General features: G+C 44.8%; 5 long non-coding RNA genes and 1 pseudogene across 5 annotated transcripts; 4 read left to right on the forward strand and 2 right to left on the reverse strand.

Moving 5' to 3' along the window:
* Window positions 1–66,205: 66,205 nt before the first annotated feature.
* On the reverse strand, window positions 66,206–695,641 carry LOC148149291 (centrosome-associated protein 350-like; annotated as a pseudogene).
* LOC148149292 (uncharacterized) lies at window positions 268,788–279,125 on the forward strand. Its single transcript, XR_015758256.1, has 2 exons — window positions 268,788–268,873; window positions 278,250–279,125. It is a non-coding gene; the product is annotated as an uncharacterized LOC148149292 (long non-coding RNA).
* LOC148149293 (uncharacterized) lies at window positions 470,135–478,295 on the reverse strand. The gene is made up of 2 exons (XR_015758087.1): window positions 478,263–478,295; window positions 470,135–471,012 (listed from the first exon to the last, which is right to left on the reverse strand). It is a non-coding gene; the product is annotated as an uncharacterized LOC148149293 (long non-coding RNA).
* LOC148149294 (uncharacterized) lies at window positions 592,600–603,012 on the forward strand. The gene is made up of 2 exons (XR_015758255.1): window positions 592,600–592,634; window positions 602,137–603,012. It is a non-coding gene; the product is annotated as an uncharacterized LOC148149294 (long non-coding RNA).
* Window positions 695,642–818,500: 122,859 nt separating the features above from the next.
* LOC148149295 (uncharacterized) lies at window positions 818,501–829,790 on the forward strand. The gene is made up of 2 exons (XR_015758088.1): window positions 818,501–819,232; window positions 828,924–829,790. It is a non-coding gene; the product is annotated as an uncharacterized LOC148149295 (long non-coding RNA).
* A 296,656-nt stretch (window positions 829,791–1,126,446) lies between these two features.
* LOC148149296 (uncharacterized) lies at window positions 1,126,447–1,133,605 on the forward strand. Its single transcript, XR_015758089.1, has 2 exons — window positions 1,126,447–1,126,967; window positions 1,132,725–1,133,605. It is a non-coding gene; the product is annotated as an uncharacterized LOC148149296 (long non-coding RNA).
* The last annotated feature ends 19,828 nt before the right edge of the window (window positions 1,133,606–1,153,433 follow it).

Raw genomic sequence — 1,153,433 nt, forward strand, 5'->3', positions numbered from 1 at the left:
AGTGCAGGGAAATGGTGTTAATGTGGATGGAGATTTTGGTCGGCATGGACCAGTTTGGGCCAAAGGGCTTGTCTCCGTGCTGTAGGACTCGATGTGTCTATAACTCTAATCTCTCATGATAATTAAAAGGAAAAGCAACTAAGAGCAGTCAGTATTGAGGAGCCAGCCTCACTGTGAAACACATTAAGAAGATCAAAGCCCTCCACTTCAGCTCCCGGTATGAACTCCATCCTCTTGCTGTGCACTGTCTACTGCTCAGACAGATTCTTTACAACCTTGGCCTCATCTTTTAGCCTGACCTACAAATTACAAAGCCACTGAAAATCTCAGCCATGTCCACGGGACTCCAAACATGTCCAGTCCAATGTTGTCCTGGCCCCCATCACAGCCACCACCCTCCATAAACTTCTGCTGGCAGCTCATTCCATATGCGCACCAGCCTTTGTGTAAAAAAAAACTGATATTTGTATCTGAACTCACACCAAGTTGCATTTTCCCATCGCCAGCTCCCCACCTCCTGTTCTCACTGACCTACATTATCTCCCAGTTCAGCAACACCTCCATTTTCAAATTTTCATCATTGTTCTCAAACACCTCCCTGCCCTCTACCCTCCCTATCTCCGTAACCTCCTCCAAGCTGCCTCACTCAGTGTGGTCAGCAATCCTGAATATATTGCTCTCCATTCCTTCCTCCAAGTCATTGAGAAATATTGTGAAAAGTCAAACTCCCAGCACAGATCCCTGGGGACACCACTATTCACATCTTGCACATTGGAGGACACACACATTATCTTTCTTCTCTGTCTCCTACCTCTAATTCCTGATTGCAGGCAAACACTTTTCTGAAATGAATGCTTCCATGTTTATAAAGAATCTTTTGCGTGGAACTTTCTTGAATGTCTTGTTGCTCAGAGTGACCATATTGGCAGCCAGTGTTGTTTCCTCAAGGAACTCCAGCTCAGAGATGATGAGCTGGAGTCTGAGCCTGAACACTGTGACACATCAGGGAGGGACATTGTGTTTCAGGAGGCAGTCACACCCTGTCGGTTAGACCCTTCAAATGATGGCCAGTAGTCAGGGACAGAAGAGTGTGACTACAAGGAAGCAGGTTAATACAACCTGAATTTGGCATTGCAGGTGCCTCAGCTCTTGACCTGGTCCAACAGGAATGAGATACTTACTTCCTGCATGGATGAGGGAAAGGACTGCAGGGTAGATGGGCAAACTGACCATTGCACAAAGTAAAGAAGGGGATTCAATAATGATGGGTCTGATAGCACCATTTAGGTCTGATTAGGCCACAGCTGGAATACTGTGTGCAGTTCTGGTCACCACACTATCGGAAGGACATGATTGCACTGAACAGGGTACAGAAGAGATAAACCAGGATGTTGCCTGGGATGGAAAGTCTCAGTTATGAGGAAAGACTGGAGAGGCTGGGTTTGTTTACCCTGGAGCAGGGGAGGCTGAGGGGTGCACCTGATTGAGGTACACAAAATTGTGGAAGGCAAAGTAGATCATGAGAATCTTTATTCCATGGAAGATGTGTCTAAGGGCAGAAGGCATAAGATTAAGATGAGGATTAAGTGGTTTAGAAGGAATTTGAGCAAATATTTTTTCACCCAGGCGATACAGTTATGGGACAGACTGCCTGAGAGGGTGGTGAAGGCAGGTACTCTCACAACATTTAAGAAGCATCCGGACAAGTACTTAAAATGCCAGGGCATGTTGGCTATGGACCAAGTGCAGGTCCATGGGATTAGTGCAGTTTGGTGTTTGTTGGTCAGTACAGAAATGGTGGGCCGAAAGGCCTGTTTCTGTGCTATATCACTCCATAACCATGACTTTATGTTGAAGATAGTGCAGCCTTTGAAAAACTTTGAAGAGAAGGATGTGGAAGCATTTCCCATGTTGTTTGAGAAGATAGCAACACAAGTGAAGTGGCCAAAAGCAGACTGGAGCTTGCCCATGCAAAGTAAATGAACTGGGAAAGCACAAGAGATTTCTGCATCCCTGTCAGAGGAGCATTCTCAGGATCAAGAGGAGGGGAAAATGACTATTCAAAACTCATATGAGTCGGTTTCAGAAACATATAGGCAGAGGTTACAGAGCTTAAGGAAACAGCCTGGACAAACTTCTACTGAGTTTGGGAGAGTGCAACAAAATAATGTTGGCAAGTGGATAAGAACACTGAAGGCTGAGAGTACTTACAATGCTCCCAGAGAAATTATTCTTTGAGAAGAATTTATGACTTCCTTTCCTTCCAGAATAAATATTCATGTAGAAGAGCAAAGACCAACAACAAGACAAGCAGCTATAATGATAACTGATCCAGAAACCTTTCTCAGTCAGCCCCAGAAATGGGAGAAAAATAAAAATTGGGAGAGTGTAAGGAAGACAGGGAGCCGGGGAGAGAATGGACAGGAGGAAACAGCCCGAGAACTCCTCCTCAGATTAAGAAGGAAATTGCTGAGGGTGGAAGTGATGATCAGAAGCTGAAATGTTTCTCTGGGAATAAGGTGGGTCATGTGTGTTTGGAATGTTGGAAGTTCTGAGGTAGATCCAAGGGACTTACAGGAGTTAGTAAAAATGAGTCAGAGGAGGGAACACAAACAGATAATCCCACGGAGCAGGTTGTAGCTGTAACTATAACAAAAAGGCTGGAGGTGAATTCTGTCATTAGTAAAGGAACTTGGAAGATTGATGAGAGATGGACAGGACTTTTATCAAAAGGAACAGTGACTCCTTTTTCTTCAGCTAAACCCAGAATCCAACTGAGAGACACAGGGGCAAAACAGTCACTTTTGCTGGAGAAAAAATTGATTGAAATAAGGGCCAACATCCCAATAGCTTTCCTGATTCCCTGCTGCTCCCATGCGCTAACTTTCTGTGTTTTGGGCACTTTGTTTTTTGCAGCTTTCTCATTTTTTCTCCATTTAAATAATATTCTGTTGTTTTATTCTCCCTTCCAAAAGATACAACTTCACATTTTCCCACATGAAACTTCATCTGCCAGCCTTTCCTCACTGACCTCACCAATAAATATCTCTCTATTAACTGTTTGTATCATTCTTGTAACTTGCCTTTCCCCCTATTTTTGTGCCATCTGTAATTTTGGCTACAGTACATTCACTTGCTTCTTCCACGTCATTGATAAATATTGTAAACAGTTGTGGCCCCAGCACTGATCCCTGTGGAATGCCACTGGTCACAGGTCACCAACCTGAAAAGGAATCCCCTTATCCCCATTCCGTGTTTCCTGCCTATTTGCCAATTCTCTGTCCATGCCGATATACTACCTTGAACTCCATGAGCTCTTATGATTTAATTTTCTGTGAGGTACATGTTGAACACCTTCTGGAAGTCCAATCACAAACATCTACTGGATCCCCTCTACCCACTCTGGTGGGTCTTTCATGATAAACTCTAACAAATTAGTCAGCCTTAATATTTTGTTTATTATTACTGTTCCTTAATGATTGATTCTAAAATTTTTCAAACAACAAATGTTTGTGAAATTAGCCTCTGGTTCCTCCCATTTTAGTCAATTAATGATAAGAATACATTCCTATCCACTCTATCTCTGCCCCTCACAATCTTATACCTCTCTACCAGGTTCCCTCTCAACCTTCACTGCTCCAAAGAAAATAACCCCAGCCAGACCAATCTTTCCTCATAGCTCAGACCCTCCAGGCCAGGCAGCATCCTGGAAAATCTCCTCTGCACCCTCTGGAGCACAATCACACCTTTCCCATTATGTGGGGACCAGAACTACACACAATACTCCAGTTGTGGCCTAACCAATGTTTTATGCAGTTCCAGCATACCCCTCCCCGCTCTTGTATTCTAATAAAGGCAAGTATCCCATTTGTCTTCTGAGCCACATATCTCCCTGTCCTGTTACCTTTAGAGATTTGTGGATATACTCACTGAGTTCCCCCAATCTTCAGTACAATTTTGAGTCCTCACTCTCTGCCATAAACTTTAGCCTTTTACCTTCTCCAAACCTGTCCATCCCTTGACAATCAGGGTTCTCTGGCCTTGTTGGTCCCACCCTTCATTTTTACAGTAACATGTACTCGCATTATTTCCTTTCGGAAAGACTCCCACTGCTCTGATATAGATTTTCCTACAAGGATCTGCTCCCAGTCCACTTCAGCTAGCTCCTGCTTCATCATTGGCTCTGGCACCACATGGAGGCCAGACCAGATAAGGATGGCAGATTTCCATCCGTAAAGGACATTGGTGAACCTGATGGGTTTTTATGACGTTTGTCAATGATTTCATGGTCATCACTGGATTTATCGCATCTTACACCTGAAAAAGATCCTTTGGTCCATTATCAAGCAGTTGCCTCCACTTATCCCACTGTATGTTTGTGAGAGTGTGAGAGAATCTGGGAGAGTATGCATGTATATATGTGTGCATGTGTGTGTGTATGTGTGTATGAATCTGTGTGAGAGTGTGTGACTGTGTGAATGTGTGTGTGCGTGCATGTGAATGCATGCATGAATGGGTTTGTGCAGGTGTGTTTGCATGGTGTTTTTCTGTGTGTATGTGTGTATGAGAGAGAGAGAGAGAGAGTGTGAGCAAGAGAGAGAGAGACCCCCACCTTCTCCATTTTGTTTGCTCCATTACTTTTGTCACCGTTCATCGCCTGCTCCACAAGTCACGGTAATGACAAATGGCTCCATCACTGACCCATTCCCCATTGGGACTGGGACAAGCAGAGCTGTGTCATCGCCCCAACACTGTGCTCGATCTACTTCACTGCAATGCTTCACCTCAGCGCTGACAAGCTCCTTGCTGGGGTGGAGCTAACTTACAGAACCTGTGGGAAATTATTCAACATCTGCTGCCTTCCAGCCAAAATCAAAGTCAGCCCAACCAGTGTGATCGAGCTGCAGTATGCAGATAATGCTTGTGTGTGTGCAATCTCAGAGAATGTATTCCAGACCATTGTTAACATCTTTACTGAGTCACATGAGAGCATGGTTCTCATCCTGAACATCCACAAGATGAAGGTCCTAAACCAACCTGGCCCGATCATCAAGGTCCATGAGGAGGCCTCAGAGAACCTTGACCACTTCCAAAACCTCGGAAGTCTTCTGTCAGCCAAAGCAGCTGTTGATGAAGAGATCCAGCATCACTCCCAATGTGTTAGAGCAGTCTTCAGTCACCTGAAGAAAAGGGTGTTCGAGGACAACAGTATCAGATCCAAGACCAAGCTCATGGTTTACAGAGCTGTGGTGGTTCCCACCCTCCAATATGTCTCTGACACATGGACTGTCAGAGAAAGCCCCTCAAGGCAACAGAGTAGTATCACCAATGCTGCCTGCACAAGATCCTGTGAGTCAGCAGGGAAGACAGACACACTAATACCAGTTAATCCTCAAATAGGCCAACATCCCCAGCATTGAGGCACTGACCACCCTTGATTGGCCACAGTGGGCTGGACAAGCCGTCTGCATGGCCGACACAAGCCTCCCCAAGCAGGTGCTCTACTCCCAGCTTTGAAATGGCAGGCAAGCCCCAGGTGGACAGAGGAAGTGGTTCAGGGATACCCTCAGGGCCTCATTGGCAAAGTGCGGCATTCCCACAGACACCTGGGAATCACTGGCCCAAAACTGTCTAAAGTGGAGGATGAGCATCGAGCACCTTGAAACTCGCCACCAGGAAAAACAATGGAAGCCAGACAAAAACAGGGAAAGGAACATACTTCCACATCAATACCCCATCTACCCCTTCCTGTGATCACCACCTGCCCCACATATAGCAGAACCTGCTGTCGCCACATCAGTCTATGCAGCCACATATGGACTCACTCTAAGGGTGGAAGTGTCATCCTTGTCTGCGAGGGACCACTGTCAACGTTGATGTCTTTTGTGTGTGTGTGTGTATGTGTGCATGTGTGTGTGTGTGTGTGTGTTGAAACTGTCTGAGTGATCCCAGGATTCAGACTTGAGAATATTACTTCAAGTATGGGAATTTGAGTTCAGAACACATTCCACCGATTTCTGGAACAGGAGGAGGTCTTTCAGGTCATTCACTGAGAAAGTGTCTAGAATAATGACACATCTCTGAGAATCACAATAATAACTGTTTTATTGAAGCTTTCAAGAGTTCTGTGTTGATTGACACAATGGTTTGGGCTTTGCTGTCTGTACGAACCATCTGTAATGTCTTTGCTGCAATGGTTCACATTTCCATCATCAAACTTACACTCAAAATATCCCGTCATTATTCTCTATGGGATTCACTGGAATTGGCTAAAATGGGATCCCAGTAGCTCAAATGGATGGAGGGATGGAGCTCAGAGAGATAGACAGAGAGAGAGAGAGAAAGAGAGAGAGAGAGAGAGACAAAGAGAGATCATTTCCCCACCGAACAGATCCACTCTGGATCAGAGGAAATCTTGGGTTAGGTTTTGGGAGTGAGTGGGACTGCTGGATCTGAGAGGGGGAAAAGGTAACAATGAGAATCCAATCAGACAGAGCCTTGTCAGGGAGGGAGAGAGGGAGGGGATTGTTGGCACTGGGCACAGTAAACCAACTCATGGTGTCCAAGAGGCCGAGTGGGCAGTTTCTGGTGAGAAACTGAAACTTCTGCAGCTTCTCCTGGCTTCCAACTCCGTCATTAAATCAGGAGCAGTTTCAACAGAGGAACCCCATTTCTCATCAGCACACACCGACACCATCATCAGAACCAAAGGAATAGGGACAGCAGGAGGCCATTCTGTCTCTCGCTCCCTCCCTCTCTCTCTCTCTCTCTCTCCCCCTGGCCCTCCCTCTGTCTTGGTGCTGACTTTTACATCTGAATGGGTTCTCTGGGAGTCAGTGTTTCATAGAAGAGGCTGGGTCTCATGCTTTTTGATGCCGTAGTGTTCATGAGTGTGGTGAGGGAGGGGATTCAGGCACTGTTCTTTGATGTCAGGCAGTGACGCCTGTCCCAGTGTGTCAGACTGTGATGCTGTTGTTTGCTGGCACTGACACTATGATATTGATTGCAATGTCACTCAGTTTGACAGGAGGTTACATGGCTGGATCAGTGGTGAGGGAAAAGCAGACTGAACAAGGAGCTGCAATCATCAGTCACTGTTGAAACCCTTCATACAGCCCTCACTGTCTGGAAACTTCATCACCAAAGATCCTTTCAGCTCCTTCATGACAGCCCTGGAGCTGAAAAGGGAGAAAGAGAACAACATATTTTCGAGAGGCTCCTGGATACAATGTACTCTGTGTATTCCCCATTAATGACAGGCCATCTGTCCACATTGAACTCATTGATGAAGCTGCAGCCCAGCTCCTGTTCCTGTCTTTCAGTCAAGGAGACAGAGAAGGATCCAGCACAGGGGGAGGCTGTTCAGCTCCTTGTGTCAGTGCTAGCTGTTTACTAACATCACTCACAATGAACATCTCTGTTGAATGTGTTGTTGGCAAGTGATTGAATCTGTTTTTAAGAGATAGAATATCTGACAAATATGAACTGATACAAGAAAGTCAGCATGGATTTTCTCAGGGTCAAACAGCTTGAACTGACATGGTTACATTTTATCAAAGAGGTCACTAAAGTGTGAGATAAGGGAATGTCGATGGGTGCTGTTCACATGAACTTCCAGAAGGCATTCAAGAAAGTTGCACACAAAATTTATAATGTTATAATGAGAACAAAAAGATGATAGAATAATTCAATATATATTCAGGATTTTTGTACACAAAGGAAGACTCGAAAACATTCCCAAATTGTTGTGTTCACAGGGTCTAGACCACGGGTGGGGAACCTGCAGCTTTCAGGCCGCATGTGGTCTTCTAGGCCATTGTGTGTGGCCTTTTGAATGAATCCAAATTTTGCAGAACTAATCTTTTATTTTTTATTAATATGTATTTTTGATCCTTCATTACTTTTATTTTAATCTTAAAATGAATGTATTTAAAATACCAGAGAGTAAAAGAAAGTTCAACGAAATAATCCTCACAGACTGACCACCACAATTAAAAAAATGTGAATTTTCAAGAATATATAATTGAAGTTTCTTGGATGCAGCCTTATTAGATTACAACTAACATAATGCAGTGTTCCAACATGAAAAGGCTCCCCACCTCTGGTCAAGAGTGAGGGAGAAAAAGTTTTTAAAGGTAAATGGATTTGGGGAAAATTGATGGGATTAAAGTTTGATAATCGACATACTAGGTATTCAGGAAATGGCTCAAAAACTTTGGGAACATTGGTGATCATCTTCCAAGATTCTATTGATTCTGGAACAATTCCTTCAGAATGGAGAGTTGCTGATGTAACCTCACTCTTAAAATGGGAGGGAGAGAGAAAACAGGGAATCTTAGACCAGTCAGCCTGGTGTTGGTATTGGGGAAAATACTTGTGTCTGTTATAAAAGATGTAATAGCTGAGCACATGGAAAACAGTGACAGGATTGTACAGAGTCAGCATGGATTGTGGGAAGGGAAATCATACTTAACAAATCAACTGGAATTGTTTGAGGATGTAAGGAATGGATTTAATAAGGTGAAGCTAGTAGTTTTTTTTCTTTATTCATTCATGGGAAGAGGGTGTCACTCGATAGGCAGCACTTATTGCCCAGAGGGCAGTTAAAAGTCAACCACATTGTTGTGGGTCTGGAGTCACATGTTGTCCAGACCAGGTAAGGATGGCCGTTTCCTTCCCTAAAGGACATTAGTGAACCAGATGGGTTTTTCCAACAATCAACAGTGGATGCATGGTCATTATTAGATTCTTAATTCTGGATTAATGTGCTTCATTTACACTTTCAAAAGCCTTCTGATAAATCACACAAAAGAGGATAGCATATAAAATTAAGGCTCATGGGATTGGGGGCAGTGTATTGACATGGATAGAGAACTGATTGCTGACAGGAAACAAAGTCATGGAGTCATTGAGTCGTACAGCATGGAGACAGGCCCTTCGGCCTAAACTGGCCCACACCGACCAAAATGTCCGACCACACTAACTGGTCCATATCCTTCTTAACTTTTTCCACCCATGTATTTGGCCAAATGCCTTTTAAATATTGTTAATGTACCTGCCTCAATCACTTCTGCTGGCAGCTCATTCCATACGTGTACCATCCTCTGTGTAACAAAGTGCCCCTCAGGTTCCCTTTTATTCTTTCCCCTCTAACCTTAAACTGATGCCCTCTCGTCCTTTATTTACAAACTCTGTGAAAAAGACTGAGTGCATTCACCCTATCCATGCCTCTCATGATCTGAGACACTGCTATAAGTTTCCCCCTCAGTATCCCATGCTCTAAAGAAAAAGGTCCTAGCTTGTCCAACCTCTCCCTATAACTCAGACCCTTGAGTTCTGGCAACATTCTTGTAAATTTCTCCTGCACTTTTTCCAGTTTAATAACATCCTTCCTATAACAAGGTGACCAAAACTGAACACAATACTCCAAGTGTGGCCTCACCAACTTCCCAACTTCCATAGTCAATGCCATGACTGATGAAGGTTACTGTGCCAAAAGCCTTCATCACTGTCCTGTCTAACAGTGACTCCACTTCCAGAGTACCATGCACCTGAACTCCAAGGTCCTTCTGCATCACTACACTCCTTCAGGCCCTACCATTCACCATGAAACTCCTACCTTGATTTGACTTTCCAAAATGTAAGACCTCACACTTATCTACATTCAACTCCATTAGCCATTTCTCGGTCCACTTCCCCAGCTGATCAAAGTCCTGCTGCAATTTCTAATAACCTTCCTCACTGTCCATGATACCGCCTATTTTAGTGTGATTTGGAAATTTATGAATCAAGTCTTGTACATTCTCATCCAAATTATTGATATAGATATAATGTAGGAATCAACGGGCCTTTTTCTGAAAGGGCTGGATGAGCTCAGATCTGGACCACAGGCCTGCATACCAATGATTCACATGATATGTTAATGATTTAGATGATGGAATTAAGATTAATATCTCCAGATTAGCAGATGACACAAAGCTGGTTGAGAGGGGGAGCTGTGAGGAGGATGTAGAGATGCTTCTGAGTGATTTGAATGAGTTGAGTAAGTCACAGATGATGTACAATGTGGATAAATGTGAAGTTACTCAGTTTAGCATCAAAAACAGGAATGCAGATTATTATCTGAATCGGGATAGACTGAGAATGGGAAGGTGCAATATACACCAGTCGCTAAAAGTAAGCATTGCAGTAGCAGCAAGTAGTGAAGAAGGCCAATGGTATTTAGGTCTTCATAACGATAGGATTCAAGTACAGGGGCAGGGATATCTTGCTGCAATTTTACAGGGCTCTAGTGAGATCACACCTGGAGTATTCCATCAAAATTTGGCTCAGTGACAGGAGACAGAGGGTAGAGGCAGAAAGTTGTTTGTATGACTTGAGTCCAGTGTGCAGTGGGATACCACAGGGATCACTGCTGGGTCCCTTATTATTTGTGATACTTAGAAACGGTATGGGTGAGAATGTGATGGTGTGAGGGGTGGGGTTAGTGAATGAAACTAAGTTTGTATATGGCATGAAGATTGGTGGATGGTTAACAGTGAGGAAGAAGGTGTTAGGTTACAGGAGGATATAAGTGGGTTGGTCAGATAGGCAGTGCAAAGGAAGATGTGATTTAACCCTGCTAAATGTGAGGTGAAGCACTGTGGAAGACACAGCAGGTTAACAGGGCAGGAATGAAGACATATAGGATGCTTACCTTTATCATTTCAGGGGTGGATGATAAAAACAGAGAGGTTATGTTGGAATTGTTCAGAACTTAGGTGAGGCGAGAGCTGAAGTAGGTGCAGTTCTGGTCACCACACTACAGGAAGGATGTGATTTCACTGGATGGGGTGCAGATGAGATTAACCAGGAAGTTGCCTAGGATGGAGCATTTCAATGATGAAGAGAGGCTGGATAAGTTTGGGTTGTTGTCTTTGTAGCAGAGAAGGTTGCGGGGGTCCCTGATAGAGATGTATAAAGTTATGAGGAGAATGCACAGGAGGCAGAGAGTAAATAACATGGTGGCACACATTCTTGTGAAAAGCAGGAGCTTCAGAAGGTATTTGAGGAGCATAATTTTCACCCAGAAGATGGTGAGAGTCTGCATGCATTGACTGGGAGGATAGTTGCAGGAGGAAACACCTTAACCTTTAAAATGTCCTTGTATGAACATTCAAGGCTATGGGCCTAATGTTAGAAAGTGAGACTTGTTTAAGTTTAGTGTTGTTTGGCTGGTACAGGATCAATGGGCTGAAGGGCCTCTTGTGTGTGATTTTATTATTCTATTCTGTGCAATTTTGGTCTTCTTATAAGAGGAAGGATATCCTGGCTGTGAAGGGAGGGCAGGGAGGGGTTTGAGGACAAGGATGAGTATTTGAAAAATGAATATTGCTAGACCGGGAGCCAATGTAGGTCAGTGACCATGGCGGGAGGACCTGGGGGGTCTTGGTGCAAGTTTGGATATGGGCAGCAGAGTTTGGGATGACCTGACATTTACAAAGTGCGGTGACTCTGACGTGGTCCAGGATAACATTGGAATGGTCACGTTTGGAGTCCCAACAACATGGCTGAGATTTTCAACGGCTGATCTTTGTGATGTGGGGGACATGGGGCTCAGACCAGCCTCAAAGATGATGCCAAGGTTGGAACGAGTCTGGTTGAGCAGCAGACAGTGCTCAGGGAGAGGGATGGAGTTTGTGCTGGGAGCTGAAGAGGATGGCTTTGATCTTCCCAATGTGTTTCCCATTGAGCCTGGCTCCTCAGTCCTGACTGCTCTTAGCTGCTGTGATTGTCACTGATTGGACACTTATTATTAGAGATTCTGACCACAGCTGAAAGCCCCAGTGTAAAAAATAACTGCAAAGACTGTCAGAGCGCAAGGTTGAAACTTCACCAACAGAGGAAGTGAAAGAAGGAGCTCAGAGCAGCTGGATGTTTGTTACTGAGACGGGACAAAACTGTGAACTCTCTGCACTCCCTGGAATCTGATGGCACAGGAGACTGGTTTGGGGAATTTCTTTTTTGCAGAAACGGCATAATGATGGAAACAGAGTCAGTCACTCTCTCACAAACACACACGCCTGCACTCGGAGATCAGAAACACAATCCAGCAGCAGCTCTGTCTCCAAGCTGTGAAACCTGCACAGAATTGTTCCCTCATTCAGTTTTTAACTGGCAGGATAGACCAAGCAGGGGAGGCAACACAGTGGTGTGTACAGTCGGAAGGGAGTTGCCCTGGGAGTCCTCACCATTAACTATGGAATCCATGAAGCCTCATGACAGCAGGCCAAACATGGAGAAGGAAACTTCCTGCTGATTACCACATAGCACCGCCAGCCCCTCCAACCTCAACTGAGCAGTCAGTCCTCCTCCATGTTGAACAACACTTGGAGGGAGCACTGAGGGTGTGAAGGATACAGGATATACCCTGAGTAAGGGACTTCAAAGTCCACCATCAAGAGCTGCTCAGAAGCATCACTACTGACCAAGGTGGTCAAGTTCCACCTGATCCAGCTGCGAGACTGGATCTGGGGCGGGTGGTGAGGGAACCAACAAGAGGGAAAAACATACTCACTGTCACCCTCACCAATCTGCCTGCTGCTGGTGTATCTGTCCATGACAGTATCAGTAAGAGTGACCACCGCACAGTCCGTGTGGTGACAAAATCCAATCTTCACATTGAGATTACCTTACATTCTGTTGGGCAAGAGATACGGGATGTCAGGAAGAACTTTGTTTATAGCAGCAATTGGTAATGACTTGGAAATTAGTGCTCATTCAGGTGAGGCAGGTGAAGACACTCAGTGATTGCAATGACAGATTGGATGGGCTCTTGATGGAAGTAAATCTGCAAGGTCCTGGGGGTCGAGTAGGGGAGGGGGTGGGACTGACTGGATTGCTCCATGAAATAACAGCATTTACCTGACAGGCTGAATGTTCTCCCCCTGTGCTGGAAATAGGTCTCACTCAATAAGGGGTTTGACATTGGAGAGTTTAGATGCAGCAAATACGGGACAAATTGTTTCTCCAGGCAGAAGGGTCAGTAACCAGAGGGCACACATTTCAGAAAAGGTCTGAAGAACAAGAGAGAAGGTAGGAACATTTTTATCCAGCGAGTTCATGGTGACTGTCTGCAAGGTGAGTGGAAGTGGATTCAACAGCAACTTTCAAAAGGGCATTTGGAGAAATAGCTGAAAAGGAAACAATTGCAGGGTTATACAGGAAGGGCTGGGTAAATGGGACTCACTGGACTCATTTGACCAACAGTCACAATAGGCCCAGTGTCCTCTGTCTGTGCTGTATAAGAGCTTACACATACATATTCTCACCTTTACACAAAGACTGGGAGAAACAGACAACCCAGTTTACAGAAGAGTGTTTTCTCAAGGAAAACAGTCTTGAACCAACTCAGGGAACAGGCCAGACTAGATTTACTGAAATAATTCAGCAATGCAATGGCAAGGAACAACGAACCAAAAATAATGGCATTGAACAGTATATTCAATAGCACTATCATCAAGAGGGGAAGCGATAAATGGTAGGAGGTCAGAGAGTATGCTCTAGGGGTCTGAAGGCTCTGCTGTCAATGGTGGGATGGAGGAAGCAGCAATGGACAGGAGACCAGAGACAGAAGGTGGAAGGGGGAGGGAGGGAATGTGGGTCTGCAGCAGGATACAGAGTGAGGGAAGAGGGAGGCCATGGAGGCAATTGGCTGGCAGTGAGGTCAGGGGTCATTCTGGAATGACATATGAGTAAGACAGGGAAGGGACCATTCCATATCAGACAAGTTAGGGTTAATGGCTTCAGGAAGCTGAGAGAGGACATTGGAATCATAGAGTAGAAAATGGGATGAGCAGCAATTAGGGTTTCTATGGTCAAGGAGCTGAGGTAGTCCAGAGACGGACAATGTTGTTGAGATTGAAATAAGAAGCCTACGTGATGGGGAGGATGTGGAGTTTGCAGCCTAGGTAATGGGCAGTCCATTGGGAAGGAAGCCCTTGTTTATTGGTCTCTTCTGGAGCATTCAGTGGGAAGGAGGCCCATGTTTAATGGTGTATATTGGAGGTTCCAGTGTGAAGCAGGTCCATGTTTACTGGTCCTGTGGGAAGGTGGCCCATGTATACATCATCAAAGAGTCATAGAGGTTTACAGTATGGCATTAGGCCCTTCAGCTCAACTCATCCATGCCGACCAAGTTTCCAATACTTAATTAGTCCCATTTGCCTGTGTTTGGCCCAAATCTCTCTAAATCCTTCCTATCCATGAAATGTAGTAATTGTACTCGCCCCTACCACTTCCTCTGGCAGCTCATTACATATTTGCACCAACCTCTGTGTGAAAAGCTTGCCTCTCAGGTCCCTTCTAATTCTTCTCCCTCTCAACTTAAACCTTTCCTTCTAGTACTGGACTCTCCTACCCTGGGGAAAAAACTTTGACTATTCACCCTATCTATGACCCTCATGATTCTATAAACCTCTATAAGGTCACCTCTCAATTTCCTGCATTCCCTGGAAAAACATTTCGGCCTATCCATCCTCGCCTTACAATTCAAACCCTCCAATCTTGGTAACATCCCTGTTAATCTTTCTTTTATCCAAACCAGTGTAATAACTTCCTTCCTATAGAAGGTTGAGCAGAAATGCACACAGTGACCAAATATGGCCTTATCAATGCCTTGTCCAGCTGTAACATGATGTCCCAACTCCTGTACCCCCCCCGCTTTGACCAGTGAAGGTGAGCATGTCAAATACCTTCTTCAACATCCTGTCTATCTGTAGCACCATTTTCAAGGAACTATGCACCTGTACCCCTCAGTCTCTCTGTTCAACAACACTCCTCATGGCTCTACCATTAATTGGGTAATTCCTGCCCTGGTTTGTCTTACCAAAAGGTAACTCCTTGCATTTGTTGAAATTAAACTCCATCTGGATTTGTTGACCCACTGGCCCAGTTGATGAAGATGACATTGCACTCTTGGATAACCTTCTTCCCTGTCCACGATGCCAACAATTTTAATTTCAGCCACAAACTTACTGACCATTCCTCCTATTTTCTCATCCAAATTGTTCACACAAATGATGAACAACAGTGGATCCAGGATCGATTCTTGTGGCAGACGGCTGGTCACTGGCCTCCAGTCTGAAGAACAACCCTCTCTCACCAGCCTCTGCCTCCTATCATCAGGCCAATTTTATATCCAATTGGCTAGCTCTCCCTGGATCCTATGTGATATAATCTTACTAAGCAGTCTACCATAGGGAACCTTGTCTAAGGCCTTGCTAAAGCCCATATAGACAGTGTGTACTGCTCTACCTTTATCTATCTCCGTGATTACTTCTTCAAAAACTCAGTCATCTACTCATCTCCATAGGAAACTCCAGTGAATAGGAGGCCCATGTTTACTGGTCTCTCTTGGAGGATCCAGGCAGAAAAAGGCCCATGTCTACTGGTCTCCTTTGGAGAGTCCAGTCAGAAGGAGGCCCATGTTTACTGGTCTCCTTTGGAGAGTCCAGTCAGAAGTAGGCCAATGTTTACTGGTCTCTCTTGGAGGATCCAGGCAGAAAGAGTCCCATGTTTACTGGTCTCTCTTGGAGGATCCAGGCAGAAGGAGGCCCATGTTTACTGGTCTCTCTTGGAGGATCCAGGCAGAAGGAGGCCCATGTTTACTGGTCTCCTTTGGAGAGTCCAGTCAGAAGGAGACCCATGTTTACTGGTCTCCTTTGGAGAGTCCAGTCAGAAGTAGGCCAATGTTTACTGGTCTCTACTGGGAGCTTCAGTGGGAAGGAGGCTCATGCCTCTCTCAATCCTGTGAACTGATGTTCATGTTTACTGGACACCGTTGGAGAGTCCAGTGCATCGTGGACATCATGGTTGGTGTGTGGTCCAGTTCCTTTCTGTTGTAATTGTGTGATGGTCCAACCCACATCCCAGTGAAACATCCTGACTCAGAGACTGATCATGGAAGGGGAAGGAGAGAAGGAGTTGGGAAAGGATTGGAACATGTTGTGAATGGACAGGATGGGTCAGTGGGTCAGAGCCTGTCCTGTCCCTCCAGCTCACACTGATGGCCTGAGGAACTCCTCTCTCTGCTGGGCCTTCATGGAATGAGGTTTGTGTCCAAACCAGTCCACACTGAGAATAAATCAACAGCACAGAACTGTCCTTCATTTGACAAGAATCTGTCCATTTTCCTGAGAGAGGTCAAACACTGGTCAATGTGAGAAGTAGTGCCTTACTCCATGAGAAGACATGCTTCTGGGGTCAAGTGTTAACATCCATTAGTGGGGCAGAGCAGAGGGAGATTTATCCTGCATTCAACTGTCACCACCGGGACACTGTGAGAAAGAGAGAGAAGCAAGACAGCGAGAGAGATAGAGCGAGAGTGTCTGTGTGTGTGTGATAGAGGGAGGAGCATCTGAGACAGTGTGAGATATGTGAGAGGAACAAGAGAGAGGTAGAGGGAGGTAGAAATGGTAAGGTCGAGGCATTGAAACAAGATGTGACTGAGAGGGATGGAGTGAGGGAAAGAGGAAGGATGGGTGTGAGACCAAGAATGAAGGGAATCGGGAGAGAGAGTGTAGGTTTGAGTGTGTGTCTGTGTGTGTGTGTGTGAGTGTGTGAGAGAGAGAGAGAGAGAGAGAGAGAGAAACACACATGAGTATGGTTAGAGACAGAATGACAGAGAGGGAGGGAGACAGACAGTAGGTTGGGATGCAGAGACAGGAAGAGAGACAGAGAGAGGAATAGAGAGGGGCAGATAACATTTGGAGTCTTTCAATTGAAGCGGGTGATGGAAACAGAGAGATGTGGAGAAATAGAGATTATCTGGCGGAGTGAGGAAGCGTGAGTGAGTTGTAGAGAGTGGCTATGAGACAGAGTGTGTGAGAGAGAGAGAGAGAATATGAAAGAGATTAACAGTGGGAGAAAGAGATAGTAGTAAAGAGAAATAAGTGGCAGATGTGAGACAGAGAGAGAGAGGTGGACAGGTCCTGGTCACCACATTCTGGGAAGGATGTGATTGTACTTGAGACGGTGCAAAGATTTCCCAGGATACTGCCTGGGCTGGATGGTCAGCTGTGAGGAAAGCTTGGAAAGATTGGGGTTGTTTTCCCTGGAGCGGTGAAGTTTGAGAGGGGACCTGATAGAGGGAGATAAGAATATTTGGGGCAGTGATAGGGTGGGTGGGAAGGTACTTTTTACAAGACTAAGGGACTGAGTAACCAGGGACAGGGATTGAAGGTAACACAGACATGGACACGGAGAAACTAGGAGCAGGAGAAGGCTATTCGGCCCTTTGAGTCTGCTCTGTCATTCAGTATGATCATGGCTGACCCTCCATCTCAATGCCATATTCCTGCTTTCTCTCCATTCCCTTTATGCTGTTAAAATGCAAACAATTATCTCTCTCTTTTTCTTGAATATACTCAGTTCCTTGTCATCCAAAGCTGTTCTGTGATAGAGAATTCAATACATTGACCACCCTTTGAGTGAAGAAATGTTTCCTTGTCTCAGCCCTAAATAGTCTACCCCATATCCCCCTGAGACTGTGTCCCCTGGTTCCTGACTCCCCAACCAGGAGAAACCTCCTCCCTGCCCAGCCCTGTTAGAATTTTATGCATTTCAATCAGATTCCCTCTCATCCTTCTAAACTCGAGTGAGTCCAGGTCCAGTCGAGTTGCAGAGTAAGAGGAGAATTGAGGAGAAATGTTCTCACCCAGAGGGTGGTGGGAGTCTGAAACTCACTGCCTGAAAGGCTGGTTGACTCACAAACTCTCGTAACACTGGAGCAGTGTTTAGATATTCCCTTGTGTTGCTGTAGCTTCCAGGGTAATGGGCCAAGAGCTGGAGGATGGGATTAGTGTCATCAGATCGCTGTTTACCAGCACAGATGCAATGGGCCAAATGGCCTCATTCAGTGCTGTTCACATCAATGACTCTCTGAGACAGAGAGAAAGAGAGAGAGAGAGAGAAGAGGAAATGTGCGGGGCTGACGTGGCTCTCTCTGCCTGATGCCATTTACATACTGAGGAACACCCAGTCAGACTCTCACAGGCTGCAGCTTTATAAAGCAGAGCCCAGTGAAGGGAGAGTTTATCAGGGACCAGGCACAGGGACAGGAGCACACACCATGATTTCACACATCCAGCTGATCTGGCCCCTGGCATTCTGTGTCGCAGGTACAAATCTCTCTCCTTCCACCTTGAATCTTTAGCTGCTCTCCATTTCACTCCAATTCCACTGACTTGTGATTGAAGGGAAAATGCTGAAACCAGAGGAATGCTCAGTGTCTCCAACAATCTCTCATTTGACAGGCTCTTTCTGTGACAGTTCTGACTTCACTGTGTTTCTCTCTGACCCCTCAGGTATCAGTGGGGACATCACCATGACCCAGTCTCCCCCAGTGCTGTCAGTGGGACTGGGCCAGACTGCAACCATCACCTGTACGGCCAGTAAAAGCATTAGCAGCTACCTTGCTTGGTACCAGCAGTGAGAAGGTCAGAAACCCTCTCCCCTGATCTATGCTGCAACAAATCGATTCACAGGAGTCTCCAATCGATTCACCGGCAGTGGATCAAGGACCAGTTTCACCCTGAAAATCAGCAACGTTCAGAATGAGGATGTCGCTGACTATTACTGTCAGCAGCATTACAGCTACCCTCGACACAGTGACACAGAGCCATACAGAAACCTTAAAGCACACAAAATCACCTCCTGTACTGACACATCTCACAGTTATATAAAATGCATAATAATGGACAAACAGTCCCACCGCCTGAACTGACATATCCCACAGTTAGATCTAAATGAAACTGAACACATTACCCAATGCTGGGATTGTCACTGTCTGCTACACACTCCAGTCTCTGTGGTGTCCACCACTCACTGAAGGCCTCAAGTTTCCCCCTTACACTCCATGGCCACTTGTGAAGAGCAGTTGCAAGATTTAACAACGAAAAATAAAGTTCACAACCCAGAGGCAGAGACAGAAAGACATATGAATGAGGGAGAGACTGATAGGGGCACAAAGAGGGTGAGAGTGACCGAGAGACTGGGAGATAGGGAGAGGGTGAGAGTGACAGAGGGAAACAGAGCTGAGGTTTTGTACAGCCTCTGCACTGGGAGCTCTCACTGTGGCTTACATTCGGTAAAGGAACCAAGCTCAGACTGAGTAAGTAAACCTCAATTCTCCGTTATTAAGCTTTCAACACCGAAACTTTCTCAATCACAAATGTTGAATTGTTGAAGGTGTTAGTGGGGAGCTGCGGTGAATGAAATGGTTGATTGAGGAGCACTGTGTCTAACAGGGTGTCCAGCTGTATTTCTTTAGTTCCATTGCCCCCTTTAAGCAGCAAGATATGTCAGTAAGTTTTACTCACCGTGTGGAGGAGCTCTGTCCATTTGCAGCCTGTGGTCCCATTCCTGCAGCATGGAGTGAAATCAGTGAGTAGCCTCCTGCCAGTCTCAGTGTGATGGACACAAGCAGAGTTTGATGTGAGCTCTGGCTCCCTGTCCCAGTCTCTGATCTCACCGACCTCAGCAGCAGCACAGTGAGACACTGAGCTCCCACCTCCCGCAGCTTTAACTCTGCTTAATCACACAATCACAGAATTGTTACAGTGCACAAGGAGGCCATTCTGTCCATCCTGTCTGGACCAGCTCTCTAAATGAGCAATTGACTGAGTGTCATTCTCCTGCCTTCTCCCTGTCACCCTGCACATTGTTCCTTTTCAAATAACAGTCTCATTCCCTTTGGAATGTTTCAATTGAAGCTGCCTCCACCACACTCTCAGGCAGTGAATTCCACACCTTAACCACCCATTGGCTGAAAATGTTTTTCCTTAATTCCCCTTTTGCTTCTTTTACCAATTATTTTCAATCCATGGCCTCTCCCTCTCAATTCTTTCTCAGGTGGGAACATTTTCTCCTGGTTTACTCTGTTCAGACCCCTCCTGATTTTGAATTTCTCGATCAAATCTGCTCTCTGCCTTCTCTTCTCTGAGGAAGACAGTCCCAACTTCTCCAGTCTATCTTCATAACTAACATCCCTCATCCTCGATGGGTCAGATAGCCCACTCCTGCTCCTATTTCTAATGTTCTTATTATCTTATGTTCCTATGTGAGAGACACACATCAGATTTCCACTTAACACTCTGTGGCTGTACCTCCCCAGTTTTATTCCCAACACTCCGTGCAGTCCCATCCTTGCACAGTGACCCTGATTTAGAATTTATTACTCTCTCTCCCTCACTCTGAAACTGGGTAAGAAGTTCTATTCCTTATTCTGGTGCTATCTATCTCTCCCAGGATTCTGTGCACCTCTGTGTTCCTCTCTGGTATTACCTCCTGGATCCCACAGCCCAGCCAAGTTAGTTTAAACCCTCTCCAACAGCACGAGTAAATCACCCAAAGGAACTCAGTCCCAGGTCTGTTCAGGAGCAACCCGTCTGGTCTGGACATGTCCATCTCCCCCCAAAGCCAGTCCCAATGTTAAAATAATCGAAAGACCTTCCTCCTGGACTGTCTTTTCAGTTCCACAGTCACCTGTGCTATCCTCCTCTTTCTATTCTCAGTTGCGAAGGGCACTGGGGGTAATCTTGGAGATTCCTACTTTTGAGCTCCTGCTGCTAATTCCCTCTGAAACTCACTAAATTCTGATTGGAGGACCACATCCCTTTTCTCCCGCTGTCACTGGGACCGATGTGGACCACCACTGCTGCCTATTCCCCTTCTCCCCTCAGGGTGCTCTGCAGCTGCTCAGTGACAGCCTTGACCCTGGCACCAGGGAGACAACACACCATCCTGGATTCCCATCTGCAGCTGCAGAAACACCTATCAATTGCCCTCACTCCCGAATCTCCCCTCACTATCGCTCTTCCAGTCTTCTTTGTGCCCCCCTGAACAGCTGAGCCCCCTGTGGTGCCAGGGACTTGGCTCTGGCTGCACTCCCCAAATGAACCATCATTCTGATCAGGATTCCAAACTGAATCCTGGTTGGAGAGTGGAATACACTGAGGGGATTCCTGTACTAGCTGCCTGATCCTTTTGGACTGTCTGCTGCTCCCCCATTCCCTCTCTCCCTGCATACTCTGAAGCTGCAGAGTGACCACATCTAGAAACGTGCTCTCCACGGAGCTCTCAGCCTCACGGACGCTCTGCACTGACACCAGCTGCTGCTCAAGCTCCGGAACCCGGAGCTCCAACTACAGTCACTGACCACACTTCCTGTGCTCATGGTATTCCAGGAAGCAGGACAAGCAGTTCCCTCATGCAACCTGCTGCACACTCTCACCACTCCCTGCTTATCTTTTGTCAAAGTTCTTTTGAGAAACAGCGACAGCGGGGCTCACAATCCAGTACTTTCAATGTCCATAGAATCATAGAATTCCTACAATATGGAAACAGGCCATTTGGTCCAACAAGTCCACACTGACCCTCCGAACAGTAACACCCAGACCCATTCCCCGACCTTTTTAACCTACATTTACTCCTGACTAATGTACCTAACCTACACTATGGGCAATTGAGCATGGCCAATTCACCGAACCTGCACAGCTTTGGACTGTGGGAGGAAACCAGAGCACCCGGAGGAAACCCATGCAGTCACAGGGAGAACATGCAAACTCCACACAGACAGTCGCCCGAAGCTAGAATCAAACCATAGCGCTGTGAGGCAGCAGGGCTAACCACTAAGTGACCGTACTTCCAGTTTTCCAGGGTTTCAAGGAACCTCTACATAAACCCAAAATACTTAAGATATAGGAGCAGAATTGGGCCAGTCAGAATAGAGTCTGCCCTGCCATTGATCTTATGTGATGTGTTTCTCAACCCCATTCTCCTGCATTCTCCTTTTAACTTTTGATCTCCTTACTGATCAAGAACGTATCTGTCTCTGTTTTAAATACTCTCAACACCGTGCCCTCCATAGACCTCTGTGACAATGAGTTCCGCAGATTCACCACCCTGTGGCTGAAGAAATGCCTCCAACAGTTCTGACGGATCATTCTTCACTCTGAGGCTGTGCCTTCGGGCCCTAGTTTCTTCTACTCGTGAAAACACCTTCTCCATGTTCTCCAGGCCTCTCAATATTCTGTAGTTTCAATAAGATTTCCCCCTCATCTTTCTAAACACAATTGTATACAGATCCAGAATCCTCAACCACTTGACACCCCCTTTATTCCCAGGATCATTCTTATTCTTTCTCACTTTTTCCTCTGGACCCTCTCCAATGACAGCACATCCTTCCTTAATAAGGGGCCCAAAATTCCAAATGTGTTCTGATCAGAGACTTATACAAACTCAGCAGTACACCTCTGACGTTAAAGTTAATGCTAACATTGTAATTGCCTTTCAAACTGCCAATGGTGAACCTGCACGTTAACCTTCAGAGAAACCTGAGCAAGGACTCCCAATTCTCTTTGTGCTTCAGATTTCTGAAATCTTTCCTCACTTAGAAAACAGTCTGTGCCTCTATTATTCCCACCAAAGTATCTAGCCTCACAAGTTCCCGCATTGTACTCCACCTGCCACTTCTTTGCACATTCTCCTAGCCTGACCAAGTCCTTCTGCAATCTCCCCCACTCCCTCAACTCCACCTGTCCTTTCACCAATTTTTGTGTCATCTACAAACATATGAACAATATCTTCAGTTCCTTATCCAGATTGTTAATAGATAATGTGGTAATAGTTGTGGTAATAGATAATAGTTGTGGTCCCAACACAGATCCCTGTGGATCACCACAAAGCATTAATTGCCATCCAGAAAAAAATCCCTTTGTCCCTACTCTCACCTTTGTGCCGGTCAGCCAATCCTCTACCCACCGCAGTGCCTTGCTCCTGACAACATGGGCTCTGATTTGACTAAGCAGTCTCCTTTATTGTACCCTGTCAAAGGTCTTGTGGAAATCCAAATGGATCGCATCCACTGGCTCTCCTTTGTCTAACTCACTTGTTACCTCCTCAAAGATTTCTAACAGATTTGTCAGGCATGCCTCCCTTTGATGAAGCTGTGCTGACTCAGCCCAATTTTACCAGGCTGCAATTTTACCAGGCTTCAGGGTGAGATTCCAAATACCTGCAATCTCACCCTTAAGTAGACCTCTAAAATCTTACCAATGACCGAGGTCAGGCTAACCAGCTTATAATGTCCCATCTCTGCCTCCCTCCTTTCTTAAATAGGGATGTTACATTCACTATTTTCCAGTCTTCTGGGACCACCCCTGACTCCAGTGATTTCTGAAAGATCACAGCCAATGGCCCTACAATTACCTTAGCTATCTCCATCAGAACTCTGGGGTGTAGTCCTTCGGGTCTGAATGATTTATCCACCTTCAGACCTTTCAGCTGCCTCAACCCCTCCACCTTAGTGATGCCCTCTCCACTCACTTCTGCTCCCAACTCTCTTGAAGGTCAGGTGTGCTGGCTGATATTTTAGTATCATGGTTAGCCACAGGTGAGGTCCCAGAAGACTGTGCCATTGTTCAAAAAGGGCTGCAAAACAAAAGCCTGGGAATTATAAGCTGAACATTTGTGATCGGTAAGTTGTTTGATAAGATAAGATACGCATGCATTTGGAAAGAGTGGATTTGATTAGGAGTTGTCAGCATGACTTTGTGAGTGGGAGAATATGCCTCACAAATTTGTTCAGGTACTTTGATGAATTGACCAGGAAGGTTGATGAGGGCAGGTAGACGTGGTCTATATGGATTTCAGTGAAGCCTTTGATAAGGTTCCACATGGTAGGCTGTTATGGAAGGTTAGATTGAATGGAATCCAAGGTGACCTGGCAAATTGGATACACGATTGGCTTGATGGTAGAAAGCACAGAGTAATAGGGGAAGGATCCTTATTGTACTGGAGGCCTGTGACTAGTGGAGTGCCTCGGGGTCAGTGCTGGGCCCATTGCTGTTTGTTATCTGTATCAATGTTTTGGATGAGAATGTACAAGGCATGGTTAGTGAGTTTGCTGATGACACTCAAATAAGCAGCACTGTGGACAGTGTGGACATTTATCAGAAATTGCAGCAGGACATGCTCAGCTGGGGAAGTGGGCTGAGAAATGACAAATAGAGTTTAATACAGATAAATGTGAGGTCTTGTATTTTGGAAATTTAAAGCAAGGTAGGAGTTTCATGGTGAATGATAGGGCCTTAAGGAATATAGTGGAACAGAGGGACCTTAGAATTCAGGTAAGCAGTTCTCTGGAAATGGAGTCACAGTAAATAGAGCAAAGAAGAGAGCTTTTTCTGCAGTGCCCTTCATCAGTCAGGGCATTGACTACAGATGTTGGGAAGTTATGTTGCAGTTATACAGGACATTGGTGAAGCCACACTTGGAATATTGTGTTCAGTTTTGGTCACCTTGTTACAGGAAGGATGTTATTAACCTGGAAAGAGTGCAGAAGAAATTTGCAAGGATGTTGCCAGGATTCAATGCTTTGAGTTAAAGGGAGAGGACTTATTTCTTTAGAGTGTAGGAGACTGAGGGAGGACCTCATGAGATCATGAGAGGCATGGATAGGGTGAATTCACTCAGTCTTTTCCCCAGGGTTTGCAAATATGGACTAGAGCGCATCAGTTTAAGGTGAGAGGGGAAAGAATAAAAGGGAACCTGAGGGGCAACCTTTTTACACAGAGGGTTGTTCGCATATGGAATGAGCTGCCAGTGGAAGTGGTTGAGGTGGGTACATTAATAACATTTAAAAGGCATTTGGACAAATACAGGAAAGGAAAGGATTCAGAAGGATATGGGCCAAGTGCAGGATTAGCGTAAATGGATATTTTGGTTGGCATGGACCAGTTTGGTCCAAATGGCCTGTTTCCATGCTGTTGGACTCTATGACATTGTTATGGACCAGGCCAGACCCTTCGAAACATTTTGAGAATGCAGCCAAGACCTTAGCTTTTCGAATTGTGTTAAGCAAATGTAACCTGGATAGTACAGGATTGATACAACTGGCCAAACCACTCAGCTTGAAGGAAAAGAGAATTTATTTACACACAATCAAAAGAAAACAAACTTTAGAATAACTTAACTATTTGAAAACCCAACTGATGAGAAAATGTAACTTGACAAAGAGCTGTTCCCATTTGCTGCAACAGCCTTGGCAAAAAGGTAAATATAAACACAGGGGTTCTTACAGGAGAGGAATTTCAGACAGTGAGTCCACTGGAAAATGTTGAATTGGGGAACTTTTCTCACCAGCAGCTTTCTTTATCCAGGAGCTTCCAACCGACTGTTTGTCAAAAACAGCAAACTGGAAGAACTGGCCACTCTCCTTTTATTGGACAAGTGTTTAATATAAAACCTAAAAGCCTTTTCCCTGACTGTTGCCTTAGGCAGTATCTGTTAGCCATGAGCAAAGTCCCTAACCCAGACAAATTGATACCTCTGCCTTTACAACCCCTCTTGAAATAAAATCCAAGGAGAACTTAACCTTGTGAAATGAGCAGCATTGTCACACCACTGTGAAAGCTGATTTAAAGCATCGATGCACTTCTTCCACCATTTCTTTGTTCCCCATTACTATTTCTACCTTTTCCAGTGGTACAATTTCTATTATTGACTCCCTCTTGCCTTTCATATATCTAAAGAAAAACTCTTGCAATATTCTTTTATGCTACTAGCTCGCTTACCCTTATATTTTATTTACACACCCGTCCTTACTTTTTTTTAGTTACTCTCTGCTGTTTTTAAAGGCTTCCCAATCCTCTGGCTTCCCAATAATCTCCACCACATTGCATGTTTTTTCTTTTGCTTTTATGCTGACCCTGACTTCCCTCATCAGCCATGGTTGCCTTGGCCTCCACTCAGTATCTTTCTTCTTCCTTGGGTTGAATTCCTGCTCTGCCTCCCAAATTACCCCCAGAAACTCCTGCCATTGCTGCTCCATTCTCTCTTATGCTCAGCTTCCCTTCTTATCAACTCTGGCCAGCTCCTCCCTCATGTCTTTGTAGTTACCTTAAGTTAATTGCATTACCGGTACCTCTAACTCCAGATTCTCTGACACAAACTGCAGGGTGAATTCTGTCATATTACGGTCAATGCCCCCAAGGGATTCCTTCACCATAAGTTCCCTAATCAGGTCTGCTTCATTACACATCACCCAATCCAGAATTGCCTGTTCCATAGTGAACTCTACCACAAGCTGCTCCAAAAACCATCTCGTAGACATTCCATTAATTCCTTCGCTTGACATCCCCAAACAACTTAATTTTCCAGTCTACCTGCATATTGAAGTCCCTAATGACTATTGTAGCAGGGCCTTTATTACATCCTTCTCTATCTCCTGATTTATTTTCTTCCTCATATCCTGACGACTGCTGGGGGGGGAGCTGTGCAAAGTTCTCATCATGCTCTTTCTCCCTTGCGACTCCTCAACTGTACCCACACAGATTGAATGCATTCCAACTCTAAATCCCTTCTTGTGATTGATCTTATTTCATTTCTTACCAATAAGGTAACCCCACCCCCATCTGCCCATCAGCATGACCTGTCAATCGGATGTGCATCCTTGAGTATTTCATTCCCAGCCCTCAACCCCTTACAGTCACATCTCTATGATACTCAAAACATCATACCTGCCAATTCCAATCTGCGCTACAAGCTCATTTACCTCATTTCGGATAATCCCTGCATTCAGGTACAACACCCTCAGTCCTGCATTGACTGCCCTCCTTTTCATAGTTGTCCCCTTATGCATTATGCCTAAAATTAATTTTCTGGCCCTTTCAATAATCTATGTCCTATTAATTATTCTGGGAACTTTATTAACCTCTCCTGAGCCCTGCGTCACTTTAATGATTTTAAAATCCTTGGGAACCTCAATTTGTGGCATCACTCTGTCTACCTTATTCCGAAAGCGTTATCATACAAAGACTTTAAGTTATTTCTACTGTCAAGTTCCCCTGCACGTCTGTATTGCTTGTTACAATATGACATTCACAAATTCTGATCCTTCCTTTTATTTTCTGGTAACAATCAAACCCATCACTAACCACGAATCCCACCTTCTCCTGTGCCTTTCATTTTCTCACGTTCTGTGCAACGGAACCCATTTGCTTTCTCTTTGGGTTGACTTCAGGTCAATATTCATCCCTGAAACATCACTGAACATGCTCCATAATCTCATTTACGATTGTGCGATATTGCTGTGTACAAATTATGTTTTCTGCATTAAACAGTGACCAGTGTTCAGACAAGTCCCTCACTCTCTGTAATTGCTTTGGGAGAGCCTGACATACAAGTCTGTCTTTTGATGAACTGGGAGCCTTTCAGATATCAGAGATGCAATTCCATGGCCCTATTAGACAGACAGCGGGACTGTTTCCCCTGGTGTCCTGGTCAATATTGATTCCCTAATTAGCATCACTAAAAACCTGACCCTCGACTCATTGTCACCCAGCTCTCTGGGATCTTGCTGACCACAATCTGGTGGAAAGAGCCACTGCAACATCCTTAGGTGGAGGCAGGTGCAACATAAATGCAAGTCTTTCTTTGAGGTTGGAGTCTCCTGAACCTGACCCTTGCCCATTGGATGCACGCTTCCATCTTCCAGGGAACATGGGATCATTAAGAGCAATGACACTGTCTGATCCCAAGACACTGAGACTCTTTGCAGCCTCACCCTTGACTTTACCCCAGTGCTGAGCTGGAAGATTTGAAACAAAATCTAGAACCTTCTACATGGACACCCAACATGACTCCTTCCTGAAGTGTGCTGATCCAACTCTGCTCCAGTGTTCTTCGATAAAGTTCTCCTGAGCTGTGAGTGATCGGAGGTTTGTTAAAGAGGTGTCGAGCTCCACCCCACATACCAACTCTTGCTCCATAGCTCTGGAGGCTTTGGTGTTCCAAGTGATTATCCAAGTGTTTTTTCAATGTGATGAGGGTTTCTGCCGCTCTCACCCTTTCAGCTAGTGAGGTCCTGATCCCACCAGCCACTGGGTGAAAACAATTACTCCTCAACTCCCCTCTAACCCTGCCCCCAATTCATTTCAATCTCTCCCCATGGTTATTGCCCTCTGTGCTGACGGAAATCAGTCCTTCCTACCCACTCGATCCAGACCCCTCATCATTTTACACACCTTGATCAAATCTCCCCTGAGCCTCCTGTGTTCCAAAGAAACCAGTCACAGCCAAACCAATCATTCCTCAAAGCTAATACTCCTCATTCCTGACAAAATCCTCCACTGTCCCCATCTCTAGGGGGATCACATCCTTCCTGCAATGTGGTGACCAGAACTGCACACAGTTCTCTCACTGTGCTCTAACTGGGCTTCATTTGAGGTCAGAAGTCACATGACACCAGGCTATAGTCCAACAGGCTTATTTCAAATCACAAGCTTTCAGAGCACTGTTCCTTCAGCACTGCAGTCGCTTCACCTGAAGAAGGAGCAGCGTTTCAAAAGCTCGTGATTTTAAATTAACCTGTTGGATTGTAACCTGGTGTGATGTGACTCCTGAACATGTCCACCCCAGTCGGACACCAGAGCCTCCACATCATATCGATAGTTTCACATCTTTGCTGAGACTCTCTCTTTGGGAATGCCACTCTTACCCTTTTGGGAAAAGATTCTGAATGATCTCTGTCTCTGTCTCATCCTTTGAGGCCTCCCACTGCCCTGTCACTGATCTCCCATCAAGTCGATGGTTCCAGTACACTTTTATCAAATTACCACACAGTTTGGTAAAATGGGTTGTTCCCAAATGAAAACTTTTACACTTGCTCCATGGTTCTCCATTTTCATCCCTACTCTCAATCTCACTGAGTTCCGATCACTGTCACTAAAATGCTCCCCCATTGATAGTCCTTCCAGCTGCCCACATTCATTCCTTAAATGATGGTCCAGGACTGTCCCTTCTCTTTCTGCTGCGTCACCATCACCTTCTCAGGGACAGTTAGGGATGGGCAGCAACTGGCTCTGCCAGTGCCGTACACGTCCCTAAAAGCAATTTTTAAAATGCCAGTGCTTTTGTCAGGTATGCTAGGTACTGGATACAAATGTTCAAATGTTTTACCAGTTAATGTTCAGAGAGTTGATGTACCTTCAAAAGGCAGGGATTAAAATTGTTTCTCTTGTCTTTCAGGCCGTGAGAACTCTCAGCCCAAGCTGACCCTGCTGCCCCCCTCCCCGGAGGAGGTCAATGCCAAGGGCACTGCCACCCTGGTGTGCCTTGCCAATCACTTCTATCCCGATGAGCTGGAGGTGCAGTGGAAGAAGGACGGTGCAGTCATTTCGGACGGGGTTCAGACCAGCAACTACCTGCGAGCTTCGGACAGCACCTACAGTGTCAGCAGCCTGCTGACCCTCTCTGAGTCTGACTGGGAGTCCAACGCTCGCTTCTCCTGTGCCCTCACCCACGTGACCCTCCCCTCTCCCCTCAGCAAGAGCATCAGGAGATCAGAATGTGTGTAGAGTGTTCAAGACAGTCCACAGAGGAGACACAACTTGAAAGAGAACAGGGCTGAGCTGGCAGGACAAAGGTCATTGTCAGCACTGAATTTCAACTCTCTTCCTTCTCAGGACTGGCTTGGAGATACTTCTGAGCTTCAGGGGTTAAGGCAGGTCATTGGGATAGTGTAGAGAAAACCTTACACTTTATCTAGCCCCATGCTTTCCCTGACCTGGATGTGTTTGATGGGGACAGTGTTAATTTGCGATGTCAAGTAAAACCTCTCGAAGAATCTAAAGACTGTCAGCTGTGCAAAAACAATGTGAACCTCAGAAGTCTCTGTTTCAGTAAAACAGACCTCCTTCCTGCTCAGCAGCCAGTTCCAATTTAAGGTTTTGTCACTGTTTAAAGGGACAGCATTCTCATGTTATTGAGAAAATCTCCACAAGTGTTTTCCTCAAGATCCATTGTGGCTGTGAATTTGTGCAGCTTCCTCTGTCTGGGCTGTTAATTGCTGACTGTTTTCTGTCAATGTCAATCTGGAAAAGGGAATAAAGATGAAGAAGATTCAGTCTCTGTCTCGTGAGTGCTTTGGAAATGGCCAGAGCTGAGTCCTCAGGGATAGGTGTATGAAGTGAAAAGCCCCACCCCCGCAGGTATGGAGCAGGAAGAGGAGAATAGAGGGGGCAATGGGGAACACAATAATCTGATGGGAATTCCCCTGAACACCAACACATCCTTTCAGCAGAGCAAGATCCCGAGCCAAGCAGTTCAGTTCGCAATTTGACCAGCAGTATCTTGCTACCCAGAATAACGATACCACAGAGTTTGCAAAGTAAATATTCCATGCAGCATTTGATTTGTATTTGGAGAGAATATGCAAAATCCACAGAGATATTCGCCTGAGGCAGCGATTGAACCCAGGTCCCTGGAACTATGAGGCAGCAGTGCTAACCACTGAGCCACCATGTCACCTACTAGACTGATTTGATCCATCCCTGGTACAAAATATTCTGATGGCAATTCCCCCTTCACACCAACCCATCCATCAGGGACAGCAAGATCCTGAGCCAAGCAATTCAGATCAGGGTCACTTGGGACACTCCATTAATCAATATCATCAGCAGAATCTTGGAACTTAGAATAACAATTTCACAGGGTTTGGGTAATAAATATTCCATAAATTAGACCTGGGTTTTCTTTACTCTTCAAATGAGATGGAATTGCCTCGTGTGTCCCTGGAGTCAGATTGAGAATGTTCAGTCCAGGGGAGTCTGGGAGTCACCGCTGGGGAGGACAGTCAATGATAAACTTGTTCCACTTTCTGCTGTCATATTCTGTAGCCCCTGAGCCATCTCAGTGAGGATCATCCAGGGCTCAGGGTGGATTCCAGAGCAGCTCATTGTCCTGACTGTTGTGTTCCTCAGTCCACATGTGGCTCCAGCAATCTCACACCATGGTTCTCGTATCAGTGGGAACAATGGGGCTGAAAGCTTATGCAAACAGAATCTCACACAGCGGGGAGGCTGCTGGTGGCTCAGAAACCCCTTGGATTCAGTCCCAGATTCCACTGTGGCTCTTTCATTCAAACATAGCATTAGCACACTGACACCACATTCAGAGGGCAATCCTGAGACGGGGCAAGTTTGGTTCTTGATTTCAATGTGAGGAAATGGGGGCTGGGTGTGAAATGTCTAGTCTGAAACTGGTGGGGGTACTTTATATTGAAGAATACAAACTGATGTCAGGATAAAGTCAGATGTTGATGGGAGTGAGGAATATCTCAGTGATCTGTCTCCAGAATCCACAGACTACACACATCCTTCTGTCAGACCCTGAAGTCTGAGAAAGCAGCTCATCGACATCTAATATTTCTCCAATCTTCCCAGAAAAGGTGAAATATTCTCTGTCTGAGTGATTCCCTGGAACAGGGCATTTTAAAAAGGGCTTTGGGAAGGGAACCGTTGACTCTCAATGACAAAGCCAATGGAAGGATGTGGAGCTGGCTCTGTGAAACGTTAGGGCACAGAGGATGACACCAGAAGCAATTCAATATTGTCACTCTCTCCTTTGGTAATAATTGGTTTTCCCTCACAATGTGCTCTCTTGTATTCGATCCACTTGTCCTTCTTGCTTTGCTTCTTTTGACTTGAGTCTGTGGGTAGTTCCATCAAAACCCAATCTCCTCACTCTCATCCAGGCCCTTGAAGAGATTGGTTAGAGAAGACTGGATTACAAAAAGTGTCACAGGTATTTCATATCTTACCTTGTTGAATCAAACCATTGAGCCCATTAATCTTCAAAACAGATTCCAGCATTAAAGTCACATTTGTTGGTTGTAAAAATAACGTATTTCTCTGGCTGAAAGAAGGAAGCTTCAGACTGAGAAATGAGCGAGCTTAACCCAGATCCTGAGCAGTGGCAAGTGGAACTAGATTGTGTTGGGATATCTGGTCAGCGTGGACGAGTTGGACCGAAGGTTCTGTCTCCGTGCTGTACATCTCTATGACTCTAATTGCACAACAGAACAAAGTGATATCAATTAGCACCAGTATAAATACAGGGCAGCCTATATCCTGCAGTTGGCACTCAGTGCAGCTGGCACAGAGGGGGATGCTGGGAAGTTTGGTCAATGTGGGAGTTCGGTGAACTGACTGTCACTTCAGCTGATGGGAGCCTGCACATGCACTTGGTTTGAAAATAGCAAAATAATAAACAAGGGGACAGGAGTCTTTTGACCAGATCATCTGGGAAGAGTTTAGTGTAAGGAACCATATAAATAGTATGCTTAGGAAACCTCCATTAGGGAAATTCAAGAAATGAAAAGCACTGAAACATTGATCCAGAGACTGAAGACAATTACTAGTTTAATGAAAGAAATGATTTCTTTCATTTGTAAGTGGGATCAGCATTTTTTCATTAAACTGAAATGATTCAGGGTAAATACATCTGTAGTGACTGTATAAAACTACAGCAACTCCCACTCAGGGGGTTTGGATTGGAAACTGAGTTGTAAGAATCCTGATACATCAGGGAGGGGCAGAGATACCTGGAGACTTTGTTCCAGATGGAAGGTGTAAGCCTCAGGACTGGGCAGTCCAATTCCATGTTCGTAAGGGGCAGGAGGGTATGACCCAAGAGGGGGTCGGATAGGGGTTTGGAGAATCCAGTGGGACAGGAAAACCCCCCACTCTTCGAAACTCCAGTGAGAACAAGGCCAGTCTTTCCAATCCTTCCTCATCACACAGCCCCTCGTACCAGGGATCAGTCGGGTAAAACCCCTCTGAAACACTTCCAATGGATTTATATTCTTTCTGCAATTAGGAGACCAAAAAGTTCATACAAACCTTGAGATGTCCATAAGAACTGAAACATCACATTCTCGCTTTCAGATCCCTAATCACACCCGCTCTTACTCTTCACCAGCCTTGTTACTGTCCATCTCTCATTGTCATGTACACAGTGGCACTGAGCTGCCTTCTTGAACCGCTGCAGTCTGTGTGCTGTAGGTAGACATACAATGTCCTGAGGAAGGGAATTCCAGGATTCTGACCCAGTGAAAATGTAGGAACAGCGATATATTTCCATGTCAGACTGCTGAATGGCTTGGAGGGGAACATGCAAAGAGCGGTGTTCCTATGTATCTGCTACCATGTCCTTCTTGATGGAAGTGGTCATGGGTTTGGAAGGTGCTCTCTCAGGATCTTTGCTGAATCTCTGCAATGTATCTTGTAGATAGTGCACACAACTGTTACTGAGGGTCAGTGTGGAGGCAATGGATATTTGTGGATGTGGTACCAACCAAGCCGGCTGAAATTTGATAAACAAAATGTAAAAAAACAAAATAACATAAAACAGTTTAAAATTAAATAAAATCATCAAAAGCTGTGGTGTCTTTTTGCTAAAACCTCACTGAATCCAAAACATTATTCCCTCCTCTCTCTGAAGCGGCTCCACCTGTTCCCTTTCTCCAGCATCTTGTTTTATTTGAGATTTGCAGTATTTTACTCTTGTATCTGTTTTAATGCCATTGGGTATAAGAGAAGCATTGGTCAGCACACTGGGGAGATTTTCCCTGAGATGGTCACAAAGTCCTTATATTTACATCAACCTGAGAGGGCAGCGGTTTAACCGATCATCCAACAGATGGCGTCTTTGCCTTTGCCAGCCTCAGGACAGTGCTCCAGTGTCTGGAGTGGGGCTTGAAACCTGCAGGTTCAGGTGACGGTGTTATCACTGAGGCTGTCTATTCTTTTCTGGGATGTGGGAGTCACTGGCAAGACCAGCATTTGTTCCCCATCCCTAACTGCCCTGAAACTGAGTGGCTTGTTTAGCCTTTCAAATGGCAGGTAAGTTGAAACTTTATTGCTGGAACAGCACAGCAGGTCAGGCAGCATCCAGGGAACAGGAGATTCGACGTTTCGGGCACAGGCCCTTCTTCAGGAATGGGCAGAGAGTGTTCAGCAGGAGAAGATAAAAGGTAGGGAGGAGGGACTTGGAGGAGGGGCGTTGGAAATGTGATAGGTGGAAAGAGGTCAAGGTGAGGGTGATAGGTCGGAGTAGGATGGAGGCGGAGAGGTCAAGAAGAAGACTGCAGGTCAGGAAGGACAGTCAATGATAAACTTGTTCCACTTTCTGCTGTAATATTCTGTAGCCCCTCGGCCATCTCAGTAACAACCATCCAGGGCTCAGGGTGGATTCCAGAGCAGCTCATTGTCCTGACTGTTGTGTTCCTCAGTCCACATGTGGCTTCAGCAATCTCACTCCATGGTTCTCGTATCAGTGGGAACCCATGGGGCTGAAATCTTATGCAAACAGAATCTCACACAGCGGGGAGGCTGCTGGTGGCTCAGAAACCCCTTGGATTCAGTCCCAGATTCCACCGTGGCTCTTTCATTCAAACGCAGCATTAGCACACTGACACCACATTCAGAGGGTAATCCTGAGATGGGGCAAGTTTGGTTCTTGATTCCAGTGTGAGGAAATGGGGGCTGGGTGTGAAATGTCTCGTCTGAAACTGGTGGGGGTACTTTATATTGAAGAATACAAACTGATGTCAGGATAAAGTCAGGTTTTGATGGGAGTGAGGAATATCTCAGTGATCTGTCTCCAGAATCCACAGATGGTACACATCCTTCTGTCAGACCCTGATGGCTGAGAAAGCAGCTCATCGACATCCAATATTTCTTCAATCTTCCCAGAAAAGGTGAAATATTCTCTGTCTGAGTGATTCCCTGGAACAGGGTATTTTAAAAAGGGCTTTGGGAAGGGAACTGTTGACTCTCAATGACAAAGCCAATGGAAGGATGTGGAGCTGGCACTGTGAAACGTTAGGGCACAGAGATGACACCAGAAGCAATTCAATGTTGTCACTCTCTCCTTTGGTAATAATTGGTTTTCCCTTACAAATTGCTCTCTTGTATTCGATCCACTTGTCTTTGCTTCTTTTGACTTCAGTCTGTGGGTAGTCTCCGTGCTGAAAAGCACTGAAACATTGATCCTGAGACTGAGGACAATTACTAGTTTAATGAAAGAATTGATTTGTAAGTGGGATCAGCATTTGTTCATTAAACTGAAATGATTCAGAGTAAATACATCTGTAGTGACTGTATAAAACTACAGAAACTCCCACTCAGGGGGTTTGGATTAGAAACTGAGTTGTAAGAATCCTGATACATCAGGGAGGGGCAGAGATACCTGGAGAGTTTGTTCCAGATGGAAGGTGTAAGCCTCAGGACTGGGCAGTCCAATTCCATGTTAGTAAGGGGCAGAGGGTATGACCCAAGAGGGGGTCAGATAAGGGTTTGGAGAATACAGTGGGACAGGAAAACCCCCCATTCTTTGAAACTCCAGTGAGAACAAGGCCAGCCTTTCCAATCCTTCCTCATCACACAGCCCCCTCGTACCAGGGATCAGTCGGGTAAAACTCCTCTGAAACACTTCCAATGGATTTATATTCTTTCTGCATTTAGGAGACTAAAAGTTCATACAAACCTTGAGATGTCCAGGAAGAACTGAAACATCACATTCTCGCTTTCAGATCCCTAATCACACCTGCTCTTACTCTTCACCAGCCTTGTTACTGTCCATCTCTCATTGTCATGTACACAGTGGCACTGAGCTGCTTTCTTGAACCGCTGCAGTCTGTGTGCTGTAGGTAAACACACAATGTCCTGAGGAAGGGAATTCCAGGATTCTGACCCAGTGAAAATGTAGGAACAGCGATATATTTCCATGTCAGACGGCTGAATGGCTTGGAGGGGAACTTGCAAAGAGCGGTGTTCCTGTGTATCTGCTACAATGTCCTTCTTGATGGAAGTGGTCATGGGTTTGGAAGGTGCTCTCTCAGGATCTTTGCTGAATCTCTGCAATGTATCTTGTAGATAGTGCACACAACTGTTACTGAGGGTCAGTGTGGAGGCAATGGATATTTGTGGATGTGGTACCAATCAAGCCGGCTGAAATTTGATAAACAAGATGTAAAAACAAAATAACATAAAACAGTTTAGAATTAAATAAAATCATCAAAAACTGTGGTGTCTTTTTGATAAAACATCACTGAATCCAAAACATTATTCTCTCCTCTCTCTGAAGCGGCTCCACCTGTTCCCTTTCTCCAGCATCTTGTTTTATTTGAGATTTGCAGTATTTTGCTCTTGTATCTGTTTTAATGCCATTGGTTATAAGAGAAGCATTGGTCAGCACACTGGGGAGATTTTCCCTGAGACGGTCACAAAATCCTTATATTTACATCGACCTGAGAGGGCAGTGGTTTAACCGATCATCCAGCAGATGGCGTCTTTGCCTTTGCCAGCCTCAGGATAGTGCTCCAGTGACTGGAGTGGGGCTTGAAACCTGCAGGATCAGGTGACGGCGTTACCACTGAGGCCGTCTATTCTTTCCTGGGATGTGGGTGTCACTGGCAAGACCAGCATTTATTCCCCATCCCTAACTGCCCTGAAACTGAGTGGCTTGCTCGGCCTTTCAAATGGCAGGTAAGGGACAGCCACATTGCTGGAGTCCTGGCAGAGTCAGACATCTACAACAGATCTACAAGAACAAGGTCCTTTGGTCCAATGAGCCAAAGCCAGTCAAACAACCACCTCGCTATTCTAATTCCATGTTCCAGTACTTGGCCCATAGCCCTGTACACCTTGGCATCACAGCTGCACATCGAAATACTTCAATGTTATGGGAGAGCTTCTGCTTCAACCATTCTTACAGAAAGCGAGTTACAAATTACCACCACCTTCTGCACGAAAGTGTGTTTCCTCATATTCCCTCTTAATCTTCAGCCATTTCCCTTAAATCTATGCCCCCGGTCATTGATCATAAAATAACTCCACATCATCAAGTCACCCTTTATTTACACATCAACCGTCCTTGACTGTAATGTTAGAGTTAGGCACCAGAGGCACAGGGTCCCTCACACTCAATCTGTTTGATGGCAGTAAGTAATCTCCCTGTTATATCCTTGTAAAGAGTTGAGCTTTTCTTGTCAAATTCCTTTGGGATTTTTTAATGGCACGGAATCTTCCACACACTCCCATCTCTCTGGATGCTCACCCTTGTCTGGTTAATTCTTCCCATTTCCTTCTCTTCTTTCAGTTCATTCCATTTCAGTAAAGTCTGTGATATTTCCACGGAGGATGTGTACTTGAAACCGCCATAGAGAAGCTCCTATGAAGAAGCACTTCAATAGAAGGAAGGCTGATATTTGCAGGAAGCCTGGACTGTGCCCTTGTGTACCTTTTCCACACATTTCCATGTGATCTGTCAGCCTTCTTCAACTCTTCCCATTTCCTCCAAATCCAGTGGGTAGCCATGGGTCCCAGCTATGTCTGCTTGTTGTCGGCTACATCAAACAACACCTCACCAGTACATGCACAGGCACCGTTCCCCAAACCTTCCGCCATTACATCAGTGACTGCATCAGTGCTGCATCCTGCACCCAGGCTGAACTGGAGCAGTTCATTGACTTTGCTGACAACTTCCAACCTGCCCTTAAATTCACGTAGTCTATCTTGGACAAATCCTTCTCCTTTCCTTGACCGCCCCATTTCCATCTCCGGTGACAGTCTAGGAACAGACATTTACTGTAAACCCACAGACTCACACAACTACCTGGACAACACCTTCTCCCAACCAGTATCCTGCAAGAACACCATCCCGTTTTCCCAATTCTTCCATCTCCGTCACATCTGCTCGAACGAGGAGATGCTCCACTCCCAAGTGTCCCAGATGTCCACCTATTTTGAACAATGTACTTTTCCCACTTCTGCCATCCAGACAGCCCTCCACCACACCTCCTCCATTCTCTGCTCCCCAAATCTAAACACCCCCCTCCAAAATGCATGGGGGTGTTCACCTTATGCCCCACCAATCTCCACATCCAACATATCATCCTCAAACAATTCTGCCAACTCCAGCTAGACCCCACCACCAAGAACATCTTCCCCTCCCCACCCCTCTCTGCCTTCCACAAGGACTGTTCCCTTTGCCAATCCTTGGTTTTCACCACTCTTCACACCTACTCCCCCAACAAAACCCTGGTACCTTCCCCTGCAACCGTAAAAGATGCAAAACCTGCCAACACACCACGCCTGTCATTTCCATGCAGGACCCCAGTCCTTCCAGGTCAGTCAGAGGTTCACCTGCCTCTCCTCCAACCTAGTTTATTGTACCCAGTGCACCCGTTGTGGTCTTCTCTGCATCGGTGAGACCAGACATAAACTAAGGGCATGTTTTTCTGAGCATCTCAGCCATGCTCACAAAGGCTGACCTGGCCTCCCAGTCACTGCCTATTTCAATTCCCCTTCCTATTCCCTCTCTGACATGACCATCCTCTGCCTCCTCCATTGTCACAAGCAATCAGACTGCAAGTTGGAGGAACAAATAATTATCTTTTGCCTGGGGTAGCTTAAACCCAGAGGAATCAACATTGAGTTCTCCAATTTCAAAAAGTCTCCCTTTCCCAACTTTCAACTCCCTTTCCTGTCCTCCTCCTCCATTCTATTCCACTTACGCACCCTCCCTTCCAGCCACCAAATGGATTCATTCCTCCCATCGACCAACCACTTCAAACCCTCTACCTGTGTTCATCATTCAATACCGACCACTCCACCATTCCACTCCACCCGCCCAAACAACTGATCCCACCTTGATTTGCAGCTCCCCCACCCCCACCTGCCGTTCTGAAGAAGTGTTATACCCGAAATGTTGACTTCTCCACCTCCAGATTCTGCCTGACTTGCTGTGTTCTTCCAGCCTCCTGCAAGCCTCCATCCCAGCCTGATAACCATCTCGGACATTGGAAGGAAATGCCCAGGGAGCAGGTTAACATGGTGCAAAAAGCCTTTCAGCTGAAGCTTCAGTGTTTGTGTTCAGTCTGGATTTTCACTTGCTCATTGCTCCACTTTTACATGAGAATGGAGAGAGAACTCTTGTTGGTGCAGTGTTTTTTTTAATCGTCCAAGGATATTTAAAGCTGCGTGCGCAGTGCAATCCCCTTCACAAGACAAAATGCTGAGGTCCCAAAATCAGCAAATGAATGATGAGACAAATCTGTTTTGGTGGCGTTAGATGAATATTGAGCAGTTTACCCGAGGGAATCTCTTCAGAATGGGATCTTGTCGAGCCCCCTGAGGTGGGAGGGATTGGGGTCTGGGTGGTGCTGGTGGGGCTTTAAATGAACATCCCATACATAACATGGTGCAAGAGTTCACCGCAGCCTCAGCCTGGACTCTGTGCTCTTGTTTCTGAGGTGGCTTTCAATCCAGTGACCATTTTGACTCTGAAGCAGGAGCATTGCCCATGGAGCCAAGGTCAGTAACAATGTAAACTGTGTAGATCTGAAAGCCTAAGTCTGTGTTTCAGCTCAGAAGGATATCAGCTCATGCATCAAATCTGTTTCTGCCCCTCTGCAGACTGACGGTGCCTTTCCAACACTCTCACGTTTTCCCATGTGCCACAGCTCATTCGCCTGAGGGATAGTTTACTCGGAGTCGAAAAGTGTGGTGCTGGAAAAGCACAGCAGGTCAGGCAGTTGTGCTCAGGCTGAGGACATGACCTTGTCCCTCTGTCAGATCCTCTTCGAGACACTCATGGCTCACCACCGCCCTCTCCAGGACAGTTTGGGAAGGGCAACAGCGAGGGTGGAGATGGGGACGCGAAGCCGCAAGTGCTGTTCTGTGTAGTTTGGGGGCCGTTTGTTCGGTCTTTGAGTGTAATTCATTTTGTGCCTGATCCCGGTGTCAATCCGAAGGACACTCCACCTTTCAGTCTGACAAACCACGGTCACCCATGTCATGGCACTGCTTCTGGCCGAAGCTCCAGTCTTTCAAGAGACGAATTCAAGCCTCAGCAGTTTGATCATTTTAATTTTACATCATTTCTCCTGATTTCTCCTGGGATGGGGCGGGCGTTGCCTTTCCCTAATTGTCCTGGAGAGGGCGGTGATGAGCCATGTAATATCTGGGAAGGGAGGCGCTGGAATCTGTACAGAAAAAGACATGAAAATCAATGTGATGTTCACAAATGTTCTTTCGGCGAGGGAGCCCGGTCTGGGACTCCTGCCCCAATGTGACATGATCCTTTTTTAATGACCCCATGATCTGCCTCAGCAAAGAACTTAGTCCAAGCAACTGGGGGTGGGCAATAATTATGAAGCTCGCCAATGATGAAGCAGAAATCATAATGAGAAGGAATAATGCAGCTCCTTGCTGTCTGCCTTTTAGCCTCTGAGCCACCACACTCTCACCGTTCTGGGTCTCTAATCCTCTAACATTCATTCATTAGAGTGTGGGAATATACAAAGAGATTTTATTTTGAACAATAGGTCTCTTTTCTCCGGGACTATCTCCTTTTCAACCCCCTACAATCCTGTCACCAGATGCTTGTGCTGACAGCCTTGTTGTGCAGAGTGAAAGCTCTCGGTGTTCTCTGAGGCCTCACTGCCTTGTGTCTGTCTCCACTGCAACATAAGACAAATGACGTGTTTCTAAAACCCTGTTAAAATTAAAAGCCAGCAAAAACCAGACTGCAACAAGAGTTGAGTTGGTCTTGTTCAAGAAAATAATTTTCATTTTAAAATTACATTTTTGTCAGTGAGTGAAGGGAAGATGGGGGTCCCGGATTGCTGCAGCCTCTGCCAGAACATAGGACCCAGGAGCAGGAGCAGGCCTTTTGGGAGCTGCTCTGCCAATGAAGAAGATCACTGCTTATGGTCTCACCTGCACTTTCTGCTTCCCCACCCCCTCCCATTATCCTTAATTGCCTTGTTCATCAAAAAATCTGTCTACCACAACCTTGAGCCAACTCCATGAGTGAACCTCCATTCCCATGTAGAGAAGAGACTTCCACAGACTGTCAACCCTCAGCAAGAAAACCCCTCCTTCCTTTTCAATGGGAGACTGCTTTGTGTTAAACCGGCCCTCCAGTTCTCATCTGCCCGAGAACAGGAACCACCCTCTCAGTATCCAGCCTGTCATGTCACCTTCAGATCAGAAACTGTTAATGAGAGAGAACAGGTTACATCAGTGAGACTTTTCCCCAGAGATGATGAACAGTGTTGATGTAAATTGCTTTCTCCAGTGCCAGAGTCCAGAACAAGAGGGTTGTTAAAATTGTAATTCAGACGATTTCAGGAAAAATTCCTTCCGACAGAGTGATGGAAATCTGGAACCCTCAATCCAAAATAAAAAGCTATTGAGGTTGGGTTTCAATGTTCATTTTCTCAGGGCAGTACGGTTTACAGGACAAAGGGAGAATGTATTCCAGGTTAGCCAAGGCCTGATTAACTGGGGAACTAGGTCAAAGCAACTGATTGGTCATTCCCACTAGAATCCACTGGAATGACTACTAGTGTGTTTGTGGCTAATGGAAGGAGTCATTACCCATAGTCTTCAGCAGCTGTGCAAGTCCTCCATAGTAACTAGAAAGCAGCTGTTTCACTGTGCCCGAATAATACAAAGTCAGAGGACACACAACACCAGGTTCTAGCCCAATAGATTCATTTGAAATCACAAGCTTCCGAAGCGCTGCTCCTTCATCAGGTGTACCCCAGTCCACCATCGGCATCCCCACATTACTGAACAGTCCAAATAAACTGGGGCTCTGCGAGGATCTAACCGGCTGAATCTGTACAAACGAGGAGAGAGAGAGAGTACATCTTTTGAAACAGGATACCTAATTGCACCACAATGAAAATGCTCTGCATGCTATGATAGATCAAAAAGAAGTACTTAAGTGTAACTTTTGATTGTCCTCACAGTGTGCTGTTTTATTCCTGAGGTGATACACGGAGAGTATGTCAGCGTTGGGTGGCAAAAAGTATATTTCCTCCTCTAGCCCCTTTCCAAAACACCCTCTCCATCTTGTGTTAATCCTTATTGACTTTTCTACAATTGTCCCTGTTCCCTCACTCCGTCCCGGTCCCAGAGGAACATATGGCCAGACTTCATGACCCCACTCTGTCTTAAGTTTCATGTGTAGTGTGTTGGAGCTTGGGCTCCTGCCTCAGGCCCAGGTGTAGGGGCCTGTTCAACAATCTGCACATTGTCCATTTTCTCTTTCTGAGTGAACTGGATCAAGTTGCAGTAATGATCTGGCAACAAGGTGTTTTGTCTAAAATGTTCCCAGCACTGGGTACAGAACTGGCTGAGTAGTGATGGAAGGATGGATTTCAGAATGGAGGGCTGTGTCTTGTGGGGTTTCACAGGGATCAATGATGGGACCTTTGCTGTTCATGGTCTACATAAGTGATTTGGATGAAAACATGGCTAGTCTAATTGATGAGTTTGTGGATGTCACAAAGATTGCTGGAGTTGCAGTTAATGATCAGATTATCAGAGGATACAGCAGGACATAGATCAATTGGATGCATGGATAGAAAATGGCAGATGAAGTTTAATCCAGATAAATGTGAAATGATGCATTTTGAAAGATGAAGCACGTGGCAGAATACCTGCACAGTGAATGGCCGAATCCTTTGGAGTATTGATATGCAGAGGGATCTGGGTGTACATGTTCACAGATCACTGAAGGTAGCAGCACCTAAGGTAGTAAAAAAGGCCAATGGCACGCTTGGCTACATTGGTCGGAGCACTGAGTATTAGGATAGACAAGTTATACTGCAGCTTTACTGAACTTTAGTTTGGCCACACTTGGAACATTTGCATACAGTTCTGGTCACCACATGACCAGAAGGATGTGGATGCTTTGGAGAGGGTACAGAAAAGATTTACCATGAATGCTGTCTGATATGGAGGATTTTAGTTATGAAGGAAGGTTGGATAGACCGGATTTGTTTTCATTGGAATGCGGGAGGTTGAGGGGCAACCTTATAGAAGGTTATGAAATTGTGAATGGCATGGAGAGAGTAGAAAATATGAGGCTTTTCCCCAGAGTAGAGGGGTCAGTTACTAGTGGACACAGGTTCAAGGTGTGGGGAGGGGGGGGGGTGGGGGGAAGCTGGTGGGTGTTTCAAACAGATGTGTGAGGTAAGTATTTCACACAAACGATGGTGAGGGGCCGAACACACTGCCAGTGGAGGTGGTGGAAGCAGACACAATAGCAGCATTCAAGAAATACCTGGATGAACACATGGATAGGAAGGGAATAGAGGGATATGAATCCTGTAGGTGAATACAGTTTCAGTGAGGAAGGGCAAAATATGTCAGCACAGGCTGGGAGGGCCGAAGAGCCTGTTCCTGCGCTGTATTGTTCCTTGTTCTTTGGTCCCTGCTGTTGAATTGGATTCTCGGGAGCCAGCTCCGTATGAAGAGCCTGTTCTCATTCTTTTGTTGGAGTTCATGGGGCAGCTGCTGCTTCCTTGCTACGTCACTGATCAAACCAACAATGTGGGAAGACTCATGATGGAGTGGGTGGTTGTTTGAATTCTCACTTGTGATAATACAGTTTTAAATGTGTCAGTGTACTTTCCCCTCTCTCTGTGGAGGGGGTCACTGTCACTGTCCCCACCCCACCTTTTCACTCTTATAGTGATAGTATTTTTAGCATTCCTTCTGTCGGAGAATGCTGTCATTCACCCCTCCCTCCCAACCCACTCCCCACCCCCAACCTCCCACCACCCCTCCCCCCCCCCCCCCCCCCCACCCCCAAACCTCTTGGGCACTGGGTGGGGGTGAATGGAATTTTAACCTTTATTGCTGCAGGTTGGAATTTAAAAATAGAGAAATCTTGTACCAATTCTAATGGGTGTTAATGAGCCTGCACGTGCAGTGCTGTGTGCAGTTTTGGTCCCTGTATTTAAGAAAGGATGGACTGGCATTGGAAGCATCCTCCTGCTCCAATTTCTCACAGCAGAACTGGTTTGGACCCTGGTTGCAGTAGCAGTCTCCAGCCTGTGGGTGGTGCCTTGCCCAGCCTCCCAATTCCTCTTCCCAGCAGGTGGGGGAGGCGACATAATGGACCACTCGGTTATCCTCAATCCCTCCCTCATCTCCCAAACTCTCCAATCTGGCCTTCCTCCTCATGACTCGCAGCTGTGCCTTCAGTCTCCCAGGCCCTCAGCACGGGGATTTCCTCCAAAAACCCCTCTCACTTCTTAGAATGAGCTCTTTGTCTCTTTTTGGTCACCATCACAAACACCATATGTCCCCACCTTTTGAATGGCTACTATATTAAAGATGCTATATTAATACAAGTTGTTGTTGATATTACTGACCAGGAGTTATTTATTGACAGATGCAAGAGGAAAGGGAATGACCACGGCTGTAGAGAGGTGATCATTTTCAGCCAACTGTACCACTAACACCAGCTCACCAAATGTCCTTAAAATAGTTCCTTCCAAACCCATGACCGTTTCAGTCTGGAACGACAAGGGCAGCAGATATATGGGAACACCAATCCCTGGAAGTTCCATGCAAGCCACTCACCATCCTGACTTTGAACTGTTCCTTCACTGCCACTGGGTCAAAATCCTGGAATTTCCCCTCGATGGGCTTCATGAGTCTATCTATAGCACATGGATGCAACGGTTCAAGAAAGCAACTCAGCACCAACTTCACCAGGGCAACTAGGGATAGGTAATAAATGCTGGCCCATTCAGTGCACCCCACATCCCATGAAGGAATTTTAAGAAGCCCATTTCCTTTGACATCTCCCTTCCACCCAGCCTCATACTCAGGCCTCATTGGCTGCTTGGGTTTCACTTGCCATTCCATCCTATTCTCCACTCCGCGTCCTATCCCTGAGATCCTTGTCAATAGTTCGCTGTTATTGTGGGAGCCTGCTGAGAGTAAATGGGCTGTCACAGTTCCCACATTACAACAATGACTAGACTTTGGAAGTATTCCATTAGCTGTAAAACATCTTTGAACATCCTGAGCTCATGAACGGTGTAACAGAAGTGCAATTCTCTCTCCGTTTTGTTTCTTCTCCATGCCTTCCCATCTGTCTCCCACAACATCCCTCCCTTGTTTAAAATCTAGAATGAATTATGAATCTCTGGGAGAACTTAATCTGTGGCAACACTGAGACTAACAACAACCACCTCCTTGGTGGGCTTTGAGTGTGAAGGTCAATAACATTCTCACTGGGACTTGATCTGGGTTGTCTCCAGTCAGTCAGTGTTACTGTTCTGGGGACAGACATTACTGACCAACCTTAGACTCTATGACCTGATTGAGATGATGGATGACCTGCACTGGGCTTTAACACACTGTTACCACAGCACAGAGTGAAATCGTGTAGTGCTGGAAAAGCATGGCCGGTCAGGCAGTATCCCTGGAGCAGGAGAGTCGACGTTTTGAGCATAAGCTCTTCATCAGGAATGGGGAGGAGGGAGTGAGGAGTCGGAGAGATAAATGGGAGGGAATTGGGGCTGGGGGGAAGGTCGTGAAGATTGCAATAGGTACGTGGAGGTGGGGGGTGACAGTGATAGGTCAGAGTGAAGGGTGGAGTGGATAGGTGGGAAGGAAGATGGACCGGTAGGACAGTTCAAGAGGGTGGTGCCGAGTTGGAGGGTTGGATCTGGGATAAGCTGGGGGGAGTGGAGATGAGGAAACAAGTAACATAAACATTCAGAGTATTGAGTACAGGAGTTGGGAGGTCATGTTGCGGCTGTACAGGACATTGGTTAGGCCACTGTTGGAATATTGCGTGCAATTCTGGTCTCCTTCCTATCGGAAAGATGTTGTGAAACTTGAAAGGGTTCAGAAAAGATTTACAAGAATGTTGCCAGGGTTGGAGGATCTGAGCTACAGGGAGAGGCTGAACAGGCTGGGGCTGTTTTCCCTGGAGCGTCGGAGGCTGAGGGGTGACCTTATAGAGGTTTACAAAATTATGAGGGGCATAGCTAGTATAAATAGACAACGTCTTTTCCCTGGGGTTGGAGAGTCCAGAACTAGAGGGCATAGGTTTAGGGTGAGAGGGGAAAGATATAAAAGAGACCTAAGGGGCAACCTTTTCACGCAGAGGGTGGTACGTGTATGGAATGAGCTGCCAGAGGATGTGGTGGAGGCTGGTACAATTGCAACATTTAAGAGGCATTTGGATGGGTATATGAATAGGAAGGGTTTGGAGGGATATGGGCCGGGTACTGGCAGGTGAGACTAGATTGGGTTGGGATATCTGGTCAGCATGGACGGGTTGGACCGAAGGGTATGTTTCCATGCTGTACATCTCTATGACTCTATAACATTGATTCCGTGTCATTGGAGGGTCTCAAGTTGGAAGATGTGGTGTTCTTCCTCCAGTTGTTAGATGGCTTCAATTGGCCGGTGGAGGAGGCCTAGGGACTTGCATATCCTTAGCAAGTGGGAGGGGGAGTTGAAATGGTCGGTCACAGGGTGGTGGGGTTGTTTAGTGCATGTGTCCTTAAGATATCATCTTCCAATCCTCCAATGAAGATGCACTGTCCTCACCAAAACATGTTGGCAAATCTCTTCATAACACGTAAAGGGAGAGAAACATTGAAAACTGTATTATCATGAGTGAGAGTTCATTTAAAACACGGACTATGATGTTAAATGTTCCCAGCCGTAAACAACACTGGTATATTGATGTCATTATCTTATTAAACAATATTAAAACCTCAGCCAAACATTTTCCTGCAGACAGTGTATTTAAAATATCAAGAGGCTTTCCGCATTGTTGGTTTGATCAGTGACGTAGCAAGGAAGCAGCAGCTGCCCCATGAACTCCAACAAAAGAATGAGAACAGGCTCTTCATACGGAGCTGGCTCCCGAGAATCCAATTCAACAGCAGGGACCAAAGAACAAGGAACAATACAGCACAGGAACAGGCCCTTCGGCCCTCCCAACCTGTGCTGATACATTTTGCCCTTCTATACTGAAACTGTCTTCATCGACAGGATTCATATCCCTCTATTCCCTTCCCCTCTATTCATGCATTAGGGCAGGTATTTCTTGAGTAATTCTATTGTGTCTGCTTCCACCCCCTCCTCTGGCAGTGTGTTCCAGGTACTCAACTCCCTTTGTGTGAAATACTTGGTTTGTACATCTCTTTACAATTAATTCCCCCCAAACCCCTGCACCTTGAACCTGTGTCCCCTAGTATTTGACCCCTCCACCTTGGGAAAAAGCCTCATATTTTCCACTCTGCCTATCCCATTCACAACTCTGTAAACTTCTATCAGGATGCACCTCATTTTCCTGCATTCCAGTGAAAACAAACTCAGTCTCTCCAACCTTTCTTCAGAACTACAATCCCCCCCCATACCAGACAATATCCTGGTAAACATTTTCTGCACCGTCTTCAAAACATCCACATCCTTCTTTTTGGACTGTATGCAGTTGTATGCAACCAGAACTGTACGCCATATTCCAAGTGTGGCCGAACTAAAGTTCTATAAAGTTGCAGCATAACTTGTCTATCCTTATACTCAATGCCCCTTCCAATGAAGGCAAGCAGGCCATAAGCCTTTTTTACAACCTTACCTCCCTGTGCTGGCACCTTCAGTGATCTGTGAACATACACACCCAGATCCCTCTGCATATCTATACTCCAAAGGATTCTACCATTCACTGTATAATTCCCACCTGTACATCACCTTTCAAAATGCATCACCTCACATTTGTCTGGATTAAACTACCTCTGCCATTTTTCTGTCCAAGCATCCAACTGACCTCTATCCTGCCATATCCTAGATAATCCTTCTCATTATCTGCAATTCTACCAATCTTTGTATCAATTGTAAACTTACTAATTAGACCAGCTACGCTTTCCTCCAAATCATTTATGTAGACCATATACAGCAGAGTTTCCTGTGGATCACCACGAGTCACAGCCCTCCAATCTGAAAACAATCCTCCCATCACTGCCCTCTGTCTCCTCCTACATAGCCAGTTCTGTGCCCAATGCTGGGAACATTTTAGACAAAACACCTTGTTGCCAGCTCGTTACTGCAACTTGATCCAGTTCATTCAGAAAGAGAAAAAGGACAATGTGCAGATTGTTGAACAGGCCCCTACACCTGGGCCTGAGGCAGGGGCCCAAGCTCCAACACACTGGCCTCACTTCACACCAACCGTCACATAGTGCGGGGTCATGAACTCCGGCCATCAACCCTTCTGGGATCAGGACGGAGTGAGGGAACAGGGACAATTGTAGAAGAGTCAATAAGGAGTAAAGCAAGATGGAGAGAGTGTGTTGGAAAGTGTTTCATGGAGGGAACATACCTTGTGTTACCCAATACTGACATAGTCTCCGTGTATCACAGAATGAACAAAACAGCACTTGTTTTGAAGACAATCAAAAGTCACACCAAAGTACTTCTTTTTGATGTATCATAGCATGCAGAGCATTTTCATTGTGGTGCGATAAGTATCCTGGTCCGAAAGCTGATCTCTCTCTCGCCTTGTTTCTACAGATGGAGCCAATTAGATCCTCGCAGAGCCCCAGTTTATTTGTACTGTTCAGTTATGTGGGGACTGGGGTACACCTGATGAAGGAGCAGGGCTTCGAAAGCTTGTGATTTCAAATGAACCTGTTGGGTGTTGTGTGCCTTCTGACTTTATATTGTTCAGGCACAGTGAAACAGCTGCCTTCTAGTAACTATAGAGAATGTGCACTTCAACTGAGGACGATGGGTAATGACTCCTTCCATTATCCGAGAATAAACCCACAGGCATTCCAGGGGATTCCAGTGGGAATGACCTGTCAGGTGCTTCCCAGATATTTCCCAGGGATGGTCAACAAGCAAGGATGGAGACGGGAGCGCGAAGCCACAAGTGCTGTTCTGTGCAGTTTGGGGGCACGTTTTGATAGCCAGTTGTTACATCTTTTGAGTGTAATTCATTTTTTGCTGACCCCAGTGTCAATCCGAAGGACACTCCACCTTGCAGTCTGACAAACCAGGTTCACCCATGTCATGGCTCTGTTTCTGACCGAGGCTCCAGTCTTTCAAAGAGATGAATTCAAGCCTCACCAATTTGATAATTTGAATTATAGGTAATTTATTTTGATTTCTCCTGGGATGGAGTGGGTGTTGCCCTTCCCTAATTGTCCTGGAGAGGGCGGTGGTGAGCCATGAGTTTCTCGAAGAGGATCTGACAGAGGGACAAGGTCATGTCCTCGGCCTGAGCACAACTGCCTGACCTGCTGTGCTTTTCCAGCGCCACACTTTTCGACTCCGAGTAAACTATCCCTCAGGAGAATGAGCTGTGGCACAAGAGGAAATGTGGGAGTTGTTGGAAAGGCACCGGCAGCCTGGTCAGCCTGCAGAGGGGCAGAAACAGATTTGATGAATGAGCTGATATCCTTCCGAGCTGAGATGCAGACTCAGGCTTTCAAAGCCACACAGTTTACATTGTTACTGCCCGTGGCTCCATGGGCAATGCTCCTGCCTCATCGTCAAAATGGTCATCGGGTTGAAAGCCACCTCAGAAATGAGAGCACAGAATCCAGGCTGAGACTGTGGTGCACTGCTGAAAGTTGCACAGTCTCTGGCACCATCATTTGAGGCTCCACCACCACCACACCCCGACCACCCCCACCCCCACTTCAGGGGGCTCGACAAGATCCCATTCTAAAGAGATTCCCTCAGGAGCCCTGCTCAAAATTCAACTTGTGCCACCAAAACAGATTTGTCTTGTCATTCATTTACTGTCTGTGGGACGGCACCATCTTGTCCGTGAACGTGACTGCTCTGTGCTCACAGCTTTCAATATCCTGACACATTAAAAAAAAAACTGCATCAACAAGAGTTCTCTCTCCATTATCGTGTAAAAGGGGAGCAATGAGCAAGTGATAATGCACACTGAGCGCAAACACTGAAGCTTCAGCTGAAAGGCTTTTTGCACCATGTTAACCTACTCCCTGGGCATTTCCTTCCAATGTCCGAGATGGTTATCAGGCTGGGATGGAGACTGACAGATCACATGGAATCCTTCAGGCAAGGTACACAAGGGCACAGTCCAGGCTTGCTGCAAACATTGGCCTTCCTCCTATTGAAGGGCTGGGAGCTTCTCTATGGCGGTTTCTCGTGCACATCTTCCGTGGAAATATCACAGATTTTACTGAAATGGAATGACCTGAAAGTAGAGAAGGAAATGGGAAGAATTAACCAGACAAGGGTGAGCATCAAGAGAGGTGGGAGTGTGTGGGAGATTCAATGCCATTAAAATTCCTAACTGGGTTTCACAAGAAAAGCTCAAATCATTACCAGGATATAACCGGGAAAATCTTCGCTGACATAAACAGGCTGAGTGTCAGAGACCCCGAGCCTCCGGTGTCTGACTCTCTATGAGGCATTACAGTCAAGGACTGTTCATGTGTCAATAAAGGGTGACTTGGTGACATGGGGTTATGTTATAATCAATGAACAGAGGAGTATAGATTAAAGGTAAATGGCCAAAGGTTAAGAGGGAACATAAGGAAACACATTCACCCAGAGGGTGGTGACAGTCTGGGGACTCACTGCCTGTAAGGGTGGTTGAGGCAGAAGCTCTCCCATAACATGAAGTATTTCAATGTGCAGCTATGATGCCGAGGGGTACAGGGCTATGGGCCAAGTACTGGAACATGGAATTAGGATAGTGAGGTGGTTGTTTGACTGGCGCTGCGAGGCAGCAGTGCTAACCACTGTGCCACCGTGATAGAAGGCAGTTAATCACCACCAGGGCCAGGGCAATTAGACATGGACAGTAAGAAGCCTGGTACAAGTAAGAGTAGGCATGCTTAAAGACCAGAAAGTGAGACTCTGTTGTTTCAGTTATACCTGAACATTGGTGTGACCACATTTCAAATACTGAGGGTAGTTTTGGTCTCCCTATTGAAGGAAGAATATAAATGCATCGGAGGTGGTTCACAGGAATTTTACCCGATTGATCCCTGGAATGAGTGGGCTGTGTGATGAGGAAAGATTGGAAAAGGGGATAAAGGGAATGAGGCTGAGCAGGGTGTTGAGGTAGGGATAGGTTGAGAATGGTAGAGAATATGACCTGATTAGTCGATGGGAAATTAATTTGTCGTCATCCCTCCCATCAACCAATCAAGTAGTATCCTCTACCGATCTTCACCTATCCCCATCTCACCACCCTGCCACCACCACTCCCTTTATCTGCAGCTTCCCCATCATTCCCCCCACCCCGCAACCCACCCCCATTCCTTAAGAAAGGTTACAGCCAAAACGTTGACTTCTCCACCTCCTGATGCTGCCTGGCTTGCTGTGTTCTCCCAGCCTCCTGCTTGTCAATGTTGGATTCCAGCATTTGCAGTTTGTTTTGTCTCTAATCTCTTCAGGGGCCTGGATGAGAGTGAGGAGATTGGGTTTTGATGGAGCTACCCACAGACTCAAGTCAAACGAAGCAAAGCAAGAAAGGCAAGTGGATCGAATACAAGAGAGCAAATTGTGAGGGAAAACCAATTATTACCAGTTTAGCAATTGCAAAGGAGAGAGTGACAACATTGAATTGCTTCTGGTGTCATTCTCTGTGCCCTAACATTTCACAGTGCCAGCTCCACATCCTTCCATTGGCTTTGTCATTGAGAGTCAACATTTCCCTTCCCACAGCCCTTTTTAAAATGTCCTGTCCCAGGGAATCACTGATGCAGAAAATATTTCACCTTTTCTAGGAAAGTTGGAGAAATATTAAATGTCAAGGAGCTGTTTCTCAGCCTTCAGGGTCTGACAGAAGGATGTGTGTAGTGTGTAGATACTGGAGACATTCACCGAGATATTCCTCACTCCCATCAATACCTGATTTTATTCTGACATCAGTTTCTATTCTTCATTATAAAGTACCCCCACCAGTTTCAGACTAGACATTTCACACCCAGCCCCCATTTCCTCACACTAGAATCAAGAACCAAACTTGCCCCATCTCAGGATTGCCCTCTGAATGTGGTGTCAATGTGTTAAGGTTGTGTTTGAATGAAAGAGCCACGGTGGAATCTGAGACTGAATCCAAGGGGTTTCTGAGCCACCAGCAGCCTCCCCGCTGTGTGAGGGTCTGTTTGGATAAGATTTCAGCCCCATGGTTCCCACTGATACGAGAGCCATGGAGTGAGGTTGCTGGAGCCACGTGTGGACTGAGGAACATAACAGTCAGGACAATGAGCTGCTCTGGAATCCACCCTGAGCCCTGGATGGTTGTCACGGAGATGGCCCAGGGGCTACAGAATATGACAGCAGAAAGTGGAACCAGTTTATCATTGACTGTCCTCCCCAGCCGTGACTCCCAGACTCCCCCAGACTGAACATTCTCAATCTGACCCCAGGGACACACGGGACAATTTCATCTCATTTGAAGAGTAAAGAAAACCCAGGTCTAATTTATGGAATATTTATTTCCCAAATTGTTATTGTGCAATTGTTATTCTGAGTAACAAGGTCCTGCTTGTCATATTCATCAATATAGGGTTCCCAGTGGCTCTCGCTCCCTAACAGTTGATTTAAATTTCTTGGCCTGTGATCTTGCTGTTCCTAAGGGATGGGTGAGCGTTGATGGGGAATTTCCATCAGACTATTGTATTCCCCATTGTCCCCTTCTTTTCCCCATTTATTGGGAAAGATTTCGTTGAGGTTGTGCATTCCTGCTGAAAGTGCCCCTTCTGGACACAATGATAGCATTGCCCTCCTGCTCTGGGGACCCCACTGCCCCCTCTATTCTCCCCCTCATTCTCCAGGCCTTGAGGGTGGAGGTTAACACTTCACACAGCTTTCCCTGAGGCTTCAGCTCTGGCCATTTCCAAAGCACACACGAGACAGAGACTGAATCATCTTCATCTTTATTCCCTTTTCCAGATTGACATTGACAGAAAACAGACTGCAATTAACAGCCCAGACAGAGGAAGCTGCACCAATTCACAGCCACAATGGAGCTTGAGGAAAACACTTGTGGAGATTTTCTCAATAACCTAAGAATCCTGTTCCTTTAAACAGTGACAAAACCTTAAATTGGAACTGGCGGCTGAGCAGGAAGTAGGTCTGTTTTACTGAAGCAGAGACTTCTGAGGTTCACATTGATTTTGTACAGCTGACAGTCTTCAGCATTTTCAATAGGTTTGACTTGGCATCACAGGTCGTGACTGCCCCAATCAAACACTCCCAGAACACGGTCAGCATGGAGTCTGATACAGAGTAAAGCTTCTTTTTAATGATCCCAATGACCTGCCTTAACCCTTGAACCTCAGAAGTGTCACCAAGCCAATCCCAAGAAGGAAGAGAGTTGAAATTCAGTGCTGACAATGACCTTTGTCCTGCCAGCTCAGCCCTGTTCTGTTTAAAGTTGTGTCTCCTCTGTGGACTGTCTCAAACATTCTACACACATTCTGATCTCCTGATGCTCTTGCTGAGGGGAGAGGGGAGGGTCACGTGGGTGAGGGCACAGGAGAAGCGAGCGTTGGACTCCCAGTCAGACCCAGAGAGGGTCAGCAGGCTGCTGACACTGTAGGTGCTGTCCGAAGCTTGCAGGTAGTTTCTGGTCTGAACCCCGTCCGAAATGACTGCACCATCCTTCTTCCACTGCACCTCCAGCTCATCGGGATAGAAGTGATTGGCAAGGCACACCAGGGTGGCAGTGCCCTTGGCATTGACCTGTTCCGGGGAGGGGGGCAGCAGAGTCAGCTTGGGCTGAGAGTTCTCACGGCCTGAAAGACAAGAGAAGCAATTTTAATCCCTGCCTTTTGAAGGGATTTTAACTCTCCGAACATGAACTGGCAAAACAATCCATTTTGAACATTTGTTGCCAACTCCTAACAAACCCCATAAAAGAACAGACATTGTTTAAAGTGCATCTTGGGATGTGGGTGTCACTGGCAGGGCCAGCATTTATTGCCCATCCCTAACTGCCCTGAGAAGGTGATGGTGAAAGAGAAGGGACAGTCTTGGACCATTGTTTAGGGAATGAATGTGGGCAGCTGGAAGGGTCTCAATGGTGGAGCATTTCAGTGACAGTGATCAGAACTCAGTGAGATTGAGAGGAGGGATGGAAATGGAGAACACCATGGAGCAAGTGGAAAAGTTTTCATTTGGGAACAAACCATTTTACTGAACTGGGCAATGATTTGGTAAAAGTGAGCTGAAAGACAAAATGCAGGGGTGAAATTAACCAGGACCTGAGGAAAGCAAAGAGCTGACAGGATGAGATGTGTCCAAATGAAGTGAAGGAAATCCCAGTGATGTTTATAATCACAGAAAGAACAAGAAGAGAATGAAGGAATGTATGAGGGCCATTCGAGAGCAGGAAGGGAACTTGTGTGTCGTGGTGCAAGATGGAGCAATGGTTCCTCATGAAAACTTTCGGTCTGTTTTCACAAAAGAGAGGGACAAAGCAGAAACTGTAGTTCAGGAGGAGGACTGTGCAACATTGGAATAGCATCTTTCACATCTGAAAGATTCCCAGTTCATCCAAAGAAAAGAAAGATTCATGCTGTCCCCAAGACATTTGTAGACCCGTGTCTACTTGGGTTTCCTCCCATTGTCCCCAGGGCCTGATGCTCGACATCCCAGAGTCCATAAGAAAGTGGGTGTAGAAATAGTGGACACATTGCTGAAAAATGATCACCATTCTGTAGACTCTAATGGACTAGACAGTATCCAATGTAACCCCACTTTTTAATAAAAGGAGGGAGAGTGAAAATGAGGAATTTTACATGAGTCAATTATTAAAGATACAGTAACTGAGCATTTGGAAAGCAGTGACAGGATTGGTCCAAGTCAGCATGGATTTACTAAAGGGAAATCAGGCCTGACACATCTTCTAGAAGGTTTTGAGGATGTGATCAGTAGAGAGTGGGTATGGGAGATTCAAGATGGCAGCAGTCTGAACAGTCTGGTGTATTGGGCTCTGTGCCTTATCCCAGGCAAGGTGGGCTCCTACCCCTCCCCCCATCATTAGTCACCCCGACGAAGGTTTGTGGTAGAAAGTCGGTAGAGAACCTAGAGCCCCTTTAAATTAGGACTGAGAAGATCTGAAGCTGAAATGAAGACATCTAAAGGAAAGGGAGCTAGGGGAGTGCAGTAGGCAGGGTGCTCCCCGAGTATGTCAGGCACACCCACAGCCGTTATGTCAAACCCTGTGGCAATGCCCTTAAGTTCAGTGGAGCAACAGAATTTACTAACGAAGCCTTGGAGGCCACGATGGAGAGGTCCAAGGGGCGGGTTCGAACCTTGGAAGGGCAGGTTCAGGCCCTGAAGGAACAAGTAGACGACCTCGAAAATCAAGGTCGGAGAAAAATCTACAGATCTTGGGCTGACCTGAGCATGTAGAAGGTGAAAACCTCGCTGATTTCGTCAAGAGGTGGCTTCCGGAGTTGCTGGGCCTGGAGATCGAGTTGGGCCGGGTGAGTGTGGAGTGGGCCGACCGCATCGTGATGTGTAGGTCTGGGCCGGCCCAGTGCCCCCGCCCCGTCCTAGTGCAACTCCAGCATCACAAGGAAAAGCATTTAATAATAGAAACAGCCAGAAGACTGGGAAGGGATCCACAGGCTTTGGCTTATAAAGGTTTGAAAATAATGTTTTTTCATAAATTTTCTGGGGCTATAATTAAGAAAAGAAAGACTTTTGATGATGTCAAGAAAAAAAAAAATAAACATTGAATACTCTGAGGTACCCAGCGGTGCTATGTTTCAGTTATGGGGGAACTGTCGACAACATCGACTCGGCGGAAAAAGTAAAAGAACTTTTGAACTCGCTGAAATGATAGACTTTGACCGAGGAGGAAGGAGGAAAAGAGGCGTGCGGACAATGGCATAATGTAATTTTTTTTAATCTTCTCTCTCTTTGTTCTTTTCCCTTTTGGGGTCTCGCGCTTTATAGGCTTGGTATTGCTTTAGTGAGAGATCCGGTATGTTTTATATTATAGCTGTTTGGTGGTTATTAGCTATTCTATTGTTCTGATTTGCTGGGTGAGGGTGGTTACTCCTTTGATGTAAAGGTGTGTGGGGTTGAGATGAGAAGGGGGAGGGGTGGGTGTCCATTGTTAACTTGTCGGAGTGGAAATAATATGTTCTTTTCCCCATTGCTTGGGTTTGGGGCATGTCCTTGACTGGAAGGTGCTGGGATGGTTGTGAGGTTGGGAGTGAATGGCCCCTATGGGCAAGGGGTGGATCTCTGGAAATTTGTGTTTTTTGTGTTTATTTGTTGACATTAGGAGTAGTGATTAGTTTTTTTTAGTTTTAGAAGTTTTGGTGGCGTTTGTAGAAATAGTCTTTAGATTTGATAAAGTCTGTGTTTTTTTTCCCCACTCGTCACACATTGAATGGGCTTGTTCCTCTCGGTGGACTGCGGGCTGTAGTGTGTGGTCATGGCTAGCGATCTGTTCAGGTGGTGCACCTGGAATATAAAGGGGAGCCATTCCCCCATTAAAAGGAAGAAGGTGCTCTCAAATCTTAAGAGGGAAAGGGTTGACATCGCTCTACTGCAAGAGATGCATTTGACTGACAGGGAACATCTGAAGTTACAGCAGGGAGAATACGATACGCTGTTCTTCTCCTCCTTCAACTCCAAAAGCAGAGGAGTGGCCATACTGGTATGAAGGAACCTCCCATTTCAGGTGATAGATCAAACTAAGGATGAGCATGGATGGTTCATTATTCTCTACGCTCTGGGACACAGAGAAGAGTATGCCATCCTGAACGTTTACTGTCCCCCGGCGCATCCTCTCAAGTTTTTAGTTGATGCAGTCTCTAAGTTAATGGCTCTTGGGATGCGCCATATGATTATAGGAGGAAACTTGTCTCATGGACCCTGGGGTGGACAGGATGTCAAAGGGGCTGTCGGGTACACCTCTGCAGACTAGACAGTTAGTGAACTTGTGAGAGGAGTTGGGGCGAGTGGATGTGTGGAGGTGTCTCCTCCCGAATGGGAGGGACTTTACCTTTTATTCCAACCAGCACAAGTGCCACACAAGAATTGAAATGTTCTTTGTTCCTTCGGTTTGTTTGGACTTGGTGTTAACCGCAGGATTGGGAGCATTACTATTTCGGACCATGTGGCAGTATATTTAGATGTTAAGACCAAAGGTAGTGGAGTAGACACACAGTAATGTCGCATGAATCTGTTTCTGTTGAAGGATGACAACTTTGTACAGTGTATCACAAGGGAGTTCAGGGTTTTTTGGGACGTCAATCTGGGTGTGGCTATTAATCCATCAGTGCTCTAGGAGACCACCAAAGCATTCTTAAGGGGTTTGATTATTTCGCACTTGATAATGAGAAGGAGGCAGAGAAGCAGCTGATACTCAAGGCCCGGCTGAAGGCAGCCAAATCGGCACATTATCCCAGACCATCCGGGGTCAAATTGCAACGGGTCACGGCTCTCCGGGCTGCTCTGGACTCTGCGCTCACACAAGTGGCAAAGAGAGGGGTCTCCTTTGCAAAGCAAAGGCTGTTTGAATATGGAGATAAGCCTCTAGATCCCTGACTTACCTGGCTAGGAAGGAAAGTGCTCCACAGTCCATTGTGTTTATCAGGGAGAGAACTGGCAATGTCACTCGTGAACTGAGGAAGATCGATGCCAGATTTTGGGAGTCCTATGCAGAGTTATAACGGTCAGAGGGTTGTGGGGATGGAGAAGTGAGAATGGAATCCTCTTTTGAAAACTTGGACCTCCCTGGTATAAATGCAGATCAGGCCTCCCTTTTAAATGTACCTCTGACAGTACAGGGGGTGCAAGAGGCAGTAAGGCAGGTCCAACGTGATAGGGCACCTGGTCCAGACAGATTCCCATGTGGATTTTACAAGGAGCTCATACACATGTCAGCTAACCCATTGCTGGAGCTGTATAGTCATTCGTATCGCCAGGACTGTCTTCTGCCCTCTCTTACAGAGGCTAATATCTCCCTTATTTTAAAGAAAGGGAAAGACCCTGAGGATTGTGTATTGTATAGACCCATCTTGTTGTTGAATGTGGATTTTAAAATTCTATCAGAGGTGTTAGCTGTGAGACTGAAGAAGGTGCTGCCTGTTATTATAAAAGAGGAGTAGACGGGTTTTATCAAGGAACTTAGCTCCTCCAACAACATCAGGCAGGTATTGAACATAGTGCAACTGTGTCAGCAGAGAATGATTGCAGGGTTTGGTGGTCTCCCTGGAGGCAGAAAAGGCTTTTGATCGGATGGAATGGTTGTATCTCTTTGCTGTTCTAGATCGTTTTGGTCTGGGAGGGGCCTTCGCCAGGTGGGTGGCAGTGTTATATAAAGACCCCAAGGCGGCGGTTATCATGAATGGGGTTAAATTGAGTAATTTTGGTGTGGGGAGTGGCAGCCGACAGATGATGTTCCCTGTTGCCCCTATTGTTTACCTTGGTACTTGAACCACTGGCAGAGTCTGTCTGAAAAGACCCTGAAATTCTCTTTCCCCGAAGGTGGGAGTTGGGGAAATAAAAATCACTCTCTATATGGACAATGTCCTACTTTTTTTAGCTAACCCCGAAAAGTCCATACCCCAGCTAATACAAAACATTAAATTATTAGGCAGCTCTTCGGAATACAGAATAAATTTTCCAAAATCAGAAGTCCTGCCTGTGGGGGGATTGGTGGTGGTACTGAAGCTGGAGGACGGAATGGAGTTTCCTTTTAGATGGTCACAGAAAGGTTTTCTCTATCTGGGAATTTTTATCACCCCTCACTTCCCGCAACTGTATGGAGCTAACTTTGTGTCGCTGTTTGAGAGGATAAAGCAGGACTTGCAGCGATGGGAGGAAATACCCAGATCATAGCGAGGCCATCTAGCCGTGATTAAAATGACTGTTCTTCCGTGGTTGTTATATCCTGTGAGGATGCTCCATTTGTTATTACCCAACCAGGTGCTGCGGAGGTTTGCGGGATGGCTTGGATCATTTATTTGGCGCTAAATTTAATTAAATTTACCATGTTCTTGACCCAGCCCTACAAGTCGGATACAGAATGAAGAGTGCTCTGATGTGGGGGCGGTCTTTCAGTTAGTACCATATATCATCTGCAGAGAGGGAATGTCTTGGGGGACATGGAGAGAGTCAAGGAAATTTGGAATCAGGAGTTAGGGGAAGGAATCTCATCGGAAATGGGGGAATGAAAGAGAGAGAGAGAGAGAGAGAGAGAGATTGCACATTATTCAGTAACTCCTCAGATACTGAAGCAGTCTATATTCAAAGGCAACAAGATCGACACAATATGTAGGTTTGGACTGGCAAGAGGCAAGTGATTTTTGCACCAAAACTGCCAGTCAATAACCATCTCCAGTCGGAGGCCAGTGACCAGTGGTGGCCTACAAGGATCGGTGCTGGGTTCACTGCTTTTTGTCATTTACATAAATGATTTGGATGTGAACATGGAACATAGTATGGTTCCCCTCCCCCCACCTTATCTCAGTCCCAACCCTCGGACTCAGCACCGCCTTCTTGACCTGCAATCTTCTTCCCGACCTCTCCGCCCCCACCCCCTCTCCGCCCTATCACCCTCACCTTAACCTCCTTCCACCTATTGCATTCCCAATGTCCTTCCCCAAGTCCCTCCTCCCTACCTTTTACCTTAGCCTGCTTGGCACACCTTCCTCATTCCTGAAGAAGGGCTTATGCCCGAAACGTCGATTCTCCCGCTCCTTGGATGCTGCCTGATCTGCTGCGCTTTTCCAGCAACACATTTTTCAGCTCTGATCTCCAGCATCTGCAGTCCTCACTTTCTCCACATACTTTGGTTAGTACGTTTGCAGATATCATCAAAATTGGAGGTGCAGTGGACAGTAAGAAGGTTCAGAATACAACAGGATCTCGAAAAGATGGGCTGAGGAGTTGCAGATGAAGTTTTATTCAGATAAATGTGAGGTGCTGCATTTTGGAAAGGCAAATCAGATCAGGACTTATACACTCAATGGTAAAGCACTGGGGAGTGTTGCTGAGCAAAGAGACCTTGGAGTGCAGGTTCATAGTTCCTTGAAAGTGGAGTGACAAGTGAACAGGATAGTGAATGTTTGCCTTTATTGGTCAGAGCACTGAGTATAGGAGTTGGGAGGTCATGTTGCGGCTGTTCAGGACACTGATTAGGCCTCTTTTAAAATACTCTATGCAATTCTGGACTCCCTGCTCTGGGAAGGATGTTGTGAATCTTGAAAGGGTTATGAAAAGATTTACAAGGATGTTGTCAGGGTTGGGAGTTCTCTGCTATAGGAAGAGTTGAATTGGTTGAGGCTATTTTCCATGGAACAAAGAAGACTGAGGGGTGACTGTGTAAAGATTTTATAAAATCATGAGGGGCATGGATAGGGTAAATAGACAAGTCTTTTAACCGGTGTAGGAAATCCAAAACTGTAGGGCATAGGTGAGACTAGAAACACAGGACTGTCACCTGCAAGTGCCCCTCCAAGACACTCACCATCCTGACTTCGAAAAATATCACTGTTTCTACAGGATTGCTCTATCAAATTACTGGAATAGACAATAGACAATAGGTGCAGACGTAGGCCATTCTGCCCTTCGAGCCTGCACCACTATTCAATATGATCATGGCTGATCATCCTTAATCAGTATCCTGTTCCTGCCTTATCTCCATAACCCTTGATTCCACTATCCTTGAGAGCTCTATCCAACTCTTTCTTAAATGAATCCAGAGACTGGGACTCCACTGCCCTCTGGGGCAGAGCATTCCACACAGCCACCACTCTCTGGGTGAAGAAGTCTCTCCTCATTTCTGTCCTAAATGGTCTACCCTGTATTTTTAAGCTGTGTCCTCTGGTTCAGCACTCACCCATCAGCGGAAACATGTTTCCTGCCTCCAGCGTGTCCAATCCTTTAAGAATCTTATACGTCTCAATCAGATCCCTCTCAGTCTTCTAAACTCAAGGGTATACAAGCCCAGTCGCTCCAGTCTTTCTGCGTAAGGTAGTCCCGACATTCCAGGAATTGACCTCGTGAACCTACGCTGCACTCCCTCAATAGCCAGAATGTCTTTCCTCAAATTTGGAGACCAGAACTGCACACTGTACTCCAGGTGTGGTCTCACCAGGACCCTGTACAGCTGCAGAAGAACCTCTTTGCTTCTATACTCAATCCCTCGTGTTATGAAGCCAGCATGCTATTAGCCTTCTTCACTACCTGTTGTACCTGCATGCTTACCTTCATTGACTGGTGTACAAGAACACCCAGATCTCTTTGTACTGCCCCTTTACCTAAATTGATTCCATTTAGGTAGTAATCTGCCTTCCTGTTCTTGCCACCAAAGTGGATAACCATACATTTATCCACATTGAACTGCATCTGCCATGCATCTGACCACTAAGGACATTGTGAGTCTACCTACAGCACATGGACTGCAGTGGTTACAAAAAATAGCTCACCAGGTTCTCAAAAGCAACTAGGATCAGTCAATAAATGCTGGCCAGCCGGCGATGCCTAGAGCCTGAGAGTCATTTTAAAAAAATGTTTATTGAGGAGTTTAGAATTAAAATGGAGTTCCTTGGTGTTCAATGAGCTTAGAAGAAAATATTTTATTTTGTTTGTTCATGGAATGTGGGCATCATTGTCTGGCCAGCACTTATTGCCCCTTCTTAGTTGTCCTTGAGAAGATGGTGCTGAGCTGGACCCACAATCTCATTAAGGAGGGACTTCCCAGAAGCAGTGACAGATTTCAAGTCAGGATAGTGGCCACTCTTTACAAGGTGAGTCATTCACTTAATCGATCTACATATTTTAACTCCAACTAGCATCACACTTGCAACATTATTACTGACAAGTAGGACAAAGGGATTACATGGAGTTATTAGATTAGATTAGATTACATTACAGTATGGAAACAGGCCCTTCGGCCCAACAAGTCCACACCGACCCGCCGAAGCGAAACCCACCCATACCCCTACATTTACCCCTTACCTAACACTACGGGCAATTTAGCATGGCCAATTCACCTGGCCCTGCACATCTTTGTGATTGTGGGAGGAAACCGGAGCACTCGGAGGAAACCCACGCAGACACGGGAAGAACGTGCAAACTCCACACAGTCAGTCACCTGAGGCGGGAATTGAACCCGGGTCTCTGGCGCTGTGAGGCAGCAGTGCTAACCACTGGGCCACCGTGCCGCCCACGGTGAAGCTTCGCTTCATTTAAATTCTGTGGATTCCTCGCTCGTTTGAAAAAAAGAGCTAATGGCTTCATCCATGGAGGTCGGCTGGAACTGGGATCTTCAGAAAACATCTCAGTGAAAATTTCTCTCATCATGTTAAATACATGCTGGAAGAAGGAAAAGAGTAACAGAGAAAAGATTATATTAGATACGTCCTCTCCCCCCCAAAAAAAATGTTTGTTAGACTGCTACAGTGAAAACAAAAGGGGAATACTGTTCAAAATACATAAAATAACAACTTACCACAATCTGAACCAAGGATACATTTAGAATATCATTGATTACAGGAGAAAAGGCAAAAGAGAGATTAGAGAAGGGGTTTAATAGGATTGCAGAACTACCAAGGGAAGGTGCAGATGTATTAGATAAGATTACCTGCATAATACTAAGGAAGGCACCACAACATAAAAGGAGGCAAACCTTTGAAACAAAATGAATGACACCTATGGGACATGCTGTAAATAGAAAGCAAACTATCATGGCTCCAATTATTACATCCTAAAATTCGACCAGAGGATTATCGGGCAGCTAACTCCTCGTTCAAAGAAAGCAAAACAGGAATTTTGTGATTAGTTAGTTTTGCTTCATTTGTTGGTAAATTAAGAGTGAACAATATGGAATGAAGTATGAGCACTTGAAGAGACCGTAGCTAATCAGGAGAAATGAGCATGAATTTCTAATGAGCAGGTTGTGAACCTACCAAACAATTTGACAAGGTGGTATTTATAAAAGAGCAGCTTAGTGGGAAAAAGTTTCCATGATTGATGTGGATTTTCAGAAATTATTTCAAGTAGTTGCCTCTGAGAAGACCAATGGCAAAACTCAAGGGCACCTCAAATGAAAGGGAGCATAGTCAAATGGATAGAGGTGGTTGGGAAAATGCAAGGGTCAGGGTAAAATAAAGATTTCACATAAAAAAGGTGTGGACAATGGAAGGGACCCACAGGAGCCCATGCTCAGATTGCCCTTAATTGTTATAGTAATAAACACAATCTTGACTTGGGAATTTAAGAGAAGGAAACTAAACGATTCCAACTTGGGTTGAAGGGACAGAGATGGAATTGTAATGCAGCGACAGATACAGAAGAATATTGACCGGAAGATGAAATTGAAGTTGAGAGTGAGACTAAGTCATACATTGAGAAGATAAAAAAGGAATTACACCTGAAATGGTAAGATCCTAATACGATTACAGCAAAGGCCACAAAGTATTCAAACATACAGGCCATTTAAGGTGATAGATATGGCCATTAAAAAACAGCTGGCTCTTCCAACTGGACACAAACAATTTAAGTCACATTAAGTTGTGTAATGGAAAATTATCCATTTACTGTGAAATTTGAAAGAGAATGCTTTTCTAAAACTTAATGCTATGCTGAGCTTTGTAAACAATACTTTGATGAGATCTGCAGTCAGCTGTTTGAATTTTGTAAACGTTCACCTTGACCTTGCGATCATCAAACTCAGCGAAAGCTGAAGAACTGTCATGTCCAAGACCAGGGGATGAGAGAATTACTATTTGAGTTTTCCCAGTCTTTGCCTTTGAGAGCGTGATAAGAAACAGTATCAGGCAAGTATCTGAACAATGCTCAGATACCCCTTACATTGAGGCATCTAGCTGAATGTACTGGGTCAATTCTGCAGAATTTAAATTAAGGTCCTTTCTTTGCTCTTGCTAATAGTTGAGTCAAGTCGATTTAATTTCCATGACAGTTGCATAAGATCTTCAAATATTTTGGTCAATTTTGGGAATCTCAACATAGTGCATATTCTCAAGATATTATCAGGAAAAGAGGTACAGACATGATCACAGATTGAGAAGTTCAACCTTTGAGGCACTCTTTATCTGAAAATTATGGAGTGACACGTGGAAGATCATGATTCTAGAGAGTTTTAAGAAGGTGAATAATAATCATGTATTGTCTTATCAACAAATGGAAACAGCAATAGAAAGACAGAAATGATACAGAAGAACTTGAAACAAATACTGAGTGACTGGAAGAGACACCATATATTATGTAAATAGAAGCAGAAACTATAGATTCTCAGAGTTAGCAAAGTTACGACAGATGGGATTTAATGGATAACAGTCTGATGATGATGAGGATGATAAATTAATAATGGGAGAGTACAAACAGTGGAAGAGAAAGGGGCTTTGGATTTTTAGGGAAGGGGCAAAATGGTAAATTGAATTCAATGCAGTCATCAGGATCGAGATAATGTTTTTAACATGCTCTGTTATACATATCATCAATCAGAGCTGCTGTCGAGCACTATTAACCCATGTCTTTCTTGCTTAACTAAGGGAAAATAATTTTGTGTTCAAATGCCAAAAGCTGAATCTCACCTCACAAAAAACTCTTAGATTAGATTACTTACAGTGTGAAAACAGGCCCTTCGGCCCAACAAGTCCACACCGACCCGCCGAAGTGTATACCACCCAGGCCCATACCCCTACATTTACCCCTTCACCTAACACTACGGGCAATTTAGCATGGCCAATTCACCTAACCTGCACATTTTTGGATTGTGGGAGGAAACCGGAGCACCCGAGGAAACCCACGCAGACACGGGGAGAACGTGCAAACTCCACACAGAGAGTTGTCTGAGGCGGGAATTGAACCCGAGTCTCTGGCGTTGTGAGGCTGCAGTGCTAACCACTGTGCCACCATGCCGCCCACACTCTTTGCATCTTTCTATTTATTATACTTAGGGGAATGAACGATTTCAGACTGAAGGTTCTGAGCTTCAGCTTTCCAAAATCAGATCATTTTCAGTTGAATGCTGCACCCCTTTTATATTCCTGCAATTTGTAGGTAAATGCAAATCAGAAAAGAATGTGTCAGTTTAGTCAGGATGTTGCTGTATCAAATCAAAGTGACCCAAGCTCCTATTTCAGTGATTTCCTACATTGAATGCTCAGAAAAGAATGGACAGTATGAGAACTTGTCAAGCACTTTCATGAAAAGAGCTGCTTGCCCAATCAATGTTAATATGTGCAAACCATAAACCCTTCTGTTCTTCTAATCAGATGGTCATTCAGTCTCTGGACTTTGCTTCAGAACACTTAGTTTTAAAAAAAACTCTTTAAAAACATTGCCTCCCTTTGAGGGATGGTCAGAAAAGTGCAGGAGGAAAAGATTTGAATTTCAATAGCAAGCTTTAAGTTCTAAACTCAATAATTACACAGTAGAAATGGTCACTAAATCCTTGAGAAATAATCGGGTGTACTTATACGTATTTTGGGTGGCACGGTGCACAGTGGTTAGCACTGCTGCCTCAGCGCCAGAGATCCAGGTTCAATTCCCGCCTCAGGCGACTGACTGTGTGGAGTTTGCATGTTCTCCCCGTGTCTGCGTGGGTTTCCTCCGGGTGCTCCGGTTTCCTCCCACAGTCCAAAGATGTGCAGCTCAGGGGAATTGGCCATGCTAAATTGCCCGTAGTGTTAGGTAAGGGTAAATGTAGGGGTATGGGTGGGTTGCGCTTCGGCGGGGCGGTGTGGGCTTGTTGGGCCGAAGGGCTTGTTTCCACACTGTAAGTAATCTAATCTAATCTAATCTAATATTTTGAGAATTGATGGGCAAGGTAGAAAACAACGAGACACCAGAAATTTTAAGTACATTCCCCACAACTTGATTTTATCACCCACAAATATATTTCACAATTTATCAAGATATTCCTCACGACAGTCTTTTGGTAAAGGGTCATTGGGAAAGCGGAACACTCAGGGTAATTTCTGAAAATGATGACCTGCAAAATGTGCCTGAAGAAAGTGGAGTTGTATTTTGAAATATTGTTCGGGAAACAACAACAATCCTGTCATTGCTCCACCATCCTGTTGTCGGTACGACAGGGACACAATCCTTTATTCAAAACCCTCGGGACCAGCTTGTTTGCAGAATTCGGAATTCTTTAGTTTTCAGAGTAAGTGACAGTTTAACAGTAAAATTTTTAAAACTCTTACTGAACAGCAGACCCACCTGTGAAAACTATGAGCCCTGAGACAGAACTGACACCTGCCAGTACTGGGCCACACCCCCAGTGTGATGTGGGTCGAGTGGGTGTGGAGTGAACCCAAACAATCTTATTAATTAGACAAAAAAATTCACAACAAAAATTTCAGATTTCGGAGCTTTTCAGATTTCGGGATTTCGAATAAAGAATTGTCTACCTGTATGTTCAAATGTAATAATTAACGAGCTCTGGAATCATTACTAAAATAATTGCATCAATGCTTCGAGACCGATAACACATCTCCAATTCTTGAAATTCAAATCCATCCCAAAACAGGTTCAAAATTAATACTTACAGGTCAGGGACAAAGATCTGGAGATAATACTTCCTCCTTATCATCAACACTGTCAGCTCTTTCAGATGTCTCCAACTGGATAACAGTCTTGTGTTCCTCCTTTGGAGCCTTGGAAGGTGACCTGGGCCAGGATTCAACATCCAATTTGAACTGTAATCCTTGATTAGTAAACTGGATCTTCTCAGCTTGAGACTTCCATGATTTCTTCCAACTGTTCAATAGCGTCCTTCACAAAGGAAGATGGCAACATATCAACCAAAGAATTGGCCTTTGAATCACTGCTCTTCCGATCATCTCCTTTAAAGTCTTCGCTATCCTCATGATTGCCCTCAAGTTCCTCTCCTTTGATTCCACGTGCTCCTCATGGATTTCCTCAGATTCAGGCTCGAGGAATGATACTTTAAATTGAGCCTTTTCCCTGTTGAGTAAATCCAACAGAGAAATTGAAGCGATCCTGTGGATATTTAGTGAAAACTCCTCCCTTTGTGCACTGGAAGACACAAAAATATAATGTCTTTAACAATCAATGATCCCCAAAATCTTATTGTAATGAATCAAATAATTTTTCAGCACATGGTATTGATATAGGTTTCTGTCTCTAGTACTGCCTTGGATGCTTTCTCTATGAACACATCAGTACGGTTAATGTTTTCTTCATTCTGGTCTTCACACAAGTTTGCCAATCGTTCCTCCTCATCAGACTTGGGCAAGCTCTCTTTTAAATTTTGGTCATCTCCAAAAGTTACCACTGCCTTGCTAGATTCATTAATACTGTGCAGTAAGTCAAAGGTACTTGGTTCAGAAAACTGATTACTTGCATTTTGATCATTCAAGCTGTTTTTAAATGAACTCAGCTTAAAGTCTTACTGAGCTCAAACTCTTCCGCCTGCCGTTCTGTTACTTCTTTAGAAAGCTCTGGCTTTTTTCCTTCATCACAACACGTTTTGTAGTCTTGACCTAATTTATCCTCCACAAGTAGGTCCCTTTCATCTTCAGTTGTATCGATACCATCCCCAGAACGTTCAGGTCGAAGGGAAATCTTGTGGGGAGGAGCAAAGATGCCACATTTGTCCTTGCATGTGAAGTATTCAACTCCATCATATGTCCCATTATGACTGCCTTCTGGCTTATCCAGCTCCACACCAGCCCAAAAGACACTGGCGAAGCTAGTTCTGCCCTTGAAGCGAAGTGTCCCTCGTGGATGCTACTAACTAAAATTCTTGCACCAATTTGGGATTCAGGCAACTCATTGGTTTCAGGCAACATGGCTGTTGGGGTGCGACACGGAGAGGGAGAATGTGATGGCATGGGAATCTGTTCCTCATTGCTAGCATCACTTTGTTCTTCTCAGTTGGTCATTTCAAGTCTACAAGTTGTTCTGAATGTACGCTACCACAGCTGGGAGAGTATTTCTCACCTAGTCGCTCACTGATTTCATCATCCACACTGATACTTGGTGAAACACTTTGAGAAAGCTTCTTCCCTTCATTCATTCCCTCCTGCTGAAATGCACAGGACAGGAGGCCTCAGTGAGATTTTTGTCACTGGTAATTTTGATCCTTCGCGAAAGGACTTCTGCAGATTCCGGGCCAGCTTTGCAACTCCCACCGTGTAAACTTTCATTCATGTCTTCATTCCTCCTTCGCAATGACTCAAAACTTTCTGAGTAAGTTGCTTCCTTTCCTTGGGAAAGGTACTCAAATCCTTGAGAATAAGAATCATTCTCTGATGGAGTTCTTTTCAATTCTCCAGAGTCAGATAGCGCAGATGCAATGGAGGTGCCCGACTTAACTGATCTGACAATCTTCACAGAACTGGCTGAATGATCACTTGCACCATCCTCCTCATCAGGATAGCCGTCCTTGTGCAAGTAATATTCCTCATCCTTCAAGTCCTCAAATGTCTTTTCAACAAGCTAAGCTACTAAAGGCTGTTCTGTGTCATCAGATAGGACTCTGTTTAGTGGAGTTAATTCCTTGATACGCTCAGGGATATTGATGTGCTGCAGTTTCTCAATGCCTAATTTCAGCAAGGGTTCAGACTGATCAGATTGCTGAGACAAGCCTAGTACATCATCGACATCAGAGTCTTATGATTTTAGATGACTAAGTTCCTCCTGGATATCACCTTGCACAGATTGATGACTGGACACAACACTTTCATCACCAGAACCATCCTCTGGCCTAAATGCCAACTGATCTGGCATACGACTATATTTAAGAGCTCCTGCCACATTATCCAGCCCTTCAACAAAGTCAGGTCGAGATTTCAAATAACATTTGAAAACTGGAGAAGGACTCTTAGAGGGGTCATCAAGTCGACTATCGAAGAGTGCAGACTTGTTTCGATCTGATGCATCGTTCGCTGAGCAAGTTGGATTTCTGCCCATCTCGACTCGACGAACTTTGATCTGTAACAAATATAAGCAATTTGGTTTATAACTCGGTATCGAAAAAGAAAGTGCCAAAATATAATGTCTTTTACAATCAATGATCCCCAAAATCTTATTGTAATGAATCAAATAATTTTTCAGCACATGGTTGAAAAATTGGAAGTCCAAAACCAATTTTGAACAGCATAGTTCCAGCAATGACACAGATGAAATAAACTGTTTTAGGTGTTCGTTGAAGACTGAATATTAGCTAAGACACCCACAAGGACCCTCTATGCTTGTCTTCCAAAAGTAGCAAAGGACTCTTTGCACTTATTTGATGAGCAGCCGGGGTCTCAGCTCAGCAAATGATCGCACTCGAACAGCAAAGCACACCCATGGCACTGCACTGGTGCATCAGTCTGATTCACAAAGCACAGGTCTCTGAAGTGGGACATGAACTTACTTTACGTAATCTTGCAATGCAAGCGTTTGAGAATGCAATTTTTATACCTTTTGAAAAAATGTGCATTCTTAATGAAAGAACAAGCCTTTTTGAAATATGTTATTTAGATTCTTTAAAGACAAGGTTTAGTGATGGCACATAGTGGTCTGAACTAAATTAAAAAAATCCAGCTACAAGGGAGAACATGTTGAACTGAAGCAGTTAGTGAAGAATTGCAGAATTACAAAAAAAACCAGATACATCAGCTGTCTATTTATGTTAGTTTCCGGTTTGAATGCTGATAGTTTGCTGCTGAATAAACAAAGTCAATTTATTAAACTACTTGTAAACATTTTATGGAATTTTGCAATCCTGAACTAAATTAACACCATAGGTGCTGTAAAGAAACAAGCCCTATTGTTTGTGGAGTTATATACATATCCTGCTTTGTAATGGGGCCCAGTGATGCTTTGGATATTTCACTCTCAGTAAGAGATTTCCAGCTCTTTTCAGATCCAGTCCTGGAAACATGGGAAATAATTTATAAAGTTGGAACTTTGCAGCATAAAACACACAGCACATGCAGAATAATCAGCTCTAATTTCATAACGGATACATCCCGACACCACCTTCCTGGAAAGTGGTGAAAAAGATATAGCATCCATAATTATAGAATCATAGAATTTTACAGTACAGAATGAGGCCATTCAACCCATTGTGTCCATCCCGGCTACCCAAAGAGCTACCTAGATAGTCCCACTGTTCAGACTTATCTCTGTAGCCGTCTAACTTAATCACTTTCAATGAGCAACATTCCCCCATTTCTGTCTAACCTTCAGTACAGTCTGCAATAGGCAAAACTGGCAACTGAACAGTGATAACCCCAGGCAGAATCACAAAATTGTTGCACGATTTTATTTCCACTAGAACGTCATAAATTGCTTTTAGAGTCATAAGGATGTACAGCACAGAAACAGACCCACCAGTCCAACTCATCCATGCCGACCAGATATCCCAACCCAAACTAGTCCCACCTGCCAACACCTGGCCCATCTCCCTCCTATTCATATACCCATCCCGACGTCTTTTAAATGTTGCAATTGTACCAGCCTCCACCACTTCCTCTGGCAGCTTATTCCATATACGTATCTGAGTGAAAACATTCCCCCTTCGGTCTCCTTTATATCTTTCCCCTCTCACCCTGAACCCATGCCCTCTAGTTCTGGACTCCCCCACCCCACAGAAAAGACTTTGCCCCTCATGATTTCCTAAACCTCTAGAAGGTCACGCCTCAGCCTTCGACACTCCAGGGAAAACAGCCCTAACCTGTTTATCCTGTTTAACCCCTCTCTGTCGCTCAGATCCTCCAACCCTGGCAACATCCTCGTAAATCTTTTCTAAACCCTTTCAAGTTTCACAACATCTTTCCGATAGGAAGTAGACCAGAAGTGCACGCAATATGACTCATCTCCAGTTATGAGTCATACTTTAAATTACAAAACCAGCTTTCTGTACATCTGTCTTATAGGAGTTACAATAATGAAAAGACAGCCAGCTGTCAAAAAAGTCTCAGAGAAAAGCAAAATAATTCTCATTCCAATTCATGATAGAATTGAAAAAAAATAAGCACGTTACTGTACTGATCTGATGATACAACAGTTAAATGCAAAAATGCTTTAAAAAAGCTACCATGCGTCATTTATAAAAGCATAGCAATTTTTATTTTCCCCATATGCATGCATTGATATTAGTGCATTAATGTCAAGGAATTACATGGTTCATACTGCCCAAACCAGGAGCTTATAAATTTTAAATGAATCACTGTCACCAACATCTGAAGGAGAATATAACTGTAGCATCTTAGCACAAACTGATGGAAGGTGATTGAAAATGGTACTGGGTTTGGTACAGACGGTATAAAAAGAAAGGAGTCAGCATCAAGTTGCATGCATAGCACTCACTCCGACATTCCAAGGTGAGACCAGCAATTGACAACATGGCATGCAGGTTCGCCTGACACTGAAGGTGACCACAGAACAGTACTCAACGTATATGCAACTGGTTTGCCAAGCTGGAGCAAGACATTCTTCAGACAATACTGGTAGTGAAGATCTGGACCCCCAGTGGAGTTGGGGGGAGGTGGTCTCTCTGTTCCATGATCGGTGAAAAAGCACTCACAATTGGTCTGGTTCTTTAACATTTCATTCTTTATTTTTCATATGGCCAGGCACAGATCGTCCACAAACACAGAGGTTATACACTTCCATGTTCCTCAGAGGAACTGCGCATATGGCTTAAAACAGACATGTGCAAGGTTTGTGAAGGTTTGTAGCTCAGGTTGAGGGTTAGGGTGTAGGTTTGCTCGCTGAGCTGTAGGTTTGATATCCAGACGTTTCATTACCTGGCTAGGTAACATCATCAGTGGTGACCTCCAAACAAAGCTGTATCAGAACACTATTCCAACGAGCCAAACTGCAGCACAGACGAACTTCGGAAAACAGAGGAGAACCACCGATACAACGTATTCAAGAAGAACGGATACTCAAAAAATACAGTGCGCAGATTCCTCAAGAACAAACCACGACAAGCAGACCAAACACAGCCAGAAACCCGAACCACCTTACCATACATCAAAGAAGTTTCAGAAATGACAACCAGACTACTAAGACCCCTCGGAATCATAGTAGCACACAAACCCACCAACACTCTCAAACAAAAACTAACAAACTTAAAAGACCCAGTACTACCCATGGACAAAACCAACGTCATCTACAAAATTCCATGCAAGGATTGCCACAAACACTACAGAGGACAAACAGGAAGAAAGTTAGCCACCAGGATACACGAACACCAGCTAGCCACAAAAAGACACAACCCTCTCTCCCTCGTAGCCCTACACACGGATGAAAAAAACCCCATTTCGACTGGGACAACACATCTATCTTGGGACAGGCTAAGCAAAGACATGCCAGAGAATTCCTAGAGGCCTGGCACTCCAAGCACAATGCCATAAAAAAACACAGAGATCTAGATGCCATCTATCAACCCCTCAGAAAATGAACAGGAAATGACATCACCACAAACCCCAGGAACCCCATCCAGGAGAAAGATATAAATAGAAAGCAGGAGACAACAGCTTCGCTTCACTTGGAGGTCGCCACTGATGATGTTACCAAGCCAGGTAATGAAACGTCTGGATATCAAACCTACAGCTCAGCGAGCAAACCTACACCCCTTCAAACAGACATTTTTATACTTCTCTTAAAGAAAGGTACAGGCCATTATCGTATAGTACATTCAGCCAATTACCAACTAACTTATGAAACAATCTTAACTGACAGCTACTTGGTCCAATATTTCCAGGGAACCAACTTTGTTTTCCAACACTTAAGCCACCCTAACCTCACTAACCGAGTCTTGCCATCTGCAGTTGAAGGTCAGTTAGGGTGGCCAGTAATGTCTTATCTAGTCTAGTTATTTCTATGCTGTAAAGGAAGCATTGTCTGCTAATCTCTGTTGAGGCAGACTGTGATTAGTCAATTATGCAGCCCGATCAGCATTAAAAGCTATTTTATGCAGCTTTTAACAGAATTGTCAATTTGCAGCCAAGAAGCCATTTTGTCATATTATTTGCATTGAGAAGCCATTTTGTTCCCACTTAAGTTAGTAACAGCATGGGTTAAGTGGTTGTTCCTGACAACAACTGGTTACCTCAGCCTGTATTCAGGTTTCAGATCCTCAGGAGATAGAGATAGGGAAGTGGGAAGCAAAACAAAGGTCACATTTCATGTATAAAAGGGTATTGAATATGAATGGGCAGTGATCTTGTCCATTTCATTGTTTTAAAAATTACAGTATGGGGGTCGGATCACAATATATGTGGCAGTTCTCCATTCCAATAATACTCAATACTTTGGAGAAATCTTTCACCCACTAGACTGCTTTAAGGCACATCTCAAAAACCCACCCAATAGAACTGATTATATTCTATATGAACATATTATATTCTGCAGCAGCAAGTATGCAGGTTTTATGTCAAATGCAACCTTCAGCCATCATTCCATCTTTAAAAATCATGATTCATTCTCTTTCTTTTTCATATACAGAATAAACAGATCGACTTCATTACAAATGCATCTTTTTTTTTTAAAAAATGTTAAACTCCAGATAGTTCTGGACATGAAATATTTCATCTCAAAAGATTGATTGAGCATGGGGGTCAAAAGGCAAGGGGTCCTAGAGTCAGTTATACAACAGACCCAACTCACCCGCACAAACCAGATATCTCAACGTGACCTAGTCCCAGTTTGCCAGCATTTGGTCCATATCCTTCTCAACCCTTCCTATTCATGTACTCATCCCGATGCTTTCGAAAAATTAAAATTGAACCCCTCTCCACCACTCTGGCAGCTCATTCCATGTATGCAGCACCCTCTGCCTGAAAAGTTACCTCTCAGGCCCTTTTTAAATCTTCACTTCTCACCTTAAACCTTTGTCCTCTAGTTTATGACTCCCCTGCCCTGGGAAAAAAATCTTGGCTATTCACCCTATCCATGCCCCTCATGATTTTACAAACCTCTGCAAAAACCCTTCAGCCTCCAATGCTCTGGGGAAAAATACTTCAGCCTATTCAGCCTCTCCCTGTCAGTCAGTCCCAGCAACACCCTTGTAAATCTTTTCTGCACTCTCTCAAGTTTAACATCCTTCCTATAGAAAGGGGATCAGAACTGTATGCAGTATTCCAGACGAGGCCTCACCAATGTCCTGTACAGCTGCAATGCAATGCCTCAACCACTACAGTCCATGTTCTGACCATTGAAGGCAAGCATGCCAAATGCCTTCTTCACCACCCTTTCTACCGGCAACTCCTCTTTCAAGAAACTATGCACCTGCATCCTAAGGTCTCTTTGTTCAGCAAAACTCCCCAGGGCCCAACCATTAACTGTATAAACTAGTGACAGGATAGAGAACTTTGAAAACGAGATTTGATAGAGAAGTTTAAAAATGAAGACCATAAGACATAGGAGTGGAAGTAAGGCCATTCGACCCATCGAGTCCACTCCACCATTCAATCATGGCTGATGGGCATTTCAACTCCACTTACCCGCACTCTCCTCGTACCCCTTAATTCCTCGTGAGATCAAGAATTTATCAATCTCTGTCTTGAAGACATTTAACATCCCGGCCACCGTGGCAATGAATTCCACAGGCCAACTACTCTCTGGCTGACGAAATGTCTCTCATTTCCGTTCTAAATTGACCTCCTCTAATTCTAAGGTTGTGCCCATGGGTCCTAGTCTCCCTGCCTAACGGAAACAACTTCCCAGAGTCCACCCTTTCTAAGCCATGCATTATCTTCTAAGTTTCTTGTAGATCTCCCTTCAACCTTCTGAACTCTCATGAATACAATCCCAGGATCTTCAGATATTCATCGTATGTTCAGCCTACTATTCCAGGGATCATCCGTGTGAATCTCTGCTGGACACACTCCAGTGCCAGTATGTCCTTCCTGAGGTGTGGGGCCCAAAATAGGTCACAGTGTTCGAAGTGAGGCTTATCTCAAGCTTTATAAATTCTCAGTAGCATATCACTGCTTTAATATTCCAACCTTCTTGAGATAAATGACAACATTACATTTGCATTCTTCACCACAGCCTCAACCTGCAAGTCAATCTTTAGAGAATCCTGGACGAGAACTCCCAGATCCCTTTGTATTTTGGCTTTATGAATTTTCTCACCGTTTAGAAAATAGCCCATGCCTGTATTCTTTTTCCCAAAGTGCAAGGCCTCACATTTGCTCACGTTGAATTTCATCAGCCATTTCCTGGACCACTCTCCTAAACTGTCTCAATCTTTCTGCAGTCTCCCCACCTCCTCAGAACATACTGCCTGTCCACCTAACTTCTTATCATTGGTGAACTTCGCCAGAAAGCCCCCAGTTCCCTTCATCCAGATCATTAAGAGATAAAGTGAACAGCTGCGGCCCCAACACTGAACCCTACGGGATTCCACTTGTTACCAGATGCCATTCCGAAAAAGAACCTTTTATCCCAACTCTCTGCCTTCTTTCAGACGGCCAAGCCTCAATCCATGCCATAGCTCACCTCAAACACCATGGGCCCTCACCTTACTCAGCAGCCTCCCATGTTGCACTTAACCAAAGGCCTTTTGGAAGTCTAGATAGATCACATCCACTGGGTTTCCCTGGTCTAACCTTCTTGTTACCTCTTCAATGAATGCCCACAAGTTTTTCAGGCATGACCTTGCCTTACTAAATCCATGCTGGCTTGTTTTAATCAGACCCTGCACTTCCAAGAACTTACAAATCTTATCCTTAACGATGGATTCGAGAATTTTCCTACAACCGAGGTTAGGCGAAGCAACCTATAATTTTCCATCTTTTGTCTTGATCCTTTCTTGAACAAGGGAGTTACAAAAGCGATTTTCCAATCATCTGGGACTTTCCCTGACTCCAGTGACAACCAATGCCTCTGCTATTTCCTCAGACACGTCTCTCAGAACATCTGGAATGGAGCCCATCTGGGCCAGGGGATTTATCAATTTTTACACCTGTTAGCTTTTCTCGCACTCTCTCTTTTGTAATGGATACCATACTCAACTCTGCCCCCAACTCTCCTTCACTGTTGGGATATTACTCATGCCTTCCACTGTGAAGACTGATTAAGTTCTTCAGCTATTTCCTTACCTCCCATCACAAGCCTTCCTGTATCAATTTGGAATGGCCCAATTTCTACTTTTGCTTCTTGTTTGTTTCTTATGTATTGAAAGTAATTTTTACTATCATTTCTAATATTACTGGCGAGCTTATTTGATCCTCTCCTTCTTTATTTCTCTCTTTGTTTGTTTTCACAGTCTTCCCAATCTTCTGATTTCCCAGTTCTCTTGGTCACTTTGTAGGCTTACTCACTATCTTTGATCCATTTCCTGACTTCCTTTGTCAGCCATGGCTATCTAATGCCCCCGCCACCCCCCTCCCCCCACCCCGTATAATCTTCCTTTTTTTGGGGGCTGAACCTTTGTACTGTGTCCTCAATTACACCCAGAAACTCCTGCCATTGTTGCTCTACTGTCTTCCCCACGAGGCTCTGCTTTCAGTCGATTTGTATCAGTTCCTCTCTCATGCCCCTGTAATTAGCTTCATTTAACTTTGACACCATTACATCCAATTTTGCCTTCTCCCTTTCAAACTGCAGACTGAACTCGACTATATTATGATCGCTGCCTCCTAAGTGCTCCCTTACTTTAAGATCTTTTACAACATCTGGCTCATTACATAAAACTAAGTCCAAAATAGCCTGCTCTCTTGTAGGCTCCATCACAAGCCGTTCCAAAAAGCCATCCTGTAAGCATTCCATGAATTCCCTTTCTTTGGATCCACTGGCAACATCATTCACCCAGTCCTTTGCATATTGAAGTTCCCCATGATCATTGTGACCTTGCCTTTCTGACATGCCCTATCTATTTCCTGGTACATCTGTGCCCCTAGTCCTGAACACTGCTGGGAGGTCTGTACATAACACCCATTATGGTTTTTTTGCCTTTATGGCTCAACTCCACCCACAGAGAATCCGCATCATCTGACCCTATGTCATTCAGTGCCATAGATTTAATTTCATTCTGAACTAAAAAGGCAACTCTGCCCTCTCTCTCTCTCTCTAAGTTGTAAATCCTTGGATGTTTAACTGCCAGTCCTGAACCCCCTACAACCACCTCACTATGATGCCTACCACATCATAATCGTTCATCATGATTTGTGCTGTTAATTCATCTGCTTTGTTATGAATACAACGAGCATTCAAGTAAAGTGCCTTAATCCTAGTTTTCTTATCCTCATGATTTCCAACATCTCTACTAATATGTTCGAAGTTATCCTTCTTTTTTGCTTCAATTCTAGTCTGCCTTGATCTTAAACCCTGCACACATGCTAACCCGCTGCTTATCTTTCCACTTGACTCCATACTCCCTGTTGCTTTCCCTTTCCCCAGACTCATAAGTTTAAAGTCCTAGTGACCACCCGATTTATCCTTTTCACCAGAACACTGGTTCCAGATCGGTTCAGGTGGAGACTGTCTCATCAGTACAGATCGCCCAGGTTCCAAAAACTGATGCCAATGTCCCATGAAACGGAAACCCTCTTTCCCACACCAATCTCCTAGCCACGTGTTTACTTCCCTAATTTTCTTATCCCTATGACAATTAGCACGAGGCTCGGGTAGTAATCCAGAGATTATGACCCTCGAGGACCTGTTCTTCAATTTCCTTCCTAGTGCTTGATACTCCCCACACAGGCCCAGATGCCTAGCCTTGTCTATGCTGTTAGTGCCAACATGGATCACATCAACTGGATCTTCTCCCTCCTGCTCCAATATCCTTTCAAGCCAATCAGAGATGTCCGGCATCCTGGCACTGGGCAGGCAACACACCATGTGGGACTCCCAATCCGGCTAGCAAAGGATACTATCTGTCCGCTAATTACAGAATCCCCTGTAACAACTACTTGTCTTTTTACTCCCCTTCTTGAATGGCCTTCTGCACCATGTTGCAGTGGTCAGCTGGCTTATTCTGTCCACAGCCCTTTTCCTCACCCATACAGGAAGCAAAAATTGCATATTTGTTGGATAAGGTCAAGGGCTGAGGCTCCTTCACTCCTGAACTCAGAATCCCCCTACCTGCCTCATTTACAGTCACACCCTGTTGTTCCTGATCACTAACTGAATTTGAATTACTTAATCTACCGGGTGTGACTGCCTCCTGAACCACTGCATCCAGGTAACTCTCCCCCTCCCGGATGTGCCGCAGTGTTTGAAGCTCAGATTCCAGTATATTAATTCTGATCCGGAGTTCTTTTAGCAAACAACACTTGCTGCAGATATGGTCACTGCCCTTCACAATGGGTTCAGCTCCCACACCATACAGCTACAGCACATCACCTGTCCAGCCATCTCTACTTATTTAATTCATTTATACAAATTTATGAATTAAATAATTTCTAGTACTTCTCTATGGTCTTATTCAACTAACCATCTAATAGCCAACTTTTAATCAATCACACGAAACACAAGAAATATCAATTGAAACACCTTACCTTAGCAACACACAGGAGGCCATTTTTTTGGTGAGAGTTGGGGGCGCGGGCGGGGGGGGTGACACTACACGTGTAGCATCTTGTGATTCAACTGCTGCCCAAATATATACCCACCAGTCCGCTGCGCCTTGCTGTGCCCTCTCCCTCTGCTGCTCCTTTAAAAGCCTCACTTACCCAGCAGTCTCATGTCCGTTCCTGCTCAGTGTTCGCTCTGCCAAGGTAAGTTTTTATATTTCAAAGTTATCTTCCCATCAGGTCTCTGGTCCTCGCTGTCGCTCCTCTCACTCCACCTGCCACCGAAGAATTGAAAAACACTGAACTCCCGAGCTAAGTTATTACATTTTCAAGTTACCTTCCCATCAGGCCTCTGGTCCTCGCTGAAGGTGCCTGAGCTGCATAGAGAGAGAAATGTTTTCACTTGTGAGGCTGACTGAACAGGAAGTTAACATTAACGAATTGAATCACAAGTTCAAAACAAAACATTATTCTCTGAGAAAGGTGACAACATGAAACTTGCTAGAGCTGGGAATGCTGAAGTTGAATAGCACAAATTTGTTAAAGGGGAGTACTTCAGGGAGAAATATACAGAAGGATGCACTGATGGGATGAGACAAAGTGGGAGTAGACTCGCATGGAGATGAATTAACTGCACGAATCTTTTGGGCCAAAAGGCACGCTTCTCTGCTGTAAAGTCTCTTTAAAAGTATTGGTCTCCTTAGCTAAAGAACCACTTCATCACCAACTTATTTGGACAAAAGGGCATAAAAGAGAAATACAAGAGGCATCCCTTCCTAAGGTCACAATTGACGTCCATTATTGAAAGTACCTCTGCAGAGAGGGAGGTTGAATCTTCGGTTTCTCAGTAGCAGTGGAGTACAGAGTTTTAATCTGCGGTTTGATTGAGTTTGAGCTGGCAACATCAAGATCTTTACTGAGTTCAGCTTCGGTCTTCTTTACAAACTCATCATAGGATTGAAAGAAACATGGAGAGAAAGTGAAATCAAGCATTGGGATTTAAGGAAGTACACATGACACTACTTTGCCAACTGCACTGAATTCAATGTCCTTCTGAATATTTTTTCAACTTTTCTGGCAACTTAGGAATAGTAGGATTTGGTTTTCAGCAAATTACTCCAGTGAGGACCCAAGTTTTCAATTCAATCAGAAAGTTGAAGCATTTTCTGGATTTGTGCAGGAGAACCAGACAGGTAAGCCAAAAACAGATAAAGCATTTGTCATTTGAAATAATAGAAAATTCAGATGTATGATGCAGTGTTCATAATCGTGATGTAATGCTACAATGTAAAACTGGACAATTCTGAAACTGAAGCACTTATCAAAATATGGGTCATCCAATCACATTTTCTCCTGCCAAATTTCTTCATCTTCTGCCAAGCTGTCTTCTGCTATTGCTCTTGGTTGAATCCAAACAACATCATAACTTCATTAGAAATGAAGATCTGGGGATAGAAGCACAGGAGAAATGGCAGCTGTTGCAAACACCCTAAATACACAGACAAAACAATCCACAATCCATTATCCGTCTTTAAAACTGCTCAATGAAGATGCAAAATTGGATGAAACTCAAAGCATGTTCTATTTAACAAAAATCTGCTAAATGCTTGAAAGCTTAATGACAATTGAAGTGAATAACATCAGTGAGATCCGAAAGCATATACGAAACAACACTAAGGTAGCATGCAACATTCCCAGATTGTGAGAAGGTTTGACACTTTCTCTTGCCTAAGACCTCGGCTGAGAAAATTAATTATTTCACTTAACGATTCACTGCATTACGTGGTTCAGCACTTTGCCAATGGCACCTTCTAAGAAGCCTCTGCTCCGTCGAATTCCAGAAATGTTCTGCCTTTCATAGACTGTAGGCAGACAACTCAAGATCAGTGCTATAGGAAGTCCCACAATAAATATTGGGGCTGACATGGATTCATACAGTGAACCAAGCATTTCAGGAAGGTCAAATCGTTCTCAGTTTAACAGATGAGTTCATCAAAGCTATATGACCTAGCCACTGACCACTGCCTCACATGGCTCCAGGCAGGAAGTGTTTGATAGGTTTCCCGGCTAACACCACCAAAGGCAAGTAACACGCCTGGAAATGTAGGTGTGGGAAATAGTACAGTTCAGACTGAAGACACATCAGAGTCAAGTTATAAAGACAAAGCAAAGGAAATGAACAGTTCCAAATTTGCTCTGTGAATGAAAAGCTGATTTACAAATGCCCATTCTCAGTCCCTGGCAAAGTGCAACACTGTGCTCAAAGTGAAGTCAGGCTAGACAATGAGCAGCTTGATGTTGACTTTAGACTGTGGTAAAAAGTTCACATTGCAGTGTTGCAAGTCTGAGTTACTGGGAGGAGTCATCCAGTGTACACTTCAATGTCAGTGCCACAGTAAAATAGAAGTTGCATTGTTGTAATAGGAAAGAACTTGGTCTTCGTGATGGACAATACTTTGTAACCAATGCTCAAGTCATCCACCTAAACCTCAAATTGTCAAAAACAACTTACAAATATACATCACATTTCACACTTGTTGCATGTTGTTTCCAACCTTTGAAGTATATTCACTATTATAATATCGTCAAAAGCTGCAACAAACTTTCACACAGCAAGTTCCCACAAATTAGAGAAATGGTTCAGTAAACGTTGAGCCAGACTGACTCATGTAGTAGACTGACCAGCACCATGAGGGAGAACTCCACTCCTCTTCAATGTCACAGCAAAACTCTTTTAAAAAACTCACCCAAGGGGGAAATGGGGCCTCACTTTGAAAACAATATTTCAGTACTGCACCAGGACTGTCATCCAGGATTTCACTTCAGTGTTTGCTTAATCCCCTCTGCTGACTGAGGAAGAGTGCCACTGAGCCGTGGCTAACACTCAGAGCTATTACATTGTCTCTCCAGTTTGGAGTAAAATGAGGTTCCTCGAGGATCATCGGGGAGATCAGAGTAAAATGGGGTTCCTCAGTTCCTGATCTTACTTCCATCATAAGGTCAGAAGTGCGGATGGTTGCACAATATTCAGTACCATTCATAGATTCAGTATCTGAGGAGTTATGTTCAAAGGCAACAAGATCTGGACAATATGCAGGTTGGACTGGCAAGAGGCAAGTAAGTTTTGCACCAAAACTGCCAGTCAATGACCATCTCCAGTAGGATGCCTGTGATCAGTGGTGTGCCACAAGGATCGGTGCTGGGTTCACTGCTTTTCTTCGGTTATATGAATGATCTGGATGTGAACATGGGACATAGTATGGTTAGTAAGTTTGCAGATGACACTAAAAATAGAGGCGTAGTGGACAGTGTTGCATCTTGTAATGGCAAATCGGGGCAAGACATATATACTCAATGGTAAAGTCCTGGGGAGTGTTGCTGAATAAAGAGACCTTGGAGTGTATGTTCATAGTTCCTTGAAAGTGGAGTCACAAGTAGACAGGATAGTGAAGGCAGTGTTTGTTATGCTTGCCTTTATTGGTCAGAGCATTGAGTTTAGGAGTTGAAAAATCACGTTGCGGCTGTACATGATTCTGATTCGACCTCTTTTAGAATACCGTGTGCAATTCTGGACTCCCTGTTCTCGGTGGGATTTTGTGAATCTTGAAAGGATTATGCAAAGCTTTACAAGGATGTTGCCAGGGTTGGGGGAGTTCTGCTATAGGAAGAGGATGAATTGGTTGGGGCTATTTTCCCTGCAGCATCGGAGGCTGAGGGGCGACTGTATAAAGATATTTAAAAGGTATCTGGATGAATATATGAATAGAAAGATTTTCAGAGGAAAAAGGGCCAAACGCTAGCAAGGGGGACTAGATTTTATCTCAGATAACTGGTCAGTTTGGACAAGTTGAACCAAAGGGTCTGTTTCTGAGCTGTACAACTCTAACGCTCAGAATATTCAACCAATGGCCCTTGTCATTCAATGGTATTACCATCACTGAATCCTTCACTATGAACATCATGGGGGTTACCATGGACCAGAAACTCATCTGGACTCATCATATAAACACTGTGGGCTACAAGAGCAGGTGAGAGACTTGGAATACTGTGGTGTATAACTCACCTCCTGAATCCCCATAGCAAATCCACTGAGTACAAAGCACAAGTCAAAAGTCTGATGGAATACGCCCCACTTGCCTGGATGAGTGCAGCTCCAGTCACACATAATAAGCTCGCCACATCCAACACAAAGCAGCCCACTTGATTGGCACCACATCTGTAAGCAGCCAGGCCCTCCACCACCCTCCACTCAGTAGCAGCAGTGTGTACAATCTACAAGATGCATTGCAGAAATTCAAAGATCTTTAGCCAGATCCTCCCAAATCTATGACCATTTAGATTTAGAAGGACAAGAACAGCAGATACACAGGACTGTCACTTGCAAAAGCCCCTCCAAGCCACGCACCATTCTGATTTAGAAAAATATCACTGGTTCTTCAGGATTGCTGTATCAAATCCCTGGAATTCCCCCCTTAGGGCATTGTGGGTCTACCTACAGCACATGGACTGCAGTGATTACAAAAGATAGCTCACCAGGTTCTCAAAATCAACTAGGATCGGTCAATAAATGCTGGCCAGCCGGCGATGCCCAGACCCTAGGAGTCATTTTAAAAATGTGCATTGAGGAGTTTAGAATTAAAATGGAGTTCCTTGGTGCTCAATCAATTTTGAGTAATTTTTTTTGTTCATTCATGGAATGTGGGCGTTTATATACATGTGGGCTAGCATTTATTGCCCCTTCCTAGTTGTCCTTGAGAAGATGGTAGACGGAAGTGGGTACTGCAGTTGCTGGAGATCAGAGTCAAGATTAGAGTGGTGCTGGTGTTGCACAGCAGGTCAGGCAGCATCCGAGGATGAAAGGCTTTTGCCCAAAACGTTGATTTTTCCTGCTCTTTAGATGCTGCCTGACCTGCTGTGCTACACCAGCACCACTCTAATCTTGACAAGATGGTGCTAACCTAGACCCACAATCTCATTAGGGAAGGACTTGCAAGAAGCAGTGGCAGAATTCCAAGTCAGGATAGTGGCCACTATTTGAGTCACTCACTTACACAATCTACATATTTTAGCTCCAGGTAAAAACAAGGACTACAGATGGTGGAAACCAGAGTCTAGATTAGAGCGGTGCTGGAAAAGCACAGCAGGTCAGGCAGCATCCGAGGCTCCAACTAGCAGTGCATTTGCAACATTATTACTGACAAGTAGGACAAAAGGATTACATGGAATTATTACCTTCACTTCATTTAAATTCCTCGTTCATATGACGAAAGCAGAGCTAATTCGGCTTGGTTTCATCCATGGGGCTTGGCTGGCCCTGGGGTCTTCAGAAAACATCTCAGTGAGAATTTCTCTCGTCACTTTAAGAAGTAAAAGAGTAACAGAGAAAAAAATTGTATTAGATACGCCCTCCCCCCAAAAAAGGCTTGTTAGATCGCTACATGGAAAACAAAAAGGAATACTGTTCAAAATATATGAAGTAGCAACTGTTTGCTCCACGATCTGAACCAAGGATAAATTTAGAATATCATTGATTGCAGGTGAGAAGGCAAAGAGAGATTCAAGAAGGGGTTTAATAGGATTGCAGAACGACCAAGGGTAGGTGCAGATGTATTAGACAAGCTAACTAATATAATACTAAGGAAGGCACCACAACATAAAATGAGGCAAATCTTTGAAACAAAATGAATGACATCTGTGGGACATGCTGGAAATAGAAAGCAAATTACCATGGCTCCAATTATTACCTCCTAAAAGTTGACCAGAGGATTGTCGGGCAGCTAACTCCTTGATCAAAATAAGAAAAACAGGAATTTCTCAATCAGTTAGTTTTGCTTCATTTGTTGGTAAATTAAGAGTTAAAAATATGGAGATAAATACGAGCACTTCAAGAGACAGGAGCTAATCAGGAGCAATTAGCATGAATTTCTAATTAGCAGGTTGTGAACTATCAAATAATTTGACAATGATGTATTAATAAAAGAGCAGATTAGTACGAAAAAAGTGTACATGGTTTACATGGATTTTCAGAAATTATTTCAAGTAGTTGCCTCTGAGGAGACCAATGGCAAAACTCAAAAGCACCTCAAATGAAGGGGAGCATAGTCAAATGGATAGAGGTGGTTGGGAAAATGCAAGGTTCGGGGTAAAATAAAGATTTGACACAAGAAAGGTGTGGAGAATGGAAGGGACCCACAGGAGCCCATGCTCAGATTGCCCTTAATTGTTATAGTGATAAACACAATCTTGACTTGGGAATTTAAGAGAAGGAAACTAAATGATTCCAACTTGGGTTGAAGGGACAGAGATGGAATTGCACTGCAGTGACAGATACAGAAGAATATTTACCAGAAGATGGAATTGAAGTTGAGAGTGAGATGAAGTCATACATTAAGTGGATAAGAAAAGGAATTACACCTGAAATGGCAAGATCCTAATCAGATCAGAGAAAAAGGCCACAAAGTATTCAAACATACAGACCATTTCAAGTGAGAGATATGGCCTTTAAAGAAAAAACTGACACTTCCAACTGCACACAAATGATTTAAGCCATTAAGTTGCATAAGATCTTAGAATATTTCGGTCAATTTTGGGAACCTCAACACAGCACAAATTCAAACTGAAAAGTGCAACCTTTAAGGCTTTCTTCATCTGAAAATTATGGCGTGACCTGTGCAAGATCAAGACTCTGGAGAGTTTTAAGATGATTAATAATTATATGTTGTATTATGAACCAAGAGAAAGACAGATGATACAGAAGAATTAAAAAAAAAATGAGTGACTGGAAGAGACACCATATATTATGTAAATAGAAACAGAAACTATAGATTCTCAGAGTTGGCAAAGTGTTGGTAGATGGGATTTAGTGAATAACAGGATGAGGAGGAGGTTGATGATGATAAATTAACAATGGGAGAGTACAAACAGTGGAGGAGAAAGGGGCTTTGGACTTTTAGGGAAGGGGCAAAATGGGAAATTGAATTCAAAGCTGTCATCAGGATCGAGATAATGTTTTTAACATGCTCTGTTATGCATATCATCAATCAGAGCTGCTGTGGAGCACTATTAACCCACAGCTTTCTTGCTTAATTGAGAAAAAATAATTTTGTGTTCAAACGCAAAAGCTGAAGTTCACCTCACAAAAAAACTCTTTTGCTCACACTCTCTACACCTTTCCATTCATTATTCTCAAGATAGTCTGGGGGTATTTGTAGATCTCCTGGATCGTGGCCAAGTTCCTTCAACTTCCTCAGCCACTGCATGAACCATCTTCTCAACCTCTAAAGCATCAGGAGCTACAGAAAAATGAGGTTCCCTTTGGATTTTCAGAGGCACATCCTTTGGAGATGGGGCCTCCTGTACTGGCTGCTGCACTTTGCTACAGATCAGCCCAAAGTCCTCATCAAATGAATCTTGGTCATCTACCAGGTCATCGAGTGCTTCATGACTCAATTCCAACTCTGCCAGATGTTTGGCCAATTCTTCCTGCCCACTTGTGCCAAACACTGGGCTGCCCTGTTGCAAAGTACAAAAACTGTTGGTCAATCTAGAAACTGAAGGTCAGGAACAAAACTGAAATCAAAGCATGAAAATGGGGAGACAAACAAACAAGAACCTTCTTTTTATATCTCAGAGTATGTCTGACGAGTTGGACACAGGCTGGAATTCATTTCCAATTTATTCTCATGTAATGAAAGTTAAGGTTTCCACATGGAGTGACGTTAAACAGTATATTTTATCGGACTGAGTACTCAAATTCAATACACAATTCAGTTAATGGAGTCAGGAGAAATGCTTTATACTCGTTTTCAATTTTTAAAAATAGTTGACTCGATCAAGGTGGTGGAAAAAAGCATCTTTACAAAGTTGCGAAGTATCCCAAGTGGTCTTCCTGAGCTTTAAAAGTACATTTGTTATGAAAAGAACACATCACACTGAGCAATATTTTATGAGGCTCACAAAGGGAGAGATCCCACTGCTGACTATCATGGAGTGTGGAGGATGGGGAGAATACAGCTTTTGAACAGTTTCGGGTCAGATACATTGTGATGAAATCAGTGAATATTCTTCAAACTATGCAATCACAAGAAATATGGCTAGTTATGAGTTACCATGGAGAAAGTAATGGCCGTTTTAGGAAATTGATAGACTGTTCAAATCTTTCCTAGTTCAGAGTATGAGTATGGAGAATCTCTTCCTCTACTAACTGTTGTGTACTTAGGGGAATGATTGATTTCAGACTGAACGTTCTGAGCTTCAGCTTTCCAAAATCAGATCACCTTCAGTTGACTGCTGCACCCCTTTTTATTCCTGCACTTTATAGGGAAACACAAATATTGACAAATCAGAAAAGCATGTGTCAGTTTAGTCAGGATGTTGCTGTGTCAAATCAAAGTGACCCAAGCACCTATTTCATTGACTTCCTGCATTGAATGCTCAGAAAGGAATGGACAGTATGAGAACTTGTCAAGCACTTGCATCAAAAGAGCTGCTTGTCCAATCAATGTTAATATGTGCAAACCATAAACCCTTCTGTTCTTCTAATCAGATGGTCCTCCAGGCTCGGGACTTTGCTTCAGAACACTACGCTGGAAAAATTGTATGTGAACTGATTTAGCAAGAGATTGAAAAGCATGATTTTAAACTTAGTTTAAAAGAACATTTTTAAAAACACTTCCTTTTTAGGGAAGGACAGAAAAGTGCAGGATGAAAAGTTTTGAATTTCAATAGCAATCCTTCAGTTCTAAACTCAATAATTACACAATGGAAATGGTCACTAAATCCTTGAGAAATAATCAGGCGTACTTACACATATTTTGAGAATTGACGGGCAAGGTAGAAAACACCAAGACACCAGAAATTTTATTAATATCGCCTAGAGCTGGATTTTATCACCCACAAATATATTTAACCATTTAACAGTCTTTTTGTAAAGGTCCTTTGTAAAGGGGAACACTCAAGGTAATTTCTGAAAATGAGACCTGCAAAATGTGCCTGAAAAAAGTGGAGTTGCATTTTGACATATTGTCACAGAAACAATGACAATCCTGTAAGTATGTTAAAACATGGGAATTTAAGAAGCTCTGGAATTATTAATAAAACAATTTCATCAATGCTTCGAGACCAATAACACAACTCCAATTCTTGAAATTCAAATCCATCCCAAAACAGCTTCAAAATTAATACTTGCTGGTCGAGGACAAAGATCTGGAGATAATACCTCCTCCTTATCATCATCACTGTCAGCTCTTTCAGATGTCTCCAATTGGATAACAGTCTTGTGTTCCTCCTCTCGATCCTTGGAAGGCGACCTGGGTGAGGATTCAACATCCAATTTGAACTGTAATCCTTGATTAGTAAGTTGGAACTTCTCAGCTCAAGACTTTGTGATTTCATGCAATTGTTCAACAGTGTCCTTGACAAAGGGAGATAGCTCAGGTGCACAATCCTTTATCTGAAATGCTCGGAACCAGCTGGTTCTCGGAATTTAGAACTCTTCAAATTTCAGAATAAGTGACAGTTTGATGGTGAAATGATTAAAAATCATACCGGAGGAGCATACTCACTCTGTAAAATGGGGCGATGAAACAGAATTGCGGTTTGCCAGTGCTGCTCCCCCCACCACGTCACATCTGAGTGATACGCCAAGCAACCATGTTAATGAGGAAATAACTTCACAAAAACAACTTTGGACTTTGGAGCTTTTCGGATTTCAGGATTCAGGTTAAAGGATTGTCTACCTGTATCATATCAACCAAAGAATTGGCCTTTGAGTCACTGCTCTTCAGATCATCTCCATTAAAGTCTTCCCTATCCTCACAATTGTCCTTGGGTTCCTCTCTTTTAATGTCCACGTGCTCCTCATGGATTTCCTCAGATTCAAGCTCGAGGAATGGCACTTTAAATTGAGCCTCAAGTTGGTCCTTTTCCCTGTTCAGTAAATCCAACAGAGGAGTTGAAGAGATCTCATGGATATTGAGTGAAAACCCCTCCCATTGTGCACTGGAAGAACACACAGACACATTGGTATTGATTTTAGTTTCTGTCTCCAGTACTGCCTTGGATGCCTTCTCTATGAACACATCATTCCAGTTCATGTTTCTTCATTCTGGTCTTCACTCAAGTTTGCCAATCGTTCCTCCTCACCAGACTTGGACAAGCTCTCTTTTCAATTTTGGTCATCTCCAAAAGTTTCCACTGCCTTGCCAGATTCATTAATAACGTGCAGCAAGTCAAACTTACTTGGTTCAGAAAACTGATTACGTGCATTTTGATCATTCAAGTTGTTTTTAAATGGAAAGAGCTTAAAGTCTACTTGCCCTCCAGGAATATTACTTCGACCCAACTCTTCCGCCGGCAGTTCTGCTAATTCTTTTGAAAGCTCTGGCTCAACCTCCATCACATGTCCCATTATTACGGCCTTCTGGCGTATCCAGCCCCGCACCAGTCCAAAAGCCATTGGCAAAGTTAGTCCTGCCCTTGAAGCAAAGTGTCCCTGGTTGGATGCTACTAACTAAACTTCTTGCACCAATTTGGAATTCAGGCAGCTCATCGGTTTCAGGCAATATGTCTGTTTGAGTGTGACACGGACAGAGACAGTGTGATGGCATGGGAGTCTGTTCCTCATTGCTGGCATCACTTTGCTCTTCTCAGTTGGTGATTTCAAGTCTACAAGTTGTTCTGAATGTATGCTACCACAGCTGGGAGAGTATTTCTCACCCAGTTGCTCACTGATTTCATCATCCACACTGATACTTGGTGAAACATTTCGAGAAAGCTTCTTCCCTTCATTCATTCCCTCCTGCTGAAATGCTCAGGACAGGAGAGCACTTGGGCCTCAGTGTGATTTTTGTCACTGGTGATTTTGATCAGATCGCTGGGTGAGCGTCTGAGGTAGGTTACGCCCCCAGTGGGTATCCTGGTCCCAATCAACCCCGTCAGGGCTGGTACACAGCATTTGGGATCTCCTAATCACATGCAGAATTCCTTGAACTGGCCAGTAAGGTATATTTGCATTCTTTTGTTCGCAACGAATTAATGCCGCCATGCTTCAGATCGTTCTGAAACTTTCACTATCAACAACCCAACATTGAACAGCAAGACTAATGATTTCTGTCAAACATTCTCGACATTCTAAAACCCGACAGTTTTGTTATATCGCGATACTTCTTTGCTTCATCTTTCACAGAACAATTTCAGAATTAATTTAGACAACACCAATCCGACCAAATCTGAGTCCCCGACTCCTCTCTTCTTTTTAAAAAAAGTGTCCTGGACTCTATTTTGGATCCACAGGTCACCGACCTGTTAGTGGGTGTCCCCACCTCCTCTTTAATCTTTCCTGAATTAATTCTTACCAAGGCCGATCCCTGGTAAGCAGCGAGGGGTCAAGTGAACCACTAATGAATGAGAGGGAAACCAAACGGACAAAATACTCACGCCTGGCTGGCTGATTCCTCTACACTCAATAGCGGAGGACCCAAGGCACTTATACCGCTTCCCATAATCTGTCCGTACTGAGTCCGAGTCATAGCACCAGATGGGATCTGGACCCCAGTGGATGGGGGCGGGGGGGTTCTATTCCGTGATTGGTCAATAAGCACTCACATTCTGTCTGGTTCTTTAAGACTTCATTCTTTATTTTTCATATGGCCGGGCGCAGATCGCCCAGAAACACAGAGGTTATACACTTCCGTGTTCCTCAGATGAGCTGCACGCATGGCTTAAAACAAAGATATTTTTATACTTTTCTTAAAGAAAGGTACAAGTCATTATCGTATATTACATTCAGACAATTACCAATCAAGTTACAAAATAATCTTAACTGACAGCAACTTGGTCCAATGATATTTCCTGGGAACCAACTTTATTTTCCAACACTTAAGCCACTATTATCTCACTAACCGAATCTTTGCACCAGCAATTGAAGGTCAGTTAGATTGGCCAGTAATGTATCATCTAGTCTAGTTATTTCTATGCTGTAAAGGAAGCATTATCTGCTAATCTCTGTTGAGGCAGACTGTGATTAGTCAACTATGGCCGATAACAGCGTGAAAAGCAGCTTTTAGCAGAATTGTCAATTTGCAGCCTAGAAGCCATTTTGTCATATTATTTGCATTAAGAAGCCATTTTGTTCCCATTTTAGTTAGTAAGAGCATGTGTGAAGTGGTTGTTCTTGACAACAACTGGTTACCTCAGTCTGCATTCAGGATTCAGATCCTCAGTAGATAGAGATAGGGAAGTGGGAAGCAAAACAAAGGTCACATTTCATGTACAAAAGGGGATTGAATATGAATGGGCAGTGATTTAATTGATTGAAAACTTACAGCATGGGGGTCGGATGACAGTGAATGTGGCAGCTCTCTATTCCAACAATACTCAATACTTCGTAGAAATCTTTCACCCACTAGACTGCTTTAAGGCACATCTCAAAAACTCACCCAATAGAATTAATTATATTCTGTATGAACATATAATATTCTGCAGCAGCAAGTGTACAACCTTCAGCCATCATTTCCTCTTTAAAAATAATGATCCATTCTTTCTTTTTCACATACAGAGTAAACAGATCGACTTCATTACAAATGCATTTTTTTAAAAAAGGACATGAAACTCCAGAGAGCTCTGACCATGAAATATTTTATCTCAAAAGGTTGATTCAGCATTGACGTCAAAATGCATGAGGTCATAGAGTCAGTTGTACAACAGACCCAGCTCATCTGCACCAACCAGATATCCCAACGTGACCTAGTCCCAGTTTGCCAGCATTTGGCCCAATCCTTCTCAACCCTTCCTATTCATGTACCCATCCCAATGCCTTTTAAAAGGTACAAGTTGTAATTGTACCCCTCTCCACCACTCTGGCAGCTCATTCCATGTGTGCAGCTCCATCTGCCTGAAAAGTTATCCGTCAGGCCCTTTTTAAATCTTTCCCTCTCACCTTAAACCTATGCCCTCTAGTTTACAATTTTCCTGCCCTGGGAAAAAAAATCTTGGCTACTCACCCTATCCATACCCCTCATGATTTCATAAACCTCTACAAAAACCCTTCAGCCTCCAATGCTCCATGGGAAAAATACTTCAGCCTATTCAGCCTCTCCCTGCAATTCAGTCCCGGCAATATCCTTGTAAATCTTTTCTGCACTCTCTCACGTTTAACATCCTTCCTATAGAAAGGTGATCAGAACTGTATGCAGTATTCCAGACGAGGCCTCACCAATGTCCTGTACAGCTGCAACGCAATGCCTCAACCACTACAGTCAATGTTCTGACCATTGAAGGCAAGCATGCCAAATGCCTTCTTCACCACCCTTTCTACCGGCAACTCCTCTTTCAAGAAACTATGCACCTGCATCCCAAGGTCTCTTTGTTCAGCAACACTCCCCAGGGCCCGACCATTAACTGTATAAACTAGTGACCGGATAGAGAACTTTGAAAACGAGATTTGATTGAGAAGTTTAAAAATGAAGACCATAAGACATCGGAGTGGAAGTAAGGCCATTCGACCCATCGAGTCCACTCCACCATTCAATCATGGCTGATGGGCATTTCAACTCCACTTACCTGCACTCTCTCCGTAGCCCCTAATTCCTTATGGGATCAAGAATTTATCAATCTCTGCCTTGAAGACACCCAACATCCCAGCCTCCACTGTGCTCCATGTCAATAAATTCTGGCTGAAGAAATGTCTCCTCATTTCCATTCTAAATTGACGCCCTCTCATTCTAAGGCTGTGCACACAGGCCCTAGTTTCCCTGCCTAACGGGAACAACTTCCTAGCTTCCACCCTTTCTATCTTGTAAGTTTCTATTAGATCTCCCCTCAACCTTCTAAACTCTAATGAATACAATACCAGGCTCCTCAGCCGTTCATCGTATGTTATGCCTACCATTCCAGGGATCGTCCATGAGAGTCTCTGCTGGGCACACACTAGTGCCAGTCTGTCCTTCTTGAGGTGTGGGGCACAAAATTAGACACAGCATTCTAAATGGGGTCGAACTAGAGCTTTATCAAGTCTCAGAAGCACATCAATGCTTTTATATTCGAACCCTCTTGAGATAAATGACAACATTACATTTGCTTTCTTAACCACGGACTCAATCTATAAGTCAACCTTGAGAGAATCCTGGACTAGCACTCCCAAATCCCTTTGTACTTTGGCTTAAGGAATTTTCTCACAGTTTAGAAAATAGCCCATGCCTGTATTCTTTTTTTCAAAGTGCAAGGCCTTGCATTTGCTCACGTTGAATTTCATCAGCCATTTCCTGGACCACCCTCCAAAACTGTCTAAATCTTTCTGCAGCCTCCCCACCTCCTCAGAACATCCTGCCTGTCCACCTAACGACTTATCATCGGTGAACTTTACCAGAAAGCTGGTGACTGAATCCTGCGGGACACCACTTGTCACCAGCTGCCATCCCGAAAAAGAACCTTTTATCCCAACTTTCTGCCTTCTTTCAGACTGCCAATCCTCAATCCATGCCAGTAGCTCACCTCAAACACCATGGGCCCTCACCTTACTCAGCAGCCTCCCATGGTGCACCTTACCAAAAGCCTTTTGGAAGTCGAGATGGATAACATCCACTGGGTTTCCCTGGTCTAACCTACTTGTTACGTCTTCAAAGAATTCGAACAGGTTTGTCAGGTACGATCTCCCCTTACTAAATCAATGCGGACTCGTTCTAATCTGACCCTGCACTTCCAAGAATTTAGAAACATCATCCTTAACAACATATTCGAGAATTTTATTGACAACCGAAATTAAACTAATCGGCCTATAAGTTTCCATCTTTTGCCTTGATCCTTCTTGGACAAGGAGGTTACAACAGCGATTTTCCAATCATCTGGGACTTTCCCTGACTCTATTGATTTTTGAAAGATCACAACCAATGCCTTCTCTATTTCCTTAGCCACTTCCCTCAGAACTCTAGGATATAGCCCATCGGGCCAGGAGATTTATCAATTTTTAGACCTTTTAGCTTTTCTCGCACTTTCTCTTTTGTAATGGCAACCATACTCAACTCTACTCCCTGATTTTCCTTAATTGTTCGTATATTACTCATGTCTTCCACTGTGAAGACTGACACAAAGTACTTATTAAGTTCTTCAGCTATTAACTCCCATCTCTAGCCTTCCTGCATCAATTTGGAACAGCTCAATTTCTACTTTTGCCACTTGTCTGTTTCTTATGTATTGAAAGCAACTTCACTAACATTTCTAATATTACTGGTGAGCTTACCTTCATATTTGATCCTCTCCTTCCTTATTTCTCTCTTTGTTATCCTCTGTTTGTTTTTGTAGTGTTCCCAATCTTCTGATTTCCCAGTCTTCCCGGCCACTTCATAGGCTCTCTCTTTTTCTTTGATACATTTCCTGACTTCCTTTGTCAGCTATGGCTCTCTAAATCCACCTCCCCCCATCCGGAAACACCCAGAAACTCCTGCCATTGTTGCTCTCCTGTCTTGCCCACGAGGCTCTGCTTCCAGTTGATTTTCGCCAGTTCCTCTCTCATGCTCCTGTAATTACCTTTATTTAACTGTAACACCATTATATCCGATTTTGCCTTCTCTCTTTCAAACTGCAGCCTGAACTCTACCATATTATGATTGCTGCCTCCTAAGTGTTCCCTGACTTTAAGATCTTTTATGAAGTCTGGCTCATTACATAAAACTAAGTTCAGAATAGCCTGCTCCCTCGAGGGCTCCATCACAAGCTGTTCCAAAAAGACATCCTGTAAGCATTCCATGAATACCCTTTGTTTGGATCCACCGGCAACATTATTCAACTAGGTCATTTGCATATTCAAGTACCCCATGGTCACCTTGACCTTGCCATTCTGACATGCCCTATCTATTTCCTGGTACATCTTGTGCCCTTGGTCCTGACCACTGCTGTGAGGTCTGTACATAACTCCCATTCTGGTTTTTTTGCCTTTGTGGTTCTTCGACTCCACATCATCTGATCCTATGTCACTCAGTGCCATGGATTTAATTTCATTCTGAACTAATAAGGCAACCCTGCACCCTCTGCCCACCTCCCTCTCTTTTCGATAAGTTGTAAACCCTTGGCTGTTTAACTGCCAGTCCTAAACCCCCTGCAACCACGTCTCTGTGATGCCTACCACATCATCATCATTCATGATGATTTGTGCTGTTAATTCATCTACTTTGTTACAAATACTATGAGCATTCAGGTAAAGTGCCTTAATGCTAATTTTCTTATCCTCATGATTTCCAACATCTCTAGTAATATGTTCAAAGTTATCCTTCGTTTTTGCTTCATTCCTGGTCTGCCTTGAACTGAAAACCTGCACACATGCTAACCTGTTGCTTATCGTTCCACTTGACTCCATACTCCCTGTTGCTTTCCCTTTCCCTACCCACAGACTCATAAGTTTAAAGTCCGAGTGACCACCCTATTTATCCTTTTCACCAGAACACTGGTTCCAGATCGGTTCAGGTGGAGACTGTCTCATCGGTACAGATCACCCCTGTTCCAAAACTGATCGCCCAATGTCCCATGAAATGGAATCCCTCGTTCCCACACCAATCTCCTGGCCACGTGCTTACTTCCATAACTTGCTTACCCCTATGACAATTAGCACGTGGCTCGGGCAGTAATCCAGAGATTATGACTCTCGAGGACCTGTTCTTCAATTTCCTTCCTAGTGCTTGATATTCCCCACACAGGCCCACCTGCCTACCCTTGTCTATGCTGTTAGTGCCAACATGGATCACAACAACTGGATCTTCTCCCTCCTGCTCCAATATCCTTTCAAGCCGGTTGGAGATGTCCAGCATCCTGGCACCGGTCCAGCTACACACCATGTGGGACTCCCAATCCGGCTCGTGAAGGATACTATCTGTCCCCCTAATTATAGAATCCCCTGTAACAACTATTTGTCTTTTTGCTCCCGCTCTTGAGTGGCCTTCTGAACCATGGTGTCATGGTCAGCTGGCTCATCCTGTCCACAGCCCTTTTCCTCATCCATACAGGGAGCAAAAATCGCACACCTGTTGGACAAGGTCAAAGGCTGAGGCTCCTCCACTCCTGAACTCAGAATCCCCCTTCCTGCCTCACTTACAGTCACACCCTGTTGTTCCTGATCACTAATTGAATTTGAATTACTTAATCTACCGGTGTGACTGCCTCCTGAACCACTGCATCCAGGTAACTCTCCCCCTCCCGGATGTGCCGCAGTGTTAGAAGCTCAGATTCCAGATCATCAATTCTGATCCAGAGTTCTTTGAGCAACCAACACTTGCTGCAGATGTGGTCACTGCCCTTCACAATAGCCAGCTCCTACAACATACAGCTACAGCACATCATCTGTCTAGCCATCTCTACTGATTTAATTAAGTTATACAAAATTATAAGTTAAATATTATTCAACTAACCAACTAATAGTGAACTTTTCATCAATCACACGATACACAAGAAATATCAATTGAAACGCCTTACCTTAGCAACACACGAGAGTCCTTTTCTTTGGTGAGAGGAGAGGGCGTGGAGAGACACGACATGTGTAGTACATCGGGATTCAGCTGCTGCCCAAATATATACCCAACAGTCCTCTGCGCCTCGCTGTGGCCTGTTGTTCTGCTGCTCCTTCAAAAGCCTCACTTATCAAGCTGTCTCACGTCCGTTCCTGCTCAGTGTTCGCTCCGCCAAGCTAAGTTTTTATATTTTAAAGTTATCATCCTATCGGGTCTCTGGTCCTCATTGTCGCTCCTCCCACTCCAACTGCCACCCATAAAATGAAGAACACTGATCTCCCGAGGTAAGTTTGTATATTTTAAAGTTAACTTCCCGTCAGGCCTCTGGTCCTCGCTGAAGGTGCTTGAGCTGCATGGAGGGAAAAATGTTTTCACTTGTGAGGCTGACCTGAACAGGAAATTCACATTAACGAATCGAATCAGAAATTCAAAACAAGATATTCTTCCCTGAGAAGAGTGACAACATGGAATTTGCTTATGCCAGGAATGCTTCATTTGAATGGCACGAATATGTTTAAGGGGAAATTAGATAAGTACCTCAGGGAGAAATATACAGAAGGATGCACTGATGGGATGAGACAAAGTGGGAGTAGAGACTAAATAACCACAATTGCCTGTTGGGCCAAAAGGCACGTTTCCCTGCTGTAAAGTATCTGGAAAAGTTCTGGTCTCCTTCACTCAAGAACCAATTTGGACAAAAGGGGTCCCACTGGGGTATGAAAGAGAAATACAAGAGACATCCCTTCATAAGGTTACACAATGAACATCCATTACTGAAAGTACCTCTGCAGTGAGCATGGTTTAATCTTCAGCTTCTCAGTATCAGTGGAGTACAGAGTTTGAATTTGTGGTTTGGTTGAGCTTGAGCTGCCAACATCAAGATTTTTACTGGGTTCAGCTTGGGCCTTCGTCATAAACTCATCATAGGACTGAAAGAAACATGGAGAGAAAGTGAAATTAAACATTGGGATTTAAAGAAGTACACATGACACTACTTTGCCAACTGCACTGAATTCAATGTACTTCTGAATTTTTAAATAAGTTTTCTGGCAACTAAGGAATAGCAGAACTTGATTTTCAGCAAACTACTCCAGTGAGGACTCAAGTTTTCAATTCAATCAGAAAGTTGAAGCATTTTCTGGATGTATGCAGGAGAGCCAGACAGGTAAGCCAAAAACAGATAAAGCATTTGCCATTTGAAATAATAGAAAATTCAGATGTAGGACGCAGTGTTCATAGTCGTGATGTAAAGGTACAATATAATACTGAACAGTTGCTAAACTGAAGCACTTACCAAAATATTGTCCACCCGATCACGTTTTCTCCTGTTAAATGTCTTCATCTTCTGCCAGCCTGTCTTCTGATACTGCTCCTGGTTGAATCCAAACAACTTCATAACTTCATTAGAAATGAAGATCTGGGGATAGAAGCACAGGAGAAATGGCAACTAATGCACACACCCTAAATACACAGACAAACAACCTCCAATCCATTATCCTTCCCGTAAACTGCTCAATGAAGACTTTGATGCTTGGACCTTCTGATTCTTCTCCCATTCTGAATGATGTAAAATTGGATGAAACTCAAAGCATGTTCCATTAAACAAAAATCACTAAATGCTTTAAAACTTAATTATAATTGAAGTGAATAACATCAGTGGGATCCAAAAGCATATACAACTTTAAGGTAGCATGCAATACTCCCAGATTGTGAGAAGGTTTGACATTTTCCCTTGCCTAAGACCGAGACTGAGAAATGAGTAATTATTCACTTACCAATTGACTGCATTACATGGTTCAGCACTTTGCCAACAAGTGCTGGCCTCTGCTCTGTCAAATTGCAAAAATGTTCTGTCTTTAATAGACTGTAGGCAGACAACTGAAGATCAGCGCTGTGGGACGTCTCACAATAAATATTGGGGCTAACGTGGATTCATACAGTGGACCCAGCATTTCAGGAAGGTCAAATCATTCTCAGTTTAACAGATGAGTTCATCAAAGCTATATGATCTAACCACTGACCACTGCCTCACATGGCTCCGGGCAGGAAGATTTTGATAGGTTTCTCGGCTAACACCGTCAAAGGCAAGTAACATGCCCAGAAATATTGGTGTGGGAAATAGTGCAGATCAGACTGAAGACACATTACAGTCGAGTTATAAAGACAAAGCAAAGGAAATGAACAGTCCCAAATTTGCTCTGTGAATGAAAAGCTGATTTACACATGCCCATTCTCAGTCCCTGGCAAAGTGCAACACTGTGCTCAAAGTGAAGTCAGGCTAGACAATGAGCAGCTTGATGTTGACTTTAGACCGTGGTAAAAAGTTCACATTGCAGTGTTGCAAGTCTGAGTTACTGGGAGGAGTCATCCAGTGTACACTTCAATGTCAGTGCCACAGTAAAACAGAAGTTGCATTGTTGTAATAGGAAAGAACTTGGTCTTCGTGCTGGACAATACTTTTTAACCAATGCTCAAGTCATCCACCTTAACCTCCAATTGCCAAAAATCTTGCAATATATATAACTTTTCACACTTGTAGCATGTTGTTCTCAGCCTTTGAAGTATAGCCACTAATTATAATATCGTCAAAAGCTGCAACAAACTTTCACACAGCAAGTTCCCACAAATTAGAGAACTGGTTCAGTCAACGTTGAGCCAGACTGACTCATGTTGTAAACTGACCAGCACCATGAGGGAGAACTCCACTCCTCTTCAATGTCACACCAAAACTCTTTTAAAAAACTCACCCAAGGGGGAAAATGGGGCCTCACTTTGAAAACAATACTTCAGGACTGCACCAGGACCGCCATCCAGGATTTCATTTCAGCGTTTGCTTAATCCCCTCTGCTGACTGAGGAAGAGTGCCACTGAGCCATGGCTAACATTCAGAGTTATTACATTGTGTCTCCAGTTGGGAGTAAAATGAGGTTCCTCGAGGATCACTGGGGAGATCAGAGTAAAATGAGATTCCTCAGTTCCTGACCTTACTTCTATCATAAGGTCAGAAGTGCAGATGGTTGCACAATATTCAGTACCATTCATAGACTGCTTCAGTATCTGAGGAGTTATGTTCAAAGGCAACAAGATCTAGACAATATGCAGATTTGGACTGGTAAGAGGCAAGTAATTTTCGCATCAAAACTGCCAATTAATGACCATCTCCAGTAGGAGGCCTGTGACCAGTGGTGGCCCATAAGGATCGGTGCTGGGTTCACTGCTTTTCGTCATTTATATAAATGATTTGGATGTGAACATGGAACATAGTATGGTTAGTAAGTTTGCAAATGACACCAAAATTGGAGGTGCAGTGGACAGTGATGAAGGTTCAGAATACAACAGGATCTCGAACAGATGGGCTGAGGAGTGGCAGATGAAGTTTATTTCAGATAAATGTGAGGTGCTGCATTTTGGAAAGGCAAATCAGGTCAGGACTTATACACTCAATGGTAAAGCACTGGGGAGTGTTGCTGAGCAAAGAGACCTTGGAGTGCAGGTTCATAGTTCCTTGAAAGTGGAGTGACAAATAAGCAGGATTGTGAAGGTGGTGTTTGGTATGTTTGACTTTATTGGTCAGAACATTGAGTATAGGAGTTGGGAGGTCATGTTGCGGCTTAGTAGGACACTGATTCGGCCTCTTTTAGAATACTCTGTGCAATTCTGGACTCCCTGCTCTTGGAAAGATGTTGTGAATCTTGAAAGGGTTATGCAAAGATTTACAAGGGTGTTGCCAGGGTGGGAGGTTTCTGGTACAGGAAGAAGATGAATTGGTTGGGGTTACTTTCCCTGGAGCATCAGAGGCTGAGAGGCGACTGTAAAAAGATTTATAAAATTATGAGTGGTATAGATAGGGTAAATAGACAAGTCTTTTCCCTGGTGAAGGCAAATCCAAAACTAGAGGGCATAGGTGAGAGGGGAAACCTTTAAAAGGTACGTAACGGGTAACTGTTTCATGCAGAGGGCGGTGTGTACATGGAATGAGCTGCCAGCAGAAGTGGAGGCGGCTGGCATAATGACGATATTTAAAAGGCATCTGGCGGCGTATATGAATAGGAAGGGTTTAAGAGGGAAATGGACCAAATGCTGGCAAATGGGACTAGATTTTATCTCGGATAACTGGTCTGTATGGACAAGGAGAACCGAAGGGTCTGTTTCTGAGCTGTACATCTCTACGACTCTAAGAGAATATTTAACAATGGCCCTTGACATTCAATGGTGTTACCATTACTGAATCTTCCACAATGAACATCATCGGGGTTACCATGGACCAGAAACTCATCTGGACTCATTATATAAACACTGTGGGCTACAAGGGCAGGTCAGAGGCTTGGAATACTGTGGTGTATAACTCACCTCCTGATTCCCCATAGCAAATCCACCGAGTACAAGCACAAGTCAGGGGTCTGATGAAATGCACCCCACTTGCCTGGAGGAGTGCAGCTCCAGTAACACACAAAAAGCTCACTACATCCAAGACAAAGCAGCCCACTTGATTGGCACCACACCCGCAAGCAGCCATGCCCTCCACCACCCTCCACTCAGTTGCAGCAGTGTGTACAATCTACAAGACGCATTGCTGAAATTCAGAGATCTTCAGCCAGATCCTCCCAAATCTGTGACCATTTAGATCAAGAAGGACAAGAACAGCAGAGCGCCACCTGCAAGTTCCCCTCCAAGCCACCCATCATTCTGACTTCGAAAATATCATTGTTTCTTCAGGATTGCTGTATCAAATTCCGGGAATTCCCTCCCGAAGGGCATCATGGGTCTACCTACAGCACATGGACTGAAGTGGTTACAAAAGATAGCTTACCAGGTTCTCAAAAGCAACTAGGATCGGTCAATAAATGCTGGCCAGCCAGCGATGCCCAGACCCTGTGAGTCATTTAAAAAATATTCATTGAGGAGTTTAGAATTAAAATGGGGTTCCTTGGTACTCAATGGGCATAGAGGAATTTTTTTTGTTCATTCATGAAATGTGGGCATCACTGGCTCGCCAGCACTTATTGCCCCTTCCTAGTTGTCCTTGAGAAGATGGTGCTGAGCTAGACCCGCAATCTCATTCGGGAGGGACTTCCAAGATGCAGTGACAGAATTCCAAGTCAGGATAATGGCCATTGTTTACAAGTTGAGTCACTCACTTACTTAATCTACATATTTTAACTCCAACCAGCATCACGTTTGCAACATTATTACTGACAAGTAGGAAAAAAGGATTACGTGGAGTTATTACCTTTACTTCATTTAAATTCTGTGGGTTCCTCGGCTCGTTTGAAGAATGAAGAGCTAATTCGGCTTGGCTTCATCCACAGGGCTGGGCTGGCACGGAGGTCGTCAGAAAAGATGTCAACAAAAATTTCTCTTGTAACATTAAGGACAAGCTGGAAGAAGTAAAAGACTAACAGAGAAAAGATTATATTAGATGCGTCCTCTCCACTCAGCAAAAAGCTTGTGAAATCATTACAGTGAAAACAAAAGGGAATCCTGTTCAAAATATATAAAATAACAACTGTTTGCTCCACGATCTGAACCAAGGATACATTTCGAAGTTCATTGATTGCAGGAGACAAGGCAAAAGAGAGATTAGAGAAGGGGTTTAAAAGGATTGCAGAAATACCAACAGTAGGTGCAGATGTATTAGACAAGATTTCCTGCATAATGCTGAGGAAGGCACCACAACATAAAAGGAGGCAAATCTTTGAAACAAAATGAATGACATCTGTGGGACATGCTGTAAATAGAAAGCAAGCTATCATGGCTCCAATTATTAAGGTGAATAATAATCAAATATTGTATTATCAACCAATGGAAACAGCAATAGAAAGTCAGAAACGATGAAGAAGAATTTGAAAAAAATACTGAGTGGCTGGAAGGGACACCATATATGATGTAAATAGAAACAGAATCTATAGGTTCGCAGACTGGGCAAAAGTTATGACAGATGGGATTTAACGCTTTACAGTACGATGGTGATGAGGATGATAAATTAATAATGGGAGAGTACAAACAGTGGAGGAGAAAGGGGCTTTGGATTTTTAGGGAAGGGGCAAAATGGTAAATTGAATTCAATGCAGTCATCAGGATCGAGATAATGTTTTTAACATGCTCTGTTATACATATCATCAATCAGAGTTGTAATGGAGCACTATTCACCCATACCTTTCTTGCTTAACTAAGAAAAAATAATTTTGTTTTCAAATGCAAACTCTGGGTATCACCTCACAATAAGCTCTTCTGCTCTCACTCTCGTCATCCTTCCATTTATAATTCCCAAAGTCTGGGGGTATTTGCAAATCCGCCAGATCATGGCCAAGTTCCTGCCATTTGCACAGCTCCTCAGCTGCTGCACGAACCAATGTCTCAATCTCTACAGCATCTTGAGCGAAAGCAAAGTTATTTTCCCCTTGGATGTTTCGGGGCACATCTTTTAGGGACTGGGGCTACTGCACTGGGCTGCCCTGTTGCAAAGTACACAAACTGTTGGTCAATCGAGATACTGAAGGTCAGGAATAAAAATGATGGAATTCATTTCAAACCATTAATGACAATACATGGTTAGAATAAACTGTGAAATCAAAGCATGAAAACGGGAGACAAACAAACGAGAACCTTTGTTTTATATCTCAGAGTATGTCTGACGTGTCAGACACAGGCTGGAATTCATTTCCAATTTATTCTCAGCCATGTAATGAAAGTCAAGGTTTCCACATGGAGTGAGATCCAGAACATTAAACAGTATATTTTATTAGACTGAGTACTCAAACTCAATACAAAATTTACTTGATGGAGTCAGAACAAATGCTTTATACTCCTTTTTAAGTTTTAAAAGTTTTTGGCCTTAATCAAGGTGGTGAAAATAATCATCTTTACAAAATTTCAAAGTATCACAAGTTGTTTCCCTGAGCTTGAAATATAAACTTAGTATGAAAAGAACACGTCACATTTATCCATTAGGTGGAATCAATATTCCATTCGGCTCACAAAGGGAGATATCATGGACTATCATGGAGTGTGGAGGATGAGAAGAATACAGTTATTGAACTGAAAAGAATACTTTTGGACAGTTCAGGATCAGATACATTGTGATGAAAACAGTGAATATTCTTCAAACTATGCAATCAAAAACATATGGCTTGTTACAAGTAACCATAGAGAAAGTAATGGCCATTTTAGGAAACTGATATGGACTGTTCAAATCTTTCCTGGTTCACAGTATAAGTATGGAGAATCTCTTTATCTTCTAACTGTTGTGTACTTAGGGGAATGAACGATTTCAGACTGAACATTCTGAGCTTCAGCTTTCCAAAATCAGATCACTTTCAGTTGACTGCTGCACCACTTTTTATTCCTGCACTTTACAGGGAAACACAAATATTGACAAATCAGAAGAGCACGTGTCAGTTTAGTCAGGATGTTGCTGTGTCAAATCAAACTGACCCAAGCACCTATTTCAGTGATTTCCGATATTGAATGCTCAGAAAGGAATGGACAGAATGAGAACTTGTCAAGCACTTTTATGAAAGAGCTGCTTGTCCAATCAATGTTAATATGTGCAAACCATAAACCCTTCTGTTCTTCTAATCAGATGATCATTCAGTCTCAGGACTTTGCTTCAGAACACTACGCTGGAAAAATTGCGTGCGAACTGAAAAAGTCAGAGATGATTCAAAACTTAGTTTAAAAGATCCTCTTTAAAAACACTGCCTCCCTTTTAAGGAAGGACAGAAAAGTGCGGAGGAAAAGGTTTGAATTTCAATAGCAATCCTTCAGTTCTAAACTCAGTAATTACACAGTGGAAATAGCCACTAAATCCTTGAGAAATAATCAGGCGTACTTACACTTATTTTGAGAATTGATGGGCAAGGTAGAAAACACTGAGACACCAGAAATTTTAAGAATATCCCCCACAGCTTGATTTTATCACCCACAAATATATTAACAATTTATCAAGATATTCCTCACAACAGCTTTTGGGAAAGTGTCCTTGGGAAAGGGGAACACTCAGGGTAATTTCTGAAAATGTTGACATGCAAAATGTGCCCAAATAAAGTGGAGTTGTATTTTGACATTTGTGACGGAAACAATCACAATCCAACAATTATGTTAAAATATGGGAATTTAATATGCTCTGGGATTATTCATCAAACAATCACATCAATGCTTCAAGACAAATAACACATCTCCAATTCTTAAAATAAAAATCCATCCCAAAACTAACTCAAAATTAATACTTACAGGTCGAGGTCAAGGATCTTGAGATAGTACTTCCTCTTTGTCTCCTTCAGATGTCTCCAATTGGATGACAGTCTTCTGTTCCTCCTCAAGATCCTTGGAAGGTGACCTGGGTGAGGATTCAACATCCAATTTGAACTTTAATCCTTGATTAGTAAACCGGATCTTCTCAGCTCTTCTCTAATATCCCAAGTTGCCAGTATTTAGCCCATATCCTTCTCAACCCTTCCTATTCATATATCCAACTCCAAGCCTTTTATAAGTTAAAAGTTGTAATTGTACCCCTCTCTCCCACTCTGGCAGCTCATTCCATGTATGCAGCATGCTCAGCCTGAAAACGTTAACCCTCAGGCCCTTTTTACATCTTCCCCTCTCACCTTAAACCTATGCCCTCTAGTTTTGGACTCCCAAAACCTGGGTAAAAGATCTCGGCTATTCACCCTATCCAACCCCCTCTACAAAAATCCTTCAGCCTCCAATCATCCTTGTAAATCTTTTCTGCACACTCTCAAGTTTAACATCCTTCCTGTAGAAAGGCGATCAGAACTGCGTGCAGTATTCTAGAAATGGCCTCACCAATGTCCTGTATAGCTGTAACGGAATGCCTCAAGCCCAACAGTCAATGTTCTGACCAATGAAGGCAAGCATGCCAAATGTCTCCTTCACCACTCTTTCTACCTGCAACTCCACTTTCAAGGAACAATGCACCTGCATCCCGAGGTCTCTTTGTTCAGCAACACACCCAGGGCCCGACCATTAACTGTATAAGCTAGTTACCGGATAGAGAACTTAAAAAATAAAATTTGATAGAGAACTTTAAAAATGAAGCAGCCCAAACTGCATGGAGGGAGAATGTCTTCACTTGTGAGGCTGACCTGGACAGGAAGTTAACATTAATGAATCGAATCAGAAATTCAAAACAAAACTTTCTTCCTTGGAAAGGGGACAACATGGAACATGACAACTAGTACCGGGAATGTTGAAGTTCAATAGCATGAATATGTTTCGGGGGAAATTGGATAAGTACCTCAGGGGGAAACATACAGAAGAATGCACTGATGGAATGAAACAAAGTGGGAGTAGACTTGCATGGAGACGAAATAACTGCACAAATCTGTTGGGCCAAAAGGCACATTTCTCTGATGTAAAGTCACTGCAAAATGTATTGGTCTCCTTAACAAAAGAACAATTTAATCACCAACTAATTTGGACAAAAGGGGTTCCTCTAGGGTATAAAAGAGAAATACAAGAGGCATCCCTTCAGAAGGTTACGCAATTAACATCCATTACTGAAAGTACCTCTGCAGAGAGCACGGTTTAACCTTTGCCTTCTCAGTTTCAGTGGCGCACAGAGTTTTATTTTGTGGTTTGGTGGAGTTTGAGCTGCCAACATCAAGATCTCCACTGACTTCAGCTTGGGCCTTTGCAATAAACTCATCATAGAACTGAAAGAAACATGGAGAGAAGGTGAAATCAAACATTGGGATGATAAGAAGTACACATGACACCACTTTGGTAACTGCATAAGACAAAATCTTTTTTGAATGAACAAATCTAATTTTAGCAATCTGTAAAACCAGTTAACCACAAAATTTAGAAAGATTAACAGGGAGACCAAATAGCCCAGTTGGTTGAATGTGATCAAAACAAGTTTGTTTATTCCTCTCAAGCCACTGCACACACCATTCAACATTACATCAACCTATTTATGCAGCACTTAACAAGTAATAGGCCCCAAAGCTGTTTTAATAAAGAATACTGGGACATTGCTCAGGAAGAAGTATAAGGACAGAATACCCAAGACACCATTGGAAAAAGGAAGCTCTTGAAAGTTGGATGAGATGAAGATATGAAGAGGAATTTGGGATAAAAGGTTTGAATGAATGCTTGGAAGAATATAAAAACTCTTATTAATGGCAGAGAAAAAAATCAAACAGAAAAAGCAACCTTGCTCAACCACTTTTCCTTAAGATGGCAAGAATAAAAGTCAACAGCCCCCAACAATTTTTAGTTCAAGGAAATGGATGCTGATTTGGTTTTGAGATTGCAGTATGCAACATGTGAAATGCTCTGAACTCAACCTCTGCAAGGTCACATGTTCCAACCATCCCCAGCTGAAACCTGCAGGGCAGTGGAGGGTTCAATCTCACCTCTAGCTGTTTGATGAGGCTGGCCTCCTTTGCTTTCAACCGCTCCTGTTGACGTTCCTCCTGCTCTTTCTTCAGCTTGTCCACAATGGACTTGTGCTTCTTAAGTTCGTCCTTCAGTGCATGGATCCTGATCTCAATATCACTGGTCTGACGTAGTTTCTGTTGAAGATCCACCCAATGGATGTTAACAGGTCTCCTTACAATCAAATTCAACTTGGACACTAACATTAGCGGATAGGAGATATATGCAAACCTGCATAACTTTGGTGACACTTCTCACAACCTGTTCAACAACTTTAATCAAACCTGCTGAACCACTGACAAAGCCTTGTGCAATGGACATGTTGACCACTTGGGGGCCACAGTGTCACCAAACACATCAACTCCTCAGACCGACAGTATCACCGTACACACCCGGCCGATCACACAGCAGAACTATGTGGGCAGTCAGTAACGGTGAGCATGGTTAGAACCATATTGAGGAAAAAGCCAAAATGGGAAGCTGGAGACTAAAAGCTTGCAAAAGATGTGCATTTGAAGGACAGGAGAGGAATGGGATTTGGAAATGAATTCTGCAATTGGGCTACTATACATGGCCATTATTTAAGTTAACTCTGGAAGGGATGCAACAGTCAGAGAAATTAAGACCACAAGACATCGAAGGATGATGTTAGACTAAAAGTCACAAAAAGAGACAGGGATTCATCGTGAAGGGCTTTCTTAACTGTGAAAATTAGATTGGAGATGTTGAAAAATTGGGAGACAAAGTTCAATTAAGGCCAGTCTGATAATTTTCAGATAAGCGCTCTTTCCAGACTTTTGGAAGTGCTCACATTCATAGAGTATTCAGAAATCTGACCAGAAGAGGATGGAATGGTCAAGTCTCTGGGTGAGAGTTGTGGATGATGAGGCAGGAGGCATGTAACTTTACAGAGACAGGTTTGTGATTAGTAAATGCTGGGTTTACTCGACGCTGGAACATGCTGCTGAGATATAAAGGGTGTGGACCAGCTGAGGATAGCAAATGAGAGGCTGGAGTGGCAAAGGGACACAGCTGGAGAGTCAGAAACAGGCAAACCTGTTGGAGTTGACTTTTCTTTGTTGAATACTTCAGTGGTGTGCAATTGTTTCTGAAAGGCTGGTGACATTCTTTCTCCAATTTAGACAGGTGTAACATGACCGAAGTTACAGACCAATGAAATCAAACTTGCACAGGCATTCAACTCTTACTGTTTCAACTTCAGAGATTCCAAAGGAAACTGACAGAAAGAGATGTTAACAGACAATCTACCACACCGATGCTGACTTAACTCTGGGCTGTCGGCCTCAATTACAGTGACAATACAGTAATAAGCAAAACTAGAGGGAAAACCTCCTGTGACAGAACTCATGTCATCATCCCACCATGCAAGGTGGTGGAACTTGAATTCAATAAAATAAAAAGTCTGGAATTAAGATTCAAGTGATAACCATAAATTCATTGTCGTTTGTCAGAAAAATCCCATCTGATTCATTAATGTCCTTTCGGGAAGAGAAGTGCCATCTTTACCTGGTCTGGTCTCCATGTGACTCCAGACCCACAGCAATGTGGTTAACTCTTAACTGTTCTACGGACAATCATGGATGGGCAATAAATACTGGCCACCCAGCAATGCCCACATCCCACAAGTGAATTAAAACAAAATTCCCTTAATAAATCCAACAGCAAGGCCATTTGAGGCGTTATTTTCACTTTCACACAAGACAAAGTCTCAAGAATCACCATCCCTCGGTGTTGTGCTATGCTCTCAGCCAAGCAACATTTTTAAACAAAAATTAATACACATCGTGTTTGAGTTTCGAAGCACATCAAATAATTTGAAGAACCTCTGTGAAGCTTGGTCATGTTTGAAATTTCCTACCTGACTGTGTCACAGAAACAGTTTCATCAGACCAGCTGCCAGATGCTTGGTGGGAGTTTAGAATCGGTCTGTCATGCACACGGATGCTGGAGCTGATTTTCTGGCCATCTTGCTTCGATGTACTCTCAGTCACTTTTGAGGAAGGAGACTGAAACACCAGAGAAGAAAGCAAACATTAGTCCCAGTCTGACATTATTTTCTAAGTTTATGAAAAAGGAAGGAGGTGGCATAAGCCAGGAGATTGATTGTCAGCCGCCCTCTGGGTGTCATGATGTCTCAGTGGTTAGCACTGCTACCTCTGAGCACTGTGTATCTGGGGACAAATTCCTCTCTTTAGCAACTGTGTGTGTGGAGTTTGCACATTTTCCCTGTGTCTGCATGGGTTTCCTCTCGTTCCAGTTTCCTTCCACAGTCCAAAGACGTGCGGTTAGGTGGATTAGTGACACCACCACTAGGCCATCTAGAATTATGGGAAGAATGAACAATCTCTCTTCCCAAGTTCTAGAATTCTACTTGCTCCATAATTAATAGCACAGCTTTTAAGGTCAAGCCTTTATTGCCCTTTGAACCTGCTTTTACAAATCACCATCCTTCATAGGCCTGCTCCCACTCAAATTACAATTGCTGCTAGTACGCTTAATCTAAAATTAAAAAAATACACTGCCACACACATACCCGCCAACCCAATTCTACCTGTCATCTTTAAACCATTCCTGCTTCTTATCAAACCTCCTCACAGCTTCCTTAACTTTTCCAAAACACTCATCATTCTTCTTATTTTACAATATTCTGATTTTCAACACCTTATGCTCTTGGCACATAATCAAATTATTAAATGAACACCGAAAATAAAAGTGCCCCCAGAAGCAAACCCAGAAACCACGACTTACTTGAACCACTCTGGAACTTCCCCAAATCCTTTTCTATATTTCCACCCTTCTATCTGTTTAAATCCCGTTTGCTACCCCTGCCTTAATTCCTTGCCAATTAATCTTATGCATGACACCCATCATATCTCCACATCTGAAAGTTGAGTTTTTTTTAGTACAGTCATCACTTTTGAAATCTGCTCTGACGCTTTATTTCACAGTTACCTGTTTTCTTCCTATTTTATCTTTAAAAACTTGCATTTATAACAAATCTTTCATATGATAAAACAAACCAAGTCGCTTCACAGAAATAGAATAAAACATGATACTGAGCCTCAGAGATCCAAGGGCAGATGTGAAATCTGTCATACAGTTCTAGTGTCTTGAAGGAGGAAAGTGACATAGACAGAAGTAAAGTTCAGGGAGAGAATTAAAGAGGTCACTGTCTTAGTAACTGAAGGCTTTTCCATTAATGCAGCAATTAAAATTGAAATTCTCAAAGATTTAATTAAAGGAATACAAATAGCTTGCCTGCAATGTATAATCATGTAAATTAATTTAAATGATGCAAAGACTGGTTCTGGTATTATCCTTCACCAACCGGCTTTCTGGAATAGAACAAGTAGTTATAATACAATCGTCAAGTCTGGAAGTAAGACAGACAGTGATGAGGCTCCTGCAGTGGAAGAACGGAGGTGGGGCAGAGACAGATAATCGGAGATTCCATAAAGTGCCGAAGCAGGCCATTTGGCCTTTTAAGTCCACATCAACCCTCCGAGGACCAGCCCACCCAGAGCCCCCTCCCCTCCAGCTGGATTTCCCATTGCTGATCCACCGAGCCTGCACATATTTCACATGCCTTCACAAAATTCCTATTCTTTCCCACATTACATTTCTCATTCCCCCTCAGAATTCCCATTCTCTGCCACTCCTGTTTCCCATTCCCCTCAGAATTCCCTTTCCCCCAACACCTATATTTTCCATTCATTCTCAGAACTCCCATTCCCTCAGATCTCCCACCCCCTCTCCATACTGTTTCCCATTCTCTCCACTTCCTGTTTCCCTAGGACTGATTTTGAGCGAAGCCAATGATTTTCTATTCACTGCAGCCTTATATGATATTCTTTACTCATTAGAAATAGTTTTTGTAGAAAAAACAATGCAAAACATCTTTTTACCATTTTCCTGTGTGTTGCGACAAAATCCTGGGAATAAACATCATCTATGAAAATACGATGGTCAGGACTGGTGGTCATCCGAAGGGCTGCTGATGGTGATTCCAGAGTCTGAGCAGGTGAACATCTAACCTCCTCAGGAATTGAACTGTCACTGTGGGGCTGGGAGCAAAGTGGCGCAGGACATTCTTCCTCACTGGCTGTGTCTAGAGAAAATACCAATACTTAGAACATTTATACTGCAATAGGTTAACAGTGCTTAAAGTAAGATGCACAATTCAGTATGTCTGTCTTACATGTCCGTCCTCCTTTCAATGTATTCTTTATTTCAGATGCATGTAACAATATCATAAGGAGAGTAGGTTAGAAACAGTTAACCAGAGAAAGTTAAGTTTGCACAGGTCACTGATGAAAAGCACCTTGAGCTAATTCAGATTCTATCAGACATAACTGCTCATTGTCAAAATACTCCGATACAACATTCTGCGCAGTACTGCAGTTACATTCTGCTGCTAATGGTGAGGAATGAAATTAATTATCAATATTGCAAAGAAAATTAGATTTTTCCATGTAAACAAAGTGGCCACATAGCCTTGTGTAAACAACGTCCAAGCTCTCTCACTGATTACAACTTTTGCTGCTTCTCAACTCTGCAAGTGATATGTAACCACCAGCAGTGAAAGGAATTAAAATCTGAAACTTCAGCCTCCCTGAGAGGGTGAGTGGGAAATTATACTGTGCTATTGTGTCAAGGTACCATTGAGAAAGATGATAATTCCAACATCTGACCTATGCTGATTAAATGGATCACGGCAGATGCTTGGGAAATGTGATTTCCTTGAATGAATGAGACAGGCAAAGTAAAAGGCCAGGTTTACACCTTGCTTCTTCTGCATTAATCCAGACTGATGACATTTACACATCAATACATCACCTCACATGTGCCATGACAATCAGCGATACCAAAGTGCAATTGAAAGTAGTCGGAACCACAGTAAATGCATTACTGCCTGGAAGAGAAAACAAACAAACAAGAAACAGAGGCTAACATTACCTTTCGATTCGGGAATCTTCTTCCTTGCCTCTCTCTTTCCCATGAGCTCCTTGTCCCAAGCAGCCAGAGCCTGATTTTCCATTCGCCGGATCGCAGCTTCCTCAGCATCGAGCCGCCGCTTCCACTCCAGCAGCTCCTCTGCATGTCGTCGCCGATGCATCAGTTTCTGCTCCCGTTTAGTGAGGAACCTGATGGACATGCAAGCAGGACGGGGGAGAGAGAAAGGAAGTGTCAGCTAGCTGCTGATATTCATTTCTAAAATCGGACATTAACCTGCAGCTAAAAATGTATAATTCTTACTTTTTAAATTCAACACTGTTTGGGTTATAGTTTCACAACACAAACAAAATTCAGGGCAAGGTCTCCTTGTACACCTCACACATCGTAGAACATTGCAGCACTACTGCATGTAAATAGGCTCAGTGCAGTTAATCAACACATTCAAAAGGATTTCCTCCAAGTTTGCTGACGCAATATTAGTCAAAACAGTCAACTTCAATCTGCAATGTTGATCTTCTAAAAAACTTCAATCTGTCATAAATTTCCCCACCCCACTGCAATTGGTAACCTGGCCCGGCCCAGGGATTGGTACTGGGACATTAGTGAACTGTGATCTCAAAGGAAGCGAGCAAACAAAATTCTGATAGCCTGGTCCTCAAAGTTTAGTAAGAGGTTTGAGACAAGTCAGATGCTATACCTTCTTGCATTTAGCTCAATATCATTTCCTATTTACAGTACAGTGTTTTGCAAAGTATAAAGAATTATGTGCTTTTTTTGCCATGGTGGGGGATTTTTATCCTAGTTTATCACAGTTGCTGCCTCTCGCTCCCCAACAGACACTGAGAGAAGCCCAGTGATGAGACGTAAAGACAGAGAAGTAGTGGTGACAGGAGATCAATGTTTACAAAAAAAGGAGCAAAACAAGAAAAACAAAACAGCTGAGTATCACCCCAAAATTGCTTTATCTTTAGATACTCAAGAAAACCTCACATTATTAAGGAGAAATTCCAAATATTCCATCAAACATTTCTAGCCAACTTCCCTACATCTCTACCTCAACACAACTTGAGGATTCATTAACTTCAAATGGCAACAGAGCTCATCAAAGCCAACCCCAGCTCCATTTCTCTTTCTGACTTAGATAGTGGGAGAATCTCAAGCACTGCCTTCCCAACAGTCCATCCAGAGCTTACAAACCCATCTGATGTTTGTTTAATGTTGTCATTATTGCTGCCTTCACCACCAACTCTGACAGCTCATTCCATACATGTGTGAAAAAATTGCCCCCGAGGTAACTTTTAAATTTTTCCTTTCTTACTTAAGCTCTCTAGTTTTTGACTCCGCTATTGGAACAAATCATAGAATCCCTCAGTGTGGAAACAGGCCATTTAGCCCATTGAGTCCATAATGACCCTTCGAACAGCAACCCACCCAGACTCACTCCCCTACGCTATCAGTGTAACTCTGCATTTCCCATGGCTAATTCACCTAGCCTGCATATCGCTAGGCACTATGGGCAATTTAGCATGGCCAATCCACCTGACATGCATATTTATGGACTGTGGAAGGAAACCCATGCAGACAAAGGGAGAATGTGTAAACTCTACACCGTTGCCTGAACGTAGAATTGAACCTGGGTTCCTGGCACTGTAAGGCAGCAGGGCTCGCCATTGAGCCATGGTACTGCCCTCATAAGACCTGTTTACATCCTCTGTAGTGTACGCAATTGCCTTCATAGGATAAAAAAGCTTACACAATGATGTCAAGCTGATAATTCCACCAGGAAAAACAATTCCTGCAACATTGCATGTACCTCCAGTTTCCCAACACACTCCACTGAAAGGCAAAGCAAGCTTTGTACCAGTGAAAGTTTTCACATTGCAATCCCATTCTGAGACTGTTACACCAGGGCAATGGGTGTAAATAAAGAAGATGAGGGTAAGAAAAAAGCTCCACCACTTGGAGACCAGTAGCAGTGAGGCCATATTGATGTTTTGCTGCCCCAGTCACAGGGTCAAACATGACAACACCTCAGGGGGGATAATTAGAAACACCATATGCAGCAAACACACTGCCTTTGAAAAACACAGTTAAATGGACTTCTTCTATTTATCTCTGTTCAGAGCCACTCTGTCTCTCTCTTTCTCATCCTCTCTGTCACATCACCAGCTGACAAATGAGCTGGTTGGCTTGCCAGCCTTTCACAGCAATATGCCTTATAAGGAGCCACAAGAGATATTACTTTTCATCCATCTGACTGCACATCTTCTTCAGTTTTTGCATGATGCTGCTGGTCTCACTGCCTGAAATCGAAACAGAGGAGGGACTCCACATCTCCGTATCTGTTTGCAGGAGACTGGAAGTGGGGCTCACTTTGGAAACATTCTCCACTACTGGTTGTTCTGCATCCCGCTGCTCCTGTCGAGTTGGAACCTGAGAAGATACCAAGATGAATGCATGGAAAGTTAAGTTTGTTCCTAAAAGGAAACAGCTCTGAAATTCGTTGCAGTGAAACACAGATGAGATTCAAAGACTGGTTGCTGCAACTAAGCAACATCATTTCCTTTCAGGCAGGCAGAGCGTTTCATTAGTTTTGAATTAATTGAGCTTTAATTAATTGAAAATTTCAAAAGTGAGACTGATTTTTTTGATTGTTGGGAATGTTTATTCAGGGAAACTGATTAAGGGAGGGAGATGTAGATCAATTATAATAGAAGTAAGTGCAAACAGATGAGTGGCTCAACAACCTAGTCCCATTCCTATGCACATGATCAAGTGCAAAAATGTTTTGACACCTTTGTAGGATATGCTGATAACAGGTAGGAGCCAGATTACAGGGAGTGAAAGAACAGAAGCACAGATACATTGGGCTGAAAGCTCCATTTCTTGTGCTGTCACTTCTACAGAATGCAGAATAAAACACGATAGCGATGAATACAGAGGATGGTATTCTCGGCAGCAGCAGGTATTCCTGCATATACAGCTTTAGGTTGCAGAGATTCGGACTCTACATAAGGGAACATGTGAACATATTATCAACTTAATAAAAGTACCGAGGCTTAAGTTGATGTTTCTCAGTGGCAGACAAACCATTCTTACATCTTTTCTGTAAAATATTAAAAGTTTTATTTATATTGCAATGATAATATAGACCAGAAACCTGGCTGATAGCAAGCTTGGATTGAAAGTGATCACCCATCATTCATGCTGCTGAGTAAGTAATTCCTTACTTTAATAGTAACCTTGCATTGAACAGTTCAGGAGTTTGCAAATGGTGGGATACGAACCAACTTGCTCTCCCCAGCGGATTTGAGTTTCTCCTGAATTTTGATGGTGGTCTGGAGCATATGTTGAATCTCCTCCTGCTGTTTCAGAATCAGCTGCCTCGCCCTGTGAGCAGCCTTGTTGGCTTCTTGAAGATGCCTGATTTCAGCCTGTGATGAAATTGGATGCAATGTATTACCATGTTAGAGACCAACCAAACCCGTCTTTACATCGTCAATAAATTTATTTTGACGACAGAGTACAGACAAAAATGAAGTCAGGGCACACAACTCCATAACCCATTAAGTTCTAAGTTGCACAGTTTCCAGGTGGCACTGTGCAACTTTTACAACTTATAATGCTTGGTCTTGATGAAAACTTTGTGTTTTTCTTCGACAAAATGTTTTGTTAACACAAACTCAAACAGTCAAGTACTCCAGGTGGAAAATCATCATGAAAGAGTTACTCACATTCTTTTTCGACAACTGATGCCTAACTTTGAGTGAGCATTTCTGATTTTATTTCAGGAGGTTGCTTCCTGGTCTGTGGTGAGTTAACCTGAGTTCTCAAACCTGAAAAACTGTCCTCAGCAGCCAAGTACTTTGCAGAAGAGAAAGATGATGAATAGCAGATTTCCGCTTTCGAGAACTGCACATTAGCTCTTGCAACTGGGCAAGTTGGAAAGTGTTTCTGGATTAGTGGTGCTGGAAGAGCACAGCAGTTCAGGCAGCATCCAAGGAGCTTCGAAATCGACGTTTCGGGCAAAAGCCCTTCATCAGGAATAAAGTTGGAAAGTGTGCCTCAGTTGAGTGAATACAGAATCTGGCAAATCTGTAGTGGGTCCAACAGCAAATAACGTAACATTCCAAGTCTGCGTGACACTGCCTGACACTGCGAGATTGGTAAAACCTCTGCCAACAAAAATCAGCAACTTGTTGAGACCATCACTATATTTTTCTCAGTTTTGGTTTGGAACTGTGAGCTGAAGTTAAGAATTGAACTTTGAAAAGCAACTTGTTTTAAAACAACCGAATAAGGCTCAGTCATTTATAATACCAGAGTTGATTTTACTCCCCTTCTTGAACAAGGGGACAACATTTGTTATCCTCCAGTCTTCTGGCACTATTCCTGTAGACAATGACAACATAAAGATCAAATCTCAAGGTTCTGCAATCTCCTGCCTCAATCCCGTCTAGTCTAATAGCCTGCATCGCAGTATTCTCCTCGACAACACTATCTTTTTCTGGTGTGAATACTAACAATATTCATTTAGTGCTTCCCCATCTCCTCGGACTCCATGCACAACATCCCACAACTATCCTTGATTGGCCCTGATCTTTCTCGTCATTCTTTTCTTCCTGATATACTTATAGAATGCTGTATGGTTTTCCTTGATCCTATCTGCCAGTGATTTTTCATGTTTCCTCCTGGCTCTTCGTAGCTCTCTCTTTAGGTCTTTCCTCATTAACTTGTAACTCTCAAGCTCCCTAACTGAGCTTCACGTCTCAACATAAGCCTTTTCTTCCTCTTGACAAGAGATTCAACTTCTTTAGTAAACCACAGCTCCCGACACATGTTATAATGATGCTGGAATTTACAGACAAACTTGGATAAATCTGCCCAAGTAGATCACACAGTTTCACCACTGCTGAATTAGCAACTAAACCAGAAAGAGAATGATCAGGGTTTTAAGATTTTATTAAACAGCAAATTCCTCTTAATATTTTATAACTTTAATGCCCCTCCATGCTTGTCATACTCAATTTGGAGAAAATTTCTTTCAACAAGATATTGCTTATGCTCACAAATTCAATAAGGGTATTTTAAAAGAAAATCTGGAAATAAAAGGTTGGTGTCAGTAAAAGTGTCCACAAAGATGTTGAGCAGCCATAAAAACCCAACTAATTCATGGAGGGACTTTGAAGAAGGAAATCTTCTGCCCACAGCTAGTATGGCATATGTGACTACAGTGTTACGGCAGCATGGATGGCATGCACACCATACCTACCAAGCATTGACCATCTCTTGCAATCCTTTTGATATGAAGTGGTATTATCATCACTGCTTCCCTCACAATTAACACATTAGAGTTACCCTCGACCTGAAACTGAACCTGATCAGCTATACAATACTGTGTCAACAAAACCAGGTCAGAAGCTGAAAGTTCTTCACTAAGTAACTCACTTCCTGTCTCCCCAATACATGCCCTAGAAACATAACATCAAATAGAATGTAGCAACCTGCTTGATCAGCATCACATTCACCAATCTCGACATTCACGTCCTTCACCAATAAACAGTGAGAGCTATGTGCACTACATGATGCACTGCAGGAACTCACTCAATTCCTTCAACAGCATCTTCAAAGCCTCTGACCTCTACCACCTAAAAGGACACAGACAATAGATAACATGGTAACACCATTACTTGTAAGTTCCTCTCCATGCCACACAACATCCTGACTTAGCAATATACCATTCCTTCACTGCTATCGGATCAAAATCCCAGGTACTCCTTTCCTGTCAGCATTGTGGTTGTACCTGTAGCAGGTGAACTGCAGATGTTTGAGGAAATGGCTCACTATCACCTTCCCAAGTGCAATGAAGGATGGACAACAATACTGGCCTTAACAGCGGCGAAGAAATCCATTGAAATAATTTGTTTAAATCTGTTCGCCGAGCTGGAAGTTTTTGTTGCAAACGTTTCGTCCCCTGGCTAGGCGACATCATCAGTGCTTGGGAGCCTCCTGCGAAGCTCTTCTTTGATGTTTCCTCCGGTGTTCATTGTGGTCTGTCCCTGCCGCTTCCGGTTGTCAGTTTCAGCTGTCCGCTGTAGTGGTTGGTATATTGGATCCAGGTCGATGTGTTTGTTGATGGAGTTTGTGGATGAATGCCATGCCTCTAGGAATTCCCTGGCTGTTCTCTGTCTGGCTTGCCCTATGATAGTAGTGTTGTCCCAGTCGAATTCATGTTGCTTGTTGTCTGCGTGTGTGGCTACTAAGGATAGCTGGTTGTGTCGTTTCGTGGCTAGTTGATGTTCATGTATGCGGATTGTTAGCTGTCTTCCTGTTTGTCCTATATAGTGTTTTGTGCAGTCCTTGCATGGTATTTTGTACACTACATTAGTTTTGCTCATGTTGGGTATCGGGTCCTTCGTTCTGGTGAGTTGTTGTCTGAGCGTGGCTGTTGGTTTGTGTGCCGTTATGAGTCCTGTAGTGTACAAAATACAGTCTTGCATCAATCTGTTCCAGAGCCCTGAACTCCAAACCTAACAGCACTTGCAAGTTGATATGTTTATATTGACCAAGCAGACTGCAGTGGCTCAAGGCAGCTCACCACCATGACCATTTCGAGGATGAGGGATAGTAAATAAATACCAGCATTACCGGAAACATCCCAAATTCAAAGAACAAACTTAAAAATTCAAAAAAAATGTCAAAAATGCATTCATTTTACTCATTCCAAACAGTGATAAGGAGAAAGATGATGTGAATATCTAGATTCTGCACAACAGCCTCACTGCAATGAGAAAAGACAACAGCTTTCCCCCTTCTCCGGAAAGTATAACTAGAAGTATCTGCACATTCTTACATTGCATTTTTGAAAGGCTATTCAGCCTAACATCACTGCATAGGTCAGATACTCACTTTTTCTGGTGCTCCAACCAGGCCAGCTGTGTTTGGTCTATTCCTTCAAGGCTTGTTCTCGCAGTTTGAGGAGTGATACCTGGTGCTGTGCACGCATCTCCTCCCCCTCCATGTATTGTCGCACCATCTCCATGGTGAATTTAGAGAAACTGTCTTGACCTCCTGAGAAGGGCATGCTCAAATCATGCTGAATAGTGAAAGACAGGAGAACAAACAGTACAGACTGAGGTGATCTGCTTCCCCTGACCCAAGCAAAACTTGCTCCATAATCCACGAAAACTCAGGACTGACTGCAGACAACAACAATTAAAAGTAGCTGGAGTATCATGAGACATGCCAATCATGCTGCATCACAAGTGATCCCAACAAACTATCCCAATATTTATCAGGATAAGTAAATGCTGACTGTCTTATTTCATCATCTGTAAAACACATTAAGACTGGCAAAGTCCCTCATACTGATAATTTTCTGGTCAGGACTCCAGTTACCAAATTGCTGCCGATAAAAAAACCAAAAACAGAATAGGAGTTGCACATACAGAGAATAAGGGTGTCATGGTTACATCAACATTAACCAGGAGGAGGCTATTTAGCTTCTTGAGCCTATTCCACCATTCACCCAAATCATGGTAATCTTCAACATCATGACAAATCCCTGTCTTTGTCCCATAATCCTTCAGCATTTTGGTTAAAAATCTACCAAGCTCGGATTTAAAATTTGTAACTGATTTCATATCAATCACTGTTTGTGGAAGGGAGTTTCAAACTTCATCCATTTCCATGTGCAAAAGTGTTCCACAATATCACACCTCAATGTTCTGACTCTCACATTTTATCTATTCAATCTCTCTTCTTAAATTAAGCCTCGGAGCCCAAGTATCACTGCAGTAAGTCTACATTGCACTTCCACCAAGAGTGATACTCTTCTTAAGCCATGGTGCCCAGCCCTGACGGCTTGGACTGACTAGGTTTTGAACTGCTGAAGCATGACTTCTAATCCTTTGTTTTCGAGTCTTCTTTGGACATAAATGTCAACATTACACTGGCCCCTTGATCACATTTCTGAGCCTGTTTGTGACATTTTCATGAACTGTATGCAGCTGGATCATCCCCATCAAGTTTCTTTAAACTCCACTGTCTCTCAATTTTCACAATCAAGAAATATCCTATTTTGATCCAACCTCTCACTCGCCGACACAAACTCATCTGTAGATTTTTCATTTACTTAATCTATCAAGATTGCGTTCTGATTTTATGCTTCCATCTACCGACACTCGAGATCGCTGCTAATCTGTAGAGAGGCCCCAAATTTTGAATGTGGCTTTCCTTTCATTATGAATAGTGAATAGATAGGGCACCAACATAGATCCATGCAGAATATCACCAACCATATCCTTCCAATTAGAATATCTCTTATTATCTGCACAAATGTCTCTTGTTCAAATCAAATTCCTCTGCAAGCTCCACTTGTCTTTTGCATCTTATTACCCCCACCTTTAATGGACAGTAGAAAGTTGTCAATTCAGGGACATTCTTAGCAATCAAATTTAGCTTGTGTTTACCTGACTAGGTGAGCAAGGAATCCCAGTAAATATTAATCTCTCTCTTCACTACATGGTAACTTGATCACAAAGATTAACAATGCAAAAGATTTATTCCTCTTCAAGATTTATAAACTCTGGTAACATTGTTAGTGAGTGGTACTTATCTTTTAAAAAACACAGCCCCTGCCCAACACTTGCCTTACACTCATTGCCCCATCTACTCCTCATCCTCTACATCTGAATCTCATGGCAAGATACCTAGAACATGGAGAGGAGCAACTATTCCAAGCACTGAGATCCCACTAATTGGCACCACCACTCACCCTTGGCTAACCCATGGGAGAACTCACTTTTACAGCTACTGAAGCCGATTGATCCTGCAGTATGTCCTCATCAGAACCATCCAGCTGGCTGCGTTTCTTCCCCATATTAAAGCAGCAATGGCTCTTTGATGGCAGAAGGGAGATGGAAGGATTTCTCTTCAATCTCATCTTCAGTCATTGACTCATCGAACTTAAGGGAGTATTCAGTGGCAAGAGAAGCAGAGTCTGGACAATAAATGAGTGACATTGTTCTTTGTTATTTTCCATTGCTCACTGAAAGATTTAGAACTTGAACATGAAGTTAAAGGCCGAGCTAGAATCCTTGGATTCGTTATCTGCTCAAGGAGCAGAGTTGGGTTACAATTATTGATTCAACACAACTGTTATGTTGAATCACACATTGTTTAAGGGGACATGAGGAAGTTTCCGTATGCATAACCACAGATCCAAGGGGAACACAAGAAAGTTGGATTGAATAGCTTAAGCATATGACTGAATAAAGGAATCTTGAAATAAATCAGTGCAAGACAGGTTACTATTTGACCCACATATCCTTTGGGTATGGAAGGGGTGCTTACGTGACAATTGATTTGGTTGATTTGAATCACCTAACTGAAGAGATACCATTCCCCATTTAAGTCATGAGATCAGGTGAAGGACAAAACATCATTTAGATTTGATGAAGTCTGTTTTTTTCCCACTTGTCGCACATTGAATGGGCTTCTTTCTCTCGGGGGACTGTGGGCTGTTGTGTGCGGTCATGGCTCGCAACTTACTGTCCCCCGGTGCATCCTCTCAAATTTTTAGTTGATGCAGTCTTTAAATTAATGGCTCCTGGGGTACGCCATATATTTATAGAAGGAGACTATAATTGTCTCATGGACCCTGGGGTGGACAGGATGCCAAGGGGGCTGTTGGGTACACCTCTGCAGGCGAGACAGTTAGTGGACTTTGTGAGGAGTTGGGGCGAGTGGATGTGTGGAGGTGCCCCCACCCAAATGGGAGGGACTTTACCTTTTACTCCAACCCACACAAGTGCCACACAAGAATTGAAATGGTCTTTGTACCATCGGTTTGTTTGGACTTGGTGTTAGCCTGCAGGATTGGGAACATAACTATTTCGGACCATCTGGCAGTATATTTAGATGTTAAGATTAAAGGTAGTGCAGGAGACACATGACAATGGTGCACGAATCCATTTCTGTTGAAGGATGACAACTTTGTACAGTATATCACAAGAGAGTTCAGGGTTTTTTGGGTCTTCAATCAGGCTACAGCGAGTCACCCATCAGTGCTCTGCGAGACCACCAAAGCATTCTTAAGGGTATGATTATTTCACACTTGACAATAAGAAGGAGGCAGAGAGGACAGCAGCAGCTGATACTTGAGGCCTGGCTGAAGGCAGCCAAATCGGCACATTAACGCAGACCTTCCGGGTTCAAATTGCAACGGGTCACGGCTCTCCGGGCTGCTCTGGACTCAGCGCTCACACAAGTGGCTAAGAGAGGGGTCTCCTTTGCAAAGCAAAGGCTGTTTGAATATGGGGATAAGCCAGGTAGATCCCTGGCTTACCTGGCTAGGAAGGAAAGTGCTCCACAGTCCATTGTGTTTATCAGGGAGAGAACTGGCAATATCACTCGTGAACTGAGGAAAATCGATGCAAGATTCCAGGAGTTCAATGCAGAGTTATACCGGTCAGAGGGTAGGGGGATGGAGAAGTGAGAAGGGAATCCTTTTTTGAAAACTTGGACCTCCCTGGTATAAGAACAGATCAGGCCTCCCTTTTAAATGTACCTCTGACAGTACAAGAGGCGGTAAGGCAACTCCAAGGTGGTAAGGCACCTGGTCCAGACAGATTCCCATGTGGATTTTATAAGGAGTTCATACACATGCCAGCTGAACCACTGCTGGAGCTGTATAGTCATTCCTATGGCCAGGACTGTCTTCTGCTCTCTCTTACAGAGGCTAATATCGCTCTTATTTTAAAGAAAGGAAAAGATACTGAGGATTGTGCATTGTATAGACCCATCTCGTTGTTGAACGTGGATTTAAAAATTCTATCAAAGGTGTTAGCTCTGAGACAGGAGAAGGTGCTGCCTGTTATTATAAATTAGACGGGTTTTATCAAAGGCTGCAGCTCCTCCAACAACATCAGGCGGGTATTGAACATAGTGCAACTATGTCAGCAGAGAATGATTCCGGGTTTGGTGGTCTCCCTGGAGGCAGAAAAGGCTTTTGATCGGGTGGAATGGTCGTATCTCTTTGCTGTTCTAGATCGTTTTAGTCTGGGAAGGGCCTTCGCCAGGTGGGTGGCAGTGTTATATAAAGACCCCAAGGTGGCAGTTATCACGAATGGGGTTAAATCGAGCAATTTTCATGTGGGGAAGAGCAGCTGACAGGGATATTCCCCTGTTATTGCTACTGTTTACCTTTGTACTTGAAGCACTGGCGGAGGCTGTCCAAAAAGACCCTGAAACACTGGCACCGACGGTGGGATTTGGGGATCAAAAATCACTCTCTATGCAGATGATGAGAGAGAAAAAGACCTTGACTATTTACACTATCCATGCCCCTTCTTGATTGTATAAACTTCTACAAAAACGCTTCAGTCTCCAATGCTCCATGGGAAAAATGCTTCAACCTATTCAGCCTCTCCCTGTAACTCAGTCCCAGCAATCTCCTTGTAAATCTTTTCTGCAACCTCTCAAGTTTAACATCCTTCCTAAAGAAAGGCGATCAGAACTGTATGCAGTATTCTAGACGAGGCCTCACCAATATCCTGTACAGCTGCAACGTAACACTTCAACCACTCCAGTCAATGTTCTGACCGATGAAGGCAAGCACGCCAAATGCCTTCTTCACCACCCTCTCTACGTGCAACTCCACTTTCAAGGAACTATGCACCTGCATCCCGAGGTCTCTTTGTGCAGCAACACACTCAGGGCCCGACCGTTAACTGTATAAGTTAGCGATTGGATAGAGAATTTTAAAAATTAGATTTGATAGAGAACTTTAAAAATGAAGGTGCTTGAAGTATATGGAGGGAGAAATGTTTTCACTTGCGTAGCTGACCTGAATAGGAAGTTAACATTAGTGGATCAAATCAGACATTCTTCCCTGAGAAAGGTGACAACATGGAACTTGCTAGTACCAGGAATGCTTTAGTTGAATAGCATGAATGTGTTCAAGGGGAAATTGGATAAGTACCTCTGGGAGAAATGTAATGAAGGATGCACTGATGGGATGAGACAAAGTGGGAGTACACTCACATGGAGACTAAATAACTGCACGAATCTGTTGGGCCAAAAGGCACTTTTCCCTGCTGTAAAGTCTCTGCAAATGTACTGCTCTCCTTCACTCAAGAAACATTTAATCACCAAATAATTTGGACAAAAGGGGTCCCACTCAGGTATAAAAGAGAAATACAAGAGGCATCCCTTCATAAGGTCACACAATTAACATCCATTACTGAAATTACTTCTGCTGAGACAGCGGTTTAATCTTCAGCTTCTCAGTAGCAGTGGAGTACAGAGTTTTAATCGGCGGTTTGGTGGAGGTTGAGCTGGCAACATCAAGATCTTTACTGAGTTCAGCTTCGGTCTTCTTCACAAATTCACCATACGACTGAAAGAAACATGGAGAGAAAGTGAAATCAAACATTGGGATTTAAAGTAGTACACATGACACTACTTTGCCTACTGCACTGAATTCAATGTACTTGTGAATATTCTTAAACTTTTGTGGCAACTAAGGAATAGTAGGCCTTGATTTTCGGCAAATTACTGCAGTGAGGACAAGTTTTCAATTCAACCAGAAAGTTGAAGATAAAGCCTTTGCCATTTGAAATAATAGAAAATTCAGATGTAGGACGCAGTGTTCATAGTCATGATGCAGTGGTACAATATAAAACTGAACAGTTGCTAAACTGAAACACTTACCAAAATATGGTCCATCCAATCACGTTTTCTCCTGTCAAATGTCTTCATCTTCTGTCAGCCTGTCTTCTGATATTGCTCCTGGTAGAATCCAAACAACTTCATAACCTCATTAGAAATGAAGAAATGGATAAAAACACAGGAGAAATGGCAGTTGTTGCACACACCCTAAATACACAGACAAAACAACCCACAATCCATTATCCTTGCCCAAAACTGCTCAGTCAAGCCTTTGACTCTTGGGCCTTTGGACTCTTTCCCCCATTCTGAATGATGTAAAATTGGATGAAACTCAAAGCATGTTCTATTCAACAAAAATCTACAGAATGCTTGAAAATGTGATTATAATTGAAGTGAACAATATCAGTGAGATCCAAAAGCATATTCTAAACAACTCTAAGGGAATATGCAATACTCCCAGACTGTGAGAAGGTTTGACATTTTACTTTGCCTCAGACCTAGACTGAGAAATGATTAATTATTCACTTAACGATTTACTGCATTATATGGTTCAGCACTTTGCCAACAGCATCTTCTAAGAGGTCTCTGCTCAGGCAAATTCCAAAAATGTTCCGCCTTTATAATAGACTGTAGATAGATAACTCAACATCAGCGCTGTGGGAAGTCTCACCATAAACATTGGGGCTGACATGGATTCATACAGTGGTCCCAGCATTTCAGGAAGGTCAAATCATTCTCAGTTTAACAGATGAGTTCATCTTAACTTCAGGAACTGAAGTTGAGTGAGATGAAGTAATACATTGAGTGGATAAGAAAAGGAATTACACCTGAAATTGTAAGTTCCTAATCAGGTCAGAGAAAAATGCCACAAAGTACTCAAACATACAGGCCATTTAAAGTGACAGATATGGCCATGAAAAGAAACCTGGCTCTTCTAACTGCACACAAACAATTTAAGCCACATTAAGTTGCATAAGATCTGAGAATATTTTGGTCAATTTTGGGAACCTCAACACATTACAAATTCAGACTGAAAAGTGCAACCTTTAAGGCTTTCTTCATCTGAAAATTATGGAGTGACCTGTGGAAGATAAGATTCTGGAGAGTTTTAAGATGATTAATAATCATATAGTGTATTATCAACCAAGAGAAAAACAGAGATGATACAGAAGAATTCAAAAAAGAGTGACTGGAAGAGACACCATATATTATGTAAATAGAAACAGAAAATATAGATTCTCAGAGTGGGCAAAGTTGTGACAGATGGGATTTAATGAATAACAGGATGATGATGATGATGATGATGCTAAATTAATAATGGGAGAGTACAAACAGTGGAGGATAAAGTGGTTTGGACTTTTAGGGAAGGGGCAAAATGGTAAATTGAATTCAATGCTGTCATCAGAATGTTTTTAACATGCTCTGTTATACATATCATCAATCAGAGCTGCTGTGGAGCACTATTAACCCATATCTTTCTTGCTTAACTGAGAAAAAATAAGTTTGTGTTCAAATGCAAAAGCTGGATCTCACCTCACAAGAAACTCTTTTGCTCACACTCCCTACATCTTTCCACTTATTTTTCTCAAGATAGTCTGGGGGTATTTGTAGATCTCCTGGATCGTGGCCAAGATCCTGCAACTTCCTCAGCCGCTGCATGAACCATCTTCTCAACCTCTAAAGCATCATGATGTGCAGCAAAATGAGGTTCCCTTTGGATTTTTAGAGGCACATCCTTCGTAGACTGGGCCTCCTGCACTTTGCTACAGCGCAACCCAAAGTCCTCATCAAACCAATCTTGGTCATCTACCAGGTCATCGAGCATCTCACGACTCAATTCCAACTCTGCCAGGCGTTTGGCCAATTCTTCCTGCCACGTGTGCCAAACATCAGGCTGCCTTGTTGCAAAGTACACAAACTGTTGGTCAATCTAGAAACCGAAGGTCAGGAACAAAAGTGATGAAATTCATTTCAAAACATTAATGAACAATACATGGTTTTAATAAACTGTGAAATCAAAGCATGAAAACGGTAGACAAACAAACGAGAACCTTCTTTTTATATCTCAGAGTATGTCTGACGAGTTAGACACAGCCTGGAATTCATTTTATAGGTAAACACAAATATCAACAAATCAGAAAAACGTGTCAGTTTAGTCAGGATGTTGTTGTGTAAAATCAAAGTGACCCAAGCTCCTCTTTCTGTGATTTCCTACACTGAATGCTCAGAAAGAAATGGAGAGTATGAGCACTTGTCAAACACTTTCATGAAAAATGCAACTAGTCCAATGAATGTTAATATGTGCAAACCATATACACTTCTGTTCTTCTAAACAGATGGTCATTCAGCCTCTAGGCTTTGCTTCAGAACACTACGCTGGAAAAACAGTGTGCGCACTAAAAAAGCCAGAGATTGAAAAGCATGATTCAAAACTTAGTTTAAACGATCCTCTTTAAAAACACTGCCTTCCTTTAACCAAAGGACAGAAAAGTGCAGGAGGAAAATGGTTTGAATTTCAATAGCAATCTTTCAGTTCTAAACTCAGTAATTACACAGTGGAAATGGTCACTAAATCCTTGAGAAATAATCAGGCGTACTTACACATATTTTGAGAATTGGTGGGCAAGGTAGAAAACACCGAGAGACGAGAAATTTTAAGAATATTCCCCACAGCTCGATTTTATCACCCAAAAATATATTTAACAATTTATCAAGATATTCCTCACAACAGTCTTTTGGTAAAGGGTCCTTGGTAAAGGGGAACACTCAGGATAATTTCTAAAAATGATGACCTGCAACATGTGCCTGAAAAAAGTGGAGTTGTATTTTGACATATTGTGTGGGAAATAATGATAATCCTATGTTAAAATATGGGACTTACAGGTCGAGGACAAAGATCTGAAGATAATACTTCCTCCTTATCATCATCACTATCATCTCTTTCAAATGTGTCCAATGGGATATCAGTCTTGTGTTCCTCCTCTAGATCCTTGAAAAGTGACCTGGGCCAGGATTCAACATCCAATTTGTACTGTAATCATTGATTAGTAAGCCAAACCTTCTCAGCTACAGACTTTGTGATTTCTTGCAATTGTTCAATAGCGGCCTTGACAAAGGAAGATAGTATCATATCAACCAAAGAATTGGCCTTTGAATCACTGCTCTTCAGATCATCTCCTTTAAAGTCTTCACTATCCTCACGATTGTCCTTGGGTTCCTCTACTTTAATGTCCATGTGCTCCTCATGAATTTCCTCAGATTGAGGCTCGAGGAATGGTACTTTAAATTGAGCCTCGAGTTGGTCCTTTTCCCTGTTCAGTAAATCCAACAGAGGAGTTGAAGAGTTCTTTAGGATATTTCGTGAAAAGTCCTCCCTTTGTGTACTGGAAGAACACACAGACACATCAGCGTTAATATTGGTGTCTGTCTCCAGTGCTGCCTTGGATGCCTTCTCTCTGAACACATCAGTCCGTTAATACTTTCTTCATTCTTGTCTTTATTCAAGTTTGCCAATCACTCCTCCTTACCAGACTTGGGCAAGCTCTCGTAAATTTTATTTGAGAAAGTCTATAGCCTTAAAACTTGTCCTGAAACTTTTAGACTAAAATGTGATGTTGAATTATAGAACACATTTGCTGTCCACCAGAAAATAGAGAGGCAGGAGGGTAAGGCAATTAAGAACATTTTCCTGAGCATCAGTGAATCTGCATGAAGAGGACACCAAGTGATAACATTCACAGCTGTCCCTTTATGAAAATTAATAACTTGGTATCAATTACCTTCTCTCCCGAATTATTGTCCTTCACTGTTATCTGTCTCATTCAGAACATGCAGTGCTTTTGTTAACGTTTTGTCCAAAGAAAGCCTGTTCTTGACAGTACAGTGTATGTAAACATTCGTATAACAGTAGCCTGTTTGTGATAGTACAACAGAGTAACCTGCCAGGGCTCTTGAAGGAAGTGCAATATCCTACTCTCCTGGGATTTTAGAATCCAGTCAGCCTGGCTTATAGGTGTCAGTGTTATGTTGTAACAGTGATGCTATTAGTAAATTAAGGGGATGACTAAAATTAAACTAAACTGTCTGGAAGAGGTTTATGTTTTATTCCAGACTTCCAAAAGTACGATCTCCGGGATGAACCAAGAGGCTTACAGGTTGAGTTCACAAGGGATTCCCTGGGCAATCTCAAATCTGTACTTTATCAATTGGGCGCTGCAAGCAGGGTTCCAACAAGGGATACGTTTGAATGAAACTGGAAAAGAGGAGCTTCACCTAAGGGTCGGACTAGAGACCAATGGGTCCACAAGGTAAGATTATACCTCGATTGCTCTTGGTCTGCACCTTTGTGTGCTGCTTCCCCCATTTCATTCTCACGGTCCCCGGACGGAACCCTAAATGAGATCGTTTAAATAGGTACTAAAAACAGAATCTTGTGGGGTTAGAGGCCCCTGTGTTTTGTGGGGTTGGAGCCCCTATAGATCAGTAGTTCTGTGAAGATTTAAAATAAATAGGATAAATATGGGTGCACGTTAAAAGTGAACAAGGGATTTGGGAAAAAAGGGAAGTAAACAGAAAGAAGCCATATCAGCGTGGAAAAAGGTAGATAGGGAAAAATAGGAAAAAGCCATGCAATCATCATGGAGACAAAACTGTATTAAAAGGGGAATTAGTCCATTAACTGAGGAAGGATCTGAACTAGAGTGGACAGAACTAAAATGCAAATGTGAAGCACATGATTTAGAAGCAGAACTGGAATTGGCTAGGGAGAAAATAAAACAAAGTAAAGATTCAGAACCCTTGCTGAAATGTCAGGGGCCCCAAAGAAAAGGGAAACCGGTGAATAAACAACAGACTGCAGCTGTAGCCGCGCAGGACCAGACTGACGACAAAGACAGTTCCTTATACCCCACCTCTCCCAAAGACCCGTTACTAAAGAATCCTGATCCATCTGTGGATGAGGAATGGGGCACTGATTCTGAGGAGGAAATACTTTATGCCTCCTGTCCTGTCAGCCGACTTCCTCCGGGTCCCCCCTCAAAACTCACCCACGGTACGGCCAAGGCGAACACACTGCATAAAACAAAACATTGCCTGAACTCCCCTCCCCACTCTGAGGATCAACGTGCCAAGGGCCATGCACGTCCCCCAATGAATCATTTGTCCCTGTGTGTTAGGAGTGCTACAATTGCACTGATAAGTGAACTTAAGGCCACTGATTTTGATCAAATCTAACTGCTGCTTTCAAAACCAGCTCGTACTCTTTAACCAGATGGTGAAAGGAATTGATGCCCTGCTGAAAGAAACGAAACCTTGCTCGTTTTTCAAAAAAGGAGTATTTCAGTTCAACTTTAAAACAACCAGAAGTGCAAGTTGAATTCAAACTAATACAATTTAAAATTCCGATGAGAAAGATTAGGCCAACGTACAGGCTGGCAATTCCAACCCTGCCTCCTAATTAGTAATTACAGACAGTCTGTGGCATTCTACTGGTACCGTGGATTCACAACATCCCAATGGATCTTGGGGTCCTCCTCTGTATCCTCCCCAACAGTCCACAATGTCCTTTACTCCCTATACATCTTCTCACTAGTCTTCACTGCCTCCCCCAACCCCTTGAGTTCCCCAACAATCACACATTTGTTTCAACCGTAATCAACCTGGACATTGGTCCAAGAACTGCCCTTTCCCAAAGCAGCCCACGGTTGATCGCTGGAGTGGAAGCAGCTGGCAACCTCTTGGTCACCCTCCCCAGGGACCTCAGCAGGTTTACCCTTTTATTGCACAAAACCCTTTTCTATCCTTGATACCTGACTCCTCTTGGTGCCCTGTTGCCTATTACTCCACGAAGATTGACCCTGTTTGCTCAGGGCATGCCTTCCTGCACCCAGATTCTCCCCACTATCCATCCAATGGTATTGGCTGCCTCTAATATAACTTTACATCAAAATGTAGAAGTCTGTACCTCGCATTCCGTGGTATCCTTGCTTACTTCTAAACATACTCAACACGTAACTGCGGCTCATCTAAGTTGCTATGAGATTTCATTACTTCAGAATCCACTTCTCCCCTTTAAATACTGCTGTAACATTAACCACGCTACATTCGATGGTTCTTCTTCTATATCTCCAGAGGGCAAACACATGTCAGGATATGCGATTGTCACTTTGTCCCATACAACAGAAGCTTATTCCGTCGATCCACCCTGCTCCGCCCAGCAAGCTGAACTCCTTGTTCTCACTTGTGCCTGCATACTTGCTGAAGGAAAGTCAGTTCATATCTATACTGATTCCCTATGGATGTGCCCATGAAGAACTCTGGCAGCAGCACAGCTTCCTTACCTCATCAGGGACCCCGATCCTCAATGCTGCCTATGTTGCTAATCTCCTCAGTACTAGTCAACTTCCCTTTCAATTGGCAATTATCAAATGTTCGGCTCACTCCTCTGATGCTGCCAATGTCACTAAAAGCAACAATGGCGCTGACACAGCTGCTGAGAAACCAGTTTTTGAGCAAAGACATGGTTACTCAACTGACGAATCGGAAACCAAAGGGAGACTCTCCTACTTCCTCTTCTGACATCTAGAAAAATGCCTGACCAAGAAAAAATTCGGATCCACTGGGGGACGCCTCTGATTAGGGAAAACAAAAATGGATGAACCATGGTTGTTATGTAAATAGCTACAATAAGCTTTGGGTTACGCTGGTAGAATAGACATGTCTGCCCGATTCACTTCTGCCTATTCTAGTTGATTGTGTTCATACACATACACATGTGGAGAAGGAGGGAATGGTGGACAGAATTCTCCAAACTTGGTGGAATCCCCACCTGCAAGAAAAAGCAAAACAAGCAGCTTCAAATTGCCAAATTTGTCAAAACATTAATCTCGGGAAAGGAGTGAAGTGTCCCCAGGTGAAATGCCCTTGCCAAGTGCACCTTTTGACACTATCCAGTGAGATTTTAGACAGTCCCCTAGATGCCATTGTTATAAGTATTGCTGAGTGGTAATTAATGTATTTAATAAAGGGTTGGAGTTTATCCCTGTACTGACTGACAGCAACAACTACTTGTAAAATTCTGTTAAGGGAAATCATACCCAGACTTGGAATACCATTAACGGTCTTTTCCGATAACAGCTCCCACTTCTGTGCGGAGCTAACCAAGCCACTATCTAACATTTGAATACGAGTCAGAAATTCCATTGAGCCAACCATCCCCAAGCAGCGAGAATTGTAGAAAGAGCCAAATGTAATTTGAAAGGTCAGCGAAGCAAGTTGGTAGAAGAAATTGGCCTTCATTCGCTGCAAGTACTCCCAAATGGTCTTTTTAATATGAGAAAACCATGACATAGAAAAAGACAGGATTCTCAGCGGCTGAACTGATGTATGGAAAGCCCCTGAGGACTCCCTGGTCTGCACCATTAACTCGCCAACATCCTGTTGATGGGCATGTCATGGCAGAGGAAATGCACATGTACCTGATTAAGCTGACCAAAGTATTGCAGTCGTATCATCAACAGGTCAAAGCAGCCTGTCGAGTACTAGGAAAGGAAGAAGAAAGAGTTCCAACTTTTAAAAACGTCAACCCTGGTGACTACGTATGATTGAGAGACTTTAATCATCAAACATTGGGCCCTTGCTGGAAAGGTCCTTATCAAGCTCTTCTGACAACTGAAACTACAGTAAAAGTAGAAGGATGTTCAACATGGGTCGACAAAGGACATTGCAAGCGTGTATCCCCCTCACAATCCTGTGTTAGTACTGATACAGGTATCCGACGAAAACCCAACCCAAGTACATACGTCCAGATGTAACCGACCCATCTGTGATATCTCAGACTGGCTAAACTCCAATGTAACTGTATAAATGAAACTAATACCATTGGAAGTTATGAATGCAGCTGCCCAGCTGAAACTCAGTTAAACTGCTCACATTTTGTATCCAAACATCACTCTCGACCTTATTGTCATCCTCGCAACACTTCCATGCCAGCCATCATGAGATGGCACAATTCCATATCCTCAGCCACTCCATCAACCGAAAACTGTTACTTTGAAATGTTTGTCTGTTCCCCTCTCAAAATGAACCGTACAGATTGCAGTATTGAGCACATAGTACCGAAATCACCAAACCCTCAGCCACCTATTCCCATGAGACAGACAACCTATGCCTTCTCGATGGCATCTTCTCCTATCCGACCTACAACACTGACAGAAATACCTTTACATAGGTTCCTCAATTATCCGAATATCAGATTTTCTGAAGGTGATCTTAAGGTCCCGATAGAAACATTACGTCAAAGAGCGGTTTCAACCCTGATCATGTCTTCTGTTTACAGGTACAATGATTAAAAGCAAACCCGGCTCACTGAAATGCTGCCGAGGACAGTCCTGAACAGTCCAGGCACCATCTTCAAATGACTGACCTCCTGCCCTCTCTCTCTCCCCCCCAACACTCTCCCTGGAGTTATACACAGGGGTGAACCCCAAACCCTCCATCCCCAGATTATCGCTCCAACATTGCCCTGTGCAGGGCAGAGGCAGAACCTGTCAAAAAGTTGTGTGCTATTTGGAGATTTATCCCACAAAGGCAGCAGCAGTCTTCCTGTTGGTGTACAGTCCGGCTGCTCCACAGGGGGCGTGGGGGGGGCGTGCTCAGGGGTTCGGACGGTAGGTAGGGATCGACGGGAGTGCAGGGTTCGGGGAGTGGGATTGGGGCCGGGCGGTGGGGCACGGACAAGGTTGGGGGCAGCAATGGGGCTGCTGGGTGGGATCGGACAGGGTTGGAGTTGGGTGGAGGATGGGGTTGGGGTTGGGCAGGCAGGTTCCCACGTGCAATGTCCTTTTGCTGAGTCTCCTGAATGGGGAACAGACTTCACAGAAAACTCCGCGCCCCAGAGGAAATCAATTAACCGAATAATCAGTTATCCGAATGAAATAGCGCCTGCCCATCTCGTTCGGATAACTGAGGTTCCTCTGTTCCTATATTCAGTAGCTACTGTAATTAAGACGACAAGCTGGAAAGATAAACAAAGACCAAAAATACTATGTACTCCCAATCTCCCATCTGTTCCCAATGGTTTCTTTATTCAAGCTAAACCTTTGATCCATGTGTTATTTGCTCACTCTTCCATCATTCTGATGTCCAGTGTATAAATGGGACTCACACACTTATGCAACCCCTCACTTATGATGGCAAAATCCATTCGGTAGAAGTAGCACATCGCTGGGTGAAGTGCACTGACAAACGCCAAGGATTCAACGTTAACGCTGTTCCGCTGTTAGAATGGTGCGTTGAAAGAACTTCCGGTACCCACGACATGGGGAAAGTGAAGCCAGCACTGTGTAAAAAGGTTATCAAAGACACTGGTCATACTCCTGCTCTTCATCCACTAATACACTTGGACAACCAAACGTTTGATAGCACCCGCTGTTTACAAGATTCAGTTCTAGCCCTGAGTGGACTCATCATTCACTCACAGAAGTGCGCCTTTGGAACTCCTTTTAGCCTTCATTGGTGATGTGAAAACAAAGGCTACCCATATTTACCCAATGACTGGTACGAATGTTGTGCCCCCGTACAAAATTTACCACTTTTTACCCTCCACCATGAAGTACCTGAGGTAGATGATGAATAGAATGCCTACCAACATGTGAAGCAATATGGAACAAAAAGGAGAGGAAAAACAAATGGGACTTAGACAACTTCTTCCATCAACAAACCTGGTGACCCAAGTTGCTGGAAGGACTTATTCCTGGCTGGGATGTTGAGATGGCCCGAGATCAGATAAGTGACCTTGCATACGACATCGAAAAACTTGCCAACTCAACTGCCCACGCTTTGAAGCTGGTGAACAAAGAGTTACAGGAGACCCGGATGGTAACACTTCAGAATTGGCTTGTGCTAGATTTCCCCCTTGCTAAAGGAGGCGCTTGTTCTGTTATTGGCCCGCAATGTTGCGCCGACATCAATGATTGCTCTGAAGACATTTTGGACAACTTAGATGTTATCAACAAAATGGGTCAAGATGCAGGGAAGACACCTGCCACACCAACGTCCGATCCATATGGATGGAGTATTACTTGCTAGCTTTGGTCGCTGTGTGGAACGTACTGATAGTCCCCAGTCCCATCCTAGGAATATACAGTGTCGTCCACTTATGCATGGAATGGACTGTACATTGCTTTTCGCCTAAGCCAAAGAGGAATCTTGTTAATCGACCCTTGTCTATCCCTGCAGCTCCACGTCCGAATGTCTATGCTGAAATCCAGTATCTTTTTGATCCTCTGGACAATGACTCGCAAGAGGAAGCACTCAAATTATTGAGAATACAAATCGACTGAATGGATTAATTATACTTGTATAAGCTGTGTAGTCGCCATGAAATGACAAAAGGAGGGAATGAGAAAGTATATAGCCTTAAAACTTGTCCTGAAACATTTTGACGAAATGTAATGTTGAATTATAGAACACATTTGTTGCACAGTAGAAAATAAACAGGTCAGCCAGGGAGGCGCCAGGCCACAAAAGGGGGAACCCAGGATGTGCAGAAGATAAAAACATCTGTTCTCACCAAGTGGTAACAGGATGCGCCAAGGCAATTAAGAACATTTGCCTTAACAGCAATGAATCTGTGTAAACAGGACACAGAGTCATAACATTCACGCGTGTTCACTTGTGAAATTAATGACAGTGTTTGATCTTCGACTTGGTATCATCCTGCAAGCATGTCAAAAGCCTTGTAATTAATGGTCAGGTCATATCAATTATACTGGATTCTTATTACTCTTGCAAGACAGGCAGACAGAAAGGGAAAAACATTATTCTGTTATAGTCCCTAACCTGGGCGTTCAAAAACACACTAGAGAGAGAATGAGTGAAGAACATTTTAATGCTGAGATTGCCAAAGCCAATAGAAAATTAACTCTTTGTGGTTTGGTTCAAATGCACGCTTACTTGCTGTGGTTTCAAGACAGAGAATAGGTGCAGGAATAGGATATTCGGCCCTTCGAGCTAGCACCACGATTTATTACGGCCATGGCTGATTATCCACAATCAGTAACCTGTTCCTGTCTTATCCCCATAATCCTTGTTTTAAATTTAATTGCATTTTGGGGCTTTATGATTATTTTGAGTAACCATCACTGATTATGAAATGCAAACTTTGTAAAAGGTAATATTGATGAAGCTTTAACTTACTTGCTGTTCTTACAGACCAGGACTGCCCCACTGTCAATTCTAACGAGTCGAATCTTATGTCCTATTTGAATTTGAATCACAACTCTGAAAAGAAAAAATGTCTAATTCGAAACAAATGAATCATTTAAAATACAACCTTACAGTAACAATTCAGCCTCAGGTTCAGAATGATTCTTTTCTTAAGATAAAAAGCAAGAGTCTGCTCCTCGCTTAAAAATTATTCTCACCCTAACGTTGAAGAGATTCTGACACAATCTATGAGGAAGCCATTTTTTACGGTCAAAGTTTGCCCTCCTCGCTAAGAAGTCATTTTGTAAAACATGATACTTGACATGCGAGCAATGCAAGGTTACCTTACAACTTCTCCCGCTTAGACTGGTGCCTCCTTATAGTAGGGACTTGTCTCACCAACAGGCATCTGACTCGGCTGAATCTGTTTTTCCCATCTAATGAATGGCAACAGGCCTGTAGGAGTGATCAATTAGGCACACACAGACCTGTCAATTAACTTCTCTTCCTTACGAATTATTGCCTTTCCAATGTTGTCTGTCTAATTAAGTGCTTAAATCTAATTAAATGCAGTGTTTTTGTAAAAGTTTGTATAAAGGAAGCCTGTTGGTGACAGAAGGAGAAAGTAACCTGCGAGGGCTCTTCAAGGCAGAGCTGGTCGCTACTCTCCTAAGGTTTTAGAACCTTAGCTAGCCTGGCTAATAGGTACCAGTGTTATGTTGTAACAGTGATGCTATTGGTAAATAAAGGGGAAGACTAAAATTAAACTAAACTGTCTGTAAGAGGTTTCTATTCCAGACTCAAAAGAGTACGATTGCCGAGACAAACGAAGAGAGGCTTACAGGTCTGAGCCCACAAGGGATTCCCTGGACCATCTCAAATCTGTACTTTAACATCAGTGCCTGCTAATTTTCATATAACATGCTGTTGCCTCAAATCTGTGCTCATCTTTCCCAAATTCTACGTGAATCCTTCCAATCAAGTTTGCGATTTGCAACATTTTTGAAATGACTCTTATCCAAGTCACATCCAACATGATGACAGAAGTAAATTGTTTTTTTTCTCCATTTCAATCTACACACATCTCCGTCCACCACACAATTCTCCTAAAATACCTCTCCACTGGTATCCAGCTCGCAGCTCAGGGGCTGTTCTCATGTAGTCCTAATTCTACGGATGTGTTTGTAGACCAAAGAAGCCAATGAATTTAACCTTTATTCCCTCCTCTCCTCCTCAACTATCACAGTTATTATGCAACTCCTTCAAAAAAACACCTTCCATCTAAAAGAACAAAGGAAGATATATATATGGGAACACTACTACCTGCAAATTCCCCTTGTGGGAAATAGAACCCACTCACTTCAATCATTTCAGTCCGAGACAAGATCTAAAGCAGAAGTATCGTTTATTATACTCTTGCAAGAGTGGTGCCTATAAGGTAGGCACATCGAGTTTAACGAGTACACAACTTATATACAATTCATTTCTCTTTCCCTCCTCCCATTGTTCCTCCCCTGTTTACATCTCCCACTACTCTAAACCCAGCTGTTTACCTCTTGCCTCATCCGGCCTTGGGCATAACAAAGTACAAGTTTTGCTTGGCCATTTCATCACATCCTGCTGTGGCCCACTGTTATATATCCTCCTCCACTGCCATCTGCTTCTTTGCTTGCTAAAGCAACATTTCCTTCCATACTTTGCCCATACTGAGCCTGTTGACCTCTTGATTGTGTTTTTTTTTTGTTTTTACAGAAGCAGGAAACAGATGCTTGTAACTGTGTGTTCAAGCATATCCAGCTTAACCTACACCCACTCCCCTCACAGCACCTTATCTATTTGTCTGTAACATCTACCATTGTTTGCAGGCACATTTTATTCTTGTATGCACATTTTAGTTAATGCAAAAGCAATTATATATTTCCCTTATACAGTTTTCATTCTTGTTAACTCAGCTCTTGGCTGAACAATTATACACTTGTGTGAGTTCATTTACCTTCCATATGCAATTATGATTGCCAAAGTAACACTGCTTTACCTATATCCCACACCTTCAAGCCACTCATCATCCTGATTTAGAAATATACTGACACTCCTTAACTATCACTGGTTCAAAATCCAGGAACTCCACCCAAGGGCACTGAGGGTCAACTCTCAGCACACATACTGCAGTGGTTCAAGAAGGCAGCCCACTACCACCTATTCAAAGGTAACTAGGTATGAACAATAATGCTGGCCCAGCAGCGACACCCACATTCCCTCCAGTTTTGTTTTCCGTAATCACAGATGAGCAGGGATTTCCTGCAACTGTCGATTAAAGTAATTGTTTTGAATCCAGTCTCCATTACAATAGCAGGTGAAGCCAGTCTGGACAATCTTGGTGTCAGATTTGACTCTGAGAGGAGCTCCGAGCCTCACAGTGCTGTTCTCTCTGAGACTGAGCCGTTCCATTTTGAATTGCCTGCGATCCAAAGACTCGTGCACCGTGGCCGGCCATTCGGCGCCTGCGCACGACCCCAGGCCGGTAATCCCATGCCTGCGCAATGACACCGCCGCCGGTTGTACCGAGCGGCAAACCGACAGTTTTCTCTCAAACGCAATCCCCGCTGTCGCGGTCAACACCGGAGCCTGCATTGGCGGGTTCACCACCCAAACCCCCCAACCGGTATATCCGACACCCGCACAAAAAAAATGCGAGCGCATGGAAAACCCTCCCCTACTGAGGTAAAAGGGGGAATTCGTGCAAGGCAACGGAATTGGTCACACTCCAATTATTATAAATTTTAAATAAAAGTACAACTTGAAGACGCGGTTTCACTTCAGTCTGTTGAACTTTCTTTTACCGAATAAGCGGCGCAGTAGTAAAGTCAGAAGGGGCTGGGTTATTCCTCAGAGGGTCGGTATGGACTTATTGGGCCGAAGGGCCTGTTTCCACTCTGTAGGGAATCTAACCTAAAGTACCAAGCGACGGCCTCATTGCCGCCATGTTGAGGGGCAACACCAGGAGGGGCGGGGCTCTGACCACGTGAGTAAAGACACGTGATGGGCGCTTTGACGTCAGTGGCCCCGCCTCCAGCAGCGCTGATGAATCAATGAACTCTTCCCTGGGAAGTAGTGACCATAATATGATTAAATTCTACTTTCAGTTTGAGGAGTGAAAAGTGACTAGTGTCTGCAACTTAGTTAAGACAGTTATGAGGGTATGAGAGTTAGGCTAGCTAAGGTGAAGGGGCAATAAACCGGAGAGGAATCCATTAGCAGCAATCATGGGAGAGAAATTGTGAATTGGAAAATTGTATAAAAGCTAAACCTTGCAGTCACATTTGCCTGTATCTTGTACAAGTGAAGCCTGCTGTAGCATCTACAAGTAAGATATAGGTCAGGAAAAGTTGGGAGTAAGGAACTCAGCGAGTTTTGAGAAGATTTGCAGCTCAGTTTGAGGTTCTGGATATAGGTTTGCTCACTGAGCTGGAAGATTCGTTTTCTGCCATACTAGGTAACATCATCAGTGAGCCTCTGGATGAAACACTGGTGGCATGGCCTGCTTTCTATTTATGTGTTAGGTTTCCTTGGGTTGGTGATGTCATTTCCTGTTCTTTTTTCTCAGGGGGTGGTAAATGGGATCCAAGTCAATGTCTTTGTTGATAGAGGTCCAGTTGGAATGCTCAGAAGCATGGCATTCCAACTGGACCTCTATCAACAAAGACATTGACTTGGATCCCATTTACCACCCCCTGAGAAAAGAACAAGAAATGACATCACCAGAGGAAATGACATCACCAACCCAAGGAAACCCAAACACAAAAATAGAAAGCGGACCATGACACCAGTACTTCATCTAGAGACTCACTTATGATGTTACCTAGTATGGTGATGAAATGTCTGAAAATGAACCTTCCAGCTCAGCGAGCAAACCTCCACACAGAAAGGAACTCAAGAAAATTACAATCAGTGGAGGAAGAAGTAACAAAAGGATTGGTGAGGGCAGAGTGGTGGATGTGATCTATATGGACTTTAGTAAGGCATACGACAAGGTTGCCCATGGGAGACTTGTAGCAAGTTTAGATCTCATGGAATGCAGGGAGGACTAGACATTTGGATGTAGAACTGACTTGAAGGGAGAAGATAGAGGGTGGTGGTGGAGAGTTGCTTTTCAGACCTGGAGGCCTGGGACCAGTGGATTGCCACAAGGATCAGTGCTGGGTCAACAGCTTTTCTTCATTTATCCAAATGTTTTGGAAGTGAATGTGGAAGGTGTAGTTAATAAGTTTGCAGATGACACCAAAATTGGAGGTGTAGTGGACAGCAAAGAAGTTTACCTCAGATTACAATGGGATCTGAATCAGATGGGCCAATAGGCTGAGAAGTGGCAGATGGAGTTTAATTTAGATAAATGCGAGGTGCTGCATTTTGGAAAAGCAAGTCAGAGCATGACCTAAACACTTAATGGTAAAGTCCTCGAGAGTGTTCCTGAACAAATAAACCTTGAAGTGCAGGTTCATAGCTCCTTGAAAGTAGAGTCATTGGCAGATAGGATAGTAAGTTGAAACTTTATTGCTGGAACAGCACAGCAGGTCAGGCAGCATCCAGGGAACAGGAGATTCAACGTTTCGGGCACAGGCCCTTCTTCAGGAAGGGCACAGGCCCTTCTTCGGCCTGTGCCCGAAACGTCGAATCTCCTGTTCCCTGGATGCTGCCTGACCTGCTGTGCTGTTCCAGCAATAAAGTTTCAACTTTGATCTCCAGCATCTGCAGACCTCACTTTCTCCTTCCAGATAGGATAGTAAAGAAGGTGTTTGGTATGATTTCCTTTATTGGTCAGAGAATTGAGTATAGGAGTTGGGAGGTCATGTTGCGGTTTTACAAGATATTGGTGAGGTCACTTTTGAAATATTGCGTGCAATTCTAGTCCCCTTCCTATCGGAAGGATGTTGTGAAACTTGAAAGGGTTCATAAAAGGTTTACAAGGATGATGCCAGGATTGGAGGGAGTTGGATGGAGTTGTCCTGCTCGCCTTTAAACAATCCCCAAACTTCAAACAGATCATTGTTCGTAGCAAACTGCCTGGCTTTCAGGATAACTCCATACGATACTGTCACGGTAGACGCTGCAAGACGTATCAGAGTGTGGACATGGATACCATCAGTACACGTGGGGACACCTCCTACCATGTACATGGCAGGTACTCGTGTGACTCAGCCAACGTTGTCTATCTCATATGCTGCAGGCAAGGATGCCCTGAGGCATGGTACACTGGTGAAACCGAGCAGAGGCTACGGCATTGGATGAATGGGCACTGCACAACAATCAACAGATAGGAGTGTGCCCTTCCAGTTGGAGAAGACTTCAGCGGTTCGGGGCATTCGACTTTGGACCTTCGGGAAACCATCCTCCAAGGTGGACTTTGGGCCAGGCAGCAGCGAAAAGTGGCCAAGCAGAGGTTGATAGTTAAGTTTGGTACCTGTAGGGATGGCGTCAACCAGGACCATGGATTCATGTCACACTGCAGGTGACCACCATTGCACTATATGCACACACACACATGCACGTTCTCTCACAGACACTCACAAGGCCCCCCACCCACCCACATACACATGTACATTTGTGGGGTGAATTTGTACTTGCAGAGTTACATCATACTTTGCTCAAATCCTGCATGAATCCATGTAAGATTCTGTTAATTCATTTTTCATAATGTTTAGAATCAGTCTAAACATTATGGCACAAACTCCACATAGAAAGTTACCTGAGGTGGGAATTGAACCCAGGTCTCTGGCGCTTTGAGGCTGCAGCACTAACCACTGTGCCACCATGCCGCCCCTTCTCATATAGAGAATTGGAAATAGTCCACATAGATTTGTGATGAGTAATTTCTAACTAACAAACCAAACGCATTAACTAAAATAGTTGATAGGACGTATAGTCTTAACAACTTTCAGAAATACGCAATAATTTTCCGCAAAACAGTCTGCTGACCAAAGTTAAAACCCATGGGATTGAAGATGAATGTTTGACTCGGTTCGGAGACTGGTGACAGATGACAGGAAAAAAAAACACATTTTGAATGGTATTCCACAAGGATTCTGTGACGAGGCCTTAACAGGATACAAATGCTGCAGGAAGGATAGAAAGGGAGGCAAGAGAGGACGGGGAGTGGCATATTTGATAAGGGATAGCATTACAGCTGTACTGAGGGAGGATATTCTTGGAAATACATCCAGGGAAGTTATTTGGGTGGAACTGAGAAATAAGAAAGGGTTATGACTTTATTCGGATTGTATTGTAAACCCTTTGATAGTCAAAGGGTAATTGAGAATCAAATTTGTAAGGAGATTTCAGCTATCTGTAAGAATAATAGGGTGGTTATGGTAGGGGATTTTAACTTTCCAAACATAGACTGGGACTGCCATCATGTTAAGGGTTTAGATGGAGTGCAAGTTGTTAAGTGTGTACAATAAAACTTTCTGATTCAGTATGTGGATGTACCCAGTGGAGAAGGTGAAAAACTTGACGTACTCTTGGGAAATAAGGCAGGGCAGGTGACTGAGGTGTCAATGGGGGAGCATTTTGGGCCTCCAACCATAATTCTATTAGTTTTAAAATAGTGATGGAAAAGTATAGACTAGATCTAAAAGATGAGTTTCTAAATTGCAGAAAGGCCAATTTTGACAGTATTAGGCAAGAACTTTCGAAAGCTGATTGGGTACAGATGTTTGCAGGTAAAGGAACGACTGGAAAATGGGAAGCCTTCAGAAATGAGATAACAAGAATCCAGAGAAAGCATATTCCTGTGAGGGTGAAAGGAAAGGCTGGTAGGTATAGGAAATGCTGGATGACTAAAGATATTGAGTGTTTGATTAAGGAAAAGAAGGAAGCATATGTCAGGTATAGACAGGATAGATCGAGTGAATCATGAGGAGAGTATAAAGGCAGTAGGAGTATACTTAAGAGGGAAATCAGGAGGGCAAAAGGGGACATGAGATAGCTTTGGCAAATAGAATTAAGGAGAATCCAAAGAAATTTTACAAATACATCAAGGACAAAAAGGTAACTAGGGAGAGAATAGGGCCCTTCAAAGATCAGCAAGGCAGCCTTTGTGTGGAGTTGCAGGAGACGGGGGAGAAACTATTTTGCATCAGTATTTACTGTGGAAAAGGATATGGAAGGTATAGAATGTAGGGAAATAAATGGTGACATCTTGTGAAATGTCCATATTACAGAGGAGGAAGTGCTGGATGTCTTGAAACGCATAAAGGTGAATAGATCCCCGGGACCTGATCAGGCGTACCCTAGAACTTTGTGGGAAGCTAAGGAAGTAATTGCTGGGCCTCTTGCTGAGATATTTGTATCATCGATAGTCACAGGTGAGGTGCTGGAAGACTGGAGACTGGCTAACGTGGTGCCACTTTTTAAGAAAGCTGGTAAGGATAAACCAGGGAACTATAGACCAGTGAGCCTGACGTCGGTGGTGGGCAAGTTGTTGGAGGAAATCCTGAGGGACAGGAGGTATATGTATTTGGAAAGGCAAGGACTGATTAGCGATAGTCAACATGGCTTTGTGCGTGGGAAATCATGTCTCACAAGCACGATTTAGTTTTTTGAAGAAGTAACAAAGAGGATTGATGAGGGCAGAGCGGTAGATGTGACCTACATGGACTTCAGTAAGGCATTCAACAAGGTTCCCCATGGGAGATTGGTTAGCAAAGTTAGATTTCACATGGACAACTAGCCATTTGGATACAGAACTGGCTCAAAACTAGAAGACAGAGGGTGGTGGTGAAGGGATGCTTTTCAGAGTGGAAGTCTGTGACCAGTGGAGTGTCACAAGGATCAGTGCTGGGTCCACTACTTTTCGTAATTTATATAAATGATTTGGATATGAGCATAAGAGGTACAGTTAGTAAGTTTGCAGATGACACCAAAATTGGAGGTGTGGTGGACAACGAAGAAGGTTACCTCAGATTACAACAGGATCTTGATCAGATGGGCCAATGGGCTGAGAAGTGGCAGATGGAGTTTAATTCAGATAAATGTGAGGTGCTGCATTTTGGGAAAGCAAATCTTAGCAAGACTTATACACTTAATGTTAAGGCCCTAGGGAATGTTGCTGAACAAAAAGACCTTGGAGTGCAGGTTCATAGCTCCTTGAAAGTAGAGTCGCAGGGAGAAAGGAAAGAGAAGGTGTTTGGTATGCTTTCATTTATCGGTCAGAGTATTGAGTACTGGAATTGGGAGGTCATGTTGCAGCTGTATAGGACATTGGTTAGGCTGCTGTTGAAATATTGCATGCAATTCTAGTCTCCCTCCTGTCGGAAAGATGTTGTGAAACTTGAAAGGGTTCAGAAAAGATTTACAAGGATGTTGCCAGGGTTGGAGGATTTGCGCTATAGGGAGAGGCTGAGCAGGCTGGGGCTGTTTTCTCTGGAGCATCGGAGCCTGAGAGGAGGCCTTATAGATGTTTACAAAATTATGAGGGGCATGGATAGGATAAATAGAATTCCTACTGTATGGAAGAAGGCCATCAAGTCCAAGCAGCATTCCACCCAGAACCACACCCCTCTCCTATTGCTGTAACCCTACACTTCCCATGGCCAGTTCACCTGACCTGCACATCCTTGGACTGAGAATGGAGACTAGCGCACCCGGAGGAAACCCACTCAGACATGGGGAGAACATGCAAACTCCACAAAGAAAATCACCTTTTGTGGATACAAGGTGTCCAGTAAAGATAGGAAAGAGAGAAAACTGTGGGAAGTGGTGGGATTGATCTGGTGCCAGAAAGTACTGACCAACCTTAGGCTCTGAGATATGATGGAGATGAAGGGTGAACTGTGCCGGGCTTTAACTCACTGTTACCAGAGTAAAACAGGGATTACCCATTTCACAAGAATGGATCTACCAAACCAGGCGGATGTGAAACACCCACCCAGTCCCTGAGAGAGGGAGGGACAAGAACAATGACATTCTCAGACAGAAAGGATGCTAAAAATGGTATCACCCCGAGAGTGAAGGGTGGAGTGGGGATAGTGGCAGCGACATCCCCCAGAGAGTGGGGAAAGTAACACTGACACATTTAAAACCGTATTATCACAAGTGAGAATTCAAACAGACACCCACTACGTCACACGGTTTTGAAGATGCATTGTCCTCATCAAAACCACGTTTTCAAACCTCTTCATAACACGTAAGGGGAGAGAAACATTGAAAACTGTATTATCACGAGTGAGAGATGGTGCATTTAAATCTTGGACCATGATGGTAAACGTTCTGAGCCGTAAACAACACTGGTGCATTGACGTCATTATCTTATTAAACAACATTAAAACCTCGGCCAAACATTTTCCTGCAGACAGTGTATTTAAAATATCAAGAGGCTTTCTGCATTGTTGGTTTGATCAGTGACGCAGCAAGGAAGCAGCAGCTGCCCCATGGATTCCAACAAAAGAATGAGAACAGGCTCTTCATACGGAGCTGGCTCCCGAGAATCCAATTCAACAGCAGGGATCAAAGAACAAGGAACAATACAGTACAGGAACAGGCCCTTCGGCCCTCCAAGCCTGTGCTGACACATTTTGGCCTTCCTCACAGAAACTGTCTTCACCAACAGGATTCATAGCCCTCTATTCCCTTCCTATTCATGCATTATTTATTTATTGAATAATTCTATTGTGTCTGCTTCCACCCCCTCCTCTGGCAGTGTGTTCCAGATACTCAACTCCCTTTGTATAAAATACTTACCTCACACATCTCTTTTAAATTCCCCCGCCCCTTGAACCTCTGTCCCTGAGTAAGTAACGCATACACCCTGAAAAAAAGCCTCATATTTTCCACGCTACCTATGCCGTTTACAACTCTGTAATCTTCTATCAGGACACACCTCATTTTCCCGTATTCCAATGAAAACAAAGCCAGTCTATCCAACCTTTCTTCAGAACTACAATCCCCCATACCAGACAATATCCTGGTAAACATTTTCTGCACCATCTTCAAAACATCCACATCCTTCTGGTAGTGTGCTGACCGGAACTGCATGCAATATTCCAAGTGTGGCCTAACTATTGTTTGATAAAGCTACAGAATAACTTGTCAATCCTTATACTCAGTGTCCCTTCCAATGAAGGCAAGCAGGCCATAAGCCTTTCTTACTGCTTTACCTTCCTGTGCTGCCACCTTCAGTGATCCGTGAGCGTGCACACCCAGATCCCTCTGCATATCAATACTCCAGAGGATTCTGCCATTCGTGGTATAATTCCCACCTGTACATCACCTTTCAAAATGCATCACCTCACATTTGTCTGGATTAAGCTCCATCTGCCATTTTTCTATCCAAGCAGCCAACTGATCTATATCCTGCGGTATCCTGTGACAAACCTTCTCATTTTCCACAACTCTACCAATCTTTGTATCAACCGTAAACTTACTAATTAGACCAGCTATGCCCTCCTCCAATTCATTTACGTAGAACACCACTGAACCCTGTGGAACATCATGAGTCTCCACCCTCTATTCTGAAAACTATCCTTCCATTACTGCCCTCTGTTTCCTGTGACTAAGCCAGTTCTGTGCCCAATGCTGGGAACATTTTAGACAAGACACCTTGTTGCCAGCTCATTACTGCAACTTGATCCAGTTCATCCAGAAAGAGAAAAAGGACAATGTGCAGATTGTTGAACAGGCCCCTACACCTGGGCCTGAGGCAGGGGCCCAAGCTCCAACACACTGGCCTCACTTCACACCAACCTTCACACAGTGCGGGGTCATGAACTCAGGCCATCAATTCCTCTGGGACCGGGATGGAGTGAGAGAGTAGGGGGAATGTCCAAGAGTCAATAAGGATTAAAGCAAGATGGAGAGAGTGTGTTGGAAAGTGTTCAATGGAGTAAACATACTTTGTGATACCAAACATGCTTTGTGATACCCAATACTGACATAGTCCACCTGTATCATAGAATGAAAAAAAGCATAATCTGGAGACAAACAAAAATCACACCAAAGTACTCCGTTTGGACATACCATAGCATGCAGGGCATTTTCATTGCGATGCGGTAAGTATCCTGGTCCGAAAGCTGTTCTCTCTTTTTCTCTCTCTCTCCCCACGATTCTCCAGATGGAGCCGGTTAGATCCTCTCAAAGCCCCAGTTTATTTGTACTGTTCAGTAATGTGGGGATGCTGATGGTGGACTGGGGTACATCTGATGAAGGAGCAGCGTTTTGGAAGCTTGTGATTTAAAATGAACCTGTTGGGCTAGAACCTGCTTTTGTGTGATTTCTGACTTTGTATTGTTCGGGCAGAGAGAAACAACTGCCTTCTAGTAACTATAGAGTATGCACAGCAGCTGAAGATTATGGGTAATGACTCTTTCCATTAGCCATGAATAAACCCACATTCATTCCAGTCGATTCCAGTGGGAATGACCTGTCAGTTGCATCCCAGATATTACATGGCTCACCACCGCCATCTCCAGGACAATTCAGGAAGGGCAACAAATAACCAACACGTCAACGCCCACCCCATCCCAGGAGAAATCAAAATAAATGGCATACAATTCAAATGATCAAACTGGTGAGGCTTGAATTCATCTCTTTGAAAGACTGGAGCCTCGGTCAGAAACAGAGCCATGACATGGGTGACCCTGGTTTGTCAGACTAAAAGGTGGAGTGTCCTTTGGATTATCACTGGGATCAGAAAAAATGAATTATACTCAAAGATCTAACAAACAGTTGTCAAAGCGTGCCCACAAACTGCAGAGAACAGCACTTGAGGCTTCGCGTCCCCATCTCCATCCTTGCTGCCCTTCCCCTCTGTCCTGCAGAGGGCGGTGGTGACCCATGAGTTTCTTGAAGTGGATCTGACAGAGGGACAAGGTTCATGCCCTCGGCCTGAGCACAACTGCCTGACCTGCTGTGCTTTCCCAGCCCCACACTTTTTTTCCTAGAAGATTAGATTACTTTACAGTGTGGAAACAGGCCCAACAAGTCCACACCGACCCGCCGAAGCGCAAACCACCCATACCCCTACATTTACCCCTTACCGAACACTACGGACAATTTTAGCACGGCTAATTCACCTGACCTGCACATCTTTGGACTGCGGGATGAAACCCACGCAGAGAATGTGCAAACTCCACACAGTCAGTCGCCTGAGGCGGGAATTGAACCCGGGTCTCTGGCGCTGTGAGGCAGCAGTGCTAACCACTGTGACACCGTGCCGCCGACTCCAAGCACAACTATCCCTCAGGAGAATGAGCTGTGACACAAGGAAATATGGGAGTGTTGGAAAGGCACCGGCAGCCTGGTCAGCCTGCAGAGGGGCAGAAACAGATTTGATGAATGAGCTGAGATGCAGACTCAGGCTTTCAGAGCCACACAGTTTACATTGTTACTGACCGTGGCTCCATGGGCAATGCTCCTGCCTCATCGTCAAAATGGTCATCGGATTGAAAGCCACCTCAGAAATGAGAGCACAGAATCCAGGCTGAGACCGCAGTGCACTGCTGAAAGTTGCACAGTCTCTGGCTCCACCATTTGACGCTCCACCACCACCACACCCCGACCACTCCCACCTCAGAGGGTTCGACAAGATCCCATTCTGAAGAGATTCCCTCGGGTATCCTGCTCACTATTCAACGAGTGTCGACAAAGCAGATATGTCTCGTCATTCGTTTCCTGTCTGCGGGACCTCACCATCTTGTCCGGGAACGTGACTGCTCTGTGCTCACAACTTTGAATATTCTGAGATGATTTTAAAAAAACTGCACCAACAAGAGTTCTTTCCTCATTATCATGTAAAAGGGAGGAGTTAATATTTGGGGTTCAGTGATGTTTTATCAAAAAAGCAGCAACAGTTTATTTTATTTCATTTTCGGTTGTCTTATATTATTTTATTTAAATTTTGTTTATCAAATTTTAGCCCGCTTGATTGGCACCACTTCCACACATATCCATTCCCTCCACACCAACATTCAGTAACATTTGTGTGTACTCTCTACAAGATGCATTGCAGAAATTCACCAAAAGTCCTGAGACAACACCTTCTAAACCCATGATTACTTGAATCAAGAAGGACAAGGGCAGCATCACCCCAGCAAGTTCCTCTCCAAGCCTTCACCAGTTTGACTTGGAAACATCGTCACTGGGTCAGAATTCTGGAATTCCCTTCCTAAGGACATTATGAGTCTACCTCCAGCACACAGATTGCAGCGGTTGAAGAAGGCAGCTCAGCACCATCTTGTCCAGGACAATTAAAGATGGACAGTAAAAACGCTGGGAAAATTAAGAGTAGGCGTGATTCGGGACCAGAAAGTGAGACTGTGATGTCTCAGTTATTCCTGGACATTGATGTGATCACATCTCAAATACCGTATTGTGTCTAGTTTTGGTCTCCTTATTGAAGGAAGAATATAAATGCATTAGAGGTGTTTCAGAGGAGTTTTACCCGATTGATCCCTGGAATGAGTGGGCTGTGTGATGAGGAAGGATTGGAAAGGCTGGCCTTGTTCTCACTGGGGTTTAGAAGAGTGAGGGGTTTTCCTGTCCCACTGTATTCTCCAACTCCCTATCTGCCTCCCTCGTGTGTCGTACCCTCCTGCCCTTTACTACACATGGAATTGAACTGTGCAGTCCTGAGGCCTATAACTTCCTTCTGGAACTAAGTCTCCAGGTATCTCCGGCACTCCCTGATATATCACTGCTTTTTTAATTCAGCCTTCATTCCAAACTCCCTGAGCGGGAGATCCTGTAGTTTTTTACATTCACTGCAGATGTATTTACCCTGAATCATTTCAATGCAATAAAGAAATGTTGATCTTACTTACAACTGAAAAATATCCATTCCTTCATTGGTCCAGTAATTGTCTTCAGTCTCTGTTTTGAAGTTTCAGTACTTTCCAATTATTAACCTTCCCTAATGGACATGTCCTGAAGCAGTCTATTTACACATTCCCTCATACGAAACAATTTCCAGATTCCTATTTTCTTGTTTACCATTTTGTTTCATTCAAACGAAGTGCACATGCAGGCTCCCAGCAGCTGAAGTGACAGTCCCAAATCACTTTGGAAAAACAATGGTGGACTCCTTCCCTGAATTCACCAAACTCCCACACTGACCAAACCTCCCAGCATTCCCCTCTATGCTGGCTGCACTCAGTGCGAGCTGCAGTATATAAGCTGCCCTGTATTTATATCTGTTCTCAGGAATGATGGGCTCGATGATTTGATTCAATGAAATAACCTCGTCTAATCTCTTCAAGGGTCGACGTTTCAGGTGTAACCCTTCTTCAGGAAGAGGGGATAGGTGTGAGGGGAGTTGCATTTCAAGGGGTGGGTGGGAGCGAGGTGGTGAGGTGGGGATAGGTTGAGAAAGATAGAGAGTGTGACCTGATTGGTCGATAGGAGAGATGAATTCAGAATTATCCCTCCCTTCGACCAACCATGTCCTACCCTCGACCTGTCTCCACCTATCCCCACCTAACCACCCTGCCCCGGCCACTCCCTTCATCTGCAGCTCCCACTCACCCCACTTCCTGAAGAAGGTTTATACCCAAAACGTCGATTTCTCCACCTCCTGATGCTGCCAGTCTTGCTGTGTTCTCCCAGCCTCCTGCTTGTCAACCTTGGATTCCAGCATTTGCAGTTTGTCTCTAATCTCTTCAGGGGCCAGGATGAGTGTGAGGAGATTGGGTTTTGATGGAACTACCCACAGACTGAAGTCAAAAAAAGCAAAGTAAGAAAGGCAAGTGGATCAAATTCGAAAGAGCAAATTGTGAGCAAAAAGTAATTGTTACCAGTTTAGCAATTGTAAAGGAGAGAGTGACAACATTGAATTGCTTCTGGTGTCATCCTCTGTGTCTGAACATTTCACAGAGCCAGCTCCACATCCTTCCATTGGCTTTGTCATTGAGAGGCAACATTTCCCTTCCCACAGCCCTTTTTAAAAAGACCTGTCCCAGGGAATCACTGAGGCAGAGAATACTTCACCTTTTCTGGGAAAGATAGAGAAATATAGGGTGTCAAGGAGCAGTTTCTCTGCCGTCAGGGTCTGACAGAAGGATGTGTGTAGTGTGTGGATTCTGGAGACAGATCACTGAGATATTCCTCACTCCCATCAACACCTGACTTTATTCTGACATTAGTTTCTATTCTTCATTATAAAGTACCTCCACCAGCTTCAGACTGGGCATTTCACACCCAACCCCCATTTCCTCACATTGGAACCAAGAACCAAACTTGCCCCATCTCAGGATTGTCCTCTGAATGTGGTGTCAGTGTGCTAATGCTGTGTTTGAATGAAAGAGCCAGGGTGGAATCTGGGACTGAATCCAAGGGGTTTCTGAGCCACCAGCAGCCTCCCCGCTGCGTGAGGGTCTGCTTGGATAAGATTTCAGCCCCATTGATTCCCACTGATACTAAAGCCCGAGAGTGAGATTATTGGAGTCACATGTGGACTAAGGAACGCAACAATCAGGTCAATGATCTGCTCTGGAATCCACCCTGAGCCCTGGATGACTCTCACTGAGATGACCCAGGGGTTACAGAATATGACAGCAGAAGGTGGAACCAGCTTATCATTGACTGCCCTCCCCAGCCGTGACTCCCAGATTCCCCAGATTTAACATTCTTAATCTGACTCCAGGGACACACGGGACCATTCCATCGCACTTTGAGAGTAAAGAAAACCCAAGTCGAATTTAAGTAATATTTATTTCCCAAAACCTGTGAAATTGTTATTCTGAGTAACAAGATGCTGCTGATCATATTCATCAATGCAGGGTTCCCAGTAGCTCTGGCCATTTCCAAAGCACACACGAGACAGAGACTGAATCTTCTTGATCTTTATTCCTTTTTCCAGATTTACATTGACAGAAAAAAGACTGCAATTAACAGCCCAGACAGAGGAAGCTGCTCAAAATCACAGCCACAATGGAGCTTGAGGAAAACACTTGTGGAGATTTTCTCAATAACCTGAGAATCCTGTCCCTTTAAGTAGTGACAGAAACTTAAATTCGAACTGACGGCTGAGCAGGAAGGAGATCTGGTTTACTGAAGCAGAGATTTCAGAGGTTCACATTGTTTTGTATAGCTGACAGTTTTCAGCATCTTCGAGAGGTTTTACTTGGCATCACAAGTCATCACTGTCCCCATAAAACGCTCCCAGGACAGGGTCAGCACGGGGTTTCATACAGAGTAAAGCTTCCTTTTGATTATCCCAATGACCTGCCTTAACCCTTGAACCTCAGAAATGTCCCTGAGCCAATCCCAAGAAGGAAGAGAGTTGAAATTCAGTGCTGACAATGACCTTTGTCCTGCCAGCTCAGCCCTGTTCTATTTAAAGTTGTGTCTCCTCTGTGGACTGTCTCAAACATTCTACACACATTCTGATCTCCTGATGCTCTTGCTGAGGGGAGAGGGGAGGGTCACGTGGGTGAGGGCACAGGAGAAGCGAGCGTTGGACTCCCAGTCAGACCCAGAGAGGGTCAGCAGGCTGCTGACACTGTAGGTGCTGTCCGAAGCTCGCAGGTAGTTGCTGGTCTGAACCCCGTCCGAAATGACTGCACCGTCCTTCTTCCACTGCACCTCCAGCTCATCGGGATAGAAGTGATTGGCAAGGCACACCAGGGTGGCAGTGCCCTTGGCATTGATCTGCTCTTGGGAGGGGGGCAGCAGGGTCAGCTTGGGCTGAGAGTTTTCACGGCCTGAAAGACAAGACAAACAATTTTAATCCCTGCCATTCAAAGGGATTTCAACTCTAAACATTCACTGGCAAAACAATCCATTTGAACATTTGTATTCAATACCTAACAGACCCCATAAAAGGACAGGGCCTTTTAAAATTGCTCTTGGGATGTGAGTGTCACTGGCAGGGCCAGCATTTATTGCCCATCCCTAATTGCCCCTGAGAGGGTGATGGTGAAAAAGAAGGGGCAGTTTTGGATCATTCTTTAGGGAATGAATGTGGGCAGCTGGAAGGGCTATCAATGGGGGAGCACTTCAGTGACAGTGATCAGAACTCAGTGAGATTGAGTGGAGGGATGGAAATGGAGAACAATGGAGCAAGTGTGAAAGTTTTCATTTGGGAACAAAACCATTTTACGAAACTGGGCAGGGATTGGGTAAAAGTGGGCTGAAAGACAAAATGCAAGGGTGAAATTTACCAGGACCTGAGGAAAGCAAAGAGCTGACAGGATGAAATGTGTCCAAATGAAGTCAGGGAAATCCCAGTGATGTTTTATAATCACAGAAAGAACAAGTGAATGAAGGAATGTATGAGGGCCATTCGAGAGCAGGAAGGGAACTTGTGTGCGGTGGTGGGAGATGGAGCAATGGTTCCTCGTGAAAACGTTTGGTTTGTTTTCACAAAAGAGAGGGACATATATAGCAGTAACTGTAGTTGAGGAGGAGAACTGTGCACTATTGGAACATCATCTTTCACATCTGAAAGACTCCCAGTTCATCCAATGAAAAGAAAGATCCATGCTGTCCCAAAGACATTTGCAGACAGTGTGGGACTTGTTTGAAATGGGGTCACTGTTGTAATGTAGGAAATGTTGAAGCCAGATTGTACACAAGATCCCACAAGCAACAATGAACCAAGGAACATTTTTGAGTGATGTTTGTTCAGGAATAAGTATCAGCCTGAATACGATTCAAAGAGAAAGTAACTAGAACAGTTGGATGGAAAATGAGGAAATGAAAGTTAAGGGAGAAGGGAGGAATACTGGTTAATGATGGGATTGATTGTTACCAGAAAATAAAAGGAAAGGGACAGAGTATTGTGAATGTCATATTGTACTGAGGAAACTTAAAAGTGCAGGGAAGAACAATATAGAACAAACTTAAAGGTTTTGTCTCTTAACACATGAACCATTCGGAATAATGTAGACAAAATGGTACCACACAAACCAAGGGAAATCAAGTTTGCGAGGAGTTTAAACTAACTAAAGAAGGTAGGAGCTCAGGAGAAGTTATTAAAGTATCCAGACCAAGTAATAGGATCGAAAGTATGGAAAGGATCAGGAATCGAAGTTGAGGCACCGTAGGGTGGAATGGTGGATCAGTGGTTAGCACTGCTGTCTCACAGCTTCAGAGACACAGACTCAATTCCAACTGACTGTCTGTGTGGGATTGACACATTCTCCCCGTGTCCACTTGGGTTTCCTCCCATTGTCACAAAGACGTGTAGGTTAGGAGGATTATCCATGGGAATTGTAGGGTGGGTGGGATGCTTTTTGGAAGGTCAGTCTGGGCTGAATGGCCTGCTTCCACACTGTAGGGATTCTGTGATTTCTAAAGGAGATAACTATGAGAAGGAGGCAGTCAGTGCATGACTGAGGGTGTTGTACTTCGATGCATCGAGTTTATGAAACAAGGTAAATGAGCCTGTAGTGCAGGGACGTGACTGCAAGGGGATCAGGGCTGGGAACCAAATATCCAGGGATGCACATCCTATTGAAAGGAAATGCGAGGGCATAGAGGGTCAAGTGTGAAGGAGGAACTGAAGGTAATCCTTGTTAGTCAGGGAATGGTCTTGCGGAGACTGATGGTATCAAAACTTGGAAGTCCCCAGGGGCCAGCAACTCATCAGAGTATTTAAGAAAGTGGGTGTAGAAATAGTGGACACATTGTTGATCATTTTCTGGCATTCTGTCGACTCTGACAGAGTTCCAATGCACTGGACACTATCCAATGTAACCCCACTTTTTAACAAAAGGAGGGAGAGTAAAAATGAGGAATTATACATGAGGAAAACGCTTGAGTCAGTTATTAAAGATACAATAACCGAGCATTTCGAAAGCAGTGACAGGATTGGTCCAAGTCAGCATGGATTTACTGAAGGGAAATCAGGCCTGACACATCTTCTGGAAGGTTTTGAGGATGTGATCAGTGGAGAATGGACAAGGCTGAATCAATGGACAACAAAAATTGATGAAAAAGTTCAGCAGGTCTGGCAGCATCTGTGGACAGCAATCGAAGTTAACATTTCAGATTGAGTGACCCTCCCTCAGGACCCAGTGGATGTTGTGTTCTGGACTTTCAAAAGGCTTTTGACAAGATCCCTTACAAGAGATTAGTGAGCAAAATTAAACCTCATGGTATTGGAGGTAATGTATTGACATGGAGAGAGAACTCATTGGCAGATAGAAAGCAGAGAGTTGGAATAAATGGGTCCCTTTCAGAGTGGCAGGCAGTGATGAGTGGAGTACCGCAGGGTTCAGTGCTGGGACCCCAGCTGTTCACAATATACATAAATGATATGGACAAAGGAATTGAATGCAATCCCTCCAAATTTGCAGATGACACTCAGCTGGGTGGCAATGTGTGCTGTGAGGAGGATGCTAAGAGGCTGCAGAGTGACTTGGACAGGCTGGCTGAGTGGACAAATACTTGGCAAAAGCAATATAATTTGGGTAAATGTGAGATTATCCACTTTGGTAGTAAAACAGGAAGTCAGATTATTAGTGAATGATGAAAGTTTAGGAAAAGGTGAGGTGCAATGAGAGTTGGGTGTCATGGTGGAACAGTAACTGAAAGGGGGCATGCAGGTGCAGCAGGCAGTGAGGAAAGCTAATGGCATGCTGGCCTTCACAGTGAGAGGATTTGTGTATTGGAGTAAGGATGTCTTGCAGAATTAAGGCCTCAGCTTGAGTATTATGTGCAGGTTTGGTCTCCTAGTCTGAGGAAGGACATTCTTGCTATTGAGGGAGTCCAGCGAAGGTTCTCCAGACTGATTCCCGGGACGGCAGGACTGACATATGAGGAAAGACTGGATCAACTGGGCTTGTACTCACTGGGATTTAGAAGAATGAGAGGAATCTCACAGAAACATATAAAATCCTGATGGGATTTGACAGGCTTGATGCTGGAAGAATGTTCTTTATATTAGGAAAATCCAAAACCTGGGGTCACAGTCGAAGATTAAGGGTTAAGTTATTCCGATGTTGTGAACCTGTGGAATCAAGGGATATGGGGATGGAGTGGGAATGGGATAATGGATCGCGTAATCAGCATTGATCATATTGAACGGTGGTGCAGACTCAAAGGGCTGAGTGGCCTATTCCTGCAGCCATTTTCTATGTTTCTATGTTTCTAATGATGGGTAGAGGTGTGAGGGTGGTGGGGGTGTGTGTGGGAGGAGCAGGTTTACCCTGTCAGGAAGAACTGAAATTACATCGACAGCAAGAGGAAATATGGAGTTGGAAAGCATAGAATCTGTGTGAGTCAACTTAAGGACCTACAAAATAGCAAAGGGCTTGATGGGAATTATGTCCAAGTCTCCTCTCAGTAGTCGGGATGTGGGGCAGAAAATAAATCAGGAGATAGAAAACGCATGTAAGAAAGGGGTTATTACAATAATCATGGGGACTGCAATATGCAGGTGGACTGGGAAATTCAGGTTGGGAATGGATTTCAAGGAAAGGAATTCATGGAATGTCTGCGAGATACTTTTTTTGGAAAAGCTTGTGGTAGAGCCACTAGGAAACAGGTAATTCTGGATTCAGTGATGTGTAATGAGGCAGCCTTGATTGGGGAGCTGAAGGTGAGTGAACCCTGAGGGGGCAGTGACCATAATGTGATACAATTCACCTGCAGTTCGAGAGGGAGAAGCTGGGAATTACATGCAATAATATCAATGAGCAAGTTAGACAAAGGAGAGCCAATGGACATGATCTGTTTGTGTTTCCAGAAGGCCTTTGACAAGTCGCCACACAGGAGGCTGCTAAATAACATAAGAGCCGATGGGGTTTGGGGCCCAGTACTGACAAGGACAGAGAGTGGAAATAAATGGGTCTTTTGCAGGATGGCAACTGGTGCCTTGTGCAGTTCAGCAGGGGGCAGTGCTGGGACCTCAGCTATTCATGTAACAATTAATTATATATTAATGATCTGGGAAAAGGAACTGAGGGCATTGTTGCTAAATTTGCTGATGACACAAAGATGAGGGGAGGGACAGGGAGAGTTGAGGAAGCAAGGAGGCTGCAGAAGGACTGGAAAGGCTCAGAGAATGGGCAAAGAAGTGACAGATGGAATACAAAGTGGGAAAGTATGAGGTTATGCCCTTGGGTTGGAAGAGTAGAGACTCAAACTGTTTTCTAAATGGGGAAATTTGGAATTCTGAAACATAAAGGGACTTAGGAGTCCTCTTTCAGATTTCACTTAAGGTTAATATGTAGGTTCAGTTGGCAATTAGGAAGACAAATGCAATGTTAGCATTCATTTCAACTGAGTTAGAATACAAGATCAGGTGTGTCCTGCTGAGGCTGTATGAGACTCTGGCCAGGCTGCATTTGGAATATTGTGAACAGTTTTGGGACCTGTATCTAAGGAGGGATGTGCTTGCATTGGGGAGATCCAGAGGAGGTTTATGAGAATGACCCTGGGGGTGACAGCCTGGTCTGTTGAGGAGAGATTGAAGACTCTGGATGTGTACTTGATAGAGTTCTTAAGGACATGCGGAGATCATATTGAAACTTACAGAATACTGAGAGGCCTGGATAGAGTGGGCGGGGATGAGATGTTTCCACCAGTAAGAGAAACATGGACCAGAGGGCACAGCCACAGACTTTAGGGATAATCCATTAGGACTGAGATGAGGAGGAATTTCTTCTGCCAGAGGGTGGTTAATCTGTGGAACTCATTGCTGTGGAGGTGAAGGCATTGAGTGTGTTTCGGATGGACATTGACAGGTTCCTGATTGGGAAGGCGATCAAACATAATGGGAAGAAGGCAGGAGAATGGTCGTAAGAAACACATCAGCCATGACCAAACTGCAGAGCAGTCTTGATGGGCCGAATGGCCTAACTCTGCTCTGTTATCATATTGTCTTTTGAACAGACTCTGCAAAACCCTGGAACACTGAAAGGCCTGGATTTGAGCCCAGCTGGAGCTGTTTGTCATCAGAACTTTATCAAGGGATAACCAGGGAGTGGTGAGAGTGTGCACCCTGTTCCATGTGGGAACTTCAGGATGTTTCCCATCTCCTGGAATACCATGAGTTCAGAAAATGTGGTCAGTGACAGCAGTTGGAGCTCTGGGTTTCAGAGCTTGAGCAGCAGCTGGTGTCAGTGTGGAGCGTCCGTGAGGCTGAGAGCTCCGTGGAGAGCACGTTTCTAGATGTGGTCACTCTGCAGCTTCAGAGTATGCAGGGAGAGAGGGAATGGGGGAGCAGCAGACAGTCCAACAGGACCAGGCAGCTAGTACAGGAATCCCCTGAGTGCATCCCACTGTCCAACCAGGATTCAGTTTGGAATCCTGATGAGAATGATGGTTCATCTGGGGAGTGCAGCCGGAGCCAAGTCCATGGCACCACGGGGACTCAGCTGTACAGGGAGGGCACAAGGAAGACTGGAAGAGCGATAGTGAGAGGAGATTCGAGAGTGAGGGCAATCGGTAGGTGTTTCTGCAGCTGCAGATGGAATTCCAGGATGGTGTGTTGTCTCCCACCCTGAGGGGAGAGGGGGAACAGGCAGCAGTTGAGGTCCCAGTGATAGAGGGAGAAAAGGGATGTGGTGCTGCAGTCAGAATTTATGGAGCTCTGGAGGCAATTAGCAACAGCAGCTCAAAATTGTGAATCTCTGGACTACTCCCAGGGACCAATGCAAGTGAGGATAGGAACAGAAGGATAAGGCAGGGTGTATCTGAGGCTGGAAAGGTGGTCCAGGAGGGAGCGTTTGAGATTCTTCGGACATTGGGAATGACTTTGTGGGAGATGTGACCTCTATAGACCAGATGGGTTGCTCCTGAACAGAATTGAGTTCCTTGTGGGGTGATTTGCTGGTCGTTGTTGGAGAGGGTTTAAATGAACATGGAAGGGGGGGCGGTGGGAACCACGAGGAAATATCAGGGAGGAACGCCAAGGAAAACAGAATCATGCAAGAGATAGATACTCTAAAGTAAGGAAGAGTAACTTATTTGGCCGGGTCACAGTGAGGGAGAGAGTAATAATTTCTAAATCCAACTGACTGTGTGTATGTATGGGCCTGCGTGGAGTATAGGGAGTAAGATTGGGGAGTTACAGACGCATATTACCAAGTGGAAATCTGGTGTTGTTGCTCTTACAGATGAGGCTCAAATGAGGACAGGACTGGGTGTTAAATATTCCTGGATACAAGGTGTTCAATGAAGATAGGAAAAGGGGAAGAAGGTGTGGGATTGGTTAAGATCAGTGCAGAGCTGGAGAAAGAGGATGTCCCAGAGGGGTCAAGGACAGAATGGATTTGGTTTGAGATAAGGAACAAAAAAGGTGCAATCAGGTTGTTCAGTACAGTCTGTCGGTCACCAACTAGAGGGAAGGATGTAGAGGAAGAAATCTGCAAGAAATTCACAGCACACTTTTGAGTAACTTTAATTATCAGAATATAGAATGAAATCGGAGCAGTGTGAAGGGCAGAGAGGGGCCAGAGTTGTGAGAGTGTGCTCGGGTGAATTTTCTCCAACCGTGTGTTCCCATTCCAATCAGAAAGGAAACTCTGCCAGACCTGGATCTTGGGAATGAGGAGGCCCATGTAGATCAAGTGTCAGTAAGAGGACATTTAGGGAATTGTATCACAAGGATTAGGGAGACAGTGGAAAAGGACAAAGGACAATCCAGAGTAAAGTCATGACCATGGATCATATCCCATGGATCACCTCCAAATGTCTCACTCTTAGAATTTTCATATTTTATTATAAAACAGAATATGAATGAGTTACCAATCTAATATTTTGCCGCAGTATTTATGGTTGAGAAGGACATCGAAGTGAAGGAAATTCGGGAAATAAATGTTGATGTCTTGAGAAGAGTCCATATTACAGAAGAAGAGATGCTGTAATCTGTTCTTTAAACTCATAAAGGTAGATAAATCCCCAGGAGCTGATCAGCTCCATCCCAGTACTTTGTGGGAAGCTTGGGAAGAGACTTTGACACCCCTTGGTGAGATGTTTGTATCATCAACAGCCACGGGTGATGTGCTGGAAGACTGGAGCATGGCTAATTTTGTGCTGATATTTAGGAAGGTCTGCAAGGAATACCCTGGGAATTATAGACCAGTGAGTCTGATAGTGGTAAGTTGTTGGAGGGGATTTTGACAGACAGGATCTAAATGCATTTGGAAAGACAAGGATTGATTAAGGATAGCCCACATGACTTTGCCAGTGGGAAAACATGTCTCACAAATTTGATTGAGTTTTTTGAAGACATGACCAAGAAGATAGCTGAGGGCAGAGGGTAGACATTGTCTACATGGACTTTAGCAAGACTTTTGACAAGGTGCTGCATGGACAACTGGTTAGTAAGTTAGATCAAGTTGGATCCAGGGAAGCTAACTGATACAAAGTTGGCTTCATGGTTGGAGACAGAGAGTGGTGGTAGATAATGGTTTTCAGACTGGAAGCCTGTGACCAGCGATGTGGCAAAAGGATTGGTTCTGGGTTCATCATTGTTCATCATTTATAGAAACAAATTGAATGAGAATATAGGAGGCATGGTTTGTGAGTTTGCAGATGACACTAACATTGGTAGTTTCATGGACAGTGAAGAAGGCTATTTGAGAGTACATTTACATTACACATTGAGATAATAAGGAGGTGTTACATTTTGGTACAAAAACCAGGCCAGGGCTAACACAGTTAATTGTGGGGCCATGGGGAGTGTTGTCAAACAGGGAGACCAAGGGGTGGAGGCACATAGAGGATTGAAACTGGTGTCACATGGAGACAGGGTGGTGAAGAAAGCATTTGGTACAATTGCTTCTATCGGTCAGAGCATTACGTGTGGGAGTTGTTACGATTCTCCAAGGTATTGATCAGGCCCATTCCCAGTCACCCTGCTATTGGAAGGATATCATTAAATTGGAAAGGGTGTAAAAAGGATGACAAGGATGTCACCAAGACTGGAGGGTTTGAGTGATAAGGAGAGGCTGGTTTGGCCTGGGCTATTTCCCTTGGAAGGTCAGAGGCTGCTGGGTGACATTTTAGAGGTTTATAAAATGATAATGGGCATAGATAAGATGACTAGCTCAGGTTTATTCCCCAGAGTAAGGGAGTCCAAAACTAAACAGCAGAGGAGGTTTAACGCAAGAGGGGAAAGATTCAAAAGGGACCTGAGGTGCATCTCGTTCACATAGAGGGTGGTGCGTGTATTGAATGAGCTGCCAGAGGAAATCGTAGAGGTGAGTATGATAACAACATTTAAAAGGCATTTGAACAGGTACATGGACAGGAACGGTATGGGGGAAATTAGCGAAATGCAAGCAAATGGGACTACGGGAATAGATAAGGGGAATAATTCATGAAGGATGTGAATATTTTGGAGATGGGGTAAAAAAATTCCCATAGAAGGTTCAGGGATGAGGAATGTCAGTTATGAACAAACTTTGGAGAAGTTTGGACTGTCTTCCTTGGAGAAGTGAAGGCTGAGAGGAAACTTTTTTGAGGAATTCAAAATCAGGAGGTGTCTGGCCAGAGGAAATAGGGAAAAAATGTTCCCACTCATGAAAGTATTGAGAAGGAGAGGGCACAGATTTAAAGTAATTAGTGCGAGAATCAAAAGTGAGATGAGGAAAAACATTCTCAGCCAGTGAGTGGTTAAGGTGTGGACTGCACTGCCTGAGAGTGTGGTGGAGGCAGCTTCAATTGAAACATTCCGAAGGGAATGAGACTGTTATCTGAAAAAGAACAATGTGCAGGGTGACAGGGAGAAGGCAGGAGAATGACACTCAGTGAATTGCTCATTCAGAGAGCCGGTCCAGACAGGATGGGCGGAATGGCCTCCGTGTGCACTGTAACAATTGTGTGATTGTGCAGAGTTAAAGCTGGGGGAGGTGGGAGCTCGGTGTCTCACTGTGCTGCTGCTGCTGCTGCTGCTGCTGCTGAGGTCAGTGAGATCAGAGACTGAGACAGGGAGCCAGAGCTCACATCAAACTCTGCCCGTGTCCGACACACTGAGACTGGCAGGAGGCTACTCACTGATTTCACTCCATGCTGCAGGAATGGGACCACAGGCTGCAAATGGACAGAGCTCCTCCACACGGTGAGTTAAACTAATTGACTTATATCTTGCTGCTTAAAGGGACAATGGAACTAAAGAAATACAGCTGGACACCCTGTTAGACACAGTGCTCCTTCATCAACTATTTCATTCACTGCAGCTTCTCACTAATACCTTCACAAATTCAGCATTTGTGTTTTAGAAAGTGTGTTTCAGTATTGACAGGGTTAATAACGGAGGATTGAGGTTTACTTACTCAGTCGGAGCTTGGTTCCTTTCCCGAACGTAAGGCACAGTGAGAGCTCCCAGTGCAGAGGCTGTACAAAAATCTCTGCTCTTTGCTTCCCTTTCTCACTCACTCTCACACTCTCCCTCTCACTCTCTTTCTCTCTCCCTCATTCATGTGTCTTTCTGTCTCTGTCTCTCTGGGTTGTGTCCAGCTGGACTAGGGTGGTTTGTCAAATGTATTTTTCAATGTTAAGTTTTGCAGCTGTTCTTCACGTGTGGCGATGGAGTGTAAGAGGGAAACTTAAGGCCTTCAGTAAATGGTGGACACCACAGAGACTGGAGTGTGTAGTGGACAGTGACAATCCAGCATGGGTTAGTTTGTTCATTTACATTTATATGTAACTGGATGTGTCAGTGCCGGCAGTGGGACTGTGCCTATTGAGGTTTTTGTACGGCTCTGTAACACTGTGTAGGGGGAGCTGCTTTCCTGCATACAGTAATAGTCAGCGACATCCTCATTCTGAACGTTGCTGATTTTCAAGGTGAAACTGGTCCCTGATCCACTGCCGGTGAATCGATTGGAGACTCCTGTGAATCGAGTTGTTGCATAATAGATCAGGAGAGAGGGTTTCTGACCTTCTCGCTGCTGGTACCAAGCAAGGCTGCTACCAATGCTTTGACTGGCCGTACAGGTGATGGTTGCAGTGTGGCCCAGTCCCACTGACAGCACCGGGGGAGACTGAGTCATGGTGATGTCCCCACTGATACCTGAGGGGTCAGAGAGAAACACAGTGAAGTCAGAACTGTCACACAAAGAGCCTGTCAAATGGAGATTGTTGGAGACATTGAGCTTTCCTCTGGTTTCAGCTTTTTTCCTTCAATCACAAGTCAGTGGGATTGGAGTGAAATGGAGAGCAGCTAAAGATTCAAGGTGGAAGGAGAGAGATTTGTACCTGCGACACAGAATGCCAGGGGCCAGATCAGCTGGATGTGTGAAATCATGGTGTGTGCTCCTGTCCCTGTGCCTGGTTCCTGATAAACTCTCCCTTCACTGGGCTCTGCTTTATAAAGCTGCAGCCTGTGAGAGTCTGACTGGGTGTTCTTCAGTATGTAAATGGCATCAGGCAGAGAGAGCCACGTCAGCCCCTCACACTTCCTCTTCTCACTCTCTCTCTCTCTCTCTTTCTCACTGTCTCAGAAAGTCATTGATGTGAACAGCACTGAATGAGGCCATTTGGCCCATTGTATCTGTGCTGTTAAACAAAGATCTGATGACACTAAACCCATCCTCCAGCTCTTGGCCCATTACCCTGGAGGCTACAGCAACACAAGGGAATATCTAAACACTGCTCCAATGTCACGAGAGTTTGTGACTCAACCAGCCTTTCAGGCAGTGAGTTCCAGACTCCCACCACCCTCTGGGTGAAAACAGTTCTCCTCAACTCTCCTCTCTCTCTCGAACTTGACTGGGCCTGGACTCACTCGAGTTCAGAAGGATGAGAGAGGATCTGATTGAAACATATAAAATTCTAACAGGGCTGGGCAGGGAGGAGGTTTCCCCTGGTTGGCGAGTCTGGAACCAGGGGACCCAGTCTCAGGGGGATACCATTTAGGACTGAGATGAGGAAACATTTCTTCACTCAGAGGGTGGTCAACCTGTAGAATTCTCTACCACTGAATATATTCAAGAAAAAGTGAGAGATAATTGTTTTGCATTTTAACAGCATGAAGGGAATGGGGAGAAAGCAGGAATATGGTTTGAGAGAGAGGGTCAGCCATGATCATAGCGAAATGGCCTGCTCCAGCTCTGAGTTTCTGTGTGTCCATGTCTGTGTTACCTTCAATCTCGGTCCCTGGTTACTGAGTCCTTTACTCATGTAAAAAGTGCCTTCCTACCCACACTATCACTGCCCCAAATAACCTTATACCCCTCTATCAGGTCCCCTCTCAGCCTTCACTGCTCCAAGGAAAACAACCCCAACCTTTCTCATCTTATCTCAAAGCTCACATTCAGGCAGCATTCTGGGAAATCTCCCCGTACCCTCTCAACTACAATCACATCCTTCCCAGAATGTGGTGACCAGGACCTGTCCTCTTCTCTCTCTCTCTCTCTCTTTCTCTCTCTCTCTCTCTCTCTCTATCTCCCTTTCTGACTCACACCTTACACTTCTTTCTCTCTACCTCTATCTCTCTCTCCCCCACTGTTAATCTCTTTCATATTCTCTTTCTGTCTCAAAGCCACTCCCTCCAACTCATTCCCAGTTCCTCACTCCGTCTCATAATCTCTATTTCTGCATCTTTCTCTGTCTCCGTCACTCACTCCATCTCTCGCTATAATTGAAAGCATCCAAATGTTATCTGTCCCTCTCTATTCCTCCCTCTCTTTCTCTCCCTCCCTCTCTGCATCCCAATCTACAGTCTCTCTCCCTCCCTCTCTGGCATTCTGTCTCTAACCATACTCATATCTCTCTCTCTCTCTTTCTCTCTCTCTCTCTCACACACACACACACGCACACAACCCTACCCTCTCTCTCTTGATTCCCTTCACTCTTGGTATCACACCCATCCTGTCTCTTTCTCTCTCTCTCCATGCCTCTCAGTCACATCTTGTTTCTCTCTCTATCCCTCAACCTCACCATTTCTACCACCCTCTACCTCTCTCTTGGTTCCCTCACATATCTCACACTGTCTCAGATGCTCCTCCCTCTATCCCCGATCTCTCTCTCTCTCTCTTGCACACACACACACACACACACACACACACAGAAACTCCCTCTCTCTCTGTCTCGCTTCTCTCTCTTTCTGACAGTGTCCTGGGTGGTGACAGTTGAATGCAGGATATATCTCCCTCTGCTCTGCACCACTAATGGACATTAACCCTTTACCCCAGAAGGATGTATTTTCCTGGAGTAACTCCCCATTTCCCACATTGACCAGGGTTTGGCCTCGCTCAGGAAGACGGATAGATTCTTGTCAAATGAAAGGCAATTCTGTGCTGTTGGCCTATTCTCACTGGGGACTAGTTTGGACACAAACCTCATTCCATGAAGGCCCAGCAGAGAGAGAGGATATCCTCACGCCATCAGTGTGAGCTGGAGGGAGAGGACAGACTCTGACCCACTGACCCATCCTGTCCATTCACAACATGTTCCAATCCCTTTCCCTTTCCTTCCACTTCCATGATGAGTCTCTGAGTCAGGCTGTTTCACTGGGATGAGGGTTGGACTATCACACAGTTACAACAGAAAGGAATTGACCTCACACCCAATAAAGGCCAGTAAACATTGTCCTCCTTCCTGCTGGAACCTCCAACAGAGACCAGTAAACATGGGCCTCCTATTCACTGGAGTTTCCGATGGAGATGAGTAGATGACTGAGTTTTTGAAGAAATAATCACGGAGATAGATAAAGGTAGAGCAGTACACTCTGTCCACATGGACTTTAGCAAGGCCTTAGACAATGTTCCCCATGGTAGACTGTTTATATCACAAAGGATCCAGGGAGAGCTCGCCAATTGGATAGAAAATTGGCCTAATGGTAGGAGGCAGAGGCTGGTGAGAGAGGGTTGTTCTTCAGACTGGAGGCCAGTGACCAGCCGTCTGCCACAAGAATCGATCCTGGATCCACTGTTGTTCATCATTTATATGAACAATTTGGATGAGAAAATAGCAGGAACGGTCAGGAAGTTTGTGGCTGACATTAAAATTGTTGGAATAGTGGACAGGGAAGAAGGTTATCCAACAGTGTGATGTCATCTTGATCAACTGGACCAGTAGGTCAACAAATCCAGATGGAGTTTAATTTTGATAAATGGAAGGAGTTGCATTTTGGTAAGACAAACCAGGGCAGGAATTACACAATTAATGGTAGAGCCATGGGGAGTGTTGTTGAACAGAGAGACCGAGGGGTACAGGTACATAGTTCCTTGAAAGTGGTGTCACAGGTAGACAGGGTGGTGAAGAGGGTATTTGACATGCTCACCTTCACTGGTCAAAGCAGGGAGTACAGGAGCTGGGACATCATGTTACAGCTGTACAAGGCATTGGGAAGGCCACATTTGGACATTATGTACATTTCTGCTCACCCTGCTATAGGAAGGAAGTTATTACACTGGTTTGGATAAAATAAAGATTAATTGGAAGGTTTGAATCAGAAGGCAAGGATGGATAGGCTGAGATGTTTTCCAGGGAATGCAGGAGATTGAGGGGTGACCTTAATAATCATGAGGTTTATATAATCATGAGGGTCATAGATAAGGTGAATAGCTAAAAGTCTTTTCCTCAGTGTAGGAGAGTCCAGTACTAGAAGGAATAGGTTTAAATTGAGAGAGGAAAGAATTAGAAAGGGCTGGAGAGACAACCTTTTCACACAGAGGATGGTGTGTATGTGTAATGAGCTGCCAGATGAAGTGGTAGAGGCGAGTACAATTACTACATTTCAAGGACGTTTTTACAGGAACATGGATAGGAAGGATTTAGAGAGGATTGGGCCAAACACAGGCAAATGGAACTCGTTCAGTTTTGGAAACTTGGTCAGCATGGATGAGTAGAGCTGAAGGGCCTGATGCCATGCTGTAAACCTCTATGACTCTATGATGATGTATACATTGGCCACTTTCCCATAGGACCAGTCAACATGGGCCTCCTTCCCATTGGATTGTCCAGTATCTGAGCTGCAAAACCGATATTGTGTCCACCACATATGTCTCTTATTTCAATCTCAATCACATTGTCTGTCTCTGCAGAGAAACCCTAATTTCTGCTTGTCCCACCTCCTAACTCTATGATTCCAATGTCCTCTCCCAGTTTCCTGAACCACATTCCATAAATGCCAGCTTGTCCGGTATGTAGTGGTCTCTTCCCTGTCTTACCATGTGTTGTTCTAGAATGACCCACGACCTCACTGCCAGCCAATTGCTTCCATGGCCTCCCTCCTCCCTCACTCTGTGTCTTGCTGCAGACTCACATTCCCTCCCTCCCCCTTCCTTCTTCTGTCTCTGGTGTCCTGCCCATTGCTGCTTCCTCCATCCCACCATTGACAGCAGAGCCTTCAGACACCTACTGCGTGCTCTCTGACCTCCTGCCCTTCATCCCTCCCCCTCTCGATGGCTGTGCTATTGAATATACTGTTCACTTCCATCACTTTTGGTTCACTGTAGCTTTGCCATTGATTTGCTGACTTATTCTGGTACATCTAGTCTGGTCTGTTCCCTGAGTTGGTTTAAGACCGTTTTGCTTGAGAAAACACTCTTCTGTAAACTGGGTTGTCTGTTTCTCCCAGTCTTTGTGTAAAGGTGAGACTAAGTGTGTGTAAGCTCTTATACAACACAGACAGAAGTCACTGAGCCGATTGTGACAGTCACATTAGTCCAATGAGTCCCATTTACCCAGCCCTTCCTGTATAACCCTGCAATTGTTTCCTTTTCAGCTATTTCTCCAAATGCCCTTTTGAAAGTTGCTGTTGAATCCACTTCCACTCACCTTGCAGACAGTCATCATGAACTCGCTGGATAAAAATGTTCCATCTTCTCTCTTGTTCTTCAGACCCTTTCTGAAATGTGTGCCCTCTGGTTACTGACCCTCCTGCCTGGAGAAACAATTTGCCCTGTATTTACTGCATCCAAACTCTCTAATTGTGAACCCTTCATTGAGTGAGACCTATTTCCAGCACAGGGGGAGAACATTCAGCCTGTCAGGTAAATGCTGTCATTTCATGGAGCAATCCAGTCAGTCCCACCCCCTCCCCTACTCGACCCCCAGAGCCTTGCAGGTTTATTTCCATCAAGAGCCCATCCAATCTGCCATTGCAATCACTGAGTGTCTTCACCTGCCTCACCTGAATGGGCACTAATTTCCACGTCATTACCAGTTGCTGCTAAAAACAAAGTTCTTCCTGACATCCTGTATCTCTTACTGAACAAAATGTAAGGTATTCTCAATGTGAAGATGGGATTTTGTCTCCACACAGACCGTGCAGTGGTCACTCATACTGATACTTTCATGGACAGATACACCAGCAGCAGGCAGATTGGTGAGGGTGATAGTGAGTATGTTTTTCCCTCTTGTTGGTTCCTTCACCACGTGCCCCAGGTCCAGTCTAGCAGCTGAATCTAGACGAATTTGCTCAGTAGTGATGCTTCTGAGCTGCTCTTAATGGTGGGCTTTGAAGTCCCTTACTCAGGGTATATCCTGCATCCTTCCCACCCTCAGTGCTCCCTCCAAGTGTTGTTCAACATGGAGGAGGACTGACTGCTTAGTTGAGGTTGGAGGGGAGGCCGGTGCTATATGGTAATCAGCAGGAGGTTTCCTTCCCCATGTTTGACCTGCTGTCATGAGGCTTCATGGATTCCATCGTTAATGGTGAGGACTCCCAGGGCAACTCCCTTCCGACTGTACACACCATTGTGTTGCCTCCCCTGCTTGGTCTATCCTGACAGTTAAAAACTGAATGAGGGAACAATTCTGTGCAGGTTTCAAAGCTTGGAGACAGAGCTGCTGCTGGATTGTGTTTCTGAAAACCAAGTGCAGGCGTGTGTGTTTGTGAGAGAGTGACTGTCCTTTTTTCCATCACTGTGCTGTTTCTGCAAAAACAAATCCCAGAACAAGCCTCCTGTGCTATCACGTTCCAGGGAGTGCAGATGGTAGACAGTATTCTCCCGTCTCAGTAACAAACGTCCAGCTGCTCCGAGCTCCTTCTTTCACTTCCTCTCTTGGTGAAGTTTCAACCTTGCGCTCTGACAGTCTTTGCAGTTATTTTTTACACTGGGGCTTTCTGCTGTGGTCAGAATCTCTAATAATAAGTGTCCAATCAGTGACAATCACAGCAGCTAAGAGCAGTCAGGACTGAGGAGCCAGGCTCACTGTGAAACACGTTGGGAAGATCAAAGCCATCCTCTTCAGCTCCCGGTACAAACTCCATCCCTCTCCCTGAGCACTGTCTGCTGCTCAATCAGACTCGTTACATACTTGGCCACATCTATGTAAATGATCTGAGCTCCATATCGCAAAGATCAGCCACTGAAAATCTTAGCCATGTCTGGGACTCCAAACATGACCATTCCAATGCTGTACTTGCACTCGTCACAGTCACAGCCCTCCATAATCTTGAGCTCATTCCAAATTCTGATGCCCATATCCCAACTTGCACCAAGTCCCATTCCACCAACCCCCTGCACCCCATGTTTACATTGGCTATGGCCCAGAAACACTTCAATTTTCAAATTCTTATCCTTGTTCTCAAATCCCTCCCTGTCCTCCACCTTCCCTATCTCTGTGACCTCCTCCAAGCCGCCTCACTCAGTGTGGTTAGCAATCTTGGATATATTGCTCTCTAATCCTTTATGCACATCATTGAGAAACATTGTGCATAGCTGAGCACAGATCCCTGGGGACACCACTATTCACATCTTGCTCATTAGAGGACACACACATTATCCGTCCTCTCTGACTCATACCTCCAAACTAATTCCTGACATAAGACAAATACTTTTCACTAATTGGTTTGATGGGAGAAAGCAGAGGTTAATGGTGGAAATTGCTTGTCAGACTGGATGCCTGTGTCTAGTGGAGTGCCTGAGGGCTAGGTGCTGGGCCCATTACTGTTTGTTATGTGTATCAATGATTTGGATGAGAATCTGTAAGGCATGATTAGTAAATTTGCAGAAGACATTACAAAAGGTAGTCTCATGGAAATTATCAGATATTGCAGCAGGACCTTGATCAGCTGGGGAAGTGGGAAGAGAAATGAAAATTAAATTTATGTAGATTAGTGTGAGGTCTTGAATTTTAGAAAATTAAATCAAGGTTGGGGTTTCATTGTGTAGTGGAACAGTGGGATCTTGCAGTTCAGGTACACGGTTCTCTGAAAGTTGAGTCACAGTTAGACAGGGCAGTGAAGAAGGCTTTTGGTGCTCTGGCCATTATCAGTCGGGGCACTGGGTACAGGAATTGAGAAGTTATGTTGCAGTTGTACAGGACATTGGTGAGGCCGAACTTGGACTATTATGTTCAGTTTTGGTCACCTTGTTATAAGAAGGATATTATTCAACTGGAAAAAGTGCAGAAGAAATTTACAAGGATGTTGTCAAGTTTCAATGTCTGAGTTTTTGGGAAAGGTTGGACAGGCTGGGACACTTTTCTTAGAGTGTAGGAGACTGAAGGGGAATCCTTTAGAAGTGTATAAGACCATGAGAGACATGGATAGGGTGAATGCACCCAGTCTTTTTCCCAGGGTTGGGGAATTGAGAGCTATAGGGCAACAGTTTAAGGTCAGAGGGGAAAGAGAAAAAGGGAACCTGAGTGGCTACATTTTTACACAGAGGGTGGTACACATATGGAGTGAGCTGCTAGTCGAAGTGATTGAGGCGGGTGCATTAACAACATTTAAAAGGCACTTGGACAAATACATAGGTAAACGTTTGAAGGATATGGACCAAGTGAAGGGAAATAGGGTTAATGTGGATGGACATTTTGGTCAGCATGGTCCAGTTTGGGCCAAAGGGCCTGTCTCTGTGCTGGAGGACTCGATAACTCTATGACTCTATAATTCCATATGTTTCCATGTTTATGAACAGTCTCTCAAACATAGAAACAAAGGAACTAGGAGCAGGAGGAGGCCATTCAGCCCTTCGAATGGGCTCTGCCATTCAATATGACGATGGCTGATCATCCAACTTAGTCCCCTGTTCCCACTTTCTCCCCATAACCTTTAGTCCCTTTAGTCCTAAGAACAATACCTATCTCCTTCTTGAAACTATTTAATGTTTTGGTCTCAACTGCTTTCTGTGACAGAATATTCCACTAGCTTCCCAGGCTCTGGCTAAAGAAATGTCTCCTCATCTCAGTCTGAAATGGCCTTTCCCTTTTCTGTAAACTGTAATTCCTGGTTCTGAACTCCCCAGTCATCAGGAACATCCTTCCTGTGTTTTTCCGTCTTGTCCTGTTAGTACTTTACAGGTTTCAAAGTGATTCCTCTCAATCTTCTAACCTCCAGTGATTATAGTCCTAACCAATCCAGTTTCTCCTCAGATCTAAGTGCTGTCATCCCTGGAATCAGTCTGGTAAACCTTCGCTGCTCTCCCCCCACAGCCAAAACATCCTTCCTCAGATAAAGAGACCAAAACTGCACACAATATAATCATAAAATCACACAGTATAGAAGAGACCCTTCAGCCCATTAACTGTGTACCAGCCAAACTACACTAAACCTACACCAGTCCAACTTTCCAACATGAGGCCCATAGTTTGAATGTTATGACATTTCAACTGCTCATCCAAGTACTTTTTAAATTTTGTGAGGCTTCCCAATTCAACTACACTCCCAGGCTCTGCATTCCAGACCCACACCGCCCTCTGGATGAAAAACATCTTGAAACCTACTATCTTTCATATTGAATGTGAGCCAACTCGTTATTGACCTTCCCACGAAAGAGAACAGCTGCTTTCTCTCCACCCTGTCCATTCCCCTCATAACCTTATACACCTCGATCAGGTCCCCCCTCCACCTTCTCTGCTCTGAAGAAAACAACCCGAGCTGATCCAATTTCTTTTCATCACTGAAAGGTTCCATCGCACACAACATCCTGGTGATTCCCCTCTGCACCCCGTCCAGTGCAATCACATCCTTCCTGCAGTGTGGTGATCTGAACTGCACACAGTACTCTAGCTGTGGCCTAACCAATGTTCTGCTTAACTGCAACATATCCTCCTGCTTTTATAACCAATACCTGAAATGACAAAGGCAAGTGTCCCATATGCCTTCATAACTGCTCTGTTAACCTGTCTTGCCACATTCAGGAATCAGCTGACAAGTACACAAAGATCGCTCTGTTCATCTGAGCTTCCTCAGTTCAAAGAACAAAGAACAAAGAAAATTACAGCATAGCAACAGGCCCTTCGGCCCTCCAAGCCTGCGCCAATCCAGATCCTCTATCTAAACCTGAGACCTATTTCCAAAGGATCTGTATCCCTTTGCTCCCTGCGCATTCATGTATCTGTCCAGGTACATCTTAAATGAGGTTGTCATGCCTAACTATATCATCTCCACTGGCAACATATTCCAGGCACCTACCACCCTCTTTCCATGCATATCTCCCTTAAACTTTTCCCCTCTCACCTTGAACTCATGACCCCTGGTCATTGAGTCCCGCATCCCGGGGAAAAGCCTCTTGCTATCCACCCTGTCTACACCTCTCACAGTTTTGTCAACCTCAATCTGGCCCCCCGCAACCTTCATCTTTCCAATGAAAGTAATCCTACATCTACTCAACCTCTCTTTATAACTAATGCCCTCCATACCTCAATTCTGATGAACCTCCTTTGCACACTCTCCTAAGTATCCACAATCTTCTGATAATGTGGTGACCAGGATTCTACACAGTTTTCCAAATGTGGCTGAACCAAAGACCGATACAATTTTAATATGACCTGCCAACTCTTGTACTCAGTATCCTGTCCGATGAAGGAAAGCATGCCATCTACCTTTTTAACCACTCTATTGACTTGCATTGCCACCTTCAGGGAACAATGGACCTGAATACCCAGACCTCTCTGTACATCAATTTTCCCCAGGGCTTTCCATTTACCATATAGTTCACTCTGGAATTGCATTTTCCAAAATTCATCACCTCACACTTGACCAGATTGAACTCCATCTGTCTGTTTCTCTGCCCAATTCTCCAATCTATCTATGTTCTGCTGTATTCTCTGACAAACCCCTCCACTACCTGCTATTTCACCAATCTTAGTATCATCTGCAAACTTAATAATCAGTCAGCCTATGCTTTCCTCCAGATCATTTGTGCATGTCACAAATAAGAGTGGTCCCAGCACGGATCCCTGTGGAACACCACTGGTCACAGTTCTCTACTTTGAGAAACTCCCTTCCACTATTACTCTCTGTCTCCTGTTGCCCAGCCTGTTCTCTATCCATATAGCAAGAACACCCTGGACCCCATGTGACTTCAATTTTTTCATCAGGCTACCATGGGGAACCTGATCAAACACCTTACTGAAGTCCATGTATATGACATCTACAGCCCTTCCCTCATCCATCAGCTTTGTCATTTCTTCAAAGAATTTTATTGAGTTGCTGAGACATGACATTACCTGCACAAAATCATACTGCCTATCACTGATAAGTCTATTTTCTTCCAAATGTACATTTATCCTATCCCTCAGTATCTTCTCCAGCAGCTTCCCTACCACTGGTGTCAGGCTCACTGGTCTATAATTACCTGGATTATCCTGGCTACCCTTCTTAAACAAGGGGACAACATAAGAAATTCTCCAGTTCTCTGGGACCTCACCCGTGTTCAAGTTTGCGATAAGGCCCCAGCTATTTCCTCTCTCATTTCCCTCAGTAAACTGGGATAGCTCCCATCTGGGCCTGGGCACTTGTCCACCTTAATGCCTTTTTGAATACCCAAAAATTCCTCCCTCCCTGTGCTGACTTGACCGAGAGTAATCAAATATCAATCCCTAACCTCAACAATCATCATTTCCCTCTCTTTGGTGAATACCGATGTAAAGCACTCATTAAGAATTTCACCCATTTTCTCTGACTCCACGCATAACTTTCCTCCTTTGTCCTTGAGTGGGCCAACCCTTTCTCTCGTCACCACCTTGCTCCTTATATACAAATAAAAGCCTTTGGGATTTTCTTTAACCCTGTTTGGTAATGATATTTCATGACCCCTTTTAGCCCTTTTGATTTTCCATTTCAGATTGGTCCTACTTTCCTGAGAGTTTTCCAAAGATTCATCTGTTTTCAGCCACCGAGACCTTATGTGTGCATCCTTTTTCCACTTAGCCAGTCTCACAATTTCACATGTTATCCAGGGTTCCCTAATCTTGCCATTTCAATCCCTCATTTTCACAGGAACTTGTCTGTCCTGTACTCTAATCAACCTCTTTTTAAAAGCCTCCCACATATCAAATGTGGATTTACCTTCAGACTGCGGCTCCCAACCTACATTGCCCATCGCCTGCTGAATTTTGCTATAGTTGGCCTTCCCCCAGCTTAGCCCTCTTCCTTTAGGACCACTCTCGTCTTAGTCCATGAGCATTCTAAAACTTACAGAATTGTGATCAGAAACTTTAACCACCTGGCCGGGCTCATTCCCCAACACCAGGGCCAGTATGGCCCCTTCCTGAGTTGGACTATTTACATACGGCTCTATAAAACCCTCCTGGATGCTCCCTACAAATTTGCTCCATCTAAACCGACTAACTCCCAGTGAATCCCAGTCAATGTTGAGAAAGGTAAATTCTCCCATCACCACCACCCTGTTGCACCTACATCTTTCCTTAATCTGTTTACATATTTGTACCTCTATCCCACGCTCGCTCTTGGGAGCCCCAACATTGTTATCACATCTTTCCTATTTCTGAGCTCTGCCCATATTGTCTCACTGCTCGAGTCCTCCTTCAGTACAGCTGTGACCAGTAATGTAACTCTCTGACCAGTAATGTAACTCCTCCACCCCTTTTACCTCCCTCTCAATCCCACCTGAAGCATCTATATCCTGGGATATTTAGTTGCCAATCTTGCCCTTCCCTCAACCAAGTCTCAGTCATAGCAATAACATCATACTCCCAGATACTAATCCAAGTCCTAAATTCCTCTGCCTTACCTACTACACTTCTTGCATTAAAACAAATGCACCTCAGACCACCTGTTCCTTTGCGTTCCTCATCTGCCCCCTGCCTCTTCTTCCTCTTAATCACACTGACTTCATTATCTAGTTCCTTACAGGCCTTAATTACTACCTCCTTACTGCCCACTGACCTCCTCATTTTGTTCCCATTCCCCTGACAGATGTGAAAGACAGCATAAGGATTTGTTGGATCAAAGGCAAAGTACCAATTTCTAATTAGAGTGACAATCATGATGCTAGCCAACTATTCCCATCCCAACTGCTGGTATTATTGGACAACACAGATCTCAGACTGCAACACAAACAGAAACTGCTGAAGAAATGCAGTTGGTCTGCAGCATCTATGGAGTATAAGCGCACAATGCTGATGATTTAGATTTAATAATAAGACCTCCTTACACAATCCAAATGAAGATAAAATAAAACATACTGACAGAAAACACAAATTCAAAAGATTTCAAAACACACAGCAAAATAAAATCCTTTCTGTTTGAATGTTATTGATTTATAGTTCTCAAATAACGGAGAAAAGGGGTTCATTTCTCTATCACACCTTTAGGTTTAACTTAACTGTATTTTTCATTTCATTGTCTTGAAAGTTTGATTGCCTTTTCCTTGATTAATACTTCGCTGGCCACAGGTGAAGTGCCAGACTGGAGGATTGTCAATGTGGTTCCTTTGTTCAAGAAGAACAGCAAGGATAGGCCAGGCAATTCCAGACCGGTTAGTCTGATGTCAGTGTGAGGGAAATTATTTGAAAAAATCCTGAAGTAAAGGATTAACCAATACTTAGAGAGGTAGGGATGCCAGTATTGGTTTGATTGACCAAGGCCCCACATGAAAGGCTGGTCCAGATGGTAAGATCCCATGGGATCAAAGGCAAGTTGGCAAATTGGATCCAAACATGGCTTCCAAATATGAGGCAAGCAGTAATGGTGGAGGGTTGTATTGTGATTGGAAGTCTGTGACCAGCGGTGCATTACAGGGATTGGGGCTTGGACCCTTTCTGTTTGGAACTAATTGGATGTGATTGTATAATTAGAAAGCTTTTAGATGCCACATAAATTGGTGTGTTTTTGATATTGATTTGATTTTTATTTTAGTTTATTGTCACGTGTACTCACATACAAACGTATAGGATTACAGTGAATGGTATGTCATGTCGCCTCACAAGGTGCCATCTTAGGTCCAAGGACCTAGGTACAGAATCTCAAGAGCAATTTAGAAAGAAAGATTAAAGTTAAAAGTTACACGTTACAGACCTATTTAGTTTCAAGAAGAAAATTTTTAAAAAATCTGCAAGTTCAAACATTACAGTATTTCTGAAGCGCTTAGCTACCTTGGGTTCATTTACTTTGAGTCATCACCTCAAGAGTGGAAGTCCACACTGAGGCCTTACTGGGCCAAGAGACCACCATATACAGCAAAAGACCACCTTGTGGGCCTAGAGACAACCAAACTGGGCCACTGAGAGATCACCACACTCAGCCGAGAGTCAATCACGCTGGTCTCAGAGACCAGCATGCTGGGCCAAGAGGTCACCACATTGAACTGAGAGACCATCATGTCTGACCAAGAGTCTGACTCACCAGGCTGGGAAGTCGCCCTGACAGGCCAGGACACTGCCACACCAAGCTGATAGGTCACATCAGTGGGTCTGCACTGGGTTGGATGCCAGGCATCTGAGCTGGGAAAGAAAAGAGAGAAGGACAAAAGAAAAACAAAAAAGGTGGAATAGAAAGAAGAAAAGGAAACAGACGGAGCAGATGAACTCGGTCTGAAGTGTCCTACTCTGCTGCCATCTTGGATCACCGGGTTTCAGGCTACAGTCTGATGTTGATCAGCTGGTAATTGGGCAGAGCAATGGCAGATGGAATTTAATCCTGATAAGTGTAAGATGATCCAATTTGGGAGGTCTAATAAGGGAGGGATATACACAATGAAAAATATGTGCCTTGGGTGTCCTTGTGCATGGATCACAGAAGGTTGGTCTGCAGGTACAACAAGGAATTAGGAAGGCAAATGGAATTTTGTCCTTCATTGCTAAAGGGATTGAGTTTAAAAAGCAGGGAGGTTATGTTGCAGCTGTACAAGGTGCGAAGAGGCCACACCTGGAGTACTGCTTGCAGTTTTGGTGTCCTTATTTGAGAAAGGATGTACTGGCACACAAAGGGGTGCAGAGGTTCACTAGGTTGATTCCGGAGTTGAGAGGGTTGCCTTATGAGGGGAGACTGAGTAGACTGGGATATATTCATTGGAACATAGAAGAATGAGGAGGGTGGGGGATCTTACAGAAACACATAAAATAATGAAGAGAATAGATAAGACATAGGACGTTTCCACTGGTAGGTGAAACTAAAACAAGAGGGCAGAGCCTCAAAATTAGGGGGTGCAGTTTTAGGACCAAATTGAGAAGGAACTTCTTCACCCACAGGATCATAAATCTCTGGAATTCCTTGCCCAATGAAGAAGTCGATGCTACTTCACTAAACGTTTTCAAAGCTAAGATTTTTTTTGAACAGTAAAGGAATTAAGAGATACAGTGAGAGCGTGGGTAAGGGGAGCTGAGTTCATGAAAAGATGAGCCATTATCTGATTGCATGGCGGAGCAGGCTTGAAGGGCCAGAAGGCCGACTCCTGCTCCTAGCTCTTATGTTCTTATGTGCCTTGGGAGTAGTGAGTAACAAAGAGACCTTGGTGTACAACTCCATCGATCCCGGAAGGTATCAGCACAGCTAGACAGGGTGGTGAAGAAGGCACATGGGATGCTAGCCATCATTAGCCAGGGTGTAGAATATACGAGCAAGGAAGTCTTGTTGTTAATTTACAGAGTATTGGTTAGGTCATATCTAAAATACTGTGTACAGTTCTGGTCATGACACTGTCAGAAGGATGTGATTGGACTGGAAGGGTGTAGAGGAGATTTACCAGGATGTTCCTGGGATTGAAAGTCTTTCCTATGAGGAAAGACTGGTTAGACTGGGTTTGTTTTCTCTGGAGCAGAGGAAACATGGGGGCAGTCTGAAGAAGGGGTACAAAATGTTGAGACACATAGACAAAGTCAATCGTGATCATCTTTTCCCCATGGCAGGCATGTCTAAGATCAGAGGGAATAAGCTTAATGTGAAGAAAATGTGTTTTAGAGGGGATTTGATGAAGCTTTTTTTTTCTCCCAGAGGGTGGTAGACATATGGAATGTGCTGCCTGAGATTGTGGTGGAGACAGGTCCTCTCACAACATTTAAAAAACATCCAGACGTGCATATAAAATGCCAGAGCATGGAAGGCTATGGACCAAGTGCAGGTAAATGGGATTAGTGCAGTTTGATGTTTACTGACCCGCGTCGACATGGTGGGCAGAAGGGCCTGTTTGTTTGCTGTATGACTCTATAACTATGAAGAGAAGGAGGTGGAAACATTTTTCATGTTTCTTGAGAAGATAGTTAAACAAGTGAGGTCGAGAAAAACAATGGAGCTTGCCCATGCAAATATGAACTTGGGAAGGTTACTACATCCCTGTCAGAGGAACGTTCTCAGGATCACAACGATGTGAAACGGTGAAAAGTGCAGATGAGTTGGTCTCGGAAACATACAGACAGAGGTTTCAGAACTTACAGAAACAGCCTCCACAAAACAGCTGAGAATACTTACAATGCTCTCAGAGAAATTATTCTCTGAGAAGAATTCAAAACTTCCTTCCCTTCATGAATCGGAATTCATATAGAAGACCAAAGGGGAACGACAGTAAGACAAGCAGCTAGAATGGCTCATGATTATAGACTTTAATAAAGCCAAAACCCTGCAGATGCTGGAATCCAAAGTAGACAAACAGGAGGCTGGAATAGCACAACAAGCCAAGCAGCATCAGGAGGTGGAGAAGTCACCTGATGGGAGACTGCTCCAGAAACCTTATTCCCATCAGGCCCAGAAATGGGAGTAAAATAAAAATTGAGAGAGAGTGTGAGGAAGGCAGGGAGCCAGGGGAGAGAATGGACAGTAGGGACCAGGCCGAGAACTCCTCCTCAGATTAAGAAGGAAATTGCTGAGGGTGGAAGTGATGCTCAGAAGCTGAAATGTTTCTCTGGGAATAAGGTGGGCCATGTGTCTTTGGAATGTTGGAAGTTCTGAGGTAGATCCATGGGACTTACAGGAGTTAGTAAAAATGAGTCAGAGAAGGGAACACAAACAGATAATCCCACGGAGCAGGTTGTAGCTGTAACTATAACAAAAAGGCCGGAGGTGAATTCTGTCATTAGTAAAGGAAGTTGGAAGGTAGATGAGAGATGGACAGGATTTTTATCAAAAAGAACGGTGACCACTTTTTCTTCAGCTAAACCCAGAACCAAACTGAGAGATACAGGGACAACACAATCACTTTTACTGGAGAAAGAATTGATTTTCCCTCCGGAGAGCTCGATGGGAGCTAAGGTATTAATCAATGGGATTGGTGGAGAATATATTCCACTTCAATTGTATAAAATGCAACTGGAATGTGATTTGTTATCAGGAGAAGTAATTGTCGGAGTGGGGGAAACATTCCCTGTTGAGGGAGTCGATTTCCTTCTGGGGAATGATTTGTCAGGACTAAAGGCAGTAACTTCCCCAATAATTACAGAATGTCCAAAGAAGGGCCAAGAATCAGAACAATGACAGGGACAGGTTCCTGGTCTCTCTCCTTCGTGTGAGGTAACCAGGGCAATGGTTAAACAAAATTCATCAATAAGGGTTGATGTGACACCACAGCAAGTGAAAGGATCGCTGAAACTTTCCGAAAGGGTGAAGATAATCCAGCTGGAGTGTTTGGTATGATGTCCCTAATTACAGCAGATCCAAAAAGCAGATTTTTAGATTACTTACAATGTGGAAACAGGCCCTTCAGCCCTTCCACACCGACCCACCGAAGAGTAACCCAACCAGACCCATTCTCCGACATTTACCCCTTCACCTAACACTACGGGCAATTTAGCATGGCCAATTCACCTAACCTGCACATTTTGGACCGTGGGAGGAAACCGCAGCACCCGGAGGAAACCCATGGGGAGAATGTGCAAACTCCACACAGAGAGTTGCCTGAGGCGGGAAATGAACCCGGGTCTCTGGCGCTGTGAGGCAGCAGTGCTAACCACTGTGCCACCGTGCCATCTTGAATGAAATAAATGAGCACAGTCAGCTCACACTGAGGTCGAGGCTGGAGGGGTTTCAGAGTGTTATTACCTTCAGAATGGAGGCTGATGAGGAAGTGGAAACCCCACCCCCATCATAGACCCCCAGATGAAGAATGGTTGGTTAGACATTGGCTAGTGGTCCCACCCAGCTATCATAGGGAGATATTGTGAGGAGTACATCAGATTCCTATGACAGGACCATGGGGATTTGGATAACACAGGCGTCCAGAATCATGTGTACTGAGCCAAAGGTATGTAAAGATGTGGTTCAGTTTTATAAAACGTGTCATACTTGACCTCATCCTTAGAAATCTGTCAGTTACAGATGCATTTGCCCATGACAGTATCAATAAGAGTGACCACCACATAATCCTTGCGAAGATCAACTCCTGCATTCACACTGAGAATAATCTCTATTGTTTTGTGTGGCACTATCACCGTGCTAACTGGGACAGACTTACAACCAATCTCTCAACTCATGACTGGGCATCCATGAGGCACTGTGGGCCATCAACAGCAGCAGAAATCTGCTCCAGCACTATCTGAAACTTCATGGCCCAGTGTATCCCCCACTCAACCATTGCCATCTAAGCAGGGGATCAACCCTGGTTCAATGGAGAATTGAGGAGGGCATGCCTGGAGCAGCACCACTCATACATCAAGATGAGGTGTCAACCTGGTGAAGCCACCAAGCAGGATTCCTTGCATGCCAAACAGCAAAAGCAGAAAGTGATAGACAGAATTAAACAATCCCACAACCAATGGATCAGGTCTAAGCATTGCAGTCCTGTCACATCCAGTCGTGAGTGGACCTCACTGGAGGAGGAGTCTCCACAAATAGCCCCATCCTCAATGATGGAAGAGGCCAGCACAACAGTGCAAAAGATAAGGCTGAATCTTTCGCAGTAATCTTCAACCAGAAGTGCCGAGTGGATATCCATCTTGGCCTCCTCCAGGGGTGCCCAGCATTACAGATACCAGTCTTCAAGGTGGTAAAAACAATGACTCAGATGCTGGAAACCAGATTCTGGATTAGTGGTGCTGGAAGAGCACAGCAGTTCAGGCAGCATCCGAGGAGCAGTAAAATCGACGTTTTGGGCAAAAGCCCTTCATCAGGAATATAGGCAGAGAGCCTAAAGCGTGGAGAAATCAGTTAGAGGAGGGTGGGGGTGGGGAGAAAGTAGCATAGAGTACAATAGGTGAGTGGGGGAGGGGATATATCATTTACTGTATCCGTTGCTCCCAATGCGGTCTCCTCTACATTGCGGAGACTGGATGCCTCCTAGCAGAGCACTTTAGGGAACATCTCCGGGACACCCGCACCAATCAACCCCACCGCCCTGTGTCCCAACATTTCAACTCTCCCTCCCACTCTGCCGAGGACATGGGGGTCCTGGGCCTCCTTCACCGCTGCTCCCTCACCACCAGATGCCTGGAGGAAGAACGCCTCATCTTCTGCCTCGGAACACTTCAACGCCAGGGTATCGATGTGGACTTCAACCGTTTCCTCATTTCCCCTTCCCCCACCTCACCCCAGTTCCAAACTTTCAGCTCACCACTGTCCCCGTGACTTGTCCTGACTTGTCCTACCTGCCTATCTTCTTTCCACCTATCCACTCCACCCTCCCTCCACCCCCGACCTATCACCTTCACCACCACCCCTCACTCATCTATTGTACTCTATGCTACGTTCTCCCCACCACCCCCCTCCGCTAGCTTATCTCTCCATGCTTCGGGCTCTCTGCCTTTATTCCTGATGAAGGGCTTTTGCCCGAAATGTCGATTTTACTGCTCCTCGGATGCTGCCTGAACTGCTGTGCTCTTTCAGCACCACTAATCCAGATACCAGTCTTCAGCCAATTCGATTCACTCCACATGATGTCAAGAAATGGTTGGAGGCCCGAACAAAACTGGAATCACTGGGTATTGGGGGTAACCTCTTTGGTGGTTAGCATCAGACCTGACACATAGGAAGATGATCATGGTTGTTAGAGGTCAGTCATGTCAGCTCCAGGTCATCTCTGGAGGAGCTCCTCAGGGTCGTGTCCTTCAGTTGCTTCATCAATGATCTTCCCTCCATAAGGTCAGAAATGGAAATTTTCACTGATGATTGCACAATGTTCAGCACCATTTTCGACTCCTCAGATATTGAAACAGTCTGTGTCCAAATGCAATAAGATCCGGACAATATCCAGGCTTGGGCTGACAAGTGGCAAGTAACATTCATGTCACACAAGTGCCAATCTATGACCATCACCAATAAGAGACAATCTAACCACTGCCCCTTGACATTTAGTGGTGTGACCATCACTGAATCCCCCACTATCAACATCCTGGGAGTTACCATTGATCAGAAACTCAACTGGACTCACCACATAAACACTGTGGTTATAAAAGCAGGTCAGAGGCTAAGAATACTGCGGCAAGTACCTCACCTCCTGACTCCTGAAAGCCTGTCCACAATCTACAAGGCACAAGTTGGGAGTGTGATGGACTTGTGATCCACTTGCCTGGATGTGTGCAGCCCCCAATATCACCCAAGAAGCTTAACACCATTCAGGACAAAGCAGCCCACTTGATTGGCACTGCATCCACATGCAACCACGCTGTCTGCCACCAATGCTCAGTAGCAGTAGTGTGTACCATCTACAAGATGCACTACAGAAATTTGCCAAAGATCCTAGACAGCACCTTCAAGACACACGACTAGTTCCATCGAGAAGGACAAAGGCAGTCGATAGATTTTCAAGTTCCAAGCACCAGTTTCAAGTTCCCCTCCAAACCACTCACCATCTTGACTTGGAATATATTGCTTTCCTTCACTGTTGCTGGCTCCAAATCCTGGAATTCCCTCCATAATGGCATTGACGGTCAGCCCACAGCAGGTGGACTGCAGCAGTTCAAAAAGGCAGCTCCCCACACCTCCTCAACGAGCAACTAGGAATGAGCAATAAACGCTGGCCATCCAGCACTGCCCACATTCCACAAAATGAATAAATAAAAATAACTTGTCGAGTTATAGGTAAACACGTGATTAAAGCAGGATCCTTAATTCCTCTCCCAGTTTTTGAGAAACCATTCAGTTGTGTACAGGTGTGTCAAGCAGTGAGGGAGCAGAGAGGGATGAGAAAAACTGTGAGAGCCAAAGAGAATTGGACAATTCCCAAAGTGAACTTTCTCCTGTGAGGTGAACAAACTCAAAGACATTACAGAATTCAGACACTGTATTTTTATATCTGGAGAAAGATTAACAGAGGGACAGAGGGAGATTGCTCAGAGAATACAAAGAAGTTTGTATGAGGAGTGGTTGAGGCCTGTACTCGGTCTGTACTCGATGGAGTTTTGAAGGATGAGGGAGAATCTCAGTGAAACATACAGTATACTGAGAGGCCTGGATAGAGGAGACATGGAGAAGGTGTTTCCACTTGGCAGAGAGATTGGGACCTGAGGGCACAGCCTCAGAAGGGGCCATCCTTTGGAAGTGAGATGAGGAGGAGATCCTTCATCCAGAAAGTGGCTAATCTGTGGATTAATCATCGCAGCATAATGCTGTGGAGGCCAGGTCCTTGAGTGTATTTCAGACAGAGATAGATATGCTTTTGATTAGTAAAACGGAGAGAAGGCAGAAGAATGAGATTGACAAACAAATCAACTGTGATGGAATTACAGAGCAGACTTGATGGGCTGAATGGCCACATTCCGCACTGATACATGGTCTTGAAAAGATACACTTGGATGTTCCACATTAATCAAACATGACGTGGATGTAGGTAATTCAGGCCCAATAAAACAAAACCCATTTTGGTTAAACCCAGAGAAACAAGCCAAAGTAACAAAGGAAGCTCAATATTTGTTGGAGTATCAATTGATTGAACTGTCAGAGTAATTAGAGTTCTCCTGTGTAGATTGAGCAAAATTCCCTATTATTTAAACCCCTGAATTTTTAAAAATCTTATAAAAATAAAGAGGCAGCTGGGCTGAGCTCTGGGGAAACACAGAGACATGGAGATGGCTGCCTGGAACCATTGTTCTGCCTGGAATTCCAGTTCACACCTCAACCCTGAAAGAGACACCAACCAGACCTCATTCTCCAGACTGAACCTCACTTTTACACCTCGGCCTACTAACACAGACATTTTGGAACCTGTACAGATACTGGACATTCAACACAATCAATATTTATTCACAGGGATATTGGGCATTTATCATCAATCAAGATTCATTCACACACACTCTTAACTGTCTGGAAGCCAATTGACCCCAAAGGGAACACCAGAAACACATTGGCCAACACAGATCTGAGGGGAGATAATGGGGCACACAGTCTGTATAACAGCCAGCCCTAATCTGAGGGTGAGCCTTTTCAACAACAAGTTTCTGCAGGAACAGCTTCAGCAAGTCCCAACAAGCAGCTTCAGAACCAAGAACCACAGAGGCTGAACAGAGAAGCTGCATCCAGAAACCAAACCAAGAGCATCATCCCAACAAAGGACACCCGAGAGCAGGAACACCAACCAAACGCGATCTGAACAAGAGCTTCCAGAGACAGGCCTGTTCCGATCACATTCCCAGATGCTTTCACCCCATCCCTACCCCCATTCCATTTATCTCTCAGCCCCGGCCTGATGAAGGACTTATGCCCGAAACATTGATTCTCCTGCTCCTCGGATGCTGCCTGACCTGCTGCGCTTTTCCAGCACAGCACTCTCGACCCTGATCTCCAGCATCTGCAGTCCTCACTTTCTCACAGACCTGTCCTGAGCCAAGAGAACCGACAGTGAGAACCTCACCAACAGGACACATTTTAAACCTGTATTTTCCTCGGTGCTGAGCTGAAAATCCTGAGACCCCAAAGTTTCCCTCTGAGCTTGCAGGGAGGGGATGGCGGCTGGTGACAGTGCATTGGGACCCCAAGGGTAGGGAGCCTGATTAAAGTTTGTGTGATTCAAACTGTTTTGCTTCGAATAGTAGAAAGTGAGGACTGCAGATGCTGGAGACCAGAGTCGGAAAGTGAGGTGCTGGAAAAGCGCAGCAGGTCAGGCAGCATCTGGGGAGCAGGAGAATCGATGCTTTTGGCAGAAGCCCTTCATCAGGAAGTTGGGAAGAACGACTTGCGGAACATTTCTGGGACACATGCACCAAACAACCCCACCACCCTGTGGCCGGACACTTCAAATCCCCCTCCAACTCTGCCAAGGACATGCAAATCCTGGGCCTCCTCCACTGCCAACTCCAAGCCATTCGACGTCTGATTGGATTAGATTAGATTCCCTACAGTATGGAAACAGGCCCTTCATCCCAACATGTCTATACCAACCTCCGAAGACTAACCAGACTCATTCGCCTACCCTATATTTACCCCTGACTAATGCACATGACACTATGAGCAATTTAGTATTGCCAGTTCAGCTAACCTACACATTTTGATTAGATTAGGTTCTCTAGAAGTTGGAAACAGGCCCTTTGACCCAACCAGGCACCGACTCTCTGAAGAGTAACCCACCCAGACCAATTTCGCTCTGACTAATGTACCTAACACTGCATTAAACACGGGCAATTTAGAATGGCCTATTCACCTGACCTGCACATTTTTGGATTGTGGGAGGAAACCGGAGCACCTGGAGGAAACCCGCACATGGGGAGAACATGCAACCTCCACACAGTCAGTCGCCCAAGGCTGGAACCGAACCTGGGTTCCTAGTGCTGTGAGGCAGCAGTGCTAACCACTGAGCCACCATGTCAGGAGGAAGAATGCCTCATTTTCCACCTTGGGACCCCCCAACCACACGGCATCAATGTTGTTTTCACTAGTTTTGTTATCTTCCCTCCCCCCACCCACCAACGAATATCCAATCCTCCAACTGGACACCACCCTCTTGAAATTTCCTATCTATCCATCATCCATCCCACCTATCTGCTCCACCATCCCTTCTGAACTATCACTACCACCTCCACCCCCACCTGCATCTATCTATCCCTTTCCCAGCTACTTTCCTCCAGCCCCCGCCCCACCCTCCTATTTATCTCTCAGCCCCCTTCCACTCCCCCATCCTTCCTGATGAAGAGCTTATGCCTGAATCGTCGATTCTCCTGTCCCTCAGATGCTGCTGTGCTTTTCCAGTGCCAAGCGTTTCCACTCTAGCTTCTAATAGTGTTTAACCAGTGTTTAATTTGTTAGTGCATTTAATTACTGTTCTCTGTATAATGGATACTGTTAATTTCACTGATTATTACATTTGCATTTGCTCCTGTATTATACTTACCTTTTGTATTGAATAAACGCAGAAATTCTTTTGCCCTGAAACACCCATCTCCTGCCTTCTTCATTTGACATTTTTAAATAAATCCAGTGGCAGAACCAGGGATCTGGGGTTGATTCAAACCATTTAAAAATCAGCAAATTACTGATCATAAACTAGACAGGGTACCCTGATTGAACTGTAAGAGTAATTGGAGTTCTCTTGTAGTGTTGGTTCTGAAACCAAATGTTTCAATTAGATTCTGTGTAGACAGTTGGAAAGTGAATGGAGTCACAAAGATGGATTTGTACCCTATTCCCAGGACAGGAGATTGCATTGATAGGATAGTAGTGTGTCATTCTTATTCAAAATTGATTTGTTAAAAGTACCACTGACAACAAGAGCAAAGGAAATTTCTGCATTTGTTGCATTCTGGATCTTTGTACACAATGGAAAACTCAAATACATTCTCAACATTTTGGGATGACAGGGTATAGACTGACAGCAGAACTGAAGAAAACTAGCTTTATTAGGGAATTGGTTTTGGAAAATTTATGGGATTGAATTCTGATAAATCCACAGGATCCAATAATCTACACCTCAGATTACTTCAGAAAATGCCCAAAACGTTTGGAAACATTGATGTTCAAGATTCTATACATTCTGGAATAATTCCCACTGACTGGAGAGTTGCTAATGTAACATCACTATTTAAAATGGGAGGGAGAGAGAAACTGGACATCTTAGACCAATCAGCCTGAAAATACTCAAGTCTATTATGAAAGATTTAATCACTGCGCACGTGAAAGACAGTGACAGGATTAGACAGGGTCAGCATGGTTTGTGGAAAGCGAAATCATGCTTAACAAATTGACTGGAATTGCTTGAGTATGCAAAGAGCGAATTTGACAAGAAGGAGGCAATTGACGTGGTATATTTGGAACTTTTACAAGGTTTTTAATAAGTCCCACAGAAGAGACCATAAAAAATTAAGATTCCTGGGACTGGGGGCAGTGTACTGACATGGATAGAGAACTGGTTGGCAGGCAGGAAACAAAGAGTAAAAATAAACTGGAATTTTTCTGAAAGGGTACCACAGGCCTGGATCCAGCTATTCACAATATTTGTTCATGATTTAGATGAGGGAACTTAAGAGTAATATCTCCAAGTTTACAGATGAGACAAAGCTGGGTGGGAGGGGGAGCTGTGAGGAGGATGCAGAGATACCTCAGTGTGATTTGGAGATATTGAGTGATGGCAGATGAAATACAATGAAGTTAAATGTGAGGTTACCCGGTTTAGTAGCAAAAAGTGGAAGGCAGATTATTATCTGAATGGTGATAGATTGGGAATGGGGTGGTGCAATAAGACCTGGGTGTCTGTGTATACCCGTCACTGAAAGTCAGTGTGCAGGTGCAGCAGGCAGTGAAGAAGGTAAATGATACGTTACCTTCATAGTGAGAGGATTTGAATACAGGTGCAGGGATGTCTTGCTGTAATTGTATGGGGACGTAGTGAGACCACACCTGGAATTTTCAAACCAAAAATGGTTCAGTGACAGGAGACAGAAGGTGGAGGCAAGAAGTTATTTGTGTGACTGGGCCCAGTGTGCAGTGGGATACCACAGGGATCACTGCTGGGTGCCTTATTGTTCAGGATGTATTGAAACAATGAAGATGAGAATGTGAGAGGTGAGGGGTGGGGGTGAGTGGATGGTGACTGAGTTTGTAGATGACACAAGGTTTGGCAGATGGTTGACAGTGAGGAAGAAGGTCTTAGGTTACAGGAGGATCTAACTGGATTGGTCAGATGGGCAGATCAGCGTCAGATGGAACTTACCCCTGATAAGTGTGAGGTGATGAACTTTGGAAAATATAATAGATGAATAAGGTATTTATGAAGGTGGACAGAACACTTGCCTTTATCATTTCAGGTATAGATGAGAAGACCAGGGAAGATATGTTAGAGCTATACAGAACTTTGGTTAGGCCACAGCTGGGGTACCGTGTGCAGTTCTGGTCTCCACGCAATCGGAAGGATGGGATTGTACTGGAGGGATTGCAGAGGGTATTCACCAGGATGTTGCTTGGGATGAAGCATTTCAGTGATGAAGAGAGGCCGGATAAGCTCGGATTGTTTTCTTTGAAGCAGAGAAGGTGGAAGGGGGACCTGATAGAGGTGTATAAGGGTATGAAGGGAATGGGCAAAATGAATAGAAAGCAGCTTTTCCCCTTACTTAGAGTTGGCACACATTCAATGTGAAAGACAGAAGCTTTGGAGGGGATTTGAAGAGCAGGTTTTCATTCAGAGGGTCGTGGGGGTCTGGTTTGCACTGCCTGGGATGGTAGGTGAGGTGGCAAATCTCTCAACCTTTAAAAACTACTTGGATGAACACTTGAAATTTCGTAACATTTAAAGCTATGGGCCACGTGTTGGAAAGTGGGAATGGTGTAAGTTTAGTGTCGTTTGGCTGGTACACAGTTAATGGGCTGAAGGGCCTCTTCTGTACTGTGTAACTTTATGATTCTATTGCCTGCAGTTTTGTTCTCCTTATCTGTGGAAGGATGTTCTGGCTGTGGAGGGAGGGCAGCGAGGGTTTACCAGACTGATTCCTGGGATGACAGCACTTAGATCTGAGGAGAAATTGGATCGGTTAGGATTATATTCACTGGAGTTTAGAAGATTGAGGGGCGGTCACATTGAAAACTCGAAAATCCTAACAGGATAAGGCAGGATGTTCCTGATAACTGGGGAGTCCAGAACCAAAGATTACAATTTAAGGATACTGGAAAGGCCATGTAGGGCTGAGATGGAGAGAAATGTTTTCATTCAGTGAATGGGAAGCCTGTGAAAGTTTCTGTCTGAAAGAAATTGAGCTCAAACCATTGAATGCTTTCGAGAAAGGGCACGATATAGTTCTCAGGGTGGAACGGTTCAAAGGTTACAGGGACAAAGTGGGAACAGGCGATTGTGTTGGATGATCAGTCATTGTCACATTGAATGGCGGAACAAGCTCCAAGGGCTACTCCTGCTCCTAGTTTCACTGTTTGAGAGACTATTCATCAACATGGAAACATATCGATTGAGAAAACACATTTGCCTTGGGTCAGGAATTAGTTTGGAGGCAGGAGGCAGAGAGGAAGGATAATGTGTGTGCTCTCCAATGAGCAAGATGTGAATAGTGGTGTCCCCAGGGATCTGTGCTGGGATCTCAGCATTTCACAATATCTCTCAATGATGTGCACAAAGGATTAGAGAGCTTTATATCTAACATTGGTAACTATACTGAATGAGGCAGCTAGCAGGTGGTTACAGAGATAGGGAGGGTGGAGGACAGGGAGGGTTTGAGAACAAGGATGAAAATTTGTAAATCGAGATGTTGTTGGACTAGGAGCCAATGTAGCTCAGTGAGGACAGTGGGGGATGGGGATGGAATTTGGTGCGAGTTTGGATACACGCAGCAGAGTTTGGGATGAGCTGAAGTTTACAGAGGGCAGTCGCTGTGATGTGGCACAGGACAACATTGAATTGATCACATTTGGAGTCCCAAAGCAAAGAAAATTTCAGTGAGTGATCTCTGTGACATGGAGGATTTGGGGTTCAGATCAGCCTCAAAGATAAGGCCAAGGTAGCAAGGAGTCTGATACTAAATAAAAGCTGAAAAAGCTGTGGTTGCTGTAAATGAGACACAGAAACAAAATTGCTGGAAAAGCTCAGCAGGTCTGGCACCATCTGTGGAGAGAAAGCAGAGTTAACATTTTGGGTCAAGTGAACCTTTTTTAGAACTGTTCTGTTTTTGTAAAGAGTCTGGTTGAGCAGCAGACAGTGCTCAGGGAGAGGGATGAAGTTTTTAGTGGGATCTGAAAAGGATGGCTTTGATCTTCCCAATGTGTTTCCCAGTGAGCCTGGCTCCTCAGTCCAGACTGCTCTTAGCTGCTGTGATTGTCACTGACTGGACACTTATTATTAGAGATTCTGACCACAGCAGAAAGCCCCAATGTAAAAAATAACTGCAAAGACTGTCAGATCGCAAGGTTGAAACTTCATCAAGAGAGGAAGTGAAAGAAGGAGCTCGGAGCAGCTGGACGTTTGTTACTGAGACAGGAGAAAACTGAACTGTCTGCACTCCCTGGAATCTGACAGTACATAAGGATATTAAAACGAGGAGCAAGAGTAGGCTATCTGGCCCCTCAAGCCCGCTTCCCCATTCAATAAGATCGTGGCTGATCTTTTCCTGGCCTCAGCTCCCCCTACCCGCCCCCTTACCTTAATTCTTTTACTGTTCAAAAAATATCCACCTTAGCTTCAAAAACATTTACTGAGGAAATCTCAACAACTTTGCTGGGCAGGGAATTCCATAGATTCACAACCCTCTGGGTGAAGAAGTTCCTTCTTAATCCAGTCCGAAATCTGCTCCCCCTAGTACAGGGGGTGGCCATTCAGCCCATCATGTCTGTGAGTGGTCCAATTAATCCCACTGCCCCTCTCTCTCCATAACCCAGCAAACCTTTCCTTTTCAGCTCAATCTCTAGTTGCCTGTTGTAAACCTGGGTCCACAGCAGAGACTTTTACCTAACCTGGGCTCAAAATTGGCGTCTTATTCATTCATTGGGAGACAAACTGCCTGGGCTGGGAAATGGAGCTCAGGACCCTGAACATTCCCTCTCCCCTCCTGAGGGACACTTGATGCTGAGGGATAGTTCCATGGAGCGCTACAATATATACCCTACCATACACACTTCCCCATTCTGTGTGTAAAAGGCTGGAGCTTGCCAGCAGGATATTCAACTGCAGGAGCCATCATCAGTTTGATCAATTCTGACCACATTCACTTTCCAGAATGTTTCAACTCGTTACTTATATAAAATCTGTCCATCTCCTCCTACGTGTGAGGCAGGGAAGGGGCCACTCCATTTCAGACAATTTGGAATTTATGGAACACAAATGGAGTAAGCTGAGAAAGGACATCGGAATCATGGAGTTTCAAGGTGGGATGAGCAGGAATAAGGATTTCTGTGGTCAAGGGGATGATGTAGTGCAGAGGCAAACAATGTTGTAGAGTTTGAAATAAGAGACCTATGTGATGGAGAGGATGCGGGGTTTCAAGCTGCAATACTGGAGGGACCAATGGGAAAGAGGCCCATGCTTATTGTTGTTCATTGGACATTCCAGTGGGATGGAGGCCCATGTTTACTGATCTCTGTTGGAGGTTCCAATTGAGTCCCATGGAATTGGAATGTTGGTATTTCTTGCAGCAATTGGAATCTTGATATTTATTATAAAAGGATTGGATTACAGAAATAAAGAAATATTGTTACAATTCTGTGAGGCATTGGTGAGACCACATCTGAAGCATTGTGTCCAATTGTGGTCTCCTTACTTGATGAAGGATATGGTGGCACTGGATGCAATTCAGAGGATGTTCACCAGACTGATTCCCGGGATGAAAGGGCTGTCGTACAGGAATGGCTGAATAGCTTGGGCTAATACTCACTGGAATTCAGTCGCATGACGGGAGATCTGAGTGAGCTATATAAGATGCTAAAGGGGATTGATAGGGCAGGCATGGAACAGCTGTTCCCTCTTGTGGGCCAGTCTCGAACAATAGGTCATAGATATAGAGTGAGAGGAGGTAGGTTCAAAACTGAGATGAGGAGAAACTACAGGTGGCACAGTGGCACAGTGGAGAGCACTGCTGCCTCACAGTGCCAGGGACCCAGGTTTGATTCCACCCTCAGGCAAATATATGGAGTTTGCACATTCTCCCCCTGTCTGCATGGGTTTCACTTGGGGGCTCTGGCTTCCTCCCATAGTCTAAAGATGTTAAACCTAGGAGGACTGGCCATGCTAAATTACCCATAGTGTCCAGGGATGTGTAGGTTCGGTTCATTAGGCAAGGCAAATGTAGGGTTACAGGGAAAGGGTAGGGGGAATGGGTCTGGGTGGAATGTTCTTTCAAGGGTCATTGTAGACTTGTTGGGCCAAATGGCCTGTTTCCATACTGTAGGGAATCTGTTCTATTGTAACTCCTTCTCTCAGAGTGTTGTGAATCTGTAGAAGTCACTGCCCCCAGAGTGCAGTGAAGGCAGAATCAATCAACAGATTGAAGAAAGAAACAGGTATCTTTCTGATGAAAAGCAGGATAGAGGGCAATAGGGAGCAGTCTGGAAAGTGGAGATGAGGATAAGATCAGCCATGGTCATGTTAAATGGCAAATGGGCTTGAAGGGCTGAATTACCTATTCCTGCTCCTCATTCCGAAGTTCCAATCTTGCTACGGCAATGTGATCCATGTTAACTGGTCTCTACAGGAGGATCCAGTTGCAACAAGTCGCATGTTTACTGGTCTCTGTTGGAGGGTCCAGTTTGAAACTGGTCCATATTTACTGGAGGCCTTTCTTTCCTGGTTTCTATTGGAAGGCCCAACAGAAATAAGGTCCATGTTTGCTCATCTCTGTTGGAGTATTCAGTGGGAAGAAGGCCCATATTTACTCATCTCCATGAGAGAGTTCAGTGGCAAAGAGGCCCATGTTTAATGGTCTGTATTTGATGGACCAGTTGGAATGAATTCCATGTTTCCTGTTCGCTATTGGAGGGTCCCAATGGGTCATGGACATCATGGTAGGTGTGGGCATGAGTTCCTTTCTGTTGTAATTGTGTGATGGTCCTGGCTTCATCCCAGAACCTGACTGTGAAAGGGGAAGGAGAAGGGAAGGGATTGGATAATGTTGTGGATGGATCAGTGGGTCAGAGCCTGTCTTGTCCCTCCAGCTCACACTGATGGCCTGAGGATCTCCTCTCTCTGCTGGGCTTTCATGGAATGAGGTTTGTATCCAAACCAGTCCCCAGTGAGAATAGGCCAACAGCACAGAACTGCCTTTCATTTGACAAGAATCTGTCCATCTTCCTGAGACAGGCTGATGCCTAGTCAATGTGAGAAATGGGTCCTTACTCCAGGAAAAGACATGCTCCTGAGGTGAAGAGTTAACATCCATTAGTGAGGCAGAGCAGAGGGAGATTTACCCTGTATTTAAATGTTGCCAACTGGGACATTCTGAGAAAGAGAGAGGCAGGGAGTGTGTGTGTGTGTGTGTATGTGTGTGTGTGTGAGAGAGAGAGAGACAGTCAGAGAGATAGAGATAGAAGGACAGGATGTGAAAGAGAGAAAGGGACAGAGAGAGTCTGAGGCAATGTAAAATGAGTAAAGGGAGAGAGAGAGAGCAAAATAGAGGGAGATAGAGATGGTAAGGTTGAAGAATAGAGAGAGAGAGAGAGAGAGATAGGGTATGAGACAGTGTGACTGAGAGAGAAGAATAGAAAGCAGAGAGAAAAAGATAGAGTGAGTGTGAGACTAGGGGTAAAGGGAATCGAGTGAGAGAGATAGACAGACGTAAAGACAGACAGGTTCTGGTCACCGCATTATGAGAAGGATATGACTGTATTCAAGAGGGTGCAGAGCAGATTTCCCAGGATACTGCCAGGCCTGGAGGGTCTGAGCTACGAGGAAGGATTGGAAAGGCTGGGATTGTTTCTGTTGGAGCAGTGAAGGTTGAGAGGGAACCTGCTAAAGGTCTATAAGATTATGAGGGGCAGAGATAGAGTGGACAGGAAGGCAATTTTTCCATAAGTAGAGGAATCAATACCCAGGGGCAGATTGAAGATAACACAGACATACAAAGATAGAAACAGGGAGCAGGAGTAGGGTTAGGGTTAGGGTTAGGGTTAGGGTTTTGCCCTGTGAGGCTGCTCTATCACTCAATATGATCATGGCTGATCCTCTCCCTCAATGCCAAGCTGGGATTAGTATTGTTAGATCATTGATGACCTGGATAGATTTGTTAAATGCTGTTCATGTCATTGAGGTTCTGATTGACAGAGGGACAGAAAACACACAGAGAGAAAGAGAGAGAGAGAGAGAAAGAAAGTTCACATTGTGAGATTGAGTGAGAGGGCAAGGCATTTAACTGCTACCCCAGGACTCAGTGTTCCAATGTCCCGGAATAGCGCCTGCTATAGAGATCAAATTAGAGAGTGACAGGAGGGAGGGACAGAGACAAACAGAGAGTGAGAGAATGAGAGATTGAGGTTATGAGGAGAGAACAAGTGAGGAAACAGGTAGGTAGATATGTGAAGGAGAGCAATGGATGATAAGAGAGAGAGAGATCAACCAACACAGAAGAAAGGGAGATAAATAGAGTGTCAAACATACATGGAAAAAGGGAAAGATATAAGTGGTTATGTAATTGGGAGAGGACAGAGTCAGAAATGGAAATAGAAAAAGAGGGAGTAAGTCAATGAATGACAGGAACATATACAGGAGAAAGGGGAGAAAGAGGAAAAAGGGAAAAGCGAGGGAGGAAATTCGTAAGGATGAGCAAGAGAGAGAGAGAGAGAGAGAGAAGAGGAAGTGTGGGGGGCTGACGTGGCTCTCTCTGCCGGATGCCATTTACATACTGAGGAACACCCAGTCAGACTCTCTCAGGCTGCAGCTTTATAAAGCAGAGCCCAGTGAAGGGAGAGTTTATCAGGAACCAGGCACAGGGACAGGAGCACACACCATGATTTCACACATCCAGCTGATCTGGTCCCTGGCATTCTGTGTCACAAGTACATCAGCAATTTCTCCTTCCAATCTGAATCTTTAACTCTCCATTTCACTTCATTGTGATTGAAGGAAAAATGCTCAGTGTCTTCAACAATCTCTCATTTGACAGTCTTTTTTTGTGACAGTTCTGACTTCACTGTGTTTCTCTCTGACCCCTCAGGTATCAGCAGAGACATCATCATGACCCAGTCTCCCCCGGTGCTGTCAGTGGGACTGGGCCAGACCGCAACACTCACCTGTAAATCCAGTCAGAGTACCACGACTGATGTTGAATGGTTCCAGCAGCGAGAAGGACAGAAACCCTCTCTCCTGATCTACAATGCAGTAGCACGATACACAGGAGTCTCCAACAGATTCACCGGGACAGAAGTGTCCAGCACACACTTCACCCTGACAATCAGCAACGTTCAGAATGAGGATGTTGCTGACTATTACTGTCAGCAAAGTTGGAGCTGGCCTTGGTGCAGTGATACAGAGCCATACAAAAACCTCAATACACACAGCACCATTGCCTGTACTGACACATCCCACTGCTATGTATAATATATAATAATGGACACACAGTCCCACCTCCTGTGCTGACACATCCCACCACCATACATAATATATAATAATGAACACACAGTCACAGTTATATGTAAACAAAACTTAACAAATTAGCTCCATGCCAGGCTTGTCACTATTCAGTCCCTGTGGTAGTCACTGTTCACTTAAAGCCTTGAGTTTCCTTATTACATTATGAGCACATGTGAAGAGCAATTGCAAGGGTGAACTTTGAAAAATAAAGTTCACAAACCTCCCAAGCCCAGCTGGACACAGCCCAGACAGAGAGACAGGGACTCAACAGAAAGAGAGAAATAGTTTGAGAAAAACAGAGATAAAAGAAGACATAAGTGACAGTGAGAAAGACAGTGAGAAGGTGAGATAAGTGACAGACAGAGAGGGACAGGGAGAAGGTGAAAGTGAATGAGCGACAGAGAGAGAAAGGAAGAGGGTGAGAGTGACAGAGGGAAGCAGAGACCAGAGGTTTTTGTACAGCCTCTGCACTGGGAGCTCTCACTGTGGCTTACGTTCAGTAAAGGAACCAAGCTCCGACTGAGTAAGTCAACCTCAATCCTCTGTAATTAATCCTGTCAATACTGAAACACACTTTCTAAAACACAAATGCTGAAATGCTGCAGGTGTTAGTGGGAAGCTGCAGTGAATGAAATGGTTGATTGAGGAGCATTGTGTCTAACAGTGTGTCCAGCTGTATTTCTTTAGTTCCATTACTCAGCAAGATATAAGTCAGTAAGTTTTACTCACCATGTGGAGGGGCTCTGTCCATTTGCAGCCTGTGGTCCCATTCCTGCAGCATGGAGTGAAATCAGTGAGTAGCCTCCTGCCAGTCTCAGTGTGACAGACATGGGCAGAGTTTGATGTGAGCTCTGGCTCCCTGTCCCAGTCTCTGATCTCACTGACCTCAGCAGCAGCAGCAGCAGCAGCAGCACAGTGAGACACCGAGCTCCCACCTCCCCCAGCTTTAACTCTGCTCAATCACACAATCACAGAATTGCTACAATGCACAAGGAGGCCATTCCACCCATCCTGTCTGCACCAGCTCTCTGAATGAGCAATTGACTGAGTGTCATTCTCCAGCCTTCTCCCTGTCACCCTGCACATTGTTCCTTTTCAGATAACAGTCTCATTCCCTTCAGAATGTTTCATTGAAGCTGCCTCCACCACACTCTCAGGCAGTGCATTCCACACCTTAACCACTCACTGGCTGAAATGGTTTTCTTCATCTCACTTTTGTTTCTTTTACCAATTACTTTCAATCTGTGGTCTCTCCTCTCAATCCTTTCTCAATTGTGAACATTTTGTCCCTGTATACTCTGTCCAGACCTCTCCTGATGTTGAATTCCTCAAACACATCTCTCAGCCTTCTCTTCTCCAAGGAAGACAGTCCAAATTTCTCTGTTCTATTTTCATAACTGGCATTATTCATCCTTGAAACTTCCACTTTTTTTTAACATGTCTGCAAACTATTCACATCCTTCGTGAAATATTCACCTTATCTATTCCCTGTATTCCTATTTGCCTGCATGTGGCTAAAACTTCTGTCGACCTTTCCTATCCATGTTATAATCAGATTTGCCTCTATGACTTCCTCTCACAGTTCATTCAATACATGCACTGCCCTCTATGTGAAAGAAATGCACCTCAGGTCCCTTTTGAATCTTTCCCCTCTCACCTTAAACATCTGCCCTCTAGTTTTGGACTCCCCTTCCCTGGGGAAAAGACCTTGACTAGTCACCTTATCTATGCCCATTATGATTTTATAAACCTTTAAAATGTCACCCCGTAGCCTCTGACCTTCCAAGAAAATAGCCCAGGCCTAACCAGCCTCTCCTTATACTCAAACCCTCCAGTCTCGGTGACATCCTTGTCATCCTTTTTACACCCTCTCCAGTTTAATGACATCCTTTCAATAGCAGCGTGACCAGAAATGTGGCCTGACCAACTCCTATACCCAATGCTCTGACTGGCAATTGTAACCAAATGCTTTCCTCACCACCCTGCCCACATGTGACTCCAGTTTCAAGGCACTATATGCCTCCACCGCTTGATCTCCCTCTTTGATAACACTCCCCATTGCCCCATAATTAACTGTGTAAACCCTGGCCTGGTTTTTGTACCAAAATGTAACACCTCCCTATTATCTCAATATGGAATGTAAATGTACTCTCAAATAGCCTTCATCACTGCCACTATGCCACCAATTTTGGTGTCATCTGCAAACTCACAAACCATGCCCCCTATATTCTCATTCACTTTGTTTCTATAAATGACGAACAATGATGAACCCAGAACCAATCCTTTTGCCACATCGCTGGTCACAGGCTTCCAGTCTGAACAATAACCTTCTACCACCACTCTCTGTCTCCAACCATCAAACCAATTTTTTACCAATTGGCTTGCTCTCCCTGGATTCCATTTGATCTCACCTTACTAACCAGTTGTCCATGTGGTAACTTGTCAAAGGCCTTGCTAAAGTCCATGTAGACAATGTCTACCACTCTGCCTTCAGTTATCAACTTGGTCATGTCTTCAAAAATCTCAATCAAATTTGTGACACAATTTCCCACTTACAAAGCCATGTGGATTATCCCTAATCAATCCTTGTCTTTTCAAATGTGTGTAGATCCATCTTTCAAAATCCCTTCAATAACTTACTCCCCACTGGTATCAGACTCACCGGTCTATAATTCCCTGGGTATTCCTTGCAGACCTTATTAACTAACAGCACAACATCAGTCAAGCTCCAGTCTTCCAGCACATCACCCGCGGCTGTTGATAATACAAACATCTCTGCAAGGGGCGTCGCTGTCTCTTCCCAAGTTTCCCACAAAGTGCTGCGATAGACCTGATCCGGTCCTGGGGATTTATCTACTTTAATGAGTTTTAACAACAGATTACAGCACCTCTTCTTCTGTAATGAGGACTCTTCTCAAGATATCAACATTTATTTCCCAAATTTCTTCATTTCCATGTCTTTCTCAACTGGAAATACTGCAGTAAAATATTAGATTTGTGACTCATCCATATTTTGTTTGAACAAGAAATGGAAATTTCTAAGTGTGAGACATTTGGAGGTGGTACACGGGATACGATCCATGGTCCTGACTTTACTCTGAATTGTCCTTTGTCCTTTTCCACTGTCTCCCTAAACCATGTGATACAATGATCACTCTTCTCTAAATGTCCTCTCACTGACACTTGATCTACTTGAGCCTCCTCATTCCCAAGATCCAGGTCTAGCAGAGCCTCCATTCCCATTGGACTGGAAACATACGGCTGGAGAAAAATCACCTGAACACACTCTCACAACTCTGGCCCTCTCTGCCCTTCACACTATTGCTATCCCACTCTATATTCTGATAATTAAAGTCCCCCTATTGTTTGCACTTCACTGTAAACTCCTTCCAGGTTTGTTCCTCTCCATCCTTCCCATTAGTTGGTGACCTACAGACTGCACTGAAAAAACTGATTGCACTTTTTTGTTCCTTATCTTGAACCAAATCGATTCTGTCCTTGATCCCTCTGGGACATCCTCTTTCTCGAGCTCTGCACCGATCTCCTTAACCAATCCCACACCTCTCACCCTTTCCCCCCTTTCCTAGCTTTCCTGAATGCTTTGTATCCAGGAATATTGAACACCCAGTCCTGTCCTCATTTCAGCCTCATCGTTTACAGTAACAACATCAGATTTCCGCTTAGCAATCTGTGTCTGAGCAGGATTCTCCTGCTCCTTGGATGCTGCCTGACCTGCTGCGCTTTTCCAGCAACACATTTTCAGCTCTGATCTCCAGCATCTGCAGTCCTCACATTCTCCTGTGTTCTGTCACTCCCCAATGTTATTTTTTCTATAAATGATGAACCCAGAACCAATCCATTTGCCACATCGCTGGTCACAGTCTTCCAGTCTGAATAATAACATTCTAATAACACCACTCTCTGTCTCCAACCATCAAACCAATTTTGCACCAATTGGCTTACTCTCCCTGGATCCCATTTGATCTAACCTTACTAACCAGTTGTCCATGTGTGCAGTCCCATACAGTCAACCAGATTTAGAATTTATTACTCTCTCTCCCTCACTCTGACCTTGCCCAAGAAGTTACTATTCGTTATTCTCGTGTATCTATCTCCCAGGATTCTGTCTTCCTTGGTGTTCCTCCCTGATATTACCTCCTGGTTCCCTCAGACATGACAAATTGGTTTAATCCCTCTCCAACAGCACAAGCAAGTCACACCACAAGAAGCTCAATTCCTGCTCTGTTCAGGAGCAACCCATCGACTCTATAGAGGTCGCATCTCCCGTGGAATCATTCCCAATGTCCAATATCTCAAACCCTCCCTCCTGGACCATCTTTTCAGCCTCACATTCACCTGTTTTATCCTCTTATTCCTATCCTCACTTGCATTGGTCACTGGGAGTAATCCAGAGATTCCTACTTTTGAGCTCCTGCTGCTAATTTCCTCCCGAGCTCCCTAAATTCTGATTGCAGGACTACATCCCTTTCCTCCCTCTGTCACTGGGACCGATGTGGACCATGACTGCTGCCTGTTCCCCCTCTCCCCTCAGGGTGCTCTGCAGCAGCTCAGTGACATCCTTGACCCTGGCACCAGGGAGACAACACACCATCCTGGATTCCCATCTGCAGCTGCAGAAACACCTATCGATTGTCCTCAACCTCGAATCTCTTCTCACTATCGCTCTTCCAGTCTTCCTTGTGCCCCCCCCCCCCCCCATACAGCTGAGCCCCCCATCACCACCATGGTGCCATAGACTTGGCTCTGGCTGCACTCCCCAGATGAACCATCATTCTCATCAGGATTCCAAACTGAATCCTGGTTCGCGAGTGGGATGCACTCGGGGATTTCTGTACTAGCTGCCTGGTCCTTTTGGACTGTCTGCTGCTCCCCCATTCCCTCTCTCCCTGCATACTTTGAAGCTGCAGAGTGACCACATCTAGAAACATGCTCTCCACGCAGCTCTCAGCCTCACGGACGCTCCGCACTGACATCAGCTGCTGCTCAAGCTCCAAAACCCGGAGTTCCAACTGCTGTCACTGACCACACTCCCTGTACTCATGGTATTTCAGGAGCTAGGAAGTATCCTGAAGTTCCCACATGGAAAAAGATGAATCTCTCTCCATTCCCTGATTACCTCTTGGCAAAGTTCTGATGACAAACAGCTCCAGCAGGGCTCACAATCCAGTGCTTTCAGTGTTCTTGGGTTTTGCAGAGTCTCTTCAAAAAACATCAGAATTAGGCCATTCACCCCATCAAGTCTGCTGTGCCATTTGGTCATGGCTGATGTGTTTCTCAAGACCATTGTCTTGCCTTCTTCCCATTATGTTTGATTGCCTTGCCAGTCAAGAACCTATCAATGTCCGTCCTAAATACACTCAATGACTTCACCACCACAGCAACGGGTTATCCTTTAACTCTGCGGCTGTGCCCACTGGCCCAATTTTCTCTTCCTTGTGGAAACATCTTCTCCACGTCCACTCTATCCAGGCCTCTCAGTATTCTGTTAGTTTCAATGTGATCTCCCCATGTCCTTCTGAACTCCATCAAGTCCATAGCCAGAGTCCTCAACCGCTCCTCATCAGACCAGGCTGTCACTCCCAAAGTCATTCTTATAAACCTCCTCTGGACCTCCCCCAATACAAACACATCCCTCCTTAGATACAGGTCCCAAAACTGTTCACAATATTCCAAATGCAGTCTGACCAGAGTCTCATACAGCCTCAGCAGGACATACCTGCTTTTATATTCTAACTCAGTTGAAATGAATGATAACATTGCATTTGTCTTCCTCATTGCTAACTGAACCAAATGTTCACCTTCAGAGTGACCTGAAAGAGGATTTCCAAGTCCCTTTGTACTTGAGAATTCTGAATTTCCCCATTTCGAAAACAGTTTGAGTTTCTATTCTTCCAACCTAAGGGCATAACCTCACACTTTCCCACATTGTATTACATCAGCCACTTCTTTGCCCACTCTCTGAGCCTGTCCAAGTCCTTCTGCAGCCTCCCTGCTTCCTCAACTCTGCCTGTCCCTCCCCTCATCTTTGTGTCATCAGCAAATTTAGGAACAATGCCCCCAGTTCCTTTTCCCAGATCGTTAATATATAATTAATTGTTACATGAATAGCTGAGGTCCCAACACTGCCCCCTAGGCATCTGCTACCATCTGCAAAAGATCCATTTATTTCCACTCTCTATCCATGCCAGTACCGGGCCCCAAACCCCATGGGCTCTTATGTTATTTAGCAGCCTCCTGTGTGGCAACTTGTCAAAGGCCTTCTGGAAATCCAAATAGATCATGTCCATTGGCTCTCCTTTGTCTAACTTGTCATTAACTCCTCTTACTAATCGAATTCCAGCTTCTCCCTCTCGAACTGCAGGGTGAATTGTATCACATTATAGTCACTGCCCCCTCAGGGTTCATTCACCTTCAGATCCCTAATCAGAGCTGCCTGATTACACATCACCGAATCCGGAATTATCTGGCTCTACCACAAACTGTTCCAAAAAAGCCTCTCGTCGACATTCCATGAATTCCTTTCCTTGAGATCCATTCCCAACATGACTTTCCCAGTCCACCTGCATATTGCAGTCCCCAGGACGATTGTAATAATCCCTTTCTGACATGCCTTTTCTAACTCCTGATTTATTTTCTGATCCACATCCCGATTCCTGCGAGGAGGTTTGTACATAACTCCCATCAGGGTTTTTGTTTCTTTGTGGTTTCTTAAGTTGACTTTCACAGATTCTATGCATTCTAACATTATATTTCCTCTTGCTGTCGATGTAATTTCAATTCTAACTGACAGAGTAAACCCGCTCCCCAACACCCCAACCTGCCCATCTACCGATCATTAGAAACTTAGAAACATAGAAAATTGCTGCAGGACTAGGCTATTTAGCCCCTTAGAGCCTGCACCACCGTTCAATATGATCATGACTGATTATGCAATCTCCGTATCCCATTCCCACTCTCCCCTATATCCATTGATCCTTTTAGCTGCAAGTGCCACATCCCTCTTGACATATGTCTTACAAACTGGCCCCACGACCTTTCTGTGGTAGAGAATTCCACAGGTTCACAACATCTGAATAACCTAGCCCGTATTTGTGATCTTTGACCCTGAGTTTTGGATTTTCCGAATATCGGGAACATTCTTCCAGCATTGAGCCTGTCAAATCCCATCAGGATTTTACATGTTTCTGTGAGATTCCCCTCATTCTTCTAAATCCCAGTGAGTACAAGCCCAGTCGATCATATGTCAGTCCTGCTGTCCCAGGAATCAGTCTCATGGACCTTCGCTGGACTCCCTCAATAGCAAGAATGTCCTTCCTCAGACTAGGAGATCAAAACTGCACACAATACTCAAGGTGAGGCCTCACCAAGGCCCTGTTTAATTCTGCAAGACATCCTTAATCCAATACACAAATCCTCTCACTGTGAAGGCCAACATACCATTAGCTTTCCTCACTGCCTGCTGCACCTGCATGCCCCCTTTCAGTGACTGTTCCACCATGACACCCAACTCTCATTGCACCTCACCTTTTCCTAAACTTTTACCATTCATTAATAATCTGACTTCCTGTTTACCACCAAAATGGATGCTCACATTTACCCACATTATATTGCATTTGCCAAGCATTTGTCCACTTAGCCAGCCTGTCCAAGTAACCCTGCAGCCTCTTACTATCCTCCTCACAGCACACACTGTCACCCAGTTTCGTGTCATCTGCAAGTTTGGAGGGATTGCATTCAATTCCTTTGTCCATATCATTTATGTATATTGTGAACAGCTGGGGTCCCAGCACTGAACCCAGTGGTACCCCACTCATCACTGCCTGCCACTCTGAGAAGGACCCATTTATTCCAACTCTCTGCTTTCTACCTGGCAACGAGTTCTCCCTCCATGTCAATACATTACCTCCAATACCATAAGGTTTAATGTAACTCACTAATCTCTTGTATGGGACCTTGTCAAAAGCCTTTTGAAATTCCAGATACACACTATCCACTGAATTCAGAGGGTGAGTCACTCAATCCGAAACTCTAACTTTGATTGTTCTCCACAGATACTGCCAGATCTGCCCGAAATATTTCATCAATTTTTATTTTTGTTGTCCACTGATTCAGCCTTGTCCACTCTCAACTGATCACATCCTCAAAACCTTCCAGAAGATGTGTCAGGCCTGATTTCCCTTTCGTAAATCCATGCTCACTTGGACCGATCCTATCACTGCTTTCCAAATGCTCAGTTATTGTATCTTTAATAACTGACTCCAGTGTTTTCCTCATGTATAATTCCTCATTTTCACTCTCCCTCCTTTTATTAAAAAGTGGGGTTATATTGGATACTGTCTAGTCCATTGGAACTCTGTCAGAGTCGACAGAATGCCAGAAAATGATCACCAATGTGCCCACTATTTCTACACCCACTTTCTTAAGGACTCTGAGTTGCAGAGCATCAGGCCCTGGGGACATATTAAGTTTTGATCGCATCAGCTTCTCCAAGACCATTTCCTGACTAACAAGGATTACCTTCAGTTCCTCCTTCACACTTGACCCACTAACCCCTCACATTTCCTTTCAATAGGATGTGCATCCTTGGATATTTAGTTCCCAGCCCTGATCCCCTTGCAGCCACGTCCCTGCACTACAGGCTCATTTACCTTGTTTCATATACTCGATGCATCAAAGTACAACACCCTCAGTCATGCACTGACTGCCTCGTTCTCATAGTTATCTGCTTTAGAAATCACAGAATCCCTACAGTGTGGAAGCAGGCCATTCAGCCCAGACTAACCATCCAAAAAGCATCCCACCCACCCGACAATTCCCATGGATAATTCTCCTAACCTACACATCTTTGTGACAATGGGAGGAAACCCAAGTAGACACGGGGAGAATGTGTAAACTCCACACAGACAGTCAGTTGGAATTGAGTCTGTGTCTCCGGAGCTGTGAGACAGCAGTGCTACCCACTGATCCACCATTCCACCCTGCGGTGCCTCAAGTTCGATTCCTGATCCTTTCCATACTGTTTATCCTATTACTTGGTCTGGATGCTTTTATAAAGTGTCCAGAGACCCTACCTTCTTTAATTAGTTTAAATTCCTCGGAAGCTTGATTTCCCTTGGTTTGTGTGGTACCACTTTGTCTACATTATTCCGAATGGTTCATGTGTTAAGAGACAAAACCTTTAAGCTTGTTCTATACTGAGCTTCCCTGCACTTTTAAGTTTCCTCAGTACAATGTGACATTCACAATACTCTGTCCCTTTCCTTTTATTTTCTAGTAACAATCAATCCCATCATTAACCAGTATTCCTCCCTTCTCCTTTAACTTTCATTTCCTCATTTTCTATCGAACTGTTCTAGTTACTTTCTCTTTGAATCATATTCAGGCTGATACTTATTCCTGAACAAACATCACTCAAAATGTTCCTTGGTTCATTGTTACTTGTGGGATCTTGCTGTGTACAATCTGGCTTCCACATTTCCTGCATTACAACAGTGACCACATTTCAAACAAGTCCCACACTGTCTGCAAATATCTTTAGGACAGCATGGATCTTTCTTTTCATTGGATGAACTGGGAGTCTTTCAGGTGTGAAAGATGATGTTCCAATATTGCACAGTTCTCCTCCTGAACTACTGTTACTGATATATATGTGCCTCTCTTTTGTGAAAACAGACCAGAAGTTTTCATGAGGAACCATTGCTCCATCTTCCACCACTGCACACAAGTTCCCTTCCTGCTCTCGAATGGCCCTCATACATTCCTTCATTCACTTGTTCTTTTTGTGATTATAAACATCACTGGGATTTCCCTGACTTCATTTGGACACATCTCATCCTGTCAGCTCTTTGCTTTCCTCAGGTCCTGGTAAATTTCACCCCTGCATTTTGTCTTTCAGCCACTTTTACACAATCCCTGCCCAGTTCAGTAACATGGTTTGTTCCTAAATGAAAACTTTTACACTTGCCCCATGGTTCTCCATTTCCATCCGTCCTCTCAATCTCACTGAGTTCTGATCACTGTCACTCAAATGCTCCCCCATTGATAGCCCTTCCAGCTGCCCACATTCATTCCAGAAATGATGGTCCAAGACTGTCCCTTCTTTTTCACCATCACCTTCTCAGGGGCAATTAGGGATGGGCAATAAATGCTGGCCCTGCCAGTGACACTCACATCCCAAGAAGCAATTTTAAAAGGCCCTGGCCTTTTATGGGGTCTGTTAGGTATTGAATACAAATGTTCAAATGGATTGTTTTGCCAGTGAATGTTCAGAGTTGAAATCCCTTCGAATGCCTGGGATTAAAATTGTTTCTCTTGTCTTTCAGGCCGTGAGAACTCTCAGCCCAAGCTGACCCTGCTGCCCCCCTCCCCGGAGCAGGTCAATGCCAAGGGCACTGCCACCCTGGTGTGCCTTGCCAATCACTTCTATCCCGATGAGCTGGAGGTGCAGTGGAAGAAGGACGGTGCAGTCATTTCGGATGGGGTTCAGACCAGCAACTACCTGCGAGCTTCGGACAGCACCTACAGTGTCAGCAGCCTGCTGACCCTCTCTGGGTCTGACTGGGAGTCCAACACTCACTTCTCCTGTGCCCTCACCTACGTGACCCTCCCCTCTCCCCTCAGCAAGAGCTTCAGGAGATCAGAATGTGTGTGGAGTATTTGAGACAGTCCACAGAGGAGACACAACTTAAAACAGAACAGGGCTGAGCTGGCAGGTCAAAGGTCATTGTCAGCACTGAATTTCAATTCTCTTCCTTCTCAGGACTGGCTCAGAGCCACTTCTGAGATTCAGGAGTTAAGGCAAGTTATTGGGACAGGTTAGAGAGAGTTTTATGCTGTGTCAAATCTCATGTTGTCCTTGTCCTGGGAGTGTATGATGGGAACAGTGTTGTCTTGTGATGCCAAGTAAAACCTCTCGAAGATGCTGAAGACTGTCAGCTGTACAAAACAATGTGAACCTCAGAAGTCTCTGCTTCAGTAAACCAGATCTCCTTCCTGCTCAGCCGCCAGTTCCATTTTAAGGTTTTGTCACTGTTTAAAGGGACAGGATTCTCAGTTATTGAGAAAATCTCCACAAGTGTTTTGCCTCAAGCTCCATTGTGGCTGTGAATTTGAGCAGCTACCTCTGTCTGGGCTGTTAATTGCAGTCTGTTTTCTGTCAATGTCAATCTGGAAAAGGGAATAAAGATGAAGAAGATTCAGTCTCTGTCTCTGTGTACTTTGGATTTTTTTAAAGTAAGAGAATATCTGACACTCCTGTTCTTTTATTTTATAACACCCCCACACTATCGCCGAACTGTAGTACTGCTTATATTTTCCCCAGCACCCATGTTGTGTGTATGCAGGTGTGGGACACAGTGAAAGACACAAGGTGTACAAATTTTTATTCAATTTCCACCAAGAGAAAGAAAGGAAACACCCAAGTGGCCAGTGACAAGCAATGTCCTTCTTCGAGAGCAATGCTACATGATCAAACAGTGAAGGGGAGGGCTGTGTACATTGGAAATGGACTGCTGCCCTGAGCTGATTGGCTGCATTTCAGCAGGTTATTGTCACAATTGGCTACTTTGCCTATCAATCAATTACATTGTTGTTGGTGATACTGACAGCCAATCAGCAATCACTTTTAAATGATCCATTTGATCTGGAATCTGTCAAGGTTACAAACAGAACAGAAACTGAAAGCTGTTGGGACTCAATAATTCCAATCTGAGGCATTCCCTTCTCACTCTGTTGGTCCAGACGCAGCTGGTGGGATTGCACTGTGCACTCTGTTGTATGCCTGGTAGCACCTGAAATGATGTTCAGCCTATCACAGATACTGCAGGCTGTGCGTTTCTGTAAGTGTGAGTGCATTACTTAATGCTGCTTGTACATGTCTCTTTGAGGTATGAGTATGAGTATGAGTATGATTATGAGTGTGTGTTTGAGTGTGTTACACAGACAGATACCTACAGACAGCACTGAGTAACACACCCACATTCAGAGAGACACCTCCAGGCAGCACTGAGTAACATGCTCACACTCAGAGACACACCTACAGGCAGCATGAAGTGTGAGCATTTTACACAGTGCTGCCTGTCTCTCTGACTGTGTGTGTTACTTAGTGCAGCCTGTCAGTATCTCTCTGAGGTATTTGTCTCTTACTGGTGGATACAGAATGGGCTTTGTGCTGAAGATTAAAGATTAGGCTCTAATCTTCTCAAATCATGAATGAAAAACAGTTCAGCTGATTCAGTCTGAGATGGCAGCTCATTGAGATGGCCAAATTTCCTCAGCTGCCTGAGGAGAGACACTGACTGGCAGCACTGCGTAACCTGCTCACGCTCAGAGAGACACCTACAGGCAGCATGGAGTGTGAGCATGTTACTCAGTGCTGTCTGGCTCTCTCAGTGTGTGTGTTATTCTGTTCTGATCATCGGTATCTCACTGAGTGTGAGTATGCTACTCTCTGATGCCTGCAGGTGACTCTGAGGTATTTGTCTCTTAGCGGTGGATAGAGAATGGGCTTTGTGATGGGGATTGAAGATTAGGCGTAAATCTTCTCAAATCTCGGATGAAAAACAATTCAGTCTGAGATGGCAGCTCAGTGAGATGGCTAAAGTTAAAAATCACACAACACCAGGTTAGAGTCCAATAGGTTTATTTGGAAGTACAAGCTTTCGGAGTGCTGCTCCTTCATCTGGTAGCTAGAAGGGCAGGATCATAGTTCACAGAATTTACCGTGAATTTGAGATGGTAGCTGAGAAAGGTGAATACTGAGAGTGTATTCTCAGTAAGGGAGGGACTGCAGAGTCAGTGTTCCCTAATGTGTTGCCCGATTACAAGGGGATTTTCTGGAGCCAGGGTCATTCCAGTAGTGGCTGCCTGCTCAGCTAATGCTGGTGAGCCATAGTCATATTTCAATGGTCAATTAGCCCTAAACTAAATGCAGCAATATTACCTTACAGGGAGGGGAGCTGTCTGAATGAGGGAGGTTAAACTCTTGCAGCCCCAAGAGGCCCAAACTCACACATTCCTGAACACAATGGGCAGTTTTAGCATGACCAATTCACCTAACCTGCACATGTTTGGAATGTGGGAGGAAACCCACACAGACATGGAGAATGTGCAAACTGTGCAGAAGCAGTCACCTGGGGCTGGAATCAACCCAGGTCCCTAGTGCTGTGAAGCAGCAGTGCTAACCACTGAGCTACCTTGCCATCCATTAAAAAAGCCCAAAGAGTTGAGCTTTTGTTAATCTCCATGAGCCTGAGGTGATATAAACTATAAATACACAACCCTCTGCCAGGGAAGGTAGTGGAGGGTGGAAACCTCACAATCTTTAAATAGAATATTTAAGGATCTGGGACAAGTACAGGAAATTGGGATTAGAGTGCCTTTCGTGGTAGCTATGTTGGTGCAGACTCAATGGGCCAAAGGGCCTCTTCTGCGCTGTGTCAATCTATGCTCCATGCTGAGAGGACAGTGCAAGTTAATGGTGACTAGGTTAGGCTGTTCCAAGACGGCAAACTCATCATCAAGGATCAGAGGAAATGGCTCAAGCTTCAGTGAAGGCCCAAGTAGGTGCTTGGCAGGAGGGTCAAGGCTAATGGAGACAAGGTCAATGGAGACTGAGCGAGGGCACAGGGTGCTGGCTGGCATCTCCAGGAGTTGTAATGAGGCATGTGGGGACAAGAGGGGAGTGTGGAGGGAGGGAGTGCAGTTCCAGATGAAATGCGACCTTTACCAGCAGCAACGTGACCTTCAGCACCAGGGGGTGTCCCTGACTGTGTCAGGCTCACTGGCTGCTCTTTGTGTGATTCCACACAGCCACTCGTCTGGTCACCACGCAAAGCCTTGCTCGTGTCTACACTACCATCTACACCACCGTCTGCACCCACTGTCTGCACCCAGCATCCACAGCCATTGTCTGCACCCTCCATTTACACCTCCCATATTTCTGCTGTTGTAAGATTGTATCCAATAATTCCATTGAGATTACTGCAACAGAAACCTGAATTTCAGAATTAGCAATGATTATCTTCAAACCCTGGCCTTCAAAGTCTGTGTTCCACAATGAGCTGATTAATATTAATTACTGAATGCCATTTGATTTCTGTGATGGCAGGCCTGACGTATAACGAGAGGTTGAGTTGGTGAGGATTGTGTTCACTGGAGTTGAGAAGAATGAAGGAAGGGAATCTTGGAGAAAGCTATAAATTGGAACCAGATGAGACAAGACGGATGTTCCCAATGATGGGGAAGTTCAGAATCAGGGCTCATAGTTTAAGGTTGAGGGGTAAACCCTCTTGGACAGAGACGAGGAAAAATGTCTTCACCCAGAGAGTGGTGATCCTGTGGAATTCTCTGTCACAGAAAGTGGTTGATGCCAAAACATTATGTTTTCAAGAAGGAGGTAGAGATAGCTCTTGTGGCTAAAGAATCAAGGGATATGGGAGTAGAGAGGGATTACAGTATATTGCTCAATGATCAGCCACAATCATTTTGAATGGCAGAGCAGGCTGGAGGGGCCGAATGGCCTACTCATGCTCCTATCCTCTATGTTTCTATGGAGCGTAAAATAGATTGCCACGTGCAAGATCATGTAGGCCAGACCAGGTCAGGATGGCAGTTCCCTTCCCTAAAGGACATTAGTGAACCAGATGGGCTTTCCTGACAATCGACATGGATTCATGGTCATCGTTAGGCTCCTAACTGCAGATTTTTAAAATTGATTTCAAATTCCCCCATCTGCCACGGTGGGATTTGAGCCTGCGTCCCCGGAACCATATATAGGTCTCTGTGCATTAATCACAGAAGGTCAGTATGTAGATACAGCAAGTCATCAGGAAAGCTCATAGAACGTTATGGTGTGTTGTGAGGGGAAACTGAATGTAAGACTTCATTGAAACATGCAAGATCCTGAGGTGCCTTGACCAGGTGGATGTGGAAAGGATGTTTCCTCTTGTGGGAGAGTCCAGAACCAGGGATCACAGTTTAAAATTAAGGGAGAGTCCATTCAAAACAGAGACTAGGAAACATGTTTTTACTCTCAAAGGTTGCCAGTGTTTGGAATTTCCTTCCTTAAAGGGCAGTGGATGCAGAATCTTTAGATATTTTTAAGGCAGAGGTAGATTCTTGATGACTGAAGGGATGGAACATTATTGGAGAATGTAAAGTTGAGGTTTAAATCAGATCAACCACAATCTTATTGAATGTGGGAGTAGGTTTCAAAGGGCCGAGTGGCCTACTTTTGTTCCTTGTCCATATGTTGCCTCATACATTTTCTCACGATCGGAGACTGTCGCTCGTATTTTCTACATGCAGATTAAGCTGCTTGTGCAATAGGCCTCATCTGCACAGTGTTCCCCAGCCTTTCACTGTGACATGTAAAGATACTGGTCCCATGATCAATCCATTAACTCTGAGTTGGTTTACTTAAACAATAAAGCACATTACAAGTCATGAAGCAGACATTACAGCAAGCAATAATGGGCAGTACAGAACCTCAATGGTTAGCACTGCTGCCTCACATCGCGCGGGACCTGGGTTCGATTCCACCCTCAGGCGACTGTATGTGGAGTTTGCACATTCTCCCCGGGTCTGTGTGGGTGTCCTCTGGGTGCTCCGGTTTCCTCCCACAATCCAAAGATGTGCAGGTCAGGTGAATTGACCATGTTAAATTTCCCATGGTGTTCAGGGATGTGTGGGTAGGTGCAGTTGTCAGGGAAAATGTTGAGTAATAGAGTGGGGGAATGGGATGCTTTTGGAGATCCGGTGTGGACTTGTTGGGATTCTGTGAATTGATCTCAGTCTGTGCAGCTTGCAGGCTCACAGATGATTAACTGGTAAGTGGAGTACATACACAGGGGTGGATTTTCTCAAAGGCAATATGTTCACACACCACACAGCCACTGAACATCAAGAGGAGATAGTTACATTCTTTCTTGTTGGAGACAGTCATTGACTGGCAGTTGTGTGGCATAAATGTAACCTTATTCATGTTCCAAGCCCACATCTCCAGCAATAAACTGCTTTGGAACATCCTCAGGTGATAAAAAGTGCCATACATTTGGGGGGAGGTTTGCTCAGTGATTAGCACTGCTGCCTCACCACACCAGGGACCCACCTCAGGCAGGTCTGTGTTGAGTCTGCACATTCTCCCTGTGTCTGTGTGGGCTTCCCTGGGTGCTCTGGTTTCCTCCCACAGTCCAAAGATCTGCAGCCTCAGTAAATTGGCCATGCTAAATTGCCCATAGTGTCTAGGGATATGCAGGCTAGGTGGATTAGCCATTGGAAAATACAGGGATAGCACAGGGGGCTGGGTGGAGTGCTCTTCAGATGGGCAATGTGGACTTGATGGGCTGAATGGCCCACTTCCACGCTATAGGGATTCTGTGATACAAATGCAAGTTCCTTCTTTCCATTCTAGCCCTGAAGCATGCATGTGGTTCTGTCTCATATCCACTCAAGAGATGGCAAACCTTTGAAGACATCAGCAGCCTCTATTCTTTTGGAAAGTACTTCTTCCACTCTGTGTCCTTCACAGCCTTGTAGACAGCAACACTGAGATCGGGAAATAACCCAAAGCTATAATCTTCTGGGCTCTTCATTAAACTGTGGAACCTGAAAAGTACAATTAATGGCCAAGTCAATGAAGATATTTCTCAGCAATCCCTAAATGCTGAGTTTTAGTACTCAGCAGGCCCCAGGAGTCAAAATAACTGACTAGATCATTGCTCTGAATTGCTCATAAATGTCACCTTCACATTTCTGGAGGCTATGATCAAAAAGGTTGCTTACTCCTCTCCAAAATACAGCTTAAAATCAGCTCCAACTCCCAACCATCCAGCTGAGAGCAGAGCCCTGTGCAAACTGGAACCTGGTCAGTGGGAGCACTGTCACCTCTGTCTCAGAAGCTTTGTCTAGTTAAAACAGAGACTCAGCTAGACAATCATTTAGCACAGAAACAGACCCTTTGGTTCAACTCATCCATGCCAACCAGATATCCTAAATTAATCTATTCCCATTTGCCAGGATTTGGCCCATATCCCTCTAAACCGTTACTATTCATAAACCCTTACAGATGCCTTTTAAATGTTGTAATTGTAACAACCTCTGGCAGCTAATTCCATACACGCACCACCCTCTGCATGAAAACGTTGCCCCTTAGATCCCCTAAAACTCTTTCCTCTCTCACCTTAAACCAATGACCTCCAGTTTTGGACTCACATACCCTGGGAAAAAGACCTTGGCTATTCACCTTATCAATGTTCTTCATGATTTTATAAACCTCTATAAGGTCACCCCTCAGCCTCCAGTGCTTCAGGGGAAATAGCCCCAGTCTATTCAGCCTCTCCCTATAGCTCAAACCCTCCAACTCCAGGAACATCCTTACAAATCATTTTTCCACCCTTTCAAGTTTAACAACATTGTTCCTAGAGCAGGAAGACAGAACTGAGCCCTGTATTCTCAAGGTGTCCTCACCAATGGCCACTTTGAGGGACAGCCAGAACATGACATCCCAACTCCTATACTCAATGCACAGACCAATAAAGGCAAGTGTATCAATCTTTGAGGAGAAAGTGAGGTCTGCAGATGCTGGAGATCAGAGCTGAAAATGTGTTGCTGGAGAAGCGCAGCAGGTCAGGCAGCATCCAGGGAACAGGAGAATTGACGTGCTCTCCAGCATCTGCAGACCTCACTTTCTCCTCAAAGATCTCCAGCATCTTCAGACCTCACTTTCTCCTCAAAGATCTCCAGCATCTGCAGACCTCACTTTCTCCTCAGAGATTCCTGAAGAAGGTCTTATGCCCGAAAGGGCTTATGCCTGACCTGCTGCGCTTCTCCAGCAACACATTTTCAGCTATCAATCTTTGAGAGAAAGTGAGGGCTGCAGATGCTGGAGATCAGAGCTGAAAATGTGTTGCTGGAAAAGCGCAGCAGGTCAGGCAGCATCCAAGGAACAGGAAAATCGACATTTCAGGCATAAGCCCTTCTTCAGGAACCAACTTCACTCCCCTGTTTACCCATGGCTTCGCTTTCAAGGAACTGTGAATCTGCACTCCAAGGTCTCTTTGCTCAGCAACACTCCCCAGGACTTTGTCCTTATTTGCCTTACCAAAATACAACACCTTACATTTATCTGAATTATCTCCATCCACCACTCCTTATCCAATGGCCCATCTGAACAAGCATTGATCATATATTATAAACTTGCTCATATAGAAAGCATTGGGGAGGCCACACTTGGAGTATTTTGTCCAATTTTGGTCTGCTTATTTGAGGAAGGATGTGGTGGCACTGTAGGCTGTTCAGAGGATGTTCCCCAGACTGATCCCAGGGATGAAAGGGCTGTCCTACTATGGAGCAGTTAAATAGCTTGGGCTTGTACTCACTGGAGTTCAAAAGAATGAGGAGGGATCTGATTGAGGGAGAGAAAATGTGAAAGGGGATTGAGAAGGTGGATGTTGAATAGATGCTCCCCCTTGCAGGACAGTCTGGAACAAGAGGTCATCGATATGGAGTGAGAGGAGGTCGGTTCAAAACTGAGCTGAGGAGAAACTACATCTCCCAGAGGGTTGTGAATCTGTGAAACTCAATGCCCCAGAGTGCGGTGGAGGCAGAATCAATCAACAGGTTCAAGAAAGATGTGTTTCTGATGGAAAGTGAGATAAAGAGCGATGGGGAGCAGGCAGGAGAGTGGAGTTGAGACCAGGATAAGATCAGCCATCATTCCTGAAGAAGGGCCTGTGCCCGAAACGTCGAATCTCCTGTTCCCTGGATGCTGCCTGACCTGCTGTGCTGTCACAGCAATAAAGTTTCAACTAAGATCAGCCACAGTCATGTTAAATGGCGGAGCGGGCTCGAAGGGCTGAATTGCCTCCTCCCGCTCCTAATTCCTATGTTGAGCACACAGACAAGGCTGACATTGCAAAACTGAGGGAGCTGTTGTCTTTCAGGTGAGTTACAAAACCTGGTCCTGCCACAATATATCGAACTGTACTATGGCCCCAGAGACAAGTGCTGGAATTTGAATTCAAATCACAAAGCAAGCCACATTAATGGTGACCATGATAATGATCCCTGATTGCTGTCCAGCCTCAGCCTTACCCAGTCTGGACTTCATGTGACTCCAGCCCCACAGCAACCTGGTTAACTCTTGGGTGCCTTCTGAGAGGCCACAGCAAGGCCAGCAGTTCAAGGGTAACTAGTCTTGGGGAACAAATGCTGATCTATGCCAGTGACACCCACCTCCCAGAAAACAGAACACAACAGAGGTTGCTGTCAGCCAAAATTGTCAGATCAGACTCTCAATGAGATGGGGAGATGTTTAAAGATGAATTCAGCTCATAACGGAACACGTCTCCACTTGTTGATACATCGTCGCTGACAAAATAAGGGGATAAAACAGAAAACAAAAGGTTCGGAACACTCAAATGTGGGAATATCAGTGAGAATTCAGGCAACTGAAGGAAGATATGAAGAACTGCAAAGGAAGACAAAAAGGAAGCAAGAGTTACAGAAAAGTGATTGAGAAAGAGACCTGCAAGGGGTCACAAGAATAACACAAATGTTTTACACGAAAATTAGAAAATCAAGGGGGCTCCAGTGCAATGTGAGCCCTTTAAAAACAAACTGGAAATTCCATGAATGAGACTAAGGGAATGGCCGATATGTACAATAATTAGTTGTGTCAGTCTTCACAGTCAAGGAACGGGATAATGCAGCTTCCATTCCAGGGAGGTTAGTAATGAATTGAAGACTGGAATTCATGAAACTTGATACGTGCCAGAAAACAGCATTGGAAAGCGAGCAGCTCTAAAGGCTGACAGATCTCCAGGACCTCAGGGGTTTAAAGGAAGAGGGGGCAGACGTTTCAGAAGCTTTTCCCATCAGGTTCCAAAGCAGCAACCATTCCTTTAGTTTGGAAAATGTCTTGCTGTTACTCCATGGGTTTAAGAAAGATGAGAGAGGGAACCAAGGAAATTATACACTGGTCAATCTAATATCTCTTTTGGGAGTTTCATTGGAATCTATAATTAATAACTGAGAGAATGAATATGTAGAGAATTGCAAATAGCCCACATAGATTAGTGATGGGTAGGTTCTGACAAATGAACCAAATGCATTAACTAAATTAGTTGAATGGGCACATAGTCTTATCAACTTTCAGAAGTACTTGATAATTTTCCTCTAAACAGTCTGCTGACTAAAGTTAAAACCCATGGGATTGAAGATGAACGTTTGACTTGGTTAGGAGGCTGGTTTTGTGACGTACGACAGAGAAAGAAAGTGACGAGTGGTATACCACAAGGATTCTGTGGTGAGGCCTTACCTACTGACTGTATGTATTAATGAGAATCATAGTTCCACATTGACACAAAGACTGATGGAATAGTAAGCAGTGCAGATGGTCTTTTTGTTTAAAACTCACTCTGAGTACATGGGTGTTGCTGTCTGGGCCAGCATTTATTACACATTCTGTGTTGCCCTTGAGACTCATGGAATCATCATACAGTGTAGAAGCAGGCCATTCAGCCCATCCAATCCATACCAACGCAACGAACAGCATCCCATCTGGACTTACCCCATTCCTGTACTGCTGCATTTCCCACGGCCAACCCACCCAGCCAACACATCCCTCAACACTATGCGCAATTTGTCATGGCTAATCCACCTAACCAACACATCTATGGACTGTATGGAAGAAACCCACACAGACATGGTGAAAATGTGCAACCTCTACACAGACAGTCGTCCCAGGGTGAAATTAAACCAGGTCCCTGGTGCTGTGAGGTAGCAGCACTGGCCACTGAGCCACAATCCTGCCTTTTGCAAGGTGGTGGTGAGCTGCCTTCTTGAACCGCTGCAATCCATGTGCTGTAGATAAACCCACAACGCCCTGAGGGAGGGAATTCCTAAGGGAGGAACAGTAATATATTTTCAAATCAAGATTCTATGTGGATTGGAGGGGAACATGTTTTTGGTGATGTTCTGTGTCCTTCTACATGGAAATGATCGTGGGTTTGGAAGGTGCTGTCTCAAGAGACTTGGTGTGAATTCCTGCGGTTCATCTTGTAGATAGTGCAAACGGCTGTTCCTGAGCATCAGTGGTGGAGGGAATATATGTTTATCGATGTGGTGCCAATCAAGTAGGCTGTTTTGTACTGGAAGATATCAAGCTTCTTGATTGTTTTTGGAGCTGCATCCATCCAGGCAAGTGGGGAGTAACCCACCACAGTCCTATCCAAAACTTGACTGATCTTTTCTTAATTAATTTACTGGATTAGGCATCGCTTGCTATGTCAGCATTTATTGCCCAGAATCAAATGGGGTGGCACAGCACTGGGACCAAGGTTTAATTCCACCCTTGGGCAACTGTGTGGAGTTTGCACGTTCTCCCTGTGTGTGCCTGGATTCCCTCCAGGTGATCTGGTTTCCTCCCACAGTCCACAAACATGCAGGTTAGGTGGAATGGCCATGGGAAATGCAAGGTTATAGGGGAGTGGGTCTGGGTGAGATGCTCTTTGGAGAGGCGGTTTGGGCTGAATGGCCTGTTTCCACATTGTAGGGATTCTATGAATTTCTTCACTCGGAGGGTTTTGATTCTTTGGGATACTCATCGATACTTAGGCGTTTGAATAAATTCAAGATAGAGATGATTCACATGTGGGGAGGCAATGAGTCAATGATATCATCACGAGATTCTTAATCCAAAGAGCCAAATAATGTTCTGGGGGACCTGGGATCACCGTGGGGGCAGCACGGTGGTACAGTGGTTAGCACTGCTGCCTCACAGCACCAGGATCCTAGGTTCGATTTTAGCTTCAGGTGACTGCCTTTTATGGAGTTTGCACATTCTCCCTGTGTCTGCATGGGTTTCCTCCGGGTGCTCTGGTCTCCTCCCACCATCCAAAGATGTGCAGGTTAGGTGAATTGGTCACGCTAAATTGCCCATAGTCAGGGGTGAACATGGGGAATGAGTCTGGGTGAGTTACTTTTCGGACGGTCGGTGTGGACTTGTTGGCCAAAGGGCCTGTTTCCATACTGTAGGGAATCTAATCTAAATCCTGGCAAAGCATGGAGTGGAATTTTAAATTCAAAAAGACTCTGGAGTTAAGAGTCTAATGACGACCATTGTTGGGGGAGAACCCTGTCAGGCCCACTAATGTCCATCAGATTGCTGTCCTTGCCCATACTGACTGACATATGACTCCAGACCCACAGCAACATAGAATCATAAAATCCCTACTGTGTGGAAGAAGGCCATTCAGCCCATCAAGTACAAGCAGCATCTCACCAGAACTAGCCCCCTCTCCTAACCCTAAACTTCCATGGCCAATCCAACGAACCTGCACATCTCTGGACTGAGAGAGCAAACTGGGGCACCCAGAGGAAACCCATTCAGACACAGGGAGAACATACAAAGTCCACACAGACAGTTGCCTGAAGGTGGATTCAAACCCACGTCCCTGGCGCTGTAAGGTAGTGGTGCCAGCCACTGTGCCACCCATTCCTCATCTCTGGTCGAAATGCCTAACCCCTTATTCCCAGACTGGGACTCTGCTTTAGAATCCCCAGGTAGGGGTTCATCCTTCCAAAATCTACCCTGTCAGGGCACTGGAGAATTTTAAATGTTTCAGTGAAATCTCATCCCAGTCTTCTGAACTCTAGGGAATCCTGACCCAGTCCCCTCTCTCAATCATTAGACAATCCCTCAGCCCGTCACATGAACTGTGGCTGGGTTTGATCATCTCAGTAAGAGTTTCAAGGAGGGAAGGAGAAAGAAAGACTCTTTCTGCTTTGAAGCGATGCTAAAACCTGAAAAAGCAGGAAAATATTGTCACTAAGTATTGTTCACATGCTCTTACTTTTCATCAAAGTGCTGGGTGAGGTTTCTTCTGAATTTCAGGAGGTCACTGGTGGTGTCCTTATATTCTTTATTCCTGCCTTGTCTCTTAGGAGAGCGGAGTCAACCGAGAAGGAAATGAACAGCAGAGTTTGTTTTCTCTGTTGATTAAATTCACCTTGCTTGCTCCTCTGAGCATCTGAAGAAAGGGCGAGACTCTGAAAGATTATGTTTTCTAATAAACGTGTTGGACTATATACCAACCCGCTGTAGTGGTTGGTATATTGGGTCCAGGTCGATGTGTTTGTTGATTGAGTTTGTGGATGAATGCCATGCCTCTAGAGGCATGGCATTCATCCACAAACTCCATCAACAAACACATCGACCTGGACCCAATATACCAACCACTACAGCGGACAGCTGAAACTGACAACCGGAAGCGGCAGGGATAGACCACTATAAACACCGGAAGAAACATCAAAGAAGCGCTTTGCAGGAGGCTCCCAAGCACTGATGATGTTGCCTAGCCTGGGGACGAAACGTTTGCAACAAAAACTTCCAGCTCGGCGAACAGAACCACAACAGTCAATAAGGAGTAAAGCAAGATGGAGAGAGTGTGTTGGAAAATGTTTAATGGTGGAAACATACTTTGTGATACCCAATACTGACAACATCTACGTGTATCACAGAATGAAAAAAAAGTACAATCTGAAGACAATCTAAAGTCACATCAATGTATTTCTTTTTGATATACCATAGCATGCAGGGCATTTTCATTGTGGTATCCTGATTCAAGAGCTGTACTCTCTAAGATTGAGCCGGTTGGATCCTCGCAGAACCCCAGTTTATTTGTACTGTTCAGTAATGTGGGGGATACCGATGGTGGACTGGGGTACACCTGATGAAGGACCAGCGCTTCAAAAACTTGTGATTTCAAATGAACTTGTTGAGCTAGAGCCTGGTGTTGTGTGCTTTCTGACTTTGGGTTGTGCAGGCACAGTGGAACAGCTGCCTTCCAGTAACTATAGAGTACTTGCATTGCAGCTAAGGAATATGGGTAACGACTCCTTCCATTAACTGCGAACAAACCCGCAGTCATTCCAGTGGATTCCAGTGGGAATGACCTGTCAGTTGCTTCCCAGATATTACATGGTTCACCATCGTCATCTCCAGCACAATTCAGGAAGAGCAACAAATAACCGACACGTCAACGCCCGCCCCGTCCCAGGAGAAATCAAAATAAATGGCATATAATTCAAATGAACAAACTGATGAGGCTTGAATTCATCTCTTTGAAAGACTGGAGCCTCACCCAGAAACAGAGCCTTGAAATGGGTGAACCTGGTTTGTCTGACTGAAGGGCGGATTAGCAGTGGGATCAGCAAAAAAATAATTATACGCAAAGATCTAACAAACAGCCATCAAAGCGTGCCACCAAAGTGCAAAGATCAGTATTTGAAGCTCCACATCTCCACCTCCATCCTTGCTTGTTGCTCTTCCCTAATTTTCCTGCAGAGGGCGGTGGTGAGCCATGAGTTTCTCGAAGAGGATCTGACAGAGGGACAAGGTCATGTCCTTGGCCTGAGCACAACTGCCTGACCTGCTGGGCTTTTCCAGCACCACACGTTTCGACTCCGTGCACAACTATCCCTCAGGAGAATGAGCTGCGGCACAAGAAGAAACGTGGGAGTGTTGGAAAGGCACCGACAGCCTGATCAGCCTGCAGAGGGGCAGAAACAGATTTGATGAATGAGCTGATATCCTTCCGAGCTGAGCTGCAGACACAGGCTTTCAGAGCCACACAGTTTACATTGTTACTGACCGTGGCTCCATGGGCAATGCTCCTGCCTCATCGTCAAAATGGTCATTGGATTGAAAGCCACCTCAGAAATGAGAGCACAGAATCCAGGCTGAGACTGTGGGGCACTGCTGAAAGTTGCACAGTCTCTGGCACCATCATTTAAGGCTCCACCACCACCACACCCCAACCACCCCCACCCCCACCTCAGCGGGCTCGACAAGATCCCATTCTGAAAGATTCCCTCGGGTATCCTGCTCACTGTTCAACTAGTGCCAACAAAACAGATGGTTTTCATCATTCGTTTACTGTCTGTGGGACCTCACCATCTTGTCCGTGAACGTGACTGCTCTGTGCTCACAGCTTTGAATATTCTGAAATGATTAAAAGAAAACTGCACCAACAAGCGTTCTTTCCTCATTATCATGTAAAAGGGGAGCAATGAGCATGTGATAATGCACACTGAGCGCAAACACTGAAGCTTCAGCTGAAAGGCTTTTTGCACCATGTTAACCTGCTCCTTGGGCATTTCCTTCCAATGTCCGAGATGGTTATCAGGCTGGGATGGAGACTGACAGATCACATGGAATCCTTCAGACAAGGTACACAAGGGCACAGTCCAGGCTTGCTGCAAACCTTGTAGGGTTGGGAGATTCTCCGTGCAGTTTCTCGTGCACATCCTCCATGGAATTATCACAGACTTTACTGAAATGGAATGAACTCAGAGAGGAGAAGGAAATGGGAAGAATTAACCAGACAAGTGTGAGCATCAAGAGAGATGGGAGTGTGTGGAAGATTCAGTGCCATTAAAATTCCCAACTGGATTTCACAAGGAAAACTCAAATCGTTACTAGGATATAACCGGGAGAATCCTCAGTGACATAAACAGGCTGAGTGTCAGAGACCCTGAGCCTCTGGTGCCTGACTCTCTATGAGGCATTCCAGTTTAGGACTGTTCATGTGTCAATAAAGGGAGACTTGGTGACATGGGATTGCGTCATGATTAATGACCGGAGAGGTACAGATTAAAGATAAATGGCTGAATGTTAAGAGGGAACATAAGGAAACTCATTTTCACTCAGAGGGTGGTGGCAGTCTGGGGCTCACTGCCTGTAAGGGTGGTTGAGGCAGAAGCTCTCCCATAACATTGAAGTATTTTGATGTGCAGCTGTGATGCCAAGGCATACAGGGCTACGGGCCAAGTGCTGGAACATGGAATTAGAATAGTGAGGTGGTTGTTTGACTGGCTTTGGCTCACTGGGCCGAAGGGCCTTGTTCTTATAGACCTGTTGTAGATGTCTGACTCTGCCAGGACTCTAACAATGGGGCTGACCCTTACCTGCCATTTGAAAGGCCGAGCAAGCCACTCAGTTTCAGGACAGTTAGGGATGGGGAACAAATGCTGGTCTTGCCAGTGACACCCACATCCCAGAAAAGAATAGACAGCCTCAATGGTAACACCATTACCTGAACTTGCAGGTTTCAAGTCCCACTCCAGAGACTGGAGCACTATCCTGAGGCTGGCAAAGGCAAAGATGCCATCTGCTGGATGATCGGTTAAACCACTGCCTTCTCAGGTCAATGTGAATGTAAGGGCTTTCCGATCATCTCAGACAAAATCGCCCCTAGTGTGCTGACCAATACTTCTCTTATAACCAATGGCATTAAAACAGATACAAAAACAAAATCCTGCAAATCTCAAATAGAAGCATGATGTTGAAAAAAGGGAACAGGTGCAGCCTCTGTGGGGACAGGAGGAGTTAACTTTTTGGGATTCAGTGATGTTTTATCAAAAAAGCAGCAGCATTTTATTTTATTCCATTTTAAGTTGTTTTATATTATTTTATTTAAATTTTGTTTATCAAATTTTAGCCTGCTTGATTGGCACCACTTCCACACACATCCATTCCCACCACACCAACACTCAGTAACATCTGTGTGTACTATTTACAAGATGCACTGCAATAAATTCATCAAAAGTCCTGAGACAACACATTCTAAACCCATGATTACTTGAATCAAGATGGACAAGGGCAGCAGATACAATGGGAACATCACCCCAGCAAGTTCCCTCTAAGCTATTCACCAGTTTGACTTGGAAATATCATCACTCGGTCAGAATTCTGGAATTCCCTTCCTAAGGACATTGTGGGTCTACCTACAGCACCATCTTGTCCAGGACAATTAAAGATGGACAGTAAAAAGGCTGATAAAAGTAAGGGTAGGTGTGATTTGGGACCAGAAAGTGAGACTGTGATGTTTCAGTTATTCCTGGACATTGGTGTGATTACATCTCAAATACTGTATTGTGTGTAGTTTTGGCCTCCTTATTGAAGGAAGAATATAAATGCATTGGAGGTGGTTTAGAGGGGTTTTACCCAATTGATTGCTGGAATGAGTGGACTGCGTAATGAGGAAAGATTGGAAAGGCTGGCCTTATTCTCACTGGGGTTTAGAAGAGTGAGGGGTTTTCCTGTCCCACAGTATTCTCCAACTCCCTATCTGCCTCCCTCATGGGTCATACCCTCCTCCCCCTTACTACATTTGGAATTGAACTGTGCAGTCCTGAGGCCTATAACTTCCTTCTGGAACTAAGTCTCCAGGTATCTCCGACACTTCCTGATATATCACTGCTTTTTCAATTCAGCTTTCATTCCAAACCCCCTGAGTGGGAGTTCCTGTAGTTTTATACATTCACTGCAGATATATTTACCCTCAATCATTTCAATGCAAAAAAGAAATGTTGATCTCACTTACAACTGAAAAATATCCATTCCTTCATTGGAGCAGTAATTGTCTTCAGTCTGTTTTGAAGTTTCAGTACTTTCCATTTATTAACCTCCCCTAATGGACATGTTCCGAAGCAGTCTATTTATACAGGCCCTCAAACTAAACAAATCCCAGATTCCTATTTTCTTGTTGATCATTTTGTTTCATTCAAACCAAGTACATGTGCAGGCTCCCAGCAGCTGAAGTGACAGTTCCAAATCAGTTTGAAAAAGCAAAGGTAGACTCCTTCCCCGAGTTCACCGAACTCCCACACTGACCAAACCTCCCAGCATTCCCCTCTGTGCTGGCTGCACTCAGTGCGAGCTGCAGTATTAAGGCTGCTCTGTATTTATACTGTTTCTGATTTATATCACTCCATTCTGTTGTGCTGTTGTTCAGGATCTGGGTTAAGCTCATTCATTTCTCAATCGAAAGCTTCCTTCTTTCAGCCTGAAAGAGACTTTACATGTGCAACCAGAAAATGGGTCTTCAATGTTGGAATCTGTTTTCAGGATTGATGGGCTCTATCATTTGATTCAATGAAATAACCTCGTCTAATCTCTTCAGGGGTCGACATTTCAGGTGCAACTCTTCTTCAGGAAGGGGGGATAGGTGTGAGGGGAGTTGCAGATAAAGGGGTGGCTTGGAGCAAGGTGGTGAGGTGGGGATAGGTTGAGAAAGATAGAGAGTGTGACCTGATTGGTTGATGAATCCAGAATCATCCCTCCCCTCGACCAACCAGGTCCTCTCCTCTACCTGTCTCCACCTATCCCCACCTAACCACCCTGCCCCCGCCACTCCCTTTATCTGCAGCTCACCCAACACCCACCCACCCCACTTCCTAAAGAAAGGTTATACCCAAAACGTCGACTTCTCTTCCTTCTGATGCTGCCTGGGCTTGCTGTGTTCTCCCAGCCTCCTGTTTGTCAACCTTGGATTCCAGCATTTGCAGTTTTTTATTTGTCTCTAATCTCTTCAGGGGCCAGGATGAGTGTGAGGAGATTGGGTTTTGGTGGAACTACCCACAGACTAAAGTCAAAAGAAGCAAAGCAAGAAAGGCACATGGATCGAATACAAGGGGGCAAATTGTGAGCAAAAAGTAATTGTTACCAGTTTAGCAATTTCAAAGGAGAGCACGACAACATTAAATTGTTTCTGGTGTCATCCTCTGTGTCCTAACATTTCACAGAGCCAGCTCCACATCCTTCCATTGGCTTTGTCATTGGGAGTCAACAGTTCCCTTCCCACAGCCCTTTTTAAAATGTCCTGTCCCAGAGAGGCAGAGAATACTTCACCTTTTTTGGGAAAGATAGAGAAATATATGATGTCGAGGAGCTGATTTCAGCCTTCAGGGTCTGACAGAAGGACATGTGCCATCTGTGGATTCTGGAGACAGATCACTGAGATATTCCTCACTCTCTTCAACACCTGACTTTATTCTCACAACAGTTTCTATTCTTCATTATAAAGTACCTGTTTCAGACTAGACATTTCACACCAAGCCCCCATTTCCTCACATTGGAATCAAGAACCAAACTTGCCCCATCTCAGGATTGCCCTCTGAATGTGGTGTCAGTGTGCTAATGCAGTGTTTGAATGAAAGAGCCACGGTGGAATCTGAGACTGAATCCAAAGGGTTTCTGAGCACCAGCAGCCTCCACACTGTGTGAGGGTCTGTTTGGATAAGATTTCAGCCCCATGGGTTCCCACTGGTACAAGAGCCATGGAGTGAGATTGCTGGAGCCACATGTGGACTGAGGAACACAACAGTCAGGACAATGAGCTGCTCTGGAATCCACCCTGAGCCCTGGATAATCCTCACTGAGATGGCCCATGGGCTACAGAATATGACAGCAAAAGGACCATCATTGATGGTCCTCCCAAGACGTGACTCCCAGATGCCCCCGGACTGAACATTCTCAATCTGACCCCATGGACACACGGGGCAATTCCGTCCCATTTGAAGAGGAAAGAAAACCCAGGTCTAATTTATGGAATATTTATTTCTTAAACCCTGTAGAATTGTTATTCTGAGTAACAAGAGCCTGCTGGTCATATTCATGAATACAGGGTTCCCAATGGCTCTGGCTCACAAACAGCTGAGTTGAATTTCTTGGCCTGGGATCTTGCTGTGCCTCAGGGATGGGTGAGGGAATTTCCATTAGATTATTGTGTTCCCCAGTGTCCCTTCCTGCCTTTCTTCTTTTCTCCATTTATTGGGAAATAATTCCTTGGGGCCCTGCATTCCTTCTGAAAGAACCCCTTCTGGACACAGTTGTAGAATTGCCCTCCTGCTCCAGGGACCTCATTACCCCCTTGATTCCCCCCTCTTGTTCCAGGCCTTGAGGGTGGAGGTTAACACTTCACACGCCTTTCCCTGAGGTTTCAACTCTGGCCATTCCCAAAACACACACGAGACAGAGACTGAATCTTCTTCATCTTTATTCCCTTTTCCAGATTGACATTGACAGAAAACAGACTGCAATTAACAGCCCAGACAGAGGAAGCTGTACAAATTCACAGCCAGAATGGAGCTTGAGGAAAACACTTGAGGAGATTTTCTCAATGACATAAGTGGGTGGCACGGTGGCACAGTGGTTAGCACTGCTGCCTCACAGCGCCTGAGACCCTGGGTTCAATTCCCACCTCAGGCGACTGACGGTGTGGAGTTTGCACGTTCTCCCCGTGTCTGCGTGGGTTTCCTCCGGGTGCTCCTGTTTCTTCCCACTGTCCAAAGATGTGCAGGTCAGGTGAATTGGCCATGCTAAATTGCCCGTAGTGTTAGGTAAGGGGTAAGTGTATGGGTGGGTTGCGCTTCGGCGGGTCGGTGTGGACTTGTTGGGCCGAAGGGCCTGTTTCCACACTGTAATGTAATCTAATCTAGTCCTGTCCCTTTAAACAGTGACAGAACCTTAAATTGGAACTGGTGGCTGAGCAGGAAGGAGATCTGGTTTACTGAAGCAGAGACTTCTGAGGTTCACATTGTTTTTGTACAGCTGGCACTTTTCAGCATCTTTGAGAGGTTTTATTTGGCATCACGAGTCTTCACTGTTCAATCAAACACTCCTAGAACAGGGTCAGCATGGGGTTTGATACAGAATAAAGCTTGTTTTTGATGATCCAAATGACCTGCCTTAACCCTTGAACCTCAGAAGTGTCTCTGAGCAAATCCCAAGAAGGAAGAGAGTTGAAATTCAGTGCTGACAATGACCTTTGTCCTGCCAGCTCAGCCCTGTTCTATTTAAAGTTGTGTCTCCTCTGTGGACTGTCTCAAACACTCTACACACATTCTGATCTCCTGATGCTCTTGCTGAGGGGAGAGGGGAGGGTCACGTGGGTGAGGGCACAGGAGAAGCGAGCGTTGGAATCCCAGTCAGACCCAGAGAGGGTCAGCAGACTGCTGACACTGTAGGTGCTGTCTGAAGCTCGCAGGTAGTTGCTGGTCTGAACCCCGTCTGAAATGACTGCACCGTCCTTCTTCCACTGCACCTCCAGCTCATCGGGATAGAAGTGATTGGCAAGGCACACCAGGGTGGCAGTGCCCTTGGCATTGACCTGCTCCGGGGAGGGGGGCAGCAGGGTCAGCTTGGGCAGAGAGTTCTCACGGCCTGAAAGACAAGAGAAACAATTTTAATCCCTGCCATTCAAAGGGATTTCAACTCTGAACATTCACTGGCAAAACAATCCATTTGAACATTTGTATTCAATACCTAACAGACCCCATAAAAGGACAGGGCCTTTTAAAATTGCTTCTTGGGATGTGAGTGTCACTGGCAGGGCGAGCATTTATTGCCCATCCCTAATTGCCCCAGAGAAGGTGATGGTGAAAAGGAAGGGACAGTATTGGACCATCATTTCTGGAATGAATGTAGGCAGCTGGAAGGGCTCTCAATGGGGGAGCATTTCAGTGACAGTGATCAGAACTCAGTGAGATTGAGTATAAGGATGGAAATGGAGAACCATGGAGCAAGTGTAAAAGTTTTCATTTGGGAACAAACCATTTTACTGAACTGGGCAGGGATTGGGTAAAAGTGGTTGAAAGACAAATTGCAGGGGTGAAATTTACCAGGACCTGAGGAAAGCAAAGAGCTGACAGGATGAAATGTGTCCAAATGAAGTCTGGGAAATCCAATGATGTTTTATTTTCACAAAAAGAACAAGTGAATGAAGGAATGTATGAGGGCCATTCGAGAGCAGGAAGGGAACTTGTGTGCAGTGGTGGAAGATGGAGCAATGGTTCCTCCTGAAAACTTCCGGTCTGTTTTCACAAAAGAGAGGGACAAAGCAGAAACTGTAGTTCAGGAGGAGGACTGTGCAACATTGGAATGGCATTTTTAACATCTGAAAGATTCCCAGTTCATCCAATGAAAAGAAAGATCCATGCTGTCCCCAAGACATTTGCAGACAGTGTGGGACTTGTTTGAAATGAGGTCATTGTTGGAATGAAGGAAATATGCAAGCCAGATTGTACACAGCAAGATCCCACAAGCAACAATGAACCAAGGAACATTTTGAGTGATGTTTGTTCAGGGATAAATATCAGCCTGAAATACGATTCAAAGAGAAAATAACTGGAACAGTTGGATGGAAAATGAGGAAATGAAAGTTAAAGGGGAAGTAGGATTACTGGGTAGTGATGGGATTGATTGTTACCAGAAAATAAAAGGAAAGGGATAGAGTATTGTGAATGTCATATTCTACAGAGGAAAAGTAAAAGTGCAGGGAAGCTCAATACGAGAACAAACTTAAAGGCTTTGTCTCTTAACGCATGAACCATTCGGAATAATGTCGACAAAGAGGTACCACACAAACCAAGGTAAATCAAGCTTCGAGGAATTTAAACTAATTAAAGAAGGTAGGGGCTCAGGACACTTTATAAAAGCATCCAGACCAAGTAATAGGATAAAGAGTATGGAAAGGATCAGGAATCGAACTTGAGGCACCGCAGGGTGGAATGGTCGATCAGTGGTTAGCACTGCTGTCTCACAGCTCCAGAGACACAGACTCAATTCCAACTGACTGTCTGTGTGAAGTTTACACATTCTCCCCGTGTCTACTTGGGTTTCCTCCCATTGTCACAAAGAAGTGTAGGTTAGGAGGATTATCCGTGGGAATTGTAGGGTGGGTGGGATGCTTTTTGGATGGTTAATCTGGGCTGAATGGCCTGCTTCCACACTGTAGGGATTCTGTGATTTCTAAAGCAGATAACTATGAGAACGAGGCAGTCAGTGCATGACTGAGGGTGTTGTACTTTGATGCATCGAGTATATGAAACAAGGTAAATGAGCCTGTAGTGCAGGGACGTGGCTGCAAGGGGATCAGGGCTGGGAACTAAATATCCAAGGATGCACATCCTATTGAAAGGAAATGTGAGGGGTTAGTGGGTCAAGTGTGAAGGAGGAACTGAAGGTAATCCTTGTTAGTCAGGAAATGGTCTTGGAGAAGCTGATGCGATCAAAACTTAATATGTCCCCACGGCCTGATGCTCTGCAACTCAGAGTCCTTAAGAAAGTGGGTGTAGAAATAGTGGGCACATTGGTGATCATTTTCTGGCATTCTGTCGACTCTGACAGAGTTCCAATGGACTAGACAGTATCCAATATAACCCCACTTTTTAATAAAAGGAGGGAGAGTGAAAATGAGGAATTATACATGAGGAAAACACTGGAGTCAGTTATTAAAGATACAATAACCGAGCATTTGGAAAGCAGTGATAGGATCGGTCCAAGTGAGCATGGATTTACGAAAGGGAAATCAGGCCTGACACATCTTCTGGAAGGTTTTGAGGATGTGATCAGTTGAGAGTGGACAAGGCTGAATCAGTGGACAACAAAAACAAAAATTGATGAAATATTTCGGCAGATCTGGCAGTATCTGTGGAGAACAATCAAAGTTAGAGTTTCGGATTGAGTGACCCTCCCTCAGAATTCAGTGGATAGTGTGTATCTGGAATTTCAAAAGGCTTTTGACAAGGTCCCATACAAGAGATTAGTGAGTTACATTAAACCTCATGGTATTGGAGGTAATGTATTGACATGGAGGGAGAACTCGTTGCCAGGTAGAAAGCAGAGAGTTGGAATAAATGGGTCCTTCTCAGAGTGGCAGGCAGTGATGAGTGGGGTACCGCAGGGTTCAGTGCTGGGACCCCAGCTGTCCACAATATTGATAAACGATATGGACAAAGGAATTGAATGCAATCCCTACAAATTTGCAGATGACACGAAGCTGGGTGACAGTGTGTGGTGTGAGGAGGATAGTAAGAGGCTGCAGGGTTACTTGGACAGGCTGGCTAAGTGGACAAATGCTTGGCAAATGCAATATAATGTGGGTAAATGTGAGCATCCACTTTGCTGGTAAACAGGAAGTCAGATTATTAACGAATGGTGAAAGTTTAGGAAAAGGTGAGGCGCAATGACAGCTGGGTGTCATGGTGGAACAGTCACTGAAAGGGGGCATGCAGGTGCAGCAGGCAGTGAGGAAAGCTAATGGAATGTTGGCCTTCACAGTGAGAGGATTTGTGTATTGGATTAAGGATGTCTTGCAGAATTAAACAGGGCCTTGGTGAGGCCTCACCTTGAGTATTGTGTGCAGTTTTGGTCTCCTAGTCTGAGGAAGGACATTCTTGCTATTGAGGGAGTCCAGCGAAGGTCCATGAGACTGATTCCTGGGACAGCAGGACTGACATATGATCGACTGGGCTTGTACTCACTGGGATTTAGAAGAATGAGGGGAATCTCACAGAAACATGTAAAATCCTGATGGGATTTGACAGGCTCGATGCTGGAAGAATGTTCCCGATATTCGGAAAATCCAAAACTCAGGGTCAAAGATCACAAATACGGGCTAGGTTATTCAGATGTTGTGAACCTGTGGAATTCTCTACCACAGAAAGGTCGTGGGGCCAGTTTGTAAGACATATGTCAAGAGGGATGTGGCACTTGCAGCTAAAAGGATCAATGGATATAGGGGAGAGTGGGAGTGGGAATGGGATACGGAGATTGCATAATCAGTCATGATCATATTGAACGGTGGTGCAGGCTCTAAGGGGCTAAATAGCCTAGTCCTGCAGCAATTTTCTATGTTTCTAAGTTTCTAATGATCGGTAGATGGGCAGGTTGGGGTGTTGGGGAGCGGGTTTACTCTGTCAGTTAGAATTGAAATTACATCGACAGCAAGAGGAAATATAACGTTAGAATGCATAGAATCTGTGAAAGTCAACTTAAGAAACCACAAAGAAACAAAAACCCTGATGGGAGTTATGTACAAACCTCCTCGCAGTAATCGGGATGTGGATCAGAAAATAAATCAGGAGTTAGAAAAGGCATGTAAGAAAGGGATTATTACAATAGTCCTGGGGACTGCAATATGCAGGTGGACTGGGAAAGTCATGTTGGGAATGGATCTCAAGGAAAGGAATTCATGGAATGTCGACGAGAGGCTTTTTTGGAACAGTTTGTGGTAGAGCCACGAGGAAACAGATAATTCCGGATTCGGTGATGTGTAATCAGGCAGCTCTGATTAGGGATCTGAAGGTGAATGAACCCTGAGGGGGCAGTGACTATAATGTGATACAATTCACCCTGCAGTTCGGGAGGGAGAAGCTGGAATTCGATTAGTAAGAGGAGTTAATGACAAGTTAGACAAAGGAGAGCCAATGGACATGATCTATTTGGATTTCCAGAAGGCCTTTGACAAGTTGCCACACAGGAGGCTGCTAAATAACATAAGAGCCCATGGGGTTTGGGGCCCAGTACTGGCATGGATAGAGAGTGGAAATAAATCGATCTTTTGCAGATGGCAGCAGATGCCTAGGGGGCAGTGTTGGGACCTCAGCTATTCATGTAACAATTAATTATATGTTAACGATCTGGGAAAAGGAACTGAGGGCATTGTTCCTAAATTTGCTGATGACACAAAGATGAGGGGAGGGACAGGCAGAGTTGAGGAAGCAGGGAGGCTGCAGAAGGACTTGGACAGGCTCAGAGAGTGGGCAAAGAAGTGGCTGATGTAATACAATGTGGGAAAGTGCGAGGTTATGCCCTTAGGTTGGAAGAATAGAAACTCAAACTGTTTTCGAAATGGGGAAATTCAGAATTCTCAAGTACAAAGGGACTTGGAAGTCCTCTTTCAGGTCACTCTGAAGGTGAACATTTGGTTCAGTTAGCAATGAGGAAGACAAATGCAATGTTATCATTCATTTCAACTGAGTTAGAATATAAAAGCAGGTATGTCCTGCTGAGGCTGTATGAGACTCTGGTCAGACTGCATTTGGAATATTGTGAACAGTTTTGGGACCTGTATCTAAGGAGGGATGTGTTTGTATTGGGGGAGGTCCAGAGGAGGTTTATAAGAATGACTTTGGGAGTGACAGCCTGGTCTGATGAGGAGCGGTTGAGGACTCTGGCTGTGGACTTGATGGAGTTCAGAAGGACATGGGGAGATCACATTGAAACTAACAGAATACTGAGAGGCCTGGATAGAGTGGACTTGGAGAAGATGTTTCCACAAGGAAGAGAAAATTGGGCCAGTGGGCACAGCCGCAGAGTTAAAGGATAACCCGTTGCTGTGGTGGTGAAGTCATTGAGTGTATTTAGGACGGACATTGATAGGTTCTTGACTGGCAAGGCAATCAAACATAATGGGAAGAAGGCAAGACAATGGTCTTGAGAAACACATCAGCCATGACCAAATGGCACAGCAGACTTGATGGGGTGAATGGCCTAATTCTGATGTTTTTTGAAGAGACTCAGCAAAACCCAAGAACACTGAAAGCACTGGATTGTGAGCCCTGCTGGAGCTGTTTGTCATCAGAACTTTATCAAGAGGTAATCAGGGAATGGAGAGAGATTCATCTTGTTCCATGTGGGAACTTCAGGATACTTCCTAGCTCCTGAAATACCATGAGTACAGGAAGTGTGGTCAGTGACTGTAGTTGGAACTCCGGGTTTTGGAGCTTGAGCAGCAGCTGATGTCAGTGCGGAGCGTCCGTGAGGCTGAGAGCTGCGTCGAGAGCACGTTTCTATCTGTGGTCACTCTGCAGCTTCAAAGTATGCAGGGAGAGAGGGAATGGGGGAGCAGCAGACAGTCCAAAAGGACCAGGCAGCTAGTACAGAAATCCCCGAGTGCATCCCACTCGCGAACCAGGATTCAGTTTGGAATCCTGATGAGAATGATGGTTCATCAGGGGAGTGCAGCAGAGCCAAGTCTATGGCACCATGGTGGTGATGGGGGGCTCAGCTGTATGGGGGGGCGGGCACAAGGAAGACTGGAAGAGCGATAGTGAGAAGAGATTCGAGATTGAGGACAATCGATAGGTGTTTCTGCAGCTGCAGATGGGAATCCAGGATGGTGTGTTGTCTCCCTGGTGCCAGGGTCAAGGATGTCACTGAGCTGCTGCAGAGCACCCTGAGGGGAGAGGGGGAACAGGCAGCAGTCATGGTCCACATCGGTCCCAGTGACAGAGGGAGGAAAGGGATGTAGTCCTGCAGTCAGAATTTAGGGAGCTCGGGAGGAAATTAGCAGCAGGATCTCAAAAGTAGGAATCTCTGGATTACTTCCAGTGACCAATGCAAGTGAGGATAGGAATAAGAGGATAAAACAGGTGGATGTGAGGCTGAAAAGATGGTCCAGGAGGGAGGGTTTGAGATATTGGACATTGGGAATGATTCCACGGGAGATGCGACCTCTATAGAGTCGATGGGTTGCTCCTGAACAGAGCAGGAATTGAGCTTCTTGTGGTGTGACTTGCTTGTGCTGTTGGAGAGGGATTAAACCAATTTGTCAGGTCTGAGGGAACCAGGAGGTAATATCAGGGAGGAACACCAAGGAAGACAGAATCCTGGGAGATAGATACACGAGAATAAGGAATAGTAACTTCTTGGGCAAGGTCAGAGTGAGGGAGAGAGAGTAATAAATTCTAAATCCGGTTGACTGTATGGGACTGCACACATGGACAACTGGTTAGTAAGGTTAGATCAAATGGGATCCAGGGAGAGTAAGCCAATTGGTACAAAATTGATTTGATGGTTGGAGACAGAGAGTGGTGTTATTAGAATGTTATTATTCAGACTGGAAGACTGTGACCAGCGATGTGGCAAAAGGATTGGTTCTGGGTTCATCATTTATAGAAACAAATTACATTGGGGAGTTACAGAACACAGGAGAATGTGAGGACTGCAGATGCTGGAGATCAGAGCTGAAAATGTGTTGCTGGAAAAGCGCAGCAGGTCAGACAGCATCCAAGGAGCAGGAGAATCCTGCTCAGACACAGATTGCTTAAGCGGAAATCTGATGTTGTTACTGTAAACGATGAGGCTGAAATGAGGACAGGACTGGGTGTTCAATATTCCTGGATACAAAGCATTCAGGAAAGCTAGGAAAGGGGGGAAAGGGTGAGAGATGTGGGATTGGTTAAGGAGATCGGTGCAGAGCTCGAGAAAGAGAATGTCCCAGAGGGGTCAAGGACAGAATCGATTTGGTTCAAGATAAGGAACAAAAAGGTGCAATCAGTTTTTTCAGTGCAGTCTGTAGGTCACCAGCTAATGGGAAGGATGGAGAGGAACAAACCTGGAAGGAGTTTACAGTGAAGTGCAAACATTAGGGGGACTTTAATTACCAGAATATAGAGTGGGATAGCAACAGTGTGAAGGGCAGAGAGGGCCAGAGTTGTGAGAGTGTGCTCAGGTGATTTTTCTCCAGCCGTATGTTTCCAGTCCAATGGGAATGGAGGCTCTGCTAGACCTGGATCTTGGGAATGAGGAGGCTCAAGTAGATCAAGTCTCAGTGAGAGGACATTTAGAGAAGAGTGATCATTGTATCACATGGTTTAGGGAGACAGTGGAAAAGGACAAAGGACAATTCAGAGTAAAGTCAGGACCATGGATCATATCCCGTGTATCACCTCCAAATGTCTCACACTTAGAAATTTCCATTTCTTTTTCAAACAAAATATGGATGAGTCACAAATCTAATATTTTACTGCAGTATTTCCAGTTGAGAAAGACATGGAAGTGAAGAAATTTGGGAAATAAATGTTAATATCTTGAGAAGAGTCCTCATTACTGAAGAAGAGGTGCTGTAATCTGTTCTTAAAACTCATTAAAGTAGATAAATCCCCAGGACCGGATCAGGTCTATCCCAGCACTTTGTGGGAAACTTGGGAAGAGACAGCGACGCCCCTTGCAGAGATGTTTGTATCATCAACAGCCGCGGGTGATGTGCTGGAAGACTGGAGCTTGACTGATGTTGGTGCTGTTAGTTAATAAGGTCTGCAAGGAATACCCAGGGAATTATAGACCGGTGAGTCTGATACCAGTGGGGAGTAAGTTATTGAAGGGATTTTGAAAGATAGGATCTACACACATTTGAAAAGACAAGGATTGATTAGGGATAATCCACATGGCTTTGTAAGTGGGAAATTGTGTCACAAATTTGATTGAGTTTTTTGAAGACATGACCAAGTTGATAACTGAAGGCAGTGGTAGACATTGTCTACATGGACTTTAGCAAGGCCTTTGACAAGTTACCACATGGACAACTGGTTAGTAAGGTGAGATCAAATGGAATCCAGGGAGAGCAAGCCAATTGGTAAAAAATTGGTTTGATGGTTGGAGACAGAGAGTGGTGGTAGAAGGTTATTGTTCAGACTGGAAGCCTGTGACCGCAATGTGGCAAAAGGATTGGTTCGGGGTTCATCATTGTTCGTCATTTATAGAAACAAATTGAATGAGAATATAGGGGGCATGGTTTGTGAGTTTGCAGATGACACCAAAATTGGTGGCATAGTGGGCAGTGATGAAGGCTATTTGAGAGTACATTTACATTCCATATTGAGATAATAGGGAGGTGTTGCATTTTGGTACAAAAACCAGGCCAGGGTTTACACAGTTAATTATGGGGCAATGGGGAGTGTTATCAAAGAGGGAGATCATGCGGTGGAGGCATATAGTGCCTTGAAACTGGAGTCACATGTGGGCAGGGTGGTGAGGAAAGCATTTGGTTACAATTGCCAGTCAGAGCATTGGGTATAGGAGTTGGTCAGGCCACATTTCTGGTCACGCTGCTATTGAAAGGATGTCATTAAACTGGAGAGGGTGTAAAAAGGATGACAAGGATGTCACCGAGACTGGAGGGTTTGAGTATAAGGAGAGGCTGGTTAGGCCTGAGCTATTTTCTTGGAAGGTCAGAGGCTACGGGGTGACATTTTAAAGGTTTATAAAATCATAACGGGCATAGATAAGGTGACTAGTCAAGGTCTTTTCCCCAGGGAAGGGGAGTCCAAAACTAGAGGGCAGACATTTAAGGTGAGAGGGGAAAGTTTCAAAAGGGACCTGAGGTGCATCTCTTTCACATAGAGGGCAGTGCGTGTATTGAATGAACTGTGAGAGGAAGTCGTAGAGGCGAATCTGATTATAACATGGATAGGAAAGGTTGACAGAAATTTTAGCCACATGCAGACAAATAGGAATACAGGGAATAGATAAGGTGAATATTTCACGAAGGATGTGAATAGTTTGCAGACATGTTAAAAAAACGTGGAAGTTTCAAGGATGAATAATGCCAGTTATGAAAATAGAACAGAGAAATTTGGACTGTCTTCCTTGGAGAAGAGAAGGCTGAGAGATGTGTTTGAGGAATTCAACATCAGGAGGGGTCTGGACAGAGTAAACAGGGAGAAAATGTTCACAGTTGAGAAAGGATTGAGAGGAGAGACCACAGATTGAAAGTAATTGGTAAAAGAAACAAAAGTGAGAAGAAGAAAAACATTTTCAGCCAGTGAGTGGTTAAGGTGTGGAATGCACTGCCTGAGAGTGAGGTGGAGGCAGCTTCAATGAAACATTCCGAAGGGAATGAGACTGTTAACTGAAAAGGAACAATGTGCAGGGTGACAGGGAGAAGGCAGGAGAAAGACACTCAGTGAATTGCTCATTCAGAGAGCTGGTGCAGACAGGATGGGTGGAATGGCCTCCTTGTGCACTGTAACAATTCTGTGATTGTGTGATTGAGCAGAGTTAAAGCTGGGGGAGGTGGGAGCTCGGTGTCTCACTGTGCTGCTGCTGCTGCTGCTGCTGCTGCTGAGGTCAGTGAGAGCAGAGACTGGGACATGGAGCCAGAGCTCACATCAAACTCTGCCCATGTCTGTCACACTGAGACTGGCAGGAGGCTACTCACTGATTTCACTCCATGCTGCAGGAATGGGACCACAGGCTGCAAATGGACAGAGCACCTCTACATGGTGAGTAAAACTTCCTGACTTATATCTTGCTGAGTAATGGAACTAAAGAAATACAGCTAGACACCCTGTTAGACACAGTGCTCCTCAATCAACCATTTCATTCACTGCAGCTTCCCACTAACACCTGCAGCATTTGTGTTTTAGAAAGTGTGTTTCAGTATTGAAAGGATAAATAACAGAGGATTGAGGTTTACTTATTCAGTCTGAGCTTGGTTCCTTTACTGAACGTCAGCCACAGTGAGAGCTCCCAGTGCAGAGGCTGTACAAAAACCTCTGGTCTCTGCTTCCCTCTGTCACTCTCACCCTCTTCCTTTCTCTCTCTGTCGCTTATTCACTTTCACCTTCTCCCTGTCCCTCTCTGTCTGTCACTTACTCTCACCTTCTCACTGTCTTTCTCACTGTCACTTATGTCTTCTTTTATCTCTGTTTTTCTCAAACTATTTCTCTTTTTCTGTTGAGTCCCTGTCTCTCTGTCTGGGCTGTGTCCACCTGGACTTGGGAGGTTTGTGAACTTTATTTTTCAAAGTTCACCCTTGCAATTGCTCTTCACATGTGCTCATAATGTAATAAGGAAACTCAAGGCTTTAAGTGAGCAGTAACTACCACAGGGACTGAATAGTGACAAGCCTGGCATGGAGCTAATTTGTTAAGTTTTGTTTACATATAACTGTGACTGTGTGTTCATTATTATATATTATGTATGGTTATGGGATGTGTCAGCGCAGGAGGTGGGACTGTGTGTCCATTATTATATATTATACATAGCAGTGGGATGTGTCAGTACAGGCAGTGGTGCTGTGTGTATTGAAGTTTTTGTATGGCTCTGTATCACTGCACCAAGGCCAGCTCCAACTTTGCTGACAGTAATAGTCAGCGACATCCTCATTCTGAACGTTGCTGATTGTCAGGGTGAAGTGTGTGCTGGACACTTCTGTCCCGGTGAATCTGTCGGAGACTCCTGTGTATCGTGCTACTGCATTGTAGATCAGGAGAGAGGGTTTCTGTCCTTCTCGCTGCTGGAACCATTCAACTTCAGTCGTGGTACTCTGACTGGATTTACAGGTGATGGTTGCGGTCTGGCCCAGTCCCACTGACAGCACCGGGGGAGACTGGGTCATGATGATGTCTCCGCTGATACCTGAGGGGTCAGAGAGAAACACAGTGAAGTCAGAACTGTCACAAAAAAAGACTGTCAAATGAGAGATTGTTGAAGACACTGAGCATTTTTCCTTCAATCACAATGAAGTGAAATGGAGAGTTAAAGATTCAGATTGGAAGGAGAAATTGCTGATGTACCTGTAATGCAGAATGCCAGGGGCCAGATCAGCTGGATGTGTGAAATCATGGTGTGTGCTCCTGTCCCTGTGCCTGGTTCCTGATAAACTCTCCCTTCACTGGGCTCTGCTTTATAAAGCTGCAGCCTGAGAGAGTCTGACTGGGTGTTCCTCAGTATGTAAATGGCATCGGGCAGAGAGAGCCACGTCAGCCCCTCACACTTCCTCATCTCTGTCTCTCCCTCTTGCTCATCCTTACGAACTTCCTCCCTCGCTTTTCCCTTTTTCCTTTCTCCCCTTTCTCTTGTATATGTTTCAGTCATTCATTGACTTACTCCCTCTTTTTCTATTTCCATTTCCGACTCTGTCCTCTCCCAATTATATAACCACTTCTATCTTTCCCTTTTTCCATGTATGTTTGACACTCTGTTTATCTCCCTTTCCTTCTGTGTTGGTTTATCTCTCTCTCTCTTATCATCCATTGCTCTCCTTCACTTATCTATCTACCTGTTTCCTCACTTGTTCTCTCCTCATAACCTCAATCTCTCATTCTCTCACTCTCTCTTTGTCTCTGTCCCTCTCTCCTGTCACTCTCTAATTGATCTCTATAGCAGGCACTATTCCGGGACATTGGAACACTGAGTCCTGGGGTAGCAGTTAAATGCCTTGCCCTCTCACTCAATCTCACAATGTGAACCTTTCTTTTTCTCTCTCTCTCTTTCTCTCTGTGTGTTTTCTGTCCCTCTCTCAATCAGATGCTCAATGACATGAACAGCATTTAACAAATCTATCCAGGTCAACAATGATCTAACAATACTAATCCCAGCTTGGATTGAGGGAGAGGATCAGCCATGATCATATTGAGTGATAGAGCAGCCTCACAGGGCGAAACCCTAACCCTAACCCTAACCCTACTCCTGCTCCCTGTTTCTATCTTTGTATGTCTGTGTTATCTTCAATCTGCCCCTGGGTATTGATTCCTCTACTTATGGAAAAATTGCCTTCCTGTCCACTCTATCTCTGCCCCTCATAATCTTATAGCCCTTCAGCAGGTTCCCTCTCAACCTTCACTGCTCCAAGAGAAACAATCCCAGCCTTTCCAATCCTTCCTTATAGCTCAGACCCTCCAGGTCTGGCAGTATCCTGGGAAATCTGCTCTGCACCCTCTTGAATACAGTCATATCCTTCTCATAATGCAGTGACCAGAACCTGTCCGTCCGTCCATCTGTCTATCTCTCTCACTCGATTCCCTTTACCCCTAGTCTCACACTCACTCTATCTTTTTCTCTCTCCTTTCTATTCTTCTCTCTTAGTCACACTGTCTCTTACCCTATCTCATACCCTATCTCTCTCTCTCTCTTTATTCTTCAACCTTACCATCTCTATCTCCCTCTATTTTGCTCTCTCTCTCTCCCTTTACTCATTTTACATTGCCTCAGACTCTCTGTCCCTTTCTCTCTTTCACACCCTGTCCTTCTATCTCTATCTCTCTGACTGTCTCTCTCTCTCTCTCTCTCTCTCACACACACACACACACTCCCTGCCTCTCTCTTTCTCAGAATGTCCCAGTTGGCAACATTTAAATACAGGGTAAATCTTCCTCTGCTCTGCCTCACTAATGGATGTTAACTCTTCACCCCAGAAGCATGTCTTTTCCTGGAGTAAGGCCCCATTTCTCACATTGACTAGGCATCAGCCTGTCTCAGGAAGATGGACAGATTCTTGTCAAATGAAAGGCAGTTCTGTGCTGTTGGCCTAATCTCACTGGGGACTGGTTTGGATACAAACCTCATTCCATGAAAGCCCAGCAGAGAGAGGAGATCCTCAGGCCATCAGTGTGAGCTGGAGGGACAAGACAGGCTCTGACCCGCTGATCCATCCACAACATTGTCCAATCCCTTCCCTTCTCCTTCCCCTTTCACAGTCAGGTTCTGGGATGAAGCCAGGACCATCACACAATTACAACAGAAAGGAACTGAGGCCCACACCTACCATGGTGTCCATGACCCATTGGGAGCCTCCAATAGTGAACAGGAAACATGGAATTCATTCCAACTGGTCCATCAAATACAGACCATTAAACATGGGCCTCTTTGCCACTGAACTCTCTCATGGAGATGAGTAAATATGGGCCTTCTTCCCACTGAATACTCCAACAGAGATGAGCAAACATGGACCTTATTCCTGTTGGGCCTTCCAATAGAAACCAGGAAAGAAAGGCCTCCATTTCATTGAACTCTCCAGTAAATATGGACCAGTTTCAAACTGGAACCTCCAACAGAGACCAGTAAACATTCGACTTGTTGCAACTGGATCCTCCTGTAGAGACCAGTTAACATGGATCACATTGCAGTAGCAAGATTGGAACTTCGGAATGAGGAGCAGGAATAGGTAATTCAGCCCTTCAAGCCCATTTGCCGTTTAACATGACCATGGTTGATCTTATCCTCATCTCCACTTTCCAGACTGCTCCCTATTGCCCTCTATCCTGCTTTTCATCAGAAAGATATCTATTTCTTTCTTCAATCTGTTGATTGATTCTGCCTTCACTGCACTCTGGGGGCAGTGACTTCTACAGATTCACAACACTCTGAGAGAAGGAGTTACAATAGAACAGAATCCCTACAGTATGGAAACAGGCCATTCGGCCCAACAAGTCTACAACGACCCTTGAAAGAGCATTCCACCCAGACCCATTCCCCCTACCCTTTCCCTGTAACCCTACATTTGCCATGCCTAATGAACCGAACCTACACATCCCTGGACACTATGGGTAATTTAGCATGACCAGTCCTCCTAGGTTTAACATCTTTAGACTATGGGAGGAAGCCGGAGCCCCCAAGTGAAACCCATGCAGACAGGGGGAGAATGTGCAAACTCCATATATTTGCCTGAGGGTGGAATCAAACCTGGGTCCCTAGCACTGTGAGGCAGCAGTGCTCACCACTGTACCACTGTGCCACTGTGCCACCTGTAGTTTCTTCTCATCTCAGTTTTGAACCTACCTCCTCTCACTCTATATCTATGACCTATTGTTCGAGACTGGCCCACAAGAGGGAACATCTGTTCCATGCCTGCCTTATCAATCCCCTTTAGCATCTTATATAGCTCACTCAGATCTCCCATTAGGCGACTGAATTCCAGTGAGTATCAGCCCAAGCTATTCAGCCATTCCTGTATGACAGCCCTTTCATCCCGGGAATCAGTCTGGTGAACATCCTCTGAACTGCATCCATGTCCACCATATCCTTCACCAAGTAAGGAGACCACAATTGGACACAATGCTTCAGATGTGGTCTCACCAATACCTCACAGAATTGTAACAATATTTCTTTATTTCTGTAATCCAATCCTTTTATAATAAGTACCAAGATTCCAATTGCTGCAAGAAATACCAACATTCCAATTCCATGGGACTCAATTGGAACCTCCAACAGAGATCAGTAAACATGGGCCTCCATCCCACTGGAATGTCCAATGAACAGCAATAAGCCTGAGCTTCTTTCCCACTGGACCCTCCAGTATTGGAGCTTCAAACCCTGCATCCTCTCCATCACATAGGTCTCTTATTTCAAACTCTACAACATTGTTTGCCTCTGCACTACATCATCCCCTTGACCACAGAAATCCTTATTCCTGCTCATCCCACCTCGAAACTCCATGAATCCGATGTCCTTTCTCAGCTTACTCCATTTGTGTTCCATAAATTCCAAATTGTCTGAAATGGAGTGGCCCCTTCCCTGCCTCACACATAGGAGGCGATGGACAGATTTTATATAAGTAAGAGTTGAAACATTCTGGAAAGTGAATGTGGTCAGAATTGATCAAACTGATGATGGTTCCTGCAGTTGAATATCCTGCTGGCAAGCTCCAGCCTTTTACACATAGAATGGGGAAGTGTGTATGGTAGGGTATATATTGTAGCACTCCATGGAACTATCCCTCAGCATCAGGTGTCCCTCAGGAGGGGAGAGGGAATGTTCAGGGTCCTGAGCTCCATTTCCCAGCCCAGGCAGTTTGTCTCCCAATGAATGAATGAGACGCCAATTTTGAGCCCAGGTTAGGGAAAAGACTCTGCTGTGGACCCAGGTTTACAACAGGCAATTAGAGATTGAGCTGAAAAGGAAAGATTTGCTGGGTTATGGAAAGAGAGGGGCAGTGGGATTAATTGGATCACTCACAGACATGATGGGCTGAATGGCCTCTTCCTGTGGTAGGGGGAGCAGATTTCGGATTGGATTGAGAAGGAACTTCTTCACCCAGAGGGTTGTGAATCTATGGAATTCCTTGCTCAGCAGAGTTGTTGAGGTTTTCTCAGTAAATGTTTTTGAAGCTAAGGTGGATATTTTTGAACAGTAAAAGAATTAAGGGTTATGGTGAGGGGGTGGGTAGGGGGAGCTGAGGCCATGAAAAGATCAGCTCTGACCTTATTGAATGGCGGAGCGGGCTTGAGGGGCCAGATAGCCTACTCCTGCTCCTAGTTTTAATATCCTTATGTACTGTCAGATTCCAGGGAGTGCAGACAGTTCAGTTTTGTCCCGTCTCAGTAATAAATGTCCAGCTGTTCCGAGCTCCTTCTTTCACTTCCTCTCTCAGTGAAGTTTCAACCTTGCGATCTGACAGTCTTTGCAGTTATTTTTTACACTGGGGCTTTCTGCTGTGGTCAGAATCTCTAATAATAAATGTCCAATCAGTGACAACCACAGCAGCTAAGAGCAGTCAGGACTGAGGAGCCAGGCTCACTGGGAAACACATTGGGAAGATCAAAGCCATCCTTTGCAGATCCCACTAAAAACTTCATCCCTCTCCCTGAGCACTGTCTGCTGCTCAACCAGACTCTTTACAAAAACAGAACAGTTCTAAAAAAGGTTCACTTGACCCAAAATGTTAACTCTGCTTTCTCTCCACAGATGGTGCCAGACCTGCTGAGCTTTTCCAGCAATTTCTGTTTCTGTTTCTCATTTACAGCAACCACAGCTTTTTCAGCTTTTATTTAGTATCAGACTCCTTGCTATCTTGGCCTTATCTTTGAGGCTGATCTGAGCCCCAAATCCTCCATGTCACAAAGATCACCCATTGTAAATCTCTTTGCTTTGGGACTCCAAACATGATCAATCCAATGTTGTTCTGGCCCACATCACAGTCACTGCCCTCTTTAAACTTCAGCTCATCCCAAACTCTGCTGCACGTATCCAAACTTGCACCAAGTCCCATCCCCATCCCCCATCATCCTCGCTAACCGACATTGGCTCCTGGTCCAACAACATCTCGATTTACAAATTCTCATCCTTATTCTCAAACCCTACCCGTCCTTCAACCCTCCCTATCTCTGTAACCTCCTCCTAGCTGTCTCATTCAGTGTGGTTAGCAATCTTGCATATATGGCTGTCTAATCCTTTATGCACATCATTGAGAGATATTGTGAAACACTGAGGTCCCAGCACAGATCCCTGGGGACACCACTTTTCACATCTTGCTCATTGGAGAGTACACACATTATCCTTCCTCTCTGCCTCCTGCCTCCAAACTAATTCCTGACCCAAGGCAAATGTGTTTTCTCAATCAATATGTTTCCATGTTGATGAATAGTCTCTCAAACAGTGAAACTGGGAGCAGGAGTAGCCCTTGGAGCTTGTTCCGCCATTCAATGTGACAATGACTGATCATCCAACACAATCGCCTGTTCCCACTTTGTCCCTGTAACCTTTGAACCATTCCATCCTGAGAACTACATCGTGCCCTTTCTCAAAAGCATTCAGTGGTTTGAGCTCAATTTCTTTCAGTGACAGAAACTTCCACAGGCTTCCCATTCACTGAATGAAAACATTTCTCTCCATCTCAGCCCTACATGGCCTTTCCCGTATCCTTAAATTGTAATCTTTGGTTCTGGACTCTCCCGTTATCAGGAACATCCTGCCTTATCCTGTTAGGATTTTTGAGTTTTCAATGTGACCCCCCTCAATCTTCTAAACTCCAGTGAATATAATCCTAACCGATCCAATTTTTCCTCAGATCTAAGTGCTGTCATCCCAGGAATCAGTCTGGTAAACCCTCGCTGCCCTCCCTCCACAGCTAGAACATCCTTCCACAGATAAGGAGAACAAAACTGCAGGCAATAGAATCATAAAGTTACACAGTACAGAAGAGGCCCTTCAGCCCATTAACTGTGTACCAGCCCAAACTACACTAAACTTACACCCAGTCCCACTTTCCAACACGTGGCCCATAGCTTTAAATGTTACGAAATTTCAAGTGTTCATCCAAGTAGTTTTTAAAGGTTGAGAGATTTGCCACCTCACCTACCATCCCAGGCAGTGCAAACCAGACCCCCACGACCCTCTGAATGAAAACCTGCTCTTCAAATCCCCTCTAAAGCTCCTGTCTTTCACATTGAATGTGTGCCAACTCTGAGTAAGGGGAAAAGCTGCTTTCTATTCATTTTGCCCATTCCCTTCATACCCTTATACACCTCTATCAGGTCCCCCTTCCACCTTCTCTGCTTCAAAGAAAACAATCCGAGCTTATCCAGCCTCTTTTCATCACTGAAATGCTTCATCCCAACCAACATCCTGGTGAATACCCTCTGCATTCCCTCCAGTACAATCCCATCCTTCCGATCGCGTGGTGACCAGAACTGCACACAGTACCCCAGCTGTGGCCTAATCAAAGTTCTGTATAGCTCTAACATATCTTCCCTGGTCTTCTCATCTATACCTGAAATGATAAAGGCAAGTGTTCTGTCTACCTTCATAAATACCTTATTCATCTGTTATATCTTCCAAAGTTCATCACCTCACATTTATCAGGGGTAAGTTCCATCTGACACTGATCTGCCCATCTGACCAATCCAGTTAGATCCTCCTGTAACCTAAGACCTTCTTCCTCACTGTCAACCATCTGCCAAACCTTGTGTCATCTACAAACTCAGTCACCATCCACTCACCCCCACCCCTCACCTCTCACATTCTCAGCTTCATTGTTTCAATACATCCTGAACAATAAGGGACCCAGCACTGATCCCTGTGGTATCCCACTGCACACTGGGCCCAGTCACACAAACAACTTCTTGCCTCCACCTTCTGTCTCCTGTCACTGAACCATTTTTGGTTTGAATATTCCAGGTGTGGTCTCACTACGTCCCCATACAATTACAGCAAGACATCCCTGCACCTGTATTCAAATCCTCTCACTTTGAAGGTAACGTATCATTTACCTTCTTCACTGCCTGCTGCACCTGCACACTGACTTTCAGTGACGGGTATACACAGACACCCAGGTCTTATTGCACCACCCCATTCCCAATCTATCACCATTCAGATAATAATCTGCCTTCCACTTTTTGCTACTAAACCGGGTAACCTCACATTAAATTCATTGTATTTCATCTGCCATCACTCAACATCTCCAAATCACACTGAGGTATCTCTGCATCCTCCTCACAGCTCCCCCTCCCACCCAGCTTTGTCTCATCTGTAAACTTGGAGATATTACTCTTAAGTTCCCTCATCTAAATCATGAACAAATATTGTGAATAGCTGGATCCAGGCCTGTGGTACCCTTTCAGAAAAATTCCAGTTTATTTTTACTCTTTGTTTCCTGCCTGCCAACCAGTTCTCTATCCATGTCAGTACACTGCCCCAGTCCCAGGAATCTTAATTTGTTATGCTCTCTTCTGTGGGACTTATTAAAAACCTTGTAAAAGTTCCAAATATACCACGTCAATTGCCTCCTTCTTGTCAAATTCGCTCTTTACATACTCAAGCAATTCCAGTCAATTTGTTAAGCATGATTTCCCTTTCCACAAACCATGCTGACCCTGTCTAATCCTGTCACTGTCTTTCACGTGTGCAGTGATTAAATCTTTCATAATAGACTTGAGTATTTTCAGGCTGATTGGTCTAAGATGTCCAGTTTCTCTCCCTCTCCCATTTTAAATAGTGATGTTACATTAGCAACTCTCCAGTCAGTGGGAATTATTCCAGAATGTATAGAATCTTGAACATCAATGTTTCCAAACGTTTTGGGCATTTTCTGAAGTAATCTGAGGTGTAGATTATTGGATCCTGTGGATTTATCAGAATTTAATCCCATAAATTTTCCAAAACCATTTCTCTAATAAAGCTAGTTTTCTTCAGTTCTGCTGTCAGTCTATACCCTGTCATCCCAAAATGTTGAGAATGTATTTGAGTTTTCCATTGTATACAAAGATCCAGAATGCAGCAAATGCAGAAATTTCCTTTGCTCTTGTTGTCAGTGGTACTTTTAACAAATCAATTTTGGATAAGAATGACACACTACCTATCCTATCAATGCAATCTCCTGACCTGGGAATAGGGTACAAATCCATCTTTGTGACTCCATTCACTTTCCAACTGTCTACACAGAATCTAATTGAAACATTTGGTTTCAGAACCAACACTACAAGAGAACTCCAATTACTCTTACAGTTCAATCAGGGTACCCTGTCTAGTTTATGATCAGTAATTTGCTGATTTTTAGATGGTTTGAATCAACCCCAGATCCCTGGTTCTGCCACTGGATTTATTTAAAAATGTCAAATGAAGAAGGCAGTAGATGGGTGTTTCAGGGCAAAAGAATTTCTGTGTTTATTCAATACAAAAGGTAAGTATAATACAGGAGCAAATGCAAATGTAATAATCAGTGAAATTAACAGTGTCCATTATACAGAGAACAGTAATTAAATGCACTAACAAATTAAACACTGGTTAAACATTATTAGAAGCTAGAGTGGAAAAGTGTGGCACTGGAAAAGCACAGCAGCATCTGAGGGACAGGAGAATCGACGATTCAGGCATAAACTGTTCATCAGGAAGGTTGGAGGAGTGGAAGGGGGCTGAGAGATAAATAGGAGGGTGGGACAGGGGGTGGCGGAAAGTAGCTGGGAAGAGGATAGGTAGATGCAGGTGGAGGTGGTAGTGATAATTCAGAAGGGATGGTGGAGCAGATACGTGGGATGGATGATGGATAGATAGGAAAATTCAAGAAGGTGGTGTCTAGTTGGAGGATTGGATATTCGTTGGTGGGTGGGGGGAGGGGAGATAACGAAACTGGTGAAAACAACATTGATGCTGTGTGGTTGGGGGGTCCCAAGGTGGAAAATGAGGCATTCTTCCTCCAGACATGGTGGCTCAGTGGTTAGCACTGCTGCCTCACAGCACGAGGGACCCAGGTTCGATTCCAGCCTTGGGCGACTGTCTGTGTGGAGGTTGCACATTCTCCCCATGTGCAGGTTTCCTCCGGGTGCTCCGGTTTCCTCCCACAGTCCAAAAGATGTGCAGGTCATGTGAATAGGCCATTCTAAATTGCCCGCAGTGTTAGGTACATTAGTCAGAGGGAAATGGGTCTGGGTGGGTTACTCTTTGGAGAGTCGGTGCCTGGTTGGGTCGAAGGGCCTGTTTCCAACTTCTAGGGAACCTAATCTAATCAAAATGTGTAGGTTCGCTGAACTGGCGATACTAAATTGCTCATAGTGTCATGTGCATTAGTCAGGGGTAAATATAGGGTCGGGGAATGAGTCTGGGTTGGTTACTCTTCGGAGGGTTGGTATGGACATGTTGGGATGAAGGGCCTGTTTCCATACTGTAGGGAATCTAATCTAATCCAATCAGACGTCGAATGGCTTGGAGTTGGCAGTGGAGGAGGCCCAGGACTTGCATGTCCTTGGCAGAGTTGGAGGGGGATTTGAAGTGTCCGGCCACAGGGTGGTGGGGTTGTTTGGTGCATGTGTCCCAGAAATGTTCTGCAAGTTCATCCTTCCCAACATTCCTGATGAAGGGCTTCTGCCGAAAGCATCGATTCTCCTGCTCCCCGGATGCTGCCTGACCTGCTGCGCTTTTCCAGCACCTCACTTTCCAACTCTGATCTCCAGCATCTGCAGTCGTCACTTTCTACAATTATAAGCAAAACAATTTGAATCACACAAACTTTAATCAGGCTCCCTACCCTTGGGGTCCCAATGCACTGTCACCAGCCGCCATCCCCTCCCTGCGAGCTCAGAGGGAAACTTTGGGGTCTCAGGATTTTCAGCTCAGCACCGAGGAAAATACAGGTTTAAAATGTGTCCTGTTGGTGAGGTTCTCACTGTCGGTTCTCTTGGCTCAGGACAGGTCTGTGAGAAAGTGAGGACTGCAGATACTGGAGATCAGGGTCAAGAGTGCTGTGCTGGAAAAGCGCAGCAGGTCAGGCAGCATCCGAGGAGCAGGAGAATCAATGTTTCGGGCATAAGCCCTTTATCAGGAATAAGACCTGTGGGCCGGGGGCTGAGAGATAAATGGAATGGGGGTAGGGATGGGGTGAAAGTATCTGGGAATGTGATTGGAACAGGCCTGTCTCTGGAAGCTCTTGTTCAGATCGCGTTTGGTTGGTGTTCCCGCTCTCGGGTGTCCTTTGTTGCGATGATGCTCTTGGTTTGGTTTCTGGATGCAGCTTCTCTGTTCAGCCTCTGTCGTTCTTGGTTCTGAAGCTGTTTGTTGGGACTTGCTGAAGCTGTTCCTGCAGAAACTTGTTGTTGAAAAGGCTCACCCTCAGATTAGGGCTGGCTTTTATACAGACTGTGTGCCGCGTTATCTCCCCTCAGATCTGTGTTGGCCAATGTGTTTCTGGTGTTCCCTTTGGGGTCAGTTGGCTTCCTGACAGTTAAGAGTATTGTGAATGTATCTTGATTGATGATGAATGCCCAATATCCCTGTGAATAAATAGTGATTGTGTTGAATGTCCAGTATCTGTACAGGTTCCAAAATGTCTGTGTTAGTAGGCTGAGGTGTAAAAGTGAGGTTCAGTCTGGAGAATGAGGTCTGGTTGGTGTCTCTTTAAGGGTTGAGGTGTGAACTGGAATTCCAGGCAGAACAATGGTTCCAGGCAGCCATCTCCGTGTCTCTGTGTTCCCCCCGAGCTCAGCCCAGCTGCCTCTTTATTTTTAAAAGATTTTTAAAAATCCAGGTGTTTAAATGATAGGGAATTTTGCTCAATCCTACACGGGAGAACTCCAATTACTCTGACAGTTCAATCAATTGATACTCCAACAAATATTGAGCTTCCTTTGTTACTTTGGCTTGTTTCTCTGGGTTTAACCAAAATGGGTTTTGTTTTATTGGGTCTGAATTACTTACATCCACGTCATGTTTGATTAATGTGGAACATCTAAGTGTATCTTTTAAAGACCATATATCAGTGCAGAATGTGGCCATTCAGCCCATCAAGTCTGCTCTGCAATTCCATCACAGTTGATTTGTTTGTCAATCCCATTCTCCTGCCTTCTCTCCGTTATCTTGGATCCCCTTACTAATCAAGAACATATCTATCTCTGTCTTAAATACACTCAAGGACCTGGCCTCCACAGCATTATGCAGCGATGATTAATCCACAGATTAACCACTCTCTGGATGAAGAATCTCCTCCTCATCTCACTTCCAAAGGATGGCCCCTTCTGAGGCTGTGCCCTCAGGTCCTAGCCTCTCTACCAAGTGGAAACATCTTCTCCATGTCTCCTCTATCCAGGCCTCTCAGTTTACTGTATGTTTCACTGAGATTCTCCCTCATCCTTCGAAACTCCATCGAGTACAGACCGAGTACAGGCCTCAACCACTCCTCATACAAACTTCTTTGTATTCTCTGAGCAATCTCCCTCTGTCCCTCTGTTAATCTTTCTCCAGATACAAAAATACAGTGTCTGAATTCTCTAATGCCTTTGAGTTTGTTCACCTCACAGGAGACAGTTCACTTTGGGAATTGTCCAATTCTCTTTGGCTCTCACAGTTTTTCTCATCCCTCTCTGCTCCCTCACTGTTTGACACACCTGTACACAACTGAATGGTTCCTCTCAAACAATAGGAGAGGAATTAAGGATCCTGCTTTCATCACGTGTTTACCTGCAACTCGACAAGTTATTTTTATTTATTCATTTTGTGGAATGTGTTTTCAGCGCTGGATGGTCAGCATTATTGCTCATTCCTAGTTGCTCCTTGAGAAGGTGTGGGGAGCTGCCTTTTTGAACTGCTGCAGTCCACCTGCTGTGGGCTGACTGTCAATGCCATTATGGAGGGAATTCCAGGATTTGGAGCCAGCAACAATGAAGGAAAGCAATATATTCCAAGTCAAAATGGTGAGTGGTTTGGAGGGGAACTTGAAAGTGGTGCTTGGAACTTGAAAATATATCGGCTGCCTTTGTCCTTCTAGATGGAACTAGTCGTGTGTCTTGAAGGTGCTGTCTGAGGATCTTTGGCAAATTTCTGTAGTGCATCTTGTAGATGGTACACACTGCTGCTACTGAGCGTTGTTGGCAGACGGCGTGGTTGCATGTGGATGCAGTGCCAATCAAGTGGGCTGATTTGTCCTGGATGGTGTTAAGCTTCTTGGGTGATATTGGGGGCTGCACACATCCAGGCAAGTGGAGAGTACTCCATCACACTCCCAACTTGTGCTTTGTAGATTGTGGACAGGCTTTCAGGAGTCAGGAGGTGAGGTACTTGCCGCAGTATTCTTAGCCTCTGACCTGCTTTTATAACCACAGTGTTTATTTGGTGAGTCCAGTTGAGTTTCTGATCAATGGTAACTCCCAGGATGTTGATAGTAGGGGATTCAGTGATAGTCACACCACTGAATGTCAAGGGGCAGTGGTTAGATTGTCTCTTATTGGTGATGGTCATAGATTGGCACTTGTGTGACATGAATGTTACTTGCCACTTGTCAGCCCAAGCCTGGATATTGTCCAGATCTTATTGCATTTGGACACGGACTGTTTCAATATCTGAGGAGTCGAAAGTGGTGCTGAACATTGTGCAATCATCAGTGAAAATTTCCATTTCTGACTTTATGGAGGGAAGGTCATTGATGAAGCAACTGAAGGACACGACCCTGAGGAGCTCCTCCAGAGATGACCTGGAGCTGACATGACTGACCTCTAACAACCATGATCATCTTCCTATGTGTCAGGGCTGATGCTAACCACCAGAGAGTTTGCCCCCAATACCCATTGATTCCAGTTTTGTTCGGGCCTCCAACCATTTCTTGACATCATGTGGAGTGAATCGAATTGGCTGAAGACTGGTATCTGGATTAGTGGTGCTGGAAGAGCACAGCAGTTCAGGCAGCATCTGAGGAGCAGTAAAATCGACATTTCGGGCAAAAGCCCTTCATCAGGAATAAAGGCAGAGAGCCCGAAGCGTGGAGAGATAAGTTAGCGGGCGGTGGGGGGGTGGGGAGAAAGTAGCATAGAGTACAATAGATGAGTGGGGGAGGGGATGAAGGTGATAGGTCGGGTGTGGGGGGAGGGTGGAGTGGATAGGTGGGAAAGAAGATAGGCAGGTAGGACAAGTCAGGACAACTCACGGGGACAGTGGTGAGCTGAAAGTTTGGAACTGGGGTGAGGTGGGGGAAGGGGAAATGAGGAAACTGTTGAAGTCCACATTGATACCCTGGGGTTGAAGTGTTCTGAAGCAGAAGATGAGGCATTCTTCCTCCAGGCATCTGGTGGTGAGGGAGCAGCGGTGAAGGAGGCCCAGGACCTCCATGTCCTCGGCAGATTGGGAGGGAGAGTTGAAATGTTGGGCCACAGGACGGTGAGGTTGATTGCTGCCAGTATCCCGGAGATGTTCCCTAAAGCGCTCTGCTAGGAGGCGTCCAGTCTCCCCAATGCAGAGGAGACCGCATCGGGAGCAACGGATACAATAAATGATATATCCCCTCCCCCACTCACCTATTGTACTCCATGCTCCTTTCTCCCCACCCCCTCCCTCCTCTAGCCTATCTCTCCACGCTTCAGGCTCTCTGTCTATATTCCTGATAAAGGGCTTTTACTGCTCCTCGGATGCTGCCTGAACTGCTGTGCTCTTCCAGCACCACTAATCCAGAATCTTGTTTCCAGCATCTGCAGTCATTGTTTTTACCACCTTGAAGACTGGTATCTGTAATGCTGGGCACCACTGGAGGAGGCCAAGATGGATATCCACTCGGCACTTCTGGTTGAAGATTACTGCGAAAGATTCAGCCTTATCTTTTGCATTGTTGTGTTGGGCTCTTCCATCATTGAGGATGGAGATATTTGTGGAGACTCTTCCTCCAGTGAGATCCACTCACAACTGGATGTGACAGGACTGCAATGCTTAGACCTGATCCATTGGTTGTGGGATTGTTTCATTCTGTCTATCACTTTCTGCTTATGCTGTTTGGCCTGCAAGGAGTGCTGCTTGGTGGCTTCACCAGGTTGACACCTCATCTTGATGTATGGCTGGTGCTGCTCCAGGCATGCCCTCCTCAATTCTCCATTGAACCAGGGTTGATCCCCTGCTTAGATGGCAATGGTTGAGTGGGGGATACACTGGGCCATGAAGTTTCAGATAGTGCTGGAGCACAATTCTGCTGCTGTTGATGGCCCACAGTGCCTCATGGATGCCCAGTCATGAGTTGAGCGATTGGTTGTAAGTCTGTCCCAGTTAGCACGGTGATAGTGCCACACAAAACAATAGAGATTATTCTCAGTGTGAATGCAGGAGTTGATCTTCACAAGGATTATGTGGTGGTCACTCTTATTGATACTGTCATGGGCAAATGCATCTGTAACTGACAGATTTCTAGGATGAGGTCAAGTATGACACGTTTTATAAAACTGAACCACATCTTTACATACTTTTGGCTCAGTACACGTGATTCTGGACGCCTGTGTTATCCAAATCCCCATGGTCCTGTCATAGGAATCTGATGTGCTCCCCACAATATCTCCCTATGATAGCTGGGTGGGATCACTAGCCAATGTCAAACCAACCATTCTTCATCTGGGGGTCAATGAGGAGGGGGGGTTTCCACTTCCTCATCAGCGCTCCATTCTGAAGGTAATAACACTCTGAAACCCCTCCAGCCTTGACCTCAGTATGAGCTGACTGTGCTCATTTATTTCATTCAGGATCTGCTTTTTGGATCTGCTGTAATTAGGGACATCATACCAAACACTCCACCCGGATTATCTTCACCCTTTCGGAAAGTTTCAGCGATCCTTTCACTTGCCTGTGGTGTCACATCACCCGTTATTGATGGATTTTGTTTAACCATTGCCCTGGTTACCTCACACGAAGGAGAGAGACCAGAAACCTGTTCCTGTCATTGTTCTGTTTCTTGGACCTCCTTTGGACATTCTGTAATTATCGGGGAAGCTACTGCCTTTAGTCCTGACAAATCATTCCCCAGAAGGAAATCGACTCCCTCAACAGGGAATGTTTTCCCCACTCCGACAATTACTTCTGCTGATAACAAATCACATTCCAGTTGCACTTTATACAATTGAAGTGGAATATATTCTCCACCAATCCCATTGATTAATACCTTAGCTCCCATCGAGCTCTCCGGAGGGAAAATCAATTCTTTCTCCAGTAAAAATGATTGTGTTGTCCCTGTATCTCTCAGTTTGGTTCTGGGTTTAGCTGAAGAAAAAGTGGTCACCATTCCTTTTGATAAAAATCCTGTCCACCTCTCATCTACCTTCCAACTTCCTTTACTAATGACAGAATTCACCTCCAGCCTTTTTGTTATAGTTACAGCTACAACCTGCTCCGTGGGATTATCTGTTTGTGTTCCCTTCTCTGATTCATTTTTACTAACTCCTATAAATCCCATGGATCTACCTCAGAACTTCCAACATTCCAAAAACACATGGCCCACGTTATTCCCAGAGAAACATTTCAGCTTCTGAGCATCACTTCCACCCTCAGCAATTTCCTTCTTAATCTGAGGACGAGTTCTCGGGCTGTTCCCTCCTGTCCATTCTCTCCCCTGGCTACCTGCCTTCCTCACACTCTCCCAATTTTTATTTTACTCCCACTTCTGGGCCTGATGGGAATAAGGTTTCTGGAACAGTCTCCCATCAGGTGGCTTCTCCACCTCCTGATGCTGCTTGGTTTGTTGTGCTCTTCCAGCCTCCTGTTTGTCTACTTTGGATTCCAGCATCTGCAGGGTTTTGGCTTTAATGAAGTCTATAATCATGAGCCATTCTAGCTGCTTGTCTTACTGTCGTTCTCCTTTGGTCTTCTACATGAATTCCGATTCATGAAGGGAAGGAAGTTTTGAATTCTTCTCAGAGAATAATTTCTCTGAGAGCATTGTAAGTATTCTCAGCTGTTTTGTGGAGGCTGTTTCTGTAAGTTCTGAAACCTCTGTCTGTATGTTTCCGAGACCAACTCATCTGCACTTTTCACCTTTTCACATCGTTGTGATCCTGAGAACGTTCCTCTGACAGGGATGTAGTAACCTCGTGTGCTTCCCAAGTTCATATTTGCATGGGCAAGTTCTATTGTTTTTCTCTCCCTCACTTGTTTAACTATCTTCTCAAACAACATGAAAAATGTTTCCACATCCTTCTCTTCATAGTTATAGAGTCATACAGCAAACAAACAGGCCCTTCTGCCCACCATGTCGACGCCGGTCAGTAAACACCAAACTGCACTAATCCCATTTACCTGCACTTGGTCCATAGCCTTCCATGCCCTGGCATTTTATGTGCACATCTGGATGTTTTTTAAATGTTGTGAGAGGACCTGTCTCCACCACAATCTCAGGCAGCACATTCCATATGTCTACCACCCTCTGGGAGAAAAAAAAGCTTAATCAAATCCCCTCTAAAACACATTTTCTTCACATTAAGCTTATTCCCTCTGATCTTAGACATGCCTGCCATGGGGAAAAGATGATCATGATTGACTTTGTCTATGTGTCTCAACATTTTGTATCTCTTCTTCAGACTCCCCCCATGCTTCCTCTGCTCCAGAGAAAACAAACCCAGTCTAACCAGTCTTTCCTCATAGTCAGAAGGATGTGATTGGAGTGGAGAGGGTGTAGAGGAGATTTACCAGGATGTTCCTGGGATTGAAAGTCTTTCCTCATAGGAAAGACTTTCAATCCCAGGAACATCCTGGTAAATCTCCTCTACACCCTCTCCACTCCAATCACATCCTTCTGACTGTGTCATGACCAGAACTGTACACAGTATTTCAGATATGACCTAACCAATGCTCTGTAAAGTAACAACAAGACTTCCTTGCTCCTATTCTACACCCTGGCTAATGATGGCAAGCAACCCATATGCCTTCTTCACCACCCTGTCTAGCTGTGCTGATACCTCCCGGGATCGATGGAGTTGTACACCAAGGTCCCTTTGTTCCTCAGTACTCCCAAGGAACATAAGAACATAAGAACTAGGAGCAGGAGTCGGCCTTCTGGCCCTTCAAGTCTGCTCCGCCATTCAATAAGATCATGGCTCATCTTTTCATTGACTCAGTTCCCCTTACCCACGCTCTCACTGTATCTCTTAATTCCATTACTGTTCAAAAAAAAATCTTAGCTTTGAAAACGTTTACTGAAGTAGCATCGACTTCTTCATTGGGCAAGGAATTCCAGAGATTTATGATCCTGTGGGTGAAGAAGTTCCTTCTCAATTTGGTCCTAAAACTGCTCCCCCTAATTTTGAGCCTCTGCCCTCTTGTTTTAGTTTCACCTACCAGTGGAAATGTCCTATGTCTTATCTATTCCCTTCATTATTTTATATGTTTCTGTAAGATCCCCCACACCCCTCATTCTTCTACGTTCCAATGAATATATCCCAGTCTACTCAGTCTCCCCTCATAAGGCAACCCTCTCAACTCCGGAATCAACCTAGTGAACCTCCTCTGCACCCCTTTGTGTGCCAGTACATCCTTTCTCAAATAAGGACACCAAAACTGCACGCAGTACTCCAGGTGTGGCCTCTTCGCACCTTGTACAGCTGCAACATAACCTCCCTGCTTTTTAAACTCAATCCCTTCAGCAATGAAGGACAAAATTCCATTTGCCTTCCTAATTCCTTGTTGTACCTGCAGACCAACCTTCTGTGATCCATATACAAGGACACCCAAGGCATATACCTTTCATTGTGTATATCCCTCCCTTATTAGACCTCCCAAATTGGATCATCTTACACTTATCAGGATTAAATTCCATCTGCCATTGCTCTGCCCAATTACCAGCCGATCAATATCAGACTGTAGCCTGAAACCCGGTGATCCAAGATGGCAGCAGAGTAGGACACTTCAGACCGAGTTCATCTGCTCTGCCTGTTTCCTTTTCTTCTTTCTATTCCACCATTTTTTCTTTTCTTTTGTGTTTTTCTTTTGTCCTTCTCTCTTTTCTCTCCCAGCCACAGACTCCCAGCTCAGATGCCTGGCATCCGACCCAGTGCAGACCCACTGATGTGTCCTATCAGCTTGGTGTGGCAGTGTCCTGGCCTGGCAGGGCGACTTCCCAGCCTGGTGAGTCAGACTCTTGGTCAGACATGATGGTCTCTCAGTTCAATGTGGTGACCTCTTGGCCCAGCATGCTGGTCTCTGAGACCAGCGTGATTGACTCTCGGCTGAGTGTGGTGATCTCTCAGTGGCCCAGTTTGGTTGTCTCTAGGCCCACAAGGTGGTCTTTTGCTGCATATGGTGGTCTCTCAGCCCAGCACGGCCTCAGCGTGGACTTCCGCTCTCGAGGTGATGACTCAAAGTAAATGATCCCATGGTAGCTGAGCGCTTCAGAAATATTGTAATGTTTGAACTTGCAGATTTATTTTTTTATTTTCTTCTTGAAACTAAAAAGGTCTTTAACGTGTAACTTTTAACTTTAATCTTTCTTTCTAACTTGCTCTTGAGATTCTGTACCTAGGTCCTTGGACCTAAGATGGCACCTTGTGAGGCGACATGACATACCATTCACTGTAATCCTATACGTTTGTATGTGAGTACACGTGACAATAAACTAAAATAAAAATCAAATCAATATCAAAAGCACCACCAATTTATGTGGCATCTGAAAACTTTCTAATTATACAATCACATCCAATTTGTTACAAACAGAAAGGGTCCAAGCCCCAATCCCTGTAATGCACCGCTGGTCACAGACTTCCAATCACAATACAACCCTCCACCATCACTCATTGCCTCATATTTGGAAGCCATGTTTGGATCCAATTTGCCAACTTGCCTTTGATCCCATGGGCTCTTACCATCTGGACCAGCCTTCCATGTGGGGCCTTGGTCATTCAAATCAATACTGGCATCCCTACCTCTCCAAGTATTGGTTAATCCTGTACTTCAGGATTTTTTCGAATAATTTCCCTCCCACTGACATCAGACTAACCGGTCTGGAATTGCCTGGCCTATCCTTGCTGTTCTTCTTGAACAAAGGAACCACATTGACAATCCTCCAGTCTGGCACTTCACCTGTGGCCAGCGAAGTATTAATCAAGGAAAAGGCAATCAAACTTTCAAGACACTGAAATGAAAAATACAGTTAAGTTAAACCTAAAGGTGCGATAGAGAAATGAACCCCTTTGCTCCGTTATTTGAGAACTATAAATCAATAACATTCAAACAGAAAGGATTTTATTTTGCTGTGTGTTTTGAAATCTTTTGAATTTGTGTTTTCTGTCAGTATGTTTTATTTTATCTTAATTTGGATTGTGTAAGGAGGTCTTGTTACTAAATCTAAATCATCAGCATTGTGCACTTATGCTCCATAGATGCTGCAGACCAACTGCATTTCTTCAGCAGTTTCTGTTTGTGTTGCAGTCTGAGATCTGTGTTGTCCAATAATACCAGCAGTTGGGATGGGAATAGTTGGCTAGCATCATGATTGTCACTCTAATTAGAAATTGGCACTTTGCCTTTGATGAATCCAACAAATCCTTATGCTGTCTTTCATATCTGTCAGGGGAATGGGAACAAAATGAGGAGGTCAGTGGACAGTAAGGAGGTAGTAATTAAAGCCTGTAAGGAACTAGATAATGAAGTCAGTGTGATTAAGAGGAAGAATAGGCAGGGAGCAGATGAGGAACGCAAAGGAACAGGTGGTCTGAGGTGCATTTGTTTTAATGCAAGAAGTGTAGTAGGTAAGGCAGAGGAATTTAGGACTTGGATTAGTATCTGGGAGTATGATGTTATTGTTATGACTGAGACTTGTTGAGGGAAGGGCAAGATTGGCAACTAAATATCCCAGGATACAGATGCTTCAGGTGGGATAGAGAGGGAGGTAAAAGGGGTGGAGGAGATACATTACTGGTCAGAGAGTTACATTACTGGTCACAGCTGTACTGAAGGAGGGCACTATGGAGGACTCGAGCAGTGAGACAATATGGGCAGAGCTCAGAAATAGGAAGGATGTGATAACAATGTTGGGGCTCCCAACAGCGAGCGTGGGATAGCGGTACAAATATGTAACAGATTAAGGAAAGATGTAGGTGCAACAGGGTGGTGGTGATGGGAGAATTTACCTTTCTCAACATTGACTGGGATTCACTGGGAGTTCGAGGTTTAGATGGAGCAAAATTTGTAAGGAGCATCCAGGAGGGTTTTATAGAGCCGTATGTAAATAGTCCAACTCAGGAAGGGGCCATACTGGACCTGGTGTTGGGGAATGAGCCTGGCCAGGTGGTTAAAGTTTCAGTAGGCGATTACCTTGGGAACAGTGATCACAATTCCGTAAGTTTTATGCTCATGGACAAAGACGAGAGTGGTCCTAAAGGAAGAGGGCTAAGCTGGGGGAAGGCCAACTATAGCAAATTCAGCAGGCGATGGGCAATGTAGGTTGGGAGCCGCAGTCTGAGGTAAATCCACATTTGATATGTGGGAGGCTTTTAAAAAGAGGTTGATGAGAGTGCAGGACAGACATGTTCCTGTGAAAATGAGGGATTGAAATGGCAAGATTAGGGAACCCTGGATAACATGTGAAATTGTGAGACTGGCTAAGTGGAAAAAGGATGCACACATAAGGTCTTGGTGGCTGAAAACAGATGAATCTTTGGAAAACTATCAGGAAAGTAGGACCAATCTGAAATGGAAAATCCAAAGGGCTAAAAGGGGTCATGAAATATCATGACCAAACAGGGTTAAAGAAAATCCCAAAGGCTTTTATTTGTATATAAGGAGTAAGGTGGTGACGAGAGAAAGGGTTGGCCCACTCAAGGACAAAGGAGGAAAGTTATGCGTGAAGTCAGAGAAAATGGGTGAGATTCTTAATGAGTGCTTTCCATCGGTATTCACCAAGGAGAGGGAAATGATGAATGTTGTGGTTAGGGATTGATGTTTGATTACTCTCGGTCAAGTCAGCACAGGGAGGGAGGAATTTTGGGGTATTCAAAAAGGCATTAAGGTGGACAAGTCCTCAGGCCCAGATGGGAGCTATCCCAGTTTACTGAGGGAAATGAGAGAGGAAATAGCTGGGGCCTTGTCGCAAACTTGAACACGGGTGAGGTCCCAAAGAACTGGAGAATTCCTTATATTGTCCCCTTGTTTAAGAAGGGTAGCCAGGATAATCCAGGTAATTATAGACCAGTGAGCCTGATGTCAGTGGTAGGGAAGCTGCTGGAGAAGATACTGAGGGATAGGATAAATGTACATTTGGATGAAAATAGACTTATCAGTGATAGGCAGTATGATTTTGTGCAGGTAATGTCATGTCTCAGCAACTCAATAAAATTCTTTGAAGAAATGACAAAACTGATTGATGAGTGAAGGGCTGTAGATGTCATATACATGGACTTCAGTAAGGTGTTTGATCAGGTTCCCCATGGTAGCCTGATGAAAAAATTGAAGTCACATGGGGTCCAGGGTATTCTAGCTACATGGATAGAGAACAGGCTGGGCAACAGGAGACAGAGAGTAATAGTGGAAGGGAGTTTCTCAAAGTAGAGAACTGTGACCAGTGGTGTTCCACAGGGATCTGTGTTGGGACCACTCTTATTTGTGACATGGACAAATGATCTGGAGGAAAGCATAGGTTGACTGATTATTAAGTTTGCAGATGATACTAAGATTGGTGAAATAGCAGGTAGTGGAGGGGTTTGTCAGAGAATACAGCAGAACATAGATAGATTGGAGAATTGGGCAGAGAAACAGACAGATGGAGTTCAATCTGGTCAAATGTGAGGTGATGAATTTTGGAAAATGCAATTCCAGAGTGAACTATATGGTAAATGGAAAGCCCTGGGGAAAATTGATGTACAGAGAGGTCTGGGTGTTCAGGTCCAATGTTCCCTGAAGGTGCCAATGCAAGTCAATAGAGTGGTTAAAAAGGTAGATGGCATGCTTTCCTTCATCGGACAGGGTACTGAGTACAAGAGTTGGCAGGTCATATTAAAATTGTATTGGACTTTGGTTCAGCCACATTTGGAAAACTGTGTAGAATCCTGGTCACCACATTATCAGAAGATTGTGGATACTTGGGAGAGTATGCAAAGGAGGTTCATCAGAATTGAGGTATGGAGGGCATTAGTTATAAAGAGAGGTTGAGTAGATGTAGGATTATTTTCATTGGAAAGATGAAGGTTGGGGGGGCCAGATTGAGGTCGACAAAACCGTGAGAGGTGTAGACAGGGTGGATAGCAAGAAGCTTTTCCCCGGGATGCGGGACTCAATGACCAGGGGTCATGAGTTCAAGGTGAGAGGGGTAACATTTAAGGGAGATATGCATGGAAAGTTGATTACGCAGAGGGTGGTGGGTGCCTGGAATATGTTGCCAGTGGAGATGATATAATAGGCATGACAACCTCATTTAAGATGTACCTGGGCAGATACATGAATGCGCAGGGAGCAAAGGGATATAGATCCTTGGGAAATAGGTCTCAGGTTTCGAGAGAGGATCTGGATTGGAGCAGGCTTGGAGAGCCGAAGGGTCAGTTGCTATGCTGTAATTTTCTTTGTTCTTTGTTCTTTGAACTGAGGAAGCTCAGATGAACAGAGTGATCTTTGTGTACTTGTCAGCTGATTCCTGAATGTGGCAAGACAGGTTAACAGAGCAGTTATGAAGGCATATGGGACACTTGCCTTTGTCATTTCAGGTATTGGTTATAAAAGCAGGAGGATATGTTGCAGTTAAGCAGAACACTGGTGAGGCCACAGCTGGAGTACTGTGTGCTGTTCAGGTCACCACATTGTAGGAAGGATGTGATTGCACTGGATGTGGTACAGAGGGGAATCACCAGGATGTTGTGTGCGATGGAACCTTTCAGTGATGAAGAGAAATTGGATCAGCTCGGGTTGTTTTCTTCAGAGCAGAGAAGGTGGAGGGGGGACCTGATCGAGGTGTATAAGGTTATGAGGGGAATGGACAGGGTGGAGAGAAAGCAGCTGTCCTCCTTCTTGGGAGGGTCAATAACAAGTTGGCTCCATTCAATGTGAAAGATAGGAGGCTTCAAGATGTTTTTCATCCAGAGGGTGGTGTGGGTCTGGAATGCAGAGCCTGGGAGTGTAGTTGAATTGGGAAGCCTCACAAAATTTAAAAAGTACTTGGATGAGCAGTTGAAATGTCATAACATTCAAACTATGGACCTCATGTTGGAAAGTTGGACTGGTGTAGGTTTAGTGTAGTTTGGCTGGTACACAGTTAATGGGCTGAAGGGTCTCTTCTATACTGTGCGATTTTATGATTGTATTGTGTGCAGTTTTGGTCTCTTTATCTGAGGAAGGATGTTTTGGCTGTGGGGGGACGGCAGCGAAGGTTTACCAGACTGATTCCAGGGATGACAGCACTTAGATCTGAGGATAAACTGGATTGGTTAGGACTATAATCACTGGAGGTTAGAAGATTGAGAGGAATCACTTTGAAACCTGTAAAGTCCTAACAGGACAAGACTGGAAAAACACAGGAAGGATGTTCCTGATGACTGGGGAATTCAGAACCAGGATTAGAGTTTGCAGAAAAGGGAAAGGCCATTTCAGACTGAGATGAGGAGACATTTCTTCAGCCAGAGCCTGGGAAGCTAGTGGAATATTCTGTCACAGAAAGCAGTTGAGACCAAAACATTAAATAGTTTCATGAAGGAGATAGGTATTGTTCTTAGGACTAAAGGGACTAAAGGTTACGGGGAGAAAGTAGGAACAGGGGACTAAGTTGAATGATCAGCCATGGTCATATTGAATGGCAGAGCCCACTCGAAGGGCTGAATGGCCTCCTCTTGCTCCTAGTTCCTTTGTTTCTATGTTTGAGAGACTGTTCATAAACTTGGAAACATATGGAATTATAGAGTCATAGAGTCATCGAGTCCTACAGCACAGAGACAGGCCCTTTGGCCCAAACTGGTCCGTGCTGACCAAAATGTCCATCCACATTAACCCTATTTCCCTGCACTTGGTCCATATCCTTCAAATGTTTACCTATGTATTTGTCCAAATGCCTTTTAAATGTTGTTAATGCACCCGCCTCAATCACTTCGACTAGCAGCTCACTCCATATGTGTACCACCCTCTGTGTAAAAATGTAGCCACTCAGGTTCCCTTTTTCTCTTTCCCCTCTGACCTTAAACTGTTGCCCTATAGCTCTCAATTCCCCAACCCTGGGAAAAAGACTGGGTGCATTCACCCTATCCATGTCTCTCATGGTCTTATACACTTCTAAAGGATTCCCCTTCAGTCTCCTACACTCTTAGAAAAATGTCCTAGCTTGTCCAACCTCTCCCAAAAACTCAGACATTGAAACTTGACAACATCCTTGTAAATTTCTTCTGCACTTTTTCCAGTTGAATAATATCCTTCTTATAACAAGGTGACCAAAACTAAACATAATAGTCCAAGTTCGGCCTCACCAATGTCCTGTACAACTGCAACATAACTTCTCAATTCCTGTACCCAGTGCCCTGACTGATAATGGCCAGAGCACCAAAAGCCTTCTTCACTGCCCTGTCTCATTGTGACTCAACTTTCAGAGAACCGTGTACCTGAACTGCAAGATCCCACTGTTCCACTACACAATGAAACCCTGACCTTGATTTAATTTTCTAAAATTCAAGACCTCACACTAATCTACATAAATTTAATTTTCATTTCTCTTCCCACTTCCTCAGCTGATCAAGGTCCTGCCGCAATATCTGATAATCTCTATGATACCACCTTTTGTAATGTCTTCTGCAAACTTACTAATCATGCCTTACAGATTCTCATCCAAATCATTGATACACATAACATACAGTAATGGGCTCAGCACCTAGTCCTCAGGCACTCCACAGGCGTCCAGTCTGACAAGCAATTTCCACCATTAACCTCTGCTTTCTCCCATCAAACCAATTAGTGAAAAGTATTTGTCTTATGTCAGGAATTAGTTTGGAGGTAGGAGTCAGAGAGGACGGATAATGTGTGTGTCCTCTAATGAGCAAGATGTGAATAGTGGTGCCCCCAGGGATCTGTGCTCAGCTATGCACAATGTTTCTCAATGATGTGCATAAAGAATTTGAGAGCCATATATCCAAGATTGCTAACCACACTGAGTGAGGCAGTTTGGAGGAGGTCACAGAGATAGGGAAGGTGGAGGACAGGGAGGGATTTGAGAACAAGGATAAGAATTTGAAAATTGAAGTGTTTCTGGGCCAGGAGCCAATGTAAACATGGGGTGCAGGGGGTTGGTGGAATGGGACTTGGTGCAAGTTGGGATATGGGCGGGGGAATTTGGAATGAGCTCAAGATTATGGAGGGCTGTGACTGTGATGAGTGCTAGTACAGCATTGGAATGGTCATGTTTGGAGTCCCAGACATGGCTGAGATTTTCAGTGGCTGATCTTTGCGATATGGAGCTCAGATCATTTACATAGATGTGGCCAAGTACATAACGAGTCTGATTGAGCAGCAGACAGTTCTCAGGGAGAGGGATGGAGTTTGTGCCGGGAGCTGAACAGGATGGCTTTGATTTTTCCAATGTGTTTCCCAGTGAGCCTGGCTCCTTAGTCGTGACTGCTCTTAGCTGCTGTGATTATCACTGATTGGACACTTATTATTAGAGATTCTGACCACAGCAGAAAGCCCCAGTGTAAAAAATAACTGCAAAGACTGTCAGAGCGCAAGGTTGAAACTTCACCAAGAGAGGAAGTGAAAGAAGGAGCTCGGAGCAGCTGGACGTTTGTTACTGAGACGGGAGAAAACTGTGAACTGTCTGCACTCCCTGGAATCTGATAGCACAGGAGGCTGGTTCTGGGATTTGTTTTGCAGAAACAGCACAATGATGGAAAAAGTGTCAGTCACTCTCTCACAAACACACACGCCTGCACTTGGAGATCAGAAACAGAATCCAGCAGCAGCTCTGTCTCCAAGCTGTGAAACCTGCACAGATTTGTTCCCTCATTCAGTTTTTAACTGACAGGATAGACCAAGCAGGGGAGGCAACACAGTGGTGTGTACAGTCGGAAGGGAGTTGCCCTGGGAGTCCTCACCATTAACTAAGGAACCCATGAAAACTCATGGGGAAGGAAACCTCCTGCTGATTACCACATAGCACCGCCTCCCCTCCAACCTCAACTGAGCAATCAGTCCTCCTCCATGTTTAACAACACTTGGAGGGAACACTGAGGGTGGGAAGGATGCAGGATATACCCTGAGTAAGGGACTTCAAAGCCCACCATTAAGAGCTGCTCAGAAGCAACACTACTGAGCAAATTGGTCAAGTTCCACCTGATTCAGCTGCAAGACTGGACCTGGGGCAGGTGGTGAAGGAACCAACAAGAGGGAAAAACATACTCACTATCACCCTCACCAATCTGCCGGCTGCTGGTGTATCTGTTCATGACAGTATCAGTAAGAGTGACCACCGCCCAGTCCGTGTGGAGACAAAATCCCACCTTCACATTGAGAATAGCTTACACTTTGTTGGGGAAGAGATACGGGATGTCAGGAAGAACTTTGTTTTTAGCAGCAATTGGTAATGACTTGGAAATTAGTGCCCATTCAGGTGAGGCAGGTGAAGACACTCAGTTATTGCAATGGCAGATTGGATGGGCTCTTGATGGAAATAAACCTGCAAGGCTCTGGGGGTCGAGTAGGGAAGGGGGTGGGACTGACTGGATTGCCCCATGAAATGACAGCATTTACCCGACAGGCTGAATGTTCTCCCCCTGTGCTGGAAACAGGTCTCACTCAATGACGGGTTCACAATTAGAGAGTTTGGATGCAGTAAATAAAGGACAGATTGTTTCTCCAGGCAGGAGGGTCAGTAACCAGAAGGCACACATTTCAGAAAGGGTCTGAAGGACAAGAGAGAAGATAGGAACATTTTTATCCAGCGAGTTCATGATGAGTGTCTGCAAGGTGAGTGGAAGTGGATTCAACAGCAACTTTCAAAGGGCATTTGGAGAAATAGCTGAAAAAGAAACAATTGCAGGGTTATACAGGAAGGGCTGGGTAAATGGGACTCATTGAACTCATTTGACTGTCACAACCGTCTCAGTGACTTCTGTGTTGTATAAGAGCTTACACACACTTAGTCTCACCTGGACACAAAGATTGGGAGAAACAGACAACCCAGTTTACAGAAGAGTGTTTTCTGAAGCAAAACGCTCTTAAACCAACTCAGGGAACAGACCAGACTAGATGTACCAGAATAAGTCAGCAAATCAATGGCAAAGCAACTGTGAACCAAAAGTGATGGAAGTGAACAGTATATTCAATAGCACAGCCATCGAGAGGGGGAGGGATGAAGGGCAGGAGGTCAGAGAGCACGCTGTAGGGGTCTGAAGGCTCTGCTGTCAATAGTGGGATGGAGGAAGCAGCTATGGGCAGGACACCAGAGACAGAAGATGGAAAGGGGAGGGAGGGAATGTGAGTCTGCAGCAAGACACAGAGTGAGGGAGGAGGGAGGCCATGGAGGCAATTGGCTGGCAGTGATGTCGTGGGTCATTCTGGAACAACACATGGTAAGACAGGGAAGAGACCACTACATACCGGACAAGCTGGCATTTATGGAATGTGGTTCAGGAAGCTGGGAGAGGATATTGGAATCATAGAGTTAGGAGGTGGACAAGCAGAAATTAGGGTTTCTGTGCAGAGACAAACAATGTGATTGAGATTGAAATAAGAGACATATGTGGTGGACACAATGTCGGTTTTGCAGCTCAGATACTGGACAATCCAGTGGGAAGGAGGCCCATGTTGACTGGTCCTATGGGAAGGTGGCCCATGTATACATCATCATAGAGTCATAGAGGTTTACAGCATGGCATCAGGCCCTTCAGCTCTACTTATCCATGCTGACCAAGTTTCCAAAACTGAACTAGTCCCATTTGCCTGTGTTTGGCCCAATCCTCTCTAAATCCTTCCTATCCATGTTCCTGTAAAAACGTCCTTGAAATGTAGTAATTGTACTCGCCTCTACCACTTCCTCTGGCAGCTCATTACACATACACATCATCCTCTGTGTGAAAAGGTTGTCTCTCCGGCCCCTTCTAATTCTTTCCACTCTTGGCTTAAACCTATTCCTTCTCGTACTGGACTCCCCTGCCCTGGGGAAAAGACTTTAGCTATTCACCTTATTTATGACCCTCATGATTATATAAACCCTCATGATTATTAAGGTCACCCTTCAATCTCCTGCATTCCCTGGAAAACATCTCAGCCTATCCATCCTTGCCTTATGATTCAAACCTTCCAATTAATCTTTATTTTACCCAAACCAGTGTAATAACTTCCTTCCTATAGCAGGGTGAGCAGAAATGTACATAATGTCCAAATGTGGCCTTCCCAATGCCTTGTACAGCTGTAACATGATGTCCCAGCTCCTGTACTCCCTGCTTTGACCAGTGAAGGTGAGCGTGCCAAATACCCTCTTCACCACCCTGTCTATCTGTGACACCACTTTCAAGGAACTATGTACCTGTACCCCTCAGTCTCTCTGTTCAACAACACTCCCCATGGCTCTACCATTAATTGTGTAATTCCTGCCCTGGTCTGCCTTACCAAAATGTAACTCCTTCCATTTATCGAAATTAAACTCCATCTGGATTTGTTGACCCACTGGCCCAGTTGATCAAGATGACATTGCACTCTTGGATAACCTTCTTCCCTGTCCACGATGCCAACAATTTTAATATCAGCCACAAACTTCCTGACCGTTCCTTTTATTTTCTCATCCAAATTGTTCATATAAATGATGAACAACAGTGGATCCAGGATCGATTCTTGTGGCAGACGGCTGGTCACTGGCGTCCAGTCTGAATAACAACCCTCTCTCACCAGCCTCTGCCTCCTACCATCAGGCCAATTTTCTATCCAATTGGCGAGCTCTCCCTGGATCCTATGTGATATAATCTTACGAAACAGTCTACCAGGGGAACCTTTACTAAGGCCTTGCTAAAGTCTGTGGACAGAGTGTACTGCTCCACCTTTATCTATCTCCGTGATTACTTCTTCAAAAACTCAGTCATCTACTCGTCTCCATCGGAAACTCCAGTGAATAGGAGGCCCATGTTTACTGGTCTCTGTTGGAGGTTCCAGCAGGAAGGAGACCCATGTTTACTGGTCTCTGTTGGAGGTTCCAGCAGGAAGGAGGCCCATGTTTACTGGTCTCTATTGGGTATGGGGGTCAGTTCCTTTCTGTTGTAACTGTGTGATAGTCCAACCCTCATCCCAGTGAAACAACCTGACTCAGAGACTCATCATGGAAGTGGAAGGAAAGGGAAAAGGATTTAAACATGTTGTGAATGTACAGGTTAGGTCAGTGGGTCAGAGCCTGTCCTATCCCTCCAGCTCACACTGGTGACCTGAGGATCTCCTGTCTCTGCTGGGCCTTCATGGAATGAGCTTTGTGTCCAAACCAGTCCCCAGTGAGAATAGGCCAACAGCACAGAATTGCCTTTCTTTTGACAAGAATCTGTCCATCTTCCTGAGTGAGGCCAAACCCTGGTCAATGTGGGAAATGGGGAGTTACTCCAGGAAAATACATCCTACTGGGGTAAAGGGTTAATGTCCATTAGTGGGGCAGAGCAGAGGGAGATTTATCCTGCATTCAATTGTCACCACCCAGGACACTGTCAGAAAGAGAGAGAAGCGAGACAGAGAGAGAGGGAGAGAGTGTGTGTGTGTGTGAGATGAGTATGGTTGGAGACAGAATGCCAGAGAGGGAGGGAGAGAGATTGTAGATTGGGATACAGAGAGGGAGGGAGAGAAAGAGGGAGGAATAGAGAGGGGCAGATAACATTTGGATGCTTTCAATTATAGCGAGAGATGGAGTGAGTGACGGAGACAGAGAATGATGCAGAAATAGAGATTATGAGACGGAGTGAGGAACTGGGAATGAGTGGGAGGGAGTGGCTTTGAGACAGAGAAAGAGAATATGAAAGAGATTAACAGTGGGGGAGAGAGAGATAGAGGTAGAGAGAAAGAAGTGTAAGGTGTGAGTCAGAAAGGGAGATCGAGAGAGAGAGAGATAGAGAAAGAGAGAGAGAGAGAAGAGGACAGGTCCTGGTCACCACATTCTGGGAAGGATGTGATTGTACTTGAGAGGGTATGGGGAGATTTCCCAGGATGCTGCCTGAATGTGAGCTTTGAGATAAGATGAGAAAGGTTGGGGTTGTTTTCCTTGGAGCAGTGAAGGCTGAGAGGGGACCTGATAGAGGGGTATAAGGTTATTTGGGGCAGTGATAGTGTGGGTAGGAAGGCACTTTTTACATGAGTAAAGGACTCAGTAACCAGGGACCGAGATTGAAGGTAACACAGACATGGACACACAGAAACTCGGAGCTGGAGCAGGCCATTTCGCCCTTTGAGTCTGCTCTGTCATTCAGTATGATCATGGCTGACCCTCTCTCTCAAAGCCATATTCCTGCTTTCTCCCCATTCCCTTCATGCTGTTAAAATGCAAAACAATTAGTGGGCGGCACGGTGGCACAGTGGTTAGCACTGCTGCCTCACAGCGCCAGAGACCCGGGTTCAATTCCCGCCTCAGGCGACTGACTGTGTGGAGTTTGCACGTTCTCCCCGTGTCTGCGTGGGTTTCCTCCGGGTGCTCCGGTTTCCTCCCAAAATCCAAAAAGATGTGCAGGGTCAGGTGAATTGGCCGTACTAAATTGCCCGTAGTGTTAGATAAGGGGTAAATGTAGGGGTATGGGTGGGTTTCGCTTCGGCGGGTCGGTGTGGACTTGTTGGGCCGAAGGGCCTGTTTCCACACTGTAATCTAATCTAATCTAAACAATTATCTCTCTCTTTTTCTTGATATATTCAGTGGTAGAGAATTCCACAGGTTGACCACCCTTTGAGTGAAGAAATGTTTCCTCATCTCAGTCCTAAATGGTCGACCCTGTATCCCCCTGAGACTGGGTCCCCTTTTTTGAGACTCCCCAGCCAGGGGAAACCTCCTCCCTGCCCAGCCCTGTTAGAATTTTATATGTTTCAATCAGATTCCCTCTCATCCTTCTGAACTTGAGTGAGTCCAGGCCCAGTCAAGTTGGAGAGTGAGAGGGGAATTGAGGAGAAATGTTTTCACCCAGAGGGTGGTGAGAGTCTGGAACTCACTGCCTGAAAGGCTGGTTGAGTCACAAATTCTCGTGACATTGGAGCAGTGTTTAGATATTCCCTTGTGTTGCTGTAACCTCCAGGGTAATGGGCCAAGAGCTGGAGGATGGGATTAGTGTCATCAGATCTTTGTTTAACAGCACAGATACAATGGGCCAAATGGCCTCATTCAGTGCTGTTCACATCAATGACTCTCTGAGACAGTGAGAAAGAGAGAGAGAGAGAGAAGAGGAAGTGTGAGGGGCTGACGTGGCTCTCTCTGCCTGATTCCATTTACATACTGAGGAACACCCAGTCAGACTCTCACAGACTGCAGCTTTATAAAGCAGAGCCCAGTGAAGGGAGAGTTTATCAGGAACCAGGCACAGGGACAGGAGTACACACCATGATTTCACACATCCAGCTGATCTGGCCCCTGGCATTCTGTGTCGCAGGTACAAATCTCTCTCCTTCCACCTTGAATCTTTAGCTGTTCTCCATTTCTCTTCAATTCCACTGACTTGTGATTGAAGGGAAAATGCTGAAACCAGAGGAATGTTCAGTGTTTCCAACAATCTCTCATTTGACAGGCTCTTTCTGTGACAGTTCTGACTTCACTGTGTTTCTCTCTGACCCCTCAGGTATCAATGGGGACATCACCATGACCCAGTCTCCCCCGGTGCTGTCAGTGGGACTGGGCCACACTGTAACCATCACCTGTACGGCCAGTCAATCTGTTAGCAACTATGTTAACTGGTACCAGCAGCGAGAAGGTCAGAAACCCTCTCTCCTGATCTATTATGCAACAAATCGATTCACAGGAGTCTCCAATCGATTCACGGGCAGTGGATCAGGGACCAGTTTCACCCTGAAAATCAGCAACGTTCAGAATGAGGATGTCGCTGACTATTACTGTCAGCAGGGTAGCAGCTCCCCCTACACAGTATTACAGAGCCGTACAAAAACCTCAATAGGCACAGTCCCACTGCCTGTACTGACACATCCAGTTACATATAAATGTAAATGAACAAACTAACCCATGCTGGATTGTCACTGTCCACTACACACTCCAGTCTCTGTGGTGTCCACCATTTACTGAAGGCCTCAAGTTTCCCTCTGACACTCCATCGCCACACTTGAAGAACAGCTGCAAAACTTAACATTGAAAAATACATTTGACAAACCGCCCGAGCCCAGCTGGACACAACCCAGAGAGACAGAGACAGAAAGACACATGAATGAGGGAGAGAGAAAGAGAGTGAGAGGGAGAGTGTGAGAGTGAGTGAGAAAGGGAAGCAAAGAGCAGAGATTTTTGTTCACTCTCTGCACTGGGAGCTCTCACTGTGGCTTACATTCGGGAAAGGAACCAAGCTCCGACTGAGTAAGTAAACCTCAATCCTCCGTTATAAATCCTGTCAATACTGAAACACACATTCTAAAACACAAATGCTGAATTAGTGAGAAGCTGCAGTGAATGAAATAGTTGATTAAGGAGCACTGTGTCTAACAGGGTGTCCAACTGTATTTCTTTAGTTCCATTGTCCATTTAAGCAGCAAGATATAAGTCAGTCAGTTTTACTCACCGTGAGGAGGAGCTCTGCCCATTTGCAGCCTGTGGTCCCATTCCTGCAGCATGGAGTGAAATCAGTGAGTAGCCTCCTGCCAGTCTCAGTGTGACGATCATGGGCAGAGTTTGATGCAAGCTCTGGCTCCCTGTCCCAGTCTCTGATCTCACTGACCTCAGCAGCAGCAGCAGCAGCAGCAGCAGCAGCAGCACAGTGAGACACCGAGCTCCCACCTCCCCCAGCTTTAACTCTGCTCAATCACACAATCACAGAGTTGTTACAGTGCACACGGAGGCCGTTCCGCCCATCCTGTCTGGACCGGCTCTCCGAATGAGCAATACACTGAGTGTCATTCTCCTGCCTTCTCCCTGTCACCCTGCACATTGTTCCTTTTCGAATAACAGTCTCATTCCCTTTGGAATGTTTCAATTGAAGCTGCCTCCACCACACTCTCAGGCAGTGCATTCCACACCTTAACCACCCACTGGCTGAAAATGTTTTTCCTCATCTCATTTTTGATTCTCTCACTAATTACTTTAAATCTGTGCCCTCTCCTTCTCAATACTTTCATGAGTGGGAACATTTTTTCCCTATTTCCTCTGGCCAGACACCTCCTGATTTTGAATTCCTCAAACAAATTTCCTCTCAGCCTTCACTTCTCCAAGGCAGACAGTCCAAACTTCTCCAACGTTTGTTCACAACTGACTTTCCTCATCCATGAACCTCCTATTTGAATTTTTTTACCCCATCTCCAAAATATTCACATCCTTCATGAATTATTCCCCTTATCTTTTCCCGTAGTCCCATTTGCTTGCATTTAGCTAATTTCTCCCATACCGTTCCTGTCCATGTACCTGTTCAAATGCCTTTTAAATGTTGTTATCATACTCACCTCTACAACTTCCTCATTCAAGACATGCACCATCCTCTATGTGAATGAGATGCACCTCAGGTCCCTTTTGAATCTTTCCCCTCTTGCTTTAAACCTCCTCTGCTGTTTAGTTTTGGACTCCCTTACTCGGGGGAATAAACCTGAGCTAGTCATCTTATCTATGGCCATTATCATTTTATAAACCTCTAAAATGTCACCCAGCAGTCTCTGACCTTCCAAGGGAAATAGCCCAGGCCTAACCAGCCTCTCCTTATAACGCAAACCCTCCAGTCTCGGTGACATCCTTGTCATCCTTTTTACACCCTTTCCAATTTAATGACATCCTTCCAATAGCAGGGTGACTGGGAATGGGCCTGATCAATACCTTGGAGAATCGTAACAACTCCCACACGTAATGCTCTGACCGATAGAAGCAATTGTACCAAATGCTTTCTTCACCACCCTGTCGACATGTGACACCAGTTTCAATCCTCTATGTGCCTCCACCCCTTGGTCTCCCTGTTTGACAACACTCCCCATGGCCCCACAATTAACTGTGTTAGCCCTGACCTGGTTTTTGTACCAAAATGCAACACCTCGCTATTATCTCAATGTGTAATGTAAATGTACTCTCAAATAGCCTTCTTCTCTGTCCATGAAACCAACAATGTTAGTGTCATCTGCAAACTCACAACCATGCCCCCTATATTCAATTTGTTTCTATAAATGATGAACAATGATGAACCCAGAACCAATCCTTTTGCCACATCGCTGGTCGCAGGCTTCCAGTCTGAACAACCATTATCTACCACCACTCTCTGTCTTCAACCATTAAGCCAACTTTGTATCAGTTAGCTTGCCCTCCCTGGATCCAACTTGATCTAACTTACTAACCAATTGACCATGCAGCACCTTGTCAAAGGTCTTGCTAAAGTCCATGTAGACAATGTCTACCCTCTGCCCTCAGCTATCTTCTTGGTCATGTCTTCAAAAAACTCAATCAAATTTGTGAAACATGTTTTCCCACTGACAAAGCTTTGTGGATTATTCTTAATCAATCCTTGTCTTTCCAAATGCATTTAGATCCTTTCTGTCAAAATCCCCTCCAACAACTTACCACTATCAGACTCACCGGTCTATAATTCCCAGGGTATTCCTTGCAGACCTTCCTAAATATCAGCACAAAATTAGCCATGCTCCAGTCTTCCAGCACATCACCTGTGGCTGTTGATGATACAAACATCTCACCAAGGGGTGTCAAAGTCTCTTCCCAAGCTTCCCACAAAGTACTGGGATGGAGCTGATCAGCTCCTGGGGATTTATTTACCTTTATGAGTTTAAAGAACAGATTACTGCACCTCTTCTCCTGTAATATGGACTCTTCTCAAGACATCAACATTTATTTCCTGAATTTCCTTCACTTCGATGTCCTTCTCAACCATAAATACTGCGGCAATATAGTAGATTGGTAACTCATTCATATTTTGTTTTAAAATAAAATATGAAAATTCTAAGAGTGAGACATTGGAGGTGATCCATGGGATATGATCCATGGTCATGACTTTACTCTAGATTGTTCTTTGTCCTTTTCCACTGTCTCCCGAAACCTTGTGATACAATTGTCACTGTTCCCTAAATGTCCTCTGACTGACACTCAATATACTTGGGCCTCCTCATTCCCAAGATCTCGGTCTGGCAGAGCTTCCTTTCTGATTGGAATGGGAACACACGACTGGAGAAAATTCACCCGAGCACACTCTCACAACTCTGGCCCCTCTCTGCCCTTCACACTGCTCCGATTTCATTCTATATTCTGATAATTAAAGTTGCCCAAATGTGTGCTGTGAATTTCTTCCAGATTTCTTCCTCTACATCCTTCCCTCTAGTTGGTGACCGACAGACTGCACTGAACAACCTGATTGCACCTTTTTTGTTCCTTATCTCAAACCAAATCCATTCTGCCCTTGACCCCTCTGGGACATCCTCTTTCTCCAGTTCTGCACCTATCTTAACCAATCCCACACCTTCTTCCCCTTTTCCTATCTTTATTGAACACCTTGTATCCAGGAATATTTAACACCCAGTCCTGTCCTCATTTGAGCCTCATCTGTAAGAGCAACAACACCAGATTTCCACTTGGTAATATGCGTCTGTAACTCCCCAATCTTACTCCCCATACTCCACGCAGGCCCATACATGCACACAGTCAGTTGGATTTAGAAATTATTACTCTCTCCCTCACTGTGACCTGGCCAAATAAGTTACTCTTCCTTACTTTAGAGTATCTATCTCTTGCATGATTCTGTTTTCCTTGGTGTTCCACCCTGATATTTCCTCCTGGTTCCCACAGCCCCCCTTCCATGTTCATTTAAACCCTCTCCAACAACACCAGCAAATCACCCCACAAGGAGCTCAGTTCTGTTCAGGAGCAACCCATCTGGTCTAAAGAGGTCACATCTCCAACAAAATCATTCCCAATGTCCCAAGAATCTCAAACGCTCCCTCCTGGATCACCTTTCCAGCCTCAGATACACCCTGCCTTATCCTTCTGTTCCTATCCTCACTTGCATTGGTCACTGGGAGTAGTCCAGAGATTTACAATTTTGAGCTCCTGTTGCTAATTGCCTCCAGAGCTCCCTAAGTTCTGACTGCAGGACCACATCCCTTTTCTCCGTCTGTCACTGGGACCACAACTGCTGCCTGTTCCCCCTCTCCCCTCAGGGTGGGAGACAACACGCCATCCTGGAATTCCATCTGCAGCTGCAGAAACACCTCGAATCTCCTCTCACTATCGCTCTTCCAGTCTACCTTGTGCCTCCCTGTACAGCTGAGTCCCAGTGGTGCCATGGACTTGACTCTGGCTGCACTCCCCAGATGAACCATCATTCTCATCAGGATTCCAAACTGAAACCTGGTTGGACAGTGGGATGCACTCAGGGGATTCCTGTACGAGCTGCCTGGTCCTTTTGGACTGTCTGCTGCTCCCCCATTCCCTCTCTCCCTGCATACTCTGAAGCTTCAGAGTGACCACATCTAGAAACGTGCTTTCCACGGAGCTCTCAGCCTCACAGACGCTCCGCACTGACACCAGCTGCTGCTCAAGCTCCGAAACCCAGAGCTCCAACTGCTGTCACTGACCACACTTCCTGAACTCATGGTGTTCCAGGAGATGGGAAGCATCCTGAAGTTCCCACATGGAACAGGGTGCACACTCTCACCACTCCCTGGTTATCCCTTGATAAAGTTCTGATGACAAACAGCTCCAGCTGGGCTCAAATCCAGGCCTTTCAGTGTTCCAGGGTTTTGCAGAGTTTGTTCAAAAGACAATATGATAACAGAGTAGAATTAGGCCATTCGGCCCATCAAGACTGCTGTGCTGTTTGGGCATGGCTGATGTGTTTCTCACGACCATTCTCCTGCCTTCTTCCCATTATCTTTGATCGCCTTCCCAATCAGGAACCTATCAATGTCCGTCCGAAACACACTCAATGCCTTCACCTCTGCAGCATGAGTTCCACAGATTAACCACCCTCTGGCAGAAGAAATTCCTCCTCATCTCAGTCCTCATGGATTATCCCTCAAGTCTGTGGCTGTGCCCTCTGGCCAATGTTTCTCTTACTGGTGGAAACATCTCATCCCCGCCCACTTTATCCAGACCTTTCCGTATTCTGTAAGTTTCAATGTGATCTCCGCATATCCTTAAGAACTCTATCAAGTCCACATCCAGAGTCCTCAATCTCTCCTCAACAGACCAGGCTGTCAACCCCAGGGTCATTCTCATAAACCTCCTCTGGATCTCCCCCAATGCAAGCACATCCCTCCTTAGATACAGGTCCCAAAACTGTTCACAATATTCCAAATGCAGTCTGACCAGAGTCTCATACAGCCTCAGCACTACACACCTGCTCTTGTATTCTAACTCAGTTGAAATGAATGCTAACATTGCATTTGTCTTCCTAATTGCCAACTGAACCTACATATTAACCTTAAGTGAAATCTGAAAGAGGACTCCTAAGTCCCTTTATCTGTCACTTCTTTGCCCACTCTCTGAGCCTTTCCAGTCCTTCTGCAGCCTCCCTGCTTCCTCAACTCTCCCTGTCCCTCCCCTCATCTTTGTGTCATCAGCAAATGTAGTAACAATGCCCTCAGTTCCTTTTCCCAGATCGTTAATATATAATTAATTGTTACATGAAAAGCTGAGGTCCCAACACTGCCCCCTGCTGAACTGCATGAGGCACCAGCTGCCATCCTGCAAAAGACCCATTTATTTCCACTCTCTGTCCACGTCATTACTGGGTTCCAAACCCCATGGGCTCTTATGTTATTTAGCAGCCTCCTGTGTGGCAACTTGTCAAAGGCCTTCTGGAAACCCAAACAGATCATGTCCATTGGCTCTCCTTTGTCGAACTTGCTCATTGATATTATTTCATATACTTCCCAGCTTCTCCCTCTCGAACTGCAGGGTGAATTGTATCACATTATGGTCACTGCCCCCTCAGGGTTCACTCACCTTCAGCTCCCCAATCAGGGCTGCCTCATTACACATCACCGAATCCAGAATTACCTGTTTCCTCGTGGGTCTCCCACAAACTGTTCCAAAAAAAAGCATCTCGCAGACATTCCATGAATTCCTTTCCTTGAGATCCATTCCCAACCTGACTTTCCCAGTCCACCTGCATATTGCAGTCCCCATGATTATTGTAATAATCCCTTTCTTACATGCATTTTCTATCTCCTGATTTATTTTCTGCCCCACATCCCGGCTGAGAGGATACTTGTACATAATTCCCATCAAGCTCTTTGCTATTTTGTGGGTCCTTAAGTTGACTCACACAGATTCTATGCTTTCCAACTCCATATTTCCTCTTGCTGTCGATGTAATTTCAGTTCTTCCTGACAGGGTAAACCTGCTCCTCCCACACACACCCCCACCACCCTCACACCTCTACGCATCATTAGAAACATAGAAAATAGCTGCAGGAATAGGCCACTCAGCCCTCTGAGTCTGCACCACCGTTCAATATGATCATGGCTGATTACGCAATCTATTATCCCATTCCCACTCCACCCCCATATCTCTTGATTCCACAGGTTCACAACATCGGAATAACTTTACCCTTAATCTTCGACTGTGACCCCTAGTTTTGGATTTTCCTAATATCAAGAACATTCTTCCAGCATCAAGCCTGTCAAATCCCATCAGGATTTTATATGTTTCTGTGAGATTCCTCTCATTCTTCTAAATCCCAGTGAGTACAAGCCCAGTTGATCCAGTCTTTCCTCATATGTCAGTCCTGCTGTCCCGGGAATCAGTCTGGAGAACCTTCGCTGGACTCCCTCAATAGCAAGAATGTCCTTCCTCAGAGGAGGAGACCAAACCTGCACACAATACTCAAGCTGAGGCCTTAATTCTGCAAGACATCCTTACTCCAATACACAAATCCTCTCACTGTGAAGGCCAGCATGCCATTAGCTTTCCTCACTGCCTGCTGCACCTGCAGGCCCCCTTTCAGTTACTGTTCCACCATGACACCCAACTCTCATTGCACCTCACCTTTTCCTAAACTTTCACCATTCACTAATAATCTGACTTCCTGTTTTTCCACCAAAGTGGATAATCTCACATTTACCCAAATTATATTGCTTTTGCCAAGTATTTGTCCACTCAGCCAGCCTGTCCAAGTCACTCTGCAGCCTCTTTGTATCCTCCTCACAGCACACATTGCCACCCAGCTGAGTGTCATCTGCAAATTTGGAGGGATTGCATTCAATTCCTTTGTCCATATCATTTATGTATATTGTGAACAGCTGGGGTCCCAGCACTGAACCCTGTGGTACCCCACTCATCACTGCCTGCCACTCTGAAAGGGACCCATTTATTCCAACTCTCTGCTTTCTATCTGCCAACGAGTTCTCTCTCCATGTCAATACATTACCTCCAATACCATGAGGTTTAATTTTGCTCACTAATCTCTTGTATGGGACCTTGTCAAAAGCCTTTTGAAAGTCCAGAACACAACATCCACTGGGTCCTGAGGGAGGGTCACTCAATCTGAAATGTTAACTTCAATTGCTGTCCACAGATTCTACCAGACCTGCTGAACTGTTTCGTCAATTTTTGTTGTCCACTGATTCAGCCTTGTCCATTCTCCACTGATCACATCCTCAAAACCTTCCAGAAGATGTGTCAGGCCTGATTTCCCTTTAGTAAATCCATGCTGACTTGGACCAATCCTGTCACTGCTTTCCAAATGCTCGGGAACTGTATCTTTAATAACTGACTCCAGTGTTTTCCTCATGTATAATTCCTCATTTTCACTCTCCCTCCTTTTATTAATAAGTGGGGTTACACTGGATACTGTCCAGTCCACTGGAACTCTGTCAGAGTTGACAGAATGTTGGAAAATGATCAACAATGTGTCCACTATTTCTACACCCACTTTCTTAAGTACTCTGGTGAGTTGCTGGCCCCTGCGGACTTACAAGTTTTGATACCATCAATCTCCCTAAAACCATTTCCTGACTAACAAGGATTACCTTCAGTTCTTCCTTTACACTTGACCCTCTATGCCCTCGCATTTCCTTTCAATAGGATGTGCATCCCTGGATATTTAGTTCCCAGCCCTGATCCCCTTGCAGCCATGTCCCTGCACTACAGGCTCATTTACCTTGTTTCATATACTCGATGCATCTAAGTACAACACCCTCAGTCATGCACTGACTGCCTCCTTCTCATAGTTATCTCCTTTAGAAATCACAGAATCCCTACAGTGTGGAAGCAGGCCATTCAGCCCAGACTGACCCTCCAAAAAGCATCCCACCCACCCTACAATTCCCATGGATAATCCTCCTAACCTACACATCTTTGTGACAATGGGAGGAAACCCAAGTAGACACGGGGAGAATGTGTCAATCCCACACAGACAGTCAGTTGGAATTGAGTCTGTGTCTCTGAAGCTGTGAGACAGCAGTGCTAACCACTGATCCACCATTCCACCCTACGGTGCCTCAAGTTTGATTCTTGATCCTTTCCATACACTGAATCCTATTACTTGGTCTGGATACTTTAATAACTTCTCCTGAGCTCCTACCTTCTTTAGTTAGTTTAAACTCCTCACAAACTTGATTTCCCTTGGTTTATGTGGTACCACTTTGTCTACATTAATCCGAATGGTTCATTTGTTAAGAGACAAGACCTTTAAGCTTGTTCTATATTGAGCTTCCCTCCACTTTTAAGTTTCCTCAGTGCAATATGACATTCACAATACTCTATCCCTTTGCTTTTATTTTCTAGTAACAATCAATTCCATCACTAACCAGTATTCCTCCCTTCTCCTTTAACTTTCATTTCCTCATTTTCCATCCAACTGTTCTAGTTACTTTCTCTTTGAATCATATTCAGGCTGATACTTATTCCTGAACAAACATCTCTCAAAAATGTTCCTTGGTTCATTGTTGCTTGTGGGATCTTGCTGTGTACAATCTGGTTTGCACATTTCCTACATTACAACAAGTCCCACACTGTCTGCAAATGTTTTTGGGACAGTATGGATCTTTCTTTTCTTAGGATGAACTGGGAGTCTTTCAGATGTGAAAGATGATGTTCCAATATTGCACAGTTCTACTCCTGAACTACAGTTTCTGCTTTGTCCCTCTCTTTTGTGAAAACAGACTGGAAGTTTTCATGAGGAACCATTGCTCCATCTTGCACCACCGCACACAAGTTCCCTTCCTGCTCTCGAATGGGCCTCCTACATTCCTTCATTCACCTGTTCTTTCTGTGATTATAAACATCACTGGGATTTCCCTGACTTCATTTGGACACATCTCATCCTGTCAGCTCTTTGCTTTCCTCAGGTCCTGGTTAATTTCCCCCCTGCATTTTGTCTTTCAGCCACTTTTACCCAATCCCTGCCCTGTTTAGTAAAATGGTTTTGTTCCCAAATGAAAACGTTTCCACTTGCTCCATTGTTCTCCATTTCCATCCCTCCTCTCAATCTCACTGAGTTCTGATCACTGTCACTGAAATGCTCCCCCATTGATAGCCCTTCCAGCTGCCCACATTCATTCCCTAAAGAATGATCCAAAACCGCCCCTTTTTTTCACCATCACCCTCTCAGGGGCAATTAGGGATGGGCAATAAATGCTCACCCTGTCAGTGACAGTCACGTCCCAAGAAGCAATTTTAAAAGGCCCTGTCCTTTTATGGAGTTTGTTAGGTATTGAATACAAATGTTCAAATGGATTGTTTTGCCAGTGAATGTTCAGAGTTGAAATCCCTTTGAATGGCCGGGATTAAAATTGTTTCTCTTGTCTTTCAGGCCGTGAAAACTCTCAGCCCAAGCTGACCTTGCTGCCCCCCTCCCCGGAGCAGGTCAATGCCAAGGGCACTGCCACCCTGGTGTGCCTTGCCAATCACTTCTATCCTGATGAGCTGGAGGTGCAGTGGAAGAAGGATGGTGCAGTCATTTCGGACGGGGTTCAGACCAGCAACTACCTGCGAGCTTCGGACAGCACCTACAGTGTCAGCAGCCTGCTGACCCTCGCTGGGTCTGACTGGGAGTCCAACGCTCATTTCTCCTGTGCCCTCACCCACGTGACCCTCCCCTCTCCCCTCAGCAAGAGCATCAGGAGATCAGAATGTGTGTAGAGTGTTCAAGACAGTCCACAGAGGCGACACAACTTTAAATAGAACAGGGCTGAGCTGGCAGGACAAAGGTCATGGTCAGCACTGAATTTCAACTCTCTTCCTTCTTGGGATTGGCTCAGGGACATTTCTGAGGTTCAAGGGTTAAGGCAGGTCATTGGGATCATCAAAAGGAAGCTTTACTCTGTATGAAACCCCGTGCTGACCCTGTCCTGGAAGTGTTTTATGGGGATAGTGATGACTTGTGATGCCAAGTAAAACCTCTTGAAGATGCTGAAAACTGTCAGCTGTACAAAACAATGTGAACCTCTGAAATCTCTGCTTGAGTAAACCAGATCTCCTTCCTGCTCAGCCGCCAGTTCGAATTTAAGCTTCTGTCACTACTTAAAGGGACAGGATTCTTATGTCATTGAGAAAATCTCCACAAGTGTTTTCCTCAAGCTCCATTTTGGCTGTGAATTTGTGCAGCTTCCTCTGTCTGGGCTGTTAATTGAAGTCTGTTTTCTGTCAATGTAAATCTGCAAAAAGGAATAAAGATCAAGAAGATTCAGTCTCTGTCTCGTGTGTGCTTTGGAAATGGCCAGAGCTACTGGGAGCCCTGCATTGATGAATATGATCAGCAGCATCTTGTTACTCAGAATAACAATTTCACAGGTTTTGGGAAATAAATATTACTTAAATTAGACTTGGGTTTTCTTTACTCTTAAAGTGCGATGCATTGGTCCCGTGTGTCCCTGGAGTAAGATTGAGAATGTTAAATCTGGGGAGTCTGGGAGTCACGGCTGGGGAAGGCAGTCAATGATAAACTGGTTCCACCTTCTGCTGTCATATTCTGTAACCTCTGGGCCATCTCAGTGAGAGACATCCAGGGCTCAGGATGGATTCCAGAGCAGCTCAATGACCTGACTGTTGTGTTCCTTAGTCCACATGTGACTCCAATAATCTCACTCGAGGACTTTAGTATCAGTGGGAATCAATGGGGCTGAAATCTTATCCAAACAGACCCTCACACAGCGGGGAGGCTGCTGGTGGCTCAGAAACCCCTTGGATTCAGTCCCAGAGTCCACTGTGGCTCTTTCATTCAAACAGCATTAGCACACTGACACCACATTCAGAGGGCAATCCTGAGATGGGGCAAGATTGGTTCTTGATTGTGGGGAAATGGGGGCTGGGTGTGAAATGTCCAGTCTGAAGCTGGTGGGGGTACTTTATAATGAAGAATAGAAACTGATGTCAGAATAAAGTCAGGTGTTGATGGGAGTGAGGAATATCTCAGTGATCTGTCTCCAGAATCCACACACTACACACATCCTTCTGTCAGACCCTGAAGGCAGAGAAACTGCTCCTTGACACCCTATATTTCTCTATCTTTCCCAGAAAAGGTGAAGTATTCTCTGCCTCAGTGATTCCCTGGGACAGGACTTTTTAAAAAGGGCTGTGGGAAGGGAAATGTTGCCTCTCAATGACAAAGCCAATGGAAGGATGTGGAACTGGCTCTGTGAAATGTTAGGGCACAGAGAATGACACCAGAAACAATTCAATGTTGTCACTCTCTCCTTTGCAATTGCTAAACTGGTAACAATTACTTTTTGCTCACAATTTGCTCTCTCGAATTTGATCCACTTGCCTTTCTTACTTTGCTTTTTTTGACTTCAGTCTGTGGGTAGTTCCATCAAAACCCAATCTCCTCACACTCATCCTGGCCCCTGAAGAGATTAGAGACAAACTGCAAATGCTGGAATCCAAGGTTGACAAACAGGAGGCTGGGAGAACACAGCAAGCCCAGGCAGCATCAGGAGGAAGAGAAGTCAACGTTTTGGGTGTAAACCTTCTTCAGGAAGTGGGATGGATGGGTGTTGGGGGAGCTGCAGATAAAGGGAGTGGCCGGGGCAGGGTGGTTAGGTGGGGATAGGTGGAGACAGGACGAGGGTAGGACATGGTTGGTCGAAGGGAGGGATAATTCTGGATTCATCTCTCCCAACGACCAATCAGGTCATACTCTCTATCTTTCTCAACCTATCCCCACCTCACCACCTCGCTCCCACCCACCCCTTTATCTACAACTCCCCTGACACCTACACCACCCCCCCCCCCCCCCCCCCCCCCACTTCCTGAAGAAGGGTTACACCTGAAACGTCAACCTCTGAAGAGATTAGACAAGGTTATTTCATGGAATCAAACCATCGAGCCCATCAATCCTGAAAACAGATTCCAACATTGAAGTCCCATTTGCTGGTTGCAAATGTAAAGTCTCTTTCAGGCTGAAAGAAGGAAGCTTTCGATTGAGAAATGAGTGAGCTTAACCCAGATCCTGAACAACAGCACTTCAGAATGGAGTGATATAAATCAGAAGCAATATAAATACAGGGCAGCTTATATACTGCAGCTCGCACAAAGTGCAGCCAGCATAGAGGGGAATGCTGGGAAGTTTGATCAGTGTGGGAGTTTGGTGAACTCAGGGAACGAGTCCACCTTTGCTTTTCCAAAGTGATTTGGAACGGTCACTTCAGCTGCTGGGAGCCTGCACATGCACTTGGTTTGAATGAAACAAATTGGTAAACAAGAAAATAGGAATCTGGGAATTGTTTAGTTAGAGAGACTGTATAAACAGACTGCTTCAGGACATGTCCATTAGGGAAGGATAATAAATGCAAGTACTGAAACTTCAAAACAGAGACTGAAGACAATTACTGGACCAATGAAGGAATGGATATTTTTCAGTTGTAAGTCAGATCAACATTTCTTTATTGCATTGAAATGATTCAGGGTAAATACATCTGCAGTGACTGTATAAAACAATAGGAACTCCCATTCAGGGAGTTTGGAATGAAGGCTGAATTGAAAAAGCAGTGATATATCAGGGAGTGCCGGAGATACCTGGAGACTTAGTTCCAGAAGGAAGTTATAGGCCTCAGGACTGCACAGTTCAATTCCATGTGTTGTAAGGGGCAGGAGGGTACGACACACGAGGGAGGCAGATAGGGAGTTGGAGAATACTGTGGGACAGGAAAACCCCTCACTCTTCTAAACCCCAGTGAGAACAAGGCCAGCTTTTCCAATCTTTCCTCATCACACAGCCCCCTCATTCCAGCGATCAATCGGGTAAAACCCCTCTGAACCACCTCCAATGCATTTATATTCTTCCTTCAATAAGGAGATCAAAACTACACACAATACAGTATTTGAGATGTGATCACACCAATGCCCAGGAATAACTGAGACATCACAGTCTCACTTTCTGGTCCCAAATCACGCCTACTCTTAATTTTCCCAGCGTTTTTACTGTCCATCTTTAATTGTCCTGGACAAGATGGTGCTGAGCTGCCTTTTTCAACCGCTGCAGTCTGTATGCTGGAGGTAGACTCATAATGTCCTTAGGAAGGGAATTCCAGGATTCTGACCCAGTGACGATGTTTCCAAATCAAACTGGTGAATGGCTTGGAGAGGAACTTGCTGGGGTGATGCTGCCCTTGTCCTTCTTGATTCAAGTAATCATGGGTTTAGAAGGTGTTGTCTCAGGACCTTTGGTGAATTTCTGCAATGCATCTTGTAGAGAGTACACACAAATGTTACTGAATGTTCTTGTGGAGGGAATGGATATGTGTGGAAGTGGTGCCAATCACGTGGGCTAAAATTTGATAAACAAAATTTAAATAAAATAATATAAAACAACCTAAAATGAAATAAAATAAAATGTTGCTGCTTTTTTGATAAAACATCACTGAACCCCAAATATTAACTCCTCCCTTTTACATGATAATGAGGAAAGAACTCTTGTTGGTGCAGTTTTTTTTAATCATCTCAGAATATTCAAAGCTGTGAGCACAGAGCAGTCACGTTCCCGGACAAGATGGTGAGGTCCTGCAGGCAGGAAATGAATGACGAGACAAATCTGTTCTGTTGGCACTCGTTCAATAGTGAGCAGGATATCCGAGGGAATCTCTTCAGAATGGGATCTTGTCGAGCCCCCAGAGGTGGGGGTGGGGGTGGTCAGGGTGTGGTGGTGGTGGAGTGTCAAATGGTGGAGCCAGAGACTGTGTAACTTTCAGCAGTGCACCTCGGTCTCAGTCTGGATTCTGTGCTCTCATTTCTGAGGTGGCTTTCAATGCGATGACCATTTTGATGATGAGGCAGGAGCATTGCCCATGGAGCCACGGTCAGTAACAATGTAAACTGTGTGGCTCTGAAAGCCTGAGTCTGCATCTCAGCTCATTCATCAAATCTGTTTCTGCCCCTCTGCAGGCTGACCAGGCTGCCAGTGCCTTCCCAACACTCCCACATTTCCTCTTGTGTCACAGTTCGTTCTCCTGAGGGATAGTTGTGCTTGGAGTCGAGAAGTGTGGGGCTGGAAAAGCACAGCAGGTCAGGCAGTTGTGCTCAGGCTGAGGACATGAACCTTGTCCCTCTGTCAGATCCTCTTCGAGAAACTCATGGATCACCACCGCCCTCTGCAGGACAGAGGGGAATGGCAACAAGCAAGGATGGAGATGGGGACGCGAAGCCTCAAGTGCTGTTCTCTGCAGTTTGGGGGCACGCTTTGATAGCCGTTTGTTAGATCTTTGAGTATAATTCATTTTTTGCTGATCCCAGTGATAATCCAAAGGACACTCCACCTTTCAGTCTGACAAACCAGGGTCACCCATGTCATGGCTCTGTTTCTGGCCGAGGCTGCAGTCTTTCAAAGAGATGAATTCACGCCTCACCAGTTTGATCATTTGAATTGTATGCCATTTATTTTGATTTCTCCTGGGATGGGGTGAGCGTTGACGTGTCGGTTATTTGTTGCCCTTCCCTAATTGTCCTGGAGATGGCGGTGGTGAGCTATGTAATATCTGGGAAGCAACTGTCAGGTCATTCCCACTGGAATCGACTGGAATGAATGTGGGTTTATTCTTGGCTAATGGAAGGAGCCGTTACCCATAATCCTCAGCTGCTGTGCAAGTACTCTATAGTTACTAGAAGGCATTTGTATCTCTCTGCCTGAAAAATACAAAGTCAGAAGTCACACAAAAGCAGGTTCTAGCCAACAGGTTCATTTTAAATCACAAGCTTCCGAAACGCTGCTCCTTCATCAGGTGTACCCCAGTCCACCATCGACATCCCCACATTACTGAACAGTACAAATAAACTGGGGCTTTGAGAGGATCTAACTGGCTCCATCTGGAGAATCGTGGGGAGAGAGAGAAAAAAAGAGAGAACAGCTTTCGGACCAGGATACTTATCGCATCACAATGAAAATGCCCTGCATGCTATGATATATCCAAACGGAGTATTTTGGTGTGATTTTTGATTATCTCCAGATTGTGCTTTTTTCATTCTATGATACACGTGGACTATGTCAGTATTGGGTATCACAAAGCATGTTTGGTATCACAAAGCATGTTTCCTCCATTGAACACTTTCCAACACACTCTCTCCATCTTGCTTTCAGCCTTTTTGATTCTTGGACATTCCCCCTACACTCTCATTCTGTCCCGGTCCCAGAGGAATTGATGGCCTGAGATCATGACCCCGCACTGTGTGAAGATTGGTGTGAAGTAAGGCCAATGTGTTGGAGCTTGGGCTCCTGCCTCAGGCCCAGGTGCAGGGGATGTTCAACAATCTGCACATTGTCCTTTTTCTCTTTCTGAATGAACTGGGTCAAGTTGCAGTAACGAGCTGGCAACAAGGTGTCTTGTCTAAAATGTTCCCAGCACTGGATACAGAACTGGCTTAGTCACAGGAGACAGAGGGCAGTGATGGAAGGATAGTTTTCAGAATAGAGGGTGGAGACTCATGATGTTCCACAGGGTTCAATGGTGGTCTACATAGATGAATTGGAGGAGGGCATAGCTGGTCTAATTAGTAAGTTTACAGTTAATACAAAGATTGGTAGAGTTGTGGAGAATGGGAAGGTTTGTCACAGGATACTGCAGTATATCGATCAGTTGGCTGCTTCGTCAGAAAAATGGCAGATGTAGCTTAATCCAGACAAATGTGAGGTGATGCATTTTGAAAGGTGATGTACAGGTGGGAATTATACTGTGAATGGCAGAATCCTCTGGAGTATTGATATGCAGAGAAATCTGGGTGTGCATGTTCACAGATCACAGGTAGCAGCACAGGGAGATAAGGCAGTAAAAAAGGCTGATGGCCTGCTTGCCTTCATTGGAAGGGACACTGAGTATAAGGATTGACAAGTTATTCTGTAGTTTTATCGAACATTAGTTAGGCCACACTTGGAAAATTGCATGCAGTTCCGGTCAGCACACTACCAGAAGGATGTGGGTATTTTGAAGATGGTGCAGAAAATGTTTACCAGGGTATTGTCTGGTATGGGGGATTGTAGTGCTGAAGAAAAGTTGGATAGACTGTTTTTTTTTCATTGGAATACGGGAAAATGAGGTGTGTCCTGATAGAAGATTACAGAGTTGTGAACGGCATTGGTAGCGTGGAAAATATGAGGATTTGTTCAGGGTGTATGCGTCACTTACTCAGGGACAGAGGTTCAAGGGGCGGGGGAATTTAAAAGAGATGTGTGAGGGAAGTATTTCACACAAAGGGAGTTGAGTACCTGGAACACACTGCCAGAGGAGGGGGTGGAAGCAGACACAATAGAAGTATTCAAGAAATACTTGCACTAATGTATGAATAGGAAGGGAATAAAGGGATATGAATCCTGTAGGTGAAGACAGTTTCAGTATGGAAGGGCAAAAATGTGCCAGCACAGGCTTGGAGGGCCAAAGGGCCTGTTCCTGTGCTGTATTGTTCCTTGTTCTTTGGTCCCTGCTGTTGAATTGGATTCTCGGGAGCCAGCTCCGTATGAAGAGCCTGTTCCCATTCTTTTGTTGGAGTTCATGGGGCAGCTGCTGCTTCCTTGCTACGTCACTGATCAAACCAACAATGTGGAAAGCCTCTTGATATTTTAAATACACTGTCTGCAGGAAAATGTTTGGCTGAGGTTTTAATGTTATTTAATAAGATAATGACGTCAATACACCAGTGTTGTTTACGACTCGGAACATTTACCATCATGATCCAAGATTTAAATGCACCATCTCTCACTCGTGATAATACAGTTTTCAATGTTTCTCTCCCCTGACGTGGTATGAAGAGGTTTGCAAATGTGTTTTGATGAGGACAGTGCATCTTCAACACCATGTGACGGAGTGGGTGTCTGGTTGAATTCTCGCTTGTTTTAAATGTGTCAGTGTTACTTTCCCCACTCTCTGGGGGATGTTGCTGTCACTATCCTCACCCCACCCTTCACTTTCGGGGTGATACCATTTTTAGCATCCTTTCTGTCTGAGAATGTCATTGTTCTTGTCCCTCCCTCTCTCAGGGATGGGCTGGGTGTTTCACATCCGCCTGGTTTGTCAGTTCCATTTACTCTCTTGTGAAATGGGTAATCCCTGTTTTACTCTGGTAAAAGTGAGTTAAACGCTGGCACAGTTCACCCTTCATCTCCATCATATCTCAGGGCCTAAGGTTGGTCAGTACTGTCTGGCACCAGATCAATCAAACCACTTCCCACAGTTTTCCCTCGTTCCTATCTTTACTGGACACCTTGTATCCAGGTATCCCCAATCCCGGATCTCTGTTAGAGCCACAAGATCAGATTTCCACTTAACAATCTGCATCTGTAAACCCCCAATACTGTATTATTAACCCATTTCAGTCTGTATCCCATCAATCAGGGTCCCTAATATGCAAAGGCTGTATTTAAATAATCTCAGTGACTGTGGAGACCTGGTGAGGTTGGGAACAATCAGCAGGATCAGTCACACCATTTGCATTATGCACAGGGCTCGGGACTCCAGGGGGCCCATTGTGCTCGGGTCTGGGACTGAGGAGCAAGAGCAGGGCCTGTAATCTCTGGTCGCTGTCCCTGATTTGTGGGTCCGCTCTGATGGAGACCATTGTGAAAGCCATAGTCAACATCGCCATCTGCTGACCTGGAGAAGCAAGAACATGCAGTGCTTGTGGGAATAACCTGAATGTGATCAGGGGACAAGGTCAAAAATCATACGACACCAGGTTATAGTCCAACAGGTTTATTAGAAAATACAATCTTTCGGAGCCTTGCCCCTTCTTTCAGATGCTCAGAGGAGCAAACAAGGTGAATTTAATTGACAGAGAAAACAAACTCTGCTGTTCATTTCCTTCTCGGTTGACTCTGTTCTCCTAAATGACATGAACAAGAGAAAAGGCAAGAATAAAGAACATAAGGACACCACACCAGTGACCTCCGAGTATGTGAACAATACTTGGTGAGAATATTTTCCTGCTTTTTCAATGTTTAGTATCAATTCAAAGCAGAAAGAGTCTTTCTCTCTCCTTCCCTCCTTGAAACGTTTACTGAGATGATCAAACACAGCAACAGTTCATGTGATGGGTTGAGGGGGTTGTCTAATGATCGAGGGAGGGGACTGGGTCAGGATTCCCTGGAATTTAGAAGGTTGGGAGGAGATTTCACTGAAACATTTTAAATTCTCCAGGGCCCTGACAGGGTAGAGTTTGGAAGGATGTGCCCTTACCTGGGTTTGGAGATGCCGGGGTTGGACTGGGGTGTACAAATTTACAAATCACACAACACCAGGTTATAGTCCAACAGGTTTAATTGGAAGCACTAGCTTTCGGAGCGACGCTCCTTCCTCAGGTGAAGGTTGGTGAAGGAGCGTCGCTCCAAAAGCTAGTGCTTCCAATTAAACCTGTTGGACTATAACCTGGTGTTGTGTGATTTTTAACTTTGTCCCCCCTACCTGGGGATTCTAAAGCAGAGTCGCAGTCTGGGAATAAGGGATTAGGCATTTAGATCAAAGAGGAGGAATGGGTGGCACAGTGACTAGCACCACTGTCTTACAGCACCAGGGAGCTGGCTTCCATTCCACCCTGAGGTGATTTTCTTTGTGGAGTTTGCATGTTCTCCCCATGTCTGAGTGGGTTTCCTCCAGGTGCGCTAGTCTCCATTCTCAGTCCAAGGATGTGCAGGTTAGGTGAACTGGCCATGGGAAGTGTAGGGTTACAGCAATAGGAGAGGGGTGTGGTTCTGGGTGGAATGCTGCTTGGACTTGTTGGCCTTCTTCCACAACGTAGGAATTCTATTTATCCTATCCATGCCCCTCATAATTTTGTAAACATCTATAAGGCCTCCTCTCAGGCTCCGATGCTCCAGAGAAAACAGCCCCAGCCTGCTCAGCCTCTCCCTATAGCGCAAATCCTCCAACCCTGGCAACATTCTTGTAAATCTTTTCTGAACCCTTTCAAGTTTCCCAATTCCAGTACTCAATACTCTGACCGATAAATGAAAGCATACCAAACACCTTCTCTTTCCTTTCTCCCTGCGACTCTACTTTCAAGGAGCTATGGACCTGCCCTCCAAGGTCTTTTTGTTCAGCAACATTCCCTAGAGCCTTACCATTAAGTGTATAAGTCCTGCTAAGATTTGCTTTCCCAAAATGCAGCATCTCGCATTTATCTGAATTAAACTCCATCTGCCACTTCTCAGCCCATTGGCCCATCTGATCAAGATCCTGTTGTAATCTGAGGTAACCTTCTTCGTTGTCCACCACACCTCCAATTTTGGTGTCGTCTGCAAACTTACTAACTGTACCTCTTATGCTCATATCCAAATCATTTATATAAATTACGAAAGTGGACCCAGCACTGATCCTTATGACACTCCACTGGTCACAGACTTCCACTCTGAAAAGCATCCCTTCACCACCACCCTCTGTCTTCTAGCTTTGAGCCAGTTCTGTATCCAAATGGCTAGTTGTCATGTGAAATCTAACTTTGCTAACCAGTCTCCCATGGGGAACCTTGTTGAATGCCTTACTGAAGTCCATATAGGTCACATCTACCACTCTGCCCTCATCAATCCTCTTTGTTACTTCTTCAAAAAACTAAATCGTGTTTGTGAGACATGATTTCCCACGCACAAAGCCATGTTGACTATCGCTAATCAGTCCTTGCCTTTCCAAATACAGATACCTCCTGTCCCTCAGGATTTCCTCCAACAACTTGTCCACCATCGACGTCAGGCTCACTGGTCTATAGTTCCCTGGTTTATCCTTACCAGCTTTCTTAAAAAGTGGCACCACGTTAGCCAGTCGCTAGTCTCCAGTCTTCCAGCACCTCACCTGTGACTATCGATGATACAAATATCTCAGCAAGAGGCCCAGTAATTACTTCCTTAGCTTCCCACAAAGTTCGAGGGTACACCTGATCAGGTCCCGGGGATCTATTCACCTTTATGCGTTTCAAGACATCCAGCACTTCCTCCTCTGTAATATGGACATTTCACAAGATGTCACCATTTATTTCCCTACATTCTATACCTTCCATATCCTTTTCCACAGTAAATACTGATGCAAAATAGTTTCTCCCCCATCTCCTGCAGCTCCACACAAAGGCTGCCTTGCTGATCTTTGAAGGGCCCTATTCTCTCCCTAGTTACCTTTTTGTCCTTGATGTATTTGTAAAATTTCTTTGGATTCTCCTTAATTCTATTTGCCAAAGCTATCTCATGTCCCTTTTTTACCCTCCCGATTTCCCTCTTAAGTATATTCCTACTGCCTTTATACTCTTCTCATGATTCCCTCGATCTATCCTGTCGATACCTGACATATGCTTCCTTCTTTTCCTTAATCAAATACTCAATATCTTTAGTCATCCAGCATTTCCTATACCTACCAGCCTTTCCTTTCACCCTCATAGGAATATGATTTCTCTGGATTCTCGTTATCTCATTTCTGAAGGCTTCCCATTTTCCAGTCGTTCCTTTACCTGCGAACATCTGTATCCAATCAGCTTTTGAAAGTTCTTGCCTAATACCATCAAAATTGGCCTTTCTGCAGTTTAGAACTTCATCTTTTAGATCTACTCTATACTTTTCCATCACTATTTTAAAACTAATAGAATTATGGTTGCTGGCCCAAAATGCTCCCCCATTGACACCTCAGTCACCTGCCCTGCCTTCTTTCCCAAGAGTACGTCAAGGTTTTCACCTTCTCTACTGGGTACATCCACGTACTGAATCAGAAAGTTTTCTTGTACACACTTAACAACTTCCTCTCCATCTAAACCCTTAACATGATGGCAGTCCCAGTCTATGTTGGAAAGTTAAAATCCCCTACCATAACCATCCTATTATTCTTACAGATAGCTGAAATCTCCTTACAAATTTGATTCTCAATTACCCTTTGACTATCAGAGGGTATTGTTTGCAATACAATCCGAAAAAAGTCATAATCCCTTTCTTATTTCTCAGTTCCACCCAAATAACTTCCCTGGATGTATTTCCAAGAATATCCTCCCTCAGTACAGCTGTAATGCTATCCCTTATCAAATATGCCACTCCCCCTCCTCCTCTCTTGCCTCCCTTTCTATCCTTCCTGCAGCATTTGTATCCTGTTAAGGCCTCATCACAGAATCCTTGTGGAACACCATTCAAAATGTGTTTTTTTTCCCTGTCGTCTGTCACCAGTCTCCTAACCAAGTCAAACATTCATCTTCAATCCCATGGATTTTAACTTTGGTCAGCAGATTGTTTTGTGGAAAATTATTGAGTATTTCTGAAAGTTGCTAAGATTAGACTTCCTATCAACTATTTTAGTTAATGCATTTGGTTTGTTAGTTAGAACTTACCCATCACAAATCTATGTGGACAATTTCCAATTCTCTATATGAGAAGGTGCGGCACGGTAGCACAGTGGCACAGTGGTTAGTGTTGCTGCCTCAAAGTGCCAGAGACCTGGGTTCAATTCCCACCTCAGGTAACTGTCTATGTGGAGTTTGCACATTCTCCCCGTGTCTGTGTGGGTTTCCTCCCACAGTCCAAAAATGTGCTGGTTAGGTGAATTGGCCATGTTAAATTGCCCATAGTGTTAGGGGAATGGGCTGGGTGGGTTGGTCTTCAGAAGGTCGGTGTGGACTTGTTAGGCCAAAGGGCCTGTTTCCACATCATAAGTAATCTAATCTTCATTCTATCTGCTGTTAATTATAAATTTCAATGAAACCCTCAAAAGAGATGTTAGATTGACCAGTATATTATTGTGTTTAACCAGATCAGTGGCTGTGCGGAATCACACAGAGAGCAGCCAGTGAGCCTGACACAGTCAGGGACACCCCCTGGTGCTGAAGGTCATGCTGCTGCTGGTAAAGGTCGCATTTCAACTGAAACTGCACCCCCTCCCTACACGCTCCCCTCTTGTCCCCACATGCCTCACTACAACCCCTGGAGATGCCATCCAGCACCTTGTGCCCTCGCTCAGTCTCCATTGACCTTGTCTCCATGAGCCTTGAACCTCCTTCCAAGCACTGAAGCTTGAGCCATTTCCTCTGACCCTTGATCATGTGTCTGCCATCTTGGAACTGACTAACCTGGTCACCATTAACCTGCACTGCCCTCTCAGCAGGGTGCATAGATTGATTCAGCACAGAGAAGGCCCTATGGCCCATTGAGTCGGCACCGGCATAACTATCACTAAAGGCACTGTAATCCCAATTTCCTGCACTTGTCCCAAATCTGTGAATGTTATGATATTTAAAAGTTGTAAGCTTTCCACCCTTCAGTACCTTCCTTGACAGAGGGTTCATGTTTATTGCTTATATCATGTCAGGCTCAAGGAGGTTAACAAAAGCTCAACTCTTTGGGTTTTTGCTGTGGGTGGGTTGGTGGCTCGGTGGTTAGCACTGCTGCTTGACAGCACCAGCGACCTGGTTTTGATTGCAGTCTCACGTGACTGACTGTGGGGTTTGCACATTCTCCTCGTGTCTGTGTGGGGTACCTCTGGGTGCTCTGGTTTCCTCCCACAATCCAAACATATTCAGGGTATGTGGATTGGCCATGCTAAAATTGCCCATAGTGTTCAGTTAGGCACATTAGTCAGGGGAAATATAGGGGAGGGGAATGGTTCTGGGTGGGTTACTCCTTGGGTCTGGTGATACGTGTAGGCCAGACCAGGTAAGGACAGCAGTCCTCCTTCCCTCAAGGACAGTAGTGAACCAGGTGATTTTTGTTTCTGACAATCACCAATGGCTTCATGGCCATCTGATTTCCAGATTGATACTGAATTAAAATTCCTCCACCTGCAGGTGGGATTCAAACACAGGTCCCCAGAACTTTACTTGGTTCTTCAGGTTTACAGTCCAGCAATGATACCACTCGGCCTTCTCCTATCCCAGTAGTATCCTCGCCTCTGAGCTTGACACTGGTGTGGAATGCAGCTCTCTCCATAGAGTGGTTCACATGACAGTGTGATAAAGGCAAAAGAAAAAAAAAGGAAGAAAAAAAAAGAAATAAAAAGGGGAGTGTCAGAAGAACTGATACTCTGGGACCTGACTCTGAATAACAACCTGCCGACCAACCCCCTCCTTCTGTCACCCTCAATCTCCCCATGCTTACTCTTGATGCCCCTTCGATCCAGCTTGTGCTGCCTTTGGGAGAGGTTGACCTTCGCTCCATCACCCAGGAACGTGGTCATCATCCCAGAGGAGTATAGTCCCACTTGCCCATTCGAAACAGAGACGAATGGTGGTAGGTTTAACCTGAGGGTCACCACAGCTGAGGCAGGGGGAGAGAAGTTGACATCTTCATTAATCCACTGTAAACCATCTTGGGGCTGCAAAAATTCAACCTCACTCCCTCAGACAGCTCCCCTCCCTGTAAGGTAATATTGCTGCACCTCATTGAGGGCTAATTGACCACTAAAATATGACTATGGCTCGCCAGCATTGGCTGAGCAGGCAATCACTGTGACCATGACCCTGGCTCCAGAAAGTCCCCTTGTAATTGGGGAGCACATTAGGGAGCACAGTGCACACTGCCTCTGAAATCCCTCCCTTACTGAGAATACACTCTCAGCATTCACCTTTCTCAGCTGCCATCTCAATTTATTGTCAATTGTATGTCCTATGGTCCTGCCCCAGTAGCTACCTGATGAAGGAGGAGGGCTCTGAAAGTTTGTACTTCCAAATAAACCTGTTTGAATCTAAGCTGGTGTTGTGTAATTTTTAACTATGGCCATCTCAATGAGGTGCCATCTCAGACTGGATCAGCTGAATTGTTGTTCGTTCCTGATTTGAGAAGCTTAAAGCCTAATCTTCAATCCCCAGCACAAAGCCCATTCTCTCTGCATCGTTATTAGACAAATACCTCAGAGAGATACTGACAGGCTGCACTAAGTAACATACACAGGGAGCAGAGTCACTGAGTAACATGCTCACACTCCATGCTGCCTGTAGGTGTCTCAGTGTGAGCATGTCACTCAGTACTGCCTGTAGGTGTCTCAGTGTGAGCATGTCACTCAGTGCTGCCTGTAGGTGTCTCTCTGAATGTGGGTGTGTCACTCAGTACTGCCTATAGGTATCTCTCTGCGTGTGAGCATTTTACTCAGTGCTGTCTGAAGGTGTCTCTCCAAATATGGGAGTGTTACTTAGTGCTACCTGCAAATGTCTCTCCGAATGTGAGTGTGTTTGTCAGTGCCGCCTGCAGGTGTCTCTCTGAATAACACACACTCAAACTCAAACTCAAACCTCAAGAGAGACACCAGCAGACAGCATTAAGTAATACACTCACACTTAGACAGACACACAGCCTTCAGTGTCTGTGAAAGGCCAAACATCATTTTCAGGTGCTACCCAGCATGCAGCAGAGAGTGCACAGTGCAATCCCACCAGCTGGGTTTGGACCACAGAGTGACGAGTGAATGCCTCAGATTGTAATTATTGAGTCGCAACAGCTTTCGGTTTCTGTTCTGTTTGGAATCATTTAACCTCCACAGATTCCGGATCAAAGGGATCATTTGAAAGTGATTGGTGAAAGACTGTCAGTATCATCTACAACTGATGTGTTATTGATTGACAGGCCAATAGCTAATTGTGACAATGACTTGCTGAAATGCAGCCAATCAGCTAAGGGCAGTTGTCCATTTCCAAAGTACACAGAGGCTGTCCTAAAAGCCAGAGGTGGGTAGGCCACCCTGATGCCAGTCACCCTGAGAGCTAGATGGTGGGTAGGCTGTTCTGAGCACTGTCGTCCCGATAAGGGGTAATCGGGACGGGCTGTCCTAGAGGTGGTCGAAAGGTGTGTCAGGGCGGACCGAGAACTGGAAGGGGAATGGGGTGGACCGAGTACCGGAAGGTGGGTAGGGGCGGGCTGCCTTAGTGGTCGGAAGGTGGGAGGGATGGGGGCTTGCTGGGTCTGTATTGTCTGCACTTTGTATGTAACAGTACTGTCTAATGTACAACTGTCACTGCTGTTGTCTCTTTATATCTTTGTGAAACTGGGATTTGAGGTTTGTCCTCATGTCCCTGTAAACTGTTTAAATGGTAGGGTTTGGGGCCTGGCTTTGCTGCTCCTCTCCCTTGTAAAATTGCTGTCTCTTGCTGCAGCTGTAAATGTAACTGTTTGTTGTAAACTGTTTTTGTAATTTGTTTAATAAAATAATATCCAAAGGACACAGAGGCTGTCCGAAAAGCCAGAGGGTGGGTAGGCCACCCTGATGCCAGTCACCCTGAGAGCTAGATGGTGGGTAGGCTGTTCTGAGCACTGTCGTCCCGATAAGGGGTAATCGGGACGGGCTGTCCTAGAGGTGGTCGAAAGGTGTCAGAGCAGCCGAGAGCCAGAAGGCACGTAGGGGCAGGCTGAGATCCGGAAGGCTTGTGGGCTACCCTACACGCTATCGTTCCAGGGAAGGGGACGGGCTGTCCTAGAGGTGGCCGAAAGGTATGTCAGGATAGCCCACTGGTCGGAGGTGCAACGGGGTGGGTGAGAGCCCAATGGTACGTAGGGGCAGATCGAGAGCCAGAAGGCGGGTCGCCGCCCTCAGCGCTGTCACCCCGGGCGGGTACCGGTGCGGGCTCTCCTAGAGGTGGTCGAAAGGTGTGTCAGGGCGAACTGAGAACTGGAAGGGGCATGGGGTGGACCGAGAACCGGAAGGTGGGTAGGGGCGGGCTGCCTTAGAGTGGTCGGAAGGTGGGAGGGATGGGGGCTTGCTGGGTCTGTATTGTCTGCACTTTTGTATGTAACAGTATTGTCTCATGTACAACTGTCACTGCTGTTGTCTCTTTATATCTTTGTGAAACTGGGATTTGAGGTTTGTCCTCCTGTCCCTGAAAAATGTATGGTAGGGTTTGGGGCCTGGCTTTGCTGCTCCTCTCCCTTGTAAAATTGCTGTCTCTTGTATGCAGCAGTAAATGTAACTGTTTGTTGTAAACTGTTTTTGTAATTTGTTTAATAAAAAAATCCAAAGTACACAGATAGCATTGCCCTTTTGATGTGAAGGGCACTGCTTGTCACTGGCCACTTGGGTGTTTCCTTTCTTCCTGGTGGTGGAAACTGAATAAAGATTCATGCACCTTGTGTCTCTCACTGTGTCTCATACCTGCACACACACAACATGGGGGCTGGGGAGAAAATAAGTCCAAAGCACACAGAGACAGAGACCCAATCTCCTTTATCTTTATTCCCTTTTCCAGATTGACATTGACAGAAAACAGACTGCAATTAACAGCCCAGACAGAGGAAGCTGCACAAATTCACAGCCACAATGGATCTTGAGGAAAACATTTGAGGAGATTTTCTCAATAATGTGAGAATCCTGTCCCTTTAAACAGTGACAAGACCTTAAATTGGAACTGATGGCTGAGCAGGAAGGTGATCTGGTTTACTGAAGCAGAGACTTCTGAGGTTCACATTGTTTTTGTACAGCTGACAGTCTTCAGCATCTTCGAGAGGTTTGACTTGGCATCACAAGTCAACCCTATCCCTATGACACGCTCCCAGAACAGGGACAGCATACTATTTGACACAGCATAAAGGTCTCTCTGTACTATCGCAACAACCTGTCTTCACTACTGAACCTCAGAATTTGCCCCGAGCAGTCCTGAGATGGAAGAGAGTTGAAATTCAGTGCTGACAATGACCTTTGTCCTGCCAGCTCAGCCCTGTTCTATTTAAAGTTGTGTCTCCTCTGTGGACTGCCTCAAACATTCTACACACATTCTGATCTCCTGATGCTCTTGCTGAGGGGAGAGGGGAGGGTCACGTGGGTGAGGGCACAGGAGAAGCGAGCGTTGGACTCCCAGTCAGGCCCAGAGAGGGTCAGCAGGCTGCTGACACTGTAGGTGCTGTCCGAAGCTCGCAGGTAGTTGCTGGTCTGAACCCCGTCCGAAATGACTGCACCATCCTTCTTCCACTGCACCTCCAGCTCATTGGGATAGAAGTGATTGGCAAGGCACACCAGGTTGGCAGTGCCCTTGGCATTGACCTGGTCCCGAGAGGGGGGAGCAGCAGGGTGAGCTTTGGCTGAGGGCTCTCACGGCCTGAAAGACAAGAGAAGCAATTTTAATCCCTGCCAAACAAATGGATTTTGACTCTCAGCATATTCACTGGCAATACAATCTTATTGAACATTTGTAGTCAATACAGAATAAACCAGACAAAAGAACAGACATTGTTCACATTGCTTCTCGGGATTTGAGTGTCACTGGCAGGGCCAGCATTTATTGCCCATCCCTAATTGCCCTGAGAAGGTGATGGTGAAAGAGAAGGGACAGTTTTGGTCCATCGTTTATGGAATGAATGTGGGCAGCTGGAAGGGCTATCATTGGGGGAACATTTCAGTGACAGTGATCAGAACTCAGTGAGATTGACAGGAGGGATGGAAATGGAGAACCATGGAGAACCAAGTGTAAAAGTTTTCATTGGCGAATGAACTATTTTAATAAACTGTGTGGTGATTTATCAAAAGTGGACTGGCACCAGCGACATGATGGGAAATCAGTATCAGGGCAGTGGAAGCCCTTGAAGGATGAGACAGAGATCGTTCAGAATCTGTTCCCACAAGGAGTAAGGGTGGGACTCCCAAATCTAGACTCTCAGCCTGGGATGTCAAAAGGCAGCCAGAGTAGGGAAGACCAAATAGGGAAGGTGATGTTGGTTATCTGGAGTTCAAACCTGCAGTAAGCTGAGAGGAGAATAGAGGATGCAGGGATGAAATTAAACAGGATCTGAGTAAAGCAAAGAGCTGACAGTATGAAGTATGTCCAAGTGAATCAGGGTAATCCCAACGAACAAGAGGATTGGGGGTCATGTACTGACATAGATTGGGAACTGGTTGGCAGACAGGACAGAAACGACAAGTCTGTTTCTGAATGGCAGGTAGTTACCAGTTGTCGTACCACAGGGATCAGTCCTTGGTACCTAGTTATTCATAATATATTATAATACAGTTATAGAGTCAGAGAGACCCAAAAGGCCCATCAGACCATTGTGTCAAAACACAACAACCCAATAATTCTCATCCATTTTTCCAGCATGAGGGAATTAGATGTGGTATGTGTTCAAGAAGGAATTAGATTTGGTTCTTAGGATTAAATGGATTAAAGAATGGGGGGAGAAAGCAGGAACAGGGGACTGTGTTGGATGATCAGCCATGATCATATTAAATGGTGGAGCAGGCTTGAGAGGCTGAATGGCCTATTCCTGCTGCGATTTTTGATGTTTCTCCCTATTGCTCAGATAATGAAGGAATGTCTCTCATCAGTTTGAAACTGGAAGTGGAAGATGTGGTTACGGTGATTAATGAATGCGGGTCAGTAAGGTGGTTAAGAAGACACATGGGGTACATTTTTTTTTCCCCTGATGGAATGAGGGCATTGCTGGATCGGCAGCATTTATTGCCCATCCCTAATCACCCAGACGGCAGTTTAAAGTCAACCACATTGCTGTGGGTCTGGAGTCACATGGTAAGGATGTCAGTTTCCTTCCCTAAAGGACATTAAGGAATCAGATGGCTTTTTCCTGACAATCAACAATTGTTTCATGGTCATCATTAGACTCTTAATTGCAGATTTCTTTTATTGAATTCAAATTCCTCCATCTGCTGTGGCAGGATTCTAACCCTGGTCCCCAGAACATTAATCTGGATCTGTGGATTAACAGCTCAGCAATAACACCATTAGACTATCACCTCCCTCATCTCATTTTTGTTTGAGAATGAAATCAAGGAGTTTGTATATTCTGGAATTGTATGAAACCCCAGTTAGAGCACAGTGAGAGAACAGTGTACGGTTCGGGTCACCACATTACAGGAAGGATGTGATCCCACTTGAGACGGGGACAGAGGAGGATTTTGTCAGGAATGGAGAGTTTGAGGAATGATTGGTTTGGCTGGGACTGTTTTCTTTGGAACAGAGGAGGCTGAGGTGAGATTGATTGAGATGTGTAAAATGATGAGGGGCCTGGATAGAGTGGATAGGAAGGACTGATTTCCATCAGCAGAGAGGGCAATAACCATGGAGAGAGATTGAAATGATTTGGGGGCAGGATTAGAGGGAGTTGTGGATGTTTGTTTTCACCCAGAGGCTGTTGGGATCTGAGACTCTCTGCCTGAAAGGATGAGAGGCAGAAACCCTCATCACATTGAAAAAACACTTGGATATTCACTTGAAACATCGAAACCTCCAGAGCTATGGAGCAAGAGCTGGAAAGTGGGATGGAGCTCGATACATCATTAACGAAACTCCGATCACCCATATATCAGAAGAACTTTATCCGATAACATTGGAGCAGACATGGATCCACACACTTCAGGAAAGAGTCACATTGGGTGTCCATGTGGAAGGTTCCAGATTACATTTCAAACCTTGCTGCACACCAATGGGCTGAGGTCAAGGGTGAGGCTACAAAGAATCTCAGTGTCCCAGGGTCAGCCAAGATCACTTCTCCGAATGACTCCATGACCCCTGGAAGGTGAGAGTGTGCAGATAATGGGTGAGGGTCAGGATCAGGGGACTCCAAACTTAAAGACAGACTTGCATTTGTGTAGCACCTGTCACCAACTCAGGATGCCCCAATGGCTCTTTCCAGCAGGTTGTGCACAGCAAGATCCCAAACACATTATGATAATTACCAGGAAAATAGATTTTTTATTGATTTTGACTGGGGGATAAATATTGACCAGGGACACCAGGGGGAACTGCCTGCTTTTCATCCAATAGTGCCATGGAATTGCATCTTTCACAACTGAAAGACTCACAGTTCATCCAAAAAAAAGGAATAGTTCCTTGAAAGTGGAGTTGCAGGTAGGTGGGGTGGGGGTGGGGGGAGGGGTGAAGAAGTCATTTGGTATGTTTCCTTTGTTGGTCAGTGAATTGCGTATTGCAGTTGGATGTTGTTGCGGCTGTATAGGACATTGTTTAGGGCACTTTTGGAATACTGTGTGCAATTCTGGTCTCCCTGCTATAGGAAAAATGTTGTGAATCTTAAAATGGTTCAGAAAAGATTTACAACAAAGTTGCCAGGGCTGGAGGGTTTGAGCTATCTGGAGAGGCTGAATAGGCTGAGGCTATTTTTCCTGCAACTTTGGAGGCTGAGGGGTGACCATATTGTGGTTCATAAAATCATGAGGGGCATAGATAGGGTGAATAGAGAAGATCTTTTCTCCAGACTGGGGCAGTTGAAAACTAGAAGGCATAGGTGAAGGTGACAGGGGAAAGATTTGAAAGGGACCTAAGGGGCAACCTTTTCATGCGGAGGGTGGTACATGTATGGAATGAGCTGCCAGAGGAAGTGGTGGAGGCTGGTAGAATTACAGCAATTAAAAGGCATCTGAATGGGTATATGAATAGGAAGAGTTTAGAGGGATATGGACCAAATGCTGGTAAATGGAACTAGATTAATTTAGGATATCTGGTCAGCATGGACAAGTTGGATCGAAGGGTCTGTTTCTGTGCTGTATGTTTCCATAACTCCAATTGAAATTCAATCAAACAATTAACACCTGAGACTCTCCCAAAGACATTTACAGACAGCTTTGTTTGAAAACCTGTCACTGCTGCAATGTCAGGAATATGGCAGCCAGTTTCTACACAGCAAGATCCCACTGGAAACAATGAGATCAAGGATCACTCTTATTGATGTTGGTTCAAGGATAACTACTGCCCTGAACTTAACCCAAAGACAAAGTAATTTGGTTCAGCTGGATGGAAAATGAGAAAATGGAAGGTAAAGGAGAAGGTAGAATTGTTGGTTTGTGATGGGATTGATTGTGACCAGAAAATAAAAGGAAGGGATGGAAGGGACATAATGGGACAGAGAGTGTAGAAAGGATCAGATATCGAACGTAAAGCACAGCAGATAAGGGGACAATGATGGGAAGGAGGGCAGTCAATGCAGGACTGAGGGTGTTGTACTTTAATGGACACAGTATACACAATGAGCTTGTGGTGCAGATTGAACCTGGCAGGTACGATGTTGTGGGTATCACAGAGACATGGCTGTAAGGGGATCCGGGCTGGGAACTAAATATCCAAGGATACATGTCCCATCAAAAGGGACTGACAGATGGACAGAGGGAGAAGAGTCGCATTGTTGGTAAGAAATGAAATTAAATCAATAGCAAGTAGGGACATAGAGTCAGAAAGGGTAGAATTTGTGAGGGTAGAGTCGAGGAACCACAAAAAATAAAGAATTTGATGCAAATTATGTTCAGGTCTCTAAGCAGTAATCAGGGTGTGGGGAAGGAAATCAATCAGGACGTTATGGCAGACTTCAATGGATAGGTGGACTGGGTAGCACGTCACAAGAAAAGGATTTCATGGAATCTCTATGAGATGATTTTTGGAGCAGTTTGTGGTTGAGCCATTATGGAACAGGCAGTTCAGGATCCAGTGATGTGTAATGAGGCAAACTTGATTAGTGAGCTAAGGTGAAAGTATCCCTATGGATACGTGACCATAATACGATAGATTTCCCACTGTAGTTTGAGAGGGAGAATGAGTAAAGTTAACTCCAAATATATGAGGAAGGAGCTGACCAGAGTTGATTGGAAGGGGAGCCGAGCAGGTAAGATGGTTTCGGCAGCAAACAGCAGAGTTTCTGGGGGTAATTCAGGAAGCAGAGTAGGAAGTGATCCCAAAAAAGAAGAAACATACTAAGGGGAGGACAAGACAACCATGGCTGATGAGGGAGGTCAAGGACAGCATAAAAGCAAAAGAAAAATCACACAATGTGATGAAGAATTCGTGGGAAGCCAGAGGATTAGGAAATATTTCAAAGCTTGGAGAGGATAATAAGAAAAGCATTAATGGTAGAGAAGGTGAAATGTGGGGGTAAGCTAGCCAGTAATACAAAAGAAGATTGCAAGAGTTTCTTTAGATGTATAAAAAGGAAGAGGGAGGCAAAAATAGACATTGGATCACTGGAAAATGAGGCTGGAGAAAGAATAATAGGAAGTGAAGCAACAACAGAGGAATTAAATCAATGCATCAGTCTGCACAATGGAAAACATCAGCAGCATACCAATACTTCAAGACTGTCAGGGGTGAGTGTAGTTGCCATCACTAAGGAGGAGGTACTAGGGAAGCTGGAAGGTCTGAATGTGGATAACTCACCCAGACTGGATGAACTACACCAGTGTGTTCTGAAGGAGATCGCTGAGGAGATTGTGGAGGCATTGGTGATGATCTTTCAGGAATCTGTGGATTAGAGGCATGAAGGTGGGGTGGGGAGGGATTTGATGGGGGCAAGGAACTGGAAAATGGCTGATAAACACCCCTGTTTAAGAAGGGAAAGAGGGAGAAGATGAGAAATTGTAGGCCAGTTAGCCTGGATTCAGTTGTTGGTAAGGTTTTAGACTTCAATTTAAGGATGAAATTGCAGAGGACTTGAAGTGAAATGGGAAAATAGGGCTGAGTCAACATGGCTTCATCAAGGGGAGGTCATGCCTGGCAAATCTGTTTGTATTCTTTGAGGAGACAATGAACCAGTCAGACAAAGGAGTGTCCGAAGAAGTAATCTATTTGGATTTCCAGAAGGCCTTTGACATAAGGTAAGGGCCATAGTGTTGGGGGAAAGTTCCTGGTGTGGACTGAGGACTGGCAGGTTGGCATAAAGCAGTGAGTGAGGAACAATTGCAGCTGGTGACTGGTAGAGTCCTGTAGGGGTCAATGTTGGGACCATAACTATTCACATTATACATTAACAACCTGGATGAAGGAAGTGAAGACATTGTTGCTAAGTTGGCAGATGGCATGAGATAGGTGGAGGGACAGGTAGTGTTGAGGAAGTGGGAAGGCTGCAAAAGGTCCTGAATAGGCTCAGAGAGGGGGCAAAGAAGTGGTAGATAGAATACAATGTGTTAGAGTGTGTGGTTATGCACTTTGGTAGGAAGAAGAGATGCAAAGACTGTTTTCTAAATGAGGAAAACCTTTGGGAATCTAAAGCACAAACCTCGTTCAGCTTTCTCTTCAGGTTAACAGGCAGGTCCAGCTTGTGCTTGGGAAGGCAAATAAAAAGATAGCATTCATTTCAATAGAGCTAGAATACAAGAGCAGAGATGTACTGCTGAAGCTGTGTAAGGCTCTGGTCAGACTGCATTTGGAGTATTGTGAGTAGATTTGGGACGCATATTCTAAGAAATGATGTGCTGGCATTGGAGAGGTTTACAAGAATGATCCTGGGGTTGAAGAGCTTGTCATATGAGGCGTGGTTGAGGACTTTGGGTCTGTACTCAATGGAATTTAGAAGGATGAGGATGGACCTTATTGAAATTTGAAGAATACTGACAGGCCTGGATAGAGTGGATGCAGAGAAGATGTTTCCAAAAACCGAGAGACTCAGTAACCAGGGCACAGCCTCAGAATGAAGGCCCTTTAGAGCTGAGATGAGGAGGAATTTCTTCAGCCAGAAGGTGGGGAATCTGTGGAACTCATTGTTACAGAGGGCAGTGGAGGCCAAGTCACTGAGTGTATTTAAGACAGAGATAGATAGGTTTGTGATTGTTAAGGGGATGGAAGGTTCCTGTGGAGCAGGCAGGAGAATGGGGGTGAGAAGCATATCTGCCAAGATCAAATGGCAGAGCAGATTCCATGGGCTGAATGGCTGATTTCTGCTCTTGTTTCTCAAAGTCGTCTGGAGAGTTTCCCCAAAACCTTGGAAGTCTGAACCCCATTGGATGTGAGCCCTGCTGTAGCTGTTTGTCATCAGAACTTTGCCAAGAGATGACCAAAGAGTGGAGAGAGTGTGCTTCCATGTGGGAACTTCAGAATGCTTCCCAGCTCCTGGAATACCATGAAGTACAGGATGTGTGGTCAGTGACAGTAGTTGGAGTTCCTGGTTTCGGAGCTTGAGCAGCAGCTGGTGTCAGTGTGGAGTGTCCTTGAGGCTGAGAGCTCCGTGGAGAGTATATTTCTAGATGTGGTCACTCTGCAGCTTCAGAGTATGCAGGGAGGGAGGGAATGGGGAGCAGCAGACAGTCCAAAAGGACCAGGCAGCTCGTACAGGAATCCCAGAGTGCATCTCACTCGCCAACCAGGGTTCAGTTTGGAATCTTGATGAGAATGATGGTTCATCTGGGCTAAATCCATGGCACCACAGAGGGCTCAGCTATACCGGGGGGCACAAGGAAGACTGGAAGAGCGATAGTAAGAGGAGATTTGAGAGTGAGGGCAATCGATAGGTGTTTCTGTAGCTGCAGATGGGAATCCAGGATGATGTGTTGTCTCCCTGGTGCCAGGGTCAAGGATGTCACTGAGCAGCTGCAGAGCACCCTGAGGGGAGAGGAGGAACAGTCAGCAGTCGTGGTCCACATCGGTCCCAGAGACAGAGGGAGAAAAGGGATATGGTCCTGCAGTCAGAATTTAGTGGGTTCAGGAGGGAATTAGCAACAGGAGCTCCAAAGTAGGAATCTCTGGATTACTCCCAGTGCCCCAGTGCAAGTGAAAATAGGAACAGGAGGTTAACACAGGTGACTGTGGAGCTGGAAAGAGGGTCCAGGAAGGAGGGCCTTAGATTCTTGTGAGGTGGTTTACTAGTGCTGTTGGAGAGGGTTTAAACTAACTTGGCAGGACTGTGGGAGCCAGGCGGGAATATCAGAGAGGAACACCAAGGAACACCAGAAAAGGAAGGAGATACTAAATAAGTATTTTGCATCAATATTTCCTATGGAAAAGGATATGGAAGGTATAGAATGTAGGGAAATAGATGGCGACACCCTGAAAAATGTCCATATTACAGAGGAGGAAGTGCTGGATGTCTTGAAATGCATAAAGGTGGATAAATCCCCAGGACCTGATCAGGTGTACCTGAGAGCTCTGTGGGAAGCTGGAGAAGTGATTGCTGGATCTCTTACTGAGATATTTGTACCATTGATAGTCACAGGTGAGGTGCCGGAAGACCGCAGGTTGGCTAACGTGGTGACACTGTTTAGGTAAGGTGATAAGGACAAGCCAGGGAACTATAGACCAGTGAGCCTGAGGCCAGTGGTGGGCAAGTTGTTGGAGGGAACCCTGAGGGACAGGATGTACATGTATTTGGAAAGGCAAGACTGATTAGGGATAGTCAACATGTCTTTGTGTGTGAGACATCATGTCTCACAAAGTAACAAAGAGGATTGATGAGGGCAGAGTGGTAAATGTGATCTATATGGACTTCAGTAAGGCATTCAACAAGGTTCCCCGTGGGAGACTGGTGAGCAAGGTTAGATCTCACAGAATACAGGGAGAACTAGCCATTTGGATGCAGAACTGGCTCAAAGGTAGAAGACAGAGGGTGATAGCGGAGGGTTGTTTTTCAGACTAGAGGCCTGTGGCCAGTGGAGTGCCACAAGGATCGATGCTGGGTCCACTACTTTTTGTCATTTACATAAATGATTTGGATACGAACATAAGAGGTATGGTTAGAAAGTTTGCAGATGACAGTGGACAGCGAAGAAGGTTACCTCAGAGTACAACAGGATCTTGATCAAATGGGTCAAGGGGCTGAGAAGTAGCAGATGGAGTTTAATTCAGATAACCTCGCATTTTGGGAAAGCAAATCTTAGCAGGACTTATACACTTTATGGGAAGGTCTTAGGGAGTGTTGCTGAACAAAGAGACCTTGGAGTGCAGGGTCATAGGTCCTTGAAAGTGGAGTCGCAGGTAGATAGGATAGTGAAGAAAGTGTTCGATATGCTTTCCTTTATCGGTCAGAATATTGAATACAGGAGTTGAGAGGTCATGTTGTGGCTGTACAGGTAATTGTTTAGGCCACTGTTGGAATATTGCGTTCAATTTTGGTCTCCTTCCTATCGGAAAGATGTTGTGAAACTTGAAAGGGTTCAGAAAAGATTTACAAGGATGTTGCCAGGGTTGGAGGATTTGTGCTACAGGGAGAGGCTAAACAGGCTGGGGCCATTTTCCCTGGAGAATCGAAGGCTGAGGGGTGACCTTCTCGAGGTTTATAAAATTATGAGGGGCATAGATATGATAAATAGACAAAGTCTTTTCCCTGGTGTCAGGGAGTCCAGAACTAGAGGACATAGGATTAGAGTGAGAGGGGAAAGATATAAAAGAGACCTAAGGGGCAACGTTTTCACACAGAAGGTGGTACATGTATGGAATGAGCTGCCAGAGGAAGTGGTGGAGGCTGGTACAACTGCAACATTTAAAAGGCATTTGGATGGGTATATGAATAGGAAGGGTTTGGAGGGATTTGGGCCAGGTGCTGGCAGGTGGGACTAGATTAGGTTGGGATATCTGGTCAGCATGGACGAGTTGGACTGAAGGGTTTGTTTCCGTGCTATACATCTCTATGACTCTATGACTCTATCACCATAGAATCCTCAGTGCAGTCAATAAGTCACCACCCAGTGGGAAGGATGTGGAGGAATACAAATGCAAGGAATTTACAGAGACCTGCAAACATGATAGAGTCGTTATAAATGGGCCAGGGAAGTGTGGGGGGGTGGGGGTGGGGGGAGATTCTTGACAGATTCTTGTCAAATGAAGGACAGTTCTGTGCTGTTGACCTATTCTCACTGGGGACTGGTTTGGACACAAACCTCATTCCATGAAGGCCCAGCAGAGAGAGGAGATCCTCAGGTTATCAGTGTGAGCTGGAGGGACAGGACAGGCTCTGACCCACTGACCCATCCTGTCCATTGACAACATGTTCCAATCCTTTCGCCTTTCCTTCCCCTTCTATGATCAGTCTCTGAGTCAGGGTGTTTCAATGGGATGAGGGTCAGAGCATCAATTACAACAGAAAGGAACTGAACCCACCATGGTGTCCATGATGCACTGGAACATCCAACAGAGTCCAGTAAACATGGAATTCAGTTCATGAGGATGTCCTTCTCACTGAAGTCCCCAATAGAGACCAGTAAACATGGGCCTCCTTCCTGCTGGAACCTCCAGCAGAGACCAGTAAACATTGGCCTACTTCCTACTGGACTCTATAAAGACGACCAGTAAACATGGACCTCCTTCTGAATGGATCCTCCAAGAGAGACCAGTAAACATGGGCCTCCTTCTGACTGGATCCTCCAAGAGAGACCAGTAAACATGGGCCTCCTTCTGACTGGATCCTCCAAGAGAGACCAGTAAACATGGGCCTCCTTCTGACTGGATCCTCCAAGAGAGACCAGTAAACATGGGCCTCCTTCTGACTGGATCCTCCAAGAGAGACCAGTAAACATGGGCCTCCTTCTGACTGGATCCTCCAAGAGAGACCAGTAAACGTGGACCTCCTTCTGACTGGATCCTCCCAAGACAGGCCAGTAATCATGGGCCTCCTTTTCACTGGACATTTCAATGGAGATGAGTAGATGGCTGAGTTTTTGAAGACGTAATCAAGAAGATGGGTAATGTAGAGCAGTACACACTGTCTATGTGGGCTGTAGCAAGGCCTTAGACAATGTTCCCCATGGTAGAGTGTTTAGTAAGATTATATCACATAGGCTCTGGGGAGAGCTCGCCAATTGGATAGAAGATTGGCCTAATGGAAGGAGGCAGAGGCTGGTGAGAGAGGGTTGTTCTTCAGACTGGAGGCCAGTGACCAGCCATCTGCCACAAGAATCAATCCTGGATCCACTGTTGTTCATCATTTATATGAACAATGTGGATGAGAAAATAGCAGGAACGGTCAGGAAGTTTGTGGCTGACATTAAAATTGTTGGCATCGTGGACAGGGAAGAAGGTTATCCAACAGTGTGATGTCATCTTGATCAACTGGGCCAGTGGGTCAACAAATCCAGATGGAGTTTAATTTTGATAAATGGAAGGAGTTACATTTTGGTAAGACAAACCAGGGCAGGAATTACACAATTAATGGTCGAGCCATGGGGAGTGTTGTTGAACAGAGAGACTGAGGGGTACAGGTACATAGTTCCTTGAAAGTGTTGTCACAGGTAGACAGGGTGGTGAAGAAGGTATTTGACGTGCTCACCTTCACTGGTCAAAGCAGGGAGTACCGGAGCTGGGACATCATGTTACAGCTGTACAAGGCATTGGCAAGGCCACATTTGGACTCTGTGTACATTTTGCTTGAGAAAACACTTTTCTGTAAACTGGGTTGTCTGTTTCTCCAAGACTTTGTGTAAAGGTGAGACTAAGTGTGTATGAGCTCTTATACAGCACAGACAAAGGTCACTGGGCCTATTGTAACTGTTAGTCAAATTAGTCCAATGTGTCCCATTTACAAAATGTAAGGTATTCTCATTGTGAAGATGGGATTTTGTCTCCACACGGACTGTACAGTGGTCACCATTACTGATATTGTCATGGACAGATACACCAGCAGCAGGCAGATTGGTGAGGGTGATAGTGAGTATGTTTTTCCCACTTGTTGGTTCCCTCACCACCTGCCCCAGGTCCAGTCTCCCAGCTGAATCAGGTGGAACTTGACCACCTTGCTCAGTAGTGATGCTTCTGAGTAGCTCTTCATGGTGGACTTTAAAGTCCCTCACTCTGGGTATATCCTGCATCCTTCCCACCCTCAGTGCTCCCTGTATGTACTGTTCAACATGGAGGAGGACTGACTGCTCAGTTGAGGTTGGAGGGGAGGTCGGTGCTGTGTGGTAATTTCCTTCCCCATGTTTGACCTGCTGTCATGAGGCTTCATAGGTTCCATAGTTAATGGTGAGGACTCCCAGGGCAACTCCCTTCCGTCTGTACACACCACTGTGTTGCCTCCCCTGCTTGGTCTATCCTGCCAGTTAAAAACTGAATGAGGGAACAATTCTGTGCTGCTTTCACAGCTTGGAGACAGAGCTGCTGCTGGATTCTGTTTCTGATCTCCGAGTGCATGCGTGTGTGTTTGTGAGAGAGTGACTGACACTTTTTCCAAAACTGTGCTGTTTCTGCAAAAAAATCCCAGAACCAGCCTCCTGTGCTGTCAGATTCCAGGGAATGAAGAGAGTTCACAGTTTTCTCCCGTCTCAGTAACAATCGTCTAGCTGCTCCGAGCTCCTTCTTTCACTTCCTCTATTGGTGAAGTTTCAATCTTGCGATCTGAGTCTTTGCAGTTATTTTTTACACTGGGGCTTTCTGCTGTGGTCAGAATCTCTAATTATAAGTGTCCAATCAGTGACAATCACAGCAGCTAAGAGCAGTCAGGACTGAGGAGCCAGGCTCACTGGGAAACACATTGGGAAGATCAAAGCCATCCTCTTCAGATCTTGGTCCAAACTCCATCCCTCTCCCTGATCACTGTCTGCTGCTCAACCAGACTCGTTACAAACTGGGTCTCATCTTTGAGAATGATCTGAGCCCCATATCCTCCAGATCGCAAAGATCAGCCACTGAAAATCTAAGCCATGTTTATGGGACTCCAAACATGACAATTCCAATGCTGTATTCGCACACTTCACAGCAACCACCCTCCGAACCTTCAGCTCATCTCAAATTCTGCTGCCTATATCCAAACTTGTACCAAGCCCCATTCCCCAAACCCCCTGCATCCCGAAGCCTACATTGGCTCCTGGACCAACAACACCTTGATTTTCAAATTCTCATCCTTGTTCAGAAATCCATCTCTGTCCTCCACCCTCCCTAGGTCTGTCATCTCCTCCAAGCTGCCTCAGTCAGTGTGATCAACAATCTTGGATAGTTGGCTCTCTATTCCTTCATCCAAGTCATTGAGAAATATCATGAAATGCTGTGGTCCCAGCCCAGATCCCTGGGGACAACACTATTCACATCTTGTTCATTGGAGAGCACACGCATCATCCTCTTCTCTGTCTCCTACCTCCAAACTAATTCCTGAATGAAGGCAAATACTTTTCTCTAATTGGCTTGATGGAAGGAAGCAGCGGGTAATAGTGGAAGGATGCTCGCCAGACTGGAGGCCTGAGACTTCTGGAGTGCCTCAGGGTTCAGTGCTGGGCCCATTACTGTTTGTTATCTATATCAAAGATTTGGATGAAAATCTGCAAGGCATGATTAGTAAGTTTGTAGATGACATTACAAGAGGCGGTATCACGGAGGGTATCAGATGTTGCAGCAGGACCTTGATCAGCTGGGGAAGTGGGAAGAGAAATGACAAATTGAGGTTAATGTAGATAAGTGTGAGCTCTTGCATTTTAGAAAGTCAAATCAAGGTAGAAGTTTCATGGTGAATGGTAGGGTCTTAAGGACTGTAGTGGAACAAAGGGATCTTGCAGTTCAGGTACATGGTTCTCTGAAAGTTGAGCACAGTTAGACAGGGCAGTGAAGAAGGCTTTTGGTGTCCTGGCCTTCATCACTCAGGGGACTGCATCCAGAAGTTGGGAAGCTATGTTACAGTTGTTCAGGACATCGATGAGGTCGAACTTGGAGTATTGTGTTCAGTTTTGGTCACCTTGTTATAGGAAGGATCTTATTAAACCAGAAAGAGTACAGAAGAAATTTACAAGAATGTTGCCTGGACTCAACGATCTGAGTTTTCAGGAGAGGTTGGACAAATTAGGAGGTTTTTCTTAAAGCGTGTGAGACTGATGGTGGATCTTTTAGAAGTGTATAAGGTCATGAGAGACATGGACAGGGTGAATGCACTCAGTCTTTTTTCCAGGGTTGGGGAATCGAGGACGAGAGGGTATCAGTTTAAGGTTGGAGGGGAAAGAATAAAAGGGAACCTGAGGGACAACATTTTTACACAGAGGGTGGCACAAATATGGAATGAGCTGCCGGTGGAAGTGATGAGGTGGGTACATTAACACATTTAAAAGGCATTTGGATAAATACCTAGAGAGGAAAACTTTTGAAGGACATGGGCCAAGGGCTAGGAAATGGGGTTAGTGTGGATGGATATTTTGGTCAGCACGGTCCAGTTTGGGCCAAAGGGCCTGTCTCTGTGCTGTAGGACTTGATGACTCTATGACTTGATGACTTTACGAACAGTCTCTCAAACATAGAAACAAAGGAACTAGGAGGAGGAGGCCATTCAGCCCTTCGAGTCAGCTCTGCCATTCAATATGACCATGGCTGATCATCCAACTTAGTCCCTGTTCCCACTTTCTTTCCCATAACTTTTAATCCCTTTCATCCTAAGAACTATATCTATCCTCTTCTTGAAAACATTGAATGTTTTAGGCTCAGGTGCTTCCTGTGACAGAATATCCCACTAGCTTCCCACTCTCTGGCTAAAGAAATGTCTCCTCATCTCAGTCTGAAATGGCCTTTCCCTTTTCTTTAAACTGTAATTCCTGGTTCTGGATTCCCCAGTCATCAGGAACACCTTTCCTGTGTTTTTCCGGTTTTGTCTTGTTCACATTTTAAAGGTTTCAATGTGATTCCTCTCAATCTTCTAACCTCCAGTGAATATAGTCCTAACTGATCCAGTTTCTCATCAGATCTAAGTGCTGTCATCCCAGGAATCAGTCTGGTAAATCTTGGCTGCTCTCCCTCCACAGCCAGAACATCCTTCCTCAGATAAGGAGACCAAAACTGCACACAACAGAATCATAAAATCACACAGTACAGAAAAGGCTCTTCAGCCCATTAACTGCATACCAGCCAAACTGCACTAAACCTACACCAGTCCCACTTTCTAACACGATGATAATAGCTTGAATGTTATGATATTTCAACTGCTCACCCAAGTACTTTTTAAAGTTTGTGTGGTTTCCCACCTCAACTAGCCTCCCAGGCTGTGCCTTCCAGACCCACACCACCTCTCGGTGAAAAACATTTTCCTCAAAACATATTGAAGCCTCCTATCTTTCACATTGAATGTGAGCCAACTTGTTATTGACCCTCCCACGAAGGAGAACAGCTGCTTTCTCTCCACCTTGTCCATTCCCCTCATAACCTCTATCAGATCCCCCCTCCACCTTCTCTGCTCTGAAGAAAACAACCTGAGCAGATCCAATTTCTCTTCATCACTGAGAAATTCCATCCCACACAACATCCTGGTGATTCCCCTTTGTACTCCATCCAGTGCAATCACCTCCTTCCTACAGTGTTGTGACCTGAACTGCACACAGTATTCCAGCTGTGGCCTAACGAAAGTTCTGCTTAACTGCAGCATATCCTCCTGCTTTTATAACCAATACCTGAAATGACCAAGGCAAGTGTCCCCTGTGCCTTCATAACTGCTCTGTTAACCTGTCTTGTCACATTCAGGAATCAGTGGATAAGCACCCCAAGATCACTCTGTTCCTTTAAGCTTCCTCAGTTCAAAGAACAAAGAACAAAGAAAAGCACAGGAACAGGCCCTTCGGCCCTCTAAGCCTGCACCGATCCAGATCCTCCATCTAAACCTGTCACCTATTTTCCAAGGACCTGTATCCCTGTGCCCCCTGCCCATTCATGTATCTTACTAGATACATCTTTAATGATGCTATCATGCTTCCCTCTACCACCTCCACTGGCAACACATTCCAGGCACCAACCACCCTCTGCATAAAGAACTTTCCATGCATATCTCCCTTAAACCTTTCCCCTCTCACCTTGAACTCATGACTCCTAGTAATTGAGTCCTTCACTTTGGGAAAGAGCTTCTTGCTATCCACCCTGTTTACACCTTTCATGATTTTGTAGGGCCCCCTCAATCTTCGACATTCTAATGAAAATAATCCTAATCTACTCAACCTCTCTTCATAGCTAGCACCCTCCCTACCAGGCAAACTTGGTGAACCTCCTCTGCACCCTCTCCAAAGCATCCACATCCTTCTAGTAATGTGGCAACCAGAACTGTACATAGTATTCCAAATGTGGCCAAGCCAAACTCCGATACAATTGTAATATGACCTGCCAACTCTTGTACGCAGTACCTCGTCCAATGAAGGAAAGCATGCCATATGCCTTCTTGACCACTCTATTGACCTGCGTTGCCACCATCAGGGTACAATGGACCTAAACACCCAGATCTCTCTGCACATTACTTTTCCCCAGAGCTTTCTATTCACTGTATAGTTCACTCTAGAATTGGATCTTCCAAGATTCATCAGCTCGCATTTGTCCGGATTGAACTCTATGTGTCCGTTTCTCTGCCCAACTCTCCAATCTATCTATATTCTGCTGTATTCTCTGACAGTCCCCTTCACTATCTGCTCCTCCACCAATCTTCGTGTCATCTGCAGACTCGTTAATCAGACCACCTATACCTTCCTCCAGATCATTGATGTATATCACAAACAAGAGTGGTTTGTGCACGGATCCCTGTGGAACACCACTAGTCACAGTTCTCCATTTTGAGAAACTCATTTCCACTACTACTCTCTGTCTCCTGTTGCCCAGCCTGTTCTCTATCCATCTAGCTCGTACACCCTGGGCCTCATGCAACTTCACTTTCTTCATCCGGTTACCATGGGGAACCTGATCAAACACCTTACTGAAGTCCATGTATATGACAATGACAGCCTTTCCCTTATCAATCAACTTTGTCATTTCTTCAAAGAATTCTATTAGGTTAGTAAGACATGACCTTCCCTGCACAAAGTCTTGCTGCCTATCACTGATAAGCCCATTTCCTTCCAAATATAAATAGATCCTATCCCTCAGTACCTTCTCCAACAACTTCCCTACCACTGACGTCAGGCTCTCCAGTCTAGAATTACCTGGATTATCCTTGCTATGCTTCTTAAACAAAGGGACAACATCAGCAATTCTCCAGTCCTCTGGGACCTCACCCATGTTCAAGATTGCGACAAAGATATCTGTTAAGGTCCCAGCTATTTCCTCTGTTGCTTCCCTCAGTAACCTGGGATAGATCCCATCCATATCCTTCACGTGTTGTCCACCTTAATGCCTTTTAGAATACCCAACACTTCTCCCCTCCTTATGGCGACTTGACCCAGAGTAATCAAACATGTATCCCTCACCTCAACATCTGTCATGTCCCTCTCCTTGGTGAATACTGAAACAAAGTACTCATTGAGAATCTCAGCCATTTTCTCTGACTACACACATAACTTTCCTCCTTTGTCCTTGAGTGGGCCAACCCTTTCTCTAGTCACCCTCTTGCTCCTTATATATGAATAAAAGGTTTTGGGATTTTCCTTAACCCTGTTTGTTAATGAGATTTCATGACCCCTTTTAGCCCTTTTTAATTCCTCATTTCAGATTGGTCCTACTTTCCCGATATTCATCCAAAGCTTTGTCTGTTTTCAGCCACCTTGACCTTATGTATGCATCCTTTTTCCTCTTAGCTAGTCTCACAATTTCACCTGTAATCCAGGGTTCCATAATCTTGATTTCAATCCCTCATTTTTACAGGGACATGTCTGTCCTGCACTCGAATCAACCTTTCTTTAAAAGCCTCTGTTTTAAAAAAAATTCTCAAGGTCAGGTTCGTAGGAGAGTAGTCTGACACAGAACAAACGACCAAGAGGCGAGACTGCTAGAATATGGGCATTTTATTCCCCGCAGCGTCGCACAACGGGTCTGGCTTATACTCACTCTACATGTTACAAAAACTGGGAGCCGTCAGTTCTCGTAGAGCGGTTGCCAACAACCCACGCTCGGCGGTTAAACGTAACCCCGGAGCAGACTCACCGAACTGGAGACTTTTCCGGCTGATATACTCTTTTCCAGATATAAACATTCATGTGAACAGCAGAAAAACACATTCCATTCTGGTTACATACAGATAATAACAGCAGAGCAAGGCTAAAAAAACACATTCCATTCTGGTTACATACAGATAAGAAGATTCACACGGGACTAAGCAACACCTCCATTCCGGTTAGATTCACACATGTATTGGGACATAATTTTTAACCGTTTCACCACATTCCACTGCTTGGAATTTTACACCACATTCCACTGCTTGGCCCAATACATGTGTTACATTATGATTAATTCAGTTCAATTCGTTTCAGTTAATTTCAGTTCAGTCAATTCAGTGTAATTCAATTCAGCTCAGTTCAGGTCTGTTCAGTTCAATTCAATTGTGTTCAATTCAGTTCCGTCCATTTCAATTCAATTTAGCTCAGTTCCATTTTGTTCCGTTCAATTTGATTCACTTCAGTTCCACTCAGTTCAGTTCAGTTCAATCCCATTCAATTCTGTTAACTCCGCTTCAGCTTTTTGGACATGCCCACATCCTCCGCTGTACCCCAGGCAAGGGGTTCTTCGGCAGGACTGGGATCCTTTCTCAAACAAACTGCCACGTACATGCCCACATCCATGCCATCCCGGGACGGTCGGGACCTCCACAGTTTGTTCTTCTGGTTTCTTAGTCTTTTTCCAAAACATTGTTCTGTATCAAAATCTCTCCTCAATTGCGATTGACCCTGCTCGACTACGCCAAATGTTTTAAAAAAAATTCTCAAGGTCAGGTTCGTAGGAGAGTAGTCTGACACAGAACAAACGACCAAGAGGCGAGACTGCTAGAATATGGGCATTTTATTCCCCGCAGCGTCGCACAACGGGTCTGGCTTATACTCACTCTACATGTTACAAAAACTGGGAGCCGTCAGTTCTCGTAGAGCGGTTGCCAACAACCCACGCTCGGCGGTTAAACGTAACCCCGGAGCAGACTCACCGAACTGGAGACTTTTCCGGCTGATATACTCTTTTCCAGATATAAACATTCATGTGAACAGCAGAAAAACACATTCCATTCTGGTTACATACAGATAAGAAGATTCACACGGGACTAAGCAACACCTCCATTCCGGTTAGATTCACACATGTATTGGGACATAATTTTTAACCGTTTCACCACATTCCACTGCTTGGAATTTTACACCACAGCCTCCCACATATCAAATGTGGATTTACCCTCAAACAGCTGCTCCTCATCCACATTCCCCAGCTCCTGCTGAATTTTGCTATAGTTGACCTTACCCTAGTTTAGCCCTCTTCCTTTAGGACCACTCTTGTGAGTATTCTAAAACTTATAGAATTGTGATCACTGTATCCAAAGAAATCCCTGACTGAAACTTCAACCACCTGGCCGGGCTCATTCCCCAACACCAAGTCCAGTATGGCCCCTTCCTGAGTTGGACTATTTACATACTGCTCTATAAAATCCTCCCGGATACTCCTTACAAATTCTGCTCCATCTAAATCTCAAACACTAAGTGAATCCCAGTCAATGTTGGGAAAATTAAAATCTCCCATCACCACCACCTTCTTGATCCTACATCTTTCCGTGATGCGTTCACATATTTGTACCTCTATCTCACGCTCACTATTGGGAGGCATATAATTCAGCCCCAACATTGTTCTCACTCCCTTCCTGTTTCTGAGCTCTGCCCATATTGCCTCACTGCTCGAGTCCTCCATAGTGCCCTCCTTCAGCACAGCTGTGATATCCTCTCTGACCAGTAACGCAACTCCTCCATCCCTTTTGCCTCCCTTTCTATCCCACTTGAAGTATCTGTATCCTCTGGATATTTAGTTGCCAATCTTGCCCTTCCCTTAACCAAGTCTCAGTAATAGCAATAACATCATAGCCGGGGTGGCCCAGTGTCTCACTGGTTAGCACTGCTGCCTCACAGTGCCAGGGACCGGGGTTCGATTCCAACCTTGGGTGACTGTCCATGTGGAGTTTGCACATTCTCCCCGTGTCTGCATGGGTTTCCTCCGGGTGCTCTGGTTACCGCCCACAATCCAAAGATGTGCAGGTTAGGTGAATTGGCCATGCTAAATTACCCACTTTATTAGTCAGGAGTAAATACAGAGTAGGGGAATGGGTCTGGGTGAGTTACTCTTTGGAGGGTTGGTGTGGACTTGCTGGGCCAGAGGGCTTGTTTCTGCACTGTAGGGAATCTAATCTAATCATTATACTGCCAGGTACTAATCTAAGCCCTAATTTTCTCTGCCTTATTTACTGCATTAAAACAAATGCACCTAAGACCACCTGTCCCTTTGTTCTCATCATCTGCTCCCTACCTACTCTTCCCCGTAGTCATGCTGCCTTCATTATCTAGTTTCTTACAGGCTTTAGTTACTACCTCCTAACTGTCCACTAACCTCCTTATTTTGTTCCCATCCCCCTGCCATATTAGTTTAAACCCTCCCCAACAGCGGTAACAAAAGCCCCCCCAAGGACATTGGTTCCAGCCTTACTCAGGTGTAGACTGTCTGATTTGTAATAGTCCCACTTCCCCCAGAACTAGTTCCAATGTCCCAAAAATCTGAAACCCTCCCGATTGCACCATCTCTCAAGCCACTCAGTAATCCAGCCTATTTTTTCGTTTCTACTCTGACTAGCACGTGGCACTGGTAGCAATCCTGAGATTACTACCTCTGAGGTTGTACTTTTTAACTTGACTCCTAACTCCCTAAATTCTGCTTGTCGGACCTCAGCCCTTTTATTACCAATATCATTGGTGCCTATGTGCACCACGACAGCTGGGTGTTCAACCTCCCCCTTCAGAATGTCCTATAGCCGATCTGAAATGTCTCTGACCCATGCATCTGGGAGGCAACATATCATTTGGGAGTCTTGTTCTCCACCACAGAACCAACTGTACACTCCACTGACAATTGAATCCCCAATGACTATTCCCTTTCCACTCTTTTTCCCACCCTTCTGTACAGCACAGCCAGCCATGGTGCCATTAACCTGGCTCCTGCTGCTTTCCCCTGGTGAGCCATCTCCCCCAACAGTGTCCAAAACGGTATATCTCTTTTGGAGAGAGATGACCGCAGAGGACACCTGCACCGCCTTTCTGCTCTTTCTCTGCCTTTTGGTCACCCATTCCCTTTTTACCTAAGCAATCCTAATCTGCGGTGTGACCCATTCACTAAACATGCTATCCACGCTCTCCTCAGCATCATGGATGCTCCAAAGTAAGTCCATCCACAGCTCCATAGCTGTCATGCGGGGCAGGCATGAGAAAGCCTTGGTGGGTAAGATTAAGGAAAACCCTCAGGCATTCTATACTTATGTGAGGAAAAACTTGATGGTTAGAGTGAGGGTAGTGCCGATCAGGGATAGTGGAGGGACCTTGTGCCGTGTTGTACAGTAAGTCCTTAATGAATACTTTGTTTCAATAGCCACTAGTGAGAGGGACTTTGTCATTTGTGAGGACAGCGTGATACAGGCTGATACACTCAAACAGATGTTAAGAAGGAGGATGTGATGATAATTTTGAAAAACATGAAAATAGATAAGTCCCCTGGGCCAGACTGGATATACCCAACGTTACTACGGGAAGCGAGGGAAGAGATTTCTGTGCCTTTGGTGATGATGTTTGCATCCTGTCCACTGGAGTAGTACCAGATGATTGGAGTGTGGCAAATGTTATTCCCTTGTTAAAGAAAGGGATTTGGGATAACCCTGGGAATTACAGACCAGTCAGTCTTTCATCAGTGGTGGGCACATTATTGGAGAAGATTCTGAGATTTGTAAAAGCAAAGCTTGATTAGAAATACTCAGCATGGCTTTGTGAGGGGCAGGTAATGTCTCACAAGCCTTATTCAATTTTTTGAGGGTGTGACAAAACAACTTTATGAAGATTGGACATTGACAGGATGCAGGGTTGGGCTGAGAAGTGACAGATGGAGTTCAAACTGGAAAAGTGTGAAGTGATTCATTTTGGAAGATTGAATTTGAATGCAGATGACAAGGTTAAAGGCAGGATTCTTGGCAGTGTGGAGGAACAGAGGGATCTTGGGGTCAACATCCAGAGATCCCTTAAAGTTGCCGCCCAAGTTGATCGGGTTGTTAAGAAGGTATATGGTGTGTTTCGGTAGCTGGGGGGAATTGCGTTCAAGAGCAGCAAGGTTATGCTGCAGTCCAATAAAGCCTTGGTTAAACCACACTAGGAATATTGTGTTCAGTTCTGGTTGCCTCACTATAGGAAGAATGTGGAAGCTTTAGAGAGGGTGCAGTGGAGATTTACCAGGATGCTGCCTGGACTGGAGGGCATGTCTTATGAAGAAATGTTGAAGGAGCTAGGGTTTTTCTTGTTGAAGTGAAAAAGGATGAGAGGTAACTTGATAGAGATAAACAAGATGATGACAGGCATAGATAGAGTGAATACCAGAGACTTTTTCCAGGGCAGAAATGGCTATCATGAGGGGGCATAATTTTAAGGTGATTGGAGGAAGGTTTAGGGGAGACGTCGGAGGTAGGTTCTTTACACAGAGTGTGGTGGGTGCATGGAATGCACTGCCAGAGTGGTAGTAGAATCAGATACATTAGGGACATTTAAGTGACTGTTGGATAGGCACATGGATGATAGTAAAATGTAGGATATGAAGGTTAGTTTGTTCTTAGAGTGGGATAAAAGGTTGGCACAACATCGAGGGCTGAAGGGCCTCTACTATACTGTACTGTTCTATGTACTATGTTCTATATTCTATGTTCGCTGTTCTACGCCCCAAGCCTAGGCAGTTTGTCTCCCAATGATCGAATAAGATGCCAAATTGGAGACCAAGTTAGGGCAGGCTCATGCTGTGAACTCAGGTCTTCAATAGGGAACTGGAGATTGAGCGGGAGAAAAAAAATTAGCTGGGTTATAGTGAGAAAGAGGGAGGTGGGACCAATTGGGGATGTGTGTTTCCTCCAATGAGCAATATGTGAATAATGGTATTCCCAGGGATCTGTGCTGGGACCTCAGCTTTTTATGATATTTCTCAATGACTTAGATGAACACATAGAGAGCCATATATCTAAGGTTGCTGACCACACTGACTGAGGGGAGGGAGGGTGGAGGACAGGGAGGGTGGAGGACAGCGAGGAGGTTGAGAACAAGATGAGAATTTTAAAATCAAATGTCGGTCAGCGAGCACAGTGTGGGATGGGAGAATGGGACTTGGTGTGAGTTCAGATAAAAGCAGCACAGTTTGGGATGAGCTGAAGTTTATGAAGGGCACTGGCTATGATACGGTTCAGGACAACATTGGAATGGTCACGTTTGGAGTCCAAAAGACATGGCTGAGATTTTCAGTGGCTGATCTTTGTGATATGGGGGATATAAGGCTCAGATCATTCTCAGAAATGAAGCCAAGGTTGTAAAGAGTCTGGTTGAGCAGCAGACAGTGCTCAGGGAGAGGGATGGAGTTTGTGCCGGGAGCTGAAGAGAATGGCTTTGATCTTCCCAATGTGATTCCCAGTAAGCCTGGCTCCTCAGTCCTGACTGCTCTTAGCTGCTGTGATTGTCACTGATTGGACACTTATTATTAGAGATTCTGACCACAGCAGAAAGCCCCAGTGTAAAAAATAACTGCAAAGACTGTCAGAGCGCAAGGTTGAAACTTCGCCGAGAGAGCAAGTGAAAGAAGGAGTTCGGAGCAGCTGGATGTTTGTTACTGAGACGGGAGAAAACTGTGAACTGTCTGCACTCCCTGGAATCTGATAGCACAAGGGGATAGCCATTCAGCCCAATGTGCCTGTGAGTGACCCAGTTAGTCTCACTCTCCATCTTTCTCCCCCTAAACCAGCAAATCTTTCCTTTTCAACTTGATCTCTAATTCCCTCTTACAGACCTGGGTCCACAGCATGAGGCTGTCCGTAATCTGTCATCTCACTCATTCATTGGTAGACAAGCTGCCTGGGCTGGGGAATGGAGTTCAGGACCTTGAACATTCCCTCTCCCCTCCTGAGGGACTCTTCATTTGTTTTCATATATTCACTCATTGGATGTGAGCGTCACTGGCTGGGTCAGCATTTGCTACCCGTCCCTAGTTGCCCTTGAGAAGGTGCTGCCTTATTGTCTGCTGTAGATCACATACGGTAGTTGACCCACAATGTCCTAGGGAGGCAATTCCAGGATTTTGACCCACTTACAGTGATGGAACAGTGATATATTTCCAAGTCAGGATGTTATGTGCCTTGGAGATGAATTTGCAGACATGCTGTTCCCATATCTCTGCTGCTCTTGTCCTTCTAACTGGAGCTGTTCATGTGTTTGGAAGGTACCAAAAGAACTGCAGCTGCTGTAAATCAGAGACAAAAACAGAAATTGCTGGAAAGCTCAGCAGATCTGGCAGCATCTGTGAAGAGAAATCAGAGTTAACGCTTTGGGGCACGTGACCCTTCATACTTGAGCTGTTCGTACAATTTCTATTTTTGGGTTTGGAAGGTGTTGTATGAGGATCTTTGGTGAATCTCTGCAGTGTATCTTATAGATAATAAGATACTAAGTGTCAATGGTGGTAAGATGGCTGCTTTGTGGATGTGATGGCAATCAAGCAGGCTGCTTTGCTCTGAACAGTATCAAGCTTTTTGAGTGGATAAGGGAGTCATAGGATATGATTGACATGGATAGGAAAGGGTAGAGAAATATGGGCAAAACACAGGCAAATGGGACTCGTTCAGGTTTGGAAACCTGGTCGGCATGGACAAGTTTGGCTGTCGGGCCTGTAATTCTGTGACACCATCACTCTATGAATGTTGTTGGAACTACACCCATCCAGACAATGGGGGGATATTCTATCACAATTCTGACTTGTGCCTTGTTGATGATCGACAGGCTTTGGGGGAATCAGGAGGTGAGTTACTAGATGCAGTATTGCTAGCCTCGAGCCTGCTCTTGTAACCATTGTGTTTCCGTGGTAAGCCAATTGAGTTTCTGGATGTTGACAGTGGGGATTCAATGATAATAATACCATTCACTGTCAAGGGGTGATGGTTGAATTGTCTCTTATTGGCCTAGCATTTGCATGGAACCAATGTGAAATGTCGCTTTTCAGACTAAACCTGGATATTGTCCACATGTTGGTGCATCTGATCATGGACTGCTTCAGTTTTTGAGGAGTTGTGAATGATGCTGAACATTATGGAATCATTGGCAATCATCACCACTTCTGAGCTTGCCTTGAGTTGCTCAATCTGTTCAAAGTCTGTCCTATTTAGCACAGTGATAGTACCACACAGCACAATGGAGGGTATTCTCAATGTGATGGTCAGACTTTGTTTCCAAAAGGACTCTATGATGGTCAATCTTACACATACAGGACAGATGCAGCTACAGCCACAAGATTGGTGAAGATGAGGGCAAGTAGATTTTTCCCTTTTGTTGTTTCCTTCACTATCAGCTGCAGGCCCAGTCCTGCAGCTTTGTCTTTTAGGACCCGACCAGCTCGATCAGTAATGCTGCTGCAGAACCACTCTTAGTGGTGGGCATTGAAATCCCCCACCCAGAGTACATTCTGTGCTGTCATCACCCTCAGTGCTTCCACCATGTGCTGTTCAACATGGAGGAGACGCTGATTCATCAGCCGAGGGAGGGTAGTATGTGATGATCAACAGGAGGTTTCCTCACCCATGTTTAACCTGGGTGTCATGAGACTCCATGGGGTCTGGAGTCAGCAGAGAGGACTCCCAAGGTAACTCCCTCCTAGCTGTACACCACTGTGCTGCCAGCTCTGCTGGGTCTGCCCTTCTGGTGGGACAGGACACATTCAGGGACAGTGATGGCGGTGTCTGGGACATTGTAAGGTATGATTCTGTGAGTATGACTGTGTCAGGCTGTTGCTTGACTAGTTTGTGAGACAGCTCTCCTGAATTTGGCACTAGCCCCCAGATTCAGTAAGGAGGATGGAGCAGGGTAGACAGGGCTATTTCTGTCATTGTCTTTTTGATGTTTAGATCGATGCTGGGTGGTCTGTCCCATCTTATTTATTGTCGAGACGTCATCACGATTGATACAACTGAGTGCCTTGCTTGGCCAGTTCAGAGGGCAGTTCAGAGCCATCCACATTGTGGGGGAGAGTGCCATGGACCCTGACAGTATATTCTGACTCCCCCACTTCCCCATTCTGCATATGGAAGGCTGGAGCCTCTCAGCGGGATATTCACTTGCTGGAGCTATCACCTCCCCCACCCGCACAATTCTGTCCCCACATAAAATCCACACAGATCTTGAATTCACAGAGCACCTTCAATGTCCAAAACATTCCAAGATGATTCACAAAGTTGCAGCAATTGGGAGGGGGTGGATGAACATAAGAACTAGGAGCAGGAGCAGGCAATTCAGCCCCTCGAGCCCGCTCCACCATTTAATACAATCATGGCTGATCCCATCTCAGCCTCAACTCCACTTTCCTGCCCACTCTCCATCATCCTTTAACCCATTACCAACTAAAAATCTGTCCATCTCCTCCTTGATGTGAGACAGGGAAGGGACCACTCCATTTCAGACAGTTGGGATTTATGGAGTATGGATGGGGGAAGCTGGGAGAGGACATCAGAAGCATGGAGTGGGAAAAACAGGAATGAAGGTTTCTGTGTTCAAGGGGCTGATGTAATGCAGAGGCGGACAATGTTGTGGGAATGGAAATCAGAGGCCTATTTGGCGTTTAATGCTGAGATACTGGAAAGTCTCATGGGAAGAAGGCCCATGTTTATTGATCTCAGTTGGAGCTTCCCGCGGGAATGAGACACATATCTAGTGGTCTCTATTGGAAGGTACAGGGGGAAGGAGGCCCATGGTTCCTGTTATCTGTTGGAACATCCAGTAGGAAGGAGGCTCGTGTTTACTGGTCTCTACTGGACAGTCCAGTGGAAAGGAGGCCCATGTTTGCTGGTATTAATTGGATGATCCAATGGTATGGATGTCCATGTTTACTGGTCTCCATTGGACTGTCCATTGGGAAGGAAGTCCCAGTTTGCTGGCTTCTATTGGAGGGTCCAGTGGGAAGGATGCCCATGTTTAATAGTGTCTATTGCAGGGTGGTCCATATTTATTAGCAGACTATCCAGTGGAAGGAGTTCCATGTTTACTGGTCACTTTTGGAGAGTCCAGTGGGTCATGGACACCATGGTGGGTATGGGGCTGAGTTCCATTCTGTTGTAACTATGTGATTATCCAGCTCTCATCGCAGTGGAACACCTTGACCTGGAGACTGATCATGGAAGGGGAAGGACAGGGGAAAGGATTGGAACATGTTGTGATTGTCAGGCTGGGTCAGTGGGTCAGAGCCTGTCCTGTCCCTCCAGCTCACACTGATGGCCTGAGGGTCTCCTCTCTCTGCTGGGCCTTCATGGAATGAGGTTTGTGTCCAAACCAGTCCCCAGTGAGAAGAGGACAACAGCACAGAACTGCCCTTCATTTGACAAGAATCTGTCCATCTTCCTGAGAGAGGCTAAAGCCTGTTCAGTGTGGGAAATGGGGCCTTACTCCAGGAGAAGACATGCATCTGGGGTCAATGGTTAACATGCACTCATGAGGCAAAGCAGAGGGGGATTCACCCTGCATTTAAATATTGCCACCTGGCAGACTGTGGAAAAGAGAGAGAAGAGAGTCAGTGAGAGAGATAGAGGGAGACGGTATGCGTGAAAGGGTGAGAGATAGAGAATGAGGAGTGTCTGGGACAGTGTGAGATGTGTGAAGCGAGTGAGTGAGAGGTAGAGGGAGGTAGAGATGGTGAGGTTGAGGGATAGAGAGAGAGAAATAAGGTGTTACTGAGAGGGATGGAGAAAGAGAAAGAGAGAAACAGACAGAGAAAGAGAAAGAGAGTGTGAGACTAAGAGTAAAGGGAATCAGGATAGAAGGGTTGGGTTGTGAGTGAGAGAGAGAGACAAGAGTAGGATTTGAGACAGAGTGCTGGAGAGAGAAAGAGAGGGAGACTGTAGAGACAAAAGAGAGGGAGGAAGAGTAAAAGAGGAAGGAATAGAGAGGGGCAGATCACAATTGGAGGGAGTGAGGGAGTGAATGAGGGAAACAGTGAGAGGTGAAGAAATGGAGATTGTGAGACAGAGTGAAGAAGCAAAAGAGAGTTAGAGAGAGTGGCTATGAGACAGAGTGGGAGAGATAGAATATGTGAGAAATTAAGAGTGGGAGAGAGATGGAGAGAGAAAGACATGGCAGATGAGAGACAGAGAGACAGTGATAGAGAGAGAGCGAGACACGTTCTGGACACCACATTCTGGGAAGGATGTGATTGTACTCGAGAGGGTACAGAGATTTACCAGGACGCTGCCTGGCCTGCAGGATCTGAGCGATGAGGAAAGATTAGAAAGACTGGAATTGTTTTCCTTGGAGCAGTGAAGGTTGAGAGGGGACCTGACAGAGGGCTGTAAGATTATGAGATGCAGAGATAGGATTGGTAGGAAGGCACCTTTTCCATGAGTAGACGGAACAATACCAAGCGACAGAGATTGAAGGTAACACCAACATAGAGACATAGAAACTCAGAGTAGGAATAGGCCATTCGGCCCTTTGAGTATCTCTGTCATTCAATATGTCCATGAATGTTCCTCTGTCTTAATGCCATATTCCTATCATCTTCCCATACCCCTTGATGTTGTTAAAATGCAAAACAATTACCTCTGTCTTTTTCTTGAACATATTCAGTCCTTTGTCCTCAACAACTTGAACAGAATTCCACAGGTTGACCATCCTCTGAGTGAAGAAATGTTTCCTCATCTCAGTCCGAAAGGTCTACCCTGTACCCCCCGAGACTGTGTCCCCTGGTTCCAGACTCCCCAACCAGGGGAAACCTCCTTCCAGCATCAAATCTGTCCAGCCCTGTTAGAATGTTATACATTGCAGTCAGATCTCCTCTCATCCTTCTCAACTCAAGTGAGTTCAGGTTCAGTTGAGGTAGACCCTGAGAAGAGAATTGAGAAATGTTTTCGCTCAGAGGGTGGTAGGAGTCTGGAACTCACTGCCTGAAAGGCTGGTTGAGTCACAAACTCTCATGACATTGGAGCAGTGTTTAGATATTTTTGTCGACCAATACAGACACAATGGGCCAAATGGCCTCATTCAGTGTTGTTCACATCAATGATTCTCTGTGACAGAGAGAGAGAGAGAAGAGGAAGTGTGAGGGGCTGACGTGGCTCTCTCTGCCTGATGCCATTTACATACTGAGGAACACCCAGTCAGACTCTCACAGGCTGCAGCTTTATAAAGCAGAGCCCAGTGAAGGGAGAGTTTATCAGGAACCAGGCACAGGGACAGGAGCACACACCATGATTTCACACATCTAGCTGATCTGGCCCCTGGAATTCTGCATCGCAGGTACAAATCTCTCTCCTTCCACCTTGAATCTTTAGCTGCTCTCCATTTCACTCCAATTCCACTGACTTGTGATTGAAGGGAAAATGCTGAAACCAGAGAAAAGCTCAGTGTCTCCAACAATCTCTCATTTGACAGGCTCTTTCTGTGACAGTTCTGACTTCACTGTGTTTCTCTCTGATCCCTCAGGTATCAGTGGGGACATCATCATGAGATGGTCTCCCCCGGTGCTGTCAGTGGGACTGGGCCAGACCGCAACCATCACCTGTACGGCCAGTCAATCTGTTAGCAAGTGGGTTAACTGGTACCAGCAGCGAGAAGGTCAGAAACCCTTTCTCCTGATCTATGAAACAACAACTCGAAACACAGGAGTCTCCGAGTGATTCACTGGCAGAGGATATGGGACCAGTTTCACCCTGACAATCAGCAACGTTCAGAATGAGGATGTCGCTGACTATTACTGTATGTAGTATAACAGCTACTCTTATGTTTGGTAAAGGAACCAAGCTCAGACTGAGTAAGTAAACCTCAATCCTCCATTATTAACCCTTTCAATTTCTAAACACAATTTCTAAAACACAAATGCTGAATTGTTGAAGGTGTTAGTGGGGAGCTGCAGTGAATGAAATGGATGATTGAGGAGCACTGTGTCTAACAGGGTGTCCAGCTGTATTTCTTTAGTTCCATTGCCCCCTTTAAGCAGCAAGATATAAGTCAGTCAGTTTTACTCACCGTGTGGAGGAGCTCTGTCCATTTGAAGCCTGTGGTCCCATCCCTGCAGCATGGAGTGAAATCAGTGAGTAGCCTCCTGCCGGTCTCAGTGTGATGGACACGGGCAGAGTTTGATGTGAGCTCTGGCTCCCTGTCCCAGTCTCTGATCTCACTGACCTCAGCAGCAGCACAGTGAGGCACCGAGCTCCCACCTCCCCCAGCTTTAACTCTGCTCAATCTCACAATCACAGAATTGTTACAGTGCACAAGGAGGCCATTCTGCTCATCCTGTCTGTCCTGGCTCTCCGAATGAGCAATTCACTGAGTTCCTCCTGCCTTCTCCCTGTCACCCTGCACATTGTTCCTTTTCAAATAACAGTCTCATTCCCTTCGGAATGTTTCAATTGAAGCTGCCTCCACCACACTCTCAGGCAGTGCATTCCACACCTTAACCACTCACTGGCTGAACATGTTGTTCCCCATCTCACTTTTGTTACTTTTCCCAATCACTTTCAATCTGTGGTCTCTCGGTCTCAATCCTTTCTCAACTGGGAACATTTTCTCCCTATTTACTCTGTCCAGGCCCCTCCTGGTTTTGAATTCCTCAAACAAATCTCCTCTCAGCCTTCTCCAAAGAAGACAGTCTCAAATTCTCCAATTAATCTTCATAACTGATGTTCCTCATCCCTGAATGATCTTTGGGAATATTTTTTGCCATCGCTACAAAACATTCACCTCCTTCTTGAATTCTTCACATCATCTATGTCTCTCATGATTTTCTAAACCTCTGTAAGGTCACTCCTCAGAACCTTTTGCTTCAGGGTAAAAAGTCTCAGCTTTTCCAGCCTCTCATAGTCCTGGAGTCATACAGCGTGGAAACAGACCTTTCAGTTCAACTTGTCCATACTAACCAGATATCCTAAACTGACCTCATCCCATTTGCCAGCATTTGGCTTACATCCCTCGAAACCCTTCCTATCCATGTACCCATCCCAATGTGTTTTAAATGCTGTAATTGTATCTGCCTCCAACACTTTCTCTGGCAGCTCGATCCATACACATACCACCCTCTGTGTGACAAGTTACCCCTCAGGTCCCTTTTTAATCTTTTGCCTCTCACTTTAAACCCATACCATCTTGTTTTGGACTCCCTTACTGAAGGAAAATACCTTGGATATACACCCTGTCCATGCCCCTCATTATTTTATAAACATCTATAAGGTCAATCCTCAGCCTCCAATGCTCCAGGGAAAATAGCCCCAGTCTATTCAGCCTTTTCCTGTAGCTCAAACCCTCCAGTTCCTGGTCATGTCCTGGTAAATCTTTTCCACAGCTTTTTAAATTTAACAACATCCTTCCTATCGCAGGATGAGGAATTGTTCACATTGTTCCCAAAGTGGCCTCACCAGTCTCCTGTCCAGCTGCAACATGATGTCCCAACTCTGATACTTAGTGCAGTGACCAATAAAGGCAAACGTACCCAACACCTTCTTCATCACCCTGTCTCCCTGAGACTCCACTTTCAAGGAATAATGCACCTGCACCTTGAGGTCTTTATGTTCAGCAACATTCCACAGGGCCCTACCATTACCTGTATAACTCCTGCCCTGGTTTGTCTTTCCAAAATGCAACATCTCACATTTATCTAAACTGAACTCCATTTGCCACACCTCTGCCCATTGCCCCATGTGATCAAGGTCCCGCTGTACCCTGAGATCATCTTCTTCACTATCCACTGTCCCACCAGTTTTGGTGTTATTTACAAACTTAACATTACTCCTATGTTCACACCCAAATCATTTACTTAAATGACGAAAAGCAATGGACGAAGCACCAATTCTTGTTGAAAAGTGTGGTGCTGGAAAAGCGCAGAAGACCAGGCAGCATCCGAGGAGCAGGAGAATAGACGTTTCGGGCATAAGCCCTTCTTCAGGAATTAGGCTGGTGTGCCAAGCAGGCTGAGATTAAAGGTAGGGGGGGAGGGAATTTGGGGGAGGGGCGCCGGGAATACGATAGGTGGAAGGAGGTGAGGGTGAGGGTGATAGGCCGGAGAGGGGGTGGGGGCAGCGAGGTTGGGAAGAGGATTGCAGGTCAAGAGGGCAGTGCTGAATTCAGGGGTTGGGACTGAGATAATGTGGGGGGAGGGGAAATGAGGAAGCTGGAGAAATCTACATTCATCCCGTGTGGTTGGAGGGTTCCGAGGCGGAAGATGAGGCGCTCTTCCTCCTGGTTAGATTAGATTAGATTAGATTAGATTACAGTGTGGAAACATGCCCTTCAGCCTAACAAGTCCACACCGCCCCACCGAAGCGCAACCCACCCATACTCCTACATTTACCCCTTACCTAACACTACGGGCAATTTAGCATGGCCAATTCACCTGACCTGCACATCTTTGAATTGTGGGAGGAAACCGGAGCACCCGGAGGAAACCCACGCAGACACAGGGAGAATGTGCAAACTCCACACAGTCAGTCGCCTGAGGTGGGAATTGAACCCGTGTCTCTGGCACTGTGAGGCAGCAGTGCTAACCACTGTGCCACCGTGCCACCCTTGGAGGGTTGGAGGGTTCCTAGGCAGAAGATGAGGCGCTCTGCCTCCAGCATCTCAACTTCCGCCTCGGAACCCTCCAACCAGGAGGAAGAGCGCCTCATCTTCCATCTAAGAACCCTCCAACCACACAGGATGAATGTAGATTTCTCCAGCTTCCTCATTTCACAGATCTCCACTGAGAACGAGACTCACGGTTGGTGCGTTGCCTCCCAAGTGCCAGGGTCCGTGATATCTCGGATCCTGTTTTTGGGGTCCTAAAGGGAGAGGGTGCCCAGCCCCAAGTCATGCTTCACATAGGTACCAACGACATAGGCAGAAAGAGGGATAGGGATGTAAGGCAGGATTTCAGGGGGCTAGGGTGGAAGCTGAGAGTTAAAACAAACACAGTTGTTTTCTCTGGTTTGTTGCCCGGGCCACATGATAGCAAGGCAAAGGAATAGAGAGAGATATAAGTTGAACACGTGGCTGCAGGGATGGTGCAGGAGGGAGGGTTTCAAGGACTCCCTCTCTTGGGGCTCATTCTGAGGAAGGTGGGACCTCTACAAACAGGACGGTCATCACTTGAACCAGAGGGGTACTAATATCCTGGCTGGGAAATTTGCTGGTGCTATTTGGGTGGCTTTAAACCAGCGCAGCAGGGGGATGGGAACCTGAGGTGTCGTTCCAGTGCACAGGAGGATGAGAGTAGGGAGGGCATGGACAAAATTTCACAGTCACAGGAATGTGCTGGTAGATAGCAAGCTGGTTTGATACTGAGTAATCTGATCTAGTACGTCGGATGGATCAGGTTTTGTCGAATGTGTGCAGGAGGGTTTCCTGACACAGTATGTCGAAGGGCTGACAAGACGGGAGGCCACAGTGGATCTGGTGCTTGGTAATGAACCAGGTCAGGTGTTTGATTTAGTTGTAGGTGAGCACTTTGGAAAGAGTGACCAAAATTCAGTTACATTTAGTTTATCGATGGAAAGGATAGATACATGCCATAGGGCAAGAGTTATTGATGGGGCAAGAGCAATTATAATGTGATTAGGCAAGACTTAGGATACATAGAAAGAGGGAGAAAAATGCAGGGGATGGGGCCAATCAAAGTGTGGAGCTGGCTTCAGGAACAGATATTGCATGCCCTTGATAGGTATGTCCCTGTCAGGCAGGGAGGAAGTGATAAGGTAAAGGAACTGTGGTTTACTATAGAAATTGCATCTCTTGTTAAGCAGAAGGAAAGAGGCTTCTGTGACAATGAGACAAGATGGTTCAGATGAAGTGATAGAGATTAGCAGATTAGCTAGGAAGGATTTAAAGAAAGAGTTAAGAAGAGCAAAGAGAAGACATGAGCAGTCTTTAGCAGGTAGGACCCTTAAGCTTTCTATAGGTACGTGATGATTAAAAGGTTGACTAGGGTAGGAATAGGGCCAGTCAAAGACAGAATTGGGAAGTTGTGTATGTACCCTGTGGAGGTCAGAGAGGTGCTAAATGAATATTTCTCATTGGTTTTCACTCAGGGAAAGGAGAATATTGTGGAGGAAAAGAATGAGATACGAGATATTAGACTAGAAAGGATCAAGGTGAGTAGGGAAGAGGTGTTACCTATTTTAGATGGAGTGAAAGTCGACAAGTCCCTTGGGCCAGATGGGATTTATCTGAGGATTCTCTGGTAAGTTATGGAGGAGATGGAGGAGCCTTTGGCTTTGATCTTTGAATCATCATTGTCTACATGTTTAGTACCAGAGGACTGGAGGATTACGAATGTTGTGTCCTTGTTGAAGAAGGGCAGCAGAGATGACCCAGGTAATTATATACCAGATGTAGGAAAAGATTTGGAAAGGATTATAAGAGATAGGATTTATAATCATCTAGCAAGCAACAATTTGATTTCAGATAGTCAACATGATTTTGTCAAGTGCAGGTCATGTCATAAACCTCATTGAGGTTTTTGAGAAGGTGACCAAGCATGTTAACAAGGATAGAGCAGTTGACATGGTGTATCTGGACTTCAGTAAAGCCTTTGATAAGGTTCCACATGGTAGGCTGTTGGAGAAAATGCAGAGGCTTGGGATTGAGGGTGATTCAGCAGTTTGGATTAGAAACTGGCTTTCTGAAAGAAGGCAGCGAGTGATGGTTGATTGAAAATATTTAGTCTGGAGTCCGGTTACGAGTGGTGTGCCACAAGGATCTGTTTTGGGACCACTGCTGTTTGTCATTTTTATAAATGACTTGGACACAGGCACAGGTGGATAGATTAGTAAATTTGCAGATGACACTAAAGTTGGTGGAGTGGTGGACATTGTGGAAGAATGTTGCATGTTGCTGGGGGTTTTGGATAAACTGCAAAATTGGGCTGAGAGGTGGCAAATGGAGTTCAATGCAGCTAAATATGAGGTGATTCATTTTAGGAAGAATAACAGGAAGGCAGAGGACTGGGTCAACGGAAAGATTCTTGGTAGTGTGGATGTATCGCGGAATCTTGAAGTCCATTTACATAGATCCCTGAAAGTTGCTGCCCAGGTTGATAGTGCTATTAGGAAGGCAGAGTATGTGTTAAGTTTTATTGGTAGAGGAATTGAGTTCCAGAGCCATAATGTCATGCTGCAACTATACAAAACGTTAGTGCAGCCGCACTTGGAATACTGTGTACAGTTCTGGCCGCCTCATTACAGGAAGGATGTGGAAGCATTGGAAAAGGTGCAGAGGAGATTTACCAGGCCGTTGCCTGGTCTGGAGGGAAGGTTTTATGAGGAAAGGCTGAGAGACTTGGGTCTGATCTCATTGGAAAGAAGAAGGCTAAGAGGGGATTTGATAGAGACATACAAGATGATCAGAGGATTAGATAGGGTAGACAGTGAAGTCCTTTCCCTCAGATGATGATGTCAGCTTGTACGAGGGGGCATAACTACAAATTCAAGGATGATAGGGTTAAGACAAATATCAGAGGCAGGTTCTTTACTCAGACAGTAGTAAGGGCATGGAATGCCCTGCCTGTTGATGTAGTTATCTCACCCACATTAGGGAGATTTAAACAATCCTTGGATAAGTACATGGATGATGATGGGATAGCGTAGAGGATGAGCTTAGATTGGTTCATAGGTCGGTGCAACATCGAGGGCCGAAGAGCCCGTTCTGCGCTGTATTGTTCTACCTATCTCTCTATCCAGTCTGAAAAGCAACATTTTACCACCACTCTCTGTTTCCTATCTTCAAGCCAATTTTTTACTCAAATGGCTCACTCCCCCTGGATCCCATGTGGTCTAACCTTACAAACCGGTCTATCATGTGGAACTTTGTCAAACACTTTACTGAAGTCCATATAGACAATGTCTACTGTTCTGCCTTCATTAATCTTCCTTGTCACCTCCTCAATCAAATTAGGGAGACATAATTTTCCATGCACAAGACCACACTGATTATCTAAATGGATATAAATCCTGTCCCTCAGAATCCACTCCAACATCTTACCCAGCACTGACATCAGGCTCACTGGTCTATAGTTCCCTGGCTTTTCCTTACAGTCTTTCTTCAATAATGGCATAACATTAGCCAACCTCTCTGGTTCTCCAGCATCTTACCTATGCTTGTTAATGATGAAAATATCTCAGTCAGGGGCTCAACAATATTTTCCCTCATTTCCCAAAATGTTCTGGGATACATCTGATCAGGTCCTTGGGATTTATTGATCTTTATATGACCTTTAACATCTCCTCATTTGTATGTGGACTCTTTTCAAGACATCACTATTTTTCGATATTCCCCCGCTTTCATGCCCTTCTCCACAATAAATACTGACCTGAAATATTTGTTTAGGATCTCACCCATCTCCTGTGTCTTACCAAAATACAGCACTCACATTTATCTGAATTAAACTCCATCTGCCATTCCTCAGCCCACTGGCCCAGTTGGTCAAGATCCCATTGTACTCTTACACAGCCTTCTTTACTGTCCACGATGCCACGTGAAACTTCACCTGAACACACTCTCACAACTCTGGCCTCTCTCTGCCTGTTACACTGCTACTACCCCAGTCTATATTCAGAAATTAAATCCCCCCTTTCCCCCACATTATAACGATTCTATCTCACTCTCAGGTCTCTGTAAATTTTTTGCTTTTGTATTCCTCCACATCCTTCCCACTGGGTGGTGACTTATTGACTGCACTGAGAATTCTGTGGACCTTGATGTTCCTCTCTGATATTCCCTCTGGCTCCCACAGTCCTGCCAAGTTAGTTTAAATTCTCTCTAGTATATCATTCCAAAGGAGCTCAGTGCCAGCTCTGTTCAGGAGCAGCACTGTCTGGTCTGTCCAGGTCCCATCTCCCCAAGACCCAGTCCCAATGTCCCAAGAATCTGAATCCCTCCCTCCTGGATCCTCTTTCAAGCCCCACATTCACCTGTGTTACCCTCCCGTTCCTCTTCTCACTTGTGTGGGGCACTGGGAGTAATCCGGAGATTCCTATATTATAGTTCTTGCTGCTAATTCCCTCCTGAGCTCCTTAAATTCTGACTGCAGGACCATCCCTTTTCTCCCTCTGTCACTGGGACCGATGTGGACCACGACTCTGCCTGTTCCCCCTCTCCCCTCAGTGTGCTCTGCAGCTGCTCAGTGACATCCTTGACCCTGGCACCAGGGAGACAGCACACCATCCTGGATTCCCATCTGCAGCTGCAGAAACACCTATCGATTGCCCTCGCTCTCGAACCTCCTCTCACTATCGCTCTTCCAGTCTTCCTTGTGTCCCCCTGAACAGCTGAAATCCCCATGGTGCCGTGGACTTGTCTCTGGCTGCACTCCCCAGATGTACCATCATTCTCATCAGGATTCCAAACTGAATCCTGGTTGGAGAGTGGGATGCGCTCAGGGGATTCCTGTACTAGCTGCCTGATCCTTTTGGACTGTCTGCTGCTTCCCCATTCCCTCTCTCCCTGCATACTCCTGCAGAGTGACCACATCTAGAAACGTTTCTCCACGGAGCTCTCAGCCTCACGGACGCTCCGCAATGACACCAGCTGCTGGTCAAGCTCCGAAACCTGGATCTCCAACTGCTGTCACTGACCACACTTCCTCCACTCATGGTGGGAAGCATTCAGATTCTAGCTACCTCTGTGTGAAGTACGCTCAATGACATGGCCTCCCTAGCCTTCTGCAGCAGTGAGATTCACAACCCTATGGCGGAAGGAATTCCTCCTTATCTCAGTTCAAAAGGGTCTTCCCTTCACTCTGAGGCTGTGCCGTCAGGTCCCGGTCTCTGCCCCTGTTGGAAACATCTTCTCCACATCCACTCGAGACAGGTCTCTCAGTATTCTGTAAGTTTTAATGAGATTCCCTGCATCCTTCTAAACTCCATCGAGTCCTCAACTGTTCCTCATATGATAGCCCTTCATCCCCAAGATCATTCTTGTAAAACTCTTCTGTACACTCTCCAATGCCTGCACATTCTTCCTTATATACAGGGCCCAAAACTTCTCACAATACATGAATTGTGTTCTGACCAGAGCCTTATACAGCTTCAGCGGTACACCTCTTTTCTTGTGATTAGATTCCCTCAAGTATGGAAACAGGCCCTTCAGCCCAATAAGTCTACACCGACCCTCTGAAGAGCAACCAACCCAGACCCTTTCCCCTATATTTATCCCTGACTAACGCACCTAGCACGATGGGCAATTTAGCATGGCCAATTCACCTCACCTGCACATCTTTGGACTGTGGGAGGAAACCGGAGCGTCCGGAGGAAACCCACGCAGACACGAGGAGAATGTGCAAACTCCACACAGACAGTTGCCCGAGACAGGAATTGAACACGGGTCCCCTGCGCTGTGAGGCAGCAGTGCTAACCACTGAGCTACCGTGCCGCATGTTCTAGCCTTCTGTAAATGAATGCTGACATTGCATTTGTGCTCCTAACTGCCAACTGAACCTACATGGTAACGTTAAGAAAAACCTGATTATGACTCCTCAGTACCTTTGTGATTCAGATTTGTGAATCCTTTCCTCATTTAAAAAACAGTCTATGCCTTTATCTTTCTTACTAAAGTGCATAAGCTCACACTTTCCCACACTGTTTTCCATCTGCCACTCCTTTGTCCACTCTCTGAGCCTGATCAACTCCTTCTTCAGCTTCTCCACTTCCTCAACACGACCTGTCCCTCCACTTATCTTTGGGTTACCTGCAGATTGAGCAACAATGTTCTCAGATCCTTCATCCAGATCATTAATGGATCATTCATTTTTGGTGAATAGCTGTAGTCCCAGCACGGACCTTCGCAGAACCACACTAGTCACCGGTTACCATCCTGAAAAAGATCCTTTTATCCCACTCTCTGCCTTCTGCCAGGCGGCCAACCTTGTCCCTAACATCACGGGCTTTTCTCTTCTTTAGTAGCCTCCTGTATGGCACATTGTCAAAGGCTGTCTGTAAATCCAAAGAGATCACGTCCACTGGCTCTCCTTTATCTAACTTGTTCATTCCTTCCTCCAAGAATTCGAACAGATTTGTCAGGCCACCCCTTGATGAAGCCATGCTGGCACAGCCCGACTTGACCATGCACTTCCAACTCCCCTGCAATCTCATCCTTAAACTGAAGTCTACAATCTGACTAAAGACTGAGGTCAGACTAACCAGCCTATAATTTCCCATCTTCTGCCTCCCTCCTTTCCTAAACAGGGGCGTTACATTAGCCATTTTACAGTCCTCTTGGACTCTCCCTGACTCCAGTGATTCCTGAAAGATCACCACCAATGCTTTCACAATCTGCTCAGCTATCTCCTTCAAACTCTGGGATGTAGTCTATCCAGTCCGGCTGATTTATCCATCTCAGAACTTTCAGCTTCTCCAGCAACTTCTCCTCAGTGATCACCATTACTCTCATCTCTGCCCCCAATTTCTTTAAGTTCTGGTATACTACTGGTGTCTTCTACTGTGAAGACTGATGTCAAGTCACTATTCAGATCCTCTGCCATTTCCTTGTTCCCCATTAGTACTTCTCCAGCCTCATTTTCCAGCAGTCCAACATCCAGTCTTGCCTTCCTCTTAGCTTTTATATGTCGACAAAAAAAACAGTCTTGCAATCTTCTTTTATATTATTGGCTGGTGAACTTTTATATTTCATCTTCGAACCCCTTATTGCATTTTTAGTAATAAACTTACAGAATCCTTGGGTTTTAAAATACAGCACAGAGTAAAAAAGCAAGGAAGCAATGCTACACCTCTACAGATCACTGATCAGACCAGATTTGGAAGATTGTGTTCAGTTATGAACACCTTATTTAGTACATAGAACATAGAACATAGAACAATACAGCACAGAACAGGCCCTTCGGCCCACGATGCTGTGCCGAACTTCTAACCTAGATTAAGTACCCATCCATGTACCTATCCAAATGCCGCTTAAAGGTCGCCAATGATTCCGACTCTACCACTCCCACGGGCAGCGCATTCCATGCCCCCACCACTCTCTGGGTAAAGAACCCACCCCTGACATCTCCCCTATACCTTCCACCCTTCACCTTAAATTTATGTCCCCTTGTAACACTCTGTTGTACCCGGGGAAAAAGTTTCTGACTGTCTACTCTATCTATTCCTCTGATCATCTTATAAACCTCTATCAAGTCACCCCTCATCCTTCGCCGTTCCAATGAGAAAAGGCCGAGAACTCTCAACCTATCCTCGTACGACTTCCTCTCCATTCCAGGCAACATCCTGGTAAATCTTCTCTGCACCCTCTCCAAACCTTCCACATCTTTCCTAAAGTGAGGCGACCAGAACTGCACACAGTACTCCAACTGTGGCCTAACCAAAGTCCTGTACAGCTGCAACATCACTTCACGACTCTTGAATTCAATCCCTCTGCTAATGAACGATAATACTCCATAGGCCTTCTTACAAACTCTATCTACCTGAGTGGCAACCTTCAAAGATCTATGTACATAGACCCCAAGATCCCTCTGTTCCTCCACCTGACTAAGAACCCTACCATTAACCCTGTATTCCGCATTCTTATTTGTTCTTCCAAAATGGACAACCTCACACTTGGCAGGGTTGAACTCCATCTGCCACTCCTCAGCCCAGCTCTGCATCATATCTAAGTCCCTCTGCAGCCGACAACAGCCCTCCTCACTGTCCACAACTCCACCTATCTTCGTATCATCTGCAAATTTACTGACCCACCCTTCGACTCCCTCATCCAAGTCATTAATAAAAATTACAAACAGCAGAGGACCCAGAACTGATCCCTGCGGAACTCCACTTGTAACTGGGCTCCAGGCTGAATATTTACCATCTACCACCACTCTCTGCCTTCGACCGGTTAGCCAGTTTTCTATCCAATTGGCCAAATTTCCCTCTATCCCATGCCTCCTGACTTTCCGCATAAGCCTACCATGGGGAACCTTATCAAATGCCTTACTAAAATCCATGTACACTACATCCACTGCTCTACCCTCTTCCACATGCTTGGTCACCTCCTCGAAGAATTCAATAAGACTTGTAAGGCAAGACCTACCCTTCACAAATCCGTGCTGGCTGTCCCTAATCAAGCAGTGTCTTTCCAGATACTCATAAATCCTATCCCTCAGTACCCTTTCCATTACTTTGCCTACCACAGAAGTAAGACTAACAGGCCTGTAATTCCCGGGGTTATCCCTATTCCCTTTTTTGAACAGGGGCACAACATTCGCTACTCTCCAGTCCCCTGGTACCACCCCCGTTGCCAGTGAAGACGAGAAGATCATTGCCAACGGTACTGCAATTTCCTCTCTTGCTTCCCACATAATCCTAGGATATATCCCGTCAGGCCCGGGGGACTTGTCTATCCTCAAGTTGTTCAAAATGTCCAACACATCTTCCTTCCTAACAGGTATCTCTTCCAGCTTACCAGTTCATTTCACACTCTCCTCTTCTACAATACGGTCCCTCTCGTTCGTAAATACTGAAGAGAAGTACTTGTTCAAGACCTCTCCTATCTCTTCCGACTCAATACACAGTCTCCCACTACTGTCATTGATCGGACCTACCCTCGTTCTCGTCATTCTCAGGTTTCTCACATACGCATAAAATGCCTTGGGGTTATCCTTGATCCTATCCGCCAACGATTTTTCATGCCCTCTCTTAGCTCTCCTAATCCCTTTCTTCAGGTCCCTTCTGGTTATCCTGTATCCCTCCACTGCTCTGTCTGAACCCTATTTCCTCAACCTTATGTAAGCCTCCTTCTTCCTCTTTACCAGACATTCAACCTCTCTCGTCAACCAAGGCTCCCTCACACGACCATTTCTTTCCTGCCTGATAGGTACATACATATCATGGACACGTCGTATCTGCTCTTTGAAAAAGTTCCACATTTCCACCACATCCTTCCCTGACAGCCTATGCTCCCAACGTATGCTCCTCAAATCCTGCCTTACAGCATCGTAATTTCCCTTCCCCCAATTATAAAATCTACCTTGTTGTGCGCACCTATCTCTCTCCATAACCAAGGTGAAAGTCACAGAATTGTGGTCACCATCACCAAAATGTTCACCCACTAACAAGCCCACCACTTGTCCCGGTTCATTACCGAGTACCAAATCCAAGATGGCCTCCCCTCTGGTTGGACAATCTACATACTGCGTTAGAAAAGCTTCATGGACACACTGCACAAACACCGCCCCATCCAATCTACTTGACCTAAAGAGCTTCCAATCAATATTTGGGAAGTTGAAGTCGCCCATGACTACGACCCTGTGGCTTCTGCACCTTTCCAAAATCTGTTTCCCAATCTGTTTCTCCACATCTCTGCTGCTATTGGGGGGCCTATAGTAAACACCCAACAAGGTGACTGCACCTTTCCTATTTCTGACTTCAGCCCATACTACCTCCAGAGGCAGATCCCCCTCAAACTTCCTTTCTGCAGCCGTTATACCATTTCTAATTAGCAATGCCACCCCCCCTCCTTTTTTCCCACCCTCCCTAATCTTACTGAAACACCTGTAACCAGGAACCTCCAACAGCCATTCCTGTCCCTCATCTATCCACGTTTCCGTGATGGCCACAACATCGTAGTCCCAGGTACCGATCCACACCTTAAGTTCACCCACCTTATTTCTGATACTCCTTGCGTTGAAGTATACGCACTTGAGCCCATCTCTGTGTCCGCAAGTAGTCCCTGTCAGTGCTACCTTCTCCACAGCCTCCCTATCGTCTTGGGCATCCTGACACACAGCTCGCTTACTTGCTGGACTACAAGTCCGGATCCCATCCCCCTGCCAAATTAGTTTAAACCCCCCCGAAGAGTGCTAGCAAACCTACCCCCCAGGATATTGGTGCCCTTCTGGTTCAGGTGCAACCCGTCCTGTTTGTACAGGTCCCACCTTCCCCAGAATGCAGTCCAATTGTCCAAATACCTGAAGCCCTCCCTCCTACACCAGCCTTGCAGCCACGTGTTCAACTGCACTCTCTCCCTATTCTTTGCCTCACTGTCACGTGGCACCAGCAACAACCCAGAGATGACGACTCTGTCTGTCCTAGCTTTTAGCTTCCAGCCTAACTCCTTGAGCTCTTGAATGACCTCCCCACCCCTCTTCCTACCTATGTCGTTGGTGCCAATGTGTACCACGACTTCTGGCTGCACACCCTCCCCCTTAAGGATTCTGAAGACACGGTCTGAGACGTCTCGGACCCTAGCACCCGGGAGGCAACAAACCATCCATGAGTCTCGCCCATGTCCACAGAACCGCCTGTCCGTCCCTCTAACTAGAGAGACCCCTATAACTAACGCTCTCCTCCTCTCTCCCTTTCCCTTCTGAGTCTCAGAGCCACAGACCCCTTCACTGCAGCTTACACCTGCAACGCTGTCCCCCCCAACAGTTTCCAAAGCTGTATACTTATTTTTTAGGGGAACGACCACAGGGGAACCCTGCACTGCCTGCTTCTTCCCCTTCCCACCTCTAACTGTTACCCAGCTACCTCTGTTCTCCGGCGTAACTATGTCCCTGTAGCTTCTATCAATCACCCTCTCAGCCTCTCGAATAATCCTCAGTTCATCCAACTCCAGTTCCAGTTCCCTAACTCGTTCGGTGAGGATCAGGATCTGACTGCATTTCCTGCAGACGAAGTCGGCAGGAGTATCGGTGGTCACCCCTACCTCAAACATCCTGCAAGAGGAACATTCCACCGCCTGCGCTGCCATGACTGTACACTTTCTCCAAAAACAAGAACACTGAGTCAATAACACTGAGTCACTCAACACACCCACTCAAATACTAATCACTTACCTTCCCGCCCAGCTATGCGCTCCAACCTCACTTCCGCTGCTCGCACTCAAATGACCGTTGGTGATTAAAGGGTGAGTATTTATACTCACAGTTCTCCTTCCCGGCTGTCCCTCTGTTTGCCGTCACTTCCTCTGCTGCTCCCGCTCTTTTTGTGAAGAGAGAAAAAAAAACACCGCTGCCCGCTACAGGTAAGTAATTTTGAAACAAACTGTCTTACCTTAGCTGTAGTCTCCCGGGTTCGCCTTTACTCGGCCGCTGCTCCCACTCAAATGCAAAAGAGCCATATTAAAACCCTGGAGACAGGTCAAAGGAGTTTTATCGAAATGATACCAGGAATGAGTGATTTTAGATACAAGGAAAGTTTAGAGAGATTGGGCTTATTCCCCTCTGAGCAGAGAAGATTAAGAGGTGATCTTATAGAGTTGTTCACTGTTTTGAACAATTTTTGACACAGTTAAGGAGGATATTTTGTTTCCATGAGTTGGTACGTCTGTAACGAGAGGCAACAATTTCAAGATGGTCAACAAGACAGCTTGGAGTGAGATGAGGGAGTTGTTAGGATTTGGAACACGCTGCCAGACAGGATGGTGGAGGTGGATTCTGTTGGAGGTTTCAATGTGCATATTGCAAATGAATGAAGTTAGAGAGCAACAGAGATCGGACTGGAGAGTGGGAGTAGCTGGATAGCTCTTTCTAGAGCCAGCACAGACATGATGGGTTGAATAGCCTCCTTCTGTACTGTAAATTCTATTATTCCATTTCATCCTGTCAGCTCTTTGCTTTGCTCAGGTCCTGTTCAATGTCACTCCTGCATTTTCACTCCCAAATGAAAACTTTTACACTTGCTCCATTGTTCTCCATTTCTATCCCTATTCTCAATCTCACTGAGTTCTGATTCCTGTCACTGAAATGCTCCCCCATTGATCGCCCTTCCAGCTGCCCATATTCATTTCCTAAATTATGGTCCAAAACTGTCCCTTCTCTTTCACCATCACCTTCTCAGGGGCAATTAGGGATGGGCAATAAATGCTGGCCCTGCCAGTGACACTCACATCCCAAGAAGCAATTTAAACAATGCCTGTTCCTTCGTCGGGTTTGTTAGGTATTGGCTACAAATGTTCAAACGTTTTCCCAATGAATATTCTGAAAGTTGAAACTGGCAGGGATTAAAATTGTTTCTCTTGTCTTTCAGGCCGTGAGAACTCTCAGCCCAAGCTGACCCTGCTGCCCCCCTCCCCGGAACAGGTCAATGCCAAGGGCACTGCCACCCTGGTGTGCCTTGCCAATCACTTCTATCCCGATGAGCTGGAGGTGCAGTGGAAGAAGGACGGTGCAGTCATTTCGGACGGGGTTCAGACCAGCAACTACCTGCGAGCTTCGGACAGCACCTACAGTGTCAGCAGTCTGCTGACTCTCTCTGGGTCTGACTGGGAGTCCAACGCTCATTTCTCCTGTGCCCTCACCCACGTGACCCTCCCCTCTCCCCTCAGCAAGAGCATCAGGAGATCAGAATGTGTGTAGAGTGTTTGAGAAAGTCCACAGAGGAGATACAACGTATAATAGGACAGGGTTGAGCTGGCAGGACAAAGATCATTGTGAGCATTAAATTTCAATTCTTTTCCTTCTCAGAACTCCTCAGAGGCATTTCTGAGGTTCAGGAGTTCAGGCAGGTCATTGGGACAGTGTAGAGAGAGCTTTACAGTGTGTCAAACCTCATGCTGTTCTTGTCCTGTGAGTGTTTGATGGGAACAGGGGTGATTTGTGATGCCAAGTAAAATCTCTACAAGTTGCTGAAGATTGTCAGCTGTACAAAACAATGTGAACCTCAGAAGTTTCTGCTTCAGTAAACCAGATCTTCTTCCTGCTCAGCCACCAGTTCCAATTTAAGGTTTTGTCACTGTTTAAAGGGACAAGATTCTCATGTTATTGAGAAAATCTCCACAAGTGTTTTCCTCAAGCTCCATTGTGGCTGTGAATTTGTGCAGCTTCCTCTGTCTGGGCTGTTAATTGCAGTCTGTTTTCTGTCAATGCCAATCTGGAAAAGGGAATAAAGATGAAGAAGATTCAGTCTCTGTCTCTGTGTACTTTGGAAATGGACCACTCCGTCAGCTGATTGACTGCATTTCAGCATGACATTGTCACAATTGGCTGCTTGGCCTGTCAATCAATAAGACATCTGTTGTCGTATAGACTGACAGCCAATCATCAATCACTTTCAAATGATTCCTTCGATCTGGAATCTGTGGAGGTTACAAGATTCCAAACAGAACAGAAACTGAAATCTGTTGGGACTCAATGGTTACAATCTAAGGCATTCCCCTTCACTCTGTTGGTCCAGGCCCAGTTGCTGGGATTGCACTGTGCACTCTCTGCTGCATGCTGGATAGTATCTGAAATGATCTTCGGCCAATCGTTGTCACTGCAGGCTGTGTCTCTCTGAATGCGAGTGTACTACATAATGCTGCCTGTAGATGTCACTCTGAGTGTGGGTGTGTTATTCAGAGAGACACCTCCAGGCAGCATGGAGTGTGAGCATGTTACTCAGTGATTCCTGTCTCTCTGAGTGTGTATGTTACTCAGTGTTGCCTGTAAGTGGCTCTGAGTGTGTGCGTGCTATTCTGTACTGCCTGTAGGTATCGCACTGAGTGTGAGTGTGTCACTCTGTGCTGCCTGTAGGTGTTGCTAAGGCATTTGTCTCTGAGTGATGGACAGAGAATGGGCTTTGTGATGGGGATTGAAGATGAGGCTTTAATCTTCCCAAATCTCAGATGAAAAACAATTCAGTCTTTATTAAACTTCACACAATACCAGGTTATAGTCAATCAGGCTTCTTTGGAAGTACAAGCTTTCGGAGCGCTGCTCCTTCATCGGGTAGCTAGTGGGGCTGAATCGTTGGACTCAGAATTTATAGTAAATTGAGATGGTAGCTGAGAAAGGTGAATGCTGAGAGTGTATTCTCAGTAAGGAGGGAATTCAGAGGCAGTGCACACTGTGTTCCCTAATGTGTTGCCCGATTACAAGGGGATATTCTGGAGCTGGGGTCATTGCAGTAGTGGCTGCATGCCCAGCCAATGCTGACTAGCCATAGTCGTATTTCAATGGTCAATTAGCCCTAAACTAGATGCAGCAATATTACCTTACAGGGAGGGGAGTTGTCTGAACAAGAGAGGTTGAATTCTTGAATTCCAAGAGGGTTGAAGTGGATTAACGAAGGGTGCTACCACCATGAAGGTGCCACCTTCTCTCCCCCTGCCTCAGCTGTAGTGACCCTCAGGTTAATCACACCATCAGTCATCTCTGTCTGTAATGAGTGAGACTATGTTTCTCTGGGATGATGACCACGTTCCTGGGTGATGGACGAAAGGCCAACCTCTCCCAAAGGCAGCACAAGCTGGATTGAAGGGTCATCAAGAGTAAGCATGGGGAGATTGAGGGTGACAGAAGGAGGGGGTTGGTTGGCAGGTTGTTATTCAGAGTCGGGTACCAGAGTATCAGTACTTCTGACACTCCCCTTTTTAATCTGTCAGCCAGGGCTCCCTGATTGGACAAGGTTAACAGCCCCTGTCCGGGAATTCATATTTTATCAAAAGGAATAAAACATTTATTGAACAAGCAGCTCAAGAGATAAACAACACTCGACAAAATGAATGGTTTGGAGGAATTCACTACAAACATCACAAATGAGATTTGGAAAATAATGTTTTCACTCAGCGGGTGGTGGGAATCTGGAATGGACTGTCACAGAATCCCAACAGTGTGGAAACAGGCCATTTGGCCCAACAAGTCCACAACGACCCTTTGAAGAGAGACTCACCTAGACCCATTCCCCAAACTAAGGCACCTAACCGACACATTCCTGAACACTATGGCAATTGTAACATGGTCAATTCAGCCTAACCTGCACATCTTTGGATTGTGGGAGGAAACTGGAGCACACTGAGCAAACCCACACCAACACAGAGAGAATGTGCAAACTCCACACAACAGTCACCTGGGGTTGGAATTGAACCTGGTGCCTGATGCTGTGAGACAGCAGTGCTAACCACTGAGCCACCACGCCACCCATACAAAAGGCCCAAAGAGTTGAGCTTTTGTTAAGTTCCGTGAGCCTGATGTGATATAAGCTATAAACACACAACCCTCTGTCAGGAAAGGTAGTGGATGCTGGAAACCTTACAACCTTTAAATATCATAACATTCAAGGATTTGGGATAAGTGCAGGAAATTGGGATTAGAGTGCCTTTAGCGGTAGTTATGTCTGTGCAGGCTCAATGGGCCAAAGGGCCTTTTCTGCGCTGAATCAATCTACACTCCATGCTGAGAGGGCAGTGCAGGTTAATGGTGACTAGATGAGGCAGTCACAAGATGGCAAATACATGATCTAAGCTCAGAGGAAATGGCTCAAGTTTCAGTGAAGGCCCAAGTAGGTGCTTGGAAGGAGGGTCAAGGCTAATGGAGACAAGGTCAATGGAGACTGAGCGAGGGCACAAGGTGCTGGCTGGCATCTCCAGAGGTTGTAGTGAGGCATGTGGGGATAAGAGGGGAGTGTGGAGGGAGGGAGTGCAGTTCCAGATGAAATGTGACCTTTGCCAGCAGCAGCATGACCTTCAGCACCAGGGGGTGTCCCTGACTGTGTCACTGGCTGCTCTCTTTGTGATTCCACACAGCCACACTTCTGGTCACCACACAAAGTCTTGCTCATGTCTACACTACCGTCTACACCACCATCTACACCCACTGTCTACACCACTGTCTGCATCCTCCATCCACACCGCCCATCTTTCTGCTGTTGTAAGATTGTATCCAATGATTCCATTGAGATTACTGTAACAGAAACCTGAATTTTAGAACTGGCAAAGATTGTCTTATAACCCTGACCTTCAAAGTCTGTCTTCCACAATGGGCTGATTAATATTAATTACTGAATGCCATTTGATTTCTGTGATGGCAGGACTGACGTATAACGAGAGGTTGAGTTGGTGAGGATTGTGTTCACTGGAGTTTAGAAGAATGAAGGAAGGGAATCTTGGAGAAAGCTGTAAAATTGGAACAGGACAAGACAAATTAGATGGAGGAAGGATGTTCCCAATGCTGGAGAAGTCCAAAACCAGGCTCATAGTTTAAGGTTAAGGGGTAAACCCTATAGGACAGAGATGAGGAAAAATGTTTTCACCCAGAGAGTGGTGAGCCTGTGGAATTCTCTGTCACAGAAAGTGGTTGAGGCCAAAACATTACGTTTTCAAGAAGGAGGTAGAGATAGCTTTTGTGGCTAAAGATTCAAGCCATATGGGCTAGGGAGGGATTACAGTACAGTGCTCAATGATCAGCCATGACCATAGATAGATTCTTGATGACTGAAAGGATGAAACATTATCAGACAATGGAGAGTTGAAGTGAAAATCAGATCAACCATAATCTTATTGAATGGGGTAGCGGGTTCAAAGGGCCGAGTGGCCTACTTTTGTTCCTTGCCCATTTGTTGCCTCATACACTTTCACACGATCAGAGAATGTAGTTTATATTTTCTACCTGCAGATTAAGCTGCTTGTACAATATGCTTCATCTGCGCAGTGTTTTCTCCTGCTTTTCACCAGGACATGTTAAAGATAATGTTCCCATAATCAATCCATTAACTCTGTGAGTTGATTTATTTAAAACAATAAAACATGGTACAAATCATGAAGCAGACATTACAGCAAGCAATAATGTTCAGCATGTTGGCTCAGTGGTTAGCACTGCTGTCTCACAGCACCAGGGACCTGGGTTCAATACCAGCCTCAGGCGATTGTCTGTGTGGAGTTTGCACATTCTCCCTGTGACAGTGTGGGTTTCCTCCGGGTGCTCTGGTTTCCTGCTATGGTGCAAAGATGTGCAGGTTGGGAGAATTGGCCAAGCTAAATTATGCATGGTGTTCAGGGATGTGTGGGTTAGGTGCAGTAGTCAGGGAAAATGTAAAGTAATGGGGTGAGGGAGTGGGATGCACTTGGAAGATTCGGTCTGGACTTGTTGGGCCAGGTGGCCTGTTTCCACACTGTAGGGATTCTGTGAATTGACCTCGGTGTGTGCAGCTTGCAGGCTCACAGATGACTAACTGGTAGGTAGAGTGCAACACTGTACATACACAGGGGTGGATTTTCTTAAAGGCAATGTGTGCAAACATCACACAGCCACTGAACATCAAGGGGAGATTGTTACATTTTCTCTTGTTGGAGACAGTCATTGCCTGGCAGTTGTGTGGCACAAATGTAACCTTATTCATGTTTCAAGCCCTCAGCTCTGGTAGTAAAATGCTTTGGAACATCCTTAGGTGACAAAAGGTACTATACTTTTGGGGTGGTATGATGGCTCAGTGGTTAGCACTGCTGTCTCACAATGCCAGGGACCCACCTCAGGCAGGTCTGTTTGGAGTCTGCACATTCTCACTGAGTCTGTGTGGGTTTCTGTTGGGTGGTCTGGTTTCCTCCTGCAGTCCAAAGATCTGCAGGCTGGATAAATTGGCCATACTAAATTGCCCATAGTGTCCAGGGGTATGCAGGCTAGGTGGATTAGCCATTGGAAAATACAGGGATAAGATGGGTGGCTGGGTGGAATGCCCTTCGTAGGAGCAGTATGGACTCGATGGGCTGAATGGCCTACTTCCACACTATAGGGATTCTGTGATACAAATGCAAGTTCCTTCTTTCCATTCTTGCCCTGAAGCATGCATGTGGTTCTGTCTCATATCCACTCAGGAGATGGAAACCCTTTGAAGACAGGAGCAGCTTCTATTCTTTTGAAAAGTATTTCTTCCACTCTGTGTCCTTCACAGCCTTGTAGACAGCAACAATGAGGTCGGGAAATAACCCAAAGCTATAATCTTCTGGACTCTTCATTAAACCGTGGAACCTGAAGAGTACAATTAATGTCCAAGTCAATGAAGATATTTCTCAGCAATCCCTAAATGCTGAGTTTTAGTACTCAGCAGGCCCCAGGAGTCAAAATAACTGAGTAGATCATTGCTCTGAATTGCTTATAAATGTCACCTTCACATTTCTGGAAGCTTTGATCAAAAAGGTTGCTTACTCCTCTCCAATATACAGCTTAAAATCAGCTCCAACTCCCAACCATCCAGTTGCGAGCAGAGCCCTGTACAAACTGGAACCTGTTCAGTGGGAGCACTGTCACTTCTGTCTCAGAAGCTTTGTCATTTAAACCAGAGACACACTCAGAGAGTCATTCAGCACGGAAACAGACCCTTTGGTTCAACTCATCCATGCCAATCAGATATCCGAAATTAATCTAGACCCATTTGCCAGGATTTGGCCCATATCCCTCTAAACCCTTCCGATTCATATACACATCCAGGTGCCTTTTAACTGTTGTAATTGTACCAGCCTCCACCATGTCCTCTGGCGGCTCATTCCATACACGTACCACCCTCTGCATGAAAAAGTTGCTCCTTAGATCCCTACCAAATCCTTCCTCTCTCACCTTAAACCTATGCCCTCTAGTTTTGGACTCACATACCCCGGGCAAAAGATCTTGGCTATTCACCTTATCTATGTCACTCATGATTTTATAAACCTCTATAAAGTCACCCCTCAGCCTCCAATGCTCCATGGAAAATAGCCCCAGTCTATTCAACCTCTCCCTGCAGCTCAAAACCTCCAACCCTGGCAACATCCTTGCAAGGTCATGAGAGGGCACCAGCAATCAAGGTGTTGGTTTGAAATGTGTGTACTTCAATGCCAGGAGCATCCGGAATAAGGTGGGTGAACTTGTAGCATGGGTTGGTATCTGGGATTTCGATGTTGTGGCCAGTTCAGAGATATGGTTAGAGGACTTTGTTGCAGGTTCCGGGATTGAGATGTTTCAGCAAGAACAGAGAAGATGGTAACAGAGGGAGGGGTGTGGCATTGTTAATCAAGGGTATTATTACAGCAGCTGAGATATCATGTGAGGACACATCCACTGAGGTAGTTTGGGCTGAGATTAGAAACAGGAAAGGAGAGGTCACCCTGTTTGGAACTTTCTGTAGGCCTCCGAATTGATCTAGGGATATAAAGGAAAGGATGGCAAAGATGATTCTCAATAGGAGTGAGTGTTTATGAGGGACTTTAACTTCCCCAATATTGACTGGGAGTACTATAGTTCAAGCAGTTTAGATGGGTCAGTTTTTGTTCAACGTGTGGAGGAGGGTTTCCTGACACAGTATGTAGACAGGCCAATAATGGGCAATGCCATATTGGCCAGCTGTTAGATTTGGAGGTAGGTGAACATTTTGGCAATAGTGACCACAATTTGGTTATGTTTACAATAGCATTGGGCAGTGATAGGTATATACTGCAGGGAAAGATGTATAACTGGGGGAAAGGCAATTATGATGTGATTAAGCAAGATTTCGGATGCATCAGATGGGGAAGGAAACTGCAGGGGGTGGACACACTTGAAATGTGGAGCTTATTCAAGAAACAGCTACTGTGGGTCCTTGATAAGTATATACTTATCAGGCAGGGAGGTAGTTGTTGAGAGAGGGAGCCATGGTTTTCTAAAGAAGTTGAAGCTCTTGGCAAGAGGAAGAAGGCGGTTTATGTGAGGATGAGGCATGAAGGCTCAGTTAGGGGGCTTGAGTTATAGGTTATCCAGAAAAGATTGAAAGAGAGGTCTAAGAAGAGCCAGGGAGAAACATGAGAAATTGTTAGTGGATAGGGTCAAGGAAAACCCTAAGGCCTTCTATAGGTACATCAGGAATAAAAGAATGACGAGATTAGGGCCAATCAAAGATAGGAATGGAAAGTTGTGTGAGGAATCTGAGGATATGAGGAAGTGCTTAATGAATACTTTTTGTCAGTATTCTCATTGGAAAAGGGCAATGCTAGTGAGAATACTGAGTTAGAGGCTACTAGATTAGACAGGATTGTGGTTGATAACGAGGTGGTTTTAGCAATGTTGGAAGATCTGAAAACAGATAAGACCCCTGGGCCTGATGGGATTTATCCTTGGATTCTCTGGGAAGTCAGGAGGAGATTGCAGAGCCTTTGTCTTTGATCTTTATGTCATCATTGTCGAAAGGAGTAGTGCCAGAAGACTGGCGGATAGCAAATGTTGTTCCCTTGTTTAAGAAGGGGAGTCGAGACAACTCTGGCAATTATAGGCCACTGAACCTTACTTTGGTTGTAGGTAAGGTGTTGGAAAAGATTATGAGAGATAGGATTTATAATCATCTGGAAAGAAATAATTTGATTAGAGATAGTCAACACGGTTTTGTGAAGGGTAGGTCTTGCCTAACTAATCTTATTGAGCTCTTCGACAAGGTGACAAAAATGGTGAATGAAGGTAAAGTAGTTGATGTGGTGTATATGGACTTCAGTAAGGCATTTGATAAAGTTCCACATGGTAGGCTATTGCATAAAATACGGAACTTCGGGATTGAAGGTGATTTAGCGAATTGGATCAGGAATTAGCTAGCTGAAAGAACTCAGAGGGTGGTGGTTGATGGGAAATGTTCATTCTGGAGCTCAGTTACCAGTGGTGTGCTGCAAGGATCTGTTTTGGGGCCACTGGTGTTTGTCATTTTTATAAATGATGTGGACATGGACGTAGAAGGATGGGTTAGTAAATTTGTGGATGACACGAAGGTAGGCAGAGTTGTAGATAGTACCGAAGGATGTTATGGGTTGCAGAGGGACATAGATAAGGTGCAGAGCTGGGCTGAGAAGTGGCAAATGAGTTTAATGCAGAAACGTGTGAGGTAGTTCACTTTGGAAGAAATAACAGGAATGCAGAGTACAGGGCTAATGGTAAAATTATTAGCAGTCTATATAAACAGAGAGATCTCGGTGTCCAGGTGCATAAATCCCTGAAGGTTGTCAGCCAGGTTGAAGGCATATGGTGTGTTGGTGTTTATTGGGAGGGGGATTGAATTTCGGAGCCACAAGATCATGCTTCAGCTGTAAATTACATTGGTACGGCCACACCTGGAGTATTGCGTACAGTTCTGCTCACTGCATTTTAGGAAGGATGTGGAAGCTTTGGAAAGGGTTCAGAGGAGATTTACTAGGATGTTGCTTGGTATGGAAGGAAGGTCTGACAAGGAAAGGCTGATTTCATTGGAGAGCAGAAGGCTAATTTGCCTTCCCAAAATGCAAAGCCTGTCATTTATCTAAATAAACTCCATCTCTCACTCCTTGTCCATTGGCCCAACTGATCAAGCATTGATCATATATTATAAACCTGGGCATTGGTAAGGCATTGGTGTGACCACACCTGGGCATTGTCTCTCCTTATTTGAGGAAGGATGTGGTGGCACTGGAGGCTGTTCAGAGGATGTTCTCCAGACTTATTCCAGGGATGAAAGGGCTGTCCTACTATGGAGCAGTTAAATAGCTTGGGCTTGTACTCACTGGAGTTCAAAAGAATGAAGGAGGGGTCTGATTGAGGGATAGAAAATGGGAAAGGGGATTGAGAAGGTGGACGTTGAATAGATGCTGCCCCTTGCGGGGCAGCCTCGAACAAGAAGTCATCGATATAGAGTGAGAGGAGGTCGGTTCAAAACTGAGTTGAGGAGAAACTACATCTCCCAGAGGGTTGTGAATCTGTGAAACTCAATGCCCCAGAGTGCAGTGGAGGCAGAATCAATCAACAGGTTCAAGAAAGATGTGTTTCTGATGGAAAGTAAGATAAAGAGCGATGGGGAGCAGGCAGGAGAGTGGAGTTGAGACCAGGATAAGATCAGCCACGGTCATGTTAAATGGCAGAGTGGGCTCGAAGGGCTGAATTGCCTCCTCCCGCTCCTAATTCCTATGTTGAACACACAGTCAAGGCTGACACTGTAAAACTAAGGGAGCTGTTGTCTTTCAGGGGAGATACAAAACAGAGGTCCTGCCACAATAAATCGAAATGTACTATCTCCCCGAGAGACAAGTGCTGGCATTTGAATTCAAATCACAAAGCAAGCCTCATTAATGGTGACCAAAATAATGATCCCTGATTGCTGTCCAGCCTCAGCCTTACCCAGTCTGGACTTCATGTGACTCCAGCCCCACAGCAAGGCCACAGCAAGGCCATCAGTTCAAGGACAATTAGTCTTGGGTAACAAATGCTGATCTATGCCAGTGACACCCACCTCTCAGAAAACAGAATGCAACAGAGATTGCTGTCAACTAAAATTGTCAGATCAGACTCTCAATGAGATGGGGAGATGGTTAAAGACGAATTCAGCTCAGTATGGAACAGGTCCCCACTTGTTAACACATCGTCACTGACAAAATAAGTGAAAGAACACAGAAAACTAAAGACGAGAACACTCGAATGTGGGAAGATCAGTGAGAATTCAGGAAACTGAAGGAAGATATAATGAACTGCAAAGGAAGACAAAAAGGAAGCAAGAGTTACAAAAAAGTGATTGAGAGGGAGACCTGCAAAGGGTCACAAGAATAACACAAATGTTTTACACGAAAATTAGAAAATCAAGGGGGCTCCAGTGTAATGAGAACCCTTTAAAAACAAACTGGGAATTCCACGAATGAAACTAAGGGAATGGCCAATATGTACAATAATTAGTTGTGTCAGTCTGCACAGTCAAGGAACGGGATAATGCAGCTCCATTCCAGGGAGGTTAATAATGAATGGAAGACTGGAATTCACAAAACTTGATATGTGCCAGAAAACAGCATTGGAGAGTGAGCAGCTCTAAAGGCTGACAGATCTTCAGGACCTCAGGGGTTTAAAGGAGGAGGGTGGGGGAAGAAGTTTAAGAAGCTTTTCCCATCAGCTTCCAAAGCAGCAACCATTCCTTTAGTTTGGAAAATGTCTTGCTGTAACTCCATGGGTTCAAGAAAGATGAGAGGAAACCGAGGAAATTATATCCTGGTCAATCTAACATCTCTTTTGGGGGTTTCATTGGAATCTATAATTAATAGGTGAGAGAATGAACATGTAGAGAATTGGAAATAGCCCACATAGATTTGTGATGGGTTAATTCTAACTAACAAACCAAATGCATGAACTAAAATAGTTGATGCATATAGACTTATCAACTTTCAGAATTGATGATAATTTTCCACAAGAGTCTGCTGACCAAAGTTAAAACCCATGGGATTGAAGATGAATGTTTGACTTGGTTTGGAGGCTGGTTTAGTGACAGACAACAGAGAAAGAAAGTGACGAGTGGTGTTCCACAAGGATTCTGTGGTGAGGCCTTAACTACTTACTGTATGTATTAATGAGAATCATAGTTCCACATTGACACAAAGACTGATGGAATAGTAAGCAGTGCAGATGGTCTTTTTGTTTAAAACTCACTCCGAGCACATGGGTGTTGCTGTCTTGAAACACATTCCGAAACACATTCCGAGTTTCCCTTGAGAATCATGGAATCATTATATAGGGTGGAAGCAGGCCATTCAACCCGTCAAGTTCACACCAACCCACCAAAGAGCATCCCATCTGGACCGACCCCATCCCTGTACTGCAGCATTTCCTATGGCCAACCCACCCAGCCTGCACATCCCTCGACACTACGTGCAATTTAGCATGGCTAATCCAGCTAACCGACACATCTGTGGACTGTGTGGAGGAAACCCACATAGACATGGGGAAAATGTGCAAACTTCACACAGACAGTTATCCCAGGGTGGAATTGAACCCAAGTCCCTGGCGCTATGACATAGCAGCACTATCCACTGAGCCACAATCCTGCCCTTTGCAAGGTGGTGGTGAGCTGCCTTCTTGAACTGCTGCCGTCCATGTGCCGTAGATAAACCTATAATGCCCAGAGGGAGGGAAGTCCAGGATTTTGACCCAGCAACACTGAAGGAACAGTAATATATTTTCAAATCAGGATGCTATATGGATTGGAGGGGAACCTGTAAGTGGTGGTGTTCTGTGTATCTGCTGCTCTTGTCCTTCCAGATGGAAATGGTTGTGGGTTTGGAAGGTGCTGTCTCAGGAGATTTGGTGGATTTCTGCAGCCCACCTTGTAGATGGTGCACACGGCTGTTACTGAACATCAGTGGTGGAGGGAGTCAATGTTTGTCGATGTGGTGCCAATCAAGCAGGCTGCTTTGTACTGGATGATATCAAGCTTCTTGACTCTTTTTGGAGCTGCACCCTCCAGGTATGTGGGGAGTAACCCATCACAGTCCTATCCAAATCTGCTCATGAGCAAAACCAATGTAGTGTACAAAATCCCATGCAAGGACTGCACAAAACACTACATAGGACAAACAGGAAGACAGCTAATGATCCGCATCCATGAACATCAACTAGCCACGAAACGACACGACCAGCTATCCTTAGTAGCCACACACTCAGATGACAAGCAACATGAGTTCGACTGGGACAACACTATTATTATAGGACAAGCCAAACAGAGAACAGCCAGGGAATTCCTAGAGGCCATGGCATTCATCCACAGATTCAATCAATAAGCACATCGACCTGGACCCAATATACCGGCCACTGCATCGGACAGCTGGAACTGACAACCAGAAGCGGCAGATACAAATCACTATAAATGCCGGAGGAAAGATCACAGAAGCACTTCACAGGAGGCTCCCAAGCACTGAGGATGTCACCTAGACAGGGGACGAAACGTCTGCAACACAAATTCCCAGCTCAGCGAACAGAACCACAACAAAAACGTACAAGGAACTTACAGAGAGATGCAAACCAGTCAAGGGGAAGGGGAAACTTAAATTATCTGAAAGTTAAGGGGAAACTTAAATTATCTGAATATAGACTGGGATAGTAGCAATGAAGGACAGACGGGGCAAGTCTGACCTTAGAGTAGGATAAAAGGCCAGCACAACATCGCGAGCCAAAGGGCCTGGATGTGCTGTACTGTTTGATTTTCTATTTTCATTCCAAGATTGTATTGAGGGCATGCAGGACAAGAGTTTGTGCTTGGCCTGGATCTTGGTAATGAGTTAGGCCAAGTAGATCAAGTGTCATGGGAAGTATTCGCAGAACAGTGATCATTGTATTGGAATATTTAGGAAAATGATTTTTAAACAAAGAACAAAGCACAGCCCAGAGTAAGAATAATTAACTGAGAGAGAGCTGAGATCAACAGGGCAAAAGCAGAGCTGGATTGAATAGGCTGGATCCAAAGACTGGCAAGAAAACCAGCAGCTGAGCAATGGGTTACCTTCAAAGCACAGATGGGTAGAGGGACAGTTGAGGTACATTCCCTTAAAAAGAGAAGGTAGGGAAAACAAATTCAGTGCTCCTAGGATGCAAAAGGAGATAGACATTATGGGTGTCATCTCTAAATGTACTAACAATGCCCTCAGTTCCTTCATCCAGATCATTAATGTATAGCATGAATAGTTGTGGTCCCAACACTGACTCCTGCGGTACTCTGCTCGTCTGCCTTCCTGAAAAAGACCCCTTTATCCCCACTCTCTGCCTTCTTCCAACCAGCCAATCCTCTACCCTTGCCAGTATCTTGCCCCTTACACCATGGGATTTATCTTGTGTCACAGTGCCCTGTGCGGCACCTTGTCAAAGACCTTCTGCAAATCCAAATAGATAACATCCACTGGCTCTCCTTTGTCAAACTTGCTTCTTACCTCATCAAAGAACACGAACAGGTTTGTCAGGCATGACCTCCCTTTGATGAAGCCATGCTGACTCAGACCTATTTTACCATGCTCTTCCAAGCACCCTGCAATCTCATCCCTAAATTTAAGTCTCAAATCTGACCAATGATTGAGGTCAAGTTAACCGATTATAATTTCCTGTCTTCTGCCTCCCTCCCTTATTTCTTAAACAAGGGCGTTATCTAAGCCTTTTTGCAGTCCTTTGTAACCCTGCAACCATCTACTCTCCCTCAGCAACCCCCCCCCCCCCCCCCTCGACTCCAGTGATTCCTGAAAGATCACGAACACCATCACAATCTCCTCAGCGATCCCCTTCAGAAGAATCACATGTTTATGGCAGGCCCCAGGGAGGAAATGCAAATGAGAGCCAAGCTGAAAGCAGAAGGTTCGGATGGGAGGTGAAAACACAAAGTAAGAGCAGCCAAGAGAGGTTCAGAATGAAGACTGGAAGCTCATACAAAGGGGAATCCTCATGTCTTTGATAGAACATATAAACAGCAAAAAATGGAAGAGTGGGGCCAATTAGAGACAACCAATAAGATTTACACTTGGAGGCAAGGAACATGACTGAAATGTTAAATGAATATTTTTGATCCGTCTTTCCTCAGGAAGGAAATGCTGCCCAGGCTGTAGTGACTGAAGAGGAAACTCAGTCCTTAAAATTGATAAGGAGGGGCATTAGATAGACCATGCTACTTAAAGGTGATAGGACACTGGAACCAAATGATCGGAGAATATTGAAGGAAGTGAGAGTGTAAATTGCAGAGGAACTGGATGCTTGCTCCCAGTCTTCCTCAGACTCGGGGAAAGTAACAGAGAACTGGAGAAATGAAAACACTGTGCCTTTGTTTAGGTTGTAAGGATAATCCCAGCAGTTACAGACCGATCAGTGTAACTTCAGTGAAGGGCTACTTCTTGAAACAAATCTTCAATATAAAATGAATCTAGCTTCATTGAAAAATGTAGGTTAATCCCAAAGAGTTGGCATTGGTTTTTTAAGAGAAGGTTCACTAAAGACAGAGAGATGATGAGAGTAATGCTGTGGATGTGGTATATAGCGTTTTCTGAAAGACACTTGATGCGTTGCAACACAACAGATATGACAGGAAAGTGATATCTCAGGAATCAGCAAGACAGTAGCACCATGGGTACAAATTGTTGTAGTGAAAAAAGACTCGCGGGCATTTTTCAGGCTGAATGGTTCCCCAGTTTCTTTTAATATTCAGCCATGATTAGATTAGATTAGATTAGATTACTTACAGTGTGGAAACAGGCTCTTCGGCCCAACAAGCCCACACCGACCCGCCGAAGCGCAACCCACCCATTCCTCTACATTTACCCCTTAAACCTAACACTACGGGCAATTTATCATGGCCAATTCACCTGACCTGCACATCTTTGGACTGTGGGAGGAAACCGGAGCACCCGGAGGAAACCCACGCAGACACGGGGAGAATGTGCAAACTCCACACAGTGTGGAGCAAGCATCCAGTTCCTCTGCAATTGAACCCGGGTCTCTGGCGCTGTGAGGCAGCAGTGCTAACCACTGTGCCACCCACAAGAAAGTTACCCGAGGCTGGAATCAAACTTGGGTCCCTGGTGCTGTGAGGCAGCAGTGCTAAACACTGAGCCACCGTGACCCCACGGGTCATGGGGGTTTACTGGTTGGCCAGTATTTGTTGCCTATCCCAAGTTGCCCTTGAGAAGGTGGTTTGGGTGGGGTTCAGTGTGGTGTTACTTGCCACTTATCAGCTAGAGACTGGATATTGTCCTGATCTTGTTGCATTTGAACATGGACTGCTTCAGTACCTGAGGAGTCGCAACTGGTGGCTGAACACTGTGCAACCATTGGCAAACATCACCATATCAGTGTCAGATAGATCAGAGAGGTTGCCACTGCTCTCCTCAGAAGAAGAACGCTGAGAGGAGATTTGATAGAAGGTTTCAAAGTCATGAGTGGGCAGGATAAAGTAGATTGGGAGGAACTGTTACCCCTTATAAAAGGATGGAGAACATGGGGGAAGGGATATAAGGTCATTTGCAAAAGAAGGAAACGTGACTTGCAATAAAAAACTTCTCTCACACAGCCGAGTCCGGAATGCGCTGCCTGGAAATGTGACGGAGGTAGGTTCAATGAGGCAGGCAAGAAGCATTAAATGGTCATTTAAATGGAAATAATGTGGAAGGGCACAGGAAAAAAACAGAGGGGAATGGCACTGAGTCATGATGCTCATTCAGAGAGATGTGCATACTGGATGGACTGAACAGCCTCCTTCTGCCCCATAACCATTCTGCGATTTCTTGAAACACTCAATACTGATGAAGAAAGATTAGGTGAATTTTTCTCTTTTTCCCCCACTTATGCTGCATCAAAAGCTGCCCCAGAGCTCCTCTGTGTTTAGCACACTTCATTGTGGAGATACAGGAGAATGCTGAATTTATATTGACACGATTTGGAGATGCCAGTGTTGGACTGTGACGTACAAAGTTAAAAATCACACAACACCAGGTTATTGTCCAACTGGTTTAATTGGAAGCACTAGCCTTTCGGAGTGTTGCTCCTTCATCAGATGGTTGTAGAGTACATGATTGTAACACACAGAATTTATAGAAAAAGTTTACAGTGTGATGTAACTGAAATTATACATTGAAAAATACCTTGATTGTTTGTTAAGTCTCTTGTCTGTTAGAATGACCATGTTAGTTTCACTTCTTTCATTTGTAAATTGCAAAACCTTTTTTAAAAGTTACATTCTCAAGTGAATTTAACAATTGGTGTCAGCTCAGATAATGTATTGAAGGTGTTAGCTCCCTGTGTGCTGCTATCTATGCCATAATGTTTAGACTGATTCTAAACATTATGAAAAATGAATTAACAGAATCTTACATAGATTCATGCAGGTTTTGAGCAAAGTACAATGTAACTCTGCAAGAACAAATTCACCCCACAAATGTACATGTGTATGTGTGCATGTGGGTTTGTGTGTGTGTGTGTGTGTGGGTGGGTGGGGGGCCTTGTGAGTGTCTGTGAGAGAACGCGCATATGTGTGTGTGCATATAGTGCAATGGTGGTCACCTGCAGTGTGACATGAATCCATGGTCCCGGTTGAGGCCATGTTTTAAAAAATTCTCAAGGTCAGGTTCGTAGGAGAGTAGTCTGACACAGAACAAACGACCAAGAGGCGAGTCTGCTAGAATATGCTTCAGCTTTTTATTCCCCGCAGCGTCGCCACAACCAGGTACAGCGGGTCTGGCTTATACTCACTCTACATGTTACCAGAACTGGGAGCCGTCAGTTCTCGTAGAGCGGTTGCCAACAACCCACGCTCGGCGGTTAAACGTAACCCCGGAGCAGACTCCCGGGTCTGGCTTATACTCACTCTACATGTTACCGGAACTGGGAGCCGTCAGTTCTCGTAGAGCGGTTGCCAACAACCCACGCTCGGCGGTTAAACGTAACCCCGGAGCAGACTCACCGAACTGGAGACTTCTCTAGCTGATATACTCTTTTCCAGATATAAACATTCATGTGAACAGCAGAGCAAGGCTAAAAAACACATTCCATTCTGGTTACATACAGATAAGAAGATTCACACGGGGAGGTGTGTAATAAGATTCACACGGGACTAAGCAACACCTCCATTCCGGTTAGATTCACACATGTATTGGGACATAATTTTTAACCGTTTCACCACATTCCACTGCTTGGCCCAATACATGTGTTACATTATGATTCACACATGTATTGGGACATAATTTTACACCACATTCCACTGCTTGGCCCAATACATGTGTTACATTATGCTTAATTCAGTTCAATTCGTTTCAGTTAATTTCAGTTCAGTCAATTCAGTGTAGTTCAATTCAGCTCAGTTCAGGTCTGTTCAGTTCAATTCAATTGTGTTCAATTCAGTTCCGTCCGTTCAATTTGATTCACTTCAGTTCCACTCAGTTCAGTTCAGTTCAATCCCATTCAATTCTGTTAACTCCGCTTCAGCTTTTTGGACATGCCCACATCCTCCGCTGTACCCCAGGCAAGGGGTTCTTCGGCAGGACTGGTATCCTCTCAAGGGTGGACAGCAGCGACCCTGGGGTTCCTCCGGTCGCCCCCCACCATTTCTCAAACAAACTGCCACGTCATGCCATCCCGGGACGGTCGGGACCTCCACAGTTTGTTCTTCTGGTTTCTTAGTCTTTTTCCAAAACATTGTTCTGTATCAAAATCTCTCCTCAATTGCGATTGACCCTGCTCGACTACGCCAAATGTTTTAAAAAATTCTCAAGGTCAGGTTCGTAGGAGAGTAGTCTGACACAGAACAAACGACCAAGAGGCGAGTCTGCTAGAATATGCTTCAGCTTTTTATTCCCCGCAGCGTCGCCACAACCAGGTACAGCGGGTCTGGCTTATACTCACTCTACATGTTACCGGAACTGGGAGCCGTCAGTTCTCGTAGAGCGGTTGCCAACAACCCACGCTCGGCGGTTAAACGTAACCCCGGAGCAGACTCCCGGGTCTGGCTTATACTCACTCTACATGTTACCGGAACTGGGAGCCGTCAGTTCTCGTAGAGCGGTTGCCAACAATCCACGCTCGGCGGTTAAACGTAACCCCGGAGCAGACTCACCGAACTGGAGACTTCTCTAGCTGATATACTCTTTTCCAGATATAAACATTCATGTGAACAGCAGAGCAAGGCTAAAAAACACATTCCATTCTGGTTACATACAGATAAGAAGATTCACACGGGGAGGTGTGTAATAAGATTCACACGGGACTAAGCAACACCTCCATTCCGGTTAGATTCACACATGTATTGGGACATAATTTTTAACCGTTTCACCACATTCCACTGCTTGGCCCAATACATGTGTTACATTATGATTCACACATGTATTGGGACATAATTTTACACCACAGACCATCCCTACAGGTACCGAACTTAGCTATCAGCCTCTGCTTGGCCACTTTTCGCTGCTGCCTGGCCCAAAGTCCGCCTTGGAGGATGGTTTCCCATAGGTCCAAAGTCGAATGCCCTGAACCGCTGAAGTGTTCTCCAACTGGAAGGGCACACTCCTATCTGTTGATTGTTGTGCAGTGCCCATTCATCCATTGCCGTAGCCTCTGCTCGGTTTCACCAGTGTACCATGCCTCAGGGCATCCTTGCCTGAAGTGTATGAGATAGACAACATTGGCTGAGTCACACGAGTACATGCCATGTACATGGTGGGAGGTGTCCCCACGTGTAATGATGGTATCCATGTCCACACTCTGATACGTCTTGCAGCGTCTACCGTGACAGTGTCGTACGGAGTTGTCCTAAAAGCCGGGCAGTTTGCTACGAACAATGATCTGTTTGAGGTTTGGGGATTGTTCAAAGGCGAGCAGGACAACTCCATCCAACTCCCTCCAATCCTGGCATCATCCTTGTAAACCTTTTATGAACCCTTTCAAGTTTCACAACATCCTTTCGATAGGAAGGCGACTAGAACTGCATGCAATATTTCAAAAGTGACCCAACCAATATCCTGTAAAACCACAACATGACCTCCCAACTCCTATACTCAATTCTCTGACCAATAAAGAAAACCATACCAAACACCTTCTTCACTATCCTATCTACCAGTGACTCTACTTTCAAGGAGCTGTGAACCTGCACTTCAAGATCTATTTGCTCAGGAACATTCTCGAGGACCTTACGATTAAGTGTTTAGGTCATGCTCTGACTTGCTTTTCCAAAATGCAGCACCTCGCTATTATCGACATTGAACTCCATCTGCCACTTCTCAGCCCATTGGCCCATCTGATTAAGAGATGGAAATGTGTTGCTGGAAAAGCGCAGCAGGTTAGGCAGCATCTAGGGAACAGGAGAATCGACATTTCGGGCATTAGCCCTTCTCCATCTCTGATCTCCAGCATCTGCAGACCTCACTTTCCCATCTGATTAAGATCCCATTGTAATCTGAGGTAAACTTCTTTGCTGTCCACTACACCTCCAATTTTGGTGTCATCTGCAAACTTATTAACTACACCTTCCAAATTCACTTCCAAATCATTTGGATAAATGATGAAAAGCTGTTGACCCAGCACTGATCCTTGTGGCACTCCACTGGTCCCAGGCCTCGAGGTCTGAAAAGCAACTCTCCATCACCACCCTCTATCTTCTCCCTTCAAGTCAGTTCTATATCCAAATGTCTAGTCCTCCCTGTATTCCATGAGATCTAAACTTGCTACAGGTCTCCCATGGGCAACCTTGTCGTATGCCTTACTAAAGTCCATATAGATCACATCCATCACTCTGCCCTCACCAATCCTTTTGTTACTTCTTCCTCCACTGATTGTAATTGTCTTGAGTTCCTTTCTGTGTGTAGGTTTGCTCACTGAGCTAGAAGGTTCATTTTCAGACATTGCATCACCATATTAGGTAACATCATCAGTGAGCTTCGAGATGAAGTACTGGTGTCATGGTCCGCTTTCTATTTTTGTGTTTGGGTTTCCTTGGGTTGGTGATGTCATTTCCTCTGGTGATGTCATTTCTTGTTCTTTTCTCAGGGGGTGGTAAATGGGATGTCTTTGTTGATAGAGTTCCAGTTGGAATGCTTAGAAGCATGGCATTCCAACTGGACCTCTATCAACAAAGACATTGACTTGGATCCCATTTACCACCCCCTGAGAAAAAAGAATAGGAAATTATGTCACCAACCCAAGAAAACCTAAACACATAAATAGAAAGCAGGCCATGCCACCAGTGCTTCATCCGGAGGCTCACTGATGACATTATCTAGTATGGCAGAAAGAGAAACTTCCAGCTCAGTGAGCAAACCGACATCCAGAACCTCAACCTGAGCTACAAATCTTCTCAAAACTCGCTGAGTTCCTTTCTCCCAACTTTTCCTGACCTATATCTTCATTGAAGATGCTAAGGCAGGCTTCACTAACATATGAGCCATCAGGCCATTGGACAAGATACAGGCAAATGTGACTGCAAGGTTTAGCTTTTATACGATTTTCCAATTCACAATTTCTCTCCCATTATTGCTGCTAATGGATTCCTCTCCGGTTTATTGCCCCTTCACCTTAGCTAGCCTAACTCTCATACCCTCATCACTGTCTTAACTAAGTTGCAGACACGAGTCACTTTTCACTCCTCAAACTGAAAGTAGAATTTAATCATATTATGGTCACGACTTCCCAGGGAAGAGTTCATTGATTCATCAGCGCTGCTGGAGGCGGGGCCATCAACGTCATGCCGTCCGTCACGTGCCTTTACTCATGGTCAGCCCCGCCCCTCCTGGTCTTGCCCCTCAACATGGCGGCAATGAGGCCGTGGCTTGGGACTTTAGGTTAGATTCCCGACAGAGTGGAAACAGGCCCTTCGGCCCAATAAGTCCATACCGACCCTCTGAGGAGTAACCCACCCCCTTCTGACTTTACTACTGCACCGCTTGTTCGGTAAAAGAAATTTCAACAGACTGAAGTGAAACCGCGTCTTCAAGTTGTACTTATATTTAAAATTTATAATAATTGGAGTGCGACCAATTCCGTCGCCTTGCACGAATTCCCCCTTTCACCTCAGTAGGGGAGGGTTTTCCATACGCTCGCGTATTTTTCGTGCGGGTGTCGGATATACCGGTTGGGGGGTTTGGGTGGTGAACCCGCCGATGCCGGCTCCGGTGTTGACCGCGACAGCGGGGATTACGTTTGAGAGAAAACTGTCGGTTTGCCGCTCGGTACATCCGGCGGCGGTGTCACTGCGCAGGCGTGGGATGATCGGCCTGTTGTTGCGCAGGCGCGGTATGGCCGGACCTGGTATCATCGCGCAGACGTGGGATTACCGTCCTGGGGTCGTGCGCAGGCGCCGAATTGTCGGCCACGGTGCACGAGTCTTTGGATCGCGGGCAATTCAAAATGGAACGGCTCAGTCTCAGAGAGAACAGCACTGTGAGGCTCGGAGCTCCTCTCAGAGTCAAATCTGACACCAAGATTGTCCAGACTGGCTTCACCTGCTATTGCAATGGAGACTGGATTCAAAGCAATTACTTTAATCTACAGTTGTAGGAAATCCCTGCTCATCTGTGATTACGGAAAACAAAAATGTAGGGGATGGGGGTGTCGCTGCTGGGCCAGCATTATTGTTCATACCTCGTTACCTTTGAATAGGTGGTAGTGGGCTGCCTTCTTGAACCACTGCAGTATGTGTGCTGTAGGTTGACCCTCAGTGCCCTTGGGTGGAGTTCCTGGATTTTGAACCAGTGATAGTTAAGGAGTGTCAGTATATTTCTAAATCAGGATGATGAGTGGCTTGAAGGGTGTGGGATATAGGTAAAGCAGTGTTACTTTGGCAATCATAATTGCATATGGAAGGTAAATGAACTCACACTAGTGTATAATTGTTTAGCCAAGAGCTGAGTTAACAAGAATGAAAACTATATAAGGGAAATATATAATTGCTTTTGCATTAACTAAAATGTGCATACAAGAATGAAATGTGCCTGCAAACAATGGTAGATGTTACAGACAAATAGATAAGGTGCTGTGAGGGGAGTGGGTGTAGGTTAAGCTGGATATGCTTGAACACACAGTTACAAGCATCTGTTTCCTGCTTCTGTAAAAACAAAAAAAAACACAATCAAGAGGTCAACAGGCTCAGTATGGGCAAAGTATGGAAGGAAATGTTGCTTTAGCAAGCAAAGAAGCAGATGGCATTGGAGGAGGATATATAACAGTGGGCCACAGCAGGATGTGATGAAATGGCCAAGCAAAACTTGTACTTTGTTATGCCCAAGGTGGGATGAGGCAAGAGGTAAACAGCTGGGTTTAGAGTAGTGGGAGATGTAAACAGGGGAGGAACAATGGGAGGGGGGAAAAAGAAATGAATTGTATATAAGTTGTGTACTCGTTAAACTCGATGTGCCTACCTTATAGGCACCACTCTTGCAAGAGTATAATAAACGATACTTCTGCTTTAGATCTTGTCTCGGACTGAAATGATTGAAGTGAGTGGGTTCTATTTCCCACAAGGGGAATTTGCAGGTAGTAGTGTTCCCATATATATCTTCCTTTGTTCTTTTAGATGGAAGGTGTTTTTTTGAAGGAGTTGCATAATAACTGTCATAGTTGAGGAGGAGGAGGGAATAAAGGTTAAATTCATTGGCTTCTTTGGTCTACAAACACATCCGTAGAATTAGGACTAAATGAGAACAGCCCCTGAGCTGCGAGCTGGATACCAGTGGAGAGGTATTTTAGGAGAATTGTGTGGTAGACGGATATGTGTGTAGATTGAAATGGAGAAAAAAAACAATTTACTTCTGTCATCATGTTGGATGTGACTTGGATAAGAGTCATTTCAAAAATGTGGCAAATCGCAAACTTGATTGGAAGGATTCACGTAGAATTTGGGAAAGATGAGCACAGATTTGAGGCAACAACGTTATATGAAAATTAGCAGGCACTGATGTTAAAGTACAGATTTGAGATGGTCCAGGGAATCCCTTGTGGGCTCAGACCTGTAAGCCTCTCTTGGTTTGTCTCGGCAATCGTACTCTTTTGAGTCTGGAATAGAAACCTCTTACAGACAGTTTAGTTTAATTTTAGTCTTCCCCTTTATTTACCAATAGCATCACTGTTACAACATAACACTGGTACCTATTAGCCAGGCTAGCTAAGGTTCTAAAACCTTAGGAGAGTAGCGACCAGCTCTGCCTTGAAGAGCCCTCGCAGGTTACTTTCTCCTTCTGTCACCAACAGGGTTCCTTTATACAAACTTTTACAAAAACACTGCATTTAATTAGATTTAAGCACTTAATTAGACAGACAACATTGGAAAGGCAATAATTCATAAGGAAGAGAAGTTAATTGACAGGTCTGTGTGCGCCTAATTGATCACTCCTACAGGCCTGTTGCCATTCATTCGGTGGGAAAAACAGATTCAGCCGAGTCAGATGCCTGTTGGTGAGACAAGTCCCTACTATAAGGAGGCACCAGTCTAAGCGGGAGAAGTTGTAAGGTAACCTTGCATTGCTCTCATGTCAAGTATCATGTTTTACAAAATGACTTCTTAGCGAGGAGGGCAAACTTTGACTGTAAAAAATGGCTTCCTCATAGATTGTGTCAGAATCTCTTCAACGTAAGGGTGAGAATAATTTTTAAGCTAGGAGCAGACTCTTGCTTTTTATCTTAAGAAAAGAATCATTCTGAACCTGAGGCTGAATTGTTACTGTAAGGTTGTATTTTAAATGATTCATTTGCTTCGAATTAGACATTTTTTCTTTTCAGAGTTGTGATTCAAATTCAAATAGGACATAAGATCCGACTCGTTAGAATTGACAGTGGGGCAGTCCTGGTCTGTAAGAACAGCAAGTAAGTTAAAGCTTCATCAATATTACCTTTTACAAAGTTTGCATTTCATAATCAGTGATGGTTACTCAAAATAATCATAAAGCCCCAAAATGCAATTAAATTTAAAACAAGGGTTATGGGGATAAGACAGGAACAGGTTACTGATTGTGGATAATCAGCCATGGCCGTAATAAATCGTGGTGCTAGCTCGAAGGGCCGAGGAGCCGATTCCTGCACCTATTCTCTGTCTTGAAACCACAGCAAGTAAGCGTGCATTTGAACCAAACCACAAAGAGTTAATTTTCTATTGGCTTTGGCAATCTCAGCATTAAAATGTTCTTCACTCATTCTCTCTCTAGTGTGTTTTTGAACGCCCAGGTTAGGGACTATAACAGAATAATGTTTTTCCCTTTCTGTCTGCCTGTCTTGCAAGGGTAATAAGAATCCAGTATAATTGATATGACCTGACCATTAATTACAAGGTTTTTGACATGCTTGCAGGATGATACCAAGTCGAAGATCACAATCAAACACTGTCATTAATTTCACAAGTGAACACCCGTGAATGTTATCACTCTGTGTCCTGTTTACACAGATTCATTGCTGTTAAGGCAAATGTTCTTAATTGCCTTGGCACATCCTGTTACCACTTGGTGAGAACAGATGTTTTTATCTTCTGCACATCCTGGGTTCCCCCTTTTGTGGCCTTGCGCCTCCCTGGCTGTCCTGTTTATTTTCTACTGTGCAACAAATGTGTTCTGTAATTCAACATTACATTTCGTCAAAATGTTTCAGGACAAGTTTTAAGGCAATAAACTTTCTCATTCCCTCCTTTTGTCATTTCATGGCAACTACACAGCTTATACAAGTATAATTAATCCATTCAGTCGATTTGTATTCTCAATAATTTGAGTGCTTCCTCTTGCGAGTCATTGTCCAGAGGATCAAAAAGATACTGGATTTCAGCATAGACATTCGGACGTGGAGCTACAGGGATAGACAAGGGTCGATTAACAAGATTCCTCTTTGGCTTAGGCGAAAAGCAATGTACAGTCCATTCCATGCATAAGTGGACGACACTGTATATTCCTAGGATGAGACTGGGGACTATCAGTACGTTCCACACAGCGACCAAAGCTAGCAAGTAATACTCCATCCATATGGATCGGACGTTGGTGCGGCAGGTGTCTTCCCTGCACCTTGTCCCATTTTGTTGATAACATCTAAGTTGTCCAAAATGTCTTCAGAGCAATCATTGATGTAGGCGCAACATTGCGGGCCAATAACAGAACAAGCGCCTCCTTTAGCAAGGGGGAAATCTAGCACGAGCCAATTCTGAAGTGTTACCATCCGGGTCTCCTGTAACTCTGTTCACCAGCTTCAAAGCGTGGGCAGTTGAGTTGGCAAGTTTTTCGATGTCGTATGCAAGGTCACTTATCTGATCTCGGGCCATCTCAACATCCCAGCCAGGAATAAGTCCTTCCAGCAACTTGGGTCACCAGGTTTGTTGATGGAAGAAGTTGTCTAAGTCCCATTTGTTTTTCCTCTCCTTTTTGTTCCATACTGCTTCACATGTTGGTAGGCATTCTATTCATCATCTACCTCAGGTACTTCATGGTGGAGGGTAAAAAGTGGTAAATTTTGTACGGGGGCACAACATTCGTACCAGTCATTGGGTAAATATGGGTAGCCTTTGTTTTCAGATCACCAATGAAGGCTAAAAGGAGTTCCAAAGGCGCACTTCTGTGAGTGAATGATGAGTCCACTCAGGGCTAGAACTGAATCTTGTAAACAGCGGGTGCTATCAAACGTTTGGTTGTCCAAGTGTATTAGTGGATGAAGAGCAGGAGTATGACCAGTGTCTTTGATAACCTTTTTACACAGTGCTGGCTTCACTTTCCCCATGTCGTGGGTACCGGAAGTTCTTTCAACGCACCATTCTAACAGCGGAACAGCGTTAACGTTGAATCCTTGACGTTTGTCAGTGCACTTCACCCAGCGATGTGCTACTTCTCCCGAATGGATTTTGCCATCATAAGTGAGGGGTTGCATAAGTGTGTGAGTCCCATTTATACACTGGACATCAGAATGATGGAAGAGTGAGCAAATAACACATGGATCAAAGGTTTAGCTTGAATAAAGAAACCATTGGTAACATGGGAGATTGGGAGTACATAGTATTTTTGGTCTTTGTTCATCTTTCCAGCTTGTCGTCTTAATTACAGTAGCTACTGAATATAGGAACAGAGGAACCTCAGTTATCCGAAAGAGATGGGCAGGCGCTATTTCATTCGGATAATTGATTATTCGGTAAAGTGATTTCCTCTGGGTTGCGGAGTTTTCTGTGAAGTCTGTTCCCCATTCAGGAGACTCAGCAAAAGCACATTGTACGTGGGAACCTGCCTGCCCAACCCCAGCTCCGTCTTCCACCCAACTCCAACCCTGTCCGATCCCACCCGGCAGCCCATTGCTGCCCCCAACCTTGTCTGCGCCCCAACGCCTGGCCCCAATCCCACTCCCCGAACCCTGCACTCCCGTCGATCCCTACCTACCATCCGAACCCCTGAGCACGCCCCACCCACCCCCCACTGTGGAGCAGCCGGACTGTACACCAACAGGAAGACTGCTGCTGCCTTTGTGGGATAAGTCTCCAAATAGCGCACAACCTTTTGACAGGTTCTGCCTCTGTCCTGTACAGGGCAGTGTTGGAGCGATAATCTGGGGATGGAGGGTTTGGGGTTCACCCCTGTGTAGAACTCCAGGGAGAGTGTTGGGGTGGAGAGAGAGGGCAGGAGGTCAGTCATTTGAAGATGGTGCCTGGACTGGTCAGGACTGTCCTCGGCAGCATTTCAGTGAGCCGGGTTTGCTTTTAATCATTGTACCTGTAAACAGAAGATGTGATCAGGGTTGAAACCGCTCTTTGACGTAATGTTTCTATCGGGACCTTAAGATCAGCTTCAGAAAATCTGATTATCGGATAATTGAGGAACCTGTGTAAAGGTATTTCTGTCAGTGGTGTAGGTCGGATAGGAGAAGATGCCATCGAGAAGGCACAGGTTGTCTGTCTCATGGGAATAGGTGGCTGAGGGTTTGGTGATTTCGGTACTATGTGCTCAATACTGCAATCTGTACGGTTCATTTTGAGAGGGGAACAGACAAACATTTCAAAGTAACAGTTTTCGGTTGATGGAGTGGCTGAGGTTATGGAATTGTGCCATCCCATGATGGCTGGCATGGAAGTGTTACGAGGATGACAATAAGGTCGAGAGTGATGTTTGGATACGAAATGTGAGCAGTTTAACTGAGCTTCAGCTGGGCAGCTGCATTCATAACTTCCAATGGTATTAGTACAGGTTTCATTTATACAGTTACATTGGAGTTTAGCCAGTCTGAGATATCACAGATGGGTCGGTTACATCTGGACGTATGTACTTGGGTTCGGTTTTCGTCGGATACCTGTATCAGTACCAACACAGGATTGTGAGGGGGATACACGCTTGCAATGTCCTTTGTCGACCCATGTTGAACATCCTTCTACTTTTACTGCAGTTTCAGTTGTCAGAAGAGCTTGATAAGGACCTTTCCAGCAAGGGCCCAATTTTTGATGATTAAAGTCTCTCAATCATATGTAGTCACCAGGGTTGACGTTTTTAAATGTTGGAACTCTTTCTTCTTCCTTCCCTAGTCCTCAATAGGCTGCTTTGACCTGTTGATGATACGACTGCAATGCTTTGGTCAGCTTAATCAGGTTCATGTGCATTTCTTCTGCCATGACATGCCCATCAACAGGGTGTTGGGGAGTTAATGGTGCAGACCAGGGAGTCCTCAGGAGCTTTCCATATATCAGTTCAGCCGCCGAGAATCCTGTCTTTTTCTATGTCATGGTTTTCTCATATTTAAAAAGTGCTTTTGGGAGTACTTGCAGCCAATGAAGGCCAATTTCTTCTACCAACTTGCTGAACTGACCTTTTAAATTACATTTGGAATTTTCTACAATTCTCGCTGCTTGGGGATGGTTGGCACAATGGAATTTCTGACTCGTATTCAAACTCTTACATAGTGGCTTGGTTAGCTCCGCACAGAAGTGGGAGCCGTTATCGGAAAAGACCGTTAATGGTATTCCAAATCTGGGTATGATTTCCCTTAACAGAATTTTACAAGTTGTTGTTGCTGTCAGTCAGTACAGGGATAAACTCCAACCCTTTATTAAATACATTGATTACCACTCAGCAATACTTAAAGCAATGGCATCTAGGTGACTGTCTAAAATCTCACTGGATAGTGTCAGAAGGTGCACTTGGCAAGGGCATTTCACCTGGGGGACACTTCACTCCTTTCCCGAGATTAATGTTTTGACAAATTTGGCAATTTGAAGCTGCTTGTTTTGCTTTTTCTTGCAGGTGGGGATTCCACCAAGTTTGGAGAATTCTGTCCACCATTCCCTCCTTCACCACATGTGTATGTGTATGAACACAATCAACTAGAATAGGCAGAAGTGAATCGGGCAGACATGTCTATTCTACCAGCGTAACCCAAAGCTTATTGTAGCTATTTACATAACAACTATGGTTCATCCATTTTTGTTTTCCCTAATCAGAGGCATCCCACAATGGATCCGAATTTTTTCTTGGGTCAGGCATTTTTCTCGGTGTCAGAAGAGGAAATAGGAGAGTCTCCCTTTGGTTTCCGATTCGTCAGTTGAGTAACCATGTCTTTGCTCAAAAACTGGTTTCTCAGCAGCTGTGTCAGCGGCATTGTTGCCTTTAGTGACATTGGCAGCATCAGAGGAGTGAGCCGAATATTTGATAATTGCCAATTGAAAGGGAAGTTGACTCGCACTGAGGAGATTAGCAACATAGGCAGCATTGAGGATCGGGGTCCCTGATGAGGTAAGGAAGCTGTGCTGCTGCCAGAGTTCATCATGGGCACATCCAAAGGGAATCAGTATAGATATGAGCTGACTTTCCTTCAGCAAGTATGCAGGCAGAAGTGAGAACAAGGAGTTCACCTTCTGGGCGGAGCAGGGTGGATCGACGGAATAAGCTTCTGTTGTATGGGACAAAGTGACAATTGCATATCCTGACATGTGTTTGCCCTCTGGAGATATAGAAGAAGAACCATCGAATGTAGTGTGGTTAATGTAACAGCAGTATTTAAAGGGGAGAAGTGGATTCTGAAGTAATGAAATCTCATAGCAACTTAGATGAGCCGCAGTTAGGTGTTGAGTGTGTTTAGAAGTAAGCAAGGATACCACGGAATGCGAGGTACAGACTTCTACATTTTGATGTAAAGTTATATTAGAGGCAGCCAATACCATAGGATGGATAGTGGGGAGAATCTGGGTGCAGGAAGGCATACCCTGAGCAAACAGGGTCAATCTTAGTGGAGTAATAGGCAACAGGGCACCAAGAGGAGTCATGTTGCTGGATAAGAACCGCTGTAGCACAGGTGTCAAGGATAGAAAAGGGTTTTGTGCAATAAAAGGGTAAACCTGCTGAGGTCCCTGGGGAGGGTGACCAAGAGGTTGCCAGCTGCTTCCACTCCAGCGATCAACCGGAGGCTGCTTTGGGAAAGGGCAGTTCTTGGACCAATGTCCAGGTTGATTACGGTTGAAACAAATGTGTGATTTTGGGGGAACTCGAGGGGCTGGGGGAGGCAGTGAAGACTAGTGAGAGGATGTATAGGGAGTAAAGGACATCGTGAACTGTTAGGGAGGATACAGAGGAGGACCCCAAGATCCATTGGGATGTTGTGAATCCACGGTACCAGTAGAATGCCACAGACTGTCTGTAATTACTAATTAGGAGGCAGGGTTGGAATTGCCAGCCTGTACGTTGGCCTAATCCTTCTCATCGGAATTTTAAATTGTATTAGTTTGAATTCAACTTGCACTTCTGGTTGTTTTAAAGTTGAACTGAAATACTTTTTTTGAAAAACTAGCAAGGTTTCGGTTCTTTCAGCAGGGCATCAATTCCTTTCACCATCTGGTTAAAGAGTACGAGCTGCTTTTAAAAGCAGCAGTTAGATTTGATCAAAATCAGTGGCCTTAAGTTCACTTATCAGTGCAATTGTAGCACTCCTAACGCACAGGGACAAATGATTCATTGGGGGACGTGTATGGCCCTTGGCACGTTGATCCTCAGAGTGGGATGGGGAGTTCAGGCAATGTTTTGTTTTATGCAGTGTGTTCGCCTTGACCGTACTGTGGGTGAGTTTTGAAGGGGGACCCGGAGGAAGTCGGCTGACAGGACGGGAGGCGTAAAATATTTCCTCCTCAGAATCAGTGCCCCATTCCTCATCCACAGATGGATCAGGATTCTTTAGTAACGGGTCTTTGGGAGAGGTGGGGTATAAGGAACTGTCTTTGTCGTCAGTCTGGTCCTGCGCGGCCACAGCTGCAGTCTGTTGTTTATTCACCGATTTCCCTTTTCTTTGGGGCCCCTGACATTTCAGCAAGGGTTCTGAATCTTTACTTTGTTTTATTTTCTCCCGAGCCAATTCCAGTTCTGCTTCTAAATCATGTGCTTCACATTTGCATTTTAGTTCTGTCCAATCTAGTTCGGATCCTTCCTCAGTTCATGGACTAATTCCCCTTTTAATACAGTTTTGTCTCCATGATGATTGCATGGCTTTTTCCCATTTTTCCCTATCTACCTTTTTCCACGCTGATACGGCTTCTTTCTGTTTACTTCCCTTTTTTCCCCAGATCCCTTGTTCACTTTTAATGTGCACCCATATTTATCCTATTTATTTTAAATCTTCACAGAATTACTGATCTACAGGGTCTCCAATCCCACAAAACACAGGGGCCTCTAACCCCACAGATTCTGTTTTTAGTACCTATTTAAACAATCTCATTTAGGGTTCCGTCCGGGTACCGTGAGAATGAAATGGGGGAAGCAGCACATAAAGGTGCAGACCGAGAGCAATCGAGGTATAATCTGACCTTGTGGACCCATTGGTCTCGAGTCCGACCCGAAGGCGAAGCTCCTCTTTTCCAGTTTCATTCAAATGTATCCCTTGTTGGAACCCTGCTTGCAATGCCAAATTGGTAAAGTACAGATTTGAGATTGCCCAGGGAATCCCTTGTGAACTCAACCTGTAACACTCTCGGTTCATCCTGGAGATCGTACTTTTGGAAGTCTGGAATAAAACAACAACCTCTTCCAGACAGTTTAGTTTAATTTTCGTCATCCCCTTAATTTACTAATAGCATCACTGTTACAACATAACACTGACACCTATAAGCCAGGCTGACTGGATTCTAAAAACCCAGGAGAGTAGGATATCGCTCTTCCTTCAAGAGCCCTGGCTGGTTACTCTGTTGTACTATCACAAACAGGCTACCGTTATACCAATGTTTACATATGCTGTGCTGTCAAGAATATGCTTTCTTTAGACAAAAAGTTAACAAAAGCACTGCATGTTCTGAATGAGACAGATAACAGTGAAGGACAATAATTCGGGAGAGAAGTTAATTGATACCAAGTTATTAATTTCACAAAGGGACAGCTGTGAATGTTATCACTTGGTTTCCTCTTCATGCAGATTCACTGATGCTCAGGAAAATGTTCTTAATTGCCTTACCCTCCTGCCTCTCTATTTTCTGGTGGACAGCAAATGTGTTCTATAATTCAACATTACATTTTAGTCTAAAAGTTTCAGGACAAGTTTTAAGGCTATAGACTTTCTCAAACAAAACTTAAGAGAGCTTGCCCAAGTCTGGTAAGGAGGACCGATTGGCAAACTTGAATAAAGACAAGAATGAAGAAAGCATTAACGGACTGATGTGTTCAGAGAGAAGGCATCCAAGGCAGCACTGGAGACAGACACCAATATTAACGCTGATGTGTCTGTGTGTTCTTCCAGTACACAAAGGGAGGACTTTTCACGAAATATCCACAAGAACTCTTCAACTCCTCTGGATTTACTGAACAGGGAAAAGGACCAACTCGAGGCTCAATTTAAAGTACCATTCCTCGAGCCTCAATCTGAGAAAATTAATGAGGAGCACATGGACATTAAAGTAGAGGAACCCAAGGACAATCGTGAGGATAGTGAAGACTTTAAAGGAATGATCTGAAGAGCAGTGATTCAAAGGCCAATTCTTTGGTTGATATAATACTATCTTCCTTTGTCAAGGACGCTATTGAACAATTGCAAGAAATCACAAAGTCTGTAGCTGAGAAGGTTTGGCTTACTAATCAATGATTACAGCTCAAATTGGATGTTGAATCCTGGCCCAGGTCACCTTTCACGGATCGAGAGGAGGAACACAAGACTGATATCCCATTGGACACATTTGAAAGAGATGATAGTGATGATGATAAGGAAGAAGTATTATCATCAGATCTTTGTCCTCGATCTGTAAGTACCATGTTTTAACATACTTATAGGATTATCATTATTTTCCACACAATATGTCAAAATACAACTCCACTTTTTTCAGATTGCACATGTTGCAGGTCATCATTTTTAGAAATTATCCTGAGTGTTCTCCTTTACCGAGGACCCTTTACCAAAAGACTGTTGTGAGGAATATCTTGATAAATTGTTAAATATTCTGATGACTGCATTGAATTCTGTTTATCGTTTTGCCCCTTCCCTAAAAGTCCAAACCACTTTATCCTCCACTGTTTGTCCTCTCCCATTATTAATTTATCAGCATCATCATCATCATCATCCTGTTATTCATTAAACCCCATCTGTCACAACTTTGCCCACTCTGAGAATCTATATTTTCTGTTTCTATTTACATAATATATGGTGTCTCTTCCAGTCACTCATTTTTTTTGAATTCTTCTGTATCATCTCTGTCTTTCCATTGGTTGATAATACACTACATGATTATTAATCATCTTCTTAAAACTCTCCAGAATCTTATCTTCCACAGGTCACTCCATAATTTTCAGATGAAGAAAGCCTTAAAGGTTGCACTTTTCAGTCTGAATTTGTAATGTGTTGAGGTTCCCAAAATTGACCAAAATATTCTAAGATCTTATGCAACTTAATGTGGCTTAAATTGTTTGTGTGCAGTTGGAAGAGCCAGGTTTCTTTTAATGGCCATATCTGTCACTTTAAATGGCCTGTATGTTTGAATACTTTGTGGCATTTTTCTCTGATCTGATTAGGATCTTAGAATTTCAGGTGTAATTCCTTTTCTTATCCACTCAATGTGTTACTTCATCTCACTCTTAACTTCAGTTCCTGAAGTTAAGATGAACTCATCTGTTAAACTGAGAATGATTTGACCTTCCTGAAATGCTGGTCCGCTATATGAATCCATGTCAGCCCCAATGTTTATGGTGAGACTTCCCACAGCGCTGATCTTGAGTTATCTACCTACAGTCTATTATAAAGGCGGAACATTTTTGGAATTTGCCTGAGCAGAGACCTCTTAGAAGATGCTGTTGGCAAAGTGCTGAACCATGTAGTGCAGTGAATTGTTAAGTGAATAATTAATCATTTCTCAGTCTAGGTCTGAGGCAAAGTAAAATGTCAAACCTTCTCAGTCTGGGAGTATTGCATATTCCCTTAGAGTTGTTTAGAATATGCTTTTGGATCTCACTGATATTGTTCACTTCAGTTGTAATTACATTTTCAAGCATTCTGTAGATTTTTGTTGAATAGAACATGCTTTGCGTTTCATCCAATTTTACATCATTCAGAATGGGGGAAAGAGTCCAAAGGCCCAAGAGTCAAAGGCTTCACTGAGCAGTTTTGGGCAAGGATAATGGATTGTGGGTTGTTTTGTCTGTGTATTTAGGGTGTGTGCAACAACTGCCATTTCTCCTGTGCTTTTATCCACAGATCTTCATTTCTAATGAGGTTATGAAGTTGTTTAGATTCTACAAAGAGCAATATCAGAAAACAGAATGGCAGAAGATGAAGACATTTGACAGGAGAAAACGTGATCGGGTGGACCATATTTTGGTAAGTGCTTCAGTTTAGCAACTGTTCAGTTTTATATTGTACCACTGCATCACGACTATGAACACTGCGTCCTACATCTGAATTTTCTATTATTTCAAATGACAAAGGCTTTATTTTCAACTTTCTGGTTGAATTGAAAACTTGTCCTCACTGCAGTAATTTGCTGAAAATCAAGGCCTACTATTCCTTAGTTGCCACAAAAGTTTAAAAAATTCAGAAGTACATTGATTTCAGTGCAGTTGTCAAAATAGTGTCATGTGTACTTCTTTAAATCCCAATGTTTGATTTCACTTTCTCTCCATGTTTCTTTCAGTCGTATGGTGAATTTGTGAAGAAGACTGAAGCTGAACTCAGTAAAGATCTTGATGTTGCCAGCTCAACCTCCACCAAACCGCCGATTAAAACTTTGTACTCCACTGCTACTGAGAAGCTGAAGATTAAACCGCTGTCTCAGCAGAAGTAATTTCAGTAATGGATGTTAATTGTGTGACCTTACGAAGGGATGCCTCTTGTATTTCTCTTTTATACCTGAGTGGGACCCCTTTTGTCCAAATTATTTGTTGATTAAATGGTTCTTTAGTGAAGGAGAGCAGTACATTTGCAGAGAGTTTACAGCAGGGAAAAGTGCCTTTTGGCCCAATAGACTCATGCAGTTATTTAGTCTCCGTGCGAGTCTACTCCCACTTTGTCTCATCCCATCAGTGCATCCTTCTGTATGTTTATCCGCGAGGTACTTATCCAATTTCCCCTTGAACACATTCATGCTATTCAACTAAAGCATTCCTGGTACTAGCAAGTTCCATGTTGTCACCTTTCTCAGGGAAGAATGTTTTGTTTTGAATGTCTGATTTGATCCACTAATGTTAACTTCCTATTCAGGTCAGCTACGCAAGTGAAAACCTTTCTCCCTCCATGTAGTTCAAGCACCTTCATTTTTAAAGTTGTCTATCAAATCTAATTTTTAAAATTCTCTATCCAATCGCTAACTTATACAGTTAATGGTTGGGCCCTGGTTGTGTTGCTGCACAAAGAGACCTCGGGATGCAGGTGCATAGTTCCTTGAAAGTGGAGTTGCACGTAGAGAGGGTGGTGAAGAAGGCATTTGGCATGCTTGCCTTCATCGGTCAGAACATTGACTGTAGTGGTTGAAGTGTTACGTTGCAGCTGTGCAGGACATTGGTGTGGCCTCGTCTAGAATACTGCATACAGTTCTGATCGCCTTTCTATAGGAAGGATGTTAAACTTGGGAGGTTGCAGAAAAGATTTACAAGGATGTTGCCGGGACTGAGTTATAGGGAGAGGCTGAATAGGTTGAAGCATTTTTCACATGGAGCATTGGAGACTGAAGCGTTTTTGTAGAGGTTTATACAATCAAGAAGGGGCATGGATAGTGTAAATAGTCAAGGTCTTTTTCTCTCTCATCGTCTGCATAGAGAGTGATTTTTGATCCCCAAATCCCACCGTCGGTGCCATGTTTCAGGGTCTTTTCGGACAGCCTCCGCCAGTGCTTCAAGTACAAAGGTAAACAGTAGCAATAACAGGGGAATATCCCTGTCAGCTGCTCTTCCCCACATGAAAATTGCTCGAGTTAACCCCATTCGTGATAACTGCCACCTTGGGGTCTTTATATAACACTGCCACCCACCTGGCGAAGGCCCTTCCCAGACTAAAACGATCTAGAACAGCAAAGAGATACAACCATTCCACCCGATCAAAAGCCTTTTCTGCCTCCAGGGAGACCACCAAACCCGGAATCATTCTCTGCTGACATCGTTGCACAATGTTCAATACCCGCCTGAAGTTGTTGGAGGAGCTGCGCTCCTTGATAAAACCCGTCTGCTCCTCTTTTATAATAACAGGCAGCACCTTCTCCAGTCTCAGAGCTAACACCTTTGATAGAATTTTAAAATCCACGTTCAACAACGAGGTGGGTCTATACAATGCACAATCCTCAGGGTCTTTCCCTTTCTTTAAAATAAGAGCAATATTAGCCTCTGTAAGAGAGGGCAGAAGACAGTTCTGGCCATAGGAGTGACTAAACAGCTCCAGCAGTGGTTCAGCTGACATGTTTATGAACTCCTTATAAAATCCACATGGGAATCAGTCTGGACTAGGTACCTTACCACCTTGGAGTTGCCTTACCGCCTCTTGTACTGTCAGAGACACATTTAAAAGGGAGGCCTAATCTGCGTTTATAGCAGGGAGGTCCAAGTTTTCAAAAAAGGATTCCATTCTCACTTCTCCATCCTTACAGCCCTCTGACCGGTATAACTCTGCATCGGACTCCCGAAATCTGGCATCGATTTTCCTCAGTTCACGAGTGACATTGCCAGTTCTCTCCCTGATAAACACAATGGACTGTGGAGCACTTTCCTTCCTAGCCAGGTAAGCCAGGGTTCTACCTGGCTTATCCCCATATTCAAACAGCCTTTGCTTTGCAAAGCAGACCCCTCTCTTTGCCACTTGTGTGAGCACTGAGTCCAGAGCAGCCCGGAGAGCCATGACCCGTTGCAATTTGACCCCAGATGGTCTGGAATAATATGCCGATTTGGTTGCCTTCAGCCAGGCCTCAAGTATCAGCTGCTGTTGTCCTCTCTGCCTCCTTCTTATTGTCAAGTGTGAAATTGGTGGTCTCCCAGAGCACTGATGTGTTACTGGCTGTAGCCTGATTAAGACCTAAAAAACCCTGAACTCCCTTGTGATATACTGTATAAAGTTGTCATCCTTCAACAGAAATGGATTCGTGCACCATTGTCATGTGTCTCCTGCACTACCTTTGATCTTAACATCTAAATATGCTGCCACATGGTCCGAAATAGTTATGTTCCCAATCCTGCAGTGTTAGCCTGGGAGTCCGATGCAGAGTTATACCGGTCAGAGGGCTGTAAGGATGGAGAAGTGAGAATGGAATCCTTTTTTGAAAACTTGGAAGAAGGGCTTATGCCCAAAACGTCGATTCTCCTGTTCCTTGGATGCTGCCTGACCTGCTGCGCTTTTCCAGCAACACATTTCCAGCTCTGATCTCCAGCATCTGCAGACCTCACTTTCTCCCCAAGTCCAAACAAACCAACAGAACAAAGAACATTTCAATTCTTGTGTGGCACTTGTGCGGGTTGGAGTAAAAGGTAAAGTCCCTCCCCTTTGTTTGGGGGCACCTCCACACATCCACTCGCCCCAACTCCTCACACAAGTCCACTAACTGTCTCGTCTGCAGAGCTGTATCCAACAGCCCCCTTGGCATCGTATCCACCCCAGGGTCCATGAGACAATTATAGTCTCCTTCTATAAATATATGGCGTACCCTAGGAGCCATTAATTTAAAGACTGCATCAACTAAAAATTTGAGAGGATGCACCGGGGGACAGTAAATCGCGAGCCATGACCGCACACTACAGCCCGCAGTCCCGTGAGGAAGAAGCCCATTCAATGTGCGACAAGTGGGAAAAAAACAGACTTCATCAAATCTAAATGATGTTTTGTCCTTCAACTGATCTCATGACTTAAATGGGGAATGGTGTCTCTTCAGTTCGGTGATTCAAATCAACCACATCAATTGTCACATAAGCACTCCTTCCATACCCAAAGGATATGTGGGTCAAATAGTAACATGTCTTGCACTGATTTATTTCAAGATTCCTTTATTCAGTCATATGCTTAAGCTATTCAATCCAATTTTCTTGTGTTCCCCTTGGATCTGTGGTTATGCATAAGGAAACTTCTTCATGTCCCCTTAAACAATGTGTGATTCAACATAACAGTTGTGTTGAATCAATAATTGTAACCCAACTCTGCTCCTTGAGCAGATAACTAATCCAAGGATTCTAGCTCGGCCTTTAACTTCATGTTCAAATTCTAAATCTTTCAGTGAGCAATGGAAAATAACAAAGAACAATGTCAATCATTTATTGTCTCTCCAGGCTCTGCTTCAGTTGCCACTGAGTACTCCCTGAAGTTTGATGAGTCAGTGACTGAAGATGAGATTGAAGAGAAATCCTTCCATTCCCTTCTGCCATCAGAGAGCCATCGCTGCTTTAATATGGGGAAGAAACGCAGCCAGCTGGATGATTCCGATGAGGACATACTGCAGGATCAATTGGCTTCAATAGCTGCAAAAGTGAGTTCTCCCATGGGTTAGCCAAGGGTGAGTGGTGGTGCCAGTTAGTGGGATCTCAGTGCTTGGAATAGTTGCTCCTCTCCATGTTCTAGGTATCTTGCCATGAGATTCAGATGTAGAGGATGAGCAGCAGATGGGGCAATGAGTGTAAGGCAAGTGTTGGGCAGGGGCTGTTTTTTTAAAAAGATAAGTACCACTCACTAACAATATTGCCAGAGATTATAAATCTTGAAGAGGAATAAATCTTTTGCATTGTTAATCTTTGTGATCAAGTTTCCATGTAGTGAAGACAGATTAATATTTACTGGGATTCCTTGCTCACCTCGTCAGGTAAACACAAGCTAAATTTGATTGCTAAGAATGACCCTGAATTTACAACTTTCTACTGTCCATTAAAGGTGGGGGTAATAAGATGTAAAAGACAAGTGGAGCTTGCAGAGGAATTTGATTTGAACAAGAGACATTTGTGCAGATAATAAGAGCTATTCTAATTGGAAGGATATGGTTGGTGATATTCTGCATGGATCTATGTTGGTGCCCTATCTATTCACTATTCATAATGAAAGGAAAGCCACATTCAAAATTCTACAGATTAGTAGCGATCTCGAGTGTCGGTAGATGGAAGCATAAAATCAGAAAGCAAACTTGATAGATTAAGTAAATGAAAAATCTACAGATGAGTTTGTGTCGGCAAGTGAGAGGTTGGATCAAAATAGGATATTTCTTGATTGTGAAAATCGAGAGACAGTGGAGTTCAAAGAAACTTGATGGGGGTGATCTAGCTGCATACAGTTCATGAAAATGTCACAAACAGGCTCAGAAAAGTGATCAAGGGGCCAGTGGAATGTTGACATTTATGTCCAAAGAAGATTCAAAAACAAAGGATTAGACGTCATGCTTCAGCAGTTCAAAACCTGGTCAGTCCAAGTCATCAGGACTAGGCACCATGGCTTAAGAAGAGTATCACTCTTGGTGGAAGTGCAATGTAGACTTACTGAAGTGATACTTGGGCTCTGAGGCTTAATTTAAGAAGAGAGATTGAATAGATAAAATGTGAGAGTCAGAACATTGAGGTGTGATATTGTGGAACACTTTTGCACATGGAAATGGATGAAGTTTGAAACTCCCTTCCACAAACAGTAATTGATGTGAAATCAGTTACAAATTTTAAATCTGAGATTGGTAGATTTTTAACCAAAATGCTGAAGGATTATGGGACAAAGACAGGGATTTGTCATGATGTTGAAGATTACCATGATTTGGGTGAATGGTGGAATAGGCTCAAGAAGCTAAATAGCCTCCTCCTGGTTAATGTTGATGTAACCATGACACCCTTATTCTCTGTATGTGCAACTCCTATTCTGTTTTTGGTTTCTTTTATCAGCAGCAAATTAGTAACTGGAGTCCTGACCAGAAAATTATCAGTATGAGGGACTTTGCCAGTCTTAATGTGTTTTACAGATGATGAAATAAGACAGTTAGCATTTACTTATCCTGATAAATATTGGGATAGTTTGATGGGATCACTTGTGATGCAGCATGATTGGCATGTCTGATGATACTCCAGCTACTTTTAATTGTTGTTGTCTGCAGTCAGTCCTGAGTTTTTGTGGATTATGGAGAAAGTTTTGCTTGGGTCAGGGGAAGCAGATCACCTCACTCTGTACTGTTTGTCCTCCTGTCTTTCTCTGTTCAGCATGATTTGAGCATGCCCTTTTCAGGAGGTCAAGACAGTTTCTCTAAATTCACCATGGAGATGGTGCGACAATACATGGAGGAGAAGGAGATACGTGCACAGCACCAGGTGTCACTCCTCAAGCTGAGAGGACAAGCCTTGAAGGAAAAGACCAAAGCAGAGCTGGCCTGGTTGGAGCACCAGAAAAAGTGAGTAGCTGTCCTATGCAGTGATGTTAAGCTGAATAGCCTTTTAAAAATGCAATGTAAGAATGTGCAGATACTTCCAGTAATCCTTTCCGGAGAAGGGGGAAAGCTGTTGTCTTTTCTCATTGCAGTGAGGCTGTTGTGCAGAAGCTAGGTATTCACGTCATCTTTCCCCTTATCACTGTTCGGAATGAGTAGAATGGATGTAATTTTGACTTTTTTTTTGAATTTTTAAGTTTGTTCTTTGAATTTGGGATATTTCCGGTAATGCTGGTATTTATTTACTATCCCTCATTCTCGAAATGGTCATGGTGGTGAGCTGCCTTGAGCTACTGCAGTCTGCTTGGTCAATATAAACATATCAACTCGCAAGTGCTGTTAGGTTTGGAGTTCAGGGCTCTGGAACAGATTGATGCAAGACTGTTGTCCTAACCCACGGGTCAGGATTTTAAACAAATTACTTCAATGGATTTCTTCGCTGCTGTTAAGGCCAGTATTGTTGTCCATCCTTCATTGCACTTGGGAAGGTGATAGTGAGCCATTTCCTCAAACATCTGCAGTTCACCTGCTACAGGTACAACCACAATGCTGACAGGAAAGGAGTACCTGGGATTTTGGTCCTATAGCAGTAAAGGAATGGTATATTGCTAAGTCAGGATGTTGTATGGCTTGGAGAGGAATTTACAAGTAATGGTGTTACCATGCTATCTACTGTCCGTGTCCTTTTAGGTGGTAGAGGTCAGAGGCTTTGAAGATGCTGTTGAAGGAATTGAGTGAGTTCCTGCAGTGCAACATATAGTGCACATAGCTCTCACTGTTTATTGGTGAAGGGCGTGAATGTATAGATTGGTGAATGTGATGCTGATCAAGCAGGTTGCTACATTCTATTTGATGTTATGTTTCTAGGGCATGTACTGGGGAGACAGGAAGTGAGTTACTTAGTGAAGAATTTTCAGCTTCTGACCTGGTTTTGTTGACACAGTATTGTTTAGCTGATCCAGTTCATTTTCATGTCGAGGGTAACTCTAATGTGTTAATTGTGAGGGAAGCAGTGATGATAATACCACTTCATATCAAAAGGATTGCAAGAGATGGTCAATGTTTGGTAGGTATGGTGTGCATGCCATCCATGCTGCCGTAACACTGTAGTCACATATGTCATACTAGCTGTGGGCAGAAGATTTCCTTCTTCAAAGTCCCTCCATGAATTAGTTGGGTTTTTATGGCTGCTCAACATCTTTGTGGACACTTTTACTGACACCAACCTTTTATTTCCAGAGTAACTTTTAAAATACCCTTTTTAATTTTGTGAGCATAAAGAATATCTTGTGGAGATAAATTTTCTCCAAATCGAGTATGACGAGCATGGAGGGCATTAAAGTTATAAAATATTAAGAAGAATTTGGCTATTTAACAAAGTCTTAAACCCTGATCATTCTCTTTCTGGTTCAGTTGCTAATTCAGCAGTGGTGAAACTGTGTGATCTTCTTGGGCAGATTTATCCAAGTTTGTCTGTAAATTCCAGCATCATTATACCATGTGTGAGAAGCTGTGATTTACTAAAGAAGTTGAATCTCTTGTCAAGAGGAAGAAAAGGCTCATGTTGAGACGTGAAGCTCAGTTCGGGAGCTTGAGAGATACAAGTTAGTGAGGAAAGACCTAAAGAGAGAGCTAAGAAGAGCCAGGAGGAAACATGAAAAATCACTGGCAGATAGGATCAAGGAAAACCATACAGCTTTCTATAAGTATATCAGGAAGAAAAGAATGACGAGAAAGATCAGGGCCAAACAAGGATAGTTGTGGGATGTTGTGCATGGAGTCCGAGGAGATGGGGAAGCACTAAATGAATATTGTTAGTATTCACACGGGAAAAAGATAGTGTTGTCGAGGAGAATACTGCGATGCAGGCTATTAGACTAGACGGGATTGAGGTTCATAAGGAGGTGTTAGCAATTCGGAAAAGTGTGAAAATAGATAAGGCCTCTAGGCTGGATGGGATTAATCTGAGGATTCTCTGGGAAGCCAGGGAGGAGACTGCAGAACCTTGAGCTTTGATCTTTATGTTGTCATTGTCTACAGGAATAGTGCCAGAAGACTGGAGGATAACAAATGTCGTCCCCTTGTTCAAGAAGGGGAGTAAAATCAACTCTGGTATTATAAACGACTGAGCCTTATTCAGTTGTTTTAAAACAAGTTGCTTTTCAAAGTTCAATTCTTAACTTCAGCTCACAGTTCCAAACCAAAACTGAGAAAAATATAGTGATGGTCTCAACAAGTTGCTGATTTTTGTTGGCAGAGGTTTTACCAATCACGCAGGGTCAGGCAGTGTCACGCAGACTTGGAATGTTACGTTATTTGCTGTTGGACCCACTACAGATTTGCCAGATTCTGTATTCACTCAACCCAGGCAGACTTTCCAACTTTATTCCTGATGAAGGGCTTTTGCCCGAAACGTCGATTTCGAAGCTCCTTGGATGCTGCCTGAACTGCTGTGCTGTTCCAGCACCACTAATCCAGAAACACTTTCCAACTTGCCCAGCAGCAAGAGCTAATGTGCAATTCTCGAAAGCAGAAATCTGCCTGTTCATCATCTTTCTCTTCTGCAAAGTACTTGGCTGCTGAGGACAGTTTTTCAGGTTTGAGAACTCAGGTTAACTCACCACAGACCAGGAAGCAACCTCCTGAAATAAAATCAGAAATGCTCACTCAAAGTGAGGCATCAGTTGTCGAAAAAGAATGTGAGTAACTCTTTCGTGATAATTTTCCACCTGGAGGATTTGACTGTTTGAGTTTGTGTTGACAATACATTTTGTCGAAGAAAAACACCAAGTTTTCATCAAGAACAAGCATTATAAGTTGTAAAAGTTGCACAGTGCCACCTGGAAACTGTGCAACTTAGAACTTAACGGGTTATGGAGTTGTGTGCCCTGACTTCATTTTTGTCTACTCTGTCGTCAAAATAAATTTATTGACGATGTAAAGACGGGTTTGGTTGGTCTCTAACATGGTAATACATTGCATCCAATTTCATCACAGGCTGAAATCAGGCATCTTCAAGAGGCCAACAAGGCTGCTCACAGGGCGAGGCAGCTGATTCTGAAACAGCAGGAGGAGATTCAACATATGCTCCAGACCACCATCAAAATTCAGGAGGAATTCAAATCCGCTGGGGAGAGCAAGTTGGTTAGTATCCCACCATTTGCAAACTCCTGAACTGTTCAATGCAAAGTTACGATTAAAGTAAGGAATTACTTACTCAGCAGCATGAATGATGGGTGATCACTTTCAATCCAAGCTTGCTATCAGCCAGGTTTCTGGTCTATATTATCATTACAATATAAATAAAACTTTTAATATTTTACAGAAAAGATGTAAGAATGGTTTGTCTGCCACTGAGAAACATCAACTTAAGTCTCGGTACTTTTATTAAGTTGATAATATGTTCCCATGTTCCCTTATGTAGAGTCCGAATCTCTGCAACCAAAGCTGTATATGCAGGAATACCTGCTGCTGCCAAGAATCCCATCCTTTGTATTCATCGATGTCGTGTTTTGTTCTGCATTCTGTAGAAGTGACAACAGAAGAAATTGAGCTTTCAGCCCAATGTATCTGTGCTTCTGTTCTTTCGCTCCCTGCAATCTGGCTCCGACCTGTTATCAGCATATCCTACAAAGGTGTCAAAACATTTTTACACTTGATCATGTGCATAGGAATGGGACTAGGTTGTTGAGCCACTCATCTGTTTGCACTTACTTCTATTATAATTGATCTACATCTCCCTCCCTTAATCAGTTTCCCTGAATAAACATTCCCAACAAACACAAAAATCAGTCTCACTTTTGAAATTTTCAACTAATTAAAGCTCAATTAATTCAAAACTAATGAAACGCTCTGCCTGCCTGAAAGGAAATGATGTTGCTTAGTTGCAGAAACCAGTCTTTGAATCTCATCTGTGTTTCATTGCAACTAATTCTGGAGCTGTTTCCTTTTAGGAACAAACTTAACTTTCCATGCGTTCATCTTGGTATATTCTCAGATTCCAACTCGACAGGAGCAGCGGAATGCAAAACAACCAGAAGGAGAATGTTTCCAAAGTGAGCCCCACTTCCAGTCTCCTGCAAACAGATATAGAGACGTGGAGTCCCTCCCCTGTTTCGATTTCAGGCAGTGAGACCAGCAGCATCATGCAAAAACTGAAGAAGATGTGCAGTCATATGGATGAAAAGTAATATCTCTTATGGCTCCTTATAAGGCATATTGCTGTGAAAGACTGGCAAGCCAACCAGCTCATTTGTCAGCTGGTGATGTTATAGAGAGGATGAGGGATGTCCTCTCCAAAATGGGCTTCGGGGAGGGAATCGCTAATTGGATCAGACTGCTCTACACCAACATTGTCAGTGCAGTCTCAATCAATGGGTGGGAATCAGACAGCTTCCCAATCAGATCTGGAGTCAGGCAGGGGTGCCCTCTCTCTCCTGCCTTGATTGTGTGTTGCATAGAGCCATTTGCCAAGTCCATCAGGAAGGATGCGAGCCTGAGAGGGGTGACTATTCCTGGCAGCGGGGGTCTGCAGGTTAAGGCCTCCCTGTACATGGATGACGTCGCTGTTTTCTGCTCGGATCCGCTGTCCGTGCACAGACTCATGTGCATCTGTGACGAGTTCGAACGGGCCTCGGGGGCCAAGGTAAACCGAGGCAAGAGCGAAGCCATGCTCTTCAGGAACTGGGCCGACCAATCCTCTATCCCCTTCACCATCAGGACTGACCATCTGAAGGTGCTGGGTATTTGGTTCGGGGGGGCCGGGGTGTGCGCCAAGACCTGGGAGGAGCTGATCAGGAAGGTGAGACAGAAACTGGGCAGATGGAAGCAACGGTCGCTCTCCATCGCGGGTAAAAACCTGGTCATCAGGTGTGAGGTACTCTCAGTATTGTTATACGTGGCACAGGTCTGGCCTATCACCAGAACCTGTGCCGCCGCAGTCACCCGGGCCATCTTCCACTTCGTGTGGAGATCAAAGATGGACCAGGTCCGAAGAGACGTAATGTACAAAGACCGGTGCAATGGGGGAAAAAACACACCCAATGCAACCCTCACCCTGATGGCCACCTTTGTGTGTGGCTGCATCAAGCTGTGCGTGGATCCCCGGTATGCAAACACCAAGTGTCACTACGTACTGAGGTTCTACCTGTCCCCGGTGTTGCGAAGGATGGGCCTGGCCTCGCTGCCGCGGAACGCTCCGAGTAGTTGGACCGTTCCGTACCATCTGTCCTTCATGGAGAAATTTATGAAGAAAAACACCTTTGACCACAAGTCCATCAGGAAGTGGTCAGCACGTAGTGTCCTTGAGACCCTTCGGGAAAAGGAGAGGGCAGATCCTGTCGAGCAGTTCCCTGAGCAGACTGTCAAAGCCATTTGGCAGAATGCCTCATCGCCAGAACTTTCCAACAAGCACCAAGACATGGCTTGGCTGGTGGTGAGAAGGGCTCTGCCTGTGAGATCATTTATGCACGCCCGGACTCTCAGCCGCACCGCACGCTGCCCTCGAAGCGGCTGTGTGGGGGGGGGACGAGACTGTCACACACCTCCTTCTGGAATGTGCCTATGCAGAGGAAGTCTGGAGAGGAATGCAGTGGTGTTTGTCGAGGTTTGTCCTGAGCAGTGCCGTGACGCAGGACTCCGTGCTCTACGGCCTGTTCCCCGGGACGCACACCGAGACGAACATCAACTGTGCCTGGAGGATCATCAACTCGGTGAAGGACGCTCTCTGGGTGGTCCGAAACCTGTTGATCTTCCAGCTGAAGGAGTTGACCCCGACTGAGTGTTGCAGACTGGCACATTCCAAGGTCCAGGACTATGTGTTGAGGGACGCGCTGAAGCTTGGGGCAGCTGCCGCCAAGGCGCGGTGGGGAAAGACCACCATCTAACATCTGCCTGCCCAAGAAGAACAGGGGGCCCACGCAGTCATTTGGGCTCCACTGGCGTCTCAGCTCAATGTAATCGCACCAACCTGTGAATAGGAATGATTACCCTGTTTCGATACGCAAAGAAATGGAATGTTTACAGAATGATGACATGTCCAATTGTATAGATTAAATATATATGAATAAAGTATATTTTTGAAATAAAAAAAATAGAGAGGATGAGAAAGAGAGAGACAGTGTGGCTCTGAGCAGAGATAAATATATGAAGTCCATTTAACTGTGTTTTTCAAAGGCAGTGTGTTTGCTGCATATGGTGTTTCTAATTATCCCACCTGAGGTGTTGTCATGTTTGACCCTGCGAGCGGGGCAGCAAAACATCAATATGGCCTCACTGCTACTGCTCTCCAAGTAGTGGAGCTGTTTTCTTACCCTCATCTTCTTTATTTACACCCATTGCCCTGGTGTAACAGTCTCAGAATGGGATTGCAATGTGAAAACTTTCACTGGTGCAAAGCTTACTTTGTCTTTCAGTGGAGTGTGTTGGGAAACTGGAGGTACATGCAAATGTTGCAGGAATTGTTTTTCCTGGTGGAATTATCAGCTTGACATCATTGTGTAAGCTTTTTTATCCTATGAAGGCAATTGTGTACACTACAGAGGATGTAAACAGGTCTTATGAGGGAAGTACCATGGCTCAATGGCGAGCCCTGCTGCCTCACAATGACAGGAACCCAGGTTCGATTCAATGTTCAGGCGACGGTGTAGAGTTTGCACATTCTCCCAATGTCTGCATGGGTTTCCTTCCACAGTCCATAAATATGCATGTCAGGTGGATTGGCCATGCTAAATTGCCCATACTGCCTAGCGATATGCAGGCTAGGTGAATTAGCCATGGGAAATGCAGAGTTACACTGATAGCGTAGGGGAGTGAGCCTGGGTGGGATGCTGTTCGAAGGGTCATTATGGACTCAATGGGCTAAATGGCCGGTTTCCACACTGAGGGATTCTATGATTTGTTCTAATCAGTTCACATCAGTGTTACTGCTCCACTTGAGACTCCTGTCACCTTTGCTCATCTATTACCCTGACCCTCTATTCCTTTCTCCCTCTAATCTTGTCTATCTTCCCCTTAAACACCCGTATGATATTTGATTCAACCACTCCCTGTGCATTCTTCATTGTTGTAATCCAATTCTGCAGAACTTCCATATCTCCCTGATGGATTTCTTGGTGACTACTTTGTGACTTCAAGGTATGTTCTTCCCTGAGAAAGGAAACATTTTTTCTGTATCCAGTCTGCTGAACCCTCTCAACATTTGAAAGACCTCTATTATGTCCCTGTTTGGCCTTCTTTCAGAGAAAAGAGATGTAGCTTGTCAACCCTTTCCTGACATGTGAACCCACACATTTCTGTGACCAACCTTGTCAATCTTGTCTGTGTACCCACTTCAGTTTCTCCTTTTTCTATTTATAGTATGATGATCAGCCTGCACACGGTATCCAATTGTGGTTTAAGCAAGGTTTGATTCAGGTTTAGCATATTTAATAAATAATTAGATTGGGATGATGTGCTAAACGACTGGTGTTTTTTTCTGATCTAATTAATTTAAATAAATGTGAGGTACTGCATTTTGGTCAGGCAAATCAGGGCAGGACTTAATGGGAAGGCCCTGGGCAGTGCTGCTGAACTAGGAGACCTTGGGGTGCAGGTTCTTGGTTCCTTGAAGACGGAGTTTCAGTCAGACAGGGTCGTGAAGAAACCGTTTGGTGTGCTTGCCTATATTGGTCAGTGCATTGAGTATAAGAGTTGGGATGTCCTGTTATGATTGTACAGGAGGCCACTTTTGGAATAATGCATTCAGTGCTGGTGTGTTGTGAAACTTGAAAGGCTTCAGAAAAGATTTACAAGGATGTTGCTCGGGTTGAAGGTTTCAGCTACAGGGAGAGGCTGAAGGGTAACCTTAAAAGATTATAAAATCATGCGGGGCATGGATAGGATGATTGGCTGTGATCTTTTTCCCAGGAAAGCGGAGTCAAAAACTAGAGAGCGTAAGTAAGAAAGGAAAAATTTAAAAGTTACCTCGGGGGCAATTTTTTCACACATGTATGGAATGAGCTGCCAGAGTTGGTGGTGAAGGCAGCAATAATGACAACATTAAACAAACATCAGATGAGTTTGTAAGCTGTGGATGGACTGTTGGGAAGGCAGTGCTTGAGATTCTCCCACGATCTAAGTCAGAAAGAGAAATGGAGCTGGGGTTGGCTTTGATGAGCTCTGTTGCCATTTGAAGTTAATGAATCCGAGCAGAAGGGGTTGTGTTGAGGTAGAGGTGTAGGGAGGTTGGCTAGAAATGTTTGATGGAATATTTGAAATTTCTCCTTAATAATGTGAGGTTTTCTTGAGTATCTAAAGATAAAGCAATTTTGGGGTGATACTCAGCTGTTGTGTTTTTCTTGTTTTGCTCCTTTTTTTGTAAACATTGCTCTCCTGTCACCACTACTTCTCTGTCTTTACATCTCATCACTGGGCTTCTCTCAGTGTCTGTTGGGGAGCGAGAGGCAGCAACTGTGATAAACTAGGATAAAAATCCCCCACCATGGCAAAATAAACACATAATTCTTTATACTTTGCAAAACACTGTACTGTAAATAGGAAATGCTATTGAGCTAAATGCAAGAAGGCATAACATCTGACTTGTCTCAAACCTCTGACTAAACTTTGAGGACCAGGCTATCAGAATTTTGTTTGCTCGCTTCCTTTGAGATCACAGTTCACTAATGTCCCAGTACCAATCCCTGGGCCGGGCCAGGTTACCAATTGCAGTGGGGTGGGGAAATCTATGACAGATTGAACTATTTTTGAAGATCAGCATTGCAGATTGAAGTTGACTGTTTTGACTAATATTGCATCAGCAAACTTGGAGGAAATCCTTTTGAATGTGTTCATTAACTGCACTGAGCCTATTTACATGCAGTAGTGCTGCAATGTTCTAGGATGTTTGAGGTGTACAAGGAGACCTTGCCCTGAATTTTGTTTGTGTTGTGAAACTATAACCCAAACAGTGTTGAATTTAAAAAGTAAGAATTATACATTTTGAGCTGCAGGTTAATGTCCGATTTTAGAAATGAATATTGGCAGCTAGCTGACACTTCCTTTCTCTCTCCCCAGTCCTGCTTGCATGTCCATCAGGTTCCTCACTAAACGGGAGCAGAAACTGATGCATCGGCGACGGCATGCAGAGGAGCTGCTGGAGTGGAAGCGGCGGCTCGATGCTGAGGAAGCTGCGATCCAGCAAATGGAAAAACAGGCTCTGGCTGCTTGGGACAGGGAGCTCAAACCAAACATGGCAAAGAGAGAGGCAAGCGAGAAGATTCCCGAATCGAAAGGTAATGTTAGCCTCTGTTTCTTGTTTGTTTGTTTTCTCTTCGAGACAGTAATGCATTTACTGTGGTTCTGACTACTTTCAAGTGCACTTTGGTATCGCTGATTGTCATGGCACGTGTAAGGTGATGTATTGATGTATAAATGTCATCAGTCTGGATTAATGCAGAAGAAGCAAGGTGTAAACCTGGCCTTTTATTTTGCCTGTCTCATTCATTCAAGGAAATCACATTTCCCAAGCATCTGCCGTGATCCATTTATTCAGCATAGGTCAGATGTTGGAATTATCATCTTTCTCAATGGTACCTTGACACAATAGCCCAGTGTAATTTCCCACTCACCCTCTCAGGGAGGCTGAAGTTTCAGATTTGAATTCCTTTCACTGCTGGTGGTTGCATATCACTTGCAGAATTGAAAAGCAGCAAAAGTTGTAATCAGTGAGAGAGCTTGGACGTTGTTGACACAAGGCTATGTGGCCACTTTGTTTACATGGAAAAATCTAATTTTCTTTGCAATATTGATAATTAATTTCATTCCTCGCCATTAGCAGCAGCATGAAACTGCAACTGCAGTACTGCGCAGAATGTTGTATCGGAGTATTTTGACAATGAGCAGTTATGTCTGATAGAATCTGAATTAGCTCAAGGCGCTTTTCATCAGTGACCTGTGCAAACTTAACTTTCTCTGGTTAACTGTTTCTAACCTACTCTCCTTATGATATTGTTACATACATCTGAAATAAAGAATACATTGAAAGGAGGACGGACATGTAAGACAGTCATACTGAATTGTGCATCTCACTTTAAGCACTGTTAATCCATTGCAGTATAAATATGCTAAGTATTGGTATTTTCTCTAGACACAGGCAGTGAGGAAGAATGTCCTGCACCACCTTGCTCCCAGCCCCACAGTGACAGTTCAATTCCTGAGGAGGTTAGATGTTCACCTGACTCTGGAATCACCATCAGCAGCCATTCGGATGACCACCAGTCCTGACCATCGTATTTTCATAGATGATGTTTATTGCCAGGATTTTGTCGCAACACACAGGAAAATGGTAAAAGATGTTTTGCATTGTTTTTTCTACAAAAACTGTTTCTAATGAGTAAAGAATATCATATAAGGCTGCAGAGAACAGAAAATCATTGGCTTCGCTCAAAATCAGTCCCAGGGAAACAGGAAGTGGAGAGAATGGGAAACAGTATGGAGAGGTGGGTGGGAGATCTGAGGGAATGGGAGTTCTGAGAATGAATGGAAAATATAGGTGTTGGGGGAAAGGGAATTCTGAGGGGAATGGGAAACAGGAGTGGCAGAGAATGGGAATTCTGAGGGGGAATGAGAAATGTAATGTGGGAAAGAATAGGAATTTTGTGAAGGCATGTGAAATATGTGCGGGCTCGGTGGATCTGCAATGGGAAATCCAGCTGGAGGGGAGGGGGCTCTGGGTGGGCTGGTCCTCGGAGGGTTGATGTGGACTTAAAAGGCCAAATGACCTGCTTCGGCACTTAATGGAATCTCCGATTATCTGTATCTGCCCCACCTCCGTTCTTCTACTGCAGGAGCCTCATCAATGTCTGTCTTACTTCCAGACTTGACGATTGTATTATACTACTTGTTCTATTCCAGAAAGCCGGTTGGTGAAGGATAATACCAGAACCAGTCTTTGCATCATTTAAATTAATTTACATGATTATACATTGCAGGTAAGCTATTTGTATTCCTTTAATTAAATCTTTGAGAATTTCAATTTTAATTGCTCCATTAATGGAAAAGCCTTCAGTTACTAAGACAGTGACCTCTTTAATTCTCTCCCTGAACTTCACTTCTTTCTATGTCACTTTCCTCCTTCAAGGCACTTGAACTGTATGACAGATTTCACATCTGCCCTTGGATCTCTTTGAGGCTCAGTATCATGTTTTATTCTATGTCTGTGAAGCTACTTGGTTTGTTTTATCATATGAAAGCTTTGTTATAAATGCAAGTTTTTAAAGATAACATAGGAAGAAAACAGGGTAACTGTGAAATAAAGCGTCAGAACAGATTTCAAAAGTGATGACTATGTTTAAAAAACCTCAACTTTCAGATGTGGAGATATGATGGGTGTCATGCATAAGATTAATTGGCAAGGAATTAAGGCAGGGGTAGCAGACGGGATTTAAACAGATAGAAGGGTGGAAATATAGAAAAGGATTTGGGGAAGTTCCAGAGTGGTTCAAGAAAGTCGTGGTTTCTGGGTTTGCTTCTGGGGGCACTTTTATTTTCGGTGTTCATTTAATAATTTGATTATGTACCAAGAGTATGTGGTGTTGAAAATCAGAATATTGTAAAATAAGAAGAATGATGAGTGTTTTGGAAAAGTTAAGGAAGCTGTGAGGAGGTTTGATAAGAAGCAGGAATGGTTTAAAGATGACAGGTAGAATTGTGTTGGCGGGTATGTGTGTGGCAGTGTATTTTTTAAATTTTAGATTAAGCGTACCAGCAGCAATTGTAATTTGAGTGGGAGCAGGCCTGGTGCTATGAAGGATGGTGATTTGTAAAAGCAGGTTCAAAGGGCAATAAAGGCTTTACCTTAAAAGCTGTGCTATTAATTATGGAGCAAGTAGAATTCTAGAACTTAGGAAGAGAGATTGTTCAATCTTCCCATAATTCTAGATGGCCTAGTGGTGGTGTCACTTAATCCACCTAACTGCACGTCTTTGGACTGTGGAAGGAAACTGGAACGAGAGGAAACCCATGCAGACACAGGGAAAATGTGCAAACTCCACACACACAGTTGCTCAAGAGAGGAATTTGACCCCAGATACATAGTGCTCAGAGGTAGCAGTGCTAACCACTGAGACATTGTGACACCGAGGGAGGCTGACAATCAATCTCCTGGCTTATGCCACCTTCTTCCTTTTTCATAAACTTGGAAAATAATGTCAGACTGGAACTAATGTTTGCTTTCTTCTCTGGTTTTTCAGTCTCCTTCCTCAAAAGTGACTGAGAGTACATCGAAGCAAGATGGCCAGAAAATCAGCTCCAGCATCCGTGTGCATGACAGACCTATTCTAAAATCCCGCCAAGCATCTGGCAGCTGGTCTGATGAAACTATTTCTGAGACACAGTCAGGTAGGAAATTTCAAACATGACCAAGCTTCACAGAGGTTCTTCAAATTATTTGATGTGCTTCGAAACTCAAACACGATGTGTATTAATTTTTGTTTAAAAATGTTGCTTGGCTGAGAGTATAGCACAACACCGAGGGATGGTGATTCTTGAGACTTTGTCTTGTGTGAAAGTGAAAATAACACCTGAAATGGCCTTCCTGTTGGATTTATTAAGGGAATTTTGTTTTAATTCACTTGTGGGATGTGGGCATTGCTGGGTGGCCAGTTTCTATTGCCCATCCATGATTGTCCGTAGATCAGTTAAGAGTTAACCACATTGCTGTGGGTCTGGAGTCACATGGAGACCAGACCAGGTAAAGATGGCACTTTCCTTCCCGAAAGAACATTAATGAATCAGATGGGATTTTTCTGACAATCGACAATGAATTTATGGTTATCATTTGAATCTTAATTACAGACTTTTTATTTTATTGAATTCAAGTTCCACCATCTTGCCTGGTGGGATGATGACATGAGTTCTGTCACAGGAGGTTTACCCTCTAGTTTTTCTTATTACTGTATTGTCACTGTAATTGAGGCCGACAACCCAGAGTTAAGTCAACATCGGTGTGGTAGATTGTCTGTTAACATCTCGTTCTGTCAGTTTCCTTTGGAATCTCTGAAGTTGAAACAGTGAGAGCTGAATGCCTGTGCAAGTTTGATTTCATTGGTCTGTAACTTCAGTCATGTTACACCTGTCTGAATTGGAGAAAGAATGTCACCAGCCTTTCAGAAAAAATTGCACACCACTGAAGTATTCAACAAAGAAAAGTTAACTCCAACAGGTTTGCCTGTTTCTGACTCTCCAGCTGTGTCCCTTTGCCACTCCAGCCTCTCATTTGCTATCCTCAGCTGGTCCACACCCTTTATATCTCAGCAGCATGTTCCATCGTTGAGTAAACCCAGCATTTACTAATCACAAACCTGTCTCTGTAAAGTTACATGCCTCCTGCCTCATCATCCACAACTCTCACCCAGAGACTTGACCATTCCATCCTCTTCTGGTCAGATTTCTGAATACTCCATGAATGTGAGCACTTCCAAAAGTCTGGAAAGAGCGCTTATCTGAAAATTATCAGACTGGCCTTAATTGAACTTTGCCTCCCAATTTTTCAACATCTCCAATCTAATTTTCACAGTTAAGAAAGCCCTTCACAATGAATCCCTGTCTCTCTTTGTGACTTTTAGTCTAACATCATCCTTCAACCTCTTGTGGTCTTAATTTCTCTGACTGTTGCATCCCGTCCAGAGTTAACTTAAATAATGGCCATGTATAGTAGCCCAATTGCAGAATTCATTTCCAAAGCCCATTCCTCTCCTGTCTTTCAAATGCACATCTTTTGCAAGCTTTTAGTCTCCAGCTTCTCATTTTGGCTTTTTCCTCAATATGGTTCTCACCATGCTCACCGTTACTGACTGCCCAGATAGTCCTGCTGTGTGATCGGCCGGTGTGTACGGTGATATTGTAGGTCTGAGGAGTTGATGTGTTTGGTGACACTGTGGCCCCCAAGTGATCAATGTGTCCATTGCACGAGGCTTTGTCAGTGGTTCAGCAGGTTTGATTAAAGTTGTTGAACAGGTTGTGAGAAGTGTCTCCAAGAGTTATGCAGGTTTGCATATATCTCTTATCCGCTAATGTTAGTGTCCAAGTTGAATTTGATTGTAAGGAGACCTGTTAACATCCATTGGGTGGATCTTCAACAGAAACTGCGTCAGACCAGAGTGATATTGAGATCAGGATCCATGCACTGAAGGACGAACTTAAGAAGCGCAAGTCCATTGTGGACAAGCTGAAGAAAGAGCAGGAGGAACGTCAACAGGAGCGGTTGAAAGCGCACGAGGCCAGCCTCATCAAACAGCTAGAGGTGAGATTGTACCCTCCACTGCCCTGCAGGTTTCAGCTGGGGATGGTTGAAACATGTGACCTTGCAGAGGTTGAGTTCAGAGCATTTCACATGTTGCATACTGCGTTCTCAAAACCAAATCAGCATCCATTTCCTTGAACTAAAAATTGTTGGGGGCTGTTGACTTTTATTCTTGCCATCTTAAGGAAAAGTGGTTGAGCAGGGTTGCTTTTTCTGTTTGATTTTTTTTCTCTGCCATTAATAAGAGTTTTTATATTCTTCCAAACATTCATTCAAACCTTTTATCCCAAATTCCTCTTCATATCCTCATCTCATCCGACTTTCAAGACCTTCCTTTTTCCAATGGTGTCTTGGGTATTCTGTCCTTATACTTCTTCCTGAGCAATGTCCCAGTATTCTTTATTAAAACAGCTTTGGGGCCTATTACTTGTTAAGTGCTGCATAAATAGGTTGTTGTAATGTTGAATGGTGTGTGCAGTGGCTTGAGAGGAATAAACAAACTTGTTTTGATCGCATTCAACCAACTGGGCTTCTTGGTCTCCCTGTTAATTTTTCTCAATTTTGTGATTAACTTGTTTTACAGATTGCTAAAATTAGATTTGTTCATTCAAAAAAGATTTTGTCTTATGCAGTTACCAAAGTAGTGTCATGTGTACTTCTTATCATCCCAATGTTTGATTTCACCTTCTCTCCATGTTTCTTTCAGTTCTATGATGAGTTTATTGCAAAGGCCCAAGCTGAACTCAGTGGAGATCTTGATGTTGGCAACTCAAACTCCACCAAACCACAAAATAAAACTCTGTGCGCCACTGAAACTGAGAAGGCAAAGGTTAAACCGTGCTCTCTGCAGAGGTACTTTCAGTAATGGATGTTAATTGCATAACCTTATGAAGGGATGCCTCTTGTATTTGTCTTTTATACCCTAGAGGGACCCCTTTTGTCCAAATTAGTTGGTAATTGAATTGTTCTTTTGTTAAGGAGACCAGTACATTTTGCAGTGACTTTACATCAGAGAAATGTGCCTTTTGGCCCAACAGAGTTGTGCAGTTATTTCGTCTCCATGCAAGTCTACTCCCACTTTGTTTCATCCCATCAGTGCGTTCTTCTGTATGTTTCCCCCTGAGGTACTTATCCAATTTCCCCTGAAACATATTCATGCTATTGAACTTCAGCATTCCCAGTACTAGTTGTCATGTTGTTCCCTTTCCAAGGAAGAAAGTTTTGTTTTGAATTTCTGATTCAATTCATTAATGTTAACTTCCTGTCCAGGTCAGCCTCACAAGTGAAGACATTCTCCCTCCATGCAGTTTGGGCTGCTTCATTTTTAAAGTTCTCTATCAAATTTTATTTTTTAAGTTCTCTATCCGGTCACTAGCTTATACAGTTAATGGTTGGGCCCTGGGTGTGTTGCTGAACAAAGAGACCTCGGGATGCAGGTGCATTGTTCCTTGAAAGTGGAGTTGCAGGTAGAAAGAGTGGTGAAGGAGACATTTGGCGTGCTTGCCTTCATTGGTCAGAACATTGACTGTCGGGCTTGAGGCATTACGTTGCAGCTGTACAGGACATTGGTGAGGCCATTTCTAGAATACTGCACACAGTTCTGATCGCCTTTCCACAGGAAGGATGTTAAACTTGAGAGTGTGCAGAAAAGATTTACAAGGATGTTGCTGGGACGGAGTTACAGGAATAGGCTGAATAGGTTGAAGCATTTTTTCCCTGGATGATTGGAGGCTGAAGGATTTTTGGAGAGGGGGTTGGATAGGGTGAATAGCCGAGATCTTTTTCTCAGGTTTTCGGAGTCCAAAACGAGAGGGCATAGGTTTAAGGTGAGAGGGCAAGATCTAAAAAGGGCCTGAGGATTAACATTTTCAGGCTGAGCGTGCTGCATACATGGAATGAGCTGCCAGAGTGGTAGAGAGGGGTACAATTACAACTTTTAACTTATAAAAGGCTTTGAGTTGGATATATGAATAGGAATGGTTGAGAAGGATATGGGCTAAATACTGGCAACTTGGGATATTAGAAAAGAGAAGAGCTGAGAAGATTGTTTACTAATCAAGGATTAAAGTTCAAATTGGATGTTGAATCCTCACCCAGGTCACCTTCCAAGGATCTTGAGGAGGAACAGAAGACTGTCATCCAATTGGAGACATCTGAAAGAGATGACAGTGTTGATGATAAAGAGGAAGTACTATCTCAAGATCCTTGTCCTCGACCTGTAAGTATTAATTTTGAGCCAGTTTTGGGATGGATTTTAATTTTAAGAATTGGAGATATGTTATTTGTCTTGAAGCATTGATATGATTGTTTGATGAATAATCCCAGAGCATATTAAATTCCCATATTTTAACATAATTGTCGGATTGTGATTGTTTCCGTCACAAATGTCAAAATACAATTCCACTTTATTTGGGCACATTTTGCACGTCAACATTTTCAGAAATTACCCTGAGTGTTCCCCTTTACCAAGGACACTTTCCCAAAAGAATGTTGTGAGGAATATCTTGATAAATTGTTAATATATGTGTGGGTGATAAAATCAAGCTGTGGGGGATATTCTTAAAATTTCTGGTGTCTCAGTGTTTTCTACCTTGCCATCAATTCTCAAAATAAGTGTAAGTACGCCTGATTATTTCTCAAGGATTTAGTGACTATTTCCACTGTGTAATGACTGAGTTTAGAACTGAAGGATTGCTATTGAAATTCAAACCTTTTCCTCCACACTTTTCTGTCCTTCCCTAAAAGGGAGGCAGTGTTTTTAAAGAGGATCTTTTAAACTAAGTTTTGAATCATCTCTGGCTTTTTCAGTTCGCACGCAATTTTTCCAGCGTAGTGTTCAGAAGCAAAGTCCTGAGACTGAATGACCATCTGATTAGAAGAACAGAAGGGTTTATGGTTTGCACATATTAACATTGATTGGACAAGCAGCTCTTTTGATGAAAGTGCTTGACAAGTTCTCATACTGTCCATTCCTTTCTGAGCATTCAATGCAGGAAGTCACTGAAATAGGTGCTTGGGTCAGTTTGATTTGACACAGCAACCTCCTGACTAAACTGACACATGCTCTTCTGATTTGTCAATATTTGTGTTTCCCTATAAAGTGCAGGAATAAAAAGGGGTGCAGCAGTCAACTGAAAGTGATCTGATTTTGGAAAGCTGAAGCTCAGAACGTTCAGTCTGAAATCGTTCATTCCCCAAAGTACACAACAGTTAGAAGATAAAGAGATTCTCCATACTTATACTCTGAACCAGGAAAGATTTGAACAGTCTATGTCAGTTTCCTAAAATGGCCATTACTTTCTCTATGGTTACTTGTAACAAGCCATATGTTTTTGATTGCATAGTTTGAAGAATATTCACTGTTTTCATCACAATGTATCTGATCCTGAACTGTCCAAAAGTATTCTTTTCAATTCAATAACTGTATTCTTCTCATCCTCCACACTCCATGATAGTCCATGATATCTCCCTTTGTGAGCCTAATGGAATATTGATTCCACCTCATGGGATAAGTGTGACGTGTTCTTTTCATACTAAGTTTATATTTCAAGCTCAGGAAAACAACTTGTGATACTTTGAAATTGTGTAAAGATGATTATTTTCACCACCTTGATTAAGGCCAAAAACTTTTAAAACTTAAAAAGGAGTATAAAGCATTTGTTCTGACTCCATCAAGTAAATTTTGTATTGAGTTTGAGTACTCAGTCTAATAAAATATACTGTTTAATGTTCTGGATCTCACTTCATGTGGAAGCCTTGACTTTCATTACATGGCTGAGAATAAATTGGAAATGAATTCCAGCCTGTGTCTGACACATCAGACATACTCTGAGATATAAAAAGATGATTCTCGTTTGTTTGTCTCCCATTTTCATGCTTTGATTTCACAGTTTATTATAACCATGTATTGTTCATTAATGTTTTGAAATGAATTCCATCATTTTTGTTCCTGACCTTCAGTATCTAGATTGACCAACAGTTTGTGTACTTTGCAACAGGGCAGCCGAGTGCAGGAGCCCCAGTCCCTAAAAGATGTGCCCCGAAACATCCAAGGGGAAAATAACTTTGCTTTCGCTCAAGATGCTGTAGAGATTGAGACATTGGTTCATGCAGCAGCTGAGGAGCTGTGCAAATGGCAGGAACTTGGCCATGATCTGGGGGATTTGCAAATACCCCCAGACTTTGGGAATTATAAATGGAAGAATGACGAGAGTGTGAGCAGAAGAGCTTATTGTGAGATGATACCCAGATTTTGCATTTGAAAACAAAATTATTTTTTCTTAGTTAAGCAAGAAAGGTATGGGTGAAGAGTGCTCCACAGCAGCTCTGATTGATGATATGTATAACAGAGTATGTTAAAAACATTATCTCGATCCTGATGACTGCATTGAATTCAATTTACCATTTTGCCCCTTCCCTAAAAATCCAAAGCCCCTTTCTCCTCCACTTTTTTTCACTCTCCCATTATTAATTTATCATCCTCCTCATCATCATACTGTTATGCGTTAAATCCCATCTGTCATAACTTTCCCCAGTCTGAGAATCTACAGATTCTGTTTCTATTTACATAATATATGGTGTCCCTGCCAGCCACTCAGTATTTTTTTCAAACTCTTCTCCATCGTTTCTGACTTTCTATTGCTGTTTCCATTGGTTGATAATCCAATATTTGATTATTATTCACCTTAATAATTGGAGCCATGATAGCTTGCTTTCTATTTACAGCATGTCCCATAGATGTCATTCATTTTGTTTCAAAGATTTGCCTCCTTTTATGTTGTGGTGCCTTCCTCAGCATTATGCAGGAAATCTTGTCTAATACATCTGCACCTACCCTTGGTAGTTCTGCAATCCTTTTAAACCCCTTCTCTAGTCTCTCTTTTGCCTTGTCTCCTGCAAGCAATGAACTTCGAAATGTAGCCTTGGTTCAAATCGTGGAGTAAACAGTTGTTATTTTATATATTTTGAACAGGATTCCCTTTTGTTTTCACTGTAATGATCTCATAAGCTTTTTGCTGAGTGGAGAGGACGCATCTAATATAATCTTTTCTCTGTTAGTCTTTTACTTCTTCCAGCTTGTCCTTAATGTTACAAGAGAAATTTTTGTTGACAACTTTTCTGACAACCTCCGTGCCAGCCCAGCCCTGTGGATGAAGGCAAGCCGAATTAGCTCTTCATTCTTCAAACGAGCGAGGAACCCACAGAATTTAAATGAAGTAAAGGTAATAACTCCACGTAATCCTTTTTTCCTACTTGTCAGTAATAATGTTGCAAACGTGATGCTGGTTGGAGTTAAAATATGTAGATTAAGTAAGTGAGTGACTCATGTTGTAAACAGTGGCCATTATCCTGACTTGGAAATCTGTCACTGCATCTTGGAAGTCCCTCCCGAATGAGATTGTGGGTCTACCTCAGCACCATCTTGTCAAGGACAACTAGGAAGGGGCAATAAGTGCTGGCCAGCCAGTGACGCCCACATTTCATGAACGAACAAAAAAATTTCCTCTATGCCCATTGAGTACCAAGGAACCCCATTTTAACTCTAAACTCCTCAATGAACATTTTTTAAATGACTCACAGTGTCTGGGCATCGCCGGCTGGACAGCATTTATTCACCGATCCTAGTTGCTTTTGAGAAACTGGTGAGCTATCTTTTGTAACCACTGCAGTTCATGCGCTGTAGGTAGACCCATAATGCCCTTCGGGAGGGAATTCCCGGAATTTGATACAGCAATCCTGAAGAAACAATGATATTTTTCGAAGTCAGAATGATGGGTGGCTTGGAGGGGAACTTGCAGGTGGCGGTCTGCTGCTCTTGTCCTTCTTGATCTAAATGGTCACAGATTTGGAAGGATCTGGCTGAAGATCTCTGAATTTCAGCAATGCGTCTTGTAGATTGTACACACTGCTGCTACTGAGTGGAGGGTGGTGGAGGGCATGGCTGCTTGTGGATGTGGTACCAATCAAGTGGGCTGCTTTGTCTTGGATGTAGTGAGCTTTTTGTGTGTTACTGGAGCTGCACTCCTCCAGGCAAGTGGGGTGTATTCCATCAGACCCTTGACTTGTGCTTTGTACTTGGTGGATTTGCTATGGGGAATCAGGAGGTGAGTTATACACCACAGTATTCCAATCTCTGACCTGCCCTTGTAGCCCACAGTGTTTATATAATGAGTCCAGATGAGTTTCGGGTCCATGGTAAAACCGATGATGTTCATTGTGGAAGATTCAGTAATGGTAAGACCATTGAATGTCAAGGGCCATTGGTTAAATTGTCTCTTAGAGTCGTAGAGATGTACAGCTCAGAAACAGACCCTTCGGTTCTACTTGTCCATACAGACCAGTTATCCGAGATAAAATCTAGTCCCATTTGCCAGCATTTGGTCCATTTCCCTCTTAAACCCTTCCTATTCATATACTCCGCCAGATGCCTTTTAAATATCGTCATTATGCCAGCCGCCTCCACTTCCGCTGGCAGCTCATTCCATGTACACACCGCCGTCTGCATGAAACAGTTACCTGTTCCGTACCTTTTAAAGGTTTCCCCTCTCACCTCTGCCCTCTAGTTTTGGATTTGCCTTCAACAGGGAAAAGACTTGTCTATTTACCCGATCCATACCACATTTTATAAATCTTTTCACAATTGCCTCTCAGCCTCTGATGCTCCAGGGAAAGTAACCTCAACCAATTCATCTTCTTCCTATACCAGAAACCCCCCACCCTGGCAACACCCTTGTAAATCTTTGCATAACCCTTTCAAGATTCACAACATCTTTCCAAGAGCAGGGAGTCCAGAATTGCACAGAGTATTCTAAAAAAGGCCTAATCAGTGTCCTATTCAGCCGCAACATAACCTCCCAACTCCTATACTCAATGACCAATAAAGTCAAACATACCAAACACCACTTTCACAATCCTGCTTACTTGTCACTCCACTTTCAAGGAACTATGAACCTGCACTCCAAGGTCTCTTTGCTCAGCAACACTCCTCAGTGCTTTACCATCGAGTGTATAAGTCCTGACCTGATTTGCCTTTCCAAAATGTAGCACCTCACATTTATCTGAATTAAACTTCATCTGCCACTCCTCAGCCCATCTGTTCGAGATCCTGTTGTATTCTGAACCTTCATCACTGTCCACTGCACCTCCAATTTTGGTGTCATTTGCAAACTTACTAACCATGCTATGTTCCATGTTCACATCCAAATCATTTATGTAAATGGCGAAAAGCAGTGAACCCAGCACCAATCCTTATGGGCCACCACTGGTCACAGGCCTCCTACTGGAGATGGTCATTAATTGGCAGTTTTGATGCGAAAATTACTTGCCTCTTACCAGTCCAAATCTGCATATTGTCTAGATCTTGTTGCCTTTGAACATAACTCCTCAGATACTGAAACAGTCTATGAATGGTATTGAAAATTGTGCAACCATCCGCACTTCTGACCTTGTGATAGAAGTAAGGTCAGGAACTGAGGAGCCCCATTTTACTCTGATCTCCCCAGTGATCCTCGAGGAACCTCATTTTACTCCCAACTGGAGACATAATGTAATAGCTCTGAGTGTTAGCCATGGCTCAGTGGCACTCTTCCTCAGTCAGCAGAGGGGATTAACGCTGAAGTGAAATCCTGGATGACGGTCCTGGTGCAGTACTGCAGCACTTGTTTTCAAAGTGAGGCCCCGTTTTCCCCCTTGGGTGAGTTTTTTAAAAGAGTTTTGGTGTGACATTGAAGAGGAGTGGAGTCCTCCCTCATGGTGCTGGTCAGTCTACTGTATGAGTCAGTCTGGCTCAACGTTTACTGAACCATTTCTCTGATTTGTGGGAACTTGCTGTGTGAAAGTTTGTTGCAGCTTTTGACTATATTATAATTAGTGGCTATATTTCAAAGGTTGGGAACAACATGGTGCAAGTGTGAAAAGTTATATATATTGCAAGTTTTTTGGCAATTTGAGGTTAAGGTGGATGACTTGAGCATTGGTTAAAAAGTATTGTCCAGCACGAAGACCAAGTTCTTTCCTATTACAACAATGCAACTTCTATTTTACTGTGGCACTGACATTGAAGTGTACACTGGATGACTCCTTCCAGTAACTCAGACTTGAAACATTGCAATGTGAACTTTTTACCACGGTCTAAAGTCAACATCAAGCAGCTCATTGTCTAGCCTGACTTCACAGTTTGTGAAGTGTTGCACTTTGCCAGGGACTGAGAATGGGCATGTGTAAATCAGCTTTTCATTCAGAGTAAATTTGGGACTGTTCATTTCCTTTGCTTTGTCTTTATAACTCAACTGTAATGTGTCTTCAGTCTGAACTGTACTATTTCCCACACCAATATTTCTGGGCATGTTACTTGCCTTTGTTAGCCGAGAAACCTATCAAAATCTTCCTGCCTGGAGCCACGTGAGGCAGTGGTCAGTGGTTAGATCATATAGCTTTGATGAACTCATCTGTTAAACTGAGAACGATTTGACCTTCCTGAAATGCTGGGTCCACTGTATGAATCCACGTCAGCCCCAATATTTATTGTGAGACCTCCCACAGTGCTGATCTTCAGTTGTCTGCCTACAGTCTATTAAAGGAGAAAGTGAGGACTGCAGATGCTGGAGATCAGAGCTGAAAATGTGTTGCTGGAAAAGTGCAGCAGGTCAGGCAGCATCCAAGGAACAGGAGAATCGACGTTTCCTGAAGAAGGGCTTGTGCCCGAAACTTCGATTCTCCTGTTCCTTGGATGCTACCTGACCTGCTGCGCTTTTCCAGCAACACATTTTCAGCTACAGTCTATTAAAGGCAGAATATTTTTGGAATTTGACAGAGCAGAGGCCAGCACTTGTTGGCAAAGTGCTGAACCACGTAATGCAGTGAATTGATAAGTGAATAATTACTCATTTCTCAGTCTCGGTCTTAGGCAAGGGAAAATGTCAAACCTTCTCATAATCTGGGAGTATTGCATGCTACCTTAAAGTTGTGTTGTATATGCTTTTGGATCTCACTGATGTTATTCACTTCAATTATAATTACGTTTTAAAGCATTTAGTGATTTTTGTTTAATGGAACATGCTTTGAGTTTCATTCAATTTTACATCATTCAGAATGGGAGAAGAATCAGAAGGCCCAAGCATCAAAGTCTTCATTGAGCAGTTTACGGGAAGGATAATGGTTTGGAGGTTGTTTGTCTGTGTATTTAGGGTGTGTGCATTAGTTGCCATTTCTCCTGTGCTTCTATCCCCAGATCTTCATTTCTAATGAAGTTATGAAGTTGTATGGATTCAACCAGGAGCAATATCAGAAGACAGGCTGGCAGAAGATGAAGACATTTGGCAGGAGAAAACGTGATCGGGTGGACAATATTTTGGTAAGTGCTTCAGTTTAGCAACTGTTCAGTATTATATTGAACCATTACATCACGACTATGAACACTGCATCCTACATCTGAATTTTCTATTATTTCAAATGGCAAATGCTTTATCTGTTTTTGGCTTACCTGTCTGGCTATACTGCATACATCCAGAAAATGCTTCAACTTTCTGATTGAATTGAAAACTTGAGTCCTCACTGGAGTAGTTTGCTGAAATTCAAGACCTGCTAATCCTTAGTTGCCAGAAAACTTATTTAAAAATTCAGAAGTACATTGATTTCAGTGCAGTTGGCAAAGTAGTGTCATGTGTACTTCTTTAAATCCCAATGTTTAATTTCACTTTCTCTCCATGTTTCTTTCAGTCCTATGATGAGTTTATGACGAAGACCCAAGCTGAACCCAGTAAAGATCTTGATGTTGGCAGCTCAAGTTCAACCAAACCGCAAATTCAAACTCTGTACTCCACTGATACTGAGAAGCTGAAGATTAAACCGTGCTCTCTGCAGAGGTGCTTTCACTAAGGATGTTAATTGTGTAACCTTATGAAGGGATGTCTCTTGTATTTCTCTTTCATACTCCAGTGGGACCCCTTTTGTCCAAATTAGTTGGTGATTAAATGGTTCTTGAGTGAAGGAGACCAGAACTTTTCCAGATAATTTACAGCAGGGAAACGTGCCTTTTGGCCCAACAGGCTATTGCGGTTATTTAGTCTCCATGCGACTCTACTCCCACTTTGTCTCATCCCATCAGTGCATCCTTCTGTGTATTTCTCCCTGAGGTACTTATCTAATTTCCCCTTAAACATATTCGTGCCATTCAACTGAAGCATTCCTGGCATAAGCAAGTTCCATGTTGTCACTCTTCTCAGGGAAGAATATCTTGTTTTGAATTTCTGATTTGATTCGTTAATGTGAACTTCCTGTTTAGGTCAGCCTCACAAGTGAAAACATTTTTCCCTCCATGCAGCTCAAGCACCTTCAGCGAGGACCAGAGGCCTGACGGGAAGTTAACTTTAAAATATACAAACTTACCTCGGGGGATCAGTGTTCTTCATTTTATGGGTGGCAGTTGGAGTGGGAGGAGCGACAATGGGGAACAAAGACCCGATGGGATGATAACTTTAAAATATAAAAACTTAGCTTGGCGGAGCGAACACTGAGCATGAACGGACGTGAGACTGCTTGATAAGTGAGGCTTTTGAAGGAGCAGCAGAGCGACAGGCCACAGCGAGGCGCAGAGGACTGTTGGGTATATATTTGGGCAGCAGCTGAATCCCGATGTACTACACGTGTCGTGTCTCCCCCTGCCCTCTTCTCACCAAAGAAAAGGACTCTCGTGTGTTGCTAAGGTAAGGCGTTTCAATTGATAGTTCTTGTGTATCGTGTGATTGATTAAAAGTTCATTATTAGTTGGTTAGTTGAATGATATTTAACTTATAATTTTGTATAAATTAATTAAATAAGTAGAGTTGGCTAGACAGGTGATGTGCTGTAGCTGTATGTTGTAGGAGCTGGCTGATCCCATTGTGAAGGGCAGTGACCACATCTGTAGCAAGTGTTGGTTGCTCAAAGAACTCTGGATCAGAATTGATGATCTGGAATCTGAGCTTCAAACACTGCGGCACATCCGGGAGGGGGAGAGTTACCTGGACGCAGTGGTTTAGGCGGCAGTCACACCCGGTAGATTAAGTAATTCAAATTTAGTTAGTGATCAGGAACAACAGGGTCTGACTGTAAGTGAGGCAGGAAGGGGGATTCTGAGTTCAGGAGTGGAGGAGCCTCAGCCCTTGACCTTGTCCAACAGGTGTGCAATTTTTGCTCCCTGTATGGATGAGGAAAAGGGCTGTGGACAGGATGAGCCAGCTGACCATGACACCATGGTTCAGAAGGCCACTCAAGAGCGGGAACAAAAAGACAAATAGTTGTTACAGGGGATTCTATAATTAGGGGGACAGATAGTATCCTTTACGAGCCGGATTAGGAGTCCCACATGGTGTGTAGCTGGACCGGTGCCAGGATGCTGGACATCTCCAACCGGCTTGAAAGGATATTGGAGCAGGAGGGAGAAGATCCAGTTGTTGTGATCCATGTTGGCACTAACAGCATAGACAAGGCTAGGCATGTGGGCCTGTGTGGGGAGTATCAAGCACGAGGAAGGAAATTGAAGAACAGGTCCTCGAGGATCATAATCTCTGGATTACTGCCTGAGCCATGTGCTAATTGTCATAGGGATAAGCAAGTTAGGGAAGCAAACACGTGGCTAGGAGATTGGTGTGGGAACGAGGGATTCCATTTCATGGGACATTGGCATCAGTTTTGGAACAGGGGCAATCTGTACCGATGAGACAGTCTCCACCTGAACCGATCTGGAACCAGTGTTCTGTTGAAAAGGATAAATAGGGTGGTCACTCGGACTTTAAACTTATGAGTCTGGGGGAAGGGAAAGGGAAAGCAACAGGGAGTATGGAGTCAAGTAGAACGATAAGCAACAGGTTAGCATGTGTGCAGGGTTTCAGTTCAAGGCAGACCAGGAATGAAGCAAAAACGAAGGAAAACTTGGACATATTACTCGAGATGTTGGAAATCATGAGGATAAGAAAATTAGCATTAAGGCACTTTACCTGAATGCTCATAGTATTTGTAACAAAGTAGATGAATTAACAGCACAAATCATCATGAATGATGATGATGTGGTAGGCATCACAGAGACATGGTTGCAGGGGGTTTAGGACTGGCAGTTAAACATCCAAGGATTTACAACTTATCGAAAAGAGAGGGAGGTGGGCAGAGGGTGCAGGGTTGCCTTATTAGTTCAGAATGAAATTAAATCCATGGCACTGAATGACATAGGATCAGATGATGTGGAGTTGAAGAACCACAAAGGCAAAAAAACCAGAATGGGAGTTATGTACAGACCTCACAGCAGTGGTCAGGACCAAGGGCACAAGATGTACCAGGAAATAGATAGGGCATGTCAGAATGGCAAGGACAAGGTGACCATGGGGTACTTGAATATGCAAATGACCTAGTTGAATAATGTTGCCGGTGGATCCAAACAAAGGGTATTCATGGAATGCTTACAGGATGTCTTTTTGGAACAGCTTGTGGAAGACATGAGTAATATACCAACAATTAAGGAAAATCAGCGAGCAGAGTTGAGTATGGTTGCCATTACAAAAGAGAAAGTGCTAGAAAAGCTAAAAGGTCAAAAAATTGATAAATATCCTGGCCCGATGGGCCACATCCCAGAGTTCTGAGGGAAGTGGCTAAGGAAATAGAGAATTTTAATTCTACCCTGCCATCTCCACTTTACAAAAAGGTAATTTGTACAGGTGCAAAACAGAATGGATTGCCTGCCGAATATATTAAGAAGTTGGATGTCATTAAACAAATAATTACAATGAAACCACCCCATTTACAATCCAAATTAAAATGATATTGCATCACCTACAAAATGATACATTGGAATGAAAGATGTTTATTTTTGAAAAGTCATTGTCTGTGGCTACGATACAAATGTTTGAAACATGCTGAATCCTTAGGATTTTGTTGAATTGAGTTTTGATCTAAAATTGTGAAAAGTTTATAACTCTGACAATAAATGTCATTCAAACTGCTGCACGTGATTCAAGTTAAAATGCAAACATCAAGAGAATTTAATTGCCTTTTTCAGCCATAACTCATCTGATGTCCAGTATTTGAAATGTGATATCTGTTTCTGCTTTTATTTTAAAATGCTGATCTTTGACAAATTCAGTCTTTTTCTTAATTAGAAAAAGCACAAGTAAGATTTATAGAGCATTGACCAAATGACCTGTATCCTAATGTTGACTCTCATTGGACTATATAGCAATTGACATCTTATCTGAGAAAATATTACCCTAATCTCGGTTGTCAATAAATTCTCGAATATGTTGTTAAGGATGATGTTTCTAAATCCTTGGAAGTGCAGGGTCAGATTAGAACGAGTCTGCATTGATTTAGTAAGGGGAGATCGTACCTGACAAACCTGTTCAAATTCTTTGAAGCCGTAACAAGTAGGTTAGACCAGGGAAACCCAGTGGATGTTATCCATCTCGACTTCCAAAAGGCCTTTGCTAAGGTGCATCATGGGAGGCTGCTTACTAAGGTGAGGGCCCATGGTGTTTGAGGTGAGCTACTGGCATGGATTGAGGATTGGCAGTCTGAAAGAAGGCAGAGAGTTGGGATAAAAGGTTCTTTTTCGGGATGGCAGCTGATGACAAGTGGTGTCTCTCAGGATTCAGTGTTGGGGCCGCAGCTGTTCACTTTATATAATAATGATCTGGATGAAGGGAGCTGGGGGCTTTCTGGTAAAGTTCACTAATGATAAGTAGTTAGGTGGACAGGCAGGATGTTCTGAGGCTGTGGGGAGGCTGCAAAAAGATTTAGACAGTTTTGGAGGGTGGTCCAGGAAATGGCTGATGAAATTCAACGTGAGCAAATGCAAGGCCTTGCACTTTGAAAAAAAGAATACAGGCATGGGTTATTTTCTAAACCATGAGAAAATTCCTTAAGCCAAAGTACAAAGGGATCTGGGAGTGCTAGTCCAGGATTCTCTCAAGGTTGACTTATAGATTGAGTCCGTGGTTAAGAAAGCAAATGTAATGTTGTCATTTATCTCAAGAGGGTTGGAATATAAAAGCATTGATGTGCTTCTGAGACTTGATAAAGCTCTAGTTAGGCCCCATTTAGAATGCTGTGTCCAATTTTGTGCCCCACACCTCAGGAAGGACATACTGGCACTAGTGTGTGTCCAGCAGAGACTCTCACGGATGATCCCTGGAATGGTAGGCATAACATACGATGAATGGCTGAGGAGCCTGGTATTGTATTCATTAGAGTTTAGAAGGTTGAGGGGAGATCTAATAGAAACTTACAAGATAACGCATGGCTCAAAAAGGGTGGAAGCTTGGAAGTTGTTAACGTTAGGCAGGGAAACTAGGGCCCGTGCGCACAGCCTTAGAATGAGAGAGCGTCAATTTATAATGGAAATGAGGAGATATTTCTTCAGCCAGAATTTATTGCCATGGAGCACAGTGGAGGTTGGGATGTTGGGTGTCTTCAAGGCAGAGATTGATAAATTCTTGATCCCACAAGGAATTAAGGGCTACGGAGAGAGTGCGGGTAAGTGGAGTTGAAATGCCCATCGGCCATGATTAAATGGTGGAGTGGACTCGATGGGCCAAATGGCCTTACTTCCACTCCTCTGTCTTATGGTCTTCATTTTTAAACTTTTCTATCAAGTCTCGTTTTCAAAGTTCTCTATCCAGTCACTAGTTTATACAGTTAATGGTCGGGCCCTGGGTGTGTTGATGAACAAAGAGACCTCGGGACGCAGGTGCATAGTTCCTTGAAAGTGGAGTTGCACGTAGAGAGGGTGGTGAAGAAGGCATTTGGCATGCTTGCCTTCATTGGTCAGAACATTGACTGTAGTAGTTGAAGTGTTACATTGCAGCTGTACAGGACATTGGTGAGGCCCCGTCTAGAATACTGCATACAGTTCTGATCACCTTTCTGTAGGAAGGATGTTAAATCTGAGAGAGTGCAGAAAAGATTTACAAGGATGTTGCTGAGACTGAGTTGCAGGGAGAGGCTGAATAGGCTGAAGTATTTTTCCCATGGAGCATTGGAGGCTGAAGGGTTTTTGTAGAGGTTTATGAAATCATGAGGGGTATGGATAGGTTGAGTAGCCAAGATTTTTTTCCCAGGGCAGGAAAGTTGTAAACTAGAGGGCATAGGTTTAAGGTGAGAGGGAAAGATTTGAAAAGGGCCTGACGGATAACTTTTCAGGCAGAGGGAGCTGCACACATGGAATGAGCTGCCAGAGGGGTGGAGAGGGGTACAATTACAACTTGTACCTTTTAAAAGGCATTGGGATGGGTACATGAATAGGAAGGGTTGAGAAGGATTGGGCCAAATGCTGGCAAACTGGGACTAGGTCACTTTGGGATATCTGGTTGGTGCGGATGAGCTAGGTCTGTTGTATAACTGACTCTATGACCCCATGCATTTTGACGTCAATGCTGAATCAACCTTTTGAGATAAACTATTTCATGGTCAGAGCTATCTGGAGTTTAATGTCTTTTTTTTTAAAAATGCATTTGTAATGAAGTTGATCTGTTTACTCTGTATGTGAAAAAGAAAGAATGGATCATTATTTTTAAAGAGGAAATGATGGCTGAAGGTTGTACACTTGCTGCTGCAGAATATTATATGTTCATACAGAATATAATCAGTTCTACTGGGTGAGTTTTTGAGATGTGCCTTAAAGCAGTCTAGTGGGTGAAAGATTTCTACGAAGTATTGAGTATTTTTGGAATAGAGAACTGCCACACATACTGTGATCCGACCCCTATGCTGTCAGTTTTCAAACAATTAAATCACTGCTCATTCATATTCAATCCCCTTTTGTACATGAAATGTGACCTTTGTTTTGCTTCCCACTTCCCTATCTCTATCTACTGAGGGTCTGAATCCTGAATGTAGACTGAGGTAACCAGTTGTTGTCAGGAACAACCACTTCACACATGCTCTTACGAACTAAAATGGGAACAAAATGGCTTCTTAATGCAAATAATATGACAAAATGGCTTCTCGGCTGCAAATTGACAATTCTGCTAAAAGCTGCATAAAATGGCTTTTAACGCTGTTATAGTCCATAGTTGACAAATCACAGTCTGCCTCAACAGAGATTAGCAGACAATGCTTCCTTTACAGCATAGAAATAACTAGACTAGATGATACATTACTGGCCAATCTAACTGACCTTCAAGTGCTGGTGCAAAGATTCGGTTAGTGAGATAAAAGTGGCTTAAGTGTTGGAAAATAAAGTTGGTTCCCAGGAAATATCATTGGACCAAGTTGCTGTCAGTTAAGATTATTTCGTAACTTGATTGGTAATTGTCTGAATATAATATACGATAATGGCCTGTACCTTTCTTTAAGAAAAGTATAAAAATATCTTTGTTTTAAGCCATGCGTGCAGCTCCTCTGAGGAACACGGAAGTGTATAACCTCTGTGTTTCTGGGCGATCTGTGCCCGGCCATATGAAAAATAAAGAATGAAGTCTTAAAGAATCAGACAGAATGTGAGTGCTTATTGACCAATCACGGAGCAGAACCCCCCCCCCCCCCCCCCCCCCACCGCCCCCATCCACTGGGGTCCTGATCCCATCTGGTGCTATGACTCGGACTCAGGACGGACAGATTATGGGAAGCGGTGTAAGTGCCTTGGGTCCTCCGCTGTTGAGTGTAGAGGAATCGGCCAGCCAGATGTGAGTATTTTGTCCCTTTGGTTTCCCCCTCATTCATTAGTGGTTCACTTGACCCCTCGCTGCTTACCAGGGATCGGCCTTGGTAAGAATTAATTCAGGAAAGATTAAAGAGGAGGTGGGGACACCCACTAACAGGTCGGGGACCTGTGGATCCAAAATAGAGTCCAGGACACTTTTTTTTGGAAAAAAAAGAGAGGAGTCGGGGACTCAGATTCGGTCTGATTGGTGTTGTCTAAATTAATTCTGAAATTGTTCTGTGAAAGACGAAGCAAAGAAGTATCACGATATAACAAAACTGTCGGGTTTTAGAATGTCGAGAATGTTTGGCAGAAATCATTAGTCTTGTTGTTCAATGTTGGGTTGTTGATTAGTGAAAGTTTCAGAACGATCTGAAGCATGGCTGCTTTAATTCATTGCTAACAAAAGAATGCAAATATACCTTACTGGCCACTTCAAGGAATTCTGCATGTGATTGGGAGATCCCAAATGCTGTGTGCCAGCCCTGACGGGGTTGATTGGGACCAGGATACCCACTGGGGGCGTAACCTACCTCAGAGGCTCACCCAGCGATCTGATCAAAATCACCAGTGACAAAAATCACACTGAGGCCCAAGTGCTCTCCTGTCCTGAGCATGTCAGCAGGAGGGAATGAATGAAGGGAAGAAGCTTTCTCGAAGTGTTTCACCAAGTATCAGTGTGGATGATGAAATCAGTGAGCGACTGGGTGAGAAATACTCTCCCAGCTGTGGTAGCGTACATTCAGAACAACTTGTAGACTTGAAATCACCAACTGAGAAGAGCAAAGTGATGCCAGCAATGAGGAACAGACTCCCACGCCATCACACTGTCTCTGTCCGTGTCACACTCAAACAGACATGTTGTCTGAAACCGATGAGCTGCCTGAATCCCAAATTGGTGCAAGAAGTTTAGTTAGTAGCATCCAACCAGGGACACTTCGCTTCAAGGGCAGAACTAGCTTTGCCAATGGCTTTTGGGCTGGTGCGGGGCTGGATACGCCAGAAGGCCGTAATAATGGGACATGTGATGGAGGTTGAGCCAGAGCTTTCAAAAGAATTAGCAGAACTGCAGGCGGAAGAGTTTGGTCGAAGTAATACTCCTGGAGGGCAAGTAGACTTTAAACTCTGTCCATTTAAAAACAACTTGAATGATCAAAATGCAAGTAATCAGTTTTCTGAACCAAGTAAGTTTGACTTGCTGCACGTTATTAATGAATCTAGCAAGGCAGTGGAAACTTTTGGAGATGACCAAAATTGAAAATAGCTTGTCCAAGTCTGGTGAGGAGGAACGGTTGGCAAACTTATTGAGACCAGAATGAAGAAACATGAACTGGAATGATGTGTTCATAGAGAAGGCATCCAAGGAAGTACTGGAGACAGAAACCAAAATCAATACCAATGTGTCTGTGTGTTCTTCCAGTGCACAATGGGAGGGGTTTTCACTCAATATCCATGAGAACTTTTCAACTCCTCTGTTGGATTGACTGAACAGGGAAAAGGACCAACTTGAGGCTCAATTTAAAGTACCATTCCTCGAGCCTGAATCTGAGGAAATCCATGAGGAGCACATGGACAATGGACATTAAAAGAGAGGAACCCAAGGACAATTGTGAGGATAAGGATGTCTTTAAAGGAGATGATCTGAAGAGCAGTGACTCAAAGGCCAATTCTTTGGTTGATATGATACAGGTAGACAATCCTTTAACCTGAATCCCGAAATCCGAAAAGCTCCAAAGTCCAAAGTTGTTTTTGTGAAGTTATTTCCTCATTAACATGGTTGTTTGGCGTATCACTCAGATGTGACGTAGTGTGGGGGCGGGGGGAGCAGCACTGGCAAACCGCAATTCTGTTTCATTGCCCCATTTTACAGAGTGAGTATGCTCCTCCGGTATGATTTTTAATCATTTCACCATCAAACTGTCACTTATTCTGAAATTTGAAGAGTTCTAAATTCCGAGAACCAGCTGGTTCCGAGCATTTCAGATAAAGGATTGTGCACCTGAGCTATCTCCCTTTGTCAAGGGCACTGTTGAACAATTGCATGAAATCACAAAGTCTCGAGCTGAGAATGATCCAACTTACTAATCAAGGATTACAGTTCAAATTGGATGTTGAATCCTGGCCCAGGTCGCCTTCCAAGGATCGAGAGGAGGAACATAAGACGGTTATCCAATTGGAGACATCTGAAAGAGATGACAGTGATGATGATAAGGAGGAGGTATTATCTCCAGATCTTTGTCCTCGACCTGCAAATATTAATTTTGAACCTGCTTTGGGATGGATTTGAATTTCAAGAATTGGAGATGTGTTATTGGTCTTGAAGCATTGATGCAATTGTTTTATTAATAATTCCAGAGCTTCTTAAATTCCCATGTTTTAACATACTTACAGGATTGTCATTGTTTCTGTAACAATATGTCAAAATACAACTCCATTTTTTTCAGGCACATTTTGCAGGTCTCATTTTCAGAAATTACCCTGAGTGTTCCCCTTTACGAAGGACCCTTTACAAAAAGACTGTTAAATGGTTAACAAATGTATTTTTAAAGCTCAGGAAGACCACTTGGGATACTTTGCAACTTTGTAAAGATGATTTTTTTCCACCACCTTGATCAAGTCAACTATTTTTAAAAATCGAAAACGAGAATAAAGCATTTCTCCTGACTCCATTAACTGAATTGTGTATTCAGTTTGAGTACTCAGTCCGATAAAATATACTGTTTCATGTCACTCCATGTGGAAACCTTAACTTTCATTACATGGCTGAGAATAAATTGGAAATGAATTCCAGCCTGTGTCCAACTCGTCAGACATGCTCTGAGATATAAAAAGAAGGTTCTTGTTTGTTTGTCTCCCCGCTTTCATGTTTTGATTTCAGTTTTGTTCCTGACCTTCAGTTTCTCGATTGACCAACAGTCTGTGTACTTTGCAACAGGGCAGCCCAGTGTTTGGCACAAGTGGGCAGGAAGAATTAGCCAAACGCCTGGCAGAGTTAGAATTGAGTCATGAGGCACTCGATGACCTGGTAGATGACCAAAATTCGTTTGATGAGGACTTTGGGCTGAGCTGTAGCAAATGCAGCAGCCAGTACAGGAGGCCCCATCTCCAAAGGATGTGCCTCTGAAAATCCAAAGGGAACCTTACTTTTCTGTAGATCCTGATGCTTGAGGGGTTGAGAATATTGTTCATGCAGTGGCTGAGGAAGTTGAAGGAACTTGGCCACGATCCAGGAGATCTACGAATACCCCCAGACTATCTTGAGAATAATAAATGGAAAGGTGTAGAGAGTGTGAGCAAAAGAGTTTTTTGTGAGGTGAGCTTCAGCTTTTGTGTTTGAACACAAAATTCTTTTTTCTCAATTAAGCAAGAAAGGTCTGAGTTAATAGTGCTCCACAGCAGCTCTGATTGATGATATGCATAACAGAGCATGTTAAAAACATTATCTCGATCCTGATGACAGCTTTGAATTCAATTTCCCATTTTGCCCCTTCCCTAAAAGTCCAAAGCCCCTTTCTCCTCCACTGTTTGTACTCTCCCATTGTTAATTTATCATCATCAACCTCCTCCTCATCCTGTTATTCACTAAATCCCATCTATCACCACTTTGCCAACTCTGAGAATCTATAGTTTCTGTTTCTATTTAATAATATATGGTGTCTCTTCCAGTCACTCATTTTTTTGAATTCTTCTGTATCATCTGTCTTTCCATTGGTTGATAATACAACATATAATTATTAATCATCTTCTTAAAACTCTCCAGAATCTTGATCTTCCACGGGTCACTCCATAATTTTCAGATGAAGAAAGCCTTAAAAGTTGCACTTTTCAGTCTGAATTTGTGCTGTGTTGAGGTTCCCAAAATTGACCAAAATATTCTCTAAGATCTTATGCAACTTAATGGCTTAAATCATTTGTGTGCAGTTGGAAGTGTCAGTTTTTTTTTTAATGGCCATATCTATCACTTTAAATGGCCTGTATGTTTGAATACGTTGTGGCCTTTTTCTCTGATCTGATTAGGAACTTACCATTTCAGGTGTAATTCCTTTTTTATCTTCTCAATGTATGACTTCATCTCACTCTCAACTTCAATTCCATCTTCCGGTAAATATTCTTCTGTATCTGTCACTGCATTACAATTCCATCTCTGTCCCTTAACCCCAAGTTGGAATCATTTAGTTTCCTTCTCTTAAATTCCCAAGTCAAGATTGTGTTTATTACTATAACAATTAAGGGCGATCTGAGCATGGGCTCCTGTGGGCCCCTTCCATTCTCCACACCTTTCTCATGTGAAATCTTTATTTTACCCCGAACCTTGCGTTTCCCAACCACCTCTATCCATTTGACTATGCTCCCCTTCATTTGAGGTGCTTTTGAGTTTTGCCATTGGTCTCCTCAGAGGCAACTCTTGAAATAATTTCTGAAAATCCATGTCAACCATGTACGCTTTTTTCGTACTAATTTGCTCTTTTATTAATACATCCTTGTCAAATTATTTGATAGTTCACAACCTGCTAATTAGAAATTCATGCTAATTGCTCCTGATTAGCTACTGTCTCTTGAAGTGCTTGTATTTATCTCCATATTTTTAACTCTTAATTTACCAACAAATGAAGCAAAACTAACTGATTGAGAAATTCCTGTTTTTCTTATTTTGATCGAGGAGTTAGCTGCCCTCCAATCCTCTGGTCAACTTTTAGGAGGTAATAATTGGAGCCATGATAGTTTGCTTTCTATTTCCAGCATGTCCCACAGATGTCATTCATTTTGTTTCAAAGATTTGCCTCATTTTATGTTGTGGTGCCTTCCTTAGTATTATATTAGTAAGCTTGTCGAATACGTCTGCACCTACCCTTGGTCGTTTTGCAATCCTATTAAACCCCTTCTTGAATCTCTCTTTTGCCTTCTCTCCTGCAATCAATGATATTCTAAATTTATCCTTGGTTCAGATTGTGGAGCAAACAGTTGCTATTTTATATATTTTGAACAGTATTCCTTTTTGTTTTCCATGTAGCGATCTAACAAGCTTTTTTGGGGGGGGGAGGGCGTATCTAATATAATTTTTTCTCCGTTACCCTTTTACTTCTTCCAGCTTGTATTTAACGTGACGAGAGAAATTCTCACTGAGATGTTTTCTGAAGACCCCAGTGCCAGTCAAGCCCCATGGATGAAGCCAAGCTGAATTAGCTCTGCTTTCTTCAAACGAGCGAGGAATTTAAATGAAGTGAAGGTAATAATTCCATGTAATCCTTTTGTCCTACTTGTCAGTAATAATGTTGCAAATGCACTGCTAGTTGGAGCCTCGGATGCTGCCAGACCTGCTGTGCTTTTCCAGCACCGCTCTAATCTAGACTCTGGTTTCCACCATCTGCAGTCCTTGTTTTTACCTGGAGCTAAAATATGTAGATTGTGTAAGTGAGTGACTCAAACAGTGGCCACTATCCTGACTTGGAATTCTGCCACTGCTTCTTGCAAGTCCTTCCCTAATGAGATTGTGGGTCGAGGTTAGCACCATTGTGTCAAGATTAGAGTGGTGCTGGTGTAGCACAGCAGGTCAGGCAGTATCTAAAGAGCAGGAAAAATCAACGTTTTGGGCAAAAGCCTTTCATCCTCGGATGCTGCCTGACCTGCTGTGCAAGGCTAGCACCACTCTAATCTTGACTCTGATCTCCAGCAATTGCAGTACCCACTTCCGTCTACCATCTTCTCAAGGACAACTAGGAAGGGGCAATAACTGCTAGCCCACATTTATGTAAACGCCCACATTCCATGAATGAACAAAAAAAAATTACTCGAAGCTCATTGAGCACCAAGGAACTCCATTTTAATTCTAAACTCCTCAATGAACATTTTTTAAATGACTCCTAGGGTCTGGGCATCGTCGGCTCGCCAGCATTTATTGACCGATCCTAGTTGATTTTGAGAACCTGGTGAGCTATCTTTTGTAACCACTGCAGTCCATGTGCTGTAGGTAGACCCACAATGCCCTAAGGGGGGAAAATTCCAGGGAGTTGATACAGTAATCCTGAAGAACCAGTGATATTTTTCTAAATCAGAATGGTGCGTGGCTTGGAGGGGCTTTTGCAAGTGACAGTCCTGTGTATCTGCTGCTCTTGTCCTTCTAAATCTAAATGGTCATAGATTTGGGAGGATCTGGCTAAAGATCTTTGAATTTCTGCAATGCATCTTGTAGATTGTACACACTGCTGCTACTGAGTGGAGGGTGGTGGAGGGCCTGGCTGCTTGCAGATGTGGTCCCAGTCAAGTGGGCTGCTTTGTCTTGGATGTGACGAGCTTATTGTGTGTTACTGGAGCTGCACTCACCCAGACAAGTGGGGCGTATTCCATCAGACTCCTGTCTTGTGCTTTGTACTCGGTGGATTTGCTATGGGGATTCAGGAGGTGAGTTATACACCACAGTATTCCAAGTCTCTGACCTGCCCTTGTAGCCCACAGTATTTATATGATGAGTCCAGATGAGTTTCTGGTCCATGGTAACCCCCATGGTGTTCATAATGAAGGATTCAGTGATGGTAACACCACTGAATGACAAGGGCCATTGGTTGAATATTCTGAGCGTTATAGAGTTGTACAGCTCAGAAACAGACCCTTTGGTTCAACTTGTCCATACTGACTAGTTATCCGAGATAAAATCTAGTCCCCTCGCTAGCGTTTGGCCCTTTTTCCTCTGAAAAACTTTCTATGCATATACTCATCCAGATACCTTTTAAATATCTTTAACAGTCGCCCCTCAGCCTCGGATGCTGCAGGGAAAATAGCCCCAACCAATTCATCCTCTTCCTATAGCAGAACCCCCCCCCAACCCTGGCAACATCCTTGTAAACCTTTGCATAATCCTTTCAAGATTCACAAAATCCCTCCGAGAACAGGGAGTCCAGAATTGCACACGGTATTCTAAAAGAGGCCGAATCTGAGTCATGTACAGCCGCAACGTGATTTTTCAACTCCTAAACTCAATGCTCTGACCAATAAAGGCAAGCATAACAAACACCGCCTTCACTATCCTGTCTACTTGTGACTACACTTTCAAGGAACTATGAACATACATTCCAAGGTCTCTTTATTCAGCAACTCTCCCCAGGACTTTACCATTGAGTATATACGTCTTGCCCCGATTTGCCTTTACAAGATGCAACACTGTCCACTACACCTCTATTTTTAGTGTCATCTGCAAACGTACTAACCATACTATGTCCCATGTTCACATCCAGATCATTTATGTAACCTAAGAAAAGCAGTGAACCCAACACCGATCCTTGTGGCACACCACTGGTCACAGGCATCCTCCTGGAGATGGTCATTAACTGGCAGTTTTGGTGCAAAACTTACTTGCCTCTTGCCAGTCCAACCTGCATATTGTCCAGATCTTGTTGTCTTTGAACATAACTCCTCAGGTACTAAGTCTGTGAATGGTACTGAATATTGTGCAACCATCAGCACTTCTGACCTTATGATGGAAGTAAGATCAGGAACTGAGGAGCCCCATTTTACTCTGATCTCCCCGATGATCCTCGAGGAACCTCATTTTACTCCAAACTGGAGACACAATGTAATAGCTCTGAGTGTTCGCCATGGCTCAGTGGCACTCTTCCTCAGTCAGCAGAGGGGATTAAGCAAACGCTGAAGTGAAATCCTGGATGACGGTCCTGGTGCAGTACTGAAATATTGTTTTCGAAGTGAGGCCACATTTTCCCCCTTGGGTGAGTTTTTTTTAAAAGAGTTTTGGTGTGACATTGAAGAGGAGTGGAGTTCTCCCTCATGGTCCTGGTCAATCTACTGCATGAGTCAGTCTGGCTCAACGTTTACTGAACCATTTCTCTAATTTGTGGGAACTTGCTGTGTGAAAGTTTGTTGCAGCTTTTGACGATATTTTAATAGTGAATATACTTCAAAGGTTGGGAACAACATGCAACAAGTGTGAAATGTGATGTATATTTGCAAGTTGTTTTTGGCAATTTGAGGTTAAGGTGGATGACTTGAGCATTGGTTAAAAAGTATTGTCCAGCACGCAGACCAAGTTCTTTACTATTACAACAATGCAACTTATATTTTACTGTAGCACTGACATTGAAGTGCACACTGGATGACTTCTTCCAGTAACTCAGACTTGAAACACTGCAATGTGAACTTTTTACCACGGTCTAAAGTCAATATCAAGCTGCTCATTGTCGAGCCTGACTTCACTTTGAGCACAGTTTGTGAAGTGTTGCACTTTGCCAGAGACTGAGAATGGGCATGTTTGGACATCAGCTTTTCATTCACAGAGCAAATTTGGGACTGTTCATTTCCTTTGTTTTGTCTTTATAACTCGACTCGACTGTGTCTTCAGTCTGAACTGTACTATTTCCCACACCTACATTTCCAGTGTGTTACTTGCCTTTGGTGGTGTTAGCCGGGAAACCTATCAAACACTTCCTGCCTGGAGCCATGTGAGGCAGTGGTTAGGTCATATAGCTTTGATGAACTCATCTGTTAAACTGAGAACGATTTGACCCTCCTGAAATGCTGGGTTCACTGTATGAATCCACATCAGCCCCAATATTTATTGTGAGACTTCCCATAGCGCTGATCTTGAGTTGTCTGCCTACAGTCTATGAAAGGCAGAACATTTCTGGAATTCGAGGGAGCAGAGGCTTCTTAGAAGGTGCTGTTGGCAAAGTGCTGAACCACGTAATGCAGTGAATCGTTAAGTGAAATAATTAATTTTCTCAGCCGAGGTCTTCGGCAAGAGAAAGTGACAAAACTTCTCACAATCTGGGAATGTTGCATGCTACCTTAATGTTGTTTTGTATATGCTTTCGGATCTCACTGATGTTATTCACTTCAATTGTCATTCAGTTTTCAAGCATTTAGCAGATTTTTGTTAAATAGAACATGCTTTGAGTTTCATCCAATTTTGCATCTTCATTGAGCAGTTTTAGAGACGGATAATGGATTGTGGATTGTTTTGTCTGTGTATTTAGGGTGTTTGCAACAGCTGCCATTTCTCCAGTGCTTCTATCCCCAGATCTTCATTTCTAATGAAGTTATGATGTTGTTTGGATTCAACCAGGAGCAATAGCAGAAGACAGCTTGGCAGAAGATGAAGAAATTTGGCAGGAGAAAACGTGATTGGATGACCCATATTTTGGTAAGTGCTTCAGTTTCGGAATTGTCCAGTTTTACATTGTAGCATTACGTCACGATTATGAACACTGCATCATACATCTGAATTTTCTATTATTTCAAATGGCAAATGCTTTATCTGTTTTTGGCTTACCTGTCTGGTTCTCCTGGACACATCCAGAAAATGTTTCAACTTTCTGATTGAATTGAAAACTTGGGTCCTCACTGGAGTAATTTGCTGAAAACCAAATCCTATTATTCCTTAGTTGCCAGAAAAGTTGAAAAAATATTCAGAAGTACATTGAATTCAGTGCAGTTGGCAAAGTAGTGTCATGTGTACTTCTTTAAGTCCCAATGTTTGATTTCACTTTCTGTCCATGTTTCTTTCAGTCCTATGATGAGTTTGTAAAGAAGACCAAAGCTGAACTCAGTACAGATCTTGATGTTGCCAGCTCAAACTCAACCAAACCACAGATTAAAACTCTGTACTCCACTGCTACTGAGAAACCGAAGACGAAACCTCCTTGTCTGCAGAGGTACTTTAAGTAATGGACGTTAATTGTAACCTTACGAAGGGAAGCCTCTTGTATTTCTCTTTTATGCCCTAGTGGAACCCCTTTTGTCCAAATAAGTTGGTGATGAAGTGGTTCTTTAGTTAAGGAGACCAGTACTTTTACAGAGACTTTACAGCAGAGAAACGTGTTTTTTGGCCCCACAGATTTGTGCAGTTATTTAGTCTCCATGCGAGTCTACTCCCACTTTGTCTCATCCCATCAGTGCATCCTTCTGTATATTTCTCCCTGAGGTACTTATCTAATTTCCCCTTTCAGAAATTTGTGCTATTCAACTTCAGCATTCCCGGCTCTAGCAAGTTTCATGTTGTCACCTTTCTCAGGGAATAATATTTTGTTTTGAATTTGTGATTCAATTCGTTAATGTTAACTTCCTGTTCAGTCAGCCTCACAAGTGAAAACATTTCTACCTCTATGCAGCTCAGGCACCTTCAGCGAGGACCAGAGGCCTGATGGGAAGGTAACTTGAAAATGTAATAACTTAGCTCGGAGTTCAGTGTTCTTCAATTCTTCGGTGGCAGGTGGAGTGGGAGGAGCGACAGCGAGGACCAAAGACCTAATGGGAAGATAACTTTGAAATATAAAAACTTAGCTGAAAATGTGTTGCTGGAAAAGCGCAGCAGGTCAGGCAGCATCCAAGGAACAGGAGAATTGGCGTTTTGGGCATAAGCCTTTCTTCAGGAAGGGCTTATGCCCGAAACGTCGATTCTCCTGTTTCTTGGAAGCTGCCTGACCTGCTGCGCTTTTCCAGCAACACATTTTCAGCTCTGATCTCCAGCATCTGCAGTCCTCACTTTCTCCTCCAATATAAAAACTTACCTTGGCAGAGCAAACACTGTGCAGGAATGGACACAAGACTGCTGGGTAAGTGAGGCTTTTAAAGGAGCAACAGAGGGAGAGGGCACGGCAAGGCGCAGCGGACTGGTGGGTATATATTTGGGCAGCAGCTGAATCCCAAGATGCTACACGTGTAGTGTTACCCCCCCTCCCCCCCACCCCCGCCCCCTCCTCTAACCAAAAAAATGGCCTCCCGTGTGTTGCTAAGGTAAGGTGTTTCAATTGATATTTCTTGTGTTTCGTGTGATTAATTAAAAGTTGGCTATTAGTTAGTTAGTTAGTTGAATAAGACCATAGAGAAGTACTAGAAATTATTTAATTCATAAATTTGTATAAATGAATTAAATAAGTAGAGATGGATGGACAGGTGATGTGCTGTAGCTGTATGGTGTGGGAGCTGGCTGGACCCATTGTGAAGGGCAGTGACCATATCTGCAGCAAGTGTTGGTTGCTAAAAGAACTCCGGATCAGAATTAATGATCTGGAATCTGAGCTTCAAACACTGCGGTACATCCGGGAGGGGGAGAGTTACCTGCTTTGTTTCAGGAGGCAGTCACACCCGGTAGATTAAGTAATTCAAATTCAGTTAGTGATCAGGAACAACAGGGTGTGACTGTAAGTGAGGCAGATAGGGGGATTCTGAGTTCAGGAGTGGAGGACCCTCAGCCCTTGACCTTGTCCAACAGATATGCAATTTTTGCTTCCTGTATGGGTGAGGAAAAGGGCTGTGGACAGGATAAGCCAGCTGACCACTGCAACATGGTGCAGAAGGCCATTCAAGAAGGGGAGTAAAAAGACAAGTAGTTGTTACAGGGGATTCTGTAATTAGCGGACAGATAGTATCCTTTGCAAGCCGGATTGGGAGTCCCACATGGTGTGTTGCCTGCCTGGTGCCAGGGTGCCAGATATCTCCGATTAGCTTGAACGGATATTGGAGCAGGAGGGAGAAGATCCAGTTGTTGTGATCCATGTTGGCACTAACAACATAGACAAAGCTGGGCATGTGGGCCTGTTGGCGAATATCAAGCACTAGGAAGGAAATTGAAGAACAGATCCTCGAGGGTCATAATCTCTGGATTACTGCCCGAGCCACGTGCTAATTGTCATAGGGATAAGCAAGTTAGGGAAGTAAACACGTGGCTAGGAGATTGGTGTGGGAATGAGGGATTCCATTTCATGGGACATTGGCATCAGCTTTTGGAACCTGGGCGATCTGTACCGATGAGACAGTCTCCACCTGAACCGATCTGGAACCAGTCTTCTGGCGTAAAGGATAAATCGGGTGGTCACTAGGACTTTAAACTTATGAGTCTGGGAAAAGGGAAAGCAACAGGGAGTATGGAGTCAAGTAGAAAGATAAGCAGCGGGTTAGCATGTGTGCAGGGTTTAAGTTCAAGGCAGACTAGAATTGAAGCAAAAAAGAAGGATAACTTCGAACATATTAGTAGAGATGTTGGAAATCATGAGGATAAGAAAACTAGCATTAAGGCACTTTACTTGAATGCTCGTTGTATTCGTAACAAAGTAGATGAATTAACAGCACAAATCATGATGAATGATTATGATGTGGTAGGCATCACAGAGAGGTGGTTGCAGGGGGTTCAGGACTGGCAGTTAAACATCCAAGGATTTACAACTTAGAGAGAGAGAGGGCAGAGTTGCCTTTTTAGTTCAGAATGAAATTAAATCTATGGCACTGAATGATATAGGGTCAGATGACGTGGATTCTGTGTGGGTGGAGTTAAGAAACGACAAAGGCAAAAAAACCATAAGGGGGGTTATGTACAGACCTCCCAGCAGTGTTCAGGACTAGGGGCACAGATGTACCAGGAAATAGATAGGGCATGTCATAAAGGCAAGGTCACAATGATCATGGGGAACTTCAATATGCAAAGGACTGGGTGAATAATGTTGCCAATGGATCCAAAGAAAGGGAATTCATGGAATGCTTACAGGATGGCTTTTTGGAACGGCTTGTGATGGAGCCTACAAGAGAGCAGGCTATTTTGGACTCAGTGCTATGTAATGAGCCAGATGTTGTAAAAGATCTTAAACTAAGGGAGCACTTAGGAGGCAGCGATCATAATATAGTCGAGTTCAGTCTGCAATTTGAAAGGGAGAAGGCAAAATTGGATGTAATGGTGTCAAAGTTAAATGAAGGTAATTACAGGGGCATGAGAGAGGAACTGATGCAAATCGACTGGAAGCAGAGCCTAGTGGGGAAGACAGTAGAGCAACAATGGCAGGAGTTTCTGGGTGTAATTGAGGACACAGTACAAAGGTTCAGCCCAAAAACAGGAAGATTATACGGGGGTGGGGGGAGGGGGTGGCAGGGGCATTAGACAGCCATGGCTGACAAAGGAAGTCAGGAAATGGATCAAAGAGAGTGAGCAAGCCTATAAAGTGACCAAGAGAACTGAGAAATCAGAAGATTGGGAAGACTGTGAAAACAAACAAAGAGAGAAATAAAGAAGGAGAGGATCAAATAAGCTCGCCAGTAATATTAGAAATGATAGTAAAAATTTCTTTCAATACATAAGAAACAAACGAGAAGCAAAAGTAGAAATTGGGCCATTCCAAATTGATACAGGAAGGCTTGTGATGGGAGATAAGGAAATAGCTGAAGAACTTAATCAGTCTTCACAGTGGAAGGCATGAGTGAAGGAGAGTTGGGAGCAGAGTTGAGTATGGTATCCATTACAAAAGAGAGAGTGCGAGAAAAGCTAACAGGTGTAAAAATTGATAAATCCCCTGGCCCAGATGGGCTCCATTCCAGATGTTCTGAGACACGTGTCTGAGGAAATAGCAGAGGCGTTGGTTGTCACTGGAGTCAGGGAAAGTCCCAGATGATTGGAAAATCGCTTTTGTAACTCCCTTGTTCAAGAAAGGATCAAGACAAAAGATGGAAAATTATAGGTTGCTTCACCTAACCTCGGTTGTAGGAAAATTCTAGAATCCATCGTTAAGGATGAGATTTGTAAGTTCTTGGAAGTGCAGGGTCTGATTAAAACAAGCCAGCATGGATTTAGTAAGGGAAGGTCATGCCTGAAAAACTTGTTGGCATTCATTGAAGAGGTAACAAGTAGGTTAGACTCGGGAAACCCAGTGGATGTGATCTATCTAGACTTCCAAAAGGCCTTTGGTAAAGTGCCTCATGGGAGGCTGCTGAGTAAGGTGAGGGCCCATGGTGTTTGAGGTGAGCTACTGGCATGGATTGAGGCTTGGCCGTCTGAAAGAAGGCAGAGAGTTGGGATAAAAGGTTCTTGTGCGGAATGGCATCTGGTGACAAGTGGAATCCCGCAGGGTTCAGTGTTAGGGCCGCAGCTGTTCACTTTATATATTAATGATCTGGATGAAGGGAACTGGGGGCTTTCTGGCGAAGTTCACCAATGATAAGAAGTTAGGTGGACAGGCAGGATGTTCTGAGGAGGTGGGGAGACTGCAGAAAGATTGAGACAGTTTAGGAGAGTGGTCCAGGAAATGGCTGATGAAATTCAACGTGAGCAAATGTGAGGCCTTGCACTTTGGGAAAAAGAATACAGGCCTGGGCTATTTTCTAAACGGTGAGAAAATTCAAAAAGCCAAAGTACAAAGGGATCTGGGAGTGCTAGTCCAGGATTCTCTCAAGATTGACTTGCGGGTTGAGACCGTGGTGAAGGAAGCAAATGTAATGTTGTCATTTATCTCAAGAAGGTTGGAATATTAAAGTAGTGATGTGCTACTGAGACTTTATAAAGCTTGAGATAAGCCTCACTTCGAACACTGTGACCTATTTTGGGCCCCACACCTCAGGAAGGACATACTGGCACTGGAGTGTGTCCAGCAGCGATTCACACGGATGATCCCTGGAATAGTAGGCTGAACAAACGATGAATATCTGAGGATCCTGGGATTGTATTCATGAGAGTTTAGAAGGTTGAAGGGAGATCTACAAGAAACTTAGAAGATAATGCATGGCTTAGAAAGGGTGGACGCTGGGAAGTTGTTTCCGTTAGGCAGGGAGACTAGGACCCATGGGCACAGCCTTAGAATTCGAGGAGGTCAATTTAGAACGGAAATGAGAGACATTTCGTCAGCCAGAGAGTCGTTGGCCTGTGGAATTCATTGCCACGGTGGCCGGGATGTTAAATGTCTTCAAGACAGAGATTGATAAATTCTTGATCTCACGAGGAATTAAGGGCTACGAGGAGAGTGCGGGTAAGTGGAGTTGAAATGCCCATCAGCCATGATTGAATGGTGGAGTGGACTCGATGGGTCGAATGGCCTTACTTCCACTCCTCTGTCTTATGGTCTTCATTTTTAAACTTCTCTATCAAATCTCGTTTTCAAAGTTCTCTATCCGGTCACTAGTTTATACAGTTAATGGTCGGGCCCTGGGGAGTGTTGCTGAACAAATAGATCTTGGGATGCAGGTGCATATTTTCTTGAAAGAGGAGTTGCCGGCAGAAAGGGTGGTGAAGAAGGCATTTGACATGCTTGCCTTCAATGGTCAGAACATTGACTGTAGTGGTTGAGGCATTGCGTTGCAGCTGTACAGGACATTGGTGAGGCCTCATCTGGAATACTGCATACAGTTCTGATCGCCTTTCTATAGGAAGGATGTTAAACTTGAGAGAGTGCAGAAAAAATTTACAAGGGTGTTGCTGGGACTGACTTACAGGGAGAGGCTGAATAGGATGAAGTATTTTTCCCCAGAGCATTGGAGGCTGAAGGACTTTTGCAGAGGTTTGTAAAATCATGAGGGGCATGGATAGGGTGAATAGCCAAGATTTTTTTCCCAGGGCAGGGGAGTCATAAACTCGAGGGCAAAGGTTTAAGGTGAGAAGTGAAGATTTAAAAAGGGCCTGAGAGGTAACTTTTCAGGCAGAGGGTGCTGCATACATGGAATGAGCTGCCAGAGTGGTGGAGAGGGGTTCAATTTTAACTTTTCGAAAGCATCGGGATGGGTACATGAATAGGAAGGGTTGAGAAGGATATGGACCAAATGCTGGCAAACTGGGACGAGATCACGTTGAGATATCTGGTTTGTGCGGGTGAGTTGGGTCTGTTGTATAACTGACTCTATGACCCCTTGCCTTTTGACCCCCATTTTCAATCAATCTTTTGAGATGAAATATTTCATGGCCAGAACTATCTGGAGTTTAACATTTTTTTTAAAAAAAGATGCATTTGTAATGAAGTCGATCTGTTTATTCTGTATATGAAAAAGAAAGAGAATGAATCATGATTTTTAAAGATGGAATGATGGCTGAAGGTTGCATTTGACATAAAACCTGCATACTTGCTGCTGCAGAATATTATATGTTCATATAGAATATAATCAGTTCTATTGGGTGGGTTTTTGAGATGTGCCTTAAAGCAGTCTAGTGGGTGAAAGATTTCTCCAAAGTATTGAGTATTATTGGAATGGAGAACTGCCACATATATTGTGATCCGATCCCCATACTGTAATTTTTCAAACAATGAAATGGACAAGATCACTGCCCGTTCATATTCAATCCCCTTTTATACATGAAATGTGACCTTTGTTTTGCTTCCCACTTCCCTATCTCTATCTCCTGAGGATCTGAAACCTGAATACAGGCTGAGGTAACTAGTTGTTGTCAGGAACAACCACTTAACCCATGCTGTTACTAACTTAAGTGGGAACAAAATGGCTTCTCAATGCAAATAATATGACAAAATGGCTTCTTGGCTGCAAATTGACAATTCTGTTAAAAGCTGCATAAAATAGCTTTTAATGCTGTTAGAGCTGCATAATTGACTAATCACACTAACTGAACTTCAAGTGCAGATGGCAAGACTCGGTTAGTGAGGTTAGGGTGGCTTAAGTGTTGGAAAACAAAGTTGGTTCCCAGGAAATATTGGACCAAGTAGCTGTCAGGTAAGATTGTTTCATAAGTTAGTTGGTAATTGTTTGAATGTACTATACGATAATGGCCTGTACCTTTCTTTAAGAGAAGTATAAAAATGTCTGTTTTCAGGGGTGTAGGTTTGCTCGCTGAGCTGTAGGTTTGATATCCAGATGTTTCATTACCTGGCTTGGTAACATCATCAGTGGCGACCTCCAAGTGAAGCGAAGCTGTTGTCTCCTGCTTTCTATTTATATCTTTCTCCTGGATGGGGTTCCTGGGGTTTGTGGTGATGTCATTTCCTGTTCATTTTCTGAGGTGTTGATAGATGGCATCTAGATCTCTGTGTTTGTTTATGGCATTGTGGTTGGAGTGCCAGGCCTCTAGGAATTCTCTGGCATGTCTTTTCTTAGCCTGTCCCAAGATAGATGTGTTGTCCCAGTCGAAATGGGGTTTTTTTCATCCGTGTGTAGGGCTACGAGGGAGAGAGGGTCGTGTCTTTTTGTGGCTAGCTGGTGTTCGTGTATCCTGGTGGCTAACTTTCTTCCTGTTTGTCCTCTGTAGTGTTTGTGGCAATCCTTGCATGGAATTTTGTAGATGACGTTGGTTTTGCCCATGGGTTGTACTGGGTCTTTTAAGTTTGTTAGTTTTTGTTTGAGACTGTTGGTGGGTTTGTGTGCTACTATGATTCCGAGGGGTCTTAGTAGTCTGGTTGTCATTTCTGAAACTTCTTTGATGTCTGGTAAGGTGGTTAGGGTTTCTGGCTGTGTTTGGTCTGCTTGTCATGGTTTGTTCTTGAGGAATCTGCGCACTGTATTTTTTGAGTATCCGTTCTTCTTGAATACGTTGTATAGGTGGTTCTCCTCTGTTTTCCGAAGTTCGTCTGTGCTGCAGTGTGGCTCGTTGGAATAGTGTTCTGATACAGCTTTGTTTGGAGGTCACCACTGATGATGTTACCTAGCCAGGTAATGAAATGTCTGGATATCAAACCTACAGCTCAGCGAGCAAACCTACACCCTAACCCTCAACCTGAGCTACAAACCTTCACAAACCTTGCAAATGTCTGTTTTAAGCCATATGCACAGCTCCTCTGAGGAACATGGAAGTGTATAACCTCTGTGTTTGTGGACGATCTGTGCCTGGCCGTATGAAAAATAAAGAATGAAATGTTCAAGAACCAGACCAATTGTGAGTGCTTTTTCACCGATCATGGAACAGAGAGACCACCCCCCCCCCACCAACTCCACTGGGGGTCCAGATCTTCACTACCAGTATTGTCAGAAGAATGTCTTGCTCCAGCTTGGCAAACCATTTGCATATATGTTGAGTACTGTTCTGTGGTCACCTTCAGTGTCAGGCGAACCTGCATGCCATGTTGTCAATTGCTGGTCTCACCTTGGAATGTCGGAGTGAGTGCCATGCATGCAACTTGATGCTGACTCCTTTCTTTTTATACCGTCTGTACCAAGCCCAGTACCATTTTCAATCACCTTCCATCAGTTTGTGCTAAGATGCTACAGTTATATTCTCCTTCAGATGTTGGTAACAGTGATTCATTTAAAATTTATAAGCTCCTGGTTTGGGCAGTATGAAACATGTAATTCCTTGACATTAATGCACTGATATCAATGCATGCATATGTGGAAAATAAAAATTGCTATGCTTTTATAAATGACGCATGGTAGCTTTTTTAAAGCATTTTTGCATTTAACTGTTGCATCATCAGATCAGTACAGTAACGTGCTTATTTTTTTTCAATTCTATCATGAATTGGAATGAGAATTATTTTGCTTTTCTCTGAGACTTTTTTGACAGCTGGCTGTCTTTTCATTATTGTAACTCCTATAAGACAGATGTACAGAAAGCTGGTTTTGTAATTTAAAGTATGACTCATAACTGGAGATGAGTCGTATTGCGTGCACTTCTGGTCTCCTTCCTATCGGAAAGATGTTGTGAAACTTGAAAGGGTTTAGAAAATATTTACAAGGATGTTGCCAGGGTTGGAGGATCTGAGCGACAGAGAGGGGTTAAACAGGAAATAACAGGTTAGGGCTGTTTTCCCTGGAGTGTCAAAGGCTGAGGCGTGACCTTCTCGAGGTTTAGGAAATCATGAGGGGCAAAGTCTTTTCTGTGGGGTGGGGGAGTCCAGAACTAGAGGGCATGGGTTTAGGGTGAGAGGGGAAAGATATAAAGGAGACCTAAGGGGGAATGTTTTCACTCAGAGGGTGATACGTGTATGGAATAAGCTGCCAGAGGAAGTGGTGGAGGCTGGTACAATTGCAACATTTAAAAGACGTCGGGATGGGTATATGAATAGGAGGGATATGGGCCAGGTGTTGGCAGGTGAGACTAGTTTGGGTTGGGATATCTGGTCGGCATGGACGAGTTGGACTGGAGGGTCTGTTTCTGTGCTGTACATCCTTATGACTCTAAAAGCAATTTATGACGTTCTAGTGGAAATAAAATCGTGCAACAATTTTGTGATTCTGCCTGGGGTTATCACTGTTCAGTTGCCAGTTTTATCTATTGCAGACTGTACTGAAGGTTAGACAGAAATGGGGGAATGTTGCTCATTGAAAGTGATTAAGTTAGACGGCTACAGAGATAAGTCTGGACAGTGGGACTATCCAGGTAGCTCTTTGGGTAGCCGGGATGGACACAATGGGTTGAATGGCCTCATTCTGTACTGTAAAATTCTATGATTCTATAATTATGGATGCTATATCTTTTTCACCACTTTCCAGGAAGGTGGTGTCGGGATGTATCCGTTATGAAATTAGAGCTGATTATTCTGCATGTGCTGTGTGTTTTATGCTGCAAAGTTCCAACTTTATAAATTATTTCCCATGTTTCCAGGACTGGATCTGCAAAGAGCTGGAAATCTCTCACTGAGAGTGAAATATCCAAAGCATCACTGGGCCCCATTACAAAGCAGGATATGTATGTAACACCACAAACTATAGGGCTTGTTTCTTTACAACACCTATGGTGTTAATTTAGTTCAGGATTGCAAAATTCCATAAAATGTTTACGAGTAGTTTAATAAATTGACTTTGTTTATTCAGCAGCAAACTATCAGCATTCAAACCGGAAACTAACATAAATAGACAGCTGATGTATCTGGTTTTTTTGTAATTCTCCAATTCTTCACTAACTGCTTCAGTTCAACATGTTCTCTCTTGTAGCTGGATTTTTTAATTTAGTTCAGACCACTATGTGCCATCACTAAACCTTGTCTTTAAAGAATCTAAATAACATATTTCAAAAAGGCTTGTTCTTTCATTAGGAATGCACATTTTTTCGAAAGGTATAAAAATTGCATTCTCAAGCGCTTGCATTGCAAGATTACGTAAAGTAAGTTCATGTCCCACTTCAGAGACCTGTGCTTTGTGAATCAGACTGATGCACCAGTGCAGTGCCATGGGTGTGCTTTGCTGTTCGAGTGCGATCATTTGCTGAGCTGAGGCCCCGGCTGCTCATCAAATAAGTGCAAAGAGTCCTTTGCTACTTTTGGAAGACAAGCATAGAGGGTCCTTGTGGGTGTCTTAGCTAATATTCAGTCTTCAACGACCACCTAAAACAGTTTATTTCATCTGTGTCATTGCTGGAACTGTGCTGTTCAAAATTGGTTTTGGACTTCCAATTTTTCAACCATGTGCTGAAAAATTATTTGATTCATTACAATAAGATTTTGGGGATCATTGATTGTAAAAGACATTACATTTTGGCACTTTCTTTATAGATACCGAGTTATAAACCAAATTGCTTATATTTGTTACAGATCAAAGATCGTCGAGTCGAGATGGGCAGAAATCCAACTTGCTCAGCGAACTATGCATCAGATCGAAACAAGTCTGCACTCTTCGATAGTCGACTTGATGACCCCTCTAAGAGTCCTTCTCCAGTTTTCAAATGTTATTTGAAATCTCGACCTGACTTTGTTGAAGGGCTGGATAATGTGGCAGGAGCTCTTAAATATAGTCGTATGCCAGATCAGTTGGCATTTCGGCCAAAGGATGGTTCTGGTGATGAAAGTGTTGTGTCCAGTCATCAATCTGTGCAAGGTGATATCCAGGAGGAACTTGGTCATCTAAAATCATAAGACTCTGATGTCGAGGATGTATTAGGCTTGTCTCAGCAATCTGATCAGTCTGAACCCTTGCTGAAATGAGACATTGAGAAACTGCAGCACATCAATGTCCCTGAGCGTATCAAGGAATTAACTCCACTAAACAGAGTCCTATCTGATGATACAGAACAGCATTTAGTAGCTGAGCTTGTTGAAAAGACATTTGAGGACTTGAAGGATGAGGAATATTACTTGCACAAGGACGGCTATCCTGATGAGGAGGACGGTGCAAGTGATCATTCAGCCAGTTCTGTGAAGATTGTCAGATCAGTTAAGTCGGGCACCTCCATTGCATCTGCGCTATCTGACTCTGGAGAATTGAAAAGAACTCCATCAGAGAATGATTCTTATTCTCAAGGTTTTGAGTATCTTTCACAAGGAAAGGAAGCAACTTACTCAGAAAATTTTGAGTCATTGCGAAGGAGGAATGAAGACATGAATAAAAGTTTACACGGTGGGAGTTGCAAAGCTGGCCCGGAATCTGCAGAAGCCCTTTCGCGAAGGATCAAAATCACCACTCACTGAGGCCCAAGTGCTCTCCTGTCCTGTGCATTTCAGCAGGAGGGAATGAATGAAGGGGAGAAGCTTTCTCGAAGTGTTTCACCAAGTATCAGTGTGGATGATGAAATCAGTGAGCGACTAGGTGAGAAATACTCTCCCAGCTGTGGTAGCGTACATTCAGAACAACTTGTAGACTTGAAATGACCAACTCAGAAGAACAAAGTGATGCTAGCAATGAGGAACAGATTCCCATGCCATCACATTCTCCCTCTCCGTGTCGCACCCCAACAGCCATGTTGCCTGAAACCGATGAGTTGCCTGAATCCCAAATTGGTGCAAGAATTTTAGTGAGTAGCATCCACTAGGGACACTTCACTTCAACGGCAGAACTAGCTTCGCCAGTGTCTTTTTGGCTGGTGTGGAGCTGGATAAGCCAGAAGGCAGTCATAATGGGACATATGATGGAGTTGAATACTTCACATGCAAGGACAAATGTGGCATCTTTGCTCCTCGCCACAAGATTTCCCTTCGACCTGAACATTATGGGGATGGTATCGATACAACTGAAGATGAAAGGGACCTACTTGTGAAGGATAAATTAGGTCAAGACTACAAAACGTGTTGTGATGAAGGAAAAAAGCCAGAGCTTTCAAAAGAAGTAACAGAACGGCAGGCGGAAGAGTTTGAGCTCAGTAAGACTTTAAGCTGAGTTAACTTAAAAACAGCTTGAATGATCAAAATGCAAGTAATCAGTTTTCTGAACCAAGTACCTTTGACTTACTGCACAGTATTAATGAATCTAGCAAGGCAGTGGTAACTTTTGGAGATGACCAAAATTTAAAAGAGAGCTTGCCCAAGTCTGATGAGGAGGAACGATTGGCAAACTTGTGTGAAGACCAGAATGAAGAAAACATTAACCGTACTGATGTGTTCATAGAGAAAGCATCCAAGGCAGTACTAGAGACAGAAACCTATATCAATATCAATGTGTCTTCCAGTGCACAAAGGGAGGAGTTTTCACTAAATATCCACATGAACGCTTCAATTTCTCTGTTGGATTGACTCAACAGGGAAAAGGCTCAATTTAAAGTATCATTCCTCGAGCCTGAATCTGAGGAAATCCATGAGGAGCACGTGGACATCAAAGGAGAGGAACTCGAGTACAATCGTGAGGATAGTGAAGACTTTAAAGGAGATGATCGGAAGAGCAGTGATTCAAAGGCCAATTCTTTGGTTGATATGTTGCCATCTTCCTTTGTGAAGGATGCTATTGAACAGTTGGAAGAAATCATGGAAGTCTCAAGCTGAGAAGATCCAGCTTACTAATCAAGGATTACAGTTCAAACTGGATGTTGAATCCTGGCCCAGGTCACCTTCCAAGGCTCCAAAGGAGGAACACAAGACTGTTATCCAGTTGGAGACATCTGAAAGAGCTGACAGTGTTGATGATAAGGAGGAAGTATTATCTCCAGATCCTTGTCCCTGATCTGTCAGTATTAATTTTGAACCTGTTTTGGGATGGATTTGAATTTCAAGAATTGGAGATGTGTTATCGGTCTCGAAGCATTGATGCAATTATTTTAGTAATGATTCCAGAGCTCGTTAATTCCCACATTTGAACATACAGGTAGACAATTCTTTATTCGAAATCCCGAAATCTGAAAAGCTCCGAAATCTGAAGTTTTTGTCGTGAATTTTTTTGTCTAATTAACAAGATTGTTTGGGTTCACTCCACACCCACTCGACCCACATCACACTGGGGGTGTGGCCCAGCACTCGCAGGCATCAGTTCTGTCTCAGGGCTCATAGTTTTCACAGGTGGGTCTGCTGTTCAGTAAGAGCTTTAAAAATTTTACTGTTAAACTGTCACTTACTCTGAAAACTAAAGAATTCCGAATTCTGCAAACCAGCTGGTCCCGAGGGTTTTGAATAAAGGATTGTGTCCCTGTCGTACCGACAACAGAATGGTGGACCAATGACAGGATTGTTGTTGTTTCCGAACAATATGTCAAAATACAACTCCACTTTCTTCAGGCACATTTTGCAGGTCATCATTTTCAGAAATTACCCTGAGTGTTCCGCTTTCCCAATGACCCTTTACCAAAAGACTGTCGTGAGGAATATCTTGATAAATTGTGAAATATATTTGTGGGTTATAAAATCAAGTTGTGGGGAATGTACTTAAAATTTCTGGTGTCTCGTTGTTTTCTACCTTGCCCATCAATTCTCAAAATATTAGATTAGATTAGATTACTTAGTGTGGAAACAGGCCCTTCGGCCCACACTGCCCCGCCGAAGCGCAACCCACCCATACCCCTACATTTACCCCTTACCTAACACTACGGGCAATTTAGCATGGCCAATTCACCTGACCTGCACATCTTTGGACTGTGGGAGGAAACCGGAGCACCCGGAGGAAACCCACGCAGACACGGGGAGAACGTGCAAACTCCACACAGTCAGTCGCCTGAGGCGGGAATTGAACCCGGAGCTCTGGCGCTGTGAGGCAGCAGTGCTAACCACTGTGCACTGTGCCACCCAAAATACGTATAAGTCCACCCGATTATTTCTCAAGGATTTAGTGACCATTTCAACTGTATAATTATTGAGTTTAGAACTTAAAGCTTGCTATTGAAATTCAAATCTTTTCCTCCTGCACTTTTCTGATCTTCCCTCAAAGGGAGGCAATGTTTTTGAAGAGGTTTTTTTTAAAACTAAGTTTTGAATCATGCTTTTCAATCTCTGGCTAAATCAGTTCACACACAGTTTATCCAGCGTAGTGTTCTGAAGCAAAGTCCAGAGACTGAATGACCATCTGATTAGAAGAACAGAAGGGCTTATGGTTTGCACATATTAACATTGATTGGGCAAGCAGCTCTTTTCATGAAAGTGCTTGACAGGTTCTCATACTGTCCATTCCTTTCTGAGCATTCAATGTAGGAAATTGCTGAAATAGGAGCTTGGGTCACTTTGATTTGATACAGCAACATCCTGACTAAACTGACAACATTATTTTCTGATTTGCATTTACCTACAAATTGCAGGAATATAAAAGGGGTGCAGCTTTCAACTGAAAATGATCTGATTTTGGAAAGCTGAAGCTCAGAACCTTCAGTCTGAAATCGTTCATTCCCCTAAGTATAATAAACAGAAAGATGCAGAGAGTGTGGGCGGCATGGTGGCACAGTGGTTAGCACTGCAGCCTCACAACGCCAGAGACTCTGGTTCAATTCCCGCCTCAGACAACTCTCTGTGTGGAGTTTGCACGTTCTCCCCGTGTCTGCGTGGGTTTCCTCCGGGTGCTCTGGCTTCCTCCCACAATCCAAAAATGTGCAGGTTAGGTGAATTGGCCATGCTAAATTGCCCGTAGTGTTAGGTGAAGGGGTAAATGTAGGGGTATGGGCCTGGGTGGTATACACTTCGGTGGGTCGGTGTGGACTTGTTGGGCCGAAGGGCCTGTTTTCACACTGTAAGTAATCTAATCTAAGAGTTTTTTGTGAGGTGAGATTCAGCTTTTGGCATTTGAACACAAAATTATTTTCCCTTAGTTAAGCAAGAAAGACATGGGTTAATAGTGCTCGACAGCAGCTCTGATTGATGATATGTATAACAGAGCATGTTAAAAACATTATCTCGATCCTGATGACTGCATTGAATTCAATTTACCATTTTGCCCCTTCCCTAAAAATCCAAAGCCCCTTTCTCTTCCACTGTTTGTACTCTCCCATTATTAATTTATCATCCTCATCATCATCATACTGTTATCCATTAAATCCCATCTGTCGTAACTTTGCTCACTCTGAGAATCTATAGTTTCTGCTTCTATTTACATAATATATGGTGTCTCTTCCAGTCACTCAGTATTTGTTTCAAGTTCTTCTGTATCATTTCTGTCTTTCTATTGCTGTTTCCATTTGTTGATAAGACAATACATGATTATTATTCACCTTCTTAAAAGTCTCTAGAATCATGATCTTCCACATGTCACTCCATAATTTTCAGATAAAGAGTGCCTCAAAGGTTGAACTTCTCAATCTGTGATCATGTCTGTACCTCTTTTCCTGATAATATCTTGAGAATATGCACTGTGTTGAGATTCCCAAACTTGACCAAAATATTTGAAGATCTTATGCAACTGTCATGGAAATTAAATCGACTTGACTCAACTATTAGCAAGAGCAAAGAAAGGAGCTTTATTTACATTCTGCAGAATTGACCCAGTACATTCAGCTAGATGCCTCAATGTAAGGGGTATCTGAGCATTGTTCAGATACTTGCCTTATACTGTTTCTTATCACGCTCTCAAGGGCAAAGACTGGGAAAACTCAAATTGTTATTCTCTCATCCCCAGGTCTTGGACATGACAGTTCTTCAGCTTTCGCTGAGTACGACTATCACAAGGTCAAGGTGAATGTTTACAAAATTCAAGCAGCTGACTGCAGACCTCATCAAAGTATTGTTTACAAAGCTCAGCACAGCATTAAGTTTTAGAAAAGCATTCTCTTTCAAATTTCACAGTAAATGGATAATTTTCCATTACACAACTTCATGTGACTTAAATTGTTTGTGTCCAGTTGGAAGAGCCAGCTGTTTTTTAATGGCCATATCTATCACCTTAAATGGCCTGTATGTTTGAATACTTTGTGGCCTTTGCTGTAATCGGATTAGGATCTTACCATTTCAGGTGTAATTTCTTTTTTATCTTCTCAATGTATGACTTCGTCTCACTCTCAACTTCAATTTCATTTTCCGGTAAAAATTCTTCTGTATCTGTCGCTGCATTACAATTCCATCTCTGTCCCTTCAACCCAAGTTGGAATCGTTTAGTTTCCTTCTCTTAAATTCCCAAGTCAAGATTGTGTTTATTACTATAACAATTAAGGGCAATCTGAGCATGGGCTCCTGTGGGCCCCTTCCATTCTCCACACCTTTCTTGTGTGAAGTCTTTATTTTACCCTGACCCTTGCATTTTCCCAACCACCTCTATCCATTTGACTATGCTCCCTTTCATTTGAGGTGCCCTTGAGTTTTGCCATTGGTCTTCTAAGAGGCAACTACTTGAAATAATTTCTGAAAATCCACGTCAATCATGTAAACTTTTTCCCACTAATCTGCTCTTTTACAAATACAACCTTGTCAAATTGTTTGGTAGGTTCACAACCTGCTCATTAGAAATTCATGCTCCTTTCTCCTGATTAGCTACTGTCTCTTCAAGTGCTCATACTTCATTCCATATTGTTCACTCTTAATTTACCAACAAATGAAGCAAAACTAACTAATCACAAAATTTCTGTTTTGCTTTTTTTGAACGAGGAGTTAGCTGCCCGATAATTCTCTGGTCGAATTTTAGGATGTAATCATTGGAGCCATGATAGTTTGCTTTCTATTTGCAGCATGTCCCATAGGTGTCATTCATTTTGTTTCAAAGATTTGCCTCCTTTTATGTTGTGGTGCCTTCCTTAGTATTATGCAGGTAATCTTATCTAATACATCTGCATCTACCCTTGGTAGTTCTGCAATCCTATTAAACCCCTTCTCTAATCTCTCTTTTGCCTTTTCTCCTGTAATCAATGATATTCTAAATGTATCCTTGGTTCAGATTGTGGTAAGTTGTTATTTTATGTATTTTGAACAGTATTCCCCTTTTGTTTTCACTGTAGCAGTCTAACAAACATTTTTTTTTGGGGGGGAGAGGACGTATCTAATATAATCTTTTCTCTGTTACTCTTTTCCTTCTTCCAGCATGTATTTAACATGATGAGAGAAATTTTCACTGAGATGTTTTCTGAAGATCCCAGTTCCAGCCGACCTCCATGGATGAAGCCAAGCCAAATCAGCTCTTTTTTTCAAACGAGCGAGGAATCCACAGAAGTTAAATGAAGCGAAGCTAATAACTCCATGTAATCCCTTTGTCCTACTTGTCAGTAATAATGTTGCAAGTGTGATGCTAGTTGGAGTTAAAATATGTAGATCGATTAAGTGAGTGACTCACCTTGTAAAGTGTGGCTACTATCCTGACTTGAAATCTGTCACTGCTTCTGGGAAGTCCCTCCCTAATGAGATTGTGGGTCCAGCTCAGCACCATCTTCTCAAGGACAACTAGGAAGGGGCAATAAGTGCTGGCCAGACAATGATGCCCACATTCCATGAACAAACAAAATAAAATATTTTCTTCTAAGCTCATTGAACACCAAGGAACTCCATTTTAATTCTAAACTCCTCAATAAACATTTTTTTTAAATGACTCTCAGGCTCTAGGCATCGCCGGCTGGCCAGCATTTATTGACTGATCCTAGTTGCTTTTGAGAACCTGGTGAGCTATCTTTTGTAACCACTGCAGTCCATGTGCTGTAGGTAGACTCACAATGTCCTTTGTGGTCAGATGCATGGCAGATGCAGTTCAATGTGGATAAATGTATGGTTATCCACTTTGGTGGCAAGAACAGGAAGGCAGATTACTACCTAAATGGAATCAATTTAGGTAAAAGGGCAGTACAAAGAGATCTGGGTGTTCTTGTACACCAGTCAATGAAGGTAAGCATGCAGGTGCAGCAGGTAGTGAAGAAGGCTAATAGCATGCTGGCTTCATAACACGAGGGATTGAGTATAGAAGCAAAGAGGTTCTTCTGCAGCTGTACAGGGTCCTGGTGAGACCACACCTGGAGTACAGCGTGCAGTTCTGGTCTCCAAATTTGAGGAAAGACATTCTGGCTATTGAGGGAGTTCAGCGTAGGTTCACGAGGTCAATTCCTGGAATGGCGGGACTACCTTACGCTGAAAGACTGGAGCGACTGGGCTTGTATACCCTTGAGTTTAGAAGACTGAGAGGGATCTGATTGAGACGTATAAGATTCTTAAAGGATTGGACACTCTGGAGGCAGGAAACATGTTTCCGCTGATGGGTGAGTGCTGAACCAGAGGACACAGCTTAAAAATACGGGGTAGACCATTTAGGACAGAAATGAGGAGAGACTTCTTCACCCAGAGAGTGGTGGCTGTGTGGAATGCTCTGCCCCAGAGGGCAGTGAAGTCCCAGTCTCTGGATTCATTTAAGAAAGAGTTGGATAGAGCTCTCAAGGATAGTGGAATCAAGGGTTATGGAGATAAGGCAGGAACAGGATACTGATTAAGGATGATCAGCCATGATCATATTGAATGGTGGTGCAGGCTCGAAGGGCAGAATGGCCTACTTCTGCACCTATTGTCTATTCCAGTAATTTGATACAGCAATCCTGTAGAAACAGTGATATTTTTCGAAGTCAGGATGGTGAGTGTTTTGGAGGGGCACTTGCAGGTGACAGTCCTGTGTTTCTAGTCTCACCTATGCCCTACAGTTTTGGATTTCCTACACCGGTTAAAAGACTTGTCTATTTACCGTATCCATGCCCCTCATGATTTTATAAACTCTTTACACAGTCACCCCTCAGTCTTCTTTGCTCCAGGGAAAATAGCCTCAACCAATTCATCCTCTTCCTATAGCAGAAAACTCCCAACCCTGACAACATCCTTGTAAATCTTTTCATAACCCTTTCAAGATTCACAACATCCTTCCCAGAGCAGGGAGTCCAGAATTGCATAGAGTATTTTAAAAGAGGCCTAATCAGTGTCCTGTACAGTATCTCTTTGCTCAGCAACACTCCCCAGTGCTTTACCATTGAGTGTATAAGTCCTGACCTGATTTGCCTTTCCAAAATGCATCACCTCATATTTATCTGAATTAAACTTCATCTGCAACTCCTCAGCCCATCTTTTTGAGATCCTGTTGTATTGTGAACCTTCTTACTGTCCACTGCACCTCCAATTTTGGTGTCATCTGCAAACGTACTAACCAAAGTATGTGCAGAAAGTGAGGACTGCAGATGCTGGAGATCAGAGCTGAAAAATGTGTTGCTGGAAAAGCGCAGCAGGTCAGGCAGCATCCAAGGAGCAGGAGAATCGACGTTTCGGGCATAAGCCCTTCTTCAGGAATGAGGAAGGTGTGCCAAGCAGGCTAAGGTAAAAGGTAGGGAGGAGGGACTTGGGGAAGGACGTTGGGAATGCAATAGGTGGAAGAAGGTTAAGGTGAGGGTGATAGGCCAGAGAGGGGGTGGGGGCGGAGAGGTCGGGAAGAAGATTGCAGGTCAAGAAGGCGGTACTGAGTCCGAGGGTTGGGACTGAGATAAGGTGGGGGGAGGGGAACCATACTATGTTCCATGTTCACATCCAAATCATTTGTTTAAATGACAAAAAGCAGTGAACCCAGCACCGATCCTTGTAGGCCACCACTGGTCACAGGCCTCCTACTGGAGATGGTTATTGACTGGCAGTTTTGGTGCAAAAATCACTTGCTTCTTGCCAGTCCAAACCTGCATAGTGTGTGGATCTTTTTGCCTTTGAACATAGATTGCTTCAGTATCTGAGGAGTTACGAATGTTACTGAATAATGTGCAATCTCTCTCTCTCTGTCTCTGTCTCTCTCTCTCTCTCTCTCTCTCATTCCCCCATTTCCGATGAGATTTCTTCCCCTAACTCCTGATTCCAAATTTCCTTGACTCTCTCCATGTCCCCCAAGGGATTCCCTCTCTGCAGATGATATATGGTACGAACTGAAAGACCGCCCCCACATCGGAGCACTCTTCATTCTGTATCCGACTTGTAGGGCTGGGTCAAGGTGGTTGGGTACCCGCATGGGCCCCAGCTATGCCTGCCTCTTCGTAGGATATGTGAAAGGAGTAGCCATGGGCACCCGCATGGGCCCCAGCTATGCCTGCCTCTTCGTAGGATATGTGAAAGGAGTAGCCATGGGCACCCGCATGGGCCCCAGCTATGCCTGCCTCTTCGTAGGGTATGTGGAACAATCCATCTTCCGCAACTACACTGGCCCCACCCCCCACCTTTTCCTCCGCTACATCGATGACTGTATCGGCGCCGCCTCGTGCTCCCACGAGGAAGTTGAACAGTTCATCCACTTCACCAACACCTTCCACCCCGACCTCAAATTCACCTGGACAGTCTCAGATTCCTCCCTCCCCTTCCTCGACCTTTCTATTTCTATCTCAGGCGACCGAATCAACACGGACATCTACTACAAACCGACCGACTCCCACAGCTACCTGGACTACACCTCCTCCCATCCTGCCCCCTGTAAAAACGCCATGCCATTCTCCCAATTCCTTCGACTCCGCCGCATCTGCTCCCAGGAGGACCAGTTCCAAAAACGCACAACACAGATGGCCTCCTTCTTCAAGGACCGCAATTTCCCCCCCGACGTGGTCGACGATGCCCTCCACCGCATCTCTTCCACTTCCCGCTCCTCCGCCCTTGAACCCCGCCCCTCCAACCGCCACCAGGACAGAACCCCACTGGTCCTCACCTACCACCCCACCAATCTCCATGTACAGCGCATCATCTGCCGTCATTTCCGCCACCTCCAAACGGACCCCACCACCAAGGATATATTTCCCTCCCCTCCCCTATCAGCATTCCGTAAAGACCACTCCCTCCGTGACTCCCTCGTCAGATCCACACCCCCCACCAACCCAACCTCCACTCCCGGCACCTTCCCCTGCAACCGCAGGAGGTGCAAGACTTGCGCCCACACCTCCCCCCTCACCTCCCTCCAAGGCCCCAAAGGAAACTTCCATATCCACCACAGATTCACCTGCACCTCCACACATATCATCTATTGCATCCTCTGCACCCGATGTGGCCTCCTCTATATTGGGGAGACAGGCCGGCTACTTGCGGAGCGTTTCAGAGAACACCTCTGGGACACCCGGACCAACCAACCCAACCACCCTGTAGCTCAACATTTCAATTCCCCCTCCCACTCCACCAAGGATATGCAGGTCTTTGGACTCTTCCATCGTCAGCCCACAACAAAACGACGGTTGGAGGAAGAACGCCTCATCTTCCGGCTAGGAACCCTCCAACCACAAGGGATGAACTCGGATTTCACCAGTTTCCTCATTTCCCCTCCCCCCACCCTGTCTCAGTCAAATCCATCAAATTCAGCACCGCCTTCCTAACCTGAGATCTTCTTCCCGACCTCTCCGCCCCCACCCCAGTCTGACCTATCACCCTCACCTTGACCTCTTTCCACCTCTCACATTTCCGAAGCCCCTCTCCCAAGTCCCTCCTCCCTACCTTTTATCTTAGCCTGCTGGACAAACTTTCCCCATTCCTGAAGAAGGGCTTATGCCCGAAACGTCGATTCTCCTGTTCCCTGGATGCTGCCTGACCTGCTGCGCTTTTCCAGCAACACATTTCCAGCTCAAGAACTTGGTCAATTTAATTAAATTTAGCGCCAAATAAATGATCCAAGCCATCCCGCAAACCTCCGCAGCACCTGGTTGGGTAATAACAAATGGAGCATCCTCACAGGATATAACAACCACGGAAGAACAGTCATTTTAATCAAGGCTATATGGCCTCGCCACGATCTGGGTATTTCCTCCCATCGCTGCAAGACCTGCTTTATCCTCTCAAACAGCGACACAAAATTAGCTCCATACAGTTGCAGGAAGTGAGGGGTGATAAAAATTCCCAGATAGAGAAAACCTTTCTGTGACCATCTAAAAGGAAACTCCATTCCATCCTCCAGCTTCAGTACCTCCACCAATCTCCCCACAGGCAGGATTTCCAATTTTGGAAAATTTATTCTGTATTCCGAAAAGCTGCCTAATAATTTAATGTTTTGTATTAGCTGGGGTATGGACTTTTCGGGGTTAGTTAAAAACAGTAGGATATTGTCCATACAGAGAGTGATTTTTATTTCCCCAACTCCCACCTTCGGGGAAAGAGAATTTCAGGGTCTTTTCAGACAGTCCCTGCCAGTGGTTCAAGTACCAAGGTAAACAGTAGGGGCAACAGGGAACATCCCTGTCGGCTGCCCCTCCCCACACCAAAATTACTCAATTTAACCCCATTCACGATAACCGCCGCCTTGGAGTCTTTATATAACACTGCCACCCACCTGGCGAAGGCCCCTCCCACACCAAAACGATCTAGAACAGCAAAGAGATACAACCATTCCACCCGATCAAGAGCCTTTTCTGCCTCCAGGGAGACCACCAAACCCGGAACCATTCTCTGCTGACATAGTTGCACTATGTTCAATACCTGCCTGATGTTGTTGGAGGAGCTGCGGCCCTTGATAAAACCTTTATAATAACAGGCAGCACCTTCTCCAGTCTCAGAGCTAACACCTTTGATAGAATTTTAAAATCCACATTCAACAACGAGATGGGTCTATACAATACACAATCCTCAGGGTCTTTCCCTTTCTTTAAAATAAGGGAGATATTAGCCTCTGTAAGAGAGGGTGGAAGACAGTCCTGGCGATACGAATGACTGTACAGCTCTAGCAGTGGTTCAGCTGACCTGTGTATGAGCTCCTTGTAAAATTCACATGGGAATCTGTCTGGACCAGGTGCCTTATCACGTTGGACCTGCCTTACTGCCTCTTGCACCCCCTGTACTGTCAGAGGTACATTTAAAAGGGAGGCCTGATCTGCATTTATACCAGGGAGGTCCAAGTTTTCAAAAGAGGATTCCATTCTCACTTCTCCATCCCCACAGCCCTCTGACCGATATAACTCTGCATCGGACTCCCGAAATCTGGCATCGATTTTCCTCAGTTCACGAGTGACATTGCCAGTTCTCTCCCTGATAAACACAATGGACTGTGGAGCACTTTCCTTCCTAGCCAGGTAAGCCAGGGATCTACCTGGCTTATCCCCATATTCAAACAGCCTTTGCTTTGCAAAGGAGACCCTTCTCTTTGCCACTTGTGTGAGCGCAGAGTCCAGCGCAGCCCGGAGAGCCGTGACCCGTTGCAATTTGACCCCGGATGGTCTGGGATAATGTGCCGATTTGGCTGCCTTCAGCCGGGCCTCAAGTATCAGCTGCTGCTCTCCTCTCTGCCTCCTTCTCATTGCCAAGTATGAAATAATCAAACCCCTTAAGAATGCTTTGGTGGTCTCCCAGAGCACTGATGGGTTAATGGCCACACCCAGATTGATGTCCCAAAAAACCCTGTACTCCCTTGTGATACACTGTCCAAAGTTGTCATCCTTCAACAGAAACAGATTCGTGCGACATTGCTGTGTGTCTACTCCACTACCTTTGGTCTTAACATCTAAATATACTGCCACATGGTCCGAAATAGTAATGCTCCCAATCCTGCGGTTAACACCAAGTCCAAATAAACCGAAGGAACAAAGAACATTTCAATTCTTGTGTGGCACTTGTGCGGGTTGGAATAAAAGGTAAAGTCCCTCCCATTTGGGTGGAGACACCTCCACACATCCACTAGCCCCAACTCCTCTCACAAGTCCACTAACTGTCTAGTCTGCAGAGGTGTACCCGACAGCCCCCTTGGCATCCTGTCCACCCCAGGGTCCATGAGACAATTAAAGTCTCCTCCTATAATCATATAATCCCAAGAGCCATTAACTTAGAGACTGCATCAGCTAAAAACTTGAGAGGATGCGCCGAGGGACAGTAAACGTTCAGGATGGCATACTCTTCTCCGTGTCCCAGAGAGTTGAGAATAATGAACCATCCATGCTCATCCTTAGTTTGATCTATCACCTGAAATGAGAGGTTCCTTCATACCAGTATGGTCACTCATCTGCTTTTGGAGTTGAAGGAGGGGAAGAACAGCGTATCATATTCTCCCTGCTGTAACTTCAGATGTTCCCTGTAAGTCAAATGCATCTCTTGCAGTAGAGCGATGTCAACCCTTTCCCTCTTAAGATTTGAGAGCACCTTCTTCCATTTAATGGGGGAATGGCTCCCCTTTATCTTCCAGGTGCACCACCTGAACAGATGGCTAGCCATGACCACACACTACAGCCCGCAGTCCACCGAGAGGAAAAAAAACGGACTTTATCAAATCTAAAGACTATTTCCACAAATGCCATCAAAACTTCTAAAACTAAAAAAAACTAACCACTACTCCTAATGTCAACAAATAAACACAAAAAACACAAATTTCCAGAGATCCACCCCTTGCCCATAGGGGCCATTCACTCCCAATCTCACAACCATCCCAGCACCTTCCAGTTAAGGTCATGCCCCAAACCCAAGCAATGGGGAAAAAAACATATTATTTCCACTCCGACAAGTTAACAATGGACACCCACCCCTCCCCCTTCTCATCTCAACCCCACACACCTTTACATCAAAGGAGTAACCACCCTCACCCAGCAAATCAGAACAATAGAATAGCTAATAACCACCAAACAGCTATAATATAAAACATACCGGATCTCTCACTAAAGCAATACCAAGCCTATAAAGCGCGAGACCCCAAAAGGGAAAAGAACAAAGAGAGAGAAGATTAAAAAAAAATTACATTATGCCATTGTCCGCACGTCTCTTTTCCTTCTTCCTCCTCGGTCAAAGTCTATCATTTCAGCGAGTTCAAAAGTTCTTTTACTTTTTCCGCCGAGTCGAAGTTGTAGACAGTTCCCCCATAACTGAAACGTAGGACCGCCGGGTACCTCAGAGTATTCAATGTTTAATTTTTTTTTCTTGACATCATCAAAAGTCTTTCTTTTCTTAATTATAGCCCCAGAAAATTCATGAAAAAACATTATTTTCAAACCTTTATAAGCCAAAGCCTATGGATCCCTTCCCAGTCTTCTGGCTGTTTCTATTATTAAATGCTTTTCCTTGTGATGCTGGAGTCGCACTAGGATCGGGCGGGGGCACTGGGCCGGCCCAGTCCTACACATCACGATGCGCCGGCCCACTCCACACTCACCCGACCCAACTCGATCTCCAGGCCCAGCAACTCTGGAAGCCACCTCTTGAGGAAATCAGCGAGGTTTTCACCTTCTACATGCTCAGGTCAGCCCAAGATCTGTAGATTTTTCTCCGACCTTGATTTTCGAGGTCGTCTACTTGTTCCTTCAGGGCCTGAACCTGCCCTTCCAAGGTTCGAACCTGCCCCTTGGACCTCTCCATCGTGGCCTTCATGGCTTCGTTAGTAAATTCTGTTGCTCCACTGAACTTAAGGACGTTGCCACAGAGTTTGACATAACGGCTGTGGGTGTGCCTGACATAGTAGGGGAGCACCCTGCCTGCTGCATCCTCTAGCTCCCTTTCCTTTAGATGTCTTCATTTCAGCTTCAGATCTTCTCAGTCCTAATTTAAAGGGGCTCTAGGTTCTCTACCGACTTTCTACCACAAACCTTCGTCAGGGGTGACTAATGGTGGGGGGAGGGTAGGAGCCCACCTTGCATGGGATAAGGCACAGAGCCCAATACACCAGACTGTTCAGACTGCCGCCATCTTGAATCTCCCATACCCACTCTCTACTGATCACGTCCTCAAAACCTTCCAGAAGATGTGTCAGGCCTGATTTCCCTTTAGTAAATCCATGCTGACTTGGACCAATCCTGTCACTGCTTTCCAAATGCTCGGTTATTGTATCTTTAATAATTGACTCATGTAAAATTCCTCATTTTCACTCTCCCTCCTTTTATTAAAAAGTGATGTTACATTGGATACTGTCTAGTCCATTAGAGTCTACAGAATGGTGATCATTTTCTAGCAGTGCGTCCACTATTTCTACACCCACTTTCTTATGGACTCTGGGATGTAGAGCATCAGGCCCTGGGGACTTAGCAAGTTTTGATACCATCAGTCTCCCCAAGACCTTTCCCGGATTCAGTTCCTCCTTCACACTTGACCCTCTAACCCTCTGCATTTCCTTTCAATAGGATGTGCATCCCTGGATATTTAGTTCCCAGCCCTGATCCCCTTGCAGCCACGTCCCTGCACTACAGGCTCATTTACCTTGTTTCATATACTCGATGCATCGAAGTACAACACCCTCAGTCATGCACTGACTGCCTCCTTCTCATAGTTATCTCCTTTAGAATTCATAGACTCCCTACAGTGTGGAAGCAGGCCATTCAGCCCAGACTGACCCTTAAAATAGCATCCCACCCACCCGACAATTCCCATGGATAATCCTCCTAACCTACACTTCTTTGTGACAATGGGAGGAAACCCAAGTAGACACGGGGAGAATGTGTCAATCCCACACAGACAGTCAGTAGGAATTGAGTCTGTGTCTCTGGAGCTGTGAGACAGCAGTGCTACCCACTGATCTACCATTCCACCCTGCGGTGCCTCAAGTTCGATTCCTGATCCTTTCCATACTCTCGATCCTATTACTTGGTCTGGATGCTTGAATAACTTCTCATGAGCCCCTACCTTCTTTAATTAGTTTAAATTCCTCGAAGCTTGATTTACCTTGGTTTGTGTGGTACAGCTTTGTCTACACTATTCTGAATGGGTCATGCATTAAGAGACGAAGCCTTTAAGTTTGGTCTATAATTGAGCTTCCCTGCACTTTAAGTTCCCTCAGTACAATATGACATTCACAATATTCTGTCCCTTCCTTTTATTTCCTGATAACAATCAATCCCATCACTAACCAGCAATCCTCCCTTCTCCTTTAACTTTCATTTTCTCATTTTTCATCCAAATGTTCCAGTTATTTTCTCTGTGAATCGTATTTCAGGCTGATATTTATCCCTGAACAAACGTCACTCAAAATGTTCCTTGGTTCATTGATACTTGTGGGATCTTGCTGTGTACAATCTGGCTTCCACATTTCCTGCATTCCTTCAGTGACCACATTTCAACCAAGTCCCACACTGTCTGCAAATGTCTTGGGGACAGCATGAATCTTTCTTTTCTTTCGATGAACTGGGAATCTTTCAGATGTGAAAGATGCCGTTCCAATGTTGCACAGTCCTCCTCCTGAACTACAGTTTCTGCTTTGTCCCTCTCTTTTGTGAAAACAGACCGGAAGATTTCACGAGGAACCATTGCTCCATGTTGCACCACCGCACACAAGTTCCCTTCCTGCTCTCGAATGGGCCCCATACATTCCTTCATTCTCTTGTTCTTTCTGTGATTATAAACATCACTGGGATTTCCTTCACTTCGTTTGGACACATCTCATCCTGTCAGCCCTTTGCTTTCCTCAGGTCCTGGTAAATTTCACCCCTGCATTTTGTCTTTCAGCTCACTTTTACCCAATCGCTGCCCAGTTCAGTGAAATGGTTTTGGTCCCAAATGAAAACTTTTACACTTGCCCCATGGTTCTCCATTTCCATCCCGACTCTCAATCTCACTGAGTTCTGATCACTGTCACTGAAATGCTCCCCCATTGAGAGCCCTTCCAGCTGCCCACATTCATTCCATAAACGATGGTCCAAAACTCCCTTCTGTTTCACCATCACCTTCTCAGGGGCAATTAGGGATGGGCAATAAATGCTGGCCCTGCCAGTGACACCCACATCCCAAGATGCACTTTAAACAATGTCTGTTCTTTTATGGGGTTTGTTAGGAGTTGGCAACAAATGTTCAAAATGGATTGTTTTGCCAGTTCATGTTCGGAGAGTTAAAATCCCTTCAAAAGGCAGGGATTAAAATTGCTTCTCTTGTCTTTCAGGCCGTGACAACTCTCAGCCCAAGCTGACCTGCTGCCCCCCTCCCTGGAACAGGTCAATGCCAAGGGCACTGCCACCCTGGTGTGCCTTGCCAATCACTTCTATCCCGATGAGCTGGAGGTGCAGTGGAAGAAGGATGGTGCAGTCATTTCGGACGGGGTTCAGACCAGCAACTACCTGCGAGCTTCGGACAGCACCTACAGTGTCAGCAGCCTGCTGACCCTCTCTGGGTCTGACTGGGAGTCCAATGCTCGCTTCTCCTGTGCCCTCACCCACGTGACCCTCCCCTCTCCCCTCAGCAAGAGCATCAGGAGATCAGAATGTGTGTAGAATGTTTGAGACAGTCCACAGAGGAGACACAACTTTAAATAGAACAGGGCTGAGCTGGCAGGACAAAGGTCATTGTCAGCACTGAATTTCAACTTTCTTCCTTCTTGGGATTGGCTCAGAGACCCTTCTGAGGTTCAAGGGTGAAGGCAGGTCATTGCGATCATCAAAAAGAAGCTTTACTCTGTGTCAGACTCCATGCTGACCCTGTTCTGGGAGTGTTTGATTGGGGCAGTGATGACCTGTGATGCCAAGTCAAACCTCTTGAAAATGCTGAAGACTGTCAGCTATACAAAATCAATGTGAACCTCAGAAGTCTCTGCTTCAGTAAAACAGACCTACTTCCTGCTCAGCCGTCAGTTCCAGTTTAAGGTTTTGTCACTGTTTAAAGGAACAGGATTCTTAGGTTATTGAGAAAACCTCCACAAGTGTTTTCCTCAAGCTCCATTGTGGCTGTGAATTTGTGCAGCTTCCTCTGTCTGGGCTGTTAATTGCAGTCTGTTTTCTGTCAATGTCAATCTGGAAAAGGGAATAAAGATGAAGATGATTCAGTCTCTGTCTTGTGTGTGCTTTGGAAATGACCAGAACTGAAGCCTCAGGGAAAGCTGTGTGAAATGTTAACCTCCACCCTCAAGGCCTGGAGAATGAGGGGGACAATAGAGGGGGCAGTGGGGTCCCCAGAACAGGAGGGCAATGCTACCAGTGTCCAGAAGGGGTACTTTCAGCAGGAATGCACAACCCCAAGGAAATCTTTCCCAATAAATGGGGAAAAGAAGGAAGGCAGGAGGGGACAATGGGGAACACAATAATCTGATGGAAATTCCCCATCAACGCTCACCCATCCCTTAGGCACAGCAAGATCACAAGCCAAGAAATTCAAATCAACTGTTAGGGTTCCCAGTGGCTCTGGCTCCCTATATTGATGAATATGACAAGCAGGACCTTGTTACTCAGAATAACAATTGCACAATAACAATTTGGGAAATAAATATTCCATAAATTAGACCTGGGTTTTCTTTACTCTTCAAATGAGATGAAATTGTCCCATGTGTCCCTGGGGTCAGATTGAGAATGTTCAGTCTGGGGGAGTCTGGGACTCATGGCTGGGGAGGACAGTCAATGGCTTCCAATTTCTGCTGCCATATCCTGTAGCCCCTGGGCCATCTCAGTGAGGATCATCCAGGGCTCAGGGTGGATTCCAGAGCAGCTCATTGTCCTGACTGTTGTGTTCCTCAGTCCACATGTGGCTCCAGCAATCTCACTCCATGGCTCTAGTATCAGTGGGGACCAATGGGGCTGAAATCTTATCCAAACAGAATCTCACACAGCGGGGAGGCTGCTGGTGGCTCAGAAACCCCTTGGACTCAGTCCCAGATTCCACCGTGGCTCTTTCATTCAAACACAACATTAACACACTGACACCACATTCAGAGGGCAATCCTGAGATGGGGCAAGTTTGGTTCTTGATTCCAACATGAGGAAATGGGGGCTGAGTATGAAACATCCCGTCTGAAACTGGTGGGGGTACTTTACAATGAAGAATAGAAACTGATGTCAGGATAAAGTCAGGTATTGATGGGAGTGAGGAATATCTCAGTGATCTGTCTCCAGAATCCACAGACTACACACATCCTTCTGTCAGACCATGAAGGCTGAGAAACAGCTCCTTGACATTTAATATTTCTCCAACTTTCCAAGAAAAGGTGAAATATTTTCTGCGTCAGTGATTCCCTGGATCAGGACATTTTCAAAAGGGCTGTGGGAAGGGAACTGTTGACTCTCAATGACAACGCCAATGGAAGGATGTGGAGTTGGCTCTGTGAAATGTTAGGGCACAGAGGATGACACCAGAAGCAATTCAATGTTGTTACTCTCTCCTTTGCAATTGCTAAACTGGTAATAATTGGTTTTCCTCACAATTTGCTCTCTTGTATTCGATCCACTTGCCTTTCTTGTCTTGCTGCTTTTGACTTGAGTCTGTGGGTAGCTCCATCAAAACCCAATTTCCTCACTCTCATCCAGGCCCCTGAAGAGATTAGAGACAAAACAAACTGCAAATGCTGGAATCCAACATTGACAAGCAGGAGGCTGGGAGAACACAACAAGCCAGGTAGCATCAGGATGTGGAGAAGTCAACGTTTTGGCTTCTTCAGGAATGGGGGTGGGGGAATGATGGGGGAGCTGCAGATAAAGGGAGTGGTGGCAGGGTGGTGAGATGGGGATGGGTAGAGGATACTACCTGATTGGTTGATGGGAGGGACGAATACAAATTAATCTCCCATCGACTAATCAGGTCATACTCTCTACCATTCTCAACCTATCCCTACCTCAACACCCTGCTCCGCTCCATTCCCTTTATCCCCTTTTCCAATCTTTCCTCATCACACAGCCCACTCATTCCAGGGATCAATTGGGTAAAATTCCTGTGAACCACCTCCAATGCATTTATATTCTTCCTTCAATAGGGAGACCAAACTACCCTCAGTATTTGAGATGTGGTCACACCAATGTCCAGGTATAACTGAAACATCACAGTCTCACTTCCTGGTCTTTAAGCATGCCTACTCTTCCTTGTACCAGGCTTCTTACTGTCCATGTCTAATTGCCCTGGCCCTGGTGGTGATTAACTGCCTCCTTGAACCCCTGCTGTTGGTGTGCTGTTGGTAGACCCACAATGTCCTTAGGAAGGGAATTCCAGGATTCTGACCCAGTGATGATGTAGGAACAGCTTCATATTTCCAAGTCAAACTGGTGAATGACTTGGAGAGGAACTTGCTGGGGTGATGGTCCCGTGTACCTGCTGCCCTTGTCCAAACATAAGTGCTCATGGGTTTGGAAGCTGTTGTCTCAGGATCTTTGGTGAATCTCTGCAGTGCATCTTGTAAATAGTACACAGAGCTGTTACTGAGCATCGGTGTGGGGGGAATGCATGTGTGTGAATGTGGTTCCAATCAAGTGGGTAAACTTGTTTTCAACAATATTTAAATAAAATAATATAAAACAGCATAAAATTAAATATAAATAAAAATTTACTGCCTTTTAGATAAAACATCACTGAACCCAAAAAGTTAATCCTCCTCTTCCCACAGAGGCTGCACCTGTTCCCTTTCTCCAGCACCGCGCTTGTATTTGAGATTTGCAGTATTTTGTTTATGTCTCTGTTTTATTGCTTTTGGTTATAAGAGAAGCATTGGTCAGCACACTGGGGAGACTTTCCCTGAGATGGTCTCAAATCCCTTGTATTCACATCGACCTGAGAGGACAGTGGTTTAACCGATCATCCCGCGGGTGGCACCTTTGCCTTTGCCAGCCTCAGGATAGTGCTCCAGTGTCTGGATTGGGGTTTGAAACCTGCAGGATCAGGTGACGGTGTTAACACTGAGGCCGTCTATTCTTTTCTGGGATGTGGGTGTCACTGGCAAGACCAGCATTTGTTCCCCATCCCTAACTGCCCTGAAACTGAGTGGCTTGCTCGGCCTTTCAAATGGCAGGTAAGGGTCAGCCACATTGCTGGAGTCCTGGCAGAGTCAGACATCTACAACAGGTCTACAAGAACAAGGCCCTTTGGCCCAATGTGACAAAGCCAGTCAAACAACCACCTCACTATTCTAATTCCATGTTCCAGCACTTGGCCCGTAGCCCTGTACACCTTGGCATTACAGCTGCACCATTGAAATACTTCAATGTTATGGAAGAGCTTCTGCCTCAACCACCCTTACAGGCAGTGAGTCCCAGACTGCCACCACCCTCTGGGTGAAAATGTGTTCCCTCTTAACCTTCGGCCATTTACCTTTAATCTATATCCTCTGTTCATTGATTATAACATAACCCCATGTCACCAAGTCACCCTTTATTGACACATGAACAGTCCTTGACTGTAATGCCTCATAGAGAGTCAGGCACCGGAGGCTCACAGTCTCTGACACTCAGCCTGTTTATGTCAGCGAGGATTCTCCCGGTTATATCCTGGTAACGATTTGAGCTTTTCTTGTGAAACCCAGTTGGGAATTTTAATGGTATTGAATCTCCCACACACTCCCACCTCTCTTGATGCTCACCCTTGTCTGGTTAATTCTTCCCATTTTCTTCTCTTCTTTCAGATCATTCCATTTCAGTAAAGTCTGTGATATTTCCACAGAGGATGTGCACTAGAAACCGCCATAGACAAGCTCCCAGCCCTTCAATAGGAGGAAGGCCAATGTTTGCAGCAAGCCTGGACTGTGCCCTTGTGTACCTTGCCTGAAGGATTCCATGTGATCTGTCAGCCTCCATCCCAGCCTGATAACCATCTCGGACATTGGAAGGAAATGCCCAGGGAGTAGGTTAACATGGTGCAAAAAGCTTCTCAGCTGAAGCTTCAGTGTTTGCGCTCAGTGTGCATTATCACATGCTCATTGCTCCCCTTTTACACGATAATGGAGAGAGAACTCTTGTTGATGCAGTTTATTTTTAATGTGTCAGGCTATTGAAAGCTGTGAGCACAGAGCAGTCACGTTCACGGGCAAGATGGTGCAGTCCCACAGACAGTAAATGAATGACAAGACAAATCTGTTTTGGTGGCACTAGTTGAATTTTGAGCAGGGCCCCCGAGGGAATCTCTTTTAGATTGGGATCTTGTCGAGCCCCCTGAAGTGGGGGTGGGGGTGTTCGGGGTGTGGTGGTGGTGGAGCCTCAAATGATGGTGCCAGAGACTGTGCAACTTTCAGCAGTGCACCACAGTCTCAGCCTGGATTCTGTGCTCTCATTTCTGAGGTGGCTTTCAATCCGATGACCATTTTGACGATGAGGCAGGAGCATTGCCCATGGAGCCATGGTCAGTAACAATGTAAACTGTGTGGCTCTGAAAGCCTGAGTCTGCATCTCAGCTCGGAAGGGTATCAGCTCAATTATCAAATCTGTTTCTGCCCCTCTGCAGGCTGACCAGGCTGCCGGTGCCTTTCCAACACTCCCACGTTTCCTCTTGTGGCACAGTCCATTCTCCTGAGGGATAGTTTACTCGGAGTCAAAAAGTGTGGCGCTGGAAAAGCCCAGCAGGTCAGGCAATTGTGCTCAGGCCGAGGACATGACCTTGTCCCTCTGTCAGATCCTCTTTGAGAAACTCATGGCTCACCACTGCCCTCTCCAGGACAGTTAGGGAAGGGCAACACCCACCCCATCCCAGGAGAAATCAAAATAAATTACTTATAATTCAAATTATTAAATTGGTGAGGCTTGAATTCATCTCTTTGAAAGACTGGAGCCTCGGTCAGAAACAGAGCCATGACATGGGTGAACCTGGTTTGTCAGACTGCAAGGTGGAGTGTCCTTCGGATTGACACTGGGGTCAGTAAAAAATGAATTACACTCAAAGATCTAACAACTGGCTATCAAGGCGTGCCCCTAAAATGCACAGAACAGCACTTGAGGCTTCGCGCTCCCGTCTCCATCCTTGCTTGTTGACCTTCCCTGGGAAATATCTGGGAAGCATCTGACAGGTCATTCCCACTGGAGTGCCTGTGGGTTTATTCTCTGATAATGGAAGGAGTCATTACTCATCGTCCTCAGTTGAAGTGCACATTCTCTATAGTTACTAGAAGGCAGCTGTTTCACTGTGCCTGAACAATATAAAGTCAGAAGGCACCCAACACCAGGTTCTAGCCCAACAGGTTCATTTGAAATCACAAGCTTTCGTAGCGCTGCTCCTTCATCAGGTGTACCCCAGTCCACCATCGGCATCCCCACATAACTGAACAGTACAAATAAACTGGGGCTCTGCGAGGATCTAATTGGCTCCATCTGCAGAAACAAGGTGAGAGAGAGAACAGCTTTCAGACCAGGATACTTATCGCAACACAATGAAAATGCTCTGCATGCTATGGTATATCAAAAAGAAGTACTTTGGTGTGACTTTTGATTGTCTTCAAAACAAGTGCTGTTTTGTTCATTCTGTGATACACGGAGACTGTGTCAGTATTGGGTATCACAAAGTATGTTTCCTCCATTAAACACTTCCTAACACACTCTTTCCATCTTGCTCTACTCCTTACTGACTCTTAGACATTGCCCCTGCTCCCTCACTCCGTCCCAGTCCCAGTCCCAGTGGAGTTGATGGCCGGAGTTCATGACCCCGCACTGTGTGAAGGTTGGTGTGAAGTGAAGCCAGTGTGTTGGAGCTTGGGCTCCTGCCTCAGGCCCAGGTGCAGGGGCCTGTTCAACAATCTGCACATTGTCCTTTTTCTCTTTCTGAATGAACTGGATCAAGTTGCAGTAACGAGCTGGCAACAAGGTGTCTTGTCTAAAATGTTCCCAGCATTAAATACAGAACTGGCTTAGTCACAGGAGACAGAGGGCAGTGATGGAAGGATGGTTTTCAGAATGGAGGGCTGTGACTCGTGGTGTTCCACAGGGAACTCTGCTGTATATGGTCTACATAAATGATTTGGAAGAAAGCGTAGCTGATCTAATTAGTAAGTTTACAATTGATACAAAGATTGGTAGAATTTCAGATAATGAGAAGGATTATCTAGGATATGGCAGGATAGAGATCAGTTGGATACTTGGACAGAAAAATGGCAGAGGTAGTTTAATCCAGACAAATGTGAGGTGATGCATTTTGAAAGGTGATGCATTTTGAAAGGTGGGAATTATACAGTGAATGGTAGAATCCTTTGGAGTATTGATATGCAGAGGGATCTGGGTGTGTATGTTCACAGATCACTGAAGGTGCCAGCACAGGGAGGTAAGGTTGTAAAAAAGGCTTATGGCCTGCTTGCCTTCATTGGAAGGGGCATTGAGTATAAGGATAGACAAGTTATGCTGCAGCTTTATAGAACTTTAGTTTGGCCATACTTGGAATATGGCATACAGTTCTGGTTGCATACAACTGCATACAGTCCAAAAAGAAGGATGTGGATGTTTTGAAGACGGTGCAGAAAATGTTTACCAGGATATTGTCTGATATGGAGGGGGGGGGGATTGTAGTTCTGAAGAAAAGTTGGAGAGACTGAGTTTGTTTTCACTGGAATGCAGGAAAATGAGGTGCGTCCTGATAGAAGTTTACAGATTTGTGAATGGGATTGGCAGAGTGGAAAATATGAGGCTTTTTCCCAGGGTGGAGGGGTCAAATACTAGGGGCCACAGGTTCAAGGTGCAGGGGTTTGGGGGGAATTAATTGTAAAGAGATGTACAAACCAAGTATTTCACACAAAGGGAGTTGAGTATCTGGAACACACTGCGAGAGGAGGGGGTGGAAGCAGACACAATAGTAGTATTCAAAAAATACCTGCACTAATGCATGAATAGGAAGGGAATAGAGGGATATGAATCCTGTAGGTGAAGACAGTTTCAGTATAGAACGGCAAAATGTGATAGCACAGGCTGGGAGGGCTGAAGGGCCTGTTCCTGTGCTGTATTGTTCCTTGTTCTTTGATCCCTGCTGTTGAATTGGATTCTCAGGAGCCAGCTCCGTATGAAGAGCCTGTTCTCATTCTTTTGTTGGAGTTCATGGGGCAGCTGCTGCTTCCTTGCTACGTCACTGATCAAACCAACAATGCGGAAAGCCTCTTGATATTTTAAATACACTGTCTGCAGGAAAATGTTTGGCCGAGGTTTTAATATTGTTTAATAAGATAATGACATCAATATACCAGTGTTGTTTACGGCTGGGAACATTTAGCATCATAGTCCTTGTTTTAAATGGACTCTCACTCATGATAATACAGCTTTCAATGTTTCTCTCCCTTTACGTGTTATGTAGAAATTTGCCAACATGTTTTGGTGAGAACAGTGCATCTTCATTGGAGGATTGGAAGATGATATCTTCAGGACACATGGACTAAACAACCCCACCACCCTGTGGCCGACCATTTCAACTCCCCCTCCCACTTGCGAAGGATATGCAAGTCCCTAGGCCTCCTCCAAATTGAAGCCATCTAACAACTGGGGGAAGAACACCACATCTTCCAACTTGAGACCCTCCAATGACACTGAATCAATGTTATAGAGTCATAGAGATGTACAGCATGGAAACAGACCCTTCGGTCCAACCCGTCCATGCTGACCAGACATCCCAACCCAATCTAGTCCCACCTGCCAGTACCTGGCCCATATCCCTCCAAACCCATTCTTATTCATATACCCATCCAAACGCCTCTTAAATGTTGCAATTGTACCAGCCTCCACCACATCCTCTGGCAGCTCATTCCATACGTACCACCCTCTGCATGAAAATGTTGCCCCTTAGGTCTCTTTTATATCTTTCTCCTCTCGCCCTAAACCTATGCCCTCTAATTCTGGACTCCCCGACCCCAGGGAAAAGACGTTGTCTATTTATCCTATCTATGCCCCTCATAATTTTGTAAACCTCTATAAGGTCACCCCTCAGCCTCCGACGCTCCAGGGAAAACAGCCCCAGCCTGTTCAGCCTCTCCCTGTAGCTCAGATCCTCCAACCCTGGCAACATCCTTGTAAATCTTTTCTGAACCCTTTCAAGTTTCACAACATCTTTCCAATAGGAAGGAGACCAGAATTGCATGCAATATTCCAACAGTGGCCTAACCAATGTCCTGTACAGCCGCAACATGACCTCCCAACTCCTGTACTCAATACTCTGAATGTTAATGTTACTTGTTTCCTCATCTCCACTCCCCCCAGCTTAACCCTCCAACTCAGCACCACCCTCTTGAACTGTCCTACCGGTCCATCTTCCTTCCCACCTATCCACTCCACCCTTCACTCTGACCTATCACTGTCACCCCCCACCTCCACGTACCTATTGCAATCTTCACGACCTTCCCCCCAGCCTCAAATCCCTCCCATTTATCTCTCCGACTCCTCACTCCCTCCTCCCTATTCCTGATGAAGCGCTTATGCTCAAAACGCCGACTCTCCTGTGCCAGGGATACTGCCTGACCAGCCGTGCTTTTCCAGCGCTACATGATTTCACTCTGTGCTGTGGTAACAGTGTGTTAAAGCCCAGTGCAGGGTATTCATCATCTCAATCAGATCACAGGGTCTAAGGTTGGTCAGTAATGTCTGGCCCCAGAACAGTAACACTGACTGACTGGAGACAGCCCAGATCAAGTCCCAGTGAGAGTGTTATTGACCTTCACACTCAAAGCCCACCAAGGAGGTGGTTGTTGTTACTCTCAATGTTGCCACAGATTAAGTTCTCCCAGAGATTCATACTTCATTCTAGATTTTAAACAAGGGAGGGATGTTGTGGGGAGACAGATGGGAAGGCATGGAGAGGAAACAAAAAGGAGAGAGAATTGCACTTCTGTTACACCGTTCATGAGCTCAGGATGTTCAAAGATATTTTACAGCTAATGGAATACTTCCAAAGTCTAGTCATTGTTGTAATGTGGGAACTGTGACAGCCCACTCTCAGCAGGCTCCCTCAATAACAGTGAACTATTGACAAGGATCTCAGGGATAGGACGCGGAGTGGAGAATAGGATGGAATGGCAAGTGAAACCCAAGCAGCCAATGAGGCCTGAGTATGAGGCTGGGTGGAAGGGAGATGTCAAAGGAAATGGGCTTCTTAAAATTCCTTCGTGGATGTGGGGTGCACTGAATGGGCCAGCATTTATTACCTATCCCTAGTTGCCCTGGTGAAGTTGGTGCTGAGTTGCTTTCTTGAACCGTTGCATTTATGTGCTGTAGATAGACTCATGAAGCCCTTAGAGGGGAAATTCCAGGATTTTGACCCAGTGGCAGTGAAGGAACAGTTCAAAGTCAGGATGGTGAGTGGCTTGCATGGAACTTCCAGGGATTGGTGTTCCCATATATCTGCTGCCCTTGTCGTTCCAGACTGAAGCGGTCGTGGGTTTGGAAGGAACTATTTTAAGGACATTTGGTGAGCTGGTGTTAGTGGTACAGTTGGCTGAAAATGATCATCCCTCTACAGCTGTGGTCATTCCCTTTCCTCTTATATCGGTGAAACCTGTTCAATAAATAACTCCTGGTCAGTAATATCAACAACAACAACTTGTATAAATATAGCATCTTTAATATAGTAACCATTCAAAAGGTGGGGATATACGGTGTTTGTGATGGTGACCAAAAAGAGACAAAGAGCTCATTCTAAGAAGTGAGAGGGGTTTTTGGAGGAAATCCCCATGCTGAGGGCCTGGGAGACTGAAGGCACAGCTGCGAGTCATGAGGGGGAAGGCCAGATTGGAGAGTTTGGGAGATGGGGGAGGGATTGAGGATAACCGAGTGGTCCATTATGTTGCCTCCCCTACCAGCCGAAGGGTCTGTTTCCATGCTGTACATCTCTATGACTCTATAACATTGATTCAGTGTCATTGGAGGGTCTCAAGTTGGAAGATGTGGTGTTCTTCCCCCAGTTGTTAGATGGCTTCAATTTGGCGGTGGAGGAGGCCTAGGGACTTGCATATCCTTCGCAAGTGGGAGGGGGAGTTGAAATGGTCGGCCACAGGGTGGTGGGGTTGTTTAGTCCATGTGTCCTGAAGATATCATCTTCCAATCCTCCAATGAAGATGCACTGTCCTCACCAAAACATGTTGGCAAATTTCTACATAACACGTAAAGGGAGAGAAACATTGAAAACTGTATTATCATGAGTGAGAGTCCATTTAAAACAAGGACTATGATGTTAAATGTTCCCAGCCGTAAACAACACTGGTGTATTGATGTCATTATCTTATTAAACAATATTAAAACCTCGGCCAAACATTTTCCTGCAGACAGTGTATTTAAAATATCAAGAGGCTTTCCGCATTGTTGGTTTGATCAGTGACGTAGCAAGGAAGCAGCAGCTGCCCCATGAACTCCAACAAAAGAATGAGAACAGGCTCTTCATACGGAGCTGGCTCCCGAGAATCCAATTCAACAGCAGGGATCAAAGAACAAGGAACAATACAGCACAGGAACAAGCCCTTCGGCCCTCCCAGCCTGTGCCAACACATTTTGCCCTTCCTCACTGAAACTGTATTCACCTACAGGATTCATATCCCTCTATTCCCTTCCTATCCATGTATTCATCCAGGTATTTTTTGAATGCTGCTATTGTGTCTGCTTCCACCACCTCCACTGGCAGTGTGTTCCAGCCCCTCACTATCATTTGTGTGAAATACTTACCTCACACATCTGTTTTAAACACCCACCAGTTCCCCGCCCATCCCCCAACTTGAACCTGTGTCCACTAGTAACTGACCCCTCTACTCTGGGGAAAAGCCTCATATTTTCCACTCTCTCCATGACATTCACAATTTTATAAACTTCTATTAGGTTGCCCCTCAACATCCTGCATTCCAATGAAAACAAATCCAGTCTATCCAACCTTTCTTCATAACTAAAACCCTCCATATCAGACAGCATTCATGGTAAATCTTTTCTGTACCCTCTCCAAAGCAGCCACATCCTTCTGGTCATGTGGTGACCAGAACTGTATGCAAATGTTCCAAGTGTGGCCAAACTAAAGTTCAGTAAAGCTGCAGTATAACTTGTCTATCCAAATACTCAGTGCTCCTCCCAATGTAGCCAAGCGTGCCATTGGCCTTTTTTACTACCTTAGGTGCTGCTACCTTCAGTGATCTGTGAACATGTACACCCAGATCCCCCTGCATATCAATACTCCAAAGGATTCTGCCATTCACTGTGCAGGTATTCTGCCACATGCTTCATCTTTCAAAATGCATCATTTCACATTTATCTGGATTAAACTTCATCTGCCATTTTCTATCCATGCATCCAATTGATCTATGTCCTGCTGTACCCTCTGATAATCTGATCATTAACTGCAACTCCAGCAATCTTTGTGACATCCACAAACTCATCAATTAGACTAGCCATGTTTTCATCCAAATCACTTATGTAGACCATGAACAGCAAAGGTCCCATCATTGATCCCTGTGAAACCCCACAAGACACAGCCCTCCATTCTGAAATCCATCCTTCCATCACTACCCTCTGTCTCCTCTGACTCAGCCAGTTCTGTACCCAGTGCTGGGAACATTTTAGACAAAACACCTTGTTGCCAGATCGTTACTGCAACTTGATCCAGTTCATTCAGAAAGAGAAAAAGGACAATGTGCAGATTGTTGAACAGGCCCCTACACCTGGGCCTGAGGCAGGAACCCAAGCTCCAACACACTACACATGAAACTTAAGACAGAGTGGGGTCATGAAGTCTGGCCATATGTTCCTCTGGGACCAGGACGGAGTGAGGGAACAGGGACAATTGTAGAAGAGTCAATAAGGATTAAAGCAAGATGGAGAGGGTGTTTTGGAAAGGGGCTAGAGGAGGAAATATACTTTTTGCCACCCATTGCTGACATACTCTCTGTGTATCACCTCATGAATAAAACAGCACACTGTGAGGACAATCAAAAGTTACACCAAAGTACTTCTTTTTGATATATCATAGCATGCAGAGCATTTTCATTGTGGTGCAATTAGGTATCCTGGTTCAAAAGATGTACTCTCTCTCCTCGTTTGTACAGATTCAGCCGGTTAGATCCTCGCAGAGCCCCAGTTTATTTGGACTGTTCTGTAATGTGGGGATGCCGATGGTGGACTGGGGTACACCTGATGAAGGAGCAGCGCTTCGGAAGCTTGTGATTTCAAATGAATCTATTGGGCTAGAACCTGGTGTTGTGTGTCCTCTGACGTTGTATTGTTTGGGCACAGTGAAACAGCTGCTTTCTAGTTACTATGGAGGACTTGCACAGCTGCTGAAGACTATGGGTAATGACTCCTTCCATTAGCTGCAAACACACCAGTAGTCATTCCAGTGGATTCCAGTGGGAATGACCAATCAGTTGCTTTGACCCAGTTCCCAGTTAATCAGGCCACGGCTGACCTGGAATACATTCTCCCTTTGTCCTGTAAACCGTACTGCCCTGAGAAAATGAACATTGAAACCCAACCTCAACAGCTTTTTATTTTGGATTGAGGGTTCCAGATTTCCATCACTCTGTCGGAAGGAATTTTTCCTGAAATGGTCTGAATTACAATTTTAACAACCCTCTTGTTCTGGACTCTGGCACTGGGGAAAGCAATTTACATCAACATTGTTCATCATCTCTGGGGAAAAGTCTCGCTGATGTAACCTGCTCTCTCTCATTAATAGTTTCTGATCTGAAGGTGACATGACAGGCTGGATACTGAGAGGGTGGTTCCTGTTATCGGGCAGATGAGAACTGGAGGGCCGGTTTAACACAAAGCTGTCTCCCATTGAAAAGGAAGGAGGGGTTTTCTTGCTGAGGGTTGACAGTCTGTGGAAGTCTCTTCTCTACATGGGAATGGAGGTTCACTCATAGAGTTGGCTCAAGATTGCGGTAGACAGAGTTTTTGATGAACAAGGCAATTAAGGATAATGGGAGGGGGTGGGGAAGCAGAAAGTGCAGGTGAGACCATAAGCAGTGATCTTCTTCATTGGCAGAGCAGCTCCCAAAAGGCCTGCTCCTGCTCCTGGGTCCTATGTTCTGGCAGAGGCTGCAGTAATCCTGGACCCCCATCTTCCCTTTGTCACTCACCGACAAAAATATAATTTTAAAATGAAAATTATTTTCTTGAACAAGACCAACCCAACTCTTGTTGCAGTCTGTTTCTTTGCTGGCTTTTAATTTTAACAGGGTTTTAGAAACACGTCATTTGTCTTATGTTGCAGTGGAGACAGACACAAGGCAGTGAGGCCTCAGAGAACACCGAGAGCTTTTAGTCTGCACAACAAGGCTGTCAGCACAAGCATCTGGTGACAGGGTTGTAGGGGGTTGAAAAGGAGAGAGTCACGGAGAAAAGAGACCTATAGTTCAAAATAAAACCTCTTCATATATTCCCACACTCTAATGAATTAATGTTAGAGGATTAGAGACCCAGAAAGGTGAGAGTGTGGTGGCTCAGAGGTTAAAAGGCAGACAGCAAGGAGCTGCATTAATCCTTCTCATTATTATTTCTGCTTCATCATTGGCGAGCTTCATAATTATTGCCCACCCCCAGTTGCTTGGACTAAGTTCTTTGCTGAGCCAGATCATGGGTCATTAAAAATGGATCATGTCACAGTGGGGCAGGAGTCACAGACCGGGCTCCCTCCCCGATAGAACATTTGTGAACGTCACATTGATTTTCATGTCTTTTTTTGTACAGATTCCAGCGCCTCCCTTCCCAGATATTACATGGCTCATCACCGCCCTCTCCAGGATAATTAGGGAAAGGCAACGCCTGCCCATCCCAGGAGAAATCAGGAGAAATGATGTAAAATTAAAATGACCAAACTGCTGAGTCTTGAATTCATCTCTTGAAAGACTGGAGCTTCGGCCAGAAGCAGTGCCATGACATGGGTGACCCTGGTTTGTCAGACTGAAAGGTGGAGTGTCCTTCGGATTGACACCGGAATCAGGCACAAAATGAATTACACTCAAAGACCGAACAAATGGCCCCCAAACTGCACAGAACAGCACTTGCGGCTACGTGTGCCAGTCTCCATCCTTGCTGTTGCCCTTCCCTAACTGTCCTGGAGAGGGCGGTGGTGAGCCAGGAGTGTCTCAAAGAGGATCTGACAGAGGGACAAGGTCATGTCCTCAGCCTGAGCGCAACTGCCTGACCTGCTGTGCTTTTCCAGCACCACACTTTTCGACTCCGAGTGAACTATCCCTCAGGCGAATGAGCTGTGGCACATGGGAAAACGTGAGAGTGTTGGAAAGGCACCGTCAGTCTGCAGAGGGGCAGAAACAGATTTGATGAATGAACTGATATCCTTCTGAGCTGAAATACAGACTTAGGCTTTCAGAGCTACACAGTTTACATTGTTACTGACCTTGGCTCCATGGGCAATGCTCCTGCTTCAGAGTCAAAATGGTCACTGGATTGAAAGCCACCTCAGAAACAAGAGCACAGAATCCAGGCTGAGGCTGCGGTGAACTCTTGCACCATGTTATGTATGGGATGTTCATTTAAAGCCCCACCAGCACCACCCAGACCCCAATCCCTCCCATCTCAGGGGGCTCGACAAGATCCCATTCTGAAGAGATTCCCTCGGGTATCCTGCTCAATATTCATCTAATGCCACCAAAACAGATTTGTCTCATCATTCATTTGCTGATTTTGGGACCTCAGCATTTTGTCTTGTGAAGGGGATTGCACTGCACACGCAGCTTTAAATATCTTGGGACGATTAAAAAAAACACTGCACCAACAAGAGTTCTCTCTCCATTCTCATGTAAAAGGGGAGCAATGAGCAAGTGAAAATCCAGACTGAATGCAAACACTGAAGCTTCAGCTGAAAGGCTTTTTGCACCATGTTAACCTGCTCCCTGGGCATTTCCTTCCAATGTCCGAGATGGTTATCAGGCTGGGATGGAGACTTGCAGGAGGCTGGAAGAACACAGCAAGTCAGGCAGAATCTGGAGGTGGAGAAGTCAACATTTCGGGTATAACTCTTCTTCAGAACTGCAAATGGGGGTGGGGGAGCTGCAAATCAAGGTGGGATCAGTTGTTTGGGCGGGTGGAGGGGAATGGTGGAGTGGTCGGTATTGAATGATGAACACAGGTAGAGGGTTTGAAGTGGTTGGTCGATGGGAGGAATGAATCCATTTGGTGGCTGGAAGGGAGGGTGCGTAAGTGGAATAGAATGGAGGAGGGGGACAGGAAAGGGAGTTGAAAGTTGGGAAAGGGAGGCTTTTTGAAATTGGAGAACTCAATGTTGATTCCTCTGGGTTTAAGCTACCCCAGGCAAAAGATAATTATTTGTTCCTCCAACTTGCAGTCTGATTTCTTGTGGCAATGGAGGAGGCAGAGGATGGTCATGTCAGAGAGGGAATAGGAAGGGGAATTGAAATAGGCAGTGACTGGGAGGCCAGGTCAGCCTTTGTGAGCATGGCTGAGATGCTCAGAAAAACATGCCCTTAGTTTATGTTTGGTCTCACCGATGCAGAGAAGACCACAACGGGTGCACTGGGTACAATAAACTAGGTTGGAGGAGAGGCAGGTGAACCTCTGTCTGACCTGGAAGGACTGGGGTCCTGCATGGAAATGACAGGCGTGGTGTGTTGGCAGGTTTTGCATCTTTTACGGTTGCAGGGGAAGGTACCAGGGTTTTGTTGGGGGAGTAGGTGTGAAGAGTGGTGAAAACCAAGGATTGGCAAAGGGAACAGTCCTTATGGAAGGCAGAGAGGGGTGGGGAGGGGAAGATGTTCTTGGTGGTGGGGTCTAGCTGGAGTTGGCAGAATTGTTTGAGGATGATACGTTGGATGTGGAGATTGGTGGGGCATAAGGTGAACACCCCCCTGCATTTTGGAGGGGGGTGTTTAGATTTGGGGAGCAGAGAATGGAGGGGGTACGGTGGAGGGCTGTCTGGATGGCAGAAGTGGGAAAAGAACATTGTTCAAAATAGGTGGACATCTGGGACACTTGGGAGTGGAGCATCTCCTCGTTCGAGCAGATGTGACGGAGATGGAAGAATTGGGAAAAAGGGATGGTGTTCTTGCAGGATACTGGTTGGGAGAAGGTGTTGTCCAGGTAGTTGTGTGAGTCTGTGGGTTTACAGTAAATGTCTGTTGCTCGACTGTCACCGGAGATGGAAATGGGGCGGTCAAGTGAAGGAGAAGGATTTGTCCAAGATAGACTACGTGAATTTAAGGGCAGGTTGGAAGTTGTTAGCAAAGTCAATGAACTGCTCCAGTTCAGCCTGGGTGCAGGATGCAGCACTGATGCAGTCACTGATGTAATGGCGGAAGGTTTGGGAAACGGTGCCTGTGCATGTACTGGTGAGGTGTTGTTTGATGTAGCCGACAACAAGCAGACATAGCTGGGACCCATGGCCACCCACTGGATTTGGAGGAAATGGGAAGAGTTGAAGAAGGCTGACAGATCACATGGAAATGTGTGGAAAAGGTACTCAAGGGCACAGTCCAGGCTTCCTGCAAATATCAGCCTTCCTTCTATTGAAGTGCTTCTTCATAGGAGCTTCTCTATGGCAGTTTCAAGTACACATCCTCCGTAGAAATATCACAGACTTTACTGAAATGGAATGAACTGAAAGAAGAGAAGGAAATGGGAAGAATTAACCAGACAAGGGTGAGCATCAAGAGAGATGGGAGTGTGTGGGAGATTCCGTGCCATTAAAAAATCCCAAAGGAATTTGACAAGAAAAGCTCAACTCTTTACAAGGATATAACAGGGAGATTACTTACTGACATCAAACAGGTTGAGTGTGAGGGACCCTGTGCCTCTGGTGCCTAACTCTAACATTACAGTCAAGGACGGTTGATGTGTAAATAAAGGGTGACTTGATGATGTGGAGTTATTTTATGATCAATGACCGGGGGCATAGATTTAAGGGAAATGGTTGAAGATTAAGAGGGAATATGAGGAAACACACTTTCGTGCAGAAGGTGGTGGTAATTTGTAACTCGCTTTCTGTAAGAATGGCTGAAGCAGAAGCTCTCCCATAACAGGAAGTATTTCGATGTGCAGCTGTGATGCCAAGGTGTACAGGGCCAAGTACTAGAACATGGAATTAGGATAGTGAGGTGGTTATTTGACTGGCTTAGGCTCATTGGGCCAAAGGGCCTTGTTCTTGTGGACCTGTTGTAGATGTCTGACTCTGCCAGGACTCCAGCAATGTGGCTCACCTTTACCTGCCATTTGAAAGGCCGAGCAAGCCACTCAGTTTCAGGGCAGTTAGGGATGGAGAAAAAATGATGGTCTTGCCAGTGACACCCACATCCCTGGAAAGAATAGACGGCCTCAGTGATAACACCGTCACCTGAACCTGCAGGTTTCAAGCCCCACTCCAGACACTGGAGCACTATTCTGAGGCTGGCAAAGGCAAAGACGCCATCTGCTGGATGATCGGTTAAACCACTGCCCTCTCAGGTCGATGTAAATATAAGGGATTTGTGACCATCTCAGGGAAAATCTCCCCAGTGTGCTGACCAATGCTTCTCTTATAACCAATGGCATTAAAACAGATACAAGAGTAAAATACTGCAAATCTCAAATAAAACAAGATGCTGGAGAAAGGGAACAGGTGGAGCCGCTTCAGAGAGAGGAGGGAATAATGTTTTGGATTCAGTGATGTTTTATCAAAAAGACACCACAGTTTTTGATGATTTTATTTAATTCTAAACTGTTTTCTGTTATTTTGTTTTTTTACATCTTGTTTATCAAATTTCAGCCGGCTTGGTTGGTACCACATCCACAAATATCCATTGCCTCCACACTGACCCTCAGTAACAGTTGTGTGCACTATCTACAAGATACATTGCAGAGATTCAGCAAAGATCCTGAGAGAGCACCTTCCAAACCCATGACCACTTCCATCAAGAAGGACATGGTAGCAGATACACAGGAACACCGCTCTTTGCAAGTTCCCCTCCAAGCCATTCAGCCGTCTGACATGGAAATATATCGCTGTTCCTACATTTTCACTGGGTCAGAATCCTGGAATTCCCTTCCTCAGGACATTGTGTGTCTACCTCCAGCACACAGACTGCAGCGGTTCAAGAAGGCAGCTCAGTGCCACTGTGTACATGACAATGAGAAATGGACAGTAACAAGGCTGGTGAAGAGTAAGAGCAGGTGTGATTAGGGATCTGAAAGCGAGAATGTGATGTTTCAGTTCTTCCTGGACATCTCAATGTTTGTATGAACTTTTGGTCTCCTAATTGCAGAAAGAATATAAATCCATTGGAAGTGTTTCAGAGGGGTTTTACCCGATTGATCCCTGGAATGAGTGGGCTGTGTGATGAGGAAGGATTGGAAAGGCTGGCCTTGTTCTCACTGGAGTTTTGAAGAGTGGGGGGTTTTCCTGTCCCACTGTATTCTCCAAACCCTTATCTGACCCCCTCTTGGGTCATACCTTCCTGCCCCTTACTAACATGGAATTGGACTGCCCAGTCCTGAGGCTTACACCTTCCATCTGGAACAAAGACTCCTGGTATCTCTGCCCCTCCCTGATGTATCAGGATTCTTACAACTCAGTTTCCAATCCAAACCACTGAGTGGGAGTTGCTGTAGTTTTATACAGTCACTACAGATGTATTTACCCTGAATCATTTCAGTTTAATGAACAAATGCTGATTCTACTTACAAATGAAAGAAATCAATTCTTTCATTCAACTAGTAATTGTCCTCAGTCTCTGGATCAATGTTTCAGTGCTTTTCATTTCTTGAATTTCCCTAATGGGGGTTTCCTAAGCAGACTATTTATATGGTTCCTTACACAAAGCTCTTCCCAGCTGATCTGGTCAACAGACTCCTGTCCCCTTGTTTATTAATTTGCTATTTTCAAACCAAGTGCATGTGCAGGCTCTCATCAGCTGAAGTGACAATCAGTTCACCGAACTCCCACATTGACCAAACTTCCCAGCATCCCCCTCTGTGTCAGCTGCACTGAGTGCCAACTGCAGGATATAGGCTGCCCTGTATTTATACTGGTACTAATTGATATCACTTTGTTCTGTTGTGCTATTAGAGTCATAGAGATGTACAGCACGGAGACAGAACCTTCGGTCCAACTCGTCCACGCTGACCAGATATCCCACCGCAATCTAGTTCCACTTGCCAATGCTCAGGATCTGGGTTAAGCTTGCTCATTTCTCAGTCTGAAGCTTCCTTCTTTCAGCCTGAGAAATACATTACTTTTACAACCAACAAATGTGACTTTAATGCTGGAATCTGGTTTGAAGATTAATGGGCTCAATGGTTTGATTCAATGAGGTAACATATGAAATACCTGTGACACTTGTTGTAATCCAGTCTTCTCTAACCAATCTCTTCAAGGGCCTGGATGAGTGTGAGGAGATTGACTTTTGATGGAACTACCCACAGACTCAAGTCAAAAGAAGGAAAGCAAGAAGGACAAGTGGATCGAATACAAGAGAGCACATTGTGAGGGAAAACCAATTATTACCAAAGGAGAGAGTGACAACATTGAATTGCTTCTGGTGTCACCTCTGTGCCCTAACATTTCACAGAGCCAGTTCCACATCCTTCCATTGGCTTTGTCATTGAGAGTCAACAGTTCCCTTCCCACAGCCTTTTTTAAAATGCCCTGCCCCAGGGAATCACTCAGACAGAGAATATTTCACCTTTTCTGGGAAGGTTGGAGAAATATTGGATGTCAATGAGCTGCTTTCTCAGCCTTCAGGGTCTGACAGAAGGATGTGTGTAGTCTGTGGATTCTGGAGACAGATCACTGAGATATTCCTCACTCCCATCAAAACCTGACTTTATCCTGATATCAGTTTCCATTCTTCAATATAAAGTACCCCCACCAGTTTCAGACTAGACATTTCACAGCCAGCCCCCATTTCCCTACATTGGAATCAAGAACCAAACTTGCCCCATCTCAGGATTGCCCTCTGAATGTGGTGTCAGTGTGCTAATGTTGTGTTTGAATGAAAGAGTCACGATGGAATCTGGGACTGAGTCCAAGGGGTTTCTGAGCCACCAGCAGCCTCCCCACTGTGTGAGATTCTGTTTGCGTAAGATTTCAGCCCCATGGTTCCCACTGATACGAGAACCATGGAGTGAGATTGCTGGAGCCACATGTGGACTGAGGAACACAACAGTCAGGACAATGAGCTGCTCTGGAATCCACCCTGAGCCCTGGATGGTTGTCACTGAGATGGCCCAGGGGCTACAGAATATTAAAGCAGAAAGTGGAACCAGTTTATCATTGACTGTCCTCCCCAGCGGTGACTCCCAGATTTAACATTCTCAATCTGACTCCAGGGACACACGGGGCAATTCCATCTCATTTGAAGAGTAAAGAAAACTCAGGTCTAATTTATGGAATATTTATTACCCAAACCCTGTGCAATTGTTATTCTGAGTTCCAAGGCTCTGCTGATGATATTGATCAATAGAGTGTCCCAAGTGGCCCTGATCTGAATTGCTTGGCTCAGGATCTTGCTGTCCCTGATGGATGGGATGGTGTGAAGGGGGAATTACCATCAGAATATTTTGTACCAGGGATGGATCAAGTCAGTATAGGGGGTGACATGGTGGCTCAGTGGTTAGCACTGCTGCCTCATAGTTCCAGGGACCTGGGTTCGATCCCTGCCTCAGGAAAATATCTCTGTGGATTTTGCACATTCTCTCCAAATACAAATCAAATGCTGCAAGGAATATTTACTTTGCAAACCCTGTGGTATCGTTATTCTGGGTCGCAAGATCCTGCTGGTCAAATTGCGAACTGAACTGCTTGGCTCAGGATCTTGCTGTGCTGAAAGGATATGTTGGTGTTCAGGGGAATTCCCATCAGATTATTGTGTTCCCCATTGCCCCCTCTATTCTCCTCTTCCTGCTCCATACCTGCGGGGTGGGGCTTTTCACTTCATACACCTATCCCTGAGGACTCAGCTGTGGCCATTTCCAAAGCACTCATGAGACAGAGACTGAATCTTGTTCATCTTTATTCCCTTTTCCAGATTGACATTGACAGAAAACAGTCAGCAATTAACAGCCCAGACAGAGGAAGTTGCACAAATTCACAGCCACAATGGAGCTTGAGGAAAACACGTGTGGAGATTTTCTCAATAACATGAGAATCCTGTCCCTTTAAACAGTGACAAAACCTTAAATTGGAACTGGTGGCTGAGCAGGAAGGAGGTCTGTTTTACTGAAACAGAGACTTCTGAGGTTCACATTGTTTTTGCACAGCTGACAGTCTTTAGCATCTTCGAGAGGTTTTATTTGACATCGCAAGTCAACACTGTCCCCATCAAACACATCCAAGTCAGGGGAAGCATGGGGCTAGATAAAGAGTAAGGTTTTCTCTACACTATCCCAATGACCTGCCTTAACCCCTGAAGCTCAGAAGTGTCTCCAAGCCAGTCCTGAGAAGGAAGAAAGTTGAAATTCAGTGCTGACAATGACCTTTGTCCTGCCAGCTCAGCCCTGTTCTATTTAAAGTTGTATCTCCTCTGTGGACTGTCTCCAACACTCTACACGCACTCTGATCTCCTGATGCTCTTGCTGAGGGGAGAGGGGAGGGTCACGTGGGTGAGGGCACAGGAGAAGCGAGCGTTGGACTCCCAGTCAGACCCAGAGAGGGTCAGCAGGCTGCTGACACTGTAGGTGCTGTCCGAAGCTCGCAGGTAGTTGCTGGTCTGAACCCCGTCCGAAATGACTGCACCGTCCTTCTTCCACTGCACCTCCAGCTCATCGGGATAGAAGTGATTGGCAAGGCACACCAGGGTGGCAGTGCCCTTGGCATTGACCTGCTCCGGGGAGGGGGGCAGCAGGGTCAGCTTGGGCTGAGAGTTCTCACGGCCTGAAAGACAAGAGAAACAATTTTAATCCCTGCCTTTTGAAGGTACATCAACTCTCTGAACATTAACTGGTAAAACATTTGAACATTTGTATCCAGTACCTAGCATACCTGACAAAAGCACTGGCATTTTAAAAATTGCTTTTAGGGACGTGTATGGCACTGGCAGAGCCAGTTGCTGCCCATCCCTAACTGTCCCTGAGAAGGTGATGGTGACGCAGCAGAAAGAGAAGGGACAGTCCTGGACCATCATTTAAGGAATGAATGTGGGCACCTGAAAGGGCTATCAATGTGGGAGCATTTTAGTGACAGTGATCGGAACTCAGTGAGATTAAGAGTAGGGATGGAAATGGAGAACCATGGAGCAAGTGTAAAAGTTTTCATTTGGGAACAACCCATTTTACCAAACTGTGTGGTAATTTGGTAAAAGAGTACTGGAACCATCGACTTGATGGGAGATCAGTGACAGGGCAGTGGGAGGCCTCCAAGGATGAGACAGAGACAGAGATCATTCAGAATCTTTTCCCAAAAGAGTAAGAGTGGCATTCCCAAAGGGAGAGTCTCAGCAAAAATGTGAAACTATCGATATGATGTGGAGGCTCTGGTGTCCGACTGGGGTGGACATGTTCAGGAGTCACATTACACCAGGTTACAGTCCAACAGGTTAATTTAAAATCACGAGCTTTTGAAACGCTGCTCCTTCTTCAGGTGAAGCGACTTCAGTGCTGAAGGAACAGTGCTCTGAAAGCTTGTGATTTGAAATAAGCCTGCTGGACTATAACCTGGTGTCGTGTGACTTCTGACCTCAAATGAAGCCCAGTTAGAGCATAGTGAGAGAACTGTGTGCAGTTCTGGTCACCACATTGCAGGAAGGATGTGATCCCCCTAGAGATGGGGACAGTGGAGGATTTTGTCAGGGATGAGGAGTATTAGCTTTGAGGAATGATTGGTTGGCTAGGACTGGTTTCTTTGGAACACAGGAGGCTGAAGGGAGATTTGATCAAGGTGTGTAAAATGATGAGGGGTCTGGATCGAGTGGGTAGGAAGGACTGATTTCCATCAGCACAGAGGGCAATAACCATGGGGAGAGATTGAAATGAATTGGGGGCAGGGTTAGAGGGGTTAGAGATTAATAAAGTTCCCAGAATAATGAATAGGACATAGATTATGGAAAGGGTCAGAAAATTAATTTTCGGCATAGTGCATAAGGGGACAACTATGAAAAGGAGGGCAGTCAATGCAGGACTGAGGGTGTTGTACCTGAATGCAGGGAGTATCCGAAATGAGGTAAATGAGCTTGTAGCGCAGATTCGAATTGGCAGGTATGATGTTTTGAGTATCTCAGAGATGTGGCTGTAAGGGGTTGAGAGCTGGGAATGAAATACTCAAGGATGCACATCCGATTGACAGGACATGCTGATGGGCAGATGGGGGTGGGGTTACCTTCTTGGTAAGAAATGAAATAAGATCAATCACAAGAAGGGATTTAGAGTTGGAATGCATTCAATCTGTGTGGGTGGAGTTGAGGAGTCGCAAGGGAGAAGGAGCATGATGAGAACTTTGCACAGGACCCCCCAGCAGTTGTCAGGATATGAGGAAGAAAATAAATCAGGAGATAGAGAAGGATGTAATAAAGGCCCTGCTACAATAGTCATGAGGGACTTCAATATGCAGGTAGACTGGAAAATTAAGTTGTTTGGGGATCTCAAGGGAAGAAATTAATGGAATGTCTACGAGATGGTTTTTGGAGCGGCTTGTGGTAGAGTTCACTATGGAATAGGCAATTCTGGATTGGATGATGTGTAATGAAGCAGACCTGATTAGGGAACTTAGGGTGAAGGAATCCCTTGGGGGCATTGACTGTAATATGACAGAATTCACCCTGCAGTTTGTGACAGAGAATCTGGAGTCAGTTGTACCGGTAATGCAATTAACTTAAGGTAACTATAAAGACATGAGGGAGGAGCTGGCCAGAGTTGATAAGAAGGGAAGCTGAGCATAAGAGAGAATGGAGCAGCAATGGCAGGAGTTTCTGGGGGTAATTTGGGAGGCAGAGCAGGAATTCAACCCAAGGAAGAAGAAAGATACTGAGTGGAGGCCAAGGCAACCATGGCTGATGAGGGAAGTCAGGGCCAGCATAAAAGCAAAAGAAAAAACATGCAATGTGGTGGAGATTATTGGGAAGCCAGAGGATTGGGAAGCCTTTAAAAACAGCAGAGAGTAACTAAAAAAAAGTAAGGGTGGGTGTGTAAATAAAATATAAGGGTAAGCGAGCTAGTAACATAAAAGAATATTGCAAGAGGTTTTCTTTAGATATATGAAAGGCAAGAGGGAGTCAATAATAGAAATTGTACCACTGGAAAAGGCAGAAGTAGTAATGGGGAACAAAGAAATGGTGGAAGAAGTGCATCGGTGCTTTAAATCAGCTTTCACAGTGGTGTGACAATGCTGCTCATTTCACAAGGTTGAGTTGTCCTTGGATTTTTTTTCAAGAGGGGTTGTAAAGGCAGAGGTTCCAATTTGTCTGGGTTAGGGACTTTGTTCATGGCTAACAGATACTGCCTAAGGCAGCAGTCAGGGAAAAGGCTTTTAGGTTTTATATTAAATACTTGTCCAATAAAAGGAGAGTGGCCAGTTCTTCCAGTTTGCTGTTTTTGACAAACAGTCGGTTGGAAGCTCCTGGATAAAGACAGCTGCTGGTGAGAAAGGTTCCCCAATTCAACATTTTCCAGTGGACTCTGTCTGAAATTCCTCTCCTGTAAGAACCCCTGTGTTTATATTTACCTTTTTGCCAAGGCTGTTGCAGCAAATTGGAACAGCTCTTTGTCAAGTTACATTTTCTCGTCAGTTGGGTTTTCAAATAGTTAAGTTATTCTAAAGTCTGTTTTCTTTTGATTGTGTGTAAATAAATTCTCTTTTCCTTCAAGCTGAGTGGTTTGGCCAGTTGAATCAATCCTGGACTATCCAGGTTACATTTGCTTAACACAATTCGAAAAGGTAAGGTCTGGGCTGTATTCTTAAGGGTCTGGCCTGGTCCATAACAATGTCATAGAGTCCTACAGCATGGAGACAGACCATTTGGACCAAACTAGTCCATGCCAACCAAAATGTCCATTTACGCTAATCCTGCACTTGGCCCATATCCTTCTGAATCCTTTCCTTTGCTGTATTTGTCCAAATGCCTTTTAAATGTTATTAATGTACCCACCTCAACCACTTCCACTGGCAGCTCATTCCATATGCCATCACCCCTCTGTGTAAAAAGGTTGCCCCTCAGGTTCTCTTTTATTCTTTCCCCCTAACCTTAAACTGATGCGCTCCAGTCCATATTTGCAAACCCTGGGGAAAAGACTGAGTGAATTCACCCTATCCATGCCTCTCATGATCTTATGAGGTCCTCCCTCAGCCTCCTACACTCTAAAGAAAAATGTACTCTCCCTTTAACCCAAACCATTGGATCCTGGCAACATCCTTGCAAATTTCTTCTGCACTCTTTTCAGTTTAATAACATCCTTCCTGTAACAAGGTTAACACAATACTCCAAGTGTGGCTTCACCAATGTCCTGTATAACTGCGACATAACTTCCCAACGTCTGTAGTCAATGCCTTGACTGATGAAGGGCACTGTAGAAAAAGCTCTCTTCTCTGCTCTATTTACTGTGACTCCATTTTCAGAGAACTGCTTACCTGAATTCTAAGGTCCCTCTGTTCCACTATATTTCTTAAGGCCCTATCATTCACCAAGATATTGTTGATAAGTTTGTAGATGACACAAAAATTGGTGAAAAGACGAGTGGAGTTGAGGGAGTGGGGGAGATTGCAGAAGGACTTTGTCAGGCTAGGAGAATGTGCAAAGAAGTGTCAGGTGGAGTACAGTGTGGGAACTTGTGAGGCTAGATACTTTGGTGGGAAGAATAGAGACACAGACTGTTTTCTAAGTGAGGAAAGATTTCAGAAATCTGAAGCACAAAGAGATTTGGGAGTCCTTGCTCAGGTTTCTCTGAAGGTTAACGTGCAGGTTCACCATTGGCAGTTTGAAAGGCAATTACAATGTTAGCATTAACTTTAACGTCAGAGGTGTACTGCTGAGTTTGTATAAGTCTCTGATCAGACCAGATTTGGAATTTTGGGCTCCTTATTAAGGAAGGATGTGCTGTCATTGGAGAGGGTCCAGAGGATAAAGTGAGAAAGAATAAGAATGATCCTGGGAATGACGGTGGTGCCATATAAAGAGTGTTTGAGGATTCTGGATCTGTATACAATTGTGTTTAGAAAGATGAGGGGGGAATCTTATTGAAACTACAGAATATTGAGAAACTGGAGAACATGGAGAAGGTGTTTCCACGAGTAGAAGAAACTAGGGCCCGAAGGCACAGCCTCAGAGTGAAGAATGATCCGTCAGAACTGAGATAAGGAGGCATTTCTTCAGCCACAGGGTGGTGAATCTGCGGAACTCATTGTCACAGAGGTCTATGGAGGCCACGGTGTTGAGAGTATTTAAAACAGAGACAGATACATTCTTGATCAGTAAGGAGATCAAACATTAAAAGGAGAATGCAGGAGAATGGGGTTGAGGAACACATCACACAAGATCAAATGGCAGAGCAGACTCTATTCTGACTGGCCCAATTCTGCTCCTATATCTTAAGTATTTTGGGTTTATGTAGAGGTTCCTTGAAACCCTGGAAAACTGGAAGTACGGTCACTTAGTGGTTAGCCCTGCTGCCTCACAGCGCTATGGACCCAGGGTTGATTCTAGCCTCAGGCGACTGTCTGTGTGGAGTTTGCATGTTCTCCCTGTGACTGCGTGGGTTTCCTCCGGGTGCTCTGGTTTCCTCCCACAGTCCAAAGCTGTGCAGGTTCGGTGAATTGGCCATGCTCAATTGCCCATAGTGTAGGTTAGGTACATTAGTCAGGAGTAAATGTAGGTTAAAAAGGTAGGGGAATGGGTCTGGGTGGGTTACTGTTAGGAGGGTCAGTGTGGACTTGTTGGACCAAATGGCCTGTTTCCATACTGTAGGAATTCTATGATTCTATGGACATTGAAAGTACTGGATGGTGAGCCCTGCTGTCGCTGTTTCTCAAAAGAACTTTGACAAAAGATAATCAGGGAGTGGTGAGAGTGTGTATCAGGCTGCATGAGGGAACTGTTTGTCCTGCTTCCTGGAATACCATGAGCACAGGAAGTGTGGTCAGTGACTGTAGTTGGAACTCGGGGTTTTGGAGCTTGAGCAGCAGCTGGTGTCAGTGCGGAGCGTCCGTGAGGCTGAGAGCTACGTGGAGAGCATGTTTCTAGATGTGGTCACTCTGCAGCTTCAGAGTGTGCAAGGAGAGAGGGAAGGGGGGAGCAGCAGACAGTCCAAAAGGATCAGGCAGCTAGTACAGGAATCCCGTGAGTGCATCCCACTCTCCAACCAGGATTCAGTTTGGAATCCTGATCAGAATGATGGTTCATCTGGGGAGTGCAGCCAGAGCCAAGTCCCTGGCACCACGGGGGGCTCAGCTGTACAGGGGGGCACAAGGAAGACTGGAAGAGCGATAGTGAGAGGAGAGTTGAGAGTGAGGGCAATCGATAGGTGTTTCTGCAGCTGCAGATGGGAATCCAGGATGGTGTGGTGTCTCCCTGGTGCCAGGGTCAAGGCTGTCACTGAGCAGCTGCAGAGCACCCTGAGGGGAGACAGGGAACAGTCAGCAGTCATGGTCCACATCGGTCCCAGTGACAGAGGGAGAAAAGGGATGTAGTCTTGCGGTCAGAATTTAGGAATTCCAGAGGGAATTTGCAGCAGGAGCTCAAAAGTAGGAATCTCCAAGATTACCCCCAGTGCCCCACTCAAGTGAGAATAGAAAGAGGAGGATAGCACAGGTGACTGTGGAACTGAAAAGACAGTCCAGGAGGAAGGGCTTTCGATTATGTTAACATTGGGACTGGCTTTGGGGGGAGATGGACATGTACAGACCAGACGGGTTGCTCCTGAACAGACCTGGGACTGAGTTCCTTTGGGGTGATGTAGTCGTGCTGTTGGAGAGGGTTTAAACTATCTTGGGTGGCTGTGGGATCCAGGAGGTAATACCAGAGAGGAACACAGAGGTGCACAGAATCCTGGGAGAGATAGATAGCACCAGAATAAGGAATAGAACTTTTGACCCAGTTTCAGAGTGAGGGAGAGCGAGTAATAAGTTCTAAATCAGGGTCACTGTGTAAGGATGGGACTGCACGGAGTGTTGGGAATAAGACTGGGAAGGTACAGCCACAAAGTGTTAAGTGGAAATCTGATGTGTGTCTTTCACAAAGGAAGATAAGATAATAAGAACATTAGAAATAGGAGCAGGAGTGGGCTATCTGACCCATCGAGGATGAGGAATGTTAGTTATGAAGATAGACTGAAGAAGTTGGGACTGTCTTCCTCAGAGAAGAGAAGGCAGAGAGGAGATTTGATCGAGAAATTCAAAATCAGGAGGGGTCTGAACAGAGTAAACCAGGAGAAAATGTTCCCACCTGAGAAAGAATTGAGAGGGAGAGGCCATGCATTGGAAATAATTGGTAAAAGAAACAAAACTGAGATGAGGGAAAACATTTTCAGCCAATGGGTGGTTAAGGTGTGGAATGCACTGTCTGAGAGTGTGGTGGAGGCAGCTTCAATTGAAACATTCCGAAGGGAATGAGAATGTTATTTGAAAAGGAACAATGTGCAGGGTGACAGGGAGAAGGCAGGAGAATGACACTCAGTGAATTGCTCATTCGGAGAGCCAGTCCAGACAGGATGGGCGGAACGGCCTCCGTGTGCACTGTAGCAATTCTGTGATTGTGTGATTGAGCAGAGTTAAAGCTGGGGGAGGTGGGAGCTCGGTGTCTCACTGTGCTGCTGCTGCTGCTGCTGCTGCTGAGGTCAGTGAGATCAGAGACTGGGACAGGGAGCCAGAGCTCACATCAAACTCTGCCCGTGTCTGTCACACTGAGACTGGCAGGAGGCTACTCACTGATTTCACTCCATGCTGCAGGAATGGGACCACAGGCTGCAAATGGACAGAGCTCCTCCACACAGTGAGGAAAACTTACTGACTTATATCTTGCTGCTTAAGCGGGGCAATAGGACTACAGAAATACAGCTGGACACCCTGTTAGACACAGGGCTCCACAATCAACCATTTCATTCACTGCAGCTCCCCACTAACACCTGCAGCATTTCAGCATTTGTGTTTTAGAAAGTTTCAGTATTAAAAGGGTTATTAACGGAGGATTGAGGTTTACTTACTCAGTCTGAGCTTGGTTCCTTTACGAAACGTAAGCCACAGTGAGAGTTCCCAGTGCAGAGGCTGTACAAAAACCTCAGCTCTCTGCTTCCCTCTGTCACTCCCACCCTCTCCCTATCTCCCAGTCTGTCGATCACTCTCACCCTCTTTTTGTGTCTTTCTGTCTCTGCCTCTGGGTTGTGAACTTTATTTTTCGTTGTTAAATCTTGCAGCTGTTCTTCACATGTGGCCATGGAGTGGAAGAGGGAAACTTGAGGCCTTCAGTGAGCGTTGAGACACCACAGGGACTGGAGTGTGTAGCAGACAGTGACCATCCCAGCTTGGGGTAATTTGTTCACTTTCATTTGTATCTAACTGTGGGATATGTCAGTACAGGTGGTGGGACTGTGTGTCCATTATTATGCATTTTATATAACTGTGGATGTGTCAGTACAGGAGGTGATTTTGTATGGCTCTGTATCACTGTGTCGAGGGTAGCTGTTATGCTGCATACAGTAATAGTCAGCAACATCCTCATTCTGAACGTTGCTGATTGTCAGGGTGAAACTGGTCCCATATCCTCTGCCGGTGAATCACTCGGAGACTCCTGTGTTTCGAGTTGTTGCTTCATAGATCAGGAGAGAGGGTTTCTGACCTTCTCCCTGCTGGAACCAGTTAACCCACTTGCTAACAGATTGACTGGCCGTACAGGTGATGGTTACAGTCTGGCCCAGTCCCACTGACAGCACCGGGGGAGACTGAGTCATGATGATGTCCCCACTGATACCTGAGGGGTCAGAGAGAAACACAGTAAAGTCAGAACTGTTACAGAAAGAGCCTGTCAAATGAGAGATTGTTGGCGACACTGAGCATTCCTCTGGTTTCAGCATTTTTCCTTCAATCACAAGTCAGTGGAATTGGAGTGAAATGGAGAGCCGCTAAAGATTCAAGGTGGAAGGAGAGAGATTTGTACCTGCGACACAGAATGCCAGGGGCCAGATCAGCTGGATGTGTGAAATCATGGTGTGTGCTCCTGTCCCTGTGCCTGGTTCCTGATAAACTCTCCCTTCACTGGGCTCTGCTTTATAAAGCTGCAGCCTGTGAGAGTCTGACTGGGTGTTCCTCAGTATGTAAATGGCATCAGGCAGAGAGAGCCACATCAGCCCCTCACACTTCCTCTTCTCCCTCTCTCTTTGTCTCAGAGAGTGATTGATGTGAATAGCACCGAATGAGGCCATTTGGCCCATTGTATCTGTGCTGTTAAACAGCGATCTGATGACACTAATCCCATCCTCCAGCTCTTGGCCCATTACCCTGGAGCGTACAGCAACACAAGGGAATATCTAAACACTGCTCCACTGTCACGAGAGTTTGTGACTCAACCAGCCTTTCAGGCAGTGAGTTCCAGACTCCCACCACCCTCTGGGTGAAAACATTTCTCCTCAATTCTCCTCTCACTCTGCAACTCGACTGGGCCTGGACCCACTCGAGTTTAGAAGGATGAGAGGGAATCTGATTGAAACATATAAAATTCTAACAGGCCGGGGCAGGGAGGAGGTTTCCCCTGGTTGGGGAGTCTGGAACCAGGGGATGCAGTCTCAGGGAGATACGAGGACTGAGATGAGGAAACATTTCTTCACTCAGAGGATGGTCAAACTGATGAATTCTCCACCACAAACGGCTGTGGAGGATAAGGAACTGAATATGTTCTAGAAAAATAGAGAGATAGTTGTTTTGCATTTTAACAGCATGAAGGAAATGGGGAGAAAGCAGGAACATAGCATTGAGAGAGAGGGTCAGCCATGATCATACTGAATGACACACAAGACTCAAAGGGCCGAATGGCCTGCTCCAGCTCCAAGTTTCTATGTGTCCATGTCTGTGTTACCTTCAATCTCTGTCCCTGGTTATTGAGCCTTTACTCGTGTATAAAGTGCCTTCCTATGCAACATATCACTGCCAACAATTATCTTATACCTCTCTATCAGGCCCCTCTCAACCTTCAATGCTCCAAGGAAAACAGCCCCAACCTTTCCAATCTTTCCTCATAGCTGACCCTCCATCCCAGGCAGCATCCTGGGAAATCTCCTCTGCCCCCTCTCAAGTACAATCACATCCTTCCCAGAATGTGGTGACCAGGACCCCTCTCTCTCTTTTACCCTTTCTGTCTCACATCTGCTACTTTGATCTCTCTACATCTATCTCTCTCTCCCACTGTTAATCTCTCTCATATTCTCTCTCTCTCACTCTGTCTCATAGCCACTCTCTCCAACTCACTCACGCTTCCTCACTCCGTCTCATAATCTTTCCCCATCTCCGTCACTCGCTCCATCTCTCACTTCAAATGCCTCCAAATGTTATCTACCCCTCTCTATTTCTCCCTCTGTCTCTCCCTCCTTCTCCGCATCCCAATCGACCTCTATTTCTCTCTCTCTCTGTCTCGCTTCTCTCTCTTTCTCACAGTGTCCCAGGTGGTGACAGTTGAATTCAGGATAAATCTCTCTCTCTCTGCTCTGCCCCACTAATGGATATTAACCCTTGACCCCAGAAGCATGTCTTCTCCTGGAGTAAAGGCCCATTTCCACATTGACCAGGTTTTGGTATCTCTCAGGAAGATGGACAGATTCTTGTTAAATGAATGGCAGTTTTGAGCTGTTGGCCTATTCTCACTGGGGACTGGTTTGGACACAAACCTCATTCCATGAAGGCCCAGCAGGGAGAGGAGATCCTCAGGCCATCAGTGTGAGCTGGAGGGACAGGACAGGCTCTGACCCACTGATCCATTCTGTCCATTCACAATATGTTCCAATCCCTTCCCCTGTCTTTCCCCTTCCATGATCATTCTCTGAGTCAGGGTGTTTTACTGGAATGAGGGCTGGACCATCATACATTTACAACAGAAAGGAACTGAACCCCACACCCACCATGGTGTCCACAATGCACTGGAATCTCCAACAGAGTCCAGTAAACATGGACGTCAGTTCACGAGAGTGCCCCATGGAGAGACATGGGCCTCCTTCCCACTGAAGCTCCCAATAGAGACCAGTAAACATGGGCATCATTCCTGCTTGAGCCTCCGATAAAGACCAGTAAATGTTGGCCTCCTTCCTAATGGACTCTCCAAAGGAGACCAGTAAACATGGACCTCCTTCTGACTGGATACTCCAAGAAGACCAGTAAATGTTAGCCTCCTATTCACTTGTCCTTCTAATGGAGACAAGTGGATAGTTGAGTTTTTGAAGAAATAGATAGATTAAGATAGATCAGTACACATCGTCGACATGGACTTTAACAAGGCCTTAGACAAGGTTCCCCATTGTAGACTGCTTAGTAAGATTATATCACAGAGGATCCAGGGAGAGCTAACCAATTGGATATGAAATGGGCCTGACGGTAGGAGGCAGAGGCTGGTGAGAGAGGGTTGTTCTTCAGACTGGAGGCCAGTGACCAGCCATCTGCCACATGAATCGATCCTGGATCTACTGTTGTTCATCATTTATATGAACAATTTGGATGAGAAAATAGCAGAAATGGTCAGTAAGTTTGTGGCTGACATTAAAATTGTTGGCATAATGGACAGGGAAGAAGGTTATCCAAGAGTGCAATGTCATCTTCATCAACTGGGCCAGTGGGTCAATAAATCCAGATGGAGCTTAATTTCGATAAATGGAAGGAGTTGCATTTTGGTAAGACCAACTATGGCAGGAATTACACAATTAATGGTAGAGCCATGGGGAGTGTTGTTGAACAGAGAGACCGAGGGGTACAGGTGCATGGTTCCTTGAAAGTGGTGTCACAGGTAGACAGGGTGGCGAAGAAGGTATTTGGCACGCTCACCTTCACTGGTCAAAGCAGGGAGTACAGGAGCTGGGACATCATGTTACAGCTGTACAAGGCATTGGGAAGGCCACATTTGGACACTGTGTACATTTCTGCTCACCCTGCTATAGGAAGGAAGTTATTACACTGGTTTGGATAAAAGAAAGATTAACAGGGATGTTAGCAAGGTTGGTGAGTTTGAATTATAAGGCGAAGATGGACAGGCCGAGAGATTTTTCCAGTGAATGCAGGAGATTGAGGGGTGACCTTAGAGAGGTTTATAGAATCATTAGGGCCATAGATAAGGTGAATAGCCAAAGTTTTTTTTCCCCAGGGTAGGAGAGTCCAGTACGAGAAGGAATAGGTTTAAGTTGAGAGGGGAAAGAATTAGAAGGGACCTGAGAGACAACCTTTTGACACAGAGGTTGGTGTGTGTGTGCAATGAGCTGCCAGAGGAAGTGGTAGAGAGGAGTACAATTACTACATTTCAATGACATTTTTACAGGAACATGGATAGGAAGGATTTAGAGAGGATTGGGCCAAACACAAGCAAATGGGACTAGTTCAGTTTTGGAAACTTGGTCAGCATGGATGAGTAGAGCTGAAGGGCTTGATGCCATGCTGTAAACCTCTATGACTCTATGATGATGTAAACATGGGGCACCTTCCCATAGGACCAATAAACAGTAAACATGGGCCTCCTTCCCACTGGACTGTCCAGTACCTGAGCTGCAAACCCCAAATCCTGTCCATCACGTAGGTCTCTCATTTCAATCTGAACAACATTGTTTGTCTCCGCACTACCTCAGCCTCTTGACCACAGAAACCCCAATTCCTGCTCGTCCCACCTCCTGACTCGATGATTTCAATGTCCTCTCCCAGCTTCCTGAAGCCACATTCCATAAACCCCAACTTGTCTGATATGGAGTGGTCCCTTCCCTGTTTTACAACTACAGTTGCTCCAGAATCTGACCTCACAGCCAGCCAATTGCCTCCATGGCCTCCCTCCTCCCTCACTCTGTGTCCTACTGTAGACTCACATTCCCTCCCTCCCCCTTCCACCTTCTGTCTTTGGTCTCCTGCCCATTGCTGCTTCCTTCATCCCACCATTGACAGCAGAGCCTTCAGACCCCTACAGCATGCTCTCTGACCTCCTGCCCCTCATCCCCCCCACCTCTCATTGTTTGTGCTATTGAATATGCTGTTCAGTTCCATCACTTTTGGTTCACTGTTCCCTTGCCATTGATTTGCTGATTTATTCTCGTTCATCTAGTCTGGCGTGTTCCCTGAGTTGGTTCAAGAGTGTTTTGCTTGAGAAAACACTTCTGTGAACTGGTTTGTCTGTTTCTCCAAGTCTTTGTGTAAATGTGAGACTAAGTGTGTAAATGCTGTCATTTCATGGAGCAATCCACTCCCTCCCCTACTCGACCCCCAGGGCCTTGCAGGTTTATTTCCATCAAGAGCCCATCCAGTCTGCCATTGCAATCAATGAGTGTCTTCACCTGCCTCACCTGAATGGGCACTGATTTCCACGTCATCACCAATTGCTGCTAAAAAAAACATTCTTCCTGAGATTCCGTATCTCTTGCCCAACAAAATGTAAGGTATTCTCAATGTGAAGATGGGATTTTGTCTCCCCACGGACCGTGCAGTGGTCACCCTTACTGATACTGTCATGGACAGACACACCAGCAGCAGGCAGATTGGTGAGGGTGATAGTGAGTATGTTTTTCCCTATTGTTGGTGCCCTCACCACCTGCCCAGGTCCAGTCTAGCAACTGAATCAGGTGGAATTTGACCACCTTGCTCAGTAGTGATGCTTCTGAGCAGCTCTTGATGGTGGACTTTGAAGTCCCTTACTCAGGGTATATCCTGCATCATTCCCACACTCAGTGCTCCCTCCAAGTGTTGTTCAACATGGAAGAGGACTGACTGCTCAGTTGAGGTTGGAGGGGAGTGCGGTGCTATGTGGTAATCAGCAGGAGGTTTCCTTCTCCATGTTTGACCTGCTGTCATGAGGCTTCATGGGTTCCATAATTAATGGTGAGGACTCCCAGGGTAACTCCCTTCTGACTGTACACACAGTCAGGTGTTGCCTCCCCTGCTTGGTCTCTCCTGCCAGTTATAAACTGAATGAGGGAACAATTCTGTGCAGGTTTCACAGCTTGGAGACAGAGCTGCTGCTGGATTCTGTTTCTGATCTCTGAGCGCAGGCGTGTGTTTTTGTGAGAGAGTGACTGTCCTTTTTTCCATCACTGTGCTGTTTCTGAAAAGAAAAATCCCAGAATCAGCCTCCTGTGCTGTCAGATTCCAGGGAGTGCAGACAGTTCACAGTTTTCTCCTGTCTCAGTCACAAACATCCAGCTGCTCTGAGCTCCTTCTTTCACTTTCTCTCTTGGTGAAGTTTCAACCTTGCGATCTGACAGTCTTTGCAGTTATTTTTTACACTGGGGCTTTCTGCTGTGGTCAGAATCTCTAATAATAAGTGTCCAATCAGTGACAATCACAGCAGCTAAGAGCAGTCAGGACTGAGGAGCCAGGCTCACTGTGAAACACATTGAGAAGATCAAAGCCATCCCCTTCAGATCCTGGTTTAAACTCCATCCCTCTCCCTGAGCACTATCTGCTGCTCAACCAGACTCTTTACAAACTTGGCCTCATCTTTGAGGCTGATCTGAGCCCCATATCCTCCACATCACAAAGATCAGCCATTGAAAATCTCTGTCATGTCCATGGGACTCCAAACATGACCATACTAATGTTGTGCTTACACACATCACAGCCACTGCCCTCCGTAACCTTCAGCTCATCCCAAATTCTGCTGCCCATATCCAAACTCGCACCAAATCCCATTCCCCCAACCCCCTGTACCCTGTGCCTACATTGGCTCCTGGTCCAGCAACACCTCAATTTTCAAATTCTCATCCTTGTTCTCAAGTCCCTCCCTGTCCTCCACGTCCCTATCTCTGTAACCTCCTCCAAACTGCCTCACTCAGTTTGTGATGAACAATCTTGGATATGTGGCTGTCTATTCCTTCATCCAAGTCATTTAGAAATATCATGAAATGCTGAGGTTCCAGCCCAGTTCCCTGGGGATACCACTATCCACATTTTAGTCATTGGAGAACACACACATTATCCCTCCTCTCTGTCTCCTACCTCCAAACTAATTCCTGACCAAAGATAAATACTTTTCTCTAACTGGCAAGAATGGGAGAAAGCAGAGGGGCATAGTGGAAGGATACTTGTCAGACTGGAGGCCTGTGTCTAGTGGAGTGCCTCAGGATTGATGCTGGGCCCATTACTGTTTGTTATCAATATCAATGATTTAGAAGACATTACAATAGCCGGTATTGTGGACAATGAGGAAGGTTATCAGATATTGCAGCAGGACCTTGTTCAGCTGTGGAAGTGGGAAAAGAAATGATAAATTGAGTTTAATGTAGATAAGTATGAGGTCTTGCATTTTGGGAAGTTAAATCAAGGTAGGAGTTTCATGGTGAATGGTAAGGCCTTAAGGACTGTAGTGGAACAGTGGGATCTCAGAGTTCAGGTGCACAGTTCTCTGAAAGTTGAGTCACAGTTAGACAGGGCAGTGAAGCAGGCTTTTGGCACACTGGCCGTTATCAGTCAGGGCACTGGGTGTAGAAGTTGGGAAGTTATGTTTCAATTGTACATGATGTTGGTGAGGCTGCACTTGGAGTATTGTGTTCAGTTTTGGTCACCTTGTTATATGAAGGATATTATTAAACTGGAAAGAATGCAGAATAAATTTACAAGGATGTTGCCAGGTTTCAACATCTGAGCTTTTGGGTGAGGTTGGACAAGCTAGGACATTTTTCTTAAGAGTGTTGGAGACTAAAGGGGAATCTTTTAGAAGTGTATAAGAGCTTGAGAGACATGGATAGGGTGAATGTACTCAGTCTTTGTCCCAGGGTTGGGGAATAAAGGACTAGAGGGCATCAGTTGAAGGTTAGAATAAACGGGAACCTGAGGGGCAACATTTTTACACAGAGGGTGGTACTCATATGGAATGAGCTGCCAGTGGAAGTGATTGAGGCGGGTACATTAACAACATTTAAAAGGCATTTGGACAAATACATAGATAGTATGTAATTTGAAGGATATGGGCCAAGTGCAGGGAAATGGGGTTGGTGTGGATGGACACTTTGGTCAGCACGGTCCAGTTTGGGTCAAAGGGCCTGTCTCTGTGCTGTAGGACTCGATGACTCTATGACTCTATGATTCCATATGTTTCCATGTTTATGAACAGTCTCTCAAACATAGAAACAAAGGAACTAGGAGCAGGAGCAGGCCATTCAGCCCTTCGAGTGGGCTCTGCCAGTCAATATGACTATGGCTGATAATCCAACTTAGTCCCTGTTCCCACTTTTTCTCCATAACCTTTAATCCCTTTAGTCCTAAGGTCTATACCTGTCGCCTTCTTGAAAACATTTAATGTTTTGGGCTCGACTGCTTTCTGTGACAGAATATTCCACTAGCTTCCCACTCTCTGGCTAAAGAAATGTCTCCTCATCGCAGTCCGAAATGGCCTTTCCCTTTTCTTTAAACTGTAATTCCTGGTTCTGGACTCTCCAGTCATCAGGAACATAATTCCTGTATTTTCCGGTCTTGTCCTGTTAGGATTTTACTGGTTTCAATGTGATTCCTCTCAAATTTCTAAACTCCAGTGAATATAGTCCTAACTGATCCAGTTTCTCATCAGATCTATGTGCTGTCATCCCAGGAATCTGTCTGGTAAACCTTTGCTGCCCTCCCCCCACAGCCAGAACAGCCTTCCTCAGATAAGGAGACCAAAACTGCACACAACAGAATCATAAAATCACACAGTACAGAAGAGGCCCTTCAGCCCATTAACTGTGTACCAGCCAAACTACACTAAACCTACACCAGTCCCACTTTCCAACATGAGGCCCATAGCTTGAATGTTAAGATATTTAAACTGAACACCCAAGTACTTTTTAAAGTTTGTGAGGTTTCCCACCTCAACTACCCTCCCAGGCTGTGCATTCCAGACCCCCACCACACTCTGGGTAAAAAACACTTTCCTCAAACATCTTGAAACCTCCTATCTTTGACATTGAATGTGAGCCAACTTGTTATTGACCTTTCCAAGAAGGAGGACAGCTGCTTTCTCTCCATCCTGTCCATTCCCCTCATAACCTTATACACCTCGATCAGGTCCCCCCTCCACCTTCTCTGCTCTGAAGAAAACAACTCAAACTGATCCAATTTCTCTTCATCACTGAGAGATTCCATCCCATGCAACATCCTGGTGATTCTCCTCTGTACTCCATCCAGTGCAATCACATCCTTCCTACAGTGTGGTGACCTGAACTGCACACAGTACTCCAGCTGTGGCCTAACCAATGTTCTGCTTAACTGCAACATCTCCTCATGCTTTTATAACCAATACCTGACATGACAAAGGCAAGTGTCCCCTATGCCTTCATAACTGCTCTGTTAACCTGTCTTGCCACATTCAGGGATCAGTGGAGAAGCACCCCAAGATCACTCTGTTCCTTTGAGTTTCCTCAGTTCAAAGAACAAAGACCAACGAAAATTACAGCACAAGAACTGGCCCTTCGGCCCTACTAGCCTGCACTGGTCCATATCCTCCATCTAAACCTGTCATCAATTTTCCAAGGCTCTGTCTCCCTTTGCTCCCTGCCCATCCATGTACCTATCTAGATATATCTTAAATGATGCTATTGTGCCTGCCTCTACCACCTCCACTGGCAATGTGTTCCAGGACCAATCACTCTCTGTGTGAAGAACTTTCCACACATATTTCCCTTAAATGTTTCCACTCTCACCTTGAACTCATGACCCCGAGTAATTGAGTCCCCCACTCTGGGAAAAAGCTTCTTGCTATCCACCCTGTCTATACCTCTCATGATTTTGTAGACCCCAATCAGGTCCCCCCTCAACGTTCGACTTTCTAATGAAAATAATCCTAATCTACTAAACCTCTCTTCATAGCTAGTGCCCTCCATACCAGGCGATATCCTGGTGAACCTCCTCTGCACCCTCTCCAAAGCATCCACATCCTTCTGCTAATGTGGCAACCAGAACTGTATGCAGTATTCCAAATGTGGCCAAGCCAAAGTCTGATATAATTCTAATATGACATGCCAACTCTTGTACTGAACACCACGTCTGGTGAAGGAAGGTATGCCATATGCTTTCTTGACCACTCTATCGACCTGTGTTGCCACCTCCAGGGTACAATGGACCTGAACACACTGGTCTCTCTGGTCATCAATTTTCCCAGGGCGTTCCATTCACCGTACAGTTTACTCCAGATTTGGATCTTCCAAAATTCATCAGATCACATTTGCCTGGTTTGAACTCCATCCGTCCGTTTCTCTGCCCAACTCTCCAATCTATCTATATTCTGCTGCATTCTCTGACAGTCCCCTTCACTATCTGCTACTCCACCAATATTAGTGTCATCTGCAAACTTGCTAATCAGACCACCTATACCTTCCTCCAGATCATTTATGTATATCACAAACAAGTGCGGTACAAGCACAGATTCCTGTTCTCCATTTTGAGAAACTCCTTCCACTACTACTGTCTGTCTTCTGTTGCCCAGCCTGTTCTCCATCTAGTGAGTACACTCTGGACCCCATGCGACTTTAATTTCTTTATCAGGCTACCATGGGGAAATTTATCAAACACATTCCTGAAATCCATGTGTATGACATCCACAACCCTTCCCTCATCAATCAACTTCATTACTTCTTCAAAACATTCGATAAAGTTGGTAAGACATGACATTCCCTGCACAAATTCATGCTGCCTATAACTGATAAGTCAATTTTCTTCCAAATGTAAATAGATCTTACCCCTCAGTATCTTCTCCAGCAGCTTCCCTACCACTACATCAGGCTCACTGGTTGATAGTTACCTGGATTATCCTGGCTACCCTTCTTAAACATTAGCAATTCTCCAGTCCTCTGGGATCTCATCCATGTTCAAGGTTGCTGCAAAGATATCGATTAAGGACCCAGCTATTTACTCTCTCGTTTCCCTCAGTAAGCTGGGATCGATCCTATCCCAACCTGGGGACTTGTCCACCTTGATGCCTTTTAAAATACCCAACACTTCCTCCCTCCTTAAACCAACTTGACCTAGAGTAATCAAACATCTATCCCCAACTTCAACATCTGTCACTTCCCTCTCCTTGGTGAATACCGACGTAAAGCACTCATTAAGAATCTCATCCATTTTCTCTGACTCCCCACATAACTTTCCTCCTTTGTCCTTGAGTGGGCCAACCCTTTCTCTAGTCACCCTCTTGCTCCTTATATATGAATAAAAGGATTTGGGATTTTCCTTAATCCTGTTTGTTAATGATATTTCGTGACCCCTTTTAGCCCTTTTAATTCCTCATTTCAGATTGGTCCTACTTTCACAATATTCTTCCAAAGCTTTGTCTGTTTTCAACTACCGAGACCTTATGTATGCATCCTTTTTCCTCTTAGCTAGTCTCACAATTTCATCTGTCATTCAGTATTTCCTAATGCTGCCATTTCAATCCTTTATTTTCACAGGGACATGCCTGTCCTGACTCTAGTCAACCTCTCTTTAAAAGCCTCCCACATATCAAATATGGATTTCCCTTCAAACAGCTGCTCTTAATCCACATTCCCCAGATCCTGCCAAATTTTGGTATATTTGGACTTCCCCCAACTTAGCTGTCTTCCTTTCGGACCACTCTCGTCTTTGTCCATGAGCATTCTAAAACTTATGGAATTATGGTCACTGTTACCAAAATAATCCCCTACTGAAATTTCAACTACCGGCCGGGCTTATTCCCCAATACCAGGTCCTGTATGGTCCCTTCCTGAGTTAGACTATTTCCACATTACTCTGTAAAATCCTCCTGGATGCTCCTTACAAATTCTGCTCCATCTTAACTTCTAACATTAAGTGAATCCAAGTCAATGTTGGGAAAATTAAAATCTTCCATCACCACCACTTTGTTACTCCTACATCTTTCCATAATCTGTTTACATATTTGTACCTCTATCCCACGTTCACTGTTAGGAGGCTTGTAGGATAGCACCAACATTGTTACTGCACCCTTCCTATTTCTGAGCTCTGCCCATATTGCCCCACTGCTCGGGTCCTCCATAGTGCCCTCCTTCAGCACAGCTGTGATATCCTCTCTGACCAGTAATGCAACTCCTCCATCCCTTTTACCTCTTTATCCACCTGATGCATCTATATCCTGGGATATTTAGTTGCCAATCTTGCCCTTCCCTCAACCAAGTCACAGTAATAGCAATAACATCATACTCCCAGATACTAATCCAAGTCCTAAATTCCTCTGCCTTACCTACTATACTTGTCACATTAAAACAAATGCACCTCAGACCATCTGTCCCTTTGCGTTCATCATCTGCTCCCTACCTACTCTTAACCTTAGTCACGCTGACTTCAATATCTAGTTCCTTACAGGCTTTAGTTACTCCCTCCTTATTGCCCACTAACCTCCTCAGTTGGTTCCCATCCCTCTGCTACACTATTTTGAACCCTCCCCAAAAGCGTGATCAAACACATCCCACAGGACATTGGTTCCAGTCCTGCCCAGGTGTAGACCGCTAGATTTGTAATTGTCCCACCTCTCCAGGAACCAGTCCCAATTCCTAAAAATCTGAACCCCTCCCTCCTGTACCATCTCTCAAGCCACGCATTCAGCCTGCCTATATTTTCATTTCGACTCAGATCCCTCCAAACCCTTCCTATTCATATACCCATCCAGATACCTTTTAAATGTTGCAACTGTACTAGCCTCCACCACTTCCTCTGGCAACCCATTCCACACTCGCACCACCCTGTGTGTGAAAAAGTTGCTCCTCAAGTCTCTTTTATATCTTTCCCCTCTTACCCTAAACCTATGCCCTCTAGTACTGGACTCCACCACCCCAGGGAAAAGACTTGGTCTCTTTGCCCTATCCATGCCCCTCATGATTTTATAAATCTCTGTAAGGTTACTCCTCAGCCTCCGACACTCCAGGGAAAACATCCCCAGCCTATTTAACCTCTCCCTATAGCTTAAATCCTCCAACCCTGGTAACATCCTTGTAAATCTTTTCTGAACCCTTTCAAGTTTCACAACAACTTTCTGATAGGAAGGAGACCAGAATTGAATGCAATACTCCAAAAGTGGCCTCGGTGACCTCCCAACTCCTATACTCAATACTCTGACCAATAAAGGAAAGCATACCGAATGTCTTTTTCATTATCCTATCTACCTACGACTCTATTTTTAAGGAGCTATGAACCTGCACTCCAAGGTCTCTTTGTTCAGCAACACTCCCGAAGACCTTACCATTAAGTGTATAAGTCCTGCTAAGATTTGCTTTCCCAACTGCAGCACCTTGCATTTATCTAAATTAGACTCCATCTGCCATTCCTCAGCCCAATGGCCCATCGGATCAAGATCCTGTTGTAATCTGAGGTAACCTTCTTCGCTGTCCACTACACCTCCAATTTTGGTGTCATTTGCAAACTTACTAACTCTACCGCCTATGTTCATATCCAAATCATTCATGTAAATGTCAAAAAGTAGTTGACCCAGCACCAATCCTTATGACACTCCACTGGTCACAGGCCTCCAGTCTGAAAAACATCCCTCCACCGCCACCCTCTGTCTTCTACCTTTGAGCCAGTTCTGTATCCAAATGGCTAGTTCTCCTGTATTCCATGAGATCTAACCTTGCTAACCAGTCTCCCATGGAGAACCTTGTCGAATGCCATCCTGAAGTCCATACACATCCTGTCTAACGCTCTGCCTTCATCAATTCTTTCTGTTACTTCTTCAAAAAACTCAATCAAGTTTGTGAGACATTATTTCCCATGCACAAAACCATGCTGACTATCCCTAATCAGTCTTTGCCTTTCCAAATATATGGACAATGTGTCCCTCAGGATTCCTTCCAACAACTTCCTCACAACCGACGTCTGGCTCACTGGTCTACAGTTCCCTGGTTTGTCCTTACCACATTTCTTAAATAGTGGCACCAATTAGTGAACCTCCAGTCTCCTGGCACATCATCTGTGACTATTGAGGATACAAAAAGCACAGTAAAAGGCCCAGCAATCACTTCCCTAGCTTCCCACAGAGTCGTTGGGTACACCTAATTAGGTCCTGGGATTTATCCACTTTTATGCATTTCAAGACATCTAGCACCTCCTCGTCTGTAATATGAACATTTTTCAAGATGTCACCATCTATTTCCCTACATTCTATATCTTCAATATCCTTCTCCACAGTTAAACTGAAGCATAATACTCGTTTAGTATCTGCCCCATCTCCTGCAGCTGCACACAGAGGTCGCCTTGCTGATCTTTGAGGGTCCCTATTCTCTCCTTAGTTACCCTCTTGTCCTTAATGTATTTGTAAAAGCCCTCTGGATTCTCCTTAACCCTATTTGCCAAAGCTATCTCATATCCCCTTGTTGCCCTCCTGATTTCCCTCCTAAGTATACTTCTACTGCCTTTGTATACCTCTAAGGATTCACTCGATCTACCCTGTCTATACCTGACATATGCTCCATTCTTTTTCTTAATCAAACCCTCAACTTCTCTTGTCATCCAATAACCCCTACATGTACCAGCCTTTCCTTTCACCCTAACTAAAATATACTTTCTCTGGACTCAAGTTATCTCATTTCTGAAGGCTTCCCATTTTCCAGCTGTCCCTTAACCTGCGAGCAACTGCCCTCAATCAGCTTTTCAGAGTTTTAGATTAGATTACTTAGTGTGGAAACAGGCCCTTCAGCCCAACAAGTCCATACTGACCATCCGAAGAGCAACCCACCCAGACCCATTCCCTTACGTTTACCCCTTCACCTAACACTATGGGCAATTTAGCATGGCCAATTGACCTAACCTGCACATTTTTGGACTGTGGGAGGAAACCGGAGCGCCCGGAGGAAACCCACACAGACACAGGGAGAATGTGCAAATTCCACACAGACAGTTGCTTGAGGTGGGAATTGAACCTGGGTCTCTGGCACTGTGAGGCAACAGTGCTAACCACTGTGCCACCGTGCCTGATACTGGCAAAATTAGCCTTCCTCCAATTTAGAACTTCAACTTCTGGATCTGGTCTATCCTTTTCCATCACTATTTTAAAATGAATAGAATTATGGTCGCTGACCAAAAGTGCTCCTCCACTGACACCTCAGTCACCTGCCCTGCCTTATTTCCCAAGAGTAGGTCGAGTTTTGCAGCTTCTCTGGTAGGTACATCCACATACTGAATCAGAAAATTGTCTTGTACACACTTAACAAATTCCTCTCCATCTAAACCCTTAACACTATGGCAGTCCCAGTCTATGTTTGGAAAGTTAAAATCCCTTACTATAACCACCCCATTATTCTTACTGATAACTGAAATCTCCTTACAAATTTGTTTCTCAATTTCCCGCTGACTACTGGAGGGGGGCTATAATATAATCCCAACAAGGTGATTATCCCCTTCTTTTTTCTCAGTTCCACCCAAATAACTTCCCTAAATGTATTTCTGGGAATATCTTCCCTAAGTACAGCTGTAATGCTATCCCTTATCAAAAATGCCACTCTCCTTCCTCTTGTGCCTCCCTTTCTGTCCTTCCTATAGCATTTGTATCTAGAACATTAACTGGCCAGTCCTGCCCATCCCTGAGCTATGTTTCCGTAATAGCTATGATATCCCAGTCCCATGTTCCTAACCACGCCCTAAGTTCATCTTCCTTCCCTGTTAGGCCTCTTGCATTGAAATAAATGCAGTTTAATTTATCAGTCCTATCTTGTTCTCTGCTTTGTCCCTGCCTGCCCTGACTGTTTGACTTGCCTTTGTTCTCAACTGTACCAATCTCAGATTGAAATCTTTCTTCACTATCTCCCTGGGTCCCACCCGCCCACCTTACTAGTTTAAATCCTCACGAGCAGCTCTAGCAAATTTTCCTGCCAGTATATTAATCCCCTTCCAATTTAGGTGCAATCCGTCCTTCTTGTACAGTTCACTTCTACCTCAAAACAACTTCCAAAGATCCAAAAATGTGAATCCTTTTCCCGAACACCAGCTCCTCAGCCATGCATTCATCTGCTCTATCCTCCTATTCCTGCCCTCACTAGCTCATAGCACTGGGAGTAATTCAGATATTACTACTCTCGAGGACCTCCTTTTTAAATTCCTGCCTAAGTCTCTGCAATCTCCCTTCAGAATCTCAACCTTTTCCCTTCCTGTGTCGTTGGTTCCAAAGTGTACAATGACCTCCTGCTGGTCCATCTCCACCTTGAGAACATTCTGCACCCTCTCTAAGACATCCTTGATCCTGGCACCAGGGAAGCAACACACCATTCTGATTTTTCACTGCTGACCACAGAAACGTCTGTCTGTACCTCGGGTTAGAGAGTCCCCTAACACTGTCGATCGTTTGGAACCCGACGTACTCTCATTGCATCAGAGCCAGTGTCAATACCAGAAACTTGGCTGCTCATGCTAAGTACCCCTGAGTTTCCATCATCCCCTACATTTTCCAAAACAGCATACTTGTTTGAAATGGGGATAGCCACAGAAGACTCCTGCACTACTTGCCTACCTCTCTTGCCTTTCCTGGAGTTATGGTAAGAGTCCATGGGATCCAAGGCATTTTGGCAAATTGGATCCAAATATGAGGCAAAGAGTGATGGTGGAGGATTGTCTTTGTGATTGGAAACCTGTGACCAGTGGTGTAAGACAGGGATTGGGGCTGGGACCCTTGCTGTTTGTAATGTACATCAACAAATTGACTGTGATTGTATAATTAGAAAGTTTTCAGAGGCCACATAAATTGGTGGTGTTATTGATATTGATTTGATTTTTATTTAAGTTTATTGTCACGTGTACTTGAGTAAAAAAGTATTGGGGTACAGTGAAAAGTATGTAACGTCACCTCACAAGGTGCCATCTTAGGTACAAGGACCTCAGTACAGAATCGTAAGAACAAGGTAGAAAGAAAGAATAAAGTTCAAAGTTACACGTTGCAGATCTTTTTAGTTTTAAGTAGAAAATGAAGAAATAAAGCTGAAAGTTCAAGCATTACAGCATTTCTTAAGAACTTAGCTACCATGGGATCATACTTTAAGTCATCATCTCGAGACCGGAAGTCCACACTGAGGCCTTCCCGGGTGGAGAGACGACCATATACAGAAAGGACCACTATGTGGGCTGAGAGACAACCACGCTGGGCCACTCAGAGATCGCCACACTAGGCCGAGTGACCATCACGCTGGGCTGACAGTCGAGCATGCTGGGCCGAGAGGCCACCACATCGAATTGAGAGGCCATCATGTTGGACCAAGAGTCTGCCTTGTTGGACTGGAAAGTCTCCCTGCCAGGCCAGGACACTGCCACACCAAGCCAAGAGGCCAATATCATTAGGTCTGCACTGGGTCAGAGGCCTGGCGACTGAGGCTGGGAGTCCGTGCCCGGGAGAAGAAATAATGGAGAAGGACAAAAGAAAAACACAAAAGAAAATGAAAAGAGAAGTGGAATAGAATGAAGAAAAGGAAACAGACGGAGCAGATGAACTCGGTCTGAAGCATCCTACTCTGCTGCCATCTTGGATTACTGGGTCTCAGGCTACAGTCTGATATTGATCAGCTGGTAAATTGGACAGAGCAATGGCAGGTGTAATTTAATCCTGATACCTCTGAGGTGATCCAACTAGGGAGGTCTAATAAGGGAAGATTATACACAATGAAAGGCATGTGCCTTGAGTGCCCTTATGCATGAATCACAGAGGGTTGGCCTACAGGTACAACAAGCAATTTGAAAGGCAAATGGAATTTTGTCCTTCATTGCTAAAGGGATTGAGTTTAAAAAGCAGGAAGGTTATGTTGCAGCTGTACAGGGTGCTGATGAGACCACACCTGGAGTACTGCGTGCAGTAATGGTCTCCTTACTTGAAAAAGGCTATACTGTCACGAGAGGGGTGCAGAGAAAGTTCACTAGGATGATTCTGGGGTTGAGGGGGTTGGCTTATGAAGGCAGACTGCGTAGACTGGGATATATTCATTGGAACTTAGAAAAATGAGGGGAATATTATAGAAACAAATAAAATTATAAAGAGAATAGATAAGACAGAAGTAGAGAGGATGTTCCCACTGGCAGGTGAAACTAAAACAAGAAGGTTTAGCCTCAAAATTAGGGGGAGCAGATTTAGGACTGAATTGAGAAGGAACATCTTCATCCAGAGGATCATAAATCTATGAAATTCCTTACTCAATGAAGAAACTGATGCTACTTCAGTAAATGTTTTAAAGCTCAGACAGATTTTTTTTAACAATAAAGGAATTAAGAGATACAGTGAGAGCAAATGCCAGGTCTTGCATTTTAGAAAAAATAATATAGGCATGGTCTATTTTCTAACCGGTGAGAAAATGCATAAAGCCAAAGTACAAAGGGATCTAGGAATGCTAGTCCCGGATTCTCTAAAGGTTGACTTGCAGGTTGAGTCTGTGGTTAAGAAAGCAAATGTAATGTTGCCATTTGTGCTACTGAGACTTTATAAAGCTCTGGTTAGGCCCCATTTAAAACACTGTGTCTAGTTTTAGGCCCCACACCTCAGAATGGACATAGTGGCACTGGACCGTGTCCAGTGGAGATTCACATGGATGAGCCCTGGAATGGTAAGTCTAATATATGATGAATGGCCGAGGATCCTGGGATTGTATTCATTCGAGTTTAGAAGGTTGAGGGGAGGTCTAATAGAGACTTACAAGATAATGCATGGCTTAGAAAGGTTGGATGCTGGGAAATTGTTTCCGTTAGGTAGGGATACTAGCATCCATTGGCACATCCTTAGAGTTAGAGGGGGTCAGTGTAAAACAGAACTGTGGAGACATTTCTTCAGCTAGAGAGTGATGGGCCTGTGGAATTCATCCACAGAGCACAGTGATGGCCGAGATATTAAATGTCTTCAAGGCAGAGATTAATAAATTCTTAATCTTGCAATGAATTAAGGGCTACAGAGAGAGTGCGGGTAACTGTCCTTAAATGCCCATCACCCATGATTGAATGGCGGAGGGGACTCGATGGGCCAAATGGTCTTCCTTCCACTCCTATGTCTTTATGTCTTATGTGGAGCTGAGTCCATGAAAAGGTCAACCATGATCTTATTGAATGGCAGAGCTGGGTTGAAGGGCCAGAAGGCCGACTCCTGCTCCTAGTTCTTATGTTCTTATGTTCCTTGGGAGTACTGAGGAACGAAGGGACCTTGGTGTACAACTCCATCAATCCCGGAAGGCATCAACTCGACAGGGTGGTGAATAGACAATAGACAATAGGAGCAGGAGTAGGCCATTCTGCCCTTCGAGCCTGCACCACCATTCAATATGATCATGGCTGATCATCCTAAATCAGTATCCTGTTCCTGCCTTATCTCCATAACCCTTGAATCCACAATCCTTGGGAGCTCTATCCAACTCTTTCTTAAATGAATCCAGAGACTGGGCCTCCACTGCCCTCTGGGGCAGAGCATTCCACACAGCCACCACTCTCTGGGTGAAGAAATTTCTCCTCATCTCTGTCCTAAGTGGTCTACCCCGTATTTTTAAGCTGTGTCCTCTGGTTCCGCACTCACCCATCAGCAGAAATATGTTTCCTGCCTCCAGAGTGGAGGAAACATGTTTCCGCTGATGGGTGAGTGCCAAACCAGAAGAAAGCATATAGGATGCTTGTCATCATTAGCCAGGGTGTAGAATATAGAAAGGAAGAATTCTTGTTGTTACCTGATAGAGCATTGGTTAGATCATGTCTGGAATAATGTGCACATTTCTGGTCATGACACTGTTGGAAGAACGTGATTGGACTGGAGAGGATACAGAGGAGATTAATCAGAATGTTCTCTGGGATGGAAATTGTTAGTTATGAGGAGAGACTGGATAGACTGGGTTTGTTTTCTCTGAGGGGAATCTGATTGAGGTGTACAAAAATATGAAAGGCATAGACAAAGTCAATTGTGAGAATCTTTTCCCCATGGCAGACATGTCTATGACCAGAGGGAATAAGCTTACCGTGTGAAAAAGTGGTTTACTGGGGTTTTGGGACTTTTTTTTCCCCAGAGGGTGTTAGAAATATGGAATTTGCTGTTTGAGAAGGTGGTGGAGGCAGCTCCTCTCACAACATTTAAGAAACATCCAGGCGAGCACATAAAATGCCAGGGCATGGAAGGCTACGGACCAAGTGCAGGTAAATGGAGTTTGGTGATTACTGATTGGCATCGACATGTCGACAAACAGAAGGACCTGTTTGTTTGCTGTATGACTCTATGACAATGAAGAGAAGGATGTGGAAGCATTTTTCATGTTGTTAGTGAAGATAGCAACACAAGCGAGGTGGGAAAAACAGGTTGGACCTTGCCTGTGCAAAAATGAACTTGGGAAGCACAAGAGGTTTCTACATCCCTGTCAGAGGATTGTTCTCAGGATCATGAGGAGGTGAAAACAGTTATTCTAAGCACAATTGAGTTGGCCCCAGAAACATACAGACAGATGTTTCAGAACATACACAAACAGCCTGGACAAACCTGTACTGAGTTTAAGAGAGTTCAACAAAATAATGTTGACAGGTGGATAAGAGCATTAACAGCTGAGAATACTTACAATGTTCTCAGAGAAATTATTCTTTGAGAAGAATTCAAAACTTCCTTCCCTGCATGAATCGGAATTCATGTAGAAGACCAAAGGGGAACGACAGTAAGACCAGCAGCTAGAATGGCTAATGATTATAGACTTTGTTAAAGCCAAAATCCTGCAGATGCTGGAATCCAAAGTAGACAAACAGGAGGCTGGAAGAGCACAACAAGCCAAGCAGCATCAGGAGGTGGAGAAGTCACCTGATGGGAGACCGATCCAGAAACCTTTTTCCCATCAGGCCCAGAATAGGGAGAAAAATAAAAATTGGGAGAGTGTGAGGAAGGCAGGGAGCCAGGGGAGAGAATGGACAGTAGGGAACAGCCCGAGAACTCCTCCTCAGATTAAGAAGGAAATTGCTGAGGGTGGAAGTGATGATCAGAAGCTGAAATGTTTCTCTTGGAATAAGGTGGGCCATGTGTGTTTCGAATGTTAAAAATTGTGAGGTAAACTCATGGGATTTATAGGAGTTAGTAAAAATGAGTCAGAGAAGGGAACACAAACTGACAATCCCACAGAGCAGGTTGTAGCTGTAACTATAACAAAAAGACTGGAGGTGAATTCTGTCGTTAGTAAAGGAAGTTGGAAGGTAGATGAGAGGTGGACAGGATTTTTTTTAAAAGGAATGGTGACTCCCTTTTCTTCAGCTAAACCCAGAACCAAACTGAGAGATACAGGCGCAACACAATCACTTTTACTGGAGAAAGAATTGATTTTCCCTCCACAGAGCTCGATGAGAGCTAAGGTATTAATCAATGGGATTGGTGGAGAATATATTCCACTTCCATTCTGAAAGGTACAACTGGAATGTGATTTGTTATCAGGAGAAGTAATTGTCGGAGTGGGGAAAACATTCCCTGTTGAGGGAGTTGATTTCCTTCTGGGGAATGATTTGTCAGGTCTAAAGGCAGTAACTTCCCCGATAATTACAGAATGTCCAAAGGAGGGCCAAGAATCAGAACAATGCCAGGGACAGGTTCCTAGTCTCTCTCCTTCGTGTGAGGTAACCAGGGCGATGGTTAAACAATATCCATCAATAAGGGGTGTTGTGACACCACAGCAAGTGAAAGGATCACTGAAACTTTCAGAAAGGGTGAAGATAATCCAGGTGGAATGGTTGGTATGATGTCCCTAATTACAGCAGATCCAAAAAGCAGATCCTGAATGAAATAAATGAGCACAGTCAGCTCATACTGAGGTCGAAGCTGGAGGGGTTTCAGAGTGTTATTACCTTCAGAATGGAGGCTGATGAGGAAGTGGAGACCCCCCACCCCCCGCATGGACCCCCAGATGAAGAATGGTCAGTTAGATATTGGCTAGTGGTACCACCCAGCTATCATAAGGAGATAGTACAAGGGGCACATGAGAGTCCCATGGCAGGCCACATGGGGATTAGGAAAACACAGGCATCCAGAAACAGGTATTTTACTGAGCCACAATTGGATAAAGATGTGGTGCAGTTTTATAAAATGTGTCCTACTTGTCAAGTTGTAGGTAAACCTCAACATAAAACCAGCATCCTTTTCTCCTCTCCCAGTTTTTGAGGAACCATTCAGTCATGTACAGGTTTTCAAGTAGTGAGTATAATGGAGCAGGGGATCAGAAAAAGCTTGAGATCAAAAAAGAACTGGACAATTCCCAAAGTAAACTTCATGTTATTAGATGAACAAATTCAGAGGTATTAGAGAATTGAGACACTGTATTTTTGTATCTGGAAATAGATCAACAGGTAGATTTAGTGAGGTTGCTCAGAAAATACAAAGATGTTTGTATGAGGAGTCATTGAGGACATTGGTTCTGTACTTGATGGAGTTTAGAAGGATAAGAGGGAATGTCATTGAAACTTATAGAATACAGAGAGGCCTGGGTCGAGTGGACATGGAGAAGATGTTTCCAATAATAGGAGAGTTGAAGACCCAAGGGCACAGCCTCAGAGTGAAGAGACAACCTTTTGTTCTTGTCAAAAATTGATTTGTTAAAAGAATGTTGACAAGAACTCACTGATAACTAGAACTAAGCGAGTTTCTGTATTTATCACACCTAATGGATTATACCCAATGGCAAGTTTTGCTATTTGGACTTAGCAACGTTCCAGTCACATTTGAATGGTTATTGTGAAAGTGAATAAGGTCACACTCCCCCACATTACACTCCAACTGCCCAATATTTCTCCAAAGCCCAGCTGTATCTAATATTCAGCAGGATGTACCTTCACTGGGAAAGAGCCATTTGTAACTAGAATAATGACACATCTCTGACAATCACATAAATAACCTCTTTTATTGAAGCTTTCATAAGTTCTGTGTTGATTGACACAATGCTCTGGTTTGGGCTTTGCTGTCTGTACAAACCATCTGTAATGTCTTTGCTGCAATGGTTCACATTTCCATCATCAAACTCACACTTCCAAAAATCCCGTCATTATTATCCACTGGGATTCACTGGAATTGGCTCAGATCAGACTCCCAGCAGCTCAAGTTGAGAGAGGGGTGGAGTTCAGAGAGAGAGAGAGAGAGGGAGAGAGAGAGAGATGGAGTTCAAGGAGAGAGAGAGAGAGAGAGAGCCGGAGAACTGAGAGGGTGGGGGATAGAGCTTGGAGAGAGAAAGAAGGGTGGAATTCAAAGTGAGATCTGTGCAGCTGAAGCGGAGGGGGGGGGGGGGGGTGGCGGAGAGGGGAGAGAGAGTAAGACAGAGAGATGGAGGTCAAGGAGTTGTATATCAAAGATAAATTATACTCTGTTGAAGACTGCACTAGATGAATGCTGTATGACTCTCTGACTCTATTGACACTATCTACAATGCTGCCTAACTTTGTGTCATTAGAAAACTAGAGTATCTGACTTTCTATGCCATTATCTAATCATTAATAAATATTGTAAATAACTGAGGCATAAACACACATTCCTATTGGACACCACTGGTCACATCCTGCCAATTTCAGCACTTACCCATTATCCCTATTTTCGGTGACCTGTCACTCAACCAATTTCCAAGTGTGTCAGTATTTTAGCCTCAATTCTGTGGATTTCTACCTCAGTTGACGGTTTCTTACATGGGACTTTATCAAATGCTTTCTGGAAGTCCCTGTAAACAACATCCATAGACATTACTGTGTCCAGGACTTTCGTATCCTCTTCAAAAAAGTTCAATGAGATTTTTTCAGCGTGACCAACTTGTCATGAATCCATGCTGACTCTCCCTAATTAACTGACCATTTTCAGGGTCTTCAGTTACCCCCATCCTTGATTATAGATCCCAACAATTTCCACACCACAAATATTGGCTAAGTGACCTGTAATTTCCTGTTTTTTCTCTCACATCCTTGTTAAATGTGAAGTGACATTTGCAATTTTCCAATCCAGAGGTATGACTACTGTATCCAGGGAACTCTGAAAAATTATAGCTGAAAATGTGTTGCTGGAAAAGCGCAGCAGGTCGGGCAACATCCAAGGAGCAGGAGAATCGACGTTTCGGGCATGAGCCCTTCTTCAGGAATCATTCTGAAAGATTATAGTCAGGGTGTCTACACTGTGATCTGTTACTACCTTTATCACCCTCAGATGGAAATCCAGGTTCTGTGAATTTGTCACTCTTTAGTTCCATTAATTTCCTCATTACGGATTTTTTACTGACATTAAAGTTTTATTCAGTCCATGTCCCTGATCCTCTGTTAATTCCTTTGGGACTTCAGGCAAATCCTTTTCCTTTTCTACTGCAAATCTTGAGGTAAAGTATTTATTTAACATGGCTGTCATCTCCCCATTGTCACTGACAAGATCCCTCACTTTCAGTCTTTAATGGCCAACATTGCTCCTGACCTCCCAGCTTCCCTTTTATGGAACTGTAACATTTCTCCTTATTGATTTTGATTTCCCTTACACGTTCCCTTTCAGAATCCCTTTTGGTGGCTCTTAGAAGCTGCTTTGTGGCCCTTTGTATCTTTCCCATTTAGCAGAACCTGTTATTTTATTTGCTTTATTGTAAGCCCTTGTTTTTAGTTTTATTCTTTTATCTCTTTAATTGTCCATTATTGTTTGTTTGAAGAAGTGGAGCTTTTCCCTCTCAGGTATAAACTGGTTTTGTTTCTGGTTGAATATTTCTTTAAATATTCCCCACTGCTCTTCAGTTGTTTTACCCATGAGCAGATTTTCTGTCTCATCTCGTTAAAGTCGGCCCTTACTTTAATCTCAAACTCTAGCAGCTGATTCACGCTTTTCACTTTCAAATGTGACATTGAACTTGATCGTGTTATGATCACTATTTGATAAATGTTCATGCACAAATAGCTACTAACTAAATCTGGCTCATTATTCATTACTAATTCCAATATTGCTTGTCCCCTTGTTGTATCCAGGACCTATTGCTGTTGGAAACTATTCTGGACACACAGCAGCAATTCACTACCTTTCTGACAGAGCGCTTGTCTCTCTCCCAATCTAAGTTAAAGTTAAACTTCCCCATTAATAATACACTGGCTTTGCTACACACTTGTCTAATTTCTGTACACATACAATCCAGCACCTCAGAGCTGCTGCTGGCGGTGGGTGTGTGTGTGTGAGGGGGAAGGGTGGGTGGTGCATACAATATCTATGACAGTTTTAGAACCTTTTCTGCTCCTCAGTTGCACTGAATGCTTTCCCCTCATTATAACCTCCCTCACCATTGAAGTCTTTGTGTTTCTAATCAATAAAGCTGCTCCACCTCTTCTGTCATTTCCCCATGTCCATCCTGTGAACCTTCTAACCGGATATGTTTAGTTCCCAATCCTAACGATTCTGCAAATATGTCTCAGTAATTGATCCTATTGCAAAATCTTAAATTTGAATTTGTGCATGCAGATTATTGAATTTATTCCTTACACTCAGTGCATTCGTATATTTTGAATTCTTATTTGGTCCATCCACTGGAATCTGTTCCTCAGCACTGATGCTGTATTCACCTCTTTCTTATTTCTCTCTTCTGATAGCTTTCCTGATATTGCCCAAATAGGACCTTTTGCCTATTTTTACTGAGGTTGTTGGTCCCAACACGCACAACATCTGGATCCTCCCCCATTTCCCCCACCCCCGCACTCTATTATACTTTCAAGCCGGTTCTAGCTGCCCCTTATCTTGGCACCAGGCAGGCAACACACCATGCAGGACTCTCAATCCTGTTTATAAATGATGCTCTCAGTCCCCCTCATTATCAAATCCCCCTCTTTTCTTTGTTCTCCCCCAGCCTAAATTGCCTCCTGGCCCACGGTGCAGTGGTTTTCTTTCATTCATTCATAGGATGTGGGCATCTCTGGCCAAGCCAGCATTTCCTGCCCATAGGGCAGTTAACACACAACCACATGGAATCATAGGTTCTATACAGTGTGAAACAGGCCATTCAACCCCATGAGTCCACACAAATGTTCTGAGGAGCATCCCACTCAGATCTATCCCCTTATCCCTGCATCTCCCATGGTTAATGCACCTAATCTACACATCCCTGAACACTATGGGTAATTTAGCATGGCCAATCCATCTAGCTTGCATATCTTTCAATTGTGGGAGGAAACCAGAGCACCTGACAGAAACTCATGGAGACATCGGGTGAACTTGCAAACTCCACACAGACGGTCGCCCTAGAGTGAATCAAACTCGGGACCCTGGCACTGAGAGGCAGCAGTGCTAACCACTGAGTCACAATACCACCCATTGCTGTGTGTCTGGAGTCACATGTAAGGCCGGGTAAGGATGACAGATTTTCTCCTCTAAAGGTTATGAGTGAACTGAATGAGTTTTCTCCACAATCAACAATGGATTAACACTCACCATTAGACTCTGAATTCCAGAACCATTCTTGAATTCAAATTCCACTGTCTGCCATGGCAGGATTTGACCCCATGTCCCCAGAACATTAGCTGAGTTTCTGGATTAATAGTCCAGCGATAATACCAATGGCCATTGTCTCCCCCTGTGTTAGCCCAGCTAATGGTGTCAAAATTGGCCTTCCCCCTGTTTTGACACTTAATTTCTGCTCTATCATTATCTCTTTACTTAATATAAGTAAAGGGTGGCACAGTGGCTCAGTGGTTAGCACTGCTGCCTCACAGCGCCAGGGTCCCAGGTTCTATTCTGGCCTTGGGCAACTGTCTGTGTGGAGTTTGCACGTTCTCCCTGTGTCTGTGTGGGTTTCCTCTGAGTACTCCGGTCTCCTCCCACATTCCAAAGATGTGCAGGTCAGGTGAATAGTCCATGGTTGTTAGGTGCATTAGTCAGACGAGGGTGGGTTACTCTTTGGAGGGTTGGTGTGGACTTATTGGGCTGAAGGGCCTGTTTCCACTCTGTAGGGAATCTAATCTAATCTTAATGACTTTGAACCTGATAGAATTATGGTCACTGTCGCCAAAATGTTCCAAACCACGCTTGCCCATTCTGCAGTGTATCTGCAATAGTTTCCAACAGCAATCCTTTTCCTCATTGACACAGGGAGCAAGTACCTCATTCCTGGTGGACAAGGAGCTGAGGCTCCTGCAATACTAAATTCAGGCTGCATCAACCTGCTCACTTATAGTCACACCCTCCTGTCCCAGACCACTAGCCATAATTTGAAGTATTTAACCTACAAGGTGTGACTGTCTCCTCAAACACAGTGTCCAGGTAACTCTCCCCCTCCCTGATGTGTCACAGTGTTTGAAGCTCAGATTCCAGATCATCAACTCTGAGCTGGAGTGCCTTGAGCAACCAACACTTGCTGCAGATGTGGTCACTCTGAGCTACAATGGGCTCAACCAACTTCCCCATCATGCAATTACTACACATCGCCTGGCCCTGTATGTGGAAATTGTTTGAGGCGGTTTTAATTTGTATTTTTAAATTTCCTGTTGGTCTTTATTTTTTAATCTGTAAAATATTTCCGTTAAGGAGACAGAGAAGGCTCCAGCACAGGAGGAGGCTGTTCAGCCCGTCGTGTCAGTGCTAGCTGTTTACTAACCTCATTCACAATGAATATCTCCATTGAATGTTTGTTGTCAGGAATTGATTGAATCTGTTTTTAGTGACAGGATGACTAACAAATGACTAACTAACATGAACTATTCCGAGAGAGTCAGCATGGATTTACAAAGGTTCAGACATCTTTAACTAAACTGGTTACACTTTGTTAGGAGCTCACTAATGTGGGATATATGGGAATGTTGATGGCTATTGTCCATAGGAAATTCCACAAAACATTTAAAAAGAGACATGGAATCAGATGGAGTTTGAGAAATGCATTTACCTTGGGTCAGGAATGGGTCCGGAGCTAGGAGACAGAGAGGAGGGATAATGTGCATGTCTTCCAATGAGCAAGATGTGAATAGTGGTGTCCCCAGGGATCTGTGCTGGGACCTCAGCTTCACACAATATTTCTCAATGACTTGGATGAAGAAATAGAGAGCCATATATCCAAGATTGTTGATCACACTGAGTGAGGTGGTTTGTAGGGTGAGATAGGGAGGGTGGAAGGACAGGGAGAGGTCTGAGAACAAGGATGAGAACTTCATTCCTGAAGAAGGGCTAATGCCCGAAACGCCGATTCTCCTGTTCCCTAGATGCTGCCTGACCTGCTGCGCTTTTCCAGCAACACATTTCCATCAAGGATGAGAACTTGCAAATCAAGATGTTGCTGGACTGGGAGCCAATGTAGGTCAGTGAGCACAGGGTGAGGGATTGGGGGAATGGGACTTGGCGTGAGTTCGGATACTGGCAGCAGAGTTTGGGATGAGCTGATGTTAACCGAAGGTGGTGGCTGTGACGTGGGCCAGGACAACATTGGAATGGTCATGTTTGGAGTCCCCAGCACATAGCTGAGATTTTCAGTGTCTGATCTTTGTCATGTGGAGGATGTGGGGCTCAGATCAGCCTCAAAGATGAGTCTAAGGTCGTAAAGAGTCTGGTTGAGCAGCAGGTAGTTCTCAGGGAGAGGGATGGAGTTTGTACTGGGAGCTGAAGAGGATGGCTTTGATCTTCCCAATGTGTTTCCCAGTGAGCCTGGCTCCTCAGTCCTGACTGCTCTTAGCTACTGTGATTGTTACTGATTGGACACTTATTATTAGAGATTGTGACCACAGCAGAAAGCCCCAGTGTAAAAATAACTGCAAAGACTGTCAGATCGCAAGGTTGAAACTTCACCAAGAGAGGAAGTGAAAGAAGGAGCTCGGAGCAGCTGGACCTTTGTTTACTGAGACAGGAGAAAACTGTGAATCATCCTCACTCCCTGGAATCTGACAGCACAAGAGGAGGCCATTCAGCCCATTGTGTCTGTGAGTGACCCAAGTAGTCCTACTGCTCCTCTGTCTCCCCATAATCCAGCAAATCTTTCCTTTTCAGCTCGATCTTAATTCTCTCTTGTAGACCTGGGCATACAGCACAAGACTGCCCCAACCTGGGTTCCAATTTGGTATCTTATTCATTCATTGGGAGACAAACTGCCTGGGCTGGGAAATGGAGCTCAGGACCCTGAACATTCCCTCTCCCCTCCTGAGGAACACTTCATTCGGTTTTGCATATTCACTCGTGGGAAGTGGGCTTCACCGGCTGGCCCAGCATTTTTTACGCTGTCCCTAGTTACCCTGGAGAAGGCGGTGGGAAGATGCTTCTTGAATCGCTATAGTCCACAAGCTGTAAGTTGACCCACAATGCTCTTCGGGAGGGAATGCCGGCATTTTAACCCAGCAAGGCTGAGGGAACAGCAATATATTTCCAAGTCAGGATGCCAAGCTTTTCCAAGGGGAAATTGCGGCTCATAGTGTTCCCATGTGTCTGCAGCTCTTGTTCTTCGAAATAGAAGTGGACGTGGGTTTGGAAGGAAACCAAAAGAAATGCGGATGCTGGAAATCCGAGACAAAGATCGAAATTGCTGGAAAAGCTCGGCAGGTCTGGCAGCATCTGTGAAGAGAGATTGGGTCAAGCACGAAGCGTTAACTCTGATTTCTCTCCCCAGATGCTGCCAGTCCTGCTGACCTTTTCATTCGATTTCTATTTTTGTTCATGGGTTTGGAAGGTGCTATCCAAGGACCTTTGGTGAGTTTCTGCAGTGCATCTTATCAATAATACACACTGCTGCTACTGAGCATCGGGAATGGTGAGAGTGGATGCTTTGAGAATATGATGCCAATCAAGCAGGTTGCTTGGCTCTGGATGGTATCAAGTTTTTTGAGTGGATAAGAAAGACATAGACAGGAATGGATTAGAGGGATACGGGCCAAATGCAGGCAAATGAGACTCGTTCACTTCAGAAAACCTGGTCAGCATATAGAAGTTTGGCTTAAGGGTTTGTTTCTACGCTGTATGACTCTGTGACACTATCAATCTATGAATGTTGTTGGAGCTGCACCCATCCAGGTAAGTGGGGAGTATTCGATCACACTCCTGACTTGGTTGACAGGCTTTGGGGGAATCAGGAGGTGAATTTCTCAATACAGTATTCCTAGTCTCTAACCTGCTCTTGTAACCACTGTGCTTCTGTGGTGAGTCCAGTTGTGTTTCTGGTCAATGGTACCTCAAGAATGTTGACAGTGGGCGTTCAGTGATGGTAATAGCATTGACTGTCAAGGGGCGATGGTTAGATTGTCTCTTATTAGTGATGGTCATTGGCTGGCATTTACATGACACCGATGGGAAATACTGCTTCTGAGATGAAATCTGGATATTATCCAGATATTGTTGCATTTGAACATGGACTGCTTCAGTACCTGAGGAGTTGAGAATGGTGCTGAACATTGTGCAATCTTTGGCAATCATCCCCATTTATGAGCTTGCCTTTAGTTGCAATATCTGTTCAAAGTCTGTCCTATTTAGTATGGTGATAGTACCACACAACACAATGGAGGGGATTCTCAATGTGAAGGTCAAACTTTGTTTCTACAAGGACTCTGTGATGGTCACTCTTACCAATACTGTCAAGGACAGATGTATCTACAGCCACAAGATTGGTGAGGATGGGGTCAAGCATCTTTTTCCATCTTTTTGGTTCCTTCACCACCAGCTGCAGAGCCAGTCCCTCAGCTACGTCCATTAGGAACCAACCAGCTCGATCAGAAATGTTGCGCCGAGCCAGTCTCAGTGGTGGACATTGAAATCCCACACCCAGAGTACACTCTCTGCTGTCACCACCCTCAGTGCTTCCTCCAAATGCTGTTCAACATGGAGGAGAGACTGATGCATCAGACGAGGGAGCAAGATATCTTGTAATCACCAGAAGGTTTCCTCGCCCATGTTTAACTTGGTGTCATGAGTCTTCACGGGGTCCTGAGCCAACTTTGAGACTTCCCAGGGTAACTCCCTCCTGGCTGTAGACCACTGTGTCATCAGCTCTGCTGGGTCTGCCTTTCTGGTGGGACAGGACACATTCAGGGACAGTGATCGCGGTGTCTGGGACATTGTCTGTATGATTCTGTGAGTAGGACTGTGTCAGGCTGTTGCTTGACCAGTCTGTGAGACAGCTCTCCTGAATTTGGCACTAACCCCCAGATGTCAGTAAGGAGGATGGAGCAGGGTAGACAGGGCTGTTTCTGTCATTGTCTTTTCGGTGTCGAGATCGATGCCTGTGGTCCGTCCGGTCTCATTTCTTTGTTGAAACATTGTCATAATTGATACAACTGAGAGCCTTGCTGGGCCATTTCAGAGGGCAGTTAAGGGTCAACCACATTGCTGGGGGACAGTTCCATGGACCCTGCAGTACATTCTGTCCTCCCCCACTTCCCCATTCTGTATGTGGAAGGCTGGAGTTTGCCAGCAGGATATTCAACTGCAGGAGCTATCACAGCCCCCTGCACAATTCTATCCACACATTAAATCCACACAAATCTTGAATTCACAGAGCACCTTCAATGTTCAAAACGGTCCAAGATGGTTCACAAAGTTGCAGTAAGAGGAATGGGGGAGGGGGTGGAGGAACATAAGAACTAGGAGCAGGAGCAGGCAATTCAGCCCCTCGAGCCCGCTCCACCATTTAATACAATCATGGCTGATCCCATCTCAGACACAACTCCACTTTCCTGCCCACTCTCCATCATCCTTTAACCCATTACCCATTAAAAATCTGTCCATCTCCTCCTTGGTGTGAGACAGGGAAGGGACCACTCCATTTCAGAAAAGACTGACTGTGGAAGGGGAAGGAGAGGGGAAGGGATTGGAACATGTTGTGAATGGACAGGATGGGTCACTGGGTCAGTGGGTCAGAGCCTGTCCTGTCCCTCCAGCTCACACTGATGGCCTGAGGATCTCCTCTCTCTGCTGGGCCTTCATGGATGAGGTTTGTGTCCAAACCAGTCCCCAATGAGAATAGGCCAATAGCACAGAACTGTCCTTCATTTCACAAGAATCATCCGTCTTCCTGAGACAGACCAAACCCTGGTCAATGTGGGAAATGGGGCTTTACTCCAGGAGAAGACAGGGGTCAAGGGTTAACATCCATTAGTGAGGCAGAGCAGAGGGAGATTTATGCAGCATTCAACTGTCACCACCTGGGACACAGTCAGAAAGAGAGAGAAGCAAGACAGAGAGAGATAGAACAAGAGTGTCTGTGTGTGTGTGTGTGAAAGTGTGTGTGAGTTTGTGAGTGTGTGAGAGAGAGAGAGAGAGGGAAGAACATCTGAGACAGTGTGATATATGTGAAGGAACCAAGAGAGAGGTAGAGGGAGGTAGAAATGGTGAAGTTGAGGGATAGAGAGAGAGAAACAAGATGTGAGACAGTGTGACTGAGAGGGATGGAGAGAGACAAAGGGACAAGGAGAGAGAAAGAGACAGGATGGGTCTGAGACCAAGCATGAAGAGAATTGACAGGGAGGGTAGGGTTGAGTGAGAGAGAGAGAGAGAGAGAGACACATGAGTATGGATAGATACAGAATGACAGAGAGGGAGGGAGAGAGACTGTAGATTGGGAGGTAGGGAGGGAGGGAGAGAGACAGAGGGAGGAATATAAAGGGAAAGATAACAGTTGGAGGCTTTTAATTGAAGTGAGAGAGGGAGCAAGTGACAGAGACAGAAAGATGGACAAACAGAGATTATGAGATGGAGTGAGAAATCATCAGTGAGTTGGAGGGAGTGACTATGAGACAGAGTGTGAGAAAGAGATAGAGAAAACATGAGAGATTAACAGTGGGGGAGAGGTAGAAAGAAAGATGTGGCAGATGTGAGACAGAGAGAGAGGGACAAGTCCTGGTCACCACATTCTGGGAAGGATGTGATTGTACTTGAGAGGGTACGGGGAGATTTCCCAGGATGCTGCCTGAATCTGAGCTTTGAGAAAAGATTGGAAAGGTTGGGGTTGTTTTCCTTGGAGCAGATAAGATTATTCGGAGCAGTGATAGGGTGGGTAGGAAGGCACTTTTTGCATGAGACAAGGACTCAATAACCTGGGTCAGAGATTGAAGGTAACACAGACATGGGCACATAGAAACTGCTGCAGGAGTTGGCCATTCAGCCCTTTGAGCCTGCTCTGTCATTCAGTAGGATCATGGCTGATCCTCTATCTCAAAGCCATATTCCTGCTTTCCCTTCATGCTGTTAAAATGCAAACAATTATCTATCTTTTTTTTCAACATATTCAGTTCCTTATCCTCCACAGCCTTCAGTGAAGAGAATTCCACAGGTTGACCACCCTCTGAGTGAAGAAATGTTTCCTCATCTCAGTCGGAAATGGTCTATCCCATATCCTTCTGAGACTGTGTCCCCTGGTTCCAGACACCCCAACCAGGGGAAACCTCCTCCCTCCCAGCCCCGTTAGAATTTTATACATCCATCTGAATTCGAGTGAATCCAGGCCCAGTCGAGTTCGAGAGAGAGAGAGGAGAGTTGAGGAGAACTGTTTTCACCCAGAGGGTGGTGGGAGTCTGGAACTCACTGCCTGAAAGGCTGGTTGAGTCACAAACTCTCGTGACATTGGAGCAGTGTTTAGATATTCCCTTGTGTTGCTGTAGCCTCCAGGGTAATGGGCCAAGAGCTGGAGGATGGGATTAGTGTCATCAGATCGCTGTTTAACAGCACAGATACAATGGGCCAAATGGCCTCATTCACTGCTGTTCACATCAATGACTCTGAGACAGAGAGAGAGAGAGAGACGAGGAAGTGCGAGGGACTGATGTGGCTCTCTCTGCCCAATGCCATTTACATACTGAGGAACACCCAGTCAAACTCTCACAGGCTGCAGCTTTATAAAGTGAAGGGAGAGTTTATCAGGAACCAGGCACAGGGACAGGAGCACACACCATGATTTCACACATCCAGCTGATCTGGCCCCTGGCATTCTGTGTCGCAGGTACAAATCTCTCTCCTTCCACCTCGATCTTTAGCTGCTCTCCATTTCACTCCAATTCCACTGACTTGTGATTGAAGGAAAAATGCTCAGAGGAATGCTCAGTGTCTCCAACAATCTCTCATTTGACAGGCTCTTTCTGTGACAGTTCTGACTTCACTGTGTTTCTCTCTGACCCCTCAGGTATCAGTGGGGACATCACCATGACCCAGTCTCCCCCGGTGCTGTCAGTGGGACTGGGCCAGACCGCAACCATCACCTGTACGGCCAGTCAAAGTATTAGCAGCTACCTTGCTTGGTACCAGCAGCGAGAAGGTCAGAAACCCTCTCTCCTGATCTACAGTGCAACAACTCGATTCACAGGAGTCTCCAATCGATTCACCGGCAGTGGATAAGGGACCAGTTTCACTCTGAAAATCAGCAACGTTCAGAATGAGGATGTCGCTGACTATTACTGTCAGCAGCATTACAGCGACCCTCGACACAGTGATACAGATCCGTACAAAAACCTCAATAACACAGCATCACCTCCTGTACTGACACATCCCAGAGTAATATAAAAAATATAATACTGGACACACACAGTCTCACCACCTGAACTGACATATCCGACAGTTAGATATAAATGAAACTGAGCAAATTACCCCATGCTGGGATTGTCACTGTCGACGACACACTCCAGTCCCTGTGGTGTCCACCGCTCACTGAAGGCCTCATGTTTCCCTCTTACATTCGATGGCCACATGTGAAGGGCAGCTGCAAGATTTAACATTGAATTTCACAACTCTCCCAAGCCCAGCTGCACACAACCCAGAGAGACAGAGACACATGAATGAGGGAAAGACAGAGAGGGGCAGAAAGAGGGTGAGAGTGAATGAGAGACTGGGAGAGGTTGAGAGTGATGGGGGGAAGCAGAGAGCAGAGGTTTTTGTACAGCCTCTCCACTAGGAGCTCTCACTGTGGCTTACGTTCGGTAAAGGAACCAAGCTCAGACTGAGTAAGTAAACCTCAATCCTCCGTTATTAACCCTGTCAATACTGAAACACAATTTCTAAAATACAGTTGCTGAATTGTTGAAGGTGTTAGTGGGGAGCTGCAGTGAATGAAATGGTTAATTGAGGAGCACTGGGTCTAACAGGGTGTCCAGCTGTATTTCTTTAGTTCCATTGCTCCCTTTAAAAAACAAGATATAAGTCAGTTAGTTTTACTCACCGTGTGGAGGAGCTCTGTCCATTTGCAGCCTGTGGTCCCATTCCTGCAGCATGGAGTGAAATCAGTGAGTAGCCTCCTGCCAGTTTCAGTGTGACGGACACGGGCAGATTTTGATGTGAGCTCTGGCTCCCTGTCCCAGTCTCTGATCTCACTGACCTCAGCAGCAGCAGCAGCAGCAGCACAGTGAGACACCGAGCTCCCACCTCCCCCAGCTTTAACTCTGCTCAATCACACAATCACAGAATTGTTACAGTGCACAAGGAGGCCATTCTGTCCATCCTGTCTGTACTTCCTCTCTGAATGAGCAATTCACTGAGTGTCATTCTCCTGCCTTCTCCCTGTCACCCTGCACATTGTTCCTTTTCAAATAATAGTCTCATTCCCTTCGGAATGTTTCAATTGAAGCTGCCTCCACCACACTCTCAGGCAGTGCATTCCACACCTGAACCACTCACTGGTTGAACATGTTGTTCCCCATCTCACTTTTGTTACTTTTCCCAATTACTTTCAATCTGCGGTCTCTCAGTCTCAATCCTTTCTCAATTGGGAACATTTTCTTCCTATTTACTATGTCTAGGCCCCTCCTGGTTTTAATTCCTCGAACAAATCTCCTCTCAGCCTTCTCCAAAGAAGACAGTCCTAAATTCTCCAATCAAACTTCATAACTGATGTTCCTCATCCCTGAAATGATCTTTGGGAATATTTTTTGCCATTTCTACAAAACGTCACCTCCTTCCTGAATTATTCACATTTTCTATGTCCCTCATGATTTTATAAACCTCTACAAGGTCACTCCTCAGACTCTTACACATCAGAGTAAAAAGTCTCAGCTTTTCCAGCCTCTCATTGTCATGGAGTCATACAGCGTGGAAACAGACCTTTCAGTTCAACTTGTCCATGCTTACCAGATATCCTAAACTGACCTCATCCCATTTGCCAGCATTTGGCTTACATCCCTCAAAACCCTTCCTATCCATGTACCCATCCCAATGTGTTTTAAATGCTGTAATTGTATCCGCCTCCAACACTTTCTCTGGCAGCTCGATCCATACACATACCACTCTCTGTGTGACAAGTTACCCCTCAGGTCCCTTTTGAATCTTTTGCCTCTCACCTTAAACCTTGTTTTGGACTCCCTTTCCCAAGGAAAAGATCTTGGATATGCACCCTGTCCATGCCCCTCATGGTTTTATACACATCTATAAGACCATCCCTCAGCCTTGAATGCTGCAGGAAAAATAGCCCCAGTTTCTTCAGCCTTTCCCTTTAGCTCAAACCCTCCAATTCCTGGCCATGTCCTTGTAAATCTTTTCTGCAGCTTTTTAAGTTTAACAACATCCTTCCTAACGCAGAATGATCAGAATTGTTCACATTATTCCCAAAGTGGCCTCACCAATCTCTTATACAGCTGCACCATGATGTCCCAACTCCTGTACTCAATGCAGTGACCAATAAAGGCAAGTGTACCCAATACCTTCTTCATCAACCTGTCTCCCTGAGGCTCCACTTTTATGGAATAATGCACCTGCATCTTCACCCCTAGGTCTCTGTGTTCAGCAACACTCCACAGGGCCCTCCCATTAACTTTATACGTCCTGCCCTGGTTTGCCTTTCCAAAATGCAACATCTCACATTTATCTAAACTGAACTCGATTTGCCACACCTCTGCCCATTGCCCCATCTGATCAAGGTCCCACTGTACCCTGAAATGATTTTCTTCACTATCCAATGTCCCACCAATTTTGATGTCATCTACAAACTTACTGAAACTCCTATATTCACATCCAAATCATTTCTTTAAATGACAAAAGCAGTGAACCCAGCACCAATGCTTGTGGCACACAGCTATTCACAGATCTCCAGTCTGAAAAACAACCCTTTACCATCACTCTCTGTCTCCTATCTTCAATCCAATTTTTTTTTCCCCAATGGCTCACTCCCTCTGGATCCCATGTGGTCTAACCTTACTAACCAGTCTATCATGTGGAACCTTGTCAAACACTTTACTAAAGTCCATATAGACAATGTTTACTGTTCTGCCTTAATCAATCTTCTTTGTCACCTCCTCAATCAAATTCAGGAGACATGAATTCCTATGCATAGAACCACATTGACTATCCAAAGAATGTAAATCCTATCCCACAGAATCCACTCCAACATCTTACCCAGCACTGACATCAGGCTCACTGGTCTATAGTTCCCTGGCCTTTCCTTACAGTCTTTCTCAAATAATGGCATAACATTAGCCAACCTCTCTGGTTCTCCAGCACCTTACCCATAGTTGTCAGTGATACACATATCTCAGCAAGGGGTCCAGCAATCTCTTCCCTAGTTTCCCACAATGTTCTGGGATACACATGATCAGGTCCTAGGGTTTATCTACCTTTATGTGTTTTAAGATCTTTTGCGTCTCCTCATTTGTGTGTGGTCTCTTTTCAAGACATCACTATTTTTCCAAATTCCCGAGCTTTCTCCCCAATAAATACTGACCTGAAATATTTGTTTGGGATCTCACCCATCTCTTGTGTCTTACCAAAATACAGCACTCACATTTATCTGAATTAAACTCCATCTGCCATTCCTCAGCCCACTGGCCCAGTTGGTCAAGATTCCATTGTATTATTAGCCCTTTTCACAGCCAATGATTAGATTAGATTCTCTACTGTGTGGAAACAGGCCCTTCGGCCCAACATGTCCACACCGATTCTCCGAAGAGTAACCCACCCAGACCAATTTCCCTCTCAGTAATGCATCTAACACTATGGGCAATTTAGCACAGCCAATTCACCTGACCTGCACATCTTTGGACTGTGGGAGGAAACCAGAGCACCCGGAGGAAACTCACACAGACACAGGGAGAATGTGCAAACTCCACACAGACAGTCATCCAAGGCTGGAATCGAACCTGGGACCCTGGTACTGTGAGGCTGCAGTGTAACCACTGAGCCACCATGCTGCCCCCCTGAGTCACCACTGAGCCACCGATGCCTCCTGAAAATTCACCTGAATACACTCTCCCAACTCTGGCCCCTCTCTGCCCATTACACTGCTGCTACCCCAATCTATATTCAGAAACTAAAGACGCCCTCGCCCATTTATAACAACTCTATCACATTTGCAGGTCTCTGTAAATTCCTTGCATTTGTATTCCTCCACATCCTTCCCACTGGGAGGTGACTTATTGACTGCACTGAGGATTCTGTGGACCTTGGTGTTCCTCTCTGATATTCCCTCCTGGCTCCCACAGTCCTGCCAAGTTAGTTTAAACCCTCTCTAACAGCACGGGTAAACCACTTCACAAGAGTCTAAAGCCCTCCCTCATGGATCCCCTTTCCAGCCCCACAGTCACCTGTGTTCACCTCCTGATTCTATTCTCACCTGCATGGGACACTGGGAATAATCCGGCGACTCCTATTTTGAGTTCCTGCTGCTAATTCCCTCCGAAGCTCCCGAACTTCTGACTGCAAGACCACTTTTCTCCTTTTGTCACTAGGACTGATGTGGACCACTAATGCTGCCTGTTCCCCCTCTCCCCTCAGGGTGTTCTGCAGACGGTCAGTTACATCCTTGACCCTGGCACCAGGGAGACACACCATCCTGGATTCCCATCTGCAGCTGCAGAAACACCTATCGATTGCCCTCACTCTCGAATCTCCTCTCACTATCACTCTTCCAGTCTTCCTTGTGCCCCCTGTACAGCTGAGCCTCCCGTGGTGCCATGGACTTGCCTCTGGCTGCACTCCCCAGATGAACCATCATTCTCATCAGGATTCTGAACTGAATCTTGGTTGTAGAGTGGGATGCACTCAGGGGATTTCTGTACTAGCTGCCTGGTCCTGTTGGACTGTCTGCTGCTCCCCATTCCCTCTCTCCCTGCATACTCTGAAGCTGCAGAGTGACCACATCTAGAAACGTGCTCTCCATGGAGCTCTCAGCCTCACGGATGCTCCAACTGCTGTCACTGACCACACTTCATGTACTCATGGTATTCCAGGAGCGGGGAAACATTCTGAAGTTCCCACATGGATGCACACTCTTTCCACTCTTGGATTATCTCTTTGCAGAGTTCTGTTGACAAACAGCTAAAGCAGGGCTCACAGTCCAGTGGGTTCAGTGTTCCAGGGGTTTGGGGAAACTGTCCAGAAGGCTTTAAGAAACAGGAGCAGAAATCAGCCATTCAGCCCATTGAATCTGCTCTGCCATTTGATCTTGGCAGATATGCTTCTCACCCCCATGCTCCTGCCTACTCCACAGGAACTTTCCATCCCCTTGACAATCATGAACCTATCTATCTCTGTCTTAAATACACTCAGTGACTTGGCCTCCACTGCCCTCTGTAACAATGAGTTCCACAGATTCCCCATCCTCTGGCTGAAGAAATTCCTCCTCATCTCATCTCACCGTGCCTTGTGGGCGGCATGGTGGCACAGTGGTTAGCACTGTTGCCTCACAGCGCCGGAGACCCGGGTTCAATTCCCACCTCAGGCGACTGACTGTGTGGAGTTTGCACATTCTCCCCGTGTCTGTGTGGGTTTCCTCCAGGTGCTCCGGTTTCCTCCAACAGTCCAAAGATGTGCAGGTTAGGTGAATTGGCCATGCTAAATTGCCCATAGTGTTAGGTAAGGGGTAAATGTAGGGGTATGGGTAGGTTGCGCTTCGGCGGGTCGGTGTGGACTTGTTGGGCCGAAGGGCCTGTTTCCACACTGTAATCTAATCTAATCTAATTTAAAGGGTCGGCCCTTCATTCTGAGGCTGTGCCTTGGTTACCTCGTCTCTCCTGTTTTTGGAAACATCTTCTCCCCATCGACTCTATCCAGGCCTATCAGTATTCTGCAAATTTCAATAAGATCCCTCTTCATCCTTCTAAACGCCATTGAGTACAGACCCAGAGTCCTCAAACACGCCTCATATGACAAGTCCTTCATCCCCAGGATCATTCTTGTAACACCTTCAATGCCAGTACATTGTTTCATAGAATATGGGTCCCAAATCTGCTCACAATATTCCAAATTCAGTCTGACCAGAGCCTTATACAGCCTCAGCAGTACATCTCTGCCCTTGTATTCTAGCCATATTGAAATGAATGCTAACATTTCATTTGCCTTCCCAAGCACAAACTGGACCTGTCTGTTAACCTTAAGAGAAACCTGAATGAGGTTTGTGCTTTAGATCTCCAAAGGATTTCCTTATTTAGAAAATACCTCCACACCCTGACTCCATTGATTCCTGAAAGATCATCACCAATGTCCCCATAATTTCCTCAGTGATCTCCTTCAGAACACACTGGTGTAGTTCATCCAGTCTGGGTGAGTTATCCACATTAAGACCATTCAGCTTCCCCTGACAGTCCTGAAGTACTGGGACATTGCTGGTGTTTTCCATTGTGCAGACTGATGTAATGTATGGATTCAATTCCTTTTTCTTCATTTTCCTATTATTCTTTTTCCAATGTCTATTTCTGCCTCCCTCTTCATTTTTATATATCTGATGAAATTCTTGCAATCTTCTTTTATATTACTTGTTCGCTTTCCCCCACATTTCACCTTCTGTACCCTGAATGTTTTTTTTTAGTTATCCTCTACAGGTTTTTAAAGACTTCCTAATCCTCTGGCTTCCCACTATTTTCCACCACATTGTATACCTTTTCCTTTTGCTTTTATGCTGTCCTTGACCTCCCTCATCAGCCATGGTTGCCTTGTCCTCCCCTTAGTCTGTTTCTTCTTTTTCAGGAGGAATTCCTACTCTGCTTCCTGAATTACTCCCAGAAACTCTGCTGTTTGCTGCCCCACCATCTTACTGCTCGGCTCCCCTTCCAATCAACTCTGGTCAGCTCCTTCCTCATGTCTTTGTACTTACCTTTACTCAATTGAAATACTGATCCATCTGATTGCATCTTCTCCCTCTCAAACTACAGGGGGAATTCTAACATATTATGGTCACTTCTCCAGAGGGATACTTTCATCTTCAGCTCACTAATCAAGTTTACCTCCTTACACATCACTGAATCCAAAACTGCCTGTTCCAAATGATCAACCACAAGCTGTTTCAAAAACAATCTCATAGACATTCCATGAAATCCTTTTGTTGTGATGCACTACCCAGTCCACCTATCCATTGAAGTCTGCCATAACATTTTGTATTTGGCTTTTCTGTCTCCAGTTTCAAACTTCCAGCTCAGCACTGTCTCCATAACTTGTCCTACCTGCCTATCTTCTTTTCCACCTATCCACTCCACCCTCCCACCCCTATTGTACTCAACTATTGAACTCTATGCTACTTTCTCCCCACCCCCACCCTCCTCTCACTTTTCTCTCCACCCTTCAAGCTGTCTGCCTCTATTCCTGATGAAGGGCTTTTGCCCGAAACGTTGATTTTACTGCTCGTTGGATGCTACCTGAAGTGCTGTGCCAATCCAGCACCACTCTAATCGAGAATCTGGTTTCCAGCATCTGCAGTCATTGTTTTTACCCTTTTCTGTCTCCTGATTGATTTCCTTCCCCACACCCTGGTTACTGCTTGGAGACCTGAACATAACTTGCATCAGATTCTTTATTTCTTGGGTTCCTCAACTCTACCCACACAGATTCTACACCTTCTGACTGTATCACTTCTTGCTATTGATTTAAAGGCATTTCTTACGAACAAGGCAACTCTTGCCCCTCTGCTCATCTGCCTGTCCTTTTGATAGGACATGTATCCTTGGATATTTAGTTCCAGCCTGGAACCCCTTACAGCCATGTCTCTGTGATACCCACAACATTGTACCTGCCAGTTTCAATCTGCACTACAAGCTCATTGTGTATACTGTGTGCATTAAAGTACAACTCCCTCAGTCCTGCATTGACTGCCCTCCTTCATATCATTGTCCCCTTATCTGCTGTGCTTTACGTTCGATACCTGATCCTTTCAACACTCTCTGTCCTTTTACATCTTCTAGAATCTTGAATAATCTCTCCTGAGCCCTCCTCCACTTTAACAAGTTTAAATTCCTTGGAAACTCAATTTACCTTGATTTGTGACATCATTTTTCTACCTTACTCGATTTGCTCCGTGCATTTAGACACAAAGTCTTTACGTTTGATCTATTATTGATTTCCCTGCACTTTTATGATCCCTTTGATATTCAAAAATTCTGTCCCTTCCTTTTATTTTCTGGTCACAATCAATCCCATCACTAACCAGTAATCCTACCTTCTCCTTTACCCTCCATTTTCTCATTTTCCATCCAACTGAACCAAATTATTTTCTCTTTGGGTTGAGTTCAGGACGATATTTATCCTTGAACCAAAATCATGAAGAATGCTCTTTGATCTCATTGCTTCCAGTGGGATCTTGCTGTGTAGAAATTGTCTGCCCCATTCCTGAAATTGCAAAATTGACTGGTTTTCAAACAAAATGTAAATGTCTTTGGGAGAGCCTGAGGTGCTGAGGGCTTGATTGAAAAACAATTAGAGTCATGGAGATGTACAGCACAGAAACAGACTCTTCGATCTGACTTATCCATGCCGCCACAGAGACATAGAGTCATAGAGTCAGAGAGATATACACCACAGAAACAGACCCTTCTGTCCAACTTATCCGACCAGATAACCTAAATTAATCTAGTCCCATTTGTCAGCATTTAGCCCATATCCTTCTAAACCCTTCCTATTCATATACCCATCCAAATGCCTTTTAAATGTTATCATACCAGCCTCCACCACTTCCTCTGGCAGCTCATTCCAAAAATGTACCACTCTCAGTAGGAATAAGTTTTGCCTTAGTTCCCATTTAAATCGTTCTCCTGATACTTTCCACCTATGCCCTCTAGTTCTGGACTCCTTCACTCTGACCAAAATATCTTCTTGTTTCACTTGATCAATGCCCCCCATGATGTTAGAAACCTCGATATAGTCATCCTTCAGCCTCCAGCGATCCAGGGAAAATAGCCTCAGCCTATTCAGCCTCTCCCGATCGCTCCAACCCTCCAACTTGGCAACATCCTTGGAAATCTTTTCTGAACCATTTTAAGGTTCCCAGCATTTTTCCTACAGCAGGGAGGCCAGAATTCCACACAGTATTCCAAAAGGGGCCAAACTAATGTCCTGTACAGGTGCAACAGCTCCTAACTCCAATACTCAATGCATTGCCCAATAAAGGAAAGCATGCCAAATGGCTTTGACACCCCTCTACTTACCGGCAACTCCACTTTCAAGGAACTAATCTTTTTTGGGATGAACTGGGAGTCTTTCAGTTGTGCTTTTCCTAATCACCCTGTTCAGAAACAAACTTCTTGCTTTCACGCTCAACTAAAAATAAGATAAAGGAGGTGATGATTTAATGGTACTATTGCTGAGCTGTTCATCCGGAGATCCAGATTAATGTTCTGGGGACCAGGGTTAGAATCCTGCCACAGCAGATGGTGGAATTTGAATTCAATAAAAAAAATCTGCAATTAAGTGTCTAATGACGACCATGAAACAATTGTTGATTGTCAGGAAAAAGCCATCTGATTCCTTAATGTCCTTTAGGGAAGGAAACTGCCATCCTTACCATGTGACTCCAGACCCACAGCAATGTGGTTGACTCGAAACTACCCTCTGGGTGATTAGGGATGGGCAATAAATGTTGATCCTGCCAGTGACGCTCACATCCCAAGAAGCAATTTAAACAATGCCTGTTTATTTATGGGGTTTGTTAGGTATTGGCTAAAAATGTTCAAATGGATTGTTTTGCCAGTATATGTTCAGAGAATTAAAATCCCTTCAAATAGCAGGGACTAAAATTGTTTTGCTTGTCTTTCAGGCCGTGAGAACTCTCAGCCCAAGCTGACCCTGCTGCCCCCCTCCCCGGAGCAGGTCAATGCCAAGGGCACTGCCACCCTGGTGTGCCTTGCCAATCACTTCTATCCCGATGAGCTGGAGGTGCAGTGGAAGAAGGACGGTGCAGTCATTTCGGACGGGGTTCAGACCAGCAACTACCTGCGAGCTTCGGACAGCACCTACAGTGTTAGCAGCCTGCTGACCCTCTCTGGGTCTGACTGGGAGTCCAACGCTCGCTTCTCCTGTGCCCTCACCCATGTGACCCTCCCCTCTCCCCTCAGCAAGAGCATCAGGAGATCAGAATGTGTGTAGAGTGTTCAAGACAGTCCACAGAGGAGACACAACTTTAAATAGAACAGGGCTGAGCTGGCAGGGCAAAGGTCATTGTCAGCACTGAATTTCAACTCTCTTCCTTCTTGGGATTGGCTCGAAGACACATCTGAAGTTCAAGGGTTAAGGCAGGCACATTGAAATCATCAAAAACAAGCTTTACTCTGTATCAAATCTCATGCTGACCCGGTCCTGGGAGTGTTTGATTGGGGCAGTGATGACTTATGATGTCAAGTAAAACCTCTCAAAGTTGCTGAAGACTGTCAGCTGTACAAAACAATGTGAACCTCAGAAGTCTCTGCTTCAGTAAACCAGATCTCCTTTCTGCTCAGCCGCCAGTTCTAATTTAAGGTTTTATCACTGTTTGAAGGGACAGGATTCTCATGTTATTGAGAAAACCTCCACAAGTGTTTTCCTCAAGCTCTAATGTGGCTGTGAATTTGTGTAGCTTCCTCTGTCTGGGCTGTTAATTGCAGTCTGTTTTCTGTCCATGTCAATCTGGAAAAGGGAATAAAGATGAAGAAGATTCAGTCTCTGTCTCTGTGTGCTTTGGAGATTGACCACTCCATTCAGCTGATTGGCTGCATTTCAGCATGGCATTGTCACAATTGGCTACTTGGCCTGTCAATCAATGACACATCCGTTGTAGAGGATACTGACAGCCAATCATCAATCACTTTCAAACGATCCCTTTGATCTGGAATCATTGGAGGTTACAAGATTCCAAACAGATCTCCATTAATGACAACCTGAACCATATCTGACACCTCCCTCCCCTTCCTGGACCTCTCCATCTCCATTAATGATGACCAACTTGACACTGATATTTTTTACAAACCCACCGACACCGAGGATTCCACCTCTTCCCAACCTACTTCTTGCAAAAATGCCATCCCGTATTCCCAATTCCTCCGCCTCCGCCATATTTGCTCCCAAAAGGACCAGTTCCACCACAGAACACACCAGATGGCCTCCTTCTTTAGAGACCGCAATTTCCCTTCCATGTGGTCAAAGATGCACTCCAACGCATCTCGTCCACATCCCACCCCTCTGCTCTCAAACCCCACCCCTCCAACCGTAACAAGGACAGAACCCCTCTGGTGCTCACCTTCCACCCTACCAACCTTTGCATAAACCACAACATCTGACGACATTTCAGCCACTTCCAAACGGACTCCACCACCAGGGATATATTTCCCTCCCCACCCATTCCTGCTTTCCGCAAAGACCGTTCCCTCCATGACTACCTGGTCAGGTCCACGCCCCCCAACAACCCACCCTCCCTTCCTGGCACCCTCCCCTGCCACCGCAGGAATTGCAAAACCTCTGCCCACACCTCCTCCCTTACCTCCATCTAAGGCCTCAAAAGAGCCTTCCACATCCATCAAATTTTTACCAGCACAACCACCAATATCATTTATTGCACCCGATGTAGTCTCCTCTTGAAGAGCGGGACAACCACACCAATCTCTGGGACAACCACACCAATCATCCCCACTGCCCTGTGGCCCAACATTTCAACTCCCCCTCCCACTCCGCGCAGGACATGCAGGTCCTAGGTCTCCTCCACCACCGCTCCCACACCACCCGATGCCTGGAGGAAGAACGCCTCATCTTCCGCCTCGGAACACTTCAATCCCATGGCACCAATGTGGATTTCATCAGTTTCCTCATTTCCCCTTCCCCCACCTCACCCCAGCTCCAACCTTCCAGCTCGGCACCATCCTCATGACCTGTCCTACCTGCTTATCTTCCTTTCCACCTATCCACTCCACCATCCTCTCTGACCTATCACCTCCATCCCCACCTCCATTCACCTATTGTACTCTTTGCTACCTTCCTCCACCCTCCTCTCTGACCTCTCACCCCTATCCCCACCCCCATTCACCTATTGTACTCTATGCTACTTTCTCCCCAAACCCCTCTCATTTATCTCTCCACTCTGCAGGCACCCTGCCTCTATTCCTGATGAAGGGCTTTTGCCCGAAACGTTGATTTTCCTGCTCCTCGGATGCTGCCTGACCTGCTGTGCTTTTCAAGCACCACTCTGATCTAGACTCTGGTTTCCAGCATCTGCAGTCCTTGTTTTTACCGAGAAACAGAAAGCTGTTATGACTCAATAATTACAATCTTAGGCATTCCCTCTTCACTCTGTGGTCCAGGCTCAGGTGCTGGGATTGCACTCTGCACTCTTTGCTGCATGCTGTGTTGTACCTGAAGTGATCTTCGGTCAATCACTGACAGTGCAGGCTGCGTGTCCCTCTGACTGCAGGTGTATCACATAATGCTGCCTGTAGGTGTCACTCTGAGTGTGGGTATGTTATTCAGAGAGACACCTACAGGCAGCATGGAGTGTGTGTGTTACTCAATGCTGCGTGACTCTCTGAGTGTGAGTGTTACTCAGTGTTGCCTGTAGGTGTCTGTGTGTGTGTGTGTGTTATTCTGCACTGGCTGTAGGCAATGCAATGATTCGGAGATGCCGGTGTTGGACTGGGGTGTACAAAGTTAAAAATCACACAACACCAGGTTATAGTCACTCTATCATCAGGTGGTTGTGGAGGACACTCCCTTGATGAAGGAGCGGCGCTCCGAAAGCTAGTGTGCTTCCAATTAAACCTGTGAGACGATAACCTGGTGTTGTGTGATTTTTAACTTTGTATCTCAATGAGTGGGAGTGTGTTACTCTGTGCTGCCTGTAGATGTCTCTGAGGTATTTGTCTCTGAGTGATGGGTAGAGAATGGGCTTTGTGATGGGGATTGAAGATTAGGCTTTAATGTTGTCAAGTCTCGGAAGAAAAACAATTTAGCCTGAGATGGCAGCTCATTGAGGTGGCCAAAGTTAAAAATCACACAACGCCAGGTTATAGTCCAACAGGTTTCTTTGGAAGTACAAGCTTTCGGAGCACTGCTCCTTCATCAGGCAGCTAGTGGGGCAGGATCATTGTTCACAGCATTTGCAGTGAAATTGAGCTGGCAGTTGAGAAAGATGAATACTGAGAGTGTATTCTCAGTAAGGGAGGGATTTCAGAGGCAGTGCACCCCAATTACAAGGGGACCTTCTGGAGCTGGGATCATTGCAGTAGTGGCTGTCTGCTCAGCCAATGCTGACTAGCCATAGTCGTATTTCAATGGTCAATTAGCTCTAAACTAGATACATCAATATTACCTTACAGGGAAGGGAGCAGTGAGTGAGGTTGAATTCTTGCAGCTCCAAGAGGGATTGCAGTGGATTAATGAAGGGTGCTACCACCACGAAGGTGCCACCTTCACTCCCCCTGCCTCAGCTGTGGTAACCCTCAGGTTAAACACACCACCAGTCATCTCTGTCTGTAATGAGCGAGTGGGACTATGCTCCACTTTTCTGGGTGCTGGAGGGAAGGAGAAAGTGAAGACTGCAGATGGTGGAGATCAGAGTCAAGATTGTGTTGCTGGGAGACCACAGCAGGTCAGGCAGCATCCGAGGAGCAGGATAATCAATGGTTTGGGCATAAACTCTTCATCAGGAATGGAGGGAAGGCCAACCTCTCCCAAAGGCAGCACAGGCTGTATCAAAGAGGCATCAAGAGTAAGCATGGGGAGATTGAGGGGGACAGAAGGAGGGCGTTGGTTGGCAGGTTGTTATTCAGAGTCAGATACCAGAGTATCAGTCCTTCTGATGCTCCCCTTTTTTTTTCTTTTTTTGAGCACCCATGGTGTGTGTGTGTGCAGGTGTGAGACACAGTGAAAGACACAAAGTGCACGAATCTTTATTCAATTTCCACCACCAGGAAGATAGGAAAACACCCGGGTGGCCAGTGACAAGCAGTGCCATTCACAGAAGGGCAATGTTGTATGATCAAACAGTGAAGGGGAGGGCAGGGATTAAATCAAAATAGAGTTGGAGGGGGAATAATGCACTCCACTTCCAGCGGCGCCCACCTCTCCCTGAACAACACAGGGTGTTGGTGGAGACCGTGTGCTCCTCCTCCAAGGACACCCGGGCTCTAACGTAACCGCGGAAGAGGGGCAGGCAGTCGGCCCTAACGACCCCCTCCATGGTCCGCTGCCTGGACCTGTTTATGGCCAGTTTGGCCAGGCCCAGGAGCAGACCCACGAGGAGGCCTTCAGACATGCAATACTCTCCTTTTCTTTTTCTTCTTTTTCCCACACTACCGCCTAACTGCGGTCGTGCTTATGTTTTTCCCCAGCACCCATGGTGTGTGTGTGCAGGTGTGAGACACAGTGAGAGACACAAAGTGCATGAATCTTTATTCAATTTCCACCACCAGGAAGATAGGAAAACACCCGGGTGGCCAGTGACAAGCACTGCCCTTCACATCAGAGGGCAATGCCGTGTGATCAAAACAGTGAAGGGGAGGGTAGGGACTAAATCAAAATAGAGTTGGAGGGGGAAATGATGCACTCCACTCCCTGCGGCGCCCACCTCTCCCTGAACAACTCAGGGTTTTGGTGGACACCGCGTGCTCCTTCTCCAAGGACACCCGGGCTCTAACGTAACCGCGGAAGAGGGGCAGGCAGTCGGCCCTAACGACCCCCTCCACGGTCTGCTGCCTGGACTTGTTTATGGCCAGTTTGGCCAGGCCCAGGAGCAGACCCACGAGGAGGTCTTCAGACATGCAACACACCCTTTTTTTTTCTTTTTTTTTCTTTTCTTTTTTTTTCCTTTTTTCTTCTTAAACCCCCACACTACCACCTAAGTGCGGTAGTGCTTAATTTTTTCCCCCAGCACCCATGGTGTGTGTGTGCAGGTGTGAGACACAGTGAAAGACACAAAGTGCACGAATCTTTATTCAATTTCCACCACCAGGCAGATAGGAAAACACCCGGGTGGCCAGTGACAAACACTGCCCTTCACATCAAAGGGCAGTGCTGTGTGATCAAAACAGTGAAGGGAGGGGTAGGGACTAAATCAAAATAGAGTTGGAGGGAGAAATGATGCACTCCACTCCCTGCGGTGCCCACCTCTCCCTGAACAACTCAGGGTTTTGGTGGACACCGCGTGCTCCTTCTCCAAGGACACCCGGGCTCTAACGTAACCGCGGAAGAGGGGCAGGCAGTCGGCCCTAACGACCCCCTCCACGGTCTGCTGCCTGGACTTGTTTATGGCCAGTTTGGCCAGGCCCAGGAGCAGACCCACGAGGAGGTCTTCAGACATGCAACACACCCCTTTTTATCTGTCAGCCAGGACTCCCTGATTGGACAAGGTTAACAGCCCATCAAGGAACTCATATTCTATTGAAAAAAAAACATTTATCGGACAAGGAGCACAAGAGCTAAACAAGACAAGACAAAATGAATGGTTTCATTACAAACATCACAAATGAGATTTGGGAAATAAGATTTTCATTCTGGGTGATGGGAATCTGGAATGGACTGTCACAGACTCCACAGACTGTCACAGTGTGGAAACAGGCCATTTGGCCCAACAAGCCAACACCAACCCTCTGAAGACAGACTCCCCGAGACCCATTCCCCTACCCTTTTACTCAACATCTCCCCTGACTGACAGATTCTTGATCACTGTGGCAATTTTAGAATGGCCAATTCACCTAACCTGCACATCTTTGGATTGTGGGAGGGAACTCGAGCACACGGAGGAAACCCACACAGACACGGGGGAGCGTGCAAACTCCACAAAGACAGTCACCTCGGGCTGGAATCGAACAAAGGTCCTTGGTGCTATGAGGCAGCAGTGCAAACCACTGAGCCACCATACCACACATTAAAGAACAGGAGCTTTTGTTAAACTCCGTGAGCCTGACGTGATATGAATTATAAACACACAACCCTCTGTCAGGGAAGGTAGTGGAGGATGGAAACCTTACAACCTTTAAATATCATAATATGCAAGGATTTGGGATAAGTGCAGGAAATTGGGATTAGAATGCCTTTAGCGGTAGTTATGTCAGTGCAGACTCAATGGGCCAAAGGGCCTTTTCTGTGCTGTATCAATCTATGCTCCATGCTGAGAGGGCAGTGCAGGTTAATGGTGACTAGGTTAGACAGTTCCAAGACGGCAAATCAATGATCAAGGGTCAGAGGAAATGGCTCAAGCTTCAGTGAAGGCCCAAGTAAGTGCTTGGGGAGGAGGGTCAAGGCTAATGAAGACAAGGTCAATGGAGACTGAGTGAGGGCACAGGGTGCAGGCATCTCCAGGGGTTGTAGTGTGGCATGTAGGGACAAGAGGGGAATGTGCAGGGAGGAAGTGCAATTCTGGTTGAAATGCGACCTTTGCCGGCAACAACATGACCTTCAGCACCAGGGGGTGTCCCTGACTGTGTCAGGCTCACTGGCTGCTCTCTGTGTGATTCCACACAGCCACCCATGTGGTCACCACGCAAGGTCTTGCTCTTGTCTACACCACTGTCTACACCACCATCTGCAACTACCGTCTGGACCTTCTGTCTACAACACCATCTGCACCCACCGTCTGCACCACCATCTGTACCCATTGTCTGCACCCAGTATCCACAGCCACTGTCTAGTCCCTCTGTTTGCACCCACCATCTACACCCACTGTCTACACCGCTGTCTGCACCCTCCATCTACACCTCCCATCTTTCTGCTGTTGTAAGATTGTATCCAATGATTCCATTGAGATTACTGCACCCAAAGCTTGAATTTTAGAACCAGCGATGATTGTCTTCTAACCCTGACCTACAAAGTCAGTGTTCCATGTAATGGAAAATTAACAAAGTTAACATTTACTCTGAAATCCATTTACTCTGAAATCTGAAAGACAGTGCTTGACTAAAATTAAAACTTTCTGACACTTTGCTGAAGTCTGCTGTCGAGTGACAGCTTGTCTCGGCGCAACTTTGTAAACATTCAACAAGAGAAAAATATAAGAACAGTATGTCCACAACAAGGGAATGAAAAGAATAACAACTCAAATCTTCACAGTCTTTGTCCTTGAGAGTGTGATAAGAAACAGTATAAGGTGAATATCTGAATTACGCTCATGGCCCTTGCACAAGGCATTTTTGTCAAGTGCATGTGGTCCCCCTGCAATGCAGAAGTTAAAAAAATATATAATAAAGCTCTTTTTGGTTGCTCTTGCTAATAGTTGAGTTGAGTCAATTTAATTTCCACGACATCCCACAATGGGCTAATTAATATTAATTACTGAATGCCATTTGATTTCTGTGATGGCAGGACTGACGTATAAGGAGAGGTTGAGTTGATGAGGATTGTGTTCACTGGAGTTTAGAAGAATGAAGGATGGGAATCTTGGAGAAAGCTGTAAAATTGGAACCGGACGAGACAAGTTAGTTGGAGGAAGGATGTTCCCAATGGTGGGGAAGTCCAGAACCAGGCTCATAGTTTACGATTAAGGGGAAAACTCTATAGGACAGAGATGAAGAAAAATGTTTTCACCCAGAGAGTGATGAGCCTGTGGAATTCTGTCACAGAAAGTGGATGAGGCCAAAACATTGTGTTTTCAAGAAGGAGGTAGAGCTAGCTCTTGTGGTTAAAGAATTAAGGGATGTGGGGTAGGGAGGGATTACAGTCTTGTACTTGATGATCAGCCACAATCATATTGAATAGCAGAGCAGGCTGGAGGGGCCAAATGGCCTACGCCTGCTCCTATCCTCTGTGTTTCTATGTAGCATATAATAGGTTGCCAGGTGGAGGTCACTCTGTCAGATGGGTAAGTATCCATTCACAGATTCCCCCCACACCACTCCCCTTCCATTTTAATTGGGTCCACTCCCTCTTTTCCTATGTCTTTGTTATCTGACCAGTGACCACACCTCCCCTTCACCACCCCAGCAGGGAGCTGTGCTTATAACCCATCGTTTGTTTTAATTTGCTAACTGGGTGATGTGGCGGTGGGGCTTTCAAAAACAGGAAGAGCTGAATTCTTATCGCCCCTTGTGCTTATTTTGTTGTGTGCCTCCCTCAATATGGGCGACACAGCATTGCTGCCTCACAGAGCCAGGGACCCAGGTTCGAGAGTCATGCGGCACAGAAATAGGCCCTTCGGCCCATCATGTCCATGCTGACCAACAAACACTAAACTACACTAATCCCATTTACCTGCAGTTGTCTGGAGCCTACTGTGTCATGGCATTATAAGTGCTCATCCAAATGTTTTTTAAAGCTTGCAAGATTTTCATCCTGCACCGCCCTCTCAGCCAGCATGTTCCATATATCCACCACACGCTGGGTCAAAAAATACTTTCATCTTAATCTTATGACCCCTGGTCTTAAACAGGCCTGGGTGAGGAGCGGAGGCTGCAGAACAGTGTGAGAGGTCAGGAGTGGAGAGAGGGAGAACAGTGTGAGGGTGAGGAATGGAGGTTGGAGCAGGAAGACGCTTGTGTTCTGGAAAGCATCACAAATAGGGAAGAGATCCAAGAGCTGGTAGGAATAGTCTCCATGCTTCCTAACAGTAGCTTTATGGTGGGAAAGAGAATAAATCCAGGAGATAATGAGGGTCTATAACAAAGGCTGATCATCCATTACAAATGATTAATTACAATTAATTGTCATGTCGATTATTTAAAGTCAGGTTTTTCTTTTTAATTCATTCACGGGATGAGGACATCCCTGACTAGGACAGCATTTATTGCCCACCCCTAATTGCCCCAGAGGGCAGTTAACAGTCATCCACATTACTGTGGGATTGGATTCCCAACTAGGCCAGACCAGGTAAAGATAGCAGTTCCCTTCCCTAAAGGACGTTAGTAAACCCGAGGGGTTTTCCTCACAATCGACATGGATTCATGGTCATCGTTAGACTCTTAATTGCAGATTTATTGTGTTCTTGAATTTAAATTCCCCACCTGCCACTGTGGGATTTGAGCCTGTGTCCCCAGAACCATATCTGGGTCTCTGTGCATTAATTACAGAAGGTTAGTATGTAGGTACAGCAAGTCATCAGGAAAGCTCATTGGTCTGTTGTGCGGGGAAACTGAAGGCATGACTTCATTGCAACATGCAGGATCCTGAGGGGCCTTGACCGGCTGGATGTGGAAAGGATGTTTCCTCTTGTGGGAGAATCCAGAACCAGGCATCACTGTTTAAAATTAAGGGAGAGTCCATTCAAAACAGAGATTCAGAAACATGTTTTTACTCTCAGAGTTGTCAGTCTTTGGAATCCCCTTCCTTAAAAGGCAGTGGATGCAGAATCTTTAGATATTTTTAAGGCAGAGGTAGATAGATTCTTGATGACTGAAGGGACGGAACATTATCGAAGAATGTAGAGTTGAGGTTAAAATCAGATCAACCACGATCTTATTGAATGGGGGAGCAGGTTCAAAGGGTCAAGTGGTCTACTTTTGTTCCTTGTTCATATGTTGCCTCATACAATTAAAGACTGCCACTCGTATTTTCTACCTGCAGATTAAACTGCTTGTGCAATCGGCCTCATCTGCACAGTGTTTTCTCCAGCCTTTCACCAGGACATGTTAAAGATACTGGTCCCCTAATTAATCCATTAACTCTGTGAGTTGGTTTATTTAAAACAATAAAACGCATTACAAGTCATAGAGCAGATATTACGGCAAGCAATAATGTGTGGTTAGGGGGCTCAGTGGTTAGCACTGCTGCCTCAGAGCAGCAGGGACCTGGGTTTGATTCCAGCCTCAGGTGACTATCTGTGTGCAGTTTGCACATTCTCCCTATGTCTGTGTGGGTTTCCTCTGTGTGCTCTGGTCTCTTCCCACAGTCCAAAGATGTACAGTTTAGGTAAATTGCCCATGGTATTCAGGGATGTGTGGGTTAGATGCGTTAGTCAGGGAAAATGTAGAGTAACAGGGTGGAGGAGTGGGATGCTCTTCAGAGATTCAGTGTGGACTTGTTGGGCCAAGTGGCCTGTTTCCACACTATAGGGATTCTATGAATTGATCTCAGTTTGTGCAGCTTGCAGGCTCACAGATGACTAACTGGCAGGTAGAGTGCAACACTGTATACAGGGGTGGATTTTCTTAAAGACAATGTGTTCACACACCACACAGCCACTGAACATCAAGGGGAGATTGTTACATTCTCTCTTGATGGAGACAGTCATTGCCTGGCAGTTGTGTGGCACAAATGTAACCTTGTTCAGGTTCCAAGCCTACATCTCAGACAGTAAAATGTTTTAGAACATCCTCAGCCTACAAAAAGTGCTAAACTTTTCAGGTGGCATGATGGCTCAGTGGTTAGCACTGCTGCCTCACAGCGCCAGGGACCCGCCTCAGGGACGTCTGTGTGGAGTCTGCACATTCTCACTGAGTCTGTGTGGGTTTCTGTCGGGTGCTCTGGTTTCCTCCCACAGTCCAAAGATATGCAGGCTGGGTAAATTGGCCATGCTAAATTGCCCATACTGTCCAGGGATGAGCAGTTAAGGTGGATTAGCCATTGGAAAATACAGGGATAGCATTTGTGTCTGGGTGGAATGCTCTTTGGATGGGCAATGTGGACTCGATGGGCCGAATGGGTCACTTCCACACTATAGGGATTCTGTGATTGAAATGCAAGTTCCTTCTTTCCATTCTAGCCCTGAAGCATGCATGTGGTTCTTTCTCATATCCGCTCAAGAGATGGCAACCCTTTGAAGACAGGAGCAGCCTCTATTCTTTTGGAAAGTACTTCTTCCACTCTGTATCCTTCACAGCCTTGTAGACAGCAACAATGAGATCGGGAAATAACCCAAAGCTATAATCTTCTGGACTCTTCATTAAACTGTGGAACCTGAAAAGTACAATTAATGTCCAAGTCAATGAAGATATTTCTCAGCAATCCCTAAATGCTGAGTTTTAGTCCTCAGCAGGCCCCAGGATCATTGCTCTGAATTGCTCATAAATTTCACCTTCACATTTCTGGAGGCTTTGACCAAAAAGGTTGCTTAATCCTCTCCAATATACAGCTTAAAATCAGCTCCAACTCCCAACCATCCAGCTGAGAGCGGAGCCCTGTACAAACTGGAACCTGGTCAGTGGGAGCACTGTCACCTCTGTCTCAGAAGCTTTGTCTATTTAAACCAGAGACTTAGTCAGAGAGTCATTCGGCACGGAAACAGACCCTTCGGTTTAACTCATCCATGCCAATCAGATATCCGAAATTAATCTCGTCCCATTTGCCAGGATGTGGCCCATATCCCTCTAAACCGTTCCTATTCATATACCCATCCAGGTGCCTTTTAAATGTTGTAACTTTACCAGCCTCCACCACCTCCTCTGGCAGCTCATTCCATACACGCACCACACTCTGCATGAAAAAATTACTCCTTAGATCCCTTACAAATCCTACTTCTCTACCTTAAACCTATGCCCTCAAGTTCTGGACTCACATGCCCTGGGAAAAAGTTGTTGGCTATTCACCGTATCTATAGACAATAGATAATAGGTACAGGAGTAGGTCATTCTGCCCTTTGAGTCTGCACCACCATTCAATATGATCATGGCTGATCATCTTTAATCAGTATCCTGTTCCTGCCTTATCTCCATAATCCTTGATTCCACAATTCTTGAGAGATCTATCCAACTCTTTCTTAAATGAATCCAGAGACTGGGACTCCACTGCCCTCTGGGGCAGAGCATTCCACACAGCCACCACTCTCTGGGTGAAGAAGTTTCTCCTCATCTTTGTCCTAAATGGTCTACCCTGTATTTTTAATCTGTGTCCTCTGGTTCGGCACTCACCCATCAGCGGAAACATGTTTCCTGCCTCCAGAGTGTCCAATCCTTTAATAATCTTATATGTCTCAATCATATCGCCTCTCAGTCTTCTAAACTCAAGGGTATACAAAACCAGTGCTCCAGTCTTTCAGCGTAAGGTAGTCCCACCATTCCAGGAATTGACCTCGTGAACCTACGCTGCACTCCCTCAATAGCCAGAATGTCTTTCCTCAAATTTGGAGACCAGAACTGCACACAGTACTCCAGGTGTGGTCTCACCAGGGCCCTGTACAGCTGCAGAAGAACCTCTTTGATTGTATACTCAATCCCTCTTGTTATGAAGGCCAGCATGCTATTAGCCTTCTTCACTACCTGCTGTACCTGCATGCTTACCTTCATTGACTGGTGTACAAGAACACCCAGATATCTAGGTAGTAATCTGCCTTCCTGTTCTTGCCATCAAAGTGGATAACCATACATTTATCCACATTAAACTGCATTTGCCATGCACCTGACCACTCACCTAACTTGTCCAGGTCACCCTGTAATCTCCTAACATCCTCATCACATTTCACCCTTCCACCCAGCTTAGTATCATCAGCAAATTTGCTAATGTTATTACTAATACCATCTTCTATATCATTAACATATATCGTAAAAAGTTGCGGTCCAAGTACTGATCTCTGCGGTACCCCACTGGTCATTGCCTGCCATTCTAAAATGGAGCCGTTTATCACTACTCTTTGTTTCCTATCAGCCAACCAACTTTCAATCCAAGTTAGTACTTTGCCCCCAATACCATGCGCCCTAATTTTGCTCACTAATGTCACTCATGATTTTATAAACTTCTATAAGGTCACCCTTCAGCCTCCAACACTCCAGGGAAAATAGCCCCAGTCTATTCAGCCTCTCCCTGGAGCTCAAACCCTCTAACCCTGGTAACATCCATGCAAATCTTTTTTGCCTCCTTTCAAGTTGAACAACATTGTTCCGAGAGCAGCAAGACGAGAACTGAGCCCTGTATTCTCAAGCTGTCCTCACCAATGGCCACTTTGGTGGACAGCCAGAACATGACATCCCAACTCCTATACTCAATGCACAGACCAATAAAGACAAGTGTACCAATCACCTTCTTTATTACACTGTTTACCCATGGCTTTGCTTTCAAGGAACTATGAAGCTGCATTCCAAGGTCTCTTTGCTCAGCAACACTCCCTAGGACCCTGCCCTGATTTGTCTTACCAAATGCAACACTATAGGGAGAGGCTGAACAAGCTGGGACTGTTTTCCCTGGAGCGTCAGAGGCTGAGGGGTGACCTTACAGAGGTTTACAAAATTAAGTGGGGCATGGATAGGATAAACAGACAAAATCTTTTCCCTGGGGTCAGGGAGTCCAGAACTAGAGGGCATAGGTTTAGGGTGAGAGGGGAAAGATGTAAAAGAGACCTAAGGGGCAACTTTTTCATACAGAGGGTGGTACGTGTAGGGAATGAGCTGCCAGAGGATGTGGTGGAGGCTGGTACAATTGCAACATTTAGAGGCATTTGGATGAGTATATGAATAGGAATGGTTTGGAGGGATATGGGCCGGGTGCTGGCAGGCGGGACTAGATTGGGTTGGGATATCTGATCAGCATGGACAGGTTGGACCAAAGGGTCTGTTTCCAAGCTGTACATCTGTATGACTCTATGACCTTGCATTTATCTAAATAAACCTCTGTCTACCACTCCTCGTCCATTGGCCCAACTGAATAAGCATTGATCATACATTATAAACATGAACGTACGGAAGGCATTGGTGAGACACATATGCAGTATTATGTCCAATTTTGGTCTGCTTATTTGAGGAAGGAATGGGTGGCGCTGTAGGCTGTTCAGAGGATGTTCCTCAGACTGATTCCAGGGATGAAAGGGCTGTCACACGAGGAGCAGGTAAAGAGCTTGGGCTTGTACTCGCTGGAGTTCAAAAGAATGAGGAGGGATCTGATTGAGGGATAGAAAATGGGAAAGGGGATTGAGAAGGTGGATGTTGAATAGATGCTCCCCCTTGCAGGACAGTCTGGAACAAGAGGTCATCGATATCGAGTGAGAGGAGGTCGGTTCAAAACTGAGCTGAGGAGAAACTACATCTCCCAGAGGGTTGTGAATCTGTGAAACTCAATGCCCCAGAGTGCAGTGGAGGTAGAATCAATCCACAGGTTCAAGAAATATGTGTTTCTGATGGAAAGTGAGATAAAGAGCGATGGGGAGCAGGCAGGAGAGTGGAGTTGAGACCAGGATAAGATCAGCCACAGTCATGTTAAATGGCGGAGCGGGCTCGAAGGGCTGAATTGCCTCCTCCTGCTCCTAATTCCTATGTTGAACACACAGTCAAAGCTGACACTGCAAAACTGAGGGAGCTGTTGTCTTTCAGGTGAGATACAAAACAGGGGTCCTGCCACAATATATCGAACTGTACTATGTCCCCCAGAGACAAGTGCTGGAATTTGAATTCAAATCACAAAGCAAGCCTCATGAATGGTGACCACGATAATGATCCCTGATTGCTGTCCAGCCTCAGCCTTACCCAGTCTGGACTTCATGTGACTCCAGCCCCACAGCAATCTGGTTAACTCTTAGGTGCCTTCTGAGAGGTCACAGCAAGGCCAGCAGTTCAAGGGTAATTTGTCTTGGGGAACAAATGCTGATCTATGCCAGTGACACCCACCTCCCAGAAAACAGAATGCAACAGAGATTGGTGTCAGCCAAAATTGTCAGATCAGACTCTCAATGAGATGGGGAGATGGTTAAAGATGAATTCAGCTCATTACGGAACAGGTCCCCACTTGTTAGCACATCGTCGCTGACAAGATAAGTGAGAGAAAACAGAAAACGAAAGGTGAGAACCCTCAAATGTGGGAATATCAGTGAAACTCCAGGCAACCAAAGGAAGATATGAAGAACTGCAAAGGAAGACAAAAACGAAGCAAGAGTTAGAGAAAGTGATGGAGAAAGAGACCTGCAAAGAGAAAGAGAATAACACAAATATTTTACACGAAAATTAGAAAACCAAGGGGGCTCCAGTGCAATGTGAGTCCTTCAAAAACAAACTGGGAATTCCATGAATGAGACTAAAGGAATTGCCGATATGTACAATAATTAGTTGTGTCAGTCTTCACAGTCAAGGAACGGGATAATGCAGCTTCCATTCCAGGGAGGTTAGTAATGAATTGAAGACTGGAATTCGCAAAACTTGATACGTGCCAGAAAACAGCATTGGAAAGCGAGCAGCTCTAAAGGCTGACAGATCTCCAGGACCTCAGGGGTTTAAAGGAAGGGGGGAAGAATTTTCAGAAGGTTTTCCCATCAGGTTCCAAAGCAGCAACCGTTCCTTTAATTTGGAAAATGTCCTGCAGTAACTCCATGGGTTCAAGAAAGATGAGAGAGGGAACCGTGGAAATTACATTCTGGTCAATCTAACATCTCTTTTGGGGGGTTCATTGGAATCTATAATTTACAGCCAAGAAAATGAACATGTAGAGAATTGGAAATAGCCCACATAGATTTGTGATGGGTAGGTTCTGACTAACGAACCAAATGCATTGACCAAAATAGTCGATAGGGCAAAAAGTCTCATCAACTTTCAGAAGTACTTGATCATTTCCCACAATACAGTCTGCTGATCAAAGTTAAAACCCATGGGATTGAAGATGAATGTGTGACTTGGTTCGGAGGATGGTTTAGTGACGGACGACAGAGAAAGAAAGTGATGAGTGGTGTTCCACAAGGATGCTGTGGTGGGGCCTTAACTACTTACTGTATGTATTAATGAGAATCATCGTTCCACATTGACACAAAGACTGATGGAATAGTAAGCAGTGCAGATGGTCTTTTTGTTTAAAACTCACTCCGAGAACATGGGTGTTGCTGTCTGGGCCAGCATTTATTACACATTCTGTGTTGCCCTTGTGAATAATGGAATCATCATACAGTGTAGAACAGGCCATTCAGCCCATCAAATCCACACCAACCCACCAAACAGCATCCCATCTGGACTGACCCCATTCCTGTACTGCAGCATTTCCTATGGCCAACCCACCCAGCCAACACATCCCTCGACACTATGTGCAATTTGGCATGGCTAATCCACCTAACCAACATATCTATGGACTGTGTAGAAGAAACCCCCACAGACATGGTGAAAATGTGCAACCTCCACACAGACAATTGTCCCAAGGTGAAATTGAACCCAGGTCCCTAGTGCTGTGAGCAGCACTAACCACTGAGCCATAATCCTGCCCTTTGCAAGGTGGTGGTGAGCTGTCTTCTTGAACCACTGCAGTCCATGTGCTGTAGATAAACCCACAATGCCCTTAGGGAGGGAATTTCAGGATTTTCATCCAGCGACACTGGAGGAACAGTAATACATTTTCAAATCAAGATTCCATGGGGATTGGAGGGGGACTTGTTTTTGGTGGTGTTCTGAGTCCTTCTACATGGAAATGATCAGGGGTTTGGAAGGTGCTGTCTCAAGAGACTTGGTGTGAATTCCTGCATTGCATCTTGTAGATGGTGCACATGGCTGTTACTGAGCATCAGTGGTGGAGGGAGTGTCTGTGTATCGATGGTGGTGCCAATCAAGCAGGCTGCTTTGTACTGGATGATATCAAGCTTCTTGATTGTTTTTGGAGCTGCATCCATCCAGGCAAGTGGGGAGTAACCCACCACAGTCCGAGCCAAAACTTGACTGATCTTTTCTTAATTCATTTACTGGATTAGGTATCACTTGCTATGTCATCATTTATTGCCCAGAATCAAGTGGGGTGGCACAGCACTGGGACCAAGGTTTAATTCCACCCTCGGGCAACTGACTGTGTGGAGTTTGCACGTTCTCCCTGTGTCTGGTTGGGTTCCCTCCAGGTGATCTGGTTTCCTCCCACAGTCTACAAACGTGCGGGTTCGGTTGAATGGCCATGGGAAATGCAAGGTTACAGGGGAGTGGGTCTGGGTGAGATGCTCTTTGGAGGGGCGGTTTGGGCTGAATGGCCTGTTTCCACATTGTAGGGATTCTATGAATTTCTTGAATCAGAGGGTTTTGATTCTTTGGGATACTCATCGATATATAGGCGTTTGAATAAATTCAAGATAGCGATAATACACATGTGGGGAGGCAATGAGTTAATGGTATCATCACTAGATTCTTAATCCAACGAGCCAAGTAATGTTTGGGGGGACCTGGGATCACCGTGGGGCAGCACGGTGGTACAGTGGTTAGCACTGCTGCCTCACAGCACCAGGATCCTAGGTTCAATTTTAGCCTCGGATGACTGCCTTTTATGGAGTTTGCACATTCTCCCTGTGTCTGCATGGGTTTCCACTGGGTACTCCGGTCTCCTCCCACAATCCAAAGATGTGCAGGTTAGGTGAATTGGTCACGCTAAATTGCCCATAGTCAGGGGTGAATATGGGGAATGAGTCTGGGTGGGTGACTCTTCGGAGGGTCGGTGTGGAGTTGTTGTGCCAAAGGGCCTGTTTCCATACTGTCGGGAATCTAATCTTAATCCTGGCAATGCATGGAGTGGAATTTTAAATTTAAAAAGACTCTGGAGTTAAGAGTCTAATGACGACCATTGTTGGGGGAGAACCCTGTCGGGCCCACTAATGTCCATCAGATTACTGCCCTTGCCCATACTGACTGACATATGACTCCAGACCCACAGCAACATAGAATCATAAAATCCCTACTGTGTGGAAGAAGGTCATTCAGCCCATCAAGTACAAGCAGCAACTCACCAGAACTAGCCCCCTCTCCTAACCTTACACTTCCATGGCCAATCCAATGAACCTGCACATCTCTGGACTGAGAGAGCAAACTGGGGCACCCAGAGGAAACCCATTCAGACAGAGGGAGAACATACAAATTCCACACAGACAGTTGCCTGAAGGTGGAATCAAACCCAGGTCCCTGGCGCTGTGAGGTAGTAGTGCCAGCCACTGTGCCACCCATTCCTCATCTCTGGTCGAAATGTCTAACCCCTTATTTCCAGACTGGGACTCTGCTTTAGAATCCCCAGGTAGGGGTTCATCCTTCCAAAATCTACCCTGTCAGGGCACTGGAGAATTTTAAATGTTTCAGTGAAATCTCATCCCAGCCTTCTGAATTCTAGGGAATCCTGACCCAGTCCCCTATCTCAATCATTAGACAATCCCTCAGCCCGTCACATGAACTGTGGCTGGGTTTGATCATCTCAGTAAGAGTTTCAAGAAGGGAAGGAGAAAGAAAGACTCGTTCTGCTTTGAATCGATGCTAAAACCTGAAAAAGCAGGAAAATATTTTCACTAAGTATTGTTCACATACTCTTACTTTTCATCAAAGTGCTGGATGAGGTTTCTTATGAATTTCAGGAGGTCACTGGTGGTGTCCTTATATTCTTTATTCCTGCCTTGTCTCTTGTTCATGTCATTTAAGAGAACGGAGTCAACTGAGAAGGAAATGAACAGCAGAGTTTGTTTTCTCTGTTGATTAAATTCACCTTGCTTGCTCCTCTGATCACCTGAAGAAAGGGTGAGGCTCTGAAAGGTTATGTTTTCTACTAAACCTGTTGTTCTAATTGTTAGCGTGGATGAAATGATATCAGTCCGAGCCCAGAGTGCGGTTCAACAATCGGTAACATTTATTACTGCAGTAACGCCGGCGGAGATCAACCGAGGTCCGAATCTCGGCTACTCTGCTGTTCCCGTGCGCAGCTTCATATTATATACTTTTAGTTGTTAGGATGTGTGGGATTTGAGGATGAATGGGATGATAGTTCCCCATCATCACTGGAGTAGGTGCGAATAGGCTGTTTCCTTCTGTCCCAGGAGAGTTGCAGGGCACGCACAATGGGGTGCTAATTGGTTTATGGAAAACGGGTCCGGATGTTATCTGCTTGTCTCTCTCTGTGAGGGCAGGGGCTAGCACCCCCCTTTGTTCCCTTGGGGTGTTGGTGTGTATTGGTCTGTCTGTACCTGTCTGGTGGATGTGTCAGAATGGCTCCGTATCGATGGGTATGTGTGTGTTTCAGTCAGTCTCTTGATGTGATTAGGAGATGGGTTTCCATATTTGATTAATTCCAGAGGTTTGGCCCATGAGTCATGGGTAATGTTGGTCTAGTGTGGATTCTATCTGTCCTCAATCTCCTATCTCCCAGTCACGTGGGCAGTCCGGCAGCTGCTGAGTTTTTGTGGGTTTAAAGCTGCGACTGCTGTTTAAAACATAAAAATGAATTCTTATCGTTTCCTGATGTAGGCATAGTCCCGTGGCAAATGCGGGGCGGCTCTGATGCCCGCTTGCATAATAAATCTGGTGTCGCATGATTTTTGACCTTGTCCTCTGATCACATTCAGGTTGTGCCCACGGGCACTGCATGTTCTTGCTTCTCCAGTCCACGAGGTGGCGATCTTGACAATGGATTTCACAATGGTCTCCATCAGAGAGGACCCACAAATCAGGGACAGAGACCAGAGATTACAGGCTCCTCAGTCCCAGACCCGAGCACAACGGCCCCCCTGGCATCCCAGGTACCGCTTGTTGCGTCCCGGACCCTGTACATAATGCAAATGGTGCAACTGATCCTTCTGATTTTTCCCAATCTCACCAGGTCTCCACAATCATTGAGATTCGTTAAATGCAGCCTTTACCAATTCCCACCTGACTGATGGGAAACAGACTGAAATGGGTCAATAATACAGTGTTGGGGAGGTACAGACACAGATTGCCAAGTGGAAATCTGATGCTGTGGCTCTAACAGAGATCGGGCGGGACTGGGGATTCCTGGATACAAGGTGTTCAGTAAAGATAGGAAAGAGGGAAAACTGTGAGAAGTGGTGGGATTTTTCTGGGCCCAGACAGTACTGACCAACATTGGCCCTGAGATATGATGGAGATGAAGGGTGAACTGTGCCGGGCTTTAACTCGCTGTTACCAGAGTAAAACAGGGATTATCCATTTCACAAGCGAGTAAATGGAACTAACAAACCAGGTGCACGTGAAACACCCACCCCATCCCTGAGAGAGGGGGGACAAGAACAGGGACATTCTCAGACAGAAAAGATGCTAAAAATGGTATCACCCCGAGAGTGAAGGGTGGGGTGGAGACAGTGACAGCGACACCCCCCAGAGAGTGAGGAAAGTAACACTGACACATTTAAAACTGTATTATCACAAGCGAGAATTCAAACGTACACCCACTCCACAAAACGGTGTTGATGATGCACTGTCCTCATCAAAACACGTTATCAAAACCTCTTCATAACACGTCAGGGGAGAGAAACATTGAAAACTGTATTATCCCGAGTTACGGTCCATTTAAATCTTGGACCATGATGGTAAACGTTCCGAGCCGTAAACAACACTGGTGTATTGACGTCATTATCTTATTAAACAATATTAAGACCTCGGCCAAACATTTTCCTGCAGACAGTGTATTTAAAATATCAAGAGGCTTTCCGCATTGTTGGTTTGATCAGTGACGCAGCAAGGAAGCAGCAGCTGCCCCATGAACTCCAACAAAAGAATGAGAACAGGCTCTTCATACGGAGCTGGTCCCCGAGAATCCAAGTCAACAGCAGGGATCAAAGAACAAGGAACAATACAGCACAGGAACAGGCCCTTCGGCCCTACAAGCCCGTGCTGACACATTTTGGCCTTCCATACTGAAACTTCACCTACAGGATTCATATCCCTCTATTCCCTTACTATTCATGTATTAGAGCAGGTATTTCTTGAATACTTCTATTGTGTCTGCTTCCACCCCCTCCTCTGGCAGTGTGTCCCAGATACTCAACTCCCTTTGTGTGAAATACTTGCCTCGCACATCTCTTTTAAATTCCCCTGCCCCTTGAACCTCTGTTCCCCAATAATTGACCCTTCCACCCTGGGGATAAAAAGCCTCATATTCTCCACTCGACATATCCCATTCACAACTTTATAAATTTCTATCAGGACACGCCTCATTTTTCCGCATTCCAGTGAAAACAAACCCAGTCTATTCAACCTTTCTTCAGGATTACTATCCGCCATACCAGACAATATCCTGATAAACATTTTCTGCACCATCTTCAAAACATCCAAATCCTTCTGATGGTGTGGTGACCAGAACTGTGTACAATATTCCAAGTGTGGCCTAACTAATGTTCAATAAAACTGCAGCAAAACTTGTCTATCCTTATACTCAGTGCCCCTTCCAATGAAGGCAAGCATGCCGTAACCCTTTTTTATTGCCTAACCTCCCTGTGCTGCCACCTTCAGTGATCTGTCAACATACACATCCAGATCCCTCTGCATATCAATACTCCAAAGGATTCTGCCATTCACTGCATAATTCCCACCTGTATATCGCCTTTCAAAATGCATCACCTCACATTTGGCTGGATTAAACTACATCTGCCATTTTTCTGTCCATGCATCCAACTGATATAATATCCTGCTGTATCCTCTGATAATCCTTCTCATTATCTGCAACTCTACCAATCTTTGTATCAACCGTAAACTTACTCATTGGACCAGCTACGCTTTGCTCCAAATCATTTATGGAGATCATGAACAGCAGAGTTCCCACCACTGATCCCTGTGGAACATCACTAGTCACAGCCCTCCATTCTGAAAACCGTTCTTCCATCGCTACCCTTTGTCTCCTGTGACTAACCCAGTTCTGTATCCAGTGCTGGGAACATTTTAGACACGACACCTTGTTGCCAGCTCGTTACTGCAACTTGATCCAGTTCATTCAGAAAGAGAAAAAGGACAATGTGCAGATTAGATTAGATTAGATTACTTAGATTACTTACAGTGTGGAAACAGGCCCTTCGGCCCAACAAGTCCACACCGCCCCGCCGAAGCGCAACCCACCCATAACCCTACATTTACCCCTTACCTAACACTATGGGCAATTTAGCATGGCCAATTCACCTGACCTGCACATCTTTGGACTGTGGGAGGAAACCGGAGCACCCAGAGGAAACCCACGCAGACACGGGGAGAACGTGCAAACTCCACACAGTCAGTCGCCTGAGGCGGGAATTGAACCCGGGTCTCTAGCACTGTGAGGCAGCAGTGCTAACCACTGTGCCACCGTGCCGCCCAATTGTTGAACAGGCCCCTACACCTGGGCCTGAGGCAGGGGCCCAAGCTCCAACACACTGGCCTCACTTCACACCAACCTTCACACAGTGCGTGGTCATGAACCCCGGCCATCAATTCCTCTGGGACCGGGACGGAGTGAGGGAACAGGGACAGTGTCGAAGAGTCAATAAGGATTAAAGCAAGATGGAGAGGGTGTGTTGGAAAGTGCTTAAAGGAGAAAACATACTTTGTGATACCCAATACTGACAATGTCTACGTGTATCACAGAATGAGAAAAAAGTACAATCTGAAGACAATCTAAAGTCACATCAATGTATTTCTTTTTGATATATCATAGCATGCAGGGCATTTTCATTGTGGTTTCCTGATTCGAGAGCTGTACTCTCTAAGATTCAGCCGGTTGGATCCTCGCAGAGCCCCAGTTTATTTGTACTGTTCAGTAATGTGGGGGATACCGATGGTGGACTGGGATACACCTGATGAGGGAGCAGCACTTCGAAAACTTGTGATTTCAAATGAACCTGTTGAGCTAGAGCCTGGTGTTGTGTGCTTTCTGACTTTATATTGTGCGGGCACAGTGGAACAGCTGCCTTCCACTAACTGTAGAGTACTTGCACTGCAGCTGAGGATTATGGGTAACGACTCCTTCCATTAGCCGCGAACAAACCCGCAGTCATTCCAGTGGATTCCAGTGGGAATGACCTGTCAGTTGCTTCCCAGGTATTACATGGTTCACCATCGCCACCTCCAGGACAATTCGGGAAGAGCAACAAATAACCGACACATCAACCCCCGCCCCATCCCAGGAGAAATCAAAATAAATGACATCCAATTCAAATGAACAAACTGGTGAGGCTTGAATTCATCTCTTTGAAAGACTGGAGCCTCGCTCAGAAACAGAGCCTTGAAATGAGTGAACCTGGTTTGTCAGACTGAAAGGTGGAGTGTCCTTCGGATTAGCAGTGGGAACAGCACAAATATAGTTTTACGCAAAGATCTTACAAACAGCCATCAAAGCGTGCCACCAAAGTGCAAAGATCAGCATCTGAAGCCCCACGTCTCCACCTCCATCCTTGCTTGTTGCTCTTCCCTAATTTTCCTGCAGAGGGCGGTGGTGAGCCATGAGTTTCTCGAAGAGGATCTGACAGAGGGACAAGGTCATGTCCTCGGCCTGAGCACAATTGCCTGACCTGCTGGGCTTTTCCAGCACCACACGTTTCGACTCCGAGCACAACTATCCCTCAGGAGAATGAGCTGTGGCACAAGAGGAGACGTGGGAGTGTTGGAAAGGCACCGGCAGCCTGGTCAGCCTGCAGAGGGGCAGAAACAGATTTGATGAATGAGCTGACATCCTTCTGAGCTGAGATGCAGACTCAGGCTTTCAGAGCCACACAGTTTACATTATTACTGACCGTGGCTCCATGGGCAATGCTCCTGCCTCATCGTCAAAATGGTCATCGGGTTGAAAGCCACCTCAGAAATGAGAGCACAGAATCCAGGGTGAGACTGTGGTGCACTGATGAAAGTTGCACAGTCTCTGGCACCATCATTTGAGGCTCCACCACCACCACACCCCGACCACCCCCACCCCACCTCAGCGGGCTCGACAAGATCCCATTCTGAAAGATTCCCTTGGCTGTCCTGTTCGCTATTCAACTAGTGCCAACAAAACAGATGTGTTTCGTCATTCGTTTACTGTCTGTGGGACCTCACCATCTTGTCTGGGAATGTGACTGCTCTGTGCTCGCAGCTTTGAATATTCTGAAATGATTAAAAGAAAACTGAACCAACAAGCCTTCTTTCCTCATTATCATGTAAAAAGGGGGGTAATTAGCAAGGGAAAATACACACTGAGCGCAAACACTGAAGCTTAGGAATGGGGAACAAATGGTGGTCTTACCAGTGACACCCACATCCCAGGAAAGAATAGACAGCCTCAGTGGTAATGCTGTCACCTGAACCTGCAGGTTTCAAGCCCCACTCCAGAGACTGGAGCACTATCCTGAGGCTGGCAAAGGCTAAGATGCCATCTGCTGGATGATTGGTTAAACTACTGCATCTTCAGGTCAATGTGAATGTAAGGGCTTTCCAATCATCTCAGACAAAATCCCCGCCAGTGTGCTGACCAATACTTCTCTTATAACCAATGGCATGAAAACAGATACAAAAACAAAATACTGCAAATCTCAAATAGAAGCATGATGTTGGAAAAAGGGAACAGGTGCAGCCTCTGTGGGGACAGGAGGAGTTAACTTTTTGGGGTTCAGTGATGTTTTATCAAAAAAGCAGCAGCATTTTATTTTATTCCATTTTAAGTTGTTTTATACTATTTTATTTAAATTTTGTTTATCAAATTTTAGCCCGTTTGATTGGCACCACTTCCACACACATCCATTCCCACCACACCAACACTCAGTAACATCTGTGTGTACTATTTACAAGATGCACTGCAATAAATTCATCAAAAGTCCTGAGACAACACCTTCTGAACCCATGATTACTTGAATCAAGATGGACAAGGGCAGCAGATAAAATGGGAACATACCCCAGCAAGTTCCCTCTAAGTTATTCACCAGTTTGACTTGGAAATGTTATCACTGGGTCAGAATTCTGGAATTCCCTTCCTAAGGACATTGTGGGTCTACCTGCAGCACCATCTTGTCCAGGACAATTAAAGATGGACAGTAAAAAGGCTGGTAAAAGTAAGAGTAGGTGTGATTTGGGACCAGAAAGTGAGACTGTGATGTTTCAGTTATTCCTGGACATTGGTGTGACCATATCTCAAATAATGTGTGTAGTTTTGGTCTCGTTATTGAAGGAAGAATATAAATGCATTGGAAGTGGTTCAGAGGAGTTTTACCCGATTGATCCTTGGACTGAGTGGGCTGTGTGATGAGGAAGGATTGGAAAGGCTGGCCTTGTTCTCACTGGAGTTTGGAAGAGTGAGGGGTTTTCCTGTCCCACTGTATTCTCCAACTCCCTATCTGCCTCCCTCATGGGTCATACCCTCCTGCCCCTTACTACATGTGGAATTGAACTGTGCAGTCCTGAGGCCTATAACTTCCTTCTGGAACTAAGTCTCCAGGTATCTCCGGCACTCCCTGATATATCACTGCTTTTTCAATTCAGCCTTCATTCCAAACCCCCTGAATGGGAGTTCCTGTAGTTTTTTACATTCACTGCAGATGTATTTACCCTGAATCATTTCAATGCAATAAAGAAATGTTGATCTCACTTACAAATGAAAAATATCCATTCTTTCATTAGAGTAATAATTGTCTTCATTCTGTTTTGAAGTTTCAATACTTTCCATTTATTAACCTCCCCTAATGGACATGTCCTGAAGCAGTCTATTTATACAGCCCCTCAAACTAAACAAATCCCAGATTCCTATTTTCTTGTTTATCATTTTCTTTCATTCAAACCAAGTGCATGTGCAGGCTCCCAGCAGCTGAAGTGACAGTTCCGAATCAGTTTGAAAAAGCAAAGGTAGACTCCTTCCCCCAGTTCACCAAACTCCCACACTGACCAAACTCCCCAGCATTCCCCTCTGTGCTGGCTGCACTCAGTTTGAGCTGCAGTATATAACCTGTCCTGTATTTATAATGCTTCTGATTTGTATCACTCCATCCTGAAGTGCTGTTGTTCAGGATCTGGGTTAAGCTCACTCATTTCTCAATTGAAAGCTTCTTTCTTTCAGCCTGAGAGACACTTTACATTTGCAACCAGGAAATATGACTTCAATGCTGGAATTTGTTCTCAGGATTGATGGGCTCGATGATTTGATTCAGTGAAATAACCTCGTCGAATCTCTTCAGGGGTCGACATTTCAGGTGTAACTCTTCTTCAGGAAGGGGGGATAGGTGTGAGGGGAGTTGCAGATAAAGGGGTGGGTTGGAGCGAGGTGGTGAGGTGGGGATATGTTGGGAAATAGAGAGTTTGACCTGATTGGTCGATGGGAGAGATGAATCCGGAATCATCCATCCCCTCGACCAACCAGGTCCTATCCTCTACCTGTCTCCACCTATCCCCACCTAACCACCCTGCCCCCACCTCTCCCTTTATCTGCAGCTCCCCCAACATCCACCCACCCCACTTCCTGAAGAAAGGTTATACCCAAAACGTCGACTTCTCTTCCTCCTGATGCTGCCTGGGCTTGCTGTGTTCTCCCAGCCTCCTGTTTGTCAACCTTGGATTCCAGCATTTGCAGTTTTTTATTTGTCTCTAATCTCTTCAGGGGCCAGGATGAGTGTGAGGAGATTGGGTTTTGGTGGAACTACCCACAGACTAAAGTCAAAAGAAGCAAAGCAAGAAAGGCACGTGGATCGAATACAAGGGGGCAAATTGTGAGCAAAAAGTAATTGTTACCAGTTTAGCAATTTCAAAGGAGAGAGCAACAACATTGAATTGCTTCTGGTGTCATATTCTGTGCCCTAACATTTCATAGAGCCAGCTCCACATCCATCCATTGGCTTTGTCATTGGGAGTCAACAGTTCCCTTCCCACAACCCTTTTTAAAATGTCCTGTACCAGAGAGGCAGAGAATACTTCACCTTTTCTGGGAAAGATAGAGAAATATATGATGTCAAGGTCTGACAGAAGGATGTGTACCATCTGTGGATTCTGGAGACAGATCACGGAGATATTCCTCACTCCCATCAACACCTGACTTTATTCTAACAACAGTTCCTATTCTTCATTATAAAGTATCAGCTTCAGACTGGACATTTCACACCCAGCCCCCATTTCCTCACATTGGAATCAAGAATCAAACTTGCCCCATCTCAGGATTGCCCTCTGAATGTGGTGTCAGTGTGCTAATGCTGTGTTTGAATGAAAGAGCCACGGTGGAATCTGGGACTGAATCCAAAGGGTTTCTGAGCCACCAGCAGCCTCCCCGCTGTGTGAGGGTCTGTTTGGATAAGATTTCAGCCCCATGGGTTCCCACTGATACTAGAGCCATGGAGTGAGATTGCTGGAGCCACATGTGGACTGAGGAACACAACAGTCAGGACAATGAGCTGCTCTGGAATCCACCCTGAGCCCTGGATGATCCTCACTGAGATGGCCCAGGGGCTATAGAATATGACAGCAGAAGATTTATCATTGATGGTCCTCCAGATGCCCCCGGACTGAACATTCTCAATCTGACCCTATGGACACACGGGGCAATTCCGTCCCATTTGAAGAGGAAAGAAAACCCAGGTCTAATTTATGGAATATTTATTTCTCAAACCCTGTAGAATTGTTATTCTGAGTAACAAGAGCCTGCTGGTCATATTCATGAATACAGGGTTCCCAATGGCACTGGCTCACAAACAGTTGAGTTGAATTTCTTGGCCTGGGATCTTGCTGTGCCTAAGGGATGGGTAAGGGAATTTCCATCAGATTATTGTGTTCCCCAGTGTCCCTTCCTGCCTTCCTTATTTTCTCCATTTATTGGGAAAGAATTCCTTCGGACCCTGCATTCCTTCTGAAAGTACCCCTTCTGGACACAGTTGTAGAATTGCCCTCCTGCTCCAGAGACCTCATTACCCCCTCAATTCCCCCCTCTTGTTCCAGACCTTGAGGGTGGAGGTTAACACTTCACACACCTTTCCCTGAGGTTTCAACTCTGGCCAATCCCAAAGCACACATGAGACAGAGACTGAATCTTCATCATCTTTATTCCTTTTTCCAGATTGACATTGACAGAAAACAGACTGCAATTAACAGCCCAGACAGAGGAAGCCGCACAAATTCACAGCCACAATGGAGCTTGAGGAAAACACTTGTGGAGATTTTCTCAATGATATAAGAATCCTGTCCCTTTATACAGTGAGAGAAGCTTAAATTGGAACTGGCGGCTGAGCAGGAAGGAGATCTGGTTTACTGAAGCAGAGACTTCTGAGGTTCACATTGTTTTTGTACAGCTGGCAGTTTTCAGTATCTTCGAGAGGTTTTACTTGGCATCACGAGTCTTCACTGTTCAATCAAACAGTCCCCGGACAGGGTCAGCATGGGGTTTGATACAGAGTAAAGCTTGTTTTTGATGATCCCAATGACCTGCCTTAACCCTTGAACCTCAGAAGTGTCTCTGAACCAATCCCAAGAAGGAAGAGAGTTGAAATTCAGTGCTGACCATGACCTTTGTCCTGCCAGCTCAGCCCTGTTCTATTTAAAGTTGTGTCTCCTCTGTGGACTGTCTCAAACACTCTACACACATTCTGATCTCCTGATGCTCTTGCTGAGGAGAGAGGGGAGGGTCACGGGGTGAGGGCACAGGAGAAGCGAGCGTTGGACTCCCAGTCAGACCCAGAGAGGGTCAGCAGGCTGCTGACACTGTAGGTGCTGTCTGAAGCTCGCAGGTAGTTGCTGGTCTGAACCCCGTCCGAAATGACTGCACCGTCCTTCTTCCACTGCACCTCCAGCTCATCGGGATAGAAGTGATTGGCAAGGCACACCAGGGTGGCAGTGCCCTTGGCATTGAACTGCTCCGGGGAGGGGGGCAGCAGGGTCAGCTTGGGCTGAGAGTTTTCACGGCCTGAAAGACAAGACAAACAATTTTAATCCCTGCCATTCAAAGGGATTTCAACTCTGAACATTCACTGGCAAAACAATCCATTTGAACATTTGTATTCAATACCTAACAGACCCCATAAAAGGACAGGGCCTTTTAAAATTGCTTCTTGGGATGTGAGTGTCACTGACAGGGCGAGCATTTATTGCCCATCCCTAATTGCCCCTGAGAGGGTGATGGTGAAAAAGAAGGGACAGTTTTGGATCATTCTTTAGGGAATGAATGTGGGCAGCTGGAAGAGCTCTCAATGGGGGAGCATTTGAGTGACAGTGATCAGAACTCAGTGAGATTGAGAGTAGGGATGGAAATGGAGAATCATGGAGCAAGTGGAAAAGTTTTCATTTGGGAACAAAACCATTTTACTAAACTGGGCAGGGATTGGGTAAAAGTGGCTGAAAGACAAAATGCAGGGGGGAAATTAACCAGGACCTGAGGAAAGCACAGAGCTGACAGGATGAAATGTGACCAAATGAAGTCAGGGAAATCCCAGTGATGTTTATAATCACAGAAACAACAAGAGAATGAAGGAATTTATGAGGCCCATTCGAGAGCAGGAAGGGAACTTGTGTGCGGTGGTGGGAGATGGAGCAATGGTTCCTTATGAAAACTTCCAGTCTGATTTCACAAAAGAGAGGGACAAAGCAGAAACTGTAGTTGAGGAGGAGGACTGTGCAATATTGGAATGGCATCTTTCACATCTGAAAGACTCCCAGTTCATCCAAAGAAAAGAAAGATTCGTACTGTCCCAAAGACATTTGCAGACAGACTTGTTTGAAATGTGGTCACTGTTGTAATGAAGGAAATGTGCAAGCCAGATTGTACACAGCAAGATCCCACAAGTAACAATGAGCCAAGGAACATGTTGAGAGATGTTTGTTCAGGGATAAATGTCAGCTTGAGTACGATTCAAAGAAAAAGTAACTGGAACAGTTGGATGGAAAATGAGAAAATGAAAGTTAAGGGAGAAGGTAGGAATACTGGTTAGTGATGGGATTGATTGTTACCAGAAAATAATAGGAAAGGGACAGAGTATTGTGAATGTCATATTGTACTGAGGGAACTTAAAAGTGCAAGGAAGCTCAATATAGAACAAACTTAAAGGCTTTGTCTCTTAATGCATGACCCATTCGGAATAATGTAGACAAAGTGGTACCACACAAACCAAGGGAAATAAAGCTTCTGAGGAATTTAAACTAATTAAAGAAGGTAGGGACTCAGGACACTTTATTAAAGCATCCAGACCAAGTAATAGGATAGGGAGTAGGGAAAGAATCTGGAATCGAACTTGAGGCACTGCAGGGTGAAATGGTAGATCAGTGGGTAGCACTGCTGACTCACAGCTCCGGAGACACAGACTCAATTCCAACTGACTGTGTGGAGTTTACACATTCTCCCCGTGTCTACTTGGGTTTCCTCCCATTGTCACAAAGATGTGTAGGTTAGGAGGATTATCCATGGGAATTGTAGGGTGGGTGGGATACTATTTGGAGGGTCAGTCTGGGCTGAATGGCCTGCTTCCACACTGTAGGGATTCTGTGATTTCTAAAGGAGATAACTATGAGAAGGAGGCAGTCAGTGCATGACTGAGGGTGTTGTACTTCGATGCATCGAGTATATGAAACAAGGTAAATGAGCCTGTAGTGCAGGGACGTGGCTGCAAGGGGATCAGGGCTGGGAACTAAATATCCAGGGATGCACATCCAATTGAAAGGAAATGCAGGGGGATAGAGTGTCAAGTGTGAAGGAGGAACTGAAGGTAATCCTTGTTAGTCAGGAAATGGTCTTGGAGAAGCTGATGGTATCAAAACTTAATATGTCTCCAGGGCCTGATGCTCTGCAACTCAGAGTCCTTAAGAAAGTGGGTGTAGAAATAGTGGGCACATTGGTGATCATTTTCTGGCATTCTGTCGACTCTGACAGAGTTCCAATGGACTAGACAATATCCAATATAACCCCACTTTTTAATAAAAGGAGGGAGAGTGAAAATGAGGAATTATACATGAGGAAAACACTGGAGTCAGTTATTAACGATACAATAACCGAGCATTTGGAAAGCAGTGACAGGATTAGTCCAAGTCAGCATGGATTTACGAAAGGAAAATCAGGCCTGACACATCTTCTGGAAGGTTTTGAGGATGTGTTCAGTTGCGAGTGGACAAGGTTGAATCAGTGGACAACAAAAACAAAAATTGATGAAAAATTTTGGCAGATCTGGCAGTATCTGTGGAGAACAATCAAAGTTAGAGTTTCAGATTGAGTGACCCTCCCTCAGAACCCAGTGGATATTGTGTATCTGGAATTTCAAAAGGCTTTTGACAAGGTTCCATACAAGAGATTAGTGAGTTACATTAAGCCTCATGGTATTGGAGGTAATGTATTGACATGGAGAGAGAACCCGTTGGCAGATAGAAAGCAGAGAGTTGGAATAAATGGGTCCTTCTCAGAGTGGCAGGCAGTGATGAGTGGGGTACCACAGGATTCAGTGCTGGGACCCCAGCTGTTCACAATATTGATAAACGATATGGACAAAGGAATTGAATGCAATCCCTGCAAACTTGCAGATGACATGAAGCTGGGTGACAGTATGTGGTGTGAGGAGGATGTTAAGAGGCTGCAGGGTTACTTGGACAGGCTGGCTAAGTGGACAAGTGCTTGGCAAATGCAATATAATGTGGGTAAATGTGAGATTATCCACTTTGGTGGTAAACAGGAAGTCAGATTATTAATGAATGGTGGAAGTTTAGGAAAAGGTGAGGTGCAATGAGAGCTGCATGTCATGGTGGAACAGTCACTGAAAGGGGGCATGCAGGTGCAGCAGGCAGTGAGGAAAGCTAATGGTATGTTGGCCTTCACAGTGAGAGGATTTGTGTATTGGAGTAAGGATGTCTTGCAGAATTAAACAGGGCCTTGGTGAGGCCTCACCTTGAGTACTGTGTGCAGTTTTGATCTCCTAGGATCTGAGGAAGGACATTCTTGCTATTGAGGGAGTCCAGCGAAGGTCCATGAGACTGATTCCTGGGACAGCAGGACTGACATATGATCGACTGGGCTTGTACTCTCTGGGATTTAGAAGAATGAGGGGAATCTCACAGAAACATGTAAAATCCTGATGGGATTTGACAGGCTTGATGCTGGAAGAATGTTCCCGATATTAGAGAAATCCAAAACTCGGGGTCAAAGATCACAAATACGGGCTAGGTTATTCAGATGTTGTGAACCTGTGGAATTCTCTACCACAGAAAGCTCGTGGGGCCAGTGTGTTAGACATATGTCAAGAGGGATGTGACACTTGCAGCTAAAAGGATCAAGGGATATGGGGGAGAGTGGGAATGGGATACGGAGGTTGCATAATCAGTCATGATCATATTGAACGGTGATGCAGGCTCTCAGGGCTAAATGGCCTATTCCTGCAGCAAGTTTCTATGTTTCTACGTTTCTAATGATCGGTAGATGGGCAGGTTGGGGTGTTGGGGAGCGGGTTTACTCTGTCAGTTAGAATTGAAATTACATCGACAGCAAGAGGAAATATAATGTTAGAATGCATAGAATCTGTGTGAGTCAACTTAAGAAACCACAAAGGAACAAAGATCCTGATGTGAGTTATGTACAAACCTCCTCGCAGTAATCGGGATGTGGGTCAGAAAATAAATCAGGAGATAGAAAACGCATGTAAGAAAGGAATTATAACAATAGTCATGGAGACTGCAATATGCAGGTGGACTGGGAAAGTCAGGTTGGGAATGGATCTCAAGGAAAGGAATTCATGAAATGTCTACGAGAGGCTTTTTTGGAACAGTTTGTGGTAGAGCCCCTAGGAAACAGGTAATTCCGGATTCGGTGATGTGTAATGAGACAGCCCTGATTGGGGAGCTGAAGGTGAATGAACCCTGAGGGGGCAGTGACCATAATGTGTTAGAATTCACCCTGCAGTTCGAGAGGGAGAAGCTGGAATTCGATGTAGTAATAGGAATTAATGAGCAAGTTAGACAAAGGAGAGCCAATGGACATGATCTATTTGGATTTCTAGAAGGCCTTTGACAAGTTGCCACACAGGAGGCTGCTAAATAACATAAAAGCCCATGGGGTTTGGGGCCCGGTACTGGCATGGATAGAGAGTGGGAATAAATGGGTCTTTTGCAGGATGGCAGCTGGTGCCTCGTGCAGTTCAGCAGGGGGCAGTGTTGGGACCTCAGCTATTCATGTAACAATTAATTATATATTAACGATCTGGGAAAAGGAACTGAGGGCATTGTTAGTAAATTTACTGACGACACAAAGATGAGGGGAGGGACAGGCAGAGTTGAGGAAGCAGGGAGGCTGCAGAAGGACTTGGAAAGGCTCAGAGAGTGGGCAAAGAAGTGGCTGATGTAATACAATGTGGGAAAGTGTGAGGTTATGCACTTTGGTTGGAAGAATAGAAGCTCAAAGTGTTTTCTAAATGGGGAAATTCAGAATTCTCAAGTACAAAGGGACTTGGAAATCCTCTTTCAGGTCACTCTGAAGGTGAACATTTTGGTTCAGTTAGCAATTAGGAAGACAAATGTAATGTTATCATTCATTTCAACTGAGTTAGAATATAAGAGCAGGTATGTCCTGCTGAGGCTGTATGAGACTCTGGTCAGACTGCATTTGGAATATTTTGTGAACAGTTTTGGGACCTGTATCTAAGGAGGGATGTGCTTGTATTGGGGGAGGTCCAGAGGAGGTTTATAAGAATGACCTTGGGAGTGACAGCCTGGTCTGATGAGGAGCGGTTGAGGACTCTGGTTGTGGACTTGATGGAGTTCAGAAGGACATGGGGAGATCACATTGAAACTAACAGAATACTGAGAGGCCTGGATAGAGTGGACGTGGAGAAGATGTTTCCACAAGGAAGAGAAAATTGGGCCAGAGGGCACAGCCGCAGAGTTAAAGGATAACCCATTACTGTGGTGGTGAAGTCATTGAGTGTATTTAGGACAGACATTGATAGGTTCTTGACTGGCAAGGCAATCAAACATAATGGGAAGAAGGCAAGACAATGGTCTTGAGAAACAAATCAGCCATGACCAAATGGCACAGCAGACTTGATGGGGTGACTGGCCTAATTCTGATATTTTTGAAGAGACTCAGCAAAACCCAAGAACACTGAAAGCACTGGATTGTGAGCCCTGCTGGAGCTGTTTGTCATCAGAACTTTGTCAAGACGTAATCAGGGAATGGAGAGAGGTTCATCTTCTTCCATGTGGGAACTTCAGGATACTTCCCAGCTCCTGGAATACCATGAGTACAGGAAGTGTGGTCAGTGACAGCAATTGGAGCTCCAGGTTTCGGAGCTTGGAGCAGCAGCTGGTGTCAGTGCGGAGTGTCCGTGAGGCTGAGAGCTCCGTGGAGAGCACGTTTCTAGATGTTGTCACTCTGCAGTTTCAGAGAATGCAAGGAGAGAGGGAATGGGGAGCAGCAGACAGTCCAAAAGGATCAGGCAGCTAGTACAGGAATCCCCTGAGTGCATCCCTCTCTCCAATCAGGATTCAGTTCAGAATCCTGATGAGAATGATGGTTCATCTGGGGAATACAGCCGGAGTCAAGTCTATGACACCACAGTGGTGGTGGGGGGCTCAGCTGTACAGGGGGGGGGGCACATGGAAGACTGGAAGAGCGATAGTGAGAAGAGATTCGAGAGTGAGGATAATCGATAGGTGTTTGTGCAGCTGCAGATGGGAATCCAGGATGGTGTGTTGTCTCCCTGGTGCCAGGGTCAAGGATGTCACTGAGCTGCTGTAGAGCACCCTGAGGGGAGAGGGGGAACAGGCATCAGTTGTGGTCCACATCAGTCCCAGTGACAGAGGGAGGAAAGGGATGTAGTCCTGCAGTCAGAATTTAGGGAGCTCGGGAGGAAATTAGCAGCATGAGCTCAAAAGTAGGGAATCTCTGGATTACTCCCAGCGACCAATGCAAGTGAGAATAGGAATAAGAGGATAAGACAGGTGAATGTGAGGCTGAAAAGATGGTCCAGGAGGAATGGTTTGAGATATTGGACGTTGGGAATGATTCCAGGGGAGATGCGACCTCTATAGACTGGATGGGTTGCTCCTGAACAGAGCAGGAATTGAGCTTCTTGTGGTGTGACTTGCTTGTGCTGTTGGAGAGGGATTAAACTAATTTGTCAGGTCTGAGGGAACCAGGAGGTAATATCAAGGAGGAACACCAAGGAAGAAAGAACCCTGGGAGATAGATACACGAGAATGAGGAATAGTAACTTCTTGGGCAAGGTCAAAGTGAGGAAGAGAGTAATAAATTCTAAATCCAGTTGACTGTATGGGACTGCATACATGGACAACTGGTTAGTAAGGTTAGATCAAATGGGATCCAGGGAGAGCCAGCCAATTGGTGAAAAATTGATTTGATGGTTGGAGACAGAGAGTGGTGGTAGAATGTTATTATTCAGACAGGAAGCCTGTGACCGCGATGTGGCAAAAGGATTGGTTCTGGGTTCATCATTGTTCATCATTTACAGAAACAAATAAGATTGGGGAGTTACAGACACAGATTGCTAAGCGGAAATCTGATGTTGTTGCTGTAACAGATGAGGCTGAAATGAGGACAGGACTGGGTGTTCAATATTCCTGGATACAAAGCATTCAGGAAAGATAGGAAAGGGGGGAAAGAGTGAGAGGTGTGGGATTGGTTAAGGAGATCAGTGCAGAGCTCAAGAAAGAGGATGTCCCAGAGGGGTCAAGGACAGAGTCGATTTGGTTCAAGATAAGGAACAAAAAGCTGCAATCAGTTTTTTCAGTGCAGTCTGTAGGTCACCAACTGATGGGAAGGATGGAGAGGAACAAACCTGGAAGGAGTTTACAGTGAAGTGCAAACATTAGGGGGACTTTAATTATCAGAATATAGAGCGGGCTAGGAGCAGTGTGAAGGGCAAAGAGGGCCAGAGTTGTGAGAGTATGCTCAGGTGATTTTTCTCCAGCCGTATGTTTCCAGTCCAATGGGAATGGAGGCTCTGCTAGACCTGGATCTTGGGAATGAGGAGGCTCAAGTAGACCAAGTGTCAGTGAGAGGACATTTAGAGAAGAGTGATCATTGTATCACATGGTTTAGGGAGACAGTGGAAAAGAACAAAGGACAATTCAGAGTAAAGTCAGGACCATGGATCGTATCCCGTGTATCACCTCCAAATGTCTCACGCTTAGAAATTTCCATTTCTTGTTCAAACAAAATATGGATGAGTCACAAATCTAATATTTTACCGCAGTATTTCCAGTTGAGAAAGACATGGAAGTGAAGAAATTTGGGAAATAAATGCTGATATCTTGAGAAGAGTCCTCATTACAGAAGAAGAGGTGCTGTAATCTGTTCTTAAAACTCATTAAAGTAGATAAATCCCGAGGACCGGATCAGGTCTATCCCAGCACTTTCTGGGAAACTTGGGAAGAGACAGCGACGCCCCTTGGTGAAATGTTTGTATCATCAACAGCCACGGGTGATGTGCTGGAAGACTGGAGCTTGAATGATGTTGTGCTGTTAGTTAATAAGATGTGCAAGGTGAGTCTGATACCAGTGGTGAGTAAGTTATTGAAGGGATTTTGAAAGATAGGATCTACACATATTTGAAAAGACAAGGATTGATTAGGGATAATCCACATGGCTTTGTAAGTGGGAAATTGTGTCACAAATTTGATTGAGTTTTTTGAAGACATGACCAAGTTGATAACTGAAGGCAGAGTGGTAGACATTGTCTGCATGGACTTTAGCAAGGCCTATGACAAGTTCCTACATGGACAACTGGTTAGTAAGGTTAGATCAAATGGAATCCAGGGAGAGCAAGCCAATTGGTAAAAAACTGGTTTGATGGTTGGAGACAGTGTGGTGGAAGAAGGTTATTGTTCAGACTGGAAGCCTGTGACCGCGATGTGGCAAAAGGATTGGTTCTGGGTTCATCATTGTTTGTCATTTATGGAAACAAATTGAATGAGACTATAGGGGGCATGGTTTGTGAGTTTGCAGATGACACCAAAATTGGTGGCATAGTGGGCAGTGATGAAGGCTATTTGAGAGTACATTTACATTCCATATTGAGATAATAGGGAGGTGTTGCATTTTGGTACAAAAACCAGGCCTGGGTATATACAGTTAATTATGGGGCAATGGGGAGTGTTGTCAAAGAGGGAGATCAAGGGATGGAGGCGTATAGTGCCTTGAAACTGGAGTCACATGTAGGCAGGGTGGCGAGGAAAGCATTTGGTTACATTTGCCAGTCAGAGAATTGGGTATAGGAGTTGGTCAGGCCACATTCCTGGGAACGCTGCTATTGAAAGGATGTCATTAAACTGGAGAGGGTGTAAAAAGGATGACAAGGATGTCACCGAGACAAGGAGTGGCTGGTTAGGCCTGGGCTATTTTCTTGGAAGGTCAGAAGCTACGGGGTGACATTTTAAAGGTTTATAAAATCATAATGGGCATAGATAAGGTGACTAGTCAAGATCTTTTCCCCAGGTAGGCGTGTCCAAAACTAGAGGGCAGAGGTTTAAGGTGAGAGGGGAAAGATTCAAAAGGGACCTGAGGTGCATCTCTTTCACATAGAGGGCAGTGTGTGTATTGAATGAACTGTGAGAGGAAGTCGTTGAGGCGAGTCTGATTATAACATGGATAGGAACGGTCGACAGAAATTTTAGCCACATGCAGACAAATAGGACTACAGGGAATAGATAAGGTGAATATTTCACGAAGGATATGAATATTTTGCAGGTATGTTAAAAAAGAAACCGTGGAAGTTTCAAGGATGAGTAATGCCTGTTATGAAAATGTAACAGAGAAATTTGGACTGTCTTCCTTGGAAAAGAGAAGGCTGAGAGATGTGTTTGAGGAATTCAACATCAGGAGAGGTCTGGACAGAGTACACAGGGAGAAAATGTTCCCAATTGAGAAAGGATTGAGAGGAGAGACCACAGATTGAAAGTAATTGGTAAAAGAAACAAAAGTGAGATGAAGAAAAACATTTTCAGTGAGTGGTTAAGGTGTGGAATGCACTGCCTGAGAGTGTGGTGGAGGCAGCTTCAATGAAACATTCTGAAGGGAATGAGACTGTTATCTGAAAAGGAACAATGTGCAGGGTGACAGGGAGAAGGCAGGAGAATGACACTCAGTGAATTGCTCATTCGGAGAGCTGGTGCAGACAGGATGGGCGGAATGGCCTCCTTGTGCATTGTAGCAATTCTGTGATTGTGTGGTTGAGCAGAGTTAAAGCTGGGGGAAATGGGAGCTCAGTGTCTCACTGTGCTGCTGCTGCTGCTGCTGCTGCTGCTGACGTCAGTGAGAGCAGAGACTGGGACAGGGAGCCAGAGCTCACATCAAACTCTGCCCATGTCTGTCACACTGAACTGGCAGGAGGCTACTCACTGATTTCACTCCATGCTGCAGGAATGGGACCACAGGCTGCAAATGGACAGAGCTCCTCCACATGGTGAGTAAAACTGACTGACTTATATCTTGCTGCTTAAAGGGAGCAATGGAACGAAAGAAATACAACTGGGCTCTGCTTTATAAAGCTGCAGCCTGTGAGAGTCTGACTGGTTGTTCCTCAGTATGTAAATGGCATCAGGCAGAGAGAGCCACGTCAGCCGCCCACACTTCCTCTTCTCTCTCTCTCTCTCTCTTTTGTTCATCCTTCCAAACTTCCTCCATCTCTTTTCCCTTTTTCCTCTTTCTCCCCTTTCTCTTGTATATGTTCCTTCATTCATTGACTTACTCCCTCTTTTTCTATTTCCATTTCCGACTCTGTCCTCTCCCAATTATATAACCACTTCTATCTTTCCCTTTTTCCATGTATGTTTGACACTCTGTTTATCTTCCTTTCCTTCTTTGTTGGTTGATCTCTCTCTCTCTCTCTTATCATCCATTGCTCTCCTTCACTTATCTACCTACCTGTTTCCTCACTTGTTCTCTCCTCATACCCTCAGTCTTTCATTCTCTCACTCTCTCTTTGTCTCTGTCCCTCCCTCCTGTCACTCTCTAATTGATCTCTATCGCAGGCGCTATTCCGGGACATTGGAACACTGAGTCCTGGGGCAGCAGTTAAATGCCTTGCCCTCTCACTCAATGTCACAATGTGAACCTTTCTCTCTCTCTCTCTCTCTCTCTTTCTCTGTGTGTTTTCTGTCCCTCTCTCAATCAGAAGCTCAATGCCATGAACAGCATTTAACAAATCTATCCAGGTCATCAATGATCTAACAATACTAATCCCAGCTTGGCGTTGAGGGAGAGGATCAGCCATGATCATATTGAATGATACAGCAGCGTCACAGGGCAAAACCCTAACCCTAACCCTAACCCTAACCCTACTCCTGCTCCCTGTTTCTATCTTTGTATGTCTGTGTTATCTTCAATCTGCCCCTGGGTATTGATTCCTCTACTTATGGAAAAATTGCCTTCCTGTCCACTCTATCTCTGCCCCTCATAATCTTATAGCCCTTTAGCAGGTTCCCTCTCAACCTTCACTGCTCCAAGAGAAACAATCCCAGCCTTTCCAATCCTTCCTCATAGCTCAGACCCTCCAATATCCTGGGAAATCTGCTCTGCACCCTCTTGAATACAGTTATATCCTTCTCATAATGCGGTGACCAGAACCTGTCTGTCTGTCTGTCTGTCTATCTCTCTCACTCGATTCCCTTTACCCCTAGTCTCACACTCACTCTATCTTTTTCTCTCTCCTTTCTATTCTTCTCTCAGTCACACTGTCTCATACCCTATCTCTCTCTCTCTCTCTCTATTCTTCAACCTTACCATCTCTATCTCCCTCTATTTTGCTCTCTCTCTCCCTTTACTCATTTTACATTGCCTCAGATTCTCTCTATCCCTTTCTCTCTTTCACACCCTGTCCTTCTATCTCTATCTCTCTGACTGTGTCTCTCTCTCTCTCACACACACACACACACTCCCTGCCTCTTTCTTTCTCAGAATGTCCCAGTTGGCAACATTTAAATACAGGGTAAATCTCCCTCTGCTCTGCCTCACTAATGGATGTTAACTCTTCACCCCAGAAGCATGTCTTTTCCTGGAGTAAGGCCCCATTTCTCACATTGACTAGGCATCAGCCTGTCTCAGGAAGATGGACAGATTCTTGTCAAATGAAAGATGGAAATGTGTTGCTGGAGAAGCGCAGCAGGTCAGGCAGCATCTAGGGAACAGGAGAATCGACGTTTCAGGCATTAGCCCTTCTTCAGGAAATGGCTAATGCCCGAAACGTCGATTCTCCTGTTCCCTGGATGCTGCCTGACCTGCTGCGCTTCTCCAGCAACACATTTCCATCTCTGATCTCCAGCATCTGCAGACCTCATTTTCTCTTGTCAAATGAAAGGCAGTTCTGTGCTGTTGGCCTATTCTCACTGGGGACTGGTTTGGATACAAACCTCATTCCATGAAAGCCCAGCAGAGAGAGGAGATCCTCAGGTCATCAGTGTGAGCTGGAGGGACAAGACAGGCTCTGACCCACTGATCCATCCACAACATTGTCCAATCCCTTCCCTTCTCCTTCCCCTTTCACAGTCAGGTTCTGGGATGAAGCCAGGACCATCACACAATTACAACAGAAAGGAACTGAGGCCCACACCTACCATGGTGTCCATGACCCATTGGGACCCTCCAATAGCAAACAGGAAACATGGAATTCATTCCAACTGGTCCATCAAATACAGACCATTAAACATGGGCCTCTTTGCCACTGAACTCTCTCATGGAGATGAGTAAATATGGGCCTTCTTCCCACTGAATACTCCAACAGACATGAGCGAACATGGACCTTATTCCTGTTGGGCCTTCCAATAGAAACCAGGAAAGAAAGGCTTCGATTTCATTGAACTCTCCAGTAAATATGGACCAGTTTCAAACTGGAACCTCCAACAGAGACCAGGAAACATGCGACTTGTTGCAACTGGATCCTTCTGTAGAGACCAGTTAACATGGATCACATTGCCGTAGCAAGATTGGAACTTCGGAATGAGGAGCAGAAATAGGTAATTCAGCCCTTCAAGCCCATTTGCCGTTTAACATGACCATGGCTGATCTTATCCTCATCTCCACTTTCCAGACTGCTCCCTATTGCCCTCTATCCTGCTTTTCATCAGAAAGATACCTGTTTCTTTCTTCAATCTGTTGATTGATTCTGCCTTCACTGCACTCTGGGGGCAGAGTGTTCTACAGATACACAACACTCTGAGAGAAGGAGTTACAATAGAACAGAATCCCTACAGTATGGAAACAGGCCATTCGGCCCAACAAGTCTACAACGACCTTTGAAAGAACATTCCACCCAGACCCATTCCCCCTACCCTTTCCCTGTAACTCTACATTTGCCATGCCGAATGAAACGAACCTACACATCCCTGGACACTATGGGTAATTTAGCATGGCCAGTCCTCCTAGGTTTAACATCTTTAGACTATGGGAGGAAGCCAGAGCCCCCAACTGAAACCCATGCAGACAGGGGGAGAATGTGCAAACTCCATATATTTGCCTGAGGGTGGAATCAAACCTGGGTCCCTGGCACTGTGAGGCAGCAGTGCTCACCACTGTACCACTGTGCCACTGTGCCACCTGTAGTTTCTCCTCATCTCAGTTTTGAACCTACCTCCTCTCACGCTATATCTTTGACCTACTGTTCGAGACTGGCCCACAAGAGGGAACAGCTGTTCCATGCCTGCCTTATCAATCCCCTTTAGCATCTTATATAGCTCACTCAGATCTCCCGTCATGCGACTGAATTCCAGTGAGTATAAGCCCAAGCTATTCAGCCATTCCTGTACGACAGCCCTTTCATCCTGGGAATCAGTCTGGTGAACATCCTCTGAACTGCATCCAGTGCCACCATATCCTTCACCAAGTAAGGAGACCACAATTGGACACAATGCTTCAGATATGGTCTCACCAATGCCTCACAGAATTGCAACAATATTTCTTTATTTCTGTAATCCAGTCCTTTTATAATAAATACCAAGATTCCAATTGCTGCAAGAAATACCAACATTCCAGTTCAATGGGACTCAATTGGAACCTCCAACAGAGATCAGTAAACATGGGCCTCCATCCCACTGGAATGTCCAATGAACAGCAATAAGCCTGAGCTTCTTTCCCACTGGATCCTCCAGTATTGGAGCTTCAAACCCTGCATCCTCTCCATCACATAGGTCTCTTATTTCAAACTCCACAACATTGTTTGCCTCTGCACGACATCATCCCCTTGACCACAGAAATCCTTATTCCTGCTCATCCCACCTCCAAACTCCATGATTCCGATGTCCTTTCTCAGCTTACTCCATTTGTGTTCCATAAATTCCAAATTGTCTGAAATGGAGTGGCCCCTTCCCTGCCTCACACGTAGGAGGAGATAGACAGATTTTATATAAGTAACGAGTTGAAACATTCTGGAAAGTGAATGTGGTCAGAATTGATCAAACTGATGATGGCTCCTGCAGTTGAATATCCTGCTGGCAAGCTCCAGCCTTTTACACACAGAATGGGGAAGTGTGTATGGTAGGGTATATATTGTAGCGCTCCATGGAACTATCCCTCAGCATCAAGTGTCCCTCAGGAGGGGAGAGGAAATGTTCAGGGTCCTGAGCTCCATTTCCCAGCCCAGGCAGTTTGTCTCCCAATGAATGAATAAGACGCCAATTTTGAGCCCAGGTTAGGGAAAAGTCTCTGCTGTGGACCCAGGTTTACAACAGGCAACTAGAGATTGAGCTGAAAAGGAAAGGTTTGCTGGGCTATGGAGAGAGAGGGGCTGTGGGATTAATTGGACCACTCACAGACATGATGGGCTGAATGGCCACCACCTGTGCTCGGGGGAGCAGATTTCGGACTGGATTAAGAAGGAACTTCTTCACCCAGAGGGTTGTGAATCTATGGAATTCCCTGCCCAGCAGAGTTGTTGAGGTTTCCTCAGTAAATGTTTTTGAAGCTAAGGTGGATATTTTTTGAACAGTAAAAGAATTAAGGTGAGGGGGCGGGTAGGGGGAGCTGAGGCCAGGAAAAGATCAGCCATGATCTTATTGAAGGCGGAGTGGGCTTGAGGGGCCAGATAGCCTACTCTTGCTCCTAGTTTTAATATCCTTATGTACTGTCAGATTCCAGGGAGTGCCGACAGTTCAGTTTTCTCCTGTCTCAGTAACAAATGTCCAGCTGCTCCGAGCTCCTTCTTTCACTTCCTCTCTTGGTGAAGTTTCAACCTGGTGAGCTGACAGTCTTTGCAGTTATTTTTTACACTGGGGCTTTCTGCTGTGGTCAGAATCTCTAATAATAAATGTCCAATCAGTGACAATCACAGCAGCTAAGAGCAGTCAGGACTGAGGAGCCAGGCTCACTGGAAAACTCATTGGGAAGATCAAATCCATCCTTTGCAGATCCCACTAAAAACTTCATTCCTCTCGCTGAGCACTGTCTGCTGCTCAACCAGACTCTTTACAAAAACAGAACAGTTCTAAAAAAAGGTTCACTTGACCCAAAATGTTAACTCTGCTTTCTCTCCACAGATGGTGCCAGACCTGCTGAGCTTTTCCAGCAATTTCTGTTTCTGTTTCTCATTTACAGCAACTACAGCTTTTTCAGCTTTTATTTAGTATCAGACTCCTTGCTATCTTGGCCTTATCTTTGAGGCTGATCTGAGCCCCAAATCCTCCATGTCACAAAGATCACCCACTGAAAATCTCTTTGCTTTGGGACTCCAAACATGATCAATCCAATGTTGTTCTGGCCCACATCACAGCCATTGCCCTCTGTAAACCTCAGCTCATCCCAAACTCTGCTGCGTGTATCCAAACTTGCACCAAGCCCCATCCCCATCCCCCATCATCCTCGCTAACCGACATTGGCTCCCAGTCCAACAACATCTCGATTTACAAATTCTCATCCTTAATCTCAAACCCTACCTGTCCTTCAACCCTCCCTATCTCTGTAACCTCCTCCTAGCTGTCTCATTCTGTGTGGTTAGCAATCTTGCATATATGGCTGTCTAATCCTTTATGCACATCGTTGAGAGATATTGTGAAACACTGAGGTCCCAGCACAGATCCCTGGGGACACCACTATTCACATCTTGCTCATTGGAGAGCACGCACATTATCCTTCCTCTCTGTCTCCTGCCTCCAAACTAATTCCTGATCCAAGGCAAATGTGTTTTCTCAATCAATATGTTTCCATGTTGATGAATAGTCTCTCAAACAGTGAAACTAGGAGCAGGAGTAGCCCTTGGAGCTTGTTCCGCCATTCAATGTGACAATGACTGATCATCCAACACAATCGCCTGTTCCCACTTTGTCCCTGTAACCTTTGAACCCTTCCACCCTGAGAACTATATCGTGCCCTTTCTCGAAAGCATTCAGCGGTTTGAGCTCAATTTCTTTCAGTGACAGAAACTTCCACAGGCTTCCCATTCACTGAATGAAAACATTTCTCTCCATCTCAGCCCTACATGGCCTTTCCCGTATCCTTAAATTGTAATCTTTGGTTCTGGACTCCCCAGTTATCAGGAACATCCTGCCTTATCCTGTTAGGATTTTTGAGTTTTCAATGTGACCCCCCTCAATCTTCTAAACTCCAGTGAATATAATCATAACCGATCCAATTTTTCCTCAGATCTAAGTGCTGTCATCCCAGGAATCAGTCTGGTAAACCCTCGCTGCCCTCCCTCCACAGCCAGAACATCCTTCCACAGATAAGAAGACCAAAACTGCAGGCAATAGAATCATAAAGTTCAACAGTACAGAAGAGGCCCTTCACCCCATTAACTGTGTACCAGCCAAACGACACTAAACTTACACCAGTCCCACTTTCCAACACGTGGCCCATAGCTTTAAATGTTATGGAATTTCAAGTGTTTATCCAAGTAGTTTTTAAAGGTTGAGAGATTTGCCACCTCACCTAGCATCCCAGGCAGTGCAAACCAGACCCCCACGACCCTCTGAATGAAAACCTGCTCTTCAAATCCCCTCTAAAGCTCCTGTCTTTCACATTGAATGTGTGCCAACTCTAAGTAAGGGGAAAAGCTGATTTCTATTCATTTTGCCCATTCCCTTCATAACCTTATACACCTCTATCAGGTCCCCCTTCCACCTTCTCTGCTTCAAAGAAAACAACCCGAGCTTTTCCAGCCTTTCTTCATCACTGAAATGCTTCATCCCAAGTAACATCCTGGTGAATACCCTCTGCATTCCCTCCAATACAATCCCATCCTTCCGATCGCGTGGTGACCAGAACTGCACACCGTACCCCAGCTGTGGCCTAACCAAAGCTCTGTATAGCTCCAACATATCTTCCCTGGTCTTCTCATCTATACCTGAAATGATAAAGGCAAGTGTTCTGTCTACCTTCATAAATACCTTATTCATCTGTTATATCTTCCAAAGTTCATCACCTCACATTTATCAGGGGTAAGTTCCATCTGACGCTGATCTGCCCATCTGACCAATCCAGTTAGATCCTCCTGTAACCTAAGACCTTCTTCCTCACTGTCAACCATCTGCCAAACCTTGTGTCATCTACAAACTCAGTCACCATCCACTCACCCCTACCCCTCACCTCTCACATTCTCATCTTCATTGTTTCAATACATCCTGAACAATAAGGGACCCAGCACTGATCCCTGTGGTATCCCACTGCACACTGGGCCCAGTCACACAAACAACTTTTTGCCTCCACCCACTGTCCTCTGTCACTGAACCAGTTTTGTTTTGAATATTCAGGTGTGGTCTCACTACGTCCCCATACAATTACAGCAAGACATCCCTGATCCTGTACTCAAATCCTCTCACTTTGAAGGTAACGTATCATTTACCTTCTTCACTGCCTGCTGCACCTGCACACTGACTTTCAGTGACGGGTATACACAGACACCCAGGTCTTATTGCACCACCCCATTCCCAATCTATCACCATTCAGATAATAATCTGCCTTCCACTTTTTGCTACTAAACCGGGTAACCTCACATTTAACTTCATTGTATTTCATCTGCCATCACTCAACATCTCCAAATCACACTGAGGTATCTCTGCATCCTCCTCACAGCTCCCCCTCACACCCAGCTTTGTGTCATCTGCAAACTTGGAGATATTACTCTTAAGTTCCCTCATCTAAACCATGAACAAATATTGTGAATAGCTGGATCCAGGCCCGTGGTACCCTTTCAGAAAAATTCCAGTTTATTTTTTATCTTTGTCTCCTGCCTGCCAACCAGTTCTCTATCCATGTCAGTACACTGCCCCCAGTCCCAGGAATCTTAATTTTTTATGCTCTCTTCTGTGGGACTTATTAAAAACCTTGTAAACGTTCCGAATATACCACATCAATTGCCTCCTTCTTGTCAATTTCGCTCTTTGCACACTCAAGCAATTCCAGTCAATTTGTTAAGCATGATTTCCCTTTCCACAAACCATGCTGACCCTGTCTAATCCTGTCACTGTCTTTCACGTGCGCAGTGATTAAATCTTTCATAATAGACTTGAGTATTTTCAGGCTGATTGGTCTAAGATGTCCAGTTTCTCTCTCCCTCCCATTTTAAATAGTGATGTTACATTAGCAACTCTCCAGTCAGTGGGAATTATTCCAGAATGTATAGAATCTTGAACATCAATGTTTCCAAACGTTTTGGGCATTTTCTGAAGTAATCTGAGGTGTAGATTATTGGATCCTGTGGATTTATCAGAATTTAATCCCATAAATTTTCCAAAACCATTTCCCTAATAAAGCTAGTTTTCTTCAGTTCTGCTGTCAGTCTATACCCTGTCATCCCAAAATGTTGAGAATGTATTTGAGTTTTCCATTGTATACAAAGATCCAGAATGCAGCAAATGCAGAAATTTCCTTTGCTCTTGTTGTCAGCAGTACTTTTAACAAATCAATTTTGGATAAGAATGACACACTACTATGCTAGCAATGCAATCTCCTGACCTGGGAATAGGGTACAAATCCATCTTTGTGACTCCATTCACTTTCCAACTGTCCACACAGAATCTAATTGAAACATTTGGTTTGAGAACCAACACTACAAGAGAACTCCAATTACTGATACAGTTCAATCAGGGTACCCTGTCTAGTTTATGATCAGTAATTTGCTGATTTTTAGATAGTTTGAATAAACCCCAGATCCCTGGTTCTGCCACTGAATTTATTTAAAAATGTCAAAAGAAGAAGGCAGTAGATGGGTGTTTCAGGGCAAAAGAATTTCTGCGTTTATTCAATACAAAAGGTAAGTATAATACAGGAGCAAATGCAAATGTAATAATCAGTGAAATTAACAGTATCCATTATACAGAGAACAGTAATTAAATGCACTAACAAATTAAACACTGGTTAAACACTATTAGAAGCTAGAGTGGAAAAGTGTGGCGCTGAAAAAGCACAGCAGCATCTGAGGGACAGGAGAATCGACGATTCAGGCATAAGCTCTTCATCAGGAAGGTTGGGGGAGTGGAAGGGGGCTGAGAGATAAATAGGAGGGTAGGGTGGGGGTTGGCAGAAAGTAGCTGGGAAGGAGATAGGTGGGGGTGGAGGTGGTAGTGATAGTTCAGAAGGGATGGTGGAGCAGATAGGTGGGATGGATGATGGATAGATCGGAAAATTCAAGAGGGTGGTGTCTAGTTGGAGGATTGGATATTCGTTGGTGGGTGGGGGGAAGGGAGATAACGAAACTGGTGAAAACAACATTGATGCCGTGTGGTTGGGGGGTCCCAAGGTGGAAAATGAGGCATTCTTCCTCCAGACATGGTGGCTCAGTGGTTAGCACTGCTGCCTCACCTCGGGACCCAGGTTCGATTCCAGCCTTGGGCGACTGTCTGTATGGAGGTTGCACGTCCTCCCCATGTGCGGGTTTCCTCCGGGTGCTCCGGTTTCCTCCCACAGTCCAAAAGATGTGCAGGTCATGTGAATAGGCCATTCTAAATTGCCCGCAGTGTTAGGTACATTAGTCAGAGGGAAATGGGTCTGGGTGGGTTACTCTTTGGAGAGTCGGTGCCTGGTTGGGTCGAAGGGCCTGTTTCCAACTTCTAGGGAACCTAATCTAATCAAAATGTGTAGGTTTGCTGAACTGGCGATACTAAATTGCTTCATAGTGTCACGTGCATTCGTCAGGGGTAAATATAGGGTAGGGGAATGAGTCTGGGTGGGTTACTCTTTGGAGGGTTGGTATGGACATGTTGGGACGAAGGGCCTGTTTCCATACTGTAGGGAATCTAATCTAATCCAATCAGACGTCGAATGGCTTGGAGTTGGCAGTGGAGGAGGCCCAGGACTTGCATGTCCTTGGCAGAGTTGGAGGGGGATTTGAAGTGTCCGGCCACAGGGTGGTGGGGTTGTTTGGTGTATGTGTCCCAGAAATGTTCTGCAAGTCGTTCTTCCCAACATTTCTGATGAAGGGCTTCTGCCGAAAACATCGATTCTCCTGCTCCCCGGCTGCTGCCTGACCTGCTGTGCTTTTCCAGCACCTCACTTTCCGACTCTGATCTCCAGCATCTGCAGTCCTCACTTTCTACAATTAGAAGCAAAACAGTTTGAATCACACAAACTTTAATCAGGCTCCCTACCCTTGGGGTCCCAATGCACTGTCACCAGCCGCGATCCCCTCCCTGCGAGCTCAGAGGGAAACTTTGGGGTCTCAGGATTTTCAGCTCAGCACCGAGGAAAATACAGGTTTAAAATGTGTCCTGTTGGTGAGGTTCTCACTGTCGGTTCTCTTGGCTCAGGACAGGTCTGTGAGAAAGTGAGGACTGCAGATGCTGGAGATCAGGGTCGAGAGTGCTGTGCTGGAAAAGTGCAGCAGGTCAGGCAGCATCCGAGGAGCAGGAGAATCAACATTTCAAGCATAAGCCCTTCATCAGGAATAAGACCTGTGGGCCGGGGGCTGAGAGATAAATGGAATGGGGGTAGGGATGGGGTGAAAGTATCTGGGAATGTGATCGGAACAGGCCTGTCTCTGGAAGCTCTTGTTCAGATCGTGTTTGGTTGGTGTTCCCGCTCTCGGGTGTCCTTTGTTGCGATGATGCTCTTGGTTTGGTTTCTGGATGCAGCTTCTCTGTTCAGCCTCTGTGGTTCTTGGTTCTGAAGCTGTTTGTTGGGGCTTGCTGAAGCTGTTCCTGCAGAAACTTGTTGTTGAAAAGGCTCACCCTCAGATTAGGGCTGGCTTTTATACAGACTGTGTGCCCCGTTATCTCCCCTCAGATCTGTGTTGGCCAATGTGTTTCTGGTGTTCCCTTTGGGGTCAGTTGGCTTCCTGACAGTTAAGAGTGTGTGTGAATGTATCTTGATTGATGATGACTGCCCAATATCCCTGTGAATAAATATTGATTGTGTTGAATGTCCAGTATCTGTACAGGTTCCAAAATGTCTGTGTTAGTAGGCCGAGGTGTAAAAGTGAGGTTCAGTCTGGAGAATGAGGTCTGGTTGGTGTCTCTTTAAGGGTTGAGGTGTGAACTGGAATTCAAGGCAGAACAATGGTTCCAGGCAGCCATCTCCGTGTCTCTGTGTTTCCCCCGAGCTCAGCCCAGCTGCCTCTTTATTTTTAAAAGATTTTTAAAAATCCAGGGGTTTAAATAATAGGGAATTTTGCTCAATCCGACACGGGAGAACTCCAATTACTCTGACAGTTCAAACAATTGATACTCCAACAAATATTGAGCTTCCTTTGTTACTTTGGCTTGTTTCTCTGGGTTTAACCAAAATGGGTTTTGTTTTATTGGGTCTGAATTACCTCCATCCACGTCATGTTTGATTAATGTGGAACATCCAAGTGTATCTTTTAAAGACCATATATCAGTGCGGAATGTGGCCATTCAGCCCATCAAGTCTGCTCTGCAATTCCATCACAGTTGATTTGTTTGTCAATCCCATTCTCCTGCCTTCTCGCCGTTACCTTTGATCCCCTTACTAATCAAGAACATATCTATCTCTGTCTTAAATACACTCAAGGACCTGGCCTCCACAGCATTATGCGGCGATGATTAATCCACAGATTAACCCTCTCTGGATGAAGAATCTCCTCCTCATCTCACTTCCAAAGGATGGCCCCTTCTGAGGCTGTGCCATCAGGTCCCAATCTCTCTGCCAAGTGGAAACATCTTCTCCATGTCTCCTCTATCCAGGCCTCTCAGTTTACTGTATGTTTCACTGAGATTCTCCCTCATCCTTCAAAACTCCATCGAGTACAGACCGAGTACAGGCCTCAACCACTCCTCATACAAACTTCTTTGTATTCTCTGAGCAATCTCCCTCTGTCCCTCTGTTAATCTTTCTCCAGATACAAAAATACAGTGTCTGAATTCTCTAATGCCTTGAGTTTGTTCACCTCACAGGAGAAAATTCACTTTGGGAATTGTCCAATTCTCTTTGGCTCTCACAGTTTTTCTCATCCCTCTCTGCTCCCTCACTGCTTGACACACCTGTACACAACTGAATGGTTTCTCAAAAACTGGGAGAGGAATTAAGGATCCTGCTTTCATCATGTGTTTGCCTACAACTCAACAAGTTATTTTTATTTATTCATTTTGTGGAATGTGTTTTCAGCGCTGGATGGTCAGCATTATTGCTCATTCCTAGTTGCTCCTTGAGAAGGTGTGGGAAGCTGCCTTTTTGAACTGCTGCAGTCCACCTGCTGTGGGCTGACTGTCAATGCCATTATGGAGGGAATTCCAGGATTTGGAGCCAGCAACAGTGAAGGAAAGCAATATATTCCAAGTCAAGATGGTGAGTGGTTTGGAGGGGAACTTGAAAGTGGTGCTTGGAACTTGAAAATATATCGGTTGCCTTTGTCCTTCTAGATGGAACTAGTCGTGTGTCTTGAAGGTGCTGTCTGAGGATCTTTGGCAAATTTCTGTAGTGCATCTTGTAGACGGTACACACTGCTGCTACTGAGCGTTGGTGGCAAACGGCATGGTTGCATGTGGATGCAGTGCCAATCAAGTGGGCTGATTTGTCCTGGATGGTGTTAAGCTTCTTGGGTGATATTGGGGGCTGCACACATCCAGGCAAGTGGGGAGTATTCCATCACACTCCCAACTTGTGCCTTGTAGATTGTGGACAGGCTTTCAGGAGTCAGGAGGTGAGGTACTTGCCGCAGTATTCTTAGCCTCTGACCTGCTTTTATAACCACAGTGTTTATTTGGTGAGTCCAGTTGAGTTTCTGACCAATGGTAACTCCCAGGATGTTGATAGTGGGGGATTCAGTGATGGTCACACCACTGAATGTCAAGGGGCGCTGGTTAGATTGTCTCTTGTTGGTGATGGTCATAGATTGGCACTTGTGTCACATGAATGTTACTTGCCACTTGTCAGCCCAAGCCTGGATATTATCCAGATCTTATTGCATTTGGACACGGACTGTTTCAATATCTGAGGAGTCGAAAATGGTGCTGAACATTGTGCAATCATCAGCGAACATTTCCATTTCTGACCTTATGGAGGGAAGGTCATTGATGAAGCAACTGAAGGACACGATCCTGAGGAGCTCCTCCAGAGATGACCTGGAGCTGACATGACTGACCTCTAACAATCATGATCATCTTCCTGTGTGTCAGGTCTGATGCTAACCATCAGAGAGTTTGCCCCCAATACCCATTGATTCCAGTTTTGTTCGGGCCTCCAACCATTTCTTGACATCATGTGGAGTAAATCAAATTGGCTGAAGACTGGTATCTGGATTAGTGGTGCTGGAAGAGCACAGCAGTTCAGGCAGCATCCGAGGAGCAGTAAAATCGACATTTTGTGCAAAAGCCCTTCATCAGGAATAAAGGCAGAGAGCCTGAAGCGTGGAGAGATACCCTAGAGGGGAGTGGGGGTGGGGAGAAAGTAGCATAGAGTACAATAGATGAGTGGGGGGTGGTGGTGAAGGTGATAGGTCAGGGGTGGGGGAGGGTGGAGTGGATAGGTGGAAAAGAAGATAGGCAGGTAGGACAAGTCAGGACAAGTCACGGGGGCAGTGGTGAGCTGGAAGTTTGGAACTGTGGTGAGGTGGGGGAAGGGGAAATGTTGTAGTCCACAATGATGCCCTGGGATTGAAGTTTTCCTGGGCAGAAAATGAGGCGTTCTTCCTACAAGCATCTGGTGTTGAGGGAGCGGCGGTGAAGGAGGCCCAGGACCTCCATGTCCTCGGCAGAGTGGGAAGGAGAGTTGAAATGTTGGGCCACAGGGCGGTGGGGTTGATTGGTGCGGGTGTCCCGGAGATGTTCCCTAAAGCGCTCTGCTAGGAGGCGTCCAGTCTCCCCGATGTAGAGGAGATCGCATCGGGAGCCACGGATACAATAAATGATATATCCCCTCCCCCACTCACCTATTGTACTCTATGCTACTTTAGTCCCACCCCACCCTCCTCTAACTTATCTCTCCACACTTCAGGCTCTCTGCCGACATTCCTAATGAAGGGCTTTTGCCCGAAACGTCGATTTTACTGCTCCTTGGATGCTGCCTGAATTGCTGTGCTCTTCCAGCACCACTAATCCAGAATCTGGTTTCCAGCATCTGAGTCATTGTTTTTACCACCTTGGAGACTGGTATTTGTAATGCTGGGCCCCACTGGAGGAGGCCAAGGTGGATATCCACTCGGCACTTCTGGTTGAAGATTACTGCAAAAGATTCAGCCTTATCTTTTGCACTGTTGTGCTGGGCTCTTCCATCATTGAGGATGGGGATATTTGTGGAGACTCCTCCTCCAGTGAGGTCCACTCACGACTGGATGTGACAGGACTGCAATGCTTAGACCTGATCTATTGGTTGTGGGATTGTTTAATTCTGTCTATCACTTTCTGCTTATGCTGTTTGGCATGCAAGGAGTCCTGCTTGGTGGCTTCACCAGGTTGACACCTCATCTTGATGTATGGCTGGTGCTGCTCCAGGCATGCCCTCCTCAATTCTCCATTGAACCAGGGTTGATCCCCTGCTTAGATGGCAATGGTTGAGTGGGGGATACACTGGGCCATGAAGTTTCAGATAGTGCTGGAGCACAATTCTGCTGCTGTTGATGGCCAACAGTGCCTCATGGATGCCCAGTCATGAGTTGAGCGATTGGTTGTAAGTCTGTCCCAGTTAGCACGGTGATAGTGCCACACAAAATAATAGAGATTATTCTCAACGTGAATGCAGGAGTTGATCTTCACAAGGATTATGTGGTGGTCACTCTTATTGATACTGTCATGGGCAAATGCATCTGTAACTGACAGATTTCTAAGGATGAGGTCAAGTATGACACGTTTTATAAAACTGAACCACATCTTTACACATTTTTGGCTCAGTACACGTGATTCTGGACGCCTGTGTTATCCAAATCCCCATGGTCCTGTCATAGGAATCTGATGTGCTCCTCACAATATCTCCCTGTGATAGCTGGGTGAGACCACTAGCCAATGTCTAACCAAACATTCTTCATCTGGGGGTCTATGAAGTGGGGGGGTCTCCACTTTCTCATCAACCTCCATTCGGAAGGTAATAACACTCTGAAACCCCTCCAGCCTCGACCTCAGTATGAGCTGACTGTGCTCATTTATTTCATTCAAGATCTGCTTTTTGGATCTGCTGTAATTAGGGACATCATACCAAACACTCCACCTGGATTATCTTCACCCTTTCGGAAAGTTTCAGCGATCCTTTCACTTGCCTGTGGTGTCACACCACCCCTTATTGATGGATTTTGTTTAACCATTGCCCTGGTTACCTCACACGAAGGAGAGAGACCAGGAACCTGTTCCTGTCATTGTTCTGTTTCTTGGACCTCCTTTGGACATTCTGTAATTATCGGGGAAGCTACTGCCTTTAGTCCTGACAAATCATTCCCCAGAAGGAAATCGACTCCCTCAACAGGGAATGTTTTCCCCACTCCGACAATTACTTCTCCTGATAATAAATCACATTCCAGTTGCACTTTATACAATTGAAGTGGAATATATTCCCCACCAATCCCATTGATTAATACCTTAGCTCCCATCGAGCTCTCCGGAGGGAAAATCAATTCTTTCTCCAGTAAAAATGATTGTGTTGTCCCTGTATCTCTCAGTTTGGTTCTGGGTTTAACTGAAGAAAAAGTGGTCACCGTTCCTTTTGATAAAAATCCTGTCCACCTCTCATCTACCTTCCAACTTCCTTTACTAATGACAGAATTCACCTCCGGCCTTTTTGTTATTATTACAGCGACAACCTGCTTCGTGGGATTATCTGTTTGTGTTTCCTTTTCTGACTCATTTTTACTAACTCCCATAAATCTCCTGGCCCAACTTATTCCCAGAGAAACATTTCAGGTTCTGATCATCACTTCCACCCTCAGCAATTTCCTTCTTAATCTGAGGAGGCCTGGTCCCTACTGTCCATTCTCTCCCCTAGCTACCTGCCTTCCTCACACTCTCTCAATTTTTATTTTACTCCCACTTCTGGGCCTGATGGGAAAAAGGTTTCTGGAACAGTCTCCCATCAGGTGACTTCTCCACCTCCTGATGCTGCTTGGCTTGTTGTGCTCTTCCAGCCACCTGTTTGTCTACTTTGGATTCCAGCATCTGCAGGGTTTGGGCTTTAACAACGTCTATAATCATTAGCCATTCTAGCTGCTTGTCTTACTGTCGTTCCCCTTTGGTCTTCTACATGAATTCCGATTCATGAAGGGAAGGAAGTTTTGAATTCTTCTCAGAGAATAATTTCTCTGAGAGCATTGTAAGTATTCTCAGCTGTTTTGTGGAGGCTGTTTCTGTAAGTTCTGAAACCTCTGTCTGTATGTTTCCGAGACCAACTCATCTGCACTTTTCACCTTTTCACATCGTTGTGATCCTGAGAACATTCCTCTGACAGGGATGTAGTAACCTCGTGTGCTTCCCAAGTTCATATTTGCATGGGCAAGTTCCATTGTTTTTCTCTACCTCACTTGTTTAACTATCTTCTCAATAAACATGAAAAATGTTTCCACCTCCTTCTCTTCATAGTTATAGAGTCATACAGCAAACAAACAGGCCCTTCTGCCCACCATGTCGACGCCGATCAGTAAACATCAAACTGCACTAATCCCATTTACCTGCACTTGGTCTATAGCCTTCCATGCCCTGGCATTTTATGTGCACGTCTGGATGTTTTTTAAATGTTGTGAGAGGACCTGCATCCACCACAATCTCAGGCAGCACATTCCATATATCTACCACCCTCTGGGAGAAAAAAAAGCTTCATCAAATCCCCTCTAAAACTCATTTTCTTCACCTTAAGCTTATTCCCTCTGATCTTAGACATGCCCGCCATGGGGAAAAGATGATCACGATTGACTTTGTCTATGTGTCTCAACATTTTGTATCCCTTCTTCAGACTCCTCCCATGCTTCCTCTGCTCCAGAGAAAACAAACCCAGTCTAACCAGTCTTTCCTCATAGGAAAGACTTTCAATCCCAGGAACATCCTGGTAAATCTCCTCTACACCCTCTCCAGTCCAATCACATCTTTCTGACAGTGTCATGACCAGAACTGTACACAGTATTTCAGATATGACCTAACCAATACTCTGTAAAGTAACAACAAGACTTCCTTGCTCCTATATTCTACACCCTGGCTAATGATAGCAAGCATCCCACGTGCCTTCTTCACCACCCTGTCTAGCCGTGCTGATACCTTCCGGGATTGATGGAGTTGTACACCAAGGTCCCTTTGTTCCTCACGACTCCCAAGGCACATAAGAACATAAGAACTAGGAGCAGGAGTCGGCCTTCTGGCCCTTCAACCCAGCTCTGCCATTCAATAAGATCATGGCTCATCTTTTCATGGACTCAGCTCCTCTCACTGTATCTCTTAATTCCTTTACTGTTCAAAAAAAAATCATAGCTTTGAAAATGTTTACTGAAGTAGCAACGACTACTTCATTGGGCAAAGAATTCCAGAGATTTATGATCTTTTGGGTGAAGAAGTTCCTTCTCAATTTGGTCCTAAAACTGCTCCCCCTAATTTTGAGGCTCTGCCCTCTTGTTTTAGTTTCACCTACCCGTGGAAATGTCCTATGTCTTATCTATTCTCTTCATAATTTTATATGTTTCTATAAGATCCCCCACCCCCTCATTCTTCTACGTTCCAATGAATATATCTCAGTCTACTCAGTCTCCCCTCATAAGGCAACCCTCTCAACTCCAGAATCAACATAGTGAACCTCCTCTGCACCCCTTTGTGTGCCAGTACATCCTTTCTCAAATAAGGACACCAAAACTGCACGCAGTACTCCAGGTGTGGCCTCTTCGCACCTTGTACAGCTGCAACATAACCTCCCTGCTTTTTAAACTCAATCCCTTTAGCAATGAAGGACAAAATTCCATTTGCCTTCCTAATTCCTTGTTGTACCTGCAGACCAACCTTTTCTGATCCATGCACAAGGACACCCAAGGCACATACCTTTCATTGTGTATATCCCTCCCTTATTAGACCTCCCAAATTGGATCATCTTACACTTATCAGGATTAAATCCCATCTGCCATTGCTCTGCCCAATTACCAGCTGATCAATATCAGACCGTAGCCTGAAACCCGGTGATCCAAGATGGCAGCAGAGTAGGACACTTCAGACCGAGTTCATCTGCTCCGTCTGTTTCCTTTTCTTCTTTCTATTCCACCTTTTTTGTTTTTCTTTGTCCTTCTCTCTTTTCTCTCCCAGCTCAGATGCCTGGCATCCAACCCAGTGCAGACCCAGTGATGTGGCCTATCGGTTTGGTGTGGCAGTGTCCTGGCCTGGCAAGGCGACTTCCTAGCCTGGTGAGTCAGACTCTTGGTCAGACATGATGGTCTCTCAGTTCAATGTGGTGACCTCTTGGCCCAGCATGCTGGCCTCTTGGCCCAGCATGCTGGTCTCTCAGACCAGCGTGATTGACTCTCGGCTGAGTGTGGTGATCTCTCAGTGGCCCAGTTTGGTTGTCTCTCGGCCAACAAGGTGGTCTTTTGCTATATATGGTGGTCTCTCGGCCTAGCACGGCCTCAGCGGGGACTTCCGCTCTCGAGGTGATGACTCAAAGTAAATGATCCCAAGGTAGCTAAGCGCTTCAGAAATACTGTAATGTTTGAACTTGCAGATTCATTTTTTTATTTTCTTCTTGAAACTAAAAAGGTCTGTAATGTGTAACTTTTAACTTTAATCTTTCTTTCTAACTTGCTCTTGAGATTCTGTACCTAGGTCCTTAGACCTAAGATGGCACCTTGTGAGGCGACATGACATACCATTCACTTTAATCCTATACGTTTTTATGTGAGTACACGTGACAATAACCTAAAATAAAAATCAAATCTATATCAAAAACACCACCAATTTATGTGGCATCTAAAAACTTTCTAATTATACAATCACATCCAATTTGTTACAAACAGAAAGGGTCCAAGCCCCAATCCCTGTAATGCACCGCTGGTCACAGACTTCCAATCCCAATACAACCCTCCACCATCACTGCTTGCCTCATTTTTGGAAGCCATGTTTGGATCCAATTTGCCAACTTGCCTTTGATCCCATGGGCTCTTACCATCTGGACCAGCCTTCCATGTGGGGCCTTGGTCAATCAAATCAATTCTGGCATCCCTCCCTCTCCAAGTATTGGTTAATCCTGTACTTCAGGATTTTTCAAATAATTTCCCTCACACTGACATCAGACTAACTGGTCTGGAATTACCTGGCCTATCCTTGCTGTTCTTCTTGAACAAAGGAACCACATTGACAATCCTCCAGTCTGGCACTTCACCTGTGGCCAGCGAAGTATTAATCAAGGAAAAGGCAATCAAACTTTCAAGACAATGAAATGAAAAATACAGTTAAGTTAAACCTAAAGGTGTGATAGAGAAATGAACCCCTTTTCTCGTTATTTGAGAACTATAAATCAATAACATTCAAACAGAAAGGATTTTATTTTGCTGTGTGTTTTGAAATCTTTTGAATTTGTGTTTTCTGTTAGTATGTTTTATTTTATCTTCATTTGGATTGTGTAAGGAGGTCTTATTACTAAATCTAAATCATCAGCATTGTGCGCTTATGCTCCATAGATGCTGCAGACCAACTGCATTTCTTCAGCAGTTTCTGTTTGTGTTGCAGTCTGAGATCTGTGTTGTCTAATAATACCAGCAGTTGGGATGGGAATAGTTGGCTAGCATCATGATTGTCACTCTAATTAGAAACTGGCACTTTGCCTTTGATGAATCCAACAAATCTTATGCTGTCTTTCACATCTGTCAGGGGAATGGGAACAAAATGAGGAGGTCAGTGGGCAGTAAGGAGGTAGTAATTAAGGCCTGTAAGGAACTAGATAATGAAGTCAGTGTGATTAAGAGGAAGAAGAGGCAGGGAGCAGATGAGGAACGCAAAGGAACAGGTGGTCTGAGGTGCATTTGTTTTAATGCAAGAGGTGTAGTAGGTAAGGCAGAGGAATTTAGGACTTGGATTAGTATCTGGGAGGATGATGTTATTGCTATGACTGAGACTTGGTTGAGGGAAGGGCAAGATTGGCAACTAAATATCCCAGAATATAGATGCTTTAGGTGGGATAGAGAGGGAGGCAAAAGGGGTAGAGGAGTTACATTACTGGTCAGAGAGTTACATTACTGGTCACAGCTGTACTGAAGGAGGGCACTATGGAGGACTCGAGCAGTGAGACAATATGGGCAGAGCTCAGAAATAGGAAGGATGTGATAACAATGTTGGGGCTCCCAACAGCGAGCGTGGGATAGAGGTACAAATATGTAAACAGATTAAGGAAAGATGGAGGTGCAACAGGGTGGTGGTGATGGGAGATTTTACTTTTCTCAACATTGACTGGGATTCACTGGGAGTTAGAGGTTTAGATGGAGCAAAATTTGTAAGGAGCATCCAGGAGGGTTTTATAGAGCCGTATGTAAATAGTCCAACTCAGGAAGGGGCCATACTGGCCCTGGTGTTGGGGAATGAGCCCGGCCAGGTGGTTAAAGTTTCAGTAGGGGATTACCTTGGGAACAATGATCACAATTCCGTAAGTTTTAGAATGCTCATGGACAAAGACAAGAGTGGTCCTAAAGGAAGAGGGCTAAGCTGGGGGAAGGTCAACTATAGCAAAATTCAGCAGGCGATGGGCAATGTAGGTTGGGAGCCGCAGTCTGAAGGTAAATCCACATTTGATATGTGGGAGGCTTTTAAAAAGAGGTTGATGAGAGTGCAGGACAGACATGTTCCTGTGAAAATGAGGGATTGAAATGGCAAGATTAGGGAACCCTGGATAACATGTGAAATTGTGAGACTGGCTAAGTGGAAAAAGGATGCATACATAAGGTCTAGGTGGCTGAAAAGAGATGGATCTTTGGAAAACTATCAGGAAAGTAGGACCAATCTGAAATGGAAAATCAAAAGGGCTAAAAGGGGTCATGAAATATCATTACCAAACAAGGTTAAAGAAAATCCGAAAGGCTTTTATTCGTATATAAGGAGCAAGAGGATGACGAGAGAAAGGGTTGGCCCACTCAAGGAAAAAGGAGGAAAGTTATGCGTGGAGTCAGAGAAAATGGGTGAGATTCTTAATGAGTGCTTTACATCGGTATTCACCAAGGAGAGGTAAATGATGAATGTTGTCGTTAGGGATTGATATTTGATTACTCTCGGTCAAGTAAGCACAGGGAGGGAGGAATTTTTAGGTATTCAAAAAGGCATTAAGGTGGACAAGTCCCCAGGTTCAGATGGGAGCTATCCCAGTTTACTGAGGGAAATGAGAGAGGAAATAGCTGGGGCCTTGTCGCAAATTGAACACGGGTGAGGTCCCAGAGAACTGGAGAATTTCTTATATTGTCCCCTTGTTTAAGAAGGGTAGCCAGGATAATCCAGGTAATTATAGACCAGTGAGCTTGACACCAGTGGTCGGGAAGCTGCTGGAGAAGATACTGAGGGATAGGATAGATGTACATTTGGAAGAAAATAGACTTATCAGTGATAGGCAGTATGATTTTGTGCAGGTAATGTCATGTCTCAGCAACTCAATAAAATTCTTTGAAGAAATGACAAAACTGATTGATGAGGGAAGGGCTGTAGATGTCATATACATGGACTTCAGTAAGGTGTTTGATCAGGTTCCCCATGGTAGCCTGATGAAAAAATTGAAGTCACATGGGGTCCAGGGTATTCTAGCTACATGGATAGAGAACAGGCTGGGCAACAGGGGACAGAGAGTAATAGTGAAAGGGTGTTTCTCAAAATAGAGAACTGTGACCACAGAACTGTGTTCCACAGGGATCCATGCTGGGACCACTCTTATTTGTGACATGCACAAATGATCTGGAGGAAAGCATAGGTTGACTGATTATTAAGTTTGTAGATGATACTAAGATTGGTAAAATAGCAGGTAGTGAAGGGGTTTGTCAGAGAATACAGCAGAACATAGATAGATTGGAGAATTGGGCAGAGAAACAGACAGATGGAGTTCAATCTGGTCAAATGTGAGGTGATGAATTTTGGAAAATGCAATTCCAGAGTGAACTATATGGTAAATGGAAAGCCCTGGGGGAAATTGATGTACAGAGAGGTCTGGGTGTTCAGGTCCATTGTTCCCTGAAGGTGGCAATGCAAGTCAATAGAGTGGTTAAAAAGGTAGATGGCATGCTTTCCTTCATCGGACAGGGTACTGAGTACAAGAGTTGGCAAGTCATGTTAAAATTGTATTGGACTTTGGTTCAGCCACATTTGGAAAACTGTGTAGAATCCTGGTCACCACACTATCAGAAGATTGTGGATACTTGGGAGAGTATGCAAAGGAGGTTCATCAGAATTGAGGTATGGAGGGCATTTGTTTTCAAGAGAGGTTGAGTAGATGTAGGATTATTTTCATTGGAAAGATGAAGGTTGGGGGGGCCAGATTGAGGTCGACAAAACCGTGAGAGGTGTAGACAGGGTGGATAGCAAGAAGCCTTTCCCCGGAATGCGGGACTCAATGACCAGGGGTCATGAGTTCAAGGTGAGAGGGGTAACATTTAAGGGAGATATGCATGGAAAGTTGATTACGCAAAGGGTGGTGAGTGCCTGGAATATGTTGCCAGTGGAGATGATATAGATAGGCATGACAACCTCATTTAAGATGTACCTGGGCAGATACATGAATGCTCAGGGAGCAAAGGGATACAGATCCTTGGGAAATAGGTCTCAGGTTTCGATAGAGGATCTGGATTGGAGCAGGCTTGGAGGGCCGAAGGGCCTGTTGCTATGCTGTAATTTTCTTTGTTCTTTGTTCTTTGTTCTTTGAACTGAGGAAGCTCAGATGAACAGAGCGATCTTTGTGTACTTGTCAGCTGATTCCTGAATGTGGCAAGACAGGTTAACAGAGCAGTTATGAAGGCATATGGGACACTTGCCTTTGTCATTTCAGGTATTGGTTAGAAAAGCAGGAGGATATGTTGCAGTAAAGCAGAACACTGGTTAGGCCACAGCTGGAGTACTGTGTGCTGTTCAGGTCACCACACTGTAGGAAGGATGTGATTGCACTGGACGGGGTGCAGAGGGGAATCACCAGGATGTTGTGTGCGATGGAACCTCTCAGTGATGAAGAGAAATTGGATCAGCTCGGGTTGTTTTCTTCAGAGCAGAGAAGGTGGAGGGGGGACCTGATCGAGGTGTAAAAGGTTATGAGGGGATGGACAGGGTGGAGAGAAAGCAGCTGTTCTCTTTCATGGGAGGGTCAATAACAAGTTGGCTCACATTCAATATAAAAGATAGTAGGTTTCATCCAGAGGGTGGTGTGGATCTGGAATGCAGAGCCTGGGAGTGTAGTTGAATTGGGAAGCCTCACAAAATTTAAAAAGTACTTGGATGAGCAGTTGAAATGTCATAACATTCAAACTATGAGCCTCATGTTGGAAAGTTGGACTGGTGTAGGTTTAGTGTAGTTTGGCTGGTACACAGTTAATGGGCTGAAGGGTCTCTTCTATACTGTGTGATTTTATGATTGTATTGTGTGCAGTTTTGGTCTCTTTATCTGAGGAAGGATGTTTTGGCAGCGAAGGTTTACCAGACTGATTCCGGGGATGACAGCCCTTAAATCTGAGGAGAAACTGGATTGGTTAGGACTATAATCACTGGAGGTTAGAAGATTGAGAGGAATCACTTTGAAACCTGTAAAGTCCTAACAGGACAAGACCGGAAAAACACAGGAAGGATGTTCCTGATGACTGGGGAATTCAGAACCAGGAATTACAGTTTACAGAAAAGGGAAAGGGCATTTCAGACTGAGATGAGGAGACATTTCTTTAGCCAGAGCCTGGGAAGCTAGTGGAATATTCTGTCACAGAAAGCAGTTGAGACCAAAACATTAAATAGTTTCATGAAGGAGATAGGTATTGTTCTTAGGACTAAAGGGACGAAAGGTTATGGGGAGAAAGTGGGAGCAGGGACTAAGTTGGATGATCAGCCATGGTCATATTGACTGGCAGAGCCCACTCGAAGGGCTGAATGGCCTCCTCCTGCTCCTAGTTCCTTTGTTTCTATGTTTGAGAGACTGTTCATAAACATGGAAACATATGGAATTATAGAGTCATAGAGTCATCGAGTCCTACAGCACAGAGACAGGCCCTTTGGCCCAAACTGGACCGTGCTGACCAAAATGTCCATCCACATTAACCCTATTTCCCTTCACTTGGTCCATATCCTTCAAAAGTTTACCTATCTATGTATTTGTCCAAATGCCTTTTAAATGTTGTTAATGCACCCGCCTCAAGCACTTCGACTAGCAGCTCACTCCATATGTGTACCACCCTCTGTGTAAAAATGTAGCCACTCAGGTTCCCTTTTTCTCTTTCCCCTCTGACCTTAAACTGTTGCCCTACAGCTCTCAATTCCCCAACCCTGGGAAAAAGACTGAGTGCATTCACCCTATCCATGTCTCTCATGGTCTTATACACTTCTAAAGGATTCCCCTTCAGTCTCCTACACTCTTAGAAAAATGTCCTAGCTTGTCCAACCTCTCCCAAAAACTCAGACATTGAAACTTGACAACATCCTTGTAAATTTCTTCTGCACTTTTTCCAGTTGAATAATATCCTTCTTATAACAAGGTGACCAAAACTGAACATAATAGTCCAAGTTCGGCCTCACCAATGTCCTGTACAACTGCAACATAACTTCTCAATTCCTGTACCCAGTGCCCCGACTGATAATGGCCAGACCACCAAAAGCCTTCTTCACTGCCCTGTCTAACTGTGACTCAACTTTCAGAGAACCGTGTACCTGAACTGCAAGATCCCACTGTTCCACTACACAATGAAACCCCGACCTTGATTTAATTTTCTAAAATTCAAGACCTCACACTAATCTACATAAATTTAATTTTAATTTCTCTTCCCACTTCCTCAGCTGATCAAGGTCCTGCTGCAATATCTGATAATCTCCATGATACCACCTTTTGTAATGTCTTCTGCAAACTTACTAATCATGCCTTACAGATTCTCATCCAAATCATTGATACACAAAACGAACAGTAATGGGCCCAGCACGTAGCCCTCAGGCACTCCACTAGACACAGGCGTCCAGTCTGACAAGCATCTTTCCACCATTAACCTCTGCTTTCTCCCATCAAACCAATTAGTGAAAAGTATTTGTCTTATGCCAGGAATTAGTTTGGAGGTAGGAGTCAGAGAGGACGGATAATGTGTGTGTAAGATGTGAATAGTGGTGTCCCCAGGGATCTGTGCTCAGCTATGCACAATGTTTCTCAATGATGTGCATAAAGGATTAGAGAACCATATATCCAAGATTGCTAACCACACTGAGTGAGGCGGCTTGGAGGAGGTCACAGAGATAGGGAAGGTGGAGGACAGGGAGGGATTTGAGAACAAGGATAAGAATTTGAAAATTGAAGTGTTTCTGGGCCATAGCCAATGTAAACATGGGGTGCAGGGGGTTGGTGGAATGGGACTTGGTGCAAGTTGGGATATGGGCAGCAGAATTTGGAATGAGCTCAAGATTATGGAGGGCTGTGACTGTGACGAGTGCAAGTACAGCATTGGAATGGTCATGTTTGGAGTCCCAGATATGGCTGAGATTTTCAGTGGCTGATCTTTGTGATATGGAGCTCAGATCATTTACATAGATGTGGCCAAGTATGTAACGAGTCTGATTGAGCAGCAGACAGTGCTCAGAGAGAGGGATGGAGTTTGTACCGGGAGCTGAAGAGGATGGCTTTGATCTTCCCAATGTGTTTCCCAGTGAGCCTGGCTCCTCAGTCCTGACTGCTCTTAGCTGCTGTGATTGTCACTGATTGGACACTTAATATTAGAGATTCTGACCACAGCAGAAAGCCCCAGTGTAAAAAATAACTGCAAAGACTGTCAGAGCGCAAGGTTGAAACTTCACCAAGAGAGGAAGTGAAAGAAGGAGCTCGGAGCAGCTGGACGTTTGTTACTGAGACGGGAGAAAACTGCACTCCCTGGAACGTGATAGCACAGGAGGCTTGTTCTAGGATTTGTTTTGCAGAAACAGCACAGTGATGGAAAAAGTGTCATTCACTCTCTCACAAACACACACGCCTGCACTCGGAGATCAGAAACAGAATCCAGCAGCAGCTCTGTCTCCAAGCTGTGAAACCTGCACAGAATTGTTCCCTCATTCAGTTTTTAACTGGCAGGATAGACCAAGCAGGGGAGGCAACACAGTGGTGTATACAGTCAGAAGGGAGTTGCCCTGGGAGTCCTCACCATTAACCATGGAATCCATGAAAACTCATGACAGCAGGTCAAACATGGGGAAGGAAACCTCCTGCTGATTACCACATAGCACCACCCTCCCCTCCAACCTCAACTGAGCATTCAGTCCTCCTCCATGTTGAACAACACTAGGAGGGAGCACTGAGGGTGGGAAGGATGCAGGATATACCCTGAGTAAGGGACTTCAAAGCCCACCATTAAGAGCTGCTCAGAAGCATCACTACTGAGCAAACTGGTCAAGTTCCACCTGATTCAGCTGCTAGACTGGACCTGGGACAGGTGGTGAAGGAACCAACAAGAGGGAAAAACATACTCACTATCACCCTCACCAATCTGCCTGCTGCTGGTGTATCTGTCCATGACAGTATCAGTAAGAGTGACCACTGCACAGTCCATGTGGAGACAAAATCCCATCTTCACATTGAGAATACCTTACACTTTGTTGGGCAAGAGATACAGGATGTCAGGAAGAACTTTGGTTTTAGCAGCAATTGGTAATGACGTGGAAATTAGTGCCCATTCAGGTGAGGCAGATGAAGACACTCAGTGATTGCAATGGCAGATTGGAAGGGCTCTTGATGGAAATAAAACTGCAAGGCTCTGGGGGTCAAGTAGGGGAGGGGGTGGGACTGACTGGATTGCTCCATGAAATGACAGCATTTACCTGACATGCTGAATGTTCTCCCCCTGTGCTGGAAATAGGTCTCACTCAATGAGGCGTTCACAATTAGAGAGTTTGGATGCAGTAAATACATGACAAATTGTTTCTCCAGGCAGGAGGGTCAGTAACCAGAGGGCACACATTTCAGAAAGGGTCTGAAGGACAAGAGAGAAGATAGAAACATTTTTATCCAGCAAGTTCATGATGACTGTCTGCAAGATGAATGGAAGTGGATTCAACAGCAACTTTCAAAAGGGCATTTGGAGAAATAGCTGAAAAGGAAACAATTGCAGGGTTATACAAGAAGGGTTGGGTAAATGGGACTCATTGGACTAATTTGACTGTCACAATTGGCCCAGTGACCTCTGTCTGTGTTGTATAAGAGCTTACACACACTTAGACTCACCTTGACACAAAGACTGGGAAAAACAGACAACCCAGTTTACAGAAGAGCGTTTTCTCAAGCAAAACGCTCTTGAACCAACTCAGAGAACAGGCGAGACTAGATTTACCAGAATAAGTCAGCAAATCAATGGCAAAGCAACAGTGAACCAAAAGTGATGGAAGTGAACAGTATATTCAATAGCACAGCCATCGAGAGGGGGAGGGATGAAGTGCAGGAGGTCAGAGAGCACGCAATAGGGGTCTGAAGGCTCTGCTGTCAATAGTGGGATGGAGGAAGCAGCAATGGGCAGGAGACCAGAGACAGAAGATGGAAGGGGAAGGGAGGGAATGTGAGTCTGCAGCAGGACACAGAGTGAGGGAGGAGGGAGGCCATGGAGGCAATTGGCTGGCAGTGATGTCGTGTGTCATTCTGGAACAACACATGGTAAGACAGGGAAGAGACCACTCCATATCGGACAAGCTGGCATTTATGGAATGTGGTTCAGGAAGCTGGGAGAGGACATTGGAATCATAGATTTAGGAGTTGGGACAAGCAGTAATGAGGGTTTCTGTGCAGAGACAGACAATGTGATTGAGATTGAAATAAGAGACATATGTGGTGGACACAATGTTGGTTTTGCAGCTCAGATACTGGACAATCCAGTGGGAAGGAGGCCCATGTTGACTGGTCCTATGGGAAGGTGGCCCATGTATACATCAGCAGAGAGTCATAGAGGTTTACAGCATGGCATCAGGCCCTTCAGCTATACTCATCCATGCTGACCAAGTTTCCAAACTGAACTAGTCCCATTTGCCTGTGTTTGGCCCAATCCTCTCGAAATCCTTCCTATCCATGTTCCTTTAAAAATGTCCTTGAAATGTAGTAATTGGACTCGCCTCTACCACTTCCTCTGGCAGCTCATTACACATACACACCAACCTCTGTGTGAAAAGGTTGTCTCTCAAGCCCCATCAAATTCTTGGCTTAAACCTATTCCTTCTAGTACTGGACTCCCCTGCACTGGGGAAAAGACTTTAGCTATTCACCTTATCTATGACTCTCATGATTATATAAGGTCACCCCTCAATCTCCTGCATTCCCTGGAAAACATCTCAGCCTATCCATCCTTGCCTTATGATTCAAACTTTCCAATTAATCTTTCTTTTACCCAAACCAGTGTAATAACTTCCTTCCTATAGCAGGTTGAGCAGAAATGTACAGTGTCCAAATGTGGCCTTCCCAATGCCTTGTACAGCTGTAACATGATGTCCCAGCTCCTGTATTCCCTGCTTTGACCAGTGAAGGTGAGCGTGCCAAATACCCTCTTCACCACCCTGTCTACCTGTGACCCCACTTTCAAGGAACTATGTACCTGTACCCCTCAGTCTCTCTGTTCAACAACACTCCCCATGGCTCTACCATTAATTGTGTAATTCCTGCCCCAGTTTGTCTTACCAAAATGCAACTCCTTCCATTTATCGAAATTAAACTCCATCTGGATTTGTTGACCCACTGGCCCAGTTGATCAAGATGACATTGCACTCTTGGATAACCTTCTTCCCTGCCCACGATGCCAACAATTTTAATGTCAGCCACAAACTTACTGACCATTCCTGCTATTTTCTCATCCAAATTGTTCATATAAATGATGAACAACAGTGGATCCAGGATCAATTCTTGTGGCAGACGGCTGGTCACTGGCCTCCAGTCTGAAGAACAACCCTCTCTCACCAGCCTCTGCCTCCTACCATTAGGCCAATTTTATATCCAATTGGCGTGCTCTCCCTGGATCCTATGTGATATAATCTTACTAAGCAGTCTACCATGGGGAACATTGTCTAAGGCCTTGCTAAAGTGCATGTAGACAGAGTGTACTGCTCTACCTTTATCTATCTCTGTGATTACTTCTTCAAAAACTCAGTCATCTACTCGTCTCCATCGGAAACTCCAGTGAATAGGAGGCCCATGTTTACTGGTCTCTGTTGGAGGATCCAGTCAGAAGGAGATCCATGTTTACTGGTCTCTGTTGGAGGTTCCAGCAGGAAGGAGGCCCATGTTTACTGGTCGCTATTGGGTATGGGGTTCAGTTCCTTTCTGTTGTAACTGTGTGATAGTCCAACCCTCATCCCAGTGAAACAGCCTGACTCAGAGACTCATCATGGAAGTGGAAGGAAAGGGAAAAGGATTGGAACATGTTGTGAATGTACAGGTTGGGTCAGTGGGTCAGAGCCTGTCCTGTCCCTCCAGCTCACACTGATGGCCTGAGGATCTCCTCTCTCTGCTGTGCCTTCATGGAATGAGCTTTGTGTCCAAATCAGTCCCCGGTGAGAATAGGCCAACAGCACAGAATTGCCTTTCTTTTGACAAGAATCTGTCCATCTTCCTGAGCGAGGCCAAACCCTGGTCAATGTGGGAAATGGGGAGTTACTCCAGGAAAATACATCCTTCTGGGGTCAAGGGTTAATGTCCATTAGTGGTGCAGAGCAGAGGGAGATTTATCCTGCATTCAACTGGCACCGCCCAGGACACTGTCAGAAAGAGAGAGAAGCGAGACAGAGAGAGAGAGAGCGAGAGAGTTTGTGTGTGTGTGTGCACGCGCATGCAAGAGAGAGAGAGAGAGAGAGAGAGATCGGGGGATAGAGGGAGGAGCATCTGAGACAGTTTGAGATATGTGAGGGGACCAAGAGAGAGGTAGAGGGAGATAGAAATGGTGAGGTTGAGGGATAGAGAGAGAAACAAGACATGACTGAGAGGCATGGAGAGAGTAAGAGACAGGATGGGTGTGACACCAAGAGTGAAGGGAATCAAGAGAGAGAGGTTAGGGTTGAGTGTGTGTGATATAGAGAGAGAGAGAGAGATTCGAGTATGGTTAGAGACAGAATGCTAGAAAGGGAGGGAGAGAGACTGTCGATTGGGATGCAGAGAGTGTGGGAGAGAAAGAGAGGGAGGAATAGAGAGGGGCAGATAACATTTGGATGCTTTCAATTATAGCGAGAGATGGAGTGAGTGACGGAGACAGAGAAAGATGCAGAAATAGAGATTATGAGACGGAGTGAGGAACTGGGAATGAGTTGGAGGGAGTGGCTTTGAGACAGAGAAAGAGAATATGAAAGAGATTAACAGTGGGGGAGAGAGAGAGATAGAGGTAGAGAGAAAGAAGTGTAAGGTGTGAGTCAGAAAGGGAGATAGAGAGAGAGATAGAGAAAGAGAGAGAGAGAGAGAGAGAGAAGAGGACAGGTCCTGGTCACCACATTCTGGGAAGAATGTGATTGTACTTGAGAGGGTACGGGGAGATTTCCCAGGATGCTGCCTGAATGTGAGCTTTGAGATAAGTTAGAAAGGTTTTCCTTGGAGCAGTGAAGGCTGAGAGGGGACCTTATAGAGGGGTATAAGATTATTTGGGGCAGTGATAGTGTGGGTAGGAAGGCACTTTATACACGAGTAAAGGACTCAATAACCAGGGACCGAGATTGAAGGTAACACAGACATGGACACACAGAAACTCGGAGCTGGAGCAGGCCATTCGGCCCTTTGAGTCTTGTGTGTCATTCAGTATGATCATGGCTGACCCTCTCTCTCAAAGCCATATTCCTGCTTTCTCCCCATTCCCTTCATGCTGTTAAAATGCAAAACAATTATCTCTCTCTTTTTCTTGAATATATTCAGTGGTAGAGAATTCTACAGGTTGACCACCCTCTGAGTGAAGAAATGTTTCCTCATCTCAGTCCTAAATGGTCTATCCTGTATCCCCCTGAGACTGTGTCCCCTGGTTCCAGACTCGCCAACCAGGGGAAACCTCCCCCCTGCCCAGCCCTGTTAGAATTTTATATGTTTCAATCAGATCCCCTCTCATCCTTCTGAACTCGAGTGAGTCCAGGCCCAGTCAAGTTGGAAAGTGAGAGGAGAATTGAGAAATGTTTTCACCCAGAGGGTGGTGGGAGTCTGGAACTCACTGCCTGAAAGGCTGGTTGACTCGCAAACTCTCGTGACATTGGAGCAGTGTTTAGATATTCCCTTGTGTTGCTGTAACCTCCAGGGTAAGGAGCCAAGAGCTGGTGGATGGGATTAGTGTCATCAGATCGCTGTTTAACAGCACAGACGCAATGGGCCAAATGGCCTCATTCAGTGCTGTTCACATCAATGACTCTCTGAGACAGTGAGAAAGAGAGAGAGAGAGAGAGAGAAGAGGAAGTGTGAGGGGCTGACGTGGCTCTCTCTGCCTGATGCCATTTACATACTGAGGAACACCCAGTCAGACTCTCACAGGCTGCAGCTTTATAAAGCAGAGCCCAGTGAAGGGAGAGTTTATCAGGAACCAGGCACAGGGACAGGAGCACACACCATGATTTCATACATCCAGCTGATCTGGCCCCTGGCATTCTGTGTCGCAGGTACAAATCTCTCTCCTTTCACCTTGAATCTTTAGCTGCTCTCCATTTCTCTTCAATTCCACTGACTTGTGATTGAAGGAAAAATGCTGAAACCGGAGGAATGCTCAGTGTCTCCAACAATCTCTCATTTGACAGGCTCATTCTGTGACAGTTTTGACTTCACTGTGTTTCTCTCTGACCCCTCAGGTATCAGTGGGGACATCACAATGACCCAGTCTCCCCCGGTGCTGTCAGTGGGACTGGGCCACACTGCAACCATCACCTGTACGGCCAGTCAATCTGTTAGCAACTATGTTAACTGGTACCAGCTGCGAGAAGGTCAGAAACCCTCTCTCCTGATCTATGCTGCAACAAATCGATTCACAGGAGTCTCCGATCGATTCACGGGCAGTGGATATGGGACCAGTTTCACCCTGAAAATCAGCAACGTTCAGAATGAGGATGTCGCTGACTATTACTGTATGCAGTATAGCAGCTCCCCCTACACAGTGTTACAGAGCCATACAAAAACCTCAATAGGCACAGTCCCACTGCCTGTACTGACACATCCAGTTACATATAAATGTAAATGAACAAACTAACCCATGCTGGATTGTCACTGTCCACTACACACTCCAGTCTCTGTGGTGTCCAGCATTTACTGAAGGCCTCAAATTTCCCTCTTACACTCCATCGCCACACGTGAAGAACAGCTGCAAAACTTAACATTGAAAAATACATTTGACAAACCGCCCGAGCCCAGCTGGACACAACCCAGAGAGACAGAGACAGAAACACACATGAATGAGGGAGAGAGAAAGAGAGTGAGAGGGAGAGTGTGAGAGTGAGTGAGAAAGGGAAGCAAAGAGCAGAGATTTTTGTACAGCCTCTGCACTGGGAGCTCTCACTGTGGCTTACGTTCGGGAAAGGAACCAAGCTCCGACTGAGTAAGTAAACCTCAATCCTCCATTATTAACCCTGTCAATACTGAAACACACTTTCTAAAACACAAATGCTGAATTGTTGAAGGTGTTAGTGAGAAGTTGCAGTGAATGAAATAGTTGATTAAGGAGCACTGTGTCTAACAGGGTGTCCAGCTGTATTTCTTTCGTTCCATTGTCCCTTTAAGCAGCAAGATATAAGTCAATTAGTTTTACTCACCATGTGGAGGAGCACTATCCATTTGCAACCTGTGGTCCCATTCCTGCAGCATGGAGTGAAATCAGTGAGTAGCCTCCTGCCAGTCTCAGTGTGTCGGACACGGGCAGAGTTTGATGTGAGCTCTGGCTCCCTGTCCCAGTCTCTGATCTCACTGACCTCAGCAGCAGCAGCAGCAGCACAGTGAGACACCGAGCTCCCACCTCCCCCAGCTTTAACTCTGCTCAATCACACAATCACAGAATTGTTACAGTGCACACGGAGGCCGTTCCGCCCATCCTGTCTGGACCGGCTCTCCGAATGAGCAATTCACTGAGTGTCATTCTCCTGCCTTCTCCCTGTCACCCTGCACATTGTTCCTTTTCGAATAACAGTCTCATTCCCTTCGGAATGTTTCAATTGAAGCTGCCTCCACCACACTCTCAGGCAGTGCATTCCACACCTGAACCACTCGCTGGCTGAGAATGTTTTTCCTCATCTCACTTTTGATTCTCTCACTAATTACTTTAAATCTGTGCCCTCTCCTTCTCAATACTTTCATGAGTGGGAACATTTTTTTCCCTATTTCCTCTGGCCAGACACCTCCAGATTTTGAATTCCTCAAACAAATTTCCTCTCAGCCTTCACTTCTCCAAGGAAGATAGTCCAAACTTCTCCAAAGTTTGTTCATAACTGACATTCCTCATCCCTGAACCTTCTATGGGAAGTTTTTGACCCCATCTCCAAAATATTCACATCCTTCATGAATTATTCCCCTTATCTATTCCCGTAGTCCCATTTGCTTGCATTTAGCTAATTTCCCACATATCGTTCCTGTCCATGTACCTGTTCAAATGCCTTTTAAATGTTGTTATCATACTCACCTCTATGACTTCCTCTGGCAGCTCATTCAATACACGCACCACCCTCTACGTGAACGAGATGCACCTCAGGTCCTTTTTGAATCTTTCCCCTCTTGCTTTAAACCTCTGCTGTTTAGTTTTGGACTCACTTACTCTGGGGAATAAACCTGAGCTAGTCATCTTATCTATGCCCATTATCATTTTATAAACCTCTAAAATGTCACCCAGCAGTCTCTGACCTTCCAAGGGAAATAGCCCAAGCCTAACCAGCCTCTCCTTATAACTCAAACCCTCCAGTCTCGGTGACATCCTTGTCATCCTTTTTACACCCTTTCCAATTTAAAGACATCCTTCCAATAGCAGGGTGACTGGGAATGTGCCTGACCAATACCTTGGAGAGTCGTAACAACTCCCACATGTAATGCTCTGACCCAATAGAAGCAATTGTACCAAATGCTTTCTTCACCACCCTGTCTCCATGTGACACCAGTTTCAATCCTCTATGTGCCTCCACCCCTTGGTCTCCCTGTTTGACAACACTCCCCATGGCCCCACAGTTAACTGTGTTAGCCCTGGCCTGGTTTTTGTACCAAAATGCAACACCTCGCTATTATCTCAATGTGTAATGTAAATGTACTCTCAAATAGCCTTCTTCTCAGTCCATGAAACTACCAATATTAGTGTCATCTGCAAACTCACAAACCATGCCCCCTATATTCTCATTCAATTTGTTTCTATAAATGATGAACAATGATGAACCCAGAACCAATCCTTTTGCCACATCGCTGGTCACAGGCTTCCAGTCTGAACAACCATTATCTACCACCACTCTCTGTCTCCAACCATTAAGCCAACTTTGTATCAGTTAGCTTGCCCTCCCTGGATCCAACTTGATCTAACTTACTAACCAATTGACCATGCAGCACCTTGTCAAAGGTCTTGCTAAAGTCCATGTAGACAATGTCTACCCTCTGCCCTCAGCTATCTTCTTGGTCATGTCTTCAAAAAACTCAATCAAATTTGTGAGACATGTTTTCCCACTGACAAAGCTTTGTGGTTATTCTTAATCAATCCTTGTCTTTCCAAATGCATTTAGATCCTGTCTGTCAAAATCCCCTCCAACAACTTACCACTATCAGACTCACCGGTCTATAATTCCCAGGGTATTCCTTGCAGACCTTCCTAAATATCAGCACAAAATTAGCCATGCTCCAGTCTTCCAGCACATCACCTGTGGCTGTTGATGATACAAACATCTCACCAAGGGGTGTCAAAGTCTCTTCCCAAGCTTCCCACAAAGTAGTGGAGCTGATCAGGTCCTGGGGATTTATCGACCTTTATGAGTTTAAAGAACAGATTACTGCAGCTCTTCTCCTGTAATATGGTCTCTTCTCAAGACATCAACATTTATTTCCCGAATTTCCTTCACTTCGATGTCCTTCTCAACCATAAATACTGCAGCAAAATATTAGATTGGTAACTCGTTCATATTCTGTTTTAAAATAAAATATGAAAATTCTAAGAGTGAGACATTTGGAGGTGATCCATGGGATATGATCCATGGTCATGACTTTACTCTGGATTGTCCTTTGTCCTTTTCCACTGTCTCCCTAAACCTTGTGATCCAATTATCACTCTTCCCTAAATGTCCTCTTACTGACACTCGATCTACTTGGGCCTCCTCATTCCCAAGATCCAGGTCTGGCAGAGCTTCCTTTCTGATTGGAATGGGAACACACGGCTGGAGAAAATTCACCCGAGCACACTCTCATAACTCTGGCCCCTCTCTGTCCTTCACACTGCTCCGATTTCATTCTATATTCTGATAATTAAAGTTACCCAAAAGTATGCTGTGAATTTCTTGCAGATTTCTCCCTCTACATCCTTCCCTCTAGTTGGTGACCGACAGACTGCACTGAACAACCTGATTGCACCTTTTTTGTTCCTTATCTCAAACCAAATCCATTCTGCCCTTGACCCCTCTGGGACATCCTCTTTCTCCAATTCTGCACTGATCTTAACCAATCCCTTTTCCTATCTTTGTTGAACACCTTGTATCCAGGAATATTTAACACCCAGTCCTGTCCTCATTTGAGCCTCATCTGTAAGAGCAACAACACCAGATTTCCACTTGGTAATATGCGTCTGTAACTCCCCAATCTTACTCCCCATACTCCACGCAGGCCCGTACATGCACACAGTCAGTTGGATTTAGAAATTATTACTCTCTCCCTCACTGTGACCTGGCCAAATAAGTTACTCTTCCTTACTTTAGAGTATCCATCTCTTGCATTATTCTGTTTTCCTTGGTGTTCCTCCCTGATATTTCCTCCTGGTTCCCACAGCCCCCCCTTCCATGTTCATTTAAACCCTCTCCAACAGCACCAGCAAATCACCCCACAAGGAGCTCAGTTCCTGCTCTGTTCAGGAGCAACCCATCTGGTCTATAGAGGTCACATCTCCCACAAAGTCATTCCCAATGTCCCAAGAATCTCAAACGCTCCCTCCTGGATCACCTTTCCAGCCTCAGATACACCCTGCCTTATCCTTTTGTTCCTATCCTGACTTGCATTGGTCACTGGGAGTAGTCCAGAGATTCAGAATTTTGAGCTCCTGTTGCTAATTGCCTCCAGAGCTCCCTAAAATCTGACTGCAGGACCACATCCCTTTTCTCCCTCTGTCACTGGGACCACGACTGCTGACTGTTCCCCCTCTCCCCTCAGGGTGGGAGACTTCACACCATCCTGGAATCCCATCTGCAGCTGCAGAAACACCTATCGATTGCACTCACTCTTGAATCTCCTCTCACTATCGCTCTTCCAGTCTTCCTTGTGCCTCCCTGTACAGCTGAGTCACCGTGGTGCCATGGACTTGGCTCCGGCTGCACTCCCCAGATGAACCATCATTCTCATCAGGATTCCAAACTGAATCCTGGTTGGACAGTGGGATGCACTCAGGGGATTCCTGTACGAGCTGCCTGATCCTTTTGGACTGTCTGCTGCTCCCCTATTCCCTCTCTCCCTGCATACTCTGAAGCTGCAGGGTGACCACATCTAGAAACGTGCTTTCCACGGCGCTCTCAGCCTCACGGACGCTCCGCACTGACACCGAAACCCAGAGCTCCAACTGCTGTCACTGACCACACTTCCTGAACTCATGGTATTCCAGGAGATGGGAAGCATCCTGAAGTTCCCACATGGAACAGGGTGCACACTCTCACCACTCCCTGGTTATCCCTTGATGAAGTTCTGATGACAAACAGCTCCAGCTGGGCTCAAATCCAGGCCTTTCTGTGTTCCAGGGTTTGGCAGAGTCTGTTCAAAAGACAATATGATAACAGAGCAGAATTAGGCCATTCGCCCCATCATGTCTGCTGTGCCGTTTGGTCATGGCTGATGTGTTTCTCACGACCATTCTCCTGCCTTCTTCCCATTATGTTTGATCGCCTTCCCAATCAGGAACCTATCAATGTCCGTCAGAAACACACATTGCCTTCACCTCCACAGCATGAGTTCCACAGATTAACCATCTTCTGGCAGAAGAAATTCCTCCTCATCTCAGTCCTAATGGATTATCCCTAAAGTCTGTGGCTGTGCCCTCTGGTCCATGTTTCTCTGACTGGTGGAAACATCTCACCCCCGCCCACTCTATCCAGGCCTCTCAGTATTCTGTAAGTTTCAATGTGATCTCCGCATGTCCTTAAGAACTCTATCAAGTACACATCCACAGTCCTCAATCTCTCCTCGACAGACCAGGCTGTCACCCCCAGGGTCATTCTCATAAACCTCCTCTGGATCTCCCCCAATGCAAGCACATCCCTCCTTAGATACATGTCCCAAAACTGTTCACAATATTCCAAATGCAGTCTGGCCAGAGTCTCATACAGCCTCAGCAGTACACACCTGCTCTTGTATTCTAACTCAGTTGAAATGAATGCTAACATTGCATTTGTCTTCCTAATTGCCAACTGAACCTACATATTAACCTTAAGTGAAATCAGAAAGAGGACTCCTAAGTCCCTTTATGTTTCAGAATTCCAAATTTCCCCATTTTGAAAACAGTTTGAGTCTCTACTCTTCCAACCCAAGGGCATAACCTCATACTTTCCCACTTTGTATTCCATCTGTCACTTCTTTGCCCATTCTCTGAGCCTTTCCAGTCCTTCTGCAGCCTCCCTGCTTCCTCAACTCTCCCTGTCCCTCCCCTCATCTTTGTGTCATCAGCAAATTTAGCAACAATGCCCTCAGTTCCTTTTCCCAGATCGTTAATATATAATTAATTGTTACGTGAATAGCTGAGGTCCCAATACTGCCCCCTGCTGAACTGCATGAGGCACCAGCTGCCATCCTGCAAAAGACCCATTTATTTCCACTCTCTACCCTTGTCAGTACTGGGCCCCAAACCCCATGGGCTCTTATGTTATTTAGCAGCCTCCTGTGTGGCAACTTGTCAAAGGCCTTCTGGAAACCCAAACAGATCATGTCCATTGGCTCTCCTTTGTCTAACTTGCTCATTGATATTATTGCATATAATTCCCAGCTTCTCCCTCTCGAACTGCAGGGTGAATTGTATCACATTATGGTCACTGCCTCCTCAGGGTTCATTCACCTTCAGCTCCCCAATCAGGGCTGTCTCATTACACATCACCGAATCCGGAATTACCTGTTTCCTAGTGGCTCTACCACAAGCTTTTCCAAAAAAAGTATCTCTCAGACATTCCATGAATTCCTTTCCGTGAGATCCATTCCCAACCTGACTTTCCCAGTCCACCTGCATATTGCAGTCCCCATGATTATTGTAATAATCCCTTTCTTACATGCGTTTTCTATCTCCTGATTTATTTTCTGCCCCACATCCCGACGACTGAGAGGAGACTTGTACATAATTCCCATCAAGCCCTTTGCTATTTTGTGGGTCCTTAAGTTGACTCACACAGATTCTATGCTTTCCAACTCCATATTTCCTCTTGCTGTCGATGTAATTTCAGTTCTTCCTGACAGGGTAAACCTGCTCCTCCCACACACACCCCCACCACCCTCACACCTCTACCCATCATTAGAAACATAGAAACATAGAAAATGGCTGCAGGAATAGGCCACTCAGCCCTTTGAGTCTGCACCACCGTTCAATATGATCAATGCTGATTACGCGATCCATTTTCCCATTCCCACTCCACCCCCATATCCCTTGATTCCGCAGGTTCACAACATCGGAATAACTTAACCCTTAATCTTCGACTGTGACCCCAAGTTTTGGATTTTCGTAATATCAAGAACATTCTTTCAGCATCAAGCCTGTCAAATCCCATCAGGATTTTATATGTTTCTGTGAGATTCCTCTCATTCTTCTAAATCCCAGTGAGTACAAGCCCAGTCGATCCAGTCTTTCCTCATATGTCAGTCCTGCCGTCCCGGGAATCAGTCTGGAGAACCTTCGCTGGACTCCCTCAATAGCAAGAATGTCCTTCCTCAGACTAGGAGACCAAACCTGCACACAATACTCAAGCTGAGGCCTTAATTCTGCAAGACATCCTTACTCCAATACACAAATCCTCTCACTGTGAAGGCCAGCATGTCATTAGCTTTCCTCACTGCCTGCTGCACCTGCATGCCCCCTTTCAGTTACTGTTCCACCATGACACCCAACTCACATTGCACCTCACCTTTTCCTAAACTTTCATCATTCACTAATAATCTGACTTACTGTTTTACCACCAAAGTGGATAATCTCACATTTACCCACATTATATTGCATTTGCCAAGTATTTGTCCACTCAGCCAGCCTGTCCAAGTCACTCTGCAGCCTCTTAGCATCCTCCTCACAGCACACATTGCCACCCAGCTGAGTGTCATCTGCAAATTTGGAGGGATTGCATTCAATTCCTTTGTCCATATCATTTATGTATATTGTGAACAGCTGGGGTCCCAGCACTGAACCCTGTGGTACACCACTCATCACTGCCTGCCACTCTGAAAGGGACCCATTTATTCCAACTCTCTGCTTTCTATCTGCCGACGAGTTCTCTCTCCATGTCAATACATTACCTCCAATACCAAGAGTTTAGTTTTGCTCACTAATCTCTTGTAAGGGATCTTGTCAAAAGCCTTTTGAAAGTCCAGAACACAACATCCACTGGGTCCTGAGGGAGGGTCACTCAATCTGAAATGTTAACTTCGATTGCTGTCCACAGATGCTGCCAGACCTGCTGAACTTTTTCATCAATTTTTGTTGTCCACTGATTCAGCCTTGTCCATTCTCCACTGATCACATCCTCAAAACCTTCCAGAAGATGTGTCAGGCCTGATTTCCCTTTAGTAAATCCATGCTGACTTGGACCGATCCTGTCACTGCTTTCCAAATGCTCGGTTATTGTATCTTTAATAACTGACTCCAGCGTTTTCCTCATGTATAATTCCTCATTTTCACTCTCCCTCCTTTTATTAAAAAGTGGAGTTACATTGGATACTGTCCAGTCCATTGGAACTCTGTCAGAGTCAACAGAATGTTGGAAAATGATCAACAATGTGTCCACTATTTCTACACCCACTTTCTTAAATACTCTGATGACTTGCTGGCCCCTGGGGACTTACACGTTTTTATACCATCAATCTCCCCAAAACCATTTCCTGACTAACAAGGATTACCTTCAGTTCCTTCTTCACACTTGATCCTCTATGCCCTCGCATTTCCTTTCAATAGGATGTGCATCCGTGGATATTTAGTTCCCAGCCCTGATCCCCTTGCAGCCACGTCCCTGAGCCACAGGCTCATTTACCTTGTTTCATATACTTAATGCATCGAAGTACAACACCCTCAGTCATGCACTGACTGCCTCCTTCTCATAGTTATCTCCTTTAGAAATCACAGAATCCCTACAGTGTGGAAGCAGGCCATTCAGCCCAGACTGACCCTCCAAAAAGCATCCCACCCACCCTACAATTCCCATGGATAATCCTCCTAACCAAAATATTTTGTGAAAATGGGAGGAAACCCAAGTGGACGCAGGGAGAATGTGTCAATCCCACACAGACAGTCAGTTGGAATTGAGTCTGTGTCTCCGGAGCTGTGAGACAGCAGTGCTAACCACTGATCCACCATTCCACCCTACGGTGCCTCAAGTTCGATTCCTGATCCTTTCCATAATCTCGATCCTATTACTTGGTCTGGATACTTTAATAACTTCTCCTGAGCTCCTACCTTCTTTAGTTAGTTTAAACTCCTCGCAAACTTGATTTCCCTTGGTTTGTGTGGTACCACTTTGTCTACATTATTCCGAATGGTTCATGTGTTAAGAGACAAAACCTTTAAGCTTGTTCTATATTGTTCTTCCCTGCACTTCTAAGTTTCCTCAGTACAATATGACATTCACAATACTCTGTCCCTTTCCTTTTATTTTCTGGTAACAATCAATTCCATCACTAACCAGTATTCCTCCCTTCTCCTTTAACTTTCATTTCCTCATTTTCCATCCAACTGTTCGAGTTACTTTCTCTTTGAATCATATTCAGGCTGATACTTATTCCTGAACAAACATCATTCAAAAATGTTCCTTGGTTCATTGTTGCTTGTGGGATTTTGTGTACAATCTGGCTTCCACATTTCCTACATTACAACAGTGACCCCATTTCAAACAAGTCCCACACGGTCTGCAAATGTCTTTAGGACAGCATGGATCTTTCTTTTCATTGGATGAACTGGGAGTCTTTCAGATGTGAAAGATGCTGTTCTCATAGTGCACAGTTCTCCTCCTGAACTACAGTTACTGCTATATATGTCCCTCTCTTTTGTGAAAACAGACCAGAAGTTTTCATGAGGAACCATTGCTCCATCTTCCACCACTGCACACAAGTTCCCTTCCTGCTCTCGAATGGGCCTCACACATTCCTTCATTCTCTTGTTCTTTCTGTGATTATAAAACATCACTGGGATTTCCCTGACTTCATTTGGACACATTTCATCCTGTCAGCTCTTTGCTTTCCTCAGGTCCTGGTAAATTTCACCCTTGCATTTTGTCTTTCAGCCCACTTTTACCCAATCCCTGCCCAGTTTAGTAAAATGGTTTTGTTCCCAAATGAAAACTTTCACACTTGCTCCATTGTTCTCCAGTTCCATCCCGACTCTCAATCTCACTGAGTTCTGATCACTGTCACTGAAGTGCTCCCCCATTGAGAGCCCTTCCAGCTGCCCACATTCATTCCCTAAAGAATGATCCAAAACTGCCCCTTCTCTTTCACCATCACCCTCTCAGGGGCAATTAGGGATGGGCAATAAATTCTCGCCCTGTCAGTGACAGTCACATCCCAAGAAGCAATTTTAAAAGGCCCTGTCCTTTTATGGGGTCTGTTAGGTATTGAATACAAATGTTCAAATGGATTGTTTTGCCAGTGAATGTTCAGAGTTGAAATCCCTTTGAATGGCAGGGATTAAAATTATTTCTGTTGTCTTTCAGGCCGTGAGAACTCTCAGCCCAAGCTGACCCTGTTGCCCCCCTCCCCAGAGCAGGTCAATGCCAAGGGCACTGCCACCCTGGTGTGCCTTGCCAATCACTTCTATCCTGATGAGCTGGAGGTGCAGTGGAAGAAGGACGGTGCAGTCATTTCGGACGGGGTTCAGACCAGCAACTACCTGCGAGCTTCGGACAGCACCTACAGTGTCAGCAGCCTGCTGACCCTCTCTGGGTCTGACTGGGAGTCCAACGCTCGCTTCTCCTGTGCCCTCACCCACGTGACCCTCCCCTCTCCCCTCAGCAAGAGCATCAGGAGATCAGAATGTGTGTAGAGTGTTCAAGACAGTCCACAGAGGAGACACAACTTTAAATAGAACAGGGCTGAGCTGGCAGGACAAAGGTCATGGTCAGCACTGAATTTCAACTCTCTTCCTTCTTGGGATTGGCTCGGTGACATTTCTGAGGTTCAAGGGTTAAGGCAGGTCATTGGGATCATCAAAAGGAAGCTTTACTCTGTATGAAACCCCGTGCTGACCCTGTCCTGGGAGTGTTTTATGGGGATAGTGATGACTTGTGATGCCAAGTAAAACCTCTCGAAGATGCTGAAAACTGTCAGCTGTACAAAACAATGTGAACCTCTGAAATCTCTGCTTCAGTAAACCAGATCTCCTTCCTGCTCAGCCGCCAGTTCGAATTTAAGCTTCTGTCACTACTTAAAGGGACAGGATTCTTATGTCATTGAGAAAATCTCCACAAGTGTTTTCCTCAAGCTCCATTGTGGCTGTGAATTTGTGCAGCTTCCTCTGTCTGGGCTGTTAATTGAAGTCTGTTTTCTGTCAATGTAAATCTGCAAAAAGGAATAAAGATCAAGAAGATTCAGTCTCTGTCTCGTGTGTGCTTTGGAAATGGCCAGAGCTACTGGGAGCCCTGCATTGATGAATATGATCAGCAGCATCTTGTTACTCAGAATAACAATTTCACAGGTTTTGGGAAATAAATATTACTTAAATTAGACTTGGGTTTTCTTTACTCTTAAAGTGCGATGCATTGATCCCGTGTGTCCCTGGAGTAAGATTGAGAATGTTAAATCTGGGGAGTCTGGGAGTCACGGCTGGGGAAGGCAGTCAATGATAAACTGGTTCCACCTTCTGCTGTCATATTCTGTAACCTCTGGGCCATCTCAGTGAGAGACATCCAGGGCTCAGGATGGATTCCAGAGCAGCTCAATGACCTGACTGTTGTGTTCCTTAGTCCACATGTGACTCCAATAATCTCAATCGAGGACTTTAGTATCAGTGGGAATCAATGGGGCTGAAATCTTATCCAAACAGACCCTCACACAGCGGGGAGGCTGCTGGTGGCTCAGAAACCCCTTGGATTCAGTCCCAGAGTCCACTGTGGCTCTTTCATTCAAACAGCATTAACACACTGACACCACATTCAGAGGGCAATCCTGAGATGGGGCAAGATTGGTTCTTGATTGTGGGGAAATGGGGGCTGGGTGTGAAATGTCCAGTCTGAAGCTGGTGGGGGTACTTTATAATGAAGAATAGAAACTGATGTCAGAATAAAGTCAGGTGTTGATGGGAGTGAGGAATATCTCAGTGATCTGTCTCCAGAATCCACACACTACACACATCCTTCTGTCAGACCCTGAAGGCAGAGAAACTGCTCCTTGACACCCTATATTTCTCTATCTTTCCCAGAAAAGGTGAAGTATTCTCTGCCTCAGTGATTCCCTGGGACAGGACTTTTTAAAAAGGGCTGTGGGAAGGGAAATGTTGCCTCTCAATGACAAAGCCAATGGAAGGATGTGGAACTGGCTCTGTGAAATGTTAGGGCACAGAGAATGACACCAGAAACAATTCAATGTTGTCACTCTCTCCTTTGCAATTGCTAAACTGGTAACAATTACTTTTTGCTCACAATTTGCTCTCTCGAATTTGATCCACTTGCCTTTCTTACTTTGCTTTTTTTGACTTCAGTCTGTGGGTAGTTCCATCAAAACCCAATCTCCTCACACTCATCCTGGCCCCTGAAGAGATTAGAGACAAACTGCAAATGCTGGAATCCAAGGTTGACAAACAGGAGGCTGGGAGAACACAGCAAGCCCAGGCAGCATCAGGAGGAAGAGAAGTCAACGTTTTGGGTGTAAACCTTCTTCAGGAAGTGGGATGGATGGGTGTTGGGGGAGCTGCAGATAAAGGGAGTGGCCGGGGCAGGGTGGTTAGGTGGGGATAGGTGGAGACAGGACGAGGGTAGGACATGGTTGGTCGAAGGGAGGGATAATTCTGGATTCATCTCTCCCATCGACCAATCAGGTCATACTCTCTATCCTTCTCAACCTATCACCACCTCACCACCTCGCTCCCACCCACCCCTTTATCTACAACTCCCCTGACACCTACACCACCCCCCCCCCCCCCCCCCCCCCCCCCCCACTTCCTGAAGAAGGGTTACACCTGAAACGTCAACCTCTGAAGAGATTAGACAAGGTTATTTCATGGAATCAAACCATCGAGCCCATCAATCCTGAAAACGGATTCCAACATTGAAGTCCCATTTGCTGGTTGCAAATGTAAAGTCTCTTTCAGGCTGAAAGAAGGAAGCTTTCGATTGAGAAATGAGTGAGCTTAACCCAGATCCTGAACAACAGCACTTCAGAATGGAGTGATATAAATCAGAAGCAATATAAATACAGGGCAGCTTGTATACTGCAGCTCGCACTAAGTGCAGCCAGCATAGAGGGGAATGCTGGGAAGTTTGATCAGTGTGGGAGTTTGGTGAACTCAGGGAACGAGTCCACCTTTGCTTTTCCAAAGTGATTTGGAACGGTCACTTCAGCTGCTGGGAGCCTGCACATGCACTTGGTTTGAATGAAACAAAATGGTAAACAAGAAAATAGGAATCTGGGAATTGTTTAGTTAGAGAGACTGTATAAACAGACTGCTTCAGGACATGTCCATTAGGGAAGGTTAATAAATGCAAGTACTGAAACTTCAAAACAGAGACTGAAGACAATTACTGGACCAATGAAGGAATGGATATTTTTCAGTTGTAAGTAAGATCAACATTTCTTTATTGCATTGAAATGATTCAGGGTAAATACATCTGCAGTGACTGTATAAAACAATAGGAACTCCCATTCAGGGAGTTTGGAATGAAGGCTGAATTGAAAAAGCAGTGATATATCAGGGAGTGCCGGAGATACCTGGAGACTTAGTTCCAGAAGGAAGTTATAGGCCTCAGGACTGCACAGTTCAATTCCATGTGTTGTAAGGGGCAGGAGGGTACGACACACGAGGGAGGCAGATAGGGAGTTGGAGAATACTGTGGGACAGGAAAACCCCTCACTCTTCTAAACCCCAGTGAGAACAAGGCCAGCCTTTCCAATCTTTCCTCATCACACAGCCCCCTCATTCCAGCGATCAATCGGGTAAAACCCCTCTGAACCACCTCCAATGCATTTATATTCTTCCTTCAATAAGGAGATCAAAACTACACACAATACAGTATTTGAGATGTGATCACACCAATGTCCAGGAATAACTGAGACATCACAGTCTCACTTTCTGGTCCCAAATCACGCCTACTCTTAATTTTCCCAGCATTTTTACTGTCCATCTTTAATTGTCCTGGACAAGATGGTGCTGAGCTGCCTTTTTCAACCACTGCAGTCTGTATGCTGGAGGTAGACTCATAATGTCCTTAGGAAGGGAATTCCAGGATTCTGACCCAGTGACGATGTTTCCAAATCAAACTGGTGAATGGCTTGGAGAGGAACTTGCTGGGGTGATGCTGCCCTTGTCCTTCTTGATTCAAGTAATCATGGGTTTAGAAGGTGTTGTCTCAGGACCTTTGGTGAATTTCTGCAATGCATCTTGTAGAGAGTACACACAAATGTTACTGAATGTTGGTGTGGAGGGAATGGATATGTGTGGAAGTGGTGCCAATCAAGCGGGCTAAAATTTGATAAACAAAATTTAAATAAAATAATATAAAACAACCTAAAATGAAATAAAATAAAATGTTGCTGCTTTTTTGATAAAACATCACTGAACCCCAAATATTAACTCCTCCCTTTTACATGATAATGAGGAAAGAACTCTTGTTGGTGCAGTTTTTTTTAATCATCTCAGAATATTCAAAGCTGTGAGCACAGAGCAGTCACGTTCCCGGACAAGATGGTGAGGTCCTGCAGGCAGGAAATGAATGACGAGACAAATCTGTTCTGTTGGCACTCGTTCAATAGTGAGCAGGATATCCGAGGGAATCTCTTCAGAATGGGATCTTGTCGAGCCCCCAGAGGTGGGGGTGGGGGTGGTCGAGCGTCAAATGATGGAGCCAGAGACTGTGCAACTTTCAGCAGTGCACCTCGGTCTCAGTCTGGATTCTGTGCTCTCATTTCTGAGGTGGCTTTCAATCCGATGACCATTTTGATGATGAGGCAGGAGCATTGCCCATGGAGCCACGGTCAGTAACAATGTAAACTGTGTGGCTCTGAAAGCCTGAGTCTGCATCTCAGCTCGGGAGGATATCAGTTCATTCATCAAATCTGTTTCTGCCCCTCTGCAGGCTGACCAGGCTGCCAGTGCCTTCCCAACACTCCCACATTTCCTCTTGTGTCACAGTTCGTTCTCCTGAGGGATAGTTGTGCTTGGAGTCGAGAAGTGTGGGGCTGGAAAAGCACAGCAGGTCAGGCAGTTGTGCTCAGGCTGAGGACATGAACCTTGTACCTCTGTCAGATCCTCTTCGAGAAACTCATGGATCACCACCGCCCTCTGCAGGACAGAGGGGAATGGCAACAAGCAAGGATGGAGATGGGGACGCGAAGCCTCAAGTGCTGTTCTCTGCAGTTTGGGGGCACGCTTTGATAGCCGTTTGTTAGATCTTTGAGTATAATTCATTTTTTGCTGATCCCAGTGATAATCCAAAGGACACTCCACCTTTCAGTCTGACAAACCAGGGTCACCCATGTCATGGCTCTGTTTCTGGCCGAGGCTGCAGTCTTTCAAAGAGATGAATTCACGCCTCACCAGTTTGATCATTTGAATTGTATGCCATTTATTTTGATTTCTCCTGGGATGGGGTGAGCGTTGACGTGTCGGTTATTTGTTGCCCTTCCCTAATTATCCTGGAGATGGCGGTGGTGAGCTATGTAATATCTGGGAAGCAACTGTCAGGTCATTCCCACTGGAATCGACTGGAATGAATGTGGGTTTATTCTTGGCTAATGGAAGGAGCTGTTACCCATAATCCTCAGCTGCTGTGCAAGTACTCTATAGTTACTAGAAGGCATTTGTATCTCTCTGCCTGAAAAATACAAAGTCAGAAGTCACACAAAAGCAGGTTCTAGCCAACAGGTTCATTTTAAATCACAAGCTTCCGAAACGCTGCTCCTTCATCAGATGTACCCCAGTCCACCATCGACATCCCCACATTACTGAACAGTACAAATAAACTGGGGCTTTGAGAGGATCTAACTGGCTCCATCTGGAGAATCGTGGGGAGAGAGAGAGAAAAAGAGAGAACAGCTTTCGGACCAGGATACTTATCGCATCACAATGAAAATGCCCTGCATGCTATGATATATCCAAACGGAGTATTTTGGTGTGATTTTTGATTATCTCCAGATTGTGCTTTTTTCATTCTATGATAAACGTGGACTATGTCAGTATTGGGTATCACAAAGCATGTTTGGTATCACAAAGCATGTTTCCTCCATTGAACACTTTCCAACACACTCTCTCCATCTTGCTTTCAGCCTTTTTGATTCTTGGACATTCCCCCTACACTCTCACTCTGTCCCGGTCCCAGAGGAATTGATGGCCTGAGATCATGACCCCGCACTGTGTGAAGATTGGTGTGAAGTAAGGCCAATGTGTTGGAGCTTGGGCCCCTGCCTCAGGCCCAGGTGCAGGGGATGTTCAACAATCTGCACATTGTCCTTTTTCTCTTTCTGAATGAACTGGGTCAAGTTGCAGTAACGAGCTGGCAACAAGGTGTCTTGTCTAAAATGTTCCCAGCACTGGATACAGAACTGGCTTAGTCACAGGAGACAGAGGGCAGTGATGGAAGGATAGTTTTCAGAATAGAGGGTGGAGACTCATGATGTTCCACAGGATTCAATGGTGGTCTACATAGATGAATTGGAGGAGGGCATAGCTGGTCTAATTAGTAAGTTTACAGTTAATACAAAGATTGGTAGAGTTGTGGAGAATGGGAAGGTTTGTCACAGGATACTGCAGTATATCGATCAGTTGGCTGCTTCGTCAGAAAAATGGCAGATGTAGCTTAATCCAGACAAATGTGAGGTGATGCATTTTGAAAGGTGATGTACAGGTGGGAATTATACCGTGAATGGCAGAATCCTCTGGAGTATTGATATGCAGAGAAATCTGGGTGTGCATGTTCACAGATCACAGGCAGCAGCACAGGGAGATAAGGCAGTAAAAAAGGCTGATGGCCTGCTTGCCTTCATTGGAAGGGACACTGAGTATAAGGATTGACAAGTTATTCTGTAGTTTTATCGAACATTAGTTAGGCCACACTTGGAAAATTGCATGCAGTTCCGGTCAGCACACTACCAGAAGGATGTGGGTATTTTGAAGATGGTGCAGAAAATGTTTACCAGGGTATTGTCTGGTATGGGGGATTGTAGTGCTGAAGAAAAGTTGGATAGACTGTTTTTTTTTTCATTGGAATACGGGAAAATGAGGTGTGTCCTGATAGAAGATTACAGAGTTGTGAACGGCATTGGTAGCATGGAAAATATGAGGATTTGTTCAGGGTGTATGCGTCACTTACTCAGGGACAGAGGTTCAAGGGGCGGGGGAATTTAAAAGAGATGTGTGAGGGAAGTATTTCACACAAAGGGAGTTGAGTACCTGGAACACACTGCCAGAGGAGGGGGTGGAAGCAGACACAATAGAATTATTCAAGAAATACTTGCACTAATGTATGAATAGGAAGGGAATAGAGGGATATGAATCCTGTAGGTGAAGACAGTTTCAGTATGGAAGGGCAAAAATGTGCCAGCACAGGCTTGGAGGGCCGAAGGGCCTGTTCCTGTGCTGTATTGTTCCTTGTTCTTTGGTCCCTGCTGTTGAATTGGATTCTCGGGAGCCAGCTCCGTATGAAGAGCCTGTTCCCATTCTTTTGTTGGAGTTCATGGGGCAGCTGCTGCTTCCTTGCTACGTCACTGATCAAACCAACAATGTGGAAAGCCTCTTGATATTTTAAATACACTGTCTGCAGGAAAATGTTTGGCTGAGGTTTTAATGTTATTTAATAAGATAATGACGTCAATACACCAGTGTTGTTTACGGCTCGGAACATTTACCATCATGATCCAAGATTTAAATGCACCATCTCTCACTCGTGATAATACAGTTTTCAATGTTTCTCTCCCCTGACGTGGTATGAAGAGGTTTGCAAATGTGTTTTGATGAGGACAGTGCATCTTCAACACCATGTGACGGAGTGGGTGTCTGGTTGAATTCTCGCTTGTTTTAAATGTGTCAGTGTTACTTTCCCCACTCTCTGGGGGATGTTGCTGTCACTATCCTCACCCCACCCTTCACTCTCGGGGTGATACCATTTTTAGCATCCTTTCTGTCTGAGAATGTCATTGTTCTTGTCCCTCCCTCTTTCAGGGACGGGCTGGGTGTTTCACATCCGCCTGGTTTGTCAGTTCCATTTACTCTCTTGTGAAATGGGTAATCCCTGTTTTACTCTGGTAAAAGTGAGTTAAACGCTGGCACAGTTCACCCTTCATCTCCATCATATCTCAGGGCCTAAGGTTGGTCAGTACTGTCTGGCACCAGATCAATCAAACCACTTCCCACAGTTTTCCCTCGTTCCTATCTTTACTGGACACCTTGTATCCAGGTATCCCCAATCCCGGATCTCTGTTAGAGCCACAAGATCAGATTTCCACTTAACAATCTGCATCTGTAAACCCCCAATACTGTATTATTAACCCATTTCAGTCTGTATCCCATCAATCAGGGTCCCTAATATGCAAAGGCTGTATTTAAATAATCTCAGTGACTGTGGAGACCTGGTGAGGTTGGGAACAATCAGCAGGATCAGTCACACCATTTGCATTATGCACAGGGCTCGGGACTCCAGGGGGCCCATTGTGCTCGGGTCTGGGACTGAGGAGCAAGAGCGGGGCCTGTAATCTCTGGTCGCTGTCCCTGATTTGTGGGTCCTCTCTGATGGAGACCATTGTGAAAGCCATAGTCAACATCGCCATCTGCTGACCTGGAGAAGCAAGAACATGCAGTGCTTGTGGGAATAACCTGAATGTGATCAGGGGACAAGGTCAAAAATCATACGACACCAGGTTATAGTCCAACAGGTTTATTAGAAAATACAATCTTTCGGAGCCTTGCCCCTTCTTTCAGATGCTCAGAGGAGCAAACAAGGTGAATTTAATTGACAGAGAAAACAAACTCTGCTGTTCATTTCCTTCTCGGTTGACTCTGTTCTCCTAAATGACATGAACAAGAGAAAAGGCAAGAATAAAGAACATAAGGACACCACACCAGTGACCTCCGAGTATGTGAACAATACTTGGTGAGAATATTTTCCTGCTTTTTCAATGTTTAGTATCAATTCAAAGCAGAAAGAGTCTTTCTCTCTCCTTCCCTCCTTGAAACGTTTACTGAGATGATCAAACACAGCAACAGTTCATGTGATGGGTTGAGGGGGTTGTCTAATGATCGAGGGAGGGGACTGGGTCAGGATTCCCTGGAATTTAGAAGGTTGGGAGGAGATTTCACTGAAACATTTTAAATTCTCCAGGGCCCTGACAGGGTAGAGTTTGGAAGGATGTGCCCCTACCTGGGTTTGGAGATGCCGGGGTTGGACTGGGGTGTACAAATTTACAAACCACACAACACCAGGTTATAGTCCAACAGGTTTAATTGGAAGCACTAGCTTTCGGAGTGCCGCTCCTTCCTCAGGTGAAGGTTGATGAAGGAGCAGCGCTCCAAAAGCTCGTGCTTCCAATTAAACCTGTTGGACTATAACCTGGTGTTGTGTGATTTTTAACTTTGTCCCCCCTACCTGGGGATTCTAAAGCAGAGTCGCAGTCTGGGAATAATGGATTAGGCATTTAGGTCAAAGATGAGGAATGGGTAGCACAGTGACTAGCACCACTGTCTTACAGCACCAGGGAGCTGGCTTCCATTCCACCCTGAGGTGATTTTCTTTGTGGAGTTTGCATGTTCTCCCCATGTCTGAGTGGGTTTCCTCCAGGTGCGCTAGTCTCCATTCTCAGTCCAAGGATGTGCAGGTTAGGTGAACTGGCCATGGGAAGTGTAGGGTTACAGCAATAGGAGAGGGGTGTGGTTCTGGGTGGAATGCTGCTTGGACTTGTTGGCCTTCTTCCACAATGTAGGAATTCTATTTATCCTATCCATGCCCCTCATAATTTTGTAAACATCTATAAGGCCTCCTCTCAGGCTCCGATGCTCCAGAGAAAACAGCCCCAGCCTGCTCAGCCTCTCCCTATAGCGCAAATCCTCCAACCCTGGCAACATCCTTGTAAATCTTTTCTGAACCCTTTCAAGTTTCCCAATTCCAGTACTCAATACTCTGACCGATAAATGAAAGCATACCAAACACCTTCTCTTTCCTTTCTCCCTGCGATTCTACTTTCAAGGAGCTATGGACCTGCCCTCCAAGGTCTCTTTGTTCAGCAACATTCCCTAGGGCCTTACCATTAAGTGTATAAGTCCTGCTAAGATTTGCTTTCCCAAAATGCAGCACCTCACATTTATCTGAATTAAACTCCATCTGCCACTTCTCAGCCCATTGGCCCATCTGATCAAGATCCTGTTGTAATCTGAGGTAACCCTCTTCGTTGTCCACCACACCTCCAATTTTGGTGTCGTCTGCAAACTTACTAACTGTACCTCTTATGCTCATATCCAAATCATTTATACAAATTACGAAAAGTAGTGGACCCAGCACTGATCCTTGTAACACTCCACTGGTCACAGACTTCCACTCTCAAAAGCATCCCTTCACCATCACCCTCTGTCTTCTAGCTTTGAGCCAGTTCTGTATCCAAATGGCTAGTTGTCCATGTGAAATCTAATTTTGCTAACCAATCTCTCATGGGGAACCTTGTTGAATGCCTTACTGAAGTCCATATAGGTCACATCTACCGCTCTGCCCTCATCAATCCTCTTTGTTACTTCTTCAAAAAACTAAATTGTGTTTGTGAGACATGATTTCCCATGCACAAAGCCATGTTGACTATCGCTAATCAGTCCTTGCCTTTCCAAATACATATACCTCCTGTCCCTCAGGATTTCCTCCAACAACTTGCCCACCACTGACGTCAGGCTCACTGGTCTATAGTTCCCTGGTTTATCCTTACCAGCTTTCTTAAAAACTGGCACCACGTTAGCCAGTCTCCAGTCTTCCAGCACCTCACCTGTGACTATCGATGATACAAATATCTCAGCAAGAGGCCCAGCAATTACTTCCTTAGCTTCCCACAAAGTTCTAGGGTACACCTGATCAGGTCCCGGGGATCTATTCACCTCTATGCGTTACAAGACATCTAGCACTTCCTCCTCTATAATATGGACATTTCACAAGATGTCACCATTTATTTCCCTACATTCTATACCTTCCATATCCTTTTCCACAGTAAATACTGATGCAAAATAGTTTCTCCCCCGTCTCCTGCAGCTCCACACAAAGGCTGCCTTGCTGATCTTTAAAGGGCCCTATTCTCTCCCTAGTTACCTTTTTGTCCTTGATGTATTTGTAAAATTTCTTTGGATTCTCCTTAATTCTATTTGCCAAAGCTATCTCATGTCGCTTTTTTACTCTCCTGATTTCCCTCTTAAGTATACTCCAACTGCCTTTATACTCTTCTCATGATTCCCTCGATCTATCCTGTCTATACCTGACATATGCTTCCTTCTTTTCCTTAATCAAACACTCAATATCTTTAGTCATCCAGCATTTCCTATACCTACCAGCCTTTCCTTTCACCCTCACAGGAATATGCTTTCTCTGGATTCTTGTTATCTCATTTCTGAAGGCTTCCCATTTTCCAGTCGTTCCTTTACCTTCGAACATCTGGACCCAATCAGCTTTCGAAAGTTCTTGCCTAAGACCGTCAAAATTGGCCTTTCTGCAGTTTAGAACTTCATCTTTTCGATCTAGTCTATACTTTTCCATCACTATTTTAAAACTAATAGAATTATGGTTGCTGGCCCAAAATGCTCCCCCATTGACACCTCAGTCACCTGCCCTGCCTTATTTCCCAAGAGTACGTCAAGTTCTTCACCTTCTCTACTGGGTACATCCACATACTGAATCAGAAAGTTTTCTTGTACACACTTAACAACTTGCACTCCATCTAAACCCTTAACATGATGGCAGTCCCAGTCTATGTTTGGAAAGTTAAAATCCCCTACCATAACCACCCTATTATTCTTACAGATAGCTGAAATCTCCTTACAAATTTGATTCTCAATTACCCTTTGACTATCAGAGGGTTTACAATACAATCTGAATAAAGTCATAACCCTTTCTTATTTCTCAGAACCACCCAATAAACTTCCCTGGATGTATTTCCAAGAATATCCTCCCTCAGTACAGCTGTATTGCTATCCCTTATCAAATATGCCACTCCCCGTCCTCTCTTGCCTCCCTTTCTATCCTTCCTGCAGCATTTGTATCCTGTTAAGGCCTCGTCACAGAATCCTTGTGGAATACCATTCAAAATGTGTTTTTTTCCCTGTCGTCTGTCACCAGTCTCCTAACCGAGTCAAACATTCATCTTCAATCCCATGGGTTTTAACTTTGGTCAGCAGACTGTTTTGTGGAAAATTATTGTGTATTGACTATACGTCCTATCAACTATTTTAGTTAATGCGTTTGGTTTGTTAGTTAGAAATTACCCATCACAAATCTATGTGGACTATTTCCAATTCTCTATATGCGAAGGGGTGGCACGGTGGCACAGTGGTTAGTGCTGCAGCCTCAAAGCGCCAGAGACCTGGGTTCAATTCCCACCTCAGGTAACTTTCTATGTGGAGTTTGTGCAATAATGTTTACACTGATTCTAAACATTATGAAAAATGAATTAACAGAATCTTACATGGATTCATGCAGGATTTGAGCAAAGTATGATGAAACTCTGCAAGTACAAATTCACCCCACAAATGTACATGTGTATGTGGGTTTGTGTGTGGGTGGGAGGCCTTGTGAGTGTCTGTGAGAGAACGTGCATATGTGTGTGTGCATATAGTGCAATGGTGGTCACCTGCAGTGTGACATGAATCCATGGTCCTGGTTGACGCCATCCCTACAGGTACCGAACTTAACTATCAGCCTCTGCTTGGCCACTTTTCGCTGCTGCCTGGCCCAAAGTCCTCCTTGGAGGATGGTTTCCCGAAGGTCCAAAGTCGAATGCCCTGAACCGCTGAAGTGTTCTCCAACTGGAAGGGCACACTCCTATCTGTTGATTGTTGTGCAGTGCCCATTCATCCGTTGCCGTAGCCTCTGCTCGGGGGTTTCACCAGTGTACCATGCCTCAGGGCATCCTTGCCTGCAGCGTATGAGATAGACAACGTTGGCTGAGTCACACGAATACCTGCCATGTACATGGTGGGAGGTGTCCCCACGTGTAATGATGGTATCCATGTCCACCCTCTGATACGTCTTGCAGCGTCTACCGTGACAGTATCGTATGGAGTTATCCTGAAAGCCAGGCAGTTTGCTATGAACAATGATCTGTTTGAAGTTTGGGGATTGTTTAAAGGCGAGCAGGACAACTCCATCCAACTCCCTCCAATCCTGGCATCATCCTTGTAAACCTTTTATGAACCCTTTCAAGTTTCACAACATCCTTCCGATAGGAAGGCGACTAGAATTGCACGCAATATTTCAAAAGTGACCTAACCAATATCTTGTAAAACCGCAACATGACCTCCCAACTCCTATACTCAATTCTCTGACCAATAAAGGAAATCATACTAAACACCTTCTTCACTATCCTATCTGCCAATGAATCTACTTTCAAGGAGCTATGAACCTGCACTTCAAGGTTTATTTGTTCAGGAACACTCTCGAGGACTTTACCATTAAGTGTTTAGGTCATGCTCTGACTTGCTTTTCCAAAATGCAGCACCTCGCATTTATCTAAATTAAAATCCATCTGCGACTTCTCAGCCCATTGGCCCATCTGATTAAGATCCCATTGTAATCTGAGGTAAACTTCTTTGCTGTCCACTACACCTCCAATTTTGGTGTCATCTGCAAACTTATTAACTACACCTTCCACATTCACTTCCAAATCATTTGGATAAATGAAGAAAAGCTGTTGACCCAGCACTGATCCTTGTGGCAATCCACTGGTCCCAGGCCTCTCGGTCTGAAAAGCAACTCTCCACCACCACCCTCTATCTCCTCCCTTCAAGTCAGTTCTATATCCAAATGTCTAGTCCTCCCTGCATTCCATGAGATCTAAACTTGCTACAAGTCTCCCATGGGCAACCTTGTCGTATGCCTTACTAAAGTCCATTTAGATCACATCCACCACTCTGCCTTTTGTTACTTCTTCCTCCACTGTTTGTAATTTTCTTGAGTTCCTTTCTGTATGGAGGTTTGCTCGCTGAGCTGGAAGGTTCATTTTCAGACATTTCATCACCACACTAGGTAACATCATAAGTGAGCCTCTAGATGAAGTACTGGTGTCATGGTCTGCTTTCTATTTTTGTGTTTGGGTTTCCTTGGGTTGGTGATGTCATTTCCTCTGGTGATGTCATTTCTTGTTCTTTTCTCAGGGGGTGGATAATGGGATCCAAGTCAATGTCTTTGTTGATAGAGGTCCAGTTGGAATGCCATGCTTCTAAGCATTCCAACTGGACCTCTATCAACAAAGACATTGACTTGGATCCCACTTACCAACCTCTGAGAAAAAAGAACAGGAAATTATGGCCCCAACCCAAGGAAACCTAAACACATAAATTGAAAGCAGGCTGTGCCACTAGTGTTTCATCCGGAGGCTCACTGATGACGTTACCTAGTATGGCAGAAAACGAATCTTCCAGCTCAGTGAGCAAACCTACATCCAGGACCTCAACCTGAGCTACAAATCTTCTCAAAACTCACTGAGTTCCTTTCTCCCAACTTTTCCTGACCTATATCTTCCTTGTAGATGCTACGGCAGGCTTCACTTGTACAAGATACAAGCAAATGTGACTGCAAGGTTTAGCTTTTATACGATTTTCCAATTCACAATTTCTCTCCCATGATTGCTGCTGATGGATTCCTCTCCGGTTTATTGCACCTTCACCTTAGCTAGCCTAACTCTCATACCATCATCACTGTCTTAACTAAGTTGCAGACACTAGTCACTTTTCACTCCTCAAACTGAAACTAGAATTTAATCATATTATGGTCACTACTTCCCAGGGAAGAGTTCATTGATTCATCAGCACTGCTGGAGGCGGGGCCACTGACGTCATGCAGTCTACACGTGTCTTTACTCACGTGGTCAGAGCCCCGCCCCTCCTGGTCTTGCCCCTCAACATGGCGGCAATGAAGCCGTGGCTTGGGACTTTAGGTTAGATTCCCTACAGAGTGGAAACAGGCCCTTCAGCCCAACAAATCCATACCGACCCTCTGAGGAGTAACCCACCACCCTCTGACTTTACTCCTGCACCGCTTATTCGGTAAAAAAAAGTTCAACAGACTGAAGTGAAACCGCGTCTTCAAGTTGTACTTATATTTAAAATTTATAATAATTGGAGTGCGACCAATTCCATTGCCTTGCACGAATTCCCCCTTTTACCTCAGTAGGGGAGGGTTTTCCATACGCTCGCGTTTTTTTCGTGCGGGTGTCGGAATACCGGTTGGGGGGTTTGGGTGGGGAACCCGCCGATGCCGGCTCCGGTGTTGACCGCGACAGCGGGGATTACGTTTGAGAGAAAGCTGTGGATTTGCCGCTCGGTACAACCGGCGGCGGTGTTATTGCGCAGGCGTGGGATGATCGGCCTGTTGTCGTTGCGCAGGCGCGGGACGGCCGGACCGCGGTGTCATCGCGCAGACGTGGGATTACCGGCCTGGTATCGTGCGCAGGCGCGCCTGTACCAGCCAATGTGTCGTTGAGCAGGCGCGGTATGGCCGGCAACGGTGCACGAGTCTTTGGATCGCGGGCAATTCAAAATGGAACGGCTCAGTCTCAGGGAGAACAGCACTGTGAGGCTCGGAGCTCCTCTCAGAGTCAAATCTGACACCAAGATTGTCCAGACTGGCTTCACCTGCTATTGCCATGGAGACTGGATTCAAAGCAATAACTTTAATCTTCAGTTGCAGGAAATCCCTGCTCATCTGTGATTACGGAAAACAAAAATGTAGGGGATGTGGGTGTCGCTGCTGGGCCAGCATTATTGTTCATACCTAGTTACCTTTGAATAGGTGGTAGTGGGCTGCCTTCTTGAACCACTGCAATATGTGTGCTGTAGGTTGATCCTCAGTGCCCTTGGGTGGAGTTCCTGGATTTTGATAGTTAAGGAGTGTCAGTATATTTCTAAATCAGGATGATGAGTGGCTTGAAGGGTGTGGGATATAGGTAAAGCAGTGTTACTTTGGCAATCATAATTGCTTATGTGTTAGAAACGAAAATCGCTTCTCAATAATCGCTCTAGACAAATTCAGGAAAACAAAGTTTTATTAACAAGTCAAGTCTGCAGAGTCGGGCACCCTTGAAGAAAAGGCGCGCTGAGGCTTACAAAGTCTCCCATTATATACAGTACAAGTCCCTCCTCTCCTTGGCTCTAACAAGCCATGAGGTTCACATTCTTAAAAACATCATTATTCTTATCACAAAGTCTGCAACAAATGGCTCCAGAGTCTCTAAAGTTGTTGTTTTTCTCACCCTGTAGTCTTATCAGTCAAAGACTTTAATCTGTAACAGATGTCTCTCGAGTCGTTCCCCTATCCTGGAGTCTTATCAGTCAAGGACTCATCCTTCCCGCCTGTGTTAATGGTTTCATCAATCAAGGGCCTGTTTGTTTTTACTCTGCTCACAAATTGTCAGCATTCTGCACAATTTAAACTAGCCTGTTTGTTTTTACTCTGCTCACAAATTGTCAGCATTCTGCACAATTTAAACTATTCTACTTTTGAGTATATAAAATGTTCTAGAAAAGAAACAAAAGTTTTGTCTTTTATTATAGACCAGTCTGTGGTCCAGGCACATCTTAAAGTTTAAACCGAAATTACCTCTCACAATTCCACCCTTTTCTTTCTTTAAGATGTGCCTGACCAAGATAAGCCCCCCCTCCCTCAAGGGCCCGGGAAATCCTTGGTCTTTCGCAGCAACATCACTTTAAGTTCCCGCGTCCCATGTTGTGGAACCACCACTGCCTGGAGTCGGGAAATATTTTTCTGAATTAAAAACTGAATACAGGGAGTTAGGCAGGGTAATACGAGAAGAAGAATCATGCCTCCCCCAACCACCAGCAACGCCGTGCGCCACCAGCTACCACCTAGGAGACCATCCCACCATCCGTTGCCACTAAGAGGACGCCAAGATTGTACTGGCACATGGGCCAATCTCCGAATTTCATCGGAAATTTTCAAAACCGCTTTACCATTATCGTCAATTTCTAGACAGCAGTTTGTCAGGTTACATTTCCCGCACACACCCCCCTCCGAGGCCAACAGATAATCCAAGGCAAGTCGGTTTTGATATATAGCAGCCCTCATCTGATCCTGCTGCTGAGCCAACAACTCTAGGGCCAGGGCAGTCCGGTTAGTAATGACCTCTACGACTGCTTGGAGCCTGATAATTCGATTTAGCATATAGATAGGAGTACGATATCCCCATGATCCGTCCTGTGCCCACGTAGCCGGCCCGTAGTATTCAATAATCCGGGCCGGTGGCCACTCATCCCCCCAATCACCGACTTGGATATCCCTTGGCGACCTACGCAGGGAGTCAAAGAGTTTAACTCCCAAATCATCGCCTTCCTCCCGGGGTAATAGGAAGAATTCAGGTCTTATTAGACCCAGGAAGCATACTCCAGCCCATCCCATGGGCAGTTTGGAATATGCCTGATTACCGCATATCCAAAATAGGCCATCTGGAGCAGGCCCTCCCTGCCTCACAACGTCATCCCACAACTCCTTTACCCCAGGGACGCCCTCATAACGACCAGGACCACTGCAATTCCAGTATTCGGATTGTTGACCCCGTGGCAGAGTCTGGACAGGATTATTCCAGCATTGATTCCCCTGACAACCACCGCTCCACACTCTTTTCATGCCATCGGAAGGGTCAGCACTTAGCTTGTAAGAGGAGGAATCAGAACGTAACCGAATGCAATTTTGATGATCTCGGGGTGCAATGTACCAAGCAATATTCTCAGGCCACCATACTCGCGTGGTTGCATCCAATATATTCTGACAGGGGCTAATCCCTACCTTCACGGTCCCCTTGCCTTCAATACAGAACTGGCCCTCAGGGCTGTTTGTCAGTCTCCACCCCTGGCTTTTTCTGTCGTTGTCATGAGTCCAAGTGGTTTGCAGCAATTCCCCTATGTCTAAGCTTTGACCAGTCCACGGCCATTGTTCCGACATATGCGGCCCCCCACAGACCCAGCAATTGCTAACATTTAAAACAGTGGCTATTCTAGAGGTGAGATCAATAAACAGGTTTTGTGTAACATCAGGGAGTTCAATCTTTCCTTCTATCTCTGCGTATACAGATGGCACTTTAGGGAGCACGACCGTTCCCTGACGGTCTTGCTCTTTCCCCAACCCCCGATCAGGGATCTGTATCTTGGTCTCCTTGACTCTGTCAACCTGCTCCCTGAGCAACACGGAGGATAGGTCCCACCTCCCAGTTTTGCTAATACACACCCAGCGGTCATTTATAGGGCATCCATGGATTTTGCCACCGTATCCTTTATTATATATCTGATAATAGGGTCTCCCATCCTCCCAACATTCATGGCGTGCACTCACATCGTAACACCTATCGTCCACATAAGAATGGGACACAAATGATCCCGAATAGATTCGAATCCCAAGTCTTACTGTAGTTCGACATTTGTCACATCTCCCCTCACCCTCCCCCACATACAGGAGTAAACTGATCAATATCCCCACCAATACAGTCCAAGTAGAGTTCATTATTGCTGTCTTTTCAGTTTTACCGACAACGGCTTGTCCCCTTGCTCGCATGTCCAGGTGCTTTCTTCTTCAGGCGGAACAGGCCCCTTTATCCTTGATGCGTGGACCCACCCTTTTTCTTTCGTCCGAACAGCTGCTTCAGTTGTTAACAGAACCAGGAACGGTCCTTCCCACCGCGGCTGGAGCTTTTCGGCCTTCCAGGTCTTAACAAGTATCCAATCTCCGGGCTCCACCTTATGCAGGAGGAAGTCAAGCGGCGGAGTCTGAGCCAGGAGACCTTTCCTCCGGAGTTCTGCAAAAGAACGGGATAAGGCCAGTAAATAGGTTCGGATAAATACATCCCCCCCTTGTAGAGTGGGACATCCATCAACCTTACTCCAATACGGTAATCCGAACAGCATTTCATAGTGGGAAACCCCGACATCTCGGCGAGGTGCCGTACGTATCCTCAATAGGGCAATGGGCAGGCACTTTGGCCAGGGTAACTTAGTTTCTAACATCAGCTTAGTCAATTGGGTCTTGAGCGTGCCATTCATTCTCTCAACTCGACCCGAACTCTGAGGATGCCAGGGTGCGTGGAATTTCCATTGGATACCCAGGGTAGTACAGATCAAATGGTGTAGCTTAGAAATAAAATGCGTCCCGCAGTCGGAGTCGATAGATTCCATTATGCCATATCTCGGGATTATGTTCTCTAACAACAGTCGGGCCACGGTTGGTGCATCGTCTTTGGCAGTTGGGAAAGCCTCTACCCAGTGAGTGAAATGGTCTACTATTACTAGCAGATATTTCCATCTCTGTACTGGGGGTAATTCTGTAAAGTCGACTTGGATCCTCTGAAATGGCCTAATCGCGAGGGGCTGACCACCGGCTGGCATAGAACGCATGGCCTTCCGATTAATACGCCGGCAAATGGGGCATCCGACTACCTCTTGTTGGGCTAATGTGTACATCCCCCTGCATACATAGTCTCTCAGGATTGTATCACACATGGCTTGCACCCCCCAGTGGGTCTGATGGTGTAATCGGTGCAGAATACCCCGGGTGATCTGTTTGTTCAGTACTTGTCTCCCATCAGGAACCGTCCACTTCCCGTTAGTATCTAGCCGGGCACCCAATTGATCCATTTTATCAATCTCCCCCTGGGTGAAGACGGGTTGTTTAGCGAGCCCTTCCCTCAACGGTATTAACGTTAACAATTGGACGGATTTTTCGACCGCTGCCCGCTTGGCTTCCTCGTCTGCCAGCCGGTTTCCCACCGCTTCCGGTGTCGACCCCTTCTGGTGACCGGGTACATGGACTACTGCAAGTTCCGTAGGTAACGCCAGGGCTTCCAATGTTAGGCTGATCATTTGTTCGTGAGCTAATTCTTTTCCCCGGGAAGTTATCAATCCTCGCTCTTTCCAGATTTTCCCGAAAGTATGAACGACTCCGTATGCATACTTTGAGTCAGTATATATGGTTCCCACTTTCCCTTCCAACAACTTCAGGGCCCTCTGGAGATCGTACAACTCACAGGATTGGGCTGACCACTTCCCAGGCAGTCGTCCGGACTCAATCGCCCGTTTCGTTGCACCATCTATGACAGCATAGCCACTGTATCGTACTGCACTGATGCACCGGGAGGACCCGTCGATATACAGTTCCTGTCCCTCACCCAGCGGGGCTTCTTGCAGGTCCTCTCGGCTCTTGGTCTGCAAGTCCACAAATTCCACACAATCATGCTCCTGTTCCCCGTCTGCAGGACGTCCGTACAGAAACTGGGCTGGGTTGCAACTGAGATCTTTTGCAAAATTGAGATCGTTCCCGGTCATCAAAATCGTCTCATACTTCAGGATGCGAGAGTCTGTTAACCAGCGGTGAGCCTTTTGAGCCAGTATGGTACTAACCGAATGTGGGGAGCATACTGTGATCCTTCCTCCAAAGGTAAGTTTTCGGGCCTCTTCTACTAACATTGCCGTAGCTGCCACTGCCTGTATACAGGTCGGCCATCCACATGACACAGGGTCTAACATTTTTGACAAAAATGCAACCGGCTGACGTTTCCCTGCCCGCAGCTGAGTAAGCACACCCTGGGCAATTCCGCAAGGCGCTATTAACATATAACTGGAACGGTTCCTTCAGGGTGGGTAAAGCCAATACCGGAGCTCGAATCAGTTTATTTTTAATAATATTAAATCGCTGCTCCTCCTCATCTGACCAGTCCACCTTTTGTCCTTCTTGTCCCAGTTTGTCGTACAAAAATTTTACTAAAGTGGTGTAACTTTCAATCCATATCCGGCAATACCCTACTAGTCCCAGGAATTGCCTGACTTCCTTCTTCGTCCTGGGTATTGGCATACCCGTAATTCCTGATATTCGTTCTGGCGTGATACGGCGGTGCCCCTTACTGACTTGATGGCCCAGATATCTTACTTCTCACTCCACAAACTGGAGTTTTGTCCTGGAGACGCGTAGACCCTGTTTCCCCAGGAAGTTCAACAGGGCAACGGTGTCTGCTCGTACCTCCTCTTCTCTTGGTCCTGAGAGTAAGAGATCATCGACATATTGGAGCAATTGATTCTCCGCGTTACACTGAAATCCTTCTAAGATCTGCTCCAGTATTTGTCCAAACAAATTGGGTGACTCCGTGAATCCCTGCGGCAAGACCGTCCATCTTAACTGTCGCTTTCGTCCTGTGAAGGGATTCTCCCATTCAAAGGCAAAAAGGTTCCGACTTTCTTCGTCAAGGGGGCAACTCCAAAAAGCATCCTTCAGATCTATTACGCTGAACCATTCATGTTCGGGGGGAATTTTACTCATTAACGTGTAGGGATTAGGTACCACCGGGTATCTAGCCTGGACTACTTCATTCAACCCCCGCAGGTCTTGCACCAGCCTATATGTCCCGTCCGGCTTCCTCACAGGGAGTATTGGAGTATTGAAAGGGGACATGCATTCCTCCAGTAGTCCATCTGTGATTAATCTTTCTATCACAGGTTGTAACCCCTCCCGTCCTTCCATAGCAATCGGGTATTGTTTCCTTCTTACCGGGCCTCTTCCTGGTAACATGGTGATTTGGAGAGGTTTGATGTTTAGACCCCCTCTATTCCCCTCTCGGTACCAAACTTCCGGGTCTATTTGTTGATCATCATCTTCGGTGAGGGCGAACAACCTTACCACCATTTCCCCGTTACTTGGTACCGTTCCGATCCCTAGTTTGACCTGCAAGTCTCTTCCTAACAAATTAAATCCCGCCGATGGCAGTAGAAGGAGGTCTCGTTTAGTAGTTCTGTTTTCATATCCAATTTCCACGTCCTCTACCACTGGGACTTGTAATTTCTGTCCTCCAATTCCAGATACCCCCATAACTTTTCCTCCTGCTCGGGTGCCGGGGGTATTTGGATTATACTTGATCTTTCGGCTCCCGAGTCCACCATAAATGTGATCTCCGATCCTTGGGGCCCTACTTTCAAGTTTACCAGGGGTTCCTGTCGATAGTCCTTTTGCCCCAAGGGTAGGAACCCCCGACCTCCCTAATCTTCCTCCATCAGGGCGTACGACCTCACCTCCCGCTTGTAGCGGGAGCACTCTCGTTTAAAATGTCCCTCTTCATTACAATAGTAACATCTGAGTGTCCTCTTCGTTTCCCTGTCGCGGTCTCGCGTTCCTCCACTCTTCCTTTGTTCCGGCCATGGTTCTCTTTTCCTCTGCTCTTGCCACGACTCTCCCCTTTCCTGTTTCTGCCACGGCTCTCCCTTTTCCTTTCTTCCAGCTGTCATTTGTTGCACCGTTTGCATCATTATCTTTGTCGCCTTCCTTTGCTTCTCATCGTCCCTTCTCACAAACACCTTTTGCGCCTCTCGTAGTAATTCACTTAAAGATTTACTATCCCAATCATCCATTTTCTCTAACTTCTTTCGTATGTCCGGCCAGGCCTTTGATACAAACTCTACCCGTATGAGTTGTTGCCCCACGTCCGTCTCAGGGTCCACCCCAGCAAACTGCTGCACATTCTTCCTAATCCTGTCTAGGAAGTCCGTAGAGGTTTCCTCCGGGTTTTGATGATTACCAAAGGCCTTGGTAAAATTGTGCCCCTTTGGGGCTGCGTGTCTTATTCCTTTTATCCAATATTCCCGCATGTCTCTCATGTTGCGCCGTCCTCCCTCCGTGTTCTTATCCCACTCGGGGTCGGTGAGGGGAAACTTCTGCTCCCCTCCTTCTCCCCCCTCTCTCTCCCAGACCAAGAGCGCAGCTTGTCGTATCATCTGACGCTCCTGGCTAGAGAACAATGTTTTCATGATGGAACACATCTCTTCCCACGTGTAAGTATTCGGACCCAGGAACTGATCCAATTGTTCAGCAAGTCCCATGGGGTCCTCTAGTAGACCCTTCATCTCCCTCCTGAAATTCCGTACTTCAGTACTCGTCAAGGGAACGTTCACATATCCCGTCCTTCCTTCCTCGCCCCCCATGGGCACTTCCCGGAGTGGATTCATTCTTGCAATCGAGACAGGGTCTTGTCTGTGACCCTTTCCAGCTTGAGATCTGGTCTGTACCCCTGGGGTAGTTTGTGATTCCTCCCCATCTTCTTCCCCTTCCCCTGAATCGTCGTCACCCGAAGGAACATTCTGTGGGGCAGACGGGGTCACGTAGGGCGGCGGTAAGTGATCTAAAGGGTCCCATTCTTTCTGCCCTTTCGAGTCTTTATTAGTTACCTGCATTTGACAAGATATCGTAACCGGCAGCCAACAAAGGGCATAATCACTTTCTTCCAGATTAACATCAGGTTTTGAATTGACATATAAAATGAGGGCTTGCCGGACCCAGTCTTCATCAGTACCGAATCTAGGCCACCACACTGAGTCGCCCTGAATAGGTTTCTGGGACCACTTTTGACAGTATTTTACCATCTTCCTTTTAGATTTTCCCTTTCTTCCAGCCTGATCCCAATTATTTAGCATTCTCCCTAACGGACTATCGTCAGGTACCCCGGGGTATGTGTCATTGTCCCTGTTTAAGCCTACCTTTCCCTTAATCACCTTAGATCCCTTATTTCCCATTTCCGAGGACTTCGTATTTTTCCCGTGATAATCTATCACAATGTAGCCAATTCCCGGACCTTCAGTCCCGTGATCGCCCAGGTTCCTTTGCAGGCACCCCCGGTCTTTGGATTCCTGTGTCCTACGTCTCTGTGACACAAATCACAGGCACCCCGTAGGTACACGTTCCTCCTCAAACACGGTCTCTGCAAAATCCCTCACAGGCGAGCCCCGGCCTCCAGATTCCTGAGTTCCACGTCTCTGTAGAAAAAAAAATCCACAGGCACCCCGTAGGTACCCAGTCCTCCGGAAACACGGTCCCCGCAAGTTTTGTCTTACCTGGGTTCGGTGCACCAAAATTACTCGATCGTTAACCGTCCCCACTGCCTCGGGTACACCCCTCCTTTGTTTTCCTGAGCCTCCCGGATATCACTCGCTCAAGCCGCGCGGGGCGACAAGCAAGGAATCAGGGACTGCTGAACTCAGCAGGGTGCACCTTCTCCGATATCCTTCCTCAACTCCCCTTGCGGCCGGAGTGTTGATCCCGGACGAGCCCCCAAGTTGTTAGAAACGAAAATCGCTTCTCAATAATCGCTCTAGACAAATTCAGGAAAACAAAGTTTTATTAACAAGTCAAGTCTGCAGAGTCGGGCACCCTTAAAGAAAAGGCGTGCAGAGGCTTACAAAGTTCTCGTTTAAATACAGTATAAGCTCCTCCCCTCTATAGCTCCAAAGAGCCACGAGGTTCACATTTTAAAAGAAATCATTATTTTAAAGTCTGTAACAAATGTCTCCAGACCCTCCCCTCCCTGGCTCTAATGAGCCATAAGGTTCACATTCCTAAACTGTCACAATACTCCAATTTTCACCCTTATCTCAAAGTCCGCAACAAATGTCTTCAGAGTCTCTAGAGTTGTTGTTTTTCTCACCCCGTAGTCTCATTAGTCAAAGACCTATTCTTCTTTGTCTGTCTAGGGTCTTATCAGCAGATGTTTTCTGCATTAATTTGTAACTGATGTCTTCTCGAGTCGTTTCGCTATCCTCAGTCTTATCAGCCAAGGTCTCATTCTTCCCTGTCTGTGTTCATCAATCAAGGGCCTGTGTGTTCTTACTTTGCAGCTTGAATTGTTAGACACTATTCTACTTTTAAATATATAAAATGTTAAAATGTTCTAAAGGAAACACAAGCTTTGTCTTTTCTGTGGTTTCTAAAGGAAACACAAGCTTTGTCTTTTCTGTGGTTCAGGCACATCTTAAAGTTCAAACCAAAATCACTTCTCACAATGAGCCATAATACATTCAAGTTTCATACCATCAGCAAATTTTGAAATTATGCCTTGTACACTCAGGTTAACATAGATTTAACTATTTTATAAACTATTGTAAATTATACCTCAAATTTATTGCCTATCTCTAGTTACTCTGAATGAGTTCTGAGCCAGATGATGGGGCCGTTAAGAATGAATCATGTCACTGTGGGACTGGAGTCACAGACCGGGTGATGACTGGGTTCCCTTGTCCAAACTACATTCGTGAACATGACATTGAGTTTCATGGGTTTTTTTGTTCAGATCCTAGCGTCTTCCTTCCCAGATATTATATGCCTCACCACTGCCCTCTCCAGGACAATTAGGGAAGGGCAACAAATAGCAGCCACTTTTGTGCCCGCCAATCCCAGGAGAAATCAAAATAAATGAAATACACTTCAAATGATCAAACTGGAGAGGCTTGAATTCATCTCTTTGAAAGACTGGAGTCTAGGCTAGAAGTAGAGCCATGACATGGGTGACCCTGGTTTGTCAGACTGAAAGGTGGAGTGCTCTTCGGATTGACACTGGGATCAGGCACAAAATGAATTACACTCAAAGACCGAAGACACGGCTATCAAAGTGGGTCACCAAACTGCAAAGAGCAGCAATTTATCTGGGAGAACTCAACGGGTATCAGTGGGTGTAAGAGCATTAGGCAGGCAAGTGTCAGATATTGCTGAACACACCGGAAGCACAGTCACACATAAAGGGAAACTATTGGGATCGAGCAGGGAAACGGGAATAACTGAATTTCTCCACTGAGAGCTGGAAGGGGTTTTCTCGGTTGTAACGCCTCTGAGAACGATAAAGGTTGAAGGGCCGTTTGTAAACAACACTGCAGCGCGCAAGAAAGGATGTCGAGTGATATATCTCCTTTAACTTGGGAACAATATCAGAAACAAAGGTCAATGTGGTTTTGGATGGAGGGAAGAGTGACCATGGCAGCTGTCCTGAAGAATGGTTAGGTCATGGCTAGAATATGGTGCACAGTTAGGGGCTGCTTTGCGGGACAATACATAATGGGACAGGGACAGAGGATCTAGGTCACAAGTTTTATTTCGGGATGTAGATTTCTTTACACAGAAGATGGTAAGAATTTGCAATTTTCTGCCACAGGCTGTTAAAACAAAACCTATCCATGTTTTATTCTCTGGTGGGACATGGGCACTGCTGGCTGGCCAGCATTTCCTGCCTGTCCCTCATTTTCTTTGAACGTGGTGAGGAGCTGCCTTCCTGAACCTGCTGCAGCCATATGCTGTAGGTAGACCAAGAATGCCCTGAGGGAGAGAATTCCCTAATTTTAACCTAGTGACAGTGAAGGAACAATGAGATACTTCTAAGTCAGGATGTTGAATGGTTTGGGAGAAATCTTGTAGATGGCAATGTTCCCATACGTGCACTATTTTAAAAGGTATTTAATGACCTGAAAAAGAGGAATAATAAAGGGAAAGTAATGCTGAAAAGCATTCGACTGGATGGTGATGGATTAATTATTGTGGTGACTTTTTGGGCAGAGTTGGCTGTTCTTGTCCAGCAGCAACATTCTCCATGGTAACGCTTCATTGCATTCCAAAAGAACACGTTTAAACCTCAAAATTCTGACCTCACACAAAGGCAGTGCTAATTGCTGTGGTTCTGTTCGCCGAGCTGGAAGTTTTTGTTGCAAACGTTTTGTCCCCTGTCTAGGTGACATCCACAGTGCTCCAGTGAAGCGCTTCACTGGAGGCTCCCAAGCGCTGAGGATGTCACCTAGACAGGGGACAAAACGTTTGCAACAAAAACTTCCAGCTCGGCGAACAGAACCACAGCAACAAGCACCCGAGCTACAAATCTTCTCACAAACTTTGGGCAGTGCTAATTATTGACAGATTTTATGACTTTCTTTAAGTTTCAGCCTTGGCTAAGTTGGTAGAACTCCTTCCGTGGAGTCAGAAAGGTTTGGGTTCAGTCCACTCTAAGTTGGGTCAACAATGATCTCACCCATCAGTGACAGAACTGCTGGGGAGCTCCTTTTGGTTCCTGGGGTGGTCCCCAGTTGGAAGCGAGCAGAGCAATGCTTGTTGGAGGCAGGGCTCTCACTGGAGACCTTGACTTATTATGGAATCTCAGGCCAAATGCAACTAAAGGCAGGTGTGGGTCATGGGAGAGGTGGCAGTTTAACATGAGGACATCATCTGAAGCAAGGTCCCTTGGTTGGACACATTGTGGGAAAGCCAAGCTGATTTAATCCCTGAACTGCCATTAAATCAGGATAGATTCAGGAATGTTGATGTCAATTGGCTCCTCAATCTAGCTTATGTCGTCTGTTGGTGGCTGGGAATTCCAGTTCACTCCTTCTATCCTGATATTCATTGGGAGAAATTTTGCTGCCATTGGGGGCATTGAAATGGGCCACTTGAATGATTAAATGTGCCTCGAGTTATGTTTCCAACTGTGTTACATCTAGCGCAAAGTGTAAAATTCAAAACTGATGTTTCATTTACAAAACTGAGAGAAAATGTGTAGGTTAGGTGGATTGGTCGTGCTAAATTACTCATTATGTCCAAGAGATGCACAGGCTAGCAAATGGAAAATGCCATGGAAAATGCAGGGTTACGGTGATAGGGTAGGGGAAGTGTGGGTCTGGGTGGGATGATCTTCAAAGGGTCGGTACGAGCTTGCTGGGCTGAATGGCCTCCTTCCACACTGAAAGAATCCCTCGATTCTATGATTCTATGAAGGCCAGAACAGGATCTCGACAGTGGAGGGAGGGAATTCTGATGTTCAAAAATTCTTAAACAAAGGAACACAGTAAATGTAGATTTACCATCAGTGCAGACAAACTGAAAGGCAAAATAACATATTCTCCAGTCATATACCAGGTACAGAAAGGAGATCAGGAAGAATATTTTGATCCAGTTATTGGAACTTAATAATGAATGATGATAAACTGAGTGCTCCATTCACAAAAAGACAGAATTATTTTTTAGAATTTCAACAGGTCTGAAGCAAAAGAGGAAATCAGGATCAAATAGTCATTTGAGAATTTGGAACTAGAGTGAGAAAAAGTCCTTCTCATGAAAACATTTCATTTTGCCTTGCTTTCTCTCTATGGGTGCTGCCTGACCCTCTAGGATCTCCAGTCTACATGGTACTTGCCTTTGCTGTGCCATTTCTTGCAAATTGCCCTGATGTGTGCAAGACAAAAGCTCCCACAAAACGTCTCTTTTTTCAGCAACACTCAAATTCGGATCAGTTTGGAGAGAAAGCAGGGACAGGGAAACATCTTTCCCTGCAGGGAGGGAGGGAGTGTGTGTGGAATCTCCCATGGGCAGGGTTATCCTGGCTGCCACCACATCAGGAAGGCTGGAGCTTGATAATCGAGCTGAATGGACAGGGCTCACTCTCACAGTCCTCAGGGCCATGGAGCCTCTTGTGATGGGAGCATCTGCTTGGTGTTGGCAGACAATGATGTTGCAATGGGTTTGGAGATGGGGCAACTCGACACTGGATGCTGCACAATGGCTGCACTGACTCTTCCTCTCTACCTGGTCCCTCCAGGAGTGAACGTGGATGTACAGAATGGCTGGACACCTTGATTATTGCAATGGAACATTGTTCTCCAGCTGACACTCACCAGCTTGGTGCTGGAAAAGGTTCCTTTATCCATTGAGCTGAGAGCCTTGCTCCTGACCCAGCAGATTGGTGTTGAGTGGAGTTTCAGGAGATAAAGAGAGGCTGAGAAGGGAGTGAATGAGCAAGTGAGTAAATCTGCTTCTCAAATTTCCCAGCAACAGTGAGAGCTCAGGATTTAGACACGAAGGAGGAAGGGTGAAGAGTTGAAGAGAGACTGATTCATCAGCCGAGGGACGACAGTACGTGGTCATCAGCCAGAGGTTTCACAGAATCAGAGAATCATACAGTGTTGGAGAGGTCTCTCATCCAATCAAGTCTGTCCCACCAAGGCAAAACTAAATCTACTCTCCATCCACTTTCCAGAACTGGGCCCAAAGCATTGAATGTTCGGATATTTCAAATGCTGATCCAGGTATTTTTTAAAAGGTATATTTTAAGAATATTGATCAGGACACCATGGGGATCTGCTCTGCTCTTCTAATAGTGTCATGGCATCTTCTACTTTCCCCTGAGAAGGCAGATATCAGAATATCCCATCTGAAAGATGGTCCCTGAGCACTGAACCTCTGACAGTGTTGCACTCCCTCAGTATTGACACACCAGCAGTGCAGCACTCCCACAATATTGACTTTCTGACGGTGCGGCATTCCCTCAGTACTCACCCTCTGACAGTGCAGCACTCCCTCAGTACTGACCCACCAATTGTCCAACACTCCCTCAGTATTGACCCTCCAATAGTGTGGCACTCCCTCAGTACTGTCCCTCTGACTGTGGCAGTCCCTCAGTACTGACCTTCTGACAGTATGGCACTCCCTGTGCATGGATAATTTGCTTCAGAGATAGAATCATGTTATGATGAAATCTGTAGAATGTCGAAGCAGACCATTCACCCCAATAGGTTCACATTAATCCTCCGAAGACCATCCCAACCAGATCCAAACCACTACACTGTGCCACCGTGTGGGCGGCACAGTGGCACAGTGGTTAGCACTGTTGCCTCACAGCGCCAGAGACCCGGGTTCAATTCCCACCTCAGGCGACTGACTGTGTGGAGTTTGCACGTTCTCCCTGTGTCTGCGTGGGTTTCCTCCAGGTGCTCCGGTTTCCTCCCACAGTCCAAAGATGTGCAGGTCAGGTGAATTGGCCATGTTAAATTACCCGTACTGTTAGGTAAGGGGTAAATGTACGGGTGTGGGTGGGTTGTGCTTCGGCGGGTCGGTGTGGACTTGTTGGGCTGAAGGGCCTGTTTCCACAATGTAATCTAATCTAATCCCTGTAACCCTGCATTTCCCAATGGCTCATCCACCCAGTCTGCAACATAGTGAGTCTGAGGGGAGAGTGCTGCCCACTGAGGCCAGGCTGACATCTCCCAGTCCAATAGCCTGCCTTGCTTCCCCATCCCAGCCCACACTTGGAGGAATGAGACCATCTGGGGAAGCTAGAGATGTTTCCCAGCCAGAGATAGTGCCTTCAGGAGAGAGATGGAGAGCAGATGATGGAGGCAGGGGACTGTGGGGTCTGTTGTCTTGAGTTGGGGTGTGAGATATTGAAGCAGGCGATAGCATGTGCTGAACCCTTTCCCCAGAAGGAGTTTGTAAGTCGATGGGTGAAAGTGGGAGGGGCACTAAAGTAACATCTTTGTTGCTGCTGAAACCCTTGCTCTCTGCTCAGTCATGTCTGAGAGACACACAGGAGGCAGCTTTCTGTGGATGTTCTCATGGGGCAGGCTTCATCAACATGGAACTATGGTCAGTAACAGTGTGAGCTGTGCGGTCCTGAAAGCCTGAGTCTGCAACTCAGCTCGGAAGGACCTCAGCTCATTCGTCAAAACTGGTTCTGCCCCTCTGCAGCCTAGCCGGGCTGCCTGTGCCTTTCCACTACTCCCAGGTTTTCCCTTGTGCCACAGCTCATTCTCCTGAGGGACTGCTGTTCTCAGGCCCAGCACATGATTTGTCCCTCTGTCAGATCCTCTTCGAGAAACTCATGGCTCACCACCCCCCTATCCAGGATAAAGTTAAAAATCACACACCGTTCATGGGCACCGCACAACAATCAATGGACAGGAGGGTTCCCTCCCAGTTGGGGAACAATTCAGTGGTCCAGGACATTCAGCCTCAGACCTTTGGGTGACCATCCTCCAAGGTGGACTTCGGGACAGGCAGCAGAGAAAAGTGGCCGAGCAGAGGCTGATAGCTAAGTTCGGTACCCATATGGAGGGCCTCAACCGGGACTTTGGGTTCATGTCACATTACAGGTGACCACCATTGCACTATACACACTCACAGATACTCCTACACACACACTCTCACACACACACACACAGGCACTCCTATGCACACATACACATGGACACACATACATACAGACGCACACACAGACACCCACACACACACCCTTACAGACACATACACTCCCACACTCACACATGCACCCCCTCACAGACTTAAGACACTCTGCACTCACTACACACACACATACACTTTCTCACACTCACAACCCCCAACCCAGACAGACACACACACTCAGACAGACAAAGACCCACATGCACACATATGTTTTATGGGGTGAATTTGTACTTGCAGGGTTACATAATACTTTGCTCAAAAACTACATGCATTCATGTAGAACTCTGAGCTCAAAAACTGCATGAATTTATGTAAAACTCCGTTATCTCACTTTTTAGATTAGAATCAATCTAAACATCATGGCATAGAAAGAGAATACAGGGGGCCAACACCTTCAACATATTGTCTAGCTATCACCATTGTTAACAGCTAACCCGAGAATGCAATTTTTTTTAAAAAAAAGGTTTTGTGATTTACACATGAAAGAAATGAAACTATCACTGTATTCTAACAGATGAAACAGGCAATCATTTTTTTAGTATAATTTCAGTTACATCACACTGTAAATTCTTGCTATAAATTCTGTGTTATGATTGAGCCCTCCATTATCACCTGATGAAGGAGCGGCGCTCTGAAAGCTAGTGTGCTTCCAATAAACCTGTTGGACTATAACCTGGTGTTGTGTGATTTTTAACTTTGCACACCCCAGTCCAACACCGTCATCTCCAAATCATGACTCTCCAGGATAGTTAGGGAAGGGCAATAAATAGCAGATACATCAATGCTCTCCCCATCCCAAGAGTAATCAACGTAACTGATGGACAATTCAAACAATTAAACTGGTGGAAGATGATTAAATAATTCCAGTGATTAAACTTCACCTGATAATTCCTGTATTAAGTTCAAGGTGAAGCTATCCTGAATTTAGACTAATTTTCATTGTTAACTCAATACATTTCCATGTTCATTCTTTCTCTCCAAACTGATCCTAATTTGAATGTTGCAAAACTCAAAGCATTTTGTTGAAGTTTTTTGTCTTGCATGCATCAGGACAATTTACAAGAAATGCCACAGCAAAGGAAAACAATATTTAAACTGGCGTGTTCATAGTGACAACACCTCAACCGATCAGCACTTTCCTCATATGCAATAGAAATGTCATGTTTTTCTCCTTTGATTGGTACTTTTACAATTGTCCTGATGAGGGCAAAATGAAAAGCTTCCAAAAACCGAGCATTTTTCAGGCTAAGTCAATATTCTCAAATGACTAATTGATCCTAATTTGCTCTTTTGCTTCAGACCTGTTCAAATTCCAAAATTCCAAATTCCAAATTCTGTCCCATTATGAATGGAGGACTCAGTTTACCAGCACTTACTAAATTCCAATCTCTACATCAAAATACTTTTCCTGATCTCCTTCCTGTACCTGCCTTTCTGTTTGCCGACATTGACAGTAAATCTACATTTACTGTGTCGATTTCATTAAGATGTTTTGAATATCAGAATATCCTCCCTCCCTCCTCGAGATCCTGGTCTGGCATTTCCTTGTAACCTAGGTCCCCAATCCCTGTCCCATTCTGCATTGCCCCTCAATGAAGCCCCTAACTGTACACCATATTCCAGATGTGACCTAACCCTTCTTCAGTACAGCTGTCCTGGCCACTCTCCCCTCCATCTCCTCACTCTCAATATTCATTCCAAAATCCCATTGGCCTTTCCCATTTCTTTTACATGATTTTCTTTCCCAATTTTAAGCATTTATGTTGCTCAACATCCTTTCTTGCCCACTGCAGTACATTGTTTACAATATGAGCTGCACTTCATCTTTTAACGTTCTGAGTCATTACAACCAGGAAAGCTCTCAGTGGAGAAATTCAATTAATCCCATTTCCCTGCTCTATCCCAACAGCTTTAGTGTATTTATGGTGCATTCAATGACATCTGACACTTGTCTGTCTTACCCGCTTACACCCACTAATGGCTTTCTCTTGAGTTCTTCCTGACAAATTGCTGTTTATTGCAGTTTGGTGACACACCTTGGTAGCCGTTTGTTCAGTCTTTGAGTGTAATTCATTTTGTGCCTGATCCGTAGGGCACTCCAATTGCAATCTGGAAAATGCAGGTTCACCCATGTCATGGCCGAGGCTCCAGTGTTTCAAAGAGATGAGTTCAAGCCTCACCAGTTTAATCATTTGAATTGTACGTCATTTATTTTGATTTCTTCTTGGGTGGGGCAAGTTTTAATTTGTCTGCTATTTGTTGTCCTTCCCTAATTGTCCTGGAGAGGGCGGTGATGAGCAATGTCATATCTGGAACATAGAACATAGAACATGACAGCCCTCAGCCCTCGATGTTGCGCCAACCTATGCAACCAATCTCAACTCCATCTACCCTACACTATTCCATCTTCATCCATATGTTTATCCTGTGACCATTTAAATGCCCTTAGTGTTGGTGAGTCTGCTACTGTTGCAGGCTGTGCATTCCATGCCCCTACTAGTCTCTGAGTAAAGAAACTACTTCTGACATCTCTCCTATATCTATCACCCCTCAATTTAAACCTATGTCCCCTCAGCATCTAAGGAAAAAGGCTTTCACTGTCCACCCTATCTAACCTTGTGATTATCTTAGTACGTCTCAATTAAGACAACTCTCAACCTTGTTCTCTCTGACAAAAACAGCCATAAGTCCCTCATCCTTTCCTCATAAGGCCTTCCCTCCATGCCAGGCAACATCCTAGTATATTTTCTCCGAACCCTTAAGATCCCACATCCTTTTTCTAATGCGGTGACCACAACTGTTTGCAATACTCCAATTGCAGCCACACCAGAGATTTGTACAGCTGCAGCATGACCTCATGACTCCTAAACCCAATCTCTCTACCAATAAAAGCTAACCCACCATAAGTCTTCTTAACAATCCTATCAAACTGGATGGCACCTTTCAAGGATCTGTGGACATGGACACAGAGATCTCTCTGCTCATCTACACTACTAAGAATCTTACCATTAGCCCAGTGTTCTTTATTCCTGTTGTTCCTTCCAAAGTGAATCACCTCACACTTTTATACATTAAACTCTGCATTTGCCACCTCTCAGCCCAGCTCTGCGGCTTATCCATGTCTCTGTGTAACCTGCAATATCCTTCAGCACTATCCACTCCTCCACAAACTTCAGTGTCATCTGCAAATTTACTAACCCATCCTTCTATGCCCTCATTCAGGTCGTTTATAAAAATGGCAAACAGCAGTGGCCCCAAAAGAGATGCTTGCAGTACACCACTAGTAAATGAACTCCAGGATTAACATTATCTATCAACATTCACGCTCTGTCTTCTTTCAGCTCGCCAACTTCTGATCCAAACCACTAGATCACCCTTAATCCCATGCCTCGGTATTTTGTGGAGAACCTTATCAAATGCCTTACTGAAGTGCATATCCATCACACCAACCGTTTTACCCTCATGCACCTGTTTGGTCACCTTCTCAACGAACTCAATAAGGTTTGCGAGGCCTGAGCTTCAGTGTTGACTATCCCCAATCAATTTATTCCTTTCTAGATGATTATAAACCCTATCTCTTCTAACCTTCTCCAACACTTTATCCACAACCGAAGTAAGGCTCACTGGTCTATAATTACCAGGGTTGTCTCTACTCCCCTTCTTAAACAAAGGGACAACATTTGCTATCCTCCAGTCTTCTGGCACTATTCCTATAGACAATGACAACATTAAGATCAAAGGTAAAGTCTCTGTAATCTCCTCCTGGCTTCCCAGAGAATCCCAGGACAAATCCCATCCGGCCCAGGGAACTTATCTATTTTCCCACTTTCCAGAATTGCTACACCTCCTCCTTGTGAATGTCAATCCCATCAGTCTAGTAGCCTGGACCTCAGTATTCTCCTTGACAACGTTGTCTTTTTCCAGTGTGAATACTGAGGAAAAATATTCATTTGCACTTTACCATGTCTGCGGACTCCACACACAACTTTCTACTACTCTCTTTGATCGGCTTTCATCTTTCCCTAGTCATTCTTTTATTCCTGATATACCTATACAAAGCTTTCAGATTATCCTTAATCCTATCCACCAACAACATCTCATGTCCCCTCCTGGCTGTTCTTAGCTCTCTCTTTTGGTCTTTCCTGGCTAACTTGTAACTCTCAAGCGCCCTAACTGAGCCTTCAGGTCTCACCCTAACGTAGCCTCCTTCTTCCTCTTGACAAAAGATTCAACTTCTTTAGTAAACCACAGCTCCCTCGCTCAACCACTTCCTCCCTGCCTGACAGGTACACACTTATAAAGGACGTGCAGTAGCTGTTCCTTGAATAAGCTCCACATTTCAGTTGTGCCCATCCCCTGCAGTTTCCTTCCCCCATCCTATTCATCCTAAATCTTGCCTAATCGCATCATAGTAGCCTTTCCTCCACCAATAACCTTTGCCCTGCAATATATACCTATCCCTTTCCATTGCTCAAGTAAACAAAACCAAATTTTGTTCACTATCATCAAAGTGCTCACCTACCTCCGAATCTAACAGCTGGCCAGTTTCATTACCCAGCACCAAACCCAACGTGGCCTTCCCACTCTGGGAAGGAAGGTGCTGGGATGGGTACAAACAAAAACCATGAAACTCAATGTCATGTTCACAGATGTTCTTTAGGCAAGGGATCCCAGTCATCACCCGGTCTGTGACTCCAGTCTCACAGTGACGTGATTCATTCTTTACGGCCCCATGATCTGGTGCAGCAAAGAACTCAGTCCGAGCAGCTGGTGATGGGCAATAACTATGAGGCTTGTCAATGACATTAATGCCCCGAGAAGGAATAATGCAGCTCTTTGCTGTCTGCCTTTGAGCCTCTGGTCCACCACACTCTAGCTGTTATGGGTCTCTAATTCTCTCACATTAATTCATTAAATGATGACAATATGTGAAGTGTTTTTAGTTTGAACTGTCAGGTCTCTTTTCCCACGCCTCTCTCCTCTTCACCTCCTTCCAAACCTTTCACCAGATGTTTCCCGTGACAGCCTTGCTGTGCAGAGTGAAAGGTTCTCTGAGGCCTCACTCTGTCTGTGTCTGTCTCTTCTCCAATGTAACACAAAACACATGTTTCTAAAGCCCTGCTGAGATGTAAAGAGAGCTGAGAAAAATACAGCAATCATAACTGACTTGGTCTTGTTAAAGAAAATAATGTTTGTTTTGAAATTATATTTCTGTCAGTGAGTGACAAAGGAACAATGGGGGTCCAGGATTGCTGCAGCCTCTGCCAGAACATAGGACCCAGGAGCAGGCCTTTTGGGAGCTGCTGTGCCAATGAAGAAGATCACTGCTCATCTGGTTATGGTCTCAGCTGCATTTTCTGCCTCCCTCCCCCACCCATTATCCTTAACTGCCTTGTTCATCAAAAACCTGCCAATCTCAGCCATGACTAAACTCAATGACCCAACCTCCATTCCCATGTAGAGAAGAGAATTCCACAAACTGTCAACCCTCAGCAAGAAAACCCCTCCTTCCTTTTAAACGGGAGACTGCTTTGTCTTAAACCGGCCCTCCAGTTCTCGCCTGTAACAGGAACCATTCTCTCAGTATCCAGCCTGTCGTGTCACCTTCAGATCAGAAACTGTTAATGAGAGAGAACAAGTTGCAAAAGCGAGGCTGTTCCCTGGAAATGATTAACAGTGTTTATGTAAACTGTATTCTCCAATGCCAGAGTCCAAAACAAGAGGATGATTAAAATTAGAATTAGGAATGATTTCAGGAGGAACTCTTTCTGACAAAGAGTGGTGGAAATCTGGAACTTGCAATCTGAAAAAGCTACCAAGGTCGGGGTTCAATGTTCATTCACTCAGGATGGTCAGGGTTACAGAATTAAGGGGGAATGTGTTCTAGGTCAGCCATGGCCTGACTGACTGACTGGGGAACCAGGCCGGAACAACCGATAACTCATTCCCACTGGAATCCAACGGAATGGCTGTTGTTTCGTTCAGATGCTCATGACCCGGGACTTGACACGTGGCTCTCAGCAGCGGTACCAGCACTCTATAGTCACTAGAGGGCAGCTGTTTCACTGTCCCTGAACAGAACAAATGAACTGAGGCCCTGCTCGGATCTAACTGGTTCAATCTGTAGAAATGCGGAGAGTGAGAGAGGGAGGGAGCGTGGGACAACAGCTTTTGAATCAGGATACTTATCACACCACAGTGAAAATGGCCCCTGTGATATGATTGTTTTCACAGTGTGTTTTTTATTCATTTTGCGATTCACGTAGACAATGTCAGTACTGAGTGGCACAAAGTATATTTCCTCCTCTAACCCCTTTCCAACACACTCTCTCCATCTTGCTTTACTTCTTATTGACTCTTCTACAATTGTCCCTGTTCCCTCACTCCGTCCCGGCCCCAGAGGGATTGATGACCGGAGTTCATGACCCCGCACTGTGTGAAGGTTGGTGTGAAGTGAGGCCAGTGTGTTGGAGCTTGGGCTCCTGCCTCAGGCCCAGGTGTAGGTGTCTGTTCAACAATTTCTTTGGCTGCCATTGTAGTAAGAACAAATCTCTCCCTTTGCCAGCACAAAGAGAAAGTGCCGGTCAGATTTCCTGGTGTGTGATGGTTTAGCTCAATAGGAACAGCATTTGGTAGATCATGCTATATCAGCCTGGACAGAAACCTGGGCAAAACTCCAAATGAAAGGATGACCTTCAGTGGATCTGCTGATACAGGAAATAAGGATTGGAATCCTTGTTACTGAATCAACTCATCAAACCCAAATACAACTGAGAAAATATAAACCAAACCAATTTCCCAGGACATACGTCAAACACAGCAAGAAAGTGAACACACAGTTGCTGTCCCCTCTCTCTACGGAGTGTCACTGTAACTGTCCCCTCTCTCCCAGGGGAGTGTAGCTGTTCCTGTCCCCTCCCTCTTTGGGGCTATGCCATTTTGAGCATCCTTTCTGTCTGAGGATGTTACTACTCATGTTCCCCGTCCCCCACCCCTCTCTGTCAGGTTGGGGGTGTCTCAGCCACCCAGTTTGTTTGTTCAGCTTACTCTCTTGTGAAGTGGGTAATCCCTGCTTCACTACACTGACCCGTGTGTTAATACCCAGCACAGCTCACCCTTCATCTCAATCAGAACTGTCTGGTCCCAGAACAATAACACTGACTGACTGGAGACAACCCAGATCAAGTCCCAATGAGAGTGTTATTGATCTTCACACTCAAAGCCCACCGAGGAGTTGTTATTAGTCTCAACGTTGCCACAGGGTAAGTTCTCCCAGAGATTCATAATTCATTCGAGATTTTAAACAAGGGAGGGATGTTGTGAGGAAACAGATGGGAAGGCATGGAGAGGAAACAAAACGGAGAGAGAATTGTATTTCTGTTACACTATTCATGAGCTGAGAATGTTCAAAAATGTTTTACAGATAATGGAATATCTTCAAAGTCTAGACATTGTTGTAATGTGGGAACTGTGAGAGCTCATTCACCCTCAGCAGGCTCCCACAATAACAGTGAGCTATTGACCAGGACATCGGGGGGTAGGACACTGGAGCGGAGAATGGGACAGGCTGGAAAATGAAACCCAACTGTCCAGTGAGGCCTGAGTCTAGTCCATGTAGTTATTGTTTGATGCTGATTGAGCCTCTCGTTCTGATCTTTGCTTTCCCGCTGTTGCAGATTAAGGAGGTTTCTCACAGGGAGTTAGTGAAAGCGGAACATGAAGTCTGCAGAACAAGTGCCATCATTTCGGAACACAGACAGGTGCCGACACCATGGCCTGCTGCCTATTTCCTGGGTGATGAACACTGAGCAGATTGGGTTGAACCGAATGGTGCATCGGGTGGCTGAATGTGGGGTTTCATTCCTTTCTTAATGTCAGTAGGTGACCATCCTAGAGCAGCTGCACCCTGCTGGGGCCCAGCTTCCCGGTTTCCTTTCACTGATGACAAACTCTGAGGTTTCATCTTCAGTCTCATATTCAGGTGATACTTTTGTAGCTTTGAGACATTCGAGTTGAACATTCCCAGTCTGCCTTAGCTGCTGTGAGCACAGTACCTGCTGACTGCTCTCTGCTCAAAGCAGTTTCTGAGCAAAGACATTTTCCTGTCTCTTCTTCTTGAGGCCTGTACCTATTCCTGCATTTTCATAGCACAACTCCTTCACTTACCACAACCACCTGTTGATGAGTAACTCACTGGAAAGTACTGATTATTTTCTCCTAACCTCCTCTCCCAGCAAGAGCTCCCTTTAGCAAGTGTCCTCTTGTCAAACCTGAACCCCTGACCAGCACAAAGACCCTTTCTATACGACAGCAAAGAGGGATCTACGTGTCCAGGGACATGAATCACAAAGTCAGCTGTAGCAAGTGATGAGGACGGTCATAGATCATAGAATCCCCATAGTATGGAAGAAGGCCATTTGGCCCATTGAGTCCACACCGACCCTCCGAAGAGTATCCCACCCAGATCAACCCCATCCCTGTAAGCATACATTTTCCATGCCTAATCCACATAGTGTTCACACTCTGGAAACTGTAGGCAATTTAACATGGCCAATCTACATAACCTGCATGTCTTTAGACTGTAGGAGGAAACTGGAGCACCAGGAAGAAACCCACACAGACAAGTACAGAATACGCAAACTACACACAGTCAGTTACCTGAGAGTCAAATTGAGCCCGGGTCCCTGGCCCTGTGGGGCAGCAGTGCTGACCACTGAGCCACAGTGCTGCCCAGAGCCACTGTGCCGCACAGGCAAGGGAGATGGAGAGTGTTGGTATTTATTGCAAAAGGTTTTAAGGAGGCCTCATCTGGAGAGCTGTGTATAGTTTTTATGTTACTTAAGAAAGGATATCAAGAGTTGTGGGAACAGGCAGGAAAGTGGCATTAAACATTATCAGATCAACCATAATCTCATTGAATTGTGAACAGACTTGATGGGCTGAATGGCCTAATTCAGCTGCTGTCATTTATGATGTAATTGTGTGAGAGACAGTTCATTCAGCTCATTCCTGGGATGGGGAGTAATCCTCGGAGAAAATATTAAATGATTATTTTATATCAGCGTTTACTGTGGAGAAGAACATGGGATATATAGATTGAGGGGAAATAGATGGTGAAATCCTGAAAAATGTCCTTATTTCAGAGGAGGAGGTGCTAGGTGTCTTAAAGCATATAAAGGTGGATAAATCTCTGGGATCTGATCAGGTGTACCTTGAACTCTGTGGTAAGCTAGGGAAGTGATTACTGGGCCACTTGCTGAGATATTTGTATCATTGATAGCCACAGCTGAGGTGCTGGAAGACTGGAGTTGGCTAACGTGGTGCCAATATTTAAGAAGGTAGTGAGGGAAAGCCAGGGTACAGTAGACCAGTGAGCCTGACATCGGTGGTGGGCAAGTTATTGGAGGGTGTCCTGAGGGACAAGATTTTCATGTACTTGGGAAAGCAAGGACTGATTAGGGGTATTCAGCATGGCTTTGTGTGAGAAGTCATGTCTCACTAACTTGGAGGTTTTTGAAGAAGTAATGAAGAGGAATTATGATGAGGACAAAGTAAGCCATTTAACAATTGTCCTCATTTTAGACTGATTAGCAAGGTTAGATCACATGGAATACAGGGAGAATTAGCCATTTGGCTACAAAACTGGCTCAGGACTGTAGAAGGCAGAGGGTAGTGGTGGAGGGTTGTTTTTCAGACTCGAAGCCTGTGACCAGTGATGTCCCATAAGAATTGGTACTGGGTCCTCTGCCTTTCTTCATTTATTTAAGTAATTTGGATGTGAACATAGGAGAGATAGTCAATAAGATTGCAGGTGACACCAAAATTGGAGATGCAGTGGACAGCAAAGAAAGTTACCTTAGAGTCCAATGGGATCTTGATCAAATGGGCCAATGGATTGAGGAATGGCAGATGGAACTTAATTTAGATAGATGTGAGGTACTGCATTTTGGAAAGGCAAATCAGGGGAGGACTTAGACACTTAATGATAAAGTCCTGGGGATTGTTGCCAAACAAAGAGACCCTGGAGTGTAGGTTCATAGTTCCTTGAAAGTGGAATCACAGATAGATAGGTTAGTGAAGAAAGTGTTTTATATTCTTTCCTCTATTGATCAGTGCACTGAGTATCGGAATTGGGAGGTCATGTTGTGACTGTACAGGACATTGGTTAGGTCACTTTTCAAATACACTGTTGCAGTTCTGGCCTCCCTCCTATAGGAAAGATGTTGTGAGAATTGAAAAGGTTCAGGAGACATTTATGAGGATGTTTCCAGAGTTGGAGGGTTTGAGCTATAGGGAGAGGCTGAATAGGCTGGGGCTGTTTTCCCTGAAGCGTCGGAGACTGAGGGATGACCTTATAGAGGTTTATCAAATCATGAAGGACATGGAAAGGGTAAACAGGCAAAGTCTTTCCCTGGGGTGGTGGAAAGATTTGAAAGGGACCTAAGGGGCAACTTTTACACTTAGCAGGAGGCGTTGTATGGAATGAGCTGCCAGAGGAAGTGGTGGAGGCTGGTACAATTACAGCATTTAAAAGGCATCTGGATGCGTATGTGAATAGGAATGGTTTAGAGGGATATGAGCCAAGTGCTGGCAAATGGGACTAGATTAATGTAGGATATCTGGTTGGTATGGATGAGTTGGACCGAAGAATCTGTTTTTGCACTGTTTATCTCGATGGCTCTATGATACTATGAAAGATTGGACACGCTGTACACACTGGAGTTTAGACAATGCAAAATGGTCTTATTGAAACAGACAGCATCCTGAGAAATAAAAGCAAGAGACTGTGATGCTGGAAATCCAAACCCAAAAACAGGGGTTTTGGTGAAACTCAGTAATTCTGGCAGCATCTGTGAAGAGAGAAACAGAGTTAGGTTCCCGAAGAAGTTATACCGGACTCAAAATGCTAATCCTAATTTTCTCTCCGCAGATACTGCTGTTCTAACTGAGACCCTGACGTGACGTGACAGATGAATTCCAAGAGGATGTTGCATCCTGTGGGGGAATCCAGAAATATGGAAACAGTTAAAATGAGATAGTTTACTTTGAAACAGCTAAAGGACTTTGCACGATGCACAAACAGCAAACGATCTCACTTGTTCCTTTCATTTCAAACAGCTTCGATATTAAATGTAGTTAAAACTTAGGAAAATTTATGCTTAACTTCTTGCAATTTGCTGTCCCAGTGAACAGGTTCTTTTTGTTGGTGTGCTTATCTATAATGCCAGCTGCCCCCAGTCGTTCTCCCTGGCTCAGCCATCTCTGGGGGTAACTTATATTTGTAACAATTGTATTTACAAGAATAAGCTGACTCACTGTTGTTGGTCTGCCAGTGTTCTGTGATCGCTCCACACTGCTGGCCCTTCATCTAGATATATAGAAAGATCCCAATTCTTTCCCATTTACTTCAAACTATTTGATTGTTGTCATCATGACCACATTCTGGAGAGAAGTGGGGTGTCAATAAGTGACTGCAATCTGTCCTGCAAATCTCAGTTACAGACACACCAATCACAGCATTCCGTTAAGCCAGGTTTAACCGGAATATGGGAATGGTGGCCAGGATATGATCACAAATTGTCCTGACCCAGCACATCCTCTCCACTCCCCACCTCAAAGCAAACCTGAAATCACCAATTGGTTTCACATTGAAATCAAACTCAAGGAGGGTTGACGTACTGCAAGGCTGAGACACACATCCACAGACATTAACTGGGGAACATGGACACACACCTACACTGGGTAACAGTCATACCCACACTGACTGACACACCTACAGATAGTACAGAGTTAGAGTCACACCCATACAGGGTCATGTACGTTGTGAGATCCTGGCTGATTCTCTCTCTGAACAATGCCCTCACTGAGTTCAGTTTCGAGTTGTCACAGTGAGTAACAGAGTGGTGCTGGAAAAGCACAGCAGGTCAGGCAGCATCCGAGGAGCAGGAAAATCGACATTTCAGGCAAAAGCCCTTCATGAGGAACAGAGGCAGGAAGCCTCCAAGGTGGAGAGACCACTCTGATCTAAACTCTGGTTTCCAGCATCTGCAGTCCTCACTTTTGCCACAGTGAGTAACAGGCTAAGGTGGGAGGAATGAACCTTACGATTGCAGCCTGTGACTGGCCTAAGTTCATTTCAGGTGTTAGCGAGCAGCAGCAGAGAGTGCACAGTGCGATCCTACCAACTGGGTCTGGACCAACAGAATGAAGAGTGAATGCCTCACATTGTAATGATTGGCCCCCAGCAGCTTTCAGTTTCTGTTCTGATTTGAATTTTGTAATCTTGATGGATGCCAGATAAAAGGGATCACTTGGAAATGATTGACACTTCTCTCTCAGTCCAATCATCAGTCCAATGCCAGTCATTGACAGTCCGAGCAGCCAACCATGACACTCACTGCTGAAATGTAGCCAATCAGCTGAGAGGGAGGTGGTGAACCCAGAGACAGAGACTGAACCTTCATCTTTACTCCCTCTTCCAGATTGACATTGACAGAAAACAGACTGCAATTAACAGCCCAGACAGAGGAAGCTGCACCAATTCACAGCCACAATGGAGCTTGAGGAAAACACTGGTGGAGATTTTCTCAACAATATGAGAATCCTGTCCCTTTAAACAGAGACAAATCCTTAAGTTGGAACTGGCGACTGAGCAGGAAGGAAATCTGGTTTACTGAAGCAGAGACTTCTGAGGTTCACGTTTTTGTAAAGCTGACAGTCTTCAACATCTTTGAGGCATTTTACTTGGCAATAGGAGTCTACACTTCCCCCATTAAACACTCCCAGGACAGGGACTGCACAGGATTAGATACAGTCTCTCTCCACTGTCCCAATCAAACAGGGAGAATCTTGGGTTAAATACAGAATAAAGCTGTCTCAACACTGTTCCATGCAAACACTCCCAGGACAAAAAGAGCACAGGGTCAGGTGCTGAGGAAAGCTCACTGTACACTGTCTCAATGGGCTGCCTTGACCCCTGAACCTCAGAAACATCTCCGAGCCAGTCCAAAGAAGAAGGAGAGTTGAAATTCAGTGCTGACAATGACCTTTGTCCTGCCAGCTCAGCCCTGTTCTATTTAAAGTTGTGTCTCCTCTGTGGACTGTCTCCAACACTCTACACACATTCTGATCTTCTGATGCTCTTGCTGAGGGGAGAGGAGAGGGCCACGTGGGTGAGGGCACAGGTGAAGCGAGCGTTGGACTCCCAGTCAGACCCAGAGAGGGTCAGCAGGCTGCTGACACTGTAGGTGCTGTCCGAAGCTTGCAGGTAGTTGCTGGTCTGGACCCCGTCCGAAATGACTGCACCATCCTTCTTCCACTGCACCTCCAGCTCATTGGGATAGAAGTGATTGGCAAGGCACACCAGGGTGGCAGTGCCCTTGGCATTGACCTGCTCTGGGGAGGGGGCAGCAGGGTCAGCTTGGGCTGAGAGTTCTCATGGCCTGAACGACAAGAGAAACAATTTTAATCCTGGGCATTCAAAGGGACCTCCATTCTCCGAACATTCACTGGGAATACAATCTGTTTGAACATTTGTAGCCAATACCTAATAAACCCAACAAAAGGATGGATATTTATTCAAATTCCTTTTTGATGGTGGACATTGAAGTCCCCCACCCAGAGTACATTCTGTGCCCTCACCACCCTCAGAGCTTCCTCCAAGTGCTGTTCAACATGGAGGAGAGACTGACTCATCAGCCGAGGGAGGACAGTATGTGCCAATCAACCAGCGGTTTAATCGAATCATACAGTATAGAAGAGGCCGTTCACTCCATCAAATCTGTACCACCAACACTGCACCGCATCAACTTTCCAGAACCAGATCAATAACATTGAAAGTTCGGACATTTCTGGTGGTCCTTCAAGTACATTTAAAGGTTGTGATGCTTTCTGCCTCAGCGACCCTCCCAGGCAGTGCATTCCCGGCTCTCACCCTCTGGATGAAAAAGCATTTCCTCAAAGCCCCTCTAAACCTTCTGCCTTTCACATTGAATGTGTGCCAACTTGTTACTGAACCTCCAACTAAGGGCAACAACTACATTCTATCATCCTCTCCATTCCCATCATGACCTTGTACACTTCGATCAGGTCCCCCATCCATCTTTTCTGCTCCAAAGTAAACTACCCAAGCTTATCCAGCCTCTCCTCACATCTTTTCAGATGCTCCATTCCACGCAACTCTCTGATGAATCTCCTCTGCACCCCTTCCAGTGCAATTGTAGGGGGTAGTGTAATTTTTAAATGGTTAGCTGCATTTTAGTCTTTTCTACCTTATAGTAAACACAAGTGCCTTATAGTAAATACAAGCAGACACTCGAAACCGGTGCCGGACCTCCCCCATGTTTTTATGAATGAAACAATTGTAACAGCTTTCCTCGATAGCTGAGAGACCGCCCTTAACCACAGTTGTACAACATCATCCATATAAGGAAAGAACGGGGAACTCGAACACTGATTGGCCAAGTGAGTAACAAAATAATCGCAGGCACCAGAACCCAAATAAGGAAAACAGTGGGGAACCCTAGCACTCGTTGGTCAAGACAGCAGTAGGAGACCCAGCCCACATATACGTGTATATAATGTGTGGAGATTATTATTAATGGGTGTGTACCATTTTGCACCCGACTTTGCAAAGTTGAATGAAAAGTTTTGGACAGACTCCTCCGTGTCTTTGTTCCTGGGAAGGGAAATAAAAGTGCCGGAGATGGGGCTGGACAGCCACATATCTCGCACACAATCACATCCTTCCCACAATGTGGTGACCGGAACTGCACACAGTACTCCAGCTGTGGCCTAACCAGTTCTACCCAGCTCCAAAATATCCTCCCTGATCTTATAATCTGTGCCTGAAATGATAAAGACTGCACCACCACTGCTGCTGGGTCTGTCCGGCCAGTGGGACAGGCCATATCGAGGGATGGTGAGGGTGGTGTTTGGGGCATTGTCTGTAAGGTATGATTCTGTGAGTATGACTGTGTCAGGCTCTTGCTTGACTAGTCTGTGAGACAGCTCTCCTGAATTTGGCACTCACCCCAGATAAAGTACGGAAAATGGTACAGGGTGGACAGGACTGTGTTTAATGATGTTGTTTCTGACACCGATGTCAATGCCAAGTGGTCTGTCTGGTTTCATTCCAGTTTTGAGACATTCCAGTGATTGTGAAAATGGAGTGCCTTGCTCGGCCATTACAGAGTCATAGAGTCATAGAGATGTACAGCATGGAAACAGACCCTTGGGTCCAACCCGTCCATACCAACCAGATATCCCAACCCAATCTAGTCCCACCTGCCAGCACCCAGCCCATATCCCTCCAAACCCTTCCTATTCATATACCCATCAAAATACCTCTTAAATGTTGCAATTGTATCAGCATCCACCACATCCTCTGGAAGCTCATTCCATACACGTACCCCCCTCTGCGTGAAAAAGTTCCCCCTTCCCCTCTCACCCTAAACCTATGCCCTCTAGTTCTAGACTCCCCGACCCCAGGGAAAAGACTTTGTCTATTTATCCTATCCATGCCCCTCATCATTTTGTAAACCTCTGTGAGGTCACCCCTCAGCCTCCGACGCTTCAGGGAAAACAGCCCCAGCCTGTTCAGCCTCTCCCTGAAGCTCAGTTCCTCCAGCCCTGGCAACATCCTAGTAAATCTTTGCTGAACCCTTTCAAGTTTCACAACATCTTTCCAATAGGAAGGAGACCAGAAATGCAGGCAATATTCCAACAGTGGCCTAACCAATGTCCTATGCAGCCGCAACATGACCTCCCAACTCCTGTACTCTAAACTCTGACCAATAAAGGAAAGCATGCCAAACGCCTTCTTCACTGTCCTATCTACCTGCGACTCCACTTTCAAGGAGCTATGAACCTGCACTCCAAGGTCTCTTTGTTCAGCAACGCTCCCTAGGACCTTACCTTTAAGTGTATAAGTCTTGCTAGGATTTGCTTTCCCAAAAGGCAGCACCTCGCATTTATCTGAATTAAACTCCATGTGTCACTTCTCAGCCCATTGGCCCATCTGGTCCAGATCCTGTTGTAATCTGAGGTGACCCTCTTCGCTGTCCACTACACCTCCAATTTTGGTGTCATCTGCAAACTTACTAACTGTACTTCTTATACTCGCATCCAAATCATTTATGTAAATGACAAATAGTAGAGGACCCAGCACCGATCCTTTTGGCACTCCATGGTCACAGGTCTCGAGTCTGAAAAACAACCCTCCACCACCACCCTCTGTCTTCTACCTTTGAGCCAGTTCTGTATCCAAATGGCTAGTTCTCCCTTTATTCCATGAGATCTAACCTTGATAATCAGTCTCCCATGGGGATCCTTGTTGAACGTCTTACTGAAGTCCATACAGATCACATCTACTGCTCTGCCCTCATCAATCCTCTTTGTTACTTCTTCAAAAATCTAAAGGGTGATTAACAGTTAACCTCATTGCTGTGGGTCTGGAGTCACATGTAGGTTAGACTGGATAAGGACAGTAGATTTCCTTCCTTAAAGGACATCAGGTCTTTATGTCGATAGCTCTTTAACAAACCCCTGATCACACACCGATCAGGAGAACTTTATCCGAGAACATTGGAACAGACTCGGATCAACACACTTCAGGAAAGAGTCACATTGGATGTTCATGTAGAAGGTTCTAGATTTCATTTCGAACCTTGCTTCCTAGCACTGGGCTTAGGTCAAGGGTGAGGCTGCAATGAGTCTCAGTGTCCCAGGGTTAGACAGGATCACTGCTCCTAATGACCCCATGACCCCTGGAAGGGGAGAGCACACGGACAATGGGCAAGGGTCAGGATCAGGAGACTCCCACCTGTCCCACACCATAGGGTGCCTTATGTCCCTCATATCTGACTGTGTTCAGCAAGATTCCAGAAAGCAGAATGGTCATGAGCAGATCACCTTTTTTTACTGATGTTGGTTGTAGGATAAATATTGACCAGAAAACCTGGGAAAACTGCCTTGCTCTTCATCTAATAGTGCCATGGCATCTCCGACTGCACTTCCCCCCACCCCATACACCCCCTCCCCCCTCCACGAACTGGAGAGGGAAAGGTATCAGGTGGCCCCATCTTAAGGTGGTCCCTTTGACAGTGTGGTGCCCCCTCAGTACTGACCCTCCGACAGTGTGACAATACCTCAGTACTGACCCTCCAACAGTGAGGCAGTACCTCAACATTGACCCTTTGACAGTATGGCAATACCTCAGTACTGGCCCTCCGTCAGTGTGACAATACCTCAGTATTGACCCTCCGACAGTGAGGCAATCCCTCAGTACTGACCCTCCAACAGTGTGGCAATACCTCAGTACTGACCCTCCGACAATGCAGCATTCCCTCAGTACTGACCCTCCGACAATGCAGTACTCCCTCAGTACTGCACTGCACTCTCGGCCTGGATGATGGGCTGAAATCTCTGGAGTGGGATGTGAAGCCAAAACATTATGAGTCCGGGGGGAGAGTGCTCCCACTGAGGTCCAGTTGATATCTCCTGGTCCAATATTCAGCTAGGAGGGAGGGCTTTAGATTCTTGGGATGTTGTGACTGACCCTGGTGAGTTGTGACCTGGACAGAGGTTGCTCCTGAACAAAACTGGGGACTAAGCTCCTTCTGGAGTGAATTGCAAATGCTAGTTGGGAAGGTTTCAACTGATTTGGCAGGGCTGTGGAACCAAAAGGTAATATCAGAGACGAACCCTAAGCTCCAAGAATGCTGGGTGATAGATTTCACCAGAATGAGGAATCGTAACTTACTAGGCAGGGCCAGAGAGCGGGAAAGTTTAATCAATTCTGAACCAAAGTGACTGTGCATGTATGGGGCAACACGGTCTGTGGGAAACAAGACTGGAGAGTTACAGAGGCAGATTGCCATGTGGGAATCTGATGATTTCCCACCAACGGAAACCCGGCTCAAAGAAGGGCAAGATTGGGTTTTAAATGTTTTTGGATCCCAAGTGTTCATGAAAGATAGGAAATAGAGAAATGGTTGAGGATTGTTTATAGAGATCAGTGTGGAGCAGGAGTAAGTGAATGTCCCAGAAGGGTCAAGGACAGAACTTATTCACTCGAGATACAGAAGAAAAAAATGTGCAATCAGATTTCACTCTGGGTCACTGACTAGTGGGAGGGATGTAGAGGAACAAATCTACAATGTTGTGCAACTTGAAATGGTTCAGAAAAGATTTACAAGGATGTTGCCAGGGTTGGAGGATTTGAGCTACAGGGTGAGGCTGAATATGCTGGGGCTGTTTTCCCTGGAGCGTAGGAAGCTGAGGGGTGATCTTAGAGAACTTCATGAAGACATGAGAGGCATGGATAAGGGAAATAGACAAGGTCTTTTCTCTGGGGTGGGGCAGTCCAGAACTAGAGGGCATAGGTTTAGAATGAGATGGGAAAATTTTGAAAGGTACCTAACGAGCGACGTTTTTCGTGCAGAGAGTGGTGTGTGTATGGAATGAGCTGCCAGAGGAAGTGATGGAGGTTGTTATAATTACATTTAAAACACACCTGGATGGGTACATGAATAGGAAGGGTTTAGAGGGATATGGGCCAAGTGCTGGCTAATGGGACTAGATTAATTTAGGATATCTGGTCAGCATGGATGAGTTGGACTGAAAGTTTTCATACTGTACATCTCTATGACTGTATGATTCTATGACAAACACAACGACTGAGCTGCAAAACCGAACAGGATATTTTTATTGCAAATTAGCATTCCAAAAATAAAATCCAAACACAGTATTTATAAAATCTGGGAACAATTTAATTTCAATTGTAACCACAAAGATGATAGAGCTTTCTTTGAACGCTAGACAATTGTGGGATGAGAATTCAACAACCACCCACTCTGTCAAATGGTGTTGACGACGCTCTGATCTCATCAAAATATATTTGCAATCATCTTCATAACATGTAAGGGAAGAGAAACATTGAAAACTGAATTATCACGAGTGAGGGGCCATTAAAAACTCAGACCATGATGTTAAACACTGATGGAAATACAGCTTTAGATTGTTAAACAATATTTGAAATTGTACCAAACACTTTGTTGAAAACTTTCTGCATTGGTGATTTTATCAGTACCAGAGCAAGGAAGCAGCATCTGACACGTGAATTCTAACAAAGTAAAGATAACAGACACTTTATAAGGATCTGTCTCAAGAGTAAAATTCAACAGCAGAGATCTGTCCAGTGCTGGGAACATTTTGGACAAGTCAGCTGGTTTCCAGCTAATTACTGCAGCTTGAAAACTCCAGTATGATCAGAAAGAGAAAAAGGACAATGTGCAGATTGTTGAACAGGCCCCTACATCTGGGCCTGAGGCAGGAGCCCAAGCTCCAACACACTGGCCTCACTTCACACCAACCTTCACGCAGTGCGGGGTCATGAACTCGGCCATCAATCCCTCTGGGACCGGGACGGAGTGAGGGAACAGGGACAACTGTAGAAGAGTCAATAAGGAGTAAAGCAAGATGGAGAGGGTGTGTTGGAAAGTGTTTAATGGAGGGAACATACTTTGTGATCCCCAATACTGACATAGTCTATGCATATCACAGAATGAACAAAACAGCACACCGTGAAGACAATCAAAAGCCACATCAAAGCACTTCTTTTTTGAAAACTCATAGCATGCAGGACATTTTCATTGTGGTGCGATCAGTATCCTGGTCTGAAAGCTGTTCTCTCTCTCTCCTCGTTTCTACAGATGGAGCCGGTTAGATCCTCGCAGAGCCCCAGTTTATTTGTACTGTTCAGTAATGTGGGGATACCGATGGGGGGCTGGGGTACACCTGATGAAGGAGCAGCGCTTCAAAAACTTGTGATTTCAAATGAACCTGTTGGGCTAGAACCTGGTGTTGTGTGACTTCTGACTTTGTATTTTTCGGACACCGTGAAACAGCTGCCTACGCATAACTATAGAGTACTTGCACTGCAACTGAGGATTATGGGTAATGACTCCATCCATTAGCCATGAACAAACATGCAGTCATTCCAGTGGATTCCAGTGGGAATGACCTGTCAGTTGCTTCCTAGATATTACATGATTCACCACCACCCTCTCCAGGGCAATTAGGGAAGGGCAACAAATAACCTACATGTCAACGCCCACCACATCTCAGGAGAAATCAGAATAGATGGCATATCAAATGAGGCTTGAATTCATCTCTGGAAAGACTGGAGCCTCATCCAGAAACAGAGCCATGAAACGGGTGAACCTGGTTTGTCAGACAGGAAGGTGGGGTGTCCTTCAGATTGACACTAGGATCAGCAAAAAATGAATTACACTCAAAGATCTAACAAAGGGCTGTCAAAGCATGCCCCCAAACTGCAGAGAACAGCACTTTAGGCTTCGTGTCCCCATCTCCATCCTTGCTTGTTGCCCTTCCCTAACTGGTGAGTGGTGGTGGTGAGCCATGAGTTTCTTGAAGAGGATCTGACAGAGGAACAAGGTCATATCCTCGGCCTGAGCACAACTGCCTGACCTGCTGTGCTTTTCCAGGACCACACTTTTTGACTCCGAGCACAACTATCACTCAGGAGAATGAGCTGTGGCACAAGAGGAAACTTCGTAGTGTTGGAAAGGCACTGGCAGCCTGGTCAGCCTGCAGAGGGGCAGAAACAGATTTGATAATTGAGCTGATATCTTTCTGAGCTGAGATGCAGACTCAGGCTTTCAGAGCCACACAGTTTACATTGTTACATTGCTCCATGGGCAATGCTCCTGCCTCATCTTCAAAATGGTCATCGGATGAAAGCCACCTCAGAAATGAGAGCACAGAATCCAGGCTGAGACTGTGGGGCTCTGCTGAAAGTTGCACAGTCTCTGACACCATCATTTGAGGCTCCACCACCACCACACCCCGACCACACCCCCACTCCCACCTTACGTGGCTTGACAAGATCCCCATTCTGAAGAGATTCCCTCAGGTATCCTGTTCAAAGGCGTTTGGTATGATTTTTTTTATTGGTTAGAGTATTGAGTACAAGAGTTGGGAGGTCATTTTGCAGTTGTACAGGCCATTGGGTAGGCCACTGTTGGAATATTGCGTGCAATTCTCGTCTCTTCCTATCGGAAAGATGTTGTGAAACTTGAAAGGGTTCAGGAAAGATTTACAAGGATGTTGCCAAGGGTTGGAGGATTTGAGCTACAGGAAGAGATTGGACAGGCTGAGGCTGTTTTCCCTGAAGCGTCGGAGGCTGAGGGGTGACCTTATAGAGGTTTACAAAATTATGAGGGGCATGGATAGGATAAATAGACAAAGTCTTTTCCCTGAGGTCAGGGAATCCAGAATGAGTGGGCATAGGTTTAGGGTGAGGGGGAAAGATATAAAAGAGACCTAAAGGATAACTCTTTCACACAGAGGGTGGTACATGTATGCAATGAGCTGCCAGAGAAAGTAGTGGAGGCTGGTACAATTGCAACATTTAAGAGGCATTTGGGTGGGTATATGAATAGGAAGGATTTGGAGGGATATGGGCTGGGTGCTGGCAGGTGGGATTGATTGGGTTTTGGGATATCTGGTTGGACTGAAGGGTCTGTGTCCATGCTGTACATCTCTATGACTCTATGAATAGATTTATCTCGTCATTTGTTTCCTGTCTGTGGGACCTCACCATCTTGTCTGTGAAAGTGACTGCACTGTGCTCACAACTTTCAATATCCTGAGATGATTAAAAAAAACTGCACCAGCAAGCGTTCTCTCTCCATTATCATGTAAAAGGGGAGCAGTGAGCAAGTGATAATGCACGAGGTAAAAACAATGACTACAGGTGCTGGAAACCAGATTCTGGATCAGTGGTGCTGGAAGAGCACAGCAGTTCAGGCAGCATCCGAGGACAGGCAATGAGGAAAGGTTGGAAAGGCTGGCCTTGTTCTCACTGGAGTTGAGAAGAGTGAGGGGTTTTCCTGTCCCACTGTATTCTCCAACTCCCATCTGCTTCCCTCACGGGTCATAACCTCCTGCCCTTTACTACACAATGGATTGAACTGTACAGTCCTGAGGCCTATAACTTCCATCTGGAACAAAGTCTCCAAGTATCTCTGCCCCTCCTGAATGTATCATTTTTTTCAACTCAGCCTCCAAGTGGGAGTTCCTGTAGTTTTATACATTCACTACAGATGTATTTACGCTGAATCAGTTCAATTCAATAAATATATTGATCTCACTTACAAATGAAAAATATCCAGTCCTTCATTGGACCAGTAATTGTCTTCAATCTCTGTTTTGAAGTTTCAGTACTTTCCATTTATTAACCTTCCCTAATGGACATGTCCTGAAGCAGTCTATTTAGACAGTCCCTCATACTAAACAATTCCCAGCTGATCTGCTTACCAGACTCCTATTTTCATGTTTATCATTTTGCTTCATTCAAACCAAGTGCATGTGCAGGCTCCCAGCAGCTGACGTGGCAGTTCCAAATCAGTTTGGAAAAGCAAAGGTAGATTCCTTCCGCGAGTTCACCGAACTCCCACATGGACCAAACTTCCCAGCATTCCCCTCTGTGCTGGCTGCACTCAGTGCTAGCTGCAGTATTAAGGCTGCCCTGTATTAATACTGTTTCTGATTTATATCACTCCATTCTGTTGTGCTGTTGTTCAGGATCTGGGTTAAGCTCACTCATTTCTCAGTCGAGAGCTTCCTTCTTTCAGCCTGACAGAGACTTTACATTTGCAACCAGCAAATGGGACTTCAATGTTGGAATCTGTTTTCAGGATTGATGGGCTCGATAGTTTGATTCAATGAGATGAGGTAAGAAATACCTGTGACTCTTGTTGCAATCCAATCTTTTCTGTCTAATCTCTTCAGGGGTCAGCATTTTTGGTGTAACCCTTCTTCAGGACTCAGGGTGGGTTTTAGGGGAGCTGTGTGGTGAGGTGGGGACAGGTTGAGAAATGTAGAGAGTATGACCTGATTGGTTGATGGGAGAGATGAATCGCGCATGATGTGAAATTGAGTAATTTTGGTGTGGGGAGGGGCAGCTGACAGGGATGCCCCCTGTTGCTGCGACTGTTTACCTTGGTACTTGAACCACTGGCAGAGACTGTCTGAAAAGACCCTGAAATAACGGCACTAAAGGTGGGAGTTGGGGAAACAAAATCACTCTCTATACGGACAATGTCCTACTGTTTTTAGCTAACCCCAAATAGTCCATACCCCAGCTAATACAAAACATTAAATTATTCGGCAGCTTTTCAGAATACAGAATAAATTTTCCAAAATTGGAAGTCCTGCCTGTGGGGGGATTGGTGGAGGTACTGAAGCTGGAGGAATGAATGGAGTTTCCTTTTAGATGGTCACAGAAAGGTTTTCTCTATCTGGAAATTTTTATTACCCCTCACTTCCCGCAACTGTATGGAGCTAACTTTGTGTCGCTGTTTGAGAATGTAAAGCAGGACTTGCTGCGATGGGAGGGAATAACCAGATCATGACTCGCCGTATAGCCTTGATTAAAATGAATGTTGTTCCTTGGTTGTTATATCCTGTGAGGATGCTCCCTTTGTTCTTACCCAACCAGGTGCTGCGGAGGTTTGCGGGATGGCTTGGATCATTTATTTGGCGCTGTAGGCGCAACTTAATTAGATTTATCAAGTTGCAACGTCCATAGGATATGGGGGTGTGGTGGACCTCCCAGATCTGAGGAGATATCAAATCGGCACCCTGCTGCCATATGTACGTGAATGGGTGCGTAATGACTCAAAGTCGATGTGGCTTGATCTTGAGGCCTCACAGGCGAGGTGTCCCTTCAGAAGCTTACTATTCATGGATAAGATGAGATCAGTAGATGCGCATTGTGCAAGTCTGATTAGCATAAATACGGTAAAGCATGGAGGATAATGCGGCAGGGTGGGGGCAATTTGCCATTCACCCCGTTAGTGGGAGCTCCAGGATTTAGACTGGAATCAAAGGTCTCTGGTGTCAGAGCATAGAAGCGGAAAGGAATCCCCTGTCTGGGAGATTTATTTGAGGGAGAGGTCTTGATGTCTTTTAGCCAATTAGGTCAGAAATACGGAATCCCCAAGAGGGACCTTTTCTGATATTTCCAGGTTAGGGATTACATACAGAACACTATGTTCTTGACCCAGCCTGACAAGTCGGAGAGAATGAAGAGTGCTCCGATGTGGGGGCAGTCTTTCAGTTCGTACCACATATCATCTGCAGAGAGGGAATGCCTTGGGGGACATGGAGAAAGTCAAGGAAATTTAGAATCAGGAGTAAGGGAAGAAATCTCATCGGAAATGTGGGAAGACGTATGAGGGGATGTAAAGAAAATTTCAATCTGCGTTAAGGCACAAGTGATGCAATTGAAGATCCTCCCCAGGGCCCAAATGGAGCCAGAGAGATTAGCAAAGTTGAAGAAAGTGTCTTCCCTGAAATGACCCAAATGTAAAAACAGCATTGACATTCTTACACATTGCTTTTGGTCCTGTTACAAGATCCGCGGATCCTGGGGGGCCATAGTGAATGAGCTGGAGACAATCCTGGGAACGGAAGTTTGAGAGGATCTGGTGTCCCTCCTTTTGGGACGACCGAAACTTCCCTCTTTGGGTGAGCATGGGAGGAGGTGATTCAACATTCGTACACATTGTGAGAGGAAGGACATCCTAATGAAATGAATATCAGCAAAGCCTCCAGGTCTTGCAGGGTGGCACAGACTTGTGATGGAGCACGTCCCACAAGATTACCTGACAGTATGGGGCACCACGGAATGGAGCGATTTTATAAGACATGGCGGCCCTTTCTAATTTACATCAACATGGATCTGTCGGCAGTACTGATTAGGGCCTTTATATAGGCACGAGGTCTGTATGTGGTGGTCCGGGGACCCCGGGGAGTTGGTGGGTGGGGGAGTGGTCTCGTAAATACGGGTATATAATCACTGTTGCTCTTGTGGACAGGAGCCTTGTTGGAGGGTGCGGCAAATGGAGTCATGTAATGTAGTACAATGTACAGCAATTTACTTTTCATGGATTGTAATTAAGATTAGATTACATACAGTGTGGAAACAGGCCCTTCGGCCCAACAAGTCCACACCAACCCACCGAAGCGTAACCCACCCATTCCCGTACATTTACCCCTTTACCTAACACTAGGGGCAATTTTAGCATGGCCAATTCACCTGACGTGCACATCTTTGGACTGTGGGAGGAAACCGGAGCACCTGGAGGAAACCCACGCAGACACGGGGAGAACGTGCAAACTCCACACAGTCAGTCGCCTGAGGCGGGAATTGAACCCGGGTCTCTGGCGCTGTGAGGCAGCAGTGCTAACCACTGTGCCACCGTGCCGCCCACCACATTAAATTTAATGTTAGTTTATTTAATTTGCGTTTGTGCTGATTTGGTTTTAGTTAAGCAAATATGAGACAACTGTATCTTGAACAACAGCCGGCGGTTTATTGACATTACTGTATTATAATATAATATTTTTCAATAAATATTTACTAAAAAAAGAGGAACATTAGGGAAAATTAACAGATAGAAGCAGCATGCAACAGAAATGATCAGGAGTGGTGAGAAAGGAGGGAGAAAGAGAGATTCCTGTAGTATGGAGAGAGAGAGAGAGAGAGAGTGAGAGTGAGAGAGAGCAAGAGAGAGTGAGTTCTGAAGGAGAGAGAAAGAGAGAGAGAGAAAGTTCTGAAGAAGTTCTGAATCAGTGCAAGTGATCTCAAAAGCTGCTCAAAGTTTGCAACTTTTTCCTGAAAACGAATATCACAAATACAGTCCATTTACATGAATAAAAATCAATTGTCCTTTCTGAAATAATTTAGATTAGATTACATTACAGTGTGGAAACAGGCCCTTCGGCCCAACAGGTCCACACCGCCCCGCCGAAGCGCAACCCACCCATACTCCTACATTTACACCTTACCTAACTCTCCGGGCAATTTAGCATGGCCAATTCACCTGACCTGCACATCTTTGGACTGTGGGAGGAAACCGGAGCACCCGGAGGAAACCCACGCAGACACGGGGAGAACGTGCAAACTCCACACAGTCAGTCACCTGAGGCAGGAATTGAACCCGGGTCTCTGGCGCTGTGAGGCAGCAGTGCTAACCACTGAGCCACCGTGCTGCCCATTTAAAACCAAAAAATAAAATCAAGACTTATCATAATGAAGTAAGTGCAAGTATTTAAAATCCTCAATACCTCTGCCTTCCACTTCAGTCATGCAGATATAGTCCTCCTCACTCAGAGGGAGTATTCAGTGTCTGATATCAGCCATTGTTTCAACTCTCAGAGCTAACATACACCAAACACATATTATTGCACCACTAGATATACTTTTTAAAAAGGTAAATGTAGGTGTAAATACAAAAACAAAATTGAATGTGCAAACTTCTTTGAATTCAAGTCTATGCTACAGTTTGGATAAATAAATGGGATCAGGTTGTATATGAATAGGTAGGGAGAAAGATTGGCACTTCTGGTATCCACATCCTGCCAGTCGGCTGACGCCAGTAAGGATCGATATCCCATACCAGCTACTTATTGAGGAAATTCTATGCCAGATGTCAAAACTCAATCAGAGAGAGGAGTTCAGAGGCCGAGGTGGATTCTCTTCTGCTCGGGGCATGAGGTTTGGTTTCCTTCTGGAGTCCACAAGTTGGCTGATGGCATGGCCCGTGTTAGGATAACATGAGTTTTAACTGTTGCCCGTGAATCTGATTCAGTACATTTATTGTGTCTTTTATCAGAGCTTCAAAAATATCATCTGCCAACTGCATCTTCACACAAAGCTCATCCTGATCATAATTCACCCATTGGGCTTCCTCCTCATAAAGCTCTTGAACCTGCCAGAAAAACAGAGGGGGTGTTATTGTTTTTATATCAAGATTTATTTGTTACAGCTCTTTCCTTTCGTACCAAGCAGTGTTTGCCCTGAAATCACTCAGACTTCAGGCCACCCACTTTCCTTGTGTCCAGGATCACACAAGTGGCCATTCCCACACAGCAGTGGAGCTTGGACAGGAGTTCTGGAGGGCTCACTGTGAGATCAATGGAGAGTCACTAGTTATTCTTGTACAAAACAATACCAAGGCTGGGAAGGTTAAGGACTGGCTACATAAATTAGGTCTGACCTGAATATTTCCAGCATTTTTTACTTTTATTTGATAAACGAGGCCTGCGTTCTCTTGAGTATTGATGACTAGGGGATGGATCGATAGAAGTGACTGAGATGATTAAACGATTTGACAGCGAAGGAAGTGAGAAACTAATTCCTTTAGCGAGGCATGCCAGAAATAGGGCATGCAGGAAAATAAGACTTAGGTTGGTTAGGGGGTGATGTGAAGAAGCCTTTTGTCACACAAACAATACTAAAATAATCGGGTTCCCTCTGGCCTTAAAAACTATTGTGACTGTTACAGCATTTCAATATGAGTGTTGAGGGATATTTGTAAGGTCAAGTAACAGTTAGGAGCAATTAGGAAATCAATATACAGAATTAAGATACAAATCAGCTATGATTAGGAGTACAAGAACAGACTGAAGGGTGCTGCTGGCTTAATCCTGTTCCTACCTGGTTTTGAATTTGATTCCAACGTCACAACTCCTCAAACCAGTGAGATCAATCACCAATGTTGCCAGTAACATAATAAACGAGTGGAGATGTTTTACTCAGCACGCACAACCAGAAAGGAATACCCACCACAAGGAAAGAGCTGGTGAGTGTAACTGAATTACATGTTGTAACTTTAGGCTGGCCCTCTGCCCTGGTGTAGCTGTGGCCTGACGGTATCTCTACTTGAGCTGATGCAGAGCAGAGACTTTCAACCCTTGCCTAATGGACACACACTGTCAGCTGGAAGTGTTTGATCCAAAGAGGGAAAAAAAGCAATGATTTGATTTTTTTGGCATATCAAGCACCCAATTTTTTAAAACTTCAGTGTTGGGATGCATGCTGCCCCTCCCCATTTCTCTACGGAAAGATATTTTTCTTGAAGTGCTGCAGCCTACGTGTTGAAGGTACTCCCACAGCACTGCAAACTCAGGGATTCCAGGAGATTAAACATGTAAACATAAAAGGAAAGGTGATATCTGACCAAGTCAAGGTGGTGGTGTGGCCTGAAGATAACGGTGTTCTTACAGACCTGTTAAACTCATCAATCTGCTGACACATGTTGTGCTGTGACACACCAACACATGGGAACGACTGGAAAGGTCTGCAAAAACTGTCTTCTAATTTTTCTATACTTTTGATTTTGGACTCAGATGGGAATAAAGCAATTTTAAAACCCAAGGATTGTTCAGGGATTGCTGGCACTTCACAGTAGCAAGTTCCTTGACATGCACTAAGTGCTACTCACACAGTTCAAGCAGTATTAGATGGCTTTCAGACAAGCTGCAGCCAAGGGCTGTGTTCAACGGGAGCTTCAGTCAATAGTAAGTAGCTAACTAGTCACTAGGCCACAGACAAATATCCTTTGGACAAAAATGGAGATTGGCTCCCGGGTAACTGATCAGCTGGGGCTGTATACAAATGAATTGAGAAATCACCAGATCTCCACAAGTTAAGGATCTGTCTCTGCAGTAAAAAGCCTGAAGAAAACCAGCTTCTTTTCCCTTCAGCACTTGCTGTAATCTGTGGCTATTAATTAATAAGTTACAGACTTGTACACGTGTGAACTAGTCACCCTGTGCCTTCTGAAAACCAATGGAAGCATCTGGAGAAGGAAGATCAAGGAACAGCATTCTGATCAGCACAAGGATTATCTCAGGAAAAGCCATCAATAGGTAACATTGGAAGTATGTTCCCAGTCTTTCCCTTTATGCAAAACACCCAGTGCACTTTGTCCCTGTCTTTCTGTCTGTGTATGTGTAATGAGGAATGCATGTGGGAGGGGTTGTTAGTTTTAGTTAGTAGTTATATGCCAGTGGTTGGTAATTATTTGCATTTTTTGTAACAAAATGTAACTCTTGTTAAGCAAAGAACCCTGACCTGTACTTACTGTAAAACTGGGTCTAAAAGACAGGGAAGTGAGGAACCAAAAGAGAAAATGCTAGAAAATCTCAGCAGGTCTGGCAGCATCTGTAAGGAGAAAAAAGAGCTGACGTTTCAAGTCTAACTGACTCTTTTCTCTCGTTACAGATGCTGCCAGACCCAATGAGATTTTCCAGCATTTTCTCCTTTGGTTTCCGATTCCTGCATCTGCAGTAATTTTCTTTTATTAGGTAAGTAAGGAATTCAATGTACTTCTGAATTTCTTTGAAACTTTTGTGGCAACTAATGAATAGCAGGTATTGAGTTTCAGCAAATTACTCCAGCGAGGGCCAAGTTTTCAATTCAGTCAGAAAGTTGAAGCATTTTCTGGACAAATGCAGGATAGCCAGACAGGTAAGCCAAAGACAGATAAAGCCTTTGTCATTTGAAATAATAGAAAATTCAGATGTACGATGAGGTGTTCATAATTGTGATGCAGTGGTACAATATAAAACTGAACAGTTCCTAAACTGAAGCACTTACCAAAATATGGTCCACCCGATCACGTTATTTGTTGCCAAATTTCTTCAACTTCTGCCAAGCCGTCTTCTGATGTTGCTCTTCGTTCAACCCAAATAACTTTAAAACTTCATTAGAAATGAAGATCTGTGGGTAGAAGCACAGGAGAAATGGCAGCTGTTGCACACACCCTAAATACAGACCAAACCACCCCCAATCCATTAGCCTTCCCTAAAACTACTCAATGAAGACTTTGATGCTTCGACCTTCTAATTCTTCCCCCATTCTGAATTATGTAAAATTGGATGGAACTCAAAGCATGTTCAATGAAACAAAAATCTGCGACATGCTTTAAAACTTAATTATAATTGAAATGAATATCAGTAGTGAGATCCAAAAGCACAGACAATACTACTTTAAGGTAACATGCGATGCTCCCAAATTGAGAGAAGGTTTGACATTTTCCCTTGCTTAAGACCTTGGCTGAGAAATGATTAATTATTCACTGATTGATTTACTGCATTTCATAGTTCAGCACTTTGCCAACAGCATCTTCGAAGAAACCTCTGCTTTGTCAAATTCCAAAAATGTTCTGCCTTTAATTGAAAGTAGGCAGCTAACTGAAGATCAGCGCTGTGGAAAGTCTCACAATAAATATTGGGGCTGACATGGATTCATACAGCGCACCCAGCATTTCAAGAAGGTCAAATCATTCTCAATTTAACAGATGAGTGCTTAAAAGCTATATGACCTAACCACTGACCACTGCCTCACATGGCTCCAAGCAGGAAGATTTTGATAGGTTTCTCGGCTAACACTGTCAAAGGCAAGTAACATGCCCAGAAATGTTGGTGTGTGAAACAGCTCAGACTGAAGATACATTAGAGTCGAGTTATAAAGACAAAACAAAGGAAATGAACAGTCCCAAATTTGCTCTGTGAATGAAAAGCTGATTTCCACATACCCATTCTCAGTCCCTGGCAAAGTGCAACACTTCACAAACTGTGCTCAAAGGGAAGTCAGGCTAGACAATGAGCAGCTTGATGTTGACTTTAGACCGTGGTAAAAAGTTCACATTGCAGTGTTTCAAGTCTGAGTTACTGGGAGGAGTGATCCAGTGTACACTTCAATGTCAGTGCCATAGTAAAATAGAAGTTGCATTGTTGTAATAGTAAAGAACTTGGTCTGCGTGCTGGACAATACTTTGTAACCAATGCTCAAGTCACCGACCTTAACCTCAAATTGTCAAAAACAACTTGCAAACATATATAACTTTTCACACTTGTACCATGTTGTTCCCAACCTTTGAAGTATAGCTACTAATTATAATATCATCAAAAGCTGCAACAAACTTTCACACAGCAAGTTACCACAAATTAGAGAAATGGTTCAGTAAATGTTTAGTCATACAGACTCATGTAGGAGATTGAACAGGACCATGAGGGAGAACTCCACTCCTCTTCAAAGTAGCACTAAAAATCTTTTTAAAAAAACTCTTGCCTAATCAGATAAGAACAAAGGCCACATAAACAAAAACAATTTAAGCCACGTTAAGTTGCATAAGATCTTAGAATACTTTGGTCAATTTTGGGAATCTCAACATCGTGCAAATTCTCAAGATGTTATCAGGAAAAGAGGTACAAACATGAGCACAGATTGAGAAGTTCAACCTTTAAGGCTTTCTTTATCTGAAAGTTATGGAATGACCCATGATTCTAAATTCTAGATTCCAGATCAAGATTCTAGAGAGTTTTAAGAAGGTGAATAATAATCAAATCTTGTATTATCAACCAATGGAAACAGCAATAGAAAGACTGAAACGATAGAGAAGAATTTGAAACAAAATACTGAGTGGCTGGAAGGGACACCATATATTATGTAAATAGAAACAGAATCTGCAGATTCTCAGACTGGGCAAAGTTATGACAATGGGGTTTAATGGATAACAGTATGATGATGATGAGGCTGATAAATTAATAATGGGAGATTACAAACAGTGGAGGAGAAAGGGGCTTTGGATTTTTAGAGAAGGGGCAAAATGGTAAATTGAACTCAATACAGTCATCAGGATCGAGATAATGTTTTTAACATGCTCTGTTATACATATCATCAATCAGAGCTGCTGTGGAGCACTACTAACCCATACCTTTCTTGCTTAACTAAGAAAAAATAATTTTGTTTTCAAATGCAAAATCTGGGTCTCACCTCACAATAAGCTCTTCTGCTGACACTCTCGTCATCCTTCCATTTATAATTCCCAAAGTCTGGGGGTATTTGCAAATCCCCCAGATCATGGCCAAGTTCCTGCCATTTGCACAACTCCTCAGCCACTCCATGAACCAGTGTCTAAATCTCGACAGCATCTTCAGCAAAAGCAAAGTTAATTTCCCCTTGGATTTTTCTGGTCTGACGTAGTTTCTGTTGAAGATCCACCCAATGGATGTTAACAGCTCTCCTTACAATCAAATTCAACTTGGACACTAACATTAGCGGATAAGAGATATATGCAAACCTGCATAACTCTTGGCGACACTTCTCACAACCTGTTCAACAACTTTAATCAAACCTGCTGTACCACTGACAAAGCCTCACGCAATGGACACGCTGACCACTTGGGAGCCACAGTGTCACCAAACACATCAATTCCTCAGACCTGCAGTACCACCGTACATACCGGCCGATCACACAGCAGAACTATGTGGGCAGTCAGTAACGGTGAGCATGGTTAGAACCATATTGAGGAAAAAGCCAAAATGAGAAGCTAGAGATTAAAAGCTTGCAAAAGATGTGCATTTGAAGGACAGGAGAGGAATGGGATTTGGAAATGAATTCTGCCATCGGGCTACTATACATGGCCATGATTTAGGTTAACTCTAGAAGAGAAATGAAGACCACAAGAGGTTGAAGGATGATGTTAGACTTAAAGTCACAAAGAGAGACAGGGATTCATCATGAAGGGCTTTCTTAAATGTGCAAATTAGATTGGAGATGTTGAAAAATTGGGAGGCAAAGGTCAATTAAGGACAGTCTGATAATTTTCAGAATAAGCGCTCTTTCCAGACGTTTGGAAGTGCTCACATTCATGGAGTATAAGGACAGAAATCTGACCAGAAGAGGATGGAATGGTCAAGTCTCTGGGTGAGAGTTGTAGATGATGAGGCAGGAGGCATGTAACTTTACAGAGACAGGTTTGTGATTAGTAAATGCTGGGTTTACTCAACGCTGGAACATGCTGCTGAGATATAAAGGGTGTGGACCAGCTGAGGATAGCAAATGAGAGGCTGGAGTGGCAAAGTGTTTTAAAAAATTCTCAAGGTCAGGTTCGTAGGAGAGTAGTCTGACACAGAACAAACGACCAAGAGGCGAGACTGCTAGAATATGGGCATTTTATTCCCCGCAGCGTCGCACAACGGGTCTGGCTTATACTCACTCTACATGTTACAAAAACTGGGAGCCGTCAGTTCTCGTAGAGCGGTTGCCAACAACCCACGCTCGGCGGTTAAACGTAACCCCGGAGCAGACTCACCGAACTGGAGACTTTTCCGGCTGATATACTCTTTTCCAGATATAAACATTCATGTGAACAGCAGAAAAACACATTCCATTCTGGTTACATACAGATAATAACAGCAGAGCAAGGCTAAAAAACACATTCCATTCTGGTTACATACAGATAAGAAGATTCACACGGGACTAAGCAACACCTCCATTCCGGTTAGATTCACACATGTATTGGGACATAATTTTTAACCGTTTCACCACACAAAGGGACACAGCTGGAGAGTCAGATACAGGCAAACCTGTTGGAGTTGACTTTCCTTTGTTGAATACTTCAGTGGTGTGCAATTTTTTCTGAAAAGCTAGTGACATTCTTTCTCCAATTTAGACAGGTGCAGCATGACTGAAGTTACAGACCAATGAAATCAAACTTGCACAGGCATTCAGCTCCTACTGTTCAACTTCAGAGATTCCAAAGGAAACTGACAGAACGAGATGTTAACAGACAATCTACCACACCGATGCTGACTTAACTCTGGGCTGTCGGCCTCAATTACAGTGACAATACAGTAATAAGCCAAACGAGAGGGAAAACCTCCTGTGACAGAACTCATGTCATCATCCCACCATGCAAGGTGGTGGAACTTGCAAAGAAAACTAGATTCTTCCGTGTTAACAAAGTGGCCACATAGTCTTGTGTAAACAACATCCAAGCTCTCTCACTGATTACAACTTTTGCTGCTTCTCAACTCTGCAAGTGATATGCAACCACCAGCAGTGAAAGGAATTCAAATCTGAAACTTCAGCCTCCCTGAGAGGGTGAGTGGGAAACTACACTGGGCTATTGTGTCAAGGTACCATTGAGAAAGATGATAATTCCAACATCTGACCTATGCTGAATAAATGGATGACAGCAGTTGCTTGGGAAATGTGATTTCCTTGAATGAATGAGACAGGCAAAGTAAAAGGCCAGGTTTACACCTTGCTTCTTCTGCATTAATCCAGACTGATGACATTTACACATCAATACATCACCTCACATGTGCCATGACAATCAGCGATACCAAAGTGCACTTGAAAGTAGTCAGAACCACAGTAAATGCATTACTGTCTCGAAGAGAAAACAAACAAACAAGAAACAGAGGCTAACATTACCTTTCGATTCGGGAATCTTCTTCCTTGTCTCTCTCTTTCCCATGAGCTCCTTGTCCCAAGCAGCCAGAGCCTGATTTTCCATTTGCTGGATCGCAGCTTCCTCAGCATCGAGCCGCCGCTTCCACTCCAGCAGCTCCTCTGCATGTCGTCGCCGATGCATCAGTTTCTGCTCCCGTTTAGTGAGGAACCTGATGGACATGCAAGCAGGACGGGGGAGAGAGAAAGGAAGTGTCAGCTAGCTGCCGATATTCATTTCTAAAATCGGACATTAACCTGCAGCTCAAAATGTATAATTCTTACTTTTTAAATTCAACACTGTTTGGGTTATAGTTTCACAACACAAACAAAATTCAGGGCAAGGTCTCCTTGTACACTTCACACATCCGAGAACATTGCAGCACTACTGCATGTAAATAGACTCAGAGCAGTTAATCAACACATTCAAAAGGATTTCCTCCAAGTTTGCTGATGCAATATTAGTCAAAACAGTCAACTTCAATCTGCAATGCTGATCTTCAAAAAAACTTCAGTCTGACACAGATTTCCCCACCCCACTGAAATTGGTAACCTGGCCCGGCCCAGGGATTGGTACTGGGACATTAGTGAACTGTGATCTCAAAGGAAGTGAGCAAACAAAATTCTGATAGCCTGGTCCTCAAAGTTTAGTAAGAGGTTTGAGACAAGTCAGATGCTATGCCTTCTTGCATTTAGCTCAATTGCATTTCCTATTTACAGTACATGTTTTGCAAAGTGTAAAGAATTATGTGTCTTTTTGCCATAGTGGGGGATTTTTATCCTAGTTTATCACAGTTGTTGCCTCTCGCTCCCCAAGTCAAATTATTAGCATCTGTAACAAAACAAAGAACCGCAGATGCTGAACATCTGAACCAAAGAAACAAAGTGCTGGAGAAACTGAGCAGGTCTGATAGCATCTGTGAAGAGAAAGAAAGGTTATGTTTTAAGTTCACTAACTCTGTCTGCGAACAACAGGTCACTGGACTTGAAACATATAACGTCTTTTTCTCTTCAGTGATGCTGCTGGACCTGAGTTTCACCAGCACTGCATTTTCTATAAAACTTTATTTATAAAACAGAACGGAAAAATAATAATCCGCAAAAGTGAGTCAAAAGCGTTAACGTGAACACAGTTTCCACACTTGAGTTACACAAGGACACCTCAGTTTAAAAACAAGATTTAACTCACAGTAGCATTCCATCTCAAAATGAGCCAAGTTACACCAGTAATAAAGCTCACCCACCCAATTAGGCACTTCAGCACAACATCCTGCAGTGTTGGACACAACCACCTTTATCAAAGAATGATCACATGTCACAAAATTGTCGGCCGAGAGCATGTCTCTTTAAAGGAGCTGAAAACAAACTCTCAATTCTTGCGAGGTTTTTTGATCATACCTAATTGAACACTTAAATCGCAGAGAAAAATCTTTGTTTTTTAAAAATGTTTGTGGGACACATCCCACATCTTGTTAAAGGTTCGGTTTGGTCTGATCCATAGAGACAAAGGTCAAGCAAGCATCACACTTTCCCTTCACTTCTACAAAGGGCGAGCATCCCATTTCTTCAGGATTTAAAGAATTTTGGAAATTGTTTGTAAAATCAATGATCACATGAAAGAAGTGGACAATAAATGTATGCAATAAGAGTGAAGCCTGCGACAGCAGATTTTTCTTTGGAGGGCAGTGTGCCCGCTTTCCAAATTCTGGGAGCAGATACATTTACAAGCTATATTGGCGTACAGTCAAGTTCCTTACTGAACAGTGACAGGATTGGACAGAGTCGGCATGGATTTAAAAGAGGGAAATCATATTTGGCAAATCTACAGAAATTCTGAGGATCTAATGAGTAGAATTGATAAGGGGCAACCAGTGGGTGTTACTTTGACTTCAGAATGCTTTTGATCAGGTCCCACGTAAAAAAATTAGCATATAATGTGAGAGATGGGGGGGGGGGGGGGAGTGTATTTGCATGGACAGAGAGCCAGTTGGCAGACAGGAAACAAAGAGCTGGAATAAACAGGCCATTTTCTGAGTGGCAGCCAGTGACCAGTGATGTACGACAGGGATCAGTGGTTCAAACCCAGTTATTCACAATATATACTAATGATTTAGATGAGGGAACTATTACTATTTCTAAGTTTGTGGGCGACACAAAGCTGGGTGGAAGGGGAAACTGTGAGGAGGATGCAGAGATGCTTCAAAGTGTGATTTACATAAGTTGAGTGATTGGGAAAATGAATGGCAGATGAAAGATAATTTTGATAAATGTGAGATTTTTGGTTGCAAAAACAGACAGCGAGATTATCTGAATAGATTAGGAAAGGGAGAGTAAAAACAAAGGGTGTCTTTGTACACCAGTCACTGAGAGTAAGCATGCAGATGCAGCAGGTGGTGAAGGCAAATGGTATGTTGGCCTTCATGGTGGGGTAGGCCAGAACCAGTGGTCATAGTCTAAAGGATATAGGTTAGGCTATTCAGAACTGAGATAAGGAGAAATTTCTTCATACAGATAGTGTTGAATCAACAAAATTCTCTGCCACAAAATGTATTTCAGGACAACACATTGAATATTTTCAAGGGTTAGATATAGTTCTTAGGGCGAAAGAGATCAAATGGTATGGGGAGAAATTGGGACTAGGGTATGGAGTTGGATGATCAGTCATGATCATACTGAATAACAGAGCAGGCTCAAGGGGCTTATTATTATCTTGCTTTTCATGTTACAAACAGCAAAAATATACAAATACTTCTAAAACATGTTAATTACTTATCTGGATCACAAAAGAAAAAGCTTATTCTTTTTTACAGCCTCTTTAAAGGTTTACACAAGCATAATTATTACGAAATTCCAGTGGTATTTAATTCACCCTGGGAGAAAGTGCTAGTTTCTATTAGCTTTCCAATATTACAACATTCACACAACAAACATAATTCACACTTCAAATTCTGCAAAATTTTTCAACGATTTCACTAATTCTGGGTGAATTTCTTTCAGAAATGTAGCACAGCCGACATGTAATCTAAACGTTCACATCACATTGTATAAGACAAAGAGATCTTCAATTAAACTGGATTATCACGAAATACTATTCCATTGCTGCAAAATGACAAAACCTTTTCCTCTCTCATGATTATTTAATGAATAAATATTCAGTTAGATGCAGCGTTCTAACGAAAATACTATTTAGAACAGGAAAAGTTTATAGCATAGTCTCTGCAGATTGTGTACACAGCTGCACTGTACCAAGGGGTATATTTGTGTTACTTGCTTTCATTGAAGATAGTTTCAAGGAATAAGAGTAGTGCCAATGAAACCAGCATTTGTTCTCGTTCCCAATTGCCCTTCAGTGGTGTATGCTGCCCTCTTGAAGTACACCCACAGTGCTGTCAGGATGTGTTCCAGGTTTAGTGATGTAATTCCAATTCAAAATGTTATGCAGCTTGGAAGGGATTTGGGAGGTGGTAGCATTAGTAAGGGAGCAGTAGCTCCCATTGTCTTTAGATGGCGCAGAACATGGGTTTGGACGGTGCTGTAAAAAGAGCCTTGGTTAGTTGCTGTAGTGCATCTCATATCTGGTACACACTGCTGCAAATGTGTGCCATTGAGGAGGAAATCAATGGGTGGAGTGTCAACCAAGTGGGCTGCTTTGCTTAGGACAATGTCAAGCATTTTCCTTGCTATTGGAGCAGTACTCATGCAAGCACATGGAGAGTATTCCATCACTCTCCCAAAAAGTGCCTCTCAGGCTTTGGTCAGTTAATCATCGCAGAACACCCAGCTGTTGAGCTGCTCTTGCAGCCAGAGTATTTATGTGGCTGATCCAGTTAAGATCCCAGGTAAGTTACCCTGCCATCAATGCCAAGCCCTTTTCTCTTGAAAACTGAACAGGAAGAAGATGGTATATTAATCCCATAACAGATCCTGTACGGTAGAAATACCAACAGTCAACTTGCAAAAACACTGATCCAAAGCAAAAAGAGGGAGATGTGATTATCTTTTCTGTGGGAGTCCACGAAGGAGCTGCAGAAAAGTATTAAAGTAACAAACTTAATTTTGAATGCAGTTTAAAACAAAATAAAAAAGGGGAAATCAAGTAGCTCTGAAGCAAGATTAAATTCAAATTAGAAATCAATACAGAATTCCTGCCACTGCTAAACTCATCCAAAATGCTCCTGAGTCTGTCCAGTTGCTACTAAATGCAGCCCTGAGCCCTGAATATTATTTCTTATTGGTACTTTCAATTTTAAACAAAGATTTGAGATCTGACAGCACTATTAAACTGACAGGCATTTTAACAAAAGTAGCTGCATGTAGTTGGAGATACTCATGTCGACTGTGATGGTTACATGCCAATCAAGTTTTCACATCCATAAGACAACCTCATATGTTCACCAAAGACACATTTGCACTCTTAAAGGGGCACTGCCATCTGAAAGTTCAAGCTTACATTTCAAATTTCAGATTTCTTAAAGCTACATTTATCAAGATTAGTGGGCTGCTAACTCTGCCAGACTATTTGCGAAAGTCCAATTCAACGTTAAACAGGGTATTGTATCCTGTTAGCATGAGCAGCTCAAGATTGTTTATGTAACTTCAACTTTTTGCTTTCACAGTAATACCCCTTTAAAAGCACGTTCCAGATTAATTATAAAGTCTGCAGTATATTGCCAACTAGCAGCTTGCTGCATCTATGTGAAGCCACAACTAAGCCAAAGGAATGCACATTTCACTACACAATTCCTTTCCCTTGACCCTCCACCGACCCCCACATCATCCACATGCATGTGATGAAACAGAGCATGCTCGATCAGTGAGAAGCAGAAGTTGCACAGTACCTGACCAGCTGGTTGCTGATGTACAGCTGGAATTTGGGATGTACGTTGGGAAAACAGACACTGAGAGAAGCCCAGTGATGAGACGTAAGGACAGAGAAGTAGTGGTGACAGGAGAGCAATGTTTACAACAAAAGGAGCAAAACAAGAAAAACAAAACAGCTGAGTATCATCCCAAAATTGCTTTATCTTTAGATACTCAAGAAAAACTCACATTATTAAGGAGAAATTACAAATATTCCATCAAAACATTTGTAGCCAACCTCCCTACACCTCTACCTCAACACAACCCCTTCTGCTCGGATTCATTAACTTCAAATGGCAACAGAGCTCATCAAATCCAACCCCAGCTCCATTTCTCTTTCTGACTTAGATAGTGGAGAATGTCAAGCACTGCCTTCCCAACAGTCCAACCACAGCTTACAAACCCTTGTTTAATGTTGTAATTATTGCTGCCTGCACCACCAACTCTGGCAGCTCATTCCATACATGTGTGAAAAAAATTGCCCTGAGGTAACTTTTAAATGTTTCCTTTCTTACCGATGCTCTCTAGTTTTTGACTCCACTATCCTGGGAAAAAGATCACGGATATTCACCCTATCCATGCCCCTCATGATTTTATAAACTTTTAAGGTTACCCTTCAGCCTCTCCCTGTAGCTGAAACCTTCAACCCGAGCAACATCCTTGTAAATCTTTTCTGAATCCTTTCAAGTTTCACAACACACCAGCACTGAATGCATTATTCCAAAAGTGGCCTCCTGTACAATCATAAAAGGACATCCCAACTCTTATACTCAATGCACTGACCAATAAAGGCAAGCACACCAAACGGTTTCTTCACGACCCTGTCTGACTGAAACTCCGTCTTCAAGGAACAAGGAACCTGCACCCCAAGGTCTCCTTGATCAGCAACACTGCCCAGGGCCTTCCCATTAAGTCCTACCCTGATTTGCCTTACCAAAATGCAGTACCTCACATTTATTTAAATTAATTAGATCAGAAAAAAACATCAGTAGTCTAGCACATCATCCCTATCTAATTATTTATTCAATATGCTAAACCTGAATCAAACCTTGCTTAAACAACACTTGGATACTGTGTGCAGGCTGATCATCATACTATAAATAGAAAAAGGGGAAACTGAAGTGGGTGCACAGACAAGATTGACAAGGTTGGTCACAGAAATGTGTGGGTTCACATGTCAGGAAAGGGTTAACAAGCTACATCTCTTTTCTCTGAAAGAAGGCCAAAGAGGGACATAATAGAGATCTTTAAAATGTTGAGAGGGTTCAGCAGACTGGATACAGACAGAATGTTTCCTTTCTCAGGGAAGAACATACCTTGAGGCCACAAAGTAGTCACCAAGAAATCCATCAGGGAGATATGGAAGTTCTGCAGAATTGGATTACAGCAATGAAGACTGTACAGGGAGTGGTTGAATCAAATATCATACGGGTGTTTAAGGGGAAGATAGACAAGATTAGAGGGAGAAAGGAATAGAGGGTCAGGGTAATAGATGAGCAAAGGTGACAGGAGTCTCAAGTGGAGCAGTAACACTGATGTGAACTGATTGGAACAAATCATAGAATCCCTCAGTGTGGAAACAGGCCATTTAGCCCATTGAGTCCATAATGACCCTTCGAACAGCATCCCACCCAGACTCACTCCCCTACGCTATCAGTGTAACTCTGCATTTCCCATGGCTAATTCACCTAGCCTGCATATCGCTGGGCACTATGGGCAATTTAGCATGGCCAATCCACCTAACATGTATATTTGTGGACCGCGGGAGGAAACCCATGCAGACACGGGGAGAATGTGCCAACTCCACACAGTCACCTGAAGTTAGAATCAAACCCGGGTTCCTGGCACTGTAAGGCAGCAGGCTCGCCATTGAGCCATGGTACTGCCCTAGTAAGACCTGTTTGCATCCTCTGTAGTGTACTCAATTGCCTTCATAGGATAAAAAAGCTTACACAATGATGTCAAGCTGATAATTCCACCAGGAAAAACAATTCCTGCAACATTTGCATGTACCTCCAGTTTCCCAACACACTCCACTGAAAGGCAAAGCAAGCTTTGCACCAGTGAAAGTTTTCACATTGCAATCCCATTCTGAGACTGTTGCACCAGGGCAATGGGTGTCAGTAAAGAAGATGAGGGTAAGAAGAAAACTCCACTACTTGGAGAGCAGTAGCAGTGAGGCCATATTTATGTTTTGCTGCCCCAGTCACAGGGTCAAACATGACAATACCTCAGGGGGGATAATTAGAAGCACCATATGCAGCAAACACACTGTCTTTGAAAAACAGAGTTAAATGGACTTCATATATTTTTCTCTGCTCAGAGCCACTCTGTCTCTCTCTTTCTCACCCTCTCTATAACATCACCAGCTGACAAATGAGATGCTTAGGTTTGCCAGCCTTTCACAGCAATATGCCTTATAAGGAGCCATAAGAGATATTACTTTTCATCCATCTGACTGCGCATCTTCTTCAGTTTTTGCGTGATGCTGCTGGTCTCACTGCCTGAAGTTGAAACAGAGGAGGGACTCCACGTCTCCGTATCTGTTTGTAGGGGACTGGAAGCGGGGCTCATTTTGGGAACATTCTCCACTCCTGGTTGTTCTGCATCCCGCTGCTCCTGTCGAGTTGGAACCTGAGAGATACCAAGATGGACGCATGGAAAGTTAAAAGGAAACAGCTCCAGAATTAGTAGCAGTGAAACACAGATGAGATTCAAAGACAGGTTTCTGCAACTAAGCAACATCATTTCCTTTCAGGCAGGCAGAGCGTTTCATTAGTTTTGAATTAATTGAGCTTTGAATTAATTGAACATTTTAAAAGTGAGTCTGATTTTTTTGTTTCTTGGGAACGTTTATTCAGGGAAACAGATTAAGGGAGGGAGATGTAAATCAATTATAATAGAAGTAAGTGCAAACAGATGAGTGGTTCAACAACCTAGTCCCATTCCTATGCACATGATCAAGTGCAAAAATGTTTTGACAGCTTTGTAGGATATGCTGATAACAGGTCGGAACCAGATTGCAGGGAGCGAAAGAACAGAAGCACAGATACATTGGGCTGAAAGCTCCATTTCTTGTGTTGTCACTTCTACAGAATGCAGAACAAAACACGATATCGATGAATACAAAGGATGGTATTCTCGGCAGCAGCAGGTATTCCTGCATATACAGCTTTAGGTTGCAGAGATTTGGCCTCGACACAAGGGAACATGTGAACATGTTATCAACTTAATAAAAGTACCGAGGCTTAAGTTGATGTTTCTCAGTGGCAGACAAACCATTCTTACATCTTTTCTGTAAAATATTAAAAGTTTTATTTATATTGTAATGATAATATAGAACAGAAACCTGGCTGATAGCAAGTTTGGATTGAAAGTGATCACCCATCATTCATGCTGCTGAGTAAGTAATTCCTTACTTTAATAGTAACCTTGCATTGAACAGTTCAGGAGTTTGCAAATGGTGGGATACTAACCAACTTGCTCTCCCCAGCGGATTTGAGTCTCTTCTGAATTTTGGTGGTGGTTTGGAGCATATGTTGAACCTCCTCCTGCTGTTTCAGAATCAGCTGCCTCGCCCTGTGAGCAGCCTTGTTGGCTTCTTGAAGATGCCTGATTCCAGCCTGTGATGAAATTGTAAACAATGTATTACCATGTTAGAGACCAACCAAACCCGTCTTTACGTCGTCAATAAATTTATTTTGACGACAGAGTACAGACAAAAATGAAGTCAGGGCACACAACTCCATAACCCATTAAGTTCTAAGTTGCACAGTTTCCAAGTGGCACTGTGCAACGTTTACAACTTATAATGCTTGTTCTTGATGAAAACTTTGTGGGTTTTTTCGACAAAATGTATTGTCAACACGAACTCAGACAGTCAAGTCCTCCAGGTGGAAAATTATCATGAAAGAGTAACTCACGTTCTTTTTCAACAGCTGATGCCTTACTTTGAGTGAGCATTTCTGATTTTATTTCAGGAGGTTGCTTCCAGGTCTGTGGTGAGTTAACCTGAGTTCTCAAACCTGAAAACTGTCCTCAGCAGCCAAGTACTTTGCAGAAGAGAAAGATGATGAACAGGCAGATTTCCGCTTTCGAGAATTACGTATTAGCTCTTGCTGCTGGGCAAGTTGGAAAGTGTGCCTGGGTTGAGTGAATACAGAATCTGGCAAATCTGTAGTGGGTCCAACAGCAATAACATTACATTCCAATTCTGCGTGACACTGCCTGACACTGCGTGATTGGCAAAACCTATGCCAACAAAAATCAGTGTTGAGACCATCACTATATTTTTCTCAGTTTTGGTTTGGAACTGTGAGCTGAAGTTGAGAATTGCACTTTGAAAAGCAACTTGTTTTAAAACAAAAAAAGGGGAGAACAAAGATAGATGTCTGCTGACCTGGGAAGACGATGCAGATTAATGACTGGTCTAAGAACACTCCAGATATTTCAGCACCAGGGTGCTGCTGTGCTCAGAGACAATTTGGATGTTAAGTTGAACAATCTAGGAAGGACTGCTAACAGCGAATGTTGAAAAGAGGCGGAAAACAAAATGAATTGGCTCTGACTGGATTTTGGGCAGGAGGCAGGTTTGGTTTGGATTGGACTTCTTCTGGACTGGCTGTTCTTGGTTGCTCTCTTTAGTTATTTTCCAGTGATTGATTTGTTGAAAGTTCTGAGAAACAATTCTCAGACTGTAAAAAAATAAGTTAAATCTCTAGAAATCTGCGGAAGCCAAGTTGTGGGCAAAGTTTTGGAAAGGGTTACAAGAGATAGGATTTATAATAATCTAGAAAGGAATAACTTGATTAGGGATAATCAACACTGTTTTCTGAAGGGGAGGTCATGCTTCACAAATCTTTGAGAAGGTGACCAAACAGGTGGATAAGGGTTGATGTGGTGTATATGAATTTCAGTAAAGTGTTTGCTAAGGTTCCCCAAGGTGGGCTATTGCACAAAAGACAGAGGCATGTGACTGCGGGTGATTTAGCGGTTTGGATCAGAAATTGGCTAGCTGTCAGATGACAGACTTGGTGGTTGATGGGAAATGTTCATCCTGGAATTCAGTTACCAGAGGTGTACTGCAAGGATCAGTTTTGGGACCACTGCTGCTTCTCATTTTTATAAATCTCCTAGATGAGGGCATAGAAGGATGCGTTAGTAAATTTGTGGATGACATTAAAGTCGGTGGAGTGCAGAAGGATAGCACGAGGGGACGTAGCTGTAAATTGAGGGGTGATGGAGGACAGATGTCAGATGTAGATTCTTTACTCAGCGTGGTAGGGCTGTGGAACACACTGCCTGCAATAGTAGTGGACTCACCAACTTTAAGGGCATTTAAATGGTCATTGGATAAACATATGGATGATAATGGAATAGAGTAGGTTAGATGGGCTTTAGTTTGGTTTCACAGGTTGGCGTGACATCGAGGGCTAAAGGGCCTGTACTGCACTGTAATGTTCCATGTAAGTAGGGTAAATGTTCAAAGCAGATTGAGCTTACATTGTACATATTAATTTCGTTTCCTTGTAATTCATCTGCATTCTGTTAAAGTTGCATGTTTTTGTTTAAGTTCTAACCTTGTTGTCCAAGATCTGTTATTGCTAAAGTCAAGGTCAGAACAATTGAGCAATTTTGAGCGTTAGTTAATATCTCAATTTCACTGTTTTCCAACTCATGGTAGTGACGTAATTTGGCTTGGCTTGCAATCTCTGTCTCAAACTTCAAATGTACAATTCATGAAGAAAACAGGACAAAGTGAAAACCATAAAGATGGCTTTAGGACAAAGTCAGATGCAACAAAGAGACAGGACAATGTTTTAACCAGGATCATGGCAGCAGCTCACCTGCTTTTCCAACGCAATTAGGAATCCAAACTAAGTGATCTCCTAATCAGCAATACCATGCCTTGTAAGCAGTTTTTAAAAAAAGTACAAGGGCAAGGGGAAAGCAAGGGTGAAAAATAAAACATTTAAATGGCAATAAATGATGCATCCTTTCAATTAATGTCATAAGTTAAAGACAAATCAAGGGCACTTGGCAACCAACGAGAGCTGGAATCTGTTCATTTGTATGTGTGAGAGCTCATCCATTGCAATAACAGCAGGCAGCTAATTTCTTTCACATGGAGGGATAAGGCGGGGGAAAATCAACAAATTCAAAATACAACAAGCAGCATTAAAAGTATTGTGGCCTCATTGTACAATCGTTCTTCTCAAGGTTTGATTAATAATTCTCCTCTTAATGTGCATTATTGAGGATAATCATAGCATAGCATTGCCAGTAGGAGAACTGCATTCAGAAACACCATGGTATGGAAATCTGTCCCTAGGCAGAGCATATACATTACATTCAGCAGCATTTGTTGTTGGCATTTCAAGGAAAAACGATATCACCATTAAAAAAAGGTTTGCAACCATCGGAACCTTGGGGAAATATGCTCACTCATGAAGTATTAGTGGATAGCCCGACATTTTCCCTGGCATTCAGTGGGTCATACCTGTTCCTGCTGCAACCTGAGCAGAAGCCCACGTTGTCTCCTACGGATGGATGGCATCTTATCATCTTCTCCCTTGTCTCGAAGGCGTCTGGTTAGAGAACATGGCAAAGTCACATGAACATAGAACATAGAACATTATAGCACACTACAGGCTCTTTGGCCCTCCATGTTGCACCGACCTGCAGAACCAATCTGAAGCCTATCTGGGTGGCACGGTGGCACAGTGGTTAGCACTGCTGCCTCACAGCGCCAGAGACCCGGGTTCAATTCCCGCCTCAGGCGACTGACAGTGTGGAGTTTGCACGTTCTCCCCGTGTCTGCGTGGGTTTCCTCCGGGTGCTCCGGTTTCCTCCCACAGTCCAAAGGTGTGCAGGTCAGGTGAATTGGCCATGCTAAATTGCCCGTAGTGTTAGGTAAGGGGTACATGTAGGAGTATGGGTGGGTTGCGCTTCGGCGGGGCGGTGTGGACTTGTTGGGCCGAAGGGCCTGTTTCCACACTGTAAGTAATCTAATCTATCCTACACGATTACATTATCATCCATATGTTTATCCAATGACCATTTAATTGCCTTTTAAAGTTGATGAGTTCACTACTGTTGCAGGCAGTGCGTTCCACACCCCTACCACTCTGACCAAAGAAATTACCTCTAACATCTGTCCTATATCTATCACCCCCGCAATTTAAAGCTATGGCCCCTTGTGCTAGCCATCACCATCTGGGGAAAAAGGCTCTCTCTGTCCACCATATCTAACCCTCTGATTATCTTATAATTCTCAATTAAATCACCTCTCAACCTTCTTCTCTCTCATGAAAACTGCCGTAAGTCCCTCAGCCTTTCCTCATAAGACCTTCCCTCCATACCAGCTAACATCCTTGTAAATCTCTTCAGCACCCTTTCCAAAGCTTCCACATCCTTTCTATAATGCAGTGACCAGAATTGTACACAATACTCCAAGTGTGGCCGTACCAGAGTTTTGCACAGCTGCAATATGACCTTGTGGTTCTGAAACTCAATCCCCCTACCAATAAAAGCTAACACACCATATGCCTTCCTAACAACCCTATCAACCTGGGTGGCAACTTTCAGAGATCTATACATGGACACTGAGATCTCTCTGCTCATCTACACTACCAAGGATCTTACCATTAGCCCAGTACTCCTTATTCCTGTTGCTCCTTCTTAACTGAATCGCCTCACACTTTTCTGCATTAAACTTCATTTGCCACCTCTCATCCCAGCTCTGCAGCTTATCTATATCCCTCTGTAACCTGCAACACCCTTCAGCACTATACACAACTCCACTGACCTTCGTTTCATCTACAAATCTACTCACCCATCCTTCTATGCCCTTATCTGGGTCATTTACAAAACTGACAAACAGCAGTGCACCCAAAACAGATCCTTGCGGTACATTACTCGTTATTGAGCTCCAGGATGAACATTTTCCATCAGCTACCACACTCTGTCTTCTTTCAGCTAGCCAATTTCTGATCCAAACAGCTAAATCACCCTCAATCTCATGTCTCTGTATTTTGTGCAATAGCCTACAATGGGAAATTTATCAAATGCCTGACTGAAATCCATATACACCACATCAATTGCTTTACCCTCATCTATCTGTTTGGTCACTTTCTCAAAGGAACTCAATAAGGTGTGTGAGACACGACCTACCCTTCACAAAACTGTGTTGACTATCCCTAATCAATTTATTCCTTTCTAGATGATGATAAATCCTATCTCTTTGAAACTTTTCCAACATTTTACCCACAACCGAATAAGGTTTACTCATCTATAATACTAGGGTTGTTTGTATTCCCCTTCTTGAAAAGGGGGACAGCATTTGTGATCCTCCAGTCTTCTGGCACTATTCCTGTAGACAATGACAACATAAAGACCAAAGCTCAAGGTTCTGCAATCTCCTCCCTGGCTTCCCAGAGAATCCTCGGATTAATCTCATCCAGCCCAGGCGATTTATCTGTTTTCACACTTTCCCGAATAGCTAACACCTCCTTGTTAAAATCAATCCCGTCTAGTCTAGTAGCCTGCATCGCAGTATTCTCCTTGACAACACTGTCTTTTTCCAGTGTGAATACTAAAAAAAAATATCCATTTAGTGCTTCCCCACCTCCTCGGACTCCATGCACAACTTCCCACAACTATCCTTGATTGGCCCTGATCTTTCTCGTCATTCTTCTCTTCCTGATATACTTATGGAAAGCTTTATGGTTTTCCTTGATCCTATCTGCCAGTGATTTCTCATGTCCCCTCCTGGCTCTTCTTAGCTCTCTCCTTAGGTCTTTCCTTGCTAACTTGTAACTCTCAAGTGCCATAACTGAACTTCACATCTCATCGTAACATAAGTCCTTTCTTCGTCTTGACAAGAGATTCAACTTCTTTAGTAAACCACGGCTCCCAACACATGGTATAATAATGCTCGAATTTACAAACAAACTTGGATAAATCTGCCCAAGTAGATCACACAGTTTCACCACTGGTGAATTAGCAACGAAACCAGAAAGAGAATGATCAGGGTTTAAGATTTTGTTAAAGAGCAAATTCTTCTTAATATTTTATAACTTTAATGCCCTCCATGCTCGTCATACTCGATTTGGAGAAAATTTATCTCCACAAGATATTGTTTATGCTCACAAAATTAAAAAGGGTATTTTAAAAGTTACTCTGGAAATAAAAGGTTGGTGTCAGTAAAAGTGTCCACAAAGATGTTGAGCAGCCATAAAAACCCAACTAATTCATGCAGTGACTTTGAAGAAGGAAATCTTCTGCCCACAGCTAGTATGGCATATGTGACTACAGTGTTACGGCAGCATGGATGGCATGCACACCATACCTACCAAGCATTGACCATCTCTTGCAATCCTTTTGATATGAAGTGGTATTATCATCACTGCTTCCCTCACAATTCACATTAGAGTTACCCTCGACCTGAAACTGAACCTGATCAGCTAAACAATACTGTGTCAACAAACCAGGTCAGAAGCTGAAAATTCTTCACAAAGTAACTTACTTCCTGTCTCCCCAGTACATGCCCAAGAAACAACTCCAAATAGGACGTAGCAACCTGCTTGATCAGCATCATATTCACCAATCTATACATTCACGCCCTTCACCAATAAACAGTGAGAGCTATGTGCACTATATGATGCACTGCAGGAACTCACTCAATTCTTTTAACAGCATCTTCAAAGCCTGCAATGTCTACCACCTAAAATGACACAGACAGTAGATAACATGGTAACACCATTACTTGTAAATTCCTCTCCAAGCCATACAACATCCTGACTTAGCAATATACCATTCCTTCACTGCTATCGGATCAAAATCCCAGGTATTCCTTTCCTGTCAGCATTGTGGTTGTACCTGTAGCAGGTGAACTGCAGATGTTTGAGGAAATGGCTCACTATCACCTTCCCAAGTGCAATGAAGGATGGACAACAATACTAACAATACTGGCCTTACCAGCAGCGAAGAAATCCATTGAAATAATTTGTTTAAAATCCTGACCCGTGGATTAGGACAACAGTCTTGCATCAATCTATTCCAGAGCCCTGAACTCCAAACCTAACAGCACTTGCGAGTTGATATGTTTATATTGACCAAGCAGACTGCAGTGGCTCAAGGCAGCTCACCACCATGACCATTTCGAGAATGAGGGATAGTAAATAAATACCAGCATTACCGGAAACATCCCAAATTCAAAGAACAAACTTAAAAATTTGAAAAAAAAAATCAAAATTGCCTTTATTCTACTCAATCCAAATAGTGATAAGGGGAAAGATGATGTGAATACCTAGCTTCTGCACAACAGCCTCACTGCAATGAGAAAAGACAACAGCTTTCCTCCTTCTCCGGAAAGGATTACTAGAAGTATCTGCACATTCTTACATTGCATTTTTGAAAGGCTATTCAGCTTAACATCACTGCATAGGTCAGCTACTCACTTTTTCTGGTGCTCCAACCAGGCCAGCTGTGCTTTGGTCTTCTCCTTCAAGGCTTGTTCTCGGAGTTTGAGGAGTGACACCTGGTGCTGTGCACGCATCTCCTCCCCCTCCATGTATTGTCGCACCATCGCCATGGTGAATTGAGAGAAACTGTCTTGTCCGCCAGAGAAGGGCAGGCTCAAATCATGCTGAATAGCGAAAGATAGGAGAACAAACAGTACAGAGTGAGGTGATCTGCTTCCCCTGACCCAAGCAAAACTTGCCCCATAATCCACGAAAACTCAGGACTGAGTGCAGACAACAACAACAATTAAAAGAAGTTGGAGTATCATCAGACATGCCAATCATGCTGCATCACAAGTGATCCCATCAAACTATCCCAATATTTATCAGGATGAGTAAATGCGGACTGTCTCATTTCATCATCTGTAAAACATATTAAGACTGGCAAAGTCCCTCATACTGATAATTTTATGGTCAGGACTCCAGTTACTAATTTGCTGCCAGGTTCTGATAAATAACCAAAAACAGAATAGGAGTTGCACATATGGAGAATAAGGGTGTCATGGTTACATCAACATTAACCAGGAGGTGGCTATTTAGCTTATTGAGCCTATTCCACCATTCACCCAAATCATGGTAATCTTCAACATCATGACAAATCCCTGTCTTTGTCCCATAATCCTTCAGCATTTTGGTTAAAAATCTACCAATCTCAGATTTAAAGTTTGTAACTGATTTCAAATCAATCACTGTTTGTGGAAGTGAATTTCAAACTTCATCCATTTCCATGTGCAAAAGTGTTCCACAATATCAATGTTCTGACTCCACCATTTTGTCTATTTAATCTCTCTTCTTAAATTAAGCCTCAGAACCCAAGTATCACTACAGTAAGTCTACATTGCACTTCCACTAAGAGTGATACTCTTCTTAAGCCATGGTGCCCAGCCCTGATGGCTTAGTCTGACCAGGTTTTGAACTGCTGAAGCATGACTTCTAATCCTTTGATTTTGAGTCTTCTTTGGACATAAATGTCAACATTCCACTGGCCCCTTGATCACATTTCTGAGCCTATTTGTGACATTTTCATGAACTGTATACAGCTGGATCACACCCTTCAAGTTTCTTTAAACTCCACTGTCTCTCAATTTTCACAATCAAGAAATATCCTAGTTTGATCCAACCTCTCACTTGCTGACACAAACTTTTTCATTTATTTAAACTATCAAGATTGCTTTCTGATTTTATGCTTCCATCTACCTACACTCGAGATTGCCTCTAATCTGTAGAGTGGCCCCAAATTTTGAATGTGGTTTTCCTTTCATTGTGAATACTGAATAGTTAGGGCTCCAACATAGATCCATGCAAGATATCACTAACCATATCCTTCCAATTAGAATATCTCTTATTATCTGCACAAATGTCTCTTGTTCAAATCAAATTCCTCTGCAAGCACCACTTGTCTTTTGCATCTTGTTACCACCTTTAATGGACAGTAGAAAGTTGTAAATTCAGTCAAATTTAGCTTGTGTTTACCTGACTAGGTGAGCAAGGAATCCCCGTAAATATTAATCTCTGTCTTCACTGCATGGTAACTCGATTACAAAGATTAACAATGTAAAAGATTAATTCCTCTTCAAGATTTATAAACTGTGGGCACATTGTTAGTGAGTGGTACTTATCTTTTAAAAAAACAGCCCTTGCCCAACACTTGCCTTACACTCATTGCCCCAGCTGCTCCTCATCCTCTACATCTGAATCTCATGGCAAGATACCTAGAACATGGAAAGTAGCAACTATTCCAAGCACTGAGATCCCACTAACTGGCACCACCACTCACCCTTGGCTAACCCATGGGAGAACTCACTTTTACAGCTACTGAAGCCGATTGATCCTGCAGTATGTCTTCATCAGAATCATCCTGCTGGCTGCGTTTCTTCCCCATTTTAAAGCAGCGATGGCTCTTTGATGGCAGAAGGGGACGGAAGGATTTCTCTACAATGTCATCTTCAGTCATTGAGTCATCGAACTTAACAGAGTACTCAGTGGCAACAGAAACAGAATCTGGAGAGACAATAAATGATTGACATTGTTCTTTGTTATTTTCCATTGCTCACTGAAAGATTTAGAACTGGAACATGAAGTTAAAGGCCGAGCTAGAATCCTTGGATTAGTTATCTGCCCAAGGAGCAGAGTTGGGTTACAATTATCGATTCAACACAACTGTTATGTTGAATCACACATTGTTTAAGGGGACATGTGGAAGTTTCCTTATGCATAACCACAGATCCAAGGGGAACACAAGAAAGTTGGATTGAATAGCTTAAGCACATGACTGAATAAAGGGAACTTGAAATAAATCAGTGCAAGACATGTTACTATTTGACCCACATATCCTTTGGGTATGGAAGGAGTGCTTACGTGGCAATTGATTTGGTTGATTTGAATCAGTTAACTGAAGAGACACCATTCCCCATTTAAGTCATGAGATCAGTGGAAGGACAAAACATCATTTCTGGTTAAAGAATTCGCCTTTCTCACCAGGTAATGAAGGCAGACTGTCACTGCGGATCGAGTTGTCAGCTGCTGTTGGAACCACCTCTTCAATAGAGCTGTTTCCCTTTGTATGGTGGGAGGTTCTGCTTTTCTCCAAGAATGGTAAGGATGGGCTGTCTTGTTTCCTGCTGCCATTGCTGCCATAGAAATGTCACAGATCAACACACATGCACAGGTTTAGAACACAAAAACAGAGTCTCGGTATTTGTGATTTACACAGGCCTCCTTCTGTATCTCTCCACCTAAACCCATCAACATATTTTTCTTCGATAACTTGTATTCCAAGCTTCTTCTTGAATTCATCTGTTGTTTGCTTCAATTATTCCTGGAGATGTAAGTTTGACGTCAAACCTCTTTCTGGGTAAAGACCTTCCCCACCGCCCCCCCGCTCCATCCCCCACCTCCTCCCCAGCAAATTCCCTGTTGGATGTACTATTGTATCCATAGCTCCAGTGGACAGTGTCATTCAAAAGCAGAAATATCTTTTCTATGTCAACCCTATCAAACCCCGACATAACTTTAATGGCCTCGACCATGTCACTCTTTTTCAACAAGATAAGACTGTCCAATCTTGCTTGATGGATTAAAATTCAGTTTTGATATAATTCCAGTAAATATTTTTAATATATTCCCTACTGCCTCTACATCCATATTACAATATGAAGATCAGAACTGTTTGCAGTGCTCCAAGGGTGATCTGTTCATGGTTCTACACGTATCTAACACATCTCCATTCTGTAGCCCCAGAAATAAACCCATGCTCAACTTTTCTTTATAACCTGATGAACCGGTGTCATTTACTGCTAGTGACTAATTTTTATCACCAAATTCCCCACCATCAACATTCTGGGGGGTTACTATTGACTAGAAATTGAACTGAACTAGCCATCTAACTACTGTGGCCACAAGAGAAGGTCAGAGGCAATGAATCCTACAAAAATAAACCACCTCCCGAATCCCTGAAGCCTGTCCACCATCTACAAGCCACAAGTCAGAAGTGCAATAGACTACTCGCTACTTGGCTTGGTTTGGGTGCAGCTCCAAGAACACTGAAGAAGCTTGACGGCATCTGGAAAAAGCAGACTACGTGATTGGGGCCACATTCACTCCCTCCACCACTAATGCCCAGGGCAGCAGTGTGTACTATCAACAAGATACACTGCAGAAATTCATAACACTTCGATATGGATCTTCCAAACCCATGACCAATACCATCTCGAAGGACAAGGGAAGCAGATTCATGGGAACACCACCACCTACAGGTTCCCTTCCGAGCCACTACCATCTTGAGTTGAAAATCTTTCAGCTGTCCTTAAGTGTCATTGGGCCAAAATTCTGGAACTCCTTCCCAACAGCACTACCAGTCGGCCCTACAACACACGGACTGCAGTGATTCAAAAAGGGAGCTCGCAACCACCTTCTCAAGGGCATTAGAATTAGCCAATAAATGTTCGCACAGCCAGTGACACCCATATTCCATAAATTAATTAATTAATGAACGCCGCCTCCTTCCTTCCTTCCATAGCACGCCCATCCATAAATACCTGCGCTTCTCAAACACAAAGCCTTGAGGAGCATGTGGTAACCCACAAGGAGGCTGAAGCCACATTTTGGAATCTCTTGAGGCCCTGAGCCATGCTCAGCAAGGGGTGGTCCTGAATGAACAATAATCCCTAGCGATTCACTCACCGTAGGCAACAGTGAAACTATCAGTTGCCAACTTTTTCACAAAGAGGTTGACTCATACATGGAATGAACGGCCAGAGGAAGTGGTGGATGCAAGTACAGTTACAATATTTAAAAGGCATTTGGAGAGGTACACGAATAGGAAAGGTTGAGGAATATGGGCCAAATGCAGGCTAATTGGACTAGTTTATTTAGGGAAATTTGGTTGGCATGGACGAGTTGGACCGAAGCGTCCGTTTCCATGTCGTATGACTCTGATTCTATTCCTTTCAGCCACAGTGGCATTTTGCAATTGCCCCAACGTATGGTGTGATTGAACAAGTCAATGGAGGCTTTTGGCACCAGGGTCACAGTACTCTGTAAGTTAAGGTGTTGAGTAGGAGCTGCAATTTAGGGGGAATTTAATAAACAAAATACAGAAGAAATATATAAGGAAATCACTGCAGATGGTGGAATCTGTACTTAAAACAACAAATGCTGGAGCTCACAGCAGGTGAGGCAGCATTCATGGAGACTGAGCAAGCTAACATTGAGTCAAGATGACTCTATCAGAGCTCTGAAGAGGAGTCATCTAGACTCAAAATGTTAGCTTGCTCTCTCCATGGATTTAAAAAAAATGTTTCTGGGATGAGGGTGTCACTGACTAGGCAGCATTTATTGTCCATCCCTAACACGCCCAGAGGGCAGTTCAGAGTCAACCTCAGTGCTGTGTGTCTGGAGTCACATGTAGGCTAAACTAGGCAAGGATGGTAGTTTCCGACCTATATGATTTTAGTGAATCAAATGGATGTTTCCCAACTGTCGACAAAGGATTCATGGTCATTAGATTCTTAATTCCAGATATTTATTGAATTCAATTCGAACAATTCGAACCCAGTTCTCCGGGATGTTATCTGGATCTCTGGATTACCAGTCCAGCAATAATATCACTGGGCCATCACCTCCCCACTGTGATCTCCAGTATTTGTTGTTTTCAGTACTCAAGAAATATGTTATGGATTAATATTGTACTATGTAAAAGCATCCACAGCGAACATAAAGTGCCCACCTCCGATCATGATGTTTGAGTCTGGATGACTCAGACAGACTGTCTAACAAAGTGGAGTTACGCATTTTAGTGTCCGGCAGTTTCTCCGCAGATCCAGCTGGTGTTGGACTGCACTCATTCTTTCTGAGATGAAACAAAGAAAGAAACAACGATCAGCTACTTCCAGCTAAGTCTCTGGATTCAATTCCACCACAGCCATGGCAATTTTTTAAATTAAAACAGTTTTTTCCGTGAACGACATGTCAGCAAGCTCACCATCTCCTGTCTCAGTTCAATGGAAAATGGGATCAATACTGCAGCACCTACTGTCCCTTGAACAGGCTATCAGCGAATCTGAGTTTACAATCTTGTTCTTTGACAGGTTGCAACAGATTTTTCACAAGGGAGCATGCAGACAGGACAAACCTCAATTATATTCAACACAAAAAAAGGCAATTCAGTTTAAATGAGATTAATTGAGATCAGGCCTCAGGTGAGGATACAAAACAGTCAAGTTTGGAACTTCCAGAGACCATCAAGATTGTACATTCAATTACTGAAGTTTGTCTCATGTTTCTTTCCTAATCAACACTTCTGGAGCAGATGGGACTTATCCAGGCCTCTGGCTCAAAGTTGGAGACATGACCACAGCATCACAGAGCACTTTGTTTTAGGCTGAGTAACTAGTGGGATAATTTGCCCAATTATCTTACAAATCCGGAAGGTACTGTTACCATCCCAAAGATGGGAAATAAGCAAAGTCTCTATCACAAGGGACAAAGTATCTTCCAGCAGTTTTTTGTTCATCCTTCGATAGTTTGAAATTCTCAAATTTTCTGGCCTACCACCACCTTTGCAGTTTTGTATATCTTTTCTTTCAATTTGATGTCACCCACAATTCCTTTAGCTATGCACCGCTGTTGCCATCTTTTCATCGTGCATTTCTATTATAAATAAATGTACATTGTTGCGAATTATGAAATAACTGAATATGTTCTTCTGCTTTAACATTCTAACCTCTCATCCCATTCCCATTTAGCTCACTATTACTTTATACCCTTGTGACTGCCTTTAACTTTAGAAACTAGTAAAAGAACCAAATTCCTTCGCCTAAAGCTAAATTCTATTCTGCTGCATTGAATCTTACCAAAAGGGTCTTCAATTTTGAACTCATTAATCAATCATATTACCAAGTCCCTGATTGGTTCCAGAACAAAATGTTTGAAGAAATTGTACAGAGCAGTCTACCTCAAATTGCTGCAGAAGGTAAGAGTGCACAATACTATTTTAATGAACAGAATGCCCTCTGAATACCAGGATCTTGTTAGATCCCCAAAATTACTCTGATCATAGAATAGAATAGAATTCCTACAGTGTGGAAACAGGCCCTTCGGCCCAACAAATCCACACCAACCCTCTGAAGAGTATCCCAGCCAAACCTATCTCTTAACACTATTACTCAACATTTACCCCTGACTAATGCACCAAACTTGCACATCCCTGAACACTATGGGCAATTTAGCACGGCCAATTTACCTCACCTGCACATCTTGGGATTGTGGGAGAAAACCGGAGCACTCAGAGGAAACCCATGCAGACACGGGAGAATGTGCAAATTCCACACAGACAGTCATCTGAGGCTGGAGTCACCTGGGTCCCTGGCGCTGTGAGGCAGCAGTGTTGACTACTGAGCCACCTCCTTTTTTCCTAAAAGACTGAGTGCATTGACCCTGCCTCTCCTGATCACAGATAAGAGGAAAAACATCAAAAACTGTGCATCGCATCAAGCAACAAACCTCAGGTTATTAAGCCAAGAAGCTAAATATTATTGATCAGGTTGGGGCAGTGTAAAAACCTTACCTGTCAGGTTCAGCTCTGTTTCGAAGTTGGTTGATGAAGTCTGAATGCTGCTGCCTCTGTTGGTCCAACAGCACTGTCACTGGCACAGGAGCTGTTCCATGAGGTAGGTTTGTGGCAGTCAGAGATCCTGCTGCTACCTGTGCACATGCCAATTCAGTCATCTAAACCAGAAAGAATTAGCACAGCACAGATTAGAAGACAACTTGGATCACATCATGCTTTTGAAATCAGAGGCCCCTACTCAACCCATCACATGTGTGCCGCCTCTTTGGAATAGCTATTGGCTAGACCCCTGCTCTCACAGTATTGCAAATAATTTCTTTTTGCAAGTCTTCAAATTAATTATGGAACTAATACTGAATCAGCTGCCACCTACTTTCCAGATGATCTCAGCTCTTCTTTGAAACAGCAAAAACCAATGAGAACATCATTAAAATTGAAGCATCCAGTGTTAAAAAAATTCACATGCTCGGTCACTGAGATATGATGGGCTTTTCTCATAACGCTGAGCAAAATTTTATTTGAGGCAAAAAGGAGAACTCTAAGAGAAAGGTGAACCACCCGTGGGTAACAAAGGCAGTCAAGGACAGTACCAACAGGAAAAGAACGACACAACAGCGGAGGACGAGAAAGGAAAAAAATTGATCATAAAATTAAATTGACAAGAAACAAAAACCAACGGCAAAAGTTTCTACAGGTATGTAAAAGGTGAGTAGCTAAAGTGAGCTTCGAACCCTTGGAGGTTCTGATTCGGGAATTGATAATGTGTACAGGGAAAACAGCAGATAATTTAAACCAATATTTTACATTAGTTTTCATGGAGGAGAATACCGTTATCATCCCAAAGATAGCAAAAAGCAAGGTATTCATGGGAGGAAAAATGCTGCAACAGTCTTTGTCACAAGGGACAAAGTAATGACAAACTAATACGATTAAACGCAGACAGGACCTAATGGCCTGTATCAAACATTTTTAAGACAACTGGCTGCAGAGATATTCAAGGCATCTTTTGAATTATTCCCGAATCAGTGGATACAGGGAGCTTCCAGTGGATTGATGCGCCTGTTCAAGAAGGGAGGGAGACAGAAATCAGGAAAGTTAGTTTAATTTCTGTTTTGGCAGAACAGCAGAGTTGATTATTAAAGGAAGAAATAGCAGGACATTTGGAAAAGCTTATCATTAAACATGGTAGACTGGATTTTGTGAAAGGGAATTATATTTGATAAATTTGCTCGAGTTCATTGAGGAGATAACAAGTAGAGCTGATAAAGGAGAATCTGATGATGTTCTGTATTGGGATTTTAAAAATGCATTTGATAAGGTGCTACATAAAAGTCAATTGCACAACATAGGAGCTCACGGTATTGGGGGTCATGTATTAGCATGGACTGAGGATTGGTTAACCACAATGGCTGTTGCTGAGACCTCACTTGGAGTACTGTATACAATTTTTGTTCTCATATTTAAGAAAGGATAAACTAGCATTGGAGGCCACTCAAAAAAAGATTAATTTAGTTGCTTCGAGGATGAAAAGGTTGGTCTGTCAAGAATAGGTTAGGTCATTATTCAATAGAGTCTGGACAAATAACGGGTTATCTTATGGAAACAATGTTCTGAGGAGCTTGACAGGGGTTGATGTTGACTAGATGTTCTTGTACTAGTGAGGTCTCAACCCAGGGGACATTACAGAAGGGAACATTCATTTAAAAAAATGTAAAGTCATTTTTCTTTCTCAGTGAATGGTTGGAATTCTCTCGCCCAAAGAATTGTGACAGCTAAATGGGATAGGGGAATGGATCTGGTTGGGTTACACTTCGGAGGGTGGGTGTGGACTTGCTAAGCCGAAGGGCCTGTTTCCACCCAGTAGGGATTCTATGATTCTACCTCAAATTATTTTAAAAGAGGGTAGATAGATTTTTGAAATATTAAGCAGTTGAGGGCTATGAGGATCAAGCATAAAAGACAAGTTGAGGCCTGGGTTGGCCCAGCCATGATCTGATAGAATGGGGGAGCAAGCTCAAGGGGACGAATACCCTACTCCTGCTCGATTCCTTGAGGCTCCATTTCATGCTTTCTTTTCTCCAAAGGGGAGCATGATACAATGTGCTAAAAGATCTCAGACGTTGTGAAAAGGAGTGAAAATGGGGTGTTTATATACTGATTCCGATGGTATTTATCAATCAATCACAGCTATGCAGTCACGAATACGAAGGCAATTCCCTCCATGAATAAAGGAAACCTACTACAGAGCTCATCCAATGGGAATTCTTATCTTCAGTAAACTCTTCCATCACATGACCCAAAATTGCACCCTCAGCTGTTTACGTATTTGTTCACTTCCAGACATGACTATTTCAATGTTCTCTTGACTGAACTTTCATCAACTTCAACATATTCAAAAGCTCCACATACCTCACCCTCATACCAAGCCCCTTTTACCCATGATCCTCGTGCTTGCTGATTCATGACTTGCCAACAGCTTCAGTATAAGAAGTCCTGTCCTTCCGTACATATTTTTCCTTTCTATCTCTGCAATTTCCTTCAATCCTCGAAACTTTTGAAGTGTCTACGTTCCCCATTTTAGCATTTTCATTTTCACCACCCCAGCTCAGCACTGAAGCTTTCAGCTGCATTGTCATCAGCTATGCAATTCTGTTCTAACACAGCTCAAATAGTAACATTTTCTTTCTTTCCAATATTCCAGCTTACCTATTTCTTTGACCAAGCAGTTGGTCATCTTTCTTAATATCATATGGTATGCTGTTAAGCTTTGCCCTGCTCTTCCTTGACAGTTTACTACATTAGAGGAATGAAATAATTTCAAACTGTAGTGACAATTAACTCAATGCAGCAACTGTATGAGAGAAATTCCTTCAAAACTCCAGAAAGTACTGGCTCTTCAGCATGACTGGGGGAAAGGGCCATCTTGCCAAGTATACTTGAAGAAAGTACCTCTGTAACCTGACGTGCTGTATCAGCCAACAGCCTTGCAAGTTCCACCTGCTGAGCGATCATTTTAGTTGTGGACTCTTGCAGCATCTCTTGGCGAACCTGTACAAACTGCTGCAGAGTTTCTGCACATGCCTGAGAACACAAAGAGAGGTTTTCACATCCAGCAATTGATAATTCAGATACTTTAATCAAGAGACAAAGCACTATTAAAATGCAATGTGGAATTGACTTATGATCCATGTTTCATCATGCAACGTAAGCTCACTGACACAGCTTCTGTTTTACAATCAAGCTTTTAAGCCTTTCCCTCTCCTCCAATGGCACATATAAGCACAGTAACCTCGTCATAGTGTGATTTTGTTTTTTTGATTTCCAGTATTTGCAGTTCTTTGGTTTTTTTGATTTAACTTAGTCATGGTATTGCGAGATTGTTTCCATGATGGGGAGATGTATTCAACCTTAAAACTAAAAACCAGACCATTCAGAACTGAAAAAGCAGGAATTAATTATTTAATTCATTCTCAGGATGTAGATATCCCTGACACTGACTGTCCAACCACAACTGGCATTAAAAGGTGAAAGTTAGTGATCTTCTTAAACCACGGCAATCCATGTGGCTGCAAGATACTCCCAATGTATGTCAGACCATTGTAGGCAGCAAAGGAAAAGCAATATATTTTAAAGTCATAACTATAGGCGGCGTTCCCAGGCATTTGCTGCCCTGTTCTTCCAGGCAGAATAGGTCATGACTCTAGGTCTGTCAAAAGAGCATTCAATGAGGTATTGCAGAGCATCTTATAGATGGTGCACCTTGTTGCTACCATATACAGATGACAGAGGGAATAGGCTCTTAAGGTGGTGGACATGATTCAAATCATGCTGATGTTTTGTAATGGATGATGTTGAGCTTCCTGATATCCTCATGATGTGCTTTTGGTGAGAGGGGCAGTTTACCGGTGGAGCGGAACAGGGCAGGGGTGGGGAGAGGTTTGACTTCAATGTTAAAGGCACTTTATAAATATAATTTGTTTGTTCTTATTGCACGGTGAGAAGCAGTCAACACTGAATTCCTTGCATTTCCAGACACCTGTTACATGTTCAAGTACCTGTACAGCTTTCTGTCTGGCCTCCTCTAGCTGCCTCTGACTTGCAGCAGCTTCCTGCTCAGCCTTCAGCTTCAGCAGGGCTATGTCGTGCTCATGTGTCTGCTGTTGGGCCTGGACACAAACAAAGATTAAATAGGAACCATCACTCTACATTCAACTGCTCTGCTCTGTGAAAAGCTGGTATTTAAATTTGCAGTGTCCAGAGAGAGAGAGTAACAATTGAAATGCAAAGGCACCAAAATCTTAAGAGTAACAAATGACAAGATTTTAATCAATTAATTTTCAGATTGCAACTTTATAAATAAAAAAAAATTTCTCATAAATCTCATCATAATGGCATAAATTTTATAAAGCTGAAATTTCTTGAAAACTTGGCAAGTTTGCCCTGCTTCTATCAGTCAACTTGTAAAGTGCAGTCATGCGCAGGTTCGATGCTAATATCTGCACATTTAAGATTAGGCATTGTCCTGGTACAACACAACACCAGAGTAAGTAAATTTAATCTTTAGTTTTGGAAAAATCTTTGTTTGCCTGATTTAACTGAAGAACATTGCTCAGAATATTGCCTGGTTTGGAAAACGAGCGCAGCCATTGTCACTTAAGACAATTTTACAAAATCATTTCTGAAACAGCACAAGGCATAGACCGTACCTTTAGGATCTGAGCCAACGACACAGTCTCTTGTTGAGCAAGGGCTACTCCCCGAGTCGTGTCTATCTCCGATAGCTGACGGATGGACTGTTCTGTAGCATCCAAGTAAGTGTGTTGAGCAGTCGTGTGGTGTTGGACACTTGGCGGGGAGCTGAGCATCGAGGCTGCAATAAGCAAAATGAAAAGTATAATTACAATTTTTACAATTAGTTAAATAATGCATTGGGATCATGAGGTTAACTGCACGCCTCTCCAGGATTCAAAACAAGTTCGGGAACTGCATAAAAAATGACAAGGGACAAGACATTGAAATTTTCATGAGATTCACAGGATACAACAAATAGCAAAGCGTGCAGAAGATCCAAACCCAATCATTGTATTTGGGTCCTGGTGAATGATCAGGAATGCAACAAAGGTTCACCAGACTTGTTTCCAGGACATTCTCATGGGGAGAGATTGGGAAAACTGGACCTGCATTCTCCAGCATTTTGAATTGATTTAATTGAAATCTACGAAATACTTAAAGGGTGGATGTAGGTAACATTTCCCCCGTTGGGGAGTCTAGGACTGGTGGGACCACTTAAAAATGAGAGCATGTCACTTAGGTCTGAGCTGATGACAATTCTGTTGCTACTTCAGTGTCATGAACCTTTGGAATTCTCTACCACAGAGAGCTGTGAAAGCATAGTCATCAAGTATGTTTTATGTAAAAATTGACGGATTTGATTTCCAACAGTGTATGGGGTCATGGGAACAGGGTGGCTAAAACGATACTGAAGCACTGATCAGCCATGATTGTACTGAATGACAGGGGTTGGCTCAACAGGCTGAATAGGCTACTTCTGCTTCATGTTCCTCAGACAGGATCCGACCACTTGAATGAAAAAGCACCTGCTTCCACGTCACGTGGCACCTCATCATTTCTTCCAATCATCACTATGCCTCTCACTTCACCTTGGTTGTCTACTTACTCAGGGTTTTATTTTAAAAAACCTACTCCCATGGCAATGTTTAGGACAAACAAATGACAGTTACAGAAGACATGATTCCGAGAGTTCCAACCTGCAGCAGAGGATGTGGAGGGCCTGGCTGCAGTAACACTGACGTCGGCTAGAGAAGGTGAAGGTGTGGAGGTAGTAGCACGCAGCTGCCTTTTCCCCTTGCTGGATGTTATCACTGCGCCATTCTGAAAAGTGCTCTGAGACATAGAACTCACAGTGGAATGGAACGATGGAGAGCTTGTGCTTTTCTTTGATGACTCCCCGTGAGCACTGAAAGCACAAAATTTACATAATCACAAATGTTGACAACTGCCAAAATGAGACATCACTTAAACCATTTAACACTGCAGATTTCATGCCATCAAGTATCTGTTTGCTGAAGCTCTGCTTTAAACAATCTGTCGGACTTAGTCGGCATTAGGGATAAACAGAGTCAAAAAGTGTGGCACTGGAAAAGCACAGCACGTCAGGCAGCATCCAAAGAGGAGAGTCCATGATTCCGGCACAAGTCCTTCATGAGGATAAACAGCCATCCTTACTTGATGGGCCCATGTTCCCTCTACTATTCCCAAAAGCCAATCTTCTACAATACCATTCCCACTCTTAAATTTAAACAACAATGTACTGACTGGACACAGCAGCCTAAAGGCTGATGAACCTGCCAAACCTGACAATCCAGACAACAGCTTGGCAACATACTCGCCAAGGCCTAAAAGGTCCTTTGGGTTTACCAGTCCATTTGAGTCATCAAGAGGATTCATCAGTGACTACCATCACACTAGCCACTGTCTGTTTGGTAGCTCTCTGGGATGCCAGAGGAAAAATAAAGGACAACTACATCACATGCACATCAACAGACAGCACACAATTATACAAGAGCTGAAGACTTTCCAAATTCACATGCACTACATAAAGCAAATGCTCACTGATGACTACTTGCCCTTGATGAAATCCAAAAAACCCCAACAACCCAATTTCTATAAGCATCAAAGAGAATTCACCCCAGCTCAACATATGTTGGACTATCCAGTGTCAGCTTCCTAGAATATGCTGAGTATCTGGAATATTTGCGTAGCACTAATACCACTCAGCTATCACCTCCCCTTGAAATGAAACTTGATGCCAATGACAGTCTGTAACTTTATTAATTTTGTGACTTCCATAACTTCACCTTGTATTTTCCCTCTACTAACTGTCTCTTCCACCAGTAGAAGCAGTTCTTCCAAAGTCCTGACCAGTTTTGAGGTCTCCTCTGAACCACTGTTCAATCAAACTGATCAGCAATTTATCGAATCTCTCTTGATTACTATAATCAACGAATGTCAAGTTAACACTTTCTGGTTCCTGTGCACAGCCTTGAAGTCCTTCCTGAATTAGGGTTCCCAATACTGGGGACAACATTCTAACTGTAGCTTAACCAGTGATTTGTGATGATTTAACATCATTCATTTTTGTACTCCAGTCCCTATTTATAAAAGCTTAATGGCTCTGATGAACTGATGATGATCTAAATACTGCACAAGACTGAGCTTCACTAACGTATCTCCATTAATAGTTGGTTCACAGAGCAGTGAGCATTGAATAAAAACCAAATAGAACCAACTAAGGTGGGCTACATGGCAAAGGATTCTTGTAAACACATTCTATTATTGTTATTCCATATTGGAAATTGTGCCCATGTTTCTAATGGAAACTGCCTCAGGCTACTGGCAGACCTCAGTTTACGAATGGTTTCTGTTCTAGAGTGCTTCTGCAAGTCAATTTGTACACAAGTTGGAACACACTGTAAAAAGTCATAAGTACAGAAAATGTTTGCATGCAAGATCTTTAAAATTACACTCTCGGATGAGATTACATGTGAAAGAACAAGCATTCTGAAGTCTGGGATCCTCTATGTATCTATCCTGCCACTGTTGACTCTGTCGTGCTTTGAGTGTCAGGAGAGGGCAACTATAAGCTGTCATGCAGGTATTGGTTGTTTCTAATATATGCACAACTGAAGGAATTGATAACAGAAATTGACCGACAGAAAGTACATACGTCTGGTCATACCTATCTGCAGTTAGTGGATCTCTGAATTCAACTTGACTGCTCTTCATAATGTTACTTTCCAGAGTGGTAGATCGCAAGGGGCTGCGGGAGGTGTTGACCTTCCGTGATTTTCTGCGACTACTGGATTTGACAGATGTAGCACTGGGTATAGAATTCTCCAGATACCTTCCATCTGATAGAAATAGAAACAAAGTTTAAGAAGTAAAAAAGGAGCATGCATTCCATTATCACAATCAATGGGATTGGTTAGTAAGCACAAGTTTCTCTCAAATTGTTGTTGTCAGAATATAGAAGAGATAGATGGTAATTTAATTCTTGTCCACCTCCTCAAATTCTGTGGACCAGCACAAAGTGATAAACCAGACATTTGGGGGAATCTGCAATGGGCAACAGGTGTTGACACAGATGGGAGCGGGAGATGACCACTTCAGGAAGGGAATGGAGGGTTGACTTTGCCTGCTAAGCCTTATCAAAGAAGCTCCATAAATTAGAGAGAAGGAAAAGATTCCATAGCCTCAGTTTCTGTTGCAAATGCTTTCAAAACACTGCAAAATGTCAGTGCATGAACCTCGACCATTTAACTTAATTTCACCAGGGTTATTAATTTTATCTGATCAATAATGGCCAGCATGAGGTCAAGAGTAACTGTTGATCTAATTGCCATGAACAACTATTTTGTATTCCTTCCACTTACCCAGTCTGCTAATTTTTCGAGTAGCACTGCTCAAAGCTTCCCTCGTATCCATCACTGTGTCTGTCACTGCAGTAGTGGTGGGTATAGCTTCAAGCCTGTTTTCTATGTGCCGCAACTTGGGATGAAAGAAAAATAATGAATCAAACACAATGCAAGTTAAAATAGTCTGTTTCCTGCAGTAAAAACTCTTAGGATAGACCCAGGCAGGAATCAAAGGGGAACTAGAAAACATGCAGGGTGTCAAGTATATATTTTGAGGGATTTTGGAAGTTAAGAAGCAGGAAATGTCAGGGTGAGGCTGGGAAGTATGGAGCTAAAATGTTCAGCGGACAGAATGACCTGAGATATGGAGGGGGCCAGGGCAGAAAATAGTTGGAAAAACAGGAGCCACAAACAAATCTGTACATAGGAATTTTGCAGCTGAAGGACTGGGTTAAGGCAGAGAATGAAGATAAATAACAAGAGAGTGATAAGCAAGCAGGGCTATGATGTAGAAGATAGAATGTGTAGAAATGTACAGCATGGAATTAAAGAAGTCAGCATGTGGAAACTGCACACAAAGAAGAATCAGCCATTCGGTCCATTGAGCCTGCTCCACGGTTTAACAAGACCATGGTGATCATGAATGTAACCCAAATACACATTCCCTCCTATTCCTGATAACCTTTTATTCCCTCTTTACAAGAATGCATCCACTTTGGACTTGAAAATGTTCGAGGGCTCTGCTTCCACTGCTTTTTCAGGAAGTGAGCTCCAAAGACTTATGACCCTCAAAAATATGTAGCCAATCTTTCCATTTTCAACCAGCAACCTCTCACTTTTAAACAGTTCTAGATGCCCCGATTAAGTGGAAGCATCCTCTCTACATCCATCCTCTCAAAGCCCCTTAAGTCACTTTTTACTTTCATAATTTCCAGCTAGACAAGCCCAATCTATGCAACCTTTCTTCATAAGGCAACCCTCCACTGCAGAGCTGCTAAATCTTCTCTGAACTGCTTTCAACACATTTACATCCTTCCTTAAATAAGGTGACCAATACAATACACAGCACTTCAGATGGGATCCCACCAATGGCCTATACAACTGAGGCATAACCTCCCTTGTGTTCGAGTCCCTTTGCAATAAATTAAAACATTCTATCAGCTTACCCAATTTTTTGCTATAACTGCATTTGAGCCTTTTGAAAATCATGCACCTGGACATTCACATCCCTCTCACTCACAGCTCAGCAATCTCCCACCAATTAGATAATATACTTTTGTATCCTTCTTGCCAAAGTGAAAAAAAATCACTTTTCCCACATTTCAACTAAGTCAGATCTTTGCCCACTCACTTAAACTACTGGTGACTTTTTTGCAACCCCATGTTTGCTTCACAGCCTACTTTTCTCCTTGTGTTGTCAGTAAATTTGGCAACTTATCTTCCATCCCTTCATCCAAGTCATTTTATAAATCGTAAGCAGTTGAGACGCAGCACCGAGCCCTTTGGCACACCACTTGTTACATTCTGCCAACCTGAAAAAGACCCATTTATGCCGACTCTCTTCCTGTTTCCCAGCCATTCTCCTATTTATGGTAACATGTTAAACTCTTGTAAGATGAGGTATTACTTTCAGTAATAACCTTTAATGTGGCCTTTTATCAAATAAAAAAGGGACATTCTTAGGTCAGGCAGCATCCGTGAAGTTGGAGAATCGACCTTTTGGACATACGCCCTTCATCATAAGCCCTCATTCCTGATGAAGGGCTTCTGCCTGATACGTTCATTCTCCTGCTTCTTGGATGCTGCCCAACCTGCTGTGCTTTTCCAGCACCACACACTTGACTCTGGTCTCCAGCATCTGCAGTCCTCACTTTTTCCCTGGAGTGGTACATTGGTAAATAAACTATGTAAAGACCAGATCTTTTCAGTTTTCTGTATTTTTGATTATGGATTGAAATGAGAAAACTGTTTAAAAACCAAGGAGTGCTGAAGTTTTTGAAAGCAAGTTACCTGACACTTATTCTAAGCTCTGTTTACACAGTTGCTGATTCAAGCAATATTGAAAGGTTTACAGATAAGCTGCTGCCAAGGTCTGTGTACAAGGGAAGATCCGGTTAGCAACAAGATTAGTATGCAGACTAGTACCCATCGATGACAAGGGTCTTCTGCCTGCCAACAGTGAGGTGATTGGCTCTCGGTAAATAAACAGTTGGGTCTGAGAACAAGACAGTGAGAGCCACCAGATCTCCACAAGCTCAGGAGTTGTCTCAGTTGTGTGCAACTTGCCCTCTACTGTAGCTCTTTGGTCACGTAATGGCAAGTTGTACAGAAAAAGTTAGAATCATCAGTGAGCACAGCATTTTATCAACATAATCATGTTTCTTGAGTAAAACTATTCTAGTATTTTTTGGTATCCTAATCCCAATAAGTACAAGACGAAAAACGTCAATTACTTGCCTTCTTTCAATAATGTTTACATTCTCTGTATCTTTCTAAGCAAATGAAATAGGAGAAGCAACCCATTCGTCACCTCAAATCTGCTCCACCTTTCAATATAATCACGGCTGCTCTGTTTCCAGTTCGAACTCCAATTACCTTCAATTCCCATGGCAAACATAAACCACCTCTGTAAAAAAAATTCAATGAACCCACCCCCATTGGCAGAGCAGAGTTCCATCAGTTTCCCTCATGATTGTAATTTCACCAAGTCCACTGCTCCTTTCCACTACCTGATTGACAGTTAGTCCAGGAATGTCTCTTTGAATCCTCTACCATTCCCTTGTTATCTACTATTTAATCTCCATTCTCACTTTCTGCAGGACCAGCACCTCATTTTACTTCACAGTGCAGGAAGAGGTCATTCAGCCCATCATGCCTTCACCAGCTTTAGCGTCTGACAAACATCTGCTTTTTTCCTTTATTGCTGCACACCATTTCTATCCAAAAAAAACCCAATGCCTTATTGAATGACTTAACTGAACTTTTCTGCTCCACACTTCTATGCAGTGTATTCCATATCCGAACAACTCGCTGTATGAAAAAGATATTTTGTTCCTCACACCACTCTTGCTTCATTGGCACAATATGTCAATCTATGTCCTCTCATCGCTGTTTATTTCACAAGCGGAAATAGCTTTATCCCAGCTACTCTGTCCATTTTGCATGCCTGACTCTCTCCTCCCATATTAATTTTTTCATCCTGATTAACCTTTTAGTTATTACCTGCTATCTTTATATTCTGACCAATCATCTGACCTGCCACTCATCTTTGTACAATAACCTCAAGTCTGATATTAACTTCAGATACTAATTTCCCTAATTTCTTTCATTAATAGATTCCTCACAGCAGAGGAGATGGAGTGAGAACATGATCAAGATGTATAAAATTATGAGGGGCGTAAACAGGGTAGACGGGAAAAAAACCTTCTCCCTTGGGAGAAGTGATCAATATCAGGAGGCATGGATTTAAGTTAAAAAGGAATAGGAGAAGTGTTTTTAATCAGGGAGTGGTGTAAGAGTGTTAGAAGCAGAAACCCTTGTGACATTTAATTAGATGTACACCTGAGATATCAAAGTACACAAGGCAATGGACCAGGTGCTGGAAAATTGGATCAAAATAGTCAGGTGGCTGCTTTTGACCAGCGAAGACTTGAGCCAGAGTCCTTTCGTGCGCTGTACACCTCTATGACTCTACCATGGGTCCAGCTTTGGAATTTTCCTGTATAATAGAAATAAACTGATTTATTCACGATGAGTGTCTCTCTGGTTGAGCCAGCATCTATTGCCCATCCCTGGATGCCATGGAGAAGATATGGTGAACCACATATTTGAAGCCCTGCAGTCCATTTATTGCAGGTCAACCCACAATGCCATTAGGGAGAGAGTTGCAGGATTTCCAACCAACAATACTGAAGAAGCGTTGATATATTTCTGATCAGGAACAGGATGCAGCTTGGATAGCAACTTGCTGGTGTTGGTGCTCTTATGTATCTGCTGCCTTTGTCCTTCAAGGTGCCAATGGATTTGGAAAGTGCCACCCTGTCAGCCTCAGAGAACTTCTGTAAGTATATTATGTAAATGGTACAGATTGGTGCTGATTGTTGAAGTTGGAGGAAGTGAAGGTTTGTGCATGTGGTGTTAGCCCTGGGCTGTTTTGTCCCAAATAGTGTCAAGCATCTTCGGTACTAGTAGACCTGCACTCATCCAGGCAAGTTGAAAGTATTCCATCACACTACTGAATTGTGCAATGTAGATGGTGAACTGCAACATGCGCTAGTAATTCAACCAGATAGCCAAAAACAATCATGGGTCAGCAAACTTTATTTTAACTGGCACTTTATGAACTGTCGCTCTTGATAAACCAACAAAAATTATTCACCTGAAATACCCGAAGGTTACTGCATTTTCGTGGTGTCAGAGTAGTGAGTTGAGGCTGCAAGTGAGAAGGCACTCTGCCATTAAGTTTTATTTAAGGCAAATGTGCATGCTTGTTTCAGTGAGTTATACTATAAATAAAGTAATGTGTATACCCCTGCATTACGTTTCTAATACTTAGCATGTGTTTTTGCATTGACTGTGTCAGTTTGTTGGCTACTGGAATATTTGATCAACCAGCACTCCTGGTCCCATTGGTGCTGGTTAATAAAACATTTACTGTGTCTTCAAAGACAGACATGGCGGGAAAAGCTCAGTAGCAGCATCTGTAGAGAGAAATCAATTAACATTTCGGGTTCAGTGACTCTTCCTCACAACATGGAGAGAAATGAGAGTTGATGTTTCAGTGTTCAGAGGAAGGATCACTGAACCAGAAGTGTTAACGAATTTCTCTCCAAATATGTTGCCAGGCCTTCTGAGCTTTTTCAGCAATTTCTATTTTTGTTTCAGATTTCCAAAGTTCTTTTGGTTTTTATGCTGTACATTCAACCAAGTTTTTGCTGGCGATCTGATTATCCAGTAGTAACATCAACTAGCTATTATGTCATAACAGTTGGAGTGATGACACCGTAATACCTTCCTTGAAACAATGACCAGAATTCAAAAAATACTTCATTGGCAGAGAGCCATTTTGAGATGTCCCATAACCACAAAAGTCACCATTTAAATGTAAATATTTCTTTCTTTATAACAGACCTTTGGCCATAGGATCAAATGATCTCTAATCTGCCACACAGTATTGATGGCTAGACCCAGTAGTCACCACAACAATGATTGAAGGCACGACAACTAACTGGAGTAGTTTGCAAATCAGCACCACTATACCTTGCCTCGTACTTCGACTCTTTATCAGTCTCTGATTTAGTAGGGCTGACTTATTAGATGTTTCACTCCACAACTTGTCAGCTCACCTAAAACAAAAGCAAAGCAAAGACAATCAACAACACTGATTTTCAGATTCAGATTAGATTACATTACAAGTTTGCAATCGGAAACTCAAATACTTATTTTGGATTTGGATTTTCAATTTGGTCAAAAACAGAAATATTAAGTCGACATTATTTAATGATAATGAAATACAACATTTTGTATAAACAATTGAAATCTGGTTTGTATACCAACGTTGAGCCTTACAGCACAAACAAATCCTTCACCAGTGTGGGACGTTCTCCAGTCCTGAGAGATAATGTAGCTTCAGTGAGGAATGTGAAAGAATTAAGTAGTAAGATCAAACTAGGAGCATCTGTGTATGTACACCAGAACCAAAATCAAATAATATCAGTAAGCATCAACAGAAGCCCAAGCCCATGTTCTCCCGGCTTTCATTCCATAACAATTGGAGCCACGACACACGACATCATAATACTCCCTTGGAACAATGACCAGAATTCAAAAAATACCTCATTTGCAGAGAGCCATTTTGAGATGTCCCATAACAACAAAGATCACTGGACCAGAAATGCTAACGGATTTTTCTCCACAGAGGCTGCCAGACCTGCTGAGCCTTTCCAGCAATTTCTTTTTTTTTGTTTCAGATTTCCAGCAGTTCTTTTGTTTTTTGTGTGGTATATTCAATCAAGGTTTTGCTGGGGATCTGATTATCCAGTACTAACACCAACTGGCTATTAGGTCACAACAATCAGAGCCACGACATCATAATACATCCCTTGTAACAATGACCAGAATTCAAAAAATACTTCATTGGCAGAGAGCCATTTTGAGATGTCCCACAACCACAAAAGTCACCATTTAAATGTAAATATTTCTTTCTTTATAACAGTTCTTTGGCCACAGGATCAAATGATCTCTAATCTGCCACACAGTATTGATGGCTAGACTCAGTAGTCACCACAACAATGATTGAAGGCACGACAACTAACTGGAGTAGTTTGCAAATCAGCACCACTATACCTTGCCTCGTACTTCAACTCTTTATCAGTCTCTGATTTAGTCGGGCTGACTTGTTAGATGTTCTACTCCACAATTTGTCAGCTCACCTAAAACAAAAACAAAGCAAAGATAATCAACAACACAGATTTTCAGATTCAGATTAGATTACATTACAAGCTTGCAATCAGAAACTCAAATGTGGGACGTTCTCCAGTCCTGAGAGGTAATGTAGCTTCAGTGAGGAATGTACTAGTAGTAAGTAGTAGGTTCAAACTAGGAGCATCTGTGTGTGTATACACCAGAACCAAAATCAAATAATGTCAGTAACCATCAACAGAAGTCCAAGTCCTTGTTCCCCTGGCTATTATGCCATAACAATTGGAGCCATGACATCGTAATACCTACCTTGGAACAATGACCAGAATTCAAAAAATACCTCATTCGCAGAGAGCCATTTTGAGATGTCCCATAACAACAAAGATCACTGAACCAGAAATGTTAACTGATTTCTGTCCAAAGATGCTGCCAGACCTGCTCAGCCTTTCTAGCAATTTCTGTTTTTGTTTCAGATTTCCAGCAGCTCTTTTGGTTTTTGTGCTGTATATTCAACCAAGTTTTTGTGAGGAATCTGATTATCCAGATTATCGCGATCATCAAGTCGCTATTATGCCAGAACAATTGGAGCTACGACGTCATAATACCTCCCTTGAACCAATGACCAGAATTCAAAAAGTACTTCATTGGCAGAGAGCCATTTTGAGATGTCCCGTAACCACAACACTCATTATTTAGATGGAAATATTTCTTTCTTTATAACAGTCCTTTGGCCAAATATTTGCCCCTGCAAATATTTGGTTGTTTTTCTGAGACTCTACCATTCAGTAAACAACTGCTAATCTGGCCAAGTCCCATTTCCTGGTCCCTACATTATCTAGTCTCTTTTCCTTCTCACAATGTAAATGTTCCATTTATGTAAATTAATGGTTAATAGTCATTTACTGACGTTAGTAAAATTAAACCATGATTGACATTTTTTTCTTACATTACAGACCTCTTTTCACAACTCTACCAGTTCACTTCACGCTAAATGCATGTTCCCTTTCCACAAGACAAATTATTTATCAGAAATGTGCAATAAATACATTGTGGCATTTCTCATTATGATTGAGACAGAGTCACAGAGAGTCACAGAGAGAAATAGATTGTCACAGAGTGTCACAAAGAGTCCAATAGTCACAGAGATCCACAGCACAGAAATCTTTTCCGAACGTGAAATATTCATAACTGAACAGGGAGTTTGATAAAGCAACTACAGCAGGTGGTAAAAGGTCACAATAGGGATATGTTACTGCAGCTGCAATCTGCAGAGAAAGTCCAACTTTTGCTCAGACACAAATGCCCAGTTTGTGTCTGGCAGGTCAATGTCCCTTATATGCCTCCATTACCCACCCTTGGAAAATGGTGGATAAATGAGCTCTTACAATATTATTGCCTGTTATAGCAAATGCCTTTGATACAGAAACAAAGAATGGTTCGAACAAACATTTATTTGAAAGTGACTGTAAGCTCAGAGGTTGGCTTGTGTCATGGCAGAAATGTTTCTCAACAGGAACTGGAAAACAGCTGACACATGGTTATATGCTGTGACTACTCTGAATGTTTAATGAAAGTTCCAGTTTTTAAAAAATAACTGAGGGAGAAAGGTAAATCACTTTGATGACAATTAGTTTGGGACACTTAATGTTGTCGTGAACATACTGTTCACTGCAAACAATTAAACACGAGCCAGAGCAGCAATGTGCTTTTCAGATAATAATGTAAATTCACAAGGAAGCACAACATTGAAACAATGGAACAATTTACAGAGGAACCTTGATTACCCGAGCGACATGGGCAGAGTGTTTTGTTTGGATAATTGAATGCTGGGTAATACAGTTTAGCCAAGCATCGGGATCTTACAATCTACTTCGGATGATCCGAAATTCTGATAATCGAATGCCAGATAATCGAGGCTCCTCTGCATGTAGATTAATCAAATATCCTATAAATCATAGAAGTTTAATTTTTAAACAATAAAGTCTGATAATCTGCTTGGTCTTTTGCTGTTCTCTATCAATTGAGGTCTTCAGGGCAATGAATAAAATTTATTGACATGAGAATGTGTGGAAGGGTTGATAATTCAGGAAATTAGCTGGTTCTGAATTGATTTAGACAAATAAAGAGGATCAGAATGGGAGAAATATCATATAATGTGCAGACTACACCGAAAGGGTATTTCATCACAACCGTGCCACTTATTTAAAGAGCAAGAAAGGGCCGTCACTGACCAGATAGCAGTTGTGTAGCCTGAGACAGTAGATTGTGGGTTCAAATCCCACCAGAGATTTGAGCAGATCTCTCAGGCAGACATTTCACTCCAGGTAGTTCTTCCATAACACAATGGTTGCTTTGCTGTCCAACCACCATGATATCGGAAAATCACATTTTAGAAACAGCATTTAAAGTCTTTGCGATGTAATCGGGTTGCAGCCAACACATGTTTTCAGAGTTCGTGCTTTAGAAACAGTGTCCCCAATTTGTCAAATTTGTGTTAATGAAATGCATGTCATAGCAGAATGACCTGTCCAGTACTGAGGGAGTACTGCACTATGTTGCAGATGGTGTCCTTCAGAGGAGACGGATGCAGAAGACCTCAGCATTCTGGCCAATATTTATTTCAACAGATTATCCTATTCAACAATTTGCTGTTTTGATGAACCGAACATGCTCAAATTGTATTTTGCATTTGCTATTTCATAAACTACAAAGTGTTCACTGGCTGTAAGCCACATAAAGAATGCTCCATGATTGTAAACAGTGCCATTTAAAACAAGTTTTCTTTTCTTTTCTGAAGTTGCACAGATCAATACTAGACAACAGACACAGGCCCTGTTATACGGTTACACACAACACTGTGACATTGTTGCACACCACGAGCTGAAGTGTTCTGGAAGTGATCAATCTCCAAGCTGGAGGGAATGGCTTCAACTTAGGCAGAAAAGGGAAGAAAATCCATCCAGTGATTCCCCTTTGCCAAGTGCACTCATGTGGGATGGATCAGCCCTGTGATTCCTTCTCTAATTTGCCCGGCAACACATGATAAAGGCTCAGAAATAAAAAGTGATTACTTGGCCAAATTCTCAGTCAGAATAGTGAGAACAGGGAAGAAAATTGAGAAAATAAATTTCCATTCCAAGAGAAAGAAATTGAGGTCAGGGTCAACACCTTACAGGAATAATCATCTTTCTACATTAAAAAGGTTATGATGGCATATTTCATTTTCTAGACACTTCTGGGTTCAGATACAGTTTGACATTTTCAAACAGTAACCCTGCCAACTTGAAAACTTCAAAGATACTTCTGACACTACAAATGAGTCAGCACCTTAGGCTCATCACCTCCACACACACTATCTGACTTGCTCCTTCATCACTGGTAGCTCTATTTAATCCCAAATCACCTACCACCATTACAAGAGCCACTGCTGTTCAAAAAGGTGGCCCATCTTATCGGGATGACTGTCTGTTAAGTGAAACCTCGCCAAAACTGCACATGTCTGAGAACTCTAAATAGTGCAACAGAATGAGGAAACCAGTAGACTGCTGAGACTGAAATTTACATCAGTTGACAGGAAGAAACTGAAGAAAACCAGAGGCAAAACACCATCAGTACACTACAACCAAAAGATACTCCTCTCCAAACATTGCTGAAATTCTACAGAGTTAAAAAACATACAACACCAGGTTATAGTCCAACAGGTTTATTTGGAAGTACTAGCTTTCAGAGTGCTGCTCCTTCATCAGGTAGCTGTGGACCAGGATCATAAGATCCTGTGTCTTATGATTGTGCTTGACAACCACTTGATGAAGGAGAAGCACTCAAGTAAGCCACCTAGTTCTTCCATAAACTGCTGGGGAAGGTAAATAATAAAACCAAACACACAATGTGATAACAATCAAGGAACCAGAAATAACAGCAATATATCCAGCCCAGACGACTCTGCAAAGTTCTCCTTACTCATATTCAGGGATTGTGTCTAATTGCCCCACAGAACACTCAAGTTTCAGCCTGACATAGTCACACCCAATTTATAGCCAATGTTGCACACTCCTCCTTAGCAGGACAGACTCAGCAGAGGTAGCGGCAGTATCATACAATTGGGAGTGAGTTGCTCTGGGATACTTCAATATTGACTTCAGATTCCATAAAGCCTGAGGGCATCAGGTCAACCATGGACAACTTCCTGCTGATTACCACCACCCCCTAACTGGTGAATCAGTATTCCATGTTGAACGCCACTTTGAGGAAGTAGTGAGGGTGGCAAGGGCTCAGAATGTACTCTAAGTACATGACTTCAATTTTCATCGCCAAACATACATTCATAGCAGCACTAATGGCCAGGTTGGTGAAATCCTAAAGGGTAAATTTGGTAGACTTGGTCTGCAGCAGGTAGTAACAAAACCAATGGGGAAAATAACCAACTTAACTCCATCCTTCTCTGATACTTATGAAGGGATAAGAGGACACAGCAATAGCAATAAGGCTTGAAAACATATTAACTATACGATTGATGGTTTGTGCTCCAGAACTAGTCATATCCCTTGGCAGTCTGTTTAAATGCAGCAACAACACTGACAACTACGAACAATGTGTAAATTTACCCAGGTAAATCCTGCCCTCAAAATGGAGGAATATCCAAACTATTCAAACGTTGCTTCATCTGTCTATGCTTAATCTTCAGCAAAATGGTTGATCATCATTAACAATGAAATGAAGAAATACATTCCCCAATAAAACGCTGACTGATGCCCAGTTTGGGTTCTGTCAGGGCTATTCAGCTCCAATCCTCATTACATCCAATAATTGGGCCGACATTCAGGGAGCTTTTGGCGAAGTATGGTATCAAGGAGTGTGAGAAAAATTGAAGCCAATGGAATCAGGAAATAGTTGTGCCTATTGCAGGTTCAAACACCTCATTGTCCAAGGGCATTGTCCAAGATCCAATCATCTTCAGAGTCCTTTTCTCCATAAGGTCAGAAATTGGGATGATTCATGACTGCACACTGTTGAATCCCATTCATAATCCCTCAGCTGTATTCCGAGTCACTATCAGTAAAACCTGAACAGCATTCAAGAAGTCTTGGGCTGATAGGTTGGAAATAACATTGGTGACAAACAGTGCCAGACAATGACCAAAACATAGGATCCAGTCATCTCTCCTCATCATTCACGACATTACCATCATTGAATCCCACTAACAGTATCCTGGAGGATGTCACCATTTACTAGAAATGGAACTGGATTAGCCAAATAAGCAAGGTTTACAGGATAACATCAGAGGCTGGAAACTCTGTGCGAAGTAATTTACCTCCTGACTCGGCAAAGTCTGATGCAAAAAGTACAAGTCAGGATGCTTGAGAAGGGATTAACTCTGCTTTCTCTTCATAGATGCTGCCAGACCTGCTAGAGTTTAAGAAATTTCTGTTTTGTTTACACATCAGGATGTCTGGATGAATGCAGCTTGGGGAAGAAGGCACTGAGTACAGTAAATCCCTCTGCCACACTGACAACTCAATGCTCTTCCAATTACATAGCCCTTCTTTGAGGTTTTCCCCTGTTTGGTTGAAAACTGAAAAAAATAGTTTTTCTATTAATACTTTCCTCTCACTGAGAAAGCTTCAGTCCAACCCACATCCTACAATCTGCTCTGAAAACTCTGCTCACATTTTGATAATGTGCAACGCAGTTGCTGAAAACTTCCACAACAAAAGTAAAACACACAATATTCTTAAAAAACGAATTCACTATTTTCCATGTTGACAGATCCATTAAAATTCCAGATACAAATTCAGATTATTGCCAAGAAGTCCAGTCCTTCCTTGGACCAAAATATATTGTCTACTACGTTTTGTTGAAACAAATGTGATTGTTTTTGAGATGTATTGCCTGCAGAAAATCAGGAATTATTACAAAAACATTTCAAGAAGTTGAAATCAAGGACAATACAGCCAGGGTGAATGGCACCCAATATACAGCCTTTAATATTCTTCAGTCACTGTTGCACAACGCCAGCAGTTCAGTAACCTATCAAGGCTTGTGTCTCAACACTATCCAAATTCCTGACCTCCACCTATGAAAGCAAAGATAACAAGTACATTGGAGCTCCCCTCCAAACCATGTACCACCGAAACGTGGAATTATAAAGACATTCCTTTGCTGTCACTGGGTCAAACATCTGCAAAGTTCACTCTGACTGCAATTCTAAACTCACCACATTACGAACCATGATCAATGAAGAGTAATAAATGCTGCGATGCTTGCGATACTTGTGTCATGAATGACCAAAAGATAATAAGACATAGAATAAACAGACCAGGGGTGGGGAACCTGTGGCCTTCTAGGCCATTGTGTGTGGCCTTTTGAATGAATCCAAATTTTGCAGAACAAATCTTGTATTTTTTTATTAATTTTTTTCATCCTTTATTATTTTATTTTAATCTTAACATGAATGTATTTAAAATACCAGAGAGTAAAAGAAAATTCAGCAAAATAATCCTCACAGACTGACCGCCACAATTAAAAAATTGGTAAGTCATAAGGGCTATTTCGACACCTGCTATGCTCATGATTTACTTATAATGCGACTCTAGACTGTACGTTATCTTCCCTGCTTGACTGGAGCCACTTCCGCCCGAGGCTGATTGGCGAGAGCCTGTGTGTATCCAGTACACCAGTGTTTATAACTGATGACAACAGTGCATGTGGCTTTCCATTTGAAGTGAAATTTGAGAATAGTTACACAGTCTAACCGTCTCAACATTTTTCCAATTGTAGTTTCTTGGATGAAGCCTTATTAGATTACAACTAACATAATGCGGCCTTCCAACATGAAAAGGTTCCGCAGCTCTAAAACAGACCATTCAGCCCAAGTTCATTCCACCTTTCAATAAACTTATGGGTTATCTCATAATCTGCAACTCCCCTTTCCTGCCTGTTCACATAACCTTCTATTTTCTTACTGAACAAAAATTCATTTTAGCTTTGAATATGTTTAGCTTCCCAGCCCTGACAATCTTGTGGTAAAGAATTCCACAGATTCACGACCCTGAGAAGAAACTCCTCCTAACTGGTTTCAAATGAGCAACCCCTTACTCCGAGTTTATGGCCTCTGGCCCTAGACTTTATCACAAAGGTGAAACACTCTCTCAGCATCTACCCTGTCAAGTCTTCTAAGAATTCCTTATGTTTCAATCAGGTTCCCTCTCATTCTTTTAAACTCCAATCAATACGAGTCTAACGTATTCAACCTGTCATAAGAAAATCCCTCCATACACAGAATTAACAGTGAACTTTCTCTGGATTATCTCAAATACCAGTATATTTTTCCTCAGATAAGGGGATCAAACTCTTCATGGTACTTTAGGTTTGATTTTAGGTATAATTTTAGCAAGACCTCTCTATTTTTACACACTGCTCCCTTTGAAGTAAAGGCCAACAGCACTTTGACTTGGCTATTACCTGCTGAGCTCAGCCTCTCCATTTATATGAATTCATTTTAAATGAATCAGCCACCAGAAGAATAATTCCATATGAATAACAGTAGAAATAGGTTAGCAAATGCAAAAACCATGAACTCATCACAAAGCAGGCTCCAGAACAGCATCAAACATGAAGCACCTTTCCATTGTAGATCTGTATGTTTCCTTCTTGTCGGTAAACAAAGTATTTGGCTTTTTTTTGGAGGGGGGTGGAAATCTAGCAAATCAGATATTGCTGACAGAATCAAGGATGACCTATGTAGAAAGGAATCTGAACCACTGTAAGTCAGAGTAGGTAAGAACATCAGGTTTCCATCCATTAAAGACATGAATAAGCTATTTGTTGCAACAATGCATATGCCTGCACAATCGTTTGTTTGGAGGAGCTCATAGATACTATAAATGCAGTGGTGTAAACTTCGGGCTTCTAGTCTAGGAAATAAAGTAACTAGTATGGAATATATAGAAGTTAATTTGGCAGTTATGTCATTAACTTAGTGGAGTAAATGCATGCTACAGATCATGTTACAGGGCTTAGGTAACAGATAATGGTAGCACACTCTGATAGGTTCGTTAAATCACACGATAGATGAGCTAATGCTAAAGACGATGGTGGTGTTAATGTGATGGGTTAAGTGTAAGTGGTAGACCAGTGGAAAGAGGTAAAAACAAGGTAAAAACGAGGTAAAAACAATGACTGCAGATGCTGGAAACCAGATTCTGGATCAATGGTGCTGGAAGAGCACAGCAATTCAGGCAGCATCCGAGGACAGGCAAAATCGACGTTTCGGGCAAAAGCCCTTCATCAGGAATAAAGGCAGAGAGCCTGAAGCATGTAGAGATAAGCTTTAGGAGGGTGGGGGTGGGGATAGAGTAGCATAGAGTACAATAGGTAAGTGGGGGAGGAGTACAATAGGTCAGTGGGGGAGGAGTACAATAGGTCAGTGGGGGAGGTGCTCTTCCAGCACCACTGATCCAGAATCTGGTTTCCAGCATCTGCAGTCATTGTTTTTATCTTGTTGATTTTAACCATACTGCGAATCCTCTTGCAAGGATGCCTGCCTTGAAGAAGTTTTCCTCCTCTCTCTACAAGAATCTCAGGGAGTCTCTCTCCCACTGCAACTCACAGGTCATTTCCTCTGCCCTGATGCTCTTCAACCATTTCCTGAAACAAACCCGCTACTACCTGCCCAGCTCCTTTTCCACCTGTCCACTCCACCCTCTCCTCCCTGACCTATCACCTTCATCTCCTCCCCCACTGACCTATTGTACTCTATGCTACTCTATCCCCACCCCCACCCTCCTCTAGCTTATCTCTCCACGCTTCAGGCTCTCTGCCTTTATTCCTGATGAAGGGCTTTTGCCCGAAACGTCGATTTTGCCTGTCCTCGGATGCTGCCCGAATCGCTGTGCTCTTCCAGCACCACTGATCCAGAATCTGGTAGACCAGTGTGTCAGACGATGATTAGTTTAGAGAGACAAAGCAAGCTCGTATGATTGGTGATGCTAATGCTATCAGATTAGTGTAGAAACTAGGAAAGTATAAGCTGGAGAGACTCCAGGAGGAGGGTGGACAGACAGGAAAGACAGTTTTTGATTGCCACAGCTTGTATTTACAAATAAAAGTTTAACTTCATGAAGGATTTTCTGCATCTCCTGGTAATTTTCTTAGAGTTGTGGGTGTTCTTTCCACCACACCCCTCACAATCTCAGTCTCTTGTTTAAAATCTAGAATGAATCATTAATCTCTGGGAGAATGTCCTCTTTGGCAACATTGAGTGTGAAGGTCAATGACACTCTCATTGTGACTTGATCTGAGTTGCCTCCAGTTAGTTTGCGCTTTTGTTCCGGGCCCAGACAGATCATCGTGAATGATTATAATGTGGTAGGCATCATAGAGACATGGTAACAGGGGGGTCAGGACTGGCAGTTAAAAAATCCAAGGGTTTTCAACTTATCGAAAAGACAGGGAGGTGGGCAGAGGGGATGGGGTTACCTTGTTAGTTAAGAACAAAATTAAATCTATGGGGCTGAATGACATAGCGTCGGATGGTGTGGAGTCTGTGTGGATGGAATTGAGGAACCACAAAGGCAAAAAAAACCATAGTGGGAGTTATGTATAGATCTCCTAACAGTGGTCAGGACCAGGGGCGCAACATGTAACGGGAAATAGAGAAGGCATGTCAGAAAGGCAAGGTCACAGTGATCATGGGAGACTTCAATATGCAGGTGGACTGGGTAAATAATGTTGCCAGTGGATCCAAAGAAAGGGAATTCATGGAATGCTTACAGGATGGCGTTTTGGAACAGCTTGTCATGGAGCCCACAAGGGAGCAGGCTATTCTGGACCTAGTGCTATGTAATGAACCAGACTTTATAAAAAATCTTAAAGTAAGGGAACACTTAGGAAACAGCGATCATAATATGGTAGAGTTCAGTCTGCAGTTTGAAAGAGAGAAGGCAAAATCGGATGTAATGGTGTTAGAGTTAAATAAAGGTAACTATGAGGGCATGAGAGAGGAACTGATGAAAATAGACTGGAAACAGAGCCTAGCAGGGAAGACAGTAGAGCAAAAATGGCGGGAGTTTGTGGGTAAAATTGAGGACACTACAGAGGTTCATCCCCAAGAAGAGAAAGATTATCTGGGGAGGGCTTAGACAGCCATGGCTGACAAAGCAAGTCAGGAAATCTATCAAAGAAAAAGAGAGAGCCTATAAAGTGGCCAAGAGCACTGGGAAATCAGAAGATTGGGAAGACTGCAAAAACCTACAGAGGATAACAAAGAGAGAAAAAATGAAGGAGAGGATCAAATATGAAGGTAGGCTAGCCAGTAATATTAGAAATGATAGTAAAAGTTTCTTTCAATACATAAGAAACAAACGACAGGCAAGAGTAGACATTGGGCCACTTCAAACTGATGCAGGAAGTCTAGTGATGGGAGATAAGGAAATAGCAGGAGAACTTAATAAGTACTTTGCATCAGTCTTCACAGTGGAAGACATGAGTAATATCCCAACAATTAAAGGGAGTCAGGGGGCTGAATTGAGAATGGTTGCCATTACAAAAGAGAAAGTGCTAGAAAAGCTAAACGGTCTTAAAATTGATAAATCTCCTGGCCCTGAAGGTTACATCCTAGAGTTCTGAGGGAGGTGGCTGAGGAAATAGTGGAGGCGTTGGTTGAGATCTTTCAAAAGTCACTGGAGTCCGGGAAAGTCCCAGATGATTGGAAGATTGCTGTTGTAACCCTCTTGTTCAAGAAAGGATCAAGGCAAAAGATGGAAAATTATAGGCTAATTAGCCTAACCTCGGTTGTTGGTAAAATTCTAGAATCCATCATTAAGGATGAGGTTTCCAAATTCTTGGAAGAGCAGGGTCGGATTAAAACAAGTCAACATGGATTTAGTAAGGGGAGGTCGTGCCTGACAAACCTGTTGGAGTTCTTTGAAGAGGTGACAAGTAGGTTAGACCGGGGAAACCCAGTGGATGTGGTCTACCTAGACTTCCAAAAGGCCTTTGACAAGGTGCCACATGGGAGGCTGCTGAGCAAGGTGAGGGCCCATGGTGTTCGAGGTGAGCTACTGGTATGGATAGAGGATTGGCTGTCTGACAGGAGGCAGAGAGTTGGGATAAAAGGTTCTTTTTCGGAATGGCAGCCAGTGACAAGTGGTGTCCCGCAGGGTTCAGTATTGGGGCCGCAGCTGTTCACTTTATATATTAATGATCTGGATGAAGGGACTGGGGACATTCTAGCGAAGTTTGTCGACGATACAAAGTTAGGTGGACAGGCAGGTAGTACTGAGGAAGTGGGGAGGCTGCAGAAGGATCTAGATAGTTTGGAGGAGTGGTCCAGGAAATGGTTGATGGAATTCAATGTGAGCAAATGCGAGGTCTTGCACTTTGGGAAAAAGAATAGAAGCATGGATTACTTTCTAAACGGTGAGAAAATTTGTAAAGCCAAAGTACAGAGGGATCTGGGAGTGCTAGTTGAGGATTCTCTAAAGGTAAACATGCAGGTTGAGTCCGTGATTAAGAAAGCTAATGCAATGTTGTCAATTATCTCAAGGGGGTTGGAATATAAAGGCACTGTTGTGCTACTGAGAATTTATAAAGCTCTGGTTAGGCCCCATTTGGAGTACTGTGTCCAGTTTTGGTCCCCACACCTCAGCAAGGACATACTGGCACTGGACCGTGTCCAGCGGAGATTCACACGGATGATCCCTGGAATGGTAGGTCTAACATACGAGGAACGGCTGAGGATCCTGGGATTGTATTCATTGGAGTTTAGAAGATTAAGGGGAGATCTAATAGAAACTTACAAGATAATACATGGCTTGGAAAGGGTAGATGCTAGGAAATTGCTTCCGTTAGGCGAGGAGACTAGGACCCGCGGACACAGCCTTAGAATTAGAGGGGGTAAATTCAGAACAGAAATGCGGAGACATTTCTTCAGCCAGAGAGTGGTGGGCCTGTGGAATTCATTGCCACAGAGTGCAGTGGAGGCCGGGACGCTAAATGTCTTCAAGGCAGAAATTGATAAATTCTTGATGTCACAAGGAATTAGGGCTACGGGGAGAATGCGGGTAAGTGGAATTGAAATGCCCATCAGCCATGATTGAATGGCGGAGTGGACTCGACGGGCCGAATGGCCTTACTTCCGCTCCTAGGTCTTATGGTCTTATGGTCTTATGGTCTTATGACCAAACTGAGAGGGGAGGGAGAAGCAATAACATCCTCAGACAGAAAGAATACTCCCAGCAAGGGAGAGAGAGCATTAAAAGGGAGACCCCTCAAAGAGTGGGAACAGCGACAGCAACGCTCCCTGAAGCGGGAGAGGAGACTGTAACAGCGACACCGCCTGGGGAGGGAAAGGGGACTGGAACTGCGATGCTCCCCAAACAGTGACACTCCTCAGGGTGGGAAGGTGAGGAATCGCTTATTCCCCACTTTCTCACTGTGCTGTGATGTATGTTTCTGGGAAATTAGATTGTTTTATATTTTCACAGTTGACGAGATGATTCACTAACAAGTATTCCAATTCCATATTTCCTATCACAGCAGATCCACTGAAGGTCATCCTTTCATTTGGAGCTTGCCCAAGTTTCTGTCCAGGCTGTTGCAGCATAATCTACCAGTGCTGCTCCTATTGAGCTAAACCACCACACACGAGGGAATCTGACGGGCACTTTCTCTTTGTGCTGACAAAGGGAGAGATTTGCTTTTACTGCAATGGCGGCCAAAGAAATGAGTCAATGGAGGTAGTTCCAGCTGAATATAATGTTCTGATGTTCGTGATGGGATTAACCTCGACAGTTCCCATTTGCTTTAAACACCGACAGTGGAACAGAAAGTCACCACGCAGTGGTCTCCTGGCTCACACTGAGAAACCAAGCTGATGGTATAACTGCAGAGAGCAAGACAATGGCTTGGACTCACCGAACAACCAGAGGCTTCAGCCAACAACTGGGTCAAAGGGAAATGGCGTGTTGTGTAAACTCTCAGTATCTCAGGGAACAAACACAACTACTGACCGACAAAACCGAACAGGATATTTTTATTGCCGATTAGCATTCCAAAAATCAATTCTAAACATAATATTTATAAAACCTGGGTGCAATCTCATTTCAAATATAGCAACAAATACTACAGCCTTTTCTTTGAAAGCTAGGCGATAATGAGATGAGAATTCAAACACCCAGCCAGCCCTTCACTCGGTGTTGAAGACGCACTGTCCTCATTTGCAAATGTCTCAATTACACATAAGGGGAGAGGAGAGAAATATTGAAAACTGTATTATCATGAGAGTGTGTCCATTAAAAACGAGAACCATGATGTTAAATTATTCCAGCCATAGACAACAATGATGCATGTATGTCATTAGCTTGTTAAACAATATCAAAAAATCTGTGATCAGAAAGAGAAAAAGGACAATGTGCAGATTGTTGAACAGGCCCCTACACCTGGGCCTGAGGCAGGAGCCCAAGCTCCAACACACTGGCCTCACTTCACACCAACCTTCACACAGTGTGGGGTCATGAACTCCGGCCATCAATTCCTCAGTGATTATGAAATAAAATATTAACTCCTGTTCTTTTTACGGGGCATGACTGCCCTACTGTCAGTTTCTAACCAATCTCTTTTAACCTTACATGAAAGCCAACCTTATTCAATTTCAAATCAGTTTAATATGGAGGAAAACAACATTATAAGCTTTATAAGTACTAAAGACTGAGATATGGTGTGTGTGTCTGTGTGAGAGACAGAGGGAGAGAGAGAGGCAGAGAAATCCCTAAAACGCGTACAAAGATTAACCCTTTGTGATTTGGTTTGAATACACATTTGTTTGTTGGTGATTGAATGTTTGTCCTTTGTTCCCTGGAGTTCAAGATCCAGGACTGTTTTGAATCTAATTTGCATTTTGGAAATTTAACATGATTTCTTTTAAGGTTAAGGACCCTTCAGTTGTTATGAAATAAAATGTTAACTCCTGTTCTTTTTACAGGTCATTACTGCCCTACTGTCAGTTTCTAACCAATCTCTTTTAACTTTACATGAAAGCCAACCTTATTCAATTTCAAATCAGTTTAATATGGAGGAAAACAACATTATTAGCTTTTTTTTGTTTCGGACTCGTTTGTTTCCACTTAATTTTAAGACTGCTGTGTTTTATTCCCACTGGCCAACTGTCACCTACAGGACGAGCAGCGGGCTGGGAAGGGAACGTGGAAGCTGAACACAAAGCTGTTGACCCCGGGAAATTTGGAGGACCTCAAGAGGGACTATGCAGGTTGGAGAACCATGAAGCCCCTCTTTGAGTCCCCAGTGGACTGGTGGGAAACAGTAAAAGGGAACATCAAGAGGTTCTTCATCCTCAAAGGTGTTCAGGAGGTGAGAGAGAGGCGGGAAAAACTGTCCCAGCTCCAAGAAAGTATGCAGAACCTGCTCCTGCTGCAGACAATGGGGGTGGATGTCATGGAGGACCTCAAGGAGGTGAAGGGCCAGCAAGCCTCGCTCTTTGCTTCGGAGGCCTCCAAGATAATCTTCCGGTCCAGGGTCCGCTCGGTGGCGCAGGACGAGATGTGCTCACGTTTCTTCTTCCAGAAGGTACACAAAGAGAGCTCTGTGCTCAGCAGCCTGAAGGAAGAAGGTGGCTCGATAACGTCATCTCAGGCTGACGTTATGAGGATCAGTAAATCCTTCTATGCCAGTCTGTATGACGCGAAGCCGACCAACAGCACGGCCTCCCCGTCGTTCCTGTTCTCTATCACGGAGGTCTTAGACGACAGAACATGGGAGAGGCTGGACCAGCCGCTATCTCTGGACGAGCTGACCAAGGCCCTCGAGTCCTTCGAAAAGAATAAAACTCCCGGAAGCGACGGCTTACCGGTCGAGCTCTATTCCGCTCTGTGGGACATGATTGGCCAGGACCTGCTGGAGGTGCATATCAGTATGCTTGGGCAGGTACCATGAGTGAATCCATGAGGAAAGGCATCATCACCCTCATCTACAAGCGGAAGCGGGAGAGGGAAGAACTCAAAAATTGGAGACCAATCTCACTGTTGAATGTGGATTACAAAATTCTGTCAAAGGTAATCGCCAACTGGGTCAGGTCTGCTCTGGGGTCGGTGATTCACCCTGACCAAACCTGTGCTGTGCCGGGCAGGAAGATCGCTGAGAGTCTCGCACTCCTCAGGGATACGATCGCCTACGTGCAGGACAGAAGGGTTGGACACCTGCCTGATCAGCCTGGACCAGGAGAAAGCCTTTGACAGGATATCACACACGTATATGAGAGATGTTCTCTCCAAAATGGGCTTTGGGGAGGGAATCTGCAATTGGATCAGACTGCTCTACACCAACATTGTCAGTGCAGTTTCAATCAATGGGTGGGAATCAGATAGCTTCCCAGTCAGATGTGGAGTCAGGCAGGGCTGCCCTCTCTCTCCTGCCTTGTTTGTGTGCTGCATAGAGCCATTTGCCGAGTCCATCAGGAAGGATGTGAGCCTGAGAGGGGTGACTATTCCTGGCAGCGGGGGCCTGCAGGTTAAGGCCTCCCTGTACATGGATGACGTCGCCGTTTTCTGCTCGGATCCGCTGTCCGTGCGCAGACTCATGTGCATATGTGACCAGTTCGAACGGGCCTCGGGGGCCAAAGTAAACAGAGGCAAGAGCGAGGCCATGCTCTTCGGGAACTGGGCCGACCAATCCTTGATCCCCTTCACCGTCAGGACCGACCACCTGAAGGTGCAGGGTGTTTGGTTCGGGGGGGCTGGGCATGCGCCAAGTCTTGGGAGGAGCGTATCAGCAAAGTGAGGCAGAAACTGGGCAGATGGAAGCTACGGTCGCTCTCCATCGCGGGAAAAAAACCTGGTCATCAGGTGTGAGGCACTGTCATTGCTATTATACGTGGCACAGGTCTGGCCTATTCCCAGAACCTGTGCCGCTGCAGTCACCTGGGCCATCTTCCAGTTTATATGGAGGTCAAAGATGGACTGGGTCTGAAGGGACTCGCTGTGCAAAGATCTGGGCAATGGGGGAAAAAATACACCCAATGCCACCCTCACCCTGATGGCCACCTTTGTGTGTGGCTGCATCAAGCTGTGTGTGGATTCCTGGTACGCAAACACCATGTGTCACTACGTACTGAGGTTCTACCTGTCCCCGGTGTTGCGAAGGATGGGCCTGGCCTCGCTGCCGCGGAACGCTCCGAGTAGTTGGACCGTTCCGTAGCACCTGTCCTTCGTGGAGAAGTTTATGAAGAAAAATACCTTTGACCACAAGTCCATCAGAAAGTGGTCAGCACGTAGTGTCCTTGAGACCCTTCGGGAAAAGGAGAGGGCGGATCCTATCGAGCGGTTCCCTGAACAGACTGTCAAAGCCATTTGGCAGAATGCCTCATCGCCAGAACTTTCCAACAAGCACCAAGACATGGCTTGGCTGGTGGTGAGAAGGGCTCTACCTGTGAGATCCTTTATGCACACCCGGACTCTCAGCCGCACCGCACGCTGCGGGGGGGACGAGACTGTCACACACCTCCTTCTGGAATGTGCCTACGCAGAAGAAGTCTGGAGAGGAATGCAGTGGTGTTTGTCGAGGTTCGTCCCGAGCAGCGCCGTGACGCGGGACTCCGTGCTCTACGGCCTGTTCCCTGGGACGCACACCGAGACGAACATCAACTGTGCCTGGAGGATCATCAACTTGGTGAAGGACGCTCTCTGGGTGGTCCGAAACCTGTTGATCTTCCAGCTGAAGGAGTTGACCCTGACTGACATTCCAAGGTCCAGGACTACGTGTTGAGGGACGCGCTGAAGCTCGGGGCAGCTGCCGCCAAGGCTCGGTGGGGAAAGACCACCGTGTAACATCTGCCTGCCTAACGAAGAACAGCGCATGAGTCTGTCCAGTTGTACAGATCATCAAAGTATTTTATGAATAAAGTATATTTTTGAAATAAAAAAAAACTGCTGTGTTTTATTGGTGATTATTGGTAAGGACAGTTGTAGTCTTATTGAGGGAGTCCCCTCCCTCAATGACAATTGAAGTTTCAGTTCAACATTAGGTTGTGATAAATCATCAAACAAAATTAATATCCTATGGTTAATATCTGTGTCTTTGGATTTGGCCATTATTCGTGCATTAGGAGTTTTTTTTTCATTTGAATATACAAGACCTTTTAAGGCAGCTCCAGTTATTTCACGACCTTTGCATTGTAAATGGGCAATGACTGGTCAGGACCACTTAAGAATCCTCATCTTGGATTTAAATTAAGGGACTAAAGCCAGATAAGTATAGAGGATTTCAAAGTTGGGAACTGTATACATTTTACATTTTCAATATTAAATACTGAATAAATGAATTTCCAAAATAAAATGTTGCATGTTATTCAGATATATATTGTAAAAATAATGATCATCAACACAGAGGAGATCTGCTCTCAAAACAAGACAAAGAAAACTAAGCTCTGTTGATCCTCCAATGTCCACAAAATAAATGAAAACGTCTTTTCCGGACTCTTCTTCAGCTGGATCCCCACTCAGTAATGCATAAAGTATGCTTGGTACCACTCCACTCAGTGCTCTCGCCAAAAACAAAATCCAAACTGAATTCTATCCATATCATTAGGTGTCCCTAACAAATGAAAAAGGACGCCTGCTGACTTAAGCAGGCACTGCTGACACCCAGCATTGCACCCTTTGGACAATTGGGATAACCAAACATATCGAGGAACAGGGTGGTAAATCAATCACTGTTTCTTTTGTAGCACCACTGCCCCATTGCCATGGAGTTAGCGGGCTCCATAATGTCACAGCCATATGATACAGTGACCAGGACAAGTGAATGAGACAAATCACCTATTTAGTTATTCTCCTCTTGCAATTTTTGATTAGCTGAAAATTCAAATCCTAAAACTAGCTTTCAGATTATGACAATCAAGATTCCAAAATGTATTGTTAGGAACAGGCTTTAAAGTTAGGCAAACATAAATTGGTTAAATAAGGTAAAAATGAAAATAGAGGCAAGGAGATCAAGTACAGAAGGGAAGAGGATGATGCAATAAGAAGAATAAAGCAGCAGAGTACAGTTTTTAAAATGTCTTAGTCACTTGTTGGGTTCCCACCCTGAATTACAGATAATGATTATCTTATTTATTATTTTATAATAATATTTTATAATATTTATAATAATCAATTATATTAGCCCAAATCAAAATTATTTGGCGGGGTCGCTTGTTTTTATCCCTTTACACATTGTCAGTGACCTGTCCCATTGCCTCATGGTTAATTTAAAACATGGCTGCATTAATTCATTGTTAATTAAAGAATGGGAAGCTACCTTACTGGCTAGTTGAAGAAATTCTGCATGTGATTGGGGGATAGAGATATAGCAGATGGAACTCCCAAAAGCTGGGGAGGTGACTGTGAATGGGTATATAAAAAGGGACATGAGAAAACAGTGTAAGGACACTAAGGCTGAGGAATATATAAACAAGTTTAAAGCAACAATACCACAAAATAAAGAACTTAGATCCTACACGGAACTCCGAGCCTATGTCTGGCATACCGACACTTTTTGAGGATTGGGATTATGTTCTTGTATACCCACAGAGCACCTAACATCTCCTGATTGTCCCCAGCTTTAATTTTAAACCACCCACTTGTTGCAAACCTTTCCTTCTTTTGGAAATGAAGCATTCAGTCTTCATAGCCAATATCATGGTGATAAGTGGCCTGTGCAGTCCTAAACCAGGTCCCATCACAGGAACTAGAGTTATGTTAATGAACCATGCCCCTGACTGCAAGACCAAACTGGCCAAATTTGCTCAATATGTCCAAGGGTGATACAAATGTAAATGCAGTAAAATTCTGGGAGAAACCTGAATATGAATGGCTTGTGTTACAAGACTGGAAGATTTGCCTATCTGTCTGATGTTTTTGCAATGTTTTCCACCTGGAGTCACTGACAGGACCTAGACCAACTTTACGAAACAGTTCAGGAATTTCGAGTCGCAAATGAGGTGAGTGGTGGTTTCCTATTGGGATGGCCAGTACCAGACTGAACCATGATGCAAGTTACAGGTAAAACCAATTGTATCCAGCGCCCACGTGATCCTAAATGCCGTATGCCAGCCCTGAAAGTGTTGATTGGAACCAGGATACCCACTGGGGGTGGAACTACCTCATGTGCCCACCAGACTAGCACTGCTGGACAACCTTTTCCCGAGGGAATTCTGAAAATGGGGACAGGCAGGCCCCAGTATTTCACCTTTGAGACTGGCAACGAGACAGCAAAATCCCCCAGGGACAAATGCCTGGCCCTTGCTTTAACTGTTGAAAAGTGGCCAATGGGGAGTAATGTACCTCGGTGCTGACGTTGGGAATAGACATGTTTTCATCCTATCAAAAGGAAAATCTACTAATATGCACTGATTCATCATTGTGCTTTTAATATGATCCACGATTTTGTAGCCTTGTGGGAACATTGAAGACTTTTAACCTCAAGGGGGCAGTGTTCTAGTAATGTTACTTTGTCCAATCAATCTGACAATTATCAATATTTTCGGCTCATGCTGAAGAAACTGATACTGTTTCTAAAGCAGTAGGCAAGTAGATGCAGCTGCCAAGCGGGCAGCCTTACACCACAAACTTCTGATCCCATTGGGTCCCCAGCAAAACCCAGTTAGACACAGTATAAGGACGTGTATGCCAGACCTGGGTAAGGTGCAGAAATCATGGAGGAATGAGACTGTCTGTTCAGTGCCAATTCACAATGTAGAGGTTGATTTCTGTATTGCTTACTGACTGGAATCATACAGGTTTAGTGTTTGGATTGCTTTCCATATTGTTTAGAAATTTGGAAGTAATTTGCAAATTTCCATTTCTGCATTAATTACAGGTACTTTATATTACAATGTATTACTGATTGAATTATCAAGTGATTTGGTTTCATACGTAGACGCTAAGCCTAAATGTCTTTGCTTTGTGTATGGAGCTTATAAGAATGCACATTGGTTGATTTGATTTATCTTTGGATTAGGCTGTTAGATCTAAGAAGGAGTGTCTGGCTGAGCTATTATCTTCACTTAAATATTTGATACTGAACAGTGATGGTTTATAATTTTAAGACAGTACCAATGTCTAAATTCTAGGGTTAGCTCAATATTAGAAAATTTCAGTGTGGCAAAATCACCATCTGGTTTCTACACTTCATTCTAAATACTGTCAATGACAGCTGTAGCTTAGGCCATTTGATTGGGCTAAAGGTTAATGTATTTTTTTAGAGAATACAATATATTGCAGTACTAATCTAAATTTTAGGTAATATTGATGTTTTTAGTAGCAAAACTTCGGGGAGTATTACATCTTAGCAAAGCTGGCTTTATAAAAAATAGGTTTGCTTAATTCACCCATGCCTGGGCTCCTCTGTATAAAGTGAGAAAATAATGGGTAGGAAAGGAATCTTGAGTGCAGAGTTTAAAATGAATGAGCTTTTTGCCAGTGCGGGCAATATACTTACTCAAGTGGGCTATTTGAACTTGATTAATTTGCGAATTATTTATTTCAAAATTGCTGTTAGCCTTCGAAAGAGCACAAATTAGGGCCTCAAATCGGGTCCTCCCTCAATACTCAAACCAGAATATGGGTGACTCTTACGAGATGAGTTTGTGTTCCTTCTTTGCTGCTGCCTATCTTAATTGATTATGTGTATATTGTACATACAAGGAGGAAACGGTTTATATTGTATTACAATGGACACTCCGCGGCCTCGTACCTTGCAAGGGGGAGATGATAAAGATCGAACTTGACCTGCTGTGTGGACTTGCCATTGCCGGCATTGGTGCATAAGAAAGGACAGTGTACCTGTGCGATCCTGAGCAAACAGAGACTGTGTACCAACTACGCCAGGACAATGTCCTTGTGTGCTGAGAAACTGAATGTTACCAGGAATGACCATTGCAGTGATCAACTGCATCAAGAAGATTGACCAGTTAATTTACAGAACAAGTCTAAATGGTCTTTGCCCTGTAAAGGTGTTGTGTGCCAGTTGATTACATTTGGACAATGGGCATCCCTGGTAAGCCTTTGTTAAAATAGACAAAAGGGGGATGTTATCCTTCACTAGCAATATGTTTCTAAAAACCCATAATAAAATATTTGGAGAGGATGAGGTAGTTTGTTTTGCCCTTACTTCAGCAAGAGACTCCCTGACCCCGTTTATCCTTCCAACTCCTAACATGGGGGTACAGAATAGTTCTAAAGCATTTACAGGATTATGGACTTCATCCAATAAGCTGCAATATCCTATCCAAATTGCTACAATGGTAAGGAATGAGGAAGATGCACTTATGTAAAAGTGCCTAAAATTATCCCCTGTACTATGATTAAATGTATCAGTCATCACTGCTTCCTTGAAGGACCTTGCATCTCATGTGTATGCCTTAAGGAGAAATGTGTCTCGATTACCACTGGTATTCAAACCCTTTGTAAGGTGGGTAACAACACCCACCTTCGTTATGATACCCCGAATGGCACTAATATTTTCCCAATTATTGGATGGGTAGAACTATTCTGGGATGTCGACCACGTCCCTTATCAAGAAACCCACCTCATTCTACTAAATAATTTTCAGCCTTTACGTTTGGGGCCAAATTATGTAATCATGAATTACACAGGTACTCCAGGAAGTTACAAAGATAGGCCCGCTTCTTATTGGAAAGGTCCTTCCATTATCTACACTCCACCTGGATATTATTTTTTCAGTTACAATAAGGCGTATACCTACCTTGTCCTGAATAAAGCAGGTACACATCATGATGTAGCTGTAGGAACACTATTTCCAACTACTGTTCCCTGTCCAATTACCTGACAACAAGACTCAAATTCCCTGATTAAACATTCAGTTTCTCCTGACTTTTGTGCAGAATGGAAGAATGCAAGGGTTCTATCAAAAAATAAAACTCACTCATTGGCATATGCAGCTCTTAGTGTTCTTTCTGTAGGAGGGTCTTCAGGAGTTATTAGTCATCAAAACCATAATTATCTCATTTGTGGACTCACGATTTCATGAAATGAGATAACTGCTGCCCTAATAGGAATTAGGGACATGCTTTCAGAATTGTGCCTATTTACCCAACAAAACCGCTATGCTCTTGATTACATACTTGTGAAGGAAGGTGGAGTTTGCACCATAGTCAAAGGAAAGTGTATCATGGGGGTCACTTATTTCATCGAAAACATTACTAGGCATAGAGACAGCATCCACACTTTTGTCAACCAAATGAATGAAGGTGCAGGATTGGGAAATTGGGGTTTTGGCTCATGGTACAACTGGCTAATCAATATGGCTATGTATGCTGCTATTGTTTTAGTTGGTCTTTTTGTTGGTATTGCTATTGTTAAGAGTATTATTGCTAAAATATTAATTTCTATTGACAACATTGGCTCCACCCAGAGAATGTTTCTTCTCCTCTTAGATGATGATGAGAAGCATCATCGCCTGCCCCTGAATCATCTTTGGAGGAAGAGAATATATTGCAGTCTTTCGCTGCTATTGAATTGGATTAATTTGATCCATGCCCTTATGGTGTGGTCATAGAATGACAAAGGGGGGAATGAGGATCTAAAATTTGAATTTAGGCTGTTGTCAGAAGCAACAAGTATATGTAGATTTTTATTAAGCACAAAATGGATTTTCAATTTAAAATAACACAACAAAATGGCTGAAAGTAATGATTTGCCTCTTGTGAACGTGTGCTGCTGCTTTGCTGGGTTAAGCTAAATACAAGAGAAGAGAATACAATGGATTTTTCAGAATAGGAATTATAAGACAGTGATTTGGTATTTGAACTAATCCTGAACGAGCAAACCTGAGGTGATTCTGTGCATATAACAATCTGTTTCCCAGGGAATATCATTGGACCGGCCTGTTGGCAATCATATCACTTTATTATAGTTGATTGTACTTTCCTTGTAATTAAGAACCCTTTCCCAGGAAATATCATTGGATTAACCTGCTGTAAATCATGTCAACTTATTATATGTGATTGGTCTTTTCTTGTAATTAGGGCTGTCCTATCTCTTAAGAAACATATAAATAATGTGTAATTTTTGAATATAATTGTGCCATTTCTCCACGGAACACAGAAGCTTTCAACCTCCATGTTGCTGGCCAAATCTGCGCCAGGCTGCCTTAATTTATTAAACTGGTAACCTTGCTTTAACCAGACCGTACTCCTAGTGATTCTTTTGACCGATCATGAGACCGAGGGGTCCTGCAAGGGGGTCTACATCATCATTGGGATCTGAACAAAAAAGCCCATGAAACTCCATGTCATGTTCATGAATGTTCTTTGGGCAAGGGAACTCAGTCATCACCTGGTCTTGTGACTCCAGTCTCACACTGACTCAATTAATTCTTTACGGCCCCATGATCTGGTTCAGCAAAGAACTCAGTCCGAGCAACTGGAGATGGGCAATACATTTGAGGCTTATCACTGGCATTCATGCCCTGACAAGGAATAATGTCTGCCTTTTAGCCCCTTAAGCACCACACTCTCATTGTTCTGGGTCTCTAGGCCTCTCACATTAGTTCATTTAGTGATGGCAATATGCGAAGAGCTTTTATTTTGAATTCTAAGTTCTCTTTTCCCCGTGATTCTCGCCTCTTCACCTCCACCCAAAAAGCTTTGCTGTGCAGAGTGTGAGCTCTCTCTGTTCTCTGAGGCCTCGCTCTGTCTCTGTTTGCCTCCCTTCCAACTGAAGACAAAACATATGTTTCCAAAACCCTGTGGAGATAAGAAGACAGATGAGAAAAATAATGTAACGAGAGTTGAGTTGGGTCTGTTAAAGAAAATAATGTTTGTTTTGAAATGATATTTTTGTCAGTGAGTGACAAAGGAAAGATGGGGGTCCAGGATTGCTGCAGCCACTGCCAGAACATAGGACCCAGGAGCAGGAGCAGGCCTTTTGGGAGCTGCTGTGCCAATGAAGAAGATCACTGCTCATCTGGGTGTGGTCTCAGCTGCACTTTCTGCTTCCCCCAATTCCCCCATTATACTTAACTGCCATCTTCATCAAAAACCTGTCTACCTCAACCTTGAGTAAACTCAATGACCCAACCTCCATTCCCATGTAGAGAAGAGAATCCCACAGACTGTCAACCCTCAGCCATCAAAACAAAACCTCCTGGTTTTAAACGGGAGGCTGCTTTGTGTTAAATTGACCCTCTAGTTCTTGTCTGCCCTATAACAGGAACCATCCTCTCAGTATCCAGCCTGTCATGTCACCTTAAGACCTGAAACTGTTAATGAGAGCAAACAGGTTGCTTAATGAGGCTTTTCCTCTGGAAATGATTAACAATGTTGATGTAAACTGTTTTCTCCAGTGCCAGAGTTCAGAACAAGAGGGTTGTTAAAATTAAAATTAGGATGATTCCAGGGAGAACTCCTTCTGAAAAAGTGTGAAAATCCAGAACTCGCAATTGGAAAAGCTGTCAAGGCCAGGGTTCGATGTTCGTTCGCTCAGGACAGTAAGGTTTACAGAACTAAGGGGGAATGCGTTCCAGGTTCGCCATGGCCTAACTGACTGGGGAATTTGGTCAAAACAGATGATCATTTATTTAACATAAATTTTAACAATAAATCTATATTAACCTGACTGTACAAGGCATAATTTCAAAGTTTTCTGATGATATAAAACGTTGAAGTATTGTGGCTTATGAAGATGATAGTGTCGAACTTCAAAAAGGATATAGGTAAGTTAATGGAATGAGCAGATGATTGCAGATACAATTTAATGGAAAGAGATGTCACTGATTCATTTTGGAAGGAAAATGTGGTGAGACAAATCAAATTAAAGGATACAAATATGGATAGCTGTAGGGGCAGTAGGACCTGGATGTTTATGTGCATTAGTCACTGAAGGTCAGCACAGGCAGCTGTTTTCATGAGAGAGCAGCTGATAAAGCAGATGCCATATCAACATTAGCATAGAATACAGTCTGGATGTGAAAAAAATGTTACGTTTTCGGGGGTAATACAAAACTAAGTTCCCTCATTTAAGAATGAGAAAAGCAGAATTCTTTGTCTCGCATACAGTCATAGGGCTTTGAAACTCTTGTTCAAAAGGTCAACTGAAATCTCTGAATACTTGTAATGAAGAATTAGACAGCCTTTCATCCCTTGCTTATCAGTAATCTATCAGAGTTAGGTAAGAATGTGGAGTAATCAGATCCGCCATGTGGAACAGGATCAAGAGGATGAATCTGCTTCATCTGTCCCTAATTCGCATAATTGTGTATCTCTAAAAGCCAGGAAGATGTGCTCAGCTATATGACAAGTTGGTTTGGCCTCAACTGATGTATGAAGTCCAGTTACACGGTTGAAAGAGCAGCCCCTTGAAAGCTTGTGATTTTCAATAAACCAGCTGAAGTGGCTGCTGGTTTGTGAGGGCGCGAATGGAATGGGACTTTACCCATAATCCTCAACAGCAGGGCAAGCGCTCTCTCGCCACTAGAGGGCAGCTGCTTCTCTGTCCCTGATCAGTAAAAAAGAAACTGCAAAGATGCAGAGAGAGTGTACAGCTTCAGAAGCAGGGCACTCATCGTACCACAATGAAAATGACCCCTGTGATAAGAAAAGTACTTTGGTGTAACTTGTGATTGTCTTCACAGTGTGCTGTTTGGTTCATTCTGTGATACAAATGGACAATATCAGTATCGAGGGGCACAAAGTATATTTCCTCCTCTAACCCCTTTCCAAAACACCCTCTCCATCTTGCTTTACTCCTTTTTGACTCTTCTACAATTGCCCCTGTTACCTCACTCCATCCCGGTCCCAGAGGAATTGATGGCCGGAGTTCATGACCCCGTACTGTGTGAAGGTTGGTGTGAAGTGAGGCCAGTGTGTTGGAGCTTGGGCTCCTGCCTCAGGCCCAGGTGTAGGGGCCTGTTCAACAATCTGCACATTGTCTTTTTTCTCTTTCTGACCGTACTGGAGTTTTCAAGCTGCAGTAACTTGCTGGCAACAAGGTGTCTTGTCTAAAGTGTTCCCGGCACTGGACAGATCTCTGCTATTGGTTTGTTTTCTCCCTCTCAGGAGCCTGCTCTGTATTCAGTGCCTGTTATCATTAGTGTGTTAGAGTTTATATGTCAGCTGCTGCTTCCTTGCTATGGTACTGAAAAAAAGTCATCCATGCCTCTTGAGATTTAAATACTCCTTCTTCATGAAAGTGTTTGGCAGACTTTTTAACATCATTTAACAAACTAATAATGGGAATGCATCAGTGTTGTTTATGGCTGGGAGCATTTAACATCATGGTCTTAGTTTTTAATGGATCCTCACTTGTGGTAATACAGTTTGCAATGTTTCTCTCCCCTTTCGTGTTATTAAAAGGCTTTGAATAGTGTTATGCTGAGGACAGTGCAACTTCAACACCGTGTGACGGAGTGGGTGGCTGAATTCCCATCTCATTATTGTCCAGCTTTCAAAGAAAATGCTGTGGTCTCTGAAATTAGATTGTATCCAGGTTTTATGCATATTGTGTTTGAATTTCATTTTTGGAATGCCAATTTTCATAAAAATATCCTGTTCGGTTTTGTAGCTCAGTAGTTGTGTTTGTTCCCTGAGATCCTGAGAGTTTACACAACCCTCCATTTGCCTGTGATCCAGTTGTTGGCTGAAGCCTCTGGTTGTTCGGTGAGTCCAAGCCATTGTCTTGCTCTCTGCAGTTATACCATCAACTTGGTTTCTCAGTGTGAGCCAGGAGACCACTGCATGGTGACTTCCTGTCCCACTGTCGGGGTAAAGGCAAGTGAGAACTGTCAAGATTAATCCCATCATGAACACTATATTCAGCTGGAACGACATCCACTGACTAATTTCTTTGGCCGCCATTGCAGTAAAAGCAAATCTCTCCATTTGCCAGCACAAACAGAAAGTGTTCGTCAGATTACCTGGTGTGTGATGGTTTAGCTCAATAGGAGCAGCACTGGTAGATCATGCTGTATCAGCCTGGACAGAAACCTGGGCAACCTCCAAATGAAAGGATGACCTTCAGTGGATCTGCTACGACAGGAAATATAGAATTGGAATCCTTGTTACTGAATCAACTCATCAAACCTAAATACAACTGAGAAAATATAAACCAAACCAATTTCCCAGGACATTTGTCACAACAAGAAAGTAGTGAACACACAGTTTCTGTCCCCTGTCTTTCGGGAGAGTCGCTTTTCCTGTCCCACCTCTGTCTGTGGGGTACCATTTCTATCATCCTTTCTGTCTGAGAATATTACTGTTCCTGTCCCCACTATCTTAGGGAGAGTTTGGGGGTGTCACATCCACCCATTTTGTTAGTTCCATTTACTCTCAGGAAATGGGTAATCCCTGCTTCACTATGTGTGTATAAGCCACGTGTGAAAACCCAGCACAGCTCACCCTTCATCTCAATCAGAACACAGGGTTGGTCTGTACTGTCTGGACCCAGAACAATAACACTGACTAACTGGAGACAACTCAGATCAAGTCCCAATGAGCCTGCTGTTGACCTTCACCCTCAAAGCCCACTGAGGAGGTGGTTATTAATCCCAGTGTTGTCACAGAGTAAGTTCTCCCAGAGATTCATGATTCATTCTAGATTTTACACAAGTCTGTGATGTTGTTAGGAGACAGGTGGGAAGGCATAGAGATAAAATATAAAAGGAGAGAGAATTATATTTTTGTTATACCATCCTTGAACTTAAGATGTTTGAAAATATTTTACAGCCAATGGAATGCTTCCAAAAACCAGACATTATTGTGATGTGGGAACTGTGACAGTCTGGGCAATGCAGATCTTTTGGTAGCACCACCCAGAGACTGGAGGCTGCTACTGCAGGCAGGCTACAAACCGGCTCTGCTGTGAGGGAGGGACACTGGGGCACGTAGGGACATGGGAAATAGGAGTTGGAAGAAGACTCCAACGGCTGTCCATCCTTTCCTAAATACAGAGACCAAAATTGCACACAATACCCCAGATGCAGCCTTTCTAACACCCTGTACAGTTTTAACAAGACTTCTCTACTTCGAAATTCCAACCCCCAGCAATAAAGGTGAAAATTCCATTCGCCTTCTCAATTACTTGCTGTACCTGCACTAATTTTCTGTGTTTCATGCACAATACGACCCAGATCACTCTGTACTGCACTTTGTTGGAATCTCTCACTATTTAACTAATAGTCGGCCTTTAGATTATTCCGACCCAAGTGCATGGTCTCACACTTTCTGACATTAAATTCCATCCACTGTGTATTAGTGTTTCATTTCCAGTTTGGTCTTCTCTCTTTGATTGACTGTCTCAATGCATCTATCTGTAGCATGTCCCATTCCCATATTTTTGTCAGCCTGATCCTTGATTGTTTAACCCTTTCCTGCTGGTTCCATTCAATGACAGGCAGGAGGCTGGAAGAACACAGCAAGTCAGGCAGCATCAGGCGGTGGAGAAGCTGATGTTTCGGGTGTAACCCTTCTTCAGGAATGGGGGTGGGTGTTAGGGGAAGCTGCAGATAAAGAGGTGGCGGGGGATAGGATGATGAAGTGGGGATAGGTGATGACAGGTGGAGAGTATGACCTGGTTGGTCAAAGGGAGGAATGAATCTGGTAGGTGTAAGGGAGTAGTGGAAGGGAGGGAGAGGTGCTGGGAAGGGAGTCAAGGGATGGGAAGGGAGTTTATTTGAAATTGGAGAACTCAATGTTGAGTCATCTGGGCTGTATGCTGCCAGAAGGAAGATGAGATGTTGTTCCTCCATTTTGTGGTTTGGTTCATTGTGGCAATGGAGGAGACCGATGATGGTCATGTCAAAAATGGAGTGGGAAGGGGAATTAAAATGGGTGAAGACTGGTAGGACTGCTCGGCCCCTGCGGGTCCGGCTGAGCTGTTCGGTGAAATGTTCCTCAGTTTACGTTTGCTCTTCCCAATGTAGAGAAGACCACATGGGGAACACCTGATGCAGTAATCTAGGTTGGAGGAGAAGCAGGTGAACCTCTGTCTCACCTGGAAGGACTGTTTGGGGCCCTGGATGGAGGTGTGGGATTGATGTACCAGCAGGTTTTGCATGTTTTCAGGTTCCAGGGGAAGGTACCGAGGAGTTCGGGATGTTGCAGTTCGAGTGGCACAGATCAAGAATTATCGAAGGGAATGGTCCTTGTGGAAGGCAGCCAGGGGTGGGGAGAGGAAGATGTATTTGGTAATGTGGTCTAGTTCGAGTTGATGGAAGTGTTTAAGAATTATGAGTTGGATTCAGAGATTGGTGGGGTGATAGGTGACGACAATAGGGACTCTGCCTTTATTGTATTTAGAGGGGGGTGGGTTTAGAGCAGTGAAACAGGAAATAGATGTGGTGCAGTGGATGGCAGAAGGAGGAAAAGCACATTGTTCGTAACAGTTGGACATCTGTGATCAGTGGAATACCTCCTCATCCAAGCAGATGAAACAGATAGGGCAGAGGAATTGGAAGAATGAGATGGAATTCTTACAGGATACTGGGTGGGAGGAGGTGTAGTCCAGTTAGATATGGGAGTCTGTGGGTTTGTAGTAAATGTCTGTCTGTAGATTATCACCAGGATTGAAAATGGAGAGGTCAAAAAAGGGGAGGGAGGTGTCCGAGATGGAACAAGGGAATTTGAGGACGGGGTGGAAGTTGTGGGCAAAGCCGATGAACTGCTTCAGTTCAGCCTGGGTGCAGGTCACTGCACTGATGCAGTCATTGATGTAATGGCGGAGAGTTGGGGCACAGTGCCTGTGTAGATACTGAAGAGGGACTGTACAACATAGTCGATAAAGAAGCAGGCGTAGCTGGGGCCCAGCTGGGTGCCCATGGCCACCTCCTGGATTTGGAGGAAATGGGAGGAGTTAAAGTAAACATTGTTGAGGGTGAGGACTAGTTCAGCAAGGCGGAGGAGGGTATTGGTGGAGGGGGACTGGATAGGTCTGTTTCAGAGGAAAAGGTGGAGGGCCTGGAGGCCATCCTTATTGGGTATGGATATATATATATATAAGGACTGCACATCCAAAGTGGAGATAAAGCACTCAGGGCTGGGGATCTGGACGTTACTGAAGAGATGGAGGGTGTGGTTGGTGTAATGGATGTAGGTGTGAAGTGCTTGAACCAAGGAGGAGAGGATGGAGCTGAGGTAGGATGAGAGGAGTTCGGTGGAACAGGAGCATGCTGAGACAATGGGTCAGCTGGGGTAGTTGGACTTGTGGATCTTGAGGAGCAGATAGAACTGGGCATTGTGGGGCTGGGGGACTATGAGATTGGAGGCAATGGAGGGGAGATCACTGGAGGCAATGAGGGCACCGATAGTGCAAGTGATTTTAGCCAGATGGGTCACCGCGGGGTCATGGGCAAGGGAGAAGTAGGGCATGGAGTCGGAGAATTGGCGTTCGGCCTCTGTGACATTTAGGTCTGTTCTCCAGACTACCACCACCCCATCTTTGTCAGTGGGTTTGATAGTGAACCAGGAGTTGGTGCAGAGAGAGCGAAGCCGTCAATCAGAGGGGGGGTGGTTGGAGAGGGTGACGGGGTTGGGGGGCGGGAGGTGGACAAATTGAGGCGGCTGATGTCACTTCAGTGGTCAGCACTGAAGAGGTCTAGGATGTGTACACAGCTGGTGGTGGGGGGTGGGGGGTGTGACCAAATGGAGGAGGAAGGTTGGAGGTGGACGGAGGGGTCCTCAGAGGGAGTTTGGGAGTTTTTGTTAAAGAAGAAGACACGGAGGTAGAGGCGGCGGAAGAAGAGCTCTGTGTCGTGGTGGGTGCGGGTTTCGTTTGAGGTGGGGTCGGGCGGGAATGACTGTGAGCCCTTTCCTGAGGATGGACCTTTTGGCCTCAGAGAGTTCGAGGTATGTGGGGGGGGGGGGGGGGGGGGAATAGTAAATATGGGCAAGGCTCGGGCGTGAGGTTTTTGGGGAAGGCCCAAGGTGGCTGAAGGAGGGGAGGGGGAAGGGTGATGACATGTGGTGGGTGAGGGTTGATTGTGATGCAGCATGGGGGAATGGGTGTGGGAGAGAAAGGAGATTGGGGCGGAGGTGGGTTGTGGAGTGAGGTGGGGGAGTGGGAAGGTGGGGATGAGGTGAAGAGGGAGAAGTGGAGGGATAGGGTGCACTGTGGGGGTGTATGGGTGAGGAGGGAGAGTGAGTGTGCTGGATGGCTGCAGGTAGACAGTTAGACTCAGGGTGACTCTGGGAAATGTAGTCGGAGTCTGGGTTGCAGAGTGGGTAGGGCCAGAGGTGGATGCAAAAGCTGGAGCGAAGTCAAGGCCGGTCTAAATGTTTTGACCTGGGTTCGATTCCAGCCTCAGGTAACTGTCTGTGTGGAGTTTGCACATTCTCCAAGTGTTTGTGTAGGTTTCCTCTGGTGCTCTGGTTTCCTCCCACAATCTAAAGACGTACAGGTTCGGTGAATTGGCTGTGCTAAATTGCCCATAGTGATCAGGGATGTGTAGGTTAGGTTCATTAGTCAGGGGAAAAGTAGAGTAATGGGATAGGGGATTGGGTCTTGGGTGGGTTACTCTTCCAAGGATCAGTGTGGACTTGTTGGGCCAAATGGCCTGTTTCTCACAGTAGGGATTCTATGACAGTCCATTCCAGATTCCCACCACCCGCTGAGTGAAAAAGTTCTTCACCAAATCTCATTTGCGGTGTTCATAATGAAACCTTTCAAACCATTCATTTTGTCTCGTGCCATTTAGCTCTTGAGATCCTTATTCAATAAATGTTTTATTCTTTTATATATAATATGAGTTCCCTGACAGGGACAGTTAACCTTGTCCAATCAGGGAGTCCTGGCTGACAGATGAAAAGGGGACTGTCAAACGGCGGTGCTCGGACCCGACGTCGTGCACCAGTTGGAGGACGCTCAGGTGTGCGGTGGAATCCCGTCCGCGCTCACCCCAGCCCGGACGGAATTTCACATTGGCCCCGAGGTCCCGTACCTCCCGCGGGAGCCTGTTCCCACAACCTGAGCCGCCTCCGGAATTTTAATTTTGTCCCTTTTAAGGATGTAAAAAAGCTAGCCCTGTGTCGACTGCTGCTGCACACCGTCCACCTCTTCTCCCTCATCCACCGTCTGGACACGTCTTGGCATGCCCATTTGCCACCGGGCGGTGGGGATCCCCAGTGGAGGGCTCTCTATGCGCGAGTCCTCCCCCTTTCTCTCGGGGATCTGGGGTGGAGGGTGCTGTGCATAGCAGTCCCCTGCAACCGCATGTTGCGGTGGTTCACGGACTCCCAGCCCAACTGCTTGTTCTGTGGCGCTGTGGAGGCCGTGGACCATGTATATGTTGCATGTGAGCGTTTGCACTCCCTTTTTGATTTTCTTAAAAACCTCCTCCTCTGCTTTTGGTTCCACTTCAGTCTCACACTCCTGATCTTTGGGCACCCGGTACAGAGGAGGGAGGGCAGGTCTGAAGACCTCCTCATGGGTCTGCTCCTGGGCCTGGCCAAACTGGCCATCAACAGGTCCAGGCAGCGGGCCGTGGAGGGGGTCGTTAGGGCCGACTGCCTGCCCCTCTTCCGCGGTTACGTTAGAGGCCGGGTGTCCTTGGAGAAGGAGCACGTGGTGTCGACCAACACCCTGGAGTTGTTCAGGGAGAGGGGGGTGCCACAGGGAGTGGAGTGCATTATCTCCCCCTCCAACTCTATTTTGATTTAATCCCTGCCCTCCCCTTCACTGTTTGATCACACAGCATTGCCCTTTGATGCGAAGGGCACTGCTTGTCACAGGCCACTCGGGTGTTTCCTTTCTTCCTGGTGGTGGAAACTGAATAAAGATTCGTACACCTTGTGTCTCTCACTGTGTCTCACACCTGCACACACACACACCATGGGTGCTGGGGATAAAAAAAAGCTACTGCAGTTAGGCGGTAGTGTGGGGGTAATAGAAAGAAAAATAAACAGGAGTGTCAGAGGTTCTAAAAAAAAAGAAAAGGGGAGTGTCAGAAGGACTGATACCCTGGGACCTAACTCTGAATAACAACCTGCCAACCAACCCCCTCCTTCTGTCCCCCTCAATCTCCCCATGCTTACTCTTGTTTCCCCTTCGATCCAGCCTGTGCTGCCTTTGGGAGAGGCTGACCTTCCCTCCCTACCTCACCCAGGAACATAGTCACCATCCTAAAGGAGCACAGTCACGTTTTTAACCTGAGGGGCATCACAGCTGGGACAGGAGGAGAGAACTTGGCACCTTCATGGTGGTCATACCTGTCATTAATCCACTGCAACCTCTCTTGGGGCTGCAAGAATTTAACCTCCCTCCCTCAGACAGCTCCCCTCCCTGTAAGGTAATATTGCTGATCCTAATTTCGGGCTAATTGACAACTGAAATACAACTATGGTTAGCCAGCATTGGCTGTGCAGGCAGCCACTACTGCTCTGAACCTGTATCCAGAAAATCCCCTTGTAATTGGGCAACACATTAGGGAGCACAGTGCCCACTGCCTCTGAAATCCCTCCCTTACTGAGAATACACTCTCAGCTGCCATCTGAATTTACTATAAATTCTGTGTCCTGTCATACTGCCCCTCCAGCTACCTGATGAAGGAACAGCGCACCGAGTACTTCTACTTCTAAACCTGTTTGACTCAAACCTGGTATTGTGTGATTTTTAACTTTGGTCATCTGAATGAACTGCCTCTCAGATAGAATCAGCTGAACTGTTTTTCATTCATTATATGAGAAGATTAAAGCCTCATCTTCAATCCCCAGCACAAAGCCCATTCTCAATCCATCGCTCGGAGACATAGACCTCAGAGACACCTACAGGCAGCACAGAGTAACACACTCGCACTGAGAGAAGACACCAACAGGTTGCACTACACACGCACTCTGAGAGACAGGCAGCACTGAGTAACATGGTCACACTCCATGCTGCCTGCAGGTGTCTCTCTGAGTAACACTGAGAGAGACACCTACAGGCAGCATAAAGTAAAACACTAACACTCACACTGAATGTCTGTGAATGGCTGAAGATTGTTTCAGGGGCTACCCAACATGCCGCAGAGATTGCACAGTGCAATCCCATCAGCTGGGCCTGGAGGGAATGCGTCAGATTGTACTTTTGAGTCCTAACAACTTTCAGTTTCTGTTCTTTTTGGAATCTTGTAACCTGCATAAATTCCTGACCAAAGGGATCATTTGAAAATGATTAATGAATAATGATTGTAATTGATTGACAGGCTAAGCAACCAATTGTGACAATGACCTGCTGAAATGCAGCCAATCAACGGGGGGGAGGGGAGTGGAGGTCATCTATTTCCAAAGTACACAGAGACAGAGACTGAATTTTCATCTTTTTTCCCTTTTCCAGATTGCCATTGACAGAAAAAAACTGCAATTAACAGCCCAGACAGAGAAAGCTGCTCAAAATCACAGCCACAATGGAGCTTAAGGAAAACACTTGTGGAGATTTGCTCAATAACATGAGAATTATGTCCCTTTAAACAGTGACAAAACCTTAAATTGGAACTGACAACTCAGCAGGAATAAGATTAGATTAGATTACTTACAGTGTGGAAGCAGGCCCTTCGGCCCAACAAGTCCACATCGACCCGCCCAAGCGCACCCACCCAGACACATTCCCCTACATTTACCCCTGCACCTAACACTAGAGGCAATTTAGCGTGGCCAATTCACCTGACCTGCACATTTTTGGACTATGGGAGGAAACCGGAGCACCCGGAGGCAACCCACGCAGACACGGGGAGAATGTGCAAACTCCACACAGTCAGTTGCCTGAGGCAGGAATTGAACCCAGGTCTCTGGCGCTGTGAGGCAGCAGTGCTAACCACTATGTCACCGTGCCGCCCAAAAGATCTGGTTTACTGAAGCAGAGACTTCTGAGGTTCACATTGTTTTGTACAGCTGACAGTCTTCAGCAACTTCAAGAGATTTTACTCGGCATACAGTCAACACTTCCCCATCAAACACTCCCCGGACAAGGACAGCATGAGGTTTGACATAGCGTAAAGTCTCTCGACACTGTCGCAGTGACCTACTTCAACATCCAAACCTCAGACGTATCTCTGAGCAGTCCTGAGAAGGAAGAGAGTTGAAATTCAGTGCTAACAATGACCTTTGTCCTGCCAGCTCAGCCCTGTTCTAAGTAAAGTTGTGTCTCCTCTGTGGACTGTCTCCAACACTCTACACACATTCTGATCTCCTGATGCTCTTGCTGAGGGGAGAGGGGAGGGTCACGTGGGTGAGGGCACAGGAGAACCGAGCATTGGATTCCCAGTCAGACCCAGAGAGGGTCAGCAGACTGCTGACACTGTAGGTGCTGTCCGAAGCTCGCAGGTAGTTGCTGGTCTGAACCCCGTCCGAAATGACTGCACCGTCCTTCTTCCACTGCACCTCCAGCTCATCGGAATAGAAGTGATTGGCAAGGCACACCAGGGTGGCAGTGCCCTTGGCATTGACCTGCTCCGGGGAGGGGGGCAGCAGGGTCAGCTTGGGCTGAGAGTTCTCACGGCCTGAAAGACAAGAGAAACAATTTTAATCCCTGCCAAACAAATGGATTTTGACTCTCAGTATATTCACTGGCAAAAAAATCTTATTGAACATTTGTAGTCAATACAGAATAAACCCTGACAAAAGAATAGGTATTGTTTAAATTGCTTCTTGGGATATGAGAGTCACTGCCAGGTCCAGCATTCATTGCCCATTCCTATTGCCCCTGAGAGGGTGATGGTGAAAGAGAAGGGACAGTTTTGGACCATTGTTTATGGAATGAATATGGGCAGCTGGAAGGGCTATCAATGGGGGAGCATTTCAGTGACAGTGATCAGAACTCAGTGAGATTGGGAGTACGGATGGAAATGGAGAACAATGGAGCAAGTGTAAAAATTTTCATTTGGGAATGAAATATTTTACTAAACTGTGCGGTGATTCAGCAAAAGTGGACTGAAACCAAGTACATGATGGAAAATCAGGGTCAGGGCAGTGGGAGGCCTCGAAGGATGAGACAGAGATTGTTCAGAATCTGTTCCCACAATGAGTAAGTGTGGGACTCCCAGATATAGACTCTCAGCCTGGGATGTCAAAAGGCAGCAGAGTAGGGAAGACCAAACAGGGAAGGTGATGTTGATTATCTGGAGATCAAATCTGCAGAAAGCTGAGAGGAGGATAGAAAATGCAGGGGTGACATTGAACAGGACCTGAGGAAAGCAAAGAGCTGACATGATGAAATATGTTCAACTGAATCAGGGAAATCCCAACCAACAAGAGGATTGGGGGTCATGTACTAACATGGATTGGGAACTGGTTACATTACATTACAGTGTGGAAACAGGTCCTTCAGCCCAACAAGTCCACACCGACCCGCCGAAGTGCAACCCACCCATACATTTACCCCTTACCTAACACTACGGGCAATTTAGCATGGCCAATTCACCTGACCTGCACATCTTTGGACTGTGGGAGGAAACCGGAGCACCCGGAGGAAACCCACACAGGCACGGGGAGAACATGCAAACTCCACACAGTCAGTCGCCTGAGGCAGGAATTGAACCCGGGTCTCTGGCGCTGTGAGGCAGCAGTGCTAACCACTGTGCCACCGTGCCGCCCACATTGACAGGCAGGACAGAAACAACAAGTCTTTTTCTGAATGGTAGTTAGTTACCAATTGTCATACTACAGGGGTCAGTCCTTGGTACCCAGTTATTCATAATATACAATTATAGAATCATAGAGACCCAAAAGGCCCATCAGCCCATTGTGTCCATACTGGTCAAAAAACAACAACACAATAATTCTCATCCATTCCTCCTAATGAGGGAATTAGATGTGGTATGTGTTCACGAAGGAATTAGATATTGTTCTGAGGAGTAAAGGGATCAAAGAATGTGGGGAGAAAGCAGGAACAGGGGATTGTGTTGGATGATCAGCCATGATCATATTGAATGATGGAGCATTCGAGGTGTGTAAAATGATGAAGGCCCTGGACAGAGTGGGTAGGAAGGACTGATTTCCATCAGCAGAGAAGCAATAGCATTGGGGAGAGATTGAAATGAATTGGGGCAGGGTTTGAGGGGAGTTGAGGAGTAACTGGTTCCACCCAGAGGCTGGTGAGATCTGGGACTCACTGTCTGAAAGGGTGGGAGAGGCCAAAACCATCATCACATTGAAAAAACACTTGGATATTCACTTCAAACAGCAAAACCTCCAGAGCTATGGAGCAAAAGCTGGAAAGTGGGATGGAGCGCAATACATCTTTAACAAACCTGCTGTCACCCACAGATCAGGAGAACTTTATCTGAGAACATTGGAGCAGACTTGGATCCACACACTTCATTGGGTGTCCATGTGAAAGGTTCCAGATTACATTTCAAACCTCGCTGCACACCAATGGGCTGAGGTCAAGGGTGAGGCTACAAAGAGTCTCACTGCCCCAGGGTCAGCCAAGGTCACTTCTCCTAATGACTCAATGACTCCTGGAAGGTGAGAGTGCACGGACAATAGGTGAGGGTCAGGACCAGGAAGCTCTAACCTTAAAGAAAGACTTGAATTTGTGTAGCACCTGTCCCCAACTCCTATACCCCAATGGCTCTTTCCAGCAGACTGTGCACAGTAAGATCCCAAACACATTATGATAATTAGCGGGGAAATAGATTTTTATTGATTTTGATTGGGGTATAAGTATTGACCAGGGCACGGGGGGGGGGGGGGGGAAGGGGGTGGGGGGAGCTGCCTGCTCTTCCTCCAATGGTGTCATGGAATGGCATCTTTCACAACTGAAGGATTCCCAGTTCATCCAAAACAAAGTATAGTTCCTTCAAAGTGGAGTTGCAGGTCGATAGTGTGGTGAAGATGTTGCTCGGTATGCTTTCCTTTATTGGGCAGTGCATTGAGTATTGGAGTTGGGAGCTGTTGCGGCTGTACAGCCCATTGGTTAGGGCACTTTTGGAATACTGTGTGCAATTGTGGTCTCCCTGCTATAGGAAAAATGTTGTGAATCTTAAAATGCTTCAGAAAAGATTTACAACTATGTTGCCAGGGCTGGAGGGTTTGAGCTATCTGGAGAGGCTGAATAGGCTGAGGCTATTTTCTCTGCAACTTTGGAGGCTGAGGGGTGACCATATTGTGGTTCATAAAATCATGAGGGGCATAGATAGGGTGAACAGAGAAGATCTTTTCTCCAGAGTGGGGCAGTTGAAAACTAGAAGGCATAGGTTGAAGGTGACAGGGGAAAGATGTAAAAGGGACCGAAGGGCCAAAGTTTTCATGCGGAGGGTGGTACATTTATGGAATGAGCTGCCAGAGGAAGTAGTGGAGGCTGGTAGAATTACAGCATTTAAAAGGCATCTGAATAGGTATATGAATAGGAAGAGTTCAGAGGGATGTGGGCTAAATGCTGGCAAAGGGGACTAGAATCATTTAGGATATCTGGTCAGCATGGATGAGTTGGATTGAAGGGTTGGTTTCCGTGCTGTACAAATCTCTGACTCTAACTGAAGTTCAATTGAACCCTTAACACCTCAGGCTCTCCCAAAGACATTTATAGACAGTTTTGTTTGAAAACCAGTCACTGTTACAATGTCAGGGAAGTGGCAGCCAGTTTCCACTCAGCAAGATCCCATGAAAAGCAATGAGGTCAAAGACCACTGTTAATGATGCTGGTTCAAAGATAAATATTGTCCTGAACTCAACTCAAAGACCCAATAATTGGGTTCAGTTGGATGGAAAATGAGGAAATGGAGTGGAAAAGAGCAGGTAGGTTGCTGGCTAGTGATGGGATTGATTGTTACCAGAAAATAAAAGGAAGGGGCAGAATGTTTGAATATCAAAGGAACCATAACAGTGCAGGGAAAATCAACAATAGAACAAACTTAAAGAGTTTTTATCTAAATGCGTGAACCATTCCGAGTAAGGGAGACAAAGTGATGCCACAAATTGAGGTAAATTGAGTTTCCAAGGGATTTAAACTAGTTAAAGTGGAGGAGGGCTCAGGAGAAGTTATTCAGGTTTCTAGAAGATGTAATAGGATAGAGAGTATGGAAAGGATCAAGATTTGAACATCAAACACAAGAGATAAGAGGACAATGATGAGAAGGAGGGCAGTCAATGCAGGACTGAGGGTGTTGTACTTAAATGCACACAGTATACACAATGGGTTTGTAGTACAGATTGAAACTGGCAGGTATGATGTTGTGGGTATCACAGGGACATGGCTGTAAGGGGATCCAGGCTGGGAACTAAATATCCAAGGATCCATTCCTATCAAAAGGACAGGCAGATGGGCAGAGGGGCAAGAGTTGCCTTGTTAGTAAGAAATGAAATTAAACCAATAGCAAGAAGTGATATAGAGTCAGAAGGTGTAGAATCTGGGTGGGTAGAGTTGAGGAACTGCAAGAAATAAAGAATCTGATGCAAGTTATGTCCAGGTCTCCAAGCAGTAATCAGGGTGTGGGGAAGGAAATCAACTAGGAGACAGAAAAGCCATATACAAAATGTCAGGGCAGACTTCAATGGATAGGTGGACAAATGGATAGGAAACAAAGGAATAGCCGAGGAATTGAATCGATACTTTGCATCAGTCTGCATTATGGAAAATACCAGCAACATACCAGAACTTCAAGACTGTCAGGGGGCAGAGGGGAGTGTAGTGGCCATCACTAAGGAGGAGGTACTGGGGAAGCTGGAAGGTCTGAATGTGGATAACTCACCCAGACTGGATGAACTACACCAGTGTGTTCTGAAGGAGATCACTGAGGAGATTGTGGGGGCATGGGTGATGATCTTTCAGGAATCAATGGAGTCGGGGGGGTAAAGGTGGTGTGGGGAGGGATTTGATGGGGGCAAGGAACTGGAAAATGGCTCACATAACACCCCTATTTAAGAAGGGAGAAGATGGGAAATTATAGGCCAGTTAGCCTGGACTCAGTTTTTGGTAAGGTTTTAGATTTCAATTTAAGGGTGAAATTACAGAGGACTTCGAAATGCAATGGGAAAATAGGGCTGAGTCAACACGGCTTTATCAAGGGGAGGTCATGCCTGGCAAATCTGTTAGAAATATTTGAGGAGACAATGAGCCAGTCAGACAAAGTGGATTTCCAGGAGGTATTTGACATAAGATACGAGCCTATTGTGTAGAGGTGAGATACTGGCATGGACTGAAGACTGGCAGGTTGAATATATTCAAGAAGAAGAGACAGATAATTGTTTTGCATTTTAACGGCATCAGTGACTGGGGAGAAAGTAGGAATATGGCTTTGAGAGAGAGGATCAGCCATGATCATACTGAATGACAGAACAGACTCAAAGGGCCGAATGGCCAACTCCTGCTCGGTTTCTATGTTTCTATGATTGTGTTACCTTCAAACTCTGTCTCTGGTTGTTGAGTTCTTCACTCATGTAAAAAGTGCCTACCTATCCACCCTAAGATTGCCCCAAATAATCTTATACCCCTCTATCAGGTCCCTTCTCAACCTTCATTGCTCCAAGGAGAACAATCCCTACCTTTCCAATCTTTCCCCACAGCTGATCCTGGTAAATCTCCTCTGTACCCTCTCTCAAGTACACAACCTTCCCAGAAATTGGTGAGCGGGACTTCCCTCCCCCTCTCTCTCTCTCTCTCCCCACCCCTTCTTTCTGTCTCACACCTGCCATGTCTTTCTCTCTATCTCTCTCTCTCCCACTGCTAATCTCGCTTATATTTTCTCTCTCTCTCTCACTCTGTCTCATAGCAACTCTCTCCAATTCATTCACCCTTCCTCACTCCATCTCATAATCTCTATTTCTCCATCTCTCACTGTCCCAATCACTCACTTCAAGTAAAAGTCCCCAACTAATATCTACCCCTCTCTATGCCTCCCTCTTTCTCTCTCCCTCCCTCTCTGTATCCCAATCTACAGTCTCTCTCCCTCCCTCTCTGTCATTCTGTCTCTCCCCATACTCATGTCTTTCTCTCTCTATCTCTCTCACACACACACAATCTCTCTCTCTCTTTCTCTCCCTCTATGTCTCTCTCTCTGTCTCGCTTCTCTCTCTCTTTCTGACAGTGTCCCAGGTGGTGACAGTTGAATGCAGGATAAATCTCCCTCTGCTCTGCCCCACTCATGGATGTTAACCTTTGATCCAGAAGCATGTCTTCTCCTGGAGTGAGGCCCCATTTCCACATTGACCTGGGTTTAGTATCTCTCAGGAAGACTGACAGATTCTTGTCAAATAAAGGACAGTTCTGTGCTGTTGGCCTATTCTCACTGGGGACTGGTTTGGACACAAACCTCATTCCATGAAGGCCCAGCAGAGAGAGGAGATCCTCAGGCCATCAGTGTGAGCTGGAGGGACAGGACAGGCTCTGACCCAATGACCCAGCCTGTCCATTCACAACATGTTCCAATCCCTTCCACTCTCCTACACCTCTCCTTCCCCTTCCATGAAGAGTCTCTGAGTCAGACTGTTTCACTGGGGTGAAGGTTGGACCATCACACAGTTACAACAGAAAGGAACTAAACCCCACACCCACCATGGTGTCCACAATGCACTGGACTCTCCAACAGAGTCCAATAAACATGGAATTCAGTTCACGGGGATGCTTCCTTCCCACTGAACCTTCCAATAGAGACCAGTAAACATGGGCCTCCTTCCTGCTGGACTCTCCAAATGAGACCAGTAAACATGGACTTTCTTCTGACTAGATCCTCCAAGAGAGACCAGTAAACATGGGCCTCCTGTTCACTGGACCTCCAATAGAGACCAGTAGATGACTGAGTGTTTGAAGAAGAAATCAAGAAGATAGATACAGTTACAGCAGTACACTCCGTCTACATGGATTTTAGCAAGGCCTTAGGCAAGGATCCCCATGGAGACTGCTTGGTAAGATCATATCACATAGGATCCAGGGAGAGCTAGCCAATTGGGTATACAATTGGCCTGATGGGAGGAGGCAGAGGCTGGTGAAAGAGGGTTGTTCTTCCGACTGGAAGCCAGTGACCAGCCGTCTCCGACAAGAATCAATCCTGGATCCACTGTTGTTCATCATTTATATGAACAATTTGGATGAGAAAATAGCAGGAATGGTCAGTAAGTTTGTGGCTGACATTAAAATTGTTGGCATCGTGGACAGGGAAAAGGTTATTCAAGAGTGCAATGTCATCTTGATCAACTGGGCCAGTGGGTCAACAAATCCAGATGGAGTTTAATTTCGATAAATGCAAGGAGTTACATTTTGGTAAGACAAACCAGGGCAGGAATTACACAATTAATGGTAGAGCCATGGGGAGTGTTGTTGAACAGAGAGACTGAGGGGTACAGGTACATAGTTCCATGGAAGTGGGGTCACAAGTAGACAGGGTGGTGAAGAGGGTATTTGGCACACTCACCTTCACTGGTCAAAGCAAGGAGTACAGGAGCTGGGACATCATGCTACAGCTGTACAAGGCATTGGGAAGGCCACATTTGGACACTGTATATATTTCTGCTTACCCTTCTATAGAAAGGAAGTTATTACACTGGTTTGGATAAAACAAACATTAACAGGGATGTTACCAAGATTGGAGAGTTTGAATTATCAAGCGAGGATGGATAGGCTGAGATGTTTTTCCAGGGAATGCAGGAGATTGAGGGGTGATATTATAGAGGTTATAGAATCATGAGAGTTGTAGACAAGTTGGATAGCCAAAGTCTTTTCCCCAGGGTAGAAGAGTCCAGTACTAGAAGGAATGGGTTTAAGTTGAGGGGGAAAGAATTAGAAGGGACCTGAGAGACAACATTTTCACACAGAGGATGATGTGTATGTGTAATGAGCTGCCAAAGGAAGTGGGAGAGGGGAGTACAATTACTACATTTCAAGGACATTTTTAGAGGAACATGGATACGAAGGATTTAGAGAGGATTGGGCCAAACACAGGCAAATGGGACTAGTTCAGTTTTGGATACTTGGTCGGCATGGATGAGTTGAGCCTAAGGGTCTATTTCCAAGCTGTAAACCTCTACGACTCTATGATGATGTATACATGGGCCACCTTCCCACTGGACTACCCAGTACCTGAGCTGCAACCCCCACATCCTCTCCATCATGTTGGTCTCTTGTTTCAATCTCTACAACATTGTCTGTCTCTGCACTACCTCAACCCCTTGACACAGAAACGCTAATCCCTGCCTCCTACCTCTAAGATTCCAATGTCTTCTCCAGATTCCTGAATCCACATTCCATAAACCCCAACATTGTCTGATATGGAGTGGGCCCTTCCCTGTCTTACCCATCTGTCATTCCAGAATGACCCCTGACCTCACTGCCAGCCAATTACCTCCTTGGCCTCCCTCCTCCCTCACTCTGTGTCCTGCTGCAGACTCACATTCTCTCTCTCCCCCTTCCATCTTCTGTCTCTGGTCTCCTGCCCATTGTTGCTTCCTCCATCCCACCATTGACAGCAGAGCCTTCAGACCCCTAGAGCATGCTCTCTCACCTCTTGCCCTTCATCCATCCTGCTCTCAGTGGTTGTGCTATTAAATATTCAACCCCGTCGCTTTCGGTTCGATATTCCCTTGCCACTGATTTGATTATGCCATTTATTTCAGTAAATCTAGTTGGTTCAAGTGTGTTTTGCTTGAGAAAACACTCTTCTGTAAACTGGGTTGTCTGTTTCTCCTAGTCTTTGTGTAAAGGTGAGACTGTGTGTGTGTAAGCTCTTATACAGCACTGACAGAGGTCACTGGGCCTATTATGACTGTTAGTCAAATGAGTCCAATGAGTCCCATTTACCCAGCCCTTCCTGTATAACCCTGCAATTGTTTCCTTTTCAGATATTTCTCCAAATGCCCTTTTGAAAGTTGCTGTTGAATCCACTTCCACTCACCTTGCAGACAGTCACCATGAACTCGCTGGATAAAAATGTTCCTGTCTTCTCTCTTGTCCTTCAGACCCTTTCTGAAATGTGTGCCCTCTGGTTACTGACCCTCCTGCCTGGAGAAACAATTTGTCCTGTATTTACTGCATCCAAACTCTCTAATTGTGAACCCGTCATTGAGTGAGACCTATTTCCAGCACAGGGGGAGAACATTCAGCCTGTCAGGTAAATGCTGTCATTTCATGGGGCAATCCAGTCAGTCCCACTCCCTCCCCTACTCGACCCCCAGAGCCTTGCAGGTTTATTTCCATCAAGAGCCCATCCAATCTGCCATTGCAATCACTGAGTGTCTTCACCTGCCTCACCTGAATGGGCACTGATTTCCAAGTCATTACCAATTGCTGCAAAAAAAAAGCTCTTCCTGATATCCCATATCTCCTGCCCAACAAAATGTAAGGTAATTTAAATGTGACGACAGGATTTTGTCTCCACACGGACTGTGCGGTGGTCACTCTTACTGATACTGTCATGGACAGATACACCAGCAGCAGGCAGATTGGTGAGGGTGATAGTGAGTATGTTTTTCCCTCTTGTTGGTTCCCTCACTACCCGCCCCAGGTACAGTCGAGCAGCTGAATCAGGTGGAACGTGACCACCTTGCTCAGTAGTGATGCTTCTGAGCAGGTCTTGATGGTGGACTTTGAAGTCCCTTACTCAGAGTATATCCTAGATCCTTCCCACCCTCCGTGTTCCCTCCAAGTGTTGTTCAACATGAATGAGGACTGACTGCTCACTTGAGATTGGAGGGGAGGACGGTGCTCTGTGGTAATCAGCAGGAGGTTTCCTTCTCCATGTTTGACCTGCTGTCATGAGGCTTCATGGGTTCCATAGTTAATGGTGAGGACTCCCAGGGCAACTCCCTTCTGACTGTACACACCACTGAGCAAGATGTGAATAGTGGTGTCCCAGGGATCTGTGCTGGGACCTCAGCATTTCATGATATTTCTCAATGACTCCCCTGCTTGGTCTATCCTACCAGTTAAAAACTGAATGAGGGAACAATTCTGTGCAGGTTTCACAGCTTGGAGACAGAGCTGCTACTGGATTCTGTTTCTGATCTCCGAGTGCAGGCGTGTGTGTTTGTGAGAGAGTGACTGACACTTTTTCCATCATTGTGCTGTTTCAGCCTCCTGTCCTGTCAGATTCCAGGGAGTGCAGACAGTTTACAGTTTTCTCCCGTCTCAGGAACAAATGTCCAACTGCTCCGAGCTCCTTCTTTCACTTTCTCTCTTGGTGAAGTTTCAACCTTGCGATCTGACAGTCTTTGCAGTTATTTTTTACACTGGGGCTTTCTGCTGTGGTCAGAATCTCTAATAATAAGTGTCCAATCAGTGACAATCACAGCAGCTCAGAGCAGTCAGGACTGAGGAGCCAGGCTCACTGGGAAACACATTGGGAAAATCAAAACCATCCTCTTCAGATCCTGGTATAAACTCCATCCCTCTCCCTGAGCACTGTCTGCTGCTCAACCAGACTCTTTACAAACTGGGTCTCATCTTTGAGAATGATCTGAGCCCCATATCCTCCATCTCACAAAGATTAGACACTGAAAATCTCAGCCATGTCATGGGACTCCAAACATGACCATTCCAACGCTGTATTTGCACACTTCACAGCAACTGCCCTCCGTATCCTTCAGCTCATCCCAAATTCTGCTGCCCGTATCCAAACTTGCACCAAGTCCCGTTCCCCCAACTCCTGCATCCTGAAGCCTACATTGGCTCCTGGACTAACAACACCTCGATTTTCAAATTCTCATCCTTGTTCGGAAATCCCTCCCTGTCCTCCACCCTCCCTATCTCTGTAACCTCCTCCAAGCTGCCTCAGTCAGCGTGATTAACAATCTTGGATAATTCGCTCTCTATTCCTTCATCCAACTCATTGAGAAATATCATGAAATGCTGAGGTCCCAGCACAGATCCCTGGGGACACCACTATTCACATCTTGCTCATTGGAGAGCACACGCATCATCCTCTTCTCTGTCTCCTCCCTCCAAACTAATTCCTGACCGAAGACAAATACATTTCTCTAATTGGCTTGTTGGTAGGAAGCAGAGGGTAATAGTGGAAGGATGCTTGTCAGACTGGAGGCCTGAGATTTGTGTAGTGCCCGGGGCTTGGTGCTGGACCTATTACTGTTTGTTATCTATATCAATGCCTTCCATATTAGTTTAAACCCTCCCCAACAGCGTTAACAAAAGCACCCCCAAGGACATTGATTCTAGTCTTGCCCAGGTGTAGACTGTCTGATTTGTAATAGTCCCACCTCCCCCAGAACCGGTTCCAATGTCCCAAAATTCTGAAACGCTCCCTACCGCACCATCTGTCAAGCCACTCAGCAATCCAGCCTATTTTTTCATTTCCACTCCAACTAGCACGTGGCACTGGTAGCAATCTTGAGATTACTATCTCTGAGGCTATACTTTTTAACTTGTCTCCTAACTCCTTAAATTCTGCTTGTAGGACCTCATCCCGTTTATTGCCAATATCATTGCAACCGATGTGCGCCACGACACCCACCCAGTTCACCCTCCCCCTTCAGAATGTCCTGCAGCCAATCTGAGACATCTCTGACCCATGCCCTTGGGAGGCAACATACCATTTGGGAGTCTCGTTCGCTACCACAGAGCCATCTATCTACTCCCCTTACAATTGAATCCCCAATACTATTCACCTTCCACTCTTTTTCCCACCCTTCTGTACAGCAGAGCCAGCCATGGTGACATGAACGTTACTTCCCCTGGTGATCCACCTCCCCCAACAGTGTCCAAAATGGTATACCTGTTTTGGAGGAAGATGACGGCAGAGGACACCTGCACTTTCTTCCTGCTCTTTCGGTCACCCATTCCCTTCCTTCCTCAGCAAACCTAATCTGCGGTGTGACCAATTCACCAAACGTGCTATCCACGATCTCCTCAGCCTCATGGATGCTCCAAAGTGAGTCTATCCACAGATCCAGAGCTGTAATGTGGGGCAAGCATGAGAAAGCCTTGCGGGTAAGATTAAGGAAAACCCTCAGGCATTCTATACTTATTTGAGGAAAAACGTCCCTGGAATCTGACAGCACAGGGGGAGGCCATTCAGCCCATTGTGCCTGTGAGTGACCCAATTAATCTCATTGATCCTCTCTCTCCCCATAACCCAGCAATACTTTCCTTTTCAGCTTGACCTCTAATTCCCTCTTATAGACCTGGTTCCACAGCATGAGACTGCCCCTAATCTGTCATCTCATTCATTCATTGGGAGACAAGCTGCCTGGGCTGGGGAATGGAGTTCAGGACCTTGAACATTCCCTCTCCCCTCCTGAGGGACTCTTCATTTGTTTTTATATATTCACTCATTGGATGTGAGCGTCACTGGCTGGGTCAGCATTTGCTACCCGTCCCTAGTTGCCCTTGAGAAGGTGCTGCCTTCTTGAACCGCTATAGATCACGTGCTGTATGTTGACCCACAATGTCCTTAAGGAGGCAATTCCAGGATTTTGACCCACTTACAGTGATGGAACAGTGATATATTTCCAAGTCAGGATGTTATGTGCCTTGGAGATGAATTTGCAGACATGCTGTTCCCGTATATCTGCTGCTCTTGTCCTTCTAACTGGAGCTGTTCATGTGTTTGGAAGGTACCAAAAGAACTGCAGCTGCTGTAAATCTGAGACAAAAACAGAAATTGCTGGAAAGCTCAGCAGGTTTGGCAGCATCTGTGAAGAGAAATCAGAGTTAACGTTTTGGGTCACGTGACCCTTCATACTTGAGCTTTCCAACAATTTCTATTTTTGGGTTTGGAAGGTGTTGTATGAGGATCTTTGGTGAATCTCTGCAGTGTATCTTATAGATAATACACACTGCTGCGACTAAGTGTCAATGGTGGTAAGATGGCTGCTTTGTGGATGTGATGGCAACCAAGCAGGCTGCTCTGCTCTGAACATTATCAAGCTTTTTGAGTGGATAAGGAAGACATAGGATATAATTGACATGAATAGGAAAGGTTAGAGAGATATGGGCCAAACACAGGCAAATGGGACTCATTCAGGTTTGGAAACCTGGTCGGCATGGACAAGTTTGGCTGTAGGGTCTGTGATTCTGTGACACCATCACTCTATGAATGTTGTTGGAGCTGCATCCATCCAGACAATGGGGGGTATTCTATCACAATTCTGACTTGTGCCTTGTTGATGATCGACAGGCTTTAGGGGAATCAGGAGGTGAGTTACTAGATGCAGTATTGCTAGCCTCGAGCCTGCTCTTGTAACCACTGTGTTTCTGTGGTGAGCCAATTGAGTTTCTGGATGTTGACAGTGAGGATTTAGTGATAATAATGCCATTCACTGTCAAGGGGCGATGGTTGGATTGTTTCTTATTGGTGATGGTCATTGCCTGGCACTTGCATGGAACCAATGTGAAATGTCGCTTTTCAGACTAAACCTGGATATTGTCCACATGTTGGTGCATCTGATCATGGACTGCTTCAGTTTTTGAGGAGTTGTGAATGATGCTGAACATTATGGAATCATTGGCAATCATCACCACTTCTGAGCTCGCCTTGAGGTGCTCTATCTGTTCAAAGTCTGTCCTATTTAGCACAGTGATAGTACTACACAGCACAATGGAGGGTATTCTCAATGTGACGGTCAGACTTTGTTTCCACAAGGACTCTGTGATGGTCACTCTTACACATACAGGACAGATGCAACTAAAGCTGCAAGATTGGTGAGGATGAGGGCAAGTAGATTTTTCCCTCTTGTTGTTTCCTTCACTACCAGCTGCAGGCGCAGTCCTGCAGCTTTGTCCTTTAGGACCTGACCAGCTCGATCAGTAATGGAACTGCTGAGCCACTCTCAGTGGTGGGCATTGAAATCCCCCACCCAGAGTCCATTCTGTGCTGTCACCACCCTCAGTGCTTCCGCCACGTGCTGATCAACAGGAGGTTTCCTCACCCATGTTTAACCTGGTGTCATGAGACTCCATGGGGTCTGGAGTCAGCGGAGAGGACTCCCAAGGTAACTCCCTCCTGGCTGTACACCACTGTGCTGCCAGCTCTGCTGGGTCTGCCCTTCTGGTGGGACAGGACACATTCAGGGACAATGATGGCGGTGTCTGGGACATTGTCTGTAAGGTATGATTCTGTGAGTGTGACTGTGTCAGGTTGTTGCTTGACTAGTCTGTGAGACAGCTCTCCTGAATTTGGCACTAGCCCCCAGATGTCAGTAAGGAGGATGGAGCAGGGTAGACAGGGCTATTTCTGTCATTGTCTTTTTGGCGTTTAGATCGATGCTGGGTGTTCTGTCCCATTTTATTTCTTTGTTGAGATGTCATCACGATTGATACAACTGAGTGCCTTGCTCGGCTATTTCAGAGGGCAGTTCAGAGCCAACCACATTGCTGGGGGAGAGTGCCATGAATCCTGACAGTATATTCTGACCTCCCCCACTTCCCCATTCTGTATATGGAAGGCTGGAGCCTCTGAGCAGGATATTCACTTGCCGGAGCTATCACTCCCCCTGTACAATTCTGTCCCCACATAAAATCCACACAGATCTTGAATTCACATTGCACCTTCAATGTCCAAAACATTTCAAGAGGGTTCACAAAGTTGCAGTAAGAGGAATGGGGATGGGGGTGGATGAACATAAGAACAAGGAGCAGGAGCAGGCAATTCAGCCCCTCAAGCCCACTCCACCATTTAATACAATCATGCATGATCCCATCTCAGCCTCAACTCCACTTTCCTGCTCACTCTCCATCATCCTTTAACCCATTACTCATTACAAATCTGTCCATCTCCTCCTTGGTGTGAGACAGGGAAGGGACCACTCCATTTCACACAATTGGGGTTTATGGAGCATGGATGGGGGAAGCTGGGAGAGGACATCGGAATCATGGAGTGGGACAAACAGGAATGAAGGTTTCTGTGGTCAAGGGGCTGATGTATTGCAGAGGCGGACAATGTTGTGGGAATGGAAATCAGAGGCCAATTTGGGGTTTAATGCTGAGATACTGGAAGGTCTAATGGGAAGAAGGCCCATGTTTATTGATCTCAGTTAGAGATTCCAGCGGGAATGAGACACATATCTAGTGGTCTCTATTGGAAGGTACAGGGGGAAGGAGGCCCATGGTTCCTGCTATCTGTTCGAACATCCAGTAGGAAGGAGGCTCGTGTTTACTGGTCTCTACTGGACAGTCCAGTGGAAAGGAGGCCCATGTTTACTGGTATCTATTGGATGATCCAATGGTATGGATGTCCATGTTTACTAGTCTCCATTGGACTGTCCATTGGGAAGGAAGGACCAGTTTGCTGGTTTCTATTGGAAAGTCCAGTGGGAAGGATGCCCATATTTAATAGTGTCTATTGCAGGGTAGTCTGTCCAGTGGAAGGAGTTCCATGTTTACTGGCCCCTTTTGGAGAGTCCAGTGGGTCATGGGCACCATGGTGGGTATGGGGCTGAGTTCCATTCTGTTGTAACTATGTAATTGTCCAGCTCTCATCCCAGTGAAACACTCTGACCTGGAGACTGATCATGGAAAGGGAAGGAGAGGGGTAGGAGAGGGGAAGAGATTGGAACATGTTGTGATTGTCAGGCTGGGTCAGTGGGTAAGGGCCTGTGATCGCTTCTCAGCCGGTCGAGCTCTATTCCGCTCTGTGGGACTTGATTGGCCAGGACCTGCTGGAGGTGTATGTCAGTATGCTTCGGGCAGGTACCATGAGTGAATCCATGAGGAAAGGCATCATCACCCTCATCTACAAGAGGAAGGAGGAAAGGGAGGAACTCAAAAATTGCACTGTTGAATGCGGATTACAAAATTGGGCGGCACGGTGGCACAGTGGTTAGCACTGTTGCCTCACAGCGCCAGAGACCCAGGTTCAATTCCCGCCTCAGGCGACTGACTGTGTGGAGTTTGCATGTTCTCCCCGTGTCTGCGTGGGTTTTCTCCGGGTGTTCCGGTTTCCTCCCACAGTCCAAAGATGTGCAGGTAAGGTGAATTGGCCATGCTAAATTGCCCATAGTATTAGGTAAGGGGTTAATGTAGGGGTATGGGTGTGTTGCGCTTCGGTGGGTCGGTGTGGACTTGTTGGGCCGAAGGGCCTGTTTCCACACTGTAATGTAATCTAATCTGTAATGTAATCTAATCTAATCGTAATCTAATCTGTCAAAGGTAATCGCCAACCGGGTCAGGTCTGCTCTGGGGTCGGTGATTCACCCTGACCAAACCTGTGCTGTGCCGGGCAGGAAGATCGCTGAGAGTCTCGCACTCCTCAGGGATACGATCGCCTACGTGCAGGACAGAGGGTTGGACACCTGCCTGATCAGCCTGACAGGATATCACACAGGTAATTTGCAGAAATAACATCAATTCACCTATATCACACAGGTATGTGGGATATAGGTGAATTGATGTTATTTCTGCAAATTATAAGTTCTGATACAGAGTAAATGAATTCACATTAGTCTGTGATTGTTTTCTCAGCTGGGAGCTGAGTTAGCAAAAACGGGAAGTACATGGAGGAAGGACTTAGCATGAGATGTGATTACAGAACAATGGTAGAAATACAGGCACTAGATAAAATGCTGTGGAAAGAGGCCTTTATAAACATCTGTTTCCCACTTGTACAGAGACACAGGAACAAACCCCAATTAAAAGGGCTTAGTGATAAGATGCTGTGAGGGGCAGCGCAGATGGAGGGAGTAGATAATGGTAAGCAAAGGATGGGATGACGTCAAACAACTTTATGGGAGGCAGAGATAGACATTTGTCACTGACAAGGCAGGATAAACAGAAGTTGTGGGATCAGTCTTAAGGAAATGAGTGACGTAAGTGGAGGATGGGGGCAAACAATGGAATAAGAACAAAATATGGGGATTCAAACTGTATAAATTTCGAGAGTTTGTTGGATTTGATGTGTATTTGTCATTGTCTTACCTGGCTTTAGACATTGCACCCACTTGCAAGCATACAAATAAAGCGGCACTACTAGTTCAGATTTTTGGTCTCGGACTGAAATTATTGAAGTGAGTGAGCTTTTGTTTCTCACAATTGGGGGCTGTCCGGGATTTTCTTCCATCACCAGGGGGAGTGGCTGGCCTTGGACACTGGGAAGATGCGTCCCGTTCCCCATTGAGGAGCGGTCTCGTGTCCCGGTTTGGTCTGCTCCCTTGTGTGACTGGTGTGAATCCTACAAGAGAGACATCTGAATCAGATAGTGATAGGAGCTCGACAGACGATACGGCGGCAAAAGGGGCCAGGCAACTCTGTGCACAGACCAAGGTAAGGAACCTGACTTTTAAGTATTGCCTTGGTGGCCGGGAAAAGAGGTATTTACTCGCTGAGGGACTAGCGAGGGCCCCGGGAAATGGGGGGTAGGCAGAGTAGCTGTCATGGAGTAAAGGACGAAAGAGTCCCTGGTGACATTCCTCCTGAAAGTCCATTGTGGAGGATGTTGCGGGATTGGACAAGTAATACTTGTACAAGGGCAAAAGATAAGAAGACAATGATTAAATATTGTTGTTTAGTATGGACCACAGAACCAATCCTTCGTCCGTCTGTCTTCTGGCCAAAGTGTGGTTCGGACGAGGATTGGGTCTGTCAGTATTTAGGTTTGTATGTGAATGGAAAACAACCTTTTAGTCAAGAGGAGGCGGACTATGCGTCCTGTTGGAAGGGCAGTTTGGGAATGTTGTTCGTAAAGACAAAGGATTCCCCCTCTGCCCCACCTAGTCCCTGGGATCCTCTGAACTGTTTGCTCCCCCCCCCTCCCCGCCCCCGCCCCCGTACCATAAAATCAGGTTAGGTGAACATGGGGAAGGAGGAGAGACAGACAGACAGGGACAGGGAACAGATGATTCACCAGAAGAGGACGAAGGGGCGGTGGATGGGGATGTTGTTGTTCCTGACCCTCAATCCTCAGCAAAAGAAAGTGAAGCTACAGTAGATGTAGAGGAGGCTTCCGGAGAATCAAAATCAAAGTCTAAGGGGGGAAAACAAAAGAAAAAGGGGAAGAATGTAACGACTTATCCCCTTCGGAAGGTACCCATAGGGGACAAAGAGATTGGGTTTGTAAGTGCCCCCCTCACCAGTGGGGAGGTCAGAACATTTAAAAAGGAAATGAAGGTTCTGGTTGAGGATCCTGTGGGGTTGTCTGAACAAATTGATCAATTTCTGGGGCCCAGTCTGTATACCTGGGCTGAGTTAATGTCTATTTTGAATATACTATTTACTGGGGAGGAAAGGGGACTTATACGGGGAGCTGCTATTAAAATATGGGACAGGGAATACCCGATTGGAGATGGGGATGCTGGACAGGGAGAGGTGAAGTTTCCCCTCAAAGACCCCCAGTGGGAAAACCAAAACCCGGAGCATAGAGAAGAAATGAGGGAATTGTAAGACCTGATTCTAAAAGGAATAAGAGGGGCAGTTCCGAAGTCACAGAATTTGACTAAAGCCTTTGAAGTTAGACAGGAGAAAGATGAGACTCCCTCAGCTTTCTTGCAAAGATTAAGGGACTGAATGCGGAAATATTCTGGAATGAACCCTGAGGACCCGGTGGCACAAGGTCTTTTGAAAGTACATTTTGTGACAAAAGCATGGCCAGACATACAGAGAAAGATACAGAAGATAGAAGGATGGAGTGAAAAACCATTAGATGAATTGTTGAGAGAGGCACAGAAAGTGTTTGTAAAGAGGGAGGATGAGAGACAAAAACAGAAGGCGAAAATGATGGTAGCTACGGTTGATGAGGTAGTTAAGAGGAGAATGGAACCAATAGTGAGCAATCGGAGCGGCAGGAGGCAGCATGTAGGACAGAGAGGGAGAGGGAGAGGGAGAGGACAAGGGGGAGCATTTGATAGAGGGTTTGGGCGACAGGGGCAGAGATGGAAGTCTCCACAGGCAGGATGCTATTATTGTGGAAAGATAGGGCATTTTAAGCGGGAGTGTCCTGATCTACAAAGGGAAGAAAGGGCAATTCTGCTTATGAATTTTGATGAAGAATAGGGGTGTCAGGGGTTCCTGCCCTCGGGGGCCCACCAGGAACCCTTGATAAACTTGAAGGTGGGACCCTGTCGGGAGGAGGCAGTCTTCCTAGTAGATACGGGGGGGCAGCACGGTCATCGCTGAATTTTAAACCAAAGAAAGCAGAAATGTCAACACGATCAATTACTGTTTCGGGGGTAAAAGGGAAGGATTTACTATTCCAGTATTTGAACTTAAGATGATAGAAGGTCCTAAGGATAGGGTCACAGGGGAACTGCTGTATATCCCTGATATAGGAAGTAACTTACTAGGGAGAGACTTAATTATCCTCTTAGGACTGGAGATTGGAATTCAGGAAAAAGAATTAGTTGTACAACTGGCGATGTTGACAGAGGATGCAGAGAGAGAGATAGACCCTATTGTATGGGCTAGAGAAGGGAATCGTGGAAAACTACAGATCCCTTCCCTTTTAATAAATTTAAAATGGAAAGGGGATGTTGTCTGTGAACGACAATACCCTATTTCCATAGAAGGTAAACAAGGACTGCAGCCAGTAATTGAGGGACTGATTAGAGATGGACTGTTGGAGCCATGTATGTCTCCTTATAATACCCCAATTCTACCAGTGCGGAAATCCAATGGAACTTATCGATTGGTGCAGGATTTGAGAACATTGAATCGAATAGTACAGATCAGGCACCCAGTGGTGCCAAACCCCTACACGTTATTAAGTAAGATCCCTCATGACCACAAATGGTTTAGTGTGATAGATTTAAAAGATGCCTTTTGGGCTTGTCCCTTGGCGGAGGAAAGTAGGAATTTGTTTGCCTTTGAATGGGAAGATCCCAAGACAGGACGGAAACAGCAATACTAGTGGACTGTGCTCCCCCAGGGGTTTACGGAATCCCCAAATTTATTTGGACAGATGTTAGAACAAATATTGGAGAAATTTAGCAGCCCCAAGGGGACTACCCTGTTGCAGTATGTAGATGACCTCTTAGTATCAGGAATAAGAAGAGAAAGAGTAGTAAAAGCCACTAACAAATTATTGAATTTCCTGGGCCAGCAAGAACTGCGAGTATCTAAAAACAAATTACAATATGTGGAGCAGGAAGTAAAATACTTGGGACATTTAGTGAGTGAGGGCAAGCGAAAGATAAGCCCGGAATGGATAGAGGGAATAGTGGGGATGCCACTGCCCAGCACTAAACGGGAGCTACGCAAATTTTTGGGTCTAACGGGATATTGCAGATTGTGGATAGATTCCTATGCTCAGAAGACTAGGAAATTATATCTTAAACTATTAGAGGGGGAGCCAAAATGTTTAAATTGGGATGATGAGGAAAAAGAACTAGTTGAGAAACTCAAAAGAGATTTGAATCATGCCCCCGTGTTAGCCTTACCTTCCCTAGATAAACCTTTCCACCTCTTTGCCACCGTAGATAAGGGAGCGGCTTTGGGAGTATTAACCCTGAGGTGGGGAGGGATGAAACAACCAGTAGCATATCTTTCAAAGCTATTGGATCCAATATCCCGGGGGTGGCCTGAGTGTGTTCAGGCCGTGGCTGCCACTGCACTGTTGGTAGAGGAAAGCAGAAAGCTTACGTTTGGGGGAGCCCTAATAGTAAGCACCCCACACCAAGTGAGAACAATCTTAAACCAAAAAGCTGGGCGATGGTTGACAGACTCGTGGATTTTGAAATATGAGGCGATATTGATAGAAAAGGATGATCTAGTGTTGGTCACTGGCAATTGTTTAAATCCAGCTGCCTTTCTTTGGAAAGGGGAAGGAGACTCTCCTCAGAATCCAGGGCACGACTGCCTTGACATTATATGAATACCAAACTAAGATCCGTATGGATCTGAGAGATGTTCCACTTCATGCAGGGGCTAGACTTTTTATAGACGGATCATCCCGGGTGACTGAAGGGAAAAGACATAATGGGTATGCAGTTGTAGATGGGACAGAAGGTAGTGTGGTGGAGGCAGGAAGGTTGCCGAATGGGTGGTCAGCTCAGACCTGCGAACTCTATGCATTGGAGAGAGCCCTTAGGGCATTAGAAAATAAAGAGGGAACAGTATACACTGACTCTAAATATGCATTTGGTGTTGTGCACACTTTCGGAAAGATATGGCAGGAAAGAGGACTGATCAATAGTCGGAGGAAGGAATTAGTTCATGAAGAATTGATTAAACAGGTCTTGGAATCTCTATTACTCCCCCGAGAGATAGCGTAGTGCACGTAAATGGTCATCAGAAAGGAAATGAACCAGAGGTTAGGGGAAATAGATTAGCTGATAAAGTGGCCAGGGAAGCCGCCCTGAACCCACAAGAAGTGGTGATTCATTCCCTGATACCTACTGTCCCAGGTCCTAGGGAAACTCCTATATTTACTGAAAGAGAAGAAAAAGAATTGAGAGATTTAGGGGCTACAAAAACAGCAGTCGGGCATTGGAGGTTACCTGATGGAAGGGAAACTGGCGATGCGGGAGATTATGGCTGTCCTACACCAAGGCAGTCACTGGGGAGTCCAAGCAATGTGTGATTTAGTTCTTTGGGAATATGGATGTAAAGGAATATATACCATTGCTAAGCAAATATGTGAGGGATGCATAATATGCAGGAAGGTAAATAAAAAAGTCTTGAGAAAACAGGCCCCGGGAGGAAGAGACCCAGGATTGAGACCCTTCCAGAGTATACAAGTAGATTATACTGAACTACCTAGAGTAGGAAGACTAAAATATATGTTGGTTATAATACATCATCTATCTGGTTGGGTTGAGGCATATCCCCTAGCTACCGCCACTGCAAATGGGGTGTCTAAAATCATATTAGAGCACATAATTCCCCGATATGGGCTAGTGAACCGTATAGATTCCGACCAAGGAACTCATTTTACCTCTAAAGTGTTACAGGGGGTAATGAAGGGGTTGGGGATTTCCTGGGAGTTCCATACTCCATGGCACCTGCCATCATCAGGAAGAGTTGAGAGAATGAACCAAACACTCAAACGACAACTCTCTAAATTGATAATAGAAACCAGACTCCCTTGGACCAAATGTTTACCTATAGCTCTCTTGCGAGTACGAACAGCCCCAAGGAAAGATTTGGGACTATCTCCCTATGAAATCTTATTTGGATTACCTTATCTGGGAATGAATGGAGAATTGCCAATTCCCGAAACTAAAGATTTGTTTTTACAGAAGTATATACTGGGCTTGTCCTCCTCTTTATCTTTCCTCAGAAAACAGGGTTTATTGGCACAGACTCCGCCCCTTGAATTCACTGTTCACCCCATCCGGCCGGGTGATTGGATCTTAGTAAAATCATGGACAGAGACTAAATTGCAGCCGGACTGGGAAGGGCCGTACCAGGCTCTCTTGACTACCGAAATGGCAATAAGGACGGCGGAAAAAGGCTGGACTCATTACACTCGGATCAAAGGGCCTGTGGACCCTCCAGTTGAGGAAGAAGTCTGGACAGCCGAATCAACGCAAGACCCACTAAAACTCAGACTAAAGAGACTTTGGGTAACTGACTATACAGTGGCGGCGCGAGCGCGGGATTATTTCTGTAAAATTGTATATTAAGCCCTTTTGTGCTTCAGCATGATGATTAGGATACTGGGAATATTTAGAATTATGATGCTAGCCCTCTTAGTATTGGGATTTTGTCACATGTCATTTTCATATGTATTATTAATGGTTCCTGAGTCTGATAATCCACAAGGAATAGACACTGATGCATGCAGCCTAGTAAATTGTGGGGATGTAGATAATCAGAGACAGTACCGCAGCTCTGAGATACATCTTAAGTCCTATGGGGATGGCCTTGGGGTGGTACCTGGTATAATGGTCTTGTCACAGTACACTGGGCCCCCTTCCGACCAGCTTGCGATTGTCTCGATAAGAAGTGTAACCCAATATACTTAACGATAAGGAAAACCACATGGCACGAAGCAATTCTGGGGGGGGGGGGGGCACTTATGAGATACAATTAAATGAAACATTTGGGATTGAAATGAAAACAAATGGGAAGGAGTTCGTGGGCTGTTGTTTTCGAATTAGCGTAGGACAGGGAAACGGGTAGAATTACTGGATAATGAGATATAACATTTCACCCCTCCCGATGATCCTAAAGTAGTAAAAATTATAGAGGTATAAGACTTGAAACAGACCATCGAGATAGAGACTGGGTATGGGGATGCAAATGCCTGGGTTGAATGGGTAAAGTATACTGTAAAAAGTATGAACAAAAGCAATTGCTATGCATGTGCCTCCAGTAGGCCAGTGGCCCAGGTGGTTCCCTTTCCGCTCGGGTGGAAGCAAGACAGGAAGGGCATGAAATGTATGATAGCCCTGTACCAGGATGAGACTGCATGGAATGATAGGAATTGTACCTCCCTATCTTTCCTGTTCCCTCCCTTGGAGAAGAAAGATGTAAAAGTTCCCCCCACATTTTCCGCCGCAGTTGGAAATCACATGTCATGTGTGCGCAGGTGAGGTACGAGTCGGTCGAGAGATTTGGGGGAGCTGAAATTATGTACAGAGATTAAGAATGTTACCGAAACGGAGAAGGGAGGGAACTACTCAGCACTAAAGGTTCCCCGAGCGGATCTGTGGTGGTACTGTGGAGGCAAAATATTGAGACCCACCCTACCTCCCGATTGGAGAGGGATATGTGCAATTGTACAATTGGCAATTCTATTTACCCTGGCGTTTGAGAAGGAAAAGATCGTAAAGAAAAAGGGAAGGAGTAAGAGATTATTGTTAGATACTTTTTTTGATGACAGGATTTATCTCGACTCAGTAGGAGACCCTAGGGGAGTACCTGATGAATTCAAGGCTCGTAACCAGATTGCAGCAGGCTTTGAGTCAGCTCTCTTTTGGTGGGTAACAACTAATAAAAATGTAGATTGGATAAATTACATTTTCTATAATCAACAGCGATTTATCAATTATACAAGAGATGCGGTTAAAGGAATATCAGAACAGCTTGATGTGACAAGTAGGATGGCATGGGAGAACAGAATAGCCCTTGATATGATTTTAGCAGAAAAAGGGTGGGTGGGTGTGATGTTAGGAGGAAGCTGTTGTACCTTTATTCCTAATAATACTGCGCCTGATGGTTCAATTACTCTGGCCTTACGGGGATTGACTACTTTAGCAGAGGAACTGGCTGAGAATTCAGGAGTAGACACATCTCTCATGGGATGGCTTGAATCCTGGTTTGGAAAATGGAAGGGGGTGGTGGTTTCTATCCTTACTTCCCTGATAGTAGTAGTCGGGGTATTGGTGACCATTGGCTGTTGTGTCATACGCTGTATACGAGGGCTCACCCAAAGACTGATTGAAACAGCCTTGATGAAACAGATGCCCCTAAGAGGGAATCAGACAGAGGAACTTTATCGGCTAAATAATGAGGAGATGAGTGAAACCAAGATGGATGAAACCTCTGAAATGATGCTTGCGAATTTCGGGAACGATGTTTAAAAAAAAAGAGACAAAAATGCAGAAGATAACAAATGGTAATCAAAAGAAAAAGGGGAAATTGTGGGATATAGGTGAATTGATGTTATTTCTGCAAATTATAAGTTCTGATACAGAGTAAATGAATTCACATTAGTCTGTGATTGTTTTCTAAGCTGGGAGCTGAGTTAGCAAAAACGGGAAGTACATGGAGGAAGGACTTAGCATGAGACGTGATTACAGAACAATGGTAGAAATACAGGCACTACATAAAACGCTGTGGAAAGAGGCCTTTATAAACATCTGTTTCCCACTTGTACAGAGATACAGGAACAAACCCCAATTAAAAGGGCTTAGTGATAAGATGCTGTGAGGGGCAGCGCAGATGGAGGGAGCAGATAATGGTAAGCAAAGGATGGGATGACGTCAAACAACTTTATGGGAGGCAGAGATAGACATTTGTCACTGACAAGGCCGGATAAACAGAAGTTGTGGGATCAGTCTTAAGGAAATGAGTGACGTAAGCGGAGGATGGGGGCAAACAATGGAATAAGAACAAAATATGGGGATTCAAACTGTATAATTTTCGAGAGTTTGTTGGATTTGATGTGTATTTGTCATTGTCTTACCTGGCTTTAGACATTGCACCCACTTGCAAGTGTACAAATAAAACGGCACTACTAGTTCAGATTTTTGGTCTCGGACTGAAATTATTGAAGTGAGTGAGCTTTTGTTTCTCACAGGTATATGAGAGATGTTCTCTCCAAAATGGGCTTTGGGGAGGGAATCTGCAATTGGATCAGACTGTTCTACACCAACATTGTCAGTGCAGTCTCAATCAATGGGTGGGAATCAGATAGCTTCCCAGTCAGATCTGGAGTCAGGTAGGGCTGCCCTCTCTCTCCTGCCTTGTTTGTGTGCTGCATAGAGCCATTTGCCAGGTCCATCAGGAAGGATGTGAGCCTGAGAGGGGTGACTATTCCTGGCAGCGGGGGCCTGCAGGTTAAGACCTCCCTGTACATGGATGATGTCGCCGTTTTCTGCTCGGATCCGCTGTCCATGCACAGACTCATGTGCATATGTGACCAGTTCGAACGGGCCTCGGGGGGCCAAGGTAAACCGAGGCAAGAGCGAGGCCATGCTCTTTGGGAACTGGGCCGACCAATCCTCGATCCCCTTCACCGTCAGGATCGACCACCTGAAGGTGCTGGGTATTTGGTTCGGGGGGGCTGGGGCGTGCGCCAAGTCTTGGGAGGAGCATATCAGCAAAGTGAGGCAGAAGCTGGGCAGATGGAAGTTATGGTCGCTCTCCATCGCGGGAAAAAACCTGGTCATCAGGTGTGAGGCACTGTCATTGCTATTATACGTGGCACAGGTCTGGCTATTCCCAGAACCTGTGCCGCTGCAGTCACCCGGGCCATCTTCCAATTCATATGGAGGTCAAAGATGGACCGGGTCCAAAGGGACTCGCTGTACAAAGATTTGGGCAATGGGGGAAAAAAGACACCCAATGCCACCCTCACTCTGATGGCCACCTTTGTGTGTGGCTGCATCAAGCTGTGCGTGGATCCCCGGTATGCAAACACCAAGTGTCACTACGTACTGAGGTTCTACCTGTCCCCGGTGTTGCGAAGGATGGGCCTGGCCTCGCTGCCGCGGAACGCTCCGAGTAGTTGGACCGTTCCATATCACCTGTCCTTCGTGGAGAAGTTTATGAAGAAAAACACCTTTGACCACAAGTCCATTAGGAAGTGGTCAGCACGTAGTGTCCTTGAGACCCTTCGGGAAAAGGAGAGGGCGGATCCTATCGAGCGGTTCCCTGAGCAGACTGTCAAAGCCATTTGGCAGAATGCCTCATCGCCAGAACTTTCCAACAAGCACCAAGACATGGCTTGGCTGGTGGTGAGAAGGGCTCTGCCTTTATGCACGCCCGGACTCTCAGCCGCACCGCACGCTGCCCTCGAAGCGGCTGTGGGGGGGACGAGACTGTCACACACCTCCTTCTGGAATTTGCCTATGCAGAAGAAGTCTGGAGAGGAATGCAGTGGTGTTTGCCGAGGTTCGTCCACAGCAGCGCCGTGATGCGGGACTCCATGCTCTACGGTCTGTTCCCTGGGACGCACACCGAGACGAACATCAACTGTGCCTGGAGGATCATCAACTTGGTGAAGGACGCTCTCTGGGTGGTCCGAAACCTGCTGATCTTCCAGCTGAAGGAATTGACCCCGACTGAGTGTTGCAGACTGGCACATTCCATGGTCCAGGACTACGTGTTGAGAGACGCGCTGAAGCTTGGGGCAGCTGCCGCCAAGGCGCGGTGGGGAAAGACCAATGTGTAAAGTCTGCCTGCCTAATGAAGAACAGGGGTCCATGCAGTCATTTGGGCTCTGCTGACGCCTCAGCTAATCATATGGGCATATGATGGAAAATCGTACAGACCTGTATAAAAAACGATAAATTCTGATCTCTGTATGTACATGTTTACATATGTATGGCATGACCAATTGTACAGACCATCAAATTATTTTATGAATAAAGTATATTTTTGAAATAAAAAAAAGTGTACTGCCTGCAGGATTTCCCTGCGGCAGGCTATTTTGATGTGACCTTCAGAAGTGTGAAGAATTGCGAGAAGCTCCTGAAGGTCTTCAAGGAGAAGGAAGGGGAACCTCTGTTCTCTATTTTGTCGGCGGTCCGATTGTGTCTGCTTCCTGCGCAAAGGAGTCGGGTTGTAACAATCCAGATGTACAATCCTCACGTCCCAGCAGCAGATGTCCTGACCTTCTTGAGGAGATACGTCCAGGTCGAGGGAGAGAGTACCGACGTGGTCGATCCTTTCGGGATCTGGACCAGCAAACGACAGGTCAGGGTAACCCTGAGGGTCGATGCCAGAGGGAACATCCTCCACCCACCCTCCAGCTTTGCCATCGGAGGAAGCAGAGGTTACCTGACATACGCAGGGCAGCTGAAAGTGTGCCGAACCTGCGGGAGGTCAGGCCACATGGCGGCGGATTGTAAGGTGACCGTCTGCCGAAACTGCAAGCAGGAAGGCCACCCGACCAAGGAATGTAAGGAGGCCAAGAACTGTAATGTGTGCGGAGAGGCGGGCCACATGTACAAGGCCTGCCCAAGACGAGGGGCCGGCACCTACGCACAGATGGCCGGAGGTGGCAACACGAGCCGGGGACCGCCCAAGACCAGCAAGGTACCACAAAACAGCACGGGAACGGTGTCTGGAGGCACCCAGAAGGAAGGGCAGGCTGTAGCGGAGCAGACGGCAGACAGCTGGGAGGTGCAGCAGCCGATCCAAGCTCCTTCAAGACAGACAGAGGAAATGGAAGAGAAGGGACCAAAGGAGGCAGAGGATTGGATTACTGTGAAAAGCAGGAAGAGGAAACCTCCCAAAGCCACCCAGCGAAGAGGGAAGCGACACCTACACGACGAGGATACACGACGAAGGCTCTTCTGATGGTGAGGACGGGCGCAAGGAGGGTTGTCACCAGAGGAAGAGACAGAGCGCCGTGGTGAAAAAGGAGGGCAGCACCACCCAAGCAGGAAAAGACAATCCCTCTGAGGAGACGGGAAAGGCCTCCCCCGACCTGGTGAGAACCAAGAGGTACCCACCGGCCCACAGCTCCAGGTAACTGGGAGCAGCGGTCCTGTGACAGCCCCGCTGTCAGATGGAGAATTGGACTATGCGGACCCTGGGCCCGATCCGAAGACACCAGAGCGGGGAAATGGCTTCAGCGTGGAGCCGGACAGCTACCTCAGCCCTGGGAGGGTCCAGCAGTTTGCCGTCACCACGGGAATGCACACAGCTACCCCAGAGGGGCAAGACCAGCAGCAAACGGACACTGTTAATCTTGTAAACTGTTAAAATGGGCTTAAAAATTGCCAGCATCAATGTGCGTAGCATCAAATCGGCTACGCGATGTGTTTCTACAGTGGCCTTCCTGGCCAACGTTAAAGCCGATGTCCTGTTTCTGCAGGAGTGTGGGATACCGCACCTCAGCAGCTACAGGAGATGGTCGAGCTTGTGGGACCATGGACCGTCAGTTTGGTCGGGGTCAACGATAGCCGCGCCTCCGGCCTGGGTATCCTGTTGCGAGGAGGCAACTTCACCATCTCCGAGGTTAAGGAGGTGGTGGGCGGGCGCCTCCTCGTCGCCGACGTCATGTACAGGAATGCTCCCCTGAGACTGATTAATGTGTACGCCCCAGTGGGTAAGAATGAACGGTTGGCCGTCCTGCAGTAGCTTCCACTGTTGCTGGCTACGTCCAGGCCGGTCATTCTGGCCGGAGACTTCAACTGTATCATCGATGCAGATGGACGATCCGGCGGGGGGGACAGTAAACTGGACACCACGTCCAGAGCCCTGATGGACACGGTAAAGGATGCCAAGCTGCACGACGTCTTCGGCACCCCTGCAGACGGAGCGCAGCGTAGATACACCTGGTCATGGGCAGACGGGTCTATCCGCTCAAGGATAGATTACCTGTTTGTGTCCCGAACGCTCTCGGTCAGATCCACCGACGTCAAGCCGGTGTTCTTCTCTGACCACTGCCTCCTGCTGGCCAACTGTCACCTACAGGACGAGCTGCAGGCTGGTAAGGGAACGTGGAAGCTGAACACAAAGCTGTTGACCCCGGGAAACATTGAGGAGCTCAAGAGGGACTACGCAGGTTGGAGAACCGTGAAGCCCCTCTTTGAGTCCCCAGTGAACTGGTGGGAAACAGTAAAAGGGAACATCAAGAGGTTCTTCATCCTCAAAGGTGTTCAGGAGGCGAGAGAGGGATGGGGAAAACTGTCCCAGCTCCAGGAATGTATGCAGAACCTGCTCCTGCTGCAGACGATGGGGGTGGACGTCACGGAGGACCTCAAGGAGGTGAAGGGCCAGCAAGCCTCGCTCTTTGCTTCGGAGGCCTCCAAGATAATCTTCCGGTCCAGGGTCCGCTCGGTGGAGCAGGACGAGACGTGCTCACGTTTCTTCTTCTAGAAGGTGCACAAAGAGAGCTCCGTGCTCAGCAGCCTGAAGGAAGAAGATGGCTCGATAACGTCATCTCAGACTGACGTCATGAGTATCAGTAAATCCTTCTATGCCAGTCTGTATGACGTGAAGCCGACCAACAGCACAGCCTCCCAGTGATTCCTGTCCTCTATCATGGAGGTCTTAGACGACAGAACCCCCGAGAGGCTGGACCAGCCACTATCTCTGGACGAGCTGACCAAGGCCCTCGAGTCCTTCGAAAAGAATAGAACTCCCGGAAGTGACGGCTTACCGGTCGAGCTCTATTCCGCTCTGTGGGACTTGATTGACCAGGACCTGCTGGAGGTGCATATCAGTATGCTTCGGATAGGTACCATGAGTGAATCCATGAGGAAAGGCATCATCACCCACATCTACAAGCGGAAGGGGGAGAGGGAGGAACTCAAAAATTGGAGACCAATCTCACTGTTGAATGCAGATTACAAAATTCTGTTAAAGGTAATCGCCAACCGGGTCAGGTCTGCTCTGGGGTCGGTGATTCAACCTGACCAAACCTGTGGTGTGCTGGGCAGGAAGATTGCTGAGAGTCTCGCAGTCCTCAGGGATACGATCGCCTACGTGCAGGACAGGGGGTTGGACACCTGCCTGATCAGCCTGGACCAGGAGAAAGCCTTTGACAGGATATCACACACGTATATGAGAGATGTTCTCTCCAAAATAGGCTTCGGGGAGGGAATCTGCAATTGGATCAGACTGCTCTACACCAACATTGTCAGTGCAGTCTCAATCAATGGGTGGGAATCAGATAGCTTCCCAGTCAGATCTGGAGTCAGGCAGGGCTGCCCTCTCTCTCCTGCCTTGTTTGTGTGCTGCATAGAGCCATTTGCCGAGTCCATCAGGAAGGATGCGAGCCTGAGAGGGGTGACTATTCCTGGCAGTGGGGGCCTGCAGGTTAAGGCCTCCCTGTACATGGATGACGTCGCCGTTTTCTGCTCGGATCCGCTGTCCGTGCGCAGACTCATGTGCATTTGTGAACGGGCCTCGGGGGCCAAGGTAAACCGAGGCAAGAGCGAGGCCATGCTCTTCGGGAACTGGGCCGACCAATCCTCGATCCCCTTCACCGTCAGGACCGACCACCTGAAGGTGCTGGGTATTTGGTTCGGGGGGGCTGGGGCGTGCGCCAAGTCTTGGGAGGAGCGTATCAGCAAAGTGAGGCAGAAACTGGGCAGATGGAAGCTACGGTCGCTCTCCATCGCAGGAAAAAACCTGGTCATCAGGTGTGAGGCACTGTCATTGCTATTATACGTGGCATAGGTCTGGCCTATTCCCAGAACCTGTGACGCTGCAGTCACCCGGGCCATCTTCCAGTTTATATGGAGGTCAAAGATGGACCGGGTCCGAAGGGACTCACTGTATAAAGATCTGGGCAACGGGGGAAAAAATACACCCAATGCCACCCTCACCCTGATGGCCACCTTATTCTGTGGCTGCATCAAGCTGTGCGTGGATCCCCGGTACGCAAACACCAAGTGACTCTACGTACTGAGGTTCTACCTGTCCCCGGTGTTGCGAAGGATGGGCCTGGCCTCACTGCCGCGGAACGCTCCGAGTAGTTGGACCGTTCCGTATCACCTGTCCTTCGTGGAGAAATTTATGAAGAAAAACACCTTTGACCACAAGTCCATTAGGAAGTGGTCAGCACGTAGTGTCCTTGAGATCCTTCGGGAAAAGGAGAGGGCGGATCCTATCGAGCGGTTCCCTGAGCAGACTGTCAAAGCCATTTGGCAGAATGCCTCATCGCCAGAACTTTCCAACAAGCACCAAGACATGGCTTGGCTGGTGGTGAGAAGGGCTCTACCTGTGAGATCCTTTATGCACGCCCGGACTCTCAGCCGCACCGCACGCTGCCCTCGAAGCAGCTGCGGGGTGGAAGGGGCTGTCACACACCTTCTTCTGGAATGTGCCTACGCAGAGGAAGTCTGGAGAGGAATGCAGTGGTGTTTGTCGAGGTTCGTCCCGAGCAGCGCCGTGACGCGGGACTCCGTGCTCTACGGCCTGTTCCCCGGGATGCACACCGAGACACATGCAGGGCAGCCGAAAGTGTGCCAAACCTGAGGGAAGTCGGGACACGTGGCGGCGGACTGCAAGGGGACCATCTGCAGGAACTGCAAACAGAAGGGTCACCTGACTAAGGACTGTCAGGAAGCAAAGAGCTGCAACCTGTGTGGAGAGGCAGGGCACATGTACAAGACCTGCCCAAGACGGGGGGCCCCACTTACGCACAGATGGCTGGAGGTGGCAATGTGGGCCGTGGACCCCCAAAGACCAGTAATGTGCACCCAGACAGCAGGGAAACAGAGTCTGGTGGCACCCAGAAAGAAGAACAGGCTGGAGTGGAGGAGGTGGCAACCAGCAGAGAGACACAGCAGCTGATCGTAGCTCTCGCTGGGCAGATTGAAGCAATGGAGGAGAAGGTAATCGAGCAGACAGAGGAGTGGATACCTGTTAAAAACAGGAAGAGAAAATCCGGCCAGGCCCCCAAAGCCTCCCAGCAAAGGGGGAAAAGACAGCTGCACGAGGGAGGGACGGCCAGCTCTTCGGATGGGGAAGACGGGCGCACAGAATGTCAGCACCACCAGAAGAGACAGAGCGCCGTAGATAAAGAGGAGGGCATTTCCTCCCAACCAGGAAACAACAGACCCCCTGAAGTCCACCCTCCACTCAGTGAGAACCAGGGGGTACCCACTGCCCCACAACTACAGACAACTGAGAGCTGCGATCCTCTGACAGTCCCATTGTCAGACACAGAACTGGACGGTGCGGACCCTTGCCTTGGCTCAATGACTCCAGAGCGGGTAAATGACCACAGTGAGGAGCTGGATAGCTACCTCAGCCCAGCGAGGGTCCAGCAGTTCGTGCTCACCATGGGGATGCAGACGGCTTCCCCAGAGACAGGACAGTCAAATGGACAACGGTAACCCCATAAACTGGGATTAAAAAAGGTGCATTTGCTATCATATAACAGGGCACCCACTCAGTAGGTGGGTTCTGCTGAAGCCACAGCTAAATAATAAGAGACTGGATGGTTAATAAAGGGAACTGTAAATAGGATAACTGTAAATTCGAGTAATTCAATCTGTTCTTTGTAATGTTAAGACATGCAATGTATATATCTATGAACGACATGACAAATTGTACAAGAACCAAAGATTTATTTCTATGAATAAAGTATATTTTGAAATAAAAAAAGATACAAAAACAAAATACTGCAAATCTCAAATAGAAGCGCGATGCTGGAGAAAGGGAACAGGTGCAGCCTCTGTGGGGACAGGAGGAGTTAACGTTTTGGGGTTCAGTGATGTTTTATCAAAAAAGCAACAGCATTTTATTTTATTCCATTTTAAGTTGTTTTATAGTATTTTATTTAAATTTTGTTTACCAAATTTTAGCCCGTTTGATTGGCACCACTTCCACACACATTCATTCCCTCCACACCAACACTCAGTAACATCTGTGTGTACTATTTACAAGATGCACTGAATAAATTCATCAAAAGTCCTGAGACAACACCTTCTAAACCCATGATTACTTGAATCAAGATGGACAAGGGCAGCATCACCCCAGCAAGTTCCTCTCCAAGCCATTCACCAATTTGACTTGGAAACATCGTCACTGGGTCAGAATTCTGGAATTCTCTTCCTAAGGACATTGTGGGTCTACCTACAGCACCATCTTGTCCAGGACAATTAAAGATGGACAGTAAAAAGGCTGGTAAAAGTAAGAGTAGGTGTGATTTGGCACCAGAAAGTGAGACTGTGATGTTTCAGTTATTCCTGGACATTGGTGTGACCACATCTCAAATAATGTGTGTAGTTTTGGTCTCCTTATTGAAGGAAGAATATAAATGCATTAGAGGTGTTTCAGAGGAGTTTTACCCGATTGATCCTTGGAATGAGTGGGCTGTGTGATGAGGAAAGATTGGAAAGGCTGGCCTTGTTCTCACTGGGGTTGAGAAGAGTGAGGGGTTTTCCTGTCCCACAGTATTCTCCAACTCCCTATCTGCCTCCCTCACGGGTCATACCTCCTGCCCTTTACTACATGTGGAATTGAACTGTGCAGTCCTGAGGCCTATAACTTCCTTCTGGAACTAAGTCTCCAGGTATCTCTGGCACTCCCTGATATATCACTGCTTTTTCAATTCAGCCTTCATTCCAAACTCCCTGAATGGGAGTTCCTGTACTTTTATACATTCACTGCAGATATATTTACCCTGAATCATTTCTATGCAATAAAGAAATGTTGATCTCACTTACAAATGAAAAATATCCATTCCTTCATTAGAGCAGTAATTGTCTTTATTCTGTTTTGAAGTTTCAATACTTTCCATTTATTAACCTCCCCTAATGGATATGTCCTGAAGCAGTCTATTTATACAGCCCCTCAAACTAAACAAATCCCAGATTCCTATTTTCTTGTTTATCATTTTGTTTCATTCAAACCAAGTACATGTGCAGGCTCCCAGCAGCTGAAGTGACAGTTCCAAATCGGTTTGAAAAAGCAAAGGTAGACTCCTTCCCCCAGTTCACCGAACTCCCACACTGACCAAACCGCCCAGCATTCCCCTCTATGCTGGCTGCACTCAGTGTGAGCTGCAGTATATATGCTATTCTGCATTTTTCCTGTTTCTGATTTATATCACTCCATTCTGTTGTGCTGTTGTTCAGGATCTGGGTTAAGCTCATTCATTTCTCAATCGTAAGCTTCCTTCTTTCAGCCTGAGAGACACTTTACATTTGCAAACAGGAAATATGACTCCAATGCTGGAATCTGTTCTCAGGATTGATGGGCTCGATGATTTGATTCAGTAAAATAACCTCGTCTAATCTCTTCAGGGGTCGACATTTCAGGTGTAACTCTTCTTCAGGAAGCGGGGATAGGTGTGAGGGGAGTTGCAGATAAAGGGGTGGGTGGGAGCGAGGTGGTGAGGTGGGGATAGTTTGAGAAAGATAGAGAGATTGACCTGATTGGTCAATGGGAGAGATGAATCCGGAATCATCCATCCCCTCGACCAACCAGGTCCTCTCCTCTACCTGTCTCCACCTATCCCCACCTAACCACCCTGCCCCCGCCACTCCCTTTATCTGCAGCTCCCCCAACACCCACCCGCCCCACTTCCTGAAGAAAGGTTATACCCAAAACGTCGACTTCTCTTCCTCCTGATGCTGCCTGGGCTTGCTGTGTTCTCCCAGCCTCCTGTTTGTCAACCTTGGATTCCAGCATTTGCAGTTTTTTATTTGTCTCTAATCTCTTCAGGGGCCAGGATGAGTGTGAGGAGATTGGGTTTTGGTGGAACTACCCACAGACTCAAGTCAAAAGAAGCAAAGGAAGAAAGGCAAGTGGATCAAATTCGAGAGAGCAAATTGTGAGCAAAAAGTAATTGTTACCAGTTTAGCAATTTCAAAGGAGAGAGTGACAACATTAAATTGCTTCTGGTGTCATCCTCTGTGCCCTAACATTTCACAGAGCCAGCTCCACATCCATCCATTGGCTTTGTCATTGGGAGTCAACAGTTCCCTTCCCATAGCCCTTTTTAAAATGTCCTGTCCCAGAGAGGCAGAGAATACTTCACCTTTTCTGGGAAAGACAGAGAAATATATGATGTCAGGGTCTGACAGAAGGATGTGTGTAGTCTGTGGATTCTGGAGACAGATCACGGAGATATTCCTCACTCCCATCAACACCTGACTTTATTCAAACAACAGTTCCTATTCTTCATTATAAAGTAACAGTTTCAGACTGGACATTTCACACCCAGCCCCCATTTCCTCACATTGGAATCAAGAATCAAACTTGCCCCATCTCAGGATTGCCCTCTGAATGTGGTGTCAGTGTGCTAATGCTGTGTTTGAATGAAAGTGCCACGGTGGAATCTGGGACTGAATCCAAAGGGTTTCTGAGCCACCAGCAGCCTCCCCGCTGTGTGAGGGTCTGTTTGGATAAGATTTCAGCCCCATGGTTCCCACTGATACTAGAGCCATGGAGTGAGATTGCCGGAGCCACATGTGGACTGAGGAACACAACAGGCAGGACAATGAGCTGCTCTGGAATCCACCCTGAGCCCTGGATGATCCTCACTGAGATGGCCCAGGGGCTACAGAATATGACAGCAGAAGATTTATCATGGATGGTCCTCCCCAGCCGTGACTCCCAGATGCCCCCGGACTGAACATTCTCAATCTGACCCCATGGACACACGGGGCAATTCCGTCCCATTTGAAGAGGAAAGAAAACCCAGGTCTAATTTATGGAATATTTATTTCTCAAGCCCTGTAGAATTGTTATTCTGAGTAACAAGAGCCTGCTGGTCATATTCATCAATACAGGGTTCCCAATGGCACTGGCTCACAAACAGCTGAGTTGAATTTCTTGGCCTGGGATCTTGCTGTGCCTAAGGGATGGGTGAGGGAATTTCCATCAGATTATTGTGTTCCCCAGTGTCCCTTCCTGCCTTCCTTCTTTTCTCCATTTATTGGGAAAGAATTCCTTGGGGCCCTGCATTCCTTCTGAAAGTACCCCTTCTGGACACAGTTGTAGAATTGCCCTCCTGTTCCAGAGACCTCATTACCCCCTCAATTCCCCCCTCTTGTTCCAGGCCTTGAAGGTGGAGGTTAACACTTCACACACCTTTCCCTGAGGTTTCAACTCTGGCCATTCCCAAAGCACACACAAGACAGAGACTGAATCTTCTTCATCTTTATTCCCTTTTCCAGATTGACATTGACAGAGAACAGACTTCAATTAACAACCCAGACAGAGGAATCTGCACAAATTCATAGCCACAATGGAGCTTGAGGAAAACACTTGTGGAGATTTTCTCAATGACATAAGAATCCTGTCCCTTTAAACAGTGACAGAAGCTTAAATTGGAACTGATGGCTGAGCAGGAAGGAGATCTGGTTTACTGAAGCAGAGACTTCTGAGAGTCACATTGTTTTTGTACAGCTGACAGTTTTCAGCATCTTCGAGAGGTTTTACTTGGCATCACGAGTCTTCACTGTTCAATCAAACACTCCCAGAACAGGGTCAGCATGAGGTTTGATACAGAATAAAGCTTGTTTTTGATGATCCCAATGACCTGCCTTAATCCTCGAACCTCAGAAGTGTCTCTGAGCCAATCCCAAGAAGGAAGAGAGTTGAAATTCAGTGCTGACAATGACCTTTGTCCTGCCAGCTCAGCCCTGTTCTATTTAAAGTTGTGTCTCCTCTGTGGACTGTCTCAAACACTCTACACACATTCTGATCTCCTGATGCTCTTGCTGAGGGGAGAGGGGAGGGTCACGTGGGTGAGGGCACAGGAGAAACGAGCGTTGGACTCCCAGTCAGACCCAGAGAGGGTGAGCAGGCTGCTGACACTGTAGGTGCTGTCCGAAGCTCGCAGATAGTTACTGGTCTGAACCCCGTCCAAAATGACTGCACCATCCTTCTTCCACTGCACCTCCAGTTCATCGGAATAGAAGTGATTGGCAAGGCACACCAGGGCCTTTTAAAATTGCTTCTTGGGATGTGAGTGTCACTGACAGGGCCAGCATTTATTGCCCATTCCTAATTGCCCCTGAGAAGGTGATGGTGAAAAAGAAGGGACAGTTTTGGACCATCATTTATGGAATGAATGTGAGCAGGTGGAAGGGCTATCAATGGGGGAGCATTTGAGTGACAGTGATCAAAACTCAGTGAGATTGAGAGTAGGGATGGAAATGGAGAATCACGGATCAAGTGGAAAAGTTTTCATTTGGGAACAAACCATTTTACTAAACAGGGCAGGGATTGGGTAATAGTGGGCTGAAAGACAAAATGCAGGGGGGAAATTAACCAGGAGCTGAGGAAAGCACAGAGCTGACAGGATGAAATGTGTCCAAATGAAGTCCAGGAAATCCCAGTGATGTTTATAATCACAGAAACAACAAGAGAATGAAGGAATGTATGAGGGCCATTTGAGAGCAGGAAGGGAACTTGTGTGCGGTGGTGGGAGATGGAGCAATGGTTCCTCATGAAAACTTCCGGTCTGTTTTCACAAAAGAGAGGGACAAAGCAGAAACTGTAGTTGAGGAGGAGGACTGTGCAATATTGGAACGGCATCTTTCACATCTGAAAGACTCCCAGTTCATCCAAAGAAAAGAATGATTCATACTGTCCCATAGACATTTGCAGACAGACTTGTTTGAAATGTGTTCACTGTTGTAATGAAGGAAATGTGCAAGCCAGATTGTACACAGCAAGATCCCACAAGCAACAATGAGCCAAGGAACATTTTGAGAGATGTTTGTTCAGGAATAAGTATCAGCCTGAGTACGATTCAAAGAAAAAGTAACTGGAACAGTTGGATGGAAAATGAGAAAATGAAAGTTAAGGGAGAAGGTAGGATTACTGGGTAATGATGGGATTGATTGTTACCAGAAAATAAAAGGAAAGGGACAGAGTATTGTGAATGTTATATTGTACTGAGGGAACTTAAAAGTGCAGGGAAGGTCAATATAGAACAAACTTAAAGGCTTTGTCTCTTAATGCATGACCCATTCGGAATAATGTCGACAAGGTGGTACCACACAAACCAAGGGAAATAAAGCTTCTGAGGAATTTAAACTAATTAAAGAAGGTAGGGACTCAGGACACTTTATTAAAGCATCCAGACCAAGTAATAGGATAGGGAGTGTGGAAAGAATCTGGAATCGAACTTGAGGCACCGCAGGGTGGAATGGTGGATCAGTGGTTAGCACTGCTGTCTCACAGCTCCGGAGACACAGACTCAATTCCAACTGACTGTCTGTGTGGAGTTTACACATTCTCCCCGTGTCTACTTGGGTTTCCTCCCATTGTCACAAAGAAGTGTAGGTTAGGAGGATTATCTTTGAGTATTGTAGTGTGGGTGGGATGCTTTTTGGAGGGTCAGTCTGGGCTGAATGGCCTGCTTCCACACTGTAGGGATTCTATGATTTCTAAAGGAGATAACTATGTGAAGGAGGCAGTCAGTGCATGACTGAGGGTGTTGTACTAGATGCATCGAGTTTATGAAACAAGGTAAATGAGCCTGTAGCGCAGGGATGTGGCTGCAAGGGGATCAGGGCTGGGAACTAAATATCCAGGGATGCACATCCTATTGAAAGGAAATGCAGGGGGATAGAGGGTCAAGTGTGACGGAGGAACTGAAGATGATCCTTGTTAGTCAGGAAATGGTCTTGGAGAAGCTGATGCTATCAAAACTTAATATGTCCCCAGGGCCTAATGCTCTGCAACTCAGAGTCCTTAAGAAAGTGGGTGTAGAAATAGTGGGCACATTGGTGATCATTTTCTGGCATTCTGTTGACTCTGACAGAGTTCCAGTGGACTGGACAGTATCCAATGTAACTCCACTTTTTAATAAAAGTAGGGAGAGTGAAAATGAGAAATTATACATGAGGAAAACACTGGAGTCAGTTATTAACGATACAATAACCGAGCATTTGGAAAGCAGTGACAGGATCGGTCCAAGTCAGCATGGATTTACGAAAGGGAAATCAGGCCTGACACATCTTCTGGAAGGTTTTGAGGATGTGATTAGTTGAGAGTGGACAAGGTTGAATCAGTGGACAACAAAAACAAAAATTGATGAAAAATTTTGGCAGATCTGGCAGTATCTGTGGAGAACAATCAAAGTTTAGAGTTTCAGGTTGAGTGACCCTCCCTCAGAACTCAGTGGATATTGTGTATCTGGAATTTCAAAAGGCTTTTGACAAGGTCCCATACAAGAGATTAGTGAGTTACATTAAACCTCATGGTATTGGAGGTAATGAATTGACATGGAGAGAGAACCCGTTGCCAGATAGAAAGCAGAGAGTTGGAATAAATGGGTCCTTCTCAGAGTGGCAGGCAGTGATGAGTGGGGTACTGCAGGGTTCAGTGCTGGGACCCCAGCTGTTCACAATATTGATAAACGATATGGACAAAGGAATTGAATGCAATCCCTGCAAACTTGCAGATGACACGAAGCTGGGTGACAGTGTGTGGTGTGAGGAGGATGCTAAGAGGCTGCAGGGTTACTTGGACAGGCTGGCTAAGTTGACAAATGCTTGGCAAATGCAATATAATGTGGGTAAATGTGAGATTATCCACTTTGGTGGTAAACAGGAAGTCAGATTATTAATAAATGGTGGAAGTTTAGGAAAAGGTGAGGTGCAATGAGAGCTGGGTGTCATGGTGGAACAGTCACTGAAAGGGGGCATGCAGGTGCAGCAGGCAGTGAGGAAAGCTAATGGTATGTAGGCCTTCACAGTGAGAGGATTTGTGTATTGGACTAAGGATGTCTTGCAGAATTAAACAGGGCCTTGGTGAGGCCTCACCTTGAGTATTGTGTGCAGTTTTGGTCTCCTAGTCTGAGGAAGGACATTCTTGCTATTGAGGGAATCCAGCGAAGGTCCATGAGACTGATTCCTGGGACAGCAGGACTGACATATGATCGACTGGGCTTGTACTCACTGGGATTTAGAAGAATGAGGGGAATCTCACAGAAACATGTAAAATCCTGATGGGATTTGACAGGCTTGATGCTGGAAGAATGTTCCCGATATTAGAGAAATCCAAAACTCACAAATACGTGCTAGGTTATTCAGATGTTGTGAACCTGTGGAATTCTCTACCACAGAAAGCTCGTGGGGCCAGTTTGTTAGACATATGTCAAGAGGGATGTGGTACTTGCAGCTAAAAGGATCAAGGGATATGGGGGAGAGTGGGAATGGGATACGGAGATTGCATAATCAGTCATGATCATATTGAACGGTGGTGCAGGCTCTCAGGGCTAAATGGCCTATTCCTGCAGCAATTTTCTACGTTTCTACGTTTCTAATGATCGGTAGATGGGCAGGTTGGGGTGTTGGGGAGCGGGTTTACTCTGTCAGTTAGAATTGAAATTACATCGACAGCAAGAGGAAATATAATGTTAGAATGCATAGAATTTGTGTGAGTCAACTTAAGAAACCACAAAGGAACAAAGATCCTGATGGGAGTTATGTACAAACCTCCTCGCAGTAATCGGGATGTGGATCAGAAAATAAATCAGGAAATAGAAAAGGCATGTAAGTAAGGGATTATTACAATAGTCATGGGGACTGCAATATGCAGGTGGACTGGGAAAGTCAGGTTGGGAATGGATCTCAAGGAAAGGAATTCATGGAATGTCTACGAGAGGCTTTTTTGGAACAGTTTGTGGTAGAGCCCCGAGGAAACAGGTAATTCCGGATTCGGTGATGTGTAATGAGGCAGCTCTGATTAGGGAACTGAAGGTGAATGAACCCTGAGGGGGCAGTGACCATAATGTGTTAGAATTCACCTGCAGTTCGAGAGGGAGATGCTGGAATTCGATGTAGTAATAGGAGTTAATGACAAGTTAGACAAAGGAGAGCCAATGGACATGATCTATTTGGATTTCCAGAAGGCCTTTGACAAGTTGCCACACAGGAGGCTGCTAAATAACATAAGAGCCCATGGGGTTTGGGGCCCGGTACTGAAATGGATAGAGAGTGGAAATAAATGGGTCTTTTGCAGGATGGCAGCTGGTGCCTCGTGCAGTTCAGCAGGGGGCAGTGTTGGGACCTCAGCTATTCATGTAACAATTAATTATATATTAACGATCTGGAAAAAGGAACTGAGGGCATTGTTGGTAAATTTGCTGATGACACAAAGATGAGGGGAGGGACAGGCAGAGTTGAGGAAGCAGGGAGGCTGCAGAAGGACTTGGAAAGGCTCAGAGAGTGGGCAAAGAAGTGGCTGATGCAATACAATGTGGGAAAGTGTGAGGTTATGCCCTTTGGTTGGAAGAATAGAAGCTCAAACTGTTTTCGAAATGGGGAAATTCAGGACTCTCAAGTACAAAGGGACTTGGAAGTCCTCTTTCAGGTTACTCTGAAGGTGAACATTTTGGTTCAGTTATCAATTAGGAAGACAAATGCAATGTTATCATTCATTTCAACTGAGTTAGAATATAAGAGCAGGTATGTCCTGCTGAGGCTGTATGTGACTCTGGTCAGACTGCATTTGGAATATTGTGAACAGTTTTGGGACCCATATCTAAGGAGGGATGTGCTTGCATTGGAGGAGGTCCAGAGGAGGTTTATAAGAATGAACTTGGGGGTGACAGCCTGGTCTGATGAGGAGCGGTTAAGGACTCTGGCTGTGGACTTGATGGAGTTCAGAAGGACATGGGGAGATCACATTGAAACTAACAGAATACTGAGAAGCCTGGATAGAGTGGACGTGGAGAAGATGTTTCCACAAGGAAGAGAAAATTGGACCAGTGGGCACAGCCGCAGAGTTAAAGGTTAACCCATTACTGTGGTGGTGAAGTCATTGAGTGTATTTAGGACAGACATTGATAGGTTCTTGACTGGCAAGGCAATCAAACATAATGGGAAGAAGGGAAGACAGTGGTCTTGAGAAACACATCAGCCATGACCAAATGGCACAGCAGACTTGATGGGGTGAATGGCCTAATTCTGATATTTTTGAAGAGACTCTGCAAAACCCACGAACACTGAAAGCACTGGATTGTGAGCCCTGCTGGAACTGTTTGTCATCAGAACTTTGCCAAGAGATAATCAGGGAATGCAGAGAGGTTCATCTTGTTCCATGTGGGAACTTCAGGATGCTTCCCAGCTCCTGGAATACCATGAGTACAGGAAGTGTGGTCAGTGACAGCAATTGGAGCTCCAGGTTTCGGATCTTGGAGCAGCAGCTGGTGTCAGTGTGGAGTGTCCATGAGGCTGAGAGCTCCGTGGAGAGCACGTTTCTAGATGTTGTCACTTTGCAACTTCAGAGTATGCAGGGAGAGAGGGAATGGGGGAGCAGCAGACAGTCCAAAAGGATCAGGCAGCTAGTACAGGAATCCCCTGAGTGCATCCCTCTCTCCAATCGGGATTCAGTTCAGAATCCTCATGAGAATGATGGTTCATCTGGGGAATGCAGCCGGAGTCAAGTCTATGGCACCACGGTGGTGGTTGGGGGCTCAGCTGTACAGAGGGGGCACAAGGAAGACTGGAAGAGCGATAGTGAGAAGCGATTCGAGAATGAGGACAATCGATAGGTGTTTCTGCAGCTGCAGATGGGAATCCAGGATGGTGTGTTGTCTCCCTGGTGCCAGGGTCAAGGATGTCACTGAGCTGCTATAGAGCACCCTGAGGGGAGAGGGGGAACAGGCAACAGTCGTGGTCCACATCGGTCCCAGTGACAGAGGGAGGAAAGGGATGTAGTCCTGCAGTCAGAAGTTAGGGAGCTCGGGAGGAAATTAGCAGCAGGAGCTCAAAAGTAGGAATCTCTGGATTACTCCCAGCGACCAATGCAAGCAAGAATAGGTATAGGAGGATAAGACAGGTGAATGTGAGGCTGAAAAGATGGTCCAGGAGGGAGGGTCTGAGATATTGGACATTGGGAATGATTCCAGGGGAGATGCGACCTCTATAGACTGGATGGGTTGCTCCTGAACAGAGCAGGAATTGAGCTTCTTGTGGTGTGACTTGCTTGTGCTGTTGGAGAGGGATTAAACCAATTTGGCAGGTCTGAGGGAACCAGGAGGTAATATCAAGGAGGAACACCAAGGAAGACAGAATCCTGGGAGATAGATACATGAGAATAAGGAATAGTAACTTCTTGGGCAAGGTCAGAGTGAGGCAGAGAGTAATAAATTCTAAATCCGGTTGACTGTATGGGACTGCATACATGGACAACTGGTTAGTAAGGTTAGATCAAATGGGATCCAGGGAGGGCCAGCCAATTGGTACAAAATTGATTTGATGGTTGGAGACAGAGAGTGGTGGTAGAAGGTTATTATTCAGACTGGAAGCCTGTGACCAGCGGTGTGGCAAAAGGATTGGTTCAGGGTTTGTCATTGTTCATCATTTATAGAAACAAATAAGATTGGAGAGTAACAGACACAGATTGCTAAGCGGAAATCTGATGTTGTTGCTGTAACAGATGAGGCTGAAATGAGAACAGGACTGGGTGTTCAATATTCCTGGATACAAAGCATTCAGGAAAGATAGGAAAGGGGGGAAAGAGTGAGAGGTGTGGGATTGGTTAAGGAGATCGGTGCAGAGCTCGAGAAAGAGGATGTCCCAGAGGGGTCAAGGACAGAGTCGATTCGGTTCAAGATAAGGAACAAAAAGGTACAATCAGTTTTTTCAGTGCAGTCTGTAGGTCACCAACTAATGGGAAGGATGGAGAGGAACAAACCTGGAAGGAGTTTACAGTGAAATGCAAACATTAGGGGGACTTTAATTACCAGAATATAGAGTGGGATAGCAAAAGTGTGAAGGGCAGAGAGGGCCAGAGTTGTGAGAGTATGCTCAGGTGATTTTTCTCCAGCCGTATGTTTCCAGTCCAATGGGAATGGAGGCTCTGCTAGACCTGGATCTTGGGAATGAGGAGGCTCAAGTAGATCAAGTGTCAGTGAGAGGACATTTAGAGAAGAGTGATCATTGTATCACATGGTTTAGGGAGACAGTGGAAAAGGACAAAGGACAATTCAGAGTAAAGTCAGGACCATGGATCATATCCCGTGTATCACCTCCAAATGTCTCACACTTAGAAATTTCCATTTCTTGTTCAAACAAAATATGGATGAGTCACAAATCTAATATTTTACTGCAGTATTTCCAGTTGAGAAAGACATGGAAGTGAAGAAATTTGGGAAATAAATGTTGATATCTTGAGAAGAGTCCTCATTGCAGAAGAAGAGGTGCTGTAATCTTTTCTTAAAACTCATTAAAGTAGATAAATCCCCAGGACCGGATCAGGTCTATCGCAGCACTTTGTGGGAAACTTGGGAAGAGACAGCGACGCTCCTTGCAGAGATGTTTGTATCATCAACAGCCACGGGTGATGTGCTGGAAGACTGGAGCTTGACTGATGTTGTGCTGTTAGTTAATAAGGTCTGCAAGGAATACCCAGGGAATTATAGACCGGTGAGTCTGATACCAGTGGGGAGTAAGTTATTGAAGGGATTTTGAAAGATAAGATCTACACACATTTGAAAAGACAAGGATTGATTACGGATAATCCACATGGCTTTGTAAGTGGGAAATTGTGTCACAAATTTGATTGAGATTTTTGAAGACATGACCAAGTTGATAACTGAAGGCAGAGTGGTAGACATTGTCTACATGGACTTTAGCAAGGTCTTTGACAAGTTACCACATGGACAACTGGTTAGTAAGGTGAGATCAAATGGAATCCAGGAAGGCAAGCCAATTGGTAAAAAATTGGTTTGATGGTTGGAGACAGAGAGTGGTGGTAGAAGGTTATTGTTCAGACTGGAAGCCTGTGACCAGCGATGTGGCAAAAGGATTGGTTCTGGGTTCATCATTGTTCGTCATTTATAGAAACAAATTGAATGGGAATATAGGGGCCATGGTTTGTGAGCTTGCAGATGACACCAAAATTGGTGGCATAGTGGCAGTGATGAAGGCTATTTGAGAGTACATTTACATTCCATATTGAGATAAAAGGGAGGTGTTACATTTTGGTACAAAAACCAGGCCAGGGTTTACACAGTTAATTATGGGGCAATGGGGAGTGTTATCAAAGAGGGAGATCAAGGGGTGGAGGCATATAGTGCCTTGAAACTGGAGTCACATGTGGGCAGGGTGGTGAGGAAAACATTTGGTTACAATTGCCAGTCAGGGCATTGGGTATAGGAGTTGGTCAGGCCACATTTCTGGTCACGCTGCTATTGAAAGGATGTCATTAAACTGGAGAGGGTGTAAAAAGGATGACAAGGATGTCACCGAGAATGGAGGGGTTGAGTATAAGGAGAGGCTGGTTAGGCCTGGGCTATTTTCTTGGAAGGTCAGACGCTATGGGGTGACATTTTAAAGGTTTATAAAATCATAATGGGCATAGATAAGGTGACTAGTCAAGGTCTTTTCCCCAGGGAAGGGGAGTCCAAAACTAGAGGGCAGAGGTTTAAGGTGAGAGGGGAAAGATTCAAAAGGGACCTGAGGTGCATCTCTTTCACATAGAGGGCAGTGCGTGTATTGAATGAACTGTGAGAGGAAGTCATAGAGGCGAATCTGATTATAACATGGATAGGAAAGGTCGACAGAAATTTTAGCCACATGCAGACAAATAGGAATACAGGGAATAGATAAGGTGAATATTTCACGAAGGATGTGAATAGTTTGCAGACATGTTAAAAAAACGTGGAAGTTTCAAGGATGAATAATGCCAGTTATGAAAATAGAACAGAGAAATTTGGACTGTCTTCCTTGGAGAAGAGAAGGCTGAGAGATGTGTTTGAGGAATTCAACATCAGGAGGGGTCTGGACAGAGTAAACAGGGAGAAAATGTTCCCAATTGAGAAAGGATTGAGAGGAGAGACCACAGATTGAAAGTAATTGGTAAAAGAAACAAAAGTGAGATGAAGAAAACTATTTTCAGCCAGTGAGTGGTTAAGGTGTGGAATGCACTGCCTGAGAGTGTGGTGGAGGCAGCTTCAATGAAACATTCTGAAGGGAATGAGACTGTTATCTGAAAAGGAACAATGTGCAGGGTGACAGGGAGAAGGTTGGAGAATGACACTCAGTCAATTGCTCATTCAGAGAGCTGGTGCAGACAGGATGGGTGGAATGGCCTCCTTGTGCATTGTAACAATTCTGTGATTGTGTGATTGAGCAGAGCTAAAGCTGGGGGAGGTGGGAGCTCGGTGTCTCACTGTGTTGCTGCTGCTGCTGAGGTCAGTGAGATCAGAGACTGGGACAGGGAGCCAGAGCTCACATCACTCTGCCCATGTCTGTCACACTGAGACTGGCAGGAGGCTACTCACTGATTTCACTCCATGCTGCAGGAATGGGACCACAGGCTGCAAATGGACAGAGCCCCTCCACATGGTGAGTAAAACTTACTGACTTATATCTTGCTGAGTAATGGAACTAAAGAAATACAGCTGGACACACTGTGAGACATAATGCTCCTCAATCAACCATTTCATTCACTGCAGCTTCCCACTAACACCTGCAGCATTTCAGCATTTGTGTTTTAGAAAGTGTGTTTCAGTATTGAAAGGATTAATAACAGAGGATTGAGGTTTACTTACTCAGTCTGAGCTTGGTTCCTTTACTGAACGTAAGCCACAGTGAGAGCTCCCAGTGCAGGGGCTGTACAAAAACCGCTGGTCTCTGCTTCCCTTTGTCACTCTCACCCTCTTCCTTTCTCTCTCTGTCGCTCATTCACTTTCACCTTCTCCCTGTCCCTCTCTGTCTGTCACTTACTCTCACCTTCTCACTGTCTTTCTCACTGTCACTTATGTCTTCTTTTATCTCTGTTTTTCTCAAAATATTTCTCTCTTTCTGTTGAGTCCCTGTCTCTCTGTCTGGGCTGTGTCCAGCTGGGCATGGGAGGTTTGTGAACTTTATTTTTCAAAGTTCATCCTTGCAATTGCTCTTCACATGTGCTCATAAGTGTAATAAGGAAACTCGAGGCTTTAAGTGAACAGTAACTACCACAGGGACTGAATAGTGACAAGCCTGGCATGGAGCTAATTTGTTAAGTTTTGTTTACATATAACTGTGACTGTGTGTCATTATTATATATTATGTATGGTTCTGGGATGTGTCAGCGCAGGAGGTGGGACTGTGTGTCCATTATTATATATTATACATAGCAGTGGGATGTGTCAGTACAGGCAGTGGTGCTGTGTGTATTGAGGTTTTTGTATGGCTCTGTATCTCTGCACCAAGGCCAGCTCCAACTTTGCTGACAGTAATAGTCAGCGACATCCTCATTCTGAACGTTGCTGATTGTCAGGGTGAAGTGTGTGCTGGACACTTCTGTCCCGGTGAATCTGTCGGAGACTCCTGTGTATCGTGCTACTGCATTGTAGATCAGGAGAGAGGGTTTCTGTCCTTCTCGCTGCTGGAACCATTCAACTTCAGTCGTGGTACTCTGACTGGATTTACAGGTGAGTGTTGCGGTCTGGCCCAGTCCCACTGACAGTACCGGGGGAGAATGGGTCATGATGATGTCTCCGCTGATACCTGAGGGGTCAGAGAGAAACACAGTGAAGTCAGAACTGTCACAAAAAAAGACTGTCAAATGAGAAATTGTTGAAGACACTGAGCATTTTTCCTTCAATCACAATGAAGTGAAATGGAGAGTTAAAGATTCAGATTGGAAGGAGAAATTGCTGATGTACCTGTGATGCAGAATGCCAGGGGCCAGATCAGCTGGATGTGTGAAATCATGGTGTGTGCTGCTGTCCCTGGGCCTGGTTCCTGATAAACTCTCCCTTCACTGGGCTCTGCTTTATAAAGCTGCAGCCTGAGAGAGTCTGACTGGGTGTTCCTCAGTATGTAAATGGCATCAGGCAGAGAGAGCCATGTCAGCCCCTCACATTCCTCTTCTCTCTCTCTCTCTTGCTCATCCTTACGAACTTCCTCCCTCGCTTTTCCCTTTTTCCTCTTTGTCCCCTTTCTCTTGTATATGTTCCTGTCATTCATTGACTTACTCCCTCTTTTTCTACTTCCATTTCTGACTCTGTCCTCTCCCAATTATATAACCACTTCTATCTTTCCCTTTTTCCATGTATGTTTGACACTCTGTTTATCTTCCTTTCCTTCTTTGTTGGTTGATCTCTCTCTCTCTTATCATCCATTGCTCTCCTTCACTTATCTACCTCCCTGTTTCCTCACTTGTTCTCTCCTCATAACCTCAATCTCTCATTCTCTCACTCTCTCTTTGTCTCTGTCCCTCCCACCTGTCACTCTCTAATTGATCTCTATAGCAGGCGCTATTCTGGGACATTGGAACACTGAGTCCTGGGGTTGCAGTTAAATGCCTTGCCCTCTCACTCAATCTCACAATGTGAACCTTTCTTTCTCTCTCTCTCTCTCTTTCTCTCTGTGTGTTTTCTGTCCCTCTCTCAATCAGAAGCTCAATGACATGAACAGCATTTAACAAATCTATCCAGGTCATCAATGATCTAACAATACTAATCCCAGCTTGGCGTTGAGGAAGAGGATCAGCCATGATCATATTGAGTGATACAGCAGCGTCACAGGGCAAAACCCTAACCCTAACCCTAAACCTAACCCTAACCCTACTCCTGCTCCCTGTTTCTATCTTTGTATGTCTGTGTTATCTTCAATCTGCCCCTGGGTATTGATTCCTCTACTTATGGAAAATTGCCTTCCTATCCACTCTATCTCTGCCCCTTGTAATCTTATAGCCCTTTAGCAGGTTCCCTCTCAACCTTCACTGCTCCAAGAGAAACAATCCCAGCCTTTCCAATCCTTCCTTATAGCTCAGACCCTCCAGGCCAGGCAGTATCCTGGGAAATCTGCTCTGCACCCTCTTGAGTACAGTCATATCCTTCTCATAATGCAGTGACCAGAACCTGTCTGTCTGTCCGTCTGTCTATCTCTCTCACTTGATTCCCTTTACCCCTAGTCTCACACTCACTCGATCTTTTTCTCTCTCCTTTCCATTCTTCTCTCTCAGTCACGCTGTCTCATACCCTATCTCTCTCTCTCTCTCTCTCTCTCTATTCTTCAACCTTACCATCTCTATCTCCCTCTATTTTGCTCTCTCTCTCTCCCTTTACTCATTTTACATTGCCTCAGACTCTCTGTCCCTTTCTCTCTTTCACACCCTGTCCTTCTATCTCTATCTCTCTGACTGTCTCTCTCTCTCTCTCTCTCACACACACACACACACACACACACTCCCTGCCTCTCTCTTTCTCAAAATGTCCCAGTTGGCAACATTTAAATACAGGGTAAATCTCCCTCTGCTCTGCCTCACTAATGGATGTTAACTCTTCACCCCAGAAGCATGTCTTTTCCGGGAGTAAGGCTCCATTTCTCACATTGACTAGGCATCAGCCTGTCTCAGGAAGATGGACAGATTCTTGTCAAATGAAAGGCAGTTCTGTGCTATTGGCCTATTCTCACTGGGGACTGGTTTGGACACAAACCTCATTCCATGAAAGCCCAGCAGAGAGAGGAGATCCTCAGGCCATCAGTGTGAGCTGGAGGGACAAGACAGGCTCTGACCCACTGATCCATCCACAACATTGTCCAATCCCTTCCCTTCTCCTTCCCCTTTCACAGTCAGGTTCTGGGATGAAGCCAGGACCATCACACAATTACAACAGAAAGGACCTGAGGCCCACACCTACCATGGTGTCCATGACCCATTGGGACCCTCCAATAGCGAACAGGAAACATGGAATTCATTCCAACTGGTCCATCAAATACAGACCATTAAACATGGGCCTCTTTGCCACTGAACTCTCTCATGGAGATGAGTAAATATGGGCCTTCTTCCACTGAATACTCCAACAGAGATGTGCAAACATGGACCTTATTCCTGTTGGGCCTTCCAATAGAAACCAGGAAAGAAAGGCTTCCATTTCATTGAACTCTCCAGTGAATATGGACCAGTTTCAAACTGGACCCTCCAACAGAGACCAGTAAACATGCGACTTGTTGCAACTGGATCCTCCTGTAGAGACCAGTTAACATGGATCACATTGCCGTAGCAAGATTGGAACTTCGGAATGAGGAGCAGGAATAGGTAATTCAGCCCTTCAAGCCCATTTGCCATTTAACATGACCATGGCTGATCTTATCCTCATCTCCACTTTCCAGACTGCTCCCTATTGCCCTCTATCCTGCTTTTCATCAGAAAGATATCTATTTCTTTCTTCAATCTGTTGATTGATTCTGCCTTCACTGCACTCTGGGGGCAGTGACTTCTACAGATTCACAACACTCTGAGAGAAGGAGTTACAATAGAACAGAATCCCTACAGTATGGAAACAGGGCATTCGGCCCAACAAGTCTACAACGACCCTTGAAAGAGCATTCCACCCAGACCCATTCCCCCTACCATTTCCCTGTAACCCTACATTTGCCATGCCTAATGAAACGAACCTACACATCCCTGGACACTATGGGTAATTTAGCATGGCCGGTCCTCCTAGGTTTAACACCGTTAGACTATGGGACGAAGCCGGAGCCCCCAAGTGAAACCCATGCAGACAGGGGGGAGAATGTGCAAACTCCATATATTTGCCTGAGGGTGGAATCAAACCTGGGTCCCTGGCACTGTGAGGCAGCAGTGCTCACCACTGTACCACTGTGCCACCTGTAGTTTCTCCTCACCTCAGTTTTGAACCTACCTCCTCTCACTCTATATCTATGACCTATTGTTCGAGACTGGCCCACAAGAGGGAACATCTGTTCCATGCCCTATCAATCCCCTTTAGCATCTTATATAGCTCACTCAGATCTCCCGTCATGCGACTGAATTCCAGTGAGTATAAGCCCAAGCTATTCAGCAATTCCTGTACGACAGCCCTTTCATCCCGGGAATCAGTCTGGTGAACATCCTCTGAACTGCATCCAATGCCACCATATCCTTCACCAAGTAAGGAGACCACAATTGGACACAATGCTTCAGATGTGGTCTCACCAATGCCTCACAGAATTGTAACAATATTTCTTTATTTCTGTAATCCAGTCCTTTTATAATAAATACCAAGATTCCAATTGCTGCAAGAAATACCAACATTCCAATTCCATGGGACTCAATTGAAACCTCCAACAGAGATCAGTAAACATGGGCCTCCATCCCACTGGAATGTCCAATGAACAGCAATAAGCATGGGCCTCTTTCCCACTGGATCCTCCAGTATTGGAGCTTCAAACCCCACATCCTCTCCATCACATAGGTCTCTTATTTCAAACTCTGCAACATTGTTTGCCTCTGCACTACATCATCCCCTTGACCACAGAAATCCTTATTCCTGCTCATCCCACCTCGAAACTCCATGATTCTGATGTCCTTTCTCAGCTTACTCCATCTGTGTTCCATAAATTCCAAATTGTCTGAAATGGAGTGGCCCCTTCCCTGCCTCACACGTAGGAGGAGATGGACAGATTTTATATAAGTAACGAGTTGAAACATTCTGGAAAGTGAATGTGATCAGAATTGATCAAACTGATAATGGCTCCTGCAGTTGAATATCCTGCTGGCAAGCTCCAGCCTTTTACACACAGAATGGGGAAGTGTGTATGGTAGGGTATATATTTTAGCGCTCCATGGAACTATCCCTCAGCATCAAGTGTCCCTCAGGAGGGGAGAGGGAATGTTCAGGGTCCTGAGCTCCATTTCCCAGCCCAGGCAGTTTGTCTCCCAATGAATGAATAAGACGCCAATTTTGAGCCCAGGTTAGGGAAAAGTCTCTGCTGTGGACCCAGGTTTACAACAGGCAACTAGAGATTGAGCTGAAAAGGAAAGGTTTGCTGGTTATGGAGAGAGAGGGGCAGTGGGATTAATTGGACCACTCACAGACATGATGGGCTGAATGGCCTCCCCCTGTGCTAGGGGGAGCAGATTTCGGATTGGATTAAGAAGGAACTTCTTCACCCAGAGGGTTGTGAATCTATGGAATTCCCTGCCCAGCAGAGTTGCTGAGGTTTCCTCAGTAAATGTTTTTGAAGCTAAGGTGGATATTTTTGAACAGTAAAAGAATTAAGGGTGATGGTGAGGGGGCGGGTAGTGGGAGCTGAGGCCAGGAAAAGATCAGCCATGATCTTATTGAATGGCGGAGCGGGCTTGAGGGGCCAGATAGCCTACTCCTGCTCCTAGTTTTAATATCCTTATGTACTGTCAGATTCCAGGGAGTGCAGACAGTTCAGTTTTCTCCTGTCTCAGTAACAAACGTCCAGCTGCTCCGAGCTCCTTCTTTCACTTCCTCTCTTGGTGAAGTTTCAACTTTGCGAGCTGACAGTCTTTGCAGTTATTTTTTACACTGGGGCTTTCTGCTGTGGTCAGAATCTCTAATAATAAGTGTCCAATCAGTGACAATCACAGCAGCTAAGAGCAGTCAGGACTGAGGAGCCAGGTTCACTGGGAAACACATTGGGAAGATCAAAGCCATCCTCTTCAGATCCCACTAAAAACTTCATTCCTCTCACTGAGCACTGTCTGCTGCTCAACCAGACTCTTTATAAAAACAGAACAGTTCTAAAAAAGGTTCACTTGACCCAAAATGTTAACTCTGCTTTCTCTCCACAGATGATGCCAGACCTGCTGAGCTTTTCCAGCAATTTCTGTTTATGTTTCTCATTTACAGCAACCACAGCTTTTTCAGCTTTTATTTAGTATCAGACTCCTTGCTATCTTGGCCTTATCTTTGAGGCTGATCTGAGCCCCAAATCCTCCATGTCACAAAGATCACCCACTGAAAATCTCTTTGCTTTGGGACTCCAAACATGATCAATCCAATGTTGTTCTGGCCCACATCACAGCCACTGCCCTCTGTAAACTTCAGCTCATCCCAAACTCTGCTGCGTGTATCCAAACTTGCACCAAGCCCCATCCCCATCCCCCATCATCCTCGCTAACCGACATTGGCTCCCGGTCCAACAACATCTCGATTTACAAATTCTCATCCTTATTCTCAAACCCTACCTGTCCTTCAACCCTCCCTATCTCTGTAACCTCCTCCTAGCTGCCTCATTCAGTGTGGTTAGCAATCTTGCAAAAATGGCTGTCTAATCCTTTATGCACATCATTGAGAGATATTGTGAAACACTGAGGTCCCAGCACAGATCCCTGGGGACACCACTATTCACATCTTGCTCATTGGAGAGCACACACATTATCCTTCCTCTCTGTCTCCTGCCTCCAAACTAATTCCTGACCCAAGGCAAATGTGTTTTCTCAATCAATATGTTTCTATGTTGATGAATAGTCTCTCAAACAGTGAAACTAGGAGCAGGAGTAGCCCTTGGAGCTTGTTCCGCCATTCAATGTGACAATGACTGATCATCCAACACAATCGCCTGTTCCCACTTTGTCCCCGTAACCTTTGAACCCTTCCACCCTGAGAACTATATCGTGCCCTTTCTCGAAAGCATTCAGCGGTTTGAGCTCAATTTCTTTCAGTGACAGAAACTTCCACAGGCTTCCCATTCACTGAATGAAAACATTTCTCTCCATCTCAGCCCTACATGGCCTTTCCCGTATCCTTAAATTGTAATCTTTGGTTTTGGACTCCCCAGTTATCAGGAACATCCTGCCTTATCCTGTTAGGATTTTTGAGTTTTCAATGTGACCCCCCCTCAATCTTCTAAACTCCAGTGAATATAATCATAACTGATCCAATTTTTCCTCAGATCTAAGTGCTGTCATCCCAGGAATCAGTCTGGTAAACCCTCACTGCCCTCCCTCCACAGCCAGAACATCCTTCCACAGATAAGGAGAACAAAACTGCAGGCAATAGAATCATAAAGTTACACAGTACAGAAGAGGCCCTTCAGCCCATTAACTGTGTACCAGCCAAACGACACTAAACTTACACCATTCCCACTTTCCAACACGTGGCCCATAGCTTTAAATGTTACGAAATTTCAAGTGTTCATCCAAGTAGTTTTTAAAGTTTGAGAGATTTGCCACCTCACCTACCATCCCAGGCAGTGCAAACCAGACCCCCACGATCCTCTGAATGAAAACCTGCTCTTCAAATCCCCTCTAAACCTTCTGTCTTTCACATTGAATGTGTGCCAACTCTAAGTAAGGGGAAAAGCTGCTTTCTATTCATTTTGCCCATTCCCTTCATACCCTTATACACCTCTATCAGGTCCCCCTTCCACCTTCTCTGCTTCAAAGAAAACAATCCGAGCTTATCCGGCCTCTCTTCATCACTGAAATGCTTCATCCCAACCAACATCCTGGTGAATACCCTCTGCATTCCCTCCAGTACAATCCCATCCTTCCGATCGCGTGGTGACCAGAACTGCACACAGTACCCCAGCTGTGGCCTAACCAAAGTTCTGTATAGCTCTAACATATCTTCCCTGGTCTTCTCATCTATACCTGAAATGATAAAGGCAAGTGTTCTGTCTACCTTCATAAATATCTTATTCATCTGTTATATCTTCCAAAGTTCATCGCCTCACATTTATCAGGGGTAAGTTCCATCTGACTCTGATCTGCCCATCTGACCAATCCAGTTAGATCCTCCTGTAACCTAAGACCTTCTTCCTCACTGTCAACCATCTGCCAAACCTTGTGTCATCTACAAACTCAGTCACCATCCACTCACCCCCATCCCTCACCTCTCACATTCTCATCTTCATTGTTTCAATACATCCTGAACAATAAGGGACCCAGCACTGATCCCTGTGGTGTCCTACTGCACACTGGGCCCAGTCACACAAACAACTTTTTGCCTCCACCCACTGTCTCCTGTCACTGAACCAGTTTTGTTTTGAATATTCCAGGTGTGGTCTCACTACGTCCCCATACAATTACAGCAAGACATCCCTGATCCTGTACTCAAATCCTCTCACTTTGAAGGTAACGTATCATTTACCTTCTTCACTGCCTGCTGCACCTGCACACTGACTTTCAGTGACGGGTATACACAGACACCCAGGTTTTATTGCACCACCCCATTCCCAATCTATCACCATTCAGATAATAATCTGCCTTCCACTTTTTGCTACTAAACCGGGTAACCTCACATTTAACTTCATTGTATTTCATCTGCCATCACTCAACATCTCCAAATCACACTGAGGTATCTCTGCATCCTCCTCACAGCTCCCCCTCCCACCCAGCTTTGTGTCATCTGTAAACTTGGAGATATTACTCTTAAGTTCCCTCATCTGAACCATGAACAAATATTGTGAATAGCTGGATCCAGGCCTGTGGTACCCTTTCAGAAAAATTCCAGTTTATTTTTACTCTTTGTTTCCTGCCTGCCAACCAGTTCTCTCTCCATGTCAGTACACTGCCCCCAGTCCCAGAAATCTTAATTTTTTATGCTCTCTTCTGTGGGACTTATTAAAAACCTTGTACAAGTTCCAAATATACCACGTCAATTGCCTCCTTCTTGTCAAATTCGCTCTTTGCATACTCAAGCAATTCCAGTCAATTTGTTAAGCATGATTTCCCTTTCCACAAACCATGCTGACCCTGTCTAATCCTGTCACTGTCTTTCACATGCGCAGTGATTAAATCTTTCATAATAGACTTGAGTATTTTCAGGCTGATTAGTCTAAGATGTCCAGTTTCTCTCCCTCTCCCATTTTAAATAGTGATGTTACATTAGCGACTCTCCAGTCAGTGGGAATTATTCCAGAATGTATAGAATCTTGAACATCAATGTTTCCAAACGTTTTGGGCATTTTCTGAAGTAATCTGAGGTGTAGATTATTGGATCCTGTGGATTTATCAGAATTTAATCCCATAAATTTTCCAAAACCATTTCCCTAATAAAGCTAGTTTTCTTCAGTTCTGCTGTCAGTCTATACCCTGTCATCCCAAAATGTTGAGAATGTATTTGAGTTTTCCATTGAATACAAAGATCCAGAATGCAACAAATGCAGAAATTTCCTTTGCTCTTGTTGTCAGTGGTACTTTTAACAAATCAATTTTGGATAAGAATGACACACTACCTATCCTATCAATGCAATCTCCTGTCCTGGGAATAGGGTACAAATCCATCTTAGTGACTCCATTCACTTTCCAACTGTCTACACAGAATCTAATTGAAACATTTGGTTTCAGAACCAACACTACAAGAGAACCTCAATTACTCTTACAGTTCAATCAGGGTACCCTGTCTAGTTTATGATCAGTAATTTGCTGATTTTTAGATGGTTTGAATCAACCCCAGATCCCTGGTTCTGCCACTGGATTTATTTAAAAATGTCAAATGAAGAAGGCAGTAGATGGGTGTTTCAGGGCAAAAGAATTTCTGCGTTTATTCAATACAAAAGGTAAGTATAATACAGGAGCAAATGCAACTGTAATAATCAGTGAAATTAACAGTATCCATTATACAGAGAACAGTAATTAAATGCACTAACAAATTAAACACTGGTTAAACACTATTAGAAGCTAGAGTGGAAAAGTGTGGCACTGGAAAAGCACAGCAGCATCTGAGGGACAGGAGAATCGACGATTCAGGCATTAGCTCTTCATCAGGAAGGATGGGGGAGTGGAAGGGGGCTGAGAGATAAACAGGAGGGTAGGGCGGGGGGTGGAGGAAAGTAGCTGGGAAGGGGATAGGTAGATGCAGGTGGAGGTGGAGGTGGTAGTGATAGTTCAGAAGGGATGGTGGAGTAGATAGGTGGGATGGATGATGGAAAGATAGGAAAATTCAAGAGGGTGGTGTCTAGTTGGAGGATTGGATATTCGTTGGTGGGTGGGGGGAGGGGAGATAACAAAACTAGTGAAAACAACATTGATGCCGTGTGGTTGGGGGGTCCCAAGGTGGAAAATGAGGCAATCATCCTCCAGACATGGTGACTCAGTGGTTAGCACTGCTGCCTCACAGCACTAGGGACTCAGGTTCGGTTCCAGCCTTGGGTGACTGTCTGTGTGGAGGTTGCACGTTCTCCCCATGTGTGGGTTTCCTCCGGGTGCTCCGGTTTCCTCCCACAGTCCAAAAATGTGCAGGTCATGTGAATAGGCCATTCTAAATTGCCTGCAGTGTTAGGTACATTAGTCAGAGGGAAATGGGTCTGGGTGGGTTACTCTTCGGAGAGTCGGTGCCTGGTTGGGTCAAAGGGCCTGTTTCTAACTTCTAGGGAACCTAATCTAATCAAAATGTGTAGGTTAGCTGAACTGGCGATACTAAATTGCTCATAGTGTCATGTGCATTAGTCAGGGGTAAATATAAGGTAGGGGAATGAGTCTGGGTGGGTTACTCTGCGGAGGTTGGTATGGACATATTGGGATGAAGGGCCTGTTTCCATACTGTAGGGAATCTAATCTAATCCAATCAGACGTCGAATGGCTTGGAGTTGGCAGTGGAGGAGGCCCAGGACTTGCATGTCCTTGGCAGAGTTGGAGGGGGATTTGAAGTGTCCGGCCACAGGGTGGTGGGGTTGTTTGGTGCATGTGTCCCAGAAATGTTCTGCAAGTTCATCCTTCCCAACATTCCTGATGAAGGGCTTCTGCCGAAAGCATCGATTCTCCTGCTCCCCGGATGCTGCCTGACCTGCTGCGCTTTTCCAGCACCTCACTTTCCGACTCTGATCTCCAGCATCTGCAGTCGTCACTTTCTACAATTATAAGCAAAACAATTTGAATCACACAAACTTTAATCAGGCTCCCTACCTTTGGGGTCTCAATGCACTGTCACCAGCCGCCATCCCCTCCCTGCGAGCTCACAGGGAAACTTTGGGGTCTCAGGATTTTCAGCTCAGCACCGAGGAAAATACAGGTTTAAAATGTGTCCTGTTGGTGAGGTTCTCACTGTCGGTTCTCTTGGCTCAGGACAGGTCTGTGAGAAAGTGAGGACTGCAGATACTGGAGATCAGGGTCGAGAGTGCTGTGCTGGAAAAGCGCAGCAGGTCAGGCAACATCCGAGGAGCAGGAGAATCAATGTTTCGGGCATAAGCCCTTTATCAGAAATAAGACCTGTGGGCCGGGGGCTGAGAGATAAATGGAATGGGGGTAGGGATGGGGTGAAAGTATCTGGGAATGTGATTGGAACAGGCCTGTCTCTGGAAGCTCTTGTTCAGATCGCGTTTGGTTGGTGTTCCTGCTCTCGGGTGTCCTTTGTTGCGATGATGCTCTTGGTTTGGTTTCTGGATGCAGCTTCTCTGTTCAGCCTCTGTGGTTCTTGGTTCTGAAGCTGCTTGTTGGGGCTTGCTGAAGCTGTTCCTGCAGAAACTTGTTGAAAAGGCTCACCCTCAGATTAGTACTGGCTGTTATACAGACTGTGTGCCCCGTTATCTCCCCTCAGATCTGTGTTGGCCAATGTGTTTCTGGTGTTCCCTTTGGGGTCAGTTGGCTTCCTGACAGTTAAGAGTATTGTGAATGTATCTTGATTGATGATGAATGCCCAATATCCCTGTGAATAAATAGTGATTGTGTTGAATGTCCAGTATCTGTACAGGTTCCAAAATGTCTGTGTTAGTAGGCCGAGGTGTAAAAGTGAGGTTCAGTCTGGATAATGAGTTCTGGTTGGTGTCTCTTTAAGGGTTGAGGTGTGAACTGGAATTCCAGGCAGAACAATGGTTCCAGGCAGCCATCTCTGTGTCTCTGTGTTTCCCACGAGCTCAGCCCAGCTGCCTCTTTATTTTTAAAAGATTTTTAAAAATCCAGGTGTTTAAATAACAGGGAATTTTGCTCAATCCTACATGGGAGAACTCCAATTACTCTGACAGTTCAATCAATTGATACTCCAACAAATATTGAGCTTCCTTTGTTACTTTGGCTTGTTTCTCTGGGTTTAACCAAAATTGGTTTTGTTTTATTGGGTCTGAATTACCTCCATCCACGTCATGTTTGATTAATGTGGAACATCCAAGTGTATCTTTTAAAGACCATATATCAGTGCGGAATGTGGCCATTCAGCCCATCAAGTCTGCTCTGCAATTCCATCACAGTTGATTTGTTTGTCAATCCCATTCTCCTGCCTTCTCTCCGTTACCTTTGATCACCTTACTAATCAAGAACATATCTATCTCTGTCTTAAATACACTCAAGGACCTGGCCTCCACAGCATTATGTAGCGATGATAAATCCACAGATTAACCACTATCTGGATGAAGAATCTCCTCCTCATCTCACTTCCAAAGGATGGCCCCTTCTGAGGCTGTGCCATCAGGTCCCAATCTCTCTGCCAAGTGGAAACATCTTCTCCATGTCTCCTCTATCCAGGCCTCTCAGTATACTGTATGTTTCACTGAGATTTCCCCTCATCCTTCTAAACTCCATCGAGTACAGACCGAGTACAGGCCTCAACCACTCCTCATACAAATTTCTTTGTATTCTCTGAGCAATCTCCCTCTGTCCCTCTGTTAATCTTTCTCCAGATACAAAAATACAGTGTCTGAATTCTCTAATGCCTTGAGTTTGTTCACCTCACAGGAGAAAATTCACTTTGGGAATTGTCCACTTCTCTTTGGCTCTCACAGTTTTTCTCATCCCTCTCTGCTCCCTCACTGCTTGACACACCTGTACACAACTGAATGGTTTCTCAAATACTAGGAGAGGAATTAAGGATCCTGCTTTCATCACGTGTTTATCTACAACTCGACAAGTTATTTTTATTTATTCATTTTGTGGAATGTGGGCAGCACTGGATGGTCAGCATTATTGCTCATTCCTAGTTGCTCCTTGAGAAGGTGGTGGGGAGCTGCCTTTTTGAACTGCTGCAGTCCACCTGCTGTGGGCTGACTGTCAATGCCATTATGGAGGGAATTCCAGGATTCAGAGCCAGCAACAGTGAAGGAAAGCAATATATTCCAAGTCAAGATGGTGAGTGGTTTGGAAGGGAACTTGAAAATATATCAGCTGCCTTTGTCTTTCTGGATGGAACTAGTCGTGTGTCTTGAAGGTGCTGTCTGAGGATCTTTGGCAAATTTCTGTAGTGCATCTTGTAGATGGTACACACTGCTGCTACTGAGCGTTGGTGGCAGATGGCATGGTTGCATGTGGATGCAGTGCCAATCAAGTGGGCTGCTTTGTCCTGAATGGTGTGAAGCTTCTTGGTGATATTGGGGGCTGCACACATCCAGGAAAGTGGAGAGTATTCCATCACACTCCCAACTTGTGCCTTGTAGATTGTGGACAGGCTTTCAGGAGTCAGGAGGTGAGGTACTTGCTGCAGTATTCTTAGCCTCTGACCTGCTTTTATAACCACAGTTTTTATTTGGTGAGTCCAGTTGAGTTTCTGATCAATGGTAACTCCCAGGATGTTGATAGTGGGGGATTCAGTGATGGTCACACCACTGAATGTCAAGGGGCAGTGGTTAGATTGTCTCTTATTGGTGATGGTCATTGACTGGCACTTGTGTGACATGAATGTTACTTGCCACTTGTCAGCCCAAGCCTGGATATTGTCCAGATCTTATTGCATTTGGACACAGACTGTTTTAATATCTGAGGAGTCAAAAATGGTGCTGAACTTTGTGCAATCATCAGTGAAAATTTCCATTTCTGACCTTATGGAGGGAAAGTCATTGATGAACCAACTGAAGGACACGACCCTGAGGAGCTCCTCCAGAGGTGACCTGGAGCTGACATGACTGACCTCTAACAACCATGATCATCTTCCTATGTGTCAGGTCTGATGCTAACCACCAGAGAGTTTGCCCCCAATACCCACTGATTCCAGTTTTGTTCGGGCCTCCAACCATTTCTTGACATCATGTGGAGTGAATCGAATTGGCTGAAGACTGTTATCTGGATTAGTGGTGCTGGAAGAGCACAGCAATTCAGGCAGCATCCGAGGAGCAGTAAAATCGACGTTTCGGGCAAAAGCCCTTCATCAGGAATAAAGGCAGAGAGCCCGAAGCGTGGAGAGATAAGCTAGAGGAGGGTGGGGGTGGGGAGAAAGTAGCATAGAGTACAATAGATGAGTGGGGGAGGGGATGAAGATGATAGGTCAGGGGTGGAAGGAGGGTGGAGTGGATAGGTGGAAAAGAAGATAGGCAGGTAGGACAAGTCAGGACAAGTCACGGGGACAGTGGTGAGCTGAAAGTTTGGAACTGGGGTGAGGTGGGGGAAAGGGAAATGTTGAAGTCCACATTGATGCCCTGGGATTGAAGTTTTCCTGGGCAGAAAATGAGGCGTTCTTCCTACAGGCGACTGGTGGTGAGTGAGCAGCGGTGAAGGAGGCCCAGGACCTCCATGTCCTCGGCAGAGTGGGAGGGAGAGTTGAAATATTGGGCCACAGGGTGGTGGGGTTGATTGGTGCGGGTGTCCCGGAGATGTTCCCTAAAGCGCTCTGCTAGGAGGCGTCCAGTCTCCCCAATGTAGAGGAGACCGCATCGGGAGCAACGGATCCAATGAATGATATATCCCCTCCCCCACTCACCTATTGTACTCGATGCTACTTTCTCCCCACCCCCACCCTCCTCTAGCTTATTTCTCCACGCTTCAGGCTCTCTGTCTATATTCCTGATGAAGGGCTTTTACTCCTCCTCGGATGCTGCCTGAACTGCTGTGCTCTTCCAGCACCACTAATCCAGAATCTGGTTTCCAGCATCTGCAGTCATTGTTTTTACCACCTTGAAGACTGGTATCTGTAATGCTGGGCACCACTGGAGGAGGCCAAGATGGATATCCACTCAGCACCTCTGGTTGAAGATTACTGCGAAAGATTCAGCCTTATCTTTTGCATTGTTGTGTTGAGGATGGGGATATTTGTGGAGACTCCTCCTCCAGTGAGGTCCACTCACAACTGGATGTGACAGGACTGCAATGCTTAGACCTGATCCATTGGTTGGGGGATTGTTTAATTCTGTCTATCACTTTCTGCTTATGCTGTTTGACATGCAAAGAATCCTGCTTGGTGGCTTCACCAGGTTGACACCTCATCTTGATGTATGGCTGGTGCTGCTCCAGGCATGCCCTCCTCAATTCTCCATTGAACCAGGGTTGATCCCCTGCATGGATGGCAATGGTTGAGTGGGGGATACACTGGGCCATGAAGTTTCAGATTGTGCTGGAGCAGAATTCTGCTGCTGTTGATGGCCCACAGTGCCATCATGGATGCCCGGTCATGAGTTGAGAGATCGGTTGTAAGTCTATCCCAGTTAGCACGGTGATAGTGCCACACAAAACAATAGAGATTATTCTCAGTGTAAATGCAGGAGTTGATCTTCGCAAGGATTATGTGATGGTCACTCTTATTGATACTGTCATGGGCAAATGCATCTGTAACTGACAGATTTCTAAGGATGAGGTCAAGTATGACACGTTTTATAAAACTGAACCACATCTTTACATACTTTTGGCTCAGTACACGTGATTCTGGACGCCTGTGTTATCCAAATCCCCATGGTCCTGTCATAGGAATCTGATGTACTCCTCACAATATCTCCCTATGATAGCTAGGTGGGACCACTAGCCAATGTCTAACCAACCATTCTTCATCTGGGGGGGGGGGGGTCTCCACTTCCTCATCAGCATCCATTCTGAAAGTAATAACACTCTGAAACCCCTCCAGCCTCGACCTGAGTGTGAGCTGACTGTGCTCATTTATTTCATTGAAGATGGCACGGTGGCACAGTGGTTAGCACTGCTGCCTCACAGCGCCAGAGACCCGGGTTCATTTCCCGCCTCAGGCAACTCTCTGTGTGGAGTTTGCACATTCTCCCCCTGTTTGCGTGGGTTTCCTCCGGGTGCTCTGGTTTCCTCCCACGGTCCAAAAATGTGCAGGTTAGGTGAATTGGCCATGCTAAATTGCCCGTAGTGTTAGGTGAAGGGGTAAATGTAGGAGAATGGGTCTGGTTGGGTTACGCTTCGGCGGGTTGGTGTGGAAGGGCTGAAGGGCCTGTTTCCACATTGTAAGTAATCTAAAAATCTGCTTTTTGGATCTGCTGTAATTAGGGACATCATAGCAAACACTCCAGCTGGATTATCTTCACCCTTTCAGAAAGTTTCAGCAATCCTTTCACTTGCCTGTGGTGTCACATCACCCCTTATTGATGGATATTGTTTAACCATTGCCCTGGTTACCTCACACGAAGGAGAGAGACCAGGAACCTGTTCCTGTCATTGTTCTGTTTCTTGGTCCTCCTTTGGACATTCTGTAATTATCGGGGAAGTTACTGCCTTTAGCCCTGACAAATCATTCCCCAGAAGGAAATCGACTCCCTCAACAGCGAATGTTTTCCCCACTCTGACAATTACTTCTCCTGATAACAAATCACATTCCAGTTGCATTTTATACAATTGAAGTGGAATATATTCTCCACCAATCCCATTGATTAATACCTTAGCTCCCATCGAGCTCTCTGGAGGGAACATCAATTCTTTCGCCAGTAAAAATGATTGTGTTGCTCCTGTATCTCTCAGTTTGATTCTGAGTTTAGCTGAAGAAAAGGGAGTCACCGTTCCTTTTGATAAAAATCCTGTCCATCTCTCATCTACCTTCCAACTTCCTTTACTAATGACAGAATTCACCTCCAGCCTTTTTGTTATTATTACAGTTACAACTTGCTTCGTGGGATTATCTGTTTGTGTTCCCTCTGACTCATTTTTACTAACTCCTGTAAGTCCCATGGATCTACCTCAGAACTTCCAACATTCCAAAAACACATGGCCCACCTTATTCTAAAAGAAACATTTCAGCTTCTGAGCATCACTTCCACCCTCAGCAATTTCCTTCTTAATCTGAGGAGGAGTTCTCGGCCTGGTCCCTACTGTCCATTCTCTCCCCTGGCTACCTGCCTTCCTCACACTCTCTCTCAATTTTTATTTTTCTCCCATTTCTGGGCCTGATGAGAATAAGGTTTCTGGAACAGTCTCTCATCAGGTGACTTCTCCACCTCCTGATGCTGCTTGGCTTGTTGTGCTCTTCCAGCCTCCTGTTTGTATATTTTGGATTCCAGCATCTGCAGGGTTTTGGCTTTATTGAAGTCTATAATCATTAGCCATTCTAGCTGCTTGTCTTACTGTCGTTCCCCTTTGGTCTTCTACATGAATTCCGATTCATGAAGGGAAGGAAGTTTTGAATTCTTCTCAGAGAATAATTTCTCTGAGAGCATTGTAAGTATTCTCAGCTGTTTTGTGGAGGCTGTTTCTGTAAGTTCTGAAACCTCTGTCTGTATGTTTCCGAGACCAACTCATCTGCACTTTTCACCTTTTCACATCGTTGTGATCCTGAGAACGTTCCTCTGACAGGGATGTAGTAACCTCGTGTGCTTCCCAAGTTCATATTTGCATGGGCAAGTTCCATTGTTTTTCTCTACCTCACTTGTTTAACTATCTTCTCAAACAACATGAAAAATGTTTCCACCTCCTTCTCTTCATAGTTATAGAGTCATACAGCAAACAAACAGGCCCTTCTGCCCACCATGTCGACGCGGGTCAGTAAACACCAAACTGCACTAATCCCATTTACCTGCACTTGGTCCATAGCCTTCCATGCCCTGGCATTTTATGTGCACGTCTGGATGTTTTTTAAATGTTGTGAGAGGACCTGCCTCCACCACAATCTCAGGCAGCACATTCCATATGTCTACCACCCTCTGGGAGAAAAAAAAGCTTAATCAAATCCCCTCTAAAACACATTTTCTTCACATTAAGTTTATTACCTCTGATCTTAGACATGCCCGCCATGGGGAAAAGATAATCACAATTGACATTGTCTATGTGTCTCAACATTTTGTATCCCTTCTTCAGACTCCCCCCCATGCTTCCTCTGCTCCAGAGAAAACAAACCCAGTCTAACCAGTCTTTCCTCATAGGAAAGACTTTCAATCCCAGGAACATCCTGGTAAATCTCCTCGACACCCTTCCAGTTCAATCACATCCTTCTGACAGTGTCATGACCAGAACTGTACACAGTATTTCAGATATGACCTAACCAATACTCTGTAAAGTAACAACAAGACTTCCTTGCTCCTATATTCTACACCCTGGCTAGTGATGGCAAGCATCCCATATGCCTTCTTCACCACCCTGTCTAGCTGTGCTGATACCTTCCGGGATCGATGGAGTTGTACACCAAGGTCCCTTTGTTCCTCACTACTCCCAAGGCACATAAGAACAGAAGAACTAGGAGCAGGAGTCGGCCTTCTGGCCCTTCAAGCCTGCTACGCCATTCAATAAGATCATGGCTCATCTTTTCATGGACTCAGCTCCCCTTTCCCACGATCTCACTGTATCTCTTAATTCCTTTACTGTTCAAAAAAAATCTTAGCTTTGAAAACGTTTACTGAAGTAGCATCGACTTCTTCATTGGGCAAGGAATTCCAGAGATTTATGATCTTTTGGGTGAAGAAGTTCCTTCTCAATTGGGTCCTAAAATTGCTCCCCCTAATTTTGAGGCTCTGCCCTCTTGTTTTAGTTTCATCTACCAGTGGAAACGTCCTATGTCTTATCTATTCTCTTCATTATTTTATATGTTTCTGTAAGATCCCCCACCCCCCTCATTCTTTTACGTTCCAATGAATATATCCTAGTCTACTCAGTCTCCCCTCATAAGGCAACCCTCTCAACTCCGGAATCAACCTAGTGAACCTCCTCTGCACCCCTTTGTGTGCCAGTACATCCTTTCTCAAATAAGGACACCAAAACTGCACGCAGTACTCCAGGTGTGGCCTCTTCGCACCTTGTACAGCTGCAACATAACCCCTCTGCTTTTTAAACTCAATCCCTTCAGCAACGAAGGACAAAATTCCATTTGCCTTCCTAATTCCTTGTTGTACCTGCAGACCAACCTTCTGTGATCCATGCACAAGGACACCCAAGGCATATACCTTTCATTGTGTATATCCCTCCCTTATTAGACCTCCCAAATTGGATCATCTTACACTTATCAGGATTAAATTCCATCTGCCATTGCTCTGCCCAATTACCAGCTGATCAACATCAGACTGTAACCTGAAACCCGGTGATCCAAGATGGCAGCAGAGTAGGACACTTCAGACCGAGTTCATCTGCTCCGTCTGTTTCCTTTTCTTCTTTCTATTCCACCTTTTTTGTTTTTCTTTTGTCCTTCTCTCTTTTCTCTCCCAGCTCAGATGCCTGGCATCCAACCCAGTGCAGACCCAGTGATGTGGCCTATCGGCTTGGTGTGGCAGTGTCCTGGCCTGTCAGGGCGACTTCCCAGCCTTGTGAGTCAGACTCTTGGTCAGACATGATCGTCTCTCAGTTCAATGTGGTTACCTCTTGGCCCAGCATGCTGTTCTCTCAGACCAGCGTGATTGACTCTTGGCTGAGTGTGGTGATCTCTCAGTGGCCCAGTTTGGTTGTCTCTCGGCCCACAAGGTGGTCTTTTGCTGTATATGGTGGTCTCTCGGCCCAGCACGGCCTCAGCATGGAGTTCCACTCTCGAGGTGATGACTCAAAGTAAATGATCCCAAGGTAGCTAAGCGCTTCAGAAATACTGTAATGTTTGAACTTGCAGATTTATTTTTTTATTTTCTTCTTGAAACTAAAAAGGTCTGTAACGTGTAACTTTTAACTTTAATCTTTCTTTCTAACTTGCTCTTGAGATTCTGTACCTAGGTCCTTTGACCTAAGATGGCACCTTGTGAGGCGACATGACATACCATTCACTGTAATCCTATACGTTTGTATGTGAGTACACGTGACAATAAACTAAAATAAAAATCAAATCAATATCAAAAACACCACCAATTTATGTGGCATCTGAAAACTTTCTAATTATACAATCACATCCAATTTGTTACAAACAGAAAGGGTCCAAGCCCCAATCCCTGTAATGCACCGCTGGTCACAGACTTCCAATCACAATACAACCCTCCACCATCACTCTTTGCCTCATTTTTAAGCCATGTTTGGATCCAATTTGCCAACTTGCCTTTGATCCCATGGGCTCTTACCATTTGGACCAGCCTTCCATGTGGGGCTTTGGTCAATCAAATCAATACTGGCATCCCTACCTCTCTAAGTATTGGTTAATCCTGTACTTCAGGATTTTTTCGAATACTTTCCCTCACACTGACATCAGACTAACCGGTCTGGAATTGCCTGTCCTATCCCAGCTGTCCTTCTTGAACAAAGGAACCACATTGACAATCCTCCAGTCTGGCACTTCACCTGTGGCCAGCGAAGTATTAATCAAGGAAAAGGCAATCAAACTTTCAAGACAATGAAATGAAAAATACAGTTAAGTGAAACCTAAAGGTGCGATAGAGAAATGAACCCCTTTTCCCCATTATTTGAGAACTATAAATCAATAACATTCAAACAGAAAGGATTTTATTTTGCTGTGTTATTTGAAATCTTTTGAATTTGTGTTTTCTGTCAGTATGTTTTATTTTACCTTCATTTGGATTGTGTAAGGAGGTCTTATTACTAAATCTAAATCATCAGCATTGTGCGCTTATGCTCCACAGATGCTGCAGACCAACTGCATTTCTTCAGCAGTTTCTGTTTGTGTTGCAGTCTGAGATCTGTGTTGTCCAATAATACCAGCAGTTGGGATGGGAATAGTTGGCTAGCATCATGATTGTCACTCTAATTAGAAATTGGCACTTTGCCTTTGATCCAACAAATCCTTATGCTGTCTTTCACATCTGTCAGGGGAATGGGAACGAAATGAGGAGGTTAGTGGGCAGTAAGGAGGTAGTAATTAAAGCCTGTAAGGAACTAGATAATGAAGTCAGTGTGATTAAGAGGAAGAAGAGGCAGGGAGCAGATGAGGAATGTAAAGAAACAGGTGGTCTAAGGTGCATTTGTTTTAATGCAAGAAGTGTAGTAGGTAAGGCAGAGGAATTTAGGACTTGGATTAGTATCTGGGAGTATGATGTTATTGCTATGACTGAGACTTGGTTGAGGGAAGGGCAAGATTAGCAACTAAATATCCCAGGATATAGTTGCATCAGGCGGATAAAGAGAGGGAGGTAAAAGGGATGGAGGAGTTGCATTGCTGGTCAGAGTGGATATCACAGCTGTACTGAAGGAGGGCACTATGGAGGACTCGAGCAGTGAGACAATATGGGCAGAGCTCAGAAATAGGAAGGATGTGATAACAATGTTGGGGCTGTACTACAGGCCCCCCAACAGCGAGAGCGGGATAGAGGTACAAATTTGTAACCAGATAATGGAAAGATGTAGGAGCAACAGGGTGGTGGTGATGGGAGATTTTACCTTTCTCAACATTGACTGGGATTCATTGGGAGTTAGAGGTTTAGATGGAGCAGAATTTGTAAGGAGCATCCAGGAGAATTTTATACAGCCATATGTAAATAATCCAACTCAGGAAGGGGTCATACTGCACCCTTGTACTGGAATGAGCCCAGCCAGGTGGTTGAAATCTCAGTTGGGGATTACTTTGGGGACAGTGATCACAATTTCATAAGTTTTCGAATGCTCATGGACAAAGACGAGAGTGGTCCTAAAGGAAGAGGGCTAAACTGAGGGAAGGCCAACTATAGCAAAATTCAGCAGGCGATGGGCAATGTAGGTTGGGAGCCACAGTCTGAAGGTAAATCCACATTTGATATGTGGGAGGCTTTTAAAAAGAGGTTGATTAGAGTGCAGGACAGACATGTCCCTGTGAAAATGAGAGATTGAAATGGCAAGATGAGGGAACCCTGGATAACATGTGAAATTGTGGGACTGGCTAAGTGGAAAAAGGATGCATACATCAGGTCTAGGTGGCTGACAACAGAAGAATCTTTGGAAAACTATCAGGAAAGTAGGACCAATCTGAAATGGAAAATCAAAAGGGCAAAAAGGGGTCATGAAATATCATTACCGAACAGGGTTAAAGAAAATCCCAAAGGCTTTTATTCGTATATAAGTAGCAAGGTGGTGACGAGAGAAAGGGTTGGCCCACTCAAGGACAAAGGAGGAAAGTTAGGCGTGGAGTCAGAGAAAATGGGTGTGATTCTTAATGAGTACTTTGTGTTGGTATTCATCAAGGAGAGGGAAATGATGATTGTTGAGGTTAGGGATTGATGTTTGATTACTCTCGGTCAAGTCAGCACAGGGAGGGAAGAAGTTTTGGGTATTCAAAAAGGCATTAAGGTGGACAAGTCCCCAGGCCCAGATGGGAGCTATCCCAGTTTACTGAGGGAAATGAGAGAGGAAATAGCTGGGGCCTTGTCGCAAACTTGAACATGGGTGAGGTCCCAGAGAACTGGAGATTTTCTTATGTTGTCCCCTTGTTTAAGAAGGTTATCCAGGATAATCCAGGTAATTATAGACCAGTGAGCCTGACGTCAGTGGTAGGGAAGCTGCTGGAGAAGATACTGAGGGATAGGATCTATTTTCATTTGGAAGAAAATAGACTTATCAGTGATAGGCAGCATGATTTTGTGCAGGGAATGTCATGTCTTACCAACTCAATAAAATTCTTTGAAGAAATGACAAAATTTATTGATGGGGGGAAGGGCTGTAGATGTCATATACATGGACTTCAGTAAGGTGTTTGATCAGGTTCCCCATGGTAGCCTGAAGAAAAAAATTGAAGTCACATGGGGTCCAGGGTGTTCTAGCGACATGGATAGAGAACAGGCTGGGCAACAGGAGACAGAGAGTAATACTGGAAGGGAGTTTCTCAAAATGGAGAACTGTGACCAGTGGTGTTCCACAGGGATCTGTGGTGGGACCACTCTTATTTGTGACATGCACAAATGATCTGGAGGAAAGCATAGGTTGACTGATTATTAAGTTTGCAGATGATACTAAGATTGGTGAAATAGCAGGTAGTGGAGGGGTTTGTCAGAGAATACAGCAGAACATAGATAGATTGGAGAATTGGGCAGAGAAACAGACAGATGGAGTTCAATCTGGTCAAATGTGAGGTGATGAATTTTGGAAAATGCAATTTCAGAGTGAACTATATGGTAAATGGAAAGCCCTGGGGAAAATTGATGTACAGAGAGGTCTGGGTGTTCAGGTCCATTGTTCCCTGAAGGTGGCAATGCAAGTCAATAGAGTGGTTAAAAAGGTAGATGGCATGCTTTCCTTCATCGGACAGGGTACTGAGTACAAGAGTTGGCAGGTCATGTTAAAATTGTATCGGACTTTGGTTCAACCACATTTGGAAAACTGTGTAGAATCCTGGTCACCACATTATCAGAAGATTGTGGATACTTGGGAGAGTATGCAAAGGAGGTTAATCAGAATTGAGGTATGGAGGGCATTAGTTATAAAGAGAGGTTTAGTAGATTAGGATTATTTTCGTTGGAAAGATGAAGGTTGAGTGGGGGCCAGATTGAGGTTGACAAAACCGTGAGAGGTGTAGACAGGGTGGATAGCAAGAAGCTTTTCCCCGGGATGCGGGACTCAATGACCAGGGGTCATGAGTTCAAGGTGAGAGGGGAAAAGTTTAAGGGAGATATGCATGGAAAGTTGATTACGCAGAGGGTGGTAGGTGCCTGGAATATGTTGCCAGTGGAGATGATATAGATAGGCATGACAACCTCATTTAAGATGTACCTGGACAGATACATGAATGCGCAGGGAGCAAAGGGATACAGATCCTTGGGAATTAGGTGACAGGTTTCGATAGAGGATCTGGATTGGCGCAGGCTTGGAGGGCCGAAGGGCCTGTTGCTATGCTGTAATTTTCTTTGTTCTTTGTTCTTTGAACTGAGGAAGCTCAGATGAACAGAGCGATCTTTGTGTACTTGTCAGCTAATTCCTGAATGTGGCAAGACAGGTTAACAGAGCGGTTATGGAAGCATATGGGACACTTGCCTTTGTCATTTCAGGTATTGGTTATAAAAGCAGGAGGATATGCTGCAGTTAAGCAGAACATTGGTTAGGCCACAGCTGGAGTACTGTGTGCAGTTCAGGTCACCACACTGTAGGAAGGATGTGATTGCACTGGACGGGGTACAGAGGGGAATCACCAGGATGTTGTGTGCGATGGAACCTCTCAGTGATGAAGAGAAATTGGATCAGCTCGGGTTATTTTCTTCAGAGCAGAGAAGGTGGAGGGGGGACCTGATCGAGGTGTATAAGGTTATGAGGGGAATGGACAGGGTGGAGAGAAAGCAGCTGTTCTCCTTTGTGGGAGGGTCAATAACAAGTTGGCTCACATTCAATATGAAAGATAGGAGGTTTCAAGATTTTTTCATCCAGAGGGCGGTGTGGGTCTGGAATGCAGAGCCTGGGAGTGTAGTTGAATTGGGAAGCCTCACAAAATTTATAAAGTACTTGGATGAGCAGTTGAAATGTCATAACATTCAAACTATGGGCCTCATGTTGGAAAGTTGGTTTAGTGTAGGTTTAGTGTAGTTTGGCTGGTACACAATTAATGGGCTGAAGGGCCTCTTCTCTACTGTGCGATTTTATGATTGTATTGTGTGCAGTTTTGGTCTCTTTATCTGTGGAAGGATGTTCTGGCTGTGGAGGGAGGGCAGCGAAGGTTTACCAGACTGATTCCGGGGATGACAGCACTGAGATCTGAGGAGAAACTGGATTGGTTAGGACTACAATCACTGGAGGTTAGAAGATTGAGAGGAATCACTTTGAAACCTGGAAAGTCCTAACAGGACAAGACCGGAAAAACACGGGAAGGATGTTCCTGATGACTGGGGAATTCAGAACCAGGAATTACAGTTTGCAGAAAAGGGAAAGGCCATTTCAGACTGAGATGAGGAGACATTTCTTTAGCCAGAGAGTGGGAAGCTAGTGGAATGTTCTGTCACAGAAAGCAGTTGAGACCAAAACATTAAATAGTTTCATGAAGGAGATAGGTATTGTTCTTAGGACTAAAGGGACTAAAGGTTACGGGGAGAAAGTGGGAACAGGGGACTAAGTTGGATGATCAGCCATAGTCATATTGAATAGCAGAGCCAACTCGAAGGGCTGAATGGCCTCCTCCTGCTCCTAGTTCCTTTGTTTCTATGTTTGAGAGACTGTTCATAAACATGGAAACATATGGAATTATAGAGTCATAGAGTCATCGAGTCCGACAGCACTGAGACAGGCCCTTTGGCCCAAACTGGACCGTGCTGACCAAAATGTCCATCCACATTAACCCTATTTCCCTTCACTTGGTCCATATCCTTCAAACGTTTACCTATGTATTTGTCCAAATGCCTTTTAAATGTTGTTAATGCACCCGCCTCAATCACTTCGACTAGCAGCTCACTCCATATGTGTACTACCCTCTGTGTTAAAATGTAGCCACTCAGGTTCCCTTTTTCTCTCTCCCCTCTGACCTTAAACTGTTGCCCTATCGCTCTCAATTCCCCAACCCTGGGAAAAAGACTGGGTGCATTCACCCTATCCATGTCTCTCATGGTCTTATACACTTCTAAAGGATTCCCCTTCAGTCTCCTACACTCTTAGAAAAATGTCCTAGCTTGTCCAACCTCTCCCAAAAATTCAGACATTGAAACTCGACAACATCCTTGTAAATTTCTTCTGCACTTTTTCCAGTTGAATAATATCCTTCTTATAACAAGGTGACCAAAACTGAACATAATAGTCCAAGTTCGGCCTCACCAATGTCCTGTACAACTGCAGCATAACTTCTCAATTCCTGTACCCAGTGCCCCGACTGATAATGGCCAGAGCACTAAAAGCCTTCTTCACTGCCCTGTCTCATTGTGACTCAACTTTCAGAGAACCGTGTACCTGAACTGCAAGGTCCCACTGTTCCACTACACAATGAAACCCCAACCTTAATTTAATTTTCTAAAATTCAAGACCTCACATTAATCTACATAAATTTAATTTTCATTTCTCTTCCCACATCCCCAGCTGATCAAGGTCCTGCCGCAATATTAGATAATCTCCATGATACCACCTTTTGTAATGTCTTCTGCAAACTTGCTAATCATGCCTGACAGATTCTCATCCAAATCATTGATACACATAACCAACAGTAATGGGCCCAGCACCTAGCCCTCAGGCACTCCACTAGACACAGGCGTCCAGTCTGACAAGCATCTTTCCACCATTAACCTCAGCTTTCTCCCATCAAACCAATTAGTGAAAAGTATTTGTCTTATGTCAGGAATTAGTTTGGAGGAAGGAGTCAGAGAGGACGGATAATGTGTGTGTCCTCTAATGAGCAAGATGTGAATAGTGGTGTCCCCAGGGAATGGTGCTCAGCTATGCACAATGTTTCTCAATAATGTGCATAAAGGATTAGAGAGCCATATATCCAAGATTGCTAACCACACTGAGTGAGGCGGCTTGGAGGAGGTCACAGAGATAGGGAAGGTGGAGGACAGGGAGGGATTTGAGAACAAGGATAAAAATTTGAAAATTGAAGTGTTTCTGGGCCAGGAGCCAATGTAAACATGGGGTGCAGGGGGTTGGTGGAATTGGACTTGGTGCAAGTTGGGATATGGGCAGCAGAATTTGGAATGAGCTCAAGATTATGGAGGGCTGTGACTGTGATGAGTGCAAGTACAGCATTGGAATGGTCATGTTTGGAGTCCCAGACATGGCTGAGATTTCCAATGGCTGATCTTTGTGATATGGAGCTCAGATCATTTACATAGATGTGGCCAAGTATGTAACGAGTCTGATTGAGCAGCAGACAGTGCTCAGGGAGAGGGATGGAGTTTGTGCCAGGAGCTGAAGAGGATGGCTTTGATCTTCCCAACGTGTTTCCCAGTGAGCCTGGCTCCTCAGTCCTGACTGCTCTTAGCTGCTGTGATTGTCACTGATTGGACACTTATTATTAGAGATTCTGACCACAGCAGAAAGCCCCAGTGTAAAAAATAACTGCAAAGACTGTCAGAGCGCAAGGTTGAAACTTCACCAAGAGAGGAAGTGAAAGAAGGAGCTCGGAGCAGCTGGACGTTTGTTACTGAGACGGGAGAAAACTGTCTACCATCTGCACTCCCTGGAATCTGATAGCACAGGAGACTGGTTCTGGGATTTGTTTTGCAGAAACAGCACAATGATGGAAAAAGTGTCAGTCACTCTCTCACAAACACACACGCCTGCACTCGGAGATCAGAAACACAATCCAGCAGCAGCTCTGACTCCAAGCTGTGAAACCTGCACAGAATTGTTCCCTCATTCAGTTTTTAACTGTCAGGATAGACCAAGCAGGGGAGGCAACACAGTGGTGTGTACAGTTGGAAGGGAGTTGCCCTGGGAGTCCTCACCATTAACTATGGAACCCATGAAAACTCATGACAGCAGGTCAAACATGGGGAAGGAAACCTGCTGATTACCACATAGCACCGCCTCCCTCCAACCTCAACTGAGCAGTCAGTCCTCCTCCATGTTGAACAACACTTGGAGGGAGCACTGAGGGTGGGAAGGATGCAGGATATACCCTGAGTAAGGGACTTCAAAGCCCACCATTAAGAGCAGCTCAGAAGCATCACTACTGAGCAAATTGGTCTAGATTCAGCTGCTAGACTGGACCTGGGGCACGTGGTGAAGGAACCAACAAGAGGGAAAAACATACTCACTATCACCCTCACCAATCTGCCTGCTGCTTGTGTATCTGTCCATGACAGTATCAGTATGAGTGACCACTGCGCGGTCTGTGCGGAGACAAAGTCCCATCTTCACATGGAGAATACCTTACATTTTGTTCGGTAAGAGATACAGGATGTCAGGAAGAACTTTGTTTTTAGCAGCAATTGGTAATGACTTGGAAATTAGTGCCCATTCAGGTGAGGCAGGTGAAGACACTCAGTGATTGCAATGGCAGATTGGATGGGCTCTTGATGGAAATAAACCTGCAAAGCTCTGGGGGTCGAGCAGGGGAGGGGGTGGGACTGACTGGATTGCTCCATGAAATGACAGCATTTACCTGACAGGCTGAATGTTCTCCCCCTGTGCTGGAAATAGGTCTCATTCAATGTAGGGTTCACAATTAGAGAGTTTGGATGCAGTAAATACAGGACAAATTGTTTCTCCAGGCAGGAGGGTCAGTAACCAGAGGGCACACATTTCAGAAAGAGTCTGAAGAACAAGAGAGAAGATAGGAACATTTTTATCCAGCGAGTTCATGATGACTGTCTGCAAGGTGAGTGGAAGTGGATTCAACAGCAACTTTCAAAAGGGCATTTGGAGAAATAGCTGAAAAGGAAACAATTGCAGGGTTATACAGGAAGGGCTGGGTAAATGGGACTCATTGGACTCATTTGACTGTCACAATCGGCCCAGTGACTTCTGGCTGTGTTGTATAAGAGCTTACACACACTTAGTCTCACCTTTACACAAAGACTGGGAGAAACAGACAACCCAGTTTACAGAAGAGTGTTTTCTCAAGCAAAACACTCTTAAACCAACTCAGGGAACAGACCAGACTAGATGTCCCAGAATAAGTCAGCAAATCAATGGCAAAGCTACAGTGAAACTAAAGTGATGGAAGTGAACAGTTTATTCAATAGCACAGCCATCGAGAGGGGGAGGGATGAAGGGCAGGAGGTCAGAGAGCACGCAGTAGGGGTCTGAAGGCTCTGCTGTCAATGGTGGGATGGAGGAAGCAGCAATGGGCAGGACACCAGAGACAGAAGAAGGAAGGGGGAGGGAGGGAATGTGAGTCTGCAGCAAGACACAGAGTGAGGGAGGAGGGAGGCCATGGAAGGAATTGGCTGGCAGTGAGGTCATGGGTCATTCTAGAACAACACATGGTAAGACAGGGAAGAGACCACTACATACTGGACAAGCTGGCATTTATGGAATGTGGTTCAGGAAACTGGGAGAGGACATTGGAATCATAGAGTTAGGAGGTGGGACAAGCAGAAATTAGGGTTTCTGTGCAGAGACAGACAATGTGATTGAGATTGAAATAAGAGACATATGTGGTGGACACAATGTCGGTTTTGCAGCTCAGATACTGGACAATCCAATGGGAAGGAGGCCCATGTTGACTGGTCCTATGGGAAAGTGGCCAATGTATACATCATCATAGAGTCATAGAGGTTTACAGCATGGCATCAGGCCCTTCAGCTCTACTCATCCATGCTGACCAAGTTTCCAAAACTGAACGAGTTCCATTTGCCTGTGTTTGGCCCAATCCTCTCTAAATCCTTCCTATCCATGTTCCTGTAAAAACGTCCTTGAAATGTAGTAATTGTACTCCCCTCTACCACTTCCTCTGCAGCTCATTGCACATACACACCATCCTCTGTGTGAAAAGGTTGTCTCTCCGGCCCTTTCTAATTCTTTCCTCTCTTGACTTAAACCTATTCCTTCTGGTACTGGACTCCCCTGCACTGGGGAAAAGACTTTGGCTATTCACCTTATCTATGACCCTCATGATTCTATAAACCTCATGATTATTAAGGTCACCCCTCAATCTCCTGCATTCCCTGGAAAACATCTCAGCCTATCCATCCTTGCCTTATGATTCAAACCTTCCAATTAATCTTTATTTTATCCAAACCAGTGTAATAACTTCCTTCCTATAGCAGGGTGAGCAGAAATGTACATAATGTCCAAATGTGGCCTTCCCAATGCCTTGTACAGCTGTAACATGATGTCCCAGCTCCTGTACTCCCTGCTTTGACCAGTGAAGGTGAGCGTGCCAAATACCCTCTTCACCACCCTGTCTATCTGTGACACCACTTTCAAGGAACTATGTACCTGTACCCCTCAGTCTCTCTGTTCAACAACACTCCCAATGGCTCTACCATTAATTGTGTAATTCCTGCCCTGGTTTGTCTTACCAAAATGCAACTCCTTCCATTTATCGAAATTAAACTCCATCTGGATTTGTTGACCCACTGGCCCAGTTGATCAAGATGACATTGCACTCTTGGATAACCTTCTTCCCTGTCCACGATGCCAACAATTTTAATGTCAGCCACAAACTTCCTGACCGTTCCTGCTATTTTCTCATCCAAATTGTTCATATAAATGATGAACAACAGTGGATCCAGGATTGATTCTTCTGGCAGATGGCTGGTCACTGGCCTCCAGTCTGAATAACAACCCTCTCTCACCAGCCTCTGCCTCCTACCATTAAGCCAATTTTCTATCCAATTGGCGAACTCTCCCTGGATCCTATGTGATATAATCTTACTAAGCAGTCTACCAGGGGAACCTTGTCTAAGGCCTTGCTAAAGTCCATGTGGACAGAGTGTACTGCTCCACCTTTATCTATCTCCGTGATTACTTCTTAAAAAACTCAGTCATCTACTCGTCTCCATTGGCAACTCCAGTGAATAGGAGGCCCATGTTTACTGGTCTCTGTTGGACGATCCAGTTAGTAGGAGATCCATGTTTACTGGTCTCTGTTGGAGGTTCCAGCAGGAAGGAGCCCATGTTTACTGGTCGCTATTGGGTGAGGGGTCAGTTCCTTTCTGTTGTAACTGTGTGATAGTCCAACCCTCATCCCAGTGAAACAGCCTGACTCAGAGACTCATCATGGAAGTGGAAGGAAAGGGAAAGGGATTGGAACATGTTGTGAATGTACAGGATGGGTCAGTGGGTCAGAGTCTGTCCTATCCCTCCAGCTCACACTGATGGCCTGAGGATATCCTCTCTCTGCTGGGCCTTCATGGAATGAGGTTTGTGTCCAAACCAGTCCCCAGTGAGAATAGGCCAACAGCACAGAATTGCCTTTCTTTTGACAAGAATCTGTCCATCTTCCTGAGCAAGGCCAAACCCTGGTCAATGTGGGAAATGGGGAGTTACTCCAGGAAAATACATCCTTCTGGGGTCAAAGGTTCATGTGCATTAGTGGTGCAGAGCAGAGGGAGATTTATCCTGCATTCAACTGTCACCACCCAGGACACTGTCAGAAAGAGAGAGAAGCGAGACAGAGAGAGAGAGGGAGTTTCTGTGTGTGTGTGTGTGTGTATGTGTGCGCGTGTGTGCAAGAGAGAGAGATCGGGGATAGAGGGAGGAGCATCTAAGACAGTGTGAGATATGTGAGGGGACCAAGAGAGAGGTAGAGGGTGGTAGAAATGGTGAGGTTGAGAGATAGAGAGAGAAACAAGATGTGACTGAGAGGCATGGAGAGAGAGAAAGAGATAGAATGGGTGTGATACCAAGAGTGAAGGGAATCAAGAGAGAGAGGGTAGGGTTGTGTGTGTGTGTGTGTGTGAGAGAGAGAGAGAGAGAGATATGAGTATGGTTAGAGACAGAATGCCAGAGAGGGAGGGAGAGAGACTGTAGATTGGGATGCAGAGAGTGTGGGAGAGAAAGAGAGGGAGGAATAGAGAGGGGCAGATAACATTTGGATGCTTTCAATTATAGCGAGAGATGGAGTGAGTGACGGAGACAGAGAAAGATGCAGAAATAGAGATTATGAGACGAAGTGAGGAACTGGGAATGAGTTGGAGGGAGTGGCTTTGAGTCAGAAAGAGAATATGAAAGAGATTAACAGTGGGGGAGAGAGAGATAGAGGTAGAGAGAAAGAAGTGTAAGGTGTGAGTCAGAAAGGGAGATAGAGAGAGAGAGAGAGATAGAGAAAGAGAGAGAGAGAGAGAAGAGGACAGGTCCTGGTCACCACATTCTGGGAAGGATGTGATTGTACTTGAGAGGGTATGGGGAGATTTCCCAGAATGCTGCCTGAATGTGAGCTTTGAGATAAGATTAGAAAGGTTGGGGTTGTTTTCCTTGGAGCAGTGAAGGCTGAGAAGGGACCTGATCGAGGGGTATAAGATTATTTGGGGCAGTGATAGTGTGGGTAGGAAGGCACTTTTTACATGAGTAAAGGACTCAGTAACCAGGGACAGAGATTGAAGGTAACACAGACATGGACACACAGAAACTCGGAGCTGGAGCAGGCCATTTCGCCCTTTGAGTCTGCTCTGTCATTCAGTATGATCATGGCTGACCCTGTCTCTCAAACCATATTCCTGCTTTCTCCCCATTCCCTTCATGCTGTTAAAATGCAAAACAATTATCTCTCTCTTTTTCTTGAATATATTCAGTGGTAGAGAATTCTACAGGTTGACCACCATCTGAGTGAAGAAATGTTTCCTCATCTCAGTCCTAAATGGTCTATCCTGTATCCCCCTGAGACTGGGTCCCCTGGTTCCAGACTCGCCAACCAGGGGAAACCTCATCCCTGCCCAGCCCTGTTAGAATTTTATATGTTCCAATCAGATTCCCTCTCATCCTTCTGAACTCGAGTAAGTCCAGGCCCAGTCAAGTTGGAGAGCGAGAGGGGAATTGAGGAGAAATGTTTTCACCCAGAGGGTGGTGAGAGTCTGGAACTCACTGCCTGAAAGGCTGGTTGAGTCACAAACTCTCGTTTAGATATTCCCTTGTGTTGCTGTAGGCTCCAGGGTAATGGGCCAAGAGCTGGAGGATGGGATTAGTGTCATCAGATCTTTGTTTACCAGCACAGATACAATGGGCCAAATGGCCTCATTCAGTGCTGTTCACATCAATGACTCTCTGAGACAGTGAGAAAGAGAGAGAGAGAGAAAAGGAAGTGTGAGGGGCTGACGTGGCTCTCTCTGCCTGATGCCATTTACATACTGAGGAACACCCAGTCAGACTCTCACAGACTGCAGCTTTATAAAGCAGAGCCCAGTGAAGGGAGAGTTTATCAGGAACCAGACACAGGGACAGGAGCACACACCATGATTTCACACATCCAGCTGATCTGGCCCCTGGCATTCTGTGTCGCAGGTACAAATCTCTCTCCTTCCACCTTGAATCTTTAGCTGTTCTGTATTTCACTCCAATTCCACTGACTTGTGATTGAAGGGAAAATGCTGAAACCAGAGGAATGCTCAGTGTCTCCAACAATCTCTCATTTGACAGGCTCTTTCTGTGACAGTTCTGACTTCACTGTGTTTCTCTCTGACCCCTCAGGTATCAGTGGGGACATCACCATGACTCAGTCTCCCCCGGTGCTGTCAGTGGGACTGGGCCAGACTGCAACCATCACCTGTACGGCCAGTCAAAGCATTAGCAGCAACCTTGCTTGGTACCAGCAGCGAGAAGGTCAGAAACCCTCTCTCCTGATCTATGCTGCAACAAATCGATTCACAGGAGTCTCCGATCGATTCACCGGCAAGGGCTCAGGGACCAGTTTCACCCTGACAATCAACAACGTTCAGAATGAGGATGTCGCTGACTATTACTGTATGCAGAAGAGCAGCTCCCCCTACACAGTGTTACAGAGCCATACAAAAACCTCAATAGGCACAGTCCCACTGCCTGTCCTGACACATCCAATTACATATAAATGTAAATGAACAAACTAACCCATGCTGGATTGTCACTGTCCACTACACACTCCAGTCTCTGTGGTGTCCACCATTTACTGAAGGCCTCAAGTTCCCCTCTTACACTCCATCGCCACACGTGAAGAACAGCTGCAAAACTTAACATTGAAAAATACATTTGACAAACCGCCCGAGCCCAGCTGGACACAACCCAGAGAGACAGAGACAGAAAGACACATGAATGAGGGAGAGAGAAAGAGAGTGAGAGGGAGAGTGTGAGAGTGAGTGAGAAAGGGAAGCAAAGAGCAGAGATTTTTGTTCACCCTCTGCACTGGGAGCTCTCACTGTGGCTTACGTTCGGGAAAGGAACCAAGCTCCGACTGAGTAAGTAAACCTCAATCCTCTGTTATTAACCCTGTCAATACTGAAACACACTTTCTAAAACACAAATGCTGAATTGTTGAAGATATTAGTGAGAAGCTGCAGTGAATGAAATAGTTGATGAAGGAGCACTGTGTCTAACAGGGTGTCCCTTTAAGCAGCAAGATATAAGTCAATTAGTTTCACTCACCGTGTGGAGGAGCTCTGTCCATTTGCAGCCTGTGGTCCCATTCCTGCAGCATGGAGTGAAATCAGTGAATAGCCTCCTGCCAGTCTCAGTGTGTCGGACATGGGCAGAGTTTGATGTGAGCTCTGGCTCCCTGTCCCAGTCTCTGATCTCACTGACCTCAGCAGCAGCAGCAGCAGCAGCAGCAGCAGCACAGTGAGACACCGAGCTCCCACCTCCCCCAGCTTTAACTCTGCTCAATCACACAATCACAGAGTTGTTACAGTGCACACAGAGGCCGTTCTGCCCATCCTGTCTGGGCCGGCTCTCCGAATGAGCAATTCACTGAGTGTCATTCTCCTGCCTTCTCCCTGTCACCCTGCATATTGTTCCATTTCGAATAACAGTCTCATTCCCTTTGGAATGTTTCAATTGAAGCTGCCTCCACCACACTCTCAGACAGTGCAGTCCACACCTTAACCACTCACTGGCTGAAAATGTTTTTCCTCATCTCACCTTTGATTCTCTCACTAATTACTTTAAATCTGTGCCCTCTCCTTCTCAATACTTTCATGAGTGGGAACAGTTTTTCCCTATTTCCTCTGGCCAGACACCTCCTGATTTTGAATTCCTCAAACAAATTTCCTCTCAGCCTTCACTTCTCCAAGGAAGACAGTCCAAACTTCTCCAAAGTTTGTTCACAACTGACATTCCTCATCCCTGAACCTTCTATGGGAAATTTTTTACCCCATCTCCAAAATATTCACATCCTTCATGAATTATTCCCCTTATCTATTCCCGTAGTCCCATTTGCTTGCATTTAGCTAATTTCCCCCATACCGTTCCTGTCCATGTACCTGTTCAAATGTCTTTTAAATGTTGTTATCATACTCACCTCTACGACTTCCTCTGGCAGCTCATTCAATACACGCACCACCCTCTATGTGAACGAGATGCACCTTAGGTCCCTTTTGAATCTTTTCCCTCTTGCTTTAAACCTCTGCTGTTTAGTTTTGGACTCCCTTACTCTGGGGAATAAACCTGAGCTAGCCATCTTATCTATGCCCATTATCATTTATAAACCTCTAAAATGTCACCCAGCAATCTCTGACCTTCCAAGGGAAATAGCCCAGGCCTAACCAGCCTCTCCTTATAACTCAAACCCTCCAGTCTCGGTGACATCCTTGTCATCCTTTTTACACCCTTTCCAATTTAATGACATCCTTCCAATAGCAGCGTGACTGGGAATGGGCCTGATCAATACCTTGGAGAATCGTAACAACTCCCACACGTAATGCTCTGACCGATAGAAGCAATTGTACCAAATGCTTTCTTCACCACCCTGTCTCCATGTGACACCAGTTTCAATCCTCTATGTGCCTCCACCCCTTGGTCTCCCTGTTTGACAACACTCCCCATGGCGCCACAATTAACTGTGTTAGCCCTGGCCTGGTTTTTGTACCAAAATGTAACACCTCCTTATTATCTCAATGTGTAATGTAAATGTACTCTCAAATAGCCTTCTTCACTGTCCATGAAACTACCAATGTTAGTGTCATCTGCAAACTCACAAACCATGGCCACTATATTCTCATTCAATTTGTTTCTATAAATGACAAACAATGATGAACCCAGAACCAATCCTTTTGCCACATCGCTGGTCACAGGCTTCCAGTCTGAACAACCATTATCTACCACCACTCTCTGTCTCCAACCATTAAGCCAACTTTGTATCAGTTAGCTTCCCTGGATCCAACTTGATCGAACTTACTAACCAGTTGTCCATGCAGCACCTTGTCAAAGGTCTTGCTAAAGTCCATGTAGACAATGTCTACCACTCTGCCCTCAGCTATCTTCTTGGTCACGTCTTCAAAAAACTCAATCAAATTTGTGAGACATGTTTTCCCCCTGACAAAGTCATGTGGACTATCCTTAATCAATCCTTGTCTTTCCAAATGCATTTAGATCCTGAGTGTCAAAATCCCCTCCAACAACTTACCGCTATCAGACTCACCGGTCTATAATTCCCAGGATATTCCTTGCAGACCTTCCGAAATATCAGCACAAAATTAGCCAAGCTCCAGTCTTCCAGCACATCACCCGTGGCTGTTGATGATACAAACATCTCACCAAGGGGTGTCAAAGTCTCTTCCCAAGCTTCCCACAAAGTACTGGGATGGAGCTGATCAGCTCCTGGGGATTTATCTACCTTTATGAGTTTAAAGAACAGATTACAGCATCTGTAATATGGACTCTTCTCAAGACATCAACATTTATTTCCCGAATTTCCTTCACTTCGATGTCCTTCTCAACCATAAATACTGCGGCAAAATATTAGATTGGTAACTCATTCATATTCTGTTTTAAAATAAAATATGAAAATTCTAAGAGTGAGACATTTGGAGGTGACCCATGGGATATGATCCATGGTCATGACTTTACTCTGGATTGTCCTTTGTCCTTTTCCACTGTCTCCCTAATCCTTGTGATACAATTCCCTAAATGTCCTCCCACTGATACTTGATCTACATTGGCCTCCTCATTCCCAAGATCCAGGTCTGGCAGAGTTTCCTTTCTGATTGGAATGGGAACACATGGTTGGAGAAAATTCACCCGAGCACACTCTCACAACTCTGGCCCCTCTCTGCCCTTCACACTGCTCCGATTTCATTCTATATTCTGATAATTAAAGTTACCCAAATGTGTGCTGTGAATTTCTTGCAGATTTCTCCCTCTACATCCTTCCCTCTAGTTGGTGACCGACAGACTGCACTGAACAACCTGATTGCACCTTTTTTGTTCCTTATCTCAAACCAAATCCATTCTGCCCTTGACCCCTCTGGGACATCCTCTTTCTCCAGCTCTGCACCGATCTTAACCAATCCCACACCTTCTTCCCCTTTTCCTATCTTTATTGAACACCTTGTATCCAGGAATATTTAACACCCAGTCCTGTCCTCATTTGAGCCTCATCTGTAAGAGCAACAACACCAGATTTCCACTTGGTAATATGCGTCTGTAACTCCCCAATCTTACTCCCCATACTCCACGCAGGCCCATACATGCACACAGTCAGTTGGATGGAGAAATTATTACTCTCTCCCTCACTGTGACCCAGCCAAATAAGTTACTATTCCTTACTTAAGAGTATCTATCTCTTCCATGATTCTGTTTTCCTTGGTGTTCCTCCCTGATATTTCCTCCTGGTTCCCACAGTCCCCCTTCCATGTTCATTTAAACCCTCTCGAACAGCACCAGCAAATCACCCCACAAGGAGCTCAGTTCTGTTCAGGAGCAACCCATCTGGTCTATAGAGGTCACATCTCCCACAAAGTCAGTCCCAATGCCCCAAGAATCTCAAACGCTCCCTCCTGGACCATCTTTCCAGCCTCAGATACACCCTGCCTTATCCTTCTGTTCCTATCCTCACTTGCATTGGTCACTGGGAGTAGTCCAGAGATTCACAATTTTGAGCTGCTGTTGCTAATTGCCTCCAGAGCTCCCTAAATTCTGACTGCAGGAACATATCCCCTTTCTCCCTCTGTCACTGGGACCACAACTGCTGCCTGTTCCCCCTCTCCCCTCAGGGTGGGAGACAACACACCATCCTGGAATCCCATCTGCAGCTGCAGAAACACCTACCGATTGCCCTCACTCTCGAATCTCCTCTCACTATCTCTCTTCCAGTCTTCCTTGTGCCTCCCTGTACAGCTGAGTCCCCGTGGTGCCATGGACTTGGCTCTGGCTGCACTCCCCAGATGAACCATCATTCTCATCAGGATTCCAAACTGAATCCTGGTTGGAGAGTGGGATGCACTCAGGGGATTCCTGTACTAGCGGCATAGTCCTGTTGGACTGTCTGCTGCTCCCCCATTCCCTCTCTCCCTGCATACTCTGAAGCTGCAGAGTGACCACATCTAGAAACGTGCTCTCCACAGAGCTCTCTGCCTCAGAGATGCTCCACACTGACACCAGCTGTTGCTCAAGCTCCAAAACCCAGAGCTCCAACTGCTGTCACTGACCACACTTCCTGTATTCATGGTATTCCAGGAGCTGGGAAGCATCCTGAAGTTCCCACATGGAATAGGGTGCACACTCTCACCACTCCCTGGTTATCCCTTGATAAAGTTCTGATGACAAACAGCTCCAGCTGGGCTCAAATCCAGGCCTTTCAGTGTTCCAGGGTTTGGCAGAGTCTGTTCAAAAGACAATATGATAACAGAGCAGAATTAGGCCATTCGGCCCATCAAGACTGCTGTGCCGTTTGGGCATGGCTGCTGTGTTTCTCACGAACATTCTCCTGCCTTCTTCCCATTATGTTTGATCGCCTTCCCAATCAGGAACCTATCAATGTCCGTCCGAAACACACTCAATGCCTTCACCTCCACAGCATGGGTTCCACAGATTAACCAACCTCTGGCAGAAGAAATTCCTCCTCATCTCAGTCCTAATGGATTATCCCTAAAGTCTGTGGCTGTGCCCTCTGGTCCATGTTTCTCTTACTGGTGGAAACATCTCATCCCCGCCCACTCTATCCAGGCCTCTCAGTATTCTGTAAGTTTCAATGTCATCTCCGCATATCCTTAAGAACTCTATCAAGTACACATCCACAGTCCTCAATCTCTCCTCAACAGACCAGGCTGTCACCCCCAGGGTCATTCTCATAAACCTCCTCTGGATCTCCCCCCAATGCAAGCACATCCCTCCTTAGATACAGGTCCCAAAACTGTTCACAATATTCCAAATGCAGTCTGGCCACAGTCTCATACAACCTCAGTAGTACACACCTGCTCTTGTATTCTAACTCAGTTGAAATGAATGCTAACATTGCATTTGTCTTCCTAATTGCCAACTGAACCTACATATTAACCTTAAGTGAAATCTGAAAGAGGACTCCTAAGTCCCTTTATCTGTCACTTCTTTGCCCATTCTCTGAGCCTTTCCAAGTCCTTCTGCAGCCTCCCTGCTTCCTCAATTCTCCCTGCCCCTCCCCTCATCTTTGTGTCATCAGCTAATTTAGGAACAATGCCCTCAGTTCCTTTTCCCAGATCGTTAATATATAATTAATTGTTACATGAATAGCTGAGGTCCCAACACTGCCCCCTGCTGAACTGCACGAGGCACCAGCTGCCATCCTGCAAAAGATCCATTTATTTCCACTCTCTGTCCATGTCAGTACTGGGTTCCAAACCCCATGGACTCTTATGTTATTTAGCAGCCTCCTGTGTGGCAACTTGTCAAAGGTCTTCTGGAACCCCAACCAGATCATGTCCATTGGCTCTCCTTTGTCTAACTTGCTCATTTATATTATTTCATATAATTCCCAGCTTCTCCTTCTCGAACTGCAGGGTGAATTGTATCACATTATTAGATTACTTTACAGTGTGGAAACAGGCCCTTCGGCCCAACAAGTCCACACCGACCCGCCGAAACGCAAACCACCCATACCCCTACATTTACCCCTTACCTAACACTACGGACAATTTAACATGGCCAATTCACCTAACCTGCACATCTTTGGACTGTGGGAGGAAACCGGAGCACCCGGAGAAAACCCACGCAGACACGGGGAGAATGTGCAAACTCCACACAGTCAGTCGCCTGAGGTGGGAATTGAACCCGGGTCTCTTGCGCTGCGAGGCAGCAGTGCTAACCACTGTGCCACCGTGCCGCCCACAGGGTTCACTCCTCAGGGTTCACTCACCTTCAGCTCCCCAATCAGGGCTGCCTCATTACATATCACCGAATCTGGAATTACCTGTTTCCTAGTGGGTCTACCACAAACTGTTCCAAAAAAAATCATCTCGCAGACATTCCATGAATTCCTTTCCTTGAGATCCATTCCCAACCTGAATTTCCCAGTCCACCTGCATATTGCAGTCCCCATGATTATTGTAATAATCCCTTTCTTACATGCGTTTTCTATCTCCTGATTTATTTTCTGCTCCACATCCCAACTACTGAGAGGAGACTTGTACATAATTCCCATCAAGCCCTTTGCTATTTTGTGGGTCCTTAAGTTGACTCACACAGATTCTATGCTTTCCAACTCCATATTTCCGCTTGCTGTCAATGTAATTTCAGTTCTTCCTGACAGGGTAAACCTGCTCCTCCCACACACACCCCCACCACCCTCACACCTCTACCCATCATTAGAAACATAGAAAATAGCTGCAGGAATAGGCCACTCAGCCCTCTGACTCTGCACCACCGTTCAATATGATCATGGCTGATTACGCAATCTATTATCCCATTCCCACTCCACCCCCATATCCCTTGATTCCACAGGTTCACAACATCGGAATAACTTAACCCTTAATCTTCGACTGTGACCCCTAGTTTTGGATTTTCCTAATATCAAGAACATTCTTCCAGCATCAAGCCTGTCAAATCCCATCAGGATTTTATATGTTTCTGTGAGATTCCTCTCATTCTTCTAAATCCCAGTGAGTACAAGCCCAGTTGATCCAGTCTTTCCTCATATGTCAGTCCTGCCCTCCCGGGAATCAGTCTGGAGAACCTTCGCTGGACTCCCTCAATAGCAAGAATGTCCTTCCTCAGACTAGGAGACCAAATCTGCACACAATACTCAAGCTGAGGCCTTAATTCTGCAAGACATCCTTACTCCAATACACAAATCGTCTTATGGTGAAGGCCAGCATGCCATTAGCTTTCCTCACTGCCTGCTGCACCTGCATGCCCCCTTTCAGTTACTGTTCCACCATGACACCCAACTCTCATTGCACCTCACCTTTTCCTAAACTTTCACCATTCACTAATAATCTGACTTCCTGTTTTTCCACCAAAGTGGATAATCTCACATTTACCCAAATTATATTGCTTTTGCCAAGTATTTGTCCACTCAGCCAGCCTGTCCAAGTCACTCTGCAGCCTCTTAGCATCCTCCTCACAGCACACATTGCCACCCAGCTGAGTGTCATCTGCAAATTTGGAGGGATTGCATTCAATTCCTTTGTCCATATCATTTATGTATATTGTGAACAGCTGGGGTCCCAGCACTGAACCCTGCGGTACCCCACTCATCACTGCCTGCCACTCTGAAAGGGACCCATTTATTCCAACTCTCTGCTTTCTATCTGCCAACGAGTTCTCTCTCCATGTCAATACATTACCTCCAATACCATGAGGTTTAATTTTGCTCACTAATCTCTTGTATGGGACCTTGTCAAAAGCCTTTTGAAAGTCCAGAACACAACATCTACTGGGTCCTGAGGGAGGGTCACTCAATCTGAAATGTTAACTTCGATTGCTGTCCACAGATTCTGCCAGACCTGCTGAACTGTTTCGTCAATTTTTGTTGTCCACTGATTCAGCCTTGTCCATTCTCCACTGATCACATCCTCAAAACCTTCCAGAAGATGTGTCAGGCCTGATTTCCCTTCAGTAAATCCATGCTGACTTGGACCAATCCTGTCACTGCTTTCCAAAAGCTCGGTAACTGTATCTTTAATAACTGACTCCAGCGTTTTCCTCATGTATAATTCCTCATTTTCACTCTCCCTCCTTTTATTAAAAAGTGGGGTTACACTGGATACTGTCCAGTCCACTGGAACTCTGTCAGAGTCGACAGAATGTTGGAAAATGATCAACAATGTGTCCACTATTTCTACACCCACTTTCTTAAATACTCTGATGAATTGCTGGCCCCTGGGGACTTACAAGTTTTGATACCATCAATCTCCCCAAAACCATTTCCTGACTAACAAGGATTACCTTCAGTTCCTCCTTCACACTTGACCCTCTATCCCCCTGCATTTCCTTTCAATAGGATGTGTATCCTTGGATATTTAGTTCCCAGCCCTGATCCCCTTGCAGCCACGTCCCTGCACTACAGGCTCATTTACCTTGTTTCATATACTCGATACATCGAAGTACAACACCCTCAGTCATGCACTGACTGCCTCCTTCTCATAGTTATCTGCTTTAGAAATCACAGAATCCCTACAGTGTGGAAGCAGGCCATTCAGCCCAGACTGACCCTCCAAAAAGCATCCCACCCACCCTACAATTCCCATGGATAATCCTCCTAACCTACACTTCTTTGTGACAATGGGAGGAAACCCAAGTGGACACGTGGAGAATGTGTCAATCCCACACAGACAGTCAGTTGGAATTGAGTCTGTGTCTCCGGAGCTGTGAGACAGCAGTGCTAACCACTGATCCACCATTCCACCCTACGGTGCCTCAAGTTCGATTCTTGATCCTTTCCGTACTCTCAATCCTATTACTTGGTCTGGATACTTTAATAACTTCTCCTGAGTCCCTACCTTCTTTAATTAGTTTAAACTCCTCACAAACTTGATTTCCCTTGGTTTATGTGGTACCATTTTGTCTACATTAATCTGAATGCTTCATGTGTTAAGAGACAAAACCTTTAAGCTTGTTCTATATTGAGCTTCCCTGCACTTTTAAGTTTCCTCAGTACAATATGACATTCACAATACTCTGTCCCTTTCCTTTTTATTTTCTAGTAACATTCAATTCCATCACTAACCAGTATTCCTCACTTCTCCTTTAACTTTCATTTCCTCATTTTCCATCCACTTTCTCTTTGAATCATATTCAGGCTGTTACTTATTCCTGAACAAACATCATTCAAAAATGTTCCTTGGTTCATTGTTGCTTGTGGGATCTTGTGTACAATCTGGCTTCCACATTTCCTACATTACAACAGTGACCCCATTTCAAACAAGTCCCACATGGTCCGCAAATGTCTTTGGGACAGCATGGATCTTTCTTTTCATTGGATGAACTGGGAGTCTTTCAGATGTGAAAGATGCTGTTTCAATATTGCACAGTTCTCCTCCTGAACTACAGTTACTGCTATGTATGTCCCTCTCTTTTGTGAAAACAGACCAAAAGTTTTCATGAGGAACCATTGCTCCATCTTCCACCACTGCACACAAGTTCCCTTCCTGCTCTCGAATGGGCCTCATACATTCCTTCATTCTCTTGTTCTTTCTGTGATTATAAAACATCACTGGGATTTCCCTGACTTCATTTGGACACATTTCATCCTGTCAGCTCTTTGCTTTCCTCAGGTCCTGGTAAATTTCACCCTTGCATTTTGTCTTTCAGCCCACTTTGACCCAATCCCTGCCCAGTTTAGTAAAATGGATTTGTTCCCAAATGAAAACTTTTACACTTGCTCCATGGTTCTCCATTTCCATCCCTCCTCTCAATCTCACTGAGTTCCGATCACTGTCACTGAAATACTCCCCCATTGATAGCCCTTCCAGCTGCCCACATTCATTCCCTAAAGAATGATCCAAAACTGCCCCTTCTTTTTCACCATCACCATCTCAGGGGCAATTAGGAATGGGCAATAAATTCTCGCCCTGTCAGTGACAGTCACATCCCAAGAAGCAATTTTAAAAGGCCCTGTCCTTTTATGGGGTCTGTTAGGTATTGAATACAAATGTTCAAATGGATTGTTTTGCCAGTGAATGTTCAGAGTTGAAATCCCTTTGAATGGCAGAGATTAAAATTGTTTGTCTTGTCTTTCAGGCCGTGAAAATTCTCAGCCCAAGCTGACCCTGCTGCCCCCCTCCCCAGAGCAGGTCAATGCCAAGGGCACTGCCACCCTGGTGTGCCTTGCCAATCACTTCTATCCCGATGAGCTGGGGGTGCAGTGGAAGAAGGATGGTGCAGTCATTTCGGACGGGGTTCAGACCAGCAACTACCTGCGAGCTTCGGGCAGCACCTACAGTGTCAGCAGCCTGCTGACCCTCTCTGGGTCTGACTGGGAGTCCAACGCTCGCTTCTCCTGTGCCCTCACCCACGTGACCCTCCCCTCTCCCCTCAGCAAGAGCATCAGGAGATCAGAATGTGTGTAGAGTGTTCAAGACAGTCCACAGAGGAGACACAACTTTAAATAGAACAGGGCTGAGCTGGCAGGACAAAGGTCATGGTCAGCACTGAATTTCAACTCTCTTCCTTCTTGGGATTGGCTCGGTGACATTTCTGAGGTTCAAGGGTTCATTGGGATCATCAAAAGGAAGCTTTACTCTGTATGAAACCCCGTGCTGACCCTGTCCTGGGAGTGTTTTATGGGGACAGTGATGACTTGTGATGCCAAGTAAAACCTCTCGAAGATGCTGAAAACTGTCAGCTGTACAAAACAATGTGAACCTCTGAAATCTCTGCTTCAGTAAACCAGATCTCCTTCCTGCTCAGCCGCCAGTTCGAATTTAAGCTTCTGTCACTACTTAAAGGGACAGGATTCTTATGTCATTGAGAAAATCTCCACAAGTGTTTTCCTCAAGCTCCATTTTGGCTGTGAATTTGTGCAGCTTCCTCTGTCTGGGCTGTTAATTGAAGTCTGTTTTCTGTCAATGTAAATCTGCAAAAAGGAATAAAGATCAAGAAGATTCAGTCTCTGTCTCGTGTGTGCTTTGGAAATGGCCAGAGCTACTGGGAACCCTGCATTGATGAATATGATCAGCAGCATCTTGTTACTCAGAATAACAATTTCACAGGTTTTGGGAAATAAATATTACTTAAATTAGACTTGGGTTTTCTTTACTCTTAAAGTGCGATGGAATGGTCCCGTGTGTCCCTGGAGTCAGATTGAGAATGTTAAATCTGGGGAGTCTGGGAGTCACGGCTGGGGAAGGCAGTCAATGATAAACTGGTTCCACCTTCTGCTGTCATATTCTGTAACCCCTGGGCCATCTCAGTGAGAGACATCCAGGGCTCAGGATGGATTCCAGAGCAGCTCATTGACCTGACTGTTGTGTTCCTTAGTCCACATGTGACTCCAATAATCTCACTCGAGGACTTTAGTATCAGTGGGAATCAATGGGGCTGAAATCTTATCCAAACAGACCCTCACACAGCGGGGAGGCTGCTGGTGGCTCAGAAACCCCTTGGATTCAGTCCCAGATTCCACTGTGGCTCTTTCATTCAAACACTGCATTAGCACACTGACACCACATTCAGAGGGCAATCCTGAGATGGGGCAAGTTTGGTTCTTGATTGTGGGGAAATGGGGGCTGGGTGTGAAATGTCCAGTCTGAAGCTGGTGGGGTACTTTATAATGAAGAATAGAAACTGATGTCAGAATAAAGTCAGGTGTTGATGGGAGTGAGGAATATCTCAGTGATCTGTCTCCAGAATCCACACACGACACACATCCTTCTGTCAGACCCTGAAGGCGGAGAAACTGCTCCTTGACACCCTATATTTCTCTATTTTTCCCAGAAAAGGTGAAGTATTCTCTGCCTCAGTGATTCCCTGGGACAGGACATTTTAAAAAGGCCTGTGGGAAGGGAAATGTTGCCTCTCAATGACAAAGCCAATGGAAGGATGTGGAGCTGGCTCTGTGAAATGTTCAGACACAGAGGATGACACCAGAAGCAATTCAATGTGGTCATTCTCTCCTTTGCAATTGCTAAACTGGTAACAATTACTTTTTGCTCACAATTTGCTCTCTCGAATTTGATCCACTTGCCTTTCTTACTTTGCTTTTTTTGACTTCAGTCTGTGGGTAGTTCCATCAAAACCCAATCTCCTCACACTCATCCTGGCCCCTGAAGAGATTAGAGACAAACTGCAAATGCTGGAATCCAAGGTTGACAAGCAGGAGGCTGGGAGAACACAGCAAGCCCAGGCAGCATCAGGAGGTGGAGAAATCAACGTTTTGGCTGTAAACCTTCTTCAGGAAGTGGGGTGGGTGGGAGCTGCAGATAAAGGGAGTGGCCGGGGCAGGGTGGTTAGGTGGGGATAGGTGGAGACAGGTCGAGGTTAGGGCATGGTTGGTCGAAGGGAGGGATAATTCTGGATTCATCTCTCCCATCGACCAATCAGGTCATACTCTCTATCTTTCTCAACCTATCCCCACCTCACCACCTCGCTCCCACCCACCCCTTTATCTGCAACTCCCCTGACACCTACCCTCCCCCTTCCTGAAGAAGGGTTACACCTGAAATGTCGATCCCTGAAGAGATTAGACGAGGTTATTTCATTGAATCAACTCATCAAGCCCATCAATCCTGAAAACAGATTCCAGCATTGAAGTCCCATTTGCTGGTTGCAAATGTAAAGTCTCTTTCAGGCTGAAAGAAGGAAGCTTTCGATTGAGAAATGAGTGAGCTTAACCCAGGTCCTGAACAACAGCACTTCAGAATGGAGTGATATAAATCAGAAGCAATATAAATACAGGGCAGCTTATATACTGCAGCTCGCACTGAGTGCAGCCAGCACAGAGGGGAATGCTGGGAGGTTTGGTCAGTGTGGGAGTTTGGTGAACTCGGGGAAGGAGTCCACCTTTGCTTTTCCAAAGTGATTTGGGACTGTCACTTCAGCTGCTGGGAGCCTGCACGTGCACTTGGTTTGAATGAAACAAAATGGTAAACAAGAAAATAGGAATCTGGAAATTGTTTCGTATGAGGGAATGTGTAAATAGACTGCTTCAGGACATGTCCATTAGGGAAGGTTAATAAATGCAAAGTACTGAAACTTCAAAACAGAAACTGAAGACAATTACTGCTCTAATGAAGGAATGGATATTTTTCAGTTGTAAGTAAGATCAACATTTCTTTATTGCATTGAAATGATTCAGGGTAAATACATCTGCAGTGAATGTAAAAAACTACAGGAACTCCCACTCAGGGGGTTTGGAATGAAGGCTGAATTGAAAAAGCAGTGATATATCAGGGAGTGCCGGAGACACCTGGAGACTTAGTTCCAGAAGGAAGTTATAGGCCTCAGGACTGCACAGTTCAATTCCATGTGTAGTCAGGAGCAGGAGGGTACGACACACGAGGGAGGCAGATAGGGATTTGGAGGATACAGTGGGACAGGAAAACCCCTCACTCTTCTCAACTCCAGTGAGAACAAGGCCAGCCTTTCCAATCCTTCCTCATCTCACAGCCCCCTCATTCCAGGGATCAATCGGGTAAAACTCCTCTGAAACACCTCTAATGCATTCATATTCTTCCTTCAATAAGGAGACCAAAACTACACACAATACAGTATTTGAGATGTGATCACATCAATATCCAGGAATAACTGAGACAACACAGTCTCACTTTCTGGTCCCGAATCATGCCTACTCTTAATTTTCCCAGCGTTTTTACTGTCCATCTTTAATTGTCCTGGACAAGATGGTGCTGAGCTGCCTTCTTCAACCGCTGCAGTCTGTGTGCTGTAGGTAGACTCATAATGTCCTTAGGAAGGGAATTCCAGGATTCTGACCCAGTGACGATGTTTCCAAGTCAAACTGGTGAATGGCTTGGAGAGGAACTTGCTGGGGTGATGCTGCCCTTGTCCTTCTTGATTCAAGTAATCATGGGTTTAGAAGGTGTTGTCTCAGGACCTTTGGTGAATTTCTGCAATGCATCTTGTAGAGAGTACACACAAATGTTACTGAATGTTGGTGTGGAGGGAATGGATATGTGTGGAAGTGGTGCCAATCACGTGGGCTAAAATTTGATAAATAAAATTTAAATAAAATAATATAAAACAACCTAAAATGAAATAAAATAAAATGTTGCTGCTTTTTTGATAAAACATCACTGAACCCCAAATATTAACTCCTCCCTTTTACATGATAATGAGGAAAGAACTCTTGTTGGTGCAGTTTCTTTTTAATCATCTCAGAATAGTCAAAGCTGTGAGCACAGAGCAGTCACGTTCCCGGACAAGATGGTGAGGTCCCGCAGACAGTAAACGAATGACGAGACATGTCTGTTTTGTTGGCACTCGTTGAATAGCGAGCAGGATACCCGAGGGAATCTTTTCAGAATGGGATCTTGTCGAACCCTCTGAGGTGGGGGTGGGGGTGGTCGGGGTGTGGTGGTGGTGGAGCGTCAAATGGTGGAGCCAGAGACTGTGCAACTTTCAGCAGTGCACCACAGTCTCAGCCTGGATTCTGTGCTCTCATTTCTGAGGTGGCTTTCAATCCGATGACCATTTTGACGATGAGGCAGGAGCATTGCCCATGAAGCCACGGTCAGTAACAATGTAAACTGTGTGGCTCTGAAAGCCTGAGTCTGCATCTCAGCTCAGACGATATCAGCTCATTCATCAAACCTGTTTCTGCCCCTCTGCAGGCTGACCAGGCTGTCGGTGCCTTTCCAACACTCCCACGTTTCCTCCTGTGTCACAGTTCATTCTCCTGAGGGATAGATGTGCTTGGAATCGAGAAGTGTGGGGCTGGGAAAGCACAGCTGGTCAGGCAGTTGTGCTCAGGCCGAGGACATCACCTTGTCCCTCTGTCAGATCCTCTTCAAGAAACTCATGGCTCACCACCACCGCTCAACAGTTAGGGAAGGGCAACGAGCAAGGATGGAGATGGGGACGCGATGCCTCAAGTGCTGTTCTCTGCAGTTTGGGGGCACGCTTTGACAGCTGTTTGTTAGATCTTTGAGTATAATTCATTTTTTGCTGATGCCAGTGATAATCCAAAGGACACTCCACCTTTCAGTCTGACAAACCAGGGTCACCCATGTCATGGCTCTGTTTCTGGCCGAGGCTCCAGTCTTTCAAAGAGATGAATTCAAGCCTCACCAGTTTGATCATTTGAATTGTATGCCATTTATTTTGATTTCTCCTGGGATGGGGTGGGGGTGGGTGTTGACGTGTCGGTTATTTGTTGCCCTTCCCGAATTGTCCTGGAGATGGCGGTGGTGAGCCATGTAATATCCGGGAAGCAACTGATAGATCATTCTCACTGGAATCGACTGGAATGAATGTGGGTTTATTCATGGCTAATGGAAAGAGTCATTACCCATAATCCTCAGCTGCTGTGCAAGTACTCTATAGTTACTAGAAGGCAGTTGTTTCTCTCTGCCCGATCAATACAAAGTCAGAAGTCACACAAAAGCAGGTTCTAATCAACAGGTTCATTTTAAATCACAAGCTTCCGAAACGCTGCTCCTTCATCAGGTGTACCCCAGTCCACCATCGACATCCCCACATTACTGAACAGTACAAATAAACTGGGGCTTTGAGAGGATCTAACCGGCTCCATCTGAAGAATCGTGGGGAGAGTGAGAGAAAAAGAGAGAACAGTTTTCGGACCAGGATACTTATCGCATCACAGTGAAAATGCCCTGCAAGCTATGATATATCAAAACGGAGTACTTTGGTGTGATTTTTGATTGTCTCCAGATTGTGCTTTTTTTCATTCTATGATATACGTGGACTATGTCAGTATTGGGTATCACAAAGCATGTTTGGTATCACAAAGTATGTTTCCTCCATTGAACACTTTCCAACACACTCTCTCCATCTTGCTTTAATCCTTATTGACTCTTGGACATTCCCCCTACACTCTCATTCTGTCCTGGTCCCAGAGGAATTGATGCCCGGAGTTCATGACCCCGCACTGTGTGAAGGTTGGTGTGAAGTGAGGCCAGTGTGTTGGAGCTTGGGCCCCTGCCTCAGGCCCAGGTGCAGGGGCCTGTTCAACAATCTGCACATTGTCCTTTTTCTCTTTCTGAATGAACTGGATCAAGTTGCAGTAACGAGCTGGCAACAAGGTGTCTTGTCTAAAATGTTCCCCGCATTAAATACAGAACTGGCTTAGTTACAGGAAACAGAGGACAGTGATGGAAGGATAGTTTTCAGAATAGAGGGTGGAGACTCATGATGTTCCACAGGGTTCAGTGGTGGTCTACATAAATGAATTGGAGGAGGGCATAGCTGGTCTATTTAGTAAGTTTACGGTTAATACAAAGATTGGTAGAGTTGTGGAAAATGAGAAGGTTTGTCACAGGATACCGCAGGATATAGATCAGTTGTCTGCTTGGATAGAAAAATGGCAGATGGAGCTTAATCCAGACAAATGTGAGGTGATGCATTTTGAAAGGTGATGTACAGGTGGGAATTATACAGTGAATGGCAGAATCCTCTGGAGTATTGATATGCAGAGAGATCTGGGTGTGCATGTTCACGGATCACTGAAGGTGGCAGCACAGAGAGGTAAAGCAGTAAAAAAGGCTTCTGGCATGCTTGCCTTCATTGGAAGGGACACTGAGTATAAGGATTGACAAGTTATTCTGTAGCTTTATCAAACAATAGTTAGGCCACACTTGGAATATCGCATGCAGTTCCGGTCAGCACACTACCAGAAGGATGTGGATGTTTTGAAGATGGTGCATAAAATGTTTACCAGGATATTGTCTGGTATGGGGGATTGTAGTTCTGAAGAAAGGTTGGATAGACTTGCCTTGTTTTCATTGGAATACGGGAAAATGAAGTGTGTCCTGATAGAAGATTACAGAGTTGTGAACGGCACAGGTGTGGAAAATATGAGGCTTTTTTTCAGGGTGGATGCGTCACTTACTCAGGGACAGAGGTTCAAGGGGCGGGGGAATTTAAAAGAGATGTGTGAGATAAGTATTTTACACAAAGGGAGTTGAGTATCTGGAACACACTGCCAGAGGAGGGGGTGGAAGCAGACACAATAGAATTATTCAATAAATAAATAATGCATGAATAGGAAGGGAATAGAGGGCTATGAATCCTGTAGGTGAAGACAGTTTCTGTGAGGAAGGCCAAAATGTGTCAGCACAGGCTTGTAGGGCCGAAGGGCCTGTTCCTGTGCTGTATTGTTCCTTGTTCTTTGGTCCCTGCTGTTGACTTGGATTCTCGGGAGCCAGCTCCGTATGAAGAGCCTGTTCTCATTCTTTTGTTGGAGTTCATGGGGCAGCTGCTGCTTCCTTGCTACGTCACTGATCAAACCAACAATGTGGGAAGACTCATGATATTTTAAATACACTCTCTGCAGGAAAATGTTTGGCCGAGGTTTTAATGTTGTTTAATAAGATAATGACGTCAATACACCAGTGTTGTTTACGGCTCAGAACGTTTACCATCATGGTCCAAGATTTAAATGCACCATCTCTCATTCGTGATAATACAGTTTTCAATGTTTCTTTCCCCTTACGTGTTATGAAGAGGTTTGCAAACATGTTTTGATGAGGACAGTGCATCTTCAACACCGTGTGACGGAATGGGTGTCTGTTTGAATTCGCACTTGTGATAATACAGTTTTAAATGTGTCAGTGTTACTTTCCCCACTCTCTAGGGGATGTCGCTGCCACTATCCCCACTCCACCCTTCACTCTCGGGGTTATACCATTTTTAGCATCCTTTCTGTCTGAGAATGTCATTGTTCTTGTCCCTCCCTCTCTCAGGGACTGGGTGGGTGTTTCACATGCACCTAGTTTGTTAGATCCATTCTTGTGAAATGGGTAATCCCTGTTTTACTCTGGTAACAGTGAGTTAAAGCCCGGCACAGTTCACCCTTCATCTCCATCATATCTCAGGGCCTAAGGTTGGTCAGTACTGTCTGGGCCCAGAAAAATCCCACCACTTCCCACAGTTTTCCCTCTTTCCTATCTTTACTGGACACCTTATATCCAGGAATCCCCAATCCCGGATCTCTGTTAGAGCCACAACATCAGATTTCCACTTGACAATCTGCATGTGTAACCCCCCCAATACTGTATTATTAACCCATTTCAGTCTGTATCGCATCAATCAGGGTCCCTAATAGGCAAACGCTGTATTTAAATAATCTCAGTGACTGTGGAGACCTGGTGAGGTTGGGAACAATCAGCAGGATCAGTCACACCATTTGCATTATGCACAGGGCTCGGGATTCCAGGGGCCCATTGTGCTCGGGTCTGGGACTGAGGAGCAAGAGCGAGGCCTGCAATCTCTGGTCTCTGTCCCTGATTTGTGGGTCCTCTCTGATGGAGACCATTGTGAAAGCCATAGTCAACATCGCCACGTGCTGACGTGGAGAAGCAAGAACATGCAGTGCTTGTGGGAATAACCTGAATGTGATCAGAGGACAAGGTCAAAAATCATACGACACCAGGTTATTGTCCAACATGTTCATGAGAAAATACAATCTTTCGGAGCCTTGCCCCTTCTTTCAGGTGCTCAGAGGAGCAAGCAAGGTGAATTTAATCAACAGAGAAAACAAACTCTGCTGTTCATTTCCTGCTCGGTTGACTCTGTTCTCCTTAATGACATGAACAAGAGACAAGGCAAGAATAAAAAATATAAGGACACCACACCAGTGACCTCCGAGTATGTGAAAAATATTTGGTGAGAATATTTTCCTGCTTTTTCAATGTTTGGTATCAATTCAAAGCAGAAAGATTCTTTCTCTCTTCTTCCCTCCTTGAAATGTTTACTGAATTGATCAAACACAGCAACAGTTCATGTGATGGGTTGAGGGGATTGTCTAATGATCGAGGGAGGGGACTGGATCAAGATTCCCTGGAATTTAGAAGGTTGGGAGGAGATTTCACTGAAACATTTTACATTCTCCAGGGCCCTGACAGGGTAGATTTTGGAAGGATGTGCCCCTACCTGGGTTTGGAGATGCCGGGGTTGGACTGGGGTGTACAAATTTACAAATTACACAACACCAGGTTATAGTCCAACAGGTTTAATTGGAAGCACTAGCTTTCGGAGTGCCACTCCTTCCTCAGGTGAAGGTTGATGAAGGAGCAGCGCTCCAAAAGCTCGTGCTTCCAATTAAACCTGTTGGACTATAACCTGGTGTCGTGTGATTTTTAACTTTGTACCCCCTACCTGGGATTCTAAAGCAGAGTCGCAGTCTGGGAATAAGGGATTAGGCATTTGGATCAAAGAAGAGGAATGGGTGGAACAGTGACGAGCACCACTGTCTTACAGCACCAGGGAGCTGGCTTCGATTCCACCCTGAGGTGATTTTCTTTGTGGAGTTTGCTTGTTCTCCCCATGTCTGAGTGGGTTTCCTCCAGGTGCGCTAGTCTCCATTCTCAGTCCAAGGATGTGCAGGTTAGGTGAACTGGCCATGGGAAGTGTCGGGTTACAGCAATAGGAGAGGGGTGTGGTTCTGGGTGGAATGCTGCTTGGACTTCTTCCACACAGTAGGAATTCTATTTATCCTATCCATGCGCTCATAATTTTGTAAACATCCATAAGGCCTCCTCTCAGGCTCCGATGCTCCAGAGAAAACAGCCCCAGCCTGCTCAGCCTCTCCCTATCGCGCAAATCCTCCAACCCTGGCAACATCCTTGTAAATCTTTTCTGAACCCTTTCAAGTTTCCCAATTCCAATACTCAATACTCTGACCGATAAATGAAAGCATACCAAACACCTTCTCTTTCCTTTCTCCCTGCGATTCTACTTTCAAGGAGCTGTGGACCTGCCCTCCAAGGTCTCTTTGTTCAGCAACATTCCCTAGGGCCTTACCATTAAGTGTATAAGTCCTGCTAAGATTTGCTTTCCCAAAATGCAGCACCTCACATTTATCTGAATTAAACTCCATCTGCCACTTCTCAGCCCATTGGCCCATCTGATCAAGATCCTGTTGTAATCTGAGGTAACCTTCTTCGTTGTCCACCACACCTCCAATTTTGGTGTCGTCTGCAAACTTACTAACTGTACCTCTTATGCTCATATCCAAATCATTTATATAAATTACGAAAAGTAGTGGACCCAGCACTGATCCTTGTGACACTCCACTGGTCACAGACTTCCACTCTCAAAAGCATCCCTTCACCACCACCCTCTGTCTTCTAGCTTTGAGCCAGTTCTGTATCCAAATGGCTAGTTGTCATGTGAAATCTAACTTTGCTAACCAGTTGAATGCCTTACTGAAGTCCATATAGGTCACATCTACCGCTCTGCCCTTATCAATCCTCTTTGTTCCTTCTTCAAAAAACTAAATCGTGTTTGTGAGACATGATTTCCCACGCACAAAGCCATGTTGACTATCGCTAATCAGTCCTTGCCTTTCCAAATACATATACCTCCTGTCCCTCAGGATTTCCTCCAACAACTTGCCCACCATCGACTTCAGGCTCACTGGTCTATAGTTCCCTGGTTTATCCTTACCAGCTTTCTTAAAAAGTGGCACCACGTTAGCCAGTCTCCAGTCTTCCAGCACCTCACCTGTGACTATCGATGATACAAGTATCTCAGCAAGAGGCCCAGCAATTACTTCCTTAGCTTCCCACAAAGTTCTAGGGTACACCTGATCAGGTCCCGGGGATCTATTCACCTTTATGCGTTTCAAGACATCTAGCACTTCCTCCTCTGTAATATGGACATTTCACAAGATGTCACCATTTATTTCCCTACATTCTATACCTTCCATATCCTTTTCCACAGTAAATACTGATGCAAAATAGTTTCTCCCCCGTCTCCTGCGGCACCACACAAAGGCTGCCTTGCTGATCTTTGAAGGGCCCTATTCTCTCCCTAGTTACCTTTTTGTCCTTGATGTATTTGTAAAATTTCTTTGGATTCTCCTTAATTCTATTTGCCAAAGCTATCTCATGTCCCTTTTTTACTCTCCCGATTTCCCTCTTAAGTATACTCCTACTGCCTTTATACTCTTCTCATGATTCCCTTGATCTATCCTGTCTATACCTGACATATGCTTCCTTCTTTTCCTTAATCAAACACTCAATATCTTTAGTCATCCAGCATTTCCTATACCTACCAGCCTTTCCTTTCACCCTCACAGGAATATGCTTTCTCTGGATTCTTGTTATCTCATTTCTGAAGGCTTCCCATTTTCCAGTCGTTCCTTTACCTGCGAACATCTGTACCCAATCAGCTTTTGAAAGTTCTTGCCTAATACCGTCAAAATTGGCCTTTCTGCAGTTTAGAACTTCATCTTTTAGATCTAGTCTATACTTTTCCATCACTATTTTAAAACTAATAGAATTATGGTTGCTGGCCCAAAATGCTCCTCCATTGACACCTCAGTCACCTGCCTTGCCTTATTTCCCAAGAGTACGTCAAGTTTTTCACCTTCTCTACTGGGTACATCCACGTACTGAATCAGAAAGATTTCTTGTACACACTTAACAACCTCCTCTCCATCTAAACCCTTAACATGATGGCAGTCCCAGTCTATGTTGGAAAGTTAAAATCCCCTACCATAACCACCCTATTATTCTTACAGATAGCTGAAATCTCCTTACAAATTTGATTCTCAATTACCCTTTGACTATCAGAGGGTATTGTTTGCAATACAATCTGAAAAAAGTCATAATCCCTTTCTTATTTCTCAGTTCCACCCAAATAACTTCCCTGGATGTATTTCCAAGAATATCCTCCCTCAGTACAGCTGTAATGCTATCCCTTATCAAATATGCCACTCCCCCTCCACCTCTCTTGCCTCCCTTTCTATCCTTCCTGCAGCATTTGTATCCTGTTAAGGCCTTATCACAGAATCCTTGTGGAACACCATTCAAAATGTGTTTTTTTTCCCTGTCGTCTGTCACCAGTCTCCGAACCGAGTCAAACATTCATCTTCAATCTCATGGATTTTAGCTTTGGTCAGCAGATTGTTTTGTGGAAAATTATTGAGTATTTCTGAAAGTTGCTAAGATTAGACGTCCTATCAACTATTTTAGTTAATGCATTTGGTTTGTTAGTTAGAAATTACCCATCACAAATCTATGTGGACAATTTCCAATTCTCTATATGAGAAGGTGCGGCACGGTGGCACAGTGGCACAGTGGTTAGTGCTGCTGCCTCAAAGCGCCAGAGACCTGGGTTCAATTCCCACCTCAGGTAACTTTCTATGTGGAGTTTGCACATTCTCCCCGTGTCTGTGTGGGTTTCCTCCCACAGTCCAAAAATGTGCTGGTTAGGTGAATTGGCCATGTTAAATTGCCCATAGTGTTAGGGGAATGGGCTGGGTGGGTTGGTCTTCAGAAGGTCGGTGTGGACTTGTTGGCCAAAGGGCCTGTTTCCAAATCATAAGTAATCTAATCTTCATTCTATCTGCTGTTAATTATAAATTTCAATGAAACTCTCAAAAGAGATGTTAGATTGACCAGTATATTATTGTGTTTGACCAGATCAGTGGCTGTGCGGAATCACACAGAGAGCAGCCAGTGAGCCTGACACAGTCAGGGACACCCCCAGGTGCTGAAGGTCATGCTGCTGCTGGTAAAGGTCGCATTTCAACTGAAACTGCACTCCCTCCCTACACGCTCCCCTCTTGTCCCCACATGCCTCACTACAACCCCTGGAGATGCCATCCAGCACCTTGTGCCCTCGCTCAGTCTCCATTGACCTTGTCTCCATTAGCCTTGAACCTCCTTCCAAGCACTGAAGCTTGAGCCATTTCCTCTGACCCTTGATCATGTGTCTGCCATCTTGGAACTGACTAACCTGGTCACCATTAACCTGCACTGCCCTCTCAGCAGGGTGCATAGATTGATTCAGCACAGAGAAGGCCCTATGGCCCATTGAGTCTGCACCGGCATAACTGTCACTAAAGGCACTGTAATCCCAATTTCCTGCACTTGTCCCAAATCTGTGAATGTTATGATATTTAAAAGTTGTAAGCTTTCCACCCTTCACTACCTTCCTTGACAGAGGGTTCATGTTTATTGCTTATATCATGTCAGGCTCAAGGAGGTTAACAAAAGCTCAACTCTTTGGGTTTTTGCTGTGGGTGGGTTGGTGGCTCGGTGGTTAGCACTGCTGCTTGACAGCACCAGCGACCTGGGCTTGATTCCAGTCTCACATGACTGACTGTGGGGTTTGCACATTCTCCTCGTGTCTGTGTGGGGTACCTCTGGGTGCTCTGGTTTCCTCCCACAATCCAAACACATGCAGGGTATGTGGATTGGCCATGCTAAAATTGCCCATAGTGTTCAGTTAGGCACATTAGTCAGGGGAAGTATAGGGGAGGGGAATGGTTCTGGGTGGGTTACTCCTTGGGTCTGGTGATACATGTAGGCCAGACCAGGTAAGGACAACAGTCCTCCTTCCCTCAAGGACAGTAGTGAATCAGGTGATTTTTGTTTCTGACAATCACCAATGGCTTCATGGTCATCTGATTTCCAGATTGATAGTGAATTAAAATTCCTCCACCTGCAGGTGGGATTCAAACACAGGTCCCCAGAACTTTACTTGGTTCTTCAGGTTTACAGTCCAGCAATGATACCACTCGGCCTTTTCCGATCCCAGTAGTATCCTCGCCTCTGAGCCTGACACTGCTGTGGAATGCAGCTCTCTCCATAGAGTGGTTCACAAGACAGTGTGATAAAGGCAAAAGAAAAAAAAAAGGAAGAAAAAAAAAGAAATAAAAAGGGGAGTGTCAGAAGAACTGATACTCTGGGACCTGACTCTGAATAACAACCTGCCGACCAACCCCCTCCTTCTGTCACCCTCAATCCCCCCATGCTTACTCTTGATGCCCCTTCGATCCAGCTTGTGCTGCCTTTGGGAGAGGTTGACCTTCCCTCCATCACCCAGGAATGTGGTCATCATCCCAGAGGAGCATAGTCCCGCTTGCCCATTCGAGACAGAGACGAATGGTGGTAGGTTTAACCTGAGGGTCACCACAGCTGAGGCGGGGAAGAGAAGTTGACATCTTCATTAATCCACTGTAAACCCTCTTGGGGCTGCAAAAATTCAACCTCACTCCCTCAGACAGCTCCCCTCCCTGTAAGGTAATATTGCTGCACCTCGTTGAGGGCTAATTGACCACTAAAATATGACTATGGCTCGCCATCATTGGCTGAGCAGGCAATCACTGTGACCATGACCCTGGCTCCAGAAAGTCCCCTTGTAATTGGGGAGCACATTAGGGAGCACAGTGCACACTGCCTCTGAAATGCCTCCCTTACTGAGAATACACTCTCAGCATTCACCTTTCTCAGCTGCCATCTCAATTTATTGTCAATTCTATGTCCTATGGTCCTGCCCCAGTAGCTACCTGATGAAGGAGGAGGGCTCTGAAAGTTTGTACTTCAAAATAAACCTGTTTGAATCTAAGCTGGTGTTGTGTAATTTTTAACTATGGCCATCTCAATGAGGTGCCATCTCAGACTGGATCAGCTGAATTGTTGTTCGTTCATGATTTGAGAAGCTTAAAGCCTAATCTTCAATCCCCAGCACAAAGCCCATTCTCTCTGCATCGTTATGAGACGAATACCTCAGAGAGATACTGACAGGCTGCACTAAGTAACATACACAGGTAGCACTGAGTCACTGAGTATCATGCTCACACTCCATGCTGCCTGTAGGTGTCTCAGTGTAAGCATGTCACTCAGTGCTGCCTGTAGGTGTCTCTCTGAATGTGGGTGTGTTACTCAGTGCTGCCTGTAGGTGTCTCTCTGAATGTGGGTGTGTTACTCAGTACTGCCTGTAGGTATCTTTCTGCATGTGAGCATTTAACTCAGTGCTGTCTGAAGGTGTCTCTCCAAATATGGGAGTGTTTCTTAGTGCTACCTGCAAATGTCTCTCCAAATGTGAGTGTGTTTGTCAGTGCTGCCTGCAGGCGTCTCTCTGAATAACACACACACTCAAACTCAAACTCAAATCTCAGAGAGACATCAGCAGACAGCATTAAGTAATACACTCACACTTAGACAGACACACAGCCTTCAGTGTCTGTGAAAGGCCGAACATCATTTTCAGGTGCTACCCAGCATACAGCAGAGAGTGCACAGTGCAATCCCACCAGCTGGGTTTGGACCACAGAGTGACGAGTGAATGCCTCAGATTGTAATTATTGAGTCACAACAGCTTTCAGTTTCTGTTCTGTTTGGAATCATTTAACCTCCACAGATTCCGGATCAAAGGGATCATTTGAAAGTGATTGGTGAAAGACTGTCAGTATCATCTCCAACTGATGTGTCATTGATTGACAGGCCAATAGCTAATTGTGACAATGACTTGCTGAAATGCAGCCAATCAGCTAAGGGCAGTTGTCCATTTCCAAAGTACACAGCGAAAGGCGTGTCAGGGCGGACCGAGAACTGGAAGGGGCATGGGGTGGACCGAGAACCGGAAGGTGGGTAGGGGCGGGCTGCCTTAGTGGTCGGAAGGTGGGAGGGGCGGGGGCTTGCTGGGTCTGTATTGTCTGCACTTTTGTATGTAACGGTATTGTCTAATGTACAAATGTCATTGTCACTGTCTTATATGTGGAACTGGGATTTGAGGTTTGTCCTCCTCTCCCTGTAAATTGGTTGAACGGTAGGGTTCAGGGCCCAGCTTTGCTGCTCCTCTCCCTGGTAAAATTGCTGTCTTTTGTGTACAGCTGTCAATGTTTTTTTGTAAACTGTTTTGTAATTTGTTCAATAAAAAAAAAAATCCAAAGTACACAGAAGGTGGGTAGGGGTGGGCTGCCTTAGAATGGTCGGAAGGTGGGAGGGATGGGGGCTTGCTGGGTCTGTATTGTCTGCACTTTTGTATGTAACAGTACTGTCTAATGTACAACTGTCATTGCTGTTGTCTCTTTATATCTTTGTGAAACTGGGATTTGAGGTTTGTCCTCATGTCCCTGTAAACTGTTTGAATGGTAGGGTTTTAGGCCTGGCTTTGCTGCTCCTCTCCCTTGTAAAATTGCTGTCTCTTGTATGCAGCTGTAAATGTAACTGTTTGTTGTAAACTGTTTTTGTAATTTGTTTAATAAAATAATATATCCAAAGTACACAGGCAGCATTGCCCTTTGATGTGAAGGGCACTGCTTGTCACTGGCCACTCGGGTGTTTCCTTTCTTCCTGGTGGTGGAAACTGAATTCGTGCACCTTGGGTTTTCACTGTGCCTCACACCTGCGCACACACACACACAACATGGGGGCTGGGGAAAAGATAAGCACTACCGCAGTTAGGTGGTAGTGTGGGGGAAAAAAATAAAATAAACAGGAATGTCAGAGGTTTTTTTCACTCTGCGAGCAGACTCTGAGGAAGCTGGAAAACAAAATAAAATCCAAAGTACACAGACAGCATTGCCCTCTGATGTGAAGGGCACTGCTTGTCACTGGTCACTTGGGTGTTTCCTTTCTTCCTGGTGGTGGAAACTGAATAAAGATTCGTGCACCTTGTATCTTTCACTGTGTCTCACACCTGCAGACACACAACATAGGGGCTGGGGACAAAATAAGTCCAAAGCACACAGAGACAGAGACCCAATATTCTTTATCTTTATTCCCTCTTCCAGATTGACATTGACAGAAAACAGACTGCAATTAACAGCCCAGACAGAGGAAGCTGCACAAATTCACAGCCACAATGGAGCTTGAGGAAAACACTTGTGGAGATTTTCTCAATAATGTGAGAATCCTGTCCTTTTAAACAGTGACAAGACCTTAAATTGGAACTGATGGCTGAGCAGGAAGGTGATCTGGTTTACTGAAGCAGAGACTTCTGAGGTTCACATTGTTTTTGTACAGCTGACAGCCTTCAGCATCTTTGAGAGGTTTGACTTGGTATCACAAATCAACCCTGTCCCTATCACACACTCCCAGAACAGGGTTAGCATACTGTTTGACACAGCATAAAGGTCTCTCTATACTATCGCAACAACCTGTTTTCACTACTGAACCTCAGAATTTGCTCCGAGCAGTCCTGAGATGGAAGAGAGTTGGAATTCAGTGCTGACAATGACCTTTGTCCTGCCAGCTCAGCCCTGTTCTATTTTAAAGTTGTGTCTCCTCTGTGGACTGTCTCAAACATTCTACCCACATTCTGATCTCCTGATGCACTTGCTGAGGGGAGAGGGGAGGGTCACATGGGTGAGGGCACAGGAGAAGCGAGCGTTGGACTCCCAGTCAGACCCAGAGAGGGTCAGCAGGCTGCTGACATTGTAGGTGCTGTCCGAAGCTCGCAGGTAGTTGCTGGTCTGAACCCCGTCCGAAATGACTGCACCATCCTTCTTCCACTGCACCTCCAGCTCATCGGGATAGAAGTGATTGGCAAGGCACACCAGAGTGGCAGTGCCCTTGGCATTGACCTGCTCTGGGGAGGGGGGCAGCAGGGTCAGCTTGGGCTGAGAGTTCTCACGGCCTGAAAGACAAGACAAACAATTTTAATCCCTTCCAAACAAATGGATTTTGACTCTCAGCATATTCACTGGCAATACAATCTTATTGAACATTTGTAGTCAATACAGAATAAACCAGACAAAAGAACAGACATTGTTCAAATTGAATGAATGTGGGCAGCTGGAAGGGCTATCAATGGGGGAGCATTTCAGTGACAGTGATCAGAACTCAGTGAGATTGAGAGGAGGGATGGAAATGGAGAACCATGGAGAACCAAGTGTAAAAGTTTTCATTGGCGAATGAACTATTTTACGAAACTGTGTGGTGATTTATCAAAAGTGGACTGGCACCAGGACATGGTGGGAAATCAGTGTCAGGGTAGTGGAAGCCCTCGAAGGATGAGACAGAGATTGTTCAGAATCTGTTCCCACAAGGCGTAAGGGTGGGACTGCCAAATCTAGACTCTCAGCCTGGGATGTCAAAAGGCAGCCAGAGTAGGGAAGACCAAATAGGGAAGGTGATGTTGGTTATCTGGAGTTCAAACCTGCAGAAAGCTGAGAGAATAGAGGATGCAGGGATGAAATTAAACAGGATCTGAGTAACGCAAAGAGCTGATAGGATGAAGTATGTCCAAGTGAATCAGGTTAATCCTAACGAACAAGAGGATTGGGGCTCATGTACTGACATAGATTGGGAACTGGTTGGCAGGCAGGACAGAAACGACAAGTCTTTTTCTGAATGGCAGGTAGTTACCAGTTGTCGTACCACAGGGATCAGTCCTTGGTACCTAGTTATTCATAATATATAATAATACAGTCATAGAGTCAGAGACCCAAAAGGCCCATCAGACCATTGTGTCCATATTGGTCAAAAAACAACAACCCAATAATTCTCATCCATTTTTCCAGCATGAGGGAATTAGATGTGGTATGTGTTCAAGAAGGAATTAGATTTGGTTCTTAGGATTAAATGGATTAAAGAATGTGGGGAGAAAGCAGGAACAGGGACTGTGTTGGATGATCAGCCATGATCATATTAAATGGTGGAGCAGGCTTGAGAGGCTGAATGGCCTATTCCTGCTGCAATTTTTGATGTTTCTCCCTATTGCTCAGATAATGAAGGAATGTCTCTCATCAGTTTGAAGCTGGAAGTGGAAGATGTGATCATGGTGATTAACGAATGCGGGTCAGTAAGGTGGTTAAGAAGACACATGGGGTACATTTTTTTTCCCCCTGATGGAATGAGGGCATTGCTAGATCGGCAGCATTTATTGCCCATCCCTAATCACCCAGACGGCAGTTTAAAGTCAACCACATTGCTGTGGGTCTGGCGTCACATGGTAAGGATGGCAGTTTCCTTCCCTAAAGGACATTAAGGAATCAGATGGCTTTTTCCTGACAATCAACAATTGTTTCATGGTCATCATTAGACTCTTAATTGCAGATTTCTTTTATTGAATTCAAATTCCTCTATCTGCTGTGGCAGGATTCTAACCCTGGTCCCCAGAACATTAATCTGGATCTGTGGATGAACAGCTCAGCAATAACACCATTAGACCATCACCTCCCTCATCTCATTTTTGTTTGAGAGTGAAATCAAGGAGTTTGTTGATTCTGGAACTGTTTGAAACCCCAGTTAGAGCACAGTGAGAGAACAGTGTACGGTTCTGGTCACCACATTACAGGAAGGATGTGATCCCACTTGAGACAGGGACAGAGGAGGATTTTGTCAGGAATGGGGAGTTTGAGGAATGATTGGTTTGGCTGGGACTGTTTTATTTGGAACAGAGGAGGCTGAGGCAAGATTGATTGAGAGGTGTAAAATGATGAGGGGCCTGGATAGAGTGGATAGGGAGGACTGATTTCCATCAGCAGAGAGGGCAATAACCATGGAGAGAGATTGAAATGATTTGGGGGCAGGATTCGAGGGAGTTGTGGATGTTTGTTTTCACCCAGAGGCTGTTGGGATCTGAGACTCTCTGTCTGAAAGGATGGGAGAGGCAGAAATCCTCATCACATTGAAAAAACACTTGGATATTCACTTGAAACATTGAAAACTCCAGAGCTATGGAGCAAGAGCTGGAAAGTGGGATGGAGCTCGATACATCATTAACGAAACTCTGATCACCCACAGATCAGAATAACTTTATCTGATAACATTGGAGCAGACATGGATCCACACACTTCAGGAAATAGTCACATTGGGTGTCCATGTGGAAGGTTCCAGATTACATTTCAAACCTTGCTGCACACCAATGGGCTGAGGTCAAGGGTGAGGCTACAAAGAATCTCAGTGTCCCAGGGTCAGCCAAGATCACTTCTCCGAATAACGCCATGACCCCTGGAAGGTGAGAGTGTGCAGATAATGGGTGAGGGTCAGGATCAGGGGACTCCAAACTTAAAGAAAGACTTGCATTTGTGTAGCACCTGTCACCAACTCAGGATGCCCCAATGGCTCTTTCCAGCAGGCTGTGCACAGCAAGATCCCAAACACATTATGATAATTAGCAGGAAAATAGATTTTTTATTGATTTTGACTGGGGGATAAATATTGACCAGGGACACCAGGGGAACGTCCTGCTTTTCATCCAATAGTGCCATGGAATTGCATCTTTCACAACTGAAAGACTCACAGTTCATCCAAAAAAAAGGAATAGTTCCTTTAAAATGGAGTTGCAGGTAGTTGGGGGGGACGGCGGTGAAGAAGCCATTTGGTATGTTTCCTTTGTTGGTCAGTGAATTGAGTGTTGGAGTTGGGAGCTGTTGCAGCTGTATAGGACATTGGTTAGGGCACTTTTGGAATACTGTGTGCAATTCTGGTCTCCCTGCTATAGGAAAAATGTTGTGAATCTTAAAATGGTTCAGAAAAGATTTACAACGATGTTGCCAGGGCTGGAGGGTTTGAGCTATCTGAAGAGGATGAATAGGCTGAGGCTATTTTCCCTGCAACTTTGGAGGCTGAGGGGTGACCATATTGTGGTTCATAAAATCATGAGGGGCATAGATAGGGTGAATAGAGAAGATCTTTTCTCCAGAGTGGGGCAGTTGAAAACTAGAAGGCATAGGTTGAAGGTGACAGGGGAAAGATTTGAAAGGGACCTAAGGGGCAACCTTTTCATGCGGAGGGTGGTATATGTATGGAATGAGCTGCCAGAGGAAGTGGTGGAGGCTGGTAGAATTACAGCAATTAAAAGGCATCTGAATGGGTATATGAATAGGAAGAGTTTAGAGGGATATGGACCAAATGCTGGTAAATGGGACTAGATTAATTTAGGATATCTGGTCAGCATGGACAAGTTGGATCGAAGGGTCTGTTTCTGTGCTGTATATTTCCATAACTCCAATTGAAATTCAATCAAACCATTAACACCTGAGACTCTCCCAAAGACATTTACAGACAGCTTTGTTTGAAAACCTGTCACTGCTGCAATGTCAGGAATGTGGCAGCCAGTTTCTACACAGCAAGATCCCACTGGAAACAATGAGATCAAGGATCACTCTTATTGATGTTGGTTAAAGGATAACTACTGCCCTGAACTTAACCCAAAGACAAAGTAATTTGGTTCAGCTGGATGGAAAATGAGAAAATGGAAGGTAAAGGAGAAGGTAGAATTGTTGGTTTGTGATGGGATTGATTGTTACCAGAAAATAAAAGGAAGGGATGGAAGGGACATAATGGGACAGAGAGTGTGGAAAGGATCAGATATCGAACGTAAAGCACAGCAGATAAGGGGACAATGATGGGAAGGAGGGCAGTCAATGCAGGACTGAGAGAGTTGTACTTAAAAGCACACACAATGAGCTTGTAGTGCAGATTGAAACTGGCAGGAACGATGTTGTGGGTATCACAGAGACATGGCTGTAAGGGGATCCGGGCTGGGAACTAAATATCCAAGAATACATGTCCCATCAAAAGGACAGGCAGATGGACAGAGGGAGAAGAGTCGCATTGTTAGTAAGAAATGAAATTAAATCAGTAGCAAGTAGGGACATAGAGTCAGAAAGGGTAGAATTTGTGTGGGTAGAGTCGAGGAACCACAAAAAATAAAGAATTTGATGCAAGTTATGTTCAGGTCTCCAAGCAGTAATCAGGGTGTGGGGAAGGAAATCAATCAGGACGTTATGGCAGACTTCAATGGATAGGTGGACTGGGTAGCACGTCACAAGAAAAGGATTTCATGGAATCTCTATGAGATGATTTTTGGAGCAGTTTGTGGTTGAGCCATTATGGAACAGGCAGTTCAGGATCCAGTGATGTGTAATGAGGCAAACTTGATTAGTGAGCTAAGGTGAAAGTATCCCTATGGATATGTGACCATAATATGATAGATTTTCTGCTGTAGTTTGAGAGGGAGAATGAGTAAAGTTAACTCCAAATATATGAGGAAGGAGCTGACCAGAGTTGATTGGAAGGGGAGCCGAGCAAGTAAGATGGTGGGGCAGCAAACAGCAGAGTTTCTGGGGGTAATTCAGGAAGCAGAGTAGGAAGTGATCCCAAAAAAGAAGAAACATACTAAGGGGAGGACAAGACAACCATGGCTGATGAGGGAGGTCAAGGACAGCATAAAAGCAAAAGAAAACTCACACAATGTGATGAAGAATTCGTGGGAAGCCAAAGGATTAGGAAATATTTCAAAGCTTGGAGAGGATAATGAGAAAAGCATTAATGGTAGAGAAGGTGAAATGTGGGGGTAAGCTAGCCAGTAATACAAAAGAAGATTGCAAGAGTTTCTTTAGATATATAAAAAGGAAAGGAGAGGCAAAAATAGACATTGGATCACTGGAAAATGAGGCTGGAGAAAGAATAATAGGAAATTAAGCAATAACCGAGGAATTGAATCAATACTATGCATCAGTCTGCACAATGGAAAACATCAGCAGCATACCAATACTTCAAGATTGTCAGGGGTGAGTGTAGTTGCCATCACTAAGGAGGAAGTACTGGGGAAGCTGAAAGGTCTGAATGGGGATTACTCACCCAGACTGGATGAACTACATGAGTGTGTTCTGAAGGAGATCGCTGAGGAGATTGTGGAGGCATTGGTGATGATCTTTCAGGAATCTGTGGATTAGAGGCATGAAGGTGGGGTGGGGAGGGATTTGATAGGGGCAAGGAAATGGCTGATAAACATCCCTGTTTAAGAAGGGAAAGAGGGAGAAGATGAGAAATTATAGGCCAATTAGCCTGGATTCAGTTGTTGGTAAGGTTTTAGACTTCAATTTAAAGATGAAATTGCAGAAGACTTGAAGTGAAATGGGAAAATAGGGCTGAGTCAACACGGCTTCATCAAGGGGAGGTCATGCCTGGCAAATCTGTTAGTATTCTTTGAGGAGACAATGAACCAGTCAGACAAAGGAGAGTCCGAAGAAGTAATCTATTTGGATTTCCAGAAGGCCTTTGACATAAGGTAAGGGCCATGGTATTGGGGGAAAGTTCCTGGTGTGGACTGGGGACTGGCAGGTTGGCATAAAGCAGTGAGTGAGGAACAATTGCAGCTGGTGACTGGTAGAGTCCTGTAGGGGTCAATGTTGGGACCATAACTATTCACGTTATACATTAACAACCTGGATGAAGGAAGTGAAGACATTGTTGCTAAGTTGGCAGATGGCATGAGATAGGTGGAGGGACAGGTCGTGTTGAGGAAGTGGGAAGGCTGCAAAAGGTCCTGAATAGGCTCAGAGAGGGGGCAAAGAAGTGGCAGATAGAATACAATGTGTTCGAGTGTGTGGTTATGCACTTTGGTAGGAAGAAGAGATGCAAAGACTGTTTTCTAAATGAGGAAAACCTTTGGAAATCTAAAGCACAAACCTCGTTCAGCTTTCTCTTCAGGTTAACAGGCAGGTCCAGTTTGTGCTTGGGAAGGCAAATGAAAAGATAGCATTCATTTCAATAGAGCTAGAATACAAGAGCAGAGATGTACTGCTGAAGCTGTGTAAGGGTCTGGTCAGACTGCATTTGGAGTATTGTGAGTAGATTTGGGACACATATTCTAAGAAATGATGTGCTGGCATTGGAGGCGTTTACAAGAATGATCCTGGGGATGAAGGACTTGTCATATGAGGCGTGGTTGAGGACTTTGGGCCTGTACTCGATGGAATTTAGAAGGATGAGGATGGACCTTATTGAAATTTGAAGAATACTGACAGCCTGGATAGAGTGGATGCAGAGAAGATGTTTCCAAAAACCGGAGAGACTAGGTAACCAAGGCACAGCCTCAGAATGAAGGGCCGACCCTTTAGAGCTGAGATGAGGAGGAATTTCTTCAGCCAGAGGGTGGGGAATCTGTGGAACTCATTGTTACAGAGGGCAGTGGAGGCCAAGTCACTGAGTGTATTTAAGACAGAGATAGATAGGTTTGTGATTGTTAAGCGGATTGACCGTTCCTGAGGAGTAGGCAGGAGAATGGGGGTGAGAAGCATATCTGCCAAGATCAAATAGCAGAGCAGATTCCATGGGCTGAATGGCTGATTTCTGCTCCTATTTCTTAAAGTCGTCTGGAGAGATTCCCCAAACCCCTGGAACACCGAACCCACTGGACTGTGAGCCTTGCTGGAGCTGTTTGTCATCAGAACTTTGCCAAGGGATGACCAAAGAGTGGAGAGAGTGTGCTTCCATGTGGGAACTTCAGAATGCTTCCCAGCTCCTGGAATACCATGAAGTACAGGAAGTGTGGTCAGTGACAGTAGTTGGAGCTCCAGGTTTCGGAGCTTGAGCAGCAGCTGGTGTCAGGTGCAGAGCGTCCTTGAGGCTGAGAGCTCAGTGGAGAGCACGTTTCTAGATGTGGTCACTCTGCAGCTTCAGAGTATGCAGGGAGAGAGGGAATGGGGGAGCAGCAGACAGTCCAAAAGGACCAGGCAGCTAGTACAGGAGTCCCCTGAGTGCATCCCATTGTCCAACCAAGGTTCAGTTTGGATTCCTGATCAGAATGATGGTTCATCTGGGCCAAATCCATGGCACCACGGGGGCACAGCTATACGGGGGGGGGGGGGGGGCACAAGGAAGACTGGAAGAGCGATAGTGAGAGGAGATTCGAGAGTGAGGGCAATCGATAGGTGTTTCTGCAGCTGCAGATGGGAATCCAGGATGGTGTGTTGTCTCCCTGGTGCCAGGGTCAAGGATGTCACTGAGCAGCTGCAGAGCATCCTGAGGGGAGAGGGGGAACAGGCAGCATTCGTGGTCCACATCGGTCCCAGTGACAGAGGGAAAAAAGGGATGTGGGCCTGCAGTCAGAATTTAGGGGGTTCAGGAGGGAATTAGCAGCAGGAACTATAATGTAGGAATCTCTGGATTACTCCCAGTGCAAGTGAAAATAGGAACAGGAGGTTAACACAGGTGACTGTGGAGCTGGAAAGAGGGTCCAGGAAGGAGGGCCTTAGATTCTTGTAAGGTGGTTTACTAATGCTGTTGGAGAGGGTTTAAAGTAACTTGGCAGGACTAGGGGAGCCATGCGGGAATATCAGAGAGGAACACCAAGGAACACCAGAAAATGGAGGAGATACTAAATAAGTATTTTGCATCAGTATTTACTAAGGAAAAGGATATGGAAGGTATAGAATGTCGGGAAATAGATGGTGACACCTTGAAAAATGTCCATATTACAGAGGAGGAAGTGCTGGATGTCTTGAAATGCATAAAGGTGGATAAATCCCCAGGACCTGATCAGGTGTACCTGAGAGCTCTGTGGGAAGCAAGAGAAGTGATTGCTGGGCCTCTTACTGAGATATTTGAATCATCGATAGGCACAGGTGAGGTGCTGGAAGACCGCAGGTTGGCTAACATGGTGCCACTGTTTAAGTAAGGTGGTAAGGACAAGCCAGGAACTATAGACCAGTGAGCCTGACTCCAGTGGTGGGCAAGTTGTTGGAGGGAACCCTGAGGGACAGGATGTACATGTATTTGAAAAGGCAAGACTGAATCGGGATAGTCAACATGGCTTTGTGTGTGAGAAATCATGTCTCACAAAGTAACAAAGAGGATTGATGAGGGCAGAGTGGTAGATGTGATCTATATGGACTTCAGTAAAGCATTCAACAAGGTTCCCCATGGGAGACTGGTGAGCAAGGTTAGATCTCACAGAGTACAGGGAGAACTAGCCATTTGGACACAGAACTGGCTCAAAGGTAGAAGACAGAGGGTGGTGGTGGAGGGTTGTTTTTCAGACTAGAGGCCTGTGACCAGTGGAGTGCCACAAGGATCGATGCTGGGTCCTCTACTTTTTGTCATTTACATAAATGATTTGGATACAAGCATAAGAGGTATGGTTAGAAAGTTTGCAGATGACACCAAAATTGGAGATGTAGTGGACAGTGAAGAAGGTTACCTCAGAGTACAACGGGATCTTGATCAAATGGGTCAATGGGCTGAGAAGTAGCAGATGGAGTTTAATTCAGATAAATGCGAGGTGCTGCATTTTGGGAAAGCAAATCTTAGCAGGACTTATACACTTTATGGTAAGGTCTTAGGGAGTGCTGCTGAACAAAGAGACCTTGGAGTGCAGGGTCATAGGTCCTTGAAAGTGGAGTCGCAGGTAGATAGGATAGTGAGGAAAGTGTTTGGTATGCTTTCCTTTATCGGTCAGAGTATTGAGTACAGGAGTTGGGAGGTCATGTTGTGGCTGTAAAGGTAATTGTTTAGGCCACTGTTGGAATATTGCGCGCAATTTTGGTCTCCTTCATATCGGGAAGATGTTGTGAAACTTGAAAGTGTTCAGAAAAGATTTACAAGGATGTTGCCAGGGTTGGAGGATTTGTGCTACAGGGAGAGGCTAAACAGGCTGGGCCATTTTCCCTGGAGCGTCGAAGGCTGAGGGGTGACCTTCTCGAGGTTTATAAAATTATGAGGGGCATGGATGTGATAAATAGGCAAAGTCTTTTCCCTGGTGTCAGGGAGTCCAGAACTAGAGGGCATAGGTTTAGGGTGAGAGGGGAAAGATATAAAAGAGACCTAAGGGGCAACGTTTTCACACAGAAGGTGGTACATGTATGGAATGAGCTGCCAGAGGAAGTGGTGGAGGCTGGTACAATTGCAACATTTAAAAGGCATTTGGATGGGTATATGAATAGGAAGGGTTTGGAGGGATATGAGCTGGGTGCTGGCAGGTGGGACTAGATTGGGTTGGGATATCTGGTCGGCATGGACGGGTTGGACTGAAGGGTCTGTTTCCGTGCTATACATCTCTATGTCTGTATGACTCTATGACCATAGAATCCTCAGTGCAGTCAATAAGTCACCACCCAGTGGGAAGGATGTGGAGGAATACAAATGCAAGGAATTTACAGAGACCTGAAAGTGTGATAGAGTCGTTATAAATGGGTGGGGGAGAGATTCTTGACAGATTCTTGTCAAATGAAGGACAGTTCTGTGCTGTTGGCCTACTCTCACTGGGGACTGGTTTGGACACAAACCTCATTCCATGAAGGCCCAGCAGAGAGAGGAGATCCTCAGGCCATCAGTGTGAGCTGGAGGGACAGGACAGGCTCTGACCCACTGACCCATCCTGTCCATTCACAACATGTTCCAATCCTTTCACCTTTCCTTCCCCTTCTATGATCAGTCTCTGAGTCAGGGTGTTTCAATGGGATGAGGGTCAGAGCATCAGTTACAACAGAAAGGAACTGAACCCACCATGGTGTCCATGATGCACTGGAAACTCCAACAGAGTCCAGTAAACATGGAATTCAGTTCATGAGGATGTCCTTCTCACTGAAGTCCCCAATAGAGACCAGTAAACATGGGCCTCCTTCCTGCTGGAAACTCCAGTAGAGACCAGTAAACATTGGCCTACTTCCTACTGGAGTCCTTAAAGACAACCAGTAAACATGGACCTCCTTCTGAATGGATTCTCCAAGAGAGACCAGTAAACATGGACCTCCTTCTGAATGGATTCTCCAAGAGAGACCAGTAAACATGGACCTCCTTCTGAATGGATTCTCCAAGAGAGACCAGTAAACATGGGCCTCCTTCTGACTGGATCCTCCAAGAGAGACCGTTAAACATAGACCTCCTTCTGACTGGATCCTCCAAGAGAGACCAGTAAACATGGACCTCCTTCTGACTGGATCCTCCCAAGACAGGCCAGTAATCATGGGCCCCCTTTTCACTGGACATTCCAATGGAGATGAGTAGATGGCTGCGTTTATGAAGACGTAATCAAGCAGATAGGTAAGGTAGAGCAGTACACACTGTCTATGTGGGCTGTAGCAAGGCCTTAGACAATGTTCCCCATGGTAGACTGTTTAGTAAGATTATATCACATAGGATCCAGGGAGAGCTCGCCAATTGGATAGAAAATTGGGAGGCAGAGACTGGTGAGAGAGGGTTGTTATTCAGACTGGAGGCCAGTGACCAGCCGTCTGCCACAAGAATCAATCTTGGATCCACTTTTGTTCATCATTTATATGAACAATTTGGATGAGAAAACAGCAGGAACGGTCAGTAAGTTTGTGGCTGACATTAAAATTGTTGGCATCGTGGACAGGGAAGAAGGTTATCCAAGAGTGCAATGTCATCTTGATCAACTGGGCCAGTGGGTCAACAAATCCAGATGGAGTTTAATGTTGATAACTGCAAGGAATTGCATTTTGGTAAGACAAACCAGGGCAGGAATTACACAATTAATGGTAGAGCCATGGGGAGTGTTGTTGAACAGAGAGACCGAGGGGTACAGGTACATAGTTCCTTGAAAGTGGTGTCACAGGTAGACAGGGTGGTGAAGAGGGTATTTGACATGCTCACCTTCACTGGTCAAAGCAGGGAGTACAGGAGCTGGGACATCATGTTACAGCTGTACAAGGCATTGGCAAGGCCACATTTGGACACTGTGTACATTTTGCTTGAGAAAACACTTTTCTGTAAACTGGGTTGTCTGTTTCTCCCAGTCTTTGTGTAAAGGTGAGACTAAGTGTGTATAAGCTCTTATACAGCACAGATAAAGGTCACTGGGCCTATTGTAACTGTTAGTCAAATTATTCCAATGAGTCCCATTTACCCAGCCCTTCCTGTATAACCCTGCAATTGTTTCCTTTTCAGCTATTTCTCCAAAGGCCCTTTTGAAAGTTGCTGTTGAATCCACTTCCACTCACCTTGCAGACAGTAATCATGACTCGCTGGATAAAAATGTTCCTATCTTCTCTCTAGTTCTTCAGACCCTTTCTGAAATGTGTGCCCTCTGGTTACTGACCCTCCTGCCTGGAGAAACAATTTGTCCTGTATTTACTGCATCCAAACTCTCTAATTGTGAACCCTTCATTGAGTGAGACCTATTTCCAGCACAGGGGGAGAACATTCAGCCTGTCAGGTAAATGCTGTCATTTCATGGGGCAATCCAGTCAGTCCCACCCCCTCCCCTACTCGACCCCCAGAGCTTTGCAGGTTTATTTCCATCAAGAGCCCATCCAATCTGCCATTGCAATCACTGAGTGTCTTCACCTGCCTCACCTGAATGGGCACTAATTTCCATGTCATTACCAATTGCTGCTAAAAACAAAGTTCTTCCTGACATCCTGTGTCTCTTACCGAACAAAGTGTAAGGTAATCTCAATGTGAAGATGGGATTTTGTCTCCACACAGACTGTGCAGTGGTCACCATTACTGATACTGTCATGGACAGATACAGAAGCAGCAGGCAGATTGGTGACGGTGATAGTGAGGATGTTTTTCCCTCTTGTTGGTTCCCTCACCACCTGCCCCAGGTCCAGTCTAGCAGCTGAATCAGGTGGAACTTGACAACCTTGCTCAGTAGTGATGCTTCTGAGCAGCTCTTAATGGTGGACTTTGAAGTCCCTTACTCTGGGTATATCCTGCATCCTTCCCACCCTCAGTGCTCCCTGTATGTACTGTTCAACATGGAGGAGGACTGACTGTTCAGCTGAGGTTGAAGGGGAGGCCGGTGCTGTGTGGTAATTTCCTTCCCCATGTTTGACCTGCTGTCATGAGGCTTCATGCGTTCCATAGTTAATGGTGAGGACTTCCAGGGCAACTCCCTTCTGACTATACACACCACTGTGTTGCCTCCCCTGCTTGGTCTATCCTGCCAGTTAAAAACTGAATGAGGGAACAATTCTGTGCAGGTTTCACAGCTTGGAGACAGAGCTGCTGCTGGATTCTGTTTCTGATCTCCGAGTGCAGGCGTGTGTGTTTGTGAGAGAGTGACTGACACTTTTTCCATCACTGTGTTGTTTCTGAAAAGAAAAATTCCAGAACAAGCCTCCTGTGCTGTCAGATTCCAGGGAGTGCAGACAGTTCACAATTTTCTCCCGTCTCAGTAACAATCGTCCAGCTGCTCCGAGCTCCTTCTTTCACTTCCTCTCTTGGTGAAGTTTCAATCTTGCGATCTGACAGTCTTTGCAGTTATTTTTTACACTGGGGCTTTCTGCTGTGGTCAGAATCACTAATAATAAGTGTCCAATCAGTGACAATCACAGCAGCTAAGAGCAGTCAGGACTGAGGAGCCAGGCTCACTGGGAAACACATTGGGAAGATCAAAGCCATCCTCTTCAGATCTTGGTCCAAACTCCATCCCTCTCCCTGAGCACTGTCTGCTGCTCAACCAGACTCTTTACAAACTGGGTCTCATCTTTGAGAATGATCTGAGCCCCATATCCTCCATATCGCAAAGATCAGCCACTGAAAATCTAAGCCATGTCTATGGGACTCCAAACATGACAATTCCAATGCTGTATTCGCACACTTCACAGCAACCGCCCTCCGTAACCTTCAGCTCATCTCAAATTCTGCTGCCCATATCCAAACTTGTACCAAGTCCCATTCCCCCAACCCCCTGCATCCCAAAGCCTACATTGGCTCCTGCACCAACAACACCATGATTTTCAAATTCTCATCCTTGTTCAGAAATCAGTCCCTGTCCTCCACCCTCCCTAGGTCTGTCATCTCCTCCAAGCTGCCTCAGTCAGTGTGATCAACAATCTTGGATAGTTGGCTCTCTATTCCTTCATCCAAGTCATTGAGAAATATCATGAAATGCTGAGGTCCCAGCCCAGATCCCTGGGGACAACACTATTCACATCTTGTTCATTGGAGAGCACACGCATCATCCTCTTCTCTGTCTCCTACCTCCAAACTAATTCCTGAATGAAGACAAATACTTTTCTCGAATTGGCTTGATGGTAGGAAGCAGCGGGTAATAGAGGAAGGATGCTTGTCAGACTGGAGGCCTGAGACTTGTGGAGTGCCTCAGGGTTCAGTGCTGGGCCCATTACTGTTTGTTATCTATATCAATGATTTGGATGAAAATCTGCAAGGCATGATCAGTAAGTTTGTAGATGACATTACAAGAGGCGGTATCACGGAGGCTATCAGATATTGCAGCAGGACCTTGATCAGCTGGGGAAGTGGGAAGAGAAATGACAAATTGAGGTTAATGTAGATAAGTGTGAGCTCTTGCATTTTAGAAAGTCAAATCAAGGTCGAAGTTTCATGGTGAATGGTAAGGTCTTAAGGACTGTAGTGGAACAAAGGGATCTTGCAGTTCAGGTACATGGTTCTCTGAAAGTTGAGTCACAGTTAGACAGGGCAGTGAAGAAGGCTTTTGGTGTACTGGCCGTCATCGCTCAGGGTACTGCATCCAGAAGTTGGGAAGTTATGTTACAGTTGTACAGGACATCGGTGAGGTCGCACTTGGAGTATTGTGTTCAGTTTTGGTCACCTTGTTATAGGAAGGATCTTATTAAACCAGAAAGAATACAGAAGAAATTTACAAGAATGTTGCCTGGACTCAACGATCTGAGTTTTCAGGAGAGGTTGGACAAATTAGGAGGTTTTTCTTAAAGCGTGTGAGACTGATGGTGGATCTTTTAGAAGTGTATAAGGTCATGAGAGACATGGACAGGGTGAATGCATTCAGTCTTTTTTCCAAGGTTGGGGAATCGAGGACGAGAGGGTATCAGTTTAAGGTTGGAGGGGAAAGACTAAAAGAGAATCTGAGGGAAAACATTTTTACACAGAGGGTGGCACGCATATGGAATGAGCTGCCGGTGGAAGTGATGAGGTGGGTACATTCACACATTTAAAAGGTATTTGGATAAATACATAGAGAGGAAAACCTTTGAAGGACATGGGCCAAGGGCTAGGAAATGGGGTTAGCGTGGATGCATATTTTGGTCAGCACGGTCCAGTTTGGGCCAAAGGGCTGTCTCTGTGCTGTAGGACTTGATGACTCTATGACTCTATAATTCCATACGTTTCCATGTTTATGAACAGTCTCTCAAACATAGAAACAAAGGAACTAGGAGCAGGAGGAGGCCATTCAGCCCTTCGAGTCAGCTCTGCCATTCAATATGACCATGGCTGATCATTCAACTTAGTCCCTATTCCCACTTTCTTCCCCATAACTTTTAATTCCTTTTGTCCTAAGAACTATATCTATCCTCTTCTTGAAAACATTGAATGTTTTAGGCTCAGGTGCTTCCTGTGACAGAATATCCCACTAGCTTTGCACTCTCTGGCTAAAGAAATGTCTCCTCATTTCAGTCTGAAATGGCCTTTCCCTTTTCTTTAAACTGTAATTCCTGGTTCTGGATTCCCCAGTCATCAGGAACACCTTTCCTCTGTTTTTCCGGTTTGTCTTGTTCACATTTTAAAGGTTTCAATGTGATTCCTCTCAATCTTCTAACCTCCAGTGAATATAGTCCTAACTGATCCAGTTTCTCATCAGATCTAAGTGCTGTCATCCCAGGAATCAGTCTGGTAAATCTTGGCTGCCCTCCCTCCACAGCCAGAACATCCTTCCTCAGATAAGGAGACCAAAACTGCACACAACAGAATCACAAAATCACACAGTACAGAAAAGGCTCTTCAGCCCATTAACTGCATACCAGCCAAACTACACTAAACCTACACCAGTCCCACTTTCTAACACGATGATAATAGCTCGAATGTTATGACATTTCAACTGCTCACCCAAGTACTTTTTAAAGTTTGTGTGGTTTCCCACCTCAACTAGCCTCCCAGGCTGTGCCTTCCAGACCCACACCACCTCTCGGTGAAAAACATTTTCCTCAAAACATATTGAAGCCTCCTATCTTTCACATTGAATGTGAGCCAACTTGTTATTGACCCTCCCATGAAGGAGAACAGCTGCTTTCTATCCCCTTGTCCATTCCCCTCATAACCTTATACACCTCTATCAGATCCCCCCTCCACCTTCTCTGCTCTGAAGAAAACAACCCCGAGCTGATCCAATTTCTCTTCATCACTGAGAAATTCCATCCCACGCAACATCCTGGTGATTCCCCTCTGTACTCCATCCAGTGCAATCACCTCCTTCCTACAGTGTGGTGACCTGAACTGCACACAGTACTCCAGCTGTGGCCTAACCAATGTTCTGCTTAACTGCAGCATATCCTCATGCTTTTATAACCAATACCTAAAATGACCAAGGCAAGTGTCCCCTGTGCCTTTATACTGCTCTGTTAACCTGTCTTGTCACATTCAGGAATCAGTGGACAAGCACCCCAAGATCACTCTGTTCCTTTAAGCTTCCTCAGTTCAAAGAACAAAGAACAAAGAAAAGCACAGGAACAGGCCCTTCGGCCCTCTAAGCCTGCACCGATCCAGATCCTCCATCTAAACCTGTCACCTATTTTCCAAGGACCTGTATCCCTGTGCCCCCTGCCCATTCATGTATCTTACTAGATACATCTTTAATCATGCTATCATGCTTCCCTCTACCACCTCCACTGGCAACACATTCCAGGCACCAACCACCCTCTGCGTAAAGAACTTTCCATGCATATCTCCCTTAAACCTTTCCCCTCTCACCTTGAACTCATGACTCCTAGTAATTGAGTCCTTCACTTTGGGAAAGAGCTTCTTGCTATCCACCCTGTTTACACCTCTCATGATTTTGTAGGGCCCCCTCAATCTTCGACATTCTAATGAAAATAATCCTAATCTACTCAACCTCTCTTCATAGCTAGCACCCTCCCAACCAGGCAATCTTGGTGAACCTCCTCTGCACCCTCTCCAAAGCATCCACATCCTTCTGGTAATGTGGCAACCAGAACTGTACGCAGTATTCCAAATGTGGCCAAGCCAAACTCCGATACAATTGTAATATGACCTGCCAACTCTTGTACGCAGTACCTCGTCCAATGAAGGAAAGCATGCCATATGCATTCTTGACCACTCTATTGACCAGCGTTGCCACCATCAGGGTACAATGGACCTAAACACCCAGATCTCTCTGCACATTACTTTTCCCCAGAGCTTTCTATTCACTGTATAGTTCACTCTAGAATTGGATCTTCCAAGATTCATCAGCTCGCATTTGTCCGGATTGAACTCTATGTGTCCGTTTCTCTGCCTAACTCTCTAATCTATCTATATTCTGCTGTATTCTCTGACAGTCCCCTTCACTATCTGCTCCTCCACCAATCTTCGTGTCATCTGCAGACTCGTTAATCAGACCTATACCTTCCTCCAGATCATTGATGTATATCACAAACAAGAGTGGTTTGTGCACGGATCCCTGTGGAACACCATTAGTCACAGTTCTCCATTTTGAGAAACTCATTTCCACTCCTACTCTCTGTCTCCTGTTGCCCAGCCTGTTCTCTATCCATCTAGCTCGTACACCCTGGGCCTCATGCAACTTCACTTTCTTCATCCGGTTACCATGGGGAACCTGATCAAACACCTTACTGAAGTCCATGTATATGACAATGACAGCCTTTCCCTTATCAAGCAACTTTGTCATTTCTTCAAAGAATTCTATTAGGTTAGTAAGACATGACATTCCTTGCACAAAGCCTTGCTGCCTATCACTGATAAGCCCATTTCCTTCCAAATATAAATAGATCCTATTCCTCAGTACCTTCTCCAACAACTTCCCTACCACTGACGTCAGGCTCTCCAGTCTAGAATTACCTGGATTATCCTTGCTATGCTTCTTAAACAAAGGGACAACATCAGCAATTCTCCAGTCCTCTGGGACCTCACCCATGTTCAAGATTGCGACAAAGATATCTGTTAAGGCCCCAGCTATTTCCTCTGTTGCTTCCCTCAGTAACCTGGGATAGATCCCATCCATATCCTTCATGTGTTGTCCACCTTAATGCCTTTTAGAATACCCAACACTTCTCCCCTCCTTATGGCGACTTGACCCAGAGTAATCAAACATGTATCCCTCACCTCAACATCTGTCATGTCCCTCTCCTTGGTGAATACTGAAACAAAGTACTCATTGAGAATCTCAGCCATTTTCTCTGACTACACACATAACTTTCCTCCTTTGTCCTTGAGTGGGCCAACCCTTTCTCTAGTCACCCTCTTGCTCCTTATATATGAATAAAAGGTTTTGGGATTTTCCTTAACCCTGTTTGTTAATGAGATTTCATGACCCCTTTTAGCCCTTTTTAATTCCTCATTTCAGATTGGTCCTACTTTCCCGATATTCATCCAAAGCTTTGTCTGTTTTCAGCCACCTTGACCTTATGTATGCATCCTTTTTCCTCTTAGCTAGTCTCACAATTTCACCTGTAATCCAGGGTTCCATAATCTTGATTTCAATCCCTCATTTTTACAGGGACATGTCTGTCCTGCACTCGAATCAACCTTTCTTTAAAAGCCTCCCACATATCAAATGTGGATTTACCCTCAAACAGCTGCTCCTCATCCACATTCCCCAGCTCCTGCTGAATTTTGCTATAGTTGACCTTACCCTAGTTTGGCCCTCTTCCTTTAGGACCACTCTTGTGAGTATTCTAAAACTTATAGAATTGTGATCACTGTATCCAAAGAAATCCCTGACTGAAACTTCAACCACCTGGCCGGGCTCATTCCCCAACACCAAGTCCAGTATGGCCCCTTCCTGAGTTGGACTATTTACATACTGCTCTATAAAATCCTCCCGGATACTCCTTACAAATTCTGCTCCATCTAAATCTCAAACACTAAGTGAATCCCAGTCAATGTTGGGAAAATTAAAATCTCCCATCACCATCACCTTCTTGATCCTACATCTTTCCGTGATGCGTTCACATATTTGTACCTCTATCTCACGCTCACTATTGGGAGGCATATAATTCAGCCCCAACATTGTTCTCACTCCCTTCCTGTTTCTGAGCTCTGCCCATATTGCCTCACTGCTCGAGTCCTCCATAGTGCCCTCCTTCAGCACAGCTGTGATATCCTCTCTGACCAGTAACGCAACTCCTCCATCCCTTTTGCCTCCCTTTCTATCCCACTTGAAGTATCTGTATCCTCTGGATATTTAGTTGCCAATCTTGCCCTTCCCTTAACCAAGTCTCAGTAATAGCAATAACATCATAGCCGGGGTGGCCCGGTATCTCACTGGTTAGCACTGCTGCCTCACAGTGCCAGGGACCGGGGTTCGATTCCAACCTTGGGTGACTGTCCATGTGGAGTTTGCACATTCTCCCCGTGTCTGCATGGGTTTCCTCCGGGTGCTCTGGTTACCGCCCACAATCCAAAGATGTGCAGGTTAGGTGAATTGGCCATGCTAAATTACCCACTTTATTAGTCAGGAGTAAATACAGAGTAGGGGAATGGGTCTGGGTGAGTTACTCTTTGGAGGGTTGGTGTGGACTTGCTGGGCCAGAGGGCTTGTTTCTGCACTGTAGGGAATCTAATCTAATCATTATACTGCCAGGTACTAATCTAAGCCCTAATTTTCTCTGCCTTATTTACTGCATTAAAACAAATGCACCTAAGACCACCTGTCCCTTTGTTCTCATCATCTGCTCCCTACCTACTCTTCCCCGTAGTCATGCTGCCTTCATTATCTAGTTTCTTACAGGCTTTAGTTACTACCTCCTAACTGTCCACTAACCTCCTTATTTTGTTCCCATCCCCCTGCCATATTAGTTTAAACCCTCCCCAACAGCGGTAACAAAAGCCCCCCCAAGGACATTGGTTCCAGCCTTACTCAGGTGTAGACTGTCTGATTTGTAATAGTCCCACTTCCCCCAGAACTAGTTCCAATGTCCCAAAAATCTGAAATCCTCCCGATTGCACCATCTCTCAAGCCACTCAGTAATCCAGCCTATTTTTTCGTTTCTACTCTGACTAGCACGTGGCACTGGTAGCAATCCTGAGATTACTACCTCTGAGGTTGTACTTTTTAACTTGACTCCTAACTCCCTAAATTCTGCTTGTCGGACCTCAGCCCTTTTATTACCAATATCATTGGTGCCTATGTGCACCACGACAGCTGGGTGTTCAACCTCCCCCTTCAGAATGTCCTATAGCCGATCTGAAACGTCTCTGACCCATGCATCTGGGAGGCAACATATCATTTGGGAGTCTTGTTCTCCACCACAGAACCAACTGTACACTCCACTGACAATTGAATCCCCAATGACTATTCCCCTTCCACTCTTTTTCCCACCCTTCTGTACAGCACAGCCAGCCATGGTGCCATTAACCTGGCTCCTGCTGCTTTCCCCTGGTGAGCCATCTCCCCCAACAGTGTCCAAAACGGTATATCTCTTTTGGAGAGAGATGACCGCAGAGGACACCTGCACCGCCTTTCTGCTCTTTCTCTGCCTTTTGGTCACCCATTCCCTTTTTACCTAAGCAATCCTAATCTCTGGTGTGACCCATTCACTAAACTTGCTATCCACACTCTCCTCAGCATCATGGATGCTCCAAAGTGAGTCCATCCACAGCTCCATAGCTGTCATGCGGGGCAGGCATGAGAAAGCCTTGGTGGGTAAGATTAAGGAAAACCCTCAGGCATTCTATACTTATGTGAGGAAAAACTTGATGGTTAGAGTGAGGGTAGGGCCGATTAGGGATAGTGGAGGGACCTTGTGCCGTGTTGTACAGTAAGTCCTTAATGAATACTTTGTTTCAATAGTCACTAGTGAGAGGGACCTTGTCATTTGTGAGGACAACGTGATACAGGCTGATACACTCAAACAGATCTTAAGAAGGAGGATGTGATGATAATTTTGAAAAACATGAAAATAGATAAGTCCCCTGGGCCAGACTGGATATACCCAACATTACTACGGGAAGTGAGGGAAGCGGTTGCTGTGCCTTTGGTGATGATGTTTGCAACCTGTCCACTGGAGTAGTACCAGATGATTGGAGTGTGGGAAATGTTATTCCCTTGTTCAAGAAAGAGATTTGGGATAACCCTGGGAATTACAGACCAGTCAGTCTTTCATCAGTGGTGGGCAAATTATTGGAGAAGATTCTGAGATTTGTAAAAGCAAAGCTTGATTAGAAATACTCAGCTTGGCTTTGTGAGGGGCAGGTAATTCCTCACAAGCCTTATTCAATTTTCTGAGGGTGTGACAAAACAACTTTATGAAGATTGGACATTGACAGGATGCAGGGTTTTGCTGAGAAGTGACAGATGGAGTTCAAACTGGAAAAGTGTGAAGTGATTCATTTTGGAAGATTGAATTTGAATGCAGATGACAAGGTTAAAGGCAGGATTCTTGGCAGTGTGGAGGAACAGAGGGATCTTGGGGTCAACATCCAGAGATCCCTTAAAGTTGCCGCCCAAGTTGATCGGGTTGTTAAGAAGGTATATGGTGTGTTTCGGTAGCTGGGGGGAATTGTGTCCAAGAGCAGCAAGGTTAGACTGCAGTCCAATAAAGCCTTGGTTAAACCACACTAGGAATATTGTGTTCAGTTCTGGTTGCCTCACTATAGGAAGAATGTGGAAGCTTTAGAGAGGGTGCAGTGGAGATTTACCAGGATGCTGCCTGGACTGGAGGGCATGTCTTATGAAGAAATGTTGAAGGAGCTAGGGTTTTTCTCGTTGAAGTGAAAAAGGATGAGAGGTAACTTGATAGAGGTAAACAAGATGATGACAGGCATAGATAGAGTTGATACCAGAGACTTTTTCCAGGGCAGAAATGGCTATCATGAGGGGGCATAATTTTAAGGTGATTGGAGGAAGGTTTAGAGGAGACGTCGGAGGTAGGTTCTTTACACAGAGTGTGGTGGGTGCATGGAATGCACTGCCAGAGTGGGAGTAGAATCAGATAGATTAGGGACATATAAGTGACTGTTGGATAGGCACATGGATGATAGTAAAATGTAGGATATGAAGGTTAGTTTGATCTTAGAGTGGGATAAAATGTTGGCACAACATCGAGGGCTAAAGGGCCTCTACTATACTGTACTGTTCTATGTACTATGTTCTATATTCTATGTTCGCTGTTCTACGCCCCAAGCCTAGGCAGTTTGTCTCCCAATGATCGAATAAGATGCCAAATTGGAGGCCAAGTTAGGGCAGGCTCATGCTGTGAACTCAGGTCTTCAATAGGGAACTGGAGATTGAGCGGGAGAAAAAAAATTAGCTGGGTTATAGTGAGAAAGAGGGAGATGGGACCAATTGAGGATGTGTGTTTCCTCCAATGAGCAATATGTGAATAATGGTATTCCCAGTGATCTGTGCTGGGAACTCAGCTTTTTATGATATTTCTCAATGACTTAGATGAACACATAGAGAAGCATATATCTAAGGTTGCTGACCACACTGACTGAGGGGAGGGAGGGTGGAGGACAGCGAGGAGGTTGAGAACAAGATGAGAATTTTAAAATCAAATGTCGGTCAGTGAGCACAGTGTGGGATGGGAGAATGGGACTTGGTGTGAGTTCAGATAAAAGCAGCACAGTTTGGGATGAGCTGAAGTTTATGAAGGGCACTGGCTATGATACGGTTCAGGACAACATTGGAATGGTCACGTTTGGAGTCCAAAAGACATGGCTGAGATTTTCAGTGGCTGATCTTTGTGATCTGGGGGTTATAAGGCTTAGATCATTCTCAGAAATGAAGCCAAGGTTGTAAAGAGTCTGGTTGAGCAGCAGACAGTGCTCAGGGAGAGGGATGGAGTTTGTACCGGGAGCTGAAGAGGATGGCTTTGATCTTCCCAATGTGATTCCCAGTGAGCCTGGCTCCTCAGTCCTGACTGCTCTTAGCTGCTGTGATTGTCACTGATTGGACACTTATTACTAGAGATTCTGACCACAGCAGAAAGCCCCGGTGTAAAAAATAACTGCAAAGACTGTCAGATCGCAAGGTTGAAACTTCACCAAGAGAGCAAGTGAAAGAAGGAGTTCGGAGCAGCTGGATGTTTGTTACTGAGACGGGAGAAAACTGTGAACTGTCTGCACTCCCTGGAATCTGACAGCACAAGGGGATAGCCATTCAGCCCAATGTGCCTGTGAGTGACCCAGTTAGTCTCACTCTCCATCTTTCTCCCCCTAACCCAGCAAATCTTTCCTTTTCAACTTGATCTCTAATTCCCTCTTACAGACCTGGGTCCACAGCATGAGGCTGTCCGTAATCTGTCATCTCACTCATTCATTGGTCGACAAGCTGCCTGGGCTGGGGAATGCAGTTCAGGACCTTGAACATTCCCTCTCCCCTCCTGAGGGACTCTTCATTTGTTTTCATATATTCACTCATTGGATGTGGGCGTCACTGGCTGGGTCAGCATTTGCTACCCGTCCCTAGTTGCCGTTGAGAAGGTGCTGCCTTATTGAACCGCTATAGATCACATACGGTATGTTGACCCACAATGTCCTTAAGGAGGCAATTCCAGGATTTTGACCCACTTACAGTGATGGAACAGTGATATATTTCCAAGTCAGGATGTGCCTTGGAGATGAATTTGCAGACATGCTGTTCCCATATCTCTGCTGCTCTTGTCCTTCTAACTGGAGCTGTTCATGTGTTTGGAAGGTACCAAAAGAACTGCAGCTGCTGTAAATCAGAGACAAAAACAGAAATTGCTGGAAAGCTCAGCAGGTTTGGCAGCATCTGTGAAGAGAAATCAGAGTTAACGCTTTGGGTCACGTGACCCTTCGTACTTGAGCTTTTCCAACAATTTCTATTTTTGGGTTTGGAAGGTGTTGTATGAGGATCTTTGGTGAATCTCTGCAGTGTATCTTATAGATAATACACACTGCTGCGACTAAGTGTCAATGGTGGTCAGATGGATGCTTTGTGGATATGATGTCAATCAAGCAGGCTGCTTTGCTCTGAACAGTAACAAGCTTTTTGAGTGGATAAGGGAGACATAGGATATGATTGACATGGATAGGAAAGGTTAGAGAGATATGGGCAAAACACAGGCAAATGGGACTCGTTCAGGTTTGGAAACCTGGTCGGCATAGAGAAGTTTGGCTGTAGGGTCTGTGATTCTATGACACCATCACTCTATGAATGTTGTTGGAACTGCACCCATCCAGACAATGGTGGGTATTCAATCACAATTCTGACTTGTGCCTTGTTGATGATCGACAGGCTTTGGGGGAATCAGGAGGTGAGTTACTAGATGCAGTATTGCTAGCCTCGAGCCTGCTCTTGTAACCATTGTGTTTCTGTGGTGAGCCAATTGAGTTTCTGGATGTTGACAGTGGGGATTCAATGATAATAATGCCATTCACTGTCAAGGGGCGATGGTTGGATTGTCTCTTATTGGCCTTGCATTTGCATGGAACCAAAGTGAAATGTCACTTTTCAGACTAAACCTGGATATTGTCCACATGTTGGTGCATCTGATCATGGACTGCTTCAGTTTTTGAGGAGTTGCGAATGATGCTGAACATTATGGAATCATTGGCGATCATCACCACTTCTGAGCTTGCCTTGAGTTGCTCTATCTGTTCCAAGTCTGTCCTATTTAGCAAAGTGATAGTACCACACAGCACAATGGAGGGTATTCTCAATGTGACGGTCAGACTTTGTTTCCACAAGGACTCTGTGATGGTCAATCTTACACATACAGGACAGATGCAACTAAAGCCGCAAGATTGGTGAGGATGAGGGCAAGTAGATTTTTCCCTCTTGTTGTTTCCTTCACGACCAGTTGCAGACCCAGTCCTGCAGCTTTGTCCTTTAGGACCCGACTAGCTCGATCAGTAATGCTACTGCTGAGCCACTCTCAGTGGTGGGCATTGAAATCCCCCACCCAGAGTACATTCTGTGCTGTCATCACCCTCAGTGCTTCCGCCACGTGCTGTTCAACATGGAAGAGAGACTGATTCACCAGCTGAGGGAGGGTGGTATGTGATGATCAACAGGAGGTTTCCTCACCCATGTTTAACCTGGTGTCATGAGACTCCATGGGGTCTGGAATCAGCGGAGAGGACTCCCAAGGTAACTCCCTCCTGGCTGTACACCACTGTGCTGCCAGCTCTGCTGGGTCTGCCCTTCTGGTGGGACAGGACACATTCAGGGACAGTGATGGTGATGTCTGGGACATTGTTTGTAAGGTATGATTCTGTGAGTATGACTGTGTCAGGCTGTTGCTTGACTAGTCTGTGAGACAGCTCTCCTGAATTTGGCACTAGCCCCCAGATGTCAGTAAGGAAGATGGAGCTGGGTAGACAGGGCTATTTCTGTCATTGTCTTTTTGGTGTTTAGATCGATGCTGGGTGGTCTGTCCCATTTTATTTCTTTGTTGAGATGTCATCACGATTGATACAACTGAGTGCCTTACTCGGTTATTTCAGAGGGCAGTTCAGAGCCACCCACATTGCTGGGGGAGTGTGCCATGGACCCTGACAGTATATTCTGACCTCCCCCACTTCCCCATTCTGTATATGGAAGGCTGGAGCCTCTCAGCAGGATATTCACTTGCTGGAGCTATCACTCCCTCTGTACAATTCTGTCCCCACATAAAATCCACACAGATCTTGAATTCACATTGCACCTTCAATGTCCAAAACATTTCAAGAGGGTTCACAAAGTTGCAGTAAGAGGAATGGGGGTGCAGGTGGATGAACATAAGAACTAGGAGCAGGAGCAGGCAATTCAGCTCCTCGAGCCCACTCCACCATTTAATACAATCATGGCTGATCCCATCTCAGACACTACTCCACTTTCTGGAATGTTTTTACCCAGAGGGTGGTGGGAGTCTGGAACTCACTGCCTGAAAGGCTGGTTGAGTCACAAACCCTCGAGACATTGAAAGTGTGAGGAGCTGATGTGGCTCTCTCTGCCTGATTCCATTTACATACTGAGGAACACCCAGTCAGACTCTCACAGGCTGCAGCTTTATAAAGCAGAGCCCAGTGAAGGGAGAGTTTATCAGGAACCGGGCCCAGAGACAGGAGCACACACCATGATTTCACACATCCGGCTGATCTGGCCCCTGGCATTCTGTGTCGCAGGTACAAATCTCTCTCCTTCCACCTTGAATCTTTAGCTGCTCTCCATTTCACTCCAATTCCACTGACTTGTGATTGAAGGGAAAATGCTGAAACCAGAGGAATGCTCAGTGTCTCCAACAAGCTCTCATTTCGCAGTCTCTTTCTGTGACAGTTCTGACTTCACTGTGTTTCTCTCTGACCCCCCAGGTCATCAGTGGGGACATCATCATGACCCAGTCACCCCCGGTCCTGTCAGTGGGACTGGGCCAGACCGCAACCCTCACCTGTACGGCCAGTCAAGATATTACAAATGACCTCAGCTGGTACCAGCAGCGAGAAGGTCAGAAACCCTCTCTCCTGATCTATGAAGCAACAACTCGAAACACAGGAGTCTCCGAATGATTCACTGGCAGAGGATATGGGACCAGTTTCACCCTGACAATCAGCAACGTTCAGAATGAGGATGTCGCTAACTATTACTGTCAGCAGCATAACAGCCGGCCTTGCACGAACGGTAAAGGAACCAAGCTCAGACTGAGTAAGTCAACCTCAATCCTCCATTATTAACCCTTTCAATTTCTAAACACGATTTCTAAAACAAAAATACTGAATTGTTGAAGGTGTTAGTGGGGAGCTGCAGTGAATGAAATGGTTGATTGAGGAGCACTGTGTCTAACAGGGTGTCCAGCTGTATTTCTTTAGTTCCATTGCTCCCTTTAAGCAGCAAGATATAAGTCAGTAAGTTTTACTCACCGTGTGGAGGAGCTCTGTCCATTTGCAGCCTGTGGTCCCATTCCTGCAGCATGGAGTGAAATCAGTGAGTAGCCTCCTGCCAGTCTCAGTGTGACGGACACGGGCAGAGTTTGATGTGAGCTCTGGCTCCCTTCCCAGTCTCTGATCTTACTGACCTCAGCAGCAGCAGCAGCAGCAGCAGCAGCACAGTGAGACACCGAGCTCCCACCTCCCCCAGCTTTAACTCTGCTCAATCACACAATCACAGAATTGTGACAGTGCACACGGAGGCCATTCTGCCCATCCTGTCTGTACTGGCTCTCTGAATGAGCAATTCACTGAGTGTCATTCTCCTGCTTTCTCCCTGTCACCCTGCACATTGTTCCTTTTCAAATAACAGTCTCATTCCCTTCGGAATGTTTCAATTGAAGCTGCCTCCACCACACTCTCAGACAGTGCATTCCACACTTTAACCACTCACTGGCTGAAAATGTTTTTCCTCATTTCACTTTTGTTACTTATCCAATTACTTTCAATCTTAATCCTTTCACAAGTGCAATCATTTTCTCCCTATTTACACTGTCCAGGCCCCTCCTGATTTTGAATTTCTGGAACAATTCTCCTCGCCGCCTTCTCCAAAGACTTAGAGGTGCCAGTGTTGGACTGGGGTGGACAAAGTTAAAAATCACACAACACAGGTTATAGTCCAACAGGGGGTTTATTTGGAAGCACTGGCTTTTGGAGCGCCCCTCCTTCACCAGGTGGTTGTCAGCGGTGCTCCAAAAGCTAGTGCTTCCACATTAACCTGTTGGACTATAACCTGGTGTTGTGTGATCTGTAACTTTCTCCAAAGAAGACAGTCCCAAATTTTCCAATCTATCTTCATAACTGATGTTCCTCATCCCTGGAATGATCTTTGGGCATATGTTTGCCATCGCTACAAAACATTCACCTCCTTCCTGCATTATTCACATTATTTATGTCCCACATGATTTTATAAACCTCTATAAGGTCACTCCTCAGCCTCCGGCACTTCAAGGTAAAAGGTCTCAGCTTTTCCAGCCTCTCATGGTCATGGAGTCATACAGTGTGGAAACAGATCTTTCGGTCTGACTTGTCCATGCTAACTAGATATCCAAAACTGACCTCATCCCATTTGCCAGCATTTTGCCCACATCTCTCTAAACCCTTCCTATCCATGTACCCATCCAAACATCTTTTAAATGCTATAATTGTATCCGTCTCCAGCACTTTCTCCGGCAGCTCAATCCATACATGCACCAACCCCTGTGTGACAAGTTACCCCTCAGGTCCCTTTTGGATCTTTTGCCTCTCACCTTAAACCTGTGCCCTCTAGTTTTGGACCCTCCTTCCCAAGGAAAAGACCTTGGATATACATCCTGTCCATGTCCATCATGATTTTATAAACATCTATAAGGCCACCCCTCAGCCTCCGATCCTGCAGAAAAAATAACCCGTCTGTTGAGCCTCCTCCGACAGCTCAAACCCTCCAGTTCCAGATGACATCCATGTAAATCTTTTCTGCAGCATTTTAAGTTTAACAGCATCCTTCCTATCACAGGATGATCAGAATTGTTCATGTTATTGCCAAAGTAGGCTCACCAATTTCCTGTACAGCTGTAAATGATGTCCCAACTCTGATACTTAGTGCAGTGACCAATAAAGGCAAGTGGACCCAACACCTTCTTCATTGCCCTGTCTCCGTGTGACTCCACTGTCAAGGAATAATGCACCTGCCACTGCCCCCGCCCCTGCCCCTGCACCTGCCCCTGCCCCTGCCCCTGCCCCTGCCCCTGCACCTGCCCCTGCCTCTGCCCCTGCACCTACCCCTGCCCCTGCACCTGCCACTGCCCCTGCACTTGCCCCTGCCCCTGCCCCTGCCCCTGCCTCTGCCCCTGCACCTACCCCTGCCCCTGCACCTGCACCTGCCCCTGCTCCTGCCCCTGCACCTGCATCTGCCCCTGCACCCCGAGGTCTCTTTGTTCAGCAACACTACCTTTAGCTGTATAACTCCTGCCCTGGTTTGACTTTCCAAAATGCAACACCTCACATTTATCTAAATTGCCACACGTTTAGATCAAAGTGGTGCTGGAAAAGCACAGCAGGTCAGGCAACATCCGAGGAGCAGGAAAATCAAAGTTTCGGGCAAAAGCTCTTCATCAGGATTCCTCTAGTCGAACCCCCAGATTCAGCACAGCCCTCTTGACCTGCAATCTTCTTCTCGACCTCTCCGCCCCCACTCTCTCTCCGGTCTATCACACTCACCCTCACCTCCTTCCACCAATATATTCCTAGTGCCCCACCCCTATATCCCCCCCCCCCACTTTCCCACCTTTTATCTCAGCCCGCTTGGCACACCAGCCTCATTCCTGAAGAAGGGCTTATGCCCGAAACGTCGATTCTCTTGCTCCTCGGATGCTGCCTGGCCTGCTGCGCTTTTCCAGCACCACACATTTCAACTCTGGTCTCCAGCATCTGCAGTCCTCACTTTCTCCAACATTCTCTGTCTCCTATCTTCAAGCCAATGTTTTACCCAAATTGCTCACTCCCCCTGGATCCCATGTGGTCTAACCTTACTAATCAGTCTGTCATGTGGAACCTTGTCAAACGCTTTGCTGAGGTCCATATCGACAGTGTCTACTGTTCTGCCTACATCAATCTTCTCTTCAAACAACCTCAATCACGTTAGTGAGACACGATTACCATGCACAAAACTGCATTGATTGTCCAAATGCATGTAAATCCTGTCCCTCAGAATTCACTCCAATAACTTACCCAGCAATGACATCAGGCTCACTCGTTTATAGTGCCCTGGCTTTTCCTTACAGCCTTCCTTAAATAATGGCTAACATTAGCCAACCTCTCTGGTTCTCCAGCACCTCACTCATGGCTGTCGATCAGAAACATACCTCAGCAAGGGGTCCAGCAATCTCTTTCCTAGCTTTCCACAATGTCCTGGGATACACCTGATCAGGTCCTGGAGATTTATCTACTGTCTTGCACTTTAAGAAATCCTCTTCCATAATGTGGACTTTTGTCAAGACATTGCTATTTACTTCCCAAGTTCCCAAACTCCCAAGTCTTTCTCCATGATAAATACTGACCCAGAATATTCATTTAGGATCTGAACCATTTCCTGTGGATACACCCAGAGGTACATTGTTCATCTTCATGGGGTCCTAATCTCTCTCTAGTTACTGTTCTGCCCTTTTCTTATTTACCATAATTCTACCACGTTTGCCCTCGAGTGAGTTTAGGAATTGTTTGCCCTCCCTCAAATATACCTTGACTATCCGTGGTCCACATCCTCTACTATTCTCTTCAGGACTTTCCTGACAACCTTTGACCCTACTTTATTCAGATCCAATACATCCATATGCCATGGAAGCTGGCATTTTCCCCAGTGAGTATGTTTGACCCTGAAAATGCCTTTGTTCTTTTCCACTGTCGCCCTAAACCTTGTGATACAATGATCACTCTTCCCTAAATGTCCTCTGACTGACATTTGATCCACTTGGGCCTCCTCACTCCCAAGATCCAGATCTAGCAGAGCCTCCTTTCTCATTGGACTGGAAACATGCGGCTGGAGAAAGTTCACCTGAACACACTCTCACAACTCTGGCCCCTCTCTGCCCGTTACACTGCTACTACCCCAGTCTATATTCAGAAATTAAAGACATCCCTTCCACCCTAATTATAATGACTCTATTATATTTGCAGGTCTCTGTAAATTCCTTGCAAATGTATTCCTCCACATCCTTCCCACTGGGTGGTGACTTATTGACTGCACTGAGGATTCTGTGGACCTTGGTGTTCCTCTCTGATATTCCCTCCTGGCTCCCACAGCCCTGCCAAGTTAGTTTAAACCCTCTGCAACAGCACTAGTAAATCACCCCAAAGGAACTCAGTCCCAGCTCTGTTCAGGAGCAACGCCGTCTGGTCTGTCCAGGTCCCATCTCCCCGAGACCCAGTCCCAATGTCCCAAGAATCCAAAGCCCCCCCCCCCCCCCCCCTCCTCCTGGACCCTCTTTCCAGCTCCACATTCACCTATCTTATCCTTCTGTTCCTCTTCTCACTTTCATGGGGCACTGCGAGTAATGTGATGATTTCTATTTTTGTGCTCCTGAAGTTAATTCCCTCCTGAGCTCCCGAAATTCTGACTGCAGGACCACATCTCTTTTCTCCCTCTGTCACTGGGACCGATGTGGACCACAACTGCTGCCTGTTGCCCCTCTCCCCTCAGGGTGCTCTGCAGCTGCTCAGTGACATCCTTGACCCTGGCACCAGGGAGACACACCATCCTGGATTCGCATCTGCAGCTGCAGAAACACCTATCGATGCACTCACTCAAATCTCCTCTCACTATCGCTCTTCCAGTCTTCCTTGTGCCCCCCTGTACAGCTGAATCTCCCCTTGGCTCCATGGACTTGGTTCTGGCTGCAATTCCCAGATGAACCACCATTCTTGTCAGGATTCTGACCTGAACCCTGGTCGGAGAGTGGCATTCATTAAGGGGATACCTGTACTAGCTGCCTGGTCCTTTTGGACTGTCTGCTGCTCCCCCATTCCCTCTGTCCCTGCATACTCTGAAGCTGCGGAGTGACCATAGAGTCATAGAGTCGAAGTGATGTACAGCACGGAAACAGACTCTTCGGTCCAACCTGTCCATGTCGATCAGATATCCCAACCCAATCTAGACCCACCTGCCAGCACACGGCCCATATCCCTCCAAGCCCTTCCTATTCGTATACCCATCCAAATGCTTCTAAAATGTTGCAATTGTATCAGCCTCCACCACTTCCTCTGGCGGCTCATTCCATACACGTACCACCCTCTGCGTGAAAAGGTTGCCCTGTAGGTCTCTTTTATATCTTCCCCTTCTCACCCTAAACCTATGCCCTCTAGTTCTGGACTCCCCAACCCCAGGGAAAAGACTTTGCCTATTTACCCTATCCATGCTCCTCATAATTTTGTAAACCTCTATAAGGTCACCCCTCAGCCTCTGATGCTCCGGGGTAAACAGCCCCAGCCTGTTCAGCCTCTCCCTGTAGCTCAAATCCTCTAACCTTGGCAACATCCTTGTAAATATTTTCTGATCCCTTTCAAGTTTCACATCTTTCCAACAGAAAGGAGACCAGCACTGCATGCAATATTCCAAAAATGGCCTAACCAATGTCCTGCATAGTTGCAACATGACCTCCCAACCCCTGTACTGAATACTCTGACCAGGAAACGAAAGCATACCAAACGCCTTCTTCACTATCCTATCTACCTGCGACTCCACTTTCAAGGAGCTATGAACCTGCACTCCAAGGACTCTTTGTTCAGCAACACTCCCGAGGACCTTACCATTAAGTGTATAAGTCCTGCTAAGATTTGCTTTCCTAAAATTCAGTACCTCATATTTATCTGAATTAAACTCCATCTGCCACTTCTCAGCCCATTGGCCCATCTGGTCAAGATGCTGTTGTAATCTGAGGTAACCCTCTTTGCTGTCCACTACACCTCCAAGTTTGGTGTCTTCTGCAAACTTACTAACTGTACCTGTTATGCTCGCATCCAAATCATTTATGTAAATGACAAAAAGTAGAGGACCCAGCACCGATCCTTGTGGTACTCCACTGGTCACAGGCCTCCAGACTGGAAAACAACCCTCCACCACCACCCTCTGTCTTCTACCTTTGAGCCAGTTCTGTATCCAAATGGCTAGTTCCCTCTGTACTCTGTGAGATCTAACCTTGCTAATCAGTCTCTCATGGGGAACCTTATCGAACACCTTACTGGAGTCCATACAGATCACATCTACCGCTCTGCCCTCATCAATCCTCTTTGTTACTTCCTCAAAAAACTCAATCAAGTTTTTGAGACATGATTTCCCACACACAAAGCCATGTTTACTATCCCTAATCAGTCCTTGCCTTTCCAAATACATGTACATCCTGTCCCTCAAGATTCCCTCCAACAACTTGCCCACCACCGACGTCAGGCTCACTGGTCTATAGTTCCCTGGCTTGTCCTTACCACCCTTCTTAAACAGTGGCACCTCGTTAGCCAACCTCCAGTCTTCCGGCACCTCACCTGTGACTATCGATGATACAAATATCTGAGCAAGAGGCCCAGCAATCACTTCTCTACTTCCAACAGAGTTCTGGGGTACACCTGATCAGGTCCTGGGGATTTATCCACTTTTATGCATTCCAAGACATCCAGCACTTCCTCCTCTGTAATATGGACATTCTGCAAGATGTCACTATTTATTTCTCTACAGTCCATATCTTTCATCCTTTTCCACAGTAAATACTGATGCAAAATACTCATTTAGTATCTTCCCCATTTTCTGTGGCTCCACACAAAGGCCGCCTTTCTGATCTTTGAAGGGACCTATTCTCTCCCTAGTTATCCTTTTGTCCTTAATGTATTTGTAAAAACCCTTTGGATTCTCCTTTATTTTATTTGCCAAAGCTATCTCATGTCCCCTTTTTGCCCTCCTGATTTCTCTCTTAAGTATGCTCCTACTTCCTTTATACTCTTATAAGGATTCACTCAATCTATCCTATCTATACCTGACATAAGCTTCCTCCTTTTTCTGAACCAAACCCTCAATTTCTTCAGTCATCTAGCATTCCCTATACCTCCCAGCCTTTCCTTTCACCCTGACAGGAATATACTTTCTCTGGATTCTCGTTATCTAATTTCTGAAGGCTTCCCATTTCCCAGCTGTTCTTTATCTGCAAACATCTGCCCCCAATCAGCTTTCGAAAGTTCTTGCCTAATACCGCAAAAAATTGGCCTTTCTCCAATTTAGAACTTAAACTTTTAGATCTGGTCGATCCTTTTCCATCACTATTTTAAATCTAATAGAATTATAGTCGCTGGCCCCAAAGTGCTCCCCCACTGACACCTCAGTCACCTGCCCTGACTTATTTCCCAAGAGTAAGTCAAGTTTTGCACCTTCTCTAGTAGGTACATCCACATACTGAATCATAAAATTGTCTTGTACACACTTAACAAATTCATCTCCATCTACACCCTTAACACTATGACAGTCCCAGTCTATGTTTGGAAAATTAAAATCCCCGACCATAACCACCCTATTTTTCTTACAGATAGCTGAGTTCTCCTTCCAAGTTTGTTTCTCAATTATAGGGGGTTTATAATACAATCCCAATAAGGTGATCATCCCTTTCTTATTTCTCAGTTCCACCCAAATAACTTCCCTGGATATATTTCCGGGAATATCCTCCCTCAGCACAGCTGTAATGCTATCCCTAAATCAAAAATGCCACACCCCCTCCTCTCTCGTCTCCCTTTATTTCCTTCCTGTAGCATTTGTATCCTGGAACATTCAACTGCCAGTCCTGTCCATCCCTGAGCCATGTTTCTGTAATTGCTATGATATCCCAATCTCGTGTTCCTAACTCGTGTTCCCTGAGTTCATCTGCCTTCCCTGTGAGGCCCCTTGCATTGAAATAAATGCAGTTTAATTTATTAGCCCTACCTTGTCCCTGCCTGCCCTGACTGTTTGACTCGCATCTGTTCTCAACTGTACCAGTCCCAGATTGATCTCTTTCCTCACTATCTTCCTGGGTCCCACGCTCCCCCCCACCGCCCTCCGCCCACACCCCCCACCACCACCACCACCTTACTAGTTTAAATCCTCCCGAGCAGCTCTAGCAAATCTCCCTGCCAATATATTAATCCCCTTCCAATTTCGGTGCAATCCGTCCCTCTTGTACAGGCCACTTCTACCCCAAAAGAGATTCCAATCATTCAAAAATGTGAATCCTTCCCCCATACACCAGCTCCTCAGCCATGCATTCATCTGCTCTATCCTCCTATTCCTGCCCTCACTAGCTCGTAGCACCAGGAGTAATCCAGATATTATTACTTTCGAGGACCTGCTTTTTAAATTTCTGCCTAACTCTCTGTAATCTCCCTTCAGAATCTCAACTTTTTCCCTTCCTATGTCGTTGGTTCCAATGTGGACAATGACCTCTTGCTGGCCCATCTCCCCCGTGAGAACATTCTGCACCCTCTTTGAGACATCCTTGATCATGGCACCAGGGAAACAACACACCATTCTGCTTTTTCGCTGCTTGTCACAGAAACGTCTGTCTGTACCTCGAACTAGAGAATCCACTAACACAATTGATCTCTTGGAACCCGACGTAGTCCTCATTGCATTAGAGCCAGTCTCAATACCAGAAACTTGGCTGTTCGTGCTCTGTTCCCCTAAGAATCCATCACCCCCTACATTTTCCAAAACAGCATATCTGTTTTAAATGGGTATATCCACAAAGGACTCCTGCACTAGCTGCCTACCTATCTTACCTTTCCTGGAGTTAACCCGTCTCTGTGACTGTATCTGAGACTTCCCCCACCCCCCATTCCTATAACTACCATCCATCACATCCTGTTGCTGTTGCAAATTCCTCATTGCTTCCAATTGTCCCTCCAACCGATCCATTTGATCTGATAAGATTCGCAGCCAGCAGCATTTATGGCAGATATAATCCGCAGTACCCCTTAAACTCTTTAAACTCCCACATCTGACAAGTACATATCACTCTATTAAAGGCCATTTTTTTTCTCCTTCACAATCTACAGACCCAGAAAATAACAATGTCTTATTCCTCTACAAACCCTGCCCCAGGTTAAATTAATAGTTATGGCTTATATTTTAAGTTTAATCAAGAGACATATCTCCAGAAACATGTAATCAAGAAAGAAGCGACTCTACTCACTACTGCAGATTCTCTGTAGGCTACACTTAAAACAACAATTAACTTATCTGATTCTGTGCAGTGAACTTCTCCCAACAGATCCCCCAAGATCAGTTGTGAATTTCACTGTTTGATAATTTTCCCAGATGCACCCCGATGTCCAGCGATACATGAATTCAAAGAGCAAAGGCAGTAACTGTGCAGGCTGTCTCTCTCTCTCTCTGTCTCCTGCAATGACCTCACCATGTGCTTACTTTGTCTGTTCTTCTGCCTTTTAAAACTGCTGTTGTTTTGACTTTTTTTTCCAAAGCTCCAAAACAATGCAACAGCATATAAAACAGTAATTGTTGATCCTGCAATTCGAGGAAATCACCTCCAGCAGCTAAAATACCTCAAAAAAGGAGCAGCTGTTACAGCCAGAAATTTTTCCCGTCCTCCTTGGATTACCCAGAATCTTTCTTAACGTCTAGAAACGTGGTCTCCACGGAGCTCTCAGCCTCATGGATGCTCCGCACTGATACCAGCTGCTGCTCAAGCTCCGAAACCTGGAGCTCCAACTGCTGTCACTGACCACACTTCCTATTCTCATGGTATTCCAGGAACTGCAAAGTATCCTGAAATTCCCACATAGATGCACATTCTCTCTACTCTTTGGTTATCTCTTGGCAACATTCTGATGACAAACAGCTACTGCAGGGCTCACAGTCCAGTGGGTTCAGTGTTCCAGGGTTTTCGGGAAACTCTCCAGACGACTTTAAGAAATAGGAGCAGAAATCAGCCATTCAGCCCATGGAATCTGCTCTGCCATTTGATCTTGGCAGATATGCTTCTCACCCCCCATTCTCCTGCCTACTCCACGGGAATGTTTGATCCCCTTAAAAATCACAAACCTATCTATCTCTGTCTTAAATACACTCAGTGACTTGGCCTCCTCTGCCCTCTGTAGCAATGAGTTCCACAGATTCACCACCCTCTGGCTGAAGAAATTCCTCCTTATCTCAGCTCGAAAGGGTCAGCCCTTCATTCTGAGGCTGTGCCTTGGTTACCTAGTCTCTCCTGTTTTCGAAAACATCTTCTCTGCATACACTCTTTCCAGGCTGATCAGTATTCTGTAAATTTCAATAAGATCCCTCCTCATCCTTCGAAACTCCATCGAGTAGAGACCCAGAGTCCTCAACCATGCCTCATATGACAAGCCCTTCATCCCCAGGATCATTCTTGTAAATCCCTCCAATGACAGCACATCGTTTCTTTGAATATGGGTCCCAAATCTGTTCATGATATTCCAAAAGTGGTCTGACCAGAGCATTACACAGCCTCAGCACTACATCTCTGCTCTTATATTCTAGCCCAATTGAAATGAATGCTATCATTTCATTTGCCTTCCCAAGCACAAACTGGACCTGCCTGTTCACCTTCAGAGAAACCTGAATGAGGTTTGTGCTTTAGATTTCCAAAGCATTTCCTCATTTAGAAAACAGCCTTTGCATCTCTTCTTCCCACCAAAGTGCATAACCTCACACTGTAACACATTGTATTCTATCTGCCATTTCTTTGCCCACTCTCTGAGCCTATCTCAGACCTTTTACAGCCTTCCCACTTCCTCAACACTACCTGTCCCTCCACCTATCTCATGTCATCTGCAAACTTAGCAACAATGTCTTCACTTCCTTCATTCAGATTGATAACGCATGACATGAATAGTTATGGTGCCAACATTAACACCTGCAGAACTCTATTAGTCACCAGCTGCCATTTTTCCTCACTCTCTGCTTTATATCAACCTACCAATCCTCAGTCCATGCCAGTACCTTGCCCCTAACTCTATGGGCTCGTAGCTTATGTCAAAGGCCTTCTGGAAATCCAAATAGATTACTTCTTCAGACTCTCCTTTGTCTGACTGGCTGGGAGCTGTTGCGACTGTACAGGACATTGGTTAGGCCACGTTTGGAATACTGTGTGTAATTCTGGTTGCCCTGCTGTAGTAAAAATCTTGTGAACCTTAAAATGCTTCAGAAAAGATTTACAAGAATGTTGCCAAGGTTGGAGGTTTTCAGCTACTGGGAGAGATTGAATAGGATCTAATTTCCCTGGATTGTTGTAGGCTGAGTGGTGACCATTTTGTGGTTTATAGAATCATGAGGGACATTGAAAGGGTGAGTAGAGAAGGTATTATTTTCAGAGTTGGGGAGTCCAGTTCTAGAGGCATAGGTTGAAGGCGACAGGGGAAAGAATTGAAAGGGGCTGAAGGGGCAACCTTTTCACGTGGTGGGTGGTGTGTGTATAGAATGAGCTGCCAGAGGAAGAGGTGGAGGATGGTATGATTACAACATTTAAGAGGATGGGTACATGAATAGGGAGGGTTTAGAGGGATATGCGCAAAATGCTGGAAAATGGGACAAGCTTAATCGGAGGTTTGTTAAAGAGATATCGAGCTCCAACTCTTGCAGACAGTGAGTCCCAGATCCCACCAGCCTCTGGCTGAAAACAATTACTCCACAATTCCCCTCGAACTCTGTATCCAATTAATTTCAATCTCTCCCCATGGTTATCATCCTCTGTGCTGATGGAAATCAGTCCTTCCTACCCACTCTATCCAGGCCCCTCATCATTTTCTACACCTCGATCAAATCTCCCCTCAGCCTCCTCTGTTCCAAAGAATACAATCCCAGCCAAACCAATCATTCCTCAAAGCTAAAACTCCCCATTTTTGACAAAATCCTCCTTTGTCCCCATCTCTAGTGGGATCACATCCTTCCTGTAATGTGGTGACCAGTGCAGTACACAGTTCTCTCACTGTGCTCTAACTGGGCTTTTATACAGTTCCAGAATAAACAAACTCCTTGCTTTCGCTCTCAACCAAAAATCATAAAGGGAGGTGATGGTCTAATGATATAATTACTGAACTCTTAATCCAGAGGTCTAGATAATGTTCTGGGAACCAGGGTTAGAATCCTGCCACAGCTGATGGTGGAATGTGAATTCAATAAAAAAATCTGGAATTAAGAGTCCAATGATGACCATCGTTGATTATCAGGAAAAAGCCATCTGATTCACTAATGACCTTTAGGGAAGGAAACGGTCATCGTTACCATGTGACTCCAGACCCACAGTAATGTGGTTGACTCTAAACTGCCCTCTGGGCGATTATGGAAGGGCAATAAATGCTGCCGATCCAGCAATGACCTCATTCCATCAAGGGAAAAAGAACAACAGTTTATCCCATGTGTCTTCTTAACCACCTTACTGACCCGCATTCATTAATCACCATGGCCACATCTTCCACCTCCACACACATGCGACTTCCAGGTTCAAATTGACAAGAGACATTCCTTTGATATCTGAGAAACAGATAGAAACATCAAACATTCAGCCCTTCAAGCCTGCTCCACCATTCAATATGATCATGGCTGATCATCCAACATAGTCCCCTGTTCCTGCTTTCTCCCCACATTCTTTGATCCCATTAATCCAAAGAAATATATCTAATTCCTTCTTGAACACATACTGCATCTAATTCCCTCATGCTGGAAAAATGGATGAGAATTATTGGGTTGTTGTTTTTTGACCAATGTGGACACAATGGACTGATGGGTCTTTTGGGTCTCTCTGACTCTATAACTCTATTATATTATGAATAACTGGGTACCAAGGACTGGCCCCTGTGGTACCCCAACTGGTAACTACCTGCCATTCAGAAAAAGACTTGTTCTTCCTGACCTGTCTGCCAACCAGTTCCCAATCCATGTCAGTACATGACCCCAATCCTCTTGTTCAGTAGGATTTCCCTGATTCACTTGGACATACTTCATCCTGTCAGCTCTTTGACTTCCTCAGGTCCTGTTCAATTTTAATCCTGCATTTTCTATCCTCCTCTCAGCTTTCTGCAGGTTTGAGCTCCAGATAACCAACATCACCTTCCCTGTTTGGTCTTCCCTACTCTGGCTGCCTTTTGACATCCCAGGCTGAGAGTCTAGATTTGGGAGTCCCACCCTTACTCTTTGTGGGAACAGATTCTGAATGATCTCTGACTTGTCACTTGAGGGCTCCCACTGCCCTGACACTGATTTCCCATCATGTCACTGGTTCCAGTCCACTTTTACTAAATTACCGAAACATTTAGTAAAATGAAAACATTTACACTTACTCCATGATTCTCCATTTCCATCCTTAATTTCGATCTCACTGAGTTCTGATCACTCTCACTAAAATGCTCGCCATCTTTTAGTTCTTCCATCTGCCCACATTCATTCCCCAAACGACGGTCCAAAATTGTCCCTTCTCTTTCACCATCACCTTCTCAGGGGCAATTAGGGATGAGCAATAAATTCTGCTCCTGCCAGTGACACTCATATCCCAAGAATCAATTTTAAAAATGTAAATTCTTTTGTCTGGTTTATTAGGTATTGGAGACAAATATTCAAACATTTTACCAGTGAATATTCTGGGAATTGAAATCCCTTTGAATGGCAGGGATTAAAATTGTTTCTCTTGTCTTTCAGGCCGTGAGAACTCTCAGCCCAAGCTGACCCTGCTGCCCCCCTCCCCGGAGCAGGTCAATGCCAAGGGCACTGCCACCCTGGTGTGCCTTGCCAATCACTTCTATCCCGATGAGCTGGAGGTGCAGTGGAAGAAGGACGGTGCAGTCATTTCGGACGGGGTTCAGACCAGCAACTACCTGCGAGCTTCGGACAACACCTACAGTGTCAGCAGCCTGCTGACCCTCTCTGGGTCTGACTGGGAGTCCAACGCCCGCTTCTCCTGTGCCCTCACCCACGTGATCCTCCCCTCTCCCCTCAGCAAGAGCATCAGGAGATCAGAATGTGTGTAGAGTGTTTGAGACAGTCCACAGAGGAGACACAACTTTAAACAGAACAGGGCTGAACTGGCAGGACAAAGATCATTGTCAGCACTGAATTTCAACTCTCTTCCATCTCAGGACTGGCTCAGGGACACTTCTGAGGTTCAGGAGTAAAGGTAGTTCATTGGGACAGTGTAGATAGAGCTTTACGCTGTGTCAAACCTCATGCTCTCCCTATTCTGGGACTGTTTGATTGGGACAGGGTTGATTTGTGATGCCAAGTAAAATCTCTTGAAGTTGCTGAAGGCTGTCAGCTGTACAAAACAATGTGAACCTTCTAAATTTCTGCTTCAATAAATCAGATCTCCTTCCTGCTCAGCAGCCAGTTCCAATTTGTCACTATTTGAAGGGCAGGATTCTCATGTTATTGAGAAAATCTCCACAAGTGTTTTCCTCAAAAGCCATTGTAGCTCTTATTTTGTGCAGCTTCCTCTGTCTGGGCTGTTAATTGCAGTCTGTTTTCTGTCAATGTCAGTCTGGAAAAGGGAATAAAGATGATGAAAATTCAGTCTCTGTCTCTGTGTGTTTTAGAAATGGACCACTCCATTCAGCTGATTAGCTGCATGTCAGCATGACATTGTCACAATTGGCTACGTGGCCTGTCAATCCGTGGTAGATGATACTGACAGCCAATCAGCAATCAGTTTCAAATAATCCAGTTGATCTGGAATCTGTGGAGGTTACAAGATTCCAAACAGAATAGAAACTGAAAGCTGTTGGGATTCAATAATTACAATCTGAGGCATTCCGTGTTCACTCTCCGGTCCAAACTCAGGTGCTGGGGTCGCACTGTGCACTCTCTGCTTCATGCTGTGTTGGACCTGAAATGATCTGAGGCCAATCACTGACACTGGAGAAAGTGAGGTCTGCAGATGCTGGAGATCAAAGTTGAAACTTTATTGCTGGAACAGCACAGCAGGTCAGGCAGCATCCTGTTCCCTGGATGCTGCCTGACCTGCTGTGCTGTTCCAGCAATAAAGTTTCAACAATCACTGACACTGCAGACTGTGTCTCTCTGAGTGAGTGTACTACATAATGCTGCCTGTAGGTGTCGCTCTGAGTATGGGTGTATTATTCAAAGAGACACCTACAGGCAGCTAGGGTTGTGAGCATGTTACTCAGTGCTGCCTGACTCTGTGTGTGTGTGTGTGTGTTAACTCAGTGTTGCCTGTAGGTGTGTCTCTGAGTGTGTGTGTGTTATTCTGCACTGCCTGTAGGTATCTCAGTGAGTGTCAGTGTGTTACTCTGTGTTGCCTGCAGGTGTCTCTAAGTGATGGATCGAGAATAGGCTTTGTGATGGGGATTGAAGATTAGGCCTTAATCTTCTCAAATCTCAGATGAAAAACAATTTAGCCTGAGATGGCAGCTCATTTGGCCAAAGTTAAAAATCGCACAACACCAGGTTAGAGTCCAACAGGTTTCTTTGGAAGTACAAGCTTTCGGAGCACTGCTCCTTCATCAGGCAGCTAGTGGGGCAGGATCATAGCTCACAGAATTTGTCATGAAATTGAGATGGCAGCTGAGAAAGGTGAATCCTGAGAGTGTGTTCTCAGTAAGGGAGGGATTTCAGAGGCAGTGCACTCTGTAGTTCCTAATGTCCTCCCCAATTACAAGGAGCCGGGGTCATTGCAGTTGTGGTTGTCTGCTCAGCCAGTGCTGGCTAGCCATAGTTGTATTTCAATGGTCAATTATCCCTAAACCAGGTGCAGCAATATTACCTTACAGGGAGAGAGCTGTCTGAGTGAGGGAGGTTGAATTCTTGCAGCCCCGAGAGTGATTGCAGTGGATTAATTAAGGGTGCTACCACCATGAAGGTGTGACCTTCTCTCCCTCTGCCTCAGCTGTGATGACCCTCAGGGTTAAACTCACCACCAGTCATTTCTGTTTTTAATGAGTGAGTGGGGGGAAGGGGAAAGTGAGGACTGAAGATGCTGGAGATCAGAGTTGAGAGTGTGTTGCTGGGAAACCACAGCAGGTCAGGCAGCATCCGAGGAGCAGGATAATCAATATTTTGGGCATAAGCTCTTCATCACGAATGTAGGGAAGGTCAACCTCTCCCAAAGGCTGCACAGGCTGGATCGACGGTGCCACAAGAGTAAGCATGGGGAGATTGAGGGTGACAGAAGGAGGGGGTTGGTTGGCAGGTTGTTATTCAGAATCAGGTCCCAGAGTATCAGTCCTTCTGACACTCCCCTTTTTATCTGTCAGCCAGGACTCCCTGATTGGACACGGTTAACAGCTCATCAGGGAACTCATATTATCAGAAAAAATGAAACATTTATCGAACAAGGAGTGCAAGAACTAAACGACACTAGACAAAATGATTGGTTTGAAAGATTTCATTACAGACATCACCAATTTGGCCCAACAAGTCCACACCGACCCACTGAAGAGAAACTCCCCGAGACCCATTCCCCTGCCCTATCACTCGACATTTCCCCTGACCGACACATTCCTGAACACCGTGACAATTGTAACATGGCCAATTCACCTAACCTGCACATCTTTGGATTGTGGGAGGAAACTGGAGCACACGGAGGAAATCCACACAGACACAGGGGGAGCGTGCAAACTCCACAAAGTCCTGGGGCTGGAATCGAACCTGGGTCCCTGGTGCTGTGAGTTAACCGTGCTAACCACTGAGCCACCATGCCACAAATTTTAAAAAATGCCCAAAGAGTTTGAGCTTTTGTTAAGCTCCTTCAGCCTGACGTGATATAAACTATAAACATGCAACCCTCTGTCAGGGAAGGTAGTGCAGGGTGGAAACCTTCCAATCTTTAAATATCAGAACATGTAAGGATCTGGGATAAGTGCAGGAAATTGGGATGAGAGTGCCTTTAGTGGTAGTTATGTTGGTACAGACTCAATGGGACAAAGGACCTTTTCTGCTCTGTATCAATCTGTGCTCCATGTTGAGAGGGCAGTGTAGGTTAATGGTGACTAGGTGAGGCAGTTCTAAGATGGCAAACACATGATCAAGGGTCAGAGGAAATGGCTCAAGCTTCAGTGAAGGCCCAAGTAAGTGCTTGGGAGGATGGTCAAGGCTAATGGAGACAAGGTCAATGGAGACTGAGCGAGGGCGCAGGGTGCTGACTGGCATCTCATTGTGTTGTAGTGAGGTAATTGGGGACAAGAGGGGAGTGTGTAGGGAGGGAGTGCAGTTTCAGTTAAAATGTGACCTTTGTCAGCAGCAGCATGACCTTCAGCACCAGGGAGTGTCCCTGACTGTGTCAGGCTCACTGACTGCTCTCTGTGTGATTCCACACAGCCACTCGTCTGGTCACTACACAAAGTCTTGTTTGTGTTTACACTACCATTTACACCACCGTCTGCACCTTCTGTCTGCACCACTATCTGTACCCACTGTCTGCACCCAGTATCCACAGCCACTGTCTAGTTCCTCTGTGTACACCCACTGTCTACACCATTGTCTGCATCCTCCATCCACACCGCCCATCTTTGTAAGATTGTATCCAATGATTCCATTGAGATTACTGCAACAGAAGCCTGAATTTTAGAACCAGCAATGATTGTCTTCTAATCCTGACCTACAAAGTCTGTGTTCCACATTGGGCTGATTAATATTAATTACTGAATGCCATTTGATTTCGGTGATGGCAGGACTGACGGATAAGGAGAGGTTAAGTTGATGAGGATTGTGTTCACTGGAGTTTAGAAGAATGAAGGAAGGGAATCTTGGAGAAAACTATAAAATTGGAACAGGACGAGACAAATTCGATGGAGGAAGGATGTTCCCAATGGTGGGGAAGTCCAGAACCAGGGCACATGGTTTAAGGTTAAGGGTTAAACTCTATAGGACAGAGATGAGGAAATATTTTCACCCTGAGAGTGGTGAGCCTGTGGAATTCTCTGTCACAGAAAGTGGTTGAGGCCAAAACATGATGTTATCAAGAAAGTGGTAAAGCTAGCTCTTGTGGCTAAAGAATCAAGGGATATGGGGTAGGGATGGATTACAGTAATGTGCTCCATGACCAGCTTCAATCATATTGAATGGTATAATAGTGTGGAGGGGCCAAATGGCCTACTCCTGCTCCTATCCTCTATGTTTCTACATCATGTAAAATAGATTGCCAGGTGGAAGTCACTCTGTCAGATGGGAAAGTATCCATTCACAGATTCCATCCACACTACTCCCCTTTCATTTTAATTGAGTCCACTCCCTCTTTTCCTTTGTCTTTGTTATCTGACCAGTGACCACACCTCCCTTCACCACCCCGGCAGGGAGCTGTGCTAATAACGCATCGTTTGTTTTAATTTACTAACTGGGTGATGTGGATGGGGTTTTCAAAAACAGGAAGATCTGAATTCTTATCGCTCCTTCTGCTGATTTAGTTGTGTGCCTCCCTCAATATGGGTGACACAGCACTGCTGCCTCACAGAGCCAGGGACGCAGGTTCGAGAGTCACACATCATAGAAATAGGCCCCTCGGCCCACCATGTCAATGCTGACCAACAAACACTAAACTACACTAATCCCATTTACCCGCAGTTGTCTAGAGCCTACCATGCCCAGGTATTATAAGTGCTCATCCAAATGATTTTAAAGGTTGTGTAATTTTCAGCCTGCACCACCCTCTCAGGCAGCATGTTCCATATATCTACCACACACTGGGTCAAAAAATACTTCCACCTTAATCTTATAACCTCTGGTCTTAAATAGGTTTGGGTGAGGAGCGGAGGCTGCAGAACAGTGTGAGAGGTCAGGAGTGGAGAGGAGGGAGAACAGTGTGAGGGTGAGGAATGGAGGCTAGAGCAGGAAGACGCTTGTGTTCTGGAAAGCAGCAGAAATAGGGAAGAGATCCAAGAGCTGATAGGAATAGTCTCCATGCTTCCTAACAGTAGCTTTATGGTGGGAAAGAGAATAAATCAGGAGATAATGAGGGCCTGGAACAAAGGCTGCTCATTAATTACAAATGACTTTTATCCTCGCTGATTATTTATAGTCAGATTTTTCTTTTTCATTCATTCACGGGATGAGGGTGTCACTGCCTAGGACAGCATTTATTGCCCACCCCTAATTGCCCCAGAGGGCAGTTAACAGTCATCCACATTGCTGTGGGATTGGATTCCCATGTAGGCCAGACCAGGTAAGGATGGCAGTTCCCTTCCCTAAAGGACATTAGTAAACTAGAGGGGTTTTCCTCACAATCGACATGGATTAATGGTCATCGTTAGACTCTTAATTGCAGACTTTATTATTGAATTTAAATTCCCCCATCTGCCACGGTGGGATTTGAGCCTGTGTCCCCAGAACCATATTTGGGTTTCTGTGCATTAATCACAGAAGGTTAGTATGTAGGTACAGCAAGTCATCAGGAAAGTTCATAGAACATTATGGTGTAGTGTGAGGGGAAACTGAATGCAAGACTTCATTGAAACAAGCAAGATCCTGAGGGTCCTTGACCAGGTGAATGTGGAAAGGATGTTTCCTCTTGTGGGAGAGTCCAGAACTAGGGATCACTGTTTAAAATTAAGGGAGAGTCCATTCAAAACAGAGATCAGGAAACATGTTTTTCTCTCAGAGATTGTCAGTCTTTGGAATTCTCCTCCTTAAAAGGCAATGGATGCAGAATTTAGAATCCATCCAGTGTGGAAACAGGTCCTTCAGCCCAACAAGTCCACACAAACCCTCCGAAGAGTAACTAATCCATACCCATTTCCCGACCCTATATTTACCCTAGGAAGGGGTAGATAGATTCTTGATGACTGAAGGGATGGAACATTATCAGAGAATGTAGAGTTGAGGTTAAAATCAGATCAACCACGATCTTATTGAATGGGGGAGCAGGTTCAAAGGGCCGAGTGGCCTACTTTTGTTCCTTGCCCATATGTTGCCTCACACACCTTCGCACAAGCAAAGACTGCCACTCGTATTTTCTACCTGCAGGTTAAGCTGCTTGTGCAATAGGCCTCATCTGCACAGTGTTTTCTCCAGCCTTTCACTCTGAGGTTAAAGATAATGGTCCCATAATCAATCCATTAACTCTATTTGTTGGTTTATTTAAAACAATAAAATAAATTACAAGTCATGAAACAGACATGACAGCAAGCAATAATAGGCAGCACGATGGCTCAGTGGTTAGCACTGCTGCCTCACCGTGCCTGGGAACCACCTCAGAAAATGTGAAAGGGGATTGAGAAGGTGGATGTTGAATAGATGCTCCCCCTTGCAGGACAGTCTGGAACAAGAGGTCAGCGATATCGAGTGAGAGGAGGTCGGTTCAAAACTGAGCTGAGGAGAAACTACATCTCCCAGAGGGTTGTGAATCTGTGAAACTCAATGCCCCAGAGTGCAGTGGAGGTAGAATCAATCCACAGATTCAAGAACGATGTGTTTCTGATGGAAAGTGAGATAAAGAGCGATGGGGAGCAGGCAGGAGAGTGGAGTTGAGACCAGGATAAGATCAGTCACAGTCATGTTAAATGGCGGAGCGGGCTCGAAGGGCTGAATTGCCTCCTCCCGCTCCTAATTCCTATGTTGAACACACAGTCAAGGCTGACACTGCAAAACTGAGGGAGCTGTTGTCTTTCAGGTGAGATACAAAACAAAGGTCCTGCCACAATATATCGAACTGTACTGTCTCCCCCAGAGGCAAGTGCTGGAATTTGAATTCAAATCACAAAGCAAGCCTCATTAATGGTGACCACAATAATGATCCCTGATTGCTGTCCAGTCTCAGCCTTACCCAATCTGGATTTCATGAGACTCCAGTCCCACAGCAATCTGGTTAACTCTTAGGTGCCTTCTGAGAGCCACAGCAAGGCCAGCGGTTCAAGGGCAATTAGTCTTGGGTAACAAATGCTGATCTATGCCAGTGACACCCACCTCCCAGAAAACAGAACGCAACAGAGATTGGTGTCAGCCAAAATTGTCAGATCAGACTCTCAATGAGATGGGGAGATGGTTAAAGATGAATTCAGCTCAGTATGGAACAGATCCCCACTTGTTTACACATCATTGCTGACAAAATCAGTGAAAGAAAACAGAAAACAAAAGATGAGAACACTCGAATGTGGGAATATCAGTGAAAATTCAGGCAACTGAAGGAAGGTATAAAGAACTGCAAAGGAAGACAAAAAGGAAACAAGAGTTACAGAAAGTGATGGAGAAAGAGACATGCAAGGGGTCACAAGAATAACACAAATGTTTTACACGAAAATTAGAAAACCAAGGAGGCTCCAGTGCAATGTGAGCCCTTTAAAAACAAACTGGGAATTCCATGGATGAGCCTAACGGAATGGCTGATATGTACAATAATTAGTTATGTCAGTCTTCATAGTCAACGAATGGCATAATGCAGCTTACATTCCAGGGAGGTCCTGCCACAATTGAAGAATGGAAGTCACAAAACTTGATACTTGCCAGAAAACAGCATTGGAAAGCGAGCAGCTCCAATGGCTGACAGATCTTCAGGACCTCAGGGGTTTAAAGGAAGGGGGAGGGGGGAGAAGTTTCAGAGGCTTTTCCCATCAGATTCCAAAGCAGCAACCATTCCTTTAGTTTGGAAAATGTCTTGCTGTAACTCCTCGGGTTCAAGAAAGATGAGAATGGGAACCGTGGAAATTACATTCTGGTCAATCTAACATCTCTTTTGAGGGTTTCATTGGAATCTATAATTAACAGCCGAGAGAATGAACATGTAGAGAATTGGAAATAGCCGACATAGATTTGTGATTGGTAGGTTCTGACTGATGAACCAAATGCATAAACTAAGTAGTCGATGGGGCAGCAAGTCTCAAGAACTTTCAGAAATATGTATTAATGAGAATCATAGTTCCACATTGACACAAAGACTGATGGAATAATAAGCAGTGCAGATGGTCTTTTTGTTTAAAACTCACTCTGAGGACATGGGTGTTGCTATCTGGGCCAGCGTTTATTACACATTCTATGTTGTCCTTGTGAATCATGGAATCATCATACAGTGTAGAAGCAGGCCATTCAGCCCATCAAATCCACACCAACCCACCAAACAGCATCCCATCTGGACTGACCCTATTCCTGTACTGCAGCATTTCCTATGGCCCACTCACCCAGCCAACACATACCTCGACACTATGTGCAATTTGGCATGGCTAATCCACCTAACCAACACATCTATGGATTGTGTGGAAGAAACGCACACAGACATGGGGAAAATGTGCAACCTCCACACAGACAGTTGTCCCAGGGTGAAATTGAATCCAGGTCCCTGGTGCTGTGAGGTAGCAGCTCTAACCACTGAGCCACAATCCTGCCCTTTGCAAGGTGATGGTGAGCTGCCTTCTTGAACCACTGCAGTCCATGTGCTGTGGATAAACCCACAATGCCCTTAGGGAGGGAATTTCAGGATTTTCATCCAGCGACACTGGAGGAACAATAATATATTTTCAAATCAAGATTCTATGTGGATTGGAGGGGAACTTGTTTTTGGTGGTGTTCTGTGTCCTTCTACATGGAAATGATTGTGAGTTTGGAAGGTGCTGTCTCAAGAGACTTGGTGTGAATTCCTGCAGTGCATCTTGTAGATGGTGCACACGGCTGTTCCTGAGCATCAGTGGTAGAGGGAGTGTATGTTTATCAATGTGGTGCCAATCAAGCAGGCTGTTTTGTACTGGATGATATCAAGCTTCTTGATTGTTTTTGGAGCTGCATCCATCCAGGCAAGTGGGGAGTAACCCACCACAGTCCGATCCTAAACTTGACTGATCTTTTCTTAATTCATTTACTGGATTGGGCATCACTTGCTATGTCAGCATTTATTGCCCAGAATCAAATGGGGTGGCACAGCACTAGGACCAAGGTTTAATTCCACCCTCGGGCAACTGACTGTGTGGAGTTTGCACATTCTCCCTGTGCCTGTCTGGATTCCCTCCCGGTGATCTGGTTTCCTCCCACAGTCCACAAACGTGCGGGTTAGGTGGAATGGCCATGGGAAATGCAAGGTTCCAGGGGAGTGGGTCTGGGTGAGATGTTCTTTGGAGAGGTGGTTTGGGCAGAATGGCCTGTTTCCATTGTAGGGATTCTATGAATCTCTTCACTCAGAGGGTTTTGAATCTTTGGGATACTCATCGATACTTAGGCGTTTGAATAAATTCAAGATAGAGATGATTCACATGTGGGGAGGCAATGAGTTAATGGTATCATCACTAGATTCTTAATCCAAAGAGCCAAGTAATGCTCTGGTGGACCTGGGATCACCGTGGGGGCAGCACGGTGGTACAGTGGTTAGCACTGCTGCCTCACAGCACCAGGATCCCAGGTTCGATTTTAGCCTCAGGTGACTGCCTTTTATGGAGTTTGCACATACTACCTGTGTCTGCATGGGATTCCTCTGGGTGCTCCGGTTTCCTCCCACAATCCAAAGATGTGCAGGTTAGGTGAATTGGTCACGCTAAATTGCCCAGAGTCAGGGGTGAATATGAGGAATGAGTCTGGGTGAGTTACTCTTCGGAGGGTCGGTGTGGACTTGTTGGACCGAAGGGCCTGTTTCCATACTATAGGGAATCTAATCTAAATCCTGGCAATGCATGGAGTGGAATTTTAAATTCAAAAAGACTCTGGAGTTAAGAGTCTAATGACGACCGTTGATGGGGGAGAACCCTGTCGGGCTCACTAATGTCCATCAGATTGCTGTCCTTGCCCATACTGGCTGGCATATGACTCCAGACCCACAGCAACATAGAATCATAAAATCCCTACTGTGTGGAAGAAGGCCATTCAGCCCATCAAGTACAAGCAGCATCTCACCAGAACTAGCCCCCTCTCCTAACCCTACACTTCCATGGCCAATCCAACTAACCTGCACATCTCTGGACTGAGAGAGGAAACTGGGGCACCCAGAGGAAACCCATTCAGACAGAGGGAGAACATACAAAGTCCACACAGACAGTTGCCTGAAGGTGGAATCAAACCCAGGTCCCTGGCGCTGTAAGGTAGTGGTGCCAGCCACTGTGCCACCCATTCCTCATCTCTGGTCGAAATGTCTAATCCCTTATTCCCAGACTGGGACTCTGCTTTAGAATCCCCAGGTAGGGGTTCATCCTTCCAAAATCTACCCTGTCAGGGCACTGGAGAATTTTAAATGTTTCAGTGAAATCTCATCCCAGCCTTCTGAATTCTAGGGAATCCTGACCCAGTCCCCTCTCTCAATCATTCGACAAATCCTCAAACCGTCACATGAACTGTGGTTGGGTTTGATCATCTCAGTAAGAGTTTCAAAGAGGGAAGGAGAAAGAAAGACTGCTTTGAATCAATGCTAAAAACTGAAAAAGCAGGAAAATATTGTCACTAAGTATTGTTCACATACTCTTACTTTTCATCGAAGTGCTGGGTGAGGTTTCTGATGAATTTCAGGAGGTCACTGGTGGTGTCCTTATATTCTTTATTCCTGCCTTGTCTCTTGTTCATGTCATTTAGGAGAACGGAGTCAACTGAGAAGGAAATGAACAACAGAATTTGTTTTCTCTGTTGATTAAATTCACCTTGCTTGCTCCTCTGAGCATCTGAAATAAGGGCGAGGCTCTGAAAGATTATGTTTTCTAATAAACCTGTTGGACTATAATCTGGTGTCGTATGATTTTTGACCTTGTCCTCTGATCACATTCAGGTTGTGCCCACGGGCACTGCATGTTCTTGCTTCTCCAGGTCAGCAGGTGGCGATCTTGACAATGGATTTCACAATGGTCTCCATCAGAGAGGACCCACAAATCAGGGACAGAGACCAGAGATTACAGGCTCCTCAGTCCCAGACCCGAGCACAACGGCCCCCCTGGCATCCCAGGTACCGCTTGTTGCGTCCCGGACCCTGTACATAATGCAAATGGTGCAACTGATCCTTCTGATTTTTCCCAACCTCACCAGGTCTCCACAATCATTGAGATTCGTTAAATGCAGCCTTTGCCAGTTAAGGACCGCGATTGATGGGAAACAGACTGAAATGGGTCAATAATACAGTATTGGGGAGGTACAGACAGAGATTGCCAAGTGGAAATCTGATGCTGTGGCTCTAACAGAGATCGGGCGGGACTGGGGATTCCTGGATACAAGGTGTTCAGTAAAGATAGGAAAGAGGGAAAACTGCGGGAAGTGGTGGGATTGTTCTGGGCCCAGACAGAACTGACCAACCTTCGGCCCTGAGATATGATAGAGATGAAGGGTGAACTGTGCCGGGCTTTAACTCACTGTTACCAGAGTAAAACAGGGATTACCCATTTCACAAGAGAGTAAATGGATCTAACAAACCAGGTGCATGTGAAACACCCATCCCATCCCTGAGAGAGGGGGGACAAGAACAGGGACATTCTCAGACAGAAAGGATGCTAAAAATGGTATCATCCCAAGAGTGAAGGGTGGGGTGGGGATAATGATAGTGGGGAAAGTAACACTGACACATTTAAAACAAGCGAGAATTCAACCAGACACCCACTCCGTCACACGTTATTGAAGATGCACTTTCCTCATCAAAACACTTTTGCAAACCTCTTCATACCACGCCAGGGGAGAGAAACATTGTAAAATGTATTATCACGAGTTAGGGTCCATTTAAATCAAGGTCTATGATGTTAAATGTTCCCAGCCGTAAACAACACTGGTGTATTGACGTCATTACCTTATTAAACAATATTAAAACCTCGGCCAAACATTTTCCTGCAGACAGTGTATTTAAAATATCAAGAGGCTTTCCGAATTGTTGGTTTGATCAGTGACGTAGCAAGGAAGCAGCAGCTGCCCCATGGACTCCAACAAAAGAATGAGAACAGGCTCTTCAGACAGAGCTGGCTCCCGAGAATCCAATTCAACAGCAGGGACCAAAGAACAAGGAACAATACAGCACAGGAACAGGCCCTTCGGCCCTACAAGCCTGTGCTGACACATTTTGCCCTTCCATACAGAAACTGTCTTCACCTGCAGGATTCATATCCCTTCCTATTCATGCATTAGTGCAGGTATTTCTTGAATACTTCTACTGTGTCTGCTTCCACCCCCTCCTCTGGCAGTGTGTTCCAGGCACTCAACTCCCTTTGTGTGAAATACTTGCCTCGCACATCTCTTTTAAATTCCCCCACCCCCATCCCCAATAATTGACCCCTCCACCCTGGGGATAAAAAGCCTCATATTCTCCACTCTACATATCCCATTTACAACTTTATAAACTTCTATCAGGACACACCTCATTTTTCTGCATTCCAGTGAAAACAAATCCAGTCTATTCAGCCTTTCTTCAGGAATACTATCCGCCATACCAGACAATATCCTGATAAACATTTTCTGCACCATCTTCAAAACATCCACATCCTTCTGGTAGTGTGGTGACCAGAACTGTGTACAATATTCCAAGTGTGGCCTAACTAATGTTCGATAAAGCTGCAGCATAACTTGTCTATCTTTATACCCAATGCCCCTTCCAATGAAGGCAAGCATGCCATAACCCTTTTTTACAGCCTTACCTCCCCGTGCTGCCATCTTCCGTGATCTGTCAACATACACACCCAGATCCCTCTGCATATCAATACTCCAAAGAATTCTGCCATTTACTGTATAATTCCCACCTGTCCATCACCTTTCAAAATGCATCACCTGGATTAAACTACATTTGGCTGGATTAAACTACATTTGCCATTTTTCTGTCCATGCATCCAACTGATATAATATCCTGCTGTATCCTCTGACAATCCTTCTCATTATCTGCAACTCTACCAATCTTTGTATCAACCGTAAACTTACTCATTGGACCAGCTACGCTTTGCTCCAAATCATTTATAGAGATCATGAACAGCAGAGTTCCCACCACTGATCCTCGTGGAACATCACTAGTCATAGCCCTCCATTCTGAAAACCGTTCTTCCATCGCTACCCTTTGTCTCCTGTGACTAAACTAGTTCTGTGCCCAATGCTGGAAACATTTTAGACAAGACACCTTGTTGCCAGCTCGTTACTGCAACTTGATCCAGTTCATTCAGAAAGAGAAAAAGGACAATGTGCAGATTGTTGAACAGACCCCTACACCTGGGCCTGAGGCAGGAGCCCAAGCTCCAACACACTGGCCTCACTTCACACCAACCTTCACACATTGCGGGGTCATGAACTCAGGCCATCAATTCCTCTGGGACTGGGACGGAGTGAGGGAACAGGGACAATATCGAAGAGTCAATAAGGCTTAAAGCAAGATGGAGAGAGTGTGTTGGAAAGTGTTTAATGGAGGAAACATACTTTGTGATACCCAATACTGACAACGTCTACGTGTATCACAGAATGAAAAAAAAGCACAATCTGAAGACAATCTAAAGTCACATCAATGTATTTCTTTTTGATATACCATAGCATGCAGGGCATTTTCATTGTGGTATCCTGATTCGAGAGCTGTACTCTCTAAGATTGAGCCGGTTGGATCATCGCAGAGCCCCAGTTTATTTGTACTGTACAGTAATGTGGGCGGCACGGTGGCACAGTGGTTAGCACTGCTGCCTCGCAGCGCCAGAGACCCGGGTTCAATTCCCGCCTCAGGCGACTGACTGTGTGGAGTTTGCACATTCTCCCCGTGTCTGCGTGGGTTTCCTCCGGGTGCTCCGGTTTCCTCCCACAGTCCAAAGATGTGCAGGTCAGGTGAATTGGCAATGCTAAATTGCCCGTAGTGTTAGGTAAGGGGTAGATGTAGGAGTATGGGTGGGTTGCGCTTCGGCGGGGCGGTGTGGACTTGTTGGGCCGAAGGGCCTGTTTCCACACTGTAATGTAATCTAATCTAATCTAATCGATGGTGGACTGGGATACACCTGATGAGGGAGCAGCGCTTAGAAAACGTGTGATTTCAAATGAACCTGTTCAGCTGGAGCCTGGTGTTGTGTGCCTTCTGACTTTATATTGTGCGGGCACAGTGAAATAGCTGCCTTCCAGTAACTATAGAGTACTTGCACTGCAGCTGAGGATTATGGGTAACGACTCCTTCCATTAGCCACGAACAAACCCGCAGTCATTCCAGTGGATTCCAGTGGGAATGACCTGTCAGTTACTTCCCAGATATTACATGGTTCACCATCGTCATCTCCAGGACAATTCGGGAAGAGCAACAAATAAGCGACGCGTCAACGCCCGCCCCATCCCAGGAGAAATCAAAATAAATGGCATCCAATTCAAATGAACAAACTGGTGAGGCTTGAAGTCATCTCTTTGAAAGACTGGAGCCTCGCTCAGAAACAGAGCCTTGAAATGGGTGAACCTGGTTTGTCAGACTGAAGGGTGGAGTGTCCTTCGGATTAGCAGTGGGATCAGCAAAAAAATAATTACATGCAAAGATCTAACAAACAGCCATGAAAGCGTGCCACCAAAGTGCAAAGATCAGTATTTGAAGCTCCACGTCTCCAACTCCATCCTTGCTTGTTGCTCTTCCCTAATTGTCCTGCAGAGCCATGTGTTTCTCGAAGAGGATCTGACAGAGGGACAAGGTCATATCCTCGGCCTGAGCACAACTGCCTGACCTGCTGTGCTTTCCCAGCCCCACACTTCTCGACTCCGAGCACAACTATCCCTCAGGAGAATGAGCTGTGGCACAAGAGGAAATGTGGGAGTGTTGGAAAGGCACCAGCAGCCTGGTCAGCCTGCAGAGGGGCAGAAACAGATTTGATAATTGAGCTGATATCCTTCTGAGCTGAGATGCAGACTCAGGCTTTCAGAGCCACACAGTTTACATTGTTACTGACCGTGGCTCCATGGGCAAAGCTCCTGCCTCATCGTCAAAATGGTCATCGGGTTGAAAGCCACCTCACAAATGAGAGCACAGAATCCAGGCTGAGACTGCGGGGCACTGCTGAAAATTGCAGTCTCTGGCACCATCATTTGAGGCTCCACCACCACCACACCCCGACCACCCCCCAACCCCACCTCAGTAGGCGCGACAAGATCCCATTCTGAAGAGATTCCCTTGGGTATCCTGCTCACTATTCAACTAGTGCCAACAAAACAGATGTGTTTCATCATTCGTTTACTGTCTGTGGGACCTCACCATCTTGTCCATGAACGTGACTGCTCTGTGCTCGCAGCTTTGAATATTCTGAGATGATTAAAAGAAAACTGCACCAACAAGAGTTCTTTCCTCATTATCGTGGAAAAGGGGAGCAATTAGCAAGGGAAATGCACACTGAGCGCAAACACTGAAGCTTCAGCTGAAAGGCTTTTTGCACCATGTTAACCTGCTCCCTGGGCATTTCCTTCCAATGTCCGAGATGGTTATCAGGCTGGGATGGAGGCTGACAGATCACATGGAATCCTTCAGGCAAGGTACACAAGGGCACAGTCCAGACTTGCTGCAAACGTCGAAGGGCTGGAAGATTCTTTGTGGCAGTTTCTCGTGCACATCCTCCATGGAATTATCACAGACTTTACTGAAATGGAATGAACTCAGAGAGGGGAAGGAAATGGGAAGAATTAACCAGACAAGTGTGAGCATCAAGCGAGGTGGGAGTGTGTGGAAGATTCAATGCCATTAAAATTCCCAACTGGGTTTCACAAGGAAAACTCAAATCGTTACCAGGATATAACCTGGAGAATCCTCGCTGACATAAACAGGCTGAGTGTCAGAGACCCCGAGCCTCTGGTGCCTGATTCTCTATGAGGCATTACAGTCAAGGACTGTTCATGTGTCAATAAAGGGAGACTTGGTGACATGGGGTTGCATCATGATTAATGACCGGAGAGGTACAGATTAAAGATAAATGGCCGAATGTTAAGAGGGAACATAAGGAAACTCATTTTCACCCAGAGGGTGGTGACAGTCTGGGACTCACTGTCTGTAAGGGTGGTTGAGGCAGAAGCTCTCCCATAACATTGAAGTATTTCAATGTGCAGCTGTGATGCCGAGGTGTACAGGGCTACGGGCCAAGCACTGGAACATGGAATTAGAATAGTGAGGTGGATGTTTGACTGGCTTAGGCTCATTGGGCCAAAGGGCCTTGTTCATGTAGACCTGTTGTAGATGTCTGAATGCGGCTGACCCTTACCTGCCATTTGAAAGGCCGAGCAAGCCACTCAGTTTCAGGGCAGTTAGGGATGGGGAACAAATGCTGGTCTTACCAGTGACACCCACATCCCAGGAAAGAATAGACAGCCTCAGTGGTAACACTGTCATCTGATCCTGCAGGTTTCAAGCCCCACTCCAGAGACTGGAGCACTATCCTGAGGCTGGCAAAGGCAAAGATGCCATCTGCTGGATTATCGGTTAAACCACTGCCCTCTCAGGTCGATGTGAATGTAAGGGCTTTCCGATCATCTCAGACAAAATCGCCCCCAGTGTGCTGACCAATACTTCTCTTATAACCAATGGCATTAAAACAGGTACAGAAACAAAATACTGCAAATCTCAAATAGAAGTGCGATGCTGGAGAAAGGGAACAGGTGCAGCCTCTGTGAGGAGAGGAGGAGTTAACATTTTGGGATTCAGTGATGTTTTATCAAAAAAGCAGCAGCATTTTTATTTTATTCCATTTTAAGTTGTTTTATATTATTTTATTTAAATTTTGTTTATCAAATTTTAGCCTGCTTGATTGGCACCACTTCCACACACATCCATTCCGACCACACCAACACTCAGTAACATCTGTGTGTACTATTTACAAGATGCACTGCAATAAATTCATCAAAAGTTCTGAGACAACACATTCTAAACCCATGATTACTTGAATCAAGATGGACAAGGGCAGCAGATACAATGGGAACGTCACCCCAGCCAGTTCCCTCTAAGCTATTCACCAGTTTCATCACTGGGTCAGAATTCTGGAATTCCCTTCCTAAGGACATTGTGGGTCTACCTTCAGCACCATCTTGTCCAGGACAATTAAAGATGGACATTAAAAAGGCTGGTAAAAGTAAGAGTAGGTGTGATTTGGGACCAGAAAGTGAGACTGTGATGTTTCAGTTATTCCTGGACATTGGTGTGATCACATCTCAAATACTGTATTGTGTGTAGTTTTGGTCTCCTTATTGAAGGAAGAATATAAATGCATTGGAGGTGGTTTAGAGGGGTTTTACCCGATTGATCACTGGAATGAGGGGGCTGTGTGATGAAGAAGGATTGGAAAGGCTGGCCTTGTTCTCACTGGGGTTTAGAAGAGTGAGGGGTTTTCCTGTCCCACTGTATTCTCCAACTCCCTATCTGCCTCCCTCATGGATCATACACTCCTGCCCATTACTACATGTGGAATTGAACTGTGCAGTCCTGAGGCCTATAACTTCCTTCTGGAACTAAGTCTCCAGGTATCTCCGGCACTCCCTGATATATCACTGCTTTTTCAATTCAGCCTTCATTCCAAACTCCCTGAATGGGAGTTCCTGTAGTTTTATACATTCACTGCAGATATATTTACCCTGAATCATTTCAATGCAATAAAGAAATATTGATCTCACTTACAAATGAAAAATATCCATTCCTTCATTAGAGCAGTAATTGTCTTCAGTCTGTTTTGAAGTTTCAGTACTTTCCATTTATTAACCTTCACTAATGGACATGTCCCGAAGCAGTCTATTTATACAGCCCCTCTAACTAAACAAATCCAAGATTCCTATTTTCTTGTTTATCATTTTGTTTCATTTAAACCAAGTGCATGTGTAGGCTCCCAGCAGCTGAAGTGACAGTTCCAAATCAGTTTGAAAAAGCAAAGGTAGACTCCTTCCCCGAGTTCACCGAACTCCCACACTGACCAAACCTCCCAGCATTCCCCTCTGTGCTGGCTGCACTCAGTGCGAGCTGCAGTATATAGGCTGCTCTGTATTTATACTGTTTCTGATTTATATCACGCCATTCTGTTGTGTAACTGTTCAGGATCTGGGTTAAGCTCACTCATTTCTCAATCGAAAGCTTCCTTCTTTCAGCCTGAGAGACACTTTACATTTGCAACCCGGAAATATGACTTCAATGCTGGAATCTGTTCTCAGGATTGATGGGCTCGATGATTTGATTCAGTGAAATAATCTCGTCTAATCTTTTCAGGGGTCGACATTTCAGGTGTAACTCTTCTTCAGGAAGCGGGGATAAGTGTGAGGGGAGTTGCAGATAAAGGGGTGGGTTGGAGCGAGGTGGTGAGGTGGGGATAGGTTGAGAAAGATAGAGAGTGTGACCTGATTGGTGGATGAATCCGGAATCATCCCTCCCCTCGACCAACCAGGTCCTATCCTCTACCTGTCTCCACCTATCCCCACCTAACCACCCTGCCCCGGCCACTCCCTTTATCTACAGCTCCCCCAACACCCACCCGCCCCACTTCCTGAAGAAAGGTTATACCCAAAACGTCTTCTCTTCCTCCTGATGCTGCCTGGGCTTGCTGTGTTCTCCCAGCCTCCTGTTTGTCAACCTTGGATTCCAGCATTTGCAGTTTTTTATTTGTCTCTAATCTCTTCAGGGGCCAGGATGAGTGTGAGGAGATTGGGTTTTGGTGGAACTACCCACAGACTGAAGTCAAAAGAAGCAAAGTAAGAAAGGCACGTGGATCGAATACAAGGGGCCAAATTGTGAGCAAAAAGTAATTGTTACCAGTTCAGCAATTTCAAAGGAGAGAGCAACAACATTGAATTGCTTCTGGTGTCATCCTCTATGCCCTAACATTTCACAGAGCCAGCTCCACATCTATCCATTGGCTTTGTCATTGGGAGTCAACAGGTCCCTTCCCACAGCCCTTTTTAAAATGTCCTGTCCCAGAGAGGCAGAGAATACTTCACCTTTTCTGGGAAAGATAGAGAAATATAGGATGTCGAGGAGCTGATTTCAGCCTTCAGGGTCTGACAGAAGGACATGTGCCATCTGTGGATTCTGGAGACAGATCACTGAGATATTCCTCACTCTCTTCAACACCTGACTTTATTCTAACAACAGTTTCTATTCTTCATTATAAAGTACCAGTTTCAGACTAGACATTTCACACCAAGCCCCCATTTCCTCACATTGGAATCAAGAATCAAACTTGCCCCATCTCAGGATTGTCCTCTGAATGTGGTGTTAGTGTGGTAATGCTGTGTTTGAATGAAAGAGCCACGGTGGAATCTGGGACTGAATCCAAAGGGTTTCTGAGCCACCAGCAGCCTCCCCACTGTGTGAGGGTCTGTTTGGATAAGATTTCAGCCCCATAGGTTCCCACTGATACAAGAGCCATGGAGTGAGATTGCTGGAGCCACATGTGGACTGAGGAACACAACAGTCAGGACAATGAGCTGCTCTGGAATCCACCCTGAGCCCTGGATGATCCTCACTGAGATGGCCCAGGGGCAACAGAATATCACAGCAGAAGATTTATCATTGATGGTCCTCCCCAGCCGTGACTCCCAGATGCCCCCGGACTGAACATTCTCAATCTGACCCCATGGACACACGGGGCAATTCCGTCCCATTTGAAGATGAAAGAAAACCCAGGTCTAATTTATGGAATATTTATTTCTTAAACCCTGTAGAATTGTTATTCTGAGTAACAAGAGCCTGATGGTCATATTCATGAATACAGGGTTCCCAATGGCTCTGGCTCACAAACAGCTGAGTTGAATTTCTTGGTCTGGGATCTTGCTGTGCCTCAGGGATGGGTGAGGGAATTTCCATCAGATTATTGTGTTCCCCAGTGTCCCTTCCTGCCTTTCTTCTTTTCTCCATTTATTGGGAAATAATTCCTTGGGGCCCTGCATTCCTTCTGAAAGAACCCCTTCTGGACACAGTTGTAGAATTGCCCTCCTGCTCCAGGGACCTCATTACCCCCTTGATTCCCCCCTCTTGTTCCAGGCCTTGAAGGTGGAGGTTAACACTTCACACGCCTTTCCCTGAGGTTTCAACTCTGGCCATTCCCAAAACACACACGAGACAGAGACTGAATCTTCTTCATCTTTATTCCCTTTTCCAGATTGACATTGACAGAAAACAGACTTCAATTAACAGCCCAGACAGAGGAAGCTGTACAAATTCACAGCCAGAATGGAGCTTGAGGAAAACACTTGAGGAGATTTTCTCAATGACATAAGTGGGTGGCACGGTGGCACAGTGGTTAGCACTGCTGCCTCACAGCGCCTGAGACCTGGGTTCAATTCCCACCTCAGGTGACTCATTGTGTGGAGTTTGCACGTTCTCCCCGTGTCTGCGTGGGTTTCCTCCGGGTGCTCCTGTTTCTTCCCACTGTCCAAAGATGTGCTCTTGCTGAGGGGAGAGGGGAGGATCACGTGGGTGAGGGCACAGGAGAAGCGAGCGTTGGACTCCCAGTCAGACCCAGAGAGGGTCAGCAGGCTGCTGACACTGTAGGTGCTGTCTGAAGCTCGCAGGTAGTTGCTGGTCTGAACCCCATCCGAAATGACTGCACCGTCCTTCTTCCACTGCACCTCCAGCTCATCGGGATAGAAGTGATTGGCAAGGCACACCAGGGTGGCAGTGCCCTTGGCATTGACCTGCTCCGGGGAGGGGGGCAGCAGGGTCAGCTTAGGCTGAGAGTTCTCACGGCCTGAAAGACAAGAGAAACAATTTTAATCCCTGCCATTCAAAGGGTTTTCAAAAACTCTGAACATTCACTGGCAAAACAATCCATTTGAATATTTGTATTCAATACCTAACAAACCGCATGAAAGGACAGGGCCTTTTAAAATTGATTCTTGGGATGTGAGTGTCACTGGCAGGGCGAGCATTTATTGCCCATCCCTAATTGCCCCAGAGAAGGTGATGGTGAAAAGGAAGGGACAGTATTGGACCATCATTTCTGGAATGAATGTAGGCAGCTGGAAGGGCTCTCAATGGGGGAGCATTTCAGTGACAGTGATCAGAACTCAGTGTGATTGAGAATAAGGATGGAAATGGAGAACCATGGAGCAAGTGTAAACGTTTTCATTTGGGAACAAACCATTTTACTGAACTGGGCAGGGATTGGGTAAAAGTGGCTGAAAGACAAATTGCAGGGGTGAAATTTACCAGGACCTGAGGAAAGCAAAGAGCTGACAGGATGAAATGTGTCCAAATGGAGTCTGGGAAATCCCAATGATGTTTTATTTTCACAAAAAGAACAAGTGAATGAAGGAATGTATGAGGGCCATTCGAGAGCAGGAAGGGAACTTGTGTGCAGTGGTGGAAGATGGAGCAATGGTTCCTCATGAAAACTTCCGGTCTGTTTTCACAAAAGAGAGGGACAAAGCAGAAACTGTAGTTCAGGAGGAGGACTGTGCAACATTGGAATGGCATTTTTCACATCTGAAAGATTCCCAGTTCATCCAAAGAAAAGAAAGATCCATGCTGTCCCCAAGACATTTGCAGACAGTGTGGGACTTGTTTGAAATGAGGTCATTGTTGTAATGAAGGAAATGTGGAAGCCAGATTGTACACAGCAAGATCCCACAACCAACAATGAACCAAGGAACATTTTGAGTGATGTTTGTTCAGGGATAAATATCAGCCTGAATACGATTCAAAGAGAAAATAACTGGAACAGTTGGATGGAAAATGAGGAAATGAAAGTTAAAGGGGAAGTAGGATTACTGGGTAGTGATGGGATTGATAGTTACCAGAAAATAAAAGGAAAGGGACAGAGTATTGTGAATGTCATATTGTACAGAGGAAAAGTAAAAGTGCAGGGAAGCTCAATACTAGAACAAACTTAAAGGCTTTGTCTCTTAACGCACGAACCATTCGGAATAATGTCGACAAGGTGGTACCACACAAATCAATGTAAATCAAACTTCCAATGAATTTAAACTAATTAAAGAAGGTAGGGTCTCAGGACACTTTATCAAAGCATCCAGACCAAGTAATAGGATAAAGAGTATGGAAAGGATCAGGAATCGAACTTGAGGCACCGCAGGGTGGAATGGTGGATCAGTGGTTAGCACTGCTGTCTCACAGCTCCAGAGACACAGACTCAATTCCAACTGACTGTCTGTGTGAAGTTTACACATTCTCCCCGTGTCTACTTGGGTTTCCTCCCATTATCACAAAGATGTGTAGGTTAGGAGGATTATCGTGGGAATTGTAGGGTGGGTGGGATGCTTTTTGGATGGTTAGTCTGGGCTGAATGGCCTGCTTCCACACTGTAGGGATTCTGTGATTTCTAAAGGAGATAACTATGAGAAGGAGGCAGTCAGTGCATGACTGAGGGTGTTGTACTTTGATGCATCGATATATGAAACAAGGTAAATGAGCCTGTAGTGCAGGGACGTGGCTGCAAGGGGATCAGGGCTGGGAACTAAATATCCAAGGATGCACATCCTATTGAAAGGAAATGTGAGGGGTTAGTGGGTCAAGTGTGAAGGAGGAACTGAAGGTAATCCTTGTTAGTCAGGAAATGGTCTTGGAGAAGCTGATGCTATCAAAACTTAATATGTCCCCACGGCCTGATGCTCTGCAACTCAGAGTCCTTAAGAAAGTGGGTGTAGAAATAGTGGGCACATTGGTGATCATTTTCTGGCATTCTGTCGACTCTGACAGAGTTCCAATGGACTAGACAGTATCCAATATAACCCCACTTTTTAATAAAAGGAGGGAGAGTGAAAATGAGGAATTATACATGAGGAAAACACTGGAGTCAGTTATTAAAGATACAATAACCGAGCATTTGGAAAGCAGTGACAGGATCGGTCCAAGTCAGCATGGATTTACGAAAGGGAAATCAGGCCTGACACATCTTCTGGAAGGATTTGAGGATGTGATCAGTTGAGAGTGAACAAGGCTGAATCAGTGGACAACAAAAACAAAAATTGATGAAATATTTCGGCAGATCTGGCAGCATCTGTGGAGAACAGTCAAAGTTAGAGTTTCGGATTGAGTGACCCTCCCTCAGAAGTCAGTGGATAGTGTGTATCTGGAATGTCAAAAGGCTTTTGACAAGGTCCCATACAAGAGATTAGTGAGTTACATTAAACCTTATGGTATTGGAGGTAATGTATTGACATGGAGGGAGAACTCGTTGCCAGGTAGAAAGCAGAGAGTTGGAATAAATGGGTCCTTCTCAGAGTGGCAGGCAGTGATGAGTGGGGTACCGCAGGGTTCAGTGCTGGGACCCCAGCTGTTCACAATATTGATAAACGATATGGACAAAGGAATTGAATGCAATCCCTCCAAATTTGCAGATGACACGAAGCTGGATGACAGTGTGTGCTGTGAGGAGGATAGTAAGAGGCTGCAGGGTTACTTGGACAGGCTGGCTAAGTGGACAAATGCTTGGCAAATGCAATATAATGTGGGTAAATGTGAGCATCCATTTTGGTGGTAAACAGGAAGTCAGATTATTAATGAATGGTAAAAGTTTAGGAAAAGGTGAGGTGCAATGAGAGCTGGGTGTCATGGTGGAACAGTCACTGAAAGGGGGCATGCAGGTGCAGCAGGCAGTGAGGAAAGCTAATGGCCTTCACAGTGAGAGGATTTGTGTATTGGATTAAGGATGTCTTGCAGAATTAAACAGGGCCTTGGTGAGGCCTTACCTTGAGGAGAAAGTGAGGTCTGCAGACGCTGGAGATCAAAGCTGAAACTTTATTGCTGGAACAGCACAGCAGGTCAGGCAGCATCTAGGGAACAGAAGATTCGACGTTTCGGGCACATGCCCTTCTTCAGGAATGAGTATTGTGTGCAGTTTTGGTCTCCTAGTCTGAGGAAGGACATTCTTGCTATTGAGGGAGTCCAGCGAAGGTCCATGAGACTGATTCCTGGGACAGTAGGACTGACATATGATCGACTGGGCTTGTACTCACTGGGATTTAGAAGAATGAGGGGAATCTCACAGAAACATGTAAAATCCTGATGGGATTTGACAGGCTCGATGCTGGAAGAATGTTCCCGATATTCGGGAAATTCAAAACTCAGGGTCAAAGATCACAAATACGGGCTAGGTTATTCAGATGTTGTGAACCTGTGGAATTCTCTACCACAGAAAGGTCGTAGGGCCAGTTTGTAAGACATATGTCAAGAGGGATGTGGCACTTGCAGCTAAAAGGATCAATGGATATAGTGGAGAGTGGGAGTGGGAATGGGATACGGAGATTGCATAATCAGTCATGATCATATTGAACGGTGGTGCAGGCTCTAAGGGGCTAAATAGCCTAGTCCTGCAGCTATTTTCTATGTTTCTAAGTTTCTAATGATCGGTAGATGGGCAGGTTGGGGTGTTGGGGAGCGGGTTTACTCTGTCAGTTAGAATTGAAATTACATCGACAGCAAGAGGAAATATAATGTTAGAATGCATAGAATCTGTGAAAGTCAACTTAAGAAACCACAACGAAACAAAAACCCTGATGGGAGTTATGTACAAACCTCCTCGCAGTAATCGGGATGTGGGTCAGGAAATAAATCAGGAGATAGAAAAGGCATGTAAGAAAGGGATTATTACAATAGTCCTGGGGACTGCAATATGCAGGTGGACTGGGAAAGTCAGGTTGGGAATGGATCTCAAGGAAAGGAATTCATGGAATGTCTATGAGAGGCTTTTTTGGAACAGTTTGTGGTAGAGCCCTAGGAAACAGGTAATTCCGGATTCGGTGATGTGTAATGAGGCAGCCCTGATTGGGGAGCTGAAGGTGAGTGAACCCTGAGGGGGCAGTGACTATAATGTGATACAATTCACCGCGCAGTTCGAGAGGGAGAAGCTGGAATTCAATTAGTAAGAGGAGTTAATGACAAGTTAGACAAAGGAGAACCAATGCACATGATCTGTTTGGGTTTCCAGAAGGCCTTTGACAAGTTGCCACACAGGAGGCTGCTAAATAACATAAGAGCCCATGGGGTTTGGGGCCCGGTACTGAAATGGACAGAGAGTGGAAATAAATAGGTCTTTTGCAAGATGGCAGCTGGTGCTTCGTGCAGTTCAGCAGGGGGCAGTGTTGGGACCTCAGCTATTCATGTAACAATTAATTATATATTAACGATCTGGGAAAAGGAACTGAGGGCATTGTTACTAAATTTGCTGATGACACAAAGATGAGGGGAGGGACAGGCAGAGTTGAGGAAGCAGGGAGGCTGCAGAAGGACTTGGAAAGGCTCAGAGAGTGGGCAAAGAAGTGGCTGATGTAATACAATATGAGAAAGTGTGAGGTTATGCCCTTTGGTTGGAAGAATAGAAGCTCAAACTGTTTTCTAAATGGGGAAATTCAGAATTCTCAAGTACAAAGGGACTTGGAAATCCTCTTTCAGGTCACTCTGAAGGTGAACATTTGGTTCAGTTAGCAATTAGGAAGACAAATGTAATGTTATCATTTATTTCAACTGAGTTAGAATACAAGAGCAGGTATGTCCTGCTGAGGCTGTATAAGACTCTGGTCAGACTGCATTTGGAATATTGTGAACAGTTTTGGGACCCATATCTAAGGAGGGATTGGAGGAGGTCCAGAGGAGGTTTATAAGAATGACTTTGGGAGTGACAGCCTGGTCTGATGAGGAGCGGCTGAGGACTCTGGCTGTGGACTTGATAGAGTTCAGAAGGACATGGGGAGATCACATTGAAACTTACAGAATACTGAGAGGCCTGGATAGAGTGGACATGGAGAAGATGTTTCCACAAGGAAGAGAAAATTGGGCCAGTGGGCACAGCCGCAGAGTTAAAGGATAACCCATTACTGTGGTGGTGAAGTCATTGAGTGTATTTAGGACAGACATTGATAGGTTCTTGACTGGCAAGGCAATCAAACATAATGTGAAGAAGGCAAGACAATGGTCTTGAGAAACACATCAGCCATGACCAAATGGCACAGCAGACTTGATGGAGTGAATGGCCTAATTCTGATGTTTTTTGAAGAGACCCAGCAAAACCCAAGAACACTGAAAGCACTGGATTGTGAGCCCTGCTGGAGCTGTTTGTCATCAGAACTTTGCCAAGAGGTAATCAGAGAATGGAGAGAGATTCATCTTGTTCCATGTGGGAACTTCAGGATACTTCCCAGCTCCTGAAATACCATGAGTACAGGAAGTGTGGTCAGTGACAGCAGTTGGAACTCCAGGTTTCGGAGCTTGAGCAGCAGCTGGTGTCAGTGCGGAGCGTCCGTGAGGCTGAGAGCTCGGTGGAGAGCACGTTTCTAGATGTGGTCACTCTGCAGTTTCAGAGTATGCAGGGAGAGAGGGAATGGGGGAGCAGCAGACAGTCCAAAAGGATCCGGCAGCTAGTACAGGAATCCCCTGAGTGCATCCTTCTCTCCAATCGGGATTCAGTTCAGAATCCTCATGAGAATGATGGTTCATCTGGGGAGTGCAGCCAGAGCCAAGTCTATGGCACCACGGTGGTAGTGGGGGGCTCAGCTGCACAGGGGGACACACAAGGAAGACTGGAAGAGCGATAGTGAGAAGAGATTCGAGATTGAGGACAATTGATAGGTGTTTCTGCAGCTGCAGATGGGAATCCAGGATGGTGTGTTGTCTCCCTGGTGCCAGGGTCAAGGATGTCACTGAGCTGCTGCAGAGCACCCTGAGGGGAGAGGGGGGACAGGCAGCAATCGTGGTCCACATTGGTCCCAGTGACAGAGGGAGGAAAGGGATGTAGTCTTGCAGTCAGAATTTAGGGAGCTCGGGAGGAAATTAGCAGCAGGAGCTCAAAAGTAGGAATCTCTGGATTACTCCCAGCGACCAATGCAAGTGAGGATAGGAATAAGAGGATAAAACAGGTGAATGTGAGGCTGAAACCATGGTCCAGGAGGGAGGGTTTGAGATATTGGACATTGGGAATGATTCCGCAGGAGATGCGACCTCTATAGACTGGATGGGTTGCTCCTGAACAGAGCAGGAATTGAGCTTCTTGTGGTGTGACTTGCTTGTGCTGTTGGAGAGGGATTAAACCAATTTGGCAGGTCTGAGGGAACCAGGAGGTAATATCAGGGAGGAACACCAAGGAAGACAGAATCCTGGGAGATAGATACACGAGAATAAGGAATAGTAACTTCTTGGGCAAGGTCAGAGTGAGGCAGAGAGTAATAAATTCCAAATCCAGTTGACTGTATGGGACTGCACACATGGACAACTGGTTAGTAAGTTAGATCAAATGGGATCCAGGGAGAGTAAGCCAATTGGTACAAAATTGATTTGATGGTTGGAGACAGAGAGTGGTGTTATTAGAATGTTATTATTCAGACTGGAAGACTGTGACCAGCAGTGTGGCAAAAGGATTGGTTCTGGGTTCATCATTGTTCATCATTTATAGAAACAAATAACATTGGGGAGTTACAGAACACAGGAGAATGTGAGGACTGCAGATGCTGGAGATCAGAGCTGAAAATGTGTTGCTGGAAAAGCGCAACAGGTCAGGCAGCATCCAAGGAGCAGGAGAATCCTGCTCAGACACAGATTGCTAAGCGGAAATCTGATGTTGTTACTGTAAATGATGAGGCTAAAATGAGGACAGGACTGGGTGTTCAATATTCCTGGATACAAAGCATTCAGGAAAGCTAGGAAAGGGGGGAAAGGGTGAGAGGTGTGGGATTGGTTAAGGAGATCGGTGCAGAGCTCGAGAAAGAGGATGTCCCAGAGGGGTCAAGGACAGAATCGATTTGTTTCAAGATAAGGAACAAAAAGATGCAATCAGTTTTTTCAGTGCAGCCTGTAGGTCACCAACTAATGGGAAGGATGGAGAGGAACAAACTTGGAAGGAGTTTACAGTGAAGTGCAAACATTAGGGGGACTTTAATTACCAGAATATAGAGTGGGATAGCAACAGTGTGAAGGGCAGAGAGGGCCAGAGTTGTGAGAGTGTGCTCAGGTGATTTTTCTCCAGCCGTATGTTTCCAGTCCAATGGGAATGGAGGCTCTGCTAGACCTGGATCTTGGGAATGAGGAGGCTCAAGTAGATCAAGTCTCAGTGAGAGGACATTTAGAGAAGAGTGATCATTGTATCACATGGTTTAGGGAGACAGTGGAAAAGGACAAAGGACAATTCAGAGTAAAGTCAGGACCATGGATCATATCCCGTGTATCACCTCCAAATGTCTCACACTTAGAAATTTCCATTTCTTGTTCAAACAAAATATGGATGAGTCACAAATCTAATATTTTACCGCAGTATTTCCAGTTGAGAAAGACATGGAAGTGAAGAAATTTGGGAAATAAATGTTGATGTCTTGAGAAGAGTCCTCATTACAGAAGAAGAGGTGCTGTAATCTGTTCTTAAAACTCATTAAAGTAGATAAATCCCCAGGACCGGATCAGGTCTATCGCAGCACTTTGTGGGAAACTTGGGAAGAGACAGCGACGCCCCTTGCAGAGATGTTTGTATCATCAACAGCCACGGGTGATGTGCTAGAAGACTGGAGCTTGACTGATGTTGTGCTGTTAGTTAATAAGGTCTGCAAGGAATACCCAGGGAATTATAGACCGGTGAGTCTGATACCAGTGGGGAGGAAGTTATTGAAGGGATTTTGAAAGATAGGATCTACACACATTTGAAAAGACAAGGATTGATGAGGGATAATCCACATGGCTTTGTAAGTGGGAAATTGTGTCACAAATTTGATTGAGTTTTTTGAAGACATGACCAAGTTGATAACTGAAGGCAGAGTGGTAGACATTGTCTACATGGACTTTAGCAAGGCCTTTGACAAGTTACCACATGGACAACTGGTTAGTAAGGTGAGATCAAATGGAATCCAGGGAGAGCAAGCCAATTGATAAAAAACTGTTTTGATGGTTGGAGACAGAGAGTGGTGGTAGAAGGTTATTGTTCAGACTGGAAGCCTGTGACCACGATGTGGCAAAAGGATTGGTTCTGGGTTCATCATTGTTCGTCATTTATAGAAACTAATTGAATGAGAATATAGGAGGCATGTTTGTGAGTTTGCAGAGGACACCAAAGTTGGTGGCATAGTGGGCAGTGATGAAGGCTATTTGAGAGTACATTTACATTCCACATTGAGATAATAGGGAGGTGTTACATTTTGGTACAAAAACCAGGCCAGGGTTTACACAGTTAATTATGGGGCAATGGGGAGTGTTATCAAAGAGGAAGATCAAGGGGTGGAGGCATATAGTGCCTTGAAACTGGAGTCACATGTGGGCAGGGTGGTGAGGAAAGCATTTGGTTACAATTGCCAGTCAGAGCATTGGGTATAGGAGTTGGTCAGGCCACATTTCTGGTCACGCTGCTGTTGAAAAGATGTCATTAAACTGGAGAGGGTGTAAAAAGGATGACAAGGATGTCACCGAGACTGGAGGGTTTGAGTATAAGGAGAGGCTGGTTAGGCCTGGGCTATTTTCTTGGAAGGTCAGAGGCTACGAGGTGACATTTTAAAGGTTTATAAAATCATAATGGGCATAGATAAGATGACTAGTCAAGGTCTTTTCCCCAGGGAAGGGGAGTCCAAAACTAGAGGGCAGACGTTTAAGGTGAGAGGGGAAAGATTCAAAAGGGACCTGAGGTGCATCTCTTTCACATAGAGGGCAGTGCGTGTATTGAATGACCTGTGAGAGGAAGTCGTAGAGGCGAATCTGATTATAACATGGATAGGAAAGGTCGACAGAAATTTTAGCCACATGCAGACAAATAGGACTACAGGGAATAGATAAGGTGAATATTTCACGAAGGATGTGAATAGTTTGCAGACATGTTAAAAAAAAAAGTGGAAGTTTCAAGGATGAAGAATGCCAGTTATGAAAATAGAAGAGAGAAATTTGGACTGTCTTCCTTGGAGAAGAGAAGGCTGAGAGATGTGTTTGAGGAATTCAACATCAGGAGGGGTCTGGACAGAGTAAACAGGGAGAAACTGTTCACAATTGAGAAAGGATTGAGAGGAGAGACCACAGATTGAAAGTAATTGGTAAAAGAAACAAAACTGAGATGAAGAAAACCATTTTCAGCCAGTGAGTGGTTAAGGTGTGGAATGCACTGCCTGAGAGTGTGGTGGAGGCAGCTTCAAACAAACATTCTGAAGGGAATGAGACTGTTATCTGAAAAGGAACAATGTGCAGGGTGACAGGGAGAAGGCTGGAGAATGACACTCAGTCAATTGCTCATTCAGAGAGCTGGTGCAGACAGGATGGGTGGAACGGCCTCCTTGTGCACTGTAACAATTCTGTGATTGTGTGATTGAGCAGAGTTAAAGCTGGGGGAGGTGGGAGCTCGGTGTCTCACTGTGCTGCTGCTGCTGCTGCTGCTGCTGCTGCTGAGGTCAGTGAGATCAGAGACTGGGACAGGGAGCCAGAGCTCACATCAAACTCTGCCCATGTCTGTCACACTGAGACTGGCAGGAGGCTACTCACTGATTTCACTCCATGCTGCAGGAATGGGACCACAGGCTGCGAATGGACAGAGCCCCTCCACACGGTGAGTAAAACTGACTGACTTATATCTTGCTGAGTAATGGAACTAAAGAAATACAGCTGGACACACTGTGAGACACAATGCTCCTCAATCAACCATTTCATTCACTGCAGCTTCCCACTAACACCTGCAGCATTTCAGCATTTGTGTTTTAGAAAGTGTGTTTCAGTATTGAAAGGATTAATAACAGAGGATTGAGGTTTACTTACTCAGTCTGAGCTTGGTTCCTTTACTGAATGTAAGCCACAGTGAGAACTCCCAGTGCAGAGGCTGTACAAAAATCTCTGGTCTCTGTTTCCCTCTGTCACTCTCACCCTCTTCCTTTCTCTCTCTGTCGCTCATTCACTTTCACCTTCTCCCTGTCCCTCTCTGTCTGTCACTTACTCTCACCTTCTCACTGTCTTTCTCACTGTCACTTATGTCTTCTTTTTATCTCTGTTTTTCTCAAACTATTTCTCTCTTTCTGTTGAATCCCTGTCTCTCTGTCTGGGCTGTGTCCAGCTGGGCTTGGGAGGTTTGTGAACTTTATTTTTCAAAGTTCACCCTTGCAATTGCTCTTCACATGTGCTCATAAGTGTAATAAGGAAACTCAAGGCTTTAAGTGAACAGTGACTACCACAGGGACTGAATAGTGACAAGCCTGGCATGGAGCTAATTTGTAAAGTTTTGTTTACATATAACTGTGACTGTGTGTTCATTATTATATATTATGTATGGTTATGGGATGTGTCAGTGCAGGAGGTGGGACTGTGTGTCCATTATTATATATTATATATATCAGTGGGATGTGTCAGTACAGGCAATAGTGCTGTGTGTATTGAGGTTTTTGTATGGCTCTGTATCACTGCACCAAGGCCAGCTCCAACTTTGCTGACAGTAATAGTCAGCGACATCCTCATCCTGAACGTTGCTGATTGTCAGGGTGAAGTGTGTGCTGGACACTTCTGTCCCGGTGAATCTGTCGGAGACTCCTTTGTATCGTGCTACTGCATTGTAGATCAGGAGAGAGGGTTTCTGTCCTTCTCGCTGCTGGAACCATTCAACTTCAGTCGTGGTACTCTGACTGGATTTACAGGTGAGTGTTGCGGTCTGGCCCAGTCCCACTGACAGCACCGGGGGAGACTGGGTCATGATGATGTCTCCACTGATACCTGAGGGGTCAGAGAGAAACACAGTGAAGTCTGAACTGTCACAAAAAAAGACTGTCAAATGAGAGATTGTTGAAGACACTGAGCATTTTTCCTTCAATCACAATGAAGTGAAATGGAGAGTTAAAGATTCAGATTGGAAGGAGAAATTGCTGATGTACTTGCGACACAGAATGCCAGGGGCCAGATCAGCTGGATGTGTGAAATCATAGTGTGTGCTCCTGTCCCTGTGCCTGGTTCCTGATAAACTCTCCCTTCACTGGGCTCTGCTTTATAAAGCTGCAGCCTGAGAGAATCTGACTGGGTGTTCCTCAGTCTGTAAATGGCATCAGGCAGAGAGAGCCACGTCAGCCCCTCACACTTCCTCTTCTCTCTCTCTCTTGCTCATCCTTACGAACTTCCTCCCTCGCTTTTCCCTTTTTCCTCTTTCTCCCCTTTCTCTTGTATATGTTCCTGTCATTCATTGACTTACTCCCTCTTTTTCTATTTCCATTTCCGACTCTGTCCTCTCCCAATTATATAACCACTTCTATCTTTCCCTTTTTCCATGTATGTTTGACACTCTGTTTATCTCCCTTTCCTTCTTTGTTGGTTGATCTCTCTCTCTCTTATCATCCATTGCTCTCCTTCACTTATCTATCTACCTGTTTCCTCACTTGTTCTCTCCTCATAACCTCAATCTCTCATTCTCTCACTCTCTCTTTGTCTCTGTCCCTCCCACCTGTCACTCTCTAATTGATCTCTATAGCAGGTGCTATTCTGGGACATTGGAACACTGAGTCCTGGGGTAGCAGTTAAATGCCTTGCCCTCTCACTCAATCTCACAATGTGAATCTTTCTTTCTTTCTCTCTCTCTCTCTCTTTCTCTCTGTGTGTTTTCTGTCCCTCTCTCAATCAGAAGCTCAATGACATGAACAGCATTTAACAAATCTATCCAGGTCATCAATGATCTAACAATACTAATCCCAGCTTGGCATTGAGGGAGAGGATCAGCCATGATCATATTGAGTGATACAGCAGCGTCACAGGGCGAAACCCTAACCCTAACCCTAACCCTAACCCTACTCCTGCTCCCTGTTTCTACCTTTGTATGTCTGTGTTATCTTCAATCTGCCCCTGGGTATTGATTCCTCTACTTATGGAAAAATTGCCTTCCTGTCCACTCTATCTCTGCCCCTTATAATCTTATAGACCTTTAGCAGGTTCCCTCTCAACCTTCACTGCTCCAAGAGAAACAATCCCAGCCTTTCCAATCCTTCCTTATAGCTCAGACCCTCCAGGCCAGGCAGTATCCTGGGAAATCTGCTCTGCACCCTCTTGAATACAGTCATATCCTTCTCATAATGCAGTGACCAGAACCTGTCTGTCTGTCTGTCTGTCTATCTCTCTCACTCGATTCCCTTTACCCCTAGTCTCACACTCACTCGATCTTTTTCTCTCTCCTTTTCATTCTTTTCTCTCAGTCACGCTGTCTCATACCCTATCTCTCTCTCTCTATTCTTCAACCTTACCATCTCTATCTCCCTCTATTTTGCTCTCTCTCTCTCCCTTTACTCATTTTACATTGCCTCAGACTCTCTCTGTCCCTTTCTCTCTTTCACACCCTGTCCTCCTATCTCTATCTCTCTGACTGTCTCTCTCTCTCTCTCTCACACACACACACTCCCTGCCTCTCTCTTTCTCAGAATGTCCCAGTTGGCAACATTTAAATACAGGGTAAATCTCCCTCTGCTCTGCCTCACTAATGGATGTTAACTCTTCACCCCAGAAGCATGTCTTTTCCTGGAGTAAGGCTCCATTTCTCACATTGACTAGGCATCAGCCTGTCTCAGGAAGATGGACAGATTCTTGTCAAATGAAAGGCAGTTCTGTGCTGTTGGCCTATTCACACTGGGGACTGGTTTGGACACAAACCTCATTCCATGAAAGCCCAGCAGAGAGAGGAGATCCTCAGGCCATCAGTGTGAGCTGGAGGGACAAGACAGGCTCTGACCCAGTGATCCATCCACAACATTGTCCAATCCCTTCCCTTCTCCTTCCCCTTTCACAGTCAGGTTCTGGGATGAAGCCAGGACCATCACACAATTACAACAGAAAGGACCTGAGGCCCACACCTACCATGGCGTCCATGACCCATTGGGACCCTCCAATAGCGAACAGGAAACATGGTATTCATTCCAACTGTTCCATCAAATACAGACCATTAAACATGGGCCTCTTTGCCACTGAACTCTCTCATGGAGATGAGTAAATATGGGCCTTCTTCCCACTGAATACTCCAACAGAGATGTGCAAACATGGACCTTATTCCTGTTGGGCCTTCCAATAGAAACCAGGAAAGAAAGGCTTCCATTTCATTGAACTCTCCAGTGAATATGGACCAGTTTCAAACTGGACCCTCCAACAGAGACCAGTAAACATGCGACTTGTTGCAACTGGATCCTCCCGTAGAGACCAGTTAACATGGATCACATTGCCGTAGCAAGATTGGAACTTCAGAATGAGGAGCAGGAATAGGTAATTCAGCCCTTCAAGCCCATTTGCCATTTAACATGACCATGGCTGATCTTATCCTCATCTCCACTTTCCAGACTGCTCCCTATTGCCCTCTATCCTGCTTTTCATCAGAAAGATATCTATTTCTTTCTTCAATCTGTTGATTGATTCTGCCTTCACTGCACTGTGGGGGCAGTGACTTCTACAGATTGACAACACTCTGAGAGAAGGAGTTACAATAGAACAGAATCCCTACAGTATGGAAACAGGCCATTGGGCCCAACAAGTCTACAACGACCCTTGAAAAAGCATTCCACCCAGACCCATTTCCCTGTAACCCTACATTTGCCATGCCTAATGAAACGAACCTACACATCCCTGGACACTATGGGTAATTTAGCATGGCCGGTCCTCCTAGGTTTAACACCTTTAGACTATGGGACGAAGCCGGAGCCCCCAAGTGAAACCCATGCAGACAGGGGGAGAATGTGCAAACTCCATATATTTGCCTGACGGTGGAATCAAACCTGGGTCCCTGGCACTGTGAGGCAGCAGTGCTCACCACTGTACCACTGTGCCACCTGTAGTTTCTCCTCATCTCAGTTTTGAACCTACCTCCTCTCACTCTATATCTATGACCTATTGTTCGAGACTGGCCCATAAGAGCGAACATCTGTTCCATGCCTGCCCTATCAATCCCCTTTAGCATCTTATATAGCTCACTCAGATCTCCCGTCATGCGACTGAATTCCAGTGAGTATAAGCCCAAGCTATTCAGCAATTCCTGTACGACAGCCCTTTCATCCCGGGAATCAGTCTGGTGAACATCCTCTGAACTGCATCCAGTGCCACCATATCCTTCACCAAGTAAGGAGACCACAATTGGATACAATGCTTCAGATGTGGTCTCACCAATGCCTCACAGAATTGTAACAATATTTCTTTATTTCTGTAATCCAGTCCTTTTATAATAAATACCAAGATTCCAATTGCTGCAAGAAATACCAACATTCCAATTCCATGGGACTCAATTGAAACCTCCAACAGAGATCAGTAAACATGGGCCTCCATCCCACTGGAATGTCCAATGTACAGCAATAAGCCTGAGCTTCTTTCCCACTGGACCCTCCAGTATTGGAGCTTCAAACCCCACATCCTCTCCATCACATAGGTCTCTTATTTCAAACTCTACAACATTGTTTGCCTCTGCACTACATCATCCCCTTGACCACAGAAATCCTTATTCCTGCTCATCCCACCTCCAAACTCCATGATTCCGATGTCCTTTCTCAGCTTACTCCATTTGTGTTCCATAAATTCCAAATTGTCTGAAATGGAGTGGCCCCTTCCCTGCCTCACACGTAGGAGGAGATGGACAGATTTTATATAAGTAACGAGTTGAAACATTCTGGAAAGTGAATGTGGTCGGAATTGATCAAACTGATGATGGCTCCTGCAGTTGAATATCCTGCTGGCAAGCTCCAGCCTTTTACACACAGAATGGGGAAGTGTGTATGGTAGGATATATATTGTAGCGCTCCATGGAACTATCCCTCAGCATCAAGTGTCCCTCAGGAGGGGAGAGGGAATGTTCAGGGTCCTGAGCTCCATTTCCCAGCCCAGGCAGTTTGTCTCCCAATGAATGAATAAGACGCCAATTTTGAGCCCAGGTTAGAAGAAAAGTCTCTGCTGTGGACCCAGGTTTACAACAGGCAACTAGAGATTGAGCTGAAAAGGAAAGGTTTGCTGGGTTATGGAGAGAGAGGGGCAGTGGGATTAATTGGACCACTCACAGACATGATGGGCTGAATGGCCTCCCCCTGTGCTAGGGGGAGCAGATTTCGGATTGGATTAAGAAGGAACTTCTTCACCCAGAGGGTTGTGAATCTATGGAATTCCCTGCCCAGCAAAGTTGTTGAGGTTTCCTCAGTAAATGTTTTTGAAGCTAAGGTGGATATTTTTTGAACAGTAAAAGAATTAAGGTAAGGGGGCGGGTAGGGGGAGCTGAGGCCAGGAAAAGATCAGCCATGATCTTATTGAATGGCGGAGCGGGCTTGAGGGGCCAGATAGCCTACTCCTGCTCCTAGTTTTAATATCCTTATGTACTGTCAGATTCCAGGGAGTGTAGACAGTTCAGTTTTCTCCCGTCTCAGTAACAAACGTCCAGCTGCTCCGAGCTCCTTCTTTCACTTCCTCTCTTGGTGAAGTTTCAACCTGGTGAGCTGACAGTCTTTGCAGTTATTTTTTACACTGGGGCTTTCTGCTGTGGTCAGAATCTCTAATAATAAATGTCCAATCAGTGACAATCACAGCAGCTAAGAGCAGTCAGGACTGAGGAGTCAGGCTCACTGGGAAACACATTGGGAAGATCAAATCCATCCTTTGCAGATCCCACTAAAAACTTCATTCCTCTCACTGAGCACTGTCTGCTGCTCAACCAGACTCTTTACAAAAACGGAACAGTTCTAAAAAAGGTTCACTTGACCCAAAATGATAACTCTGCTTTCTCTCCACAGATGGTGCCAGACCTGCTGAGCTTTTCCAGCAATTTCTGTTTCTGTTTCTCATTTACAACAACCACAGCTTTTTCAGCTTTTATTTAGTATCAGACTCCTTGCTATCTTGGCCTTATCTTTGAGGCTGATCTGAGCCCCAAATCATCCATGACACAAAGATCACCCACTGAAAATCTCTTTGCTTTGGGACTCCAAACATGATCAATCCAATGTTGTTCTGGCCCACATCACAGCCACTGCCCTCTGTAAACTTCAGCTCATCCCAAACTCTGCTGCGCGTATCCAAACTTGCACCAAGTCCCATCCCCATCCCCCATCATCCTCGCTAACCGACATTGGCTCCCGGTCCAACAACATCTTGATTTACAAATTCTCATCCTTATTTTCAAACCCTACCTGTCCTTCAACCCTCCCTATCTCTGTAACCTCCTCCTAGCTGCCTCATTCAGTGTGGTTAGCAATCTTGCATATATGGCTGTCTAATCCTTCATGCACATCATTGAGAGATATTGTGAAACACTGAGGTCCCAGCACAGATCCCTGGGGACACCACTATTCACATCTTGCTCATTGGAGAGCACACACATTATCCTTCCTCTCTGCCTCCTGCCTCCAAACTAATTCCTGATCCAAGGCAAATGTGTTTTCTCAATCAATATGTTTCCATGTTGATGAATAGTCTCTCAAACAGTGAAACTAGGAGCAGGAGTAGCCCTTGGAGCTTGTTCCGCCATTCAATGTGACAATGACTGATCATCCAACACAATCGCCTGTTCCCACTTTGTCCCTGTAACCTTTGAACCGTTTCACCCTGAGAACTATATCGTGCCCTTTCTCGAAAGCATTCAGCGGTTTGAGCTCAATTTCTTTCAGTGACAGAAACTTCCACAGGCTTCCCATTCACTGAATGAAAACATTTCTCTCCATCTCAGCCCTACACGGCCTTTCCTGTATCCTTAAATTGTAATCTTTGGTTCTGGACTCCCCAGTTATCAGGAACATCCTGCCTTATCCTGTTAGGATTTTTGAGTTTTCAATGTGACCCCCCCTCAATCTTCTAAACTCCAGTGAATATAATCCTAACCGATCCAATTTTTCCTCAGATCTAAGTGCTGTCATCCCAGGAATCACTCTGGTAAACCCTCGCTGCCCTCCCTCCACAGCCAGAACATCCGTCCACAGATAAGGAGAACAAAACTGCAGGCAATAGAATCATAAAGTTACACAGTACAGAAGAGGCCCTTCAGCCCATTAACTGTGTACCAGCCAAACGACACTAAACTTACACCATTCCCACTTTCCAACACGTGGCCCATAGCTTTAAATGTTACGAAATTTCAAGTGTTCATCCAAGTAGTTTTTAAAGGTTGAGAGATTTGCCACCTCACCTACCATCCCAGGCAGTGCAAACCAGACCCCCACTACTCTCTGAATGAAAACCTGCTCTTCAAATCCCCTCTAAACCTTCTGTCTTTCACATTGAATGTGTGCCAACTCTAAGTAAGGGGAAAAGCTGCTTTCTATTCATTTTGCCCATTCCCTTCATACCCTTATACACCTCTATCAGGTCCCCCTTCCACCTTCTCTGCTTCAAAGAAAACAATCCGAGCTTATCCGGCCTCTCTTCATCACTGAAATGCTTCATCCCAACCAACATCCTGGTGAATACCCTCTGCATTCCCTCCAGTACAATCCCATCCTTCCGATCGCGTGGTGACCAGAACTGCACACAGTACCCCAGCTGTGGCCTAACCAAAGTTCTGTATAGCTCTAACATATCTTCCCTGGTCTTCTCATCGAAACCTGAAATGATAAAGGCAAGTGTTCTGTCTACCTTCATAAATACCTTATTCACCTGTTATATCTTCCAAAGTTCATCACCTCACATTTATCAGGGGTAAGGTCCATCTGACGCTGATCTGCCCATCTGACCAATCCAGTTAGATCCTCCTGTAACCTAAGACCTTCTTCCTCACTGTCAACCATCTGCCAAACCTTGTGTCATCTACAAACTCAGTCACCATCCACTCACCCCCACCCCTCACCTCTCACATTCTCATCTTCATTGTTTCAATACATCCTGAACAATAAGGGACCCAGCACTGATCCCTGTGGTATCCCACTGCACACTGGGCCCAGTCACACAAATAACTTCTTGCCTCCACCTTCTGTCTCCTGTCACTGAACCATTTTTGGTTTGAATATTCCAGGTGTGGTCTCACTACGTCCCCATACAATTACAGCAAGACATCCCTGCTCCTGTATTCAAATCCTCTCACTTTGAAGGTAACGTATCATTTACCTTCTTCACTGCCTGCTGCACCTGCACACTGACTTTCAGTGACGGGTATACACAGACACCCAGGTCTTATTGCACCACCCCATTCCCAATCTATCACCATTCAGATAATAATCTGCCTTCCACTTTTTGCTACTAAATTGGGTAACCTCACATTAAATTCATTGTATTTCATCTGCCATCACTCAACATCTCCAAATCACACTGAGGTATCTCTGCATCCTCCTCACAGCTCCCCCTCCCACACAGCTTTGTCTCATCTGTAAACTTGGAGATATTACTCTTAAGTTCCCTCATCTAAACCATGAACAAATATTGTGAATAGCTGGATCCAGGCCTGTGGTACCCTTTCAGAAAAATTCCAGTTTATTTTTACTCTTTGTTTCCTGCCTGCCAACCAGTTCTCTATCCATGTCAGTACACTGCCCCCAGTCCCACGAATCTTAATTTTTTATGCTCTCTTCTGTGGGACTTATTAAAAACCTTGTAAAAGTTCCAAATATACCACGTCAATTGCCTCCTTCTTGTCAAATTCGCTCTTTACATACTCAAGCAATTCCAGTCAATTTGTTAAGCATGATTTCCCTTTCCACAAACCATGCTGACTCTGTCTAATCCTGTCACTGTCTTTCACGTGCGCAGTGATTAAATCTTTCATAATAGACTTGAGTATTTTCAGGCTGATTGGTCTCAGATGTCCAGTTTCTCTCCCTCTCCCATTTTAAATAGTGATGTTACATTAGCAACTCTCCAGTCAGTGGGAATTATTCCAGAATGTATAGAATCTTGAACATCAATGTTTCCAAACGTTTTGGGCATTTTCTGAAGTAATCTGAGGTGTAGATTATTGGATCCTGTGGATTTATCAGAATTTAATCCCATAAATTTTCCAAAACCATTTCCCTAATAAAGCTAGTTTTCTTCAGTTCTGCTGTCAGTCTATACCCTGTCATCCCAAAATGTTGAGAATGTATTTGAGTTTTCCATTGTAAACAAAGATCCAGAATGCAACAAATGCAGAAATTTCCTTTGCTCTTGTTGTCAGTGGTACTTTTAACAAATCAATTTTGGATAAGAATGACACACTACTATCCTATCAATGCAATCTCCTGACCTGGGAATAGGGTACAAATCCATCTTTGTGACTCCATTCACTTTCCAACTGTCTACACAGAATCTAATTGAAACATTTGGTTTCAGAACCAACACTACAAGAGAACTCCAATTACTCTTACAGTTCAATCAGGGTACCCTGTCTAGTTTATGATCAGTAATTTGCTGATTTTTAGATGGTTTGAATCAACCCCAGATCCCTGGTTCTGCCACTGAATTTATTTAAAAATGTCAAATGAAGAAGGCAGTAGATGGGTGTTTCAGGGCAAAATAATTTCTGCGTTTATTCAATACAAAAGGTAAGTATAATACAGGAGCAAATGCAAATGTAATAATCAGTGAAATTAACAGTATCCATTATACAGAGAACAGCAATTAAATGCACTAACAAATTAAACACTGGTGAAACACTATTAGAAGCTAGAATGGAAACGTGTGGCACTGGAAAAGCACAGCAGCATCTGAGGGACAGGAGAATCGACGATTCAGGCATTAGCTCTTCATCAGGAAGGATGAGGGAGTGGAAGGGGGCTGAGAGATAAATAGGAGGGTAGGGCGGGGGGTGGAGGAAAGTAGCTGGGAAGGGGATAGGTCGATGCAGGTGGGGGTGGAGGTGGTAGTGATAGTTCAGAAGGGATGGTGGAGCAGATAGGTGGGATGGATGATGGAAAGATAGGAAAATTCAAGAGGGTGGTGTCTAGTTGGAGGATTGGATATTCGTTGGTGGGTGCGGGGAGGGGAGATAACAAAACTAGTGAAAACAACATTGATGCCGTGTGGTTGGGGGGTCCCAAGGTGGAAAATGAGGCATTCTTCCTCCAGACATGGTGGCTCAGTGGTTAGCACTGCTGCCTCACAGCACTAGGGACCCAGGTTTGGTTGCAGCCTTGGGCTGCATTAGTCAGAGGGAAATGGGTCTGGGTGGGTTACTCTTCGGAGAGTCGGTGCCTTTTTGGGTCAAAGGGCCTGTTTCTAACTTCTAGGGAACCTAATCTAATCAAAATGTGTAGGTTAGCTGAACTGGCGATACTAAATTGCTCATAGTGTCATGTGCATTAGTCAGGGGTAAATATAAGGTAGGGGAATGAGTCTGGGTGGGTTATTCTGCGGAGGTTGGTATGGACATATTGGGATGAAGGGCCTGTTTCCATACTGTAGGGAATCTAATCTAATCCAATCAGACGTCGAATGGCTTGGAGTTGGCAGTGGAGGAGGCCCATGACTTGCATGTCCTTGGCAGAGTTGGAGGGGGATTTGAAGTGTCCGGCCACAGGGTGATGGGGTTGTTTGGTGCATGTGTCCCAGAAATGTTCTGCAAGTTCATCCTTCCCAACATTCCTGATGAAGGGCTTCTGCCGAAAGCATCGATTCTCCTGCTCCCCGGATGCTGCCTGACCTGCTGCGCTTTTCCAGCACCTCACTTTCTGACTCTGATCTCCAGCATCTGCAGTCGTCACTTTCTACAATTATAAGCAAAACAATTTGAATCACACAAACTTTAATCAGGCTCCCTACCCTTGGGGTCCCAATGCACTGTCACCAGCTGCCATCCCCTCCCTGCGAGCTCAGAGGGAAACTTTGGGGTCTCAGGATTTTCAGCTCAGCACCGAGGAAAATACAGGTTTAAAATGTGTCCTGTTGGTGAGGTTCTCACTGTCGGTTCTCTTGGCTCAGGACAGGTCTGTGAGAAAGTGAGGACTGCAGATACTGGAGATCAGGGTCAAGAGTGCTGTGCTGGAAAAGCGCAGCAGGTCAGGCAGCATCCGAGGAGCAGGAGAATCAATGTTTCGGGCATAAGCCCTTTATCAGGAATAAGACCTGTGGGCCGGGGGCTGAGAGATAAATGGAATGGGGGTAGGGATGGGGTGAAAGTATCTAGGAATGTGATTGGAACAGGCCTGTCTCTGGAAGCTCTTGTTCAGATTGTGTTTGGTTGGTGTTCCCGCTCTCGGGTGTCCTTTGTTGCGATGATGCTCTTGGTTTGGTTTCTGGATGCAGCTTCTCTGTTCAGCCTCTGTGGTTCTTGGTTCTGAAGCTGTTTGTTGGGGCTTGCTGAAGCTGTTCCTGCAGAAACTTGTTGTTGAAAAGGCTCACCCGCAGATTAGTGCTGTCTGTTATACAGACTGTGTGCCCCGTTATCTCCCCTCAGATCTGTGTTGGCCAATGTGTTTCTGGTGTTCCCTTTGGGGTCAGTTGGCTTCCTGACAGTGAATGTATCTTGATTGATGATGAATGCCCAATATCCCTGTGAATAAATATTGATTGTGTTGAATGTCCAGTATCTGTACAGGTTCCAAAATGTCTGTGTTAGTAGGCCGAGGTGTAAAAGTGAGGTTCAGTCTGGAGAATGAGGTCTGGTTGGTGTCTCTTTAAGGGTTGAGGTGTGAACTGGAATTCCAGGCAGAACAATGGTTCCAGGCAGCCATCTCCGTGTCTCTGTGTTTCCCCCGAGCTCAGGCCAGCTGCCTCTTTATTTTTAAAAGGATTTTTAAAATCCAGGGGTTTAAATAATAGGGAATTTTGCTCAATCCTACACGGGAGAACTCCAATTACTCTGACAGTTCAATCAATTGATATCCCAACAAATATTGAGCTTCCTTTGTTACTTTGGCTTGTTTCTCTGGGTTTAACCAAAATGGGTTTTGTTTTATTGGGTCTGAATTACCTACATCCACGTCATGTTTGATTAATGTGGAACATCCAAGTGTATCTTTTAAAGACCATATATCTGAGCGGAATGTGGCCATTCAGCCCATCAAGTCTGCTCTGCAATTCCATCACAGTTGATTTGTTTGTCAATCCCATTCTCCTGCCTTCTCTCCGTTACCTTTGATCCCCTTACTAATCAAGAACATATCTATCTCTGTCTTAAATACACTCAAGGATCTGGCCTCGACAGCATTATGCGGCAATGATTAATCCACAGATTAGCCACTTTCTGGATGAAGGATCTCCTCCTCATCTCACTTCCAAAGGATGGCCCCTTCTGAGGCTGTGCCATCAGGTCCCAGTCTCTCTGCCAAGTGGAAACATCTTCTCCATGTCTCCTCTATCGAGGCCTCTCAGTTTACTGTATGTTTCACTGAGGTTCTCCCTCATCCTTCTAAACTCCATCGAGTACAGACCGAGTACAGGCCTCAACCACTCCTCATACAAACTTCTTTGTATTTTCTGAGCAATCTCCCTCTGTCCCTCTGTTAATCTTTCTCCAGATACAAAAATACAGTGTCTGAATTCTCTAATGCCTTTGAGTTTGCTCACCTCACAGGAGAAAGTTCACTTTGGGAATTGTCCAATTCTCTTTGGCTCTCACAATTTTTCTCATCCGTCTCTGCTCCCTCACTGCTTGACACACCTGTACACAACTGAATGGTTTCTCAAAAACTGGGAGAGGAATTAAGGATCCTGCTTTCATCAAGTGTTTACCTACAACTCGACAAGTTATTTTTATTTATTCATTTTGTGGAATGTGGGCAGCACTGGATGGCCAGCGTTTATTGCTCATTCCTAGTTGCTCCTTGGGAAGGTGTGGGGAGCTGCCTTTTTGAACTGCTGCAGTCCACCTGCTGTGGGCTGACTGTCAATGCCATTATGGAGGGAATTCCAGGATTCAGAGCCAGCAACAGTGAAGGAAAGCAATATATTCCAAGTCAAGATGGTGAGTGGTTTGGAGAGGAACTTGAAAGTGGTGCTTGGAACTTGAAAATATATTGGCTGCTTTTGTCCTTCTAGATGGAACTAGTCGTGTGTCTTGAAGGTGCTGTCTGAGGATCTTTGGCAAATTTCTGTAGTGCATCTTGCAGATGGTACACACTGCTGCTACTGAGCATTGGTGGCAGATGGCGTGGTTGCATATGGATGCAGTGCCAAACAAGTGGGCTGATTTATCCTGGATGGTGTTAAGCTTCTTGGGTGATATTGGGGGCTGCACACATCCAGGCAAGTGGGGAGTATTCCACCACACTCCCAACTTGTGTCTTGAAGATTGTGGACAGGCTTTCAGGAGTCAGGAGGTGAGGTACTTGCCGCATTATTCTTAGCCTCTGACCTGCTTTTATAACCACAGTGTTTATTTGGTGAGTCCAGTTGAGTTTCTGATCAATGGTAACTCCCAGGATGTTGATAGTGGGGGATTCAGTGATGGTCACACCACTGAATGTCAAGGGGCAGTGGTTAGATTATCTCTTATTGGTGATGGTCAGAGATTGGCACTTGTGTGACATGAATGTTACTTGCCACTTGTCAGCCCAAGTCTGGATATTGTCCAGATCTTATTGCATTTGGACACAGATTGTTTTAATATCTAAGGAGTTGAAAATTGTGCTGAATATTGTGCAATCATCAGTGAACATTTCAATTTCTGACCTTATGGAGGGAAGGTCATTGATGAAGCAACTGAAGGACACGACCCTGAGGAGCTCCTCCAGGGATGACCTGGAGCTGACATGACTGACCTCTAACAACCATGATCATCTTCCTATGTGTCAGGTCTGATGCTAACCACCAGAGAGTTTACCCCCAATACCCAGTGATTCCAGTTTTGTTCGGGCTTCCAACCATTTCTTGACATCATGTGGAGTGAATCGAATTGGCTGAAGACTGGTATCTGGATCAGTGGTGCTGGAAGAGCACAGCAGTTCAGGCAGCATCCGAGGGGCAGTAAAATTGACGTTTCGGGCAAAAGCCCTTCATCAGTAATAAAGGCAGAGAGCCTGAAGCATGTAGAGATAAGCTATAGGAGGGTGGGGGTGGGGAGAAAGTAGCATAGAGTACAATAGATGAGTGGGGGGGGGTGAAGGTGATAGGTCGGGGTGGGGGGAGGGTGGAGTGGATAGGTGGAAAAGAAGATAGGCAGGTAGGACAAGTCAGGACAAGTCACGGGGACAGTGGTGAGCTGAAAGTTTGGAACTGGGGTGAGGTGGGGGAAGGGGAAATGAGGAAACGGTTGAAGTCCACATTGATACCCTGGGGTTGAAGTGTTCCGAGGCAGAAGATGAGGCGTTCTTCCTCCAGGCCTCTGGTGGTGAGGGAGCGGCGGTGAAGGAGGCCCAGGACCCCCATGTCCTCAGCAGAGTGGGAGGGAGAGTTGAAATGTTGGGACACAGGGCGGTGGGGTTGATTGGTGCGGGTGTCCCGGAGATGTTCCCTAAAGTGCTCTGCTAGGAGGCGTCCAGTCTCCCCAAAGTAGAGGAGACCGCATCGGGAGCAACGGATACAGTAAATGATATATCATCTCCCCCACTCACCAATTGTCCTCTATGCTACTTTCTCCCCACCCCCACTCTCGTCTAGCTTATTTCTCCACGCTTCAGGCTCTCTGTCTATATTCCTGATGAAGGGCTTTTGCCCAAAACGTCGATTTTACCGCTCCTCGGATGCTGCCTGAACTGCTGTGCTCTTCCAGCACCACTAATCCAGAATCTAGTTTCCAGCATCTGAGTCATTGTTTTTACCACCTTGAAGACTGGTATCTGTAATGCTGGGCACCACTGGAGGAGGCCAAGATGGATATCCACTCGGCACTTCTGGTTGAAGATTACTGCGAAAGATTCAGCCTTATCTTTTGCACTGTTGTGTTGGGCTCTTCCATCATTGAGGATGGGGATATTTGTGGAGACTCCTCCTCCAGTGAGGTCCACTCACGACTGGATGTGACAGGACTGCAATGCTTAGACCTGATCCATTGGTTGTGGGATTGTTTAATTCTGTCCATCACTTTCTGCTTATGCTGTTTGGCATGCAAGGAATCCTGCTTGGTGGCTTCACCAGGTTGACACCTCATCTTGATGTATGGCTGGTGCTGCTCCAGGCATGCCCTCCTCAATTCTCCATTGAACCAGGGTTGATCCCCTGCTTAGATGGCAATGGTTGAGTGGGGGATACACTGGGCCATGGAGTTTCAGATTGTGCTGGAGCAGATTTCTGCTGCTGTTGATGGCCCACAGTGCCTCATGGATGCCCAGTCATGAGTTGAGAGATTGGTTGTAAGTCTGTCCCAGTTAGCACGGTGATAGTGCCACACAAAACAATAGAGATTATTCTCAGTGTGAATGCAGGAGTTGATCTTCACAAGGATTATGTGGTGGTCACTCTTATTGATACTGTCATGGGCAAATGCATCTGTAACTGACAGATTTCTAAGGATGAGGTCAAGTATGACACGTTTTATAAAACTGAACCACATCTTTACATACTTTTGGCTCAGTACATGTGATTCTGAGCGCCTGTGTTATCCAAATCCCCATGGTCCTGTCATAGGAATCTGATGTACTCCTCACAAGATCTCCCTATGATAGCTGGGTGGGACCACTAGCCAATGTCTAACCAACCATTCTTCATCTGGGGGTCTATGAAGTGGGGGGTCTCCACTTCCTCATCAGCCTCCATTCTGAAGCTAATAACACTCTGAAACCCCTCCAGCCTCAACCTCAGTGTGAGCTGACTGTGCTCATTTATTTCATTCAAGATGGCACGGTGGCACAGTGGTTAGCACTGCTGCCTCACAGCACCAGAGACCCGAGTTCATTTCCCGCCTCAGGCAACTCTCTGTGTGGAGTTTGCACATTCTCCCCGTGTCTGCGTGGGTTTCCCCCGGGTGCTCAGGTTTCCTCCCACAGTCCAAAAATGTGCAGGTTAGGTGAATTGGCCATCCTAAATTGCCCGTAGTGTTAGGTGAAGGGGTAAATGTAGGAGAATGGGTCTGGTTGGGTTACGCTTCGGCGGGTCGGTGTGGAAGGGCCGAAGGGCCTGTTTCCACATTGTAAGTAATCTAAAAATCTGCTTTTTGGATCTGCTGTAATTAGAGACATCATACCAAACACTCCAGCTGGATTATCTTCACGCTTTCGGAAAGTTTCAGCAATCCTTTCACTTGCTGTGGTATCACATCACCCCTTATTGATGGATTTTGTTTAACCATTGCCCTGGTTACCTCACACGAAGGAGAGAGACCAGGAACCTGTTCCTGTCATTGTTCTGTTTCTTGGTCCTTCTTTGGACATTCTGTAATTATCGGGGAAGTTACTGCCTTTAGTCCTGACAAATCATTCCCCAGAAGGAAATCGACTCCCTCAACAGGGAATGTTTTCCCCGCTCCGACAATTACTTCTCCTGATAACAAATCACATTCCAGTTGTACCTTTCAGAATGGAAGTGGAATATATTCTCCACCAATCCCATTGATTAATACCTTAGCTCCCATCGAGCTCTGTGGAGGAAAAATCAATTCTTTCTCCAGTAAAAGTGATTGTGTTGCCCCTGTATCTCTCAGTTTGGTTCTGGGTTTAGCTGAAGAAAAGGGAGTCACCATTCCTTTTAAAAAAAATCCTGTCCACCTCTCATCTACCTTCCAACTTCCTTTACTAACCACAGAATTCACCTCCAGCCTTTTTGTTATAGTTACAGCTACAACCTGCTCTGTGGGATTGTCAGTTTGTGTTCCCTTCTCTGACTCATTTTTACTCACTCCTATAAATCTCATGAGTTTACCTCACAATTTTCAACATTCCAAATGCACATCGCCCACCTTATTCTAAAAGAAACATTTCAGCTTCTGATCATCCTCAGCAATTTCCTTCTGAATCTGAGGCAGAGTTCTCGGGCTGTTCCCTCCTTTCCATTCTCTCCCCTGGCTCCCTGCCTTCCTCACACTCTCCCAATTTATATTTTTCTCCCATTTCTGGGCCTGATGGGGATAAGTTTTCGGGATTGATCTCCCATCAGGTGACTTCTCCACCTCCTGATGCTGCTTGGCTTGTTGTGCTCTTCCAGCCTCCTGTTTGTCTACTTTGGATTCCAGCATCTGCAGGATTTTGGCTTTAACGCCGTCTATAATCATTAGCCATTCTAGCTGCTTGTTCCCCTTTGGTCTTCGACATGAAGGGTTCTAGAAGGGAAGGAAATTTTAAATTCTTCTCAAAGGATAACTTCTCTGAGAGCATTGTAAGTATTCTCAGCTGTTAATGCTCTTATCCACCTGTCAACATTATTTTGTTGAAATCTCTTAAACTCAGTACAGGTTTGTCCAGGCTGTTTGTGTATGTTCTGAAACATCTGTCTGTATGTTTCTGGGGCCAACTCATATGTGCTTAGAATAGCCATTTTCACCTCCTTATGATCCTGAGAACATTCCTCTGACAGGGATGTAGAAACCTCTTGTGCTTCCCAAGTTCATTTTTGCACAGGCAAGGTCCAACCTGTTTTTCCCACCTCGCTTGTGTTGCTATCTTCACTAACGACATGAAAAATGATTCCACATCCTTTTCTTCATTGTCATAGAGTCATACAGCAAACAAACAGGCCCTTCTGTTTGTCGACATGTCGATGCCAATCAGTAATCACCAAACTCCATTTACCTGCACTTGGTCCATAGCCTTCCATGCCCTGTGCTCGTCTGGATGTTTCTTAAATGTTGTGAGAGGAGCTGCCTCCACCACCTTCTCAAACAGCACATTCCATATTTCTATCACCCTCTGGGGAAAAAAGTCCTCAAAACCCCTCTAAACCACTTTTTCACACGGTAAGCTTATTCCCTCTGGTCATAGACATGTCTGCCATGGGGAAAAGATTCTCACAATTGACTTTGTCTATGCCTTTCATATTTTTGTACACCTCAATCAGATTCCCCCCAGAGAAAACAAACCCAGTCTATCCAGTCTCTCCTCAGAATTAACACTTTCCATCCCAGGGAACATTCTGGTTAATCTCCTCTGCATCCTCTCCAGTTCAATCACGTTCTTCCAGCAGTGTCATGACCAGAAATGTGCACAGTATTCCAGACATGACCTAACCAATGCTCTATCAGGTAACAACAATAATTCTTCCTTTCTATATTCTACACCCTGGCTAATGATGAAAAGCATCCTATATGCTTTCTTCTGGTTCGGCACTCTGATTCGGCACTCACCCATCAGCGGAAACATGTTTCCTATCCTCTGGAGGCAGGAAACATGTTTCTGCTGATGGGTGAGTGCCGAACCAGAGGACACAGCTTAAAAATACGGGGTAGACTATTTAGGACAGAGATGAGGAGAAATTTCTTCACCCAGAGAGTGATGGCTGTGTGGAATGCTCTGCCCCAGAGGGCAGTGGAGGCCCAGTCTCTGGATTTATTTAAGAAAGAGTTGGATAGAGCTCCCAAGGATTGTGGAATCAAGGGTTATGGAGATAAGGCAGGAACAGGATACTGATTTAGGATGTTCAGCCATGATCATATTGAATGGTGGTGCAGGCTTGAAGGGCAGAATGGCCTACTCCTGCTCCTATTGTCTATTGTCTATTGTCTATTGTCGAGTTGATGCATTCCGGGATTGATGGACTTGTACACCAAGGTCCCTTTGTTCCTCAGTACTCCCAAGGAACATAAGAACATAAGAACTAGGAGCAAGAGTAGGCCGTCTGGCCCTTCAACCCAGCTCTGCCATTCAATAAGATCATGGTTGACCTTTTCATGGTCTCAGCTCCACATAAGACCTAAAGACATAGGAGTGGAAGGAAGACCATTTGGCCCATCGAGTCCACTCCGCCATTCAATCATGGGTGATGGGCATTTAAGGGCAGTTACCCACACTCTCCCTGTAGCCCTTAATTCATTGCAAGATTAAGAATTTATCAATCTCTGCCTTGAAGACATTTAATATCTCGGCCAACACTGCGCTCTGTGGCAATGAATTCCACAGGCCCATCACTCTCTAGCTGAAGAAATGTCTCCTCAGTTCCATTTTAAACTGACCCCCTCTAACTCTAAGGATGTGCCCACGGATGCTAGTATCCTTACCTAACGGAAACAATTTCCCAGCATCCAACCTTTCTAAGCCATGCATTATCTTGTAAGTTTCTATTAGATCTCCTCTCAACCTTCTAAACTCGAATGAATACAATCCCATGATCCTCGGCCGTTCATCATATATTAGACTTACCATTCCAGGGCTCATTCGTGTGAATCTCCACTGGACACGGTCCAGTGCCAGTATGTCCTTTCTGAGGTGTGGAGCCTAAAACTAGACACAGTGTTTTAAATGGGGCCTAACCAGAGCTTTATAAAGTCTCAGTAGCACATCTCATTTTACATTCCAATCATCTTGAGATAAATGGCAACAATGGTTACATTTGCTTTCTTAACCACAGACTCAACCTGCAAGTCAACCTTGAGAGAATCCGGGACTAGCATTCCCAGATCCCTTTGTACTTTGGCTTTATGAATTTTCTCACCGTTTAGAAAATAGACCATGCCTGTATTATTTTTTCTAAAGTGCAAGACCTGGCATTTGCTCTCACTATATCTCTTAATTCCTTTATTGTTAAAAAAAATCTGCCTTAGCTTTAAAACATTTTCTGAAGTAGCATCAATTTCTTTATTGAGCAAGGAATTTCATAGATTTATGACCCTCTGGGTGAAGATGTTCCTTCTCAATTCAGTCCTAAATCTGCTCCCCTTAATTTTGAGGTTAAACCCTCTTGTTTTAGTTTCACCTGCCAGTGGGAACATCCTCTCTACTTCTATCTTATCTATTCTCTTTATAATTTTATTGTTTCTATAAGGTTCCCCTCATTCTTCTAAGTTCCAATGAATATATCCCAGTCTACACAGTCTCCCTTCATAAGCCAACCCCCTCAACCCCAGAATCAGCCTAGTGAACTTTCTCTGCACTCCTCTAGTGCCAGTATCGGCTTTTTCAAGTAAGGAGACCATTACTGCACACAGTACTCCAGGTGTGGCCTCACCAGCACCCTGTACAGCTGCAACGTAACCTTCCTGCTTTTTAAACTCAATCCCTTTAGCAATGAAGGACAAAATTCCATTTGCCTTCCTAATTGCTTGTTGTACCTGTAGGCCAACCCTCTGTGATTCATGCATAAGGGCACTCAAGGTACATGCCTTTCATTGTGTATAACCTTCCCTTATTAGACCTCCCAAGTTGGATCACCTCAGAGGTATCAGGATTAAATTACATCTGCCATTGCTCTGCCCAATTTACCAGCTGACCAATATCAGACTGTAACCTGAGACCCAGTAATCCAAGATGGCAGCAGAGTAGGATGCTTCAGCCCGAGTTCATCTGCTCCGTCTGTTTCCTTTTCTTCTTTCTATTCCACTTCTCTTTTCATTTTCTTTTGTGTTTTTCTTTTGTCCTTCTCCCTTATTTCTTCTCCTGGGCATGGACTCCCAGCCTCAGTCGCCAGGCCTCTGACCCAGTGCAGACCTAATGATGTGGCCTCTTGGCTTGGTGTGGCAGTGTCCTGGCCTGGCAGGGAGACTTTCCAGCCTGACAAGGCAGACTCTTGGTCCAACATGATGGCCTCTCAATTCGATGTGGTGGCCTCTCGGCCCAGCATGCTCGACTGTCAGCCCAGCGTGATGGTCACTCGGCCTAGTGTGGCGATCTCTGAGTGGCCCAGCATGTGTCTCTCAGCCCACATAGTGGTCCTTTCTGTATATGGTCGTCTCTCCACCCAGGAAGGCATCAGCGTGGACTTCCGGCCTCGAGATGATGACTTAAAGTATGATTCCATGGTAGCTAAGTTCTTAAGAAATGCTGTAATGCTTGAACTTTCAGCTTTATTTCTTCATTTTCTACTTAAAACTAAAAAGATCTGCAACGTGTAACTTTGAACTTTATTCTTTCTTTCTACCTTGTTCTTACGATTCTGTACTGAGGTCCTTGTACCTAAGATGGCACCTTGTGAGATGATGTTACATACTTTTCACTGTACTCCAATACTTTTTTACTCAAGTACACGTGACAATAAACTAAAATAAAAATCAAATCAATATCAATAACACCACCAATTTATGTGGCCTCTGAAAACTTTCTAATTATACAATCACAGTCAATTTGTTGATGTACATTACAAACAGCAAGGGTCCCAGCCCCAATCCCTGTCTTACACCACTGGTCACAGGCTTCCAATCACAAAGACAACCCTCCACTGTCACTCTTTGCCTCATATTTGGATCCAATTTGCCAAAATGCCTTGGATCCCATGGGCTCTTATCATAACTCCAGGAAAGGCAAGAGAGGTAGGCAAGTAGTGCAGGAGTCTTCTGTGGCTATCCCCATTTCAAACAAGAATGCTGTTTTGGAAAATATAGGGGATGATGGAAACTCAGGGGTACTTAGCATGAGCAGCCAAGTTTCTGGTATTGACACTGGCTCTAATGTAATGAGAGTTACATCGGGTTCCAAACGATCGACTGTGTTAGGGGACTCTCTAGCCCGAGGTACCTTACTCACAATGAACATTTAAAAGGTATCTGGATGGGTATATGAATAGGAAGGGTTTGGAGGGATCTGGGCCAGGAGTTGGCAGATGGGACTAGATTGGGTTGGGATGTCTGGTCAGCATGGGCAAGTTGGACCGAAGGGTCTGTTTCTGTTTCCATGCTGTACATCTCTCTGACTCTATGACTCTAGGAGGAGGCTGTTCAACCCCTCGTGTCAGTGCTAGCTGTTTACTAACCTCACTCACAATGAACATCTCCATTGAATGTCTATTATTGGGAAGTAATTGAATCTGGTTTTAGAGACAGAATGTCTGACAAATATGAACAGATCAGAGTAAGTCAGCATGGATTTAAAAAGGGTCAGACATCTTTAACTAACCTGGTTACATGTTTTAACGAGGTCACTAATGTGTGAGATAAGGGAATGTGTTGTTTATTTGGACGTCCAGATGACATTCAAGGACGTTCCACACAAGTGTTATAATGTTATACTTGGAACAAAGAGATGACAGATAAACATATTCTGGATCTTTCTGCGAAATGAATTCTCAAATAAATCTCACTCATGTTGGTGAACTTGGAGTTTTATCAGAGGTAGGAGCTGAAGGAAATCAGTTGTTGGAGGAAAATGGTTCTGGGAAAATTAAAGTGTGTTAAATCAGCAGGGCCAAATAATCTATTTTCAGGAGTGCTTCAAGAAGTGGTTGGAAAATATTAGAAACATTGATGGTTATCTGTTTGTCGACTGTGGAATAGGTCCTACAGAGTGGAGGGAGCTAATTTAACACGATTATTGAAAAAGAGAGAGAGAGAGAGAGAGGGAAAATAAGAAATTTTAGACCAATTAGCCAGAAATCAGCAGTGGAGAAAATGCCCAAGTTCATTATAAAATATTTTATTGCTTAGCACTTTGAAAACAGTGACAGAACTGGACAGAGTCAGCATGGATTGTCAAAAGGGAAATCGACTGGAATTGTTTGAGGATGTACTGAGTGGATTTGATAAGGTGGGGCCCATGGATATGGTTGATTTGGATTTTGTGAGGGGAGTAGATAGGCGGTTCTGTGGTCAAAAACGAGACTCACGAATAGCATGTTGCCTCCCAGTTGTACGGCTCAGGGATGTCTCAGATTGGCTGCAGGACATTCTGAAGGGGTGGATGAACAGCTAGCCGTGATGGTTCACATAGGCACCAATAATATCGGTAATAAATGGAATGAGGTCTTACAAGCAGAATTTAGGGAGTTAGGAACCATATTAAAATGTAGGATCTCAGAGGTATTAATCTCAGGATTGCTACCAGTGCCATGTGCTAGTCAGAGTTGAAATGAAAGTACAGGCAGGCTGAATGCGTGGCTTGAGAGATGGTGCAGGAGGGAGGGGTTCAGATTTTTGGGACATTGGGACTGGCTCCTGAAGAGGTTGGACAATTACAAGTCGAGCGGTCTACACCTGGGCAGGACTGGAACCAATGTCCTGTGGGATATGTTTGATCACGCTCTTGGGGAGGATTCAAAATAGTGTAGCAGAGGGATGGGAGCCAAATGAGGAGGTTAGTGGGCAATAAGGAAGTCAGGAATATCTAGTTCCTGACTAAAGCCTGTCAGGAACTAGATATTGAAGTCAGCGCGACTAAGGTTAAGAGAAGGGAGGGAGCAGATGATGAATGCAAAGGGACAAATGGTCTGAGGTGCATTTGTTTTAATGTGAGAAGTGGAGTAGGTAAGGCAGAGGAATTTAGGGCTTGGATTAGTATCTGGGAGTACGATGTTATTGCTATGACTGAGACTTGGTTGAGGGAAGGGCAAGATTGGCAACTAAATATCCCAGGATATAGATGCATCAGGCTGATAAAGAGAGGGAGGTAAAAGGAGTTGCATTACTGGTCAGAGAGGATATCACAGCTGTGCTGAAGGAGGGCACTATGGAGGACCCGAGCAGTGGGGCAATATGGGCAGAGCTCAGAAACAGGAAGGGTGCAGTAACAATGTTGGTGCTATCCTACAAGCCTCCTAACAATGAACGTGGGATAGAGGTACAAATATGTAAACAGATTATGGAAAGATGTAGGAGTAACAAGGTGGTGGTGATGGAAGATTTTAATTTTCCCAACACTGACTTGGATTCACTTAATGTTAAAAGTTAAGATTAGATTAGATTAGATTAGATTAGATTAGATTACAGTGTGGAAACAGGCCCTTCGGCCCAACAAGTCCACACCGACCCGCCGAAGCGAAACCCACCCATACCCCTACATTTACCCCTTACCTAACACTACGGGCAATTTAGTATGGCCAATTCACCTGACCCTGCACATCTTTTGGATGGTGGGAGGAAACCGGAGCACCCGGAGGAAACCCACGCAGACACGGGGAGAACGTGCAAACTCCACACAGTCAGTCGCCTGAGGCTGGACTAGAAGATGGAGCAGAATTTGTAAGGAGCATCCAGGAGGATTTTACAGAGTAATGTGGAAATAGTCTAACTCAGGAAGGGGCCATACTGGACCTGGAATTGGGGAATGAGCCCGGCCAGGTGGTTGAAATTTCAGTAAGGGATTATTTTGGTAACAGTGACCACAATTCCATAAGTTTTAGAATGCTCATGGACAAAGACGAGAGTGGTCCGAAAGGAAGAGGGCTAAACTGGGGGATGGCCAACTATAGCAAAATTTGGCAGGAGCTGGGGAATGTGGATTGGGAGCAGCTGTTTAAAGGGAAATCCACATTTGATATGTGGGAGGCTTTTAAAGAGAGGTTGACTAGAGTCAGGACAGACATGTCCCTGTGAAAATAAGGGATTGAAATGGCAGGATTAGGAAACGCTGGAAGACAGATGAAATTGTGAGACTAGCTAAGAGGAAAAAGGATGCAGACATAAGGTCTAGGTAGCTGAAAACAGACTAAGCTTTGGAAGAATATCGTGAAAGTAGGATGAATCTGAAATGAGGAATTAAAAGGGCTAAAAGGGGTCACGAAATATCATTAACAAACAGGATTAAGGAAAATCCCAAATCCTTTTATTCATATATAAGGAGCAAGAGGGTGACTAGAGAAAGGGTTGGCCCACTCAAGGACAAAGGAGGAAAGTTATGTGGGGAGTCAGAGAAAATGGATGAGATTCTTAATGAGTGCTTTACGTCAGTATTCACCAAGGAGAGGGAAGTGAGAGATGTTGAAGTTGGGGATAGATGTTTGATTACTCAGGGTCAAGTCGGTTTAAGGAAGGAGGAAGTGTTGGGTATTTTAAAAGGCATCAAGGTGGACAAGTCCCCAGGTCGGGATGGGAGCGATCCCAGCTTACTGAGGGAAGCAAGAGAGGAAATAGCTGGGGCCTTAATCGATATCTTTGTAGCAACCTTGAACATGGATGAGGGTCCAGAGGACTGGAGAATTGCTAATGTTTAAGAAGGGTAGCCAGGATAATCCAGGTAACTATCAACCAGTGAGCCTGATGTAGTGGTAGGGAAGCTGCTGGAGAAGATACTGAGGAGTAAGATCTATTTACATTTGGAAGAAAATTGACTTATCAGTTAGAGGCAGCATGAATTTGTGCAGGGAATGTCATGTCTTACCAACTTTATAGAATTTTTTGAAGAAGTGATGAAGTTGATTGATGAGGGAAGGGCTGTGGATGTCAGACACATGGATTTCAGGAATGTGTTTGATAAAGTTCCCCATGGTAGCCTGATAAAGAAATTAAAGTCGCATGGGGTCCAGAGTGTACTCACTAGATGGATAGAAAACAGGCTGGGCAACAGAAGACAGACAGTAGTAGTGGAAGGAGTTTCTCAAAATGGAGAACAGGAATCTGTGCTTGTACCGCACTTGTTTTTGATATACATAAATGATCTGGACGAAGCTATAGGTGGTCTGATTAGCAAGTTTGCAGATGACACTAATATTGGTGGAGTAGAAGATAGTGAAGGGGACGGTCAGAGAATGCAGCACAATATAGATTGGAGAGTTGGGCAGAGAAACGGACGGATGGAGTTCAAACCAGGCAAATGCGATCTGATGAATTATGGAAGATCCAAATCTGGAGTAAACTGTACGGTGAATGGAACGCCCTGGGAAAATTGATGCCCAGAGAGACCTGTGTGTTCAGGTCCATTGTACCCTGGAGGTGGCAACACAGGTCGATAGAGTGGTCAAGAAGGCATATGGCATACCTTCCTTCACCAGACGTGGTATTCAGTACAAGAGTTGGCAGGTCATATTAGAATTATATCGGACTTTGGCTTGGCCACATTTGGAATACTGCGTACAGTCCTGATTGCCACATTACCAGAAGGATGTGGATGCTTTGGAGAGCGTGCAGAGGAGGTTCACCAGGATATCGCCTGGTATGGAGGGCACTAGCTATGAAGAGAGGTTTAGTAGATTAGGATTATTTTCATTAGAAAGTTTAACCTTGAGGGGGAACCTGATTGGGGTCTTCAAAATCATGAGAGGTACAGACAGGGTGGATAGCAAGGAGCTTTTTCCCAGAGTGGGGGACTCAATTACTCGGGGTCATGAGTTCAAGGTGAGAGTGGAAACATTTCAGGGAGATATGTGTGGAAAGTTCTTCACACAGAGAGTGATTGGTCCTGGAACATGTTGCCAGTGGAGGTGGTAGAGGCAGGCACAATAGCATCATTTAAGATATGTCTAGATAGATACATGGATGGGCAGGGAGCAAAGGGAGACAGAGCCTTGGAAAATTGATGACAGGTGGAGGATATTAGATTAGATTACTTACAGTGTGGAAACAGGCCCTTCGGCCCAACAAGTCCACACCGACCCGCCGAAGCGCAACCCACCCAGACCCATTTCCCTACATTTACCCCTGCACCTAACACTACGGGCAATTTAAAATGGCCAATTCACCTCACCTGCACATTTTTGGACTGTGGGAGGAAACCGGAGCACCCGGAGGAAACCCACACAGACACGGGGAGAATGTGCAAACTCCACACAGTCAGTCACCTGAGGTGGGAATTGAACCCGGGTCTCTGGCGCTGTGAGGCAGCAGTGCTAACCACTGTGCCGCCCACAATATGGACCAGTGCAGGCTAGTAGGGCCGAAGGGCCAGTTCTTGTGCTGTAATTTCCGTTGCTCTTTGTTCTTTGAATTGAGGAACTCAAAGGAACAGAGTGATCTTGGGGTGCTTCTCCACTGATCCCTGAATGTGGCAAGACAGGTTAACAGAGCAGTTATGAAGGCACAGGGGACACTTGCCTTTGTCATGTCAGATATTGGTTATAAAAGCATGAGGAGATGTTGCAGTTAAGCAGAACATTGGTTAGGCCACAGCTGGAGTACTGTGTGCAGTTCAGGTCACCACACTGTAGGAAGGATGTGATTGCATTGGATGGGGTGCAGAGGGGAATCACCAGAATGTTGTGTGAGATGGAATCTTGCAGTGATGAAGAGAAATTGGATCAGCTCGGGTTGTTTTCTTCAGAGCAGAGAAGGTGGAGGGGGGACCTGATAGAGATATATAAGGTTATAAGGGGAATGGACAGGCAGGAGAGAAAGCAGCTGTCCTCCTTCTTGGGAGGGTCAATAACAAGTTGGCTCACATTCAATGTCAAAGATAGGAGGTTTCAAGATGTTTTGAGGAAAGTGTTTTTTACCCAGAGGGTGGTGGGAGTCTGGAATGCACAGCCTGGGAGGGTAGTTGAGGTGGGAAACCTCACAAACTTTAAAAAGTACTTGGGTGAGCAGTTTAAATATCATAACATTCAAGCTATGGGCCTCATGTTGGAAAGTGGGACTGGTGTCGGTTTAGTGTAGTTTGGCTGGTACACAGTTAATGGGCTGAAGGGCCTCTTCTGTACTGTGTGATTTTATGATTCTGTTGTGTGCAGTTTTGGTTTCCTTATCTGAGGAAGGATGTTCTGGCTGTGGAGGGAGGGCAGCAAAGGTTTACCAGACTGATTTCTGGGATGACAGCACTTAGATCTGATGAGAAACTGGATCAGTTAGGACTATATTCACTGGAGGTTAGAAATTTGAGAGGAATCACATTGAAACCTGTAAAATCCTAACAGGACAAGACCGGAAAACACAGGAATTATGTTCCTGATGACTGGACAGTCCAGAACCAGGAATTACAGTTTAAAGAAAAGGGAAAGGCCATTTCGGACTGCGATGAGGAGACATTTCTTTAGCCAGAGAGTGGGAAGTTAGTGGAATATTCTGTCACAGAAAGCAGTCGAGCCCAAAACATTAAATGTTTTCAAGAAGGTGACAGGTATAGATCTTAGGACTAAAGGGATTAAAGGTTATGGAGAAAAAGTGGGAACAGGGGACTAAGTTGGATGATCAGCCATAGTCATATTGACTGGCAGAGCCCACTCGAAGGGCTGAATGGCCTGCTCCTGCTCCTAGTTCCTTTGTTTCTATGTTTGAGAGACTGTTCATAAACATGGAAACCTATGGAATTATAGAGTCATGGAGTCATCGAGTCCGACAGCGCAGAGACAGGCCCTTTGGCCCAAACTGGACCGTGCTGACCAAAATATCCATCCACACTAACCCCATTTCCCTGCACTTGGCCCATATCCTTCAAATTACATACTATCTATGTATTTGTCCAAATGCCTTTTAAATGTTGTTAATGTACCCGCCTCAATCACTTCCACTGGCAGCTCATTCCATATGGGTACCACCCTCTGTGTAAAAATGTTGCCTCTCAGGTTCCTGTTTATTCTAACCTTCAACTGATGCCCTCTAGTCCTTGATTCCCCAACCCTGGGACAAAGACTGAGTGCATTCACCCTATCCATGTCTCTCAAGATCTTATACACTTCTAAAAGATTCCCCTTTAGTCTCCGACACTCTTAAGAAAAATGTCCTAGCTTGTCCAACCTCACCCAAAAATTCAGATGTTGAAACCTGGCAACATCCTTGTAAATTTATTCTGCACTCTTTCCAGTTTAATAATATCCTTCATATAACAAGGTGACCAAAACTGAACACAATACTCCAAGTGCAGCCTCACCAACGTCATGTACAATTGAAACATAACTTCCCAACTTCTACACCCAGTGCCCTGACTGATGACGGCCAGTGTGCCAAAAGCCTGCTTCACTGCCCTGTCTAACTGTGACTCAACTTTCAGAGAACTGTGCACCTGAACTCCGAGATCCCACTGTTCCACTACAGTCCTTAAGGCCTTACCATTCACCATGAAACTCCTACCTTGATTTAACTTCCCAAAATGCAAGACCTCATACTTATCTACATTAAACTCAATTTATCATTTCTTTTCCCACTTCCACAGCTGATCAAGGTCCTGCTGCAATATCTGATAACCTTCCTCATTGTCCACAATACCGGCTATTGTAATGTCTTCTAAATCATTGATATTGATAACAAACAGTAATGGGCCCAGCATCAATCCTGAGGCACTCCACTAGACACAGGCCTCCAGTCTGACAAGTATCCTTCCACTATGTCCCTCTGCTTTCTCCCATTCTCACCAGTTAGAGAAAAGTATTTATCTTTGGTCAGGAATTAGTTTGGAGTTAGGAGACAGAGAGGAGGGATAATGTGTGTGCTCTCCAATGAGCAAAATGTGGATAGTGGTGTCCCCAGGGAACTGGGCTGGAACCTCAGCATTTCACAATATTTCTAAATGACTTGGATGAAGGAATAGACAGCCATATATCCAAGATTGTTGATCACACTGAGTGAGGCAGTTTGGAGGAGGTTACAGAGATAGGGAGAGTGGAGGACAGGGAGGGACTTGAGAACAAGGATGAGAATTTGAAAATTGAGGTGTTGCTGGACCAGGAGCCAATGTAGGCACAGGGTGCAGGGGGTTGGGGGAATGGGATTTGGTGTGAGTTTGGATATGGGCAGCAGAATTTGGGATGAGCTGAAGGTTACGGAGGGCAGTGCCTGTGATGTGTGCAAGCACAACATTGGTATGGTCATGTTTGGAGTCCCATGGACATGACAGAGATTTTCAGTGGCTGATCTTTGTGATGTGGAGGATATGGGGCTCAGATCAGCCTCAAAGATGAGGCCAAGTTTGTAAAGAGTCTGGTTGAGCAGCAGATAGTGCTCAGGGAGAGGGATGGAGTTTATACCAGGATCTGAAGGGGATGGCTTTGATCTTCCCAATGTGTTTCCCAGTGAGCCTGGCTCCTCAGTCCTGACTGCTCTTAGCTGCTGTGATTGTCACTGATTGGACACTTATTATTAGAGATTCTGACCACAGCAGAAAGCCCCAGTGTAAAAAATAACTGCAAAGACTGTCAGAGCGCAAGGTTGAAACTTCACCAAGAGAGGAAGTGAAAGAAGGAGCTCAGAGCAGCTGGATGTTTGTTACTGAGACGGGAGAAAACTGTGAACTGTCTGCACTCCCTGGAATTTGACAGCACAGGAGGCTGGTTCTGGGATTTAATTTTTGCAGAAACAGCACAGTGATGGAAAAAGTGTCTGTCACTCTCTCACAAACACACACGCCTGCACTCGGAGATCAGAAACAGAATCCAGCAGCAGCTCTGTCTCCAAGCTGTGAATCCTGCACAGAATTGTTCCCTCATTCAGTTTTTAACTGGCAGGATAGACGAAGCAGGGGAGGCAACAAAGTGGTGTATACAGTCAGAAGGGAATTGCCCTGGGAGTCCTCACCATTAACTATGGAACCCATGAAGCCTCATGACAGCAGGTCAAACATGGGGAAGGAAACCTCCTGCTGATTACCACATAGCACCGCCCTCCCCTCCAACCTCAACTGAGCAGTCAGTCCTCTTCCATGTTGAACAACACTTGGAGGAAGCACTGAAAGTGGGAATGATGCAGGATATACTCTGAGTAAGATACTTCAAAGTCCACCATTAAGAGCTGCTCAGAAGCATCACTACTGAGCAAGCAGATCAAGTTCCACCTAATTCAGCTGCTCGACTGGACCTGAGGCAGGTGGTGAGGGAACCAACAAGAGGGAAAAACATACTCACTATCACCCTCACCAATCTGCCTGCTGCTGGTGTATCTGTCCATGACAGTATCAGGAAGGGTGACCACTGCACAGTCCGTGTGGAGACAAAATCCCATCTTCACATTGAGATTACCTTGCATTTTGTTGGGCAAGAGATACGGAATCTCAGGAAGAACTTTTTTTGCAGCAATTGGTAATGACTTGGAAATTAGTGCCCATTCAGGTGAGGCAGGTGAAGACACTCAGTGATTGCAATGGCAGATTGGATGGGCTCTTGATGGAAATAAACCTGCAAGGCTCTGGGGGTCGAGGAGGGGAGGGGGTGGGACTGACTGGTTTGCTCCATGAAATGACAGCATTTACACACTTAGTCTCACCTTTACACAAAGACTTGGAGAAACAGACAAACCAGTTCACAGAAGTGTTTTCTCAAGCAAAACACTCTTGAACCAACTCAGAGAACACACCAGACGAGATGAACGAGAATAAATCAGCAAATCAATGCCAAGGGAACAGTGAACCAAAAGTGATGGAACTGAACAGCATATTCAATAGCACAAACAACGAGAGGGGGAGGGATGAAGGGCAGGAGGACAGAGAGCATGCTGTAGGGGTCTGAAGGCTCTGCTGTCAATGGTGGGGTGGTGGAAGCAGCAATGGGCAGGAGACCGGAGACAGAAGGTGGAAGGGGGAGGGAGGGAATGTGAGTCTACAGCAGGACACAGAGTGAGGGAGGAGGGAGACCATGGAGGGAATTGGCTGGCAGTGAGGTCAGATTCTGGAACAACTGTAGTTGTAAGACAGGGAAGGGACCACTCCATATCAGACAAGTTGGGGTTTATGGAATGTGGCTTCAGGAAGCTGGGAGAGGACATTGAAATCATAGAGTCAGGAGATGGGACGAGCAGGAATTGGGGTTTCTGTGGTCAAGAGGCTGAGGTACTGCGGAGACAAACAATGTTGTTCAGATTGAAATAAGAGACCTATGTGATGGACAGGATGTGGGGTTTGCAGCTCAGGTACTGGACAGTCCAGTGGGAAGGAGGCCCATGTTTACTGTTTATTGGTCCTCTGGGAAGGTGCCCCATGTTTACTTCATTATAGAGTTATAGAGGTTTACAGCGTGGCAGCAGGCCCTTCAGCTCTACTCATCCATGCCGACCGTTTCCAAAACTGAACTAGTCCCATTTGCCTGTGTTTGGCCCAATGCTCTCTAAGTCCTTGCTGTCCATGTTCCTGTAAAAATGTCCTTGAAACGTAGTAACTGTACTCCCCTCTCCCACTTCCTCTGGCAGCTCATTGCACATACACACCAACCTCTGTGTGAAAAGGTTGTCTCTCAGGCCCCTTCTAATTCTTTCCCCTCTCAACTTAAACCTATTCCTTCTCGTATTGGACTCTCCTACCCTGGGGAAAAAAAAACTTTGGCTATTCACCTTATCTATGGCCCTAATGATTCTATAAACCTCGCTAAGGTCACCCCTCAATCTCCTGCATTCACTGGAAAAATCTCTCGGCCTAGCCATCCTCGCCATGTAATTCAAACTCACCAACCTTGGTAACATCCTTGTTAATCTTTCTTTTTTCCAAACCAGTGTAATAACTTCCTTCCTATAGCAGGGTGAGCTGGAATGCACGCAGTGTCCAAATGTGGCCTTCCCAATGCCTTGTACAGCTGTAACATGATGTCCCAGCTCCTGTACTCCCTGCTTTGACAAGTGAAGGTGAGCGTGCCAAATACCCTCTTCACCACCCTGTCTACCTGTGACCCCACTTCCAAGGAACTATGTACCTGTACCCCTCAGTCTCTCTGTTCAACAACACTCCCCATGGCTCCACCATTAATTGTGTAATTCCTGCCCTGGTTGGTCTTACCAAAATGCAACTCCTTGCATTTATCGAAATTAAGCTCCATCTGGATTTATTGATCCACTGGCCCAGTTGATGAAGATGACATTGCATTCTTAGATAACCTTCTTCCCTGTCCACAATGCCAACAATTTTAATGTCAGCCACACACTTACTGACTATTCCTGCTATTTTCTCATCCAAATTGTTCATATAAATGATGAACAACAGTGGATCCAGGATCGATTCATGTGGCAGACGGCTGGTCACTGGCCTCCAGTCTGAAGAACAACCCTCTCTCACCAGCCTCTGCCTCCTACCATCAGGCCCATTTTATATCCAATTGGTTAGCTCTCCCTGGATCCTCTGTGATATAATCTTACTAAGCAGTCTACAATGGGGAACCTTGTCTAAGGCCTTGCTAAAGTCCATGTCGACGATGTGTACTGATCTATCTTAATCTATCTATTTCTTCAAAAACTCAACTATCCATTTGTCTCCATTAGAAGGACAAGTGAATAGGAGGCCCACATATACTGGTCTTTATTGGAGGCTCAAGCAGGAATGATGCCCATGTTTACTGGTCTCTATTGGGAGCGTCAGTGGGAAGGAGGCCCATGTCTCTCCATGGGGCACTCTCGTGAACTGACGTCCATGTTTACTGGACTCTGTTGGAGAGTCCAGTGCATTGTGGACACTATGGTGGGAGTGGGGTTCAGTTCCTTTCTGTTGTAACTGTGTGATGGTCCAACCCTCATTCCAGTAAAACACCCTGACTCAGAGACTGATCATGGAAGGGGAAGGACAGGGGAAGGGATTAGAACATGTTGTGAATGGACAGGATGGTCAGTCGGTCAGAGTCTGTCCTGTCCCTCCAGCTCACACTGATGGCCTGAGGATCTTCTCTCTCTGCTGGGCCTTCATGGAATGAGGTTTGTGTCCAAACCAGTCCCCAGTGAGAATAGGCCAACAGCACAAAACTGCCCTTCATTTATCAAGAATCTGTCCATCTTCCTGAGAGATACCAAAACCTGGTCAATGTGGAAATGGGCCTTTACTCCAGGAGAAGACATGCCTCTGGGGTCAAGGGTTAACATCCATTTGTGGGGCAGAGCAGAGGGAGATTTATCCTGAATTCAACTGTCACCACCCGGGACACTGTGAGAAAGAGAGAGAAGCGAGACAGAGAGAGAGAAATAGAGGTCGATTGGGATGCGGAGATGAAGGGAGAGACAGAGGGAGAAATAGAGAGGGGTAGATAACATTTGGAGGCTTTCAATTGAAGTGAGAGATGGAGCGAGTGACGGAGACAGTGAGAGATGGAGAAAGATTATGAGACGGAGTGAGGAAGCGTGAGTGAGTTGGAGAGAGTGGCTATGAGACAGAGTGAGAGAGAGAGAATATGAGAGAGATTAACAGTGGGAGAGAGAGATAGATGTAGAGAGATCAAAGTAGCAGATGTGAGACAGAAAGGGGAAAAGAGAGAGAGAGAGAGAGAGGTCCTGGTCACCACATTCTGGGAAGGATGTGATTGTACTTGAGAGGGGGCAGAGGAGATTTCCCAGGATGCTGCCTGGGATGAAGGGTCAGCTATGAGGAAAGATTGGAAAGGTTGGGATTGTTTTCCTTGGAGCATTGAAGGTTGAGAGGGACCTGATAGAGAGGTATAAGATAATTGTTGGCAGTGATATGTTGCACAGGAAGGCACTTTATACAAGAGTAAAGGACTCAATAACCAGGGACAGAGATTGAAGGTAACACAGACATGGACACATAGAAACTCGGAGCTGGAGCAGCCATTCGGCCCTTTGAGTCTTGTGTGTCATTCAGTATGATCATGGCTGACCCTCTCTCTCAATGCGATGTTCCTGCTTTCTCCCCATTTCCTTCATGACGTCAAAATGCAAAACAACTATCTCTCTTTTTTTCTAGAATATATTCAGTTCCTTATCCTCCTCAGCCATTTGTGGTAGAGAATTCATCAGGTTGACCATCCTCTGAGTGAAGAAATGTTTCCTCATCTCAGTCCTAAATGGTCTATCCCAAATCTCTCTGAAACTGCGTCCCCTGGTTCCAGACTCCCCAACCAGGGGAAACCTCCTCCCTGCCCGGGCCTGTTAGAATTTTATATGTTTCAATCAGATCCCATCTCATCCTTCTAAACTCGAGTGAATTCAGGCCCAGTCGAGTCGCAGAGTGAGAGGAGAATTGAGGAGAAATGTTTTCACCCAGAGGGTGGTGGGAGTCTGGAACTCACTGCCTGAAAGGCTGGTTGACTCACAAACTCTTGTGACATTGGAGCAGTGTTTAGATATTCCCTTGTGTTGCTGTAGCCTCCAGGGTAATGGGCCAAGAGCTGGAGGATGGGATTAGTGTCATCAGATCGCTGTTTAACAGCACAGATACAATGGGCCAAATGGCCTCATTCAGTGCTGTTCACATCAATCACTCTCTGAGACAAAGAAAGAGAGAGAGAGAAGAGGAAGTGTGAGGAGCTGACGTGGCTCTCTCTGCCTGATGCCATTTACATACTGAAGAACACCCAGTCAGACTCTCACAGGCTGCAGCTTTATAAAGCAGAGCCCAGTGAAGGGAGAGTTTATCAGGAACCAGGCACAGGGACAGGAGCACACACCATGATTTCACACATCCAGCTGATCTGGCCCCTGGCATTCTGTGTCGCAGGTACAATCTCTCTCCTTCCACCTTGAATCTTTAGCTGCTCTCCATTTCACTCCAATTCCACTGACTTGTGATTGAAGGGAAAATGCTGAAACCGGAGGAATGCTCAGTGTCTCCAACAATCTCTCATTTGACAGGCTCTTTCTGTGACAGTTCTGACTTCACTGTGTTTCTCTCTGACCCCTCAGGTATCAGTGGGGACATCACCATGACCCAGTCTCCCCCGTTGCTGTCAGTGGGACTGGGCCATACCGCAACCATCACCTGTACGGCCAGTCAATCTGTTAGCAAGTGGGTTAGATGGTTCCAGCAGCGAGAAGGTCAGAAACCCTCTCTCCTGATCTATGATGCAACAACTCGATTCACAGGAGTCTCCAATCGATTCACCGGCAGTGGATCAGGGACCAGTTTCACCCTGAAAATCAGCAACGTTCAGAATGAGGATGTCGCTGACTATTACTGTATGCAGCATAGCAGCTACCCTCGACACAGTGATACAGAGCCATACAAAATCACCTCCTGTACTGACACATCCACTGTTATATAAAATGCATAATAATGGACACACAGTCCCACCGCCTGAACTGACATATCCCACAGTTAGATACAAATGAAACTGAACAAATTACCCCATGCTGGGATGGTCACTGTCTACTACACACTCTAGTCCCTGTGGTGTCTCAACGCTCACTGAAGGCCTCAAGTTTCCCTCTTCCACTCCATGGCCACATGGGAAGAACAGCTGCAAGATTTAACAACGAAAAATAAAGTTCACAACCCAGAGGCAGAGACAGAAAGACACAAAAAGAGGGTGGGAGTGATCGACAGACTGGGAGATAGGGAGAGGGTGAGAGTGACAGAGGGAAGCAGAGAGCTGAGGTTTTTGTACAGCCTCTGCACTGGGAGCTCTCACTGTGGCTTACGTTCGGTAAAGGAACCAAGCTCAGACTGAGTAAGTAAACCTCAATCCTCCATTAATAACCCTTTCAATACTGAAACTTTCTAAAACACAAATGCTGAATTGTTGCAGGCGTTAGTGGGGAGCTGCAGTGAATGAAATGGTTGATTGAGGAGCACTGTGTCTAACAGGGTGTCCAGCTGTACCTCTTTAGTTCCATTGCCCCCTTTAAGCAGTAAGATATAAGTCAGTAAGTTTTACTCACCGTGTGGAGGAGCTCTGTCCATTTGCAGCCTGTGGTCCCATTCCTGCAGCATGGAGTGAAATCAGTGAGTAGCCTCCTGCCAGTCTCAGTGTGACGGACACGGGCAGAGTTTGATGTGAGCTCTGGCTCCCTGTCCCAGTCTCTGATCTCACTGACCTCAGCAGCAGCAGCAGCAGCAGCACAGTGAGACACCGAGCTCCCACCTCCCCCAGCTTTAACTCTGCTCAATCACACAATCACAGAGTTGTTACAGTGCACACGGAGGCCATTCTGTCCATCCTGTCTGTACTGGCTCTCTGAATGAGCAATTCACTGAGTGTCATTCTCCTGCCTTCTCCCTGTCACCCTGCACATTGTTCCTTTTCAAATAACAGTCTCATTCCCTTCAGAATGTTTCAATTGAAGCTGCCTCCACCACACTCTCAGGCAGTGCATTCCACACCTTAACCACCCATTGGCTGAAAATGTTTTCCCTCGTCTCACTTTTGTTTCTTTTACCAATTATTTTCAATCCATGGCCTCTCCCTCTCAGTTCTTTCTCAGGTGGGAACATTTTCTCCTGGTTTACTCTGTTCAGACCCCTCCTGATTTCTCGATCAAATCTCCTCTCTGCCTTCTCTTCTCTGAGGAAGACAGTCCCAACTTCTTCAGTCTATCTTCATAACTAACATCCCTCATCCTCGATGGGTCAGATAGCCCACTCCTGCTCCTATTTCTCATGTTCTTATTATCTTATCTTCCTATGTGAGAGACACACATCAGATTTCCACTTAACACTCTGTGGCTGTACCTTCCCAGTCTTATTCCCAACACTCCGTGCAGTCCCATCCTTACACAGTGACCCTGATTTAGAATTTATTACTTTCTCTCCCTCACTCTGAAACTGGGTCAGAAGTTCTATTCCTTATTCTGGTGCTATCTATTCTCCCAGGATTCTGTGCACCTCTGTGTTCCTCTCTGGTATTACCTCTTGGCTCCCACAGCCCAGCCAAGTTAGTTTAAACCCTCTTCAGCAGCACTAGTAAATCACCCCAAAGGAACTCAGTCCCAGGTCTGTTCAGGAGCAACCCGTCTGGTCTGTACATGTCCATCTCCCCCCAAAGCCAGTCCCAATGTTAACATAATCGAAAGCCCTTCCTCCTGGACTGTCTTTTCAGTTCCACCGTCACCTGTGCTATCCTCCTCTTTCTATTCTCACTTGCGTGGGGCACTGGGGGTAATCTTGGAGATTCCTACTTTTGAGCTCCTGCTGCTAATTCCCTCTGGAATTCCTAAATTCTGACTGCAAGACTACATCCCTTTTCTCCATCTGTCACTGGGACCGATGTGGACCACCACTGCTGCCTGTTCCCCCTCTCCCCTCAGGGTGCTCTGCAGCTGCTCAGTGACAGCCTTGACCCTGGCACCAGGGAGACAACACACCATCCTGGATTCCCATCTGCAGCTACAGAAACACCTATCGAGTGCCCTCACTCTTGAATATCCTCTCACTATCGCTCTTCCAGTCTTCCTTGTGCCCCCCTGTACAGCTGAGCCCCCCATGGTGCCAGGGACTTGGCTCTTGCTGCACTCCCCAGATGAACCATCATTCTGATCAGGATTCCAAACTGAATCCTGGTTGGCGAGTGGGATGCACTCACGGGATTCCTGTACTAGCTGCCTGATCCTTTTGGACTGTCTGCTGCACCCCCATTCCCTCTCTCCCTGCATACTCTGAAGCTGCAGAGTGACCACATCTAGAAATGTGCTCTCCACGGAGCTCTCAGCCTCACGGACACTCCGCACTGACACCAGCTGCTGCTCAAGCTCCAAAACCCACAGTTCCAACTACTGTCACTGACCACACTTCCTGTGCTCATGGTATTCCAGGAAGCAGGACAAGCAGTTCCCTCATGCAGCCTGATGCACACTCTCGCCACTCCCTGATTATCCTTTGTCAAAGTACTTTTGAGAAACAGCGACAGCAGGGCTCACAGTCCAGTCCTTTCAATGTCCATAGAATCATAGAATTCCTACAGTATTGAAACAGGCCATTTGGTCCAACAAGTCCACACTGACCCTCCGAACAGTAACCCACCCAGACCCATTCCCCTACCTTTTTAACCTACATTTACTCCTGACTAATGTACCTAACCTACACTATGGGCAATTTAGCATGGCCAATTCACTGAACCTGCACAGCTTTGGACTGTGGGAGGAAACCAGAGCACCCGGAGGAAACCCACGCAGTCACAGGGAGAATGTGCAAACTCCACACAGACAGTCGCCCGAAGCTAGAATCAAACCTGGGTCCATAGCACTGTGAGGCAGCAGGGCTAACCACTAAGTGACCGTACTTCCAGTTTTCCAGGAACCTCTACATAAACCCAAAATACTTAAGATATAGGAGCAGAATTAGGCCAGTCAGAATAGAGTCTGCTCTGCCATTTGATCTTGTGTGATGTGTTCCTCAACCCCATTCTCCTTTTAACTTTTGATCTCTTACTGATCAAGAACGTATCTGTCTCTGTTTTAAATACTCTCAACACCGTGGCCTCCATAGACCTCTGTGACAATGAGTTCTGCAGATTCACCACCCTGTGGCTGAAGAAATGCCTCCTTATCTCAGTTCTGACGGATCATTCTTCACTCTGAGGCTGTGCCTTCGGGCCCTAGTTTCTTCTACTCGTGGAAACACCTTCTCCATGTTCTCCAGGCCTCTCAATATTCTGTAGTTTCAATAAGATTCCCCCCTCATCTTTCTAAACACAATTGTATACAGATCCAGAATCCTCAACCACTCTTTATATGACACCCCCTTCATTCCCAGGATCATTCTTATTCTTTCTCACTTTTTCCTCTGGACCCTCTCCAATGACAGCACATCCTTCCTTAATAAGGAGCCCAAAATTCCAAATGTGTTCTGATCAGAGACTTATACAAACTCAGCAGTACACCTCTGACGTTAAAGTTAATGCTAAGATTGTAATTGCCTTTCAAACTGCCAATGGTGAACCTGCACGTTAACCTTCAGAGAAACCTGAGCAAGGACTCCCAATTCTCTTTGTGCTTCAGATTTCTGAAATCTTTCCTCACTTAGAAAACAGTCTGTGCCTCTATTCTTCCCACCAAAGTATCTAGCCTCACAAGTTCCCGCATTGTACTCCACCTGCCACTTCTTTGCACATTCTCCTAGCCTGACCAAGTCCTCCTGCAATCTCCCCCACTTCCTCAACTCCACCTGTCCTTTCATCAATTTTTGTGTCATCTACAAACATATGAACAATATCTTCAGTTCCTTATCCAGATTGTTAATAGATAGCTGTGGTCCCAACACAGATCCCTGCGGATTGCCACAAAGCACCAACAGCCATCCAGAAAAGAATCCTTTTGTCCCTACTCTCGTCTTTGTGCCGGTCAACCAATCCTCTACCCACCGCAGTGCCTTGCTCCTGACAACATGGGCTCTGATTTGACTTTGCATTCTCCTTTATTGTACCCTGTCAAAGGCCTTGTGGAAATCCAAATGGATCACATCCATTGGCTCTCCTTTGTCTAACTCACTTGTTACCTCCTCAAAGATTTCTAACAGATTTGTCAGGCATGCCTCCCTTTGATGAAGCTGTGCTGACTCAGCCCAATTTTACCAGGCTGCAATTTTACCAGGCTTCAGGGTGAGATTCCAAATACCTGCAATCTCACCCTTAAGTAGACCTCTAAAATCTTACCAATGACCGAGGTCAGGCTAACCAGCTTATAATGTCCCATCTCTGCCTCCCTCCTTTCTTAAACTGGGATGTTACATTCACTATTTTCCAGTCTTCTGGGACCACCCCTGACTCCAGTGATTTCTGAAAGATCACAGCCAATGGCCCTACAATTACCTTAGCTATCTCCATCAGAACTCTGGGGTGTAGTCCATCGGGTCTGAATGATTTATCCACCTTCAGACCTTTCAGCTGCCTCAACCCCTCCACCTTAGTGATGCCCTCCCCACTCACTTCTGCTCCCAACTCTCTTGAAGGTCAGGTGTGTTGGCTGATACTTTAGTATCATGGTTAGCCACAGGTGAGGTCCCAGAAGACTGGAGGATAGCGAAGACTGTGCCATTGTTCAAAAAGGGCTGCAAAACAAAAGCCTGGGAATTATAAGCATAACATTTGTGGTGGGTAAGTTGTTTGATAAGATAAGATACACATGCATTTGGAAAGTGTGGATTTGATTAGGAGTTTGTGAGTGGGAGAATATGCCTCACAAATTTGTTAAGGTACTTTGATGAATTGACCAGGAAGGTTGATGAGGGCAGGATGGTAGATGTGGTCTATATGGATTTCAGTGAGGCCTTTGATAAGGTTCCACATGGTAGGCTGTTATGGAAGGTTAGATTGAATGGAATCCAAGGTGACCTGGCAAATTGGATACACGATTGGCTTGATGGTAGAAAGCACAGGGTAATAGGGGAAGGATGCTTATTGTACTGGAGGCCTGTGACTAGTGGAGTGCCTCAGGGGTCAGTGCTGGGCCCATTGCTGTTTGTTATCTATATCAATGTTTTGGATGAGAATGTACTAGGTATGGTTAGTGAGTTTGCTGATGACACTCAAATAAGCAGCATCGTGGACAGTGCGGACAGTTATCAGAAATTGCAGCAGGACCTTGCTCAGCTGGGGAAGTGGGCCGAGAAATGACAAATAGAGTTTAATACAGATAAATGTGATGTCTTGTATTTTGGAAATTTAAAGGAAGGTAGGAGTTTTATGGTGAATGATAGGGCCTCAAGGAATATAGTGGAACAGAGGGTCCTCAGAATTCAGGTAAGCAGTTCTCTGAAAATGGAGTCACAGTAAATAGAGCAGAGAAGAGAGCTTTTTCTGCAGTGCCCTTCATCAGTCAGGTCATTGACTACAGACATTGGGAAGTTATGTTGCAGTTATACAGGACATTGGTGAAGCCACACTTGGAATATTGTGTTCAGTTTTGGTCACCTTGTTACAGGAAGGATGTTATTAACCTGGAAAGAGTGCAGAAGAAATTTGCAAGGATGTTGCCAGGATTCAATGGTTTTGGTTAAAGGGAGAGTACTTATTTCTTTAGAGTGTAGGATAGGGTGAATTCACTCAGTCTTTTCCCCAGGGTTTGCGAATATGGACTAGAGCGCATCAGTTTAAGGTTAGAGGGGAAAGAATAAAAGGGAACCTGAGGGGCAACCTTTTTACACAGAGGGGTGTTCGCATATGGAATGAGCTGCCAGTGGAAGTGGTTGAGGTGGGTACATTAATAACATTTAAAAGGCATTTGGACAAATACAGCAAAGGAAAGGATTCAGAAGGATATGGGCCAAGTGCAGGATTAGGGTAAATGGATATTTTGGTTGGCATGGACCAGTTTGGCCCAAATGGCCTGTCTCCATGCTATAGGACTCTGTGACATTGTTATGGACCAGGCCAGACCCTTCGAAACATTTTGAGAATGCAGCCCAGACCTTCCCTTTTCGAATTGTGTTAAGCAAATGTAACCTGGATATTCCAGGATTGATACAACTGGCCAAACCACTCAGCTTGAAGGAAAAGAGAATTTATTTACACACAATCAAAAGAAAACAGACTTTAGAATAACTTAACTATTTGAAAACCCAACTGACGAGAAAATGTAACGTGACAAAGAGCTGTTCCAATTTGCTGCAACAGCCTCGGCAAAAACGTAAATATAAACACAGGGGTTCTTACAGGAGAGGAATTTCAGACAGAGTCCACTGGAAAATGTTGAATTGGGGAACCTTTCTCACCAGCAGCTTTCTTTACCCAGGAGCTTCCAACCGACTGTTTGTCAAAAACAGCAAATTGGAAGAACTGGCCACTCTCCTTTTATTGGACAAGTATTTAATATAAAACCTAAAAGCCTTTTCCCTGACTGCTGCCTTAGGCAGTATCTGTTAGCCATGAGCAAAGTCCCTAACCCAGAAAAATTGGAACCTCTGCCTTTACAACCCCTCTTGAAAGAAAATCCAAGGACAACTTAACCTTGTGAAATGAGCAGCATTGTCACACCACTGTGAAAGCTGATTTAAAGCATCGATGCACTTCTTCCACCATTTCTTTGTTCCCCATTACTACGTCTGCCTTTTCCAGTGGTACAATTTCTATTATTGACTCCCTCTTGCCTTTCATATATCTAAAGAAAACCTCTTGCAATATTCTTTTATGTTACTAGCTCAAATACCCTTACATGTTATTTACACACCCACCCTTACTTTTTTTTAGTTACTCTCTGCTGTTTTTAAAGGCTTCCCAATCCTCTGGCTTCCCAATAATCTCCACCACATTGCATGTTTTTTCTTTTGCTTTTATGCTGACCCTGACTTCCCTCATCAGCCATGGTTGCCTTGGCCTCCACTCAGTATCTTTCTTCTTCCTTGGGTTGAATTCCTGCTCTGCCTCCCAAATTACCCCCAGAAACTCCTGCCATTGCTGCTCCATTCTCTCTTATGCTCAGCTTCCCTTCTTATCAACTCTGGCCAGCTCCTCCCTCATGTCTTTGTAGTTACCTTAAGTTAATTGCATTACCGGTACAACTGACTCCAGATTCTCTGTCACAAACTGCAGGGTGTATTCTGTCATATTACGGTCAATGCCCGCAAGGGATTCCTTCACCCTAAGTTCCTAATCAGGTCTGCTTCATTAGACATCACCCAATCCAGAATTGCCTGTTCCATTGTGAACTCTACCACAAGCTGCTCCAAAAACCATCTCGTAGACATTCCATTAATTCCTTCCCTTGACATCCCCAAACAACTTAATTTTCCAGTCTACCTGCATATTGAAGTCCCTAATGACTATTGTAACAGGGCCTTTATTACATCCTTCTCTATCTCCTGATTTATTTTCTTCCTCATATCCTGACGACTGCTGGGGGGTCCTGTGCAAAGTTCTCATCATGCTCCTTCTCCCTTGCGACTCCTCAACTCCACCCACACAGATTGAATACATCCCAACTCTAAATCCCTTCTTGTGATTGATCTTATTTCATTTCTTACCAAGAAGGTAACCCCACCCCACCTGCCCATCAGCATGTCCTGTCAATCGGATGTGCATCCTTGAGTATTTCATTCCCAGCCCTCAACCCCTTACAGTCACATCACTGTGATACTCAAAACATCATACCTGCCAATTCCAATCTGCGCTACAAGCTCATTTACCTCATTTCGGATACTCCCTGCATTCAGGTACAACACCCTCAGTCCTGCATTGACTGCCCTCCTTTTCATAGTTGTCCCCTTATGCACTATGCCGAAAATTAATTTTCTGACCCTTTCCATAATCTATGTCCTATTCATTATTCTGGGAACTTTATTAACCTCTCCTGAGCCCTGCGTCACTTTAATGATTTTAAAGTCCTTGGGAACCTCAATTTGTGGCATCACTCTGTCTACCTTATTCCGAATGCTTCATGCGTTATCATACAAAGACTTTAAGTTATTTCTACTGTCAAGTTCCCCTGCACTTCTGTATTGCCTTGTTACAATATGACATTCACAAATTCTGATCCATCCTTTGATTTTCTGGTAACAATCAAACCCATCACTAACCACGAATCCCACCTTCTCCTGTGCCTTTCATTTTCTCACGTCCTGTGCAAGCGAACCCATTTGCTTTCTCTTTGGGTTGACTTCAGGTCAATATTCATCCCTGAAACATCACTGAACATGCTTCATAATCTCATTTACGATTGCGCGATATTGCTATGTACAAATTATGTTTTCTGCATTAAACAGTGACCAGTGTTCAGACAAGTCCCTCACTCTCTGTAATTGCTTTGGGAGAGCCTGACATACAAGTCTCTCTTTTGATGTACTGGGAGCCTTTCAGATATCAGAGATGCGATTCCATGGCCCTATTAAACAGACAGCGGGACTGTTTCTCCTGGTGTCCTGGTCAATATTGATTCCCTAATTAGCATCACTAAAAACCTGATCCTCGAATCATTGTCACCCAGCTCTCTGGGATCTTGCTGAGCACAGTCTGGTGGAAAGAGCCAATGTGACATCCTTAGGTGGAGGCAGGTGCAACATAAATGCAAGTCTTTCTTTGAGGTTGGAATCTCCTGAACCTGACCCTTGCCCATCGGATGCACGCTTCCATCTTCCAGGGAACATGGGATCATTAAGAGCAATGACACTGTCTGATCCCAAGACACTGAGACTCTTTGCAGCCTCACCCTTGACTTTACCCCAGTGCTGAGCTGGAAGATTTGGAACAAAATCTAGAACCTTCTACATGGACACCCAACGTGACTCCTTCCTGAAGTGTGCTGATCCAACTCTGCTCCAGTGTTCTTACATAAAGTTCTCCCGAGCTATGAGTGATCGGAGGTTTGTTAAAGAGGTGTCGAGCTCCACCCCACATACCAGCTCTTGCTCCATAGCTCTGGAGGCTTTGGTGTTCCAAGTGAATATCCAAGTGTTTTTTCAATGTGATGAGGGTTTCTGCCACACTCACCCTTTCAGCTAGTGAGGTCCTGATCCCACCAGCCACTGGGTGAAAACAATTACTCCTCAACTCCCCTCTAACCCTGCCCCCAATTCATTTCGATCTCTCCCCATGGTTATTGTCCTCTGTGCTGATGGAAATCAGTCCTTCCTACCCACTCGATCCAGACCCCTCATCATTTTACACACCTCGATCAAATCTCCCCTCAGTCTCCTGTGTTCCAAAGAAACCAGTCCTAGCCAAACCAATCATTCCTCAAAGCTAATACTCCTCATTCCTGACAAAATCCTCCACTGTCCCCATCTCTAGGGGGATCACATCCTTCCTGCAATGTGGTGACCAGAACTGCACACAGTTCTCTCACTATTCTCTAACTGGACTTCATTTGAGGTCAGAAGTCACACGACACCAGGTTATAGTCCAACAGGCTTATTTCAAATCACAAGCTTTCAGAGCACTGTTCCTTCAGCACTGAAGTCGCTTCACCTGAAGAAGGAGCAGCGTTTCAAAAGCTCGTGATTTCAAATTAACCTGTTGGACTGTAACCTGGTGTAATGTGACTCCTGAACATGTCCACCCCAGTCGGACACCAGAGCCTCCACATCATATCGATAGTTTCACATCTTTGCTGAGACTCTCTCTTTGGGAATGCCACTCTTACTCTTTTGGGAAAAGATTCTGAATGATCTCTGTCTCAGTCTCATCCTTGGAGGCCTCCCACTGCCCTGTCACTGATCTCCCATCAAGTCGGTTCCAGTACTCTTTTACCAAATTACCACACAGTTTGGTAAAATGGGTTGTTCCCAAATGAAAACTTTTACACTTGCTCCATGGTTCTCCATTTCCATCCCTACTCTCAATCTCACGGAGTTCCGATCACTGTCACTGAAATGCTCCCACATTGATAGCTCTTCCAGCTGCCCACATTCATTCCTTAAATGATGGTCCAGGACTGTCCCTTCTCTTTCTGCTGCGTCACCATCACCTTCTCAGGGACAGTTAGGGATGGGCAGCAACTGGCTCTGCCAGTGCGGTACACGTCCCAAAAAGCAATTTTTAAAATGCCAGTGCTTTTGTCAGGTATGCTCAGTACTGGATACAAATGTTGAAATGTTTTACCAGTTAATGTTCAGAGAGTTGATGTACCTTCAAAAAACAGGGATTAAAATTGTTTCTCTTGTCTTTCAGGCCGTGAGAACTCTCAGCCCAAGCTGACCCTGCTGCCCCCCTCCCCGGAGCAGGTCAATGCCAAGGGCACTGCCACCCTGGTGTGCCTTGCCAATCACTTCTATCCCGATGAGCTGGAGGTGCAGTGGAAGAAGGATGGTGCAGTCATTTCGGACGGGGTTCAGACCAGCAACTACCTGCAAGCTTCGGACAGCACCTACAGTGTCAGCAGCCTGCTGACCCTCTCTGGGTCTGACTGGGAGTCCAACGCTCGCTTCTCCTGTGCCCTCACCCACGTGACCCTCCCCTCTCCCCTCAGCAAGAGCATCAGGAGATCAGAGTGTGTGTAGAGTGTTTGAGACAGTCCACAGAGGAGACACAACTTTAAATAGAACAGGGCTGAGCTGGCAGGACAAAGGTCATTGTCAGCACTGAATTTCAACTCTCTTCCTTCTCAGGACTGGCTTGGAGACACTTCTGAGCTTCAGGGGTTAAGGCAGGTCATTGGGATAGTGTAGAGAAAACCTTACACTTTATCTCGCCCCATGCTTCCCCTGACTTGGATGTGTTTGATGGGGACAGTGTTGACTTGCGATGTCAAATAAAACCTCTCGAAGATGCTAAAGGCTGTCAGCTGTGCAAAAACAATGTGAACCTCAGAAGTCTCTGTTTCAGTAAAACAGACCTCCTTCCTGCTCAGCCGCCAGTTCCAATTTAAGGTTTTGTCACTGTTTAAAGGGACAGGATTCTCATGTTATTGAGAAAATCTCCACAAGTGTTTTTCTCAAGCTCCATTGTGGCTGTGAATTTGTGCAGCTTCCTCTGTCTGGGCTGTTAATTGCTGACTGTTTTCTGTCAATGTCAATCTGGAAAAGGGAATAAAGATGAAGAAGATTCAGTCTCTGTCTCGTGAGTGCTTTGGAAATGGCCACAGCTGAGTCCTCAGGGATAGGTGTATGAAGTGAAAAGCCCCACCCCGCAGGTATGGAGCAGGAAGAGGAGAATAGAGGGGGCAATGGGGAACACAATAATCTGATGGGAATTCCCCTGAACACCAACATATCCTTTCAGCACAGCAAGATCCTGAGCCAAGCAGTTCAGTTCGCAATTTGACCAGCAGGATCTTGCGACCCAGAATAACGATACCACAGGGTTTGCAAAGTAAATATTCCTTGCAGCATTTGATTTGTATTTGGAGAGAATGTGCAAAATCCACAGAGATATTTGCCTGAGGCAGGGATTGAACCCAGGTCCCTGGAACTATGAGGCAGCAGTGCTAACCACTGAGCCACCATGTCACCCCCTATACTGACTTGATCCATCCCTGGTACAAAATATTCTGATGGTAATTCCCCCTTCACACCAACCCATCCATCAGGTACAGCAAGATCCTGAGCCAAGCAATTCAGATCAGGGCCACTTGGGACACTCTATTGATCAATATCATCAGCAGAGCCTTGGAACTCAAAATAACAATTCCACAGGGTTTGGGTAATAAATATTCCATAAATTAGACCTGAGTTTTCTTTACTCTTCAAATGAGATGGAATTGCCCCGTGTGTCCCTGGAGTCAGATTGAGAATGTTCAGTCTGGGAGTCACCGCTGGGGAGGACAGTCAATGATAAACTGGTTCCACTTTCTGCTGTCATATTCTGTAGCCCCTGGGCCATCTCAGTGACAACTATCCAGGGCTCAGGGTGGATTCCAGAGCAGCTCATTGTCCTGACTGTTGTGTTCCTCAGTCCACACGTGGCTCCAGCAATCTCACTCCATGGTTCTCGTATCAGTGGGAACCATGGGGCTGAAAGCTTATGCAAACAGAATCTCAGACAGTGGGGAGGCTGCTGGTGGCTCAGAAACCCCTTGGACTCAGTCCCAGATTCCATCGTGACTCTTTCATTCAAACGCAGCATTAGCACACTGATTCCAAATTCAGAGGACAATCCTGAGATGGGGCAAGTTTGGTTCTTGATTCCAATGTGAGGAAATGGGGGTTGGCTGTGAAATGTCTAGTCTGAAACTGGTGGGGGTACTTTATATTGAAGAATGGAAACTGATGTCAGGATAAAGGCAGGTTTTGATGGGAGTGAGGAATATCTCAGTGATCTGTCTCCAAAATCCACAGACTACACACATCCTTCTGTCAGACCCTGAAGGCTGAGAAAGCAGCTCATCGACATCCAATATTTCTCCAACCTTCCCAGAAAAGGTGAAATATTCTCTGTCTGAGTGATTCCCTGGGGCAGGGCATTTTAAAAAGGGCTGTGGGAAGGGAACCGTTGACTCTCAATGACAAAGCCAATGGAAGGATGTGGAGCTGGCTCTGTGAAACGTTAGGGCACAGAGGTGACACCAGAAGCAATTCAATGTTGTCACTCTCTCCTTTGGGAATAATTGGTTTTCCCTCATAATGTGCTCTCTTGTATTCGATCCACTTGTCCTTCTTGCTTTGCTTCTTTTGACTTGAGTCTGTGGGTAGTGCCAACAAAACCCCATCTCCTCACATTCATCCTGGCTCCTCACACTAATCCAAGAGATTGGTTAGAGAAGACTGGATTACAAAAAGTGTCACAGGTATTTCATATCTTACCTCGTTGAATCAAACCATTGAGCCCATTAATCTTCAAAACAGATTCCAGCATTAAAGTCACATTTGTTGGTTGTAAAAGTAACGTGTTTCTCAGGTTGAAAGAAGGAAGCTTCAGACTGAGAAATGAGCGAGCTTAACCCAGATCCTCAGCATTGGCAAGTGGAACTAGATTGCGTTGGGATATCTGGTCAGCGTGGACGAGTTGGACCGAAGGTTCTGTCTCCGTGCTGTACATCTCTATGACTCTAATAGCACAACAGAACAAAGTGATATCAATTAGCACCAGTATAAATACAGGGCAGCCTATATCCTGCAGTTGGCACTCAGTGCAGCTGGCACAGAGGGGGATGCTGGGAAGTTTGGTCAATGTGGGAGTTCGGTGAACTGACTGTCACTTCAGCTGATGGGAGCCTGCACATGCACTTCATTGAAAATAGCAAAATAATAAACAAGGGGACAGGAGTCTGTTGACCAGATCAGCTGGGAAGAGCTTTGTGTAAGGAACCATATAAATAGTATGCTTAGGAAACCTCCATTAGGGAAATTCAAGAAATGAAAAGCACTGAAACATTGATCCAGAGACTGAGGACAATTACGAGTTTAATGAAAGAATTGATTTCTTTCATTTGTAAGTGGGATCAGCATTTGTTCATTAAACTGAAATGATTCAGGGTAAATACATCTGTAGTGACTGTATAAAACTACAGCAACTCCCACTCAGGGGGTTTGGATTGGAAACTGAGTTGTAAGAATCCTGATACATCAGAGAGGGGCAGAGATACCTGGAGACTTTGTTCCAGATGGAAGGTGTAAGCCTCAGGACTGGGCAGTCCAATTCCATGTTAGTAAGGGGCAGGAGGGTATGACCTAAGAGGGGGTCAGATAAGGGTTTGGAGAATACAGTGGGACAGGAAAACCCCCCACTCTTCGAAACTCCAGTGATAACAAGGCCAGCCTTTCCAATCCTTCCTCATCACACAGCCCCCTCGTACCAGGGATCAGTCGGGTAAAACTCCTCTGAAACACTTCCAATGGATTTATATTCTTTCTGCAATTAGGAGACCAAAAGTTCATACAAACATTGAGATGTCCAGGAAGAACTGAAACATCACATTCTCGCTTTCAGATCCCTAATCACACCTGCTCTTACTCTTCACCAGCCTTGTTACTGTCCATCTCTCATTGTCATGTACACAGTGGCACTGAGCTGCCTTCTTGAACCGCTGCAGTCTGTGTGCTGGAGGTAGACACACAATGTCCTGAGGAAGGGAATTCCAGGATTCTGACCCAGTGAACATGTAGGAACAGCGATATATTTCCATGTCAGACAGCTGAATGGCTTGGAGGGGAACTTGCAAAGAGCGGTGTTCCTGTGTATCTGCTACCATGTCCTTCTTGATGGAAGTGGCCATGGGTTTGGAAGGTGCTCTCTCAGGATCTTTGCTGAATCTCTGCAATGTATCTTGTAGATAGTGCACACAACTGTTACTGAGGGTCAGTGTGGAGGCAATGGATATTTGTGGATGTGGTACCAACCAAGCCGGCTGAAATTTGATAAACAAGATGTAAAAACAAAATAACATAAAACAGTTTAAAATTAAATAAAATCATCAAAAACTGTGGTGTCTTTTTGATAAAACATCACTGAATCCAAAACATTATTCTCTCCTCTCTCTAAAGCGGCTCCACCTGTTCCCTTTCTCCAGCATCTTGTTTTATTTGAGATTTGCAGTATTTTACTCTTGTATCTGTTTTAATGCCATTGGTTATAAGAGAAGCATTGGTCAGCACACTGGGGAGATTTTCCCTGAGATGGTCACAAAGTCCTTATATTTACATTGACCTGAGAGGGCAGTGGTTTAACCGATCATCCAGCAGATGGCGTCTTTGCCTTTGCCAGCCTCAGGATAGTGCTCCAGTCTCTGGAGTGGGGCTTGAAAGCTGCAGGGTCAGGTGACGGTGTTACCACTGCCGTCTATTCTTTTCTGGGATGTGGGTGTCACTGGCAAGGCCATCATTTTTTCTCCATCCCTAACTGCCCTGAAACTGAGTGGCTTGCTGGGCCTTTCAAATGGCAGGTAAGGCCCAGCAAGCCACATTGCTGGGGTCCTGGCAGAGTCAGACATCTACAACAGGTCTACAAGAACAAGGTCCTTTGGTCCAATGAGCCAAAGCCAGTCAAACAACCACCTCACTATTCTAATTCCATGTTCCAGTACTTGGCCCGTAGCCCTATACACCTTGGCATCACAGCTGCACATCGAAATACTTCAATGTTATGGGAGAGCTTCTGCTTCAGCCATTCTTACAGAAAGCGAGTTACAAATTACCACCACCTTCTGCACGAAAGTGTGTTTCCTCATATTCCCTCTTAATCTTCTGCCATTTCCCTTAAATCTATGAAATAACTCCACATCATCAAGTCACCCTTTATTTCCACATCAACCGTCCTTGACTGTAATGTTAGAGTTAGGCGCCAGAGGCACAGGGTCCCTCACACTCAACCTGTTTGATGTCAGTAAGAAATCTCCCTGTTATATCCTTGTAAAGATTTGAGCTTTTCTTGTGAAATTCCTTTGGGATTTTTTAATGCCATCGAATCTCCCACACACTCCCATCTCTCTTCATGCTCACCCTTGTCTGGTTAATTCTTCCCATTTCCTTCTCTTCTTTCAGTTCATTTCATTTCAGTAAAGTCAGTGATATTTCCACGGAGGATGTGTACTTGAAACCGCCATAGAGAAGCTCCTATGAAGAAGCATTTCAATAGAAGGAAGGCTGATATTTGCAGGAAGCCTGGACTGTGCCCTTGTGTACCTTTTCCACACATTTCCATGTGATCTGTCAGCCTTCTTCAACTCTTCCCATTTCCTCCAAATCCAGTGGGTGGCCATGGGTCCCAGCTATGTCTGCTTGTTGTCGGCTACATCAAACAACACCTCACCAGTACATGCACAGGCACTGTTCCCCAAATCTTCCGCCATTACATCAGTGACTGCATCAGTGCTGCATCCTGCCCCCAGGCTGAACTGGAGCAGTTCATTAACTTTGCTAACAACTTCCAACCTGCCCTTAAATTCACGTAGTCTATCTTGGACAAATCCTTCTCCTTTCTTCACCGCCCCATTTCCATCTCCGGTGACAGTCTAGGAACAGACATTTACTGTAAACCCACAGACTCACACAACTACCTGGACAACACCTTCTCCCAACCAGTATCCTGCAAGAACACCTTCCCGTTTTCCCAATTCTTCCATCTCCGTCACATCTGCTCGAACAAGGAGGTGCTCCTCTCCCAGGTGCCCCAGATGTCCACCTATTTTGAACAATGTACTTTTCCCACTTCTGCCATCCAGACAGCCCTCCACCGCACCTCCTCCATTCTCTGCTCCCCAAATCTAAACACCCCCCTCCAAAATGCAATAAAGACAGGGTTCCCCTTTGTCTTCACCTTACGCCCCACCAATCTCCACATCCAACGTATCATCCTCAAACAATTCTGCCAACTCCAGCTAGACCCCACTACCAAGAACACCTTCCCCTCCCCACCCCTCTCTGCCTTCCACAAGGACTGTTCCCTTTGCCAATCCTTGGTTTTCACCACTCTTCACACCTACTCCCCCAACAAAACCCTGGTACCTTCCCCTGCAACCGTAAAAGATGCAAAACCTGCCGACACACCACGCTTGTCATTTCCATGAAGGACCCCAGTCCTTCCAGGTCAGACAGAGGTTCACCTGCCTCTCCTCCAACCTAGTTTATTGTACCCAGTGCACCCGCTGTGGCCTTCTCTGCATCAGTGAGACCAAACATAAACTAAGGGCATGTTTTGTTGAGCATCTCAGCCGTGCTCACAATGGCTGACCTGGCCTCCCAGTCACTGCCTACTTCAATTCCCCTTCCTATTCCCTCTCTGACATGACCATCCTCTGCCTCCTCCATTGCCACAAGCAATCAGACTGCAAGTTGGAGGAACAAATAATTATCTTTTGCCTGGGGTAGCTTAAACCCAGAGGAATCAACACTGAGTTCTCCAATTTCAAAAAGCCTCCCTTTCCCAACTTTCGACTCCCTTTCCTGTCCCCCTCCTCCATTCTATTCCACTTATTGACCCTTCCTTCCAGCCGCTAAACGAATTCATTCCTCCCATCGACCAACCACTTCAAACCCTCTACCTGTGTTCATCATTCAATACCGACCACTCCACCATTCCCCTCCACCCACCCAAACAACTGATCCCACCTTGATTTGCAGCTTCCCCTACCCCCACCTGCAGTTCTGAAGAAGAGTTATACCCGAAATGTTGACTTCTCCACCTCCAGATTCTGCCTGACTTGCTGTGTTCTTCCAGCCTCCTGCAAGCCTCCATCCCAGCCTGATAACCATCTCGGACATTGGAAGGAAATGCCCAGGGAGCAGGTTAACATGGTGCAAAAAGCCTTTCAGCTGAAGCTTCAGTGTTTGCATTCAGTCTGGATTTTCACTTGCTCATTGCTCCCCTTTTACATGAGAATGGAGAGAGAACTCTTGTTGGTGCAGTGTTTTTTTAAATCGTCCCAGGATATTTAAAGCTGCGTGCGCAGTGCAATCCCCTTCACAAGACAAAATGCTGAGGTCCCAAAATCAGCAAATGAATGATGAGACAAATCTGTTTTGGTGGCATTAGATAAATATTGAGCAGGATACCCGAGGGAATCTCTTCAGAATGGGATCTTGTCGAGCCCCCTGAGGTGGAGGGATTGGGGTCTGGGTGGTGCTGGTGGGGCTTTAAATGAACATCCCATACATAACATGGTGCAAGAGTTCACTGCAGCCTCAGCCCGGATTCTGTGCTCTTGTTTCTGAGGTGGCTTTCAATCCAATGACCATTTTGACTCTGAAGCAGGAGCATTGCCCATGGAGCCAAGGTCAGTAACAATGTAAACTGTGTGGCTCTGAAAGCCTAAGTCTGTATTTCAGCTCAGAAGGATATCAGTTCATTCATCAAATCTGTTTCTGCCCCTCTGCAGGCTGACCAGGCTGCCGGTGCCTTTCCAACACTCTCACGTTTTCCCATGTGCCACAGCTCATTCGCCTGAGGGATAGTTTACTCGGAGTCGAGAAGTGTGGTGCTGGAAAAGCACAGCAGGTCAGGCAGTTGTGCTCAGGCCGAGGACATGACCTTGTCCCTCTGTCAGATCCTCTTCGAGACACTCATGGCTCACCACCGCCCTCTCCAGGACAGTTAGGGAAGGGCAACAGCAAGGATGGAGATGGGGTCGCGAAGCCGCAAGTGCTGTTCTGTGCAGTTTGGGGGCCATTTGTTCGGTCTTTGAGTGTAATTCATTTTGTGCCTGATCCCGGTGTCAATCCAAAGGACACTCCAGCTTTCGGTCTGACAAACCACGGTCACCCATGTCATGGCACTGCTTCTGGCCGAAGCTCCAGTCTTTCAAGAGATGAATTCAAGCCTCAGCAGTTTGATCATTTTAATTTTACATCATTTCTCCTGATTTCTCCTGGGATGGGGCGGGCGTTGCCTTTCCCTAATTGTCCTGGAGAGGGCGGTGATGAGCCATGTAATATCTGGGAAGGGAGGCGCTGGAATCTGTACAAAAAAAGACATGAAAATCAATGTGATGTTCACAAATGTTCTTTGGGCGAGGGAGCCTGGTCTGTGACTCCTGCCCCACTGTGACATGATCCATTTTTAATGATCCCATGATCTGGCTCAGCAAAGAACTTAGTCCAAGCAACTGGGGGTGGGCAATAATTATGAAGCTCGCCAATGATGAAGCAGAAATAATAATGAGAAGGAATAATGCAGCTCCTTGCTGTCTGCCTTTTAGCGTCTGAGCCACCACACTCTCACCGTTCTGGGTCTCTAATCCTCTAACATTAATTCATTAGAGTGTGGGAATATATGAAGAGGTTTTATTTTGAACTATAGGTCTCTTTTCTCCGTGACTCTCTCCTTTTCAACCCCCTACAATCCTGTCACCAGATGCTTGTGCTGACAGCCTTGTTGTGCAGAGTGAAAGCTCTCGGTGTTCTCTGAGGCCTCACTGCCTTGTGTCTGTCTCCACTGCAACATAAGACAAATGACGTGTTTCTAAAACCCTGTTAAAATTAAAAGCCAGCAAAGAAAAATGCTGCAACAAGAGTTGAGTTGGTCTTGTTCAAGAAAATAATTTTCATTTTAAAATTACATTTCTGTCAGTGAGTGACAAAGGGAAGATGGGGGTCCAGGATTACTGCAGCCTCTGCCAGAACATAGGACCCAGGAGCAGGAGCAGGCCTTTTGGGAGCTGCTCTGCCAATGAAGAAGATCACTGCTTATGGTCTCACCTGCACTTTCTACTTCCCCACCCCCTCCCATTATCCTTAATTGCCTTGTTCATCAAAAAATCTGTCTACCGCAACCTTGTGCCAACCTCCATTCCCATGTAGAGAAGAGAATTCCACAGACTGTCAACCCTCAGCAAGAAAACCCCTCCTTCCTTTTCAATGGGAGACTGCTTTGTGTTAAACCGGCCCTCCAGTTCTCATCTGCCCGAAAACAGGAACCACCCTCTCAGTATCCAGCCTGTCATGTCACCTTCAGATCAGAAACTGTTAATGAGAGAGAACAGATTACATCAGCGAGACCTTTCCCCAGACACGATGAACAGTGTTGATGAAAATTGCTTTCTCCAGTGGCAGAGTCCAGAACAAGAGGGTTGTTAAAATTGTAATTCAGACGATTTCAGGAAAAATTCCTTCCGACAGTGATGGAAATCTGGAACCCTCAATCCAAAATAAAAAGCTGTTGAGGTTGGGTTTCAATGTTCATTTTCTCAGGGCAGTACGGTTTACAGGACAAAGGGAGAATGTATTCCAGGTTAGCCATGGCCTGATTAACTGGGGAACTAGGTCAAAGCAACTGATTGGTCATTCCCACTGGAATCCACTGGAATGACTACTGGTGTGTTTGTGGCTAATGGAAGGAGCCATTACCCATAGTCTTCAGCAGCTGTGCAAGTCCTCCATAGTAACTAGAAAGCAGCTGTTTCACTGTGCCCGAACAATACAAAGTCAGAGGACACACAACACCAGGTTCGAGCCCAATAGATTCATTTGAAATCACAAGCTTCCGAAGCGCTGCTCCTTCAACAGGTGTACCCCAGTCCACCATCGGCATCCCCACATTACTGAACAGTCCAAATAAACTGGGGCTCTGCGAGGATCTAACCGGCTGAATCTGTACAAACTAGGAGAGAGAGCGAGAGTACATCTTTTGAACCAGGATACCTAATTGCACCACAATGAAAATGCTCTGCATGCTATGATAGATCAAAAAGAAGTACTTTGGTGTAACTTTTGATTGTCCTCACAGTGTGCTGTTTTATTCATGAGGTGATACACGGAGAGTATGTCAGCATTGGGTGGCAAAAAGTATATTTCCTCCTCTAGCCCCCTTCCAAAACACCCTCTCCATCTTGCTTTAATCCTTATTGACTCTTCTACAATTGTCCCTGTTCCCTCACTCCGTCCCAGTCCCAGAGGAACATATGGCCAGACTTCATGACCCCACTCTGTCTTAAGTTTCATGTGTAGTGTGTTGGAGCTTGGGCTCCTGCCTCAGGCCCAGGTGTAGGGGCCTGTTCAACAATCTGCACATTGTCCTTTTTCTCTTTCTGAATGAACTGGATCAAGTTGCAGTAACGATCTGGCAACAAGGTGTTTTGTCTAAAATGTTCCCAGCACTGGGTACAGAACTGGCTGAGTCAGAGGAGACAGAGGGTAGTGATGGAAGGATGGATTTCAGAATGGAGGGCTGTGTCTTGTGGGGTTTCATAGGGATCAATGATGGGACCTTTGCTGTTCATGGTCTACATAAATGATTTGGATGAAAACATGGCTCGTCTAATTGATGAGTTTGTGGATGTCACAAAGATTGCTGGAGTTGCAGTTAATGATCAGATTATCAGAGGATACAGCAGGACATAGATCAATTGGATGCATGGATAGAAAATGGCAGATGAAGCTTAATCCAGATAAATGTGAAATGATGCATTTTGAAAGATGAAGCACGTGGCAGAATACCTGCACAGTGAATGGCAGAATCCTTTGGAGTATTGATATGCAGAGGGATCTGGGTGTACATGTTCACAGATCACTGAAGGTAGCAGCACCTAAGGTAGTAAAAAAGGCCAATGGCACGCTTGGCTACATTGGGAGGAGCACTGAGTATTTGGATAGACAAGTTATACTGCAGCTTTACTGAACTTTAGTTTGGCTACACTTGGAACATTTGCATACTGTTCTGGTCACCACATGACCAGAAGGATGTGGATGCTTTGGAGAGGGTACAGAAAAAATTTACCAAGAATGCTGTTGATATGGAGGGTTTTAGTTATGAAGGAAGCTTGGATAGACTGGATTTGTTTTCATTGGAATGCAGGAGGTTGAGGGGCAACCTAATAGAAGTTTATGAAATTGTGAATGGCATGGAGAGAGTGGAAAATATGAGGCTGTTTCCCAGAGTAGAGGGGTCAGTTACTAGTGGACACAGGTTCAAGGTGTGGGGGGGGGGGGAGGGGTGGGGGGAAGCTGGTGGGTGTTTAAAACAGATGTGTGAGGTAAGTCTTTCACACAAACGGTGGTGAGGGGCTGGAACACACTGCCAGTGGAGGTGGTGGAAGCAGACACAATAGCAGCATTCAAGAAACGCCTGGATGAACACATGGATAGGAAGGGAATAGAGGGATATGAATCCTGTACGTCAATAAGTTTCAGTGAGGAAGGGCAAAATGTGTCAGCACAGGCTGGGAGGGTCGAAGGGCCTGTTCCTGTGCTGTATTGTTCCTTGATCTTTGATCCCTGCTGTTGAATTGGATTCTCGGGAGCCAGCTCCGTATGAAGAGCCTGTTCTCATTCTTTTGTTGGAGTTCATGGGGCAGCTGCTGCTTCCTTGCTACGTCACTGATCAAACCAACAATGTGGGAAGACTCATGATGGAGTGGGTGGTTGTTTGAATTCTCACTTCTGATAATACAGTTTTAAATGTGTCAGTGTACTTTCCCCTCTCTCTGTGGAGGGCGTCACTGTCACTGTCCCTGCCTGACCTTTCCACTCTCATAGTGATAGCATTTTTGGCATTCTTTCTGTTTGGGGATGCTGTCATTCACCCCTACCTCCCCCAACCCCCGCCGCCCCCCCACCCCCCCCCCCCCCCCCCCCCTTCCCCGACTCGCTCCACATTACAACGATGACTAGACTTTGGAAGTATTCCATTAGCTGTAAAACATCTTTGAACATCCTGAGCTCATGAACGGTGTAACAGAAGTGCAATTCTCTCTCCTTTTTGTTTCCTCTCCATGCCTTCCCATCTGTCTCCCCACAACATCCCTCCCTTGTTTAAAATCTAGAATGAATTATGAATCTCTGGGAGAACTTAATCTGTGGCAACATTGAGACTAACAACAACCACCTCCTCGGTGGGCTTTGAGTGTGAAGGTCAATAACACTCTCACTGGGACTTGATCTGGGTTGTCTCCAGTCAGTCAGTGTTACTGTTCTGGGGCCAGACATTACTGACCAACCTTAGACCCTGTGATCTGATTGAGATGATGGATGCCTGCGCTGGGCTTTAACACACTGTTACCACAGCACAGAGTGAAATCGTGTAGCGCTGGAAAAGCACGGCTGGTCAGGCAGTATCCCTGGAGCAAGAGAGTCGGCGTTTTGAGCATAAGCTCTTCGTCAGGAATGGGGAGGAGGGAGTGAGGAGTCGGAGAGATAAATGGGAGGGAATTGGGGCTGGGGATAAAGTAATGAAGATTGCAATAGGTACGTGGAGGTGGGGGGTGACAGTGATAGGTCAGAGTGAAGGGTGGAGTGGATAGGTGGGAAGGAAGATGGACAGGTAGGACAGTTCAAGAGGGTGGTGCCGAGTTGGTGGGTTGGATCTGGGATAAGCTGGGGGGAGTGGAGATGAGGAACTAAGTAACATCAACATTCAGAGTATTGAGTACAGGAGTTGGGAGTCATGTTGTGGCTGTAAAGGACATTGGTTAGGCCACTGTTGGAATATTGCATGCAATTCTGGTCTCCTTCCTATCGGAAAGGTGTTGTGAAACTTGAAAGGGTTCAGAAAAGATTTACAAGGATGTTGCCAGGGTTGGAGGATCTGAGCTACAGGGAGAGGCTGAACAGACTGGGGCTGTTTTCCCTGGAGCGTCGGAGGCTGAGGGGTGACCTTATAGAGGTTTACAAAATTATGAGGGGGATAGATAGGATAAATATACAACGTCTTTTCCCTGTGTTTGAGGAGTCCATAACTAGAGGACATAGGTTTAGGGTGAGAGAAGAAAGATATAAAAGAGACCTAAGGGGCAACTTTTTCACGCAGAGGGTGGTACGCGTATGGAATGAGCTGCCAGAGGATGTGGTAGAGGCTGGTACAATTGCAACATTTAAGAGGCATTTGGATGGGTATATGAATAGGAAGGGTTTGGAGGGATATAGCCGGGTACTGGCAGGTGGGACTAGATTGGGTTGGGATATCTGGTCGGCATGGACGGGTTGGACCGAAGGGTCTGTTTCCATTGCTGTACATCTCTATGATTCTATGACTCTATAACATTGATTTCGTGTCATTGGAGGGTCTCAAATTGGAAGATGTGGTGCTCTTCCTCCAGTTGTTAGATGGCTTCAATTTGGCGGTGGAGGAGGCCTAGGGACTTGCATATCCTTAGCAAATGGGAGGGGGAGTTGAAATGGTCGGCCACAGGGTGGTGGGGCTGTTTAGTGCATGTGTCCTGAAGATATCATCTTTCAATCCTCCAATGAAGATGCACTGTCCTCACCAAACATGTTGGCAAATCTCTTCATAACACGTAAAGGGAGAGAAACATTGAAAACTGTATTATCATGAGTGAGAGTCCATTTAAAACAAGGACTATGATGTTAAATGTTCCCAGCCGTAAACAACACTGGTGTATTGATGTCATTATCTTATTAAACAATATTAAAACCTCAGCCAACCATTTTCTGGCAGACAGTGTATTTAAAATATCAAGAGGCTTTCCACATTGTTGGTTTGATCAGTGACGCAGCAAGAAAGCAGCAGCTGCCCCATGAACTCCAACAAAAGAATGAGAACAGGCTCTTCATACGGAGCTGGCTCCCGAGAATCCAATTCAACAGCAGGGACCAAAGAACAAGGAACAATACAGCACAGGAACAGGCCCTCTGGCCCTCCAAGCCTGTGCTGATACATTGTGCCCTTCTATACTGAAACTATCTTCATCGACAGGATTCATATCCCTTTATTCCCTTCCCCTCTATTCATGCATTAGGGCAGGTATTTCTTGAATAATTCTATTGTGTCTGCTTCCACCCCCTCCTCTGGCAGTGTGTTCCAGGTACTCAACTCCCTTTGTGTGAAATACTTGGTTTGTACATCTCTTTACAATTAATTCCCCCCAAACCCCTGCACCTTGAACCTGTGTCCCCTAGTATATGACCCCTCCACCCTGGGAAAAAGCCTCATATTTTCCACTCTGCCAATCCCATTCACAATTCTGTAAACTTCTATCAGGATGCACCTCATTTTCCTGCATGACACTGAAAACAAACCCAGTCTATCCAACCTTTCTTCAGAACTACAATCCCCGCCCCATACCAGACAATATCCTGGTAAACATTTTCTGCACCATCTTCAAAACATCCACATCCTTCTTTTTGGACTGTATGCAATTGTATGCAACCAGAACTGTTTGCCATATTCCAAGTGCGGCCGAACTAAAGTTCTATAAAGCTGCAGCATAACTTGTCTATCCTTATATTCAATGCCTCTTCCAATGAAGGCAAGCAGGCCATAAGCCTTTTTTACAACCTTACCTCCCTGTGCTGGCACCTTCAGTGATCTGTGAACATACACACCCAGATCCCTCGGCACATCAATACTCCAAAGGATTCTGCCATTCACTGTATAATTCCCACCTGTACACCACCTTTCAAAATGCATCACCTCACATTTGTCTGGATTAAATTACCTCTGCCATTTTTCTGTCCAAGCATCCAACTGATCTCTATCCTGCCATATCCTAGATAATTCTTCTCATTATCTGCAATTCTACCAATCTTTGTATCAATTGTAAACTTACTAATTAGACCAGCTACGCTTTCCTCCAAATCATTTATGTAGACCATATACAGCAGAGTTCCCTGTGGAACACCACGAGTCACAGCCCTCCATTCTGAAAACTATCCTTCCATCACTGCCCTCTGTCTCCTGTGACTAAGCCAGTTCTGTATTTAATGCTGGGAACATTTTAGACAAGACACCTTGTTTCCAGCTCGTTACTGCAACTTGATCCAGTTCATTCAGAAAGAGAAAAAGGACAATGTTGAACAGGCCCCTACATCTGGGCCTGAGGCAGGAGCCCAAACTCCAACACACTGGCCTCACTTCACACCAACCGTCACACAGTGCGGGGTCATGAACTCTGGCCATCAATTCCACCTGGGACTGGGACGGAGTGAGGGAACAGGGACAATTGTAGAAGAGTCAATAAGGAGTAAAGCAAGATGGAGAGGGTGTGTTAGGAAGTATTTAATGAAGGAAACATACCTTGTGATACCCAATACTGACACAGTCTCCGTGTATCACAGAATGAATAAAACAACACACTGTGAAGACAATCAAAAGTCACACCAAAGTACTTCTTTTTGATATACCATAGCATGCAGAGCATTTTCATTGTGGTGCGATAAGTATCCTGGTCCAAAAGCTGTTCTCTCTCTCGCCTTGTTTCTGCAGATGGAGCCAATTAGATCCTCGCAGAGCCCCAGTTTATTTGTACTGTTCAGTAATGTGGGGATGCCGATGGGGGGCTGGGGTACATCTGATGAAGGAGCAGTGCTTCGAAAGCTTGTGATTTCAAATGAACCTGTTGCGCTAGAACCTGGTGTTGTGTGCTTTCTGACTTTGTATTGTTCAGGCACAGTGAAACAGCTGCCTTCTAGTAACTATAGAGAATGTGCACTTCAATTGAAGACGATAAGTAATGAATCCTTCCATTATCTGAGAATAAACCCACAGGCAATCCAGGGGATTCCAGTGGAAATGACCTGTCAGGTGCTTCCCAGATATTTCCCAGGGAAGGTCAACAAGCAAGGATGGAGACAGGAGCGCGAAGCCTCAAGTGCTGTTCTGTGCAGTTTGGGGGCACGCTTTGATAGCCAGTTGTTAGATCTTCGAGTGTAATTCATTTTTTGCTGAGCCCAGTGTCAATCCGAAGGACACTCCACCTTGCAGTCTGACAAACCAGGTTCACCCATGTCATGGCTCTGTTTCTGGCCAAGGCTCCAGTCTTTCAAAGAGATGAATTCAAGCCTCACCAATTTGATAATTTGAATTATTGGTAATTTATTTTGATTTCTCCCTGGGATGGGGTGGGTGTTGCCCTTCCCTAATTGTCCTGGAAAGGGCAATGGTGAGCCGTGAGTGTCTCGAAGAGGATCTGACAGAGGGACAAGGTCATGTCCTCGGCCTGAGCACAACTGCCTGACTTGCTGTGCTTTTCCAGCGCCACACTTTTCGACTCCGAGTCAACTATCCCTCAGGAGAATGAGCTGTGGCACAAGAAGGAAACGTGGGAGTGTTGGAAAGGCACCGGCAGCCTGGTTAGCCTGCAGAGGAGCAGAAACAGATTTGATGAATGAGCTGATATCCTTCCGAGCTGAGATGCTGACTCAGGCTTTCAGAGCCACACAGTTTACATTGTTACTGACCGTGGCTCCATGGGCAATGCTCCTGCCTCATCGTCAAAATGGTCATCGGATTGAAACCCACCTCAGAAATGAGAGCACAGAATCCAGGCTGAGACTGCGGTGCACTGCTGAAAGTTGAGGAGAAAGTGAAGACTGCAAATGCTGGAGATCAGAGCTGAAAATGTGTTGCTGGAAAAGTGCAGCAGGTCAGGTAGCATCCAAGGAGCAGGAGAATCGACGTTTCGGGCATGAGCCCTTCTTCAGGAAGAAGGGCTCATGCCCGAAACGTCGATTCTCCTGCTCCTTGGATGCTGCCTGACCTGCTGCGCTTTACCAGCAACTCATTTTCAACTGCTGAAAGTTGCACAGTCTCTGGCACCATCATTTGAGGCTCCACCCCCACTTTGACAAGATCCCATTCTGAAGAGATTCCCTCAGGGGCCCTGCTCAAAATTCAACTAGTGCCACCAAAACAGATTTGTCTTGTCATTCATTTACTGTCTGTGGGACCGCACCATCTTGCCTGTGAACGTGACTGCTCTGTGCTCACAGCTTTCAATATCCTGACACATTAAAAAAAACTGCATCAACAAGAGTTCTCTCTCCATTATCATGTAAAAGGGGAGCAATGAGCAAGTGATAATGCACACTGAGCGCAAACACTGAAGCTTCAGCTGAAAGGCTTTTTGCACCACGTTAACCTGCTCCCTGGGCATTTCCTTCCAATGTCCGAGATGGTTATCAGGCTGGGATGGAGACTGACAGATCACAGGGAATCCTTCAGGCAAGGTACACAAGGGCACAGTCCAGGCTTGCTGCAAACATTGGCCTTCCTTCTATTGAAGGGCTGGGAGCTTCTCTATGGCGGTTTCTAGTGCACATTCTCCATGGAAATATCACAGATTTTACTGAAATGGAATGAATTGATAGAGGAGAAGGAAATGGGAAGAATTAAGCAGACAAGGGTGAGCATCAAGAGAGGTGGGAGTGTGTGGGAGATTCAATGCCATTAAAATTCCCAAATGGGTTTCACGAGGAAAACTCAAATCGTTACCAGGATATAACGTGAAGAATCCTCACTGACATAAACAGGCTGAGTGTCAGACACCCCGAGCCTCCGGTGCCTGACTCTCTCTGAGGCATTACAGTCAAGGACTGTTCATGTGTCAATAAAGGTGACATGGTGACATGGGGTTATGTTATAATCAATGAACAGAGGATATAGATTAAAGGTAAATGGCCGAAGGTTAAGAGGGAACATAAGGAAACACATTTTCACCCAGAGGGTGGTGACAGTCTGGGGACTCACTGCCTGTAAGGGTGGTTGAGGCAGAAGCTCTCCCATAACATTGAAGTATTTCAATGTGCAGCTTTAATGCCGAGGTGTACAGGGCTATGGGCCAAGTACTGGAACATGGAATTAGAATAGTGAGGTGGTTGTTTGACTGGCTTTGGCTCATTGGGCCAAAGGGCCTTGTTCTTGTAGACCTGTTGTAGATGTCTGACTCTGCCAGGACTCCAGCAATGTGGCTGACCCTTACCTGCCATTTGAAAGGCTAAACAAGCCACTCAGTTTCGGGGCAGTTAGGGATGGAGAACAAATGCTGGTCTTGCCAGTGACTCCCACATCCCAGAAAAGAATAGACGGCCTCAGTGTTAACACCGTCACCTGATCCTGCAGGTTTCAAGCCCCACTCCAGACACTGGAGCACTATCCTGAGGCTGGCAAAGGCAAAGGTGCCACCTGCGGGATGATCGGTTAAACCACTGCTCTCTCAGGTCGATGTGAATATAAGGGATTTGTGACCATCTCAGGGAAAATCTCCCCAGTGTGCTGACCAATGCTTCTCTTATAACCAATAGCATTTCAACAGATACAAAACCAAAATACTGCAAATCTCAAATAGAAGTGCGATGCTGGAGAAAGGGAACAGGTGCAGCCTCTGTGGGAAGAGGAGGATTAACTTTTTGGATTCAGTGATGTTTTATCTAAAAGGCAGCAAATTTTTATTTATATTTAATTTTATGCTGTTTTATATTATTTTATTTAAATATTGTTGAAAACAAGTTTACCCACTTGATTGGAACCACATTCACACACATGCATTCCCCCCACACCGATGCTCAGTAACAGCTCTGTGTACTCTTTACAAAATGCACTGCAGAGATTCACCAAAGATCCCGAGACAACAGCTTCCAAACCCATGACCACTTATATTTGGACAAGGGCAGCAGGTACACGGGAACATCACCCCAGCAAGTTCCTCTCCAAGTCATTCACCAGTTTGACTTGGAAATATGAAGCTGTTCCTACATCATCACTGGGTCAGAATCCTGGAATTCCCTTCCTAAGGACATTGGGGGTCTACCAACAGCACACGGACTGCAGGGGTTCAAGAAGGCAGTTAATCACCACCAGGGCCAGGGCAATTAGACATGGACAGTAAGAAGCCTGGTACAAGTAAGATTAGGCATGCTTAAAGACCAGAAAGTGAGACTGTGATGTTTCAGTTATTCCTGGACATTGGTGTGACCACATCTCAAATACTGAGGGTAGTTTTGGTCTCCCTATTGAAGGAAGACTATAAATGCATCGGAGGTGGTTCACAGGAATTTTACCCGATTGTTAGCTGGAATGAGTGGGCTGTGTGATGAGGAAAGATTGGAAAAGGGGATAAAGGGAATGGGGCGGAGAATGGTAGAGAGTATGACCTGATTAATTTGTATTCATCCCTCCCATCAACCAATCAGGTAGTATCCTCTACCGATCTTCACCTATCCCCATCTCACCACCCTGCCACCACCACTCCCTTTATCTGCAGCTTCCCCATCATTCCCCCCACCCCCCAACCCACCCCCATTCCTTAAGAAAGGTTACAGCCAAAACGTTGACTTCTCCACCTCCTGATGCTGCCTGGCTTGCTGTGTTCTCCCAGCCTCCTGCTTGTCAATGTTGGATACCAGCATTTGCAGTTTGTTTTGTCTCTAATCTCTTCAGGGGTCTGGATGAGAGTGAGGAGATTGGGTTTTGATGGAACTACCCACAGACTCAAGTCAAAAGAAGCAAAGCAAGAAAGGCAAGTGGATCGAATACAAGAGAGCAAATTGTGAGGGAAAACCAATTATTACCAGTTTAGCAATTGCAAAGGAGAGAGTGACAACATTGAATAGCTTCTGGTGTCATCCTCTGTGCCCTAACATTTCACAGAGCTAGCTCCACATCCTTCCATTGGCTTTGGCATTGAGAGTCAACAGTTCCCTTCCCACAGCCCTTTTTAAAATGTCCTGTTCCAGGGAATCACTGACGCAGAAAATATTTCACCTTTTTTGGGAAAGTTGGAGAAATATTAAATGTCAAGGAGCTGTTTCTCAGACTTCAGGGTCTGACAGAAGGATGTGTGTAGTCTGTGGATTCTGGAGACAGATCACTGAGATATTCCTCACTCCCATCAAAACCTGACTTTATTCTGACAACAGTTTCTATTCTTCATTATAAAGTACCCCCACCAGTTTCAGACTAGACATTTCACACCCAGCCCCCATTTCCTCACTGGAATCAAGAACCAAACTTGCCCCATCTCAGGATTTGCCCTCTGAATGTGATGTCAGTGTGCTAATGCTGTGTTTGAATGAAAGAGCCACGGTGTAATCTGGGACTGAATCCAAGGGGTTTCTGAGCCACCAGCAGCCTCCCCGCTGTGTGAGGGTCTTTTTGGATAAGATTTCAGCCCCATGGGTTCCCACTGATACTGAGTCATGGAGTGAGATTGCTGGAGCCACGTGTGGACTGAGGAACACAACAGTCAGGACAATGAGCTGCTCTGGAATCCACCCTGAGCCCTGGATGGTTGTCACTGAGATGGCCCAGGGGCTACAGAATATGACAGCAGAAAGTGGAACCAGTTTATCATTGTCTCGCCTCCTCAGCCGTGACTCCTAGACTCCCCCAGACTGAACATTCTCAATCTGACCCCAAGGACACACGGGACAATTTCATCTCATTTGAAGAGGAAAGAAAACCCAGGTCTAATTTATGGAATATTTATTTCCCAAATTGTTATTGTGCAATTGTTATTCTGAGTAACAAGGTCCTGCTGGTCATATTCATCAATATAGGGTTCCCAGTGGCTGTGGCTCCCAAACAGTTGATTTGAATTTCTTGGCCTGTGATCTTGCTGTGCCTAAGGGATGGGTGAGCGTTGATGGGGAATTTCCATCAGATTATTGTGTTCCCCATTGTCCCCTCCTGCCTTCCTTCTTTTCCCCATTTATTGGGAAAGAGTTCCTTGGGGTTGTGCATTCCTGCTGAAAGTGCCCCTTCTGGACACAACGGTAGCATTGCCCTCCTGCTCCGGGGACCCCATTGCCCCCTCTATTCTCCCCCTCATTCTTCAGGCCTTGAGGGTGGAGGTTAACACTTCACACAGCTTTCCCTGAGGCTTCAGCTCGGGCCATTTCCAAAACACACGAGACAGAGACTGAATCATCTTCATCTTTATTCCCTTTTCCAGATTGACATTGACAGAAAACAGTCAGCAATTAACAGCCCAGACAGAGGAAGCTGCACCAATTCACAGCCACAATGGAGCTTGAGGAAAACACTTGTGGAGATTTTCTCAATAACCTAAGAATCCTGTTCCTTTAAACAGTGACAAAACCTTAAATTGGAACTGACGGCTGAGCAGGAAGTAGGTCTGTTTTACTGAAGCAGAGACTTCTGAGGTTCACATTGTTTTTGTGCAGCTGAGTCTTCAGCATTTTCAATAGGTTTGACTTGGCATCACAAGTCATCACTGACCCAATCAAACACTCCCAGAACAGGGTCAGCATGGAGTCTGATACAGAGTAAAGCTTCTTTTTGATGATCGCAATGACCTGCCTTAACCCTTGAACCTCAGAAGTGTCACCAAGCCAATCCCAAGAAGGAAGAAAGTTGAAATTCAGTGCTGACAACGACCTTTGTCCTGCCAGCTCAGCCCTGTTCTATTTAAAGTTGTGTCTCCTCTGTGGACTGTCTCAAACACTCTACACACATTCTGATCTCCTGATGCTCTTGCTGAGGGGAGAGGGGAGGGTCACGTGGGTAAGGGCACAGGAGAAGCGAGCGTTGGACTCCCAGTCAGACCCAGAGAGGGTCAGCAGGCTGTAGGTGCTGTCCGAAGCTCGCAGGTAGTTGCTGGTCTGAACCCCGTCCAAAATGACTGCACCGTCCTTCTTCCACTGCACCTCCAGCTCATCGGGATAGAAGTGATTGGCAAGGCACACCAGGGTGGCAGTGCCCTTGGCATTGACCTGCTCCGGGGAGGGGGGCAGCAGAGTCAGCTTGGGCTGAGCGTTCTCACAGCCTGAAAAACAAGAGAAGCAATTTTAATCCCTGCCTTTCGAAGGGATTTTAACTCTCCGAACATTAACTGGCAAAACAATCCATTTTGAACATTTGTTACCAACTCCTAACAAACCCCATAAAAGAACAGACATTGTTTAAAGTGCATCTTGGGATGTGGGTGTCACTGGCAGGGCCAGCATTTATTGCCCACCCCTAATTGCCCCTGAGAAGGTGATGGTGAAAGAGAAGGAACAGTCTTGGACCATTGTTTAGGGAATGAATGTGGGCAACTGGAAGGGCTATCAATGGGGGAGCATTTCAGTGACAGTGATCAGAACTCAGTGAGATTGAGAGGAGGGATGGAAATGGAGAACCATGGAGCAAGTGGAAAAGCTTTCATTTGGGAACAAACCATTTTACTGAACATAGAAGATAGAAGAATACAGCGCAGTACAGGCCCTTTGGCCTTCGATGTTGCGCCGATCCAAGCCCACCTAACCTACACTAGCCCACTATCCTCCATATGCCTATCCAATGCCCGCTTAAATGCCCATAATGAGGGAGAGTCCACCACTGCTACTGGCAGGGCATTCCATGAACTCACGACTCGCTGAGTAAAGAACCTACCCCTAACATCTGTCCTATACCTACCCCCCCTTAATTTAAAGCTATGCCCCCTTGTAATAGCTGACTCCATACGTAGAAAAAGATTCTCACTGTCAACCCTATCTAAACCCCTAATCTCTTGTCACCTCTATCAAGTCACCCCTAAGCCTTCTTTTCTCCAATGAAAGCAACCCCAAGTGCCTCAGCCTTTCCTCATACGATCTTCCTACCATACCAGGCAACATCCTGGTAAACCTCCTCTGCACCCGTTCCAGTGCCTCCACATCATTCCTATAGTATGGCGACCAAAACTGCACACAATACTCCAGACGTGGCCGCACCAGAATCTTATACAACTGCAACATGACCTCAGGACTCCGGAACTCAATTCCTCTACCAATAAAAGCCAGTACGCCATATGCCTTCTTCACCGCACTATTTACCTGGGTGGCAACTTTCAAAGATCTGTGTACATGGACACCAAGATCCCTCTGCTCATCCACACTACCAAGTATCCGACCATTAGCCCAGTACCCCATCTTTTTGTTACTCTTACCAAAGTGAATCACCTCACACTTAGCTACATTGAACTCCATTTGCCACCTTTCTGCCCAGCACTGCAGCTTATCTATATCCCGCTGTAACCTGCCACATCCTTCCTCACTGTCTACAACTCCTCCGCCATTCGTATCATCCGCAAACTTGCTCACCCAACCTTCTAGCCCCTCCTCCAGGTCATTTATAAAAATGACAAACAGCAATGGTCCCAAAACAGATCCTTGCAGAACACCGCTAGTGACGGCACTCCAAGATGAACCTTTGCCATCAACTACTACCCTCTGTCTTCTTCCAGCCAGCCAACTCCTAATCCAAACCTTCAACTCACCCTCAATGCCATACCTCCGTATTTTTTGCAGTAGCCTACCATGGGGAACCTTATCAAACGCCTTACAAAAATCCATATAAACCACATCTACCGCTTTCCCCTCATCCACCTCCTTAGTCACCTTCTCAAAGAATTCAATAAGGTTTGTGAGGCACGACCTGCCCTTCACAAAACCATGCTGACTATCCTTGATCACATTATTCCTATCCAGATGTTCATAAATCCTATCCCTTACAATTCTCTCTAAGACTTTGCCCACAACAGAAGTGAGACTCACCGGCCTATAGTTACTAGGGTTATTCCTACTCCCCTTCTTGAACAAGGGAACTACATTTGCTAGCCTCCAATCTTCTGGCACTACTCCTGTAGACAACGAGGACATAAAAATTAAGGCCAATGGCTCTGCAATCTCCTCCCTTGCTTCCCAGAGAATCCTAGGAGAAATGCCATCAGGCCCAGCGGACTTATCTATTTTCACCCTTTCCAGAATTTCCAACACCTCTTCTCTACATACCTCAAAGCCATCCATTCTACTTAATTGCGACTCAGTATTCACATTGACAACAATGTCCTGTTCCTGAGTAAATACTGACAAAAAGTATTCATTAGTGTCTCCCCAATCTCTTCAGCCTCCACACACAACTTCCTACTACTATCCTTGACTGGACCTATTCCTACCCTAGTCATTCTTTTATTCCTGACATACCTATAAAAAGCCTTAGGGTTTTCCCTAATCCTACCAACTAAGGACCTTTCATGTCCCCTCCTTGCTGCTCTTAGCTCTCTCTTCAGGTCCTTCCTGGCTACCTTATAACTCTCAATCGCCCCAATTGAACCTTCACGCCTCATCTTTACATAGGCCGCCTTCTTCCATTTAACAAGGGATTCCAATTCCTTATTAAACCACGGATCCCTCACACGACCCTTTCCTCCCTGCCTGACGGGTACATACTTATCAAGGACACTCAATAGTTGCTCCTTGAACAAGCTCCACATATCAATTACGCCCTTGCCTTGAAGCTTACTTTTCCAAGCCACACATCCTAAGTCATGCCTCACCGCATCATAATTTCCCTGCCCTCAGCTATAACTCTTGCCCTGTAGTGCACACTTATCCCTCTCCATCACTAGAGTAACAGTCACTGAATTGTGGTCACTGTCCCCAAAGTGCTCACCTACCTCTAATTCTAACACCTGGCCTGGTTCGTTACACAGAACCAAATCCAGTATGGCCTCTCCTCTTGTTGGCCTATCTACATATTGTGTCAGGAAACCCTCCTGCACACATTGGACAAACATGAACTGGGCAATGATTTGGTAAAAGTGAGCTGAAAGACAAAATGCAGGGGTGAAATTAACCAGGACCTGAGGAAAGCAAAGAGCTGACAGGATGAGATGTGTCCAAATGAAGTAAAGGAAATCCCAGTGATGTTTATAATCCCAGAAATTACAAGAAGAGAATGAAGGAATGTATGGGGCCCATTCGAGAGCAGGAAGGGAACTTGTGTGCGGTGGTGCAAGATGGAGCAATGGTTCCTCATGAAATCTTTCGGTCTGTTTTCACAAAAGAGAGAGACAAAGCAGAAACTGTAGTTGAGGAGGAGGACTGTGCAACATTGGAACGGCATCTTTCACATCTGAAAGATTCCTAGTTCATCCAAAGAAAAGAAATATTCATGCTGTCCCAAAGACATTTTCAGACAGTGTGGGACTTGTTTGAAATGAGACCACTGAAGGAATGCAGGAAACGTGGAAGCCAGATTGTACACAGCAAGATCCCACAAGCAACAATGAACCAAGGAACATTTTGAGTGACGTTTGTTCAGGGATAAATATCAGCCTGAATATGATTCAAAGAGAAAATAACTGGAACAGTTGGATGGAAAATAAGAAAATGGATGGCAAAGGAGAAGGGAGGATTACTGGTTAGTGATGGGATTGATTGTTATCAGAAAATAAAAGGAAGGGACAGAATATTGTGAATGTCATATTGTACTGAGGGAACTTAAAGTGCAGGGAAGCTCAATTACAGACCAAACTTAAAGGCTTTGTCTCTTAATGCATGACCCATTCAGAATAGTGTAGACAAAGCTGTACCACACAAACCAAGGTAAATCAAGCTTCGAGGAATTTAAACTAATTAAAGAAGGTAGGGGCTCATGAGAAGTTATTAAAGCATCCAGACCAAGTAATAGGATCGAGAGTATGGAAAGGATCAGGAATCGAACTTGAGGCCCCGTAGGGTGGAATGGTGGATCAGTGGTTAGCACTGCTGTCTCACAGCTTCGGAGACACAGACTCAATTCCAACTGACTGTCTGTGTGGGATTGACACATTCTCCCCGTGTCTACTTGGGTTTCCTCCCATTGTCACAAAGATGTGTAGGTTAGGAGGATTATCCTTGGGTATTGTAGGGTGGATGGGATGCTATTTGGAGGGTTAGTCTGGGCTGAATGGCCTGCATCCACACGGGAGGGATTCTGTGAATTCTAAAGGAGATAACTATGAGAAGGAGGCAGTCAGTGCATGACTGAGGGTGTTGTACTTCGATGTATCGAGTTTATGAAACAAGGCAAATGAGCCTGTAGTGCAGGGACGTGGCTGCAAGGGGATCAGGGCTGGGAACTAAATATCCAGGGATGCACATCCTATTGAAAGGAAATGCAAGGGGATAGAGGGTCAAGTGTGAAGGAGGAACTGAAGGTAATCCTTGTTAGTCAGGAAATGGTCTTGGGGAGACTGATGGTATCAAAACATCCTAAGTCCCCAGGACCTGATGCTCTACATCCCAGAGTCCATAAGAAAGTGGGTGTAGAAATAGTGGACACATTGCTGGAAAATGATCACCATTCTGTAGACTCTAATGGACTAGACAGTATCCAATGCAACATCACTTTTTAATAAAAGGAGGGAGAGTGAAAATGAGGAATTTTACATGAGTCAATTATTAAAGATACAATAACCAAGCATTTGGAAAGCAGTGACAGGATTGGTCCAAGTCAACATGGATTTACTAAAGGGAAATCAGGCCTGACACATCTTCTGGAAGGTTTTGAGGATGTGATCAGTAGAGAGTGGGTATGGGAGATTCAAGGTGGCGGCAGTCTGAACAGTCTGGTGTATTGGGCTCTGTGCCTTATCCCAGGCAAGGTGGGCTCCTACCCCTCCCCCCACCATTAGTCACCCCTGACGAAGGTTTGTGGTAGAAAGTCGGTAGAGAACCTAGAGCCCCTTTAAATTAGGGTTGGGAAGATCTGAAGCTGAAATGAAGACATCTAAAGGAAAGGGAACTCGAGGAGTGCAGCAGGCAGGGCACTCCCCTGCTATGTCGGGCACACCCACAGCCGATCTGTCAAACCCTGTGGCAGCGTCCTTAAGTTCAGTGGAGCAACAGAATTTACTAACGAAGCCTTGGAGGCCACGATGGAGAGGTCCAAGGGGCGGGTTCGAACCTTGGAAGGGCAGGTTCAAGTCCTGAAGGAACAAGTGGATGACCTCGAAAATCAAGGTTGGAGAAAAATCTACAGATCTTGGGCTGACCTGAGCATGTAGAAGGTGAAAACCTCACTGATTTCCTCAAGAGGTGGCTTCCGGAGTTGCTGGGCCTGGAGATCGAGTCGGGCCGGGTGAGTGTGGAGTGGGCTGACTGCATCGTGATGTGTAGGACTGGGCCGGCCCAGTGCCCCCGCCCGGTCCTAGTGCGACTCCAGCATCACAAGGAAAAGCATTTAATAATAGAAACAGCCCAGAAAACTGGGAAGGGATCCACAGGCTTTGGCTTATAACGGTTTGAAAATAATGTGTTTTCATGAATTTTCTGGGGCCACAATTAAGAAAAGAAAGACCTTTGATGATGTCAAGAAAAAAAAACATTCAATACTCTCTGAGGTACCCGGCCATGCTACGTTTCAGTTATGGGGGAACTGTCTACAACTTCGACTCGGTGGAAAAAGTAAAAGAACTTTTGAACTCGCTGAAATGATAGACTGACCGAGGAGGAAGAAGGAAAAGAGGCGTGCGGACAATGGCATAACATAATTTTTTTAAATCTTCTCTCTCTTTGTTCTTTTCCCTTTTGGGGTCTCGCGCTTTATAGGCTTGGTATTGCTTTAGTGAGAGATCCGGTATGTTTTATATTATAGCTGTTTGGTGGTTACTAGCTATTCTATTGTTCTGGTTTGCTGGGTGAGGTGGTTACTCCTTTGATGTAAAGGTGTGTGGGGTTGAGATGAGAAGGGGGAGGGGTGGGTGTCCATTGTTAACTTGTCGGAGTGGAAATAATATGTTTTTTTCCCCATTGCTTGGGTTTGGGGCGTGACCTTAACTGGAAGGTGCTGGGATGGTTGTGAGGTTGGGAGTGAATGGCCCCTATGGGCAAGGGGAGGATCTCTGGAAATTTGTGTTTTTGTGTTTATTTATTGACATTAGGAGTAGTGGTTAGTGTTTTTTAGTTTTAGAAGTTTTGATGGCATTTGTGGAAATAGTCTTTAGATTTGATAAAGTCTGTTTTTTTTCCCACTCGTCACACATTGAATGGGCTTGTTCCTCTCGGTGGACTGCGGGTTGTAGTGTGTGGTCATGGCTAGCGATCTGTTCAGGTGGTGCACCTGGAATATAAAGGGGAGCCATTCCCCCATTAAATGGAAGAAGGTGCTCTCAAATCTTAAGAGGGAAAGGGTTGACATCGCTCTACTGCAAGAGATGCATTTGACTGACAGGGAACATCTGAAGTTACAGCAGGGAGAATACGATACGATGTTCTTCTCCTCCTTCAACTCCAAAAGCAGAGGAGTGGCCATACTGGTATGAAGGAACCTCCCATTTCAGGTGATAGATCAAACTAAGGATGAGCATGGATGGTTCATTATTCTCAACGCTCTGGGACACGGAGAAGAGTATGCCATCCTGAACGTTTACTGTCCCCCGGCGCATCCTCTCAAGTTTTTAGTTGATGCAATCTCTAAGTTAATGGCTCTTGGAATGCGCCATATGATTAGAGGAGGAGACTTGAATTGTCTCATGGGCCCTGGGGTGGTCAGGATGCCAAAGGAGCTGTTGGGTACACCTCTGCAGACTAGACAGTTAGTGGACTTGTGAGAGGAGTTGGGGCGAGTGGATGTGTGGAGGTGTCTCCACCCCAATGGGAGGGACTTTACATTTTATTCCAACCCGCACAAGTGCCACACAAGAATTGAAATGTTCTTTGTTCCTTCGGTTTATTTGGACTTGGTGTTAACCGCAGGATTGGGAGCATTACTATTTCGGACCATGTGGCAGTGTATTTAGATGTTAAGACCAAAGGTAGTGGAGTAGACACACAGCAATGTCGCACGAATCTGTTTCTGTTGAAGGATGACAACTTTGTACAGTGTATCACAAGGGAGTTCATGGTTTTTTGGGACATCAATCTGGGTCTGGCCATTAATCCATCAGTGCTCTGGGAGACCACCAAAGCATTCTTAAGGGGTTTGATTATTTCACACTTGACAATGAGAAGGAGGCAGAGAGTAGAGCAGCAGCTGATACTTGAGGCCCGGCTGAAGGCAACCAAATCGGCACATTATCCCAGACCATCCGGGGTCAAATTGCAACGGGTCATGGCTCTCCGGGCTGCTCTGGACTCAGCGCTCACACGTGGCAAAGAGAAGGGTCTCCTTTGCAAAGCAAAGGCTGTTTGAATATGTGGATAAGCCAGGTGGATCCCTGGCTTACCTGGCTAGGAAGGAAAGTGCTCCACAGTCCATTGTGTTTATCAGGGAGAGAACTGGCAATGTCACTCGTGAACTGAGGAAGATCGATGCCAGATTTCGGGAGTCCGATGCAGAGTTATATCGGTCAGAGGGCTGTGGGGATGGAGAAGTGAGAATGGAATCCTCTTTTGAAAACTTGGACCTCCCTGGTATAAATGCAGATCAGGCCTCCCTTTTAAATGTACCTCTGACAGTACAGGGGGTGCAAGAGGCGGTAAGGCAGCTCCAAGGTGATAAGGCACCTGGTCCAGACAGATTCCCATGTGGATTTTACAAGGAGCTCATACACAGGTCAGCTGAACCACTGCTAGAGCTGTATAGTCATTCGTATCGCCAGGACTGTCTTCCACCCTCTCTTACAGAGGCTAATATCTTCCTTATTTTAAAGAAAGGGAAAGACCCTGAGGATTACGTATTGTATAGACCCATCTCGTTGTTGAATGTGGATTTTAAAATTCTATCAAAGGTGTTAGCTCTGAGACTGGAGAAGGTGCTGCCTGTTATTATAAAGGTTTTATCAAGGGCCGCAGCTCCTCCAACAACATCAGGCAGGTATTGAACATAGTGCAACTATGTCAGCAGAGAATGGTTCCGGGTTTGGTGGTCTCCCTGGAGGCAGAAAAGGCTTTTGATCGGGTGGAATGGTCGTATCTCTTTGCTGTTCTAGATTGTTTTGGTGTGGGAGGAGCCTTCGCCAGGTGGGTAGCAGTGTTATATAAAGACTCCAAGGCGGCGGTTATCGTGAATGGGGTTAAATTGAGTAATTTTGGTGTGGGGAGGGGCAGCCGACAGGGATGTTCCCTGTTGCCCCTACTGTTTACCTTGGTACATGAACCACTGGCAGGGACTGTCTGAAAAGACCCTGAAATTCTCTTTCCCCGAAGGTGGGAGTTGGGGAAATAAAAATCACTCTCTATATGGACAATGTCCTACTGTTTTTAACTAACCCCGAAAAGTCCATACCCCAGCTAATACAAAACATTAAATTATTAGGCAACTTTTCGGAATACAGAATAAATTTTCCAAAATCGGAAATCCTGCCTGTGGGGAGATTGGTGGAGGTACTGAAGCTGGAGGATGGAATGGAGTTTCCTTTTAGATGGTCACAGAAAGGTTTTCTCTATCTGGGAATTTTTATCACCCCTCACTTCCTGCAAGTGTATGGAGCTAACTTTGTGTCGCTGTTTGAGAGGATAAAGCAGGACTTGCAGCGATGGGAGGGAATACCCAGACCATGGTGAGGCCATATAGCCTTGATTAAAATGACTGTTCTTCCTTGGTTGTTATATCCTGTGAGGATGCTCCCTTTGTTATTACCCAACCAGGTGCTGCGGAGGTTTGCGGGATGGCTTGGATCATTTATTTGGCGCTAAATTTAATTAAATTGACCAAGTTCTTGACCCAGCCCTACAAGTCGGATACAGAATGAAGAGTGCTCCGATGTGGGGGTGGTCTTTCAGTTAGTACCATATATCATCTGCAGAGAGGGAATCCCTTGGGAGACATGGAGAAAGTCAAGGAAATTTGGAATCAGGAGTTAGGGGAAGAAATCTCATCGGAAATGGGGGAATGAGAGAGAGAGAGAGAGAGAGAGAGAGAGATTGCACATTATTCAGTAACATTCGTAACTCCTCAGATACTGAAGCAGTCTATGTTCAAAGGCAACAAGATCTACACAATATGCAGGTTTGGACTGGCAAGAAGCAAGTGACTTTTGCACCAAACCTGCCAGTCAATGACCATCTCCAGTCGGAGGCCTGTGACCAGTGGTGGCCTACAAGGATCGGTGCTGGGTTCACTGCTTTTTGTCATTTAAACAAATGATTTGGATGTGAACATGGAACATAGTATGGTTCCCCTCCCCCCACCTTATCTCAGTCCCAACCCTTGGACTCAGCACCGCCTTCTTGACCTGCAATCTTCTTCCCGACCTCTCCGCCCCCACCCCCTCTCCGGCCTATCACCCTCACCTTAACTTTCTTCCACCTATTGCATTCCCAACGTCCTTCCCCAAGTCCCTCCTCCCTACCTTTTACCTTAGCCTGCTTGGCACACCTTCCTCATTCCTGAAGAAGGGCTTATGCCCGAAACGTCGATTCTCCTGCTCCTTGGATGCTGCTTGACCTGCTGCGCTTTTCCAGCAACACATTTTTCAGCTCTGATCTCCAGCATCTGCAGTCCTCACTTTCTGCACATACTTTGGTTAGTACGATTGCAGATGACACCAAAATTGGAGGTGCAGTGGACAGTAAGAAGGTTCACAATACGACAGGATCTCTAAAAGATGGGCTGAGGAGTTGCAGATGAAGTTTAATTCAGATAAATATGAGGTGATGCATTTTGGAAAGGCAAATCAGGTCAGGACTTATACACTCAATGGTAAAGCACTGGGGAGTGTTGCTGAGCAAAGAGACCTTGCGGCTGTACAGGACACTGATTAGGCCTCTTTAAAAATACTCTATGCAATTCTGGACTCCCTGCTCTGGGAAGGATGTTGTGAATCTTGAAAGGGTTATGAAAAGATTTACAAGGATGTTGTCAGGGTTGGGAGTTTTCTGCTATAGGAAGAGGATGAATTGGTTGAGGCTATTTTCCCTGGAGCAACGAAGACTGAGGGGTGACTGTGTAAAGATTTTATAAAATCATGAGGGGCATGGATAAGGTAAATAGACAAGTCTTTTAACCGGTGTAGGAAATCCAAAACTGTAGGGCATAGGTGAGACGAGAAACACAGGACTGTCACCTGCAAGTGCCCCTCCAAGACACTCACCATCCTGACTTCGAAAAATATCACTGTTTCTTCAGGATTGCTGTATCAAATTACTGGAATAGACAACAGACAATAGGTGCAGAAATAGGCCATTCTGCCCTTCGAGCCTGCACCACCATTCAATATGATCATGGCTGATCATCCTTAATCAGTATCCTGTTCCTGCCTTATCTCCATAACCCTTGATTCCACTATCCTTGAGAGCTCTATCCAACTTAAATGAATCCAGAGACTGGGACTCCACTGCCCTCTGGGGCAGAGCATTCCACACAGCCACCACTCTCTGGGTGAAGAAGTTTCTCCTCATTTCTGTCCTAAATGGTCTACCCCGTATTTTTAAGCTGTGTCCTCTGGTTCAGCACTCACCCATCAGTGGAAACATGTTTCCTGCCTCCAGAGTGTCTAATCCTTTAAGAATCTTATACGTCTCAATCAGATCCCCTCTCAGTCTTCTGAACTCAAGGGTATACAAGCCCAGTCGCTCCAGTCTTTCAGCATAAGGTAGTCCCGCCATTCCAGGAATTGACCTCGTGAACCTACGCTGCACTCCCTCAATAGCCAGAATGTCTTTCCTCAAATTTGGAGACCAGAACTGGACACTGTACTCCAGGTGTGGTCTCACCAGGACCCTGTACAGCTGCAGAAGAACCTCTTTGCTTCTATACTCAATCCCTCGTGTTATGAAGGCCAGCATGCTATTAGCCTTCTTCACTACCTGTTGTACCTGCATGCTTACCTTCATTTACTGGTGTACAAGAACACCCAGATCTCTTTGTACTGCCCCTTTACCTAAATTGATGCCATTTAGGTAGTAATCTGCCTTCCTGTTCTTGCCACCAAAATGGATAACCATACATTTATCCACATTGAACTGCATCTGCCATGCATCTGACCACTAAGGGCATTGTGAATCTACCTACAGCACATGGACTGCAGTGGTTACAAAAGATAGCTCACCAGGTTCTCAAAAGCAACTAGGATCAGTCAATAAATGCTGGCCAGCCGGCGATGCCCAGAGCCTGAGAGTCATTTTAAAAAAATGTTTATTGAGGAGTTTAGAATTAAAATGGAGTTTCTTGGTGTTTAATGAGCTTAGAGGAAAATATTTTCTTTTGTTTGTTCATGGAATGTGGGCATCATTGTCTGGCCAGCACTTATTGCCCCTTCCTAGTTGTCCTTGAGAAAATGGTGCTGAGCTGGACCCACAATCTCATTAGGGAGGGACTTCCCAGAAGCAGTGACAGATTTCAAGTCAGGATAGTGGCCACTCGTTACAAGGTGAGTCACTCACTTAATCGATCTACATATTTTAACTCCAACTAGCATCACACTTGCAACATTATTACTGACAAGTAGGTCAAAGGGATTACATTACCTTTGCTTCATTTAAATTCTGTGGGTTCCTCGCTCGTTTGAAAAAAACAGAGCTAATTTGGCTTGGCTTCATCCATGGAGGTCGGCTGGAACTGGGATCTTCAGAAAACATCTCAGTGAAAATTTCTCTCGTCATGTTAAATACAAGCTGGAAGAAGGAAAAGAGTAACAGAGAAAAGATTATATTAGATACGTCCTCGCCCCCCCAAAAAAATGTTTCTTAGATTGCTACAGTGAAAACAAAAGGGAATACTGTTCAAAATATATAAAATAACAACTTACCACGATCTGAACCAAGGATACATTTAGAATATCAATGATTACAGGAGAAAAGGCAAAAGAGAGATTAGAGAAGGGGTTTAATAGGATTGCAGAACTACCAAGGGTAGATGCAGATGTATTAGATAAGATTACCTGCATAATACTAAGGAAGGCACCACAACATAAAAGGAGGCAAATCTTTGAAACAAAATGAATGACACCTATGGGACATGCTGCAAATAGAAAGCAAACTATCATGGCTCCAATTATTACATCCTAAAATTCGACCAGAGGATTATCGGGCAGCTAACTCCTCGTTCAAAAAAAGCAAAACAGGAATTTTGTGATTAGTGAGTTTTGCTTCATTTGTTGGTAAATTAAGAGTGAACAATATGGAGTGAAGTATGAGCACTTGAAGAGACCGCAGCTAATCAGGAGAAATGAGCATGAATTTCTAATGAGCAGGTTGTGAACCTACCAAACAATTTGACAAGGTTATATTTGTAAAAGAGCAGATTAGTGGGAAAAAGTTGACATGATTGATTTGAAATTATTTCAAGTAGTTGCCTCTGAGAAGACCAATGGCAAAACTCAAGGGCACCTCAAATGAAGGGGAGCATAGTCAAATGGATAGAGGTGGTTGGGAAAATGCAAGGGTCAGGGTAAAATAAAGATTTCACACAAGAAAGGTGTGGAGAATGGAAGGGACCCACAAGAGCACATGCTCAGATTGCCCTTAATTGTTATAGTAATAAACACAATCTTGACTTGGGAATTTAAGAGAAGGAAACCAAATGATTCGAACTTGGGTTGAAGGGACAGAGATGGAATTGCCGTGCAGTGACAGATACAGAAGAATATTTACCGGAAGATGGAATTGAAGTTGAGAGTGAGACGAAGTCAAACATTGAGAAGATAAAAAAGGAATTACACCTGAAATGGTAAGATCCTAATCCGATTACAGCAAAGGCCACAAAGTATTCAAACATACAGGTCATTTAAGGTGATAGATATGGCCAATAAAAAACAGCTGGCTCTTTCAACTGGACACAAACAATTTAAGTCACATTAAGTTGTGTAATGGAAAATTATCCATTTACTGTGAAATTTGAAAGAGAATGCTTTTCTAAAACTTAATGCTGTACTGAGCTTTGTAAACAATACTTTGAGGAGGTCTGCAGTCAGCTGTTTGAATTTTGTAAACATTCACCTTGACCTTGCGATAGTCGTACTCAGCGAAAGCTGAAGAACTGTCATGTCCAAGACCAGGGGATGAGAGAATAACTATTTGAGTTTTCCCAGTCTTGCCTTTGAGAGCGCGATAAGAAACAGTATAAGGCAAGTATCTGATCAATGCTCAGATACCCCTTACATTGAGGCATCTAGCTGAATATACTGGGTCAATTCTGCAGAATTTAAATAAAGCTCCTTTCTTTGCTCTTGCTAATAGTTGAGTCAAGTCGATTTAATTTCCATGACAGTTGCATAAGAGCTTCAAATATTTTGGTCAATTTTGGGAATCTCAACATAGTGCATATTCTCAAGATATTATCAGGAAAAGAGGTGCAGACATAATCACAGATTGAGAAGTTCAACCTTTGAGGCACTCTTTGTCTGAAAATTATGGAGTGACACGTGGAAGATCATGATTCTAGAGAGTTTTAAGAAGGTGAATAATAATCATGTATTGTCTTATCAACAAATGGAAACAGCAATAGAAAGACAGAAATGATACAGAAGAACTTGAAACAAATACGGAGTGACTGGAAGAGATACCATATATTACGTAATTAGAAGCAGAAACTATAGATTCTCAGAGTTAGCAAAGTTATGACAGATGGGATTTAATGGATAACAGTATGATGATGATGAGGATGATAAATTAATAATGGGAGAGTACAAACTGGAGGAGAAAGGGGCTTTGGATTTTTAGGGAAGGGGCAAAATGGTAAATTGAATTCAATACAGTCATCAGGATCGAGATAATGTTTTTAACATGCTCTGTTATACATATCATCAATCAGAGCTGCTGTGGAACACTCTTCACCCATACCTTTCTTATTTAACGAAGGGAAAATAATTTTGTGTTCAAATGCCAAAAGCTGAATCTCACCTCACAAAAAACTCTTCTGCTCGCACTCTCTACATCTTTCCATTTATTATACTTAGGGGAATGAATGATTTCAGTCTGAAGGTTCTGAGCTTCAGCTTTCCAAAATCAGATCATTTTCAGTTGACTGCTGCACCCCTTTTATATTCCTGCAATTTGTAGGTAAATGCAAATCAGAAAAGAATGTGTCAGTTTAGTCAGGATGTTGCTGTATCAAATCAAAGTGACCCAAGCTCCTATTTCAGCGATTTCCTACATTGAATGCTCAGAAAGGAATGGACAGTATGAGAACTTGTCAAGCACTTACATGAAAAGAGCTGCTTGCCCAATCAATGTTAATATGTGCAAACCATAAACCCTTCTGTTCTTCTAATCAGATGGTCATTCAGGCTCGGGACTTTGCTTCAGAACACCGCGCTGGATAAACTGTGTGTGAACTGATTTAGCCAGAGATTGAAAAGCATGATTCAAAACTTAGTTTTAAAAAAAACCGCTTTAAAAACATTGCCTCCCTTTGAGGGAAGGTCAGAAAAGTGCAGGAGGAAAAGATTTGAATTTCAATAGCAATCTTTAAGTTCTAAACTCAATAATTACACAGTAGAAATTGTCACTAAATCCTTGAGAAATAATTGGGTGTACTTATAAATATTTTGAGAATTGATGGGCAAGGTAGAAAACAACGAGACACCAGAAATTTTAAGTACATTCCCCACAACTTGATTTTATCACCCACAAATATATTTCACAATTTATCAAGATATTCCTCACAACAGTCTTTTGGTAAAGGGTCATTGGGAAAGCGGAACACTCAGGGTAATTTCTGAAAATGATGACCTGCAAAATGTGCCTGAAGAAAGTGGAGTTGTATTTTGACATATTGTTCGGGAAACAACAACAATCCTGTCATTGGTCCACCATCCTGTTGTTGGTACGACAGGGACACAATCCTTTATTCGAAACCCTCGGGACCAGCTGGTTTGCAGAATTCGGATTTCTTTAGTTTTCAGAGTAAGTGACAGTTTAACAGTAAAATTTTTAAAGCTCTTACAGAACAGCAGACCCACCTGTGAAAACTGAGCCCTGAGACAGAAATGACGCCTGCCAGTGCTGGGCCACACCACCAGTGTGATGTGGGTCGAGTGGGTGTGGAGTGAACCCAAACAATTTTGTTAATTAGACAAAAAAAAATTCACGACAAAAACTTCAGATTTCGGAGCTTTCAGATTTCAGGATTTTGAATAAAGAATTGTCGACCTGTATGTTCAAATGTGGGAATTTAACGAGCTCTGGAATCATTAAAACAATTGCATCAATGCTTCGAGAATGATAACACATCTCCAATTCTTGAAATTCAAATCCATCCCAAAACAGCTTCAAAATGGATACTTACAGGTCAGGGACAAAGATCTGGAGATAATACTTCCTCCTTATCATCATCACTGTCAGGTCTTTCAGATGTCTCCAACTGGATAACAGTCTTGTGTTCCTCCTTTGGAGCCTTGGAAGGTGACCTGGGCCAGGATTCAACATCCAGTTTGAACTGTAATCCTTGATTAGTAAGCTGGATCTTCTCAGCTTGAGACTTCCATGATTTCTTCCAATTGTTCAATAGCGTCCTTCACAAAGGAAGATGGCAACATATCAACCAAAGAATTGGCCTTTGAATCACTGCTCTTCCGATCTTCTCCTTTAAAGTCTTCACTATCCTCACGATTGTCCTTGAGTTCCTCTCCTTTGATGTCCACGTGTTCCTCATGGATTTCCTCAGATTCAGGCTCGAGGAATGATACTTTAAATTGAGCCTTTTCCCTGTTGAGTAAATCCAACAGAGAAATTGAAGTGTTCCTGTGGATATTTAGTGAAAACTCCTCCCTTTGTGCACTGGAAGACACATTGATATTGATATAGGTTTCTGTCTCTAGTACTGCCTTGGATGCTTTCTCTATGAACACATCAGTACAGTGTTTTCTTCATTCTGATCTTCACACAAGTTTGCCAATCGTTCCTCCTCACCAGACTTGGGCAAGCTCTCTTTTCAATTTTGGTCATCTCCAAAAGTTACCACTGCCTTGCTAGATTCATTAATACTGTGCAGTAAGTCAAAGGTACTTGGTTCAGAAAACTGATTACTTGCATTTTGATCATTCAAGCTGTTTTTAAATGAACTCAGCTTAAAGTCTTACTGAGCTCAAACTCTTCCGCCTGCCGTTCTGTTACTTCTTTTGAAAGCTCTGGCTTTTTTCCTTCATCACAACACGTTTTGTAGTCTTGACCTAATTTATCCTCCACAAGTAGGTCCCTTTCATCTTCAGTTATATCGATGCCATCCCCATAATGTTCAGGTCGAAGGGAAATCTTGTGGCGAGGAGCAAAGATGCCACATTTGTCCTTGCATGTGAAGTATTCAACTCCATCATATGTCCCATTATGACTGCCTTCTGGCTTATCCAGCTCCACACCAGCCCAAAAGCCACTGGCGAAGCTAGTTCTGCCCTTGAAGCGAAGTGTCCCCAGTGGATGCTACTAACTAAAATTTTTGCACCAATTTGGGATTCAGGCAGCTCATCGGTTTCAGGCAACATGGCTGTTGGGGTGCGACACGGAGAGGGAGAATGTGATGGCATGGGAATCTGTTCCTTATTGCTAGCATCACTTTGCTCTTCTCAGTTGGTGATTTCAAGTCTACAAGTTGTTCTGAATGTACGCTACCACAGCTGGGAGAGTATTTCTCACCCAGCCGCTCACTGATTTCATCATCCACACTGATACTTGGTGAAACACTTCGAGAAAGCTTCTTCCCTTCATTCATTCCCTCCTGCTTAAATGCACAGGACAGGAGAGCACTTGGGCCTCAGTGAGATTTTTGTCACTGGTAATTTTGATCCTTCGCGAAAGGGCTTCTGCAGATTCCGGGCCAGCTTTGCAACTCCCACCGTGTAAACTTTTATTCATGTCTTCATTCCTCCTTCGCAATGACTCAAAATTTTCTGAGTAAGTTGCTTCCTTTCCTTGGGAAAGGTACTCAAAACCTTGAGAATATGAATTATTCTCTGATGGAGTTCGTTTCAATTCTCCAGAGTCAGATCGTGCAGATGCAATGGAGGTGCCCAACTTAACTGATCTGACAATCTTCACAGAACTGGCTGAATGATCACTTGCACCATCCACCTCATCAGGATAGTCGTTCTTGTGCAAGTAATATTCCTCATCCTTCAAGTCCTCAAATGTCTTTTCAACAAGCTAAACTACTAAAGGCTGTTCTGTGTCATCAGATAGGACTCTGTTTAGTGGAGTTAATTCCTTGATACGCTCAGGGACATTGATGTGCTGCAGTTTCTCAATGTCTCATTTCAGCAAGGGTTCAGACTGATCAGATTGCTGAGACAAGCCTAATACATCCTCGACATCAGAGTTTTAGTCATCTAAAATCATAAGTTCCTCCTGGATATCACCTTGCACAGATTGATGACTGGACACAACACTTTCATCACCAGAACCATCCTCTGGCCTAAATGCCAACTGATTTGGCATACGACTATATTTAAGAGCTCCTGCCACATTATCCAGCCCTTCAACAAAGTCAGGTCGAGATTTCAAATAACATTTGAAAACTGGAGAAGGACTCTTAGAGGGGGCATCAAGTCGACTTTTGAAGAGTGCAGACTTGTTTCGATCTGATGCATAGTTCGCTGAGCAAGTTGGATATCTGCCCATCTCGACTCGACGATCTTTGATCTGTAACAAATATAAGCAATTTGTGTTTATAACTCGGTATCTATAAAGAAAGTGCCTAAATATAATGTCTTTCACAATCAATGATCCCCAAAATCTTATTGAAATGAATCAAATAATTTTTCAGCATTGGTTGAAACATTGGAAGTCCAAAACCAATTTTGAACAGCATAGTTCCAGCAATGACACAGATGAAATAAACTGTTTTAGGTGTTCGTTGAAGACTGAATATTAGCTAAGACACCCTCTATGCTTGTCTTCCAAAAGTAGCAAAGGTCTCTTTGCACTTTTTTGATGAGCAGCCGGGGTCTCAGCTCAGCAAATGATCGCACTCGAACAGCAAAGCACACCCATGGCACTGCACTGGTGCATCAGTCTGATTCACAAAGCACAGGTCTCTGAAGTGGGACATGAACGTACTTTACGTAATCTTGCAATGAAAGTGCTTGAGAATGCAATTTTTATACCTTTCGAAAAAATGTGCATTCTTAATGAAAGAACAAGCCTTTTTGAAATATATGTTATTTAGATTATTTAAAAACAAGGTTTAGTGATGGCACATAGTGGTCTGAACTAAATTAAAAAATCCAGCTACAAGGGAGAACATGTTGAACTGAAGCAGTCAGTGAAGAATTTCAGAATTACAAAAAAAACAGATACATCAGCTGTCTATTTATGTTAGTTTCCAGTTTGAATGCTGATAGTTTGCTGCTGAATAAACAAAGTCAATTTATTAAACTACTCGTAAACATTTTATGGAATTTTGCAATCCTGAACTAAATTAACACCATAGGTGTTGTAAAGAAACAAGCCCTATAGTTTGTGGTGTTACATACATATCCTGCTTTGTAATGGGGCCCAGTGATGCTTTGGATATTTCACTCTCAGTAAGAGATTTCCAGCTCTTTGCAGATCCAGTCCTGGAAACATGGGAAATAATTTATAAAGTTGGAACTTTGCAGCATAAAACACACAGCACATGCAGAATAATCAGCTCTGTAATTTCATAACGTATACATCCCGACACCACCTTCCTGGACAGTGGTGACAAAGATATAGCATCCATAATTATAGAATCATAGAATTTTACAGGACAGAATGAGGCCATTCAACCCATTGTGTCCATCCCGGCTACCCAAAGAGCTACCTAGATAGTCCCACTGTCCAGACTTATCTCTGTAGCCGTCTAACTTAATCACTTTCAATGAGCAACATTCCCCCATTTCTGTCTAACCTTCAGTACAGTCTGCAATAGGTAAAACTGGCAACTGAACAGTGATAACCCCAGGCAGAATCACAAAAGTGTTGCACGATTTTATTTCCACTAGATCGTCATAAATTGCTTTTAGAGTCATAAGGATGTACAGCACAGAAACAGACCCTCCAGTCCAATTCGTCCATGCCGATCAGATATCCCAACCCAAACTAGTCCCACCTGCCAACACCTGGCCCATATCCCTCCTATTCATATACCCATCCAGACGTCTTTTAAATGTTGCAATTGTATCAGCCTCCACCACTTCCTCTGGCAGCTTATTCCATACACGTACCACCCTCTGAGTGAAAACATTCCCCCTTAGGTCTCCTTGATACCTTTCCCCTCTCACCCTAAACCTATGCTCTCTAGTTCTGGACTCCCCCACCCCACAGAAAAGACTTTGCCCATCATGATTTCGTAAACCTCCAGAAGATCACGCCTCAGCCTTCGACACTCCAGGGAAAACAGCCCCAGCCTGTTTCTCCTGTTTAACCCCTCTCTGTCACTCAGATCCTCCAACCCTAGCAACATCCTTGTAAATCTTTTCTAAACCCTTTCAAGTTTCACAACATCTTTCCGATAGGAAGGAGACCAGAAGTGCACGCAATATGACTCATCTCCAGTTATGAGTATACTTTAAATTACAAAACCAGCTTTCTGTACATTTGTCTTATAGGAGTTACAATAATGAAAAGACAGCCAGCTGTCAAAAAAGTCTCAGAGAAAAGCAAAATAATTCTCATTCCAATTCATGATAGAATTGAAAAAAATAAGCACGTTACTGTACTGATCTGATGATACAACAGTTAAATGCTAAAAAAAAAGCTACCATGCGTCGTTTATAAAAGCATAGCAATTTTTATTTTCCACATACGCATGCATTGATATCAGTGCATTAATGTCAAGGAATTACATGGTTCATACTGCCCAAACCAGGAGCTTATAAATTTTAAATGAATCACTGTTACCAACATCTGAAGGAGAATATAACTGTAGCGTCTTAGCACAAACTGATGGAAGGTGATTGAAAATGGCACTGGGTTTGGTACAGACGGTATAAAAAGAAAGGAGTCAGCATCAAGTTGCATGCATGGCACTCACTCCGACATTCCAAGGTGAGACCAGCAATTGACAACATGGCATGCAGGTTCGCCTGACACTGAAGGTGACCACAGAACAGTACTCAACATATATGCAACTGGTTTGCCAAGCTGGAGCAAGACATTCTTCTGACAATACTGGTAGTGAAGATCTGGACCCCCAGTGGAGTTGGGGGGAGGTGGTCTCTCTGTTCCATGATCGGAGAAAAAGCACTCACAATTGGTCTGGTTCTTGAACATTTCATTCTTTATTTTTCATACGGCCAGGCACAGATCGTCCACAAACACAGAGGTTATACACTTCCATGTTCCTCAGAGGAGCTGCGCATATGGCTTAAAACAGACATTTGCAAGGTTTGTGAAGGTTTGTAGCTCAGGTTGAGGGTTAGGGTGTAGGTTTGCTCACTGAGCTGTAGGTTTGATATCCAGACGTTTCATTACCTGGCTAGGTAACATCATCAGTGGCGACCTCCAAACAAAGCTGTTACAGAACACTATTCCAATGAGCCACACTGCAGCACAGACGAACTTCGGAAAACAGAGAACCACATGTACAATGTATTCAAGAAGAACGGATCCTCAAAAAATACAGTGCGCAGATTCCTCAAGAACAAACCACGACAAGCAGACCAAACACAGCCAGAAACCCTAACCACCTTACCATACATCAAAGAAGTTTCAGAAATGACAGCCAGACTACTAAGACCCCTCGGAATCATAGTAGCACACAAACCCACCAACACTCTCAAACAAAAACTAACAAACTTAAAAGACCCAGTACAACCCAACGTCATCTACAAAATTCCATGCAAGGATTGCCACAAATACTAAATAGGACAAACAGGAAGAAAGTTAGTCACCAGGATACACGAACACCAGCTAGCCACAAAAAGACACGACCCTCTCTCCCTCGTAGCCCTACACACGGATGAAAAGAACCACCATTTCGACTGGGACAACCATCTATCTTGGGACAGGCTAAGCAAAGACATGCCAGAGAATTCCTGGAGGCCTGGCACTCCAACCACAATGCCATAAACAAACACAGAGATCTAGATGCCATCTATCAACCCCTCAGAAAATGAACAGGAAATGACATCACCACAAACCCCAGGAACCCCATACAGGAGAAAGATATAAATAGAAAGCAGGAGACAACAGCTTCGCTTCACTTGGAGGTCGCCACTGATGATGTTACCAAGCCATGTAATGAAACGTCTGGATATCAAACCTACAGCTCAGCGAGCAAACCTACACCCCTTAAAGCAGACATTTTTATACCTCTCTTAAAGAAAGGTACAGGCCATTATCGTATAGTACATTCAGACAATTACCAACTAACTTCTGAAACAATCTTAACTGACAGCTACTCGGTCCAATGATATTTCCTGGGAACCAACTTTGTTTTCCAACACTTAAGCCACCCTAACCTCACTAACCGAGTCTTGCCATCTGCACTTGAAGGTCAGTTAGGGTGGCCAGTAATGTCTCATCTCGTCTAGTTATTTCTATGCTGTAAAGGAAGCATTGTCTGCTAATCTCTGTTGAGGCAGACTGTGATTAGTCAATTATGCAGCTCTAACAGCGTTAAAAGCTATTTTATGCAGCTTTTAACAGAATTGTCAATTTGCAGCCTAGAAACCATTTTGTCATATTATTTGCATTGAGAAGCCATTTTGTTCCCACTTAAATTAGTAACAGCATGGGTTAAGTGGTTGTTCCTGACAACAACTAGTTACCTCAGCCTGTATTCAGGTTTCAGATCCTCAGGAGATAGAGATAGGGAAGTGGTAAGCGAAACAAAGGTCACATTTCATGTATAAAAGGGTATTGAATATGAACGGGCAGTGATCCTGTCCATTTCATTGTTTGAAAAATTACAGCATGGGGGTCGGATCACAATATATGTGGCAGTTCTCCATTCTAACAATACTCAATACTTTGGAGAAATATTTCACCCACTGGACTGCTTTAAGGCACATCTCAAAAACCCACCCAACTGAACTGATTATATTCTATATGAACATATAATATTCTGCAGCAGCAAGTATACAGGTTTTAAGTCAAATGCAACCTTCAGCCATCATTTCAATTTTAAAAATGATTCATTCTCTTTCTTTTTCGTATACAGAATTATCAGATCGACTTCATTACAAATGCATCTTTTTTTAAAAAAAATGTTAAACTCCACATAGTTCTGGCCATGAAATATTTCATCTCAAAAGATTGATTGAGCATGGGGGTCAAAAGGCAAGGGGTCACAGAGTCAGTTATACAACAGACCCAACTCACCCGCACAAACCAGATATCTCAACGTGACCTAGTCCCAGTTTGCCAGCATTTGGTCCATATCCTTCTCAACCCTTCCTATTCATGTACCCATCCCGATGCTTTCGAAAAGTTAAAATTGAACCCCTCTCCACCACTCTGGCAGCTCATTCCATGTATGCAGCACCATCTGCCTGAAAAAGTTACCTCTCACTTCTCACCTTAAACCTTTGCCCTCTAGTTTATGACTCCCTTGCCCTGGGAAAAAAATCTTGGCTATTCACCCTATCCATGCCCCTCATGATTTTACAAACCTCTGCAAAAACCCTTCAGCCTCCAATGCTCTGGGGAAAAATACTTCAGCCTATTCAGCCTTTCCCTGTAACTCAGTCCCAGCAACATCCTTCTAAATCTATTCTGCACTCTCTCAAGTTTAACATCCTTCCTATAGAACTGTATGCAGTATTCCAAATGAGGCCTCACCAATGTCCTGTACAGCTGCAACGCAATGCCTCAACCACTACAATGTTCTGACCATTGAAGGCAAGCATGCCAAATGCCTTCTTCACCACCCTTTCTACCGGCAACTCCTCTTTCAAGAAACTATGCACCTGCATCCCAAGGTCTATTTGTTCAGCAACACTCCCCAGGGCCCGACCATTAACTGTATAAACTAGTGACCGGATAGAGAACTTTGAAAACGAGATTTGATATAGAAGTTTAAAAATGAAGACCATAAGACATAGGAGTGGAAGTAAGGCCATTCGACCCATCGAGTCCACTCCACCATTCAATCATGGCTGATGGGCATTTCAACTCCACTTACCCGCACTCTCCTCGTACCCCTTAATTCCTCGTGAGATCAAGAATTTATCAATCTCTGTCTTTAAGACATTTAACATCCCGGCCACCGTGACAATGAATTCCACAGGTCAACTACTCTCTGGCTGACGAAATGTCTCTCATTTCCATTCTAAATTGACCCCCTCTAATCCTAAGGCTGTGCCCATGGGCCCTAGTCTCCCTGCCTAACGGAAACAACTTCCCAGCGTCCACCCTTTCTAAGCCATGCATTATCTTCTAAGTTTTTTGTACATCTCCCTTCAACCTTCTAAACTCTCATGAATACAATCCCAGGATCCTCAGATATTCATCGTATGTTCAGCCTACTATTCCAGGGATCATCCGTGTGAATCTCTGCTGGACACACTCCAGTGCCAGTATGTCCTTCCTAAGGTGTGGGGCCCAAAATAGGTCACATTGTTCGAAGTGAGGCTTATCTCGAGCTTTATAAAGTCTCAGTAGCACATCACTGCTTTAATATTCCAACCTTCTTGAGATAAATGACATTACATTTGCTTTCTTCACCACAGCCTCAACCTGCAAGTCAATCTTTAGAGAATCCGGGACTAGCACTCCCAGATCCCTTTGTACTTTGGCTTTATGAATTTTCTCACCGTTTAGAAAATAGTCCATGCCGGTATTCTTTTTCCCCAAAGTGCAAGGCCATAGATTTAATTTCATTCTGAACTAAAAAGGCAACTCTGCCCTCTCTCTCTCTCTTTAAGTTGTAAATCCTTGGATGTTTAACTGCCAGTCCTGAACCCCCTGCAACCACCTCTCTGTGATGCTGACCACATCATCATCATTCACCATGATTTGTGCTGTTAATTCATCTACTTTGTTATGAATACATTGAGCATTCAAGTAAAGTGCCTTAATGCTAGTTTTCTAATCCTCATGATTTCCAACATCTCTACTAATATGTTCGAAGTTATCCTTCTTTTTTGCTTCAATTCTAGTCTGCCTTGAACTTTAACCCTGCACACACATGCTAACCCGCTGCTCATCTTTCTACTTGACTCCATACTCCCTGTTGCTTTCCCTTTCCCCAGACTCATAAGTTTAAAGTCCTAGTGACCACCCGATTTATCCTTTTCACGAGAACACTGGTTCCAGAGCGGTTCAGGTGGAGACTGTCTTATCGGTACAGATCGACAAGGTTCCAAAAACTGATGCCAATGTCCCATGAAATGGAAAACTTCCTTCCCACACCAATCTCCTAGCCACGTGTTTACTTCCCTAATTTTCTTATCCCTATGACAATTAAAACGTGGCTCGAGCAGTAATCCAGAGATTATGACCCTCGAGGACCTGTTCTTCAATTTCCTTCCTAGTGCTTGATACTCCCCACACAGGCCCACATGCCCAGCCTTGTCTATGCTGTTAGTGCCAACATGGATCACAACAACTGGATCTTCTCCCTCCTGCTCCAATATCCTTTCAAGCCGGTTGGAGATGTCCTGCACCCTGGCACCGGGCAGGCAACACACCATGTGGGACTCCCAATCCGGCTTGCAAAGGATACTATCTGTCTGCTAATTACAGAATTCCCTGTAACAACTACTTGTCTTTTTACTCCCTTTCTTGAATGGCCTTCTGCACCATGTTGCAGTGGTCAGCTGGCTTATCCTGCCCACAGCCCTTTTCCTCACCCATACAGGAAGCAAAATTGCATATCTGTTTGACAAGGTCAAGGGCTGAGGCTCCTCCACTCCTGAACTCAGAGTCCCCCTACATGCCTCACTTACAGTCACACCCTGTTGTTCCTGATCACTAACTGAATTTGAATTACTTAATCTACCGGGTGTGACTGCCTCCTGAAACAAAGCAGGTAACTCTCCCCTCCCGGATGTGCCGCAGTGTTTGAAGCTCAGATTCCAGATCATTAATTCTGATCCGGAGTTCTTTTAGCAAACAACACTTGCAGCAGATATGGTCACTGCCCTTCACAATGGGATCAGCCAGCTCCCACACCATACAGCTACAGCACATCACCTGTCCAGCCATCTCTACTTATTTAATTCATTTATACAAATTTATGAATTAAACAATTTCTCGTACTTCTCTAAAGTCTTATTCAACTAACTAACTAATAGCCAACTTTTAATCAATCACACGAAACACAAGAAATATCAATTGAAACACCTTACCTTAGCAACACACGGGAGACCATTTTTTTGGTTAGAGGAGGGGGGGGGCGGAGGGGGTGACACTACACGGGTAGCATCTTGGGATTCAGCTGCTGCCCAAATATATACCCACCAGTCCGCTGCGCCTTGCTGTGCCCTCTCCCTCTGCTGCTCCTATAAAAGCCTCACTTACCCAGCAGTCTCATGTCCATTCCTGCTCAGTGTTCGCTCTGCCAAGGTAAGTTTTTACATTCTAAAGTTATCTTCCCATCTGGTCTCTGGTCCTCGTTGTCGCTCCTCCCACTCCACCTGCCACCGAAGAATTGAAGGACACTGAACTCTCGAGCTAAGTTATTACATTTTCAAGTTACCTTCCCATCAGGCCTCTGGTCCTCGCTGAAGGTGCCTGAGCTGCATAGAGGGAGAAATGTTTTCACTTGTGAGGCTGACTGAACAGGAAGTTAACATTAACGAATTGAACACAAATTCAAAACAAAACATTATTCCCTGAGAAAGGTGACAACATGAAACTTGCTAGAACCGGGAATGCTGAAGTTGAATAGCACAAATTTCTTAAAGGGGAAATTAGATAAGTACCTCAGGGAGAAATATACAGCAGGATGCACTGATGGGATGAGACAAAGTGGGAGTAGACTCGCATGGAGACGAAATAACTGCACAAATCTGTTGGGCCAAAAGGCACGTTTCTATTCTGTAAAGTCTCTGTAAAAGTACTGGTCTCCTTAACTAAAGAACCACTTCATCACCAACTTATTTGGACAAAAGGGGTTCCACTAGGGCATAAAAGAGAAATACAAGAGGCATCCCTTGTAAGGTTACAATTAACGTCCATTATTGAAAGTACCTCTGCAGAGAGGGAGGTTTAATCTTCGGTTTCTCAGTAGCAGCGGAGGACAGAGTTTTAATCTGCGGTTTGGTTGAGTTTGAGCTGGCAACATCAAGATCTGTACTGAGTTCAGCTTCGGTCTTCTTTACAAACTCATCATAGGACTGGAAGAAACATGGACAGAAAGTGAAATCAAACATTGGGACTTAAAGAAGTACACATGACACTACTTTGCCAACTGCACTGAATTCAATGTACTTCTGAATATTTTTTCAACTTTTTTGGCAACTAAGAAATAATAGGATTTGGTTTTCAGCAAATTACTCCAGTGAGGACCCAAGTTTTCAATTCAATCAGAAAGTTGAAGCATTTTCTGGATGTCTGCAGGAGAACCAGACAGGTAAGCCAAAAACAGATAAAGCATTTGTCATTTGAAATAATAGAAAACTCAGATGTATGGCGCAGTGTTCATAATCGTGACGTAATGCTACAATGTAAAACTGGACAATTCCGAAACTGAAGCACTTACCAAAATATGGGTCATCCAATCACGTTTTCTCCTGCCAAATTTCTTCATCTTCTGCCAAGCTGTCTTCTGCTATTGCTCTTGGTTGAATCCAAACAACATCATAACTTCATTAGAAATGAAGATCTGGGGATAGAAGCACAGGAGAAATGGCAGCTGTTGCAAACACCCTAAATACACAGACAAAACAATCCACAATCCATTATCCTACTCTAAAACTGCTCAATGAAGATGCAAAATTGGATGAAACTCAAAGCATGTTCTATTTAACAAAAATCTGCTAAATGCTTGAAAACTGAATGACAATTGAAGTGAATAACATCAGTGTGATCCAAAAGCATATACAAAACAACATTAAGGTTGCATGCAACATTCCCAGATTGTGAGAAGGTTTGACACTTTCTCTTGCCTAAGACCTCGGCTGAGAAAATTAATTATTTCACTTAACGATTCACTGCATTACGTGGTTCAGCACTTTGCCAACAGCACCTTCTAAGAAGCCTCTGCTCCGTCGAATTCCAGAAATGTTCTGCCTTTCATAGACTGTAGGCAGACAACTCAAGATCAGCACTATGGGAAGTCTCACAATAAATATTGGGGCTGATGTGGATTCATATAGTGAACCCAGCATTTCAGGAAGGTCAAATCGTTCTCAGTTTAACAGATGAGTTCATCAAAGCTATATGACCTAGCCACTGACCACTGCCTCACATGGCTCCAGGCAGGAAGTGTTTGATAGGTTTCCCGGCTAACACCACCAGAGGCAAGTTACATGCCTGGAAATGTAGGTGTGGGAAATAATACAGTTCAAACTGAGGACACAGTCGAGTCGAGTTATAAAGACAAAGCAAAGGAAATGAACAGTCCCAAATTTGCTCCGTGAATGAAAAGCTGATTTACACATGCCCATTCTCAGTCCCTGGCAAAGTGCAACACTTCACAAACTGTGCTCAAAGTGAAGTCAGGCTAGACAATGAGCAGCTTGATGTTGACTTTAGACCGTGGTAAAAAGTTCACATTGCAGTGTTGCAAGTCTGAGTTACTGGAAGGAGTCATCCAGTGTACACTTCAATTTCAGTGCCACAGTAAAATAGAAGTTGCATTGTTGTAATAGGAAAGAACTTGGCCTTCGTGCTGGACAATACTTTTTAACCAATGCTCAGTCATCCACCTGAACCTCAAATTGCCAAAAACAATTTGCAAATATACATCACATTTCATACTTGTAGCATGTTGTTCTCAGCCTTTGAAGTATATTCACTATTATAATATCGTCAAAAGCTGCAACAAACTTTCACACAGCAAGTTCCCACAAATTAGAGAAATGGTTCAGTAAACGTTGAACCAGACTGACTCATATAGGAGATTGACCAGGACCATGAGGGAGAACTCCACTCCTCTTCAATGTCACACCAAAACTCTTTTAAAAAACTCACCCAAGGGGGAAAATTGGGCCTCACTTTGAAAACAACATTTCAGTACTGCACCAGGACTGTCATCCAGGATTTCACTTCAGCGTTTGCTTAATCCCCTCTGCTGACTGAGGAAGAGTGCCACTGAGCCATGGCTAACACTCAGAGCTATTACATTGTGTCTCCAGTTTGGAGTAAAATGAGGTTCCTCGAGGATCATTGGGGAGATCAGAGTCAAATGGCGCTCCTCAGTTCCTGATCTTACTTCCATCATAAGGTCAGAAGTGCGGATGGTTGCACAATATTCAGTACCATTCATAGATTCAGTATCTGAGGAGTTATGTTCAAAGGCAACAAGATCTGGACAATATGCAAGTTGGACTGGCAAGAGGCAAGTAAGTTTTGCACCAAAATTGCCAGTCAATGACCATCTCCAGTAGGATGCCTGTGACTAGTGGTGTACCACAAGGATCGGTGTTGGGTTCACCGCTTTTCTTAGGTTACATAAATGATCTGGATGTGAACATGGGACATAGTTTGGTTAGTAAGTTTGCAGATGACACTAAAAATAGAGGTGTAGTGGACAGTGTTGCATCTTGTAATGGCAAATCGGGGCAAGACTTATATACTCAATGGTAAAGTCCTGGGGAGTGTTGCTGAACAAAGAGACCTTGGAATGTACGTTCATAGTTCCTTGAAAGTGGAGTCACAAGTAGACAGGATAGTGAAGGCGGTGTTTGTTATGCTTGCCTTTATTGGTCAGAGCATTGAGTTTAGGAGTTGAAAAATCACGTTGCGGCTGTACATGACTCTGATTCGGCCTCTTTTAGAATACCGTGTTCAATTCTGGACTCCCTGTTCTCGGAGGGATTTTGTGAATCTTGAAAGGATTATGCAAAGCTTTACAAGGATGTTGCCAGGGTTGGGGGGGTTTCTGCTATAGGAAGAGGATGAATTGGTTGGGGCTATTTTCCCTGCAGCATCGGAGGCTGAGGGGCGACTGTATAAAGATATTTAAAAGATATCTGGATGAGTATATGCATAGAAAGGTTTTCAGAGGAAAAAGGGCCAAACACTAGCGAGGGGACTAGATTTTATCTCGGATAACTGGTCAGTTTGGACAAGTTGAACCAAAGAGTCTGTTTCTGAGCTGTACAACTCTATAACTCTCAGAATATTCAACTAACGGCCCTTGTCATTCAATGGCGTTACCATCACTGAATTCTTCACTATGAACATCATGGGGGTTACCATGGACCAGAAACTCATCTGGACTCATCATATAAATACTGTGGGCTACAAGGGTAGGTCAAAGACTTGGAATACTGTGGTGTATAACTCACCTCCTGAATCCCCATAGCAAATCCACCGAGTACAAAGCACAAGTCAGGAGTCTGATGGAATACGCCCCACTTGCCTGGATGAGTGCAGCTCCAGTAACACATAATAAGCTCACCACATCCAAGACAAAGCAGCCCACTTGATTGGCACCACATCTGCAAGCAGCCAGGCCCTCCACCACCCTCCACTCAGTAGCAGCAGTGTTTACAATCTACAAGATGCATTGCAGAAATTCAAAGATCTTTAGCCAGATCCTCCCAAATCTATAACCATTTAGATTTAGAAGGACAAGAACAGCAGATACACAGGACTGTCACTTGCAAAAGCCCCTCCAAGCCACGCACCATTCTGATTTAGAAAAATATCACTGGTTCTTCAGGATTACTGTATCAAATCCCTGGAATTTCCCCCTTAGGGGATTGTGGGTCTACCTACAGCACATGGACTGCAGTGGTTACAAAAGATAGCTCACCAGGTTCTCAAAATCAACTAGGATCAGTCAATAAATGCTGGCCAGCCGGCGATGCCCAGACCCTAGGAGTCATTTAAAAAATGTTCATTGAGGAGTTTAGAATTAAAATAGAGTTCCTTGGTGCTCAGTGAGCTTTGAGTAATTTTTTTTTTGTTCATTCATGGAATGTGGGCATTTATATAAATGTGGGCTAGCATTTATTGCCCCTTCCTAGTTGTCCTTGAGAAGATGGTAGACGGAAGTGGGTACTGCAGGTGCTGGAGATCAGAGTCAAGATTACAGTGGTGCTGGCGTTGCACAGCAGGTCAGGCAGCATCCGAGGATGAAAGGCTTTTGCCCGAAACGCTGAGTTTTCCTGCTCTTTAGATGCTGCCTGACCTGCTGTGCTACACCAACATCACTCTAATCTTGACAAGATGGTGCTAACCAAGACCCACAAACTCATTAGGGAAGGACTTGTAAGAAGCAGTGGCAGAATTCCAAGTCAGGATAGTGGCCACTGTTTACAAATTGAGTCATTCACTTACACAATCTACATATTTTAGCTCCAGGTAAAAACAAGGACTGCAGATGGTGGAAACCAGAGTCTAGATTAGAGAGGTGCTGGAAAAGCACAGCAGGTCAGGCAGCATCCGAGGCTCCAACTAGCAGTGCATTTGCAACATTATTACTGACAAGTAGGACAAAAGGATTACATGGAATTATTACCTTCACTTCATTTAAATTCCTCGCTCGTTTGAAGAAAGCAGAGCTAATTCGGCTTGGTTTCATCCATGGGGCTTGGCTGGCACTGGGGTCTTCAGAAAACATCTCAGTGAGAATTTCTCTCGTCACGTTAAATACAAGCTGGAAGAAGTAAAAGGGTAATGGAGAAAAAATTATATTAGATACGCCCATCCCCCCCGCCCAAAAAGCTCGTTAGACTGCTACATGGAAAACAAAAAGGAATACTGTTCAAAATATATAAAATAGCAACTGTTTGCTCCACAATCTGAACCAAGGATAAATTTAGAATATCATTGATTGCAGGAGAGAAGGCAAAAGAGAGATTCAAGAAGGGGTTTAATAGGATTGCAGAACGACCAAGGGTAGGTGCAGATGTATTAGACAAGCTTACTAATATAATACTAAGGAAGGCACCACAACATAAAATGAAGCAAATCTTTGAAACAAAATTAATGACATCTGTGGGACATGCTGGAAATAGAAAGCAAACTATCATGGCTCCAATTATTACCTCCTAAAAGTTGACCAGAGGATTGGAGGGCAGCTTACTCCTCGATCAAAATAAGAAAAACAGGAATTTCTCAATCAGTTAGTTTTGCTTCATTTGTTGGTAAATTAAGAGTTAAAAATATGGAGATAAAGCACTTCAAGAGACAGTAGCTAATCAGGAGCAATTAGCATGAATTTCTAATTAGCAGGTTGTGAACTATCAAATAATTTGACAAGGATGTATTAATAAAAGAGCAGATTAGTACGAAAAAAGTGTACATGGTTTACATGGATTTTCAGAAATTATTTCAAGAAGTTGCCTCTGAGGAGACCAATGGCAAAACTCAAAAGCACCTCAAATGAAGGGGAGCATAGTCAAATGGATAGAGGTGGTTGGGAAAATGCAAGGTTTGGAGTAAAATAAAGATTTCACACAAGAAAGGTGTGGAGAATGGAAGGGACCCACAGGAGCCCATGCTCAGATTGCCCTTAATTGTTATAGTAATAAACACAATCTTGACTTGGGAATTTAAGAGAAGGAAACTAAATGATTCCAACTTGGGTTGAAGGGACAGAGATGGAATTGTACTGCAGTGACAGATACAGAAGAATATTTACCGGAAGATGGAATTGAAGTTGAGAGTGAGATGAAGTCATACATTGAGTGGATAAGAAAAGGAATTACACCTGAAATGGTAAGATCCTAGTCAGATCAGAGAAAAAGGCCACAAAGTATTCAAACATACAGGCCATTTAAAGTGATAGATATGGCCATTAAAAAAAAAACCTGACACTTCCAACTGCACACAAATGATTTAAGCCATTAAGTTGCATAAGATCTTAGAATATTTTGGTCAATTTTGGGAATCTCAACACAGCACAAATTCAGACTGAAAAGTGCAACCTTTATGGCTTTCTTCGTCTGAAAATTATGGCGTGACCTGTGGAAGATAGATTCTGGAGAGTTTTAAGAAGATGATTAATAATTATATGTTGTATTATCAACCAATGGAAAGACAGATGATACAGAAAATTTTTTAAAAAGTGACTGGAAGAGACACCATATATTATTAAATAGAAACAGAAACTATAGATTCTCAGAGTTGGCAAAGTGGTGAAAGATGGGATTTAGTGAATAACAGGATGAGGAGGAGGTTGATGATGATAAATTAACAATGGGAGAGTACAAACAGTGGAGGAGAAAAGGGCTTTGGACTTTTAGGGAAGGGGCAAAATGGGAAATTGAATTCAAAGCTGTCATCAGGATCGAGTTAATGTTTTTAACATGCTCTGTTATGCATATCATCAATCAGAGCTGCTGTGCAGCACTATTAACTCACCTTTCTTGCTTAATTGAGAAAAAACAAACGCAAAAGCTGAAGCTCACCTCCCAAAAACCTTTTTTGCTCACACTCTCTACATCTTTTCATTTATTATTCTCAAGATAATCTGGGAGTATTCGTAGATCTCCTGAATCGTGGCCAAGTTCCTTCAACTTCCTCAGCCACTGCATGAACCATCTTCTCAACCTCAAGAGCTACAGAAAAGTAAGGTTCCCTTTGGATTTTCAGAGGCACATCCTTTGGAGACTGGGCCTCCTGTACTGGCTGCTGCACTTTGCGACAGCTCAGCCCAAAGTCCTCATCAAACGAATCTTGGTCATCTACCAGGTCATCGAGTGCCTCATGACTCAAATCCAACTCTGCCAGGCGTTTGGCCAATTCTTCCTGCCCACTTGTGCCAAACACTGGGCTGCCCTGTTGCAAAGTACACAGACTATTGGTCTGTGTACTTTGGCCTCAGGCGACTGTGTGGAGTTTGCACATTCTCCCCGTGTCTGCATGGGTTTCCTCCGGGTGCTCCGGTTTCCTCCCACAGTCCAAAGATGTGCAGCTCAGGTGAATTGGCCATGCTAAATTGCCCGTAGTGTTAGGTGAGGGGTAAATGTAGGAGTACGGGTCGGTGTGGACTTGTTGGGCCGAAGGGCCTGTTTCCTCACTGTAAGTAATCTAATCTAAAAATCTAATCAATCTCGAAACTGAAGGTCAGGAACAAAACTGAAATCAAAGCATGAAAATGGGGAGACAAACAAACAAGAACCTTCTTTTTATATCTCAGAGTATGTCTGACGAGTTGGACACAGGCTGGAATTAATTTCCAATTTATTCTCAGCCATGTAATGAAAGTTAAGGTTTCCACATGGAGTGACATTAAACAGTATATTTTATCAAGCTGAGTACTCAAACTCAATACTTAATTCAGTTAATGGAGTCAGGAGAAATGCTTTAACTCGTTTTCAATTTTTAAAAATATTTGACTTGATCAAGGTGGTGAAAAAAATCATCTTTACAAAGTTGCAAAGTATCCCAAGTGGTCTTTCTGAGCTTTAAAAATACATTTGTTATGAAAAGAACACATCACACTGAGCAATATTTCATGAGGCTCACAAAGGGAGAGGTCCCACTGCTGACTATCATGGAGTGTGGAGGATGGGAAGAATACAGCTTTTGAACAATTTCGGGTCAGATACATTGTGATGAAATCAGTGAATATTCTTCAAACTATGCAATCACAAGAAATATGGCTAGTTACGAGTTACCATGGAGAAAGTAATGTCCATTGTAGGAAATTGATACAGACCATTCAAATGTTTCCTGGTTCAGAGTATAAGTATGGAGAATCTCTTCATCTACCAACTGTTGTGTACTTCGGGGAAAGAATGATTTCAGACTGAACGTTCTGAGCTTCAGCTTTCCAAAATCAGATCACTTTCAGTTGACTGCTGCACCCCTTTTTATTCCTGCACTTTATAGGGAAATACAAATATTGACAAATCAGAAGAGCATGTGTCAGTTTAGTCAGGATGTTGCTGTTTCAAATCAAACTGACCCAAGCACCTATTTCAGTGACTTCCTGCATTGATTGCTCAGAAAGGAATGGACAGTATGAGAACTTGTCAAGCACTTTCATCAAAAGAGCTGCTTGTCCAATCAATGTTAATATGTGCAAACCATAAACCCTTCTGTTCTTCTAATCAGATGGTCATTCAGGCTCGGGACTTTGCTGGAAAAATTGTATGTGAACTGATTTTGCAAGAGATTGAAAAGCATGATTAAAAACTTAGTTTAAAAGAACATCTTTAAAAACACTTCCTCCCTTTTAGGGAAGAACAGAAAAGTGCAGGAGGAAAAGTTTTGAATTTCAATCGCAATCCTTCAGTTCTAAACTCAATAATTACACAGTGGAAATAGTCACTAAACCTTGAGAAATAATCAGGCATACTGACACATATTTTGAGAATTGATGGGCAAGGTAGAAAACACTGAGACACCAGAAATGTTATTAATATTGCCTAGAGCTGGATTTTATCACCCACAAATATATTTAACCATTTAACAGTCTTTTTGTAAAGGGTCCTTAGTAAAGGGGAACACTCAGGATAATTTCTGAAAATGAGACCTGCAAAATGTGCCTGAAAAAAGTGGAGTTGCATTTTGACATATTGTTACAGAAACTATGACAATCCTGTAATTATGTTAAAACATGGGAATTTAAGAAGCTCTGGAATTATTAATAAAACAATTGCATCAATGCTTCGAGACCAATAACACATCTCCAATTCTTGAAATTCAAATCCATCCCAAAACAGGTTCAAAATTAATACTTGCAGGTCGAGGACAAAGATCTGGAGATATTACCTCCTCCTTATCATCATCACTGTCAGCTCTTTCAGATGTCTCCAATTGGATAACAGTCTTGTGTTCCTCCTCTCGATCCTTGGAAGGCGACCTGGGTCAGGATTCAACATCCAATTTGAACTGTAATCCTTGATTAGGAAGTTGGATCTTCTCAGCTCGAGACTTTGTGATTTCATGGAATTGTTCAACAGTGCCCTTGACAAAGGAAGATAGCTCAGGTGCACAATCCTTTATCTGAAATGCTCAGAATCAGCTGGTTCCCGGAATTTAGAACTCTGCAAATTTCAGAATAAGTGACAGTTTGATGGTGAAATGATTAAAAATCATACCGGAGGAGCATACTCACTCTGTAAAATGGGGCGATGAAACAGAATTGCGGTTTGCCAGTGCTGCTCCCCCCGGCCCCACACTACGTCACATCTGAGTGATACGCCAAGCAACCATGTTAATGAGGAAATAACTTCACAAAAACAACTTTGGACTTTGGAGCTTTTCGGATTTCGGGATTCAGGTTAAAGGATTGTCTACCTGTATCATATCAACGAAAGAATTGGCCTTTGAGTCACTGCTCTTCAGATCATCTCCGTTAAAATTTTCCCGATCCTTACAATTGTCCTTGGGATCCTCTCTTTTAATGTCCACGTGCTCCTCATGGATTTCCTCAGATTCAGGCTCGAGGAATGGTACTTTAAATTGAGCCTCAAGTTGGTCCTTTTCCCTGTTCAGTAAATCCAACAGAGGAGTTGAAGAGATCTCATGGATATTGAGTGAAAACCCCTCCCATTGTGCACTGGAAGAACACACAGACACATTGGTATTGATTTTGGTTTCTGTCTCCAGTACTGCCTTGGATGCCTTCTCTATGAACACATTATTCCAGTTCATGTTTTCTTCATTCTGGTCTTCACTCAAGTTTGCCAATCGTTCCTTCTCACCAGACTTGGACAAGCTCTCTTTTCAATTTTGGTCATCTCCAAAAATTTCCACTGCCTTGCTAGATTCATTAATAACGTGCAGCAAGTCAAACTTACTTGGTTCAGAAAACTGATTACTTGCATTTTGATCATTCAAGTTGTTTTTAATGGACGGAGCTTAAAGTCTACTTGCCCTCCAGGAGTATTACTTCAACCAAACTCTTCCGCCTGCAGTTCTGCTAATTCTTTTGAAAGCTCTGGCTCAACCTCCATCACATGTCCCATTATTACGGCCTTCTGGCGCATCCCGCCCCGCACCAGTCCAAAAGCCATTGGCAAAGCTAGTCCTGCCCTTGAAGCAAAGTGTCGCTGGTTGGATGCTACTAACTAACTTTGTTTTAAGCCATGCACGCATGGCTTAAAACAAAGATATGTTTATACTTTTTCTTAAAGGTACAAGCCATTATCGCGTAGTACCAATCAAGTTACGAAATAATCTTAACTGACAGCAACTTGGTCCAATGATATTTCCTGGGAACCAACTTTATTTTCCAACACTTAAGCCACTCTTATCTCACTAACCGAATCTTTGCACCAGCACTTGAAGGTCAGTTCGATTGGCCAGTAATGTATAATCTAGTCTAGTTATTTCTATGCTGTAAAGGAAGCATTGTCTGCTAATCTCTGTTGAGGCAGACTGTGATGTGTCAACTATGGACTATAACAGCGTTAAAAGCCATTTTATGCAGCTTTTAGCAGAATTGTCAATTTGCAGCCTAGAAGCCATTTTGTCATATTATTTGCATTAAGAAGCCATTTTGTTCCCATTTTAGTTATTAAGAGCATGTGTGAAGTGGTTGTTCCTGACAACAACTGGTTACCTCAGTCTGCATTCAGGATTCAGATCCTCAGTAGATAGAGATAGGGAAGTGGGAAGCAAAACAAAGGTCACATTTCATGTGCAAAAGGGGATTGAATATGAATGGGCAATGATTTAATTGTTTGAAAACTTACAGCATGGGGGTCGGATCACAGTGTATGTGGCAGTTCTCTATTCCAACAATACTCAATACTTCGTAGAAATCTTTCACCCACTAGACTGCTTTAAGGCACATCTCAAAAACTCACCCAATAGAACTAATTATATTCTGTATGAACATATAATATTCTGCAGCAGCAAGTGTACAACCTTCAGCCATCATTTCCTCTTTAAAAATAATGATCCGTTCTTTCTTTTTCACATACAGAGTAAACAGATCGACTTCATTACAAATGCATTTTTTTTAAAAAAGACATTAAACTCCAGATAGCTCTGACCATGAAATATTTTATCTCAAAAGGTTGATTCAGCATTGACATCAAAATGCATGAGGTCATAGAGTCAGTTATACAACAGACCCAGCTCATCCGCACCAACCAGATATCCCAACGTGACCTAGTCCCAGTTTGCCAGCATTTGGCCCAAATCCTTCTCAACCCTTCCTATTCATGTACCCATCCCAATGCCTTTTAAAAGGTACAAGTTGTAATTGTACCCCTCTCCACCACTCTGGCAGCTCATTCCATGTGTGAAGCTCCCTCTGCCTGAAAAGTTATCCGTCAGGCCCTTTTTAAATCTTTCCCTCTCACCTTAAACCTATGCCCTCTAGTTTACAACTTTCCTACCCTGGAAAAAAAACCTTGGCGACTCAACCTATCCATACCCCTCATGATTTCATAAACCTCTACAAAAACCATTCAGCCTCCGATGCTCCATGGGAAAAATACTACAGCCTATTCAGCCTCTCCCTGCAACTCAGTCCCGGCAACATCCTTGTAAATCTTTTGTGCACTCTCTCAGATTTAACATCCTTCCTACAGAAAGGTGATCAGAACTGTATGCAGTATTCTAGACGAGGCCTCACTAACGTTCTGTACAGCTGCAACGTAACACTTCAACCACTACAGTCAATGTTCTGACCAATGAAGGCAAGCATACCAAATGTCTTCTTCACCACCCTCTCTACCTGCAACTCCACTTTCAAGGAACTATGCACCTGCATCCTGAGGTCTCTTTGTTCAGCAACACACCCAGGGCCCGACCTTTAACTGTCTAAACTAGTGACTGGAAAGAGAACATTAAAAATGAGATTTGATAGAGAAGTTTAAAAATGAAGACCATAAGACAGAGGAGTGGAAGTAAGGCCATTTGGCCCATTGAGTCCACTCCGCCATTTAATCATGGCTGATGGGCATTTCAACTCCACTTACCCGCACTCTCTCCGTAGTCCTTAATTCCTTGTGGGATCAAGAATTTATCAATCCCTGCCCTGAAGACACCCAGCATCCCAGCCTCCACTGTGCTCCATGGCAATAAATTTGAGCTGAAGAAATGTCTCCTCATTTCCATTCTAAATTGACGCCCTCTCATTCTAAGGCTGTGCGCACGGGCCCTAGTTTCCCTGCCTAACGGGAACAACGTCCTAGCTTCCACCCTTTCTAAGCATCTTGTAAGTTATCTTGTAAGTTTCTATTAGATCTCCCCTCAACCTTCTAAACTCTAATGAATACAATACCAGGCTCCTCAGTCGTTCGTCGTATGTTATGCCTACCATTCCAGGGATCATCCGTGAGAGTCTGTGCTGGACACACACTAGTGCCAGTATGTCCTTCCTGAGGTGTGGGGCACAAAATTGGACACAGCATTCTAAATGGGGCCTAACTGGAGCTTTATCAAGTCTCAGAAGCACATCAATGCTTTTATATTCCAACCCTTTTGAGATAAATAACAACATTACATTTGCTTTCTTAACCACGGACTCAATCTATAAGTCAATCTTGACAGAATCCTGGACTAGCACTCCCAGATCCCTTTGTACTTTGGCTTTAGGAATTTTCTCACCGTTTAGAAAATAGCCCATGCCTGTATTCTTTTTTTCAAAGCGCAAGGCCTTGCATTTGCTCACGTTGAATTTCATCAGCCATTTCTTGGACCACCCTCCAAAACTGTCTAAATCTTTCTGCAGCCTCCCCACCTCCTCAGAACATCCTGCCTGTCCACCTAACTACTTATTATCGGTGAACTTTACCAGAAAGCCCCCAGCTCCCTTCATCCAGATCATTATTATATAAAGTGAACAGCTGCGGCCCCAACACTGAATCCTGTGGGACACCACTTGTCACCAGCTGCCATCCCGAAAAAGAACCTTTTATCCCAACTCTCTGCCTTCTTTCAGACCGCCAATCCTCAATCCATGCCAGCAGCTCACCTCAAACACCATGGGTCCTCACCTTACTCAGCAGTCTCCCATGATGCACCTTACCAAAGGCCTTTTGGAAGTCGAGATGGATAACATCCACTGGGTTTCCCTGGTCTAACCTACTTGTTACGTCTTCAAAGAATTCGAACAGGTTTGTCAGGTACGATCTCCCCTTACTAAATCAATGCAGACTCATTCTAATCTGACCCTGCACTTCCAAGGATTTAGAAACATCATCCTTAACAACATATTCGAGAATTCTATTGACAACCGAGGTGAGGCTAATCGGCCTGTAAGTATCCATCTTTTGCCTTGATCCTTCTTGGACAAAGGGGTTACAACAGCGATTTTCCAATCATCTGGGACTTTCCCTGACTCTACTGATTTTTGAAAGATCACAACCAACGCCTTCTCTATTTCCTTAGCCACTTCCCTCAGAACTCTCGGATATAGCTCATCGGGCCAGGAGATTTATCAATTTTTAGACCTTTTAGCTTTTCTAGCACTTTCTCTTTAGTAATGGCAACCATACTCAACTCTACTCCCTGATTTTCCTTAATTGTTGGTATATTACTCATGTCTTCCACTGTGAAGACTGACACAAGGTATTCATTAAGTTCTTCAGCTATTAACTCCCATCTCTAGCCTTCCTGCATCAATTTGGAACAGCTCAATTTCTACTTTTGCCACTCGTCTGTTTTTTATGTATTGAAAGCAACTTTCACTAACATTTCTAATATTACTGGTGAGCTTACCTTCATATTTGATCCTCTCCTTCCTTATTTCTCTCTTTGTTATCCTCTGTTTGTTTTTGTAGTCTTCCCAATCTTCTGATTTCCCAGTCTTCCCTGCCACTTCATAGGCTCTCTCTTTCTCTTTGATACATTTCTTGACTTCCTTTGTCAGCCATGGCTCTCTAAATCCACCTCCCCCCATCCGGAAACACCCAGAAACTCCTGCCATTGTTGCTCTCCTGTCTTGCCCACTAGGCTCTGCTTCCAGTTGATTTTCCTCAGTTCCTCTCTCATGCCCCTGTAATTACCTTTATTTAACTGTAACACCATTATATCCGATTTTGCCTTCTCTCTTTCAAACTGCAGCCTGAACTCTACCATATTATGATTGCTGCCTCCTAAGTGTTCCCTGACTTTAAGATCTTTTATGAAGTCTGGCTCATTACATAAAACTAAGTCCAGAATAGCCTGCTCCCTCGAGGGCTCCATCACAAGCTGTTCCAAAAAGACATCCTGTAAAGCATTCCATGAATACCCTTTGTTTGGATCCACCGGCAACATTATTCAACTAGGTCATTTGCATATTCAAGTACCCCATGGTCACCTTGACCTTGCCATTCTGACATGCCCTATCTATTTCCTGGTACATCTTGCGCCCTTGGTCCTGACCACTGCTGTGAGGTCAGTCCGTAACTCCCATTCTGGTTTTTTTGCCTTTGTGGTTCTTCGACTCCACATCATCTGATCCTATGTCATTCAGTGCCATGGATTTAATTTCATTCTGAACTAACAAGGCAACCCTACACCCTCTGCCCACCTCCCTCTCTTTTCGATAAGTTGTAAATCCTTCGATGTTTAACTGCCAGTCCTAAACCCCCTGCAACCATGTCTCTGTGATGCCGACCACATCATCATCATTCATGATGATTTGTGCTGTTAACCCATCTACTTTGTTACAAATACTATGAGCATTCAAGTAAAGTGCCTTAATGCTAATTTTCTTATCCTCATGATTTCCAACATCTCTAGTAATATGCCCAAAGTTATCCTTCGTTTTTGCTTCATTTCTGGTCTGCCTTGAACTGAAACCCTGCACACATGCTAACCTGTTGCTTATCATTCTACTTGACTCCATACTCCGTTGCTTTCCCTTTCCCTTCCCCCAGACTCATAAGTTTAAAGTCCGAGTGACCACCCTAATTATCCTTTTCACCAGAACACTGGTTCCAGATCGGTTCAGGTGGAGACTGTCTCATCGGTATCGATCGCCCCTGTTCCAAAACTGATCGCCCAATGTCCCATGAAATGGAATCCCTCATTCCCACACCAATCTCCTAGCCACGTGTTTACTTCCCTAACTTGCTTATCCCTATGACAATTAGCACGTGGCTCGGGCAGTAATCCAGAGATTATGACCCTCGAGGACCTGTTCTTCAATTTCCTTCCTAGTGCTTGATACTCCCCACACAGGCCCACCTGCCTAGCCTTGCCTATGCTGTTAGTGCCAACATGGATCACAACAACTGGATCTTCTCCCTCCTGCTCCAATATCCTTTCAAGCCGGTTGGAGATGTCCAGCATCCTGGCACCGGTCCAGCAACACACCATGTGGGACTCCCAATCCAGCTCATAAAGGATACTATCTGTCCCCCTAATTATAGAATCCCCTGTAACAACTATTTGTCTTTTTGCTCCCGCTCTTGAGTGGCCTTCTGAACCATGGTGTCATGGTCAGCTGGCTCATCCTGTCCACAGCACTTTTCCTCATCCATACAGGGAGCAAAAATCGCACACCTGTTGGACAAGGTCAAGGGCTGAGGCTCCTCCACTCCTGAACTCAGAATCCCCCTTCCTGCCTCACTTACAGTCACACCCTGTTGTTCCTGATCACTAACTGAATTTGAATTACCTAATCTACCGGGTGTGACTGCCTCCTGAATCACTGCGTCCAGGTAACTCTCCCCCTCCTGCATGTGCCGCAGTGTTTGAAGCTCAGATTCCAGATCATCAATTCTGATCCGGAGTTCTTTGAGCAACCAACACTTGCTGCAGATGTGGTCACTGCCCTTCACAATGAGATCAGCCAACTCCTACAATATACAGCTGCAGCACATCACCTGTCGAGCCATCTGTACTTATTTAATTAATTTATACAAAATTATAAGTTAAATATTATTCAACTAACCAACTAATAGTGAACTTTTAATCAATCACACGATACACAAGAAATATCAATTGAAACGCCTTACCTTAGCAACACATGAGAGTCCTTTTCTTTGGTTAGAGGAGAGGGGGGGGGGGGAGACATGACACGTGTAGTATATCGGGATTCAGCTGCTGCCCAAATATATACCCAACAGTCCTCTGCGCCTCGCTGTGGCCTGTCACTCTGCTGCTCCTTCAAAAGCCTCACTTATTAAGCAGTCTCACGTCCGTTCCTGCTCAGTGTTCGCTCCGCCAAGCTAAGTTTTTATATTTTAAAGTTATCATCCCATCGGGTCTCTGGTCCTCATTGTCACTCCTCCCACTCCAACTGCCACCCATAAAATGAAGAACACTGATCCCCCGAGGTAAGTTTGTATATTTTAAAGTTAACTTCCCGTCAGGCCTCTGGTCCTCGCTGAAGGTGCTTGAGCTGCATGGTGGGAAAAATGTTTCACTTGTGAGGCTGACCTGAACAGGAAGTTCACATTAACGAATCGAATCAGAAATTCAAAACAAGATATTCTTCCCTGAGAAGAGTGACAACATGGAACTTACTTATGCCAGGAATGCTTCAGTTGAATGGCATGAACATGTTTCAGAGGAAATTAGATAAGTACCTCAGGGAGAAATATACAAAAGGATGCACTGATGGGATGAGACAAAGTGAGAGTAGAGTCGCATGGAGACTAAATAACCGCAATAGCCTGTTGGGCCAAAAGGCACGTTTCCCTGCTGTAAATTATCTGGAAAAGTTCTGGTCTCCTTCACTCAAGAACCATTTAATCACCAACTAATTTGGACAAAAGGGGTCCCACTGGGGTATGAAAGAGAAATACAAGAGACATCCCTTCATAAGGTGACACAATTAACATCCATTACTGAAAGTACCTCTGCAGAGAACACGGTTTAATCTTCAGCTTCTCAGTATCAGTGGAGTACAGAGTTTGAATTTGTGGTTTGGTTGAGCTTGAGCTGCCAACATCAAGATCTTTACTGGGTTCAGCTTGGGTCTTCGTCATAAACTCATCATAGGACTGAAAGAAACATGGAGAGAAAGTGAAATCAAACATTGGGATTTAAAGAAGTACACATGATACTACTTTGCCAACTGCACTGAAATCAATGTACTTCTGAATTTTTAAATAAGTTTTCTGGCAACTAAGGAATAGCAGGACTTGATTTTCAGCAAACTGCTCCAGTGAGAACTCAAGTTTTCAATTCAATCAGAAAGTTGAAGCATTTTCTGGATGTATGCAGGAGAACCAGACAGGTAAGCCAAAAACAGATAAAGCATTTGCCATTTGAAATAATAGAAAATTCAGATGTAGGATGCAGTGTTCATAGTCGTGATGTAATGGTACAATATAATACTGAACAGTTGCTAAACTGAAGCACTTACCAAAATATTGTCCACCCAATCACGTTTTCTCCTGCCAAATGTCTTCATCTTCTGCCAGCCTGTCTTCTGATATTGCTCCTGGTTGAATCCAAACAACTTCATAACTTCATTAGAAATGAAGATCTGGGGATAGAAGCACAGGATAAATGGCAACTAATGCACATACCCTAAATACACAGACAAACAACCTCCAATCCATTATCCTTCCCGTAAACTGCTCAATGAAGACTTTGATGCTTGGACCTTCTGATTCTTCTCTCATTCTAAATGATGTAAAATTGGATGAAACTCAAAGCATGTTCCATTAAACAAAAATCACTAAATGCTTTAAAACGTAATTATAATTTTGAAGTGAATAATATCAGTGAGATCCAAAAGCATATACAAAACAACTTTAAGGTAGCATGCAATATTCCCAGATTGTGAGAAGGTTTGACATTTTCCCTTACCTAAGACCGAGACTGAGAAATGAGTAATTATTCACTTATCAATTCACTGCATTACGTGGTTCAGCACTTTGCCAACAAGTGCTGGCCTCTGCTCTGTCAAATTCCAAAAATATTCTGCCTTTAATAGACTGTAGCTGAAAATGTGTTGCTGGAAAAGCGCAGCAGGTCAGGCAGCATCCAAGGAACAGGAGAATCGAAGTTTCGGGCATAAGCCCTTCTTCAGGAAACGTCGATTCTCCTGTTCCTTTGATGCTGCCTGACCTGCTGCGCTTTTCCAGCAACACATTTTCAGCTCTGATCTCCAGCATCTGCAGTCCTCACTTTCTCCTTTAATAGACTGTAGGCAGACAACTCAAGGTCAGCGCTGTGGGAGGTCTCACAATAAATATTGGGGCTGACGTGGATTCATACAGTGGACCCAGCATTTCAGGAAGGTCAAATCGTTCTCAGTTTAACAGATGAGTTCATCAAAGCTATATGAACTTTGCTCACGTGGCTCCAGGCAGGAAGATTTTGATAGGTTTCTCGCCTAACACCGTCAAAGGCAAGTAACATGCCCAGAAATGTTGGTGTGGGAAATAGGACAGATCAGACTGAAGACACATTAGAGTCGAGTTATAAAGACAAAGCAAAGGAAATGAACAGTCCCAAATTTGCTCTGTAAATGAAAAGCTGATTTACACATGCCCATTCTCAGACCCTGGCAAAGTGCAACGCTTCACAAACTGTTCTCAAAGGGAAGTCAGGCTAGACAATGAGCAGCTTGATGTTGACTTTCGACCGTGGTAAAAAGTTCACATTGCAGTGTTTCAAGTCTGAGTTACTGGTAGGAGTTATCCAGTGTACACTTCAATGTCAGTGCCACAGTAAAATAGAAGTTGCATTGTTGTAATAGGAAAGAACTTGGCCTTCGTGCTGGACAATACTTTTTAAACCAATGCTCAAGTCATCCACCTTAACCTCAAATTGCCAAAAAACTTGCAATATATATAACTTTTCACACTTGTAGCATGTTGTTCTCAGCCTTTGAAGTATAGCCACTAATTATAATATCGTCAAAAGCTGCAACAAACTTTCACACAGCAAGTTCCCACAAATTAGAGAAATGGTTCAGTAAACGTTGAGCCAGACTGACTCATGTAGTAGACTGACCAGCACCATGAGGGAGAACTCCACTCCTCTTCAATGTCACACCAAAACTCTTTTAAAAAACTCACCCAAGGGGGAAAATAGGGCCTCACTTTGAAAACAATACTTCAGTACTGCACCAGGACCGTCATCCAGGATTGCACTTCAGCGTTAATCCCTCTGCTGACTGAGGAAGAGTGCCACTGAGCCATGGCTAACACTCAGAGCTATTACATTGTGTCTCCAGTTTGGAGTAAAATGAGGTTCCTCGAGGATCACTGGGGACATCAGAGTAAAATGGGGCTCCTCAGTTCCTGACCTTACTTCCATCATAAGGTCAGAAGTGTGGATGGTTGCACAATTTTCAATACCATTCATATGTTCAAAGGAAACAAGATCTAGACGATATGCAGATTTGGACTGGTAAGAGGCAAGTAATTTTTGCATCAAAACTGCCAATTAATGACCATCTCCAGTAGGAGGCCTGTGACCAGTGGTGGCCCATAAGGATCGGTGCTGGGTTCACTGCTTTTCGTCATTTACATAAATGATTTGGATGTGAACATGGAACATAGCATGGTTAGTAAGTTTGCAAATGACACCAAAATTAGAGGTGCAGTGGACAGTGATGAAGGTTCAGAATACAATAGGATCTCGAACAGATGGGCTGAGGAGTGGCAGATGAAGTTTAATTCAGATAAATGTGAGGTGCTGCATTTTGGAAAGGCAAATCAGGTCAGGACTTATACACTCGATGGTAAAGCACTGGGGAGTGTTGCTGAGCAAAGAGACCTTGGAGTGCAGGTTCATAGTTCCTTGAAAGTGGAGTGACAAGTAAGCAGGATTGTGAAGGTGGTGTTTGGTATGTTTGACTTTATTGGTCAGACCATTGAGCATAGGAGTTGGGAGGTCATGTTGCGGCTGAATAGGACACTGATTAGGCCTCTTTTAGAATACTCTGTGCAATTCTGGACTCCCTGCTCTTGGAAAGATGTTGTGAATCTTGAAAGGGTTATGCAAAGATTTACAAGGGTTTTGCCAGGGTAGGGGGCTTCTGGTATAGGAAGAAGATGAATTGGTTGGGGTTACTTTCCCTGGAGCATCAGAGGCTGAGAGGCAACTGTGAAAAGATTTATAAAATTATGAGTGGTATAGATAGGGTAAATAGACAAGTCTTTTCCCTGGTGAAGGCAAATCCAAAACTAGAGGGCATAGGTAAGAGGAGAAACCTTTAAAAGGTACGTAACGGGTAACTGTTTCATGCAGAGGGTGGTGTGTACATGGAATGAGCTGCCAGAGGAAGTGGAGGCGGCTGGCATATTGACGATATTTAAAAGGCATCTGGCGGAGTATATGAATAGGAAGGGTTTAAGAGGGAAATGGACCAAATTCTGGCAAATGGGACTAGATTGTATCTCGGATAACTGGTCTGTATGGACAAGTAGAACCGAAGGGTCTGTTTCTGAGCTGTACATCTCTACGACTCTAAGAGACAATTTAACCAATGGCCCTTGACATTCAATGGTGTTACCATTACTGAATCTTCCACAATGAACATCATCGGGGTTACCATGGACCTGAAACTCATCTGGACTCATTATATAAACACACTACAAGGGCAGGTCAGAGGCTTGGAATACTGTGGTGTATAACTCACCTCCTGATTCCCCATAGCAAATCCACCGAGTACAAAGCACAAGTCAGGGGTCTGATGGAATCTGCCCCACTTGCCTGGAGGAGTGCAGCTCCAGTAACACACAAAAAGCTCACTACATCCAAGACAAAGGAGCCCACTTGATTGGCACCACATCCGCAAGCAGCCATGCCATCCACCACCCTCCACTCAGTAGCAGCAGTGTGTACAATCTACAAGACGCATTGCTGAAATTCAGAGATCTTCAGCCAGATCCTCCCAAATCTGTGACCATTTAGATCAAGAAGGACAAGAACAGCAGACTGCCACCTGCAAGTTCCCCTCCAAGCCACCCATCATTCTGACTTCGAAAAATATCATTGTTTCTTAAGGATTGCTGTATCAAATTCCGGGAATTCCCTCCCAAAGGGCATTATGGGTCTACCTACAGCGCATGGACTGCAGTGGTTACAAAAGATAGCTCACCAGTTTCTCAAAAGCAACTAGGATCGGTGAATAAATGCTGGCCAGCCGGCAATGGCCAGACCCTGTGAGTCATTTAAAAAATGTTCATTGAGGAGTTTAGAATTAAAATGGGGTTCCTTGGTACTCAATGGGCATAGAGGAATTTTTTTTGTTCATTCATGAAATGTGGGCGTCACTGGCTGGCCAGCACTTATTGCCCCTTCCTACTTGTCCTTGACAAGATGGTGCTGAGGTAGACCCACAATCTCATTAGCGAGGGACTTCCAAGATGCAGTGACAGATTTCCAAGTCAGGATAATGGCCACTGTTTACAAGATGAGTCACTCACTCACTTACTACATATTTTAACTCCAACCAGCATCACGTTTGCAACATTATTACTGACAAGTATGAAAAAAGGATTACGTGGAGTTATTACCTTTACTTCATTTAAATTCTGTGGGTTCCTCACTCGTTTGAAGAATGAAGAGCTAATTCGGCTTGGCATCATCCACTGGGCTGGGCTGGCACGGAGGTCGTCAGAAAAGATGTCAACAAAAATTTCTCTTGTAACATTAAGGACAAGCTGGAAGAAGTAAAAGATTAACAGAGAAAAGATTATATTAGATGCGTCCTCTCCACTCAGCAAAAAGCTTATGAGATCATTACAGTGAAAACAAAAGGGAATCCTGTTCAAAATATATAAAATAACAACTGTTTGCTCCACGATTTGAACCAAGGCTACATTTCGAAGTTCATTGATTGCAGGAGACAAGGCAAAAGAGAGATTAGAGAAGGGGTTTAAAAGGATTGCAGAACTACCAAGGGTAGGTGCAGATGTATTAGACAAGATTTCCTGCATAATGCTGAGGAAGGCACCACAACATAAAAGGAGGCAAATCTTTGAAACAAAATGAATGACATCTGTGGGACATGCTGTAAATAGAAAGCAAGCTATCATGGCTCCAATTATTAAGGTGAATAATAATCAAATCTTGTATTATCAACCAATGGAAACAGCAATAGAAAGTCAGAAACGATGGAGAAGAATTTGAAAAAATACTGAGTGGCTGGAAGGGACACCATATATTATGTAAATAGAAACAGAATCTGTAGATTCTCAGACTGGGCAAAGTTATGACAGATGGGATTTAACGCATAACAGTATGATGATGATGAGGATGATAAATTAATAATGGGAGAGTACAAACAGTAGAGGAGAAAGGGACTTTGGATTTTTAGGGAAGGGGCAAAATGGTAAATTGAATTCAATGCAGTCATCAGGATCGAGATAATGTTTTTAACATGCTCTGTTATACATATCATCAATCAGAGCTGCAGTGGAGCACTCTTAACCCATACCTTTCTTGCTTAACTAAGAAAAAATAATTTTGTTTTCAAATGCAAAATCTGGGTCTCACCTCACAATAAGCTCTTCTGCTCACACTCTCGTCATTCTTCCATTTATAATTCCCAAAGTCTGGGGGTATTTGCAAATCCCCCAGATCATGGCCAAGTTACTGCCATTTGCACAGCTCCTCAGCTGCTGCATGAACCAATGTCTCAATCTCTACAGCATCTTGAGCGAAAGCAAAGTTATTTTGCCCTTGGATGTTTCGGGGCACATCTTTTAGGGACTGGGGCTCCTGCACTGGGCTGCCCTGTTCCAAAGTACACAATCTGTTGGTCAATCGAGATACTGAAGGTCAGGAACAAAAATGATGGAATTCATTTCAAAACATTAATGAACAATACATGGTTATAATAAACTGTGAAATCAAAGCATGAAAACGGGAGACAAACAAACGAGAATCATCTTTTTATATCTCAGAGTATGTCTGACGTGTCAGACACAGGCTGGAATTCATTTCCAATTTATTCTCATCCATGTAATGAAAGTCAAGGTTTCCACATGGAGTGAGATCCAGAACATTAAACAGTATATTTTATTAGACTGAGTACTCAAACTCAATACAAAATTTACTTGATGGAGTCAGAACAAATGCTTTATACTCCTTTTTAAGTTTTAAAAGTTTTTGGCCTTAATCAAGGTGGTGAAAATAATCATCTTTACAAAATTTCAAAGTATCACAAGTTGTTTCCCTGAGCTTGAAATATAAACTTAGCATGAAAAGAACACGTCACATTTACCCATTAGGTGGAATCAATATTCCATTCGGCTCACAAAGGGAGATATCATGGACTATCATGGAGTGTGGAGGGTGAGAAGAATACAGTTATTGAACTGAAAAGAATACTTTTGGACAGTTCAGAATCAGATACATTGTGATGAAAACAGTGAATATTCTTCAAACTATGCAATCAAAAACAAATGGCTTGTTGCAAGTAACCATAGACAAAGTAATGGCCATTTTAGGAAACTGATATAGACTGTTCAAATCTTTCCTGGTTCAGAGTATAAGTATGGAGAATCTCTTCATCTACTAACTGTTGTGTACTTCGGGGAATGAACAATTTCAGACTGAACGTTCTGAGCTTCAGCTTTCCAAAATCAGATCACTTTCAGTTGACTGCTGCACCCCTTTTTATTCCTGCACTTTATGGGGAAACACAAATATTGACAAAACAGAAGAGCATGTGTCAGTTTAGTCAGGATGTTGCTGTGTCAAATCAAACTGACCCAAGCACCTATTTCAGTGATTTCTGATATTGAATGCTCAGAAAGGAATGGACAGCATGAGAACTTGTCAAGCATTTTTATGAAAGAGCTGCTTGTCCAATCAATGTTAATATGTGCAAACCATAAACCCTTCTGTTCTTCTAATTAGATGGTCATTCAGTCTCAGGACTTTGCTTCTGAACACTACGCTGGAAAAATTGCGTGCAAACTGAAAAAGCCAGAGATGATTCAAAACTTAGTTTAAAAGATCCACTTTAAAAACACTGCCTCCCTTTTAGGGAAGGACAGAAAAGTGCGGAGGAAAAGGTTTGAATTTCAATAGCAATCCTTCAGTTCTAAACTCAGTCATTACACAGTGGAAATAGCCACTAAATCCTTGAGAAATAATCAGGCATACTTACACTTATTTTGAGAATTGATGGGCAAGGTAGAAAACACAGACACCAGAAATTTTAAGAATATCCCCCACAGCTTGATTTTATCACCCACAAATATATTAACAATTTATCAAGATATTCCTCACAACAGTCTTTTGGGAAAGTGTCCTTGGGAAAGGGAACACTCAGGGTAATTTCAGAAAATGTTGACGTGCAAAATGTGCCCAAATAAAGTGGAATTGTATTTTGACATTTGTGACGGAAACAATCACAATCCGATAATTATGTTAAAATATGGGAATTTAATATGCTCTGGGATTATTCATCAAACAATCACATCAATGCTTCAAGACAAATAACACATCTCCAATTCTTAAAATTAAAATCCATCCCAAAACTGGCTCAAAATTAATACTTACAGGTCGAGGACAAGGATCTTGAGATAGTACTTCCTCTTTATCAACACTGTCATCTCTTTCAGATGTCTCCAATTGGATGACAGTCTTCTGTTCCTCCTGAAGAACCTTGGAAGGTGACCTGGGTGAGGATTCAACATCCAATTTGAACTTTGATCCTTGATTAGTAAACAATCTTCTCAGCTCTTCTCTTCTCTAATATCCCAAGTTGCCAGCATTTAGACCATATCCTTCTCAACCCTTCCTATTCATATATCCAACTCAAAGCCTTTTATAAGTTAAAAGTTGTAATTGTACCCCTCTCTTCCACTCTGGCAGCTCATTCCATGTATGCAGCATGCTCAGCCTGAAAATGTTAATCCTCAGGCCCTTTTTAGATCTTGCCCTCTCACCTTAAACCTATGCCCTCTAGTTTTGGACTCCGAAAACCTGGGAAAAAGATCCTGGCTCTTCACCCTATCCAACCCCCTCTACAAAAATCCTTCAGCCTCCAATCATCCAGGGAAAAAATGCTTCAACCTATTCAGCCTATTCCTGTAACTCAGTCCCAGCAACATCCTTGTAAATCTTTTCTGCACACTCTCAAGTTTAACATCCTTCCTGTAGAAAGGCGATCAGAACTATGTACAGTATTCTAGAAATGGCCTCACCAATGTCCTGTACAGCTGCAATGTAATGCCTCAAGCCCGACAGTCAATGTTCTGACCAATGAAGGCAAGCATGCCAAATGTCTCCTTCGCCACTCTTTCTACCTGCAACTCCACTTTCAAGGAACAATGCACCTGCATCCCGAGGTCTCTTTGCTCAGCAACACACCCAGGGCCCGACCATTAACTGTATAAGCTAGTGACCGGATAGAGAACTTAAAAAATAAAATTTGATAGAGAACTTTAAAAATGAAGCAGCCCAAACTGAATGGAGGGAGAATGTCTTCACTTGTGAGGCTGACCTGGACAGGAAGTTAACATTAATGAATCGAATCAGAAATTCAAAACAAAACTTTCTTCCTTGGAAAGGGAACAACATGGAACAAGATGACAACTAGTACTGGGAATGCTGAAGTTCAATAGCATGAATATGTTTCGGGGGAAATTGGATAAGTACCTCAGGGGGAAACATACAGAAGGACGCACTGATGGGATGAAACAAAGTGGGAGTAGACTTGCATGGAGACGAAATAACTGCACAAATCTGTTGGGCCAAAAGGCACATTTCTCTGATGTAAAGTCACTGCAAAAGGTACTGGTCTCCTTAACAAAAGAACAATTCAATTACTAATTTGGACAAAAGGGGTCCCTCTAGGGTATAAAAGAGAAATACAAGAGGCATCCCTTCATAAGGTTACGCAATTAACATCCATTACTGAAAGTACCTCTGCAGAGAGCACGGTTTAACCTTTGCCTTCTCAGTTTCAGTGGCGCACAGAGTTTTATTTTGTGGTTTGGTGGAGTTTGCCAACATCAAGATCTCCACTGAGTTCAGCTTGGGCCTTTGCAATAAACTCATCAGAGGACTGAAAGAAACATGGAGAGAAGGTGAAATCAAACATTGGGATGATAAGAAGTACACATGACACTACTTTGGTAACTGCATAAGACAAAATCTTTTTTGAATGAACAAATCTAATTTTAGCAATCTGTAAAACAAGTTAACCACAAAATTGAGAAAAATTAACAGGGAGACCAAGAAGCCCAGTTGGTTGAATGCGATCAAAACAAGTTTGTTTATTCTTCTCAAGCCACTGCACACACCATTCAACATTACAACAACCTATTTATGCAGCACTTAACAAGTAATAGGCCCCAAAGCTGTTTTAATAAAGAATACTGGGACATTGCTCAGGAAGAAGTATAAGGACAGAATACCCAAGACACCATTGGAAAAAGGAAGGTCTTGAAAGTCGGATGAGATGAGGATATGAAGAGGAATTTGGGATAAAAGGTTTGAATGAATGTTTGGAAGAATATAAAAACTCTTATTAATGGCAGAGAAAAAAAATCAAACAGAAAAAGCAACCCTGCTCAACCACTTTTCCTTAAGATGGCAAGAATAAAAGTCAACAGCCCCCAACAATTTTTAGTTCAAGGAAATGGATGCTGATTTGGTTTTGAGAACGCAGTATGCAACATGTGAAATGCTCTGAACTCAACCTCTGCAAGGTCACATGTTCCAACCATCCCCAGCTGAAACCTGCAGGGCAGTGGAGGGTACAATCTCACCTCAAGCTGTTTGATGAGGCTAGCCTCTTGTGCTTTCAACCGCTCCTGTTGACGTTCCTCCTGCTCTTTCTTCAGCTTGTCCACAATGGACTTGCACTTCTTAAGTTCGTCCTTCAGTGCATGGATCCTGATCTCAATATCACTCTGGTCTGACGTAGTTTCTGTTGAAGATCCACCCAATGGATGTTAACAGGTCTCCTTACAATCAAATTCAACTTGGACACGAACATTAGCGGATAAGAGATATATGCAAACCTGCATAACTCTTGGTGATACTTCTCACAACCTGTTCAACAACTTTAATCAAACCTGCTGAACCACTGACAAAGCCTCGTGCAATGGACATGTTGACCACTTGGGGGCCACAGTGTCACCAAACACATCAACTCCTCAGACCTACAATATCACCGTGCACACCGGCCGATCACACAGCAGGACTATCTGGGCAGTCAGTAACGGTGAGCATGGTGAGAACCATATTGAGGAAAAAGCCAAAATGGGAAGCTGGAGACTAAAATCTTGCAAAAGATGTGCATTTGAAAGACAGGAGAGGAATGGGCTTTGGAAATGAATTCTGCAATTGGGCTACTATACATGGCCATTATTTAAGTTAACTCTGGAAGGGATGCAACAGTCAGAGAAATTAAGACCACAAGAGGTTGAAGGATGATGTTAGACTAAAAGTCACAAAGAGAGACAGGGATTCATCGTGAAGGGCTTTCTTAACTGTGAAAATTAGATTGGAGATGTTGAAAAATTGGGAGGCAAAGTTCAATTAAGGACAGTCTGATAATTTTCAGATAAGCGCTCTTTCCAGACTTTTGGAAGTGCTCACATTCATGGAGTATTCAGAAATCTGACCAGAAGAGGATGGAATTGTCAAGTCTCTGGGTGAGAGTTGTGGATGATGAGGCAGGAGGCATGTAACTTTACAGAGACAGGTTTGTGATGAGTAAATGCTGGGTTTGGAACATGCTGCTGAGATATAAAGGGTGTGGACCAGCTGAGGATAGCAAATGAGAGGCTGGAGTGGCAAAGGGATACAGCTGGAGAGTCAGAAACAGGCAAACCTGTTGGAGTTGACTTTTCTTTGTTGAATACTTCAGTGGTGTGCAATTTTTTCTGAAAGGCTGGTGACATTCTTTCTCCAATTTAGACAGGTGTAACATGACCAAAGTTACAGACCAATGAAATCAAACTTGCACAGGCAATCAGCTCTTACTGTTTCAACTTCAGAGATTCGAAAGGAAACTGACAGAACGAGATGTTAACAGACAATCTACCACACCGATGCTGACTTAACTCTGGGCTGTCGGCCTCAATTACAGTGACAATACAGTAATAAGCAAAACTAGAGGGAAAACTTCCTGTGACAGAACTCATGTCGTCATCCCACCATGCAAGGTGGTGGAACTTGAATTCAATAAAATAAAAAGTCTGGAATTAAAATTCAAATGATAACCATAAATTCATTGTCGATTGTCAGAAAAATCCCATCTGATTCATTAATGTTCTTTCGGGAAGGAAAGTGCCATCTTTACCTGGTCTGGTCTCCATGTGACTCCAGACCCACAGCAATGTGGTTAACTCTTAACTGTTCTACGGACAATCATGGATGGGCAATAAATACTGGCCACCCAGCAATGCCCACATCCCACAAGTGAATTAAAACAAAATTCCCTTCATAAATCCTACAGCAAGGCCATTTCAGGTGTTATTTTCACTTTCACACAAGACAAAGTCTCAAGGATCACCATCCCTCGGTGTTGTGCTATACTCTCAGCCAAGCAACATTTTTAAACAAAAATTAATACACATCGTGTTTGAGTTTCGAAGCACATCAAATAATTTGAAGAACCTCTGTGAAGCTTGGTCATGTTTGAAATTTCCTACCTGACTGTGTCTCAGAAATAGTTTCATCAGACCAGCTGCCAGATGCTTGGTGGGATTTTAGAGTAGGTCTGTCATGCACACGGATGCTGGAGCTGATTTTCTGGCCATCTTGCTTCAATGTACTCTCAGTCACTTTTGAGGAAGGAGACTGAAAAACCAGAGAAGAAAGCAAACATTAGTTCCAGTCTGACATTATTTTCCAAGTTTATGAAAAAGGAAGAAGGTGGGATAAGCCAGGAGATTGATTGTCAGCCTCCCTCTGGGTGTCACGATGTCTCAGTGGTTAGCACTGCTACCTCTGAGCACTATGTATCTGGGGACAAATTCCTCTCTTCAGCAACTGTGTGTGTGGAGTTTGCACATTTTCCCTGTGTCTGCATGGGTTTCCTCTCGTTCCAGTTTCCTTCCACAGTCCAAAGACGTGCGGTTCGGTGGATTAGTGACACCACCACTAGGCCATCTAGAATTATGGGAAGAATGAACAATCTCTCTTCCCAAGTTCTAGAATTCTACTTGCTCCATAATTAATAGCACAGCTTTTAAGGTAAAGCCTTTATTGCCCTTTGAACCTGCTTTTACAAATCACCATCCTTCATAGCACCAGGCCTGCTCCCACTCAAATTACAATTGCTGCTGGTACGCTTAATCTAAAATTAAAAAAATACACTGCCATACACATACCCGCCAACACAATTCTGCCTGTCATCTTTAAACCATTCCTGCTTCTTATCAAACCTCCTCACAGCTTCCTTAACTTTTCCAAAACACTCATCATTCTTCTTATTTTACAATATTCTAATTTTCAACACCTCATGCTCTTGGCACATAATCAAATTATTAAATGAACACTGAAAATAAAAGTGCCCCCAGAAGCAAACCCAGAAACCACGACTTTCTTGAACCACTCTGGAACTTCCCCAAATCCTTTTCTATATTTCCACCCTTCTATCTGTTTAAATCCCGTTTGCTACCCCTGCCTTAATTCCTTGCCAATTAATCTTATGCATGACACCCATCATATCTCCACATCTGAAAGTTGGGGTTTTTAAGCATAGTCATCACTTTTGAAATCTGCTCTGACGCTTTATTTCACAGTTACCTGTTTTCTTCCTATTTTATCTTTAAAAACTTGCATTTATAACAAATCTTTCATTTGATAAAACAAACCAAGTCGCTTCACAGAAATAGAATAAAACATGATACTGAGCCTCAAAGAGATCCAAGGGCAGATGTGAAATCTGTCATACAGTTCGAGTGCCTTGAAGGAGGAAAGTGACATAGACAGAAGTACAGTTCAGGGAGAGAATTAAAGAGGTCACTGTCTTAGTAACTGAAGGCTTTTCCATTAACGCAGCAATTAAAATTGAAATTCTCAAAGATTTAATTAAAGGAATACAAATAGCTTGCCTGCAATGTATAATCATGTAAATTAATTTAAATGGTGCAAAGACTGGTTCTGGTATTATCCTTCACCAACCGGCTTTCTGGAATAGAACAAGTAGTATAATACAATCGTCAAGTCTGGAAGTAAGACAGACATTGATGAGGCTCCTGCAGTGGAAGAACGGAGGTGGGGCAGAGACAGATAATCGGAGATTCCATAAAGTGCCGAAGCAGGCCATTTAGCCTTTTAAGTCCACATCAACCCTCCGAGGACCAGCCCACCCAGAGCCCCCTCCCCTCCAGCTGGATTTCCCATTGCTGATCCACCAAGCCGGCACATATTTCACATGCCTTCATAAAATTCCTATTCTTTCCCACATTACATTTCTCATTCCCCCTCAGAATTCCCATTCTCTGCCACTCCTGTTTCCCATTCCCCTCAGAATTCCCTTTCCCCCAACACCTATATTTTCCAGTCATTCTCAGAACTCCCATTCCCTCAGATCTCCCACCCACCTCCCCACACTGTTTCCCATTCTCTCCACTTCCTGTTTCCCTGGGACTGATTTTGAGCGAAGCCAAGGATTTTCTATTCTCTGCAGCCTTATATGACATTCTTTACTCATTTGAAACAGTTTTTGTAGAAAAAACAATGCACAACATCTTTTACCATTTTCCTGTGTGTTGCGACAAAATCCTGGGAATAAACATCATCTATGAAAATACGATGGTCAGGACTGGTGGTCATCCGAAGGGCTGCTGATGGTGATTCCAGAGTCTGAGCAGGTGAACATCTAACCTCCTCAGGAATTGAACTGTCACTGTGGGGCTGGGAGCAAGGTGGTGCAGGACATTCTTCCTCACTGCCTGTGTCTCGAGAAAATGCCAATACTTAGAACATTTATACTGCAATGGGTTAACAGTGCTTAAAGTGAGATGCACAATTCAGTATGACTGTCTTACATGTCCGTCCTCCTTTCAATGTATTCTTTATTTCAGATGCATGTAGCAATATCATAAGGAGAGTCGGTTAGAAACAGTTAACCAGAGAAAGTTAAGTTTGCACAGGTCACTGACGAAAAGCGCCTTGAGCTAATTCAGATACTATCAGACATAACTGCTCATTGTCAAAATACTCCGATACAACATTCTGCGCAGTACTGCAGTTACAGTTTCATGCTGCTGCTAATGGCGAGGAATGAAATTAATTATCAATATTGCAAAGAAAATTAGATTTTTCCATGTAAACAAAGTGGCCACATAGCCTTGTGTAAACAACATCCAAGCTCTCTCACTGATTACAACTTTTGCTGCTTTTCAACTCTGCAAGTGATATGCAACCACCAGCAGTGAAAGGAATTAAAATCTGAAACTTCAGCCTCCCTGAGAGGGTGAGTGGGAAACTACACTGGGCTATTGTGTCAAGGTACCATTGAGAAAGATGATAATTCCAACATCTGACCTATGCTGATTAAATGGATCACGGCAGATGCTTGGGAAATGTGATTTCCTTGAATGAATGAGACAGGCAAAATAAAAGGCCAGGTTTACACCTTGCTTCTTCTGCATTAATCGAGACTGATGACATTTACACATCAATACATCACCTCACACGTGCCATGACAATCAGCGATACCAAAGTGCACTTGAAAGTAGTCAGAACCACAGTAAATGCATTACCTCGAAGAGAAAACAAACAAACAAGAAACAGAGGCTAACATTACCTTTTGATTCGGGAATCTTCTCGCTTGCCTCTCTCTTTGCCATGTTTGGTTTGAGCTCCTTGTCCCAAGCAGCCAGAGCCTGTTTATCCATTTGCTGGATCGCAGCTTCCTCAACATCGAGCCGCCGCTTCCACTCCAGCAGCTCCTCTGCATGCTGTCACCGATGCATCAGTTTCTGCTCCCGTTTAGTGAGGAACCTGATGGACATGCAAGCAGGACGGGGGAGAGAGAGAAAGGAAGTGTCAGCTAGCTGCCGATATTCATTTCTAAAATCGGACATTAACCTGCAGCTCAAAATGTATAATTCTTACTTTTTAAATTCAACACTGTTTGGGTTATAGTTTCACAACACAACCAAAATTCAGGGAAAGGTCTCCTTGTACACCTCACACATCCTAGAACATTGCAGCACTACTGCATGTAAATAGGCTCAGTGCAGTTAATCAACACATTCAAAAGGATTTCCTCCAAGTTTGCTGACGCAATATTCGTCAAAACAGTCAACTTCAATCTGCAATGCTGATCTTCAAAAAAACTTCAATCTGTCATAGATTTCCCCACCCCACTGCAATTGGTAACCAGGCCTGGCCCAGGGATTGGTACTGGGACATTAGTGGACTGTAATCTCATAGGAAGCAAGCAAACAAAATTCTGATAGCCTGGTCCTCAAAGTTTAGTAAGAGGTTTGAGACAAGTCAGATGCTATACCTTCTTGCATTTAGCTCAATAGCATTTCCTATTTACAGTACAGTGTTTTGCAAAGTATAAAGAATTATGTGTTTTTTTTGCCATGGTGGGGGATTTTTATCCTAGTTTATCACAGTTGCTGCCTCTCGCTCCCCAACAGACACTGAGAGAAGCCCAGTGATGAGACGTAAAGACAGAGAAGTAGTGGTGACAGGAGAGCAATGTTTACAAAAAAAGGAGCAAAACAAGAAAAACAAAACAGCTGAGTATCACCCCAAAATTGCTTTATCTTTGGATACTCAAGAAAACCTCACATTATTAAGGAGAAATTCCAAATATTCCATCAAACATTTCTGGCCAACTTCCCTACACCTCTACCTCAACACAACTTGAGGATTCATTAACTTCAAATGGCAACAGAGCTCATCAAAGCCAACCCCAGCTCCATTTCTCTTTCTGACTTAGATAGTGGGAGAATCTCAAGCACTGCCTTCCCAACAGTCCATCCACAGCTTACAAACCCATCTGATGTTTGTTTAATGTTGTCATTATTGCTGCCTTCACCACCAACTCTGGCAGCTCATTCCATACATGTGTGAAAAAATTGCCCCCGAGGTAACTTTTAAATTTTTCCTTTCTTACTTACGCTCTCTAGTTTTTGACTCCGCTATCCTGGGAAAAAGATCACGGCCAATCCCCCTATCCATGTCCGGCATGATTTTATAAACTTTTAAGGTTACCCTTCAGCCTCTCCCTATAGCTGAAACCTTCAACCCGAGCAACATCCTTATAAATCTTTTCTGAATCTTTTCAAGTTTCACAACACACCAGCATTGAATGCATTATTCCAAAAGTGGCCTCTCCGATGTCCTGTACAACCATAACATGACATCCCAACTCTTATACTCAATGCACTGACCAATAAAGGCAAGCACACCAAATGGTTTCTTCACGACCCTGTCTGACTGAAACTCCATCTTCAAGGAACCAAGAACCTGCACCCCAAGGTCTCCTTGTTCAGCAGCACTGCCCAGGACCTTCCCATTAAGTCCTGCCCTGATTTGCCTTACCAAAATGCAGTACCTCACATTTATTTAAAATAATTAGATCAGAAAAAAACACCAGTCGTTTAGCACATCATCCCTATCTAATTATTTATTAAATATGCTAAACCTGAATCAAACCTTGCTTAAACAACACTTGGATACTGTGTGCAGGCTGATCATCATACTATAAATAGAAAAAGGAGAAACTGAAGTGGGTACACAGACAAGATTGACAAGGTTGGTCACAGAAATGTGTGGGTTCACATGTCAGGAAAGGGTTGACAAGCTACATCTCTTTTCTCTGAAAGAAGGCCAAACAGGGACATAATAGAGGTCTTTAAAATGTTGAGAGGGTTCAGCAGACTGGATACAGACAGAATGTTTCCTTTCACAGGGAAGAACATACCTTGAGGCCACAAAGTAGTCACCAAGAAATCCATCAGGGAGATATGGAAGTTCTGCAGAATTGGATTACAACAATGAAGACTGCACAGGGAGTGGTTGAATCAAATATCATATGGGTGTTTAAGGGGAAGATAGACAAGATTAGAGGGAGAAAGAAATAGAGGGTCAGGGTAATAGATGAGCAAAGGTGACAGGAGTCTCAAGTGGAGCAGTAACACTGATGTGAACTGATTGGAACAAATCATAGAATCCCTCAGTGTGGAAACCGGCCATTCAGCCCATTGAGTCCATAATGACCCTTCGAACAGCATCCCACCCAGACTCACTCCCCTATGCTATCAGTGTAACTCTGCATTTCCCATGGCTAATTCACCTAGCCTGCATATCGCTAGGCACTATGGGCAATTTAGCATGGCCAATCCACCTGACATGTATATTTATGGACTGTGGAAGGAAACCCATGCAGACATTGGGAGAATGTGCAAACTCTACACCGTCGCCTGAAGGTAGAATCGAACCTGGGTTCCTGGCACTGTGAGGCAGCAGGGCTCGCCATTGAGCCATGGTACTGCCCGAATAAGACCTGTTTACATCCTCTGTAGTGTACGCAATTGCCTTCATTAGATTAAAAAGCTGACACAATGATGTCAAGCTGATAATTCCACCAGGAAAAACAATTCCTGCAACATTTGCATGTACCTCCAGTTTCCTAACACACTCCACTGAAAGGCAAAGCAAGCTTTGCACCAGTGAAAGTTTTCACATTGCAATCCCATTCTGAGACTGTTACACCAGGGCAATGGGTGTAAATAAAGAAGATGAGGGTAAGAAAACAGCTCCACTACTTGGAGACCAGTAGCAGTGAGGCCATATTGATGTTTTGCTGCCCCACTCGCAGGGTCAAACATGACAAACCCTCAGGTGGGATAATTAGAAACACCATATGCAGCAAACACACTGCCTTTGAAAAAAAGTTAAATGGATTTCATATATTTATCTCTGCTCAGAGCCACACTGTCTCTCTCTTTCTCATCCTCTCTATTTTTTTTATTTCAAAAATATACTTTATTCATATATATTTAATCTATACAATTGGACATGTCTTCATTCTGTAAACATTCCATTTCTTTGCGTATTGAAACAGGGTAATCATTCCTATTCACAGGTTGGTGCGATTACATTGAGCTGAGGCACCAGCGGAGCCCAATGACTGCGTGGGCCCCCTGTTCTTCTTAGGCAGGCAGATGTTAGATGGTGGTCTTTCCCCACCGCGCCTTGGCGGCAGCTGCCCCAAGCTTCAGCGCGTCCCTCAACACGTAGTCCTGGACCTTGGAATGTGCCAGTCTGCAACACTCAGTCGGGGTCAACTCCTTCAGCTGGAAGATCAACAGGTTTCGGACCACCCAGAGAGCGTCCTTCACCGAGTTGATGATCTTCTCGGCACAGTTGAAGTTCATCTCAGTGTGCTTCCCGGGGAACAGGCCGTAGAGCACGGAGTCCCGCGTCACGGCGCTGCTCGGGACGAACCTCGACAAACACCACTGCATTCCTCTCCAGACTTCCTCTGCATAGGCACATTCCAGAAGGAGGTGTGTGACAGTCTCGTCCCCCTCGCAGCCGCTTCGAGGGCAGCGTGCGGTGCGGCTGAGAGTCCGGGCGTGCATAAAGGATCTCACAGGCAGAGCCCTTCTCACCACCAGCCAAGCCATGTCTTGGTGCTTGTTGGAAAGTTCTGGCGATGAGGCATTCTGCCAAATGGCTTTGACAGTCTGCTCAGGGAACCGCTCGGCAGGATCTGCCCTCTCCTTTTCCCGAAGGGTCTCAAGGACACTACGTGCTGACCACTTCCTGATGGACTTGTGGTCAAAGGTGTTTTTCTTCATAAATTTCTCCACGAAGGACAGGTGATACGGAACGGTCCAACTACTCGGAGCGTTCCGTGGCAGCGAGGCCAGGCCCATCCTTCGCAACACCAGGGACAGGTAGAACCTCAGTACATAGTGACACTTGGTGTTTGCGTACCGGGGATCCACGCACAGCTTGATGCAGCCACACACAAAGGTGGCCATCAGGGTGAGGGTTGCAATGGGTGTATTTCTTCCCCCATTGCACCGTCTTTGTACATTACATCTCTTCGGACCCGGTCTATCTTTGATCTCCACACGAAGTTGAAGATGGCCCGGGTGACTGCGGCGGCACAGGTTCTGGGGATAGGCCAGACCTGTGCCATGTATAACAATACTGAAAGTACCTCACACCTGATGACCAGGTTTTTACCCGCGATGGAGAGCGACCTTTGCTCCCATCTGCCCAGTTTCTGTCTCACCTTCCTGATCCGCTCCTCCCAGGTCTTGGCGCACGCCGCAGCGCCCCCGAACCAAATACCCAGCACCTTCAGGTAGTCAGTCCTGACAGTGAAGGGGATAGAGGATTGGTCGGCCCAGTTCCCGAAGAGCATGGCTTCGCTCTTGCCTCGGTTTACCTTGGCCCCCGAGGCCCGTTCAAACTGGTCACAGATGCACATGAGTCTGTGCACTGACAGCGGATCCGAGCAGAAAACGGCGACGTCATCCATGTACAGGGAGGCCTTAACCTGCAGACCCCCGCTGCCAGGAATAGTCACCCCTCTCAGGCTCGCATCCTTCCTGATGGACTCGGCAAATGGCTCTATGCAACACACAAACAAGGCAGGAGAGAGAGGGCAGGCCTGCCTGACTCCAGATCTGACTGGGAAGCTATCTGATTCCCACTCATTGATTGAGACTGCACCGACAATGTTGGTGTAGAGCAGTCTGATCCAATTAGCGATTCCCTCCCCGAAGCCCATTTTGGAGAGGACATCCCTCATCCTCTCTATAACATCACCAGCTGACAAATGAGCTGGTTGGCTTGCCAGCCTTTCACAGCAATATGCCTTATAAGGAGCCATAGCAGATATTACTTTTCATCCATATGACTGCACATCTTCTTCAGTTTTTGCATGATGCTGCTGGTCTCACTGCCTGAAATCGAAACAGGGGAGGGACTCCACGTCTCCATATCTGTTTGCAGGAGACTGGAAGTGGGGCTCACTTTGGAAACATTCTCCTTCTGGTTGTTTTGCATTCCGCTGCTCCTGTCGATTTGGAATCTGAGAATATACCAAGATGGACGCATGGAAAGTTAAGTTTGTTCCTAAAAGGAAACAACTCCAGAATTAGTTGCAATGAAACATAGATGAGATTCAAAGACTGGTTTCTGCAACTGAGCAACATCATTTCCTTTCAGGCAGGCAGAGCGTTTCATTAGTTTTGAATTAATTGAGCTTTAATTCATTGAAAATTTCAAAAGTGAGACTGATTTTTTTGTTTGTTGGGAATGTTTATTCAGTGAAACAGATTAAGGGAGGGAGATGTAGATCAATTATAATAGAAGGAAGTGCAAACAGATGAGTGGCTCAACAACCTACTCCCATTCCTATGCACATGATCAAGTGTAAAAATGTTTTGACACCTTTGTAGGATATGCTGATAACAGGTCGGAGCCAGATTGCAGGGAGCGAAAGAACAGAAGCACAGATACATTGGGCTGAAAGCTCCATTTCTTGTGCTGTCACTTCTACAGAATGCAGAACAAAACACGATATCGATGAATACAAAGGATGGTATTCTCGGCAGCAGCAGGTATTCCTGCATATACAGCTTTAGGTTGCAGAGATTCGGACTCTACATAAGGGAACATGCGAACATATTATCAACTTAATAAAAGTACCGAGACTTAAGTTGATGTTTCTCAGTGGCAGACAAACCATTCTTACATCTTTTCTGTAAAATATTAAAAGTTTTATTTAGATTGCAATGATAATATAGACCAGAAACCTGGCTGATAGCAAGCTTGGATTGAAAGTGATCACCCATCATTCATGCTGCTGAGTAAGTAATTCCTTACTTTAATAGTAACCTTGCATTGAACAGTTCAGGAGTTTGCAAATGGTGGGATACTAACCAACTTGCTCTCCCCAGCGGATTTGAGTTTCTCCTGAATTTTGATGGTGGTCTGGAGCATATGTTGAATCTCCTGCTGTTTCAGAATCAGCTGCCTCTACCTGTGAGCAGCCTTGTTGGCCTCTTGAAGATGCCTGATTCCAGCCTGTGATGAAATTGGATGCAATGTATTACCATGTTAGAGATCAACCAAACCCGTCTTTACGTTGTCAATAAATTTATTTTGACGACAGAGTACAGACAAAAATGAAGTCAGGGCACACAACTCCATAACCCATTAAGTTCTAAGTTGCACAGTTTCCAGGTGGCACTGTGCAACTTTTACAACTTATAATGCTTGTTCTTGATGAAAACTTTGTGTTTTTCTTCGATAAAATGTATTGTCAACACAAACTCAAACAGTCAAGTACTCCAGGTGGAAATTATCATGAAAGAGTTACTCACATTCTTTTTCGACAACTGATGCCTAACTTTGAGTGAGCATTTCTGATTTTATTTCAGGAGGTTGCTTCCAGGTCTGTGGTGAGTTAACCTGAGTTCTCAAACCTGAAAAACTGTCCTCAGCAGCCAAGTACTTTGCAGAAGAGAAAGATGATGAATAGGCAGATTTCCGCTTTCGAGAATTGCACATTAGCTCTTGCTGCTGGGCAAGTTGGAAAGTGTTTCTGGATTAGTGGTGCTGGAAGAGCACAGCAGTTCAGGCAGCATCCAAGGAGCTTCGAAATCGACGTTTCGGGCAAAAGCCCTTTATCAGGAATAAAGATAGAAAGTGTGCCTGGGTTGAGTGAATACATAATCTGGCAAATCTGTCGTGGGTCCAACAGCAAATAACGTAACATTCCAAGTCTGCGTGACACTGCCTGACACTGTGAGATTGGTAAAACCGCTGCCAACAAAAATCAGCAACTTGTTGAGACCATCACTATATTTTTCTCAGTTTTGGTTTGGAACTGTGAGCTGAAGTTAAGAATTGAACTTTGAAAAGCAACTTGTTTTAAAACAACCGAAAAAGGCTCAGTCATTTATAATACCAGAGTTGATTTTACTCCCCTTCTTGAACAAGGGGACGTCATTTGTTATCCTCCAGTCTTCTAGCATTATTCCTGTAAACAATGACAACATAAAGATCAAATCTCAAGGTTCTGCAATCTCCTCCCTGGCTTCCCAGAGAATCCTCAGATTAATCCCATCCAGCCTAGAGGCCTTATCCATTTTCACACTTTTCCGAATTGCTAACACCTCCTCATGAACCTCAATCCCGTCTAGTCTAATAGCCTGCATCGCAGTATTCTCCTCGACAACACTATCTTTTTCCGGTGTGAATACTAACAATATTCATTTGGTGCTTCCCCATCTCCACGGACTCCATACACAACATCCCTCAACTACCCTTCATTGGCCCTGATCTTTCTCGTCATTCTTTTCTTCCTGATATACTTATAGAAAGCTGTATGGTTTTCCTTGATCCTATCTGCCAGTGATTTTTCATGTTTCCTCCTGGCTCTTGGTAGCTCTCTCTTTAGGTCTTTCCTCACTAACTTGTAACTCTCAAGCTCCCCAACTGAGCTTCACGTCTCAATATAAGCCTTTTCTTCCTCTTGACAAGAGATTCAACTTCTTTAGTAAACCTCAGCTCCCAACACATGTTGTAATGATGCTGGAATTTACAGACAAACTTGGATAAATCTGCCCAAGTAGATCACACAGTTTCACCACTGCTGAATTAACAACTAAACCAGAAAGAGAATGATCAGGGTTTAAGATTTTGTTAAACAGCCAAATTCTTCTTAATATTTTATAACTTTAATGCCCTCCATGCTCGTCATACTCAATCTGGAGAAAATTTATTTCAACAAGATATTGCTTCTGCTCACAAAATTAAAAAGGGTATTTTAAAATAAAATCTGGAAATAAAAGGTTGGTGTCAGTAAAAGTGTCCACAAAGATGTTGAGCAGCCATAAAAACCCAACTAATTCATGGAGGGACTTTGAAGAAGGAAATCTTCTGCCCACAACTAGTATGGCATATGTGACTACAGTGTTACGGCAGCATGGATGGCATGCACACCATACCTACCAAGCATTGACCATCTCTTGCAATCCTTTTGATATGAAGTGGTATTATCATCACTGCTTCCCTCACAATTAACACATTAGAGTTACCCTCGACCTGAAACTGAACCGGATCAGCTAAACAATACTGTGTCAACAAAACTAGGTCAGAAGCTGAAAGTTCTTCACTTAGTAACTCACTTCCTGTCTCCCCAATACATGCCCTAGAAACATAACATCAAATAGAATGTAGCAACCTGCTTGATCTGCATCACATTCACTAATCTATACATTCACGTCCTTCACCAATAAACAGTGAGAGCTATGTGCACTATATGATGCACTGCAGGAACTCACTCAATTCCTTCAACAGCATCTTCAAAGCCTCTGACCTCTACCACCTAAAAGGACACAGACAGTAGATAACATGGTAACACCATTACTTGTAAGTTCCTCTCCATGCCACACAACATCCTGACTTAGCAATATACCATTCCTTTACTGCTATCGGATCAAAATCCCAGGTACTCCTTTCCTGTCAGCATTGTGGATGTACCTGTAGCAGGTGAACTGCAGATGTTTGAGGAAATGGCTCACTATCACCTTCCCAAGTGCAATGAAGGATGGACAACAATACTGGCCTTAACAGCGGCAAAGAAATCCATTGAAATAATTTGTTTAAAATCCTGACTCGTGGGTAAGGACAACAGTCTTGCATCAATCTGTTCCAGAGCCCTGAACTCCAAACCTAACAGCACTTGCGAGTTGATATGTTTATATTGACCAAGCAGACTGCAGTAGCTCAAGGCAGCTCACCACCATGACCATTTCGAGGATGAGGGATAGTAAATAAATACCAGCATTACCGGAAACATCCCAAATTCAAAGAACAAACTTAAAAATTAAAAAAAAAAGTCAAAATTGCATTCATTCTACTCATTCCAAACAGTGATAAGGGGAAAGATGATGTGAATACCTAGATTCTGCACAACAGCCTCACTGCAATGAGAAAAGACAACAGCTTTCCCCCTTCTCCGGAAAGTATTACTAGAAGTATCTGCACATTCTTACAGTGCATTTTTGAAAGGCTATTCAGCCTAACATCACTGCATAGGTCAGCTACTCACTTTTTCTGGTGCTCCAACCAGGCCAGCTCTGCTTTGGTCTTCTCCTTCAAGGCTTGTTCTCGCAGTTTGAGGAGTGACACCTGGTGCTGTGCACGCATCTCCTCCTCCTCCATGTATTGTCGCACCATCGCCATGGTGAATTGAGAGAAACTGTCTTGACTTCCTGAGAAGGGCATGCTCAAATCATGCTAAACAATGAAAGACAGGAGAACAAACAGTACAGAGTGAAGTGATCTGCTTCCCCTGACTCAAGCAAAACTTGCCCCATAATCCACAAAAACTCAGGACTGAGTGCAGACAACAACAACAATTAAAAGGAGTTGGAGTATCATCAGACATGCCAATCATGCTGCATCACAAGTGATCCCATCAAACTATCCCAATATTTATCAGGATGAGTAAATGCTGACTGTCTCATTTCATCATCTGTAAAACACATTAAGACTGGCAAAGTCCCTCATACTGATAATTTTCTGGTCAGGACTCCAGTTACTAATTTGCTGCCAGGTTCTGATAAATAACCAAAAACAGAATAGGAGTTGCACATGCAGAGAATAAGGGTTTCATGGTTACATCAACATTAACCAGGAGGAGGCTATTTAGCTTCTTGAGCCTATTCCACCATTCACCCAAATCATGGTAATCTTCAACATCATGACAAATCCCTGTCTTTGTCCCATAATCCTTCAGCATTTTGGTTAAAAATCTACCAAGCTCGGATTTAAAATTTGTAACTGATTTCAAATCAATCACTGTTTGTGGAAGGGAGTTTCAAACTTCATCCATTTCCATGTGGAAAAGTGTTCCACAATATCAATGTTCTGACTCACATTTTATCTATTCAATCTCTCTTCTTAAATTAAGCCTCGGAGCCCAAGTATCACTTCAGTAAGTCTACATTGCACTTCCACCAAGAGTGATACTCTTCTTAAGCCATGGTGCCCAGCCCTGACGGCTTGGACTGACTAGGTGTTGAACTGCTGAAGCATAACTTCTAATCCTTTGTTTTCGAGTCTTCTTTGGACATAAATGTCAACATTCCACTAGCCCCTTGATCACTTTTCTGAGCCTGTTTGCGACATTTTCATAAACTGTATGCAGCTGGATCACCCCCATCAAGTTTCTTTGAACTCCACTGTCTCTCGATTTTCACAATCAAGAAATATCCTATTTTGATCCAACCTCTCACTTGCCGACACAAACTCATCTGTAGATTTTTCATTTACTTAATCTATCAAGATTGCTTTCTGATTTTATGCTTCCATCTGCCGACACTCGAGATCGCTGCTAATCTGTAGAGAGGCCCCAAATTTTGAATGTGGCTTTCCTTTCATTATGAATAGTGAATAGATAGGGCACCAACATAGATCCATGCAGATTATCACCAACCATATCCTTCCAATTAGAATATCTCTTATTATCTGCACAAATGTCTCTTGTTCAAATCAAATTCCTCTGCAAGCTCCACATGTCTTTTGCATCTTATTACCCCCACCTTTAATGGACAGTAGAAAGTTGTCAATTCAGGGACATTCTTAGCAATCAAATTTAGCTTGTGTTTACCTGACGAGGTGAGCAAGGAATCCCAGTAAATATTAATCTCTGCCTTCACTACATGGTAACTTGATCACAAAGATTAACAATGCAAAAGATTTATTCCTCTTCAAGATTTATAAACTCTGGTAACATTGTTAGTGAGTGGTACTTATCTTTTAAAAAAAACAGCCCCTGCCCAACACTTGCCTTACACTCATTGCCCCATCTGCTCCTCATCCTCCACATCTGAATCTCATGGCAAGATACCTAGAACATGGAGAGGAGCAACTATTCCAAGCACTGAGATCCCACTAACTGGCACCACCACTCACCCTTGGCTAACCCATGGGAGAACTCACTTTTGCAGCTATTGAAGCCAATTGATCCTGCAGTATGTCCTCATCGGAATCATCCAGCTGGCTGCGTTTCTTCCTCATATTAAAGCAGCGATGGCTCTCTGATGGCAGAAGGAGATGGAAGGATTTCTCTTCAATCTCATCTTCAGTCATTGACTCATCGAACTGAAGGGAGTACTCAGTGGCAAGAGAAGCAGAGTCTGGAGAGACAATAAATGATTGACATTGTTCTTTGTTATTTTCCATTGCTCACTGAAAGATTTAGAACTGGAACATGAAGTTAAAGGCTAAGCTAGAATCCTTGGATTAGTTATCTGCTCAAGGAGCAGAGTTGGGTTACAATTATTGATTCAACACAACTGTTATGTTGAATCACACATTGTTTAAGGGGACAGGAGGAAGTTTCCTTATGCATAACCACAGATCCAAGGGGAACACAAGAAAGTTGGATTGATTAGCTTAAGCATATGACTGAATAAAGGAATCTTGAAATAAATCAGTGCAAGACATGTTACTATTTGACCCACATATCCTTTGGGTATGGAAGGAGTGCTAACCTGACAATTGATTTGGTTGATTTGAATCACCTAACTGAAGAGACATCATTCCCCATTTAAGTCATGAGATCAGTTGAAGGACAAACCATCATTTAGATTTGATGAAGTCTGTTTTTTTCCCACTTGTCGCACATTGAATGGGCTTCTTCCTCTTGGGGGACTGTGGGCTGTAGTGTGCAGTCATGGCTCGCGATTTACTGTCTCCTGGTGCATCCTTTCAAATTTTTAGTTGATGCAGTCTTTAAATTAATGGCTCCTGGCGTACGCCATATATTTATAGAAGGAGACTTTAATTGGTCTCATGGACCCTGGGGTGGACAGGATGCCAAGGGAGCTGTTGGGTACACCTCTGCAGGCGAGACAGTTAGTGGACTTGTGTGAGGAGTTGGGGCTAGTGGATGTGTGGAGGTGCCCCCACCCAAATGGGAGGGACTTTACCTTTTACTCCAACCCGCACAAGTGCCACACAAGAATTGAAATGTTCTTTGTTCCGTCAGTTTGTTTGGACTTGGTGTTAGCCTGCAGGATTGGGAACATAACTATTTCGGACCATGTGGCAGTATATTTAGATGTTAAGATCAAAGGTAGTGCAGGAGACACATGACAATGGTGCACGAATCCATTTCTGTTGAAGGATGACAACTTTGTACAGTATATCACAAGGGAGTTCAGGGTTTTTTGGGTCTTCAATCAGGCTACAGCCAGTAACCCATCAGTGCTCTGGGAGACCACCAAAGCATTCTTAAGGGGTATGATTATTTCACACTTGACGATGAGAAGGAGGCAGAGAGGATAGCAGCAGCTGGAACTTGAGGCCTGGCTGAAGACAGCAAATCAGCACATTATCCCAGACTATCCGGGGTCAAATTGCAATGGGTCATGGCTCTCTGGGCTGCTCTGGACTCAGCACTCACACAAGTGGCAAAGAGAGGGGTCTCCTTTACAAAGCAAAGGTTGTTTGAATATGGGGATAAGCCAGGTAGATCCCTGGCTTACCTGGCTAGGAAGGAAAGTGCTCCACAGTCCATTGTGTTTACCAGGGAAAGAACTAGCAATATCACTCGTGAACTGAGGAAGATCGATGCCAGATTCCAGGAGTTCAATGCAGAGTTATACCGGTCAGAGGGAATGGGGATGGAGAAGTGAGAATGGAATCCTTTTTTGAAAACTTGGACCTCCCTGGTATAAACGCAGATCAGGCCTCCCTTTTAAATGTACCTCTGACAGTACAAGAGGTGCAAAAGGCGGGAAGGCAGCTCCAAGGTGGTAAGGCACCTGGTCCAGACAGATTCCCATGTGGATTTTATAAGCAGTTCATACACATGTCAGCTGAACCAGTGCTGGAGCTGTATAGTCATTTCTATGGCCAGGACTGTCTTCTGCTCTCTCTTACAGAGGCTAATATCGCTCTTATTTTAAAAAAAAGAAAAGACCCTGAGGATTGTGCATTGTATAGACCCATCTCATTGTTGAACGTGGATTTTAAAATTCTATCAAAGGTGTTAGCTCTGAGACAGGAGAAGGTACTGCCTGTTATTATAAAAGAGATGGGTTTTATCAAGGGCTGCAGCTCCTCCAACAACTTCAGACGGGTATTGAACATAATGCAACTATGTCAGCAGAGAATGATTCCGGGTTTGGTGGTCTCACTGGAGGCAGAAAAGGCTTTTGATCGGGTGGAATGGTTGTATCTCTTTGCTGTTCTAGATCGTTTTAGTCTGGGAAGGGCCTTTGCCAGGTGGGTGGCAGTGTTATATAAAGACCCCAAGGTGGCAGTTATCACAAATGGGGTTAACTCGAGCAATTTTCATGTGGGGAAGAGCAGCTGACAGGGATATTCCCCTGTTATTGCTACTGTTTACCTTTGTACTTGAAGCACTGGTGGAGGCTGTCCAAAAAGACCCTGAAACACTGGCACCGACGGTGGGATTTGGGGATCAAAAATCACTCTCTATGCAGACGATGAGAGAGAAAAAGACCTTGACTATTTACACTATCCGTGCCCCTTCTTGATTGTATAAACCTTGACAAAAATCCTTCAGTCTCCAATGCTCCATGGGAAAAATGCTTCAACCTATTCAGCCTCTCCCTGTAACTCAGTCCCGGCAACATCCTTGTAAATCTTTTCTGCAACCTCTCAAGTTTAACATCCTTCCTACAGAAAGGTGATCAGAACTGTATGCAGTATTCCAGACGAGGCCTCACCAATGTCCTGTACAGCTGCAACGTAACACTTCAACCACTACAGTCAATGTTCTGACCGATGAAGGCAAGCACGCCAAATGCCTTCTTCACCACCCTCTCTACCTGCAACTCCACTTTCAAGGAACTATGCACCTGCATCCCGAGGTCTCTTTGTGCAGCAACACACCCAGGGCCCGACCAGTAACTGCATAAGTTAGCGAATGGATAGAGAATTTTAAAAATTAGATTTGATAGAGAACTTTAAAAATGAAGGTGCTTGAAATACATGGAGGGAGAAATGTTTTCACTTGCGTAGCTGACCTGAATAGGAAGTTAACATTAGTGGATCAAATCAGACGTTCAAAACAAACCATTCTTCCCTGAGAAAGGTGACAACATGGAACTTGCTAGTACCAGGAATGCTTTAGTTGAATAGCATGAATGTGTTCAAGGGGAAATTAGATAAGTACCTCTGGGAGAAATGTACAGAAGGATGCACTGATGGGATGAGACAAAGTGGGAGTAGACTCGCACGGAGACTAAATAACTGCACGAGTCTGTTGGGCCAAAAGGCACTTTTCCCTGCTGTAAAGTCTCTGCAAATGTACTGCTCTCCTTCACTAAAGAACCATTTAATCACCAAATAATTTGGACAAAAGGGGTCCCACTCGGGTATAAAAGAGAAATACAAGAGGCATCCCTTCATAAGGTCACACAATTAACATCCATTACTGAAATTACTTCTGCTGAGACAGCGGTTTAATCTTCAGCTTCTCAGTAGCAGTGGAGTACAGAGTTTTAAGCGGCGGTTTGGTGGAGGTTGAGCTGGCAACATCAAGATCTTTACTGAGTTCAGCTTCGGTCTTCTTCACAAATTCACCACACGACTGAAAGAAACATGGAGAGAAAGTGAAATCAAACATTGGGATTTAAAGAAGTACACATGACACTACTTTGCCAACTGCACTGAATTCAATGTACTTCTGAATATTTTTAAACTTTTGTGGCAACTAAGGAATAGTAGGCCTTGATTTTCGGCAAATTACTGCAGCGAGGACAAGTTTTCAATTCAGCCAGAAAGTTGAAGATAAAGCCTTTGCCATTTGAAATAATAGAAAATTCAGATGTAGGATGCAGTGTTCATAGTCGTGATGTAATGGTACAATACAAAACTGAACAGTTGCTAAACTGAGCACTTACCAAAATATGGTCCATCCAATCACGTTTTCTCCTGTCAAATGTCTTCATCTTCTGTCAGCCAGTCTTCTGATATTGCTCCTGGTAGAATCCAAACAACTTTATAACCTCATTAGAAATGAAGAAATGGATAAAAACACAGGAGAAATGGCAGTTGTTGCACACACCCTAAATACACAGACAAAACAACCCACAATCCATTATCCTTGCCCAAAACTGCTCAGTGAAGCCTTTGACTCTTGGGCCTTTGGACTCTTTCCCCCATTCTGAATGATGTGAAACTCAAAGCATGTTCTATTCAACAAAAATCTACAGAATGCTTGAAAATGTAATTATAACTGAAGTGAACAATATCAGTGAGATCCAAAAGCATATTCTAAACAACTCTAAGGGAATATGCAATACTCCCAGATGGTGAGAAGGTTTGACATTTTACTTTGCTTCAGACCTAGACTGAGAAATGATTAATTATTCACTTAACGATTCACTACATTATATGGTTCAGCACTTTGCCAACAGCATCTTCTAAGAGGTCTCTGCTCAGGCAAATTCCAAAAATGTTCCGCCTTTATAATAGACTGTAGGTAGATAACTCAAGATCAGTGCTGTGGGAAGTCTCACCATAAACATTGGGGCTGACGTGGATTCTTACAGCGGACCCAGCATTTCAGGAAGGTCAAATCATTCTCAGTTTAACAGATGAGTTCATCTTAACTTCAGGAACTGAAGTTGAGTGAGATGAAGTAATACATTGAGTGGATAAGAAAAGGAATTACACCTGAAATTGTAAGGTCCTAATCAGATCAGAGAAAAATGCCACAAAGTACTCAAACATACAGGCCATTTAAAGTGACAGATATAGCCATTAAAAGAAACCTGGCTCTTCCAACTGCACACAAACAATTTAAGCCACATTAAGTTGCAAAAGATCTGAGAATATTTTGGTCAATTTTGGGAACCTCAACACATTACAAATTCAGACTGAAAAGTGCAACCTTTAAGGCTTTCTTCGTCTGAAAATTATGGAGTGACCTGTGGAAGATAAGATTCTGGAGAGTTTTAAGATGATTAATAATCATATAGTGTATTATCAACCAATGGAATAACAGAGATGATACAGAAGAATTCAAAAAATGAGTGACTGGAAGAGACACCATATATTATGTAAATAGAAACAGAAAATATAGATTCTCAGAGTGGGCAAAGTTGTGACAGATGGGATTTAATGAATAACAGGATGATGATGATGATGATGATAAATTAATAATGGGAGAATACAAACAGTACTCTCCCATTATTAAGTGGTTTGGACTTTTAGGGAAGGGGCAAAATGGTAAATTGAATTCAATGCAGTCATCAGAATGTTTTTAACATGCTCTGTTATACATATCATCAATCAGAGCTGCTGTGGAGCACTATTAACCCATATCTTTCTTGCTTAACTGAGAATAAATAAGTTTGCGTTCAAATGCAAAAGCTGGATCTCACCTCACAAGAAACTCTTTTGCTCACACTCTACATCTTTCCACTTATTATTCTCAAGATAGTCTGGGGGTATTTGTAGATCTCCTGGATCGTGGCCAAGATCCTGCAACTTCCTCAGCCGCTGCATGAACCATCTTCTCAACCTCTAAAGCATCATGATGTACAGCAAAATGAGGTTCCCTTTGGATTTTTAGAGGCACATCCTTCATAGACTGGGCCTCCTGCACTGGCTGCTGCACTTTGCTACAGCGCAGCCCAAAGTCCTCATCAAACCAATCTTGGTCATCTACCAGGTCATCGAGCATTTCACGACTCAATTCCGACTCTGCCAGGCATTTGGCCAATTCTTCCTGCCCACGTGTGCCAAACATCAGGCTGCCTTGTTGCAAAGTACACAAACTGTTGGTCAATCTAGAAACTGAAGGTCAGGAACAAAAGTGATGAAATTCATTTCAAAACATTAATGAACAATACATGGTTTTAATAAACTGTGAAATCAAAGCATGAAAACGGTAGACAAACAAACGAGAACCTTCTTTTTATATCTCAGAGTATGTCTGACGAGTTAGACACAGGCTGGAATTCATTTTATAGGTAAATACAAATATCAACAAATCAGAAAAACGTGTCAGTTTAGTCAGGATGTTGCTGAGTCAAATCCAAGTGACCCAAGCTCCTCTTTCTGTGATTTCCTACACTGAATGCTCAGAAAGGAATGGACAGTATGAGCACTTGTCAAACACTTTCATGAAAAATGCTACTAGTCCAATGAATGTTAATATGTGCAAACCATAAACATTTCCGTTCTTCTAATCAGACGGTCATTCAGTCTCTAGACTTTGGTTCAGAACACTACACTGGAAAAACAGTGTGTCCACTAAAAAAGCCAGAGATTGAAAAGCATGATTCAAAACTTAGTTTAAAAGATCCTCTTTAAAAACACTGCCTTCCTTTAACCGAAGGACAGAAAAATGCAGGAGGAAAAGGGTTTGAATTTCAATAGCAATCTTTCAGTTCTGAACTCAATAATTACACAATGGAAATGGTCACTAAATCCTCGAGAAATAATCAGGCGTACTTACACATATTTTGAGAATTGATGGGCAAGGTAGAAAACACCGAGACACCAGAAATTTTAAGAATATTCCCCACAGCTCGATTTTATCACCCACAAATATATTTAACAATTTATCAAGATATTCCTCACAACAGTCTTTTGGTAAAGGGTCCTTGGTAAAGGGGAACACTCAGGATAATTTCTAAAAATGATGACCTGCAACATGTGCCTGAAAAAACTGGAGTTGTATTTTGACATATTGTGTGGGAAATAATGATAATCCTATAAGTATGTTAGAACATGGGACTTACAGGTCGAGGACAAAGATCTGAAGATAATACTTCCTCCTTATCATCATCACTATCATCTCTTTCAAATGTGTCCAATGGGATATCAGTCTTGTGTTCCTCCTCTAGATCCTTGGAAGGTGACCTGGGCCAGGATTCAACATCCAGTTTGAACTGTAATCATTGATTAGTAAGCCAAACCTTCTCAGCTACAAACTTTGTGATTTCTTGCAATTATTCAATAGCGTCCTTGACAAAAGAAGATAGTATTATATCAACCAAAGAATTGGCCTTTGAATCACTGCTCTTCAGATCATCTCCTTTAAAGTCTTCACTATCCTCATGATTGTCCTTGGGTTCCTCTACTTTAGTGTCCATGTGCTCCTCATGAATTTCCTCAGATTGAGGCTCGAGGAATGGTACTTTAAATTGAGCCTCGAGTTGGTCCTTTTCCCTGTTCAGTAAATCCAACAGAGGAGTTGAAGAGTTCTTTAGGATATTTCGTGAAAAGTCCTCCCTTTGTGTACTGGAAGAACACACAGTCACATCAGCGTTAATATTGGTGTCTGTCTCCAGTGCTGCCTTGGATGCCTTCTCTCTGAACACATCAGTCCGTTAATGCTTTCTTCATTCTTGTCTTTATTCAAGTTTGCCAATCCGTCCTCCTTACCAGACTTGGGCAAGCTCTCTTAAGTTTTGTTTGAGAAAGTCTATAGCCTTAAAACTTGTCCTGAAACTTTTACACTAAAATGTAATGTTGAATTATAGAACACATTTGCTGTCCACCAGAAAATAGAGAGGCAGGAGGGTAAGGCAATTAAGAACATTTTCCTGAGCATCAGTGAATCTGCATGAAGAGGACACCAAGTGATAACATTCACAGCTGTCCCTTTGTGAAATTAATAACTTGGTATCAATTAACTTCTCTCCCGAATTATTGTCCTTCACTGTTATCTGTCTCATTCAGAACAAGCAGTGCTTTTGTTAACTTTTTGTCTAAAGAAGGCATATTCTTGACAGTACAGCGTATGTAAACGTTCGTATAACGGTAACCTGTTTGTGATAGTACAACAGAGTAACCTTCCAGGGCTCTTGAAGGAAGAGTGATATCCTACTCTCCTGGGTTTTTAGAATCCAGTCAGCCTGGCTTATAGGTGTCAGTGTTATGTTGTAGCAGTGATGCTATTAGTAAATTAAGGGGATGACTAAAATTAAACTAAACTGTCTGGAAGAGGTTTTTGTTTTATTCCAGACTTCCAAAAGTACGATCTCCAGGAAGAACCGAGAGGGTTACAGGTTGAGTTCACAAGGGATTCCCTGGGCAATCTCAAATCTGTACTTTACCAATTTGGCGCTGCAAGCAGGGTTCCAACAAGGGATACGTTTGAATGAAACTGGAAAAGAGGAGCTTCACCTAAGGGTCGGACTCGAGACCAATGGGTCCACGAGGTAAGATTATACCTCGATTGGTCTCGGTCTGAACCTTTGTGTGCTGCTTCCCCCATTTCATTCTCACGGTACCCGGACGGAACCCTAAATGAGATCGTTTAAATAGGTACTAAAAACAGAATCTTGTGGGGTTAGAGGCCCCTGCGTTTTGTGGGATTGGAGACCCTGTAGATCAGTAATTCTGTGAAGATTTAAAATAAATAGGATAAATATGGATGCACATTAAAAGTGAACAAGGGATTTGGGGAAAAAAGGGAAGTAAACAGAAAGAAGCCATATCAGCATGGAAAAAGGTAGATAGGGAAAAATGGGAAAAAGCCATGCAATCATCATGGAGACAAAACTGTATTAAAAGGGGAATTAGTCCATTCACTGAGGAAGGATCTGAACGAGATTGGACAGAACTAAAATGCAAATGTGAAGCACATGATTTAGAAGCAGAACTGGAATTGGCTAGGGAGAAAATAAAACAAAGTAAAGATTCAGAACCCTTGCTGAAATGTCAGGGGCCCCAAAGAAAAGGGAAACCGGTGAATAAACAACAGACTGCAGCTGTAGCCGCGCAGGACCAGACTGACAACAAAGACAGTTCCTTGTACCCCACCTCTCCCAAAGACCAATTACAAAAGAATCCTGATCCATCTGTGGATGAGGAATGGGACACTGATTCGGAGGAGGAAATATTTTACGCCTCCCATCCTGTCAGCCGACTTCCTCCGGGTCCCCCCTCAAAACTCACCCACAGTACGGCCAAGGCGAACACACTGCATAAAACAAAACATTGCCTGAACTCCCCTCCCCACTCTGAGGATCAACGTGCCAAGGGCCATACACGTCCCCCAATGAATCATTTGTCCCTGTGTGTTAGGAGTGCTACAATTGCACTGATAAGTGAACTTAAGGCCATTGATTTTGATCAAATCTAACTGCTGCTTTTAAAAGCAGCTCGTACTCTTTAACCAGATGGTGAAAGGAAATGATGCCCTGCTGAAAGAACCGAAACCTTGCTAGTTTTTCAAAAAAGGAGTATTTCTGTTCGACTTTAAAACAACCAGAAGTGCAAGTTGAATTCAAACTAATACAATTTAAAATTCCGATGAGAAGGATTAGGCCAACGTACAGGCTGGTAATTCCAACCCTGCCTCCTAATTAGTAATTACAGACAGTCTGTGGCATTCTACTGGTACCGTGGATTCACAACATCCCAATGGATCTTGGGGTCCTCCTCTGTATCCTCCCCAACAGTCCACGATGCCCTTTACTCCCTATACATCCTCTCACTAGTCTTCACTTCCTCCCCAAGCCCCTCGAGTTTCCCAACAATCACACATTTGTTTCAACCGTAATCAACCTGGACATTGGTCCAAGAACTGCCCTTCCCAAAGCAGCCTCCGGTTGATCGCTGGAGTGGAAGCAGCTGGCAACTTCTTGGTCACCCTCCCCAGGGACCTCAGCACGTTTGCCCTTTTATTGCACAAAACCCTTTTCTATCCTTGACACCTGTGCTACAGCGGTTCTTACCCAGCAACATGACTCCTCTTGGTGCCCTGTTGCCTATTACTCCACTAAGACTGACCCTGTTTGCTTATGGTATGCCTTCCTGCACCCAGATTCTCCCCACTATCCATCCTATGGTATTGGCTGCCTCTAATATAACTTTACATCAAAATGTAGAAGTCTGTACCTCGCATTCCGTGTTATCCTTGCTTACTTCTAAAGATACTCAACACCTAACTGCGGCTCATCTAAGTTGCTATGAGATTTCATTACTTCAGAATCCACTTCTCCCCTTTAAATACTGCTGTTACATTAACCACGCTACATTCGATGGTTCTTCTATATCTCCAGAGGGCAAACACATGTCAAGATATGCAATTGTCACTTTGTCCCATACAACAGAAGCTTATTCCGTCGATCCACCCTGCTCCGCCCAGCAAGCTGAACTCCTTGTTCTCACTTATGCCTGCATACTTGCTGAAGGAAAGTCAGCTCATATCTATACTGATTCCCTTTGGATGTGCCCATGATGCACTCTGGCAGCAGCACAGCTTCCTTACCTCATCAGGAACCCCGATCCTCAATGCTGCCTATGTTGCTAATCTCCTCAGTACTAGTCAACTTCCCTTTCAATTGGCAATTATCAAATGTTTGGCTCACTCCTCTGATGCTGCCAATGTCACTAAAAGCAACAATGCCGCTGACACAGCTGCTGAGAAACCAGTTTTTGAGCAAAGACATGGCTACTCAACTGACGAATCAGAAACCAAAGGGAGACTCTCCTATTTCCTCTTCTGACACCGAGAAAAATGCCTGACCAAGAAAAAATTCAGATCCATCAGGGGGACGCCTCTGATTAGGGATAACAACAATGGATGAACCACAGTTGTTATGTAAATAGCTACAATAAGCTTTGGGTTACGCTGGTAGAATAGACATGTCTGCCCGATTCACTTCTGCCTATTCTAGTTGATTGTGTTCATACACATACACATGTGGAGAAGGAGGGAATGGTGGACAGGATTCTCCAAACTTGGTGGAATCCCCAGCTGCAAGAAAAAGCAAAACAAGCAGCTTCAAATTGCCAAATTTGTCAAAACATTAATCTCGGGAAAGGAGTGAAGTGTCCCCCAGGTGAAATGCCCTTGCCAAGTGCACCTTCTGACACTATCCAGTGAGATTTTAGACAGTCCCCTAGATGCCATTGTTATAAGTATTGCTGAGTGGTAATTAATGTATTTAATAAAGGGTTGGAGTTTATCCCTGTACTGACTGACAGCAACAACTACTTGTAAAATTCTGTTAAGGGAAATCATACCTAGATTTGGAATACCATTAACGGTCTTTTCCGATAATGGCTCCCACTTCTGTGCGGAGCTAACCAAGCCACTATGTAAGAGTTTGAATACGAGTCAGAAATTCCATTGTGCGAAACATCCCCAAGCAGCAAGAATTGTAGAAAGAGCCAATTGTAATTTAAAAGGTCAGCTGAGCAAGTTGGTAGAAGAAATTGGCCTTAATGGCTGCAAGTACTCCCAAACGCACTTTTTAATATGAGAAAACCATGACATAGAAAAAGACGGGATTCTCGGCGGCTGAACTGATATATGGAAAGCCCCTGAGGACTCCCTGGTCTGCACCATTAATGCCTCAACACCCTGTTGAAGGGCATGTCATGGCAGAAGAAATGCATATGTACCTGAGTAAGCTGACCAAAGCATTGCAGTCGTATCATCAACAGGTCAAAGCAGCCTATCGAGTACCTGGGAAGGAAGAAGAAAGAGCTCTAACGTTTAAAAACGTCAACCCTGGTGACTACGTATGATTGAAAGACTTTAATCATCAAAAATTGGGCCCTTGCTGGAAAGGTCCTTATCAAGCTTTTCTGACAACTGGAACTGCAGTAAAAGTAGAAGGATGTTCAACATGGGTCGACAAAGGACATTGCAAGCGTGTATCCCCCTCACAGTCCTGTGTTAGTACTGATACAGGTATCCGACGAAAACCGAACCCAAGTACATACATCCAGATGTAACCGACCCATCTGTGATATCTCAGACTGGCTAAACTCCAATGTAACTGTATAAATGAAACCTGTACTAATACCATTGGAAGTTTTGAATGGAGCTGCCCAGCTGAAACTCAGTTAAACTGCTCACATTTCGTATCCAAATATCACTCTCGACCTTATTGTCATCCTCGCAACACTTCCATGCCAGCCATCATGAGATGGCACAATTCCATATCCTCAGCCACTCCATCAACCGAAAACTGTTACTTTGAAATGTTTGTCTGTTCCCCTCTCAAAATGAACCGTACAGATTGCAGTATTGAGCACATAGTACCGAAATCACCAAACCTTCAGCCACCTATTCCCATGAGACAGACAACCTATGCCTTCTCGATGGCATCTTCTCCTATCCGACCTACCATCACTGACAGAAATACCTTTACACAGGTTCCTCAATTATCCAAATATCAGATTATCCGAAGGTGATCTTAAGGTCCCGATAAAAACATTACGTCAAAGAGCGGTTTCAACCCTGATCACGTCTTCTGTTTACAGGTACAATGATTAAAAGCAAACCCGGCTCACTGAAATGCTGCCGAGGACAGTCCTGACCAGTCCAGGCACCATCTTCAAATGACTGACCTCCTGCCCTCTCTCTCCCCCCCCAACACTCTCCCTGGAGTTCTACACAGGGGTGAACCCCAAACCCTCCATCCCCAGATTATCGCTCCAACATTGCCCTGTACAGGGCAGAGGCGGAACCTGTCAAAAAGTTGTGCGCTATTTGGAGACTTATCCCACAAAGGCAGCAGCAGTCTTCCTGTTGGTGCACAGTCCGGCTGCCCCACAGGGGGGGGCGTGCTCAGGGGTTCGGACGGTAGGTAGGGATCGACGGGAGTGCAGGGTTCGGGGAGTGGGATTGGGGCCGGGCGGTGGGGCGCAGACCAGGTTGGGGGCGGCAATGGGGCTGCTGGGTGGGATCGGACGGGGTTGGAGTTGGGTGGAGGACGTGGTTGAGGTTGGGCAGGCAGGTTCCCACGTGCAATGTGCTTTTGCTGAGTCTCCTGAATGGGGAACAGATTTCACAGAAAACTCCGCGCCCCAGAGGAAATCAATTAACCGAATAATCAGTTATCCGAATGAAATAGCGCCTGCCCATCTCGTTCGGATAACTGAGGTTCCTCTGTATACAGTTCCTATATTCAGTAGCTACTGTAATTAAGACGACAAGCTGTAAAGATGAACAAAGACCAAAAATACTATGTACTCCCAATCTCCCATCTGTTACCAATGGTTTCTTTATTCAAGCTAAACCCTCGATCCATGAGCTATTTGCTCACTCTTCCATCATTCTGATGTCCAGTGTATAAATGGGACTCACACACTTATGCAACCCCTCACTTATGATGGCAAAACCCATTCGGTAGAAGTAGCACATCGCTGGGTGAAGTGCACTGACAAACGTCAAGGATTCAACGTTAACGTTGTTCCGCTGTTGGAATGGTGGTTGAAAGAACTTCCGGTACCCACAACATGGGGAAAGTGAAGCCAGCACTGTGTAAAAAGGTTATCAAAGACACTGGTCATACTCCTGCTCTTCATCCACTAATACACTTGGACAATCAAACGTTTGATAGCACCCCCTGTTTACAAGATTCAGCTCTTGCCCTGAGTGGACTCATCATTCACTCACAGAAGTGCGCCTTTGGAATTCCTTTTAGCCTTCATTGGCGATGTGAAAACAAAGGCTACCCACATTTACCCAATGACTGGTACGAATGTTGTGCCCCCGTACAAAATTTACCACTTTTTACCCTCCACCATGAAGTACCTGAGGTAGATGATGAATAGAATGCCTACCAACATGTGAAGCAGTATGGAACAAAAAGGAGAGTAAAAACAAATGGGACTTAGACAACTTCTTCCATCAACAAACCTGGTGATCCAAGTTGCTGGGAGGATTTATTCCTGGCTGGGATGTTGAAATGGCCCGAGATCAGATAAGTGACCTTGCATACGACATCGAAAAACTTGCCAACTCAACTGCCCACGCTTTGAAGCTGGTGAACAAAAAGTTACAGGAGACCCGGATGGTAACCCTTCAGAATTGGCTCGTGCTAGATTTCCTCCTTGCTAAAGGAGGCGCTGTTCTGTTATTGGCCCGCAATGTTGCACCTACATCAATGATTGCTCTCAAGTCGTTTTGGACAACTTAGATGTTATCAACAAAACGGGTCAAGATGCAGGGAAGACACCTGCCGCACCATCGTCCGATCCATATGGATGGAGTATTACTTGCTAGCTTTGGTCGCTGTGTGGAACTTACTGATAGTCCCCAGTCTCATCCTAGGAATATACAGTGTCGTCCATTTATGCATGGAATGGACCGTACATTGTTTTTCGCCTAAGCCAAAGATGAATCTTGTTAATCGACCCTTGTCTATCCCTGTAGCTCTACATCCGAATGTCTATGCTGAAATCCAGTACCTTTCTGACTCTGATCCTCTGGACAATGACTAGCAAGAGGAAGCACTCAAATTATTGAGAATACAAATCGACTGAATGGACTAATTATACTTGTATAAGCTGTGTAGTTGCCATGAAATGATAAAAGGAGGGAATGAGAAAGTTTATCGCCTTAAAACTTGTCCTTAAACATTTTGACTAAATGTAATGTTGAATTATAGAACACATTTGTTGCACAGTAGAAAATAAGCAGTACAGCCAGGGAGGCGCCAGGCCACAAAAGGGGGAACCCAGGATGTGCAGAAGATAAAAAGATCTGCTCTCACCAAGTGGTAACAGGATGCGCCAAGGCAATTAAGAACATTTGCCTTAACAGCAATGAATCTGTGTAAACAGGACACAGAGTGATAACATTCACGGGTGTTCACTTGTGAAATTAATGACAGTGTTTGATTCTGATCTCCGACTTGGTATCATCCTGCAAGCATGTCAAAAGCCTTGTAATTAATGGTCAGGTCATATCAATTATACTGGATTCTTATTACCCTTGCAAGACAGGCAGACAGAAAGGGAAAAACATTATTCTGTTATAGTCCCTAACCTGGGTGTTCAAAAAGACACTAGAGAGAGAATGAGTGAAGAACATTTTAATGCTGAGATTGCCAAAGCCAATAGAAAATTAACTCTTTGTGGTTTGGTTCAAATGCACGCTTACTTGCTGTGGTTTCAAGACAGAGAATAGGTGCAGGAATAGGCTATTCGGCCCTTCGAGCAAGCACTACGTTTTATTACGGCCATGGCTGATTATCCACAATCAGTAACTTGTTCCGGCCTTATCCCCATAATCCTTGTTTTAAATTTAATTGCATTTTGGGACTTTATGGTTATTTTGAGTAACCATCGCTGATTATGAAATGCAAACTCTGTAAAAGGTAATATTTTTGAAGCTTTAACTTACTTGCTGTTCTTACAGACCAGGACTGCCCCACTGTCAATTCTAACGAGTCGGAACTTATGTCCTATTTGAATTTGAATCACAACTCTGAAAAGAAAAAATGTCTAATTCGAAACAAATGAATCATTTAAAATACAACCTTACAGTAACAATTCAGCCTCAGGTTCAGAATGATTCTTTTCTTAAGATAAAAAGCAAGAGTCTGCTCCTAGCTTAAAAATTATTCTCACCCTAACATTGAAGAGATTCTGACACAATCTATGAGGAAGCCATTTTTTGCGGTCAAAGTTTGCTCTCCTCGCTAAGAAGCCATTTTGTAAAACATGATACCTGACATGCGAGCAATGCAAGGTTACCTTACAACTTCTCTCACTTGGACTGGTGCCTCCTTATAGTAGGGACTTGTCTCACCAACAGGCACCTGACTCGGCTGAATCTGTTTTCCTACCTGATGAATGGCTACAGGCCTGTAGGAGTGATCAATTAGGTGTGCACAGACCTGTCAATTAACTTCTCTTCCTTATGAATTATTGCCTTTCCAATGTTGTCTGTCTAATTAAGTGTTTAAACCTAATTAAATGCAGTGTTTTTGTAAAGGTTTGTATAAAGGAACCCTGTTGGTGACAGAAGGAGAAAGTAACCTGTGAGGACTCTTCAAGGCAGAGCTGGTCGCTACTCTCCTAAGGTTTTAGAACCTTAGCTTGCCTGGCTAATAGGTACCAGTGTTATGTTGTAAGTGATGCTATTGGTAAATAAAGGGGAAGACTAAAATTAAACTAAACCGTCTGTAAGAGGTTTTTATTCCAGACTATTCCAGACTCAAAGAGTACGATTGCCGGGACAAACCAAGAGAGGCTTACAGGTCTGAGCCCACAAGGGATTCCCTGGACCATCTCAAATCTGTATTTTAACATCAGTGCCTGCTTACTTTCATATAACATATGTTGTTGCCTCAAATCTGTGCTCATCTCCCCCAAATTCTACGTGAATCCTTTCAATCAAGTTTACGATTTGCCACATTTTTGAAATGACTCTTATCCAAGTCACATCCAACATGATGACAGAATTGTTTTTTTTCTCCGTTTCAATCTACACACATCTCCGTCTACCACACAATTCTCCTAAAATACCTCTCCAGCTCGCAGCTCAGGGGCTGTTCTCATTTAGTCCTAATTCTACGGATGTGATTGTAGACCAAAGAAGCCAATGAATTTAACCTTTATTCCCTCCTCCTCCTCCCCTCCTCAACTATGACAGTTATTGAACAGCTCCTTCAAAAAAAAACCTTCCATCTAAAAGAACAAAGGAAGATATATGGGAACAGTCCTACCTGCAAATTCCCCTTGTGGGAAATAGAACCCACTCACTTCAATCATTTCAGTCCGAGACAAGATCTAAAGCAGCAGTATCATTTATTATACTCTTGCAAGAGTGGTGCCTATCAGGTAGGCACATCGAGTTTAACGAGTACACAACTTATATACAATTCATTTAGGGCGGCACAGTGGTTAGCACTGTTGCCTCACAGCGCCAGAGACCCGGGTTCAATTCCCGCCTCAGGCGACTGACTGTGTGGAGTTTGCACGTTCTCCCCGTGTCTGCGTGGGTTTCCTCCGGGTGCTCCGGTTTCCTCCCACAGTCCAAAGATGTGCAGGTCAGGTGAATTGGCCATGCTAAATTGCCCATAGTGTTAGGTTAGGAGTATGGGTGGGTTGTGCTTCGGCGGGTCGGTGTGGACTTGTTGGGCCTAAGGGCCTGTTTCCACACTGTAATGTAATAATAAAATTTCTCTTTCCCTCCTCCCATTGTTCCTCCCCTGTTTACATCTCCCACTACTCTAAACCCGGCTGTTTACCTCTTGCCTCATTCGGCTTTGGGCATAACAAAGTACAAGTTTTGCTTGGCCAATTCATCACATCCTACTGTGGTCCACTGTTATATATCCTCCTCCAATGCCATCTGCTTCTTTGCTTGCTAAAGCAACATTTCCTTCCATACTTTGCCCATACTGAGCCTGTTGACCTCTTGTGTTTTTACAGATGCTTGTAACTGTGTGTACAAGAAAATCCAGCTTAACCCAAACCCCCTCCTTCACAGCCCCCTATCTATCTGTCTGTAACATCTACCATTGTTTGCAGGCACATTTCATTCTTGTATGCACATTTTAGCTAATGCAAATGCAATTATATATTTCCTTTACATAGTTTTCATTCTTGTTAACTCAGCTCTTGGCTGAACAATTATACACTAGTGTGAGTTCATTTACCTTACATAAGCAATTATGATTGCCGAAGTAACACTGCTTTACCTATATCCCACACCCTTCAAGCCACTCATCATCCTGACTTAGAAATACACTGACACTCCTTAACTATCACTGGTTCAAAATCCAGGAACTCCACCCAAGGGCACTGAGGGTCAACCTACAGCAGATACACTGCAGTGGTTCAAGAAGGCAGCCCACTACCACCTATTCAAAGGTAACTAGGTATGAACAATAATGCTGGCCCAGCAGCGACACCCACATCCCCTACATTTTTGTTTTCCGTAATCACAGATGAGCAGGGATTTCCTACAACTGTCGATTAAAGTAATTGCTTTGAATCCAGTCTCCATTGCAATAGCAGGTGAAGCCAGTCTGGACAATCTTGGTGTCAGATTTGACTCTGAGAGGAGCTCCGAGCCTCACAGGGCTGTTCTCCCTGAGACTGAGCCGTTCCATTTTGAATTGCCCGCGATCCAAAGACTCGTGCACCGTGGCCGGCCATTCCGCGCCTGCGCAACGACACATTGGCCAGCTGCGGCGCGCCTGCGCACAACCCCAGGCCGGTAATCCCACGTCTGCGCGATGACACCGCGGTCCTGCCGTACCGCGCCTGCGCAGCGACAACAGGCCGATCATCCCACGCCTGCGCAATGACATCGCCGCCGGTTGTACCGAGCGGCAAACCCACAGCTTTCTCTCAAACGTCATCCCCGCTGTCGGGGTCAACACCGGAGCCGGCATCGGCGGGTTCCCCACCCAAACCCCCCAACCGGTATATTCGACACCCGCACAAAACAAACGCGAGCTATGGAAAACCCTCCCCCACTGAGGTAAAAGGGGGAATTCGTGCAAGGCAACGGAATTGGTCGCACTCCAATTATTATAAATTTTAAATATAAATACAACGTGAAGACGCGGTTTCACTTCAGTCTGTTGAACATTTTTTAACCGAATAAGCGGTGCAGTAGTAAAGTCAGAGGGTGGTGGGTTACTCCTCAGAGGGTCGGTATGGACTTATTGGGCCGAAGGGCCTGTTTCCACTCTGTTGGGAATCTAACCTAAAGTACCAAGCCACGGCCTCATTGCCGCCATGTTGAGGGGCAAGACCAGGAGGGGCGGGGTTCTGACCACGTGAGTAAAGACACGTGATGGACGGCATGACGTCAGTGGCCCCACCTCCAGCAGTGCTGATGAATCAATGAACTCTTCCCTGGGAAGTAGTGACCATAATATGATTAAGTTCTACTTTCAGTTTGAGTAGTGAAAAGTGATTAGTGTCTGCAACTTTGTTAAGACAGTTATGAGGGTATGAGAGTTAGGCTAGCTAAGGTGAAGGGGCAATAAACCGGAGAGGAATCCATTAGCAGCAATCATGGGAGAGAAATTGTGAATTGGAAAATCGTATAAAAGCTACACCTTGCAGTCGCATTTGCCTGTATCTTGTACAATGGCCTGATGGCTCATATGTTAGTGAAGCCTGCCTTAGCATCTACAAGTAAGATATAGGTCAGGAAAAGTTTGGAGAAAGGAACTCAGCGAGTTTTGAGAAGATTTGTAGCTCAGGTTGAGGTTCTGGATGTAGGTTTGCTCACTGAGCTGGAAGATTTGTTTTCTGCCATACTAGGTAACATCATCAGTGAACCTCCGGATGAAACACTGGTGGCATGGCCTGCTTCCTATTTATGTTCAAAGTTTGTGCGAAGATTTGTAGCTCGGGTGATCGTTGTTGTGGTTCTGTTCGCCGAGCTGGAAGTTTTTGTTACAAACGTTTCGTCCCCTGGCTAGGCGACATCATCAGTGCTTGGGAGCCTCCTGCGAAGCGCTTCTTTGATGTTTCCTCCGGTGTTTATAGTGGTCTGTCCTTGCCGCTTCCGGTTGTCAGTTTCAGCTGTCCGCTGTCGTGGTTGGTATATTGGGTCCAGGTCGATGTGTTTGTTGATGAGATTGTGGGTGAATGCCATGCCTCTAGGAATTCCCTGGCTGTTCTCTGTCTGGCTTGCCCTATGATAGTAGTGTTGTTTCAGTCGAATTCATGTTGCTTGTTGTCTGCGTGTGTGGCTACTAAGGATAGCTGGTCGTGTTGTTTCGTGGCTAGTTGATGTTCATGTACTGCGACCCCTAGGACTCAAAACGGCGCACAAACCAACAGCCACGCTCAGACAACAACTCACCAGAACGAAAAACCCGATACCCAACATGAGCAAAACTAATGTAGTGTACAAAATACCATGCAAGGACTGCATAAAACTCTATATAGGACAAACAGGAAGACTGCTAACAATCCGCATACATGAACATCAACTAGCCACGAAACAACACGACCAGCTATCCTTAGTAGCCACACACGCAGACAACAAGCAACATGAATTCGACTGGGACAACACTACTATCATAGGGCAAGCCAGACAGAGAACAGCCAGGGAATTCCTAGAGGCATGGCATTCATCCACAAACTCCATCAACAAACACATCGACCTGGACCCAATATACCAACCACTACAGCGGACAGCTGAAACTGTCAACCGGAAGCGGCAGGGAGAGACCACTATAAACACTGGAGGAAACATCAAAGAAGCGCTTCGCAGGAGGCTCCCAAGCACTGATGATGTCGCCTAGCCAGGGGACGAAACGTTTGCAACAAAAATTTCTATTTATGTGTTTAGGTTTTCTTGGGTAGGTGACATAATTTCCTGTTCTTTTTTCTCAGGGGGTGGTAAATGGGATCCAAGTCAATGTCTTTGTTGATAGAGTTCCAGTTGGAATGCCATGCTTCTAAGCATTCAAACTGGAACTCTATCAACAAAGACATTGACTTGGATCCCATTTACCACCCCCTGAGAAAAGAACAAGAAATGACATCACCAACCCAAGGAAACCCAAACACAAAAATAGAAAGCGGACCATGACACCAGTACTTCATCACGAGGCTCACTGATGATGTTACCTAGTATGGTGATGAAATGTCTGAAAATGAACCTTCCAGCTCAGCGAGCAAACCTACACACAGAAAGGAACTCAAGAAAATTACCATCAGTGGAGGAAGAAGTAACAAAAGGATTGATGAGGGCAGAGTGGTGGATGTGATCTATATGGACTTTAGTAAGGCATACGACAAAGTTGCCCATGGGAGACTTGTAGCAAGTTTAGATCTCATGGAATACAGGGAGGACTAGACATTTGGATATAGAACTGACTTGAAGGGAGAAGATAGAGGGTGGTGGTGCAGAGCTGCTTTTCAGACCTCGAGGCCTGGGACCAGTGGAGTGCCACAAGGATCAGTGCTGAGTCAACAGCTTTTCATCATTTATCCAAATGATTTGAAAGTGAATGTGGAAGGTGTAGTTGATAAGTTTGCAGATGATACCAAAATTGGATGTGTAGTGGACAGCAAAGAAGTTTACCTCAGATTACAATGGGATCTTAATCAGATGGGCCAATGGGTTGAAACGTGGCAGATGGAGTTTAATTTAGATAAATGCGAGGTGCTGCATTTTGGAAAAGCAAGTCAGAGCATGACCTAAACACTTAATGGTAAGGTCCTCGAGAGTGTTCCTGAACAAATAAACCTTGAAGTGCAGGTTCAAAGCTCCTTGAAAGAAGATTCACTGGCAGATAGGATAGTGAAGAAGGTGTTTGGTATGGTTTCCTTTATTGGTCAGAGAATTAAGTATAGGAGTTGGGAGGTCATGTTGCGGTTTTACTGGATATTGGTTAGGTCACTTTTGAAATATTGCATGCAATTCTAGTCGCCTTCCGAACTGAAGGATGTTGTGAAACTTGAAAGGGTTCATAAAAGGTTTACAGGGATGATGCCAGGATTGGAGGGAGTTGAATGGAGTTGTCCTGCTCGCCTTTAAACAATCCCCAAACCTCAAGCAGATCATTGTTCGTAGCAAACTGCCCGGCTTTCAGGATAACTCCATACGACACTGTCACGGTAGACGCTGCAAGACGTATCAGAGTGTGAACATGGATATCATCATTACACGTGGGGACACCTCCCACCATGTACATGGCAGGTACTCGTGTGACTCAGCCAACATTGTCTATCTCATACGCTTCAGGCAAGGATACCCTGAGGCATGGTACACTGGTGAAACCGAGCAGAGGCTACCGCAACGGATGAATGGGCGCTGCACAACAATCAACAGATAGGAGTGTGCCCTTCCGGTTGGAGAACACTTCAGCGGTTCGGGGCATTCGACTTTGGACCTTCGGGAAACCATCCTCCAAGGCGGATTTTGGGCCAGGCAGCAGCGAAAAGTGGCCAAACAGAGGCTGATAACTAAGTTCGGTACCTGTAGGGATGGCCTCAACCGGGACCATGGATTCATGTCACACTGCAGGTGACCACCATTGCACGATATGCACACACACACGCACACACATATGCACGTTCTCTCACAGACACTCACAAGGCCCCCCACTCACCCACACACACACACACAAACCCACATGCATACATACACATGTACATTTGTGGGGTGAATTTGTACTTGTAGGGCTACATCGTACTTTGTTCAAAACCTGCATGAATCCATATAAGATTCTGTTAATTCATTTTTCATAATGTTTAGAATCAGTCTAAACATTATGGCACAGATAGCAGCACACAGGGAGCTAACATCCTCAATACATTACCTGAGCTGACACCAATTGTCAAATTCACTTGAGAATGTAACTTTTAAAAAAGGTTTTGCAATTTACAAATGAAAGAAGTGAAACTAACATGGTCATTCTAACAGACAAGAGACTTAACAAACAAGATATTTTTCAATGTATAATTTCAGTTACATCACAACTGTAAACTTTTTCTATAAATTCTGTGTGTTACAATCATGTACTCTACAACCATCTGATGAAGGAGCAACACTCCGAAAGCTAGTGCTTCCAATTAAACCAGTTGGACTATAACCTGGTGTTGTGTGATTTTTAACTTTGCACGTCACAGTCCAACACTGGCATCTCCAAATCGTGTAAATATAAATTCAGCATTCTCCTGTATCTCCACAATGAAGTGTGCTAAACACAGAGGAACTCTGGGGCGGCTTTCGTTGCAGCATAAGTGGGGGAAAAAGAGAAAAATTCACCTAATCTTACTTCATCAGTATTGAGTGTTTCAAGAAATCGCAGAATTGTTATGGGGCAGAAGGAGGCTGTTCAGTCCATCCAGTATGCACATCTCTCTGAATGAGCATCATGACTCAGTGCCATTCCCCTCTGTTTTTTCCTGTGCCCTTACACATTATTTTCATTTAAATAACCATCTGATGCTTCTTGCCTGCCTCATTGAACCTACCTCCGTAACATTTCCAGGCAGTGCATTCCGGACTCTGCTGTGTGAGAGAAGTTTTTTTTTGCAAGTCACGTTTCCTTCTTTTGCAAATGACCTTATATCCCTTCCCCCAGGTTCTCCATCCTTTTATAAGGGGTAACAATTGCTCCCAATCTACTTTATCCTGCCCACTCATGACTTTGCAACCTTTTATCAAATCTCCTCTCAGTGTTCTTCTGAGGAGCACAGTGGCAACCTTTCTGATCTATCTGACACTGATGTGGTGATGTTTGCCAATGGTTGCACAGTGTTCAGCCACCAGTTGCGACTCCTCAGGTCCTGAAGCAGTCCATGTTCAAATGCAACAAGATCTGGACAATATCCAGTCTCTAGCTGATAAGTGGCAAGTAACACCACACTGAACAAGGTGCCGCACAGGGCACTGCGACACAAGATCAATCTCACGGTGTAAGGGGCAAGATACTGGCAAGGGTAGAGGATTGGGTGGTCGGAAGAAGGCAGAGAGTGGGGATAAAGGGGTCTTTTTCAGGAAGGCAGACTAGCAGAGTACTGCAGGAGTTAGTGTTGGGACCACAACTATTCATGCTATGCATTAATGATCTGGATGAAGGAACTGAGGGCATTGTTAGTACATTTAGAGATGACACCCGTAATGTCTATCTCCTTTTGCGTCCTAGGAGCACTGAATTTGTTTTCCCTAGCTGCGGATAGATCGCTCTGAATGTGCGTGTGTTACTCAGTGCTGCCTGTAGGTTTCTCTCTGAATGTGGGTGTGTTACTCAGTGCTGCCTGTAGGTGCCTCTCTGAATGTGGGTGTGTTACTCAGTGCTGCCTGTAGGTGTCTCTCTGAATAACATACCCACACTCAGTGAGACACCTGCAGGCAGCATGAAGTTAAACACTCGCACTCAGAGAGACACAGCTGACAATTTCTGTGAATGGTCGAAGATTTTTTCAGGGGCTACCCAACAAGCAGCAGGGATTGCACAGTGCGATCCCTTCAGCTGGGTTTGGACCAACTGATTGAAGAGAGAATGTGTCAGATTGTACTTATTAAGTCCTAACAGCTTTCAGTTTTTGTTCTTTTCACCTGATGAAGGAGCGTCGCTCCGAAAGCAAGTGTGCATCCAATTAAACCTGTTGCACTATAACCTGGTGTTGTGTGATTTTTAACTTTGTACACCCCAGTCCAACATCGGCATCTCCAAATCATGTTCGTATTGGAATCTTATAACCTACTTAAATTCCTGATCAAAGGGATTATTTGAAAAGGATTGATGATTGATGATTATAATTGATGGACAGGCCAAGCAACCAATTGTGACAATGACCTACTGAAATGCAACCAATCAATAGGGGGAGGGGGAGGTTGTCTATTTTCAAAGCACACAGAGACAAAGACTGAATTTTCATCTTTATTCCCTTTTCCACATTCACATTGACAGAAAAAAAAACAATTGGAATTAATAGCCCAGAGAGTAAGCTGCTCAAATTCACAGCCACAATGGAGCTTGAGGAAAACACTTGTGGAGATTTTCTCAACAACATGAGAATCCTGTCCCTTTAAACAGTGATAAAACCTTAAATTGGAACTGGCGGCTGAGCAGGAAGAAGATCTGGTCTACTGAAGCAGAGATTTCTGAGGTTCACATTGTTTTGTACAGCTGACAGTCTTCAGCAACTTCAAGTAATTTTATTTAGCATCACAAGTCAACCCTGTCCCCACCAAACACTCCCAGGACAAGGACGGCATGAGGTTTTTTTACAGCATTAAGCTCTCTCGACACTGTCCAAAGACCTGCTTTAACATCCAAACCTCGGGAGTGTCTCCAAGTCAGTCCCGAGAAGGAAGAGAGTTGAAATTCAGTACTAACAATGACCTTTGTCTTGTCAGCTCTGCCCTGTTCTATTTAAAGTTGTGTCGCCTCTGTGGACTGTCTTGAACACTCTACACACACTCTGATCTCCTGATGCTCTTGCTGAGGGGAGAGGAGAGGGTCACGTGGGTGAGGGCACAGGAGAAGTGAGCGTTGGACTCCCAGTCAGACCCAGAGAAGGTCAGCAGGCTGCTGACACTGTAGGTGCTGTCTGAAGCTCGCAGGTAGTTGCTGGTCTGAATCCCGTCCGAAATGACTGCACCGTCCTTCTTCCACTGCACCTCCAGCTCATCGGGATAGAAGTGATTGGCAAGGCACACCAGAGTGGCAGTGCCCTTGGCATTGACCTGCTCCGGGGAGGGAGGCAGCAGGGTCAGCTTGGGCTGAGAGTTCTCACAGCCTGAAAGACAAGAGAAATAATTTTAATCCCTGCCATTTGAAGGGAATTCAACCCTCACAATATTCACTGGCAACACAATCTTTTTGAACATTTTTGGTCAATACAGAATAAACACGACAAAAGAACAGGCATTGTTCACATTGCTTCTTGGGATGTGAGTGTTACTGGCAGGGCCAGCATTTATTATCCATCCCTAATTGCTCCTGAGAGGGTGATGATGAAAGAGAAGGGACAGTTTTAAACCATTGTTTATGGAATGAAAGAGGGCAGCTGGAAGGGCGATCAATGGGGGAGCATTTCAGTGACAGTGATCAGAACTCAGTGAGATTGAGAGGAGGGATGGAAATGGAGAATTATGGAGCAAGTGTAAAAGTTTTCATTCTATTAAACTGTGTGGAGCTTTGGTAAAAGTGGACCGGAAGCAGTGACATGATGGGAAATCAGTGTCAGGGCAGTGGGAGCCCTCAAAGGACGAGACAGAGATCGTTCAGAATCTGTTCCCACAATGAGTAAGGGTGGGACTCCCAAATCTCGACCGAATGAACAAAGGGATTAGGGGTCATGCACTGACATGGATTGGGAACTGGTTGGCAGACAGGACAGAAAGAAGGAGTCTTTTTCTGAATGACAGGTAGTTACAACTTAGAGTACCACATGTGTCAGTCCTTGGTACCCAGTTATGCATAATATATAATCATAGAGTCATCGAGTCAGAGAGACCCAAAAGGCCCATCAGCCCATTGCGTCCATACTGGTCAAAAAACAACAACTCAATAATTGTCATCCATTTTTCCAGCAAGAGGAAATTAGATGCAGTATGTGTTTAAGACGGAATTAGATATAGTTCTTCGGATTAAAGGGATCAAAGAATGTGGGGAGAAAGCCGGAAAAGGGGAACGTGTTGGATAATCAGCCATGATCATATTGAATGGTGGAGCAGGCTTGAGGGGCCAAATGTCCTACTGCTGCTCCTAGTTTGGACGTTTCTATCTGTTTCTCACACAATGAAGGAATGTCTCTCATCAATTTGAAGCTGGAGGTCACATGAGTGTGGAGGTGGAAGATGTGGCCATGGTGATTAATGCGGGTCAGTAAGGTGATCAAGAAGACACATGGGAGAAAGTGTTTTTCTTTTACCCTTAATGGAATGAGGACATTGCTGGATCAGTAGCATTTATTGCCCATCCCTAATCACCCAGAGGGCAGTTTAAAGTCAAACACATTGCTGTAGTTCTGGAGTCACATGGTAAGGATGGCCGTTTCCTTTGCTAAAGGACATTAAGGAATCAGATGGCGTTTTTCTGACAATCAACAATGGTTTCATGGTTGTCATTAGACTCTTAATTACAGATTTTGTTTGATTGAATTTGAATGCCACCGTCTGCTGGATCCTAACCCTGGTCCCCAGAACATTATCTGGATCTCTGGATTAACAGGTCAGCAATAATACCATTAGACCATCGCCTCCCTTATCTCATTTTCGGTTGACAGTGAAAGCAAGGAGTTTGTTTATTCTGGAACTGTATATAACTCCAGTTAGAGCACAGTGAGAGAACAGTGTACGGTTCTGGTCACCACATTACAGGAAGGATGTGATCCCATTAGAGACGGGGATAGAGGAGGATTTTGTCAGGAATGGGGAGTTTCAGCTTTGAGGAATGATTGGATTGGCTGGGACTGTTTTCTTTGGAACAGAAGAGGCTGAGGGAAGATTTGATCGTAGTGTGTAAATAATGGGGGGCCTGGATAAGGTGTGTAGGAAGGACTGATTTCCACAAGCACAGAGGGCAATAACCATGATGAGAGATTGAAATCATTTGGGGGCAGGGTTTGAGGGGAGTTGACGGTAATTGTTTTCCACCAGAGGCTGGTGGGATCTGAGACTGCCTGTCTGAAGGGGTGGGAGAGGCAGAAACTCTCATCACATTGAAAAACACTTGGATATTCACTTGAACAGTGAAACCTCCAGAGCTATGGAGCAAGAGCTGGAAAGTGGGATGGAGCTCGATACGTCTTTAACAAATCTCCGATCACCCACAGATCAGGAGAACTTTATCCGAGAACATTGGAGCAGACTTGGATCTACACAATTCAGGAAAGAGTCACGTTGGGTGTCTGTGTAGAAGGTTTTAGATTTCATTCCAAGCCTTGCTGCACACCACTAGGCTGACGTCAAGGGTGAGGCTGCAAAAGAGTCTCAGTGTCCTGGGGTCAGATATGGTCACTGCTCCTAATGAACCCTGGAAGGTGAGAGTGCGCAGACAATGGGTGAGGATCCGGATCAGGAGACTCAAACCTTAATGACAGACTTGCATTTGTGTAGGACCTATCCCCATCTGTGGGCGGCACGGTGGTACAGTGGTTAGCACTGCTGCCTCGCAGCGTCAGAGACCCGGGTTCAATTCCCGCCTCAGGCGACTGACTGTGTGGAGTTTGCACGTTCTCCCCGTGTCTGCGTGGGTTTCCTCCGGGTGCTCCGGTTTCCTCCCACAGTCCAAAGATGTGCAGGTCAGGTGAATTGGCCATGCTAAATTGCCTGTAGTGTTAGGTAAGGGGTAAATGTAGGGGTATGGGTGGGTTGCGCTTCGGCGGGTCGGTGTGGACTTGTTGGGCCGAAGGGCCTGTTTCCACACTGTAAGTAATCTAATCTAATCTAATCTAATCTCAGGATGCCCCAATGGATCATTCCAGCAGACTGTGCATAGCAAGATCCCAAACACGGTATGATAATTAACAGAGGAATATGTTTTTAGTGATTTTGACTGTAGGATAAATATTGACCAGGGACACCAGGGGGAACTGCCTGCTCTTCATCCAAAGTGTCATGAAATGGCATCTTTCACAACTGAAAGACTCCTAGTTCATCCAAAAACAAAAATAATAGTTCCTTGAATGTGGAGTTGCAGGCAGGTGGGGGGTAAATAAATAATTTGGTTTGCTTTCCTTTATTGGTCAGTGCATTGAGTATTGGAGTTGGGAGCTGTTGCGGGTGTACAAGACATTGGTTCGGGCACTTTTGGAATACTGTGTGCAATTCTGGTCGCCTTGCTGTAGGAAAAATGTTGTGAATCTTAAAATGGTTCAGAAAAGATTTACAAGGATGTTGCCAAGGTTGGAGGGTTTGAGCAAAAGGAAGAGGCTGAACAAGCTGAGGCCATTTTCCCTGCAGCATTGCTGGTTGATGGGTGACCGTATAGAGGTTTATAAAATCATGTAGGGTTTAGATAGGGTGAATAGAGAAGATCTTTTCTCCAGAGTGGGGGAGTCCAGAACTGGAGGGAATAGGCTGAGGGTGACAATGGAAAGATTTAAAACGGACCGAAGGGACAACGTTTTCATTCAGAGGGTGTTAATTGTGTGGAATGAGCTGCCAGAAGAAGTGGTGAAGGCTGGTACAATTACAACATTTAAAAGGCATGGGTATATAAATAGGAAGAGTTTAGAGGGATATGCGTCAAATGCTGGCAAATGGGACTAGATTAATTTAGGATATCTGGTCAGCATGGACGAGTTGGACCGAAAGGTCAGTTTCTGAACTGTCCATCTCTCTGACTCTAATTGTATTTCAATCCAGCCCTTAACAATTCAGGCTCGCCCAAAGACATTTACAGACTGTTTTGTTTGAGAAGCAGTCACTGTTGCAATGCCAGTAAAGTGGCAGCCAGTTTCTACACAGCAAGATCCCACTAGAAGCAATGAGATCAAAGAGCAATAATGATGTTGGCTCAACGATAAATATTGGCCTGAACTCAACCCAAAGAGAAAGTGATTTGGTTCAGTTGGATGGAAAATGAGAAAATGGAAGGTAAAGGAGATGGGAGGATTGCTGGTTAGTGATGGGATTGATTATTACCAGAAAATAAAAGGAAGAGATGGAATTTTGAATATCAAAGGAACCATAAATGTGCAGGGAAAATCAATAATAGAACAAACTTAAAGAGTTTGTATCTAAACACACGAAGCATTCCGAGTAAGGTCAACAAAGTGATGCCATAAATCGAGATAAATTAAGTTTCCAAAGAATTTAAACCAGTTAAAGTGGAGGAGGGCTCAGGAGAGGGTATTCAAGTTTTTAGAAGATGTAATAAGTTTGAGAGGATGGAAAGGATCAGAGATCAAATATCAAGCACAGCAGATAAGAGGACAATGATGAGAAGGAGCTTAAAAATGTGTTGTTGGAAAAATGCAGCAGGTCCGGCAGCATCCAGCATCTGCAGTCCTCACTTTCTCCTAATGATGAGAAGGAGGGCAGTCAATGCAGGACTGAGGGTGTTGTACTTTAATGCACACAGTATACACAATGAGCTTGGAGTGCAGATTGAAACTGGCAGGTACGATGTTGTGGGTATCACAGAGACATGGCTGTAAGGGGATCCGGACTGGGAACTAAATATCCAAGGATACATGTTCTATCAAAAGGACAGACAGATGGGCAGAGGGGGAACAGTTGCCATGTTAGTGAGAAATGAAATTAAATCAATAGCAAGAAGTCATAGAGAGTCAGAAGGTGTAGAATCTGGATGGGTAGAGTTGAGGAACCGCAAGAAATAAAGAATCTGATGCAAGTTATGTCCAGGTCTCCAAGCAGTAATCAGGGTGTGGGGAAGGAAATCAATCAGGAGACTGAAAAGCCAGATACAAAATGTTATGGCAGACCTCAATGGATAGGTGGACTGGGTAGCGCGTCTCAAGGAAAGGATTTTATGGAATGGCTACAAGATGGTTTTTGGAGCAGCTTGTGGTTGAGCCACTATGGAACAGGCAGTTCAGGATTCAGTGATGTGTATTGAGGCAAACTTGATTAGTGAGTTTAAGGTGAAAGTATCTCTGTGGATACGTGACCATAATACGATAGAATTCCCCCTGTAGTTTGAGAGGGAGAAGCTGCAATCAGATGGAACAGGATTTCAATTGAGTAAAGATAACTACAAAGACATGAGGAAGGAGCTGGCCAGAGTTGATTGTAAAGGGAGCCGAGCAGGTAAGATGGTGGGGCAGCAAACAGCAGAGTTTCTGGGGGTAATTCAGGAAGCAGAGTAGGAATTCATCCCAAAAAAGAAGAAACATAATAAGGGGAGGACAAGGCAAACATGGCTGATGGGGGAGGTCAAGGACAGCATAAAAGCAAAAGGAAAAGCACACAATGTGGTGAAGAATAGTGGGAAGCCAGAGGATTAGGAAGTCTTTAAAAACCTGTAGAGGAAACTGAAAAAGCATTAAGGGTGGAGAAGGTGAAATGTGGGGGTAAGCTAGCCAGTAATATAAAAGAAGATTGCAAGTGTTTTATCAAATATATAAAAAGGAAGAGGGAGGCAAAAATAGACTTTGGATCGCTGGAAAATGAGACTGGAGAACGAAGAATAGGAAATGAAGGAATAGCCGAGGAATTGAATCGATACTTTACATCAGTCTGCACCATGGAAAACACCAGCAGCATACCAGTACTTCAAGACTGTCAGGGGGCAGAGGGGAGTGTAGTGGCCATCACTAAGGTGGAGGTACTGGGGAAGCTGGAAGGTCTGAATGTGGATAACTCACCCAGACTGGATGAACTACACCAGTGTGTTCTGAAGGAGATCACTGAGGAGATTGTGGAGGCATTGGTGATGATCTTTCAGGAATCAATGGAGTCAGGGTGTGGAGGTGGGGTGGGGTAGGGTGGGATTTGGTGGGGGCAAGGGACAGGAAAATGGCTCACACAATACCACTGTTTAAGAAGGGAGGGAGGTAGATGATGGGACACTATAGGCCAGTTAGCCTGGACTAAGTTGTTGGTAAAGTTTTAGACTTCAATTTAAGGATGAAATTGTAGAGGACTTGGAAGTGCAATGGTAAAATAGGGCTGAGTCAACACAGCTTCATCAAGGGGAGGTCATGCCTGGCAAATCTGCTAGAATTCGTTGAGGTGGCAATGAGCCAGTCAGACAAAGGAGAGTCAGAGGAAGTAATCTACTTGGATTTCCAGAAAACATTTGACATACGATAAGCGCCCATAGTTTTAGGGGCAATGTACTGGCATGGACTGAGGACTGGCAGGTTGGCATAAAGCAAAGAGTGAGGAACAATGGCAGCTGGTGACCAGTGGAGTTCTGCAGGGGTCAATGTTGGGACCATAACTATTCACATTATACATGAACAATCTGGATGAAGGAAGTGAAGACATTGTTGCTAAGTTTGCAGATGACATGAGATAGGTGGAGGGACAGGTAGTGTTGAGGAAGTGGGGAGGCTGTAAAAGGTCCTGGATAGGCTGGGAGAGTGGGCAAAGAAGTGGCAGATAGAATACAATGTGTTACAGTGTGAGGTTATGCACTTTGGGAGGAAGAAGAGATGCAAAGACTGTTTTCTAAATGAGGAAAGCCTTTGGAAATCTAAAGCACAAACCTCATTCAGGTTTCTCTTCAGGTGGGCGGCACGGTGGCACAGTGGTTAGCACTGCTGCCTCACAGCGCCTGAGACCCGGGTTCAATTCCCGCCTCAGGCGACTGACTGTGTGGAGTTTGCACGTTCTCCCCGTGTCTGCGTGAGGTTTCCTCCGGGTGCTCCGGTTTCCTCCCACAGTCCAAAAGATGTGCAGGGTCAGGTGAATTGACCATGCTAAATTGCCCGTAGTGTTAGGTAAGGGGTAAATGTAGGGGTATGGGTGGGTTTCGCTTCGGCGGGTCGGTGTGGGCTTGTTGGGCCGAAGGGCCTGTTTCCACACTGTAATGTAATCTAATCTAATCTTAACAGGCAGGTTCAGTTTGTGCTTGGGAAGGTAAATGAAATGATCGCATTCATTTCAATAGGGCCAGAATACAAGAGCAGAGATGTACTGCTGAGGCTGTGTAAGGCTCTGGTCAGACTGCATTTGGAATATTGTGAGCAGATTTGGGACCCATATTTTAAGAAACAATGTGTTGGCATTGGAAGAGTTTACAAGAATGATCCTGGGGATGAAGAGCTTGTCATATGAGGCATGGTTGAGGACTCTGGGTCTGTACTCAGTGGAGTTTGGAGGGATGAGGAGAGATCTTATTGAAATTTACAGAATACTGATAGGCCTGGATAGAGTGGATGGGGATAAGATGTTTCCAAAAACAGGAGAGACTCGGTAACCAAGGCACAGCCTCAGAATGAAGGGCCGACCCTTTAGAGCTGAGATGAGGAGGAATTTCTTCAGCCAGAGGGTCGTGAATCTGTGGAACTCATTGTTACAGAGGGCAGTGGAGGCCAAGTCACTGAGTGTACTTAAGACAGAGATAAATAGGTTCATAATTGTTAAGGGAATTGAAAGTACCTGTGAGTAGGCAGGAGAATGGCGGTGAGAAGCATATCTGCCAAGATCAAATGGCAGAGCAGATTCCATGGGCTGAATGGCTGATTTCTGCTCCTATTTCTTAAAGTCTTCTGGAGAGTTTCCCCAAACCCCTGGAACACTGAACCCACTGGACTGTGAGCCCTGCTGGAGCTGTTTCTCATCAGAACTTTGTCAAGAGATAACCAAAGAGTGGAAAGAGTGTGCATCCATGTGGGAACTTCAGAATGCTTCCCAGCTTCTGGAGTACCATGAGTACAGGAAGTGTGATCAGTGACAGCAGTTGGAGCTCCAGGTTTCAGAGCTTGAGCAGCAGCTGGTGTCAGTGTGGAGCGTCCGTGAGGCTGAGAGATCCGTGGAGAGCACGTTTCCAGATGTGGTCACTCTGCAGCTTCAGAGTATGCAGGTAGAAAGGGAATGGGGGAGCAGCAGACAGTCCAAAAGGACCAGGCAGCTAGTGCAGGAATCCCATGAGTGCATCTCACTCTCCAACCAGGATTCAGTTCAGAATCCTAATGAGAATGATGGTTCATCTGGAGAGTGCAGCCAGAGCCAAGTCCCTGGCACCACGGTGGGGGGGGGGGGGCGGGGGTGGGGGGGTGCTCAGCTGTCCAGGGGGGCACAAGGAGACTGGAAGAGCGATAGTAAGAGGAGATTCGAGAGTGAGGGCTATCGATAGGTGTTTCTGCAGCTGCAGATGGGAATCCAGGATGGTGTGTTGTCTCCCTGGTGCCAGGGTCAAGGATGTCACTGAGCAGCTGCAGAGCACCCTGAGGGGAGAGGGGGAACAGTCAGCAGTCATTGTCCACATCGGTCCCAGTGATGGATGGAGAAAAAGGATGTGGTCCTGCAGTCAGAATTTAGGGAGCGTGGAAAGGAATTAGGAGCAGGAACTAAAAAGATGGAATCTGCGCATTACTTCCAGTGACCCACGCAAGTGAGAAGAGGAACAGGAGGATAATACAAGTGACGGTGGGGCTAGAGAGAGGGTCCAGGAGGGAGAGCTTTAGATTCTTGGGACATTAGGAGTGGGTCTGGGAGAATAGGAACCTGGACAGACCAGACAGCATTGCTCCTGAACACAGCTGGGACTGAGTTCCTTTGGGGTGATTTACTGGTGCTGTTGGAGCGGGTTTAAATGAACTTGGCAGGGCTGTGGGAGCCAGGGGGAATATCAGAGAGGAACAGCAAGGTCCACAGAATCCTCACCACCCATTGGGAAGGATGCGGATAATACAAATTCAAGGAATTTACAGAGACCTGCAAATATGATAGAGTCATTATAAGTGGGGTGACGGGGTCTTTAATTTCTGAATATAGTTGCGGTAGTAGCAATGTAATGGGCAGAGAGGGGCCAGAATTGCGAGACTGTGTTCAGGTGAATTTTCAGGTGGCATCGTGGCCAGTGAAGAAGGCTGTCTCAGAGTGCAATGAGATCTTGGCCAACTGGGCCAGTAAGCTGAGGAATGGAAGATGGAGTTTAATTCAGATAAATGTGAGTGCTGTATTTTGGTAAGACACAGGAGATGGGTGAGATCCTAAACAAATATTTCAGGTCAGTATTTATTGGGGAGAAGGACATGAAAGCGAGGGAATTTGGAAAAATAGTGATGTTTTGAAAAAGTCAACAATACAAATGAGAAGATGCGAAAGGTCTTAAAACATATAAAGGTAGATAAATCCCTAGGACCTGATCAGGTGTATCCCAGAATATTGTGGGAAACTCGGGAAGAGATTGCTGGGCCCCTTGCTGAGATACGTTTATCATCAACAGCGATAGGTAAGGTGCTGGAGAACCAGAGAGGCTGGCTAATGTTGTATCATTATTTCAGAAAGGCTGTAAGGAAAAGCCAGGGAACTATAGACCAGTGAGCATGATGTCAGTGCTAGGTAAGATATTGGAGTGGATTCTGAGGGACAGGATTTACATCCATTTAGATAATCAGTGTGATTTTGTGCATGGGAAATTGTGTCTCCCTGATTTGATTGAGGAGGTGACAAAGAAGATTGATGAAGGCAGAACAGTAGACAGTGTCTGTATGGACTTCAGTAAAGTGTTTGACAAGGTTCCACATGATAGACTGGTTAGTAAGGTTAGACCACATGGGATCCAGGGGGAGCTAGCCGTTTGGGTAAAAAATTTAGCTTGAAGATAGGAGAGAGGGAGTGGTGGTAAAGGGTTGATTTTCAGATTGGAGATCTGTGAATAGCTGTGTGCTGCAAGGAGTGGTGCTGGGTTCACTGCTTTTGGTCATTTAAATAAATGATTTCCCTGTGAATATAGGAGTTAACATAAGTTTGTAAATGACACCAAAATTGGTGGGACAGTGAATAGTGAAGAAGATTATCTCAGGGTACAGTGGGACCTTGATCACATGGGGCAATGGGCAGAGGTGTGGCAAATGGAGTTCAGTTTAGATAAATGTGAGATGTTGCATTTTGAAAAGCAAACCAGAGCAGGAGTTATACAGTTAATGGTAGGGCCCTGTGGAGTGAAGCTGAAATAGGAGACTGAGAGGTGAAGGTGAAGGTGAAGGGTGAAGGTGAAGGGTGAAGGGTGAAGGTGAAGGGTGAGGGTGAGGGTGAGGGTGAAGGTGAAGGTGAAGGTGAGGGTGAGGGTGAGGGTGAAGGTGAGGGTGAGTGTGAAGGTGAAGGTGAAGGTGAAGGTGAATGTGAAGGTGAAGGTGAAGGTAAGGGTAGTGTGCATTATTCCTTAAAACTGGATCACAGGAAGACAGGGTGATAAAGAAGGTGTTGGGAACGTTTGCCTTTAGTGGTCACTGTATTGAGTATAGGAGTTGGGACATCATGTTGTAGCTGTACAGGAGGTTGGTGAGGCCACTTTGGGAATAATGTGAACAAATCTGATCATTCTGTGATAGGAAAGATATTGTTAAACTTTAAAAAGGTGCAGAAAAAGATTTACAAAGATTTTGCTCGGAATTGGAGGGTTTGAACGATAGGGAGAGGATGAATAAATTGGGGTAATTTTCCCTGCAGCATCAGAGGCTGAGAAATTTATAAAACCATGAGGGACCATGGATAATGTGAATAATTCAGGAAGCATGTGAATGTTTTGTAGAGATGACAAATTATATTCTTAAAGATCATTCCAGAGATGATGAACATCAGTTATGAATATCTACTGGAGAATTTGGGACTGTCTTCTTTGAAGAAGGCTGAAAGAAGATATGTTCGAGGAATTCAAAATCATGAGGGGCCTGGATACAGTAAATAGGGAGAAAATGTTCCCATATGAGAAAGGATTGAGACCGAGAGACCACAGATTGAAAGTAATTGGGAAAAGTAACAAAATGAGATGAGGAAAAACATTTTCGGCCAGTGAGTGGTTAAGGTGTGGAATGCACTGCCTGAGAGTGTGGTGGAGGCAGCTTCAATTGAAACGTTCCGAAGGGAATGAGACTGTTATTTGAAAAGGAACAATGTGCAGGGTGACAGGGAGAAGGCAGGAGAATGACACTCAGTGAATTGCTCATTCAAAGAGCCAGTACAGACAGGATGGGCAGAATGTCCTCCGTGTGCACTGTAACAACTCTATGATTGTGTGATTGAGCAGAGTTAAAGCTGGGGGAGGTGGGAGCTCGGTGTCTCACTGTGCTGCTGCTGCTGCTGCTGCTGCTGCTGCTGAGGTCAGTGAGATCAGAGACTGGGACAGGGAGTCAGAGCTCACATCAAACTCTGCCCGTGTCCATCACACTGAGACTGGCAGGAGGCTACTCATTGATCTCACTCCATGCTGCAGGAATGGGACCACAGGCTGCAAATGGGCAGAGCTCCTCCACACGGTGAGTAAAACTGACTGACTTAGATCTTGCTGCTTAAAGGGACAATTGAACTAAAGAAATACAGCTGGATACCCTGTTAGACACAGTGCTCCTCAATCAACCATTTCATTCACTGCAGTTCCCCACTAACACCTTCAACAATTCAGCATTTGTGTTTTAGAAATTGTGTTTCAGTATTGACAGGATTAATAACGGAGGATTGAGGTTTATTTACTCAGTCTGAGCTTGGTTCCTTTACCGAACGTAAAGCACAGTGAGAGCTCTCAGTGCAGAGGCTGCACAAAAACCTCTGCTCTCTGCTTCCCTCCATCACTCTCACCCTCTCCCTACCCTTCTCTCTCTCCTTCGCTCATGGCTTTTGCTCTATCTGTCAGTGTATCTCTGGGTTGTGTCCAGCTAGGCTTGGGCAGTTTGTGAAATTTATTTTTTGATGTTAAATCTTGCAGCTGCTCTTCAAGTGTGGCCATGGAGTGTAGGTGGAAACATGAGGCCTTCAGTGAGTGGTGGACACCACAGGGACTGGAGTATGTTGTGGACAGTGACAATTCTGGCATGGGTTAGTTTATTCACTTTTATTTATATGTAACTGTGGATGTGTCAGTGCAGGTGGTGGGACGGTGTGTCCATTATTATACATTTTATATAACTGTGGGTTGTGTCAGTACAGGAGGTGGTGCTGTGCACATTGAGGTTTTTGTACGGCTCTGTATCACCGTGAAGGCCAGCTGTAATACTGCTGACAGTAATAGTCAGCGACATCCTCATTCTGAACGTTGCTGATTGTCAGGGTGAAGCTGGTCCCTGATCCACTGCCGGTGAATCGCTCGGAGACTCCTGTGAATCGAGTTGTTGCACCATAGATCAGGAGAGAGGGTTTCTGTCCTTCTCGCTGCTGGTACCAAGCAAGGTAGCTGCTAATGTCTTCACTGGCCGTACAGGTGATGGTTGTGGTCTGGCCCAGTCCCACTGACAGCACCGGGGAGACTGGGTCATGGTGATGTCCCCACTGATACCTGAGGGGTCAGAGAGAAACACAGTGAAGTCAGAACTGTCACAGAAAGAGCCTGTCAAATGAGAGATTGTTGGAGACACTGAGCATTCCTCTGGTTTCAGCATTTTCCCTTCAATCACAAGTCAGTGGAATTGGAGTGAAATGGAGAGCAGCTAAAGATTCAAAGCGGAAGTAGAGAGATTTGTACCTGCGACACAGAATGCCAGGGGCCAGATCAGCTGGATGTGTGAAATCATGGTGTGTGCTGCTGTCCCTTTGCCTGGTTCCTGATAAACTCTCCCTTCACTGGGCTCTCCTTTATAAAGCTGTAGCCTGTGAGAGTCTGACTGGGTGTTCCTCAGTATGTAAATGGCATCGGGCAGAGAGAGCCACGTCAGCCCCACACACTTCCTCTTCTCTCTCTCTGTCTCTCTCTCGCTCTGTCTCTGTCTCAGAGAGAGATTGATGTGAACAGCATTTGGCCCATTGTGTTTGTGCTGGTAAACAAAGATCTGATGACACTAATCCCATCCTCCAGCTCTTGGCCCATTATCCTGGAGGCTACAGCAACACAAGGGAATATCTAAACACTGCTCCAATGTCACGACAGTTTGTGACTCAACCAGCCTTTCACGCAGTGATTTCCAGACTCCCACCACCCTCTGAGTTAAAACATTTGTCCTCAACTCTCCTCTCTCTCTCCAACTCGACTGGGCCTGGACTCACTCAAGTTTAGAAGGATGAGAGGGGATCAGATTGAAACATATAAAATTCTAACAGGGCTGGGCAAGGAGGAGGTTTCCCCTGGTTGGCGAGTCTGGAACCAGGGGACACAGTCTCAGGGGGATACCGGGTAGATCATTTAGGGCTGAGATGAGGAAACATTTCTTCACTCAAAGGGTGGTCAATCTATTGAATTCTCTATCACAAATGGCTGTGAAGGACAAGGAACTGAATATATTCAAGAAAAAGAGAGAGATAATTGTTTTGCATTTTAACAGCATGAAGGGAATGGGGAGAAAGCAGGAATATGGTTTTGAGATGGAGGGTCAGCCATGATCATACTGAATGACAGAGCAGACTCAAAGGGCCGAATGGCCAACTCCTGCTCCGAGTTTCTGTGTGTCTATGTCTGTGTTACCTTCAATCTCGGTCCCTGGTTATTGAGTCCCTTACTCTTGTAAAATGTCCCTTCCTACCCACCCTATCACTGCCCCAAATAATCTTATACCCCTCTATCATGTCCCCTCTCAACCTTCACTGATCCAAGGAAAACAACCCCAACCTTTCCAATCTTTCCTCACAGCTGGCCCTCCAGCCCAGGCAGCATCCTGGGAAATCTCTGCACCGTCTCAAGTACAATCACATCCTTCTCAGAATGTGGTGACCACGACCTGTCCACCTCTCTCCCTCTATCTCCCTTTCTGACTCACATCTGCCACTTGTTTCTCTCTACTACTATCTCTTTCTCCCACTGCTAATCTCTTTCATATTCTCTCTCTCTCTTTCTTTCTCTCTTTCACTCTGTCTCATAACCACTCTCTCCAACTCACTCCGTCGGATATTCTCTATTTCTCCATCTCTCTCTGTCTCCGTCACCCGCTTCAATTGAAAGCCTCCAAATGTTAGCTGCCCCTTTCTTTTCCTCCCTCTGTCTCTCTCCCTATCTCTCCGTATCCCAATCTACAGTCTTTCTCCCTCCCTCTCGGTCATTTTGTCTCTAACCATACTCTTGTCTGTTTCTCTCTCTCTCTCTCTCACACACACACGCACACACACTCAACCCTACCCTCTCTCTCCCGATTCCCTTTATTCTTGGTCTCACTCCTCTTGTTCTTTCTGTCACTCTTTCCCTCACTCCATCCCTCTCAGTCACATCTTGTTTCTCTCCCTCTATCCCTCAACACCACCATTTCTACCTCTCTCGACCTCTCTCTTGGTCGCCTCACATATCTCACACTGTCTCAGATGCTCCTCCCTCTATCCCTTGATCACACACGCGCAGACACTCTCGCTCTAACTCTCTCTGTCTCACTTCTCTCTCTTTCTCACAGTGTCCCGGATGGTGACAGTTGAATACAGGGTAAATCTCCCTCTGCTCTGCCCCACTAATGGATGTTAACCCTTGACCCCAGAAACATTTCTTCTCCTGCCCTATTTCTCACATTGACCAGGGTTTGACCTCTCTCAGGAAGATGGACAGATTCTTGTCAAATGAAGGACAGTTCTGTGCTGTTGGCCTATTCTCACTGGGGACTGGTTTGGACACAAACCTCATTCCATGAAGGCCCAGCAGAGAGAGGAGATCCTCAGACCATCAGTGTGAGCTGGAGGGACAGGACAGACTCTGACCCACTGACCCAGCCTGTCCATTCAAAACATTTCCAATCCCTTCCCCTCTCCTTTCCCTTCCATGATCAGTCTCTGAATCAGGGTGTTTCACTGGGATGAGTTACAACAGAAAGGAAGTGAACCACACAGCAACCATGATGTCCATGATACATTGAGCACTACAACAGAGACTAGTAAACATGGGCCTCCTTCTGACTGGATCCTGCAATAGAAACCAGTAAACATGGGCCTCCTATTCACTGGACCTTCCAATGGAGATGAGGAGATGACTGAGTTTTTGACGAAGTAATCAAGAAGATAGATTAAGGTAGAGCAGTACACATTGTCTACATGGACTTTAGCAAGGCTTATACATGGTTCCCCCTGGTAGACTGCTTAGTAAGATTATATCACATAGGATCCAGGGAGAGCTAGCCAATTGGATATAAAATTGGCCTGATGGTGGGAGGCAGAGGCTGGTGAGAGACGGTTGTTCTTCAGACTGGAGGCTTGTGGAGGCTACCGTCTGCCACAAGAATCAATCCTGGATCCACTGTTGTTCATCATTTATATGAACAATTTGGATGAGAAAATAGTAGGAACGGTCAATAAGTTTGTGGCTGATATTAAAATTGTTGGCATTGTGGACAGGGAAGAAGGTTATCCAAGAGTGCAATGTCATCTTGATCAACTGGGCCAGTGGGTCAACAAATCCAGATGGAGTTTAATGTTGATAACTTCAAGGAATTGCATTTTGGTAAGACAAACCAGGGCAGGAATTATACAATTAATGGTAGAGCCATGGGGAGTGTTGTTGAACAGAGAGACTAAGGGGTACAGGTACATAGTTCCTTGAAAGTGGTGTCACAGGTAGACAGGGTGGTGAAGAAGGTATTGGGCACGCTCACCTTCACTGGTCAAAGCAGGGAGAACAGGAGCTGGGACATCATGTTACAGCTGTACAAGGCATTGGGAAGCCACATTTGGACACTATGTACATTTCTGCTCACCCTACTATAGGAAGGAAGTTATTACACTGATTTGGGTAAAAGAAAGACTAACAGGGATGTTACCAAGATTGGAGGGTTTGAATTATAAGGCGAAGATGGATAGGCCGAGATGTTCCAGAAGAGACCAGTAAACAACAGCCTCCCTCCCATGGGACTGTCCAGTACCTGAGCTGCAAACCCACATCCTCTCCGTCATGTAGGTCTCTTATTTCATTCTCAGCAACATTGTCTGTCTCTCCACTACCTCAGCTCTTTGACCACAGAAACCCTAATTCCTGCTTGTCCCGCCTCCTAACTATATGATTCCAATGTCATCTCCCAGCTTCCTAAAGCCATATTCCATAAACTCCGACTTGTCTGATATGGAATGGGCCCTTCACTGTCTTACCTGTATGTCATTGCAGAATGACCCCTGACCTCACCGTCAGCCAATTGCCTCCATGGCTTCCCTCCTCCCTCACTCTGTGTGCTACTGCAGACTTAAGTTCCCTCCCTTCTCCTTCCATCTCCTGTCTCTGGTCTCCTGCCCATTGCTGCTTCCTCCATCCCACCATTGACAGCAGAGCTTTTAGACCCCTAGAGCATGCTCTCTGACCTCGTGCCCTTCATCCCTCCCCCTCTCAATGGTTGTGCTATTGAAGATATTGTTCAGTTCCTTCACTTTTGTTTCACGGTTCACTTGCCATGGATTTTTTTTAGATTAGATTACATTACAGTGTGGAAACAGGCCCTTCGGGCCAACAAGTCCACACCGACCCACCGAAGTGCAACCCACCCATACTCCTAAATTTACCCCTTACCTAACATTACGGGCAATTTACCTAACCTGCACATCTTTGGACTGTGGGAGGAAACTGGAGCACCCGGAGGAAACCCACGCAGACACGGGGAGAACGTGCAAACTCCACACAGTCAGTCGCCTGAGGCGGGAATTGAACCTGGGTCTCTGGCGCTGTGAGGCAGCAGTGCTAACCACTGTGCCACCGTGCCACCCACTAAATTATTCCAGTAAATCTAGTCTGGCCTATTCCCTGAGTTGGTTCAAAACTGTTTTGTTTGAGAAAACACTCTTCTGTAAACAGGGTTGTCTGTTTCTCCCAGTCATTGTGTAAAGGTGAGTCTAAGTGTGTGTAAGCTCTTATACAGCGCAGACAGAGGTCACTGAGCCTATTGTGACTGTTAGTCAAATGAGTCCAATGAGTCCCATTTACCCAGCCCTTCCTGTATAACCCTGCAATTGTTTCCTTTTCAGCTATTTCTCCAAATGCCCTTTTGAAAGTTGCTGTTAAATCCACTTTCACACACCTTGCAGATAGGCATCATGAACTCGCTGGATAAAAATGTTCCTATCTTCTCTCTTGTCCTTCAGACCCTTTCTGAAATGTGTGCCCTCTGGTTACTGACCCTCCTGCCTGGAGAAACAATTTGCCCTGTATTTACTGCATCCAAACTCTCTAATTGTGAAACCCTCATTGAGTGAGACCTATTTCCAGCACAGGGGGAGAACATTCAGTCTGTCAGGTAAATACTGTCATTTCATGGAGCAATCCAGTCAGTCCCACCCCCTCCCCTACTTGACCCCCAGGGCCTTGCAGGTTTATTTCCATCAAGAGCCCATCCAATCTGCCATTGCAAACACTGAGTGTCTTCACCTGCCTCACCTGAATGGGCACTAATTTCCAAGTCATTATCAATTGCTGGTAAAAACAAAGTTCTTCATGACATCCTGTGTCTCTTACCGAACAAAATGTAAGGTATTCTCAATGTGAAGATAGGATTTTGTCACCACACGGACTGTGCGGTGGTCACTCTTACTGATACTGTCATGGACAGCTACACCAGCAGCAGGCAGATTGGTGAGGGTGATAGTGAGTATGTTTTTCCCTCTTGTTGGTTCCCTCACCACCTGCCCTAGGTCCAGTCTAGCAGCTGAATCAGGTGGAGCGTGACCACCTTGCTCAGTAGTGATGCTTCTGAGCAGGTCTTGATGGTGGACTTTGAAGTCCCTTACTCAGGGTATATCCTGCATCCTTCCCACCCTCAGTGCTCCCTCCTAGTGTTGTTCAAAATGGAGGAGGACTGACTGCTCAGTTGAGGTTGGAGGGGAGGGCGGTGCTAAGTGGTAATCAGCAGGAGGTTTCCTTCCCCATGTTTGACCTGCTGTCATGAGGCTTCATGGGTTCCATAGTTAATGGTGAGGTCTCCCAGGGCAACTCCCTTCTGACTGTACACACCACTGTGTTGCCTCCCCTGCTTGGTCTATCCTGCCAGTTAAAAACTGAATGAGGGAACAATTCTGTGCAGGTTTCACAGTTTGGAGACAGAGCTGCTGCTGGATTCTGTTTCTGATCTCCGAGTGCAGGCGTGTGTGTTTATGAGAGAGTGACTGACACTTTTTCCATCACTGTGCTATTTCTGCAAACAATAAATCCCAGAATCATCCTCCTGTGCTGTCAGGTTCCAGGGAGTGCAGACAGTTCACAGTTTTCTCCCGTCTCAGTAACAAACGTCCAGCTGCTCCGAGCTCCTTCTTTCACTTCCTCTCTTGATGAAGTTTCAACCTTGCGATCTGACAGTCTTTGCAGTTATTTTTTACACTGGGGCTTTCTGCTGTGGTCAGAATCTCTAATAATAAGTGTCCAATCAGTGACAATCACAGCAGCTAAGAGCAGTCAGGACTGAGGAGCCAGGCTCACTGGGAAACACATTGGGAAGATGAAACCCATCCTCTTCAGATCCCAGTACAACCTCCATCCCTCTCCCTGAGCATTGTCTGCTGCTCAACCAAACTCTTTATAAGCTTGGCCTCATCTTTGAGGCTGATTTGAGTCCCACATCACAAAGATCAGTCACTGAAAATCTCAGCCATGTCATGGGGACTCCAAGTATGACCATTCCAATGTTGTCCTGCCCCATATCACAGCCATCACACTCTGTAAATGTCAGCTCATCCCAAACTCTGCCGCCCATATCCAAACTTACACCAAGTCCCTTCCTCATCCCCCACCCATCCCTCCACCTCCCCACCAATGCTCACTGACCTACATTGGCTCCCGGTCTAGCAACGTGTCAAATTTCAAATTCTCATCCTTGTTCTCAAACCCCTCCTTGCCTTCCCTGCACAACGAGATCATGCTTCCTCAGATCAGGGGACCAAAACTGCACAGAATAGAATCATAAAATCACACAGTACAGAAGAGGCCTTTCAGCCCATGAAACCCATACCAGCCAAACAACACTAAACCTACATGAGTCCCGCTTTCCAATATTAGGCCCACAGCTTTGAATGTTACGACATTTCAGTGTTCACCCAATTACATTTTAAAGGTTATGAAGTTTCCTGCCTCAACTACCCTCCCAGTCAATGCATTCAGACCCTCACCATCTTCTGGGTGAAAATTATGTTCCTCAAATCCCCTCTAAAGCTCCTGCCTTTCACATTGAATGTGTGCCACCATGTTATTAACTCTCTGTTCTAAGGAGAACTTTCTATCCACCCTGTGCATTCCCCTCACAACCTTATATATCTCTATCAGGGATCCCCCTCAACCTTCTCTGCTACAAAGAAAACAACCTGAGCTTATCTAACCTCTCTTCATCATTGAAATGCTCCATCCCAGGTAACTTTCTGGTCAATCTCATCTGCACCCTGTCCAGTGTAATCACATCCTTCCTATAGTGTGGTGGCCAGAACTGCACACAGTACTTCAGCTCTCGCCTCCCCTCAGTTCTGTACAGCTCCAACATAAACTCCCTGTTTTTATCACCCACCCCTGAAATGAGAAAGCTAAGTGTCCCATATGTCTTCATTCCCGCCCTGTTGTGTCTTCCACAGTGCTTCACCTGACATTTAGCAGGGTTAAATTCCACCTGCCTTTGCTCTGCCTATCTGACCAATCCACTTATATCCTCCTGTAACACCTTCTTCCTCACAGTTAACCATCCTTCAATTTTCATGTCACACACAAACTTAGTTATCAGTCACTGACCCCACCCCTCACCCCATCACATTCTCATCCACATTGTTTCTAAGTTTCACAAACAATAAGGGACCCAGCAGTGATCCCTGTGGTATCCCACTGCACACTGGACTCCAGTCACACAAACAGCTTTCTGCCTCTACCCTCTGTCTCCTGTCACTGAGCGAAATTTTGATGGAATACTCCAGGTGTGATCTTACTGACACCCTGCAAAATTGCAGCAAGATATCCCTGCCCCTGTACTTGAATCCTGTCGCTATGAAGACCTCAATACCATTGGCCTTCTTCACTACTTGCTGCTCCTGCAATGCTTACTTTTAGCGACTGGTGTATAAAGACACCCAGGTCTTATTATACCTCCCCATTCCCAATCTATCCCCATTCAGATAATAACCTGCCTTCCTGTTTTTGATACTAAACAGGGTAACTTCACATTTATCCACATGATACTTCATCTGTGACTTACTCAACTCATCCAAATCACACAGAAGCATCTCTGCATCCTCCTGACAGCTCCCCCTCTCAACCAGCTTTGTGTCATCTGCTAACCTGGAGATATTAATCTTAATTCCATCATCTAAATCATTAACATATCATGTGAATCATTGGTATCCAGGCTTGTGGTCCAGACTTGAGCTCATCCAGCCCTTTCAGAAAAAGGCCCGTTTATTCCTACATTACATCTGTATCAATGATTTGGATGAGAATCTACAAGGCATGATTCGTAAGTTTCCGGATGACACTAAAATAGGCGGTATCATGGACAATGAGGCAGGTTATCAGAAAGTTCAGCAGGACCTGGGGAAGTAGGCAGAGAAATGGCTAATAGGGTTTAATATAGACAAGGGTGAGGTCTTGCATTTTGGAAAGTCAAATCAAGGTAGGGGTTTCATGGCGAATGGTGAGGGAGTGTAGTGGAGCAGAGGGACCTTGGAGTTCAGGTGCACGATTCTCTGAAAGTGGAGTCACTGTTAGACAGGGCAGTGAAGAAGGTTTTTGCCACACTGGCCTTCACCATTGAGTATAGAAGTTGGGAAGTTACGTTACAGTTACACAGGATGTTGGTGAGGCTGCACTTGGATTATTGTGTTCAGTTTTGGTCACCTTGTTATACAAAGGACATTATTCAGCTGGAAAGGGTGCAGAAGAAATTTACAAGGATGTTGCCGGAACTCAAGGGACTGAGTTATATAGAGAGGTTGGATAAGCTAGGACCTTTTTCTCTGGAGCATAGAAGACTGACAGGGGATCTTTTAGCAGTGTGTAAGACCATGAATGGCATGGATAGGGTGAATGCACTCAATCCTTTTCCCAGAGTTTGCGAATAGAGGACTAGAGGGCATCAGTTTAAAGTTAGAGCAGAAGGAATAAAAGGGAACCTGGGGTGCTCTTTTTAATACAGTTGGTGGTCTGCATGTGGAATGAACTGCCAATGGAAGTGATTGAGGTGGGTACATTGACAACGTTTAAAAGGCAATTGGCCAAATACATGGAGAGGAAAGGTTCAGAAAGACATGGGCCAAGTGTATGGAAATTGGGTTAGTGTGGTCGGACATTTTGCTTGGTGTGGGCCAGTTTAGGCCGAAGGGCCTATCTCCATGCTGTAGGACTCTATGACTCCATTACTTTGTTTTCTGTCTGCAATCAGTTTTCTATCTATGTCAGTACATGCCCGCAATCCCATGAGCCTTAATTTTATACGCGATCCACTTTTGTTGGATTTATCAGAAGCCTTTTGAAAGTGCAAATGAAGCACATTAATCCAGAATTAAGAATCTAATGATGACTATGAATCCACTGTTGATTGTTGGAAAAACCCATCTGGTTCACTAATGTCCTTTAGGGAAGGAAACTGCCATCCTTACCTGTTCTGAAGTACATGTGTCTCCAGACCTACAACTATGTGGTGGACTTTAAACTGCTCTCTGGGCAATTAGAGATGGGCAATAAATGCTGCTGATCCAGTGACACCTTCATCCCGTGAATGAATAAAGAAAAAAGAATTCACTATCTCCCCTTATTAAATCCAATCCTTCCATCATCAAACAATTCCAGTTGATTTGTTAAATATGTTTTCCCTTCCCAAAATCCATGCTGACTCGATCCAATCCTGTCACTGTTTTTCATTCGCTCAGCTATTAAATCTTTTATAACGGACTCAAGTATTTTCCCCAATATCAATATCAGGTTGACTGGTCTAAAATTCCATGTTTTTTCTCTCCCTCCCATTTTAAGTGTGAGGTTACATCAGCAACTCTCCAATCTGAATGACCTGTTCCAGGATCAATAGAATCTTGGAAGATGACCACCAATGTTTCCAAAATGTTTGAGCCATTTCCTGAATACCTAGGATGTCGATTATCAAACTTTAATCCCATCAATTTTCCCAAAATCATTTCCTTTTAAAAACTGATTTTCTCCAGTTCCTCCCTTGCTCTAGACCCTGTGAACACAACAATCTGGGGATGTTTTAGAGTCTTCCTTTGTGTACAAAAGTCCTGAATATGTATTTAATTATACTGCCATCTTTTTGTTCTCATTATAACATTGTAAATTTTGTGTGCAACTTTCTTGAATGCCTTCTGGAAGTTCATGTGAACAATACCCATTGACATTCCCTTATCTCACCTCTTTAATAAAATGTAGCCAGGTTAGTTCAAGGTGTTTAACCCTGAGAAATTCCATGCTGACTTTCTCGAATCAGTTTATATTTGTCAGACATTCTATCTCTAAAAAACAGATTCAATCACTTCCCAACAAGAGACATTCAATGGAGAGGTTCATTGTGAATGAATTAGTAAACAGCTAGCACTGACACAAGGGAGTGAACAGCCTCCTACTGTACTGGATCCTTCTCTGTCTCCTTGACTGGAACATTCAGAATAGGAACAGGAGCTGGGCTGCAGCTTCAACAATAAGTTCAATGTGGATGGATGGAGTGTCATTAGTGGGGAATACACAGTGTACATTGTGTTCAGGAGCCCCTCGAAAAGACGTCTTTCTCTTTCTCCCTTTTCAGCTCCAGAGCCATCATGAAGGAGCTGAAAGGATCTTTGGTGAAGGTGTTTCCGGACGGTGATGGCTGTGTGAAGGGTTTCAACAGTGATTAATGATTGCAGCTCATTGTTCAGTCTGCTCCTCCCCCACCACTGATCAAACCATGTAACCTCCTGTCACACTGAGTGACATTGCAATCAATATCATAGTGTCAGTGCCAGCAAACAACAGCATCACAGTCTGACCCACTGGGACAGGCATCACTGCCTGACGTCAAAGAACGAAGCCTGTATCCCCTCCCCCACCACAATCATAAACCGTACAGCATCAAAAACATAATGAGACCCAATCCCTTCTATTAAATACTGACTCCCAGAGAACCCCAGTCAGCACCAAGACAGAGGGAGGGCTGGGGGGAGGGGAGCGTAGGGTGGAGAAGAGAGAGAGAGAGATGGAATGGCCTCCTACTGTCCCTATTCCTTCTGTTCTGATGATGGTGTCAGTGTGTGTTAATGAGAAATAGGGTTCCTCTGTTGAAACTGCTCCTGATTTAATGATGGAGCTGGAAGCCAGGAGAAGCTGCAGAAGCTTCAATTTCTAACCAGAAACTGCCCACTCGGCCTCTTGGACACCATGAGCTGGTTTGCTGTGCCCAGCACTGACACCTCCTCCCTCCCACCCCCCCTCCCCGACAAGGCTCTGTCTGATTGGATTCTCATTGTTACATTTTCCCGGTTCTGGAGGAGACTCCCCCTCTCAGATTCACCATTTCCACTCACTCCCAAAACCTGACCCGAGATCTCCTATGATTTGGAGTGCACCTGTTCCTGTCCAATATCAAGTCGAATTATGACAATTGCTGTGGGGAAAGGATCTCTCTCTCTCTCTCTATCTCTATCTCTCTCTCCCCCCTCAACTCTCTCTCTCTCTTTCTATGAGCTCCATCCCTCTCTCCATTTGAGCTGCTGAGGGTCTGATCTGAGCGAATTCCAGTGAATCCCATGGAAAATAATGTGAGATATTTGGAGTGTAAGTGTGATGAAGTAAATGTGAACCATTGCAGCAAAGACATTACAGATGGTTTGTACAGACAGCAAAGCCCAAACCAGAGCATTGTGTCAATCAACACAGAACTAATGAAAGCTTCAATAAAAACGGTTATTAATGTGATTCTCAGAGATGTGTCATAATTCTCGTTTCAAACAACTCTTACCCAGTGAGGGTCCTGAAAGGCCTCCTCCTATTGCAGAGATCTGTAGAATGTGTTCTGAACTCAAATTCCCATACTTCAAGAGATATTCCCAGATCTGAATCCTGGGATCACTCAGATAGTTTACACACACACACACAAGCAGAGGCCCCTCGCAGATAAGGATGACTCTCAGGGTGAGTCCATATGTGGCTGGACAGACTGATGTGGCAACAGCAGGTTCTGCTATATGTGGGGCACGTGGCAATCACGGGAAGGGGTAGATGGGGCATTGGTGTCGCAGAATGTTCCTTTCCCTGTTTTCGTCTGGCTTCCATTGTTTCTCCCGGTGGCGAGTCTCAAGGTGCTCGATGCTCATCCTCCACTTTAGACAGTTTTGGGCCAGTGAATCCCAGGTGTCTGTGGGAATGCTGCACTTTGCCAATGAGGCCCTGAGGGTATCCCTGAACCACTTCCTGTGTCCACCTGGGGCTTGCCTGCAGTTTCAAAGCTGGGAGTAGAGCACCTGCTTGGAGAGGCTTGTGTTGGTCATGCAGACGACATGTCTAGCCCATTGTGGCCAATCAAGGGTGGTCAGTGCCTCAATGCTGGGGATGTTGGCCTGGTCGAGCATTAACTGGTATTTGTGTGTCTGTCTTCCCTGCTGACTCACAGGATCTTGTGAAGACAGCATTGGTGATACTACTCCAGTGCCTTGAGGTGCTTTCTCTGACAGTCCATGTCTCAGAGCCATATTGGAGGGTGGGAACCACCACAGCTCTGTAAACCATAAGCTTGGTGTCAGAACTGTTTTTGTTGTCCTTGAACACCCTTTTCCTCAGGCGGCTGAAGCCTGCGCTAACGCATTGGGGGTGATGTTGGATCTCTTCATCAACAATTGCTTTTGCCAACAGAAGATTTCTCTGGTATTGGAAGTGGTGAACATTTTCCTTATGGACCTTGATGATCAGGAGTTTGCTCCACAATGCCAGGCCAAGTTGGTGTAGGACCTTCATCTTGTGAATGTTTAGGGTGATACCCATGCTCTCATGTGACTCACTAAAGATGCTGACAAAGGTCTGGAGTACATCCTCTGAGATTACACACACACACGCATCATCTACATACTGCAGCTCGATGACACTGGTTGAGGTAACTTAGGTTTTGCCTGGAAGGCAACAGAGGTTGAATAATTTCCAACACTTGCTGTAAGTTAGCTCCATTCCAGCAAGGAGTTTGCTGGTGGTGAGGTGAATCAGTGCAACGAGGTATAATGAGAATAGTGTTGGGGCGATAATCCAGCCCTGCCTGACATTGGTCCAAATGGGGAATGGGTCGGCGATGAAGCCATTTGTGATTGTGGAGCAGGCAAAGGATGGTGACAAATATAATGGTGCAAACAAAGTGGAGAATGTAGGGGTCTCTCCCTCTCACACATACACACGCGCGCACACACACACACAAACTCTCCCAGATTCTCTCACACTCTCTTCCACATACTGTGGGATAAGTGGAAGCAACAACTTGATAATAGACCACAGGATCTTTTCCAGCTGGAAGATGCAATGAATCCAGTGATGACTCTGAAACAATCACAAACGTCATAAAAACTCATCAGGTTCACTCATGTGCTCTGGGGAAGGAAATCTGACATTCTTATCTGGTCTGGCCTCCATGTGGTACCAGAGCCAATGATGAAGCAGGAGAAGCTCCTTGCAGGAAAATCTACATCAGAGCAGTGGGAGTCTTTCCAAATGAAATAGTGAGAGTGCAGGGCCAACATGTTCCTGTAAAGGTGAAGAGTGGGACCAAGGCCAGAGAACCTTAGATGTCAAGGGATGGACAGGATTGGAGAAGGAAAAAGGGGAACGTTTATGGCAGTTGGTGAGGACTCAGCATTGTACTGAAGATCAGAGGGACCTCAGTGAGTATATCCAAAAATCTCTGGACAGGACAGGGTGATATGGTGGTTCAGAAGACAAATGGGATAATTTCCTTTATTAGAATATAAGAGCAAGGTTGGGGGGGGGAGATGGTTGGTGGTGGGGGGTTATGCTAGAACTCCATAAAACACTGGTTAGGCCATAACTGGAGTATTGTGTGTAGTTCTGGTCACCATATTAATGGAAGGGTGTGGTTGTACTCCAGAGGGGGCAGAGGGGATTTCCCAGGATGCAGCCTGGCCTGGAGGGTCTGAGCTATGAGGAAAGATTTGAAAGGCTGTGGTTGTTTTCCTTGGAGCAGTGAAGGCTCAGAGGGGACCTGATGGAGGGCTACAAGACTATGAGGGGCAGAGAGAGAGTGGATAGGAATGCATTCTTTTCATAAATTGGCTAAACTGGGATTAAAAATAGGTTAATTACACGAACATCTGTTGTTTGAAAAATATTGGAATTAATCATTAAGGGAACAGTAATAATAATAAAAATATTAAGGCTGACTAATTTTTTTGAGTTTATCATAAAAGACCCACCAGAGTGGATAGAGGGGATCCAGTAGATGTGTTGTAATTGGACTTCCAGAAGGTGTTCAGCAAGGTGCCCAACAGAAAGTTAAATGATAAGAGCCCATGGAGTTTGAGGTTGTGTATTGACATAGATAGAGAACAGGCAAATGGACAGGAAACAGAAAGTGGGAATAAGGGGGTTCCTTTTCAGGTTGGTGACCTGTGACCAGTGATGTTACACAGGGATCAGTGCTGGGACCACAACTATTTACAATATTTATCAATGACGTGGAAGAAGCAAGTGAATGTACTGTAGCCACAATTACAGGTGGCACAAACCGAGGTGGGAAAGGCAAGTTGCAAGAGTGATACAACAGTTATCAGATATTTATTGGTTAGGTAAGTGAGAAAAGGTTGGCAGCTGAAGTTTCATGTGGGACAATGTGAAGTTGTACCTTTTGGAAGGGAGACCAAAACAACAGAATATTATTTAAATGGAGAAAAACTGAGAAAGGTGCAACATGAACATGCCTGAAACACAGAAAGTTAGCGCACGGGAGCAGCAGGGAATCAGGAAATCTATTGGGATGTTGGCCCTTATTTCAAGGGGATTTCAAGGAGAAGTGTAGGGAATTCTTACTGCCAATGTACAAGGTGCTGGTGAGACCACAGCTGGAGTGGTGTGAACAGCTTTGGTTGCCTTTTTTATGAAACATATTATTTCACTGGAGGCAGATCAGAGAGTTGGAAATGTGTTGCTGGAAAAGCGCAGCAGGTCAGGCAGCATCTAGGGAACAGGAGAATCGACGTTTCGGGCATTAGCCCTTCTTCCTGAAGAAGGGCTAATGCCCGAAACGTCGATTCTCCTGTTCCCTAGATGCTGCCTGACCTGCTGCGCTTTTCCAGCAACACATTTCCATCTCTGATCTCCAGCATCTGCAGACCTCACTTTCTCCTCGCAGATCAGAGAGTGTTCACTGGGATGATCCTCAGTGTGGAGGGGGCTGTCTTATGAGCAAAGGTCAAAGGTTTGAAATCTGCTTTCTGGAGTTTAGGAAAATGAATCGCAATCTCATTGAAACATATAGGATTCTTAAGGGTCTTGACAAGATAAACAGTAAGAGGATGTTTCCCCTCATGGAGGGTAAGGTCTCCACAGACAGAAAAGCATTAGGTAACCACCAGGGAGACATAGGCAGGATACAGAACATGTGAGGACCTGAAAGCTAAATAGTATCTATTTTAATACAAGGAGCTTGACTGGTAAGGCAGATGAACATATAACATTGATCAGCACATGGGAATATGACATTGTTGCAATCACTGTGACACAGTTGGAGGAAGGACAGGACTGGCATCTTAACATTCCAGGGTATAGAAGTCTCAGGTGGGATGGGGGGATGCAACAGGGAGTTGGGGGCATTGCATTATTCATAGAGGAAACCATCACTGCAGAAATGAGGGAGGATGTCTTAGAAGCGTCTTCAAATGTGGCCATCTGGGTTGACTAAGAAATAAAACAGGTGCCATCACTTTGCTGGGATTACACTGCAGGCTCCCCAATAGTCAGATGGAGATAGAAGAGCAGATATGCAGGCAAATCACAGAGAGATGTGAGAGGAATAGGGTTATATTAGGAGAGAATTTCAACTTTGTGAACATTAGCTGGGATCGCCTTTATGTGAAATGTGATTGCATTTGTGTGAAAGGATAAGAAAGACTGTCAGGATAAGAAAGAAGCATATGTCACATACAGAGAATTAAAAGCAGGGGAGACTCTTCAGAAATATAGTGGGGTGCTTAAAAAGGAAATTCTGAGGACAAAGAGGTGTCAGCACAGGTAGACAGGATGGGGATGAAGGCATACGGGATGCGTGACTTCATCAGCCAGGTTGCAGAAGTTAGGAAAAAGGAAGTTTAGTGATGCTTTACAGAGCCCTGATCAGGCCACAGCTGGAATACTGTGTGCAGTTCTGGTCACCATACTATCAGAAGGACATGGTTGCACTGAAGAGGGTACAGAGGAGATACACCAGGACGTTGCCTGGGATGGAAAGTTTCAGTTATGAGGAAAAACTGGATCAGCTGGGTTTGTTTTCCCGGGAGCAGGGGAGGCTAAGGGGTGCACCTGATTGAGGTACACAAAATTATGAAAGGCAAAGACAAAGTAGATCATGTGATTCTGCACTGGATGAATGATGCTCTGGCTGGAGACTGTACTGAATGAGTGAGCCTTGACAGCAATCACTGGGCCCTGACTGATTCTTTCCCTGCAGGAAGGGATCCAGTGGATTGTCATCATTGGACTCGATATTGGCCCGGATGAGGTGCACTCTGGGTCAAAAGGAAAATCAGGTCAGGTTTTGGGAATGACTGGGACATCTGGATCTGAGAGCCAAAGACTGGCCGGACGTAAGAAGGAAGATTGTGGTTTTAGGTTCCAGGATGATGTAACCAAATTGATCAGATGGGCATATCATGGAAGATGGAATTTAACCCTGATAAATGTGAGTTGATGCATTTTGGAAAAAGTAACAATGAGAATCCAGGAAAATGTAACAATGAGAATCCAGTCAGACAGAGACTCGTTCGGAAGGGAGGGGTGTCGGTGCTGGGCACAGTAAACCAGCTCATGATGTCCAAGAGGATGTGTGGGCAGTTTCTGGTTAGAAACTGAAGCTTCTGCATCTTCTCCTGGCTTCCAGCTCCATCATTAAATCAGAAGCAGTTTCAACAGAGGAATCCCATTCTCATCAACAGTCACTGACATCATCATCAGAACAGAAGGAATAGGACAGCAGGAGGCCATTCAGCCCCTCTCCCCTCTCTCTCCCCCATTACTCCCTTGTGTCTCCCATGCTCTGTCTCTCTATTTTGTTGCTGAGTTCTATGTTTATGGGGACGCAGACTCTCTTTTTTGATGTCAGGCAGTGACGCCTGTCCCAGTGGGTCAGACTGTGATGCTGTTGTTTGCTGGCACTGACACTATGATATCGATTGCAATATTACTCAGTGTGACAGGAGGTTACATGGTTTGATCAGTGGTGGGGGAGGAGCAGACTGACCAAGGAGCTGCAATCATTAGTCACTGCTGAAAATCTTCACACAGCCCACACCGAGAGAGTCAGTATGGATATAAAAGGGGTCAGACATATTTAACTCACTCAATTACATTTTTAAATGAGGTCACCAATGTGGGAGACAAGAGAATATCGTTGCATGCTTTTCCTATGAACTTCCAGAAGACATTCGAGCAAGTTTGGCACCAGAATGATAATGTTATAATGGGAACAAAAAGATGGCAGAATAATTAAATGTATATTCCGGATCTTTATACACAAAGGAAGACTCAAATATATCACAAACATGTTGGAATCACAGGGTCTAGGGTGAAGGAGGAACTGCAGGAAATGAGTTTTAGTAGGTAAAAGGTTTTGGGAAAATTGATGGGATTAAACTTTGACAAATCCACAGGAACCAACAAGCTGCTTCTTAGAGTACCTGCGTAAGTGCCCAAGTACTGGACAGTCCTGACAGATTGGAGAGTTGATGATGTAACATCGCTATTTAAAATGAGAAGAAGAGAGAAAACAGGGAATTTTAGTCCAGTCAGCCTGACGTTGATATTGGGGAAAATACTCGAGTCCATTGTAAAGATTTAATAGCTGAGCATGTGGAAAACATTGACAGAATTGGACACAGTCAGCATGCATTGTTGAAAGGGAAATCATGCTTAACAAATTGACTGGAATTCTTTCAGGATATAACTAGTGGATTTGATAAGGGGGAGCCAGTGGGTATGGTTTATCTGGACTTTCAGAAGGTTTTTCATAAATCCCTGATAAGATGCCAGTGTGTAAAAATTAAGGTAAAATTAATCGTATACAATGTACTGATATAGATAGAAAACTGGTTGAGGAGAAATAAAGAGGCCTTTTTCTGAAAGGATATTGCATGCCTTGACTCCAGCTATTCACAATATCTCCTACTGATTTAGATGAAGGAACTTCAGTATAACAGCTCCAAGTTTGCAGACGTCACAAAGCTGTGTGGGAGGGTCAGCTTTAAGGAGGATGCAGAGATGCTTCAGTGTGATTTGGACAAATTGAGTGAGGGACAGATAAAATACAATGTGGCTAATATGACATTAACCAGTTTAGTAGCAAAAACAGTGAGGAAGATTATTATTTGAATGGTGACAGATTGGGAATGGGATGTGCAATGAGACCTGGGTGTCCTTGTATATAGGTCGCTGAAAGTAAGTGTGTAGGAGCAGCAGGCGGTGAAGAAGGCAAATGGTACATTGGATTCGTCACAAGAGGATTCAAGTACAGGAGCAGGGATGTCTTGCTGCAGTTATACAGGGCTTTAGTGATATCATGCCTGGAGTATTCAATTCCAAATTAGTTCGGTGACAGGAGGCAGAGGGTGGAGGCAGAAAGCTGTCTGTGTGACTGGCTCCAGTGTGCAGTGTGATACTATAGGGATCAGTGCTGATGTTGATGAGCATGTGAGGGGGGAATAATCAGTAAATTTCTAAATGATGCAAAGATTGGCCGGTTGTACGAAGGAAGAAAGAAGGTGGTTTTAAGTTCCAGGATGATATAACCAGATTGGTCAGATGGGCACATCATAGCAGATGGAATTTAACCCTGATAAATGTGAGTTGATGCATTTTGGAAAAGATAACAAGATAAGGCGTTACTCAATGAATGGCAGGACATGAGGAAGCTCACAGCAACAGAGGGAACCTGCGATGGCTGGACATGTTAATGGGACAATTAAGAAAAGAGGTGGGAGACCTGCCTTCATCAGTTGAAGCATAAATTAAAAGAGCAGGGAGGATGTATTAGAGCTAAACAGAACTTTGGTTAGGCCACAGCTGGAGTAGTGTGTGCAGCTCTGGTCACCACACTATGGGAAGGATGTGATTGTACTGGAAGAGGTGAAGAGGATATTCACCAGTAAGTTGCCTGGGATGGAGCAGTTCAGTATGGAAGAGAGGGCGGAGAAGCTTGGGTATTTTCTTGGAGCAGAATGTTGAGTGGGGACCTGATAGAGATGTATAAGGTTATGAGGGACATGGAGCAGATGGATAGAAAGCTGAAGGGTCAATAGCAAGTTGGCTCACATTCACTATGAAAGGCAGGAACTTTACAGAGGATTTGAGGAAATGTTTTTTCAACCAGAGGGTGGGGGTCTGGAATACACTGCCTGTGAGGGCAGTTGATGCGGGAAACCTCAAAATCTTTAAAATGTACTTGGCTGAACACCTGAAATGCCCTGCCATTCAAGGCTATGGGATTCATGTTGGAATGTGGGATTAGTGCAGGTTTAGTGCAGTTTGGCAGATACAGATTCAATGGGCTGAAGTTTCTCTTCTGTCCTGTATGATTTTATGATTTGATAGTGTGTGAGCACAGGTCTGAGCTGAATAAACGGCCATGATCATACTGAAGGGCAGACCAGGCACGAAGGGCTGAATGTTCAACTCCTGCCTCGAGTTTCTGTGCTTCTATGTTTGAGAGCCTGGCTCCTCAGTCCTGACTGCTCTGAGCTGCTGTGATTATCACTGAATGGACACTTATTATTAGAGATTCTGACCACAGTAGAAAGCCCCAGTGTAAAAAATAACTGCAAAGACTGTCAGATCGCAAGGTTGAAACTTCACCAATAGAGGAAGTGAAAAAGGAGCTCGGAGCAGCTGGATGTTTGTTACTGAGACGGGAGAAAACTGTGAACTGACAGCACTCCGTGGAATCTGACAGGACAGGAGGGGGCCATTCACCCCATCGTGCCTCTGAGTGGCCCAAGTAGTCCCACTGTCACTCTCTCTCCCCATAACACAGCAAATCTTTCCTTATCAGCTTGATTTCTAATTCCGCCTTTTAGTTCTGGGTCCAAGGCATGAGGCTGTCCCTAACCTGGGCTCTAAATTTGCATCTCATTCATTCACTGGGAGCAAACTGCATGGATTTGGGAAATGGAGCTTTGGACTCTGAACATTCTCTCTTGTCGCCTGAAAGACACTTCATGTTGGGGGACAGTTCCATGACCTGACAGTGCATTCCTATCTTGCTCACTTTCCCATTCTGTGCCTGGAAGCCTGGAGCTTGTCAGCAGGATATTCAACTACAAGAGCCATCTCTACTTTATACAAATCTGTCCCACTGCTCTAATTTAGATAGACTTTGAACAAACCTGGCAAATAAAAACTGCAATCAATAGAAGCAGCATTGTACCCCAGCAAAATCTGCATCCTCATTTCCTAATGTATCCTCCACTCAACCATTACATAAACCATGGTTCAATGGAGAGTGCAGAAGCAGCATGAGGCAAACCTGAAAATGTGTTAATTTAGTGAAGCTACCAAACAGTATGACCTCCATACCAATCAGCATAAGCAGCAAATCATAGAGTCATGCAGCACTGGGTCCAAATCATCCATGCTGAACAAGCATTTAATTTCACCTAGTCCCATTTGCCAACATTTGTCCCACATCTCTCTAAAAGCTTCCTATTCATATAACCATCCAGATACCTTTTAAATGTTGTAATTCTACCAACCTCCACCACTTCCTCTGGCAGCTCAATCCATACATACACTGTGTGAAAAAATGGTTTTTCGGTCTATTTCAAACCTTTCCCCTCTCACCTTAAGCCAATGCTCTCTCATTTTGGACTCCCCCACCCTGGGGAAAAGACCTTGCCTGTTTACCTTATCCATGCCTCTCATGGTGTGATAAACCCCTGTAAGATCACCCCTCAGCTTCAGCGAAAATAACCCCAGTCTATTCAGCCCCTCCCTATAGCGCAAATCTTCCAACCCTGGCAACATCCTTGTCAATCTTTTCTGGACCCTTTCAAGTTTCACAACATCCTTCCTCTAGCAAGGAGACCAGAACTGAATGCAATATTCAAAAATTGGCCTAATTAATGCCTTGTACAGCTGCAACATAACCTCCCAACCCTTATACTCCATACGCTGACGAACAAAGGCAAGCATACCAATTGCCTTCTTCACTGTCCTTTCTACCTGTTACTCCACTTTCAAGGAACTATGAACCGACACTTCAAGGTCTCTTCACTCAGCAACACTCCCCAGGACTTTACCATTCGGCATTTAAGTCCTGCCCTGATTCACTTTCCAAAAATGCAGCACCTTATCTTTATCTCAATTAAATTTCATTTGCCATTATTCAGTCCACTTGTCCATCTGATCAAGATCCTGTTGGACTCTGAGGTAACATTCTTTGCTGTCCACTATGCCTCCAATTTTGATGTCATCTGCAAATTTACTGACCATACCTCCCTATGTTCACATCCAAATCATGGACAGTTGATAGGGCAAAGTTGCAGTAAGTGTGATGGTTTGAAGTGTGGCTACCAGGTATTTTAATGCAAGAAGTTTCAGGAATAAGGGCGATGAACTTTGAGCATGGATCAGTACTTGGAACTATGATGTTGTGGCCATTATGGAGAGTCAGATATCACAAGGGCAAGAATGGTTGTTGGATGTTCCAGGGTTTAGATGTTTCAAAAAGAATAGGGAGAGAGGTAAAAGAGGTGGGGAAGTGTCATTGCTAATCAGGGATAGTATCACAGCTGCAGAAAGGAGGTTGGAAAGGAGGGTTTGTCTACAGAGTTAGTATGGGTGGAGGTCAGAAACAGGAAAGGAGTAGTCATTTTATTCAGAGTTTTTAACAGAACGCCCCAATTGCAACAGAGACACAGAGGAGCAGAGTGGGAGGCAGATTTTGGAACGGTGCAGAACTAACAGGGTTGTTGTCATGGGTGACTTTAACTTTCCAAATATTGATTGGAACCTCCTCAGTTCAAATAGTTTGGATGCAGCTGTTTTTGTCAGGTGTGTCCAGGAAGTATTCTTGACTCATTATGTAATTAGGCTGATTAGAGGGGAGGCCATATTGGATTTGGTTCTTGGCAACAAACTCGGCCACGTGTCAGATCTCTCGGTGGGAAAACATTTCGGTGATAGTGATCACAACTCCCTGACCTTTACTATCGTCATGGAGAGGGATAGGAGCCGACGGTATAGAAAAGCATTTAATGGGGGAAGGGGGAATTACAATGTTATTAGGCAGGAACTAGGGCACCTAAATTGGGAACAGATGTTCTCAGGGAAATGCAGGACAGAAATGTGGAGGTTGTTTAGGTCGCACTTGCTGATTATACTGGATAGATTTATCCCACAGAGCAATGGTGGGATGAAGGAACCTTGGGTGACAAGGGATGTGGAGCATCTAGTCAAGAGGACGAAGGAAGCTTACTTAAAGTTGACGAAGCAAGAATCAGACAGGGCTCATGAGGGTTACAACGTAGCCAGGAAGGAATTGAAGAATGGACTTAGCAGAGCTAGAAGGGGGCATGAAAAAGCTTTATTGTGTAGGATTAAGGAAAACCTCAATGTGTTCTACACTTCTGTGAGGAACAACGGAATGGCCAGAGTGAGGGTAGGGCCAATCAGGGATCGTGAAGGGAACGTGTGCCCGGAGTCGGAGGAGGTAGCGGAGGTCATTAATGAATACTTTGCTTCAGTACTCACTACTGAGATAGACCTCGACCTTTGTGAGGACAGTGTGAAACAGGCTGATATGCTCAAATACGTTGATGATAAGAAGGAGGATGTTCTGAAAATTTTGAAAAATAATATCAGGACAGATAAGTCCCCTAAGCCCAGATGGGATATACCCAAGATTACTATTGGAAGTGAGAGAAGGGATTGCTGCACCATTGGTGATGATCTTTGCATCCTCACTGTCTACTGGAGTAGTGCCAGATGGTTGGAGGGTGGTAAATGTTATTCCCTTGTTCAAGAAAGCAATGATCCTGGGAATTATAGACCAGTCAGTCTTACATTTGTGGTGGACAAATTATTGGAGAGAATTCTGAGAGACAGGGATTTATGATGACTTGGAATACCATAGTTTGATTGGAGTTAGTCAGCATGGCTTTGGGAGGGCTAGGTCATGCCTGACAAGCCTTAGTGAATGCTTTGAGGATGTGACAAAACATATTGATGAAGGTAGAGCAGTGGATGTCGTGTGCATGGATTTTAGCAAGGCATTTGATATGGTTCTCTATGGTAAACATATTCCAAAAATAAGGTGGCATGGGTTACACGGAAATCTGGCTGTCTGATTATAGAATTGGCTGGCCCGTAGAAGACAGAGAGTGGGGTAGTAGATGGAAAATATTCAACCTGGAGCTTGGTAACCAATGGTGTTCTGCAGGGATCTATTCTGGGATCTCTGCTGTTTGTGATTTTTATAAATGACTTGAGTGAGGAAGTGGAAGAGTGGGTTAGTAAGTTAGCTGATGACATGAAGGTTTGTGGAGTGGGGATAGTGTGGAGGGCTTTTGGAGTTTGCAACGGGATACTGACAGGATGCAGAGCTGGGCTGAGAAGTGGCAATGGATTTAAACCTGGAAAAGTGTGAAGAGATTTGTCTTGGAAGGTTGAATTTGACTGCAGAATACAGGGTGGATGGCAGGATTCTTAGCAGTGTGGATGGACAGAGGAATCTTGGGGTCCATGTCCATAGTTCCCTAAAGGTTGGCACCGAAGTTGATAGGGTTGTAAAGAAGGCATATGGTGTATTGGCTTTCATTAGCAGCGGGATTGAGTTGAAGAGCCATGAGGTTATGCTACAGCTCTATAAAGCCATGATTAGACTACACTTGGAATATTGTGTTCAGTTCTGGTCGCCTCATTATAGGAAGAATATTGAAGCTATAGAGAGGATGCAGAGAAGATTTACCAGGATGCTACGTGGACTGGAGGGCATGTCTTATGAAGAAAGACTGAGGGAGCTAAGGCTTTCTCATTGGAACAAAGAAGGATTACAGGTGATTTGATAGCGGTGTATAAGGTAATGAGAAACATAGATCGAGTGAATCACCAGAGACAATTTTCCCAGGGCAGAAATGGCTATCATGAGGAGGCACGATTTAAGGTGATTGAAGGAAGGTTTAGGGGGGATGTTGGAGCTTAGTTCTTTACACAGACAGTGGGTGTTTGCGTGGAATGCAATGCCAGAGGCTGTAGTAGAGACAGATACATTAGGGACATTTAAGCGACTCTTGAATAGGCACATGGATGATAATAAAATTAAAGGTATATCAGATAGATTGATCTTCGAATAGGATAAAAGGTTGGCACAACCTCGAAGGCCAAAGGGACTGTACTGTGCTGTACTGTTCTGTGTTCTGTGTTTGATGTTCTACAAATGACAAAAAGCACTTTATCCTTCACTGATCCTTTTGGCACACCACTGGTCACAGGCCTCCAGTTCAGAAAGCATCCCTCCACAACCCAGTCTTCTGTTGCCTTCAAGCCAGTTTTCTATCCATGTGGCTTTTTGTCCCTGTATTCCATGTGATATAACCTTGCTCAGCAGAATATCAAGAGGAAACATGTCGAACACCTTAATGAAGACGATATAGACCACGTTCATCACTCTGCCTTCATCAATCCTATTACTTCTTCAAAAAGCACAATCAAGTTCATGAGACATGATTTTCCAGGCACAAAGCCATGTTGACTATCCCTGATCAGTCCTTGCCTTTCCAAATACATGTGCAACCTGTCCCTCAGGATTCCCTCTAATAATTTGGCCACCACCAAGATCAGGCTTACCAGTTTATAGTTCCCTGGCTTATCCTTCCCAACTTTCTTAAACAGTGGCATCACGTTAGCCAACCTTCAGTCTTCCGGCACCTCATCTTTGGCCATTGAAGATACAAATATCTCGGCAAGGGGCCCAGCAATCCCTAGCTCCCACAGTGTTCTAGTGCACACCTGACCAGGTCCCAGGGACGTATCCACCTTTATGAGGTTTAAGATTTCCAGCAGATCCTGCTCTGTAATATGGACATTTTTTCAAGAAGTCACAATTTATTTCCCCAAGTTCCCGATGTTCCATATCCTTCTCCATGGTAAACACTGATGCAAAATACTCATTTGCGATAGAAAAGGCTAAGTGATTCCCCAACCAGTGGCCCAGATCTCTGCTCTGTAGTCCTGCCACATCCACTCATGGATGGTTGTGGACAATTAAATAACTCAGTGGAGATGGGGGGGGGGGGGGGGAGGGGGCACAAATCTCCCCATCCTCAATGATAGAAAAGCCTCACACATCAGTGCAAAAGATAAGGCTTCAGAAACCGCAGCAATCTTCAGCCAGAATTGCCCAGTGGATGATCCATCTTGGCCTCGTTCAGTGATCCCCAGGATCACATACATCAGTGTTCACCCAATTCGATACACTCCACGCAACATCAAGAAATTGTTGGGGGCTGCAACCATTGGAGATGATTGGAGACTGCAAAGGCTATGTGCCCTGACAATATTCTGGAAATAAGACTGAAGACTTGTGCTCCAGAACTTGCTGCTCCCCTACGCAAGCTATTCAAGGACAGCTAGAACACTGGTATCGAACTAACAATGTGAAAAATTGTCCAGATATGTCCTGGATGTAAAGAGTAGGACAAATCCAAATTACCACCTCATCAGCCAACGTTCGGTCATCAATAAAGCAATGGAAGGTTTCTCAACAGTGCTATGAAACAGCATCTGCTCAGCAATAAACTGGACAGTGATTCTCAGTTGGGTTCTGCCAGGGCCACTCAGCTCCTGACCTCATTACAGCCTTGGTGCAAACATGGACAAAAGAGCTGAATTTCAAAGGTATGGTGAAAGTGACAGCCCTTGGCATCAACATCAAATTTTATTGAATGTGGTATCAAGGAGCCCAGGTAAAACTGGAATCAATGGATATCAGGGGACAAACTCATCACTGGTTAGAGTCCTACCTGGTACATAGGAAGATGTGGTTGTTGGAGGTCAGTCATCTCTGCAGGCGTTCCTCAGGATAGTGTCACAGGCCGAATCATCTTCAGCTGCTTTATCAATTACCTTTCCTCCATTATATGATCAGAGTAGCAATATTCGCCACTGATTGCACAATGTTCAACATCACTCATAATTGCTCAGATACTGAAGCAGTCCATGTTCAAGAATGTTAGGATCTGGACAAGTGCCAAGTAACATTCACACAACACAAATGCCAGCTAATGGCTAATCCAACAAGAGAGAATGTATCCGATGTTTCTTGAAATTCAATGGCGTTACTACCACTGAGTGCCTCACCATCAATGTCTCAGCTGTAAACAAAAACCTGACTGATCTCACCAAGTAGTTAGAATGGCTTCATAAGGTCTGAGGTTAACAATCCTGCAGCAAGTAACTCAGCTCCTGACTCCCCAAGGCTTGTTCACCATCTATAAGGCACAAGTCAGAGTGTGATGGAATATTCTCGGTTTGCTTGGATGGGTGCAGTTCCATTAACATCCAAGAATCCTGACACCACCCAGGATATAGCAGCCCTCTTGATTGGCACCACATTCACAAATAAGTACTCCCTCCAAAACCAATGCTCAGTAACAGCAGTGCATACAGTCTACAAGATGCACTGCAGAAATTCATCAATGCTCATGAGACAGGATCTTCTAAATCCACAACCACATCCATTTAGAAGCTCAAAGACATCAGATAAATGGGAACTACCTGAAAATTCCCCTCTAAGTCACTTACCATCCTGACTTGGAAATGTGTCACCATTCCTTTACTGCTGCTGGGTCAAAATCCTGGAATTCCCTCCCTAAAGGCATTGTGGTTATACATACTGCACATGGACTACATCTGTTCAAGAAGGCAGCTCTTCACCATCTTCTCCAAGGTAATTTGGGATGGTGAATAAAGATTGGCAGAACCAACAATATACTCATCCAGTGAATGAATTTAAATAATTTATTAAAACAGAGAAATATGATTGGGAAATGGAGCTCAAGGTTCCAAACTTATCCTCTGCTGTTCTCAGGTCCATGTTTACTGCTCTCTGTTGGAGGGTCTAGTGCGACGTGGACACCATGATGGGTGTGGTGTTCAGTTCATTTATGTGTACTTGTGTGATGATCCAGCCCTCATCCCGGTAAAACAGTCTGACCCGGAGTCTAACCATGGAAGGGGAAGGAGAGGGGAAGGGATTAGAACATGTTATGAATGGAGAGAATGGGTCAGTGGGTCAGAGCCTGTCCTGTCCCTCCAGCTTACACTGATGGCCTAAGGATCTCTTCACTCTGCTGTGCCTTCATAGAATGAGGTTTGTGTCCAAACCAGTCCACAGTCAGAATAGGCCAATAGCACAGAACTGCCCTTCATTTGACAAGAATCTGTTCATCTTCCAGAGAGAGGCCAAAGCCTGCTCAGTGTGGGAAATGGGGCCTTACTCCAGGAGAGGACATGCCTCTGGGGTCAAGGGTTAACATCCATGAGTGGGGCAGAGCAGAGGGAGATTTACAGTCACCAGCTGGGAAACTGTGGGAAAGGGAGACACAGGGAAAGAGAGAGGGAGAGAGAGACAGAGAGAGAGATGGAGGGAGAGTTTGTGAGGGAGTGGAGGAGGAGAGTCTGGAAAGTGTGAGATGGATGGAAGGAGCAAGAGAGAGGTAAAGAGAGGTAGAGATTGTGGAATTGAGGGATAAAGCGAGAGAGAAATAGGATGTGAGACAGTGTCACTGAGAGGGACAGAGAGTCAGAAAGTGTTAGAGAAGGAGAAAAAGAGATATGGCAAGTGTAAGACAGAATGAGCGAGGGGGAGAGATTGAAAGTTATGAACAAAGGCAGGTAGAGAGGGAGGAAGAGAGAAAATGGGAGGAGTAGAGAGGGACTGATATCCAGGTAGAAGTTTTCAATAGGAACAAGAGAAGGAGTGAGATGGTAAGCGATGGAGAAATGGAGATTGTGAGACAGACTGAGGGAGAGTGAGGAAGTTGGAGAGACTAGCTATGGGACAGAGTGTGTGAGACGGGGAGAGAGAGAGAGAATGAAAGAGAGACTGAGAGAAAGGGAGAGAAAGAGATGGAAGATCAGAAACAGAGTCCACCTCGTCAATGCCGACCAGGTATCTGGAATTAATCTCGTCTCATTTGCCAGCATTTGACCCATATCCGTCTCAACCCTTCCTATTCATGTACCCACCAAGATGTATTTTAAAATATTATAATTCTACAAGCTTCCACCACTTCCTCTGGCATCTCATTCCATACAGGTATCACCCTCTGTGTGAAACAGTTGCCCCTTAGGTCCCTTTTAAATCTTTCTCCTCTTACTTTTAGTTTTGGTCTCCCTTACCATGGAATAAACAAACCATGCTATTGACCCTATCCATGCCCCATGAGTTTTTACACCTCTATAAAGTCACCCTTCAGCCTCCAATGCCCCGGGAAAATAGCCCCAACCTATTCAACCTCTCCCTAAAGCTCAATTCCTCCAAATCCTGGCAACATCATTGTAAATCTTTTCTGAATAGTTTCAAGTTTAACAACATCTTTCCTGTAGCAGGGAGACCAGAATTTAATGATGTATTCCAAAAGTGGTATAACCAATATCCTCTACAGCCACAACATGACATCCCAACTCCTATAAAGTCCAAAATTACTTTGGATGCTGGAAAATCGGAAAATAATAGAAATTGCAATTGAGGGATGGTATAGGAGAGAGGGGTTCAGATTTGTGGGACATTGGGACTGGTTCTGGGGAAGGTGGGACGATTACAGGTTGGACGGTCTACACCTGAACCGGACTGGAACTAATGTCCTTGGGGGAGTTTTTGCTACTGCTGTTGGGGAGGCTTTAAACAAATGTGGCAGGGGATTAGGAACCCAAAGAGAAGACTAGTAGACGGTGAAGTGGAAAGTGGAGACTGTAAGGATCATGAAGTTAGCATTACCAAGGGGAAGAGTAGGCAGAGAGCAGATGAATGCAAAAGAACTGGCAGCCTGAAGTGCATATACTTTAATGCAAGGAGTGTAGTGGGTAAGGCAGATGAACTTAAGGCTTGGATTGGTGCCTGGGCATATGACATTATTGCAATCACAGAGACTTGATTGAAGAAAGGGCATGATTGGCAACTAAATTTTCCAGGATACAGATGCTTCAGACAGGACAGGGAGGGAAGTAAAAGGGGGGGAAGACTTCCATTACTGGTCAGGGATGATATCACAGCTATGCTAAATGAGGACACAATGGAGGGTTTGAGCAGCGAGGCATTATGGGTGGAGCTGAGAAAAAAGAAGGGGCTGTATTACAGGCTTCCCAACAGTGAGGGTGAGGTAGAAGAACAAATAGGTAAACAGATTATGGAAAGATATAGAGGCAAAAGGATGGTGGTGATGGCAGATTTTAATTTTCCCAACATTGACTGGTATACACTTAGTGTCAGAGGTCTGAATGGGGCAAAATTTGTAAGGAGCATCCAGGAATGTTTTCTCGAGCAGTATAACAATATTCTTATGAGGGGAGGGGCCATATTAGAGCTGGTGTTGGGGAATGAGCCAGGCCAGTTGGTAGAAGTTGCGGTCGGGGATTTCTTTGGGAATAGTGGCCACAATTCTGTAAGTTTTAGAATACTCCTAGACAAAGATGAGACTGGTCCAAAGGGAAGAGTACTAAACTGGGCCAAGGCCAATTATATCAAAATTGGGCAGGTTCTGGGAAATGTGGATTGGACACAGCTATTTGAAGGGAGGTCCACATTTGATATATGAGAGGCTTTCAAAGATAGGTTCAAGATTGTGCAAGATAGGCATGTTCCTATGAAAACAAGGGATAGAAAAGGCAAGATTTGTGAGTCGTGAATGACAGGAGAAATCGTGCGACTAGCCAAGAGGAAAATGAAAGCATACATAAGGTCCAAGCAGCTAAGAACAGAACGGGCCTTGGAGGAATATCAGGAGAGTAGGAATTTTAAATGAGAAATCAAGCAGGATAAAAGGGATCATGAAATAACTTTAGTGAGCAGAATTAGGAAGAATCCCAAGGCCTTTCATTCTTATATAAGAAGCAAGAGGGTAACTAGAGAAAAGCTTTTCCCACTAAAGGATAAGGAAGGAAAGTTGTGTCGAACCTGAGAAAATGGGTGAGATTCTCAATGATTACTTTGCATCAGTGTTCACTGAGGAGAGGGAAATGATGAATGTTGAGCTTAGAGATAGAAGCTTGTTTATTCTGGATCATGTTGACATAAAGAGGGAAGATGTGTTGGGTAGGCAAAAGGATAAGAGCCTACCCAGGACCAGATGTTAAAGGAGGTGAGAGAGGAAATAGCTGGGGCCCTGACAGATATCTTAGTAGCATCCTTAAACACAGGTAAGGTGCTGGAGGACTGGAGGGTTGATCATGTTGTCCCCATGTACAGGAAGTATAGTATGGACATTCCGGGTAACTACAGACCAGTGAGCCTGATGTCAGTGGTGGGAAAATTGCCGGAGAAGGTACTGAGGGATAAAATCTATTTATATTTGGAAAAGAATGGGCTTGTCAGTGATAGGCAACATAGTTTTGTGCAGAGGAGATCGTGCCTTACCAAATTAATAGAGTTATTTGAGGAAGTAACCAAGTTGTTAGATGAAGAAAGGGCTGTCAATGTCATATACATGGACTTTAGTAAGGCATTTAATAAGGTTCCCAATGGTCAACTCATGGAGAAAGTGAAGTCACATGGTGTACAGGGTGTTCTAGCTAGGTGGATAAAGAACTGGTTGAGCAACAGGAGACAGAGAGTCGTGGTTGCAGAGAATTTCTCAAAATGGAGAAAGGTGACCAGTGGTGTTCCACAGTGATCAGTGCTAGGGCCACTGTTGTTTGTGATATATATACATGATCTGGAAGAGGGCATTGCTGGTCTGATCAGTAAGTTTGCAAACGACACGAAAATTGGTGGAGTAGCAGAAAGCATAGGAGACTTTCAAAGAATACAGGAGAATGTAGATAGGCTGGAGAGTTGGGCAGAGAAGTGGCAAATGGAGTTCAATCCAAGCAAATGTGATGTAATGCGTTTTGGGAAGTCTAATTCTAGAATAAACTGTACTGTAAACGGAAGAGCTTTGGGAAAATTTGATGAACAGAGAGATTTGGGAGTTCAGGTTCATTATATCCTGAAGATAGCTGCACAGGTGGATGGAGTGGTCAAGAAGGCATATGGTATGCTTGCCTTCATAGGATGGGGTATTGAGTAAAAGAGCTGGCAGGTCATGTTAAAATTGTACAAGACTTTGGTTCAGCCGCATTTAGAATACTGTGTACAGTTCTGGTCGCCACATTACCAAAAGGATGTGGATGCTTAGGAGAGGGTACAGAGAAGGTTTATGAGGTATGGAAGGTGCTAGCTATGAAGAGAGGTTGAGTAGTCCAGGATTGTTTTCATTAGAAAAAAGGAGATTGGGGGGGTCTGACTGAGGTTTACAAAATCATGAAAGGGATAGAGAAGGTAAATAGAGATAAGCTTTTTCCCAGGGTGAGGGATTCAATAATGAGAGGTTCCATGTTCAAGGTGAGAGGTGGAAAGTTTAAGAGTGATTATACACAGCAAGTACTTCACACAGAGGGTGGTAGGTGTCTGGAACGTGTTGCCAGCAGAGGTGGTAGAGGCAGGCACGGTAGATTATTTAAGGTGCATCTCGACAGATGCATGAGTAGGTGGGGAACAAAGGGATACAGAAGTTTAGGAATTGGGCGACAGGTTTAGACTGTGGATTTGAATCAGCTCAGGCTTGGAAGGCTGAAGGGCCTGTTCCTGGGCTGTAAATTTTCTTTGTTTTTTTGTCTTTGTTCTTTGCTGGAAAAACTCAGTAGATCTGGCAGCATCTGTGGAGAGGAATCAGAATTAACAGTTCGTGTCCAATGACCCTTCCTCAGTTCTGAAAAAAGGGTCACTGGACTTGAAACAATAACTCTGATTTCTTTCCACAGATGCTGCCAGACGTGTTGAGCTTTTCCAGCAATTTCTAGTTTTGTTCCAATACTCAATGCTCTGACTAATAAAGGCCAGTGTTCCAAATACCTTCTTCACTAACCTGTCAATCCATGACTCCGCTTTGAATGAACTATGAACCTGCGCCCCAAGATCTCTTTGTTTGGCAATACTCCGTGGATCCCTCCCATTAAGTGTATAAGTCCTGCCCTGGTTTGTCTTACCAAACTGCAGCACCTCACATTTATCTAAATTAAACACCATCTGCCACTCCTCAGCCAATTGGCCCATCAGATCAAGATCCCATTATACCCTGATGTAACCTTCTTCACCGTCCATTACACTACAATTGCCCAAGGCTGGCATCAAACCTGAGTCCTTGGTGCAGTGAGGCAGCAGTGATAACCACTGAGCCACCATTCCACCCTGAATAGCTTCCCACCATGGCATGGACGAGGAAGATGGTCAGGAATCAAAATTGGCAGGAGAGCAGAAGAGAAAGAAATTGCTATTAAATTTCTTCCCTGAGTAACAAAGTATTCATAAACAGAACAATAACAAACCAGACTAAAAATCTCCTTTCTCCTAACTATTTTTTAACCTCAGAACTTTCCTTAGTTACTAGTTCAAGTCCAGTTGCAAGAGTAATTTAAATGTGCAGCATTTCCATTTACAAATGAACCAGCCGCAACATAAAGCAATTTGCCAGCTTCCAAGTAACACTCATGTCCCTGGATGTTTAAGTTTCTTGTTAAATAGGGTCTCTTTTCACCTTTTGCATCTTTACTTGGATTCAATTTTATTTTTTTTTTACTTTTCTTTTAAGAATGCACCATTTTGGTCATAGTTCATGTAACTTTTTAATGAAAAGTTAATTTTAAAGATCAATAATTAATTCCTCAAGAAGCACTGAATTAATCTCCAATACACTTCTCTAGCAGGAGTGTTGATCAAACAGCTCAATGTAACTGATAAATCAGCACGATATTCACATTGACCAGGATTGATTCTTTTTTTAAACAATGTTGTCGTGTCAATTTAACTTGAATTATCTGGAAGAGCATGAATATCTGCAACCATATATGAGCAGCTGCAAGTGTAAGTTACAAATACAGCTCCAAGAGACCAAAGTCGCTTCAGACCAGGAACATGAGTGCACTTCAATTTCTTTATCATGACAGAAGGTCGAAAATACTGAAACAATTCTTTTCCCTTTCAAATTGCTTTTCTGGGGAAGAAACGACACGAGACAGAAATGTCTGTATCAAGGCAATTATTCCTGAAATTTAAATGATAAAATAGTACAGGTTGTACAGCCAAGAAGAATATGGCATGATATTCGAGCAAGTCACAATGTTTGTGAATTGATTACAATGTTCCCAAAAAAGACATTTTCAGGCTGCAATTACTGCTATGAATGGAATTTATAAAAATACTTAATTGAGCACCAGAATTTTTTTTAAAAAGTCTACCATGGATCCAGCACATGAAGTCACTGCAAAAAATGCTAAATCTGAAAAAGTAAAGTCAGAGCAGTGCCAGAGGCCAAGGACAAATAGCTAATGAGCTTAATTGATCACATTACTCAATCACGAAAGAAAATAAAATTAAAATTAACTGAACATAGGATACTAACATTAAAGAGACACAATTTTACATTAAATTATCTCACAGCACCAGGGACCCCAGTTCAATTCCAGACTTGGGTGACTGTGTGTGTAGTTTACACATTCTGTCTTTGTCTGCGTGGGTTTCCTCTGGGTGCTCTGGATTCCAAAGTCCAGGTTAGGAGAATTGGACATTCTAAATTGCCCATACTGTTCAGGGATGTGTAGGTTAGGTCCATTAATCAGGGGTAAATGTATAATAAAATAGGGTAATGGGTCTGGGGAGGTTGCTCTTCGGAGGGCATTTGTTAGACCGAATGGCTTGTTTCTACACTGTACAGATTCTGTGATTCTAAAACTTAAAATTTATAAATAGGAATTGAATAATAAAGGAATGAGTAACCATCGGAATCATTCCAGCTTAAAAAGGAGCCCTGAATTTTAACTTAAATTTTAATTCAATTAAATAAATAAAACCGGATTGTTCAGAGGGTGGCAATGCAGGTTGGTATTTTATAACGGCAGCATGTGTGAGTTTGCAGAGAGCATCACAATCATGTATTATTCCATGACATAACCTTAGCTATAAATACAATAAGTTTATTAATCAAGAAACTTTAACATGGAGCTGCCGAACTGGAATCCAGCATTTTAATAGATTAGCAGCCAGTTGGTGAGGTTGAAATCAAAACATATTTCCTTTTGTGGAAGGAGTTTACTGACTTCCTCAACCTTTCCCCTCTGATCCCACACTGATATGAAAGATGCTGTCTATTTTCATTTGCTCAATTAATAGCCATAACCTGTTTCTTCTGAGGCTTAAATAAATGCAGGGGTAACTTTAATGGTGTGATCCACCAGACATTAACAAGGCAGTCATATATTTTGAATCAGGACCCTTATGGTGCATTGGTAATATCCATACTTCTGTGCCACAGCCTTTGCTTTTATCTGAAAGGTACAGGATTCATGTTGCTTGTTGGATGAGGATAAAATCTTCAAAGTGGATGAGGAAAATAACTATAGTACAGTGGTCAGCATGGGATGAAATACAGATGGGGAAATGTTCACTGTATTTATAGCTAAGGTTATGACAGGCTTCTTGCAGCTGGAGAGAGCAAGGTAGAGGAGGGGGAAGATGCAGTTTCCATAATCCACATAGGAACTATCAGCAAGGGGAGACAGAGGTACAATTAGTAATTGAGACCCCCCCCCCCCCTCCCCCCCGCCAGGTTAATCCTCTAGGGACATGGGATTGCATCCTCCCACGGCAAGTAGCTAAATTAATAATCTCAACTTAAAAGCTAATGTAATGGCAACAAAAAAAATCATTGTTAACAGTCATCATTTTTTAAAAAAAAATCTGGTTCACAAATCTCCTTCAGGGAGGGAAATCTGCCATCCTGATGGAAATCTGGCCTACAAGTGACTCCCAACTGATAGCAATGTGGGTGACTCTTAAATGAGCTCTGAAATGGTTACAGCAAACTGCTATGAGTCAAAGAAAAGAAATGAAACTAGACAGCATAGTAGGCATTGATCAAGACACTAGAAATGACAATAACAAACACAACCCTGTCGACCTTCCAAAGTCCTCACTAGTATCTGGAGTGCTTATATCAATATTCGTAGTGCTGCCTCACAGACAAGTCAAGCAATAGTCTGACTGTACCTTCCTCTCAGAATCATAATTTGCAGACAAATGTCCCAGACACCACCATCAACAGTTGTTACTCTTACTGACAGATATACACATATCATACTTAGCTATCACAGGCATGCTTTATTCCAGCAGAATGTTGGCAGTGCAGTATACAGTTGGGAGGGAAGAGCAAGGAAACCCCTTGTTGTTTACCAGCTAATGCCTTCTCTTGGCTGATGAATCAGTAGTCCTTCATGCTGACCACCACCTGGAGGCACAAGTGAGAATGTATACTGTGCAGCAACAGAATTGTATTTACCCAAAAACTGTGAGTTGATCACCTGGAATATCCCACTCTACGATGACCATTAACTGCAGAGCAATCAACCCTGGTCTGATGAAGAGTGCTAGAGGCATGCCTGAAGTAGCACTGAATACTTAGAAATGAGATTTCAATCTGGTGATGTTAGGATTACTTGCATGCCAAACAATGGAAGCAGCAAGTGGTAGACAGCGCTAAGTGATCCCACCACGAAAAGATCAGATTGATTACATTATGGGAAGGTTGTGATTGTCCTCAAGAGGGTACAGAGAAGATCTACCAGGATGCTGCCTGGTCTGGAGGCTCTCAGCAATGAGGAAAGATTGGAAAGGTTGGGGTTGTTTTCATTGGAGCTATGAAGGTTGAGTGTGTACCTGGTAGAGGGGTGTAGGTTATGAGGGCAGAGATAGAGTGGGGAGGAAAGCACATTTTCCATGAATAACGGGGTTAATCACCAGGTGCAGAGATTGAAGGCAACATAGGCATAGAAACATAGAAACCCAGAGCAGGAGTAGGCCATTCAGCCCTTTGAGACGTGTCTATCATTACATATGATCATGGCTGATCCTCTCTCAATGCCATATTTCTGCTTTCTCCCATCCTCCTAGATCTGTCAAAATGTAAAAATATTACCTCTTTATTTTTCTTAAATATATTCATCAACTTGTCCTCCACAGCCTTCAGTGTTAGAGAATTCCACAGGTTGACCACCTGAGTGAAGAAATGTTTCCTCGTCTCAGTCCGAAATGCTCTACCCTCTACCTCTCTGAGCCTGTGTCCCCTGGTTCCAAACTCCCCAACCAGGGGAAACTTCCTCCCGGTCCAGCCCTGTTATAATTTATTTGTTTCAATCAGATCCCCTCTCATCCTTCTGAACTCGAGTGAGTCCAGGCCCAGTCGAGTCAGAGGCTGAGAGGAGAGTTGAGGAGAAATGTTTTCATCCAGAGGATGTAGGAGACTGCAACGCACTGCCTGAAAGGCTGGTTGAGTCACGAACTCTTGGAACATTGGAGCAGTGTTTAGATATTCACTTGTGTTGCGATAGCCTGCAGGGCTATCAACCAAGAGCTGGAGAATGGGATTCCTGTTGTCGGATCTTTGTTGACCAGCACAGACACAATAGGCCAAATTGCCTCAATCAGTGTTGTTCAGGTCAATGATTGTCTGAGACAGAGAGAGAGAGAGAGAGAGAAGGGCCCATGTTGTGAGTTTGAGATAGTGAGAGAGGGAGGCATTTAACTGCTATCTCAGGACTTAGTGTTGCAGTACTACAGAGATCAGATCGAGAGTGACAGAGAAGGAGAGAGGGAGGCAGACAAAGAGAGACTGAGACAGTGAGAAACTGGAAACTCAGAGTACAGGGAAAAAAGGAGTGAGCAAACAGATCAAGAAAAGGGGGAAGGATAGGAAAAGGTGCTAAGAAAGAGAGAGGGGGGCAGACAGACAGTGACCAACCAACATTGAGGGAGAAGGAGAGAGAGAGTGGCATCAAGACATGGAGAAAAAGAGACAGAGATGTGAAGTGACAATGTAACTGGGAGAGGACAGAGAGGGAAATGGAGAAAGAAAATGAAGCAATGAGTCAGTGTAAGACAGGCATAGATATAAATGGAAAGAGAGAGAATGAGTGCAAGATGTGAAATGGAAAACAGAGGGAAGAGGAAGTGCGAGGTGATGACGTGGCTCTCTCTGCCTGATGCCATTTACATACTGAGGAACACCCAGTCAGACTCTCACAGGCTGCAGCTTTATAAAACAGAGCCCAGTGAAGGGAGAGTTTATCAGGAACCAGGCACAGGGACAGGAGCACACACCATGATTTCACACATCCAGCTGATCTGGCCCCTGGCATTCTGTGTCGCAGGTACAAATCTCTCTCCTTCCACCTTGAATCTTAAGCTGCTCTCCATTTCACTCCAATTCCACTGACTTACGATTGAAGGGAAAATGCTGAAACCAGAGGAATGTTCAGTGTCTCCAACAATCTCTCATTTGACAGGCTCTTTCTGCAACAGTTCTGACTTCACTGTGTTTCTCTCCAACCCCTCAGGTATCAGTGGGGACATCACCATGACCCAGTCTCCCCCGGTGCTGTCAGTGGGGCTGGGCCAAACCGCAACAATCACCTGTACGGCCAGTCAAAGCATTAGCAATAATATTGCATGGTACCAGCAGCAGGAAGGTCAGAAACCCTCTCTCCTGATCTATGAAGCAAAAGATCGATTCACAGGAGTCTCCGATCGATTCACCGGCAGTGGATCAGGGACCAGTTTCACCCTGAAAATCAGCAACGTTCAGAATGAGGATGTCGCTGACTATTACTGTCAGCAGTATCAGAGCTACCCAAGCGCTTACATTCGGTAAAGGAACCAAGCTCAGACTGAGTAAGTAAACCTCAATCCTCTGCTATTATCCCTGTCAATACTGAAACTTTCTAAAACACAAATGCTAAATTGTTGAAGGTGTTCGTGGGGAGCTGCAGTGAATGAAATGGTTGATTGAGGAGCACTGTGTCTAACAGGGTGTCCAGCTGTATTTCTTTAGTTCCATTGTCCCTTTAAGCAGCAAGATATAAGTCAGTCAGTTTTACTCACTGTGTGGAGGAGCTCTGTCCATTTGCAGCCTGTGGTCCCATTCCTGCAGCATGGAGTTGAAATCAGTGAGTAGCCTCCTGCCAGTCTCAGTGTGACGGACACGGGCAGAGTTTGATGTGAGCTCTGGCTCCCTGTCCTAGTCTCTGATCTCACTGACCTCAGCAGCAGCAGCAGCAGCAGCAGCAGCAGCAGCAGCACAGTGAGACACCGAGCTCCCACCTCCCCCAGCTTTAACTCTGCTCAATCACACAATCTCAGAACTGTTACAGTGCACACGGAGACCATTCCGCCCATCCTGTCTAGACCGGCTCTCTGAATGAGTAATTCACTGCGTGTCATTCTCCTGCCTTCTCCCTGTCACCCTGCACATTGTTCCTTTTCAAATAACAGTCTCATTCTCTTCAGAATGTTCCATTTGAAGCTGCCTCCACCACATTCTCAGACAGTGCATTCCACACCTTAACCACTCACTGGCTGAAGAGGATTTCACCATCTTACTTTAGCTTCTTTACCCAATTACTCTCAGTCTATGGCCTCCCCCTCTCAATCCTTTCCTAAGTGGGAACATTTTCTCCCAATTTACTCTGTCCAGACCCCTCTGGATTTTGAATTTCTCGATCAAATCTCCTGTCAGCCTTCTCTTTGTAAAATATCCACATCCTTCCTGAATTATTCACTTTATCTATGCCCGTCATCCCATTTGCCCGGGTTAGGCCCATATCCCTTTAAACCTTTCCTAACCATGTACCTGTCCAATGGACTTTTAACTGTTGCAATTGTACTCACCTCTACCACTTCCTCTGGCAACACATTCCATATATTCACCACTGTCTGTGTGAAAAAGTTGCCCCTCAGTTCCCTTTTAAATCTTTCCTCTCTCACCTTAAACCTATGCCCTTCAGTTTGGGACTCCCTTACTCTGGGGAACAGACCTTGGCTATTCACCCTATCTATGCTCCTTATGATTTTATAAACTTCAAAATGGTCACCCCTCAGCCTCCTACACTCCAGGGAAAATAGTGCAAGCAATAATCAGCCTTCCTCATAACTCAAATCTTCCAGTCTCAGAAACATGCTTGGAATTTTTTTAAAGCCTTTCCAGTTTAATAACATCCTTCCTATAGTAGAGCGACCAGAATTGTATACAGTACTCCAAGTGTAGCTTTACCAATGTCTTGTACAGCCATAATATGATATCTGAATTCCTGTCCTTAATGCTCTCACTGATGAAGGCGTGTGCCAAATACTTACTTTCCCACTCTATCTATACCCGTGGAGCCACTTTCAAGGAATTATATACCTGCACCCCTAGGTCTCTGTCTTCGACAACACTCCACAGAGCCCAATCATTAACTGTGTACATCCTGCCCTGGTTTGTCTTAAAAAAATGCAATATCTCGCATTTATCTGAATTAAACTCCACCAGCCATTCCTCAGCCCACTGGCCCAGTTAATCGAGATCACATCGTACCCTTCACTGTTCACTGTGCCACCAATCTTGATTTCATTGGCTAACTTACTAACCATGTACAATGATTAGAACCAGGTGGATATTATTGACTATGAGATCCTTGATTGGGGTAGTTAACCTGGATCAATCAGGGAGCTGTGGCTGACTGATATAAACAGGGGATTCAGAGAGTCTCCTGAGTTCAGGGACTGACTCCAAGCTGGCTGGCTGCAGCCAGTGTATTCTGTAAATAAAGGTGACAGGATACAGGATACTTGGTGACAGGATACCAGCCTCTTTGTAGTTGTTTCACCATACCTCCAGGATTCTCATCCAAATGGCTGACGTATATGATGAATAATGGTGAAGTCAGAACTGATTCTGGCAGCATACCGCTGGTCACATGCTTCCAGTCTGAACAATACTTTCTACCAACACACTCTGGCCCTACTGTAAAGCCAACTTTGCATCAAACTGGCTAGCTGTAGCCATCCCTCGATTCAATGTGATCTAACCTTATTATCCAGTCAACCATATCAGACCTTCTTCCCTAAATGTCCTCTCACTGACACTTGATCTACTTGGGCCTTCTCATTCCCAAGATCCAGTTCGAGCAGAGCCGCCTTTCTCATTGGACTGGAAACAGACGGCTAGAGAAAATTCACCTGAACACACTCTCACAACTCTCTGCCCTTCACAATGCTACTAACCCAGTTGAACTTTGTTTAATTAAATGTCTCCATTGTAATGACTCTATAATGTTTGCAACTCGTCGTAAATTTCTTGCAGATTTGTCCCTTGAATAGTCGGTGAGTTACAGACTGCACTGAACAATCTAATTGCACTTTTTTTGTTCCTTATCTTGAGCCAAATCGATTCTGTCCTTCACCCTTCTGGGGCATCCTCCTTCTCCAGCTCTGCACTGATCTCCTTAACTACTCCAACCAGACACCATCCTTTTCCCCCTTTTCTCTCTTTCCTGAACACCTTGTATCCAGGAATATTGAAGACACAGTCCTGCCCTTCTTTTAGTCCAGTCTCTGTTCGAGCCACGACATCAGGTTTCCACTTGGCACTCTTTGTATGTAACTCCCTAGTCTGATTCCCTATACTTGGTGTAGGCTCATACATGCAGTCTCCCAGAATTAGAATTTATTGCTCATTCCCTCACTCTGCCTGCTCAGTTACTATTCCTTATTCTGATGTTATCTATCTTCCCAGGATTCTGTAGGCCTTGGTGTTGCTCTGTAATATTATCTCCTGGTTCCCACAGGCCTGCAAAGTTAGTTTAAACTCTCTCCAAAAGCACCAGAATGGTGTTCCTCTGTAATATTATCTCCTGGTTCCCACAGGCCTGCAAAGTTAGTTTAAACTCTCTCCAAAAGCACCAGTATGGTGTTCCTCTGTAATATTATCTCCTGGTTCCCACAGGCCTGCAAAGTTAGTTTAAACTCTCCCCAAAAGCACCAGAATGGTGTTCCCCTGTAATATTATCTCCTGGTTCCCACAGGCCTGCAAAGTTAGTTTAAACTCTCTCCAAAAGCACCAGCAAATCACCTACAAAAAACTCAGTCCCAATTCTGTTCAGGAGCAAACCCTCCAGTCTGTCCCATACCTCTTCTGGAGCCAACTCCAACTCCATAGAATTTAAAGCCTTCCTTCCTGGACCCTCTTTCCGGCTCCACATTCACATGAGTTATCCTCTGGTTCCTATTCTCACTTGCATGTGCCACTGGGAGTAATCCAGAGATTTCTACTTTCGTGCTCCTGCTGCTAATTCCCTGCTGAACTCCCTAAATTCTGACTGCAGGACCACGTCCTTTTTCTCCATCCATCACTGGGACCGATGTGGACAACGATTGCTAACTGTTCCCCCTCTCCCTTCAGGGTGCTCTGCAGCTGCTCAGTGACATCCTTGACCCTGGCACCAGGGAGACAGCACACCATCCTGGATTCCCATCTGCAGCTGCAGAAACACCTATCGATTGCCCTCACTCTCGAATCTCCTCTCACTATCGCTCTTCCAGTCTTCCTTGTGCCCCCCTGTACAGCTGAGCCCCCTGTGGTGCCATGGACTTGGCTCTGGCTGTACTCCGCAGATGAACCATCATTCTCATCAGGATTCTGAACTGAATCCTGGTTGGAGAGTGGGAAACACTCAGGGGATTCCTGTACGAGCTGCCTGATCCTTTTGGACTGTCTGCTGCTCCCCCATTCCCTCTCTCCTTGCATACTCTGAAGCTGCAGAGTGACCACATCTAGAAACGTGCTCTCCACGGAGCTCTCAGCCTCACGGACGCTCCACACTGACACCAGCTGCTGCTCAAGCTCTGAAATCTGGAGCTCCAACTACTGTCACTGACCAGACTTCCTGCTCTCATGGTATTCCAGGAGTGACTCAGGGAGTGCTCAACATTGACTCTGGACCCCGTGAAGTCTTATAGCATCAGGTCAAGCATGGGCAAGGAAAACCAATCTGTCTCACATCAGTGGTAGGGATACGAATGGAGGAAGTTTTGAAGACAGAATGAATCTCCATTTCAGGGATAGTCCCTGTGGCTTTGTCAGAGGGAGACCAGGGCCAACAAATCTGGTGGAATTTTGTCGAGGTCACTAGGTGTGTAGATGCGGGTGGTGAAGTTGATATAGTATGCTTGTATTTCAGCAAAGCCTTTGACAAGGTCCCACATGGGAGACTGAAAAAGAAGGTAAAAGCAAATGGGATTCAGGGTAACTTGGCAAGTTGGATCCAAGATTAGCTTTGGGACAGGTGACAGAGAGTGATGGGAAAAGGCTGTTCATGTGACTGGATCCAGTATGGAGCCGCATACCACAGGGATAAGTGCTGGGACTCTCACTGATTATAATATATACAAGCATTGCCAATGAGAATACAGGAAGGGATGATACTGAGTTTGTGGACAACATGAAGATTGGCTGGATGGTTGAAAGTGAGGAAGATGGTCTTAGGATTCAGGATTGATCAGATGGGCAGATCAGAGGCAGCTGGAATTTAAATCTGTTAAATGTGAGACGTCACACTTTAGAGGAATTAACAAGACAATGGAGTACTCAATGAATGGCAGGACACTGGGAATCTGTGTGAGAACATAATCTTGGATTGATTGTCCACTGATACCTGAAAGTGCCAGGGCAGGTTATTAGAGCAGTTATGAAGGCATATTGGATAGCTGTCTTTGTAATTTCAGGTATAGATTATAAGAGCAGGAAGGATATGTTCGAGTGATGCAGAACTTTGGTTAGGCCTCAGCTGGAGGACTGTGTGCAGTTACAGTCACCACACTGTAGGAAGGATGTGATTATGCTGGAAGGGGTTGCAGAGGAGATTGACTAGGAAGTTGCCTGGGATGGAGTATCTGAGACGATGTGGTGAGAGGCTGGATACACTCAGATTGTTTACTTTGGAGCAGAGAAGGTTGAGGGGGAGGATCTGACAGAGAGGTGCAGGGTATGGGGGAAGTGCATACGTTAGGAAGATCATAACTGTTCCCCTCAGACAGAGGGGCAATAACAGGATGGCACACATTCATTGTGCAAGGTTTAGAGGGGATGTGAAGAAATGTTCCTCCCCCCAGAGGGTGGGGGTCTTGGATACATTGCCTTGGGAGTGTAGTTGAGGCAGCAAACCTCACAAACTTGAGCAGTACTTGGATAAGCACCCGAATTGTCATAATATTCAATGTTATGGGTCCAGTTCTGGAAAGTGGGTGGAGAGTAGATTTCCAGTATCTTAGTTGTAAAGACTTGATGGAGTGAATGGCCTCTTCTGTGCTGTATGATTGTATGGAACCACCTGCTTGTTAAAACATACTGCCCTCTCTTGTCTGATACATCAACCTCTCCTCCACGTTGAACACTTGGAGGAAGCACTCAGGGTGTTGATGGCACAAAATGAACTCTGAGTGGGGGACTTCAATGCCCAACATCAAAAAGAACGTTTAATAAATGTGCATTCGTTTGTCGGCTTTGTAAGTATTGTCTGCAAATGTTCAAATGAATTGTTTTGCCAATTAACGTTCTGAGAGTTGAAATACCTTTGAATGGCAGGGATTAAAATTGTTTCTCTTGTCTTTCAGGCCGTGAGAACTCTCAGCCCAAGCTGACCCTGCTGCCCCCCTCCCCGGAGCAGGTCAATGCCAAGGGCACTGCCACCCTGGTGTGCCTTGCCAATCACTTCTATCCCGATGAGCTGGAGGTGCAGTGGAAGAAGGACGGTGCAGTCATTTCGGACGGGGTTCAGACCAGCAACTACCTGCGAGCTTCGGACAGCACCTACAGTGTCAGCAGCCTGCTGACCCTCTCTGGGTCTGACTGGGAGTCCAACGCTCGCTTCTCCTGTGCCCTCACCCACGTGACCCTCCCCTCTCCCCTCAGCAAGAGCATCAGGAGATCAGAATGTGTGTAGAGTGTTTGAGACAGTCCACAGAGGAGACACAACTTTAAACAGAACAGGGCTGAGCTGGCAGGACAAAGATCATTGTCAGCAGTGAATTTCAACTCTCTTCCTTCTTGGGACAGCTCGGGGACACTTCTGAGGTTCAGGAGTTAAGACAGATCATTGGACAGTGTAGGGGGAGAGCTTTATTCTGTATCTAACCCCATTCTGTCCCTGAACTGGTGATATTTGATGACAACGATGTTAACCTGTGATGCCAAGAAAAACCTCTCAAAGGTGCTGAAGACTGTCAGCTGTACAAAACAATGTGAACCTCCAAAGTCTCTGCTTCAGTAAACCAGATCTCCTTCCTGCTCAGCCACCAATTCCAATTTACGGTTTTGTCACTGTTCAAAAGGACAGGCTTCTCATGTTATTGAAAAAATCTCCACAAGTGTTTTCCTCAAGCTCCATTTTGGCTGTGAATTTGTGCAGCTTCCTCTGTCTGGGCTGTTAATTGCAGTCTGTTTTCTGTCAATGTCAATCTGGAAAAGGGAATAAAGATGAAGAAGATTCAGTCTCTGTCTCGTGTCTGTTTTGAAAATGGTCAGAGCTGAAGCCTTAGGGAAAGGGTGTGTGAAGTGAAAGGTTGCACCATCAAGGCATGGAACATGAGGGGGGCAAAAAGATGGGGTCCCCGAAACAGGAGGGCACTGCTACAATTGTGGCCAGAAGGGGCTCTTACAGCAGAAATGCAGGGCCCCAAGGAAACCTTCCCCAATAAATGGGGAAAAGAGGGAAGATGTGTTCAATTTCCAAAAGGCAGGGGACTGATGCTGAGAGGAAGCTGAACTCAGATTGTAGACAGGGAAGGTGCATACCCAGAATGGAGATGGCATCTCTCTCCTTCAACGATCCCCCCTTGGTGCTCTAAAGGGATAGTACCCACCTCAAATACATGTGCCCAATGGTGTATGATGAATGGGGAAAATCCTGTGCCCACGTGTGCGCAGGTGGAGAACGGGGAATGTATCTCGTAGACACACTGATTCATCCATCGAAAGCACTGGGATCAGCTCTCTCCAGTACAGGACCAATTGGAGGGGTTCAGGTGGGTACATCGGCGATGGAAGAGCTAGCAAAACCCAAGAGTGTAAGGGTGGGCTCCCTGGGCACTTAATGGGAAGGATTTGAACATAATACAGAGAGATCACTAATGGAGTGTTTGGAGCAGATTGGCTCTTTGTTGATGGACTGGCAATGGGTCTTTACACAGTTGGTCATTTCAAACATGTTCTGCTCCATATTGGGGCAGGTAGGGCTGATGACCGGGACATATTCACCTTCCTGTTTAAAAATCAACAATATTGATGGGTCTGTCTACCCCAAGGGGTCCCAACCTTCCAGCAGAGCATGGCACAAGGGCTACAAGAGTTCAGTTCAGCTCCCCCAAACACTTTGGACAGTGGATGGCTGACTTGCTGCTGTTATCCAGAACTGAGGAGGAGGACTTGTCCCTTCGGGATGACAGAACTCCCAGGAGCTGCTTGGAGGGATCCAAATATTGATGTGTTCCCTGGAACAGCAGGTGAAAAGCTGCTGCATTGCTCAGGCTCCTTGATGCCACATACCATCAAAGCGACCTTGATGTCAAGTGCTGTCACTCTGCCCTCACCTCACTCGCATGGTCAGGGAGAGCTCAGTCCACAGACTCACATTTATCTGAATGAATTCCACTTGTTACTGATCAGCCCATCTATATCGTTTTGTATCTTCTATGGCTTCAGGTAACCTCAGTCAGGGAAGGTCAATAAATGGAAAGCATTAAAACTTTAATACAAATCCTGAAGACAATTTCTGGTTTAATAAAGGAATGGATACCTTTCATTTTTAAGTGAAATCAGCAGTTCTTTATTGAATTAAAGTGATTCAGGGTAAATACATCTGTAGCGAATGTATAAAACTACAGCAACTCCCATTCAGGGTGTTTGGATTGGAGGCTGAGTTGAAATAATTGGTGACACATCAGGGAGGTGCGGAGATACCTGGAGACCTTGTTCCAGAAGGAGGTTATAAGCCTCAGGATCAGGCAGTCCAATTCCATGGTGTAGTAAGGGGCAGGAGGGTATGACTATGAGGGGGTCAGATAAGTGTTTGGAGAATACTGTAGGACAGGGAAACCCCTTACTCTTCTCAACACGAGTGAGATCAAGGTCAGCCTTTCCAATCTTTCTTCATCACACAGCCCACACATTCCAGGGATCAATAAAATAAATCTCCTCTGAACCACTTCCAATGCATTTATATTCTTCCTTCAATAAGGAGACCAAAACTGTGCACAGTTTTTGAGATGCAATTTCACCAGTAGCCAGGAATAACTGAAACATCACACACACACTTTGGTTTTTTAACTCCTCAATTAGTCTCATTGCAATAATACACAGCATTTTGTTACTTCTAATCAAACAACTTCACATTTTCCCAAATTATACACCATCTGCTGATTGCTGTCTCCTCATAGAACGTATCTCTATTGGTCTGGCCCCTGTCCTGTCATCTTCGCAACCTACTTTCTTCTCCATCTTTGTGTCATCTGTGAATGTAATCCCCAAGCCTTCAATCCCCACAGTGAGAGAGATTGGAAACAGTTGAGGACCCAATACTGAACACTTGGGACACACTCGTCATATACCGGGCAATCTGAAAACGGCTTCTTTCTGGACACTCTGAGTTCTGCTCAGCTCCCAGTTTTCTAATGGATATTTCCTTCAGGGTACACTGTTTTGAAAGTTCAACAACTGTATCAGAAGGTGGTGGAGGTAGGGGTAGTGAATATTTTGAAGTAGAGATAACAGATTTTTGTCACTCAGAAGGGTCGAGGCTGATACAGACTCAATGGGAATGTGGAATTGGAAACACAAACAGATCAGCCATGATCTTATTGAATGATGGAGATTTAAATCCAATTGGATTTTGTATCCTGGGCATATTTTAAATTAATTGTTTAAATTTGAATCTGGTTAACTTCAAAAACAGCCCAACCCAAACTAATGTTAATAACCTCACCGCCAATTGTTATGTACTTTCAATTCTCAGTATTCTCTGTGACACTGACAGCTAGTCACAGACTCATGTGAGCACCCTACTCTCCTAAAGGGTCCACACACACTTTCGACATCTTAAAAAAAACAACCATCAAATTGAAAAGATGGCTTTTTTTATGCTCTCTAAATCTTAACTTCGCTATTATGAACTACACATGTCAGTATAATAGTTACATATTTCTTTCTGATTTTGCATGTATATTATCAGTTCTTTCTTACCTGTATCCTAATTCAGCTTCTAATTTGTAAGTTTAAACCAATTGAATGTTCTGTTCTCTGTACTCACTCGTACTATGTCTGTGTAAAAAATTTATTCGACTCTTCATGCTTCCTTCTTTATGTCTTAACCCTGCACTCTCAGTGTTGCTGGGAAATTTGAGAAGCACATTTATTCACTTGCTCATTTACTCCCTTGTCAGCCTCTCTTTATCTCCCGAAACTCCACTCAACACCAATCTGCTGGGTCAGGAGCAAGGCTTTCAGTTCAATATATAAAGGAACCTTTTCCAGCACCAAACTGGTGAGTGTCAGCTGGAGGACAATATTCCATTGTTCATGTCTGCTTCAAAAACCAAAGTGTTCAGCCATTCCATGCAGCTTCACTCACTCCTGAAGGGATCAGGCAAAGAGGAAGAGTTTGTGGAGCTAGTGTTGACTTGCTGAGTTTTCAAACCCATTACAATGTCATTGTCTGCCCTGACACCCAGCAGATGTTCCCATCACATAAGGCTCCATGGCCCTGAGGACTGCGAGAGTGAGTCCTGTCCATTCAGCTCGATCATCAAGCTCCAGCCTTCCTGATGTGGTGGCAGCCAGGAGAACCCTGCCCATGGGAGATTCCACAAACACTCCCCCCCTCCCTCTTGGAAAACATGATTTCATGTTCCCGCTTTCTCTCCCAACTGATCCTAATTTGAGTGTTTCTGAAAAGAAGAGACATTTTGTCAAAGATTTTTGTCTTGCGCACATCAGGAGAATTTGCAAGAAATGCCACAGTAAAGGAAAACATCATTTATACTATTGTATTCATTGTGGCAACACCTCGTCCAATTAGGGTCCATTGGCCAACCAAACAGCATTGTCCTCTCATCCAGAATATTTAGTTCTTTTCTGCTTAAATTTGTATTCTTGCAAATTGCCCTGATAAGCGCAAAGCAAAAAAGCTTCCACAAAATGGACATTTTCTCAGTCATGTTCTATATTCTCAAATGACTATTTGATTATAATTTCCTCTTTTGCTTCAGATACGTTTAAATTCTAATAAGTAATTCTGTACCTTTTTGAATGGAGGACTCAGTTTATTATCACTCACTAAACTCCAATAACTGCATCAAAATATTTTTCTCCTTTCTGTACCTGGTGTGTGACTGGAGAATGTGTCACTTTGTCTTTCTATTTGTAAATCTACATTTACTGTGCTTATTTCTTTTTCCTTGTGACCTAGATCCCCACTCCCTGTACCATTCTGCACTGCCCCTCAAAGAAGCACATAACTGTACACCATATTCTCAAAGTGACCTAGCCATTCTTCAGTACAGCTGCTGTGGTCGCTCTCCCCTCCATCTACTCACTTTCCAGAGTAATTTCGAAATTCACATTGGCCATTCCCATGTCTTTTTCTGAAGTGGTTCCTAATTTTAAGGATCGATGTCACTAAACATCCCTTCTTCCTAGCCGCAGCGATTTGTTTACAAAATGAGCTGCACTTCATCCTTAATCATTCTCTGAGTCATTACAACCAGAAAGCTTTGTGCCTGCTCTCAGTAGAAAAATTCAATTAATCTCATTGTCCTGTTCTATCCAAATAGCTTCCGTTTATGTGTTACTGTATTTCTGGTGTATTCAACTGCATCTGATACTTGCCTTCCTCGTGCTCTTACACCCACTGATACCTGTTGAGCTCTCCAGGATAAATTGCTGCTCTTTGCAGTTTGGTGACCCACTTTGATAGCCGTGTGTTCGGTCTTTGAGTGTAATTCATTTTGTGCCTGATCCCAGTGTCAATCCGAAGGACACTCCACCTTTCAGTCTGACAAACCAGGTTCACCCATGTCATGGCTCTATTTCTAGCGTAGGCTCCAGTCTTTCAAGCCTCACCAGTTTGATCATTTGAGTTGCTCATCATTTATTTTGATTTCTCATGGGATGGGCCAGGCACTGACCGTGTCTGCTCTTGGTGGCCCTTCCTTAATTGTCCTGGAGAGGGCGGTGGTGAGCCATGTAATATCTGGGAAGGAAGGCGCTTGGATCTGAACAAATAAAACCCATGAAACTCAATGTCATGTTCATGAATGTTCTTTGGGCAAGGGAACTCAGTCATCACCCAGTCTGTGACTCCAGTCCCACAGTGACGGGATTCATTCTTAACGATCCCATGATCTGGCTCAGCAAAGAATTCGGTCCGAGCAGCTGGAGATGGGCAATAAATATGAGGCTTGCCAAAGGCAATCACATCCTGGGAGGAATAATGCAGCTCTTTGCTGTCTGCCTTTTAGCCTCTGAGTCACTGTGCTTTCATTGTTGTGGGTCTCTAATCCTCTCCCATTAATTACCTGGATTATGGTAATATGCAAAGAGCTTTTCTGTTGAACGATAAGATCTCTTTACCCTGTGATTCTCTCCTTTTTGGCCCGAGCTGAAGCCTCAGGGAAATGGTGTATGAAGTGAAACCCTCCACCCTCAAGGCCCGAAACACGACGGGGAGAATAGAGAGGGCAATGGGGTCCCAGGAGCAGGAGGGCAATACTACAGTTAGGGCCAGAAGGGGCAGTTTCAGCAGGAATGCAGGGCCCTGAGAAAATCATCCCTAATAAATGGGGAAAAGAAGGAAGGCAGGAGGGGACACTGGGGAACACAATAATCTGATGGGAATTCACTCACCCATCTTTTAGGCAAAGCAAGATCCCAGGTCAAGAAAAGTTACTCAACCGTTTGGGAGCCAGTGTCACCGGGAATCATGTATTGATGAATATGACCAGCAGGGTCTTGTTACTCAGAATAACAATTCCACAGGGTTTGGGAAATAAATATTCCATAAATTAGACCTGGATTTTCTTTACTCTTCAATTGAGATGGAATTTCCCCGTGTGTCCCTGGGGTCAGATTGAAAATGTTAAATCTGGGAGTCACCGCTGGGGAGGACAGTCAATGATAAACTGGTTCCACTTTCTGCTGTCATATTCTGTAGCCCCTGGGCCATCTCAATGACAACCATCCAGGGCTCAGGGTGGATTCCAGAGCAGCTCATTGTCCTGACTGTTGTGTTCCTCAGTCCACATGTAGCTCCAGCAATCTCACTCCCTGGCTAGAGTATCAGTGGGAACCCATGGGGCTGAAATCTTATCCAAACAGACCCTCACACAGTGGGGAGGCTGCTGGTGGCTCAGAAACCCCTTGGATTCAGTCCCAGATCTCACCGTGGCTCTTTCATTCAAACACAGCATTAGCACACTGTCACCACATTCAGAGGACAATCCTGAGAAGGGGCAAATTTGGTTCTTGATTCCAATGTGGGAAATGGGGTCTGGGTGTGAAATGTCCAGTCTGAAACTGGTGGGTACTTTATAATGAAGAATAGAAACTGATGTCAGAATAAAGACTGATGTTGATGGGAGTGAGGAATATCTCAGTGATCTGTCTCCTGAATTCACAGACTATACACATTCTTCTGTCAGACCCTGAAATCTGAGAAACAATTCCTTGACATCCTTCATTTCTCCACCTTTCCCAGAAAAGGTGAAATATTCTCTGTCTCAGAGATTCCCTGGAACAGGACATTATAAAATGGGCTGTGGGAAGGGAACTGTTGACTCTCAATGTCAAAGCCAATGGAAGGATGTGGAGCTGGCTCTGTGAAATGTTAGGGCACAGAGGATGACATCAGAAGCAATTCAATGTTGTCCCTCTCTCCTTTGCAATTTGCTCTCTTGTGTTCGATCCACTTGTCTTTCTTGCTTTGCTTCTTTTGACTTCAGTCTGTGGGTAGTTCCAAAGCCCAATCTCCTCACACTCATCCTGGCCCCTGAAGAGACTAGAGACAAAAAAGCTGGAATCCAAGGATGATAAGCAGGAGGCTGGGAGAACACAGCAAGCCAGGCAGCATCAGGAGGTGGAGAAGTCAACGTTTTGTCTGTAACCCTTCTTCAGGAAGTTGGGGTGGGGTGGGGTTGTTTAGGGAGCTGCAGATCAAGGGAGTGGGGGATGAAGATAGGTAGAGGGTGCGACCTGATTGGTCAATGAGAAAAATGAATCCGGATTCATCCCTCCCATCGACCAACCAGGTCATATTCTCTACCTTTCTCAAAATATCACCATTTTCCAACACTCCCGCGTTTCCTCTTGTGCCACAGCTCATTCTCCTGAAGGATAGTTGTGCTCGGAGTCAAGAAGTGAGGCGCTGGAAAAGCACAGCAGGTCAGGCAGTTGTGCTCAGGCTGAGGACATGACCTTGTCCCTCTGTCAGATCCTCTTCGAGAAACTCATGACTCACCACCGTACTCTCCAGGACAATTAGGGAAGGGCAACAGCCAAGGATGGAGATGGGGACGCGAAGACTCGAGGGCTGTTCTCTGCAGTTTGGGGGCACACATTGACAGTCGTTTGCTAGATCTTTGAGTATAATTCATTTGTTGCTGATCCCAGTGTCAATCCGCAGGGCACTCCGCCTTTCAGTCATGACAGGTTCACCCATGTCATGGCTCTGTTTCTGGCCAAGGCTCCAGTCCTTCAAATAGATGAATTCAAGCCTCACCAGTTTGATCATTTGAATTGTATGCCATTTATTTTGATTTCTCTTGGGAGGGGGCAGGCGTTGACGTGTCGGTTATTTGTTGTCATTTCCTAATTGTCCTGGAGAGGGCGGTGGTGAACCATACTATACCTGGAAGCAAATGACAGGTCATTCCCACTGAAATCCATTGGAGTGACTGCGGATTTATTCATGGCTAACGGATGGAGTCATTACCCATAATCCTCAGTTGCATTGCAAGTACTCTATAGTTGCTAGAAGGCAGCACGGTAGCACAGTGGTTAGCACTGCTGCCTCACAGTGCTAGAGACCTGGGTTCAATTCCCACTTCAGGCGACTGACTGTGTGGAGTTTGCACATTCTCCCTGTGTCTGCGTGGGTTTCCTCCAGGTGCTCCGGTTTCCTCCCACAAGCCAACAATGTGCAGATTAGGTGAATTGGCCATGCTAAATTGCCCATAGTGTTAGGTGTAGGGAAATGTATCTGAGTGGGTGCACTTCGGCGGGTCGGTGTGGACTTGTTGGGTCGCAGGGCCTGTTTCCAAACTGTAAGTAATCTAATCAAAGTCAGAAGTCACACGACATCAGGTTCTAGCCCAACAGGTTCATTTGAAATCACAAGTTTTCGAAGGGCTGCTCCTTCATCAGGTGTACCCTAGCCCCCCCATCGGTATCCCCACATTACTGAACAGTACAAATAAACTGGGGCTCTGAGAAAATCCAACTGGCTCCAACTGTAGAAACGAGGAGAGAGAGAGACATTACAACTCTTGGACCAGGATGCTTATGGCACCACAATGAAAATGCCCTGCACACTATGATATATCAAAAAAGAAGTACTTTGGTGTGACTTTTGATTGTCTTTCACAGTGTGCTGTTTTGTTCATTCTGTGATACATGTAAACTATGTCACTATTGGGTATCACAAAGTTTGTTTCCTCCGTTACACACTTTCCAACACACCCTCTCCATCTTGCTTTACTCCTTATTGACTCTTTCACAATTGTCACTGCTCCTTCACTCCGTCCTGGTCCCAGAGGAATCGATGGCCGGAGTTCATGACCCCACACTGTGTGAAGGTTGGTGTGAAGTGAGGTCAGTGTGTTGGAGCTTGGGCTCCTGCCTCGGGCCCAGGTGTAGGAGCCTGTTCAACAATCTGCACATTGTCCTTTTTCTCTTTCTGAATGTACTGGATCAAGTTGCAGTAACGAGCTGGAAGCAAGGTGTCTTGTCTAAAATGTTCCCAGCATTGGATACAGAACTGGCTGTGTCAGAGGAGACAGAGGACAGTGATAGGAGGATGGAGGGCTGTGAATAGTGATGTTCCACAGGGATCAGTGGTGAGAGCTCTGCTGTTCATAATCTCCATAAATGATTTGGAGCAAAGTGTAGCTGGTCTAATTAGTAAGTTTACAGTTGATACAAAGATTGGTAGAGTTGCAGATAAAGAGAAGGATTGTCAGATGATATGGCAGGATGTAGATCAGTTGGATGCTTGGACAGAAAAATGGCAGATGTAGTTTAATCCAGACAAATGGAAGGTGATGCATTTTGAAAGGTGATGTACAGGTGGGAATTATACAGTGAATGGTAGGATCCTTTGGAGTATTGATATGCAGAGGGATCTGGGTGTGCAACAAGCATCAAGACATGGCTTGGCTGGTGGTGAGAAGGGCTCTGCCTGTGAGATCCTTTATGCACGCTCGGACTCTCAGCCGCACCGTACGCTATCCTTGAAGCGGCTGCGGGGGGGACGAGACTGTCACACACCTCCTTCTGGAATGTGCCTATGCAGAAGAAGTCTGGAGAGGAATGCTGTGGTGTTTGTCGAGATTCGTCCCAAGCAGCACTGTGACAGGGGACTCCGTGTTCCCGTTCCCCGGGACGCACACCGTGACAAACATCAACTGTGCGTGGAGCATCATCAATTTGGTGAAGGACGCTCTCTGGGCGGTTGATCTTCCAGCTGAAGGAGTCGACTCCGACTGAGTGTTGCAGACTGGCACATTCCAAGGTCCAGGACTACGTGTTGAAGGATGCGCTGAAGCTTGGGGCAGCTGCCATCAAGGTGCAGTGGGGAAAGACCACCGTGTAACGTCAGCCTGCATAAGCACAGAGGGCTGACGCAGTAAGGGGGCTCCGCTGACCCCCCCCCCCCCCCCCCCCAGCTAAATATGTGTATAGTAATCGTACAGACCTGTACCCTGCCCCTGTATGCAAAGAAATGGAATGTTTATGGACTGTACAATTGTACAGATCATCAAAATATTTTGTGAATAAAGTATATTTTTGAAATAAAAAAAATTCTGGGTGTGCATGTTCACAGATCACTGAAGGTGCCAGCACAGGGCGGTAAGGTTGTGAAAAAGGCTTATGGCCTGCTTGCCTTCATTGGAAGGGGCATTGAGTAGAAAGATAGACACGTTATGCTGCAGCTTTATCGGACTTTAGTTCGGCCACAATTGGAATATCGCATACAGTTCCGGTCACCACACTACCAGAAGGATGTGGATGTTTTGAAGACGGTGCAGAAAATGTTTACCAAGACATTGTCTGGTATAGGAGGGAATGTAGTTCTGAAGAAAGGTTGGATAGACTGGGTTTGTTTTCACTGCAATGCGGGAAAATGAGGTGTGACCTGATAGAAGTTTATAAAGTTGCGAATGAAATAGGTAGGGTGGAAAATATTAGGCTTTTCCCCAGGGTGAAGGGGTCAATTACTGGGGAACAGAGGTTCAAGGTGCGGGGTGGGGCGGGGAATTTAAAAGAGATGTGTGAGGTAAGTATTTCGCACAAAGGGAGTTGAGTACCTGGAACACACTGCCAGAGGAGGGGGTGGAAGCAGACACAATAGAAGTATTCAAGAAAGACCTGCACTAATGTATGAATAGGAAGGGAATAGAGGGATACGAATCCTGTAGGTGAAGACAGTTTCTGTATGGAAGGGCAAAATGTGTCAGCACAGGCTGGGAGGGCCGAAGGGCCTGTTCCTGTGCTGTATTGTTCCTTGTTCTTTGGTCCCTGCTGTTGAATTGGATTCTCGGGAGCCAGCTCTGTATGAAGAGCCTGTTCTCATTCTTTTGTTGGAGTTCCTGGGGCAGCTGCTGCTTCCTTGCTGCGTCACTGATCAAACCAACAATGGGGAAAGCCTCTTGATATTTTAAATACACTGTCTGCAGGAAAATGTTTAGCCGAGGTTTTAATATTGTTTAATATTGTTTAATCAGACAAAGATGTAAATACACCAGTTTGTTTACGGCTGGGAAAATTTAACATCATGGTCCTTGTTTTAATGGACCCTCACTCATGGTAATACATTTTACAATGTTTCTCTCCCCTTATGTGTTACGAAGAGGTTTGCCAATGTGTTTTGATGAGGAAAGTGCATCATCAACACTGTTTGGTGGAGTGGGTGTCTGTTTGAATTCTCACTTGGGATAATACAGTTTTAAATGTGTCAGTGTTACTTTCCCCACTTTCTGGGGGGTGTCGCTGTCACTGTCTCCACTCCACCCTTCACTCTCGGGGTGATACCACTTTTAGCATCCTTTCTGTCTGAGAATGTCCCTGTTCTTGTCCCCCCTCTCTCAGGGACGGGGTCGGTGTTTCACATGCACCTGGTTTGTTAGTTCCATTTCCTCTCTTGTGAAATGGGTAATCCCTGTTTTACTCTGGTAACAGTGAGTTAAAGCCCGGCACAGTTCACCCTTCATCTGCATCATATCTCAGGGCTTAGGGTTGGTTAGCACTGTCTGACTCCAGAACAATTCCACCACTTCTCGCAGTTTTCCCTCTTTCCTATCTTTACTTTGTACCCTGGAATCCGCAGTCCCGCCCAGTCTCTGTTAGAGCCATAACATTAGATTTCCACTTGGCAATCTGTGTCTATAACTCCTCAATCTTATTGACCCATTTAAGCCTGTCTCACATCAATCAGGGTCTCAATATGGCAAAGGCTGTATTTAAATAATCTCAGTGACTGTGGGGACCTGGTGAGGTTGGGAACAATCAGAAGGATCAGTCACACCATTTGCATTATATACAGGGCCCGAGACACAACAACCGGTACCTGGGACCCCAGGAGGCCCATCGTGTTCAGGACTGAGGAGCAAGAGCTGGGCCTGTAATCTCTGATCGCTGTCCCTGATTTGTGGGCCCTCTCTGATGGAGACCATTGTGAAATCCTTTGTCAAGATCGCCACCTCCTGGCCTGGAGAAGCAAGAACATGCAGTGCTCGTGGGAATAACCTGAATGTGATCAGAGGACAAGGTCAAAAATCATACAACACCAGGTTATAGTGCAACATGTTTATTAGAAAACATAATCTTTCGGAGCCTCGCCCTTTCTTCAGATGCTCAGAGGAGCAAGTAAGGTGAATTTAATCAACAGAGAAAACAAACTGTGCTGTTCATTTCCTTCTCGGTTGACTCCGTTCTCCTAAATGACATGAACAAGAGACAAGGCAAGAATAAAGAATATTAGGACACCACACCAGTGACCGCCTGAAATTCTTAAGAAATCTCACCCAGCACTTTGATGAAAAGAAATAGTGTGTGAATAAAACTTGGTGGCAATATTTTTCTGCTTATTAAATTTTTAGCAACAATTCAAAGCAGAAAGAGTCTTTTTTTCTCCTTCCCGCCTTGAAACTCTTACTGAGATGATCAAACCTAACAGTCCATGTGACGGGTTGAGGGGATTGTCCAATGATCGAGGGAGGGACTGGGTCAGGATTCCCTAGAATTTAGCAGGTTGGGAGGAGATTTCACTGAAACATTTTAAATTCTCCAGGGCCCTAACAGGATAGATTTTGGAAGGATGTGCCCCTACCTGGGGATTCTAAAGCAGAGTCACAGTCTGGGAATAAGGGGTAAGACATTTAGATCCGAGATGAGGAATGGGTGACACAGTGGCTAGCACGTCTGCCCTACAGTGCTATGGACCTGGGTTCAAGTCCACCCTCAGGTGATTGTGTGGAGTTTGCTTATTCTCCCCATGTCTGTGTGGGTTTCCTCCAGGTGCTCCAGTTTTCCATTCTCAGTCCAAAGATGTGCAGCTTAGCTGAATTGGCTGTGAGTAGTGTAGGGCTGCAGCAATAGGAGAGGGGAATGCTCCTTGAATTTGATGGTCTTCTTCCACACAGTAGGAATTCTATGATTCAACATTGCTGCGGGTCTGCAGTCATGTGTCAGTCGGTATGGGCAAGGACAGCAATCTAATTGACATTGTTGGGACCAATGCGGTTTGCCCCTAACAATGGCCATTAATAGACTCTTAATTTCAGAGTCTTTTAGAATTTAAATGCCTTGCCAGGATTTGAACCCAGGTCCCCCAGAACATTACTGGGCTCTCTAGATTAACAATCTCGTGATGATACCACTAGGCCATTGCCTCCCCACATGTGGATGATCTCCATCTTGAATTTATTCAAATGACTAAGTATCAACAACTCTCTGGGAAAGACTCAAAACCCTCTGAGTGAAGAAATTCATAGAACCCCCAACAATGTGGAAACAGGCCATTCAGCATATACTGCCTCTCCAAAGAGCATCCCACCCAAACCCAATCCCCTATAACCTTGCATTTCCCATGGCTAATCCACCTAACTCACACATATTTGGACTGTGGGAGGAAATCAGATCACCTGGATGGAACCCAGGCATACACAGGGAGAATGTGCATACTCCACACAGCCGGAGAGTGGAATCAAACCCCGGTTCCTGTGCTGTGGGGTAGCAGCGTGAGCCACTGTGCCACCCCATTTGATTCTGAGCAATAAATGCTGGCATACCAAGTGATGCCCAATCCTTGAAATGAATTAAGAAAAGATCAGTTAAGTTTTGGATAGGAGTGTGATGGGTTACTACCCACTTCCCTGGATGGGTGCAGCTCCAAAAACAGTCAAGAAGCTTGAAACCATCCAGTCCAAAGCAGCCTGCTTGATTGGCACTACATCCACAAACATCCACTCCCTCCACCACTGATACTCAGTAGCAGCCGTGTGCACCATCTACAAGATGCACTGCAGATATTCACCAAGTCTCCTGAGACAGCACCTTCCCAACCCAAGACCATTTACATCTAGAAGGACAAGAGCAGCAGATACACAGAACACCACCACCTACAAGTTCCCTTCCAATCTACATTGCATCCTGATTGAAAATATATTACTGTTCCTTCAGTGTTGCTGGGTCAAGATCCTGGAATTCCCTCCCTAAGGGCATTGTGGGTTTATCTACAGCACATGGACTGCAGTGGTTCAAGAAGGCAACTCAGCACCACCTTGCAAAGGGCAGGATTGTGGCTCAGTGGTTAGTGCTGCTATATCACAGCATCAGGCACCTGGGTTCAATTCCGCCTTGGGAAGACTGTCTGTGTGTGTTTGCACATTTTCCCCATGTCTGAGTGAGTTTCCTCCACACAGTCAATAGATGTGTGGGTTAAGTAGATTATCCATGCTAAATTACATGTAGTGTCTAGAGATGTGCAGGCTTGGTGGGTTAGCCATGGGGAATGCAGCATTAGAGGGATGGGGTTGGTCCAGATGGGATGCTCTTTGGTGGGTTGGTGTGAACTTGACGGGCTGAATGGCCTGCTTCCACACTGTATAATGATTCTATGATTCTCAAGAGCAACTAGGAATGTGTAATAAATGCTGGCCCACACAGCAATACTCATGTCCTCAGTGTGAGTTTAAAACAAAAAGACCATCTGCACTGCTTACTAGTCCATCAGTCTTTGTGTCAATGTGGAACTATGATTCACATTAATACATACAGTAAGTATTAAGGCCTCAGCACAGAATCCTTGTGGAACACCACTCATCACTTTCGTTCTCTGTTGTCTGTCACTAAACCAGCCTCCGAATCAAGTCAAACATTCATCTTCAATCCCATGGGTTTTAACTTTGGTCAGCAGGCTGTTTTGTGGGAAATAATTAAGTACTTCAGAAAGTTGATAAGACTATACGTCCTATCAACTATTTTAGTTCATGCATTTGGTTCATCAGTCAGAACCTACCCATCACAAATCTGTGTGGGCCATTTCCAATTCTCTACATGTTCATTCTCTCGGCTGTTAATTATAGATTCCAATGAAACTCCCAAAAGAGATGTTAGATTGACCAGGATATAATTTCCTCGGTTCCCTCTCTCATCTTTCTTGAACTCATGGTGTTACAGCAAGACATTTTCCAAACTAAAGGAATGGTTGCTGCTTTGGAACCTGATGGGAAAAGCTTCTGAAACTTCTTCACCTTCCCCCCCGCCTTCCTTTAAACACCTGAGGTCCTGGAGATCTGTTAGCCTTTAGAGCTGCTTGCTTTCCAATGCTGTTTTCTGGCACGTATCAAGTTTTGTGAATTCCAGTCTTCAATTCATTACTAACCTCCCCGAACTGGAAGCTGTTCTTTGACTGTGAAGACTAACACAACTAATTATTGTACATATCGGCCATTCCCTTAGTCTCATTCATGGAATTCCCAGTTTGTTTTTAAAGGGCTCACATTGCACTGGAGCCCCCTTGATTTTATAACTTTACCATTAACCCAGTACTCTGCATTCCTGTTATCTCTTCCGAAGTGAACTACCTCACGCTTTTCTGCATTAAACTCCATTTGCCACTTCTCAGCCCAGCTCTGCACCTTATCTATGTCCCTCTGTAACCCACAACATCTTTCAGCACAATCTACAACTCTGCCTACCTTAGTGTCATCCGCAAATTTACTAACCCATCCTTCTGCAACAACATCCAGATCATTTATAAACATGTCAAACAGCAGTGGTCTCAATACAGATCCTTCAGCACACCACTGGAACTGAGCTCCAGGATGAATATTTTCCATCAACCACCACACTTTGTCTTCTTTCAGCTCACCAATTTCTGATCCAATTCATTAAATCACCTTCAGTCACAAAGATCTGTATTTCGTGTAATACCCTAACGTGTGAAACCTTATCAAATGCCTTACTGAAATCCATATACACTACATCAACCACTTTAACTTCATCCACCATTTTTATCACCTTCTCGAAGAACTCAACAAGGTTAGTTAGGCACGACCTGCCCTTCACAAAACCATGTTGACTATCTCTAATCAAATTATTCCTTTCCAGATGATTATGAATCCTATCTCTTATGATCTTTTCCAACACCTTACCCACAACCGAAGTAAGACTCACTGGCCTATAATTACCAGGGTTGTCTCAACTCCCCTTCTTAAACAAGGGAACACCATTTGCTATTCTCCAGGCCTCTGGCACTGCTCCTATTGACAATGATGATATAAAGATCAAAGCCAAAGGCTCTGCAATCTCCTCCTGGCTTCCCAGAGAATCTGAGGATAAATCCCATCCGGCCCAGTTGTCTTGTCTGTTTTCAGATCTTCCAAAATTGCTCAAACCATCTCGTTGTCAACCACAATCCCATCTAATCTAGTATCCTGTATCTCCATATTCTCACTAACATTGCCCTTTTCCATTGGGAATGCTGATGAAAAGTATTCATTAAGTGCTTCCCCAATATCCTCACATTCCACATACAACTTCCCACAACTATCTTTAGATTGGCCCTAATCTTACTCCAGTCATTCTATAATTCCTGATATACCTATGGAAGGCCTTAGGACTCTCTTGGCTGTTTGTTTCCCTCTCCTTTGATCTCTTTTGGCTAACTTATAACTCTCAAGCCCCCAAACTGAGCCTTCACGCCTCATCCTTGCATAAATCGCTTTCTTCCTCTTGACAAGAGCTTCAACTGCTTTGTAAACCACGGCTCCGTCTCTCAACAACTACCTCCCTGCCTGATAAGTATATACTTATCAAGGACCCACAATAGCTGTTCTTTGAATAAGCTCCACATTTCAAGTGTATCCATCCACTGTAGTTTCCTTCCCCATCTGATGCATCCTAAATCTTGACTAATCACATCATAATTGCCTTTCCCCCAGTTTTCCCTCTTTCCCTGCAGGAAATACCTATCACTGTCCACTGCTATTGCAAACATAACCGAATTGTGGTCACTATCGCCGAAATGTTCACTGACCTCCAAATCTAACACCTGACCGGGTTCATTCCCCAGTATCAAATCCAATATGGCATCACCCCGCTTGTTGGCCTGTCTACATACTGTGTCAGGAAACCCTCCTCCACACATTGAACAAAACTGACCCATCTAAATTACTTTAACTTCCCCAACATTGACTGGGAATTCTATAGTTCAAGTCCCCCATAACAACTACCCTGTTACACTCACTCCTATCGAGAATCATCTTTGCCATCCTTTCCCTGGAACAATTTGGAGGCCTATAGAAAACTCCCAACAGGGTGACCTCTCCTTTCCTGTTTCTAACCTCAGCCAAAACTACTTTAGTGGATGTGTCCTCACATGTTATCTCAGCTGCTGAAATACTACCCTTAATTAACACACCCCTCCCTCTTTTACCATCTTCTCTGTTCTTGCTGAAACATCAAAATCCTGGAACCTGCAACAACCATTCCTGTCCCTCCTCTATCCATGTTGAAATCTCAGTTACCTACCAATGCTGCAAGTTCACCCACCTTATTCCGGATGCTCTTGGCGTTGAAGTATACACATTTCAAACCAACACTCTGATTTCCGGTGCCATCGTGCGACCTTGTAAACCTATTCCTGACCTCACTACCCTCAACCGCCTGTACACTGGGACTACAATTCAGGTTATCATCCCTCGCTGCATTAGTTTAAACTCCCCCTCGAAGACCATTATTAAATTTTCTCACCCAGGATATTGGTACCCCTCTGGTTCAGGTGTAGACCATCCTGTTTGTAGAGGGACCACCTTCCCCAGAAAGAGCTCCACTTATCCCAGAATCCAAAACACTCCCTCCTGCATCATCCCTGCAGCCAAGTATTCAGCTCCACTCTCTCCCTGTTCCTTGCTTCACTAACATTTAGCACGGGCAACAAACCAGAGACAACAACTCTGTTTGTTCTAGCTCTAAGCTTCCACCCTAGTTCCCTGAATTCCTGTCTTAAATCCCCACCTTTCTTCCTTTCTATGTCGTTGGTGCCTGGGTGGACCATGAATTGGGGCTGAACCCCCTCCCCCTCAAGAATCCAAAAACATGATCAGAGACATCACAAACCCTGGTATTGGGAGGTAACACACCAATTGTGAGTCTCTCTCGTTCCCACAAAACGAGAGAGTTCTGGCTGCCATGTTCTGGCTGTCCCCCAAAGCGGCCATTGGTGAGGACACCTTGAGAATACAGGGCTCCGTTCTAGTATTCCTGTTACAGGAACAATGTTGAACAACTTGAAAGGTGGCAAAAAAGATTTGCAAGGATGTTGCCGGGGTTGGAAGGTTTGAGCTGTAGGGAGAGGCTGAATAGACAGGGGCTATTTTCCCTGGAGCGGTGGAGGCTGAGGGGTGACCTGACAGAGGTTTATAAAATCATGAGGGGCATCGATAAGGTGGATAGCAAAGGTCTTTTCCCAGGGTATGTGGGTTTAACGTGAGGGGGAAGGATCTGTAAGGGATCTAAGGGGCAACGTTTTCATGCAGAGGATAGTGCATGCATGGCATGAACTGCCAGAGAAAGTGGTGGAGGCTGGTACAATTACAACATTTAAAAGGCACCTGGATGGGTATATAAATAGGAAGGGTTTTGAGGGATATGGGCCAAATCCTGGCAAATGGGACAAGATTAATTTAGGATATCTGGTTGACATGGATGAGTTGAACCGAAGGGTCTGTTTCCGTGCCGAATGACTCTCTGATGAAGTCTCTGGTTTAAATAGACAAAGCTTCTGAGACAGAGGTGACAGTGCTCCCACTGACCAGGTTCCAGTTTGTACAGGGCTCTGCTCTCAGCTGGATGGTTGGGAGTTTAAGCTGATTTTAAGCTGTATACTGGAGAGGGGTAAGCAACCTTTTTGATCAAAGCCTCCAGAAATGTGAAGGTGACATTTATGAGCAATTCAGAGCAATGATCTACTCAGTTATTTTGACTCCTGGGGCCTGCTGAGTAGTAAAACTCAGCATTTAGGGATTGCTGAGAAATATCTTCATTGATTTGGACATTAATTGTATTTTTCAGGTTCCACAGTTTAATGAAGAGTGCGGCAGATTATAGCTTTGGGTTAATTCCCGATCTCATTGTTGCTGTCTACAAGGCTGTGAAGGACACAGAGTGGAAGAAGTACTTTCCAAAAGAATAGAAGCTGCTCCTGTCTTCAAAGGGTTGCCATCTCTTGAGTGGATATGAGACAGAACCACATGCATGCTTCAGGGCTAGAATGGAAAGCAGGAACTTACATTTGTATCACAGAATCACAATATTGTGGAATCCCACTCACCCATTCTACATTTTCCCTCACAACTGCACCTAACCTACACATCTCTGAACACCATGGGCAATTTGGCATGACCAATTCACCTAACCTGCATAGCTTTGGACTGTGGGACAAACCAGAGCACTCGGAGGAAACCCACACAGACACAGGAAGAATTTGCAAACTCCATACAGACAGTCGTTGAAGGCTGGAATTGAACCCAGGTCACTGGCACGGTGAGACAGCAGTGCTAACCACTGAGCCTCCGTGCTGCCTATTTTTGCTTGCTGTCATGTCTGCTTCATGACTTGTAATGTGTTTTATTGTTTTAAATAAACCAACTTACAAAGTTAATGAATTGATTATGGGACCATTATCTTTAACCTGTCCTGGTGAAAGGCTGGAGGAAACACTGTGCAGATGAGGCCGATTGCACAAGCAGCTTAACCTGCAGGTAGAAAATACGAGGCACAGTCTTTGTTCATGCGAAGGTGTATGAGGCAACATATGGGCAGGGAACAAAAGTAGGCCACTCGGCCCTTTGACTCTGCTCCCCCATTCAATAAGATCATTGTTGATCTGATTTTAACATCAACTCTACATTCTACCACAATGTTCAATCCCTTCAGTCATCAAGAATCTATCTACCTCTTCCTAGGGTAAATATAGGGTAGGGGAATGGGTCTGGATTAGTTTGGGTGGACTTGTTGGGCTGAAGGGCCTGTTTCCACACTGGAGGGATTCTGAATTCTGCAACCACTGCCTTTTAAGGAAGGGAATTCCAAAGACTGACAACCTCTGAGAGTAAAAACATGTTTCCCAATCTCTGTTTTGAATAGACTCTCCCTTCATTTTAAACAGTGATCCCTAGTTCTGGATTCTCCCACAAGAGGCTTTCCACATCCACCCGGTCAAGCCCCCTCAGGATCTTGCATGTTTCAATGAAGTCTTGCATTCAGTTTCCCCTCACAACAGACTCATTCTATGAGCTTTCCTGATGACTTGCTGTACCGACATACTAACCTTCTGTGTTTAATGGACAGAAACCCAGATATGGTTCTGGGGACACAAACATGGCAGATGATGGAATTTGAATTCAGTTTTTTTTAAAATCTGCAATTAAGAGTCTAATGATGACCACGAACCTATGTTGATTGTCAGGAAAACCCATCCGGTTCATTAATGTCGTTTAGGGAAGGGAACTGCCATCCTTCCCTGGTCTGGCCTACATGGGAATCCAATCCCA

The sequence above is a fragment of the Chiloscyllium plagiosum genome, unplaced genomic scaffold (assembly GCF_037043375.1).
Source record: "Chiloscyllium plagiosum isolate Xiang-an unplaced genomic scaffold, Cpla_swu_hap1 HiC_scaffold_9, whole genome shotgun sequence".
Classification (NCBI taxonomy): Eukaryota; Metazoa; Chordata; class Chondrichthyes; order Orectolobiformes; family Hemiscylliidae; genus Chiloscyllium; species Chiloscyllium plagiosum.